Genomic DNA, 1,105,476 nt, shown 5'->3' on the forward strand with positions numbered 1-1,105,476 from the left:
TCTGCACTGTAGTTAAGCTATCAATTTTTGGCACTATAATAACCCTGTTGAGTCAATAGCTACTGTTTGCTCTGACATTATTGACTCAGCAGCAAGTTCATTGTTTTGCTTATTTTTCCAGTACATGCAATTCATACACAGGACCACTTTTAGCTGATAGAGTGTATTAATAAAAAAATATACTTCACTGTAGTAGAGAGCTCAGTGTCTCCACTGAGTGGGCACACTAGGAAAAGCCTTTTATAATACCATAACTGGAGATAGCCTTAAAGCATATCAAGAAATACAGCACTGCTGCCATATCTTTGGCTTAAATACCTATTTAAACTGGGTCAGGTGCTATTTGTCCTGTTTCAAGGAAACTGTCCTTTCAGTTGTTCATTACCCATATGCTCTACACACTAAAGTGATCTAAAACAGTAGAATCACAGGATCATTTGGCTTGGAAAGAACCTTCAAAGTTCATCCAGTTCCAAACCTTCTGCCGTTGGCATGGACACCTTCCACCAGACCAAGTTACTCAAAGGCCCATCCAAACTGTCTTTACACTATCAAGGAATGGGCATCCACAACTTCTCTGGGCATCCTCTTCCATTGTGTCATCACTCTCATTGTAAACAATTTCTTTCCTCTATCAATCTAAATCTATCCTTCTCCAGTATAAAATTATTATTACCATTGTCTTATTCTACAAGTCCTTGTAAAAAGACCCTCCTTATCTTTCCTTTGCCCCCTCCCTTAGGTACTGGAAGGCATCTATAAGGTCTCCCATGAGCCTTCTCTTATTCAAGCGGAACAACTCCAATTCTTTCAGCCTGTTTTCATAAGGGAGGGTTCTATCCCTCTTATCATTGCTGACTTGCTCCAATAGGACCATGTCTTTCTTATCCTGGGGACCCGGGAGCAGAATGCAGTACTCCAGGATGGGTTTCACCATAAAGGAGCAGAGGAGCAAAATTCTCTTCCTCACCAGCTGCTACACTGCTTTTGATGCAGCCCAGGATACATTTGGTTTTCTGGGTTTAAATGCCAATTACCAGTCCACATCCAATTTTTCATTCACCAGCTTCCTGAAATCCTTCTTCTTTTCAGGCCTTCTCTCATTCCCTTTATCCTTCAGCCTCAATTGATAACAGGCATTTTCCTGTCCTGGCTGCTGGACTTTGCTCTAGGACTTGTCAAATTTTATGAGTTTCACATGAGTTCACTCCTCAAGTCTATCAAGATCCCCCTGGATGGCACCTCTTCCTTCAAGCAAATCATATGTGCCACTCGGCTTGGTGTCACCTCCAAACTTTCTGAGGTTGCACTCTATCTCACTGTCTATAACATTAAAAAAGATATTGGTTAGTATTGTACCTAATATGGACCCTGAGGAACACCACTTGTTAATGAGATCCACTGAGCCATTGACTGAAACTCTTTGGATATGGCCATCCAGACAATTCCTTATGCATCTAACAGTCCATCTATCAAACCTATATCTTGCCAATTTACAAGTCTGTTGTTGGAGCCCATGTCAAAGGCCTCATAGAAGTCAACAGGTGACATTCGTTGTTCTTCTCTTAGCCACCAATGCAGAGTCAGCCCACCACTAACATTAGTAAATGCAATGATGTTAGTGAAGCATGATTTGCCCTTGTGAAGCCATGCTGGCTGTCTATAACCACCTCCCTGCAGTCTATGTGCCTTGGCACAGCTTCCAAGAGGATCTTCTCCATTCTCTTATTGAGGCTGACAGGTTTGATTTTCCCAGAATCCTCCTTTCTACCCCTTATCAGAAAACAGAGTGGTATTCTGTAATTGGCTTCAGATTTTTTTTCCTTGAATTGCAGTGATTTCTCATTACTATTGTATCTCACTGAGCAATGTACATAGAGCTAGTAAAAAGTCCACCATACAAAGAAAGGATATTTTCTTGCACAAATGTTCTTAGATATCTAAAGTTTGCCCTCTGCATGTCAAAGCACAATTGTGTCTTTTCTGAATTACAAGAAAATGTGTGCAAATGAGAGGCATCTCTGTGAGGAAGATATGCTGTGTTACTCAAATTATTTGGAGGGAAGAGAAGCTAAACCATATATTTTCTTTCGTTTCTGTTCAGTTGTTTAAAGCAATAAATTGTGTGGTACCTGCAGGTTAAATAAAGTACTATTACCCTCCTCTAGCAGTAAATTAAATTAATAGATCTTACCATTCAAGACTAAATGAAATCACAATCCATATTTTAACAGAAATTCTTTTTACTTCTGAAGAATTACTTAGAGTTACAAAGAGATAGTCATACAGAGAACATGGGAGAAGGAAATGCTGTTACTATGCTAAAATTTATGCATTTTGTATTTGGCAGGACTGTTGAGCAGTTTCTGATCTGTCTTAGGTAGAGAAGGAAAAAGGAAAGAAGAAAGAACAGTCATAGAATATTTGCTCCCCTGCATATCTAGGTCAGGTTCTCGCTGCCTAGGCTCCCAAGTGTTTTGAAAGATGTTATAGCACCATTAATTTCACTAATCACACAAAAGATAAATGGGTCAGATTCAGGTGGCCCAACTGCTCTGGCCAGCTGTCCATGGCTAGTGCTGGGGATAACATGCTTCAGGTCTTGCTCAGTTGATACTTCCACAGCACACAGGGGAAGGCATCCCATTCATCTTCCTTCCTTCCAGACACAGTCCCTCCAGGAGCACCTAACAGGGCTTTGACTCCATCTTTCCTCAGTAGAAAAATTACAGTGTAAGAGTATGGCCAGATGGCTAGAACTGCAAAACAAATTAATGCTGATCAGAGTTACTTTAACACATAAATGACTAGATAATTTTGCATACTGACATCTGAAATCTAGATATGAGAGAAAATAAAAATGCAGTCCACAGTGTTAAAGGACACACTGAATTTCTTACATGAGTAAAGATTTTGGAGTTCAAGTCCTTTTCTTATTCGTAGTTGTATGTGAACAGAAGTGCAGTATTGTGGATATTTTTTATGGAAGTTTCTTCTGCAAATTCTGTAATAAATTAACAAATGATCAGTGTACCCATTACATGTTTGTGTTTTGAATGTTTCATAATTACTTTTTTTTCTGATCAGGGTCTCTAATTCAGACAAGTATATTTTTAATAAGGCAGGTGTAAAAGCTCTTAATATAAAGGAAATTAGAGGCTTTTTTACACCACTAGAAAATAAATCCCCAACCTTCTCTACAGTTAGCAAACGAGTATGGCTACATTATCTCCACTCAGCTTCAATTTTGCATGAAGCTAGTACAAACTTAACTTTTTCAGGCAATCATCTCTATCAAACTTGGGAAAAAATAAGTAAATTATTCTGAAATATTTGGGAATGACAGAAGAGACTGGGTAAGACTAAGTGGCAGACATACTGAGGAAGCCAGTTTAAGAAAAGTTAAATATAATACCAGAAATTGGCAGTAACTGCATTTTATATAAGCAGGTTATTGAATACAAAGCACTTCTCAGGAGGTTTCTTTTAGAAATAAACACTGATGCTGTCTCTAACAAAAAGCTTAAAAGATTAACAAATATATCCAGTTCTGTATTAAGGAGATTGCAATTTAAATTTAATTCTTTGTAGACTTCAGCTTGTTACTATGGAATTAATACAGTTTTGCATTGAATAATCATGCTTTAATGCAAAAAGCAAAAAATGTGTTTCATATTAAATTATATTTAATGACAAGACTATATCCTGTCAAGCCCTGAAACTGGTGGATCACATGGCCAAAAAAAGGCATAATGTGGCAAGGAAAACTTTCCAGTGTGAGGTCAACAATAGTTAGGAGTGCTTTTTGAGGCAAGAACGAAAGATTAACCTAGCATTGGCTGTATCCTTAGCATAGAATTAATCAGATAATCAGAGTAAAGCTGCAGCTTTCTTCTTTGGGTTTGTTAAGAAATGGAAAATTATCATGATTCAAACTTTCAGAGATTTTGAGAGCCAGCTGAAGCATTTCTGTCATGACAAATATTTTCACATTTAGAAAAAAAGAATTGCTTGAACTTGGAATTAAATGAGTGTAAAATACGTTGATCATATATACTTTAAATAATTAAATAAGAAATGGCTTGCTGATTACAGAACTTTAATTTTATTTTAATTGCTATTTTTTAATCCCTACTCTCACATAAACTAATTTCGAATTGGATAATCCATTTATGTGCAAAATACATCTATCAGCCATCTTGTCTATGTGTCTACTTTGAACTTATATACAGGTAAAAAAACATTTTGCAGTCAAGACAACTTTTAATTAGAACATATTTCTTAATGTCATTATATCAGATTTGTTCCACTAAAACACAAAGGGTGATTATTAGCCTACTCTTTGCATAGAGTGTTCTGCTTTAATTTAATGTGATTGCCTTCAAACTTCTCTTTACTAATTTCCTACTTTTTCTTAACAATTCTTGGTTTTTATCTTGGATTTTAAGATGAATATTGCCAGTTTATGTGAAAAGGAAATACTACGTCTTATTCCTTTCAATGAAATCTCAAGAATATAATTCAGGCCTCTGATTCTTCTGCAGTAAAGGTAACACTTTAACCTTCTCTAAAGTAGAATTATGGTGTCACCATTGCTGGCAGAACCACTTGATTGAATATTATAAAAAATAAAATAATAATGCAAAAATTTTCTACTGTAACTTCTAACTTGTCACAAAAGAACCTGCAGAGTTTTTTAAATGATATACAATTGAAATTCATTTCCCTTATTGACAAAGTACATTTCACACAATTGTTTTGTTTTATTTTGCTTTGCATTTTTTTGTATTCTGGAGTGCTAGTCTGTTTTGCCACTAGATTTTAAAACATGGTGCTAAGGGATCCTTTAGAAACTGCATTAAAACCCAACTGAATACTCTGTTTCTTTGGTATGTAAATCAAAGCCTAAATATCTCTGTCTTGCTAGTGATCAAGAGCAATATGCTTATTGCAGATCACATGTGTGCAGCCAGCTTTCCTTTGGGTTTATTGACTTATGCTTTTATTAGTTCATATGGTCAGTACTTATGGCTCCCGGATTTGTCATGATTAGCAAGCAGTACTTTCTGATTTTATTACCATTTATGAATGAATTTGAGCAATTTATTCACCATAAAGTATTCTGTAGAATAAAAACATTTTTACATTTATAATTAAAAAATGTCAATAGTACATGGAAATTCTGCTTCACAAATAGACTATGATGGTTACTATCAATTCTACAGTTGATTATAATATTTATATTGTTTTAATGTCATTTAAATTATTTACTTGTTTACTTTACATCATCCAAATAAATTAGAAAGCATTCCAAATAGACCAATTATGAAGTGATATTTTGTTATAGAAGCAGATTACAAGATTGAATGCAAGTATTTCTTTAGGTCATAAATTTTAAAAGGAAAACACATGTATTTTTTTAAGCGTTAGATATATATCAGCAGAACTTTGCTTTATATATATAAATATATATATACATATATATATCTGCAGTGACTTGAAAATTATCTTTTTTTAAATAAATATTTCATCATTTACAGATTAAGTAGCATATTTAATTCTTTAGAAATAACCAGTATTTTAAATATTTTGCATTTTTTATTCTTCACTTGTTTTCTGAATTTCCATTGGAGGCAGTGGTGTTGTACAATGTTCCCAACAACAAGCAATCCAACACCATCTATCTCATTATTGAGACAACCTCCTTTGCTATCCTGATCTCTCTTGAACTTCTCAAGTACTATATCCAGAGCACAATCTTTGTGCAACCTGCAGCCTTCTATGTCATATAGGCTCCACAGTTTCCATGCTACAGCACCAAGACATAATTCCTGGTGAATGAATAGGGGCATAGAAGGATTATTTAAAAGGTTTAAGACTGTTAAGATTATTTTAAAGGTTTAATATTAAAGACTTAGCATTGCTTTTTTCTACCATCACTATTTGCCCTAAACATCAACTAAAACTTGTGAAGTGAGAGGTTGAGTTAAATTCAAACACTTATGAAACTATAAAATTAAAAAATGTGAAGAAGCCTAAGGGATTAGTATTAGTAGAAAATGCGGGCATATCTTCTCATCAACTGGGACAAGATTCGAAATGTCTAGACTTTACTAAGCTGGAAATTCTGTAAAAGGCCCAAGTCAGGAAGATGGTACCTGACAATGCAGACTAAAATTGCTATGGAATTCTCAGTGCACTCCTAAAATGTGATTTTGCATATTCTGGGAAAGGCAAAACTCAACATCAACTTTTGTTACGGGTTACATCAAAATAGAATTAAAACAATTTTTTTAAAAATCTGGTTTTAAAGTGATCAAATGTCAGTGGACTGGATATGTTCTTTGAAAAGCTATTTGATTTTATGGCTTTTTTTTTTTTTTTTTTTGTTTGTTTGTTTGTTTGAAAAAAATAGTACTAACTTACAGATAAATTATGCCTAATAATTGTAATTGATTGAGTTTTCCCCTTTGATAATGTTTTTTTTTCGGTCATAGAAACTTAAACCAACATACTTTTTTGCCAATGCCTGATAAAAGCACTTACCAGTATTTGCAATAGAATATTCATATTAAAAGAAAAGATTAAAACTGTGGTTTAATTCTCTGACTCAAGTGTCAAATTTGAAGGTATGTTTCAAATATCGTTCAAATAAAACAAATATACACATTTTTTCTTTATTTTAAGCCATCCTAGAAAGAGTTATATAGAAAAATGTGTCCCATCTTTACACTTGGAACTGATACTAGCAAATGAACTTCAGACAACAAAATCTTCTTGTGATAAGTTCCCAGGGTACATTAAATCTACTTCAAATATTCTGAAAATAATAATCTCTTCCTCAGTAAATACAAATCAATCTGTCAAGAACCTAAAGCATAATGTGGTACTGAGAACAAACTTGTTTATGGCTGTTCTATTTCCTTTTCAGCACATGCCATTTGCATTACATCCAGTACCACAGAGATGGCATAATTAACTTTTGCTGACACAGTGGTGTTACCTTTGCTTATCCTCAAAAAGCACTAAAAGTCTAAGCCCCTGCAGAATTTCTCCACCTGCATTGTGAGCTCTAAAACAGGCCTGCTAACAACAGTATTATGGTTTCTGAAAAACTGCAGAGGAAATCAGGAAGGAAATACACAGGGAAGGACATAAAGGGCAATGTGATTTTTAATTTTGTAAGCTGCTTTCTTCCAGTTTTGTGTTAAAATAAGATGCCAGATAAAGTTACTACTAGTAAAAATGACACGAGAAACCCAAATTGAAAAATAATTTAAACCTGAAGTAAATTGTCGCAGTGGAATAAACAGTACTTTTGGTTAGACCACAAAAACCTCTCAGCATCTAAAGGGCATTCTCAAGGTCTTAACAGTAATAAGTGTCTGAGGTCACCTTCATGTTAAGCTTGCTGCAGCTTTCCCTGGCAAAATGTTGGGACATACCTAGAGCATCTAATAGAAGAAATGTCGCAAAATTTACTCTGTTGACATTCTTTATTTCTTTGGGAGAAATGTGTCAAGTGCTATGAACAAAATGACAATATTTAACTTTATTAATAAAGGTACTATCAGTAGTTCTGGAGTTTTGTTTAGGTTTTTTTTATTATTATTCCTTGGCACTTAACCGGGAAATCAGTGGTTATAATTGCCAGCTCTGAAGTTTACCAAGGCTGCTCTTTGCAGTAGCAATTTTGAGATTCATCTGCAGTAAAAGATGTGTGAAGCAGACCCAAGAAAAGTACAAAAATATGGTATCCAAAGAGATTTTTGAAATCAGAGAGATTTATCTGATTTCATTTCTATATTGGTTTAATGTAATCTCCTTTATCAACCTAATTAATCTTCCACTGTTAGTGATAAAAAATATGCCAAGCAAATTAGTTATAAACCACTGTATTAAATATTGAAAAGTAAAATCAGTTGTTTTTCCTAGTTTTGAATAGCCAATGGCAGAGTGTCAAAATATGAAAAAGCTTAGAGAAGCACTATTGTACAATATCAACATTTATTTCTCTCTCATTACTACTCTACCTTTTCTGTACTGTGTCTTTGGAGCACTGTTAGAGTTTTACCTTTTCTACCACTTATCCTGACATAGGAAAGTATTGCATAATACATAAACAATATTTAAATACAATACATATTTCTAAAAATTACAACACAATGCAAACTGAAGTGGAATGATGATGATTCATGTAGAGATGCTAGACTTGAGGGGTTTTTTTTGCAGAATGGGTTTTCTAGTCCCTTTTAAGTTTAAGAAGGTCTCTGAAACTCTATCTCAAAAAAATCTCTCCACAAGCATCAGAGACTATTGGTTTTGTTTAAATTGAGAATGTCTGGATTGGTGAACAAGTCCCTGATAAGGATTTGCCAGGCATTCTGGGCACTTGCCTGAACTTCACTACCAGCATCGATGTGCCCTTTTTGTCTCATCCATGTGCTGATGAGACAAAGGCACATGCTTTTCTCCATCTTGCTGTCACCCTTGACTCTTTTTTCCCTTTTTCCCAGGGAGCAACTGCTCTTACTGTCACTTTACAGGATCATGTTCTACAGACTGTCAATGAGAGGATGTTTGAAACTCCTTACTTACTAGGTTCTTTCAAACAAGACCATGAATTATACGGTGCATCAGATCTCCCAAGTCTTGGTAGGTGATCAGTTCTGGGTGGTAGCAGAAGTTTTCATTGTAAGGAACTTTGCAGTGAGGTCTTTATCTGGATGATGAAAACTTTCCCAAAACTCATCTTTGCTGAATTCTAACATGCAGTTTTGTGTCCCATGGTCCTATGGGAACATATATGTTCAATTGCTATTGATAAACTGTGTTTAAAACACCCCATACCTTAAGTATGTTCAGAAGACCATTTCTACATCCACGGGAATAATTTCTAAAGCTTATTTAGAATTCCTTTATTTAGTTAAACTTAAATCTATTCTGCAATAAGAACTGCCTCAGAGAGTCACTGGAGCAACCAGATTTCTCATCTCAGATGTTAATCAATACATGGAAGCACTTAGATAGTCACTGTAAACTGTCAGACATAATCACCTGGATTCCTTGAATTTTTTACCTCTTGCAGCTATTTCCTAGCTCTTGCAATAATTAGTGAAATGCTCTGTAGTGCAAATTGTCTCAAATTAGTCAATGGGATCATCTCAGCAAAAACTAGCCAGAAGCTTCTTTGATCAGCCAGGGAATTGCTGACTGAGCGGACATAGGCATAGCCATGATATCTACCTATACCAAAATTGCGGGACAAACATGAATTTCATCTTTATACAATATTTCTAACTTAAATCCTTTAGTTCTTGCCACAACCACATGTGAGCTGAGCAGTATTTAAAAACCAAAACCACTAGGTTTGTGTTTGTCAGGAATGTTTCCTCTCTAAAACTAAAAAACTTTCATTCATACAAAATAAAGATGAACTTAATCATTAGGACAAGTTAGAGAGATGGGCAATCACCAATTGTTTTAAATTTAATGAAGACAAATGCTGGATTCTGACCCAGGACAGGGCAACCCTGAGTATTTGGATAGCCTGAGGAATGAAATGCTGGGAAGCAGCACTGCGGAAAGGGACCTAGAGTGGTCCATGGCAAGTTGAACCTGAGCCAGGAGGGCCTGTCCTGGGGGGCATCAGGCACAGCATCACCAGCCAGGCAAGGGAGGGGATTATCCTGCTCTGCTCTGAGCTGGGACAGCCTCACCTCCAGTGCTGGGGGCAGCTTTGGTGCTGCAATGTAAGAAAGGCATTGAGCTTGTAGAGAGTGTCCAAAGGAGGTTACAAAGATGGTGAAGGGTCTGGAGGGGAAGCTGTATGAGGGGTAGCTGAAGTCACTTGGTCTGTTCAGCCTGGAGGAGACTGAGGGGAGAACATCTTGTGTGGTACATCTCAAGCTCTTCCTAGTGGAGGAGGTTTCCTTATTGGAATTTCAACTGTTCTTGCTACTGGTAACTGACTTCATAAGAAAATACCAAAACATGAGGATTCTTTTTGCCCTTTATGTTAGCAATGATTTTTGCTATAATGTCAGAATCCTTGTGAAAATAACTACTTAGGGGAGGAAGAAAAGATGAATCACTGAAAGATTTTACAGACTTCCCCTGAAATTTTCCTTAAAATATTGTCATAGATGTCCATCGCAACTGCACATATGCTAACAAAGTTGTTTTGTTTTTTTCTATTTCTCCAGTGGAAAAAATAAGTAGAAATATAGAGTTCTTCAAACAACTATGTGGCAAAGAGACAACGTTTTCTTTTGCTTACTGTCAAGGAAACTGAACTGAAAAGAAAAATACTTATTTTTTTTAAAGGAAAGAAATGCTGAACTACCTTCAAACAAGGCATCATTTTCACCAAAAAAGAAATAACGTTTGTACCAGTCCCATAGTCCATTCTCTTATTCTGCTCACACAGATGAGTCACATTCTGATTGCATGCTTAAAAATCCTCACTCACACCTCCACAGGTCTCCTAATGGACTCTTCATAAACTTTAAATTGTATAAGGCAATCTAATGTGTCTTTTCAGAAAATAGGAATCCCAACATTTAGAAAATACTCTCATCTAGTCCAGTGGGAAAAGTTTCCATTTCAGAATGGGGTACAGAGTCAAAATTACTCTCCAAATCTAGCCTATAGGGAAATGACAGAATGAGGAGCATATTCGGCCCACTTTTCCACTGTTTCTTTCCTCCACTTCCTCAGTCTCAAATGAGCACCTTTTCATGGCTTTTAGAAGCTATGGAGTATTCCATCACATAGCAGGAAAAGCTACATGAAAGCTGTAGCAGTCAGCTTTTAGTAAGCAGTCTGAAAAGTTTCTGGAGAAATAATTAATGAAGGCAGAAAGAAAGCTAGGGAAGGGAATTCTGAACAACTTGGAGTTAATCTATTACTTGAAAGTGTCAGCAGCAGCAAAAGTGTTATCTACTGCTTGCAGCAGGACTGTAGATATATGTCATGCCTAGATTCTTACTTTACTTACCCTAGGACTCCTTTCAAGGGTTGGGAACCATTTGGTTTTATTACTGTGATTAAACCAATGTGCTTTAAAGGATTTAAATCTTTCATTTCCGGCCACAGTAGTCAGAATTGATCCTATGATCTCAAAAGACTAGACAAAACTGAATTTTGCAATCAGATGAAGAAAGACATACAAAAGAAATATGAATTTTGGGAGCAGAATGACAATTGATAAATCTTTCTCCTTTCTGCTTGCCTAAGGGACAATGCTTTCATTTTCCCTGGAAGAAGTATTCATTAGGGTTATACTGACAATTGTCTGCAGGACTGAGATTCAAAACCCATTGTATTCACACCAATTCCAAGGAGATGTTGCTATGCTCAATGTACTAGTAGCATGTTGCTATTCTGGGGAAATCCAAACTTCTGTCAAAAAACTGGCGCAAGGCTGTTTGCAGTGGCAGGAGGAATGACAGGAGTGTCTGTTAATAAGGGTATTTTCTTACTCTCAGCAGTCTACCTGGGACAAGTATTTGTCTATTGCTATAATGCCAACCTAATTTCAGTCAAAAGGAGCAGGACTTTTCTGCTATTCAAGCAGAAGAGTTTTAACATTTTCTGGAACATAAGGAGTAAATTATTAGGTGAATTTGAGAGCTTAAAAATTATATCTTCCTTTCTTCTTAATTTTTTCATGAGGTAAAATGGTTTCCATTTATGGGTAATCAATTCCTTAACATATTAATTTAATTGCTGTTTCAATGCCATTTTGTTGTTAACTTGTGCAGCCTTATTCAAAGCAGTTGAAAAAAAAGTTTAAAAATCTATAGCTCAATTATAGTTCTAAAAATAATGCTGAAGACCATGTGTCATTCAGTTTGAGGTTAATACAAGTAAATTTAAGTTTTGACAGGTTGGATTGCCCATGTGCACACAAGGTCTCTAAACTCATCTGTTCCTGACATTCCTGGTTTGAATTTGTCTTATTAAATATTACCGTCTGCTGAGATTTCATAGTTTATCTTGGACATCTCCCTCAGGATACATATGATACAGGTACAGACCATAAGGGAGGTTCACATCTCCCTGCAACAGTAGACAGACCCAGACAAGACACATTGGAAGGGCTGAAGTAGCACTTGCTGCCCATGTGAGGAAATGGAGCTGAGCTCCTGATGGCAACTCAGTGCAATGGCAGCCCCTGCAGTGACTGACAACTGTCTTGAGAAAGCTGCATGACAGAAGTGGAGGCATAGTGCCATGGGGGTTGGATCAAAGAAATGGTCACACATTTAAGAGTGCATTTGGGAATGGATTGGGGAAAAAATGCTTGCTGTCTAGGTGGAACGCCCCCTCTACAGGATTGTGGATGATGCCAAATTGGAAAAAGGGGTCTGGAGGGCTGGACTGCTGTGTAAAGGGGTTTAAACAGAAGACATGATACGATAGAAATTTGAAAAAGTGTTAAAATGGTAAACACTGAGTCCTACATCATGACCATAATAACAAAAAAAGCTCAGTACTGGCTGGACATCAAGTGAGCAGAAAGTAGTTTTGTAGAAGAGAGGGGTCCTGGCAGACAGAAAATCAATATGAGCCACCAGTGTGCCCTTGCAGCAAAGAAGGGCAGCAGCACCTTGGGCTGTGCTGGGATGAGTCTTGCCAGCAGGTCCAGAGAAGTGATTGATTGTCTGCCTCCCTTTGACATTTGTGACCCTGTATCTGAGGTGCTGTACCCAGTCTTGGTCTCCTCACCATAAGAAAGACATTGATGTGCTGGAACCAAACCAGCCAAGGTTTACCAGGGAAATTAGAGCACTTGACATTTGACATATGTTGTGTGAGGAGGGGCTAACAGATGAATTTGGTCTTAGCAAGAGAGGCTACGAGGGAGGTCTCATAAATACCTTTAACAAGCTAGTGGAAGCATACAGAGAGCCAGGCTCTCCTACAATTAGACACAGTGGACAAAGTTTACAACATGGGAAAGTCTAAATATATAAAAGGAAATCTATTTTCATTATGAGGGTGGTTAAATTGTCTTCCCAGAGAGCTGGCAGAATATCTGTTTGTGAATATATCCAAAACTTGACAGGAAAAAGCCTTAATTTACATGGTGTAAATTGGCTCATTTTGAGCTAAAGTTTGGACAAGATGACCTCCAGAGGTTTCTTCCAACCTAACAACCTAAGCTATTTTGTAGTTAATGATTCTATGAAAAAAAACCAACAAGAAAGAAAAACCAAAACCCAAAACCAACCAAACAAAAAAACCCAAAAAAACCTCCCAAACAACAACAAAACAAAAAACAACAACAACAACAACAAAAAACAGAAAACCAAAGAAAAACAAAAACAAAAACAAAACAACAACAACAAAAAAACCACAAAAACCCCCAAAAGAAAACAAACAAGAAAAAAACCAAAAAATACCCCCAAAAAATATGAAAGGTGTAGTAACGTCATAAAATCACAACTCTTATGTTAATGTATGTATAAGGATATAATGCAGTATTCAAGCGGTACTGAGAGTTTAACAGCTGAGAATTTTTTCCTAATGCAACTTTATTTCATTTTGATTCTTTAAAAAAACGTAAATGTTCTCAACTGATTATCTTCAGGTATACAAAATATTCCAGACCTTGCAAAAAGAGAGTAGGCAGACTTTTACAGACTGCAAACACAGAGAGACTGCAGTCTCATCAGTTTATTTAGTGGGACTGCTCTGTCATTGCTGTGTTGCATAGGTAAATAACTCTGTATGTGAATATAAGGAATAGAACTTCAGTGTAATTTTGTTCTCCTGTATATGTAGAGAGCAGAGATAACCTGATGAAATACAAATTAAATAAAATAAACTGTTCCCTCTGCATATGCTATTTTTATGCAAAGACCACTATATTCAATGACATGCTTTTTAAAATTAACAAGTATTTCAAAACCAGAAAAAAAAATCCATTTTCCCCATCTGTTGTACCTATTTAAATCTATCAAGTAGATAGATTTGCATTTTGCAAGACAGAAAGAACAGAGAAGCACTCTGTCAAGCACAGTCCATAATATATGGGGATTATACAACTGTTAATCAAGTTGACAAGGATATAATTAGAAATTATTCTGAACTTTTCAAAGGGACACAGCTTCATCTTCACTGTAATGCAACAGGGGAAAAGGGCTTAAGAGAGAAATACAGGAAAAACAGGCTTCAGCTGTGGCTCACCAGGAGCAGAGATCAACATAGCTATGAAAAAATGTACTGAATTGCTGATGAGTGACGTGCTAATAGGTTTCAAGTATCTGGTCTCATCATCACTACTTTCATGCATAACTGGGTTGTTCCTTTGGACCTCTCTCTCTTTTCCAAGTTTAGCTGGCACACAACTATAGTGGTACAAATAAAAATACATTCATATACTACCATAGTTTATCTGCCTAAATAATCCTGGTCTCTATTGCAAATTCACAAAGCCAAATTATTGAAATGCCTATATTGCCTCTATAGAAAAAGAATATATTGTGTGAGTTAAGAGAATTTGGTGTTTCTGCCAGATTTAAAGAACTCTGACTTCTATATAACATTAGTTATGTATATAAAGACAATCATATTTGTCTTAGTTAAGTGACAGTTTTAAAAATACCTCCTTAATATAATTCTTAAAATTCCCAGGATTATTTATTTTTATGTGTATAAAATTCTTTGCATTTTAGGAAGACAAGTGGCAACAAGATTTTTTTATATCTCCCTAAAGAATTTGTTCAGAATTACAAATTGCTTTTAGCCATATAGAAATTTAAAATTGCATGTTCTTTCATACTTTGCAATTTCTCTTTCCATTTATTAAAAATCTCAATGTTTTTACTAAGAAACAGTTTACTAAGAATTTTACTACATCTTGCAAAGACTTTTTCAGCCCTATCTTATGGCACTTTTATCCCTGTTTTAAATAGATTATGTATCTCCTCCCATGGGAATTAAGACATTAAAGTGGCTGAAATTTGCCTTGTATCTTAAGCAAAATGAAGTACATTGTACTACTCCTGCTGAAGTAGGAGACTGTTGCCTGTTAAAGTGCTGTAAAGAGAGAGATGCATACTATTGTCCTCATGGAGAACCAAAACAAAGTCATGAGGGTCTTGAAATAAAATGCAAATACTGAGTAAATGCAGATAAGAGTTTCAGGCAGGCAGTAGATTGCATGCTGTCAGAAGGAATGTGGAAAAGAACTTGCTTCTATACAACTCAAACTGGAACCAAAAGAAGAGTAATTTTCAATGTTACTTAACAAAGGCTATTTTAGGAGATGATAAAGGCAAGGCTTGGAGCCATGCATTATATTTTCACAGCTTTACTCCACTGAATATAAATTGTGTTTAATGGTTTTACTTCACATTTTTTACTTTCACTTAACTTTACTTCAGCTGACTTAGGGGCATGACCTGCAAACCAAATGGCAGTACTGACTTAACAGTCTTGCATTTCATGCTCCTCTTAGCCACTAGGACTCATTTTAATCATCTCACCTCATTGTCCAAGAGAAATATTATCACATACAGAAAAAAAATTGCTGTCTAGGTTGATTGAAGATCAGTATTCATCACACCACGCAGAATGCTAAGACCAGATTCAAGAGAAAACTTCAGCACTCCAAATTAATTTACTATGAGTTTTTAGATACAGAGCAGAGTTACTATTGGCTCTCCTAAGTCAGAGTTTTGAAGAGGAAAGATATATTTGCCAAGGCAGACTTACTGATTGGTAAGCTGAAGTTAGGGAACCCACTGAATATGAAGGGCCAACTATACACAGTATAAAATTACCTAAGCATTGTTTGCAAAAGGAATTTTTTTTTTTTCAAATTCCTGTGGGCAGACAGTTGTGAGACTTAGAGAGGACATGACTTCTGACATGGAACTTATACATAACACCTATGGTATGTTATACATGGTAAAAACAGTAATTATGGAGAAGCAATCAAAAAAGAGAGCAATTAAAATTATTGTCTTGTTTAAAGAAAATTTAAACCCTGCTGCTGAAGGAGATAATATTCCAAAGTTCATTTTAGTGAAATAATTTAATTTCATATGTTGGATATCTTAAATTTAGTAAATAATATGTATGTGGGGGGAAAATTGTAATTTCCCCAAAAATTATACTTTGAAGTTGAAGTGGCAGAAAATTTTATTTATGAAACTATTATGCTGTTTTTGGATTATTACTCAAAAATTAAGTTTCTCTAACAATCTTTCCACACAGCTATAAAGGCCTCTAGAATACACTCACAAATAACGAAAAAAAAATACATTGCATAACCAGCAAAAGAACTGAACTTAATATCAGCAAAAAAACCCCACAATTAATTTTAATTAATTTTTAAATTAAAATTTGTTTACTCAAGCATAAGCAGAAAACTACTGTTTTATGTTCATTTTGTGCTTCCTTCCAACCTGATATTCCAGCCTTGACATCTGCTAGGAAAGTAGCACAAGAGACTCCCGGAATGCATGTGGGATAACTTCCTAAGCCAGGCAATAAATAGACAGACCTACCAGCGAGGAAGCAATACTGGACATCATGGTCACCAACACAAGTGAGCTAACTGGGGACATTAAGACTGGAGTCAGCCTGGGCTGCAGTGTCACGTGCTGGTGGAGTTCACGGTCATGAGGGATATGGGTCAGATGAAGAGTAAAGTCAGGACATTGAGCTATAGAAAAGCAAACTTCCAGCTTTTCAAAGGAAATAGTCAATAGGACACCCTGGGAAGCTGCCATGGGGGCAGAGGAACAGAACAGAGCTGGCAGATTTTTAAGGAAGTTGTCCACAGAGTGCAAGAGCTATGATCCCCAGGCATAAGAAATTAGGCAAGGAAGGCAAGAGACCAGAATGTCTGAGTTAGCACCTGCTGGTCAAACTAAAGGGCAAGAAGCAAATGCACAGGTAGGGTAAGAAGAGACAGGTACATTGGGGAGAGTATAGAGATGCAGTCTAGTTTTGTAGGGATGAGGCGAGGAAGGGAAAAGCAAAGCTTGAGCTGAACCTGGCAAGGGAAAGAATAATTAACGAGGAAAGCTTCTACAGGTATGTCAGGTAGAAAAGGAAGGTCAAAAGTGTACCCCCACAATAAACAAGGCTGCCAAACTGGTAACTACAGAGGAAAAGGCTGAGTTATTCAACATTTTTTTGCTTCAATCTTCAATGGAAATCTCTTTTTCCATACCTCTGTAGTGAGTGGACACACAACAAGGACAAGTGAGCAGAATACTTCCCACTGTAAGTGAATATTAGGTTCATGGCCACTGGAGAATTGTGGGCACACATATTGAGAAAGCAAGAAAATTACAGCCTGAAAAATATTCCAGGCCGGAGCTTCTCAGTTCTGTTCCCAGCCGATAAGCTGATCCAGCTGAAGGCTAGGCAGAATTTCTCCTAGGATGATAACTTGGTCAAAATAGAGAGGAATTTAATAACAAAGATAGAACACCTGTTGTGGTGCATGACCAGGCCCTGGGAATGGGGTGTCTTCTCTCTGAACCAATCATATTTTTTTTACTCTTGGAGTTGCGAGTCATGCTATAAAAACAAGTGTGTTTCTGAATAAACTTGTCTCTTTCTTTCTATCATGAAAGACGACCATGTAGCTGTGCATCTTATTTCTGCCACATCTAAAGGGTTAATATCCCCTTCCACGGCTGCAGAGACTCTGACTGTGCACACCTCCGTGGGACCTAAAGGAGGTGCATCCCAGTGTCCTGAAGGAACTGGCTGATGTACATGTCAAGCCACTGTCAATGGGGCTACTTCATTTTAGCCTTTAAAAAACATAGACATGTAGAACTGGCGAGGTCTGAAACAATATATTGCTTCCATGTGTCTAAAGTTGTACCATCCAAGTCTGTTCTGGTGCCTGTCTCTTCAGTACCAGCTTCCTAATACTTCTGTCTTTCTGCAGATTCCACAACAAATTCTTTTTTAGATTCTTGTGATACGCTGAGGACCAGGCAGAATTATTTCTTTCTAACAGTCAATGAGCACATTTTCTTCACTATTGGCTCCCTATCAGGAAATTGGATTAAGGAAAAAATCTATGCAGCTATACTTCAAAGCTCTAATTGACTCAGAGCAGTTTTGCTACAATCATCCAAGCATTTTAGAAGATATATTAAAGGTACATAATATCTTAAAAGTATGTACCTTAAAGATACCTTAATTCTTCTTTTTTTTTAATTTTCTTTTTTTTTTTAATTTAAGAAAAACAAACAAAACGAGTTACCTTTTGTATCTCACAGCATTTCCTATTTTATTATTCTTGTAAGCTTTTTGTCTCTTCAGCTATTATTTTATGTGTTTTTCATAAAAAGTACTGCTATATACTAAAAAGAATGTGATGTTAGCAAAACTGACAGGAGGAGAATAATTTAATTACTTATAAGGTGAAGTACATCCTGTATCTCAGCTATATATTTGTCTTTTTATTTTTCTTTCCTTTATTATAATATTGTATCATTGATGTGATTTACAGTCCTTTAAATCTATGGACAGATATATTTTTGTGTCTCTCAATCTTAATTTACCTCCTGGTTCATATTATATTGCTCTTCCCTTTTGTTAACTTGATCTCAGTAAATTGGAGTCAGGAGTGATGTTACAAGCTGATTCAGATCTGCCTTTGAAAATGTTTACTCTTCCTGTTTTGGTGATATCTGCAAAATGTCAAAGAGCAGTTCACACTCTGTTGTCTGAATTATTCATGAAAACAGTGATTTGAACTGGGCCCATCTTAAGCCTTTGCAAGGATCTCACATCATATGTTCCACAGCCTGAGTGCATTTTAAATATATGTTAGCTGAATAATACCTGTTGTGTACTCATCGTGATTTTTATCTAAGCTGTTGAACTTATCTTACTGCACTGAAAAATACTGGAGAGCAGCATGATTTTAGAGAACAGATAGATGTTGAGTGGCTGTGCTTTCTTCAAGGGATTTGGCATCCTGAGTGGCTCTATTCTATTTTTTCTTCAGTGCTTGTAAAGGCACAGCCCTTACACTATATCTTTTTTTGTCTTTTACCAGTTTATGGCATGCATATGATTAACTGATACCCTCTGACATTTCCCTTCCTCACCTGCTCCAGTACTTTTCCTTATATCTTGTGAAGTTCTATAAGCTATAGCAACCAGGTGAGTGCATCTTCTAACAAAAGGTTATCTTCAGAATTTTACTTCAAAACTTGCTTATAAAAATAGTGTTTCAACCACAGTAGTGTTACTTTTTCAAGATTTGATTCCAGCGCTGTCCTCTCTTTGGTGACCCAAGTTTCTCCAGTTAGTGTAAAACTTGACTTGTGAGGTCTATACATGTATATTTGTGAAGAAGTTTGTATACATATGCATATATTTATTTAACATTTATATGTACATGTGTTAATGTCCATACACATATAACAGAATCACAACATAACAGAATATTCTGAGTTGGAAGGGAATTACTAGGATTATCAAAGTGCAACTCCTGGCCCTGCACCAGACACACCAAGAATCACACCATGTGCCTGAGATAATTCTTTAAATGCCTGAGTCTTGAAATGTACCAGGCTTAGGGTTGTGACCACTTCCCTGGGGACCCTGTTCCAGTGCCCAACCACCTTCTGGCTGTAGAACTTTTTTTCTAAAATCCAACCTAAACCTCCCCTGACACAGATCCAGGCCATTCCCTCAGGTCCTGTCATTGGCCACCACAAAGAAAAAAGATCAGTGCCTGCCCCTCCTCTTCCCATCAAAAGAAAATTGCAGACTGCAATGAAGTCTCCCCTCAGTCTCCTCACCAAGTGACCTCAGCTGCTCCTCATACAGCTTCCCCTCCAGACCCTTCACCTTCTCTGCTGACCTCCTCTGGACACTCTCTAAGAGCTTAATTAATGTCTTTTTTATATTGCAGCACCAAAGCTGCCCCCAGCACTGGAGGTGAGGCTGCCCCAGCTCAGAGCAGAGCAGGACAATCCCCTCCCTTGCCTGGCTGGTGATGCTGTGCCTGATGCCCCCAGGACAGGGTTGGCTCTCCTGGCTGCCAGGGCACTGCTGGCTCATGGTCAACTTGCCATGGACCAGGACCCCCAGGGCCCTTTCCATGGCACTGCTCTCCAGCCTCTCATTCCCCAGTCTGTCTGTATATCCAGGGGTGTCCCATCCCAGGGGCAGAATCCAGCACTTTCCCTTGCTATATTTCATACATTTGGTGATTGCCTCTCTAATTCATTGAGGTGAATTTCTAGAGCCTTCCTGCCCTGGAATGAGCCAACAACTCCTCCCAATTTTGTATCATTTGCAAACATACTTAGTGTCCTTTCAAGTCCTGCATCCAGGTAGTTTAGGTAGGTTATATGTATATATGTATGCAAATAGGCATACATACTGTTTGTATGGTTAAGGGTTCTCTTTTCCTAATCAAATTTTAATGAAGGTATTTCCCTTTCAAACACTTAGGTTTTGTATTAACAGCACAACTCTATTTCAAAGTAGAAAACCAAAATATAACAAAATATATAATTCCAAATAGTAAAAAAGTGAGAGGGTTGGGCAGAACTGCAATTTTGTTAGATGTCAGGAAAACCAGTGTCTTCCTTTGTGAAGTTTTAGGTTTCAGAATTTCATTGATAAGGATAGAATATCACATTGTACTATGTCTGATATTTGTAAATCTTCACATGTTCTGATTCTATTTCCTTCATCTTTCTCCTGGCTGACTGTCTTCTATTCATGACACTAAACTCTGGTTATTAGCCTGTTCAGGAGAACACCAGTGTCTTTGCTTTCTTCTTGTTAAATTAATGATATTTGATTTAAGTTATTGTAACTATCAACTTATCAGGTTCATTTGTTGGTCTATTTTTTGGAATAGGCTATGGCTGGTTAAGTTCTGCCCCATATTATTGTTAATCAAAATTGTTATCAGCTGCTGTAATAATAATTTACACTATAACCCAGAGGCTTGTTGCAGCATACACTTTAGATCACTACTTATGTGAATCATGTTTCTGCCATAAAATAATTATAAAACCTTTAAAGTCCTATGACATTAAATTGGCCGGTGGGAGGTGGTGTTCTAGAGTTTTTCCATATCCAGCAGGATCTGTGTGTTACATGTGTCAATGGAGGGATCGTCCCTTTTGGGTTATCATTCTCACGTTGATGGTTGACCACTGGGGTGATCACAGTTACCTGTTACCACATCACATTGAGCCCTTCAAATTGTGACTTTTACAATCCCATTAGTGACATGGCAAGTTCAGACTGGATTTTACAGTATTCTGGAGGAAATCTGTTGCTAATCTTGGCTGAGGTTATGAATCAGTCATTTTGCTTAACAATTTATACAAAAAATGTAGGGGTTTTTTTTTTATGATGTATCAAAATATTAATCTCAGCCTCTTTGTAATTACAAGCAAAATGCACTTTCTAATCAAAGATTTAGTTCAGTCTAAGTTCAAAACTTGCAATAAACAAACACTTTCACTGAAATCAGAGAACATAAACAAAAAACGGTTTAGTGGTTGAGCTCAGGAAGTCCAAGGTCTAATTTTTGCTTTTATACTGTGTTGTACAGTAATTTCATCCCTTTTGTTACCAGGTATTACACATCCTCAATATTGTTTAAATCTTTTTCTCAGGCTGGGCCTATAGGGCTGCATTTTTCTGGCTTCCCTATGAGGTCCCATGTGGCACTGTGTAAAAAGCTTTATTAAAGTAAAGAGATCTCATCTTCTACTTCCTTCTTTTCCATTATACTGAAAGTTACTGTGTCAAAGGAGGAAATTAGATAGTTTTGACATGATTTACTCTTGAGAGAGCTGTGTTGGCTGTTTTTCATCACCTTCTGATTTTCCTGTAGAGTGGTTATAAATTGACTGTTTAATAACTTCTCCCAGTATCTTTGCACATACGGAAAGTACTGACTAGTCAGTGGTTCCTCAAGTCTTCCCTTTCCTAGTGGAATGCAATGGCTTGCCCTCTTCAGTCCCCTGAGACTTCTCTCTTCTACAAGATCTCAAAGGTAATGACTGATTCAGATACTACTTTGGTTATTTTATTAAGTGATCAAGGTTTTACTCCTTTCCTTCACTCTAGCCCATCTGAATATATCAAATATATATAAATATCTTTCACCATAATATTTTCTCTATTTCTAGGAATTTTCATTTATTCTCAATAATTATTACGTATTTGGTAGGGAAGTTTTTGATTGTAAATTAAATCATCTTTCATCTCATCCTCAAATGGATGGAAAGTTTTGAAAAAAATAACAAAAAAAAACCCAAAAAACAAACAAAAATCAAACAAAAACCCCTCCAAAAATAACATGTTACTTCAGAGCCTTTCTTCCTTTCTTTTTCTTTATAATTTTGAGCCTAAGCCTCCTGTGACCATCATTAGTAGCTTACACCTTCTAATCCTCAGCCACATCTTGTCAGTTGCAATTGAGGCTGGAGACAGTTGTTTCCCAAACTACCTCCTATTTCACATTCTCCCCATTGTATTCTCTAACTTCTGTAAGACTTTGTGTCTGTGTTACTTTCTAACAGGTATTGGATAATTAATGTTTCCCTTTATCACTGGCTCTCACATTTTCTATTGCCAAAAATATCTAATTTCCTGTGGTATAGTGGTTTAAAAGCCTCTAGTCATTACATGCTTTTGTTCTTTGCTTTTTATATTCATAAAAAAAAAATTAAAAATTAAAAAAAAAATAAAAAAAAAGAAGACAAAAAATACCCCAAAATCCTAACCTAAAACAGTTTACTCTGTTGCTGTGTTTTTAGAACAAATTTATATATGTATGTATATGTGTATGTGTGTGCGTATAAACACATATATTTCTTAATATTTAACATTACATCCATTTTTAGTTCTGTATTTGTAATTTTAAATTCTAATCTGGAATGTATTTTCACAATGCAGGAAAAAAATATTCATACTAATTCCATAGAAAATACTTCATCCTTGTGCAAGTAAATACAAGTTTTCATGTCCTTTCCTCTTGCTGTGATCACAAATGCAAATGAGATTGAGTAAATCTGCTGTATATGGCACCTCTAGTTACTGTAGTTTGTGTATCTAATCCTAAATTTACCTTATGATTTGAGTAAGTTCCAAGATTAAAGTGTTTAAATAGGATAGCTTCTATTAATTACCAAGACCTATTACTGGTGCATTTGTTTCTCCTGCATTGGAAAGTCCTTATAGGACAGAGAGGAGCCCAACATTAGAAAAGAGATAGATGCTAAGAATTTTTTAAAACTTCCTTGTAAGGTTTTTCTGTATTAATTGTGTAAGATTGATTGATAGAATTTTCTTATTTATTACTTTTTTTTTACTTGTTGCAATCCCATGTGTATGGTGTAGATTTTTTCTAATTCATGAAGAAGCAATTGTTTAAACCTGAACAATTCAATTAGGAAATACGTGTCAGATCATGTCTGATGTTCCATCTAAATTCCTTTCCAAGGAATGTACACCTAGGTAAGCTGAAAGTCACATTTCTAAGGGTGAGCTATCCAGACTTGGATGTCACTTTGTAGAAAAAAATTTTAGAGATTAAAACAAAGAGGGAGCTTTCAAAAATATTAGTACAATTTGTCTGATTGCCCTTTTCTTTTCTTTTCTTTTCTTTTCTTTTCTTTTCTTTTCTTTTCTTTTCTTTTCTTTTCTTTTCTTTTCTTTTCTTTTCTTTTCTCTTTTCTTTTCTTTTCTTTTCTTTTCTTTTCTTTTCTTTTCTTTTCTTTTCTTTTCTTTTCTTTTTTCTTTTCTTTTCTTTTCTTTTCTTTTCTTTTCTTTTCTTTTCTTTTCTTTTCTTTTCTTTTCTTTTCTTTTCCGTTTTTTTTTTTTCTTTTTTTTCCCGTTTTTCCCCTTTTTCCTTTGGGATAGCTGTAATTAGGAAGGAAAAAGTTTACCGCATTAAAAATCAAACAAGAAAACATTTTTCTTATGATTAAGAGTATCTGCAGAACAGACTGGCCTCTCAATGCTCTCTCTGTATGAGCAGCATATGTATGCAGTCTTATGAAAAGTATTATAATTAGAGTCTTATATCCATCATTCACTTTAATATAAACAGACAACTGGGGAATATAAAATTAGGGGTAAAATAATGTGCTTTCCTAGGTGTATCAGAACCAAATTGATTACAACATAATTGAATACTACTTAAAATAAAGTTGAATTAACTGGTTACTCTTTCTGGTGATTTATCTTCATTTTTTTTGAAACATAATAGTCATGTCATTTTAAAAAGAACATCTCATGGTTAGCACCAGCATTAACAGCATAGTCACTAGTAAAGCAAAGTATAGAACAAGTCATAACAAGATAAATTACATTTCCTTTAGGGGTTGTAGCAAAAATAAACATATATTTCAGAAAAGTTCTGAAGCCACTTGAAGTTATGAAGACTCCTTATATATTTTAAAAACATGATGATTCTTTACTCCAGGCCCTATTAAAAGTGCATCTTTCATTTGGAAAAACTGCAAAGAATGCATGCTTTCAAAATATGCTGTCAAGGTACAGTTGGCACAAAAAATAAAATATAAGTTAGATGTGGGGAATTGTTTGAATAAAAGGAGTCCACTGTATTTGCATCCTACTCTCTCCTTTAAAGTGAGATGAACTGAACTTATGTTTCTGGTCTATATGTTTACAAGGGCAAAAAAAGGACATAATTTTCTTCCTTGAGATACTATGTTATCTGCAGTCAGTGTTCATGTTCATGTTTTCATCACCATGAATTCACATCATGTGCTCTTCATCTGATTTTCCTTTCAGCAGCAGCTAGGAAGGTGCAGAAAGGCATGTTCAGTTCATATTACCAATGTTTGCCTCCTGAAAGAACTGTTTATTTGCCCTTCCAAACATATTTCTAAGACATCTGATATATGTTCCTCATATCTTACCAAACATATATTTTCACAGTTATTCTATCTCAAAGACCTTCAACTATTCTTCTCTTACGAATAATCAAGTTAATGTCTATGGATCCCTTGAGAAACAGTAAAACTAAGTAACAATACAAGATGAAAGATTCTCAATATCAAAGCATGTTTTGGCAATTTTTACTGATCAAAGATATGTAGGGACAAAGTGGATTGCTTAAGAAACTAAATAAAATTAAATTGTGTGCTTTCTGCACTGGGCAGGAGGCAGTAAGCAAATCCTATATTGTTTGTGTTTTTGATTGAATGTGATAGAAAGAAGCCATCAGCTTAGCCGTCCTGAGAAGATGTTTTTGAAGGCAACCATTTTCTGGTATTTTTCATCTTATGTAGTTCCCCCTCAGTCTAAGATTTTACTAGGGTTACTATCTGTGAATAAAGCTGGCCCATTACTATCCTGAAACAGAATTTAAAAAAAAAAAACTCTGATCTGTTCTAATTTCAGCAAAAGGCATCAGGAAGTAACTGACAGGGAGGAGGCAGATTATCTGCAGCTTCCTGTGCAGAAGGTGCACACGCATATAAAGTCTGTAGTCTTCCTACTTGAACTTCATTGCCTCAGACAAACCTGTACACCTGACTCTTGTCCTACACTCCTGCCAAAAGGAAAAAAAAAAAGGAAAAAAAAAAAAAAAGAAAAAAAAAAGAGTGCATCCTGTGCACCCTGATTGTGCACCAAGTCTGCTGCCTCATTGCATCATTCTGGAACCCATATTTGTGCTGTTGCTTTTTGCCCAGCCTGGAAATGAAACTCAAGACAATATCAGTAAGGAGGCAAAATAAAAGGGGACCTTTATTTGAAGGCCTTCAGGGGCAGTCATGGAAAGATGCCCACAAAAGCCCACCCCCCAGGGTGAGTACATTTTTTTCGGATTTAGGAAATTGGCATAATTAATAAAAGGCACCAGTTAGGAGCACAAGTAGTGATGAAATTCCCCCCCCAGGTCAAGCCCCTCGTGGCACTGGCTGTACTTTGTCCATGAGAATGTGTCCTCAAGATTTGCTCTCCTCCTTGGTTCCCAGGAAGAACCAAGATCGCCCTGGGGCATTGTACCCTCCAGGGCTTGGAGATCTACAATTTGTTTTGTCTTTCTGCCTAGAGAAAGTACTGGGAAAACTAGTCACTAATACAATAGGCTGCAGAGCTACAAATATGTGTGCGAAGAATACAGAGAACATAATAAAAGAAAAAAAGGCAAAACCCAAACAGGCATCAATGCCACAAACTGGAACTCAGCCTACTAGGAAGGACCAAGACAATATTGTTTACTGATGCTGTCTCTTACCCAGTCAGCTCAGACAATCTGCAATAATCTATACAGATCTGTGCAGGTATATCTGTATATTCTTAAGTACAGTAAAACATGTCATTTATTTTTGTTGACACTAAAATAATTCAATGCTTAGTACTGGGAAAACTGAAGTTTGGGTACTAATCCGAGTGTTACTTTCAAATTAGGAAACACTTGATTCTCTTTCTGCTAATTTTCATACTTCTTTTGCATATCTTTCTGCTATCTGTGAAATGATGCCTAAAAATATTCATACATGTACATATATAGATATATGCACTCTTATATACTCTTCTGTGTAATAACACTTTATTTTATTTTAACTTATTTGTTTAAAAAACTTTAATAAACTTTATTTATTTAAAATAAAACACTATGTTCTGTTTTAAATTTCCAGCCTTAGGATGTAACTATTATCTCTTTATGTATTGGCAAAAAAAGCTACATCCCTATAACTACCTCCCCTTTTGTTACACAAGGAAGTGTTAAGAATTTGACCAGTAGGATTCTGTACAATCTGTACTATTCTGTATGGACTTTTAGCTAGAAGATAAAGCTTCTAGAGGTGAAATATTAGTGTTTCAGGAAGACTAATTGACATCTGTGAAAATCCAGCCTCACTGAGTAGTGACAGACTTGAAATTATTAAAAATCCAACAAAGATGAAAACCTGCAGTGAAGTCTTGTCACTCACACTTCACTCTAGAGGGTTAAATGAAAATATTCAGTATTTTAGTGGTGCAGGAGCAGGTAAACCCACACTGTATCTATTAGGGACTGCCAAAGATATGTTAATTGGTGTAATAAGTCTCTGTATACAGCTTTTGAAGTATTGAGAACAAGTAGAATAAATTAAATCACATAGAAACTTACCACTTATTTTATGAAGAATTTGTCATAGAGAGTGATTCAGTGGTGCTCTGTGAAGAAGAAGGTTATTCTAAGATATCTTGAATTAAAAAAAAATATTGGGCTTACACAGAGGATATCTAGGAGACCAGTGTATATAATAGACACTAGAACTTTAGCAGCTATTCTGGACTATAAATATAGAGGTAGATGTATTGCAGAAGAGCAATCAGCCTACAGAAAGGCTGCAGTGATATAAGCTCAGTTTTCAATCTATCTGGCAGCTAGCCTTGAGCTGTGATTAGTTTTAAGATTTCCAGTAAAAGTGGGCAAATTAAGTACAGAAAAATTACTCCAAAAATCAATGAGAAAGTTATCCCAGCCAATGGCATTACCTGCAGATTTTTTTACCACATTCAGTGACTTTTGCACCAATAAGTCCTGCATCAAAAAAGCTTTTCTATGCTGACCTTCATCAGAACATATGTAAGGGCTGTTCTTTCACCAAGAACGTCTACACCTTTTGAAAAATAATTCTGATTATAATTAATGAAGAAATTTAATCTAAAAATGAGCATTAAAGCACAAAATGGTCAAAGCATTTTGGTGTCTCACGCTGACCAGTTTCAAAGCAGTTTAGTACCTACATAGAAGGGTTTGTACAGGTACCTTCTAGCTCAGAGTAAATGGGAAGCATATCACTTAATGAAACTACTTTGAAAAATTGATCCCTAGATTAGTTTAGGTAGCAAAATCTACCTGTAAAATAGACACATGGTGTATTTTTCCCTTAGAAAACCTGGTATCAAAGTTATATGAATAGCATTCTGAAGCAGCTTGAAAGAAAACAAGCATCTTTGCTGCTTGAGAATTATGCTACTGTCAGTACCCGAACCAACTTGTTTAGACAATCATCTTGAAATTTACGTTACAGCCTGTAATATCAAAACCATAGCATATAGATGAGGTCCCAGTCTTACAACACCATGAACTAAATGGTGCATTTTCTAGATCTGCTTTCTCTTATTCTGAGACATTATCTTGGAAATTCTCACCTATGAGCAAATTGACTAATCAATAAACCATCTATCTGAAAACAGAAGCAAAAATAACTCAATTACATAGATTTTACTGATAACTACTTCTCTATTCGTGCATAAAACAGATATTATGCTCTTTAAAATGATGGTAATATGTTCTATATTTGCTTGAAGAACTGATAACATTTTCAGCAAAACATTGATCTTCTGTCATTATATAATGCAAAAATTCACAGTGCCATACCTATGCACATTGAACAGAAAAATTCAAAGGAATAGTGTTTTGTTACCAACCATTGTCTGTCATACAAGTATCACATATTGAAATGCAATCCTCATTACTTCTGTATGAAATCACTGTTCCTAAACAAAGCCATGAGATTTTGTATGTACATCTGCTTTATTCATTCACATAAACACAAACATAAATAGTAATTATTGTATCTGACTTGTGGCTAAAACTAGCAGTGTGACGAGCACTATGACCTCAGGGCTTTAATCATGGATACTTATCTCGTCTCATTAAAAACAGCACAATGTGATGCTATCTTACCACAGCATGGTAGAAAGACCAAGAGCAGCATAAAGATGGAAGAAGGAACTTGATGTTCTTTTATGTTACTGGTATAATAAGCAAGAGCTATTTTGAATCAAAAGTGAATTTAAAAGCCTTTTTTTTTTTTATTTGGCAGGGCATATTGTGCCTTATAACAAATCATATAATCATGTATGATATATATTGAGAGTGGTGGTATAATATTTGCTGACATAAACAAAGTGCACTACTGAATCATCTCTCAGGAGGTATTGCACAGCAGCCTGAACTAATCCCTCAGTTACAGGCTGCCTTCCTTCCTCTGCTCTGAAAATAGTTTACTAAAGCATCTGCCTGATACCACAGTGGAAATGACATTACATATAATTGAACTAAGAGCTTTTGACTGCTTAAGTGGTAAGGATTTTCAGTGTCTACACCATCAGTTGATTGAGCCCTGCAATTACAGCCACTTGAATTGTCATGTTTGATCTCAAAATACATGCCCCATCTTTTAAGTGTTAAGCCAAGGCATCCAGATGTGAGTATTTGCCTTCACACATATGTGAAGTTACCCTTCAGCCATCTCACATTCACATTAATGTGACTGCAAGTAACATGACTCCTCCTTGGATACTCTCACTTTCTCACCAGGCCTAAATATATTTTCTTTCTTACTCTAGGGGCCCCTAAGCAGGAGTTACGTTAAGGCTGCTCCAGATGGAGTAGCCATTGCAGCCTTAAGAACATGGAAAGCCCTGTCTTACCCTCTGTATACCAGAATCATCACTAGACTAGCAGAACAACACCTCCTTCCCATTTTAGATTTTATTGAAAAGTTTTCTATTTTTTATTATTTTTCAATAACACACTGAGATTTTATTGCATGTCCTGCTTGCAATTCATATCTTAATTGGCTTTCAAATTGCCTGTTGTCAGAGGAATCTTCTGCTTTGCCAGAATTGTTGATTTGAGTTCAGTCTAAGCCTTTCTCTGTGCTGTGTTTATGAGATTGTTTTCCAGAACCTATTCCCCCCCAATTTCTTTGCAAAATCCTCAAATTTGCAGATACATTTACTCCTTCAGATATTTTGATAGTTCTAAGTAGTGTATATATTTGACATTATGCAATTGTCTTCAATTATCTGTTTCAGTTTTAAAAGTTTTAAAATTGCCCCTATGAAAGTGCACTGTCAACAGAGACTAGCAATAAAGATAATTCTGAGAATAGCAGACCCCAAAATTATGATGACGAGGTTTGTTAATTACTGAAGTGGAATTAGAGTGTATAATTAAGATTAAATTATCCAGTTCATAGACTGAGAATGTCAGAATATGGCCCTTCGAATACATCACTCATCTATTCTGTAATTCTTTTCCTCTAATTTTATAGCATATTAGTTGTCTCAGTAAATATCACCTGTGAGCTGAAAACTTTTTCACCTGAAGAAATTATTTATAAAAATTAAATTCATTTCTGTTATGATAGTTAAATTCCCTAGAATCATCTGTAAATTGCATGCTAATGCTGAGAGCACTTGAAAGATTTCAGGCTTTCAGAGCCATTAGCAATATTGCCTTATTAGATACCTTGCCTCACACAGGTGTGAATGAACTACGTTATACATCAGCTTTGAATTATTGTACATTTTAAAACTTTGCTCAATATTGGAGAGAAAAAAAAAAAAGGTTTTTCAAATTACGTAGTATTACAACATTTATCTTGCGATTTTTTTCAATAGCCCAGATTATGAGAATGGACCATCATACTTTGTTTAACATGCAAAAATATTGCTGCCCTCTACCACTGGCAGCCGAAGTTGTTAATGTGGTGGGATGACCTCCCCTGCAAGACCCCACTCAGATTCTCTCTCAGTCCCCCTCCTCTAGGGAGGACCAGGGAAATGGAAAAGCTTGTTGGTCGAGATGAGGACAGGGATATCACTGGCCAGTTATTTTGATGGAGCAAAGAAGACTCAACTTAGGGAAAATTAATTAAATATATTGCCCATCAAAATAGAGTTGGATGTTTCACAATAATTTCACAACTATCCTTTGCTGAAAAAGGAGACAGGCTAGGATGTGAAGTATAGAACTATAAGAGTAATTTGATTCATGTGCATGAGGTGTCCTATTTATATTGGATTATTAGTTTGCTCCAAAGCCTTCTCTTTTCCAGGTCAAAAAATTAGAGTTTTCTCAGTCTTTCTTCATAGGACACAAGCTCCATCCATTTAATCACCTTGATGGGCCCTCATCTAGCCTTGCTCCAACAGGTCGATGTTTTTCCTGTGCTGGGGCCCCCAGAGCTGGATGCAGCACTGCAGGTGGGGTCTCACCAGAGCAGAGCAGAGGGGCAGAATCCTCTTCCTCACCCTGCTGCTCACATTGCTCTTGGTGAATTCCAGGACACGTTTGGCTTTGTGGGCTGTGAGTGCACATGGCTGGGACTGGGTCATGTCCAGCTTTTCATCCACCAGCACCCCCGAGACCTCAGCAGGGCTGCTCTCAATCTCTTCATCCCCCATCCTGTGTTGATTCCATCAGAGGATGGGGTACAGTTTGGTCGTCCTTTCTTTTCTGACCCATGAACTTACAGAATCCCTTCTTGTTATTCTTCATATCCATTGCCAAGTTCTATTCCATCTGTGTCTTGGCTTCCGTGATTCCATTCCTACACATCCAAGTTTGTACTTTCCACAGGTAACCTGTCCCTGCTTCCACTGACATATCTTTCTTTCTTCTCAGTTTGAGCAGCAGCCATTGCTCATCCATTTCAGTTTCCTGCCTGCCTTGGTTGATTTCTTACACACGGGGAGGGACAGCTCTTGCACTCTAGGCATCCTTAATTTTAGTTGTGTCTTTATTTGTAATAAAAATTATGCATCTTTAAATATTTTTGTACATTAATAATTTTCCTTTTTGCTGTTTATCTGTACATCCTTTTCCCCTTTGCATATTGGTAGGTAAGACTAAGCTCACCACATGCTACATATGAAGTTCTTCATACGTGTGTGAACAGCCTTACTGATTTCAGTAGAACAGCTTATCTCTGTAAAATGTCCTGTATGTATGAACTTTTAAGCCCAAGTATTTGTATTTGGATTCCACATAGGAAGAAACTAAATCAAAGGAAAATTAATTATTTCTTTAATATTTCCCACAGTTTGAAGGAAACTGGTTTTCTTTGCAATGCATACTCTGAAATCATGACAGTACTTCCTTAGGCATATAAACCCTCATGTCTCCTTCAACTTGCACTCTGTAACTGTGGTTATTTAAAAAAAAACTGGGCAATGATTTCTGTATATAATCAACAAATTGAACCACAATACTACGATTTATCACATGATTGATGCTTTAGGAGAGATGTTTGCAAGTGGAAATATAAACAACACTAGGATACATAAAATTAGTCTTTATGACATAAAATTAGTCTTTATGATCAGTTCTCTCTTTTTTTTGTGTGTCAGATTTTGGTGACAATTGGAGGTACATTCCTTAGAAACATAGTCTGTAACATTTTTGCCTGAAAAATGAAAAATTAAAACTTTAAAGAGGCCTCAACTCTGTTTTAAAAAAGTCTCACTAAGTGGATGGTTATACACTTTGGGATTGTATCTTTCCTGATGGATTGCAAACACAATTAATCGACCTAAGAAATGCTTCAAGTATCTGTAGCAATTTTCATCAGCTGAAGGATTCAGAGGTACTTCATAGATAAACTTGTTTCCCTTCTGTATTTTAATTGTGCACTAATAATGTGTTAGTTTATAATCTAGGGATAATTTCCATAATTGATTTTTTAGAGTTGCAGCCATTCCACATCCAAAAAGTCAGATGCTTTTAGAAAAAAAAAAAAAATCCAATTACAGAAAACATCTTCTGCACCATATTTGATTTTTCTTAAACAATCAAATGATAATCAGATAATGTTTAAGCTTTATTGAGTGATTCACCACCCATCCCCCCCAGTAATCTTTCAGTGCTCATCCACAATAAGTTATGGAGAAAATGCTATTTGGATTGATAGTGGTTTTATTCCTTATTTTGTAAGCCAAATTACTTATTTTACCTTTGTGCACTAAGCAATATACTTGAAAAAACAGAAATATCTATAATTTACTAAGTTAATGGCCTTTTCCACTCCACATGATTTTCTGCAGGAAATAGAAGACTTAAGTATGGCATCTCATGATGCTGGCTTAACTTCCAGATAGCCTGCTTTCAAGCCTGGTTTTTTGAAGATCTATTACATCCTCTTTTTGAATTCATCCTGCACAACATGACTAACCTTATGGAAAACTGTGTAAGGAAAATAAGATCATGTTTAAGTATCTGCCTGTTTTTGACTCAGTAGTCAAAAGCATACAAAGCTATACAAGCATAGCTAAGTTTTGAGGGCTATGACTTGCTGAAAAACTAAAAGGAGCGTATAAATATCAGTTGTGACATTCAGCATTTTTCCACAATCCAATGATCTTCTCCAGTTGTCCTGCTCTCCCACCATGGAATATATGAATTCTGTGACAGTCATAATAAAAGGAAAAGGTGCCCTTTTTTACACTAGCTCTAGGCTTTTTGTTCACAGAAGATGGAACTAGGAAGAGATGACTGGTTGGCCTAAAAGGTAAAGCATTTTCTACAACACTGGATGTTGCAAAAGGCATGGAGCCAAAACATGAGCATTCTGGAAGAAAAGCGTGAGAAGAGATTCTGTGAAGAGAGAGGGAAAACAGATAAACAAAACCATAAAAAAGCCTCACTTTAAATGTAATTTTTAAAATATATCTGCCCAAAGACTAAGAAAATTGAATGGCAATTACTTGTTTCAGTTTGGCTGGAATACACCACTCTTAAAGACTACCTAAACAATTATTTAACTGTAATAGTCAGCCAGATGTAGACATAGAATTCTTTGCAGCAGTATTCCAATACTACTCTAAATAGAAGTTTTGAGAGGGGGTTTATTTTGCCCTGAAATTTATCTCATTGTTAACTATTAGTTTCACGGGAAAGCATTTCCAGAAATAACAGGTTTTAAAAGATGTTAACCTTTATATTTTTAGATATATGACAATACAGAAATGTGACAACTTATGTCTATTTCAATAATATATGAAAGTATAGCAATCTACCCAAATGAATATCTAGCTATTGTGTCTCATGAGAAGAACATTAACCTGTGTCTTACTGGAAGAAAAGTAAATATTGACCCCTTCAGTTAATGCCTGTAAACTAGTAAATGCTCCCTAGAACACTATATCAATGCCACTAGCCAGCTAAACTAGTAGTACAGAATCTTGGACAAACATCTGTATCTCCAATTTCAAACGTCTACTTCATATTGAGTAATGTATTTTTGTGTATATGAAAATCCATAGTCAATATTTCATCTGCCTGTTTGAGAAGTGTATTAGAGTGACAAAATTTCTGAAAATTAGTGTTTTTAAAAAGGCATATGTGCTACAGAATTAAATTTTCCTAACTTCTGAGTTGTTTCCAAATGCAGTTTCAATTAAATTCTCTGGTTTAGGTATATAATACTTTTAAAATCACGGGAGAAATCTGTCATCATAATCTTTGTTTGTAACTGTTGAATATAAACAAGGAAACAAACAAACCAGCCTGAAAATGGTGATCATGACCTGAACTCTAGTGAAGTTAAACAATAACAGGTGTCCTTACATTTGGAAGTAAGTTTGGATTTAGAGTAAATTATCTCAAAGTTTACACCTGCAAAAGAGACCCCAGCCAAAATTCTAACCCATTTTTTGTGAAGCCTAAGTTAGTACATGACTGCATCCTGAAATTCAAGAGACCAGTCACACTTCCAGCTTCACCCGTCTAAAAGGTTTATATACTGAATCCTGGTCTGTGATAGATAGACTTCACTGAAATTCTATAATCTCTAAAAAGTATATTTTTTTGCATACTAACTGTTGTAAAGATTTACTTCTCACAAAGACAGTATGTGCATTTTGAAATATGATTTCTTCAACCAGATTTTTGCTACTGCAAGTTTGATTGAGACACAAGTTTCTTCAAACTCACAGAGTACTAAATAACTGACTTCTGTACAGCAGTGCCTTGGCTGGATTACCTCAATGCGATTCCTGCTTTTCTTTAACATATTTTTATGGTAGTTATTTTTTGGCTAGTAATCAACTTTTAAACTGATTTCCAGAAACAGTGCTCTTTTAATAAAATTCAGTTTTTCAAATCTCTGCAGTGTATGACTTTATTTCCTAAAAAAATTAATCCTAAGGATGTTTTTTTAAGTCTTGACTTCATAATTACTATGAAATTTTTTGTCATTTTGTCGTGTATTTTATAGTGCCCATATTTGACTTCACTATTAAATCAGCCCTACCCTGCTCTTTTCCTGTCATTATTTGAGCCATGAAACTTACTGTTGTTTTCCAGAACCATTTGGCATCTCAGGATAAATGAACAGTTTTGTTGGGGTTTTATAGACTGCACGTGGCTGGGAGCTTATAAATGGAACACCTTGGACTGTGAAGTGTATTCTTTAAGCGTGGCTTCTGAAGGACTACTCAGAGTTTGGTATCATTTCATTATAACTAAATAGAAACCTTTGCCAGCGAGCTGAGTGTTGTAGCCAGCAGGGATATGCATATTATAAATTGCAACTGAAAGCAATTGTTCCTTGCTTTTAAGTGTTGGAAAATGGATATTAGATTTCCTCATGAAAAAGAATAAGAGAATGAAGAAGATGCAATGGTTAAAAGTAACATTCTAAGGATGAAGAGCTCCTTTGAGGACAGTCACTTGTCAAAGAAACAGCAGTAGTGTGGCTATAGCATTATGCAGCTGTAGGGTTTTGGTGGGACAGGGACAGATGGGGACAGGGTAGAGTATTTATTAATGACTTGGGGTTGATTCTGCCTTCAGTGTTGTACCATTGGAAATTTTTTTGGATGGAGCTAATCAACATAAAGATGGGAAAGTAAAATCTATGAGCATTATTTTTCCTTCTTGTTCATCTAGGTCTTTACCAGAAATTAGGCAAATCATATGTTTTCATTCCACATATGTCACTTTGAAGTTACAGTTATTGACTCACTTTAGAGGAAAAGACTGTTCTATATTGAAAACTGCATTCCTTTGGAAAAAAATTGGGGCTTTTTTTGAATATGACAAACAATATAGCTGAAATTTGGCAAGAAAATACGTAAAATAGAAACTTGTCAATGGGTAATATATGTATATATATATATATATTAGAATTAGAAAAGCAAATTTTTTTAAAAACCTTATATTAAATGCAAGAAAAGTCTTAATCATAAAAGAGAGTTCTAATCCAGACTGAGTTTTTTTATATGACACACTGAGGTTCTGAGTAATTTTTAGGCAAGTTAAAGTCCTTTGAAAATATTTTCACAGCTGAAGTGCTGACATAATCTTAAATAGAGCAGTGTGATCATACAATAATAATTTTTTTTTAAAATCAAATTATTGATCTCAACAAAACAGAAATAAGTAAAAATCATTTATCTGTACTTGCATTTCCTAAAGGGATACCTAAATTTTGGCTGCTGCCAAAGTGCACTATTTTCCTTAAGATTTACTCTGCATAAAGGAAGCGGAAGATTTTTTTTTTGTTTTAAGTAATGGTGCTCAGTTTCTACTAAGAGCATTGCATATTAGCCTCTCAAGAAAAAGACATCACCTAGCAGGTCCAGGTATCTTTCTAACTTTCTTTTATGAGTTTCTACCAATGTGCATATGTCATTAAGGCAGACCATTCTGATGTAGTCATGTCGATGTGTCTGCTTGTGCACTGCACAATTATGTTGCTGAGTGCATATCAGACTTCTGATTTCATGAGTAGCACAAAAAATTTACATATAAAGTGGCTTCTTTCCTGCTCACCTTGGTGATAAGTGTTACATTTTTAGCACACAGCAGTTTGTTTAAAATTTGCTTCCAGTTCTCAGGATACATTTTCCTGCAAGGTATCTTATTTCTTCAGATGACGAAGGACAAAACATTATGTGTGCTGAGTATTTTAGAACTACTTTTTCTAAGTCATTGATTTGGTTTACCTTTATACCCTTCTCTATTTCTGTTTGGAGCTGAAAGAATTCTCCCTTATATTCTGACATAAGGATGTATCATTTTGAAGTAGGACAACCAGATCTCAGGCAAGAACCATGCAGTTGCAAACACAGGGGCATCTAACAGCCCAGTGGCTTGAAGCATGCAGAATTATACTTCACTACAGGTAATGACAGAAGAAGGATTAAACTGAAATCTACTGTTTTCTTGGGATGTTTGAGGTGCAATGCATTCTTGTGGTTTAACTGCAGCCAGCAGCCAAGACCCACTCACTCCCCACCAGGACTGAAAAGAGATCAGAAAGGTAAAGCTGCAGAACTCAAGGGTTGAGATAAAGACAGTTTAAGACAGAACAAAAGTCATGCACACAAGCAAAACAAAACCAGGAATTAACTCACGGCTTCCCAAGGGCAGGCAGGTGTTCAGCCATCTCCATGAGAGCAGGGCTCCATCATGTGCAACAGTGACTTGGGGAGACAAACACCATCACTCCAAATGTCCCCCCATTCCTCCTACTCTCCCCCAACTTTATATACTGAGCATGAGTTCATATGGTCTGGAACATCCCTTTGGTCCATTTGGGTTACTTGTTCTGGCTGTGCCTCTCCCCACCTCCTAAGCACCCAAAAATTCCTCATCACTATGGCAGTGTGAAGAGCAGAAAAGGCCTTGACTCTGTGTAAGTCCTGTCCAGCAATAATAAATTCATCTCTGTATTATCAGTTCTGTGTTCAGCATAAAACACAGCCCCATACCAACCATTGTGAAACTAGTTAACTCTACCCCACTCAAAACCAGCACATGAGTGTGTATGCATATGCTACCTCTAATAATCACTGGTTCTCCATCCTCTGCAGATTTTTTTACATTCTGAGGTCTGGCTCCTTGCTCATTTGTTCATACTTGTGGAGAATGTGGCAGAATAGATAGTACTGAATAGTACTGAATATTCCTGTACAATGAGACATGAAAGAATAATAGGAAAAGAAGAAAATAAGGAAATACATGGGAAGAGCAATTAGTCCTAGGGTATTACCTGCTAATTAGAATGAGAAAGAATTACCACTGAAATGGAAATCAACATCATTAAATGTTTGTATTTTAAGCTTTTGAGCCTGCCTTGTATAAATTAGGGTCTGCTGTAATCCTGAAGACTCAGCCTGAGCTAGTGTTCAAGCTGTTAATTAATCATCACGTCTTCTTTCTAATGTCTGGGGTTTGAATCTCTAATAAATAGCAGTAGAAGCAAAACTTCTGTCAAATCAATGATAAAAAATTATTGCCTTAACGAAAAAAAAGTTTTCCAGATTAACAATTTGAAATTGCTGAGAAAAGCTAATAGAATAACTGGGTTCTGTGTGGTGACATTTGTCCACACACTGAGAGTATTACAGGTGTTTAATGCTTTCAGGTGGAAGGAGGAAGGAAAATAAGGGAGCTGGTGTGTTCATTATACTGTGTGCTGAAGCAAACATCAACGATTCATTTATTCATTGTACATGTATGCATGTATAGCTCCTTTTTGTGTAGTCTGCTTGGGGAGTGAGCTCTCCATGTAATGGTTCAAATTTTCACAACTGAAGTGTTATCTCCAAAACTTATATATGAAAAAGGTTTTCTAGGCCAATAACAATTTAAGGTCATTAAGCAGCTTAGGTCTCATATATATAGTTAAGTTATAGTTATATGTTAAGATGAATTCCAGAACAGTTTTCTGGAAAATAGTAGAAACAAAATGCAGAGGCCATGTTTTTGGAGACAATGTCCATCTGCTGATGAAGGTTCTCAGAAAATAATTGTTGAAATAGATATAGAAGTGGTTTGATTTGCTGAAAATAGCATTTTGGTTAGAATATACTGATTTTATTTTGTCCGCATTCCAAATAGTTAAGTTTCTATCTGGAGGTTCCTTTATGCAATAAACTTCTAATAACTTGGGCAAACTTCTGATAACTTTGGAAATCATACAACATGAGAAGCCCTGTTCAGATATATAATTTTGCGAAAATTAAGATTACCATATACTTAGAATAAACCTCTTATAAACTGAAATTCTGAGAAATTATGGTGTGGTCAGTTCAGATCTCAGTGGGAATGATGAAAAACCTGTCTGACATGTAACTAATTCAAGTCTCTGAATAGATGGAGGAAGAAAATAAATCCCTTCCCCTGCTTCTCTGGCTTTTATTTCACCACGAAGCATCACCAAATAGAATCAACACCATTCAATAAGAACAAGCAAATGGCTGGCATGGTAATTAGCCCTGTGTTACTACTGCTGTAAAGTGTCACTCCACATTTAGTACTGATGTGTGTCAGAGCATGGTACCGTGGTCTAGTACCTCCCTCAAAAAATACGTATTCAAAGGAAAAAAAATTGAATATCTGTAACTTCAGTGTTAAAATTTATAATTCTTTTTCTTCTTCAGTGTTTTGATTGACAAAATTCCCATTTTCTGAAATGTTAATTTCACTCTAACTAGACCAGAAATTCAAAACAGAGCATAAATTTTAGAAATATATCATTAGAGCTAAAAAGAGAAACTAATGTTACCTTTTTGTCTCTCTTACACTCACATAACAAGAATTTAATAGATGAACTATATTAGCACTTTCTTGCCCAGTCGTGCCATGTCCTGCATCTTTCCCTATAAGTACTGATAATTCCATCATTTTTACATTTCTTTAAACCAATATTGTCTACTTTACAGGGCAGAAAAGGCCTTTGTTGTTCAAGTGGAAAGTTGATTACGTTGTTCTCTAAATGTTTAAAACAGCTTCTTTTTTATATAACTGTTACTTCTGGTTAAAAGCTCGAATAGAACTCAAAATTAAGTTTATTTCCAAAGAATTTCAGCCAAAGCCTATCTTGAAGCCTCATGTACATAAGGAGCACCAGTAGAGAACTAAGCCACTTTTTCCTGCTATCTGGAAAATGTATTGGAAACATGAAAGAAATGCAAAGAAAATGATACACTCTGATTTGTAGGAGTAACAGCTGATTACTGTCATCCACAAAAATAATCCTAAAGTATTAAGTAAAGGGATCACATTGGGGAAAAAGACATTAATAATAAGGTCTCTACTGCTAGATTTCATGGTTTGGTTTTTCCCGAATATTAGCAGTTTAAAAGGCAACTTGAATTGCCCTTCTTGACATTTAAAACCACAACTTCATCATTAACATTAAACATGTCCTAGGCAGAACCCTTGCCATGTTCAATATAAGAAAATAATCTGGTTTACTCTCTGTTTGACATTTACTTTGTGTGTCACCAAATTTTCAGAAAGAAATGCAACAAAGAAACAAGATCAAGGGACTGAGACGTCTAGACATACATTATATCTCTGACATACTATTCAACAGCAGACTTGCAAAAGGACCATAGTCTGCAATTTTCACACAGAAATACAAAAAAAATTTCACAGTAAGCCATCTTGGTCACAAATTAGTAGTGTATGTTAAAGAGAGCTAGAATCAAATCAAATAAAATAACCATCCTAGCAAGCAATGCAGAATCAGCATGCAGTGAGTCTTCAGTCATTTATCACCATATGCTAAGACACATAAAGAGGCAGAAAGAGAAATTAAAGCATGGTGGGGAGACTCCACTTTCTCCCTTTCCCTCTTCCTCTGCCATGTACATGCGGCAAACATAATGCCAGGGTGTGATAAAGTGGAAAAAGTTTTAAATTTGCTGATTATTTGTTTCATAGAACAGCTGTATAGGGAACCTGCAAGAGGATTTGGTGGTTTGGTGCCAAGCAGTGTGCAGGCTCTGGGTAAATATTTTATTGATGAGGAGTGAACTGTTTATCAATGATTGTCATCATACTGAGCATCTTCACAGGACTTACAAAAGCCAGTAGGTCCATTGAAAAGTAGCCCATGAAAAAATAAAGACACTTTTATGGAAGAAAGTGAAGAGAAAAGCTAAGGGAATTAAATCCTTATAGGTTTTGTGGCCATTATCGAAGGATATCTTCCAAAAAATGCAACACTAATGGATTAAAAAAAAAAGTGTTTTAGCCAAAAGAAAAGAAATATCATTAGACATAAGAAAATGTCTTCTATCTCTAAAAAGCTGAAGAGAGCTTTTTCAGAAAGAAAATAGAAAATATTAAGAACCTTGGCAAAAAAAAAAAAAAATTAAAATGAAATTAATCTAAAACGTTTCGGAAAATAATTGACATGTGAATCAACATAAACAGCAATACCTTTTTTAGACAGAAAAATAATAATAAAAAAAAAACATTTAGCAAGTCTGCTCATTTAGTTGCAGATCAGGTTTTTAAAGAGTGCTTAGAGAAGGCAAAACCTGTACAGAAAAGCTAAAATTGTTCAAGAGGTTGCACTATGAAAGAATGACAGCAATTCACGTGCTAGAACTCATCATAGCAGATAGCTCAGCAGAGGATAAGTCTGAAATTGAGGAGGATATGGAACAAGTTGATAGCATGAACACTCACAAGTCAGCAGGACTGAAATGGTATTTACTTTCTAGCAGAACTTGGGGGTAGAGCAGATAAATTACTAATCGTATTTTTAAGCAGGAGTTTATCAATTTCCTTGCCACCAAGCTAGGGTAGAAAATAGCAGGTACCACTTGCACTATAAAAAAGAGCTCTAGAAAGTCATATAGTAAAGTACAGATCTATTAGCCTGACATCAGTATTAAGCCAGTTAAATTAAAAAAATACAAACTATATTAAGTAGTCAGCATCTGAATCTCTATAGTTTGTTTAAGAATGGATTCTTTTAAGAAGACAGCCCAACCTCCTGCTTTTAAAAGTTTCCTGAAGGAATTAGCCAAAATGAAGATAGGATTGACTTGCATATCTGCCACCTGACTTTTAAAACAGTTATATAAAACATCTCCCATAGCAATTTTAGCCACTTCTGCTTTATAACACCGTTGTTTTTAAAATAAATCCCAAATAGCAACAGCTAAAGTAAGGATACCTTTAAAATGAGCTCAACAAATGTAACAAAGATATTTAAATACAGAGAAAATAAACTAAGAGGAATATTCAGCTCTTTCATCTTTCTATTAAATATTTCAAAGACTTAGGATAATGACCTCCAAATTTTCAGACATGAAGAATGTTAGAACTTAAACGCATTTCTCCTCTGAATTCCATGTTGGGTTTGGTTCTGTTTTTTTTTTCCCTCAATGTAATTTCTGTTTCTACTTATTTCTTAAATGAAAATACCAAGTTCTGTTTGGACCTATTGTTATACAAAAACACTAATATCTGAGAGAAGTCTACTTCCTTCTGACAAGGAAATCCTTCTGAGAAGCAAAACCCCAGTATGGCAACTGTAAATATGCAGACAATTATTGCAGTCTTAATAGGGGACATCATTACGGAATGCATACTTAAAATGAGGAGTTTGAGTATCCTTAAGAAGCCTATTGTTTGTGTTGAAAATGGCTTTTCAGAAGTATATCCTGTCTTTTATGTGTGCAATTGAAATAAGTCAATGGAAAAACACAAATGTTAAACTGTATGCTTGCTATATTGTAGGGGTTTTTTTGTTTAGGTTTTTTTTGTTGTTGTTCACTGGGGGAAGAGCTTTGTTTGTCTGGGTTCTGTTTTATAAAAATCACACATTTTATAATAAAATTTTTAAAATAAATGTGTTTTTGTTTTTTTTTTTTTAGCTTCACTCTAAATTAAATTTGCAGTGCAGGAATATTTAAGTCATCTCAATAGGTGAAGGTAAGCGACTGGAGCCAAGAACAGAATTTAATCAGACTGTACACACTGTTGACAGATTATGTTTAACTGCATTTTTCTGATGAAGAAAAATCTTTGGAAAGATTTTTGAAACATACTTTAGTGAAGACTAAAGTGCCTCATTATATTAAGATAATTAGAGATTCCAGCTGTTAGTAAATCAAGAGTGAATCTCAGCAATTTTCAGTGCAACAGTTGACATTTCCGTTGGCTTTGTTTCCAGTTAAAGAATGTTCTTTATTACATACAGATATTCAGTCTTCATAACTTTCTTTTTTCTGATATAATAAGCTTATTAGTTTATTCCATTTCAGCTTAGAGAATACTATTAGTGGTAGGTTTTGTCAAAATATTCGTCATGGGCATTGTAATATGGAGCCTAGCTGTATTATCTTGTTTTCCTACTGCACGGTGTTGATTACATCAACTCATAACTCCTACAGTCTATCATATTTTATGCTATGAGGATATTAAGAAAACATTTGAATTTGCTCTCCTTCAGCCTACCAATTCTTTTGTTCTGTGTGTTATCAAAGCCCACAGCAGTACTTTAAAGCCATGTCTTCAGAGTCACTGTGTTATGGAAGTTGTAGATATCAGACATTGGCATCAGAGGCATCAGCTACTATAGCGATTTTAACGTACCCTGCTGTTTCTCAGATATCAATTAAGCCTGGCTGGATGAGGATTTGAAGTGACATATACAATATGCTTCTGTTATGAGCTCTGTATTGAGAAAGCATGCTGTAACAGGATGAATCATGTGAGAGTCATCAACTGTCAGTGCTGCTATAATTTTATAAATTTTAAATGTCAGAATTTTATAACGGTCTTCTCCTACTGTTTAAAAATAAGCAAGGATGAATACAGGTGCATTGCTTTTGCCTGGCCTGGTGTTGGTAGTGGTGGAGGGAGCTACAGAGGTGGCTTCTGTGAGAAGTTGCTGGAAGTTTCTTCCATGTCCTGCAGAACCAATCCCTGATGGTTCCAAAGATGAATGTGCACCCGGCTGACGCTGGGCCAATTAGGAATGGTGGCGACATCTCTGTGGTAACATATTTAAGAAGAAATCAAAATAAAAAGTTGTTCTACAGTTTTAATTGTGGCCAGAGAAGAGCTGAGTGAGAACACGTAGGGAGAACAACATGGCAGCATCAAGGTCAATGGAGAAGTAAAGGAGGAGGTGCCTCCGAGCTGGGATTGCCCTGCAGCCCATGGTGCAGCCCATGGTGAAGCAGCTGTGCCCCTGCAGCCCATGGAGAGGCTCCACACCTGAGCAGGTGGATGCCTGAGAGGAGGCTGTGAACCCATGGGAAACCTGTTGCCCTTGGGTTCAGCCTTCTGATTGTTGACAGATTCTTTTTGCAGTTTCTCACACTCTGTTCTTGTAAATAATGAATGTTTTGCATTCCTCGTTGGAGGAAGAGAGAATTGATAGACTGTTGATAGTACCTATGGGGTCAGGAGGTATTATCCTCACTGTCCAATCCATGGTCACTGTTGGAATTCTATAAATAGACATGAAATGTAAATAAAATGGTTCTTTTCCTGTTTGATTCCTCGGAGTCAGTGAATGTGAGTGTCTTTCCTTCTGTGTCATTTCTGTGACAGGAAACCCGTGGAGAGAGGGGGCCCTGGTTCCAGGCTGGAACAGCTTGTCCTTGGAGGACTGCACCCCTGGAAGTGTGACCCACACTACAGCAGTTCTGGGAGGACTGTGTTCCCATGGGAGGGAATCATGTTGTAGCAGTTTGCAGGGAGCTGCTGCTCATGAGATGGAGCCATGGATAAGTTCCCGGAGAGCTGTCTCCTGTGGGAAGGACCCCATGGTCTCACAGGGGAAGGACTCCTCTCCCTGAGCAGTGGAAGAAAACCTGGGGCAATGAACTGATCATAACCCCTATTCCCTGTCTCCTTGTGCTGCTGGGGTATGAGATAGAGCTAGGAAGGAGGGAGGGGTGGGGAGAAGGTGTTGTTGAAGGCTTATTTTACTTCATATTATCCTGCTCTGATTTTGTTAGTGTAATAAATTCAATGCATATCTCTAAGTCGAGCCAGTTTTGCTTGTGATGGTATTTGATGAGCAATTTCTCCTGGTCCTTATCTCAACCCATGAACCCTCCAAAATTTTCTCTCCTATGTCCAGCTGCAAAGGAGGAGTGAGAGGCTTTGGTGGGTGCCTGGTATTGGGCCAGTGTCAACCCACTATAACAGGATGTTCAGAAATTTAACATACTGTGTAATTTGCAGGTGTTGTGAACATGAATACATCCTTCACTGGAGATGGGCCTATAACTCTTCAATATAACTTTGTGAGATGTTTGTACAGATAAGATTGCAATAAAAATAGCATTTATACCTGTCCTGGTTTCAGCTATGCGCACACATGCAGCTTTAACTTGTGAGGTAGTTTTAAGCTGAGAGGTGCACTGGATCAAATGTTCACTTCTGAACTATGCAGCTAAACTTTATAATCTGCAAAAGGAATGAGATGCTCAAAGCGCACGATTGATCTTAAATCTAAAGAAAATGTTTGAAAGAGGTTATAAGATTCATGGCCTAAAATTACGTATTTCATTTCATTGACTGAAAAACTGAAATAGCTCTCTCAGATACAGATTCATACAGAACAGATACTGAAATACTGAGGAGATGAATTCCCAATACCAAACAATCAGTTTTCTTACATTCTGTTTTGAGCACAGTACTTCAACTGCAGATCTTGTGAATGAACTATTTCAAAATGTTGAGCAAGTTACCCTCCAGCTGTTCTGTATTTGGACATTAAATATATTTCTCAGATAGGAGAAAGCAAAGAACTTGCCCCTTGTCGTGTGATAAAATGTTCCTATAGTAAAACTGCCCAGAGTCAATGAGAATTATGTATGCTTAATGAAACATTTAAATATTTATATGGACTCTCTAATTCCATTTTTTAAATGTCTTATGAATACCAGTAACTACTAGGGCTTTTTGAAAATGAGAGCTGTTATATAAACAACAGCTTACACATTGGGATTCTTGCTAACTGTTGCACAATACATTTACAAGGGTATTAATGAAATAGAAAGCAATTAATTAAAAAAACCCCTAAATATTTAATTTTTTTTACACAATGCTAATTATTTTCTGGCAGTCATTGCTACAAGCTATGACTAATGCAATGTCTGTAGCATGAAAGGATTAATTCTTTATATTACTGAGGGTACACCTCAGATAAGATAAATCTCCTCAGGAAGAGGAGATAAGATCTTCGTGTTTCCAAGCATAAGGAAGAGATTTCCTGTGTGGCTGGATCACATTTCCAGGCAGGTTTGCCTGACACTTAGTTAATATGATGATAAAGACTGCTTCCTATCTTTGCTGACACCTAAATTTTGATTGATGTCATATTAGGGAATTTTTACTGCAACTTCAGTCACAACCTAATTTTATCTTCTTGTTTACCAAACACAGGGAAGTTCTTTGTCCTTCTTTGAATCTGTTATGAGCACTTGGTGTAGGACAAAATTTTCAACATATGGGCCATCGGATCTGGCATGGATATTACCAAATTTTCAGCAAACTAACTCAAACCATGCTGAAAACTGTAAAAGGTGCATTCTTTAAAAATAAAACGTGCTTGGGTTCACTTCCGACTGAAGCTACTCTGTGATCTTTATTAAATTAATAAACTTGAATTTAAGGTACTGTACTTTGACCCTTTAAGAAAATCCAAACACTTCTTAGCTTTTTGCAGGCTGGTATCTTATATGTCTCAAAAACAATATTTAAAGGTCAGGGAAGGGTTCTTCTGAAAACTAGGAATTATTGTTTAATTAGAAGTTTTATTAGTATTTTATTAGTATCATGTAATTATTTTTTAAAATTATTAAACAAAAATGAGGGAAGAAATGTCTGTGCTTACCAACATCATCTTCTAACAAGATCAGAATTTATCAGTCAAATACAATACTGAGCTCAGAATGCCCTTGCCAGGCCTTCAGGTTTGGCTGAAAATTCCCCACAGTATTACTTCTTACCTTTTGGCTTTTTATATTCACATGTAGTTGATAGCATTAAGCTTCTCCTCATTCTGTGATCCTTCATGTTCTTTCTTTGGAAACAAACAATACACCTGACAGCAAGCATCACATAGTTGAATGATCAAAGATGACAGTTGTTGATAAGTAAAACCAAGGAGGATTTAAGAAAGACAAAAACATGCTGAAGCGTAATTTTATTTTTAAATTAATACAAATATGTTCAAAGTGAACATTACAATGGCTCTTAAACCTGAAATAACTTGCAAGCTTGACACAGTCTGATCTAAAATTTGTACCCTTAAGTCTAAGATATGTAACAGTTGCTGTCTTCATTCAGAATTAATAGTTTGGGACTTTTTTACTTGTATCTCTTTCTTGGTTCATTTACTTTGCAAAGCATGACATACAGGAATCCTATTACCCCGAATAGATGCATATCTGCATGATCTTTCAATATCATCTTATAGTGAGAGGATGACTGCAACTTTTGTGACAATTACTTCTGGCAATTCCACAGGAATATAGAAACAATTGGGATTATACTCACTGAAGATATGAGCTTCTCTGAAATGAATGTCCTTTCAGTGAATTTGTTGTATTTGTTGTTCCTACAGATAACAAATATAAGATGAAAGGATAGCCAAAAGTCAGAAATGCTGCAAGGCAAAGATTTGTTTTTATTTATTTATGATTATAGACTTTTTTTGAGAATAATATCTACAATCAGTTTTCTTGCTTAGATGTCAACATGAAAGTGAGCATCACTATGTGATATTCAAGTATCTCTCATCCATGAACTTGGAGAATTTTGTTTTGGCTTACTGGAAAAACTCTGAAAGATTCAGCATGTCTTACAGTACATTTATCTAAGTAAGTCTGATTTATCCTGATTTTCGTGGTGATTATTTTGAGTTTGGGTTGGGTTTTTTCCTAAGTTTTCCGTTTGTTTGGGTTTTTTTGTTTGTTTGTTTGTTTTGTTTTTTGTGGTTTTTTTGTTTGTTTGTTTTTTGGTTTTTTGTGGTTTTTGTTTGTTTGTTTGTTTGGTTTTTTGGGCTTTTGTTTTGTTTTTTTGTTTGTTTTTTGTTTGTTTGTTTGTTTGTTTGTTTGGTTTGGTTTTTTTTTGCTTCATAGTATAGTTCTTATTTGCTGACTTGATTTATTAGAGCATGGGAGAGACCTGGATACCCTGACAATGTTTGACGTAATTGCTCAGTGGTTGAGAGATTAGTCAATCTGTTTTAACACAGTAAAACTTCTTTCATTAAACTATTAAAAGACTTTTCACTACTGTTAGATAAATTACTCTAGATTCCTATAGAATTTGCAGAGTCAGGAAGAATGAAGCAATGTTCAATGTTTTGGTTTTTTAAACTGTTGTTTGGTTAAGTCTTACTAAGATGCATTTGACTTGTTAGTACTTATCTATATTTTCACATATCAGGTTTTATAAAGTCAGTTATCTCTTATCTGGTTCCTGTAATATTTGTTGACCTCTTCATATATATTAAATACATTTTTTTTATAATATTAAAGAATTATTATTATATGATTATTTTCCCATGAAGTATTAAAACAATATTCAAAATGCAATATATTTTTGAAAAAGACTGCTAAAATTTGAAATAAAAAACCTGGAGATTAGGAACAAGATGGGATGCATTTCAATTTCTGTCACATGCAAAAGCATCAGACTATGACTTAATAGTAGCTTATACCATGATAGCAGCTTAACAAAGTTTTGATTTCTATTTAGCTCATTAATCAGGGACATGGGATAAACAGAGAGAGATCAAAGTTTGTAGGTGATAGTAAAGACGGTTATTAAGCCAGAAGGAAAATATAAGGAAATTGAGAGAGTAAAAAAAGCCAATGTGTACTATGCTACTGGAAGAAATTAAGTGTTTATGAAGGCAATGCACATGTAGGAGAGGATGACACCCTGTGACTACACAACCGCTACACATTTCAAAATTAAATGCACCCACTCCAGAAAGCGACCTGGTTACTAAAGCGGAAAACTCGCTATAGGTTGATCAATGAGCAATTTCAATTCAAAAGTAAAAACAAAATGCTTAATAAGGATATTAAGTCTGTAACTGTGTTATTTATATGAGAAGCAATATAGGATATCTCATCTCAGCGGGCTCTCCAATTGCACTGAAAGACTCACTATGAATATGATGAGCAGTAGGTGAGGTAGTGTTTATGTTTTTTATTCCAGGGAAGGAGATGTGTAAGAAGCAGCATGATAAGAATGTTAAATCAGAAACAGCTTAGGGAAGTTAAATTGGATGGAGGATAGAAAAGCAATGGGGTGGCAATATACCATTCAGTTTTCAGGCTATTTCCTTCATTTATCTAATATTACATCTTTAAATTCAGGGTGCCTGTGCATTCATAGAGATTTTAAATTTTTGTAGATGTTACAATATAAACTTAATTGATCTGTAAAGGGGCATAGGGACAGAATTTGAGAGAGTTATGGAGGTATTTAAGGTGTGAACTATGTAAGCATGAATTAAAACTCAAACTGCTGGAAGTAAAAGGCACAAGTAGATTTTGGTTAGATCAGGGTGTCAGTGCTTCTATTAGCATACATACGGGTTTGGCCACCAGGGTTCTCAATTTATAGATGTCATGCAGGTCTAAGCTCTTAACCAGGCACCATTTAGACATTTTACTTCATGGTACTCATTTGAGCCGACAATCACATTCCAGACAAGCAGGCTGCGACAGAATTCAGCACAAAAACTGAGCAGACTGACTGAGAGATACATCAAGAGTTCTTTTAAGATATCTGTCCAGTACACAAGGAAACCACTTTAAATCTGGATTAATGGAGTGCTTTGAAACAATCTGATCATTGGCCTGTGTTTTGTGTACCATGTCACTCTATAGATTGGCTGACTGTAAAAAAAAAAAGTCTCTAGAATAAAATTCAACATGCCTTAGAATGACATTTGAGTTTAATGTGAAAATCAGTTGATTAGCAGTCTGGAGAAAACAGTACATTTATGTTCCATTAATTCCACAAGCTCTTCATCGGCATTCCAGAAAAAACTGCTTTTTCATCTCAGAACTAAAATTTTTTGCTGTAAGTAAATAAGAATAATCAAAATCCATGGCTGAATTTAAAAGTTATATTTCCCTTAACCCCTCTCCAGTCATAAACAAATTCAACAGAATACTCTTCCTCCTTTATAAACATGTTTTAAAATTTAATTTATCACAGATCATTGAATCTGTTTGCCAGCCACAAACATTGGGCCATTATTTTCTTCTTGTTATGCACCATTCATTGGTTTATATGCTTTCTAAAATGCAAAGCCAAATTAAGAACTGTTGAAACATAACATGAAAAAGAAAGATTTTATGAATAATGGAATAAAGGAAGTGATCATGCATCCTAGAATTTTATCATTCTAGTCAATTCAAGCAGCGATAAAAAAAATCTTTAATGCCTAGAAACACTTGTAACAGCATCTGTTGTTCACGTATTAGTAACAAAATTAAATTCTGCTTTAGAACATAAGACCTAGGTGTGACTGAAGTGTGAAAAGAAACCAGCCTCAGTTAAAGCAAAGCTGCTCTGCAGGTTGTGTTTACCCCTCACAAAAAAACCAAAAACAAAACAAAACAACAAAATCAAACAAACAAACAAAAAGTAGGAAAAATAAGAAAAATATTTTACTTGATGATAGGATCATCAGTTTGTTTGTTTGTGTTGTTGTAAGATACTTTCAGACAGGCATATGGTTTCACTTTTTAAAACAGTATCTTACTACTTGGTGATACAAGACAGTTGTTAATCTCAGCTGGATTTTCTTTTTTTCAGTTGAATCTTCAGTGTGGCTTTCAAGGAGTAAAGCAAAAAAGATCATATACACCTATCATTTTTCTCTTAGCTTGCTCTCTTTTCACTGGATTTTGACATTTATATGCTTTTTTTATTGTACATAGAAACTTCATTTCTGTTCTCTTTATCACATGAAAGATAACATATGATCTGAGTCAAGTTTTGACATACAATCCATTTTACATCTCATTATAACTTCAAAGTTATAAAAAATCAAAAAAAGCTTCAGATGAATCAAACTTTTGTAGTTAAAAGGTTAAGTATGTTCTTATTTAAAGAGCAAAGTGTGAGTCATCTTACTGGAACTGAGAATTTCATTTTATGGATATTATAAATTAGTACTGTACCAACATCTGTGCCATTGCTTCCTTACTATCATTACTTAATTCCTTCTCTTTTTACATTTAAATTTCAATTACAACACAGAATAGAAATACAGGGACTAGTTAAAAAAGAAATGAAATTGTTATCAGTATTGTCTTTTAAACAGTTGATACGTCAAAGTTTTATGTATCATACATCACTCCACTGAAACTTATTTTCAGTATCTAGAAAAAGCTGCTGAAGATGACCTACTATTGCACAATGAGAAAATTTACTTCAATTATTATTTTTTGCTGAGACTGATATTTTTATGTAATGCACATTCACTAATATCTTCTGAATTTTAACAAAGATTTGATACCTCTATTTTCCTTGATGCAGGGATTATTGTGTCCTAGGGGTATTAACTTATTCATAGACTATTAAGAAGAGACTTCATTTGCTTCATCTGAGTGTCAAAATAAGGTTAAAAGGTATCATTCTACAAGGTGATGCAGAGCATTAACCAGCTTTTCAGAGAAAGCTTTCCTGTGAACAGTCTGGCCAATATCTTTAGGTTATAAGCTAGCCTTGAGTATGAAAGTGCATAAATGCCAGTAAAAAAGCCTTTTATTTCCTTTCAGTGCTACTGAACTAAGACATTTTTTGGATTATTTTTTAATCTTTCAGAGCAACAAGCTTGGTGGAGTATATTTGTCAAATAATTTTGAAATTATTCAAGATATAGTTGAAGAGGTAATAGTATAAAACTTCCCCTAGTCAAAATAGCAGAAAAGAAGTGAGAGGTGAAAAAAACTGTTAACATATTTCTTCAACCCAGATACTAATTTGTACAGTCTTCTGAAAAAAATCTAGTGAAGAGAATTAAATTTTTGTCTCATAATCTGAAATAATTCTGGTCATTTTTTTCAGTTTAGGAAAAAGCAATAAAGAACTAACTACACCATACCAATTTCATACTTCTTCCTTCCATGTGGCATAAAGTCTAACCAAGCATTTTTAGATTGATTTTAAATTATTCCTCCATTTCTATGAACAGTGGGAAAACATCTTTGATATTAAACAATGAACAAGATAGTTGATTTCTGGACTTGGGTTGGCTTTGTTTGTTTTTAATGGGTGTAAGGAGAGACTATATATTTTGTGTACCACTGAACTCCACAACATATTTTCAGGGATTGCAATCTTTTGCAGTTCACTCAGCTTTAAATTTACAGTAAGATGCTTCTGGAATACCGAAGGTTGAAAACTCCATTGCCAGGAAAAAAGTGAGGAAGCTACTTTCAGAAATCATCGATTCCTTAGCTTTCAGCTGCCTTTGGCATTGAGACAAGTTGCATAAACACATGGAAAGAGATTTAAAGTACCGTGAGACTTCTCGTGCTTAAGAAAAATGTCATCATACATGTTGCTTCAGATTATATTATTATTATAAAACGTGCACTTATTTAGCCTGGTAGTTTGAACATGAACTTTGAATTAGTATTCAAATGTGTGATTTGAGATTTATAACTGTGCTGTATCAGGTAAGACATGCATAGAGATCCTTGAGAAATGTCCTAATATTAGTTTTCTTGTTATCTCTCAAAGGTCAGATGTTAATTCTGAGAGAACTACAGGTCAGTTGGTATCATCACTTCACATGGCTGGTGATTGCCCAGCTCTCTAGCTTGTCCATATGTTTCTGCAGGGCCTCCCTGCCCTTGAGGGAGTCAACAACTGTGTCCAAGTAATTTATGAAGATGTTGAAGAGCACAAGGCTGAGAGTGGAGAGCCCTTCAGAACCCCACTAGTGACAGATCTCATGTCACCCCATTCACTCTGTGCCCGACCCATGAACCAGCTGCTCACCCATAGCATGACGAGTTTATCCAGCTATGTGCTGGACATTTGGTCCAGAAGGATACTCAAAAAGAGCATGGAAAGCTTCACTGAAATCCAAAAAAGAATACATCAGCCGAGACTTTCTTGTCTGTAAACAGGAGAGACAAGGATTTGATGGCTGGACCACTCAGTGTATAAGGAATTGGCTGGATGATTATATCTAAAAAGTTGAACTCAGCTGCTCGATGCCCGGGTGGAGACCAGTGACAACTGGTGTTCCCTCAGGGACATGGACAGTGCTATTGAGGAAGAAACTCTTTACCATGAGGGTAGTGAGACAATGCAAGGGATTACCCAGAGAAGTTGTGGATGTCTCATCCCTAGAAGTGCTTGAGGGCAGGTTGAGTGAGGCTTTGAGAAACCTGATCCATTGGACTGTTCTCTGTCTGTGGCAGCAGGGATGGAAGTGGATGATTTGTAAGGTCCCTTCCAAACCCAACCACTTTATAATTCTATGATTCTTGATTCAGTAACATATTATTTGCAGAAACAGGAAGGCTACTGCATAGGAGTCAGACGTAGTATATAATGAGCTTTAGCTGAGAGATTTAGGGGGATGGAGAAGATAGTTGATAATTATGTCACTGTATTCGATTATTATAGTTACCTTCTTTATGTAGCAAGTTACTGCTAGGAAAAAAGCTTTATTCCTAGGAAAAAAAGCTTTTTATTTATGATTTTAGGCTCTTTTGGAGAGTGATCGAATAAGATCACTAAGATCACTAAGTCTTGTGCTTAGATTTCCAACAGATTTGCTGATGAACTTGGATAGTAATACCTTTCAAAAATGGAAGCCAGACAGTTTATCTAGGCTGGATAGCAAGATCACATCTAAATGAAATTGATATGATCCACAGAAAAGTGACAGGAAAATTCAATATATTTAGTTCCAATTATAGGGAAGGACAATTTCATCATCATCTTTATAGCCTATGTAGGCTCTTTTTGCCTTGCACAGTTCAGCATTACTTCACTACACAGATGTTTGTTTTATGCTACAAGTTTTCTGGCAGTCAGTCAGGATTAGCAATAAACAAGATGCACTAGCACAGACAATGTTTTTTCACTGAGAACTCACTTGGAAACATCCAACTACTCCATACCTGAAGGTTTGCAAATAGCATGTTTGTGTGCAGCCAGGGCACACAGGTACAGATTTGCCTATGTAATGATACAGTCTCCATATCCAGTGGTTTTACTGTGCTTAATTTGCAAACACTTTTGATATATATTTGATTATTGTTCCCAGCAGTATTATAAATATAACAAGCAAACTCTCCTGAGTCTTTTTATAAATAAGACAGCTCTTACTTAAAGATCTTTCAAAGAATAAGACTTGTTCTGGGGGCTTCAGTCCGTTGTATAATTCTCAGGACATTCTGCTGAGCATCCACTAACTGGAACTGACTCCTCTTTCCATCTTAGCCTTGGGAAAAATCAGTGTGTGCTCAGGGTTGTAGGTAAGGGTGAGGAGTTGACCTTGGATGCTCATATTCCCACCCAGATCATCTTGCAAGCAAAAGTTTTAATGAAGAATTCATACTAACTGAAGTTCTATAGAATTATGCAGGTTAGGCTGTGGCCAGATGCAAGATCCCCATCCAGCCACTCTCCCACTTTCATTCTTGGGGAGGAATAAGATGGCAATTTGTGGGACAAAGTGAAGAGAACTATCATCATGGACAAATCGGACCCAACTTTGAGAAGATTGATTTAATTTATTTCTAGTTAAAAACAGAGTAAGACAGTGAGAAAAGAGTAAAACATCTTCACCCCCTCTTCTTCCTACGCTCACCTTCACTATTCCACTTCCCACTGCCCGGGTTGTGCAAGGGGATGGGGAATTTGGGGTACTGCCGTCAGCCTACGATTTTTCCTCCTCGCACTTTTCCCTTCTCCATCCCGGCACATTCCCGGTGCCCGCAGGCCCAGCCGTGTCCCGCCGTGTCCCTGTGTGGCCGCAGGGCCATCCCTGCCGGGTCTCTCCCGGCCCGTCCCTGCTCCCGCTGTCCCCTCGGGGCTCGCAGGGCTGTTTCTCGCTCGGTTCCCCTGGCTCAGCCCTGCCTGCCGGGCAGCGTTTTGCCCTCCCTTGCCCAGGCTTTCCCCGGGGCTGAGGGGCTCAGCCGTGCCCTGCGCTGGGGCCGCTGCAGCCGCTGGCACCGCCTGGGGCCGGGCCGGGCAGCGCCGCTACAGCCCCGATACTGACCCGGTACTGACCCGGTACTGACCCGCTACTGACCCGGTACTGACCCGCTACTGACCCGCTACTGACCCGCTACTGACCCGGTACTGATCTGGTACTGCCCCAATACTGCCGCCACCACTGGGACACCTTGGCCCATGAAGTATGTAGCGAATTGCCTTTGTGTGCCTTCTTAAAAATAAATATTAAAAGGTGTATAAATATTTTGCCTCAGTGTGTTGCATATGTGTACGTTTTGCTCTGGAATATTTGTCTAAAAGGAATGAGCCGAGGACCAGCTGAACTTGGTGTCACTGTGCCACCACAAAAGTATTCATACTTGGTGATACAATATAGATGAAACAAATGTTGAAGATTAAAAGCACTGCATCTGACCTCCATCTATGGGAAATTCTCCCTAGAGATCATTCTGTAGGTTCAGTCCATTGGGTTCTGCTGTGGAAACTATCAGAAAATTGCCATGAGATGAGCCATATTTTCTTGATAATACTTATCAGAAAGAATTCAGGTCACGAGCTTTCATTGATTTCTTTCTGTGTACCTTGAAACATATTATGAATTTTGATGTAGTTATTTAGAACCTAGATATAGTTATTAACATACAGGGACAGTAGAATTGGTGGGCTCAATAAAGTATAAATGTTTTCCAGAAGCTGTTTGTAAGCCTTCTCAAACTGTGTTCTTGTCTCAGAGAAACTGAGACAAAACTAAGAATTATTGACAAATTCAATTAAAAAAAAAAAAAAAAAAGGAGGAATTTCCTGTACAGAATACCAAATGTGTACTGGCTGTGTAGAATAAACATTGCTTTCAATAAATGTTTGTTTAAGCAGCATAAAATTTCATGCTTTCATTGCATAAAGCCTATGCTTGGCAAACTTTTGAAAAATATTTTGAACTTTAATAGAAACAAGTGTGCTAGTGAAGTTTTAATAAGCAAAGAGATGTTGGAGGTTAAAATAAAAGGGTAGTCTGTTTTTCGTTATGATTAGTGCCTCATTTTTTTTCAATTAAAACAAACAGCCATAAAATTTTCATGTACTTTATTATTGTATCAGTTTTCTGGTCTTGTCTCATACATTTTAAAAGTCACTGAGACTAATATAAAACCTTGACCTTACATTGTGGTTGAGGTTGAATGCTATGGTTGCATACAGTTAAAAACAATTAGCTTTATAATACACAGGTAGTGAATATTTTTTCTTTAAATTTATTTCTTTCTGAGATTCTCTTATGAATGACTCTATTACAAAAGGCATAGTCTCCAACTTGAGGTCTTTGTGACTGCCACAGTTCTCTGGATTAAAGCTGTGTGGGGCAGTGTATGCCTATATTAACTCTAAAAAAACTGGTGCAGACAGCTGTGTTTATCTGCAGCAGATTTTTGTCCAAAGGAATAATCTCTATGAAAAGCTGTAGTTTATACCATTAATAGTCCATCAAGACCCTTGTCAGTTTTCCATCATAAGGAATATTTAGCTCCTTTATAGTTAAGGACTAATTGGAAGAGTATGTAGCTGGACGAGTTCTCCTGTGATACCAGATGAATCTTTTGTGGATCCATTCCATGTCTTCTGCTGCCTTTGGCTCTGTGTACCTACTGACTGCTTAATGCTTGCTAAATGTCAAATGTAGAAGAGAGTGCCAGGGTCTGCTGGTTATTTCAGAAAATTGCGAGATATGTGTGGGATGGAGGACAAATATTTTATTTGTGTCAGATGGGAAACAGTTCTCAGGGGTCTTTTCCAGATTTTAAAGCAAACATTTTCTTTTATTATGATAAAATGGAAGTTATCTGGCTATTATTTTTTTTCTGCCCTTCAGAATTTTTCTTTGTGTCTCTATCAAGTGCACAATGTATATGGGGTAGGGAGAAAATACTATTTTCACCACTTGGCTGCACAAATACTTGTATTGGCATAAATGAAGAGGCATTGTAAAATGTAGACATAGGGTATTGTACTGGTTTTGGCTGAGATAGAGTTACATTTGTTCATGGTAACTTGTATGGGGCTGTGTCTTGCTGAAAAAGGTGTTGGCAATTCAGTGGTTGATAACTCACAGCTTTTGTTACTGCTGAGCAGAGTTTACACAGCAGCAAGGCCTTTCCTGATCCTCAGACTGCCCTTCCAGCAGGTTGGCTGGGGGTGCAGGGAAGCTGGGATGGGACACATTTGGGACAGCTGACCCCAACTGACCAAAAGGTCATGTTCAGCTTATAAAATCATGGGGAAAGTTGGGGGGAGGGTAGGGCTCAGGAATTAGCTGGGCGCTGGTCAGTTGGTGGTAAGACACTATTTTCATTTCTATCACTTTCTTGGGTTTTATTTTGTTCTTTTTGTTCTTTTTCCTGTTTTCCTTTTTTTTATTATTATTTTTTATTATATTGATTTTCATTATTAAGCTGCTTTTATGTCAACTCAATTTTCTTACTTTCAGCCTTCTAAGTCTCCCCCCCATCCCACTTGGGGGTGTAGAGGACAGTGAGTAAGGGCTTTGTGGTGCTTAGTTCCCATCTCTAGCAAAACCATGACAGGTGATTAAAAAATATATTAAACTTTGGCTTTGTTGTTGCAGATGCATTTTCTGGGATGTTTTAGTCTTCTTGGATTCAGAAGTCTTTTGAGATTAAAATGCAATCTCAAAAATACACTGCAGCCATGATCAGATTCGTTTGGGGTTTTAAGTCAGTACTGCTCATATCAACTCTGTTATGTCAGTTTTTGTTTGCCACAAGAAAAAGCATGATTGAGCACAATATGTACTTTAGTTGTACATATAGTCCCAAACAGGCAAAAGATCTAACCCAAGTGAGGATACTTTTCTCTTTCATATGTGGATATTTACCTTCTGTTAATTCAAGATATTGCTCAGATTTACTGAGCTGCTAGGTTTATTGCCTGGACAGTGTCAGGCATATTCATAATTAAAATGTATACAGTACTGTGCTGTTGAAAGTAGAATATTTTAACATAAGAAATGAAAATTAATAAAGAGTTGGGGGATTTTGCTGGGTTTTTCTTGACACATATGTAAGTGAAGAAAAAAACTATTGCTGTGTCCTGAAAAAAATCCCCCAAACAAACCAACCCCCTGAAAAATCTCATTTGGGGAAATTTTAAATCACTGTAATTTTGGAAAGATTCTTGTCTGCCTCAATGACAAAATAGATTTGACTGTATACAGAAGACCAGATTTTATTAATGGCAGGTATTTGAAACAAAATATGTGGTTACATACATTATATTTAATTATTTGTCTCTCACATCATTAATTTAACAGCTACCTCATTAAAATAATAGCTACCATTCCTTGGTGAGAAGATTATTAGCACAATTTAGAGAGAAGCTGAGCCTGATCATAGTTTTGGAAATTTTAATTTGGAGTGGCTTTGACCATCATTCTGAGTCCTTTGAAACTAGAGAAATTTCAGGTGCTTTCATTTACTGTGTTAGATGTGTAAGTTATCAACATGAATAACAAATATTCCATGGTAATTTAACTAGAGCATGAGATACTTCAGTATAGATGATCTGCTAACTTTTCATTTCCTCCTGCAGCTTGATGAATTCAAAGAGGTTCACTGCTGCCCTCTAAGCCTCACAAAAGCTGGGCCTTTGGTTTCTGCAATGCATTTTTCAGTTACAGATCACCACAAATATCAAGTGTCTTATCAACTCCATGATAATGCAAATAATTGAAAAAGAGAAAGCAGGCAATAATAAAGAAATGTTAAAGGCACAAGTATCCTTCTGTAAATGCTGTCTTTAAATTCTCCAGTTTCATTTTCACTGTAATATCTGTGATCAAATATTTTATTTGATTTAGATTTTTAAAATTCTATGTTGAATGGTAGACATTTAAGTGAACACCTTTATTTTCAATCACCCAAATTGTCTGAAATTTAACGTATTGATACAAATTAGCTGCATGATATTGAAAGTGGATCCACATACACAATATAGAAACTTAATACCTCTGAAAAGAAAACACCTCTTAAGACTACTGACTCAGGCAAAGGTTGGCCTTCATGATACGAGAAACAGAACTGTCTTCACACATTTAAACCATTGCCCACCATATGCCTTATCCATACCTGAAATGGTTGGTAGGACTTCTTCTGCCATGCTGATAACAAAATACCCACTTTGCCCAAGTTAGAAAGTTAAAGGGAGACCACATAAAATACGGTCAGACTTGGGCTGAAGTGGAATTCTGCTACAGAGAGTTGGTAGCACCAGTTACAGCAAATAGATTTCTGCCAATAAAACTCCAACATTAAATGGATTGTGCAAAGCCTGTAAATTGAACTGCTCGAGATTTGCATTGATTTTTCTTCATATATGTAGGCCTGGGAGAAACAGACCTTAACTTATTTATAAATGGACCTGCAGATTTCATAACAAAATTAAGTGTATTTATAGTTGGGTTGCTCCTCTGTCAATTTAAAATATGGGGTATTTCAGTAATTTTGTAAAGAAGTATTAATCAGATGCTACTTAAGTTGATTAAGTGACAGAATTCAGCAATTGCAAAACTTGTAAGACTGCTGCAACACCTTGAAAAAATTCATTTTTATTTTGTGCATTTGTCTTTTGTGTTTGCTTTATATATGAACACCAAGTGTTTTACTTGCATATATGTTCTCAGAAAAAGCATTTTACCCAAATTCTCTGAATGCACCACACATATTGATACAATCTATCAATAAAATTGTGACTAAAATGAAATGTTAGTAAGTAATTGAGTTTGAGTTATCTTCAGTTATTCTGCTATATGTTGTTTCTTGCAGAACATTTAAAGTATTTGGAGTATTTTTCAAAGCATCCTGCTGCTTGAAGAATGACGAGTAATCAAACTTTCTATTGGAATAGGTCGAAGATATTCTGTCATTGTAAGTACATTTTTCACTTTTAAGGCTGAGAATAATAGAATAAAATGCATGTTTGTTAGTTTATCCATAATAAGTTGTGAACATTTCTACAAAATTGTTTTCTGAGAAGGACAGTGTATTCCTAAGCCTGGTCTGGTAAAAGTAATAGCTCTCTAAATAAACTACTGAACTCCTGAAAGAATGCAGAGCAGCAAACCCAAAAATATGGAAGATTTGGATGCTCATACTCAGAAACAGATCAATATTTAATGCAACTTTCAGAACATTCACAGTAGTAGTTGTTAGACACAACGTGTATTATGTTTTACTAGAGAATGTCCTAGACCTGCTACAATTACTGTAAGTTTTAAATCAGATTCTGCCATTGTCCTCTATAATATCTGCTTGAAAAATAGTCCCATTGTCAGCATGGGTGAAATCTTGACTGTCCAATTTAACACATCTCTGTATGAATCTGAATTAGAAGCCTCATTAGAAGGTACTTGTAGCTCAGCCTTGTGCCTTTGTCACACAAACTGTGTGCCTAAAGTTAGGCAGTAATGTGAGTATTTGTAGACTGCAATTGGAAAGTTTACTGAAATACTATTATGGATTCTTATCTGAAAAAAATTGGAAATAAGGATTTTGATAGGTTGAAAAAAATCACTGTCACTAGAAACGGTATTTTTACAGTTGCAATAAGAGTTATGCACATGGAAACTTTTGATGCAACCATGGGTTAGGATATAAAACACCTCTGAAGTCCATTTTTATTTAGATCTAGAAATACTTAACCTGTCTTGCTTTTAAAAGTTTCTCTGTAGATGCTTTACATCTTTAAATCTGATACATACTTTCACTGTCCATTTGCACGATTTTCACTAATAGCTTTTTGTTATTATAGTAAAAATGATTATGTTAAATCTTACATTCTACTCTAAGTAAAACATTTAATATTTTCTCAGAGGGTATCTGATCACCTGTGCTACCTAAAGAATGTCAACGGACAACAAGGAAGGGTAACAGAAGAAGAGTGGAAAGGAACTGATACACAATGTTGAACACAGAGTGTTTTTCTGGTTTGATAGCTGAATTTGAGCTTGTTTTAAAGAATTTGACTGGAGATAGGCCAGCACTGTAAAAAAAAATAAAAGGTAAGATATGAGGAAAATAATTTGGGAGCTGAGAAATCATGCAGTTTATACATTCAAGGAAGCTGTTTCATTTGGGAAGTGAGCTGTTTGCCAAAGAAACAAATACCTAGAAAATAAAAATCTGTCAGAGGCAAATCTCAGCTTTAGGATTTTGAAGTTATTTAGACTCTGAAGAAAAATCATTTGTGGTTGATGTAGGAATAAAAGGGAAAGCAGAAGAGAACTCAGAAATAAAATAGAAGGGAAGATTTCTTTATTAGGGAAACAAATTGTCTGCATACCTGTAATACAATTAGTGTAGCGTTTTGTCATGATGTTGGTACTCTTGGCAAGATTGGTGTTGCGTTTTTGTTGGTTTGTTTTAAGTAAAGGGTTTACTTTAAAAAGGCTCTTCCAGATTGTTTGGGATTGACTTTATTAGGGCACACGTGCCAGCCTCTACACTGTATGATGAAGAATGATAGAATGCTTTCAAGTGGAACTGAGTGTATCAGGCTTTGAGACATAGCTTCTACATAAAAGTGAGTTATTTGATTAGAGAGTCACTAAATCAAACCTGAAACCAGAGTCTATGGAGACATATGTCTTGAACTACCTAGTTTCTATGAAATCAGACACAGACATTTTAAATGCTGTTTCAGTTTAGGAAACAAATCAATTTATGCTAATCATTTCCAGATGACTTACATAGTACTTAATGGTGTATAAATAGCACTGTTGAAGATGCACTTGATTAATGTGAGTAGTTTTTAGATTCCAGAAATTTGTATTTCAGATAATCACAGTTTATAGGGATCCATTCAAAAATTCTGCTCGGGCCAGTTCCACTGACTTTTGGTAAATATTTCACTATTAGAATTGCAAAGCTACTAGTTATTTCTTATTCAAGTAAAGAAAAAAAAAGGCCTCAAATTCAGACTTGAGGCAGACGCATTTTTTTACTTTCAGTCGAATAAGGATGTTACTAGAAGTATTCAGAAAATTTGCCTTTATGTGTAATATTCTTTGGCCTTTCTTCAGTCCCTATTCTATCAGTGACCCAGTTTAGAGAGACTTTTTATCTTTTAACATGAATGTACCTGTGGACGTTTATTGTCTTCCATGACTGAGTATTAATCCTAGCTAATCCACCAAAATGAACACTTAATATTCTCCCTTGAGTTACAGTTTTTTCTAATAATATCAGTAAAGCTTTTATCTTCATACAACTAGATTTTAAAGATAACAGTATAAATGAGAAGATAAATATTTTTGGGGTAGATTCATCATTCCAGGTGATTATCTTAGGCTGTGATGGACGTAAATATATTAATTTTAAAAGAATATATATCTGTAAGAATTAAAAAATTACCCCATGCAGTGACTGGAAAAAAAAAACCCAAGCCTGCTTCATTTATTTTTTTTTCAAATGAATATGTAACTACTCCCATTTACTTTGCAAAAAAGTTGCCCTTGAAACATCTGACTATTTAATTCAATCTTCTGTATTGTTCAGTTTGTTTCAGTCAGACAAATAGTGCATAAAGTCAAGATTTAATTTCTTTATTCACTGAATCTATATGAGTGTAATACTTCTATTGAATACCTGTATAAGGTAATGTGAAGTGAGAGTAAGGTTTTCACTCAGGTGCACATTAGAATGCACAAGAACATCTACAGAATGTGGCACATAGCATTGGTTAAATAAAAAGGTTTGACATATATTACATGATTAGAACATTATTTCGCTGCCAATATATTTAACTTCCTCAAAAGATTCAATCTGACAGACTAGTTTGTCTTGAGACAAAACAGGTACATTTGATTAGAGAAAATATTTTGGTATCTGTCAACTGAGTGACTTTTATTTCTTTCAAATGATACATTAATCTGTCAACTACCTCAAAAGCCCTTAATTATTACTAGTTCTGACTCTTGATTTTGCTTATTTTTTTCTGAATTTTGTTATGTACACCACACTAAAGTGCAGATAGAAGAAATTATGGCCAGATTCTCAGACTTAGCATTTTATCCAAGCTGAGGTTTCATCAGTTTCAATGGAATTACTTATGGAATAAAGCACTGATATAATCTGAGTAAGAATGTGAGCCTCCTGTAATAAATCTGATGGTGATTTGCCAACAGCGATCTGTGTCTTTGTTGTGCCCTACAGAATAACAAAACAGATTACCATCTGTTGCTGAATAAAAGGGGTATATAACATACAAGTCTGCTACTGGAATAGGATATGTCCCTCCTAACCCTGCTTCTTGATATCAGTAAGTAGTAGTGGATGGAGTGTGCAGATCAGATAAAATATCAGGTATTTGATAATTATGATATTAATATATTCAGAAACATGGTAAAATCTGAAAAGCTACCAAATAGAGGCTTATCTTTCTTAATAACATGTCTTGCTCCAAGTGGAATTGCAATATAATTTCCATAATTTCTTAAAGTCTCATCTTTAAAATGTTGAGACCGTCATGAATTAGCAGATGGATGTAATGGGATCTCCTCTGATCAGCCCCAGGTACTCAGTCTGACCAAGCTTTATGAGAGCCTTTGTGGAATCTCATTCCACAGGCATGCCTTTTCTTCTGCTGCTTCTCTAAAGTTTGTCCTTGGCAAACCAGATAGGCTTTAACCCATACGCTTATTATGGCATTCAACATTATGAAAATAATCACTGTAGTATCAATTAATGAAATAAGAAAGAAGCTAGTTCTAATTTAGTCATCTCAGAAAACAAAATATGTTGATTGAACACAATTACTTAAAGGTGCCTCAGACTAGAAAATTGGGTCTGTGCCCTTTTATTTTCATTATGAAATATAAACAAAATCAGAAAATGTTTATTAGTCTTTAAATAAATGTTGCTTACATTCACATTGAGTATTAAAGAAACCAAATTAATCTATTTCTTGGAAAATTTTGAAGGCAATCTAATTAATACCTTTGAGTAGCAGGCAGCGTTTTTTAATGTCAATCATCAGGAAAAGAAGAGTAAAAATGTTCTCATGTCACTGATATGAGTCATACATAGGCATGAATATTGGACAGTTATTACCTGATACTTTTGCAGACAAACTCAACTTATTCCTAACATTGGTTGTGGAATATTTTTAAGCAGAATCTGGCAATCATACTGATCATGGCAACAAGACTGACAAAGAATAGCTTTACAAAAACTACACATAAAAGGTCTGAAGTTCTCAAAAAATTGAAGTCAGACTTCAAACTTCTCACTTGGTCATACTGCTGAAGACATAATTCAGTTAGCAAGGACAAGTTAAAAAACCCAGGGGTATGGGTGAGTTACCTTCTAGTGTTTGCAGCCAGCCTGGAAACTGGTACATAAATGGTCTAATAATTTACATGCTTATTTCTCAGCTAACCTGAAAGCATTTTCAATTGATTTTAGTGTGTTGAAATCTATGTGCTCATTATTCTCTGTGCTATCAACATCTATAGCATTTCAGGACTAGGAGCAATAATGGTACCATTGCCATATTTTATGAGGCAATAATAATGACCCTAGTGAAGTTAAAAGGAAGAAATGTAATAAAAGGAAGGATATATGCCCAGGAGTGTAATCATGACCATTTTTTTCCTTATCCTGACTGAAGGAATATCTTTCTGTGAGCAGACAGATTTAGAAACAGTTCCTATGAAAGAGGAAGGTAAAGAAAAGGGCAGTGTGTGATAACAACTACTCCCTAGCTCTAAAGGGAATATTCTCAGCTGGATGGAAAAGGTGAAGATTACCATGCCATAAATTCTTAAAGACTCTCATTTTCTCCAGTGTTGTCACAAAACTCTCTCTGTTTGTTGAATAAGGAAATTACAACTTTAAGTCGCTGGAAACTGTCACTGCCAGCAAGGATGCCAGTTACATTTTTGGAGCAGTCTCTTACTACACCATCTGGATGCCTTTAGTACAAAGCCCAAACATGAAATCACATGGGACCACATTTGTAACAGACATACTTATTTGAGAATAGGAAACATTTTACAATATTTATGTAGTGAGGTTTTTTTTTTTCCTCCATACAGAAATACTCAACGAAATACTTCATAATATACAAATAAACTGGATTTCTCATTTTTCCTAACTCAGTTCTTCATCTGATCTTTCTTAGAGATTTTTCATAGTACATGGGATATAGATGACAGGATGTCACATCGTAGTTTTAACATTGTGAGGCATGCAGAGAATAACCAGGGATTGCTTCCTTATTTTTTTCCAGTGCAACAGCTGTACTCTCTACACAGCAGTCTTACGGTCATATTTACATAAATGTTAAATATTTTACTGTCTGGTAGTAAATTTTTTGCTAACATTTTCACAATACACCTTTTTCTCCTTCTAGAAGTATACAATGAAAATACATGTTTAAACCAAATATAAATTTAATTTGAAACTTTTTGCTCAAATCTTACCAATTCTTTTCAAAGCGTTGACTATTGCTAATGAAAAGTTGGAATCTGTGGCTTTGAAGTATTGAAGACTTCAGTCTTCAAAGTAGTTGAATACTTGATGACTGAGGCTCATATCAGTTACAATCACATGATACAACAGCAGTTTTTTGCAATAATATATAGTTTATGCAACTTCCATGCTCAGCATCTGTTCTGAGGTTAGTCTAAATAGGTGTGAATATTAATTCACTGTGATGGGCTATTACTGCTGAATTTTCAGTTATGCAAGCAAGATCACAGTTTTTCTTAGTTCTACCTCTTACCTGTAGTCTTTCCATATGCAAAACCAGCAAGAATAAAACATTATAATATTACTGCTAAACACTGTTTATCTTCATTATAGATTCCAAATTGATTCTCACTTAGGTAAATAGTTCTATTATGAAGTCATAATAAAACTTTGAAGAGACTTCTGATATTTCTGGATGTTCCTGTGTCATACAAAATATTTCGTGGTTAATACAAATTGCTACGATTAGACCTTTAAGCAGAATTCACTTCTACCTCCTATATATTTTCATTGCTGTAACTATAATCAAAGTATTGTTTATGTTTGTGTTTTTTTCTTGGGGAAATCTAATCTCAAAAATATATGAGGCTTTTTTGGTGAGATATAGTTCACTAATAAGTCCTGGAAAGAAAATCATATACAGGCTATCTTAAACCAGAAGACATTAAGCTTTCTGGAAGACATATTAGCTCTGGGTGGTTTTCGGATTATTATTATTAGTTTTTCTTGTTTCAAGTAATCGAAAGTTAGTGCACAACATGGTGTGTAGTTTTTTGTACAGACTTAAATGTTACACTCAAACGTGGTCCAAACCTATGTATCGAGGAACATTATGTTCTTTTGTAAGTCCTCAGTTCAAAATATACAAAAAATAATACTTCAATCTGTGTATTACCACAGCTGTAGTTCCTTTGAAATTGATGTACCTGTATCCATGTAGACAATAAGACAAAAGGAGAAATTGCATAGCTGTTTGCAGTGTGACAGGATGCTTTATGAAACAGTAGGATACAGAAATATGTTACTCAAATAAAGCTATTTCTGTGGCTAATTCTGACAAAACCAGAAGAAATGAGATTTGCAGATTTGTGTCTTAACAGCAATGTAATTTTGTTTCAGAATCACAATCTTGAATTGCCAGTGCATCCTACTGTGCCAGTAGAATTTTCAGTTTTACTGAAATTGCACTTTAGGGGAAAAAAAAAAAAAAAGTAGGAACCCAGAAAATTATCTTTGCATGCAGTCAACATTACTTATCTCTGGAAAAAAAAGGATCAGAATATTTTTGATATATTTGTTACATAGGTATTGAACTAAGAACTGAATGTTTTGTGTAAGGAATGGAAAATAAATTCTGGGCTTTCATCTCCTCTAGCTCCTCCCTTTGTTCTTCGTTTGCATTAGATTGAATTAATATTTCAGTTCATGAGAAACAATGGAGAAGTGGATCTCTGCCTCATTTATTAACTTTGTTATGATGACTGAGCACTAATGGAGTATCTGGAATTATCAGTTATATAATAAGAATAAAATTATGTGATAAAGGTATTTAAAAGAAATGCAGAGTATTTGGAGAATAAGGATCATTTCTTCTCTGAGCAGAGAAGAAAATGTGTATTTCCAAATAAGGGGAAAAAAATAAGAAGGAGAAAAGCTTAATTATGCTTTTATGCTTTACTGCCTTTTTCTGACTGTATCAGCAGCTATCAGCTCCAAGCTGGACATCAGCAGATAAGTTCTCTGTTACTTTCAATGCTTTCCAACCTCATATTTTTGGAAAAATAAGGTTTAAAATTGTGTAAAAAAATTATCTCAAGTCAGGAAGTTTCTTCAAAATACCATTTTCAAAGTTACAGGAAAAAAAATAATGACCTGTGGTTTGCAATGTCAAATAAAATGAATGGGTAGGACAAGCAGATGTTAGGCTCATCTGAAAATCATTTTATCAACCTCAGTGTCCATTGTCTTCCAGAAATGTAAAAAAGGAATAACAGAAATGCCCTACAATTTGGTGGATTTATGCATAATTCACTGAAATTTCTAAGATGCTTAGATACTGTGGTGATGAATACTTACAGCTACAATGGTAAATAGTAGAAGTAAGCAGAATTAATTATTAATTTATGTGATGTTATTTATCTTTTCACTTGTATCTGCTGAAAAGGACTAAACATTAGATGGGTTTGAACAGCAAAATAACTAGTATTTTTCTTCTTGAAAAATGAAGTATACAGATTTTAACAGCTGAATCTAAAGTGTTTGTGACTATGTATAAAACAAATTTTGTCTTCTTTAATGTGCAGACAAGTTCAGTTAATAGTACTGATAGCTATGAATTTCAGGTATTAGATATACAATAATAAACGTACATATCATTAATTTTTAATTTTAGTCTCCTACTTTATGTTACATAAGAGGCAGAGGCTGAAGAGATTTACTTCTGCTTTAGTCTCTGCTTAGATGTTATGTGCAGTATCAAATCAAAATCTTCTTGTGTTTTCTCATCTGGGAGATATTCATAATGTTATTTGGAAGACATTCTCTCAGTGGTTTCACTTTTTATGCCACCTTTTCATATTTGCTTCTTCATTGAAAATGGCTTTAGAAGAATTATAGCATGAAAGAGTAGAGTTCTCATCCCCACCAAAAAAAGGCTTTGAAGTCCTATGCCACTACTGAATAGCACCAGGGTGGACTTGGAAATAAGGCATGGCACTTGAATGAGAGATGTGGACCAGATACACAAAGAAAGATTATATCCTTCTTCACCTCTTCCACATCAAATGACACTGTCACATTTTGTACTAGTCACAAAAACAGACTCCTTGCTTCCAGCCCTTCTCTTTCTTCCTGTCTTGTCTGTCATCCTCCCTCTGAAACACTATGTAGACATTCTGTTTCAAAGCCTTGGACAAATTAAGTCATCTTACCTGTAAAAACATAGATAATTTGCAGTAGTTGAAATGGAATTAATCAGATTGCTAGGGTAGTACTTGTTGACTTTCACACCTTTCAGTTTCTTCTTTCCTCTCATGGTATGACTGGCCATTAATCACCTTTCCTCTGAGCTAACTTCATCTTGAATGAAAAGTGCAGAATTCTCTGGCTGAATAGTCTGGCAACAGCTTCAGTGTTCTAGTACAATAGGTCAGATACTCTTGATTTTGGAGTGTGGTGTACTGCTGTTTATCTTTGGCTTCAGCTATAGCTGGCTTCCTTTTTTAATTGTGGCAGATAATATCTAATTTGTAGCACTTTAATTGTCTGTAGCCATATTATCACAATTCATGTAAATTATGTGAAAATATTTTGTCTGTTCACAATCAAAAGATGTCAGCAAATATGCTCTTTAGAATAGCAGCCATTATTCTGTAGTTGTTTGCAAGCCTACAACGTTTTAGAGCAACTATAATAGGTTAAAAGGTACTAGATTTTACTTGTGGGAAAATATGCAAATATCTCTACTCATTCTGAACATCTAGTCTTCAGTTTTGACTGTTTCTATCTGAATCCACTTCCCTTGTGAATCTGCTTCTATCCATCTTTCAGTAACAGCGATGAGCCACTCAGCACTCAGTTTGGTGGGTTGTCCTCATGTAATGGAATTTACTCCTTTCCACTGCATGTCAGAGAGAAAAAAAAGCAAATTATAAGATTCATGGATTGAGAAAAAAAACAGTCTAATAGGGGGACAAAACGTACATGTGAAAGGAGATAAAAAAATTACTTATTTCCTTCTTCCCATGAGCAGACAGAGGTCTAACCACTTCATGGAAAGCAGGATTTCAGACTGCATAACAGTCACTTGGAAAGAAAATGCTTTAACCATCAACATCTCTGCTTTTTATTTTTCTTTCCTTAAACTTTTATTGCTGAACACAAGATCATATGGTACAAAATATTGCTTGATCACTTGTTGCAGTTGTGTCCTCCCAGCCTCTTGCTCACCTCCAGCACACTCACTGGAGGAGCAGAGTGGGGGCAAGACAAAGCCTTGACTCTGCAAGTGCTGTTGAACCATAGACAAAACACTGTTTAATCACAAGTCAAAGCACAGCACAGTACTGGCTGCTGAGAGGTTACTGCCATCCCAGCCAGGTCTGGAATAGGTGGAGACCAACAGAAGACTAGAAGGGTCACTGATTCTTTCTTTTTCCCTTTGACAGTTCTGGGTTCATGCTTGCTGCATGCATTAAAAGGCAGATAGGACATGAATTTTCAGAACCATTTTCTTTTTCAGGCCCTGCTGTTAAAATAATTTTGTTTCACCTTGGACACTGCAGTATTGGGAATGGCAAGGGAGATATTAGAAAGACAGTATCTTCAGTAAGTACTCTGTGCTCTCTGGAATAGTTTTCAAGGACTGTTGCTCTAGCATAGTGCCACAGAATGTAAGCAACTACTATATATGTAGCATTGCATTTGACATTTTCAGTTCTATGTGTATCTTTAAATGTAGGTACAAACTGGTAACATTCATTAAAGAGCAGTGGCACTTCTCCTTCCCAGCACAGAGCCAGGGCTCCATTTCAGAATCATATCAATGGTGGGTGAGGGAGATCACCAGCTGGGCTGGAGACTCTCAAACCACAGAGGAGTTAGATGAGGTATTTTATCAAAACAAGATGTGTTCCACTTGTCCGTTATCTAGACAGTGTGGATTGACTACAGCACGAAGTAAAATATCAGAGATTTTAAATGCACAATGGCTTCTACAAATTTAAATTATGTTAAAAATCAAAAAGTAGAAGACCACATTCCTAGAACTATAATTGTTGTAAGCATTTTGGATGGATCCTCATTGGGTACTGTATCATGTTACTATGGTTGGGTTTTTGTACTGGGGGGGACTACAGGGGTGACATCAGTGAGACAGGGCCAGAAGTTTTTGCCGTGTCTGACAGAACCAATGCCAGATCCAGGACAGACCTGCTTCTGGCCAAGGCCAAGCCAGATGGTGATAGCACCTCTGGAGTCACATATCTAAGAGGTAAAAGAAGAAAAAGTATTGAGCAATTTTAATTGTGGCCAGAGAAGATTGGGGTAAGAACATGTGAGAGGAACAACTCTCCACACACCAAGGTCAGTGCAGAAGGAGGGGCAGGAGGTGCTCCAGGCACTGGAGCTGAGCTTCCCCTGCAGCTGTGGTGCAGCCCATGGTGAAGCAGCTGTGCCCCTGCAGCCCTTGGAAACTCATGAGGGATGCAGAGATCCACCCACAGCCTGTGGAGAAGACCCACACTGGAGCAGATGGATTCCTGAGAGGAAGTTGTGACCCTGTGGGGGACCTGCAGACCCATGGGGAGAGGATCCCATGCTGGATTTGTGATTTTGTGGGGTACCCACACAGGTGCTAGCTGTGCCTGAAGGACTGTATCCTGTGGAAGAATGATCCATGTTGCAGAAGTTTGTGAAGAATTGTTGCCTGTGGGATGGAGTCACATTGGAGAAGTTCATGCAGAACTGTCTCCTGTGTAAGGGACCCCATGCTGAAGCTGGGGAAGACTCCTTTCCCTGAGCAGTGGTAGAAAAAAATGTGTGATAAACTGACCCTAACTCCCATTCCCTGTCTCCCTGCACTACTGATGGGGAGGAGGTAGATCTGGGAAGGAGGGAGGAGTCAGGGGGAAGATTTTTAAGATGTATTTTCTTATCTTTATCCTACTCTGATTTGCTGGTAATAAATTCAGTTAATACCCCTAAGTTCAGCCGGTTCTGTGACTGTAATCAATGAGTGATCTCTCCCTGTCCTTATTTCCACTCATGACCCTTTAACTGTATTTCCTGTCCCCTGTCCAGCTGCAGGAGGTGATTGCATCCTGGCATCCAGCCAGGGTCAACACACCATAGCCTTTTTGGTGTTGAAAACTGGGAATGAAACAGGGGCCATTAGGGACCTTGGAATTTTTAGTTTGTTTAGATATTCTAATAACAAATAAAATATTCATCATTTATATGTTGTGTTAACCACAAGATAAATATCATTGACACCATTTGTAAAGTTTAAAGTTAGATTGGCCTCTAAACATACCATTGTTAAACATTTTCTTTTTGTGCCAGTCTTTCTCTGTTTGTCTGTCTCCCAAATCCATATCTTTTTTTACTTCTTCCAAAAGAATTAACTGCTAACAAAAGCTCTTAGGTTTGTCAGCTAAACTTCACAGACAGTTTAACAAGCTGCTTATTACAAATCTTCTTAGAGAATATCTTGTTTAAAATTACATAGTTTGCATTTGAATTTATTATGCTGAAGCAACGTTAGTTTACAGGTCTACAGGAATAAGAATAATAACAAAAAATAAATGTAAGCTGTGCAATGAACATCACTTTCATGAAGAAAAAGCTAGTTTAAAGATCAATTGTTGACAGAAACATGATTTCTGATCAAACATCTGGAGGAAATCCTGAGTTAAAAGATGTCTTTTGTTAAGGATCTTACAAGAAATAGCCATACACTTGCATAGCTAATCCAAGTTACTGATCTTCAAAAAGACATGACAACATAACATATGGGCTGTAACTTGTTAAAATGCCCATAAATCATTATGACATGAATAATAAACTTAGCTAAATGCATGGTTGTCAGTTCTATAGGATTTAAAAGTGCATTTGAAGGGTTTAATTTAAAGGGTTCATATAAATATCCCTAAGGCCTCACATTAATGCACAAGTTATTTTGCAAATTTGCTTTTTAAATTGCCAGTGACAGCAAAAAGAGAATTTATTTTTTTTCCTTTGGATAAAACCTTTACACAAATGCTGTGAAGCCTTCATGCCATGGTGACTAAGACTAGATCTAATGAAGAAATTAAACACCTAAAACTTAGGTCCTACAATGTTTTAATGGTTAGCCCCTCCTCATTAACAGAAGTCCAGAAATAGGTACTGAGTTTGCTTCAAATAAACAGGGCATTCAGATTCCACAGCATTTGTTTGAAAATCTAGATGTTCATCAGAGAATTTCAGTTGGTTTTGATTCACTCTGAAACCACAGGATGATAGGATGATAGGATGCTAGGAAAATGGTTCAGACAAAGTTGTTCAGGGCTTTATCCTGAAAATTTTGAATCTCGAAAATCTTCAAAAATGGAGACAGCACAGCCTCTCTGGACTGCCTCTTCTGAAAACAGCCAACTGCTTGGCTGTCTTCAGGGTGAAACAGAGTTTCCTTACAAAATACTGTTTTTCTCTGTGCTTGCTGTGTGCATTTCCCCTCTGTGCACCACAGCGAAGGTGACTCCATCTTGTCAATAAACTATACAGAGGTACCAGCAGGCTGCATTTATTTCTACCCAAGGCCATTTCTCCTCCAGGCTGAACAAGCCTGGTCGCTCAGACTCTCCTCAGAGGAAAAGTATCACAGACCTCAGCCAACCTGAGCCCTCCTTCCTGTGCTGGACAGCATCCCATAGCTTGGAGAATACAGATGGGAACTTAGGAGTGCTGAGCACAGGAGGATGGTCCTTCCCCTCTGTCCTGGCTCTATCCCTGTGAATAATTCCCAGGGTGATGCTGGCCATCTCTGCACCTGGGCACACTGCTGGCTCATGCTAAGCTGGTGTTTTCCAAAGCCTACAGGTTCTTTCCATCTGCCTGTGCCCATGCTCCCTTGCCAAGGGAAGCACTGACTTTGTTGTAAAGTTCAGTATTATGAACTCACTGAAATAATACACCAAGTATTACTTTCTGAAAGACTGAGAATGAAAATAAGATCATTAAATTCCCAGATGAAAATGGAATCCATCGCTGATAGATGTTCTAGCTAGCAGAGTATTGAACTGCAATCACATACTTTCTGAATTTTTGGTGTGATGCTTTAATTCTGTCTAAATCCCATTTTAGGTTAATATATCTTTTACTAAAAGATTATTGATAGCTTCCAAACATGTGGTCTCATAGAAAAATATTCTCCAGACTGTGTTATGTTCAAACCTATTCCAGCACGACACTCTTCTTAGTTTAAATCAAGTCTTCAAGGATTTTTCCTTTGTTGTTGCTTTACAGTAGTGCTTGTCAAACAGTGTTGGTTTTCCTCAGACAGTTTCCTGGCAAGGCATATCACTCTGGTCCACCTCAGCTATCAATAAATGAGGATGAAGCACTTCTGCATCCATTCTAAAAGCAAAGTACACTGCTGGGATTTAGCCTTCCACAGGAAATTTATTTCTGGAGTTACCCAGAAATGAACAGATAAATATACTGCCACTGTTCAAAGAAATGAAAAAACCAGAAAATTTATTAATTTTCATAACCAGTTTTAGATATGAGGAACAACATAACCTTTCAAAAGGAATCTAAAATTCTTCTCTGCTTAAATTAAAATCATCTGTCTGTCATTGTGTTCAAATAGTGTAGAATATAAATGAAATTTGAGTAAGTTTGGGGGTTTTTTGTAGGATTTGTTGGTTTGTTTTGTTGTTTTTTTTAAGCTGAAGGTAGTTCTCAGAGAGGACTTTACAAAGAAAGGAAAGATTGAATAGAATGAAATGCTGGGATCAGAAAATGTCATAATGGAGCATTCTTTGTTCATTATTTTTATCAATTTTTTCTTCTCTTCCTGACATCTGCAGAAAAATCCTGGATGTTTTAAGGTATTTGTTGTGTCTTGTATTGAAAATGAAAAATGGTAGACTGGTCCATCAGTTTTCAAGCAAAACAGATATTTCAGTACCTGGGGTTTTTTGTGTCAAATATTATTTTTTTTATTGATGGTATCTGACAATTCCTGAGCCCATGATAATAAATGAAAGCAATTGAAACTTTATCAAAGTCTTTGCAGGATTTCTTGAAATGTTATAAAGCATGGCCAGGTTTTTGTCACTACTCTTTCAATAATGAGATTTTGGTTACAGATGTGGAATACTAAAAATCAATATAATGTGGAATACTCAAACAGTCTAGTGTCAAATGAAGAAAAAATTATGAACACAGAAAATGGAATTTAAATCTTCAAATAAAAAGAACCTAGGAAGTCATCAAGGGAATGGCATATGCAGATTAAAAAGGAGATGAAGGAAATACTTCAAAAAAAAAAAAAAACCTCCAAATTTCAGTGGTCTAAAGGTTTTTTAAGTAGGCCAAGAGAATATTGTTATAGAAGTATTCAATACCATTGTAAAATAATACAAAAACAATGAAAGACTTACTCAGTTTTTGATGCCAAGTCCAACAAGAACACATTATTATTGTACATGATTTTACAAATGTGTTTATTTTACCAGAAATTTCGGTGTCTAAATGTTTTGCATTTTGCAATAGGCTCCTTGGCTGATAAAGCACCACTTCCTGTTCACCTATGCTTTGGATTTGACACAGGCTGTTGATGTGAAACTTGGGGGTTTTTTGTTGATTTTTAGCCAGCGTATATACAGTAAAAAGTACTTACATGTTTTTCTTACAGAAGTTTAAGTTGTTAATTTGTTACTTTTTTATTTGCTTATCTGAGTTCATTTAAGCAAAGCTGACCCATGGGTTTGGAATGTTTTCCCCCCTAGTTCAAGCTCTTGTCAAATTAGAAGTTTGTAATGACACTAAAATATGATAATACGATATTCTTTTCCCTGCTATCCTACTCTCCTAACCAATTTAGTATTCAAATTTTATGCTTAAAAGTAAAACTGGTTGTATTGGTTTTGGTATTTATTTATGGTAGCAAAGGGAGCAAGGAGGTGAGAAGCTGCTGAAGATTCCACCATGTCCAGCAAGCTTGATGGCTCTGAAGATGGACATGCTGCTGGCCAGGGCTGGGCCAATTGGAGACGGTGATAACACCTCTGTGATAACAAATTTAACAAGAAAGTCAAAACAAAGTCACAGGGTTTTTACTCCTAGCAGAGAAGAGGAGGAGGTGAGAACATGTGAGGGAAACAACACGGAGACACCAAGGTCAGTGCAGAAGGAGGGGCAGGAGCTGCTCCAGGCACTGGAGCTGAGATTCCTCTGCAGGATGTGCTGAGACCATGGGGAAGCAGCTGTGCCCTGCAGCCCATGGGGATCCAGAGGGGATGCAGAGATCCACTCACAGCCCATGGGGATCCACGGGGGATGCAGAGATCCATTCACAGCCCGTGGGATCCACGGGGGATGCAGAGATCCACCCACAGCCCGTGGGAGAGGTGCCCATGCTGGAGCAGGTAATGCCTGGAGCAGGCTGTGATCCAGGGGGAGACCCAGTGGAGAGAGAGGGCCCTGCTTCAGTGTTGAATATATGATGGCTGAACAGTCAACAAATTAATGACAGGGCTGTGAGTAGCAAGCGCATGAGAATGTAAGACTGTCTATTCAAATTAAGTGCAATACAAGCTACTCTTTTTCTAGTCACATTGAAGCTGAAAAAATTTATTCTTTTCAGTGACTTCATTGGATTCACATATCACCAGCTGCTACTTTTCATTGACTCAACAATTCTGTAGATAGCTGTTGCTTCTACTTAAGGTCATGAACTTGAAATTTGTTGCTATATCTGAAATGAGTTGTATTTGTTCTTAAATTTTATAATCACCCTTTCTTTATCACAGGAACCTGTCATGACACTTTTAAAAAGCACTTAATTATTTTTTTCATCCAGTAGAGTCTCTGAGATATCTGTTCATCTTCATTGGATTTTAACAAGTATTTAAATTTCGTTTCAGATTAATCTAAAGCCTATATTTTGCATAGATACTGCAAGCCCTTTGAATAATATTTTTCAGTTTAAATGGCTCTTTATGGTATTTTTTAGTACAGAGTGATTATCAAAAACACGACGCCATTTTTTCATGGTATTTTGAGTTATCATGTTCTTACCTTTTCAGCACAATAAGGATGATTTGAGAAGTGATAAATTCTTAATATAGGTAGAGTAATATTCAGATGTCCTTCCATCAAGACAAACTATGCCAACAAAACACGCTGAATGAAAGAATCGATCATTGTTGAAAGTCAACAATGTTTTGTTCTTAGAAAGAGACTATTTTCTTTGAGAAGTGTTCAAAATAGAAAATTTAATTATTTTCATAATTAAAAGGTGTTATAAAAACAAAAACCTCGTGCATACATTCCCACTAAATTAGTTTGCTTTGTGAGGTTTGCAAAATTAGACTTTGGCCTGAACACTTAAATCATGTTCCTGTGGTGTTCATGAGATTTAATGATTTTGCATCTGGTGGTTATTTATTGTTATTGTTTTCTTCTGTTGTCCTTTGCTTGTTAGTAAACTTTTATTTTTTTAACTTAGATGTAGTTGTATACATTCCTTATTGGTGGAAAGGGATTGGTTGACACTAAGGGCAGATAACTCATTTTAGAGTGTCCACCTCCTAAATTGTCTTAAACCAAAATAAGCATATTTATTTGTTCATTATTTCTGCTGAATCTTTGATATTTTTTGTGGGGAAAATGATTGTAAAAATGATGCTTATCTGGTTACAGTGTTTTTAGCTTCACTCTTGTGTTAAGTTCTCTTAAAAAGTCTCACTAAAGTTTTTTTCTACAGTATCAGATACTTTGACAGAACTGCTATAAACTTTTGTCTTCGTTCCCTTTTACACATTATGGGATTTCTAGACAGGTCTCCTTATATGACAAAAAAGGATGTAATTCTCCAGTGAGTTGCACATGAGAGGTCTGACATCCCCTGTGAAGGAATCCATTTTCTAATTCTATTTCCTGCTCTGGGCAGCTAATGAGGGAAGACAAGACCTTATTTTAGATGAAACAGATCATCCAAGTTGACAGTATAATTTACTCTAACAAATAGGTCTTGTCCTGCAACCCACCTCTGAAACACCGGGTTTTTTTTGGTTTTTTTTTTTGGTTTTTTTTTTTGGGGTTTTTTTTTTTTTTTTTTTTTTTTTTTTTTTTTTGTTTTGGTTTTTTTTTTTTTCTGTTTTGGTTTTTTTTTTTTTTTTCCAGTTCACAAAGGAAAAAAAATCCAAACAGGTCACTATTACATGACATTCAGGTAAAATGAGTATAAATATCATCTTAAAGAGTCATATGGACTGACAGCACTAGGATGAGTAGTGATCAGTACCTGTATTTTCTTGCATGGCACACTCATGGTTTCAAGGATTTCTTGTTAGTACAGTTCTTCTGTCATCAATCACCTTTCTTATTGCCATATTCTCTGTCTTCCAAACTATACATGCTGTTCTGGTTGCAGCTGGCCTTTATACTGCCTTCATATAGTGCTTGGTTTTATTTGTCTAATATTAAATTAAGCCTTATGTATCTGTCATGCCCGATCAGCTTCATAATTTCTGAAAAGATTTCTCCATGTGAAAGGCTGCCTGAAGTGAACATGAGAAATGGGTAGAATTTTAGACGATATGTAATGTCTCCCACATTTGAAAAATGTGCTTATTTACTCAGATATTTTATGCCACAGAGAGAAATACTAATTAAATTTTCTTTTCTACATGCTGTGATCTGTGCAGACTATCTATATTCAAAGCACTCATTTTATATGTCTTGTTGTCATTGCTGAGTCTGTAAAATATGAATTTAAGGAGGAAGATGATTTTTTTATATATATAAATTGTTGGAATGCCTATTGTCACTGCTTCCAGGAATGTTTGCAAAATAATCCTAAAAAGAAACAAGCAGAAAAAGAAACCAAAGGAAAAAAAAAACCAAACATAACCAAACAAACAAAGAAAAGCAAACAAACAAAAAAACCCCAGTATTTCTGCCACTCTCCTGCTTTCCCATTCATGGTATGGTGAACAGCTAATTCACAATTCTCTTTGGTAACCTTAAAAGCTGGACTACAAATTAAACCATGTAAGTATTGCAAATACATGCATCTCAAACCCTCTAGAATGCATCACCCAGATACAACTAAGTATCACGTTAAGGAAATATTATGGTAAGGAGAAAGTAATTGTTTGACGACTATCTCTACATCATCCCTGCTTATTATTTTCCAACTAAGTTAAAGTGTAATTTATGAAGGAAACCAAAAGGTTTTTGATACACCGAATAGGTTGCGTAATGCTAATGGTGTCAGAAAACTGCGTATGTCTCTTGTATTTGAAATATCCCGTTTTTTCTGTGCTGATAATGGCTTTCAGCTTACTGTTTTGCCAGTCAGGTTTCTATTCTCCTGTCCCCCAGCACTGTGTCATTAGCAGTAGGATTAGTGCTTGCTACTGTCTTTTAGTCAACTACATCTGCAGAGTGGATTTGCAAATGTCCAACTCACTTTAATTAGCTGTTTAGTTACCTCTTTGGAGTGATATCGAACAGCAGAGAACTGAGAATAGCCAATATTTTGCAGGCACATCTCCATATCCCTCTGGGCTTACCAGGAATGCAATGGTATAAAAAAGATTGTTTTAAAAAGTCTTGCTTAAGAAATTATTTAAAATGCAGCATCCAAGTTCATTCAATTGAATTTCTCTGCTTCACTCTGAGTACAGTGTTTTCAGAAAAAGCTGAGATTTTATAGACACTGTTCTGTCAAATGATGTGCACTGTAGAAGAGGAACAAGAAAGTTATCTGCAGCTGCAGGCTGTCAGACTGCACAGACAGGCCTAGCTATCCTGGCATTTTAGTACAGTGCTGTGTGCTGACATAGTGGAAAAGAGAACAACTGATAAAACTCCCATAATATAAATGTATTTGCTATTTTAAATAGATTAATTTAATTCTATATAATATAAATATATTTGGTATTTTAAATCTAGCAATTTAAATTTGTATACACTTCAGTACACTTGGTTTTATAGGAATTTGCTGTGTGAACATTTATTACATTCTGAGACCCCACAGCAACAAAAGCATTGAAGTAGAACTTTGTATTTTCCTTAAAGTAGGGATATTGAGAGATATCAGAAAGCTTTTCATATTTAATGAGGTTATATTGCTGCAAATTTTATATTGAAATTAATTTTGAGTTTTAGAAAAAGTCAGTTTTGCCAGTAGATACAGGTTCTGAAAGTCACTTCCTCCCTCTGCCTCAGTCTTACACACTGTAATTGGAAAAGTTATCACCTCAAACTTGCTCTCATTTATCAAGTGTCAAGGGCATTTTAGGCTGGTAAAGGCTTCACACAGTCATCACTGACTCTTTAGGAAGGTCTATTTCTTTTTTTTCTTATCACACTAAAGTTTGGCTCACAGCTGCCCTTCTGCCACCTTAGAAAATTCCTGTCTCTCATGGATAATGGTCTCCCTGCCTGTCTGGGGTTTGGTGTGGTCATCTGCTCTCCAAGAAAGATCCAGTCTCATTCCACCTTCTTGTAGTTGTGCCTTACCCAGTGTGAAGCAGCAAGAACATGGTAAAGTCAATCTTTCTACCTGCCTTTAGTCAAATATAGCATGAATTTAACATTAAGTCAAGCACATGATTATCTTGATCATAGGAAGCAAGCCCATTGATCCTCCTAGGTGTACAGAGTTCACCTGCCAGATGGTGGAAGTGAAGCCAGCAAAAAAAAAAAAAAAAAAAGAAAAAGAAAAAGGTAACTGGAAAGTTAATATCACTCTTTGAGCAACATTCATTCCTCAACCATGTCTTAGCCATCTAAAGATTAGGCAATCTTAAGATTACTAGGAAATCTAAAGAATTTCCTTTCAGGAAGCTTCTGAACTTCATTTGGGAATTTGACCTTAATGTTGCAATGAGGTAGCACAAAGAGCAGTGACTCCTAACTGAAGTGCATTCCGAAAAGTTACAATAAATTGAAATTGTTTTAAAGTACATGCAGTCTCATATGTTTGCTTTACATACCTCACAACAAATCAGCCTTTATATAGAAAATACTCAGAATATTAATTTTTGTCTTGGACATCAAGCAATAGCTTCCTTATTAATCTGAATCCATATCAGAGTACATCTTTTGGAAGCTTTGGATTGTCCTCATCAAGAGACAAAGCTCAGATGTTCAATTTCTGCAAAACATATTTTTTTTCTGTTATTGGAGCTCATAATAACAAAATACTTTAAAAATTATTTTGAGTTTTCTGCAATGCCAATTCACTGACAGGCCATGCAATCTGTGTAATAGTCAATAAAGTTATATCCTTGCATACCAAAACTTTCTAACAGTTCGTTCAGCTCCTCTTGGAAAATTAGTTGTGAAATGAGGTGTGGCTTTCACCAGAGAATTCCCAGTGGAAGCAAATACCAAGGGTCTTAGGGAAGTAGTATGTATTAGTAGTGAATTTTTGTAAGAGATACTCAGCTATTCTAAGCTATACTTTAGACTAGAATAAAATAACGGAAGATCTCTTCAGTATTCCTTTTGCCTCCTTTACTTAAGTTATCAAAGATTAAATGCAACACTTTCAAACACAAAATGGGCTCACAGATTGCGGTCATCTCCAACTTTGATTTTTGCCTTCAAAACTTTGTTCTCTTTGCTGGGTCTAGCTGTGTTTCACCACATCCCTTTACTCTGGATGTTTACTTCAGCTCTTTAGCTCCTGCAGATGGTATCAGCCAGGCACAATAATGTTGACATTTACCATTTGCATATGTTGGAAAACGTTGTTTTGTATTCCAGAACTGAAACTATTACTGAGTCCTAAATATCCTGCAAACATTTTGAATATGCACCCACTGTTACCCATTTTCTGTAAAACATTATCCACAAAGGTTCAGAAAGTTTCATTAGGGTTACTATAAAAGTTAGTCTTTTCTTAAGCTGAGGCATCTTGTACCTAACAGAAAGCACTTTGTAGGCCACTTGCTAAGTGTGTGGCAGGCAGTGTAGGTGACGCATTTTTCTATGGAGTGATATATTAGAAGAGTCAGATGTTAATACATATTTAGCTAATGATTTTTCTTTTGTTTTCAGTACGTGAAATAGTAGTTCATACCCATTTTTCTATTTCTATGCCCTAGTTTTGGCTGAGATAATTTTCTTCTTAGTAGCCAGTACAGTTGGACTGTCTGTTGGACTTTATATAACAATAATATTGATAACACACTGGTGCTTTAGTGGTTGTTAAGCAGTGCCTACTCTGAATCACAGGATTTTTAGTTTTCAGATGCTGGGAGGGTGCACAGTTTGGACAGCTGATCCAGACTGGTCAAGGGGTTAATCCATATCACAGAAAGTCATGTCCAGTACCTAACATCACCCGTGAGGGAAAGGTTGCTGTTTAGGGATGGACTGTGAATTGGTCAGTGGGTGGTGAGCAATTATATTGTGCATCATTTGTTTTTCCGGGCTTCTCACTCTTTCTAACCCCTTGCAATGCAATTAAAAGTAGTAGTTGTAGTAGTGGTAGATGCAGTAGTATGTTTTACTTTATTTCAATTATTAAATTACCCTTATCTCAACCCATGAGTTCTACCCTTTCTCTATTCTCCTTCTCATTCCATGGGATCAGGGTGGGGTAGTGAGCAAACATATGTGTGGTACTGGCTGTTTGGGGTTAAACCACAGCCATCTTTCTTGGTGCTTAGTGTGTGGTGATATAGCAACATAAGTTTTTGAGAAAAGGAAGAATAGTCCAAATCTTTCTGAAAGCTGATTTTGCCATAAACCAAAGTAAAGTCAAGGGACCTGCACAGGATATCCAGTTTTTTAGGAATTAACTGGCAAGATGTATGTTGTTCAGATGCCAGTGGATGTGAAGAATAAGATAACAGCAATGTCTCCACCAAGTAATGCAAAAGAAACACAAGCTTTTTTTAGGCATTGTGGGCTTTTGGAGAATGCACATTTCAAGCTGCAGTCTGATGGTAAGCCCTCTCTATCAAATTACCTAGAAGAAAAATCATTGCAAATGGCCCTCTCAGCAATGACAAGCCTTTGAACAAATCAGACATTAATTAGTTCATTCAGTAGCCATCAGGCTAGTCAGGACAGGGCAAGATGCCGAAACTGTTCCCTACACTGCACCTGGAAAGAATGGCCCTATCTGGGACATCTGTCAGAAAACACCAGGGAAGACCTGGGGGGTATCCCTAGGCTTTTGGAGTTAGGAGTACAGAAGATCTGAAGCCACTATATTCCAACTGAGGAGATACAGCTTACAAATGGGTTTGAGCTGCTTCAGAAGTGATTGGTACTGAAGCACAGCTCTTCCTGATACCTCAACTGCCAGTGCTGTGCTGGCTGTTCAAAGGGAGGGCCTCCTGTACAGCTCATGCAACTGATGCTGTGTGAATTGAGTTGCACTGATTAAACAATAAACTCAATTTATAATCCCAGTCATCCAGAAATCCTAGAAGTGATCTGTCTGGCTAGGAGGCACAGACTTGGGAATGCCACCAGAGGATGTGACCTGTGCTGAAGAGGCCCCCACTGTGTAATAAATAACCAGGAAGTGAGAAAACAATGTGCCTTGATGGGTCCTGCTGGAAAGCATTGGAGGTTGAAGGCAGTTGTATGGAGTCCCCCACGACACGTCACAGAGACTGCTGAAGGAAAAAGTGAATCAAGTCAGTTTGCAGAGGTGAAAGCCATCCTTCCAGCTTTAGACATTGCTGACCAAGAAAAATGGCTAGTATTCTATCTTCGTTTTGGCTCAGGGATGTAGGCAAATGCCCTGTGAGAGTGGTTACAGAAGTGGCAGTAGAGCAACCGGCAGCACAGAACTAAATCCCTCTGAGCTGTGGCAAAATATTGCTGCTGAGGTGAAGAACTTGGTTGTGAATGTACATCATGTGGATGCTCATGCACACAAGAGTTGGGTCACTGAAGAACATCAAAACAACCAGAAGGTAGATCAGGTTCTAAGACTTAAGTGTCTTAGCTGATTCTGGATTGGAAACATGAGAGACTTATTACTACCTGAGGGGGCCCTTGACATCCCAGACCATCAAGAAAGATCACGGGCAGGTGATCAAGGGGCAGATTTTCACAGAATCACAGAATATTCTGAGCTGGAAGAGTCCAGCTATTAAGCAAATGGCCCATATAGGGACCAAACCCATGACCTCAGTGTTGTTAGCACGATGCTGTAACCAATTGAGCTAATTAGACTTAACCATGGACTCTATGGTACTGGTTATCCATAAATGTGAAATGCTCTGCTATAAAGCCTCCCTAGTATAAAGGACAATGGCTGAAACATGAATTGTGGGGAGGCCTGGAACATTGACTCTATCACACTCCCCCAAACCTGTGACCTCAAGTGCCATGTGCTTCCAGTGGTGGAAGTAAGTCAGATGGCTGGAAGAATATACTGTGCCACATGCCACTGCCTGGAACCACCCTGGACTTTAAAAAGCAAGCCTTATAGTGACACGTACCGAGAAAGAATTGAGTCCAACACAAGGCTCATTTTTGAAACAATCTCATAAACACTTGAGCCAAAGAGCATGGCATTGAGTGAGTATATCTCATTCCTTATCATGCACCAGCCTGTAAGATTGAACAATACAGTGCACTATTAAAGACTACTCTGAGAATAATGGGGAGTGGAACCTTCAAGCATTGGGATACACTTTTAGTAAAAGCCACAAGGTTAGTCAGCAGTAGAGGATCTAATGGACCCTGCTCAATCAAAATTGGGGATAAAATTTCTGTAGTGCATATCAAAAAAACTCTGAGGAAAACAGCCTGAGTTATTCCTGCCTCAGACAAAGAAAAAACTATGCTTGGGATTTCTCTCACTGAAGGATGTGAGTGCACATAGTGAGCAATGCAGGAGTGCAGGAGGATGGGGAGTTTCAGTGTGTACCTCAAGGGATTTGCTTTTGGGTGAATGATTGCAAATTAATTAAGTTGTACACTGTTACTTACTATATAACACTGGATATCATCAACTCTATGCTAGGCGTGTGACCATCACTGTGTGGGACATCTCACAGTGCCCATCTCTGCCACTCCAGATTTGAGGATCTCAACCTGACTCCCTTTTAATCACCACGTGAATGAAGAATGATTAAATGAGGCAAGTCCAGCAGTGATGGAATCAGAACTGGCATCAGCTTTCAAAAATCTAACACCATTTTTTCCTTTCCTGAAAGACTGTTACACTTGTATCTAATAGAAGACACTTTATATAGACTATTTGGTAAGGAGTGTAACAGAGAAGCAGTATAGGTGAGTCATTTTTATATGAAACGATGAGAAGAATTAGAAGCTAATATATCCTCAGGTAATGACTTTTCTTTTGTTTTCAGCACAGGAAACATTATTTCATGCATATATTTCTGTCTCTGCAAAGCATCTTAATCTGAATTTGGATCGAGCTTATTTTTATAACATAAGTGAAATGTCTTCTTCCATGTACAAGTTTTTGTGAGAAACAGTGGAGGTGGATTGAAAATTAAAAATTCAGATATAAGAAGTATTTAGGTCACTTATTTTTACCCATACATCATGCAAAAAGCCTTACAGGTAGGCTATGGCTTGCAGAGTAAAAAACTAGTACTGGACAATAGAGATTGATCATAAGATGTTCAATTCCATGAGGAATATAGCGACATTTTTTTTCTTTTCTGGGGTAGATACTGTGAGTCAATCAGAAGTAAGAGGAGTCTGGCTCCCTAAATTGCAATACAAATGAAGTGCCCATGAAGATTTTTCATGACAAGAAATGTGATTTTAATCCTGCTATAATTTCTGCTTTTGTGAGTGCTGAAACCACTTAAACTTTCTCATGCCCTGCCCCAAGTGATATTTCAGTATGTTAAATGAAGTACAGCTATTTGGAGGATAAATTATAAAGTCAAAGATTTTTGACTATTTTTTTTTTGTTAAGCATTAATCAAAGATTTCATATGTGACAGGAAGAGGTGGAAAGAAGAGAAAGAGGAAATGGCACACAAGAAAAAGTTGAAAATCTTAGGATTAAAAGTAGAACTAGGCGGCTAACTTGAAGCTACACAAGTTCATACAGGGACATTGACTCCTGTGCAGCACATCTCTCCCTTGGCCACTATCCTTTTCTATTCCTTTGGCTGTTATGGTTTGTGGTTACTGCGCTGCAAAGAGAGAGAAAGGACAGCAACACACACAGACCTCTTTGGGGAGAAAAGGCCAACTTTGTTGTACAGACAGCCCGTATTTAAAGTGTGTTACGTGCAGCTAGGACAGGACAGTAGCTCATTGGACAATTGGGAAAAACATCCTTGGGACAGTACCTCAGGATGTATCCCACGGGAAAGACACCAGGTGTTAATCTTTATTATGAATTCCACTCTGTTTTTCACCATATTACCACCCTGGGAGACTTCCTCCCTAACTGAAGCTGTAGTCAGCTTGTCAGCCTGGGAATGGACCTGAGAGTCAGGAGAAATCCAGGCCTGAAAAGAATTTCCAAACTGTAATTCCCTAGCTCTGTGAATGTGTGTGTCCACAATGGTTTAATCCCAGCCTGCAGCCAAACCCCATGCAGATGCTCACTCACCCGCCCACCAGCAGGATTGGAGAGAGAATAGCATGAGCAAAAGGTAGAAAACTCAAGGGTTGAGATAAAGACAGTTTAAGAAGGAAAGCAAAAGTTGTGCCCATAAGTAAAGTGAAATAAGGAATTATTCTCAGCTTCCCAAGGGCAGGCAGGTGTTCAGCCATCTGCAGGAGGGCAGGGCCCCATCATGTATAACAGTGACTTGGGAAGAGAAACACCATCACTCCAAATGTCCCCCCTTTCCGTCTACTTCCCCCCAGTTACATGCTGAGCATGAGTTCATACAGTCTGGAAGATCCCTTTGGGCAGCTGAGGTCACCTGTCCTGGCTGTGTCTCCTCCCACGCCCTAAGCACCCCCAATTTCCTTGCCAGCATGGCAGTGTGAAAAGCAGAAAAGGCCTTGGCTCTGTGTAAGTCCTGCCCAGCAATAACAAAATCATCTCTGTATTATCAACCCTGTTTTCAGCACAAATCCAAAACACAGCCCCACACCAGCCACTGTGAAGAATATTAACTCTATCCAGGCATAAACCAGCTCATTCTACTTCTTGTGTCCTGTCAGGCTAATCTCAGCCTCCAATACAGGGCATCCCCCTGTCACTACAGGCAATCACTGATCAGTACAGGAATAGTACTGTATTCACTGATAATTGTTGAAAATCCTGTCCTACCTAGTAAAATAATTTTTTATTTCTTGGGAGTCAGGACCAATAGGTAAATAAATACACTTTCTTTTGGTAGGAATATAGTGCGGAAATTTGTGATTCCCATTAAATAATAATTTCCATTTAACTCAGAAATACAACTGTATCTTGGTAGGATGGAGATTTGAAAGTATATGGAAGAGAAGAAATAATGTCCTGAAATAGAACTCTATTCTTTTGGCTCTTGAAGAAAAAGGAAATAATGTTTTAATAATAATCTGCCAGTTTTGGCCCAGATAGAATTTTTTTAAAAGCTTATATCTATTTTCAAATAGATTTCAGAAATTCCAGGATCTTAATTTTTTTTTTTTTTTTTTTTTTTTTTTTTAGCTAAGAAACTACTCAACTCTGATCTTAATGGAAAAGTATTTTGCTAGCACAAAGTTTTCCAGTGGATCAGTTTAATCCTGTAAATCCTCAGTACAGACAGTACAAGTATACAGTGCTGTGTTAGCACTGTTGCGGTGAAGGCTACTTTAGGTAGAGCAAATAACCTCCCTAGAGCAGCAAAGAAAAGCTGAGTTATAAAATAATTTTCCAAATATTCATGAACAGAGTTTTGGGAACCCCTTCAAAGAGCTTTTCATCCCTCACCTGACACTCTGTAAAAAACTTTAATCTTGCTTAGGAGTAATAGGTAATTTGGCACCAAATGACCTTATCAAATTTTATCAAAAGGAAAAGCAATACAACCAGATTCCCTCAAGTGATTTCTTGGAAGCACTTTTAATATAACGTTCAACCAGGGATTTTTTTTTTTATCACTTTCTTGTAACACAACTTTATCTGGGACCATGTTAAACTGATGCTAGAACACTCTCATCTACTATAACTATAACTTAAACATATTATGTTCTATTTTTAAAAAAAAACTTTAGAAATATATATATAACATTTCTGCTCTTTGTACATCTTCTTTGATTTGTATATAGCAGTAGCTGAAAGCTGATGAATACACGAGGGAAATAGTGCTTAACTAACCTGATTGCCTTCTATGATGGGACAATGTCTGGATGGATGAGGGAAGAGCAGGGGATATTGTCTGCCTTGATTTCAGTAAGGCTTTTGGCACTGCCTCTCATGGTATCCTCATGTTGAAGCTCAGAGTGGGCAGTGGAGTGGATTGAGAGCCAGCTGTGTGGCAGGTTGCAGAGGGCTGTGATCAGTGGCACAGAGTCTGGCTGGAGGCCTGTCACTAGTGGTGTCCCCCAATGTTCAGTGATGGGACCAAATATTGTTTAACTTATTCACCTGTGAAGGGAGAGATATCAGAGAGAATATCAAACCTCAAATATTTCAACAACTTTAGAATATTTAGGAAGTTTTCCAGATTAAAAAAAGATTGTAATGGAAGGATGTACCCAATGTGCTTGTGCAAGCTATGTTAGTAGGTTTGTTCATTAAAAATCAGGTTAATTTGTTTGGCTTATTTTTTGTAGTCCTTCGCATGGAGGTCTTGGTGGTGAGACTGTAATGTTAACTTATGCTTGACTTAACCTTTTCATCATTTCAATCAGCTGAACAGCATTCCTGTTGTTTTTATTTGGTTTGTATTTTTTCAGGTAGAGTGAGGATAGGGAAACAGAGTATACTTGAGTAAATTTGAAGTTTTATGGAAAAGAAACTAGATGTGTAACAGTAGGGATCAGAGTATGTGCTTAACTAAATCTTTTAAAGGAATGACCAACAAATTTTTACGACACTATCAATTAGGTAAAGATAGAATTACTAAAAAGAAGTTTGGCTAGCTGTGGACCAAGTTTAGTAACTTCTATTGAATAATCTTTTCTATAATGCTTGTGGTAAGGATAGCTGAGGATCTTTTTTTCTGAATATATATTCATTTTACTTGGTTTTAAATGTTTCGTTCAAAAACGGAATGTTAAACAGAGATATTTTCATAAAACCCTTAAAAAACTAGATACCAGCATGAATTATGCATTATTTAAAGAATGCAACATATCTTTATTATTGTAAATGGAGACTATTACATATTTTTATTCTGCTGTCTTCTGTAAATTGTTTAAACTTCAGGGATGTTTACTGAATCACAAAGCAAAAATTGATTAGGGTTTTGGATCAATAGAGCTAGTTGAAATATTTATTTCTTTAAATAGCTTGCCATATTTTATATGACCAGATATAACATCTCATTCTGTATTGAGATCAGAAGCCAAGTATCAAAAAAAAAAAAGGAAAAGCCATTACTGTATAAATTTTCCCATGTTTAGGTAGCCATACCCCAAGAATGACCCAAGAATGATGCACACTTTACAATCAAGTATCTGGTCAAAATCCTTTTCACTAGATTGCAGAAATGAAACTGAAAAAATTTCTCATGAAGTCTTTGATAATAGGCCCTCTTTCATAAGAGCAATGTACAAGAGAAGACCAACTCAAATGGACAGCTGAGAAGAAATTAAAATGCAAATAAAAATGAGCAGCTGATGAACACAATATTTTTGAGATATTTTGAGGAAAAAAATATATGTAAGTAATATAGGTAAGCTTATAATCAGAGTATTTTGGTCTTGAAATCCTGGAAGTAAAGAAATAAGGAGAGTAGGAGAATTGAACAAACCTGAGTAGATGCTTGCATGATGAATTGTTGTTGACGAGTACAACACTGACTTTAAAAGTCAAGTGTAAAATTTGCACCTATAAATGTAGGAATCTCAAGAAATAGCCGATATCCCACTTTATCAATTGCTGCATACAGAATTTCTGGGATATTTATTTCAAAGATGCTAAAAATCCTGGACTGTTTTCAGAAGCAATCTGTCATAATTATCAGTGTTATAAGAAGGTTTAAGGACTGATTGAAACATATTAAACTAAGTTAAAAGACTTTAGTGATATTTATTTTTATTTTGTACATTTATTCACGTATAAATGGTTGTTAAGTAGATTTATTCATGCTTAAACTGATCATAGATCCATGTTACTCTCTAAAATGCACTGGTAAAAAAAATATTCATACTGTAATTGCAAAGAACACAGAAAAACACAGACTGTGCTCTATTACTCACTAGAGGGTGCTTTCAGGAAAAAACCTGAAAATAATGATTTAATTAAGATTTATAAATCTACTCCATATAGAAACTAAGAATGTATTCAGAATTCAAGTTATGTGTATGTTAACATTTGGAGAAAAGCCCACCACATTCAATATAGAACAAATGAAAAAATCTGACAACAGATGGATGTGTCTTTTGCACACAGTTTATACAAAAATACCTATATATATATATATATATATATATATATATATATACACTTGTATTAACATATGTATATGCATGTATAGATCTGTAAATAGATATAGGTGTATTCATATAAGCCTACATAAGGAGAATTAATAACAGAAATAAAAATAAGTCAGAGAAAGAAGAAAATAAATCTGACATATATTGTCATTTTTATCATTTGATAAGCTTGTGAGATAAAATCCTAACCTGACTAGAATTAAAGCAAAACTTTCTAATTCCATAACAGAATCAAAATTCCACCTCTTATGCTTACATTCAGACCAGTCATTACAAAAATTAATTTTTTATATAATTTACCTGAAGAAAAGGAAATATGTATGGGATGCATTTTCTTCTGATATTTCCTAGTCCCTTAAAGCATGAATATAACTCAAGATTACAAAGGTATCTTAAAATTGATCTCTTATTAATTGGTGGAATAGTTAATGAAAGAAAGCTAAGACTTTTTCACAGATTTTCCTTCCTTGAATGACTAACTTGGTCATATGCCCGACTTATACAAGGAGGAGAATTGAATCAAGAAAACATTAGCATTCATGTATTCTAACTTGCAGTGAAAAATTCCTCACTTAATAATTAATTAGATTGTAAACTGAATACCCTTTGAGATCAATACCCAGATGAAACTGATCATGTTGCTGAAAATAAGGATTGAGAATAAGTGGGAGCAGAAGTGTAACATATAAGAGAAAGGAGTAAAACTGATTTTTAATGAGAGGGAAGTTATCAGCTCATTATAGAAAACGCAGGAGGGACTGGGTTACCATATAACTGTTGTATGAGTCAAATGGGGTGAATAAATTTGAGCTGTCAGTAGGTGACTGTAACAGAACAGCAGATAATATGAAGTAAAATATAGATTTAAATCCATATAGGAATTGTCCATCATAGAAAAACATTATAGAAGGCAGTATCCATACTCTTCAAAAGTACAGCTATTGTGATCAAATAAAAGTTTACATTTTGTCATTTTGAACATCTGGTCATTAGAAGAAGAAATTCCTAAGGAAAAGGATTCCATTTGTTACTGTGCTTCACATACAGTTGTGGAAACTAATTTTCTGAAAATATCACTTTGGTATTCTAATAAGGAGTTTAACCCCATAGCACATTCAAGTTTGAAATTAGAAAACCTGACTGAGGGTTTTAGAATTCTCATTCTTTTTTTTTTTTTTTTTTTTTTTTTTTTTTTTTTTTTTTACTCCTATGACTCCTATTCTTTACTGAGAGAGTGAGAGTGCTGGGGGGACTGGAACAGGTTTCCTAGATATGTGGATGTCCCATCCCTGGAAGCGTTCAAGATCAGGTTGCATTGGACTTTGAGCAACCTAGTCTAATGGAAGGTGTCTAGAAGATCTTTTAAGATCCCTTTCAATGCAAACCACTCTTTGATTCTATGACTTACATGGGTTTGGATATATTACTATGATTTACTTGTCCTCAAATATTTTCCTTCTCCTCAATTGCCAGTTATCCAATGGATCCCTACCTAGTTCTCTTTTTGTACATGTTTTCAATGTGGCAATTAATTCAGTAGTATTAGAATACTTCATGTGGAAAAAGAGTTCTTTGTACTTGAAATTGTATTATTATAATTGACAAGTGTCAGAATCCATCATATCTGTGTCACTTCTTTTTCCAAATGGAATAGATAACACTTTGGAATAACATGCAAAATAACTTGCTTCTAAAAATGCAACAAAAGGATTACCATCATGAGAATTATTAATAAGGTACAAACCTTCATTTCTCTGACAGTAGAGGAGGAAATTTGAAAAATAGATCATTGTGGAATTTTTAATCAAATGTAATGTAGTTACTTGTGCCAGTCAAAATACTTGTATTTTACTAGCAATTTATTCTAAGGAAAATTATTTCGCTCAGCATTTTAATACATAAAAATTCAACATGATATCGGTGAGGTAAGAAGTCTCAGCTGCTGTGGAGCTATTTTATTACATTCCGCATTGTTTTGAGTCCCAGCATATGCTGTCCTCCATAAAAAGAAACTTGCCTATAGACATATAAATTTTCAGAATTTAAAGGAATTTTTTTAGTTTCTTTGTTTTCAAAAAATCAGCAGCTTTTGAACATTTTCAAAATCGCATCCTCTAACTGATGGCCACACAAATGTAAATAGAAAGCAAGGTTAGATGCAGGTTACTAGAATGTATGTGGAACAGAACCCTCTGAATCTTTGAGATGGTTAATGAGAAGAAATGACAGCATAAAAACCCTCTGATTGAAGTAATGCTATTGATATAAAAATTAAAGACCGAGTTTACCATTAGGGTTACTCCAGTTTTTCATTGGCATATCCCAGTGAAGTCAATTGACTAAAGCTGATAAATGCTATCTCCATTAGTTTAGAAACAATTTAAATATTTTTCCCCCCTTTTTTTACAGTGCACAGAAAATTCTGTCACTGCTATTTCTTCTAGTCTTATTAAAGCCCATTAACATTTTTTCCAGTAAGTTAATAGGCTGCAAGCTTTAATCCAGTGTTTAAAATGAATCAGTCTTGAATATTTTCTTACTACAACTTATTTTTACCTGTGCTGGTTTTGGCTGGGGTAGAAGTGATGTTTGTCATAGTAGCTGGCTGGCATGGTGCTATGTTTTGGATTTGTGCTGGAAACATGCTAGTAATAGAGAGATGGTTTTGTCACTGCTGAGCAGTGGTTACACAGAATCAAGACCTTTTCTGCTGGGGTAGAAGTTGTGAGGGAACAGAGTTGGAACAGCTGACCCCAACAACCCAAAGGGCAGAATGTACCATGTTGCATCATGTTTAGGATACAAAACTGGGAGGAGAATAAGGAAGGGGAGAACATGTTTGGAGAGATGGCATTTGTCTTTCCAAGACACTGTTATGTGTGATGGGGTCCTGCTTTCCTGGGATCACTGAGCACATGCCTGCCCATGTAAAGCAATGAATTAATTCCTTGTTGGCTTTGTTTGTGCACGTGGCTTTTGATTTCACTGTTAAGCTGTCTCTATTTCAACCCATGAGTTTCCTAAGTTTTATTCCTCCAATACTCTTCTCCATCCCACTGGGAACAAGTTAATGAGTGGCTGTGGGGCTTAGTTGTCAGATGGGCTAAAACCACAGCATTATTTTGCAACATTGCAATATACCAAGGTTGTACACCTAAACAGATGAGTGCAAGTAGTCCTACTCTTCCTCATATACTGTCAACCAACTATGAACAGCATCAGCTCTTATAATTAAACACCTGGCATATGCACTGAAGAGAGGTGCTTTTGGTCTCAGTTTTGGCACCACAGTAAAGTAGTTTGACATCTACCAGACCCCAGCTGCCTGACAGAAGTACTCTTCCAAATAACATGCCTTTTTTACCACAGACTAATCTTTCACTCTGAAGAGAATAATACCAAGCCTACTCAAAAGATGCAGAATTAGGGCAAATTGTGGGATAAGCTACATGATCATATACTTTTTCTTTTTAAAATTTCATCCAGCTTACTGAATGTACTAGAGGTTAAACAGAAATAATAGGATTTATTACAGACAAAATACAAAATAATGTGTATAGTACTTTTTGCAATAAGAAGAATTAAAGGGGGGTTACATATCATACTTTTACTTTGTCATAAGCACGTAAGACTGATCCTATCAGTTCAGATCAGATGTGCAGAAGCCCTCAATCCTATTTTCAAGATTGAAATAGATACTTAGGAAAGAGCAGTAAGAAAATAAATTATATAATAACACTCTTCTAGACACCAGGGTTTTTTATCCTAGTAACTTCCTCAACCAGAACTGCTATCTGTATGTAAATAGATTTTTTATTTTTACTTTAAGATTTATTATAGGGTTTCATCTAATTGCTTTTGCAGTTTTCAGAGTTCAGAATAACACGTGGTAGGGAGTTTCATGACTTTATTAGATTGTCTGTGAAGAATCATATCTTTCAGTGTGTTTTGCATGTGTGGAATATAAAGTCACCTACAATTCTCACAATTTTCTAGACTGCTGTCTCTTTCTACCTGCGTTATCCTTTGTTTCTCTACGTGGCAGCACTCTAGCCTACCCACTGCACAAACATCAGCTGTTTCATCCCTGTGGCTATCATCATTACTTTCTTTGAGATTGTGCCAGCTTTAGTATATTCTTTCTGAAAGGGAAGCACCAAAACCGCAAGAGCTGTTCAAGATGAAAGGTGATACACAGCTGTGTCCAAGCCCAGGTTGGATGGGGATCTGAGAGCCTGGTCAAGTGAAAGGTGTTCCTGCCTACAGCAATGAGGTTGGAACTAGATGATCTTCAAGGTCCCTTCCAATCAAAACCATTCTATGAGTCTATGAAGGATAGCATTGTTTTCTCTTTTGTCCTCTATTCCTTCCAGGTTGGTTTTTCACATTTGCTCACCTTCTGCCCAAGTTTTCCTTTATGAGTGGTGTTCTCCAGCTCAGAGCCAATCTTCTGTTATGTAAAATTAGAGTTCTCGTTTTGAAGGTATGGCATTTCACATCCATCTATGTTGAAATTATTTGCCATTTTATTACAAAATTTTCCACATTATGAGATCTTTTTGTGAATTGGTCATGTTTGGATAACATCTTTTTTTACCTTGAATTCAGTAGTCAGCAAACATTATAATCTCAGCAATTCTAGTGTTTCCAGACTATTCTTCCTCATGTGCTTAGTACAAACATTTGACTTGATGGCTTGACATCTCATAAAGCAGCCTAGAATCTTTTCTAATAATTGACAACCCATCATCTGTCTTAGGGTAGGACAGCATTTGACAGTTTGGAGAGGAATTTCATATGAAGTCAGTATTTCAGGTGTTTTGTCCTTTAGGAGTTTTTGCCAATCAGATTCTGATCCTCGTGATTTATTACAGCTCTCACTAGCTTTTATTGAGTATCCTTTATCAGCAAGTTTTTAATTCAAGGCAGAATTTCCCAAGGGCCACCCATGTTCTGACATAAGTATTTCCCTTTCTGTTTCTTGTGTAATGTAAAAAAAAATCATATTATTTTTTCAACATTTAGAAGTCTGCCCTTTCTTGTTCATTTCTTCTGTATTCTATATATGAACACAACTTCATCTTCAGACCAAGTGCTTAAAACAAAATAGAAACAAGAATGCAATATTTGTCAAATGTACTTAGCTTATTCCCTGTATTCTCCTCCCAAAATTCTTCTATAGTCAACTGGCTTTCCTTACCCTCACCCTTTCTCACAAGTCTTCTCAGACTCCCAGGCATAACCTGCTTCTAAGCAGCTAGTATTTCTTCAGGAAGGTTCAGACCCTTTATTATAACTTTTGGTGATAGTTTTACCCCACCAAATGTCATTAGAAGATTTATCTGCTGATCTATTATCTAATCATCATCTGTGCATTGAAATATTTCTCTTACACTGATAAAAAAATCATTTAATGGTATATTTGTTGGCCAACAATTTTTAAGGTGAAGGCAAATTGGTTATATAAGATTTATTTTTTGCTTGAGGAGAGGCATAAATAGATTAAATAGTAAAATATCTTATTGATTTATATGAAAAGATATTAAATTATGTAAGCACACCATAAAATGCTTTTTAGTTTTGTTAATTGTGAAATGAAGCTTTAAATGAAAGAGACTGTGTGTCTTCTGACTTAATAGCCATCATGGATGAGATAAGAAAGAAGAGAAGAGAAGAGAAGAGAAGAGAAGAGAAGAGAAGAGAAGAGAAGAGAAGAGAAGAGAAGAGAAGAGAAGAGAAGAGAAGAGAAGAGAAGAGAAGAGAAACACAGAGAAAAGAAAATGCTTATGCTGTTTAAAAACTCCATTACAATTTTCTGGATTGCTTGCAAATTTTGTGTTCAATATCATATTGTGAAGTATGAGTGACTTAGATTACAAATCTGATCATAATAGGCATTTCTTTTATTACTGGCTAAACGTAAATCCAGGGATTGTCTTCCTGGCAGAGATATCTGTTTTGACTTTGAAATATGTCTTACAAAAATATTTCATTATATTCCTGTCAGTAAACTTCCTTCACTAGAATTATTCTAGAAAGTAATCAAAATGGGGGAATCACACAGAGTCAAAATTATTTTTAAGATATCAGTGTTTATCTAGCTACAAGCATCCTCTGTTTGCACTTGTTTCTTCATCCCTTGATCCATACACAGCTACAAATGAATAAACAGGTCCCAGAACCAAAACTTGGGCCCCTCATTATAGTGCTGAACCAGTAGACCTCAACACTAGCAAGACCCACTTCTGAGCAGTAAAATGCACATTAAGAGACGGTTAAGGACAAATTAATATCTAAAATTAATTATAGCTTCTGGATTTAGGAATGCTCAGGAGTTTTGAGTTATACTCTCATGCATACATATTTATGCTATTATTTTTATTTTAATTGCATACACAGGATGTGAGTATATTAATTTATTTCTTATCTTTACCTGTTGATAACATGTTTGTCAAACCTTCATCTTTTGTAGGAAGGGATCACAAATTACAGAAATTATGGAAATCATAGGAACAATAATGTTGGGACTACAGTGGGTCTTCTGGTCCAACCTCTCTACTCAAGGAGGGTCATCGTAGAGCAATATGGCACAGGCTTGTGTCCAAACAATTCTTAAATATCTCCAGCAGTGAAGGAGACGTCATAACTTCACTGGGCAATCTGCTCCAGTTCTCAAGCACCTGCACAGAAAAGAAGTTCTTCCTCATATTCAGGTGGAACATTAGTTCCTGTCCATTGCCTCATGTCCCAGAGGCTGGCATCATCAAGAAGAGCCTGGGTCCATCCTCTTGGTACCCCCAACTTTAGATATTAATACACATTGATAAGGTCCCTTCTTAGTCCACTTCTCAAGGCTGAACAGGTACAAGTCCCTCAGATTTTCCTTTTAAGAGAAACTCTCCAGTCCCCTTTTCATCCTGATTGGACTGGATGATAAGGACCTCCACTGGACCTTCTCCAGGAGCTCCATGTCTTTCTCTTACTGAGGAGCTCAGAACTGGACACAGGACTCCAGATGTGGTCTCACTAAGGCTGAGTAGAGAGGATTTCTTAATATATTGTATCTTGAGGATTTCTTCATTCTTATTTTCTTACTTATTACGGTTTCACATTTGAGTTAATGCTGTATCTGTTCTCAAAACCACAGAATTTATTGATGATCCATAATGACCTCCTAGCAGAGTCCGCCTATGCATCAAAAAGAAGCATTTTCCATTATCGACTACTTTTTATGTACAGAATTTCTTTGTGCATTTGTGCTAGAAATAAAGCTAAAATAAACATGGAGAAACCTTTGGGATATGGCACCTAACATCATTCGTAGGAGAAACAGAAAGGAAGAAAGGACAAAAGTTGTTTAAAGGATAGTGGTAATATTTTTGGTTTTGGTGCATTTCTCTTCATGCATTTGATTTGGTGGAGGAACAGATTGTTTAAACTGTCATTTCAGTACTCAATCTCTGTTCTTTATGAATGACATGAACATTAAGTGAACTTAAGAATTAAGCTGACACAAGGAGTTTTATTCCTGAATTGGGCCAGTGAGTGAGACTTGAGGACAAAGTTGAAAAACTAGAAGAGGCCTCCCAGTGCTCAATCTGCCACCACTGATGGATCATGTTATCTGTTTTGGTAAGAGTACACAGTTATTTTAAAATTGCTTTGTGTATTTTTTCTGTTTTTAATTAAATATGTGCAATAGAAACTGGAAATTAATATAAATCTGTAAAACATATAACTGGGTTTTGAGTGATGATGCAGTCACATAAATCCAGGCTGGTAATGAAAATACAGAAGTACGAATAGATTTTGGTCAACTTTTTATAATGCCATTATTCCTTCTTTCACGTGTATAAACAAATACTGAAAAACAGCCTTTGGTTTTCCTCTGTTCTTGTCAGTATAATTGGGATGAACATCACCCACTCCTTTCTCCCTAAACACAGCAAAAACAATGCTGCTCATTCTGGCTTACATTGTTTTGGTAGCAATCATGACTGATTTGCTTGGGGGAAACTGTCAAGTCTCTGTCTAAATTATTAACAAACATATTTCTGTATTATTTATAAGACATTGAAAATATGGCTTAATGATCATTTAAAATGATGGCTTTAGAAAACAACTGTTTCTTTACAGTTCCTATTGAAACAGTTTTCCATTTAATATAGCAAATATTTCACAGAGTAGCAAAGAAAAGCACAATTTTAATGGAATAGTTTTTGCATTTACATCAGTATTTTCTATCCCTTCATAAAGTAAACTTTTATTGTAACAGACACAAAAGTCTGAGGAGAGAGATTCACTTAGTGTGAAATTAGCTTTACTGTGAATGTAGCTGTAACTTCTTTTTTTTATATTTACAATTTAATCATGTCAGTTGTTCCTTCTTGATGAAAACTATGAAGAAGACACACATATGTGATAACTATTTCTCAAGTTCAAAAAAAGCTCTGGGCAATACTACAGTAATGTTTAGGTGCTGAACAACAGAAGCTCTATAAAACACACTCTGCTCTTCTGCTGGACATCAGAGAGAGGATGGTCTCATAGTCAGGAACAATCTCTTCCACAGATACCTACCCTGAGCTCGGATGAATAAATAACCCTCTGTGTGCCTTTATGTTTCTGGTTTAAATTAATTGCGTGGGTAACTTCTCTGCACATATAAGGGGATATCAGTGTGCATTATTTACACACAATATGTCACTGTGCCTGCATTAATGGGATCACTTATCTCAATATTTTCACTGGAGACAGCCTGACTCTCAACTGAGATTAGGATGTTTGCATGAGCTTTTCTGAGAAAACCTGCTATAAAACTTTGGTAAAGACAATTGAAAATTACATCACTTACCTTAAAAACTTTTTGAATCAATCTTCTTAATTTTACTCTGAATTTGTTCAAAACTTTGATGACTTCTTCTCCCTGTGTGTGTGCCACATGCTTTCATGGATGCTTCCTCAATTTAAGAACTACACTTAAACTTGTAGCTCTGATTCTTGATATTTATAAGGTGAGATGTCTTAATCATAAAGAATGAAAACAAGGCCTGTTGTTTAATGGTTTGTTGGACATTGCCAAGGAGTAATTATTTAAAGAAAATATTTTATGCTAATTATTTCTTTAATTTTTCTTATTAATTATGCAACAATTCAAGAGTATATATAGCCAAAAGCAATATTCAGTGTCATCTATTCTTCAAAGTTTGTCTTCCATTTTTTGCTTCATTAATGCACATTAGAAGATGAAGAGAAAAACTTTCACAAACAATAAAAAAAAGTTCTGTTTTGTTAATCATAAAATTATTTTGGAATATGGGGAAGTTAATTTTTTTTCAAGCAAATTTTGGATTTTGGAAAGGAATCTTTCTGATCACATAGAGAAATATCAGCTCTTTCCTCCAAACTTTTTGGTCTTAGTTAACACGCAGGTAACTGCTGTGAAGCCAACAGAGAAAATTCTTCTTTATTCAATCCAGCTGCATCAAGAAAAAGTGTCCAGACTCTATTACTTTCCTTCTTTTGTTACTATTGCTGCACAATTTCTAATGGGATTGTATCAAATAATGGGCTAGCACAGACTGCATTGACAGTAATATAAGGAGATAACATCCTTTCAACAGATTGCGTCTATTGATGATTTGGGTTGTGTAGACAAAGGGTTTCTAGTACTCTTATTTCTATCCATCTGTACATGTTTTTTCAGGGCTGACTTTGTGCACAAAAGGATATGACCAAGGTCCAGAATTTTGCAGCAAGTTTCTCGCAGGCGATTTTGATTAGCAGAGCATGTTATGATATTCTTTGGGCTGTACATCTTACACTTGGAGCAGAAATATAAAATTACTCTGAATATAAGCAGCAATTTAACAGCATGCTATTTCAGTGCCTTATGTCATACTGCATTCTTCTTTTAAATACAAGGATACAATACATGAAAGCCAGACTGATGGGCAGAACCATTAATCAAATATTTGTAAGCATTTCTGCTGGGTTTCTCTTCCCTCCATTAAAAAAGTTATTCAAAAGAGCGTTTGAGAAGAAAAAGTCAAGTTGTTCACTAAAATAGAATTTCATACATTTTCACCTAGGACTGAAGCTGAAGGTTCACAGGCTACTGAAAAAGATATATACAAATGATGACACTGGCTTTTTTAATACTAATGAGGTGAATGAAGCTATGAGAGAAACTAATAAAAATATTTTTAATCCATTTGCTAGAAAGGCAATAAAAATTCTCGATCCTTGGTGGAACAGAAGTGTAATATGGCTGTTAAAGGAATGCAGGGAGAGGGAGATCTAAATAAAGCTGAGACATCACATTTAGTATAAGTTTTAATGGTATATAAGAGTCTCAAAATGTTATAAGGCTGAGAGAGTATATATTGGCATGAGTTTTATTCAAATGTTAGATGAAAAACAGTGTCATCAAAACTTAGATGAAGTAAAGGTCTACAATGCTAGGATAAGTAGAGGAGATAATTGCATAAAAAATGTATTACTTTGTGAAATTTAAACTTTGATCATATATAATGGATTTGTTGCCATATGTCTGTGGCTCCTTTTAATGCATTAGGACAGGATAAGCATGAGGATGCTTTGAGTGGCCAAAGAAGACACCCTGCTAAGAAGCAGATATATCCCTATGTCAAAAATAGCTGCTATATTTAATTCATTAAAACTCACCACTTTGGAGAGGAGTGGTATATGAAGCATTTCACTTACAGCCATCTTTGATTCTGGCTTTATGACAGTAAGAAGATGAACATAAATGTTTTCCTTTAAAGGTGATCTTTCCAGTAAGTAGAGACACCCCTGAGCAGAAAAATGCTGGAAAACACTCCTACTCACCTTGCTCTTCTCTGAAAGACACATCACTTTTATTCCTTCCACTATGAGTTCATCTGCATTAACGTTCTGGTTTGGATAAGGAGACATCTTTTGTGTGGCTCTCTTGACTCACTCTCATATGATTCTGATTTTAAAATTGAGTGAGCTTGGAATTAAAGAGATGTATTTATCTTGAATGATGCTAAACCACAGATATGCATTGGGTGCACACCTGGCACCCTGCATCCACAAATGAGCATTCAGGCCATGGGGACTCACTAGGGTCAGTTTTACACACCCTCTGCCCTCCATACAGTGTGGATATTGTTCCTCAATGTCAACTATTTTTCTGTATAAATTTGTGCTTATTTGCACATGGTAGTTGCTGAAGTAGATGTAGCCTTGGTGTTGAGTACTCCTCATGATTTGAGGATGTAACAAAAAAGTAAAAGGTTTTAAAACACTGGCCTTTAGTAAGCAATAAGGCATAGCTAACGGAAAGAGCTCTAAAATATTTTTTATTGCTTTATGAAAATAATCTCATTCAGAGTACTTCTTACTTAGAGCCTGTAGGAAGAGGGTTGATGTGGATTATGTCCTTGAAACTTTTGACAAAAGTCTTGTTTCATTAGTAAACCCCACCTTTTTCCTCCTTCTAGTTTTAACAAATGAGCAAGCCTAGCAGAATGAAGGCCAGTGCAATTTTTCATAGGGTTGTAGTAGTGATTTTAATTGCTAAACGTATTCAATCATCTGTTCTAAGTGTATTCAGAACATGCCATATTGAACTAATACTGAATGGATGTCACTTGCATTAGTTTAGCGCATTGAACTAAGCAGGACATGAAGACCCCAGTGAAATCACTTGGTTTATATATCATTAATTAATGAATCTGCAGTAGATGGTAAGAATTTATTTTGGCTCAGGAGACAGTGCCAAAAGACAACTGAAGTTCAAAAGTCGTGTTTGAATGCCTTGTTATTTTGACCTTTATATGTATTTTATCTTATTTGAGGAAAAAAATGAAGAGATGAGCAGAGACCATCTCATAAAACCACAACAAAATTCTTATAATCACTTAATTTACTATTGCCTTCTGAAGTAAATGTTTTCTATTTATCCAGTAGAGGGAAATTAAAGAGCTATGAAATTTCATGATAGGTTAAATCCTATGAGCCATATAGGAAGGAAAAATCTACCTGGTTAAAGAAAAGGAAACAGTCTTAGAAAAAAGTAATCAGACCACAACTAAAGTACTTTGACAAAACACAGATTAGTGAATCCCTCAAAGTAGAAAATATGCACTTTTACAAAACATTATGACTAGGTCTGATGATAAAAATAGACTATAAACTCCTAATACAATCTTATGATTCATTATTAAAAAAAATCCACAAACAGTTTTCAGAAGAGTCTTCAGACTGTCTCAGATTTCTAGATTTTTGGATATTTCTTTAAAATTCTAACTGTGATGCTTAAAAGCAAAAGATAAGCAAATATTTTAAATATTTTTACAAATGCATTTATTTAGTATTCATACCAACTGTGGTGCCTAATTAACATTTTTTTTGTACTGTGTCACCCAGAACTGCCGCCAGCTCTCGAGGTGAGGCTGCCCCAGCTCAGAGCAGAGCAGGACAATCCCCTCCCTTGCCTGGCTGGTGATGCTGTGCCTGATGCCCCCAGGACAGGGTTGGCTCTCCTGGCTGCCAGGGCACTGCTGGCTCATGGTCAACTTGCCATGGACCAGGACCCCCAGGGCCCTTTCTACAGAACTGTTTTCAACATCTATTTTCTCAATCTGTCTATACATCCGGGGTTGTCCCATCTCAGGTGCAGAATCCAGCACTTTCTCCTGTTGAATTTCACATGGCTGGTGATTGCCCAGCACTCTGATTTGTTGAGGTTTCTGCAGGGAGTCCCTGTGTTGGAGGGAGTCAACAGCATCTCCCAGTTTTGCATCATCTGCAACCTTCCTTAGTATCCCTTCCAGACTTGTTTCCAACTCCTTTAAGAGCATGTTGAAGAGCACAGGGCTGAGGTTGAATCCCTGAAGAACATCCCAGTCTGATGTTGCCCCATTCACTATAACCCTTTGCACTAGATACAATCTGAACACACTGTTGGGAAGTCACCAAGCCTATGTGCTGTGCATTGGTATTACATGGCAAAATCCTCCACTTCTTTCCATACTAAATAGTAAAAGTACTTTAAATTCATAGATACTGACCATAGAATATTGGTGTATAAATACTCATGCAGGTGAATGATTGTACATTTGTGGTAATAAGCTGGCATAATATTAACTTTAATAGTAAAGTTCTGTCTTAGAGATGACCCAGTTATTGTATCCATTTCTATTCACATATGCCAACATTATTTTTTTTTTTTCAATGTAAGTGGCATGGCTAGGCATCAAAATATCAGGAGAACAAATCTTGCTGTATTTTTTTTAGTATCAGTTTTTACTGTGTATATAGAGTTCTTGGCTCTTTATGGGTGTGTTGGAAGAAAAGTTTTCTGCCAGTTACCACTAAAGAAGCAATAATTGACCTAAATTTCTGATGAAAACTTTTACAAGATACTGGTGGATCTTATTTGCTCCTAAAGCAGCTATATAAGCATTTTTTTCTAAGAGCTAAATGCACACTGTTCCTGTTTGAAAAGCTCAAACTTTCATTATCTCTGTGCTTTTAGGTTCTCGTTCTCACCATCCCTATTTCATTTTAAGAAATCAGATTTAGTAGGCTATTACCACCCTTAGGTATTGTGTTTTACTTCTTCACTCATTTTGCCTTCTGTATTTCATTATGCACGTATTTCCATTTGCTGCCCTGAAGGATTTCTTTTTCATTATCTTGACCAGAATTTGCTTATGTGTCCTCATTTTGTTTGTATTAAAAATTTATGTAAAAGTATTTGTAAATAAGAACAAACCATATAACTCATATGTGGAAACAGCACAGTGATGCTCTGCACATACACTGAAATATAAGAGACATAAAAGGGAGAATTGAATGTAGTTACTGCTATATAGGAAAGCATCTAATTAATTGGCAGAACATCTGGGAAGTAATTTAATAACGTGATTTTTAATATAGGAAGGAAAAAGCCCTAACATCACAGCTTTTCCCAGACAACCTTCAGGATACAGTAATCTGTCAGAACAGTCATGGAGTATGCTAAATGCCAAGCCAAATGGTCAGCCCATCCCAACCCACACATGACTTTTTAAAATCTTTTAATCCAGGCCCAAAACTACCTTCAGAAGATATCCACATATAAAGTACTTAAAAATATGATGGTTTGACTGATACTCATTCTCTATTTATACATATTAAGTTTATTCAATATTTTACATCTCAGTTAAATTCCCTGTCTGGAGATTAGACAATGAAATATGAAATCATGTTCTTTCTGTTTTATACCCTGCATATTTATCATTCCATCATTTCTTGTCATCCATACTGGCAGTAATTTCTTCTGTTTTTTTCTTGAAAAAACAGTCTTCTTCACAACTGTATATTTTCATAGGTTTCCATATAAATTTCTTCAAATATACAATCCTTAACATTCCATGAGTTTTTGGAAGCTGTGCTGCTCAGGAGCCAGAGGTCAGGCAAAGATGCTCTTCTTTGATCTTTGATTACAAGGCACAGTGCACAGGGTGGCCGCAGGCTGGTGATCCCACAGCTGACAGCTAAATCCTGATTATAAAGCAGCCATTTTGCCTAGAGCTCCAAGATAGTGAATAAGGGTGGCTTCCTTGATTCATTTCAAAGCCTCCTCTGTTGGAGCCTCACTTAACAAGTTTCCCCTGGAAGATAATGAACCAGAACCAGATCCATATTACTGGGTCCTACTTTAAAAGAGCTCCCTACTTCCCAGCAGATGTTATTTCCAGGCAGGTCACTCTGAGTGGCCAAAGGGATGAATGAGACCTTGTGGGCAGAAAGTATACACATGGAGGGGCAAGGGCCAGGCTGCTCACGGGGATTGGACACCAGATTGCCTATGGTGACAGGAGGACAGGCTGCTTTGGAAAAGGAGAGGGCTTGAACAATAGCAAATACTTTTCTGCCACTAAGACTGGGGGGAAAAAAAATATCGGCATCCTTTTTGCTTCTTGTTGCCCTTCTGTGACCTGGATCCTACTCACAATATCTCTGATAATTTATTTACTTTGACTTTGGGTTAAAAGCAAAAAAGAATCACTGCATGGATTTTAGTAAAACTGCTATAATCTCCACCCAAATGTGAACAATGCCAGCAGGTGCCTAAGACTCTTCAGAACTGGCCACTGGAAACTCATTTGTGTCAGCTCAGTGCTGTGCAGGGAAGCAATGGGTTTCCTGATGTGTGGATACTCCTACATAATTTAGACTGTAAAAAAATCCTTTCTCAGTTTATTTACCATTTTAGTTCAAGGTCCAGGGAAACCAGTGTCATGCCACTTACTATGAAGCCTTTTTCAGTGCTGATTTCTCTGAATCTATACTCATTTTGTTACTTTTATCCCATGCTACTTTTCATACTTTCATTTAATATTAGCAATATTTTAGAGGATGGCAACAGGCTCACTGTGATATTGTACCAAAAGTAAAAAAAAAGAAAAAGAAAAAAAACAAAACCTGAAGCTTAGAGAATAAATATTATCTTCCTACTTGATGATTTCTCTTTGTTTATTATGTATTCTAAATTACAGGGAATGGGACTCACAGATAAAAGGAAAAAAAGGTGACAGGGGCGGGGGAAAGTGTACAGATGGCAATTTGAATACTTTTTCTGACAAAGCTATAAGGATACCAGAGATTATTTCCAGACTGTTTATTATATTGGGTCCATCCTACTGTGTGGTAATTATATTACTGAGAGATTGAGACTCTTGTACAATATGGAATCGAATTACAAGCAAGAACCACTGATCTCAAGTCCTGTTCCTTGTCACTGTGAGTTTCCCTTTCTTACCTTGTAGAAAAGACTGAGAACTGAAGACAGGGGAGGCGTTTCAATGGAGCCTTATAGCATATATTGGATAGAGAAACAAAGGTCATGCAGTCTAAATCATCTCTGTGTACACAACTGCCTGACTTGACACAGGATTACTCCTGTTTCCAGTCAGACTCCAAAGTTTGTCATCTGAAAGCAGCCTTTGGACAGCAGCAACTGTGGTTGTGCATCAGAAGGACAGGTAAGAGTGGCATGATCATTACCATAATCCATGGTCATCCAAACCCCATAATAGTGACCTAAGAAGTTGAAGTAGAGAGAGCTAAAGCATGACATATGTGATTATGTAATTGTTAACAGAGGCTTTGTGCTTTTACAGACAATGAGGTTGCCTTGGGAGACCAATGTATCCCCTGGCTGGGGAATATTCCTGAGACTGATAGGCAGCTCTTTCTCCCTCTCTCTGTCTCCCCCTGGACACAAACACTCAGTTATCCAGTTGGTTCTTTACGAGGAATAGCTCGCTTCTCCATTTACTTAGTACCATCATAATGTACTGAGAGAGTTGGCATTTCCTGCAGAGCAGATTGCACATGGCAGCCAGCAACTTGTGAGGAAAGCAGGGCTCCCTCACACAACATGGTGGCTTGGGAAGGCAAACGTCCCAGCTCTAAATGCCCCCTGCTTCCTTCTTCTTCCCCCACCTCATATCCTGAGCATGAATCCACATGGTATAGAAGTTTGGTCAGTTGGGATCAGCTTTCCTGGATGTATCCCCTCCCAGATTCTTGTATACCAGCAGCCTGTTTGCTACTGGGAAAGCATGAAAAGCAGAAAAGGCTTTGATGCTGTGCAAGCACTTCTCAGCAATAACAACATCCCTGTGTTATCAACACCGTTTTCAGCACAAATCTAAAACATACTCCCATGCTGGCTACTATGATGAAAATTAACTATCCCAGCCAGACCAGGTGCGTGAGTGCACATGCAGACAACCCAAATACTAGCAGTCCACACTGATTGCAAAATTTCTGCACAATACCTGGCCTGTGGTACAGATCTACTCTATAATTGCTAGATTTAAAACCACCAAATTTCTGGTATAAATGAAGCAAATTATCAAATCATAGGCCTAAAAAACCCAAAAAAACCCCTCCATCTAAATTAGTTGTGCACTCAAAACTTTATTGTGCAAAATTAGAATGATTTATGAGACATCATCTTTAAAAAGTATGAGCATTTGAACAATATCTGAATTCTGGCAATCTCTATATATTTCAAAAAACGTGATTCTTCTGTTCAGCAACACTTGCATTCTCTTTTCAAACTGTCCTTCATTGCAGTGTTACATGACTCAGAATATGTACAAGATTAAGGCCAACCAGACTATAAAAATCATGCCTCACTCCCAACATGAGCTTCTGAATGGATGTCTTATGGAACAAAAAGCAGTCAGTGAAGAGGAAAGTTAACAGTTAACTGCTGGCTTCAGTAGATTTGAAGTAGCAAAGAAGAGGAATATGTGTATTTCAAGATCATGTAAAATTATATACCTTTAGAAGGCAGGATTAAAAATATATGAAATATGCTATTACACAACAGCTACTTTAACATAATATAAGCAGAAAGCATAATGACTGTCACCCTCTGTTTTTTGCAGTTTTATTGACTTTTTTCATTTGGGCAAAAAGAGAATTTCCTGTGTGGTTTGAGAAGTGAGAGTAGCATGAATGTATATGAATCCAATATAAATAATGTTTGAAATTTTATTGAGTAGAGATCATGAATCTTCACTGTCAAATTTCAAAAATTCCTATTAGAGTACTATAATAGTACTAAAAATTATACACCTTGCAAATGCAAGCTTTTAATGGTGCCTTATTTGTCTTGCAAAGATTGCATTTGACTAAGCCTTAGTGAAACATAAGGAATTGCTAAAGCTCTCATAGCCTCCACACTTGTCAATGCCCTTTCCATCCTGCGTAAGGCCAAAGATGAATGAGCTGTAAGTCACGTAAGTCCACACAGAAGGTAAAATGAAACTACAACTTTGAAAAACTGACCTATAGATAACTTTCCCACTAACTAAATGGCACCACATGGCAATGTCAGATTTTCTGTCTATCAAAATCCAATAACAAACCCCACATAGAAGGTAACCTATATTTTTCGACAACTCACAATGAGTCAATACAACTGTCTTGGATCTTATCTCAAAATCAGTAATTACAAAAAAAGTACTTGGTTTTACAATAGCATCTTAATTTAAGAATCAGCAGAAATTCTCCTTAACTTTCGTGTTACATATGAGCATCTGCAAATCTAACAATGCTTGGTGAGTGGTCACTTAGGCCAGTGCTAGAAAACACCGACACCATCGATGGACTCTTGCAGTGACCGTATGGTGTGAATGTGTCAGCTTGGTGGTGAAAGGTGCCAAGCCTTTAAAGGTGAGGAGTAGGAGGATGCTTTGTTCCCTTATTTCCCATCTGCTTTCTTCAAATATGCAACAGGTGGCTATATTACTTTGGGTGCAAAAAAAACTCTGTGCAGCCTTGAGTGGGTGCCTTTGCAGATAGAAATGTATTGAGATATGCCTTTGAAAATCCAGAGGCTCAAATCTTTAAAGCCCAGCATCAAAGAGGTTGTGAAAAAATGGCAAAGACTAAGTTTCAGAAATTAAACCAAAGACCTATTCCACTCTCTACACACCAAAATATGAATGCTTAACTAGTGAAGAAGGATCTGCAGTCCATTTTCAAGAGACATTTGTTCTAGGAAGGCTGTGAGAAGGCCCAGGCCCTATGCAAGAATGGCTAGGGAGAGCATGGATGAAGTTCTGGAAGAGGAGGCCTCTTCCATGCACAGAGCACCTCTTGAGCAAGGGGGGCAAAAGCATGCCAAGCCCAAAGCACTAAAGGAAAAAATATTGGGAGAATTATCATCATCATCAACATTGCTGCTCCTTTTGCATTCTTCTTTGTGGTAGTTATTTTATCATCTGGCTTGGAAGTGGCCCCAAACTTAGCATGGCAAATCTGTAGTGATCCCTACACTGATCTATGAAACAGTTTATAATTTCTGTCATCTGAATAAATACATTTAACTCTCATTCAGTCTCATGAAAAATATAGGATCAGTTTAAAAAAAAGGAAACAACAACTTAATATCAATAACTCAAAAATGCCCCAGATATGTAAACATTAAAACCAGGTAAGCTTTAAAGGAATTATTCTGAGACAGGCCCATTGAGTCATAAAAATTTTTCTATGTGTGAATTGAAGCCTTCTATTCACTTTCTACACTATAGGCTAGCTCATGAATCCTGTTATGCACAATTGAAACAATTTCCTGTTTTAAAACTGCTAACCTCTTCAATGCAAAAGGCAATTCATTACACAATAAAATAACAATAACATATAAACATAGCTTCACCATAGTACTAATAGTTGTTTGCTGCCTATTCACAACAAATTTTGGTGAGAGTGTAATTTGTACTAAAAGATTACTTCCCCTGACGCTTGCCAACTCTGTTGCACCTGACAGTATTTATCACGTCTTTTGCCTCTATAAGTTTAAAACAGGAACAAAAAAGAACGTGAGGTAAAGAGTGAGTAACCTAATCCTTTTAGGAAAGTTTTGTAATTCTTTGTTCCATAAACTACTGAGAAAAAAGAGTATGCATTCTCAGTGTGCTATTTTATATTACAACTGAATGGACAGCTTACGTCCATCAAAAGCTCTCATCCCCAAATTCTGGATTGCAGATTTTTCTTTCCTAGTCTATATCATAAACCAACTCTGAAGCTTATGTGAACATAAAGTAGTTAATTAAATATTCTAAATAAGCAAATGAACATACTCCTTAAAACAGAAAAGCCCCTTTTCCTGGGTTAGTTTTACTGACTTACTCAGTTAAGCTTCAGGTTAGGATAAAATCAGCAAAAGACGAGTAAGAGAACAGATGACTTCTGTCTTTCAGAAGCAAGCTGCTAATTTGTTTCCACTCATAAGAAGGTCCCTACCTTCCTTCCTTTTCAAAACTTCAGATATCAATATGTGGTCCTGCTAATGATTATGCAGTATATAGTATAGTATATATAATTGCTATTTTCAGTACCAATTTCTTAAATTTTCCTAATATTTTGCTTTTACATTTAATGGAAGATTTATTTCTGAGAGATTTCTTTTTCTTAACAGGAGTTTGAACTCCTCTCAAATTTCAGAAAGATTTCCTTAATAAATTATGTAAAAAAACTGTGGGAATTGATTTTTTATTTTTCCTAACTCGATTTCTAAGAAGCTAAAATGAAAGAAATAAAATGTTTTCTTTTGAAGAACTTTTAAACTTGACTTTTGTTATCTATGAGCTAGTTGTGGGAAGTCATTAAGCATTGATGTTAAATGATTTCTTTAATTAGTAGTGGTAATTTTCCATGGTGAAATGTGTCCTATTACTATTCATCATATTGAAAGTTACTACAACTTATTAAACAACTTATTTAATAGAAACTATTTCATTTTCTATAACCTTATTAACCTAGGAATTACTGTTAGAAATAATAATCACACACTTTAAAAGGCATTTGTCATGTTCTTTGACCAAAAAACTTATATATATTTACACATGTATGTGACAGAGCATGTTCCATAATTTCTCCAATTGCAAAGGTTTTGATAACAATTTGAAAGTATTTTGTAAGTGTTTGCAGAAAAGCAAACAAATGCTTTATATTAGGAAAACCTAATTTTATTTTATTTTTCTGCAAAACACCATGTTTATAAAGGAGGTGCACATCCTTATTGCTACTGTGTTGACGAAATAACTTGTGTCTTTAAAATCTTTCAGGTTTTACATTCATGTAGTAGCTAGGTCATTTAAGAAATTGTTAGATGTTTTCCCCAGGAACAACTGAAAAACATTTTCAAAAATTAAACTATGACAGTAGACATTAAAACTTCACTGTAGAGTGCTTATAACACATTTGCTGTTCTGTTGTTCTTGTTAATATCTGAGACGCCAAATGTTGCAGAAAAGAAAATTCTCACAGAATTCAGAGGAATAACACATATCTCTGATATCACAAATCCTCTGTAACAATATCTTGATCAGATGACCAGTCAAAATGCTAATATATGGTCTTTTTCAAACGTTTTGAGTACAAAGATAATTTTAAGTGTCCCAAAAATTAATGAAAGATGTGTTTACATTTATGTTTAAAATCAGAGTATAACAGCTTTATCCGTTACTCTATCTTCATTAGCAGCAAAGTTTTACCTGGCACCAGGTTCATTTTCAATTTTCTGTCTCTTACCCAAAGTCTAACTTTCAGAGATGATGAGCATGAAAAAACCTTGGTTTTGTAGGACCAGGAATGCCCAACTGTTCCTCTAGCACAGTAATCCAACTAAATTCACCAGTACTGAGACATCCAGAAAAAATGATCCTGTGGAAATGAGGTATTCAATTCCTTTTTGTCCTCTTTTATAATGAGCAGCACAAGTATTTTCTAAGGAATTTACAAGGTGCTAATAATTAATGCATATTAATTTACTTTAAATCCCTTAAGAAAAGATGTTATGTAATTGAAAAGTATTATGATTCCTCATTCAAAGTATGAGCTTTATTCCTCATTTTACAAGTGGAGCATTCTGTCTGCTTTTCTACTGGCTAAGTTCCAAAGTGGGAAGACTTTTAATTACCTGCTAGAGTGACAAGGGCCATTAGGCAGCTTTGGGTGCAGCTTCTCATTGAGAAACCGGTGTTTCCAGCCTACAGAGGATTGTATGTGCCATTTACTGCACAGGAATCAATTAAAAATCTGGAATGTCAACTAAAGAAGACAAGGACGAGCTGTGATGACATTATGCTATTCCAGTAGTTGTGCTGAAGTGAGTCATAGAACAATATCATAGGATTAGTGATTCAGATGGATTGGAATAATGGAATTGTTCAGGTTGGAAAAGATCATTGAGTCCAACTGTTAACCCATACTGCCAAGCCCATCACTAAACCACGTCCCTAAGTGCCACATCTACAAGTCTTTTCATAATATTAGATGTTACCATTTCCTGTAAAGCTCATTTTGTTTATCTAACTTTTGATTAATGTTTTTTGAAGTGCTACCATTTCCTGCCAGGTATTGATTACTTTAATTGAACAGTGCTCTAGTACCTCAGCAAGAGCACAAAAATCAGACATTCATCTGAGCATGTTTCTAGTACAAACAGAAACATTATTCATCATAATACTCACACTGACAATCATTTCTGTTAACATTCCAGAGCATATGCTTTCTATCTTACCATTTCCTTATATACCAAAACGCTCTACATGCATTTGAATTGTTTTTTACTTGGCATTCAGCAATATTCAAGAAAAAACAGAAATATGGGAGAAAACATTTCTTACCTTGATTTTTGGATACCTTCTCTGTATTTTTTTTTCCACAGTGATTCATGTTTAAACATACAGTATTAATAGAAAAAAAAATCTGAAAATTTGATCTTGTAAAGGATGAAGAATATTTATTGATATTGTGATCATGCAGTATTGCATGTTATTGTGTGGTAAGAACTGGGTGTATTACTGTATCTCATAAAATCTTCTTGTACCTATTTTACAGGCTGGAAAGAATTTCTGGTTAAACAGCAACTCCATTGACTCCATGCAATATTCCAGCCAGATGGGAATATTCATTTTGAATTAACTAAAATTGGGCATGTTTAGACAATAATGAGTAATTTAAATCACATTGATTTATATGTATCTTTCCAAATATTACTTACAGCTATGAAGGAGGGTGACTGGGATGCAAATAGAATAATCAGTCTGTTGAATAAACAGTCAAGTATAGAAATGATAGCATTAGACAGAGGCTATCACAACTGTATTTATCAAATGTAGATGCTGATATGGGGTGAAGCTGAGAACTCCACAAACAACAAAGTTAACCTTTCTAAGAAACCTAGCAAACCTTTCAGGTTTATCATAAAATTCAGCACAATCGTGCCAGAAAATATAGATACATCATGGCTATTTACTGGCCAGTTAGAATTTAGAGAATCCTTCTTAAGTGGAATAGTAGGTGAGTTGCATTTTGACAATAGGTGAAGTAGTGGATGTTCTTGAAAAATCTGAGAATGATACTTAACCACAGAACTGCACTGTGCAGAGATAACTTACATGAGATTGTAAACTACAGAAGAGGTTGAGTTCATGACTGCCAGAAACCATTGTTCTTAATTAATAATTCCTATCTATTTTTACTGTGGTACTGTCCTTCTGGAGCCTGCAAAAAAGGCAGGAACTTCCACTACCAGAGACTCTGCAAGGTGAGCATTGCTCCTTTCTCCTTTTTCCCAGTACAGTCCCCTTCATCCACTGGTCCTGCCTCCCATGGCCTCTTTCTGTGTGTGCACTCTTTACCTTTAAACTGATTGTTCATATTCCCACTTTCAACCTTCTCTCTTGGCTAAATCTCCACTAAAAGAGCTTTCTGTTAGGAGAAAGGGGCTTTTCATAGTGATACAAGGCGGAGGCTAGGGAAAAGAAAACTGACCTATTTTCTCTGACCCAGCTATTTAAGAATGAGTTCTGCTGGTCAACACAGCATGATGTTAGTTTTTGATTGGAGCTTGTACCTATTAATAGGACACAAACCAAAATTTGCCACAGCTCAAGGTGTGTGATGCAGTCATTCTCTTATAAGAAGAAGAAATAAAGCAAAAGATGCTTTTCTTTAATTCTTTTTGTTTGGTTGATTTGGTTTGTTGATTTCTTGAGGATATTTTTTCTTAGCTTTGTTACACTGTTCCTTGGACCACTATAAGCTATTCTGATATTTTATTTCTAGTGTAGCTGGAGATGTCTATTTATATTTGAAGGGCAGAACACTGCAACTATAGATTGACATAATACTGACCAGTTGAACATTCATTTCAGCAGGACCTGGTAGGATATTCAGCAGGTATGTCCTTGTGGTTTTTGGAAAATAACCAGTCATCCTGGTTGCACAAAATATCCACACATAAGAATTATTTAAGAGGACTGCACACTGAGTGATTGCTATTTCTTAAAATCTGGGCATAAATTATTATTATTTCTTATTGATAGATTGAAGAACTATTTGAATTTAACATCCCAGATAACACCTGGGAATGCTCATGTCACAGGGCAACTGCTTGGAGTTGAATTATGCTCCATGGCCAGATCACAAGTTGTAGCCATTTTCACCTCAAAAAAATGTGTAAACAGACTCTAAAAACTTTCTACCTAGCAGAGAAAGGGAGCACTCACTGCTAATATAAGGAACCTGACAACCCTTACCTGTGCAGTCTGCATGCCATTAATCCTGCATCCCAAGATTTAAACTGTAAAAGAAATTCAGATTTCATGAAATAACATTTCTCTTTGGTTTAATGTAACAATTCTGATTATTGACTTAGCTGTGGGTTATAAATTATTAAATGGGAACAAGTTTGGTTCAGGTATATTCAGTCTGTCACTAGGGATCTTTCTTTTCTGGACATGCTGTCATCTGTATTTTCTAGATGGAAAGCAGAGTGTTAGCATCCCATTGATTGCTACACATCCAGCCAATAGCAGGTAAAGGACAAAAGCAGGAGAAGTTCCACAGGAAAGCTTTGTCTAATTTGAGTTGGACTCAGTATATGTGTGTGGGGGAAAGCTTCTGTTTGGTTTTGTGCTTGGGAGTTTTTGTTGTGGTTTTCAACCTCGACACCTGTCTGCCTTTGGAAGCACATTTGTAGGTCAATTCTGTCTATCTAGCTTCCCTGTCAGAATCTCCACCATCTGGATCTTGGTATGAGATCAAAATGTTTTATTTAATTTTGTTTTCAATATATATTGTTTTACATTTTTTTTTATTTTCTATTGTTTTCTTGAATCACAAATGGTCTTACTTCTGGGGTCACTCAGCATTTGTATCACTGCCCTTTCCTGCCTCCCATATTCTTCATGAAACGTTTTAAATTCAGCTTTTCCTTTTACTATTATCCCAATTTTGCCGCTCATCTAGAATAGTGAGAAATTCTGCAATAAGTTGGAAAGGATCTCTAAATCAAGGCAAGAATGAGATTTTAGTGTCTAGATAGATTTCTGCATTAGAAAAGAAATAAGAATGAGGGAACTCTTTTTCTTTTTTGTCCATTCCCATCTGTTTTGAAATGAAAGCCATGCAGCCTCTGCAAGTGTACAAGAGAAGTGACTGTAAAGGACACACAGTATTTTAGACCACAAAAAAAAAAAAAAAAAAAAATCAATTTATTTCCCTGCACAAGAGCTGTTAATGGCAATTGTTAGCACCTACATGGAATTCTATTTTTCTTCTTTCCAGGCATACTGAGCCGCATTTCGACAGGAAATAAATAGCTTATTACTTTCTGGGTTAGGAAATAGCTGCTATAGAGATTGTTGACTGGGTAGATGAGACTTCCCTCTATATGAAAAGAAATGATTTGTGTGTCATTATTCATTTCATTCTATCTATATTAAATTATTTTAGATGTGTTTAATTAAGAGAGAGGTTGCTTTTCTACCGTTATTTTTATATGACGAACACCCTTTCTTTAGCAATGGAAATAACTTTGTGGTTTTCTAAAGGAATCTTATTTCTCAAAAGTTAGCTAGTACAAAATCTGCCTCTTTCTCCCAGATTGATTGTACATTAGCTAGGTAGGGAAAGTCGAACACAATCCTTTTTGTAAAAAAAAAAAAAAAAAATAGATGAAGTAAGTGATCCTGCATTGGTATTTTCTAACATTTTTACATACATGTCATACATATCATAGCAAAAGCGGGGAAAAAAGGGGAAAGAAAGAATATTTAAAATATTTTTTTCAGAGTCAATAAATTGCATCATTGTTTGTTTAGCCAGCTATGGAAATGGATTAAACAGTCTGCCCTGAAAAGGAATAATATCTTTGTTACAGACAAAGACTACTCACTGTATTATAAAACATAATGCTTGATAGTTTTCTGCCTGCAATTTGCATGGAATTTATATTCTTTAGGATTCTTTTGATATAAGGCTGTTGTCATGTTTGGGATTGGTGTGACTGGAACATTCAAGATCCCATTTGAAACTGGCATTTTGACACTCCAGCTCATCATGACAGAAAACACTGAAGTGCTCGACATGGACATCATGCAGCAATATTTTTCTGTTTAGAAATACTGTATTTTTTTAGCTCAAGGTCTTTTGCTGCCATTAATATGTTTAAATGTTTTTCTGATCCACCTGGCCCACACTCACTCATGCATGTAAAAGCCATTAAAGATTTTCTTGCCCCATATTGTTTTCTGCCCTTGGCAAACACCTGTTTATCCATATGGCAAAATAGCCCCTATCAGGACTAGTATTTCTTAGCAATCATTATTTGACTCATTTAATGGCCCTCTTCCCAAACAAATAAACAAACAAACAAAAAAGACCAAACAAACAAAAAACAAAGAAAAGACAAAACCAAAACCAAAAGCCACCAAAAACATCTCTACTGACTTAGTTAAATTACTTTATTTGGGGTTAAAATAATTGGAGGCTTTTTTTATCTGATTTTTTTTATTTTTCCTAAGGTCTCTTCTAATATTTTATTTCTTTGCAGCAACTGATAAATCCATTTGTCTTTACAAGAAGGGAGGTTTAAGAACTCTATACTGAAAGACCTGATGTTTTGCAGTTCTCAAGTTTAATGCTTATAATGTTATCTTAGCTACATATATGCCCTGTGAATTTTTAATTTCAACCCAAAGATTATGCTTCTTAATTTTTAGCTTCTTTAATGTTGAAGAGTATTTACATGACAAATAAACATTTAAATAAGGTTGGAAAAGACCTTGCTTTACTGGCACTGATTGTTCTTAGTTTTGCAGATCTTAGCTTATCTATAGCGTGCCACTACTCACACCAAGCTGTAACATGCTGGGACCTACAACTAATCACTTACTGCCACATGTGCAGTGAGCTGGTTGCTGTCTGGCATTTCTGGATTTACACAGCAAGGTCTGTGTGCAGGCTGTGGCACAGCTCAGTCTGTGAAATCCTTGGGAGAGACAGCAGCTTAACAGGAGCTACTGCTCTCTGAGCACTTCAAGCAGTTTGCTGTAGCCAGACTGAAATGAGCAGTTCAGGTAGGTGCTCAGGTCATGGCAGTTTCTCCTTGGGGCTTATAGGAACCTCCCTCTGCATCTAGAAGATGTGTTTGGAGCATCTGGGAAATGGAGGAAAGCTTCAACTAAATGGGTATTTTGTACAAAGATCTTTAGATTAAATTAACTGTCTCTGGTAATGATAAAACTTTAACTGTAGAGGCAATTCCCACCACAGAGTATAAAGAGGGGTTAATAGCTCATGTGCAGATGTAAATAGCACTTGAGAGAGTGATAAAGGTTAGAAGGCAAAGTGATGCCAGCTCTGTGTTTCAACCTAATGCCAATCAGATCCCATGATGTTTTGGTTTTTTTTTTTAAGCAAAAAAGGTCCTTAAGACTACCCTTGCTTGGTATCTAAAGTTTCATTATGCTTAATCTTAATGACAGTCGTCTCCTGCTCCCTCCAGCACAGGAAGTCTACTGGGGTTTAATATGATATAATGCTCAGGGGAAAAGGGGGAAGAAAAGTTGAGAGATCTTCATTAGAGTCCTTTGCCTAGTAAGCCATTCCCAGGAGACCAGGTGAACTGGGACAGGCTCAGGCAATCCTAAGGGTGATACAGAGCAAAAAAGGAGTATGTAAGAGCATCAGACTTAGTTCCATTGTGACTATTACATACTATTATACTGAGAAAGATAGAAAAACAGCTAGCAAGTTATAAATAACTTGTGTGAGACTGGTTTTAGGTGGTACTGTATTGATTGCACAAAAAAGGATTCTAAAGATTCTAAACGGATTCTAGTCTATAAAACAGCAGACTTTATGAAGGTTCTATCTTAACTCACAGTATACTATGAAATAACTTCATATACAATGCTAAGGAACTTTCTATGAGTTGTTCCCAAGTTCATAGCTATGGGATATATCATTTGGTACTATCCATAAGTTATCTAGAGCCCAATGTGTAATGAGGTAATGCTGAAATTATATCATTGAACTACTGCAGGCATTTTTAACAGTAACCAGAGGAATAGGAACACTATCTGTGTCCTCAATTAACAACCTAGGTTAACAGAGTCCCAGGCATTTCTCATTTGTCACGAGTTCAGAATAATAATGGTCCTGTTTCTGTGGATAACTAAAACACCGCCAGTGCACAGAAGTACCCTGACTGTACCATTTATGAGCCTGACAGTGCTTAGACCATTTATTTACCGTTATGATGATGTACCAGGGTCTAGATTGCTGCAATCTTTGGAAGACTGACTACAAGAGCTGTTCAGTGAAGAGGACATGGCATATCTGACACCCAGTTCTGAGAAAGCAGAGGTACAAACAGGAAATTTAAAGAATTAATTATCTTTATCTGTAGATCTGCCATACACTAACGGTCTTCTCTTTATCCTTTCAACCTTGAAGAAGAAATTAAAAGGAAAACGAGACAGTTTTTCACTGATAAATCTCCTGACCACACAGGATCAGAGGCTCTGGTGCCTGAGGGGCCAGCTCGGTCCTGCTGGCACTTGTCACCCTGACTGCTGGGTGTGAGTGGCTCTCAGGTACCTGGGGCTGTGTGATACCATCTGCCCCAAAGGCAGGAGCAGCCAAGGAGTGACAAACACCAGCTGTGGGTGTCCCTAGGGTGGGGATCAGGCAGTCATGCTGGCCACAGTGGCCTGGCTGCCTAGGGAGGGCAGTGGTGTGTACCGAGGCAACATATGAAAAACAAATACGGCACACCCCGGTATTAAAAGGGAAGAAACTTCTACCATGAACACCAGATTCTGCTTGACAAAGACATCAGGATGCTGCCGGTTGTTGCAAAAAGCCAGTGACAATCAGTAAAGGCTCACAACTAAGAAGATGCACAGAAATGCAGATGTAAGAATATGTATATATGAGTGTGAATAGAAATTTCCTCTCTGCAATTAGTTTCCTTAAGTTGATGAAAACTAGGGGTTGTAATTTTAGTGAACTCCATATTTGGTCTCTGCTTATTGGCACGCACCTTACTCATGTTTTTTGTTCAATTGATTAAGTATAACTAGCTCCCATATAAACAGTACTCCTCATCAAAGCACTTTGCAAAAGAGGTCGGTGTCATTAACTGCACTTTGCCATCAGTGAAACTGAAGCATAGAAGCTAATGGCTATGACTCTAGTGTGCTGGGGTCACAATTAATTCATACTGCTTAAGCTTTTGGATACATATTGTGACTGAAATATAAAAAATAATCTTACTGTTAAAATAAAAATAAAGTTTGAGGTTTTTTTAAATCAAAATAATTGTCAAGTTTGTTAAGAATTATGTCAATTTGCTTGCTAAATTGTTAGTAAATCAACTCTGAAACTCGAAAGACATAAAATCCAGAAACAATACATTATAGTGGTGTTCAGCCTTAAAATTTGCATTCGGCAAACAATATATCTTTGTGTTAAAAGTAACAATTTGATAGTTTGCTATCAACCCTCCCATGAGTCAGTGCCATCTAGTTACATAAACTAAAGTATTCAAAGTTGACCCAGTCTACAAAAATAAAATACAAGTAATTTTGAATTAGAATTGCATACACAAGAGCAGCTTTCTTACTAATGTTATAGAATATATAACTGCATAGCTTTGTTTGCTGTTAAAGCTAATCTTGCCTGTCACATTTCATTTAAAGAAAATTTGATTGTAATATTGAAACCTTCATGATTCTAGACTTAACGAGGGATTTATTTTTTTTTCTTATTGCTTATTGCAAACTTATTTAAGTTAGGGGAAAATGGGAGCGAGAGTGACTCTGGCTCTTACTGAAAATCTGTAATCTTCAGATTTTTTTGAGGTAATTCCTTTATATGAAAGAAAAAAATATTTTTCCATCTCCACAGAAGTTTCCCTGAGAAGATTTTTGGATTTTTTTTTTGTTTCATTGCAGTGAAATTGTTGGGTCTTTGTCAGCTGGAGACGTTTTCCTCCATTCCTCAGTGGCAGAGAGCTGATGAACTAAAGTTATCTACACAGAAGAAGGAGGAAACAAAACCATGAAAAAGACTTATTTGTTTAGTTGTATCTGTAAATAAAGAGGAAAGGAGTCCAGTGATTAGGACTTTTGCTTGAGTCTTTGCATTCTCCACTTTTGGAAGACTCAGTGACTCTCCTTGAGCATAGAATTTAATCACTACTCTGTTGGAACCCTGAAGCCTGGGAGTTTTGAACTTTCTGTGCTGTCAGGCCCTGACCCTCAAAGGAACACTGCTTTTAACTCGAGGCCTTGGAGAAGGCTTCCAGATTTCAGTGATGGAGTTGGGATCACTGGTGTGTAGCTTGAATAGAAGTGTGTAATGTCACATGGTGAAGAGTTTGGAATTTGGAGTTTAAAATATAGTAATGGGTATGGGACAGAAGTTTTGGGGCTGAGGTTTTTTCTTCCTTCTTGGTTTTAGGTAGTATTTTTTTGGTTGGCTAGAAAGTGCCACCCTGCGAGTCACGGGTGTTTTGTCATTGGATCAAAAGTAAAAATAATTTAGCTTTTAATTGGACTGTTTGGCTTTAAAAAAACTTGTAGCGAATGAGATACAGCTCCATTTTCTCACTTTCAGCTTGTTAGCTAGAAGTGCTGTAGGACTCACTGTACTATAGATAAGAATTAATAAACAAGTGAGTCCAAACATGAAAATCCATTTCTGGCGCTTTCAATCCCTACTCTGACTGAAGGTAGAGGAAAAAAGAAGATACACACCAATACTTCTCCTTCAGTTTGTTTTTAAAGTAGCGATACTAACATTCATCTACATCAGATACTACTAGAGAAATAAATAACATTTATATACTACTATTTAACCAGGCTTATACCCCTATTTAATTACATCTATATACCATTATTAGGCCTCATAGAAGGATCAAAAGCCATATAGGTATGTAGATACGTGTAGAGAAACACCCCACACTGAGTATCTTCATTCTTGCCACATATAGTGTATATATAGCACAAAGTGTTTGCATATTTATAGAATTGAAGGGAAAAATGTTGATTTAAAAAATTCTGTGCTTTTCATTCCTACATCGGTTTTTTGCTTCCTGTCCTTCCACAGACAAAGCTGATATACAAAAGCAATCATATTAGTGTTTAGAATATAAGCTAAGTGTATGCGGAAAAATTCTTTAAATGGTATTCTGAAGAAAATGTCCAGGCATTATCGCAGAAAAAAAATAAAAGATAATGGTTTATCATAGAATCATGGAAAAAGAGAGTGCTAAGCACTAAAATGGATCTTAAAGATCATCTAGTCACATCCTCCTGCCATGTGCAGGGGCACCTCCCACAAGACCAGGCTGCTTAATGCCTTATCCAACTGGCTTTGAACACTACAAGGTTGGGGCAATGATAAGTATGTATTTTTCCACACATAGTTTAAGATAAGAAAAACAAAATAATTTTGTGTTCAAATGTAGTTTAAATTGTATGCTAAAATTATATAGTTATATCTATTTTTGTCTCTGTCATGTCCCTGCAAATCCATGGGAAGTGTCTTTGAACTCGGTGCAAAACTCTGCATGTGTAGCTAAATACTGGCTACAAAATTGTGTTTCTCTTATTTTCTGTTCTCTTTTCATAACTGTAAGTGTTATTCAGAATGACAGCACTTTTATTTTGCTCTCTTATTTGCTTTCTTTTTATTTTTTTTTTTTTAAAGCTAGTAATGTGTAGGTTATAGGGTTTTTCTTCTTTCAGTCTAGGGTGAGAGAAAAAGGGCAGTGTATAAACTGATATTGATTTTTCACAGCATGACCAATAAGTACTGTGGCAGAGAGTCTTAGAAAGAGGTGTCCTGCACTGAGATGCCTTTCTGAAACATCAAGGTAATCTGTATCTTTTCAGAGTAACCTGCAGGGAGCAACATCATAAACCAGTGAAGTGCATCACATGACAGTTATTTGTGCTGTAGAGCAAGAGATTAATCCCCGATAACAGGCTCTAGATCCATGTCATATTACTAAGCCACCTGTAGGAAACAATCAGACAAGGTCAAAGGGATTTCAACACAGTGGAAATAGTGAAAAAGTTAACAAGAGTAAGATATTAAGTTAATTCCCGGCACCTGTTTGTTCCTTTCTACTACAGCACCATTTCTGTCTCTGTTTATCCAGTGTTGGAAAAAAAAGCTTGAAATACCATCATGTTAATCCTAGCCTAAACTAGAGTCATGCAGACATGGTGTCAAAAGCAAATCAGTTGCATCTTTGCACTTTAGTCGATATATTTTAAAACGTCTATACAACAGAAGGTAAATGGAAACTTTCTTGTCACGTTCTCTTGTGGCCATTTCTTTAATGGCACAGATCCGTGTGGAGAAGTAGTCCACGCCCCAAATGATGTAAACAAAATTTAAACACAAATTAGCTCTCATATTTTAACTTCCAGTCATTAGACTAAAATTTGAACCACACTTATTAGGTTTACCTCTGCGACTAAGATCCCAAACAAATATTTTAGCTTTTGCAGGGTTTAAGCAATAGCACGAGATTGAGTAGAAAAAGGAAGTTGGAAAAGGATTGTAAAAGAAGTTCAAATAGTAAAAGCTGCTTCTGGCAGCAAGCCAAATCTTGGTTAATCAGGACTTTGGCACAGGCAGAGTCAGAAGTGAGCAAGCACATGGCAGGTTTGTTTTGCCTGACAGGAAATCACAGCATGATATACTCAAGTGCTTATTTACCCTAAGGTAAGGGATTGTCTTGTCAAGTCTTGATTCATGCACGGTCTTCATCTGAACCATAATAATATTATGAACATGTATTTTAAAGTTTTGTTATCATTTCAGAATGTATTTGCTGAGCTGATAGAATTTCCTAAGTAAATTTCTCGTGTTTGTTTGGTTTTTGTTGTTTTGTTTTGTTTTGGGTTTTTTTGGGGGGGGTTTGTTTTTTTTTTTTAACTGGAGAACTGGTAAAACTACACCCAAAACATTTATGCATTTCCTGGAATGCATTTTGATTCCTTAAAGATGTGCTTTTACGTGGATATTTTTTTCTCTAAATAGTTTAATTTATTTTCATTGAAGAAATAAATACAAGAAATGTTGAAAAATACCTAAATGCAATTTTCATATCTGAATAGATAAGGAAAAACTGTATAAATACTATTTTAGATCATATCTTTATATTGAAAATCTCTAACAAAAAGTATCAGGGAAAAGCCAATATTGTGGAGGTTTTTCTATTTTTCCTTTTACCTACAATGTTCATCCTTTTTATTTGTGTTTTGCTAACCTAATTTCTTTAAATTACTTTCATCATTCAAGTCCACTCCACCGAACCTCACACTAAAAACGTCAACCCACCTTGAAGGAAGTTGCAATTTCCTACTAGGTAATCTGAACTCAACACTTACTAAAAAAATCCCCCAGAGCTGCTGGACTAATTGTATAAGACTTTATAGAGACAGCCTATGAGAACTTCCCAGAAACACTGTTCTGTGACTTGATTAATTTCCCTCCTGCCTGATGAAGTATTTAAAGATGATCGTAAATTTGAAGAAAGAAAAGAAATATGATTGTGCAAAAATGGCCTGCAGCCATCTGTGATCTCATGACATAAATGAATTTAAGTATAATTGGGAATTCTAAGGAAATCCTCATTCAGTAATCCTTATTCTATACTGGGAAAGTAATCTATTTATCTGCTTCAAATACATGACTTTCAAGAAAGTTTTGACCTAAAAGGGAGTGTGACAGAAGCAGCTAAATGCCTTTCTCCATCCCATTCCCTTTATTAGTTTACATGCTCCAACTGTCATATCTACTACTTAAGAATGGGTTCAAAACTTATTCTGAAAAGAAGAAAAAATGGAAATTGCAAGGTTATTTTTCCTGTACTCAGCTTTTTATGTGCTTGTTCAACTGTCAGTCAGTGTTTCTTCAATCTTATATCATGTTTTAATTCTTCTTGCTACCTCAAAAGTCTTCTAGATAAAATAGGTGGAAAGAGAGTGTTCTAAGCACACCTGATATCATCTGGTCTGGTTTTGCTATCTGCTAGTCTGCTGCTTGATTAGGGACATAATGTTGTAAGATGCTTTTTTTAATGATTATTTTTTTGATAGGAACCAGTCTTTTGCAAAGCGATTATGACCTGCCCCTGAAAGCATGCAAGGCCAGCTTGGGACCCTGGGAACACGGGTCTTGCCCATGGCAGGAGGGTTGGAACTGGATGATCTTTCAGGCCCTTTCCAACCCAAACCATTCTATGATTACCGTGTTGCTATAGTACAAGTTATATGTTTTACAGCTGGGCTGTTTATTGGCTGGGCCAATAAATTAAAAACAAGCATGGAAGGAAGACACAAGAAAGAGTTTTCTCATCAAAAAGCTCGTCATGATTTATTAATTGGCAAAGTCAAAAAGAGGAAACAGTTATCACTTAGAAAGGTCCAAATCAAGGAGTAGGAAACAATGCATTGACAAGCCTGGAATAAGGACTCAAAAGTCATTCATTGGTATTCATTAACATCAGTAAGGTAGTCTAGCCGAAAATTTCATGTGTAGAATTAGCAAATGCAAGATACTATGTTGCATCCATGCATTCCCTTATTTCTTCATAATTTCTTGATAAACAACTACCATTAGTCAGTGTCAAAGCCAGTTTACTCTAGGCTGACTAATTTGTGCATTTGTATATAAATATATATATAGATATATATAAACTGTTAGCTCTATTTTTTTCCTAAAGAAAATTTCTAAATTATTACAACAAATAGACCCAGGTTTGTTGTCTGCATTAGGCGATACTGGGGTCAAGGTTGCTAATGGGACATCACTACATGTACAAAATAATTTGCATGTTGCAAAATATCAGGATTTTGCTATCATTTTTTTTTTAAGCGAACTCTAGGATAAAAGGCAACATGCCATTTAAAATAATGATTATAGACAATTTTATTTTGACTTTCATAGACAGTGCATTTGTCAGACAGTAAAAGGAGAGGCTAAGGCATATAATTAGGCAGGTTAGTGGTGTGGCAGAGAGTCACCCAGCAGAAGCTCTTTCAGGGGGCAGCTGTGCAGTCATTTATAAGAAGATTTCCTATCTGAAGTCAATAGGAGGTCTGCGTCCGTCAGGGATTCAGAACAAGCTCATATAGGAAAGAGAAGAGACAGGAAGTCAAGTGTCTGTTGTTTGCTCACCAAGAAAGACCTAAGGGCAGGGAAGATCAATACAACTGAAGAACTGGAGTTAAGAGGAAGATTTATGAATTATTTCTCAGACTCTTCATCTTTGAAAGAAGAGAGAGAAACAGTGTCCAATTTTCTTGTGTGAAGGTTTGTTTTGTTTTTTTTCTTCTAGCACATTTCAAGCATGTAGGTAGCATTTTATTGATGCTAAAGTTAAGAACTGGAGGAATTTTCAGAAGTATAGTTTTTACTAAGCTCTTTAATCTCTCATCTTTTTATCTCTATTTTTTTTTTACCCCCAAACTAACTCAAGGTCAAAGACTCAATCACATCTTCTTTTACCCAGTCGAACTTAAAACCTAAGGATTCTTCCAAGGATCATTAAACATAAAAATCCCCCCCATCCCCATTTAAAGTATATATACAATTATACAGATTTTTTTTGTATGTTAAAAATAAACCTTGGTGAACTCCTCTAAACACATCTTCAATATGTGAAATTAATGTGCCAGCATCTTGTATGCATACATATATTTATCCATCTTGTGTGTATACACTTGTGTGCATTTAAAGTCATAAACATTTCTGATATCCTTTCATTATTTAAGCTCCCCAAGAGGTATAAGGATTTATAAATTTAGCATATTTTTAAAAATATGTCAAGGACTTTATTAAAAAACAAAAAAAAGTCAGTTTTCAGTGAGTTTTAGAATTTCAAGCTAAAATTATTTTACTCTGCTTTGGCATCTTAGTAATCAGTGCAAATAGGAAGACACATACTCTGTAAATGCTTGGCTTTGTTTATAGGAGGAGCTTAGATGAACAGCCCAGACAAAACATTTAAGTTTTATAGGTGATATTAGCACTTTTGCAATTGCATCCATCTTGAAAATGGAGCTACACATTTTTAAAATATGACATATTTATTTATAACATTAGTAGTGATATAGGCAATAAACCACGCTCTATTATGAGTTACAAAATAATGGGTTTCCTTCATACATTGTTTTTGTTTATGCATTATCTCTACAATTGTAAACTCACATTTTATGTTATGCACCAGTTCTAACTTGAGAACACTTGCCACTTATCGTTTAAGGAAAAAAGAAGAGAATGAAAAAGAAATCTTAGACAAAAGGAAAAATGCCAAGGAAAGGAGTGGTACAAAAGTCCTTTATAAATATCTTCATTGAGTAAATATTGGAGTCTGACAACAAGTTAAAGATAAGATTATGTAACCACAATGATTTTAATACTTCATTAGTGAATGAAAAAAAAAAAATAAATTAACATCAATCATACCTTTGCTAATTTCTAAACATAATTGGTAATGGAGTAAAATAAAATAAAATAAAATAAAGTTTAGTTACTTTGTTAGGAGGAAGTAGCTCCCTCCACCCCATTAATAGAGGGGCTCCTTACAGATATTTCTATGCAGCTCAATGAAACTGCTGTCATTTTAAAGGGCATGAGCTACATTGTTTTTAAGGCAAATAATTAATTGAATTAATTTATTCTTGAATTACACTGGTTTTAAGTAAAACAGTAAATTTCTCACTTGTTTGAATGTGTATCCTATTCTACATTTTTTTTTAAATTCAAATATTATTCTCATACTATTTATGTGTTGTAAATTTACATTCTTAAGCTTGTGCTTTTATTTCCTTTATGAAAGTTCAGAATATTAGAAAATACTCTGATAGCTATATCCAAAACCAAATGTGAATCCAAGGTCTGCTGCCTTTGAAATCCAATTCATCAATTTTCTTTTCATGACTAGATTTACACTTTTGTCCACATTCTAAAGGATTATCTGAAGCAACGTCTCTTGGGAAGCCCCTGTTGAAGCTGGTATGACGACCTGAAGGCACAATTCCTGTCTTTTGAATCTATTTTCTTCAGTTAATGGTGCTGATTTGATGTTACCTTGTAAATGTGTCTTACCCATGCTTGTGAACTTGTTATGCCTCAGCTCACTAACGAGATGCAGCAGGAAGAGTAAGACGACAAAAAAATTCAGTTGATATGGAATATCTTGCAAACAGGATCTAGGATATTTGGAAACTGGTATTTGGTTGTTGCCTCTGTCTGATTTTGTTTATTTGTTTGTTGTTATAGAGTGGGATTACTGCGGGAGTATTGTGAGACCAGCTAGTGAAAGAGAAAAAAATTATGTTTGCAGAAGAGTATTTGAAATGGCAGGAAAGCCAGGTGCATCAGCAATTTTGTCCAGCTGAAGTAGTAGAAGTAGCAGTAGAAGTCCAAAGATGTAGAAATTGAATTGTAGCCTCCTAATCCCCTGTCCTGTTTATGTTAACTTTTTTTATTAAAAGTTGTTTGTGAGTAGGGACAATTAGTTCTATATGTGCACTGAAGTCCAGATTAAGTTCACCATGATGTGGCAGATCTAAACTCTGTTTTATTAGTGACTCCTCTGATTTGACCATGACCTATATTGCTGCAAAACAGCTCTTGCTAGAAGCTTATATATATAAATATATGTAATAGCATAGACTCCATCCAGATTTTATTGCAGAAAAATACGATAAGTGGTCATAAAGTATAAGAAAAGGAAAATAACTTTCCAATTTTGTGTGATATTGAACACAGCAAAGCTATTCTCGCATCTCCAAATTATCTGTTACATTCTGGATGCAAATGCATGCATGTAGCTCTTTTCAATTTCACTAGAGCTTGACTCATTTAAGAAATGAGTATTATCCTGTGTACCAAATTTAGAGGCATTGGTGCAATGAACAGAATACTAAATAAGTATTGAATCCTGGCAATTTCTACATGCAAAGTGCCTGTAAAAATACTTTTCCTATGTCTGAATAACATAGGTAGATTTTTAAAAGAAACTTATCTCCTGTCTAAAAGTCTTATTCTAATGAAGGGATTTGCAGAGTATCTCAAATAATACAGTAGTAAATCAGATATTAATCTTGATATTTATACCCAGAAAACCATTCCTGTGTTATTTAACCTGGATAGTTTGACTGCTTCCATTTCCCTGTTTTCCTGCACTGTCACTAATTCGCTCTCTCAAAATCAAGAGACTTTGACTTCTGGCCCACATCCATTATCCTATTCATATTGCCCTTTATAATGCAATACTGTCAGAGGCATCTCTGTGTGCCAACATTGCTCACATTCAGCCTGAAAAACACTTTGGCTCACCATCAGCTGCAGAACAGATCCTGTGTGGTTGCTCATCATTCTAGCAAAATATAATTGCTTACCATTCAGTTACTGACAGCAAAAGTCTGACTTTACTGAAGATTTGTACATTTCCTGTGTAGCTTTTGTGGGTTTGGTTCATTGTTTTTAGGGGGGGGAAATTTTCCTTAGAGGTTTTGCACAAAGTCTACTGGAGTTTTGGGATATTTTTATGACCTCACAAAACCCCAGTTTTGTTATTCTGAGTTAGCACCTGGATTTTCATAGTTTTCCTCCAACCTGAATTGATGTAGCTCTAAATTATCCATTTTAGGAATTACAGCAGCCTAGTGAGGTGATTGTTCCTAGTAATGCAAATTTTGACTATTTTTTATGTAAAGACAGGAGAAGATAGGTTTATAAATTCAGTGGAATTATTTAACAATCAAATTTTATTAATTAATTAGTCTCTTTTTAAATACTGTTTCATCTATTTCTATGAGCCACCTGTGTGTAAATATCCATACTTACCCATGCCCACATTCACAATTTTTTCTCTCTACTGCATTACATAAATATGCATTCTAATCAATAGCTTTTAATTTGTATTAGGATGATTTTGGTGTTTCTTATTTATGTACTTTGGATGAATTCTTGTTCTGAGAGGCCACATCTGTACTTTTGAATTAATAAATGTGGAAGGATGAAAACACTGGACAATTGAAATTAAAACACACGCATTAAGAGAATGTGGTTTTGTGTGGGATTCTTTGGAAATTAATGTGATTTAAACATGGAGAAAGTTCTGCATTTCTCTCTGTAACTTTGCTACACAGAAAGGTTTCTAGTGATATTTTTGCAGACATAAGAATTATTTCCATCAGCATTTTGGAAAGACATTACCTGATAGATAGTGAAGTGTCTTTGTGAAAAGCAGATCCTATTAATATATTTAGCAATGACTAGTCCCAAAGTATCTCATATCAGAACTGACTGACCAACTCAAAGCAAGGGGAAAACAGAGGATTTGAAAAAAAGGGAAGAAAGTTAATTCTATTAATTGTTCACTTCTAAAAGGCATGAAATGTTACCATAAAAATATAGCCACTGAAGAATCTGAAGAGTCCAGATATAGTCCTGCAAATTTCTCTTCTGATGCAAAATTATAAAAAAGGTTCTAGCACTAAGGCCTGTTCAGCTGTCAGTACCGTATAAATATGGCTCATATTATATAAATAACATGGTTATCAAAATCATTTTGATACTTCTCATCTATTGCAGTGTGAAATATATTAAATAGATGCAACACTGCATTTTTAGTGCCACATATGTCTATATTTATTTATTCAGTTTTTAAACACAGTTGAAGTTTTGATGCTTCTCTTCCACCCAGATTCTATAGAAGGCAGAATAATTATAGACAAGTGCAATCCTCTACATCTATGATACTCAATTAAATATCAAATTGATTGAATAACAGGCCAATTGGTGCACATTTCAAATGCATAGTCTTTTCTGTTCCTAGATTTAGGATTAAGTAGATGACTTATTGCATTCTTTTGGCCAATCCTGTTGTAGAATTACAATGAAATAAATAAGCAGTATTAACAAGAGCTAATCCTACAATTTGAACTCTGCAATATCAAGTTTTTGTCTAGCAGCTTAGTAATCGTACATTTTCCATCCTACTTTATAGCTACAGCAATTGAATCGCAGCTAGAGACAATCAATCCATAGGTTTAGGAAGAAAATCTGTTAGGAAAACAAAACACAGTAGGGAAATGGAAGAGTAGGGTTTGCATAATGAAACAATACAATTTAATAGGTTTTAATCATTATATTGGTTGCGTTCTGCAGTGTAAACAGAAAAGAGAATCTCTATGTGATTGTCCTGAAACACAGTGAAAACTGATTCCTTTAAGTTCAAAGACCGGAATATGAGAGGTCATGGCTTTTTCTGAAATATCTTGACTAGCATGTACTTCAATTTTGGATCCCTCTATGTAAGAACAAGAAGTGTGATCTAATAGTATATAATTTTTTTTTTCTTGGTTGAATTGGACATTGATTATTTATTTCCTTGCTCCTTACATTTCTAAAATAACTACTACAGCACACTTGAAAATCTTCCTGTAGCTTTCTGCCACAGATTGCCAGATTTCAAAATATATGACAATACAATTTCAATACAGAACAATATAGAACCCATTACAAAATAATATGGAGGCCAAGGCTCTTTGTAATTTTCTAGCCCTCTTTCCACAGCCTCAATAAAAAAAGCAGAGGCACTTCAAATCAGGAAAAGTTTTCTAGTTTGATCTATTGTTGTATTTATGAACATGGGAAAATGCATTTCTATCAATGATGCTTGTTTGAAAATCATGAAACATCCCTAAAACAGAACCTTACCTCACATTCTTCTCCAGTTCAAAATACAAAAAACCACCAATCCTCTGCAATAATGAGTGCCCTAAAAGTCACTGAAGTAAACCTGGTGCTACAGCCAGATTCACTAGTTTTGGCAGAAAAGATTTATTTACACCAGTTTAAACTGCAACTGAATCTGACTATGTTCACTGTTCATAAAGCTTTCACTTTTATGAAGATAAAACTATCTTGTGCATAAATATATTAGACAGTACTGAAATGTGTTTTCAAATTTGGCTGAAAATATACATCCATTTTATATCAAGATTTGATTGGTTTAAAATGGTACACAATACTAGGGAATGAAAGAATGGCTTGCTTCATTAAAGAAAAGCTCTTTTGGTAACTGTTGCAGTCTTTCTAGCACTACTTGATAACATTAATATCCCCTAATGAAAATTGATTTTGTTTATGTACAGTCATAATGGATATGGCCACATAATTACTATGTGTTGACTGCTACTTATTAATTAATTATTATATTTTCTTCTATAATTTATTTACCAGGGAAAAAAAAAATCAAGTATGAAGCAGCATCTGTTTTCCAGTGAAGTTCTGCTTTGACTTAATTTCACAGCTGAGCAGGAAGGCGAACAGAGAGCTTGAGTAACTTGCCCAAGGTCACCAAGTCTGCAATCTGCCTTGATTTGAGCCAAGCACAAATTACTTTCCATTGATGTGTTCTAGACACTCAAGCTGATGTGGTTTTAGTTTTCAACAGCTGTTCCTGAAGTTATCAGGAGAGGCCACAATCTTAGATTATTACATCAACCACTTCCTGTGTAAATCAGCCAGGCAGGCAAATTCTTCACCTTAGTGTAAAAGAAGAGCAGTTTGAATGTAAAGATAAAAAGAACACCATATTTTCACTGGTTCCTTTTCCTTTCTTTTCCTTTTTCTTTTCCTTTTTCTTTCCTTTTTTTTTTTCTTTTCCTTTTCCTTTTTCCTTACCCCTTTCCTTTCCTTTCCTTTCCTTTCCTTTCCTTTCCTTTCCTTTCCTTTCCTTTCCTTTCCTTTCCTTTCCTTTCCTTTCCTTTCCTTTCCTTTCCTTTCCTTTCCTTTCCTTTCCTTTCCTTTCCTTTCCTTTCCTTTCCTTTCCTTTCCTTTCCTTTCCTTTCCTTTCCTTTCCTTTCCTTTCCAGATGCTTGGGATAACAGCAACAACCTGTAGCAGTGTTGAAGTAGTAGATTAAAATTCATCAGGTGGCTGCAACCTTACAATTGGAACCATCCATTCTGCTTCTGTGATGCAAGCCCTTGCTATTGATGCAGGCATAGCTCCTACTGCATCAGTTCCTGCAGCAGCACAGTTTTCATCCAGATAAATCAAAAGAAAAATAATTTGTGTTGCCTTGATGTGTCAGGCTGCAGATCATAGGCGTTTAGCAACCTATCTGTGAGACAATCAAATGTCTTAGATATGCACCTTGATCTGGAACACTGTATGGTTTAGATGGATGCCTCACGACTCATCTTTTGATTCAGACGATTTCCAGACTCATACTGGACAAAAAAGCCTCCAAGCGCCACTTGCACTTGCCTATGGAAGCTGGAGTACACAGGTCGTTCTGTTCTTCTACTTTGTATCTGTACAGGAGCAGTTTGCTGGCTGCACTGGCTCCAATGGGACAGGCTGTGTTGACATCCTTAGAGTATATAATTTCAATCCAGCAGTTATGCTTTAAATGAGGATGCTGTTCTACATGACTTCCAGATTCTATTCCAGACTAATTTTTTTGTTTGATCCTCTCATCTCTCTTTCTGAAGACTGCCATAACACAAATAAAAGGATAGAGGATTCTTGGGATCAGAGAATAATCATGAAATAATCTGACTCTCTCCTATGAGACACTAATATCATTACAGAGGGAAGATGCTGGCTTCTTCAAATGCTAAGCAACCTAAAATGTGTGTACAATCCTCAACTAATTTGTGAGACTACAGAGTTGCATGATTGAGTGAGTCTTCTCAGTGACTAAAGTTTTGTATGTCTGCCTAAGCAGGGATTTCTATCGTGGCTTACCTTAAAGGCACAGTATATTTATGTAATAAAGTATACCGTGACATGATATGTGTGTTATCTCTCCCCACTTGTCTGCTGAAAATAAATTTCTAGTTTTCTCTTACTGTTAAAGGAAAACATATTGTAGTACATGTTTTCTTGCTGCACAAAGACGAGTCTGTCTCTCTTTTTCCTTTCTTTGGAGGACTGGAAAGCTATAGCTGATGTTATTTCTGTTGTTTGTTTTTCTAGTCTTTTCATAGCATCAGGCAATCACATACATAAGTATTTGGATTCAGATATGAAGGCTCTTATTTTTAGGGTACTTTATTAATGGCAGCTAAAAAAATTAAAAACGTGGCAAAACAAATGGGTTCTTAACTTCAAGACACTACAGTGACCCACTGAAAAAGTCCTCTATCAAAATTTGAACTTAAAACCATTTAGCATTACAGAAATTTACTAGAGATTTAAGGACAATATGCGTATCTTGAAGAGATAACTGGAAAGATTTTTGTTTCAGAAAACTAAGTTTAATAAAATAGATGTTTAAGCAGTGCCCAGGTAATAGATTTTAGAAGTGTGTTTTAAATGTAGTGAAAGAGACAAATACAATTTGGTAGTAGAGTAAACAGGAATTTTATGTGGATTCATGAAGCTCAAAATTCTCTAGAAACCAACTAGAATAATTTTAAAACCTATTTTCCTCTATAAGAGGAAGATGACCACAAAAGCAGTGTCTACCATGCCAGTGCCTGGGAGTATGACTGCATGAACAAAACAAAACAAAACAAAACAAAACAAAACAAAGCATTCTTCTTTTGGAGATGATGGCTCCAGATTTCAGATAAAGCCGCCACAGGGTAATAACTGAAGTGTTACTTGAAAAATTCAGGTACTGCTGTGCCTAAGACTGATATAATAGGAGGAAAAGTAAAAGATATTCCTAAGCAAGAAAAAGCATCATGCTTTTCACTATCAGGGTTAATTTCAGTTTTACTTAACATAGTTCTTAAGTGTTTTGATGACAAAATATATGGCACAAAAGTAATTTTCATAATACTGCAACAGGAGAGTCTCATAAAATGGCTATGGTGAAAAAATAATACAATGACAGAAAATAAAAATTAGAAATTCATGGTATCACAATGGCTGGAATGACAGGGATTGGAACCACAAGCTGAGGAATAGAAAGATGTTCTTATAAACATCCTGAGATGATATTTGGATGATTATTGTATTACAAATATAATTTGTCTCTCATTTGTCTCTCTTTTTTATTTTCTTTCAAGTACCTCTTCAAAACATCCACACCCTCTTATGCAGGAGGCCTGAAATATATTTAGTAATTTAATAAATAATTTAATATTATTTATTGGAAAATAATAGTCCCAGTAATAGCCTCAAAAGTCCCAGTTGGAGGAGTAGTCTCCAAAGGCATGGATTGTGAATTTCAAATAAAATATCTTGAAAGCACTAAAAAAACCCCATACTTTCAGGAACCATGCCTACTTTTGCAACAATTACTAATCTAAAATATTTTCTAGTTGTAACATATCATACCAGCACATACAGGCATACAGATGCACAGGCAGAAGTCAGGAGCAACAGGAAAGGCTTACTAGTAAATCCTTTCTGACTACTATAATGTCCCATCATGTACATCTGCCACTTAAATAAATTCATGAGGGTCAGACTGTTGTCTCTTTTTGGTGAATGGTGAGGAAAAGATGCTGTGAAAAAGTAAATGGAGCTTTTATAGACAGAGATTTTATATGTCTCCTCTGCAATCTGGTCCTTCAGTTACTGGCTTCCATTTCTAGAGTGTAGGATGATGAATTTAAAGGGCTCACTAAAATAACTAAGTTAACCTCCCAAGTTTAAGGGTAGTTTTGAAGTCCATCCTCTTTATAACTCCATGGAATTTATCCAGATGTTGAATTGTGGATTCCAGGCAACATTTTTTTTTCCAAATTTTGTGTTTATTCTCCTAAATATGTATCCAAAGATCAAGAGTAAGTTGCCCTTTTTTCTCAACAAAACTTAAACCTAAGGAAAAAAAATCGGATGTTTTGATTTAAAGGCAGATGCTGTACTTCTGATACTGTTTACTGTTACTTATTTAGTAGCTTGATGTCAGGAATGTGCAGCCCCAACCACACCTGACACCTGCAGTGCAATGTTGCTGTAGTCACAAGAGCTGAGCCAGTTTATTCCAACTGGGGACTATGTCTCCTACTACTACAATTATTTCTTGGCAATTCTGCATTAGTATAGAACTCGGGAAGTTTTTTTTTTTTGGTTTTTTTTTTTTTTCCCTTCTTTTATTTGGGGGGGAGTAGCAAAATGTCACCGAATGGATGCTGAAGAAAGCAAAACTCAGAGATAAAGCAAATTACTTTTCTTTTGTCTAACCTGTTTGGTTGCAGAGTTCAGTATCTAAGGGTCAGATCAGATGATATAACCTGTTGGGTAGCTTTACATAAGAGACAGTGCAGTCCAGTGTCTGCATTGTTTTTAAGCTGCTGCTGCCAAGCAGATTGCCATTTAAATTCAGGCAGTCAGCTGCTGCTGCTACTGTCATTAATACCATGGCTTTGAGCACTGTTTCACTGTTGCAAATGTTTCTTAAATTATCTTTTCTCCCTTCTGCTGTGTTCCTTTAAAAACAGCACCAGTGGGTCTTATTGGGAGCTTTGAGAGCAACCGGCCTCCACGGAATTTATTAGTGGCAGGAAGCAGCAGAGTTTTGTGGTCTCCGACAGAGAAGTTAAATAGCTTCAAACATTTTCTATCAGCTTAAAGCAGTGTGCTCAATGGTGCAAGCACACACTTTGCTTCTTTTGCCTTAGAATCACCCTGGGACATCCACTCTGAAAGCAGATTTGAATGAGCTTGAAAATTCAAGATAGGCTTCATTGCCAATCTGTCAACAGACCCTAAAAATAATAAAAAAAAATAAAATAAAATAAAGTGACAACTCAGGAAAGGAAACTGCTTGGCAGACTCCATGCCCCACTTTGTCTCTTCTGACTGTCAACTATCAATATTTATATTCAGTGGGGTAAACCTGGCCAAATTAGAGACATAAGAGGGCATCGCTGAAATCAAAATTCTGTCACAACTCACAGTTGGTCTTGACTTTTGTTTCATTAAAAATTTAATTGGAACCAAACTGTGCAGTCACAAAGCTCATCAGTGCTTCCTGTTCACAACACTAAAGAATCAAATGCTCAAACATAGCAAATTAGTGAAGAGCATGTTTACACTCTGCTCCCTTATTACTGAAAATGATTATTTGATAAACAAAGAGGCACAGCCAGGAAGAAGCCAGCATGTGTTGACAGAATTAGCTGGCCTTGGTGACTGCACCTACTACCTCTGTGTGGATCAAGAATGGTACTTCAATGAGTAGTCTTGAAGAACTGATAAATAAAAGAGAGCATCCAGCTGCCTCTGAGCTCCATATTAACCTCGGGGCAGGAATGGTAAGGGGCTCTGACTCCATGCAGTACTGGCAGTGCTGCTCTAAGCCAGCCAGCTTTCTTACAAGCATGAAAAGGAAGCTTGTTTGCAACACACAGAAGGAGCTCAGGGGACAGCACACTATTGCAGGCAGGATCTTTACTGTGTTCACTGTGTGCTTCTCACACTGAGAGAATCACTCACAGGTAGAGCAGATGTTCATGTGTAGGAAGCCACATGATACCACCAAAACCTTCCCATTTTAAAGCTTACCCAATCCAGCCATCCTGGGTGGTTGTCCAGTGAAAATTAAACTGAGAACAATGTTGTTTTGTTTTGTTTTCTTTTCTTTTAATTTCTAAGGTTTTAAAAGATCAGGCCTTCCCTTGGGAAAAGGGAAAGGTATTGCTGAGAATCAAACAAGCCTTTAAATGGTTTAATTTCAAACAGCTTGCAGCTAGAAGACACAGTAATAAAAATCTCTTAGGAAGGTAACAAATACCAAGAATTCAAGAACAACAGAACAAATCTACATTTCTGTAAATGGCTTCTTAGCTGAGATCAGGACCTATATGAGAAATTGTAACTCAGGCAGGCAAAACTTAAACATACATGGCTAAATAAAATAAGGGAAGAATAACAGTAATGTTATAGTGATCTGTGGAATTACTAACAGAGAATTCATTAGATTATGCATTTTTAATAAGAAAATTTTATTTATAGGGATTAAAATTAATTACAACTCTTCTAGTTTTATTGCCAGTGGAATTGCCATTAAATTGTTGTACACTAAAAAATATACTTAAAGTACTTGGAAAGTCTTTTGTATTTGATTGAGAATCCCTTAAATCTGCTTAATTGGGTCTGCTGAATCTCACAGGGAATAGATTTAAAACCCAGAGATAGTGGGAAACAATTGCAATTTATGTGGTTTCTATTTCCTCTTAAATAGGATTCAAATTATTTTAGTAATCCCTGCCTTCAGTATTCACTTTGACTACCCCTGCATCAGAGCACCCACAGACTGCCTGCTGGGAAGCCCAGTGAGAGGCACAAGTGTCTCCTCCTGGCTGTTTGGCAGATCCCTCTATATTGATGTGTTCCCAGCTCCAGCTCTGTCCCTTCGTCTTTATTGCTTGGTCTGAACAGGTGCTATTCTTCCACTCGCCTTTATTAATCTGTAAGTCTTTGGAAAAACCTGTGGTTTTGGGGCTTTTTTAAAATAATTAATTCATATTAATTATATTGAAATGATTTTACAAAGTCACTTCACACCCACCCATCCAGCTTTTAACAATTTTATAGCTTTTCTATTTTTCTGGTTTAAGAATCAGTGGTTTTATTGTCATTTAATTATTGATGACTTCAATAACACCTGCACTGGCAAGAGCGTTCTGTTACTCAATGCACTGGCTACAACACTTACTTTTACATTTCTTTAGAGATTCCAGAACTATTATCAGAGAAGTGCTCTGAGACTGGCCATACAGGACACTTCTCTAATAAAATAAATCAATGAGACTGGAAATGCTTTTATCCTGATGAAAACAAGAGGTAACTATAATGGAGAAGTATCAAGTCTGTTTTCCTGCCATGAAGCAGCTTCGGCTTTACCCTCTTCATGTGTTTCACAGCCCATCACTGGGGTGTGTGTATGTGGGGGTGTGTGTGAAATATATTCTAAAAGACGGTTTAGAAGCATATCTACATTTTATTGCACCCTGAGCAGTAATTTAGATTTAGTCTCTGAATCCGCAAAAGGTTCTTGTACTTGCATAACAAAACCGAAGGTCTGTCTTCCAATTGTACGGTACAACTAAGGCCTTATGCAGCCAGGTTATTTCCCAAAGTGCTAATTACATGTTTCACGCTCAGCTCATCTGTACGTATCTGTGCTGTTATTGCTGCTCGGGGTAAAGAGAACAAAACCAAATTACTGTGTACGTAGTTGAAAAGCAAATATGGTCGTGTAATACCTTTATATTCTCCTACTTCATACATAGATGAAAGTTGTGCACGAAGTGTCCCGGTGGCGGCAGTACCGGATCAGCACCGGGGCAGTACCGGGGCTGTACTGGATCAGTCCCAGGGCTGTACCCGGGCTATACCGGATCAGTACTGGATCAGTACCAGGGCTGTACCGGGTCAGTACCGGGTCAGTAGCGGGGCTGTAGCGGCGCTGCCCGGCCCGGCCCCAGGCGGTGCCAGCGGCTGCAGCGGCCCCAGCGCAGGGCACGGCTGAGCCCCTCAGCCCCGGGGAAAGCCTGGGCAAGGGAGGGCAAAACGCTGCCCGGCAGGCAGGGCTGAGCCAGGGGAACCGAGCGAGAAACAGCCCTGCGAGCCCCGAGGGGACAGCGGGAGCAGGGACGGGCCGGGAGAGACCCGGCAGGGATGGCCCTGCGGCCATACAGGGACACGGCGGGACAGCTTTCGACATCTCTCACAGGATCTTTCTGGACACAATGTCCAGCAAACAGCTGGATAAACACATCATGTGTTGGGTGAGCAACTGACCCAGGCACAAAGGATTGTAAGGAATGGGGTGACATCAGCTAGCTATCTGACAATAATGTCGTTCCATTACAAGGCTTCATCTTTGGCCCTGTGATCTTAAACATATTCCTAAATCATTTGGATGCAGAATTGAAGGGATTCTGAGCAAGTTCGCAGATGATACAAAACTGGGAGGAGCTGCTGACTCCCTCAAGGGCTGTTGAATCCCTGCACAGACGCCTCGACAAATCAGAGTGCTGGGCAATCACCCATAATAATATATATAATAATAATATGAAGTTTAACAAAGACAAGTGTGGATTCTGCACCTGGGATGGGACACCCCTGGATGTTCAGACAGACTGGGGAATGAGAGGCTGGAGAGCAGTGACATGGAAAGGGCCCTGGGGGTCCTGGTCCATGGCAAGTTGACCATGAGCCAGCAGTGCCCTGGCAGCCAGGAGAGCCAACCCTGTCCTGGGGGGCATCAGGCACAGCATCACCAGCCAGGCAAGGGAGGGGATTGTCCTGCTCTGCTCTGAGCTGGGGCAGCCTCACCTCCAGTGCTGGGGGCAGCTGTGGTGCTGCAATGTAAGAAAAACATTTAAGTTCTTAGAGGAGGGCAATGAGGATGGTGAAGGGCCTTGAAGGGAAGCTGTACAAGGAGTGGCTGAGGTGACTTGGTCTGTTCAGCCTGGAGGACTCTGTGACTTCCTTATGTGACAGGAAGAGGAGGGACAGGCATTGATCTCTTCTCTGTGGTGACCAATGACTGGATCCGAGGCAGTGAGCTGAGTTTGTGTCAGGGGAGGTTTAACTCGGCTATTAGAAAAAGCTTCTTCACCCAGAGGGTGTTTGGGCACTGGAACAGGCTCCCCAGGGAAGTGGTCCCAGCACCAACCCTGACAGAGCTCAAGAAGCATTTGGACAATGCTCTCAGGCACATGGTGTGACTCTTGGGGATGGTGCTGTGCAGGGCCATGAGCTGGACTCAATAATCCTTGTGGGTCCCTTCCAACTCATCATATTCCATGATTCTGTGATTTTTAGGTTTTAACCCATGAGTTTATCCATGTTTTTTTCCTCTGTCCTGTTGAGGACAATGAGTAAGAGGAGCTGAATGAGTGTGTGGCAGCCGCTCAAGGTCCACCCATTACTTTAACTTAAAGAAATTAAGTCTAAACATTTATTTTGAATGTTTCACTTTAAAAAAAATAATAAAAAACACAAACAAACAAAACCCAAAACCAAACAAACCAAACAAAATCAAAAACCCCAAACTGTCGAGAGCTATGCAGCATGCCAAATCCTGAGGTGGCATCAGTTAAATTCAGATTTTTTAAAAATGATAAGTTTTTATTTTTTTTCCTGGTAAGTGGCATATTATTTTGTTTGAAATCATTCTTCTTTGAAGAACTGAAACTGATTCCTTCCCTGTCTTTTCAAGTCTCTTTAAAGAGAAGTAGGATGGAGTTAATCTGCCTTACTCCACTGTGGGAATATCCAAGTGTTATAAATGAAGAGATTCCAAAGCTTACCATATCTAGAATTTCGATGCCTTAAAGGACAGCTTAATCACTATTAATATATGAATTGAAAACTCTTAAGTTATCTCCTCACATTTATTCAGTTAGGCGAGCTCTCATCAGATGAGGACAACATTTTTCGAAATACTATGGTGCTAAACTCATAAGTTATAATTTTACAGTTTTTTAAAACTTTCCACACAGAAAACTGCATTAAATCCAAGTTTACAGGGTTCATTTTTTTCCACACAGTTTTGTAATGATCATACTCCTTGAATAACCGATGTTTTATTGCCATTTCAAATGAAAGGGGAATTGTTCCCTGTTTTCATTAATTGCGTTGCTATAGCAGAAACCTGGTTTACTATTCTTTTATGCCCATCAGCTTAATAGAATATTAAATAGTTATTGACTTTGGAAGAGGTGAACCATCATGATTTATTGAGCTGAGAAGTAAATATTCATCAAGCAACTACAATTAAGCTTCTGCTTGTGCTCTTCATTTACAGAAAATGTAGGTGGTAAAAAGAGGCTTGTGAAATGTGAAAATAACTACATCATTAAAGCCCAATTACCAGCTGATCTAAAGAGGGTCTGAAGAACTCTAATTTATAAGTCAACACAACAAAACTGACTTTTAACAAAAATTATAATAAAAAAGCACAAAATATTTTATTCCCATCTTTTCTATCTCTGATCATGTATTTGTAATTTCTGACATGCCTAAGGATTATAAAGAAAATGGTAAAAATCTCTTAAAACAATGAGATACTGTTTAATGTTCTTAAGCTGAAGCAATGAATTATTGCAAAGTTGACATCTTAAGCTTTGCAGGTTTTTTGGGTGGCATTTTTCTATCATCCCTAATTCATTAAATGAGAAACTGCCAGCATTTGTTTCTGCTTTACAACTCCATGAAAGTACAGAAATGATACATCACTCTGTATTTTCCTCCTCTCTATGTATGTGTTCAGAAAGAATAGTGCTGTTGGAGAGTTTGGATGCAAGAGAAATAATTGTCTACTAATTTAGATTTAAACTAAAACTGGAATATTATTGCAACCATCACCATTTCTGATTACAGAGAATGATCTGTCAACACATCTACAGATCTAATGTGAAGTGTGTTTTGAACTGAAAGAGACTGATTCAAGTCTTGCCATAAATCCTTTACATAATTATAAGCCTAATGAAAGGATGAGTGTAAAGGAAACAATATTAGTCATTTACAAGAAATTTGTGACTCATTCTACTGCTTATCATGTTGTTACAGCAATGCAGAAAGTAATTTAACCTATACAAAAGAGAAACCCAAAACAAACAAATAAAAACTAAGAAAGTAAGCTGACAGCAAATTTCCATTGGCTATACCAGAGGTCAGGTATGCCTCAGTCTATGTCCTGATCCTGCAAATATGTAATATGCAATGGACAACTGCCATGCCCCAGTCCCCTTTTACGGGAAGGTCATTTGTTTCACTCTGGGTGATGCATGGGAAAAACAACAAAATTCTCAGAAATTCTCAATAACAAAGATTTACTTTTAAACTTTAGAATATTAAGGTAGAATAAATTACTTGGCAAATTTTAAAACAACATCCAGACAAGGTAAGGGACTTCACAAATTTTAACCAAGCAAGCTTAAACTTAGCCAACTTTAATTTATTCAGACACAACAAAGCGCTTACTAAAGCATTGACTGGAATTATTTAGTCTGGCTTGCAATATACTTTGAGAAGAAGTTAGGGGAAGGAAGGAAGGAAGGAAGGAAGGAAGGAAGGAAGGAAGGAAGGAAGGAAGGAAGGAAGGAAGGAAGGAAGGAAGGAAGGAAGGAAGGAAGAAAGAAAGAAAGAAAGAAAGAAAGAAAGAAAGAAAGAAAGAAAGAAAGAAAGAAAGAAAGAAAGAAAGAAAGAAAGAAAGAAAGAAAGAAAGAAAGAAAGAAAGAAAGAAAGAAAGAAAGAAAGAAAGAAAGAAAGAAAGAAAGAAAAAGAGAAAATAGAAGGACAGCTCCACCCGTGGATCCAAGCACAAGGCTCCATTGCTGAAATTTAGATATTTATATATGGTGGAAGTGATGTTTGCAGTCTTGATGCACTGTGGGTGTGGGAAGCCCACAAAACACAGCTGAGTGTGTTAATGTGCATTTAGATTAACATGGGAACATCCAGGGGATGTAGAAATGCTGTGGATCATGTGCAGTCCTCTGAGGTGGAAAGCCTCAGAAAGGAGTCGTGGGGGTTTATGACCCCTTCTAAAACAAGACACTCTTACATCAGCTCAGTGGAGTTGAGCCAATTATGCCCCATCAGAAGAGATGAACACCTTCAGGCCTGTGTGTGAATGTCCCCAGGGTGGAGGAGTTTTGCAACTAAGGTAGTTGTGTAAGGGAGGACATTGCCATGATGTAAAGTACTATCCCACCTCCACAGTGTCTGCATCATATCCTCCTCCTCTTGTCTGGCTCAAACCCCAGCTTGTTGTTAAACAAAGATTGATTTGTCATGGTTATCCTCTGGTGATCACCCGCTCTGCACCTGGGCTGTTCCCTTGGACACTGTCAGTACAGCACCTGGTGTTTTTGGAAATGGCCAATTCAGTTATTAACCATTAACATCTCAGTCTCACAGCCACACAGTAGATTATTCCCTGCCTGTACACAATTTTTCCTCCAAAAGTTGGGAGCTGCACTTAGCACATTTCCAAAATAAAGTTGAAACCAATTCAGGGGCTCGGAGGTACGCTTGCGTTTTTTTCTGAAGCAGGCTGTGTTTTCTCAGGTCAGAATATTTTTTACCTCATAAAGTGGCAGCTACTCTTTCTTCTATCATGAGAATTATTATGTCCGTGGACACACTTTGCCACTGAGCAATGTCACAGGTTGTGAGCTTCAAAGCAAGTAAATTACCTACTGTTTTTCTTTGCTGCTGAAATTTCATCGAGGCACAACTTTGATTATTTTAAGCAGAAGAAAACACAAGCATGAATTCATTATTATAGTTCCTCTGACACTTCATTTTAATTATCTGATTCTGCATGTTTCATTAAATGTGTAGGAATGTTGTTGATATTCCTGTGATATTATGGAACATTAATGCTAGAGTGTAACGCAATTCCTGGTACAGAAAATGTATACGTCAAGTGCTTACATAATAAAATTGTTTCATTTTTGACATAATAGTCATACATTTTAAATGCACTTAAAATGTACAGATTCATAATATAATAATTTTATAGTGTTTGTGCAAATGCTCTTTACCATTCGTAGAGGTTCATGCATTCTAAGTGAAAAATCTTGCTTTAATGAGAAAGATATTTGTGGAAGATTTTTGAGCTAGATAATTACAGAGGTGTATACTCTGTCCAAAGAACAGGTTGTTTGTTTTCCACCGAAGAGCAAAACAGGAAGGCAGATTTTTTAGAATGTTTTATTTGAAGATGTGACTAACTCTTTCCTAAATACGACCTTTTATACTTCAAGGAATGTTTTCCACTCCTAGTTGCCTACAAGGTTCTAGGCCACTCCATAATTTTTTGTCTTTGACTTAGAGGGGGAAAATAACCTCGCCAAAAAAAACCACCGAAACCTCCCTCAATGGGGAATCCTGATATTTTGTTCTACCCTGGGCACATGAGCCTTCTGTTAGTGCCCATGGGGGTTACCTACACAGAGAATAGAGTAAAAAGCTTTCTGAGAATGACACTGCTCAGACATTATTAACTGCACGTGTTCAAATACTCCACAGGAGTAATTAAACTTTAGTACCAGCCAGTTCTACCTTCCCTGAACCTGCCATTTTCAGCAATTGCAGAAGAATTTAATTTATTTACATAAATAAGGAGATAATGGTTAGCTAAATACAAGAACAAATAACTCCTCTTGTATTCCTTTGCTGCAGTGTTAATACTGCTGCAAAATATTAAGATGAGTTATCTGTCCTCTGGTGACATCCATATTCTCAGGCTTTATTGAAAGAAATCTGTAAATGTGTTATTCTTGTGCTGATCCATTGCTGCAGTTTTATGATGTGACAGACACCTTTCCACTGCTAGACAGTACTATAGGCTGCGAAGGGACATCCAGGCATTTAATGCTTGTGATTTCCACATGATTAAATAAATAGCACCTCTAGGTCAAGTACAAAGCACCATTAAATAGTGGAACTGAGTAGAAGCCTTTCAATGGAATTCTGCTAAATTTAATACAGTGTAAAAGAAATTGTCCTTACTCCCCCTCAAGTCACAGAGAGTAGACAACTTGCATATAAATTTCACTGCTGCAGCTTTTGCATAAAGACAAAAATTCACCTACTCAAGGCTAGTTCAAAATATACAGTGTGGATCCTAAAGAAGCTGGTTTTAGATGTAATGATATTGGATATGGTATTTTATACTAGGTATTATGAAACAGAAAATTGTATATCTCTAAATTTACTATGATTTTTTGTGACCCATAATTCACAGATTTTTGATTCTTTTTTTTCTCAAATTCTCGTTTGTTTTTTTATAATCAAAATAGTGCCAGTTGTAGCACTCTTAGCATGGCAGCCTCTTTTTCATCTCCTCAGTGATAATTGCTCTACTAACCCTCATGCATTTAATGATCAAAGTTCTTTTATGATGTGTCTTAATTTAGCATGATTCAAAATATGATACTAATAAATTATAATATAAAATTTAAAAATACAGAGCAGTGCTAGCTGCTTCAAGAAAGGCATTGTAGACTTTGTGAGAAAGTTGTAAGAATGGAGACTGAACAGGACAAATGTTGGAGATGACACATGAGGAAAAAACTCGTTTTGGACATGACACATAATAAAAAACCCCACCTTTATTTAATCTATTTACCTTGAATCTGATTGTTTTCATTTTTTTTTTCTGAAAATAATTATAAATTTTAAATTCCTGTATTCATATTCTACTAGATATGTTTCCTTTTGTTGTTGTTACAAATAACATATGGAAGACGTACTTGCAGCTGTATATTTTTATCAATATTATGGAGACTAAGACAAAATCAATCTTGATATAATCAAACTTAGTAGACATTAGGATACATAATTATTAAAAAACATAGATCCTAAATAGTAAAAAATATTAGTAAATTTAATTGGATTTGTGATTTCACTTCAAAATTGAGTGGCACATTTTTCTGAAGATATCATCACTGTTCTTTCATAAACAAACTGGATATTGTAAGGACAAGTCCTTAAGAAGTTTACAAGAATTGGTAGGTCTTAAGGTTTCCAGAGAGAGCTATTGAGACTTGTGTTGCTCTTTTCATCATATATATACATGTTCCTTCATACAGAGCAAATACTGCTTTTTTTTGTTTGTTTGTTTTTATTTGCTTATCCTTTTCTCTTGCTGGCTTAAGCTGGGAATGAGTTGGGAAAAAAAAAATAAGTAGTGTTTCTTAAAATTTGTTGTGGTGCTACATGTTCTCCTTAATTAGGCTCTGGCTTGGTTGGCATACTTCTCTGCCTTCTGTCTTGTAGGTCTTGTAGTATCTGAAATTTTTATTACAGCTGCTGTGTCAGGATATGATCTGCTCTGTAAGCATAGGTATAAAAAGTCAGAAATTCAAATCTCATTGTCTTTCACATATTTCATTTGTTAAGATTCTGGGTTAGTACTTTAGTTGGTTGGTTGTTTTTGTTGTTTGTTTTTTGTTTGTTTGTTTTGTTTGTTTGGTTTTGTTTTGTTTTGGTTTGTTTTTTTTCTGGGAGTGGTGGTGGTGGTTGTTGTTGTTATTGCTGAGTAGTGATAGAATCATAGAATGATTTGGAATGGAAGGGACCTTAGAGATCACTCAGTTCCAGCCCTCCTTGGGGGTAATGCCTTCCACTAGTCCAGGTAGTGCAGAGCTCCATCCAACCACGCCTTGAACACCTCCAGGGATGGGCCAAGCACAGCTTCTCTGGAAAACCTGCTCCAGTGCCTCACCACCCTTCGAGCAAATAATTTTTTCCTGATATCTAATCTAAACCTCTCCTCTTTCAAACTCATTCCCTCTTGTCTTGTTAGTATGTGCCGTTAAAAAAAGTCCCTCTCCAGCTGTCCTGTAGGTTCCCTTCAGGTACTGGGAGGCTGATATGAGGTCTCTGCAGAGCCTTTTCTTGTCCAGCCTGTACAACTCCAGCTCTCTTAGCCTGTCTTCACAGGAGAGGTGCTCCAGCCCTCTAATCCTCTTCCTGACTCTCCTTCCTCCTGAATTTCACGTTTTGTATAATCTCAAATACTTGCTCTTATTGCTACCATGCAGTTTCTCAGTTTTGTTTGCTTCCTGAGCCTTAGGGGCTGAAAACTTGTGATAAATTCTGTGATAATTTCTGTTGGAAATTAAGCTATCATCTGAAAGCCTTCCTTTTTGCCCCACTTGCTACTCACAGGTACAGATACACTTATAAGAACCTGAACAATTTTCTTACATATTTTCAAAATACTTCTTCTGCAGTGATGTTTTCAATTGTCCAGTTCTTCTTCTGTATCATTTTTTACTGGTACAACTGTTCCTTCTACCTGAAGCTAAAAATTCTGCTACCAGTCTGTTTTATTTAGTGTTTAAGTTCCCATGGTGTAAGATCAGTCAGTTCCTTTTGCCACTCCTTTCAAACAGATTATGACAAATTCTTTCATGTGTTAGGGAATTGTTGTCATTAATATTCTTTGTAACTTTCATATTTTCTTTGTTTTCATTTAAAAAATCTGAAGAACAATGCTTTATGTGTCCTTACATAGCATAGCTCAACTACTTGCTAGTCCCCTGACTGAAAAGGAAAATTGTTTTCAGTATTCACTTTTTGTCCTTCTTTGCTTTTCTTTTCTTCTTTTTTTCCTTTTTTTTTTTTTTTTCCTCCTTATAATTGCCCAGCCCAGAGAATACTCTGGTTCTAAGAGTCTCACTGCTGCTGTGGAAAGATGAGTATCTGCATCTCCTTCGTGCAGATTTTGCTTCTTATTGCATGTTTTGTAATGAAGAGTTTATTAAGTGAATAGCTCTTAAATACTCAGACAAATCCTGGGGCAGTGTTTGGTGAAAAACCTGCTGCTTTTTAGAAGAGGTTGAAAACCTAAGGGATATAGCAACTCTAATTAAAGCTCAGGAGAATTTTGAAGCCAGGAAGACGCAGAGCAGCAATAAAAAACTACTGAAGTTTGTGGTCATAAAGTCTAACATTAACTATTTCAATCTGAATTGAAGCATAAAATGAGAAATGTCAATGCCTGATTTTAACAATGCCTGATTCTCAGGAGAGAACTGAAACAGAAGACATTGAGACACCTAAGAAATCTCTTTTGTATGGCAGCAACTTCATTTTTTCAGTTCTGCTAATAAATTACAAAGCTCAAGCTTTGTAACTCTTCAGAGAACGTCAGTTTAACTGTTTAAAAGAGATGCTAAATCAATTTGTGAAACAGTTTTTAAAGTAACATAGTGCCAAGAATAAGTGCATAAATCAGTTGTTCAGAAGTCATATTCAGATACCCCAAGGGTCAGGTAAGAGAGCCCAAAATGAGGGATTATTGATGGATCAGATGTGCATAATAGTTTTATTGTACCAGAGCCCAAATTAGAATTTCTGGCACACTACTTTTTACAAATATACCTCCAAGGGAATTTAAGAATGGCTTTCAGGGTGGCATGTGTATAGCAGCTGACAAATACTTTCTCTGCAACAGTATATAATCGGCTAATAAGAGGTAAGAACCATCATATTCATCTCTAAGTAACCTTTAAGAAAAGAGCCCCAAACCAGAATTCTCATTACAGAATGAAGTAGAGATATCTGAAGTAAACTGGCAGGGACTAGATAGTCTCTATTTTTCTGTGATTATTTAGTGAGATAATACTGACTTGTTAGCTGTCCATCAGTGGTAGGTAGACATTAAATTACCTGTGGTTTTTTATATCACTGTACCTATGTAGGTTGTTTTCTTTGTTATTGATATATAAATCATGAGATTTTTTTCATCTGAATGAAAAGAGATGCTAGCCCTCATGCTATTTAATATTTCTTTTATACAATCTTTTGTTAAAATATAAGCATATTTCTCAAAATCACCTCTTTCTTGTTGATTGTAACATGTTAATGAGGCTGCCATTCACTCAAAGTCAGTTTTTTAGATTAAGTAGCAGAAGTCATGCTGAGATGCAAAAATGAATATGTTACAATAATTGAGCTTTCAATTTACTGTGAGCAAACAGCATGAGTGACAGGCAAGAACTAGATCATCAGAAGGTTTATTTTGCTGCTTTATGCATTTGATTAGTTTTTTCACGGCTTTGACACAATTTTCTCCACCTTGAACTGACTGACTTATTGACTTCTGTGATCTCCTTTCTCTATGCTCAGTCTTTTCACTATAGCTTCATGCCTTCATTTTTCATGCTGTATTTTTACTTCTCTTTACCTGCTTCCTGCCATTTAATTGTTTTAGTTCATGACAAGGTTGTGAAAGCAATGCCATGAAGTCACAAGAAAATAGATGCTTAAGTGTACATCCAGTCTGGTGCCATGTCTCTGATAAGCTTTTTCCGAAGGTGTCAAAATATTTTGGAAGCTGAAATTGTGAACTCACTGATAGTTTGGTGTTGTAGACTCATATTTTTGACTATTTTTCCATCTTGTCTTCTTTCTAATCTCCTGCATTGAGATGTGAGGTCATTAAGGGAAAGTACTAATAAAAAAGATAAATTTGACCCTAAAGGTTTTCCAGAATGAAACTTAAAAAAAAAAAAAAAGCAGGCACCTGTGCATGAAAACATTATGTGTAATGATCAACATCTAATTATATTATAATTATGGTTTTCAAACGAATGCAGTAAGTTTTAGGCTAAAATACAATTAGAAAAGTAGATGTGGAGATGTTTTTAACATGTCCCAGTATGGCCATTATTATAGTATTATTTTTTCTGTAAATGGGCCTGCCTTTGTGCCCCATTTACATATGACAGATATATAGTTCTAATATTATAGTATGTTAAAATGTTAAATTGCAACCAGAGATAGTATTTTAATCTATTTGCTTTTGCATTTTCAAACTATTGTCTCTACATCTGTGATCATTACGTGTTTAACCCAATTTGTAGCATTATCTACAATTTGCATCCTATTATTTTAAAAGGACTGAACTCTGGCCCTGGTAACAATGCGAACAATTTGTGTTAAAGAGAGAAATGTACAACATAGGCTGCTTTCTCTATTCTCTTAATTAGACTGGAAGTACTGTGTTATTGATAACCTATGACTCGGGATGCCAGGTGATTTTCTACATTATTTGTGCTTCCTGATCCAGCAGATTAATTACAAGTCCTTAGGGAATTTTCAACACATTTTCCTTCAAGTTTTTATTTCCATCGTCTAGATTTAGTTTTTAGCATGATTACAAGAGAAGTTAGGCACTACAGAAACTGTGTAGGTTGGATAGCAACTAGATGTAGTTTCTCCTCTTTACTGCAATAAAAATACCCAGAAATAAAGGACAAAGTTCACTGAAAAGTAGATCCATAATTACACATGCAAACATGCAAAATGGATTTTTTCTTTACCATATGAATGTTAACATGCTTGCGCATTTAATCTCTTGCAGCTTCTTCCTCCCAAAGTGTTATTTTATTTGCTATTAAGAAGCACAGGAAAAGGTCTCTACATTGTCACCTACTTAAATATATTTTAATAAGCTTACATTTGAGACCAAGGGCTAATTTGAAATTTTCCGATTTCAATACCTTATATCTCTCACCATATAGCTAAGTGAAAACTGGAAGGGTTTTTTTCTGGTTTCTTTTTGGTGAGAGAACTTGTATAACATCATATGAACATGAAGGCAATTATCCTGTAGTTGCATACACACATAGATGTCTGACTTCTGGATTAAGAGCAAAAGGTTGCATACTGCTTTTCAGGAGGAATAGAATTGCATTGATCCAATCACTCAGTCACAGTAGGAAAAGTAACATCACTTATATTAAAACAACATTTGTGTGGAAAGGCACGAGATGCTTCAAGCAGTGGGTTCATTACAGTGTAGTTGACCTTTTTGCCCTGATACAATGGAGCTGTTCAAGCCCAACAGGTACTGTGATCCTTTCAAGTGTTCTTTCTCTGCACTGCCTGATTTACTGCTTGCAGAAGCGAGAAGCCCAAGAGAGAATCCATTTAAAACAGACCACAGAAATAAATTTTAAAAAAATGGAGAAATGAACTCAGGCTTGTTTGTTGCAAAACCCCCTCTGCTGCTCTACATCAATTAGCAGTAGACATGAATAGTAATATTACCACTCTGCTTCCATGAATAAAGGTCCTGTGCTACAGGTAGATGACACTAAAAGCTCCACAGCAGAAAAGGGCTTAAATAAACAAGAAATATTTTTCAAAGCATTGGATAGGTGCACTTGGCTCTATTTTCATAATATTTTTATAAACCTTGCTATTTGGGTCAGCATATTGTTTTCTAAAAGGAAATATTCAGCTTTTCAGAAGTAGCTTCATAAACCAAGAAGAAAAATCACAGCTGGCATGGATGGCTTACTTACATGGATGGCAGAGGGTACGCTACACTGCCAGAGGGAAGAAAGCTTCTCTTCCTCCCTTATTTCAAATATTGCTTCTAAATATAGTTAATAATTCATTTTCTACAATAAAGCTGCTGCATTCAGCAGGATATTTAACTCTTGTCCCTTGGAAAGATTAACTTCTTAGTATTTATTTGGCTATCCTTACAGAAGTTAGATGACCACAGGTTGTTTTTTTTTCTGAATTGCTGCTACTGAGAGGTTTTTTGGGTTTTTTTAATGAGATCTGGCGAACTAGGACTTGTATAAAAGTTTATTTATTCTGACAGAGCTGAAACAGGATCCCAAAATAAATTCTAGCTGTTGCTTGGCAGTATTGTCAAAATAAAGAGAATTTTTCTTAGCAAACACATATTCAGTATTGGAGGTATTTACTGCATGCCTACTTCTATTCCAGGTTTTAAGCAAAAACTGTGGCACTCAAATATGGATTTGTATAACAATCTGGAGATTACTCTCCTCCACCTTACTTAATATATGATTCTCTATTCTTGAGACAGATCCCTGAGCAAAAGCAGACACTCACAAGGAAGAGGGAGCATTGTTCTAGAGACTATTAGAGTTGTGAATATCTATATGGAGAAAGGCAAATTACACTGGGGAGATGATTGCTCCATGCATTCTGCATTCTTGCTCAATGATAAAGCGGCCTGCAAGACTTCTGCTGATTTTTGCTGTTTGATGGAGGTGTTAGAAATAGTTCAGCAGTACTACGTAACAAACTGACATTATTTTTGCTTGTAGGTATTATGTTTATTAACTGGCCTCTTCTGCTGGAGAATATGCTATTTATGAGTTCCAGGAATCTGAAAACGTATAGGATTTATGAGAGTTTGCTGTCAGAGTGTTTGTAGACTCCTAGAGTGTAGGGTATTTGTAAACATAATATGAAAGTTATTTCTAAACTCACAGTACTTTCCTTTATTTTAATAAATTTTGATTTTTATAAAGCACACGAAAGTGACTAAAAATATTCAGGTAAAGTGTTTTTTTTTTCTTTTTTTTCCCCTGTCAAATCTCTTATTCTGCTAAAAGTGTATCAATAACCTAGATTATAAACATAGGCATAAAATGGCTGCAGTACGGCCTCAAAGGTAGTTTGTGTGAGGAGAAAGAACAGTCAAACTCAAGCAGCATTCATTTTAAGCTAAAAAGTTCAGACAAAGACAAGATGATTCCATGAAAAGTTAGTCTGTGAGCCCCTGCACCACCCCACAAAACAGAAAATATGTAGTGGAAGGCAGAGACAATTAAGCTGGTTTTACACAGTGACTTTCTTGCTCCATGGTTTAAGCAGTGCTTGTGATTTAATTCAAAAACTGCCCAAGATAATTTTAATTCGTGCTAACAAAAGCCCTTGAAATTCAGAGTATAGTGTAAATACAGCCAAATTAGGACAAGAAAGGGCAATTAACACTTCACCCAAATTTTTCCATTGTGCATGAAGAAGTCAAATTAGAAAGTTAGGCTGATACCAAACCTATTGGACTAAATGAAAAATGTAGAAGTGATCTATTGCACTTCCATTTCTTTGACAGTGGCTCTGAGACTCAGCACTCTGTTACAGGCTGGTGCCACACTTGGCCTGTAGCATGTAAGAATATAGTCTTGGAGAAGAGGATTAGTCTAAGACTAGTTTGTTAAGGTAGAGAAGAAAAGGAGAAACACCTACTCATATTCTAGTGATGGTTTGCTGGGTCATTTCCTCTCATCAGAAAGTCTTGATTGGAAAATAAGGAAGTTAAAATCTATACCTAAATGTGAAGATTTAGCCATAGATAACTGGTCCAAGATATTTCACAGTGTATAGTTCATCATCAGTATAGATTTATTTTACCCAGGCCTTCAGTTTAACAGTGACATTATTTCTTAACTCTGTATAACTTATTTGGCCAATTAACCATGTTGATTTGGTAAGTTACTGCCTTAATAAAATTGATTAAAAAGGCCTAATGAAATTAACCTGAAAATCTTTAATTTATCTGACAGTACTTATAAGTAATTACGACTAAATCAACAGTTAGCTAAGAAAACCTAGTAATAAAGAGCAAGCACTGGGATTTATCTTCCAGTTTGCAGAGATGAAGCAGGCAAAGTAACCACTAAAATGATGTTGTTGATTTCGTGAAAGCACCAGGAGAGCAGATGATGAAAAATTGCAGGTACATAAAGCTGTTGCTATGGCATTCAATTCTTGCACCACTGTGTCTGGATTTAGTGCCTTAGACTGAAGCCTTAGACTGAATTACAAAATCATATATTCCAAATGCTGCTTATCATTTCAACAGAGCCTAGTAATAAGTGACAGGAAATGCATTACCCATCCAAGATGTGTACTAGTGGATGAGCAAAGATTCAATTCAGTCATTCTAAAATGCTCACCTTTTCTTTTTTTTTTTTAACTGCCGTTTGTCGCTTCTAACATATATTTGTAATTCCAAGGCACAAGGAGGTGTTTGAAGACTAGATTCAGAGGCTGTGAGCAGTTAGGAACAGCGACAGCTTGAGGGAAGGGTATACAATACATCTGTAGATGTAATCAAAATCCATGCTTTACAGCAGAAAGGGAAAGAGAAAACAGTGAGAAAGGTAAATTTTAAGTATCTGTGTGATAGTGCAGGTTTAGTACAGCACAGCCATGTCTGCAAACCACAGAAGACGTTGCTAACAAAAGAAATTGTCAAATGGACTTCTGAAGAGTCATAATAGCAGTCACTCTGAGACAGGCAAATGGGGACAGGCAGTCCTTTCTGAAAGAGAATAAATAATGGCACCAACACCTTTCCTTAACTTTCTTTGACCTTCTCTCCTTCTTTCCAGTTTTATTTCTTAATTTCCTCAGTATTGACATGTTTTGCACTTGTGCTTCCTTACCTTTCCCCTTTCATGGAATCTTACATGTTCTGGTTTCTTGACCTTCCTCATTATTACTTTTATCCCTTCCACTTTTGACTTCAGTTATATCCTTTTCCTGCCCTCTTGTTCTTTTCCCTCAGTCTCCTCTGGCCTTTTTCTCATCATACAGTCTTTTCTCATTTTGAAACAAAGAAAAATCCAGGACAAGTTTCGAAATCTTATATTTTAACAACAATTTCATCCTCCAGAGTGGCCTTCAAAAGCCATTCAAAAGCCATCTTGCCTCATCCAAATAACGTGAGAATACTTTTGCAGTGCTGATGTTTAAATTCTGTCATTTCATTTAGGTCACTTTTTCTCTTGATGTCTTCTCAGGGATTCCCCAGTTTGTTTTTTTTTTCCTCCAGCCTACATGATATCATTTTACACCAGCTGTCCCAGACAGTTTAATTCAAAAGTGACTCCCTGTTCCAAAACTCATAAGGTCACAGGAACTTTCTGTGTGCACATCAAATGTGAAAACTGAGGAGATAATCAGTAAAAGTGTGTGCTTTTTTTTTCTGTCTATTTTTTTTCTGTCTATTTTTTTTTTCTGTACATGTGGTTTTCCCATCAAAACATTTACAAAATATTTGGATCTATGTAAAATGCAGGTTCATGATCCCAATCCAGTTTTGGACTGTGTGAAAATGTTACATTAATCTTTGAGTAAAACAAGAATAAATAAATTTCTTCTGTTATGCACTTTTAATAGGATCACTCTCCCCCTTTCTCTTTTCTGCACAGTAGTCATGACTAAGGCAGAAAACAAAAAAATATTTTCACACTAGAAAGTATAAAGATTTTGCCTAGAGTATTTTGAACAGACAAAATTTTAAAGGCTTATCACAAATAACAAAAATCTCCTGAGATCTGAAAAGATTTAATGTAATTTTAAGATAAACTGATTTAACAGTATATATTGAACATATTTGATTTTATCTGGAAAGTTATGCTCACAGCTAGGGATTTATACAGCAAACTAATCTAATATGATACCATTCTTCAATCAAGTTTAATCCTATGATATTTTGTGAGGTTTTTGTAGAACTATGATTTTTGTGTTTAATTGTGCAAAAAAAAGTGTTAAATTAACTATGTCCTTATTGTCTGTACAGTTCAAAGAAACTCCCTATCCATTCTTCAAAAATCTAAAATCTAAAACTCGAGACATGTATCAGTGTCTTTGCCTCAGTGGTTGAAACTTGTTTCATTGTGTAGTAAGGAATTGTTAGTGTTACAAAGGAACAACAGGGAAATAAAAATAAGGAAATAAAGAGGAAAGATAATAGGAAATGTGGAAAAATGGTGAAATGTTTTCATATATCAGGGCACATCCAACATTTTACTAGGGTAAATTAGAAGGGCCATAGAATTTGATCTAATTTTACACAGAGGTATGGGTTAAATGATAACTCTTGTCAAGGAAATTTTGACAACGTAGTGAAAACATGTAAAGGCACTTGCATTAATCAGAATAGTGACAGGAGACTTTCCGAAATATGTGGAGATTTGTTTAATTTGTAGAGTATATTGAGGTTTTGTTAATTTGGTAATACCAACACTATTGCTTTCCAGTTTTACATTTTACTAGGGATTTTCCACATAGTGCAATAACACATGGTATCTCAGCAAAAGTGAATTAACTTTTGCTACTTATATTTGTAATCTCAGCAGTCTAGAAGTGCTGACAGTGTCTCAGGTTACATGGTGAGAAGGTGGGAGGAATCCCTGGAGAGCAGCTTTTATGCGCAAGACACCGACCTTTTCCACTTTCTTCTGCAGCTTCAGGTTTCATGAGAGGAACATTTAGCACAGGGTTGTTCCATGTGATTGTAGCAATATGAGATGTTCAGCACTGACACTACACTATGGATCTGAGATCTTTACAGTGGCAGACAATGAAGCATCAAAAAGCTCTCATCGGAAAAGAGACTGACAATTCAGAAATCAGTTGCAATTTGGATGCGGGAGGCTTCAGCTTCACAGTCCTCAGACACCTGTCTAAAAAATTAAATATTTGCAATTCAGTGAAAAGAGATTCAGGAATCAGTTCTGAGGCAAGTTTTGTTGCTGTTTATTCAAATTACATACTGCTGTTTTGTATGAAGTCAGAAAATGATTGAAAATGATTCCGTGACTCTATCTATCACTCATGAGCTCATAAGCTTAACCCAAGAAGACAGTCAACTTGCAGTATTTTCTTGATTTTTCTTCAAGGCAGGTGGTGGTGCAACAGCACTGCATCTTTGCCTGAAGAGTGGCACCATGCAACTGAAGTGATCTGAACTTTAACAACAGAATGGAATATATTTATATTCTTTCTGTTATTTGATAATCTACTCTTCAGTGCTCTGACTTATAGAAACAAAATGTGAAATTAAAATGCTTCACAGAACAAAATGTAGCAAGGATTTCGCTGGCAGGGAAATTAAGATCAAAGCTACCTACACAACATCTTAGATGTCATTGAAGACTAATGCCGTTCATATTATCACTGCAGATTTTGCCACAAAATTTCTATAGGTGAGGCTTTTCCTCAATAGAAGCCAAAAAAATTAATCTGCCTTTTGCTTCTCTCAGAATCCCAGGTGGGTTTTCTCCCTCCTATTCCCCTCCTATTGATATTGGGATGCCTGAGTCAGGCCGGATTTCAGTTGTCTGCCCTTGAGACATCCCAGCAGGGACCTCCTCCTGGACTCCGGGAACTTTTCAGAGCCCTGGCCTTGAGCCCTTTCCCTGCCCCAGCCACAGACATCACTGTCTTGTTCCACTGTTCCAAGCACCTGGCCTGCTATGTTAAGGAACTTTGTGGTGGTATGTTAAGAAAATTTAAAGTGTTACAGAACTCAGTGCTGTGCTGAGTTTGTCAACCCCAAAATTACGTGGGAAAAGATTGCTTACTGGAGGCATATTAATCTGTAGCTCAGAAAATTCATTGATTTTTTAAAGTTGGGAGAGTATATTGAGAAGAAAATTTACAGTGTTTGACCCATTTTTATACCTTTCTCTAAATATTCTTTATTTAAACTGTTACATATAGAGTGAGATGGATATTTCTGTTTGACCCAGTATTGGCTTTTCTGTGTACAGCAGTACAGGTGGGAATATCAGCACACTGCTGCTGATCTGTGGAAGTGCATATACTACCAAACAGAATGAAGACGAGTTCCTAAATTCAGGTCTCCAAACATTCCATGCTTCTTTGCCTTACTCTGATGATACTTGAAGTGTGACCATTCCCTGCTTCTCCTTTGGTTATCTAGTATCAGCTCTGAATGACCATGTCTCAGACATTCCTTGTTTTCGTGATGATTTGCCCTAAGAATGTCACTTTTATATGATAAAGTCCTTTTCTCCCTTATGCTTGTCTCATTTCCCAAGTAGCAAAGGTTAGAAAGAAACCTCACAAAAGTAGATTGTGATCTCAGGCTTAGAACTGCACCAATAAATTTGGTGTTTTCAAAAGCAAGAATTTTGTTGACATCAGACATGACTATACTTCTGATGAGATTTTATTCATAAGAATAATTTAGAAGCTTCCACTATGTGGAAGATAGCTGAGAAACAAGTATTCAGAAAAGCTGGATGAAGGAAGAGGATTACCAAAATTGTTGATCTACACCAAGAAGCTTTTAAAATATCCTCACTACAAAGTAATCTGCCTTTAAAGAACAAAAACTATCAAACAAGAATAAAACACCTGAATTCTCTTGCTGTTAACAAGTACATGTTGTTTCAAAGGAAACACGTTGTTTTTCATGCAAATATAAGACTTAAGATTTCTTTTCCAAATAATATATAAAGCTGGGCTAAAAGCCAGGTTAAAACTGAAGGTAAATTTGTAGTAGTGGCATGCTCTAAGTGACACATGGCCCTACATTTATTTTCAGGACCCATTTTAGCATATCCTATCTAATGTCCTTATGTCAAATTACAATGAATGAGATTTAGACTTCTTCCTTATTAAAACTTCTAGAATATTGCCAGAAACTCATTAAACAATCTGCTTGAATCTCCTTGAACAGATAAAGATGATAGGTCAATGTGGCTACTAAACAAAAATAAAAGGCAAAGATCTATGCAAAATATAAAGCATCATCCTTGCAAATGCTGAAAAGAGATCTGCATTCTAGAGATAATTCTAAATGCTTTCCATTCAGTTTGGGAGATGCATCTACCTTCATCAGTGGTCTTGAAGCAAAGCCAAACCATTTATCTTGAGGTGACCTAGGCTCTGACTTTTTCTTCAACGTACAAACATTAATCATACCATTGTTTTTTGCAAACCAAGATTAGAATGCACAAACTTCTGTGGCTAGTTACACTGTTAGCCCTGAAAAGTTCTTCTTAGCAAAATCTCATCTATCTCAATTCATGTTTCAGTGGCAGTACTCTAGAGGAGACATGAGATTGTACTAAGCAAGAGGTTGGACCAGATGGCCTGGAGTGCTTTTTTTCCTAACCTCAACCATGTTTTAATTCTATGAAGTTTTAACAAATGGCTTATGGACTCATATCTGCTTCGGTGTACTAATTGTCATTATAATTAATCCTGGTTGTTCAAAGATTAGATGTTGTTAGTTGTGTGGAATGGAAATCACATTTGTTCTTGTGACTTCGCAGGACAGAACTGAGGCTTCTGCTGAAGTGCATTTACATTTCCTACTTATTTGGGTTTTTTTTCTTACTTGGTCTATAGTCTAAGATAAGAGATTGTGTATGGTCAATCAGCTTTTATTAATATCTGGTAGGTTGTTGTTTTTGAGAGGTGAGTCAGACACTACTTTTTTCCTATGGCTATGATGGGTGGTGATAAAATGCATGTGTTCACTAGGAAACTGGGAGAATCATAAGGAATATGGAATATTCTGCAAATGTGGAAGACATGATATTTTTGGGTCCTTAGTGTCTGTTGGGCAAAATTTACTTTCAATCCATATTTGAACCAGTGGCCATTACTTGAATTTTGTTTTGTAGAGAGCCTTAGCCGTGTCAAAGATCTCAAAATCTGGATTGCAGTTAGCTCACTACTAATTAGATCTTCATAGGTATCTGGAATCTAAACAGTGTGGTATGCAGAGATATCACCAATCATTCAGCAGAAATTGCATTCAGTTCTACTGCTGCAGATATTCATACTCCAGCAGGCTTGCTGTTTATAGATGCCTGTACATGTGAATATCTCAGTAGGAGATTAATAGAATCATAGAATATTCTGAGTTGGAAGGAACACACAAGGATCACTGAGTCCAACTCCTGGCCCTGCACAGAGCAGCCCCAAGACTCACCATGTGCCTGACAGTATTGTCCAAAAGCTTCTTGAGCTCTGTCAGACTGGTGCTGTGACGACTTCCCTGGGCAGCCTGTTCCAGTTCCCAAACACCCTCTGGGTGAAAAATCTTTTCCTAATGTCCAACCTAAAGTTCCCCTGGAACAGCTTCAGGCCATTCCCTCAGGTCCTATCACTGGTAACCAAAGAGAAGAGATCAGTGTCTGCCACTTCTCTTCCACTCATGAGGAAATTGTACACTGCCATGAAGTCTCCCCTCAGTCTCCTCCAGGCTGAACAGACCAAGTGACCTCAGCCACTCCTCATATGGCTTCCCCTCAAGGCCCTTCACCATCTTTGTAACCTACCTTTGGACTATCTCTAATAGCTTTATATCTTTCTTATATTGTGGTGCCCAAAACTGCACACAGGACTTGAGGTGAGGTCACACCAGCACCGCAATGGGGCAGGACAATCACAAGTGAGGGTCTACAAGGTCACCTCTTCAAAGCTATTGTCTGTTCTCTTGCTCAAGTAATGCAAACCTTCTTGTTATGTATTGGTAGCTTATATTCCTATTTATCTATGCTATTGTGCATCTTTTCTACTAATTTCCCCTGCAGGCATCTTCTTTTGCCTCAAGGTGGTCCCTGTATGAAGCCCATTTTACCACACTGGTGGCATATCTGGTCTTTCTCATCCTCAAGCACTTGACATTTGTGTTTGGAAGTGTCAATCATTTTGTACAATTTTATGGTTGTATTCAGCATCTGAGAGTCTGCTTTCCCACTTTTGCCTTCGTACACACGCACACACAAAAGGTGTAGAAATAAGAACCATTTCCACTCATTTGATAGTACACAGAGATCTTCGCATAGAACACACATGACTTTTGCAGAAGTCAGTGTGACTTTTTGGGGCAAGTTTAGGTTAAGAACACACTTTTCTTTCTTCTAAGATCATATAAGAGTCATGTTGAAGTTGGGCACAAGGGAAAGGGCTGCTCACAGACTTTCATTAAAACAAGTGAATGAAAATTTTTTAAGTTTTGCTTTTCTGAGGACACATTTTTCTCATTAAAAGGCCAAAATTATCCTTTCCTTCCAAAACAAATTAAAAACTTTAAAGTAATAAAGTCCCTCTCTCATTCACTTTACTCATGGGAGCCATCCCATAATTCTCAGTTTAGGCTACTACAGTGAGTTGTTTGCACTTAATATAGAGCAGCAATACAGGTAATTTGAAGCAAAATTGTTGAACAAAAATGTTATTGTAAGAAAATATTTGTACTAAAAAGGGTCCCTAGCAAAAATTAAACAGATAATTTTCAGATATAATTTAAGTAATCTTATGCTCATCCACTCTAATAGTGCATCAACATGTTCCTTAACATAAGCACAGTTTTACCTTATGTAAAAGTTACCTAAACTATTAAACTGTTTCAACTGATGTTTATCAGCAGATTATGAAAAGTACATGTGTGGTATTCTGTCCTAGCCTCCAGCAATATGTAACTCAAAGTCAAGTTGAACCAGAGGCAGTATTTGAATTTAACAGTCTTTGTCAGATTATTTCTTTAAGAGCTTTCGCAACCATTCTTATTTTGCAAAATAGTTGCCTGTTCTTGTATCTTTGTATATTCTTTTTCTGTTTAGATATTAAAAATTAATGATTAAAAAAAAGCAACTCCTCTGAGATGTAATTTTAAGAACATATAACTGTAGTGTTAATTTTTTTTAAATACTATATTTGTTTTTTACTTTTTCTCCCTGTTCTTTCCTCAGTAAAATTATAAGTAGCAGAAAGACTGTTATGTTTGCTGAGACCTAGCAACAAATTATTAATGTAGATGAAACTTAACAGGAATCAAACTACATAGTTGCATATTTAATTACATGTGCTCAAATAACATTTGTCCTGAAAACAAAAGTCAAGCCAATCCACTTTAAAATGCAATACATGCACTCATTATGGATTCAGCTAATCCATCATACTGTCTGTTTTTGTCTCTATCTCTCTTTTTTTTTTTTCTTTCCTCTCAAGAAAGTTGCATGCTTAGGTTTGGTTTTATTTTATATTGTAGTTCAGAAGGTCAGCTTTTACCGCAGGTGAAACTGGTTTACTTTTCACCTCGAGATCATCAAACAAAGGTGCCTTTGTGTATTAGGTGCAGGTTACAGAGAGAATGAAAGCATGCAGCAGTCTATGCAGCAGTTCACACAGACAGGTGCACGTTTTTCTGTGTTGAACTAATTGTGTCAAACAGAGAATGGTTTTATGAGGTTAGGTTAAAAGATCACAATGACAACTAACTTCTCCATATCAATCTGAATGTATTTATATGTATATGTATTTTTTTAATATGTCAGACAATTAATTCATACCTCATCTGACAGCACTGCAAGGACAAAGACTTATGTTGTAGGCCTGGCAAAATTCAGTTTTGTCTGTGCTTTTGAAAAGTGCTAAGCCAGCTCTGTACTTTCAGTGATGTTTTAGGACCATTAATTAAATATGACAGATATCTGATTACAGCTTTGTTTCTCTCATGTTGACCTCCAGATAAGTCTATATAACTTAATTTTTTATTCTATATTTTTTTAGATATCTGCAGCATTTTTCTTGATTCTCTCAACTTCCTATCACAACCTACACAGACTGTGATCAGATGTGCTGTTAGCAGAAAATGTGCATGACGTATAGAAATGTCATAGTACAGTGACACTGGGCTCCTAAGACCTTAATTAGCATGTCAGTTCAAAAATTTGAACATTTTGTGAAAAAAAAACCTCTTAATTTTTATGTTAACCTTTAAATGGGCTTCTACTCTATGTTTTAATGACATATGCAGCTGTTTACTTGCATTTTATCCCCAAATAAGTAATCCTTTCCACTGCAGCTCCATTTAGAGTCTTTACTTTTCTGCATTTTAATCACCTTTACTGAGTTTTAGTGGTGACTATGAGGTGAATAATTTATCATACTCTAAACAGAGGCAAAGAAGCAGAGTAAATGATCCTTCACAATTAGATTTAGAAGGTGACTTTAAAATCTTAGGGGATTGCCCAATACATTAAAAGTAGTCAATTTAAAAATTTAATTAGTAAGGTAGAGCCTGGTTTTGTGTGTTATATGTGTACTTTAGGTTCACCCTGAAGAAGATTTCATTAACATTTGTTCATTTTTATGCATTTGTGTTTTGAAGATTCTCTTCTTTATAATGGATCTACTGCTTCCCTTTTTAGATAGACACAAGACTAAATACACTCAGGCAAAACAGATACAAAGCCATTAGTGAAAGGGCACATTTTTGTGCAGTCAATTAACATAGTCTGGTCTATTTAAATTCTACCCAATTTATTTTCCTTACACATTTAATTCATTAGAACAAGTTAGAGAAGTTGAGGACTCTATATAATGATCTTCTGAGTCTTTTTCCTTACAGAGATAATCTTACAGAGATAGCCTTAATTCTTGCACTGTGGTATACAAACATATTTCTATTGTAGTTGAAAGAAAAGACTGTAAGGTTATTCTACTCAGGTCTTGGATGTTTTGTATTGTTTTAAAGGTATCACATCTCTCTTCAATATATATAAAAAAGTCGAATGGCAAGTATTCCCTCTCGGCATTTTTTTCTTAAAGGAGGTTGCATGATAGAGAGCATGATGGTAGTTCTGTGCTGTTTTTTGCTGGCAAATATTAAGTGTTCATAACGAGTAAATAATAAGTTGTTTACATGGCAAATCTGTACTGATGTAGATAGAATAATAGAATCTCAAAACTAAACCCCATCTCCCTCAGCTGCTCCTCATTAGATTTGTGCTGCAAACTCTTCACCAGCTCTGTTGCCTTTCTTTGAACATGTTGTCACACCTCAATCAATGTCCCTCTTGCAGTGATGGCCCCAGAACCAAACACAGGATTTGAGATGTGGCCTTACCAATGCAGAGGGGCAAAAACTGCCCTCGTCCAGCCACCACTCTATTGCTTCTTGACCACCTGGGCATTATGTTTAGCTGGCTGTTGACCAGCACTCACAGGTCTTTTCCTAGCAAGCAGCTTTCCAGTCACTCTTTGCCAGGCCTGTAGCATGGGATGCTTGTGACCCTAGTGCAAAATCTGGCACTTCACCTTATTGAACCTCATACAATTGGCCTTGGTCCATGGATTCAGCCTATCCAGATCCCTCTGCAGAACCTTCTTATCCTCCAAAAGATCGACACTTCCACCGTACATGGTGGTGTCTGCAAACTGACTGAGGCTGTGCTTGATCCCCTGGTCCAGGCCATTGATGAAGATATTAAACAGGGCTGTCCACAATACTGAGCCTTAGGGAACACCAGCAGTAACCAGCTGCCAGCTGGATGCAGCACCATTCAACACTGCTCTTTGGGCTCAGCCATCTGGACCGACAGTGGCCCAGATGGGATCCCATCCATCCAGGCTGTGAGCAGTGTCTCTAGGACAATGCTGTGGGAAATGGTGTCAAATGCTTTATTGCAGTCTAGGTAGATAACATCCACAACCTTTCCCTCATCCACCAAGGATGACACCTTGTCACAGAAGGAGATCTGGTCAGTCAGGCAAGACCTACCTTTCATAAACCCATTCTGGGCATGATCTTGTGTGCTGATTGATGGTGCTCAAGGCAATCTGTTCCGTGACCTTCCCTAGCACTGAGGCCAGACTGACAGGCCTGTTGTCTCCTGGGTCCTTCTGTCCCTTCTTGTAGATGGTGTCACATTTGCTTACCTGCACTCAGCTGCGACCTCCCCTATCAGGATGCTTGATAATTGATGGAAAATGGCTCAGCGAGCTCTTCCACCAGCTACTTCAGTACCCTTGGGTGGATGCTATGTGCCCCTATAGACTTGCAAGTGCCTAAGGTATTGCAGGTTACTGATATTTTTTCCCATGGATTACTAGGGCTTCATTCTCTTTCCCATCCTTCTGGGCTTCCATCTTTCAGCTCAGGGCCCAGGTATCCTGATAACCCTTGATTTTGCTTTTAAAGTCTGAGACAAAGAAGGTATTAGGTACCATAGCCTTTTCCTCATCCTTTGTTATTATGTTTCTGCCTAGATCCACTAAAGGACAGAGATTCTCCTTAGCCCTCCTTGTGTCGCAGATGTGTTTATATAAACCTTTTTTTGTCACCTTCTACAGCAGTAACCATATTAAGTTCCAGCTGAGTTTTGGCTCTTCTAATTTCTTCCCTGCAGAACCCCATGACATCTATGTAGACCTCCAGAGTTCACTACTTCTTCTTCCAGTTTAAGTTTCTGGTGAAATTTCTGTGGAGAAATATTCTATGGCTCACCAGGAAGTTTGTGATTATTCAATCTGTTTTCAAATTGAATTGCAATGCTTTTATTTTGAAAAATACAGAAAGGGTCGGTGGTTTTGGTTTGTTTTTTTTCTTCTGTGGCTGTAAATAATCTTTGAATTTCACCTCTTGAAGATGACATCAGACTTACCAATTTTTTTAACTATCTTTAGAACTATGAGAAGATTGATTCCTTCAGTGTCAGGCATTATACTGAGGCTGACAGTTCTGGAGATCTGCAATGTTAAATAGCATTTCTTTAGCACTATTCTTAGAAACATTATACATACCTTCAAAGTGTTTCTAAAATGATATTGTTGCTAATTTAGACTGCTTAAGTGAGACCACTTAAGCATTCCTCTCGGTATCACTGCCAATAAAGCTGACCTTTGTTTGGGAGAAAACCTTATTTTTAGAAGCTATACTCCATCAAATTTGTTTTATAAGCCATCTTACCCTAGAATTCAATAAAAAATTTTAATAAATAAGAACAATAATAATTGCTTTTACCAGGAAACTTTATGTTTGTATTTCGGGAAGAAGAGCAAAATACCTGTTCTGTGAAAGAAATAAATAGTTGCAGCTCCATATTATTTTCATGCACTTTTAGCTCAAGGCTGAAGGTATCTCTTTGGGCAAGGGTAAGCTTCATTGCCAATTATAAGTCATGTTTAAAACATCTTATTTGAATGAAACATGGAGCACTAAGAGTGAGATATTGGAACCTTTTGAAAATCATATTAAAATATTCTTTGACTTCTGCTACATCTAAAACTTGAGACAAAGTCTAACATAATATTTATCCCCACTTGAATAAATTCTATTGAAACTTGTGACAGAAACTTTTCTACAGGAATCTGTGGGAAGATGTCCACATTTTGTGGGACCCTAATAAAATTATATAAGTGTCCACAGATTCATGTGTTTATATATTTTAACACATTTTTGTGATCCATGAAAATAATATTGATTCCTTTTTTTGCCATTAGATGATTTTGAGGCAAAATCCCCATATGGTACTAAATCACTCTTAAAAAGTCAAAATAGTTTCTCAAAATGCCCTAATATATTTTTTCACATGGAAAAACTAGAGAAAATAAATGGAGTTACATCAGTATTTGTCAAGTGTTTTATATTCTATATTCATGTGACTCTAAGAGTATGAAAGACTACACAAACACAAAATCAATCACAAGCTCTGAGCAACTGAGATAAAAAAGAAATAAATTTTTTAGAAGTTCAGATGATAAAAACAACTCAAGGCATGTTATAGGACCTGAAAAGCATTACCTGCCATGTGAACATCTAATGATTACTTTGTCTCCCAAAACTGCAGCTAAACTAAAATCACTAAGTGTGATAACTGTGTGAGTCAGCTTGTTAAAGCATCCAAGAGCCTTCTCAGAATTTCAGTATTCTCCTTGTGGGAGAATAGTGGACATAGTGCAGTGGTTTCTTTCTCTAACTTGTCTGGTTTGATACTTTTGGGTTTGTGTTTTTGATTTTTCAGTGTGAAGAAACAGGGATGCATGACAGAAAAAATGCAAGCAGAAGAAAAGTATAGTTGCAACAGCTGGAATAAATTATCATCAGTCAAGATGGCTTGGAGAGTGGGGATGTGGGAAGATCTGTTCCAAGCCTGTGAGAGATTTTGAGGACAGAGCAGTTCCAGACTTTCCCATTGTGGAAACCATTTGAACTTTTTAAATTAAATTTTGAACTTTCTCTATTTGGTGGAGTAAAAAAATTAATTAATGTTTCTTATCTGTAAATTTAAAACTTTCACAAACCCGGAAGAAAACAGAGGCAATATCTGCATGTTTCACAGGTCAAACAAGTATTCCTGACTTGCCTAAGACACAGAATTATTGCAGCAGAAGATACTAGTTTTAATAGACCAGCTGTACTGTTCAACTAAAACTAGTGGGAGAACTAGCAGCAACAAGTAACCAATTATATCTCTCTGAGTGCATCAGAGCATACCCAGGTAAAACCATGCCTAATTAAGAGTGAAATTAAGCTTAGTGAAAAGCTGAATTTGTTTCTTTAGTTTGACTTGCTATCTTACTTCAGTTAATCATTGGCTAGCTTTAGTATAGCATGTGCTAAAGCATTAAGTGTACTTATTAACAATATTTAAAAATCTAAATTTTTGTTACTTCAATAAACTGGACTATTTGTGAATCTGTGATTGTGAAAGTTTTTTGTTGACTGCAACTGGGCACATATAGAGAATTGGCTATAATCATAAACTAAGGCCAGCCTCACCCAGCCCTCAGAGGATCAGTTGGAATGCAAAGGAGTTTATTTTCTGCTAAATTATTTTTTTACTCTTAATACAGCAATATTGAGGGAACTGTGTATTTGGAAACCTCTGTAACTCATAAAAACATACTACATTCATACACATGAAAGTATGCTTCAGGAATGGCACTGAAAATTTTAAATTTTAATTTTTGCAAAACAGGGCCACTAAGAAACAGAAGAACTTTCAGAGGCTGAAGTAATATTGGCATTTTTAGTTCAGGTAAATAATATTTTATCAGTTCATGACTACATACTGCATTTTTTAAATCTTTATTTCCCAGTAAAGTAAATACCAAATTTAATATGAAGCTACAGTTGTGGCAAGGTAAAGATGCTTACAGCAAAGTTAGATTGTAACACAGACTGTGATTCAAACCCAGATCTGTGATTACTTTGGTGAAATTCAGTGATGCTAGAAGTTTGTATGGGGTCTAAAGTTGTAAGCCCAGATATTGATATTGGCCTTGAGTATTTTACAATACAAACCATGCCTCTAGCACCATGTAAAAGTGCTAATAACTTCTACAGATATCCTATATTTCTTCATACCTGCTTGCTTAGAATACAATCTTAGAGGACAAGTATTTTATTTATTACTTTGGAGGTTTTTGTTTTTTTTTCTTTTTCTACTCATAAATAAAACATACTTTAAAGCATAGAGGAAATTGAAGTGGCTAAGAAATTACTTCTAATCCTTAACTTCAGTTTTTTCATAATTATATTTTAACTATGACTTAATATACTTTTCCTTGATAATTTTATTTTTAATGCAATAAAGACTTATTTTAGAAATAAAGCTTTGCATTCTGGTTAATAATAGGAAAATATGGCTTTTTCACATAGAAGGAAAGCATGAGTACATTTTATGCTAAACATAGCTAGAACCAGTATAGGAGTTTTAATCTGAGTATGATTCTGTATCTCAGAAGTCTTGAGATTAATTAGGGAAGAGTATACTAATTCTGAGAAATAAATTACATTTTTAGTAAAATAAGTATATAATGAGAACTTTACTTGATTTTTTTGGTCATGTTTTTGCAACTGATGATGTACTCGATGAAATAATGATGACTATAGTAATTTATTTCCGCATATAAATGCCAGAACTTAACAGCATGAATTTTGCTCCTTGGGGCAGTGAAACCCTAATTTCATAACTGGATATGTTACTCAAGGAATTTACCTCAAACCACGCTAAGCAAGGAAAGAGTGCTATTATATATAAATCTAGGTTACTTAATCTGTTCACATATTTTGTAGAAGCCATTGATCTAAATTACTGCAATTATAGTAAGGGCTGCTGTCTCCATTAAGAATGCAGCAGACGCTAAAAGGATCGAGTTGTAATTGATCTCAATGAACCCCCTCAAAAGCACAACTTGCTAAGCCATGGATGATACCCAGCCTTTCTTTTGTGCCTGTACATTTCTCCTGTCTGTGGAAATGGAAGTATATTTTGCTTGAATGGGCTTATATGCAAATGTACACATATACCATAGAGTAAACCTTAGCAAAGAACAAGGTACAAATTAACTTGTTTTGCTTTTTTCACTTGACAGCATCTCATTTATTTATTACCTATTCTTTTGGTCTTTCTCGCTAATTAAAAAAGTGCTTGTAATAGGAACTTGAAATCCTTCATGTTCAGGAAGCAGGCTCTAAACAAAGTCTACTTTTAAAGCAGCAGCATAATTCATCTGCTAAAATGACAGTTGCTTGAAGATGTGAAAACAATTGCAAATTATCTTGAAGGCAAGTGTTTCTCTACTTGATAATCATTTTATGTTCATATTTTAAAGCAAGGCTTTGTTTCACACTGAGATGGCCAACTTCATCATCTCTCCACCCTAATATGCAGCGAGTGAGCAGAGATTTCTTCCAGCTGTCAGATAACAGAAACATTTATTTGTGAGGGTGTTGAACATGGACTTTTGCAGAATATTCAGTATTTCCCTTTTCCTGTCTTAAGACAGTCCCAACTGTATAACACTGGTTAGAACCAAAAACACAAGGGCAGAAAATCTCTAGGCAGATTTTCTTTAGTAACTGGCTCATTCTGGCAAAGCTTTATAGCCATCTAAATTTTAGTCTTCTTTCAGTAGGTGATATTCAGAAACCCTAGGCGTGACAACTTCCCATCTCCACAACTCCACACAAGTATTTGCTTTTATCAGGTTGTTCACTTATTTCCTTACCCAGAGGTACTCAATAAAGGGAGATACAGGAAGTCATGAGGTTCTTTTCCATCTCAGAGACATTAAAGGTGACCCAAACCATGAGAACTATGCCTGCCTCTTCCTCCATTAAGAATTGGAACATTTCAATAGAAATAATGATTTAAAATACAGATACCTTGGATATACTGTTCTTGTGCTAATGGGTATAATGGTCAAAAAAATATTAACAGCATAAATTGGTATACTTAGTTCTTTACAAATATAGAAGTGAAAATTCATTTTCCTAAAAATAAGTCTGTTGTGTGTTCTGTACACAAACTTGGATTAAACAAAACACAGAATATTTCCCCTGCTAAAAAAAAAATAAAAATAAATTAATGAATGTAAAACGACTGATAATGAAGGGGAAGCATACTTTAAATTATGTTACTTCTTCAGTTAAGATATTGTGACTGTATCAAGATTGTATGCAATTTTATCTTCTTTTAGTTTTAAGAAGTCCTCCAGCCCGTATCAAGTGGTAGGAATTAGAAACAAACAACTTGGGGCTTCCTAGGTAAATGGTAGATATGGCTATTCTGGTTTTAATGTTTCAAACTGAATAGGAATATATAATTTTTTACTAAATCTACTGCTGGATGTCACAATCACTGTATAGATATCTATGACACATCATTATAGAGTGTAAAAAGTCAGGCTAAGTTCTGTACATTTTTTGCAAAAAATTTGAGTAACAAAGCAAAGTCCACAGTGAGTCAGGAAGACAAATCTTTAAGTCTTAAGTGACTAAAGATGCATTAGACGTTTGTTTGGTATCTGATTTGTCATTAAAGATCCAGTATTCAGGAAGAGGTCACTGACTTAAAATATTAGCTTATTAAATCTTGTAACAGATGGTTCTTTGTGTTATGTTCACTGTCATGACCTTTCATCTTCCTAAAGGTTTAACTGCTTGCTTTTTCTTTTTCTTTTTCTTTTGTTTTGGTTTTTTTTTTTTTGTGGTACCCTAGTTTTATTACAGTTTCTACTTTGAGCCAGCCAAACTTTCTTTGATTTCTGTTGCATGATTCAGTTACCAATCTAGACTTAAATGAAATTTCGTTATTTATTAAGGTGTGATCTGAAATCTTGAATTTAGAAAAGAGAAGAGTAAAAACATCCTAGAAGTAACACAGTATCTTATCTACTATAACTCATTTTCAGTTGTGGATTTATAGGGCAAGGCATTATGGCAACAGGGTTTTCAGGGTGATGGCAGATTGGGTATAAGAGTCAGACTTGCTTGACTTTGAAATGTGTCAAGTGAGAAATTCTCTATACAACAGTGTAAAATTTAGTTAAGATACTTGTATTGTCCAGGAACTATGAAAAACTTATCAGTCAGGATCCATGTGTTTGATGTAATTTATCATTAAAATTAGCATAAGGCATAGTTTTCTCTAACTTGTACTAAAGTAACACAAAATGATTCTCTATTCTAAGAGAATTTCTACCAGCATGCTTTCTTATGGACTGATTAGATGGAGGCTATTTTACTAAAAAAAGTTTCACATAGAGCTACTGTATTTTTAGATACAAAATTTCATATAATATTACTCTTTAGACTCCCATGGAAAAATGTGTATGTAAATAGAAAACTTGGAAAAAATACTGGTATAGTAATAGTGGATATGAATAAAGAGCAGAAAGAAATTTTTAGAGTATCAGCTCATTTTACTAGAAGAGAAGAAACAAGAAATGGCAAGCCCTCATTTTCAAGCTACTCATTTTTGCAGTATCGTTTCTTCTATTTTTGTCAAGCATGCTTTACAACATTTGGAAAATATGAGAGTTAAAAACAATCAAAATGTTACATTAGTGAATGTATACTATTAACTTTTCCATTTGCTTCCATTAAAATCCTGTGGTAAGTAACAATTACTTCCAGTTTCTCTTCAGTTTTATTTAAAATGTCCAGTGCCTCGTTTCACAATTCTGACAATTCTGAATTAATTTCTAAATATCATGCTGTACAATGATGTGTGCCCTCATTTCAAAGATGGGAGAAAGACTGAGGTTTAGCTTTTGGTCTGAAAGGTCAGCTATTAAGCTACCATACTGTTTCTTGTATTGTAGCCAAATACTTTGTCAGGGAGTACAGAAGACAAGCATGTGGGATCCACACACAATAATCTGTTTATGAAAATTATGTGGGGAACTCTAATTTCTGAAAGCAATAGTAAAAAGAGAGGAATTACTGCAAATGGTTTGTACTTATTTTCTACCATTGTTATTTTAAAAATCTCAGGTTTTGTTTGGAATCCAATCAATATTTGTGTGTTTTTGAGCTACAAGAACAACTGTTCTTTGTTGGGCACATGCCCAGTGTCAGTGTTCACAGCGAAACTTTTGGGATTAATCATAGAGAATTACTCACAGCTAGACTCTAAAAAGACTGAAGTAAGTTCAAACTAAGTGTTTACAGTATGCAATGTAAGCTCCCACAGCACTAAGGTCTAGGAAGATAAACTCAAGCCTTAAAAATAAAGTAGATGTCAAGGATGCCCTAGAGTAGGATCTGTTACAAATATTCATAGTCCACTGCAGCAGACCCCAAATTTTAACTACTAAAGTTAAGCGAAGTATCTTTTTTTTTGTATGCAATAACAAAAGGCCTCCTAAAGGGACCATTTTGACTGTGAACTTTTCTAATTATTCTTTATCAGTGAATTGATCATAATGTAAAAAAATGTAACACATACATGGTATGAAGCTACAAGCAAGAATCTGCTAACCAACATCAGCTTTATTAAAAGAAAAAAAAAAAAAAAAGAGAGAGAAAAAGGAGGAGAGAAAGAGAAATTCTACTGACAGAGTTTGCAATTTCCATGCTAGGAACAGTGTGAAAGAGACATCTAAAGCTCCCTTGGATTGAACGGAACAAATAAATTTTTAAAAACCCAAACAAACAAAAAATACCACCACCACCAACAAAAAGAACTGGAAACACCAATAACAATTGAGAAAAAGCCCAGTAAAGCTACTCTACTCTACATTTATTCAGCCTAAAAGAGGAGACCTGCAAGTGTCATGAAAAGGGTAGTCATTAGGAAAGAAAATAGCAAAAAAGTAGGTAGCAACTTCTTACAAAGATTCTTCTACGATCCTTCATTTATGTGAGCATTATCAATAAATCTAGACATGTAAAATCAGCTTCTCATTCATGAGACAATGGATGGCAAGGGCAATCATATTAGGCTGTGTCTCTATTAAATGTACTGTTCCCTTAACTAAAATAGCACATTCAAGGTGAGAGAACAAAGTCATGTCTATTTTTAATTCTGATCTAAAATATAGTCCATGGTTTAGCAAGCACAGAAATAGGAGGTTATAAGCCAAAACCTTCCTTCTTTGGAGACAAAGAAGTGGCTTCTGTGTATGTGTATATATATATATATATATATATATATATATATATATATATATATATATATATATATATATGTATGTATGTACGTATGTATGTTCAGGGTCCATACATTATTAAAGCAGAAATATGTTTCCATGTGATAAGTAGTAAACATAAGTTAAATATTACTTTTAATTTTCTAAATGAATGAAAATATGTAAATGTAAAGTAACTGAGTGGAGGAGGATAGATTTGTGTTGGTTTTGCTCTGGACTACAATCACAAATAATCAGGTAATTTCTCTGTTAGAGAAAATAGTAGAAGAGTACATTGTTGCAGAGAGTTTCTGAGGTACAGAGAATTTTTTATATTCAGTAGCTATTTCAAAGCTTTTTTCCACATATTTCTATCTCATCTAAATATAGAGCTCTATTCTTGCCTTCTCGTTCTCCCTTTTGTTTAACTTTCCAATATTTATTTTATGGCAATTTTCATCATCCTTTTCTACTGGAATTATAAGTACAATTTTCAAACTCCTAAGTATTTCTATGTAGAAACAGTTCTGCATTATGTCATCATACTGCAGAATGTCATCATAGAAAAGTGCTGGATGTGACTGTATTTGGTGATCAAGTGTCAGGCATATCTAAAGGCATGATGGAGAACTGCAGATTGCATCAGTTATTCTAATGCAGATGGAGACTTCCATGTTTACAGAGCTTTCCACTCAAATGTAATGAGAATTGAGAAGTCTCATAACATGAAGTCTCTTTTAATGGTGGTACACCCACTCTATATGATACCTGATCAACCTACACTGATCTAGTTAATGAGACCTGGAGGTGATAAGCATCCATATGGAGATGGCCATGTGTTTCTGAATGAAGATGCCACCTATTTATGCTGAAATAGTATGAAGTAGTTCTGGGGTAAATTCCATCAGAACATCCAGGAGAGAAAATATTAATCTGAAATTCCAAGGTCACTTGGCTATCGCACAGCAGTCTCAGTCTTCCCTCACAAACTCTTTTTTAGCTCACAAAACACAATGATGAATAGATGTGGTCAGAGGAAAAAATCGTCCAAATGGAATGGGAAGTCACCTCTGACTAGCATTCATTATGACCTGTTTGATACTTAAAATGAATTTATACGAAAGATTGAGAGAGACTTTTCCCATGGGCAGAAAGGACAAGGGGAAAATTTTTAAACTTATAGAGGGGAGATTTAGATTAGATGTTAGTAGGAAAATCTCTGCCTAGAGAGTGTTGTGACACTGAAACAAGTTGCCCAGAAAAGTTATAGATACCCTGTTTATGGAAGTATTCAAGGCTAGATTGGATGATGTCTTGGGAAACCTGACCTAGTGGATGGCATCTCTGCCCATGGTGGCTGGAGAGGGCTTTGAACTAGATGGTCTTTAAGGTCCCTTCCAACTCAAACCGTTTTATGGTTCTGTAATACTGTTCTTGCCAAAACATCTATCACCGTGCCATTGTCTATCACCTAATGGCAACTTGCCAAAAACCTTTTGTGAGCCACTTTGTGTTATGACTCCCTGCATCATTGGTTGAGTTAAAGTAGCTAGATAATCACTTGAAAATGGCACATGTCAGCACCAGAAAACATGGCTGTACAGAAATTAAAGGTATGTCAGGGTCTTGCATTAACCTCAGGTTAATGAACTGCAGTTGTATCAGATCTAGTCTCTGTTGCTAAGGACTTCCATGGTATATATAAAGTAAGCCGTGTCTTTAAAAAATAAGAAGACATTCAGATTAAAACTTTTCCTTGATAAACCTCCTTTTTTGGCACCTGAGCTGTTATTTCACTGTGAAGCTGCTTTACTCAGCTTCTACGAATGAGCTTTTTAAGTTCTTTATATGCTGAAAAAAAATCTCTTAAGGCCTCCATGATGAAAAATACACAGTGCTTTGCTTATTAGAGTATTTTAGTACTGAATGTCTTTGTATCAGTAGCAAGCACATTCAGAGAAGTTTTTACAGCAGGTAATATTCCCTGTATTTATTTCAGGTTGATGCTGGTCTTGATTGTCAGTGGGATTAATGTTATGTCATCAGTTGTTGTAAATTGCAACAACTTGACCTTGCAACCTAACTTGTTCCTAACATTACCTATGAGGCTACTCTAAATTATCTAATAATGCATTTCCTTTTCTGACCATACAGTCAAGATTCCCAAAAGTACACCTTTACAAGCCTTACCACCATGCTTGATGTAAAAGCAGACCAAGAATTTTTGTAAAGAACTTACTCATTCTTCTAAATGAATATACATTCAAATGTATACTTAAAATCTTCAGAAATTAAACTCAGGGTACCGTCCCTCATTGTATGCACTCTAACACATTTATAGTCTAATTACCCTAGTGAAAATCTTAGTTCAAGGTTATGTAAATTATATCTAATCTCCTTAAATGGCATCGGGAAAAAGTTGTAGAAATAAACTTGCTGGTGTAACATTAAGATATAGTACTGCTTACAAGAATATACTAAAATTATTAAATATTAATTAATAAAAAATAATTGACAGGAAAGGAAGCCTCTGTTTCAGATAGGTTAATGTAAAATAGTCCCTAAAACAATATATTTAAATAGTCGTATTTTGAGAAGTAATATTCTATTACTGCTTTTTACACATGAAATCCAGTTAAAAGCAAATAAAAGCTCTTCACCTTATGCATGAAAATAAGATTTTGCAGTTAGACTAATCAAAATGTTACAAAGTTACTACTTGTCCAGTTAACTGATAAAATGTTAATTCGTATTACAGTTAAGATTTATATGCATATACTTCCTTGTATCTATGCCTTTTCTTTAGCACTGTGCTCTGTCTCCCAATATCCTTTTAGTTCCTGAGGTCCAATTTACTAATCTTTCTCAAGCAGAAATGGTAAGAGGTTATGATAAGACACTACCACCACCAGCCTCAAATTCTTCATCATCTAGCATTTAATGTTAGCAAGGGAAGAAGGAGATATGGCTATCTTCCTTGTTCTTCTGAGACAATTAAGATTATTTTTTTTTGTCAGGTTTTGTTATCAGTCTACTTTTTTTACACAGTAGCCTCCTTAAATCCCAAAACATGTAAGGGTTCTGAGTTTCTTATTTTTAATTAATTACCCTGACTAGCCTCATCTGCAACAGATACTCACCATATCCTTTCCCTGTAGTGCCATGACATTTATTTAAGATTAGACTCGAACACTTATCTTTTTCTTAAGGTAAATTAAATGTCATCTGTTTTCAGTACTGCCTTTATTGGATATTCACCAGCTTGGATATTTACCTATGGGAAGAAGTATATAAATTAATAGAACTGAATTATTTAAACACTTCTGTTTTTTCATCCATATGTATCTTCATCAATGTATCTTCAATCAATGATATACAAAATTTGACGGTGTACTTTACCAAAACACTATAAGTAATGATAAGTGAGAGAAAATATATTTAATTGGGGAATGAAGTAAAATAACTGAGCATTGCATTTTTCTAAAATCAGAACTTATGTGAAGTAAAGATGGTGATAACACAATTTTTAAAGCAGAGTATTCACTAGTTTGTGCAAATTGAATTTCAATATAAAACGTTAATTTTCCATCTCAAATTTTCAATTGATCATTGTGCTGGTTTTGTTGGGGGAGAGTTTGCTTTGTTCACATTAGCTAACATGGGGTTGTGTTTTGGATTTCTGCAGAAAACAATCTTGAGATTAGAGATTATTACTGTTGAGCAGTGCTTACATACATCAAGGCCTCTTCTGTTTCTCCTACTACCCTGAGAGGGAGAGGGCTGGGGGTGCATAAGAAGCTGGGAGGGGACACAGTTGGGGCACCTGACCCCAGATGACCAAAGGGATATGCCAAATCACATGGCATCATGCTCAGGATATAAAATGGGGGACAGAACAAGGAAGTGGAAGAACTTTTGAGTGATGGCATTTGCCATTCCAAGTCACTTTTGCATGTGATGGAGCCTTGCTTTCCTGGACATGGTTGATCCTCTGCCTGATGATGGGAAGCAGTAAATTAATTCCTTGTTTTTCTTTGTTCGTATATGAAGCTTTTATTTCACACATTAAACTGCCTTTATCTCAACACATGAGCTTTCTTACTTTTACTTTTCAATTCTCTACCCGATCCCTCTGAGGGGAATGGGCTATGCTGCTTCTTAGCTGCTAGCTGGGGTCAAACCTTTATAAGCATAAAACTGTTTTGTACAGTTGATAGTGAGGTTTAACATTTTGAAATATATTCCATTTGTAAAACTAAAAGAGAAAGTGGCCGGTCTCTCATCATACACTTTCAAATTATTTAGTGATACAGTAACATGGAGATATTAGCTCTGAAGAGAGCTATAAATAATTTGAGCATTTCACTTTGCAGGAGGAACAATTTTACATATTGCTTTTTAAAATTCTGTTTCCTATCATACTTCAGAAGCACAGGTAAAAAAAATAAATCTGAAGTGCGAGCAGACACTATACTCATGTAAAGGATGCTGACTGTCAAGTGTGTAAACCCAAGGGAGCTGTGCTCCTCTGTACTCATGCAGAGTCTTTGATCAACTGCATAACTACTCAGTCTCAAGATTACAATGAGTATCTTGTGTGCATTCATTTTGGAATGCATTTAAAATTATATTTATTGAGGAAGGGCAACTAGACTCTTAATCCACTAGTGTGATGATTATAAATTGGTATTCATACTGATTGAGAATTTGATGGCATTCCAAAGGGACAGTTTAGGTTTTCCTAATATTTTGTTCTTGCCATACTTGTCAGTATGCAAAGTGAAGGTCTTACTTCCCCAACCTGTGCATTACCACGTGAAAATTTCATGCTATGACAGACTCCGATTCTTATAAACCACACTGGTTTCCCCACTCTTTTAGTTTTTCTGGACTTCAAAGTGTTTAGGACCAGTGGTGATTAGGTGCCCAAAGTATAAAAACTAAATGGAATAACAATACATCTTCTTAAAATGACCCTTGGCAACTTGCTTTGCAAGTTACCTAAAAAGTCAGCTTTATGCATCTACATAGCAATACCACACCATGGATGAGGAATGTAAGCAGTTATGAGAGACCTGCTGTGGATAAAAACACCACTCAGCGTAAAAGACTAATACAATTACTTAGAATCATAGAATATCCTGAGCTGGAAGGAAGTCACAAGATCATGGAGAGCCAGCTCCTGGCTCTGCACAGGACAGCTCCAAGAATCACAACACTTCTTGAACTCTCTCAGGCTTGGTGCCATGACCACTTGCCCGGGGGAGGCTGTTCCAGTGTTCAACCACCCTCTGGGCTAACACCCTTTTGCAAATATCCAACCTAAACCTCCCCTGACACAAACTCATGCCATTCCCTCCAGTCCTGTCACTGGACACCACAGAGAAGACATCAGTGTCTGTCCCTCCTCTATGTCTCATGAGGAAGTTGTACTGCCATGAGATCTCCCCTCAGTCTCCTCTTCTCCAGGCTGAACACACCAAGTGACCTCAGCTGCTCCTCATGCAGCTTCCCCACAAAGCTGTTCACCAACTTCGTGGCCCTCTTTGTGACTCTCTAATAGACTAATGCCTTTCTTGTATAGTGGCACCCAAAGCTGCCCCCAGCACTGGAGGTGAGGCTGCCCCAGCTCAGAGCAGAGCAGGACAATCCCCTCCCTTGCCTGGCTGGTGATGCTGTGCCTGATGCCCTCAGGACAGGGTTGGCTCTCCTGGCTGCCAGGGCACTGCTGGTTCATGGTCAACTTGCCATGGACCAGGACCCCCAGGGCCCTTTCTGCAGCACTGATTTCCAGCATCTCATTCTCCAGTCTGTCTGAATATCCAAGGACGTCCCATCCCAGGTGCAGAATCCAGGACTTATGTTTGTTAAAGTCCATATGGTTGGTGATTGCCCAGTCCTTTAGCTTGGCCAGGTCTCTCTGCAAGGCCTCCCTGCCTTGGAGGGCATCAACAGTTCCTCTCAATTTTGTATCTTTTCTGAATCTCCTCAGTATCCCTTCAAGTCCTGCATCCAAATAATTTATGAAGGTGTTAAAGACCACAGGGCCGAGAATGGAGTCCCACTAGTGGAATTCCACCAGTGAAAGGTCACCAGTCTGATGTCACCCCATTCACTATAACCCTTTGTGAGCCAGTTACTCTCCTACCATGATGTGTTTATCCAGCTGTGTGCTGGACATTGTGTCCAGAAGGGTCCTGTGAGAGATGGTATCAAAAGCTTCACTGAAATCCAAAGAGATTAACTCATCTGGCTTGCCTTGCTACTTGCATTACCCTATAACATCCCTTTTGCTATGCAAATCCACAGTTTTCTTTTGCTTAATATCTTGCTTCTCTTGGAGCACACAGATCAAGGGTTGCTATCATGTTCATTATTTGCCCTGCTCTTCCAAGAACACATCCACGTCCCTCAAAAACATCAAGATACAGCACCCCTAAATGGTTGCTGTGAGTTTTGTTTTAACTGCAAGCTCATTGACAAAAGCTAGAGGTGGTCTTGCTCTCTGTCCACTATAGTCTCAACCTTCAGACTCAAATTTTCAAGCTTTCTTTTTTTCTGTTTTTACCTATACTACAACACTCTGTCCAGGCAGGCTTTTTAAAATTAAAATTCCCCCTCAATGTTTTTAAAAGGAGTTAAGGGAGGACTGAAATGCTGATATATTCTAATCTTGTGTATGTCCTGAGAGCCAGAAGTAGTACAAGTGAGATCTAGCAGGAGAATAAAATCGTACTAGATAGCTGACAAATATTACAGACAGAGAATCTACTCTTCACTCAGATAATACAAATATGTCAGTATATGTCAGTAGGAATAGTAAGACAATAAGTAGTGGAAGACTGCCAAAAACTAGAATTTTGAGAGATTGTGGCAGCTTTGCTACAGCTCAAAACAATGCTAAGCAAAATTTGTGTTCAAAGCAGAAAAAACCTAGTTAAATTAATGCCAGAAAACCCTTAAGCCTTATCTCCAGATATTAGGAATGACCAGTCAGTACAATTGCAGGAATCAATCCTGCAATAGGCAGTTATGGAACAACTTTCACTGGAGAGGTTTCTCTTCTGTACACTAATATTTTGTTCACCCACCGTCTTTATATGGTTCTGCATTTTACTATTTTCAGTAGACTTTTTTTTCTTAAATACCACAATGAATCTAAGTCATAGCATAATATGACAGAGGTAGGAGTGAAATATCTACATGTGGAAGAAATTGTCACTATCTCCCGTTTAAAGTATTAAAATTATTAATGAGTTGCTCTTTACAAATAATATTTAGAGATTTAAGAGTTCTGCTCCCCCCAGAATTGTTGAACAAATGAATACTGTTGTAATGATGGGTATAAAACAGCATGCCCTGACTGCCCCTGGAGAGTTGCTACTGTGACTGTGTATTTTACTTGGCTGTGGATGAGGAACAGTGTAGCAAAAAGCATAGAAAGGAAAACATTATTTATAAGAATGTTACAGTGCATGTGACCAGAGATGGTTAGGTGATGGATGAAGTAAGCACTGTGGAAGCATTGAAACGTTTTAATAGCACCCAATTAATATAACTGGCTGTTTGATAACACAAGAAAATAACCAGAAAGGGTAATATCCAAGAATCATTTGAGGTGAAAACTTAAATCCAGACAGACTTGTTAGGCAAGAAAAGACACTATTGAAATAAAAGCATTGATTTCCTTGGTATCTGTTTCTTTCCTACAGGTATTAGAATATAGGTTGCCTGTTTCACTGTGTGTGCTTTGCTGAAGATTTAATGTCAACAAATAGGTGGGATCCCATCTTTTTCAGAAAATTAGTATTGTGGCTTCTTATAACAATATGTTTTTTCATTATAAAGTTATAAATAACTTTCTGCTCCAGTTTACAAGCCAGAGGAACTAGCTCATCTGTTGCACAGAACAACACCATGTTTTGAATTACTTGAGAGTTTATCAGCTTTTCTCTGCCAGAACCTAGGTAGAAGATCCTCTCCGGTTTAGAATCAAATAATAGCCTTGCTATTGTACTTGGCTGGCTAAAGAAAAATGTGCCTTTATAAATGCCTTGGTGAAGACTCAAGGTGTTGATAATTTATCTCAAGAAAACATGAAAATAAGCTTAAGCAATGTTTGTGCATTTCCCTCAAAACTGACTAAGAATTTAATATGTGATCATTAGGATTTTCTTCCCCTAAAGTACTAAAACAGAAAATACTGAAGGCCAATTTAAATGTTAATGTTAACACATACTATGGTGATCAGTGCAGAAGCAGTGTGGGAATATAGATCCTTTTCAGGTGTCAACTAAAAGTACAGTAGAAATGTAGTTTCTTGAATGATAAATAATTCAGATACTAAATATGTGACCATAATATCAGTGTCTGTGAATTTGGGTGTCACAGCTGTGAACTGTTGTTAACTATCTGAAAAAAACTGTCAAAAGCAAAGTTTATTTATTGGCGTAATCTGCTGGAAAATTCTAGTGAGCTCAGATTTTCTCTTACAATTTTATTCCCAGAGTGGTTTTTCAAGTGTGACCTCTTGTAATTGCATATATCTGTAATGATCATTACTGTACATGCACCAATTGAACAATTCTACTCATATTGCTACAAATATTATACAGTACATACTGTTCATTTAAAACCTACTTATCTCCATTGGGTATATACAATTGCATAAGTAATGAATGTAACTTTGAAGACACTTAAATGATGAAGAATTAGCATGACATTTTACCTATTGAACACCAGGGAAGTATAAAATCAAGAAGCTTAACTGTACAGGTTTCTCAAAGAGCATGCTAATGGTGATAAGAGGCAGTCTGAGGTGATAGACTGATTTAAGGGTACGAGCTAATTAGTGAGATACTGGTTAGAACCACAGGGCCTAATGATTTGATAAAGCTGTCTTGCAAAGCATCGATCTCTAACTTTTGCTTTAAACTCTACAAATAGTTCTCATTAAGAGCTAGCAATATGCTTGAAATTAAACATCTGACTCCCTGGACTGTAGTCAGACTACCCACTACAAAACCCCCAAATTTTGCTCATGACTGAAGCTAATGATGAAACAAGGGGGAAGAACAGTGCTTAGTTACACCCCCACCCATCAAAAGTGTACATAGTAAGTTTTGGGAGAACAGAATTGTCTGGAACACTAATTAAATTATAATTATGGATGGTTCACCACTCTTACTCTGCTATTGATTTATCATTGATCCTTTTTTGTGGTTTGAATTGAAGTTCCTATTTTTTGTTTGCTCTTTTTACCTGTTTCTGAGATGAATGTAGGATGTGCAGGTCAGAATTCTCTAGTGCTTTCTAGTGCATTTAGTTTTCTCTAGTTCCAGGAGCAATATAAAATGATAAACATCTTGCCAAAGGTGTAAACTCAGAATTATTTTGGGATGGAGTAAACACTTGTGCACTTATAAAAAAGGAACACAACTTTCTTAAAAGGCTCATTTATTTATTTTTATGGTATGTTTCAGCTTTCTGTCTATATATTTGTAAAAAACAGAATATCAAGAGAAGGAAAGAGCTGCTGTCACTACTTCTCTTCCTACAGTATAGTTAAATGGGTGGAAAAAATAGGAATAGTAGTTCAAAATGCCTTTTATTAATGCCAAAGACATGAAATTGAATTTACTTCTCTCTCCAGGGAAGTTCCCTATCTTTCCTTTGAACCAATGAGACGTCACTGGATTATCTATGGAGAGTGGCCCAACCAATAAGCTGAAAGAATTCTATTGCTGGCTCATAAAAATAATGAAATAAATGTACAAAGCAGGAAAGCCTAAAGTTCCTGCTCTACCATCTCACCAACTACTGAGTGAGCCATAACTGTGGATAAGTGTGCTGGATGATAAGCCCCATGTGAAATACTTGAGGTGAGCAGAAATGAGAATATAACCCTTCCTCTTTCAGAAATGGAGTATTTTTAGAGAATTGCATGTCCAGACATTGATGACTTTATTGTAGATTGTCTCTGACAGTTCAATTATTCTTAAAAAAAAAAAAAAAAAAAAGAAAAAAAAGAAAAAAGCAATTTCCCCTGCTTTTACTATTAAAAAAGTTTATTATGATTCTTTTAGAAGGATTAAAATATTTTGCTCACAATTTTTTAAAACAGGTATAAAACAAACTCAAAATTTTGTGGGGTTTTGGTGGGTTTTTTTCATTGTTGGATTTTTTCCTTTCCAGTCTGTCAACTTAAAAGAAAATAAAAATAATAATTTTTTTAAATATATGTTAGGATAACAACTCTATTTTAACTATCCTCTGACAAAGGCAGATTTGTACCTAAAGACATTTTAGATAAATTTTCAAATGAAAGAGTAAATATGTACTGTGTAACCTCAGGTGTTCTCTGTGTAAAACAAGGTATATAGAGCAGTCCTGAAATAAAATATATATGTTCAGTGTTCTATATCTTGTCCAAATTTCAGCCCTCTCACCAATGCTTGGCTTCCAGGAAGTTCTCTTACTCTAAAGATTCTTCCCTCCTGCTGCAGTTTCTTTGTTTTGCTTCTCTTGGCATGTTGGTGTTTGCCAAACATTAAGGATGGCTAAATTGGGAAGAAGGTAGATAGGAGTTAAGAACCTTCCTGCTGGCATTGCCTGAAGTGCTAAGCAGCTCGTGTGTTGCATGAAGTGCTTCTAAAAATCATCTGCATTTCTCCCTCTTAACCCGCCCAACGCTGACTGTGCAGCTAAACCATAACAGCGCTGGCAAGCACAGCAACTCTCTGAGAGCAGACGTGGCCGACTGACCTGTCAGCTCTTGCCATCACACCTGTGGCAACAGGTATTTTCTGTCCTCAGAACGAGCTGATGGCATTTCCAGGGGGCACCTTAATTTTACACTGGGGCCGTGGTGTGTGAGCATGCAGTTGTTCTGTGGTGCTGTTGTGGCACAGTACAAACCAGGAAGCACTGGCAGCTTGTGCAGGAGTGTCTGTGCTGCCTGTAGAGATATTTCAGGTAGCTGCAAATAAACCAATACATCTCTGTGGCTTTAGGCTGTGTAATGAAGGAAAACTGAGATATGGAAAGGGGTATAAAAACAAAGCATATGAAGGGGTATATAAAAAAACACAAAATTGTTCCATGCCTGGGTTATTTCCATCTGGGATTTAGTCCCATAATAATGTTATATAGATGAAGCTTTATACTAAAATTTGAGCTAATTTGGAAACCCTTTGAAAAAATCTTTATAAACTGCACAGTTCACATCGCTTAGGAAATGTGCATATATCATGAGATTGTTATGAGGCTATGATATCTGGAGTATTTGATCTTTAAGCCAAGAAAAATCCATGAAGAAATCTAAGCAATCTTGTTTAGAATCACAACATCCCACATCAGAGCAATAGTAACTTCTTTGTCTGTTTTGATCACAGTTAATGATCTATTCATTTGTCTTAAGTGTGTTCTTATAACAAAATGTCCACACATTCCCTGAATAAAGGAAAGCAAATATAATTCTAGGCTTTTTGAATGCTTTGGTTTTGTTTTTTCAAGTGAAGTGTAAATGAAGTCTTTGGGAATAGTTTTAAGAAAGTGTCAACCTGCAGTAGGAAATACTAAGGATCTTGAAATACTTGTTTGAAGTGCTAGGTCTGGATGAGTAATTTGTCTTTAAATTTGTGCATGCAAATCAAAGCAAAGAGAAAATAAAAAGGATCAGAAACTCTAGGAAGTTATGGGCAAAATATATATTGAGGCAAATCCCAAATTGTCTAAGGAATAATTTCTTTTAAACATAAAATGCAGTCATAAATCTTTTCCAAAAACCTCCTAATGAAAAGAGTAAGTAAAGAGTGTGTAAAGCTAATTGATGATGAAAGCGTAAAAAGAGGACTTAAAGGTTGAAACCACAGCAGAGAAATTATGTGAGGAGGGTTTCTTGTTAAGTTGGTTTGGCTTTTTGCATTAATGTTCATCACTAAAAAGACTGCATAGAAATCCTGGCTTTAGTTTGTTAGGGAATCTGTTAAAATATTTGGTAGAAAAAGTATAGAACATGAACAAACGAGAAAAATGAACAAATAGCGATTGTGATGATCAGATGATAATCACCACAGAGTTTTAATTTAAGCTGAAACTTCTTAACATAATTAATAGTTCAGCTATCTTCAACATAAAACTGCTGTGCTATTACATGCCTGCAAGTGGCAGAAGTGCCACTGGTGGAGTATTTTTAAGGTTTCAAAGGTGATCTAAGTGGCTACAGACTAGTGATTCTGCTGTCTGTACAGAGCTAGTTGTTGGAAACTCTTCCAAAAGTAAAATTAGTAAACGTAGATTAATAAAATGTCCTAGAGTTAATATGATTTTATAGAGAGAAATTTCCTGCCTCAGGGGCTCAAAAAAATGATAAGGAAAACAAAGAGGTGCTTGTAGATATCCCTTTGTTCCTTCAATCTGAGCCACAAACTACTGCAATCTATACAATGTCCTGGAGATTCATTAAGTGTGTATGTTCTCATTGCTTCCTATTCATTCTGTCCTGGACATGATAGGAAGGTAATTGAACCATAGTCACATTTCACCAGATGTGTTATAATCATGTTCTTCATGGTGAAGTCTGATGGTGGGAAAGGGTGGTGTGTTGAGCTGGACTTTTTAATTTAGTCAGAGCAGATTTCTGCTGCTGGTTAGTATCCTGGCTTCTTGTGTCTGTGCTGCAGCCCATGCAGAAAACAAATATTCTCAAGAAGGACAAGGAAGTTCCAGATGTCCAGATGGTATACACAGCAAATGTATGACATTTTGCCATTACATTAATCTGATTTTAACATCCTAAAGAAGTCTGATTTCTCAGATAGTAGCAAGAATTTGTCACTTCTCTGTGGACCTTAAGGAACCTATTTGTCTGTGATTTAGACTCTGTACTTCAAAGTAAACTGACTGTATATTAATAACAAATAATGACCTGTCATCAATAGAACTGAGGATTTAGACAAATATTGCTCTGGAAATGGATTGCAGAAACCGGCAAATAATTTGATACTGAGTGTTAGAAATAAGCTACTGTGCAAGGTATGCTGTATGGGGAATCTGATCATCAGTGGCAGCTACATAGCTGCTGGGTTTACAGGAATATGTCTGCAAAGATATGTAGAGTATACAGTTAACATTCACCATGACTTGCACGATGCAAATCATAGTTCCTCAAGTGCATTTGAATTAGTGTATTGTGAGTTATTTGGAAAATTTCATTCAATATAGGCACATGCATCTATCTTTCAAATTTTATCTGGTGAATTCTAAGCAGATTTCCCAAAAGATTGCTTGTTTTTCCTGGTCTCAGGGAATTGGAATATTCTGATTACAATGTTTCTATGCATTCCTGTTCCAGCCAGTTGTTTCCTGCTGTCTTTGCACCGTGTGTGTGTGTGTGTGTGTGTGTGTGTGTGTGTGTGTGTGTGAAATCAGCATTTGAGACTGTTGGTATGAGAAATTTCCATAGACAGTTTGGGCTTGTAGAAAAGTGATACAAATATGGAACTCCTGACATGAGTATTGGTAAGATATTTTGGATTTGTATTTTAAGTCCTTTGTATTGCTTGATTTCTTATACTTCATATTTCAAACCGATTAAATTGGTTAAATTATCCAGAGTGACATTGAACAGACACTGTGACTTTTCTTTTTATTCTTGGTATTTGAAAAGACGAGATTTTTATACCAACATACTTTCTTTCATCAAGGCAGAATCCACAATCTTGTAGTTATGGACAGTTTTGAAATTCTATTCAATCCTGCTGAAAAGACACCCTCTGATTATTAATCCTCGCCATGAGAAGCTTAAGGAAGTATTTATCAGCTTTTAAATCTACTTATTTGTAATTTTGCTTTTTCTGTCGCCCACTTTTTTTTTTTCTTTTTCAATTGAAATATTATTCTAGAATGAGTTGGTTAGCAAGGTTTTAAATAAATAAAAGGAACTAGATCCTGTGGAACTTGCCAGGTATATCTTTATCAGAGTTAGTATTGAGAATTTTTCCTCTTATTGATTATGTTTTAATCCTTTAATTCTTTAGTACTTGATTTTTATTTATTTAGTTAGTTAGTTAGTTAGTTAGTTGTTGGTTTTTTTTTTAATAGTCTTGTGTCAGCCATTTAATATTTTACCCAGGATCAATATCAGGCTGACAAGCTGTTACCACACAGATCCCTTCATTTACCTTTAAATACGTATGCAGAACTTTAGCTGTCTTCCACTTGAAACTTGGTTACTGTACCAAGTTCTGTTGAACCTTGGTATTCTCCTCCAGCCTCCCTCTGGAAGCAGGCTGTATGGGAGCAAGAAATCTGGAAGCAATTTCCCAGGCTCTGAGTTGCAGTTGTATATCCGTCATTTGATATAACATCACCTCTCTTTCAAACTAGCAAAAAAAGTCAGCAATAAAAGCCCATATAATAGGAATCTACCATCTGCTTGAAATGCATCTACCACTTCTATCTAGAGAGTTGTTTTAAGTATGTTGATTAATTTTATTTCTGAATCCTTAAATAAACACAAGATTCTATGCCCTCCCATCATACTTATTAGCAATTTATTTCTGTAGTGTCCTTTGCTTCCTTTACTGATTTCAACCCTCCACCACCTGATTTTTAACTTCATTCATATCCACTGCACTCAGCCATTACATATGTGTACTGGATTTTATGAGGTTTTTTTCTCCCCATGAGAAACATACTGATTTTCTCAAGTTCATGAAACTTTATTCAGTCATAGAATTCTGATTTCTAGAGCATTTAGCCAAGTAATGCTAAATAACTTCCAATTATTATTATTTCATTAATATTTTATCAAACTGCTTTTATTAAATAGTTTGAATGTCTTTCAATTTGAAAATAGAGAATGTGACATTTGCAAAATATAGCTTTTGAAAAAATAAAACCTAACTACAAAAATCCTAATTTATTTTTCATTATTTCACCTCCTTAAATAGAAACTATAATGATGGTGGCTACTTCTAACAAATTCTCCACAATTTAGGCCTTCTGAGTTTAAGTTCATGCAAAACCTCCAAACTGTAGATAAAACTGCAGAGTCATTTAGAGAAGAAAATCTTTTAGTTGAAAGACACTCCTATTTGGCTTCTAAATATTTGAGGAAGAATATATATATAAAATTCTGGCTCCCAGTTGTAAATGGTTAAGTGTATAAATTTTCCCAGTAAACAAGACAGACACATGGTCCCCTACTCCTTATTGTGGCTATGGGGAAACAGATCCTTAGAAGCTTTGTGGGGTTGAGTTTGGAACAAAATGGAAGCTGTGTATCTGGTATTTTGTCAGTGTCTGCTTCTCTACTGCACGTATGTGTTGGCTCTCGAGTAAAAGATGTCAGCATGCGGTATGTGGATGTAATCTTGTTCAGAAGTTTCAACAGAATATTCCTGGGAAATAATTGTGTCTCCAGTGTTGTCACTTTAGCAGGCTGAGGAAAAGTAAAAGTTCTCAGGTTCAAGGCAGGACTTGTCTCAGCTGGTATGCACAACAATTGCAGCAGAAAACTGCATGGAACAGCATTTTTTTCAGAATTAAAAATGTGCCTGTATTCCAAAAGAACCTGCAAGGCAATATGTAACAGCATCATACACAATGTAATGAATTAGTCATGTGAAACTATTAATCATACTCCTTTCACCACTTGCTCCTCTATTAATCCATTCCTGTCAGAAATTTAACATTACAAATTCTTCAGATGTCTCATACACCTACCACTGTTTAAATTAATGTTCAGCTTCCTCAAGTCTCATTTCCCTTCAAAATACCTGTTTTTCCCAAGGAATGAGATGGTACAATTCCCATAGGAAGTTAGTTGTTATAAATACTGTGAGAGTCAGTTCTGAAATTAAAAACCTAGAATTATTTCATGCTTAGCAATGCATGACTACAATAGTTAAGTTTTGTAAAATTTTTTGCTAACTGAAAAATAAAAAAAAAGGGAAGAACCCAAAGTTTATTTTCTGGATGAGTGGGTGCAGTAAAAAACTGTGACATCATCAGAACTTTGCAAGAGTCTGAATATGAGTCAGCAGTAGGAAACAGATACCTGTGTAAGAAAAATACCAGGTGATATCTAAAATATTTTGCTGACCTTTGAAGAAATGGAATATAAACCTGGAGAGTGATGTACTCTGTCTGTTTTGAGAATTGATGAGAAGCTATTTTAGGAAAACATTTACATCTCAAGAAGGTGGTATTGAAACAGCAACACAGCAGAAATCATTCTTCAGAGTCTGATTCCTCTGGAAGGTTATTTGAGTTTTAATGGTGTGACTGATGTTTTCGAGGTTATGTTTTTTGGCAGTGCTTTGTATGGGAAAATGGAAGCACTTTTAGAAATTGAATATAGTAATAGAGTGACAAGATCATAGGATAGGGTCATATAAGATCATTCAGGTTGTAAGGGACCTCAGGAGGTCTCTAATACAACCTGCTGCTTAAAGCAGGGTCAGCTTGTAATAGGATGTTTTGCCGTGGAATGTGGTCAAATAACTCACAAAATGCCCTATTTTTCAAGGTATCAGTAGTGGGTCGAGAGGGGGCTCATATGCCACTTTTGGTGTTGAATTATGCTAAGACCAGTCTGGCTTATCAGTCCCAAACTAATATTTTGATAGAGTAAAGATTTGGCAGATGAGCTGCTAAGGTTGTGTGGAGACCTATGACTGGCAGTCAATCCTATAAATGTTCCATCCCATAAGGTAGGCTCCTCTAACATATTCCTTCTTAGAGTGTGTATTGGTGTGGTGAGTTACATTAATCTCTACTTAATAATTAGGGCTTTTTTCTAGATTTAATTTAATAGCTTTGATAGAGAGCATTATACCAGTTAAGATCTTAATTTGTTTCCAAGAATATTGTGAGGGACTACTCATGTGAGAATAGCTCAGTTCATGGTGTTAATAATACCAAGGTTTTGAGTTCAATCCCTGTATGGGCCATTCACTTGAGAGTTGGACTTGCTGATCCTTGTGGGTCTCTTCCAACTCAGAATATTCTGTGATTTCTGTTATCTGTAACTACAGTTCTGCCCCTGTCCACAAATACACTAATTTTATCACTTTTTATATCTAATGAATTACAGGGGCAAAAGTGAAAGCTTAGGCCTTCCGATTTGGGGGCAAAATTCTGGGAACAAACACAAAAATTATCAAAGCAATATTTGCAACTCTCTGCAAATACTGATGAAGAGAGCAAGCAGAACTGATGCATGAAACACAAAGGAGGAATGTATTAAACAGCAAAAAAACCTGAAAAAAAGAAAGCACCATTGGTACAATGCCTCCCTCCTCCTTGGAGAAATAAGAAATGCAAAAAAGGAGCCTATGAATTAGAAAAAGTAGTTTACAGTGGATTTATTACAATAAATGTTTTAAGTGAAGGGATTTGGATCAAATTTGTTGCAAAAACAAGCAGGCAAATGAGTCTGTGTTTCTCAAGATAAGAATTACTGTCGATGTATTTACCTCAACTAGAAGTACCTGTAGCCACTAATTTTTCGGACCTTCCTTTTTAGCTGATAAGCACAAGGCAGCATTAAAAATTCCTGCCCTGCTTTAGGCACCTGATTTATGATGAAATTATGACTCAGATACAATAGACTATATTGATCTCTAATGTCTATTGAAGGAGATTAGCTTTAGAATACTTGTCTACATCTTGGTCAGATGAGGGGATTTTTTTTTGCTTTGAATCATCACTCAGTTCTGCAGCTGATATTAAGAGGAAGATTTAAGTATATGCAACTGCTATAATTTTATCACAGTTGTTCAGATTTTGGGTTGACTCACAATGCAACTTTAAACTTTGATTTTATGCATTCCCTTTTGCCAATCTGACTATACTTTTGAAGCTTTTAGTACCACGTGCTCTGAGGGAAGAGCATGAGAGACAGCCACCACAAACTGACTGAAAACATGACAGCAGTAAAAATAGATGGCCATGCTCAGGCAAACTCAGCAGTGACAAAATACCACTAATATTGGAAAAGATAGGGTTTTAATGTCCCCTCATTAAAGAGTTGTCTGATTCATGCCTTTAAAATATGGCTATTAGGTACAGAAATGTCCCATGATCTGCTTTATACTACTAGAAAAAGTCAACTTCCACAGTCAGTGCTAGAAGCTGTAGTTTTATACAAACATTAATCATCAACAGTGTGACATCATGCTAATGAGACCTAATTGTGACTCCTCCCACCCCTTCCCATCAAAAGTTGATTTCTACATAGAATCATAGTTTGATATAGCATTGTCTTATCCCTTCAATGGGTAAATTCCAATGGTCTGAAAAGGCTCAAACAAATAATGTAGCTGATTACTGTTTGCTTAATTCACTAAGTAAATTAGAAGTTGAATTGAGTTCATGATGCATAGTTGATTTATCTAAATAGCTAACTGAGCACTAGAAGAAGTATGATAAATGGATGGAATGTTCCACAGTAATTTTGGCAGATTCATTCACCTCCAAAATTCTTTCTTCACTTTTACTGCTTATTCCCTAAATTCTTTATTTTTCTCCTAATAAATATCCCTATACTTAAAGCATATATTGCAATTTTCCTTGTCACCACAAAATTATAATCTGTGCAGTGGTTAAACTGAAGGTAGGGAAATACTGTACATATCCATTACCGTGAAAAAATTCATATATGTGTGTAACCCGTTATTTTATTTCAAAATTGTTTTTTCTATGAAAATGTTCAGCGCTAAACAATAAAAAATAACGGGTTTGGCATAATAAGTTGGCAGATGATAGTAAATTCGGAGGAGCTGTTGATGCCTTCCAAGGCAGGGAGGCCTTTCAGAGAGACCTGGCCAAGCTAAAGGACTGGGCAATCACCAACCATATGGACTTTAACAAACATAAGTCCTGGATTCTGCACCTGGGATGAGACAACTCTGGATGTACAGACAGGCTGGGGAATGAGAGGCTAGATGGAAGTGCATGGAAAAGGACCTGGGAGTCCTAGTCCATGGCAAGTTGACTATGAGCCAGCAGTGCCCTGGCAGCCAGGAGAGCCAACCCTGTCCTGGGGGCATCAGGCACAGCATCACCAGCCAGGCAAGGGAGGGGATTGTCCTGCTCTGCTCTGAGCTGGAGCAGCCTCACCTCCAGTGCTGGGGGCAGCTTTGGGTGCTACAATATAAAAAAGACATTAATTAAGCTCTTAGAGAGTGTCCAGAGGAGGTCAGCAGAGAAGGTGAAGGGTCTGGAGGGGAAGCTGTATGAGGAGCAGCTGAGGTCACTTGGTGTGTTCAGCCTGGAGAAGAGGAGACTGAGGGGAGACTTCAGAGCAACCTACAATTCCTCTCAACAGTGAGAAGACGGGGAGTGGCAGACACTGATCTATTCTCTGTGGTGACAGTGAGAGGACCTGAGGGAATGGCCTGAAGCTGTGTCAGGAGAAGTTTAGGTTGATATTACAAAAAGATATTTAATCTAGGGATGGTTGAGCACTGGAACAGAGTCCCCAAGGAAATGGCCACAGCACCAGCTGTCAGGATCCACTATTAATACAGAGAGGGGGTCGTGATGGTTCGTTTGATCTCAGAGGTGCAAACAGGCAAATGGCAGGGGACAAAATCAGTTTATTCAACAACAGCAATGCATTTTTATTAATGCCAACAACTCAGTTGCAATAGAGGGGAGAGATAAAGGAAACAGAGCATAGAAAGAGAGAGATAAACGGGAATGGGGAAATAGCTACCAACAGACAAGACGGATGTCCTCATGGGCCAGCCAATGGATGGATCTTCATCTCAAGGGTCTTCTCCAGAGGGTCACTCTTTTATAGTCCTGTTCCAAAGCAAGTGGCTTCTGGCCAAGAGGTGGGGAGATTTATGGACCATTGTGAGGTGGTCTGGGAGACAGGTGCGTGCATGCAGTACATGCAGGCTTCAGCTGGTACCATGACAGCACAGTCCAGTGAGCACAGCACACCTGCACACAGACACTTGGCAAGCACCCACCTCAACCAGGCCAGAAAACCATTGTCCAGAGTCAGCCCGGGTGGGGATCCTCGGGGTCTTCTCAGGACGGTCGTGAGGCAAAAACAAGGGAAACTTCAGATTGACCCTTACACCAGCCCAACAGAGTTCAAGAAGCATTTGGACAATTCTCTTGGGCCCATGGTATGACTCTTGATGTGTCCTGTGCCAGGCCAGGAGTTGGACTTAGATGATCTTTGTGGGTCTTTTCCATCCCAGAATATTCTGTGATTCTTTGATTCTTTGTGCTTTATGGTTTGTCTTCTTTTTAATTTTTATTCAAATATACAAGTAACTCTACAGCTACTTAATACTAAAAATAGACATTTTACATCTAAGAGCAATTAATTTTAAAGTCACAAGTTTCTGCTTCTGCAGTGAGCTAGTCCCAACAATTAAATTTCCACTATTTACAAGGTTTTTTTCTTGCATATTCACATGCATTTTCACAATGACTAGAATAGCTTGTTATCTTGTAGTCCTTAGACTATACCAGAAAAACATTTTATGAGCAATCCTCAGATATTTAAATCACTCTTCCTTTTAGGTGGCAGGATATTTTATTTGCAAAAGCATCTAGAAATATAGCAAATCCATTCCAGAAGCAACATGAGTTTAAGAACACAGCAGTTTCCTGTTTTGTTTTGAAATTAGATATTTACAGTTAGCAGCATTTCAAGAGCTTTATTGTGAAACTTAAAAGCTGTGACCTGATCTTAAGGTCCCCTGGTTCCTTTACTGAGATGAGCATACACTTATATTGCTCTCCTAACCTTACAGCTAAAGTCTATATCTATAAAATAGAACATTTTAAAAACAATATAATTGGATAATTACACTTTTCTTTTAAAGTTTTCTATACAAAATTTTGTGACCTCACCTCCTATGTAACATTAACCAAATAATTTGAAAAATGTTGAATAGGTTATATTTAGATTTTATCTCAGGTAAATTCAGGTAATTATAGGACATATCCAAGTGGAACATCTTGTTATTAAGCACCATAAATTGTCAACATGTTGACAATTTGAAACAACAGTTGATAGTGTTGCTGTTGTGGGGATTTTTGTTTTCATTAGCCAGTCTGTCTGAAAGATCTCCACTGAAGGAATTTTCACTTTTTTTTTCCTTGAATACCACCTTCTTTTTGATTAAACTTTCAGATGTTTCTTCTTTGTACATGTCTTATACCAGAAAATATAGGGGAGATGCAACTTATGCACCAACTTATTTGGCTTAAAGTTACATATTTTAAAGTTTTTAAAGTTATAAGTTTTTAAAATCTTTATGTTAATTGATTGGGGCTTTTTATATTTTTCTAGGAGTTCCATTCTTTACCAGTTTCTTGATGTAAGATTTTTTTTTCAAAATGTGATATTGTGTTGGAGTTAAAGATTCATTTTCTTCCCCTTTCAGTCTTCAACTACAACTTTGTTGTCTTTTTAATAATCTTTGCAAGGACTACAATGAATACATTAATTTTATGCTAATTTTGCTCAAATATAGTAGAGGTTACATTTTTCTTTGGAAAAAAATGAAATGAAGGGTGAAAAAAAAAAAGTGATAAAAAATGGAGACCTGCATGACTGTGGTGAAAGGGGAAAGGTAGAGCTAACAGAAGATATTGAAAACTAATAATAATGTGCAAAACTTTATAAAGTAAAAACAAGTTATTGGGTTCACAGTTCACTAACAAGAAAAAACCAATCAAGATCATAGCTAAAAATAGTTTATTTTTCCAAAGGAAAAATATTATATTAAAAAAATACTCAAATTAATCTGATGGTTAAGAATCTGTTGATCCAAAACCAAGTACTTTCTACAATATAACAGCTGTTGTTTATATCTAAATTAACTTGTCAAAAGTCTTTTGATCCCAAAAGCCAGATCATGATGCCATTTGGGCTGTCTTAAGTAGCACAATGTGAATTTCTGTCAAAAGGGCTGTGATACATTATGTGATTTTAACCAGTGCCAATATATTGGGATATCAAATGCAATCATGATCTAATGACCTGAAAAATGTCTGAATAATAGACTAAGAATGCATGGTAGCGTTTTACAGCAAAGACTCTCTACAACACACACTTGGCTGACAGACCAAGAGACCAAGTCGTTTCCCATTTGTCCACCATCAGCAGTCAGAAATTTTGTTCTTTCCTGCACATGAGACTTCACTTTATACCTCTAGTTCTAGTGATATGCCTTTTTTTTAATGTATAGTGAGAAGAAGAAAACAGACAAGACCACAACTGAAAAGGAGTAAATCTCTAGTGTTTTAAAATCCAGCTTGGTGCAGAGCTAATAATACCAGTAAACCTTCATTTACATGGAACACAGTTCCACTAACCAGACCTATCACCTTCTGTTTGCTTTACTGTCAAAAACATCCTATGTGCTACCGTGTATGAGAACACTTTTTAATGGGAAAGGATATGCTTTTCAAAATTGTAAATATAGTAACTAACAATGGTAATATAATAATCTTGCTGAAATTGCTTGATTTACTTTTGACATTTGAGTACTAGGACAAGGAAGAAAGGATTGTGTGGGACATTAAATCAACAGTTAAATTCAAGTAATCAAAGGTAAAAACTAATAGTCATGCAAGAAAAAAATATCCAGCAATACTTTGTATTCTAAGCCACTCTTGATATAAGAAGCTTTTTGAATTTTCTTTCTTCCTTTATGAAATTACTTTCTTCAAGCCTGTGTGTCTGAAGAATTATAGCACATTATTTTACATGTAGTCTTAGAGTTGAAGTCTATAGCCTTTGCGCTTTACAAACTATTTTCCTACTGAAAACCTCTTATTTAAGATTTGTTTCATAGGTCCAAGGTTATATATAGGTTACTACAATACAGATGCCTACCAAGGTCTGCAAATTAAAACTCCAAAGCCTATTTTAAAGCTTTTTGATCTTGTTTAATCAGCAGCATAAGAGTACACAATTCCCTTGTGTGCTCCAGTTAACTGAATGTTATTGCTTAGATAAACAGTACACCTATTCTGATTAGGTTCATGTTTATTCATTGAGTCAAAGAAATAAGGGATGAAAATACCTTTGAGGTCATCTTGTCCAATACCTTGTAAATGCCTTGTAGATGTAGGATTGTTCCCAGTGGGAATAGAAGTTTTGTACACTCCAGCTTTAACCAATTCAAATGCTGTAGTTTCTGTGTTTTCCAGTGAGAATTATTAAGCAATTTAACATACTTAACAGACTTAAACACTTTTAACAGTCTTTCAAAAAAATTTGTTAATACTCAGTTTGCATTTGATTTTGAGTTTCTGGCTGTTGCAGAGGATATGGCTCAAGAAAAGATCCATCTTCCATACACTGTGTTTTCAAGTAATGCTAGACCTTTATGAAAGTCTTATTTCTTAGCTGATGAAAAAAGACTTTATAAAACTATCTCCTAGTGGTTTTGATGTGTTTGGTTTTTTGCTTTGCTAAACATTTTTGTAATTTTAAAATTTCTTTTTCAATAAAGTTTCTTCTTCAGCTGTATTCTTGAAAACTTTGTTGGCAGCTTAGGGGATTTTTGGGAGGGGTTGGCCCATTTTAATTTTTTTTTTTCATGGGGGTGGGTAGAGGTGAAGCTGTCTTGTTTACTTTGTGTTTAAAATATTTACATCATTATCCTTTTTGCTTTTAATCAAGCTTGTTATAAGAAACATTTTTGAAACATCTCAAAACTTGTGCCTGGTTGACTCTGCTTTAATTTTGTTGCTACAGAATGTATTTTTAAAAGGTGGGAAAATATTGCACAAATATGGCAAACAAGTTTATGTACATTTGAATAGGTTCCGTTTGAAATCTGTGTTTGCAAACCATAGTCAAAATAACTTTGATTTCATAGCTGAAAGTTTATGTATCAGTATTTATAGATGGCTACTGACTTTGTCAAGGGGAAGGAAGGTCTCTTAGGTAGGGACTGCTTAAAAATCCATTACATCAGCAGTTTTCTGAGGCCTTATTCTATAGCACTCCAGGTGATATTCTTTTCTTAGAAACTGTGTGCCTTCCTCTAGGCACAGAGCTCTTTGCCTTAACAGTCTTCTGCATCAATTATATATCAACTCCTCCATGACCTCTACTTGTGAAGCAATCAGGAATTCTTCAGGAACCTAAAGCCTCACATAAACTCAGAGGAAGGGCAGAAAAGTTAAATCAATGGACAATATGCCATACTTTTCAGGTTGTCCATACTCACAGATCTTAATCCTGGTTGTAAGTCTGGAATTCCCTTCTACTACCTCATGAACCCAAGTCCTCAGCTAGTACTGGGAAGCCATCTTTTACTAAAAGAGACAATAGTTTGGGCTTTTGTCCTGTTAATGGAACTTGACCAGTAGAGAGTGTTTTAATACACACCACCCTTGCTACTGTATTGTAGCTGAATGCACAGTCATGGTAGTATTTGACTGTCTTCTCAGAAATCAACTTGATAAATATCTGTCAAAACATACTCCATCTTTTGTTACTTCTGCATATACTATGAGTTTTTAAAATATCTCTCCTCCGTTCTTACTCACTGGGTGGATCTGTATGTTGAATTTCAGCCTGTTCAAATTCAACAAATACGTTTTGGTATAAAATCTTATGAGCTCCATGTCTTTTACTGAGGTGACTTAGCTTGAATATGTACTTACCACTATAAATAAATTAAGTGCATAGATATAAATGGGGAATGAAAAAGAAAAATCAAACTGTTTGCCCTTAGAAAACAACATAATCTCTTGCTCCTAAAAATCAATTTTTATGGTGTTTTCATTTTGATACAATAAGGCCAGTTAGACATAATAATCTTTAGCTTCCAACTCACTAATATCTGCTGCAGTGAAATAAAACCTGCAAATTCTCATTTTATGCAGAAGGTGAAACTGAATTACCATAAAGGTGCCTCGAGGTCTAAATGCTCTGAACCAAGCACCGAGAATTGCACTGGTGGGTCAATGGACAGGATTTCTTGGGAGTCCCTCTGTTTCACAGTGGCAATTTTTGTATTTTTGGATGGAAGTGCAGGACTGGCTGCTCTATAGGGTGCAGCCACCTTTTCCGCAGAATCCTCAACCACAGCTTTTGCAGCATGAATGCAATTCAAAAATGTTTGCCAGGGCATAGTGGGAATAAAGCTGAGAAGAGGAAGGCCCTGTCTCAACAGTTATCAGTGTTACCACCTGAATATTTGCCTAACCAAGAGGTGGTGGTTACTTAGAAGCCATGAACTGCTCCTAAATAGGTCTCCACAGCCAACTTTCCTATCCCTTACCTCTATCCCCTTGTTTTAACATAATCCAAACGTAGTCCCACATTGTGTATCAAGGACAGACAGGTAAAAAATACACTCATTCCTCCTGACTGTTCAGAGCACCTGTGCTTCCTGGTAGTCAGAGAGACAGAAAGACATCATCACAGAAATTTTTCCATCAAAGCACTGGCCCTGGCTCTTTATTACTGGAACATGCTGACACACAATGGTCCAGAAGCTCTTGACCTTGACTACCAATGCTGAATATCACCTGGACACAAGTCTCAAGCAGTAAAACATGGTTGGATGCTTTTAAAAAGGAACTGCACTTAAGTTTATCATCACCTGTGTTCTAATACAATATAGGAAAGAAAAAAACTGCAGTCCATTATTAATATATAGTTTAAAATAACTTGGGATGAAGAATAAAGGCTGAATCAAGTGCTCTGTAGCTGGGGTTGCATCAGTCTTTTTTAGTTCCTTAGTGGCAGGCATTTTGAAAGAATTTATAAAATAGAATCCATTTGTTTCACTTTTAACATTTATTGCTATTCTTACTTTTCTTATATTGGTTACATCAGTTGTTCTATGTACTATGTACTTCAAAAATATGTGATCAAATGGAATGGGATTGTGTGTATGCATTCATATTGAATTCAGGAGCAAAGAATTTTTGCCTAATGCAGCCTACAAAGAAATGAAGTGGAATAATGCAAAAAAATGTCAGAATACAACAAGTAGGAGAACCAATAGTTACTCTTGCTTAGGCTCTGTAGTTTTTATTCATCTGAGAAAATAGGTCTGTAGGTAATCTAGTATGAGAGATCCTCCAGTATGGCTAAAGCCTGCAAAACTAACATTAACGCAAAGAAAGAAAACTTAATTAGTCAAATAAAATCCAGAGATTTACTTCTAGAAAGAAAAACTTATAATGCAATGCATTAACAAAAGCAAATACAGTTGTGAACAGGAAACAGATTATATACAGTTATAAATAAGCAATGGACAGAGGAAATGGGACGCTCAACAGTATATTTTCCTAGGAGATAAGGCAAATTAAGTTGCAATAAATTCCCCCCAAATGTGCAACTTTGTAAGAGAAAAAAAAAATTTTTTTAATAGATTTGAATGGTATCACATTAGAAAAATAGGAAGGCAACAAATTCATTTGGTCCTATCTGCCATGAGATAATGGATTAAATACAACAGTGTGAATGCAGAAAATAAGGAACCTACCTAACTAGAGTGGAACTTACTGCCTTCAGTTTCCAAGGGAAAAATAAAAGCTTCATGCTGTTTCTGCCAGCATTTAATCATTTGGATACAGTGCAAAAGCACTTCCAGTAACAGTAAATTGGCAATGCAAATAAGAAAAAAAATGAATACGATGCTGCACTATAAAAATTTCCTTTTTATTTTTAAAAATGTGAGGCATCACAAGCTTATGTACATCAGCTCATAATGAAGTGAAAAGTAGTAGATGAGTTACAAGAGGAAAGAAAAAGATCAAAAAGTCTAGCCTTGGGCTAACAGTGAAATAAGTGGTTGTTTTAGGGCAGCTGTATGAGAGGCTATTAACACTTCTCCACTAAGTGTTGCTGTATTTGTATGTAAAATAGAGCATGAACAGCAGACTAACATTATAACAAACTAATCAAATTATTGCTGGTGAAAGCAGATCCTGGCATATTAAGTAATCTCCTTTTTTCTTATGGTACTTGTCACTTCAGGGATTTTCTGATTAGTATAAGGAAACAACTTATAAAATCCATTCCTATTCATGGTACTTCTAGATGTAGTACTTCAAGAATGGGGCAGTAATCTTCTGTAGATTACATTTCTCACTGCAGAAATGAAAAATGCCATTGACATAATGTAAATGACCTTCTTAAGGTTTGTATTGCTGATCCCTTGCAAGGGTCAGCACTAATAGTACAACATCCGTATATTCAATAAAGGAACCTAGAATTTTTCTTCTGCTCATATCATAGTAATCCCTGACACTAAGATCAGAAACCATTGAACTGACTTCCTGGAGCCCCAATCCTCTTAGTAGACAGCAATAATGATCCTGCCTACCAGCAATAATGTTCTAAGATGTTTTGGTATATTAGGAGTGCAATGTTGTTATTGTCAAATTTACTGGTTTGTTAAAACTGGTTTGTAAAATCACTGAAACTCTGGTGGTATCCTGTAGTTTTCCACACCTAAACAGAAGGGGTAATAGTTCCTAAAGCTGAAATCCAGCTGTGCTGCAGTCATCCAAAATTGGTATTTTTGTGATCACCTTTCTAAATTACATTGTTCTCTTGAACTGTGCAGAGACTAACCAGCAAATTTCCCCAGCGATAACAGGGGTCTGACTCATTTTACTGAATTTAAATCCAAATGCTGATCAACTTCTAAATTTGGCCTTTTATACCAATTGCAAGACTAGTATTTTATTTCAGCTACATTAACTTTTAAGTGGTAAAAGACTGAAAATATTAAAGGAACTGCTCTTCCTTTACACCAGTAGGAGGGAAGAGAGCACTACCATCTACTCTTGCTTTTTGGAGTATACCATTCGCTTTTTTAAAACCATGTACTTAGGTTGTATTTCTAACTATAATGTTTTATCTTTTACTAAGCAATTTGAAGTGTTAACATTGAAAATATGATTTAAACATAAAGGTACACTTAACAAAGCTCAGTATGACTTTCCTCTGACATGAAATAAGTTAATTTTTCATGACTTGGGAGTATATCTTCTCGCATAATAAAAGCAGATAATTCATTGATGTTTAAGGGTATTCTTGAAGAGCTAGAACAGAGTATTTTGAATTGGCTTTATTGCACTGAAATGCCTATGGTTTAGATGATTTCCAAGGAATTTCAAAGCAAACAAGTAAGTAATTTCTACTCCTAAATAATTTCATTTTAATCCAAGCTTCTTTGAGAAATGGGCGTGAAGCAATACTAATCTTCTTGGTTTACAGCAGATGACAGAAATGGGCATTATAGAACATAGGAGGTCAAACTTGTGAGGTGGGATGGTGCAAGAGTCCCAGTCTGCATGTGAGGTTTCTCATTTATATCGGCTCTAGGGTGCTCCTACATGGGCCTAGCTTGCTCCCTCCTTGGGTTGCTCCTCCCAGCTATGGATGGAGAAAGAGGTGCAGACCCTATTTAGAGTTATCCTCTCCTACTGGACAGTTCAGAGATGTTCTTACAAACCTAGAGCCACATGGGAGGTGCATCCAGTACCAGCAGTTCCTGCAGCCAGCACCTGCCTAGGGCTGGTGCGCTCTGCTGATCCCAGCTGGGCACCATGGTGGAATCCAGGCTGTGCATGCCAGGGGATTGGTGAGCAGGGGGAGCTGGGAGAGGCGCTGGCAGGAGCTTACCCAATGCTCAGGAGCCACCACAGCATCCGGGACCACCTTGCCTTGATCTCCCAGCCCACCTCAGTACCTATCTCTGGCCCTATCCCCATTTCTTCACCAGGAAGGCAGGAAGGGAGGTCACAACCTCACCAGCCTGCAGGTATCTTCTGGCCCCATCAGGTGTTTTGCAACATGTAGAACTGTCCTACAATAACTTGAAGAGGCACCTTGTATATAAGACTGGTTTACAGAATGTATGGCTTTCTGCTATGAATAAAGTAGAAAATAATCAAATATCTTCAGTGATGGAAAATAATTTTCCTGAAAGTGCTTTGACTAAAGTTGCCACTATTTTCTTTATAGTTTTAATTTGTTTGTTGTTTGATCTGTGGAGCTGATGTTGAATGCCTTTATCATTTAGTCCAAATTTCTTCATCTTAAATCACATGTTATGCATCTCAATATAAGTTGTAATGCAGTCATTCAGTCTGTCTCTTTTCTTAGTTAATTAATCAGCTCAGAGTGACCTTTCAAAGGTATCCTGAAATCTCAAAAAATCCAGCAATTCCCTGAGAGGCAAAAATACCTTCTATGTCCTGATGATATGATCTCCTTATAGCAGTTATACAGGCCACTGGGATTACTCACTTTCTTGTAGTTAAGCTTATGCTTAAATACTTTGCTAGTGCATATGCAGAATCTATCTTTTACATTCTTCTTGCTTTCTTTGCCATAGTAATTATGATTCTTAATTTTACTAATAAACTCTTTCTTTGATAGTTTTTCAGAAAAATAAATATTTTCTGTGGGGAATTCTCACATTTGGACTTGGATCTTTTTAGTGAAGTTAAACAGCTTTTTCTAAGACATTTCTGTCAGGACGTACCATAACTGCTTGTTTAGGAATACTCAAGGATGAGAGATTAAGGAAAAATGTAAGGGGAGCAAACACTGGTTTGTGTTTCAGAATATGGAGTAATCCTACTTTATGAAATAGAAAGAGAATCTGGTAAGAATATGAAATCTTCAGGCATCATTTTATCCCCAGTGCTCTTCAAATAGCAACCAAGGAATAGAAAACTATTGTGCTGTTTCTCAAGATTGTTTTCTGTTTAAATGCACAATAGCTTTCTGAGTAACTCTGTCACTGTCAGAAGATTGCAGATGAATGGAGCTGAGAGAAACAAAACCACTTAACTGATACTCTTTTGAATAAAGATGTATTTAGTATTAGAGATGCACAGGAACCTGACAGGATCCTGCAGCCTGAGCTGGTGAGGCTAACACAAGAGCATTACCAGAGTCCCCATGCCAGATTTAAATGGCTTCTGGGACCACAAGACACACAGAATGCAGCAAAGAGTCCTGGTGAACAACAAGGTGTCCATGAGCCAGCAGTGTGTCCTTGTGGCCAAGGAGGCCAATGGGATCCCTGGGGTGCTTTGAGAAAAGGATTCCCAGCAGGTTGAGGGAGGGTCATCCTGCCCCTCTCCTCAGCCCTGGTGAGGCACATCTGGAGTGCTGTGTCCAGTTCTGGGCTCCTCAGTACAAGAGAGACAGGGAGCTCCTGGAGCAAGTACAGTGGGGAGTGACAAAGATGATTAAGGGACAGGAGCATCTCTCTCACAAGGAAAGGCTAAGGAAATTGAGCTTCTCCAGACTTCAGAATAGGCAACGGAAAGGGGACCTCATCAACGATGGAAGTATCTGAAGGGAGAGTGTCAAGAGGATGGAGCCAGACTCTTCTCATTGGTGCCAAGCCATAGGACAAGAGTCAATGAGCAGAAATTGGTGGACAGGAAGTTCCACCTGAATATGAGGACAAAGTTCTTTACTGTGCGGGTGCCTGTGCACTGGAGCAGATTGCCCAGAGAGGGCATGGAGTGTCCTTCACTGGAGATATTAAGGAACTATCTGGACACAATTCATGTGCTCTAGGATGACCCTGCATGAGTTGGGAGGTTAGACCAGATGTCCACTGTGGTTCCTTCCAACCTGACCCATTCTCTGATTCTGTGTTGCATTTCTGTACTGTTCTCCAAATTCAAACTCAACAGTGCAGCATAACAATTTATCTTACTTTGTCTCTCTCGGTTCCACAATATGTTTGAATTTCCATTAGGCTTTGGCAACCTGTTCTTAAACGTAGCACATACTTTGCTCAGTGATTATGATGATAAATTCTTTGTAGAAGGAATCTGCAGGATGAGACATAGTGTGAGACTGCTTATGAATCTCCTGGCAAATAGACAGGACTCTTCCCTGTTTCTCACAGAGCTGTCAAAGAAACAATTAATGTGTTAGTGTGATCTTACACTGTAAAGCTTCTTATGCTGCTGGCAATAATTATATGCCCCAGCTGAGTAATTTTTTTTTTCTAAAGAGAATGAGATACCAGATAAATTGCAGCCAGTGAAATCAATAACTTTTTATACAAGGTCTGAAAGGCCATTTTCTTATGTTTTCCCTCTTCTGTGGAGAACAGTCATCAGAGTACTGAAATATGTCTGCAATAAATGCACTCATTTCTCTAGTTTTGATATGGGCAACAGTCTTATACTTTGCTAGGGAAACAGCAGGTCTGTTTTTTCTATTCCTGTTTTACCAGATTTCCTTTACCTTGCATTAGGAAGAATAACCTCTAGGAAAAAACAGGGTTGATATACGGAGATGCATGAAACTTGGGACCCATTACAACATATTCAAGGACAGAACAACCATATTGATGCTAACTTTTCATGACACCTTGTGTTCCTGTGTTCTGCATACTAACAAGACAGCACTAGAAAATGTTTGAAGACATCCCACACTATGCTTCATATCTAGATGGAGAAACGAAGCATGATTCTCCTCTGAAATATACTGATCAGATAATGTAATAAGTTTTCATGTGCTATTTAAACTGTGTAAGTAGTTAAGAATATTTCTCAATTTCTGAGTTAAAATTTAAAAAAAATGCATGTGATATGGCATTTGTTGGTAGACTTAACTGTGTAATGAGTAGTTTCAAAGGCATGATGCTTGATGTGAAATTCGGATGAGCAGATCTGCAGCCATTATCTCCAGTGAGCTCTGTCAGATAGCTGAGAAGGTGTTAGAGTAATTTAAGGTATTGTGGTGCTTTTTCTCACAGTAGTTATACAGTCACAAAGCCTGAGAAATCATGATGACTGGAGATAGCTTGGGATTCATCTTGTAGTTACTTAGCATAGTAGGATACTGTAGTTACTAGCTTCTTGCTAGAACTAGAATTTTACTGATGTGTTTGCTAATAACTTTGTTAATAATCTGACTTTTTTATATTACTCTGACGTCAGAATACTGATACAGTTGTAGGAGAAATTGAGTATCTAATAGAGTGATGTTATAAGGCATGACAAGAAAGGCATCAGAGGTCTTTGGGTTAATCCCCCCGTGCTGCAAATTAATCATGGTCTGTGTCTAAATTAATTCTTATATCTATATCCTTCTACTACTGTTCAGAGTTCCTCAGTTTTGAAAGCAAGAGATTACAAATTCCTTCTTCTAAATACAATTCCATTCCCAGATGCCTGTTTTTCAAAGCTAACAACCATGCAGTTCTAGCCCTCTTCTACCTGAGTGGAATAAGACCTATGCAGTTTTACTAACTGCCTCTGTCAGTCATATTTCCCTATAGTAATTTTAGAACACACTGGTTAATTTTGGACATAGTTTAAAAACAGTAAAGTTTTCAAAGTTTGATTTTCAAAGATTCCTACATATTTTCTGAGAATAGCTGAGTCCAGCAGAGATGAAAGCCAGTGACTTCTGCGGAGAGGAAAAACAAACAGAAATTAGTTCCCAATACACCTGGAGAGACTCACCAGTGTGTGTATATATCTTTTGGTCCACTCACAGTGTTCGTCTCTTTTTGCCTGATGTTGTCTTGGAGAATTGACTTGATTCATTTGTGGTATAGAGAGAAGATGTAGTATTGAGCAGGACAGAAATGTTTATGTCTTACTGTTCATAGTACAAAAAATAAAAATAAAAATAAAAATAAAAATAAAAATAAAAATAAAAATAAAAATAAAAATAAAAATAAAAATAAAAATAAAAATAAAAATAAAAATAAAAATAAAAATAAAAATAAAAATAAAAATAAATAGTTTCTATAAAAGTCTTCTTTCAACCATCAGTTTTGCCTTTCCTGTGAAACCTTATCTAAATGGTCAGATAAAAAGATAGTGCATCACTGGCAACATTCAGTTTAGTTGTTTTCATTTTTTTTGTAATAAAGATGAGTTAGAATGAGCAGCCTTCTGCTGTTCCTGAACCAAGCTTAGGGTAATTTGTCTTCTGAGTCTTGTGACTAATGGCTTAAACATGACAATATTCACAAGTGTTTATTTCCATTTTGCAGATTTATAAGGGAACTAAATCTGTTCTATGTAAACAAAGCAAGATGAAATCCATGTTTATGATCTATGTATAAAAAAAGTAAGGAGAAGAAAAAAAGGAAAGAAAGCTAATAAAATTGTCTTAAGGCCATAGCACTTTCACTTTGAAAACAGACATAAAGTCTGGAAGTTAAAAGCTTGCCACAGGCATAGTGCAGAATATCATGAGGCAAATTCAGAAGCTGGAAGCCTCAGTCCTGGATCTTTTTTATATATGGAGTCAGTCTAATATGGCAGCAATGTCCTCTTTCCCAATGAAGTAAATAGTATTGAACACAGATTAACTGAGAATGGTGTCTGTTTTCATGCATCTTGAGATTCCCCAAGATAGTAATGAAAGCCTAAATAAGGAAGTTCAGAGTAATAGCAATACCAGAACAATAGCAGAATAAGACTGAGGAAAACCAGTCACCACTCACCACTGATTCTGCTGCTTTAGTCATTAAGACTAAAGAAACTAATAAATTATACAAAAAAAATATTTTTGGAACACTAACAGGGACACAGTTATTCCCGAATAATTTTGGAATAAGGATGAATGTGTATTTTGTACCATAAGAAAGTCATCCCACCTTTAAAAAATCACAGAAGTAATGATGTTTATGGCTTAGACTTATCTTAATATGAACCAAATGCACAGTATAAAACATATTATATCAACACTTCCTTTTCACTTTTCCACCACTCTTTGAAGATTTTTTTTGTGTCCTTTTCCTAAGCTGTATCACAGATTAATAAAAGTACCTTTTACTTTGAATTTAAATTCATTTTGGTTATTTCTTAATTAAACAAGAGAATAGCAAATATGCCTTATCTCTTCAAAATATAACCCAGTTAGCTCTTTTCTATAGAATAAGTGTCTCCCATTTGCTGCCCTGAATACAAATTTGGGCTGTATTCTATTAATGCATTGACAGTAAAATTAGATATGAATGTGTACTTTGGAAAGTAGGAGAGTTTTTGCTCTGAATGATAGGAGAAAAAAGTGTACTGTCCTTGAAACAGCAAGTGCTAGTCATTGGAGCATGTGACATCCCAGATGGGAATTCTATAGGGTCTGTTTCATTTTGCCTCTGAACAGTCACTTCATTGACATCAAATGCATTAATTGATCATGTCGATTACAAGTAAATATTTGATCAATCTAAACTGACTGATCTGCTGAAGTGTGAAAGTAGTTCAAAGCAGAATGCACCTGAAGTTTCCTTTCACAAAGATAACACACTGAGTAATCATTTCTTAATACATCCTGGGGACTTAACAACATATTTGATCCATTTTCTTTGTATTGCATCACAAACTTCATTCCAACAGTACTTCAGCAGAAAAATAATAGCAGTGATTTAACCTTATGTAAAGTTGTGAAGCTGAATGAGAAGATAATGTGTCTTCTGTTCTCCACGGAGAAAGTTCCTGCTTGTTAAATTTAGTTGTGATTTTTCTCTTTGAGCACAATATAATTAATTTTACAATTGTTTTCTTCATCTGACTAATAACAGTGCAGATAATTGGTATGTTCTTGTTTATAAAGTTAAAAAAAATCATACACTATCCTTATGAGAGAAAGATAGTGTTATATTTATATAGAATATAATATAATATTTATATAGAATATAACGTTATATTTATTTAGAAGGAAAGCTGTAACAGCATCAGAAAATGGTGGATTTTTTGGATTTTTTTTCTTTTAAGGTAGTGGGAGGAAATAATGACTTTTGTTACTGTTCTTGGCTAAAGGCCTGGTGGTTAAAAGCATTTTGTGTTTGTTTGCTATAGAATTAATTATCAGAGCTTTGCAATCTTAAATTAATCTCCATAAACCTGATGATAATTCCTGTGGCAAGTTTGTGGGTGTAGAGAAAGGAGGCAGAGCACTTGATCCAGCTTCTGTGGTTGCTAGGGCAAGAATCTCATTGTCTCTAGAATGTGATTCTGTGAAAGTAAAACCGTACATAATTGCATTTTAATGACCGTGCAAACAAGCAGTTCACCTGAAGGTGCTGGAAGGGTTGTTGCTGTCCATTCTCTGTTTCTCGTCCCCCCAGTGGAGGTCAGCCAGCTCCAGCAATTATTGCTGCACAGCCCCTAGAGCTCTTTCGTGGGTATTCCTACTAATGCTTAAAAAAACCCCTAAGCAAATTAAAAAAAAACCACAAAACCAACCAACCAAAAGGCAGCAAAAAAAAGCCCCTATACCTGTTCCCTGCTGACCACAGCTTGGGGAAAAAGCACCTGTACCTCTTCCCTGATGAAAACTGCTTGTTTGAAAGAAGATTTTGATGAATACACCAGTGTATCACAGCTACTCTCAATGGAAGCAGGAGTAGTTATTTGTAGTTACTGTCTTTGAGTGAATAAATATCAATTTGCATGCCCATTATGAGGTTTTGCAAGCATAATGTGTGCAAAAGTATTTATGTCAGACACAGTGAGGTTGCCTATAAATCTTGAAAGCAAATGTTGAGAACAAAGACATGTTTGAAGTTCTGAGTACATAGGGAAACAGGTTACTTAATGAGAAGCACAGGGCTGGAATGCTTGCAACACTATTTCCTTTAGGTTTTTGTTCTGCTGTTGTCTCAGTGTTTGAACTTGTCAGATGGTATCCTAAGTGAAATAGCTGCCATTTCTAACAAATCTGTTTTCCCTTTCTTTCATCTCCCTCTTGGAAAGAAGAAGGGGGATTAGCTGTGAGTTTTAAATTTTTTTTATCTGTTACTGAACATGAGCAAGCCAGTTCCTCCATGACAGAGTTTGTGGATATTCATTTAATCTTCCTTCTCAGGTGATCATTTCTGTCCCGGTGCTGTGCCCTTCATTCCCAAGGTGGAAGTGTTTGTGGGGCTGTAATATGATCTGAAGGAGAGAACAAGTGTGGGCTAAAAAGGAAAAATACTCTTTAAATGTAGATTCGTTCCCATGTTGCATAATGGCGACTTCTTCTCCTACCATAGGGATGCATGAACATAACTGAAGGACAAGAAATTATGTGACAAAATACATATTTCTGTTTCACTCTTAAATGTTTACTTCATTGTAAAACTGCCATCTTGAAGAAGGAGTCGACAGGGATTTCTGATAGAAAGCATGAATGGAGACAAAAATGATCTCATATTTACCCTAAAGTTTAATAAGGATTTGCAGCTATTGAACCTATATGAAAAAAATCTATGAATGTAACAACGTATAAATACTATACAGACTGTGTTAAAAAAAATAATGCTTCTTGTAGCAGAATTTTCTGGTGCCATTTTTATCAAGCTGAATTTGGCAGCCCATCTGAGAGGAAATTACAGTGAATGGTAAGTTTTATAATAAAAGCATGGGTAAGGATTCTTGTAATATTCTAATTAAAAATGGCATTGTAACATTTCTAGGATAAAAACCTACTGTAAAATGGAATACATGGCAAAATTCTTTGGACTCAACATAGTAGAGCTTTTTTTTTTTCTTCTTCTTTTTCTTTTTTTCCCCCTGGACTTGCCCAGATCATAATAACTGGTTTAAATTATAGGACATATAACCATAATAATTCCAAGCCAAGAAAAAAACCTTAAGTGCCATAAATAATTTAATCAACTAGGTATGTCTAAAATGGGAAACTACAGCATACTGATTAAAAAAAAAAAAAAAAAAACAAAACCAACCAAAATCGCATCATAATAGTTTTAGGTGACTTAATATGCTATTAATTGTTAAGGAGCTCTTGAGACTTAAATCAATTTTTAGTGCTCTGAAAGAAATTAGAGTACTAAGCATGTAGAAAGTCCTAAGCTAAGGTCATGTAAGTGTGCAAGGATCCTAAATGCACTGTGACTTGATGCACAAACAAACAATGGTATTCAGAATTCTGTACATTAAACCTCCCACAAATACATGAATTGATGAAAAAGTAAAATGGTCATAACTAAATTTTCTTACATTGGCTAAGAATTTTCAGGTTAAATCATATCAAGATATGTAATAAGATGCCAGAGCATCGTGGCAGGTCCTGGAACTGTTTCATAGGGCAACAGTGGAAACTTTAGAGAAATCTGGTATAGTCATTGGGCTGTTCTTCTTTGTCTGGCAGGATATAATCAAGAAAACAGATAACTGACATGTTAACTGTTCCAGCTTACATTCTTGCTAGATAACACATTTTGTTGAAGAATTCTCCACTGATTTTCTCTTATTTTTTTTCTATATATTTTCAGTCTTCAAAGAAAATAGCAGACTAAAATCACTAGATTATCTCTCTCTCCCATGTTAAAAAAAGTTAGCATTTCCTATTAAATACCATTGTCTACACGACAAGCATTTAATTTTTGTCAGGCCCTAGATAACCACTTTAAATTGATATTAGGCATTTTAAAGTTTTCACCTTAACATTTCTCATCCCTCAAGATGAGAAGAGCCCCTTTTTTTTTAGCTCTTGTTTTGTATCTGATAAACTGCAAAATACTGCAGAAGGCTACATGAAAGCACAAGTGAGTAGATGACATTTGACCTGAAGTCCTGCGACTATTGTTAAAAAGTCGGTGCTGTGATGTGGCTGCTGTATTGTGTTTTCCACAGTTCATTTGGCCTCATGACATGCTCAAATTGAGCAAACCCTTCCTGAAGTGTCACTCTCACTCTCTTGAAATCTCTGGCAGCAGGGCTCATAGTAGTTAGTATCTCCCTTCACATTTGGGAAATAGATAGCAGGGGATATTTTAAGAGATAAGGAGCTCCTGGAAATAAGTTCCATATCATCCCATCGGGCCTCAGCATCAGGCAACTCAGGGTATGCTATAGAGGGGAGAAGATGTATTTCCTTGATGATGGGAAAGAGAATGAAGGCAGAAGGTTCTCTCCACGTCTTTCAAAACTTTTTAAGGAACTGTAGATGTGACCCAATGCTTACAGTGCCCTCCTGTCTCCCTTGATATGATTAACCCCTTTTCCAAAGCTCTGTGGATCTCGTTAACTCCCTATTTTCAATATCTGAAAGGTGTTTTTTGTTTCCTATTGGAGCTTGTTTTAATACTTTCTAACAAAGCAATGCTTGTACTGTTGGTTTCAATGTTCTATCTACTTCAAGAAAACAATAAATAAGCCAATCTCAAAGGTCTCTGAGATGGAACTGGGGAACGCTGTATCTTTCAGGGAAAATAAAGGAAACTTGGAGATTTGGTGGCAGCAAAAGCATACAGAACTCATCCAACCCCTGTGGAATAAACCACAGAAAACCTGTCCCACAGTGCTGATTTCATTACAGAGCTCTGTAGCTTCTCTCTAGATTCAGTAAATTGCTTGGTATCTGCAAAGACAAAGTGTGAGGCCAGTCCCCACTGCTGAGCTAAGAAAACTATTCAAGCTTCCTTCCGTTCATTTTTTCCTTCTAGATATCTGATCAATGGAAGACGAACTGTGATGTGAGAAAATCCATTTCTAATATCCAGAGCTGCATGTGAGCTATTACTGAATTCCTAATAGCTGTCTGTCACACTGCCCACGCAGTCCCAGTCATTATCAAGTCAACAGTTTTCAAAGCATCCTGTGACTCAAAACACAAACATAGAAATGAAAAAGCAATTTAACAAGATGTCTTAACATAATGTATTAGAAACAAGACACGTGACTTTGGTTAGATTCATAAGTTTAAATGTGTGTAAAATTGTGTTTCATGGGGTTTTTTTGTTTGTTCACAGGAAAAGCAGTATCATCTCATATAAAAGACAGTGTTGTTTTTAAGGAAAGCTGGCAGCCTTAGCACTTGGAATTGCTAAAGATCTCTTGTTAATGCTGGATTAAAAATATGGCTATAGATCTGGAATTTGGATAGATCTTATAGAGACTACTAAAAGTCTGAATTGATCTGTAGCATTGGAGTACCTTGCTAAACACATATTGCATATTCACAAAGATTTTTTCACAAAAAAAGTCACATATGCTTGGGAAACTATCATGTTAAAGGGCCCCAAGGAGTTTCAAGGGATAATATGTGCTTTAAATGTGATCTCAAATATTACAGGTAGTTATTTGACAACTGAAAACAAGCAGAAAGAAGTCTCCAAACACCATTTTGCACATATTTAAGCTTATGAATCTAACTAAAATAATGTTTCTTGTTTCTGATCCATTAACACATTTTGCTAATTGGCTTTTAAAATTTCTATGTATGTTTTCAGCTTGAGTATATATTGCAAAATCACTGTTTCTATCTATTATTTGTAGATTTCCTCTTAATATTTCTCTAATTTTAAATATCAATATTGTATTTCTAAAAGTATACATGGCTATAAAGGAAACTATACTGCTTAAGGTAATGATAGGTTCCTCTTTTCCAAATTGCTTTTCCCATGACAAAACCATTACTGTAGAATTTATATTGCTACTTTCTGTACAGCAACAAATTGTACTTGTGTCAGGAATAGTATAAGTGCTTTTTTTCTCTTTGTATACAAAATGAGTAGGTTTTTTTCATTTTTCTATTTATAATCCCTAAAAACAAAACCACTTTCATGTTAGTGCCTTGATGCAGCAAAATAACCAGTAATGAGCTACACATATTAGGATTTTCCAAGTACCCACCTGACTCAAGGCCTTTAGATATGCAAAACCTTCTCCAAGGAGAGATGAATGTTACCCTGTGGTTTCTACTGGTCTTACTGCTAAAGTTTAATATTTTTGTTCAATCTCTACCCTGCGAAAAGGGAATGAAAATTAAGTATTAATATCATGTTGAAATTCAACAAAAGATCCACATCTGACTTGTATTCATGCCTTTAAAAAATTGCAGCCCAGTATTACAAAGCACAAAGCACCTCTTGAATGAGCCTTACACTCCTGGAATTCCATAGCAACTTAACCTAAACTGTGAATTAATATCATATTTAAGAAATTCTTGTTTCAGTGACTTTGACGTGGAATTAAATGTAACCTCAATACTTGAGAAAGTTAAAATATTTTGAATCATTAAGATCATACCTATATAAGCCCCCTAAAAAATAAAGTAAACACATTTTCTAAGCATAGATCATATGATCTATGATCTAATCCACAGAAATAGCTTAAACCATAGATGGCAGTTCTTGACTGATCTGAATTTTGAGAGGTAACATATCCTGTTTCTTCAAAACTCAGGTTTTTCACAGCTGCTTAGTATCTTCCCCGTGTAATAGTTTGGAAGATCTCAGTGACAATCAATTTGCAAAGATCAGTGATGCTTGGCGTGGCTCTTGGTGGATGTTTAAGGGACTTTCTCCAGTTCCTCACAGACTCCAAGGAAATTAAGCTCGTTGTGTTCTGGAACGTGATCACTTAGTGGTTGGGCATAGGCAAGAGGGGAGAATTCCCTGTTCTCTGCAGGATCTAAAAAGCAATACACATCATGTCAGTATTAGGATGCAGAAATTAGGATTATGGTTGACAACACTCTTGAACCACACCACAAAGATGAACTAGAACGAGAGGATGAGGAGAGTGTTGGGTTAAGGAAGGAGAGGAGAAGAAGCTGAGATATGACATCATAGGAATTGTCTGAATGGTGCAACCAGAGGGCAGTAATCAATGCCTTAATGACCTGATGATCAGTGACAAGAGGTTCTCTGCAGGGCTCCATACTAGGACCAGTACTGATTAATTAATATCAGCATCAGTGGCATAGACAGTGGTTGAGCGCACCCTCAGGAAGTTTTCAGGTGACCTCGAACTGAGTGGTGCAGCTGACACACCTGAATGATGGGATGCCATCCAGAGGGACTTGGAAAAGCTCAAGAAGTGAGCACACATGAACCTCATGAGGTTCAACAAGACCAAGTACAAGGGGCTGCACCTGAGTCAAGGGGACCTCCAATATCAACAGGCTGGGGGATGAAAAGATTGAGAGCAGCCCTGACAAGAAGGACTTGGGGGTGCTGGTGGACCTGATCAGTCAGTGTGCACTTGCAGTCCAGAAATCCAACTGTATCCTGGGCCACATCCAGAACAGCATGGCCAGCAGAGTGAGGGAGAAGATTCGGCTCCGTGGCATCACTCTAGTGAGAGCCCACCTGGAGTGCTGCAACCTGCTTTGAGGTCTCTGTTAGAGAAAGGTCGTAGAACTGTAGTCCAGAGGAAGATGGAACATTTCTTCTGGGAGGACAGGCTGAGAGAGTTGGGATTGTTCAGCCTGGGGAAGGAAAGGCTCCAGGGAGACATTCCAGTATTGAAAAGAGGCATACAAGAAAGATGGGAAGCGACTTTTCAGCAGGGTCTGTTCTTACAACTACCCCTCGTTCTGATAGGGCAAGGGGTAATTGTTTTAACTTAAAAGGGTATTCAATCAGATTACATAGAAGTAAGATATTTTTTACAATAAGGGTGGTGAAATGCTGCCCAGAAAGGTGGTGGATGTCCTTGAAAATATTCAAGGTCAGGTTGGATGGGGATTTAAGTAGCCTAATTTGCTTGAAGATGTGGCTGCTCTTTGCAGGGAGATTGGACTAGATGACCTTTGAGGGTCATTTTCAACACAAACCAAACTATGACTGATCTTTGAGGGCCTATGGGAGGAGGAAATCCACTGAACAGCTCTAGTCTTTGCCTGTGCTGAACACCAGCTCTGATCCTGCCTTTGTAACAAGGTGATATTTTCAGTATAACTGAAATTTACGTCTGAAACCAAAATTAATTTTATGTCTGAAACTCTGCTGTCATCAGACTGAGTGAAAAGTTGCGCCAGTATGTTAACATTTTAAAAAATGAAGGTGAGGGAAATCAGTATATCCAGATAAGTGAAGTATATCTTCAGCCATGCTTTCTACGAAATTTTGCTGTGATTAAAGAAAAATATATTTTCTATCTGCTTTGCATACCCTACACTTTTTTTTTTTTTCCTCTAAGAGAACATGGAATTTACTGCTACTCTGAAAGACTGATTACACAGTTGTGAAGTGTGGTCAGAAAGCTGGGAGGGAAATGTATGACTGTTGAGCTTAATTGGAAGAAATTCCTTTTCTTAAAAAAGAAAACCTACTGTAAATAATAAGCCCTAAAGCAATAATTCTTCTGAAATACTGTGTTTTGTGAATAAAGAGAAAAAGAAAGACTGTTGACAGTGGAATGAAAAAATACAGTAGAATCAGTGTTTTTGTTTTGTTACGATGCAAAGATCTACCTAGATTCATGAAAAAACTGTGATCTAATTGTGACCTCCAGATCAAGTTCAGTAAGGTTTACCTTCCAAGGACTGGCTAAGCAGTCAGTCATCTGGGAATGCTGTACTACAGTGGTCTTTGATCCTCAGATATTTCTGCTGTCTAAAATAATTATGCATTTGGCTTATTTAGTGCTATTATGTATAGGAATTATTTTACATTATATTACGAGAATGTTAAGCTTTATGGGCCTTTCACATGTGATCCCGTCACAATTTAAAAAGAACAGTTTTTGACAGAAAAACATATTTTCCCCAAAGATTATTTGTTCTTTCTGCAAGAAAAGGTTACTTCTGGAAAAAAAATCTAAGCCTGAAAACATATTTTTCTCACTTTCACAAGCACAGATCCATAAACATCTGTCGCAGAAAAACTTTGCAGCTTAGTAATGCCAACATGTGATGCTATTTCATTGCTATTCAATAGGCCAGCTTTCCTAATATCTCTAAAACATACATCTCCCTGGCTTACACCATGAAATAATTGTCAATGCACTGTTGAAATATCTGTCGACATACACATGCATATAAAATCCACAGTCTATTATTATCTTGTAAATGTTACTGAAAAGGAAAAGAGAAAAGCCTGTCCACCAATCCCTATTAAAAAAAAATCGAATGCATTGAAGTTTTAACCTTATCCATGTGGATAATGTGAGTGTAAATGGAAAAAGGAACTTTGTATTTATACAGAACATGCAATGAATGTGAAACCTCTAGAAATTTAAGGAAATGGTTGGGTTTATTTTCCTGGTGAATGATATGTTTTTGCTTCAGGAATTACTCACATCTCGTTGGTAAACCTGGGAGCAGATGAGTTTGACTTAGTCTACTGTCAGTTCAATGACTTTAGTAATACTTTAAAGGCTTTAATGTGACTGCACTGAACTGCACAGACTTTAATAGCAGCTTTCAAAAGCAGTGATGGGTTTGGTCTCAAGCCTGACTTGTCACTTAGGACTGGAGTTCTTGTAAACAAGTTTAGTAGATGTCTGTGCAATCACTTCATTCATATAATTCACTCTGCAGAAGTACTTGTTTCTCCTCAGGAAGGCTGAAAACAGATTATTTATTTCTATGTGGCCATGCAGTCATGTAGCAATTGCCCATGAAAGAGCACTACATTTGATATAGCATTTGAAACACAAATTGTATTATATCAATGACAATACAATTACAGAGAGTTTAAGATATAAATTATGCTAGCAAAATTTATTATACACTTCTTGTCTTCCATGCAGTTCAGTAGAGACCCCTAGCAACTGAGGTGTTAGTACTCATTCAATTATTTCTCAGTTCAGTAGCCATGTCTTAATCAGCAGAGATCAGAGGGCAATTAAAGTATAACAAATATCTTCTGATTAGTTTTTTATTTATAGCAAAAGTACTTTTAAGTGTGGCAAAGTCAGAGATCTGGAAAAAAGAGAAATAAATAAATTAGATAAGAAAAACTCAGTGTTGCAGTGATTTTAACATCTTATTGTGCTAGACATTCATCTTCCTTTGTACTACAGAGCCCTTCCCAAGAAATATTAAAGTAAGGTAGTAAATCAGGACATTGGAGAGCTTAGATCTTCTGCATGGCAGTGATAGACTTTTTAATTTTTTTTTAGCTCCTCTATACTTGCTTTTGAAAAGAATAAAAATAGCTTAGGTCTTTGTAAACTTGGAGTCTTTGTCTTTGCACCACCCTGCAGTGCTGTGAAGGACAGTTTAAAATATTTTCCCTTTCTAAGTGCATTATTTGTCTTCAGCTCCTACATTCACTGGCCTGTTCACCAGCACTTGGGCAGGCAGAAGTTTACACAGCAGGAGACAGTTACTCTAAGGTGCACAGGAGAATGAAAAGAATTGTCCCTAGAGTTGTCTTAATTGTACGGTACTTAGGGAATAATGTGCCCTTGCAAGTAGTAGGCAGCTAACGAAGACCTCAAAAAATGGTGTTTGTGCTTCCTCAACTGGAGGAGGTAGATATTTCACCTTCAGGAGCATCTCCATCTCCCTTGACAGCCCTCATCAACACGATAATGCTACTGCAGCTGGCTTTTAAGGAATCAAATTTTGCCTTTGCTGAAGAGGCAAGAGAAGAGCCAAGAATAGGATCAACATATTGTCTGGGTGACAGCAGCATTCTGTAACCCAGGCAGGTCATCTCCAAATGCAAATCATAATTTAACTTTTTCACTAGAGCAGAAAGAAGATAGCTGGTGAAGGTTTTTAACATGCCTCTAGTCCAGGTTATAAAAGATCTTAGCCACCCAATTATGGCTGTTGTGTTTGGGGCAATAATAGAGTAATTGTCTGGACCTGAGCTGAAAAGGCAGCAACTTAGTATAGTGAAAAGTGAGATGAGATTTCTATTTTGAAAAGATTATTCCATCTGAAAGACTACTTCCAGAAGATCTAGAATAAAACATACTCTGCAAAGAATATGCTGGATGTATAATTGGAAAAGGCTTGTACTATCTCATCCTGAGGGACTGACACTATTTACATCTCCTTTTGAAGCTCTCTTTCAAAAAAAAAAAAAAAAAAGAAAAGAAAGCTTTGCATTTAATCATGGGTAAAGATGAACTCAGCAACAGAAAATGGCTTGGAAATTCTAAGGTTGAGGGTTGGGTTTTTTGAGGGGGGAGTGGGAGGAATTATATGACAACAAAATCTGCTTGAAATGCCTGAAATTTTTGGGAGAGTTCAAAGGCTGTTTTGGCAGCCTGACAGCTGTGTTACACAGATTCTGGGAGGCACTACCAGCACATCTTGGGTGGAAAGGAAAGGTGCAGTGCTGCAAACAGCAGGCCCCTAGCATTGCTAAGGCTGAGGCACCATGGTACCCACCACAGCCATCTCATGTCTCTTCTGGCATAGAGACATTACTGGGTTATAGAACACTTGGGGCAGGACACGGCATGGCCATCGCACTCTGTGACCTCTCCGGCCACATAGTGCCAGCAGCTTTAATCAAATTGAATGTATGTGGAGAGAGTTCAACAGAAGAGCTTTAGCACAGAAGAGGCTTCATTCTATCTGTTTCCTTCAGTATTTTCTGAGAGTCATATCTTATTTGATTCTGAGTTAGCATTGCTGTCTTGCCAAAACCTACTTAAAATAGAAAACTTTTATTTGCGAGAACTTCCTTTAGGAAGAAAAAGGTAATTGGTTGGATAAATCAATCTCCTTCCCTCTTTGCATTTGGATTATATCCTATATCTTCCAAAATTTACAGAACTCAGATGCCTCTGCAATACTTTCTTGTTTATCCTATTCTAATTTGCATAATTTGTACTGCATTTGAATCTGACTAACCTGTGTTCCACATAAGTACTTCATGGCAGTGCTCTGGGAAAGAGGGGCTCCTTTGAAGTATAGAACAAGAAAAATAAACTTATCTTAAAATTTCAGAGATGAGGCTTTGTTATTGCCTCAGCCTCTTCTGGAATGTAGAAAAGTGGATTTTTCTGAGGGTGGCTGTATGGTGCAGGTAGGGTCAGAGTATATATATATAAAATGTGTGTATATATATATGATGCATATAAACCTGTATATATAGATGTATATAATGTATATAAATGCATATATATATAAATGTAGACAACAAATTTCTATCTGTAACATTTGGAATACCCAGCCCTCGGATTTTTCCATGTTTATAGACACATTTTTCACTCTCATACACTCTTGCCAAATATAATGAGAAAAATCATGTTCACACACTAAAATCACACAGAAAGTACTGTTGCTTTTGTAATCGAGGTTGGTTTTGTTTGGTTCTTTTTTTTCTGGAATAGTATGGGGTTTGTTAGTGGTGGTTGTTGGTTTGGGGGTTTTGGCGGGGGAGGGGAGAGATTTTTTGGTCAAGTAATCTCACTCCCAGAATAGCCAGCTAACTAAAAGTGAAAGAAAATCTTCTGCAAGAAAAGTGAGCACTTGAAAATAGGTGGTGCTAGTGATTTTTTTGTGTTGTTGTTCTCAGAATATGATCTCATACCATCATTTTTCTAATCTGCATCCTAATGCATAAAAGAATAAAAAGAAGTTTAACTATGCTCTTTCGGAGTTTAACTTCTCTGTCCTCTCACTTCCTGTCAGCTGTTTTAGTGCTCAAGTTTTGGATCAGTCTTTAAAGCAAGGGAGAAAATCTCATTACAGAAAGTATAAAAGACATGCAGTGATCTGGGTTTGATGGTCTCAACAGTTTGCACTTTTCCTGCTGTGTTTTTATTATTATTTTTAACTCAGTTAAGACTAGTGCCTTGTGCCAAAATTTGCAAGATGGATGGCAAATGATGTGAGGCTGGTGCTGAGGTTTTTTCTCTTAAGAGGGAAAGGATTTTCATTCATTCCCTGTGAAGAGCATAGCCCCTTCAACTCTTGAAAACTCAGTTTTTTCACCACACAAGGACAGCATGACAATGGCAGAGAAGTCACTGTATCCCCGTTTACTCTCTAAGCAGCAGGGCACACTGCAGTGTGCAGAAGCCTGGGCTTGTCCTCATCTCCTCAGTCCTGCTCACTGAAGCAGCCATTTGTCATTGCTCCTGTTACAGCCCTTGGGGCTATACCTTGTAAAGGGCTGAATACTTTTAATTGCCTCTGAATTCACCCAGCAGCTCTTCGGGAGATATCCCTGGCTCGCTATTTCCTTTTCATCATCACTTGCTCTTTTTCCATGAACTGTAAAGACTACATGTGATGCCAGCTTTTACTCATTGAATCCAGTCTCCACATATACAGTCAATATAAAGGTGAAAGCTCTGTTTCCTACAATCGATGGTCTTGAAACTTTGAGTCCCCCGAGTTTCTCTGTGTTTAGATTATTATGGAAAGAATATCATAATTAAAATTGTGTGAATAAGCTATGATGAATAATTTATCAAACAAATTCGTCTATTTTGTCTCTTAGGAATATCTGAAAGTAAATTGATTTCTGTTTGTTTTTTGAGTGGTTCATTGTCCAAGGAAGCATTTCTTTTTCGTGATTAATAGTTAACGCTACCTTTCATCTGGTTCTGACTGTTTCCTAGTCTTGATTGGCCAAACAAGTCACACTGGGATTTACCTTTATTCTAGAATGCAGAAAAAATACTGCCATAAATATTTTACAATGCCATTGCAAAATCTCTGAGTAAAATAATTAATGCTTTTCACTTGTTTTAAGTGAGTGACCGAGGTATCTTTTACCATAAAAGCCTCCTAACTAAGACACTAAAGACACATGTAGCTGATGTCATGGCTGGGTTTACCAGAATACAAGTTGCAGTATATAGACAATTATCTCAGCTATCCAGGTTGTCTAAAATGCATCACACATGCAAGCATGCACCCATACAAGAATGAACATGAAAATTTTTAATTCATCTCTAATGCAAAATAAACTTGTGTAAATATACTGTGACATTAATTGGGAGATTTTTGCTGCAGCTTTAAATAAATTTTCATTTTAGTAAGTAAGTCTGTTCTGCTGCTAGTGATTTTACTCTGCTTCTTACTTTTGAAATCAGACTTTTTGATTATAAAATAAGCATGCAACTATTATGTGCAATGGGAGTGTCTGGTACACTGACAGGGGTTGCCAATTTCTATGTTTAACCTTCATAAATTAGAGATTTAGTATTTTTGAGAGGATGTATCTTGAACAAGTGTAGTTTTATTGGGGGGATTCCCCTTAAAAGATATCACTAAATCAGGTATAAAAATAAATATTATAATGTACCCAGCACTATGACTATTGCACCTGTCTCTTGTCATACCTGGAATAGGGTAGCTGCCTAAAATTCCTGATCTACCCTTGTATATCAGGGTATAATTAGTTGTATAAAGTAGTACAGCTGAGATGAAATCAAAGGATTTTCTTAATTAGCTATTTTGCTTATAGCACTCTTTCTAATTGTAGGGATGTTTTTTTTCTTGTCATATTTTCTGCTTTGGATTATACAATGTTCTTATATAAAGAAGACCCACTATCTTCACAGAATAATCCAATCATTTACCTTACATACAAAAGTATTGCAGGATATCTATTAATTTTCTATAAAGAAATAACCTCAAAATGAGCCCACAAATGTCTTTCAAACACCTTTCAAAAATATCATCTTCCCTCCCTGAATTATGATCAGAGTAGAATATGTTATTATGGAAATTTAATACCTTTTGTCGCAGAAAAGTTCTTTGAAACACAATGGTAACATCTGAAGGTGTGTCTTTTGATTAATTTTTTGTTCCTGTTGTTGTGATTTAAATATAACCTATATGTGAGTTTTCAGCAGGATCATAAGAAATGTTTTTAGATGGAGTGGAAGGACTGAAATGGTTTTGAGTTGATAGCAAGGACAATACAAAAAAATACTGAAGTGATAAACATTGCTGTCTGTAACATGTTTTAATTTCTATGCATGGACATGGAGATATCTGCATGTCTCTTCCTCCTTCCCATTGCCCTGAAAACTCAGACAACTTCTGTTTTTATATTGTTTTGAGTAATATGTGATAAGATAGAAGGAAATTATGAAAACATAGGAGAATTATACATGCAGACTAGAACAGATGTTTCAAACATGGCAAATGTTATTTTAGAATCATTATATCTTCTTTTTGTGTGTTTTGAGATGGTAAGACCTGAAATGTCAAAAATCTGGGGTTTTTTTGAGGACTTTTATTACTACAATTAAGTTGATGGATTTGATACTGTCTTCCTTGTCTCTCTTATATTTGCACATATACAAGATGCTTAAAATCATGCTACAGAAAATATTTTATAGCATGTATTTTTTTAATATTTTTATAAGGCATATTACTTGTGACTATTTGGTATTCCTCATACATTAATTCATTCCCCACATACAAATAATTTAACAAGGTTTTCATGGGAGCCCTGTGCTACTATATGGATCAGTCATTCATTGAAAGCTGATTCTGCTATATCTAAAAGCAATGGTTAAGGATATTTGCTTGGAGTACCTTGAAGCATAAAGGATAAATTTAAGATAGTCTTGGAGGTTGCTCCAAAAGGGCACACTGAGGAATTTCATATGGACAAGTTATGGATAAGTTATGTGGCCTGCCCGTGTGGAGAGGTAATGTAGTTTGGGATTTATAAGGAAGTTCTCAGAAAAGTTTTTGTGTGTTGAAGGGGCCGTACCTTGTATGGGTATAAAACTTTGTAGGCTGTCAGCAGATAGACTTTATAGTGAGTTTATCTTACTATAATGAACAACAGTCTATATGGTCCAGATGGATAACATCAGATTAGTTTATTGCTAGAAAAAGAATATTAGCCACACTAAGAAAACAATGTGTCTAATCTTTCATCACTGGTTTCTCACTAACTACAGATTCAAGGTTCCAGTCAAAATGGGAGAAAACAGGCTGCTTTGGGGCTAGTATGTGTGCCCAGTTGTTGGACATCTAGTCTCCTGTAGGGACTTGAAGCCATTCTAAAGCAGGCAATGGATGCCATAATTGAAGCAATGTTTATCAAATCACTAAATGGGATTCAGCCAAGCATTTTGGCTCCAACCATACTGCAAAGTAGACAAATTCTCCTGTACAGCACCTGTGGCCCAGTCTACTCTCAGCTGTGCTGATGTGTACGAACCAGTTGAAATGTGCTGATGCTTACTAACCAGTTGAAATGAAAATCTGGATAGCCTGGGTTGCTGCTGCAGGCTGCAAACCTGCAGTGACTGAGGTGAAGGGTGTGAGTGGGGCACAGACACAAATACAGCCACCACTGTGGGATGTGACCTATGCTTGCAAGGGGTTCTGCTTGCTTGTATCAGCTAAAATACAGCCTGGTATGTGCACATACAAAACAGCTGAAGAGCTGAAAAACACCTAAGGCCCTGACTCCTGTGTTTTTTAAAGCATGTCCAGCTGGATTTTCCTTGAGTTTGTTGAAGTAAATTAATTGCTGTTCCCTTGCAATTAGGACCATGTAGCAAGGCTGCGTCTGCAGAAGGCAGTGCTGCCATTGCAGAGAAACGAAGTACTACACATTTCAAAATTGCCTCATGTGCCTTCTAATAAGAAAGGGCTTCTGAGCAGTAAAACGATGCCATGATTTCTTCTTTAATACTGAGTCAACTGTCCCTGGAACCTATGATATAAATAAAACCAACTCGTAGTAAAACCTTGTCAGTGTGGGTACCATTCCTTGAAGCCTTAGACCTTCCCATATGCCAGAAGAAAACTCATAATTTAGCTGCAGGATGTTTCAGCTAAGCTGGTTGGTTCTATTGCAGCATTGTGCTGGAATAGCCCTCTTGCTGCTTGTCAGCAGGAAGCAAAAGCAGCACATATTCCCTTCCAAATGGAATTTACTTTTTAAACAAGGGCTATACCAGCATTTCAATTTTTAAGCCAGTGTGGTTTGCATCACCTTAACTAGGCACAGTCTGAACTGCTGATTATATGTACCCATGTTGGATTAGATAATGCTGTATGAGCACTGTTTCGTTGATTTGTTGTATTATTATGCTCTTTATCTGAAGTTCAGTTTTACTAACTGCAGAATTTCATTAGTTTGAAGTAGCCTTAGATTCCCCACCTTTAACAGAACAAGCTGTTTATTATAATTGTTTATTGTCTTTTTTATCGTGGGATTTTTTTTTCCCCCTTAGGTTATTATTGGTAAGGCTGTTGTTTTGATGAAGGAAGGCAGATTTCTCCTTTTACATTTGTAGTATCCAGATGGAGAAAGTGATGGACCCGATTAATTTGCTTCATATTGATGCTTCACCTATTCAGTCATCAATTTATGTGTGTGCCTGTATGATACAGGCTCAGTGTAATGGGGAATTAACAACTCTAGCTATGCTGCACAGCTCTTTCATTCTTGAAAGTACTGTGCTATTTTATCTATGATACCTTCAAATATGAAATAGCATTTATACCCAGGAAGATGAAGGGAGACTGGCAGATTTATTAAGAAATACAGACTCACCCACAAGAATCTAAGAGAGGTCTTGGCAGCATTTACCCTACATCTGCACTGATATACTGAGGGGTCCATCACATTTATTCCTTTAAAACCTTCATTGATATTTTATTATCAGAAATAAACAACTTTCCAGAAGCAGACTGGTAGAAGAGTTGGTAAAACACTCGAGACATGAGAGATGTCTGAATACAGAAAGAAGACAATAAACTTCAGCTTTGCTCTGGTCTATCAGTTATAGAAAAATGTAACTGAATCTTTCCAGCTTTCTGATATTGAAGAACATCAGTAAAGCAAAAATGAATTTTTTACTTTGCTTGACACAGGCCAGCAGCTAGTTTGCTTTCAATATTCTTGAAAGTAACCTGAAGACTTCTAAATTATAGCTGACTTCCTCTTAAAGGCCTAGAGCTAGGGATTTTTGAAGAATTATGGCAGCATAGCTCCTTTCTTTACTCCCAGCTGTCTTTTCTAAAAGGAATACAATACAGACCCAAAGGCTTTATATGTGCTAGTATCCCCTGATGCTGGAGAAATAGCTAGGTACTTTGAAAAAGTTGCTATCTTTTATATTTTTTTCATCACAGGAAAATCTCTGCATTTACTGAAATAGTTTCTGAGATAGATAAATAACAATTGTTAATATGATATACACTCCTACTTTGAAATTGTTCTTACAGTATTCAGCTCTTCAATAGTTTCTTCTGTGCATAGAGTATGTTGATAAAAATAAGAGAGGTAGCTAGAGATTAAAACTTTGCTGATATCAAATTTTTAACCCTCCTCTTTCAGAAAATGTTTTAAATCTTTTGTTGTTGGTTTTGCTCTCTTTTTTCCTTTGACATTATTTTAGAAATTGTGCACACAAATGTTTTCAGAATATATGAGTTTTGTATTGCTCCAGCAATTATGCCATATTGCAGAGTAGTTATGCTAATGGTGTACTACTTTTGCATGCAAATAGTTGAAATGAAAGCACTGAAATGCAGCTGCTTATAACCAGATCTCTGCTACTAGTTTTCCACTACACAATGGGTCTTCAACTTTCTATGTAACAGATTCTGCTTCTTTTCTTTTTGTCTACCTCTGTCTCACTGTGTGCCTGTGATTATGGTATGGAAGCATATATGTCCTCCTGTGGGATTCTGCCTAAGCATGGAGGGGGTGGTATATGTTTGCAAGGACTTACAAAAGTAGAAGCAAGCAATATGTGATATAAATGTAGTTTCTTTACTATTTTTAGGACAAATTCCCTACGTTATCTGAAAAATCCATCATTTATGTACAAACCATAAAGCAAAGAAGATCACTAGATATGTGCTTCATACAGAAAAGTAACCAAATATGCAGTACCTTGAAGAAGTATTAATTTCCTCCAGTGGATAAAAGCTCTTCTTTTATTTATATATAAAGTTTTATTTACAACAGTGCACAAGGTTAAACACAGACTTGAAGATAAAAATAGAACATTAAAAATACAGAACCAACAAATGTCTGGTATCCCTCTCTTTAGTTATCAGTTAGGCTTTATGTAAGGTAGTCTGAGCTGTGGGAGTCAAACAACCACCTTAGCATTATTTTATTCTAATAATTGATTTTCAGATGAGAACCCAATCTGTGGCTGGGTATAAGGATATCTAATTTAGGGAAATATGTTATATTTTGAGTTTGATTAGTTTCAGGCGTCTTTAAGGAAAGGAAATGTATCATCACCTAAGCTTGTCAAAAGCTTCAGGTTTTGATTCTTTGTGGCATGGTTTTGTTTGGTTTTTTTCCCCCCCAGTTCCAGGTGGTGGGCTTGCAAGCTCTTGTAAATAAGAAGGGAAAAAAAAAAAAAAAGAAAAGGGAAGGGAAGGGGCAGGGCATATTAACCTCAAAGACTTGAAAAGTCTTATGTATCCCAATATTGAACACCTAATAATCAACAATCTGTCAATAAGAGGCAAAAAAAACAGGACTACAGGGTTTTTTCCTTGATCAGATTTTTGTTACCCTTTTCATAATCTTCTCTCATTAATCAAACATAACTTTTTATATAGTTAATAATATAATAGGTAACCTAGTAGTTACCTAATAATATAAACAAATATGTACCTGTATTGGAGTAGTCCTTTATTTAAGCCAATTAGACTTGAGAAGAGGCTGTTAGTGTTCCACCACCCCAAGTCTGATTGCAGCATTTAGCCAAATAAACACATCCATTACAGTGATCTATTAATTACATAACCAATACTTTGCAATTTTCTATTAAGAACTTGTAGTATCATCGTCAAAAATGTAGGACTCCCCCTCCCAGGAAAGTGGTCTAGCTACCAAAAGCCACTCTCACTATTCTTCTATTTGTCCTAAATGATACTTAATTATCTTAAAAATGTAAATGAGCAGCAATGAGGTCATAAACTATCTCACATTGGCCAAGATGTTACTGAAGGGCAGGCAAAACTGTTTCAAATATTCTCTGGCAAAGGAAAGAAATTAATTGAATTCAGGGTGACTACTCATGCTCTGTTAGATGAAATTGTGCCAGCATCTGCTCCTCCTCCTTTGGCTGTTCTTTGATAGGAAAGAATAATTCTTTAATGTTTTTTAAAAGGTACTGAGCTCTGGCTGATTTCTCAGAGCTGTGACTCCCAAGTGAAGGGCAACCAGCGTAAAGGATCTAATGTTTCCTAAAAGGCAGAAGGTTTAAAAGCCCTGTCATGGATGTTTTGTTACCTTGGGTAGTTCTCTCTCTTCCCGTCAACTTTCAAAAACTGCATTCCTCCTTCTCTGCATTTTATATAAAGAACTAGGAAAGAAGCTGTTGCTTACATTGTGTCTGAAATCCTATCAATTAGAGGATATAGACTCAGATCACATGTGAAATTAACTTATTCATGTAAATTCTGTGTCTCATAGATGTGGGTAATACCAATAACTTCAGAAGAAGTATATTAAAAGCCAAGGACTGAAATTCTTAATGTATTGAAACCATGGAAATTTTGTAAATTTTACTTTTTCCTCTGCCTTTTATGGTTGTTCTTTCTGTACAGGCAGTGGAACCAAGGATATTTATCCTGTGAGGAATACTGAGACAGTGCCTGAATGGGAATGGGATTAGGAAATCTAAGGCATAGTTGGAGTTGAATTTGGCAAGGGATGTTACGAATAATGAGGTATGCAGTAAAGAAAGACATGGGCCTGTTAGAATAGCTCCAGAGAAGGTCTTTTGATGACAAAAGTCATCAGATGTCTGGAACCCCTCTCCTATGAAGACAGTCAGGGAGAGTTGGGCTTTTGCAGCCTGAAGAAGAGAAGGCTCCATGGAGACCTTTCAATACTTAAAGGGAGTTATAAGAAACACAGACACTCTTTACCAAGACCTTTTCTGTCAGGAGAAGGGCAACAATTTATAACTGAAAAAAAGGTGGATTTAGATTGGAAGTAAGGAAGACATTTTTTTCTGGTGAATATAGTGGCTGAGGGAGTGTCCACAGAAATTGTGGATATCTCATCACTAGAAGCATTCAAAGCCAGGTTGGATGGGGCCTTGAGCAACCTGACCTAGACAATTATGTCCCTACCATGGCAGAGACTTTGCAGAAGCTGATCTTCAAATGTTCCTTCCAACCCAAACCATTCTAAAATTCTATGATTTTTATTGTTGGATCCTAAATCACAATCAACAGAAGTTCAATAATATAATTCCTACAAAAACCTGAAAGATGTCTGTATTGTAATTTACAGTCAAAGTTATTCTCAGCAGCAGCTACTGTTCATGCATTTCCACCGCATTGCTGAAGTTGTATGTAAATTTTTTGATATGTATAGTTATACGGACATCAAAGGGAGGAAAATAATGATGAGAAACTCTGTTCCCACAGAATAGGCGCAATATTAGTCTAATGCTTTCCCAGCTATGGGCCATCTTCAAGATAATTCGATATTTTGATTGTAGGCTCTCATCCTGCAATCTGTCCTGTGCAGATGCAGGTGTGCTCGGTAACGGTGCAGTAACGCCCTCTGAAGAAGGGGAAAATCACAGTTCCTTCCCTGGCCTTGGTCCTGAAATGCAGGGAGGGGAAGAACAAGGGCTGCTGCTGTTTAATACCTAAAATGAGTTCCTGCTGCAGAAGATTCCCAACTGTTTGCCTTCAAGAGTAGCGATTGCAACAGACATGTCACCTCTATGTCACTCAGGGATTAAGTTAATGTGAAAAGGATTTTCAGCTGCCTTCTCTGTGCCTTTTGTGCTGTTGGATTTTGCAAAGATTACTTGTGAAGTCAGGAAACAAAATGTCAGATTTGCACAATAGGGAAATGATAGCAGTGTTTCAAAGAGTAGAAAATCTTGCCCACAAAAGAAATGGAAATTGTAGTAATTTCTGATGCATTGAAATTTGAATAGTTCACAGTGATCTCAGGTCTCTTGGTCTTGTTTGCATTTCTGTGTATGTATCACTAAGTAATGAATTCACATTTCAAAATAAACCCACAGTACTAATGTGAGGGGATTTATCATATTCAGTACGTGAATTTCCATTTGTTTCACCTTTCATGAGTTAACATTAAAATATGTTGTAATGGGGCAACAGTTGCAATAAACATCATTCAAAATGCTGTATAGAGATGTGATCAAAGTACAGAACATGGTACTGGAAACTCCAAACTTTTATTCCTCACCTCTCTTTTTACATAAGAAACTTCTCTGTGTTTCTCCCATGTTACCACCTGGGGAGGATAACTCTTACAAGCCTCACCAGGTTGTTGTCAGCATTAATTATAATGTTTGCAAAGTGCTTTGAAGATAAAAAGTGCTAGGTAAGTGCTAAGTAGTATTTTTATTCTGCTGGAGTCAGAGTAATGTCAAAGAGAATGTCAGCTTCAAAGACTTTGCTGTCAGATCTAGAGTGCTCACAGGATAGATGAAGGTTATTTAATTTTACCTACACATACTGAAATAATAGTGGTCAATGCAGTCCTTTCTTTAATCCAAGCAATACTGAGATGCTTGTATTTTATAAAGCTATTTAATATAATAATAATTTTTTTGTTGCATGGCTATTACAAAATGGGTGGATTTCCAAAATCTGCAAATTAGAGCCAGAATTAAATAATACACAAGACATATGCTGCATAAGTTTTAAGGATATTGTTAAGGAATATTCTCAGTCTGACCATTCACTAGACTCTAGCAGTCAGACTAGACTCCCAAGGCCAGAGATTTCCAGTGCTGGGAGAGAAATCCCTTCATGGGCAGCAGCTCCAGTGGTCCAGCGGTGCCCTGCTTGACTCCCTGCTCACCCCTCTCCCACAAAGTCAGACCAAGTTTCCCATGGCAGAGTCTCAGATGTCTGGCTCCATAAAGCCAGACATAAAGAGGAAAAGCCAAGCCCTTGCCTCTGAGCACACCCAACAAAGGAAGTCCTGGGATTTTATCCTCTCACATGCCCTGTAAGTCTTGACCTTCCTCCAGAGTCTTTGGGTCCTGCCTCCCCTCTCTGTGTCCATCCACATTATTGCTCACAGGTCTTCATCTCCTTTGTTATCCAGAAGATCTGCAATTCCCAGCTCCTGCTATGTCTCAGTGTCCATTCACCTGGCAGATGTCACCCATCTTCATGTCCTTTGTTATCCCAAAAGTTGGAAGTTCACAGCCTCTTGTCTGGAGCTCATACCCAGAGCTCAACCTGTATTTCAATATGCATCTGAATCAGCAGCTTTCAGCCAAGCTACCTGGACCAGATGTATTCCTCTACAAGCTTTCTTTTTTGGGGAGTGGGGGGGACAGAAGAATATCTCAGAGGAGAAGCTGTTCTAATTATGTTTTCAAGAAAAGCTAAGTACAGGTGAAGAAAGAAGTCAAAACCCGCAGAGAAAATTTTAAATTGAATTTATACTTGGTCAAGGACTATGCTTTGTACAACCTCTTAAACAAGAAGTCAGAGACTGTAGTCTCTGTAGTTGCATGATCTAATATGCTCCCCTTACAAATTTTAAAACCATGATTTTCAATTTGACTTGATTCAGTTTGGGTTTCATTTTAGATTAATCAGAGATTTTTTAAAATTGATTTCTTTTTAAAATTGATTTATTTTTTAAAATTCATACAAGTTTGTAAAAAGTAAGACTTCTCTTAGTCACCTTGAAAGTTCGAGCTGAGAAGATGAAGTTGTGGCTGCTGGACTTTATGTTTTGACATTTCTACAAGCTTGAGTTTTCATCTTTTGCTTCATGATCCCTATCAGGTTGAGAAGCATTTCTAAAACCTTAGCCCCCAAAATCATGACCCTTCAGCTTTCAAAATCATCTCAACCTTTAAAGGAACTTGAGTTTGGATTTGAGTCAAGTAATTATGTATTTTAAGAACTGAAAAACACATATTTTAGAAATTAATTATTTCATTTAGAAATACATCCTCACTGCTACTATATAACCCTATTCCTTATATTTTTTTCTTTTTTTCTCTTTTTAATTTTATTTTTAATTTTTTCTTTCTGTTATGACTGTTGTACAGAATTTAAGCAGTAAAACTACTGGATTTAACATTTAAGCCTAAGTGGTACAAGACCCTTGTTTTCTTCATTGACTTGCCCTGGGGCTATGAGGTCTCATTATTTCATGGGATTCAAGAATAAATATATAAGGATGCTATGTAATTATTAGCAGTTGGGACAAGGCTCACCTTGCTTGGAGGTCCAGATGCACAACCAACCTCAGCCTCCAGTGAAGAACTGAGATGTGTTGTTAAAAAGGAGAAAATCCTCAGTTTCAGAGTTCTACCTGTACCTGGGTGTTTAGCGATGTATGGTAGAAAACAAAACAAAACAAAACAAAACAAAACAAAACAAAACAAAAAAAACAACAACAACAAAAAAATAAACAAACCCAAAAAAAACCAAAAACCTGTGTGGGTTGTCCAGTATGAAGATCTTGCTGCATGGCAAGCAGATATATTGCCTGAACAAGTGGTTATCTTTTCTGTACTCTGACTTAAGCACACTGCATTCAGTATAGCCCGCTTTTGATATCTGACCTACATAAAGAACCGATTTATTTACATTTTTCATCCTTATATGTAGTAGAATTTTTATTTTCAAGAAGCTTCTTTTAAAAGTTGTTTTCACCTCCCCCTCTTAATAACTTTATTTTGCATTCAAATGACTACTAAATTGACTGCCGTGAGTTGGATGGGACCTATGATGCTCATTGAGTCCAACTCCTAACTTCACACAGGACAATCTAAAATTTAAACCATGTGTCTAAGAGTGTTGTCCAAATGCTTCTTGAACACTGACAAGCCTTGCACTACCACTGTTTCCATGGGAAGCTTACTTCTGGTTTCCAGACATTCTTTCAGTAAATAACTTTATTCTAACTGGCTCCTAACCTGCTAGAGTAAGAGGAACACAAATCATTTAGCTCATTTCGTTAGAGCATTGTGCTAACAGCACCAAGGTTGTGGGCTGGTCAAAACTGATAATCCTTGTGAGTCCTTTCCATCTCAGAATATTCTGTGATTATCTGTGATTACCTAAATACTGCTTCTAAGTTAACCTCCTTATGTGTGTACTTTTAAGGTTATAAAGTGATTCTGCATTACTTTCTTTCGTTTCTCTCAAATGGACTGCTTAAGTTGGTAGACAGGGTTCATGCACTTCCCTGTTTAAAATTCAAGGCTTCCTGCAGCCCACAGACTATGTTTTGAGATACAATATGAATGTTTTGTGTACTCAGAGTATGATGGTACAAGCAGATTTGAGGATTTTTGCTTATGTCTGAATGTTGTCTCAGAGAGATGTGATCTTTCTGTGCACTGTCTGTGTCAAGCTGAAGAATACTTGTGCTGTTTTCTTCTCTGATCATGGGGCAGCTACATTTGCAGTGTCACAGAGGGCAGCATAATGGATTTAGTCATCGAAGACTGGCAGAAGAAATACATTTTAAAAATGTGTCTTGGATAAAAATCTCTCTTTGCTTTTGCCTTATGAGTCCTTTCATTATCCCTTGGATTTCCAGCTAGCAGAAGTAGAAGGTGCTGCTCCCAGCACAGTTTCTGCTGTGTGAATTGTCTGCAGGCAGCAGCAGTCACTAGTAAATCTTGTCCATGCTCAGAGAAAATGCCAGCTGTCCTTGCCTGCCCCACTCTGAACCAGCTGGATGCAAGCCAGGTCTAAACTGGAAGGCATGTAGCTGTGTTAGCACGGCGCTGAGCCGGAGTGTCACACGAGCCTGAAAGCCCTGTCTCCCAGCAAGGCTTATTAGCTCTAACTCAGTGCCACGTTAATTGTACCTCAGCATCTTCTGGTCTGCTGCTGCCTTACATTCAGCCAGCCTGGAGTGCAGACAAATCCAGTCACGACTGCCTGTAAATGCCAGGTAGTTGCAACCCATGTTTCTTGACGCAGCAGTCAGCCTTATTTTCCCTAAACCCTCTTCAAAATAAGACTGCAAATATGTAGTAGAACCCTTGTGCTTAGAGGCTTATCCCTCTAAGGAAGTGGCTCTTAAAATGTCTGGAGCCGAGTAGGGAGTATGCTTTGATAAATATAATGTTGACAAATAACCCCAGCTCTTTCTTCAAGAACACTTATCTGTCATTGCCTTTTTTGTTCAATGTTGTTACTATTTTTCTCTAGTCATCTGGATTCAGGTGAAAAAACGTACCCTTGGTATATACCACTTGAAAAATTAATATTAAAAGTCAAACAAACTCCAAAATATATTTAAGCTTCTGTGCATTCAAGAGATATAATTAAAACTGTTTAAGTGCTGTGGAACATACTATGTCATACTGCATTTAATGGTATAACATTTCTTAATTAACTTCTGAGTGGCAGAAATCTCACAACAGTAGTTTTCAGGTATTGTGTAGTTTATTGTAGCTATAAAATTTATTATTGGCATATTAAAAGAAGGCAGGAAGCCTAACTAATGGCTGCTTTAAGGGAATCTTTTAGCTATGGTATTACAAAAATTATTGAAGTAAAAAAGTCTGTTCAGAACTTGAACTGTAATTTGCTTTGAAAAGTTTCCTGCATGCTGAGTGAACTCATAATTCTAAATGTTTGTTTCTGCATTTCAAACAGCATAGTTTACTATACTGATGAAGTAGCCACAAGGTAATTTTCACATTTCAGCAATGGAGATCTTATCATAATATCCAAAAGGCACATACTGTGCTGCCATCTGCTTATTTTTTTTTATTAAACTGAATGTGAGATCAAACTTTTAAAAAAATATGTTGTTTAAAATATTTATCATCACCGAACATCTGTGCATGGTAAATATGGATTTATTTTTAGCTTACAAAATTTTTTTTCTCAAAAAAAATTTTTGATAATTATTTTTTATAATCACTTTCTTAATCCTTAAACACAACGTGCTTTGCTCTTTTTTTTTGTTTTACAAAATCTGTTTCTCATTTTAATGTGGTTTATTTGCCAGAAACCAGGACATAGTGTAAAAGTGGGGGAAAGACAGATACACACACATGGACACACACACACGCACACACAGAACCACAAAAATCTATGAAATGTCAAGGAGAGAAAAAATGAAGGTTTATGAAAGAGGGGAGAAAAACTTGTAGAACCTAAGACAGAGTAACACCTTCATTCATCATGGGACTTCTGCTAGCAGAAAAGGAAGGATTGAATAGCTATAAATGTGATGACAGACAGAAAGGCCAAAAAACCTGACTTCTTTCCAATCATGTCTGTGGAACTCAGTCCATCAGAACTTCTCTAGTGAACAGTTTCCAAACCTTCGAGCCACATCTAGGATTTTCTTGAAGACATGTTATTTTTATCTGGTGCTTAATGAATACCTCAAAACCTGTGTTTTCTCCATCACTCTAAAAGGATAGTTTCTACTTCACCTCTTTTTTTCTTAGTACACAAATTTATTTTAAACCTTATGAGAAGACAAACTTATGATATACTGTCTTGTCAACTCCTTGAACAAAAAATAGTTTTCCTTTGTCAGATAGTGACTCAGTGAAAGGTACATAAAAGTACCCATTCCCAAGAGTTGATTTTCTGACTTACTGCTGGAAAATATACTTTGACTTCATTACACAGCTTTGTGGCTTCTTCTGCCTTTTGTATAAAGGTCCCACAATAAAAAGAAAAATAATCCCAACATTGATAAGGTAGGTACCTGTCTGCACTGCAAAGTGAGGCCGGGACTATCAGTTACTAGAAGAGGCTTAGATTTGGTTTTATAAGCATGTGTTTTGGTGAACTTGATCATCTGTAAGGGCACAAGAATCTGGCAACAGCATTAAAAAAAACCAAAAAACCAACACCTCAGAGGTTTAATAACTTCACATGTCATAAATTACACGGATTTTTGAAAGGACAGTTTTTAATTTTGAGGTCTCTGGTAAAACCAGGCATGGAGCACGAGGTGTTGGAATAGACAATCTCTAAAGGTAATTATCACTAAAGCCACCTAGTGATAATTACTGAAAACAGTGGTCATCAAGCAGAAAAGACCACCACAGTGGCATTCCACTTTCCCCACTCTCTCTAATGTCTTGCTCTTATGGCACTATATTCTTCAGTTTTCTTTCCTATTTTGTGCTTTCATAAAGCTTTACATTCTTCTCTAAAGTTCATGAAGCTATATCATACAGCACCATTTAATGTAGCAAGAACCACACAACACAGCAGTCATCCCTTTCAATTCTGTTCTGTCATTAGAAACAAAACCATATTGAAATCTACTCACAATGTTATGCTTTCAATTATTATAAACAAAAAAAATACCTTCATCTTGCATTAAAGCATGGGGAAGTCAGCTTTACTTAGAAACTAATTACACTTTTTAATTATCAGATGCAAAAAAAATACTGAAGATCTTTAGCAGTATTTAAAAATATTTCTCATATGAGATTTTATTTTAACAAAGGCAATAAATCAAAAAATTTAAGTGACGCATTATCATATAGGAACAGATTCCATACAGTAGATCATTCCAAATTATCACAAAGACCTACTCAGTCTTACAGTTTATGTTTTTAAAAGCTTATAAAAATGGGACCTGGAAAAAAGGGTTGAAAAATCATGTTTTCTTTGCATTTAATGTAAAGATAAGCATAAAAATATTTTATAATCTAGAACAGTTTACTCAGATACCTCCTTCCCCAGTGCTGAAATGCTTCCTAAAAAATTGAGACTATTGCTTCTACAGAAACAAAATTATAAACTTAAGAAAAAAGAATGCAAGAAATACTTGCTAAAAGCCACCAAAACCGAGCAAATGAATAAATTAAATATTTTGTGAGCTTCCATTATGAATGCTTCATTACTTACTGCCTGCTTCATTATTGATGTGGATACAGAGCTGTTGAATCAATTTGTGATTTTAGAGGAAGAACTGATTAGAAACAACAAGGATGAAATTATTGTTAATGACAATTAACTGATGAAGAAATTATTAAGGTTGATACACCCAAGGCTATCTAAAGAACAGATTTTCTGCATTTTTAGATAATTCTGAAAGTATTAGGTCCCTAAAGGATTTGACCCTCACTATATAGCCTCTGAATTACAGTATCCAAGGGAATGTAAACCCTCCAGGTTTCTTGACTGAAGAACCTTAGTAATTCTTCCAAGCATCCTCCATAATTGCTCATAACTTAAAATGAACTGATGAAATGAGGAAAGAATGTTAGATTTTTTGAAAGGGAAAGGTCTTAAAACAAGTATCCTGGTTGCTGCTAATTGAAGCTATAATTCTATAGATATAGGATCCATGCACAGGGTTCCAGCTACAATTCAGGAGTTTCCTGAATCAGATTTTTAGAACAGTGGAGGCTATAACTAGAAAGTATTCCTCTTGATTATTTTTTAAATGTATATTTTTTCCTGAATGTTTACTTTTTTCGCTCTTATGGATAGAATGCTGGGCTAAATGGGTCTTTATTCTGATCCAGTGCAACAGATCTTACTAAGCAGGTGGATTTTTAAGAATAAGATCTTCAAACAGCAAGGACTAGGTTTTTAAACCCTAATTTTAACAAAACAGGCATTTTGTCATAGTGTTGTTTGCATTCTGCTGAAATCCACAGGAAAGAAATTGCTTTACTGTTGTCCCCCACTTGGAATGTTAATAAATAAATAATACATTTGGCAGTGAGTTCTCTCTCAATCTCAGTGACTGCTGGTAAAATAAGAGGTGGCCTCCAATCAGGAAGGTATTTTTAGTTAAAGGAACTGAAGCATGAAGTGTGATGTTTTAGCTCTAAAGTGTCAGAAGCAAATCCTAATTAATTCTGACCTCTCTACATTATGCATCTTTCTGATCAACTCTCTGATAGTGCTGCTCTGTCAGACAATGAAGCTTGGGATTCAGAGTAAATAGACCTGCCAGAGGAGGTTTCCACTGTGATTGGATCAGAGCCTGGAAGTCATTCTACAGTTTCTTCACCATAAAATTTTTCTCAGTGTCTCTTCAGACTTGCAAAAGGAAGTTAAACATATCCTGCTATGCGGCAATATTACAGTTTTACTTGTTGCTTAATGTTTTCACTGATGCTTTCTTCATCATCCTCTGGGCACAAACTCTTAAGTATTTTAAACCATCTGTTAAATTAACATACTTTTTAAGAAAAATATGCTTTCATAGCTCCTGTTCAGCTTCTTTTACAAAGTGTGCATTTGCAAGTTGTGTAGTGTCTATGGTGTCTGCTCTGAAAGCCCCATCAATTAAGATTTGTGAATATTGAACAATTTTGTTCTTAAAATTCTGTAGATACGAAATTAAGATTGCATTCTTGAAACAGAAATTATGTCACTTTTTCTTTCAGCTTAAGAGAAATTTAATATTCGGGCTTAAGAACCATTTTGCATTTAAAAGAGATGTATGTGGAGGTTATTCATAATGCCATCCCTCTCAGAAAAAACAGTCTGAATTAATTCATTTGGTCTCCAAGACAACAGCCATGGCTTTCTTATGCCAAACAAAGGTTCTAATTAATGTCATCTAGGTAACTGCAGACATCATTTCTGATCTATGGTCTTTTGTGTCTGATCTATCTGAAAAATGTCTGTGTTCCATGAGCAAAGGGGAGATATGTCCATGGTATGAAAGTAAGTGAACAGATTAAAGTGAAAATTATTAAAAAAAAACATTTTTAAAAAGTCAATAGTGATTTTTTTTTTGTCCTCTTCATACATCTGTTGATATTGTGAAAATGAGTGCTTTACACTCCTGACTGTCAGTTGCTGTTCTTTTGTACGATGCTGAATGACCATTATGTTAGATTATCTATCACTTTTCCTTAGGGTTTTGAGGGCACCTCTGTTCCCTTGCTTAGCTACTTCTGAAGGAGATCCAGTGCCAACATCTGGAGCACATACTCAGAATATTTCCATTGTTTCCTTCCTTGTGTGCAGCAGGAAATTGATATTGTGGGCTTTTTTTAATTTTCATTGCTTTGTGGAACTTTCTAGAGAATGCCTAGAGGGACTGGTGGTGGTTTTTGGTTTTGTGGGTCAAGCATTGGGTTTTTCTGGGGGGAGAGAAAGTGTTTCTTTGGTTGGTTGATTGGTTTGTTTTGTTGGGGGAATCCATTGTTTTGTTTTGTTGGAGTTTTTCCATTGATGTTGCGTTTGGGTTTGGGTTTGGGTTTGGGTTTGGGTTTGGGTTTGGGTTTGGGTTTGGGTTTGGGTTTGGGTTTGGGTTTGGGTTTGGGATTGGGACTGGGATTGGGATTGGGATTGGGTTGGTTTGGTTTCATTTGGCTGGTTTGGTTTGGATTTGGTTTGGTTTGTTTTTTTTGTTTGTTTGTTTGTTTTGTTTTTGTTTGGGTTTTTTGCTTGTTTTTTTAGCATGCTTTGATTGCCTGTCAACATTATTTGAATTTTCTGCTTTTGCTTCTTATACAGAGTGGTAAAGAAGTGTGATGGTTACTTTTACCTGGCTTTTGGGGGTCTTTTTTGCTCTCATTTATCCTGTTATACTATAGTTAAGTTCACTGTAGAGAATGACAGTTTTTTCTGCTGTGACATTTGTTTGGACTGTGTAGTCACTCGAGAAGCTAATTCAGTGGAGTATGCTGGGTTGGCAATGCAGATTGCTGTAGCTGACAATCATAAGTGTTCTCATTCTTGCTCACAGCAGTCCTGAATTGAGAGTATTAGTTTTATTTCCTTCCAGTAATGCTTTCTGTACTGCAACTCTCAGCTTAGACCAGTGTGTTAAGAGTATAGAGCTTTGGGAGAAAATAAACCTTCTTGCTCCAGTGGGACCTAAGGAATTAGAGGGGCTGGGTGTAGCTGGGCTTAATTTCTGATTAGAACCAGTTTGGAAATAAGTCTGGTTGTGTTCAGCAAGACCCCAGATGCATAAAGAGTGTAGGCTACACTCTAAGTCTGGTCTGATTCACAATGAGAGAGTCACAAATAGTTAGTTTTAACCAATTAAACACTAAAGGTCTGGAGGAATTCAAAAAGAACTTTCAGGAACACAGATTCACCAATAGTGCAGCTTATTGGAGCAACAGGTTATATATTCTTTCAGATTGCTGGTGATAAATTTACTGCACATGCAAAATACAAGTGTATAGCATGGTGAACAAGAGTTCCTGAGTATATTCCAGTGCAGTTGGATGTACAAATCTTATCACAGAGGTGTAGTCACTTTGGGGAGGAAAGAGGAGCAAGCCTCGTCCACTTACATGCAAGGTCATCATACGCCCAAATTCTACTGCTGGGGATTTCAAATGACAATTTATACTTTTGGGATAAATGCAGGTGAGAGTGTAGTCAAATATTCTGTTACTGCTATCATAAATGGAGGGGGGAGACAATTTATGTGTAAATGAAGGATATCAAGATTTACAAAGAAAGATTGCAAAAACTGTGGGTCTTGAACAAAGACATAATGGAACTGGGACACATTAGCGTCCCACACTTCCACCTGGCTGATTGCAGAAAAAAGGACTGTCTGGCTTCTGCCTGAAAACCTGTCACCACCTCAGCAGGCTATCTTGTCCACAGAAACCCCATCATTGCATATCTCATGAAAATCCCTTCTCATGACATACGTCATGGCTGTAGGCCTCATTCCCACACAGTGTCATAAAGCACATTTAGAGACTTCTGGAAGATAGATATTTACCGGTCCCAAAATGTACAGCTTATTTAGACAGCTGATCTTTGAAAAGAAAAAAAGAGAGAAAAACTGCATATGGATCCCAGCAACCCAGGTCTGGGTGCAGAGGAAGGAAGATGAGAAAATAATTAAAAAAAAATTATTAGCTCCTATTTTTTCACACAATTAAAACATTTGAAGTCCATTTCAAGGCATAATGATTATCACAATTCTGGATGCCATAAAATCATTTCAGACTGGGGAGACAAAGGTTGCAGCACAGTTCAGGATGTGGTGGAATTTTGGCACAGCTGATAGTTTCCTGGGGAATAGGGAGGGTTGTGAGCTTTCACTTTTATTCACATATCTAGAAGAGTGCAATGAACAGGCAGTTCAAAATAATATCCTGTATAAGCCATACAGAAAAACTCACTGCTTCCTTCTGTGAATGTGTCTAAGCATGAAATTCCATTAAAAATGGACAAGAAAAAACTAGAGTTAATTTCTACTTCTGTAGGGTCCCTTTTCTTTTTGTGCCTGCATACCTGTTTCTTTTTTTGAGGCAAAATAGTGGATTATATCAGTTGATGCTTTTAACTCTTCTCCACTCACCCCCCTCCAGTGGGGCCATGCATTACCATCCAGGAGAGCTTTGCCTCTTTATTACTTGCTCTGATATGAGCAGCAGCCCATGGAAAGGACTACAGTGAACCATATAACATCATTACTATTAATGGGCTCAGAAAGCACAGTCCATGAAAATACACTAGTTCAAGCCTTAAAAAAAAAAAAAGTAGAAAAAGTAGAGATTTTACCTCATCTCATTCAAATGATGAATGGAAATGCTGAACTGTTTCTACAAGACGGATGAACACTCTGAACTGAGGAAGGATGTTCAGGCAGACTGCATGTGTGAAACCTATGGTTATGAAAGATGACTGCAGTATCTTTCTGTATCAGTATTAATGATGCTTATAATGTATTCCTGAATATACACATCTGCTTACAGATATAGATAGATTTGAAGGCATGTCATGCCTTGTGGCTTTTTTCTTTAACTAATAGATTAGTGAAAAAGGCTGTCATAGTTCAGCTGTGTAACTTCACTAATGTAAGTTGAAAAAGTTTGGTTATCATTTGACAAATGTTCCTGTCTACATCAAATCCTCTGAACCATGTAAATTTTTATCTAGAGATGTGCTGAAGTACTTGAGAATAATTTGGGCAGCTGCTGAACTGTTACCCACTAGCTCACAGACAGAACTTTCACCTCTTCCTTTCTTTCCACTTCGGTAAATTTAGTTAGAAAAATGGCATGAACAGTGGAGGAGGCTTGGCTTCACTAAAATATTTTATTTATCTTTTAACATGTTGTTGCACTTTAGTCACAAGTACATTGACATACTTACACGGTATGTCACGGAACTGCTAATAAGATACCACAGGATATTCAGTATTATTTTAGTTGATTGAACTGGTGGTTAACTGATCTATGTGAGCCATGCTTTAGTGTTTTGGTACACCAGTCCAGGGTGACTTTTTGGATTGTAGACTTTCTTGACTGGCAGAAATACTATGAAAAACTGGCAGCTTGGGAAGCAAACACAAGAGATGCAATGAAAAATTTCACATTCTATGTCCTATTGGCAATCCCTGACAATGCTCCAAAAGAAGCACTGCAGTTACCAATGCACAGGAAGCTGAAAGTAAATTCAGGAGTTCCCCACCAGGAAAACAAGGGCTTCAAGCAGTGAAATTTGCAGAGTGAACTTTAAAATTACAATGCTCTCAACTCTGATCCTCAAGCTGTCCTCCTGATAGTGCTGCAACTTCTTATGTAGCAGGTACTGGAGTACCATTTCTTAGGCATATAATTTTATTATACTTACCTTTTAACATACTGTTTTTTCATTGGATACTGTCTGACAAAGATTTTATACATGCAAGTATATTGAATAAACCAATGAAAATTGTCTTTACTCCCATTAGTTCTTATCAGGATAGAATAGTTACATTCTGATTAGGAATTCTAGTTGAGTCACACTATATTTATATTGAGAAAAAAAACAGGAACATATGTTCTAATTGTCAGTGATTTGGCCTTGAAATCATTTGAGATAAATTCTAACAGACATATATTGTGGAAGGAAGTTTTGAACTATTACATCAGCTTAAAACAATTAGCAATAAATGGAAGAATATTTCTTAAATTAAGTTTTTGCTTTCAAAATAACCTATAAATTCAGAAAAGAAGTGCATGAAGAAATATCTAGAGTAAATGATGCTGGTATTATCCACCTCGTCAGCAAAATATGTCAGGCTCAAACAAACAGATAAAATGATCCAGACTTAGAACAGATTGAGAGCAATTCTTCATGGATGGCTAACAGAGGCAGCAGTGATTCTTCCAAGAATAAAATTATATTGTGGCTGCATAGATGGAGCTGCTGCCTGTGATGGGATTCTCTACAAGGGCATTACTTCAAAAATTATATAACACAAAATACCACTTTGGTGAAAAAAATGCTAAGTGTAGGCAATAGTGACTGTCTGTATAACACAAGAAGCTTGAAATATTTTATGATGTCTAGGCATGAATAGTGGAAACAAATGTTAGGTCTCTAAGCAGAATCTGATGTACCAGAAGGTAAAATGTAGACCAAGCAAAGTCCATTAATTTCACCACCAAACTGGAGCCAAATCTCTCACAAAATTAATTCATTTAGCAGAAAACGTTACCCATTGAGACAAAAGAAATAGCTCAAAACTGTAAAAATAAATACGTGAAAATCAATAATCATAATTAAAAAGTTGCAATAAAAAGCATAAAGAAAAAAATTATCATGAAATATCAAGTGAAATACGTAATAGCTAAGAACTCCCTGATTAGAAAGAATTAATTCCGATAAACATCTTAGCTACTTCATTCAAATATTTCCTGTTAACTTCTTACAATATATAGGCAAAAAAATAAGAAAATATTAAATATACATGAAAATAACTTAAAAGTTAGTGAATTAAATGAGAACTTTTATACAACAGAATATTTTAGTCAGCTTTATGAAATTTACCATATTTTATTGCAATCTTGTATGAATGCTAGGGGTATAACAAACTCCCATCTAGTCTAAATTATATAATTATAATAATATAATATATTATATATAATATATATTATATTATATTATATATAATATAATTATATAATAATCTTATCACATTCCATCACTTGTGGTCATGCAAGTTTATAAATTTATCTAGCCTTAACTCAAAAACATAAAGTGATGTCAAAGTCACAATACTCCATTGCAATTTTTTTTCTTTAATTAACTACAAAAATGTATTTATTATTCAATTTTGATATTATATTCTGGCAAAACAGATGGAAAGTCCCTCTAAAATTTTTTGTCTGTTTCTTGTATCAGTGTTTACAGAACTTGATCAGTACTTACAATAACCTTTCATGGATTTGATAAGATAAATAGATTTATCTCCTTGTATCCCCCATTTGTGATGACAATCTTTGAATATAAAATGTAATTGGCAGCTAAAATATTGTTGATTAGAGTCAGCCTCAAGCTGACACTGCTAAGAATGTTACTTCTGTAAGTGAAAAGTTCACAGAGTTCTTGATTCGTTGACTGATAACTTCAAATGTTGTTTTTTCTAAGAGACACATATGCATCCTCATCCGAAAATCTGCAGATGACCTCAAGCTGAGTAGTACAGCTGACACACCTGAAGGATGGGACGCAATCCAGAGGGACCTAAAAAAGGCTCAATACGTGGGCACACTTGGACCTCATGAGGTTCCACAAGGCCAAGTGTCAGGTGCTGCCCCTGGGGCAGGGCAAACCCTGCTGTCAACACAGGCTGGGGGATGAAGAGGTTGAGAGCAGCCCTGCTGGAAGGACTTGGGGGTGCTGGTGGGTGACAGGCTGGACAGGACCCAGCCATGAGCATTCACATCCCACAAACCCAAAACGTGTCCTGGGCTGCATCCAAAGCAGTGTGGGCAGCAGGGTGAGGAAGAGGATTCTGCCCCTCTGCTCTGCTCTAGTGAGACCCCACCTGCAGTGCTGCATCCAGCTCTGGGGTTCCAGCACAGGAAGGACATGGAGCTTTTGGAGAGAGTCCAGAGGAGCCCACCAAGATAAGAACTGTGAAAGAGTAGATTTAGATTCGATATTAGAAAAAAAATTCTAAGGTAGTAGGGCACTGGAACTGTTTGTCCAAAGCAGTCATGGATGCCTCATCCCTGGAAGCGTTCAAGGCCAGGCTGGATAGGGCTCTGAGCAATTTAGTCCAGTGAAAGCTGTCTCTGTCCATGGCAGGGTGATTGGAAATAGATGATCTTTAAAGTCTCTTCGAACCCAAACTATTCTATGATTCTATGATCCTCTGAATATTTTCATCAAAATCCAGATGCCACGTGAAATGAATGTATTCAAACAGTTATTGGGGTTTTTCAGTAAAATACTTATTCTACTTTTGTAATTGTCCAAGAAAAACAGAAGTTACTTAGCCACTTCAGTCTCTTATTTGTGTCTCCATCCACCTGTCCTCATCTCCAGTAAAAGAAAAAAGAAATAGCTAAAAGTTCATATCTATTGTATACAAATCATGTTATCACAGAGATTGTTTCCTGTTTATTCTTCAGTTCTATAAAAAGGTCAAACCATTTTCCTTTAGAGACATTTATTTTTCAGAACAGTGGCTTGCAGCTGTCTAATGGTTAGCATCAATATGAGATCTGTGGGTGGAACAGCTCCAGGTCACAGCCTGAATTTTATCTTAGTTTTTCATCCCAATTCTCCTATGTACAAAATGCACATGTTATTTCTCTGCTTGTCATGTTATGGACCCCTATTACAACTTTGCAGATTTACAAAAGATCAAATCTCTTTTAAGGCTGTCCTCCAAGTTTACTGGACTGCAGAGTATGATGAAATGTTTTTCCTTGAGTAGTATGAGGGTGTAGTGGGTTGACATTGATTGTCTCCTAGACCCCTACCCAGCCATTCTCTCAATTCTTCTTGTCAGCAGGACATATTGGGAAATAAGATGGAAATTCTCAAAGATTGAGATAAGGACATGGAGATGGTTGAGAGTAATTACACTGACAAAATGGACCCAACTTAGGGAAAATTAGTTTCATTTCTTGGCAGTTAAAAAGAGTTGGATGATGAGGGAAAAAAAAAAGAAAAAAAGTAATCCATCTTCCCTCCATTCCCCCTTGTTTCCAGGCTCAGCGTCAGTCCTTCATTTCCAACAATCTCCTCCTTAACTGAGGGGCACACATAAATGAGAATGAGAGTGAAGTCAGCCTGTAGCAGCTCCTCTTTGCAGATCCTTTCTCCACACCTTTCCCTTCTCCATCCCGGCACATTCCCGGTGCCCGCAGGCCCAGCCGTGTCCCGCCGTGTCCCTGTGTGGCCGCAGGGCCATCCCTGCCGGGTCTCTCCCGGCCCGTCCCTGCTCCCGCTGTCCCCTCGGGGCTCGCAGGGCTGTTTCTCGCTCGGTTCCCCTGGCTCAGCCCTGCCTGCCGGGCAGCGTTTTGCCCTCCCTTGCCCAGGCTTTCCCCGGGGCTGAGGGGCTCAGCCGTGCCCTGCGCTGGGGCCGCTGCAGCCGCTGGCACCGCCTGGGGCCGGGCCGGGCAGCGCCGCTACAGCCCCGCTACTGACCCGGTACTGACCCGCTACTGACCCGCTACTGACCCGGTACTGACCCGCTACTGACCCGCTACTGACCCGCTACTGACCCGCTACTGACCCGGTACTGATCCGGTACTGACCCGGTACTGATCCGGTACAGTCCCGGTACTGTCCCGGTACTGACCCGGTACTGACCCGGTACTGACCCGGTACTGACCCGGTACTGATCCGGTACTGATCTGGTACTGACCCGCTACTGACCCACTACTGATCCGGTACTGATCCGGTACTGACCCGGTACTGACTCGGTACTGATCCGGTACTGACCCGGTACTGCCCCAGTACAGTCCCAGTACAGCCCCGGTACTGATCCGGTACTACCCTGGTACAGCCCCAGCGCTGCCGCTAGCGCTGGTCAGGGAAAAAGCAGTTGAGAGGCACGAAATCATGAAGATTCCACCACCAGCCACTGCTTTCTTCCTGAGCTCCGTGCTGTGTTACTTCCTCATTGTATGGCACACAGGCATGGATTGGAAAGCAAAATTAGGTGTATTTTGGAGATTTTTATTTTCGTCAGAAAGCAAGGACTTGTTGATACATTTAACAGTTTGCTCTGGATGAGTCTAATTCAAAGTACAATAAAAATAAACATAATATATAGTGACTTGTGTTGTTAACTGTTAATGTTTATACACTAGTGATAGTTTTTGGTCAAGGCATCTCTCTCTTACCTTGATTGTACACTTTTAATCTCCTGGGTCTCTGTGTTAAGGAGTTGACAACCAAGGATATAGAATCCTACAGCTTGATGTTGTTATTGTTGTTGTTTATACTGATAAAATATTCAAATTGCCTGAAGACAAAATAAAAAAGAAAAAGAACCTGAGGCAGGAAGCAAAGACAGAATATCAGGTCATGGAAGCCTTGAGTCTTAGTTTGCTTCACAGGGACTCAAGGTATTTCTCCCAGAAGGTGTAATCAGACAGCTACCTACTGCCAAGGCTCCTGAAAGTCAGAGAGAATGATGGTAAGTCCAAGGTTAAATTATCCTTGATGCTTTGGCTAATTAATTTTCCAAAGAAAAATTTGTAAAGTAGGAAAATTAAGGGGTGGAAATTCTTCATTGGTAAAAGCACATACTTTGAGGAAGCATTTCTAAGGAGACTGAAGATTGAATGAGGATTAAGGGCATATGATTTTGTGATTAATGTTTTTTGGGTAGATGTATGTAACACTTAAACAAGAATTACCAAACAGAGCTACATGCATATATGTCTGTTTGATAATTCTGCTGTTCTATAAAAAAGAAATCATCCTGGAAGAGAGTTTTGGCATTAACTAAGACTGATCAAGTTAGCTAGATCCACAGTCTTATTTCTACACACCATACTTTTGCAAGTATGTGATGATACTTCCTAAAAAGCTGTTAAAGTGGCTTGTCATTCGTGGCTAAAACGCTATGGCTTGTCCCAGAAATGTCTCAATTTATTTTTAATAAGTACACTTTCTACTTTTTGTAATTCTTGTTATTTTGGAGGTTAGGTAATTTTTAAATTGAGGCAAATCTATGAAGCCACTGGCTTTGTCTACAGAGGACAGGTGTGCTGAATTTTGCAGCACAATATGAACACACAGTACATGATTTAAAAGCTTAAATTTCATAGGTGAATTTTACACTGGGCCATGTCACCTATATAGTAAATCTCTGCAGAAGAATTCTCAGAAAACACTTAGAATATATGGAAAACCATTCTACTTTTAACAAAATCGTATATCATTGTGGATAGTTAACTTAAGAAGACTACTGCACAGAGTGCTTACATTTACAGCATTTAGTATTTCCATACTCTCATTGCCGTTGTTAATGTTGCATTGCATATTGATTGTCATGCATGTACTGTTCTTGGATGATGTGTAGTGAGAAGTGTTCACCAAATTTTGTGAATGAATCCTTAATAGTATAAAAAGTAATCTTAAAACATTAGATTAAAAAGATGGAAGAGTAAAGAGAGAAAAGTTGCATATTCTCAGTAATTTCTTTGAATATAACATTTCCTTAACTCCCATCACTCACTCATCCCTGATTCACTGACATCGCTTGACTCTTTCTAGTAAACCAAAACATTCTAAAGATACTATGTTTCGGTTCAAGACATGATTCTTGCATATTTCTCTTCCACGTGGAAAAATATTAAGCTAACCATACAGACCAGTTTTACAGTGCCAGTCTGTCTGTACCCTGACAAACAGAAAGAGCAAGTAATTGGTCCCTCATTCTAGAGTTGAGTAGTCCAGACTGGATCACATGTGTGGGGCTTGCTGTTCCTAGAACAGACTGGCCATATCCACACTGCATAACACAAGAGGTCAGCAAGTTCTCCTGTGGCCCTAAAACTGGTCTTTCGGTACGTTTATGTCAGTTAATTAATCATGTCTGCATAAATGTGAGTCGTGTTATTGCCCACCACATTGCTCTCTGCAAAGCGCATTGGTGGTGTGCTATAAACTTCAGATGTGGCATGAAGACATATAGAAGGCTTCAAAGGCACAAGCAAGGCAAAGCTGGACGACTGTACGGGTTGAAAAGAGTCAAAACTTATGTAGTCTCGTTAATTCTGCTTATTGAATCATGCCCTGCTACGTGCAATCTCTGTTGGTGAGACTCAGAACAGAGCTAGGGAGCAACCTGTTAATTAAGGAATAGGAGCCCTAATTAAGAAGTCAGGAGCCCTATGCTTGTGTTCATTCTCTGGTGTTCTAGAAGTGTGCATTTATACAGGCAGTCTCTAAACTGGCTTCCTTTACCTTGTGAATCTCTGAAAAAATTTGTGGATTAAGTTTGGAATTGTTTTGCATGTTTTTTTCCATTGAACCACTCAGCCTTTTTGAGTTTCTGGAATTTAAAGTCTGAGACTATTTTTTCTATTTATTTTCCCATTGAAAAAGTGGAAGGTTGAAGTCTTGCTCCTTAATTATCACTTGTAAGATGAACCTTAATAGAAATATCTGTCATGGCTGTCTGTTTCCTGATTGTTTCTGTGGATGCTGTCTTATGGTTGTAAATGCTTTTCATCTTTTGATTGTCATAGGGCTTTTTAGGAGGATTTGTTTGTGTTTGTTTAGGGGGTTGAATCCTTTTTTTTTTTTTTTTTTAATAGGAGGGACTTTAACTAGCCCTTTTTAAAATCCCCTGATTATTTAGTCAAATACGGGATTGACAGGACTGTGTTTAAAATCATAAATTTTGCAAAACGTTTGTATCTTAAAAACTAATTACTAACCATTATCTCTCAGCATTGCAGCTCCTATGCTCCAGCAGTTCTATTTTTTGGACAGTGGCTGTAACTATGAAGAAATAATATTTTCCAGTAACTGTTTGATCCAAGAATCTGCAACTGTGACTACCACTGCAGACTGTTAATATCATCTGATCATCCCTGATCTCTCTTCTATAAACTATCAGTTACAGTGAATAGAATGTAGTTCTTGGTATAATAAGTTCTCTAACGCACCTGCTTCAACAAGCCTTGCTTTAAAGTTTTAGAAAGGGTCAGTGAACCCACCTTGACTAAAGTGGTATGTATGTGAAAGAATTTTCTTCCATAATTTTTAGTGCATCAAGAGTTCTACAAGTAATTCCACTTTTGACATTTAAAAGGATGTTGATCAGTCCCGTGGTTTCTTCCCTTTTTTTTTTAATCCTTTTTAATCAATCAAATTTGTCATTAAAATTTTTATTGCCAGCATTTTTTCGATGCCTCTGTGACAGTACAATTGAATTCTGTCAACTGAATTTTATATTCTGTTGTCAGCTTCCTTGTGCTGGTAAAGATATCCTGGAATCAATCTTTAGCATTTCACTGCCTTTCTATATGAATTGTCCCTGAATTAGATTTAGTATTTGACATGTTTTTGACATACTGTAACCAATCCGTCTCCTGCAAAAGCTACATATGTCAACATTTTAGGTTTTAGCTTCACCTTTGCATGCCTCACATACCCTGCAGTACAAGGGTGCCCATCAGGTGAGCCAAACCTTTCCTGTGTATTTTGGGGAAAATAATACTGTGGGACTTCAGCTATCATATTGACCTGCAATTAATGGTTTGCAATTACCCAGAGTTCAGTTCTGTTTGAATATATTAAGAATGTATCTCTCTCTTGAAGATTTCTCATGAACGTATTTCTGATTGTACACTATGTGGAGTCCGTATGACAAGTTTCATCTTTAAGTCTTTCAGTGCTTTTCCATGTGCTTTCACAAAATTGTTTTAACCTTTGCAAATCATGGCCCTATTTCCATGGCAAAATACTGCTCAAGTCTGTTAAATTCCATATTAGAAATATTTTTGTCTCTGAAAAAATGGTTTATCTGCATTATGAAGACTCTATGGAAATACTAATGAAATTCTTTCACCTCTCTGTATTGCTATGTATCTTGGTTATTTCTCTCCAATTCCAGTTGATTTTTTTTTTGTCTTCTAACCGAATTTATAATACGGCACAGCACTACTCTGCAGCTTGTACAATTTTAATTATTTTGTATAAAATCTTCTGGCAGTTGTTTTCTCAGTCTGATGATCCCAGCTAGGACTTGAATATAAATTAGGATTTCAGAAGCCACCAATATACATCTGTGATTAGTTGATCCAAATGCTGATATAAGTAACTGTGAAGTTTCTCCCCATTTCAAAATTACATGCAAAATAGTATATATCAAGTTCATTTTGTTCTTTACATCTCCATAGGACAGCCCGAAAATTGTGTCAAAATTGTCAACTTGACTTTCACTGCTTTATTCAGGAAAAGGGAGGAGAGAATAAGGTACTGTGTTTCCAAACAAGGCAGACTGACAGAGTTTTCTTAGAAAATCTGGAAAAAAGAAAGTTCAAAAAGTTGAAATTGGGAAAAAAAAAAAAAAACGAAAAAGGAAAGGAAGTGGGCATTGCATGAGACATTTAATTGTAGACTGTTGAATTTATGCTGGAAAACCAACTTTTTCCCTGGTGATGGTTTCTTGCTCTGTTGCTCTTTAGGGGATCTAGATATCTACATGAACAGATTTCATGCTTGTTTAAATAATTTCTTGTTGTTTGTTAGGTTCCTTGAGAGCTCCCGTTGTAACTCAGTGTTCCTCTGATTTTGTTACATATATTTTTAAACTTTTTGGTATTCATGAAGCTCTATTCTTTTCCCAGATGAGCTTCTGGTGTCTTCCAGGTACAAGTGCATTCCTAGATGGTTTTTCATAGGGAGATCATATTTGAGCTCATAAGGATGATAAGCCTGTGTCTCTCAAACCCAGGAAGCTTTAAAGAAACAGAAGAAGCAGAAAAGGAGCAAAGACGATGTATATCTCATAGCTTAATAACAAAATAACCAATTACCAGCTTAATAATCAAAATTACCGTACCAAAAGTTTTCCGTGACTTGCCTTTTACTCTGTTGCATGCAGTATACCTATGACAGCCTTAGCTGGCTCAAAGGAAACTGCTATTATGATTCAGTGTAGGCAAAATGAAGTGTAAGAATATACAATTGCAGCCTTTTGATGTGGGTATTTCAGTGAAAGGTAATATTAAGCTCGTGCTGAGAGCTGACATGGTCCCACCAAAAAACAGTAACTGCAGAAACTGTTCTCATGAATCAGCCATTTTGTTAAAAGAGTGTTTTAGCAGAGTGGTGTTGACAAGATCCATTTCAGCTGAATGAGAATACCAGGCTTGCTTTTACTGATTGATCAATGACCTATCATGATACAATAAATCTGTGAGCAACAGGATGGCAATGACTGACCCTGCAGTATGTATATGAAAATACATAATTTATAGTCTGCGTTATTGGTAGCATATGGCATGACACCAACTGGGTCAGGAATCCTTTCTTAGCCTTTATCTGGAAATATAGCTGGATGGAACATATTGTGATAGGAGAGAACAGGGAAAAATGATGTATGAATTTCACAAACAGGATCATAAGCTGTCAGGCAAAGATAGCAGTGTGCAATATTAATATATGCATCTCGCATGGGGAAGTGATAAATGAGACAGTCCTGTGACAAATTGCATAGGCATGTAATAAATAAGTTTACCACATAACTGTGCAATTTATCAGATGCCTTTTGCCATTACCTGCCCAATAATCCATCTCTCAGGGATTTATTTTCACAATCCAGATTTCCTCAGCAGCTCGAAACACCCTACTTCTTTTAAAGTTCAACCTGTCAGAAAAAACTTTTCCTCTGTTCTCCCTACAATGAGCTAGCCTGGGCTGTTGGACATTAAAAGCTTTGATATACATGACGATATCCTCACGATTCTAACATACATTAATTCTGAAAAATCATAATGTCCTGCACTTTACAGTGGGTCATGTAACTCTTTATTCTGTTAAAATCTGCTGCATATATTCTTTGAAGATATTTTACTTTTCTATGTCTTTTTGCTTCCTATTGCAGTTAGCCATGAACTGCTTCAGCTGTATTTTTGTGGATTTAAAATAAAATGCAATATTCCACTTCTTAAAGACTGTGGCCAACTAGCTTTTCCTGCTAAATTAATCTCCCCGAATTTCTTAACACCCCTTCATATCTCAATTAGTCTGAAACACCAACTGTTTCTAATATTAAATATTCTTCCATCTTTCACCCTTGCTTTCTTTTCACTGAGGAATTGCTTCTAGAAAAGCTCAAAGCCGCAAGCCTGAGTGGATTACTGACTTCAAATTTGTTACCTCATAATTATTACAAGTGAATATCATTTAACAGGTAATGATTTGAACAGGAACAGAATGAACAGGAGATGATTTTAAAATGTGTAGGCAAATTATAATTTTCATTCATTGTGGGCATGGTTTCTTTGTAACAGAAGTGTAGGTCTTTTTCAAGGTGGTGTTTTCGGGGGGGGGTTATATGCATTTATGAAATTTCTCCAAGTATGGTTTGTTTGTTTGTTTTCCATTTTTAATTTCCCCATTTTATTGCCTTCTTTCTTTGAAGATTCCTAGGAAGTCTGTGGTAATGCCCTTACTGAATGTTCAACAGCTCTCTACTGTTTGTTTTTTGGTTGTTTGGGATTTTTCATAAATAGTATTGTGAAAAATGACTTAATTTTAGAAATTTCTAATAAATGTTTCAGTGTCCTATTTTAAGAACTGATAACTCCAATTTATTGTTCGTTCAGCTCCCCTGCCTCAAACAAAATTTATTTTCTTCAGATTTAATGCTGTGAAAATATTTTAAATCTTACATGGTTATCTTAATTTGGGATGAAATGAAACTCTAAAAGCTCAAAGAAGCTCTTGAGTCTATGAAAGAAATAAAAATGAAATTTTCATTATTAACTTCTTTCCCCCAAAATGGTTAAGAAACCCTATGGTACTTCAAGGTTCCTATGATTTTGGACATTATTGTCTTAATTTTGTAAGAGAGATTTACAGATAAATTTATTTGAAGTCACTTGAAAGTGCTTTTTTTCTTCTGTTCTATCCTGTATGTTTGGATTAGTGGAATTCTTCTATTTTGATTTTATGCAAAAAAAATTTTAAAGGAGAAATTAAATAAAAGCAAACAAACAAAAATAAGTTTGGATAAGACTGCCTATATTAGTTTCTCTCACTCTTTTAGACTTTTTAAATCTACCCAAATTCATACTGATTTCCTCTACCTATATATTAAAGAATTAATTTTTAGATTTTGTCACATTTTTCTGTCGGTACCAATGTAATGGTAAGATCTCTTTTAAGGGATCTTGCCATCTCCTGTCAACATGATTAACAAATTATGATAGTTTTTCATTTACTGGGTTTTCTGTCTTAGTAAGCATTTTTACATGACTTTATGGACAGCCATGAGTCATCCTTCAGGATAACCAACAGTAACTACCCAGAAATCGTGTGTGCCTATGTGTTTTATGTTCATAAAGATCAGAAACTGCAATTATGTGCATAAGGTAAATACTTCTAAGTTACTTGTCCTGCAACATTTCACTCAAGCAGTCTTTAAATCTTGAAGCTCAGCATGTGTTTGGTGTTTGTTGTAAGTACTGTGTGTTACTTTTTGATGAAGGATGTGTTGTGTCCAAATGATGGCCCATCACTGCAATATGGAGGTCACTCTCACTGCTCTTTGGTTTGGCAGGGTTTGCAATATATAGGCATTCAGCCAGCACAATGTTAAAAGGTCATAAAATGAGAATTAATTAGGTTTATTCAAGAGTTGGCTATTCCAAAAGTCAAGCTAAACTTGGCAAGATTCTTGACATGCTATATTTCTTGTCTCCCTTTTGGCAAGGCCACCGTACTGTAGGGCATATTTTACTCATAGCAGTACCAAAATACCTCCTTCTGGCCAGATATAAACTAAACAAAACAAGGTGTTTGAACTAACTCATTCAAAGGGATTTTTTTGGTTGCTTATATGGTTTTGGTGCTTTTAATATGCAATGTCTAGGATCAATATTCCAAACACAGCTACCTTCAGTGAGAGATGGGCTCCAACAAGCTTTTAGAATTCTCTTTGTAGGGATTCAAAGTCTGCAGTGTTCATAATTCATAAGATGTAGCTGTTGCAATAATATTCTCTTTTTAAAGGCTATTGAACATTCACAGAGGTGTATGCTGCATATGGTCTGCAGACCTGCCCCCTTTGTGAACTCTGGGACTGCTATCTCCTCTCCTACCTCACACATAGATTTTCTACTTTGAAATCTCAGGAGAGATGGATTTCATTGAAATATACTTCAGAAACCACCTGAGTTCTCTACTCAGAAAGGGAACAGAGCTACACTTCTGTGCCTCTGGTTTAGCTTAGCCAAACACCACGTGAGCTGACTGCCTTTTAGAGAGAGTTTTAAGTGTGGAGAGGGTCAGAAAACCAAACTTAATTCTCTTGTGTCCTAGGCTGTAGTAACTGTTATATCATCCTCATTCTTTGTCTTGTCAGTTGTAGGTAATGAGAGCTTTCCATGTCCCAGAGTACAGCTTGGGTTTCTGTCTGCTTCTTAAGATTTTGGTTTATATGTTGGGGGAGAATTTAAATAATATGAAGCATGATCTTGAAAATAACTTCTTATAGATTTCCGTTAGTGCTACCACTGTGAGGGAGGAAAGTAATGTTTTTTTCTTAGTGTGCCATTTATCAGTGAGCGCAGTGGCTCAAAGCAATTTTGTGCTCTTCTCATGTCCCAGGCGTCCTTATATGGATTTTTGCTTCTGCTAGCAGGATGGAACCCCTAAACACAACCTTGATGCTTTGTCTTTGTGAGCGCTATTTATTGACTGCAGAGGTATTTGTTCTTATGGAACATGGTAAAGACAAAATTATGTCCTACAAAGGAATCCTTACACTTGTTAGTTTCTTTCAATATCCCATGAGCAGAAGTTTAAACTTTTTGATTAAGAACATTTCATTATTGATCAAGAATCTATCTAAACAGGCCGAGCCTTCACCATAGAGTGCTGAGAACTTGTGATTTCTGAGGACACTGAACAGTAGTAAACAGAATTTTCTTACACACCCAGAGATCATTAGCAAAGTTAGAAAGAGAAAGAGCTTCACAGTTAATTTTGTAATGAATATAATAATTTGTGTGGAGAAGAAAACATGAAGGGTATTTTTATTCAGAACAATCAAATTTTAGTATCTGCATCAATCAGTAAAATATTATTTTCAAAATAAAATTTTGAAAGCATTTCAAAATATGTCAGAGGTTGTGTTTATGTCATGAAAGATGGCACCAGGTTGTTCTGGGGTTTTCATAAGATTTCAGAAATAAATATTTTTTTCATGTGCTTTTATTAGTTTTTGTGTTATTTGCAGTTACTGGAAAGGGGACTTTGGTAGTGAAGTATGTTTACATTGTTTAGCTGCTGTAAACATGAAGTACGTTGAGAGAAAAGCAAAGAAATTCCTTCTTGGTTTATACTCTCCTTTTTAAACTACCATTTTTTAAAGTGGCACATGGAGAGAGCCCTTCTTATTTTCCTGTTATTTCTTTGAGTTGGCCAAGTTTCACCAGTTACAGCAGACTACTGATGTGGGGAAAAAAGAAGCAAAATTACTTCAACCAAGATAATTTCCATTTTTATATTTCACAGCCATGAAATCCCAAACGAAAGATCTTTGATCACTTTGATTCAAATTTCGTGTGTCTATGTTTATACCAAATTTTATTCTTACAGTTTCATCTAAAAAAGTAATGCACCTGATTCACTTAATATGTGAACATCTGTAGTCTATAGCTCATTTATTTCTTTCTGATTTGGACTTTGGAGCATTTGCATATACAAATTTACATATCTCATTTATTTCTAAGCTTCTGAACTAATTTATATCCATTGAAGATCTGGATTTCTATGCAGAAATATTTGAATCATATGATTTTTTTCTTTGTTGCCGTCTTTTGCATTATATGTCATATCATATGCCTTTAATTAAAAAGTAATCAATGCCGTTAACTTGAAAGAAAAATAAAATATTCTTGTTCATATAGTGAAATGTGTCAGCATATGAAGGGATATTTTTTTATGTCAATCCATTGAGTATTTAATATCCTCTTGGCTTTATATTTCATTTGGTCTGTATATTTTCAATCAAATAGAAGACGACGTTAATATCATATCTTGTGTTCTTACTTGTTTTGTTAGTAGTACTGTAAGAGATAGGGAATAATTCTGGTACATTCTGAAAGTAACTAAAGGTAATGAGGAGTTCTAGAAAATACAAATCAGTGTCTGAATGCTTACCCTTTTAAATGCTATTTGTATGCAGTAGACTTTGTTAAAATTGTGTTTATAATAACTTAATGAAATCTCATTTTGCTGCCAGGGAGCATGGAATCAGATTTAGCAGCTTTTTAAGCTACACTTCACTTTTATGAGGAGGAAAATAATGCAGATCTACATTAGTACATATGTTTTTTGGGAGCAGGGGAAGCAGAGAGGTAGTTTGTTCAGTACCATTCCAAAGATGAATCATCTGTTTAGCTCTATAAACCAGTAATTTTTCCTATCCAGTCACATGCATAGAAATATCACTTGTAGCAGAAAATGGAAAAAAATGTGATAGCTTGTGAATGAGCATATTGACACCTCCTTCCTTCTGTTAGTAAAGCGACTCTTTGTAGATGAGATTAGTGTGGTATTGAGGGGTATGTTTGGGTGATATAAGGAGATATATCTCCTGTAACACCCTTTTTTATCTACTCCTTGGGTAGAGTAGCAGTGGCTCAGTCACTGTCACTCCAAATAAAACACCAGGAAGAATTATTTTCACAAAAGAAAATATTGGTGACATCATGTGCTGCTGGAAGGTGTGAAGATAACATTCACTAAGATAAAATGATCATGAGACTTTGAAAGTTAAACTGATCTTTGCTGGGTGTTGGCAGATCCTTTTCAATCAGTCAAACAGGAACAAGGAGTAGTCATAAGATTCCCTTTGAAAGAGCTGCTTATTCATCTCATTCTCCCATAACCAGGAAAATAACCAAAAAAGCATTATGGTAGTTCTGTGCAAAGAAATGGCATTAAGAATAGTTTAGATGAGGAGGTAAATGAATTTACGTAGAATATTTGTATTGTGAAAAGATAAGTTAATTGGAAGAAAAGAGTGCAAGTTTTGCTGAAATTTTTCCCTCACTGGCTGGTGATGGAGAAAATGTCTCCTTGAGAGCTGTAGCAATCCTTTCTTTTTTCTAGACAAAAAAATATCATCTCTCTTAAGAGAGAAGTACATTCATTACTTTTGACTGAAAAAGGTAATTCAAAGTTGTAGTTAACTCTTAAGTAGCTGTAAGAGATATACCAGTTCTGTTCTGAACAAAATTAATTTGGAAATGCCCTCTGTGTGTAAGTGGATCAACAGAAGTACAGAATCACTGTTACTTTCAATATCCACCCGAATTCTTTATAGATGATCTGATCTCTCAGGTTCATCTTGTATTAACCTCTGCTCAAAATGAAGTCTTAGTGTGTTGCCATCAAAGTTTAGTGTTTAAGGATGGAGATACCACCACACTGAACAACCTTTCTGAAGACAGTGATAAGATTCTCCCTTATTCTTATCTTGACTGAAGAAAGCCAGCTCTCACCACCTTGCCCAATGTCCTCAAGTGCCCCACAATTTACCACATTCTAGCTCTCTGTTGTAGTCACTCCATTTTTCCAGTATTTTCTTTAGTATCTTGGAGCCCAAAATGCCATAATATTCCAGATGTGGTCCAGTGGTGCCAAAAAAAGGGAAAGTGGTGGCAAAGCTTGTGGTGATAACAGCCCTTTACGCTGCTGTTTCATTGCAAGGTACTATTTGATGTCTGCAAATTTCTAACAGTATAGCTCTCAACTCCAAAGTTCTTAAATCAAGGTGGTACATTGTGCTCGTCTTTCTATAGGGAAATAATCCATACTTAAGGATAGAACAGCTCTTCTTACTTCAATGTTATCTGGCCCATAAAGGTGATGTCTTTTGAGCAATTGCTGTCGAATTGTTGTACCAGATTAAGAAGAATGCTTCCTAATGTGTCTGCAAACAACTGTGTATTTAAAATTGGAAGATTTCACATTTGCATGAAAAGAAACAATGAAATCACACCTGCACTGTCTGAGGATGGCAGGACAAAAAGAAGCAGTGAGTTTTATGTCTGCATGGGCTGGTAGAAGTAGAAAATAACCTTCACTAAGAAATTGCTGAAATGCCTTGCATGAATGTAAGCCTATATATAAAGTAAGACCTACTTATGGACAACTTCTAAAGAAAAGCAAATGCATTTTTTCAGTGAGAATGTTTGGGGATGTTGCTGATAATACCCTTTAGGTACTGATGGGCTCACATATTATATATTTTTTGGCAACTTTTACATAACGCCAAATATTTTTTACAAGTTATATAACACCTTAGATTATAACAGTTAATTTTTGACGTTTTGACAAGCTAAACACATTAGTCCTTGACTGTAGAGGAGATCATAATGTGAAAAAAAAAAAAAAGTGTGATACTTCTAATAGTGGGTGGATTATAGTGTTAATTTTGAGACCAAGTTTTAGTACATGCTATAAGAGAACACCCAAGGATCCTCCTAATTAGTACAGGGAGAGTTTGTTCCAAACCTGTCAGGAAAAGCTGGTGCATAGTCCTTTTGGTTAGTCTGTTTTTTAAGGATATTTTGCTGATGGGGAGGAGGGAGGAGAAAGCATAGAAATAATGTAAAAAATTCCTACACAAGGCATAAATAATACAGAATAGTAATGCATCAGTTTTGATGAAAGATTGCTTCTTTTTTTCCCAAAATCTGCAAAAAGATTAATAGTTTTCTTTCAAGTTTCCAATAATCTTCCACTTGCAAAGAGATACAATTGTATTCTCCCTCAGACCTATTCAGGAAATACACTGATGTCAGACAAGTATTCACTCACGGTTTGCATTATTTATGTAAGACATGCAAATATTTTGCAGTAATATAGCCTCTAGAATTAAGTTTGTTAGTTTTAAATACAACTAGCTCCTTTAAGTAGTATTACAATAGTAACTTTCTGTAGCAAGAGAGATACTGATTAATGTCTTCATCGATCTTTCATAGTGACCCATTGTTCTAGCTACCTTCATAATATGAAATTCATGGTATAATTACTGATTTAGTAAACAATCAGTAAATTTATTTTACAAAATTTAATTTATTAAATAATTAGTGAATTTTAAAAACCTGATAATCTGACGATTAGCAGACACAACAAGCAGCTGAGCTTGTGAAACCTTTCCTTTGTATTTTTATGGCTGTCAGTAAGTAAAAAAAAATAAATGTTGTGTCTGCTCTCTTTTGCAGTTTTGATGGATTTTGTAAACACTATTGGTAGAAACCTATGGGTTTTATGATTACCGAGAAGGAGAGAAAAACACCTATTCCTTGAAATCAAGAAAGGTGAAAAGGTGGCATATAAATTGATTTCTGGGTGTTCTTTGTGTGGGTGGTAATTATTGTGCTGGCTCCTGAAGCAAAAGGCTGTGAAGAAGCAACAGCATGGTATGAAGTCCTGGGTAATTAGTAAGAGGCTGTAATAGTGCAACTTGCTTTGGAAGGAAGGGAGTGTATTTTATTAGGTAATAGCAGAAGATCATTGAATTTTTATGATCAAATTTACACTTGCTTAGATAATGCTTGGTTAAAACAAAGTAATTTGGAATATCTGCTGTTTTGGGGTGTTTCCCCTTCTCTCAGCTATTGTAGATAGATGAGCTTATATTCCCTAACAGTGTTGTGGAATTTTCCCCTGCTTTTTTATTGACATTAATGTTACTTATTTTTCTGTTTGTGTCATTTGCTTAGTAAAATATTGTCATCAAGTTGATTGTTTGGTTTTGTTTTTTTTTGTTTTTTTTTTTTTTATGAAGAAACTTCTTTGTAAAGATGCCAGCAGACAATGGGGTTTTCTGTGATGCCAACAAGCTCTAAAAGATAGGCTGCTTTTAAAAACATAAAACTGAAAATACTTACTTTACTTTGGGTACAGATATTTGGACGATGCTTTGACCTGAGGGCTTTGGATTATTATGAGCAGAAGCTCTAGCCAGTCTTAGGAACAGTGTTTTGAGGACACAGCTTCTTGTATTGGTAATGTGAGTGATGTTTTACTGCAGTACTCTTAGGCAAGTTGTAATAAAGCTGCACACCTAGTAAGGCAAGGAAAGGAAACCTGTAATTTTGTCACATTCTCATCTGTTTTGTGTGGAATGACCCTTTATTTGACTATCATTTTCTGTTGCTTCAGAATAGTGTCTAGTTCCAGACAGAGGCTGGAAGTATAGCACTGAATGACCACAGCTTAGGATGAGACTTTTACCTCCCCACCCTGAAGTCCATGATTGCATCTTTATTGGCTCCTGCCTTGATGAATGAAATTTCTTCCTCCCTAGATTCTATGATATGCAAGTCACAGCCCTCCAGCTTCCCAAACAATTGGGCTATTATGATTTTTCGTTGTACAGGTCATTTTGTCTGATTTCTGTTAGCTTTTTATTGACCCTCCATAGAAAAAAAATCCATGCCTTAGAACTTTGAAACACAGATTCGATTTCTGCTGTAATTCTTAATGCATGTGTTCTTTTAGCATTGAAAACAATCTAACCTAATTATACATGCAAAATCTGTCCCCAAAAGAACCAAATTTTAACTGTTAGATAAGTAATCTAGTACATTTCTCTGCACAAAAATTTGAACATCTGTACATAAACTATTTGACAGGTGCTTGTTTTACCTATTTAAAAAATTCCTTATCATTTATTTACATTATGCGTGGGTCTCTTTGGAATTGTTTGCATTTCTGACAGTACATCTGGAAGGGCTTTCTTCCTTTTTCACTTAGCTGCTTCTTTTTCTATCATTAAGGCAAATTTGAATCTCCTTTAATGAAGAACAGGCTAATGGAGGAAGTGTTTATTGTTTGATTTCCTTAGAAAAGATCCACTGAGAAAAATCAGAGTTAAAATTTTCTGAAGAAGAATAAATGATATATAAATATGAGGAAATCTCTTCACAAAACCAGCAGCTTATTTCAAAACTATTTATACAATTCTTAGCTTTAAACTTGGACCATTCAGTCAACTATACTCTTCTTTCAAAAGTCTTTTCAGACACATTCTACCTCTTTTTTGTGTCTTTAAACCAAAAAAACTCATGCCTTTTATTCTTTTTATGTTTTACCCAATTGGCAAAACCAGTTTTAATCTTTCCTTCATTTAATGCATCCTTCTGCCTTAGTCTTTTTTGTTCCAATGTAGGGAAAAGTGGGAACAGTCTTTTATGCTGTACTGTCTCTCAGCTTTGAAGCACTGCCAAACTTCGACTTCAAAGCTGTTTGAAGGCTTCAGCTTTGTCACAAAACCATCATGTACAAAGCTTTAACCAACCCACACAACAGTTTAGTTTTTAAAGTGTGTCTTTATTACTGAAGAAAGGTTAACTCTGGTGATTCCCTGAATTATCTCTACAAGTATATGGGAAATACCTTTAGACAATACCGTTGAATGGAAAATGATTCATCATTAAATTAAATTGCAAAAAATTGATGATGTTATATCCTGCGAATTCTTTTTATCATCTCATTTTCCATTTGACTAGTATTCAGTTTCTAAATATCTGAAAGTGATTTTGAAGAAAAGTTCTCAATAAATACCCTAAAAGTTTTGTGATCTTGAGCTAAAATACTAAGTAATTTTAGATTTTTAAAGTCATAACAATTCTTTTGTATTTAGATTATTGCATATATATGGAGGTCCCATATATCAGGTTTAAGATACTCAAATTAGGTTTTATAAACATAATTATAATATTAATAAGGTTAATATGAAGGAAAAAGTATATTCTTTCTGGTGCAGGTATACCTAGGTGGATATATGGGCTATAATGAGTTCACCCTTGCTGAAGTAGGAATCCTCCATGAAGGAAACTTTTATGTTCACATAACTAGATTCTACAGAGAGCAATAAAGTGAGCAGAGTCTGACTTAGAGGTCTGAATGCCTTACACTGTATACCCAGATGGCCAAGCCTGTAGCTTGGCTTTGGAAAGTTTTTCCTAATAAAAAAAACCCATCTAGGTTTTGACCACAAACATACCCTCAATACTCAAAAAAACATCTAAATAGGCTAGTTTGCGATCTGACTGAGTCAGAAAAAGAGTTGAAGATTAGGAAAAATTGTGATTTTTGATTGGGAATTTTATGTTTCTTTAGTGGGTTGCTTAGATATCTTTTTGGAAGTTGAATCTGTTTTTAAATTTCTATTATTAAGGTGATTGTCTTGTGTCTTTTTCAGCAATGTAATGAAAAACAGAAAATAACGAAATAGTGAAAACCACATCTTCTAAGATAATATGGTATCAACTGCAAAAGTCTTACCTGTCCTATTTATAGTACTTGAAATAAACCCTATAGGTCAGGTCCATAAAGCTCTTTTTTCTACCACTGAGTTAATGCATTCTAGGTTACTACAGTGGGTCTGCTAACATAAAATGAATGAATGCTACAGAAGATTTGCATGAAGTCTAGTGCTATCTGTCTAATGCTGAATGACCTTCTGTGGCTGATTAACTGGGCATATTATTGGGAAAGTAAATGGATAATTTTCACTTTGCAATTACATTTAAGTGAGTTATGCACAGGTTAAATCACATGTCAAATAGTCGTTGTCCTTACCTGGCATGACCTAGGAAGTGAACCCAAATTTAAGGATCATATCAAGTCTCTCATAAAATGGAAAAAATGTTCAACCCAAGTGCTGTTTATTTGTTTGTTTGTTTGTTTTTTGTTTTTTTGTTTTTTGTTTTTTTTCCCCAAGTGCATTAAGGTATGAAATATTACTGGTTTTATCTTTATGATTTTTTAAGTGCGTTACAAACCTTTTAACTAATTCCTGAATTTTCATTTGTGAACACGTGTGTCAAGGCAAAGAATATAGGAAGCTTTTTTGACCAGATAAGCTTAGTACAACCCTTTCCAAAGTGACATTAAACAGAATTAGAAATTCAGTGAAGCTAAATAACTGTCTAAATTAGGTGGTAAAGAAAATAATGAGGAATGCTTTCAGATCTATTAGCAGCTAATGGAAAAATCAAAAAACAACTCTATGTGCCCAATGTGGCAGGAAGCAGTAAAACATGCTGACTACTGTCTCAGTGCAAAATATAAAAGACTGATTAGTGGAAAGCAGTAAAATCGGAGATTTTAAGTGTTCCAAATAAATCAGTTGCCAACTGTATCCCTGCAACAGGGTTAACTGGACATTCAGGGCAGAGATGAGCTAAGCCATTATCTGGACGAATAGCTGGCCACGGATCAGTCATTACTTCCAAAAGTGAAGACCTTATACTTGATTTAGATTCACAGGAATACTATCTAAATCTAATGTCCATTTATCCAGAGTGTTGTTAAACTAGAAAAACACAAAAATACCACTTTTGAATGAAAGATGATTAGCAATTCTGATCCTTTGAGAGAATGGAAATAATGCTTAATGGTTATAGTAAATCATTAAAAGTAGGTAGCAAATAATTTCTGCCTTTTTAATTTTTATCATTAGTTTTCTGCAATTAAATTTAATAAAATATTTGTATTTAAAATAAAAAGTTGCTTTGAGGAAAAAATCCTCAAAAGTGCCTCAAATTTATTTCTGCATAAATTTATGAAAAATAGGTCTTGTGTATGAAAAAAAATTCACTTTAAATGTGCCATACTTTTTAACTAAAAAGGTCAAAAGCAATTTTCTCCGTTCATAGTGTATCCTTAGGAAACTCTTAATTCAAAGTATAGTTCAGAATGTAAACACAACCATGGACCTGTGAGGATACTTTGACTTTTCACCCTTATTAGAGAACAAGGAATTCTGAAATCAGTAATTTCCTTCAGGATATAAATATTTGTTCTACTGTAATAAAATTCAGAATAGAATATATGTCTCCCTCACTCGTTTGATGAGGAGGCTGTTTGGAAGGGTATTCATAATTCAGCACTGTACTGTTTGCATAATGAGTTGGAAAGGTCTTTGAATAATTGCATTTGGCTAATGAACAAGACATACATCTATTCACCTCAGCTCTGTCGCTTTTGTGGACCCAGATATCTTCCTTTCTCTTCATATTTTTTACTTAATGTGAAACTGTGTGAAGTGTAGCACTTCATACAGGATGCATGACAACTTCAAACTTAATGTTGACAATTTAAGTCCTTGTTGCCCAAGAGCTACTAATTTAATTAGAGACTGCTATGCTGGAATTAACAGGGAAGTAAAATATCCCTTCAGAGAAATTTCATTGAAGGAGATTAAGAGTACAAGTGGAAAAAAGAAAATTACATACACAAGCCTGTTATTTTCCACTGACTACAAAAGGAGTTTAGGATGACTGAGAGAGTTGGACATGCCTACTTGTAGACATGTGATGTTAGCTGAGGTGATCTCCCTTTTGTCATTCAAAGATTAATCATTGGTCTCCTTAGTGGATAGCCATTTATTTTCCATGTAAAGGCTTCCAAATTTTTGTTGAGAAATTTCTTCCTTTTTTTCTTTTTTCTGTTTTGTTTGTTTTGATGTGGGGATTTATTTTTTTTTAATAAAAAAATTCTTTAAATCATTGGGACATCTAATTTATTTTTCCCCCTACTGTTTTCCATCAACAATGAGATCTACCTATGTGATATCTAATTGAAAATAACCCTCAATGTCATATTTGTGGTGGTTAAGAAGTCTGGCTTTTTACTAGCTTGCCAGAAGACTTGCCCAAGAAACTGTTACACACTCATTGAATAACAGAACTAAATAACATATTCTGTAGTTCACTATTATTTTTCCAGTCCTGAACACTCTGTGAAAACAATTTGTATTTAATTTGTTAAAAATAATATTCATGACTAATACTGCTCGATTACTGTTAAGAAGTATAATTACAATATTTCCTAATCAGTAAGAAGATTACTAACTGAAAATAAAGAAAAAATCTCTGGTATATCTGACAACTTGATTTTGCTCTCATGTTTAATTTATTCAAATTACTGTGAATTCCCATAAACCCCACTGAAGTACACTACTAGGGCAGAAGGATGAGACTCTATATCCTGGGTTTCATGCTCCAGGAGAACTGTTTCAAGTGTGGTGGGACTTGGGTTACTTCTTTTGAAAACTATCTGAACTCTGAAATATTTCTGTATTTTCTGTTTACAGAGAAGAAAAGAAACATTATTAATTTGGTAACCATGCTGGTTTAGATTAATTTATTTTTGCATAAAAAGTAAACATCTACAATAACTTTGTCAAAAATACAAGCAAAACCAAATTAAGTAGCTCAAACTACTTGAATTAAGAAGCTGAAGCTTCTTAAATTCTTCCAATGGTCTCACCAGTTCCTTTATAATTGTCTTGATGAAATTAGGTTATCCTAATTAAACCCATTATAAGTATCAAAGAATAATGCTTTTAGTCATGCATATGCAGTAGCTAAGTAAATTGTAATATATTTAACATTTTAATAACTAGCCTTTTATTTCTCTAAAGATGCAAATAAGATAGCTGAACAGTCACAACCTCAATTCTCCAGCTACAGATGGTCTTAGTGTTGTCAGATCAGCAGGCCAGGACCTTCTCCCTCACCCCACCAGTGACCTACAACTGACCTGCAGTAAATTGCTAAATCAATGTGTATTTTATTGCAGGTTCACTGGAGATCCCTATCCTTAGGCAAAACCTTTACACACCATAAATAGATTCCGAGTACCTCTTTCTTCTTGCCTCTGAACCGACTAGAGCTGTAGGAGGTAATGTATAGGCTGAAGAGAATCTGTATTTGAACGCCTCTCCAGCTGCTGAGAGCTTGGGGATGGCAGCACTAAGCTCCTGGTGGTGTTGCTGGTGAATTGTTACAGACTGTGCTGTCGCTGCAGCTGTACTGACAACAGCATCATGCCTGGTTTAGATTTAACTGAGACACACGGACCTGAGGTGCATGCATAACATTAACTGCACTACGTGTGAGTTAAGGCAAAACTGATAAACCAATGGCTGCCCACCCGCAGGATGGTTTTATATATCCTCTGCCAGTGATTTAGAAGAGCTGCTGCTGTCAACTTTGAAGTGATGTTTAACAGTGGAAGGGCGGGCAGAGTCCCACTGTGTCCAGTCAGGGCTCAGTGCCAAAAGGCAAGAGCTAGCCTAGCACAGAGCCTGTGCTATTAGCAGTTATCATGTTGTGTTTACTGGTTTGCAGGATTCTTATGGCAGTGTATCTGAGCTGACAACCCAAGCAAAGGGCAGCTACCTGGCTTCTCCAGGGAAGTTCATTCTCCCTTGGTCAGTCTTGATTGCTAACAGCATGAAAGTCTGGTCATGCATGTATCTGTTTTGCTGTGCTTCACCCTGACTGCAGCACTGACTAATTAGAGTTCATAGAATCATAGAGGAGTCTGGATGGGAAGGCAGCTTGAGGATCACCTATTTCCAACCCCCCTTCCATGAATAGGGATGCCTTCCACTAGACCAAGTTGCTCAGAGCTTCGTGCAACCTAGCCTTGAACATTTCCAGGGATGGATGAGGGGTTCATAACTTCCATGGGCAACCTGTTCCAGTGCCCCACCACCCTCTCAGGAAAAATTTTATCCATCCAATCTAAACCTACTCTATCCATTTGAAGCCATTCCCCCTTGTGCTGTCACTATATGCCCTTGTAAATATGTGTCTCTACATATTGCAGGTTCCCTTCTGGTACTGAAAGGCCAGAAGTAGGTCACCCCTAAGCCTTCTCTTTTTTCTGAACAAACCCAATCTTTTAAGCCTTTCCTTATAGGAGGGATACTTTATCCCTCTAATCAAAAGTTAGCAATATTTTCATCACTGAAAGAACTTGTTTATGATAATGTACCCTGTGTGCATAAAAGTAACAAGATGGCGTACAAAAATGTAATCAGAGATATGCAGAGTGCCTGATTTTCCCAGCTTCCCTAAACTCAAAGGTTCTGTCTTTTTTTGTATAAATCAGGATTCTTCTGCACAGAAGCATTTGCTATACTAGATCTCGCATTTGGATAGCACTTTAAAAATCAATTGTAAAGAATATGTTTTTTCCTTGTCAAGAATTGACAATAGTGTTGTTCTCAGTTGTTTCATAGCACACCTGTCCAGTTATGAGTAGTTATATAGTGCTGGCATGGAGCTATAATAGCAATTTACAGAATTTTTTCAAGAGACATTATATATATATGTCAGACATAGGGAACTTGACACAAAAAGTGATTGTGACTGATAAGTTTACAGGCTCAGTGCAAAGTGCACCTAAGGTACAGGATTAGTGATTTGTATTTTATTTTTGGAGAGTCTGCTTTCCAGAGGATTGAAGAAGGATCAGCCTTGCACTCTTTATAGCTTTTGGATAGATACATAGACTGGGAGAGAGTGTAAGTTGCTTATAACTTCTTATATTGCTGTGCTCCATGTATGGAATAGTTCCAGCAGGAACAAAGCATAAAAATGTCTTTGAGCATTTGGTAATGTTATCTAAATGGGTTGCACAAAGAAACCATGTGCCTTTTCTGAGGAAACTCAGTGTCACTCTGCATAAATAATTGCAGAAGGGAAGCACTTGGCACCAGAAGCTCACAGTTATCTATGCTTTAAGTGCAATTCAAGCATTAGCTATTTATTCATAAGAAATTAACAAATTTGTCCAGTCAGGAAAGAGTCTGAAGGATGTATACAGAGATGAAAACTTTACTGTTGTGTGAAACCGTGCAATATACAGTGACAGTCTGAAAGGGAATAAAGCAGAGCAAGGTACAGTGGAGGAAAGGTTTTATTTCTGCTAAAGATGCAGAGAAATGAAAGGGCAGAGAAAAGCACTTTTCCAAGGGATAAGAAGACCAGAGAATTTTCAATGGTAAAACAGAATTCACAAGGATTTAGGATTGTATTGTTTTTCTTTCACATCCCCATGCTGAATTTTATAATTCTGAGGCTGAATTATCACAAGGAACTTGAATGAAAAACTGGGGTTTTTTTGCTCATGTATTTCTGAGACCAGCTAGGTTCATACTTGACTGTCATACCCTTATCTGTAAATTTGACATGGACTGAGCTGGCAACTATGAAACCTCTAGGGAACATGAACAGAAAATCTCCTTGGAGAACTTCAGTTCAATTTATGCAAAATAGATTGTTTGGCACAGGCTACTGAAAACTGAGTTTAAGCACTTTGTGAGAGACAGATTGTTTTCCAAAATGTTGCCTTTTGAAGTAGGGCCAGCACTTATTATTGGAACTGCTATAATTCATGAGATGATCTGAAGCAGTTTCTTCTATACGGGGGAGATTTCAGAAAGACATCTGAGAATTCATGTTCTCTCCAAATCACTGATGAGAACAACAGGATGTCATCCAAAGACTATTGCTGTCAATGGGACTATATTATCTTCACTGGACACCACAAGGAGCTCTCAGTCTCACATAATCTTTTGCAAATAAATTTAAAATGGCTTGGACAATTAGTAATGCTCTGTAGTCATGGTAGTCTTTTGGGATGTATAAAAATACAGAATTTATATATTCCATAAAATAATTTTCTTTGTTTTGTTTTATGCATGTGAAAACAGATGAACTAAGTCTTGTGTAAACCACTACCAAAACCTGGTGTTAATGCAATTAAAAATGAAAAAAAACCGAACTGCAGGAATGCAATTATATAGAATGTACAAATGTTTTTAAAAGAAATGACGATTCTTCTGTCTTTTAAAAGTAAATTTTTTTAGATTACCAGTTTTCAATATTTTGACTTTTTTTCCAATTGAAGATTAAAACAAAAAAAAATTTAAAAATCACATTTCAAAGGAATATAAGTATTAAAATTATTGTACTTTCCTAGTTCTACTTTTCTTAGGGATTATGAAAGTTATAAGAAAACCAACTTAAATTAAAAAAATTACATACAGGTTAACATGACCCCCCACCTCCCAAATACCTCAGCTTCATTTATAAATCATTACATTGTTGAAAATTAGTACAACCTAAGTACAATAGCAATGACTGACATATTATGTATTTTGCACTCTAATCAACAGTGATTTTTTTTCCATGTATAGAAGAATTTTATAGAATTTATGTAGAGTTTCTTGTAAATCTCCTTTGGATTTTTGTTGGTGGTGTTTTATGGCGTTTCCTTTCTTTCTTTCTTAAAGATCTGGTTCAAGTTCATTGATACAAATTGAAAGTTCCTTTTGTTTTAAAAGGCTATTCGAATGGAGCACTCTCTCCCTTAAATTACTTACTGCATCTAAAATGCATTGTGAAAGGTAGGTAGTAAAGTGTTCCAGATGCAGCACATCCTAAAGTATGTTTCCTACTGAAATCTCTGCTGATAATTCAATGTGATACTCATGCCCTTATGTTCTATCCTGAATCACATAAATGCCTTCAGCTGCCAGACATTTTATCACTGCAAAGTTTAACCGGACTTTTAAATGAGTCCTACTCACTTATGAAAAATCTCATCTAAATGTATTATTGCCTTCATGCTGGCTTATCTTGGACTAAGAGCAAACATATGAGTTCAACTTTTGCTCTTGTCTGATAACACCATGCTTTGCAGGGAAATTGGAGTTTAAACCACTGTGGTGCAGATAACAGTCCTTTAGTACATCCCTGCAAAGATCTTCAAACCTATCCTCCAAAAATCCAATAGAAGGCAATTGAGGAGTAACTCAGCTTTTTACAGCCCAGTTAATCATAGGGTGCTCTCCTGCGAGGCCTGAGAAAAAGCACAAGTGAATGCAGTACAAGAAGAAATGAAGAATGGGAAATGCTCTTTTAGTCATTTCCTTTAGGAATATGTCTTGCTGACATAGATTATAGGATCATTTTATTTATGCGACTCATTGCCATATAGGTAATTGTTCCAAGTGTTATCTGTCAGTCACAGTGTGATCCGTTACCATTTAATCTGCAAATATCTGGAGGGGTACATTACCATGAAAATGGAACGGACATTAAAAGATCATTCAATATGTGATTTCCCCCCACCCCCTTGATATTGTTTACCAATAGTATAAGTACATTGTTGAGCAGATGGTATTCACCTCAGAGAAAGAGGGAAATTTAGTAAGTACTCCTTGCATGCCTAGTGATAAGGAACAGAAAAAGCAGTAACATGACTAGAACCTTTCCTCATACATCCACAGAGTTCGGACTGTGTAATCTATATGTGGGTCCATGGTGAAAAAGTACAAAACAAGATTAGGACTCATTCTTAGTAAAGAATGCAACTTTCTGATCAGATTTGGCTCTGATAAAATGTAGTCCTAGAAGGTACTGGGCTAATGTAAAATTCATAGTTATTCTGTCTGACTTTCCAGTCTGATGGGAAATCTTGTGAAGGATGACGGTGAGGAACTGATGCGGAAATACTCTTCCGTAAAAATGAAAGTCTGTATAGTTGTGCTGAATTTTCTGGGTTTGTTCCTAGGTCAGTTTTGTTTCTATGGGAAAGAAAAAAAAAAAAAAGGGGGGAGGGGGATGAAAAAATCTTATCTATCTGAACCAGATCTTGAATATTGCTTTTTACATTCCTCCTTTCTTCTCAGGACATGTCCCTTATATGCCCTCTGTATAGAACTGAGTAGAGATATTGAAGATGGTTCTTTTGATATTTTTCAAGATGGATACAAAATGCACCATAACAATTAGTTTTCTAAGAAAGGGCATAGTTGTATATCCTTGTCTTAAAGTGCTGTTTGAAGAGTCATGCACTGTGTAAAGTTAACTATTTTAATACAGTCAAAAGCAAGCATGAGTTTAAAAAGTCTAATACCTGATCTGATGGATATGTTGTGCTTACTGATCAACCTAATCCATAATTGGTTTTGGATGTGCATTGACTCAAATGCTGCTAATTTGGGCTATTTTTTTTTTTTTAGAAGGTTTTAGCCTTTGTAGCTAATTATTCAGAAATCTATTGCACATTGTCAGACTGTGAAGGAGCTGCTAGACATGTGCAAACTCTATATTCAAGGAAATGTTTAAAGGGTCATCAAAGCAGAAAACAAACAATATGCTGAATTTCTCAGACAATAAGCACATCAGAAAACATGGGAAGAAAGCTCGTTAAAGTGTTCCCAGGACATGGTGATGATTTCTTGTTTACAAGAATTGCAAAATTAGTATTAGATCAGGGGAGAGGGAGAAGATTTGGAAGGAAGAAACAGGGAGCACACAAAAAGAATCCCGAAGGAAACCCCTAAAAGCAGAGGGTTTTGTTCTAGGCACTTTGGCTGATTCATCTCTGTGCTGTCCTCACAACCAGTACAGGCATCTTTTAAGTATTTATTTCTTGCTTAGTGCATGCAGCATTGCATTGTTAATATCGTGAAACACTGACACTTTTAACTGACAGTTACTTTGAGCTTAGAGATGTCTTTGTCATGTATTGATGGAAGGAAGTATTTTAGAAAAATCTGAGTGAGTTTAGATTTAAGACTTCTTGCATGCAGGGTAGTCAAACAGAAGTATAATATGCAAGGTACTAAGATGGGGAAGATACACTCAAGCCTATCAGACCGTTGCTGCAGCTGCTCTCATTGCTCCAACTAAACAGAAATTGAAGTTGGAATGAGTTGTGGGAAGAAGGGAAAAGCCAAGATATGGTTACAGGTAGGACAGGGAGCTAAGAGGCCAAGGCAGTATTTTTGGTCTGCCTTTTAGTGCCACCTACAAGCTGGCAACGACATCAGTCTTTTCTTCATATGCCTGACTCATCAGAAGTCACTGTGCTCTTTCTCCCTATTTGGGTGTCTTATGTCCCCTACTCTGTCCAATAACTTCATTTTGGCATCCCTTACAGTTCAAACTTTTGTTTAATCTGTGTTGGCTTTTCCTGGTTTTATTTTGTCTTACATTTCCTTGTACACCTTGTTGTCCCAAGGTGTTCTGGGACATTTGTTCATCATTTGTCCATCTACGTACCATCAATACAAGTCATACTTATGGATTGTCCTCTCCAGTTTGTTCTTTCTGTTTTTTTTTTTCCGTGTGTGGACATTCCCATTCATTTTTCATATATACCAATTTTCACATTTCTATTGCACTTCTTTACAATAGCTCTCCAGAAGACTTTCTGTTGTTGGGATATTACACTGCATAGTCAAAAATATAGTATGACCCCCAGGCAGTGGAAGTTAAAATCAAGAGGATCAGCTTTAGAGATTACAGCAGTCCTACAGGTGAATACATCTGCACTTGCACAAACCACTTACTTATGCTGGCAGAAATCTGGAGAGCTAGAAATTTAGAAACTTTGAAGTGTTATATCCTGTTGCATTTTAACACTAGCTGGCAACAAAGTACCACTTATTTTCTACCTTCTATGGTATGGAATATCCCTTTGGACACATCAGATAAGCTGTCCTGGCCATGTCTCCTCCCAGCTTCTTGTGCAGCTCCTCACTGGCAGTACTGAAAAGCTCTTGATTCAGAGTAAGCATTACGTAACAACCAGCAAACATCAGCATTATCAATATTATTCACATACTGAATCTAAAGTAAAGCACTGTACCAGCTACTAAAACAATAATGAATTCTTTCCCATCCAAAACAAGGACATCTGATTACCCTACAGATCTTCTAACTCTCAAAACCATAAACTACCACAAATTCGTTCTCTGTTAGTCTCCCATCTCAAATGAGAGGTAGGATTTGAGGATTGAAGTTTACATTCAGCGTGACTAAAAATATCAGAATCTACACCTCACTGAAAAAGAAAAATTAAAAAGCTGAAGTAATGTCTTTGACTCTAAAATAAAATAAGAGCGTTACCTGAGAACTAAATAAAAAATATAACTTTGGCACTGAAAAAGGCAGCAGTGATCGTGTCAACATTTGAAATACAGTGTGCAGTTCTTAGGAGCTCATTATGATAGTGGTATTAAGGAAATGAGGCAATAAAGAAAAGGGCAGGAAAGAGCATTTAGAATTGAGACTCAAGGATTTCAGTTATTCAGAAAATTAAATAATCAAAGTTCAAATACTAGAAAAAACAGATTAAGCAGATAAGAGACTGCAGAGGACAATTGATAGAAGATAATTCAAGCTGGTGTCAAGTTAAGGAATTACATGGCAAAAGCTCAAGATCACCTCATTTTATTTAGAGTAATTCAAAAATGAAACAGCAATAGAAGCCACTTTTTGTAAAGTAACACAATGTGTGGTGCTTTTGTAGTTAGTCTGCTTAATGGATTGCTAGTACTTTCTTAAAATAAATAAAATACAAATAAACAAAATCTTTTTTGCAGAGAAAGGTTAGTAATTTTTATAAATCAACGAAAGATAGATAATATAAAAAATATTGTTGTTTCATAAGGCTCCACATAGGCTCTACACATAGAAAAAAAGCTTCATTGCTCTCTTTCAGTTCTGACTCTGACCCGTCTCCTGCTCTGATTAACCTGCAACATATAATGGTTATATCTTTCAGTTTTACCATATCTTGTTATGTTTAATTTTTATGCTGTAGAATCTAGTAGTTAATATATTTTAAGAATATAGTAAAACTTCTAAATGATAAAGTCAAAATATGACCTGTGTTACAGGTTTTGGAAACTTTCTTGACTGTTTGGATTTTCTATTTTTTACGTACTATTATGACATTTTGGAGATTTTACTCAGAATTTCTATGCACTGAGGACTTCCAAGAATGCAAAAATTTTGTTAACTTTTGTCACAATCCACCCAGTGGGAAAAAGATAGGCTGCTTTAATTCTTTCTGTGTGGTAACGAGAGACATACTAATGTTTATCAAGTTGTCTTTGCAAATATAACAATATTTATTGGCAACAACTGAACAGATTTGAATTTGAGACTGAGCAAAATTTGCAATCAACAGTATCAAAACAACATACATTTGCTCACACAGAAGGGAAGAAGAAAAGAAAGGAAAGATGGTGATAGGGACACAGAAAAAGAAAGATAACACCAGCTTTGGATCCAGAAATGCTGGATCCATGTCAGTCTATCGTGGTGGTCATCCACTGGTGGGCATTCACTCCTCCTCCTGAGACTCAATCTTTTTGATCTCCAGTTTTTTTGTCCTCAGTTAGAGGTATAGATCTGGCATCAGAAAAGCACCAGCCTGCTTTTGCAAGCTGCTGGGTGTCAGGGCATTAACCTTTCTAACTTTTTCTTCTCTCACAATTTTTGATTAGGAAGTACAACTGAAGTACTTAATTTACAATGATCTGTACATGTGAAACCAGCTGTGATGTTTTAAACACTAGTGAAGTGCATAGTGAAGAACTGTTAGATCCTTACCAGCTCCCCAACTCCCTTTATGTTCAGTGAGGTTTTTAGTTCTTTATTCTTTGACTCAGAAGAGTTTCTGTTATCTCTGTCTCCCTGAGTTTTTCAGAGGTCATTCAGCACCGGAGAATCTGGTGGAAGGTGGCTTCCTTCAGTTCTGTGTTCTTACTGATGCCCTGAGCAAGATAAACCTCTGAACCTGAAGATCTTGCACAGAGCTATCAGTCAAAAGTAGTTATTTCCATGTGCAGTTGTTTCCTTTACCCAGCTCTATTTGGAGATGGTACATTTTCCTTGTCTGTTACCTACATAAACTCTCCTTGTCTAGGGTGTTTGAAAAATCACCCTATGATTTTAGATATGCACATCATATTTTTCCTATATGTTGTTCAATATTTCTGCCAGGAACTTCTTGTGAACTACAAGGGCATTCAGTCTGAGGCATTTGGAATACTTTGGAAGTCTTCATAGATGTACTTCATTTATAATGGATGTGTGTGGGAGTTCCATATGTCCTTCAGCCTAATCACAGAAATAGTTTTCTGCCAAACTTTGTTACCCATGTATTTCAGGAAAACATCTAAAATTCTATTCCTTTTTTTCTTCCTCTCCTCTCAGGAAAGAATTGTAGGACAAAGAAATGTTGTTTGTGAAAACTAGGATATTTTGTAAGCCTGATTATTGTAAAGATTATTGTAAAGTTGGCACTTTTATGCTTCAGACTTAGTAAGATAGATTTATGGCCTAAGTTATTTTTGTATTTAAATACAGAAAGAAATGGCCATGTTTCTTTGATTCATTTGGCCCTAGTAAAATTGTAGTTGTAAAATTATAAATCATATGTGTAAGACGTCATCTATGCTGCTATCTAAGTTATATCTAGATAATATAATATGTAGAATCACTCCTCCAAAATTAAGTAAATGTTTTTATTATTGAAAGGTTTTTTCCTCATGCCATTGCATTGCATGGAAATCTTGTGGAAACTTTGTGTTCTTATCTGGCTTTCCACAATAGATTCTGTGGTGCTTCAGTGCCATAAAGTAAGATGTGGAACTCAAGTTTAACATCTTTAGACTTTGTTCTTCATAAAAAAAAACACAGCCAAGAGAAGCTTTCTCAGTGCTTTAGGGAACTATTCCAACTCATTTGGTTTCTCTAATTGGCATTTCCTATACTCATAGCACTGATGTTCACTGAGAATTATTATTTAATAGGTGGTTAACATAATAAACATTAAACTATCTTTTAAAAAATAGAGAAGTTTAAATTCATTGTCATATTTCACAAAACAGACTATCAAAAATACTTAACAGGAAGATATGCTGAGGGAGTTGAGATTGTTCATACTGGAAAAGACTCCATGGAGATGTTATATCAGCCTTCTAGTACCTTATGGGGGCGTAGAAGCAATCTGAAGTGGGACTTTTTGTAAGAACATCTGGTAGAGAAAATAGGTAAAAACTTTAAACTGAAAAAGAGTAGATTTGGATTAGATATTAAGAAGATATTAGATAGTAGATATTCTTTATTGTGAGGGTGGTGAGACACTGGAAGAGTTTACCCAGAGAAGTTGTGGTTGCCCCATCCCTAGAAATATTCAAGTCCAGGTTGAATGGAGCTCTGAACAACCTGATATAGCAGAAAGTGTCCCTGTCCATGGGAAGGGGGGATGGAACTAGATGACCTTTAAAGTTCCTTTCAACCTAAACCATTCTATAATTCTATGTAATCACCATTAAACCAATAGTTCTTCTATAATTATCTGTAATGGCAATTAATACTGTGAAGTGCAAACCCTCTTGCAAGTGATGTATCTGCAGTAATTAATGTTAAAAAGGTCTCCCCTGCACAGTTCTGACTTCATTCTTCAATTAAGTAATTAATAGGATTTTGGGGAAGGGGAGGTACATCCTGATCTTTTAACTAGATTGTCAAATTGAAATGATCTACCACAGTTTTCTCTCCCTTTTTAAAAATTGTATATGCAAATATTGACTATGATAGTAATTCCTGTGAGCTTACATGGGAAGTCACAGAATGTTCAGATTGCAAAGATCTTCAGGAAATCATTTATTCCCATCTTCTGCCTAGAGGAAAATATCTGATTGGTCAGGGCATTTCTATATGTGTTTTTTTTTCTTTCTATGTGTAAATAAGCTAGTTGCCAAATAATTCAAGCTTATTATGACTCTTGTATTTATTAATTTTGCTGGGTCGGCCCTGGACTTCTTAGTATTCTTGTAGCTGGACAGCTGCTTGTACTTCTTTTAAAGGCCTGATAGTTTTTAAATAGTTACTGAATTATTTATCTGCCATCAGGTGAAGAATAGAATGACTTTGGTAACTACAAATTACCAAATTGCAAATACAAACACTGAGCAGGAAGTAAATCAGAGCGATACATTCAGAGGCTCCATTGATTCAAGGTCTTATAGAGGTTCCAGCAAATTGTTTTGATCTTTTTGGTACCATATTTCTGAATGTTAGTTGCTTGTTAAGATCAGATTTTTTTGCTGATGGTGTTAGAGCATCATGTATGGGGCTTTTTGCATTTGCAGTATTGTTAATGTATTTGAAATACTTAATACTAAAAGTCAATGAAAGGAATCATCCAGATTTAAAAGACAACATGAACTCTGTACAGTGTGCACAAAAGTAGCTATTGTAAGGACTAAAGTATTGTTATTATGAATGTGAACATAAGAGAGAGACTGTCAAATCTGTTTTAGAACAACTCTGGTGCCAATAGGGATCTTTCAAAATATTAGATCATCACTTCTACCAACAATTTTTTTAACCAATTGTTAAAAAGTCAAATTAATCCACTTATGCATATGATTGCCTTTCTAGTGGTATTTTTTTTCTGAATTGTTGGCTATTCCTGACCAAACTCTTCAAAACTCTACACAACAAAATGAAAAAAAAAAAACCTAAATTAACCCCTGTCCCTTCATTATTACTGAAACTACTCCAGCCAGATAGGATAGCTTTATAATCCTTTTTCCCAAGCTGTAGAGTTGCAGGACAAATGTTCTCCTGCTGTTTTTTCTTTTTTTTGTTTTTTTTTTTTATTCTAGGAGACATTAAACAATATATTTGGTTTTCTCTGTGAGATCTCATAGGAAATACAGTAGCTATGCACTCACTACAATTCTTTTCACTTGACTAAGATGCCTGGAGAAAGAACAGCCTGGTAATATCCAGATATGTTTCTAACTTCTTGAAAAGAAAAGAAATTCAGTGACATGGTAGAGGAAATTTGACAGAAATAATGATCAGTGGTTCCTGAGGAAAATTATTTCGCCATTACAAAAATATGACAGGATTAAAATAAAAATAAATAAATATTTTAATTATGTAATAAAATCTGTTGATCAAAACTGTCATAAGTGTTATAGTAGCTGGGACATTGGGGTACTTAGACAAAAACATGTATTCCCAGACTGCAAATCATCTGAAAGAGATAATATTAGAAGGCTGCATTCAGATCAAACACTGCATTACAGTTTTATCTGTCTGATTCAAGAGCTTGCAAAGGCTGACAAAACTCTCACAACAAACTTACAACAAACTTCACATTGAATAGAAGGATATGCATGTTTCTTTGAGTGACATTTCTTTTTTTTTTTTCCTCTCTTGGAAGTGGAATTACAGGTTAACACAAGTGTTGGCTGCAGAACACAAAATACTGCTGAGTTCACAAAGGCATTTGCAATTGCTTTTTGGAAACATAAAGCATTCCTGTAGAAAATGCTGTTTTAATGTAGCATAAAAATACAATTTAATCTCTAAGCAGGTGTGACTGTAAATAGGGAGAAAGTGTAGTTACTGTTCTTTCTTGTCATCAGTTCCTCTAATTATTTTGCCTCATCATAAGAATTATAGTTTTTATAGCATCAGAGCTAATTCATGTCTCTAAAATGGATTATTATATTTATCTTTTTATGCAGAAATAATAGTTACACATTCTACATTAACAAGAAACACTACTGGTTAGAAATTTCATTCCTGAAGTTAAATAGCTAATATGTTAGATGTAGGATAGAACAGATGGTTAAGTGGGTAGAGCATCAAGTTACTGGGCCTTGACTGTGATGCAATGCTTGAACAGGAAATGTTCCTCAATCTGGTCACCTATGAGCATACGTTTTCCTTCTTTTGCCATTTTTTGGGAAAGCAAGCACTAGTATTTGCAATGATATGCTTCTAAACCATTTCATTTTTTTCTTTGCATAGTTTTGCATAGCTTTGCATTTTCTTTCTTCTGAATAGCTTCAAAACTTGGGAAATAAGGGAATTAAAGTGTACTCACTAACTTTTCTTTATCTAGATGTGAATTAATTGCAGCAATGCATGCTGGTTTTATTCTTATAATTTATTAACTCCATTTCCTAAACTTTTTTTTTAAATACATTATATTATTATCATTATCTATAGGCCTAGTTTAGTTGATCTTGTCTGTATCTACAGCAATAGCAAATTTCTTACTGCAGTGAACAAACTACTTGGACTATCAACAGAGATTTCTCTCCTTTGTACCTAATAATTTGTGGATACTTGAAAGATCACCTTTCATGAAAAGATACCTTTCATGGATACCTGAAAGATCAATTGTTACTACTAGTAAACTAGAAAACTCTTGGAGAACCAAGAAACAAATATGATAAAAAATTGTCAGACATACTTCTTGAGATTGTGATAACAATCTCAGTACAATTGGTATCTAGTTTTTCAAAACTGTCTCTATGCTTTTAAAACAATTAGATGTTACATCAGTTTGTGGAGTCTTTATGTAGGCCACAGCTGCCATAAAAAGTACATAGTATTATCTATGACGGGCAAATGATGAGAAACATATAATTACTGACTTCCTGAAAATGTCTGATTTCTGGCTCTTAGCTATTTAGATGTTTAAACCTTAGCAATGTGAAATCAGTGAGAATTAGACTAGAATTCTGGTTTTTAATTTTGAGAATCTAGTATAAATATTAAATATGTATTACTCTGGACCTTGTGATGGGGAGAGAGGGAAAATCTGCTTATTCGTGATCATACTCAACTTCTTGAATGTGCTTTTTTCCTGAAATGTTCTGTCTCATTCATCATAAGCTTTACTCTATTTACAACTCGTGAAGTGCAGATCTGACTGTAAGCAGACACTTTATAAGCTGCCTTTTTTTTTTTTTAATGGAAGTAAGTTTAATGAAGTAGCAGATACCACTAGGAAATAGAATGAAACTTGTAACTATATCATAATATAGGTGATGAAAATAAATTTGTTTTAATTTTGGTGAATGTTACTTCATCCTCTTAATGCTGCTGTAACATCATCATTCAATGTAATGTATGTATTAATGCTCTTTGATTCGAAGACACATTATTTGGGCTACCAGAGTACATTGAAATACAAAGCCTGAGATCTGCAGTGGTTAAGATTTCTGAAGAGATGACTTGGACAAGCCTTAATATAAAAAAAACTAATTTTGACTGTCTGCTCTTTGCAGAGAATTAGTTAAAATTGATTCTTCTGGCCCAGTTGTTAAGGAGTGCCACACACCTTTCCTTGTGCTCAATGTCCACTTACACTGTCATTTCTATGGAGAGATGAAAATTGAAAGAGATAAAATAAGTCAACAAGATGGAAATATTATTCTGGTAGGAAAAAAATTGAATTTGTGACATGAAAAGATAAAGAGACTGGTTTAGGTTTTTAGAAGAAATCTGTTATAAAGCCAGAAGTAGGAAACCAGATTCATTAAGTTCCAAAATGTAAGAATTTATTCTATATAGTACAACTGTCATCATCAAGCTTTCCATTTCATAAATTCTTAATTTTCTACAGAAACAATAGAATCATTTTCTCATTTATGATGTCTTTATTAAAGGAAACCAAGGAGATGTTCTGTAAATGTGAGGCTGTTCATCTTCTTGGTGGCAGGATTAGATGTGGAATCTTTTGATATTGGCTCAAGCCCTATTACAACTCCAGTAAATTCACAGCAACTGTGGTAAAAAAATTATATGGTGAGTCTTATAATCACTACTAGAATTTTTTTTTTTTTTTGCAAAGAATAATTAAAATATAAACAAAACAAGCAAGCAAACACACAAACCAACCCTAAAAATCCACACTCCAAACCCTGAAATCCTGCCTGCATATGTTTCGAGTCTCTGTGCAGATTTGTAACTTAAAGTCTTTGAGCATCATTCTCCAATTGGAGCAAAACTAGTGGCAGCAGCAGCAGATTTTTATTCTCAGAGTGAGAAAAAGGCATGGAGAGAATGTGATGCCCCTCTGAGCAAACAATCTCAGAATCATGAGACAAACAAGATACTCTTGGAAGCATGAATTCGACTTTGTTATTCCCTGTGCTGGAGAGGGCAAAACTGCTTATAGCCAGTACAACAGCTGTTAGTGCAGTCAGCTTTGCTCAATTGTTCGTAAGTAGCACAGAGAAGTGCATCACCTGATGCACTCAGCCTCTAAGTCAGTGGAGATTTCTTCATATCTATGTCATACATTCTAAAAGAGGAAAATATGATATTTGCAGTCTTCCTGGCACAGCTCTCTGAAACTTCGTTGTGTAATACAGACAGTAAAGAGAATGACATTGGAAAGCTTCCTCTGCTTCTCAGCCCTAGGCATTATTATTTCTATCAAACTATTTCTGAGAATAGAAGACTACATTACATGCTGTTTTATGATCAAATTCCCATTTGTATCAGCTGAAACTAGTGATTTTTCCCCAGAGATTTCACAGAAAAATTAGGTCAGAAAACACCCCTGAGATCATAAAATCCAACCTATGACCTAACAGTGCCACGTCAGTAGACCATGGCACTATGTGTTATGGCAAGTCTTTCCTTAAACACTTCCAGGGATGGGGACTCCACCACCACCCCAGAAAGTCCATTCCAAAATCTAGTCACCTTTTCTGTGAAGAATTTCTTCCTAATGTTTCGCCTAATCTTCCCATGGTGCAGCTTAAGACTGTGTCCTCTTGTCCTATCACTGGTTGCCTGGGACAAGAGACTGACCCTCACCTGGCCTCAACCACCAGTCAGGTAGTTTGAGAGAGTGATAAGGTCACCCCTGAGCCTCCTCTTCTCTAAGCTAAACAACCCCAGTTCCCTCAGCTGCTCCTTGAAACATTTGTGCTCTAGACCCTTCACCAGCTCTGTTTACTTTTTCTGCACACTTTCCAGAATTTCAATGTCCTTCCTGAATTGAGGGACCCAGAAATAAATACAGCACTCAATGTGTGGTCTCACCAGAGCCAAGTACAGGGGGACAATCACTGCCCTGGTCCTGCTGGCCACGACATTGCTGATCCAAGCCAGAATGCCACTGGTCTTCTTGGCCACCTGGGCACAGCTGGCTCATGTTTAGCTGCTGTGGACCAGGGATGGTCCTTAGCCACTGGACAGCTTTCCAGCCACTCTGCTCCTAGCCTGTAGCACTGCATGGAGTTCTTGTGGCCATAATGCAGGACCTAGCACTTAGTTTTGTTGAACCTAATGCTGTTGGTCTTGGCTTAGCAATCCAGCCTGGCTGGGTCTTTTTTCCAGGGCCTTTCTACACTCCAGAAGATTGACACTGTGACTCAGCAAATCTGCTAATGCTAGACTCAATCCCTTCATCCAGATAATCAAAAAAGATGCTAAACAGGACTGGGCCCAACACCAATCCCTGGGAGGCACTGGTACTGACTGGTCACCAACTTGATGCAGCATCATTCATCACAATTCTCTGGGCCTGGCTGGCCAGCCAGTTCTTAACCCAGCAGCAGTGCACCTGTCCAAGCCATGGTCTGCCAGCTTTTCCAGGAGAATGCCATGGGAAATGACACATGCCAGTGTTAAGGCTTTGCTTAATCCAGATAGACTACATCAATTTGTACGTAAATGTAATAAGCTTAGATGTGCATTTCTTCTCCTCAAGGAGCTCTGCTGTCTACAGAATTATTACAGCTCTGTTCAACCTATACTTGGAATTTCAATATTCTATATTCTATTTTGTTCAATTTCTAAACAATATTTTTATAGAGAATGGCAGAACACAACAGCCTTATCCACTATATAAGATTTCCAAAATTGTACTGAAAGAGGGATAGGTAGAGAAAATACTTATAGATCATGAAAGGAAAGATAAGAGCATTACTTTTTTAAAACTGATCTTGGCATTGGATGGATTTTCATGTCACTCATTCATGCTGATTAATTCCATGCTAGACAGATGAGAATTGTGACATATATTAAGTTTCACTGAAAATTGATAGTTCCAAATAAAACTGCTTCAGTGCTTAACCTAATTTCTGAGAATGGGAACAAGTATGCAAATTTCTTAAGGACTTTTGAAAGTGCTATACCTTAAGTAGAATTCAATTTATACAAAACCAATCATATTCAAATTTGCAAGGTTACTATCCAGAGCCCAACTAGCATGGTAGAGTATTCACAGAATTTTGTGTTCATCATGGGATGAATCACACAATAGAAGTACGAGCATCTGACTCACTATAGTTATAATTTGGAGTATATTTATGTATTTGTTCACTTGATCATGTGAACAATCTAGTTAATTTTAATTATACTGCTAAATAGGATGTGTGTGTTTAAGTATTTGTATGATTTTGTTCTACAATAAGAGAAAATCTCATATAAAAATATGGAGAATAGTGTTGAAATGGTTGAAGTTATTTATGGATGTTTATGGAAAAATACAACAAATAATGGGATCAGGACAACTTTTTGACATACAGCCCTTTATGTGTAGCCATGGCATAAATCTTTTTTAGCACCTGTGGAGTTGTCTCACCGAAGTGAATGAATTTGTGCTGCTGTGAAATTATTAAAGACATAGAGAGAATAAAGCCCTATTCCTGTTATTGAAATATCTGATAAGTATGCTGTTCAGCATACTCGTTATTTGATTTGCCCAGCCCTAATAACAAGTCCCATCTGTTTTGTGAGGCCTATGAGTCATAGTGCCTCCTGCATAAGTCATCTCTCTGAGTATCTCTCATTTTTATTTTTAACTATAAAAGAAGCCAAAGCAATAAAATGCAATAAATATACTTTGTGTTTCTTGTGTATTAGAATTGCCTGGAAATAATTTTTATATCATAACAATGCAGTAATTTCTCATAACAGTTAATTATATTGAAAGAGTAATCAGATAAAATGCACAAATTGCCATTAGATCTTAAGAGTTCCATGTCACTTTTTTCTCTCTGTAGAGAGATTAATGTCTGCTTACCCTTTTCCATCATTCAGTTGTGAATATAGTTAAGAAAATCTCTGTTGCAGGAATGATGCTTCTCATTTTATTAGTATCCTTGTCTCTAGGCAGGTTGTCATTTTTCAGATGTTTGTCATTCTGTAGTAACAAAACCTGGTGACTCATCCAGCAAAGAAACTTTCCAGTTGATCTCAAACTCTTGCTGAAACTGAAAAGCCAGGAATTTAATGCATTTAAAATTCCAGCAAGGGATCCAGGTACTTCCTTGCATATGCCATTGCCCTTGAAATGATAGCAGCAAGCCTAACTAAAGGCCACCTACATAGCCGTATAACCAGGAGAGGCTGAAGGAGGCAGATTCTGTACATTAAATCCACCTTGAGTAAATACAATTTCCACCATTACAACCATGTTAATGGAGTAGAAAGAGCAAAGATTTTTTTCAGAGACAGCAAAACAAGTTGCCAGAGCCCCAAAGAGGCTGTATAATGGGGGAGGGGAACAAGTGCTGGCAATACACAAGGAGAAAGGGAAAGGCTCCTTCATGTTCTCCTCTTTTTTTCTTCAGGCAAAATATTTTATCATACACCAGTGGCAACAAGAATAGAAAATATACAACTAATATTTTTAGTGTGATAATTTAAAAACTGCAGGAGCATAGTCTTGTGTTTTCAAAGTACTTCTTTTAACTTACTTTTTTCATGTCATGATTTTGGTGGATTTTGGGTTTTTTCTAGAATGCAAGGATTTCTGTAGCTTAGGGCAGATATTATGCGTTTGTAGTGTTAATGTATGCTTGTATATATGTTTCATGTAGGATTCTGTCTTTTCTACCACATACTTCTGTAATATAAAGAATAAATATAGAAACTCTATCCTATTTATCTAATAGGATAACTTCCCATTTGATGCCAAGAATTTCTAATAGCGGCAAAATTTGTTAATATCTTCCATTTTTTTTTTAGGAGAAAACAGATTGTGAAATTCTATGAGTAGGGTTTTCTGAGTGTTTTCTTACAATCTCTAAAGCTTTCATCTCAAGGTAAAGTTCTCAGGTTTGAATTCTGCCAAAATGCAGAGCTTATTTTTGTCTTTTGAAGAAACAATAATCGGTATTTTTGCTATGTTTTGTGAGCTGTGATGGATCCTCAGTGAGCTTACCTTATGTTTGCTCAAAGGCACAGAGAACATCATGATAAACAGCAAATACTCTCCCTGGGAAGAAGCAGACAATGACTGTTGAAGTTGCACCTGCCTTTGCATGCCTGTCAGAGAGCCCAAAGCTGCTGTTTCTGCCAGAGAATTCAAATTCAAGAAAGAAGGGAGGTAAGAAATATACTTCTTGCCTCTGCACAATAATCTGTCATTGGAGTAGCTGATGTTGTAGCTGATGGAGAAGGAAGAGAGGGAACAGTGTTCTGCCTAAAGTATGCTTGCTTCTTATATTCGCATATTTTTGCGCACACACGTGGAGAATTGGCTAATGAGGGAAGGAAAAAGGTTTTTATTCATACATAGTCTGATAGAGCTGAAACAGATGCTGCTGCTGTTGCTGCTGAGATTTACCAGTATAAGATTTCCTATATAAATCTTTAACACCATTTATGGTGTTAAAAGCATGTTGCTATAATATTTTCCTGCGTTGCTGTACAGTTCTAACACTATTTTTTTATAGAATGGTTTGGATTGGTAGGGACCATAAAGATCATCTAGTTCCAACGCCCCTGCAGTGGGCAGACACCTTCCACGAGACCAGGTTGCCCACCCAGCGAGGTCTTGAATACATTAGAGGCTTCAATACAGACAAACCACTGACATAATTTTACTATTTTATTATTTTTCAAAGCCTGTAACCAAATGGCAACAATCTTAAACTGAAAGAGAGTAGATTTAGATTGGACATAAGGACAAAGTTTTTTTTTATGATGGTGATGGTAAGAGACTGGAATAGGTTGTCCAGAGCTGTGGATACCCCATGACTGGAAGTGTTCGAGGTCAGGTTGCTTAGGACTTTGAGTAACCTGATAGGTATTGGTAGATGTCCCTATTCCTGGCAGGCAGGTAGACTACAGGATCTTTAGAAGCCCCTTCCAACCCAAATCATTCAATTATCTAAATTTTCTGGCTTCTCAATTCCAAAGAAAAAAGACATTGTGAAAAGAAGGGAAGAAGTTTTAAAAATTTAAAAAAGGAAGAGAGATTTAAAATTTTGGAAATCAAACTGTTTACAGAGTCCAAAAATACCTAAAGCATGGACCCTATAACTGTCTTGGATAAACCTGCATGCAGTATTTGTGAACTAGAGACAAAACTAAGCATCAATAAGATAACAAATGTGTGTTTCATCAAATAAGCTTCCCAGAGAAAGTGAATTGAATGAAATTACCTGTGGCTTCCTGAAAATGAGTTATATGTATTTGCCTATTTTTTCATCACTCTATAAATATTTTAATTTGAAAAAATCTAAGCCAATTTCAGAGGGCTGACAAACACAAGTCTTTGATTCAGAGCAAAAAGAAAGTTGTTTGCTTCAGCTGAATGTTTAGTAATGCAATGTCTATGGCCAGAAATAAGAAGCAAAATACAAAAGAACTTTTTTGGATGCTTAGTCTCTACATCTACTGTTCTCTAAATGCAGGCTGATAGTGGTCCTATTATATAGGTATTGCAGCTCTTAAGACTTTAAATAATAGGAGGAATAAATTATTCTGATTTAGCACATGCATAGGTTTATTGATGAGTAGTATTTTATTGTCTCTTTAATTTTGAATTTGCTCATGTTTTTTTTGAAGTGGAGAAAATCTAATGAAATTTTTGAGTGAAACGTACAAACCCATTTTTCATTAACTCATGACTTATAATGTTTGCTCAGATTCTTAAAATAATTACTGTAATGAAACTCTTGTAGAGGCAAGTAAAATGCATTGTATCTAATTAAAACCTTATGAAATATATTTGGACACTATATGAAATTGAATACAACAAATAACAAAAAAATCATTAGAGACAAAACGAACATATATTTAAGCTTAATTGCATTTTTGCTCTCATTTGCTAATGCCCTCTCTACTTGAGACTTTTTTTATACTAACATTTCACACATTTTAAGTAAATATAACCTGAGATAGTTTTCATCATTGCCTATAGCAAAACAGAGAAATTATTTAAGCTGAAAGATTTGCATTCTAGATTTGCCTTTCAAACATTCCTATATTCCGAATGCAGTCAAATGTGGAACCATCATTTTGGTTTTATTCCTGCTTACATTCAGTGCCAAAATACAGGCTCTGTGTTCAGTAAAAAGTAAAGAGGTGTATATCCTTGAGGTGTATATTACTCCCACTTTTGCATCTCCCTGCCTGCTCAGTTGACAAATTTTCTGAGAAAATGGACCCTCATCCTCTCCCCACTTTTATCTTCTGCTGTCAGCCTTCAAGGCTGTACCAGAAAGGTTGGTACTTATAGAGTTCTTGACTTTGATGGAAAAGTCAAAGGCATCTTAAGAAGCTCTTGCTCCTCCACTGGCTCTTTGTCTTTGCCACAACAGTTGTGTTACTGTTACTCTGTATAGACTCTGTTACACAGCATACTACTGAAAAAGTCCATCTAAAATAGAACGACAGAGATTTTAATTTCTGAAAGTTCCCCTTCTTTATTTTCATTTTAAATTTTTTTTTAAATTTTTTTTTTATTTTTTTCCCATAGTATTACCTCAATAACAGCTGTACTAGCACGGAGGAGGGTGCAGGAAGGTGCAGAAAAGATGTTACCATAAGTAACAGGATTTTGTGCTTTCTTTATGAATTTTCTTTCTTGATTTTAGTTTTATTTTTCTCCTTTGATTATTTATACAGTTATTGTCTAGAAGTCCCATTTAAGCCTTCAGCTCTAGAAGTCTATAGCAAAGCAAGTCTTTCTGACAGCATGTGTTAGAGCATCATGCTAGATTAGGTTATGTTCACCAGGAAGCATAAAATGTCCAGGTGGTGTTAGATGACTAGAGATAGTAGGGGACTGCCTTTTTCAGCTCTGAGCCACTGATGCAAACCCAAATAAGCTGTCAAATACACTCAATTTTGGCCAGCTATGAACTAAAAAAAAAAAAAAAAGTTGCAAAGGCTTACACTGAAAATTATTTTGAAGCTCATGTACGTGGTAGTTCCAGACCAAAATTAAACTCCAAATAAGCCACCCCCCTTCTCCCCACTCCCTTCAGCAAGCGAGGGACAAAAGCAGAGACTATAGGTTGAGATAACAATTTACTGAAAGCAAAAAGCAGTCGAATAAGAAAAGCACAGTAATAGCAACAATATTAATGAAAAGAGTGCACAGAAAGAGAAGGTTCTTTACACACAAAAAGGTGTTCACCAGTTCAACTTAGTTCCTTGTGGCTGCTGTGACAAAAACAAGGCGGCAGCTGTTCCTGTGAGCCGCACGTTGTCTGCTGTTTCCCAGACAACGATGAGATGGAATGATCCTCGCACCTGGCACTCCCATCCCTGGGCCGGAAACAATGACAAACAATGACGGATAAATCCCCCAAAATCTGGATTGTCTGCACTGTACTGCCCTTTTTTTTTTTTTTTTTTTTTTTTTTTTTTTTTTTTTTCCCCCAGACCTCTGCGCTCTGCTGATTCAAATCCACGTGGCACTGACACTTGGGACTGCTCCACCCTTCTCCACGTGGCTCGACTCAGCTCCTTTGGCTCAGCTCAGCTGGAATTGGGCTCTCCTCTGCTGCTCCATTCCCTAGAGATAATTCCCACGCCGGCGCTGCTTTTCAACACTGCGTGTTGGGGCTGGGTCTCGGTGGAACGGGAAGGAGATGGGGAACTCGAGAGGATGTGGTGAGCAGGGCTGATCCTGGGAATCCCCCCAAATGAAGAGAAGGAGAATGACGCACTTCCAGGGGTATTTTCCTTTTTCTTCCCCCCAAAACCACGCTCCCCCAGTGATGATGTACGTGGTATAGAAAAACAACCTTGCCACACCCGCACTGCTCCTAAGTTTCATCCCCTCTCTGCAACCAGGATGACACAGTTTGCACAGATTATTAATTGACAAGAATGCAATTTAAGCAGTAGTCCTTCAGAGCAGAATGCTGTGAAGCATTTCAGGGCATCTAAGTATTTTCTTAGGAGCTGCCATTTAAAACTATACCGTTTTCCTATGAGGAATTCCCTTTTCGTTGCCAGCGTGTAGCACTTTTGATCTGCCTCTTGGATGACCAGAAGTGTATTACAGCAAGGGTTTTTCAAGATGGTAAAAATCACTAACCACCAAAGTGTAACTGAGAAACTGACTTCTAGGGAAAAGAAAAAGGCAAGCATTAAAACCCATCGCGAATATGGTTCCAGAGATGTTAGAAGTCTAAAGGACAGGAAAATTGCCCATTAAAACCCAGAAAAATGAGCAGTTATTTTTATGGGCAAAAAGAATAATAGTAAGTATAGTAAATATTAATTATTCTTATGAACATATTATAATTCATTTTATAAATTAAGTCCAGCCATCTGTTTTTAGCTTTATCTCTGTAGCTGTAAAAGTACACATTTTGACACTTTTTATATAATAACAGTGCTTCTTAAGTATACATTCAAGCATTATATGACCTTGCATGCTAAAAGGAATACATTTTCAAAGAAACTAAAAAAAAAAAAAAAAAACAAACCATGAAGACAGAAAAAAGCAATTTTGAAGAACCAAAGAATTTTATAAAAATGCCAACAAATATAAACTATACCTGTTGGAAAAAACAAACAACGCTATATCTGGAGGGAAAGAAAAAAAAAAGAAAAAAAAAAGATAAAATTTAAGCAATTAACTAGTATGCAGTTTTAAATCACCTAAACAAAAGTAGTCATCAGTATCCTTTCAATGTACACATGGAAAAATTTGTACCTTGTATAAGCACTTGTATTTTTCCTTTGAAGAATGACATATGAAGTAAGAAGTTTAAACACAGAGAAAGGTCCTCAAGATAATAATTTTATTTCAATGAGAAAATTTATTTGAAATAACAGAAAAAAATTGCAAATTATCCTTATGCCTTTTTAGATGTTGAAAGCTATGATATTATGTCACTCATTCACTATCATTTAAGACAGCTTCTTTAGAATTACCTAGTGCCAGTAAAGGATTAAAATCTCAATCCATTTCCCCAACTTCATGATCCTTTAATATGCAGGTTAGTTTCAGAATAAGGTAGTAAACTCAAACCTATATTGTTTTGATATTGCACACAACAATGTTAGTTTTATTTATTTTTCTTATTTATTTAACTGTGTCTAGTAGACAGCAACAGTGGATCACTGAACTACTTTACTAGGCCACTTTCCCAAACAGTGCAAGTTTGCATTTTCCCTTAGACTGTTGACATATGTTCTGTTTCTATAAAATCTGTGAACATGACAATCTATAACCTGAATACCCTTTTTACAAGTGTAGGGGCTTTTTCCCAGCTGTCTCCACTCATCTCTGAGTCGATCTGTGGGCAGCACTTCTGAACACTTTTTCGTATTCATCATATACAATGTGTTTAGATATTAGAGAGCATGGGATTAAGCCCTTAATGTGCTTTCCATTCCTTTTCTTTCTTTGAAAAACAAACAATAAATCCTGCAATTTGGGTTCAAATCATCCTCAAGTACATAGTCTGGTCTAATAGTGGATGAGTGTAAAAATGTAGCATAGCTAAGTCGTTGATATGTTGAGTGGGGGATTTTGCTTATATTATGTATTTATTCATGTAGAAGAGCTTTTTGAGAAGTGCTGTCTAGTGCTTTGCTGTCAATGTAGGACAGGAGTAACAAGCACTAGGATTTTTGGATTTCAGTACCTCAAAAATCAGCAGAGGAAATATTCCAGTGCCTTTTTTTGATTTTGTCACTCAGAATGAAATCTTTCTCTACTGTTTAGTGTAACTACTGTGACAGAATTGAATCAGTTGATAAGGGCTGTCTCTTTAAGTAGTCAGGCAGGTATTTTTTATTTTTATTCTAAGCCTGGGAAATTGCAGAGCAATAAGTGAAAAAACAGTGGAGCAAAAGGTACCCTGTGGTTACTGCGAATACTGTTATTGTTAAATTCATCTGTTCTAATGCTTGATCTTCATAGCAACAGTTAGAAACAGAGAAGGAGAAGCATTCTTAATCTGAGGTAGTTATTATAACTATGTTTTTTGGAAACAATGTATTGATTAAATAGACACCGTGAATTAAATAACTTTAGTTTTGACTTTTCTTCTTCTTGCTCCCAAAGTATGATGCAATAACATGAACTTTATTACAAACCGCCTCATTCCATGATCCAGTTCAACAACTATTTTACTTATATAGATCATTATTCAGTCTGGGACACATTTCTCATTAGGCGAATGCTATGCACATCTATCATTTTTAGATTCAGGTAAGGTTCTGGACATGTAATTATTAGTTAATAAAGAATCAGTATTTCTGCAATTTTCTGTTTGCTGGGACTTAGCAAATTACCTGCAACTGCAACAGATATCAAGTATGTTTTGTCACTGTAAACCCTGAAGATGTTTTATCTCAATCACAATATTGTGGGAATGGCAAAAATTTTGCTGCTGTTCAGTTCAAAGGTAGAAATGTTATCATAAATGCCTTGGTATTCCCTTCAGTCCATCCCTAGAAATCCTCCCTTGGAAAGTGTATCCATAATATCTCTGCTACAGAGGAGATTTAAAAATATTCTTTATGGAAAAGACTGTGTTAAGATTGAACAAATATGTATTAGAAATATTAGATTGTCTGAAAATTTTGTGGTAGTGACATTGCCTCAGTTATCATTCTATCTATTCAGAGTAAGAGCTGGTGGTTAAAAAGATAACTAGCATCTAAGAAACCCTAATTTATTTCTCTGCTAGTTCATAGATTTTCTGCATGACTAAGAAAGTACTTAAAACAGCCTTGTGAAAATATTCAGGGTGGTTAGATGCGTCACAAATACAAAGTTGACCATATCTTGATAATTTAGAAAGTACACTTTAACTCTCACTGTTTTGTTAGCACACAGTGCCAGTAAAAGTACTTTTTAAACTTTTTTTATTATTTTGTATCATTATTCTTGCACTTTGTTTTTTAGCTATTTGAATGTTTCAAGGGATTCTCCTATATACTCACAAAATCTGGAAAAATAGTTGTCTATTCCCCTCAGTTAATTGACTCTCTTCAAATCTTTTCTCCTCAGCCTTTCTTTAGTGGTTCTCAGTTTCTCTGGCTTTTCTGAATTCAACAGGTGTCCATTTTAGGCTCTTCACATGATGTATATTAAGGCCGAAAATGCCATATTAAATCATGTTAGTCCAAAGGATGATTAAAAATTCCACTGACATCCATTAAAGGCTGTCAGATACCCCCTTTATAGGAATGCCTCTCCTCCCCATAAATTATGGCAGGATAGTAAAAATAATAACTAAGGAATAGCAATTACTAAGCATATATGTATTTCATTATTTGCTTCTCAAGACATCCAGCCTGAATTTTAAGCAGAGCTCCAGCCTATCCAGTTTCAACCAGCTACAAATGCTGAAAGTTCAGGACTGAAACTCCCCCTTTCCCTGGATTGCTGCTTCCTTCTTCAGCATCACACAGCTTTTCCAAACATTATATTTACAGAATTAAACAAGAGGATGGAAAAAGAAAGAAAAAAATCTAGATATCCATTTGGTTTGATTATACTTTCATGTTCTTAAACCATCTTCAGCCTGTCTTCTAGGATGGTATTTAAATCCTGACAGTCACTTAAGAGTGAAGACTAGTTGAGGTGTGGGTATCCTGTGGTTTTCCATAGTCTTGGGTTGCCTTGTCTTTATTTTTCTTTCTGCTATGAGATAAGATAATAATCTGTAATCTTCTTGTGTTTCCTTAGACAAACTTTACAGTGGATTCATGTTCTGTGATACCTACAAAGAAGGCATGTGGAAAACTGACATAGCATGTGGAAAATCCTAGAGCCCATTTAGTGTTGCAAGCAATGTGAATAATGTTGCCATGGATAAATCAGGAAGTATGTCTTAATGTCGATTCTCTGTTTGCTTAAAAGTTGTCTTGCTATTACAAGTTCACTGACAAGTGTTGCATTAGTCTCAAGGGATGAAATGTGTTTCTTCTTCGCTGACTTACTAACTTTTCTTCACTGGTTTATCTGCACACTTTTGTGGATGTACACAATGCAGCTTGCTCTGCCTGTGAATTTACTGAGAGGATATATTCTCCCCACAGTCTATTAGAAAGCTGAACAGAAACTGCAGTGATGTCCTTCTTCTTCCAGCGCCTTGGTGTGCCAGGTGTTATGAACTCAGTGCAACCATTATGAACTCAATGCAGAATGGTGTCTTGTTCTGTGAGGTTTTTACTGACAGCCTGAATGTATCCACCCACCAGAGAAAGGTTTCATTGTATGACTCCTAAGCTTTAGTCACAATCTTCCAGGCTGTTAGAGCTCAATATTATTGGAATCACATTGCTGCTGGCTTTACAATGCAGCTGAAATGGGTCATTGATCCAATAGTGTGATTGTAAATATGGCAGCTGGATGTTTGGCACCTTCTTTATTGCACAGAGTGCATATTAGAGATGTCTGTGTCTGAGTCCCAATGTAGATGCTTTCTTCTGCTGCAGGTATTTATTATACATGTCACTTTTTTTGTCTTTTAATTTGCTGTCCTGTTCAGTTGTTGGACATTCTTCCTTTATGCTTTTATTTCTATGTTCTTGAATGAGACTTCCATTCTGCTTAGTATACTTTATATCAGTAGCTACAAAAACTTACACTTGGGCAGTAGTGCCGTGCAGATATAGGTGAACTATCATTAAACTTGTGACCAATGAAACTGAGTAGGATAGATGTTATACAGGCCTGAGAAGTTACCCAGATTTTCATGGCACTTGTCAATAATGCATCGTGCTTTATATTGCAATGTCTTTACTGATATGTCTCTCAATTAAAAGTAACTTACTGTTTTGGGCTTGTATTTTTTTTTTTTTTTAATAATGATGATTATTCCATTTCCATTGGTTTTTTGGAAGAAGTTTCCTTATTGCTGTTCTGTTTGATTACTTTCTCAGAGATGTTGCTCTTGTTAGAAGATGAGTCTGTCTCTAATTAAGAAAGCTGTATCATTCCAGAATATTTATATGAAGGTCAGCTTTAATCTAGTCTATTTTTGTTTTGGTTCTTGGTTTCAAATGAAAAATTGCATTATCTTGAGAGTTATATTACTCATTATACACCTTTACCAGGTGTAAACATGTTTTCATTTCTAGTTTTCATTTTATGAATTTCTCATTGTTTCTTCAGTGAAATAGAAAAACAAAAATCTACTTATCCTCCATGCAGTCTCATTTTTGGTACCATTTACAGTGTTTTCTTTTCTTCATCTGGAAATCTGGTATACCATCTAGGTTGAGTTTTTCTATTCTCTAGTCTGTTCCTAAATGCTGTGTAGTTTGACTGTTGTTTTTTTCTTTTGCTAGACCACTTTGTTCATGTTTCAATGTTTCATGTTCAATGTTTCACTCATTGTGTGCTGGTTAATAACTACATGAAACTAGAGGTTTTATCTTAATTTCATTTTAGAGCTTTTCTTACCAAAATGTGGCTATTACAAGCAGAACAGTATATTCAATCGGTTTCACTCTGTAGCAACCTCTGCTCTTCCATGCAAGTTCCATGTCATTAGCCAATGTCGATAAGAAAGAGAGAAAATTACTCTCTAGAGTGAGGATCTATGGATTTTTCTTACTATTTTGGACTCCTAAAGCGTCACAGAATGAGAACAAGAATCAGGCTTTGCATTAAGAAGATCAGTGAAGTACATGGCTACATAAAATAGAACTTGATATAACAGCCTAAATCTGGAAAACCCTAAGAATCTATTTCATTATATTGTAAAGTTTGAAGATTAAAGCTTAGGTCAGAGACAAAGCATTTTCTTGATAATTTTGTAGTTCACAATGTCTCAGTTTCATGCTAATAGAAGCAACTACTGTGTATACTTTTTTTCCTAAGATAAAATCAGAAATAGAAATGTTAAGTGGAAAACTTAGGGGTAGAGAATGAGAAACACAATGAAATTAATATCTCACTGCTGTACTTGTTTAGGTCTTAATTCACAGCTGAGTGTCAGCTTTGTTCCATTTTATTCTCTCTTATCTTTCTATTAATAGGGGAATTACTCTATTGCAGAGATAAGGTATATCTAGCACCCCACTTACACTATATTTAATTACAGAGAGAGAGAACAAAAATAATTTAGACTGAAAACACATATTGAAACTGGAACACAGCCAGCATGTCTGGTTCTGCCGTTTCCTGAATGAAAAGTGTTTGAAGTGCATTTGTCTCTCATTCTTTTTATCATTTTTTGGTAATTGCTTTTGATTCTTTCGGGATCAGTGCAGAAATAGAATCTGTAAATCCATCCAAAGACTTGGTTTAAACCAGTGTTAAAAGAAGTAAATAGATAGGTGGAGTTTTTCTCTCTCTTAACAGGAATTCAATGCAATATATCTAACATTCATACTGAGTCTTCTTTGTACTGAATTCTCATCAAATTGAATTTATATAGACCAGATTCTTTTTGGGCTCAAGGGTATCTGCATGGCATTAACTTAGAGAGAAAAGTGTTATCTCCATCTGCAGTGGCCCTGTTGTGCAAAGTATTGAAGTGCATACTTCTTTTCACCAGGTTTTTCTGGTGTCACTTGCAGTATTTAGGACAACAGACAACAAAGGGGGAAAAAGCCAAAATATGCATTTTGATTGTCTTTCCTTTTGTGTTTATAAACAGAGTCTTTAAGCAAAATAAAGGGACTTGCTTTGCTTTAATTTATTAAGATTTTTTTAATCAATCATTTTACAAAGAATGGAAGAACTGACCTTTAAAATTACATTCATGTTTAGAATCCAATTTTATGTTAAGCTCTTTTAAGGCTTTGACAGTATTTATTTCTTCCTGTTTTCCAGCTTGAGTTGGAAATGCTGAAATACCATAAAACAGGCTTGGACAAATTTGATAGATTCATATCCAGACCTAGATTTCCAGTGCACTCTTGACTGTAAACATGCCTCTCACTCTCCCAAATTACTACCCTTCTGTTTATGTACTGAAAGGGAAGAGAATTCCTATTCTATATCTCATCAAAGACTTCATGCTCTGGCTTTCCACTTCCCCCTGTTCCCATTATTCTGCATTTCATATTGTTCAACATCTGTCTTTTGTAACACTCTACTATGCCAGCATTGATTGTTTTTACACCATTTTACTATGTGTCCTGTTTACAAAGGGCTTTTTACACAGAAAGTTCTTGTCATTCTCCCTTATAAGGAAAGCTCCCTCATTATTTACTCTTACATGAAATGGATTGGAGAGTTCTATTTTATATATTGTATACATTACAAACTATTACAATGATGGAATGCTGTTAGGAATATCAGAGATACCAAGATTTTTAATCAAAATAAAGTTGACAGTGTTAAATGTAGAGTAAAAATCTAATGCCAATGCCAATGTATTTGTAATTCATGTTTTACAGCATTCTGTAAGACAGAAAAACAAAATTTTTTCTGTATTCTGAATTCTTTAGAAAATAATTTGTTCAGACATTGTTGGAATTAATGTTTCCATGTGTATTGTGTTTTCGGGACAGTTTTTGGCCAGGGGGGACCTACAGGGTTGGCTTCTATAAGAAGCTTTCTGAGGCTTCCTCCATGCCTGGCAGAGCCAATGCCTGCAGCTCCAAAGACAGATGTGCCACTGGTCAAGGCTGGTCCAAATAGAAATGGTGGTAACACCTCTGTGATAACAGATTTAAGATGAAGAAAAACAAAAGTTATTGGGCAGATGTAACTGTGTCCAAAGAAGAGCAGAGTGAGAACATTTGAGAGGAACAACTTCAGCTCAGGTGGAGGGGCAGGAGGTGCTCCAGGCTCTGGAGCTGAGAGTCGCCTGCAGCCTGTGGTGCAGTCCATGGTGAGGCAGCTGTGCCCCTGCAGCCCTTGGAGAACCTCTGGCATGCAGAGACCCATGCCAGAGAAGGTGGATGCCCAGGAGGAGGCCAAGAACCCATGGGAGGCCTGTGCTGGACCAGGCTCCTGTCAGGGACCTGCAGACCCATGGAGAGAGAGCCCGTGCTGCAGCAGAAGTGCTTAATGAGCAGCTTTCTGTCATTTCCCAGAAGTCCTGGCTAACTGGGGAGGAATCTCCCAATTGCCTGGCAGTTACCAAATGTCACTTCCACCTACAAGAAAGGTCAGAAAGAGGATCCGGGGTGCTACAGGTCTGTCAGTCTAACATCAGTGCCAGGGAAGGTCATGGAGCAGATCATCTTGAGTGCCATCACACGGCATGTGCATGGTACCAGGTCCAGCCAGCATGGGTTTATAAGAGGTGAGTGTTACTTGACTGACCTGATCTCCTCCAATGACAAGATGTCCCAGTAAATGGGTGAGGAAAAGGCTGTGGATGTTTTTACCTCGACTATAGTAAAGCTTTTGACACTATTTCCCTCAAAATTCTCCTGGAAAATGTCTTCTCATGGCTTGGACAGGTCCACTGTCCACCAAGTTTAGTGTGAGTGTTGACCTGCTGGAGGGTAGATGGCTGTGCAGAAGGATCTGGACAGGCTGGACCAATGGGCCAAAGCCAATGATGTGAGATTCAACAAGGCCAAGTGCCAGTTTCTGCACATGGGTAGCAACAACCCTGTGCGAGGCTGCAGGCTCGGAGCAAAGTGCCTAGAAAGCTGTCTGGTGAAAAAGGACTTGGGGGTGCTGGTCAACAGTGGCTGAACATGATCCTGGGCACACCCAGGAGGCCAAGAAGACCAATGGCATCATGGCCTGTATCAGCAATGATGTGGCCAGCAGGACAGGAGAAGTGATTTTCCTCCTGTACTCAGCACTGGCGGGACTGCACCTCAAATCCTGTATCCAATTTCAGTCTCATCACTACAAGAAGGACATTGAGGTGCTGGAGCATGTCCAGGAAAGGGCAACAGAACTAGTGAAGAGTCTGGAGCACAAATCATGCGTGGGGTGTTTCAGGGAACTGGGATTGCTTAGCCTGTAGAAAAGGAGTCTCAGGGGAGACCTTATTGTTCTCTGGAACTACTTGAGAGCAGGTAGCAGCCAGGTGGGTGTTGATCTGTTTTCCCATGTAACAAGTGACAGAATGAGAGGAAATGGTCTCACAATGTGTTGAGGGAGGTTTAGAGAGGATATTAGGAATAATTTCTTCATGGGCAGGATTGTTAAACATTGGAACAGGCCGTCCAGTCACTGTCCCTGGAGGTATTTAAAAGACCCACAGATGTGGTGCTTAGGGCCATGGTGTAGTTGTGGGCTTGGCAGTATTAGGTTCATGGTTAGATTTGATGACCTTAAAGGTCTTTCTCAATGTAAAGGACTCTAGGATTCTATGAAAAGACGTTTTAAAAATAGATAGTGTTCCAGTGTAAACAATTCATTGCAAGCATGCACTGCACCATGTTGCACAACAGGACCTACTTCCCCTTTAGATCCTAAATTGGCAGTTTTGGTCTTTCACTGCACATCAGAATAAGGAAAAACCATTGCTTTGGCAGCACTGTATTTTTCATGACTCCCCTTTATTTTTGCAAAGATATGTTTTCTTGGGGGTTTTCTTCATTGTTTTGTTTTATTGATTTTCATTCAAAATGTTTATTTTGTACATATTTCACAAAAGAATATTTGCAGAAGTACAAACATACCACAGGCTTGGACTAAGTAATATTCCTATTTCCTCAATTATATACCATCCTCGTAACACCTGTTCATGCTGTGAAACAATATTTGACATGTTGATCTTCTTCACTTCCGTCTGGTCCTTCCAATAAAAAGAAAAATAATAGTACAGTAACAAACCAAACCAGCATGTCATCTGCAGTGACAGTCTTGGGTTTTGTTTCTCTTGCTTTGAGTTTCTGAGAATATCAAATGCCCAGGTTTTCAGAGAGTTTTACTCTAAAAACTGCTCAACATCTGGTGTAACATGGGTCAGATAAGGTGCTGGATTAAGAGGAGGTGGAATACCTTTAAGTATAGGGAAAAAGCTCAGACCTTATATTAGAAGAGGAGAAGCAATATGAAAGGATGGGGAGGCCATGACAGTACCACAGAAAAGGAATGAAAAAAAAAAGGGCGTTGTGATGACGGAGCAGAATGCAATTCATGGGTATAAGAACAGGTAGGTTTTATTGTTCAGTCATAGATTTCAAAGCTGACACTACTTTTTACTTCTCAGACATTCTAAAACCCTTCTGCAAATACAGTATCCAAAAGGTTTTGACAACCTCAGCTCTCCAGATATTTAACAAATGCCTTTTTAGGATCAGATATTTATTGTTTGAATGTCTGTTTGAGGCTCAGTATGAATAGGACCTCCTGTGGCAGTACAGCTCTTTTGAACCCAAACATGGGGCTGCTATTACATCCTAAATCATAAAAGAAAAAAATTGTTCAGTGCAGCTCTGATCTGCTCCCTCTAAATTCTAAATCTAAATTGGAATAATACCTCTGAGCTGGTTGAGAAAGTATTTTTCTTTACTGATATATTACGCAAGTTTTTGGTAAATGTAGAAAAACTTTAATTTACCTAGAGCTGAATTTACCAAAGAGCTAAATTAGAAAACCATTAAGTCCATTTAGGGACATCAACAGGAAAAGAATATGCTATTCAAGTTGAATTTCAGACTTGACCTACAAATAGAAAAGTATGAATTAATCTTTATTTCTGATTTTAATTTCTTTTGATTGTTTCTTTTCAGTTGGCTTTGGCTACTGGACTCCAGAGACTTCCAGTGTCCATCATGTCTTTGTGAAAGCAGTTGTACACTCCAAACTAATTACTTCTCAATTTCTATCTATTTTCACTTTGTGATGAGCCACATATACTGAGTTTTCCTACACTACGTTTCCCTTTACAAAATATTTCTTGCCAGGCCCACAAAAGCTTTTAAGCTTTTTGTTTTAAGTTTTAATTTGTTGCCTTCTTAGTTTTCTGACATTTCAGTTGGGAACATAAGCAGTAAAATCAGAGTTAGAATTACCTTTACTGATATCAGACAGACATAAAAATACTTCTTTACTTAATCTTTTTACCGGGACATCAGTATAGTGTTCAGCGCTGTTTTCCATGGCCTCTCCTTAACAAACCGGAAAGATACGGACTGAATGGGTTGTATGTGAGAAGTGTAGGAAATTGGCTAACAGTTCACACTCAGAAGGTGGTCATCAATGGCTTTTGCTCAGGTTGGCAACCTGCCACAAGTGAGGTCCCTGAGGGATTGTTACTGGGCCCCGTTCTGTCCCACATGTTCAAAAATTGCACAGGTGATGGGATTGAAAGCACCCTCGCCAAGATTCCTGATGCTGCAAGTGTGGTGGTGAGGTGAACATGTCAGAAGGGCAAGCCATCCCACAGAGAGACCTGGCAGGATGGAAGGAGAGCCAGAGAGAGCAGTATGGAGTTTATAAGAGACTATGTTAATTCCTGCACCTGGGATGAAATAACCAAAAAGCCCACTACAGGTGAGCATGTGTGTGGCTGCCAAGGAGCCTTGCTGAAAGGGACATGGGGTGCTGGTGGGCAACAAGCTGAACACGAGTCAGCAGCACCAATGGAAGGTCTAATTTCTGGGCTGCACCCTACAAGGAACTACATTCTTTAAAATTAATCCATGTGGTCTATTTTGCTGTGGCTTGATTTGTTGTGTATTTTTTTCCAGCAATTTCCTTGCATATATATATATATATATATATATATATATATATATATATAAAGTATTTTTAGGAAAATCTAAAGTTAATATTCTTCATCTATGCTATAATAATGCTATTTACAGAAGGAACAGAGGGAAAAGAGATTACTATTGTGGTAAATCAAATATAGTTGATCAAAATTTAAGATCAAAATATTAGTTTAAAATAACATATTTGATCTGATATCCTGCTCAGTGCTTATGTGGGTGAGCTAGAGAAAGATCTTTATAGTAATGTGAAATTGCCAAAGCCAAAATGAATCTGAAAAAAATTTCAGCCATATTTATTTATTCTTTAAGTATTATATAACTCCTTAAATTCCTCTCAATAAACATGTGGACAAAAAGGACAGAGAACTTTTTTCAGCTCTTTGTAGCTTAGGCAATCTACCAAATGTTTTTCCAGACACAGAAAAGATAGAGATATACTTGAATACACTTCATGGAAGTGGCCCCCAGAGAGTCCTACTGATGCTACAAAGACATTTACAAGTGCAAGAATCTGTTAGAATTACTTCCAGATCTGGAGTTTAGCTTGCAAGTTTTATGGATAATGACTTGGTAAAATATATCTCAGTTATTTTATCGTGATTTCTTTTAAGCAAATGGTAAAAATGTGAGTTATAAAAAGATGATGAAACATTTTTATCTAAGTTAATGTTGAAGATCACAAGCAGAAAGTGCTTGAAAACCTCATCAGTTATAATTATTCATTACTTTAGTGCCTTAGTGCAGCACAAATATGTATTATGCATACCTGCTGGTCAGAGGGACTTTTTCTTCATATAACATTGGATGTTGAAAACAGTATGAAGTTCAAGCCTTACCAGAGTTTTTCATCAAGCAAGCAAAAAATTGACTTTTTTTTTCTCCCCAAGACTCACAGGCATTTCCAAAGTGGAACATGATTTCAAGGTTAACTGTCATTCCCACCTCCCAGTTCCTTACATGTAAAATCAGCAAGTATAGACTATCCATCGGCATGAGACTGTGTGAGGTAAGGAAATATAATGACAGGATGTAAATTTTTCCGTTGAAAATCTCAGCACAGTGACTCTCATGGATGGAGTTTTTTCATGTTTAATACTATGGCTGTGATGCAGCTGAGGAGCAGCTGCTGTTAGGAATTCTGGGAACTGCAGAGATTTCACAGTGGAATTAAATAAATGCTCTGCCCCACTGTGATTCCAAGGGAACGGTATAAACCTTCCCACAGGGAAGCTGTACTATTTTTGATTAGCACAGCATTCCAAAAACCCCTAAGATGCAATGCATCTCACACCATGTATAAACTGTGAATTGCACCTGAAAATAGTTCTTTTTTTTTGGTGAAATTAGGCATTTTGAACATTATCTTTGTGGCCAGCAGTACATTCTTTCATTAAACTGAGATTTTAGCAGCCTTCCTGTGAATGACCATCTAAACAGTGGCACATGCAGATGAAGACAGGACAGAGGTTGAAATCTACTGCCTGAAAGAGTCTAAGAGACATCTTGTTGTGTATTGTGACCAGCAGTCACACTAGTGAAGGCTTGGACAGCCACCGTTCTCTTACCTTTCTATTAGTTACTCACGTTGTGTTTTTGCAGCTCTCTCCTCCCTGTTGCTGACCAATTCGAGTGGAATACTCTTGATGGTCTTACCTCTCTCTCTTTTCCCCTTATCTTGAGCCCTGTTTGAGGTCTAGGAAGTCTTCCTTCTCCAAACAATGTCTTGTACAGCTAAGGACTGTGGATAAATTGGAAAAAAATTGGACAGAAATAGCGATGGACTGAGAGTTTTGTGGGACCAAGCAGTTTATTTTAGAGATTGCATAATTAGGTCTGAGAAGGGGCAGGAAAGATCTTAGAAGAGAAATAACTTGTGTGATAGGGACAATGTCAAGGACACTCAAGGTAAATATTAAGAGTTGGGAAGGGATCCAAGAATGCCTTGCTCTAAGGAATTTATAGGGAGCAGAGTAGGTTGGTGTTCAAGGGAGGGATGATAATCCAGATCACTGAGCATTAATTTAAACAGAGATTAGATACAGACTTACAATAAGATCTACAATTTGTGCAAAATTTCAGGTAAATATCATTCATCAGTGAAAAATAAAATAGCCAGAAATCAGAAAGGCTGCAATAATGAAAGTCTGGTATGATGAAAATTCCTAAATCCTCTTATCTTGACAATTTTATTTTTCAAATTTAGGATTTACAGTATATTTATTGATAATGCAAAGTAAGGAATAAGACATTTTAAAAAATAGATATATTTATATATATTTGGGAAAAAAAGAGGGAGGGGACCTGAATAAGTAGAAGAAATAACAATGGTCTTGGAATGCATAAGTCCTTAAATGGCACAGAAAAATTGAGCAGGCAGTAGCAACTGACAGTTTGAGATGCTGGTAAGGTGCTCTGCCTTCTGGGACCTCATTTAGCAGCAGCAATCCTCTGTGATGCATCATCTGAATACAGAAACAAATGGCTGGATAGGATATGTGCCAAGCTCCACCGTGAACTTCCTTACAGTCTTTCTATGGGCTTGATGGTGCTCAATAGAATGATAGTCGTAGACAATTCTCTGGGATGAGTTAAGATAATGATACATGAAAGTCTCTCAATGCCTGATTTAATAATTTTTTAGAAACCAAGTTGAAATTGTGGCTAAAGTAGTAGTCTCAGATAGGTACTGACTAAAATTTTGCAGAATTATTGTTGAAAGAATAACGAAGGATCCCATGTTGATGAGACAGCCTCACTTACCCAAACGATGCAGAGAAGGAAGGGTTGTATTCAGAAGCCAACTCCATATTCTTAACACTGTAACTTTAAACCATACAACTTTAATCTTGCTGGAATTCACTCCATATTACATTTCTCATGTGCCATTTTTACTTCTTTTTAAGGCTTGGTTTAAGGTATTTCTACTGAAGTGATTATCTCTTAATTTTATTTTACTCCACCGTTTCCTTTGTATGTTACAGATGTTAGCATCAAGTTGAAGTAATTTCTCTCTCCTTCAAAATACACATCTTTCCCAGCCTTTTGGACTCTCATGCTTTAACGTCTTCTTTTTAGAATTGTTGATTTTTTGCCTACAGCTTTTGTGAGACAGATTACTTCCTAGCACAGAAGGACTCTTAGTTACACCACAGGAAAAAACGTCCAATTTGTAAAATGCCATACATACCAGTGACTTATAGATCTCTAAACCTTACAGCAGAGTTCAGCATGCAAAATGCATTGGTGCTTGTGGAAAGAAAAAAACCCCAAAAAACAGATACTTCACTGTCTTTGAACAACTTTTCTTGTATTATAATTCAAACATTTTCATGTGAGTCTTTCCCCCATAAAAAAAACAAAAACAAAAACAAAAAAACCACAAACAAACAAACAAAAACCAAACCAAACCAAACCAAACAAAACAAGTTCAATAAAGAAAAATAACAGTTAAGGGTCTTGCAGAATAATCTAATACCATCATAGATGCATTTAAGATGCACTTAAATTCCTGCAATTTGGAATAAACCTCTTGATCATTGCTCATAGAGCATTACCCCTTATTCCCTTAACAAGAGACATTTCAAGAAAACATTATTATCTTGGCTTTTCTAAAGCCTTTCATTTTATTTTAAGGGTTAAATAATGGCTAATACTTTACCAGAGGTACATAATTTGTAGTTTCTATAAAGTATATTATAAGCGTGCATACAAGGAGAGGAAAATTCCCTTCCATCTTTACTGTATGTTTTGCCTGCTCACTGCATATTTTGAGTCATTTAACTCTAGATTATTCCACAATAGTCACTGATTTGGATTTTTTTTCACATATTCACAATTTTTTTTTATTCTTATGATTTCCTTTTGTCAAAGATTTCTTAATTTAAATTTTTGTTGATTCTTCTAGCTTAATAAATGGTTCTAAAAGGTTCTAGGCACTGTACAAACACAAGCAACATTTCTGTTGAATTAGTAACTGTCCCTAGAGACTCCTCAAAGAAAACAAATAATGATCTCCAAGTTATATTGTCAATGTCTACAGACCATCTCTGTCTAATGAAAATATTAATTGTTGCAAGTCATAACTCTTTAATAATTAACCCCTAAAATGAACACCTAATAAGACTTTTTTTCAGAGGCATTCATTGCTTCAAATTTTTCATTGCTGTCTGTTGTCTGTAATGTAACTTTTTCTCTTCTGTGATAACACCACAGATTTAAGTATCTATGTTATTGACACTGGTGTAAACATAAGCATAGTCATATCTACTGTGGAATGTAGCTCTTGCCATAAAAAGTGACACTAGTGAGAACAATATTCTGATTTGTCAGGGTAGCTGGTACTTTACATAAGCATAAAATTCTACAAAATACAAAAATAAATTTGTTTTTCTAATTTTTTTCACTAATCATGCAAACAGAATTGAGGAAAGCATGTATTTGTATATCATTAAGACGTGCATTATTAAAAAATATTCTCTTTAATGTGTAAAAATATATATAATCTGGAATTAATTTTATTTAGTCCCCTTACTTGTCATATTACAAAGCTTAGCATGCTGTCACAAATACTTTAAAGATTTGTGTCATCGACTATATCAGAGGTCAGAAGTGATGCACCTATTAATTTTGTCCAAATTTTCCAGTAAGGATTTCCAGGCAGCACCCATATCTCCAAAGATACAGTGTTTTAAATTAAGCTTTAATTGTAAAAGCTTCAGTGTAAGGATTCTCCTAAACTGTTTGGCTTCTGTATGCAACTTCTAAAACATAAAAAATTCTAATCATATTAAGGAATGGAAGGTTCCTGAAGTGTAGTCTGTGCTACTCTTGTCAAATACTTTTATCTGAGATTAACCATGTTAATCATGGTCAAACATGCATATCAAACATGGTTTCTCTCTTGAAAGTTCTTCTTTCACTCTTACTGAAATAACTACAGATAAAAAACCAAAACAAAAAAAACTCAAAAAACAATTGAGTTGTATTTAACTCTAAAGCCAAAATTATTATTTAAAAAAAAATATAATACCAAGTTTAGAAGATATATATTATGGATTATATAATGAAGAAAAAATATTCTAGTAGAAATTCCGTTAATTTTTTGTATACTTTGTAATTCCAGAACATAAGGATCATTATATGAAGAATTAAAAATCTCTAGCTCACATATATGTGCACACACAAAAGGAAAGCTGAAACACCAGACAGGGATAAATTGATTGTTCCTTTGTTAAATTGGAATTATTAGCTCTTTGCAGAGGTAAAAGGCTGATTTGAAGGAGTGAGAAGTCAGCTAATGCAGTTGATTTAGTACTTGCCAGTAAAATTGTTCTTTTGTCAGAACAGTTTTTATTAATTTAATATTTTTCCTATATTAAGATCATTATACCTTACTTGGCTTGCATATGCATAAAAGACTTTTGGAAAGCATAATTCAGTTTTTGTTTCATTTATTTCTCTCGGATATCATGCTTTCAAAGTCTTTCCCCCCTGAGTGTAATTAGCATTATTTTTTTTTTAATTCTCTGATCCCTCTTCTCACTCTGTTTGATACTTTCAAATACTATTATCATTTCAAACCCTGATTTTTTTTCTCCATGTACATAAATACTGGCGAAGTTTTATTTAGTAAAGATATCTATTAGAAATGGTTTTCAAGGACTTACTTCAAGAACAGGTACCAGTCCCTGGAAGATGCAGAAAGATTGCATTGCGAAGTTCTAGTCGAAGTCTGGGATCATGTTTATGTCAAGAGGTCAAAGGAGGTGATTCTCCCCCTCTAATTGGCTCCCATGAGACCCCACCTGGAGTACTGCATCCAGCTTTAGGGTCCTCAGCACAAAAAACACATGGATCATTTAGAGTGAGTCCAGAGGAGGGCCAGGGAGAGGATCAGGGGGAAGATCTGGTCTTCCTACAATATCTACAATAAAATGTTGATACTTTTTTTCTACCTCTTCCTTACTTCTTTCTTACATGCCTCACATTCATCTGGTTATGCTCCTATGTATTTTCTAACACATTTTGTAAACTTTCCTTTTTTAGTTAGTCTGCAGCTCCATGCTACATCTCAATAGACATGTTGCCTTTTGTGGATGTTAGAGGCTGTTGGATATGAATTCCCTTTGCTCCTCCTAAAACCAAGCCAGTTTTGTCTAGCTCCAGCCTGCATGTGTTTAACAGGCATGTGGAAAGTTGCTTATGGTGAAGAAATCTCCTCTCTAGCTTGTGTCCCAGCTTTTCTCATCCCATGTCTGTATTCTCCTGTGCTGCATCCTGGATCTCCTGATATGAGGACACCTCCTGGTACGAGCTCTCACACCAGGCTCATTTTCCTCTATTCTTCAACGCTATATTTGAGTCATGAATATCTCATTGTAGTGTAATTGCCTGCTACTGTCATCTCTAGAACTATGATCACACCATGAAAACATCAACAAAACAAAGTAGCCATGGCTACCCCATGTCAATTAGAAAGAGGATTATTGCACCTAAACCAAACAAAACAAAGGTGCAGGCAGATGAAAATTTCAGACAGAGGTAGCTTGACAAGTTCTGAAACTTCCAAAGTCCGTAAAAACTTTTGACCTGTTAAGATCAATGACAATACTCTGTATTACAGGGCTACAGGTTAACAAAACTCAGGTTGAAGATACCATAAAAAGTCTGTTTTGCTATGTAATTGTAAATATTGTACTGTGTTATCATCTAGTAGAGCAGACTATAAAATATGTTGTCTTTTTTATGTATCGATGTAGTGCTTATATAATTTGGCTTTAAAATATATATATTATATCACTTTGAAGATATTAATGATTTGCTTTTATTTTGAATCTAATTAATTCCATAATCTAATTAATTTTGTACTGAAGCGATAGTTACATCTGTTTTGCTTCTTTCATTTTGTTTGTCAGTAATTGTATTAGTGTGTTTTTCATCACAGTATGTTGCACAGAAATATACTAAAGTAGAATGTTTGTGGAAATGCATGCTACATTTATCTAATGCTTTACCAGATACTAACCATACTAATTTGGAATATTTGTTCTTTGACTGTCTTCTGACAAGAATGAGTGTTTATATAGGTGAATACTGGTGTACTGGAGTCTCAGAGGAATAAGATGGTTATACTTTGCAAGGCTGACAAGAGAGCACGGAGGGCAGTGGCCTTGCTGAGATAGTGCAGTCCCACATAGCAGGTGTCAGACAATGGAAAAATTGATGTTTCGAGACACTCTTGAATGCCCGGGTGTGTGGTAGGGGGTGGGTCTGGCCTTGCTTTTGGTGAGACAGTGCCCCTCATGCCCCCCAGCCTGCAGTGCCTGTCAGCCATGGCACACTGGAGCCAGCCCCTTGATACCTCTTCACTGGTCCTAAAATCATGAGCCAGACACAGTTAGGTGATAACAAGGGTATCCTGACGGTGCACAGCTTGCTGGATGGAAAGCCCCAAAGATGAACACGTAACATAAAATAGATACAAGTTTTATATGTTTAGAAAATTAGCATAACTGACAAGAATCCCCAGCTAGAGACATAAATGATGAGGTAATTAGTTCCTGACCCTACCTTTTTCTGAATTCCCCCTGTGCTTCCTCCTTAGATAAGAACTAAACTTTGTTTATGAAAATATGTCTCAGAGAGCTGGTTTCAACCTTGGCTCCCAGAGAGCCTTACCTTGGACCCCCAGGGTTTGGAACTGCTGGGGAATTTGTCTTTCTGGCTAATAGGGTCTGTAAAATGCTAGCTATGAATACAATAATAGGGTACAGAGCCACAAATATACATGTAAGGAATAGAGAGAATGTATAAAACTGAAAAGGCAAAAATCAATTCAGCATCACCCTCAATGTTTCTAACCCAGCCCCTGAAAGTCTGAGAGACTGGAAGTCCCACCTGGGACTCCCTTCCTGTGTTGAAGGCCCATGAAAGACAAAGGGTTTAAGAAGGCTCACCAGGAGACATGCACATTGTTCTTTAACACTTCATCTTGGAGTTTTCTATCTGTTACATCGCTGGAACCCAGAAGCTGGTGTCTATATGTCTTTCTAAATCTTTCCTGTCTTTTTGTCTTTCTCCCTTTCTTCTTCTTCCTCTAACACTCTTTTCATGGAATGTAACATCAAATGGATGCAAACAAAACTCACTTTGCTAAGTTGAATGGGCTAAGTCAATGCTGTGATAAATGTTTTATGTTGTACTAAGTTTTTTGCTGAAGTCCCTTGACTTTTTGTATTTTGCAGAAAAACTTTTGTTTAATTTTCGCGTCTTGAGAATATCTGGTTGGAATCTCTCTTTGTGCCTACCCAGAGCAGAGGAACCTCAGTTTACCCCGTACATTTAAGTGTCTGGGATGTTACAACACATCTAGTGACAGTAGCCATGGTGGTTTTGTGACCAAGACACTGCTCAGCAGATGCTGGGTGCTGTGGTGGGGAAAATAGTCCCCCGAAAGACCCTGGCCTTTGTCTTCAGGGTCTGAGCACACCTTCCTGCAGCCAGTCAATCCCCAGCCCAGGCTGAGCCTGGAGAGTCCTGTGGTGCCCTTGGGGCTCTGGCTGTTAACTGAGAGAGGAAAAACAATGATCGGTCTAAAGGGGAAGAAATGTATAAAATAAATTCACATGACAAAAATGTTTGTAGAGATCCTGATTTTGATGTAAGATGTTTACCTTGGTGGCAGGCAATTTGGAGCATTAAGCTGTGTAAACTTTTTATCTTCCAGCAATAATTAACTTCAGCTTTTTCATAACATTTAATCATAGGTTCCTCCTTTCTTATGTTCATTTCAAACCTGAAAAATGTGTTTACTTTTGTAACTAGTAAGTTGCATGAATGTTTATAATATATGAATGATACAGCACTGTAGTGCTCCTCCTCTCAGTGTTAAGTCTTATTTTTTCTGGAAAAAAAGAACAGAAGCAACTTTTGCCAATAACCAGAAATTTTTGATTGGTAGGTGGTTAAGGTGATTGCTGTAATTACAAAGGAGTGCAAAAAAGAATGTCATATGTCTTCAATCAAACACTTTCAAATTGTAAGCAAAATGCAACTTCTATTTAGCATTCTTTTTAATGTGAAAGTGATTGTGTTATAATTCTTCTCTTTTTTCTCTTTATTTCCTGATTTTCATATTTTATTTCATATAGAGTGACATCTGAATCCAAGACAACATGCCATGTTAAAAGAGACTCTGATTTGGGAAAATTAGTTCAAGTGATAGGCCAAATTTATTCAAACTCTTCCATTTAATTTTTTGAAATGATTTAGATTAGGTTACTTGCAGTCTTCACTTCTTAAGTCCTTGGTCAAATATTTCAGAATATATGCTTGATATTTAGATCATCTTAAATTTCTTATCTTTTTTTTAAAGTACTTAAGAATAGTAGCTAAGACATGCTGAATGACTACAATGCAATAAAGTGAAAATTAAGATTCTTTTAGGATCTGTTTACACTTGAAAACTAATTCTGTGAAGTCAGTTATTTTTAATCACTTTCTAAAGTTTTCATGAAAAGGATAGAACATTTATTATTTTAATTGTGTATTTAAAAAAAAAAAATTAGTGTGCTGTTAGTAGAAAATGAATTGCACCTAAATATTACTTGATAAAAGGGAGTACTATCTCAGTTTTTGTCTTGCTATCTCAGCTTTTGTCTTGCTTGTTAATATTTCTTTCTCCCTGGGATTCTAATACTGCAAATATCATATATTCTTAATAGGTTCTTAGCTAGTTTGCTGAACATTAAAAATATCCATTTCCAAGTTTCAATGCATTTTTATTTGATTAGAATCAAAGCAGTAGCATACAACAGGATTTGTATCTCATGTGAGACACAACTGCACATCCAGTGTCCTGCTCTGATGAATGGGGTCCTGTGTTATTTAAAAGGAAACATGTGTGTCCTATGAAGTCATACATATCACCTTGCAATCCTACTATTACTGGTATAACTAATTCAGATTACTCAATTATCTCAGTTTGTTCATCAGAAAAATTCCTATGTGTGGTGCTAGCAGAGACCAAATTGTTTAAAGAGTTTTTGGCATTAACTGTGGCCTTAATGGGAAAATGCATTTTATTTCATCATCCCTACTGCATGGAATGCAAGCTAATGTGATAAATTTGCATTAATCTCCTTGACCTTCCCTTGTACGGAAGAAATCAGCAGAAAATATCACCAAATACGATTAGTTTTTACGTGAGTTTTTCTGGCTGTTATTTGGACTCCATAACTGAGGTGGTTTTTTTCCCCTTTTTGCATATTCATTCATGCTCTTGGTGAAATGGCATTGCACTTAATTTACATTGGCTAATCAGAAGATTTTCTCAGTTTTGACTACCGTGCATAATACAACAGGCAAGATACTTACCATATCTCTACTAAAAGCCTGTAGCATGAGTTTAATCATGCTATTTAATTGCTAGGCTTAATTTGAAAATAATTGTTCACAGCAATTAAGTAAATGTCCCAATTTCATTAACAGACTTTCTAATTAGAAAGTACAACATAAAAGTGCTAATGCTGCTTCATTAGGCTTGAATTACTGGTTCTAATACTACTTTTTTTACTGTCTATACAATTTCTCTCTGCAGTAGAATCTCAACCTAATAACTGGTACTAGATTAGTAACAAATTTCCTGTTGTAGCACATTCATGTCCTAGCCAAATGTGCAATGTTTTATTACAAAGGAGACTCAAGTCTATGTTTTAAATTTTAAGTATAGTCTGAAAATTAAATAAGTCTGAGATATAGCAATATCAGATAGAAAGGTGTAGGAGTTGATTGCTTTGAAGAAAAATGCAAGTGGTTTTTTTCAAAATTTAATGTCCCAACACATGCTAGCCACTTGCTATATAAGAAACTATATATGAGAAATAAATGAAAAGTTAAAAGATCGTAAATGTGGCTGCCGGTAGGATATAGTGATGACCGAAATAATTATGGCAGTGTCACAAGATGTCACTCTAGATGCCACATGAGATGTCATTAATGTGTTTAACTGTCAAAGCTATTGTTTCTTTGCAACATTGAGGAATCATTTCAATTTTTTTCTGTATTACTGTAAATTTGTATAAGAATGAAGAAGGATATTTCTATTTCAATCAAGATGATTCCTTTTTTGCATATAAAATATGTCAGTATTCAGTAGCTTTATCATGCCATGGAGTGGAAAAAGGAAAATGTAAAAGAAAAAGGTACACATAAAATCAATAAGAAGAAATTTTAAAGATTATAAAAGTACATAAAGGCACAAAATAGAATAGCCCTCTCTTGTTTCTAAGTTACCTTCAAGCTTTCACTCAATTTCCTCTATTATTTCCCATATTGTCTCTTGCTTAAAATATAAGGATGATTAAAAATAGGTTACTAAGAAAAAAAATATTGATATATTTTCAATGAAATCCTGTGACCTGTCTCAGGTGTTGATCATTAGTAGATGAATGTAGCATTGACAACATTTATGTAATTGTGGATTTTAATATTTGTAAAAATATGCATGTAGTTAGAGTTTGGGATCTTTTTTTGTTTGTTTTGGATTGCCCCCTCTTGTCTCGTTCATGAATGCATATATATGTACAAATTGGAAAGTTCATAAACAGGAATAGAGTAAATGTGATGTACTACTCTCCATCTAAAAATACAATATCCTGATTATATTTATCGAATAGGGCTATGGTGAAAAAGTTATAAATATGTAGAAATATTGCAAATAGACCACAGTGTTCATATCGTGGGCCAAGATATCAAGAGAATTTTCCCTACTGAAAAACAGAATCAAACTCTTCTTGTTACTGAAAGACAATACAGCAAAGAATAAAGGTTTGGTCTGGATTGTCTCCCCACAATATCCAGCCTTTCTGTGTTTTTGCCTAGGACCAGTATAAACTAAAGTTGTGAGAGCAGTGAAGTCTGTATTCACTTTTTTAAAATGCTAACAGAGTTACTTATGTCTGTGTGCACATTTACACGTATACTTGCTGAAATAAGTTCATCCTGGTTCAAAAAACAGCAGCAAAGCATATCTTTATTTCTTTCCTGATTATCAAAACCCAGCGAAGTACTGCAGAACTTAATCTTACATTCTCTGTGTTGGTCCACTTATTGTTTATCTGGTACTATTAGTCTGATTTTTTTTTTTTTTTTAAGAGCATCAAATGTAATGAGGACCTCTTAAAGTAATGTCCTGTCTAGACAGGAACTGACTTTATACAAGGAGTATTTGTAATTGTACTTCAGTCAGACGTGATTCCAGCTTCCAGAAGTGCCAAACCAACTTGGATTTTAATTAATTACTAGAATTATATTCAGCTTATTCTTCTCTCTTCCAAGTTAAACCAAGAAAAAGACCCCCACAATGCATACTAAAACAAGTTGTCAATACTGCAGTCCATCTGTAACATGCAAGAGTGAAAACAGAAAACTGCACCATTTTTTCTTCTTATGTTGTTCAGTTTTAACAGCCTTTGACCTTTCTGGAGGTCTTAGAGTGCTGCAATTTTTTTTTCTCTGTTTGCTGCTACCCATATCATGCAAGGAATTTCTTTTACCAGCCAGAATTTTGTTTTATCCATGCATATAATTTTTTTTTTTAATATCATGACAGAAATGTTTTGATAATTAGCATAGGTGAAATTGTCTGTCTTTCAGCCCCCATGTTTGTGCATTTTCTTTTACTTACTCATTATTTCTTCATTTTAAATCTGTGAGAATATAGGTCTTTCTGTGTCTCTATTTGGTTTGTGATTGCATCTAAGATTCTATATAAACAGACACCTCTACAGTAACCCTTTCAGTGACCCCTACAGAACTAAAATTACAGCTATTATCTTTCTTTTAGACAGTTTGCAAAGTCCTTCTCTCCCTTCTTCTCTTACCCCTGAGCCTGTAGATTCTTTCTGGCATGATTAAAATTAGTTGTATAAGGGGGAAGTTCCAGAATCAGGCCTCGTATCTGTGTACATCCACTCATATGTTAAGCTTAAATTGCTTTTTCTCCATATTTGTTGATTTTTTCTCTATATTTGGTCAAGGTGAGCAACACAAAATAAAGAAAGGGGAATAATAAAGTAAGCCAGATGGTACTTCAATTTCAAATGGGAAATGTAGAGTTTAATGTTTTCCTCTGGTTATGAATAGAAAGGAAAGTCAAGAAAGAACCTTTTCTTTGAAAAAAATGCTAATAGGATATTGCATAATATTTAAACTTATATTCATAGGAAATAGATCAGAATGTAATCAGCTTTTGCTACTTTACTTATTATTAGATTTCAATTCAGATGTCATATATTTTATGATAACCATTTTTTATAGTTTGTGTTATTTGTCATCTATCTTATGTAGAGTTCTTTCTTTTTTTCATCATTTAAATCTGATATTTCTAGATGAGAAATTTTGGAGGGAAGGAAACCATAATCAAGTTTCATGTTGCAAAGTTGATATGTTAAAGGGTCTTTTGAATAGGAATGAAAACTAAATTAAAGCAATATAAGTTCTCCCAGTGAAATCCTATGTGTGTTCTCCCAGTGAAAACCTATTGAATACCAATATGTATAAAGAGGGGACTTTTACCTGTGCCTGTTTGTTAAATTGAAAATCACTCTCTTGGCTCTCACTTCTGTCTCATAATTATATCCTATGAAATTCCTGGACAGTTCAAAGCCAGTTCTCATGAAATCTAAGATTGTGATCCTGGTTTTTGTCCTGCTCCTTTCGTTTGGGATCTTAAACTCCAGCATCTCTCTGCTGTCAAGACTGTCCTTGACCTTCACATGCCCAGCCAGTTCTTTCTTGTTTGTAAGTGGCATATCAACTTCTCAGTCACTTCTGTCAGAATGTTGTCACCAATGTGTGCATCATGTATGGATTGTGCCCTGCTGTGTTGCCCCTTCACCTCATCCTAGAGTGGCAAAGCCGATTTGATTTCAGAATTATATGAGAAGTTTTGGCAATTTGACAAAAATTAAGGTTTTTTTTCATTTTCTTTCTTGTGAGGCACCATGGGAAGCATAATGTGAGCCAGATAGTTATGCGACTTTTCAGTCACATACTTCATCAACAGCTTGGCAGGCAGAAGGTGCTACTTGCAAATTATGACTATCAGACCTAAAGAAAAGATATTCAGTGCCACTAAATGGTCATGATATGAAGCAGCTCATGAGAACACAAACATGATGTCTTTGTTTGTCTTCACACTGGAAATTACCATTGTACTATCAAATATTTTTTTACAGTAGCTTCAGTAGATGTTCTAGTAACTGACCTGGCAATATCAATAGTAGCAGGATGTGAAGGACTTGTTCTTCATGGGTCAAATTCCTTTATATTAAGGGCTACTGGTGTGAGAAAACTGCTGCAGACTTTGGTTATCCAGCAATTGCTGTGGAGCATCACAATGACAAAGAGCTTACTTGAGAATTTATCTCATGCATCAACAGCATACCAGTATTGAAATTTCTATTCCCCTGTTTATTAGCCTGCAGAAACATTACTTGACTCTGCTATACAGATTAATATGCCTGAAATGATGAGAAAATCATTACTTTTAAAAAAATGCTGAGGGACAGATTACATAATTTACCATGCTCGAGTCGTGCAGTACTTTACTCACAGAGGTTTCCCAACTGTACACAAAGTAGGAAACCTGGCTCCTGTTGTTCATCCTCTTCTTTAGCAATGTTTATAAGCACTGTTTTCTCTGATCATGTATATACTGTGGAACTCGCATCTTTACATCTATTTGATTTTTTGTTTAGTCCTGTAAATATTAAGGGTATTGGTACTCTGCAATTTCGGCTGATTAAATCTTACCCTGAGCACTAAGTATTGCTGCCAATAATTGCTTAGTTGTTAAAAAAAAAAAAAAAAAAAAAGTCAAAAGCATGTATTTAGAAGAAGACATGGTGGCATTTCCATGTACCACACCAGAAAGTTCTGTGTAGTCTGCATCCTGAAGTAAATTTAAATATTATGTTTTACTCCTTACCCCCAAGATGGAAGACTTACTGAGAAATCTGAAATGTCTCTGAAGTTTCTCTATGTGCAGAACTTCAGGATAGGTAGCTGGATGACACCCTCAAGATCCCACTTGCTCAATTTATGGGTGCCAATATTCCTACCTTCAAGACAGGGTTCACTGTTGTTATTTCTGTCTTACATATTAATGAACTTTCAAGTCCTGGTATTTCGCATGTATGAGGTTTAACTTTGTACACCTTTAAGCAGAATTTTCTTATCATAATTTTTCTACATTTTAATCAATAAAAGATTAAATGCATCTTACAGAAAAATGTGAATTAAGAGTATATTTTTAAAACAGAAACTGTTGGAAAAAGGATTACAGCATAAACTAAACAAGTCTTGAAACCTATCTTGCCTCTAAAGTTCTGTCCTTTTGATTGATTATACAAATATGTATGTGTGGCTTTCTGCATGATTACTCTTCTAATTAATAGATTGAGGTGCTGGTTTAGAAAGAGCCTAGGAGGTAGATGATGGACTTCTAGAACTCCTTGGTGTTATAGGTCACTGTATTGGCAAATAGGGGACAATAATGGTGTTCATTTAGCACTATCACTTTATGTCACTTTCAGTGTTTGTTTATCCAGTGGTTATTTAAACAAGCTGTTTTCAATTGATTTTTTTTTTTTTTTTTTTTCTCTAAAATCGTTGTTGAGTTGGGTTTTTGAGCGCTTGTTCCCACCAAGTCATATCAGGACTGTTCAGCTGATCATTTAGGTATTCTGCCCTTCTCCTTTTTAGACCAAAGAAACCCCTTCCAGCACTTCTTAGCCTCACTTTAAATACTCCAAATATAACCTCTTTGCCTTCCTTACTTCCTTTCTATATTTGGCAAGTGTTGGAAGTCTACTAATGATTCTGTACTTCATGGTTACCAAGCTAATATGGTGGTCCTGTAAGAAGTACAGAAAAGAACCCAGAAGTTATTGGGGTTTTTCTGTTCAGTTTCCATGGAAACAAATACAAAAATAAATCATCAGTTTTGTGCTTCCTTTCTTCTGACTTCTTCCCACTACCAGGGAAACCATATGAATTTTACCCCTCTTACTTCTGTATTTTGATACCCTACTTCTTTGTCTAATGCCTGAGTTAATTTTGTGGACTTTGCCTGTGAAGCTTAGCTGCAGAGCATCTTTGAATGATACAGAAGTGCACTCACTGCAGGGATCTTGGGTGAGTAAGGACAGGGACTGCAGTTCTGCGGGAGCGTCTTATGTCAGAGGATTTGGAATTGATTTGTGAGGAGAGAAAGTAGAAAATATATCAGAAAAAAGTGAGTATACATTAGCAGGATATACAGAAATGTTATGTTACAAGTACTACTGGACTGGAAATGCACCTGGGAGAGAGCAGCTCTATCATGTAAGAAGCAAAACAGAAAAACTCTGTTTGAATCATTGTACAATACATTGCCTTGTACAAAAAGATATACTGTACAGAAAGTTCAGTTTTGCAATTATTTTTTTTCAGAATAATGAGAGTTAACATTGTTCTTCGAGTCTTCTATCCCTGTTTCTGTGTTTATATGTTTGTCGGCAACTGTATGCCGTGATATATGCCCTAAATGTCAGTAATACAGTTAAAATACTATTTATGCTATCTGATAAAGTGGCTATATAAAATGGTATCAAGTATGTCTTATGAAACACCTCGATAAAAACTGTGGAATATACTTCATACGGGGATGATACAGTGCTATGAAATTTGCCGCATATAGTCCTAGGAAATGTACATCTAGGACACTGACCAAACTGTAAAACAAATTAATTTGAATGGGATCTAGTTTTGCAGTACTCAAATATATTTACTTAGAAACTAGTTTAATTCTGATCTCCCAGTTGGAAGGCAAAGAGGAAGGACATCTCAAAGTCACCATTTTGAGCACATTAAGAAAAGAAAAAGCATGACAGGCTGCTTGTCTAGGAGTGAGGTGGACCAGGAACTATAAATAGATAGGCAAAGTCAGACAACACTATAAAACACATTGTTCTTGTGGCGATATAAATCAGTTCCTCAGATTGACCTAAATGCAGCTTTTCTTCTCCAAGCAGGAGGAGAATAACCTTAAAAATACCTGTGTATATCAGCACATCATGGATGTTTCATTTTGAGAAAAACCACAGGTTAGCCTGTTACACTTCATGATTCATATTACACCCAAACAATAAAAAATAGGATTAACTTAACAGAAAGAATGCTATTTCAGAGAGTGTCTGTATTTTGTAGCTTCCTTAGAGTCTGTTTTCAGAATCTGAAGTCAAGAAAAAAAATAGGACTTTTAAGAGAGATCTCATTGTCAGAATGATAATGGTCTTCTTGTCTGTGGGTTTTGTTATTCTGCTGTGCGCTGCTCACAGTAAAGTACAGCTTGCTGATTGCATTCCCAGTCAAAATTTATCCTTGCTTCTTTTTCTATAGATATAAGCATCTCCATGAGGTTCAAATGTATTGCTGTCTTCCAAGGAATTTTCTCTCTCTTGCTGTTGTTCCAGAACTGCCAGGTATCCTAGGTGTCACTCCTCTATACTCTTCCACTCTAAGTGCCTTCATTATTCCAGCAGTTACTTACAGAGGTTTTCTAAATATTTTTTCTCTCCCTGCAAATAAAGGTGACCCAGCACCTCTGCTGATCTCCAAGGAATTGCATGATGTATGGCCTGAAACTCAACATTATCACTCAGATGGGGAAGAACTTCTCTGTTCACTTGATTTGACCTAAATCAGAATCGAAGCATTTATGAGCAACAAGTAATTAATCAGTAATGAGAGAGCTACACCTTACTACACCTTAAGGATTATTGTCAGCAATAGAAGAGAACAGATAGACCACAGTAATATTGTGATATTGATGAGGTGTTTGTAAACACATCTCAATACCTAATCTCCCCCAAACTGTGACATGCAGAGAGCATTGCAGACATTACCCCTGTGGTGAGTATTAAACATAAACTGGACTTGATGTTAGTTCATGTCATGGGTCTGTGTATGAACACTGGAATACTGAACACCTGTTGAGGCACCACAGGCCTGTAGAGAGAGTTTCCCATGCTAGTGGTTTGTTATATGGTTATTATAATCATACGAGAATATGTAAACTTATATTATTTAAACCTGTTTGTCAAAGTAAGCAAATTTTTTAACTGTCTGCATTAACTCATTAATTAACCTTGAGCCAAAACACCTTTTAGTTTAAAAGCCTAACCAAGTTAGATTCCTCTAGCTTTGAAGATACAGGAGGAGGTATGGCTTTGCAGTATTTAAACCAGAGGCAACAAGATTATAATATGTAGAGAACTGGGAAGCTTAAAGGCAATATCCTGAAATACATCAAGTCAAATACCAAGAATGCATTTACATAATACTTAGATTTAATTTGATGATTGCCTAGGTTATCTTAGAAAGGCTTATACATTTTGTTTTCTGTTCATTGAATTTACTGTTTCAAAAGGAACAGCTTTAGGAAAGCTGGAGAATTAAATCCTTTTATCTGTCCACTGAATTAGTTCAACTGTGGGGACAGTTGTACTTATCTGTTGGACTTTAACCAAGAGCTATTCAACAGAGAAGGTGCTTCTGTCTGCTGAGACCACTGACAAGAATGCCAACAGGGATAAAACTTTCTGAGCCAGTAACTTCAAAGAGAACTGTGCTTTCATTTCAGCACAAGTTAAGGATGTATAGCCAGCAATTTTGCAAAAATCTGTGCCTTGGCATTACTCTAAACTATCTTCTGCCAAGTGTTGTCAACAGCAAAAAGGTTATAATGTGTAAGGGGTTCTTTAAGCAATAAAGAGATGTTTCTGGCACAATTTCCTACCCATAAATCTGAAAAAAACCCGGTTTGTTTCCCATGAGGGTCCTTATAAGGCTAGGCTTCTAAACTCAGAAGTGCTGAATCTATGTACAACACCAAAAATCAACTGTCTGTCAGAAAAAAATACAGAATAGACTTGTCCAAGCTCATAAACTACATCAAACTGTCATCTGAAGATGAGGGAACATATGATAACAAAAAAATGTATGCTGGATTTGTGGCAATATGGCATGGAATTGCAGGCCTGCTAAAAGAATAGATGACAGAGATTTAAAGCTGTCCATTTTGAATGAAAGATCAGATGATACCAGGCAATGAAATACATCTGTGCAGTTAATTTCCTTAGTGGATGAAGTTCTCTAAAATATTACTGCCCCCACATTCTTGTTTCTTATTTGTTGTTTCTCTGAAGATGGACTGCAGAAAGGCTTTTATGCTTGAAATCTTATGCTTTTTTTCTCCCAACTGTATCAATGTGTCTACGTAAAAGTTTCTTGTCTCCCAAACAACCTCGTCCTTTATATCACTATAGTACTTAAATAATCAATCAGCAATCAAGACCCCATTGTGTCAGGCAAAAAGTGGAAGCAAATCTATGCCATGAAGAGAAATTCTCTGCATACAACAGTGATCTTATTCTGTGTGAAGATGTGAAATTCATTTTTTGTTATCGTAAATGTTATCTACAGCAGTCACTGTAAAACCTGCTTTCTCCATGGTCAAATTTTTTACCTTATTGTTTTCTCTCCCCGGATGACATGAAATTTAGATCAGACCATTCATACAGGCTCTATGCCTGCAATCTCAATAGATGATCTATGCATGTGAAAACATCCAAGAGATAAGATGCACAAGCAGGAGAGCAAGTTTTTCTATATGCATAAATGAGATACTTTAAAAGTGCCAAATGAACATATATAAAATATGATAAACTTTTACACATTAAAACATCTTTTAAGCTATGAAACTATGTTCCAAGTGAAAAGTGAATTTCAGAATACTATACCTGAAAAAAATTAATAGAACATTGAGAGAGATGCAGTCATGTTGTTAGTTTTTGTGTTTCTACATGACAAAAAGTCATAAATATTAATGTCTAAAAATATTCTGTTGATAAGTAGCAGAATATGTTTGACACACTGAAAAATGAGAACAAAATGGAAATTGTAACAATTCACATTGCTTAATGTATGACCAATCAGCATTTATCCTTTTCTTTTTAATAACTATGTCTTCACAAATTCTGTATCAAACAACTTTTCACTAATTTAATTAAAAAATTTTTAAAAGACAGATTTTTAGATTAATGTCTCAGTTCTTACAGGAATAAGGAATGGCAAAGTATAATATCTTGGCTTATCTTAAGAAAATACCTGGAGTTTAAATGGCCTTCTCCTGGAGTGTCATGTCAGCAGTACATGTGTGATTCTGGAGCTCTAACACAAATTTGTAAGTGTAATGAAAGAAAATTTAACAGAATATAGCCTAAAAGTCTCTACTCTGGTAGACCAAATGTACAAGCATAAGCACACTGTCAGTGGTTTCTGAAATGGCAGAAGCTGAAATTTAAGTATGTGATTAAAGCCAGTTTGTTGCTGTCAAAAACATCATTCAGGTTTCTGGATATGTTTACTGGATATTACTTAGATAAATTCATTTATATAAAATCTAGTATCAAATTGGATCATAACTTTTCTTATCTGAGAGTGAAGCCTATGTCTGACTAGTGATTTAACTTTATTCCCAAGAAGATTTATTTACAAGTTAAGCTTTACACACTTAACGTTAACTCACATGAATCAAAACTCATTGCAGCACTTCAGTATAACAAGGAAAGTTAATGACTTTTCAAGTTTCTGTATGACTCAGACAGTAGTAAGTAATAAAAAGAATGCACATAAAAATAATTATATTGATTTCGGGCAAAATAAGAAGTGTCATCTATAAAATGTAGATCTTGTCAAAGGAGTTATGCAAATCAGTTTTACTCAAATAGGGTATCAGAATGCAAACAAGAAAACCAAGAAAGCTACCATGAATATTAAACTGTTTAAATAACATGAAAACCATTATGTTTTTTGAGAATAAATTCTGTTTATTTTACTTCTACACCTGTTACAGTAAATAGGATTCCTGTGTTGTTTATACAGGTGTTGGATATGTAGGAGTGCTGATTCCATAAGAACTCTCCTCAATTTGCTCAAGCTGTGCCACCTCACACACACTCACCCAAGTTCAGTGAGAAGTGCCACATGACATTGGGCATTAGGTGTCTGCACAGCTCCTCTGTTATGCATCTCAAGCTTCAGCATCACGGAAGACTCTAATGATTATGTAGCCTTCTGTACTCCTGCTTTCACTCCTGGAGTGAAAGGAAAGGGTGGAATTTGACTCATTATGCAGGGAAAGCTGTTGGATAGACAAAACCAGAACCAAGGCATTAATAAACTCTAGCAGATTATAAATAGTAAAAGCTGAAAAAATTATGAATCGTGGCTGATACTGTGAGAAGCAATTAAGAAAAGCAAAGCTGTCCTTAATCTATTCAATTTAGTCACCCTGATATCAAATATACTACAATAAACATAAAGCAATTGTCTGTACATCCTAGTTTGGAATGGTAGAGGCTAACATAAAATACACAATATTAGATTTGTCCAAGTATTTGTGACCTGATTGATCCCCATGTACCTGAAAGCATTTAATCCTGGTCTGAATGAAAGGTGGATCATGTTACATCACAGCTAGTCTGTGTTGTGAGGGATCCATACTATTTTTCTGCACCCACACCCCAAATATTCTAATCACCCAAAGTTTCATCACTGTTGTTCTTCCTAAAGCCATGACAAGACTACCAAAATCAGAAAGAAATAGCGTATTTCTCCTTCCAGAAGAGAGAGAGAGAGAGAGAGATATTTGGAAAGAAAAAGCACAAGATATTATCGAACAGGAAGATGTAGGTAAATTGCAAAGAAAAGCACTTAAGACAAAAGAAAATCATCTGTCTGACATATATGGGAAGCTGAATGCTTCTGAAGCCAGTAAGTGTTGCTAATATTGAGGGAAACATAGCTTTTATTTTTATTTTAATTTCAAGGAAATGAATCTAATATGTTCATCTAATATTTGAGTGAAGACTCCTGTTCAAAGAATTATGAACTTCCTTAGAAGTCACTATGAATGCAAAATTGAAGATCCGAGTCAAAGAAACAGAGAATATACATATGTGGATACATAACATCTATAATAAAATTAATAATATCTATAAAAATTTTTCATCAAGACAGAACAGACGGCTAGGTCAAAACATGACATTGCCTCTGGGAAAGCAGAACATGTTCAGGGACCTAATAAAAGTGTTAGCAATAGTCTCCAAAGCTGCAAGCAATAGTCCCTTTATAGAGTCATTAATGGTGTTATAATTGCTCTGAACAATTTTTACAATACTCGTGTTCACTCAAATAAATAACAAACTAATGGATGTGGTGCCTAATTTTTTGCAAAGCACTGAGCTGTAACATTAACTTCTAAAATCAAATATTAATCCTGATTTTCATCATGTATCCATTATTAAAACATTAAAGCATTATTAAAATGCATTTTTTCTTTACTTTTTTTCGTGTTTAAATCTGGAACTCTTGCCCTGTTCTTTCCTAGTGAGTTCTGTAAAAGTGGTCTAAGTGCCTTTTGTCTATTTTTCTGTCTTTTCTTCAGAAGTGCCACCTGTGTTCTTTACTCTGTTTCAATCTGCAAGTTTCTCATTTATCACCATTTGTCTCCACCATTTTCTTCTACATTTCTCTGATGCTCTATTAACTTCTTTCAGGGCTAAATCCGAATTATGGAGTGAATCAATGCTTGTATGTGTCAGAAATTGAGGCTGCAGACAGATCCAAGCTTAGGTTTTCATTGCCTACAGTTTTTAAGGTACCCCTGTTTTTGTAGACAGTACAAGTGGGAAGCAGAATACACAGATTTACATCCACTAGCCTTAGGCACTCCAGTCTAATAATGGAATACCCTGCTGCATGAGAACACAGAGAGATAACCTTCAATATATGCTCAGAGGAGAGGCTGGTGAGCTCTCTCAGAGGCTGCTGTGGGAGGTCGCTCTACGGCTGTGACTCTGGTGGTGTACATACTTTATTTTAATAGGAAGAAAAGGTATGTTAGAAGAATGAGGCTTCAGTTGCTGCATCCTCTGTAAAACATTGCAAATCATATACATTTAATTTGGCAGTGAGATGGAAGGTAAGTAAAGAATAGGCCAAAGGAGGGGGCTTGGCTAGTCCAAAAGTGTATTACTGAGAAACAACTAGGTCAACTTCGTTCTGTTGTGTTTATTAGTTAAGCTATCCCTTCACATATCCAAAAGATAAACGTATTTAGGAATAAAGCAACACTTTAAACACTATTAACACTTTAAAGACTATTAACTGCATTTTAGTAGGATGCACAGCTGTGCCTGATCAGATAGGAAATCAGGCCACTCCCTAAGATGCTCTCTCTGGAAAGAAATAAGAGAATGAAATATTGTTTATCGAGTGAAGAGTCTTTCTGCTGGTAATTTTTTTCCTTTTTTTTTTTTTTTTTTTTTTTTTTGTATGTGGTGATATTGTTAGGGTTTCTTGTTTATTTTTTTGATCAGGTGATATTTATTGCCTCTCTCAATAAGGTGAGCTGTATTTCTGTTTTCAGTTTAAAATTTGGTTCGGTTGCAGAAAGCAATGAAGGAAATGCATATTTGTGGTAGTCTGTTTTGCTGTTTTTTTTTCATTGGTCATCAAAGCAGGCTAATCATATTATTTAGCTATAAAGGTCTTAAAATCTGTTTTTAGTCAGGTTGGTTAATAACTGAATGCAATTATGTGGTCCAAACAGTTCTTCTGGTGAGAAAGGATATTTCTTGATTGAAAAAAATTACTTGCTTTAGGGAGATGTGTAAGTTAAGCCATTTGCTTAAAAAAAAAAAAAAAAAAAAAAGGTTAATTTATATCCAAAGGTATCAAAGATCTTAACTATAAAACCTAGGGAGGTAAGGGAGGAAAATAGGCTTTTGTACAAGGTTGAACTTGTATCCTATGTTGGGTGTCCTTGATCTCCTGAAAAACAAGATGATGGATGTCTGAATTTTCTTTTAAGAACTATCAACTTTGACTTGCTGCAAAGCCTAAGCTTTCCAGAAATTATTATGTAAAACAGGATATTCTTTCTAATATGTTTAATTGTCATGTTGAAGAGTTCAAGTCTTTTTGATTGGAATTTATCTGTGTGACAGTTATGAAAACTTGTTTGATGTTGTTTCTGGCACTGTTCAGTCTACTATAAATGATGAGACTGAAGTACTAAATGTGCAAGAAGTGTCTGCTGATCTATACAACCACATTCCTGAACATTTAAAAGAAGAAAAAATAGATAGGAGAAATTATTTTCTTTCACTCTTTCTCTATTCAGTGTTGTTGTTCTCTGTATTAAATTCTATGAAATATGTTATGTGCTAGAATTTCTAAGGGATGGGTTTATAGTCTTATCATATATTTTCGACTGATCTACAGATCTCTGAAAAAATTCAGAGGATTTTTTATCTAAGAAGTAGGAGGTGGGGGTTTTTTGTGGTTTTGTTTTTTTTTTTTTTTTTTTTTTTTTTTGGTTTAGTTTTTTTTTTTTTTTTTCAGTATCTCCCTAGGCCTTGCTTGTATGTATGACTGAAAAAAACCTGTATTTAGTATCCTCTGTGTGCTGAAGAGATTAACCTCCTCGGCAAAAGGAGATAAAGTAGGGGTCTAAGGAGCTGGGGAGGTTGCTTTTATAAAGTTGTAGCCATTTCCTTTAGTAAATGTGTTTGAAGTTACACCTCAGTTACATAGTGTAACATGAGGTGCATCCTTTTCCCCTTTTTTGTTCTACTCAATCTTTTTCTGTAGATGTATGAGACGTGTTGTCTTCCCATGTGGGTGTGGACCCCTTCAACTGTGGAGTATTAACTGCCCTGAATATAGCTTCTCCCTAGAAATCCCATTATAGTCAGGTAACATAGCAGAAAACCTTAATTCCATTTGACATTAGTGCAATCATGTCTGCCCTGTGCATCAACAGGGAAACTGAAAAAGGGTAGTGCTTAAAGTATGCCATGTCAGTTGTATTTGTACTTTCAATGTATTCTTCCTCGCTGTGTAAATTGTAATAACCGTGCACTTAATTTCCATCCACTTTCAATATCCTTGTTGAAACGCCTTATTTCTATCTTTGATTTGTATTGCCTATGATAGTAGTTATTTTCCATTATATATATATTTTTAAGATGTGGTACTGTTGTCTTTCTTCTGACACTCAAGATATTATTCTTTGCACATTTTCACTTCAAGCAGAAAAGGCATGAAGATGTATTTGTAGTTGTTTAGAGGGCAAGGGAGGAAATAATTGAAACAGAGCAAGGATTCTTCCTGCCTCAGCATTTCCCTTATGTGACCTTTAAAAAGGAAGAGTTCTCGTTTGCTACAGAACCATGCCTAGAAACTGCTATAGAATAACAGGACACAATTATTACCTAACACAGTCACACAGTCTGTGACTTAAACATGTAGTCTTTTGTGTGCTCTTTAAATTAACTGCTTAGCATGTTCATTAGAATAAGCTGTCTAAAGTTTTCTTTCTGTTTGTTAATCAGCTTTTGCATATTAATTTAGCACTTACAGACTTACAGGAGCTTAACAAGTCTTGCTTGTCTTATTGTTTTCTGGGGTATGCAAGGAGTCACTTTAATGTCTTGATGTCTTTGGACTAATAAGTGGTCAACATCATCACCAGAGAAGATTTTGCTGGTTGAATTCCTGCTTTATAGATGGAAAAAACAATAAGCGTGGAGGCCAGACACTTAAAAAGTTTGACTAAAAATTTGGTTAAGGGCAAGCATGGATACTCTGTCATGAACATAGCTAGACTGAATTCCTTCCAGAATTTTTTATGTAATGTATTTTTATGGTATTTTTAGCAACTCCAAAATTTTTACTAAGTCTGGAACATGTTCTGGACTATCCAGGTTGCATTCTCTCTTGCTAGGTAGGAATATGGCCTATTTTCTGAAATTGTTAGTGCAACTGCATAATACTTTTTTTATGACATGCGTGGTTTTGTTGTGCTTTAGTCTTTTTTTTTTTCACCTGTGTGTTAGACCTGTACAGAGTACAGGCAACTCTTGAGAAGATTGGTTGATGCAGGAGAGATCTACAAACTAAAGGGAAAACTGGAGGTTAGTTTTGTTAGTTTGCCATTTTTAGGCTACTGAAACTTGAACAACAGTATTAGGATTAACTATCCTATAATTAAATTTGAATTCCTGTCTTAGTCATAACTGCTTGATGAAGATCCTTGGAGATCTTCTAGATTTAGGCCTAACTAATACATTGAAGATGGAATTGAAAGAGCTTAATATTTGAGATTCTTCAGTAGTGTCTTCAATACTTGAGAGTTGAGCTTAAATACAGTATTGTGAATAGCCTCTAGAGCTTTAGCAATAGCTCTAGAAGCCTTTTATTTTTGGTATAATTGCTAGAAATGCAGAGAGCTTATTTTTGCCAAAGATATTTAATCCACCTTTTTTTAAAATATCAATTTCATGTATCGTTGCTCCTTTAAGACTTCAGTTCCTGTTTACTTATTTCAGTAAATACTAGTTTGTGAAAAGTATTATGAAATTACTGGTTATGATACTTTGCAGCCTGCTTAATGAGCTGCAAATTTTAGATTTTTTTTCTGTCTGATGGACTATTCTGAAAACATGTCCTGATATTAATACTGAACCTTTCAGAAAATATGGCTTTAGTAATTTTATCTTCATCACTACTTTAATTTGATTTGGGTCCACGCTTTTTTTTTTCCCCTTTAACATACTGCACTAGGGTTTTTCTTGTTTTTTTTTTTTAATTTTTTTTTTTTTTCTGTTTAATGTGGGTCTTGAAGCAGGGGTGAAAACAATCCCTTTCAAGGCAGTCATATCAATACATCAAAAACCGCAGCAAAGGGAAACAATCTAATGTCTTTTATCTATATAACCCATACGCTGTCAAGAGGCATTAGAAGTATATGTGCTATCTTATGGAAACTCAAATTTTCTCAATTTTGACAGAGCTTTCCAGCTATGATTAATGCAAAAGCCTTACTATTCTTACACAGTTCTAGCTATGATGACACACTGTTTATTTGGGGGAAAATCCCTTCTCATGTAAAAATAAATATGATATCTGGCACAGCAGGTCCCTTGGTATGAGTAAGGTTGCAGCTCTTTACTTTGCAGCTGTTGAGGTAGAATTTTCTCTGTGGCACTGTTTTTCTTTCATTTCTCTCATGCTGTTATTCCCAGACTGCGGGTCCTGTGCTCTGTACTTGCAAACAATGATAGCCTTGTTGTGGCAGGTTCATGAGGCAAGTGACTATCACTGATATGCAATTACATATTTCCCCCTCTAATTTTTTGTTTGTTTGATTGGTTGGTTGGTTGGTTGGTTGATTGGTTGATTGGTTGGTTGGTTTTTTGTTTTGTAGATTTGAGTTTGTACTATTTAGATTTTTACTCCAAACTCTTCTTACTAAATATACACCTGAAAGTATAGAGCAAAAAATTTCTGCTGAAAGGTGAGAGCATACATTAAGCTATTATTATTAGTCAGATTTAGAAGCTGGAGGTAGATGCTTAGGAATATAAAAAAATTAATTCTTGTCATGACTGTTTTGCCATCAAGAAATTTTGTTGGTTTTACTTCTCAGTCCATAGAGAGAAAAGAATGCTACTTTAAAAGACTGCTTTTAGCACTGAGATTAGTAATCTACACTGCTTCAATTGGAAGATGATATATAAAGGTATAAATATTTTTTAAGTGGTGCAATAAAATAAGGAACTGTTTCCTATTTCTGCTTTCAGGTGACTCCCATAAGTGGAGTAATACAGCTTCAAATTAATCCAAAAAGGCAAGACACTGATTAGTATATAACACTATAGATAAATATATAGAGTGGCTGGCATATGTTGTTTAAACACTCTGTTCTTCTGGAAATCTCAGCATTAAGGAAGTAGTCAATATTTGAAGATGCTTTAAGTAGATTTCGCCACTTCTTTAAACAACTCTTTGTGTTACGGTGTCCTTAAGCTGTTAGGTCCCTTTAAAATGTTTTGTTCAGGAAAGTGGATTTCTCTTAGTATACTTCTATCATCTATCCTAAAATGACTGTGCTGTCATTCTTTAGGATTAATCAATAGGTATCCTATAGAGCTGTAAGAGTACCTTTTTGCTAGGTGAAATTTTGCTAGAATGAAATATGACTCTTGCCAGCACTTGTAGGTCAGGGTTTTCTTCCCCTGTGCTGAAGATGAAAAATAAGAATAAATCTAAAATTGAGATTCTGTTCATACAGTACAGCAGGTTTGCGTTTCTGGCCTCTCTCTTTCTTTGTTTAAACTTTTTATGAACATCTTTAGAAAATGTCTGAATCTTAGACTATATGAGGTATTTCATTTAATCATCTAGGGGATACCAAACTTTTGTTGACAACTGAATTTTTTGTGGTATTTGTGCTTTGAGAATTATTGCTTTAGGATTTTATGCTTATGTCAATATTGGTAAATTAAAAAAGTCTGTGGGTATGTCATGAGCACAACTGTACTGTGTCAGCTTGCCTTAATACCAGAACACTAGAGTTCTATTCTTTCAAAATATAATTGCTGTTTCTAAATTGGCATTTGGGAGTAGTTTCTGAACATTGCCAATTCCTGAATTGTGCCCGAGAATAGTTTGGGAGAGCACTGTTTAATCCAGGCCAAAAACCACGCCAGACGGGACTGTTGTGACAATTAAAAGGACAGATAATTGAATTCCAATGCTGTGGAACACTTTTTAGTACTAGTGAAATAGTACATGTCTAGCCAACATAATAAGCTAAAAAGTGTTTTGGTTTTGTACTTTTCAATATGCCAGTTAACTTCAGAACACAAACTGCCTTAATAAGGAAACGTAATGAGTTTAAGCTGTAGACAAAATAATTGACACAGCATCGAACAGTTCAGTTCACTCATGTGGCAAATCAACATTTAATTTTGTAAACTAGCATGTTTTCTTCGTTTTCATTTGTCTTTTATTTGTTTTTGTTAATGTTCTGTTTCATTATGTTAGACTATTTCAAATGTCAGTTGGATAAAAGTACCTTTAGACTGAGGATTAACTAATGGTGAATATATAACACATATAATCTTCCTGCTTATTGGTCTTCTCTCTCTTTTGTTAAGGTTGTAGGTCTTTTGAGCATCTTCCGTGGGAGCAGAAACTGAAATAGAAACTTCTGGCTTTCAGCTACAAACATATGACAGCATATCTTTTCTGTAAAATAGTGATCAAGTTTGTTTCCCCACTGCAGTACAAATTCGAAGTGTTTATATATCATGCATTCATGTTCAGCCCTTAAATGTTCAGCATTTTTTCTTGAGCACCTAATTGGTGCAATTATAGGAAGAAATTTAAAGCAGAGTCAACTGCTATACCTGATACACTGCTATCATATGGAATTTTTTTAAAAATAGAAAATGTTAACCTTGCTGTAGGACTTTGTCTTCACCTGTTTGTGTCACAGAACTTTGTCATCACATATTATACAGACATTCAATTTTCTATTTTTAAGGGGAAAACATGAGATCATTATCTTGAATTTTTCTGAATATTTGATATACCTTAGAGTCACAAAATTTCTGTGAAGAGCTGATAAACAAGAATGGTCTAAACGCAATATGGGCTGACAAATGTATGACTTTCAATTAGCTGTTCAGTGGATCATCAATTATGAAAGATAGAATGTTTTGAGGGAGGGTAAATTATAGAGCAATGAAAACATCAGCCACCAATATAGCTTTCTAAGGATTTCTGAAGTGCGAAAAAAAATCTTTAAGAAAGGCAGGAGAGAAAGAAAAGATTTGGGTATAGTTTTATGAATGATTTAAATATACTGTTATAAGATGCAGTCAATCACATTCCCAGTGTCAGCACCAGCACTTCTTGGTCTGACTGCAAGTCAGCTGTATAAAATAAACAAAACTTGACCTGTTTCTCTTGACTAAAATTAATTGTATAAGAGATAATATTAGGAACCTCCTTTGCACAAGCAAGATCTGAAAAAATTAGACCACCAGTGAGCTTGAGGAGAAAGCTGAGGGCCTCTGTTTACAACAGCAATGCTAATTGGTTTGTGAAACTGCACTTCTTTGGCATTGCTTCGGAAAATGTGGAATCTGCCAGGAACAGGCTGCTGCAGAGCTCTTTATTTTTAAAGAAAGTAAACAAATAAAAACCCTCAGACACTTAGAAAATGTTATTTTGCATGAACAGTTCAATCCATTTTTCTGGAGCAAGATTCTTCTATTATAGGCTTATGTATGCCCATGTCATGCAATAACACTTCCATGGTTGCTGTCAAGATGTTTTTAATCTTAAAACTGGATAGCTTGACCTCAGGATGCTTGTCTTCTGTATTCCAAATGCATCGACATTGCCTAACCACAGCTGACCTTCTCTCCAGAGACTGATGAAAAGCTGAGGGAAGGGAAAACAATCTTAGAAAACAAGCAGATCTGTTTGACACCCAAGATTCACAGCATAATACTACATGAAAGCTACATCAGAGACTACCTGGAAGGAGTATTGAAGAAGATATTCACAGCAAGGGTCTGGAGCAATAACTTCTAACTTATCCCCTTGAAGGGGTTGTTGTGCTGCATCAACATCCTGTGGAGAAGTATAGAAACAGCCCAGAGAAATTGCTTCAGGATTTTTGTATTTAAAATAGCTTACATACAACTACAGGGGATAAATGTCCAGTTATTTTACGGGGGGTGAGTATTATTTAGAAGAATTAGGCTGTCATTAGGATGCTCAAAATTCAACAAGCAGGAAAGAGATGGCAAAGGAAATTGTATCTTTCAGCATTGTTGTTTTGAAACTTTAAAATACATGCAGTATTGAAAAAGTAAGTCGTTGCATACTGGCAAGTAGTACTGCAGTTTATTACTGTATATCCTGTTTAAAACATGTTGGCATTTTCCTAGCTAGACTTTGCAGTAAGATATTCCATACTTCATGTGAAGCCTTCGTTTTATCACAGTAGAACATAACGATTTAAAGAGTTATGACATTCAACATCACTGATTGTGAGATCACTTTAATAATTCTCTTTATGTCATGGTAGGAAATCCGTTAACTTTATTAATATCTTATCTTTCACATTTATCCTCATAAGCTGACATTTTGTGCAAAGTAATTCATTAAAATATCCCATTTTCTTTTTTTTTTTTTTTTTCCCCCTTTCTGGGTGTATTAAGTATAAAGTCTAAAATCATACTTGTAACAGTGGAGGTTGGTTCAATGAGAACTGCCTTCTAGATTCTGTTCATTTGTGACTCAACATCATACTTTTAACTCAGGTTAACTCTTCTTCCAGCAGTCAGTAGATGAGGATAAATAGACTGAAACTCCAACAGAATAAATTATGTTCAAATGAAATAATCATGTGTCAGAAGAATGAAGGCTAATGTCTCGATTTATAATGTGAATTCTTTCTGTTGGAGAGTGTGAGGTAACTGAAATATGTATTTGATAGGCCAAGCTGTCTTTGATTTGTAGCATGTCAAGGCTAACCCCAGCCACCAACCAAGGACCATGCAGGTAGGTCTTCACCCAGTGGGATGGGTGAGAGAATAGGAAGAGCAACTGAAAACTCATGGTTTGAGATAAAGTCAGTTTAATAGGGAAAGCAAAAGCCACATGACCACAAGCAAAGCAAACCAAGGAATTAATTCATCGTTTGCATGGACAAGCAGGTGTCCAGATACCTCTGGGAGAACAAGGCTCCATCACATGTAGCAGTGGTGACTTGTGAAGACAAAGGTCCTCACATCTAACATCCCCCTGCCTATTTCCCTCTTCTCTCCCCAGCTTTATAAACGGAGCATGATGTCCTATCATATGGAATATCCCTTTGGTCAGTTGGTGTCACCTGTCCCGGTTGTGTCCCCTTCCAACTCCTTCTGCATCCCCAGCTCCCTTGCCAGAATGGCAGTGCTAAAGCAGAAAAGGCCTAGACACTGTGTAAGCCCTGCTCAGAAATAACAAAACATCCCTGTCTTATCAACACTGTTTCCAGCACAAACCCAAGACACAACTCTCTGCTAGCTATGGTGAAGACAATTAACTCTGCCCCAGCTAAAACAAGGACAAATTAATAGCTTTAGGTTCACTCAGACTTATTTTCTAGTATGAGAATGTGTGATGGTGTTTTTGCCTAGACATGCATTATCTAATAACCCCGTGTGGAACAGGCCATATAAATTATATTGGCTATTTTATCATCAATTTGAAATAACTGAGAAGACATTCATACTTCATGTTTTTGAGTAATGAAGCATATTTAGGGTATTACTTCAATAAGATAAAACTTAGAAGTGTCCATTTCTTTCATTACAATTTTGGGCTTTGTTAAAGAATAAAAGAGAATGCATATACATCAAAACTATTAAAATGCATTGACTCTCCTTCAGACATTTGTTCTTTGTGGGATGTGGAATATGTGGGGAATAGATGGGAAGTTGGAGACGCTTTCATGTAAGATAATGTTTTTCCGAAGTTTAATGTAATACTTGATCCCAGTTTAAGCCTTCAGATTTATCATGTATTGTGCTTCTACACCTGAAGCAGTTTCTGGTTCCATTGAGAGCACAGATCCTGTGCTGCTTCTCAGGGAGCAGCAGGTAAATGGTGAACATTTATTGCTGGTTACAACCGCTCTTACAAGAGGAAAAATGTATCTCAGCTTTGAAGCTTAGAATAGTAAGATTTTATTTTTTTTTTACATGCCAGGGAATATCTCTTAAGCTGAAACATCTTGGCCTTCCTTCACATACAGTATTGCATTGTAACTGCAAGTGCTACAAGTCATACTGCAAGCATGAGAAGTGATGCCACCCAAAATGTGGCTGTAAAATCTTGCTCTGCAGTTGAAGGAGCTCTAGAGTTGTGTACTCTTAAAGAATGGAAGTTATTCACAGTACATAAAAAAAATCACAAAATTGATTCAGTCATTCTTTCTTTCAGTTTTATTTTTTGAAGATTTATCCCATGATAAATTAATCTAGCTACATTAATTTCTCCTTGCAACAGAGTTGCTGTGTTCTGTGCTTTACCAGTAATATCTTTTTGAAGTATTAGGACCAACTTTGGAAAAAAGCAATTTGCTTTCCTGTATTCTATATAAGCCAGTGGGATTAAAATTCCTACTGGTGTTACTGACTGCTTGTAAGGTAGTAGGCGGAGGGGCAATGTGGAGAAAAAGCAAACTGTCTGCTACCAGAGGCTGGAAGGAATGCAGGACGCCTGCCTTTGAGAAGCCTTTACTAATTCTTATTGCAGTTACCAGCCCATATGCTTAATTGCCAACTCAACAGCAGGAGGAGGGGGGTGCAAAACCAGGAATAGGCTTTGCAAAGAAGCAGACCTTGCTAGAATGGCTGGTTGCTCTCTCCTTAGATGTGGATAAAGTCGATGGTCTGCAGGCTTAGCAGCCTTTCTTTTTTTATTATTATTTTAAAGAAAAAAGGTTTTTCAACCTTCACTAGAATATGTACTACTTCTCTGGCATCCGAGACCTTTATTCACTAAAAGCACTTAAAACATATTCCACTTACTTACTTACTCATTCCATCTACTTATTTACTTGCTTGCTCACTCATACTAAAACCTAAACTTTCACCTCTGCCTTATATGTGAGTGGTTTAACATACTTCAATCCATCCAAAGGCTTTAATTCAATCCCTGTACTCTTATTTCTCTCTGAAGAATTCAGAGAGACTCCAACAATTTGCAGGTTGTGAGATTTGTCACATATGTTAGTCTATTTTCTATTCAGACCATCATTGTGAAACAAAAAACTCCTATGCACAAGTGGTTTTACATATTAATTTTTAAGGCCAGCAGGAACTGAATTCTCAACAGTACTGACATCATTACCTAGCACAGAATTGTCCTTAGCCAGATTAGTCTCTCTTGTAATGTCTACTAGAGAGTTATTTTGTCCCTTAGAGTGGAAATCTTCCTTAAGACAGAATTAAGATTAAGTCTGCACATGCAGGAATATGTTCTGTTGTGTCACAGAATCAATTAGGCTGGAAAAGACCTCGGAGATCAAGTCCAACCTGTGACCAAACACCACCTTGTCAACTGGATCAATGCATTAAGTGCCACATCCAGTCTTTCCTTAAACATCTCCAGGGATGGTGGCTCCACCATCTCCCTGGGCGTCCCATTCCAATGCCCAGTCACCGTTTCTGTGAAGAATTTCTTCCTAATGTCCAACCTGAAGCTTCCCTGATGCAGTTTATGACTGTGTCCTCCGGTCCTGTCACTGGCTACCTGGGAGAATAGACCGACCCCCAGCTGCTGCACCCGCCTTTCAGGCGGGTGTAGAGGGTGATAAAATCTCCCCGAGCCTCTTTTTCTCCAGGCTAAATAAGTCCAACTTCCTCAGCTGCTTCACGCCCTTCACCAGCTTTTCATCCCTTCTCTGGACATGCCCCAGCACATCAATGTTTTTCCAAAATTAAGGGACCCAAAACTGAACACAGAATTCAATATGCAGCCTCACTAGTACAGGGAGATGATCACTGCTTTCATCCTGTTGGCCACACTCTTTCTGATACAGGCCTGGATGCTGTTGGCCTTCTTGGCCACTGCTGGCTCATGAGTCCAGTAAATGTGCAATCTGTTTTCCTGAAATTCTGCAGTTTAAGTAATGACTCAGACCTTTTCTCATTATTTGCACTGAATTATGCTTGGAAGTAAACTAATTTTGTTGGATTAGTTTTGTTTGTCTTTCCCATTCTTATCCACTTAAGTTGATATATGACAAAGAGCAAAATTCAATGACAAATGTTGTGGAATCAATCTGATAAGGTGATGTAATTAGATTTGAACAAATTAATAGGAAAATAACAAATTAAGAGGAAAATAAAATATGCTAGCTGGCACTTGAGACAAGTACTGAAGGCTTTGAGAATCAAAGACAATCATACACTGACTTTTAGATTATCAGCAAAGAGATGCACTTGGCTGTCTCCTGGAATCAAGTTTTAAAAATTCTGAAATGGTTAACTAACTGGAGAAAGGATTATTAGCTGAGTAAAGTTCATATTATATATTTATAGACTTTATAGATATTGAGAAACTGCATTGGTGATTTAATTTGTAGAGTGGGTTTTAGCTCTTTAAGATGTCTGTGAATTTACCACAAAGAAAGGGGAAGAGGCAAAACTGAAAGCAGTAAAATACAAAATTAAAACCTCATTGATGTTTACTTTTCCTGGTATGATATGGCTGTTTTGGACAACCAAGTTGCTTGTCCATTTTCAAATTCCTCCACTACTTCCCATTCACATCATGGCTGAATTTGTATCTAGATTTGATATTTGTGTGTTTCATCTTGTTCAAATGTTACCTTTGAAAGAAGGTACTGTTTTTAACTGAATTTGCCTGATGCTCACTAATCTTCGTTTGTAGCTTTTTGTCTTTATGGTAGCAGGAGCTATGGAGAAGGTGAATATTATTTTGACTTAAACCTAAGAACTGAAGAAAACCCAAAATCTTGAATAAGAAATCTGAAAATCTGGTATAAGAACTATTATTGGCTACTTATGGGGCATCAAACAAAAATCTGAAAATGTTTAATGTAAAAATAAACATTTACAAAGCGGAGTTACAAAGTGGAGAAGAAAGAAAAAAATCAAGAAAAAAGTATTAGAAAAATAAGAACAGGGATACTTATGCTGCTACAGTTAAACTTTGTGTTTCTTAGTGGGTGATCTCTCTGTATTTAGCATATAAAATTTTTGGGTTCCAATTTGGGTCATTATTCTTTATAACAAGAACTTTCTTTAAAAAATAAGTCAGAAATTACAGGGAAGCTGCATTTCTGTCATACTTTTGGTCTTACCGCACATCTGTAAAGAAGCTCTACATACAGGAGGAATAGTTCAATGAACTATTGGCTAAATAATTGAGAATAATCCGGTGAGGATCAGTATGACAGAGGTCAACATTTTCCTAAACTTATTTCCTTGAGTTACTGCTTGTAACTTGTCACTGGGTTCTTTGACTTTATGTAGCCAGTCCAATCTGGAATCTCATTGTACTTTATTGTTGTGGAGATCCATGAGTCTTACAAAAATTCTTAGTTTTTGCAGTCTTGAACTCTAGAAAAATCTTTCCTGGACGTCTTGCAGGGACTGCCTTCTCAAATCCACTTCAGATGCTTCTTTATCAGGTAACTAGACATCTGTTGTGACACAGTGACATAGCCATACCCAGCCATTGTGAACACAAGCAGCACATGAAAAAGTTTTGGAGGATGTTTAGTGCATTTGAAATGTATTTTGAAAATGTTCAGGTATTCTTTTCATAAGATGATGCTTTTTGTGCCTCTTGTTATACCTCTTATTCCCACCACTGAGGAAAGAAACATGCTCCATATAGTGCACTTGCCTTATTTTGATGCTGCAGCTTTAAGATAGTAAAGTTTGACATTTAGTCTCTGAAACTGAATTGTTATTGATATCCAATCATAAGACTTAATATCTGAAATGAATTTTTATTGTTATCCAGTCATAAAACAATACTTGAGCCATTCAATTGAAAACTGACTGTGGAGTGCAGCTTTTTAAATACCTCCTGGTTTTACAGTGAAGTTATAGGTTTATCTATAGGAAGCTTCCGAGGAAATATTTACTACATAATACATTTCTGTACTATTGCAAACACATTAGTACATCAGATTTTTGTCACTTGGTTATCTAATACATGAACAGTGCCCTCATTACCAGCTCAAATGGGGAAATTAAAGTATTTGACAATGGACTGTTCTTTCTAGTACAAGCATGGTGAAATAATAGGAATAATGTGACTTTGGAGTATTTCAATTGCAATAGAAGCTTACAAAAATGAGTTCTAGCCCTTCATTTTCACTAGAGGGTGGCCAAAACTTCCCTTAGTCTGTTCATTTAGATAGCTTTTAGCTTCCTGATTACTCCTGTAAGTTACTACTTACTTAATTATTTATAAAATTTTTTTTTTCTACTTTATTCTCATAGTTCAATAAATCTTCTTTGCCCTGAGATGAAGGTAAATTTATGAAATACTTGGCATTATAGTGAGAAAAGTTACTCTAGTACACAAAACAGAAATGTTTCTCAAGTAGAGAAGAACCAGGTCTTTGCTTTGAATTTTTTAGTCTAAAAAAATCTTGTTATTGTCTCAGAGAGGGAGAAGGAGAAGAGGAAACAATGTTTATTAAATAGTGAAGGAGATATTTCTCTTCTTGCTTGTGGGAGGAAATTCTTGACTTTTGAATTGAGTAATTTACCTTTACAGCTGGTAAGTTGAACTATTTCCAGAGTTGTCATGTTCTATTTAGTACAGAGATAGAAAATGGAATTCTGTTGATCAAATAAGAAAGAAAAAGCATTGTATTATAGAAGAGAAAGATAGAAGAAGAAAGCATTCCTGCACAGTGCTCATCAATTTAATCTGATGCACAATTTCATGTGACTGTTTATTAAATTTGAAGATAGTTTGTTTGAAGTAATTTTAGGCAAAGTGAATTAAATAGTTAAAAGAAGAAAAAACAAAAGCTGTGCTGTAAAGGTTAACATTAAAAAGGGAAAACATTTGAAAGGGAGAAAAGGTAAATGTTATTTCATTAATGGGGAAAAGTGATATGTCGTTATGAAAATAGATTAACAACAGATTGTGGTTTCAAACAAAACCCTCAACTATAAAAAAATAAAAAGCATATCTACAGTCCTTCCAAAAGACAGAGTGTAGTATGCAGAGCAACAAGATTGCAAGGAGGCTGGTCAGCTTTGAGTGCCACCTACTATCTCCTTGGAACATCATTTTAATAACATTGTTTTATTGACTGCAACTCTATCTTCAGACAGCATCTTGAATTTGCAATATGGTCAAAATCTAACACTCACTTTATTCTAGTCTGTGTATTGGCAGTAAACAGCGGAATATCTCTGAGAAGTCATAGGAAAGATTAAAAGAAATGTGGAAATTAATCAGATGAAAGTCCAGTATGGTGACTTACATGGGATGCATGAATGCTGATAGCACAAGTGACATTCACTAGTTTGCTTTACTTGTGGCACTCACTTGATGCTCATTCAACACATGATTAAGCAACATCAAGGTGTTTTCTAGTTCAGGTCTTGACTATAAGGCATGACTTAACAGCATCAAGATCATTATGTTGGCTCTCAGATAAATTACACTTGAAAAATTACTTGTTCCTATAATCTCAATTATTATAGTATTATTAAAATCAATAGGATATATTTGTATTAATAGCATTATTATAAGTAATAGTAATATAATTATTATAATAACACTATTAATATTATTTTCTAAGATAAACGTAGATTATTAATAGATCCAATAATTTTAAGAAAGAAATATTTATTATTATGTTTCACTAATATTATTGCTTGTATGTAACCCTTCAGACAAGCTCAGGCATACAAGGAAACCATTCTGAGGTGACAGCAAGCTCAGTTAAAGCTACCTTTGTTCATGCTATGATAACATACAGGTTGCAAAACTACTCAAGCTAGCTTAGCTTAGGTTCTGAAAAAAACACTATTAATTCTTTCAACTGAAATGCATCTATTTAACATGAGAGAGGTAATTTATTGTATTTGAACTCATATTGCCAAAAAGAGGAAAAAAGACAAATCCTTTCTCAGATGGATACTTATTTATTCAATATGTCAAAATCTCTAAATATTTTAATAATTTCAAGGAGTAAATAATAGTAAATTTTAGAGCTAGATAAACCAACACAGATAAATCTAGAAATCTTACTCATGATTATCAGATTACAGGGAAAAAATATATTTTTTTTCCAAAATTAAAAAGAAGTTTAAGTTTTACTTTAGAATCTATTTTTCTAACAATTTTTCTTTTGATTGGTTCAGCTTATTTGGGGCAATTCTTGGTCCTCCTAAGAGAACACATTACTCAGAAGAAGCATTACTTTGATATAACTATATGTTATGCCCTTATTAAGCACTAAATATGTTTAAGATCAAGAATTTTTGCATGGTTTTGGGTTCAATATCTTTGCCCCTATGGAAAAAGGTGATCTTTAATTATACCACAAATGGATTAACATGCATGTATCCCACCTACCTTAACAAGTCATGGCTCTATAACAATCAAATGAAGTAAGGACAGTGCCTTGAGATTTGAACATGAAGGGAAAGCTCTAATTTTAGTGCTGGTATTCCTCAATTATCGAACTCTTAAGCACTATTATTAAAAAAATCCAAAACCATTCATTGGGAGTTTTTCAATCTCTGAATACCTAATTATTCCCCAAGGATACATGTTTGTTCTTGGACAGGTAGTTCATATAATATTTTTCTTTAGAGACTCATGCTAATTTGCTAAAAGATGAAATGGCAAAATGAAAACTAAATGCTTTCACTGCTGATGAGACTGGAACCACTGAAGAGTAAGCTGTAATAAGATCATGAACACCCTCTCTTAGCAAAAAACCACAAAAAAATTCCTGAACAAACCAACCAAAACTACAACCCCCCCTCCCTCAAAATCCAAATCTCAGATGTTATCAGCTGAAATAACAAATTAATAATGCATAAGGTCTTAATATTATTAAAGGAGGAAAAAAAAAAGATATTTTGATAACTTCTATGTGTCATTGATCCTATCCAGAACAGGTTTTAAACATTAAGGGTTGAGCACTGATGCAAATTACAATTCTCAGAAGCTTTTATTTCATCAGAGGTTTGCTAATGGTCTGAGTGACTGGATGCAGAAAAAAATGTGACGTCATTGAACTGAGAAAGACTTGATAATTAAAAATGTTGAAATTGAAGTTACTGGGGAAAAAAAAAAAGCAAAACTTATGTGGAAATACATAAAGCAGGGATTTTAAAATTGCACAGGTGTAGGAAGTTAAGCATGTTCAGGTGACAGCTATTCTAAAAAGCTCAATAATGGACCTCTAGCTGAGCCATAACCCAGGGATATCCCGCTGTTCTGGGGAAAAAAAAAAAAAAAGTTATATTCTGATAGTGAATCTACATTCTATAAGGCCTTTTGAAGTAATCCTTCTCTACAGAATACTAGGAGGATCTTGGCTTCTGTCCAGTTCTGAGCTTTTCACAGCACAACTGGAGAAAGCTCAGAGAGGATAATAAGGGTAACCATAGGTCATCTAAACATGGTTTACAACAAAAATATGATTCAATTAATGTTATTCTGTTTAAGATGATAGTCTTAAATATGTAAAACACTATTGCAAAGAGAACTGGAATAATTATTTTCCATGTCCATGAGAAGATAAAAGATTGTTAATTCATTAAATGATAAGAAAGATTAAGGTTAGATTTTTTTTTTCCCAAAATGTTTAAGTGGGTAAGCAATGAAATTAATTTCCTGGATGTAGCTTCTAACTGTGGAGGAGAAGTAGATAAGCAGGTCACAGAAATTATGTAGATAAAAAATTAATATAAGGAAGTCGATTAAATTATAATGCAATGTACCTTTAAACTGTAATTTCATGGTAAATGAGGAATAGGTATGTCAGTCCTTTGGCCTTAAATAATAGAAAACTTTCAATTATCTTCCTCTCATATTTGTGTCAAGGGTATAGAATCCTGCACCTTTTTTTCTCTCCCTCTGTATCTGCTTGCAACCTTCTCTGGCTGTTCCTGTACTCTGTATCTCCTATATTCCTTGTCGGTAACAAGGTAGCAACCAGAATACTTCAGTCTGGCTCATGCTTTTCATCTTGGGGTTCAGCCATTAGAAAGGCTATCCCTTGGTATCACAGTAGAGAAATTACCCTTGGATGATACCCACTGAAGAAGGTAAAGTTGTTTTTTGTTAACTTTCTGTTTCCTTTTTCATTTTATTTTCTCTTTGATCGTGAAGTTGGGATGAACATTCATATATGGTAGTCATTCATTTGGTTCACCCAGTTCTTTTGTTCACACACTATTAAATGTTTCTGTGACACGTTTTAAGGATTTTTGTGGTTTTTAACACCAGGCTGACATCTTTCTTATCCTGAAACTGTTCTCTGCCAGTAATGGTGCCCATCTTATTGATTTGAGAAATTCAGCTGGAATGTGCAGAAGGCAAGTGATTTTCTAAAGCAGAGAGCAGTGTTTGTCAAAAGGTATATAGTGTTATCAGTTCAGATGATCTAATTTACCTCCTGCTATTCAATAAATCTGATTGTGTTGACCAGGCTAAGGTTCAGCTACTTTTCAATTGACATAGATATTGCTGTATTTGCTCTTTTAATTCAGTACTGCTTTTGGCTGTACCCTGGAGTTGTGTTCCTGAAACATACAAATCTTCAAAAGATCTGTAGACCTGTAGATCTGTATTAAAGGTTCAATATATTTGCAATAAGAAACAAATGCTACACCTTCTGAGGATCCGATAGCTCACATTTACCAGTTTCACCATCTATTGTCTTTACATAACAAAGACCCCAGTTCTGTCACTGCAAGATACTGAGTCATGTCTTATTGTACAAATATTTCTGCTGACTTTCTCACAATTCCTTTGGTTTGCAAAATTCACAGAAGCTGAGATTCTCTTATGCTCTCTGGTCTTCCCCTACTGTTATGAAACTTGATTTAGTTTGGCCACTTCAACCCATTAACTACTGAATGAATAATGACTGAAATACTATCTTTAATACCTACTTACTGTGAAATGAGGCTCTTAAAAGGATGTTTACTTTCTGATAGACTTGGGGTACTTCACAGTATTTTTAGTCCTAAGATGAAGATAATCATGAGCAATCATCATGATTACTGAGGATCTATGCTCATCTATTAAATTATGTGGATACTAGGGACACTTGATTCCAGACTTTCTCTTGGTTCTCAAAAATATTTTCCCTCTAAATTTAACTTACATGCAGCTAAGTCCAAAAAATGAATTGAAAATTTTAATTTTTATGTTAATGATTTTATCCCAGCAGTTTTATTTTTTTATAAAGAAATTAGTTGGAAAGTGAAATTACTGGGGTTTTGATTAGCTGAGAAGGCATTAGACTTGCATTCCCTGCTTTTTTATTTCATGGAGAATATAATTACCAATTCTTGATTTTATCTTGCCATGTGTACATCCTTATTTGCAACAGTAACATTTATATTCCAGGCAGTGTGTGGGACGTGTCGCTATTTGCAAACCATTCTAATTAACTTATTCTCCAGCTTAAGTATCAAATTAAGTAAACAAAAACTAATTATCATCTTCTTGTAACGGAATTAATCTTACTCCTTTCATTGACTCCTCATCACTCCTTCATTGCTCTGAAGGAAGAGCACTTTTCTTTCAGGTTGCAAAGATATTCCAGTGAAGAATAATAGCCTGAATATTTTTAAAAATAAAATACGATTAAACACTTTGGTAAATACATAATTCTATGAAAAAGACAACCTAAGTGTTTTATTGTTTCTAACTTCAGCTTATTTTCTCCCAATAAATGTGCAACTTCTTTACATTTAAACAAAATGTGTCATAAATATTGAGATATAATCGTGAGTTTTAATAGTTGTCTTATTTGTACTGTGGTTAATAACAGAGATCTGGATCCGCTTTTTAGGCTGCCTTTTAGAGATGCTCTTCTGTATGGAAATTGCAACATGCTTGCACACACCATGCTTCAAAGAAAAGTGTACTGGCTTTGCTTTAGTAACAGTATTTCCTGTCTTTACATAATGACTTTGCAGATGGCCAAAAAGTAAAGTCCATTTCTAATTTTGTACTGTAAGAAATAGTCCTTTCTGGAATGTGAGCACAGGAAGAGTATATGGACTAAAATACAGACTTAATAGTGTTAGTGAAAGGGATCCATATTTTTGCCTAAAACAATTTTTAAAATATTCTTAGGTTTTCCCTTTATTCCTGGTCTGCAAACAGGGAGAATAAGGCAATTAAAAGTGACTTTCCATTTAGGAAGGAGGCATTGGTAAGCTGTTTCCTGAATGGCCTTAGTAGTAACTTGTACTGTAGACAATGAACTCTGACAGGAAAAGTACTTCTGTATCTCATGGTCTTTGTCAGGCCTAACCTCTGCAGCTCTGAAGGATACTCTAAAGAACTAGTGTGGATCTTTCTGTTTCCAGTTTTTCACACTGCTGCAAAGCATTGAGAAATCATAGTTTTCAGAAAGTTATTTTGCTTATGCTTTTTTTTTTTTTTGGCAACATCTTCAAGAGCATCAACTTCAACTGTTAACCCATAACTAATTCCACTATTAGATTATACCCCTAAGTGCCACATTTATGTGTCTTTAAAATACCTCCAGGAATGATGACTCAACCAGTTCTGGGGGTAGCCTGTTCTCATTGTGGTCAACACTTTCTGTGAAGGGATTTTTTTTTTTTTTAATATCTAAACCTGCCCTGGCACAAATTGCGGCTGTTTCCTCTTCTCCTGTTTCTTGCAACTTGGGAGATGAGGCCAAGACCCACCAGGCCACAACCTCCTTTCATGTAGTTGAAGAGAGAGAGAGAATGTTCCCTCTCAAAAACTGTGAAAAGCTTCACTTTATATATGAGATTTGTGAAATGTAATTGTACAGTATTGTAGATCACTTTTTGTTGTTTTCCTGGAAATCCTACTCTTTTGGGACTAATTATCAAAAAAGAGATAATTAATATTACACAATGTATTTACCTGGAACAGCAAAGGAACTAAATAATCTTATTTATATTCCAACTTCTCTGAAAGTGTTTCAGTCTTCCCTCTCCCCCCTGAATCCACTTCTTGAATTATACAAGTGCTTGAATGCAATAGCTTCTGACACTTGGATATTTTATAGAGTAGTGTATGACGCATAATCAGTGATTCACTTCAAACTTCCCAGTTTTTTATTTGCTGTTACTTTTTTCTTATATCCAAGATATGTGTACCTGCCGTCTTGTTCTGTTTATAACACTCAAATTATGTCCCTGCAATCTAATTGACAACTGTTGCATCTCCTTCTCTTGACTGTGGTTCAAGTTATCAGAATAATTTACATATGGGAAAGGTTTCTTTGTTTTGTTTTAGTGAGTTTTATTTTGTGTTTTCTTCCCCTCTGCTCTCTTCCCTTCCCTCCCACCCTCCACTAGGTTTTAAGTTGTACTGTAAATATGCCTGCATGGGTAAAAATCAGTTTCTGAAGCTTCAGAACATGTGGTCAAAATAGTTGCATCGTGAAAAGACTTGTAATTAAGAAGGAAAAGTTTAGGAGGAAAGAAGAATCATGTTCATTGAGAACTGGATGATTGAAACACCAGAGTCAAGTATACATATTCATACATAGCAATCAGTGACCAGCAGGGTAAGCATTTAAGACCTAAAGATCTTCAGAGAATTGGAAGTCTCTTTCCTTTTACTGTTACAAATCATTAAACTGCACACAAAAATCAAATGCAAGTTTTATAATTTTTTTCTAAACTGACAAATACTAAATCCTGATTATTCATGAGTGATTTGATGGATGCTGAAGAGTTTGCCTTTATTGTCTGGATAGCTGGAAAATAATTTTGGAAAAGAAAAACATAATAACAGCACACTTTGTTAAACAGGTGTTTCCTTATAAATGTTAAAAATGCAAAGAAGTAACAATTGCAGGTAAGAAATTATGGCTTGTTAGCACTGCCCTCTGGCTAGGTAGGAAATGCCAAGTATGCCCATGCAGCAACTTGAGCTATGTGTCTGATATCCTTTATTAAGCACCTGATAAGAAGCCCTGATCTCTGCACATAAAACAAGTGGTGACAGTAACCCTTCTTAGACAATGTGCTGCCTTGCTCTATACTTGCAGTTATTTATTGTGTATCTGGCTTGCAACATAGTGTGAAAGTATGTTTGTTTATAGTCTTTTCATTATCTATTAGTGACATATTTGAGATCAAGAGACTTTATCACATCTTTTTTCAACAAATGACTTTCCAACGTTCATTTTGTGATGAAGTACTTGGTACCACAGAATTAGATGTCATGTCGAATATGAAATTTTCATCTCAATGATATGTTTTTCTTAAAACATGAATGAATTCCTTGACTATGCAGTGTCGTAGCTGTATGTTTTGTGCTATCTCATAAAGGTTTTTCTTGTATGATAAAAGGCAGTTAAAATAATTGAGTCTTATGAAATAAAATTCTTCCTATTAAACATTATCAAAGGTAAGATTGCTAATATGAGTTGTCTTTTTACAATACATCCATGAGACCACCTCTTGTTTTGTTGGTTTGAAACAGGAATTAGCACCTACTGTTTACTAGCAATTTCAAAAAAATTTAGGACTAGATAGGGTTTTGCATCAGCAGGTATCATTTTCTGCTAGTAATCCAAGATGTTTTTTGAAAAAGACTGTGAAATGATTTTCAATGCATTTTCAATGCATTATTTTTATTGGCCTTTTGATGGAATTTTGGAACTTAAGAATTTACTTCCAGCAAACAATATTTTCAGATAGGTTTCAAAAACTTGCCCAGGCTGAAAAAGGAATTTTAAGAATGGAAACATCTAAGTGGTAGTAATAAAGCTTTTGATGCATGCCACTGTTATCTTGAAATAAAGCCAATGTATAAACACTATTATACTTAACACTACCGTAACAAATAAATTTACTGGTTTTTAGTTCAACTCTCTACTTGAAATTTACTCCCTGTGGCAAAATTAATGGTCCATGTTGTTTACGAGAATACAATGGTGTACGATATTCTTCATGTAAAACAGAAGCTGAGGATCAGTAATCCCAAATTCAATTGCATGCTGCTCAGTTTTTACTGGTAATGATCTAGTAATAATTTCTTAAGATGCTTGTAGAGTTCTTAATGCTTCAGTTGAAGGAGAGTATACATTCCAGTGCTACATGCATTCTCTCTAAAGCAGTACAAGCAACCATCAAAAGGACCAGGGTTTTATCCTTCTTTAAAGTGAGGATTTGCTGTTTTAATCAAGGAGGTAAATTGTCAATACTAGAAAACCTTTCTTGTAACTAAAGTACTCTCTTGCTTTAATTAAGAGGTGGCCAGACTTCGTTGCAGGAGGAAGGAAAAATTGGTTGAGGGTGAAGGACTTAGGAGCCCTTGGTAGAGGAATTCAAGAGAAAGCTCAGCTCTAGAAATAACACCACTGTTAATGCCACCACCATCCAGGAGATCTGAGAAGGGACCTCCTTTGCAATATCCCTGAAAGAATACCTTGAAGGTGTCTAAAAATGGCTTAATAATTGGTTGGTTGCCTTATACAGTTTCTAAATAAGTATCATAATGTAGCATGATGCAAGTCTAAAGAACACAATCCTAATTATGATCATACAGAGAATATAGAGAAGGTACTGAGGATTTTTATGACATGTTAGTGTGAACATGCTATTCTTAGGCTCTTATTTGTCTTTAATGTTTAAAATTTGGTTTGGTTTCATGTTTAAAAATGTTTTTATTTGCGTTCTTGCTTTAGATTAAGCTGATTTTTTTTTCAAGTTTTTTGAAAAAAAACCACACTGTTAACATAAGGGTATTCTGAATTTATATCTTTAAACACTTTACAAAATATGGTCTGGCTCAAAAGGATTTGAGGGGCAAGCTTAATATTGACTTCTAGTAACACTAAAAGTTTTGTGGCATGCAGTGAAATACTGGGCTATGTACTTGAACCACAGAGTCAAAAGAGGAATATTATGCTCCTATAAGATAATTGATTAATAAAAAAAAAAAAAAAAAAAAAAAGTTAATTTACTAGTTATCCACCTAAATATATTTACTTTTCATGAAGTGTATAAATATAAGATTTGAAGAGTGGGCTATATCTTAAAGTACAATCCTATGTTCTCTTTCTTATTTTCCAAAGTGGACAATATTTCTTTTTCCTGAAAATCATCTTTCTTTTGTCCTAGTGAAGTCTAATATAGTCATATTCAAAATGCATAAAAACAGAAGAACTGCATCTCTGAATTGAACTTGGGGTTCATTTGCTGATTATTGTCTTCAGTAGTGCTCTACTAAGGACAAAAAACTTGTAATTTCAATTAGATAGGACATGGTGACTGAAGCCTGAATCACCAGATATAGCAGCTCTTCTAATCTTCTTTGAATCATTAAGAGCACTTTGTCCTTTTTTAGTATCTACTCACTTTTTTGAACTTCTGTGACAATTACGGCTTTATTCTGCCATCATTTGACAATGTGCAATAAGGTGGTTGTACAAGATGGTCAATTATTCAAAATTTACCAGCCCATACTCTGAGGATACAGTTCTTTATCTACCAGGACTTTTACCATTGCTACACTACTTGTACATCCATTCTATGCATTTGTGGGGTTTAAAACAACAAATATGTTTTGAAAGCCATTATAAGTTACAGCTGGGTTTTCACTCTTCTATTTTTTCCCCTTGCACAACCTCATGACATACTTATACAACCTAGTGGCATCCTTGTAGTCCCTTCCTCTCCCTGAGATGAAGCCAGTATTCAGCCAGAGAAGTGAGGATAGGGAATCCTCCATATCATACATCCTATTCTCCCATGCAACTTTTCCCAGGGAAGGTAGTTTGCAGATCCAGACAGATATAGTGGATCTTTATTGGTCTTCTCTACCTACTCACCAGAGCTCTGTCACTAAGCAGAGAAGATTCTCTACCTGAAAAACTCTTTGTTCTTCCCTCTAGAACTTGATAGAAAGAAGAATGGGAGGGAAAGGTTCTTGTTTTGTCAGTTAAAGCAGTAGGATTCAAAAAATAATAAGTAGTGAAGTGGTAAAAGCAGAGCACTTAACCATTGTAATTTAGGGTAAAATTTAATATACTCTGTTTCCTTTGTTTTCAATTGTCTTCCTCTTTGCATGAGGATAGCATAGGAGAATAGTCAGCAAAATACACTTCTTGTTTGACTGGCTATGCCTTTACTTAAGGGTGGTTTGCATAAATGTCTCCAATGGTTGTAAGTCTTTTAAAGGGAACATGAGAGAGATAACCTATTGTTTGGGAGACCCATGGATGTTCTGCACTTGAGAACTTCTAGTTTTGGCCCAGCTTAAATAATGATTTCATTTCTCACATAGATGTCATGGGGAGGGAACTAGGACACTTAGCATACTGGGAGTTCAGTTTTGAACAGGACTAGCAGGATGTTACAGTACTGTATATAATAAGTTAGTAGTACTTTATCAGTTGAACACTTTTCTTTCCTGGAACTCCCAAAAGTTTTTGTGGATTATTTAATGCAAGCCTTACATTTTTCAGCCATGTAAACTCATATTCCAGCAGTCTCTTGGAGAAGCAGATACCTGTGACACGTTCAGATTTTTTAAATCATATTATTCAGTTATAATTATTTTGGGACAGGCTGAAGGAAGAGATAAAAATGAGTACAATCTCTATCCCATTCTTAAAATTCATGGAAATAGCAAATATGTCCTTATAATATGTCACTTCAATAATTATTGCAGTCCTCAGCATAGTCAGTTGTGGTTGGAAGTTATAATAGGGGCTTCTAAAGAGTTATACACACAGATTTCATTGGTATAGTTTTTGAGTGCTTAGATATTGGAAAAATGTTTATAAATCTGAGATTCAAAGATTTTGACTACACTAGGATTTGGTAGGAGCAGATATTTCTGTCATCAATACTGAGTGACTACCTACATTAGAAATTCCAATTTAAATAATCAAAATCTTAGTTACCTGTAAACATCTAAGTAAGCTATGATGATAGAATATGATTTAATCTAATTTTAAGAAAAAAGTTCCCCAGTGTCAACCTTATCTTTGCTTTTTAACTACTGTAACATTAATAATTTCCATTTTTGAATAATCAAAAATGACTGGGATGAATAAATGAATTTCTTAATTGGCCAATTAAAGTGCTCTGAGTAAACAAAGTCTAAATATTGAAATTTACATCTTTTGCGATAAGAAGCAAATATTTTTATTTTTATTACTATGTTTAGTACTTCATTAAATAGGGTCATTACTTAAGTTTAATTTTTGAGGTAAACAAGAGCTCATCAAGACACAAATGATACGGGAAACCTGGTGCAGTGAAATAAGTTATTCCCTGTCGAATTATAGAGTCAATGAAGTATGAAAATGATGACATTTAATATCTTAAATGAAAGCTGCTTTAGGGAATACTTCAACACTTTAAAGTGGTATCTCATAATTTTGTCTCACCTGGCTAATTCAATATCACAATATAGCTGCCAGCTTTTCAAACTCCAAGTTTCTGGTACTACTATCAGATTCAGAAAGAAAAAAAGATTATATGAAAATATGACCTCGAAGGGGGCAGTATTTCTTTCTATGTAAAGTATTCCAGTACTTGTTTTGAAAAGCAGATTAGTCTTATTCTACCAACCATTAAACCTGACATGGCATCCTACCCTTGGGTCACAACAACCCCAGGCAGCTCCGCAGGCTGTGGACAGAGTGGCTGGAAAGCTGCCCAGTGGAAGAGGACGTGGGGATTCTGAATGTGATTTAGTGGTGAAAATGAAAGTGCTGGCTTGATGGTTGAACTCAAGGATCTTAGAGGCCTTTCCCAACCCTTAGGATTCGTTTATTCTTTATACTTTTTTTGTTTACGGAAAGAGCACATTACTTACTGGGGGAAAAATTCTTTTTAAGTCAGGTTTTTTTCAGTTGGTGTTTATGCACTGAGACAGTGTTATGGATAATTTTTAATAAAGACTAATTGCTTGCAAGCCCCTATACACTAAAAAACAGACAAGGCAAGCATGTATATTATGAGATCATGGAGCCTAGGTAGCTTTGCATTTTTGACTAATGTTCATATGTACTTAGATATTTGAATGGGACAAGCTAAATTTTAGCATCAAATTTACTGTAAGAAAAAAAGTAGCATGATCACTATTTAAAATAAAGGGAAAGTAGTAAATGCATGCATTAGAAATAGCTATCTTTCTCTGTGCTAGAATAAGAAGAAAAGACCTCACACAGGGATGCTTGGAGCTCTAGCATATCTGTATCAGAATGTATCAGAATACATAATGGTAATTGTGTCCCACTCTGCAATTTCATAAATGTACAAATTTTGTTGGAATGCTTCCATGGGTGTATTTGTCCATACCAAACTAATGGAACATGCTTTATCTCAGAGATAAAGAGAAGTATAGGTATGACAGTGGAGCATGAAAGTAACATGCAGTCATGTTTGATTTGTTCATAACAATGATTGTATTCTCGATTTAAATATATCTTGAATTGCTGAGATTTGACTCTTCTTTAGCTTGTTACTTATAAAGGCATAATTCTTCTTTACAATGAAAACAGTAAATATTTAACTACATGAATCAAAGTTTTAGGGAAAAATTACAGAAGCAGCACAGGTTACAAGAGTTGAAATGTCTAAAATACTAGGTATTGTCCTAAAAATCCTCAGGTTTAGTACAAAGAAAGGTAACTCTAAGAGGTAATTCCACAAAGGCACGTTTTTTTCCAAATGAATGCCTTGTTTAAAATTGCAGTCCAATTCAGAACTTCTCACAACTAGCTTTTAAGACTTTTTTAGCAGTATTTCACGGTTCATATTTTCTAATGCAATTAAGCTTAACATGCTTACTCATCTTCCATGTGAAAAACAAAGCCAGGTAGAATTGGGCCAGGTAGAATGTGATGCACATACTCAGATTGACTTTGGTCTGAGGGGAAAGGCACCTTAAAGGTTTTGTTTTCTTGCACAATTACTTCACCCAAAGAAGTTAAGGTTAGATTTAGATGATTCATCCTGTATTCTGAACCTAGCTAAAACCAGTGCAATTTCAGAAGCCTGCTTATATCTAATGCTTATATCTAATTTATATGCAGAAAAAACAGTGTAGTCTGTTAAAAAGAGGGGAATAAGGGTTTGGGGAACACAGTGAGGGGAAGTGTCTTGTATGTCCACCTAAATAACAATTTAAAGCTGAGAGCTTCAATGTGGGAGATCTACCTAGCAAAGAGTCAAGCTGGAGTAAAGAGGGAGAAAGCAGTAGGTCTAGGGGAACACTAGTTGTGCTGCTGTCAATTAGTATGAATATCAATGCAGCAAGTTATGTTTTTGATCACTACAAAGGCATTTTTTTAATGGCCTTTTAACTGTAAATTTTAGTCTAGCAGACCTTTATGATGATCCTCTCATATTAATGAATCACATGTGCTTCTCTCTGAAATTTTTATCCTCTTTCCAACTATTAATATTCATCATGCTGGGGTTTATGGCTGTAGACCACATTGTTATTAATAAAACATTAATTGCAGAGTTGAACAGCAGGCACATTCTGTAGCAGAGCAGTGTCTTGTAGTGGATGGGGGAAGGGAGTGGTCCTGACCTAGAGAAACCCCAGACAGTGCTGAGACCTGCAAGGAAGTGGCAGATCTCATGTGAGTGCCTGGTGAGGTTCGTGTGGGGCCAGGAGGAATGGTGTCACCCCTATGCCCACAAAGAACAGCCCTGGGAGGCACGAGCAAGCAGGAATGGAATGGGCAAATAGGAGCTGGCATGCCAGCCAGAGCATGGTGAGGCAGTGTGCACAGGAGGATGTGCAGGGGGAGGGTGCTTCTTTGAAGGAGAGGCATTCCACTGGCCAAGAGGAGAGACTTGCTCCAGTATCTATTGGAAGTTCCTGGAATGGACCCAGTTCTCACCAAGAGGTGCTGTGAGGAATGTGCATTAGGTTACAACTGCTGTAACCATCCAATTGCACAGCTCAGGACACTGAAGTCTGTGAGGAGGGTGCACACCAAACTCTGTATACCCTGGTCTTTAGACGAGCAAATCTTGGCCTCTCCAGGAGTCTGCTTGGTAAAATAGCATAGAATAAAGGAGGGAGAGAAGCCCAAGCCAACTGGTTGATATTCAAGTATCACCTCCACCAAGTTCAGGAGTTATACATCCCAACAAAGAGGAAGACAGATAAAATGACTGAGAGGTGAATGGAGGGGAAAAAAGATCTCTTGGACAAAGACAAACACAAGGAGCAACTTGGAGAGCATGGAAGCAGGGACAGGTAATCTAGGAGGAATATAAAGAGATTGTCTGTACAGCCAGGGATAGGGTTAGGAAAGCTAATGCCCTGACAAAATTAGACCTGGTCACAGGTGTCAGTGGCAAGAAGTAAAGCTCCTATGGCTTTTGTCTGTGATAAAATGAAGACTAGGGGAACTATGGCCCCACTTCATAAGGAAAAGAGAAACCTGGTTTTCTGGGATTTGGAGAAGGTAGAAGTGCTCAATATCTTTTTTTGTCTCAGTCTTTATTTGCAAGTAGTCCAGTCACACTGCCTGAGCCAAGAACACAGGAGGTAAAGGCAGGGATTGAGAGAATGAAGAACCACCTGCTATAGGAGATCAGGTCTGCAACCATCTAAGAAACAAGATAGTGCACAAACCCATGGAACCTGATAAGAAGAATCTGTGGGTCCCAAGGAAACTGGTGGAGGAAGTAGCTAAGCTGCTATCCATATTTGAGAAGCCATGGCAGTTTGGTGGAGTTCCCAGTGACTGGTAGTTACCCCTTCAAAAATAGGGGTCACCTCTTCAAAAATGAGGGTGGTCAGACACTGGAACCATTTGCCCAAATAAGTAGTGGATGTTGCATCCCTGGAGGTGTTCAAAGCCAAGTTTGATGGGATTTCCACTGGTCTAGTGGACAGTGTCCCTGGCAGAGGGTTATAACTAGGTGATATTTGAGTTCTCTTCAAAATCAAACAATTCTATGCTTCAATGATTAAAAGACTGCTAAGACAAAAATCAGGATTTTTTAATAACTGTGAATTGCTACAAATTAAGGGAAATTGTGGCAAGTAATTTGCTCATGGGTAGTGAAAGAAAGGCTAGAAAACATTCCTTTGCTAGTCAGGCAGGCAGAAACTAAAGATCTTTTAGCTATTCCTTTCCTCAGCTGTTTGTACATTGAAAATTTTGTTTAACAGGTAAAAAGGGGTTTTTGTATGCTGTGACTTTGAACCTCAATAAGCTTATAGAAGGGTTTTTTTGGTGATTTTACTTTCTTGATAGCAAAGATTTTTCAAACATATTTTCAAATATTCATATATATCCATATATTCATGCATAATTTAAGAATTTCAGGCAAACAATTCAGTGTTTCTTTGATAAAAAGTTGCAAAACAAAATAAAGCTAAGTACAAAGGTCTTCTAATGTTGATTTCCAGGATCTCTTAAACACTTACAACTCCATGAAAAATTTTGCAGTTGTCTCTATTTAGTAGTTCCCAGAAATTACATAGGCTAGTATAAGCCTGTTAATGTGGAGCATATGTATGTCTTGGTGCAATTATCTTATTCAAATAGACAATTATAGGAGGGGAAAGGAAAAAAATTTAACCCACACATGGAAAGTATGACCAAGATCTTAGAACAGGATCCAGATATTGACTTGCATATAGTTTTGCTTTGGAGTTTTCCCATTCATTTTATTGTTATGGTGATAGTTATTAAAACAATATATAACTTGGCATTCCATTTGATCAGGGGACTATAATCTGACAGTATTTCATAACACTTTTCTTTACCTTATCAGCCATCTACAGATTTTTAAGAACTTACTGACATAATAAGTATGTTAACAGTTTTTTTTTAATTAACCTCTAATGGCTCACCCATTAGTACATGTAAAGCACAATCACAATTCAAGAGGCGACTGACATCCCACGACAGCACAGCTAATCAATATAAAAGCAGCTGAGACAACACGGCTCTGGCACTGTAATAAACTCCTTTAGGTGTAAAAGTTTCCCACAATCAATTGGATGCCAAATTTTCACTTCTAATTAAAAGTAAACATTGTAACCCAATCATATACATTTTGAATATTGACATTTCTTTCTTTACAAAAATATCTGTTTTGAAATTTTCTTCTGTATGATTCTTCTTGCACAGTTATAAAGATCACAATGGTATTTTTAAAAGCCCCACACAAATAATCCATTCTAGTTTTAGGTCTGCATATGAATATTAATTAAAAATTTGGATTAAACGTTTTTGTTCTGGTAGACATAAACTGGAAAATTCTGAGTTTCTCATCTAATACTAAAATGTGAAAAATAAAACTGATAAAATATAAACCAGAGATTTCTTTTATGAGAAAAACATGACTTGTTTATCTTTCAGTCTGTCATCACCTTGTTACAGCTATTATTCTGTATGCATATCTTTTCTTTCTCTGACTTTGATTTTTGGTTGAAGGGAAGTTTTTGGATATCTTCTGGTTGCCATTACTTTCAATCATAAACACTTCAAGGTGGTTGTAGGGGATCTAACTGAGACTTTGACTATACTTCCTTCTTGCATTGCAACTTTGCTGTGATATATGTTTTCAGGAATGGGATAAAGGCTTGTTAAAAGAAATCTCTGAATGTTTGTAGTTTCTGCTATAAATGACTACTCAAGTCTACATGTGGTGCTATGTCAACAGGACTTAGATGCATGAGAATAAACCTGACTTGTGTGTTTACACAGAACCAGAGGTTGGTCCATCAAGTACCTCAATTTATTTAAATATTGCTTAGTAGAGCAAATTCTTAATCTTAAGGAGCAGCATAAACAAGAGTTGATCTATGTGCTGGAAAACTTGCTAAAGTTTAGACAGAATTATGGAGTATACACCTAGAGTACCATATATTTACCTTGTAAATACTCAGGAATGGAGATTAAAAATAATTTAAACACCTAACTTCTATTTAATTTCAGTAGTGCTTGGACTCCAAAGTGCCGTAATGACTGGAGCTTTGTAAAACCATCTGCATTTAAAAATGGATTATGAAGGTGGCTGGGAATTTCCTCTAATGCACAGAATTTCCTGTTTAGATTAAATTCTGCAGATTACAGGATTGAATAAAAGAATGTCCTCTTTCATAAGAGAAAGATGAAAGAGAGAAGAAGGTAAGCCATGGGAATGTTTTCTTCCACTGGAGTATAGTTAATGAAGGTGAACAAAGTTAATAAAGATTAATATCCTTAAGCCTGAAAAATTGATTCTGATGAGAGAGGCTGGATGTGTTCACTCATCAAAGTTTAGCAATCTAAATTCAGGAACTTAAAGCAAGATACCTATGCCCTTTCTAAAATTAATAGCTATGGAATAGCCTTTGAAATGGTTGAATGATTTGAATAAGAAATCTCACACAGGCAAGACACCTGTGTAACGTTATGAAAGAGCTTACTTTTTTTGCACTCTTATTTCAAGTGGTTAAAGCTGACTGTGTGTGTATCCTTTCTTTCCAATATGTATTGCATTCTGATCTCATATTCTGTATGTTGGTCATATAACTGGAGCTGTGACTGTAATGAAATGATTCCTCCCCTGAGGAAAACACAAGGCCTTCATCTCCTCTATAGACATTAATCTTTGCTGTGTTATGCACGGCCACACTTCTTCAAAGTGCACTTTGTTAGTGCACATCATTCAAAGCACTGCAAGGAATTAAGGGTCCTCTTAAGAAAACCACTTAATTCCTCCACTTACAGCTGGGGTAGTCCAAAACAGCAAATAACATCATCTACCTCCTTAAACTGAGAGTAATAGGTACTTGTTTACTTAGAAGTTACTTTAGAATTTTAAAACTTGTTTATTTCTGTGTTGTTTGATCACTGGAAGATGATTTGATGTAGATTCTAAGACAGCTGAGTATTAAATTTTCTTTAAAGCATGACACTTCAGATATGCTTATGAGAGAATTAAAAGTCCTTAGAAAGCGAATTTTAATTTTTTTTCTTACTATTTATTTTCCAGATCTCCTGTATTGAATGATAATAGTAATACTTAAAGGTTCATATGAAGGTTGCTGTGAATAACTCAGCTCCTCTGGGAAAAGAGTAAGGGAATAAATATTTGGAAAAGTTATATTAACATGTGAACAGGATTTCATATGGAAATGGGTATATTTGGGATTTTCTACATTTGGAAAATTGACTTTGCAAAGCCGAAGTCATTTAGTACCTCATTTTGGACAAAAGATTTCTTCACAATATATAATAAAAAGGTATAACAATATTTAAAGTCCAAAGAAAGACAGTTTCTCTGTAAAACGTGGAAGGAGAAATATTATTCAACTAGGCAGTGTATCTTTGTTCTTTCAAGTAGCTGGTTGAAAAAAATAGGTGTTTTGAAAATATATTTATAATATATTATAAATGTATCTGGAATAAATAACTTGACCTCCAAGTGCTGAATTGAATGTGTTCAGGTAACCTAGAAATATTTCTAAAAATATTTGTCTCCAAACATTTGGAAAAACGTGCATTTGCAAGTAAGCAGCAAATTATATTATATTACATTAAAAATTAATACCTCAAACTCTGCTTTTATACATTACTGTAATATTTTTTCACATGCGAATATAAAACGCTCTTATGAACCCTGTTTGCATTGCAGACTATCTAAGGAAAGATTTTTTTTTTTTCAAATAACACTTTAGAACTTGTGAGAACTGTTCTATGATAGTTTTTGTAGATAAAATCTATGAAATATTCTCCAGTAGATATATAAATAGAATGTGGGGATTTTAGTGTTATGGTTTGGTTTAAATTTGTAGAGGTTTTTTTCTCAGACACAATTGTCTAGCATTAAAAACACTCTGTAATTCATAAAATTATGATTATAAGACTAAAGTTTTTTGGGCTTGTTTTGGTTTTTTTTCTGTTTTTTTTTGTTTGTTTGTTTGTTTGTTTTGTTTGTTTTTTGTTTTTTGTTTTTTGTTTTGATTTGTTTTGGTTTTTTGGTTTGGTTTGGCTTGGTTTGGTTTGTTTTTTTTTTAAGAGGAAGGAGAATAGTAGGGCTATATAAAAATTGGGGCCTAGGGATTAGTTTACCTTTTACTATTTTACCCTACCTGGCATCTGAGCTAAAACAATTATCTCACAGAAAGATAAATAATCTAAGATGATTAATGCGTTTTTGTAAACCTTGGTACCAGCTTTTTGGAACTCTGATCACGAAAATGCAATCTGTGATCTGTATCAACACAGTATTTCCCTTCTCTTAATTCCCAGTTTAGACTTGTCATCTGAATACCAACCATTAAACAATGTACCAGCAGGGGACCATGGGACTGTCAGTCCCCAGGATCAACCTTTGAAATACAATTGCCCAAGGTCTCTCAGTGATGTAACCAGGCACTGTCCTACTTGGAATAACATAGCACAATTTTAGCCCTTAAGGATACTAAAATGGTGAAGCATCCTTAGGAATAGAGAGCCCAGCAAAAGTTGTATGAAGTGGGTTTATTTAGTCCCCTGCAATTTTGACATTTTCTTTGGCAATGGGGGAAAGATCATTCCTAACTATTAAATGCCAGTAAAATTAGCTTATGTTCTGGGCTGTAGATATGCTATGCATCAGCCTGCTAGTTGTTTTTTGTTTGTTTGTTTGGTATGTTTTTTAAGCCAGATAGAATTGGCCTGGTGTTGGCTCAGAGATCAAACAAAAGAGGCATTACTCCCACTTCATGTTCCAAAACCTCACATGTTCAATCAAATTTTCCTTTCAGTTTATAGAAGCTTTTGGAAGAGGGCTCTCTGTGTATTTGTAATGCTGTACACGTTTCCTGTTACCGGGTAGACTAGGCAGAAACTAAGTCATTCGGTTATTACTCAAGGCAATAGAGAAATACAGAACTGCAGAATCAATTAGGCTGAAAAGGACCTCTGAGATCATCAAGTCCAACCTGTGACCAAACAACACCTCGTCCACTGGATCATGGCACTAAATGTCATGTCCAGCCATTCCTTGAACACCTTCAGGGATGGCAAGTTTGCCACCTCCCTGGAAAGATATAATATCTAACCATCCTTTCTGTGAAGAATTCCTTCTTAAAGAAAAGAAAGATCAACTTTGGAATCCATGATCTTTTGGAGTTCAAGGAGATAAGCTTTAGTCTTTGGATTGTTTGGTATACGTGAGCATTGTATCATGGCTTTGCTCTTGTGCTTATAAAAATAAATGAACCCTCAATTTATTTATTTATTTATTTATTTTATGAGAAACTCTGACCTGTTTCATTATGATAATTAATCCTCTGCCATCACATTAATTACTGGAGCCAATGCTGAGGCAAGTAAAACAGTCATCAACAGGAAGTATTCAATTTGCAAACCAGTGTACTGAATAATATACATTTTAAAACACAAAATAAAAGAGAATTATTAATATATAATCAATTAACTTCGTATTAAAAAAATAAACTATCATACAAAGAAAGCATGAAAGGGACTAAACACTGTCTTGATAACATACCATTACATTACTTCCATGACCATTGAACAGCTGCTTCATTTTTTCCTTTTTCTCCAACAATAAACTGAAAATTAAGACTATTTACCTGTATGTTATGTTTTTCTTTCTTTTAGTGGAGTCCCTTTCACTGAAGTAAAGAAAATATTGAACACTGGCTGGTGAGCAACCTGGTATCCATAGGAAAGGGCTAAAGGTATTTTTCAAAAGCTCTCTTAGCTTAAGAGCAAATGGGAATAAAATTGCTGTTTCTATTGAAACATGATCCTGTAAAAATGCTATTAAATCTGTTATATAACTAAACTAAAAAGCAATAATCTGCTAGGATGTTTAATTGTTTTTTGATAATTTATGCCAACGCATATTTTGCAATTATTCATGGAGAGATCTCGTAATGGTATTAAAAAGATGTAAGATAAGTATTATCTATATTTTTCAGGTCAGAATGGAATTTTATTATAAAAATTCCAGTAAACACAAATTATCACTTTCTATTTTTAAAGCAAATTAGAGTTTGGTATATTTAAGAAATGTAGTGCCTTTAAAATGGGAAGGAAGCAGTCTCATTATCATGCTTGTCATGTTATTCTTTTTCATGTTTTGGTAAGTACATTACTGAAAATGCTCAATAAAAAAATGCAAACAAGATGACTAGTACTGCAAGCTGTTATATTTTGCTGTATTGCTATAGAAAGCTGCTGTGCCACTTTAATATGGCTTGGTGGTTGTAAGGTACAGAATGGTTGTTGAAATGGATTGGTCCTTTATATAAATGGTAGTGAAAACCAAATGCCTCTCCTTTACTCAGCTTTAGAACTATCCTACAAAATTGCTTTAAATATTTGGATGGCTTTGTCAACACTTAATGAATTCTGGCCGTCATAAATCTCAGATGCCCTCTCTGAGTAAAACCCAAAATTATCAGAGTTTCATAGCCTAAGCTGCCCTTGCCATATGGCGAGTGCAAATGTTTCTAAAGCAGCAAATGTTCTGTCAAGAGTTCCTAGTGATGTTTTGATTGGATTGCTCTATTATCTGAACAAGTCTGCCAAAAGAAAGCACCTGCACAATGAAAAGTGTGCAGAAGCTGCCAGTCTGTAGCAAGGGAAAGAAAGTGAAGCATGTAGTGACAAGTTACCTGTCATCAGAAGAAATGCTGCATAAGTTATAATAGATTCTATAGCACACCTGATCTCACAAAATCTCTCTTGCAAAAGAAGAAAGGTGGGGAGCATGCATGTGTGAAAAACTAACCTAGCTTCAGTAAACTTCTGCCCCTGAAGGTGCCAAGTCATAGCTTAATGTGCTGTAACAGCTTACAAAACAATGAACTCCTCAGTGGCTTCTTAGCCAGACCTTTCCAGAGAGGTTATCAAACAATAACTCCAGAGAGGGTAGATACGTTCCTTTTCCATATTCAGTTCTAAGATGCCAATGCTGTATGCAGATTTTTATTCTCTTGGACAGTCTGGCCTGCAGTGTATTATTCACTTGTAATAATATTGATAGCTGAATATGCAAATGCATTAAAGAACCGTCAGAAGTAAAATTATTTTTTCTCTTCTGAGGATGAATGCTTAATGCTATCCCTTTACTGTAGTGTACTTTTCTGGACTCTATATGATCTTTAAGTAGATTAAAGTTATATTTTGCACCAAAAAAACGTTTCACATGACCACGTGACAATTATTATCTATTATGTATGTAGGTTTACAGGTCATTACCATTTCTGTCACTGAGAAGAATATGTAGCTATACTGCACCTGTTGTTCTCAAGAAACAATAAAATTCAATCTTACCTAGAAGTGTGTGAAGTGTTACCAGGACATGATCTCTGTCCAAATCCCTTGACTCGGGCTTAGGGCTATAAATTTTGCTGTGTACTCTGTCATGGAACTGAGAGAAAGGAAGTGGTGCAGAGAGGGAACTGTAGATCAGATCAATGGAACAGAAATAGACCCTGTCAGGGAAAAAAAAAAAAAAAAAAAAAAAAAGCAACTGGATGGTGGGGGTTGGGAAATTTTTCTTTTAGTAAGATAGATAAGAGTTGAGTGGGAGTACAGTAAAAATCTGGATGGGGGGGGAATGGGGGAAGATAGATGGTATTAACAGTTTTATGAGGATCTTTTTTTTTTTATCCCCACCATAGAAATAAGTCCATTCATCTGTTAATGGATTTTAAAATTCCAGTTTAAGGTCAATAAAATGTAATTGTCCTTCCAGACATACCTTTGCATATTGTAGTTCTAAATTTTTCACACAGTAAAATTTCATCAGAAATAAAAGGGAGAACTGAAGCATAATAGAAGTGAGTTGCCTCAGTAAAACACTGTCTCGACATACTTGATCTTCTACCTCTCACAGGGTCAATGCAGTTGTTACACAGACACTGCATCAAATGTCAGTCATGTACTGTCCAAACTCTAACTGTGTATGTGTTTTTAAAGACTTTCGTTCTAGACCATTCCGCAACAAACCTTATCAAATGTGGCATCAGTCTTGGGACTTCCAATGTTCTAGTCCTCCATAATGCATTCTTTTAAATAAGCTAGTTGAAAATTCTTGGAGGATGTGTCTTACTTTTTAAAATTCCAACTTGGAAAAAAAACAAATGTGAGAAAAATTTGTTTCCTTTGGAGAGCTGTCTGATAGAGGCAGAATGATGTTTGCTACCAATATTTCCATAATTCCTGGAGTTTTAAAGTGATACTGTCACGTTCCTCTTTCCCAAAGTATACTTTGGGCATTTAAAACCAAATAATTTTGACTTTTATTTCTCCTACTCTGTGCATCCTTTCATAATTCACCTGAATATGAAGTTGACAAACTAGGAGAAAAAGCATAATGCTATTTTGCACAATATTTTTTTACATTCTCTCACCTCACCTCACCATCAATCCACATTTGCCCGATTGTTTTCTTCTTTTCTCTCTTAGTGTACTATTATCCAAACCACACACATCACAATATAATGTGGCCCTAACGCAAAACTATTTATTCTCACATCAGTGATGTATCTTGTACACTATAATTATTTTCTGTAACCTTTTTTGCACCTTTAAAATTGTATTTTTTTTTTCTCCATGGATTCTAAGTATAGTTTGCGGTTTATAGAGTGCTTGAGGCAGTAGAAATGAATATTATTTGGCTCTTAACCCTATTTAATATTGGAATTTGTAACTGTTTTCTTCCTTCTTTTTCGTTATTGCCCTACTTAAAATAAGATGTTTCGTAAAATAAAAAGGCCCAAAAATAGGGGAAAAAGAGCTCTGCGATTACAATGTCTTGAATCCTGCAAACATGCAAGCAGATCTCTGGAGATTATCTCTAAAGACTACACAAAGTAGCTCTTAGTTATCACTGCATAATTCAACAATAATGATATGAATAATATGAATAAAATTGGTAGGAATACTTATCCAAAAAAACCCCAACTAAACTCTACTAAGATTATTCCTTTTTTTGAAAGATCAATTTGAAAAGAAGAAAAGTTAACACTGGTTGAAGTAAATACATTATATTACCTTTTAAAACCTGCTGTCCTTTAAGTTTCAGGCATTTTCTATAAGTTTTCCTTTAGTTGTTTATGTTTGGGGGCAGTGGAGAGAATGTAGGCACCATGATCTGGTAGGTGACATGCATACCTGCATAATAAGAAAGAAAATACCTCTGACAAGGTAAATTAATTACTTTATTTATATGGCAGTCTTGACATTTTCCATGAAGGAGTAGAAGTTAGCCACTGGATTAATACAACTGGGTTTTTTTGTGTTTTGTTTTTTTTTAATATGAGTACTCAGAGATGAAAAATATAGTTTTGTTTATACACAGATATTAATTTTAATGACATGAAATTAATGCTAAAACCAGTCTAGATACAGAGGACTGTAACTCTTATAAGCCACTGTGCTATAGACATTTCTTAATGTATGTTTTGAAGAGGAAAGCGTTTAAAGCAGGTATTTGGTAAATCAAAGAAAACATTTCACTTGCAGCTGTTGCTGGCAGATCCACAAAATCGGTACACCTTGATGACAAACATCGTATCCCAGTGATACCAAAATAAGGAAGAAATCTAGGCACCTGGTGACTGGCCGTTTTTTTGCTAGACTTAGACACGTTCATCAACCAGCAACAAAAAACAAAAACAAACAAAGCAAAACCAAAACAAAACAAAAAGAAACCAAAACAAAAAAAAAAAAAAAAAAAAAAAGGGGGGGGATGTTTTGTCTAAAAATTGCAGGCAACTTGCTATGCTTGTTTTTTGTGAGAACAATATGCAGAACAAGAAAAAGGTTATTTCATTCTCCGACTCTTTAATTCAATTATATCCTAAAACTCATTGTGTGCTTCAAAAATAAATTAACTCGAGATGTTATTCCGCTCTCCATCTGCTGCATTTCTTTAAACGTATTACTTCCACTCCTCGATCAGTTTAAGTGATTTTTTTCCCTTATCAAACCCATAGGCATATTTTCTTTTTTTTTTTTTAATGTTTCTGTTCTAGAAGTTGCCTCATAAACCATGTGACTCTCTAGTTTACTCTTTTTTTTCCTTTGCATGAAAAGCAGCCAGTAAAATGCAGATAATGGCTTTTTTATGTCTAGGCTGCTGTAGACTTTGTAACAGCATGCTTCATGTTTTCCATCTGTGGTCTGCATCTCACTCGCAGAAGAGGGAGTGTGATTTCAGAGCAAATGATCAGAGTACAATTGCATTGTTGCCCCTTGATGCTGAAAGGCAAAAAATGGCAGAAGAGGATACTTGAGATAACCATATCTTGTGTCATAATTCATCGGGTTTCCTCGCTCTTGGATGTTCCCTTCCAAATCATTTCTGCTTTAGTTTGATTGGCTGATACAGCTGCTCAAGATTTCCACAGTCATACTAGCCATGCTAAAAAAAAAGATGGAAAAAGCACGGAATGATTCCTGTCTGCTCTTCATGGTGTAAGTACAGCTTTAAGATCAGTGAAGGAGTAGAATAAACTTGTGCAGATTTCTCCCAAATATTAAATAAATCTTGAATTAGTAGCTAAATATTTATGGTTAACAAATAAATCACAATTATACCTGGCTGATAGGGGCTCAAGGAAAAACATTAGGTTCCACTGATTACCAAATGGGGACTGGTTACCAAATGCAGAAAAACTGCAGCACTTTTCCTAAGCAATTTAAATATAATAGCACTGTCCAACTTTTAAATCTCTACATATATTTATATTCAAATTATCATAATGGAAGTCAACCACGTTTTCATTGGATTAAGGGTAGCCTGGATGAGACTGTCCAGGAGGCCAAAGAAGTTGGTACAGTTTCTTTGAATATATGATTTGAGACTGGGCAAACCACTTATTCTTGTATTTGTTTTTCTCTTTGTGAAATACGTGTAGTACTTGTATGCATTAAAGACTTCTTATTATGTGCAATTTTGCATTTTTAAAATTGTTTGGCATCCTTAAATGAAGATTTATTAAGAAACACAGAAATTAACAAATCTTCAAGATAGATATATGTGCAGTGGAACAGATGTCTGTCTTGATACCTTTATGCTGCTCTAATACTGCCTTTATAGAGACAAAAATTGAACATCTGTTGAGTTTTCACATGAATACAGTGAAATTGAGCATTCATGTCATGCTGATAGCAATCCTAAAAACAAAAAAGACCAGTTTCATGCCACTGCTCCAGTATTTAGTACCATTAGTCTTAAGAAGTCCTATGTGATTGGTTTGCCTAACTGTGTTAGCTGAGGTTTTGAGCTTTGAATAACTGATTCAAGTCTTACCTCCTTCCCAGTAAAACCCATAACTTTTAGAAATCTGTTGCATGTTTTTCACTGCTTGTACATGGGTGTGCTGGTTTTGTCTAGGGTAGAATGCAATTTCTTCACAGTAGCTGCTATGAGGCTATATCTTGGATTTGTATTGAAAACAGGGTTGATGACACAGGGATGCTTCCACTATAGCTGAGCAGGGTTTGCCCAGAGCCAAGAGCTTTTCTGCCTCTCATCCCACCCCCTCCCCACCAGCAAGGAGGCTGGGGGTGCACATGAAGAGGGGACAGGAGAAGCTGGGACAGCTGACCCAACTGAGCAAAGGGATATTCCACACCATATGGTGTCATGCTTAGCATAAGTATCAGGGGCAGAAGGGAGGGGACACATTTAGAGGGATGATGTTTGTCTTCCCAAGTCATCATAGCAAGGGATGGAGCCCTGCTTTCCTGATGATGGCTGAACACCTGCCTGCTGAACAGCAGGGGAAGTGGTGAATGATTTCCTTGTTCTGCTTTGTTTGTGTGTGAAGGTTTTACCTTGCCTATTAAACTGTCTTTACCTCAAACCCACGAGGCTTATCCTATTTCCTCCCCCATTCCACAAAGGAAAAATCAGTGAGAGGCTGTGTGGGGCTTAGCTGCTTGCAGGGGTTAAATTATGACAATAGCTTATGAGATTCAGAGGTTTCTAGATGAGTTACAAAGGAGACTGGGACACAAAGATTCTGTCTGAAATACATACACTATTCAAGTTTTCTTTAGTCTATGTCTGTATTTTCTAAATCAGAGTGAGAACACTCTAACTGTAAAGGGCAGAAATCTAATCTGATTTGAATCATCTCTCTTTCTGCACAGAACTGTATATCCTAAGGGGTGATTCACCTTTTTTTTTTGTATCAACCAGACCAATTTTTTTCCTGAGGAAGGCAGCTGGTATTGTCCTATTCTCTTCTCACTTTGCCTGGGATGTTCTCTATCTCACTGATACTTAATGAATCCCAAAGCATCCTCCCCAAAAGAGAAAATATTGGGAATTTTCAGTCTTCTTTTAAGAAAGATGGTCCCTTGTTCAATCAGCAAGTGAACTTAGAGGCAGCAATTTTTTTTTTTTTAATTTATCCTGACAACACTTACTTTTCTCAAGAGAAATGACTTCCAACCCAGAAGGTGAATACTGTAGGTAAGCAATGGAGGTATTAAAAATTGTTTGTTATCATTTTAGATTCTTATTTCTAAACAGCCACATGTTTAGTTATTAAACCTTTGTAAGCATTGAGCTACTGTGTATGAGGAGGTGGAAAGAAACCAGTAGATGTTAGCTGTCAGTGAGACGTAAGAAAGAATATAGCAACATAGGAAAAAAAGCTTCATCTTTAGTGACCAAATGATTCAGTCCTCTGAAATATTAATCTAAGTGTAACGGTGAACTTTCATCATAGTTTTATTTTATGCTAATCTTTTCTATATATTTTTGAGTTTAGTGATGCATTTGTTGTTTGTAATTTTCATAAAATGTAAAAATGGACACATAAAACACTTCTTGATTTACTACACAAACTCAAATAACCAAGGTAGCTGGGCCAAGGTATTTTTAAAGGCATTTCACTCTGTTTAGACTAACATCTACCTTCTTCTAGGACTCTACTTCAAATAAAGTATATGATTTTTATTTTTTTTGCACATGGTAACCACAAGTATTTTTTCCTCCTTTGATTTTGAGGAATAACTCTTCTCCCACCTATCCCTGCTTAATAACTACTTCCAAACTCTTCTCAAACACAACCTCTGAAAATGAGAATATTTCCTTTCTTAAGCTTCACTGCCAAAGATGTAATAATTCCCAGAATGTATAAGAGTAGATAACTTCTTTCTCAAATTAGATGGATGTGAAATACTGAGTAGTTAAAAATTCTGTAAGTGAATAAGTTATCAATAAATGTTATTAAATTATTACATTTTGCTAGGAAAATATATCAGCATTTCTAGATGTACTTTTGATACTGTGAAAACTAGGAATAGCTAATTGAACACAAATAGAAAATTACTCCAGTCAACTGCTTCATATTCCATTACAACACATGTAAAATAATTGTTTATGTGTTTATGCTAGTTATAGGTTTTCACAAATTGCAACATTCAATGACAGAAATCAATAAATAATGAGAAGCTATAGAAAAATATAAATAGTAAAATATTTTTGCACTGCCAGAAAAAAACGAGGCTGAAATACAGTAAATTCTTATAGCATTATTATTGAGGAAAACATGCAAGTCTGAGGCTGGATCAGCTGATCTGATGACAGCAATGTGGATGAGAATTTTTAAACTGTATGATCTCATATGATTTTTACCCAGTCTTGTTAGTTCTTTCTAGCCAGGAGATCTCAGTGTTATACCAAGAGGTCAGTAGACTTTTTGTTTTGTGTGATGAGAAAAATAAGTTACAAAGCATAATAATTGGATGTTTTGGGTACTCTCCATGCCACAGTGGAGTGTCTATCATAGTAGAGTGGAAATACAACTTGCATTTGTGAGTCCTCTCTCTTGACTGAGTGAAAGGAAATAGTTGCTATGCTACAATTTAAGAACTCAATTCATGCTGTTGAGTAAACTTACTGATTCTACCAAAATTCAAAAATACTTCACATTAGTTGAGACTAGTTTCATGCAGGCAAACTACATGTCAGTAATTATGTGATTTGCATAAACTTATCTCCAATTATCCTTGATATTCATTGATTTATTTATTCACATATAAAAACTATTATGAGAAGTTAGTACTAGGTCATTAAGGCAAAAACTTTCCATCTCCAGCTTGACATTTAAAAGCCAGAGTTAGGAATTTAATGGCTCAGTATGATAGATTTGTATCCCATGAAAAGCTCTGGGGTTGGACCTTATTAGTAATTTTTTTTTTTTATATATTCTCCTGAACCTAAATGTCTTATAATAATTAGGAAGCAGGTAGAAAGCCAATTTTCACTCCATGTGCTTTTGGATCAGGTAGAAAACCAATTAATTTGATTCTAATAGACTATAATGGGGAAAGTAAAATTCTAAGTGGTGGGGCTAATTCAGACTTTCTGCAGAACTCAAGAATCATGAAGAATGCCTTGAAATTTTCCTATGCTTCTGTCTGTAGTTGAACATAACAACAAATTATCTTGAAACAAAGTAAAAATACTGGAGGACTAAGCACCCATCCGATTTCAAGTGTTCAGTCCTAAATTATACCAAGAATCTGTGAAGGAGAATGTAAAACATCCTGTGTCCAAATCATTATCTCCAAGAAGCTATGGATGAAATCCAGATACAGGAAGTGCATAACATCCTGCTGCAGTGAATTGAGAGCCACAGAAAGGAGTTGTACAGGTGAGAAACAAAGGAAAGGGTGAATGACTCCTAATTACTGAGATGTCTTCCAGCTGTCACCTCTCATAGGTTTCCACTGGTGTAGTGGGGGGAGAAATGCAGCAGCTGAGGAACTATGAAACTGATGGGGCAGCCACCATTAGCCATGGCAATTAAAATGTGAAGGAAATGGAATGACATATTCCATCAAAAGTTGTAGGTAGCTGGGATGTTGCATTAGCACAATTAACTTTTACTTTTTCATAAGACAAGATCAAGAATATCTCATACACCATTATCCCTACGTAAGTAAACCAATACAATGCATGCCCTCTATCCCCATCCCCCAGAAATGAATTTGAATCCACACACAATCAGCATGGAAAAATACAAATATCTTATTCTAAACAGGCAAGAAATATGTCATAATCATGCAAAGGAGAATTTTTCATCCAGAGACTGAAATTCTTAGTAGCAGAGGTAATCAGAAAATCCCATGTTTAAGAATTTTTAAGCAGCTGAAACAGATGGGATTAACATAGTGGTTTAATAGATGATGAGAAGAGAGAATACAGGCAAAGAACTTTTCAGATCCTGTCAAGCAGAATAATAGACAGTAATTCATAGGTTGAGGAAATTTTATTATGAAAAAATTGTTTTCAAAGCTATCCAAATGGAAAACTTGTCCAACAAAATATAATTTCTCTACTGCCAGTCTTAAGAGTGCTTAAATTGACTACTTTCCATTAGCAGAGCTTATAGTTATTGCAACAGTAAAATAAACTTTATTTTTTGGCAGACATAGGAATTTTAGAGATCTCTTGTGTAGCCCTGCATTTCCCAATAATGCACTGTTTTTCTTAGAAGTTGTACCACTTTCTGAACTGCAGGAGTTAATAAGTCCCCCTACAGATGTTGATTATTTTTAGCCTGCCTATACATACTTTTGTGACCAATAAAACCCGTAAAAACAGAAGATCTTGTCACAACCAAAGGAAAAGAGTGATTGAAGTCCATTTATCAACAAGCATTTTGAGTTACATCTGTATGTAACACCTCCATTTGAAGTTTTAATCTTCCATTGATTTGTTTTCGTCCATCAGTAAATTAAAATTTTGTTGGTTGTATGTCACTGAGCAGAATTTTAGTTACTTTTCATGTAGTTTTGTGGTTTTTTTGTAGCATTTTAAATTAAATATAAAGGTCACACAGTAATTCTCTAGACAAATCCCATACAAAGCAATCATAAAGACCATTAGAGATGACAGGAATGCCCATCCCACAAAGAAATAAATTCAAGCCTACTGCAATATTAATGTTAAAGCAAAACTCCTTTGCAACGAGAGTTTCCAAAACGTCTGACATGCTCAATGTCAGTATCATCTTTTTGACCTAAATCAAACAACAAAGCATTTAAAACTCCATTTAGAGTCCTCTGTAAAAGTTTTTGACAAATCTACTTCCCAATAAAAGGAAAAGCATGACTGAATTAAGCATATATGCCTCTTAACATATGCAGACACAAATGGGCAGCGTAAGTGGTGTTTGTTTTCTTAAGAAAAAGATAACTGAATATTTATGGGCTGTTGTAGTGAGTATGTGACAAAGCAAACAATCATAGTTACTGAAAGAGGAGTTACTGGAGAAAATCCATCATTGAGCCAAAAAACTAAATTTACATATAAGAAATGTTTTTTTTTTTTCCTAAGGCCTTTTTGTAGAAAAGGATAATCACATATCTATGTGGATATATAGATGGATAAATAGATCTCATTTCTATGACTAGAAGCATGTATGAAAATTGCAGTTTAAATAATTTCATAGTTATTTTTTATGAAAACAGCTGTTCAAAGAGCATCTTCAAATAAACAATTGGTAATATAACAATTGTTTCTAGATGTTTTCTTACAACACTATGCATTCCATATTTACAAGTATCAAAATTAATGAAAGCTGATCATTATGGAAGTAGGCTGTTAAAGGACATACACAATGAAAAAGCATTTAACATTTTAAAAATATTTATTTATTTAATTTACGTATTAAAGATACAGATTTAGGTACTAATGTTTTTAGTTTTAAAGGTGAGCAACCTTTGATTTTGGATAATGATGTACACTGGTAATTAGATTTTGATCTCTGTTGCACGCATTTGTTCCTTAATGCAACAAACGATTGTGTAATCTAAGTAAAATTTGCTTTGAAGAATGAGTTTATCATCTTTCTTCAATTTGTCTTGTTTACTTAAATTAAAAAAATATATATTCTACTGGTTGCCTTTTGTTTTACAGTGGCACAATGTTCACACTAATACTCAAGTCTTGGTGGGGGCTTTTAGATGCTATTGAAATACAGATTCTTTTTTTTTTTCCCTGAAATGTATTCTGCTATCCTTGAGAAAAGTATTTTGAGATAAATGTAGGTCTCTCCTTAGAAAAGTAACTATGGAGGTGCCTGTAAAATGAAAGTGAGTGTATCATGAGCTTCACTTAACTTGCTAATAAAAATAATTGAGTTTAATTGGTGCTTAAGTGTTCATCAGTTCCTGGCATTCTATCCTCAAACCACAAGACTTAGTGGGGCCACATTGCAACTTATTTGACAGAAGCAGAAACCTAATTCACCAAAGCCTAATTCTAAATTATTAACTTTTTTGTGAGCCTTATGGCAGATCTAACATCAACAGTGTTCTCTTTTATAACACTAAGCAGTGCAGGTTGAGTAGATTATAGTCATCAACTAAACTGCATTCACAGCTATTATGTTTTACCAAAATAGCATTAAAGCAGCTGAAGTGCATTCTCAAATATCTCTCTACCTCTTTACTGTCAGTCCCTCGTTTTTCTTCCACTGCCACAATATCTCTCACAAAGACACTGTGTGTTCCTTTTCACGACTGTTAACATATACATTCCTATATCTATCCTTTTCCTCTAGCTCATCTGTTCTTATTTAACACTCTGACAGTAGTCTTGGGAAAGAAAGAAGAAAACACATTTTGAAGTCACCATCCCAAGGACTGGGAAAAGCTAAAGGTCTTTAATGGCTGCAGATATGCTCTGGTGTGCTGGGAGGTGCTCAGTGCTAGCCTGGATATGTGAGGGAGATGAGCAAATGCAGTAATTGTTCTGGAACTTGAAGGTGTTCAAACCATTCCATGAGCAGGTGACAATAGGATATCATATGGGAGTGAAGCAGACAAACCTTATTTCTCTCTATATGTACATTGTCACATGCCCAGGTTACATGTAAGCATACTTGGCAGTGTTTCTAAGTCTTAGAGAACTTGGGAGGAGAAAAACAACTGCTCAGTCGAGTTGAATGCAGTGGAAAATTATTGAAAGTAAGTAGTTTTACTTATACAGCCATATTGGGCTCCTAGATATTTTTAACTTAATTTATCTATCTTTAGTGGAATTACATGAATTTTCTGTTTCAAGAAATGTCCAAGTTTCTTTCTGAAGTAACTGCTGCATCTCATTGCTCTCAATAGCACTGAAACTGTCACCTTCCAAAAAAAAATTCCTGTCTTTTGCTTTTCCCTCAGAGGAAAAAAAGCTAGGAGATATTTGAGCATCTTACACTGCTAGAAGTCACCGTCACATTGATAAGAGTGTTAGGTAGAAGCCATTTTGCAACTGGATAGTCCTTTATGGAGTTTCCCTTTTGGAAAACACCCATGAGTCTCTAATGTTGAACCTTCAAAATGTAAGAGAGAACAAGCTATTAATTTAAAAAATAATTTTAAAAAATTAATTAAAATTTAAAAAATTGTGGAAGTCTTGAAATATTTCAGTGTACAGTTTTAAAGTGTATGCTCTTTGTTCTTTAGAGGGAAGAGTCAAGGGAACTGCACAAAGCACTGCTTTTTCTATAGACTCTGTGTCATATTTGAGTATTTATCTGTAAATGGATATGCTTTTCAGTGAAAAATAGGCGTAAAATGAAATCTCCCCAGACCTCACAAGAGAGACTGAGCCAACAATGCTTTGTTTTATTACCTGAATAGTACATCTACGTATTTATTATATGGGGTGTCTACATATTTACTACATGGGATGTATTCATTGGTGCTCAGTGTAGTGCCACCACTGTTTCTCTTGTGAGTTTGGTTTACCTCAGCACCTACTTTGGCATGAAACTGGATTCTCAGCCATCAGATTTCTACAAGTGCACGTGTGTATGTAGTGGTTGTTCAAGAGAGGCTCTGTGGCCAGGGTGACCATGGCCTGATGGGGTATTATTCTCACATGAATCTTCCCAAGAAGAAATTTATTCTTGGTTTTGTGTTCTTCATGGAAGACTGCTCTTAGAAGTTTTCCTTTTTTCTGTTTGGTACTGAAAATTTATGAAGAATCATTTTTAAGACTAGCCAGGCTTCCATCTCCAGAATGTTTTCAGGTTGTTTTTCTTTTTTTTTCTCCCCAAATTCATTTGAGTATTTTAATTTCATTTTTTTTGCCTCATGCAGTGACAAGTCACTAGTCATAATCAGGAAACTGTAGTGTACTGGCACATGACTGCATGGATAAAAAGGTATATAATATTCTTTTGATAAGAAATATTGAAAGCTCTCATCAAATATATAGTCAGTGATATTTGTTGATACATTAATGATGGCATGTTGGTTTATGTAATTTGGCATTATATAACCTCTTTTGTATAGCTTCCTATTTAGTGATCAGGAAGGGATATTTTGTATATATGCATTCTTTTGTATTGAGGCTGAATACTTCCTGCCATTTTTTTTTCACCTGAAGCTCCTTACATTTCTTGGTTTTAATGAGGAAAAAAAGTCTTCTACATATAAAAGTGAAAAATGTGGTGATCTGTAATGTGTAAGGTTATTGACTTGATGCACACTGTGCCCTTAGTATTCTTGGGAGAGGTATCTTTAACTTGACTATATTCAGGGGATAGAAAACAGAGTTCTTGTGCCAGTAGATCCATGATGATCAGTACTAATGGGCTCTTTGTCAACTTCTGCCCATAGTGAGTGCTATACCAAACAAAAACAGACTTGGAGAGGTAGAGGCCAACTCCCATGGCAGCTCTATCAAAGCTGCTTAAGCACAGTATTTTCATTATTTAACAAAGGGAACGACTCAGTCTTTTGCATCACTGGTAGTAGGGTCCAGCAGGTAAAGCATCCCATGGGTACCCTAAACAGGTAAAAGGAAGTAAAAATGAAAATAGCCTTAAAATGTGAGAAGCTTCTTGAGTAATAAACCTCATTTTGGACATATGACTTAAATTAGTTCTATGCATGAAAGGAAGGTGCTTCTAGTTTGCTAGCTCTAGCACTCTAACCTTCAAATGACATGGTTTCCTTCTCAAAATGCTCTTTGGAAGGCCGTTCTCCTTTTCAAACATTATAAAAGGCAATAAGACTATGCCATTGCTGTGGTGATCCTGTCTAATTAAAGTTTTATGTCTCCCTGCCCAATTGGCCCTGCACAGCTGGCATCAAGAGCCAGCTGTTTCTAAAGCAGGTTGGCTGAATTCATGCTGAATACCACTTGTGGGACAACTGTGAATGACAAATATGTTTCAGACACCTTTGTATGTACTGTCCCATCAATGTTTTTAGCATGTTTTGCATTTCTCTAGTTTGTGCACACATCTTGTATTAAAATGGATCTGAGCCCTGAGAATCACCAGTAATTTGTTACTACTCATGATAATTGTGACAATATAGCACAGTATTCTGTTTCTTCTGCTGAGACCTCTGCCTTTGCTGTGTTCATTAATCATATTCATGATGTGAGAGATATTCCCACTGTTTCAAGCTGAGAAACCTAACTTTTCAGGATGATGGTAGACAAGCTGTTGTAAAGTGGGAAGTAGTACCCCCAGGCCTACCACAGCAGAAGAAAGAAATTATAAATATGTGATGACACATCACTCACTGTATGTTAGTAGTGAAATCATCCGGGTCATCTCCTACAGACATCTTTCTGTTTTTCAGAAGCTGCTGATCAGGGAGACAATACCCACTGGTGGGAAAGGGCAGTTGTCTGCACCTGACATGACAGTAATCATTCAGGAAATATAAAGTACACACATGTGGACTCCCTAAAGGTCCCTTGCTCTTCCTATAGAGCACAAGCTCATTTTCTTAGAGTTAATACATTAATAAAGAGGTTGCCATCAGCAGCCTTTTAATATTTGTGCTCTTTTTAGAATAGCAAAATAGAAAATAGAACTATCTGAATCCCACCTTTCATCTCACATATGGGATCCACTTCCAGCTCCCACACTAGCTGTAGCACAAACTAGGAGACTGACAAAGAAATCCCTGTGCCTGGTGATCTGCCCTGAAATGACAGAATGTATTTTGAAACGTTAATAGAGAAAAAAAAAAAGTGTATTTTTCTCATAAAATTTCTCATAATCTTGTGTATGAATTGATGAGTGTAGTGTTTTGTATTCTTCTAAGGAGATGTGCTGCTGCACCAGGATGAGGATTCATGTACAAGTTGTGGAACACTGGTGTAATTGCTGCACACCAGAGAAGCACATCTTGGTAACCCTCAGCACCTGACAGGTGCATTTTGTTAAGCTCAAAAGCTCATGAAAACTCATTGAGATGTGAGTCAACACATGGGCTGAAGATACATGAAATAAGAACAGTTAAAATAAATAAAAGGAAGTCAGCAAAGATTCACAAGACATAATTATCAGAGGCCATTATCATGAGAGTGCTTAGCCCAACTCCTTAACCCTAGCTTTTTATGTGAATTAGCTAATAAAAGATTGCTTTCCACTACTTATTGTTTACTGTTCCCTGAAAATTTAGGAGTTTCATCTTCCTCAGAAAGAGAAGCTTAGCATTTTCAGAAACAGGTGATCAATGTCAGACATCAAGACAATTATTTTTATAGTCAATAAATTCATCTAAATTATGGGAAAATTATTTTAAATTTAAATAGATTTTTAATGGTAATTGTGATTTTATTTATTGTTTCAGACAAGCACATCCTTTCCTCATCCAGCCACAATTTACTCTATCGCTTGAATTTCAGTTTCAAATCTTCAGTAAACTTTATTGACCTCTTAACCCTCCAATTCACTTTTTATTTTAAATGCCTTTTCTCCCTTCACACTCCTCAAAATCCACATCTTTAGTGTTAAACTTTTAGTTGTAAGCACGTTCACTTGGTTTAAAGATGGAACAAATCATAGTCAGGGAATAAAGTTTTAGATTCATGAAGCTGACTGTCAGCCAGCTGGTCAGTCCTATAACATTCCCTCAAAATCTTCACTCTGTCTTTATTTAAGCTTTGTTTCAATATGTTTTTTGGAGGTGAAAACTTCTTCCACAGAATTATTTTTTTGTTTTCTCGGGGAAGTTTTTGCTTTTCTCCCATTTGTTCCCAAGGGATGCTGAGCAGGCAGGATTGCTGCTGGGCATGCATTCTGCTAGGAGCCCCTCTGTGACAATGGGACAGAGTGTGCCTGTGCTGTGGTGCATGGCCACAGATCCAAGCTGGCCACAAGGAGAGCTCCTTGGGAAAACTCTCATCCAGGCTTTTGCAGGGCAATAGAAGATAGGCAACAGCTGGAAATAACTCATGGAAATTAATTATTTCCTAATTATCCTCTGTCTTAGAACAGACTTGCTGTCTTCTGTTCTGAGCTGTTATTTACGCTTGAACTAGTCTTATGTGTCACTGCTCTGATACTGTGAGCATTTTAAGATTTTCAGGACAAACACATGATTCCACAAAGAAAAGGGTAAATCAAGCCCTAATTCTACACACTCAGTTCTTTCAGTCTGAATTTCTTCTAATCCAGTTAGAGTGAGAGAAAAAATTAGACTATGTTATATTTTGCCTTCAGAGGTTCCCTCATTTTCATGGGATTAGCAGGTCAGTCCCTGTTTGTGGCTTGCTTTTTCTGACACTTTGTTAGACAACTCAATGCTGCAATATTATAGCAGGAGCAATTTGCAAATTACATTTGAATTTTAAAATAATAGTTTTTGAATATTATCAGTGTTCCAGGAAGGAGGATGTTTAGAACTGTTTCATAGATAAGGGAAATGGATGACCTTATTAAAGTATTTGGCTCTAAACTTTAAAATGTTGTTTCAGAAATGACCTATACTCTTTTTTAATGCAAAAGTGAATATTTGGGGAAAATAAAGCAGATCAAAAGAAGGAACTTAAAAATGTAACTCTTTTGAAGGTCTGCTGGATTTGCTGGTAGCATGAACCGTTTTCCTTACACATGCATATTTATCGTTTTCTTCTCCCGAAGCCCAACACAAAGCAGAAAATTTCTTTTTATCTGATATCAGTGAAAGCGATAACCCTTACTAATATCACTCTGCTTTCTAAATGCAGTGTTTCTTCCCTGTCCTTGTCTGAGAGAACTACGTATAACCGATATATGAATACAGAGTAATATTGATGTTTTTTTTCTTTATAAGCATGCTTCTGTATATATATAAACACAGACCCACTAGAAATATATATAGTCTATACAAATGCAGAAAATGCAAGGTAAGATCCATTTCTAAGGGGTTTTTTTGACATTTGCAAATCCTATAACTATATAGCATAGCCTAACATTCTCAGCAAATTCCATGAAGAGATTCGCACATTTTATGTAGTGTTTTGCATGCAGGAACTCTATAAAATTATGTAGGCATCTGTTCCTGCAGATGCTTCTGGAGACATGTTGAGCTCTCAGATTCAATGCAGTTACAGTATGCACATTCTAAAAATTATGAATGTGTTAAATCTTCTCCCGATAAGAGCTAAAAATTGAGATTTCATTTGTTTTTTAAGACCCATATGTATGTGTGTGTGTGTGTGTCTGTGTCTATAGACTCATAGAACATAGAATTAGTGATTGTTCAGTGACTGCTGGTTTTGAGACAATAAGCTAACATCCTTTTCATTGCTCTGTTACTGAATACCAGGCTGCTGACTTTTCCTTCTTGCATGAATAAAAAATAGAACATAAAAAGAATGAAAATATCTGCCCCTTTTTCTAGATCCAGGTCGATAAGAACCTATCAAATACCAGGCATTTTTGAAGCAGCCAAAATTCTGAATTTCTGCTGCTTTTTCAGTTCTCACAAGAAGATTTGTTTTCAGGCAGATGGGACAGACACTCATTTTTTTTCAAACGCATTAATTCTGTTGAAAATACAATCAGAATTTTAAACTACTGATTAGCTACTGTGGTTTTGGAACATTATAGAATGCATAGTGGATAATATATCTCACTTGTAAAATCACAAGCCAGTTGTATTTCAGATTACAAACATAGAAATAAAGTTAGGAGTTACAAGTATAGGCATTGATTTGATGTGTGGAAATGTTGTGCAGCTTCTAAAAAAATAATAAATCCAAAAAATGGGAAAAAATACAGAAAGAAATGATATTGAAAGGCATGAAGTTGAAATTATATAATGTGCTGACAGGGGATTTTAATATCACCTATATCAGAAAAAGGCAACTGTGATTTTTAGCTGAATTGGAGGAGCAATGAATTTTTTTTGAGCCTCAAAACTTGTTGCAAGTGTTCTGTTGCTATAATTTTTTTAAGTATCTCACCAGAATGCTCTTCATAAGATTCAGATTCAGAAAAGAGCAATGAAAGTTATTGGGAAGAAGAAAGAAAAATATCTGGAAGGAGAAAAACAAGAAACATGCAATATGGAGAAATGTTTGACTTAATTTTAACAAGCTCATACATATATTAATTACCTGATTAATGATATAACAATATAATTAGCATGTGCAATTTAAATATTCAGATGTTTTAGCAGAAGAGAAATTGTTTCATGCAATCTATCTTTAACATAAGAGTATGTGTGCAGGGAATTTATTCAATTTTTTTCTACAGGAATTGTGACTCCATGGAAAGAATAATATTCTAAGAGTTAGTTGAAGCTGAATTTAATTTTATGCTATCATTCATTTTCTATTGCCATGTCATATTTGACTTCATATCATCTCTGTACTGAAATACCTATGAAATAACAGGTGGACTTTTCTTTGCAAGCCTTTATCCATCTTAAAAATTTCTTTCTAGGAGAAAAAAAAATCTCCATTTGACAGGTGGAGAAATGGCACAAGACAAGGTAAAAATTGTTCAAAGCATCCACTGATTTTGAATCTTAATCTAAACTGACAAAAGCTTACTTTTCTTTTTCCAAGTAATTTACCATTTGAATAATATTTAGTAATTTTGAGTTACTTTTGTGATATTCATGGGTACTCACTAAGCTCTGTCAATAAATTCTGTATTTTGGTCATTTAATGAAATGCAAAATCAAAATTATGGTCATTTATGAGAGGCAGTACTGGGAGAAAAGGTTGTTAAACATTGCACAGTAATTTTGAAAGAGAAGACAGCACCTACTTCCATGGGGAGAAGTGCAGCTGCTCATGGCTGTAATGCATTTTCTCTGTTTTGTAAGAGGCTTTTTTTCTGCTTCTTCCCCACTATAAATAAATACTTCAGTGTAAAGTCGTTGATTTCTTCCTTGAAGGTGCCCGGTCCTATGTACAGAACGAGAAAAATCTGCAGAGAATTAACTATTGAATCCTAAGAAAAATGCCCATTAGAATTGGACAGGCAATTTTAATTCAAGTCTTCTAAAATTTTGTGATCCTTGGTTTTGTGACCTTTTTCATATATCTTCTAAAAATAGTAAGGAAAATTGTGCATTTCAAAACTTAGACCACTATAAAAACTGTGAAATATTTGTGAGATTGACAGCTAACTGACCTGACTGCTGGGCAATACTGATGCTCACAGACTGCAATTTTTAGTTTGGAGTCAGATCTTTTTGTGTTTAAGAGAAATATTAACTCGAGTCTATTTCCACCACCTCTTACATTCATTTTTGCAAGGAGGCAGGAGTGTACAGAGAGCCTGGGGGGCAGGACTACGTGCTCCTCTGTTAACCTCAGCTGCAGCAGCAAGCAGGCAGGTACTACTCTCCAGAGGAATGAGAAAGGGTATGTCCCTGACAGACTGACAACTGTGTGTTAAAATTCAAACTAGTACAGCACCAGAGAAGCAGCTGTGAACAAGCAAAACAACAATAAAAACCATAAATAGCATTTTTTCAAATTGTAATTATGACAACAGTTTATTTTTGTTACTACTTTAAAAATTAATAGCAAAGCATCATATGATGAGGCAAATAGTTACCATGGAAAATTTCAGCTTTCATGTATGAATTTTAACAAAATCATGAGTCTGAAAATGGATCCAAGTATTGGAGAATGATGTGCAGGATTAAGTATAAGCAAGCTAATAATTATAAGTTGAGCAATGATCCAGAGATAGATAGATTCTGCAAATGAAGTCAAACTTTAAAAATTAGAGAGGATGATATATCTATTCCTTTCCAAGAAAAGGAAGAATAATCATAAAATTATTTGGGTTGGAAATGACCTTAAAAATCATGTTTCAACCCCTGCTACCATGAGCAGTCACCTTCAAGTAGACCAGGTTGTTCAAATCCCCACTGAACACTTTCAGGGATGGAGTATCTGGATCTTCTTTGGGCAACCTGCCTCAGTGCCTCATCACCCTCACAGCAAAGAGTTTCTTCCTAATATTTAGTTTAAAACTTCTCTTTCAGTTTGCTCCCTGTGCTACCACTACATGCACTTATATACTTTGCAGGAAGATTTATTTTATATCAAGGCATATGTTAAGATTCAGTTACTGAGACATGCATGCCTCTGTCCAAATTAAGGTGCAAACACAACCATATGCCAAAGTCAGTAACACAGATTTTTTTTAAACAATTAATGTGAGGTAGAGCGATAGAATAAAAAAGAGAGAAGAGAAGATCAATTAGAAGACAGTCAACACCTGTGGATCCAGTAGTGTCTTGATAGTCTCTCTTCACCTCAGGCTTCTCAGTGGTGGGGATCCTGAGGTTGTTCGAAACTTTTCACCATTTATAAATTTTAGCAAACAAAGAAATTAATGCTTATTGGCTACACAGAACACAAGAGAATTCTATTGGTTAAATTATCTCCTTGCTTCAAGTGTTAATTAGTCCATATTCTCAGTCTTTCTCTTCACAGTTGGTTGTTTGTTTTGAGTTGGTAGGCTGTGATCTTCACCTGCCAGCATTACCTTTTACTCAATCAGAGCTGATTCAGCATAGTTGCTAAGCTGGCTTTCCTTGTGGTCCATAAATTCTGTATTATTTGTGTCCAATATCAGTGATATATTCTTCTTCCTCAGTTTTGCTAACCTCCCCCTAGGTCTGAGATAACACATGGACAATAGTACCACCTTTATCTTATCCTATGTTCTCTCTGTGATGGCTTAACTTATATTTGAATTTCTGAGTATCCATGAAGGCATATTTGAGGGTGTTTTCATGTTCATTGGTCACAAATGCCACCTGTCTCTTAACTTGGAGTGATCTTTGCTTGACCAGTGATATGTGTATGAGCAGTTGCTTTACGTGGTTTAACAGAGTGGGAATTTCTGCCCAGATATGTTAATCAGGATGAGCTAACTAGACCTCACCTCTGGCAGGCCTGGAGTTCACGCCATCCTGTTGCTCCATTCTGTTCTTATCTCATGGCAAAGTCCTTCTGTGGCCTGAACAGTGTTTGAGACAGGCACCTGTGTTCTTTAACTCCTTACAGTATGTTACACTCTTCTGACCTTAGGAGTGAGTCTGTCACACAATTCCTATGATTCTTTTGTAATGAACCAGTAACACATAATTCCTTACAAAGAGCACACAGAGAAATTCAGCACTGTCCATTTTTACCTTTCATAGATTTCTAACACTCCCAGATGTAATATTATTCTAAGTGACATTGGGAGTCTATTGCTGTTTCTGGGGCATGGCATATAGACTGGTTCTGTATGCACCTTGAACTGCTTTGGGAGTGGTTGCTGTACTCATATTCATGAAACATCAGAAAAAAGTATTCTAAAGACTAATCTTGATATTTGTCCAAATTTCATCTTGGGACACCTTGAATTACTATCTTAGTACTAATCAGAAACATTCAAACTCTCTTGACTTCTGTTTTCTACTGCAAAACTTGTTATGGACAAAAGGCTTTATTGTTACCTATTTTTAATGGAAGTCTAGAGGAACTTGAAGGCATTAAGGAAATAACAGGCAGAATTCTCTTCTGAATTATATTAATATAAACATGTTTCAGAAGTCCTATGATAGTTTAAGCGTTGCAAATTTTTTTTAACAATGTCACAGCGTGTCACTGAAACCTTTAATTGTGTATACTGTATTCCCACATCTGCAATTATCTCATTTCACTAGCATGACACTTCATTAATATAGAGTATCTCATGCTGTTGTCTTCTGAACAGCGAGCAGTGAGGGAGAGATTGCAGGCAAGACCCTGAAGCCTTGAAGTTTGGTTCATTCATGGCAGTTTGTCAATTTCTCACCTAAAGGTTCTGTTCTGTTCATAGTGTGAGGTTATGACTGTCAAGAGAATTTCTATAAAATGAAATTTTACTTTCTTCTAGGTGTCTCTTGAGCTGAAGAAAGATCAAGCATGGCATATTTATAGCTCTACATAAGAACATCTTTGACCATCACTGTCAACATATGTAAAACTTGTATGGTACAGCACGAAAAGACTGTTAAAAAAATAAAGAAGTAGATCTACTGTAGACAGAGCAACCAGTAAAACCCTTTAGTACACAGAACTACTCAGTGGTTTTCATTATCCTTCTAAGTTTGCATGGCAAGTTGGATTTTCTTAATATTTTGGCAATCAACACAAGTCTTGAATTTCTGTGCCCATCAATGCTCAAAGATAATTATCATTTCACAAGGCTTACTCGTTGAATAGGTAAGAATTTTTGTGAATTGATAAAAGTACATGATCTTTGCCCCACAGACCACATATTGCTTGCACAAACTAATACTGCTTATCCATATGTATCAGAAATAATCTCATAAATTTTGCATGAAATGGTCAGTGATCACAAATCCAAAAACATTTTTCTCCAGCACTGCAGCCTCACATGCAAGTATTTGTGCAATAGAACAGTATTCACTGACTTCCAGTTTCTCCTACACGGAGTAATGTCAATCGCCCTTAAATAGAGTTGTCTTAATTCATCTGTTAATCATTGCATTTGTCTTCTGAATTTTAGTATAATTTAATGAAATTGAAATCCCCATGTTACATTTTTCTTCCCCAAATTAGACTGACATGCTAGGTAGAACGATTGCAATGAATTTTCTCTTAAAATTTATCAAGAAGGGATGGGTAACATAATGCTTGACTATGTGTCTGCAAGAGATTTCCTTGTTTTTTAGCTGTCAATTTTCCATGAAATTGAATTAAGATATTTCTTACAACTAGCAAAATTGCAATGACATTACATTGACTTTTATTACCTAGAAGCAATGCATTAGATATTTATCTGATTAGAGTAATGGCTACTTTATTGATCACATCAGTATTATCCTTCTGTGAGAACTGTGTAAAAATCACCATCTTACAGAAATAACCTGTTAGGTATGGAAATTATTAGTATGCTGACCACTGGCTGGCAGAGTCAGACTATGCCCAAGTTAGTAAGGCATTATTTTATTCAGGCTTGTTCTCCTTTGTACTGTCAGAAAGTTCAAATAAGATACTTTTCACCAGATTCTTCAGAAATTGTCTTCTGTAAATTTGAATTGCCCTCTTGATCGCATATAAGAGTATCTGACAGGCATAATAGAGATGCAACTCACAGTGTCATTTTTGATTATTCAAAATTTAAATTGACTTATTCAAATATACTGCAAATAGTTGTGGATACCATTAGAAATTTCTCTTGTAATTTTAGAAGTTTCAATGTAGTCTATTCCTTTATTATACCTTTTTCAATTTAAGCTCCATAGTTTTATTTTTAAATAGCTCTTTCTATAAATAGAATTTCTAAATAATCATTCAGGTGCACATAGAAAAACATTCCTAACTACTGCTATTCTCAGAATCTTGACTTTCAGGAATCTTACATGACAAGTGAGCAGTGCAAAAATCCTAGAAAATTATTTTGACAGGAATCAAAGGAGAATACTTAAATAGATGTTCTGTAATCCTCACAGATAGTGAACTTGCCGGCTCGGACTAGAAACCATATTTCAGAGCAAGGGAGCACAGGTCAGAGGATATTGAGCTGTCACTTATGGGCATAAATATTCACAAAAATAATGTTTTATTTTTAAACTTAGAAACATAACAACAGGTTTGTCCTTAATACTTTTTTAGAAATGCATGCTTCAGAACTTAGAGAATTACTAAGATGAAAACTGCTGATGAAACAAAAGGATTGATGTTTTGTGCTTGAAGTAAAAACAACATAAACTATAGCAATTAATCAATTTCATTCCACAGACCATGTATCACATAGCCCAAGTATTATATTGCAAACATGACACTTCCAGCTAGCGCCTTAAAAAAATTGATAATATTTGTATAAGCTTGATCTCTTTCCAAAGTCAACTAAACTAGAAATTTTAAAAGTATATAGTGGATGGTAATTACTTTTTTGCTAGATTAAGGTTACTTAAAAAAACAAACAAGCAAATAAACAAAACGCATTACAGTTTAAGTAGGTAGGTCAGATGAAAAGTGAGATAACAGTGTCACAGCAGATACTGCAATTATTCTATCACCATGGTTTTTATTTACTTTTATTTGAAGATGAAGATGTTAAGGTAGGGAACACAACACAAGAGTAGGACAGTAAAGCAGTATCAGGAAAAATGTGAAGGAAGAGAGTCTGTAAACAGCGACAGAATTGTGGCATTTTAGGTCCACTTATAAGTTCTTCCTAGATTTTGTAAAACATGTTTCCTGCTTCAGCAGAACTTTTATAATATGCACCTGGAGGTCTTATGGTTTCCCTCAATGACCTTTGGATATTCAAACAGGGATATTCAACAGTTTGGTGCTTCCCTCAGCAACTCTCAGTAAATTTAAGAATTTGCTGTTTTTTTTTCAATGCAATAAGTTTTCTTTATATATCTTTGTCTGTAGACTGTTTTGTGATACCCTGAGAGAAGCTCATAGGTCATACTTTCTCATTCCTCTTTTTGTCAATATTCATCATTGTGCAATCAATAATTTATCAGCTGCTTTCCTACAGCAACACATAGAAGTGACACAAAACCAGCTCGAGAACATCTGTGTTATTCATGGCTCCCTTAGTCACTCACTGTTATTGTGACATCTCAGCAGTGTCTTTATTTATGCAGTTATCATGCTGCTACCATGGACCTTTGGCCCAAGGCTATAATAAGTCACTGGTGCCCATTTTGCACAATCCATTTTACTAAGTGGATACACTATGTCCTGGGAGAAGTGCATTTCAGCGATGAGTAACAAGGCAGAATCTTAAAGGAAACAAAATCTTTTTGCAGTTTTGTTGTAAACATTGGTTGTCAGATTTGTGCGTCAATTATTGTTCATCTCATTCTGGTGCTTTTGTAGCAGGTATTACCTTGCTGCATGAATGGTCTGAAATGAGATCAAATAAGAGTATTACTGACATAGAAGAGCCATAGCAACACTCCTTTTAGTAGGACGACACGTTGCTCTGGGAGAGGAATATACTCCCACAGTGATTAAAGACTGTTCTAAGCATTATTTCTTTCTCCTAAACAGATAACATGAATTAGAAATTAGGGCACCTCTCTGGCTGTGCTTTCTCTTGGGCTGTATTAGCAAATATTCAGAGAGCCAAGAGAAGTAATTCTTCTCACCTGGCATTTATGAGACTGTGTCTGGGGTACCACACCAACTTTTGAGCTCCATAGTACAGGATGGTCTGTGGCATAGTCATGAAAGGCAGACGGGAGAGCTAATTTCTGTATAGAGGTGGGAGATTACAGAGTAAACAGAATCAGCCTCCTCTAGCAGGTGCACAGTAGTAGGGCATGGGATAACAAGACCAATTTGGAGTTAGGAAGGGTTGGTTAGATATTAAGGAAATAGGAATTGACCCCGACTGTGGTCCAACACTGACATGGGTTGCCCATACACTGTTAAATCTTTGTCATGGACATATTAAAAAAAACCCCAACAATATTAGGCCCTAAGCTACCTGATCTAAACCAAGCTGTTTAGAGCAGAAGGCTGGTCTGGATGACCTTCTCAAGTACTTTTCAACATGTAAGACTTAGATATCAATGATTCCATAAAAAACTACAAAACCACAGCCTAAAGAAATGCTTTACGATATGAAAGGAAAGTGATAAACAGAACACTACAGGATTTTATATCCAAATTGTCTAATCGGTGTAACAGATGCCAATATTTGGATCACAAGGGGAAATATAAAACCATTAAAATATATAAAAGTATAATACCATAAATGTTTACCAAAATCCTTGATTATTATCAAAGTAGTTAAGGAAATATGATCACATATTTATGCACTTTAAATGTTTTTATTGTAATTGTGCTTGTCATTGCAGTACATTTACATTGTAATTGATACTCTTGGCTTAAGGTGCTCTGTGGCTGCTCTGCTGACATCGTATTTTATCTTATTTGTCAGCCACAGCTTGTGATATGTTATGATATGACACAAAGCTGTGCAGCATAAAAAAGGGGAGGAAAAAGGCAAGTAATCCACTCTGACATAATTTCTGTAGTGCAAAACAATTTTTTAATTCTAATTCAAGCTTCAGAAAAAAATGCAACTTATCTGTTGTCAATCGTGACTTATGTTAATGCAAATATATCACCACCTAAAGGAAAAATAAGGCTTCAGAGATACTATTTTTATTTTGTTATAAGCAGTTATTTCTTTGTGTTTTATTATATAAGGAGCTTAGATGTCCTACATAAAACATATTAAAAGTGCACTTCCAAAACTGTCTTTGTTTTAACAGCATACTTTTAATTACTGTGCAAGTTTCTTTTCCATCACAGTGGCTACTATGATAGTAGAAGATAAAAGTGTATGTTAAGTCCTAAAACTAGCAGATCAAGTCACACTAATTTGAATGAAAATAAAGCCTGAAAAAATAATGGATTTGGATGCAGTTTTGCTGAAAACAACAACAACAAATCCTTTGAAGAAATCATATCAGTATTTTTCCTCTTATAATGTCCATGATTATATCATCTCCCATATGTCGATAAATTTATCATCACATGCACATTTTCAAATAGAATTGCAATGAATGTTGTTTTTTTTCTTACTTCTTGATAAACTATACTCAATCCACTGCAGTTTTAAAGTTCATAGTTACAGTAGATACATAATTTTATTTTTTTCTGGAAAGATTGCATATTTGTATCTCCACACATAGATTATATACTGCTTCTAATAATTTCATGAATACACAGTATTTTAAGAACTATTGACAACAACTTTAATGGCTTTTTAAGTTTTATGCTGATAAATTTATAGTGTTTCATAGAAACCAGCTCTTATGTTTAAAAGAGAATACTGCTGGTAATATAAGAATTACTGTCCCTGTAATACACATAATGTGTAATTGGGTGTAGCCCCAGCCCTGGCCAAGCTCTTACACTGCCCAAGGTGTATCCTTACCATAAGGATACATTTTATTCCTTTTGCTCTGTCTAGTCTCTGGTCCAGGTCTGCCATTCCAGGCATCACAATCAATTGGTGGCTTACCTACCCAGTTCCATATACTTAAGTTTCTGTCTTTAAATATAATTGCAGCAGTAGGTCAAAAGAGACCTAAATACTTGGATTAACACAGACAATCTCAAACCACAATGACAAAAAATATCAGAGAGGAAAAAAAATTGTCAACTATCTTCTCTGGATGACTTCACAATGAATGCAATGTAAGGTTACATGTATGAATGTTTAAATTGCTCTTCTATTCACAAATCAACTATGAGCATAATAAAAGTTTGGTATCATTCTATATAGGATTTTAAATTCAAATATTTTTTTCTTAAATTAAGACTCAAACTAATTCAATCAAATAACCCAGGTGATTGGCTAAGTAGAGAAGGTCTGTTAGAAGATCTAAGATTTGTCTTGGATGGGTTTAAAGAATGATAATTTATGTTATAAATTCTTGTAAGCTCGCAGTTCTTACTCTCTGTTAAATTTGCATGTATATCTTTATAACAAATAGACAAGACATTGAATCCTTTTATGGTGATCCAATCTTTACCAGTTGTATTTTCCATCATGAAATTATGTACTTTGATTTAAGTGTACTTCAATGAGATTATTTGGAGCATTAAAACACAAGTCATTAACTTGCCCTGATATATTTGTAGTGTCTACTGTATTCTTAATGAGACATCATAGGTTCTAAGAAGCCTGGCATAACAAGTTTTTATTTATTGTATTTTTGATATTAATTATTCTTCATATGAAACAGGCTGGAAAACTGACCCGATTTTTTTTCTACATTACTCTATTTTTCTGTAAGAAAAATGTTTGACTACCTTTCTATAGCAAAAATGCACCTTAAAGGCAGGTAACCTTTCCTCTCATTTTTCATTTAACATTCTCTTTGTTATCTTGGAAGCTTCTGTGAAATTAGCAGTTTCTCTGTCATTTTTTCCTTCAATTTTTGAATGATTCATTATAATAAAGATTAAAATAGAATGAAGGACAAAATTATGTCTACTTTTTCATTTATTGAAGGCTTTATCTACTAATTTATGGCCTGAGTTTTCCAGCTGGAATTTCAGCATATAGACTTGAATTTAGTAAACTCCGTTTCCTAGTCTTGTGTCCCCTTACCTGGAAGAGCTTGAGAGGCCTGGCTCGTTCCTGGTCAATTTTGGGTAAAGTCTGGGGCCCATTGACTCATCAGATATTCCTGTCTCTAATTTAAGAATGCCCATCCAGGCAGACCAAAAAATTCCTTGGATAGCTTTTGGGGCAAGACATCTATGTTGTTCTGCTCTTCCACTACAGGACTCTCTAATCATTTGCAGTGGCACAGCTACAGTACAATGCCTCTTCTTTTATGATTTAACCTCCAATGAGTCATCATTCTGGAGTGATTCCATTAAGTAATTTAAAAAGGAAAATAATGTTGCTTGCAAAAATACTAGTGGGGAAAATTGAGAGATCTCTAAAAATAGTGTCAGGGATGAGAGGAATTTAAAAGACTGATTCTAAAAGTTATGATTATTAAGGTAAGATGTATTTTTCTACAGAAATAATAATTAAGCAAAAAGGGAGCAATGAAAATAAGGCAGATTCATCTCAGCTGGCTGCCATGTGCCCACTCAGCTGCTATCTCACTCCCCCTCCTCAATAGGATGGGAACAAAAAAGATTTACAAAACCTCATGGATCAGTTAAAAAGGCAGTATAATGAATAAAAGTAAGGCAAGCAAGAAATAAAGCAGAGTAAAATTATTTATTCTCTTATTTCCCACCAGCAGGCAAAGTCCAGCCACTTCCTAACGACTGAGGATTGAGTATGCATTACAGTTACTTTAATATAACAAATGCTCCCTCCAGGCCTTCCTCTTTTCTCTCAGCTTCTATTGATGAACATTAAATTATATGGTATGGAATATCCCAGGAAAAGCACTGCTGTATTGTCAACCCCTTTCTACCTACCAATGCAGACAGCTCTATGAAGGCTGCTGTGGTGAACATTAACTCCATTCCAGATGTGCTCAATAGAGAAAGTTTGGATATTTGGTGGTTATTCACTGTTTATAGAGAAAATGAGAGTGAGTCTAATACACCAGGATGTCAGTTTATGTATCAATCACTTTTACAAGTTCATCTCTCATGTAGGCAAATACAATCCTGCTTCATGTCTATCCACTGAGAGCTGATGCCATATAATTTTATAACCAGTTGTATTTCATCATATTCTTCTTTTCTGACCATCCATTTTCTGTTTCCCTTTCTTAATACTGTGAAACAGTACAAGCTTATCACTGTTATTCTGAGGTCAATTAGTCCATCTTGCACCATTCCTGTCATCTCTAATTCATTATCACAAATATTTGTGCAGACCACCAGTCTGTGCTGGCAGCTTCATCATGCTCCTAATTTAAGCACAACCAGTTTTTTTCTACTGCTTTTCATCATTCTGCCTACAAATACAAGAGCAATTTTAAATCTTTTTCACTTCAAAAGTCTCAAGTTTTTCTTGTCTTGTGTTGCATATATGAAGTTGCTAATAGCCTAAATATTCTGTGCTCTTCTCTACTATAATTCTTCCTGTAGTTTCACTGCTTAAACTTCTTTTAAGACAATTTTCAATGTTTGTGCAGCAAGAAGCTCAATGGAGTGAGGGTCTCTGAACAGGACCATATGTTACCCTGATAGTGAACTGATAAACAAAAACCCACATGATTCACAGCCAAAGCGTGGTGATGAGTTAGGTATTTTCCCTGTTTAACTAGCTGTGACTAATTATTAGGAGCTTTAGACAGTTTTGAAATTAATGTATTTATAAATGGAAGGAAAGGAAGCTTCTGCTATAATGATGAATGTTTACAGATTTGCACTAGAAATTAATAAAAATGATGACAGTTATAAGTACGACTTACTGGTTTTGTATTCAACTGTAATCAGAGGTAAGGAAAACTTTTTAAATAACAAATCATTCAGTGTGCAATTTGTTCCTGCTTGTTTTGGTAGAGCTTGGTTCTACTGCCATAATGGGCTGCTTATAGACAATATATTATTTCACATTGTGGTGTATGAGCAAGTAAGGAAGAGAAGTTTGAAGAGATGGTTATTTGGAATGTGTATTTTTGTTAGTCAACTCCTGTAAATTGGCTTTTCTGTCAAGATTTAAAACCTGCTATTAATAACCGTATTCTTTCCACTGCTCATATATTTACGGAATTTAGTCAGTTTGCATATTTTATAAGCTGAAGGAAAAATAAATAAGAGAAAAAAGAAAATAAAATCATGAAACAGTCCATATTTCTAAAGGCATTGCCAAAGGGTTTCCAGCCTGAAGAGAGTTAAAAAAAAAACAAACTAACAAGCCAAAACAACTTTGGAGACACTTTAATCTCAGTATAACATGGCGATCATCAGCCTGAGGAATGCTGAGTGAGAGATTAAGTATGTTTACTAACTTGAGATCTAATTAAAAAGCTGTGTGATGAAAGAAATTAAGGAAAACATTTCTTATTAAAAAAATATCAAAATTAAATTCTAGCTGCTGACAGAACTTGGACTAAGAATAAAGCTGAGGAGCTGTATTTTATTCAATGTTAAAGACAGGCACATAGCAGTGTTCCAGTCTGTGGCAGATGCATAAAATCTATTAATTTAAATGAAAATTCATATATAAATTTTCTCTTACGCCCTACTCACCTCCAGCAGAGTAGACAGGTATTTGTTTTTTTTTTGAAAACAAGTAATTTTTAGAGAAATACCTTTATATGCAGTAACTGTCATGCTTGTTGTTGAAGTAATTGAAAAAACAATTGAGGGCTTTCAGGTGATTATCAACATTTTAATGAGTTGAAAACTTGTCTTTCACTAATACATTAAAATAATGAGCCTGATTTCTTAAAATGTGCCAACTTAAAAACATGCCAGTGAAATATTCAGAAGTGAGTTGAGAGGAAGATAAAGGATCTAAGTTCTTAGAGCAAGAATGATAACTTTGGGGTCACAGACACAAGCTTTCCCTGTGTTTATTTCCCCCTGAAAGTGTACCATTAGGTTATGTCTGCCACGATTTTAATTTGACATTTGCAAGAGTCATTCTAGCCCATTGCAAAAATTGTTACAAAGACAACGTCATGGTATCATATGCTGTGTCATATGTAAGGATGGTGAATTCTAATGGGAAAGTTGCCTGAAGTATTTGCAACAATTTTTTACAATCTCATTTGAATGAGCATTTTAACTTTTTCCCCTCAAATTCTACCTATTTATTTATTTTTCAGACTGACGGTTTATAAGCATAAAACATCCTCTAATCTATTTCATGAATGTTCCAGTATTTTTGAGTCTTTATTTCCTTCAATAGCTTTTTGTTACTTTTTAAGAGTTTTTCTCTTTCACCATATCATTGGTCTTTCCTAGTTTCAAGTAAGTCACTGGTGGTGGTTTACTTTTTCCTTAAAGTGCATTAGTTTCTGTTTTTCCTCAAATTCCATTATTGCAGTCCTCCTAATAGAGACAAGCTTAACAGGTAAGTTCTATAGTTTTTATACGAAAGGACTTAATTTTCTATTAGTTCAAAAGAAATGAATTTAAAATGTTTCTTTGTCTCTTGATGTCCATATGTTAATATTAATAAAGATGTTGTAAATTACTTGCATAAAATCATAGAATCACAAAAAACCCTTGTTTTGAAGGGTTGAACAATTTTGAAAATTGTTGAATCCAAATGTTAACCCAGCACTGCTGTGTTCACCACTAAACCATGCTCCCAAATTCCACAACCACACCTCTTTTGAACACTTCCAGGGATGATGACTCAATCACCTCTCTGGGCAGCCTGTTCCAATGACTGAAAGCCCTTTTCATGAAGAATTTTTTTTCCTAATATTCACTATAAGCCTCTCTTGAGTAACCCTAAGGCCGTTTCCTTTTGTTCTATCACTTGTTACTTGTGAGAAAAGATCGACTTCTTCCTTTGCTACAGCCTCCTTTCAGATAGTTGGTCTCTCATGAGCTTTATTTTTCTCCAGACTGAAAAACTCCAGTTCCCTCAGCTGTTCCTCCTAAGACCTGTACTCTAGACACCTTTCTGTGTTGTTGAAAACACAGTATGATGATTGAAAAACTTATTGATATTGGTGTTGTTCGACGATGCTCAAATTAGAATGGTAATTTTAGCTAAAATGGATTGAAAAAAAGCCTATATTTAAGTTTATTTTAGAGAAGAGTTACTTAACAAGTATTTTTGTTGCTCTTAGATATGTTTTAGAAAGACAATATTTAATATTTCGTACTTCACCTAAAGAGATTACTCAAAGAGTGAGTAAAAGTACTATCTTTAACAAACAAGAATGTCAACTGTTATATATTGATTTTAATGTGACATTTTAAATGTCATAATATTATTAAATTTTAAGCAAAGATGTACAGAGAAACCTATGTACCTTAGGTTTAAATGGCACCACAATTTTAGATTAAGTACATAAATTATTATATTTTTTATTTATTCAGTTATTTTAAGAACACCTATTGTTTTTGGAAAATTTAATAGTGAAAAATAAAAGGTTGGAGTATATGACTCCAGTGATTCCATATTCTGGAAAGAAATAAAAACATGATCACAAGAAGAATGCAGCATGTACCTGCAACATTTTTCAGAATTTCAGCTTGTCTTGAAAGAGACAGGAATAAAATTATTAACAAAACAACTAGTCAAAAAATATTCATTATTTTGGAGACTGGGAAGACCAGGATTGGATATATTTTCTTTGTATTCTTTCGTGTCTTCTGAGTCTTTGTGTTGGTTTTGCACAGCCTGATTTTTGGCAGTGGTGGGGGCTCACAGAGGTGGCTCCAGTGAGAAGCTGCTGAAGCTTCCACTGTGTCCAGCAGAGTCAATCCCTGATGGCTCTGAAGATGGACATGCTGCTGGCCAGGGCTGGCCCAATTGGAGATGGTGATAACACCTCTGTGATGACAAATTTAACAAGAAAGCAAAAACAAAGTGCACACAGTTTTAATTCCAGACAGAGAAGAGGAGGAGGTGAGAACATGTGAGGGAAACAACACGGAGACACCAAGGTCAGTGCAGAAGGAGGGGCAGGAGCTGCTCCAGGTGCCAGAGCTGGGATTCCTCTGTGGGCAGTGGTGAGACCATGGGGAAGGAGCTGTGTCCCTGCAGCCATGGGGATCCACGGGGGATGCAGAGATCCACCCACAGCCCGTGGGGGAGGTGCTCATGCTGGAGCAGGTGGATGCCTGGAGCAGGCTGTGATCCAGGGGGAGACCCAGTGGAGAGAGGGGTGCTGCTTCCAGGCTGGAGCAGCCTGTCCTTGGGGGCTGCACCCCATGGAAGAGTGACCCACACCACAGCAGTTTTGGGAGGACTGCATGCCCCTGGGAGGAACTTATGCAATGAAAATTCCCAGAGAACTGTCTCCTTTGGGAGGAACCCCACGGTCTCACAGGGGAAGGACTTCTCTCCCTGGGCAGTGGAGGAAAACCTCGGGAGGTTCCCCATGCCCTGTATCCCTGAGCTGTCAGGGGGAAGGAGGGAGAGGCTGGAGGAAGAAAAGGTGTTTTAAGAGCTTATTTTACTTCTCATTAGCCTTCTCTGATTTTGTTAGTAATAAATTCACATTGTACCTTAGTGGAGACTGTTTTGCCTTGGAGTGTTTTCTCCTGGTCCTTATCTCAACTCGTGAACCCTTTTGTTAAATTTTTCTCCCCTCTGCCCAGCTGTGGCAGGGGAGGGTGAGTGAGTGACTTTCGTGGGTGCCTGGTGTTTGGCCAGTGTCAAACCACAACAGTTTTACTTGGAGATATGCTGACATTCAGGCTGTATACACAAGTTCCTTTTTAACAATGTGGTGGAAAGCTGGTTTGTTTTACATCATCCCAAATGTTTTGTAGCTTGTGGAGGATATTTAATGGTTGTCTGGAGTGCCAAACATAGTTTTAAATCCTAATTTCTTTGTTTGAAAAGTATATTCAATGAAACAGTTTCCTTAAAGTCCATACTTTATCAGCCAGTACATACTTTCGAAAACATCCCATCTCTGAAATGAACTTAAAGACCGTTCATTTGAAAGATTGGGTTATTTCACACACAGAAAACTGCTGGTGACTTCATAATTTTGCCGACTGACATCTAATCCATATTACTGTTATTTTCTTTATAAGGGGTTGACAGCTGATACTGAGGCTGAACTGATAAGGAGTAATTGATATTTAATGCATTTGAGAATTTAGAGATATTCAAACTGAATCAATGTCACTGTGCTTCTTAATTTTCTACTGCTATGACATTCAAGTTTTGAAGAGCCAGTGTAGCTTGGATACATGAACAAATGTAAAAAATAAATGTTAATATTCCATGGTAGAAATAATTTTTTTTACCCCCGGTTAAATATTGCCACCTAACATTTTATGAAACATAACCTATGGTACCCAGGTGGCTTTCTCCCCTGGTATCTTGATTAAATATTTATTTTGTTTAAGAGTCAACATAGGACAGAAAAAGCTCAGAAAATACATTTTTAAACATCCTCTAAAGGTTCATATTAAAAGGGAATTTTAAACAGAACTCTGTAAAATGTATTTTATTTGCCTTAAAAAAAAATATTTCACGTCATGTTTCTTGAAAATTTAGACAGTTGCACAAGCTTATGTTTTGAATTATTCATTTACAGATATTTGTTATGTAAAGACATAAAGGGGAAAAAAACACCAAAAAACCCAAAAAAACAAAAAAACCCCCCACAAAAAAAACAACAACCAAACAAAAAAAAACCCCAACCAGATCTCGTTTCAGATATTTTAAATGCCAATTAGCAGCTACAAATAAATTATATCAAGCATGGCTGCATGAGTTCATTATAATCTCATGAGAGAAAATAATTCTATTCACTTTGGACAGGGGCTCCGAGCAATCTGATGTAGTTGAAAATGTCCCTACTCATTGCATGAACATAGGACTACATGACCTTTAAAAGTCCCTTCCAACCCAAAATATTTTATAATTTTATGAACTGCAATTTATTATTTTAAAAAAATGACATGCATGTTTTGGGGAAGGAATTTGTGTGAAGAAAGTCTAAAAAAATTGAATATTATTGCAAAATTGGAGTAGTATCTGGATTAATCTACAGTAGTTTATGTTCTTTTTGCTGAATTATTCCCAAAATGAGATGGTGTTTAAAAATTCTAAAGAATTTCAAATAATGTGAAAAATTAAATATCCACTTTTATTTAAATGGGAAATACAGGCAGAAGGTAGACAAGTTGTCTGTGGCTATGCCATAAGAGAAAACCTGTTCCTTCTCTGGAGGATTTGCTCAATAACTACTATCAAAACACAGTCTTTCTTACTACTGTGGCAAGATAGAACACCAGCTGTAATCTGAAAACATCATTTATTAGAGGTTTTCATGTGACTTAATCTCTTTTCTGGAATGACCAGACGGCAAGATTTCCTTTTGCATCAATTTTGTTTGTTCTGCTGTGATAAATAAAGAAACGTGGTAGGAATCACACTGCAATAACCAGATTTTTTTTCCCACAAGCCTTAGAAGGATGGTTTGATAGTAAGATATATTTCCAACATTGCACCACTGTCAGTCCTATGCAAAGATTGTTAATTTCCAAAGAATGTATGAACGTACCTAAACCTCTTGAGATTAGACATATAAAACAATCTTGTTAGCCTTAATATTTTATGTTTCTAGCATAAATGTCAGTTCCATTTTAAGATTATAAAAATTGGTAAAATACTGTTTGAACTACATCTTTAAAAATCAGATTCATTATACATAGTAAAAAAAATCCCAACATGATTTAAAACAGAACAGGAAATTAAAATGTCCATCATGAACTCATGACGGAAGCCATTTCATGTGAAAGAGGCAGAAGATAAAGCTTGAGAATATGCCTGAAACAATGCAACAAAACCCCCCAAACAAACAAACAAATGACCAAATAAGCAAAAGCAAAAACAGTCAAAGTTGACTCTCAAAAAAATGTTCCTATTCAATCCTGGCTCAGAAGTTAAGGTGGATCAAACCTTTAGGCAACTTTCAAAAATGATAGTGCTTAGGAGTTTGCTTAACCAGCAAAAAAATGTGATTAATAAAATGGAGTTGCTCTGTGAGCAGTTTTAATGTCTGAAGACTGGTAAAATTGCTGAGTTTAAGGAAGTAAAAAAATAATTTATTTTTGACAAGTTAACATGAGCTCTTACAATCCAGTGCTATACTTTGAAATATATTTGCCAACAAGTCACTGTCCCTTATTTCTCTTGCTCTTTTGAAGGTTATTTTAAAGTGTTATTCCTAGTGCAATTCATATTTGTTCTGGTCTGGTGTATATATGTACAAAGTGCTGAGGGAAAAATGTGGTTTTTGAAAAACATCCAGAATAACACTTTCCAGAACAACAACAAAGACTTGCTTAGAGATAACAAAGCTACCGAGAAAAAGATGCAAGAATTTTAACTATACACCTGACATAATCTGTTTTTTGCTTATTTCTTCCTTTACAGTAATTTCTTCTATGTTCTTATTCATAGCTGATGCAAGAATACTTTTAAAATTTATTACAAAGAAAGCCCTGGCTCTTTTAAATTGAATGCTTATTATGTATTAAAATGCACAAATAGATTTCATAGATCTGGATGTTTCTATTTTAATATTCTTGCACCTTTTTTTTTTTATGGACTTTCAAAACCACTGCTGTAGAAAATTTAATTGAAGAGTTTCCTTAGTTGTAAAGAAGTTGATACATCAGAGTCATAGTTGCCTTTCTATAAATGCAAATTTCAAATAGAATCTAAAAAGAACACAAAAGAACACCAGAAAAAAAAATCAGGATGATTTTATAATCCGATAGAATTACTGTTGCCATAGTACACAAACTTTTTTATGCTTGCAGTTTTTTTTTGGTTTGGTCTGGTAGGGACTTCTTTTGGGTTGTTGTGGTTTTTTTGGTGGATTTTTGTTTGTTTGTTTTTATTTTTTTGTAAAGATGCAAACACTGAAATTGTGATTAACATGAAGATGCTTATGGAATTAATCTTGTGTGACAAAAGCAAGAGTGGCCATAAAAAAGACTGTATTTTGATTCAAAAAATAAATACTTCCAGAATCATTATGTAGTACAAAGGATAGAATATCTAAATGTTTTTTCCTCTTCTCTCAGACAGTAAAAGAAAAAAGAGTACAAGATCAAAACAGCGAGACCTTCAGCATTGCAATAGGCAAACAAGCAGAAAGAGAATTTGGTAAATGAAACCATCTTTACTAAAAATCTGTGCTGAGGTGTTGGTTACTACTGAGATTTAATTAACAACTCAGTACTTGGGGAAGAACCAATTATACAAGCACAGAGATTTAACTAGGGAGGCTGAATCCTCAACTACCTCAACCTTTTAAAAAGGTTCTTGTTTAGAGACAGAAAGAGATTTCTACTTTTCTTGTTTGTTTTCAAAAAGTACTCACACTCAGAAAATAATTCCCAGAAAGATTGGAAATTAATAGTATTTTGGATTGCCATCCAAATTTTAGGAGAGTTTCCAAATGTATTTTAAAATTTTAAAATGTTAAAGTTAAAATCCTTAATAAATGTTATACTCCCTCACCTTTTCTGTGCATGTTATGGCTGTTTCATATTTGTGATATAGTAGTGAGCTGATCTTTAGGTATAGACCCTGGAAAACCAGAAAACATGGAAAGTCATCCAGTGTAAAATCTTCAAATTTTCCACAAATATATTTATTTTCCTATTAGATGATGCTTATTCTTTGAACGTTTCCTCTTTATTGGACTACAGTATACTACTTGATCTATTAAAATAAGAGTATTAGTTGCTTTGTATTTATTATTTTGATCAGTAATGCATATTAAAATTCTTAATTTACAGGCTTTCACTTTACTCTGAAATGCACATGATTTTAAACACATAAAAAACTAATTTGTAGCCCAAATACCTGCTTAAGTTTCTACATTAATTTCATCCTCAAATCTCTGCATTGATTGTCTACAGATACGACATTAAATTAAATATTATTCAATAGTCATCAAATTCTTTAGTCATAAAGATCAAGTTTGTCTCTTAGACTTAACTGCTTCCATACACTAGAATTCTCTCAGTTATTCCCAACGACAAGAAAGTGTTGAGTATATGACACTTCTAGGACAAGAACTAGAAGTTCTTGAGAATCTGAGATTTCTTCAGTTTTCCATCTGTGAAGTCAATGCTCTGCAGGCTTGTTTTTAAATCCAAGTAGTATGGGGTTTGATTTCTTTGTTATCAGCTACTGTCCTTACATTGCTATAACATGGTACACAGAAAAAAGAAGTGGGATTAAAACACAGCCACACAAAACTAGCAAAAGGAAAAGGTTCAGAACTCTTCATACCCAATAAATAGTGCTCACACACACCTTTTGAATGTGTCAATTTTGTATGTGGTTTATGATCACAGTTGTAGTTTGATGGTGCTTCTGTTTAGATGGATAAGAGTCTGGAGGTGGGAAAGGTGAAGACTCGTATTTTTTCCTCAACACATACTCCTGAAAAAAAGAATTGTATTTGCTCATAGCATGATGACTCCAGCCCTATGAGTGTTCTTATCTCCTCAGAAAATTGTTACTGTCTGCAATTAATAGTTTAAACCAGATTAACCAACAGCATGTCTGTTTAAATCTAACTTGTTGACCAGAAGCAAAGCATTGGTTTTCAATGTGAATCCCCAATATCTTAGATTTTATAGTGTCTCATTGAAGACACATTTTTTTTCTTGTCCATATTCCCACACAGTCTAATTTCTTAGCCAGTCTGTATCTTTCAGAAAGATCATTCATCCATTAATGTGTAATCATTGAGTTAATGATACTTAGTATCATGATCATAGAAGCCTGTGAGACTAGAGGACAAGACATTTTGTATATCTGTATCCACAGAATTCTGATTGTGACGAAATCTATATCAATAATGTAATTTGATTTGGTATTTGGTATAACTATAGAAATCCAGAGTTATTTGGGACATCTGGATGCTTAGCACAACAGGCAATAAAATTAGCAGTTTCCTAACAAGCAGATTTTTAAATACTCATAGTAATAAGTATAATTCCACAGGATATACATTAACAAAGCACAACTTTGAGATTTATGTGCTTTTTTCCCTGAAAACTACTGTCTGTCTGTCTGTTTGTATTTAGAGCTAAAAATGTTTGTTCTCCTCATAAGGTGTCATAAAAGTCCTTATTGCTTTGCTAAGTAAATTATTTTTCTGTAGCCTGAAGCTGCTGAGAGTACCTGAAGGATTAATATTGGCTTTGGCACAGGTCAGCATGTATCCTGCCAGCTCTCTCCCACTGAGCACATGCATTAATGCAGGACTCGTGACTTCAGTGGGGTTTATTGCATTTGCTTATGGTGAAGATGGTGGAAATCTTAAGTGCTTAGAGAAACAGCAGGGCACTAAAGAAGATGTCACTGAAATAGAACAACACAAGAAATGGAAATTTTCTGGACTCCATCAAAAAGCCTTTCAAAGAGTTGGAGTTATCACATACACCTTCAGTGCTCTACTGACGAATTTTCACTTCTTCCTGTGAGATTCTGGCAAAATTAACTGCTTTTACCTACCTGAAATTTTAGACAGGAGTTTGAAAAATCAAAATAACAAAATCTGATGTTAATTCATAGATGTTGTTTGGTTAGCTGCTGGTTTATTAATGTATTGAATAGTCATCTTTCTGGTAGGTTTGAAAAGTCAAGTGATGTTCCAATTCACTTACTGGGACCAAAAATGTGCGTTTTCTTCAGTTCTTCCTTGGAAGTATCCATGAAGCTGCACTGGAGACCGAATTTAGAAGTTTTAGGAAAATTTGATTCATAGGGCTGAGTACTTTCTGATTATGATTGGTTTTACTTTTATTTCCAGCTATGAAAATGAGGCCAGAGCAGGGGTACATTATAGAAGTAACTAAGCAAACATATAATAAAATGCTAATCCCTGTCATAGAGACTTCACAACCTAAATAATAGCCTGACATTTCACAAATGCTAATATAAGGTAAATAAGTGAAATTTTATTCTCATTACAAAAGAGATATTTAAGCCTTAAGAAATGTATATGAATATGAAAACAACTTGCCTTAGAAATTAATATCTTTTAAATTACAATTTTAATAAAGTGGTATAATTTTGAAGTGATGGATATTATGTTATAACCAGATGTCACATTTTTTAATTTAAGAGGTAAATTTTTATAAATAATATTTTTTAGAGAACATAAGAGAAACTTTTATAGAAGCAACTAGATATTTTCCATGCAAAAACATGTTAAAATTATCCTTTTGGGGAGCTCTTTCCTAAGCTTAGCACTATACTTTCAATCATGAGTTAAATTACAGTATTTCTACTTATAAAGATCAAATTAAATCTCATAGACATACCATGAAGAGTTGGTTTGATGGCCACCTTCATTTCTGTCCTATCCAAATTGAAATAATGAATTTTAAAATTTTAAATTTTAAATAAAAAAATGTTAATTTAAAGAGACAGAACTTTTTTGGAAAAAAATTTTAAAATTTAAATTAGTCTGACTCGGTTTAGACATGTCACCCTAACTTTAGTAATAGTACCAGAATACCTGTAGACTGTCCAAGATGCCAAGAACAGTCGAGTGAAAGGACATGCAATAATGCATGAAAGCGGTGCTCACGCACCGTGGTGTGTGCTGGCAGCAGGTGGTGCTGCACCTTTAAATTGAGGAGAACGGCAGCTCCTCCATCACATCTGCATGCACAGAAAAGTATGGGGCAAGCTTCATCTGTCTTCCTTGCTAGGAGGGCACATGAAACCTGAAGGGTTTAATAGCTATGGATTCACATAAATATGTGTTTATATATATGGTACATGCTATTTATGTTTGTGTGTTTTGTTTTTTTTTTTTTTTTTTAGTTTAGAAGTTCTTGTGGGAGCTGTCCTCCTTGTAAGGCTTTGCAGAGCTAGCAGTCAGGTGGTTAATGTTCCGGTTAGAATTAATCTCCTCAGATATGACACTCTTCCTATAGAGGAGAAACCTCCTGGTTATTTATGTAATGCTTTAAAGCCTGAGGTGGAAAAGGCGTATGGAGCTGCCTACAGTGGAACAGCTCACATCTGTGACAGGTTTTTCTTTGGTCTTTGGTCATCATTGCTGTTTTTAAGTGCCTTGAATGCTTTTTTTTTTTTTTTTTTTTTTTTTTTTTTTTTTTTTTTCCTCAGATATCCCTAAGAGACAGCAAAGCACAGCCATATTGTTTAATTTTCCTTGGGAAATTTTGGGCTTCCCTCTGCAAAAAAGTTGAACTCCTGCTTCAGTGCTCCAGATGTATGGTTTAATTAAGTGATGGATCTGTAGATGGTAGTGAGATGTTTCAGTTCTCTATGTAGAACTGAAGCTGAATTTAAATGTTCCTGACAGAAATAGTCTAAGTAAGTAACAAATTACAACAAATTACCACATTCCTAAAGGATCTTGTGAAGGTATCCCAGTGAATAATTTGTTATATGAAATATAAACCAATTCATTTAACCTGTCTCAAGGAAGGGCTAACAGTCAGGCTAATCAAATGCACAGAATGTTATAAATCTCTGGAGATTTCTTGCTCCGTAATACTTTTAAATGCAAAATTTCCTTTCTGGACTCATATAACTCCACTGGAGAACAAGAGGGTCAAATACAGTGTATGAAAAAGTTCACAGCTCTTTATGGGATCTAATATGCAAATTTGGTATCTGCTGGTTAAAATAAAGTAACTAAATCTATTAATTTCCAGGTTATGGAGTATTATGAATGGTGAGTCACAAAATGGACTTGCTAATTAAAATCCACCTGAGCATTATGAAAGTATCACTACCACTGCATTGACTACATCTACAGAGGCTCCTTTTCTATTTGAGACCAAAAAAAAAAAAAAAAAAAAAATAAAAACTGATTAGTATTAGATCCTGATGGTACCTAAAACAATTACCAAAGTAACCTACTGAATACCTACATAAATACTTGCCTGCTAAAGCTAAATGAAAACCATAGTATTTATTGTATTCAATTTACAATCAAATGGATGTAATTAAAAACATTACTGGCAACCTAATTATCACTTGGAGCTGAATGTGTGATACGCTTATTCTTGAAACTGAGAGAGCTTTCAGTTCTATTGATAGAGAGGCAAAGAATGATGAATTCTTTCAATAAAAGTGGTTAATATTAGGGTTAAACTGCATACTGTACTATTATTGTTCTGCATTTCAAACAAAATAAATACTCATTAATAAGAGATTGATCTAATTACTTTTTAACAAAAATGAAGAAAATAAAAGAGATTTCTTAGCATTTCTTTAGCTTTCTTATACATGCTAATTATAGACTGTGTTTTGATTATATAACTCTTTTCAGGACTGCTGCTCATATTGAGGGATTTTTTCTTAGGTAGCATTAAAAATTAGGAGAAACCAAAATAAATACAACTTTTTCTTTTTTCTTGCTCCATATAACAGACTTAATTTGACATTTTTATGTGAGTCAATTAAGACCCTAGTGTTTCTCATCCTGTGAGATATGGTAGGTACTAAGCAAAGAGCATGAGTTAGAATCTCATAAGGATTTAATTGCTTTTAAAAGTTTTTCTTAAGCATATATTATTTACATATGTTTAAATTGTTATTTAATTTTTGGATAAAATATATTTTCCTTTTTTTAAAATTACATCTGAATATGCATCATATTTGTTCAAAATGAGTATTACTACAGAAATAAGCATTCTAGAAGAAAACATCCTGGGTTTGCTTGTGCTAAATTCATAAATTAAAAAAAAAAAACAAAACAAAACAACAAACAAATCTGCAATATGCAAGCTTCATTTTGCCTCCTTTTCATCATATACTGGATCTTATTTAAAGTTAAACATTTATCTAACTCCTTCTTCAGGGCTGATGTTTTATTAATCATCTTACAGATGATCAATAAAGTATTATTCTATTAAAATTTCGGAAAATATTTGGAAAAATGGCATGCTTGCCGTAAATGTCCCTGAAGTTCACTGCAGTTCTTTTGGAACAAAGTTGATACAGTCATTAGCAGGGAAACCCTGAAACAGCTTGTACAGCTTTAAAAGTATGCCTGTCTAGACAGCAGATGAATGGAGAAGAAATTCTTCCTGCATTGGCCTTGAGCAAACTACACAAAATCACAAGTACTTATATAAGCCAAGACTGCAGTGACCAGACAGAACTTAAAATCCTCACTCTAGATTATATTTTATGTAATCATGACTTGTTTACATGTTATAAATGACCATTCATCTTGTGTGTAACGTACTCTGCAATAGTATAATGCATGGCTCATGGAAGCCAAATGTTAAAACTTTATACACAAAAAGAAATAAGTCTACAGAAGGAGTAATGGTAGTATTCTTTTATGTCTCATTGTGTACCATTCTTGGCAGAAAAAAATAAGCTGCAGGACAGAGCCATCAGTCCAATCTTTGGTACACTCAGCAACATTTGCAGTGGTCCTGCAGGCTGATAAGAACTGTCACCCTTCCCCAAAGAAATCCTTGTACTTGCTTCCCCAGTGTAGACCAGAAGGGTCAGTTCTTTTACAGGGAAGCTACCCTCTTCCTCCAGGGAATTTCTGACATCCTAAACAGACTATGAAACATGGTGAGCAAAGAGACACGGAAACTCCCAACACTTGGTTCTGTCCTGCAGCCACTGAGAAACACAACAAAGTTGACTGATGGCCTTCGCTCCCTAAGGACATAGGAGCTCTTGCTCAAATATTCCCTCCCTTCCTCCTTCACTAGTGTGGAAGCAAATATTTACTCTGGTAGATGTTTGCACTTGCACTCAAAATATGTCATGAACAGAACTAAGGGAATAAATTTGTGCACTTAATTATCATATATAGTATCGCTTAACCCATAGTGAAAGAGTTCAGATAAATCATGTTACTTCACAATTGTTGCAAGCTAAGAACATACAGTGTATGTGAAAGGTAGCTTAGCAGATGCTTGGTAAGCCACAGTAACTTGGTTCATTATCAATTCCCCGGGAAACGAGGCCACAAATTGTATAAAGTTGCATAGGTTAAACTCTCAAGAGGTTTTCACAGATTCCTGGCATAATGTACTTAATATATGACTGTCAACATATTGACGTTTGTGTGTTTTAGCTGAACTCTCTTTAAAACAGCTTCAAAAGAGAAATTCTGCTCAAGATTTATTATTATAAATGATAAAGAGGGTACAGCAAATATTAGATGCATCAGAGTACGGGGTCAAACCTCAGGAATCAGGCAGGGAAGATGTAATCAACACCATCTCTAAGTGTTGGCATGGACTTGATAAAAACCTCAGGGGAAAGGAAAGAAAGATAGCAGCTTGAGCAGCTGTTTTCAGAGTGTGCCAACATAACCTCAATGGGAAGTAAAAACTGGACAGAGAGGATGGATCTCGTGCCGCTAGTGCAGAATCTGGAAAGGTTCCCCTAAGTCAGCACACACAGCGAACCTGGTGCCATTCCAAAAAGTACTGCATATGAGCTGTGAGGATAAGCATTTAAGAATGATGGTAAGGAGCTCAGAGCAGCAGTGATCTCACTGAGCCATCTCTGCCACTCAGCTCTGACTCGGGAGGATCAAAGACTGAATAGTGACATGCTTTAACTGGAGGAAGCTTAATACGAGGCACACATATATTCAGCCCTGCTAAGTCAGCCTCTCAATCAAAAGAAAATGGCAAAAATAGAGATATTTTCAAGCACAGTATACTTATGTTTTACTGATGCCTGAGCTTGCATCATTTTCCATTTGCATAGTTAATACAGAGGTAAAATGTGTGGAATCTGCTTGTCACATGACAAATTTAAAAGGAGGCAACACACTGGGATGAGCTTGGTGGAGTTGATATTTTCCAGATTGTATCAGAGGGCTAAATGATTTGTTTCTTCAACCATCGCAGCAGTGACTTAAGCCACTGACTGTAAAAATTTTCTTTGATCAATTCTTAACTGAAAAAAATACTTTTTTACACTCAATCTGCTCTGTTTTGAGGAATTTTTCCACATCTTACTGATTGAAAATCAAGAGTAAGCACAGCTTGGTCAGCAAGCAACAATTTCCTGAGGTTTTTGGACATTTCTTAAATTCATTAAGTCATTCAGAGCAGTCACCCAAAAGTCACTATAGGGAATCATACAGGCAAAAGCGAAAATAAAGTTGATTATTGTCTTTATTAATAAAATAAATAAAATCTCAGAAAAATTAATAGGTGCAGCCCTGACAGGATAGGCACAAAATGAGGAAGCATTTATATAAAATTTTAAGTAACAGTTGAAGAAAAATCATTAGTTTTGTTTCCTTTCCAAATCAGAAAATATTCATGGTTATTACTTCTCTGTATATAATCTATGGAACCTGGCAGTAAATTCACGGTAGTACACTTGGTTAATTTGTCATGCTAATTTGAATCTATACAGAAAAAAAATATTGCATGTCTTTTTATCTACCTTAACAAATAAGATTTCCTTTTTCAAAGGAAGTAAATCTACATACCATTTTACTCTGAAGTCTTTAATGAGCCTCAGATCTTAAAACTAATTGTATTTTCTTCTACCAGACACCTTGCTTCTCTTGTTAATGTTAATAAAGCTCTTAATTCTATTTTATTTTTCCATTGGCAGGAAAAAGGTGAATAGGCGTTCTCAGCCACAACCTTGTCCCCAAGATTTCTGTATTCTCAACTTTCCCAGAACAGAGACAAGTTGGCAGTCAGCCTGGAGGAGGAGGAGGGGTTGACAGGGCACTCAGGCTCCGACAACTTGCCAGAGAAGTGCATGCCAATTTTACTTTCCCCCTGCAGTGAGAAAATTAGTTGGATAAAAGCCTTTCAGACAGGCAACAGGCAAACTACTTTTTTTTTCCATTTGTAGACCCAGTATGGGATTTTTCTAGAAATCATTCTCTCTCTTCTCATCTCACTAATTTTAAAAACATTATCTCTATCCCAATTTGCACCATCAAAAATACCTACAAAAAGCATGGAAGGAGTAACAGATGGAGGCAGATAGTGTTGGAGAGAAGACTGAAGGCTGAGTAGCTTTGTATGGTTAATTGGCTGGTTAATAGCTCATATCACTTTACAGTATTACAAAGTAACTGGAATATTCCTGTCGAGGTGCAGTTAGTCAAAGGAAGTGCAGCACAGGATTTCAGAGGTCTAGTGGACTTACAATAAAAAAGGTGCTGAGTAGTAAAAATAAAGAACGCTTAGAAGAGCAGCCACACTGTGTGGCTGTTGGAATCCCAATCTATCTTGATTATTTGCTAAAGCACATCAATTAATGGATCCAGTTAAACGTCTATATGTAGTGCATAAGGGTAGTGAATGCAAAGAGCATCTTTGAAGACCAACAAATAGGCTGTAGGAAGGAAAAAGACATTCAGCAACTGTGTGCCTAAATAGTATGGAGGAAGACACTGCATTCTATCTTCTGTAATTGCTAGTTACAGAGCTTCTGGAATTTATAGACCACAATGTGCTACTGTGGTTTCTTCCAAAGCAAGACCCTGAAGAGGTTTTAAATAAATGTTTACAGTTCATCATAAGCTTGGAACATGTAGTGTAGTTGCATACACTTAGTTTGTCGCAGTGAGACATTTTATGTTCATATTCCTTGAAGAGCAGAGGAAGGACTCCGAGCTACTTCAGCAGAAGTATGCAAAAATTTTGTGTCCTCCATGCTTCTTCATATCAGTGATGATCAGGATATTTCTGTAACTTCCATTATTTACTTTAAAGTATGATTCTAGATAAAGATTACAAAAATTTGAAAATAAGTGGCCTCGATTTACTTCCAGGATATTACTGTTACTTGTGTATTTTGTTTAAACCACACTCCCTCCTCTTGGAATAGCTTTTCTGGGATTTTTTGGGGTTCTTACATATGTTATTTTCTTGGAAAGCGTGTTGCTGGTTTTTAATTTACTTTTAGGCCCTGAAGTGTCCTACAATCAATTGAAAATATGACTAAAATATGTCCTGGGCTTTTTTGTTGTTGTTGTTGGGGTTTTTTTGGTTTGTTTGTTTGTTTGTTTTTGTTTGTTTGTTTGTTTTTCTTATTCATCACTTTTAAAGCAGTCTTAAGATTTTGGAAGGAAAGCTGGTACTGAATTCTTGTGGCTGCTAGTGCTGTGATAGCAAATATATGACTACATTAAGAAAGAAAAAAATCAAGCAGCATGTCGCATTATTTCAACTGATTGTGGATAAGGGAATTTAAAATTTAATTATGGACCTTTTTCACAGGAGTATGTTGGATTTCATGCTAGTCATAGACAGGAGGCTCAGATGACAGAGAGGAGAGTACCTTTATTTGTCCCTACAAAATTATGAGGTGACACAAGCCTGGTTAAACATTTAGCCTTGCTGAGGACTGGTCTGCTTGGGTGCGAGACAGTAAATTGCAGAGGTACCAGCACCACAACAGGCTCACAGAAGATTCAGTGCTTACTGTTTCTTTGCTGTGAAAAATGTGATGGTTATGACCTGGGCTAAGGAGAAGATGAGATACAACTTGTGGTTTTGGTATTAGATCACTGAAATAGCTAGTTTCTCCAGAACACCTTACAGAAAACAATACACTGGACAGACTTTTTGCAAGTGCAGTTATTCAATTACCACTAAGCTTTAAGAGCTGTGCCAATGTGCATCAATGATCTCCTAGACTAGGAAAGATGGAAATACAATAAATCAAAATTCAGCCCAAAGCCACATCATGATATCTTTCTGGGTATTACTTTCTGTTTTCTCCTCAGGTCTGTGGTTAATCACTTTTAATGGTATTTCTTAACTGGACATGCAAACTGTTAAAGAGGGAGAAAAAAGAATAACAGAGTGTTGATTTATGGGACATAATGTTAAACTTTCACCAAATTTAATTAGATATTAATATTTTTAATTCTCAGAATAAACAACTCCATCAAATTGTCTATTCTCAACCAAGAGGTCAGCTGGGCACAATTGTATGGAGGTGTTTCAGGAACTACCCCTGATGGGTGGATGGTGCTCAGGAAAAAGAGGGGCTGAAAAGTGTTGTTGAGGAAAGAGTAGTATCTGTGAACATAATTTCTGCCATCTGAAACAAAAAGCCTGTTGCCCATATGTAGGCACACATATTGAGAAAGCAAGAAAATTACAGCCTGAAAAATATTCCAGGCCAGAGCTTCTGAGCTCTGTTCCCAGCCGATAAGCTGGCCCAGCTGTAGGCTAGGGAGAATTTCTCCCAGGGTGATAACTTGGTCAAAACAGAGAGGCATTTAAAAACAAAGATAGAACACCTGTTGTGGTGCATGACCAGGCCCTGGGAAAGGGGTGTCCTCTCTCTGAACCAATCACCTTTTCTCTACTCTTGGAGTTGCGAGTCATGCTATAAAAAAGTTTCTGAATAAACTTCTTTCTTTCTTTCTTTCCTATCATGAAAGACGACCGTGTGGCTGTGTGCTTTATTTCCGCGGCACCTAAGGGGTTAAAACCCCTTTCCACGGCTACACCCATATTAAAAGGTGAACTTTTTTCAAACTTGTGATTTCTGAAAGGAGCAAAGCCCCTCCTAAGGGTGTGACCTGAGTTAAATGAAAATGAACTTCAGAAGAGGAATTTTTTGTCGCCATGCCTTTATGTGCCCTAGGACATGAGAAACCAGACCAGGATTGTTGCAGCAGGTAAAGGATGTCCTCTTGCACTGTCAGCAGTCTGGCCAGGTTCCCAATGGCCAGGGGCTACCGTAGGGATCACTTTGCAGCTCCTGGGTCCTGATTGCAGTACTTTTGATGAAAGAACATTAATCCATGACTTGCTACATGTGCACACATGTATGATGTGTACACATGGCTTAGTGGTAAACTTGGTAGTACTGGGCTAATAGTTGAACTCAATGATCCCAAAGGTTTTTTTAGACCAAAATAATTCTGTGATTCTATGCAATTTGTGTACAGTTGTTTGGCAGAAAAGATCTAAATGTATCTTTCTTCCCTATCTGAAATTATTCCTCTTCTGTTTGACTGAGAAATTCACCTGATTTGGAAGCTGTAGCTATAAATCTATAATATTGGCAGAAGCTTATTCATAAAATGTGGGGATTTCACTGTAAGTTCTGGAGGAAAGTCAATGTTGCAAAGTGAAGTGTAAAATTATTCCTGTCTCAGTGTTATTTTTGAGTCATATATCTCTGCCTTTTATGAACAGCAGGCATATTTGGAAGAATTATGTCTGAGTCATAAATCCCTATTTGCCTGGGACATGACTAATAGGTGTCTTTAACACAGTAAGATGATATTACTGTCTTAGCTTGCAATTTTTTTTAACCTCTGAAGAACCTACCACAGATGAAGTTTAAACAGTACAATGACATTTATCTATGGTCTGTCAGTATGTTGTTACCACCCTCCTCTTCTGGTCCATTGATTCCAGCCAGCAGATGCTGTAATTTATATGAGTCCCAGAATTTATTATTTCAATATTTAGCAAGCACAATCAGCATGGTTGCTTTCAGAGCCTGCTGAGTGTGGTGGTCTGTGGGAGAAAAGGAGTGAGCAAGTCGAGGCAGGGAAGGAGGGAGGAGATCATTGTTGGTGCACTCCCTCATGCTGCGTCGGCTGAACTGTGACCAGGGAAAACAAAAGTCTGTGTAAATGAATAATGCTGCAGATCTTCCTGCTGTAGCTACCAGTGGGGGCCAGTCTGTTTGTAGGCAATCACCAACCCCTTGTGTTTTGAATAGCTACGCTTCTTGAGTGAAAAAAAAGTGATCTCCGTGAGCTGGTTTCTGTCATCCTCACTGTCTTGTAGAAAAGACAGAGAACAACTCTAACAACAGATCTTAATATTAATATTTAATATTTGTGAATATCTCTGCTAGTCTAAAGGCTGCCAAGAATTGCTTATTTTACAGAAAAGCATATTATTACAATGCCTCATTGCCATTATCACTATTATTAGTTACTTATTTATCTATTGTAGGTCAGACTGCACAGCATTATGTGTGGTTACACTAGCTGCCCCAAAATTATTCCCCTAAAAAGCCAGACTCTTCATAACTGTGTATATATGCACAATGCGTTACATGACACAGTAATAAATATTTTATCACATAACAGGAATGAACAATACTTGATGTTTCCTGAACATCCTCAATTGTTCCTGAAAGCGTGTTACCTGCAATATTAATTTATCTTGACTGTGCAATGTGAAAATACCATCGAGAAGTTTTTATGGGAATTTCTGATTTTTTTTTTTGAATACTGAAGTTTCCTTCAGTATGTGATATTCCTGGTATGTGATTTGTCCCTTAAATCACAATGCATTATATTTGCTCAGTCAGTTAGATGGCCTAAACTCCTAGAAGAAAATAACTGTTGAAGAATAATGAATGAGGAATAATATATAATACATCATTAATATGGAAATTAATCAAAATTTATGCAGAAACTCACAAGCCCTTCAGCAATTATCAGCATTTTTTATAAATAAAATGGTAGCTGTCCCAGTATTTACAAACAAATAACGTCCTCTACCACTATTATGGGCCTAACTGATTAGATATATGTGCTAAAACATCAACAAATTATGGTTTATGCTGTTCGATCAGTTCTAATTAATTCTAGATGTTCCTCAAGGGAGATTCTGTTCAAATGAACTGATTATTAGCAGTGATGAGAGCTGCATGGTGACAAATGTATCTTTTTCTACGGTCTCCAGGAATAGGATAGCATTTAGTTGGACATGAAATAAGGTAGTGTTCTGTGTATTTAAATGTGAGACATAAAAGAGATTTTCCTCTTCTGGTAGAAAGGACCATCAGAGGCTTTGTGTGTTTATTTCTTCCCACACCCTTTTAGCTAGAAACAGATAGTGCAAGATAATGCTGCAACACCCTAAACCAGAAAGTGACTGACTCTGGTTAGGATTCAGCTCACCAGCACCTACCTCCAGATAAAGAATAGTGGTGGTTATTTATTTTAGTACCGGGTAGGAATTTATATTCTTTACACTGGAGGATGACTTTGTGAGCTCTGGGCTCTGCTTGAAGAAGAAATGCCATCTTGAGGTACCAAAAAGTACACATTTAAAACAAACAGCTGAAATGACAGCAGCTGTTGCCCCCAGGCTGATCAAGCTGAGCACTGAGAAGGATGATTTTATCCCTGTGCTGTGGAGACTGTCACTTTCTGATGCAAACAACGAACATGCAGCATTTCTTCTTATAATTGGAGGCAACATGCCACAAATGAAAGAGAAACTGTGCTACTGCATCTGCCAGCCCTTGAAGACTACAAGTAGTGACACTGGCTCCAAAATTTAGACAATTACTTGAATTCCTTTTCATTTTATTTTGCTAAACTGTTTAAGTGGAAGAATCAAAAAAGAGAAGCTGTGAGAAAACAGAAAGGAAAAAGTTGATAATTTTTGCTTTGTCTCCAAAGTAAAAACTTCTATGTCATTGTATTTAATTTCAAATACACATTTAGACATGTTTGGAGTGTGGATTTCTAGCTTCAAAGACCTAGCTTCCTCAGACACCATTGCTTAATGAGTGCAATTATCAAATATTCATCCAATTTCTTTGTGATTAACTTTTCTTCATTACTAAAATATCATACTGCTTTTCTACATCCATAATGTCCTTTGTAAATATTCCATGTTTTTAGTGTACTTTCTCACAGAATCCCACAGTTTGCATATTTTTCAGGTTTTTACAGAGCTTAAAATTGTTTTATTTCTCGTGTAGTCCGGAAAGTGTTTTGGCTAAAGCAAGGAGATAGAATTAATCAGTGCTTGAAATATACCTTCAACAGAAAGCTCGTTTCCTGTGTTAAAAGAAATTAAACTCTTGGAGTGACTGCAGATATTCCTTCATGTTGCTTTTAATCAAAGATATTTGTTTAACACTAAAAATACCTTCTGAATAGACATTGCTTATCAAATACTCTAATTTTTTTATTAGAGAGGTTAATTTTGTTTCAGAAAGTTATAATTTCTGATCCCATTTCTGAAAATATTTTGCACTCCATTTACCAAAGAATTCTCAGACTCTCAGCAAAACTGAGTTACAAGCAAACTATCACTTCACAACCAGGCTCCCAGACTCCTTCAGGAAGCTTACTATTTTAATTGCATGTGTAATCACAAAGAAAAACAACAAACAAGCTTGTGGAAAATTTGGCTTAATCTTGATAGAAATGTTCTTCAAGAGCAGTCAAAAGCAATATATTGTGAAAGGTTTCTGAAGGACCACTGAAATACTCAAAATTCTTTTTACAAGTTTAAGATACAATCTCATTACCATACTACTGAGGTAACAAGAAAAAAGTATATAAATTCAAATGTTCCAGTTCAAGTGGAGAGAGAGCAAATAATTTTGCAGAGATTTTGAAAAAAGCTGTCTTTTAATTTTGGCATTACTGTTGGCTCAGTAATCTGCAAGGGAGAGAAAAAGGAGAAAAAATATACACCTTATTTGAAGTGTGATTGTATATATACTACTGAATAGGTGACATTTCATAATCTTGCCAACAGTAGCTATCTGTTGACAATATATGGGACCAATGCTCTAAAGAAACTACAAAGCTTTGTGCCTTACACATCATTTAAGATCTTTTTAAGATTGTACGGTAGTAATGTAGGAATTACAAGAGAAATGTAACTTTGATATCAGATTTTGATTTTGGCTGGCATATAAAATTATCATTTTGGGATCCATAAATATCATAACATATCACTAAAGAAGAAAAGGTCTGAATCCCCATAGAATTTTGTTATAGCATTTGTACCAATTCAAGTTGATCAGCTGAAATTAACTCTGGAGAGACTTGATACCAGAAAATACCATCACTACTTATTTTTACAATGGAAGAAATCAAATGCATTGTTTTAGTGAGGATTCCACTCTGAAACAAATTCCTTTGGAGGTTAACAGTCCCATGTAAGAGTACTCCTCTTCTGCAGCAATTTCAGTGTAATACCTGCAGACATACACTCTATTAAGTTACTAATGTTTTATTTATTGATGATCAGGTCTGCTAAATCTGCCATTGCTTTCTCTCCATAGGTTTTCTTTATATTCAGTCAAATTTTATCAGAATGCATCTGCCTCACATCTCTAGCCAGCATGGAGCATGATATTTCTAAAGTATTTCTGTCATTTCTAGGATAGAAAAGTCCAGTCCCAGAATACTCCCTTTTACTTTTTCTTTCTGAGAAACTGATATCTTTTCACCTCCCTAAGAAAGAGGCAGTGAATACAGGGGAAGAGATTTAGAAGCCAAGTTAGAAGCTGAGTATTTTTCTGACAATAGGTAATTTTGATAGTTTGAAAAAGCACTGATGCTTACCCAAATAAAAAGTTTCTGAAATTCTCCCTTGTTATATTTATGTTTAAATCTTCTCTTTTATATCCATTTATACTGGCTTACTACACATTGCAGTGGTGTGGGTGGCTTAGTTGTATCCACGATAGCTTCTTTATACTTCGGCTTTCAAAAGTTAATGACATATTTCTATTGAGAGTAATAAAACAAAATCAAAATCTGCTCAAGAGCTACTGCATTTCCTCTGTCTTAGAAATATAGGATAGCTGATGGATATATAGTCCCTAGTGAGTTTTTACATGCATCTTGGACTAGAATTTTAGCAGAATATAACCTCCTTCTGCAGAGAGACATAAGTCTTGCTTCTTTAGCTGCTGCTAACAAGAAGGACATCCATTATCGTCAATGTATTTCTAGATACAAATTTATTTGCCTGTATAGAGATGGTGTTAGTCATACAAATCTTAGTAGACTTTTGTACTTTACTGTATTCTTTTCTCAGTTCAGCAAAATGCATTGTGATTTCCCCAAATCAGTATGATTTTCACTGATTAAACATATATTTTACTAGAAGGATGTAGCTAAGAATTACTGGGAACTATTTTTTCAAGATTTATCTCAGCTTCAAGCTTCATTAAAACACTAAGAATATAATGACATTAGAATTTTGTCTCAGACATTTAATTTAATCAGAATTATTTCTTGCTCTATTTTTTCAGCTCAATAAACTTGAGTTATGCAAGTTATTCTTAATGCTTTTCAGTTGCGGTGAAATCAAAATCAAAGCTTTCTAAATGAAACAAAACTGATGGAAATTCCTGTATTTCAAATTATATTGCTTTAATTTAATTTAATTTAATTTTATTTTATTTTCTGTAGTGTTTTTCTTTTATTGTTGCTTGGTTGGTTTATTTTTGTTTTTTGGTTTGTTTGGCTTTTTTTTTCTTGAAAAGAGTCTCCCTGGTATGTATTTGAATAGGTAAAGTGTTAAAACATATGAGAAATTGCAAATAAAATTATTGCCTTTTCAACCCAAGCAAATTTTCACAGTCTATACACAGCTTCTTACTTACTACTTTCAGTTTTTCAGGTATTAGGTATGCAGTATTATCATTACCTGGCACTAGCAAATTAATACTTTACGATAGTGTCTGCCTCTATCATCTGCTCACTCGTTCTCATTGCTTGAAGGTTATGTTTTGAAGAAAATTAGAATAAACCAAAAACGAGTAGAGGGAACAGATGATGCTGAGACAGTCTACCTGTTCATTTGGGGAAAGAAGGAAAACCAAATTTTCACATGTTCAAAAATCAGATATTCTGTGATTTTCTCGGTAAGGTAACAACCTTCCCAGAAATAAACACATAAAGTATCAGATCCTTTCAAAAATCGATTGACACCCACCAAGATACCATTCAGCCAAATCTAAGAGTATCAAGTTTTATCTTGCTATCAAGTATGGAACAATGTCCATATGTAAAGGGGATTACAAAATGAGCTACACATAGCATTTCCTTCATCTTTATAACATCCCTTCTTACCCATTTCTGGGAGCAGGTACCAGACTTTAGGCAGTGTATTTTAATTACTTCAGGTGTCATAGGATTATAAAATAATATCTTTGCACCCTTAACTACCTGGTCTGTAAGTTCTTTTGATTTCCATCATGATAAAAGAAGTCTGCAATATTTTATTATATATGTCCAATGTTTTGAAGCAGAACAATAAGCTTGCATTTCTTAATAAATTAAAATTCTCTTTAATGTTTTTACATTACGCAACAATTTCACCTCTCCTTGGAAGTGTGTCTATACATAGCATTAGACCTCAGGGAAAAAAATCTAACAAACTAGTGTGGGGGAGGGGGGTGGTGTGAATAAAAAAAAAAAAAAAAACAACAACAACAAAAACCTCCCTTCTTCACACCTCTGTTTTGATTTTCCTGACTCATCTACTTAAAATCCACATAAGGATGCTTCCATTGGTCCTCATTGTTGTTACATAAAAGGAAGAAGTGGTTAGGACACACTCTGTCCCAGGCAGAGACAACTTTTTTGGTAACAGTGGTACTATGTGTTGCCTGCTCAAAGTTCTTTTGAAACTGCAGTGTTGGAAAAAATGGCAAATATTTCAAGATTTTTAAAACTAAATCTTAGACCACTATTTCAGTATCCTCTTGGAAAAGCAAATTGTTCAAGAATACTTTTAATTGAAGAATGAAATGAGGAAATTAACCATTTTCTAGTGTTTGAGACAGATATCAATCAGCTTCCTTCTTTTGTTTCTATAGTGTGCGTGAAAAAAAGAGACGGAGAGGACAGTATGCAGCATTTCAACAACAAAAAAAAATCTCAGGTGCTCCTTTGATTTCTAAGTTATATATAAAATTAAGAGAATATGCACTAGTTTCCTTTCTGTAGCTATAAATAGAACTTGCAGTAATCTTGTGTAGATATCTGTATTTTTTATGCTGCAACATGCACTTAGACCACGTCTGTATAAACCACTGGCTGAATTTTTGTTCCATCTTATTTTTAAGTCCCCTTTCTGCTAAGCTAGAGCAAACAGTCCATGTGAATATACAAAATTTGTGTGAACAGTACTGAAAGTTTGTTGAAATAAATTCTGTAAAGCATTGAAATGTAAATATATAAGTTTAGAGATAGCAATTTCCACTTGCTATGATGTTATAAGATACAATTAAAGTTGAAAAAAAGGACAATTGTTTCAATTCATATTTTCAGTAATATGAATTTGGTTGTTTTCAAAGCCTGATAAATGCTAATTATTTATTTTTGGCAGGGACTGTCAAGGATCATTTGTGCTTTTATTTCCAACCTACTATTTTTTTTTTTCATCTAGTAGTAGTGGCTTGTTTCAAGCAAGATGGATGGATGCACTGGCCTATGTACATCAACAGTAACCAAGGTACAGGATCAAAGAAATAACTCCCAACTAATAGATGTTTTGTGGACTGCAAACATATGTTCTGTGAACACAGGGGTTTTAAGGTCCCTTGATGCTTCTCAGGCATCTTTGTGGAGAACACTGAATGAAATACTACTGTGCTATGTACTATATTCACTTATCCAGTGGCTGATAAATCTTGCCACCTCCAAAAGCCTGAGGAGAAGAGGGTAGTGAATTTCAAGGTGATGTAGAGGTACAGAGTAGAGACAAAAGGAAGGGCACTCTCTGATTCAGACTGACTGATGTTAGAGCACAAGCTGGATGTGAATAGACTAGAGGGAGCAGGAACTTGTTGAATTGCTGCCCCTCAAGGAGAAAGCCAAAATACCCTCTAAGTATTTCTACTCTCTGCAAGCTCTAAGGCAACAGGCTCAATGGGTTTTTCCTAACCTGAATTCCGGGAAAAAAATCTTCCACTGTTTGGTAATTATGTGGCACTTTTCAGTGCCTCAGTACCTAGTGCTTCACTATGAAAAATATCCAATCTTCTCTCAGACAGTTTCTATCTTAATGAAAGTGTCTGTATTCACATTTCACACATTAGTGTAGCAAAAAACATAAATGAGAGAACTTGTTAAAAGTTGCAGGAAACTTGTAAAAACAGTGTGTTGATTTTTGAGGTCAGAATAATAATTGCATCCAGTTTCATCAGTAGATATTAAAACACTTTAGGTAGGTACATGTAAAATTCATGCTGCTCTTTTTTGGAAGTCTTGCAAACAAGTACGTGATATGACTTTTTTAAGGTCTGCCATACTGTTCCAGTTCAGTGATTTAACAGTCATGTAGCCTTTGTTTATAGAAAGTATTCCCTAAATTAATTTTTTCTTCATTATTTTCTTGTGAAAATAGTGCTGCTATTGCTAAGAAAACTAATTTTAGATCTACATGTATAAAATTGTTATTCAAGTGTAACATACATGATGTAAACACTTGATGGAGATGAGTACATAGTGTATAGAACACAGCTGCAATCTTAACAAGGCAGAAATGTAATTTTAAGAAGTATAAATAATGGTTACTTATATGGAAAGTTATGTAAGTTTATTGTGTTTCTTGAGAGAATCTTTGCCTGGATGTATCATCTTGATAAGTATATAAAATGAGAACAGAATTTTAATAGTTGTCTTAGAAATTGAAATAATAGCAACAAAATGTAACACTGTTTTAAAGATAATGTCTATTGCTTAGAGAAGGTACTGTATTGGGATTTAAGAATTTCTGATTTGCAGGAATAAATTTATGTCTCAGTGAAATAAACTCACTGTCTTGTTAGAGATACAGTAAAATAAGAAATGACTAAAAATGGATTATATTAATATGTATGTATTTATAATTGTACTCCTGTGAAAAAGCTTGCAAGAATCTAAGGTTAGTGATAACAATTTATGGAGATGTACATATCCCCAGAAGAAAACTATGATAACTTGTTAGAACACAACAGTTTCAACAGTACTATCAAAATATATAATTTAGAAAACATACCATTTAGGAAATGTGGGTCAATACAATACATTATTTAAAAGCAAAGTTTTTACTGAAATAATAATAGAAAAAATTAACTGTTTTATTCACCACTGTGTGTGTACCTTAGGGCTGATTTCCATTCTGTGATAACCACATATAGTTCTCATCTGTGCTGCTAACGTCACTTTGTATTTCTTAATAACTGCTATAGCCTTTGCTGCCCCTCTCATGTTGATAGCCCAATTGGTGCTTGTGATGCTAATTCAGTTCACACACAGCCAGGTTTAGTTTGTAACAATTTGACATATATCATGCCTGTATGACCCAGCCATATGATTCTATTTGACTTACTGTTTTTGTGAATGCATCAAAACATGATTGTTTTACTGGAAAGTGAGATGAGTAATCATTTGCATGTGTTGACAATGGTGGTGGAGAGTAAAGCTAACGGAATTAGTAGGCAAGCCTCAAATGGGGATAAGTCAAAAAAGGATGCAGGATGATTGTCCTGATGCTTTGTTTCGTGTTTTCAACAGTAGGCCAGGCAAAGTGTGACTCATTGCTGGAATCACCAGCAAGGAAAACTATTCAGCTGGTGAAATCTGCTCTCCCTTTTTTAGCAGTCATTATGTCTAAAGTACAAGAGTAAAAAAATATCAATAAATCACAGAACACATTCTAAGAAGTCACATCAATTGTAAAGTTGAAAAAAATCCATGTGAATAAATATCTTAAAATATTTCAAATTAAATGTGATACAGGTTATGTTTTGTTTCTAAAGGTACATCTTCCAATGGGTGATGGATAAAAAGCACTACAATTTTCAGACATATAGAGATTGTGGAAAGTAAGCAGTTGGATGAGACCAAGATAGTGGCATAGACATTGACAAACTGAGAGCTTTGTGGAAGGATGCAATAAGAAATACAAGAAGTTCAAAATGCCTCATGCAAACACTATTGCATCCTGTTTTGTGTCTAATTTCCTGTGTTGACAATGACAATTAAACAGGCAGTCATGCCTGCACTGTTCAGTTCATAGTGTGCTGCTGCACTGATTGCATCTGAGAGTTCTCTCTCATATTTTGTTTAAAGTGCAAGGTCTTTAGAGAAGGACTGATTATTAGGATAACAGCATGGCAAAGAGAAGAATGGCATTGACACTGCATAAAGACAGTGCTCAAATTTGAAGGTATTACCTTTCTAATAATCCTCAGGATGTGCTTTACCAGCACAGAGCACAGCAGCCCTATTGTATCCAGTATCAGACATTTAATTTTAGGAAAGAGGAAAGAGTTGAATAGAGAAGAGAGCAGAGTAAAAAGAATGCTCAGAATCTAGGAAGCAAAAAGTCCTGTGAAGAGAGATGGAAGGAACGGGGATTGTTAGAGATGATATATCTGCATTTCATATCTGCATGATATGAAATATCATAGCAAAAAGGAAGAGAATAATACACATTATGCTAAAACAGAGTATATGTAGAGCAAAGCCCAAAGGACATAAATTTCAACCAGGCAGTTTCATGTTAAGCACCTGGAAAATCTTTCACTTATAAATGTAGCTAAAATGTGGAAGAGGCTAATTGAGAGTCTGTGAATTCTCTGTCCTCAGAGATTTCTAGGACAGATTAGATATCATGTGGAAATGACACCTGTCGTTTCTGACTCTGCTTATGACCTTAGGGAGGGATTTCAAATACTATCCAGCTCTACTTAGAATAATGCTGGATCTCTGGTTGGTTTCTCTAGGTGTCACTATAACAATCTGTATTTATAACTACAGTAAAAACAGATGTCTGATGGCTACATGTATAACAAGGTGGAAAATAAGAGGAAGCTTACCACTTTATTAATGTAATATACTGCTCTAAGTTCAGGGAGGTCTAACTGTGGAAATTCAGAAATTATAGAGGATCCCATAGATTCCTAATAAGTATTCCTATAAAATTAAGCTTTCTTTTTGAATCTTGTCTAGAATAAGGTTGCACAACAAAAATTCTCAGGCAAAGACTTCTTGCTTAATCTTACATATACATGTAAATATTTATCAATTTTAAAAGTTCACAAGTGAAATCTCAGATCCCTTTTACCTATGGTGTGCAGCATGTGGGCTTTTAATCCTAGTTTTACATGTGTAGATGAATGAATTCTCCACAGAAACGGATAAACCTCGAATTGTACCATGCATAAGTCAAGTGAATAAGTAGCTGTAAAGATAAATTCAGTTATCCTTATAAATGTGTTTCCATGATGCTGAAAGGCTAAAAATCTCAGACTTTGTCTTGGCTAGCATGGGAAATCTTTTAGACTCTGTTAAGGGTATTTGTCCAACCTGCATTTTCTTGACAGAAATCTTTGAAAAATCCTAAGAGTAGCAAGAGAAATAAGAAACTTGAGTTATCTGAACCAATATTAAAAGAATTTGTAGGGATACAGGGGAAAATTTTAAACATATTTACTTCTGCTGGCATGCAAGGACTTTTTCAAAAAAGGAGGAATTCCAGTTCCTCTGGGTGCATTTTCTTCCATGCTACATACATTTTCAACTTTAATGAGTATTCTCTCATAAATAAGTAGCCCTATCTCCCCTTTAGAGTGACACTAAGAAATGAGCTATTCATGCTTCAGTGTTTTCTAAAAAAAAATTTAAAAAACAAATGGAATTTTAAAACACACACATACTTCTTTATGACAGATAGAAAAATTGGAGGCTAAAATTAGCAATTCAGCTTTGTGGCTTTACAAGGACTTGTATACTCCTATGTAAATGGTATTAGTCTGGTTTTTTTAGGGTTTGTTTTGAACTTTCAATTGTCAAACTTTAAATCAAACTATAAAGCTGAAATAAAGATAATTTAAAGTAGCCTTTTAAGTGTTGCTGTAGTTTTGCAGCTGGTATGAGCTTTGTTATTGGTATACTCCATTATAAAGAAATAACTAGATTGAATGAACTTTTTACAGCCAGCTCTGTTATCACTTAAGGAAGTGCAATAACATTTTCCTTGTCATCAGTTAATAAGATTGACAAAGATGAAAATTATACTCGCCGATGATCTCCTAGATTTAAAATATGGAACATCTCCAACTCTTTTCCAGTCAGTATACATCTAAACTGCTATGCTTGGAGGACGCTTTCATGGCTTGTTCATATGATGGACAAGAAAGAAATTATGTCATTATTTTGAGTCCCATGGAATTATTTCAATGTCATGACACCCATAGCTTTTCACACAACAAAGATAGGGCTCCATGTAAGAGGAGAATCTAGTGGCTTTGATAATTTATACAAACAGCTCTTAGTGCATGAGTTTTTTTTCTGGTTACCTACCAGCATTTTCACATTCAACACAGTAACTGACTGTTTTGAGGAAGCTGGAATTTGAGGAATAGCTCACATATTATTTCTGAGCACACATCATACCTCTAAGGGATGAAAGAGAGCTACAGGACAGGACTGGAAGGGCTGACCAGCTGTGGAGACAATTTCCCTACTATCAATATTAGAATATTTCATCTTGGGCTTGGTGCTCACTGGGAGGAGAAGGTTTTATGCTCCTTTTTCTACATGATAGCCCCAATGTAATAACTCTGGGAAGAGAAATACCTTTTTTTTTTTTTTTTTTTCTTCCATGTTATCTAGTGTACAGAAAACCGCACAATGTAAAATGGAAATGGAAATGGAAAATCAGTCCAGGAAGGAGACAGAGGAGTCCTGCAACTCTATTAGAATAAAGGAGGAGAGTCTACAGGGGCACACGCCCGCGGGGTTTTCTCTCCCGAGGTGTCGGAGGGCACAGCCTCCGTTTATCCTAAACTCCCTGCTGCATGATGCCCTGCTCCTTTCCCCATCAGCCGGGGTACCAGCAATGCACAGCCTTTCCGAACTGCCTGCAACATACCCCTCCTTGAATCTACTATTCTACCCCAAAGTTCAGAAGTCCAGGCTTGTGCACACCCACTTGTCTGTTTTAGAAACCAAGCTGTCTGGGCTCTGTAGCAAACTTGCTGCTTAACACCTATCCCTTCACCCATAGAATTGTTTGTAAAGATATTAGCACATATCTTCCCTATCACTAGGTATTTGGTTTTAGCAAGTATCACAGCTACATGCAGTTTGATTTCAATTTTAAAATAGTGTATGGCATAAACAAAGATAAAGAATCTTAATTTGTCATAGCTTAGCCTAACATCTGTGGTTTTATGGCTTACTGTCTTGCTGGAAAGCTCACCAATCTCCTACAACTGGACAGTGGTATGAGGTCTTTTCCACAATACAGCCAGTTGTGCACTAATGTGTGTACATAGAGAGATGTACAATATGATCAATTTGGCAATGTCTCTTGTGCTTCTGAACTTTAATGGTTGTTGGTTGCCTCAGATATACTGGATACTTTTTGTTTTTTCAGCCTATATTCTGCCTACCTTCTCCTCTGTGCAGAATGTTCTCTGTCGTGATCTGAGAAGCACACATGAGCAGACTGATAAAGACTTTTTAAGGCTTCTCCAACGATAAACTATGGATCGGGTGTATTTTTCTTTTGCAGGTACCATGCTCAGAACTGGCATTCCATTGGGGAAGCAGTTCTCTGAAAGTCAGGGAGGTTAGAGCAGCCACTACCAGAACAGCTCAGTACACTCTACTCTCTTCCACAGGTTACTCTTGGAGAAAGGGGCTGCTGAAACCGAGCTAGAGATCGTACAACTTATCCTCATAGGCTGCAGGTGGCCCATGAGCCAGAAGCCAAACCGTCCTGAACTATGTAATGCAGAAAATGTTCCTTATTTTGACTGAGGAAGGCCTTACCTCATAGGTGATAGCTTCTTTGTGTTTTCCCAGTAGTTAGGCCTCTTTCCCTATTTGACTAAAATTAATGAAGTTGCTGCCTGCCACATTATAATCCATGCATGTATCTGTAATTTGTTTGCCTGTCTCTGTCAAATGAATATTATGTTATATATAGCACTGCACTTTTTTCAACTAAATTGAAGGAAGCTCAGGTGTGTTTTTACTTGACAGGCTATCTTGTTTGCAAGTACAAACTTCAGAATATTGAAATGCTATGAAGATTGTACTATCCACAGGGAAGGGGAAGTGTCAATCTTACATGGCTCACTTATCTCTGCATAATTTAGCCAGGTTTGTTTTGTTGAAAATTTAAGTCCCTTTAAAATAGTAGTAAGCAATTAATGTAGCATACCTTTTCCTTTAAGTCAGAACTGCAGGCTCTCAGGCTTAATCTATTTTAAAACAGTTCCTGCCTTTACACAAACACCAAGAAATAAACAAGAAGGTGGTGTATTTACTATGAGGGTCTAGAAATAAAGTTGTAAGGCTCTACAAATAAAGTTATTTCTTTAAATGTAAAGCATTCAATGTCCTTGGTGAAATGGTGAAGTCATATGCACTAAAGAAAATTCAGGACTGGCCAAAATAAAAATCTCTTTTCTCTAGGTATGATACTATGCTCACATATGCCACTATTAAAATTCTATTTTCTTGTTTGATTGAAGTGCAGGCATATTCTTCATCAGAAATATGGGAAGTTTGTGGGGGGAAAAAATTATGATGATATCTGGATGGTAGATTGGAGGGCAGGGTTTCGGGTGCTTTGGGAGAGAGGCAGCTTTTTGTGGTTTTGTTTGTTTTGGGTTTGTGTGTGTTTGGTTTTTTATATGTCTGAGGGTTTTTTTCCTTTTTTCCTTTTTTTTTTTTTTTTTTTTTTTTTGGTGGGGGGAGGGGGCTTTTATTGGTCATGAGCTATATCTATTACATTGTAAAAACATCATCCTCCGAGTCAGTCAGTCAGTTGATTGCCAGATCAGGTGTTTCAGTGTTCTCACTGAATTTTACGCACTTAAAAGCATCCAGGTGGGAATAGTTTGGACGGTCAGGGCTTTTATTTTTAATGCAAAAATAAAAATGAGGTTATCTGGAGCTCCAAAAGCACAGGGTGGTTCTCAAGCAAGGGGTTAAAACTACTTTTCACAACTCACAAAATTTCAGATGCAGACGGTGTATTTTTGTGGGAGGGGGTTAGGGAAAGGGAATCCTCAATACCAATTGGCTGCTCTCTATCAGCTGCAGCTGAGCTCAGGCTGCTGCTCAAGTGCAGTATTGATCTGAAGGGTAAATGTGTAGAGAGCCTCAGAGAGCGATTCAGTCGTATTCTGAGAAGGGAACCAGCCTCTTCCAGTAAGAAAGTGGTTTCTACCTGCCTGTGCTGCCGCGACATCCTCTGTGAATGAAGGGGAGCCCGAGAAAGGGCAGCTCGCTGCTACAGCACTGAGCGAGCGAGGCGCTGCCGCTGTGGTCGCTGCTGCTGCTGCTGCTGGTCTGCCTGTGCTGCCGCAGCTCCATGTAGCAGGTAAGGCGGCTTTTCCTGGGAACGGGGAGGCGGAGAGGCCGGGATGGCTCCGCGGTGACCGGGGCTGCGGTGTGGGAGCCCCTGGAACAGGGCACAAGGCACGCTGCCTGCGCCCAAGAGCGGCGGGGACACGGACGGGAATCCCGACCGGGCGGCTCCAGCAGCCTCTGCTCCCTGCTCATCCCGCTCTGGAATCGCAAAACTTCCATAAGTTCCGAACAAAGTGTGCGAGTCCGCAGTGCCTAAAGGGAGAGGGAGCAGCGGAGGGGGAGGAAGGAGCTGCAGGTTCCCCATCCCTCTCTGCAGGCGTGCATCCCTCCCGAGGGTCGGGCAGCGGCTCCGGGAGACACAGGTGCCCGGGTGGCACAAAGGTGTGGGTGCAGCCACCTCTGCTGTGCTGGCTGGCTGCTGAGACCAGGGCTGAGGAAAGGGAAAATACAGCCTGCCAAACTGGGCACTCAGTTAAGACGGAAAATAGCGAAGAGATGCTGTGAAACTCGTGGGACTGGAAATGTATTTGCCATTTTTTTATGTCCCTTTTTTAATTTTTTTTTTTTTTTTTTTTTTTTTTTAAAACCACTCAGTACTCTGTGTGTGTATGAATACGGGGGAGGGGGTGGATTTCTGCAGCATTGACGTTTAAAGTAATAAGGTTTAATTAAAGGAAAGACGGTAAGGAATGTGAATTCGACTTGAAGCAACTTTGAAAACACCTGAGCAGCCTCCTCCCTTAAAAGAAACAAACAAAAAAAGGCACTGCAGAAAAAAAATTTAATGGTGAGAAATAAAATTTAACCCTGACACAAGATTTTCAAATGTGAGCCATGATTTATCATGATAATGTTTCAAACTGATCTTCTACTAATTAGCCATGTGATGAACAGTATGACATGCATAATCTTTATATAAACGTTTTAATAGTGGGTTTTGCTCTGAATTACAAATCATGTTGCAAGTGTGCCTACGGCAGCGATGTGTGAAGGTACTTACTTACCTCGAGTGTTTCACATAATTTTTGATGTGAATGGCTATGTGGCTTTGGTATTTCGATTCTTAATATTTAGTCTAGAGTAAGGAGGATACATGTTTCTTGCCTTCTAAATACCCATTTCAAAGCATGCTAAGGTGTGGTGGTGGTGATGGACTTTGTAAATTTCTGTATTATTGAGTCATGGTTTTAACTGTTTTTTTGGTTGTTGTTTTTTTTTTTTTTTTTTTTTTTTTTTTCTCTAACTGCCAATATCTGTATAGAGCTAAAATAGGATGCTGGATAGCATCAATGAATGGTTGAGGTTACTGGTATTTCTTTCTCTATTTTCAAATTCAAATATATATAGCAAAACACTAACAAGTCAAGAATACTAAGTAGGTCTTATTATAATGCACCTTTTTCTGTGTCTGTGATTGCATTTCAGATTCAAAGTAAAGCAGTATAATATATTTACATGAAACTGTGCTTTTATGAAATTAACAAATTTGTCAAGATGTCTTTATTTCAGTTTCCTGAACATGTTAAGCCTTTCATTGATCACAGTGTGTTTTCAAGAGATTTCAAGGTTTTTTACAAAATATATTCCCAGATCTGAAAGCTGATGGTTACATTGCAGAAATCATAAGCAGTTAACTGCTAAACTGATTCGGGTGCTCCAGAACATATCAGCATGCAGACCAAAGTCTTCCAAAACACCTGATCAAACTAGTTACTTGATGTTGCTCTTCTTAGAGATTGAGGCCCCTGTGGAAGATGGTAGGGGGAGCAAATTCTCCTTTGGGGAAGCAATGAACAAAATACTTTGTTTTGAAAAGATTGGTTTATAAGCAAATTTATTTTGTCTTTCTTGCATCTATCCCACAGATGACATTCATCCTCAAGTTTGCTTTATTTCGTTTAATTTGTGCCTGTCCTTCCCCCTTCCCTCCCAACTGTTCTGAATATCAAGTCTATGGTATTTGTTTATCCACTGTGCTGGAGGGATCTCCGACAATTTACATTCATAATATGTAGACAGAAGTCCCTCAAAGTGTTTGGCACTTCGTAATTTTTTTCTTCCAAATATTTAAGAAGAAATAATGTTTCAGTCGCAATGGCATGCAGTAGAGAATAGATAACAGAATAACAAATATAAATGCTACAGTTGTCTTGCTATATACACTTTCTCATTTTGTACCCATCAGTTGGAGTTTTGTTTTTCTGAAGAAAAACGTGACTCATAATCAGTATTCAGAAGGAAAACAAATGCTTATTTTGTTTCTTTCAACCTTAAATAATCCATTCGTTCAATAGTAGTGTTTGAGATGATTACAAAATTTTATAGGTTAGCAAATTCCTAAATTATTTTCCTTGAGTTTTAGACTGACAACTTTTTCAGTATTAAAATCATTTTAAATACTTTTGCATAAAAAATATTTTAGAAATCATTGATACCTGTGTAATAGGAAAATGTCATGAAGTTTTTGTCTTTATCTGGTTGCTACTACCACAGTATCTTAACGGTTTGGGTATAAACCTTTCATAAATGGTTGCAAAGTTGTGGTTAAGTATTTAAACAGTTATAGCAGAATTAGAGAAGGGAGTAATTTACATGTAACTGTGCAAAGCATCATTATCAGATTTTTCAAATATTCTTATAATCATCCACAGCTCAGGTAAATTGCCTTCAATATGTTCAGAGTATCTGCTAGTCCCATATTCACTTTCCTAAACTATTCTGACGTGGACATGCAGTGTGAAGCCTTACAGTAAAACCGAGCAGATAAAGCCAGGGTGGCACAGAGGCTTGGGAGTGGGCACAGAGCCTGGTGCTGGCAGTACAAGGCATCCACTGAAGCACATGAGAGCACCTTCTCATTGGTGGTGAGCAGGGCTCTCCTTACCATGTGCCCTGCTGTGACACTGGTAAAACACTCCTCATTTCTTGTGCGATGACTGACTCTTAAATTATAACAACAAAGATTATTTGGAGCATGGTTTTCTTGTTAGGCATAGCATCATAACTACCAAGTTTCTTGAGAAAGCCATCTAAAGGGAATTTCTGCACATACATTTCTTCACAACAGTGTCTGCCCAGAGGGCTCTCATATCTTTTGCTCTGGAATGTATTGCTTTTACTTATCCTTATGCTTTTAAAGATTATGAGAGAGTGCATGTGCTCATTACACATTATTTTCTAGCTATAATAAAATTTTGAGACAACAAAGAAAAATAATATATTTCAAGTTTGGGTACATTTATTTTAAAAGCTTTAATTTTGTCCTATATTCTACTTCTGATTCCAACAACATATACTGACTTTCATATAAAAAATATTCAAAGTTTACTAAAACCTTTGCCTCTATTGCTTATACTTCACTACCAGACATCATTTATTATTATTAATACTTAGGTTATTATTTAATAGTGTAAGTATTATACTGAGTACTGTGTGAAATAATTTTGTGATGACAGCTGGCATTTTGATTAAGTTCCAGTAGATGTCTCATTCACAGTCATAAGGCTTTGAGAAATGATTGCATATATGTATTTCTATTGAACAACTCTCCTTCTTTTAAAAATACCAAACTCTTTTCAGAATATTTTTCTTAATATTGACAGACAGTGATATATGTGTGTATGTGTGTGAGCATGTCCTGACCTATGTGCGTGTCCAGAAAAGGGCAATGAAGCTGCTGAAGGGTTGGCAGCACAAGTTTTATGAGGAACAGCTGAGGGAGCAGAGGTTGCTTAAACTGAAAAGAAGGCTCAGGGGAGAATACTCTCTACAGCTGCCTGAAAAGAGGCAGCGGCCAGGTGGGGTTGGTCTCTTCTCCCATTCAGCAAGTGACAGGGGAGAGGAAACAGCCTCTAGCTCCACCAGGGGAGATTTGGATTAGATATTAGGGAAAGGTTCTTCACTGTAAGCATGGTCAGACATGGAGATAGGCTGCCTAAGGAAGTGGTGGAGTGGTCTTTCCTGGATGAATTCAAAAGGCATGTGGATGTGTCACATTCCAACACGGTTTGGTAGTGAGCATAGCAGAACTGTTAGTGGTTGGACTCAATGATTTTAGACCTCTCTTTGAAAATTAACAATTCCATGATAAACTATAAATACTAACTCAAATACAAGCAAATTGATGACAGTTCTGCTGGAGTTATTCAACATTTTTTGACAGGCTGAAAAGAAACACAGTTCAATTTTAGTGTGAATTGTTTTAAACAATAAAATATACTGTGTTTTGTTTTTTTTTTTCCAGTGTGTTGCTGAGTGGAACAACCATATTTTAATCTTATTTCCACATTGTCATTCATTTCTGACAGCTCATGTATTTGAAACTGTGTATTAAAGACTCCTAATAAAAAAAAACACAGGAGAGAAACACAGAACAAAAAAGAATTAAAGCTGATGCCATATTGTCTTTGATTTTTCTTAATTTAACCATGGCTTTCTTTTCATCTGTTAAGAGAAGAAACTCTAATACCTCTGCATTTCTCTGTTCACCTTCAAATCATTACCTGCAGCATCAGTATCTTTGTTGGTTTCCAGGCTATTCATTTGCAAAGCACTTAGAGGTATCTTGAATGTGAAAATTATTATGAAGCCAAGAACTGTTCTGCTTTTAAGTGACTCATAAAAATGCCTCCACTTAAAGCATTTTTATGTATACATCAGCTTGGGTGTGTTTATACGTACCCTTTAATAAAGTAATTTTTATAAGACATTTTAAAATGTGAACATGATTTGAGTTTGTATAGCACATTGCATTGAAGGTATCACAAGGAATGAATTATGGTTCTGGCTGGCAACAAATAGACATGCTACTAAGAAGTTATGTTATCTGAAGTGTTATGTTTTGTAACTGCATTGTGAAAAAATATCGTGTGATCTTTGCTTTTTCTTAGGTAATTGACTATTTACTCAAGGAACTGGAATATAATGTCCATTATAAGAGATGAAATCTAGAGCTGAAAAGAGGTGTCACTTTTAGAAAAGTCTTTGATGTGGAGGGAAGTCTATGGTCTGCTGTGGTACGTTGGTTTCTCTCAGTGTTCACTCCTGCATTTCCTTCACTGGCCTGCCTTTAGGAGCTGTGTGATACTTAAAAGTGGTTATGTCATAGTGTTGGAAATAAATTTGGAGTATGTTTCCACATATGTGTTATTTTGTATTGTGACACTATCAAATTTCACGGAGTAAACAAGACAGTGTGCTTAACTTCTTAAAGGAAAAATTAGGGTAAAAGGGTACAGATTCTGTCATCCCTTATTAATGCAATTTGCTGCTCAGAGACCTAAATTTCAGAAAGATGGTTAAGTCTATCTTTTTAGGATGCCACTTAAGAGTCTGCTTAATATTAAGAGATAATTCCTTTGTATGTCAGTATGGTTCTAAGAAGCTGTCTGGTAAAGAAAATGCTCTTTTTCCCTGAGACATAGTACAAGATATTAATCACCTCTCATCATTGAAAAACTTACATTGCTATTGAATAAAGCGGGGCTAAGACATACTATTTTGATCACATTATTTTAAAAGATCTTCTTTCTTAATTTCATTTTTCTTTATTGGTTTATCTTGGCTGTTTTGTTTTCTTCTGTTCAGTGAAACTAATTGTGAGATACTCTGAAATTGCTACTTTGCTAAACTCCAGAAGGGGATTGCATTTCCCTGCCAGATCAAGTGAACTTGTCAAACATAGCTTGTTATAACTACCTCCTTTTTGAAATCTTTAACAAACATTTTGCTTCTTTTTTTAGCAGTGTGTTTATTCTCTACTTTGTCTCAGTGCATACATTCTTAATATCTACTATAAAGTTTAGATATAAACTGAATTTTGAGGTGTCCTGATCACTACTTCAATGTAGACACTCCTGTTGCACTTGCAGTCTTTTAATTCCCACTGTCAGTTACCAAATGACAGCTTTTTTTATTTTTTTCCCCCAAACATCTGTCCTCTAGTAGCAGAGTCAGAGGTGGTAGACTGTGCAATGCCTTCACTCACAGAAGCAGTCTCTTTTTTCAGTTCTGTTCTGTACATTATGTCTTTCTTATAAACCACTGAAAACTTTGACAACAGCATGAAAAACAACATGACTTTTGAGGAATTAGAGATGAACCTTGAAAATTAGTACAGCCACAGGAAAAGACTTCAAAATAACAAAATGGGTCTCATGGATAATGTGTTAATGATCAACTTTCCTGTCATTAATGGAAATAGCCCAAATTCTGGTCTTTGTCAGAGAAGTAATGCTGCATGATTCACTGAAGAGATAGCCCAATGAACAAGAATGACAGTCTTGATTCATCGAAATCTTTCATGTCGTATTCCAATAGCAATTATTTATTCCTGTAGGAATTTGCTTTGAAGATAGCTTTTTGTCTAGGTTGATTCTCTAGCTTGTTTAGGAGTACAGGGCAGGAATTAATCTGACTTAACCTTGGCTGGAGACTCCCTCAGTCACAAAGCTTGTCTGTTCTGTGACTGGCAAACAGCAGATCTTTGGCCAGGCAGAGATTATGGCCTCCATGTTGCTCCCCTGCTTATTACATACCTGCTGCTAGGGCAGGTATGAAACCATCCCTGAAAATGAAACCAGTGCTCTTTAATATCTTTATCAATGATATAAACAGTGGAATCAAGTGTGCCATCAGCAAGCTGGCAGGTGGCCCCAAGCTGAGTGACCCTGGCTGCCATCCAGGCAAGCTCAAGAAGTGGGTCCATGAAAGCCTCCTGTGGTTCAACAAGTCGAAGTTCAAGGTGCTGCTCCAGGGTCGAGGCATTCCCAAACATGAGTACAGACTGGGAGCTGAATTCATTGAAAGTCCTGTGAGAAGGACTTGGACTATTGGTAAGTTAAAAGCTTGACAGATGTGTACTTGCAGGCCAGAAAGCCAAATGCTTCGTGGACAGGATCAAAAAGAAGGGAGGTGATTGTCCCTTTCTACTCTGCTCTTGTGAGACCCCATTTCGTGTGCAGCTCTGGAGTCCTCAGTGCAGAAAACATGTAGACCTGTTGGACTGGGCCCAGAGGAGGGCCACCAAGATGATCAGAAGGCTGGAGCACTTCTCCTATGCAGACAGGCTGAGAGTTGGGGTTGCTCAGCCTGGAGAAGGCTCCATGTAGACCTTTAGTGGTTTTTCCGTACTTAAAAGGGGCTTATAAAAAAGGGGACAGTGACTGTTTTTATGGGCAGATACTGATAGGGAAAGGGAGAATGTTTTTAAACTAAAAGAAGAGATATTTCAATTATATGTTAGGAAGAAATTCTTTATCGATGAGAATAGTGAGACTAGCACAGGTTGTCCAGAGAGGCTGTAGGTATCCCATTCTTAAAGGTGCTCGAGGCCGGGTTGGATGGGACGTTGAGCAGTCTGACCTAGTGGGTGACATCCTTACCCATTGCAGGGGTTTTGGAACTAGATAATCTTTAAGATCCCTTCCAATTTTAACCACTCTACATTTCTATAAAATACTGATATTCATTCTCTCTTTCTTCTGATAGCATAGTGTCTTGGTGATAGGCGCAAAGACTAATTCTATTTATCAACAAATATCAGTATAAAATAAAGAAAAAAAAAACAAAATTTGATTAATGTTAAATTCCAAGAGCTCATCCATATAAGTCTGGAGACAAGAATGAACTTCTCAGGACAATGCAAATATTACTTCTACAATGTGCAACTCAAAAGAAAATGAATTCGGTGTCAGTATCATTTGTTTGGCTATGACAGAGAGAGAGATGATCAAAGAATGGGTTGCAGCTTTTTTTTGTCCTGTATTCATACTGCATGTCATAAGCAGTTGTGTTGATTTCTATACATTCTTCCCTAATTTATTAGTTGCCCTTTTACACTGAGAGAATACATTTTTATTCAATTACTAGATCAAATAGAAATCAAGAACTCCTCATGAGTGGCCTGCATACAATCCTAACAGTTTAAGGGTAAAAATCTTCTACCTATAAAACTGAAATGTTATTTATGTTTTAGAGACGATCATAGGTATCATCAGGGAGATTCCAGAAATACAAGTGTAAGTCAGCCTTCAAAGTTAGACGGTCTGATACAGCAGCTTAATCAAGCATCTAATATTCTGCAAAGGCTGTGTCTGGCTCATGGGGACTTTGTTATTAAGCACAGGAAAGGTGTTTCACTGGAAGTTTTCCCCACAGCTGTAGTGTGAACTGAATTGTTTAAACATGAATATGACTGTCCTACTTGAAGCTGCAAGCGGAGAAAAAAATTGCTTACCTTATACTTGGCTCTTGTCAGTAAAAGCAGCGTGCCCCAGTGAATTTCAGTCCATCAGGGGAAAGTGTCAGAGGGTCTTGAGGAAGTATGCAGGTAATGAGTATATAATTTGAGACTATTAAAAGGAAAGTATGTTCCAACAGAGAATTTAGCAAAATGACAGTAAACAACAGTGTACAGTAATATGTAGTAATTTATTCTGGTAATTTAGAAATGTTACCAAAATTATTCTATGTGGATTCCCTAGAATTCACAAAAAGTGCTACAATACACAGTCCCTTAAAACACCTTACATATTTTCAGAACAGCTGTTTAACAGTCATAGAGTAAATGGTCACAAATAATTTTGAATTTTTCAGGATAAAAGTGAAGAAAACGGTAGCTAATCATAGAAATAGAAGTGTTTTCAAGGGATCACCAATTTCTCACTATCAAGTTCTTTGGCATATGCTTCTCCCAAGTTATCCATGCAGTTATTGGTTATATATTTTTTTTTTTGGTAAAGAGATATAATTTAAAATTGACTTCAGGAGTATTTAGGGGGAAAATAATTTCATCTTCATTTATGGTTCAGCAGTCGCAGAGGATGTCCATATTTCCGTGTTGCATCTGTAACTGAATAAAGCTTTCAGTACGCTATAAGAAAAGGAGGGTTGTGGGCGTCCTTGAAAAGTTTGTGCTGACTGGGTTTGAAGATCAGTCCTGTTATCAAAACTGAACAGTGAAGAACTGGTATTAACACTTGGACTTAGGTCTCTGCAAAATCCAGAGTTCCTAAAGTAGCAATTAATTGGCTTAATTCTGAATTCTGAAGCTCTTTCCTGAAGGACAATGTTAATTTGTCATGTAGCGCTTATTCGGAGCAAGTGGAAGTGCGTTAATTTTCTACAGTCCCAAAGTCTTTACTCCTTGTGCTATCAAAGTTTGTGAGGAAAAAAAAAAAAAAAAAAAAAAAAGAATTAGTGATTCCTATTTAAGACAAAACTAAAACTGTAAAACTGAGACACATATGAATAATTTTCTATATATGTGCAAAGAAGTGCTTTAATGGAGTACTTTAAAATTATTCCAGTCTAATACTTAGGTTTTCCCTTCGTTGCTACCTATCCTTTGAAAATACACTTAGAATCTTGGTTGTACTTGGGCTGTATGCTCTAACAGAATATAAGACCTTGGAGCATTAACAAATCTCTCAGCTTTTAAATAGACTGTGACCTATTCATTTACAGGGCTACTTCAATAAAGCAATAGCTCTCTTAGGTTAATGATGGATCATGGTGTGATTCGATTTGCAGAGTGCAGACTTGCCCATTATCCCCTAATGTTTGTATGGGTCATGTTATCACATCCAAATAATGATTCATGCCACCCTTTGTTCCTGAAGATATCACAGTGATTACAGGAAAGCTCAGCGTGCTAGTACACAAAGCCTTTAGGGTTCTGTTGGATGCTGTTGAATTATTATTTTTGGCTAGAGCATGATAAAGCAGGGAAGTCTCAGGCTTCTCGGTGACATCTTCCTCTTGTGATTCAATTGGCCATCTGGCTGAGCAGACGGGCTGGACATTTGCAGAAATCAGATCTGTCTCTCCCTGTCTTTTGCTTCTTTCTTTTCCCTTTATTTTGGTGAGGAAAGTTAGCTGGCCCAGCCCTGCTGTGACAGATTATTTACAAGTCAAGTGCCTTATGACTTTCCTCCCTCTACCCTCTCACAGCTTGACTTTCTAACATGAAGATGGAGCAATTTCCAACAGGAAGAAAGCATCAATACTATATCCTCCTGTAGATGCCCACAGGAGAGACTCAGGCTGGTAGCCACACTGAGAAGGGAAAAAAAAGGATGTGTTTTCTAGTTGTGAATACATTGTGAGTACCAACAAAATTTTTTCTCCCAGTGTTGCCACATTGTCATTTACACTGAAGAATTGTTGTCACTTAGGCATAGCAACTCAAAACAGTCTGATAAGATGAGAAGACATTTTAGCTGTAAATGTTTGTACAATGCTCTTAAGGTTTATTTTTACTTCTCATTTTTGGAGACGATCTGGGTTTTCTCACCCTACCACTGTGTTTATGCTGAATGACCATCAGGCTTCTCACTGGTTCAGCTGCTGACAAACGCTAAATCTTGATAAATGCATGCAATAAAATTTTCATAAACCTCACTAGCTCTAAATTCTCCTAGACATAAGCCACTTCTAGTTAATATATAGTACAGCTTAAACATGAATAGGTAGAGGAATAGTTTCCTTATATTTTTTTTATACAAAGACCTATGGAAATTAAAAATATGAATTTTTTGTTTTCTACCAACTGCACATGCAACCTAGATGCAAAAGAACTTGCCATAAGAAATAATGCTGTTCTTCAAATTAATTTTCTTTTAGCTGAATTTAAAGATTCTCCAACAGCTTCTGTCACTAAGGAGATAGATTTTTTTTTCACTGTCAGTGGCTTTCCTTAGAAAAATGTTCTTTAACTGAGTGAAACTATTCTAACTTGAAATTACCTGTTAACATTGTTTCTTCTCCTTTCTCTGCTTCTGCACTTTGGCAAACAGCCACATTTAACAGCATCAAGTAGTGATGAAATGTTTAAAAATATGCACTTTTTTGACCCATTCGACTTTTTCTCATCCACCCATAGAAACATTTCCTAAAGAGTTTGGATATTATAGAGGGAGTTTGTTGTTCAAATCAAGCATTATGAATAGAATTTGATTCAAATGATGTTGTCGTGCTGACCTGTTTGGCATGGAATATGGTAAAAGGATGGGCACTTAAAATATTTTATATATTTGGCTATCATTATATAACATTTTTATTTTGCTTTAGAAGTATTATACAAGGACCTCCCCAGAAATAGTGCCAAGGATCTCAAAACTGTAAGCAGATTTCAAACCTAAATTAGGTTTCCCAGCTGCTTAGTGGTATATACTTACATTCAAATAGTGGAAAATGGCTTTTGAAATGTGTACTACATTGGAACTCTGAAAAGTTTTATGTATTTTAATTTGCTGAGTGTTGCAGCAAATTTAGGACTTGAAAGTCTCTTGTGATAGCTGCCTGAAGCATTTGTAGAGAGAGATTTTCTTCCTTTTCCCTCCCCTTGCATCGAGAGTATAATGATTTTTGAGGATCAATATTGTATTTCTGCGTTTGGAAGCTTAAACTCATGCAATTTTATTTCGGTCTAAAGTTTTCCTACTTAAGCATGTGGGGCTTATTGAAATTTGAAAGGTTATTCAAAAATATCATTGTTTCCAAAGACCAAAATCCGAGGTCATTCTCTCTCCTTCAGCGATCCCATTAAGAGTGATAAATTTATCAAAAAAATCCTGGTATTTTAATCGTATCTAAGAAACATATAAACTTAGTTTATAATCTGAATAAAATGACCCATCTTTCAAGCTCAATGGATTAAAAACAAGAACATGTGTGCTTTTTGCAAACAAAGCAGAGATTTTCATTTAAATCATAACCATACTTATAACTATTATCTACTAATTTTACAGCAGAGAGATTTTTTGCAAGGAAACAGAAAGGCACTTCAAGATTTCAAAGTTTATATTAATGATGATAATTGTACATTAAGCTGGCTGCCAGGTATAATGCAAAAGCATAGCCTTTTTCCATTTTGTTTTTATTTTTATCTTTCTCTTCAATGTATAAATATAATGTGACTTATTCGTATCACAGTATCCTTATTTTCTTTATATAGAAAACAGTACAATGCAAACATGTCGTGAAACTAACTCCAGGTTCTATTGTTGTGTTTCATATAGAGCAGTGGAATCCACTCCTGGAAAGAAGGAATTGTAAATGTCACCTATATGTAAATGTCAACTATAAAATATCTATATGGGAATTTGTGAACTTGTGTTCTTTCTGTGTGAAAATATGCACATACTTAAACCATTATTCTTTTTATTGTCTTTGAGATGATAGAATTAGGGTTCTTGTTTTCATGTCTTGATATTTTTAAATGGGAATCAAAGATGCTTAGAGAATTTAGGGCCATAATATCCTTCTGTTCCAGTCTAGCTCTCAAGTAAGAGCTAAGGGCTCAGATTTTTTTGAGCGTTTAAGTTAAAACATTTTATAGAGATCGAACACCAATAAGAAGCAACACAAAGCAAGAAATGCTGCATTTTGTGTCAAGTGCAAATTGGAAAGCTTTGCTTTTGTATCTGTCAAATACCTCTTGCCTGTGTCTTACCTAAATACCCCCAGACGTGTAGACTTACCCCTGTCATGGGAAGCTCATTAAATCCTGTTCTGAGACAGAACACCTGACAGGAAAAGAGTCTTCTTCTCACAGCTTCTCCTGGAATTTTCTTTGTCATGAGCTTTTTCCTCTATGAAGAATAGACTTTTAAAACTTTTATGGACTTAATTTAGAATTATAACATTAGGCTTTCTTGTCCAAGTAATTTAAAATTACATGGGAAATGTTCTTTCTGTCTCAGATATAATTTAACAGTTCCAAGAAAAACTTGTTGTCATGGTATATTGGTAAAAAGAATGAAGAAGAGACAAAGAAATGAGCTTACTTTGGTAATAATAGTGCTTTTCTGATGACCGGTATTGTTGTATCATTTCAACTCAATTTTCTCATTTATTTATGTAACGTGGGGCTAGTCAGCCTCACATTACCTCATTGCATTACCTACCTGCTGTATGTAATGTAAATTAATTTTTGTCGTTCAGTTTATGTTTGATGCTAGGCATCTAGTCCTGGTGCCTAGTGCTTCCATACTCTGTGTGACAATTTCTTATTTTGAAACTTTTCTTCCCCTGTTAAAGTCACACAGTTGCATCAATAGATGTTGGCTTAATGAGATTCTTATTTAAAAAAAAAAAAAAAAAAGGGAAATTAAGCAAGTGTAATCATAAAATCACGGTGGTTTGAATGTTATCTAATACTAAGTAAATGTACGTGGTGGTTCAGCTTTCATATGCGGGAAAATGAAAAGAGAACTAATTTGTGAATTCCCAAGAATGAGCCAGTTTTTTCAGCCTTGAGACGAGCTGTAGAAGCCCTGGTCAAAACCTTCCAGAGGGAAATATTTTTCTATTGAGAATTTTATTTGTAGCTGAAAAAATCATTTTGCAAACAGAATTTGCACTCCCGGAGAAAAAATTAAAGGAAATAAATAATAAAATAGTTGAAACAAAATATTCTGCGGACAAACACATAAAAACTGAAAGCATTTAATTCAGAAACATTGAATGGCATTGTAGTTGTTGCCTCATGCTCCTTACTGAAAAGCAGAAACGCTATTTCTATGCCCCTCCATGTAATGTGTCACGGCCTTGTCAGTCTTATTCACTAAGGAGAGTGTTGATTGTGGAACAGCATGGAGAATACAGGGAGTAGGAGCAGTCCCACTAAAAAGAAGATCAAGGCTAAATCTGAACTATCTCTGTCATATAAGGTCAACAAAATATTCCAACTAGGCAATTTTTGCTAAAATTATATTTTGTATTTTGGCCCCTCTTTTCTCTAAAAAGCAAATCCCATATTTTGAACATTCCTTAACTGTCTTATTTAATGCTATCTTAAAGTTAAGCCCCCAAAGTATATTTTATCTATTGCTTGTGAACTTCATGATGTGGAAAGTTGTGTTTATCCATCTTCTTTATAGAGGTTTTCACCTCTAGTTTATTCAGCACTCAGTTTATTCTATTGCTTCTTCACTGCAGATCAAGCCTTGGAGGAGTACAAGAGATACCACAGACTAAATTGTAGAAATTTAAGAGCTTGGAAGAATTATTAGGCTCTAGCTGTTGTCTGACAACCTAAATAATTATTTTAGCATCAAGGCTTGACCCTCTTCTACACTTAGTGAAAAGGCTGCATGCCGTTTCGTCATTCTTGTATCAGCTACGGCAGATTAATTTTCATCTTTCCTTGAGGATATTTATCAGATAGATAGTTTAATGTTGGAACCTTATGATTTCTTGACAGCTGGCCATAAAACCTGATAAATGCTCCTGCCAACAAAACAACACGTGGGTTCCAAAAAAAGTTTGTGATTTTTAATAAGGTAGATTATTTGATTGATGTGCAGTATGCATTCTAATTACAAAAAAAATAGGGAAGAGGAAATTTGTCACTTCCCCATTCATTATTCCTTAATTAGACTACAACTAATCAGGATTTATGATTGGCTAAAATAACCCCAGATTTAATTTACTGCACTGCCATTACAGACAGATAAAAAGAAATAATGAATTACATCTCGCTGCCAAGACAGCACAAAAGAACAAGGAAATAGGATGAACCTTGAAATATTGTAAACATGACTCTGTCTGCAATCTCTCAGATTAGTAATTTATTACAGCAAATGAAATGTTTCTCTTGTGAAATGACAGAATACATTTTTTTCAATATGTAATATTTATATATTTATAAAATATATGTTCTGAGTCCCAGAGTAGATCAGTACTGCACATGAGACCAAAGCATTTAGTTTGGTTTTGGCTTGTGTAAAAGCATTTTGCACACTTAACATCAAAATATGTCAGAAGTGCCAAATGAGTGGTGATAATAACACAGCTCTGACATTGTTACAGCTTCGTTGTGGAGCTGAAATGTAGAATGCAAATTTTCATTTAGATGTGTTTGTTTTCCCTAAGTCAGCTTTATTCTACCAGTCTGGATTTGCTGTGGTATCGGTTATGTGCTTCCACTACCTGCTTTGTGGTCTCAGTTTTAAGGTGTGTATATTAGGGGAAGAAGATAGGACAAAAAGCAACAGTAAATTTTCCTTATTACATTCTCATTCTTGCTCATTTTCTTGCATGGTGACATCAAAGTTACTTGTACCTCCGTGATACACTCCTGTGCCTATGAAAACAACAGATTTGTTTTCATATGGGAATCTGCTGACTATGCAGGCAAACACACCAGGTGCCTATGGTACAAGGTGTGGAAAATTCTGATTAGTCAAAGTTAATTTTTCGAAGTACTATCATTGTTTTGTATGGTTAGTAGAGGAAAAGAGAGATAGGAAGAAAGATGACAGAAGAGAAGTTAGCACAGTGGTTAGAAGTTGAGGAATAGTTTTGGGATGTAAGAAATTTTAAATTCCTGTTTGCCTTGGCCTTAACTCAGGTCTCATTTTAAATAACTTCGTCACCATATTTTACAGCCTCTTCAGGAAGTTTTTTACAGTCTCTCCAAGGAAGTTATTTAAATTTTTATAAAAATTAAAAGATCATTGGTAGGGACAGGAATTGTAAATTACTCAGTAGCACAGTGGGTAGAATATTCACCCACTCTTTCAGAGGCAGATTGGGTTTCTGTTCTGAACTGATCCAAGCAGAAGCTTCAAACCTTAGTCTCCCTAACTCTCAGACGAATTGCCTTCTGCAATATTAGTTGGTCTAAAATTTAGCTTTAGACTTTTTAGAAATTATTCCATATTGCCTGTGAGGAGTGTCCCCACTTGAAATCTGAAAAAGTATATAAGTACAAAAGACACATTTTAACTACATTTTTAACTTTTTCATTCAATTTTTAAATTTTCTTTGAGTTCTACGCTAGGGGATGTGTTTTGGCCGCATTTATTTTCTCTTCTATCAGTGTAGATCCAAAATGTTTCAAAAATAAAGGCAGATAGTGAGAAACTGTAATCTGAAGATCTGTAATCCTGAATTTCACAGTGCAAAAACTCTGAAGGTTCTGGCTACAACAAAACCAAGTCATTGAAAGTGCTGATCTCCTTGTACTACAGCTGCACACAAAAACAGCTGTTGTGACTCACTGTGGGCTCAGCAACAAACCACAGGGTCATTTTTATTTCCTTTGATTCTATGTCTTGTAATTAAGTAGGTGCAGTGCGTAAGATTGAGTCATGCATGGTCAGCCATTGGTTTTTACTTTAAATAGCATACAAAAATGATCAGTTCACTAGGCTGTCATAGACAAGGAATCACTGAAAGTTGCAGAAAACTGTGTACTTGTCTCTGTGTCTTCAGCGAGATTCTTTCTTGCCTGCTTTTCCAGGCAAAGCTTGTCCATGATGTGCAAGATATCTTTTCTGTGTATATATACACAAGTGAGATCTCAGCATCCTGCTAGTCCTCCTGCTGATGTTCTTATTATCCCTTTGTCTTCTTTTTTTTTTTTTCTAAATTTTTGATTACTTTTTTATTTTGCTTTTTTCTTTCTTTTGTGTATTTCTTTTCTCCCATTAATTTCTGCCTCTCTGGTCTTGCTGTATTTTCCTTTTTCCCATTGAAAAGATGTAATGTAGTTCAGTAATGCTACTGTATTAGATTTAAGCAACCTTCTGCTTCATGACAAGAAAGCTGGGTCACATCTGCAGCAAACAATAGTTCTCAAATGCATCAAACACAGGGAAAGAAGCCTGAGGCTTCATGTAGAACAAAAAGAGCTGGAATATGTTTGTAGTGAACTTCATTTGCATCATGCTTATACCTTAGTAAGCATCTCCTATTTTATTGCATACCTATTTTGACTTCTGTACTTTGTAGCTATACACAATTACACCGAGGAATTGAGGATGTGAAGACACATCTAATCTCTCTAAATTTTTGTCTATAAAAACAAGAACATACATATATATTTAATGGTCTTTATGATGGATATATATATTATGGACTGATCTATGAGAAAATTATTTCAAGGAGCAAGCTGAAAGCTCCTAGATATAGGTAATCAATACAACGGGATTTTTGCAAAAGTTCTGATATAATTTTATTGTGCAAAGCTGAATCTTAATTCTGATGAGTATTAAAGCATTATGTGTTAGAATGTCTTCTTCACTACACAAGAAATACTTTCCTAATGAATTTTTTCATTATTGAAGCACTTTAATAATTAGGCAACCAGCAAAGAAGAAATGGGACAGCTTATTTAGGCTAAGCCTAGACTCATATGCTTTTTGAAAGGGGCAGGATTACTTTTATTATGTCCGTTTACTTCAGACACCTCCTCTTTGACCTTGGCAAGACTTGCAATGAGGACTTTTACAATATGATTTCAAGGAAAATGTATACATTTTACATTTCCACATGGATTCATGTATCTCGGCAATCTTTAGAAGTGCCCATTGTTTTATTTTTTTAAGAATTTAACTTATTTCTGTCAAATATACAAGCTCTGGTTTTATCCTGCTTGTTGGGAACTTTTGAATGCCTTCCAGGTGCTGCTGTATCTCTTGAAAAACTAAAACAATAGCTTTGCAAGTGATGCCATCTGCCTGCATCCTTTGAAATATGTTAACTGAAAACAAGTAGCCTTGGAAAAAAAAAAAATTGACTGTTTCAGTGCCGACCATAGAAGCTGCAGCTGAATCCTTAATGCTGTAAAAATCCTTAATGCTGTAACTGGGGCTGCACAGCCACACAGGAGCTTCTCTGTGGTGTCACTGGGACCCAGACTGGCACAGCAGGCGGACTCCAAGGAGGTCTGTGGCCTTCTCAGACAAGAAAATCTGCACCACATAGTGCACAGCTAAGGAATGGTTTCAGTAGGTTAAATGTTTCATAGTTTCTTAGTTCAGTAAGGATTTGAACAGGTGAACAAATGAATGCTGCTTCCCGTATTGCAGAACAGGATGGGACAAGAAAGTGCTAAACAGGGAAGATAGAGAAGGAGAATCTAGTTTTGAACACTTGGCTGTGTGAATGGAGACTGCACAGAAGTTAGTTGATGAGTTTAAAATTGCTAATTGAGTGTTCCAGCAGATACTTCAATTATTTTTTTTTCCCCAAGGAAAACTATCCCTACTTTATTTTTCCAGAAATCCTTTTTCTGAATGTCTTGTTCATCATACGGAATTCATTAATATTTTGACCTGTACAATATTTTGTTTGCTTATATGACTGACATCCATGGGCAGTAGCTTCAAATGTAAGGTTTAGTGAGACAAAGTAGCATAATTTTACTGTTGATATCTTTAAAAACGCTGGAAGGTATTTTTCAAAAGATATTTGACTCTATATTATATATAAAATGTGTAAAACTTCATCTAATAGTTCCACCTGGCATATCTACTTTTGGCATAATTAATTTTACTGTTTATCCAGATGATGAAAATCAGATTTTCTCCACTTTCAGTTTAATCAAAAAGCTGCAGCTGATTAACTTTCTTCTGTCTGAGTTCTTCCATAATGGAGTTCCCATGACACCAAACAGAAAATAACTAATTGATCAGCTGCCACTTACTATTTCTTCCTTTACTCTGTCTTTTTCTGAAAATGCTTCTCCTTAGCCTGAGGCATAATCCTGAGACACACACACAGGGATGATAAAGCAGCAGGATAGGGTAATCAAGCCATATAGATGTAGTGACAAAGAAAATAGGTCCCCTGTGTTCTTTATGTGGTTTGATTTTGTTAAAAATATTTACACACTGCAGGGGGTAAGTAATGCAGATATGGCGTCATGAGCATGGATGGATACAGAAACTACATACACGGTATATATATTAGAAAGCTAAAAGCATAGAAAAACACAACATTGATAAAATTATCAAATGGTTTGCATACTAGGGATGACACATGATATCATATATCTGTATTTTGTAGTTCTTACTCTTCCCGGAAAGTGGCATAGCTGGCAGCATCCTAAATCAGGATTTGTGACAGTGTGCAAGTGAGAATCTATGTGGAACGTCAGAGTTCTGAGAAGGAGAGGTATCTTGAAGGACTTTGTCATTATACTCATTGATAGAGAAATACACTGCCCTAAATAGAGCAGATATGTATATTTTTTTCAAACAGATGTGCCTATTTTATAATTTATTTTTACATAATCTGTGCTTCTGAAAATAAGGCAGACTTATTGTTTCAAGATGTCTTGTTTCTCACATTTTCCCTGGCTTTTTCTTCTCTCAATGAATTGAAAGAGTATTATTTTATCCTCTGACAGCTGAACAGTATGTTGTTCCAAGTATTCTTTCAGAAGTGAATGTCTTCCACCAGCTTTAATGAGATCTGACTTAGTAACTTCTTCCAAGTTTTGTGAATGCATTTTTTTATACCTTTTTTTACATATAAGTACATTATTTATTTCCACCTTTCCTTGCTTACTCATGCACTTAATTCTCCCTAAATGCACTTTTCCCATGCTGACAGGTTTCTGTTTCTATTTTCCATTCAGTTCATTCATTACGTGTTGGATTGAATCAAATCATCTTAGCTCCTAAAGAAGCATTATCCCTCACTTCTGTAAGGAATGCATTTAAGATGACCTTCCTTACTCCCTCCTATTTGACTTGCTCATGTTGTAAGTTGTAGAGTTATCCTCTTTGGAACAGAGTAAGGTTTTCATAGGTCATTAAATCCGTGTTGCCATGAAAATAACTTTCTCTAGGAGTTTTATTTTTTATTTTATTTTTTTTTTATTAGCAGTAGGCAAACTGAAATTCTATCTTTGATACCTGGTGAAATATTTGGTATAATATTCTTCTGTCTATAGGGGGCTAAGTGCTGTGGAAAAGAGAGGTAGCAATGGAACAGAGCTGATGGTGTGGCATCTGGAGAGCAACCAGGAGGGTGCTTCTGCAATCATAATATTTCAGTTAGCAGATGCTGTACCACAGCTATCCTCAAAACAGTGTTTGCCTCTGTGTCCCTTGGAGCTCTACACCTAAAAGGGCAGCAGCAAAATAAAGACAGGCAGAAATGAACCAACAGTGAAATGCCACTTCTACAAAAGTTCCTGTTCCCTCAGCTCACATGGGTGTGCAAGCCTCACTGTGCTGAAATGATAGAAAGAAGAGAAAATTGTAATTATTTTACTGTCTTTTGCAATCTTTAATTTGCATTCAAGCTGTCCTAATGGTTAAATTGCCTTGCTGGGGTTTTTATAGCTGCAATGTTGACTATTTGGATTTTAATTCTCAGGTATTAGGGAGCTTGATATAGGGAGGACTTGAGATGCATTTTACTCCTGTGAACATAACCTCTGCAAAGAGGAACTTCCACATTCATTCAGTGCATTTTTTCAATATTTTTTCTCATAAAAAGACCAGTTTTATCAAGAAAAAACAGTAAACCAATTAAAAACATTTTAAGGCAATTTATCACAAAACTATTAAGAATTCCTCCCATTTCTGGAGCAATGCTTTCTAAAAATTATCAGGTCAGAAAGCAAAGATGCATAAAAGAAAGTGGTAGTTGCTGTTAACCTACAGGCTATCAATTTATTAGATAAGATAATTTTCTTACAGTGTAACTAGCTACTACACATCTCTACAAGCAGATGAAATTTTTGCATGGATTTACATGTCCAAGACTGTCTTTCTCATGCATTTCAGAGTGTTTAAAATCCAGTTAATTTGCAGCTCAAATATTCAGTTGTTTTTCAGTCTCTTTGTTTGTTGATATGGGCTTAGTCTGTTATTAAGCATTTTAAAATTTAGGATTTGCGGATTGCCAAATTGAAGTAATAGAACTGGTATTCAATTTGCCATAGAATTGTGATGGACTTTATACTATTACTTGGTAAGAGGAGAAGTTAAATATATCTGTCACTGCACTGGGCAGATAAATGTAACCCCTGCTGTGTGGTATTATAGAATCAGAAAAAAAAAAAAAAAATCTCTAAAAGTCTTTTCTAGCATTACATGATATTCCTAACTTCATTACATCACTTTCCCAAAATTTCAGTTACCTTGAAATTATTGCTGGTAAATGACCACTGAAGATTAGCTTTATTAGAGGTCATGGTTTTGAAGGTTTTTCGATGGCTGAAAATGCAGCTTTTGATTCTGTTCTTGTTTCCATCAGTTTTTCAGAAGTGTCACCTGATGATTTTAAGTAAGTAAATTTTTGTGTTTTGGCAGAGCAAATGACAGTAACAGCAGTTTGAGGTCATTCTTACTTTGCATATAACTGGTTAAAAATGAAAAGTAAAAATCTTCATCAGGCAAGAAGGGTTGTGTTTTACTGTGCTGGCAATTCCCAGCATAAGACGTTATCTCTCATGATATGTCATCCACTTGCACTACAGTAAAGCCCATAATCCACAAAGCAGAGAAAGAGGACATATAAAGAGTTTTTTTTTAGCTCAGTTTAAACCTGTCTTCTCTACAGAGATAACAAAGGTAAAATACAATGTCTATGTACACTTTCATTAAGATCTTAAAATACCTGGATGCCCATGTCTCAGTTATACCTCTTGCTTCTCTTGGCTCTCCTTAGGAAGTGCTCAAGAAGGGGAATAATAACCCTACAAAACCATCTAAAATGGCTGGCATACAATTTTTCATACAGGAACATGTCTCTAGACACTGATACCCATTGCTAAGGTGAAAAGGAATTTCAAATGGCAGCTAGTATGTGTTATGTACATTTATCAATCCTAGTCTGCTGGGCTTTGGCTTATTAAATGTATAACTTTGAATCAGCTGCTACTGAAACTGCTGCTGGTTTTACAAAAACATCTCTGAATCATGCTTTTCTTTTTCTCTGTACACATTTAATGTGCAAACTCTGAAAACTCAATATAAATGCTCATTATTCAGTAGTATTTTCAGTTTCTTGTATTTCCCATTGGCCTATTCTGTAGAAATTTCCCTCAGCTTTTTTTTCTTCGAATTAAGAATCTTTTTCCTGCTTTCCCAAAGATCTCTATCAGTTTCTGAGCTACATATAGCTACACTTCCTAATTTTTGATATGATATATATTATTCAAGATGTACTCGTATATATTTGTGCATGTATAGGCCAGGAACTAAGTGACCTGGGAGACTTCAGAGAAAGAGAAACTAAGAAGAGTTTATCCAGTAATGAGTAAGAAAATGAGCAAGGAAAGCAGAACAAATTGTTTCTTCGACTGAAGAAATTATTAGAGACGGTTTGGGGGCAACTACACTAAGTTTTCAGTGTCACAGATTCTTGGCAGTAGCTGTCCTAGTTTCAGGCAGCACCAAGTGTCTGAATTTATAGCTGGTGTGAAATTACGCTCTGGTATCAGCAAACAGAAATACTAACTTCAGATCATTCCTAGGCACTTCAAAATCTAGAGCTTTGAAATAGATGTTTAGGTATCTAATTTTAGGCAGTCTGATTTGAAAACGGACATATTATTTGTATATGTTTTGAAGACCAACTGACAGTTTATCTCACCACTTTAAATCTCCAACATTTCAGACAGTTTCATATTGCTAGAAGGTATAATGTTTGAAAGGCACTTTACTGTGTAGAAAATCATTCATTCTTACTTCAATGAAAGCTTCAATAAATTTGATGGAAGTAAACAGATTTGAAATGTAATAGACTGACATTTCACTAGTTATATCTGAAATATCTGACCATGAGCAGTCTAAATTTCAAACCAGTTTTTCAGCATCAGAGAATGCATTTGTGTTTTAGCTGAAGGGCAACTAAATGGTTCCATTTCCTGCTCAGATCAACCTCTGTTATTTCCTGGCACGATAAGGACCAGTTTAAAATTCAGTACTAAATTAATTTTCAAATAAACAACAACACTAGTGATTGTTATTGACTTATATTGAAAATTGATAATTATTTTCTCTTCAACTACAACATTCAAGACTAGAAACCATCAAAATGGGTATTTTCAGTTTTAATAAATATACCAACTTTGAGGTCACAAAAGCATGAATAAACTTGGAGCATTTAGGGAAACAGAGCAAAAAATGCAGTCACAAAGGTCAGTCATATTGCAAAGGTTTGAAGAATTCATGTTAGATACTAGAATTTCAATCAAATATTTTTATAGTAAAGATAAATTCAGCTGTAAATTTTAAAACTATAATAAATTATACATAATTTTGTCAAAATCACAACTTTCCAAAAACATGCATATTTTGAAATTATTTCAAGAAATGGGTCAAGTTGACAGGTGTTTTTATACTTTTTTTTTAAATTCAACCTTTTGCACAACTCTAAGTAAACGATTTGCTGATTTGGCTTAGCAAAAACCTTTTTAGCTGTCCTAAGTTCTTGCACTTAGACTGCTTTATAATGAAATTATTGAAGAGAGGTGTGCACACCTCAACAGTGAACTGAACCAAAGATTTTTTTATGCAACTGTACAACAAATTGCAGTTGAGGTTGATGTAATACTGTAAACAAAGCTCTTTGGCAGAGATGTATGTATTAACTCTCTAATTGCATATATAAATATTGGTTTAAAAAGAGTCATCTTATTAAGAAAAACCAATGACATTTAAGAAGAATCCCATAAATATCAAGGCAAAGGCAGTCTTGAAACATTAATGTCCTCGTAATTGTTGCAGTCACAAATGAAATTATCAGAATAGAAAATAATTAAAATGAGCTGATTGCTTTCATGGATGTTTGAAGTGTGAATAGTATCACCCCTTTGGGCAGAGTGGCAGAACTGAGATCTTTTCATTAGAAAAAACATAATGGCATGTCCAAAATCTTTTCCTTCTGTACTTAGAACATTCTTTCTTTCTTTCTTATGTGCATAACAAAATCTTTCTTTCGGCATAAAATGCTTGCAATAAGACTATGTAGTTGGTCAGAGAATACTGGTATGGTCTGGGTATTTAATTTCCCCTCCCAAAACCAGGATCTATTTCAACAGGGATTTTCTCAGGAACCATTGTCAGCTGTAGCATAGCCTACAAGTGTTATAGTACAGGCTGTGTGTGGATGTCTGTGAGAATAGAGTCATATGTAGGAACCAAAATGTTCACCTCTGATACACAAATCGCAGGTTGAAGTTTCGGTTCCAGTTGGCAGAACAAGGATTTCGATTTGCATTAAAGTCTTGAAATAGAAGACTTGTGAGGGAGCAATGGAAACGTCACAGACACAGAGAGCATTTCTTTACAAGAGGTAGTATTTAATTTTTGGTATTTTTAAAATGTGGAAGAGCATAAAATATTAAACAAGGCATTTACTTGTGAGCTTTGTGGTCACAGACTGTACAGTGTATAAAATAAACAAATTAAATCCTCCAGATAAACAAAGCAGATATTCACCTGTGTCTTCTGTGGCCCAGGTGACTGGTCTAACCATTGTGCCCTTAGCTGTACAAGCACAAGGCAACACCTTTGCCAACTGGAAACAATGAATTTATTTTTGGGAGAAAGCAGCGTGACTGTAGAACATCCTGCCTCTTGCTAGTGTTGAGCAACGGGAGGAAACAAATGGCAGTTTTATAAGCTTCGCTATAGCTGTAGGTCTTTTGTGGTTCTGAAGTAAAATACTTTCAATAAAAGTTCCTTGCACCTGATCAATTTTTTTTTATCCTTCTTCCCTAGTGTTATCAAAATCATTTTCTATTTAATTCCAAAATTATTCTAAAATCTTACAATTCCTCTGAAACATCCTGCATTTTGGTCAGTTATAATCAATAGTTTCTGTTTATCTCCTCCAAATATTGATGTGAAGCAGTTGTTCCATGTTCAAATTGTTTTCCTGTCTTAAAAAAAAAAAATAATAAAAAAGGAAAAAAAAAACCAGTTAAAATTGTCTTTTGTCTGATCTTAGTCATCAATGGGTTGCAGATCTGTGCCAAATCCCATTGAATTTGATGATGTGACCTGCTTAAAAATGCCATTATGGCATATTTGGACATATATTTTTAAAAGAGAAGAAAACTTACACAGATATTTAAGTAAGTATATTAACACAGATGAAATATCCAAATTTTAAAAAACCAACCAAACAAACAAATAACAAACATTTATAATTGGTAAGAAACATAACCCAAAAATAAATTTCCAATAATTACTCTATGTACAATCATACTCGTCCAATGGATCTTGTTTAATTACTGCATTAATTATAAAGCTACACTTGGCTTTAATTTTTTACTCCTGCATATTTTGGGGCAGTCAATAATTCTACATCTGTATTAGCTTCCTAACGTACTTGTGAGAATAAAATAACCTGTTAAGTACTTGGACAAAAAACAATGTTCGCCATTTGGTCGATCTGTTTGAATCTGGAAGATTGAGGCAGTTTTCTCACTTTTGCTATTTATTGCTAGTAGTCTTTGATGGGTACATAAATCAGGTAACACTATTTCAACTTCCTAATTAGGGCAGTGATGTTATTTAGGGGGAAAAGTTAGTAAAAAAAAAATAAATCAGTAAATTCTTTATTTTGCATGTGCATGCACTCTTTATTCATGTTTCTTTGATGGGAACTATTGTCACTGCTTGTGTATTTCATGTAGAATTATTGTAAATAAGCTTCCAGAGAAAGGAAGACAAATCATGTCCTGTTGTGTATGGCACATTTTCTAAGCAGGAATTTTCCATCTGATTTTTTTTAATGGAGGAAAAAAATCTCAGAATTTACTACTAAGAATACCTTACATCTGTTTCAGGGAATGCCTGGTGCACAAAATGTTAAAGGGTGGGATGATATTATTGGGAAAAAACAGTAGATGTCTGCCATGTTCTTACACTCTTCCCCCAGGCACATTTTGTTGATTGCTGGAAGAGACAAACTCTGATATAGATGGATATTTTATTTTTGACCCAACTATGTTATTCAAAGCAATGGTTTCTACCATTTCCCAGTCCTCCTATAAGGAAACTGCTGACCTATATTATTCCAACAACCCATCCTCTGTACACACCTCAGCATATCAATGGCCTTCTCCAAAACTTCTCATGCTTGGATATTTTCATGAGATTGATTTAGAAATTTCTTATGAATGAGATATAAGATCACAAGAATCTGGAAATTAGACAAATCTTTTGGAATAAATTACGAACAAAGTTAAAACTGATCTAATAAGTAAAACTCGCCTTCAGACAAAATCAAATTAAAACAAAACCCCAAAATATTTAACAGAAAAATTTATAAATAAAACTCCTTTTTTCTGGGTGCAGTAAAAATTTTGAGTTGGTATTAGTTTTCCCTTATGGGAAAACAGTTTGTATCACTGTCACTGGCAGCATTTTGACTTGAACGAAGATGTAAAAGCGCAAACTTCTTAGCAGCTTGCTCCTCAAGCTTTCTGAAAGTAATTTCTGCTCCAAAAAATATTGTGACAAAGGTAGTACTTTGGCACCTTCTGCTCAACCAGTCCAAATCAGCATGTCAATCCTATGGGATGTCTGAATTTCACAAAGATTATCCTAAGAAAGCAAACTGCTGGATGTTTATTGTGACTTCAACAAGAAGCATTTGGAAGTATTTTAACTTGTTAGGTTGTCTGTTTGTCTGTCTTTGTATTTATGTGGACTATTTCTCCTCTGTGCACCATCATAAATCATATGTTCAAAGTAGGTTTAAGTCCTCATGAGTTTTTTTTATTTTGAAATAATACATAATGCATAAAAAATGTTGCTGCCACTGATGACCTCCTTGTTAACCAGAACTGGAGATGGAATGCACCAAAATGTTTCAGTGCTAATGATGTACAGAGTGTGTTTTTTGTAATAAGAGATTAATTATCAGTTTTTGTCCAACTTCTCAAGATACATGCCACTGATAACGCCCATGGATTAAGTTGGCAGCATTCTGAATTCATCCTTAGATATGTGCTGTGCAGCATAATTTACATATTTTCAAATGCTGCAAATCTGCCTTTTTGAAATAAAATAAATTTTAGTGTCTATTAAAAAAAGACACTAAAGGTCATAAAAATGTAGAAGAACTGGAAATAAATACTACAAAAATCCCTTTTTAGAATAAGAGCATTTTTACTTTTAAAACCCAAGAAAGGCAGTTTTAAAGTTAATCCTAACTTATGTATGGTTGTCTCAATACATTTCATTGACAATACAATAAAAAATAAGTTAAACTTTCAAATATTTATTACTTTAATTTTGTTTGTTTCCTTACTTACAAAAGTATGTGCCTTTCCTCTCTTCCTTTTTTCTAATGACATATGGATCATGGGTATTCCACAGATCATGGTTGAGGTACAGTGATCTGTAATAGGATATTAGACTATTTTGAGCTAAGAAAAAAGCAGTAAGACACATATACATTCGCAGTCCTAGCCATGCATGAAGTGTATATGTCCTGCTGTGGGAAGACATGAATGTTGTATTAAAGAAACATTTCTTCTCTGGTCTTAATATTTTCTTAATCTAGTAGTATTTGTTTGGACTTTGACATTCACTTAAGGGACTTTACCTTATGAAACAACTATATCTTATGTTCAAGACTGGATTAAACCTGTTCTAGTGGGAGATGTCAACTATTTGATCTTTAAGATCTCTTCCAACTGCTTAACATTCTATTGTTTTATACTTCTGTGAAATTACACTTCAGTTAGTATGGACTTCACGTGAAGTGCAACAAATGCAGATTGTATTGGAAATGTACATCGCAGTTCACCAAAGAAGTTTTTCTGCACCTATTTTCAATGTAAGATTGACAAAGATATTTGTTGACATCTAGACAGGAAAAAACTGTAAGGAACAGTAATTATTTTCTTTTTTTTTTTTTTTACACTAAAATGAAAACTAAATCTAATCACATCCCCTTAATACTTCATTACACACTGAGCATTTATAATACCTTCTAAAGAAATTATACATAATATGAAGTCAGATTAAAGGACCAAAAAATGAAGTATATACTAAATTCATCACTTAAAACTGTATCATGGAAGTGCTTCTAGACAGCAACTATATAGGTCTGCTGATAAAAAGCAAATGCAACTGATTCCAGTTGTCTATATGAAGTATCAAGGTGTCTGATTTAATAAAATATTATCCCTTAAAGAAGGATTGTAGATTTGCTCCCGATTAACAGGAGGCAATAAAATCCACTTTAGCCTTGTTTTCAAAGGTAATAAATTCCATGACACCCTCCCAGGCAAAGTTTTGCTAGAATCATACTCTGTCGAGTTATACAACATGTCACTGTGATATCTGGGTTTTTTGTTGTTGTTGTTGTTGGTTTGTTTTGTTTTGTTTTGTTTTTGTTTTGTTTTGTTTTTTTGTTTTTTTTGTCTTTTCTGGATCACTTACATTTACTGTACACGATATTAGTTATTTTTCTCTTTTGTAATCTAAACTCTAACTCTTGTGTTGTATTTTCTTTCTTAAAAGATCAAGCTTAACAGTGGAAACTATGGATAATGTGGATAATTGTGCTTGTTCTCGTATTATTTCTGGTTGAACTAGGGCATATGACACGAAAGGTCAATGATGCCTAACTGAAACATTGATTAAAGTGCTGTAAATCATTTCTGGACAGAGATGTTCCCTCTGAAAAATCAAGCGAACAGGCTGTCGTTAAGCTGTCATGTTCTGTTCTTGTATCTGAACAATTTATTATCCCCCTAGCTCTTTAAAATAAGTTATATAACATTGAAATTTAGATTTAAGTGAACAAATACAGAGAGTTAGTTCTCTGAAACTGTGTCTGGTCCACAATCCATTTCATGTACTGCAGTCAGACAGAATTGTATCGTCTCTTCAGCAAACAGAACTATCTGGACTAATGTTGTTGTACTCATATTGCAGTTTAGCACATTTTCAAACTAAAGAAATAGAATTTGTGTTCTTTCTAATAATCATAAATGTGATCACTTTTTTCCCACCTAAGAATTCTGGGAAAATCATCATAAGATCCTTGAGAGTAGTATTTGTTTAGTGTTTTTGGAAGGCAACTTATTAGTTTCAATTAAAGATAAGGTATGGCCAAAAAATTAGGGCTATGTAAGTCTCAGGAGAATCAAAGTAGTATGTTTTTGGTTTTGCTTTGGGATTAAATTTATGTGGAAGGATTATTTTACCTTCTTCCTAATTCTTTCCCAGCTAACTGTGGTAAACTGATATGCGGACATCAATTTTCTGACTTAGATCTGCATTTTCCAGTTTGATTTCTGATATAGAACTTTTTTTAACAAAATCTCCTGAGAAACAGTATAGACATAGAGATAATTTTAGAATTTCTTTTCAGAAGTTCACTGACTTGTTTTAAATTCTTCTGGTTTCTAAAAGCTGCTCAGTTATAATTCTGTATTTTCAATGATTTCCTCTCCCCCACACCCCCACCCATTAACATTTACTGATTTTATATGTTCTTGGCTATTTTTCTGCCTAGAATATATTCCATAAATGACAAAGTTGGAAGGACACAAAAATATTCTTTTATCATTTAATACTCTTCCTGGTTACTTTATCATCCTTTATTTTACTATTTTAATAATTGTCTTCTCCAGTGACAATCTCCATTTTAATGTACAGTTTGTGCTTGTCTTCACATGTAGAGTATGCTGAGTTCTTTGATAGGAGTACTAAAATACAGGTATAACAAATAGAATAATTTATGCTAGCTCTTTGAAACAAGGTTTTTTGTGGGTGGTGGGCAAATGTATGAACCATTTCTGCTACAAAAACTTCCTGAATCCATCATAAATCTGTGAGCAAGGTGTGTTCTCATCCATGTTAAATAACCAAAACCTATAGAATCTGATTCTCTCCTATGATAAAAAGCTGTAGAGTCCATCTCATTCTCTGCCCTACCTTGCAAAAACTAGACGGAGGGAGAGGTGTTTTTTGAACAACTTGCACCGTACTCATTGCCATAGAAACATGGAGTGTACGGTACTGGTAGAATATCTGGCAGATTTTAGAAATCCTTACCACTCCCCTGGTTGTGTTAATCAGCAAAATATCTGCCTTTTAGTGATTATAAAAATCTCAAGTATTTTTTCCAGGAATGGGGTGACTATTATTTGTATTTTTTAGTCATTTTTTTCCCAGCTATTTTAATGTTTGAAAAAAAAACTCCATGCTCTTGGAAATGGCACCACAGTGTTTTCTCTTTTCAGTAATTATTCTGAGGTATTTACACCAAATATACTAAGTTCATTTTCTTCTCATCACTTCCTTACTTTTTTCAAAACTAGTCATGTGTAGTAAAGCTGGTTTCACTAGTCTCTTTCAATATTCATGAAACTAACATTGATGTATTTTCATTGCTTATGCTCACCTGTGTTTCTTCCAGGAAGTACATTCATACTATCTACACAAGAGCTTTGGAGTAAAATTAACTCCATATGTAACTGGGTCTTCCATTAGGAAGGAGCGTTCCACAGGCAATGGAACATGACATTTAGGATAGGAAAGAAGAGTTTCTGCCTCAGCTGAGATTTTCAGAGAGCTTTCAGTAGAAAGCCTAGTGAGGAAGTACGAAATGAGAGAAAACTTCCATCACAAATAAAAATCAGCCTCAGGCTGGGCAAAACCTTGAGACAGTGTGCTGATAAATACTATTTCTTCTTTCCTGGTACTTGCTAATACATCAGGAATTCTCAAAAAGTGGCATGTGGAAACCTGATCTCCAGTGCTGCAACAGACCCTTTAAAAGTTGGCCTCAAAAATAAGAGGGTGTTTCCCAATTGCTATTGATGCCAGCATACCACAGCACACCATATTGATACTAGAGCATGGCAGTGGCACAACCTCAGGGGCAGTGGAAGGTAGTTAAGAAACCTTTTATGATTACAGAGAACAGATTTTTTTTAGACATGAAGGACAGAAGGAGTTATTTAATTGGCTGGTCTGATCCGAGTTCATAGGCAGACTAAAATTAAGGACTTCTTCAGATTAATTTTTATTTCTAGTCAGGCATCATTCTTGATGTACAAATTCCTGGTTTGGATTGTTCTTGGAAGTACTTGGCCAGTGGATCCAATGACTAATTACTGCTATTATGGAAACCAAGATGTGCTTTATTTGCAGGATACGTTGAGCTAACATTAACTTACAACAACTTGGTTGGTTTTTTGTTGTTGGTTTTCATCTTTTGATAATTTTACTTGATAGAATGCAATACAATATTCTTTCATTGTTTAAATGAGGGAACAAAAAGTTGCAAGGGTATCAGAGACCCAAGTCAGTAGTAAAATAAAGCAGTAAGATCAGAAAATCTGGTTTGGTAGAATATCAAATACTATGTGTGGTAACATTTGCTTGAGATTATTTCCTCTGAATCTCCTTAATTTTATGCACATTTTAACACTGTAGCTATAAATATGGCAGTATTAACTAAATTTATTGGATATTTTAATGAAAAGGGTAAGGGAGAGTTAAATGACTGTCTAAAATATCTGAAAATTAAAATTAAATTGGAAAACCAATATAGATTACCAGATTTTGCTTTGGATAATATAATTTTAGTTGCATCTTGTCCTTGACTGCCATAGACTAGAACAGTCAAAATAGAACATGTAAAAATGACATTTTTAAAGAAGCTAAACCACGGGAGACTTTGAACTTGAAGCATTGCTTCCTCTTCCCTCTTTCCAGAAACATAAGACAGAGTGTCTTAATATTGGCTGGTACTTAAGAATATGAACAATATATATATTAGAAACCATCACTCTGTGAAGGTACATCTCACATGAAAATCATCTTAGAGATTGTAAAATACTAGCAATATTTTGTTTTCTTATCAGATGTGACTTACAGTCTTACATAGATCGGGGACATTATAAAATCAAACCCATGAAATGCTGTGTAAAGCATAAAGTTAAATTATTTGAACAATTTTAATTTAAAAAAAATCATTATTTTTTATTTTACCAAATAGAGAATCCATCCTTTTTTCTGAAGTTGAACTTCAATGGGAATAGTCATTTCTCATATAGATCATCAGTACTTTGTGCTGCTATATTATTCCCTTAGTCTTCCTTTCTTAGTCTCCCCAGTTAGTTAAGGAATTATTTTTCTGCATATGAAGTCACATATAAACTCTCTCTGGTGTTGTTCCCTGTCTAAGCTTTCTCTAACCTTAATTCATAAAATCTTCGGTGACAGTACTTTGCTTTGCTTCACTTCACTTTGCTTTGCAGCTAGAGCACCTGGCATATCAAAGTGGACTCATGAATAAGCCAGGGACAGAGGATAATCACTCTGGTCTCTCTCTCTTAGGCTTTGGTATTCATATAGCCCTGGTTATGATAGTTCAATCTGTTTGCACTCTCTAATGAATTCATACAAAATTCCTTTGAGATACAGAGGATGTATTGCTGTTCCCTTTTTATAGGTGGGTGTTGAAGCACCACAAAAAACCCTGCAATATCTTTTGAAAAAGAGTGAATCTTTTTTCTTTTGCTTTATGTGACATTCAACACAGATCTCTGAAGTCAAGATTCAAATGAAACCCTGCTAATTCCAACTGATCCTTAATGACTGGCTGGGAAGTTGTGTGACAGAGACATTGATGTGGCTGATGGGCCCATCTGGTTTGGTAAATGCTTGTAGCCTGAATTACATCAGCTCTGTCCTCATTAGTCTGCCTCACTCTCTGGCTGGGACAAAATGTGAGTCATCACTAGGCAGAACTTCCTGTTTGGCAAGAGCTGCCCTGACTTTAAATAATAGCTTTCCAGGCTGTGTATTTCCTTATGGATACCTCTCTTGTATTTCGACCTTCATCTTCTTGATGGACTGAGATCTGGCTCTTTAATGGTGCACTGACCATAGCCGTATTTTCTTTTCCCAATTTCCTCTCTTTTTTGTTGTTGTTCTTGCTGTTGTTGTTGTTATTGTTGTTTATTTTTTTTCTGGCTAATAAAACAATTAGAATCTGAGTGAAATTCTGCTCTTTTGTGCACAGGTGACTTAAGGAGATGTTTCACACTGTTCAAGAGATATTTTACTAAATTTCCTAAATTTTGCAAAGTTGAACATTGATATGCTTAAAACAATCTGGGAGTGTGTATCTTTCTCAAGATCAAATAGGAGCGTTCTGTCATATTTCACATTTTCCACCAAGATTTTGTCTTTTCCCCATTTGATAGATCCATGCCTGAAATGTTGTATATGGAATAAAAACTACCAGTATATTCATTTGTTTTTCATTGCAAGAAAAGGATTCTTACAAGATGAGATACTGAAAATAAATTACCTCTTTGGCCAAACGCAAATGTTTTGAGTCCCTGATGAGGTTCTGAAATGTTAGTCTATATTTTCTCCTCAATTTCACACTCCAGTTTCCAACACTACCTATTAAGAGTGAATTAAGGTGAATTGTGAAGAATTTAATAAAAAATAGTGTGGAAATGTAAAAGTATATACAGGTTTTGTAAAAATACTTCTGCTGTGAGAATTTGATTCTTTAGCACACTTTATATATCATCTTTGATGTAAAAAAAAATAAAAAAAATTAAAGTTGTTTCAGAATGAATGGCAAATCTTAGGTTTTTGATGCTTCTTGTTTTGAAGAAAACAAAGCAAAATGTATAAGCAGAATTTGTATTAATTACTTAATTTGGTTGAATTATAACAGATTAGTTTTTAATTTATATTAATTCATTTATTAATCCTAACACTGAAGAACTTTCATGGGGGAAAATTTTTCAAAAAGAGATTTGCATTATGTATATCCTTTTATATGCTCAGTTTATCCTTATGCAGCACAAAGTATTCACTTTTATTTTGATAATCTGACTTTCATTCTGACTATAATTAATTAATTTATAGCAAGAATAAGAGAAGGTAAAGAAATATTTATCTAAGTCCCTGAAGGAAACCTGAATATCTGTTTGCAGTAGGCAGAGTCCAGAGTGAAATGACTGCTAGAGTTGCATGGATAAATGGGGAGATGTAGGAAAAGCATGAAAGTTGCCATGGCTGGTTTAAGACTTACAGCCCACTTCCCTCTAAGCCTGAGGGTCACGTTCTTATTTTCAGTAAAAACAAGTTAAAATGTATTCAGTTTCTTTTCATTACTTTTACTGTACTTGTGAGAGAGCTCTCAAAATTGGATTTTGAATGTTCTATCCTAATCTTTGCAATTTAGCCAACAAGTCTTCTTAAATTATCAAATAATACAAAAATTATCAGATTCATACAGAATTTGTAGAATATATCATTAGTTTAGCCAGAGATATCTGCTTTCCTGTAGAGGTTAATCTATCCTTTATATGAATTAAATTTTATTTCATATGAATAATGTTTTTTGTTGCTACATAGTGGCCAATTTATTCAATATAAAGGCAATTATTTGAGTGTTGAAATAAATATTAAAGGCCTATTTGGTATGTTTAGGAAAAAAAGAAAAAATCAGACTGTTTTGGGTTTTAATCAGTTTCAATACCTTGCATTGTTAGAGTTAATACAAATAAAACCTTTTAATGTTAAGTTTCATTCTCAAGTAATATCTCTCTTGATTTTTCAATGGTTTGCCCTTTTTCAAGCTCCTGAATGGGAGCCTAAACTCTGCTAGAGGTCAGCCTGGTGCAGGAGATACCAGTAGATAAAGCAGATGGATTTATCTTACCTGGGATGAGGCATTATCTTTCCTGTTCCTGTGTGTATTTATCTCTGCAGTGATTATAGCTACTGGTAATAGCAATGAATCTTTTCAGAGAAATCGCCTAGCTGAGAAAAAAAGAGAGAGAAGTGAGAAAAAACAGTGCCCCTACACCTAGAAATTTACATATATAGTCCATGTCAGCAAAACAGTTTGGCAGTTTAAGTATCTACTGCTTGTTTAAAACAATCACTTAAGAGTTTTGCTGAATTTAGACTTCAGAAAGGGTGAGGAAGGAATCAGGAAAAGGAAATGCTTTAGGAAGCATTTCTGTGGAGGGTAATAATGCCAATAAGATGCTATTATCTGTAGGACCATCACTGTCTTTGTAGAATTGGTAGAATGGTGAGTTTCTGAATGGGGGGAAAAAAAGTATCACTTATATGTATGCAAGAGCACAGAAGAGAGAACAATACCAGATGCAGTTTTGAGAAATGAGATTTGCATTTGCATAAGGTCTTGGTTCACAATGTTTGCAGATGTTATGGCAAAGGCAAAATAAATTATTTAGACATGTCAAGGTGAGGAGAGGACCCACATTTATATCAGAATACTTGTCATAGTGGACAGAACACCCAACAAGGAAAAAGAAGGTGACTTTTCAATGCAAGAGACTCTAAGTATGAAAAAGAAGTATAATAATGACTAAGGAAGGAAAAGGCACTGAAAAGAAGAAAATACTTTTGACTGAGTGGGAAACAGCTGTAAAAATACAGACTATAAAAAGTATACAGGTTTTCTAAATGTATGATAAAAAATTGAAATTCTAAAATGTGATACTATGAAGAGGAAACAGGAATCTCATATGATGTTGAATTCAGTAGCAGAGTTAAAATACCAAGAAAAAAAAAAGAAAATTCTGAAAGTTATTACCCTTGAATCAATACTATTAGTTCTACTACTGCTACTAAAGGTAAATTAATTTTAAAATTTCCTCCAAATCATAGATGTCCCTAACTAATTTTGAAAACAAGGTACCTGAAACCAGCAGACTGTACATAGAATAGCTTTTAAAATGGGAACTGGTCAGAAAATGACAAAACCAATTCAGAATTGTAACATTGTTCTGTTAGACTGTAGTGATTAAGAGAGTGCTATTTCACCCACTTAATATTTTGTCCTTTCTTGAGGACACAATAGTATAATGTCATGATCTCAGAGTGCTGATGACTGGACTGATTAAAATTAGCCAGGATAGTCACAACTGAGACTTGTACTTGTTTAGCCTTGTATTGAGAACCTGTAAGGGTTCTCCAGGAGCATCTTAAACTCAGTCTCTGTGTGGTGCAGGATTGTGAAAGCATTCGTGATGAGCTCAGGCTGCAGCTGGTAGCTTGATGTTGACTTTCAGTTTCCAGTCTTGGGTTATAGGTTTTATACGCCTCCACCTTAACTAAGTATAACTGGCAGACTCATAGAACATGCTGAGTTGGAAGGGACCCACAAGGGTCATCAAAGTCCAACTCCTGACCCTGCACAGGACCATCCCCAAGAGTTACACCGTGTGTCTGAAAATGCTGCTCAAAAACGCTTCTTGAGCTCTGTAATGCTTTGTACTGTGACCACTTCCCTGGGGAGCCAGTTCCAGTGTTCAAACACTCTCGGAGTGGATAAAACTTTTCCTGATACTCAACCTAAACCTCCTCTGACTCAGCCTCATGCCATTTCCTTGAGTCCTGTCATGAGTGAAGAGATCAGTGTCTGCCCCTTCTTTTTGCCTCACAAGGAAGTTATAGGCTGCAATAAGGTGTCCTCTCAGTCTCCTCTTCTCCAGGTGGAACAGACCAAGTGCCCTCAGCCACTCTTCATATGGCTTCCCTTCCAACCTTTCACCTTTTCATGGCTCTCCTTTGGATGCTCTCTGATAGTTTATGCCTTTCTTACATTGCAGCACCAAAGCTGCCCCCAGCACTGGAGGTGAGGCTGCCCCAGCTCAGAGCAGAGCAGGACAATCCCCTCCCTTGCCTGGCTGGTGATGCTGTGCCTGATGCCCCCAGGACAGGGTTGGCTCTCCTGGCTGCCAGGGCACTGCTGGCTCATGGTCACCTTGCCATGGACCAGGACCCCAGGGCCCTTTCAGCCGTGTTACTTTCCAGTCTCTCATTCCCCAGTCCATACACACAGCTGAGTGCAGAATATGGAACTTGCTCTGGTTAAACTTCCTACAGCTGGTGATTGCCCATTTCTAATTTGTCGAGGTCTCTCTGCAGGGCCTCTGATCCAGGGAGGCTGTGTGTTTCATCACATCAACAATTGCAGAAATACAGTAAATATTTGAATGAGTATATAATGTGAGTAATTTAAAATGGTGTTTTATAAGCATGGCGTGATTTTCAATTGAGATGAGATTAATCATTTTAGAGATGAAATACATTCGATTGAAAGAAATGGACAGAATGAAGGACAATAAATTTTAACGAAAGAGTGGGAAGCAAAATATTGAAGTACTAAAATTTTCTAGCCAAGATCTGCATAATATTTCAGATTCATCTCAGTCTCCTACCCCTTTTAACTAAGAAGAAATGCATATTGATAGGAAAAAAAGATTCATAGGTTAGCCTGGAGCTAAATGTTCTTATTTTTCTGAATCTTCCACTGCATTTAAGAAGATGGCCAGTAGTATGGTTTATATTTTTCTGACATCTCCTCTTTTCTCTTTTGCCTGAAGCAGAATGAAAGTGTGGGCAAGAAGGAACTGTAGAATCATCCTTTCAAAAAATGCTGAAGGCCTGCTGCTCCTCAAAGTGGAATTTTTCAAAGGACAATTAAGATTTTCTGACTCCCAACTAAAATGTTATTTAAATCTGAATCAAGATTTAACCTAGAAGTTTTGACTCCTCTTTTAAGGGTGAGAGAGTTCTACTTAGTGGAGCAAAACTGACTTCTACTTTCTAAAATAATTAAAGTTTCATATCAATAAAAAGAGCTGCCTTAAACAAGACAGTTATACAACATTATTGACACATAGGAGAACTCATAAATGTGCTGATAATCCCTACGAGATGATTCACAGAAATTCACATTTTTTCTGGACAGAATAGCTGTTTTCTTTCTTTAAAAAGATGTCAACTATTTCACATGAGCTATGTGAATGAATCAGATGTACTGAGAGGATACAGAAGAGTAGTATAAATAAATAATAAAAAATTAAATTACGTCTAGATAATTTCTAAATTATTGCGGTTAGGAGTTGTACACATTTGACATTTCAGACTTGTGTCAAAATGTATTCAAAGGTTTGCAAGGATAGGTGTGGGGAAAATACTTCACATCTTGTTTCTAAAGGAGATTAAAATCTCTGTGCATATAAAAAACACAGCCCAAAAACTTGTTTAGCAAAACTAAAACCAGTGTAATCTTATGTTCAGTTTTCTTCTTCCCACTCAAAGAACCTCACAAATTTAAGTGTGAGTGCATTCAATCAATTAACATGAACTCTATGTGGAAATTATTTGATTTTTCAGCATTTAAGATAGTCTGTCAAAGGGGATTTGAGGTTTAAATGAAGAGATGCAATATTTATTATAAGTGGAATTTTGTCTGAGGTATTCTAGTTTATTAACCAGAAAAACTACCCTGCAAGCTTTTCTGGATAGAATTGATATAAGTTTTTTTGAAGGATGTTATTTGCTTTTGGATGGTGCTTCCCCCACACTCAGCTGTGGAAATGCAGTACAGTTTACAAGATGTTCTTTCAGCTGAATTACCAGTACAATTTGCTGGATGTTCCAGGGATTCTTCCCTCATTCAAGCATTTCCCTCATTCAAGAAAGATAAGTTCCTCATCTTTCAACTAGGATAAAAGCCTATGACTGCAAACCAAGACAAAAGAAACATACAGATCCAGGAAGCACTGGATTTAGGCTCAGTACTTTAGGTATACATGTTCAGTGAAATTGCAAGCACCTGAGATACAGATGTAATTTCAGTATATACTTTATTAGGACATTAAGAGGCAATACTCAGTATATTCAGCTTCTGTGAATAGCAGTTATAAAAATTTTGCCAAAGTTCGGATAGATTGAATATACAAATGGTTTTGCTTTAGTACTGATGCTTATCATTTGTTTATTATATTCTATTCCAGGAACTGGATGTAGTTCATTTATTCTATTTGTTTCCAAAATGAAGAAATTTCACAAGACTATTATCCGACTGCATGAAGGAAATTGAAAATCTTGATAGCATTAATATTAATCAGGCTGCATCCTACCTAAGCATGTGTACATATACATATAGGCATAATTGACATATTTATATAATATGCATATTTGTGTGTACTATGTAAATTTGGTTATAGATACATACATATATATATAAAACATATATATATTACATATATGTATCTTCAAATGTAATAACTGTAGATGAGTGAACTGTGCAATAAAAGCTATTTCCCTACAAAGTATAGATTTGTAGACATTGAAGAACTTAGTACTAAATTATTCTAATATTCCTTGCTTTGAAAAAGACTTGTTCTTTTGTCCTCAGTGATGTATCAGTTTCTTGCCTTTGGTAAGATTTATAGCCAACAGTTGTAACTTTTCATTTTATAAATTTACTTGACCTAAGCTTGAGTGTCAAATTTGCCAGTTAACTTTTTACTTCTCTAGCAACAAGTCCTTCCATCTTCGTGATCTTCTATTATCTGCTGGGAGATAAGAGGGAAGACTTTGGGAGTTTGGGTTGCTTCAACTTTGTCAGTCCCTAATTAGCTATTTCTCATCACCCTGTGAGCAGCATATCAAAGTTTTTGTAATGCCAAGAGCCACAAGACACAGTTTATACCGTGTAGATAGCCAGAAGACAAATATGTGGGTACTCCTAAGAAAAGAGGTACCTATGATTTCCCAGGGCTTGCTCTACTCTGTGAAGGCATGAGATGTGATTGGATTGTTCTAGACACTAAGTGCAGCTATTTAGCCTACAGCCAGGGCAAGAAGCAGTTTGGATATCAGCAGTCGTTTCTAGCTTATTTCCCTCACAGATGTATGTCTCAGTTTCCTTTTACCTGTACTCTACCTTCCTTGACTGGTGATGTTGTCTTGGACATAACTGGGCTGCTTGAGCTGCAGCCAATAGCCACTGGATATTCACATCTGACCTACTGTTACATAGATTAAAGGGAAAAAAATATCTGTAGACCCAGCTGCTTTTTCAGAACCGATGTATCCGTGAAGATTAAACTTTCCTCCAACATGATGTGTCGTCTCTAACAATGGCCAAAATCTGTAGCCTAAAAGAGTGTCAAATGAAGCCCACACATAGAATCAAACAGGATGATTGAGGTTGAAAGACATTTCTGGAGAAAACCCAGGACCAACCTCTCATCTCAGAGCAGGGTCTCAGTTAAAGCAAATTGCTCAGGATTGTGTCTCACTGAGTTTTGAATATTTCCAGGAATGGAAACTTCAAAACATCTCTGTGTCATCTGTCTCAGTGTTTGATCATCCTCATAGAACAGAAGAACATAAACCCCATGCTTCTGTTTTGTGAGGTGGGTTGGTTTTTTTGTCGTTGTTGTTTCTTTTTAAGGTTTGAGTGGGGGATTTTTCACATCATTTTATGACCCATTGTCACTTTCCTTGTCACTGGATATTACTGAGAAGAACCTAGCTCTTTATTCTTAACATTTCCCATCAGGTACAGACATTGATAAGATCCTCTTGAGCCTTCTCTTCTCTGGGCTGAAAAATTGTAACTCTCGGCTTATCCTTCTATGTCAGATGCCCCAGTTCCCTGATCATTTTCATGATCTTTGCTGGACTTGCCCCAGAAAATCCATATCTGTCTTGTACTGGGAAAGCCAAAACTGGACACAATATTCTAGATATCTCTCATCAGGGCTGGGCAGAGGGAAAGGATCACCTCCCTTGAGTTGCAATCAAAGGTCTTCTGTATACTGTCCAGATGCTTTTCATCTTCTTTACTTCAAGCACATAGTTGCTAGTTCATGGCCAACTTGTCCACCAGAGCCCCCAGGCCTGCTAAAAACCACTGCTTTCCAGAAAGTTGTCCTCCAGTGTATACTGATGTAGGGTATTATTTCCCCTACATGCAATTTCCATTGCTGAACTTCGTGAGCTTCTTATCAGCCCATGGCTTCAGCCTGCTGATGCCCCTCTGAATGGCAGCATGATGCTCTGGGTATCAAACATTCCTCCCAGTTTTGTATCTTCTCCAAACTTGTATCCATTGCCCAGGTCACTGATGAAGAGTTCATTGACAATTGTTTTTTTGTGGTATCAGCCCCTGGGGCACACATGGCTCCATCCTCAAGGTTCAGCTCAATGACTTCCTGAGCTAAAACGTCCTTTCTATAAATTTAATACTTCTGTATATATGAATTTGTCTGTCATGAACTTTTCCTCACCTCATTTCAGCGAGGCACTTGCTAGCAGAGGTAAGTTGCCCGGATGTCAGTGATGCTCAGGATTTCAGACCTGTCAACAGAAAACCACAGGAGGGTCAGTAGGGTGCTTTCAATTCCCGACGGTTACATTATTTTTGTCTAAGAGACACTTGGTTATTGAACTTTTAAAATCTATTTAGTGGCAGACCTCAAGTAGTCACAGTTGGTAAATTTATTCTAGTTTCTGCTTATAAAGTGAATATCTGCTTATATATTGTGAGATATCTTTTGAACAAATACTGTCACAAATAGCAACTATGGTATTAGTTTATGAGTCCTGTTTAATTATAACTTTCAAAAATTATTGCACCAAAGTTATATAAAATTTGCATTTTAAATGTATCAGTTATGAAGAAAATTGCCTCTGAAAATCAGAAAAAAATTATAATCATTCACTCATTATAAAATAACTCAGTTTGTGCTTAGATGATGCTTTTTCCAAGAGACTGACACATCAATAGAAATTGAAATCAGCTTGTTGGCTGAATAATTTTGAAGCTCAAATTTCAGCTAAATGGTCTACGTGGAATTAAGCTTATCGGATTTTTAAAAATTGATTGACGTATGAGGGAAAAATCCATGACAGTAATATAGTACATGAACACTTTGAAATGTGTAAGAAGCACACAATTATCTATGATAAATATTGATGACTGTAATGGCTTGTGGAAGTTCTTTTTAAAATTTTGCTAAGGACATCAAAACCAGAGTGATGATAAGAAATTATGACTCTAAACATGATTATAGAATGGTCAACATGTTTCTATAAATTAAAAAAAAATATTTAAAAAAAAGCGCTTTTTGCACCATTATTTTTCTACATTTTAATCTGTTTTTTGTTTAATCAGTGAACATTTTTCAGAAACACAGTAATACTATACTTTTTTATACAAGTCTGGCTCCTTTGTTTATTCTGTTTAAAGAAAAAATATAGACTTGTCAATCTGTGAAAATCATGCTATGTTGCTGAAGTTTGCATTATTACTGAAATACTTTGAATTTGACTTCAAGGGTTTGAAATTATACCCTATGAGAGAACATTCTCCTATTGGGACTTTCTATAGAGGCAGAGGAAAGTGACAGGGACAGTCTAACCTGAAAGTCTTTTTAAAATATATTGGCAGAAAACTACTAATTTCACACACTTGTTCTCAATATGATATGACAGTAGTGGTTTGCAATGCCTTTCCCATGGCAGTGATACACTGTATGCAACAATAACACAAATCACAGTTTGTTCACAGTATCTCAGCCTTCACATTTTTTTCAAACGATGGTAAATCAGATGGTTAGATCATAATGTTCTGTGACCTAGAATGTGAGTCTGATCTGAGTTCAGCATTGAAAAGCTAGATTTGCCCATGCCTTTGAGACCAAATAAGGTGTGCAGTGATTTTATCATCTATTATGACCTGAGTCCTGAAAAGCTGAGACCGATTAAAAAAATCTAAATATCCTTATTTCTAGAAGAGGAAACAAAGTTTTTCAGCTAATAATCTTCCTGTTGTTAAATATTTTTGCTGTAGTGTTTAGAGGTGTTTTGTAAACAAAATTGTGCTTGTACATTTAGGTACATGTATTGCAACAATAGTGAATGCTGATATTCAACAAGCGTGTTTTATTTATCAGTTAAGGTACAATTCAGGTATGTTGTATGGCTGAAAGCTTTAACCACCTGAAGTTTGCATTAATAGGCTAATAAAAAATGGAGTATTTTAATACTATTACTATATGTCTCTCTTAGCAACAATTAATTTATTTAAACTATATTTTAAAAACATTTTTTCTCTTAAGATTACTTCTTTCTCCTTAAAATTAAAATCCTTCTAGCAGTAAAAGAATATAAAAGGAAACCTACTATTTTATTGTCAATAGTATTTTTTCATTCACTACATATTATTTTATAAAATATTTTCATTTGTATTCTCTTTCCTCTATTACATTTGAATCTTACTTTTTCCTTTCCTTCAAGCTTAGCTCTGCTTTCTCCTTTCATTGCTTTTCCAATTCTCAGTATATGTTTTTTCTTTCACATTACAACAGATGTTCTCTGATGCACAATTTTTATTTTTTTTTCCAGCTACTGCAATTTTACTTATATTTTTAAGCTACTGAATTGCTTAAGAGCTATCCTAAACTTTTCAGAACCTCTAGGGTTTGTTTGAGATGATTTGTCAAAATGTCCGAAATAAAAATGGTAGTTATAGAAAGATGGAAACTTGTGCTGAATCTTATATAGACAACTGTTCTACTTGTGATTTGTCAGGTCCCTCATGGGATGAAGAGATGTGTTGGCTATTCTAAGCCCTCGCACACCATATGAGTTGTGCCCTTTAAATTCAGTGAAAGTCAATTGTAAAAATGTATAATGCATCCAGGAAAAATATTCCACTTAGGAAATTGTTATGCAGCAGAATTCTAGTATGTCTGACCTTTTCCTCAGTTGTGTAGATGTCACCGTACAATATAATGAAGTGCAAGCTGCCAGCTACTTTAAACAAAGTAGTTATCTGGGGAAAATTTTAATCATAGCATATTTCAAAGAAACACTGGATTTTTAAAAGTCATTTCTATAGAACCATTGTCAATTAAAATAAGACCATCCACTTTTTACAAATAGCTTCTGTAGACTTCTGTTAGATAGATGCTGTGCTAGCCCTTGTAGATAGCCATCGAGGTGTAAGAATGGAAAAACTGGGTGTCTCTACCATGTATGACAGAAAACTTCACAATTGCTGTTTAAGAATAGTAAACCCTTTTAAAGTCCAGCTACAATTTTAAGAGCTAGGTTGGGAGCTTCCATTTATCTTTCTACATTAAATCAAATGGAAAGTAAATAATTTTGACATGTCTGAAATGCTAATGACATGAGCAGCCAAGCTTCAAAGGAAATTGTCATCTAATTCTGGAGTCCACCAGTTATATCTTCTCTCAGGCAGCTCGACTGCTGAAGGGCCTGCCTTTCACCACAAAGGTAAATTAGCTCTCTCTGAAGTGCTACAGCCAGGTAGGAAGGGCAGTTTCTCTTTGAAGTTTGACCACTAGTGCTTCTTTCTCAAGGAACTGAGCTTCAAAGGGAAATATTGTTTCTCTTCTTTTTCAGATGTTGTATTCTGTAGTGTATGAGACACCGCTGCTCTATGTGTATGGGGAGAAAAACTTTTTTTTAAACAATATATCTGCAAACAAATTGAGGTTTCAGATTAGTTTCTCTGTCATAGGATAAGCTGAATAGTGGTTAGGAAGAGCTACTAGAGACTTATAAGTCTCTAATTTACAGAGTTTTTTTTTTTTAAAGTACAAAGAATAGGTAAGAAAGAGAGGAAAATACCAAAATAGTGATTTTTCTTACTAGCATTCAATTTTATTTGCAGGAGGGACCAGCCCTTTGCCAAAGAAACTTCCAAATCCATTAACTGGTCATCTGGTTTAACTTTTGTGTTTTACTGGATAACATTCAGGAGTTTGTTATAGAAATGGTAGCTAGAAGCACCTATGGAAGCCATCCAAACTCCTGCTCTCAGCAAGACCCCCAGATCATATCACCTGTGGTTTGGTCTAATGAAGTCTTAGAAGTTGCCAATGATGGAGGCTATGCTGCCTGCCTAGGTGACCTGTCCTACAGCTGCAATAGCCTCCAAATATCTAATTTGAACCTCTCAGGCAGGTAATTTTAACCATTTCCCCTTTGACTTTGTCTCTGCTACCTCCAGAAAGAGTCTCAGTTGTCTTTGTAACTTTCCCTCAAGTGTTCTAGTTTTCTCTTAAACTGCCCTTTGACCTTGGCTTCTCCAGATGAAATAAGCACATCTCCCTCAACCTGTCTTGAAAGTATTGACCTTTTTCAACTGTGGGGCCCAAAACTGGTCACAGTAATCCATGCTTGGGTCCATTGTCACTGAGTAGAGTAGAATAAATGGTCTGATGGTCACGGTCTTCATAAGGTAATTAAACATGTTGGTTGCTTTATTTGTGATCAGAGAACACTGCTGGATTTTATTCAGTTTTATGTCAACTGTAATAGCCACTTTCTTTTCAGCTGGTTTCCATGGTGCAGTAAAACTATCATAAATGCAGCTGGTCTGATTCATACCAAGCAGCCCCAATAATATGCCACGGCAGTCAGAGGAAGAGGAGTTTGTCATCAATACAGCTATCTGGAACATTTCCGTTTAGACAAAACTTAAGTAATGCTTCTCATATGCTCCACTCTTTTCTTTTGCATGGGAGTGTTTCTTGCACATTAATAATATCCTGAAATTCGGAAGAGTGAACACCAGCTGTAATGATAGAGAGAGCATTAGTGTCTTCAAGACCTCATGAATTATCTTTAGAACTTTTTTCTCTCATGATTAAGCACTTCTAATCTACACTTACAAGAAACAGACTTACATTCTTGAAATATTTAATAGTTTTGTATAGAGTAGATGAGCTGTAAAATTACATAAAGTCATTCACAATTGACCATTTTCAATTAACTTCAAGGAGGAATGTTAGGAGTAACTAAAATTTCAGTACATCTGTAGCAGTTAGGAACATCAATAGGAAATTCATTGACTTCAGTGGGTCTAGGGAGAAAGGTAAAATACTGATCATACAGTTTCAAATGAAGAGGTAGAATGGTACAGCTCCAAGTCTCAAGATTTCAAGATTAATGTGATACAAAGCCAACATAATAGCAGAAGATTTCAAATATTGAAATAGAATATTACTAAATTGTATTCTATAGTGACAAGGAGAGACTAATGACTGTGCTAAATTTTTGCAGTTTCCAACATCAGTTTACAGTCTCATTAATCTCTGTTATTCTTGATCACATTTTCTTACCTGTGTGTTTCAGGTTTTGTTTGGTTTTACTTAATTGTAATTAATTGATCCTAATTTACACAAACATTTTTATCATATCCTACACTGTTTTCAATTTTATTGTTATGTATAGGAGAGACAGAAGTTGAATTGTTTGGCCTCAGAATTATGCTGAAGTCTTTCATAACAAAAGAGGCCAGTTAAATTTTATGATTTTTTTTAAATTGTATTTTATAATCTTTGTGTGCAAGTTTTTGGGTTTGTTTTATTAATTCTGAATATGCCAGTGTTATAGAAAAAGGAACCTAGACTAAAGAAGAATCAAAATGTGCTGTAAGCCTGATTATTTTGTTATAGCATGAGTCAAATATTGTACTTCGTTTTCTTTCAGTGTTAGGTTTTGTATACATTATATCCTGACAGAGAGCTGTGGCTGACTACTTCTCTTAAGGAGATATACATGGTTCACTGAGGTGATTGCTGAGACAGGAATAGTTTCTTGTGGCAGTCTTCAGGTTTTCTTGTACATCATCCCTGTAAACAGAACTGTAGAATTTCTCAGTGAATTGAAAAGATTCTGAATTCACACTTTCAACTACTGGAGTGAATAATTTAAATGAAAGAGCTGATTGATCTAGCAACACAGTAGTTTGTTAAAAAAAAACCAAACTGCAATTCATCAAATTAAAATGTTATTGTCCCACCAGTATACAAGAAAAAGAAAACAGTGGAGATTGCTTTTCTGTTAGACAAGCTGCAAAGATAAATGTAGGGAGATATATATGAGATTTATCCAAGTTCTTGTAAGATTGTTGTGGGTAAGTCTTGGCTAACAGTCAAATCCACACACAGCTGCTTTCTCACTCTGCTTCTGAGGGGAAAGAATAAAATAAGAAATCTTATGGGTTGAGGCAAAGGTAAGGAGATTGCCTACAGTTACTGTATTACAGGCAAAAAAAGCTCTATATGGGGGAAATTAAATTTTTGTAAATTTAAATAGATTTAAGTGATGAACAAGAAAAGACAAAAATAAAGCAACACCTTTCCCCACCTAGTTAGTCATGCCTAACTTCACCTCTCCAGTCCCAAGCCCTCCCCAAGCAACAGTGGAAGGTATGGGTGATGAAGGAGTGTTGCCTTCAATTTTTATTTGTTTTTACCTTTAATGTTAGCTGTAGAAAACAGATGATACCTGATTTGAGAATATGTTTGGTTTTTTTTCAAAATTATTTAAATAGCAGATTGAACTTCTACCAAATAAATACTTTGCATGATATAATCCACATTTTTTATTTTAACCTAAAGCTAAATCATACTGAACTACTACCCTGATTCTTCTGGAAGCTATATACCAACTTACTCCTCAATTATCATGGAATGTTACTAAATATAAACTTTATATATATACACACACACACAGACTGGTAATCTGATTTATAATTACACATTTAAACAATAGTTGAAGCTCTTGTTCATGACATTACATTTGATTGCTTCACTGTTTCTGAAAGAAGGACATTGTTTTGAGATGTTTGCGCTAAAAAATACTCAAAGGTAGATGAGTTTGCTCTTAGTAATGTCAACTGACATTTTATTACCAGTGTAGTATATTTTGCCACTCTGTCAAGTGCTTTAGGAAATAAAGCAATGTAATGCAACAGAGATATTGCTTCAGAAAAGTCAGTCCTCTATAGTAGGTGGCTTGAAATATGTGTGCCAAATACCATGGAAAAACAAATCAGAACAAAGCAACTCTTCACAAGCCTGTGATTCCCAGTATGAATTTTATAGCTCTGACACTCTGGGTTTTCATTGTCAGTAATCTTACATTGAAATTGTCTTGTAACCCTGAAATTGTTTTTCAGAACTTTTCTCTCATTAATTCTTGCTTAAAGCCATATAATTAAAACCTCACAAGGTGTTTCTTAGTAAAAGATGAGTACCTTTTACATGAAGACAGAACACAAATCCCACCCTTAATACAATGGACCTTCTAACCTGGCGCTCTCATAAAACCAAGACGTTGCCAAGTAAATTGGCTGCAAGTGCTATCAGTGCCCTCCAGTGCTTTTGTTAATTATATTGCCATAGAGCCTGACACAGATAACAATCTTTCCAAAAGAGCAGGCAGATTTAAAGAGGCAGAATTAATTAAAATTGATTTTTGCAGTCTGTCACGTTGAGCACTGCTGGGAGAGTTTTCTTTCCCCTTCTCTCTCCAATTCCTACTGTAGTAGTACACGTAACAGGTAGTTGCCTCACCTTGGAGTACTAATTATGGTGAATGAATGGATTTGTCTGCTGTGATAGGTATACAGGACAGGATTAGAAGACATCAAACTTTACTTCTCTTGGTACCACCTAGAGAAAATACCATTTTTATTCCAACTTTCTGGGTTCACTAACAAAGGAGACTAAAAAATAAGAATTCCAAGGTCACAATTTTTTCAGTTGAGGTTGTAGTTTGCTTTAGTACCTCCAAAGATACAGGGCTGCAAACATTTGTTGCAGATATGATAGAAAATGGCAGTAGAAGATGTGCAAGAATGAAAATACTCCAAAATTATAGAGAGAAATCCCAATGTGAACAGTGAATTTATTTCCTGTGTATGAGGCTCATTATCAAGGAATACTGCTCAAGAATTCCTGAGCTTCATTATCCAGTTCAAATTTTATATTGAATTCTTCTCTTATTTAAAAGCTCAAAAATCTGAGTTTTTAGAAGTAACCTTGAAGAAAATGACAGCTGTTTCTTTTATAGAAATTCGCCTGTCCTACTGGTAAATAATGGGTATATGTGGGAAGAATTAATGTACTTTAAGTATTTACATCAAGTCATTCAGATGGATTTTCAAGAACTTGCTTCTCTGAAAAATCCTTTAAGTATTTTAGATTTAGTTTATGGTTTTCAGTCAGTTTTTTGCAACCATGGTTTATGTGTATAAAAGTAACTTTTATTTTGGACAAGGTGAGATAGGGATATGATGAAGACATAGACTATAAAACCAAGCTTCTACTTATACTAAACACTTTTTTTTCCAATGTAAGGAAAAAAGTGTATTTAAAATAAGTATTAAAATTTATTTATGAATGAATGCTTATCAAGCAAGACTTGATAAGTTCAGTAGTTTTTTTAAAAATCCTTTCCTGGACTTTTTTAACTGCAAAATTTCTGCCTGGGTTTCTGGTGTTGATACTGCAATTTGAAAATAATATCTTGATCTAACTTTGAAGAAGGATTATAATTTGTATTTACTATGTGAATTTGGATAAGTGTTTTATGCAAAAAATTGCTTTCATGCAGCTCTTTATTGAATCAGGGTTTGAAAAATATATTTAAGGTGCCCACAACTGTTGATAACTTGCACAGTAACTGCTTGTTTTATATTTTCTTAAATTCTTATAGTCCACTGACTGGATAAAAAACAGGGAAAAATGATGCACAATATGCTTCAATTATAATTTCCATAACTAAGTCTAACAAGCATGCTCTTTCGATTGAAACTTTCTATTTATGAGCAGAATTTGCTTTATGTTGCATCACATTTACAGAAATTCTGCTGAGAAAAAGGGCAGAAGAATCTGTTATAAGAATAAGAGGCAGACATAGTAACAAATAAAGTGGAAAGAAGCCAGATAGCAAGCTAAATATGCAAATATAGCCAGTACAGGCCGAGGTGAGTATTTTCCCTGATGCATTTCTTTCATGACCATCTTTTGAGCCCGGAAGTTCAGCCAACTTTTAGTCCATTTCACTCTCTGTTTATCTTGTCTGTACTTCATCCAAGTAAGTCCAAGAAATCAGTTTGTTTATATGGACAGGAAGATACTGGAGAAATTGTTGAAAGCTTTACTAATGTGCAGATAAACCACTCCTCCTGCATTAGTATCTTGACATAGTAGTTTTCTATTACACCTTTTAAGAAAATGGTGCTATGTAAAATGTATCATGAGTGCTTAAGATAACTTTTAACCCAAAAAACAAGTGAAATTTATGGGTCAGCAAATAAAATATTATTGATAACAATAATATTAATAATTGGGGTACTTAGGATTTATCTTGTTTTGCAGTGCAACTTTTTAACTGACCTCAGCCAATCTCTGATGATTTTAAATATATTCACTATCTCCTCAGGGCTGATAAACTTTATTGAAAAATTAGATTTTAGAAGTCTTCCTTGAGACTAAAAAAATCTGATTTTTAAGTCTTTCAGTCGTGTAGATAAGTATGTGAAGTTGTCTGAAACAAAAATTCAATTCCTGCTGTAGCCTGATGAAACCAATGAGAAATCTTGAACAGTAAACCGAATGGAATAATGAATTAAACTTCATAAGAAGATAAAAATACTTCTTACTGTATAAAAAAGTGGAAAAGAAGTCACAGGACCACTACATTTTTAGTAGATTGGTTGTACAGAATATCCAGTTACTAAAAACTTAAACAATGAAAGTATTGAGATATGCAAATCCAAGCTTCTCGTTTTATTTGGATTCAACTCCCTTCTTTAAGAAGAAGGAATTTTTATTTTCATCAACCATATTTCAGTGGCAGATGGAATTATAACAAACTTTCTACCTGAACAACTAAATTGATATGCAGCTAGAACTCAACAGAGGTAAATACTTTGATGGCAAAAAACTTTAAACCACAGAGCTATGAAAATTGATTGTCTTGAACTTCTTTATTTGCTTAAATTATTTTCATCTTGACGATTTAAAGTAATTTTTTTTTTTAAGCAGGGCCAATCTGATTGTTTAAATAGGGATGAGGAACAGAGGTTTCACAGAAAGTCTGCAAATGAGTAAGTGTTACTATGTGTTATTTTTATCTAAAATACAGTGCTTTCAGGTGAAGATAATTTCCAGTCTTCTGAGGCATCCTTTAATTATTTCTCTTTTGAGTTACAGCAAGCAGATGTGAGGGCAAAATAGTGGGACAAAAAAAAAGAAAAAAAGTATTTTAAATTATCATAAGAAGCGGCGAGCTATTCAAATAGAAGGGATTAAATCAGAAAATGAAAGCTGTAGTATCTACCCAGTAATAGAGTACTACAAAAAATCAATCAAATTTTTAGATTATATGAACCAATATTTGCTATATAAAATCAGTAAAGTTACACTGATCTACATCATCTGAGAACTAGGATTTCTTTATTTTTAAGAAAATACCACTGAGATGGCCTTATGAAATATATGATATTTATATAAATCCCAAGTCAGCAGCAGTTTTTCAACAAATCTTGATAAGATTATTTTTGAGAAACTTGTACTGTATATCTTTGCTAACAGTTAGGAAAAAGCTAGGAATCAAACAGGAAAGGAGTGATATCCTGAGAGGTTCAGGTATGAGAAACTATACTGGAGTTTTCTGATTTCCTAGCAGACCTAGAAGCTGAATGTAAACCTAGTGAGTTACTTCGGAGAAATAAATTCTGCCATCTATGCTTCGGTTTTCCTTTCTGCCCTTGCTTCTCTTATTCATTCATATTAATCTTTTTTGAACCTGCCTTATTTCTGGCAGGGAATTTTCAGTTGCTGCAGTATGCAATAATTGCTGGGAAACAATGATCTCTAATTGTTCAAAGAGATCCTCAGATGAGCATGTATAATGATCATGACAGCCCCTTTTGTAGGAATGGGGTATCTAAGATGAGGAAAGCAGCTGTAAAGCTGTAGTTTTGACTAAATTGACTCATCTGTGTTTTTAAACAAATCACACGTTTTTCTCTCTCTCTTTATTTATATATATATATATATATATATATATATATATATGTATATGTGTATATATATATATATGTATATATATATATATATATATATATATATACACATACATGTATTAGAGACAAACAAGAAAAGAAAATAATGGTTCTAATTTCCAATGACATTCCAGACATATTACTCCCTCCAGATTTAACAGATTTTCTTGCTCTGGGCTAATGGTATCAAAATGGAAAACAAGTAAGAAACATTTATTTAAATAATAATTTTTTTCTTAATAAGAGAGGAAATAAAAAACAAAGCACAAAGATGCAGTGAACAATTGTTCCATATTGACATCTCTTAATCACAGTTTCATATGAATATCTTTTGATTTGGGTTGGAATTACATCTAGGACATATCGCATATATCATCAATTATATTAAGCTGCTATACCTGTATTTATAAATCCTCTTCTGGATAAGATGACTTCCAGAGGTCCTTCCAAGCTACACCATTCTGTGGTTGCATGATTCTTTGAAATATCCAATAAAATTTAAAAATAACCAGGAGAGTTCCATTTAAGTATTAAAGGGAATAATGAATCCTATTTAGTCCTATATGGAACTTTACAATGCAATTAATTTACTTTAACTCCATTCTGTAAAGACTAGTTAAAAAAATCCATGTTTTCACTTTAAAGTGCTATCTTTAACAACAACAACAAAAGAAAAATTGAAAAATTTCTTTGTTCCAGAAAGAAACTTATTATTAATTTTAGCTAAGAAAGTTTGAGTTTTTAAACACCTCTTAATGAATACACAGTCATAGCAACCTGACACTTTAACAGAAGTTGTTAAATGGCAAATACAATGACTTTGAGATTTGTTACAGGAAAAATCCAAGCTTAGTCTTCCGCAATGCTTTTATTTACATCCTCTCCCAAGTCATGGCAGTTTGTGCTCTGCTCTCTCACACATAAAACATGCCACAGTAGAAAGTTAAAGATTTGTGAGTTATCAGTAACTGCATAACTTTAAACTATCACTTAATAATATTGATGTTGGTATGTTAACAAATCTTTCAAGCAGTGCAAGTATTGAGAGAACCATTAAGGACAAAAGGATCCTTAATAGTAACCAATTTGGGTTACTTGGAATAAGACCTGCAAGAAATATGAAAAACAATTTTTTTTTTTTTTGAGATTTGAAAACAGAATAATTTTCTTCTCCTGTCTTGATCTTTGTGGTCTCTGAGAATTTACTCCTATGGCTTTTTTTCTTTAAGGCAGACAGTACCCAGAATTGTAAAGGACAATGGTCTGAAAGTGCAGTTTACCATTACTGTTCTCAAAACCATTACAGTTTCTCAAAAAGAGAAAAAGAAAACCCACAAAAGCTATCTTAACTTTTAGATATATTTTTATAACACCAAATAAAAATATATGAAGCATTAAAGAATTTTTAAAGCTGGACTTCCAAGCTTATGGGATGGACCTCACTGTGATATCAGCAAGGGGTATTTACCTGGAAGCTTTTCATGCCTGTATTCATTGAAGGAGAACTGAGATTTACCTTAAAGCAGTCTTATTTAATTAGCCTGAATTCTTTATTTAATGTTATGAGCAATCAAAGACATGAGCATGTGAATTAGATTCTTCCAGAATTATGTCTGAGAGAAGTGTCTCCTACAAATGAGTAAAAGCAAAGATGATTTTATAATATGTAATATCTTTCCCCTCCTCCCACTTTATTAAGGGTTTACTCTTGGTTTGCTGCACCAAGTTACACTAAATTGCCCTGCTGCAGACTTTGACACCAGACCACTGCTTATAAAGCCTGTTTTTCAGATTTCGTGTGATTTAATAATATTTAGAAGAAGGGTAGATACTTGTACTTTGGATTCAGGCAGTTTCAATTAATTCCTGCAATTCTAAAAGTATAATAACATAAATAGTAATCTGGTGAAAACTCAGGACCACTTTTTACAAGCTCTTGTCTGAGCTACATGACCAGGTCTATTAGTTCACACCCCGAAGCAGATTCAAAGTCTCACAATCTAATTTTCCTTCAGGAAACAAGGTCCACAGAAATAAAAGTGTGTATATTTTAGTCCTTGTTAATCATTATTCAAGGTGATTTGCCACGAGCTTCTGAGAGGCTTCTGCTTAAAGGCCATCTAAAATACTTAATTAGACCATTGGTCATTCACACTAAAGTTTAAACATGGAAGTATTCAAATCTTTGTGTAGCTGATGAGTGCAGTGCTTTTCAAAGGCATCACATGAAATCCCAAAAGTGCCACCACAGCACTGGTGTGGAGTTGCCCAATACATATTGGCTACAACTCTCACAGTAGTCAACATGGTTATTTTGTTTATAGCTCTGTGTATAACCCTTCAGATTTTCTGCACATTGTTTAGCATATACAAACATTATGCTGTGTAATTATTTGAAAGGGAAATAAAACTACCCCGAGCAGCACTATTTGCATTGGTAGTGTGTCTTTTGGTCGTCCTCATCCATTTCATTAAACACATAAAGTTATTTCCCTGACCAGCTGAATGTGAGGTGTCCTTGCTACCTCTAACAGCACTCTGCAGTGTTTAAAAGCTTAATATTTTCTAGGATGGAATTCTTACTATTCACCAGAGTCTTGCTTCAATGAATAAAGAGAAGGTTGGTTAGAAGAGAAAATTTCCTGAATATTCTTCCTAGCAAAAACGATTATTCTTTTTCCAATAGTAGCATGGAAAATTTCTAAAACTAGCTTGAATTTTAAGGCAACGACAATTGTTGTCTTAAATTTCAAGATATGAGTATTAAGTATTCTGATTGTAAATACAAGCGGATCCATGTATGAAACAATATTCTCAATGTTAGCTTTGTTCTTGAGAGATAGAAAACAGCCTTGTTTATGATCATATTTAATTTTGTAAGAATTCCTATTGATGATATATATGGAATTTTTTACTATCTGCTCCTTGACTATTTTCTTCAAATAAGTGTTTATACTACTATGATTTATACTATTATATAAATGTTGTCCTATATAGAGGACAATTTTTGCTACTTTTTAGAAATCTAAAATCATGTCAGAAGACTGTGTTTTTTAAGGTTTTGTTCCGTGTTTTAAGGAAAGATTTAGTGCTTAATGAAGAGTTGTTTTTAGTTTGTAAGTGATGTTTTAAAAGGTAAATTAATGCATATCACAGTTTTTCTATTGTTTTGTCTTGTGTTTTGGAGCGAATGCTGAACATTTTCATTTTCCCTTTCCAAGTTTAAATAATTTGTGGCAGAAAATACAGCTGGCTGCTTGTACTGAAAAATTTTTCTAATTAGCTCTTAAAGTCCTCTTCTCTGAAGGGTGTTAGGACTCTCTCACACATCACTTGTTGCTTTATTTCTCCCATCCATCTTCTTCAGGCATCTTGACATTTTATAGTGCATTATTTTTTACACACCTTGAATTGAAGTGCTTAACCTGATCCTGGAAAGACTATTTTTCTCTGAAGAGGGGGGAAAAAAAAGACTTTTAGTTTTGATCAGGCAATCTTTGTGCCACCTGCCTTAGTGGTACCTGATCAACTGCTGTGCCATACTTCTATTCAAGTCTACGTCTAAAGAAAATGCCACATAGGCTTACATTTAGTTAAAGAACTGACAAATTTTTTATTGGTGCTTGTTAATGAAAAGACAAGGTGACCTCATTATTTTCTTCTTTTAAAAATTTTTTTTGTTGTTTTGGGATTGGGGCTAGAGATAATTGCCATACTTCTTAACAGTCTCTAAAGACCAATTAACAACAGGGAGCCATGTACTCTGCCAGTCTGAGTTTCAATTAAATGTCTGCTCCACGAGGAGCTAAACTAACACACAGCTATTGAACAGCAGTTACACTATTGATATAGCTGAGTCCACCACAGAGGACAAAGACTCTTGCTTCACGACAGATGGCCTAATGCTCTGGCAATTAATACATTTTTATGGCTTTTAAATCTTTCTGACCTTTTACTGTTCTGTCTGAATTAGTAGGGCACAGTTTTATTAGTGGAATGGAAGGTTGAGAACATGTTTATGTGACATCTTCTGAGGAACTCCCTTTTTAAAAAAATGTAAAATATATTCTCTTGGCAAGACTTAGCAGTCTGATTTTTAATCAGTCAGGACTGCAGTGTACTTGTTTGGACTGTAGGGAAGGTGGCAATTTCTAGTGAGATCCTGATGTTTTATTTTAGCCGAGCTGCTAAGGTAGCTAGAGATTAGAGAATAGTAATAATTAATACATGTTATTAAGAACTCCGTGATGAACACACATGCAATGGAATTTGATTCTTTTATGGTAGCACATACTGAGAGTGTTTTTAAGCATTACCTAATTACTACTCTAATGTTTATTTTTTTTTTAAGGATTGGACTATTTGTGTATGCACAAAATGCAATATTTAAATGTGTCTTTATATTACATTTCTTCACTATTTCTGTCAAATATACATTATTCAAACAATGAAATAACTTGAAAGAAAACAAAGAACACTCACAGTTATGCATTGACTTTACTTATAAGCTACAGAAATATTGCTAGTTTATTTAAACTTATATTAAATCCATTTATTTGTTTGGGGTTTTCTCTAATACTGAAGTATTAAGAATATCTATAATGAATTTCCAGTATTAATACATAAAAAGTTTTTGGTATTATTTTGACTACGGATAACTTACACAATGCACTTGTGCTAGTGATAACAAGAAGTAACACTCAGAAAAAAAAAAAAAAAAACCAAAACTTTTTGTTCTATAAAATCTTAATTAGTATCTAAAAATTCACGTATTATTTCCCTCCTGCTCTCCAACACACACATATTTTTAGAAATTAAGATTTTATTTCTCCACAGATTTGTTGAAAATCTTAAAACTCTGAAGTGTTGAACTTCTGTTATCCAAATCAACCTCTTGGGGATGTCATATATACTTACTTCTGACATCAGCAGAAGATTAGACAACTTAGTCAAGCTCCTAGTTAAAGCAGTTGTAAACTTGGGTCTTTGACTTTTGGTCAGCTGACCAAACTCACATGTGCTCTGTGAAATTCACTAATTTTCATTCAATTTATATTTTGTTAGCTAATTAAAGTTTCCATGCCTAAACTGCATGCAAAGTTTTTAATGCCTAAATTTTTCTGTCCAAAAGTGTATCTGTTTTCCATCTGTAATGGTATCTAGAAGTATGATTCATTTTGATACTTCCTGGGTATATGCTTCTCTTCCAATGCTTTTACTGTGTGCACACAAATTTTCATTGTGCAGACAAGAGTTTAGTATGATTTTGTCTGAGAAAACTAAAACTTAAAAGAACAGGGCTGAAAATTTTATTTTTCATCTTTCTAAGATGGACAAGGTGAACTCAGAATCCAGATTTTTTTTTTTAAGTGTATCAAGACTTTTCAATGTCAAGGAGTTGATACTTCCCCATTGTCTGTGCATGGACACTGGTTATTACTTGTAGGTGATCTAAATATATACATAAATAAAGCTATTACCAAACCTCTAAAAGATTGACTAAAGAAACTCTGTTATTTTATTTGTATTTTGTTGGGTGTATATATAAGGCTCCTCAGTTCCCAAGCAGGCCTTTTCTAAACTAATTTACTATGCACATGGAAAAGAGGAGCACCAGATGAAAGATATCAGGACCCTTTTTTGATATAAGAGCAGACAAACTGTGCATGAATAGTTGGCTATCTAGAGATAAATGGAAGGTTTATCAAGAAACAGAACCTTAGAATTAATCCTATAGTTACAAAAATGAGATTTACTTGGAAGTGAAAGAGGTTGGTTCATTGTCTTCAGAAACTTCAGGTACACTGTATAACCCTTAATTATTCCTGCCTTATAAAAAGTGTTTTTATTTTCAGTACACACCTTTACAACTTAACCTAATGTTTTTAATATCTCTTCCAATGTGAACAAACTTTTATCTTATTTGGAAAAGTTTACTTTGCTCTTATGACTGTGAAAATGCATTGTAGTTGAATTTCCTTTCTTTTTTTTCTCTTCAGTACCCTAAGATAAGGAACCTGTAAACGGGTAGGACCTTTAAAAATTTGTCTTTGAAATGGTGTTTTTCTATAGTTTCCATTAGTCTGTAGTGATAACTTTGTTCACATATAAGTCTGTTATCTCCTTTTTACAAAGTAACTACTAGCCTTGGCTTTTATCTTTCATAGACTTTTGGTTTGGGAGATTTATGGGCGTGTGAGAAACCATGTGAGAAATTTGCATTTTACTTTCCATCTAGGCATTTGCTATTCATTGCAAGGGATTATTGAATGGAAGAAATGAAAATCAGTTTTTATTAATAGCTTGGTTATAATTTTATTGCTCACAGAGCACTCCAAGCTGGCAGCACTCTAGAATGCTATCAGTTGCTTAGCTGGGTGTAAGTACAGGATCATTAAACCTATACTTTTGATAGTCCTATTTAGTGAAACTCCAGCTCCACTTAGGTGTATGATACCTTTGGGACCAAGAGTTTATAACTATTCTTAAAGCCAGTTCAAGGTGTGTGAATATCTACTTCTATAGTGCATAGTTAGTATGATTTGATAGTATTTTATCTTCTTTATGCCTTCCTGTTTCAGTCTTCCTTTCTCATTTCTTGCAGCCTTCTTTGGAACATCCCCTTTTCCTCTCCCTTCTCTTCAACCCCTAAAACAAGCCACATCCCACATTGGACTTCTCACCATTTCCTGCTATCTGAATGAAATAAAATTAATCTGCTAATCAATGTTATTCCAATCTACAAAAATCATGTGAGGGGAGTCCCAAGGAACTGTAGATCTGTGAGTCTAACTGAAGCTCCTTGAAAAATTATGGAGAAGATCATCCTGGATACTAGTGGAAGTTATTTAAAGTATAGTGCAGTCATCAGGCACAGTCAACATGGGTTCACAGAGGGAAAGTCCTGTTTCACTAGTTTGATATCCTTCTAGGATAAGGTCACTCCCCTAGTGGATTAATGGAAAGTGGTGGATGTAGTTATCCTGGATTTTAGTAAAGCTTTTGATACTGACTCTCACAGCATCCTTCTGAACAAACTGTCCAGCTGTGGGATGTGTGGGTTCACAGTGCTCTGGGTGAAGAACTGGCTGAAGGGCAGAGCTCAGAGGGCTATGGTGAATGAAGGTGCAGCTGTCTGGTGACCAGTCACCAGCGATGTTTCTCAGGATGCAGTTCCAGGGAGAATCCTATTCAATCTGTTTATCAATGATCTGGATGCAGGAGGTGAACCTATGATGAGCTTGCTGATGATCTCAAACTGGGAGACGGGGAGGTGGTGTTGACTCTCTTGAAGGACAGGTAAGGCCTTGCAGAGGTATCTAGATAGATTAGTGCTTTAGGCTATGATTATTGGGATGAAATTTCAAAAGTTCAAATACTATTGTCTCCGTTTTGGGACAAATTTAAGAGAATATACTCTGCAATGAGTAGTCTCCTCTAGAGGTTTCAGGAACCCCTGATCCCCCTCCATCAACAGAAAATGAATGCTAAGGAAAATGAAAAAAACAAACAAACAAAAACCCTCAATGGTTTATTAGCAACAGAATGCTCACAGAATTCACCCCCTGCCCTACACAGTCACAGTAACAAAGCCCCAAATACCCAAGAATGGGGCAAAAGTTAAAGAAATACCCCTGACATATGGTGTGACATGCAGAGGGAAGATGCATCTGTGCTCTGTGAGATGCAGCTCCATTTTATGCAGAGGGATGTGAAGCTTCCACGGAAGAGTTCCAGCATTAGGCAAAAACGTGGTGGCTCTCTGATGTTGACCTCACCACAGCACTCATGGTAGATGAAAAAGAAGGGCTGGAGCCTTTTGGTGTGCTTTCTCCCTGGCTTGGCTCCTGAAGGCTTAGGGCTGGAATGGGGCAGCTCCGCTCCCGCTTCTCTGGTCTCAGACTAGTAGCTATTCCATTCACCTCGAGACAGCTGAAAGATTGCTGCTGCAGCTTCTCCCAGCCAGGGAGGGAAAAGCTTTTTGCCTGGGTCAAGAAAACCAAGCAAAACTGAACCACTCAGTACCATAGAATGCCTGGGCTGTGGGGCTCTGAAAAATGCCCACCAAAGAACCTCGAGCTCCTCTGGCCCCACGCACACCTGGTCCTGGGCCTTAAAGGTAATGCTGCCATTTTTTGGGCATGAAGCAGAGGATCATGGAAAAGACTAGCATTATAAATCACTGCAAGTATTCTGCACCTGGAATGGAGTTATGATGGGGAAGACTATAAATGAGGAGAGGCTGGAGAGCAGTAAGGGATCTGTGACTGCTGGTCAGCAGCAGCTCAGTGTGAGTCAGCAGTGCCCTGGCAGTCCAGAGGGCAAATCACATCTTGGGAGGCATCAAACACAGCATCACCAGTCAAAGGAGGTAATTATCCCATTCTATTCAGCGTTGGTGTGGCCCTACCTGAAATATTGTGTGCAGTTCTGGGCCTCACCATTAAATAAGAATGTGAAGGTCCTTCAGTGTGTCCAGAGGAGGACAACAAAGTTGGTGAAAGAGTTGGAAGGAATGCCCTGTGAGAAGCAGCTGAGGACTTTATGCTTGTCTAGTTTGGAGAGAAGAAGACTGAGGGGAGGCTTCTTGCTCTCTACATCTCCTGAGGAGTGGAAATGGAAAGGAAGGTCGTGATCTCTTCTCCCTGCTGTCCAATGATAGGATGAAATGGGAATCCTTCATAAATGCACAAGAAGAGGTTTAGAGTAGATGTCAGAAAGCATTCCTTTACCAAGAGGGTAGTTAAACACTGGAACAGGCCTCCTTGGAGAGGTGGCTGATACTTCATGACTGCCAGTATTTAAGAAGTACTTGGACTTGACAACTTGATCAGCACTGACATGGTCAGGCAGTTGGACTAGATGATTGCTCTAGGTTTATTCCAACTGAAATAGTCTATTCTAGTCTGTTCTATTCTTAGTCGGTGTGTTTGTAGGGAGATTAATCTGAAAAATAAAATTGGCAGGTATTGAATTATGTACACACAACCTTTTCCCCTTAAAACACAAGATATGGAACAGATACATGTTTTGAAATAACAGTGAACAAAATATCAACTTCACAGGAATTTGAATATACCAAATTTGAATTTGTTCCTATTCCAGTATTGTTTTTGAAGCTGCACTTGTTTTGAGGTTTGAAAATGTTAAGACCATGATAAGCTTAAGTGTTCAAAGGCTACATCTGTTCAAAGCTTACAGATGGTCTTTTGTGTTATCTCCGGGCACTGTATAATTATATGTGACACTGTGCTTCTCAGGGAGGTGTTGCAATGTACAGATATATTACAATTGAAATCTTCCAAAGGGCTTTCCTTAATACTTATTATTATCTATTCCTCAGTGTATCTACCATGACCTCAAGACCAAAGATTAAGTTTTTGTGTATTGATTTGTTCTTGTTACAGAATCTCTGCAGTTGAAAATAACTGTCTTCTTAGGTTAAAAAAACCAAAAAGCTTTCCTTCTCTTTCTGCATAATTTAATAAAGAAAAAAACAACATGTTTTTGTTTTTCAAACCATACTACAGAAAATTATGCTTTTGATAGTTGCCTAAAATTCATAAAATAAATATTAAAAATTACTTTCTAGTAACATCAGCACAAACCTTTTGGTTCGTGTTTGCTTCTTTATTATTCTTAGACTTTCAAGTTTCTCTCCTCAGTGAGAATACCTCCTTTCTTCTTTCTCAAGTAGGTTAACAGTCTTAGATGTGTTTCTTTTGTTTGGTTCCCAGAATCTCTCTGGTTTACCTCACAGAATAAAAATGAAAGGGTTAAATATACCAATGTGAATCTGAAGTTGATTGAAGAACCATGTGGAATTTCTTATGGATGAGACTTGTACACCTGAGTATTGAAACAAAGAGAACTATCTTGAGCTATTTATTCTCCTAGATTCTAACAACTCTTAAAAAAAAAAAAAAGAAGCTGTTTTCTTTTGAATAAATAACCAGTTCTCGAAGGTATATCTATTGCAGTTGAATCTTATTAATCCTAATAGGGAGGACAGGAAGACATTTAAGCATCCAAAACACCATGCAATGTGTGTGGGAGAAGTGGCAATATTGTGGACAATTTTTGTAGGAAAAAAAGAATAATAAAGCTGTAATATATTGCTAGAAATGTATTATATATTTTATACTTTCAAATCTCTATGCATAATTTGAATATTGTTAGGTTTTTTATTTCTTAATAGATCTTTTTACTGCAAAGAACATGGAAGCACCATTGCATCAATTCAATTCCACAGTAATTAGGAAGTGTTTTGTTTGTTTGTTTGTTTGTATTGTTAATTAGAAGATCAGATAATGACAGGATAATTAGATAACCTGCTTCTGCTTTCTACAACAGGGCCTTCCAAACAAGTGTATAATCTGCTGATGGTCTGCTCTTTTCATTCTCAGTATCTCTTGACACTTTAATAAGAGTTTTCTGCATCAGGATGAGAACTGAGTAGATTTTACGTTCATTATTTATAAAACTTGCTGCAACTTCATCTGTACAGAATTTTGCCCACTTGAAAGTACAGGACAAGCAAATATTGGCCAAATTATGATGTTCTCACTGTTTTCTGCTAGTCCTTACTAATCAGAAAGTCCTTTTACATTTAGTCCTTACTAAGCACTCCATGTGTGAATTGTGAGTTTCTAGGTATATTTTAGAGCAGTTCAGCTCCATTGGAGCTATGCATAGTATTCATTGAAGTAGAACTGGAATCATGAACGCACTAATTAAAACTGTTGTTTTCCGAAAAAAAAGTATTTTCATTATATTTTAAGTGTAAAGATTTTTTCAGCAGTCTGTATTGAGCAAAATTTTTACCACAGCTTTTTTTAATTCTAGTGACTTTGGTGATACTCTAGATGCTTAAAACCAAAATAACAATTGAGCTTTCCAGTTCATTCTAAGGAAATATTTTTCCTTATTAAATGATTTTTTTTTGTTTTCTCATTGGAACCACTACAATTAAATTAAAAAAAAAAAAAAAAAAAAAAAAAAAAAAAAAAAAAAAAAAGAAAAAAGGAAAAAAAGAAGTATTTTCTGAGGTTTTTAATTTGGTATTTTACTTCATTAACCTTTCAGAATATGAATCACCATAAATGAGTCTTTATGTCAAGAAACTGATGTTATTAAAAGAAACCCCTCCATGCAAACCTATTAAGTGTTTCTTTGTTGCTGTGGTTTTGTTTAATATAGCCATTAAATATGCAGGTAAGGGAGGCAATGCACAGTGAGGTAAAAATTACTTGTACAGGATTGCCTTCATTCTGGTAAAGAGCCCCAGCATTTTGAGCTAGAGCACAATGCTTTGAGGCATAATACTTTTTCTTATTAATTTCTGCTGTGTTTCTTTAGAGTTGCATAAAGTTTTGCAGGACTTAAAAGTAGTATTGACTTTTGGAATTGAGCTGTGTGAATGTTGCTCCTGTTTTTCTTTACTTAAAATAAAAAAACTTCCATGACAAGAAGCAATGTTAATAACCGATTAGTTGCTTATAATTACAGAGAGAAAATATACTAATTTAAAATGTTGATCAGGCTATTGTAAAATATGTTCCAAGAAAATAAACCAAAAAAACAAGAAAGTAAAACAAACAAATAGAGCGTTGATTTTTGAAAACTATTTCTGACATATATTGACTATGGAAACTCAATTATCAGTAGAAGTCAAAACAGCAAGTAATTGCCTTTAAATTTTATCCCGCTTCCCTAGACAAGACAGTATTTTCAAAGGAAAATTTTACCATGAAATCAGATCTTTAGCAGAACTGTTGGCACGTGTACGTAATTTTTTTCTCTGGCATGCATTTCTATAAATTGAACTAGAAATTTAAACTCTTTTTTTTGGAGGCAGATTTCATGACCATAATTTATTCAATTGTCGTCTTTTAACCAACTCCTTGTAAATGGTAATAAGCTAAAATATAAAGTCTTAATAAACCCAAATGCTGTTGCCTGGTTCTATATAAATATATTGCATCAATTATTTAAGAACACAGTTTGTTTTTAAAATCCAAATTTCCAGATAAATGTCCACAATTGTGCTGAGTTTCCACTCTAAGAAACATTTGTCTTCTCACGAACTAGCTGAGATCAGCCAGAGAAAGTTATTTCCAGATGATCTTCAAGTTATGTGGGGTAACCTTGTTTTCTCTTCAGTAGTCCTGTAAGTAAACAGAAAGACAGGGTATATAGTCTTATAATATTAAAGTATAAAGTCTTAAAAGTGACTAACTGACAACCAGTTAAGGTTGAACCTTTTAAGCAGTTTGATGATTTAGGCAAATATCCAATTCTCATATCACAAACAAAATCAGACTACTTTATATCTTACCTAAAAAAGAAAAAATAAAAAAAAAAAATTCTCAGTTCATGATCATGTGGAAATAGGCCACTTTCTGCAGAAATACCTAAACAAGAGAAGATACACAAGAAACACAGTAACACAATGAACATAAAAATACCAGCAATACATTGCAGAAATACCTTTCCAGAAATACCTTGTGCCTTTAGAGATCATCTGGAAGGGAGAATAAACTGTTTATCAATGCAATTGCATATCACACTAAGGTGGAATTGTTGGCATTAGTCAAAAAAGAGGAACAGGAAACTAAAGGGTATTCAAACATGAACAAAAACAAGATGAAAGCCGTCCTGGGGAGGAAAACAGCCAGTGTAACCAAGGAAAACAAACAGCATGCTCACTGTCAGCTGGAAGGCAGTAACACCTGAAAGAACAAGGCTTCCTGTCATCACAGGGGACAGCTACATTTCCATGAGCACATCAGGAAAAAGCAAAGGGAAGACTAATGCAATATTAGGCTTTTTGCATAACAGAACATTAGTAATGAAAGTAACAGACCCTTATTAATGTGATCCAAGTGTGACCATATCCTGCTACATTGCTTGGATTGATTAATGTTATTCATGAAGTTATTATAACATAGTTCAATGAAATAATAGGGAAAGAAACAAATAAAATATAGGCTTTTCATTGTACATAATTTTTCTGCATAAATGGGAATATTTTCTTTTTCTCCTATAAGTAGTAAAATATACATCCCTTTAAACATTAAAACCCTTAAAATATCTGGGCAAATCAGTCATTCTTATCCTGAGAAGAGAGATTAATTGGTGGATGCTTTCCATTTCACATTTGGACATTTCTAGAAAGAGGACATAATTACTTTTTCATATATATTTGAAGTATGTCTTCATTCTGTATGTCCGTGTCTATGGAAGAGCTAGGTTTCCAGCATCCTAAAGAAGTAATTTTCCTGTATTACTATGCCACCACATCTACTATAGGAATCACCTGGCTGGCCAAGCAGTATGTGACATATTGTCACATATTACTGTGCAAGTCATATGCAAGTAGAAATTATCTGGTTATTCTGTGACTGATGTTTCCCACTAAAAAGAATTCATAAAACCTGAAATGCTAAAAAACTTTTCCATTTCTGGCAGCATTTGTTCTTGGCTTGGTATCAACATTTTTGTAAAAGCATTTGTGTAAACTGTACCAGTATGATGTCTTTTCAAGGATGAATATTGAATCTGTAGTATTGCTACTTTGCTTCGAGCAATTTTTATATGCCTCCTCTAACTCATATTCAGACCAAAGATCTGTGTCATGAAAGCTGAGTTTTAAATCACCTCTCCATTACTTGTCGTGTCCCACAGGAAGCTCTGGACTTCAATCTCTGTTCCTAACCAGTTTAAACAAAAGAAAAATATTGCCACTGCTGTATATGTGTGTGACTACACTTGGGCATGGCATTGTTCGAAGAATAAAATCCAGAGAGGAAAATATTCAGTCACAGTAAGAATGAAAATATAGTCTTAGAATAGCAAAATGTAGGCAAGTTTAAATATCATTGCTACCAGTGGTCCTGCTGTAATACTGTTTTTTTTGGTTAACTTTTAAACTTTTCCACCAAAAAAAGAGCCTTCTACCTGTAACAAAGGCATAATACAGTTACTTGTAACTACTGTTCACACTTTAAGACTTGTTACACACTTTAAGACTTGATTACTTCTAGCAGTAGATATTGAATGTAGAAGGTGGTTGTTCTTATTTGGATACTTTCAGAGTGCTTTTCTGCTTTTGAGATAATTTGAAATATTTTTTATCATTTTCTTTTAATTGGGAGTGATCAATCATTAATAAATGTTTCTTAGAAAGAATAATTCATCAGAACTATAAAAAAAAAATTACATTTAGCCATAGTATATGGCATGGGGACTACTATTTATGATCCTGAATTAGCCACCATGAATTTGGGAAAGATAATGCCAGAGGCATTTTTAGTAGATTAGAGAAAGACTATGTCTTATTTTGGTATGTTAGGGATATCTACTTCCACAGACTTGTTTAATGAATTGATACAGATTTTCAGCAGTGAATTCTTTGATCTGATCCCATGCAAAATGTCATCACTGCCACCATTTAAATTATATAATGGATTTATGTAAAAATATTTAAAAATTTAAGGTGCAATTTAGATGCGCAGAATTATAATTTTAAATAAAAGAAAATGGAAGGACTTTTTCCCAGGATGAATTGTAATGATCAACAGTACTACACATAGTCAAAGCAGGAGAGAGAAACATATGATCTTCCAGCTGTGGCAATACAGGTTGTTAAAGTCAGGAATAACTTAATAAGAATTTTAAAATCTCCTTACTGTCTTGTATAACCATTCATCATGCATGCAGATATTTAGGGGCAGAATAACGCATAGTTATCTGTTTAAACTGTAGGACACAGAATCCTCAAGTTTAAATAAAAGAATATATCTTTGTCATGTGTATATCGTACTGCCTCCTTTTTAGACCTGAAATTTTCTGAATCAGAAAGATAAGATGTTGCATTATTACCCACTGATCATCACAGTGTACTGATAATTATCCTACTCCAAATCACACAGTTCCTGAAGCACTGATAATCCTTTTAACTCAAGATGGCACTACTGAAAAAATAAATAAAAAGGAAGCCTCTTTGAGCCTTCAACTTCATTAGGTCTTTGTGTTCTTTACATTTCAGTTTGTATTTCTCTTTAGACATTTGCGGTATCAAGAAGCTCTCAAACCAGAGGATATTTCATTATAAAGAAATGGTAAGGGCTTCTGAGGAAAGGACAGATGGTCATCTGTGAAAAGAGATATCTCATTATCTATCTAGTGAAATACATCTTTGTTAGCCTCCTCCTCTGCCCGAGCTTCCTTGCACTAGAATTCAGTTGATTTATCAGCTGAAGTCAGACTGGAGCCAGGGTCCAGGGCAACCTGCAGCACTGCAATGGTTGCAGTAGATGAGGACAAATTCAAGACCTAAGTTAACATAGATAGCAAACATAGCTGGGGACCTCCATCTCTCCAGACTTTGAATGAAAGCCAAATTCCAGACTATTTGATAGTGCTTAAAAGAAATGGTAGCATTTTTTTAACAGTATTGGCTTATATAATATGTTGAAAATGACAACAACAGAAAATATGCCGAATATCTGACATTAATCAATATCTAAGTCAAAATTAGCTCTCCAGCCTCAGAGTTCTCTAGCCTCAGGAAGAGGGGGAAAAAAGTCAGTCTAAATTGTCATTTGTCATATGTTTGCATTTTATAGTAGGATGTGGTCTTGATCTTCAGGTTCTATAATAACAAAAGGTATAAGTGGTCAAGTATAGTAAGTCAAGTACAACAACTGAACAGAAAAATTCTTAACAGAAAGATCTTATGCACAGTGCAGGTGCCTGTGTGCTTTCTGCCAAACAGAGTTTTAAAAAACAGCAGGGATTTTCTAAAGAAAAAATGTCAATTATTTACAAAATTAATTCCAAATTATAAAATTACTTTAAAACTACCACGTGGAAACCTTCAACATTCATTCTAATGGGAAAAGAGTACATCCTTGTGCTTTTTGTTGTTGTTGTTTTTGTTGTTTGTTTGTGGGAGAGGGTTTCTTGGGTGTTTCGGTGGTTAGTTGGTTGGTTGGTTGGTTGGTTGGTTGGTTGGTTGGTTGGTTGGTTGATTGGTTGGTTGGTTGGTTGGTTGGTTGGCTTTATAGAACTTAAAAGTTTAGATATTTAGAAGGGCAAAGAGGTAATTTTTCCAGCAAACTCAATTAGTATATATCTGAAATAATTTTCTGCAGCTGAGAATCTCCAATCTTAATTTGTGGTGCTATCTCTAGAGAAACAAGCTGTTATTTCTTCTTTATCTAATTAGAAATAAAAATATATATATATATTTTCCTGGATTTCTATTAATTTGTTGCTTAACTTTCATTTTCTTATCATACCAAAATGAGGTAGAGATTAAGGCAGTTCTTAGACTACGTAAAAGAAAATCCAGCTTGCTGAAGTTAATGTTGTCTTTTCAATTTATGTCAGACTGATTCTGTTTATCTCATGTGAGTTCATTTATAAATATACTTTAGCTTGACCATTTATCTTGATTGTAACTGAGAAAGCTAAAAAACTTATTTTGTTTTTCAGAATGCTTAGTTACCTAGAATGATTGCATCATTATCCGTTCATTACTCAGTTTGGGTAAAATAAATATGTAGAACTGGGTAAAACATTTTGTTTATTGATATATGTGGCATTAAACAAATGGAATTATTTAATCAGTGCCAGAAGCAGAAGCGTGGGTTTATGGAGCCCCGCAGCAGTGATTGCACATGGAATTGCATCCACATACATCCAGCAACATCCAATCCTTGTTCTTTGGACAGCTAAATTAGAAGCAGTTATTATAATGGCTCCCATTAACATAAGTGATACCATCCACATGGATGTATCATAAGCAGTTCCTGGTTTGCATGGCTGTCACATTTCTGCTCTTCAAACAAACTTCAGTTCTGAACAACTCCTTTTATTGTACAAAGAGATTAACTGAGATGTTTTTCTGCATAATTTTATGACTTAGTTTCTTGATGATTTTTTGTTTGCTTGTTTGGTTTGGTTTCTTTTGTTTTACTTTGTTTTTCCTGTATTATAGCAAAACATTTTATAATCTAAAATTTAATATATGATTATATATTTCCTTCTATAGGGTTTTAAATAAGTTTCATGGATTAATTTAAACTAGGATAGGATGAATCTAATTTAAATTTCCTCTTGGGAGGATTAGTTTTGAATAGAGTTCATACATTTTAAATTCTAAATTTTATTTTAAAAATCAGATAATTAATTTTAGTCTAAGGAATTATGTAAAATAAAAGCTGGATTTCTTAAACTTATTATCAAACTAAATACTAAGACCTGTATACTTTTGTGCTCAGAGTAGATAAAAAGTATGTCTACTTCCAGTTAGTAAGTTCTTGTGAATATTTGTTCTTAATTCATTTATTTGTATTCTTGATGTTGACTCTTTAAATATACATGGCATATTTTTTCAGCCCATAGAGTCAATCACAAAATTCCTCGTCAGCTATCACTCAGGAAAAAAAAAAAAAAAAAGGCTAATGAGTGTCTAGGAATTCTGATCTTAAGATTGAATAAAAACATTTGATTTAGTTCTACAGAAAGCAGAATTACCTGCACAAATAAACATATATTTGTGTTCAAGTTTTGTGGATGTCATGGAAAGTAGAAATTCTGTGGTGGATGTAATCCAGGAAACACAGCAGATTCCCAAACTAACAGTGCTTTGCATTATTCCTAGCAAGAAATAATTCAGAGTTTTCTCTAAGATACTAGAGGCGCTTTAATCTTCAGTCTGATTTCCAGAATATGTTTTATGAGCAAGCGCTTTTATTTGGCAACAGGAATTACATCTCTCCCCCATGCTATTTTTTATATGTCATTATTTATCTCTCTAGCTTCTAAAGAAAGATTGGCCCAAAGATATGATAAAAACAGGTATGAAGGAATTTGTTGACATTTAAATACTTTGCATACTTACCACAACCTCAGCCGTTACAATTTCCTCAAAGAGAAAATTTGATAGAGAAACATTGTGTCACATGGTTATATAGTTTCAGCTACAGCTTTTACAATGAGATAATAAAATTTAAACAAAAAAGCTGAAAATCAGAAATACTTTTCATTTTTCTTATCTCCTTATAAGACCCAGTTGTTGAAATGCATTTTATGCATTTCAGGATTGAACATTTTAGTTAGATTGGAACTCCAAACATCCAAACTCTCCCTTTTACATTTCTTCTATAGGAGAATATTTCTAGCTTTCAATATTTCTTAGAAAGCCTAAGCAAAAACTTAAAGATAACTGATGAAAACTATCCATTTTGGCCATATATTCTGAAACAATTCGGAAGTTCTTCTAAAATTAACTTTCTCTAGGAAGTTACAATTAAAAGTATTTATTTTATTTCCAGCATTACATCTCAATCATTTTAGCTGGTGGAAGGAGCAATGAGGTATGCATGGCAGGTAAGTATGGAAAACTGACTGAACTGTTTCTGAAAAGGCAACATATTTACCTGCTGAAAGACAAAAAAAAAATTACAAGAAGACAATGCACAAATGAGTGATTATAACAATAATATCATCGCTAATCTTTGTGTAAGCCCAGTAACAAATTAACAGTGAATGACAGAGTGAAATGAGTCCAAATTAAATACCCTACATCCATCCTTTAGAAAAAACCCTAGTTCTTATATGCTAAAATATCTTTTTTAGTTATTAAGCTTGGCAAAACATCCTTTTGAAAGACCTAGATTTTTTCCTTTATTTACAATGTCTTTCCTATAATAATACTAATACTAAAAAGTGGAGGAGGAAACGTCCTTCCAATATTTACCACAATGCAACAATAAGGGAAAATGCAATGACAGTTTTAGAGAGGCTTAAAGCAAATAAACTAGGTTGCATTTTCAAAAGTGCAAGATTAAAAGTAGCTCTGACTGCCCTGGAATGTTGTCAAGGCTAAAAGTATGTTTAGAATAGCCATATAGCAGTGACCAACAACAAATGTCACCCAGGAACAATCTCATTTTCTGTTATGTAGTTAAATATTTAATGATGTCTCTCAAGGAATTAGCATTTTCTGTGCTTTTTCTTCTGCTCCTTCCTGCAATGCCTGCTGTTCATCCTTCTCAGGATTTCAGGCTACACAGACCTTTCATATGGGCAATTACAGACATTTTAATGTTCACATTATTCTAGTTTGCTTTCTGCTTGGTTTCATTTAGCTCTTTTCCACCACTTATGAACTCCATTGGAGCCTGAACATCTGTAACTTCCTTTCCTGTGGTTAGATTCAGCATCTTCCTTCTCAATGAATCCCATTTCTTTCTTTCTTTCCTCTTAGCCTTTTCTCCTAGCATGTGGAGAGGACATTTGCATTCTTGCCTCTTTTCAGCTTTTCAGCGTGGTATTAGATGCCCTGAAAATGCTTTTGGTTGAGCTTTTTCTCATCTCCTTCATTTTTGGGGTTGAGCTGTGAAAAGTCTGCATAGCTGTGTGGCATGTGGGAATTATAACAAGGGTATCCAAGGATGTCAGCTTAGCAGAACTGAATATGAGGAGCTGCTAAAACATTGCAGTATTTTCAGGCCCAGCAGTCCTTTGGTGTCACAGGCACTGCCTTGGGACAGCACAGGCAAAGTCATTTCGGGTTGTTTGCTGATCAGCAGCTGTGCAGTGGGACAGGGGCAGGGACAAGGGACAGCCACTGGCAGAATAGCAACCCCGTCAGAGAGGTGAGGCTGGCAGAAGCTGCAAGTGCAACTCTCAGACAACACAAAATATAAGAAAAAAGCTCCGAGGCTTTGTATGATTAGCAAAACCCGAGACAAAATACCAAACAAATTTTGTGTGAAGTAGAAGATTATTTTTTTCTGATTTAACAGTTTGTTCTTGTCCTCTAAGTTACCCTCTAAATTATCTTAGCTCTCATATAATAGGAAATATGTATGTGTGGAGAAATAAATCTGCAGCTTTTTCACAGAAAAAAAAAATTGTTTTCTGTGTTTCTATTTATGAACCTCGAAAAAGTTTTGGAGGCCAGGAAGTGCCATGTTTTGCTTTCTTAACAAGCAGTAATTAAAACAGTAGAACAAAAGGGTTTTTTTGTTTCTGTGGTTTTTTTGTTTTTTTGGTTTTTTTTTGTTTCTTTTTGGGTGATTTCTGACGGGATTAATAAACATTTGAATGCCTAGGAGATAGGAATCTTTGTTTCCTACAAAATTTCAGGCTTTCTCTTTTTTACTTCCTAAACCTAACATTCCTTTCACTATTTTAAGTTGTCGATTTTTCTAATTTTTCAAAGTGTCGTCAAACAATAAATCTCCTACTGATGGAATTTTAGGAAATGTCTCCGGGCTTCAGAAACTCCAAATGCAACTCAGATGATTTTTAGCTGGATGTGGAGATACAAGAAAGAGTTAAGGCAGGAGATAAAATGAAGAGCTATAGAGTGAGGGGGAGAGAAAATGACAGTCTGCAGTGGGAAGAGATGCAAAACTTTTATAATTGTCAGAGACTTCTGGGAAAAGTTTTCACTATTGGTATCTCATGAGAAAGGGTCATGGACAGTATTCCTTTCTTTCTGGAAATCAAGATTCTTGCTAAAATGTGTGAGGGAAGTGAGCATAATGCACAGGACAGCTGTTCCATGTACTCTCTCCCACTGCATTCCTTTTGCAAAATATCTTAGTACCCTTTATGTTTTGATTATTATGATTTATTTTCTGTTCCTTGTTTCCCATTATGTTTTCCTCATTTGATTTACTTCTAGTAACTCTGGAGCCTTTTATCTTTTCTGCTAGCATTCTCCTGAATAGCCTTTTTTAATACATTTTATATAAAAAAAAATTTTCTTCTGGAAGGTCTTCCTTTCCTTTCCCAGAAGTTGAGATTGAATATGATTATGATGCAGGTCTTCTAAACAACCAAATTTGTTCTGAGCCAAATAAAGTACTTTCCAAAATCAGCCAGCAGATCATTTCTCAGCCTGTCATTACTTTCACATCTGCTGCTGCTGATAGAATCTTCTGCATTGAAAATGCATGCTTGAAATGAGCGCTGCGCACAAATGGCAGGACATAAAGAAATATAATGAATGTAAACGAACAATAAAACCCACTTTCAAATGCCATTTATGGCCTCTATCTTGCAAGCTGCTTGAAGGTTTCAGAGAATATAAAGGGCACTCTGTACCTCTGAGGGAGTAGTCAGGACCTTACCAGACCAAGATCTGTAAAATTGTGACCTTCCCTTCAAAAGTTCCTGTAAGAAAAAATCTTCCTATTGCCAAGATAGAGGGCTGACAGAAGACAGGTAAAGCATGCAGGCTTATTGTGATTTGAAAATACAACTCTATCCTACTAAAATTCAGTAATTCATTGGAAAGGTCAGCCACCTACTGTTGACATTTCAAATGTCATTTTTAATTTCTAAAATAGTAAAAAGCAGATTTTTGGCTCTCAAACTGAGAGTCAAATTTTTGAACAAAATATAAATCAGTGTACAAAAGTGTTACTAAACCCAAAACTCTGTAACAAATTTGTATTCCATCACAAGTCTAAATTGTATTTAATAACGTGTGGGCATTTCTTGTCGCAAAAGTAGAGTGGTACCATCATTGTACCATTGCCTGCTGGAAGGAGAGTGAGTCACTATTCTGGATTATTTGTTTTTCTCCTACAAGGCTAACATATCTCTGCTCATCTGCTTCCCATGCTGTATTTTTTTAATCGATTATATTCTTTACTGTGATGTCAAACCATGAATACAGCTTGTTTGTATATTTTCTGTCTCAGCACTAGTTGGTTCATAAATCATTGTAATAACAGGTGTATCAATATTTAATTCTGCATTAGTATTTCTGTCATAAGTCTTTGCTTCTGTCTGTTTAGTATTGCCAAAATTTAACTCTGAGGATAATACAGTATATGTTTACTGTCTGCTTCAGTCTTAATTTTTGTGGAACAAGTTTTACGACAGAAGTTTAGTGTTATTTACCCAACAAATTCCATTGCTTCTTGGTGTTGACAAATGATTTTTGAATGAGGCCAAATTGCAATGTTTTCCAATATAAAGGTCTATCAAGACCACCATCTTTTTGTCCTGTCTATTTCTGAAAAATAAGACTGTTAATATCCTTATTTTATCAATTCCATTATAATAAAATATTTTTTCTAAAATAATTTGCTAAATGTATTGCAGGTGCCAGTTGTGTCCCCTATACAGTTGCTCTGTTATTATTTAAATTTATTATCATCTCAATTTTCCAGATGTCAGAGTTCTAGAAATAATTTCTCTAAGAGATCCCTAATGCACATCTCCTCAGTCCCTCCTTCTTCCCTCTCCCTTCCCCTTCCCCCTTCTCTAATTAGTCTGACTGAAGTTTAATTAATTCAGCATCAATGTTTGGGCCCTTTTTAAATAAGACTATGAATGTGTCTGCTCAATAACTCTGTGATGCTTTTAACGGAAGTTCTCAGGATCAGAAGTTCTCTGCCTGTATTGTAAGAAATTATTTATATGAGAGGAAAAAGGCTGTCAGGTTTAATTTATTGTCTGGCTGACAAAACTTCCCAGGCTACCTAAAAAGTCTGTCAGGTGGAAGAAGGAGAGTGACAGGAGAACAATATGTTGAACCATGGAAGTTTGCGAAGGAGTGATACTGGACAAAAAAGTTGTTCTGTTTGCCTTGTGCAAACTCCATTGGGCAAAGCTCCATTCTTGGTTCTCTTCCTGAGCTACCGGGTGACACCAGACAAGAAGGAATAATCCATACACAAAGAGAGAAGGCTACAGAAGCAATCTTCAGACTTGTATTTTCATATTTCTGTGCTTGTGTTGTACAGTTTTCATTCCTTCAATACATCATAAAGCCTATTTGGATGACTTGAAAGACTAGTTTTCCATTTTTATTAATAACAGAAGGACTCATTTAAGAGTGGTGATACTTTATCAAATTGTAAGCAAAACAATGTGTGGTCTAGATCCTCTACCCTGCCCTTCTTTGTTACTGAAAATGTAGAGATTCATTTAAAAGAAAAGTCAGCTGGCATCAGACTGAGTTTGTGGGCTTTAAATTACAGTGAGCAAACGTAACAAGAAGAAAACAGAAATGAACTTTGGAAAATAAAGTCACTTTAGAGGCAGTGATGGTAACTCTAATTAGTAATACTGTCGATGGCATTTATTTTTAGGACAGGGCACATGCTGCCTTTATCCCTACTCAGCATAATAAAAGAGAAGGAACCTCGGATTTTATTAGTCACTTATTGTAGCTCAAAATTATTTATGAAGACTAGCCATTTGATGATTGGTGGAATATCAATAGGAGACAAAGATATCAGCATGTAGCTGCTAGGGAATATCCTTCTCCTAGATCCCTTTATAAAGAAATGTGCAGGAAAAATGTGTGCAAGCAACTGAAGAATGCACTCAGGAGATCCCAACAGTAAAAAGTTAGGCTACTATTTTGAATGACTACTCTGTACTTTCTCCTTCATGCCTAAGAATTGCTGGAGATTTCCAATGTAAGCTTGGCTTTCCTTTAAAGACAGTTTTACTGTGCTTGTGCATAAGATGGTTGAACTAAGGCTGCAGAGAACATCTGAATTCTTGCATTCCCTGTCTTATCTATACCAAATTTAAAAACATTTGGTGCCTCAATATGTTATTATACATTAGTTCATACACAGAAAAAAAAAAAAGAAAGAAAGAAAGCTTCTTTCCTGCATTATTTAGTCTAGGCTGTTATGTAAACTGACCTCTGAATAGGTTACCTCTCAGTTAGCCAAGAGGGAATTTAGCTAACAGTTTTTGAAGTTCAAGGTAACAGACACACAGACTTTATGGATTTCTGAAAGAACATATGTATTGTTAATTACAGATGCTGTTTCTTGCCCTTTTGCCTGACTCTTACATAATCTTTTCTACCCTAACCTCTAAGACCTGTTTCTTCACCTTTTCTGTACTGTTGCATTTTTGTTTCTTACTGGGGTATTTTATCCACATTTGGCCTCCTAGTGCCTGCATGACATCATGGACAGTTCTGAGGAAAAACACAGAATGTAACAGGCTAGCATCGGGTTATTATCCATACTTATTTATCAGATGGACTTAAATCTAAACAGTACCTGGAAAGTTTTTCTTTTTAGTTTCATAGGCAGGCAGGAAGCACTACTGCTGAAATACCATAAGGTAGTCTTTTAGTATTTGTTGTTTTGGTATTCACACTTATGAACTCTGTATTGTTAAACATTGCCCTGTTGTATAATGAAACAGATTTGCCCCAGAAAGTTTACTGTATATAATGTGACTTACTCAGATTTTCAGACCTTAGATCTTTCAAGGTAATGAAAGACAACATTCCAAATCTAGGCTATCTAAATAAGGTTCTCAATGCTTTGGCTTTGAACCTCACAATTTTGCAATCTTCCCATTCTGAGATATGAATTTTATTCATCTTTTTAAATATCTTGTTTCCTGCTAAAGCCATACTCCTGTCTGGCTCATTACCAGTAGACATAGCCTTTAATTTCTAAAACAAAAAATCAGAAGTGATTCTGATCCTATACAAGGAATGACAAAAGGGAATAAACCATCATACAATATAGGCTTGAAACTGCTTACCTCTAGTCTCTATGTGTTTACTGCTTTTCTGGTCACATATTTTTTAATAAAACTACCTTTCTTCATGCTTGTATTTATAACTTCAATTCACACTTAAAGTGTGTTCCTGTGTTTGTGTTCCTGCTGACATCTACTGCAACAAAAACTATTGAAAATTATATTTTCATATAATTCCAAAGGTAAAAATGTGGTACTAATCATTTTGAGGAAAGGAAATGCTTTACAGGCTGAAGTGGGATGCACATCAATCTGTGCATCCCGTTTCAGTCTGTAAAGCATTTCCTTTTCTGAAAACACGACTGATTCAAAATAGATTCCAGTATCCAGAAGATTTACACCAACTAAAATTCTTTGTTCTTCCCCAGCTAATGCTGTCTTTTAAACTTCTAGAAATCTTTTAATAAGAAACAATCAAGGCAAATTATAATATTTTTAAGAAGTGTAAAAATACCTGGAGAGCTACAGGATGGTCAGTCTCACGTCTGTGCCTGGTGAGATCATGGATCAGATGCTCCTGGAAACTGTACTAAAGCACGCGAAAAACAGTGCAGTGATTGCTGACAGCCAGAATGACTTCACTAAGGGCAAACCATGCCTGAAAATGTGGTGGCCTTCTATACCATGTTTAGGCTATTGGTGTATTAGGGAAGAGCAACTGACAAAATCTACCTGGACTCGTGCAAAGCATTTGATACGATCCCACACAAAACCCTTTTCTCTAAAATGGAGAGACATAGAGTTGATGGGCAGGCCAGGTAACGGGTAAGGAATTGGCTGGATGGTCTCACACTCAAAATGTTGTGTTCAATGGCTCAATGTCCAAGGGGAGAGCAGTGACAAGCAGCACCCTCAGGATTACATCTTGGGCCGAGTATTATTTAATATCTTTTGTGGGGACATGGACAGCAGGATTGAGTGCATTCTTAGTGTATTTTTGGATGATATCAAACTGTGTGGTGTGGTTGATATGCTGGAGGGAAGAGATGCTTGACAGGCAGAGGGATCTTGAAAGGCTTGAGAGGTGGGCCTGAGAAGTTCCACAAGGCCAAAAGCAAGGTCCTGTAGTTGGATCAGGGAAATCCCAAGTATGGATACAGGCTGGGCAGCAAGTGGATTGAGAGCAGCACCATAGAGGGGATGTAGAGTTTGTTGGTAGATGAAAAGCTCAACATGAGCCTCAATGTGTGCTTGAATCCCAGAGAGCCAACTGCATTCTGGGCTGCATCAAAATCAATGTGACCAACAGGGCGAGGGAGGAGATTCTCCCCCTCCACTACTGATTCTGCCCTCAATAGACTCCATCTGGAGTGCTGCATCCAGCTCTGGGGTCCCCAACATAAAATGGTCCTGTTGGAGAGAGTCCAGGGGAAGGCCAAGAAGATGATCATATAGATGGAGTACTACTCCTGTGAAGACAGGCTGAGAGATGAGAGAACTGGGGCTGGATATCATGGAGAAGGCAAGGCTTCAGGAAGAACTTCTAGCATCCTTCTGGTACCTAAATGGGCTTACAAGAAATCTTGAGAAGGGTTTTTGATAAGGGGACGGAGTGATAGGGCAAAGGGTGATGACTTTAAACTGAAAGACAGTCAGCTTGGATTAGATGTTATGAGGGTGGTGAGGCACTGACAGAGATTTCCTAGGGAAGTTATGGATGTTCCATCCCTGCGAGTGTTCAAGGCCAGGTTAGATGGGGCTTTGAGCAGCCTGGCCCAGTGGAAAGGCACCTACCCACAGCAGGGAGGCTGGAACAAATGATCTTTAAGGTTCCTTCCAACCCAAACCTCATTGGGTTGTTCACTGGATTCATTGTTTGGCTAATTTGTTAACAAATGGATGCCTCCTACAAATTTGAAATTCAATTTGGAAGAACAGTCATGTGTATTACACTTCCTAGTAATTGATAGTCTGTTTGAACTATTGAATAATAAGTAACAAAGTCCTTTAAAAACATACACATTGAAAGATAAATGAGTCATCTTTGTGTTTTGCTTGATTGTTCTTTCCTACTCCTGTTTACAAGCAGATGGTTATTATGACAGTATAGCAGCAGGTTCTGTGGAGCTTTTCCAGCTGGAGGTACACCTGTGTATTTCACCTAGGGTTGAATATTGAATATGTATTTCACCATATTGAATGTATGCACATCTTATGTTAGCTTAATTTGGCCTAATTTATTTCAATGTTCACAGAATCACAGAATCATTTAGGTTGGAAAAGACCTCTAAGATCATTGAAACTAACCTTTGACCAAGCACATCAGCTACACCACACCACTAAGTGCCACATTCAGTAATTTCTTGAACTCTTACAGGGTTGGTGTCTCCATCACCTGTCAGGGCAGCTTGTTCCAATGCTGGACAACTGTTTCCATGAAGAAAATCTTCCTGAGGCCCCTGGCACAGCTTGAAGTTATGTCCTCTCATTCTATCACTAGTAGCCTGGGAGAAGAGACTGACTCCCACCTTGTTACAATCTCCTGTCAGGTACCTGTAGGGAAGGATAAAGTCACCCCTGAGCCTCCTCTTCTCCAGGTTAAACTACTCAAGCTCCCTCACCTGTTCCTCACAAGAGTTAATCTCTAGTCTCTTCACTAGCTCCATTGCCCTTTTCTGGACACAGTCCAGCACCTCAAAGTCTGTGAGGGGCCCAGAGCTGGACACAGCTCAGTGTGAACAGTGAGGTGTGGCTTCAGCAGTGCTGAGGGCAGGGGGACAATCAATGCTGGCCAAATTATTGATGATACAGAACAGGATGCCATTGGCCTTCTTGGCCACCTTGGGCACAGCTGGATCATGTCCAGCTGGCTGTCGACCAGCACCATCAGGTCCTTTTCCACTGGACAGATTTCCAGTCACTCTTCCCACAGCCTGTAGCATTGCCTGGGGCTGTTGTGACCCAAGTAAAGGACCTTCCACTTCACCCTATTGAACCTCATCCCTTTGGTCTCATCCAACCAATTCAGACTGTGCAGATCTGTTTGCAGGGCCTTCCTACCCTCCAGCAAATCAGCCCTCCCATCTAACTTAGTCTTGTCGGCAAACTTGGTGAGGGTGCACTCAATCCCCTCCTCCAGATGATCAGTAAAGATATTAAACAGGACTGAGCCCAACACTGAGCCCTGTGGAACCCCAGTAGTAACTGGACTCCAAGTGGATGCAGTACCATTCACCATCACTCTCTGGGCCCAGCCATAGATCTGTCTTTTAACACACTGAGGAGAGAACTTATCCAAGCCATGGGCAGCCAGCTTTTCCAAGACAATGTTGTGGAAGACACTATCCAAGGCTTTGCTGAAGTCCAGGTATTGTTGATATATTTACTTGAATTTCATTTTGGTTTGATATGGTTTGGTTTGCTTTGACCAGGGACTAGATTTCATTAAAAGAGAGGAGGAAGCATAAAGGCAATATCAGATTAATAACTGACTTGAAAGATACTAAGATTAACCAGACAATGGAAAGAGGGACTGATTAGAAAGGGAAAAAGGAAATTAAGTCTGTATTTTAGAGCTCAGTAATGAATAAAGTAAGAAGTGCCAAAAGTCAGGTTTGTAGAGGAATTAAAATGGAAAGCACTATTTCTCCAAATGTATGTATAAAATAAGATAAAAAAAGGAAAGTGGGTTAGGCAGAAATTAAAGAAAATATTTATTCGTCTTGATTTTCAGTAAAGATAATAATGGAGAGCATGGAACCAAACTAAAATGGCCCATAAGGCAGAGAAAACAAAGGCAAAATTAAGACATAAGACAAAACCAAAAATAGACAAATAATTTCAAGGCAGAGATCATAAAAAAATTAACTCTGTGAAAGGTTTTTCCTGCCTGGAGAATAAAGGGCTTCAGGAGAACCTAAAAGCAGTCTCCTCGTACTTGTGCGGATTTACTGAGAAGACAGAGATGGGCTTTTTATGGAATTACACAGCCAGAGGAGAAGATCAACCTAGTCTGACTTCAGAGCTGACTCTGCTCTGAGCAGAGGGTGGGGCTAGGGACCTCCTGAATGAATCAATGTGAAAACACTGCCCCAAAATAAAATGAGGCCTGGGAGAACACAATCACTGTCTCAGCTTATGTATGAGATGAGACTGAAAAGAAGGAGAAAATGTAAAGAGAATTACCGGCCCAAGAGCAAATAAATATGCATATATTGACCTTGAGTAAATTTCATCTGAAATGAAAAGATTTCTACTTGTTAGGGTCATGAAGATTTTGGAAGCACCTTCCAAATGGCAGTAGTGAGGCCCAAGACTAAACTTGTTTTGTCTTGGAACTTGATTCCTATATGGAAAGAAGTATAGTATGTGTCTTCCTGCTATAACATCTAATTCCAGGTCTGTGACTAGGCTGAACTTCACAAGACACATCTTTTTCCTAAGAAAATTCTTTTGTTGCCTACTCTTTAATACCCAGAGGTCTCTAAAGTGTGTTTTAAAAACTTGACACAACAGACTTGTAACATCTTCCCTCTGTAGGCAATCAATTGTAGATGTTTTTAGGAGGTAAGCATAGAAACCCATGCATTCACCAAATAGAAGAAATCTTGTTTCTACCAGTCATCTTCTGTTCACACTCATTATGCTCAGTTGAGTAGTTCTTTGAGATCCACATGCAAGGGCCATTGCTCCATTGTAGTTAGTGTTCAATGATTCATTCCTATTTGGTTGTTATTAAACAAGTTTGTATTAATGTCCTTCCTTTATAATTGAAATTGAGTACAATAATTTTGAGAGTTCTTTAATGAAATACTGCCGTGTTTTCTTCCTACTGATAAGAATGCTTTCTAGGCTCTTAAATTCAGTTCTGTAAAAAAAAAAAAAAAAAGTTGTATGTAAACACTTCTAGAGTTCTAGATCATTTAAAGCAAGAGTTTCAAAACTTGAGATAAATGACATCAAAAGATAAGGAGGGAAAGAGATTGAGAGCAAATTTGAGTTTTTCTATAGAATTTTTTTTTGTATTTCTGTGGTGTACTTACATTTGAGCAATTTTTTAAAGAACGAACCTAAACCATCTGGTTGCATAATACTTGGTTAGTGCTTCATATCTATGTACTGGGTGCACAGAAAAGCTTTGATTTACACAATGTCTTTCTGAGGCAAATGAGATACACAATGCATAATTCATGGCTGTACATATTGGCATTGTATGACAGTCTTGATTCTGATGTTAGAACCATTTTCTTTTCAGAAGATTGTGACTCTTTAGGAGTGTGATTACAGTTAAGTGCACTGATGAGTGTCAGATATGAGAGGTTGTATCCCTGTCTTAAAGCTCTGTTCTGAGCATGTTGTTTTAGAGCAGCCACAAGCTGTAGGCCCTCATGCCAGTAATGAAGCATGCATGAGTGACATTACCAGTATGCCTAGAGAAAAACAATGAAATTTGTAAGGAGTTTGTTCCAATCCTTTGGATAATTCTTTACCAGAAGGGAGGAAAAAAAAGAAAAAAGTTTAACTAGGGTAAAAGAATCATAACTGTAAAGATTTTAGAAAACCATGGCAAGTGTCAGCCATATTGCATTATAGATGGGTTATGCACCTGCTTCGTACCACTCACTCATCCTTACATTTGCTTTAGCCTGAAAACAGATATGGGACTTGGAATGGTTGCAGAGATGCATTTAAGGGCCACTGTTTTTCCGTGTGAAGTACCTCTTGGCTGGCAGAGCAGTGGAGGGAATGATTACTGTCAGGGTGCTTTCAGCTTGATCCTAAGACTAATTTCAGTGACTGTTGACATAATACTGAAGTGGTTGTCCCATCTGTTCAAAAAGTGTGATGCCCTTCACTGCGTAGAGACGGGAATGCTTTCCTCACTCACATATTTCTAGGACTATATATTTTCACAAGGAATATCATTGTAGTTCTTGTCTTGATTTCTCTCTTCTCTAGATTCTTTTTGATAATGTCTGTTCAACCCAGTCGTAGAAACATCTTCTGGAACAAATGTTGTGTTTATTCATTCTCTCGGATTATTAGTGGAGTTGTTTCATAAAATAAATCCAACCTCTGAAAAATGCAGTAGTGTAGCAGATTAATACCCAGACTCAATGTGTAGCAGTGTCCTTCAATATCTTTTGTCATCAGCTGCAATTACATGGCTTTCATTACTCCCTAATTGTCCATAACATTTCCTTGTATTTTTCTCATTAAAGTTAGCTTTAAAAAGCAGCCCAGTGACTGAGATGGTCTAGAATCATCAGTAATGTAACCTTCTTCTGGAAAGGTTGCACAATGACAACCCTGTAAATCCTTTATTTAAAATAAGGAAAATATGATACAAGCAGCAGTAAAGATATTTTTGTCCCAGAGCTATTCTCACCTCCCAGATATGAACATCCTTGAGGGGCAATTCCCCAAGCCTATTTAGTATTTGGCTTCTCTTATGAAATTACTTACAAGACTGCAAATTAGCTTGCTAATAATAGTGAGACAGCTTGTACATGAATTCATAAATACCTTTCTCACTTATTAATAAAAACTTTTGAAGCCATCAAAGTTAGATAAGACATAACCTTGTGCTTTTAGCACGAATATTTTTCGTATTTGCTTTCTCCCTTTTAATGCTGTACTCAAACTCTATTACGTATCCTTCTTATTTTCCTTTTTTATTTGTGGCAATCTTTGGGACATATTTTTTTCCTATTTCTACAGCATTTAGAAAAATGAGTCTCAGGACATTGGCTGCGATTTCTCTTCTAGTAGAAGAGATTTCACAGCATGCAATATGTAATTACTTTTCTAAGATGCATCAAAGAAGAAACAGTCTTATATTATGTGGCAAATATGAAAGAATATTCCCAAAAGGGACCATCTTTTTCATCCTTTTGGCTCAACTGTTCTTGATAGTTATTTCAAATCCTGGTAAATACCTCCAATTATGGGAATCTCACAGCTTCAATTTAATTTAGTGCTTAACTGCCTTTACAGTTAAAAGTTTTACTAATGTATAATCAAACTTAAGGCTTCAATTTAAGCTTCTTACTCCATGTTCTATCCCCAGCGGACATTAACAACAAGTTATTCATTCCTTATGTGCAACATCCATGTAAATGTACAAGGCTGTGAATGCTGCTCTTGCTGTAAACCATCCAAAGTGCCCTTTCTCTTCATATTCTTCTTTGTCTGTAATTGGTCTACTTCTCATCTAATGTTTATACATTTTGGGCAATGAAGAAATGGACTCCTGGATTCCCTATGTATGGCATTTCTACATTTGACAACTTAATTAGCACCCTAATTCTAAACTTATAATTTTTCTTATGAATATCTAAATCCTGAATTTGTAAATAATTTTTAGTAAAGCTTGAATGTCTTTGTTTTTTTTCACATTTCACATTATGATTACTCTTCATGAGATGAAGTTGTCTTGAGAGGAAATTCTAGTTGTGCAATTCTGGAAGTCAAGCACCCTTAAATTACTTGGATTAGCAAATGGATCTATTAGCTATATTTGTGTACATCCCATCTCATTAGTAAATTTGTTTAATGAGATTAGAATCTTGAATAGAGTTTTAAAAAAACCCTTTTATTTAAACTTCAATTAACAACTTTATTACTTCGATTAATGTTAAGTCAGCCACTATAATGAGAAGGGGATATTTGTCAATAAATCTAAATTCGGTGCAGTGAACTATTAAATATTAATCTCTGTAAAACAGCTGCCTAATGTTGGTAGATATCCATGCCACTTACATTGTCCTTGTCCCTTGTCTAGGGCAACACCAACTGTGTACTACATTCACTTAAAAATGTATACTTCTTTAATGAAGCATTAATAAATCTGCTTACAAGCTACAAAATTTATAAATTTGAAATGCTTTTTCTTACTTGAGACATTAATGAGATGCATGGAATTCAGCAGATCAATCTGACTCTTTAGGTGTACAAAAAAGCAGGCACAGTTATTTAACCCACTCGAAGTTTAGAAAATCTATATTAAGCCAGACTTTACCAAGTTTAATGCCTCACAGGTTTGTGGATGTTATTTGGTGCTCATGAAAGCACGAGTGGATACTGAGTCCACTTTTAGGATCCCAACACTAAAAGCAGTGATAGACTTGACTTGAGTGGATTCAGCTGTCTGTGATTTGGAGCAGTTGTCCCATGAGGAGGTACTGAGGGACCAGGGCTTGTTCAGCCTGGAGGGATGGCTCCAGGGTGCCCTAGAGCAGTACCCACCACCTGCCCCAATATCTGTGAGAAGATGGATCTGGGCTCTTCACAGTACATAAGGTGAAATAAGAGAGGATCAGGCTTTAAGAGGGGTGGAAATCACCCTGAGGACAGTCCAGAAATGGAGCACCTTTCTCAGAAATTCAGTGTCCATCCTTGGAGTTTTTCAAGACAAAACCAGATATATACCTGAGCAGCCTGATCTGACCCCATGTCTGACCCTGCTCTGACATCCTTTTCATCCTGAATCATTCTGTGAATATAAACTATAGACAATTTAGTCGCTATATTTTTAACTGATTTGAAAATATTATGGAAATGCAGTTGCTCAGTGTCAACTGTGCTTGTTTTCTGCATTTCCTTGTGGTTAACTTCAAATATTCCTTATTACTGGTTTTTGGGGCTTTTTTATGATTATGCAAATACATTTAGAATCTTGTTTAAAGATTAGTCAGATTGTTGGACCTGTCAAGGAGTTCATTGCAGCATTTCAGCACATTTCCTTAAATGGTGAAAGATAAATTGTTAAAGTCATCATAAACAATGTATGTATTTTCTCTCCATCTCAGGAACTGATTCTTTGTATGTTTCTGAAAAACTCAGTTGAATGGGTCTTTTAACAACTGAGTATCATTCATTTCTCAGTACTTAAATTGACTGATTTGCAGAAGCCCTGACACATAAAACCTCAAGTTAACCAGAGCTGTTTTAAACCTTTGACTTTATTATGAGAAGTGTTCTGTAAAAGCACACATTTGATTATACTTACCAGATACTTCTGACAGTCTTGTCTTAATTTTAACAGTTGTAAAACGAAAACCTAAATGCAGATGACATTAGAGAAAGGTTGATATCAGTGTTTCACTTTCCCATGAAACTTTGGAGAAATAAAAAGACATATATGGAACAAGTCTTCATTGGATTCATTGAATGAGACAGAGGTTTTGTGGAAAATAAATTTATATCACAATGTCATAGTGTGTACAAAGTGGAATACAGTGAATCAACCTGTTCTGGTATTATTATTTGTTTTTGCAGTCTTAATATTTTTGAAGTAATTTAGGATTATTTGTTATGGCTACAAAAAAAATTATTTGAGGCTTTACAAAGTTACACGGTTGGATTAGAAATCCATTATATGATACAAATATGGGAAAATCTAACAAATTTAGGAAACTGGTATTTGGATTGGACAGGGAAGACTTGCTCCATTGTCACAGCATTGAAAGAAAGCTTCATAATAACCACATTCAAAACTTCTTTTTCCTTTGTTCTCTATTTTAGCTTCTTTCACACAACTGGAGATTGAGGGGCTCACACCTCATTGATATCCACATCACTGTTTTGCAACTGAATTCATTGTATTGTCTTTCACTTCAATGCACATCTCATATATTTCTCCGGCAGAATACACAACTCTCTCTTAAGGAGAACAGCATAACAAACTAAAAAAAAACCACAAACAACAGAAGCCATCACTAGCCACACACCACAGGTCATTATTACTGTTGCTATGCTATCATCTTGATTTTCTCTCTCTTGTCTCTCCTCCTGAGTGGGAAGAGCACATCTGTCTATTAAACCAGAGGTTTTTCTTTACTGAGGAAAACATTTCTATATTAGACATTCTTGTGATGTTTTTTCCCCTTGGTTATGAACCAACAACCATCTGTCCAACAGTGGTGAAAGGCATGATTGAAACAGCATCCTTGAGGGTACATAATTTGCAGAAAGTTTTCTCTAGAAAAGGAAATTTACAGAAGGGATACCTATAATCTGAATATGTATAATCTGCTATCCCTCCATTCTCTTGTATCTAACACAAAACTTTTAAAATGATTGGGATAATTGAGCTGTTCTCTGTTGCTTTGTACTTTTGGTCAACTTGGTTTCATTATTAGAAATGAAGGCTTTTCTGCAGCAAAATAATCGGACATTTTTGTATGTTGTTTATATAAGCAAGCAGCAGTCAAACCCAGCGTCTCTTGGCCTAGATATTCGTCTTAGTAAATACATACTGATACTGTGCTACTGCATAAGCACAGTCATACTTAAATTTTTTAAAGGTGTGTTGCCACCTAATGTAACAGTCAAAACTTATTTTCTATTAGAAACTTGCTTTCTCTACATTTACAAAATCTGTGTCTAGCTTTAAACCAACCAGTAAGAGTATGCACTTAGTCTATTTACACTATGTCACCTTGAATCTTTTCTCCCTGACAATTTAATGCAATCTGCTTTTCAGTTTCTTGTGGAAAGGAGTGCTGTATAAATACATTTCACTCAGTGATGGGTTTCTCTATAATGTTTACCCAGTAGTAATATTCCCTCCAAAGTGCAACGCTAGTTTAACCTCTTTCCATCACTGAATTCACCAATTACCTAGGAAGCAATTCAGGGCTAACATAAGGTATTAGGACTAATCTTGTTAATTTGAGTTAATGAAGATATAAGTCAGGATCCTGACCCTACACCAATATTGAGTCATAGAAGTGAGACAGTTTACAAGTGATTAGTGTGCCTTGGCTGTGAAATGATTCCTTCTCAGTATTTTTTTTTTAAACAACCACTCCCAAGGAGGATGAATAGCAGTGGAATTCCTAGCCTTGTTCCTTGCTTTGCTGAAGTAAGGGCTTATGCATGATGTATAAACATTCATGTGGAAACACTACGAAAGATAGAAAACCCATATCATGATATGTCAGTCCCTGAGGACGGCACAGTCTTTAAGGCACATGTTCCTCTGAGGTTTTTCAGATGAGTTGAGAGATGATGTCAGTTGATAAAGTGACATTCTTCAGTTTTCATAACACCTTTCCCGTCCTATGCCAATGAAAGCTATTCAATAGTTGGCAGCATGAAGCTGAAAGTAATTTCTTCCAAAGATAGTGGAAGAGAAGGAAGTAAACCAAATTAAAATATGTTCGGTAATTGGTTTTGTAAGAGATTGCTTTTAATAAGTAAATTAAAAAAATATATATTTTGACATGTTTAACACTGTAGGAAAGTGTACGGTAAAAAGAAAAAAGAATGTCAGGGATTTTGGGATACATTTATTTGTCCTTCAGGACTTCTCGTTAGTTGTCTGAAATAACATCACTGAGATAATTCTAATGCTTTCCCATACAATCAAGATCCAGTTACTGAGATGACTTTTTTGTTTCTGAAAAGTGTTACAAACAGAAAAAAAATTTCTTCTGCAGATACCTTCCTATCTTTATTCTTCATGATCTCACTCACATTAATTAAAACTCTTTTATAAGGAAATATTATTTCATAAGAATGGGTTATTCCATATTATCAGAAAAATATTTTTATTGTATCTTTTCATAGGGTTTCTATTTTTCTTTGAAATGTTGCTTGAAATTATACTAACCCTTTTTATTATGCCAATAACGCCTATATTTTCTCATCCTTGTTTAAGCTCATTTCTACTTAGTAATTATTGTTAAAAAAAATGAAATTTTACGTGAGTACTATAATGTATATTGAACCTTTTTAATTACACTGAAGACAAACCACTATTATGATTAGTAAGGTTAGCATAGAAGGTTCCATTTGTTCTTAGAGGAAAAACCATTAATTTTATTTCCTCATGTTATACATGAATATATTTTTATATTTATCAAGAAGAAAATCAGAGATTGCTGTAATAGGACTATCTAGAAGACTGATTCCACGACTCCTGCAGCAGTCATCTCGTCCAACTGCATGACCACTTCACCAAAAGTGTTGTTAATGGCATTGTCCAAATATTTCATAATCACTGACAGTCATGGGGCATCCACCACCTCTCCAGGAAGCTGGCTCCAATGTTGGACCACCATCTTGGTAAAGAAGTATTTCATAATGTCCTTCTCCCCCAGTGCAGCTTTCCACACATCCTCTTACTGGATAGAAGAGCTCAGCATCTACGTCTTCCCCCTTCCTTTTTCAGGAAGATGTAAAGAGCAACGAGGTCATTCTTTAACCTTCTTCTCTCCAAATTAGATGACCACAAAGTCCTCAGCAGTTCCTCATAGGACATTCCTTGCAGCCCTTTCACCAGCTTTGTTAGCCTTTTGGAAGTACTTTCAGAGTTTTCACACCTTTTGTAGACTGGGGAGCCCAGAACTGCACACAATACTTCAGGAGGGGCCACACCAATGCTGAATACAGTGGGGTAATCACCTCGTTTGACTGGCTGGTGAAGCTGTGTTTGATGCCCCCAAGATGTGGCTTGCCCTCTGGACTGCCAGGGCACTGCTGACTCACACTGAGCTGCTGCTGACCAGCAGTCCTAGATCCCTTACTGAAGGACTGCTCTCTAGCCACTGTTCTTCTCCTAGGTTGAGTCCAGCATTTGAACATGTCAAATTTCATCCCATTAATCACAGTCCAATGCACCAATCTATCTAGATCCCTCTGCAAGGTCTCCTGTTCTTCAAGGGAGTCTACAGCACTTCCCAATTTGGGATCATCAGCACACTTGTTAATGTTACATGCATATCACTGATAAACAGATTGAACAGGACTGGCCCTTGAACAGCACCTAATGAACACCATCTGTCACCACTATTCAGTCAGTTCTTCTACCAACACACTGTGAATCCACACATCCCACAGCTGGAAAACTTGTTCAGAAAGATGCTGTGAGGGTCAGTATCAAAAGCCTTATTAAAATCTGGGAAAACTACTACTTTCCCTTTATCCACTAGGGGCATGACCTTATCCTAGAAAGATATCAAATTATTTAAGCAGGACTTTGCATCTGTGAACCCATGTTGACTGTACCTGGTGACTACATTGTTCTTTAAATAATTTCCATTAGTACTCAGTATGATCTCTGCAATTTTTTCCAGGTGTTGAGGTTAGACTTAACAGGCTGGTAGTTCCTTGGATCTTTTATCATGCTCTTCTTGTAAATTGGAATAGCATTGGCCAGCTTCCAGTCAGTAGGGACCTCTCCAGACTCCCAAAATCTTCTGTAGAGGATCAAGAGTGGTCCTGCCCTTACATTCTTCAATAAACTGGGACGAAACTCCATGAACTTACAAAAATTCAGAAGATACAGATGGTCCTTTATAATTTCAATATCCACAATTATGTCCAGTGATAAATGGTGATCCTCAGAGGTTAGTATTGGGATAGGCACTGGTTAATATTTTTATTAGGGACACGGACATTGGGGATTGCATGTAATCTAAACTGAATGGTGTGTTTCATTCCCTAGAGGGAAGGGATGCTGTTCATAGGAGCTTTAGGGATCCAGAGGGCTTTGGAGGTGGCCTGTGTATGCAGGGAGATGATGTGCCTATTTGTAATCACTTCTGTTTATCCCGCCTTCTTTTGGGCAGGGCTAAATTTGTGTTACTTGGATGCCTCCTTTGGGCAGCTAGAGCCATCTTTGCCCCTTTTGGTGGTCAATTGGCATATGAAATTATTTTCTGCATTTGTTGGATGTTTCTTCTTTGTTTTATTGCCCCTAGAGAAGACTTTGCTATCTCCCAGGGTTTCATCCTGATAATGGCATGTAATGTTTATTGTTGAATCATTCATAACTCTTCATTTTATCCTGTCCTGGTTCTCACAAGGCTTATGCTGTCATCCTATGCCTTCTACTCAAATCACATGGCTACGCTAGTGTGCCTCTTCATTCTATACAGAGTAATTGCACACTATCATTGCTTACTGCTTTCTGAAAAGTTATTACAACAGGAATAACATGCAGTTTTTCAAAGCTAAGCAAAACTGAAGTAAATTAGGCAATAATAACCTGATTGCTAATAGAGTAAAACAAGATGAAAGAAAGAACTTGAGAAACGTAAGGAAGCCCAGACAAACCAAGACAAACAGGTTCTGGTTCTGAGCTCTTGCAGAGCATTAATACAGTATTAATACATTCTTATTAGTAATGGGAATGTTTTCTTACTGAGGTAAGGACAATGTGTTTCTTAGAAGATGGATTTAATTTCATGCTTGTAGCAGATGAACCATATAATCAATAGGGAAAATAATCTGAACAATATATTTAATGTTTACTATTTGTATATAACAACTGACATATTAATGAAAACAGTACACAATTTAGAAGGAAGAAAGAAGTATTGGATATTGAAAACATTAACTTTTTTCTATTTTTATCCAACTATAAAATATAAAAACTGAAACACGTTTTTACTGGCGAACAGAGATGAGTTACACGTCTGGGTTCAGCTCTATGTGCAAATAGAATGCTGAGAAAGGAATTTGTTTCTATTGTGGGATCCCAGAATTACAAAGGAACCCTACAGATAGGAATGCAAGAAAAAAAGTTACCACAGAAGGCAATTGAGAAGTGATAACAATAAAACTGGAAATGGTGCTAACTGAGTTTATACATAGAGATATACACTTACACATGTATATGTATATACACACATATATCTCAATATACAGAGCAGAAAATCATGTATTATCATTCTGAGAGAATTCTTAAATCTTCCAGCCATTTTCCTCCATAGCATTCTGTTTCTCAGGTAATTGTGTTTATGTTTTCTTTTTTTGTCTTAGCTCCTCTTTTGGTTAAAAACCACCAAATTTATATATATTCGCATATATTCATATATTCACACAATAATAGCTAAAAATTCACCGATTGAGACATATGTCTGGCAAATATCTGTATATGGAAGGATAAGACACTTCCATATACAGAAAGTGTAATTTTGACTAGCAAAGATGATTTCTTATGATAAGGACTAGAAAATTTATGTGTTGCCATAGCAGTGTTTTGTTGTCTCACAAGCTGAATGATTTGGTACAGTATGTTTAAATTTCAAAAGTCCAATTATTTAGGTTTCTAAGAAATGTGATAGCATAAAACAAAACAAAACAATAGCAAAAAAATCCCCCCCCCAAAAAACAATAAAAACCAAACAAACAAAACAAAACAAAACAACAACAAAAAAACCCCAAAACACAAAAACAAAAAAACAAACAAACAAAAAAAAACAAAACAAAAAAAAAAAAAACCCAAAAAAACAAAAACAAAAAAAACCCCTTACAAAATATCTTAAAAATAAATCCAGAATTTGAGCCAACAACTGAATCAGTCTTTAGAGAACCAAGGACTCTACCTATCTTTAGGTCTTTAAGAATAAAACTGTAGCTTACAATGAATCTAAAGTACAAAACCCACACTTTAAGGTAAGGCAGGCAGTCTTAACAAAGAAGATACAGCTGTTTGCTTGGGGAGATAGTGTCTACTCTTAAGATCCTATAAACCGCTCTTCCCAACAAAGTATTTATATATAAAAATTTACTGACTGCATGATAATCAGCGACCCTCAAATGCTGCAGGGTCCAAGGCTGATCATTTTACGGGTGAATTGTTCAACAAATGAGACTTCCCACAAAGCGTTACTATTGCAGCAGTATCTCTGTTCTTTGGTACAGCAAACTAATTGAAGATTTTAATTTATAACAATACTTGGCCTTAACACAGCCTGGAGTTTTCTGCAATTTCTCGGGTATCGAAATGATCTAAATTAATTTCTCATATTGATGAACTGCACAGTTGCCCCCAAGAGCTGCTGCTGTTGTTTGAGAGGACAATTTAGGACAGTAGAAAAGGCAATTTGATATAATATTTTAAAATACGCTCACTTGGTAAAGTTGAGAAATATTCAGAAACACTGTATAGTTTCTGTAGGCCAGACTGGAAACTGAGATGCTGGATTGGGTGTGAAGGGAGAAGGAGTCAAAACGGGGAACTGGACAGAGGGACAGGTGGCTTCTTGGCTCAGCAGGTGTGGGCTCCCCACTGCCCTGGGATTTGGCAAGGGCTCTCTGGCACCTAAGCATGAACAAAAAAATAAAAAAAAAGGGAAAATGCAGGTAACTTTCCTTAGAGACGTCAGCTGGAGTTTTCATCAAATTTAGATTGAGATTTTATCTGCTGCTGTGCTGTCTGCCCTGATGGACTCAGATCTTATCTCCTGTTACCCATCTTGTTATGGTAATACCAGTCTATAAGGAAACACCCTTAAATGATGTTCAGAAAAAATTTCCTGCAGAATAAAAGGTAGGAATGGGAAAAAATATATAAAAATATACTTTAAAAATAATGTGAGAACATTTCTGTTCAGAATGTTTTCAGTTTTCTTTAGCATTGTGTGAAATTAGTATTTTCTATATACTTTTATTGCCTTCAAACACAGGGAAGCTAGGAAACTGTGGGAGTCCCACTTCACCTTTCTTTCTCATTCTTCTTTGTCTGCTTTCTCAAGAAAAAAAATTGGCTGAAAATGAATAAACCTGTGAAACAAACTAATAATCCAAAATCATGACCTGAAATATTTGTGTTTCCCAAGAAAATAATATTAGTTCAAGTAAAATGCAACTTTTCATTTTAATTCAGACCACAAAATATTAACTCTAAAGTTATTACAGGCACTACTTAAACCAATATTATCAACATATTTCAAGCTTTGAAATTATTGTTATATTTATTTTTTTCTCAAAAAAATTGTCAAGATGCTTTATTCCAGTCAGACATATAGAACTATAAATGGAAACAATCTCTTCAAAAACTTGTAGTGGAAGGTGATGACAATTTTTTTCTTATATATATTTATAATATTTATATTTAGATTTATATTTAGATTTATATTTAGATTTAGATTTAGATTTAGATTATTTATATTTATTTATATTAATGAGATCTACCGGTAGATAATTAAAGTATAATAGCACAGTATTATCAATATTCATATTCTGAAACATGGAGAATTTACAAGGAATAGGAGAGGCTATTTTAATTCCTAAATCTTCATCTTCATCCTGATAAAGGAAGCAATATTAGTTTTTATAATCTGTATTGCTCAATTTCCTTTTTACGTTGTTCAGGAAATGACAATTCAAAACCACAGGTTTTGATTTTTTTGTGCAGTTACCATTGGGATGTGGAGGGGTTGTTATTAGTTTTTGTGATTTTTTTCCATGTTCACATGAAACGCATGAACGGTAGAAGTTCCCTTGTTTATTTCAGTTTATTGCCTCTCTCTCACCTTACTAGGTTACGTTTGGGCTAACCGAAGTCATTGTTTACACTTATTTAACAGTATTGACTGAAATACTGAATCTCTTTCAGTGAGGGCTGATTTAGCTACAAATCTCTGTTCCAGCACCAAGATCATTAATCAGCCTCAGGCTAGATCCATTACATGGATATTCAGTATAGAGAAAATATTAACAGCTCCACAGAAGAAATGTTACCATCAGATTAGCTCTGACTTCCTGCTGGAGCAGCAAATTACTCTGAAGTAATAATTATAATACATTAGTAGAGGTTTAATTTCCAATAAGTGCTGTCTATTTAAGGGATGCAATCTCACCATACTTCAGAGAACAATAGATCATGTTATCAGCAAGACAAATCTACATGGAATAAAAAAAAAAAAAAAGACAATAAAAAATTCATTACAGTCTCCAAATTGAAACTAAAAGTCCACAGAACTTTCCTAGCTAGAGCTCTGTGGAAAAAAAATCTATTACTCTATTTGCTAAAACTTTCCTGCAGTGAATAAGCAAGGAAACACTTTTTACCTGTAAATAAGGCCTGATTGTCCAAACTCCAGCCTTCTTTTCAATAGTCATTTCTGGAACATGCTGACATCTGGTTTAGGGTATATACAAAGCAAGAAGAAAGAAAGGTGTGTTGTGCCTGAACTATTTACCTTGATGGAGCATAGCATTAATTTTGATGGAATTTACCATAGATCAGGGTCTGGACTTCTGTGTATATACTTAAACCTGGGTATGAAAGGATTTGATTAATTTGCACAGAGCCACTGCACACCACACCATGGAGTTTTTCTTGAGAATCAGTAACAGAAATATATATGTTTTTATAATTTCTTGTACCTCTCTGCAGATATTCAACACTTTAAAACTTTTCAAGTCACAAAGTCTGCACTTAAAGATCTTTTAAGTCCACATGTTGGCATTCTAAGGAAATAAAATTAACTATTTTCTCCACATGGTGGCTTTGAAATATTCAATGCAGCTCTGATCAATGCTATAATCTAAAATTAGTTACTAGAAATTTACAAACCCCTCAATATCTGATAACTACAAAAGTGTTCCAGGAATGCCCTATTGCAATGTATTAATTATCTGTACTCTATGCTTGTTTGATTGTGAAGTTTAAGGGAGAAAGGAGAAATGGGAAAAGCAGATGCTGGATTGCAATTAAAGAGGGGCAACATGACTTTTATAATGTGAGAATTAATATATTTAACTATGAGATATGTACTACTGTACCTTTAGTTGCAATGTTGTATCCTGTCTTGCCATTTTAACCATACATTCAGTTCCTTTGCACAATCAGGAAAAAAAATTAAAAAAATTTCTAGGTCCTGGGGTGGAGTAAAGCTGATACAAGTAAATATTACAGAATCCAGATAAATAACTTCAACTAGTTGTTCCATGACTGCCACCCTTGCCTCAGACAGGACCAGAAATGGCAATAGAGACAGTCTTTAGTGATGTGAGTCAGATTTGCTGTCTCGGCAGAGGAATACATCTGCTTCCCTGAATAGGAGCAGACTGGCAAAAATTGTGGCCCAAAATATGTTTCTAGGCAGGGAGTCAAGGTAGAACAGCACAGCAAAAGCCACGGCAGATGTGTTCCCCTACTCTCATTCTACAACAAAAACGATCATTCTGGCTTATGTCACTCTATTTTGTAATGAGAAATTAAAATTTAAAAAACAAACCACAATTCCAGGTTGTTATGTAGCAAGAATATCTGTAAGGATACTTGGTCAAAACCTATTTAACTCAGGCTTAAATTTTCCTGTAGAAAAGCTGATTTTGAAGGTAAATCTGATGCTTTCAGGGTTACTGAGTCCAGGAGCTTCTTGTTCTATTTTGTCTATTGTATCGACATTTAATTTTTTTTAATATTACCTAAATCTGATCACATATTCTGAGAATTGTTCTCCATTTTCACTTCAACCTTGATTTATGGGATTCTTTGTGACTCCATTATAACAGTAAAGAGATTAATATCTTTTAATTCTGTAGATTTCTGATTTGATTTATATCTCTCAAGAATGTATACACTTGAAGGTTTTTCGTGTTTTTTGTTTGTTTGTTTGTTGGTTGGTTTTTTGTTTTGTTTTGTTTGGTTGGTTTGGTTTGGTTTTTTTGTTTGTTTGTTTTTGTTGTTGTTGGTTTTGTTGGGGTTTTTTTCGTTTTTTGTTTTTTTTTTTTTTTTTTCACTTTGAAAACATTTAAAGCCATGTTGGCAAATACAGGATAAATACAAGCTGTGGTGTCTTGATTTAAGCTTTTATAGCAGAATTAAAAATGTAATATTGAGAAGATTTTGGGTCCAGATCATTTAAGTTCTGTAGAGTTTGCATTTCAGAACTGAATTAATTTCATTCAGAAAACAAATAAGCTTCTCAGTTCCACTGAAACAGATTTCTGAGATTTAAAAAGAGTTGAACATTCTAATTTCCTTTGTGTACTCACACTTTCAAACTACACAATTACCTGGAAGAGACTATCACAATGTTTCAAGACATTTTCTTTGTCTATCCACGTCTGTTTTCTTTGTATACGTGATTACATCAGAATTATTCTTTGAACAGTTTATGCTCAAATTAATTCTTATATAGCTTAATAGCCCTGTTACATTAGGAGGAATCCTTCAGCTTTAAAATATTTATGTGAGACTCCAATATTGAGACTTAGTCTTAAATCACCAAAACTGCGTTCATATTTATCATACTGTCCCACATAGGAACAAGGATAATTGCATATTAATAGAGCTTCTCTGAATAGCTGAAATAGTAGAATAAGCAGATCATTCTATGAACTCAAAATAGAGATGGACAACCCTAGAAAATATTTCATAAAATCTAGTCCCAATGTCGCACTTTGATATATTTCTGCACCTGTGTCATCCAGAATGAATCCATCACTGCTGATTTCCTATGTAGCTATGAGTTTGATTCATTAGATAAAAATATAGATTTGTAGCTTATTCATTTGATTACAAAGAGAGAGCACAAAATTGTGATAAGGTTTACTTCCTCTCTTGCAATAGCGGAGAGCAACCAAATTCTGAATAATATATTATGCACTTCAAATATTTGTACAGAGAATTCTATTTAAATCCTTTTAAGTTTCACTATATTTCAATGCAAAACGATAAACGTGTGCAATCACAAACATGCATATTATTATAAATGTGAGTGCAGCACAGAAATGCAGTGTACTCAGAAATGCATAATATATAGTACATATAGATTTTTTAGCAAAATCATCATTACTGCAGAGTGGGAAACTTGGAACTCATATAAGCTACTAGATTGCAAGTAACTACAACTTCAGGAAAAATATATTTTATTTATAATATTAGTAGGTCTGTTTCTACCTGAGTTTTGTTCACTGAACTTAAGTACTGTTCACATGAACAAACAGTAGTACTTTTCATGGAAACAAGCCATAATTACTCGAGTGCAGATGGGTCATGGTAACTTCTTTAATGAGTCCCTTGCAGCTAGGACAGGATGATAGACCACAGTCCAAGGAGAATTTAATGTGAAAGAAAGTATTGGAAGCAATTGGCAAGATATGTTCTTATAATATTCTGAGTATTATTTTGAAAAATGTCTCTTTTTATGGCCTTCCTATTTTCTCCTACGCATAACTTAATTGAGAAATGAAGAAAAAATAGAAAGGAAAAGAGAGAGAAAAGAAAACCTCTCTCTCCCACTACACTCCTCACCTTCAAAGATTAGAGAGAAAAACACTTTTTGATATCAAAGAATTGTCTTGTAGGCTTCCATTTCATTTTACAAAAAGTCTGTATGAGAAGAGGTGATTTTTGCTTTCCCTGAAATTTAATATATCTTAACATTGAATCTCAAATCCCCATCACAAATAGAATTTGTTTTCAAGAAACTATACATTTCTGTTCAGGGGAGTGGTAAAAAGTTTAGAAAATCAATTACAGCTCCTAGGACTCTGAGTCTTGATTCAAAAGTTATTGATCTTATCTCGCTGTGCACTCATCAGACTTATTACCTCAGCCAACTATTTTGGAGACTACAAGTTGAGTTTTACAGCTTATTGCACACTTGCCCCGATTTAGGACAAAGGGGCAAAACTCAGCATGAAAACTCGTGTGCTCATTTTCTATTCTGTCCTCAAAGTAAAGACAGAGGATTCTGGTCTCCTCAGTTTAATAGCATAACCTTAAAGATAGTTCCAGCTGTATTGAACAACAAAGCACTCTTTCCTTCAAACATCCTCCATCCTTTACTCTGTCTCCTACAGAAGATACTAATTAGCTTCCAGTCTGAACAATATGCCACCACGTGTTTCAGCATTCCATCTGCAGGCCCATAAAAATTTGTTTCTGTAGATTTCTGAAGTAGTTCTTTGTAGAAATCCAATTCCGTTTTCTTTTTACTAGAGAATACATTCCGTAAATTGCAGGTGAAACTGCAAAAATAACTCCAATATTTTTACATTCTCATCGGTATTTATTCCAGATTAAAGATTGCTGGTAAAACTATGACATAAGGTAAAGCTTACAAAACTTATTAAAAAAAGTAAATAAAGAACATATTTTGAAACCCACTTTTCAGGTACTGAAAACAACAACAAAAAATTACTTATTTTTTTAAGTACTTATTTTTTAAACTTAAAAATAAGATGATTTTCAAATTTGCAGGTTGAGGTTTCTTTTTCATTTTCGCCCTATAAAAACCTTAAGACAATCAGGAAAGTTAATCCACAAACACCAGAGGTTTATGTCCTAAAAGGAGACAGCAGAGTCCTTCTACTTTATTTGAATAAAGGGAGAGGCTATGGGGCATTCCCCTGGGATCTCTCAAATTTTTGGAGGACACAGCCTCCTTTTTATCCCATTTTCCCAGTCGCATTTCCCTCTCTTTTTCCTCATTGTCTGAGGTACTTGAGAGGTACAGACTTCCCAGAATGCCTGATACCTAAGATTCTCCTCTAATGTATAACCCTCCTTTTTAATTTTTAATTCTTATAGAATTCATGTTTTTTCCCCATTGAATCTTTCGTCTTTCAATATACAATTTCATTTATTAGCAAACCTACAATTTGTTTGTAAAGATAAATATATTTTTCCATTCATCAATCAGTGGAATCCTTCCTTTGCTTCTTTTATCTCTCAGTGCTAGTCTTATCTACCAGCAGACCCACAGCTTGTTTGTAAAGACAAATCCATCATTCCTCTCAAGACCATTGGATGATTCTAATGAATTCTGCTTTATGAAACAGTATAAGCATGATAAGAGGTCATAAAATATTTATCTACTTTCAACTACTCCAAGTTCCAGGAGCTGTCTACTTTACCACACAATATTTCAAAAAACTTTGAGAAAACACTTACAAAGAATCAAAATAATTAGAAATCAAAATTAATATTATAAATTTCAAACCTAAAAATGTTTCAATGGGTTTGCTGTTATTAAAATAACTGGGTTCACACAGGCATTGGTTTATTTCACTTTTAGACACAAGTTTTTTAAACTTCTCATGTTTACTAGAGCTTTGGTTTGAATTCATTTCTGTCCTCAGGTGAAAACCATCTTCTGAAACCTTCCAGTATTTTTTATCCTTTCAAACTTTAGAAGTATACCAGAGACACTGATTTCTCTTCAAGGTGTTGATATGACAATAGACTTGCTGCCTGAACTGTTATAGACATTGGGAATTGTCGTTCATTTCATCATTTTCTCCACTGAAAAGGGAAAACAGCAATTTATGGGCCCCAAGAGAGACACAAGCATGTGAAGCAGAGAGATCTTTTAAAATTTTAATTAGTACTAAGCATCCTAATAAGAGGTTCAACCACCACACCAGGTAAACAATTAATCAATGTCAACAGCAAGAAAAATATGACTAGGCTTTGAGCTATTCATTTTTTGTCTCACTGACTTTGGCATGGTCATCTATTTGCAAATTATAACACTTTATCAAAATTCCTTTGTTGCATTTTCTCACTATATTCGTTGTGACATTCTTTCATTTATATTGCAAACTAGAGAAGACAGTGAGACCATTTTAAAGGTACAATAAGTCTAAATTTAATATCCTTTTTTTTCTTTTTTGTTTTGTTTTGTTTTCAAGTAGAACAAAACATTTTCCTTGGTAAATTACTGGTGAGCCCGTTAGCCCTAAAGAAGTCAGATAAAACCCCTTGTCATGTTTGCTGGAACTTACCACTCATAAACTGTACAAGTGCTCAGGGCTTTAATGATGACTTCAGAACCTAATGTGCATGAAGTGGACAAGTGCCCCAAATAGCCTTTCTACTCATTTCTGATTATCAGAGTAAAATGCTGTTTTACCTCCTTTTGAGGGAGAATTACCTGTGGACTGTAAATTTTGAGATCCCAGGGCAAGGTGCTCAAGAGACTTTCAATTACCTAATCAATCTATTTGATCAAGTTTATTTCTTGGGAGCCAAAATTATTTGGTGTTCCTTTGCATCAGAGCAGAGAAGAGAGATGATAATCAGAAGTGAATATTTACGTGAGCATAAGATGTGAAACTCACACTCACACTGTTAATGCTCTAGTGAAGATGGAGTATAGACAGAGTGTATTTTCAGCTATTTGAAGAACAGCTGATGTATTTTCTTAAGTATCTGGAAAGTTATCACCTTGAGAGAATTATCATGAGTTGGAACACCAACATTGGGCTGCTTATGGTGCCAATTTACTTAAGATCAGATGACCTACAACATGGGACTACCTAATACTCTTTCAAGGAGGTATAAGAAACACTTAATCATCAAGAACTGTGAGCCTCCTGGGTTTGCAGGGCCATAAAATGTGCATGGACTAAATAGACAGATGCAAAAAATATCTTAATTGGCATTGATTAGGATTATACCTAGTAAGTATATTGTTCTTTAGAAAATATATTTTTTTGTTTTTATGAGGATGGAAACCCAAACTGTCAAGAACTCTGCCATAAATTCCAAATTGCCAGCTGTCAACTAAGTCATACACAGCCGTTTGCTCGCTCCTCTCAGTGGGATGAGAGAGAGAATCAGAGGAGTAAAAGTGGAAGAAATCCTGGGTTGACCTAAACACAGTTCAAAACAAAAAGAAAAAGCTGCACACACAAGCAAAGCAGAACCAGAAATTAACTCACTGCTTCCCATGGTCAGGCAGATGTTCAGCCCTTGTCAGGGGAGCACAGCCCATCGTGTGTAACAGTGACTTGGAAAGACAAACACCATCACTCCAAATGTCCCCCCTTTTCTTCCTTCCCCCTCCCCACTATATATACTGCACATGACATAAGGTATGGAATATCCTTTCGGTCAGTTGGGATCATCTGTCCCAGCTGTGTCCCCTCAGAACTTTCCATGTACCCCTGGTCTTCTTTCAGGTGGGGTGTTGTGAAGAGTAGAAAAGGGGTTGACTCTGTGAATGCTCTGCCCGGCAATGACAAAATCATCCCTGTCTTGTCAACACTGTTACATAGCCCTGCTCTAGGTACTGAGAAGAAAATTAGCTCTATCCCAGAAGAAAACAAAACAAAACAAACCACCAAAAAACAAAACCAAAAAAACCAAAACAAAACCCCAAAAAACCACAAAAACCAGCACACAAACTCTGTGTTTATTGATTTATGTTCTTGGTTCATCCCCTTTAATAACCACAAATAAAGTTAGAGATATTATAGTGGAGTCTTCACTGTAATATATGACTGTGTTTAAAATAAACATCTTTCTACATGCACACAAAAACACATATACATATGTATACTAAGGTTTTAATAAGGTAACTGGCCTTGTTAGAAAAATTAGAGAATCAAAGTCTATTTTAACAGTGGAAGGTATTATATCCTTAAATAAGACACAATACCTGTGGCAAGATACAGAGTGATCTTTAATGAAAGACTGTATTTCATACTTCTGTTATCCCATTTTACTCAATGTATTCATTATACATGCAGTATAGCTATAACATATAGTAAGCATGGAATATTGTATTTTGTGGTGTACTATAAATACATTCATACACACAACAAAGTGACATTCCATAATGCTTATTTAAGCTAAATCGATTTTCTTTTTCCTTTCAGTGATTGAAAATATACTATTTTTAACACACATTGACATATCTACTTTATATTTTCACACTCTCTTATCTAAATTTTCCTATCTATATTTTCACACCCTCTGTATTTGAATTCCATCTTACTGCAAAAACAACTTTTCTTTTTGCAGCCAAAATAAATTCTGATTTGGAGTCCATCAAAAGTCAGTTTTCCTTAGTATGGTCTCCAGTCTAGTCAAGGCAATTGAGCTTTTCCTTTTAAACAATTTTTTGTTCTTAGTGTTGCTTCATCTCCTCCCTCCAAAAAAGCTTATTTTTACTTTCCCAAAACTTTGTCACTGGCTTTTTAAATCTTAACCAGCATTCTTTTATTTCGACAACATCACAGAGAATCAGGGAATACTGTTATTCTCTCAGGGACAATTTGAAGTGAAACTCTTTCTTGAATACTTTCTTTTTACTGAAAACTAGGTGGACAAAACATAGCTGAAAATTTCACTACTGAGTCTAGTGAATTAAAGCAGGACACCTTATGTGATAGATAAGAAGCTCTTGTCTTTCAATTAGCTCTTGTCTCTTCATTAACCTGCATGGGGGAAGCACCTGGGAGCAATGTGAGAGGTACTAAAATATGAGGAAGTGGCATGCAGGTGGTTTGAGTGAATTTAAATGTGATGGGGGTATTTATGGGTGTTTCTGGGATAGTCTGTGTGTTGCTGAACAGTGTTATGGTAAGTTGTGGTTGAAACAAGTTCTATTTAACTGTTTCTAAAATCTTGTGTTGAGGCGTACTAGGGCTGGTAGGGGAATTTGGGATCACCTGGTTTCTGTGCAACTGAGGTTTTGTTGAAGAGTTTCTTACTGGAGCACTAACTTGGAACAACCAGAATGGTATTACTGAGCAGCATAATTTGAGTTGGTTTTGTTTGGTATGCTTGTGGGGAGCATAAAAAAGACTTCTTTGAGAATTTGGTTCTTCAAGGTTTTGGTTGAAGCTCAAGAGCAAAGAATATTTACAAAGTCCTGTGGTTAGTTCATAGGAGCTGGTTGCTGTGTTTGTGGCATGAATTCTATTTAAATATTTTCTTACTACCCACAAGTTCTCTTGTCTGCTTTTATGTAATTCTTCCAGATTTACAAATGGAGAGAAGATTATAGGTGTAGGCCATGGATGATGACTTTGATTTTCATGGATGTGATATTTCAAAGGCTTATGTTTCTTGCTTTTAGTATTAGCACTATTGAATGTAGCAGTATGGACTTTAGATCTATTCAGCCTTATTTTGTTTTTTCAGATAGACTGAACACCACACAGATCATCAGTCCTAAAGGATGTTACTGTTATGTGCATTAGTTGTTTGATGCTTTAGGAAACACTGTGTTAAAAGACAACAGCAACAAAACAAACCCAGAAACAAAAAGCAAACAACCTCCAAACTTATATTTCTATTGATAAATCATCAAATAATTGAGATAATCATCAAAACTCTAAGATGTAGGTCTCAGATATCTGTACTTCTAAAGATTCTGTATGAATTTCCTGTCATGAATTAAACCAAATATTTTAAGTGTTTGATTCAATTACATTGATCTCAAAAATGAGCATATGCTGAAATAGTTTGACTAAAACGCTATCTTAAAAAGAGAAAAATAACTGTGTAGCATTAGTAGTTTTGCAGTATTAATAGGATGATATTTTGAAAAGCAAGCATGTATGTATGTACCTATAAATATATCTGTGAATAGCTTCTTGCATTCCTGAAATGTTCACTTAATTTCTTGTTTTTTGTTTTGTTTTTTTTTTTTTGTTTTGTTTTGTTTAGTTCTGGGAAATGTTTTTATGTTAGCCTAGTGGATACTCCAGAAAAAAAACGTAGTCCCTTCTTAGGCCTCTGTTATATGCCTGGTTTTGGACTTCACTGTGGCTCCCAAAGAGAAACTGGTGTTCTAAAACTTAGGCATGCTGAGCGAGAAATACATTAGGGGTTCTTTTAAGTTATTTCATGCTTGTTTTTACTCATGTGTCTTTGCGCCTTTCAGTACCTGCAACAATGTATCAAACCCAATAATATTTTTTAGTTTTTATTTTTGCTCTTCTTTGTTAAATAACATTCAAAATTGTAATATAAATAGAATATAGGTGTGCTGTATTCTAAAGCTTTGTATTTAATTTCAACTGTTGAGCAAAACCACAACCATGTTACTATTTTCTCCTTTTTTATTACTTCTCCTGTAGCTCAAATTGCCTAGTTCATAAATACACATATGTGCAACTCTTGTTAATTTGTTACTTTAATCATTAATTCATTATGTACAGTTATGGATGGAATACAGTCCAGCTTCTGTTCCTAGTAATTTTACCAAATGATATCAATCTGGAATGTTACTAAAAGAGAACAAGCCCTCTCATAAATGTGCTAAATACAATTAATTAATGATAGCCTAGTCCTGAAGTGCAAGAAGCTCTTGCTACAAGAGGAAGAAGGGTAGTTGTAACAGCAAGCTCTCTTCTAAGGGGAATGCAGGGCCCAATGTGCAGACTGGACCCAACTCACAGGGAAGTCTGCTGTCTTCCAGGGGCTTGGATAAGGGACATCACTGGAAAACTCTCCAGCTTCTAGTAAGGCTTTCTGATTACTAGCTGTTGTTGGCTGTTCAAACTGGCAGCATTGAAATTACCAAGTCCAAGGGCAGTTGAAAGAGACTTCAGAGCCCTGGGAAAATTGATAGAGGTATCAGGAACACGGGTTGTGATTTCAGTAACAACAAATAATAGGAATATAGGCAGGTCCACTGGCTTGATGTGTGGCTACAAGGTTGGTGTCAGCAAAAAAGTTTTGTTTCCTGACCACAGGATTTTCTATTCAATGCCTGGTCTACTGACCCCTGACCATATATGCCTTTCTCATAATGTAAATGGAGTTCTAGCACAGGAGTATCAGAGCTCATTGTTAGAGCTTTAAACTAGCTTGGAATGGGGGAAAGGGACAAGCCGGTATTGCCAGTGATGAGCAATGGGATGGTGTGCCAAAACTTAAGGGAATGAGTACTACTAAGATCCTTCAATGTATTTCAGGAGTTGTTGGCTACAAACTAGGTACTAGACCTGAACTGCTTGTATACTAATGCACACAGCAAGAGGAAGCTTGAGGCTTTGGCCAGTCTAAGACTTAACATTACTGGTCTAAATGAAACCTGAGGGGATGAACCCCCTGATTGTGGTGCCCTGTTGGATGGTTACAGACTCTTTAGGAGGGAGAGACAGGGCAGAATAGGTGGAGGGGTGGCATTGCATGTAATAGAAGGGTTAGAGTACAGGGAGCTCACTGTTGGCACTGGCACAGTTGAGAGCCTCTAGGCAGGAATCAAGGGACAAACAAGTAGTGTGGATTTCTTTGTGGGAGTTGGCTATAGAATTCCTAGCCAGAACAATGACACTGATGGATTATCCTATGAGGAACTAAGGGATGCTTCCAAGGTGATTGCCTTTGCCTTTATGGGGGACTTCAACTTTCCAGAAACCAACTGGGAGTATCACAGAGCTGGTCCAGCCTGGGTCTGAAGGTTCTTAGAAGACCTGGATGACAACTTTATCAAAGAGGACCTATGGGAGCTGACTCAGAAAAATGCCCTCGTTGGTCTGCTGCTTGTCAACAGAGAAGCTGCTGAGAGCGAAGTGGTGCTTTAACTACTGAAAAAGACCCAAAATGATTGCTTTCTTTGCTTCCAAAGAATTGTTTGGAGAGATATTATCAAATGTGACCAAGTTGTTCCCATTGTTGTGGGTTTTTTTCTTCATCCTATGCCCCCTCTGCCTTTTTTTCTTTGTCTTTTAGAAGCAACATTTCCTGGGTAATGATGGATAATTAGTAGCAAAGCAATATAATAATTTCTTTGCTTGTGCCAAATAATTTTTTAAGCTCTTATGCTACATCTTAGGTTTGTTACTGAATTTGTTATCCTTGGAGTGTCTGATCCAATTATACAGTCAGCTGAGCTTTGATACAGACAGCTAAATTAGCATGTGATAAGAACCATGCTTTAGAATTGTTCATAAACAGACGAGTGTTTTGTTAAAGCTTTGCTGGATGTCATCCCTGTTGATTAATACCTGTAAAAGAATAATCATAAAGGAGTAATTAGGAAGGATAAGAGACATAATTTCATTAGATATCCTAAATTTTCATCTTATTAACAACCACCCCCACTATTTCTATGTAAAAGAGAAAAGTCCAGGGTATAAGTACAGGTTTTATTGTGTTTTGTTGAACCTATAAATATTGCTTTCAGCAGGAGCAAGTCATACTTCCAAATATTTTTTGAATGCAGAGGGAAGTAGACACATGTAGAGAGACATTAATTATTATTTAATCTGGTTACCTACATTTTAGACAACATGTATCCATCTTCATTTTCCATGGCCTTTGTGGCATTTCCTGCTGATTGACTTTTATGTTCAAGACCTCACTCTTTCAGAGGGAGAGCCATTAAGAGCTTCTCCTGAGCATCTTGTAATGCAATTCCAATACATGCTCCAACATTAATCGGCTGCACTTACAGCTTCCTGTAGTGTTAGTTTAAACAATACATAATTTCTTGTCAGAGCTAAAGTACACAATGCTTACCTTATATTTCTAAAGAATTCAGAAGTTTAAAGTTTTTGTTCTCCATCTCAGCTTTTCTATCACACCATAGCCTTAGAAGGTAGTTGTTATAGCTGTGCTTATGGCTTTCAAATGACTTGATTTCTTTTTTTAGTTAATATATTCTAGAGAAATTCAAGAGGTGGGGGAGCAATTAATTTTTCCATATTTCACCTGTAATCAAATTCTTTGGGAGGTTTTGATGCATAGCATGCTGTGATAGATTTGTAACACTTCCAAATTAAGAGATTTTTAGATCATGCTGATGCTTATACATTTTCACTGTCCTAGCATCTAGTTAGATCAGCTGCATCCTTAATTACTGTTGTGCTGTGTGATGTTGCATAATCAGAATATGATGCTGTTATAGCTACAGGCCTTTCATTATTGTTGCTGCTGAATGACTACATTCAGTCTTCTGTATCCCACTCCAGGGAGCACAGCAGACATCCTTTCTACAGATTCTGAAGCCCTGTTAAAAACACTTGAATTTTGCTTCCATTCAATGTGGACTTTAATTGGTTGCATATATAAGTGATAAGCACTGCATCAAACAAATTTTATTGAGCTGCTGGTCCATTAACATGAATATAAACAGTTTAGAAGAGTGTTTAGAATGCATTGAAAGTGACAAAGTAGTACTGATTTTTTTTTTTTTTTTTTTAATATGCTTATTTACCCTACTCAGGATGAGAGGAGGCTGAGTACAGGAATGTGAGATATAAGAAAGCAGTTTTCTCTGGTTCTGTTTAATCAGCAGTTTGGGTTAAGCTGCCAACCTTGTAGAAACATTTGAGGCTAATGACTATGAGCAATGACAATGTCATGTTAGCAACAGGTATTCTCCACTCTTCTATCAAACTGGGATGTGCTCTGAGAAGAAAAACTGAGAAGGCTCTGACCTGTCCATCTTGCTTCTGTCCTATTAGTGGTGTGATATTATGTATTTGCTTTGGGACTGAGGATTAGACTTCACTCTTATGAAGACTAACTTCCCAAGCCCCCCAAATTATTAAAATTTTAAATTTAAAAAGCGAAACAATTTCATATTTTAAAAGTAGACAGGAAAGAGTTGAATACCACTCTTCAGCATGTGGGGGAACTTAAAACATTGTTCTTGGGTGCCTTCAGGAAATACTGGAGGCTTCCAGGCCTATTTTTTTTTTTAGTTCCTCTGTCTAGTTACCTCATGAAGAGTTTTGTAAACTTCTGACATGTGCTTCTCTCTGTATTCCTCTTCCCAGTTTATCTTCTGGAGTAAATGTTTTTTGGGTTTTTATACTCTCAGAGGACATGCAGGCACCTAACCCCAGTCATTTAGTGTTGTATAGAAACAGAGTAGAGTAACAGGCCTTTGGAAATGCAGGATTAACTACATTAACTCAAATTTCAATATTAAGAAAACAATATAGTATGCTGATGGTTAGGAGTGTATTGTGGTCTGATAATTTAGAAGATTTGAATCATTAAAGTGAAATTGGTTCACTGGTTTATAAAAAAAATATACAAATGCTACTAAGTTATGTAAAATATTTCTCAGACAAATCAGTGTGGTTGTTAAGAAAAAGAAAAACTTAGTTGCATACATAGAAGTAAACTATTTCCTTTTTTTTTACATGAAATTAAGGAAAGAATGGGAAATATGAGAGCTGATTAATCTTGTAGTAGATGGTTTCAGCTCAGTTGAGGTGTCTTGTGGTATATGTCAATGCCATCTTTCCTAGTCTTTTCATACATCTTGTTTATATTTGGAGCTTCCATTTGGAAGTTACTTGGTAAGCTGTAGATTGTTAGAAGTTGTGCTGTTTATGTATGAAGCATAATTGGTATAGTTCAAGTGGGTTTACACAGTGTTGTGTTCAAAAATTAGGTTTCGGGATATACAATAGTCTCATGTTTAAAAAAGAAAATATTACTGTGACCCTTTAAAGGGATCTCTCATTCAAGGGTTTTTGAAGCAACAGAATATTTTGTTTTCAGGGAAATATCTGTATGGCAAAATAATTTGCTATGAACCCATTTTAGCTAATTGGAGCTAAGTGTTTAGTTGAGAATGCCAGATTTTGTCTAACTGGAGTTTAAATATACTCTTCTCCCTCCAGTGAACAAAAGAGATAAGAAGCTGATGTTTGCCATTAAAGCTCATCATTTGATCTCCTAGCTATTGATAGAAACAGCCAGGATAATCAGATTTTTTTTTAAATTACTTCAATATAAGGAAAGATGAAGTAACTAAACCTTTAACTTGAGGAAGAAACAAATTGGCTAATGGGTTATGAAATTATGAATGACCATGAATTAATCACTTTATACTCATTTTTCATGTCTCATGAAGAAAGAATGAATGACATAAAAATAATAATAAAACAGGAGGTATAGAACAAACAAATATGTAGTTATCATGCAAAATGCAATTATCAGTGGGGATCTTTTTGCCAGCAGTCGGCATGGTAAAGCAAAGTGCAACTGCCTAGAAGGATTAGACAAACTAATATGTTCTTCAAGATGTGTGAAACACCAAGATGAAGACACTAACTCTAAAGAGTCCAGAGAATGTAGATTAACCTATCTCAGAACAGTGTGTTCCCCAATGTGTCTTTTTGAGCATGCAGTATTCTTTGGTAAAGCTGCTGGGTTCCTTATTGGACACACCCTCCTTAGTTGAGAAAATGAAAATTCCCTCTGAGACTACAAAAAATGAAGAAAGTTTTATTGCAGAAAATAAACTATGGGGGGAAATGGGGATAAGAGGAGAGCAAGAATATGTCCAAAAAACAAAACATAAAACTACCACATTTATGATGGATGATGCAAGCAGGTAGGGCAACTGAAAAACCAAAGAAACAAAACAAACCACACCTAAAACCCTCCAGTACTTACTGAAGGCATCCTAGAAGGCAATATGCTTTTTCTAGAGGCAGAAATACATGGGGAAAAGTAGAGATGAATATTTGGGAGCTCCCTGACAAGCTTCAAGCAATTTCTAATGAAGCGTCAGCTCTGTAATTATTCTATTTTGGTATTGATTTTTTGTGTATTGCTGGTGCTAATTGTTGGCATGGATAAGCTTGTTTAATCTTAATTCAATTCTAAGTATGTTTGAACACAGTATTGCTTCATTTCCAGCATAGGCTAGTTTAGCTTTCCTGGCAAATTGGATTTCCTGGATATTTTTGTCTTCGTTTCATCATGATTCTGATGTGCCTTGTATATCAAGTCTTCCTTTGGATCTAGATATGCCAGCTCCTTTCTCTTAGGTTTTCTTACTTGCTCATCCCTGTGTGTCTGTTTGGGCCTAGTGCTCTCCTGACTTTCCAGGTTGCTTGAGCATTTATCCCCCTCAGAGACCTTTAAGTTAAATAAATTTAAAATAAAAAATAACAAAAGTCAAGGAGAAATAGGATAGCTGTGAGTCTTGTAATAGTAGAAACTTAAAGTAACTGAAAGAGGAGTAAGCAAACTATCCCTAACAATACCAAAGGGATCCAGACAGATGAAGCCTCGGGGACCTAAGAACAGGAATATATTACACCTTGCCTTCTTCTTACTTAAGATCCTTTTGACTCGGCCAGAGCAGGGAAGAGGTTTGAGGAAGAGCTCCTGTAACTTGCTGAGGTCTATGTGAGTGACAATTTATGAATTGTGAAAGCAGATCCTGCTGAGCTTTGAAAGGAGAGCAACATCCCAGTGAGTGCTATGCGAAATGTGCCTGTCCAGGAGCCCTGCAAAGGTGCCTGCACACAGTTCTTGAGAAGCAGCAGGTACCAGAGCCAAGCCTGACCCTCAGGGCTGCTCTGTGCTGCCAGACTGTTTGCAAGGTGTTTGGCAGGAGACACAGGGAGTTATTACTTGTTGAATGTGTCTGTGGCTCCTCTGATCCTCTGTCTGCAAGATATGCTGCCCAACCTTACCTGAACTTTCTACTTGTTGGCTTGTGATTTCTCCAAATTTGATTAGTCTTGTGATTCGATGCTTTGAAGTGTTACCCTTCCTGCTTCCTCACTAACCCAGAAACTAATTACTCTGCTGCTCTTCTGCTTTCCTTGGTGGATGTAGAGGGGAGAAATTACTCAGATACCCAATCTGTTTGGTTGACAGTAACAACATCTCCAGTTTGAGCTTTTTATCTCCTTTGTTTTCTCTCGCCAATCTCTCTAAGTTTTGGAAAAATACTTTTGTTCCTGATTCATCTGTGAACAGAAGAAATATCAATATGGAACCTGCTAAACTTTAATTTCTCTGAATGCCTTGTTTCTATGTGCTCAATAAGAGTGACCATCTTAAATTTCATTTGATTTTTGAAGGTATGAGATCATTTTTTTGACATTTTTGTTTATAATTGCCTGTATCCAATGTTATCAAGCATTCCATTCCTAATGTCTGACAACCAAACTCATCAACTTGTCTCTGGTGAAGTCCAAGATTCATGTTAACAGGAAAAAACAAAACATTGCAAAATTCAAGAATGATTCTGGAGGTTTCTTATCCTCTGTTCACTGGGAACAACTTCACAAATTGTAATGCTCAAGTTACATTTCATATGCTATCATCTTGCTTGTTTTATAACAGAAGCAGTGTGGTGTCACTGGGGAAATGTCATCCATTTGCTAGCTATTTCTGTTTTCAAATCATTGACTGCATAGACCCATGAGATTTTTCTATTTAAAAATAGCTATGGTTGTTTTGAGGAATAACTTTTAAACTTTATTTCCGATTACTTAATTAGTTTCTAAATCAAGATATTGCCCGTCAGAAAACTACCTAATACACAGCTGGTGTCATAAAGCTAAATAATTAATATCCTTATATGTAATTACAAAGAAATTAATATTCCTTTAGGAAAGATCTAATTATATTATTTTTTAAAATTGAAGTTAATTAAGCCCATCTTCATCTATTCTCTTTCCTTTTCCCTGCCCCCCCCATTTTGTGTGTGCTTGCAAAAATACCTCTACTTGGTTGAAGGAGTGAGATTTGTCTCTCTTCTACCCTTTTTCCCCTTACTGGAGCCATGCTGGCTTGAGTCTATCAAGTTATATTTATCCAACTGTTCTGCCATCCTATCTTTAATTAGATTCTCTATCAGTTTACTCAGTAATGGGACAAATCTCACCAGGCTGTAGATTTTAGATTCTTTTTTAGCAGCATTATTTAAAAATAGGTACTGCATTATTATTTTCTTCACTATTCATCAGCAATTTAAATGTTTCAGTAAGGATGTTCTGCAGATTTCTGTTTCAGCACTTTTAAAAATATTCTTTTGTTTGATGCTGCAATTTGTTCTCAACCTTTTCTCAGGTATCACCCACTCTTTAACCCACTTCTTCTGTAGAAGAAACTTGTTTGTCTGATGTCAAGTCATGGGTTTTAAATTAGTGATTTGAAGACAAATATGTGCATCCGTAAGGGATACTTCAGAAAAGGAGCCTTTATTGACCAGCAGCTACTTTTCCAGTAGAAGGCTTAGCATTTTATCGTAGAAACATGGTGAACCCACTCTCCAATAAAGCCCTTGACAATAACTGGCTTAAGCAATTTCTCTCTTTTTCTGGTCTTTGCACTTTATAGCTAATTGTGCATTTAAGAATTTCCATTTCCATTTGAAAAACTAAATGCAATGTGAGTACAGTCAAATAAAGATGAAATAGAAGGTAATTAACTGCAAGGCCAAAATTTTCACACTTGTACCCACACAGAGCAATGCAGATGATCAGATTTACTTAACTTTAGTCATATATAGCCTCATTCATGTGTATAGTAGAAAAAGTATTTTAATTTGACTTGCAAGCACTTTCACACTAGCTCCTTATTAAAATTTTATTTGAAAATAATTTTTACAAATTAATCTTGAAGCAATATTTTTATTAAAAGAAAAAAGGGGAATGCGTTCTGATAGTATTTCAGTTTGACTTCAATTGAAGTTGTTCACATTGCTATAGCACAAGTATGTTTTCGTTGCTGCTTATGTTAAAGTTAACACACCTATATCATGCATGGTCTTTTGTCTTTTAATGGGTTTGCTTATGATACTTGATTTTGTATCAATCATATTTAGTCTAATTTGCATATATAGAGCTAAGCATATTTACAGTATGTTAATATGCAGTATCTGGATACTTGTGAGAAAGGAGATTAGCTGCCAAGTAAAAAGAAATAGGAGGGGGATTACTTGTTTTTTCACCTGTATGTGGACCAGAAGCCTTGAATTTTAAGATTCTTAGCTGCTTCCAAGACATGGTGATAAATCAGAATATCTTTTTTCTGTCCTCTTCTTCTGGAGGAAAGAAAATAAATATTTTGGACTGTCATGAAGACCTGAATCTGAATATTCTGCTGTGGTAGGTAGATAACTGGCTGGCCACCAGATCTCCACCCAGCTTCTCTCTCACTCTCCAGAGAGACCATGCCATGGAAGACTGTGGGTTTAAATAGAGGGAGGATTTCCATATGAGCTCTTATCAGGTGAGAGAGATTTGACAGTGAGAGAAGTTGTATTGGCATTTTAAATAGATCTTAGTTGTAAGAAATAAAGATAGAGTTTAGGACAACCCATTTCTTTTCCTGGGCTGAGCTTCAATCCAAGCTCTGATGCATCCTCAGGTGGCCCTGGTGCAGAGTGTGGGGGATTGTGGTCAGTCCAAAACTGTTCCTCTGCCTCTTCTTTCTCCTCACACTTCTCCCTGCTCCACCTGGGTACCTTCCAGAGACAATGGGGGGGGCCTTCACTCCAGTGCCTGGAGCTCCTTCTCCCCTCAGGGTTTGGAAGTACAATTCCCAGTCGCATTTGTTTTGGGTAAACTGAGTCATGTGTCTTAATGTGTTTTTTTGGTAGGGAAGATAACATTTCCTCCTTTCAGACATTGGGTTATACGATTTTGGGGCACTTTTACTGTAGTGAAGGAGGAAGCAGCTGAACTCTTTACTTGCTTTCTGATACTACCTGTGTTGAGGACTGTATGCAAATAAAGAGGACTTGGGTTTCTGAACCTCACTTCTGCCCCTTGAGAGTTTCTTTTAATCTTTGTTTTGGTCAGGTTGTTTTGGTTTTTTTATGAACTGTTGGTCTGTTTTACAAACAACTCACATTGCAATTATGTAGCTTTAAATTCAAGGTCTCTTCGATGAAAATAGTGTTTTTGCTCTCTAGGTGATACAACCTCTTTTCTTTCTTAAAAAAAAAAAAAAAACACAAAACACTTTAGGGCTAAAGATCTTGTATCAAATTGCAATTAGAGAAGTAAAAATCTAGATGTAGCTTAATGAGTAAATGAAGAGTTGGATAATGGTCGTCCTTTATAAGGGGTTTTAATGTGGAAAATGCTCTTTAATCATCTGATGATTATAGAAGAAGATTTGTAATCTGTGCTACTTTGATGCCCTGGAAAGGTAATTTACTGTATTTTACTTTCTTGCTGTGAAACTGAATAGCCTCATTCTGTGCCTGCACAGCAATCTGAAACATCTGGAGTCTGCTGTATTCAGAAGTATATTTTTTTTTAAGTGTTCATCCCAAATTGAGTGAATGGAGAGTGGGTGCTTTCTGCTGCTGATGCACAGAATCATATAGGGCCTGCGCATGTGGTTAGGTATAGGATTATTGCAAGGTACATTTTGTAAGCACTTTGCTTTTTAGAGAATCTTTATACTTATTTCTGAAAGCTTTTTTTTTTTTTTTCTGGGGAGCAATCCAAAGGCTTCGACTGGCTGTCTCAAAATGAAAAGCAGCACCCCCCACCAAACACTTATCTGCTGCCGCAGTGGATGAACATGCCTTTAAAACTAAAGGCTCTGAAGTGTTGTGGCACTTTCTTCACACAGTGAAATACATAAGGCATAGACTCTCTCTTCTCTTTCTAAGTAATAAATTTAAGATAGGTAAAGCACCAATCTGTGTGCGATCAGCCCCTTGTTTGTTTTAGAGGGAAAGGAAAAGAAAAGATGTTTCTCACCTTTGCTCCATCAGTAGACAATATCTTCTTAATATCTAGTATAAACCTACTCTCAGTTTAAAAATATTATCCCTTTTTCTATGCCATTGCAAAAAGGCCATTTTTATGCCATTATCCCTCTCCAGCATTTTTGTAGGCCCTTTGAGATACTGAAAAGCCACAGTTAGGTCACCCTAAACTTCCTCTTCTCCAGGCTGAACAACCTCACCTTTCTCAGCCTTTCTTCATAGGAGAGGTCCAACAGTTGTCTTGACAGCCCTCCTCTGGACTCACTCCAACAGTCCCACATCCATCCTGTGTTAAGGACCCCAGAGCTGGATGCAGGGTTCCAGGTGGGGTCTCAGCAGAGCAGAGGGGCAGAATCCCCTCCCTCACCTTGCTGGCCGTGCTGCTCTGGATGCAGCCCAGGGCACAATTGGCTTTCAGTGCTGGGAGTTCACATTGCCAGGTCATGTCCAGCCAATCATTCACTAGCTCCCCAAGGCCTTCTCATCGAGGCTGCTCTGGACCTGTTCATCCTCCTGTGTTGATACTGTGGATTGCCTTAACCCAAGTGCAGCACCTTGTACTTAGTTGTGTTAAATTTCATGATGTTCCCATGGGCCCCATTCTCAAGTTTGTCCAAGTCCCTCTGGATGACACCCCGTACTTCAGGCGTGTCAACTGCACCACTCAGCTTGGTCTTATGTGCAAAACAGATGAGGATGCAGTCCATCTTGGTTATGATGCCAATAAGTTAAATATAAATATATGTATATATTTCTTACATTATTTTCTAAATATTTTCCAGCTGCTTTGTTACTTTTAAGCTTTTTTTTTTTTTTAGCATCAAGTCCTATGTTACAATGTTATGACTCTTTTACTGCTATGTAAATTGTTGCTTTGTGTGTATAATACTATAGTCTTACAGCTGCTATTTGTTATTGTAGATTTCTTCTGGTAGAGACTATTAAAAAAAAAAAACACACTCAAAACAAACCAACAACCAAAAAACACCCCTGAACCCCTAAACCATCTCTTTGTGTAAGAATATCTGTTACCAGGCTATCTGGAAAACTGTGAATAGTTAACTTTATCTTGTCATTGTAATATAAAAGCGTCCTTCAAAGACTGGTCATGATTTTCATTAATGAAAGCCTGATTAGATGGTTATCATGTATGTCTAGTCAAAAGAAGTGATCTAATGCACTGACTGTGGTTTTATTATTATGACTGCGTCTAGAATAGTATGTAGACAGTGAATTTGCTAAAACACTCCTTTTTTAAAAAATAGGAAAGGAAGATAAGTCAAAGCAGTGATTTCACAAAGCTATGGTTCAAACACCTTGAGTTTTATTGTAGGGCTTTTATTTTTTCTTTCCCCCCACCCTCCCTCTCCTTTTGCCCTGTGTGCTTTAAAGAAAACAATGGCTATGCAGTTTTGGTTGAAAAAGCAAAAGCTGTATAATGAGATTACTACAGCTATCAGACTGCAATTCCATTGTACTGCTGTGTCTATGTCCCACTTTTCCAATAAATCATAATAACCAGCTGACAATGCAAATATCGCAGCATGTTGTCTGAGAATTATTCTGATTAGTTTGTAACTTGCAAAGGCTCCTCTCACTCTTGAGCAATGAGTTCTCACACAGTTGCTGTTTTTCCCAAAAACTTTGTGTCATAAGAGATACTGAGATTGCAGAGGCCATAATTCTGGTTCAAAGGTGGTTGCAATAGAATCAAGTTTGTTACGTTCCAGGGCTTTGGGCAGTATGCTGTTAATACAGAAGTTTGTTTTTGTTTTTTTTACCATCTTTTATTGTAGACTATCTATAACTAGGTTTTTGAATCCATGTGTAGCGTTTTAAATCATGTACAAAGATATAAATTTATATTAAACTACTGTAGGAACATATAGTCTGTATATGTTTGTAACGTGTCTGGAATTTTATAATTTCTGTACAGGCAAAAATGTTGTTGAATTTTAATCTTTATAAAAATATGGTTTATATAAGTGTCTTTTTATTCTTTTTTTATTTTTCCTCACAGAAATAGGAAAGTTCTTACTCTAGAAAGCATAGGTTTATTTTTTTAATCTGTAATATATTTTTGTCACTTACTGCAATAATGATTTCTGGGTAATAAATCATGGTGATGTTTTCTGGGAATTTATTCTACTTTGTGTTGAAAATATGAGACTTTGACTCCAGCGTAAGGCTTGGAAATATGTGCCAGAGTTGTGGAAAAAATTGATTTAAGTATGCAAATATTTACATAGGATTCTTTTTTTAAGGTCTACATTATATTTTAACAAGAATTACAATGTTTGAAGTCATCACAGCGTCTTGTAGGGTGACCACAGTGAAAGACCTACAAATGCTTCTAGAACTGTTGTCCATTGTGGAAAACCTTAGACAAGACAAAGTAACCAGCTCTTGTTTGTCATGTGGTCATGTTAACTCTCTGACCTCCTTGAGATGTGCAGTCTCATTACTGAAAACACACAAACATCAATTTTTTCAAAGTGGTTTGTCCAGATAAACTTGTACATCTGTAGTCTTGCAAATATCATTAGTATTTATTGCATATGTTTTAGCTAGTAACCCAGTTTAAGCATCTAGACTCAATTTCTCAGTCTGCCACAAATTTCTTAAGCAGTCCCAAGTAATCTAGTTTTCCTGTAGCTCAATTTTCAGTTTATGTAATGCATTATTACTTAATCTATATTCTTCCCATTGTGAGAGAATACACACTACAACTGTGGAAATAAACTTATGATGAATCCTAAAATGTTTAGAAAGTGTGGGACGGATCCACATGCCAGAGGTGGATGTGAAAAGAAGCAATTGAGTCCCAGCATGGAAAATTAGCTCAACTAAACAGCCTTGTCCCAGAGAATATTTGAATTGTTTGGAGAGTAATACTAGCTTCATATTAATTGCAGGATCCTTGCAGTATTAATAGAGTAGGCTTTGGTTTCAGGGGAAAAATGTAAAGTCTACTTTTTTCAGAGGATTATAGTATCACCTTCTGCTCATTGTGAATGACATTTTAGTTTATAAGTATGTACTTTGTAAGGGAAGAACAAACAAATTCCATAAAGCTATGCAAGTGAAATATGGAGAAACTGTTCAAATTCACTGTAGAATTTGCAAGCCATAGAATCACAGAATAGTTTGGATTGGAAGGGACCTTTAAAGAATATCTAGTGTAACATCCTTGACGTGAGCAGAGTCATCTTCAACTAGATGATGTTTCTCAGAGCCCTGTTCAGTCTGACCATGAATGTTTCCATCAGCGGGGCACCTACCACTTTTGTGGACAGCCTGTTTCATTGTTTCACCAGCTTAATTATAAAAATTTTTCTTCCTAACACTTACTGTGAATTTGCCCTCTCGAAGACCTTTACCCCATGTCTTCCCAGAGCAGGACCTGCTAAAAAGTCTGACCATAGTGTTATTTTCTGATGGAAATGTACTTGGCTTTTAACTTAAAGAAATAATGATTATTGCTTCATTTATTACAGCATAAATAAAAATCCCATTCCTGGGTAAATACTTTTCTCCTGCTTTTCTCAAGATGCATTCCTGGCAACAAAGAGATAAAATTATTAGAAAAATCTACAAAGAGCAACTGCTACACTACCAAAATAGAAATTCAGCAGAAAAAGCAATTTGATTGAGAGAGAACTAGTGGGAAAAGAACTGGAAAGAAGCCCCCATGCTTCAAGATTTCTCTGAAGGACTGAAAATAAAAAAGCCTGTTTTTTTTAAAACGTGTCATGGGCACATCTGAACATTTTAGATAAATATTTTATTGGATGAATCCCATTCTAGTGGCATATGCTGGCAGCAGGGGTTATGACTGACCTACAGCAAATGCCAAGATTCAGTTAAATGTTTCAGAATGGCTGGGCTGGACTCTAATTACCTACTATAAAAATAAGAAATTGTCATGCCTGATGCTGTGGTTTAAACCCAGACAGCAGCTGAACACCACTCACTCACCCCCCACCCTGGTGTGTGATGGGAGAGAGAGTTGCAAGGGTCAAACTGAGAGCTCATGAAGTGAGACAAAGTTTAATTTGGACAGAAAAAGCCATGCTGTCCTGGCTCTGGCCAGGCTAGGGTTAACTTGTGCCATAATGAGGAAGGGGCACGGCTAGGACATGGTAGTAATTCTACACCACTTCACATCATTTTCTGGGCATGGGAGAAGGGGCTTCCTTCTGGGTTGGGGTAGCATGGTGGCAATTACATTGGGCTCCATAGTGAGAATTTTCATGTGGATTTCTTGCACACTTTTTAAACAATATTGTTGCTGTTAGTGTTCATTTTCTCATCTAGTTGCTGTTTCCAGTAAATTATACATTTCTCAACCCTTGAGCTGTACCTTCTGTGCCTCCAGTTCTCATCTCCAGCCCATTGTAGAGTGAGGGGAGGGGGAGTGAGTGAGCGGTGAATGGTTTCAGTGGTAACACTAAACTGGAGAACACTGTTCCTAAACCATAAGACACACGTGAGCAAAACAAGGAATTAATTCCTGTTTTCCCGTGGGCAAGCAGCTATTCAGCCATGATGCATGGAGCAGGGCCTCGTCATATGCAGCAGTTACTTGGGAAGACAAATACCATCACTCTTCCCTCTTCTCCCCAGTTTTATATATTAACCATGAAATAGCTCTATGATCAGTTGGCATCAGCTCTCCTGCCTGTGTGCCCTCCTAACCTCTTATGCACACCCAGCATCCTTGCTGCTGGTGTGAGAATCAGAAAAGGCCTTGATGCTGTGTAAGCTCTGCTCAGGAGCAATGAAAACTTCTGTTATCAATGCTTTCCACCACAAAAACATAGCTCCATACCAGCTACTGTGGAGAAAATTTTACTCTATCCTAGCCTAAACCAGAATACCTGCTGATACTGGAAGCAGCAGCAGCAGGAATTTGTACCTTGAACACAGCAGAGTATCCAAGAGGCTCATGTAGAAGCAGCCTCACCTGCAGCTCACTGTGATATCTTATGCTACTTATTTGAAGGACAATGGTCAATGTTTCATTCCAAACTAAGTCAATAAGTCAAGGAAACATAGTGCTGTTTAATATATAGATACTTGTATTAGAAAACCTTTCATGTGTACAAGCATTATCTTTTGCATCCATAAATGTTAATTTAAAAAAAAAAATCTCTTTTTTCTGGTTTATTGCTGGACTTATTGAGAATAATGTTCTAGTCAGTGTTGGTATAGTATTCCATCTCTGGTTAGAGAGTCCCAGACATGATCAATGGTCTGTATCTCAAGAATTATACAGGTTTAATTCAGCCTTTATATAACTTTGACCCACAGGATTAAGGGTGGAAGAACAAAGATATTTGTATTAATAAAATAAATTATTCAGTTACATTTATAATGATAATAATTATATTAAAATACTTTAATCTGAATTATTTGGTACTGTGTGGTTATGACTGCTAGTATAGTACACTTATCTTTGAAGCAATGGTGTTAAAGCTAGCAAAATAATTATAGGTTGGGGATTTATGTTACTCAGCCATATCAAGAACTGTGAGTAAATCTTTCACTCAGCCTCCAGGAGTAAGCTTGAGAGGCATCTCCTCTTCAGAGTGGAGAAGGCATGTGTTAGACACCCTGGCTGTTCAAAGATGGGGCTAGGCTTATACTGTATAAAGTGTTTGACTGTCAGTCATGGTTTCTAGGTTGCTGTGTAAACTCAGCAGCTTTAGATAACTTATCAGTACTATCACTTGTTGGTTCCTTTATCAGAGACTTTGCCAGCCACATCCTTACTGGTGCCAGATTCTGTCAGGAAATGTTATTTTTCACATCTTCAAAATGTTTAGCTTTAGGATCAATGAGTCAGGCTGATCTCAGCGTTTTTCAAAAACAGTGTGACCCCCATCTCCATCTGTCAATGATAACTTCTGAAAACAAGGTAAAGTTTGAGCTGTTTTATCCCCAGTTAAGCAGAGCATACTTCTACATGTGAACAACTATCAATAAGCACAAAAATTCTTAGACCTATAGTATATTGTTCAATAGCTAATATAAGAGCTGTTCATAATTGTTTTGAATGGCAAAGAGCTTTATGCTTTCAGGGTAGCTTATTCCTTGATTCAGAGGTAGAAAAATTTATACTTTATTTACTAAATAAACATTTGACAATCCTTATACTTTAATACCATCGTACATTGTATTTGAGGATAGCACTTGTATCATCAAAATATTTTCCTTCTGATTTCTAGATTTGATGGACTTTGGCAAAGCTCCCCAATTTCTATCATTAGATTAATCTGTGTTATAATCCTGGAGAGAGCAACTGAGAACAGAGCAAAATATTTCACGCAGGATGCATGAGCCTGAGGTGAGCTGCAGCTCCATGCCCCCAGGCTCAGCAGGGAGCAAGGCTGAAGATGTGTTCCAACAGGTACACGTGCTCTCACAGTGCTCACTTTACATATCCACAGCCAGTCACACGTGTGTGAGTGCCACAGAGCCTCCTCACTCACAAAAGAGGTAAAAAGTAGTTTAATAAGTAGATAGGACAGGACAGGCTGTGCTGGTCAGGTACAGGGCATGGGCAGAAGAGTGTACCAGACACTTATTTATGTGTGACCCTGCCTTTACTCCTCCTTATTCTTCTATTTTCCTACTCTTCTTGCTTCCCAAATCAGCTGAACTTCTGGCTTTTTCCATCTTTGGTTCCTCCTCTAAATGTCCTATAATGAGTCCTGTGACCTATTCCTTTGAGTCCTATAGTGTGTCTCCTGGAAAGAAATCCTATTAATCTGAAAAGGGATTTCCAGATTACTCCTGATTGACCCTTTGTGATGGGTTTCACACCTGGACAATGAGGCTGAGGCTGTTCTGACAATACTGAGAGGGGTCGGGATAGGATATTTGTGCTTGGTAGTCCTTGGGTTGGGTTTCCACTTGCATTTGTGCATCCCTGTGCTCCTCTGAGTTTGTGGAGATGGGCCTGTGCTGGGAAGATGCCTCCTGAGATGGGTCTGAGTGCAGCTGAGTGCTCCCATTGCTGCCATTGTGTCTCTGAGCTCCTTTGTGGTTCTGGGGATTAGCTTTATCACACAACCTAGCAGTAATGAATACAGTATAATGCCTTATGAATAACAGGCTGTGTTTGTTAGTTAGTTATAATGGAGAATTACTGTTGTACAAGTTGTAATGTATGCAAGTCTCCAGAGAGGAAGATGTCCCTAATTGAAATAATTGTAAGTTAGATTGTTTTGCTGAGAATATTATGTTGTTTGCCTTTGCCTTGTCCTTAAAATACTCTTTGTAACTGATCCTTTTAACTTGTTTTTAATGATTTTTCTTCAGAATACTCAAACTGTAGATTGTCTTTCACAAATGAGTTTGTAAAAGGGGAATTAAATTTACTTTGATCTCTTTACTCTTCCTTAGCTATCTGTCATGTTGGTTATTTACAAGGTCATGCTGTGTTCTACTAATTGTTGAGTTATTCTGGCATGACAGTATTGTTTCATGTAAAAATTTTGCCTGGGATAAAGTCAGCAGGAAAACAAGTTTAGACAGTCCTGTGATTCAGAGCTTACAAAGGATCAGTCTCCAGTGCACAAAACTGCCTGTCACTGTTAGAGCAAGATGAAGCTGAATGGGCCATGAGAGACAGATAAGTGCTCCTTATTAGGGAATTGAGACCTTTCTGAAAGATGTCAACCAACTGGGGACAAACAGCGTGAGGATGTATGCCCTGCAGATGGAACATTTCTTTCTGTGTTTTCTTTGATTCCTAATAATCAGTGACAGGGTGATAGTTGATAGAAAAGATCATAATTTGTTAAATGCCCTTTTGACTAATGTAATATTATTAAGAAAAAAAAAAAGCTCCCAGACTCAGAGAAACTAAAACAGTCAACTGGTGTGCTATCATAGGATTTTAACAGTAGTCACTGAACTGAGTTCTCCTTTTGTCTTGTCTGAGACGGGCATAAGGATTGATCTCCCAGTTGGGGAGTGTTTGGTTCCCTATTAGTTACCTCCGAGGAAGCACATAATTTTATAAGCAGGTACTTTAAGACAAAGGAAATATTCAAAAATGCTTACGGGAAGGCTTTTATGAGTTGAGCTTGACTAATAATACTTAGCTGGTTTTGGGGATGTAGAGATGTGAAGATTTCACTAGTGGACGCCAGTCTCTGGAATAGGTGTTCAAGTAGGTTTGAGAAAGCTTGAGAGAAGACAGTTCCACACAATCTGTTTTATCATTGCTGTGAGAAACCATGCTGAAAATCTTGATGAAAACCAGCCTGTAACTGAAGTAAATCCCTTCAATAATTGTATTTCCCAGATCTCCTCTTCTATGAGGTATTCTGGAGTTTTTAGAGGGAGGCAGAAGGGTTGTTAAAGTAACTCATCCTATTTAAATCTGCACAGATGATAAAAAAGTAATACTTTTCAATGTTTTTTTTTTTAATAGTCCCATGTCAACAAAAAGTTGGAGTTGGTGTAATTTTATCATTCTGGTAGCTCCTTATTAATGGGTATCTTTCTAACTATCTTACAACCATCCATCAACAAACAGAGATGAGAGATAGTGATGGGTATTGCAGAATGAGAATATGAACAAAGAGCTCAATGTTCAGATCAAATGATTTTTATGTAAATGTATCTCATTCAGACTTAACTGACTGAAAATTAGCCATTATTCCAGCATCTTTATAGGTTGAGTTTTTAGCATTTTATCTTATAAATGAGCATTCTATGACTACCCATACTGTATACAGACAGTTATTTTTCTTCAGCTTGATGGTTATGTGGCAGCTATCTTCCTTCAAAAAGTTGTCAGATTGTCTTTTTAAGTTTTGTTTAATTATCCGAGTTTAGCTTCACTGAAGTGTATTTCAGTGTTGGGTTAAAGTGCTAATTCTGTGACTACAGAACCTGTCCACCCAATAGGAAACATTTCTATATTCGAGTTACTGATCTAAAAAGAAGTCTGACAGTTTTACTGTATATTTGATGTAATAGATGTATCAATGGCTGCAGAGGCAACTGCTATTAGCAGTTTTATGTGCAGATCCAGTGTTTTCAGAATCTCTGCTTATAAGATGCAATGCTGCCATCTTACAAATATTAAAGAAGCAAGAAAAAATTCAGTCTTTGAAAACATCAGTTAGAAGAGCTGGACTGGTGCCTTCTGAACATATTCCAGCCACTAGTGCTTTTAGAAAAACTGGAAGTTGCAAAATTTTTCTAGCATTTAATTTTACAGAGAACGTTATAATAATATTTATGTGGTTTGTTAGAATTTTCTGAAAATTGTTTAAATCAAAACAGACTTTCCACAACTTAGTATCATAGCTCTTCAAAACACCTTTTTTTTTCTTCTCATATCTCATTAAATACTTGAAAAAGTTTTCAGAGATTCACTTGATGATATCCCACCTAAAATGAAAAAAAGTGCACTGTAGTTGGAGATGTCTTGAAGAGATCTCAAAAGGTCATATTCTCATTATCCCTGCTCAATTAAATCAGAAGATGAGTTGTGCTTGGATATTCAAAGAGCTACTTGCAGCATACATAAGTTTTTTTCTGTAGAAATCTTGGATTAACTATGCACTGCAAGATGCAAAGTCCAATAATTAGTGTTAATAAACTTCAAAGACAGCAGCATGGGAAAGCGTGTAGTACAAATGTAATTACAAGCTGTTATGATAGTTTACAAAAATATGTATGTGCTTTATGTTGCTTTCTGCTTTGATTTTGTAGGGAGGTTATAACAAACAAAACGGCCTCCAGAGATTATTTCTCTTGCTGCTGAGAAAGCATATCTCATACTTAGTATGCAGCTTTCTAATTCTCCACTGTTTCCCTTCCCTTGGGTATGAGGTTTTATCCTGTAAAAATGGGGGTTTAACATTCTGAGTCTTAAATGTTGAAACAGCCTGTTACCTATTTTCCCCACTGTATTTTATGCACTAAGTGGCTTTAACTCAGCAGGCTTGTTTCCAGCACTAGCTGGATTCTAGCACTTTCAGAAATAAGCTATGCTCTGACTGAGGGACAGCTGCAGTTGTGCCACTGTTTGCTACTTACAATGAATGCAGGGAAAACAGAAATATTCTTGCCTTCCCTGAGGTAAGCAAAATGACTGGCAAAATAATGTTGTGTTTGAATATGAAGCAGTCAAGGCAGACCTCCCCATTTAATAAGATTCACATTATCATTATATATCCATGGAAATAACTCTTGAATTAACGTTAGAAAATTGAAGTATGCAAAATACACAAATCTTCAGTGTTAAAGAATGTACAGGATTGGATAGGGTCATCTATTACAATTTCTAAGCATGTAAACAAAAATTAATAAAATAACCCAAAATTCCCAACAAACAAAATATGTTTCTACCTTATGTCCATGCTAAATCCATCTAAATTTAAATCCATCTAGATCTACCCAAAATCTACCATCCTTCCGTTTAAAACACTTGCCCCATGTCCTATTTCTACAGGCCTTGGTAATGACTCTCTTCCAGTCTGCCATATGAACCTTCATGCATTGAAAGGCCACAACGAGGTCTCCCTGGAACCTTCTCCAGGCTGAGCAGCCCCAACTCTCTCAGCCTGTTGTCAGCCAGAGGTGTTCCATCTCTCCAACCATTAATAGATTTACAGATACACTGTGTATGAAGAAATAGTTTTTGAAGACTTTTCAAATTACTTTACTGAATGTACAGCAAAGACTATAACTATGCTTCATGTAAGTTATCAGAAAATTAAATTAGTGGATTACAAAAAGTATCTTTATTATTTGGGCATGCATATGTTTTGAAAACAAGGATATTTTTGCCTGTTTCTTTTGATGACTTTCTCAGCAGTATAAAATCTTTCTGAATTAAATTATTTCGATGATAATTTTATTTTTTTAATTATTATTTGGAAAAATAGATAACCTAATCAGGTTACAAGATCAACTGGCAAGCAATAGAAACTTATCCGCTGTGAAGTTTGGTGTTAAAGTGGCACAAAGTACATATAAGCAAGTTATTACAGCCTTGATTTGGATTTAGAAACCAGGTAAGCATATTAGAGCAACACAAAAGTTGTTCAAATGAGGATTTCTTAGATATACCATTCTGAAACATTATGCCATTTTGAGGTTGTGGATGATACCAGCTAGAGAAATGTAATTTTTGTTAAGATACTGGGCTAAAATTGATAAATGTTTCTACTGCTGTTCAGGATGCGAGGGTTTTCGTAAGAACTCGTCAACAAAATCACAGTCATTTTAATTTTAGTGGTCTAAGCCTAACTAGATACAGCAACTACCTTTTTCTTATGTAGTTTTTCCTTAACACTTTGTAAAATTCTCAGTAAAACCTAAATTTTAGGAAGTGCATTGATAGTGTTGAGCGTACAGTTCCTAAGATACTATTTGTCCAACAGAATCCAGGAGGTACCATGAAGAGTCAATAATTCTAATACTGGACAGCTAGAACTTTTTTCAAATGAAGTCCTAGCATAAATTAATGTTCACATTCATTTAATGAATCTGTTCATAACGGTGGGTTTCAAATTGCATCATTAATGTGTTAGCACATCGTAAGGTCTGCTCTCTCTCTCTCTCTCTGTGTGTTTCAGTACTTTTTAAAAAAAAAAAAAAAGATTGTTCCAGAAAATTGATACCAAACTCCTGGGAACTATTACTGAGTCAATGAATTATTCCAAGAAACCATTGATATGGCATGCCTCAACAAACTGTGATTTTTTAAGTGATGCGTTCATAAGATGGCTTATAATGCATGCATTCTTATAATACTTTTACTAGAAAAAGATAATGTAAAAATCATTTTCTGTTTTGCTGGTGATAGATCTGCTTTCTTAAAGCTGTATACCAAACCTGAAAGGAAAAGTTTTCTTGGAAAAAAGTGATTTTTTTTTTTTCCCCTCTCTTGATTTTTTTGTTTCCATTCAACAGTCTGTGATCTGTAAACATAATGAAAGGCAAACAAATGAAACCGGTGCATGGCAGGAACTGAAACAGCCCTACCTGAAAAAGAAAAATTCATAAACTCTTTTGAGTCATTTTTTATGGACAACAACAAAAAGCTTTTTTTTCCTGTTTTCCATAAACATACTATATGTAACAGTGCATTAAGAAAATAACCATGAGTTGCCAAGATGAAGAGATGCCCAGAATAATAATTATTATTACTTAAGCAAAAGCCCCTGCTAGTCAAAGGGAAAGAAGTAGATGTGTTATAATGAAGAACCTGTTCCAAGCATATATGATCAACTATGAGAGGTGAGAAGAGTGTGTTTCATGGAAGTTTGTGAGAATTATGAGCACAAAAAATTGTGGATGCATACACAGAAGAAATATAAAACTAAAGATAGCACAAAGCAGAGCCTTAGCCTAATAAAGAGAATATATCCTTTTAAAGAAAGTAGAAATTCCCTTGCACTTTCTTACTGCCTGATGTACCTAAGAGTTTTTTTTTTGTTTGTTTTTTTTTTTTTTTTTTTTTTTGTTGTTTTTTTTTTGTTGTTGTTGTTGTTGTTTTGGTTTTTGGGTTTTTTTTCTTTGGTTGGTTTTGGGGTTTTTTTTTACAGTTTTTCATTTGAAAATTATTTTTTTTCCTTTGGTGTGTGTTCTATAGTCATTACTGAGACTGGATAGATGAGTTTGATTTTATGACATCTCTCTCTGCTTAGTATCAGGATGTATTGATAGCTATAGTTTTAAGGAGATGCACTGTCAGCTGCCTTCTTGACATATGACTTTTTTTTTTTTTTTTTTTTTTTTTTGCTATAAATGAGAATAAGATAATCTTTTTTCTCAATTTCAGCCCTGTAATAGAACATGGAAGAAATCAAATTTGGTGTTTCTTATATTGGTAGACTTAGATAAGTCTGGCATTGATCCCTTGTACTGCAGAAAAATCTTGTGCTGTGAAATGAAACAGTATGATGCTGATGTCTTTTGTCCAATGGTAATGATCTCTCTTATCAGTGAAGCACGCATGGGTAGACAATTTTGCTTACTCTGTGTCCTTCTTAGTAGAGCTTCCCAGTCATAATGACATTTTCCCCCAGTTACTTTCTAGGATTGGTTTATTTTGTCTGAGAGCTCTTGTAGCACATAGCTTTTTGCATCAGGAGTTCCAAACCTTCTTTCCCTGCTGAGAAAGTCCCTTCCTTGTTATTTATAAGAATGCCTGTTTGAAATTATAACTCAGCATAATAGATTCCATTCTTATATCTGCTCATGGGCTAATTCCATGCAAAATTAAGTATTTTTATTTTATTTTATTTTACTTTTTTTTTTTTTTTTTTAATTTCTTTTTCCAGGAGGAAAGAGGGAGTTGGGAAAGTTAACCTGGTATTGTGGTTGTACTAATATCTGTTCTGTTGAACACCAGGCTAAATGAACTTTTGTCTAACAGTGAAATTGCCTGTAACTTCTCATGACTCCAGAGCTGAAAATGAACACCAAATTAGTATTGATGCTTTATTAGAATGTTCAAATTAGGTTTAATTTGAAGTGTATGTGTATATGTCTTAGCATCACAGCATACTCTGAGATTTGAAAATGGGATAGACATCAAAAATAAAGATTGAATTGTTAGTGAAAATTGAACTTGTTTAATTTTTAAAATTAATTGACTTGGTATCCTGATTATAACTAATTGACTTGGAATTCTAGGCCTGAACTTCACGCCTGAGTATCACCCCTCTTCATATAACCTTAATTAACCAACTTGCTTTAATGACAGCGCTGTAAACAGCCTGATAAAGTGACTGGTGGTTCAACAAATTAATCCTCTTCAATAATGGAGAAACAGTGTGTGTATACTGTTGTTATTTTATCCTCTTCTTGGTGGGAATAGACTTGAATACATGCAACTCAGAAAAACCACGAAAGAGAATTAAGCCCATAGTAAAAACATAGTATGTATGTAGTGGTGTGTGTGGATCTTTTGCAAAATGGGTCCTGGCTAGTTATGCATGTGTATACAGTGTTCATGTGGATGCATTTCAAACACTAGTAGATATGTGCCTGCATGCATGTAGGTTTAAAGGAAAAGGTTAAGCTAAAAGAACAATCAACAAAATCCCTTTGTGTTTTAGCAGCACTGCACTGGGAATCAGTTGAGATTCCGGTCACAAGTTCTGTTTTTCCTGAAGTTTTTTTTTTTTATTTTCTGCAGCTCTTGAACAGAAGCTGTTTGTAACAGGAGACTGTTGCCTGCTACAAGTCTTCAGATTAATTGAGATAACCCCCAAAATCAAAGGCTCTATTTCTGCCAAAAATCTGTGTGTGTAATTCTGCATTAGAATTACAGAGTAATTGGGTTCAAAGGGGCCTTGGGAGGTCCCCCTAGCCTGACTTCTTGCTCAAAGCAGGATCGACACAGAGTCAAGACCAGGTCTTAAAAATCTACAATGATGGAAACTGCACAATCTCTTAGGAGAACTTTTTCCACTGCCTAATTATCCCCGCAGTGATTTCTCTGCTCCCCTCCACGAGTCCTTTCCCCCTTATATCAAATTGCAATCTGTGTTTCTTAGTTGTTGTTCATTGTGTCTCATTTTCCAGCTCAGTGCAAAGATCTCCTTCCCAAAGTCAGGACCTTGGCTTAGCCCTCCCTCACTGAACTTGACTCAGTCGTTCAACACCTGCTTTGTACTGGACACAATATTCTAAATATTGTCTCACTGCCACTGAGTAGGAGAGACTAATCCTCACTTCAGCCTCCTGTTAGCACTGACCAGGATGCTGCTGGCATTCCTTGCAGCCAGGACGTGCTGCTAATTCAGGCTGAAATATAAACATATTTTGCTGTCTGTCTCTTGGGAATGTAAAGTTTGACATGCAAGGTTGAAATTGTTTCTTTGGAATTCACCTGCATGCAATATTTCAGATGAAAGTGGAAGAGTCATGAAGTTCTAAATTGGAACACAGTATATTCTCTGATCAATTTGCTGCCTGATGCATGGGTGTTCTGACTAATCTGTACATTGTTCTAAAAATAAAAAAGCTCTTTTTGGCTATGTGAGTGTTAGTATTGACTTTCATAGCTCCTTTACCAAGGACAAAATGATACTGGTTTGCATAAACTGAATCTTTAACTTTTTTTCATCACTACCAAAAAATACACTTCATACTTCTTTCTTCCACAGGTATGAAATACAAAATATATCCTGAGGTGTTTTCTTTGTCGTTTGTTTGTTTTTGTTTCTTTGTTGTCTTTTTTTTATTTTTTGTTTGTTTGGTTTTGTTTTGTTTTCTTTAAAGGAAAAAAACTTCACTCAGAGAAGTATCTATTTGTGTTGAATTATCTTTAAGGTATATGATGCATCTGCTTTTGAAGTTATATTCATATTTAGAAATAGTTATTTGTTTCAAATTGCTTCAAGCTGGTGGAAAAGTCTTCTAAGATTTAATCAAATTCAAGTTCTTTGCTCTAGGAATATGACAGAAAAGTAGTTTATTCCTGACAATTTTTTAAATTGCTCTGCTATAGAGTATAAAACAATCCTCTTCGGTAACTTTCTGTAGAATACGCTAAAAACAACATTCTATTTAAAGACCTGTTTCACAATAGATAAAATCGACAGTAAAGCTCTTTATGCTACTTTTCAGGCTGCTTGTCCCCTTTCAGGTTACTATTAGTAATACATTTCATCTGCTATCATAAAAGAAACTCAGCCATAGGCAGAAATAACTGGAAAAATTTTATATATTGTTTTGTTGCTTTTGTCTTATCAGGTCAGCCAACATATATATCATGTCAATTGAATTTATCTCTGAAATGTCTTGAGCTGCAAACAAAAAGTGCAGTTATTATGAGGAATTTATAAGAGGTTATCTTTGAAATTAAAAGGATGATTTATTACTCTAACAATTAGCTAAAGAATGTTTCATGCACATCAATAGTTTAATCTGAATTGCAGTTTGCTAGTAGATGTTAAGCCAAATATTCTGTTTATGAATTTCAGTAATAGCTGAAAGAAAAGGCACTAAATCTACTTGTGAAACTTTTTAATTTTGCATTTAATGTCTCTTCATAAATCCCTACGTTGATGTTGACCTCTTTTGACAGTTGCACTTATGTTACCATATCTCATTCTTAATAATTATATTTCATTTAGACCTTCTTATGGTTCTTCTCTTTTCCCCACCAGTAATTATAAATAATTAAGTGGTGGAAAAATTACTTGCAGAATTGTTATCTTTTACCAGGAAGCTAACTGGTTTGTACATAACTGTGCTTAAGGGATAAAGTTTGTCTACCTTGGACTTCTGAAGGAGCCAAAATTCATTCACAACAGATGTTGGTAATTTACCCTGCATCTTTAACTTCTACTACTTTGGTTTTTTTCCATTTTATCTAAATGAGATGATTGTGTTAGAATTGCGGAGAGAAGTAAATGAGATACTTAACCCTACATTACCTATTCTAATACTTTGTCTTTCATAGAGGCTTAACTTTGAAATCCTCTCTAGTTTTACTCTAGTTTGTCTGAAACTTTCAGTGTAGATGACCTGAAACTTGCTTTCAAGGGAAAGAAAGAAAGAAAGAAAGAAAGAAAGAAAGAAAGAAAGAAAGAAAGAAAGAAAGAAAGAAAGAAAGAAAGAAAGAAAGAAAGAAAGAAAGAAAGAAAGAAAGAAAGAAAGAAAGAAAGAAAGAAAGAAAGAAAGAAAGAAAGAAAGAAAGAAAGAAAGAAAGAATTATTTTTTTATTTGCATTTTATTCTCCATGTACAACCTTTTATTTTGCCTAATTTTAGCCCTGTGATCTTGCATTTTTCTCACTCACTCTGTCAAGGCTTTTACACTTCAGAGTTGGTTTCCTCCAGCATCTCTCTCTACCTTCATCTGTTGTAAAGAAGCAAATATAAGAGAAACTACAAGAGGAACTTGTGATAAAAAAAATGGTCAAATTTCTCTTGTAGTCATGGTGTTATATAAAGGAACTGTTCATTGTATAGGATTCTCTTCCCTGAACCTTTGGTTGCTGCTCACATAAAACAATCCTGAAGTATTCTGCGACTTCTGTCAGGATGCACCTAGTAATTAGCAACTGATCTGTAATGCAAGAAAACACCTAAGTCCATAGATCATAGTGGTAATCTTCAAGTGGATGGAAGTGGGAAACTAAAGTCAAAATTATGGTTTAGGAATATTATTTTTGGAACTAAGTTCAATGACTACTGGCTTTAAGGCTTTAGAAACTCTTCTAGGGTTTACATTTTAAGAGGTTTTTTTAGTGTTGAGTGTTGGTTGGCTTTTTTTTGTTTTTTGTGTTTGTTTTCTTCCAACAAGAGTTGGAATTGTTTTTTGTTGGTGAGCTTACATTTTTGTTTATGAGAGATTCTTCCTACTGATAGTTATGCTGGATCACATTTCCTTGCAACTCAATGTGAGTTTTTAACCTAACCAGTTGGATGCCATTCATAGTCCTTATGGTCTCTAATTCAATTAAACGGAAAAAAAAATAAACACCTGATGACTGCTTCAGGAGTGTATTTGTCAAGCACATAAGGTGGTTTTATGTGACTCTAAAGCATTGCTCACAGTAGTTCCAATACAGCCAAACTCTAATTTGGAAAATTTCCCAAGGCCAGGAATGATGTCTAATGATGGCATTGCAATTAGAAAAAAACACATCACTGTTATACCAGTTGCTCAAACTCATGTTATTTCTATCACTTGACTAATTTAATTTTTGTTTAACTACCCTCCTCCTTTGTCTGCAGCTATATATGTTTTCTATTGATAATCTTATGCTGCATATGTTTTTCTGACATGTTCCCTTGTCAAAGTCTGTTTTCTATTCAGCCTAGTGCTGGTTGCTATTGCTAGGGCCCAATGCTGCCCCGCTGTCCCTGCCTGACAGCTGACACAGATGATGGAGAAGTCGACATGCAGTGTTGATGCCTGTCCCCATGGGAGTCTGTGACCGTGCCACAACACTGACCAGCACTACCCCTGCCTTTGCTGGAGTGCTGCTTACTTACAGGTGTGATAATAGTGAGTTGGCAAGATATTTTCTTTTTCTAGTATTAAACTACCAAAATAGCCCATTGCTATGAATACATGGCAGAATTTTAAAGTTTCATGAGCACAAACTGAAATCCAAAAATATCTGAATCAAGAAACTGTTTGTATTAGATTATTTCATGTGTTTTGGACTTCAGGACACTACAATATTTTCACTTGCTTTAGCTTTTGAGGTAAGGAAAATTTTTGAAAATCATGTGAATTAAACCAAAAATTATTTGGCAAAAGATACAAGCATGCTTTTAGCTTTGTAAGTCAGTTGCTCTCTTAATTAATACAGTTGAAGGCTGATGTGGGAATCTTTATATGAGAGATAAAATTAAAGCGGAGTTCTTCAGCATATTTACTTGCTTATGTAGGCAATATTTCATACTGAACTATGAAGGTCGTAGATCAAGATATGGAATTCTATCATCTGTAAAAAAGTCATGGGAAATAGAGGAGTTCAGTGAACAAGGAAGAAGTCAGTTTAAGTAATGTAATTATTCTCAAACTGCTAGTAATTATCCAGAGCCAAAAACATTGCTTCATGAAGAGCAACAGTGAGAATAAGTAATATTTAATCATCACAATATTAATAGATAAGAATGTACTGAATTTCCTGTTGAAGAAGTAATTGAGTAGCAGTAAACATGGGGCAAACTGATAATTGCTGGAATGAACACAAAGAAATAGAAAATAATTATGCCTTCTGTAGATAGAATTAAAACATTCCTGTTCCTGCATAATAATAGGAATTAAGATTAATCCATATGTAGAAAAGAAATTCTGCTAATTTGCATGATCATCACCTGGTAGCTGGTTTATCCAGCTACAAGTGCTGATAATATGCACAAGAATCTTACTAAAAATAATGTCTTTATACCTTTATTGTAATGTGCACACATACCAAAGAATTTATATGTTTATTTCAAGACATGCACTAGGTAAAATAAAATGCCATATTTTTCATTTTGAAAGGAAAAATCACATTCTGTGACATTTCCAGTGTGTGCCTACATGCTTCATGACAACCTTGCATAATTGTTGTGAAATGTACAGCTCAAGACCAAAATTTTATTGCATGGTTATAAATATGAAGAAAACAAATTCTACTGTGTCTTATCATTTGAAAAGATTGCTTTAGAGTGAGAGGAATTTTTCAGAAGTCTTAGTGAGGAAAATGCTGCCGAGTAAGTTGTATAAATGTTTTTGCAGGCTTGACAACAATCAGGGAAGAAATAAAAGCCAGTTTTCCAAATCTTGGGACCAGTGTTCATCCAGTACTTTTTTTTTTTTTTTCTTTTTTTTTTCATGGTATGCAGAACAGATTGTTGTTTTTGTTTTGTTTTACTGAATATACCAGCCTTTTCTTATGGATGGCTTCCAAGGACTATAGGACTATAGGTGAATTTTTATTCAAAACAGCCAGTGAACATAAATTTAAAAGCATTACCTTAGTTTCCCTTAAATCCTTATCATAGGAAGTAGCTTTAGTAAGCAATTTTCTGCTGTATGGAAACCAGAAAGTAAGCTGCTTGGTTTCGGTTTTTTGGGGGATTTTTTTTTTTTTCCTTGTTTTTTGTTGTTTTTTAATTTTTTTTTAATAGTTCTCAAGAAGAAGCTAACAGGTGATTACATAATGTTGGAAGATATTGTGGTAGAGTAACTACATGCATATCCTAAGTGGGCAAAAAAGAAAAAAGAAAAAAAAAGCTCCTTGATGCTGATATTTGTACCCTGAACCTGGTCTATTATTCACAGTCAGACTTAAAATGCAAAAAGAACTCTAAATTACATCACTTCTGCTCAGAGATCCAATATTTTAAAGCCAAAACCTGTATTAGTATATATTAGGCAAGGTGCCTAATATATCTATGGTGTGTTAATATAGCTAGAATACATTAAAGTCAATGTCTGTCACATCTGTGAGCATTTTACTATGGAAGAAAATTTTCAATATTCATTTATTATACCTTTTTATTTCCTAATAAGTACTTTTCCATATTTTCCATGCTGGCTTCAATGGAAATTATCCAAAAGATAACCTTTCATCAAAAATTTCTGAGCTGCTTATAGAACCTAGCCAATCAGTCCTTTGAATAATGAAAAAAAAAAATTCTGGTCTTCATCTAGATATATTTAGCATATAAATGCTTAAGTATGTGCATAATGTATATGCAGAAGTTCAGAGTATTTTGTTATCTTGTGGCTGTGCTACAGAGCTGTACCATTTGAGCAGGGTGTCACACAGCTTGGTTGACTGTAACCAACTCTGCTGTTCTTGCTGTACTCGGTGGTAAAAGGACATGAAGGATGTGTTTGCACTGACAGCAAGACAGAACTCTGGTTGTCACAATACTCGAGCCCCTTTGTTGGTTGCTGTAGTAGTATTGGCATTTTTATATTTTTGGAATATTACTGAATAATTGGAGCCTGAGTAACTGATGAAAAAAGGATTTGTTGCACATCTGCTTTTCTAACGGGGTTCTTAAGTGTGCACACACTTTTATTGATATCTATATTTTTAAATGTGAAAATATATATGTATTATGTATATATGAAATCCACTCTTCATTTCTTGAATTTAAAATACTAGATGTGCATCATTGTGCTAGCTGGCATCTCAGACACCTGGCTTTTACAAGATAGCTACTTTTTTTCCTGAATTTACGAGCCAAGTAACAGGCAATTTCATAACTATAGATAGTACATCTGTGCTGGTACACATAGGATTAAATATTTTGCCAGTTGTGATAGATGATTTGTTTAAGCCTAAGGAAGTTCAGAGCAAAAGGGAAAATATTCTCAGCAGGAAAATATATAGAGAAGTTAAGGGATTGAGTACCTAATAAAGGATTGCTTATATGTACCTTTGCTTATAAGCACTCTAATCTTTTTCTCAAGTACTTTAGTATGACTGGATTCCCTTTGACAGAGTGTACAATGTATACAGGTTGTATATTTACATTGTTTCAGCAGGCTCTGTCATTTTTTTTGGTGTCAGATAAATCGATTTTTTCTGAGGATGGGCCCATATGGCTGAGCAGTATAGTAATGCTGAACTCTGCATGTAACTACACAATGCAATGGCTGCCTGTTGTATGCCTCCACACAAATGCCCAGCAAAAAAACTGAAACTGTCACTTGGCTATGCCAGATCATGGTCTTGTCATGATAAAGTCATAAGGTAAGTGACCAATGATTCTTTCAAACAAGGTGCTGCCCATACTCATACATATGTGCATCTGTCATTATCTATCTATCTATCTATCTATCTATCTATCTATCTATCTATCTATCTATACATATGTGTATGTCAACTTTTCAACTTTTCCTCTGTCTGTCTCTCTCATACCATGAGGACCAGTCCTGTGTCCTTTTCGCTTGGGTACAAAAAAAAAAAGGGATTTTTATGGGCAATGTTTCAAACTTTCTTATGGGCAATGGTTCAAATAAGGGAACTGAGTTCTCTATGTATTTCTTGGTCATTACTTGATACTAGTCATTATTAAAAATACAAGACTATTCAAATCTGTGTTATGTAGTTTGGAATATGATCTGTACGTAGTTTGGAATATGATCTGTATTTACAGTTAAAAAACCACAATTTGGGCAGTCTCTGGCATGAAATCTAAATAGAGGGTGGCATTGGCTTTCTGAAGTTTAGGAAACTGTACTGATTTCTGCAGCTGAGTTACCAGGCTGTGCTGAAGTTCTTGGATATAACTGTGAGAACCTATGTATGTAAAAATTATCATGGTTTGAACTGGGCTTTTTTCTTCTCATCCTCCTCCTTTTTTAACCAATATGGCTGCTTGTGTGCTGATCTGGGGAAGATAATCTATTATCTGTGGATAATAAAGCACTAGGCTTCCTATGGGAAAATGTCTTGCATTTGCCATTTATGTGAGATTCCCTTCTCACCTAATGTTGGTAGCCTAAATGTTCATGTCTAATATAAATTCTGAATCTGAGCCCCCTCTTAAGACCACGTGTGTTGCAGTAAGGACTATCCCACCAGCCTTTCAGTAGGAAGACTGGTCCTTTTGGCTATGCTACTCTTTCTTCAGAAGAAAGACCTCTGGGGTAAGCTAAGATGGAAAGCTGAACTGTTAGAAGCCAGCTCAAGTCAGCCTTACTGACCTTAACTTGTCCTGCAGGCGAGGCCCAGATGCAGCTATGTCAGCTGGCTGATTTCTTGCCTCAGATGCAAACAGAGTGAACCCCTGATCGTGAAATAAGCCATTATGATACTCTTGCTAAACCAGAGGGAGCAATCAGCTGATTTCTTACTGTCTTTCCTTCTAGTACCTTATGCCAATATATCAGGAGAAATTTCTGCTACCAGGCACTACAAGGACATAGAAGTGTCAGTAATTCTTTCAAAGTTGTAGTTTCTTAACTTTTTACTGTTTCTTTTGAAATTGTATTTACACAATTTTGCCAGCTTTACCAGCTTCTATCAGACCTAAACCTAGAAGCTTCTGCTTTGGTATATTGTGAGGTTTCTGGGGACCTCCGGGTGCTTCCTGTGCACCCACACTGTCGGGCCTATTCTTCTTCTCTGTGTAAAATGCAAAGCTGCTAATAGTTGCTGTAAAGTTATTTATTGCAGAAGCACATCAGTCTCAAAAGCAAATACAAAGCAATGGCTAAAAGCAATGGCAAAGCTGCAGTGGCAAAATGCACATGGCATAAAGCCATGGCATAGAGCCCCCACTCTCCCTGATACCTGTTCTTTTATAGAAACTTTTCAATCAGCTAAGACACAAACTCGGACCACTATTCCTTAACCTATTAGAATTCTGGTTTCTTAGCACGCCAGGCTACGTATAGACTACGTTCATGGCCCATCTTGTTCTAATTGAAAAATGTAAGCAATATTCTTAACTCTAACTCTATTATGTCTGAAGCTAGGTTCTTGGAGCCTCTAAGGAAACACTAGCATGTTTTTCAACCTTCACTAGAACATGTACTACTTCTCAGGCATCTAAGACCTCTTACTCACTAAAAGCACTTAAAACTTATTCCATTTAGTTACTTATTTTCTTTCTCTTATGTTACAACCTAAATCTTCACCTCTGCCTTATAAGTGATAGGCTTAATATACTTCAATCTATCTAAAGGTTTCAACTCAATCCCTGCATTCTGATTTCTCTCTGAAGGATTCAGAGAAACTCCTGACTTACTGACTCCAACAGTATATTTGGGTTTTTGCACATTTCATCAGTTCCCCTTAGGTGCTTTGATCTGTTGTTTTGAGCAGATAGCAAGACCAGGGTCTAAGGGGAGAAGGCTGAAAAGGAAAAATGTTCTCAAGTGATGCTGCTTCTCATGTAGTACGTGAACAGCTTTTGTCAGTACCAGACATTTCTTCAGAGGATATTATTTGTCTCTGTCTCGTGGTGCTAGACAAAAAACTAGCAAAGAATTAATGATTAGGTGTCATGATATTTCCTGACTTCTGTGCTTCTTTTAGCTTGTGCTGTCTATCTCAGCCGAAGCCAAAGTGGTGACTATCGATTACTTTAAATTTTCTACCTCCTCCTGCAATTAATTATTGACTCTATTTCACTATAAGCCACTTCATAATGAGTGGTAAGATTTTTATGAAATTAATTTAGGCTCTGAAAAAAGAAATAGCTAATTAAAAATTATGAAATGACATTAAATTTCTGAATGTATTATGTACTTGTACTGAAATTTACAAATGCAACTTTTCTGTCTAAGAAATCAATAGTAGTCCAAGTGATCACAAATTGACTGTACAATACTAACTAAAAAAAGCCGAATTTACATATAGAGATCCCACTCATGAAAACCCCACCCCCAAAATGAAAATGTTGTATGTTGTTTATTCCCATTCAATACATATGACTTCTTTGAGGCAAGAAATGTTAGGTGATATCCTTTTGAAAACTTTCAGTAGTATGTGGTTTAGTGATTACAAGATTAAAAAAAAAAAAAAAATTAGGAAGAAATTATTTATTATTAGATGATTAATTGGCTTTAAAGGCAGACTAAACACTGTGTACAAAAAATGTTGGTGTTTGAAGAAGAGGCTTAAATTTGTGTATTAGAAGATGCAGTTTGGAAATGTTTTTCTGATTGAGTGGTAAGCAACTCTTACAATATAGTAATTTATCCTTATAAATAAAACAGATGCAAGCTGGGGAGATCAGTGTTAAAATTTAAGTTGTCTTAATGTGATTGAGTCATCCTTATGTCAATAATAGTAAAAGTCACTCTGAAAAGAAGTTAGAGAACTACTTGTCAGACTTATAAGCAGGAAAAGCAAATGTTAGCATAGTTTATCATAAAGTGCATATTCCATGTGTAATTTATTCTATTGTTTCAAAGGTTTATATTTCTTTCTCCTTGTCTGAAATTCAATATTGCCTTAAATTATTTTTTCAAACTAAAAATTATGCAAACTAGATTTATTTTTGAATGGTTTGTGTGCTGCTTTTGGTGACTGCATCTTGGAGTCATTTTCTACTAGTAAATCTGTTCACTCTGTAAGAAGCTACAGTTTGAAAAGGAGAATGGGGAATTTCAAAACAAACTTTGTGTAATGAACCAGTGCTTCTATATTTTTGGTACACATTTAAATATGCTGATGTAGCTATTCTGAAGAGGCATTGTCAGCCAAGGAAATAACCTATAATTCTATTGTATCGGAACAAAAGAAAACAACAGCTGCAATGCAGTACATGGACTAAAGCAGTACAAAAACAATTAATATCATTTTTGTAGTTGCTTGGCCAAACACTGAGGCCAGAGTAGGACCATTATTTCTGACAACACTAAATTTGCTAAACTAGTTTTAAGAAAATTCAGGAGGCACTTCTGCTGTTGGGAGAAAAACATTCAAAGCAGTTTTTTTCTGAAGCATTTCTACCTGATACCTGCTAGTTCCCTGAATCATTCTCTGACTTTAATGATAGCTTTATAACCCTGGAATTAATTTTGTAATTGATTCAGATAACCTTAATTACAGTGTGAAGTAATGGAACTCTGATTGTACATGAGCCAGACTATAATCAGTGATGCATGCACTCTGGAAGAAAAATCCTGTCAGAAGTGAATGATCTTTATGGGCTGTGACTATTTAAAAGTACAAGATGACAAAAAAAAATCCAAATAAATAATCAATCTCTTAATTTCTTTAGTTAATGGAAATCCGGTTTAAGAGAATTCTGTTGTGTGCGTACATATCCGAAAACTCAGCATAATTTTAATGATTTGCTGGCTTTCTAATAGAGTCACAGAGTCCGTGTCTGTCAGTTATCTGTGATAGCTTTGTAATCTATTGGCCAGTTCATCTTAAATTTTTCAGGCAGTAGAAGCCTGCAGGCAGTGAAGGAGTCTGGTAAGTCCTGTGAAGTTGTGTGGTAGGAGAGGAAGGATTCTGTGCCGTTGCCCATGCTGAGGGCAGGCTGGCAGAGTGCAGCACGGGAGGAAGGGCAGCCAGGTGCCCTGGCCCCTGGAGGTGTGCCAAGGCAGACACATGCTACCTGCTGGGGCTTTGACATGGATATGACTGCTATTTCAGCTGTCTAGCCAGAAGTGGAAACAAGGAGTGGGAGGAAGGAAAATAAAAGCTTTTAGACGGCACAGAGGAAAAGGAGGAAAATAAGAACACTGTGGGAAAGAGGATGAGGGGAAGTGAGGCACATGGTTATAGTAAAAGAAGCTATAGCTACGTGGACAGAGGACCCTGCTTACTGAAATGTCCCCAGTTTTTTAAAAAAGAGTTAAAGACATATTTATTTTTTATCTGTTGCTCCATATAGAGAGATCAGGAAGCACTATCGTTGTGTACAGCGATTGTATGTCAAATCTTGACCTGCATACATCAGGTATCTGCCTTATCTAATGCAAACTAAGACCAAGAAAAAAAAGCTTTTCTGCGAATACATGTGTAAAAATTGGTTGTTTATGAGAAAGAAATTTGTAGAAGATGGGTAACTGCTGACAGTATTGCACACACAAGTGCTGTGTTACCTGTTGTAGCTCTGGGAGATAAATAGGGAAGGAATTTATATCCACCCTGCTTCTGACATTTTCAGCTATTCATTTGAATATCCTACAGAGTAAAAAAAGTATCTGTCTCTGTCTGTCCTTTCAACAGACATAGGAAATATTTGTGAAATGTGAACAGGTACTGGAGGCAGTCTGAAAAAATGTCCATATATATATATCTTAAAGCACTTGGACTGCTTGGGAGAATGAAAAGCAGTATAACAACATATTAATCTGAATCTCACTAAAAATCTGTATCATTAAATGATTCTTTATACAACTCCTTAGAATTTTTTGAACCTGTTTGCACCCATTAAAATTAATGGCCAGAGAAAAAGAAGTACAAAGAAAATAAATCTGTTTACAGAAAAGTTGCTTTCTGCTGTCTGATTGCATACATACAAAATCTGAATATTATTTATATATTCAATTACTTATACATTAGATACTATATTTTGAAAGACTGGCAGCAGTCACCTTGACAGAAGAGGTTACAGTGACAGTGCTACTTTGTTGCCAGTAGTAGCATCTGTGTTAGATGTGCTTTAATTAAGTTTGAGTTTTGAAGTTTGTTGCTGTCAAAGTACTTGGTGACATTTTGTGAAAACGAGGTGTGGAGATTAATACAGCTCATCAGTCAGGTATTCTCTGCCTGTTGCTCTCTTTGCCAACTTGACACTTCACATCTACCGTCCTCAGGAGAAAGGTGACATCCTGCTGGAAGACATCCAGTGGGGAGAAGTAGAAAATTCTGGGGTCAGTTAATGCTGTATTCAGACACATAAGTCAGGTTTACTTAAATACCTTCATGAATTTACTCCAGTGTAAAATTCAATAACTTCCTTGAAGAGAGAATCCAGTGAATTCATATGGCTTCATCTTTTCCTACTACATTGACAAAGTTATACATGGCTTAAATTGTCCTCTTACTACAGTTTAGCCTGTCTCACTGTTTGATGCATTCCTAATTACTAGAAGCTCAAGTGGAAAAAATAACAAGGGTTCACAAAACCCATCAGGCAGATGTTCCATTTTACCTGAAGTCTGCATTACTAATGACTTCTGAAAGACAGACAAAATATTTCATTACTACTAAACTTAAGACTTTTACAGTTTGGTATATAGGGTTTGTGTGGCCAGGTTTTGGTAGCTGGGACAAAGGGAGAGAGGCACACAGATAGCTTCTGTGAGAAGCTTCTAGAAGCTTCCCCCGTGCTCCAGTATGAATGGGCCACTGGCCAAGGCTGGGCCAGTCAGAGCAGGTAGTAGTTCCTCTGTGACAAGATATTTAAGAAGCAAAAAAAAAAGTTATAGCACAGGTGTAATTGTGCTAAGAGAGGAGTGAGTGAGAATATGTGAAAAGGACAAGTCTGCAGACAAAGGAGGGGCAGGAGGTGTTCCAGGTGCCAGAGCTGATTCCCCTGCAGCCCGTGATGCAGTCCATGGTGAGGCAACTGTGCCCTGCAGCCATGGAGGTCTATGGGGATGCAGAGATCACCTGCAGCCGCACTGGAGTAGGTGAATACTGCGAACCTGTGGGAGAAATGTGCTGGAACAGGGTCCTGGCAGGACCTGCAGACCTGTAGAGAGAGGAGCCCACTCTGGAACAGTATTCCTGGTAGGGCTTAAGACCCTTTGTGAGGGCCCACACTGGATCAGGGTGTCAAGCTGAAGGAGTTCATGTAGGAATGTCTCCCATGGGAGGCAACCAAAGTTGAAGCAGGGGATAGACTCCTTTTCCTGAGCAGTGGCTGAAAAACCTTGGATGAGCTGAGTATATCTCCCATTTTCTTTCTCCTTCCACCACTGGGGCAAGAAGGTAGAGGTCTTGAAAGAAGGAGGAGTGGGATGAAGGTGGTTTGAAGATTCATTTTAATTCTCATTATCCTGCTCTGATTTTGATTTGTTTTAAATTCAATTAATATTCTCAAGTCAAGTCTACTTTGCTTGCGACAGTAATTGATGAGTGATCTCTCCCTGTCCTCATTCATCTTTCATTATAATTGTTTTCCTCTATACATTTACAGAATTGAGTGATAGAGCACCTTTGATGGTGGCTGAGCATCCAGGCAGGATCAAACGAGCACACCTAGGCTGTTTTATGATGTCCTGTTTCTAGGAAAAAGAAGCATGTTGGTAAACTAAAGCTGCAGTGCTCTGTGGTTTTTTTGGTGGTGCTGGGTTCTTTTTGTTGCTGTTGTGTTCGGATTTTGTGTTTTGTTTTGAGATTTTAGTGGGAGGTTTGTGAGAGTTAATTTTTCTGCTTTCATCAGTTTAGTATCCTAGTGTCAGAAGTGCTGAATGAATGCATGTACTTTAATGAAATACAAGATTGAAGCATTGAACTCTTCCAGTTCCATTATTTGGACTTGATGTATATGTAAAAGATGCAATACCTGTGCATTTTATTTTTGATATATTGGCTTATTTGGGGTTTTAGGTGCATAAGATGAGTAAGATTAATAGGGTTTCTTCATGCAAAACTGCAAAAATGATAGTAAAAAAATCAGTGAAAATTCTAATTAGAAATTGGAGAAATAATCTTAATTATACTGTGTCAACACCTTTCAATTTGCTAGTTAATCTGTGTAATAGAGTAACCTGTCACTTTTTTTCTCTATGTAATATAGTGCCCTTTGCTAAAGAGGAAGGGGAAGTTTGAGGTCACAGATTACTCTAATTGTTATTATTCATGTGGTTGTTGGCAGTGAGACTTGTAGTATAAAGATGAGGTTGATTCAAACATTCACATATTTGTCTGTGGTTTTGTTTGTTCTTTTCTGATGCAAGTTGGATGAATATGGATATGTGAGATGAAGCATGTTGATGAATAGTGCTGCAAGCTTATATGCTTTGCAAATATTGAAAAATATTGGATATCTCCTTGCTAATTCTTCTTTTACCACGGATCTTTTCATTTACAACTTGTGTTCAGTGAGGCAGATTTAAATCTGATTTTTGTTTACTCAATATATAACCAGTGAATTTCTTATGTCAACATTGCAAAACCATATGTATGCACAGACAGAAATAGTTAATGTATCAATATTGTTCAGTAATGCAATTCTTTATTGCCTATTGCCATTATTGTCTAATAAATTAATTTTCTGCGCTTGAAATACATTACCAGTTCTTTAGTTGTTGTTATTGATTCAGTGTAAAAATAGCAGTTGGTAAAAAGCAGTCCAAATTTTAAATTAAAAGTTGCATTTTGCATCTTTGTCTGTTCTCGGTGGAGGAGGAAGAACTTAATTTCCCTATTGATGTTTTTGATGCCATATTACTTAAGAAAATAAGCAGAAATATAAAAGCCTGTGTATAGATTTTGAAGGCATAATTGCGATGATCAAAAACCTTATGGGGAAGCACTTCTAAATGAACTTGAAATTCAATTTCCCAGAAAACAAAAGAGCTCTGAAAGCTCAGTGTCACACTGAACAAAGCAATTCATTATCAGACTTTTGAAACATCAGCTTTATTCTATTAGAAATCATGGACATAACCCACAATCAGGAAGTTTATTTTAAATAAATAGATACTTTTTGTTTTAAAGATGCCAAAAATTAGAGTAGATTCCAGTGTGAGTCATTAGTTTAATGGCTGAAACGCTTGCATCAAGCCCTTCAAAGGTAATGTGAGTTCCCTTTGCCAAGTGAATCACCAATCTGAGCTGTGGCAGGATAAAACTCATTTCTTTCAGGTACCAAGCTGGAGACCTTGCAATGGTGTTCCCAGGAGTGTTGGTGTTCAGTAACTTGGGTCTTTCAATTTACCCCACTTCTGAGCAGCTGTTACTTACAGGTGAAAAGCATTCACAAGGCTCCCTGCATCCATTTCTTCAGCTGCAGGCCACAAGTGGCAGGCTTCTGCTTGAAGTGTGCCTTATCAGCAGTTGTGTTACTGTGATATATGATAATGAGTTACCAATGAAATGGAAGTAAACCAAGTCAATAATCTATAAAAGGCAAAGTTATTGCAATCACTGCAAGAACTGCCTAATCAGTTGAAAGAAAAATTCAAGTACCTGCTTTGTGAAGAGCCTCAATAATTGCTCTCTGTAGAATTTTTATTGTCTGCTTCACAAATAATAAATATTGAACAGAACAGGTTATGAAACACCTACATGCAAAAAGTATTTAAGTGAAGCTAAACAGTGTAGATTGAAACAGGAATATAAAGTGGCAAGAAAGGATAAGTACCACATACCCCTCAGAATTGTGTTTCCCTCTTTATGGTGTTAAGAGAAGAGCAGTGGACTTGGGAATTGAGGGCAGCTCTCAAAAACAGAGAGGAGGGCTGGCTATCCCTTCTAAATGTTGGGCAGACACTTTTTCTCTTCCTGTTATCCCTAATATACCAGTGTACATTCCCTCACACACACACTGTGAACATGGCTGGCCATAAGGACATCAGCTCAAGCTGTTCAGGTGTCCCAGACCCACAAACAGTCCTCACATAAGCCAGAACTGTACATACATCAATCTTGTTCTTACCCACTGGCTAAACATGTTCAAATTTGCACATAAAATTCCCTCTGGTAGCTCGGCTTTGACCTACATTCACACTCATATCCAGTTTCCTGGCTGCCTAGTTAGGCTTGAAATTTGCAAACATCTTGCTTGCTCAAACACACAGCAAACAGAGCATGCTCCTGAAGGAAGTGAGTCTGGAGTAGAGTTTAAAAAGAATATAGGAGGGACTGCCATGTTCAGGCACCAGACTTTCTCCCCCTGCATTCAACCAGCTGCTTTCATTCCTGCTTCTGTCCTCCTTGCTGTGCATGTTACTTCTGAGTCACCTTAAACCTTTGGTTTTTCATCTTAATTTGCTTTTAACCTTTAGAGCCACTGTTACTACAGACATTCTCCATTTTGGAACTTCTGGTGTTACCAAAGGTAATCTCAGACTCGGTGTAGCCTTAAAATGTTTGCCAAAGTTCTGTTGGGTTTACAAGACTCCCAAAAATGTTGAAGTGCTCCCCAATCAGTTTGTCATGTAATGTATCTGTTTCTCCCACACCCACTCCCTAGAACCATTCAGTGAAACCTGGCCCTTCCTCATAGCACCAGATGTAATTCTTATTAATTTCTTGCCAAGGCCTGTGTTGTGTCCAGCAGATTCTCACCCAGTCTTCAGGAGTTTCTCTCACCCTCCTCAGTAAGATTAACCTTACTTCAAGGCCCAGTTACCTGCAGGCATGCCTTAATATTATATTTGTTCTCTTTTGCTACTGATCCTGAATTTAACCTATTTTTCAGTCTAGCTTGCTGGGGTAGCTTGTGTTCAGACTCAGAGAAAGTCAGTCTAACATTGAATGAAGCAATTTTAATTTGTTTTTCATACTGAGTGATTGTAATATTAAGTATCTTTGTATAAAACCAGTATCTCACCCTTCTGCATATGAATACATGTGAGCAGGAACTCTGATTTACTGCAAGATGGGGTAGGAGATCTACTTTTTAGAAACAAGGAATCAGGAAAATATCTGATTGACCTGGCAGTTTTTCAGAATGTGTAAGAGGCTGAACCTTTCTCTTGTTTGCAAGCAAGTACGAATAAAATTCCTCTGCAGGTCATCATCCTTTTTGTCAACACTCATAAATTTCTCAGAAATAACTGTAAATTGATCAATGTTAGAGATGACCAGAAATGCTGATAAAATACTCCAGGTGTTTCTGTAATTTTAGCTTTGTGTGGGGAAAAAGGAAAAAAAACCAAAACAACTCTGACTTTGCTTGCTACTTGATTTTGATAAATTCAAATGAAGTTGTTATGAAATAGGTTAGGCCTTCAAGAAGCCTATAGTACACTTTCAGTAAACAGAGGAAAAGTCATTCCTACTGTTTCTTTATTCAATATCAGATGGAATTGAGAATTTCTGAAGAAATACTTGAGAGTGGCCTCTTCAGATTTCACATCTGTCAGTCACTGGCAGACAATGTGACACTGTTAAGAAAGACTCAAGCTCCTTAACTTTGTCACACAATAAGGACAACAATGTAATCCAAATATAATGGCTCTTTATATGCCATAACCTAGGCCATTCTTCACAAGTACCTTGCCTTTCTGGAATATGATTATTGGCACTGTCATACAGGTAGAAAACCTTGAAAAATTAAATAACAGTATCTCGTTTTTTCACATAACATACAGCTAATCCTTTCAAGTAATGATTGTTCCCTGCCACTTTTGTAGGCTATATTTGAGTTGATGTTTTTAAGTCAATATAATCTTTCTGCAATGTTCCTGGTACTGTTTTATGTTTTACTATTTTTTTTTTTAATATTTTAATCAATCTGTGATGTAATTTACCACTAAATGAAAAGGAATTATGTTGTAGTTGAAGAATAATAAAGCAGAACCATATACTACTAATTTAGTACCATGTTTACCACATTGTAACTGGTAGAAAATCAATAAGTTACTTAATTCACAAGGCAACCAGTAAACCATGATGTGTGACTCCTTGCATGGTGTGAGGTTGTTCAGGCAGCAGCTTCTCCTTTAAGAACGAAAATCTTATTATAAAGTTAAATATTGGAGCTATGAAGTCAGAAACAGTAATGCAGCTTTTGGCAGTGCTGCATTATCTCATTAGACCTGAATAATTTCTCTAGCTCAATATTAGCTGTCCTCAGCAATGATAGACTACCCAGGATCCTATCTAAGAGGAAAGACTATTTCAGTCTTCCCAGTCTTCCACATTCATGGTGTTTATCACTTAAAAAAAGGGGGAGGGGAAAAAAAAAAAAGAAAAAAACCCAAACTGAACATTTTAGTTATACTGATAATTCACAATAGTGGAAAGGAAAATGAAATAGTAAATTCTGCCAATGTGAAGACTATTCTTATTTATTAAATTTCATTGCCTGATTTTAAGAGCTATGGATTTTATTAACAAAACTTGAAGAAAGCTGGTTATTAAGGACCTGAGCAGGTACAAGTGTAAAAAGAGTAAACATCAAGAGCTGAAAGATCCTTTCATAATTCTTCTATTTTGATCCTGGAAAGTATAATAGTAGAATTGATGTTTAAGTGCTCACAGCTCTTTCTCTTTTGTGCAGAACAGTGAAAGTGTTGTGGGGATGCCTCAACCTTGCATGCAAAAAACTATGTGCAAAAGAGAATGCACCACAGATCTGTAATGGCTTAATTGCAGTTGAAATAAAATCTACATGTGAAACCCAGTTATTATTAGTCTAATTGCAATAATAATAATAATTGTAGTCCAAAATAATGCAGGACAGCCTTATCAATACAGTCTTATGAAATTATTACACAGGACCTTGCTAGTACCTACTTCTCTTTGTCAGTGTCCAATATTCCCATATCTCTTCGGGCTCTCTGTAGCAGAATGGTGCTGAGGTGCTGCAGGACATTGTCAGCAACTGGGAAATATTTGATGCTGGTGGTGACAGCCGTGTCTTCCTTAGTTTGAGAGTCTGCAGAGTTATTTTGTAAGGGAGGGATCATATTTGAATCTCCTGAAAGGTTTCTGAATAATCCTTTTCAAAAACTTCTGCGTCTCAGCATCCATTAGAAAGGAGAATTGAAAGAAGTTTGGAGATACTGTGAAATGATAATGATAAGTTGTATTGCTATTCCTCAGTCTTAAAAGCTCATGCTTCTTTTGCTTGTTTTGTTCCTACTTGCTGACAGAGAGTATGTTTTTTGAAGCTAATTATTTGGAGTTGGCCTTACAAAACCAAGCTTTCTTATTTAGAGTAAAGGTAATCTCTTATTTACGACTTACTTCATCTATTTTATTAGAAGAGTGAAAAAAATTTAAATCATTGTATAGCATCTTAATTAGGAGTTTGAAGAGAGCTTTCATAATTATGGAATTTCTATTACAGACTTCCTTTGAACCACTTCTTTCTGAGTCTTTTATGAAGTTTTGGTGAGACTACACACTGGAGTTATAAAAAATTTGAAAAGGAGATTCAGAGAAAGATAGTTTTCTCTGCATCCCCCTCCCACAGCCACACCCCCTGCCCATGTTTATTGTTCAGAGTAAAATTCTTCTCTTTAGACCTATGGGTGATAGTCTTCTGAAAATTGGAAAGTAGGACATGAAGAGCTCTCTTACACCTTTGTTCTTAAAAGAAGCTTCTTTGGGTTGTGGGTAGTGCAAAGGTCATCACACCTGATGATTTTAATTGTAAGGTTTTCTGTAGTTGTAGCTATTTTTCTAAAACCCAGGCTTCTGATATAAAGGAACAAATGAATCTTGGGTTTTCTTTAAAAATAGCATTCTTCTAATGTCTGTAGTTGAGGAGAAAAGTTTAAAAATATGTTCTGTGTTACAGCATTATAAAGACAATCTGAGAAGAAAATCTTTACTCTTCCCCTTTCTTAAAAACATGGTCTCTTAACAATCAGGCTGTATTGCATTCCTAGTTTGGAATTTCTTTATTTTGGTATCTCTGGAAATTTAAACTACTGCTGTCTTTTTTATAGAATTAGTGGGTGAAACAGCTTCATACTTGGAAATTATTAACTTTCTACATTATATATTGAATTGGGGTTTTTTTTGTTTGTTTGGTTTTTTGTTTGGTTTTTTTTTTGGTTTGTTGTTCTTTTTTGGTTTTGTTTTTTATTTTAGGACTGCAAACAACAAACATACCTTTTAAAATATCCCTAAGTATTTTATTTTTTATCATTGACTTCTACTGTTATATATGTTTATTTTTATAAGTAATTCTATGTCAACTTCAAATGTCTGTTTTCATACTGAGGAAGATCAGGTGAATTTTCCTTGCAATTCCTGCATCGATACTATTATCCATGGAGTTGAATTGGGCCATGGTGTTGTAGGGTCTAATTCAAAGTTCACATTTCTGTGGGCATGACTTTATGAAATGTTAATTGCTGCTTTACATAGTCTTGACAAGGTCTGAATCTGAGAGAACCTTGAAGTACATCTGCTGGCAACTTTTCTTTAAAATAAATCTACTGAAAACCAGCTGAGGTTTCATGAAGCATCAACCAGAACAAGGTGGTTTTTTTTGGAAAGAGATTAAAATTCAGCTTTTAACATCTGGAAATGATAGGAATTGGAATCAGTGTCTCCCTGCTTATTCTGCTCTTCTAGAGCAGGTTTGTTTTTTTTTTTCCATGGCCTTGCTCTCCAAGTGATTTCTAGTTCTTCACACATACACCTCTAGATCCAAAGTTATTCTAACTTTGTCTGCCTCCTCTGAAAACTTGGCAGTACATATGCTCCCTATATCTTCTCAGGAGTTTCTCAGCATGCACCCTGTCTGCAAGTTCCTTCTGTGCTCTCTTGCTGTTTCTGCCCATCATGTCCTACACTCCAGGAAGCTTTTTCAAATTGAGGATCCTCATTTGCTCTCAAGGCTGTCTCCAATCATCTAGCATGTTCTCTTAACACAACATACAAGCACAACAATTCTTGTGCTCATGAATCTTTCAAAAAAATGGAGTTTGCATTCGAAAATGAACAAGCCAAAAAAACCCCAAAAACAAACAAAAAAACCCAACAATAAAAAACCCCAAAAACAAACAAACAAAAACCCCCATCATTCAGAACATGTAAAATGGACAAATGGACAATCAAGCCCAAAGGCTTGTTCATCATGACTCCCAGAAATTAAAGGTAATATTGTTAAACTGTAATGTGATTTGGCATGGCTTTCTCTCTAGATAATCTGTGTAGGAAGCATGGAGTTACATGACATGCTAATATCCTTTCGGATGAGATTAAAAAAATCAGACAAAACTTTTACAGGAAAAATGTTCAGGTTAATATTTTTACAAATGTTTTTAAGACATATCACCTTTGATTTTAGTTTTTTCTTCTGAAAAGAAGAAGCTTTGGCTTCATAGAACACTGTACGTACCTTGTTCAGCAAAACTAGTTTTACCAACGTAAGTACATCCTCCATTTATACATAAGTATGTTAAGAGAACTTGGAAACAGGTTATGCCTGCTGGCAGGCATTGGCAAGTGTCTGACAGTTGTCTGAAAATACATGTACAAACTTGTGATGTTTTATTGCCTGTCGTTATGTTCTCACTGCAGAGTATCTATGTCATAACTTCCTGAAACCATGCTACATAGAATACAAATACTCAAGGAAGAGCCATAGAATTTTTAACACTATTTTCATTTTAAAAGCTGGTATGTCTTATAAAAATAACTTTACAATTTGATGATGATGAGAGTTCCATCATGGCCATGATGAGAGTTCAGTCCATTCCTTCAGAAGAGAATATGGTAACTGGAAAGATTTTTTAGTCCTTTGCATTGAAGCTTCTTATTTGTCTCTGATTTTCCATATATTCCACCTGCCTGTTGGAAAGGGGAATGGATATTTGCCAGTTGCTACGATTTCAATTTGAGATGCATGCAGATAATGTATATATATCTGACAACAAACACGTGGCCCACAAGACAACTCCTGCTGTTCCATTTACTAATTAGCTCGGGTGGGAGGCAGTGTTGGAAAGGCAGTGAGCATAGAGCTGTGTAGGGCATCTCCAGCTACCCTGGTGCTTTCTTTGCCAGTTGCAACACTGCTATTGAGCATCAGTACAGTTGGGCCATATGGGAGCCACCCCCTTCTTGTCTAGGGGCACTGCTCCAAGCAAAGCTTGTTAGTGTGGTGGTTGAAGAGATGCAGATTGAACTCTGGGTGTGAGCCTGAGACAAGATTCTGTGAGGTGACAATCCTATGGTTAACACAAGGCATGTAGATCGGTCCCACCAGCCAGGAGAGCAGGAACTCAGAGATGCAAGAGAAGCCAATGACACATTTGGAAGACCCCAGACTATGATACACTTAGACTGTGAGGGTATAAAAGCCCAGGGATTCCTTTGTCATGAGTCCCTCCTCAGAGGCACCAGCTCGGGCTGTTTCTGTGTTACTGCACCATAAATAAGTGGCTTTATGGAAAGAGCTCAGATTCTGGTAAGGGAAACCTAAGGTCAAATCAGTCAGGAAGCCTGGTCTGCCTGTGTGAGAGCAGCGTGTGTAGGGAGTCAAATGGGCACCCGTTGCTCACTGGACCCACCAGCTGTGAAGTGCAATGTGAGTGCCAGAGTGCCTTCTGAATGGTCACAGGAGAAGCTTCCTTACCAGTGTACCATGCACCATAAGTGCTACTATCCACGTGGGCACTCTGATTTTTCTTCTGCTTTTGCAGTACAAACAAAGCAAAAATGAGATGTCAAAATAGACTGACCCAGCATCTTTGACAAAGACACAGGACACCACACTTAAACTGGTGACTGGTGATCAGCACTGAAGATGAGTTTTCTTGCTAAGAAGTATCCTATCCCCGTGCTCATCCTAAGCACTTCTTAAAATTAACATGTCTTGTAAGGTCAGACATCCAAGACAGGAATAGATATACCTTGCTTTTAGATGTTAATATAAGTCGCCACAAGCAAGGAAAGTGCCCGAACTGAGATGCAATTAGTTTTCACTGGTATAGATTTGTTTTTGTTTGTTTTATGTTGAGAGCTTAAATACAGAAACCTTCAGATGCAGTTTCTTAATGTTTAGCTCAGCTGCAAATCCTGAAGACTCACAAAAACTCTTGTGAAATATGATTGTATTAAATAAGCTTTAAACTTCTACTGCTGCATATCGTTTGTAAGGTTTAGAGATACTTGCAAAAATGCATGCAGAGAAGATAACTTGGAAATCCATTCATAAATGTGATTGCATGAGAAAAATTAGTGTCTGATTGAAGATTTCATTTGCGCCAAATTTTATTAAGCATTATATTTTTGTGTTTCTGCTTTCTGGATGGCTAGCTGACTGTAATAAGTTGAGTACATAGGTGCACACATAAGTGAGGGCCTGAACATTATGGTATATAGAGCTGATTAAGACCTTACATCGTTGCAGATTGTGGATTTTCCTGTTTCAAAGACTGGTATAGAGGGAAACTACATTCCCTCCCTAGGTAAAGTACTTATCTTGTAGGTAATTATTTTTTATCCATGCATGTACGAACAGTAACTGGAAAATCGACGGTGTCTTACTACCCTGGAAATTCCACCCTACAGGATGATTCTGATCAAGTTACATAAAGAATTGTTCATAAATATTATCAGGAGGGGAGCTGAACCAGCACAGTAATGTGGCTCCTTTAGAGTTTCAGCAGTTGGATTTATGTCAACTTTGCTACATTGTGAACAGCAAGATGTTGCAGAACAGAAAATTAAAACCTTTGTGTTTCTAAATTGTGAGATGAGTTAATGTCTTCTACTCTGTCCAATATTTCAATCCCTGTTTACACTGTAAAATCTACTTCAGGAAAGTAAATATATTCCAAGACTTCTAAACCCTTCTAAAATTTTACACTTCTCTAACAGGAAAGTGTACAGAAGCATGAAATAATACAAGCCATACTCTATGATCCTCTGACTGTTGACATGTGCTATACATATATTACAGCTGTCCATGCTCAGAGAATTCCAGCCAGGATTCACTGATAGAAAGTTAGGAATTCTTAAATTTTAAACAATTCATTCTTTATCATCACAGCTTTTAATTTATTCCATATTAATAATGTCATACTTAGTTTAGATGAATGCTAAAATGTGGTAGGATTATGGCTCTACCAAGCACTAGTGGTACAGCTAATATATAACCCCATATTTTGGCAACAGACAAGTTTGCAATGTGCTTTTATTTTTAACAAGGAGTTAATCTTATAAAAATGTTGCTTAAATGTATAAAAAGACTGTAATAAACATTTCCTTTGTTTTCTGAAAGCTGTACAGTACCTTGCTGTTTTCAAGCTTTAAAAAAAGTCTGAGGGTTTGGTTGTTTTATAGTGGGTTTTTTGTTTAGTTTATTTAGGTTTCTTTGTTTGGTTAGTTTTTTGTAGGTTTTTGGTTTTTAAATTAGAGAGAGGAGTATGGATTCAGTCTTATGGAGACAGCCTACTTTTGGTCAAGATATGGACAAAAGTTCTCAGAATGGTAGTATAAATTTATATTGATGTACTTAATTATAAAAATCTTCCAGATAGTTCTATTTCTGTGACGTTAGGAGAGAGCCTTAAGATTGGACTATGGAAGGAGAACATAAAGTTCTACATGTAGTGCAGTGTGACATTTCTGCCAATTGGTTTGACATGAAAGAGATTGGAATTATTTTGGAATAATGAGCTATGTTATTGCTAGACACAATATAATTATAGAATGCTCAGCATTCTTTTGTGGATTTTCTTTTTTTTAACTTCCATGTTTTTCTGTAGATAAATTTCACCCTCTCTGTTTCCAGTCTTGCTTGACTGTGGTGTTCAAGACAGGAGAAGGCAGATGTTGAGTTGTTGGATACCAAAGATGATTCAGGCTGGATCATAGCTGCAGATGCCCAGACTTTCCTATGAGGCTCATCCTCCATTGGCCCAGGTCATTCCTGCTGTAGTAGTTCCTCTAACATATAATTCAAATCAAGGGTTATTTTTCCCTAAAATTAAATCTCTTTGAGATGAACACTTGATTTCCTCACCAAATGCACCAAGGTCCTCTGCATTCTAGTGCTAACAAGGTGCCTTCTGCTAAACTTGCTGAAGATACAGTTAATTCAGGATTTCCAGAAAGGGATAAAACTGTTAGCTTGGACATGATTTTGCTACACTCCTTTGAATGTGCAGGCAGATCAAATTTGCAGTACTTTTCTCTGTTCAGAGTATTCCTTGTGACCTCTTGCCAATTGTTGCCATAATCATGCAGAAAAACAATTTTATGAAGAAAGAGGGCTTTTTTTTTTTTTCTATGTAAGCAGTTAAAAGTTCTTTAGTAGAAGTCTTTTTCAAGGCTGAATAAAGTCAATGCAAACATACAGAGTCATGTGACCCAGAGCATGTATGTTTTACTCTTTGATTACAGTCTTCTAAATTCCTCTGATAGGCTTCAGCTTTGATTTACCATCTGTAAAATATATAGGGTTTGTTTTCAAATAAAAGTGTTTGGCTCCTATCTTTTGAGTATGTTTAATATTTTATAGTACTTCTGAGGAAACATGCAAGGACGCCTTTAACTAGAGGTCATTTTTCCAGAGAGGAAACTGAAAAATACTCATTCATATATTTTGTTCAGAAAAAAGAGACATTCAGCATCTTAAATTTTAGTATGTGTTCTGAAGATATGGAGGATTCTTTGCATACACCAAATAAAAATTAGATTCTCCAGTTTACTAATTTCAGCAAAAATCTTTGGAAAAATATGACCCAGGTGGAATGGAGAAGTGGTTTAAGGGAGCTTGATGTATTTTCTTTATTTTCTTTGAAGTTTTGAAGCAGAAGAGAAGCAACACCTGTGAATGTAGCAATTTATGAGAACCAAGTGTTTAATTAGGTATCAGTTTAATTTATGATGGAATATGTAGAGACAGAATTCTGCCAACAAACTTAAAGTGCTATTGCCTAATTCTAGTCGTCATTCAACAATACCCAGCAGGTGGCACAAGTACGCAAGGAATTTGTAGAATTCTTTTCTTATCGGAGTTCTTTTATGTTTGATTTATTGATTTTGAGGATTCTAATTAAAATGTAATTATTTAGCTTTTTGCTTTCTTTACAATGCTAGACAACTTGGTACTGCAATTTTCAGGTAACAGTTTGTATTTTATACAATTGCAAGAAGTTATTCTTTTGGAACACATAACGAACTGATGTCCTTATTTATAGCAAAAGGTCTAAAAGCTTCATCCATGAGTAAGTCACACGAGGTTGATTTGGGACTTGAGGAATGATGAGGAGGTTTTAACTTCCACTTTTACTGTCATTTCATCTTTTTGTGGCAAAATGTCTACATATTTTTTCTCATTGTCTTCCTTACCAGTTTCCCTGACATAACTTAAGTAGTTAGTTTTCTATCAAAGCATACAAACATAGGAAGGAATTTGGGTTATAATTTTATTTTCCGAACAACTGATCACAGATAGAACACATTAATTATGAGGAACAGAGAAAAACTGTAGTGCTTTATTGAAAAAATACAGTCAAAGCATGTTGTCTATATACTGAATTAATATTTATCAGTTAGTTGAGTAGCTATGTGCTTGTTCTCAGATTACCAAAATAAGAAAAAAACCAATTATTCTTTTACCGTTATGCTGTTTATAAAGTGCTGTGAAGAACAATGCACTTTTAAACCAGCACATCTCTACAATGTAAATGCACCATATTTATACTGCATTACCTCTGTCCAGGTCTACTTACTTCAGAAGCTTCTTTGTCTCGGAATATATCATTAGATTCCGTTCTTCATGCACAGAGACATTTAGATATGGTAGCTGTATTTCATCACTTTACATGAGGAAAGAGAGCCAATCTAGTTCTAAGGAACCCCAGACATGATGAGAGAAAATAGATCTCAGAAGATCATTGAAGAGTCCATGGACTCCTGTTGCAATTGGAAAACTTCAGAAATGAGGCTGTACACGGAGCTTGTGCTGGCCCCCTGAGCAGCAAAGGCACAAGGACTACTCAGTTTACTCACAGCAGCAGGCTTGTAAAAATGTGTTGCTAAGACAGAACCCAATCTCAAGTATCATGTTTCTTGGCTTGTAAAAATGTGAAGACAGCTATCATACTGTTTTTAATTTACTTCCTTGGCTTGTAATTTTGATAGTTTGTGTAATGCTGTGTCAGTAGTGTTTCCTTTCAGAATACCAATTCAAGATACCACTATGGTGACAGTGGCTGAGGCTGCTGCATTTTTCCTTTCTTTTCTTTACTGGCATCTGAATATCAAATGATGGGCTCCTTGGAGAGCCTACCTGAAACTGTATCTGTATTTTAACTTACATTACTAGATGAGAGCTCCTCCTTTAATAATTAGTATCTAAATATGATAAGTTTTATAAATTATTACAATGGTGTATTTTGGGGGCTTTGTTGTTTGGTTCTTCTTTTGTAGAGGAGAAGATTTGTTTGTTTTTGTAAGCAGTATAGCTCTTGTAGTAAGAAGGAACTACCTCCAGGTGATCTAAGAATCACGTTAAGAGATTCTAAACTTCAGCTATCATTTCTTGTTAATTTTGCTGTTAAATAAGAAAAGAGTGACACAGTTGACTACGCAGGTTTTCTACATAATCTGCATTTGCCTTAAACTCCTAAAAAAATCTTCATTAAAATAAGAAAATACAGTCAGGTGATCCTTGCTTTAGCAGTTATTAACCTCAGGTTTACAAAAGGGAAAATATATGATAGCATCTAATAATTTTAATTTCTTCTATGATGCCTGCTAAAATGATGTGATTAGTTCATAATTTGTCTACCCAAATAATGCCAAAAATAAAGTACCTGGGATTTGTTTTTGTTTGGAGTTTGTTGTATTATTGGCTTGAAATACTGCATATTTGAAGTAGAAATAAAATTAGAATCTGAGAAGTAAAGTAAGATGCTAATTGAGTTATTTAATATATCTTGTGTATGGAAAAACTTGTGAATATGGAAAGAGTTCTTACTGTTATGAAGTATAATTAAAAAGTATCTTTAAATGATGAATTTTTACTTGAGATGTTTTCTACACTCAAAGATTAAAACCCCAACTAGCAAAAGCTTCAGTAAACTAACCTTATTAAACTGATAGTTTTGTAAAAAAAGTGTGCAAAATTGCTGTTATCATTTAAATATATTTCAAAGTATTTTTTCATGCACATCTTGCAATGACTCCCAAAATTGCTTGGTGTTTGCCAAGAGAATGTGAAGGAAAAACGTGATGTGAATTATTATCCATCCTTCAGGTAAAAGGTAGTTGCTTGGGTTTTTTACGGGCTCCAAGAAAGTACTTTCACCAGTTGCTAACAAATGTTTCAGATAAATCTTTTCCTGACGTGAGGATTAACTACCACTAAATTACATCTTATGAAAACAATAGTATCCAGCATTAAATAGACTATTTTGTCATCATACAACATCATGTCCTGCCTGGCACTGCAACTGCACAAAGTTTTGGCAGTTTTCTAAACAAACTTATTTGCAGCCCCCAACTATTATTGTTTGGGGGTCTTGTGGTTTTTTTTTGCTTTTTATTTTTTGTTTGTTTGTTTTGTTTTTTTTGTTGTTGTTTTGGGTTTTTTGTTGTTGTTGGTTTTTTGTTTGTTTGTTTTTTTAATACTAGGATTAGAAACATTTCAGATCTTCATTTTCAGCCCTTCTGTTTGTATGTGTTTCTAGAACTCATTGCTTTCTTGGATAGTCAATGTCAAATGAGTCAAGGTAGTCCTAGGAAACTGGGGAGTTTTAGTGAGTCTTTTCCATGTCATCTTACAGATAGGGGTCAAATACCATTTGAAGAGTAAAATGTTAATATTAAGAAATGACAACCAAGTTTTACATATAGTATCATTTGACCTTAATCTAGTGTGTACCTTAACTGTATGTTGTATGTAAACAGATGTTTTTGAAGTTGAAATATTTAGTAGTGCATAGGACAATCTGATTTACAAGCTCCATATGTATCTGAGGAAATGACTTTCAAATCGAATATATTTTTAATAAGTGGTTTTGGTCTTAACTTAATTTTCTCAACTAGCTTTTCAAAGATATAATGAATAAAATGAGTGGGTTCTGCCAATAATTGTCATGTCAGTATGTCACCCTGAATACTGTCTTTGTCACTTTACAGACAAACCAACTGAGGTCAATATTACTCCGGAATTGTTGAGTGCAGATCTTTGCCCTTTTCCTTTTCTGGTGACCAACATTAGGTATTGCCCCAGGAACTGTCTAATCACTGAGAACCCTCCTGTGGTGCCTGAATGCTGTTGAGAGGAATATGATGGAAGCACCATCCTCTTCCACCAGTCATGACTCTCTCTGGCCACTCTGTTACATCAATTTCATTCAACACTGTGGCAAAAGCTTCAACCAGTGTCAGGTTTTTCCTAATGTCCTCATTGGGAACTAAAAATAGGAGAAGAGATTGATTAAAATGAACAGAGTTAGATAGAATAGATTTATTGTAGCCAAATAAAACCTTTGCTAATGTGAAATTGATTTCACAGATGAAGCACTGGCTATCATTATCTTATTGAATGTGATTTTAGTAAATATGCCAAGAAAAAAACTCACTGCATAGTCTGTCAATGCCACTTCTAAAAATTCTTTCAATAAAAAAGATTGAAAGGATTAAAAGAAAAAAAAATATATAAAATATTCCAGGAAGTTTCTAGAGGTTTTGTGGGTTTTAGAGGAGGTTTTTGTTCCATCAAGTGATGACAAAGTAATGATAGGCTTGTTTGATCAAACCTAATTTCATATGGCATGTATCATATTGATACAGTGACTTTCCATCTCTTCCTATGGCTCATAACAGAAAATTAAGATATACTAATAATACACTGAGACAAAATGACCATGGTTAGGTTGAAATCCAGCCCACTAATTTTGATCTTTCTGACTGTGAAGTGGATGATGTATTGTAAGTTTAGCTAAGTCTGAACAAATCCTGATGCTCCTGGCAGATTAATAGACAAGATAGACCCTGAATCCTGAGTAGCTTTAGAGTGAAGTGCCCACAAATGAAATGAGAAAGTGTTGCTTTTGCTATTAACAAGTGAAGGAGAAGAGGATGTGTGTATTTGTTCTGTAGGTAGATTACTACAAAGATTACATAATTATACACTAAAACAAGATTAAAAGACTGGTAGCTTAACTAAAGAAAACAGAACTTGTGTTTGCCCTGCAATAAAAGTTACTAGTGAAGAAATCCAAGCGAACAGCTTTGAAATAACCTGAATGCATGAAGAAGCATCTGGCAGGGTTCTCAGTCAACAAGTATGGATCCCTATAGGTCATGTATTTTGTAGTGTAAGTGGTGTAGGGTTCACACATATTCAATTACACATCCCCTTGATGTGAAAGTTAGAGTTACACCTAGCTCCTAACTGGAAGTAAGAGTCAGAAATTTAAATGGGGTTCCCAGATAATCAGTAATGGTTTACTCTCTGTTGGCCAAAATGCATGCATTCCAGGTTCATGTGTTCTCCATCATTAATGAATTATGGAGCTGCCAGTCTCGGTGCCAAAGGTGCATTGCTTTTGCTTCCAATCAGTCTGAGAGGTTGGATTTGACAGAGCAGAGTATATCATGGCACAAAGAAGAGAAAAGAATAAAAACCAGGATTATTCTCCAGTTTTTTGTCTTGTCACAGATCCATACTCTTGAAGATAAAAGCATTAGAGGACTGTCACATCCCCCCATTATGAATGCTGTAAGCATTGGTAATGGGTGCATCACTCAGAGCTGTGAAGAGACTTGGGTCAGTAGCTGTATTTTAATAAAACTGCAGACATGCCTAGTGTTTCATTAAGCACTTCAGTTTGACTTCCTAGCCTCAGACAATGCTATTACTGGCACTGATGCTTGCTCCAGTGAACTAAGGAAACAGAGAAGAGCACAGTTTGCGTTGTTTGTTTGTTCTACTGTTCCAGCTGGATTAAGCTAAATTATTCTCATCTCAGTAACTTGCTACACACATAAAGGGTTGTGGTTCTTACTCTGTTGCAAAACGAGAACATTGCCACTGCTCCAAAATCTTGTTTTTTCTTTTTTCTTCTTTATTTTTTTCCTTATGCATAATGTGTTCCTCCAATGTTTGGTAGTTAAGTGAATCATAAACTTTTCATGCTCTGCAGTGGGTATATTCATATGAAAAATTACTACTATTCTTGTCATGAAATTGTAATGGGGCATAGCACTTATCACAGCTGTGGACTTTTTCCCAATCATCTGAATCTCCAGGTGTGCCCTTGAATTGACAATAACAAGGTGATATGCTACTGCTATAACTTTACTGTATTTTATACTGTCCCTGTCTGGGAAAATAATTTAATAAGAAAGAGTTAATATAGGTTCCTGTTTCTAACTTCTTTGCAAGAGTCACACTTTTTACATGTTAGGAATTTAATGTGAAAACATATAAAGCATAGGTGCAAAAATATATATATAAAGCTACATTAACTTAATTGAAATTTAATATTTTAATCCATAAAGTAATAAGATCTTAGATAATTCAGATAAATAAAAATATTTTATAAAATTAAAGCAAAGATTTAATATTTTTGAGTATAGTTTCTGGCTGCTTGATCATTTGTGTCAGTGTATATCATAATAACCCATACTTAGAACACTTGAATTCCACTCTGCTTGCAAGAAAGGAATGAATGGCAAATATAACTTTTCTGCTGTATGGAAAATTCATATACATCTGGGGGCTTCTTAATTTCACACCCTGACTGCCCCCTCCTCCTGGTCCCCCAACTTGGAGGTCCATTATCTTTGTTTAATATTTCTCAAAATAGTCAATAAAGGTAAAATTTTTCTTACACAGATCATCAGCAGAAAGCCCTTTATTGCTACTGCATTTTTCATGTAGTTGGAGAAGGAACATAGACAAAAGGAGTCTCAGGTTATATTAGGACTACCTGTTTTCTCTGCTACATCTGTGTAGTTGTAGCTGTTGGCATCACAGTTAAATGGATTTCTGTTGCTACTTTTTCACATCCTCCAGAGGACATTTGGGCTACTCAATGACTTCCAAGTGCCGTTATCTTGCTGGAATAATTTCACAGGACTTTATCTTCACAGGTGTTTTTTCAGCAACATTATGTTTTATAAATTCCAGAACAGAAGAAAGTAATTTGAAAGAACTAAGTGGATTTTGAAGTGTTCTTTGTTATTTGATTTCTATTAGTCTGCTTAGGCATTAGATGTTTTTGGAGGGATTGTTAGGGTTTTTCTTTATATTGAAAACTAATACTTCAGGTGATGCAGTGAATCTGATTTTAAATTATTCAAATTATAAGTTTATTGTCATAATTTCAAAATTGTGCAATTTCAATAATTAAAAAAAATCTTAAGGAAATAAATAAGTAAAGATTGTTAGTATAGACTTCTTGGTGATTTACACACACACTTTCTAGTGATATACTGTTTATTGGATGGCGGAAGGGAAGAATCTGTTTTCTCTGATTTTTTTTTTTACTTAAAAGTGGACATATTCATCTGTAATCTGCCGAGAATTAAGTATAGTAACATTGTTTGTTAGTGAACTATTGTCCTGCCTGTAGTTGCTATTCCTGCCCTTGAGTTTAAGAGAGTTTACATTTTTGAGACCAGATTTAGGTGTTGAGTCTGTAGAATTTTGGTCCCTATATTACAGCCACCAGCTTTTGGATGAATCTAGGCTTATCCACAGAATTTTGTTCCATAACCTCTTCAATACAAGATCTTGTCATACCTGCATATGGTATTGTATGTAAAAAATGTGTCTTGCATAGGTATCTTGGGCTTAGCATTTATCTGTAGACCACAGCATTTTTTGTTTTGCCTTTCTACAATACTTACCTGTAAAGAAGCTAATGCATAAATCATATAAAAGCTGAATCTCATGGAATGCATTGTGAATCACTGATATTCAATGAAGTGGATTTTGCTTGGGAATGTGGGATTTTAAGTTATGATAGATAGTGATGCCTTTTTTTCTTTTAAACAATGAAATTTCAAGACAATAAAGGAGCCGATTTAGTTGTCAAAATGTAAAATCTTTTGAGATTTTACCCTTTCTTATATTTATAGTTTCCTATTTTTAGCAGAATATTTTGTCTTTAAAACTGGGAAATTACAGTTGTAATAGATTTAGGTCTGCAACTGTTTGGCCTTTTCTCTAGAAATAATTTCAGAAATAAATTTACGAAAATATTTTACTCTGTTTGAAATTTAATTTGCCAAAAGCAACCACATAAAATTTTCAGCTGGAATGTCTATTGTGGAAAGCCTTATAAAAAAGAAATGAAGCCTAGAACCCCCAGGAGCAGTCATGACCAGTGAAACTGTGCATGTAATGGGGGGAATAAAACACTATTAACACTGTCATTATGTTTAATAGAAATGCTTAGATCAGTTCTTACCAAAGAGATAAAAGAAAAAGAAACAGCCTAGTTATAAAACATAACTGATAACCAAATACTTTGAACAGTGATTTCATTATATTTTTTTCAGTTTTAAAATTGAAAAGCATAATTGAAAAGTATAATTGAAAGCTGGTGTGCAGATAACTTAATTTTCAGCACTGGAGTCTAACCCAAGACCTGTAAATTTCCCCAGACAGACAACATACATTTTTGAACATTTAGGAAGGTTCAAGTGCACTGATGGTGAAAACCCCACCTTCTGATGATATCAAAGAAAGTCAGCAGCTTCCGAGAAATAGCTGCAAAAAGCTACTATGTTTGGCAGTGTTTTTTAGAAGAAAGCAAGCAATTTTGGTTTCCTCAGGCTATAAAGTGATAGTAAAAATTATCTCAAATCCTGAGAAGTTTGCAAAACACAAGATGAAGTTGCCCTTGTACAGTTGGGCTTAACTTCTCTTCAGAAAGCTTCTTTCTGTCCATGAGTAGACATTGTATGAAGGTTCCAGATGCCTTGCTGAAGCTGAGGCAGACTGTTTACTTGTTCATTCAAACTTCTGCAGAATAGATCTGAGAAGGGTACAAAATTGCATTGTCACTCCATTTTCAAAATGGTATTTGCTACTGTTAATTTAAAAATACATTTTGGGGTGGATAGTATTTAAATGTGCTAGATAATAACCACCTTATGAATTCAGCTTGGATCTGTTGTGTTAGACAATTAAGACTATAAAAAACATGGTAATGTCCTATATCAAATAAGAACATATGGCTTCAATACATTACATTTCTTTTAATGTTATTCCATTTTTACTTTGCCCGTGTGCTTAATGGAAATCCTGTTAGGTTGATAGTAGAGGCAATGTTTCTTTTTTCCTTTAGTTTAGACTTTTAATATTTTTATCAAATAAATCAATTAGATTTACTGGGGAAAACAAAGAAAATATGACAATGAAATACATGCTAAATGTAAAAGAAAAAAATGCAATAAAAATTTGTTATGTAGTAGAAAGAAATTGTATTTGTTCATTTATGAGCCTATGTAAGTAGGTTTTTACAGTGGGAATAGAGAGAAACTAAGGGAATACCCATTTGATTTTCCACTTAGACAAATTATCTTTCTACAGCTATTAACCAAGTAGACATATGGTATGATTTCACAGAAGAATTTATGTATAGCAAATTATTCATCAATTCCCTGTTGTTCCTGAAACATGCATGAAGCACAAGTGTTGTGTGATCTATTCCAAAAGAAAAACATGTAAAAATATTTTGAGAGTCCATGATAATTTATTCTAAGAAGTAAACCATATATATTTAGAAATAATCTTAATTTTTTTTTTAGTAGAACTTTAAAAAGAATGTCTCATTTCTCATGAGGCATATGTATGATATAAAAGGGCACAAGAAAACCAAAAACTAACTAGAAAATCACTATGCTTTTGATCTGGAGATAGCAATAAACTGGCTAATATCACAAATAGTCTGGCATGATCTTAGATAATCTTGTCATGCTTATCCTTCTACTAAATTGTATATTTATGAAGGAAGGAGATTAAGTCAGACCAGAGTCCAGAAGGTGGTTTTCAGAGGGCCAGGTATGGATTCTATCTATTTATTTTAAGAATTCTGTGAAGATTTTGACTGTCCAACGAAATAAGACCAAATATTGTGCCCTTGGTATTTGAAACCACATGAATTCCCATTTAAAAATTCAGACAAAATGCAGATGTTTAAGAGACCATGAAATAAATTTAGTGTAGTGAAAGAGTTCTTTGTCTTAATTCCTAGATAAATCTTGAACAGTCAATATTTAATTCTTAGTAATATTTATAGTAGCAATTTTATTATGGTTTTCTTGACTCATTTCTGTGAAGAAGGAGCTGTAGGATGGAAGTAAATGTCAGAGCCAAAGGCTTATTTGATTAAACTATGGCAACAGCATTAATCTTCAAAAGGAAATCAAGATAATAGAGGGGTCTGGATAGACCAGGAGATTGATAATTGGTTATAAAGCTTTTGACCTTTGAGCCAGTTGTTCAGATTCAAGCTAAGCCAGTAATGACTGAAAATCATTACTCTCTGATAGCAGCACTATTGCTGTGTGAAATGGGTGATTGGTTTCATTCCAGTTTCTAGAGAACTGGTATTCACATTGCAAAAATAGCTACTCCGATTGTCAGGGGCTTAAGGAGGAAAAGGATGAGAAAATTCTTTGCATGCTTACTTTAGGAGGTATTTTGGGCAGTGAGGGGTAGAAGGAGCTGAAGTCCATTGGAACATTGATAGCATCAACACCTGCCCTCAGGCTCCTGTTAACGAATTAAAGCCACCTTTTTTGTCTGCATGACATTTCTCATTGACCTGAATAAAAGAAGAAACTTTGTATGCAATACATTTCTGTACAACTTTATAAATATGTTTCTCATTCTCATGCTTGTTTTTCACCATTTTTAATAGAAAAGAATGTGTGTTTTGTTGGGTTTTTTTCTCTCTCAATTCACAGAAAAAACTGTCATTCAAGTAGTTTATGTGAATCTGTTTGACCTTGGAGTTGTGCTTGACCTGTTTTGAGTCAATGGATGACTCATACCTGAATTGAGTTGCTAAAGATTTGTAACTTCTTGTCTGTGTTAGACTGTGTTCTTCCTCCTTAATTGGATGACTTGATGTTAATAATTAATGTCACCCGAAACCAGCATAATTTAATTCTGTAAGAAATCATTTGGGCTTCTGGCAATCTCAAAAACCACAGAGTCATATTAAAATATTGGAACATTACAAACTTGGTAGTACTGAGTTAATGACTGGACTTGATGATCTTAAAGGTCTTTTCTAACCTAAACAATTGCATGATTTGTCCTGCTCCTACTCTTCTGTGTAAAAGTTATATTTATCATCTCTTTCACTATCCATTATTTTGCATTCTTTTTAACTGTGGAGAATGTAGCTATGTTGCTCTCTCTGGCACACTTCTAACTTGTTTTTGGTTTGCCAGCTTCTTCAGTCTGTTTTCTGAATCCTCAGCAAACCAGGAGGAGTTTTATTGCTTCAGCATGCTTGTATTTGCATGTCTTTTATAAGATTTATGCTTAATTTAATTTGGTGTCTATTCTTGCCTATTTCTATATTGCATTGTCTTTTAAATACCTTTAAATTTATAGTTTGGCTGTCTAATATGTATTGTCATTATAAGGTATTAGGTTCCTTTTCTTTCAAATATGGCCACCCTGCCTCACCTGGAACTCCTCTCAAGGCCCCAGGATTCAAACTGTAATTAATCCCTGCCTCATTTTACTGTAGCTAGTCTAACTAGTAGACTTGACTAGCAGAGATTGTAGCCTTTAGTTCCACAGTAAAAACAACAACAACAAAAAAAAAAAATACAGGAGGGAATAAAAATAACATTGGACCATTTAAAACTCAATTAGCACTCATGTTGTTGTTATAAAAGTTACATTGAAAGACGCTGATTCAGAGGTTGCTGCATTCTTCTTTCCTTGGAGAGAAAGCTGGTTTAGAAACCCACTAGATTTGTATAGGGTCTTTTGGAATCCTTTCAGATATGTCTTTATAAAATACAAAATTCTAAAAGGGTGAAGAAAAATGATAATTTTATAGCAAATGCTGTTGGTTGTTTTAGTGTAATGAATGGGTCTCAGTTAGGTTGCCAGCAATGTCAGGAAACAACCTCCATCTACTGCAGGCAGAAGAAACAGGGAAAACACAGGAGTGGATGAAAATACTTACCCTGAAGTGCTGCAATTCATGAAAGCTTTATTACTGAATTCTGTCACAGGAATCGCAGAATTCAGCAAAAGAGTTAATGCTGCTTGTTTTAATATTGACTTGTCAATATGTAAACATGAAAGCATTATTAGCAGTGCATTGTTGCATAATTGTGTTGGAAGAGTATTTATTAAATAAGCCCAGAAGGAAATGTTGTTCTTTACAAAATTTACTATAATGGTTTTGAAGGGTATGTTTGACTGCCAAATTTTTGTAAACACACTAGTGCAGTAAAATGAAAAACTAAGAATATTAAAAAGTACAGGAAGAAGTGAGGCCTTTCAATCTATGATCAAATTCTTTCTGAATGACCTTGTGTGTGGGGAGTTTCTTGCCCAAAGACATTTGTTTCTGGAGAATAAATGTTGATATAAAGGAAATGTGGAAAAACCCCTAAAACATAGGCCCAGATGCCAGCTTCAGAAAGAATGAATCATCACTTTCGTTAGTAGTTGTGACCCGTCTCTCTTGTGGTGGCAAAGGAGCATAGACAGAAAAAAACCGTGAAATTCAGTCCACATTCAAAACCAAAAGAAAGCACGGAACCATAATTTCATGCAGCACAATTTAGGCTTCTTCCAATTAAATGTTATACTGTGAAAAATATCTGTAAATGAAAGTGAATGACATTTCACTAAATATGCACATTCTTTTTCATTTGATATTTTCTGCAGTTTCACAGATGATAAGAATCCTGACAGCTTTAAATTTGTTTTCTAACTGTGTTCAAAATGTTCTCTGAATGTGGATATATTCCAAGGTACTCAATGCCACCATAGTTCCCAGTCAATCTCCTCAGGTTAGATGATTGATGCAAACTGTATATTATAGTTTTCATGCTGTACTTTTCCTTCAACTAAGTAAACTGGATTATCTGTAGAAAAGATTTTTCAAATTTAATCAATACAACTGAGAAAAAAAATCAATAAGGTTTACAGAACTACTCCAGTCTTTATTTGCAGTAAGAGTCATTGGGATCTCATTTTCATTGCCACTGTTTTTGGTTAGAGGTGCCAAGCAATAAGCAACTAGGGCTGTATGCTGAATTTTAACATTATGTTTAAGGAAACAGGAACTTGCAGTGCTAACACCAAAAAGCTGGATTCTTTTTATTTTTTTTTCTTTCTTTGGCTTTTATGTGGTTCTTTATTTCTACATCAGCAGATTCTAGAGCCCTGCAATGTGTGTAGTTCTGCATGCATGTTTCAGCTGCTCTTTTGAACTGATATCAAGTGTTATTGATCCATTAAGTTAATATTGGTGCTATCAAATCCAATAACTTGAAGAATTAATACTGAGAAAGAGCAAGTTGTTTTGTTTATGACTTCTGTGTTCTGTTAGGGGTTTCTGTAACAAAAGGATCTTGTACAATGTTGGGATTCTTCTCTTTTTTGGACTCCTTCTTTTTATTTTTAAGTTTGGTTTTTGACAAGTACATTAAATTTGTAGCATAAGGACCACAAGTAAATTAGTAAATTCTTAAGAAATAAAGGAATGCGGTTGGTTTGGTAAACTCGAAATAAATCATGAGATTCAAATCCTTCTTGCCTTAGCAAAACTCGAAAAGAATTCTCCAATTAAGTGGGTAAGTTGCTTCTGGTGCTGCCTTCCTCACAAATATGGTAAATTTAAAGGGTGAAATACATCACCACATCCATGTGGATTGAGTATTTGAATAGTACCATCTATTGCATTGGAATCAATCACTCCTACAGTGAATTCATTGTCAGTGAATAGAATGTCTTGGATATAAACAACTGTGGTTGAACGATACTAATAAATTCAAAATTTGATTCGACTATTGAATCATTGAATAAATACTCCTTCCACTGAACTTTAAGAAAATTTTATTATTCTCTCCCCTTCCCCCACAACCCCAAGAGATATTAAAAGTTCTGAATGTACCAAAATTATGAAGGCACCAAAAGCGGTTCTATATTAGTTCAGTGGAGGGGAGCTGAAGTACTGTAAACAAGTTATGCATTTATAAATATGCAGTTTTTGCTGTAGTGTACTATTAGATTTCCTTTTAATGTTTTCTTGAAGTATGGAGACTTGGGTTGTTAATATCTTATGAATGGCTTATTCTCCTCTGCAGGGATAATTCACCTGCAACTCCCAAGTTTGTGCATTTTTAAAAGGATAATTTAATATAATCTAATGGTTTGGCTCCGAGTGGGTGTTATGCCTCTTTTCTTGGATAAGGATGCTTCTGAGGTATGAAAGAAGACAGAGTCACCAGCTGAGCTGTTTGTTTTCCCTTGAGTTTGCTCTTGTTTTATAGTTTTGTACCTGGATGCCATCTCTCTCTTAATATCCCTTCAGTCTTATGTTTGGAATCCCATATATTTTAATTTCTTTTTTTCTCTTCCCCCCTATTAATTTATCTTTCTGTCCATCTGCATCAAAAATTCCCTTATGTGAACAACTAGACAATAAAAGCAGCAAAGGACCCTCCAAGTTTCCATCTATTGAAGTAATAAAAAATATTTTCCAGTATTTTTTGTTTGCTTGCCTCCACCCCCATCATCTAAACATTGGATTGAAGTTCAAATAACAATGTGTCTCAGAGCTGCAATAGGAACTAGATCAAGATGGGCTACTTACAGAAGTTGCTTCTGTGAGTTACAGAATTGCATTTAAGAGAAAAATTACAACCCTGCCATATATGATACTGATTTATACCATTATAGTAGTGACAAAATTGGCTGTAAAACCATTGAGAAAAGAACAAATCATTATATGAGATGTCCCTAGCTCCTATTATTGCTACTCCATCCTTTTAAAAAACTTCTTTGTATGTTTATTTTCATGCTGTGATGAATGATAGATGACACAAAGGAAACCCAACCAAGGCAATGCATACAAATCAGAGCTGTAATATCATATTCTGCGGTAATGCCTACTGGCAGTAAAATCCTCCAAGTTTTAGACAACTATAAAGAATGTGAGCAGTTTCCTTCTGAGTGTTTGCTCAGTGGGAGCTACCATCTTCAAGGGATGTCTGTGTCCGGCTCCTCACCTTGCCATATTCAATCAAGAGGCACAGAAATAGTGTTGTGTGGTGATCAGTTAATATTTCTTTTATGCTACATTGATTTTCTAATAACACATAATTGTACTTTGGTTGTTATTTTTCCCATTTTAGTGAGAAACAATTGTTGACAATGGTAATTTAACTTTTGTATATTTGTTACAGGCTATAGTGACCCAATCAGCTGAGGATTGTGGTGAATAAGGCCAGCTAAGGGCTGAACTTCATTTGTGTAAAGTCTTGGAAGATATGACATCGTATTCACAGGTAGACTTTTAAAAAGATGTCCCTCTAATCTCAAAGAAATCTGTGATAATTATGATGAACTTACTGTGTTAAACCAGGTGGATTCAGTTCTCACTTTTTAGGGGTTTTGTCTTGTTTTTTTGTTTGTTTGTTTGTTTGTTTGTTTGTTTGGTTGGTTGGTTGGTTGGTTGGTTGGTTGGTTGGTTGGTTGGTTGGGTTGTTTTGTTTTGTTTCATTTTGTTTCTTTTCTTATTTGTTTGTTTGCTGTTATTCATATATTAAACAGAATTTAGTTTTAGGGCCACTTAACTGAGCTCAAGAAATTGAGGAATCTAATTATCCTTCCTGCATATCTCAACAAAAAATACTTGATGCAATCTAGAGATATTCCACTGCTACAGACCAATGCACGATTCACAGAGAGCTATACTGTATGTTATATTCTTCAGACTATTTCAATTTAGATGTAGATTTGAGAAAATAAAAATACCTTTACAGTCTATTCTGTACTTCTTAAAGTACAGAAACTAATTTTCTCTTTGAGCTTTATTTTTATGGTGCTTTTTTTCTTGTGTTTGCATGATATTATTTTTGTCAAATGGTATTTGTCTGCTTTCAAAGGCATACCTTGATAGAACACCTTTCACACAGGTAAAATCCAATGTCTTAGGCTTCCTCATGTTTATTAATACATTGTTGTTTGCTTCAGTGGTTTCATATGGAGTGTACTGTAAACTGGTTTTACTACAGTCTGAACAACAATTTAATGCTGGGGATGACAAAAAAAAAAATCAATTAGATATGAAGGTATGAATTTTATAAATTTAGTTATGTATTTTGAGGTAAAAGCCTAAACGAGTTTAAAGCAGAGTCTCCAAAAGATGGCAAAGGTTGGTGATTTTTTTGGCTTATATTTTATTTCAGTAATTTGGTGCATGAAGCGTGGTTAAAAGTGTCTAGATCCTATTTTTTTTGCTCAAGTCTGTCTTTGCTGTCTTTGGAACAAAGAGCAAAAGGCAATTTTCAGTTATACATCTTCTCTTACAAAACTGGGCTTCTGACTGGTCAAAAGAAATTAGGAAATTGAGATTATATCTCAGTGACTCTGACAAATAAATGAAAATAACTTCTCTGATGTCAATGCAATCAGCACTTGCTATCTTGACTAGGCTTGTTGGCATTGTGCCAGAAGATTTTGGGATGCAACTATCATTTCTGCTCTAGTAAAATGGTTTGGATGATATATTTCCATGCATTTTGCCTTTAAAACATTATTTTTATGACACCTGGATTGTAATTTAAATTGCATTTTGTTTCAGGATAACCAGGTAGACAGTATGGGAATGTAATGAGATGCATAATAGCGAGCAAGTAATGTGGAATTATTATATTAAATTTTGTTTTAAATTTAATGACATCAGCACTGGGTAGACTGTCTTCCAAGAATGCCTGTGTGTGGACAAAAATGAACCTTGGTGGTGTATGATTTGTTGTTCATAATGAGTTTATATTCTCACTGCATTTATTACGCAATAAAATTTTAAACTGCTTTATTATAAAATTAGGCACATAATTAAAAATATGGTTCACCTTTTCATATGAATTAGATAACCTTCTAAATGTTTGATATGTTTATATTGACATGGGCATATAAGTAGAGATGTGGAGATCTGCATATTAAAAAATATGTAATAGAAAGGTATACAAAAAAGTATGTATTCACCTCATTTCAGAAAAATTCTAAGTGTCCAGAGGTTAGGTTTAGCTACGTATATTTCTGGAGGAGGAAAATAATTTCTAGATTTGTGAATTGTGGACTTTGAAGAGCTTAATGGATAAAATAAACATTATGTAGCTATCTCCTCTGTCCCTCACAGCTCATTCCCTCCCCTTCTTTTTACTGTGGTTTTTTACAGTGGGACATGTTGATTGAAAGTGAGCAGAGCAGGCAGTAATCAAGGTCATCATAGTATCACCCAGTTTGGAAAAACAAGAGTGATAAACAAGGGGAAAGAAAGCCTTCTGCTGTTATCAAAGAAATACTACAGGAGAGATCAGGAGGCAGCTTGGTTGTGGGACAACAATCCATAATTTACTTTGCAGATGTCTCTGTAATTTAAGCAGCAGGCAGAACAACCACACAGTTGTAGATGCTCTGGGGAAAGGATACCCAGAGTCTCATAAATCATGGTGAGGATTAAAAGTAATGAGCATTCATCTTCTTAACCTCATAAAGTGGTATTACAAAACCAAGGATTATAATTTACAGTGCATGTAATCTTTGTTTGGGGATAGAGGGCGTCAAATTTTTAAAATGCTTCTCTCAATTAATAGTAACACCTACTTTTTGAAAGGGAAAAAAAAATGTTGTAAACCAAATCTTTAAAGAATATCGGTATTAAAGGAATAATTAACATTTCCCACCAAAAAAAAAGAAAAAGGTTTTTGCTGAGCCCATTTTTTCTAAGCTCTGATCTATTTTTAAAAGTTAAAATTTATAAATATGTTTGAAAACCTTGCTCAATAAACACTAGACAAAAATAATACTTACCTTTCCCATTTTAAATTGGTGGACTCCTGAACAACCCTTTGCCTTTGAATTGAATTGCCTTTTGCCTTTACTTGAATGAAGCTATTTTTTCAAGTATAAATATTCAACTCAAATACTCATGGTGATTGAAGAACAACCTCACAATGAAAATACATAACATGTGTTCAGTCTGTTAAATAAGCACCGTAAAGCCTGAATTTATCTGCTCAGTTTGTAAATGTTGCCAGTATACCTGGAAATAAATTTTATCCACCAATGTATTGAAAATATTTTATTTCCGTACTCAGAATGCCAGTGTTGAGGGACTGAAAACATTTGCAAGAGCAATGATTGTATGTGATGTCATAAGGAGCCTTAGAGCCCTGCATACAAGCTTTTCATGCCCTGCAAACCAAGAAAATCAAGGAACCAAGACCTTTTGGGTCTTTTGTTTGTTTTGTTTGTTTCATTTTGTTTTTGTTTTTTTTTTAATTCTGATATGTGACTCAAAGTTCTATGTATTTCTGTCAGGGAAAGAAATACAAGAATATAATGTTTAGTAGAGTCTTGTACTGCATGAGTGACAATGGTAGTGATCAGCTTTCAGCATGTATTATGAAGAAAATAAAAGTTTAAAAAAGCTCTAATCCATTGCATAATTAGCACAATAAATGAAAAAAACAAGAAAGATGGACATGTACTGACAGGACAAGGGAGAATGGCATCAAACAGAAAGATATTTTTATTGGATATTAAGAAAAAATATCTTTACTGTAAATGTGATGAGGCATTGAAACAAGTTGCTGAGAGATGCTGTGGATGCCTTAACCCTAGAAGTTGTTGAAAGCAAGGTTGGATAAGGCCATGATCAGCCTGGTCTGGTGAAAGGTGTTCATACTCATGGCAGGGGTATTGGAAAGAGATGGTCCCTTCCAACCCAGGCCATTCTATGATTCTGTAATCTAAAGGTGAAAGATAGAGTCGGACCACAATGTTATGTCTTGAAAATGTAGAAAAAAACCAACCAAAAAGCAAAACAAAACAAACAAACAAAAAACCAACAAAAAAAACAAACACAAAAAAAAAGAGCAAAAACAAAAGAACAAAAACAAAACAAAAAAAAGATATGTTTGTGTAGTTTGAGTCTTCTTGATAATTCAAACTTTGGATTGTCAACAGACAGGCAAGCATGGCATTAGGATGTTTATATTCAGTCATTAGGTACAGACTGTTTTCTAGAGAGCTCTTCCTGAGTACTGTCAGAAGATCACAATCAGGAGAATATTGGTTTGTCAACTGCTTTAGGCCAGACCATTTGATAGCTGCTTAAACAGCCCTGTAAAGTTTTAAAGGCCCCCAGCAAGACTTTTTTCATCTCTTCAGGATAGCTATTTCCTCTGATTAGCTCATAAAGATTCCGCTGGAAATGTCTTCCTGGGCAGATTTTCTGTGGTGATTCTTCTTCTAATTCTACAATATTACTTTCTTTGCTTTTTTCCTAAGCTGATGATGTGAAAGTTCATTTAGTTTCTAGTATTCCATTTAGATGTTTGATTACTCTAGAATCCAGCCAATAAAACAGATGATGCAGGAAGAAGTTTGCTTATACATCTACCATACTAGTCAGGAATAATGCTGTTGCTATGAAACTAAACACTGGCCTTGAATACTGTTTGTAGATGGACTATTTTCTTTCTCTGATTTCATGTAAACTTGAAAATGAGTTCGTTATGATCAAAATTCCTTTTCATTCTATAAATATGTGCTACATGCACAGTTTCTTATCCTCATAAAACACATCTGCATTCATGAATCCTGGAATGGATCACAGATTAAGAGTCCATGATTCATGAGAACCACTAAAGTAAAACCATGAAGGAAACAGCTGCTATTTAGTGAACTGTCAGGAACTGTTCTTTGTTTAGGAAGTTTAATTTGGCCTAATGTAAATATCTCCATATTCTTTTTAATAAAACCTTCTATTATTTGTGCTACGCATGACAGACATAGAACATGCTGTTTTGAGAAAGCAGGGTGATTAGGTTACAAATGCATAGCTGAAACACGTTTTTATAATCTCATGTTCAAACACATGCATCTTTCAATACCAGTTATTAATTTGGAATTCTTTAGATTTTAGTGCCAACTTGAGATAATTTAAAAAAACAGTTAATTTTCTGAGCAGAGTCAGAAACAAGTTGATCAAAAAGAGGTTTCAAAGAATATACTTAATGACATTGTGGATTCAAAAAATGAAGTCTTAATCTAATTCAAGGTAATCAAGTTCTTTAGAAAATTATGAATTTGTTTCTCAAGCTTGAAATGAAAGAGCTAAATTAAACTGGAAATCTGCAATATTCTTATTCACCTGAAACAAATAATTAAAAATGGCATGTTGTTGTTGGAATGCCATGGAAATAACTGCTAAAGAAACTGTAAAGAAAATTTTACAAGGAAAATTGAATGTTTTAGGGATGATAAGTTTCTTTAGATATTAAAAAAATTTGCATAATTGAAGTGCCATCGACAAATTCTTGTAAGTAATTATTGTTTCTCTATTTTCACCTATTCATCTTGTGACATCATACTCCCACCTATATCTCAAAAAGATTATTTGGTTAGCTGGTATTGCAACATAAGCCTGTTGAATTTCTTTGACAGTGACCAGGTCAAAACATAGGAAACTATATTCCTTAGTGATGGAAAACAAAACAAACAAACAAACAAAAAAATCCTTAGTTCCTTTCTTAGATTGACCATTCATCTGACCAAGCCAAAAATCTTTATTTGTTAAGACCTCTGCTGTAAAAGTTATAGATGGAATCAATTCTTATGTCATAATGTTTCTAGTTTGCTGGTAAGTGACCTCATTTATAACATTTTGACTTCAGAAATGAGAGCTAAAAAATAAATTGAATGGTAGAATTCACATATTTTGAATAAATTATGTCAAAGCTCTCTATTCTTGTAGCCTTATGGAGAGAGGAGAAAAGAGGTGCGTTAAATCCTAAAAATTTTGGTACTGTTTCACTTAGTGTTTCAATTTCTGTTTGATCTAGATGTATCAACAAAGGGAAAACACAAAGTTGGTTGCAGAACTTTCTTTATAATGAAAGTATATCTTATGTTTGGAGTGAAACTGTGGGGTCACAAGAATTTTGTTATGGTCTTAGACCTGGCTTTATTCAATATTATTAACCCGATGGGTGATGAAATAGAAACCTGTATTTCTTATCAATTTTGTAGATAAATTTGCCATCTGCAAAGCTTATGAGAATTAATAGAATTAATAGTGTGTAGAGGTTAGACTCTTAATTCAAAATAACCCTGAGAAGTGGAGAAGTAACCACTAAAAGGTGTGGCAAAACTTAGACAAATAGAATATGTTTGCACAAAAATCACCAGAGACAAAATACAGATTGAGGAACCATTGATTAGGTGACTACTCAAGGGAAGGAAAGAAGGAAGGGAGGGAGGAGGGATTTCAAACTGAAGATGATGCTGTAAAATTATTTCAGAATGAAGCATGAAAAGATTTGGGACATGATCTAGTTACTGGAGAAAAGCAAATTTTGCACACGTTTTCCAAACAAGGCCCAAAAGACTGTACAAGAAACTACTGTACAGACATCTCATGTTACTTTCTGAGGGAATCATGGAGTTCCTCTAAAGCTCTCATCTGGGTCCCTGAAGGAGAAGATAGGGATTGAGAACAGTCAAGCTTCCATTCATGCCTGGCCAACCTGATTGCTTTCTGCTTTGTGAGCTTGGAGAAAGGAATGGGTAATATTTGCCTTGACATTAATAAGTCTTACATTGCTAGTGTTGAACATTGCACTCTGGATGGTAGAAAACTAGATGGCTACAAAGCTGGTTGGATGGCATCCAGGCTGTATTCATAAGGAAACAGAAAGGAGATTGAGGGACAAGGATTATCTCTCTGCTGTTCAGAGCTTGTGAGACCTCATCTAGCTACTGCTTACAGTTTTGGGCTTCTCAATACAAGAAAGACATCAGATAGTTGAATTGGGATTAGCAGATGATCCTCAAGGCAGTCAGCAGCTGGAGCATTTTTTCCTTGAGGAGAGAATGGGTTTGTTGAGCCTGAAGAAAGAGACTGCTTTGGGAGAATGTGTCAGCATCTTGCCTATGCCACCAAGGGGGTTAGCAAAAAGATGGAGCTGGGCTCTCTCTTCATGGCCATGCATCAAAGACAATGAAAGGCTACAGGTATAAACTGAAACAGGTGGGGTTCAGACTGGATATATGGAAAGACCTTGTAAGTCTTAGGACAGTCAAAGTGTAGAACATGCTTTTCATAGAGACTATTTAGTCTCTCTGTTCTTGGACCTATTCAAGACCAGACTGAATAAAACCCCGAGCAGAGTGGTTTGACCTCACAGCTTACTCCTGCTCTGAATTGAAAATTGGACAAAAGATGTCCTGATGGCTCTTCAACCTGAATAATTCTGTGATTCTATATATAGTTTAGGAGACAATTTTTCATCTCTATTCAGCTCCAGTAATGCTTTTGTAGTGTTTTTGGTATTATACTTCAAGATATCTGATTGGTTTTAAAAAAAGCCCTGTCACTGCATGAGACAACCTTTGAACAAGTATATCTTCAAATAAAGAGAAGATGGGAAAAATTAGTTATCTTAATCTGCAGTGGTAAGTTCCTGAAAGAGGGGGAAATGACTTGGTTTTTTTTCCCCCAGGACAAATAGAGCAAGAATTAAGTGCTTTTTAACTTCATAGCAAGAGAAACTTGGATTACACTGAATTTAAAATCTTATTATGGAAAATATCATTGAAATAGACTGTGTAGGAGAATCATGAATTCTTCATTATTAGAGATATTTAGGAACATAAGCATCTGTGTCAGAAAAGCAGTGATTTCTGAGAGTAGAAAATGGAATATTTGAATATCTTTTGTATTGTGCATTGAAAGGCTATGCTAAAATGACTTTAAGCTTTCCTGACCTCAAGCCTCTATTGTTTGCAGTATAACTGGGATGTAACTTTCTAAAAACCCTTCAGACACTGAGTGTGTCGGGATTTCTTCAAAGACTGACTTAGCTGTCAGTTTCACTACTTTTCTCTGTAAGATTTATGTCAAATCATGTTAAAATATAACAGCAAGTTTTTACGCACATCTACGTAAAAAACATGCATTCTTAGAGAAGATTCTTCTTTGGACTGCTGTAATTCAAGCATTCACAGCATGTATCCTTAAATACTTCTAATAAAATACTTATATGATGCCTTTACATTTTTTTTTTCTGCAACTCATTAAAAGAATGAAAAGCAAGCCATTAAGTCATTATCACCTTATAAAGTTTAGTTATCTGAAATAGAAATTACAGCTGACCTAGGAATAAGTGATCCTTTTTATTTCAGATGTTTTGGAATCTCAACTGTTCATTTTTCACCTCACAGGCAGGGTAGGATAGCACTGTCTGATGTATGGGTTTCCGATGCTTCTTTTTCAGGTCCCTTTAAGTCTGTTTTTTGCTAAGATGCAGTCAAGCTAGAGATGAGAATTAGAGTAGACTGCTAGTCTGCCTATATGGAGATGAGGTTGAAAACTCTAATTCTTGGAAGATTAAAGGCTTTAAGTGAAATGAATTGTGAGGGGAATAATCTCTTTCCTATATTGTCAAGGTTGATAACTGCTCTAAAGGTCGAACCTCAGTTTTAGTCTGAGTCTCTGAAGCAGACATATCATCATATGCAAGGACTGACTCATGGACCAGGTATTTTTAGAGCTGGATAAACGAAAAAAGAAATGAAATTTTATTACAATATGCCCTTTGCACTATGTTTTTTAAAGTGCTATTTTGCACCACAGTCCTGTTGCATTGTTTTGCTTCCAGTCATACCTCACAGATCCCATTAGGAACTAATTAGAAGCAAAAAAACCCCCTTTCTTTAGTTGTAGACTATGTGAGTTACAGTAGTAACATTTCTTACCTTCATAAATTGTGATACCGGCTGTGGGGTGACTCCATGCACTTAATGTCTGATGACACTAGAAACATGTTCTGATTGATTTGCTTATTCTTCAGTGTCAATAGTTGTGTCTAAAGTGGTGATTCTCATGAAATCTCATGAGCCTGAGGTTTTGCTCTCATCATTGGCAGTATTACGTGAATATAATCAGTAGGGAGAGCTCCATTTTCTATTCCAATTGCCTGGTCTAATTGCCGTGAAGGATGTCCTTATTAGACCAAACTAAAGATTTTCCATTTTTTTACTGAAGTCATGGTATTCTCATCTGATATGTTGGATGTTGAATTTATGCTACAAATCACAGTTTGTATGTTTTTATTGCTCACTTGATTTAAGTTGCATTATATATTGATTAATTTATATTGATAAAGATAGTAGTGGCTCCTGCAATTGTACTGCATTATATATTATTATATTAAATACTATAATAGTATAGTATACATTTTATGAACTTTACAACTAAGGCTGGTGTAGTAGCAAGTATGTTACAGAAAAGTGAAAAGATTTACAAGGCACTAAGAATGTTAGTTTGAATTGATTCTAGTTTTATCTCACCTACCAAGACCTTTGACATCTGCAGTTCGTTTTGTGTCCCATAACATATGGTATCACGATCAGATGGGCGTGTTTACTTTATGAGCTAGATAAGTGGAGAACAATGAAATAGAAGCTCTCTTAGCATCACCTGACATATAGTGACTTCTATAAGGTCTTGTGTGCTGAACCTATAGGCATTTAATTTTGTAATAAAGGTTTCTTCATATTGTTTACATTTTTTCCAGTAGTGTGAATATATGGTTTCTTTCTGAAAGTTGGCATATATGTCACATGCTGAGCAAAGTGTGTCCTCTCCATTGGTACAGATATTTGAGAGAAGTGGGGAATAATCTCTAACTGTGGTTTGGAGGTGTTGCTAATGAGAACTATTCTGAGATATTTCTCAAATTGAAGGCTCAAAAACTTGCATAGAAAAGTGGTCTTTTGGTTATTTCATAAAATTAAAAGAAAGAAGAGGAATAGTGGAACTATGTAATACCTTAGGTAGAAACACCTTGTACAAAATGTCAAGTTAGAGTTCATGTCTTGAATTTTGGAAAAGGGTGAAATGTTAAAATTCAGAAGTTATATAAAATTTCAGAATAACAGATCAGACTTGGAAATGTTGAGGGAATAAAAATTGTCACAGTAGAAAATTCATCTTTCTGGAGCCAGGGGCACTCACCAAATAATGTAATGACTGATTATGAAATAAAGGAAAGATGATGAAATCAAAAAGTAGAATATAGAATAGCCTCTATTGATGTTCAATTATCCGAACACTTCCTTTCCTGGGAACAAGAAATGGGTTAGGGAGGCACACAAGATATAAAGTACTTTTTTGTCTCAGTCATTTTCTATTAGGAACAAAAGATTTATTCTATGACTAACGAAAAAATTGGGCTAAAAAAGGTAAATATTTAACTATCTGAAAGTGCTAATACTCTGAGGCAATTCTATGCAAAATACTAAATAAGTAATAGAGTAAATGGTAAATGGCAGCTTTGTCTCCTAGATCCCACCAGCTGGATTGGTAATAACATTAATTGTATTTTTTTTTTTTTTTTTTTTTTTGTGAATAAACGTGGAAGCTTGAGAAAAAGTTATGCTTACTTACATGATCAACTGTTGGTATGAATAAATGTAGCAGTCTTCTGTGGATGAAAAAGGAATATTACAGACATGAAAGTGAGGCAAGTGAGGTAGCCTGCAAAAGGAATGCTTTATTGTAAACTTTAGCAAGGGATTTTTTTATCCTTTTACAATATTATGTGTTTTTTTCTCTCTAATGTGTATTTCTCACTAACGTGTATTTTCAGCTGAAAAAAAATTACTTTTTTTGACATGGTAAAACTGACTTTTATTCTGTCAGTGATTAGTAGATTTAGGTTTTATTTTTCCTCTTCTGACCGCATTTTTTTTTAGATTACAAGTACTATTTACTGTTTTATTCAAATGAGGTGTCCTTTTAATTTTTTTCTCTAGAAACCTCATCCTATAATGGGTTTAAAGGGAAAATTTTCCTCTTATTTCTCTTCCATGGCATGATTCTGAAAATAACTACTACAGTTCCCTCAGCTGAAAAACACCCAACAGCACAGAACAGAAAAAACAAGAGGTAAAATCCTGCTTTACCTAGTGCTCATGGAGCTTGAATGAAAATTTCAAGAATGGTTTGGTAATGCTTCCGTGCATGAAATTCTAGACTCTACCAAAAGAAATTGAGTTGATGCATGTTTCAAAGCCATGAATAAAAAAAGCATGCAATATTCACAGAGCCTTTCACTAAAATATACTCTTGCCTTTGTATAAGCAGCCTTTTCTGTCAGTGTAATAATGACACTCAGTTTTCTAATCACACTGTGCATGTATGGAGTACACTTATAAAACAGACATCCAGGGTATACAGGAAGGATAACATTTTAAATATAATCTCCTATTTAGTGTTTATTATAATAGAGGCTTGGATTAATCTGTTTGCCAGTGTTGTTTTGTGTGTGTTTTTTTAATAGCTACATTTGTTCAGATATTCCATGTCAAATAAAAGTTTAAATAGCAATTATACATATTGTTGAATAGTAATTTACTTTTTCTGTATTTATGTGACTAAATAAATATGAGACTTTCTTAAAGAGTTTTGGGATTCTCCCCACAGCAGTGTGTGGAGGTGTATTGCATAAATGGAAAAGGGAAATAAATGTTAAAACTGTAATTTTCAAGCCATTATTTGACAACCAGTTCATTCAGAACTCAATGCAGCGAAAGCCTTTTAGGGCCAAGAGAATTAATTTTAATTTGGTCATAAAGTGGGGGAGAGCAGAGAGAGGTTTTGGGGAGGGAAAGAGATTATGTAAGCCTCATCTTCTATGTTGAAACTGGAAGAAATGTTTTTCATTATAACAATTTTATTCTGAAGTTCAGTGTGGATCACAACCTGGCTATGTGCTCTGGATTGAGATGAAAGGAGTCCCACTTAAATGATTAAATGTTAAATGGTTAAAGACATATATCAAATTATAAGTGAACATATGCTGGAGAGAAGAAATGCTAGGGCAATAAAAAGGGAAATATAAAAGTTTGTCTCTTCTTCTGAAATCTATATGTTGTATTGTAGTATAAAAATTATAAATTGACCAAATCTTAGTGATATTTAGCAAAATGTGGAATATTTGGAGTGGCTGTTAAAACTGGGAAGACTGCTGTCAGTTTATTGATACCTTTTAGGATAATAGATCTTTGGTGGTCAAAATCAGATTTGAAATAATATTCTTCTGCATCTCACTGATCCAGCCTAGGCATAAAGAGACATCACAGAGTTGTGAAATTCTAGAAGTAAAATTATATGCAAATAATTGATAATGATAATAACAGAATGGCAATTGAATTCTTATTTCATTCAGTTTTTGTGTATCAGTATTTTCAGGAAAGGTATTTTAAAAGTAGGCAACAAGAACTACTTGGTATCTACAATTGCACTGATAAACTGAAGGGTTTTTTTTTAACTTTCTGAGATTTTTTTATACTTCTTGTGATATCTTAGATGAATACTGGGTTGGTGTAAATTCCACTCCATGCTCAAGTTCAGTTATTTTACCAAACATTTTATATTTCTTACTACACAACGCTTAGACTAGAGTTTAGAAGACAGATTTCCATTGCTGTAAGGGCTTTGCAGGGTATTTCTACATTGCTCGGTTAATGGCTTTTCCTGGTTCCAGCTCAGATCAGCAGAGGGCAGGGCCAAGACATTGTGTTATTCTATACCACATTACATCATTGCCAGGGGCTGGGAACAGCTTCTAGGAAAGAGGGTCAAGCTTTTCCGGTGGAACAAGTGTGACTGCGGCAGCTGTGGGGCAATGCTGGTCCTGACTGGAGACTGTGGCTTGAGTGGAATGTCTGTGGCCAGATCGGGCTTCTGCACTCTTCTTTTTGTATGATTTTGTTGTTAATGTTGATGCTGTTACTGTTTATTTTCTTATCTCATTGCTGTTTCCAGTGAATTACTCTTATCTCAACCCATGATCTTTGCCTATTTTGCCTTCAACTCTCCCCTCTTCCACCTGTGGAGAAAAAGGGCAGGAGAAGGGTAGAGTATGAGCAGCATGTGGTTTTGAAGTCTCAGAAGAGAGTGCATTAAATTGAGAATTACCATTCCTAAACCTGTTTAGGTTTAAAGACATGTTTAGAGGAAAATATTTTATTTTGTAGACTATAAAATTCAACAACTCTTGGAAGACACTCATAGTATATTCCACAGCCTGAGTATTAGGCATGAAAATGGCCAACTTTCTGCTGGGCTGAAACTGCCCAGACAAAAATAAAAAGTTAAATCCATCTTTCACATGTTTATTTATTTATTTATTTATTTATTTGCAAACTCTTTATCATTAACATTATATGGGAACAGCATTATTGTTCTTTTTTGTGAGTCCAAATGAAAGATGATATCATTGCTATACTTGCGTGGAATTCATTCTCTAAATGTGATTAGAATTCATCATCTTAAGGAGTCTTCAGGTGAAGATAGACACTAAATCATCCCGAGAATTTGAGACTTTTCCATATGAGCACAGAGGCACTCAGGAAACATGCTTTCTGATTGGGGTTATTTATGAGCTTATGCTTGAGAGTTCTTTCCAAATGCTGCTTTAGTTTCTTAATTTTTTTTTTTTAATTTGTGCTAGTTCTGTGTTTCCAAATGGATAGTAGCATTATTCACATTGATGCAATGTGTCTATGCATTGTACTGATGTTTTTAAAGGGAAATCAAAACTTTCATATGCGGCTGTCAGAAACACCATTATTTACTTCGGCAGTCACTTCACATAGGCTTTAGTTTAACATCTGCCACTGACAATTCCTGTCTTTTTTTTCCTATTCAATTCCAAGATCATTTGGCTTACTGCAATGATTCTCAGTTGCTTATTTGTTGGCTAGTACACTATATTCAGTCAAACATAATTTTAGGCTGCTCTTGGAGCCCACTTTCTATGTTGCTACAGGGACATGTATATTTGCATGACACCTTTTTGATTTGTCTGTTGTAGCTGTTTTTTATTATTGCCTCAAAGGAAGAAGTACACATAAGGTGCATTAAATCAAGAAGGAAAGAAAGCAAAGGAGGAGAGAAGAAAGGGAGCTTCAGGAGCGAAAGGGAAAGTGAAGAAAAAGATGGAGTAAGCAGTGAAAGTATTAGATTTATTTGGGACACACATGCACACAAGAAGAGTTCAGAGAAAAGAAGGTATGCTTAACACTTGCCAAAGCATTTTAACTTTTACGTTTGGAAACATTCTACTCAAATAACCCCCAGAATGAAATCACACCTTAATAAATGTTGTAAATGGGTGTAATAAACATCTTGTTGCAATATGTGGCTCAAAGAAGGATTCTTAATTATTAGCTAAGAATTTTTTTTCCTGTGAATTGATATCATGAAGTTGTTAACCAAGGTAGAAGCCTCAAACTAGTACAGATGAAGTAGAAATATATTTTCCATCTCTCTTTTATTCATAGGTGCTTGAATAACATAGGCTTGATTCTGTTGGTGGGAACAGGGATAGGGTGTTTGTTGTTTGACTTCAGTAGCCAGGAGGTTTCTTTAAGTTGGCTACATTAGAGCTCTCTTTTGGTGTAGCAAATATGTGAGGTTTTGTGAGGTTATTGTTGATTTGTTTTTGTGGGGTGTTTTTTTTGTTTGCTTGTTTGGATTTTGCCAAAAAGACCAGAGAGTGAGAGTTATAATGGTAGGTTAACTAGTCCTTACATTATAATGTTGAAATTTTCATTTTTTAATTGTAATATTAGAGAAAACACACTGAAAAGCAGATAATTTAAATGCATGTGTTTAGATATTTTTCTACCTCTTTTGAAGTTGTTTTCCTTCCAAACCACTGCCTTCCTTTAGAAAATATAAACCAAATAGTATTATTATGGTTTTCTGCAAAACCTGTTGTGAAAATACAGGACTTTTTGAGATATCAGATCAGGAAATAATGAATTAAAATAAAATTCATGAACATGTAGAATGGATTTACAGAACAGACTATGAATTGGACCTGATTCCACTTTTTTCTGGTTCTTAAATGAGCATTAAAGAAACAATTTTTTACTAATATTTCTAACAATATCATCATGTGGAAACACACAGTCATACTGTATTTCTTGTATATATTAGAGTTTCCTTATCTCCGTCATGTTAAGTAATCTCTAGGTTCTTTTTGTTAGAAACCTTTGCTGCTCATTTTATTTTACTATCTCTGGTTTACATCTATCACCAAATAATTATTTTAAAAAGAAGAGAATTTTTTTTATGTTTTTGAAAGGATGAATTTTAGCATGAATAAGTATATGCTTTTGTTCTTCTCTATTTCTAGAATTTCATAGAAATCGTGTTTTCCACTTTGTCATTGAATATTCTTATTGACGGGGAACGGAATTAGGCACAGTTTCATAAAGAATCTTCTTGGGTAGCACTAGAAACCAAACACCTAAACCAAAAACTCCCAAACAAAAAATATCAATCAAAAAAACCCTGACCTTGGTGCAAAAGCATAATTTCCATTCCTCAGACATTGTGCAAGTATAAGAACAGATACTAAACATGAGTGCAGAATTTCAAAGCTATTGTAATAGCAGGAAAAATCCATTTGCTGTCTTTATCAAAGAAATTATTATTGGGATGCCTGTAATCAAATATTTTTCATATTCAAAATAATCTATTCGGACCTGCATTCTTCTTTCTTGCGACTTTTCACATATTTACTTTATTCGAATTTCCACAGTACCCTACAGAACATATTTAGTGTTGAGTTCTTTCATCTTTGTTCAAGAGAGCAATGTACTAGTGCAGAGAGTTTTAAACCTATAATGTCCTGAAAAGCCAGGGGGAATGGGCAAAAACCACTCAAAATCACATTCTCTTCTAAAAAAAACCCTAAAATAAAATGTTATGCACAAAGTTTGATAGTGATCAAACATGGAATATAAAAGGATGGAAGTTTTGTAACTTGGGCCATAACCCAACAGTGCCATAAAACAGAGTTGGATTAATAGAGTTCAGAGTTAGAACACACAGTTGAAAATCCTTTCTAGAGACTGGCAGCTCCTGAGTCTGAAGTAATTTGGACTGTGGAAGTTAGCTTCCATTCCCTGCTGCAGAATTCTGACACATCCAGAGAAGGTCTTTCAAACTGTGTTGATCTCTTGAGAAAACATTTTGGAGGAAAATATCACCCACACCTCCTCTGGAAACCAACACAAATGTGCATCCATACTATGCACTTCTTGTTACAGGCCTGTAATGGAAAATCAGGATTTTCTCCCCTAGGGCATTTTTATTTTCTCTGTAGATCCAAGAAATACTAAGCATAAAGTGAGCACTGATTGCAACCTCTTGATAAACAGCAACAAGGGACCAAAATTAATTCATATTGGATTTCATAGCAGTGTGTATACTAGAGGCCATATGTAGCTAATAATATGGGAAAGCTAAAGCCCAACTGGAGTTCAGTTTTTCAGGGAATGCAGGACGAAATAGCCAATTTTACAAGTACATAAACTGCAAAAGGAACAGTAAGGAAAAGGTATTTGTCCACCTTATCATTGAATATTTATATTGACAAGAAACAGAATTAGGTGCAGCTCCATAAAACATTTTTTTGGGTAGTACTACAAACCAAAAACCTAAACCTAAAAAATCTCCCCAACTAAGAACATCAAAAATGGGCCTGCTGCTGAATGCATCTGAAAAATGCTGACAAATAATATGTTAAAGGCAAATATGCTTAATGCCTTTTCCTGCTCATTCTTTACTGGTAAATCAGCCTTCAGGAACTATAAGAAACTAGGCATATATAAGTCCATGGAGCATGATAGGTGGCACTCACTAGTGCTGAGGGAGCTGGTTGATGTCACTGTGGGGCCACTTGGTTATCTTTGAGAGGTCATGGCATTCAAGAGAGATTCCTGAACATTATAAGAGGGCAAACATCACTCATATTCAAGAAAGCAAAGAGTAAAGGTCTGAGAACTACTACTGGTTAATCTCACCTTAGTGCCTGGGAGGGCAGTGAAGCAACTAATCCTGGAAGCAATTTCTAAATGTGAATGAGAAGTAGGTGCTCAGGAGTAGTCAGTGTTGACTTAAGAATGAGAAACCATGCTTAACCACCTTGATAGTCTTCTTCAATGAGGCAACTGACTAGTAAACAAAGAGAGAGAAGAAGTTTTTTGCCTTTACTTTAGTAAATTCTTTGACACAGTTTCCCATAACATCCTTAGAATAAAACTAAACAGGTATGGATGAGATAAATAGGCAGTGAGCTGGATTGAAAATGGACTGAATGTCTGGTCCTAGAGGACAATGATCAGTGATACAAAGTCTAGTTAGAGGCAAGTCACTAGTGGAGTAACACAGGGGTCAAGGGTGCAGCCAATACTGTTTAACATTTTCATTAATGAGATAGATGATTAGGCAAAATGTGTGCTCAGATAGTTTCCAGACAATTTAAAAACTGTGAGAAGTGGTTGATATATCAGTTGGGTGTGATTCACCAAGTTCAACCCAAGTTCAGTGATGAGCAGAGAAGAATCTCATGAAATTCAACAGCGGAAAATTCCAAGTATTGCATTTGGGGAGGAGTAATCCCAAACACTGGTACTGACTAGAGTTGTCCAGCTTTAAAGCAGCTTTGCAGAAAAGAGCCTTGGGATCCTGAGGGCCACCGAGCTGACCATGAGCCAGCCAGCATGCCCGTATGGCAAAGGTCACCAACAGGTTCTCAGGCTGCATATAGAAAAATGTTGCCAGTAGGTAAAGGAAGGTGGTCTTTTCTTCTGCTTGGCCCTGATCAGACCAACTCTGGGAGTGCTGGGTTCAGCTCTGGTTCCTGCAGTCCAAGAAATGTATGGACTTTAGTAGAATAAATCTGTTGAAGGGCCACAAATATGTAAAAGCAGCTAGAACATCTGTAATACAAGGAGAGGCTGAGAGAGCTGGGAATGTTCAGCATGAAGCAAAGAAATTTCAAGGATATTATCAATTTGGAAAAGTACCTGATAGAAAGTGAAAGTGAACTTGTGTCAGTGGTACACATTGACAGGACAAGAAGCAATGGATGTAAATTAAAAATTATGAAAACACATCTGAACATGAATTCCATGATTCTGTAAAAACAGCCCTACAGACCAAGATGAGGAAAAGAAAATCCTTCCTATGTAGGTGCTTCGTCTTACCATTATTACTTTAATTTAATCTAAAACAGCAGTCTTTTATTCACAGTGATTAAGGCTCTGATACAGTATAAGACTAAAAGTCATTGACATGAAGAAGAACCATAATCTAGGTTTCATCATTCGTTACTGTAATAAATGGATGGTTTATGACAACAATAAAAGATGGAGCCATTGCTCCATCTACACATAGACAAAAGAGGGAAAGCTGAAATATGAATAACCCTATTTATGCTTCATAGTTTTCTTGCCACAGAAACCTGCTTCAGTCAGTCCTGTTCACAGCAAATCAACCAAAGGTTTATCACTCTCTAGTCTTGTTAGGGTACAGACCTTGTTGTCAGGAGCAGTCTAAATTGACGGATAGCAAGGGCAGTTTGTGTGCCTCAAGCTGAATGATAAGTAGCATGTTGGATATCATTAAATCAGTTGTAAATCTGTTCTGCTTTGTTCATCTTTATTGCATACAAATCTAAAAACCACAGTAGTGGTTACATAATGTGGGATATATATTTTTTTCCTTGACGTTTCTCATAGAGTGTACATACAGGCCCTAGTCATGAACGAGATTAGGCTCTTTTTTTTTAATAGCAGATAACAATCCAGAATTCCTTGACAACTTTGCTCTTGCCACAGCCTTCAATGACAATTTTAACTTGAAGCTTTATTGAAGCAAAAATAAGGCCAAAAAATATTTTCAATTCTAATATGCAGTGGATAGGATTTAGAAGACTTCCAAAGGATCTGAGAATCTAATGTAATCTTCAGCAAATTATAAGCAAAGAATGAAAAAAAATGAAAGAATTGCAATTCTGAGAATAAATCAGAATTAATTACATGAACAACTGAATGAATTGACTAAATTTAAAGACACAATTATATGGCAAATTATGCTGAAAATTAAATTGCTCACTGAAATAGAAGCAGCTCCCTGGAGGCTGCATATGTTATGCAATAGTATCTTGAAAAGCACCAACGTAAAATGGCTTTGTCTTATTCAATAGATTTATGTAAATGGAGAACCAGTTTGATTATTCTGCTGAATGAATGTCCAGTAATTTTATGGCTTGTTACTGAAGTGCACTAAGTTACCAAAGTGTCAACACACAACTTCAGGAAAGTAAGATGGATCATTAGCAGGATTCTTGAGTAAATTCATGTTAATTTGGTAAAACTCACTGTTAAAGTCATCAGCATAAATGCCCAGGATACCTTAATTTCTACTTTTCATGGCTCTGCTAAGCATGCACATTTCATATTACATAGTGCTTTTATAAAACAAAAAAATGCCAATGAAGCTGGTAAATATTCTGAAATAAAAAATATTATTTTTCTACTCTGTTAGATTTATTTTTAAACATTTTAAACATGTTTTAAAACATGTTTGTAGCTGAATTGAAAAAATAGTTAAAGAACAAATGCATCATAAGTTGTGTTACTAGGTTGCCTGTCTCTTTCTTCCTATGGCTACTTTTTTTCTTCTTTAATATATCTTTATGTGCATAAATGTTTAGGATTTATTTATACATGTATCTGCATCTATGTATCTTCATTGTATAAAAATATAGAAGGCAGTATTTAAAGATCATGAGATAATTGAGATATGAGATACATGAGTACTTGATCTGTTAGTATAATAAATAAATTGAAAACAAAACAAAGTAAAAGGGAAGCCTAATGATTTTGAAGTTATTAGATTCTTAGATAAGATTAGATTCTTAGATAAGAATCTAAGTGAAATGAAGTCTTGTTGATTGTCATTATAAGAAAAAGGAGAAGAAAAATCAATAATAGAGAATAATGTGTAGATAAAGCCTCTTGGAGAAAAAATGTGGTTTTGCGCTTCTAAGGAATATACTGTAAACAGCTATGAACAACAAATTTTGAAGTTGTTAAGCAGAGTTGTTTAGCTGAGTTTTCCACTAGTAGTTAGTTCCCTGGTTATTTTTAGGTGTATTATATCTTATGAAGACTGTGTCACAGAGGCTAGGGAACAGCAGATTCAACAGAGGAGGATTCATGTTCAAAAAGACAAAGTTCAGGTTTTTACAGAATAGGAGGCATTCCTTCAGTATACTCTGAATTGTTTTCCTCTTCCAACATAACATTTCTTTTGCTCTGGATATCAGATTCTAGCTGTTCTTTTAGATAACAGGAAAGAAAGAAATAAAGCATGAGAGGGGCAGGCAGGGGGAAGACCTGCAGGAGGAAGGTCTGCTGTTGCTATAAGGACTGTCTGATGCCATTATGAAGCATCCAAGGAGAGGGTGCCGAACTGCCTTTCCGTGCTTTCAGGAGATGAAGTTTGGCAGAGCAGACAAGATGATGAAACTCTTCCATCCCTATACAAAACTTCTCTTTTTCTCATGTCAAGGCCCTAGAGGAAAGAAATCCATGAGAGATTAAATTGAAGGGATTAAAAGATAAAGTAATTCAGAAATTTTAATATTGCAGTAAGTGATGATTGTAGTGATTTGGGAATCATAGTTTGGATTTTAAGTAATAATTAATGTGGGCACAGATCAGATGTAGCTGTATTACTAGTCTTGTGTTTGAAGACTAATAGAATTACAGTTGTAAAAGCTAAAAGTTTCCAAGTCCAAGTCTTCAGTGACTGGCAAACAGAAGCTGCTGAGATCTGTAATGTCCTTGAAAAAGTCCTGCTACCAAGCAACCTTTACTAGAGGCACTAAGATAGGCATTATTAGTAAAAGTAGTGTGTGATTCTAGTGATTGAAGCATGATCCTTGACAGCTTTTCTGCTCTGGCCTCTGTTTCTTCTTATCTGACATGAGCAAGCTGAGCTAGGCTATGAGTCACTTCTGACGAATGATTCAGAATTCAGATTTAAAATACATGGGCTCTGTTGAAGGGGTGAGTGAGAAATATATATCTGAAAATTCACAGTGAGGACTTTATGACACCTAGGTAAGACAGAAGTTGAAGTTTGGATGCATCTGATTATACCAAAGGAGGAATAAATTGACATAAGAATGGTGAGGAAGAAAAGCACTGAATCCAAATTAAAATAGTTCATTCTTTTGTAACTTAATAGCTTGAAATAGCCAAAATTTGCAGGTTTCATTTCACTGACATTTGTTATTATTGGCTAATAAGATCTCATAGCTCTTTAATCTTGCTAACTGTTCCTGTATCTTTCAAATGAAATCAACACAGATTTGTGGTTGAGCCAGAAGAAACCTAATTAAATTCTATGAACAAACTTTTTCTAACTTTGTTGTTTGAAGAGTTCCAGATGACACTGGAAATGAGGTTTTTTTATTTTGTTATAGGAAGTAGTTTGGTCTTTACAACCATTAGTATGACCTATATGAAAAAAAAATGCTATGTAATAATAAAACTGTATGTAGTGACAGCAGCCATGGGTTTGCAATGAGTCAGCCATTTTATAATGGTACTTCTCTGTAGATTAAGTGCTTTGCAATTCTAAAACATTTATGCTAATGCAAGCGAACACATCAGTTTCTTTCCTGGGTCATAATCAAAGGGATCATAAATAAGAGAAATGCATAATGCAACTTAGAGCTGAGCAAGGAGTTGCTCTCTGAGTTCCTTCTTATTTATATGCAACCTGCATAAAGGGAGCTATAGCAAAGATATTGGTCTTGCTCAGTTTTCTTTTTGATCAACATATAGCTGGTGAGTTATAGTTCTGAAAGCAATCTATGCCACTTAAAATTATATCGTAGATGTTGCCTTCACATGAAGTACCTACCGCATGTGAAAAAAGATTCTGTTGCTTGCCACTTGATTGTGTTTCAGACTTCTCCCTAGAATGTTGTAGAATATTTTAATGTCACAGTTTGGCCTTGAATTCAAAATACTTACCTTTAAGTTTGTGTTGTAGTTGTTTCAATAGGCTCATCTTTCCCTGAATATGTAGCTGGATACTTTGAATGCTAGAGAGAAGGCTAAGTGGTATTGTATATCAAAAATTGTTCTGAAACTGAGAATGAAGCCATGTTATTACAATGACCTTACACACATGTAAGGTTGCTGGTTTTTTTTTTGGTTTTTTTTTTTTTTTTTTTGTGTGTGTGTGTTTTAGTGTTTTTCTTTGTGTTTGGTTCTTTAGGGTTTTTTCTGGGAGGGAGGTTGGGGGTTGGAACTGAATGAATACAATTGGGCACAACTTTTCTGATGCAGAGTTGTACTGATCTCCTGCAGGTCATGTACCAAAAACCTCATTAAATTATTCTTGTCTTCCTGAAGCAGATTGATTTGAGGTCACAGGAAGAGAAAGAAGCATGGATTTCTGGTTTTAATTATGGGTAATTTAACCCATCTAAATATGTATGAGGAAGAATAATGTCCAGAATTCCCATGTCATGTTTGTCTCAGAAGTAGTCTAAAAAAGCCTCTCCTATGCAATTAACTTAGTATGTCTGCAAACAAGTCATCAAAAAAGTAAAAAGTTTTTTAGGAAACATAAAGAAATTTTGTAATATTTTGACAGCGCATCAAAAGACACAAGTTAGGTGTCTTAATAAACAATGATACAAATTATTTTGGGAAAGAAAATACCTATGTCTTTGAAGCATCCTGTTAGAGTACAGTCAGACTGAAACACTCTGGAATCTTCCATACTTTGTATGAATATTATATAAAACCACTGATTACAGGAGTTTTTTATTCCATACTGGATAACTTCAGAAATTGTAATAACTTGTTTGTTTGGGGGAACTATTGGATTGTACTTTTTAGTTAATGGATGTGACAGTACAAATGAATCTATCATCTTACCACTGAAAAAGATCAAATCAGGTAATGAAGAATGAGTTTCCCTATGAACCATCTTGGAACTACAATGCACCTTCTTGTGCCAGTCAAAGCAATGCATGCATACCTGATGGTCCAAAAATTACAAATAATCATGACTATTATACTTTGTAATTTTCCCTGTGCTTAGTAAGCAAAAAATAAAGGAACAAAAATAAAATTCTGTGGTGTACATTTATTTCTGGGGCAGAGTGTAATTTTCCCACAGTGATCTACAGTATGTCCTACATATCTATATCATCTCTATCTCTATATCTCCACCCTTGCTAACTATTTTACTGAGTTGTCTACAAAATTTCTGCACCTCGTTGTTGTTTATATAGGTTCACCTATTCGAGCACATATATAATCATTATCTTCATGCCTTCTGAAAACTGGAAATAGCAAGAGGAGATTTTTTTGGAACAGTGGTTCATTACCCATTGTTAATTAGGATAACTTTACAGATTTCACTCTATGTCCACATAGTATTTCTTCAAGAAAATGAAGTGGTGCAGATTATGCTGAAGTTATTGAGAATGACAGATGTGGGCAGTATATCTCTGAGCAGAGGCTTGGCTTTATTTTTCTATTAAAAAAGTCAAAAACCAACCAAACAAAAAAACCAACCAAAAGACAAACAAACAGACCAAAAAAAAAAAAAACCAACCAAAAACAAAACAAACAAACAAACAAACAAAAAACCCCCCAAAACAAATAATTATATGAAAATAATTAGAAAATGTAAAGATAAAAAAAAGTCTGTTTTGTTTGGATAATTATATAGACCACAAATAATGAACAACCCAAATGTAAAGCAAATCCTGAAGTAAATCTCAATACAATCTCAATACAGCAAAGACATATACACCAAAGGAACTGTGGTGTTTATTGTTTCAGGCTCTCATATCAAATTTTACTAAATCACTTCTGCTCTTTGACTGGCATTCTCCTGGAGTTGCCTGGTAAAAGCCTACCTGGTATAGACTGGAAAAGATAACCTGTATGGATTTTCTCAGTGCCTTTTCTAAGTGGTATAGTCTCCTTGCTAAAAGTGATTTTACACTACTGAGAAAAGTCAGCAAAAGGAACTAGATTTCAGGGAACATTTCAGCCTTTAGTGACAGAACTATTTTCCATTGGGGACCTTCCATTTTCTCAGAGATAGTAGCTAGAACAGATAAGTATTTAATTGTACTGCTAAGGTTGCAGTTAATAATACAGGTAATAATTACAGCAGTGAAGTTAATGATCTCATTTTGTGCAGACCTAGATACTGTAAAATGCTTCTATAACCTGAATACATCAGATACTTGGTAATAGAATTTCCTTAAGCTTGTCTCAGGTAGACAGAAAGAAGAAACACTGAATATAAGCTTAGAGTTTTAGTACAAAAATTGAATTAGAATTGTAAAAGTGAAATCTCATGGACAATAATTATTTTCCATTTATTCCTGTAATTTCAGGCTAAGTGTCTTCACAAATACCTATCTCAGTCCTATTTTAGGGAAAAAAAATAGAATTGAGATAAGTTATGCCAGTTTTCAAAAATGGTGTCTTGATTTGTTTTTTTTTAAAGCATGCCATCTCTTAAAAAAAAATGTGTGTTGTCCAGGAGAGTAATAGTGCCAAAATTATCTCTCTTTTTGGTTTTGTTGTTTGCTTGTTTGGTTTTGTTAGTTTTGATTGTTTTATCTGATTCTTATCAGGAACTCCCAGAGGTTCCCAAACAATGTTCAAAGATCAATGCTGATATAGATGTGTATGTATTACTACATTATTTAGTTGTCTTTAATATTAAAAAAGAGATGTTGAAATAATGAGAAATGTCTGTCCTGATGTGCACCAAAACTTCTGGATATGATTCTCTGAGGGGAAAAAAAGATAATTTTGAAAAATGTAACTTCCATATGCATAAGCAACCCCAGATTCCTACCTTTCTCAGTATGCTACTGCCAAAATCAAGCTTTCAGAACAATGAGTCTGGTTTAAAAAAGTACGAGATAAAATTAAAAACCAGAAGACAGACTAAATAGACATTGTACATGTGTATATATATATATATATGTATGTGTATGATATACATTATATATTATATGTAATTATGTACATATACATACTTTATATGATACATATGTTGTATATATTTTATATGCATAGGTATATATTATAAAATATTGGATACTCTCTAAAATAAATTTTAGAGTTTGCTACAATTTTGGGAAAGAAACTTAAACTTCTAAAAAAACCTTTTTCTCAACTGATTTTTCAGAAACTCTTAAAAACAAAACAACAAAATTTTGTTGATAAAGTTAATCAGATGCCTTAATAAGCTTTCTCAATATTATCCTTATGCATTGTAGTACGTAGGAAAATGCATTCAGCATTTTATGAGACAGAAAATAAAAATAAAAATTGTCATTTTTATCATCACACATTTATCTTATGTACGATGAAAAAAATCTGTCTAAATGAGTATATGCTAGTATCCTATCAGCTTTCAGTTCAGTAAAGCAACTTCTTACAGTTTAAATCCTACTAAAATAAATATGCATTCTGTCTGTTAAACTGCTCCTTCTGATGCCTGAAAAGAGGCACTAGGCATGAGGAGAATAAGCAGAAAGTTGAAGTGAACTGGTCAAGGGTAAACAGGTAGGGAGAAGTGGAACAAAATCCCCTATAATCTTAAAATTTTATTCTGTACAGTTGTTTGAACCGTGTACCTATTCCCTCTAAAGTGAGAGGTCAAGGAGAGAATCAGTGCCTTCACCTGAAAATAACTGAATTAAAAAAAAAAAAAAAAAAAGTAGTTCAGTTTTAAGAATAGAAGGAAAAAATATTTTTAGCAGAGCTAAGCCTAGATTTCTATTAAAAGATTATACTTTCTTTTTTCTTTAAGACTTTTTAAATTACATTCTCCATTGCAATAAGACAAGAATTTAGATAATAACCAGAAATGCCAGATACATAACTAACATTCTATGTGGTCTCAGCCTATACATTAATTAGTTTTTGTTTTAATGATGATTGTCTGAAACAACAGAGGCAACATGTGTTGACTTGAGTTGCTGTTGGGTGTGTGGAGTTCTAGGGAATTTATTGCTTTTTATAAAAAATCCTGAATATGAGATTTTTTGGAGTTAGATTTTTTTTTTGTTTTAATTTTCTGAAGGATTATTATGGTATAGGTATATTAATTTCAGGAGAAGTGTTTATTGGAAATGTCCTTCTAAGATAGGTGAGAAAGCATTCAACATGCTTTTTGACAAAGATTTATTAAACCATGTTATTTAGTTTTACATATTTTTGTGTGCATGTACATATAATAGTGCATATAGGATAGATACAGGTTATATATTTTTATATAGGATACAATATTCCTGTTGAGCCAGGTGCAGGTCCCCGGTGCTGGCAGGAGCAGTGAGGGTCTGTGGGTCTGGGAGGAGAAGCTGTTGCTGCTCCTTTCTGTACACAGCCAGCTCCAAGACAAGGCCCAGGTTAAAGCAGAGAAGAGCATGAGAAAGAGGGAACAACAGAGAAAAGATCTTAAGACTAACTATAGCCCTTAATTCCCCATCCCTCTAAGCTACTCAGAGAGGAGGAGAAGATAGAGGAGTTGGAAATGAAGGGGTGAAGGTCAGTCTGAGGAGAAGTTGGAGGAGAGGAAGATATATTCGATTTTGCCTTTGTTCCTCACCATCAAATTGTGTAATATGGACAATACATTAATTATTTTTTTACCCAAATCAAGATGGTTTTGCATATGATGGTAATTGACCAGCAATCTCCCTGCCTTTATCTCAGTCTATGAGTTCTCTCTCTTTCTCCACTGCCCTGTTGAAGGGAGTGAGAGATTGGCTGGATGGCTCTCTGGTGGCTTGGCAAAGTCAACCCATCCCATTTTTGTAATGAAAACTAGAAATGGGAGTAGAATATTAACCTGACAAATGTTTTAAAGGCTTGTTTTAAAAGGTTAATTTCAATAGCACGTTGGAGATGCCTGTTTTAAGTGAAGATCCTAGGTAATCTCGTTGCTGGCAAGTATGTTCCAGTCTTTTGGTTGTCTCTGTGTGCAAGGAGCTACAACAGAACGTGTCATTGTGTAGAAAACTAGAGGTGTCACAACCCAATGAGGACCCACTTGGAATGATTGTGTCATAATGACTAATGTCTTTGGATAGTGCTTTCCCAGTGATACTGGAGTTATTTGACAGTTGAAGGCAGTCTTATCCAGAAAAGCTGTGTTGTTGTTATTTTAGTTAAGGCACCCTCAAATTAAATACTCGTATTGTCTTCCATCAGCTGTTCCTGAATACAATAAGGAATAAGCAGCAAGTTGTACTTACAGTCCCAACAAGGCTGTAGGTGGGGGAATAGAAACCACAAAATGATAGAAGGAACAAGGAAACGATAAAAGGACTTGTTCATACAGGGTAATTTCTATATTTTTTCTTTTCTTATAGTATAAAACTAAAACCTCTACAAACAATCTTCCAAGTTGCTACTGGTGTACTCTTAAATATTTAAATATTCAGTCTGTAACTATTTGGGAAGAAATAAACCTTCCCAAATACTTGAAGGATAACCAGTTAAGTTATTCAATAAAATATTCTGTGGTTTTTATAGTTATTAAGAACATAATGCTTTCATTAATTATATGACATTTTAATCAAAAGTAGAGCTATATAGTGTGACAGCTAAGTGCACATACATTTTAACAAAAAAAGTCCCTGGCAGTAAAATCAGAGCTATGCTAAGAAATTGCTTTCCTTTGAACAATTCAAGAGACTAATCTATAAACCTGCGCATTACAAATAAGACAAATGTTTCCGTTTTTTCTTTTTAATTCATGAGTAGACTTGGCAGTAGATATCCAAGGCCCACTCCTGTCCACTCTTGTTATTGGATAAAATCTTATAGCTAGAAATAGAACAGAAAAAGGGAAACATCATTCCCATTTTTAAAAAAGGGAGAAAGGAAGATCCAAGGAACTGTAGATTGGTGAGCCTCACCTCTCTGTCTGGGAAGATCATGGGGCAAATCTACCTAGAAGATGTAGGAGGATGCAAAGGCAAGGAGTTTATTTGAGACAGCCAGTTCTTGGAGTGGCAGAAATGTTGGACAAGGGAAGATTGTCCAAAGTCATCTGTTTAGACTTCTATAGGACCTTTGATATGGTCCCACATTACATCATTATCTCTAAATGGGAGAGACGTGGATTTGAGCAGCGGACTATTTGGTGCATAAGGATTTGGCTGGATGGATGCAGCCAGAGAGTTATGGTCAATGGCTCTGTGTCCTGGTGGAAGCCACTGACAAGTGTGTCCTTCAGAGCACCTGCTTTGGGTCCAGCTCTCTGTCATATTTTTATCAATTATAGAGATGGTGAGATCAAGTGCACCATCAGCACGTTTGTAGATGGCACCAAACTGAGTGATGCAGTTGACACTCTTGACAGATGGGATGCCATCCAGAGGGACCTGGACTTCCCATTTGGGAAGTGGGCCCATGAGAATTTCATGAGGTTCAACAAGGCCAAGTGCCAGGTGCTGCACTTGATTTGGGGCAATCCCAGACATTGGATTGGGAGTGGAAGACCTTGAGAGCAGCCTTGTGGACAAGGACTTAAGGCTGCTGCTGGATGAGAAGCTGGACACAACCCAGCAATGTGCACTCACAGCCCAGAAAGCTGAACACGTCCTGTTCATCGGTTGCATCCGAAGCAGCACAGTCAGAAGGTGAAGGGAGATGATTCTGCCCCTCTGCTCTGCTCTGGTGAGAGCCCACCTGCAGCGCTGTATCCAGCTCTGGGAGAGCCAACATAGGAAGTACATGGACCACCTAGAGCAAGTCCAGAGGAGGGCTACGAAGATGAAGAGTAGGAGCACCTCTCCTATGAGGACAGGCTGAGGCAGTTGAGGTTGTTCAGCACACGGAAGAGATGGCTTTTTGGAAGAGCTTATAGCAACTTTTCAGTACCTTAAGGGGGCTTATAAAAAGGATGGAGAAGGACTTTTCATATGGGCAGATAGTGACAGAACAAAGGACAGTGGCTTTAAACTGAGAGGAGGCATATTTAGATTAGAAATTAGGAAGAATTTCTTCACTCTCCTTTAGGAAAAAGTTCTTTTTAGAGTGGTGAAGCACTGGAACAGGTTCCAGAGGGTAATGGCTGACCCACCCATGGAAATGTTCAAGGTCGGGTTGGATGGGGCCTTGGGCAGCCTGAATGTAGCAAATAGCATCTCTAGCCATGTCAAGGTGTGGATTTGGACGACCTTTAAAGTCTCTTTCAACCCAAACTAGTCTATGGTTCTATAAGTAACACCTTGGTGCTGATCCTAGCCTGTAGGATACTTAAGAAGTACAGTAATAGTGATGATAACGACCAGTACAGAAAATGCAGGAACCTCAGAAACAATAATTAAATGAGTGCAAAACTCATGGGAAAATTTGCCTGCAGGGAGAATAAATTTGATATTTTCATTTAAAAAAACATGAATCTTTGTAGACACCACACATTTTTCACTTGCAGACTCTAGCACAGTATGTATACTTATATATATTTATATAAATATATAAAGAATTCAGTCCAATGAGCCTATAAGTTCATCTGTTTGAATAATTTTCGTTTTAGCTCACAAAGCATAGTTTAATTAGCCTGTTGAATCCCTGAAAACTATTGGTGCTTGTAGAAGTATATCAGAGAATGTTTTTTTCACAGAAAAAAAAATGATAGCATATATTATTTTAGCAGAAATCAATACTCCAGAAATGCTAATATTCAAAGATTTTTTTGGGAAAAAAAAATCTGACATTCATTTAACAGAAACTTCATCACATTTTCAGATGTAAGCTAGATGGTTATTTTGCAGGGCCCCTAAATCAAATTCTTCAAAGAAATTTAACAGCTTATTAATGTGTGGTTAAGTTTGACGTTCATGATTAAACAATATTTTAAGGTAAAATATTGTTGTTCTTTTATCATAGAATTGTATAGCAGGTGATACTGTTACAGGATTTGTAATACAGTGATGCAAAGATATTCATGCTTTGAAATATATTTTGAAGCCAAAGTTGAAAGTATAATCAATAAAAAACAGGAAGAAAAGGGGATTATTATTTTTTTTAATCATATTAATACTACAAGTATGCTAAGTGTTGGGTGGGGTTTTTTTCCTTCCCATTACTAAAAATGCCTAGAACTAATTAATCCTGTTTCAATTAATGTCAAATGTATACTTTCTTTTGTTTGAGGAGCCCTGACATTACAATAAAGGCCCCAGACAGGAGAAATTATTGTCTGTGCATGATGCTAAAGCTTATGCACCACCTGGTGGTTTTGAGAGGTGGTTCTGTGCCACACGAGTTACATCTGAACAGCTGGTTCCCCAGGTCAGAGACAGTCGAGATCTAAACAGACACAATAGCAGTGTAGAATGTGTCTGTGTGTCTGGCTTTGCTTGATAGAGAGGAAAGATAAGATGAGCTTTGAATTTACTCAGGGGTCTTAAGCCCAGTGCTTTTGCAAATATTTTCTCTTTTCTGGTGATCCTGTTATTTACAGGTGACATAATCATTCATTGACCTTTCCTTTTCGTCCTCAATCTCCTTTCCACAATTGCACATGTCCAAGATTGATTACGCTAATAGTCTCAACCAGACTTATTCCATGAGTTTCTTATCTGTGAACCATTGTGTGGAATTTTGTTTTTTCACCCAAAGGCTATTATTCTCACTGACTATTCTCTCTGCTTTTCGATTCAGTATCTGGTTACATATATTTCTAAGATATGCCCTTTCTAATTATCTGGTAAGCAAGTAAGAGGACATGGATAACAGTCCTACCATGCAACAAGATCACCTAAAGCTGTCACCTTACTTTTACATATGCAAAATAATCAGCAAAAGGCAATGTACAGTACTATCCTCAGTCCAATAGATACACAGTTAGAGGACTGTTGCTTTCCCTCTCTAAGACTATATAGGAAATGCCTTTCTGTGCTGGCAACAACTTGCTGTCTATTCCTCACAGTAAAATTCATTTTTCTCCCTCTTCTTATCCTCCAGCCCCGTATTCAGTATTCCACCTTAGAGTCTTTTTACCCAGTTTTCCTTCCACAACTCATGACTAAGAGTGGTTTGTTTCGGTTTTTATTGTGGTTTGGTTGTTGGAACTGAAACAAAATACTTTTTAAAATAATTTCACCAAAAAAAATATTTCTTCTTCCCTAAGCACATAAAAATTCTAAATTAAAATTGGAAAAGCAATAGGATGAAATCTTTAAAATTATTTCTCCAGCTTAGTCTGCATGAAGATGCCGAAATAGTAGGACAAAGGTAAAGAGAGATAGAATATGCTTGAAATATATCTGTATATAAATCAGAAGTTACCAGAAAATATTTGCAGGCCAGCTATGTGGCAGATGCTAAAGCAAGAAAGAAACTCAAATTATCCAGCACAAACTCTTCAGGGAAATCCATTGAAAATTAATTCAGAGAAGTGCAGAACCCAATCAGTAATGACTCAGTAATTTCAAAGCCTTGATTTCTTTTATTCTCTCATTCTAGATTCTAATGTTTGTTGAGTGTTCTTCACCCAGAGACTTGTATTTCAGCTTACTTGTGCTTCGCATTCAGAATCTAAACAATATTTCTTTGACTTTTAGGCACATTTTTTGTGTGGAATGGAAAAAGTGAACTCAGAACTAGTTTCATTGTAAAGCATTCATAGTTATTGCCTTCATATGTTTTATGCAGAGTTTGCTGACTGTTAAAATCTCAGGAAATATAGAAATGTATGAAAGATACTCTTCTAAGACAAATCATAAGGCCATATATTATTCTATCAGTTTATTTTTGGAGCCACAAACCATTTCAAAATAAGGCTGTTAAATTGTTTTATAACTTCCTTGCAATTTATTTCAAGACTGAAAGAAGATAAATGATAAATTATATGACATGCTGATTTTCTATACAGCATACTTTAGTTGAATAGATAAATAAATAAATAAACAAACTGGGCTGGTATAGAACAAATTTTTTGTGCTACAGGATTTTTTGTTTGTTGGTTTGTATTTTTTTTTAATTAAAAATCGAATCTATCCTAATAGCAAACAAGTTCCTCTGAACATTTGCAAGATTAATGTGACTTTTACTCTCCTGTATGGTGTCCCAGATGCCACAAGTCCCAACACGTGGGAAAAAGGCAGAGGGGTAAATATAGAAGCAGTGCTCAGATGATGCCATTTACATGAGCTGTAGTGCCTCAGTTAAAGATCTAACAATAAATAGTATGACTTTCAGATAAAAAGGTATCAGGAAGAAGAAGAAAAGTGGGTACTTTTCCATTCTCTAAATTTTTTGAATACCAGGAGACATTGTTGAGTAATTTGCCTGCCTATTAACCTTTGAATGTATATAAAATGTATTTTCTATTCACAGTTGCCTTTAGCAATGAGTGCTATTGAACAATGGCTGCTACTACCTTTACTGGAGGTAAACAGTAGTCTTCATTTTTTATTTATTCATTTTTTTCCTTCATAGAATATGAGCGACAATAGATTTATACCATGGCAGGATAATTTGGGTTTTTCCTCTGCTCTTTTGCTCCCCAGTCCTATCAGCAATTTTCCTTTTTTGTACATCTTCTGATAAAACTCTCCACACACCAACCTGATCTTCCTCATGTTGAACTAGAGTTAATTGTTTTATTTGTGGAAGTAGATTGATTTTTTGTCATGTGCACCTTTATTAACCTATAACATTTTTCATTTTGCCATTCTGTTGTTTGGGCCCCTAAGAGCCTCCAACAATTCTTTGCAATTTTCCTAGTTCTCTTAAATATCTTCATCAGCAAACCAGCTCACCTTGCTGCTTGCCTCCTACCCAGGCTATTGATGAGGATATCAGACAGCACAGGGGCCAGAACTGGTTCAAGCAGAGGCTCTGGAGGGATTCCATTGATGAGAACACCTACCACCACCCCTCCATTGTGCAATATGTCTGAATTCATATCTTTAAATGAAGTGGCTGCTTTTTTTTTTCTTAAAAGCCTGAGGTAAGGAAATTTATCTTAATGTTTTTTGGAAATCTAAGGAAGGCACAGTAACTTGGGCACTCATCCAAATGTGCTGAAAAGTCAGGTGACTCTACAAAATTTGCAACATCAGCTTCTGTTGAAGAATGGACTGCTGTCCCTTCCCTAATCACCCAGATGTACACAGTATTCACCCAGATGTTCACAATTTCTTTTCTTATTTTTTTCTTTATCTGAGTATGTATTAATATGTCTGAAGTTCCTTAAATCCTCTGAAACCTTTTGTAAAAATTAGCATTCGCATTTGCCTCCCTTCAGTCCAGAGCTATCAATTAATTTTCAATGAGAGGTTATACATCATCATTAGCAACCTTTTTTTTTTGTGTGTGTTCTTAAGTTCTTGTTAAGCTCTTGAGTGTCATCTGATTCCAACTGTGGTTGTTTTGTGACTAGAATGTGTTATAAAATGTTAGTATTGCATTCTCTCGAAAGGCTAGCATGTATACTTTGCATCCATTTACCTACAAGCGAAGGACAGAAATCCTTTCTAGCTTATACTGCCTTTTACAGGACTTGGAGGCTTAGTTATTTCCAGTCAGGGAAGCAGAGAATGATGTTGGGATAAAGTAGCCTCTCCCCATACACAGACAGACAAACCTTGAGAGGGAAAAAAAAAGTAACGTTCTGCTCACTCATGTTATTATTGTAGCTCTCGAATATATGTACTAGATACTGAAAGTTATTTTTAATTACATAAAATTGACATAATAGAGAACCAGTTTCAGAGCCTAGCTATAGCTAAGAGAGCACATGTCAATGTGTGGGATAAGTTCACTTGCTATGCACTGTACCTTTGTTTGATTGAATCATTTATTGTATTCTGGTGTAATTTTCTGCCTTCAGATGTAATTTAAGCAGCGAACATGTTTCTAGATACACACACCTACACTATATAGATTTTTTTTGTAGTTAAAGAGATGAGAAGCAGAAAATTAAGTGAAATGGTAGTATTGGATCCAACCCATTCTGCATTTAAATGTAAAAGAGAAATGAAATTGCTCTATGTATTTTAAGTGGATTGTCTTCAGAGTCTCATAAAGATGAATTCACTATTTTATTTGTACTCTGTGCAAAAAAGCATGAAAAATCACTTCAAATGATTTCTGAGTCACAATAACAAAAAAGAAAAGGAGAAAAAAAATCTAGTTTATTTAATATTTTACTAAAACCTTAATTTCCAAAATACAAGAATACAAAATCTATTAGTTTTATTAATTGAAATCATTGTGGAGATGGGGAGGAAAAATAAAGTTTACAACAGTGACTAGCCAAAAATAAAATTCTGACTTTGTGTCAATAATGAGTTTTCTCACATGAGAAAAACTCATGTTTTTCTGAAGATTCCTTGTGTAAAAATAACAACATTTAATAGGGTGCTGGATAATTTATAATCACATATAGTTGTTCTGAATTACATTTTCAAATTTCATTTATTCCATGACTTCGGGAATCAGTATCTTCTCAGAGATAGATTTTCACTCATTAAGCACAGAATGCTTAAACCTGGTAGCTCATTTCAAGTTCAAAGTACTCCATTTTGCAAAGCAAGTAGAGAGCGAGTAGGTAAATCTCTCAGTAATCCTGAAGGCCAAGTTTGACACATTAATTATATAACAATTGATATAAAACTGCTGCAAGTGGCAGCTCTGAAAGGAACAGCACAATAGGTGTAACTAATATAAAGTAAAAATTAGAGCTGTAAAACCGTTGAAGGAATGTGAAATCTTTTTTCAACTTGAAACATTATGACTTTTACCCATATATCCATATACATATACGTACATGCATATATATATAGAATCAAACACTTGTAGTAATCCCAAAGTGAAGAAAAAAGGTTGGAAGGTGCAAAAAATATTTTGATGGTGCGTAGTTGCTTTCAATACTATATTAACCACATATATGTTTCGGGAGTTATATCAATTGAGTATCACACCCAAAGAAGGAAGCTGCAGAGTGAGTTTACCAACCTTTATTGCACGAACATAGGATTGCTTACAGGACTGATTAATGTTTTTAGTAAGAAAATAAGAAAAGTTAAAAATTAATTTCCATGGCAATCTGAAGTTTGATAACATCCTTTAAAAGACAGGAATTATATTTTATAACTTATAAACCTCAAACTATAATACTGAATTTTTAACTATTAAAGTTTTGTTTTGGGAGTTGTCCTTTTTTTCCAGATTTTTACAGTGCCAAGCAAAATTAAATTTGACTAGATTATCATTATCAAGAAATAGATAGTGCCATAGATATCCTCCTTGGTCATCTGAGAGACATATGAATGTGCTTCTTGTGTGCATGTAATTGTTTGTAAACTATACTTAAAATATACTTGTTCATCCTGTTGGAAAGAGTTATGCAATTTAATTATTGCATAATTAATTAATTATTTCTATCTCAATCTATTTGTTAGCTTTAAAAGGAGAAGATTTCTACCATAATAGTTTATCCTTTTCTGTTTGTTCATGTTCAGTAACAGAAAAAAACCTAATTTTGCTTACAATTTTCTCAAGTAGAATTCTTAAATATGCATAAGTATTTTTTAAAGAAATTGAATAAATAATCAAGACTCAGTATAGTGCTTTAAACTTGCCAAAATCCTATAGAAAATTAAGTTTTTAACAACAGTTCATGGGCAGGACTGACACATAAAATACTGGTTCTGATTCAGAAACGTTGTGCTCTAAATCGAAATTTAGCGCATTTGTGCTTATCTATATCTAGTAAAAATATAGCCTAGAGTTTTATACATAGAGAAAAGCTGAGGGAGGAAAATGATCTTGCACTTTGCAGCTTCTAAAAAGAGACAGAAATTGTTGACCACTCATACTTTGATCTGAAACATCTTCTCATGTAGAAATAAGACAAATATCAGCACAAAGTATGTTAAATAGCTGATTAACTCTCTCTCTTTGTTATGTCTCTTTTCTAAAACAACTTTTATATCCCTAAATACTAGACTGCCTTTAAAGCTATGGGTTTTTTACACATATAAGAGGACAGAAAATAAAATGTCTTTTCAAATTGTCCAGGTACCTCATTTTCCTTTTGAAATGTTTTCTTTTCTCCTCCACTGTCTACCAGGACACTCAGAAGACAAATTGGATTTTAGGATTAAAGCAAAATGAAGGGTCAGAAATAATGTTGTGTGCATAATCTGACTACTTATGTAGCCCAAGCTGTGTAAACAAATCAGCAAATTTGAAGTCTTTGAAGAAAAGAACACAACAAACACTGCCTGAGTATATAGTGTATCTAGTTGGCCAGCTCAGTTATAAAGAACTATTGTATGCCCAGCAAACACATGGGAACAAGAAGGAAAATGGAATTCAGTGCTTTCTGGGTAGGTTATTTTTTTTTTACCACAGGACAGGCTGCTCACGGTGAGATTGTTGGGTAAGACAGACCACAGGCTGGGGGTCCTGCCAGGTAATTCTTTCCAGCAAGACACACCAATGCCGATGATATATCACATATAAAACTGTGAATTGACAGCAAGCACCATTCCCAAACCACCAGGAAAAGGCAGCTTCACTCCTCAAACCCAGGGGGCAAGAGAGGAGAGACATCATGAGGGAGAAAACCTGGCGGGGGTGCGGGGAAGAGGCGTGGATGGCAACAGTGACTTAAATAAAAGACAACCTCGAGGAAGCTGTGATCAAAGCAACACTTTGTCTCACATCAAGAAATTTAGCTTGGAAAGAGTAGCATAACACAGAAATTAAACCCTTTGAGTGCAGAGTTATTTGGGAATGCTGTTTATTAGCTACTGTTTAGATTTAGTGCCTTCACAATGCAATTACTGATAAACTAGAGTCTCTGCCAAATCAGTGTGCAACAAATATGTCATTAGAAGTTTCAAGCAACCCAATCACTTTGCTCCTCGAAAAAGATGATTCATCTTCAAACGGTTGACAATCTTGTTTAGCTGTTTTAAGAGTGGCAAAAACTGACACGCTATAGCCATTTAAATGCGGAAGACAAAATAATGCCTGTTTCTTTATAAAAATATAAATGTGATTGAACTTTTTGTTGTTCTCACCAATCTATCATACTTCTTTCCTCTATCTATTTTATTAATTCCTGCTATCAATATTTTTTCTTTTGTTTTCACAAAATATAGCAAGTGGTTATTTTTCAGGATCTTTGATATCAGCCCATAATTCATTTCTAGCTGTGTTCTCAGTTAGTGAGTTGTTGGTTTATTTTCTGTTTAAAATTCAGAGAAGACTGAGGCATAACGAAAATTTTGGTACTTAATCACAGGTTTATGTATTCAGGCTGTCTTTTTTTTTTAAAGATAAATTCTTCAGGCACCATATTCTGTATAACTCATCCACCAGATTTTCAGCTATTTTGCATGCTGTATAACTGAGATTTTTTCCATAAGACAAACCTGTTTTTCCCTTAGCAGTTCCATAGTGGTTCTGTGGCAGCTTCTACAGTCTTTGTCATGGGAAAAGAATATGTACTTACACAGGTGTAGCAGATTGATTTGCAGTTTGCGTTTTATTTTTATTGTGGGGAGTTTTTTGTTGTTCTTTGTTTTGTTTTTGGTTTTTTTTGTGATTTTTTGGTGAGGTATGGCTGAAATTAGGAAATTCTTAATCCTTTTCATCATGTGCCACAGCACATCACAGTCTGAGACTTGTCTAATTCGTCCCTTTAAAGGCACTCACCCTCACCCGAATGTCAGAGTTTGCACTGATCTTTATTGTACCGTATCTATTTTATTTCCAATTTATTTAAAGGTAAACTTGTCTCATTTCAAACTATACCTCAAACTGTACTGGTTTTTCACACATCTCTTCCTGTCTTCATGTCTCCCCAGAAATCTGCAAAATAGACACTTAATTCTCTCACATGTAATGAAAGAAGAAAAAATAAAATTGTGTTTCATAGCATTTAAATTTTTGTTTTTTTCAGTAATCTTTATTTCATAGATGTTACCAGTTACTAACTAAAACTAAAACCAAAATCAACAAACCTAAAGTTCCAGTATATCATCAATTGCAAGCAAGTGTTTAAATAACTCTTAAAAAACCCCCTGTACTAGTAAACGAACAACAAAGTTGTCTTATAGGTAGGATCTAAGTGTTACTATGTTATAAATTAGGCCTGTTCACCATGAGAAAAAAGGCTTTCAGAATTCGACTTGATCAAGAAAGCAGTTGTGAGCTATGCAGTGGCATCATGCACTGTAAAATGGGAAGAAGTTACAGCAACAGAAAAAGAAATAATACTACTCAAAACAGATAATTAATGTGTAACATCTAGTTAGAATAAACTTGTGCACAATTTTTAAGCTTTAAAATGTTCTGCATCAAGAAAACTGATACAGTTTGTTACAAAGGACTTACCTAATTTTTTTTCGTCTAGGACAAAAGATGGAGATTTCAAGTAAAGTTTAAATCACAAATAAAAATAACAAAAAATTATTTAGAGGAACCATTTTTGTTGTTTTTTTTGACACAAATGAACAAAAGAATAGGAAAAAACCCTCACAAATGCATAATTTCTTAGCTGAATTAGGAAATAGCAATGATTCAGTCACAGCTGTTATTCTTTAGCCTTATATACAGTGGGGGGAAAAGAAAAGAAAAAAGAAAAAAAAAAGAATTTGCCATCATGATTTCAGGGTACAGCTTATCATCTGCAAAATTTTTATTCCCGAGTTCTAGACGTGTGCAGGTGACAGTACTTATATTAGAAATAGCCTGAGAAATAGATCTGAGCTACGTCATAAGGCAAACCAAAAGGGGTATTTTGCTTTTCCTAGAGGCAACAGCAAGACGAGTGTTAAGATAAGTAAACCCAAAACTGTTCTCCCATTTTTCTTTGCCTGCTAGCACTATACCCGTTTCTGTAATTTACTGTCAGTTCTAAAGACAGATAATGATGAAGTAGCATAGTGATACAGGTGGAGATAGGTCAAAGATTTTTTGCTCAAAGTTTGTTCCATTATTTTTACATACAAATCTTTGAAATAGTTATATTAAGTAGAGAGTTAATCTTATTTGAAGATAAATTGAAAGAAAATTACTGTTTATGTATCTGAGCTACAATACAGCACTGCATTTTCTATGTCCTGTACACAACTGTTCTCCCTTTAAAATGAAGGACTCATTTACTTTTTCCATTTCCCCAGCAAGTTGTGGGAGTTTTTGTCTTTTGTTGTTGTTTTCTTTTTCTTTTTTTTTTTTTTTTTTTTTTTTTTTTTTTTTTAATAAATTTGTATAAGGTGAGGTTTTTTAATATCTCAAGGGAAATTACTTAGGGGAGCATAGCAATATGGAGCATTCATTCCTAATTTAACATATTCTTTCTTCATGGTTTATATTAGACAAAAGATTCATTTCAGGCCTTTACAAATCTTTCTAGGAAAATGAGTGATCTTTCAAAATTTACTGTTGAGCTACTAACAGCAAACTGGTGTTCATATTAATGTTGATCACACTGTGAACCGAATGGTAAAGCCCATTACACTGTGTAGTAAGATATCAGCTCATTCAAGACTGCATCAGAAGCCAATCCTGATCATGAGAGAAGAAAGTCAAACATGTCCATGATTTTTTTGAACAAACAGTAGTTACATTTAAAAACGCTGTATCATGTTCTCTACAGTTGTATGTTTCAATGGGATCAACTCTATACCTGTGATTTTTTGTGAACAGGAGGAATGTCATAAAATGATAAGACATTTAAATTAATTAAAGATTAATTAATTAAATTAATCTCCTGATTAGAAATCAGTGTTTGGTTTAGGCATACGTTATGCATTTAACATATGTGTCTCTCACTGGAGAGTATTTAATATCAACCATTTCATAATGGTCAGACTTCAAGATGACTCCTGGGAGAAGTACGTGTTTATATCTTTGCCATTTACTCAGTGAGCTTTCTATGCTGTTGGGAATTAAGAGCTGTAAATTCTCCAGATAGCTGTTGGTAGTCCACGAGGACCTGAGATGACTGTAATAGGATGTTGGTTGCTGCAATTTCCAACCTGTCCCCTGCAGGAGGACCCCATTGTCGCTTTCAGAATTTCTCATCTTTGTTTGTGAGCTGACTGCTTTTGGGGAGAAAAAGGGAAATGGTACTAAACCATGTTTATCATTGCTTTGACATCAGACCCTTTCTAAAATTTGTATTTTTGTATGTTAATAGCATTTTGCTTCTTCCAGACTACCTTATGTCCCATACCAGAGCCATCTTCTGTCATTTTTTTTGATAATTTGCTAGCTTCAGAGTGATATTTTTGCTAATGATGAATTAAACCACATAATCTTCCAAACAATTCTGAGCTGTAGGAAAGTTCATACTGAAAGCCAAATTTGAAGTGTGACATTTGTGGCTATTTCTTGAAGGGCCTGGCATTTCCTGTAGGACAAGCTGCTCTTTAAAGCCTATTTGATAAATGTAACATCAATCAATTAAAGAAAAAATAACAGAGATATATAATTACAGAAAATTACAATGTAATCATGCAACCCAAAGTATTCTCGATGAGAAAAATATTAACTAATAAAATGAAAATTACATTCTGTGACAGAAACAATTTAGTATAGTATTGGATGTGTAACTGTGTAAGTAAATATAATTTTTGCAACTAACTAACATATATTTAAAAGGAAAGAAACAAGGATAAACCTGTTAACACTTTTCAAAAGTTTTGGCAGAAATAATTTAAACAGAGATCAAAGTCCACTGATGCTGATGCCAAAACAGGATGAAATTGTCCATGTCAAAATAAGGATGACACCATTTCTAGTTCTAGTTTTCCCATTTTAAGCTTGTACTTACGATTGTTCTCATGATTGTATTACCTTGTTCAAAGGATTTTTTTTTCTTAGCAATATTTATACCAAACTATGTACATGTACATCAAAATCTCTCTGATTTTCTCATTAGAAGAAATAAGATTTTTCTTCGTATTTCACTATGTAACAAGTTTCCTGTCCTTGAATCTTCTGCATGGACAAGTGCAGCTGCAGAACTTACCCAACTGTTGTATAAATTATAAAGCAAATAGCTTTATACAGGTTATATTTCCTTTGGAATTTAAGCAGGTCTTCCCTCTATTCAGGAACAACTGAGACAAGCTGGTATTTAGTTCATTATACAATATGCTGGAATCATCTGATTATCCACTCTTAAATTCTTCCCATTCAGTTTATGAGCCCTCACTTTTTTTCTTCACTAGTTTTGCATGTGTTCCGGATTTATACATATAGGATATAGCAAATGATATAAACATATACATAGCTCAAGTGCACCTAGTTTAAGTTAGGAGTCTTAATTTCTTTGTAAAATGGCCTCTACTTAGAATTAATATCTCAATGACTTTGTGTCATCTGAAGTTATAAAAAAATATTTTTTTCTAGATAGCTCACATATATATGCATAAATATGTGCAGAATATTGATTTTCATTTCCCCTGAAGGACCATATTGAAATATTTCAAGTGAATTATTCTTCCTTTGCAAATACATTTTGAGGTCTATCAATGAGAACATATCAGTCTTGTCATAGGCTGAAACAGAGACAGTAAGCACTGCCAGTGATATTATTTTTATTTTGGTATTTAACCCAAATGGCTCTAGATACTTCGGGGAAGCTAAAAGGAGGAAAAATCGGTTTACATTTTCCTGTCCATTAAAGAATGAAAACATCAGCAATTTACATATCCTGCAAGCAGGAAATCTAAGAGACTAAGATGTCATATACAGGGTGCTGTTAGTTTTATCAGAATTGCATTGTTCTTGATATGAATTATTCCTGGATAATTAAAACAAGTCAAGTACTGCTGCCTCTTTCCATAGGGAATTGAGAAGAGCCATCAGGTGTCTTTATTTTTAAGATTAAATAATTGTTGATGCAGATCAGCACAGATAATTGGATAGATTATTATTGATCCAGATCTATAGGTCAGCTGATGTGGATGTTATTTTCAGACTAGAGTTATGACAATGTCTCTGGTTTAAAGATCTTATAGAATGCATTAGAATGCAGGCTTCTATCCTGGCATGGACTCAGCCTCAGCAAATTCATTGATTCCTCATTGTCATTTAAAGTGCAGTTCTAAGATAAAAAAGTAATGATTTCTCTTGTCCTTACAAAGACTTATAAAGCCAGAAAACAAAACAAAACAAAAAATCTTCTAATCAGGTTATGCCATTTTTAGATGCATGCATTTTTGCTGCTTCCCCTCCAGAACCAGAACTATGAGACTGCTTTGCTTTGCTATACCTTTATCAATTGGTAAGCGCGGGTCAAACGTAAACATGTTAATTATTGATCTCCATGACAACATTCCATTACCTATCTAAGCCTAAAATAGATTATCAAATTGAGTAATCTCAGTAGGGTTTTTTGACTACATGATCCAATAACTGTGCCACATACTGAGAAACAATATAGCAATTCTATTATTAACTTACATAGAGGCAAACACGTGTGAAACTGAATGCATTTACAGCAGATCAGAATGCTGGATTATTTACCAGTGTGTCTAATCAACTATGGTTGATAACATAAAGCAAGAATTCCCAACTCATTTAAAGAAAGATAAAGGAGAAATTAAGTACAAAGTCTTTATGTAGAACTCTTTCTATAACGTCAGGTAGTTTTAGTCAGCTGTGTAGATGGTAAAATGGAAATGCTTGTCAAGTGCATCTCACTCTCAACAAGAAGTTCTTTCAATGGACATAGAGGAAGATTTCCCTAATTAAGGCAATATTCCTTTTAAATGTATTTTTTTCTATATTTCATTGAACACAAAATGTAAAATTACATTTTGCTTTATAGTAAACAGTTGATTTCATAGAAAAATAGGATGTGTCCCCCTAAATTTACCAGAATAAGGTTGTTTTCCTGAATTGTTTTGACTTTACTAAAACTACTGATGTACCCAAAATATAATAAGCTGACATTTGATAAAAAAAGGAGCTATGCTAAAAGAGTGACGTTGAAAAGATGTATTTTGTAGGGATGGTAGCCAAATAGGTTACAGTTTGCATTTTGCAATGTGACATTGCATGACAGTTTTTGTTACTTTGTTAGATGCTGATATAATTCCTTCAGTTTTCAAAGCTACAGTTTGATCCAGTGACTTTACTTAGTTTGAGACCGCTACATAAAATTTATTTTTTTTAATAAGTACTTCTACTCTCCCTGAAGCATGCAGAAAATTCCATTATCTTTTTCACTTTGCTAATAGCCTTTAGTGAACTGGATTAGCCAATATTTGTTGCAAATGAGAACACCTTAAATGTCTTGCTTTACCATTAAACTTTACAGAGCATGAACAAAACCTGCACCAGGGTGGCAGTGACAGTTCCAAAAAATGAATGTAGTAGAAATTGTTCTCTGTCACTAGTCTGAAACATTTTTAATTGCAAAAAATAGTTAAAAGGAAGAAGAAAAAAAAAAAGGTAGAGCCACACAGACTTGTACATAATGGAATGAGCAAGCCTAGGAGGTATTATTGATCACAATATTGCTTGCATCAAATTGTTTTGGCTCAGCCTGCCTCAAAAAGCAGTTGTCACATTGAGTTCTCATCTGTCTCTGTCACTTTTCTTCATTTCGTTAAGGTACTGCCTGCAAGTTAAGGACAGGGTAAGATCACTGCACTGCAGTTTGAGTCCTTAATTCCTTTAAAACCAGCATCACTAGCTCTTTGGTGGTGGGCTCCCACTGGACTGTCATGCCCTGATGTTAGCAGTGAACCTTCCATCTTTTGATCACAGAAAGGATCAAAATGCACTGTGAGTATTACAAGTTCCAGTGATAAATGCAAGTGAAGGAAGAAATTGCAATTTGCCATCTTCTATTTGCAACAGCTATTGCTTGAAAATATGTGTAAAATCAGGGGTCTTATGTACTTGGAATAGACAGGTATTTAGAAATAGATGGTTGTCTATAAGTTAGATATTTCTTCACAAATTATAACACCTGGGAAATTTTCAATTAATGCTCAGTTGTCAGACATAGACAAATTTTGGCCTTTTGCCACATACCTATTAATAAATGTTTTTTATTCCTATATAAGCCTTGTGAGGAACACAGCTGTACCATTAAGGCAAAAGGTTGAATGGAAAAAATAAAAGTTGCTTCCTACAAAAGATCTTCAATGTATAGTTTAGCAAATTAAAGACTGTGGATCCTTTTATATTACTGTTCATCAAATACTTTCAGACTGCAGGTTTCTTATTCAGACTAGTCTAGACATTTTGCTCTGCTTCTTTACTTAAAGGATTTGCTCTGTAATTATGCAAATAGACCTTTATTTCATTAGAGGTTAGGCATACATAAAGAACTTCTAGTAAGTATGTTGCATGTCAATAAATATGTTGAAACATTTCATCTTCAAAGAATGGAAGGATTTTCAATGCAAATGTAAAGAGGCAGAAATATACATAGGGTTTTTTTTTTCTTCTATTCCTGAATTGTATAACGCTGTAAAGCCCAATCTTCGTATGTCCTCATTCATTACAATTAAATACATAGCTGGTTTGCTACCAATGTGCCCATTTTTCCCTTCTCCTTGTATTTCCCATATGAACTGTTGCTTACCTTTGATGCTGCTCTAGTTCACTTGTCCCCTTTAACTCTCCTTCACTTAACATAGTGCATGACAAAGATAATAAGGAATAAAACTATAAAAATGGTCCCACAGACTTATACTAGTGCTTGTTGAGGCTGTCCTGTCTGTGATATTGAAAGATGAAAAAATTGACCCTGGTTATTTATTATCTGACAAATATTAACAAAATATAATCACTTTATTACCTTTCTATGAAATTTCAGTTGAAGCAAACAGCAGAGCTCTTTCTGAGTCAACTAACATGAAAGAGTGCAAATTTAAATCAAGTTTGGAGTTAATAATGACCATGAATATAAATAATATTCTTAATTAATATTCTGGGTTTTGCTGTAACCACTCAATTATTTCAAAGTCATAAGTGAATATTACCTCCAGCACTGAAACACTGTGTGATACTTAACTGTTACAATAAGCACAGTAGCAATGACACGTGAATCCATTATCACATGTGGGTCAAAGAGAAGGAATAAATAAGAAGGTTTGGTAAGGAATACTTTGGGTGAGAAAGTATAATATTTTCTCATTAAACTTGAGCCAGATCAGTTATTATTCAGTAATGTTCATATCTTCTTTCATGTGAGAGTAACAACATTTTGATTTCTTTTCTTTGTGTGACATCCCATTAAAAATTAGAGACAAGAATAAAGACCATTTTCTTTGTCAAAATAAGCTAATTTTAAAAGCCATGCATAAATGCTGTTTTCTGATCCTAAGTAAGCCACAATGAGAAAGTAGACCCTTATTCCTTGAACTTCTAAGAATGATCTTGTAATTGTCAGCAGTTTTCTGCCCACATCAGCTTATTTCCTGAGTTTCCTGACAAAACAACCATGGTTTTCTGTAGTTGTCCAACAGTGTTTGAAAATATAGAGAAGAGATAATTTTTTTATTTTCTCCACCTCCATGTTCCCCTTGAATTTTTTATTTTTTTTTTAATACAAATCCCATATGGAAAAGGTTCATAATAAGAAAATTAATCCAAGATCCTAATTTGGTGGTATGTATTTGATGTCCAGCTAGTGGAAAAGGAAAGTTAGTTTTAATTTTAGTTGGTATTTCTATTTTAGACTAGAAGGCAGAAACAATTTTTTTTACAGAGGACTTCAAAAGGCTGTGCAATATGAAAATTGTTCAGGGCTAAATCTTGGACCAAAGGTGTCAAGAGCCAATTAGTCTTAAGTTCTGCAATGATGAACAGCTTTTAAAGTACAATAAACAGTAATATTTATGGCATGCTATGTAAAACTTTGCAGGAGCTGAGTATGTGAGTCCTTTGGGAGTTGCTGTCAATATTGTCCATCTCCTGGAATCTTTGTATCATGACTGAAATTCCTAGTGGCTCAGAAAAGCACTGACATAAACACCGTGTGTCAACATCACACCTGATTTCAGGCTAAAGTCTTAGTGTAGGTCTGTCAGAATGGACATTAAAGAGTTTTAATGATTTGTGCCACAGTTGCGTTCATCCTCTCTCATTAGAAAAAGAGATTATTGCCTGCTTGTATCAGAGTCCTGTCCCTGGAATGGTCGTGACTATGTCACATATGTCTTAAAGATGCCCTGTCTGAGTGAGCTTAAGCACTGAGCAGCAATCATGTGTATATGGCTGCATTTGCAGGCCTCTCCATTCTGTCTCGAGGAGTGGAGAACCTGGATCAAGATGCTCTCACACGAGTTGTAAACTCTGGTTTTAGTGAGGGAGGAACACAGGACTCTGAAGGGGATGATTCTTGGCTGTGGAACTTATTTCTTTTTACTTTTTTCTTCAGCTCAAAGTCATGCCAGTGTGTTGTTTTACAAAACCAAACCATTTCTTTTCATCTGTGAGACAAGGCTGTGCTAAAAGGAGTAAGGTCACTCATGCAAGGACTCAGCGTCCCATTGGTTCAATTTGGCAGTTAAAAATACAGCCATTGATGCCTTAGCCAGATAATTAGTACAAGAGCCTAAAAAATATTTAAGATATATGTTTTAGGATGTTCTTTAAAAGAAAAAAAAGAAAGGGAGTGATTTTCAAATTAGTTTAGAATATTTTTTTCATATGTTGACCTATCAAAAGTGCTTTTCCAATTTATACATAGATGAAAAAATGTTATGGTCTTCTATCTTAGAAATATTTTAGTTAAACATAGAATCTGTTTCTAACACTAGTATGGTTTTGTTCTTTTTTTTTCCCTAACGATTTGAGTGAATTAAGTTTTAGAGAGAATGTCAAGGAGATCATAACCTTAAAAGTCTTAGTGGGAAGGAGTTCCACTTGTCTTGGTGAAATCTTAAATTTGGTAACATAGCCTAATCATACATCATTTATGTTATAACGCCTTTCAAATGTGTGTGTCTCTTTCTGATTTTTTTCCTATCCAGTGTATTTCTGGTATATTTCTAAGAACTGGACATCTATTTACTACCTGTGTGTGTCCACTGTATTTCAACAAAGATGACTTAAGAAGAAAGTTATTTTTCTACCCAAACTTAGCCTTTTATAAATTGCCTTCTTAATCTTGCTTCATTAGAAGCAGAAGAAAACAAATATGGGGGAAAAGGCTTAACATCTGCATTTCTTTTACCCATGTGCTCAGCTCCTAAAGCTGTTCCTGTGAACTCAGAAAATAAGTAGGTTCCTGCAAATTACAGCATTATAAACATTATCTGCCTTACTGATTGCCACAAGTAAAAAATCCCTGTTTATCATGAAGACTATTCTGAAAGCAATCAAGACCCTGTCATTGTCAAGGTCCATGACTAGAGGACAGAGACTGCAGTATGGAAATATGTAATGCTGCATCTTCCAGTGTAAACAGGAATTAATCTCTGATGTATTGAGCATATTAATCATTATCCAAATAGCAATTCCACAGTAATGCAACTGGAAGAGGCCTGAAGAAAGGAGTCCATCTACCATTAAAGTGGTTATTGATTGAAGGTTAATGTTGTGTGTCTGGGAGATCACTCTGCATCCTTCTTTTAATCAAATAAGTGCAGAACTGAATGACTGACTGAACTGCTTGGCTAGCTGTTCACCTTATTCAATATGGGATATCAACATTGATTGTTTAAAGTAATCTAGTGACTAAAAATCTACAGCTCTATGTCAGCTGGAAATAGTCATGTATTCATGCATTCCTACCCAAGAAAGCTTGATACTATTTTTTTTTTTTCCATTCAAGCTGTGAACATCTATTGCTTATTCCACTCTAAAAAAGGTTTCACCTTTTTTTTCCCCAGTGAACTGAATAATTTATATTCTCCCATGTGGAACTGTGCATTTCTGTATGGTATTCATATGAAAGAGAATGACAAGGTTGGATAAATGCTCCTGAGGGATGGAGAGGTGGAGGCAGACTAGGGAGCATGCTCAGAGATAGGAAGGTTCAAATGATGTTGGGCTGTGGGCAGCAGCTATGCAGAGCCTTTGGGTGAATGCCAAGCCAAGCAGTGAGCACACAACACAGGAGGGATGGAAAGGCTGCTAAAAACAGGCAGTGGAAATAGAGCTAGGTTCCCAGAGTGACAAAATCAAGACATTTTCCTAAGAACACAGATTGTGCACAGATAGCTGCCCCAGTCAGGATAATGATTGAGTTGCTGAAATTATGGTGGGGGTGAGGCTGAGGCAGAACTTCCACTCCTATGGCAGAGTGGGAAGGTTTCCCTTTTATGTCTCTTCTGTCTTACTAGTCAGTCTGAGTTTTCTATCTTTCAAAGTAGAAAGGGATGATGAAGAGCTAAAATCTAAGCACATAAATTAAATGGTTTAGTCCCTAAATGCTGAAGGATTACACAGGAGTTAACACGGCATTTCAGAGCACATAAATGAAAAGCCCAATTAAAGTCTGCATAAAGTAGGTTGTGTAAATATCATACCAGTCTAGGACTTGACAGTGTCAACTTGTCAGCTGATATTTCCTCTGCTCTGGTACATTCTCAGTGGATTGAAGATTCATTTCTCTGTTTTTCTAGCTTAGGCCTGACCTTTATTCTTCAAGGGCCAAAAAGAATTGTGGTGCAACCTTCTAGAAACATCAGTAGTGAATATCTTGTATGCTACTGTTAACACATAAAGAAACTCATGCAAAGAAATTATTCTAAGTGAGTATTTTGTTATCATCATAATTTTGTTTTGTTGTCTGCATTTGAGCTTTTAAGCTATATTATACTAAAGTCAGTGACAGTTAAAAATTGCAATAAAAATTTTATCCTCTTATCCTATGTGGCAATAATAACTGGGCTGTATAATATGAATGTCATATGCTGTGTATCTTTTGAGAGGTTTAATTGTTGCATGACATAATTCACAGAACACTAAACATTAGTCTGTCTGAGTATAGAACCTATTTCTATTTACATGGTAATGAAACCTTCTCTCAAATAATCAACAAGCTAATGAGACTTTCTAAATGACCCTCGACTATACGTTGGTTATTTTTGTAATTTAGATCAAACACTGCTGATAAATAAAGCAGAAAAATCCTTAATTGAATGTAAACAGTCAGACAAGAAAAGAGAGAAGAAATTAGTTGAAGCCAGAAATGAAAGGAAAAGGACAAAAGAGTTCTGAATGGAAGTTACTCCAGCCAAGTATTGTGTAGGAGGCAGAAATGCACTGCATTAATGTCTATTGATTCAAGCACAATAAAGTCTCTCCAGGCACAATAAAGTTCCTCCCTGATTGCTTACTGAGCTATATAAAGGCTTTCCAATGGACAAAGTAGCAAGATTTTTCCCTAAAAGTGTCTGCATTCAACATCATCTCTCCTTTTCTGTACTTGTTTGCTCAAATATCTGGTGTCAGATATGAATTTATACAAACAGCCCCAGAGGTTCCTTTGCTTTCACATCTCCTGCAAGCTTTTCAGTGTTCTTCATGAGGGAGCAGCATTGTAGAGACTCCAAGGCTTGTGTATGATATCTGAGTACGTTTTCTAAGACAGATGTAAAGTTATATGCTTATAGAATGCTTCTTTTTCATTTGTATATATTTGTAATGTACCATGAGTACAGTTTCTGAAGGAAAAAAAAAGAAAGAAAATTGCATTTGAAAACACTAAACTGAAGCCCTGAACTGGGCCAGTCCCTTCTTCTTGAAACCTTTAGTGACTGGCTTCCAGGGCTTCTTACTTTCCTACATATTTTCACACGCTTTTTTCGTCATTGCCAGTTATCCCCTGTTGTCCCTCATATTCAGGGCAATTATGGGTCATGCTGCCTGTCCTGCTTTTATGTGAGCGCACTCAAAATATGGAAGATAGTTATCCCAGCAAATGGCTGGGTTGTTTCTGTAGCTAAATGTATGGGAGAACAGAGAGCAGCAAAATGGAAGAGAAAGTGTTTATGATGATACCTAGAAACTTCAGACAAAGAACATTCTTACACAGATAGTATTAGCATCACATCCTTACAGAAATTATTAACTTCTTTACCAGTATGATGACTTTGGGACAGTAAGGCTTCATTAACAAATCTCATCAAATTGGAATTTAAATTCATAGAAGAAATACAAGAAAAGTCTATTGTTTGTTTTTTTATATTTTTAAATTGCAAAGAAAGTGGTAACTGGTTATTAACATACATTTGTTAGTGTATTAACCTACACTTGTCAGTGTTTTCTGGAGAAAATTTCCCTCATACACAACTTTAGAACTAAGTTTCTTGTATTTTATGCATGCAAGCTTCTGCCTGCTACATGTATATATTTTGTACAATGATGTGCTACTCACTTCTCAAGACACTGGAGGGTATTATATATCAACCTAAGGGTTTGGTCATAACCTTGATACATGAGATTCATTTTTCCTGTTGTGAATGTTACAGTTGCTACAGCTGCGTGAATCACAAGCATATTTTAAACAAGAACATAAAGAGGTTTTTGTTTATTTATTTTTATTTTTTTTAATACAGTAGTGTTATCCTGTGGCCATTTTTCTGTGTACTTGAGCAGTCTCTTTAAACATATGGTGCATGATAGTCGGTTGAGCAGAAATGAGATTAGTTTTCCTCATCAAGGGTAGAAGTATCTGTTAAGGCACACCCAGCACAGGAAGGACACGAACCTGTTGGAGTGGGTTCAGAGGAGGACCATGAAAATGATCCTCCTTTGAGTAAAGGCTGGAAGAAATGGAGCTGTTTAGCTTGGAGAAGAGAAAGCTCCACTGAGGCCTTATAGAAGCCTTTCAGTATTTGAAGGGAGCTTGTAAAAAAGATGGGAGCAAATTTTTTAGCAGAGGCTATTATGACAGGACAAGGGGTGATGGTTTTACCTGAAGGAGGGCTAGACTAGATAAAAGGAAGAATATTTTTACAATGAAGGTGGTGACACAGTAGAACAAGTTGACTGGAGAAACTGGGTGGATGCCCAATCTTTGGAGGTGTTCAAGACCTGTTTGGAGGCTGCTCTAAGCAATGTGATCCAATTGAAAATGTTTCTGTACATTGCAGGGAAAATTGGACTAGATGACCTTCAAAAGTCCCTTCCAACCCAAAATATTTTATGATTCTATGATATAAGAACATTTTTTCAGCAGATAATGAATAGCACTTTTCCTGCACATGCCTTGCTCATGAACAGAGCTCTGGGCTGAAGGAAGTGCAATTTCCAGATGAAGGACGCAGAACACCATGAGACCCTGAGTCTCTGGCATATAAACTCTATTGCCAAATTTGAAATGAAGAAATTTTAACCTCTCTTACTATGAAAATAAACTCATCCTGCTTCAAAGACAGTTTTGAAAATGATTCAATTTGTGGAAAGAGATTTCTGATCTGTGGCACCCGTTCTGAATCCTCTGTATGATACAGAGGCATTGGTCGCAATCTCAGTAGCTGAGTTGTTGCCAAAGGGAAAACTATGAGTCAATGATGACTCAGTACATCCACAGCTCACATACTGCCTGTGCTGTCTTAGGAAAAAGGGGTTGTGAGAAGACAAAACAAGAAATGAAACCAAACATTTAATTAATATTATTTCTGTTCTGTCTTTTCTTAGACAGGGGAAGATGCCTTGTTAGTAAGATCAAAAGCATTACAGAAATAGCCACATTTGTATGTTTATTTATTTATTTATTTATTGCAAAAAAGTCATTAGACTGGAAAGAAGAAGGGGTTTTTTGGGGGGGCATGGGTTTTTTTTGTTTGTTTGTTTTGGTTTGGGGGAGGGTTTGGGGTTTTTTTTTTGTTTTTTTTTTGGTTTGGTTTGGTTTGGTTTTTTTGTTTTTTGTTTGTTTGTTTGTTTTTTGGTTTTTGTTTTGGTTTTTTTTTTGTTTTTTTTTTTGTTTGGTTTGGTTTTGTTTGTTTGTTGCTTTTTTATTTTATTTTGCATCGTTAGAGGATTTTGTTTTTTTTATTTGGTTATGTTTCATTTGGTTTTGGGGATTTTTTTGGAGTTTTTTTGTTTTCTCCTTTTTAAATTTTCGTAGTTAAAATGTCATTTCCTTTCATTTGTGACTCTCTCTCACCTACATCATCATTAAATTTATTGTTGCTGTGGTCTTCAGACTTGTTTTTACAAAAAAGCTTTTGGTAGCTCACACAAAGAAAGTACCAAAACCATGTACTGCATTATTAAAGAATTTTGTCTGAGAGGAAAAGGACATATTAAAATGTATGTTGTTGTACAGGGCTGTTTATCAAGAAAATTGGTAGAACATACAAGAGCCTGTACAATTTTATTTCTCTTTGAAATAAGCTGTATCTTAGGAGGAGTTTGTGCAGACGATTTTTTCGCCCAACCTATATTTTTCTGTGGAAAAGACTTGATATGTATGGAGATCATATTTATATATTTGTGGTGGTTTATTCCAAGAAGTAAAAGCTTCCTTTTGCTAGATCTGCCTTTGAATTTCTTTTTTTTTTCGACACATATGTTCTAGTGAGGTCACACCTTGAGTGCTGTGTCCAGTTCTGTCCCCTCAGCTTAGGAAGGACATTGAGACGCTTGAGCGCATCCAGAGGAGGCAACGAGGCTGGAGAGGGGCTTGGAACACAAACCCTGTGAGGAATGGCTGAGGGAGCTGGGGTTGTTTATCCTGAGAAAAAGAGACTCAGAGGCGACCTTATCACTCTCTATAACTTAAGGACCTTGTCACTCTCTATAACTTCCTGAAAGGTGCCTGTAGTCAGGTGGGGTTGGTCTCTTTCTGCAGGCAGCAACTGGCAGAACGAGAGGACACAGTCTTAAGCTGTGCCAAGGGAAATATAGGCTGGATATTACGAAAAAGTTTTTTACAGAAAGGGTGATAAAGTACTGGAATTGTCTGCCTGGGGAGGTGGTGGAGTCACTATCCCTGGATATGTTGGAAAAAAAACCTGGATATGGCACTCAGTGCCACTGTTCAGTTGAGGTGTTAGGGCATGGGTTGGACTTGATGATCTTGAAGGTCTCTTCCAACCTAGTCATTCAGGGTATTCTGTGAATTCTCTCCTTCAGCAGCAATAATAATCTTCCTACTGCAAATTCCCTAATGGTTAGAATGGTATTTAGCTCTCTTCTAAGATCCTCAAGTGAATATTCTCTACCAAAACCAAAATCTATAAGACTTCTGAAGGCACACGTTGAGTAAATATGTAAAGTCTTGATAAGATTCTTGATTTTACATAAAGTAAGGGTATATTTAAGAGCAACATTTGAAATCCTTTGGAGCTGATAGATCATTCAGCTAATTTGGACTCTGAACTCAGTAAATATTTTGCTGGAATTTTAATATCTTGTCTATTTTTTAATGAATTCTTTACTGTTACAGTTCCTGCTGCTTTTGTTCCCCTGAAGAGGTTAGACAGGAAAATAAAACCTGGAATCCTGCAGAAGGTGTTCAGTTTCTTGCAACAGTAACTGTGCAGTTGACTCATTGTCTCTCTATCACAAACAAATCCTGTTCTCTCTAGATGATTTTATGGCAGTGAGACACTTCATGGAAAAGAGTAAGAAATGTGCTGACAAAGGTTTGGAGAAGGAAAAGAATATGAACCATATTTTGTTTTGAAAATAAAGAAGCATTTGAAGTCTATCAGTAGGAACAGGAAAGAGAGAAGAATAGTACTGGATGAAATACTTGTAAGTGTTAACACCACATTTGTTCTTGCCTTGGTTGGATTCTTATTATTTTTTACTGCTGTGCTTGAAATTGCTTTTACTGCTTGACATGAATTTGTCTCTAGTATATTTTTGTTATATATTATGTATTTCTATTAAGAGTACTGCAGAATTAATGGTACAGAGAACCTTAGTGAAACTACCTGTTAGAGTCCTAAAATGAGTGTAACATCTCACAGCCCATCATTTAAAATTCCTGTCTTGCCATATTAATGAGTCTCAGACAGCCTTAATGCACCTGGAGGACATGGGTCTCAAAAGCCCAAGTGCAGCATAAAGGAAATGGACATTCATTTAAGTCTTAGAGCCCCATGGGACCTTACAGGTATAAACTTGGCTATAAATTGACAAGCAACCTTGCTTGTCCTCAGGCTGTCTGAAATCTATGAGAAAAGTTTGTCGTATTTTGAGGGGAAAAAAAAGCTCAAATGGATTGCCATTTGTTTAAAATCAAGCTGTGGGACTGTGTTCTGTGGGATGTAAGGTGAATTTAAGCCTACTGGCTATAGATTTTCATAGCAAATCAACCATGCTTCTGCATTGGTCAACACTGACCAACACATATTAAACAGTTACCAGTATGGGTCATTTAGAGGAAGATTAATAGATCACTATGCAAAACCTTTGCCTGAATATTAGTGAATTAAGATCTTCTAATGGTTTTGTTTTCCTACAGAATACAAGGAGTCTCACAGTCTATCACTGTCTCTTTTGGAAAACAGGGGAAAAAACACTTAGAAATCAGACTGAGGGATTTGTCTTGAGTGTTCAGATAAGTACTCTGGTATAACCCTCAAGTACACTGCAAATGTTGATAAGCTTTTTCCTAATGGTTAAACCATTGTTTAGTAGTCACATAGTACTGAATTAACAAGGACCACCCAGAACGAAAAACCTTTTCAAAGCTGACTCTGTAAGATCAAAATGTATTAGCTTCCTGTTTGGTTTTTTTGTATTCCTCTGATGACTTTCTGTGCTTTTGTCCTCTGCCAGAAGCAAATCAGAAGCGATTCCAATTGACAATAAGTCTAATGGCATACCAATAAACAACAAAAGCACAAGAGATTTCAGGTAAAATTAGATTGTTCCCATCCGGATAATTATCACTTGTCCATCAGAACAAAACTTGCCCTACTTTTATGTTTCTGGAGTGGGGCATTCAGGTGGGATACTGTTCTAATGAATTTTTCCTGAGTTTTGGGCAAGTCATTTCCTTATAATAATGAATTATAAATATTTTTTCACTAAACTTCATTTTTAGACGTTGATAGAGAGGAAGTACTATGTAGTTGTTTTATTTTTAGATTGTAACCCTAAACCTTCTTTAAAATAGTGTCATTTTGTATGTAGCTTATTACAAATCATGGGGAGTTTTACGGAAACTTTCACAGAATTTTACCTATAATTTAATACAGTTGGTATATGTGATTCCAGAAATAAGTAGATGATTGATTTGATTTTTCTATCTTTCTTTTCCCTTGAAAGATCAGTTGAATTGGTAAACCAAATAAGAAGGAAACCCGGACATCAGTAAAGATCCTATACATTACAGTTGTATCTCTAACAGTGGGACTTATCTTTCATATTCTATTTAAGGCATTGATTTGTAACTTGATTGTCTTAGGTTTGGGTCTGCTACACACGTCTTGTATGACTTTTGACAAGCTGTTTGGTTAGACTTTGCATGTGTTACATGGTTTACATTTATAAAATTGTGATAAAGATGATTATTTTTCTGTTGGATGTACAACCCTTGTACTGTAACAGAAAATGCTTATAAATATGTGTGCTTGTGAAGGACACTCTTCTGAATTGAAATAGTGCAAGTGAATATAATAATGAGATTTCAGGAACTTAGTTTCTACCAGATCATCAGGAAGGAGTGATTATAATGTACTTCTCCCTGAAAAAAAAATATTTATATCAGAAATAAACTACAAAATCTATTTTCCAGGGTTCAAAATGCTTTTCCTTTTTATAAAGATTTTTGTAGAAAGTTTAACATATTGCATTTTTTCTTTATACAGCTTACCTGTCAGTAATTGAGATACAGAAATGTAAAATTCCATTCAAGTTATTCTGTAACTGGTTCTAGGTTTCTCTGCATTTTGCTCGAGGAAAATTTCTCTATAACCATGAATTGTTGAAAGATTGACATAGAAAACGAAGAATAGTTTCTAGATCAAACATTAATAAATTTTTGTTGTGAATGTCCCCTAATCTCTACTAAAGAAGTTAAAAAGCAGTTGTTCTGCAGTGTCTAGGACTGTTGGTCCTAATGTAGTCACAGGAGATCAGCATGACTGAGCACTATGAATATTGTCTAGGCCAGGATGAAGAAAATCATTACAAAATGAACCTAAACTGCCGTCCTTTCCCTCAGAATGCTCCAAAGGCTAGAAAAAAATCCAGAACTCTGATAGTCTGGATTCCTGGGAAAGACATATTGAAAGCTAACAATAAAGAAAAAATATAGATGCATGATAATCTCTGTGTTTCCACATTATTCCAATCAGTAATATGGTGACTAAGTAGGGTTTCACTCGCAATACCTAATACAGTTTTTATTCAAAAGAACGTGTTCATAATGTGGAGTGTACCTCATAATATAAAATATAGAAGAGATTTTAATATTATTCCTTTTGTATCCATCACCTTCATAGTTTCTTTGGCCTTGGTACACAAATTCTCTTTTAAATGGCTGTCATTTACCTTCTAATATACACAAATGCTTTGACATCCTATTGCGCTGGACAATTTTAAGTTGGTGTAACACTGGTGAAAGTAATGGTGATGTTGCCTGTGAGAAAATAGAAAAGCTCATAGTAACTCATACACCAAGTCTTACCTTTTTTCTATGAAATTTTGTCCTGCTTGAACTGTGCATGGTAAAATTTGACCATCAAAATGAAACACAGATGGGGTAGAAGCCACCTCTAACATTATACATTCTAATAGTGAGATTTTGGGTTTTTTTCCAATTCAAATGAGCACAGTTACAATTAGTCTTTAGTATCCAGAGAAAAAACAAATGGTGAATCATAGTTTCATATCCTAGAATGTTTGTTATATAATACATATTGAATTTAATTCATATGCTGCATGCATATGTTTATTATGCTGAAAGCTGATTACCCAATTTCTTCTAAAATCTTTGAAGGCACTGTGCCAGCCCTTCCTAAAGTTTGCAAGCATATTGTTTTTGACAGTCAGGAGAGTTTGAGATTTCTGTATTAATTACTCTGTTTATATAAAAATGAGGTATATATCATTTGTGCATATTATACTTATTTTAAAAATTACAGAGTAATTACAGAAATTGCTTAAACTGCATGTGGTGTCTAATTTAATTTAATAAGATGCAGCTACATCATTTTTCACATCTCATAAAGCTAAATATGTGAGACAGTGAAGTCATAATGAAGTGTTGTAATGGTATATAACACATAGGGTTATAAAAACATTATTCATTTACTTAATCGTAATTATTCATATAGTTAAGAAATATTGCTGCATTTGTCTCCATATGTAATGTGTTAAGTATATGAATGATTATTATTTCTCACTTTGTTACTTTATACAAAGAAATGCGTGTTACTTTTTTTCTCCCACGTAGGGCATAGCCTTTACTAGTTTCAGTCCGGTAATATTAGCTCTCTCCTGTGGTAATGCATTTTAGTAAGCCAAAAGGGATGGCCATTTATCAGACTTGACAAGCGGTGGCTGAATAATAACTTTCCTGTAATGCAGACACTTTCCTGAATGTTTAAGTGCTGATGGTTTGAACATTACAGCTCACCAAATTTTAATTGATTTGAGGTTCACTGATTCACCAACCTCTAAGTAAGTGCCAGAACATACTTGGGTTTAATTTTCTTTTAGTTGTCTATCTAGATGAATTTACAGTCAAGTATCTGATCCTCTAAAGTCCTATAGGTACCCCAGAAATGTGCAACCTGCTCAGATATGTAAAGTCTTCTCTGCACAAGAGGCACACAATCCGTACATCCAAAATGCTGGTTTTAGCTGTGTGTGAAGTACAGGAAACCTAAACATTGCGTAGGGAGGGAAGTACTTGAACAATTAGACATAATATTTCTCAAGACTTGTTTGCATGGCCTAGAAGTGTAGGTTCTACACTAGCTAGACGGTTTCAGAATAAGGATGAGATTATAGAATCTGTTACGTGTTTGAGCTAATTCTGCATAATTATTGCCAAAGGTTGATTGGCAGCCTGATCAATGTTTTCGTTTTCCTCTCATGTTTCATAGCCATAATTCAAGAGTTTGTGAAAGGGTCATGGAAACTTCTAGATATGTTCTTTAGTTCCTGAACCAAGAAGTTTCGTTTGCAGTTCCTTTTTTTAAAAAGGCTTTCTGCTTTATATGCACACAAATTCCCCAAATATTCTGGGGTTTTTCAGCTTCTTGGGTTTTTTTCTCATTTTGACTTCAAGACATGTAGACGGTCCTCTTCTTAACTTCAAGGAGAAATGAGAATAAAAGCTCTTTTGTGCTCTGTGACCAAATAGGAAGCATTGTAGTGATGAATACTTTCTATTGATCAAAAATATGAGAAAAAAAAGACATTTTGTTTTCTGTTTCAGAGCAATCATTCAAAAATTATGTGCTTTCTTCAAAGACATCAGTGAAGGATTAAAAAAAAAAGTAAAAATAAATTAATAAATGTGTTTATATTTTCATGTTGTAAATTATTTCCTTGTCTGCCATCGTTTGTGTTTGGAAATGGCAATTTATGTAACATTCTCTGTTTAAAGTGCAGTGATCTATAAGACTTTTTCTGGAGGGTTCTAGACCATGTTCCCCATATGACTTCAAAGTCAATAATAGGCTTTCGAGCCATAAATGAGAGGCCTAGATATATCATTTCATTCATTCAGGACCCAGGTGAAGAAAATATGATGAAATAACATCAATTTTGCTTTGTATCCTTATCGAAGATATGACATAATAGTTTTAGAAATTGTTAGATGAACTAGATTCAAACAGGAATAGATAAGAAGTACTTGTTATATTATAGCTTTTCATAGCTATTTTCTGGAGAACAGTTCAGTCTTGTCTTCCTCTCCAGGCCTTTAAAGGATGACATATTCAAAGGATGACAATATTCATAAAGAAGAGCCATTTACACAAAAAATTCTTACACTGATAAGTAAGAAATGGTTACAATAGTGAGTACTTAAAATAAAACTGTAATTTAGACATTTAATTATTTCTGCAGTGTATGAAACTTTTCCTATCTGCATAAAAATTTTGCTTTACTCAACAAAACTGATTTAGTTATTTGTCTGCTTTGACAGATACTCATGCTGCTTAGTGAGCTAATGTGTACACTCATGACATTTAACATTAAGGAAGCCAATCACTACAGAATATAAATATACATACATATAATGGAATGGTAAGCTGTAATAAGTTTGCTACTTCTTTGCAAGTTATATGCATTTCAGATATGAGAAAAGGACTTTCATATTCTTCTTGTTCTGTGTATTAATATACTTTGGCTTGAATTTTAGTGGATATTGGTTTTTCTTCTCTTGACAGCAACTGTGTGTGGTGACTTAAACATTGTGTACTAAAATTCACACAGGACTGGCGCAGTTAAATAGTGAACTTCATGATACAATAAGTCATAATTAAAGTCTATTTGATATTTACCTACCACTGGAGAAGGCTCCAAGGCAGGCAGTTTCAGCATTTGTTGTCATTCAGCAAGGGGTTCAGGAATGAATTGAATCTCTGTAATGTGGAGCTGGCTCACAATTGGAAAGTAAATAGTAGAATTATTAATATGGTGTTCATTCTTATTAAAGTACTGTACACTGTGGTTTTCACATTTTTATACACAAAATATACCAAAGAGAAGAAGAAATAGGTGATAGAAAAAACGGATATTTTATTATCGCTAACGGATTTGGCTGATTTTCCAAACTGTTAGTACACTGGATAAGTAAAATGAAAAATTCGGACTAGATAACTAAATATATATTTAATGATCTGTTTCCAATTCTGTCTTTTAAAACTATCTGATCTGGCCCAATCCTAAAGACCATCCATTTTATCTAGGTAAATAAAATATATTAAAAGGGATGTAAACAGGAATATTTTATTTTTTTTTTCTCTTACCCCATAGTATACTATATGGAATCTAAGCTTCAATTGGGAAAAGTTTCTGATACATTCTTCTTTACCTTTATACTCACTTCTTGTTCCAGACTAAAAAATGGCATCCAGGCTAGCTATGCTACAAAATAATTTTACATCCATGGTTTGTGTTTTTGCATATTGTGTTTTAAGCTTTTCTGAGACAATTGCCAAAATAATGCCAGTCTGTGTTGGTAATGGCTTGAGCATGTGTTTTTATAACTTAGCTGTGATTTTATATTGCATATTTTGGAAATATCTTAACTTGTAGGTATTCTATTATGCTTTAAACTTGCATATATATGTATGTATATATGTACTATATATGTGTATATGTGCTTGTAATATACTGATAGTACTGCTTATAATTTTCACATATACACCTTTATACTCTTATGGATATAAAAAGAGTTTCCATTATTAGCAGGAAGATGTACCGGGACAGCTCATCAGTTCCTTAATCAGGAAAATTTCGACAATGAAGTCTGACTTACTGAGACTTTATTCTGAAGATTTCCCTATGTTTTTAGACAAATATTACTGTATTTTTTAAAGACTCTTGAAAAGGTGTAAAAGTCACTGACCAAATGACAGAATAAGAAAATTGTTAATGTCTTAGTCTTAGTTTTATTCTTTTTAATATATATAAAATAATTTTCTTCTCTTCTTGAGAAAACAGATTGTCTAAGTTTGTTTCATATGCTAGAAGTTCATAGGAGGAATCATTAACACTTTATTTTGAGAAAGGTGATAACCAAATTCAACTTTTCCAACAGGGATGTCATCTTGCAATATTTTTTGAACTGATTTAATGAGCTTCAGCACTATTTTTCATGCCGAGTTCAAATTCTGTTTCATCTGTGAAAGCTGGTAATGTGTGGTAATGTAACAAATAAAGTTGTAAATAAGTTTATTACCCCAGCTTTTCTTTTTGGTCATAACAATATCAAATACTTCACTAACAGGAATGTCCAGTCAAATCATAGCAGCCTGGATGGAACCTTCCCAACAAGTTCCTTTTTTGTCTGACCTTTCAGAAGCTGGTATTTATTTATATACCCATATTCTATAAGTCACACTCTTAATAAGTATAAGAAAAAAAAACAAGAAAAACAAGGGAGAGTTTAGTATGCTCTCTGAAAATGAGGTTGGAAGGCTATTATTTCTTTATTTTTTTCCAAACTACAACTAGTCTAAAAACATTTTTTCCCTTACTCTTAAGGAATAAAGGAAAGAAAATATCACTAAAATTGAAAGTAAGTACAGTCTCATGCAAATGCCATTTTCTGAAGTTCTGTGTGATAACTCTTCCTCCATAACTAAATCTCATTCCCTTGGTGAATCCTGACTCATACAGGATAGGAAAAAGAAGAGCAACAAGGTCTCTCCTCTCATAGGACAGTGCCTCAGGAATTGATGCACATTCTGATATGCACTCTTGCTCTTCCCCTGAAGTGCCTTCACACCAGAATGGGGGGACTTACTGCACAGGGTTTTGATTAACTGCTTAATTCCGAACCCTTTTGAGGATGTCTTTATTCATTTGCAATCTGGTATGCCAGCCTGAGCCCTTCTTCTGTTCTATTCCTATCTCAGAGTATCTTCTAGGGGTCAGGCTGTTCCTTTCCATGACACTGCTTGATTTTCACAGAAAAACTGGCTGTGTTAGCTCTGCAGTGTTGTCAAAGATTAGGACATTGTGAAAAAAAGGGTGTGATCTCACTGAATTGTTTAGATGCTATTCAGCTTGCTGGGATACTCTTTTATATCTCCTGTTTTGTGATTAGATAATTCTACAGACCCATGCACGATCTGGTAACAGTTATGCTGTTTGTAAAGTCAAGCTGTTTGATAATACAGGAACAAAACTCTCTGTTAAGAAAATAACATATTAGTTAGCTAACTCCACTCAATTAGGCTTCTTTGTCCTTCTCTATTTTTAAGTGGAATGACCAGGTAATCGAAACCTCAAACAGACCCCTTCTTAGTCCCCAATTTTATAAATAATACTCACAGTGTTTAAATTTAACATCCTACATGGAGTACAAGAGATTTGTTTAGGCAATAGTCTGGAAAGCGTCAAAATTTCATCTTAGCATAAGAATAGAACTAGTCCCCAGGTTTGGGCTGAAACAGTTCCACTGATGGTAGTCTTATTAGGCAGCAGTCTCACTCATTCTGTCTTCATCTGAATGCAACACTGAATGCCAACATCCTCAGCTGAGATGACAGCTTGACTTTGGGTGGGTAGACAATGTATTTTTCTACCAGAATTTTTTTCTCAATGTTCAACTACACCCCCAGAGAGAAATTATTGAAAAGCAAAGAATAAAACATAAGGATTCTTGACTGTAGAGGTTAGGTTTGTTTTTTATACTGTCAAGACGTTAGGAAGATGCATATGCTTTTAAAAATCATTACCGATCAGGAGAAAAAATGCTCTTTTCATCTCTTTATGTAAACTACCGTTTTTGTTTTGAGGTGTAGAATTATGAGACTAATGGAGAGCAGGGCAAGGTCTGGCACGGGTATTAAAGGTCATTATTGTCACAGGTTAGCAGATAATAAGAGCTGGAATTATGACTACACAGGAATAATTGTAAAAATTTTGTTGCCTTCTTTTCTCTTTTCCCTAACTAATCTCAGAATCTGTCTTCCTTATTGTAATCTGTTTATAAGAAACAGTGCAAAAGCTGAAGCCAGTAAAACAGGAAGCTTTAGCTTATCAATATGGCAATTTTCAGCTGTAGACGTACATGAAAAATTGAACTACCATGAAATATCTGTAATAATTGACAGTAGTTTCAAGAGACTATATACAAGGTTGGTTCTCTGGTGAGTACCAGGTATGTAAATTGATTAATTGTGTGTGTTTGTTGGCCTGCTTTTTTTACTTAATGTATTTACATTATTATTTCTATTTATATAACTTTTGTTTTTACTATTTTCTTTTTCATATGCTCTTTATTTCCATAGGACAAGAGCTGATAGCATTTTAAAATTGTGCCAAAGGACGCAATAAGAAGAAAAGTAATTTCTTGTAGATAATATATTTTTTGTTGTTTTGTCATTGTTTATCTAACGATAGTAGAAGAAACAAAATTATTCTGCCTAAATATAATGGAGCTGATAAGTGTATAGCATTTAACACAGCAGTTGGGGGTTCAGGACAAGGTGTTAGAAAGGAGGCTTGTCTAATGCAGCATCATTTCAGAATTAGATCGGGAAATCGGGGGTTAGAGTTTCTACACTTTTGTTTCTCAGAGATAGTGGATAAACCACTTAAACTTGCCTAATTCTCTAAGTTAACAAACTGTGTGTATCAAAATGATATTTTGCTTCTTTGCTGACTGTTGAGAGAGGTATGTAATCATTTGAGATCTTAAGATGTAAATCTTCCTTCCTCCCTCTACCCTTGCCTTCCCATAAGTTTAGGAAGAGAATCATTCTCTCTCTCGAAAAATGTCAGTGATTATTCTTGGGTTTTTTGACATGCCTTAAAGAAGTCTGATTTTCAAGAAAACTTGCTCATTTTCTTAATCTTAATTTTTATAAATTTAGCCCCTCTTTCAACAGAAGTGACTTGTCTATAAAGACTGATTATTGGAAATAATGTTATTCATCCCATACATTTCTGCCTTTCACACACTGCATAACAAAGGTTGTGCTGGCTACGCTTTCACATGCTGATGGATGGCTGAATTGACTGGGTGTGGATTAGACATAATTTTGGAAGCTCAACAAGTTAACAGCTTCCAGTTAACAAATAAGCTATTAAAAATGTGATACCTGGCCTGAAAGCAGATGTTGCTATTGGAAGAGAGAGGGGAAAACACAAGTGTGTTTCAGTGTGGTTCTTCTGCCTAAATTAAAGTGCTTGATGTGCTCTTTGATCTCTTCTGTTAGTTCACTTGAGTATAATGACCTTCTCTTTATTACATTCAACAACGTGGTAATCTACTAAAAGCAGCAAGATGAATGCTAAATATTCCATTCTTAGCACTGGACTCAGATGAATGAAGATGGATACAGACTTTACAGCTTCTGAGAAAGAAATCAATATTGCCTTTTCCAGAATCTAGACAGAAGGCTAGTCTTACTTCGACTGCCTTTTTTTGCTTAGTTATAATTGGTTAAAAAGAATGAAAATATTTTGTAGCTTACATTCTTGCCTTTTTTTTTTTTTTCCCCCACAACTGGGAATTGTGAAAAGTTGCAGCTCTTGTAGGAATAAGTGTAACTTGAGAAATGAGAGCAGCTCTGAAAAAGTCTATCTGCAAGATCTAGTTGCATCACAAAAATCATGTTCTTGATGGATGTATTCAAAACAGTGAAAGAAACTTCTACTGTATCCGGGACATTGGAGAGGGAATAAGTTCTAAACATTTTAAAATGTGATATTTGATGATTGATAAAATCTTGCATTTTTTATTTAGAGGTTTGGAATTGACTTGAAATTTACTTGGAAGTTTTCACAAATGAAAACAAGAAGAAACAATCTCACCTGATATAAACTGGCATGGCTCCACCGAAGCCACACACAGTGTTTGAAGCAGCTGAGGAACTGGCTGCTGCTTTCAGAACGGAGGATGGTCTTTATTCTTCCACTTTGTTTATTTGTTTGTTTATTTATTTATTTATGTCTATGCAGATCTATTACACTGTTTATGGGAACTAGAATGCCTAACTCATTTGTTATCTAAAGTATTTTTTGGTCAAAGGTGGGAGAAGGCTGCAGTTTTCTGTGCAGATCCTGGAAATATTATACACAGGAGTGGAGTGCAGTGTATCTATTAATCTCGTCTAAAGAAGCAGACAGTGAAGAGGTTCAGTTCTGTGGCAGCCTAACCATTAACAGTATCCCAAACTTGATTTTGTTTCTTTACTTTTTTGGACTGAAAACACTGGGGCTGAGATTTATTATGTCATTGTCGCCTCTGCCTTTCCTCTGTCTCATCTGTATTCTTTACAGAGTCTATAAACATGGGCTGTCAGCAAGCTAAACCTGTCAGATTTCCACTTCCCCCCTCCTCCGTCTGCTACTATGCTGCCCGAGAAACAGCCCCGCACACTGCACCCTCACTGTGATTCTCATGATCACATCTCATTCATCACCGTGACTCCAAACTCAGCTCAACACATTAGAAAAAAAGGTCAGGGATATGAAAGGAAAAGAGAAATAAACAACCACCCAGCGGAAGCGGTTGAGCTACAGGAGACGTGGGAGGTAAGATCGGAGCCAATTTCTCTGCCAGCAGCTGTACTGGGCATAAAGTACTTGCTATACAAGTTCTAAGTGTTTTAAACTGGAGGGTTGTGTAGGGGTTTTCTGCAGCTCCTGGTTTAATTTCCCAGTACAGAAGCATAGTGAAAGGATAGAAAACCTTAGTTAAAGGTGGGAAGGTGATAAAACTTTTTATAACTGGAGTAAAGACGACAGATTGGTTGCTGAGTGACTTGAAATCTGATAGCATGCAAGATTTGGGCTCGAGAGTTCAATAAACAGTGATGAAAGGACAACTTTTATGTTGACTTTCTGAGCCAAACTTTAAGATGTTTTTGTTTTGGGTTTATGTGAATTTTGTATGGATGAAAGAGAAATTATTTTGTAGGAAGCAGTAAAATTCCTTTAAATGTGGTCTGTTTCCTCCTCTGTGCTATGCTGTCAATCTAGTTAGGTAGAATTTTTTAAAAATTATTCTGGCTTAGTGATATCCTTTCTCCATTCTCGTCAGTACTGCTTTGGTCATTTATACTGAGCAGGTTTGTTTTCTTGATCAAGATTTTTTTCTTTTTTGCCTTTAGGCAATTAACTTTTTTCCAATTTCTTGATACTTCCCATCATAAACAGAAATAGCTGTTAACTCTTTTCTTATTTGTATTTTGCAAATTTTTATTTAAAATATTGATGTGATATCATGCCAGTAATTTCTTTTTCTCAAGAAAATAAAGAAGTGGGTGGAAGAGGAACTGCAGAGCTTAACATAAATAACCTGTAAAACTCTGTTTGGAAGAATTTTTTCCCACAAATAGTAGTATACTATATTTATCAGGATTTTATTTTAATTTTTTATTTATGTATGCAATAATTGGTAATGAATGTTATATAACCCCGATGATAACATATTGCACAGCAAGTATGATGACGTTGGTCAAGTAGTCAAGAATATAAATATCTATATTGAGTAATAAAATGTGCCTGTGCTTTACGTGAGTACAGATTGTCTGTTTCCTAACCTTTTCTGACGTGTTTCTTTCTGGCTCAAGTTACAAGTTTGCTTTTATGTTTTATGTGTTATTTAAGCTAAAACAAAAGAAAACATAAATAAATTATTTGATAATTCTCTTTGAAGAAAGAAAAAGAAAAAAGACAGTAGGATCCTAGTGAAATTATCAGGCAAATGACAAAACCAAAGGTATCCAATGGTTAAGCAGGGAAAAGGATATTTTATTGAAAATGGTTTCCATTATGTCCATTAAATGCAATGCTTTGGATGCAGCCTTCAAATCTGTTATCTTTGTGCCTCTGGCTTTTGTAAGGTGAGAAGGAATACTATCCAGTACATCTGTTCCATTTTTCATTCTCTTTGAAGCATTTGCTATGCCAAAGATGAAGAGAAAATGCTGGAATTTGTGGCTCAGAACACAATAGCGCAACATACAGAGTCACTCATGGAGAGAATCTAGCAGCATTTGGGAGAAACTTCTTATAATTTAGAAAAAAAGAACTTTTGCATTAAAAATAGAATAGAGGACTGCAATATCCCTTACTTCTGTCAAAAATTCTGCCACAGTTTTTGTTTTCTTTAGTGAGTACAATTGCTCTCGATGTCCATTAGGAGGCTCTTTCCTCTATGTTCATCATTCTCCATTGAATGATTGTATGAAAATTGATCAGTTTTAAACATATTGAAGATTGCAGCTTTAAGGGGTAGGGGAAGTTAAGATCCCCAAATCAGGTAACTGCATTATTGCATGCACAATAACGTAGCAACTGAAAAAGACAAAAAGCTGAACACATGGAGTTTGAATATTCAGGATAAAGTTAAAAGTTGAGCTGAGAATCGATAAATTCTAGATAAGTGTGAACTGCGAGGAGTCAAATATATTGTGGAGGATAAGAACCAGGGGTGAAAACATATTAGAAAAGAGAAGCACTTTTGAATTCCTACAATTTACTGAATATAAATGCAGCCTTTTGATACAGCAGAGCTCTGTACTGACATGATTCATACTCCAAAATAAAGAAAAAAAAAAACTGCTAGAAATTTCAGACTTGTGAAAAAAGAGGTGTGAAAAACACCTAGCAGTACACCTATATAAGAGGCTATAACTGCAGAACAATTAAGAAATAAATGTCACTGGCTCTTTGTGAACTACATTGAACTGCAATAATAACAGTGCTGGCAGGATGAAAGTGATGATCCTACTAAAGGAAAACAAAATAGAAGATAAGATCAGAATAATACATTGCAGCAAGAAAATTACTTTAAAATTACTTTAGAAAATAAGGGTATGAGAAATAGAAATATTTTCTTAGAGTGTAACTTGTGAAAAAATTATAGAGAATCTTCTTGTCTACCACATCACTGCAAATAAAATATAGATTGAGTGAAAGATGAAAGGAGGAAGAAGAAAAGTCCAGAATCCAGTACTCTCCTCTTTACTGTTATACTAGGAAGAAGCCAACTCCTAGCCAGTTTATCATCTGGCATTAAATGAGATTGCTTCTGTTATCTTGGTCAATACCAGATGAAAATGTGGTGTAAACCAAAGATTTCTTTGCACTGGGATATCAAATATTCTCTTATGTTTATCTTCTAAACTAAACTGGTAAATATTGAACTTGGCAGAATGAATTTGACAAGTATTTAAAGTTTAAAGTAATGTCTTAGAAAAATAAATGGGTATCTCCCTTTCCTTCTTGAATATATAGTAAAGTTTGCATTATGTAAGACACTGTTGTCCAGATCGATGCTGAAGGGCAACATTAAGCTATGAAAAAAATGTCTTTAACTAGTATATGAAAGACAGCCATTTTAAAATAATAAGATTGAGGACAGAAAGGCAATTTAGAAAGTGAGTACTTTTAAGTGACTACTTCATCTCACCAAACAAAAATTTGTGTTAGCATTCACCATCTAGTAAGTATCATGAATGTTATATGACAGAACTTGCCTACAGTTGCTTGCAGTCACCAAAATTAGACTGGGTTTGCCAGACTGTAAATCAGATTCTTGTAATGCAGATATGTAGAGGTTGGATTTTCTACTCCTACATTTCTTAAGGAGGATTGGTTTAGGTGCACAGACTTCATTATCCAAGCTTTGCAGCTCGGCTGGCTGCAATCAATAATGTGACGTCCAAGATGGATTTGCAAAATAAACAAAATTATACCTTCATTAAAGACTTCATTGTGACTGATAGAGTTCAGGTTGTATATTGAGTATGACAGCTATAATGCTTTCAGTGCACTCAAGCCAATGTTTGCAACATAAAAGGATGCACCACTCTAAGGATTGATGTGACCATTGACCCCTTTTGAATTTTCTGCAATGTTTACTTGACAAGGTCTTAAAAACACTACTTACTATATGGAATTATGAAAACATTGAAATACATTCAGATTTCTCTTCAGAAAGCATCAAATACTTTTATTTCTCAGATAGGAGCCTCTTTCTGGCTAATCTAACTACTCTGTTCTTCAGTTCAGAACCTGTGAGTTTTATTAAGACTTCGTGAAAATGTGAAGAGAAGAGGGCATATTTGCATGCCTAAGGAGTACTTAGTTTTGATTAATGGTGCATAGGAAATCAAGTAGGGTCTTTTTTTACCACAATGTATTCATTTGATGCTATCTATAATGCTATTTATTTAATAGGAATAGTCAAACCACTGAGTATATTTGAACATTGAATTTTATTTTTGCTTCCATTTCTCCCTACAAAATTTCCATGATTCAAAAAGACTTCTCAGTTCTCTTGCATGTCTCTGTAATGAACATCACTGTCTAATATCATCAGGGAATGCATCCTCTGATTGTGTTGCTTCCATTCTTTTCCTTTCCCCTCCAGTGAAGAAAAACGTTTAAACATGATTAACCCGTTTCAAACTTCTTTCATGAATATGAACCAAGTTATAGTTTAAGAAAGAATGTATTCTTTTTTATAGTTATATTACTTTTTTTTTTAATGTCAATGTTTGAAATGGCTTAAAATTATTCAAGGGTGACCAGGATACAGTATTGAATGTAGTTTCTTTCCACTTTCTTTCATATGAGGATGTATAACAGTTTTATTTTCTTCAGGATGTAGCCTTTAATATTTTTTTCTCAAATACTTACAAAAAAAAAGGGTGGGGGAAATAATTTTTTAAATATCTCAAGAAATAATTAGAATTGAAACAGAAGAGAGAATAAGTAAAGCAACTTTTAAAAGATAGATAATTTTATGGTTAGTCTTACAAGAATCATGCGAAACAGTTGGAATTCCAACTACTCTCTATATTGTGTTATATTTATCATTAGTACTGTATTTAATATCTTCTTGGCATTCTGTTGCCCATTACAATAATGGGATATAATGAGATCTCTTTTTTAGTGCCCCATGTGTAAAAAGTGTATTATTCAGGGCTTCTCAGGCAACCACTGGAATCTAGTCAGCACTGAGATGCTTGCTAGTAACCAGGGGTAATCTCTTGTGTAAGGGTTGTGGTTTTAGCCCAGCCAGCAGCCAAGCCCCACACAGCTGCACCCTCACTCTCCCCAGTCCGGCTGGGGAGGAGAATGGGAAGGGTAGAAGTGTGAAACCTCTTGGATTAGGGTAAAGACAGTTTAATAGGGAAAGCAAAATTTGTGCACACAAGCATGTTAAAACAAGGAGCTCATTTATCGCTTCCCAATTCATTCACTACTTCTCATGTGTCATGGCAGTTCATCCATCTCCAGGAGAGCAGGGTTCTGTCACATATTACAGAGACTTGGAAATAAAAATGCTATCCCTCTGAAAATCCTCTGCTTTCTCCTTCTTCCCTGAGCATGAAATCCTGAGCCTGATGCCATGCAGTGTGGAATGTCCCTTTGGTCGGATGGGGTCAGCTGTCCTGACTCTGTCCCCTGCCAGTTTCTTGTTCACCTCCAGTCTCTTCGCTGTTGGGGCAGAGTCTGAAGCAGAAAAGACCTTGATGCTGTGCAAGCACAGCTCAGCAGGAAATAAATATCCCCATGTTATTAGTGCTGCTTTCAGCACAAATCCGAGACGTAATCCCATATTAGCTACTATGAAGAAAATTAACTACCCCAGCTGAAACCTCCAAAGTAGTTTACCTTCTTTCAAGATCCATATTACTTACAGCAGTCCAACCATGGCACACCTTGTATCATGTACCATGGAGAAAACATACAATTAAGATAAATTTATTAGCCACTAGAAGGGAACATCCCACTTATTTTATGTCTTCGCTTGGAGTTTTTAGCAGAAAATATCCTGAGAAGCAGCATGGGCACAACTTTTGGAGGCAATTAGTATCCTTCCCTTTCCCTTCATAAGGACTTTGAATTTTACATGATGACAGTTGTATGCCCAGGAAAGGAAGATATATTCTCGTTAACTCTCTCTGCTCAAATATAGCTGAATGTGAATATTAACTCTCCATCTTCTGTATTTCATAGGCAAGATGAGGAAAATTGATCTGATTCAATAAGGTGGTATACTGCTAGGTGTGATTTGGACAGGAAAGACTGTCTTTTAATTAAAAAAAATCACAAAAAAATCCTCTGTTGGATCCAAATTAATACAGATTTTGTTTTAATTGTGCAGAACAAGAATCTGTTCCTGATATATCATGTTGACATGGAAGCAACCTTACCACTATCATTTCTAGTACATGTCTAGTGACAAAACAACTTGAATTTATAAAACATAAGGTCCATTTACAAATCATTTTTGTACTCAATAAATTCTTTGTCAAGCAACTTCTTTTTCTAAGATACCCTTATTCCTTCAAAATTAATTCATTATTTTTTATAATATAAGGGCTGTAAAATGCAACAATTTTGATATATCAACTTATTTAAAATGCTTTTTTTCAATCTTTTGGTTTAAGAACCATCCATAAGCATTTCAAAGCATTATTTTCGTTTTACTGAACAATGTATTTTTACTTTTTCTTGCTGCAACCGTAGATTAGTATGTAAAAAAACATGTAATAGTGGTAAAACCAGTACAGACCCCCTAGTAGTGTTTTGGAGTATTGTTTCTCCAGAGACCTTCTGAAAGAAGAGATTAAAAAAAAATCCACCATTATCCAAAGGTCTGTTTCTTTGTATCTGTACAAAGGGTTTTACTGGTGATAATTTCTTTCTGAAATTCCTTTTTACTATGGGTTTTTTTGTTGTTGTTCTCGTTGTATGTTGGGTTTTTTTGTTTTTTTTTGTTTGGGGTTTTTTGTTTGTTTGTTTTGTTTGTTTTTTGTTTTTTGTTTTTTTATCTATATATCCAGGTAAATGTAGCAAAAATTAATTGTACTGAAATATTGCAATATCAGTAGAAGTATTTTCTGATTTAATTTTAATTTTATTTCTACTTAGAGGAGTTTGGGAATTAGCAGGGAAAATTCCCTTCCAAGAAATTTCTCCAATTTTGCCTTTTTAATTGTCAGTTGTTAATAAAAGTAAATATAAAACAAGATACATTAAAGTTAAATCTTCAAGATTCTGTAACATATTATAACTACCTGGAACATAGTGCTAAGAGAAGCTGAAAAAAAGTAATGCATTTTCCAAACTGGTAGTTTTTAGAATGTTTTGAAGAAGTTCAAGACAGGAGATATAATTCAATGCATTCCTTTGAAATATTTAGATAATATTAATCAATTGCATTTTTGGTAAGAAAAAGAAATGACACTACTGTTTTATTTTAAACCATTTCTCTAGATGGAATAGCTGTTAACAGTGCTTTAGACTTGAGGGACTGATGTGACTTTTGGAATCTTATACCAATGAATACATGGATGGAAGAAATTAATCTGGATTTTGGAGTTTAGATTAAGCTTCCATATTTTAAATAATCACTATTTTGTAATTAAAAAAAAAAAAAAGTTTGAAATATAAAGACAATATCAGGACCAAGTTTTTATCATTTCATTGGAATAAAAAGTCTAGAAAAAATATTTTATCAAAATCCTTTAAAAAAAGAGAAAATTGAATAAAATTGCCGCCTATTTACGTTTTTTAACATATTTGCATGCATTTGGACTTTAGAAATGTGTGTTTCTATTCTCTAAATTGACTTTCATTTTGATTGTCCTACAGAATAGTATTATTTTAAATACCCACTTTTTTTCCCCTGTGTGTTTTTCCAAATATTTTCCAAATGTTTTTCTTCCTATAAAACCATACTAATGAATGTTTCTTCACTGAATAGTATAATCTTATTTAAGGATTTCCTTAATTTGTTTTTTCTTCTGGTTAAAGTCGTTTAACAGTCCTTACATTTAAGAATTTTCCTATCATTAGACCAAGACAAATAGAAATGAAAGCATTAGACATAGCTGTTTTTTCTATCAATTAAAATTATTTGAGGCTCAACCATTCTCATTTCTTACTCCTGCTTCCAAACAGATGAATTTTGGGTTTCTCTTCATTTATTTATTTTAATTTGTTCCATTTTCCTCTGTCATCCTATAACAATCTTATATCAAATAACCCCAGCACTAAACCCAGGGTACACCAGTTTTGTTTTTATTGATGTTACAATCAGAAGCCTATTTTTTATTTTAGAATCTTTGCAAGAAAGTGCCCCACATTGGATGTGTTCATTAAATATTACTGGGTTTCTCTGTTTAGTTCAGATGAAAACACTTTTATATTTCCCAGTTGTTTTAATAATTGTTTAACCAGAGACAAGAGTTAGTCTGGGATTAAAAGTATATGAGTTCAAATTTCCAAATCATGAGAAAAATGAAGTTACTCTATATCCAATGTGGGAAAGGGGAATTTTATTTCTTGCTTCATAAGGATACTGAGGCATTAATTCCCTCCAGATTTCAGGGCATATAAATGCTATCAGAAAATGAGAAGGGCAGATAAATATCTATAGATAGACCTAGATAATGTACCTGCCATTCTCAAAAGCTCTTAGGTAGTGAAATGCTCACTGGAAGTCAAATAAAAACTTGCATTTTTTTATCCAAGAAGGGCATCTTGAACTTTGGTCTCACGCTTTATTGTAATATAATGGAGAAATAGTATTATTGTCCTGGTGTATTGTGGAAGGAAGCAGACAGATCTACCAGACAGTGCTCTCATGTTTCTAGTGTCCTACTGCACTTAAACCCCACGGATAGCAACTCGAGCTGATTGTTTTATTTCCTCCCCTAGCTGAAATATCAGAACATTCTCTTCTTCAGCAGAGTTCAGAGCCTTTATATATTTGAGCAGATGAGACTTGTGCCTTTATGTCATACACTGGAAGGCTTGGGGTCCTCTGCTGCTGCCCCACCCCACAGCTCCAATTATGTCACAAAGAACACGAAACTATTATATGTGAGCAACAGAGCAGTGCTCCGAGTAGTGCTTAGAGCAGTGCTGAGACATCCTCTGCATGGAGCTAGATAGGAACTCCTGAGTGAAACTGTTCAAAAGGCACTTCTCAAATTTTCACAAGACTAATAAGCAGAATTCTGGGTTAAGGGATTGCTGATGTAAATCTTTTCAATAGAGAATACATTTGATTTCTTTCAATGGGCTTGAAACAATAAACAGGAAAAAACTAGGATTTTGGTCATAGTATTTTTAGTCTATAACCAGTTTGTTATTTTTTGTAAGTGTATGAACATATTTTGAAGAATATCTGAGTTTGTTAAATAGAAATCAATGTTCTTCAAGTTTTACATCATGAAAATGGGAGTTTTAATTAAGATAGTTGCTAATATTTAATATCACTGGTCCTTCCATGAGAAGCTGAGTGTAACAAACTTCATCTTACAGAAATGTTTTTTTTTAGAAGTCTTGTGGTAAAGAAGTACTTGAGCACAGTCTAATTCTAATAGTTCTTGATAAAGTTGAATATATTTATTTGTATGAAATTATGTGGACAAGGTGTTGTGAACCCTGGCTTTGATCCAATAAGTCACTGGTTTGATAAGTGGGCAACTTTTCAGCCAAATTTACTAAAAAGTTTTTCTTAATCACACATACCATGTTCTGCCTAAAAATTACTAAATTAGAATTGACTTTGAAAGAAATCAATTCTTTGTAGCACAGATAATCTGTTTATAAACTCCACATTATTATCTGACCTTTACCAGCATAACCATACCAAATGAGCATTTATAAATACATCGACCTATTGTATCAGCGTTTTCAAATTAATAATTTTAAGAAAAAAATATTCCTATTTCAAAATCACAACACTTTTTAGCTCTGTGGAAAGTACAAGTAGCCCCATTCTGACCTAGAGGATAAGTAATCATACACATGCTATTATAAAATGCTTCTGGTCTTTTCCTCATGATGTCTTTGTTTTTCTTCCTATTTTTCCCTGTATCTCTCCTTGATGATCATGCACAGCTTACAAGAATGGAGACTTATCAGAAACTTGACATCTCTGTAATTTTAAAATTTAATACTTCTCCATATATTTACAATTTTGTACATATATATGTAGTGTAGTACTCATATCATTAATGCAATATTTCATTATGCCATGGCTGTTCCATTCTAAATGCTTTCTGCATTGCCACAAACATTGCCTACTGCACAGAATTGATGACTAACACTGTCTGACAACTTGCACTACAGATTCCAGAGATACTAGAGTAGCAAAGATGTAATGTGGGTAGTGTTAATGTTCTTGAAATGATTGATTAGTTTTTAATTATAAATCAAAATTTAATTTAGTTACTCTGTTCAGCCAAGTAAATCTTATGAAATTTAATGTATGTACAGGATGTAATAGTTTCCAGTGCTAGTAGATTTGTTTTTTGAGAATGCAGAGTAGATATTTTCATAATGACTAGTTTTATGATTGGGAATTTAGTCCTATAAAAAGGAATGCAGGAAACTACCCTTTTTTATGGTATTTCTTGTAGTGGAATGATGACATGGGAAAAGTTACGGTTTGAGGCCTTGACAGACAGTTTTTTTCATCTGTACCCTATCCTTGATAGTACTGAAATATACATTTTTCTATAAGTATTGTGATTCTGTCTCTTCTCTTAGGCACTGTGACTCATACATAACCATACATATGGAAGGGTATGAGCAAAAGCAGTTAATAGCAGCCAAACAAGGACACCTCCGTGTTATTTTAATTTCCCTACTAAATATAGATAATAGATCATGCTTTCTCTCATACACTTTTCATGTTCAAAACACTTTGCATGCATTCAGTTTGATTTCTGCAGTCAGTCCTCCCTGGGTTTAACAACATACCTGTGTTTTAACGGTTGGTTGATGGTATTTATTCCTGACTTTCTCTAGAAGAACAGAAATTATCAAGACTCTGCCATATATTGCGTTTATATTAAACTTGCTCTTTTTTTTTTTTGTAAATTTCAAAAATCCCAGAAGCTCATGACTCTGCTAGACTTCATGTCTTCAGTAGTTTAGCCTGTGGTATATTTACATTTTTAATGACATTTGTACTCTTTTGGTCAAAGTAGCTGTAGGCAAGCCATTTCAATAAATACAATGTGTTGAATAGTATATGATAAATGAAAAATGAAGTTCTCTTGGAACAACTCCTATGTGTTACAAAATATTGCAAATTACATATGATTTTCATGAGTTGAATATGCTGTCTGGAGGTTTCAATGCTTAATTAGAAATTATGATTAAAGGAAACTGAGTAGACAAATAGCACCATGACTTTCCTTTGTGTTTATTCTTTTGAAGTTAATTAAGGATCTCATTTTTTAAAAAGACTTTACACTGTAAAAATGCAGGGCAAAACTTTGTTAACCATAAATTAACATTTGGTATTCTATATTTTACTACAAGGGATAAATTCAGAGTTCAAGATAAAATAATAGTTTATCACCTTGGTAGTTAAATGGTGCTACCTCAGTAGTAAGACAGGCAGCAGAAAGAAAATGATATTTCTTCAGTTTTGAACAGTAAGGGAACTCTGCAGAATCAGATAGGTCTAGTTTGACTAAAATTTTACTTCTGATCTTTTATCTACTAGGCATAGGTAACTTTTTTGCAGGTTTCTCTTATTGCAGCCTAACAATATAGGGATGTCAATGGAGATTTGTTATTTGGATTTTTAAAGAGATTATTTCGATGTGTGTTTCTTCTCATTGTATTAAGTAATTTTGAGAATAATTACTTTGGTTTTATATAGCTGTGACTTTAAAAAAATAATATATGCATTTTAGGTGAATATTAATGAATATATCTTAGTTTCATTGATGAACTTCTAGTTATTTGTTGTTTGACTACTAAAGATATAACAACTCTACTTTTGTTTTCTTCTTCCATTTGTTTGCAATCATTCAAGGTAATGATTACAAGCTCAGACTTTCAGTCACCACTTCTAGTAATACTAGAAATATTTCCACATACAAATTATTCATAGGAAGCTGTATAGTCAGATAAAATATATACATGCATTTGGGATGGAGGAAAATTATGGTTCTTAATGTTGTTAATAGGGATGCTAGTTCTTCAAGAACGGGAGAGTAATAGTGTGTCTTGCAACAGTGAAAATAAAATGAATTTTATATCAAATTAAATTATCACTATAGAATCCTAATAATCCTAAATACTCCCTTGGACACTATTAACGGACAAAATGTACAATCCATAACAGTTAACGTGCCAGTGATGATAAAGATGTAGCAAAAACTGTAATTGGAAAAATTTTTCTGCTTTCCTTTTTAATACTCTCATCTTGTAGGCTTTTATTCCCTAATGTTTATATTGGTATCTGTAAAAAGAACTGTTATCACCATGACCCTGTAAGGTTCATAAAAATCCTGTTGGAGTAAATGTTCAGAGAATCATGTCTCAAATTTCTAACATGTTAGCTACTTTTAGTATTTTTATTTTGAGACTCCTAGTCGATGTAAATTTTTAGGGAAAATTTTAGAAAATTAAAATTCATATCCTAATAATTGTCAAATAGAACTTTAAGGAGAAAATATACAGCTCTGTTTTTTTCAAAGTGAACAAACATACAAGACCATTTCTAGTTCTTAACTGTTCCTACCTCTAATTTCTTTTTAGGTCTTTTTAGGTTTTTCTGATGTTTCTTTACTTTCTTAGTCATGCTCAATGCTGAACTCTTACAGGTGTTCTGGGAAAGTGTGCAATAGAAAACGTGTAGCATGAAATGTTATAGCAAAGTAATTTTTTTAAAGCTGCTTCCAGATAGGCATAAATCTTTTACTTTGCAGAAGATTCCTTCTAGTGTATATTTTCAATATTGTTTGGGTCTTTTTTTATTTTACGGTAAAATAGAGAAAGCAAGAGAGAGAGAATGCTTTCTAACAGCTAGGAAAATTCCACCTGGTATGAGGCTTGTGTGTGCATGCATTTCTGTTTGGGGGGCTGAATAACAAATTGTTCCTTCTTAATAACATAACCATCTGTTTTTATTTTTTTTCCATTAGAGATTTCCTATAGATTAAAAAAATAAAACAAAACAAAACAAAACAAAAAAGCAACAACAAAAAAATAAACCAAAAAAAAAAAACAAACAAAAAAAAAAACCCCAAAAAACAAAACCAAAACGAAATAAGAAAAACCCAGAATAAAACAAAAACCAAAACAAACAAAAAACAAAACAAAACAAAAAAAGGCAAAAAGAAAGAGGAAACAAACAGGTAGTACTCTTTCTTTCAACAAAACAACTCCCACTGTGTCTCAGACATATATTTTGAAAAATCCTTCTCTTTATGAGGTTCTCATTGCAGTGCCTATCTCAGCCCTAACTGAGTCTCAAGGGGGACAGGGCTGTGCACAGGATTTCCAGAGTGCCATTTTTAGTGTCAGTTTGAAAGCAAGAGACTCTGGGCCATAGTTTGAAATATCATTCAGTGACTGTTTGATGGGACTGGAGTAATTACTGAATTTATCATTCCCTAAACACTGAATACATTTGGAATCCCTAATGCTGGTTTTATTAGAATAGAGACTAGAAGTATGAACTTTTTAAAGTACAGAGCTCAGATAATGACATAAAGCTAAGAGAGAATGTGAAATTTCTCCTCTTTTTTTTTGTCTTTTCAGAGTTCTCTTGCTATTAGTCCAGTTTCTGAGACTGGATTAGTACAAATGAATATTTTGATCTTTTGAAAGTCACTAGCTCTCATTTTGGAGGTGTGTATGTTTGAAAATACCCTTTTCTTCCTCACTGCATGCTCTCTCAAGGCAGCATTTTTACTGTCTCATGAGCCCCTTGCTTGCCTGCACACCAGATAACATCTCTGGCGCCTAGGCACTCTTCCTGCTTATGTGAAGGAATAGTCTCCATCCAAAGGTTCTTTCTGATCCAAGACAAAAAACAACATCCATCTGCCTCCTGCCTGGATCTGGGCTTTTGAAGAAAGGGGACATGGTGTTTCACAGTGACTATGTTAAGCAGATTCCACTCTTGGCATTTTTTGAAATCAAAGGTCAGAGGTGCTCAGACACAGGTTTGCAAGAATCATGTTTGCTCAGTAGGTTTGTATTATAACATGAATGGATAAGAAGGAAAGCTGTTATTATAATTTGGTCGTTTAGTGAAGTGGCATAGTTTATGTTGCTACCTCTGTCTTTCCAAAAGGAAAAGCTGTCTGCCTTTGTGCTTTCCAAGTGGCATTTCAGGATGCTAGGCCAGTAAATTACATTAGGTTGGTGCTTTCCATGCTGCATATGTATGCAGTGCCTACACAAGTGAATTAAGTAGAGAGCAGTACCACCAAGAAGAAGGCTTGTAGCTGTTAGGTAATGTTTGTCTTGCCATTTAAGTTTTCACTGGTCTCTGGGAAACAAATCTGACCAAACTTTTCCAGGGAATACTTTCTAGAGTCTAACTGATTGCATGGATAAAGAGCAGCGTTCACATAGCCTATGCTTTTCCATCCTTCAGACTCCTCGTTTTGACCTTCTGGACCCCTGTCATGATGCAGCCCTGAGCATTAATTCCAAATGCAAAGCGCTTGGTTTGACTTTCCTAACATGTTCCAGAATGACTGCTAATTATATTGGATGTGGGCTGCCACTGCTGTGCTGTTACTGTGTTCCAGTTTCTGTCTCTCCTGCTCTTATTTGCTCCCTGTCTTCTTTGCCTGCAATGAAAGGACTCATTTAGTTGAATGTATTTACCTGAAGAGTTATGGTTTGGTCCATTGGCTGTAAGGCTGGTTGGAGGCATTTGGCACGGAATCCGTTTCAGTGGATTGTGGCTGCCTGTTCTTATTGTATGAGGTTGCCAGTTGTAGTTTATAGTCTGTGTGGAGCAGCTAATCTCTCTCTGGAGTAAAGGACAGAGCTGGATTGCTGTATACTATACATTACAACTTCTGCCAGCTGGAAATATTGCTAGGCACTCTGGAAGTTTTGGGTTTTTTTTTTTTCCTAAAGTCAGGACTTGTGGTCCTTTTTATTTAGTTTCTATATGTAGCTTTTTCTTCTCTTGATTATCTCTTAGCAACAGGCTTGAAGAGTGTTAAGAAGATTAAATGAATAAATGAAAAAGGAGACTGGTGGGAATTCTTTTTAACTCACTCCGGAATAGGACAGAACAAATGGAAACAGATGTAACATTGATCTACATCTGACCATCATTGCATCCCACAACCAACCAATAAAGGATGAAACAGTTGCAGTTGCATTCTATTGACATTTATCACAATTGTGTGGGTGTAGAATTGTTTAGAAACACACGGCAGGGGGTGAGGGGGAAGGAAGAAGAGCCCCTATGAGTTTTTTCCTTAGCTGAATATATATGAATTCAAAATGAAAATCAGAGCTGTGCTAAGTAAAACTTGCAAGAGGAAGAGGCACACTATAGATTTATAAAATACATTTTTATTTGAAGTTGAAAATGAGGCAAGCTAATGCTTTCTGCATAGGTTGAAATTAATCCATAATGTAAAAAATAAGAAGAGTTAATGATAGAATGAAAGTTAGCCCTTTTGCATGTTTCATTTTCCCATGCAATGTTTGAAATAGATGAAAAGTAGTGAATTGCTAGTTTAGGTTCATGTACACTTGCAATAAAGTATAAGAATGGCTATACTGAGACACATATCCACATTATATAATATTCTCTCTCAGATAGTAATGAAATGTGAAAAGAGTAGAGAATGTGATTGTGTCCCTCTACTTTTGGCACAACTCAAATCCTGTGTCCATTTCTGGCCCCCTCACTACAAGAAGGGCGTTGAGGACCTGGATCATGTCCAGAGAAAGGTAACAGAGCTGGTGAAGGGTTTGGAGCACAAGATTTATGACAAGCAGCTGAGGGAGCTGGGAGTATTTAACCTGGAGCAAAGGAGGCTCAGGGGGGACCGTATCACTACAACTGCCTGAAAGGAGAATGTAGCCAGGTGAGGATCAGTCTCTTCTGCTCAGTCACAAGCAACAGGAGAAGATGAAAAGGCCTTAAATTGCCAGGGAGGTTCAGATTGGCTATTAGGGAAAATATCCTCACCAAAAGGCCTCTAAAGCTCTGGAGCACATTGGCCAGGGAAATACTTGAGTCACCTGGAGGTGCTCAAAAGGCATGTAGATGTGACACTGAGAGACATAGTTTAGTGGTGGACTTGGCATTTTTAGCTTTACAGTTAGGCTTCATGTTCTCAAAGATCTTGTTTTAACCTCGATGTGATTCTATGATTCTATTATATTCTTACATTTTGTCTTTCCAGCCTTCCTCTATTTTCAGGTAATGGACTCTTGATATGAATGAACATCTTATCTGGGTATTTAGTAACCTGCTGTGGATCAGTCTTCCATGACCTTTTCAAGTTTCCCCTGAGCCTCTTTTGAAACAAGCAATCAAATATGGTTTGGCAAGAAGTTCCACAATTCAGCCATCTGTTTTGAGCCTTACTCCTCCTGGCTTATTTTACTATCCCCTGTCTTGTTTGGAAATACAGTGTTTAACCCCTTCCACCTCTTTTTACTTGTTGCTTAATTTTATAAAATTTTATTACGTCTCCCAGCCTTTTTCCCCCAGGACTAAAGAAGCAGATTTACCGTGGATTTATACATTGGCATCATTATATCAAAGCCAGGACTATATTTTCAGGACTACCTATATATTTCAGAGATCTCACTGTAGGTTTGTGAGCTGATGCAGGCACAATTTCTCCACTAGAGACAGATTCAGAGCAGGATCCTGCTTCATTCATGTGAATTGAAAACTAGGTTATGCTGAATGTCCTGTTTTGTGGGGAGGTCCAAAGAAGCTAGCCTTGGATCCCAAAGGATAAGCCCAAAAGCAAACAAGTGATTTTGCATGTGTATGTCTTTATGTCTTCTTTAGACCAAAATCAGGTCTACATATAAATGAAATAATATAAAATCAGTTATGTGTAAACCATCTGTGAGTCTCTCATTTTGAAGATTTCATTTTCAGAAAAGAAAAATAAGGTAATCTGGACCATGATAGAGAAATTATTTGATAGCAAAAATATTACAGGTAAAACAAAACAAGCTGTTAATTTTGTTTAGCTATTGCTATAACTTGAATAATTTTACTGGAACCCACCGTCTTTTGCATTACTTGAAGATGTGAGTCAATAAAGACAAGCTAAGTTTAATTTGTAGGAGTAAAATTATCATTAAAATAGTATTTAATAATGGTTCTGCAATTACGTTTTCTGACTGGCAAAGAACAGGAAGAGTTTGAGCCTACAGTGTATTTATTAGCTGCATGTGTAATTACAACCAAAAGTAGAGCAATCTAAATTTGTTGGAACAAATTCAATTAACTAGGAATTGCTTTGTCCAAAAGTGAGCTATTTGAACAGTTGACAGTGCTATGGCTAAAGAAGAGAACAATAAATTGTTTTTTTTAAAGGAAACCTTTCTGATGCAGCGAGTAAAGGGCTCAGTGTTCTTAACACTAGAAGAAAATAATGCTCCTAAGATGACAGGTAGGTAAAACCAAAGCTGAATAAAGTTCTCTGGTTTCAGAACAAGATTGAGAAAGGGTCAGTTAGACTGGAAAGCACTGTTCAAGCTTTTGAACAGACTTTTTCCATTCCACTCTTGTATGTACAGTGCTATATACTTTTCTTTACTTTTTTATTTCACCTCCAGAACAAAATACTTCTTTAAAGCATGTGGCAGCAACTACTTAGTATGTTTAAGGGCCATTCTTTATTTCTATTTATTACCTTTGATGTTAACTGACAAACATGTGCATGAACATGTTCACAAATCCAGTGTAGCATTGGTCATGTTTCTGTTCTTTCTGATGTCATATCTTGCTTTAGTTTTCAAATTATAACATACTTTGGATGAATATTGTTCAGAGAATATTTTATGCACAAAAACCAACTCAGGTTAACAACTTACCTTTCAAATGAGTAAAAGTATCTAGATGAGGAGCAGTAAAAAGAACAGTTGATCAGAAGAAACCAAAGGGATTTCCATGTCATTTTTAACTTGACTTTCATGACTGCCTTTTTTCTAAAACCAAAGTCCATAACTGAGAAGTAACATGAAGTTCATGGAAATGTTCTGTTTACTTATTAACAATGAAAAAATTGCTTGATTTTAAGTTTGGATACAAGAGGATTCTAAACTCAGTAGTATACTTCAGCTGATCTCAAGGACTCAGCACAGGCTTAAAGGTTTTTCTTAGTTGCTTGCATTAAAAAATAAAATAAAAAAGTATAGAGCAAGAATTTTTATAATAGTAATTAAAGAGTCTGTCTTCACAAGTTAAATGTTATGCTACTAATTTATGAACTCTGCTAAGTTAGCAGCAGTGATTACAAAAACAGTACATTCAACATATAAATATGCTTCAGTCAAATACATTTTTAAAAATATAGTCTGTCTAAATCCCTAAAATCCTTAAAAGCAATTCACTTCCTAGCCAGAGATTAATAACACCATAATGTTATTTGTATTGTTACACTTCTTAATTAAGCAGCACACAATGCGTTTACACAGGCATTAAAAAATCCCTTCTTAAAAAGGTTTTATGAAATAATTTGTAAACATCCACAGCAAAGTAAAGTTCAGTGGATCTATCAGCACAATATTAGCTCTATTTTTATGTCATAAAAATACAGGTACTCATTTAGTGGCACCTGATAACTTTCATAAAAGAACAGAGGCAATATAATTAGGAAAGAAAGGACAACCAGACTGTTGAGGATTTGTCAGCACTGCAAAGTTACTGTGACTCTTTGCTATGAGGAGCTTTAATTAACCATCAATCACACTGAACATTTAAATGATCACGTACGTATTGTGATGTATAACATGCAGAACTGCTTGAGGCATCACAAAAAAACCTGTATAGAAACCAGTGTCAAATGTCCCATTTGTTATAATAACTGCTCTTTGACTACATTTATTATTTAAGGTAGGGATATGGAATTTATGAAGCCAACTGAGATTAAAATGAGAAGTACTTTGCAGGTTATGGCAATGCTGGAATGACTTTAAACCTTCAGTCTAAAATGATAAGTTTCATACTGGAAAACAAATTAGAAAACCAATGAGAAATAAACTACCGATGACTTTTTATTATTAGTATTCATATTATAACTCAAAATAATTCTACCATTATTTCTTCTCATTTCCTAAGAGAAGGTGGAATGTTGGCAAAAGAGCCTAGCCAGGAAGGTAGTAATCTGAAAGAAGGGATTGATTTATTAACCCTTAATATAAGGGTTAGCTCACTGGCTTGGAGTGTCTTGAAATAAAGATGATTATGTTGCTTTATTAGCTTAACATTCCAGATGATCTATTATTATCATTAATCTCTACCACTACTTCAGTATTTTAGCTGTTGAGATTCTAACACAGATCAAAGGTTTAATAAGTATATAGTGTCTAACTTTAAACATGCGGGTAAGAATTCAGTTGGGTCTAGTTTCGTAGATTCCTGGAATAGATGGCTTAAGAAAGGGAAGTACTCTGAATTAATCTCTCCAATAAATACTGAAGGTTTTACACCTCTCTAACTTCATTGGGAGATTAGCCTGGTAAATTAGCCAGCTAATTCAGGTGTTTGAAATACAGTTAAATTAATAGTCTCTTAGCCTCCTATTTAGGTTGCTATGGTCCAAAGCCTGGCTGTGACAAAATTGGTTTCCCACACTTTCAGGTTTCTTGGAATTTTTCAAGGCTCTACCTAAGATATAACAATTGCACAAGAATAATGCACTCCTCATCCACAAGGAAGCAAACGTGCCAAGTTCTTAATTGCTGTTATGTGAAAAAACCCATAAAGTGTCTTAAATGCTTATAACACATCAGATGTCTTACCAGTCATTCTCGATGTTTCCATAGTAATTTTAGTAAGCTATTTTATTATTCTGTATCCTTCATTCTTAATGTTACACAAATGTATTCTGCGACAGTAGAAGCCTACATGTTTCAGTCATCTTCTGCATTCAGTTTTGAAAACAGAAGATTAGGTTTCTATTCATCTACTATCAAACATATTTTAAGATAATGTTATCTCTATTGTGAGATGGCAATATCAGATAAAATACTACTGCTAACTGACCTGTCTATAAATTAAAATAAAATAATGGAAATATGACACTTTGACACACTGTTTTTGTTATTATTATTACATGTAAAATAAACCTATATTTAGGCCTTCTAAATTCCTATGTCTATCATCTGTTAAAATGTAACAATGCACAAGAAAACTGAATTTTTCTTGCCATCCAGAATAAAGTATCTCACAGAGAGAAACTTACTCTTGAGTGATGTACAGTGTTTACCCTGTCTGTAACTTAATGCTATTTTCCAGACTTGCATATCTTGCCTTAATTCAGAGAAACTGTTGACAGTGTTAAAAGCAGCATTGATTTCTGGTGTTGCTGAAGGTGAAGAAGGATGACAAAGTACATCTTTCAGCTTTATGCTCCAAAGGACTTGGTATGGCCATCTTTATATTGTAACTTTGGAACTTATTAATTCCCTCAGCAACCACATTGAATATAATAGAATTTAAGTTGAAATCTACAGGATTTTGCTGACTATATAAATGACCCTTGTTTATTCTGACATTTACCCATCATCTTTTTTATTTTTGTGGGATTTCACTGTTTACTTTTTTCCTCTTTTATTGTCTTTAAATATATTTTATCTAGGAAAAATATGTTTACTTCTGATTCATTGAACAACTGATTTGTTTGACGCAGGAAAAGTTTAAAAATAGCGTTTTTGTTGAGTATAGCTTGCATGCAAGTACACTGTGAATTTGATATTCAGTAGCAAAAGATTATGATATTTACAGATAGCATATATTTTCTAAATTTGATAAGATTGGAACACTGATATTTTGGAAGGTGGTGAAGGTGTACAGGGAAAATGGAGAATGATTTCCAAGGATGAAAAGGAAAAAGGGTCAGTACTTAGTATGGACAGTGAGGCTGATGGACTGGTGAACTGTTTAAAAACTGCGTGGCCAGTCAGGATAAAATAGTGTTTTTTCTGCCTAGCAGAAAGCAAAGAAATCCTAATTTGGGCTTTTTTTTTCATCTACTGAATTGATTTGATTCAGAAGCCAAATGGTAATTGACTGAATTTACTATTATCCAAGATGACAATAGCCACTCATTTTTGCTATTCTGCCAAGTGCTCTTGGCTGGAGGTACGGAAGGGGTCAGAGGAAATAGACATGATTGCTCTATGCTAAGGTTACTTTCCTTCAGGAAATTCTCAGTAGGTATCTTAAGTCATCCATAAATTTCTTACATATTTCATACATATTCTTACATTTCTTACATATTTCTGAACTTTTTCAGATGGTTGAGATTGGTAGAGTCCCATATGAAACAGACTGCAGTGGACATGACATTCAGACTATATACCATGATATGCCTATTTTGGCTATGGAGTTAATTTTCTGGTGAAGGTTTGTATTTTGGATTTGTGCTGAAAGCAAGATTGATAGTACAGAAATATTTTTTAATTGCTGAGTAGTCCTTATGTACAGTCAAGGCCTTTTCTACCTTTCTTACTGCACTGCCATTGAGTAGGAATTTTTGAAGGGGATACAGCCAGGGCAGCTGATCCCAACTGACTAAGGGGAGATTCTAGACCTTATGGCATCATTCTCTCTACGTAAAGCTAGGGGAAGAAGGGGGAAAGTGGGCAATGGCATATGTCTCACAAGTAACTGCTATATATCAGGGAGCCTTATTTTCCTAGAAATGGCCTGGCCATGGAAGGTGATGAATTAATTCCTTCTTTGGCTTTGCTTGTGGGTGTGGCTCTTTCTTTTCCTACAAAAGTGTCTTTATCTCAACCAATGAGTTCTCTGACTTTAACCTTTCTGATTCTCTTACACATCTCACCAGAGAGAGGTGATCACTGAGCTATATGGTACTTCCTTGCCAAATGGAGTTAAACCACAGCACATTAAGAACCAGTTTAATGCATTAAAAAAAAAATTAACTCACAAACTATCTGCAAAGCTGGCTTTTATTCATTAGGATTTTAACTAGTTTAGTTGCAAAAGAAGAAACTCATCTTTTCTCCTCACAGGGAAGACAAGGCTACTAAGAATGAATGTTTCATATCTTTCCTCCTCTATGCTGGCTCCTTGTGGTAATTTCAGAACGACCTTGCCTGTCCCACAGAGCACAGAGGTGTTACATGTCATACTCTGACTATAATTCTCTTTCTCTATGGATAATAAGTGTGAGTCTTCATGGCACTTGTCTTCTCAGTGTCTGGTAATTTTTAGAGTTGAGGATCTTTTAAATTCCTTAAAGAAGTAGTGGATTTCTTGTAACTCTTCAATCCATATGGTAAAATAAATTATACCTGGTTGTCAGGGTTTTTTTTTTTGTTTTTTTTTTTTTCTTACACAATTTTCCATGTTGAGTGGACTGGGGAAATAGAACTGCCCTAGAAGAGGTGGCCATATTACTGACCCTGGCCATCTAAAGGTCCCCTAAAGAAACATGCTTTTCAACTGAAGTGTGCAGTTTGGACTGTCACTCCTTCTGGAGGACGGGTTTGGAATAGAAAGGATGGAGGACAGTTATTGCTTAGAAAAAGAGGAGTGAGGATTTTGAATATTACTAATAACCTGTAATGAGAGTTACTTCTCTCATCATCTAGAAGCAGAACACTGCCTTCTGTCCAAATTATCCATCACAAACGTGTGTTTCTCTCCTTCTGAGATGAGTGGTTTCAGACCTCCCTTGCCTGTGTGCAATTGTAGACTTGCACAGGAGATTCTGTGGGGGATGGGATTGCTATCTTCAGAACACATCCAGTATCCCACATGACAGCAAACAGCTGGAGAGGAAGGAGATTTGTACCTTCATTTTGGTCTCCAGAAAACATTACTGGAACATTTTCATGGACAAACTGTATTTTCTTATTCTTGCTAATTAAAGTCTACGGTTGAGCAATCAAGCTTTCTGTGCCTGGGGTGATGAATCTTCAGGACCACTAGAATGACACTTAAACCAGATCACAACACATCTATATCACCACTGTCTCTCTAATTCTTGTCCAAGTGTCATTTAACTATCAGAGTCAAACCTTGTGATAGTTTTGAATGGGAGTAGGCCAGGGGACACAAGCTATGAACATATTTGTATTTTTCAAAGGATAACTTCACAACTAATGCATCTTGAAATGAAAATTCTCAGTTGAAAGTCTCGTTAAGTAGTTGTATGTAATTTGCAACTGTCTTTTATAAGACAAACATTTGTAGGACAAAGAATTACTTACATAGTATTTGCTGATTAAATATTCCTATAAATCACAACAAGAAAATTTCTACGGTACAGTAAGGACAGGATAAATTGAAACTTGCAATGTAACATTGATCTATACCCAAATGAAAATCTTTTAAATGTAAAGCCTTCATTTAATTTAGGCAAAATCAAAAATAACATAAATGGACCCGCTACAATTCTCCCAAGACCTTGTCCGGAAACATAATACAATTTTCATGCTGTCCAGTGATGGATCCAGTTAATGGAATAACCTTATAAACTTTAGTGTTCTTATTCATATTCAAGGGTTATATAAATATCATCTGTCCTTCCCCTGGGCTGTAGAACATTAGGCTAACCTATTTCTTCAAGGCTCAATGTGCTGTGGTTGCTCTATCTGTCTGATGTATTGATTATTTTATAATAAATGGTGTTATTTTAGGCATAGAAGATTTCTTTAGTAGATGTGTAATGTGTTAGAGACTAAAAACTGCTCTGAAACTAAAAAACTGAGTCTGTTCCAGAGATGTACCAGACCCAAAAAAAAAAATATATATATATATATTTATCCAAGGAATTCTCATAAGTAGATTTGTCGCCTTCAGTGTTTCTTCATGTGGGTATGTCTGAATTAGAGTTCATTAATTTTATTTAATGAGAGCTCTCACTTTTCCATGAAGCTTCCTTGTACTATAATCCTCTACAAGTCTAATTTCTAAAACCTATGAAGAGTGAGTATAAAATATGAGTCTGAACAACTTTTGATTTACTGTTTTCAGCTTTCACATGATTCAGATTTTACACATTTATTAACATGGTAAATAATAAGTTAGATTATCCTCTGGGTGGAAGCCTGAGGTATACTTGGCTTCATGGGATGCCTGAAGGGCTCAGCACTTGTGTCTTATAACTCTTAGCTCCAATCTGTGGGCAGAAGGGCTGCTGAAGACCTGCAGCCTATCAAGGAAGAGGGGTTCAGCTGGGGGTTCTCACTAAAGGCTATAGTAAACTTGTGGGGAAATGGACCCCAGAGACATATTTTTTTTAAATAGTCCTCCATCACTACACTGTCCTCCCAGAAATGCCAAGGCAAGTACACCAGCTCAGGTTTAATAGAGGTAAGCAGATGTGTCATTCCTTACACAGAGATGTCAGTCTGGCTTATGTGTATTCCTACAGCTATGAAGAAGCAGGAAGAGACAGGCATGGGAATTGAGCAAAATGACGAACTTGAGTCAAGCCAAGGGAAAACTCTTAGCTATCATACCTGATTTTGGAAGAAAAGCCATTATTTTTAAGTCAGAAAAGACATTAATTTCAAGGAAGAATTTTGAAATAAGAGGGCTGAACTCAAGGAAAAAAATCAAGGAGCAATGAAATGCGGGATATAGGGAATGGAAAGCTGCAAAGGAGACAAGATACATAGTGCACTTATATGGCAGTTAGGATAAAGCAAGTTTCAGTCTTTATGGTGAGGGTAAGGCCTCCATGGTATGTTGTATTTTATAGATGAATAAAGGGAAGTGTTGATGGCAGTAAAAAAGTTCTCTTTTTTTCTTCAACCAACCTTCTCATACCACCTGGTGCGTAGCTCAAACCAGAGGATTCTAAAGATCCGAAGGATACTGTTGCTATTGCAAGGAGAGAAATGAGAGAAAAGAAATGCAAGAGGAAAAGGATGGTATGATGCTTGTAAATGAAGGGAGGGTGTTTTGCATACAGGGATTTATACACAGTCACTTCTTTTCCTAAGATCTGTGAAATTTATGGGGAACGTCCAGCTACTTGCAGATAAAATGTTTACTCATGTGTAAGGAAATTTATCCATGTCTTAATGTCAATATAAACTAATTTAGAAAATTTTCCTGTCTTTTTCGAAGAAGCTTTCTAAGAAACATTCTAAGAAAAGATTCACTTGTGTATTGATTCATGGGAATGATGCTTTGTTTCAGTTCATGCATAAACCCAGCAGATTTGAAGCAGGACTCCTCTATGTTTCTTCTTGAACCAGTGAGTTTATAGCAGCCAAACAGACAGCACTGCAGTAATGAGTGCATTACTAGATATGTAATGTTCACAGCCTTTCAGGGCCATCAGGTTTTAATAGTTGCTGGTGCGTGTAGTGTATAAGATAAAGTATATGGTTATGGTTCTGTGCACGTCTCAAATATATGCCTGCTACCTTCATGCACAGTAAAATAGAGAGGAGAAAGGGAAGGTAATGACCTGGCAAGCTTTCTTTTGGGTGGCTAACAGAGAGGGCACTATCTAAAATCACAGGTTTAGAATTAGGTGCCAGAACAATTTGTGCCTCCATCTTCAGCTGACAGTCATCCTCACCCTGAAAGTACTTGTTTTTACATTCCTGTAAAATATCTGTAGTTGTGCTTAAGCTTTTAAACTGAAGTCAGTAGGATCACTCACAGGCTTGAAAGGTTAGACAGCTTATGAGATTCACTGGCTTCAAAAACCAGGGTTCATTGCTATGCAATGGAATAGCCTTATAAATAAACCTTATAATGCAAGGACTTAATTATTCCTTCTTTTTCAGACGTGCCATATAAAATCGTCTTGCTGTTGACATCAGCAAAAATAATCTTTCTGGCACTAGCCACTAATGTGTTAACTAGCCTGCTGTAGCTCAAATGGTAAAGCTGAGATAGTTGGGCTTATTTACAGTCAGGATTGAATTCATCTCTCCATAACCCTCTAAAGAGAATTAGAGGGCTATGAGAAATAATTAGCTGATCCCTGTCATATTCTTTGAAGACGAAAAATACTAAGTACTACTGTGGTTACTGCAACAGTCCTTTGCTTTGAAAATGAGTGCATGTAATCAAAATGTTAGTACCACAAAAAGCACCATGGTAACTGAATTGTATTGGCAGAGAGAATACAAGTTTGTATGATGATAGAGGTTGCTGACATGGTCTTTGCCATCTCTTCTCAATTCCGTATCAGCAGCAAAGTGTACAAAGCACAGGAGTAGTTATCTTTCCCTCTGCATTCCTAATAAAAATATCAGGTGACTGAGATGGAAAGAGAAGGCTAGTACTCAGTATGCTCTGAAATTTTCTAATATGGACTACTTTGGGAGTAAGTTTTGGGGCCCTGAAAAAAGACAGTCTAGAAGGTTAATTATTCTGTTGCCAATTATCCTTCTTATTTTAAATTTTCCAGAGACTAATTGCATTAACTATGACATATCAACAGAGCATCTCAGGGACTGTAGTTTGATTTATCAGGTTTTGGTCTGATATCCCGACTCTGTTAGTTCTCTCTTTGTGCACCTTCAGCTGTTGCTGAACCCCAAACACTGCAGAGAAATATTTATAGAAAACAAACTGAGGAAAAATGTGAGAGATCTTTACAACATCAAGATAGCGGAGAATTGACCTTCACACCTGTTCTGGATTGATCCCAGCCAGCAAAAAAGCCCCATGTAGTCTCTTACCCTCTCCTCCATCAGTGAGATTGGAGAAAGAATTGGAAGAGTAAGAGATGGAAAAATTGTGACATAAAGACAGTTTAATAGGGAAAGCAAAAGCTGTGCATGCAAACAAAGCCAAACAAGGATTTAATTCAGTGCCTCCCAAGGGCAGGGAGGTGTTCAGCCATCTCCAGGAAAGCAGGAGCCCGTGGCATGTAATGGTGACTTGGGCTGAGAAACATCATCACTTAAATATGAGATTTTTTAAATTTTCCTCTTTATTCTATAAAGAAGTTAATCATCTTGGTAGGATGGGAGAAATATTTGTTGTTTTGTTTGGGTTTTAAATTAATATTTACATTATTATAGGTTATCCCCAACCTAGCAAGCAAGACGACCCTACAAGTCTTTATACATTTTGCAATTCTTAAAAGTAATGAGAGCTGAAAGCGCTACATATTAACTTAAAAATCATTAATCATAAGCAATAGCTATGCTGTGTGTTGTCTAATACGCAAGTAAATCTATTTCTAAGCATGAGTGAACCTTGCATCCAGAATCCAAATTTGTGGTCAAATTTCACCTTTGCATATCTCAAGTTAAAGCTATGTAGGTGAGACAATAGAGATCCAATATTATTAGGTGCTCACTGAATTGTGATTTATTTTGGTTGTTCATTTTTTCTTATTTTATCTTTTGAACAGATAAGCAAATTAAAGATATAAAATCTAGCAAAGGTTGGTATTTTGGTTGAATGGAGTTGGTATGTCATAGGGACACATTGATAAAGGACATGAGCCAAAGATACTATCTCTGGGAAACTTATTTAAATATGACCAGTGAAAGCTTTGATTCCTATGGTTTTCTCAACACTTTAAGATATGATGAAATCTAAGTAGTATGAAAAAATCAAAATTTTTCAATAACTGGAATGTTAAACACTTATATATGAAACAAAATATGTTTGTGTGTTTTATTTTCTGGTTTGTTTTCTTTTGTTGTCAGAACTAGATATTTTATAGATTTCATCTGTTATTTTTTAAAACAGATTTTTAATTTTTTTTTTTTTTTTTTTTTTTTTTTTTAATTAGAAAACCCAATCTATTTGTAGTGCAGATCTGTGTCATGTCTTGGAAATACTGCAGTGCTACTCTTAACTTTGAACTGATCAAGTTAGCTGGCAAGCTATCTCCAATTTAATTTCCTTTCCCTGTTTTATGATGTCCAGATGGTAACAGAACATGTCCTGAATACTGTCAGTATTTGGACTTGTCAAGGAGCTGCATGGAGATCAGTGGCTGCTTCACTGTACATGTTTGAGGCTTTGCAGTTTAGGGGGATTATATAGGAGAATGCACTAAACATGCTATTTAAATGCAATCTTTTCCCAAGAGCTCAACAAAATGCTTCTATATCAGTATACTCTACTATCACTCCTGAAATAGGTTTTGACAATCCTGAGCAAATTTCTGAGTTGTTGTGTCACAGGTAAGAATTGGTCTGGAAATAGTAATTCCTATTAGGTCATGGAATATTGTATTAGTGCAGGATGTATAAATCCAGAACTTGTTATTTCCTAGCAAATGCTTCAGGCATGAAGGAGGGAACCTGTGTATGCTTTGTGTAGGCATAGTCTATGTCACTTCACTATCTTTTTCAGGTGATTAGTGTGCTATTATTTCAACTAGGTTTTATTAAATCTTATTGCAACCAAAATAAGTTTAGAGAGGAAATATTTTGTGTTTCTCCTTCTGGGTAGTGTTAGATCTGCTTTTTAGATTTGTGTCCTCTGTGCTCATTACCACAAAGCTGTCTAAAAACTATAATAGTATTTTTTCCTTGCAAATTATTAGTCCCTTGCAGTTCTGCCTCAAGAAGTATTTCTGGTCGCATTACTGTATGAGCATACAATTTTCTTGCATTAAAAATTTTATGAAAAGTGTTTACTTAGGCAGGTACCACAGCTGAGGAGAGTCTTCACTCTCAGGATTTGAGAACAAAGAAATTTAAATGCTTCCATTTCCCCAAACTGCTAACTTAATTTTGCTGGAATTTGATTGAGGGTTTATGAACCATTCTACTACACCAGATTTTCTCTAGGTCTTCACTGATTTAACTAAAGCCTACAGACTGCCCACCCTGAAACATATGACAAGAATGGGGATCAAAACTGTAATTTTCAGTTTCATTTGAGTTTTTTATTTGTTTGATTTTTTGTTGGTTTGGGTTTTTTTGTTTTTTTTTTTTTTTTTTTTTTTTTTTTAGTACAGAAACAGTTGCTTGCCAGTGGTAGAGAGATTTTTTCAAAAACTGTATTATTTTACAGCTCTTCAAAGGAAAATGATTCTTATTTTCAAAGACTTCAAATATAATTTATTTCCAGGAAGTTCCAGTGTTTCAGAGTGCTTCTAAGTGTAGCATGACTAAACCTGGACATGAAGCAATGATAAGTTTCACTGCAATAGTTCATATCAGCAGTTTAAAACCTTGGGTATTCACACAAGTAAACTGGGAATGGAATCTGTTAAGAGTCTTGTCAACATTTTTTTTATCTCAAACTTCTTGTATAACTCCACAGGTAATCATTTCTGCTTGTCTAATCAAATAAAACTTCCCACGTTATAATCTCATTAGTGCATCACTTTTTATTTTCAAGAACCACTTCTGTTACTTCATGATGTCAGTCCTTATTCTAGATAAAAAATGATGAGAGATTTTTATCTTTACAATTTCTTTTAATTGCACACTTCTCTAGACAGTCTGTCCCAATGCCTGACCACCCTTTTGATTAAGAAATTTTTTCTAATATCCAGTCTAGACCTCCTCTGGTGCAACTTGAAGCCATTTCCTCTGGTCTTCTCACTCATTACCAGGAAGAAGGGGCTAATCCCTACCTTGCTACAATCTCTTTCAGGCTGTTGTAGAAAGTGATAAGGTCTCCCCTGAACTTCCTCTTTTCCAGGCTAAACAACCCCATCTCCCTCAGCCGCTCCTCCTAAGATTTCTCAGACTCTTCAGAAGATCTGTTATCCTTCTCTGGATGTTCCAGTTCTTCCATGTCTTTTAGTGAGGGGATGAGAATTGAACACAGGACTTGAGACATGCCCTCATGAGTGCTGAGTACAGAGGGACAATCACTGCCCTGGTCCTGCTGGCCACACTATTGGTGATACAGACCAGTATGCCACCGACTTTCTTGGCCACCTGGGCACACAGCTCAGATTCACTGGGTATTGATCAGCACCCCCAGGTTCATTTCTGTGGGCTGCTTTCCAGTCACTCTGTCCCCAGCCTGTAGCACTGCAGGGAGTTGCCGTGATCCAAGTACAAGACCCAGCACTTGGCCTTGTTGAACCCCCTACAGCTGGCTTGGGTCTTTGATCCAGCCTGTCCAGATCCCTCTGCAGAACCTTCCAGCAGATCAACACTGCTGCCCAACTTGATGTCATCTGTGAATGACTGAAGGTGCACTTGTTACCCTCATCTAAGTCATCAATGTTTATTTAACAGGACTGAGCCCTAAGGAAGACCACTTGTGAATGGCCACCAGCTGGATGTAACACCATTCACCAGCACTTTTCAGGCTCAGCCAATCAAGCCAATATTCTACCCAGCAAACTGTGGACTTGTCCTGAGCAGCCAGTTTCTCCAGGAGAATGTTATAGGAGACAGCATCAAAAGATTTACTAAACTCCAGGCAGAAAACATCCAGAGCCTTTTTCTATGCACTAAGGGTGTCATCTTTTCACGGAAATAAATCAGGTTGGTCAAGCAGGACCTGCCTTTTCTAAACCCATGCTGACTGGGCTGAACATCTGGTTGTCCTGCACATTCTGTGTCTTGTAGATGAGTGTCACATAGAGTCACCTCAAGTCAACTGGGATCTCCCCAGTTAGCCAGGACTGCTGGTAAATGACAGAAAGTGGTTTGGCAAGCTCTTCTGCCAACTCCATCAGGACTCTGAATGGATCCCATCTGTCCCCACAGAATTGTGCATGTCTAAGCAGGTTGTTGACCATTGCCCCTTAGATTATGGGGATTTCCTTTTCCTTTGTATCTCTGTCTTCCAGCTCAGGTGGCTGAGTACAACTGTTCTTGTTATTAAAGACCGAGGCAAAGCAGGCATTAATACCCCAGCCTTTTCCATAATCTCTGTTACTGTTTGCCACTGTATTCAGTAAATTATGGAAATTCTCCTTAACCCTCCTTTTGTTGCTAATATATTTATAAAAACATTTTTTATTATCCTTTATAGCAGTAGTCAGATTAAGTTCTAGTTGCGCTTTGGCCCTTCTGATTTTCTCCCTGCACAACCGCATGACATTCTTGCAGTCCTCCCAACTAGAAAAAAAAAGCTTTAATAATGAATGCATTTGCATAATGCTGTGGGATATGTATTGACCTCTGTTGGTTGCTGACATACATTTGAACATGGGAGGATTAATAATACAACTCCCTCTGCTCCACTGACATGTCTATTCTGAACCTCAGAGGAGTCTGCTTTTTCTATAATAAGGATTATTCATAACCCAGTTATATTGAACAGCCATATATTCTTAACCTGAAGTACAGCTTATTAATCAACCATACAGTCCAGGAATTTCAACTAAAATGTTAATATAGTATGCTATTCACTCTGTACCATTCATGTCACCACAACTGAATAGGTTCAATTGCTGCATCATAAATTCTGATTTTTAATAAAGTTGAACACCACATCAAGCTCCTTGTTGTCATGCAGGATGTTGTCACCTTGTCAATTATTTTTCCTTTGATTAATAAGCTCCAAGTTTCAAAGCATATTTTAGATTGCCTTTCTTTTACACCTTTATATCCTGTAGTGTGAAATCTGACATTTCAAAAGGACTTGAGTCTCCTGAAGTCATTACCACCTATTCCTGACTGAAAACATTCTAAGACTGAACAGAATATATGTAGTTTTTATGTAGTATATACAATACAAAGTGGAATGTAGTATTTTTATTTAATCATACATATATTCAAATAATACTAATTTAATGGGTAGTGCTACTGAGCACTAATCTATGGAGTGTGAAAAAAACAAGTTTCTTTAGTGAACTCTTGTCATATTGCTGGTGTTGCAGGAATCTAGAGCAGAATTACAGAACATAAAGAAAGACTCAAGATGTCAGAGATCAAGTAAACAGATTGCTCCTGTGAGTCTATGCCAAATTTCTCCTACAGAAAAACCCAAGAAATATATTGAAATAATTTTATCTCTTGGGCTCTAAACTTATTTTATTGATGTTTCCCCACTCACAAACAAAGCAACTACATTGCGTGACCCAGGTTATTCTTACTTATGTGATATTATAAATATGGATAAATCTTTCTTTGGCTTTGAAACTTAAAGGTGAACTATTAAAGAAGGGAAAGCATCAGTATAGATATCCCACTACATCAGATGATTTTATTTTGACACACTGCTTGTTCAGCAGAATGATTATCTTGTATTCTCCAGAGCTGATTTGTCCTTAGTTATTAGACTGTCTGTGATCTGCATAGCAATATCCCACAGCCTTACTGAGATTTTTTCATCTAATCTAAAATGCAAAATTAGGCTTTGCACACTTGTAGTCATTAAAGACTTTTTTGGAACTGAAAGAAAGGAAAGGCATCACCAGCTGAAAATTGCCTTGCTCTCTTAGCCACAGACTAGTCCAGGTATTTCACAGCATTGTGCTTTAAAAGAAAACAGAATGACCAGACTATCTGTCCTGTTAATGCCATAATATCCGTAGTCAACAGTAACAAACACCGTGTTTTCCTCAAATATAACTAATCATCAGTTCGGCCAGGCAGGCTATCTGTCCCTGTACAATATTAATAAAGATCTCTTATGCTGTAGCAACAGTGCAACTTAAGTGATAAAATAAGATCTTTATGTTGACTGATAGAAACAGAGTAAGGGGAACTGCTTTGGAATATCTTATAACTCTAACTCTTGTAATACTCTTGTAACTCTTAGGAATCTAGAATAAAAATTGTTATATTATTTGGAAGATACTGTTAAGTGTTGCTGTAGGATTTTATATAATGGGGAGGTGGTAGAGAGGAGGGTTGATATTCAATTAGTTTCATTAAAACATGCTGAAAGTAATTCTGAGTTTAAATTTCTTTTTTTCAAAGATTAATGATAAATGGCAAAAATAACTGCTTTGGGGCTTTTTTGTTAAAACATTTATTTATGAGCGTAGTGCAAAGAGTACTTCAGCCTCCACCTTACTCACATAAGAGGTAACTGTGTGGAAATATGGATTACTTCAGCATATTTTAGCTTTAATAGGTCGAAAGGTTATTAATTATGTGATGGGAACAGAAGTGTCTTCATCATATCAGCCTGCTGACTTTTACAAGTATTTTGTTTTTCATGGTACACAAAGTTGGCTTCAAGATCAAGAGCAAGTCAGCAAGGGCATTAGTGTGATTTGGACTGTGTTAAAACAATCAAGACATTTCTTCCCAAAAAGGAATTGTGCTATGAACTCCTGCACTTATGACTGCTTTTATAGGATTGATTGGTTTCTTTGTATATCCCTTGGGTTCTGCCAGTTCATGGGAAGAACAAGTTCCTCCCTAGAAACCTTGTCTCTGATGCTCTTTTCTGTTATTTGTGTGCTTTGGAATATTTTTATTGGGTCAGGATCTCTAAATCTAGAAACTTGCCTTGAATTGCCTTTAGGTAGATGTTTTTTCCTATTTTCCTTGCTAAGAGACTGAGAGGCCTCAGAAGAGAGAAGAAGCTAGGAAATGGTGTAGGTAGATCATCAATTTACCTTTTTTTTTTGTATCAATTTGCTTTCTGTAATTCCAGAGTGATATGATGAAACATCAGTTACTATCCTGGAAGCTGCAAAATCTTTAGTTTGGAGGCACATCCTACTTTTTATGTTTGCATAAAAGGTAGTAATTTAAAAAGTGGTACCCTCTTCATGTCATTAATCCTAGCCTGTGCAGACTGACTAGTCCTGGGGAATATACTGCCAGTAGACAAGTCTACTGCTTAGGCATAATTCCCAGCAGTAAAGCTGGCATTTGGCCTGCAGGAGTAGATTACTATGGATTGTTTCTATGAATTACATCCTTTGGCATCTGAACCATATCTCTGGGAATACCCTCTTCATGACTTTTAAAATTCAGTCTGTATCTTCACTGTGGACTTGACTTTCAGCAGAGTGCTTGTAATTCACCCCAAATCATTCTATGTCAGACCCACTTGCTGTAGTTGCAAACTTATGCAAAACTGTCAGTCCATGAAGGAGCAGTTGGGACCTGGTGATTGAATGTTTTGGCCTTGGAGTGGAGGAAGCAAGCGTGGTATTTAACACTTTAAGAGTTCTTACTTACTGTCCCCATCATTCATCTGAAATGAGTCTCTGCCTGCACTGTATTATAATACCAATTACATATCTATGTCTGGCATTTGTGATTTAAGTTGGGTTTTTTTTGTTTTGTTTTGGTTTTTTTTTTTTTTGGGGGGGGGGGTCTTGTTTGTTTGTTTGTTTGTTTTTGGTTTTGTTGAAGTTTTTTGGTTTTGTTTTTGTTGGGGTTTTTTGGTTGTTTGTTTGTTGTGGGGGTTTTTGTTTGTTTGTTTTGTGTGTGTGTGTGTGTGTTTGGTTTTTTTTTTAATTTTTTTATTTTAATTTTTTTTTCTCTATTTTAAGACCTGTATTACGAGTTTGTTAAATGTTTGTAGGGAAATGTGCCATTATGTTTGCAGTGTTTGAGCACTGTCAGATTTTTTGCTGCAATTTGGAGAAGCAGTTGACCTGTCCCATCATTCAGCCAAACCTTTAAGCACATGCTTGAATTTTATTCATTTATGATTGCATTAAGGTTAAGGATTTTTTCTGAGTGTTTTAGTGAATTAATATTTTAATTTTTAAAATACAGGCTTGGCTTCTGGTAGGGATCTTTAGTTATTTATAATGATAATAATAATGGTATAATACTTTGAGAAACTGAATCAATCATGGTTTGATTGGGCTAATTGCTTCTAGACAAAAGAAAAGTTTCTGCCCCACTCTGACATCTCTAATAGGTAGAAAAAATAAAAAACAAAGGGGAAAAATAGTATAATCTCGTCTATATTTTTTCGTGAAACTGCCATTCAAAGAATTTTAGCAATCTGTACCAATAACCAAGGAGGCATATAGAGCAATAGAAACGATGCCTTACCTTCATAATCTTCAGCCCTGAACTATCTGTTCTTTTTCCCTCACTGCTATCACATTACTAAAAACAGTATGTTCCTTTTTTCTTAATTAATTGACAGCTGAAAGACACAAGTCCCTTTTACAAATAATAGAATTTGTCTTTGACTAACTTTGTCAGATTTCCTGCAACTGTAAAATCTGGAATGACTGTTTATGGGTGCTAAATGTTAAAATCTAAACTCAATTTTTAGCCTAATAAAAACCATCTCATCTTCAACAATCTTAAATAACATTGTTAAAATTCTCTCCCCAGGTGTCTGGATAGATGGAAGTTACAGCTGGTGTCCGTCCTGCTCTTTACATTGATGTTTGTACTTGTCCATCTAATCGAATGCCACCTGCTACAAGGGCAGGAGGGTGGGATCACCCATTTCTGAACAATGTCTCTCTGCCAAAGGAAGGTTATTCAATTAGGCAATCACTTCTGCTTAATGCTAGGTGGGATGATGTCAGCCATCTGCACTCTCCCTCCCTCACTTCCCATTTCCTGGGGACAACCATCTTTTCTGTCCCTGGGGAAGGGGGAAAGGTTTCCAATCTGTTCCCTTTTTGCATTATCTCTTAACTGCAATTATTAGAATCTGGCATTTGTTTTGCTTCCTCAGTATATTCAGTGCAGACAATCTGTAGACATATGAATAAGCATTTAATACTATGTTTATATTTTAACACTCCTCGCTGCTTTAAGGTGATGAATTTTTCTCTAGCTTGTCTTGACCCGGTGCTAACAATTTTTTTGCTTAAAGGCATTACAGTAGGATCACTAAGGAAAGAGTCAAAATTCTAAAGTGTAATGGTGCTACAAGACTTTTGTTTGTGTTTCTGTCTTTTTTGGTTTTCCCTAAAGTCTGTTTGTATTGTTGATTTTACTATGATTACTCAAGTTCGTGGAAATAGAACCAGTGTTTATTGCTGAGATTACTCTTGCTGCACAGGCAGATAATTTTGTGCTCTCCTTGTTTATTAATTAAATTGATGTGTGGCTTTGTGACTTTTCTTGGTATTCCCTGCTCTTTACATAACTAATCTCATTTTGTGGGGGGGAAAAAATGCATATGAAAGGAATAAAAACCAGAGGGATGCAGAATATCATCTGTGTCTTAGAAACAAACAGACATGTTCCTTTATACCCATTCTAAAAACTTTGCAAATTCATCAATAGTATGCCAAACAACCATTTACTCAGAAGTTTGTTTTAATAAATGGCAACTCTTATATCCATATCAGATCACATAATAATTTCCTGAGAGATATAATATTTATGGCACCCTGAAACATTTGCATGAATCTGGAAAATTGTCCTTTAAGCGTAGTTATTAGAACGAAATTGAGTTTTATTCAACCCTCATATGTCTGAGACCCTATTGAAACCAAGTGGCATACTGCTGAATTTGAAGTTATTCCAGTTTGTTTTAAGTGCATTGAAGAAAATATTGAGTCTGTCAGATCTTATTTTAGGTGAAGAGCATAACTCAAATTATTTTTCTGCTCTGGTAGTTCTTAACTTTTTATTTTATTTTTTTTCTATTGATGTACTCTTCTATTCTCTCAAATATTTTATTTATGTAAACCTTGTGTATCATTCTGTTAAGTAAACTTTATTAATTTTTTTCTAGTTTTAAAACCTATTTTTTCAGTGGAAATTATTTTACCGTATAATGATTGTTTAAACAGTTTTGATAACAATATACAATTCAATTTTTCCCTCCACTTTCAATGGAAGGACATGTTTCAAGATTTCAGTTTCCTAGTTATCTTTAATATTTATAATAATTATGCCCTTCTATATTTAATTAACTATTAATTGTAAAATTCATTAATTTCTCAGGACTCTCAATAGCCAGTAAATGTTCTATATGCAGTCTGCACCTTCCACCTAGAATGCAATAGAAACAGAGATCATAATGGGGTTGTTATTTATGAATACACAATAACAATCTCCCAGGTGTTAACAATCTCCCAGGTGTATATCCCCATTAGTGGAGATTTTTTCCCTTTGACTGAGAACCATATTATAGCTTAGTATTTTGGGATAAAACAGCCTGTTGGAAAATCCCTGCAGCATTTGGGATTCTTATATTTCAAAGGATGTACCACCTTAGAAGGCTGGAAAAGCTGAATTCCTGTTGACTTACCAGTTTTGATGCTCAGGAAAAAGGTCTCTAAACTGTAGTTTCACAGTGGTAATTAGATACATATTGTTCTTCTACTTCTTTACCAATGCTGCTTACAACATTATTACATCCAGTGTACTTAATTAACATGGTCAACACATTTTTCATGTAAATAAATTGAGGTAGAAAAGGAGACAGGTAATTTAATTAGCCAGTTACAAACAGTAGGAATAAAATTAATACCTCTACACTGGAGAAGAAGGACCAGTACATTAGAAAGTGTTCTCAACTTTATTTAAATCTCTCTTCTATCTGAGCAATATCTAAGTTGAATACTTTTATCATTATTAGATACAATCTTAATAATAGCATTGCCAAGTGAAAATACACAGAAAGTGAAGCAAAACCATTTCTTCAAGTGAAGAATGGTGATCTAGACACTCTTGGACAAATGTAAAGAGAGAAGGTGAGTAGATGACTGAGATTAATATAAAGACTCAAAAGCTGAAAATCAGTGAATACCATGAGTACAAATAAATTCACACATCTCATCATTCAAGGCCATCATAAACATAACTTTCCAAATTGACAGAGGCCAAGATAGATGATGATTCAGCCACCTAATCAGCCAATATCTTTTAGCTTTTTGAGTTGCAATGAGGTAAAATGCGTTATTTCTACTAGATTGGGTCCACTGATCTTTCTTTAACCCAGTGAGATTAGTTTTCAAGCGAGTTTTAAAAGAAGAAATGAAATAAAGATTTTAAAATACAGCAAAAGTGAAGATGAAGGATAAAAAAATTTGCATGGATAAACTGAAGGTAGCTTGGAAATGAGAAGAACTGTATGCAACTATCAAATTGAAACAGGTCTGGGAGAAATTCTAGAGTAAAACAGAGCAGTTCAGTCACTGCAGAAATAGCCAATATAACACTCAGTTTGATTTCAAGACACGACTTGAAAAATACGTTTCTGCACCACACTACTTTGTACATGTTACATTTTTATCTAGTCTGGTGCATTTTATTTCTGATGACTTTATATCATATTTACATCTGTGAGTTAACACAGACGTGATTTTTACTTCTTAAATGGTATTGTACAAGAAGGTTTCACTGTTTTAAAGGGCTTAAGACACCATTTAATTCTCAGTATGATGCACAAAATTTGTCCAAAGTCATGCAGTTACAGGCAAACCATCCTATGCAAATTTTTCCTAGAAGGAAAGTTGAGCATTTGAAGGACTCTTCACAAATTTTCTGTCAATACTAGAAATTGTGGGCCAACTCTGTTTTCAAAAGAAGTATTTTCTCAATTGAAATAAAGATAAAAGGACTTGCTGTCTGTCAGTGACAATTGCTAAATTAGGTCAAGGATATTATTAAACCCATTGCAGTATTACAAGGGCTCATCTTCCCAGCATTTCTAGAATATTGGTATGCATCAGTTTAGAAAATGAGAAAATTGCATTTGGAACAAGCATTTATTTGACATTTACATTAGTACAACAGTGCTGTGTGCTAAAAAGACTGATTAAAAATATCTGCTTATAGTTTTCTAAAGGTGTTCAAGGTAAACAGGATTAGGATCAAGATTAGGATCTCATGGAGATCTTACTGGGCCTATTGTCCACACAGTCTACAAGTAAAACCTGAAGGATGAACCTGTTTATACTTTTCTGAGTGTAGAAAACCCAGCAAGCCCGGAGATTTTCAGCCAGGTAGGATGCTGACAGTCAAGGGCAGAATGGCCACAGCTGTGTGATTGGAGCAAAAGCATTGGAGCATTTTGTGCTAAAGCTTCCTTAGGAAAATTGCACCTTCACAGCAGGACAGACATAAAATATGGGTCAGGTCTTTAATTCATACAAGCCAGTGTTCTATAATGGAATTAGCCTTTGAATGGAGATGTCACTCTAGGGATCACAAGGTCCTCTATTGTGCATGTAAATAGATGTACCTATGTATATGCATATATAGATAGATATTGCATGTATATATGTATATATTTATATGTAAAGTTGGTGATTTGCAATTTAGATTGAATGTTAAGTTTGTTCCAAATGAAAAGCCATAAAAATTCTGTTGCTGGCACGGATGAGTACATGGCAAACAGAGTTTAGCTTTAAACAGGTAAATCTCTGTTTTGATTTATACTTGCAGCATTCAAAATGGCAGAATCAATTTGCCTGAGAATTGGTAAAACAAATTTGTTGTGGGCTATGACCTTGTACGCTGAACATCATCCCAGCACGATTTTTTTCTTTATGTTTGAATTATAAATCTTGGAAATGCAGAGGTTTTTATTGCAGAAATATTGACAAAGCTTTAACTATAATGGTATGGCTATATTTCCTTAAAGAGTAGGTATGTGTTTTGCCAGTAGTTAACTAATATTTTTCAAATAGTAGTAGATGTTGAACAGAGAAGCCAAATTAAAAATGCAGGGTCAAAAACCAATAAGTCGTTGATGTGAAGAATTAAAAAAAGAGGAAAAAACTACTATAGGAATGACCAAGGATGAAAACTGACAGCTGAAAATGCTGAGGATATGTGGAGATAATCAGACATGGACCCTCATGGGGTTGTATTTACTGTGCATTTCAAGACTAAGTTTTGTTAAGAGAATACAAGCACAAGATACATAAAATTATCAAAGGCAATAAAAGCAATTATTGTGACTAGCTGCCACGTGACTTAAAATAATATCTGAGTGTACTTTTATTTCGTACTACATTGTATTTGTGCTTGAAAAAAAGCCTGTTGAAGATTATGAAGAATAAGGAACAGATGTGACCGTGGTGACAGCTTTCTGTGTTAGCCACACCCTTAGTTAATGTGCAATCACGCCTTGTCGTGAGTATATGTTCCATATATTTTCAAGAAATAGAGTAATTAAGATGAAAATTTTATAAGACTGGTTTGTGTTTCAAGCTGAGTCCACTTTTGTTTTCTTTTGATTTTTCTAAACTATCTTTATCCAAAGTGGGTTAATTTTCAAATCTAAATTTAAAATCTCTGTTAATTTGAAGTATATGGAATTGTGATCAAGAAGTAATCAAGAAGCATACTGGATTAACTGTTCTGTGAATAGCCACAACTAGCTAACATTTGGAAAACACTCTCTCAATTGCTGTTTTTTCTGCTCTTTCCCCAGATCTTCACTTTCTTGATTCCAGTCAGGAGTGACTGAATGGTCTGCTATAGTGGGAATCTATCTCTCTGTATTTATATTTCTATACATGTTTCAGCAAATTCTGATTTGTTTAGTCTTTGGACCCTATCAAATTCCACGCTAACATATTACACTTCTTTTTGTGGTGTATCCTAGTGTCTCAGCAAAACTGATTTTTCAGTCTTCCTGACACCTTCTCATCCCCATGACCTCTCTCTTGAATAATTTCCTTTATTTTTTGTTTCCATGGTCTTCTGGCCTTGCTATTGACCTTGTACAGCAGAACACAAAGAGAATTCTTGAGCTTTTCCTGTCCTTAGTGACTACTAAATGTTGAAATGAGAACTCTTACATCCTGTGTTGATAACATAGAAAGCTAACAAATCTTTTAAATCACAGCACTAAGGTTCCAGTGGTCTGGGAAGTGAGCATCCTACAACATTTAAGTACAATCTTTCAGCATCATCAGTTCCACTGAATTCTCTCCTTGAGGCTGTTTGAGGTGTTCTGTCAGCTCAGCAGCACATTGCTTGACTTGTTCTTTGGTGCAATTCAAATAGGGATTAATGGCATTAAACTTGAAAGTACTCAGGGCCTTGTTCACCCTGCTTTGACACCAAGCAGCTCCCTGGAACACTGATGAAAGTGCTCCAGCTTAGGTTTGTCACAATGTCTTAGTTGATTCAATAATAAATGCTTGTTTTAAGGAACCAATATTGCAGGACTAAGAAAAGCCTTGCTAAGTGGGAAGGCACTTCGTGTTTCTTTCTAATGCCTAGTGAAATTCTTTCAAAATTTTGACCCTGTGATCCAAAAGTGTAATGATTTACTCTCTTTAGGAGACTGTCCATCTTCTCTGTAGGTCCATAACTTCCATGTGGATAATCAGTTAGAAATCTTGAGCATTTGATTTCTTAGCATTTTCGCAGAAGTATAATGTCAAGAAACAGATCTTAATGAAAATTGGTTTGAGGGAATGTTTAACTGTGAAAACATTATTTTTTTTTTCCTTCCATTTTAGCAAAATGAAAAGCTTATTCTTCCAATCCAGAATGCACAAGATGTTTTCTTTAACTTCAATACTACTCTTACTAGGAATGTAATTCCAGATTATATTTTATTTATTTTTAGGTCAATATCCAAAGTGGACAGCAAGCACTGCATCACAAAACACAGCATTCTTTTCCTCCTTCCTCCTCTTCCAGTGTAGATTATACAACTTTAATTTACAAAGCTGGAATTCAGTTTAACTCCCAAGTTCAGCTGTCTGTGCTTTTGTAGGTTCTCTACACGAATTGTGTTAGCGCAGAAGAATATTCCCAGTAATTCAAATCACACATGACAGAGAAACACCCCCTTGTGCATCCAAGTCTTATACCTGAATGCAGGAAGGTTCAAATCCTTAGGTGAAACAGAATCAACTTTCTCTGAAAGTCAATTCTTATCTCCTACAAACTGTCCACTGGTAAAGTGAAATTGATTGCAATCAGTTCTTTCATTGCAAAACTATATTCCTAATTATAAACATGGCACTACTTCTCAGAATATTTTAGTTAGTCCATGTTCTTTACCACTCTGATGTTTCAGAAATCATCCCAAAAGGATCACCACATATTATGATATGTTAAATTACATCACCAGCCTGTAGAAAGGGGAATTTTTTCTCTGTAGATGGCAAGTCTGTGCTTTTTATCTACTTTAATGCTTGCTCAAGTGGACTTTATTTTATGATGGCATTTGTAGTATTTATTTTTCTTTTATCTGTGGTAAATTAATTTAAGAGTGTCTAGTCTGGAAATCATGAGATGGATAGACACACATTAGTTCAGAGTGAATGTTTTTTAAGCATGTTACACTAAAATACTACCCCTATGTTTATACATCACATTCAATTGTGTAATCTTGATGTATTGCCAATATTTAAAAGAGTACCAAACAGTGTAACTCTGTTTCTGAAGCTTAAGTTCCTACTTTTTCTGTTCTAAAACATCTTACATAAATGAGTTATTGGATCAGTTAAACAGCTGGTCTCTCCTTCTCTTTCAACTTTTTTTTGTTTGTTTGTTTCGTTTTGTGCTGTTTTGTTAATAAATACACATTCGAGATTTTTGTATGTTTTTTCTTCTTGGAAAACATGTTTTTCATCAAACCAAATTCTTTTCATTTCAGCCTATTCTGAGATTTTTTCTGAAATCCAGGTAGTAGTGTTTCGATCAAAAAGAGAAAAGCTTCACTCCCTTACTCTGTGGGAGATGTTAAATCAGGTTCTCTTTTCAATTGTTATTAGCCGTAATGATTCATTGTCAAGTTCTCTTATCAATTGTTATTAAATATAATGATATGCTTTTAAAAAGAGACATTTTTATAATGATTCATCAAATTTTAAGTGACTCAAAAATGGTTTACTATATGAATAGAATCTAAACAGTGTCAGTGGGGGAAGCTGGGAGATTCTGACACCAAAATATTCTGAAGCAGCTGTAAGGGAGCTCTCATTTAGCATGTGAAAAGACCAACGTTTTGAGGGATCTGAAGCTGATATTTGCCACATACAAGGTGAGTATCCTCATCTTGCCTGTAATGAAAACTCCCTCTGACTCGCTGCTTCATTCTTTTATATCTCTCTTTCTTTTTTCAAAGAGTCATATAAAAGGTTTTTTTTTAATTCCATTTCAACAAATATTTCATATTCTTGGTACTTCAGGAAGAGTTGTGTTATGAAGAAAGATTTCAGGCACTTTAAAATGAAATACCTTCTTTAAATGTAATTTAAAACATTAATGTTAGCAAATATTACATACATTTTAGAGAATCTCGTTGGAAATTAGATACATCTTTCATTTCTCATCTGTTCAGTCTCCAAAGTTATATGTAAATACACTAACTGAATACTGGTAAAACTTCATCTAGCAAGAGAAGCTGCCTCTAAGTCAAATAAAGAATAAGATTAAAATTTATTTTGTCATGAGAAAGGAAATTGAACAATTGCCCAATCTAGGTTTTAGTGCTTCAGCCAATGGGTGGCAATGCATGGCAATCCAGGTCATACTTATATAAGAGACCAGAATCATCTCCATTTTGTTTATATGCTGTATGACACAGTTTGACTGGGTCATCATCTAATGATCAACTAATCACTAGCTTGGTTATTCACAGATAAATTACGTTCAAAGATATGTTGGATAAAACTTAAAGCATGTGAAGGGTATGAAACTACTTTCTAAACTCAGCTTATGTGGTCTTAAAGAAGACTGGTGAGAATTGTTCTGAGTGCTTTCAAATCTCGCTGTTGATGCTTTTCCTTGCCAAGTTCCATTTTACTGAAGTGCATGCCATGATTTAATGATTTTATGTTAGCTTAAGAAAACAAGGAGATGGGTCTGCATACAAGCAATGAAAAGAAGACATAAAAATTATGTTTTCTATAGCATCTGCTTAGACTATCTAATCAGATTTCCTAGTTTGATGGAGCTACTCAGTTGTCAAGAGGTTGAGATTTGAAGGACTTTTAATAGTAAAGTTTTATGATGGTGGGTTGATCAGTAGAAAAAGATAGGAAGCAGTTCAGCCTTTTTGTTTTGATTCTTGAAAATTTTAGGAGCGGCAGAAAGACTCTGAGAGTTTGATGATATGTGCATGTGGACCTGTTAACTATCAAATTGGTAAATGGAATTTTCTTGAATTGCTGTGATGTGGATGCCTGTGTTAAATATCTTGGCAATAATCACCAGTGAAAATCATGTGAAAGAGACAGCAGGCTTCTGTGGAAACCAGGAGGATTTGAGGTTCTGATAACAACATATTTGTGTGTGTGAATGCATGGATTATTCCCTACTGTTTGCCTCTGCTGCTCAGAAATACAGAGTTTACTAAGATACAATTCTCAGGTAGTGGAGAAAGCAAAAGTCACACCTACATGCAGGAAGTATGAAATTAGCATTGATAGAGATTTTCAGTTGTTAATGTAATAGAAAATATTAAAATTCCATCTGTTGGAAACAAAACTGTGAATCAAATATGATATTGCATTTTGAAAAAATATAAAAATATAAAAAAATAAAATTAAGCTGATTTATGAACATCACACAAAGCCTATTTTGACCAGATTTCTAAGAAAGCCCATTTCATAATGCTTTTTATTCTTCAATTTAAGTGAAGCATTTTCTTTCAGTTGCCAGAGTAGATGATAGGATGTTTGCATATTATTACAAAAAAATTCTTGGTTCATAAGTACTTCAAATTTTATATTTCTAGTTGAAGAAGCATGACTGACTATTGAATGAGTTACATTTTATATTCATCTGGTTGGTGTATGGAGATGGAATGAAACATAAAGAATTAAAATGTGAACAATTAAACCAGGCTTTTTAAATGTAGCAGTAAAGAGATAAATCTTGTTTGAAGTGTACAAATAATGTAATTTATCTTGCAGGCCTGACATGTGAATAATTGCAGCTGCCCATTTCCCTGGTGAAATAAATTCCACATACATATCACGCTGTTGTGCTCTGCAACTCAGCTCTTTTCCATGCTTTCACCATCTAACACTAACCAGCACACATCAATGTTCAGAAAAAAAATTTCCCTTCAAAGCCATCCACACAAATGGCCTTATTTGAAAGACGTAGAGGACAATTAGTTCCTTAGGCTATATTCCTATTAAAAAAGGTACAGAGAAGAATATATGATAGTTAGCAGCATGCATGAAAATGAAAAGTAGTGAATTTGATTTATCTCAACAGATTAAGCACTCTGTAAAAGGTGTATTAAGTATATAAATTTGTAAACATAATTTTCATTTTGAATTTATATAGTTAAAATAGTATTTTTCCATTAAAGCCAGAAGCTATGTGCAAACCTCCCAAAGATGCATTTTCTTCTTAGTATTATACCTTTATTGATTAACCAAAAGCAAAAAAGGAAAAGAAAAAACCCTTAAAACTCTCTATGAACCCTAAGGAGCAGTTATGGTCAGAAAATTGATTGACTGTAAAAGAGCTGTTTTTATGATAGCTTTGAATAGAGTCTAATTACCCTGTTAGCTGAAACAGACTCGTATTGTTTGCACATATTCATATGGTACTCAGCACAAAGGATGTTTTGCATCTTGCTTTTCTTTTTCTTGTTATCTTAGATCATTTAATAAAGATGGAGAGAATACTGAAATAGTAGTACCAGGCTGTGGGATAGCAACCTTTTACCCAGGATCAGCAGTGTCTGAGGTAGCCAACCCAGTCAAGTGATGTTCCAATGACTCAGGTCACATAAAGTACTACAGCAGAGTCCAGTAACCAATGGCTTTTTATTTCATTTAACTTTTGAACTTATTTTTTCGGGATTATTTCCTTATATGGTTTGTTTGTGGTCACACTATGCTTTATTCAACCTGCAGTGCTTTGATGCCTTGGGTTTTAGCTTTTATATTTTTCAGAATATATGTTACTTAGTGCTTAACTCTGAAACTTTATATTAGATGTTAGTAAGTTCTCTTCACAGGGCAATTAGACAAAACAATCCCTTCCCAGCTGGAGAATCAAAGACATCTGTTACCCAAAAAGCATAAAGAACAGCGAGGGAAAGGGGGCAACCCAGGGGGCTGAGACTTCATAGCCTGGGGCTGTGGTTGGAAAATTGACCCCAATATGTAGATGAAACAAAAATTACAAAAGTGTAAAATCTCATGACTGGGATCCATCTTGGATGATTTGAGTGTAGCCCTTCTCTTTGGGCTTTTGCACTGCCCAAAGTGTATCCCTTCAATAAATACAGATTTCATTCCTTTTGCTCTGTCTAGTCTCTATTCCAGGTCAGACTTTCCAGGCATCAATTTCACAGTAATATTTCCTATATAAAATAAACTGAAGTAATGGCACTGCATGTCCTAATGTTCATTGACTCGTATAGCAGAGTATTTGTATTTCTAATTTCAAATGAGATACTTATTTTTTTAAGAAGTCTGTATGCTTACTTGCAGTATTTAAAATGCTCTCTTGCATTTCATGTCTGCAAACAAAAAAGCTAACTCAGTTAAAAAATTATTTTGAAATAAAAAGCATTCAATACCACAAAATCATTTGCTATACGAATTACAGCCTTTGTCATTTAAACTGGCTTATTTGTTCAAAAAAGTGAGTACTTCTTCAAAGTGCTTTGATGAGCATGAAGTTCCTTCTGAAAAACAAGGTTTCCAGTCAAAGGTAGTTTTTCAGCTCAGTTTCTTCCATTAATCTCTAAAAGGGGCTTTGTGTGAAATGATAGTTCTATGATACGTCTGAAGTAGTTCTTATTGCATTAACTGAGAGAATTTAGACTGTTCTTACATATTAAAATATTCATAGTTCATTAATCAAACTTGAATTATCTAAGAGCAACAAATTTTCAGAGTGCAAATGCATGTAGGCTGGCCTTTTGTTGAACTAAAACTGAATTCTGATGTCCATGTTCCACTTCTGTAATAGCTTATTTCTTGATCTTTTTGATAGATAACATTCCTTGAAGTGACCAAAAGAGTTAGAAATTCGGGAAAAAAAGAAACATTAATAATTTGAATATTTCATTCACAATTTAATTCACAAGGTTTCTCTTCAGATGATTATTGTTTTATACTTTTTCATATGGAAAAAGAACAGAATTATTTATTGTTGTTTGCATATTATCAAAAGAAATTGAAATATATTCTTGAAATTTCATATGTGTTATTATTTCTCAGAATGACAACTTCTATAAGAGTTGGTTTTTTTTAAAAAAGAGTGAGCTTTTTAAAAGTTCGTTAACAGAAATTAACATGGACCAGAAGAAGCAACTTATTAAAAACTGATCAAGAGATTAATTTAGTCAACAGCCTACGAGTTTTCTAAGAGTCAGAGGAAAATTCTTTAACTTCAAAAAAGCAAATTACTGGGTCCAGAGCAATATTCCACGTCATGGACAGGGATCTATTTATTAAGTTATCCTAGGCTTTTTATGTAGAACCCCGTTCTTATTTCAGTTCCTTTGTCCTCCTCCTTGAAATGCATCAAAAAAATAAAATACACATGAATGGTAGAACCTTAAGATTCATCTTTCTCTGTGTTGACCTGGTAGTTAATCAGTCTCTGTAAGTCTTTACTGTCAATGTACACTGATGATCAGGCAGAATTTATGAGAAAGCTTCCCCTTACTTTCTGCAGTGATAAGTTTCTAGACATGATATACTGTGTTTCCACAGTGCTGAGAAGAGAATGAAGGCTTTAGACTTCTGTTGGCACAGGAAAAAAAAAAAAATCCATCTCTCCTCATCTTCCCTGAAATGAAAATTAAGGAAAATAAGATCTGTAGAACATGGGCCACCTTTGACATGAGGGGACTATGTCTCTACAGGATTTCAATACGCAAAATGCTGCAATGGTTTGTTTTCATTAAAGAAATTAAGAATTCGGGAACTCAACACAGTATAACAATTGTCAATTCAAGTGCAATTCATGACCCATTACCAAATTTTCTGTGTCTTAAAACCCTTCATGAAGAACAATGATGTTACAATAAGAAAAATGTGCTTGCTGGCATTTAGGAGAGATGTTTATTTATTTATTTATTCTATTGTACACTAAGGCTACAACTACTATCATTGTTCTCTCTTATTCCCCTCTCTGCACCTCACTGCTAGCTCATGAAGACAGTGGGATCTTGACTCCAAATAAATGAGATTTAGCAGTCGGCAGCAGAAGCCTCGTGGATTCTGGTGCTGGCATGAGCAGCGCTGGCTGACCTGCTGTGTGCGGCTGAGCCACTCTCACTCCTTGGGCAGAGCCTGTGCTGTGCCGTCAGTGGTGTGAGACTTGCCTGGGGAATGTATGGGAATCATCTGAAGTAGATTGAAGTCTGGGGAGAGAGGAACCCCTTTCACAAACATGGCAACCACCATAAGGCCCCTGCAGCCCACCCTCCCTTCTGTGTGTGCACATGCCAAGAGTCTGGGGTGCTGTTTTGTTTTGAAAAGACAGATGTCTGCTAAGAAGGGCAAGAGCCTTTCTCGAAATGGGAAATGTAAACTCCATTTTGGATTGCAACCTAAGACAGGTGTCCAGGAGCCATGGATAAACAGAGAATAGGAGGGGGAGGAAGGGTGTGAGTTTTACTGCAATTTTTACTGGATCATTATTCAGGGGGTTTTGCATTTGAGACTGCGGACTCTAAAAACCATAAGCACATCATCTGCCTGAGCAGCACTGTGTTAGTAGTGCAGGCACAATGTCCCTCCTGCCCATGACAGGCTTTTGAGAGTAAACAATGATGAAAAAGTGGGCAAACCCCTCAGTGATCCCAGGCCCAGTGACCTGCCTTCTGCAAATGTGTCTCTGCAAGTGACCAGACTGATAGGAGACTAGAAAGCCAGAACTTGTGTTAAGAGTGTTAGCTCTTGTGAAATTCTACTTTATTTTTTTGTATTTATTTTAATTTAATTTCATTTCTTTTCATAAATGGTTCAGGAGGTGAAGGCTGCCCAAAAACACAAGGAAAAGGGAAGACAAAATTTTTTGCCTTTGTTTTGTTGTCAGACTATAAACTTCAGCTGGAAAATCTTTGGTTTGGAGAAGAGGTAGCAGAGGAACTGGTGCCTCATGTTGTTAGCCCAAAACCTGAGAAGGAGAAAAAAAAAAAAGGCAGCCCATGAAGAAGTCTGAGAAGGTGTGGGATCCAGGTCAAAATCTCAGGATTGCTGCAATGTGGAATCAGTCTCTGGTCAGAGTCTGAGGAGATCAGAGGTCTCTATTTTCTGTAATCTTTTGTGAACTGGTTGAATCCAGGTGTTTGGTCTCGGCAGTTTTTTTCTGTGAACTGATGGAAAAGGCAGAAGGCCAGATACACCTATAGGGAAGACAAGGAAGAGGAAAGGAACCAATTCCCCCACTCTCTTGATCCCACACTAGATGCCTGCTCTGCTATTACATGAGTTGTCAAGGCTGAGCTCAGCTGAGTAAAGGGGTACCAAAGCCCTGGGGCTGGGCTTCCAGCATAGGATCCTTGCAGAGAAACCCTCCAGAGCTTTCTCTGGAAAAACTGGCAACCAAAGAGGAGAGAGAAGTAAAAAGACCACCGTTTAAAGAAACCAAAACCAAAATAACAACAACAAAAGCATAGTAAAAAGGAGAGGGGAAAAATGTACTTTAAAACATGGAATCATTGTCTAAGTGCTTTCTGTATTTAAGTAGGTGTCAGTGAAGTGAGGCAGAGCTAACTGCATAAGCCAGAATATAAACTTGTAAGGGATGATTGCAATTGATGCATTCAAAAAGACATTTATTTTGAAAGGAAAGAAGCAAAGGAGAGCAGTAAAAGTTTAAGTAAAAGTGCTTGAATTTTTTTTTAAAGTTAAAATATCTGTTTTTATGTGTTTATTCTAAAAAAAGATGAAACCCAGGGGTAAGAAGTAAGGCTGTTTGATCACTGAACAGTTCCTTAAGCACACAAAGTAAAATGTTCTTACCTGGTAGTAAAATAATTCATAAAAAATACTGCAAAATGTATTGTTAAAGCAACAATGGTGCTAATTAGCTGAAATATCAACACAAAGCCTTCTGGAAGGAGATATTTTGGTTGAGACTGATAAAGATAGCTATTTGTAGCAGTCTTGGTTGTAAGATTTTTGTGGGTATTATTTGTTTGTTTATATGGTTTCTTATCCCTGAAGGTAGAAAAGAAAGATGAATAACCAATGTTACTCCTATGGGTATTGTTAGCTGTGTCATGCACAGCTTTTATCTGTGCAGATTTTGGTTTGATTTGAGTTTTTATTACCATATCTCAATATGGGAAAAACAAAAGTTAGGATAGTTGGTTCTTGAAGTCAGTTGCCATGACTGAAGTTAAAAACATTAAAAAATAGGTATATTTATATATATATATATTTATACCTATATATATAAAAAAAATAGAGAATACAGATACAGTTTAAAGTTTTTTTTTTTTTGTTTTGGGTTTTTTGTTTGTTTTGTTTTGTTTTTTGTTTGGGTTTTTTTCTGTATTAATTGAAATTACAACTGTTAATGTAATCAGATAAATACATGTTTGTTAGGATCCCTATCCATAGGAAGTTATTTTTCCAATACCACACATTTGAATGTATCAACCCAGAGATAAGTGTGTGGAGTTCTATCTACTCTGCCTGTGAGACAATTTAATCTAGATTATAATAAATCTGCTGGTGCTGGACATCCCAAATCAGTCTGAAAGCAAAGCTTTGCCTGAATTCAGCTGAAAATCAGATACATGTCTAAGTTACTTATATGCAGAAACATGGTGGGCCACTTTGTGAGCTACCTAGTTGTCATGAATGGATTTGCTAGAGAGCTAAAGTATCTTTACATGGACTATTTTTACTGCCAGGGTTTGCATATATCTTGTATTGTATGATCAGCATGAGCTTTGGCTTCAGAGTCTTCTCTTAGCTGAGGCTCAATAAAATGTTATTCTAATACATTCCACAAGTTGGGGAAAAGCAAACAGTGCAAATTATGTGAAATTTAAATCTATTTGAATTTCTACAAATCTCTGAACTTTTTATGTTTTTATGGATGGATCCATCTCTTTTGAGACTCTCCTGAATTGAATGAAGTTGTAGTCTCCTGTACAGATACACAATATAACATATTGTATTCCATAAACTTCATGTACACTTCTGGAAATTTTGTTCACTTTCTTTTTTTTTTTTTTTTTTTTTTTTTTACTACACTTCATATTCTTTATCTATGGTTTTGATCCTCTTCCTTGAGTAAGCTCTCACATGGGCAGGTGGAAGGTTCTTGTAAAAGATAAAAAGAGGTAATTATGTATGTGACCATGTTAAAAGACCAGGGAGGGAAACAGATACTTGCAGGGGTTATATAGATTAATTTCTTCTGTTATCAGAGGTGAATCTCAAAAAAATCATTACATTACACTATTTGCATGTCGTGATTTGTCCTTCTCCCACTTTCTTATTCAAACTTGGACTGTTTGTAAATATACCATTATTTTATTTTGGGGGGGGGTTGAAGTAGTCTTCATTTGATTTTGTTCACAGCAAATATCCAGGGCTGCATACCTCATTTAGTATTTAAAGCTGAGATTACTCAAGAGCTGGTTGAGTAATCCTTACTGCTTACTCTTCAGACTTGCACATTTTTTTCAAACTCTCATCGTTGCTTGAATAGACTGACCTTGTACTTCATCCTCTAGACTTTGCAAATGCTTTTACAATAAAAGCCTATAAGAGCAAAAGGAACTACTGTATTTATTTAGGGGTTTGCTTTTATCCTTTTCTTTTCCATAGCTCTGTTAGCCTAATATGCCTTCTTATTGAATCCTTTTAAGAAGTTCTGAAATATCAAAGGTAATCCTACATCTTGTATTTTGTCAAATCCAATTGATCACAGTGCTAATACTTTCATCTCTCTGCATGAACATCCTTGTAATGCTTTCCTTATACTCTTGGAGGTTTGTTTCAGAGACATTATGGGTAACATTTTAAATGGTTACTTTGAAACTTTTAGCAATTTGCAATCGGAGTAGAAATAAGACTGTACTTCATTGAGGGGGTTAACATGATCCCATAATTTTCATAATATGAATAGTAAGGCTGATTGGCATCGCAGGTAAAATTAAACAATGCACTTCTTTTTATTGCATAAGTTTTGTTTGCAGTGTGACAGTCAGACTTTTAGTGGATCCCAAAGGGAAAGTTTTATATGCATGAAAAATTGTAAGGCTTCACTGTTTATGGTTTAGGAGTTTGTTTTACATTTTCTCATTCTGGACGATTTTAGGAGCACTAAATTCCAGAATACAATTCTGCCCTTCGAGGGAAATTTTGATCACCATAAGCACTCTGGTTAGTGGCCTAAAAATCATTACTTACTACTGTTTTATGATGCTTTTAGGTCTACTTTTATTTGAGAGATTATTTTCAAGCTATTAAAATACCTGGAGATTTATTGAGATTTTTGAAGACAAATATTTCATTTTGATTGAAAAATATATCATTCACAAATGCTTTTGGCTCGTTGCATCCAGGGCAAAAAACGATCTAAGCATGTAATTCAACCATTTTTTGAATCATAGGTCTGGTAAGTCTCTGAGATAGAATAGAAATATCTTCTATCTATAGTACTGCATATGCAAATTATGAGTAAAAATCAGTCTTCACATTTATTTCAATAGAGAGTTTTGCCAAGAGCAGAAGGATAAGCTATATTCATGACAAGAAATCTACACTGTATGTTCTTGCTTAGTTTCTAAATTTGATTTTTACCTTTCCTTTCAGAGCAGAAAGGCTTGGTCTGAGCAGGTTCCTGTAGCAGGAAGCATCAGCATTACCAGACTTTACCTCAGCTCTAGACTCTCCATGTCTGGGTTTTAGGTAGGCACAGTAGAAATTCATTTTAAATGCTTCAGGGACAGACTTTGGTTAGTAATCTTTCTTTGAATAGGGTATGTATCTGTGTAGATTGGAAAAATTAATCTTTCATTCAACCTTTTTCCATATCTGCTCTATTTAAGATTTTGTATTTCAAGGAAAAAAAAATATATATATATACATATATTGTAGTTATATTATTTTGTGTTGTGCATAACACAGTTGATTCTGTGGAGCTATGCAGCTAAAAATGGTGTTTCAGGGAAATTTGGGACACTGACCATTGAGATTTAGATAAGATCAATTATCAAGCTATAATTATGCAATGGAGGGCAGCATATTCTTAAAATTCTCATTATGTATAATATTTCTATTATTTCTTATGCATTAAAAATGTTTCTGTTTGGTTGGGGTTTTCTGTTTTTTTTTTTTTTTTTTTTTTTTTTTTTACTCTCTGTCTTGATAAATATTTTAAACTAAGTTATCAGTAGAGAGGGGAATATCATGAAAGAAAAAGATCTCAGAAAACTTAGTGAACTAATTTGCCTGACATTATTTGGATGTTGTGGTTTAGAAATACAGCTGTTGCTGTGAAATTACTACTCTATACATATGTCCCTAGGGCCATACAAAAGGGAGGGTTTTTTCTATAAACTCTTAGAGTGATGCTCTCACGAATTTCCTGAAAATAATCAACAGGCTGTTGATGGTGTTTCCCAGAGAAGATTGGCTATTTTGGTAGTCAGTGAACCTGAACAGGGTGTCAGCTGTTCAAAGTACAGTCTGAATCCAAAGCAGCAGTTAGAGATGTTACTTTTAGACCAGCAGGCAGGAAAATGCTTTGAGTATGGAATCCAAAGGATGATAGCAGTCACTCCTACTAGTATATCTTTTTTTTTTTTTTCAGGAATCTTTTATGTTAGTAGGAAGATTCTTGCCAAGAGTTAAATAAAGCTTCTTGAAATAACTAGGTTTTTTTAAAATATTCTCATGAAAAGCAGTTTACTATTAATAAAATACCAAAATCAATGAAGACCATAATACAAAACTATTTCTATATATCACATAGACTCAACCACATAAAAATTTTAATTTTATTTTACTTTAAAAAAAATATTTAATTCTTTTGTGAAATATTCATTAAGGTAAAAAACATGAGCCAGATACAGAAATAAAGCTCACTCAAGTTATCAAGGAAACCAATAGAGGTCCAGGAATAGGATTGGATTTTTTAGCATCTCAGTCTAGAAGTCTAGTTCTAAAAAGTAAATAATGCAATGTCTCTGTGAGGATTTTTTTTTTATTTTTTAATCACTTTTTTCAGGAAAAAAAAATCTACTGGAATGAATTTATCATTGAAGACTTTGAACATGCATACTACTTTTCATTTAGAAAAATCTAAATTAAATATTGATTTATGAGCAGTTAATTTAAATGAGCTTATTTAATTCTGTTCTCACTCTTTATGTGACATATATGTATGTATGTATGTATGTATGTATGTTCCTGATTCCTTGATCTTGGTTACATTTAAAAAAGGAAGGACATTAAAAGTTTTGTTAAATTTAAGGTGAAAAAAAAAAAAATCAAGGTACACTTAAATCAGAGTGAAGTTTTTTTCATATTAAGAAACTTCAGAAAACTGTAGTTTGTTACATACTGAAATACTGTTTCATGTTCCAGAATATGGAACTTTCTTTCTCTGTCTTGATAGAAAAGACAATGTTGAAAGATTATGTTTCCTCTGCCACAGAAATTATGAGGTTTGCATAATTCTAATTCTGGTATGTCTGCTACTTTAGATGGTGAAAAGGCTTTTGTGAAATGAATCAACATTTACACCCCCAGAAAGTCCCAAGCAATTTCTAGAGTGAGGTGAAAGTGAGGTACTAAAAATGTGTTCTTCATGAAATACGAGTCCCTTGAATCGTTTTGCATGGAAAGGTTTTTCAACATAGATTATACAAAATATTATTTTTACCAGCAATTTTCCAGCTTTAATGTAATACTTAGTTAAGCACTTACTGATGAGAAGGACAGGCCTACAATCAACAAACTCAAAGCAATGCTCTTTTGCAGGAAGTGATGATCCCAAATGACTAAGACGAGCAGATAGCATTGGAACATTTGTTGGTGCAAACCCAGAAGTTAATCAAAAGTTCTGTGACAGCTACTACTTCAATGATGCATCTGTCTTGGAGCAGCTAGTAAATAGTGAATACATCTTGGCTGCTGACACTTCATTGTATTCTTAACTTGCTTTGGATCACATCCAGAATCAATTGCTATCAATGGGAGTTTTCTGACTTATGTTAAGGAGAGTTTGATCTGGCTCTTAATGATCTAAAAAAGTTTTGTCATTTTCCATAACAGTGTCTACCACACTGAAACACTTAACACTTTCAGGGTTTTCTGCTTTTCTTTGTTTCATTGTGAGATCTGTGGCATCTCTATTGACTAATGGGATGAAAATCACTAATAATAGTGGTATATAAGTAAATAACATTCTTTGAAGATGTCAAAACAAGCAACAACAAAAAACACAGAGGAAATCGATCTTTTTAATAATTTCCCCCTAAATTACTGACAGACACATGACTTGCCGACTATAAAATAGATTTTTGGTGAATGAGGAAGGAAAAAAATAAAACCAACCAAAAAAAAACCAATCTCATTCCACCATGGAAATTAATTATTCTGGGAATTGAAGTCTCAATGGTATCTCTACACTTGTCTATGTGGAAGACAAATGCAGGACTTGGCAACAGACCTGAGCCACTTCATTTGAGGATGTCTACTTCCAGAAAGACCTATCAAAAGTGGAGATCATTAATGTAAAAAGTACCTGAAAAGTGTAAAGAGCTCTTCAGCAGCTCAAGAATGTATGCATGACACATGATATTAATGATACAAACCACTTGTTTTTCCTTTGTAATTTGAATGTCAGTGTTCTATTGTCTGGGAGATTTCTTATATTAAACACTCTGCAAATTGCTACTTACTACAAGGATTAGATTTTCAATCACGAGGGCTTGCATCTTTGCATAGTGGTAGTGTCTTAAATATTCAGCATTACTAAAAATTAAAATCTTTTGAATTTTTTTTTCTATCTTCATGAGTAACACTAAGGCTTTAGATACGTGCCTGGCTGATAGCCCTGAAAGGCAGAGGATTTTTTACATTTTTTTTAAGTTTATGTAACACGGATGATGCATTCTCTATGACAGCTTCCTTTTTCCTAACTTGAAATCTTAATAAGACATCAATAGGACAAGTCTTCCTTCCAGATCTTGGTCACTTTGGCTGTGACTGTATGAAGAAGCGAAACACACCAGGGTCATTATCATGTTGGTGGTGAAACACAGGCACAGGTTTTTCCAGGGAGGTGGTGGGTGCTCCATGCCTGAAAACACTCAAGGTCAATAGCACAGAGCTGTGAATAACCTGATCTAGTTGAAGATTTCCCTGCCCTTTACAAGGAAGTTGGGCTAGATGACCTTTAAAGGTTCCTTCCAACTGAAACCATTCCATAATTCTATGATTCTCTGGCACTGAGGCCAAAAAGCACAGAAGAACAATGTAAGTAAACTCTCTTAAACTTCCAAAATAAGATGGTTTTTTATAAACTCCCTGCTGTTCTTTTCTACTTCCTAGCACATTCTCACAGGAATAACTTGCAAGAAAACACTGAGGTTGCAAGTGCTCTGGACACTGTTCTAATTTGCAGTATGAGTGAATGAGCCCAGTGCCTAGGAACAGCCACAGACAATGGGTTTTTCAATAGCATAGGCATATCTTTTGCGGTGGTGGAAATGTTAATTTCAAGTGCTTATTATATTTTTTAAATTATAGGATTCCATTTAACATACAGGTTGGAAAACAATGTCAGGACACTGCCCTGTCTGCGTCATCAGTGGACTCCAGCTACAGGTCTAACATGACAGAGTGCTCCTCTGTCTCCTCATCTAGAAGTAAAGATGCCAGATTGAAACTGAGATCAATACTAGGAGTAACATCAAGGCAGTTGATTCTGCCAAAGATGTAGCCTAACACAATAAAAGCTATGCCTAATAAAGTAAAGTTAATTCTTGCTCCTGAGGCCACTTAGGTAGGATATAGAAAATTATGCATGCCTTCCATTGGAAAGCTGAGCCATTGTACCTTTCCAGCTCAGAGATGCAAACACATCTCTTGACAAATAAACAAAAGCTATCCCTGAACTCATTGTGTGAGATGCTGTAAGTGATGTTACTGCAGAGCTATAAAGCTCAGTTTAGCCAGCTCCCCTCTTTGGCTGTGCTGTGAATTTCTCTTAAGAGAGTTAAAAAAGCAAAATAAGGCCTTGATGCTATATGATAGACTATTGAGTGTTGTAGCAAATATAGACTATATAGAATCAAAGATTTTTGTATTATATATGGAGTTTGTAGGATACACACATTTCTGCACATTTTTCTGGGGTTTTGATTTCTGCACAATTTTTTGAAAGACAAAAAACCAGCACAGTAAAATTGCAATAGACTTGGCAGAGACATTCTATTTGCTGTAAGAAATAATGCTTTTGGAGTACACTGAATATGTGTTCAAGCACCTTGTCCTTGTTTTTAGTTATGCTACCGCCTCAAGACCTAAACCAGTCCTATGTTTGAATGCTTTATGCTTGCCACTTTCACAATGCTATTAAAAAATGTCATGTTGTCATCTCTTGCTGCTGCAGAAAGTCACAAATTTGAATGATGTAATTCAGGTATTGTTCCTTAGCTGCAATTGGGAGAATTTTCGTATTTATTCTTCTTCATCTAGCTCCTTGTGTTCTAACCCTGCTGTATTTTAGCCCTGCAAGAAATTCCTGCTTTAAGATATATCTGCTCTATGGATATATGAGCAACAAACTCTTTGCTTATATGGTATTAAAGATAGCCATATTTTTAAATGCATATTTTCTGTATGCCTTTTTGCAATCGACCTTGCAGTAATATTTTGAGTAATTGCTGTTTCCCATTGCTTGAACTCACCGTATTGGTATAAAATGCTCTTGTCAAATCTTTATAGTCTTTAAAGTCTTTATAGAACCAAAACCTGAGATCCTTCATTCTGTCAAAATCAACAATAAATATAGTCTTACCAGTGCTGAGTAAGGGGGAGGGATCAAGTTGTTCTACCTGCTAGTCATATGTACAGTAAAACATACCAGGATCCTATTATTCATCCTGGCTTCAAAAAGCATATTGCTAGTTCATGTTTCCTTTGATGTCCACCAGAATCCCTGGGTTCTTTTAGGCAAAGCTGGTGGCTACAAGCATACCTGGGGTTGTTCCTTCCCACGCACAGAGCTTGCACTTCCCTCAACTGAACTTTGCAGCATTCCTGCCTGCCCATTTCTCCAGCTGGCCCAGGTCCCTCTGGATGGCAGCACAACCCTCTGGTGTACCAACCACTCCTTCCAATTTTGTGTCATCTGCAAATTTGCTGACAGTAACAGTTCAGTACAGAACATGAATGATGGCATTGATCAGGATTGGAGCCCAAACTTATCCCTGGGTACACCACTAGTTATTGGCCTCCAACTAAGCTTTGTGCCACTGCTTACCACCCTCTGGGTTGGCTATTCATCAAGTTTCTCATCCTCCTCACCATCTGCTCATCCAGCCCTCAGTTCAACAACTTCTCTATTATGACCTTGTGGTATCTTCACTGAAGTCAAGGTAGACAATATCCACTGTTCTCCCCCTATCTGTCAGTCCAATGCTTTCACCACAGATGTCTATCAAGCATGACTTCTCCTTTTAAATCTCTGATGGCTGTACCTGATGGCCTGCTTGTCCTTCATGTGCCTGGAAATGGAACACTGGGAATTGGAAAACAAGTTATCCGTATTAAAGGGTTTAAATACAGAGGCGATATTACATATTTGTTGTTTCACACATTGCACAGTGACAGATGGGGAGATTAGAGGTAGTTTTTAGCGGGACGTGTTTTCTCTATTTTTAATTTACATATAGTATGTGAATTAATTTATTTATTACAGTAAGAAGAAAAGTAAATTGCAACTGGAAATGCACATATGATTGAATTCCTTATATTGAATTGGGGTGGGTTGTGTAAGCACAATGTGCCATTAACATTACAATCACTGTTGTGAGAATGAATTCATGTTGTTCCATACTCTGCTCTCATTATAACCTTTTTATTTCCATATAGCCATACTGAATTGTTGGGGTGGGCAATAACAAACCATGTTAGTGCCAATTCCATCTCTCTTTAATGCCACTGACTTCATTTGTCCAGCGCCTCATGCTTACAGTGAAGGGCATAGAAGGATAAAATAGCATAGGTACGAGGTAAAAATCTGACCTTATTTAAGTGAAAGGGAATTTAGTCATGGCTGTCTTTGTAGTTGAAATTGTTTCTGTTATTTCAGGACAGTGCTGATATGAAGGGGAAAAGCCTAAATTGAAAACCAATTGACCTAAATTGAAAAGAATGTTGAAAATAATTTTGATTTCACATTATCTGTACTTAGGAATTAGTAAATCAGACAAACTTTGCAATTATTTTTCAAATGAACTCTAGAAGAACTCCAAACCCCAAACTTAGTTCATTTTGATTTCAATTTCTTAAATTGTTTATCATTGGAATTAAAATACAGTAAGGAGCAAAGAATCAAGTATATATATAAATAATGAATAATATTAATATGGCACTATTTAAGATTCAGGTACACTTTTAATTTGTAAACTAAAGTCTCTAGGATGACAATATTTACTTTATAAAACAACATAAAAATAATATTATGTTGGTTTTAGAAAAGGTAACAGCTGACATAATGACAAACCAGGCATTTATTTTCTGAGGCTGCTTTTTCACATAACTGGCATGGGTAATTTGCTCAGAAAATAAGATATTGACAAGATACTTTTAAAACAGCTCTTCTCCTGTCTTTGCTAGCTGGCCTTGTCCATCTTTCTCCACTCTTGAGTAATGAAGAAATATGCCATGTTCCTCATATTTTCCATACAAAGGGTCTGCATTATTTCTTTTCTGAGTGTTTCTTTAAATATTCGGGAGGAATTACTTGTCTTTAAATAAAAAACAAAAATACATATCAAAATTGTTATTCATTTCCCCATTTATATATTGTCTATTGGAGACAGTAAATAATGATGTTATGGACCAGATTTCTCTCTTATAACTGTATGAAATTAAGGTCCGTAGTCTATACCTGAAAGAGTCAGCAGTTCAAATTACCATTCTATGTTTTAAATCAATTTGTAGACGCTCATAAACTCTGTGTAACAAATCATTTTCATTTAGGTAGATATTCAATAGTTATCTGACAGCCTAAAAGTGAAATGTATTAAATGATAATTTATAGAAGTTGCACTGTATAGTGAGTTGAAGAAAAGGTGCTTACAGTATGATTTAAAAAATGAACATGGAATGCCTATATTGTTTAGAGGACCAGCTATCATACATCTACATCTGATTGATGTGAACTTTTACCTGTGAAATTGTGATAGCTGTATTTCCAGCTCTTCTCTCATTTATGAAATGAACATATTTATCCTATGATGGTATTGCAGGATAAGCCTCTTTTTGCTAAGTAATACATCAACTCACTCATGCTTGTGTTTGTTCTCTTCTCACTGATGAATCCCACCTTTTAGTTAACCTCACCCAGAGCAGGGCTTCATGGCTGTTTAGAGGCAGAAATAGTAAGGACTGAATGGCCAATTTCTTAACATTGAAAATATACCCTGTGAGTATATGAAATAAAAACATTTTATTGATGAGTAAGTGGCCTGCCTTTCACCCAGATCAGTGAGAGGGGTTGTGGCCAATGCATTATGTCATTCAATACCACCTCGTGTCATTGTATGGGGTGGGGTCAAAAGGACTCTCTCTTCCCAGAAGAAGGTTGTGCTTTTCCAATGGAACCACTGTGTCAGAGAGAGCGGCACTGTAATGTTGGTCCCTACTGGAGGGAGACGTTTGGATGACATGGCAGCAGTCATATTGAGCTCTGCATTTTCTCTTTTGTACACTTCTGTTATTAGTGTTGTTGCTATTACTGGTTTTTTCTTAACTCATTGCTTTTTCCAGCAACTTGTTCTTACCTCAGACTGTGATATTTCCCTTTTGTCTGCAGTCCCCTTGTGCAGCCACTCAGGGCTAGAAGAGTGGAGGAGGGGAAGCAAGTAAGCAGCATGTGGAGGGAAGCACTAAACAGAGAGTACTATTCTTAGACCACAGCAGTTAAGGTAACACATCTCAATGAGAGGAAATTTATGCAGTTTTATCCCTCATCTTCTACTCTTCTTCCCACAGATGAAAAACGTTTACATAATCTTTACAAACTATAAGCTCTTTACAAACTATAAGCATCTGGTTTAGACTGCTTTGATAAAAACAAAGACAAGTTGTAAAAGCTTGATAGAGAAAGACAAAGCACTTACCAAAATATGTCTTTTCAAAAAAATAGGTTTTTTTTTTTTCTCTGTCTATGTCTACTAAAGTAAGCTTGTGGCAAGAAATGGTGGGATTCTAGTCAGCTGATATTAATTGGTTAAAGTTTTGCCATCTGATCTTAGCAAGCTGCCTATGATGCTTTCATCATTGAAGAGGGAAGACTTAGGTGCCAAAGAAGATGCTAAATTTCATTTTGAAAAAGATGCCTGTGTTCGGATGGAAATAAACTTACTGACATTCTATTCTGGTAATGGGCTATCAAGTATCTAAGTTAGAGTGCAAACTCCATTAAAAAGACCACTCTTGAGAGCCTTGAGTTGCAATGATATTGCAAGGCATAGGGGTATGTTGCAGAATGTTGCACATTCTTTAAAATGTGACTTTTAGTTGTGAAAATGTTGAAATTCAGAGAACTTTAGTTTTAGTTAAGATGTTATATACCACCCATTCTTCTTAAGAATAATTCCATCAAGATGTAAATGTGTGTCACGGTTTAACCCCAGCCAGCTCACTTCCCTACCACACAGATTGCAGAGGAAATTGGATGGGTAAACAGTAAAGAACTCATGGGTTGAGATAAAGACAGTTTAACAGGGGAAGCAAAAGCTGTGCTCAGAAGCAAAGCAAAACATGGAATTAACTCACTGCTTCCCAAGGGCAGGCAGGTGTTCAGCCATCTCCAGGAGAGCAGGGCCCCATCAAGCAGAACAGTAACTTGGGAGGACAAGCACCATCACTCCAAATTCCCATCCCTTCCTTCTTCCCCTCACTTTACACACTGAGATGAGTTAATACAGTCTGGAACAGCTCTTCAGCCAGTTTGGGTCACCAGTTCCAGCTGTGTCTCCTAACAGCCTCCTGTGCACCCCCAACTTCCTCACCACCATGACAGTACAGAAAGCAGAAAATCCCTTGGCTCTGTGTAAGCCCTGCCCAGCAACAACAAAAACATTTCTGTGTTATCAACCCTATGTTCAGCACAAATCCAAAATACAGCCCCACACTAGGCACCCTGAAGAAAATGAATTCCAGTCCAGCTGAAACCAGAACAATGTGTATAACATATATTTTACCAATGCATTATTAATATGTTTCTCAAGTAAATTATATGTGTGTGTGAGTATATATTAGCAATGCCTTTTTTACTTATCTCTTACTTGCATAGGTAAGGACAGTGTCTTGCAGAAAAGTCTGGCCCACAATCTGTTGGGTTGCAAATTTCATGTGAATAATCTCACTTGGTTCACTGGAACCATTTTCTGTGAGAATGCAACGAAAATGTGGAAGCATGGGGTGAATTTTTTAATGAAATGTGAGGGATACATCCTGTGTTGTTCCTTTGGTCTCAAACTTACTGTTTGCTGGGCAGGATGTTGTAAAGAACATATCTGGGCAGCTTGCCTGCAGTTATTCGCTGCACCCTGCTATGCTGCTACTGGTATTTGAGCTAATTAGGACTAACTCAGATATGTCCATGTGAGTTTCAACCATTCCCAGTCTGCTTGCTGTTGAGGATAAAATCACTTATAAGTTCTGGAACATGAATATTTGTGTCTGATGTTTTACAAAATGTGATACTCCTGAGCTTTGTGCTTTGGGACCTGCATGAAAAGATTGTTAATGTATATAATACCAAGTGGAAGTGAAATGACTGGAAATATGCCTATTAGTATTGAGAATGAGGCGTAGAAAGAGACAGCATTGTGCTACAAATTGAAGGGTGCAGACATCATCACCGTTGCCATAGCTTTCCTGTGTGCTTCAAAAACCAGTTTGGAAAAAAGATGCATGCAAAAAGGAAGATGATTTTTTATGTGAGCAAGTGTAAAGGACGAAAAATTGAGGTGAAGGTAGACATAAATAATGGGAAAGCCCTAATCACTTGAAAAGCAGGCAGCTACTTAGGCCAATTCCAGAAGTATTTTAACTATTGTGAGAGTGATCAAAATATTGGGAAAAAATGTTGGAATAACAATGTAAACTCACTTTTAGAAATTCTCAGTTGCAGTCAACATTGCCTATGAATTTCTGTTCTGGTAAATCTATAGTAATGCATGGACTTTTTCCTGGCCCACTTTATGCATGATTTCATTATTCTTTTGTTCCATGCTTTGGAGAAATGATTCAGGTGTTTAGACAAGTGTTATGAGTGGATTTATCATTAATCTCACATGTATATTTTCCTGAATTATAAAATAAATGCTCCAAAGTACAGACACTTTCTTTTATTTTATTTTCAGGTGTTGGTTGTGAATTCTAGACTTTTCATGTCTTTTATTTATGCAGAACTTTCTTTTTGAAAAAGTAGCATTTTCAGAATTAATGGTTAATGATACAGTACAGTAAATTGCTCTGTCATTGCAACACACTTCTTGTGCAAGTTCTTACTTTGGGGTTGTTCCAAGACATGTATTTTACCATTGTTTACAAGACAGTAGAGTTGTTTTCTATGAGTGCATGCCTGTATTTAATTATTTTCTAAACCAAATTAAAGCATTTTCATCTTGGTATCATGCTCATGGAGATCAGATTATTTATTATTAATACAGTGTTTTCTTCAACAAATTAATTTTTTATTCATAATATCATCGTAAATAAATAATTTGTGCCTTTTTATCATTAATGACATGGGACAAATATGCTTTTGGTTGATTGCAAATGTGCTGCTGTGCAAATGTCAGTGAGATAGAGTTAATTTTATGCCATTTTCTATAGTTTTAATTAAGCAATAAAAGAAGACATCCAAAATAATTACATACAATTTCCTGCTTGAAGAATATAAAACTATAGCCTGTGCAAACAAAAAGAGTGCTAGACAAAGAAAACAGACACTTTCCTGCTTAGCCTAGATAACCTTAGGTACTTTAAATTATTAGAATCAGCAACATTCAGAATGTATTAACAAATTTTAATTAAAGATGAGCTGATATGTAAAGCTAGTCCACTTGTAGTTCCCAACATCTAAGAACCAGTATTTGCTTTACTTTGATAATCACTCACTTAACTAACAACATTGAACTGCACAGCACTGCTTAATTTTGGACACAGTTTTAGGTAAAATAAATAATTAAGAAATAAAATTGTTTAAAAGAATTTGATTCCTAAAGCAGTAATTAGGTTTCTATCAACAGCACTTTTGAGCTCCATCCTTGCTCAATAGCATCCAAATATAATTATGGAGACCTGTAAATAAAATCCACCTCTTTCTTTTAGAGCTGAAATATGCTGAAGAAAGGGAACAAAAAATGAAGCTGCAATAGCCTCTGTGTAACACAGAAGTACCTGGGAAGAAACTCAGGACTTCTGGTCTGAATCCCTGACATTTCTATGTCCATTGCATAAACTAAACTTATCTTCTCCATGTTGGGTAACATCATAGCTGGGCCAGGTACTTTGTTTTCTTTGCCACTTTTCCTATCTGCTAGGAGTCCTTTCTGCATAACGCTCTGAATTTTGGTGAGGGTGATCTATGACCTTACTCCAACAGGCTCACCTAAGCAAAACAAACCTGACTAAACCTCTCAGTCAAAATGCAGCATTTGTTTGTGTTGTGATATGCTCATGTCATCACCAAGCATCCTTCTCAAGAGTCCTGTACATACATAGATATGTGGTCTGTTATGAAAGTCTTGTGATTGTTACTTTCTTGTAATAACATAAACCCCATTCTATCATAGGAGCTAACCAAAAATGTAATCACTGGATGAAATCATAAATTTAATAGTTTCATCCTGGTTACAATGTACTGTAGGAACTTATCCCAGTCAATTTGTTTCCTACTGCTATAGAATTTTGAGGTCACAAGTGGTAAGTTGCTTGCAGTTGTCAGTGATTGGATTGGTAACCATGTGTATTGTCTGCAAAGCTTGCAAATGATGAAACCATAAAATTGTGTTATTAATATCAAAATAATGCCAATGAAGACTTTTTTCCGCCTTGTCATTTCCAGGAAATATTTTCCTGAATATGTATCTTAAATAAAGTTTAAAAGGAGAATTAATTTTAAGAGAATGTAGAACTCAGAGAGAGAGAAAGCTTTTAACTTTGCTTTCAAATTCTTGCAGAAGCAAAATATATTTTTTATTATTCTTTTTTGAAACAACAGTTTTGGCTCAAGTACTTAGAGCTTGGGAAACAGACAATTTTCCAAGACACAGAATAGGTGTATCAGTTCTGTATCTTGGAAAGTTATCTGCTTCCCAAGCTCTAAGAACCTGAAAAGGTGTAACTATTCTATAGGTTATTAAATTTTATTTTAGGGGCATCTCCAGACAAAGGGATAGCTAGAGAGAGAAATGCACAGGTTATAGGAGTGAGAGCTCCCCTTAGTGCTGAATATTACAGCACATATGCAGTGTTTGAAATTGTCAGGGGCCTTTTTACATCCCCCCTCACTCCCCTCATTCTCACTGGGGCTTTCTGTACTCTTGGATTGTTTATCCACTATTCACTGAGCTACACTATTATACAAAATGTCAATATCAACATAAAGTGCAACTGAAACAAGCATTTAACATATCAATGGAGCAGAAAGCAAAAGTTCTCAGAGATGGGCAAAAATGATCTCAATTTGACCTGATTGTATATCTTCTAGATTTTGTACAGCTTTCAGAGGCTTTGTATAGCCTTTTTTTTTTTTTTTTTTTTTTTTTTTTTTTTTTTTTTTTTTTTTTTTTTTTTTTTTTTTACTTTGGAGCTTTTGATTTGGATAGGTATGTGTACTGTACTTGCTAGATTGTAGCACCATTCAAAACTACTCCCCAGGTTTGTATCAGTTGTGACACAGAGAATAATTTTTGCTCTTAGATGATTCACTTCCTGGATTTAGCTTGGATACCTCACATCTGCAGTTGCTGTCCTAAATTCCAGACTATGATGTATCTCTTACAGACCTAAGGAAAAATCTCCCTGACAGCAGTATCATACAATAGTATTATCCTATGTTCTCCTGTAGTCCTAATGTAGAAATGTCTGTGTCCCTGAAATCATTTGGGATTGCAAACAAAGCAAAACCAAACTAAAATAAAGTGGGAAAAAAAAGTCATTGAACAGAAGTTATTTGGATAATAGAAAGCCAAGGTTCAAAAGGGGAGTTTAATTGTCTAATTTTTTTACTTACTGTTGGAACTGAATATGTGAGCTACATGTAGTCTTGTAGAGAGCATGTTTTCTATTAGACTCCCTAGATGCAAAATTAATCAGGCATAGAATTCCTAAAATCACTAGAATTGGGCAGGTTTTGCATTTAGTTGATCCAATTTTGAGTACAGATAGGCCCACATCAAATGAGATACCAAGTAAATTAGAACTTTCTGGTTTCTTGACCCTAGTTTTTTGTTCATGATTAATTTTAAGACTTATGCCAGTGTCTAAGAACAGACCATTCTCTTTTCTAAAAAGTGATGAAAGTGCAATAAGTTTTATTTTCAGTTCTTCTTTTTATTTTTTTTTTTTCATTTGTGGATCCTTTGTCAAACTCAATGACTGTATAATATACAGTAGGACTAGCACTGCCTTCCCTCTGGTGGTATGTTAAATTCTTCACTAGAATCTCATTATTAGTTGCTGAGCAATCGCCATAATTGTCCCATCTGCCTCTATTTCATTCTAGTTATAAGCATCTTTTCCCTTAGTCCTCTCCTCTTTTTTTACTCTCCATGGCCTCAGGCAGGTCACTCACCCTCTCTACTAATGCTTCTCCATCTGTAAAATGGGAGTAATGTGCGTTGTTGGAAAGATTAATTAATGAATTAATATTTGTAAAGCACTTGAACGATGAGAAGCACTAGATAAAGGCTAAGTAGTGTAATTATTATTCTCAGAAGTGCCTTCATGAATAGGGGAAAAAAAGACACAGGGTTTTGGCAAACCGATTAATATCAGTATAGGTGGTTCTGGAGATAGATGAACACAGGCTAGTTGGCTCTGCTAGCAGAGAGACAAATTGACATGAGCCAATATGTAGTGTTTGTGGGTTTTACACATTGTTTTTAACAGAAAGTATTAATATTATACATTTTCACATCAATCACAAATTATAGCTTGAAAACATGAGGGAAAATGTGACTGTGTATTTAGGAAGAGAGGCCCTGCATCTTCCAGCTTCCACATTATTCTACTCTAATTCCATATATGTGAGTGTCTTTTAAACATGCTACTTATTACAGATGCAAATGGAACTGAGAGAGTAAGAATACATATTTTAAGGTAATATTGAACAGTCTCAACTTTGTATTGTGATCATGAGACCATCTTCTCTACCCCCCACCAAAAGGCAAGTAATTTCCTAGTGCTATAATTAAGCTATCTTTCATTCCTCCATCTTCATAAAAAGGGAATAGGGAGTCTAATGCCTCAAAATGAGTATGATCACATAATGATACTTCCTGTCCAGAAAAGATATAATTATTAACTTGAACATTTTTTTTTCAAATGTGTCATATGATTAATCTGGCATATGTGGCTAGAGAATTCTATTCTGTTTAATCAGTGGAGGCTCAATTTTATTATTTAGCCACTTTCTCAAACCGTGCCATCTTCAAAAGAGGTAACAGGTGTCTGTGTTTTGTGGAGGCATGCTCTCTTCCAACATGCTTCCAGAGCAAGACTGTGTCAAAGAAACTGTTCCAGCATGCTCTGTACTGGTTTTTGGCTGCAAACTGCAGTGATGTAGACTTTGAGATGCCACTGCTGAATTCCCTCCACAGGGTACAATGCCCAAGTTTATGACAGACCGTGGCCTCTGCTTCCCTGAGTGAAGACACAGCAGCTGTGACATGGTTTTTGCTTGGGCTACCTGACCTAAGGAGTCTGGGTTTTTGCTCTGATCTCCTCCTGCCACCTTCAGTTTCCTGCTGGCTAGAACTGAGTGTCACATTTCATATTGCGATCTGATTCTCTGTGTTCTGCGCTTTTAAAATGAAGGCATTAATAGATCCAACTGGAAACTATGACTTCTGGATGGAAAAATTAAGAAGACATCTTTGTATATTATTGCCTTTTCATTCAGCTCATCGCTTAAGGTAAAATTTAGGAAACCTGAGAAGCACAAAGGCTTATGAGACTTTTGAAGTGCAGGATATAGTCAAAAACAGGCAAACGAGAAATAACATGCAGGTCTGCAAAAGAAAGCAATATTTTTTTCTGAATTTTTACTCTAGGTAAGCATACTCATGGGGGAGTAATATGTCGTGTGTAATATGTGTCATATGCCTGTAATAGGAGGGTGTTAGAGAGGGAAACGATGTGAGTGGTAAAAACACGAAAGAAGCTCAACAGGGTTAGATTCTGCTAATCAGTGTCTGTGTCTTTGTACTAGATTGACATTTTCATGTTCCTTGGTTCCTAAAAATGAGATTTATATACAGTATATGCTTTAGTTTATTTATGTCATGGAAGCCACTCAGTTTATTGCATAATTGGATGCAATGCAATGCTTCTGGGAGTAATAATCTTGCCATTTGGCACATGGAAGGCACTAAATAACTTCTGTTCCTGATAACCTCTGAAGAATCTGGGATGAGGGACTGCCTTACCCTCCTATTCACTGTCACCTTGGTGTGGTGTAGCATGAGTATTCCCACAGCAAATCTAACCAAGTGCTAACCAGCATGATCCCACGTGCTCGCCCCTTATAAATAAGGGCTTGTCCTGCTGGCTGCTATTCCCATCAGCCTACTCTTTCAGGGCTTGGCACCATAATGCTGCAGGTACTCTTTATTTTATAGTCTAGCCTTCTTCCCTGTTAAAAAGAAGTTGTCCTTCACAGTCAATGGGCTGGTGTCTGTTATCTGAGGGAAAACTTGTTTCAGACTATGAAGAATGCTATTGTATGAGGATTTAAAATGTTTCCAGCCATGATCTTTATGCTCCTTTACAGCATTTCCAGATCCTCCTGAACAGTAGTTGAGGGAATGAGGAATAAAAGCAATTTTGTTAGCATTTGATTCCTACATAAGGTTTTTTGTTTTTAATGTATATATGGAAATATGCAGCAATTATTCTCCCTGTTTTTCCCTCTATACCTATCTATTCTAACACTGCCAAGAAAATACAGTATACTTCTCCTTTATAAGACTAGCAAAATAGAGAGCAAGAAGACAAGGAGAGAGGAATATTAAAAGAGATTGGAAATTTAGAAAAACAGATTAAAGATGACTCTGGAATGGAAAAACTGAAAAAGAGCAGAGTAATATCATATAAGAAAACAGTCAAGGGTGAAATGAAAATAAAAACAAACCAAAACAATCAAAAAAAGAAATAAATACAAGTTCCCCATAGTTAGAAGACTAAAATCTAGTCAGATAGATGCAAGTTAGGATTTCTGGAAAGTTAATTTTAATTAGTTACTATATTACTATATATTACTATGTTTTCCTGAGCTTTTCCAGAAAGCAATAGCATCTGAAAAATCTCAGGCAGAGATGTTGTCACATCCTAAGATCTGATTTTCTCTATTATTATGAAAGCCCTGTGGTTACCCTGGAAAATGGACAGATATGATGCTTTATGACACTGAAAATGTGGCCCTTAAAGTATGCTAGATTTATAGTATTAGTGTGAGTAAGTAGCAGACAGGCTTCAGCGATAAAAATGCCAGGGAGAATCCCAAGACTAAATTGCAGTTCAGTTTTGTCCCCTTCAAGGGGACAAGCAACCCCTCCTTATTCAGAGAGACAGGAACAGGGAGGCTAATGGATGAGTGTAAGATATTTATGTGGTTACAAGCAGTACATTGCATCCCTGCACATGACTTTCTGCACTATCCTCTCCCCTCTGTCCCTGCAAGTTGATGGCAGAAGGGAGTGAGCAGAGAGATTTTACTGAGAAGTTGTAAATTGCTGCTGAGACAGATCATACCACAAATCACACTGTTCCCTTCACCTGAACAAGAAGGATGTGAGGGAGGAATTGCACTTTAGAAAGGATGTCCCTGAGTCATTCTGTTTCTCACACTGCTCCTCTGGTGCAAATTGCAGGGTGCTCCTATTTTTGCTGTTATGTCTAAAGGAGGTTTATACCCTCCAGCAAAAAGAAGACCCAGGACCAGAAACTGCAAACTTTGCTACAAAACCATGCTCTTGGTTGCAACTGTTTAATTTCTTTTCCAGCTGAGCTGTATAGGTGCATTGCTGACAGAAATTTTCAGCAGAGGTTAACTAACTTCAAAAATAAAGTTTCCTTGGTCCCGTAGAGTAGATTCTAGTAATCCCAAGGTTCTCAATTCCTACAAAAAGACACACTAAACAGACTGAACAGAATTTTGATTCCATTATTTAACAAAAGCACCATTATAGTATGCATCTGTAAATAAAATAGTATTGTAAGCACATATCACATTTGAATAATGGTTCATTCTATTTCCTTCTTTATAATTTTGGACAACAATAATTTACTTAGTGCTTGAACATTAATGGTGTTCCTCTGTGATATAAAGTTTATTTCTCTCAGATGGTAGTTAAACCCCAAAAGTTTCCATTTTACATCTTCTTTCTACCTTCATTTTCATTTTCTCTTTACTAGATCTGAATTTATCCTTAAAATATTATCCCTCAACGTTTCCTTTCACTCACAGGCCTATGTACCCTCTCTGCCCTAAGTTGCCTACTCTTACAAAGCATAATGTTCATAAATTCTTCCCAGAACTGAACTGTAGAGTATTTAATCACCACCTGCTTTTCCCCTGTCATTATGATTTTGGGGCCATTCCACTGTGTTACTTTCCTTATATATGGGAAGTCTGGCTTAAGTAAAAAGAGTAGTACTGACTATTATTGCTAAACTGGGAGTGAGAATACTGATCAGATGACATAAAGCAGTTTGGATTTGTCTGAGCCTCTTGAGGTACCACAAGGGGAAGCCTGATGAAGTCAGCAGTTTTCCACTGAGTATGACAAGAATTCATCTGTCTCCTTCCATCCAGATTACATCTTTACCTTAACATCTAGAACCTGTTGAATAAGATGTTGAATTAAAGCACTGATTGCTCAAGATTAAACTCTTTGTTACAAGGAAATTTCCTGTGCTGTCTGTACTCACTATGGCTAAAAATTTGGAAAGTAATGATCCCTATTAAAAATAAAATATTCGATGATGCTGCAGGAAGGTTGATCTTTGAAACCTACTGTAGTATTAATTGATGACCAATTGTATTGCTTTTACATGAGATCTCACTAATCTATAAATTTGCTGTACAATTCCACTTAAATCAATGCAGCTATGCTGATATAGGCCAGATGAGAGTTCAGAGTTGCCTTTGCTCAGCTGGTACTTTTGAAATTAATGAGGATGAGAGTAAAATTTCAGAGCTACCATGCATGGCAGTTAAGTATTACTAAGAGTTAATTAGTCTCATTGTCTATGGAGGCCATGAGGAAAAACTGGTTGCCAAAATATGGAAAACATAATGGTTGTGAAAGATTGAATGGCTCAAATGCTTTTCTGCAGAGCATTTTTAATGTCTTAAAGTGGTTTATTATTTATGTTTTTCTCTGAAGAGAGGAAGGTTAAATATAGTTTTACTTCATCTTTTCTATGTATTCTGCTGGGTTTACTGCTATCCTGGAGTACTTGCACACCTGATTTCTTGTTTCTGTGTTTCCAGCCAAAATGAAGCAGATAATCTCTCTTTTGTTATTTACTTATTAGAAAGGAAGAAATTACCCAGAAAATTGGCACTCCTAGTACCTCCTGTATAACATTTTTCTTTTGTTTATACCAAAGGATCTTTTTAAGTGTAGGTGAAGAATAATTCTGTGTGTTGAAGCTATGGACATAGACACACTTTGCTTCTAGTTCTTTCTGTTCCTGAGAATCAACAGAGCTGACACAGCTGACTCCATGTGTGATTTGGGCCAGCAGGAAAGTTGTGACTGCATTAGCATTTTTCTTACTGTTCCTCTATGGCCTTTTATTCTGCACTGAATTTACATTGATGCATGAATAAGGTATTGAGGGTAGTTTGTGTCTGTGAACCAAAGGGCTTTACGAGAATATTAAGAAACTTATACTAGTACAGATTTCTGTATTTATTTTGGCATTCAGTCTATTCAAATGAATTCCAAGTTTGGAAATAAAGCTTTTCAAAATATGCTATTCATTCTTTTTTAAAAAAATATTTTGGTGAAGCACAAATATCGGATGGCCTTTGACAGTAAAAATACCATGGATTATTCAATGATACTGTCAAGGTCTTCTAAATTTTGCTGCTAAATCAGTTGCTCAGGAATTTTTTTCCTCATGATTAGTATCCCGTCTTTCCCATGAGAAAATGATTTTGCTTCACACTGAGGTACAATACTGAACAAAGAAATTTTTATTGTGTAACCATTTTAGATTCTGTTATGATTTCAAATACTCTCACGTGCACATATTAATTCTTTCCTATAATCGTGACTTTGGGCAGTGAATTCAAAAGGTTATTAGAGATTGCATAGAATTTTATTTTATTTTTTTACTGCTTTAATATACTGCCCCCTTTGTGTAAGAATGATGTGCTGAGAAGTGTACTTAATTTCTTTATTTATATAAGTAACTATTTAATTTCCTATTGAAAACATTACTTTTCTGATCTCCTTGTTCAGAAAAACCTCTGTCCCTTTATTGAGATGACTCATAGGAACTGAATTCAAAATTTCAAGTTATATTTAGGATTGGGAATAGGACTCAAGGCGCCAGACTTTGCTTCTGTTATTTAGACTGTAGCAAGACTCATGAGTGAGTCAAATTATTGTTTTCTTTTGTTAACACTGAATTTAAAATGCTAGTGTCTTACCTAATAGTCCAAGACTACAGTAAGTCCCAGTTGTTTCTGCACAAACTGAAATCATGTTGTCACTTCAGGTTTTTTTCCTTCATGCTTCAGTCCCTTTTCTGGATCTGCTGTTTTTTGTTGGTTTTGTTTTTTTTTTCCCCCCAGACCTTTACTTGTGGTGAGAAACAATTAAAATAATTCAGTTTTGTACAATGAACTTCTGATGAATGTTGACCTTTAAACCTTTAAAAACAATCAGAACACTGAGTGTGAAAGATTACCATTTAAATTATTAGACCATAATTTTCTTGTATAAAACTACTGAAAGATATTTGAAAAGGGGGTAATGAATGGAAAATAATTCCTGTTATGGAGATTTCATAGGTTGGAACAGCAGTTTAAGGGAAGTGCTGAAATTTCTAGGGCTGGTGAGAGCTAAGATTCAACTAAACAAAGCAGCATGAAACCTGGAATTGGAAGCTTACTGGAGTGATAAATAAACTGTCTTAATAAGGTCTTCTTCTTATTTAATTTCTTTAATTGCATTTGAAATAATAAATAATATAAAGTGTGTCTGTGGATTACATATTTCGTGAGGGATGCCATGTCAGAACAGATAAGATTGTAAGCATTGAGATGACTTTGACCCTTTCATTGGTACAAATATATAGGTAAGGAGAACAGCTTCTTTTTCAGTGGGGGTTGTAACAGGAAATCACCTTAGTCTTGACACATAAAATTCTTTACTCAAGAGTGTGTTTATGTTTCATATTAATGTGTGTAAAAGCCTTCTTATTTGATTAATTAGGAGATTAATTATTACTTTGTTACCATTAGTCCCAGGGCAAGCATGAATCCCTGGGTGATAGGCATTCAATAACTTGCAAAAGAAAAAAAAAACAAAAAACCGTAACCTACATTCTAAAAACTTTACTGTCTGAATAAAAAATATTGCCAATCTTATTATCCATATTTTGCACATTGAGACACTCTTCACTGGAAAGCAACTGGCACTTTCAGAGGAGGAGCCTGAAAATTATATGGCTAACACTGCTAGAGTAGAAATGTTGATGTCTTCCTACTGATTGTCTAGTGGAAATATGGGGCACTTACATTTATTTCCTGTTTCTCAGGCATTAAAGCCAGGGTGAAAAATCATTGTTTTCTGTCTTGTTAAATAAATTTGACATTCAAACTTCCATGGTTACTTCTGAGTGATCTAAATCACACTATACTCTTTTCTCTGTAAAACTGAGCTTTCTGATGTGAAAGTCGTCATAAAGTAAACATATCTATTTTCTCTGCCATTCAGCAACTTAAAAATGTATTTCTTTACTACTTTTTCTACTAAAACACAATTACATTAATTTAGCTGAAAAAGGTATGAGTAGACTCAAAGTAAATAAATTTCATTAAGAATTTCAGTATATGTTTATGATTAACTTTGTTTCAGAGTTCATAGAGCAGCTTAGGATAACTACGTATGAACTAGCTTTGCTAGTATAGGTTCCAAATCTTCTTCATTAGTTGCTATCAAAACATCCATTTTCCATTCTCCATTGGTGCTTCAGATAACCAATACTAGATATATAATTCTGTGAACAAAATGATTCTAAGTCACGAGCCGCTATTTTCATAGATAAATCTGAATGGAAAATGGAGTCAACTGCCTAGTGCCATAATTATTGTCCAAGAACAAGAAAATAGAAGATGAGAACAGTCATAAAAGTTGACACACTTTGGCTTGACTCATTTGACCATGCAAGCCTGAATACTTGGTACACTGAAGTCTAGTTTCCATAATACCCTTGAACCAAAAACAAGTAAAAAATACACCTCATTTTTCCTTCACACTGATTTTTCTTTTTTTTTTTTATCCTGATCTAAAATTAAACAGCCTTCTTTAATAGATTTATTTGTGTCAATGCAAGTGAAAGGCAAATTAGATCCTTTAAATGCATTCCTTGAACGGTTTTTCCCCTTTGCTGTAAGAGAGGGAAGAACTTGCATTGTTGTATTGTTGTACTTTTCTACTGATTTATCTCCATGTTGAAAAGTGTTTTCTGTACTAATTTGAAATTCTTTCTCCACATTTTATTTAAATTGCCAGATACACTTGTTAAATAATTCCAGTCTGTTTGGGTTTTGTTGTTCTTTTCTTTTTCCTTCCATGGTGACTGATTGCCATGTGGGGGCAAACATGAGCCCACCATACTAATTTCACTTATTCTACCCATTAACTGCTATCGTCTCCAGGGTCAGAGACAAATGTATGGATCCACTTTATCTCTCAGCTTACAGAACATCTCATACAGCGAGCCTTGTATTACGAAATGGCTACAGAATCAGCCTCCAATTACTCAGCTCTACCCTGCGTTGAATGCTGGTGTACCTTGAGAAACAGCACGCAGAAGCACATTTGTTTAAGTCCTCAGATGGTTAACACTGTGCATAACCTCCTCACAAATTACAGCCTCAGCTGCAGCACATCCATTAGTCTGGAAGAATGAAGATTCCCAAGCGGCCCTGGTGCCTTTCCCAATTCCCTGGCGACCCACCAATCCTCCGAGCGCTTTCTCTGCATGTAGGGAGTGTTCGGAGCTAATCAGGTCAATGATCATCTCACGGCTCAGGGGACATGACAGGAGCCTATCACAGCACTTACAGGATCTTCCAGACCTGAGCACGCTTGCTGAGAATCTCCTGTTAAGGAACATTGCTTTGGTGCCTCTTCTCTCACTCCCTACGAGCCTCTGAGGATTTCAGCCTGATCTCTCTCTCTCTCTCTCTCTCTCTCTCCTCTAGACAGTGAGGAGTTCACTGACAAAAAGGCAGAGCAGCATGCGGCTACCCGGAGGGTGTTGATTGAAACTTAGATTCTCCCCGATCGCTGTTGATTGGACTGATGCTCCAGCATTACCAGGGAAAAGATTTCAATTAAGGTAAGTGCTGCTTTATTTGGCTGCCTGCATCGTGCCGAATTTCTGCATGGAAAGTTGGGACGGAGTGAAGTGCCAGCCTGCACTGCAGCAAGGCAGCCCGCGCAGCGCGGCGGCAGCGGGCTGGGGGCCGGACCCAGTGTCCCAGCCCCGAACACCTCCCGGCAGGGATTCCAGGGTTAAGCAGCATCTTATGAATGAATGGCTGCAGTTTTCGCCGATCCTGTGATTCTCTAAACCTTGGGGAAAAAAAACCAACTGAAAAAAAAAAAAAAAAAAAAAAAAAAAAAAAAAAAAAAGAAAAAAAAGAACAACCCCCGAAAAAACCCAACAAAAAAAGCCCCCAGACCAACAAAGAAAGAAGAAGGAAAAAAGAAATATTAGAAGATGCAGGAGTGTGAGAGGGGAGGAGGAGGAAAGGCAAGTGCACTTTTCCCCCTGGTGTATGTATTTGAGGAAGCACAGCAGCTGGAAGGCAGAAGTACATTATGGTAAAACATAATCCTGAATAAGGAGCATCATTCCTTCACCAGCAGGAACTCGTAGATGCAGGGCTTCAAAGTCCCATGGCATTTAAATGAGACAGTAAGGGATTCTCGAAATGTGAGTCAAGAATATGCGTGCAGCTTTCCAGGCTACCGTCAGACTGAAGACTGTGACTGACATGTGGAAGGAATGTTATGCTCCGAGGCTGGTAGGATTTGGATAGTTGCTTTCGTAGGATTAGCATTTCTCTTGTGTATGTGGTGGGGGGGAAGGGTGAGTAGGGGTGGTGTTTCAATACAAGAGGAGCCAGAAAATTAAATTGGTTTCTATGAGGTGAAAGTAGTGTTTGACTGAAGAGAGAGAGAATGCGCTTTTTCATGGGCTGATAGAAAGTGAGACATATCACAAGAAATAGACTGAAGATCTTTATCTGTAAGGAAAATAGACAGTAGATGAGGGAGGCTGTCTTGGAAAATTAAATGACTAACAGGAAAATGTCAACGATTTTTACACAACCTGGAGTTAGCTAGCCTTGTACCTATGGTCTGTCCACCCTGAAATGTCTGAAGTGAACTGACTTGGATAGTCTCAGTCATGTCCACGCTTGATAGCTATGCTATCAGGGGATGTAATTAAGGAGCTTGTAAAGAGGCCAAACTTTTTTATGCTGTAAGGGATGAAATTAAGGTCTGTTGTATTGAAAATGTCAGTTCTCTCTGTTGCCCTTAAAAGTTAATACATTTTTTTTTTTTAAACTCCATCATAGTAGAAAGAAAACATTTCAAATCTTCATAGCTTTGACAGATATATAACTTCTAGTCAGTTTACAAAAGTGTGAATTAATTACACTGCCTGTTTTCAAGCAATACTCTTTTATTGTCGCTAAATATCTCTATTGTTGATTATCATTTCTTGTTGGAAATACAGTTCATAGCACCATATCCTGCTTTAAAAACTCAACTAATCAATATGGACATATACCTCTCAAACCTCTGCCCTGCTCCATTCCTCCTCTCCACTTCACCACCTCACCATCTGCCCCCCTTGCTCCCAGAAGAAAAGAAAAAGAAAAAAGAAAAATAACTATTCAGGCAAATGTTGGTTACCTGCTGGTTACTTACTCCATTAGTCTTTTCAGTGAAAAATGCCAAGTTGTCTTTCTTGCAAAAACATTAACATAGAGGGAAATGACCTGAGTTTTTGTGGGGATTTTGGGGGTGTGTTTGAAGAATGCTGACAATCTCTATATTTTCCGTCTTGAAAATTATGTTGGAAAATAGTATTTTTATAATGATGTCTCAATATGTCCACTGTTTCTAGGAAAGGAAGCTGGTTTTGGAAGTAGTTACATTCACTCATTTTGGTGTAGTATATGGCTGACTTCATTTTTCATGTTATATTTATATGACATTTACTAAATGCTTGGATGCTTCTTCCACCCAGAGATGCAGGTCTTCTTGACCAGGATAGAAGTATTTCAATGTACATATAAGAATGCTTTGGATAAGTCTTCACTTTTTTCTTTTGCAACTAATCAATGTTTTTTCAGTATAGTTTTCATTCATATAGATCAGAGTATTAATTATTTAAAAAAATCAAAATAAAATAACTTAATGCGTGGCAAAGAAAAAAAATCAAGCATAAAGTAGTTGCAGTTGGAGACATCCAGGTTACATACAAATAGCAGGAAGTTCTGTTCCAGTCTTTCACAAGGTCTGGCTACAAACATTGTTTGACATGATGGCTTTGTTCTCCTTTTGTTTCACAAAACAGTTGCTGTAAGTAAAAAATAAATAAATCACACTTTCACGGCAATGTGTCTGTGTGCTTTTAAACAAGTCTTACAAATACATCTCTATTATTATTTTACAAGATCACATGTTCTATCTGCTTGTAAGTGAAGAGCGCTTACTTTCCAGTGTGCCAGCCTCAGAGGTTTTATGACATGACAGCCTACCTAATGCAGGGAAATGTTTGCTTTTTTCAGGTTTTTGATAAAAACAGACAATAATTTTATAATTATTCCCTGATCTTTTCCACTGGTGGATTGTGAGCCTCTTCATGCATAGTTATGATCCTAAAAGTGACCTCAGCAATATGGGAAATAACATTCCTCTAATTAAAAAAATAAATTGAGGTGTCTGACTTACTGAAGCTTTTCAGACTTGTTAAACACAGGCAAGCAGATTACACAGTAAGGCAGTATAGCCTAGTACCCTCTCTTGAAGTTGTTTCTTTTACTCTAAGGCTGTATCAAATACTATTAAATATTTAGCAATATACAGAGTTCAACTTTATTTCAGATATTTCAAGTTCTTTGAATGAGGTTGGTGTTAATTTTTTTTGCCTCAAACTACATTTCCTTATTACTGACAGCAGAGTACAATTACTATCTGGCCCAACTCCATTGAAAATTAGTGTTTGATACTAATGCACTAATGTTTTACGAGTTTTTTGGGAGATTCATTAAAGTGAGGTTTAGAAATGGGTAAAGGAAAGAGAGCTCTGTGAAAACTGACATGAAACCAACCATAGACCAGTGAGGAACAGTACTACTAAAACAGGGATAGTGACATGTGATAGAGGAAACAACTGTTAATGACTATAGTTCATAATCCAGATAATGTAAAAGAAAGAGATATCCTAAATTATATATAATTTCAAGACGATGGGGTGACAGTGAGATGGAACAAGCTTCAGGGGTTAATGAGTTTCCACAGTTTCCTTTATTGAAGATTTATAGGGAAATTACCTGAAGACTTTTTAACCCTGTGTTATTAACATGGGTTGAGGAACTAGCATCAGCTTTCCTAGGAAGACTATTGTGCCCCACCAGACTCTTGTTATCTCTCTTTCGTTTGTTGTTTTCATAATCTATTTCCTGGACACATATTCTTGCACCTCAGTTTAGTGCCTCCTCTTTGTACAGTATCATTTTCTTCCTAATGATAAGAGTTTATCTTCATTATCTTCATTATCTTCATTATCTTCCTCTTAGCATTCCCCTGTTCTTTCCTTTTCTTCACCTGCTATGATTTTGTTCCTTCCTTTGGTGCTGCAAGGACATAACTTTTCACACTTGGCCCATCTATGCAAATTTTTCATTTTTAATTGAAACAAAAACCCCACTGAAGACAGTCCAGTGCTCACAAGAATAAGAAGTATATGCTCCAACAACTCTGTCATCTCTTGATACTCTTTATCTCTAGTTTTTAATTGTTTTTGATTGTACAATCTTTGTGTCAGAGGCTGCATCTCACTGTACAGTAAGCAGCTAGCACAGTAAGACATGGTTCTGCTTCCAGCTTTGGTGTCTATGTGTGTGTCTAGACTGCAGAAATTGCCTGCTTTTCACTGGTTCATGGAAACAGACTGCAAGGTTTAAGTCATCTGCCTCGGGATGACATTGTTTTTGCAAAAGCATACATTACAGTTAAAAAGAAGCAGAGATTGCAATGTATATATTATGTTTTTAAATGAGTAAGCTTTGAGCATATTTTCAGAGGTTGCTATTTACAAGCCACTGTGAAAGCTGTTGCCTCCTGAATGACTTCGCAGACTCTAATAAGTTGATATAGAGGCTAATCTAGTCTTTGCTACTAAATTTTTCCTGGCTTCTCTTTTTATTGTGTCTTGTCATAGATAAACATAGCAAGCTAAAGAATGATTTTCAAACACTATCTTCTTTTGTATTAACAGAATCTTTCACAAAGGCACAGTTGTTTTGTAGAGGTGTAACTCATTGAAGACACTAGATTTGGCATGTGTCACTGAATATTTGTTTAGGTAATAATTTGATAGCAAAGCTTTGAGGATGCAATGCTCTTTTGGGAGGGACAAAGCTTCAATCTGTTGATTCCTATTGAACCTTCAAGTCTGGGGGTTTGAGTGGGGGAAAAAAATTCCAGGTAGAAAAATTCTACATAAAAATGAAATACAAACTTACCTTGCCATATTGATTACTGGAATTTGCATTTAGCAGAGGTCAAAAATCACAGTTTTTAGAATGCTAATACTGCAATGGATTGTTTAAAGATCCTTTTCTCACCACCAGATGAGAACTAAGAGAGTTCACATCATGAGACTTGGTTAGATTACTTTAGGAGCAGCTGTGTGATTCAGTTTCTGTTAACTGTGTCACTTCAGGTTTGAGGGCAGAGCATCTTCTTGTAAAGATCAGACTAGCTGAGAGTTCTGGACTGGAAGACTGTCTTGCTGCTGCAGATGTCTCAGCTGTCAATATTTTTTAAAGGCAATGACTGCTCTGGTTGGGATATGTACAATGTAAGCTTTGTTCACTGTCCTGTGTTGCAGCAGAGTGGGGTTTGGGTGCTGGAGAGTGGGATCTGTAGGTGCTGAAGTCCATCTCTGTACTGTTGTACTGAATGGCCCAGACCTGGAACCACAGCTCAGATGCAAACATTTATGGAGATATTCATAAGAAAAGTAGAGGTCTGAGATTAAAAATAAAAAAGTGTCTAAGCACCTAACTCACGGTAAAATTTGGCCTACTACATTAGTTTAAAAATTGTATATTTAAGTACCAGAATTACGTGGTCTGTCAACTTTCAGAGTACAATATATTTGGAATAGTCACCAAAAGTGATGATAAATACTCAGTTAAATGACTTGGATGAATAGGTTTTGTTTCCACATTTAGGCCAGATTTATTATTCTTTTCATGCATGCATTTACTCACTGACCACATTAATACGTTTTCCAGCACACCAAATACACTTACAAAATACCATAATGACTGACTTGGTTAGTAAAATGCTTGAAACAATTTTTTTTCCACTAGAGGAAAATAGGTCTGTAAACCCATTCCTTTTTCAAAACACAGACAAGACTTTTGACCTTTCTTGATCAACGATGTACTTTTGCACTGATCCCATAATCCAGCTTTTTGAACTGGGTCATTTGACCTAGAGTCTATAAGCATTAGGTAAGTTCCTGGCTGCTGTTATCTGAAGGCTGCCAGCAGGTGTTAAATGTAATTGTAAATGCAGACACACATTTGCTAACCATTTGTCTTTATTAATTTCACAAAAATTTTGGTTTGTTTATGCAGTTCAAGCACTATCCACAAGACTTAGTTTGAACTGGAGACCTAGATTCTGACTTCCTTTCCCTTTTCCTTATGTTTGTTCTGCAGTCCCCGTGGGCCACTTTTATAGTTAGTTGGTTATGCTGTAGTGTTTCTGTATACGGAGTTGAGGTGATAGTTTAAACTGCTCTCTTAAAACCCAGTATGAAAGTCACAAATAAATACATTTATTAAGAACCTCCTTGTCATCCTACCCTCAGGCATATTGGCTGCCTGTGTGTGTGTTGCACACTTTCATATATCTGTTTTATGCTAAGCTTAATGCATAATCTAAATGGGGAAAAAAAAGAAAAGGACTCTATTCCATGGTTCATTTTTCTTATTTAAGAAAATGTTGCAAATAAAAACAATATTGTTAAACGGAAAATTTAATTACAGATTTCTAAGAATACTTGTAGCATGACAAAAAGCTAAAAACTGGTATTTCCTCACTAGATTTTCATTGTCTTGAGCACACTGAACAGAATTTTACTCAGTACTTCTGGTAGGAATTTGATGACGAAGCCATTCTACCAAATCTGATTTCATTCAAATTTATTGCAACAAACTTTCTATAAAAACTCCTCTAGTTCAGGTAATATTTCATTCATTTAATTAGAGTAATAATTATATAACAAAATGAAAAGCCACTGCCTTTCCATTTAGGAGACTTGTATCTTTGCTTGTTATTTCAATTCTCTCTAAAATATTAATAGTAGTCATGGTATTTGGTTGCCACAATTTTAAATATATAACTATATCTCTTAAAAAGGGTTTTATTTACTGTCGCAAGGAGCACTTTTTATTCCTTTACTACATAAATAGTAATAATTTTGGACGTAAGTTAACATACCCAGTGTAGATCTATCTCACTGTAACTCCAAACAGATGTTGCAGAAGTCCAGAATTATAGGAAAAGAAGGAAAAAAGAAGCCCTATGCTTTCAATAAAGGTCCTGACTGATGAGCAGTCCTCTCATTAGAGCTGTGTTTCATATTTTCATGACGAAAAAGTTTACTGCTTTTTAGTTTGTTTGTTTTTTTTTTTTTCTTTTTAAAATCTGACTTCCTATATAGTGAGGTTTTCTATAAACCAGAGCTTTTTGTAATTCATCCCTTCCTCCTCTGAACTGCTACTGGAAGGAGAACATGTCAAAAAATAAAGCGAGAAAATGTGATATACCTGGCTTCTACTTGAATGAGTGCATTTGTCAGAATAAATACAGAACGTGAGAGGTGTTGAAAAGGTAAGTGCTGATAAGGAAAACGCTCAAAATAATTTGCTAATTAAAATGCATTTTAAAGAGCTCCACTTGCCTCTGATGTTTTTGTGAGCATAAAAATTGTTATCCCATTTGTTGATCCTCATTGCACATAAATCTAAGAAAATTTTCAGACACCATCACTTTCTTTTGCATTTGTCCTCATGTCTCCTCATCTCATTCCTATCCTCCTCTTTTTATTACTATTTGTGAACGTCCTTTGTTAATGCACAGAATGCGTAAGCAACTATTTCAGGTGCATCAATGGGCTTCAATCCGACTCTGCATTACCCATCAGATGCAGCACATAGCAATTACCTGTCAGTCCTTTTCACCCTGAGAGCCAAAATTTATCTGTCAAGGACGTATTTGAGTTCCAGCAGCCAAGAATGTGAGTAATCCTAGGCTAGGAGATACTGTGTATGGCAGGATGGAACAGAGTCATCAGGGCAAGCAAATGGATGATTTTAGTAGTTAAGGAGAAAACAAAACAAAACAAACAAAAAACCTAACCCAAAACACCACAAAAAAAAACACCCTAAAAAATGCTTACAGGAAATATTAAAAAGTAGCCAAATTTTTTTGTTTGTTTGTGTTGATTTGGGGTCTGGTAGAAGTATTTTTCTCCAAGCCTGTAATTTAAACTGGTTTGTTTGTTTATTTGGTTTGACTTTTTTTTTAATTTGATTTTTTTTTTTTTTTTTTTTTTTTTTTTGCCTGGAACTGCCTGGAGAATTATCTTCCAACAAACAATGGTCTTTTTTTTGCAAATGTTTTCTAAAGGTCACTCTTTTTTAATCAACTCACTTTTTCTGCAATAATTATATGACATTTTTTTGCCCTATTTGTGACCAAAGAGCATGAATACTCTAAATAGAAAACTCACACACTTAACTGTCTTTCTAAATGTTGCTGTTACAGTTCTGTGCAGGCCTGGAAGGCGACTGCTGAACTTCTCATTACCTAGTGGCTATACAGTCCTTTTCATGGTACATGCCTCGGGATGCTAATTCAGGTAAAAATAGCAAGGTGCTATGTTTAAATTTGCTCTTGACTGAAAGGTCTCACAACTGTTTCTAAATATGTCTACTGTCCAGTCAAGGCATGAACACAGTTCATGTTCACATACCTAGTGAGAGAGGATGATTTTAACTAATAGCCGAGATGTAATAAATCTAAATTTGTATAATCTCACTTATTTGATAAAGAGCAGGTGGAGTTGGTTACCATTTACCCTCCCTCAGTTGTTTCCAGTAGTGCAGGTTCTACCAGCCAAAACACAAGTGGATCTACCTAAAATGTTTTGAATTCAATGTTTAGGGGCATCAGATATTTATTTTTCTACCAGCTGTTCTTTAGGTTCTCTTTGGACAAATACCATGGTAGAGACATAGATTATCATCATTTCAAAGCATACTTTGGGATGTTTGGGATCATTCTTTGACTCTCTGCTTCTTTGTGCCAGTTTGTCTTGTGCAAAAATGATTAAGGAAATAGCGGTCTTGTGCCATCTAGAATTTTAAAATATACAAGTTCTGGAAGTTATATCTATGTGTGTTATGTGGCTTACTTGTTCATCTTGTTTTCAGATTTTAATTTTGAAGAAACATGGTCTGATATTATTGATTTCCATAGTTAAACTAGCCATTTTGGGAGTCATTCTGCCAGAGTTTCTGATATCTCCCCCTCCCCAGTAAAAGTAAACAACAGTATTTGTTTTGTAAAATGTCTCCTTCATACCTCCTTAATGCTAATCTCCTCAGATAGAACTTGTCTGTCTTGCAAAGAAGCAAAACTTGGGTCAAATGGGTTTAGTTTTAGCGGGATATGTAGATTTTTTTTTTAAGTGCACTTCATAAGGCATAAATGTGATGTTTTAAATAGCTTGTCAGGAAAAAGAAGTTATTTTTAATGCAGATCTATGAAATAGATGCTCTTTAGCAGCATCAATACCCCTGAAGGCAAACATTTGAAAAGGCAGAGAGCACCATAACATCAAGATAAATGTTGTGAGTAGGATAGAAGGCAAAATGCAATACAAATAAATAGAGAAACATTTCCTGTCAAAAAAGTAAAGCATTAGTAATCAAAATTATTGTTCTATTTTTTAGTTTATTTGCAAATCTCTAATAAGGTTATTTTAATATTAAGGATTTTTTTTCTTTAATTACTTTCAAAACGTTTATAAATCTTTATTTTTTATTCTGAAAATAATAAGAAATTGCTCTGTTACTGAATCTAAACGCAGCCACAGAAATGAAAAATAATTCAAAGTAATTATTTGAAGTACTACTTTATAATTCTTTAGGAGAGTATAAGCCCATGTATGTTGGAATTTGGTATTCAAAAATTGCAAAAATTCTCAAGCTCTCTGTGAAACCAACTGTTATTTGATAATCATTTGCAAGAGTTTTGTAATTGGATAATCTTCTTCATCCCTCTTTGAGGCATTAAACTATATTTTGTGGACAGTATCGTGAAAGGACCACTGCTCTGGTACTATGACCTAGCTTTAATTTCATTAAGAAGGTAATTGTGTTTACCAACCTCACAATTGAAAGAAGTTTTAGAGTCTGCTCAGAACATTTCCTCGTAGTTAAAAACCTACAGTTAACAACCTACAGAAGTATCTGGCAAACTCTGGTTTACATAGCAGGAAAAAAGTTGTTGGGAAGAGTCAACCTGGATGGAAAATTAATTTAACCTTCTATTATTTCATCAGGAGCTGTATCGGGCTGTGGTTGTGAAGTACACTGGATATGATTGATAGAATTAGAAAATCTAACTTAATGGTAGGTTTGATAAGCACTCATGAGAGCTTTGAAGTTTCATGGAATGTCTAGAGTCTTAGAACTGTTAATGTACCCTTATGTCTGGGGTTGAAGTTTCATTCAGTGGCTAAGATGTTGAGCAATAGACAAGCTCCTGCTTCAGTCATTTAACAAAAGAAATGCCAAGTGTTGGACAGTGCAGCACCTCTGACTGAGACTAGGTGAGAATGTGGTTACTTATGTAATGCCATCAAGAATTGCTGAGCTTTTTGTCTCGAACAAAGTGAAGTTTATAAGTACTTGAGGTGGGTTGAACTTGGCTGGATGCCAAGTGCCCACCAAATCACACTGTCACTCCCCAGCTGGACAGTGAAGAGAAAATAAGATAAAAAACAACTCATGGGTTGAGATAAAACAAAATGAAAGTTTGCATGAGCACAACCAAAGAAAAAGAAAATGCTTATGCTCTACTTCCCGTCAGCTAGTGATGTTCAGGACGCTTTCAATATAGCAGTTGCTCTGGAAAGCAAATATTGTAAATAACAAATGTCTCCCCTTCCTCCTCCTTTCCTTAGCTTTTATATCTGAGCAGATATCATATGGCATGGAATATCCCTTTGGTTATTTTGGGTCATCTGGCCTGGTCCCAGGATCTTGTCCATCCCCAGACCCTTGATGTGGGGAATGCTGAGAGTCAGTGCTGATGCTGTGCCAGTGCTGCTCAGCAGTGCCCAAAACTCTGGTGTGTTAGCAACACCTTTCCAGACACCAGTGCAGAGCACAGCACTGTGAGGGCTGCTGTGGGAAAATGAGCTCTGGCTCAGCTAGACTCAATACAGTACTGGAATTATTGTTGTTCTCTGCTAAAATTCTTTCGCCTTTAAAAAAAAAAAAAAAAAAAAAAAGGCAAACTTGGTTTGTCTCATTTTCCCACACATGTTGTCCACAAAGAGGTTTCTGTTCCCAGTTTTTGGAAAGTTCTCCATCTGCCCAACATAAAAGTCAAGGGACTGTTCCTTCTTTCATTTATCCCAACCCAGCAAACCAAGGGTAGTGGGTTAATATATTAACCACTGCTTCCCAGGAGTTGTGTTTCTGTCCACAGGTCCTTAGCATCATTTTCCCTTTCCTGTTCCGAAGGAAGTAATGAGTCACTGTCTCAAGACCTAACTCAGATTTTAACAAGAGATTGATTTGGGATTACAAATTGACATAATGTAAAATACTAATCCCAGGGATTATCATAAGCATAAATAGAAGCATTCTTAGTTTGGATTAAGGAATTGGTGCAGGAAGAGGGATTGAGGCTATATATCTTCTTGAATATGGAAGCAGTATATTTATTTTCAATAACAGGAGTAGACAGTAATTACAGCCTTTGCTCACTCTCCTGTCTCAGAGGAACTGAACTGCTGCTGGCTTAGGGGAGGCTGAGCTGCTACTTGCTGATGCCATTTAACACTTAGGGCCCTTTGAAACGGTTTGTGAACTACTTCTCCTTTCTTTTTCTTGTTTCTTTGATTTTCTTGATGAATATGTTCCTGAAATGCCCCTTAAAGTGAGTTCAGATATCTATGCAAATAATATCTTTTAAAATTTGGAGGAGACCAGAAAACATAAATCTTTAGTTCAAGAGAACCTGTCATCAACAAATGTCCCTCTTCCTCATAACTGAATGCACTTGATTAGACAGCAGTTCTTGCGTACTTATAAGTTATGATTCTTATTAATATTCCTGTGCAGCTATATGATGTTTCTTCTCTATTGTTCTCAGTCTTCCTAATACCAGAGAATGAAAATTTAACTAATGTTGATTTTTACTACAAAGAACAAGACAGTTCCTTTTGTGCATATGCCAGTAAATGTGAACGAGAGCAGGAAGTGGCATTTCTGAGAGCATGCACATACGTGAACATCTTGGTTTTGTACATTACTGTCAGAGCATTGTTTAAAGTTAGTGTAATACCCTCAGCATGAGATGTTAGCATATTCATCCAGTCTTTAACACTTTGTATGTCACTTAAGCTCTGATTAGACATTATGTAATGATTTTCAAATTTTAATTGTTTGTTTTCTGTTATTTCTTTTCTCTAAAATCAGATGATCTGCTATTCTTTCGAAGTACTACTGTTGTCATTTTCCCAGGACTAGCAGGCTTCCTACTTAAAAGACTCTTCCTTTCCCCTTGGCTATATTCCTTTGCTTAACTGTTATCCCCTTCACATCCACTTTAGAACAGACACCAAGTCAAAGGAATAAAAGAGGATATATCAGATCAGCTCATCCTAAAGGTCTTCTATATTGCACTCTATCCAAGTATGTTCACTTACTGTTGTTAAAAATCTTTGTTTATTCTTGTATATGGTTTTTCTTCCTGTGTGGCTGTAAATAAAGGGATGCATAAAATGTCTAAATAGAATGAAAGAAAAAAACCCCAACAAACTAAACCAGATAATTGCACACTATAAGTCTTTTAAATCAGGATGAAATCAACCCTTTAAAATGTCATTAATATTATTGGCAAAATACCTTTTTATTCCACTGTTTAGAGGGCTGATGGATTTGCAGGACCCAAAGAAATAAAACCTTTGCAGAATAGTCCAAAAGAGAATGTGATGGTACAATAGAAGGATTAATTGTGAAAGTAATCATGTTAGTTTTGTAATTATTCAAATCTTAATTACAACTGTGTTGGCCCAATTAGTTCAAAACACAAGGCTAATGTTAGGGTTGGGTGGATACTCAGCATCTGTGCATAAGTAAGAGGCATCTGTTGCCAAGTGGTGGAGCGATAGAAAGCATCAACTCACCAGCTGTGAAGTCAACAAAGCTCTTAAAAACTAAATTTGAGCCAACACAATGATTTAGCACCCTTGGGAGTGTGTAAAGCTTATCACACATGTATACTTTAGCTAGTTGTCATCTAGTGGGACTGAAATCTAGAGCAACTATGCGTATTTAAGTCTTTGCCTGCTTTTTAAACAATGCCTTGCCTGACAGGGATCTGAAATGGGGAATCTGATAGTGACATTTCTGCCCATCAGTGCTGCAGAGATGTTTTTTGTTTGTTTATTTGTTTGTTTGTTTGTTTTGTTTCGTTTTGTTTTGTTTGTTTTTTCTTGAACAATCTAGAGAATAAAATATAGCTAAGCTGTTCAGAATATGCAATGCCTTAAGATTTTACAGCATTTTAAAAATATTATATACAGGTGAAAGGATAGAAAATAGTGAAATATTAAGAGGAATGTCTTGTTTAGAAAGTGTTGCCTTTTCTTTCCTGCCACCAGTTTTGTAGGAAGATGTGGCCATATTAAATATCCTTTATACCTTTTACTTTGTTTATTGCTATCAATTCCAGAAAGACAGGATTTTTATGATTCTGACTATTGATACTGATCTTAGTAAATTCTAGTATTGCCTACAGAGACTGAGGATATTAATAGTGTTGCTAACTTTACAATGGTATGTTTAATATTTATTCATTATTAACATTTAATGGTAACGTGTAAAATTTACTGAAAGATAATCAATTGCCAGCAAGAGAAGGGAAGAATATGAACATTAAAACCTAAGATGGAATTATATTGAACACTAATGCATTCATTTATGACCTAGTTCTGAATGTTAGGGATCCTTTGTCAGAGATTTCATTTGCATTACTTTCAAGTTTTTATTTATTCACATATCACAAAGTACAGATGGAGGAGTGTCTAGATTCACTGTAGTCTGATAATGTTGTTAATTTACATGAAATGCATAGAGTTTGGTATTCTACTGCAGTACAATAGAAAATGAGCTCAACTTTCAAAATTGCCTTCACAAGAATTTTCAATTACATTAAAATAAAATTAAACCGAGTTATAGGGCATTTCAAGCATTCTGAGTCCAGATTTCTTTATTTGCACATTACCAGCTGAGAAAGGTTTTTATTTCCTTCCTGTTTGAGCAATATCCCTTTTAAGGTATGGTTTGCACTTTAATACAGAGACTTTTGCTTAAAAAAAAAAAGTCTATGCCCGTATGGCAATACTTGATCTACTGTATTAAAGCAGCAATCTGGCTAGACCACAAAAGCCAAGCAACTCAACCTACTCATATAAAAATACCTATAAATAAACACAACTATTTCTGAAGAGATGTAATGGAGTGTAAACTTTACTCGTAAACTGAACACTTTGGTGACTTGTTAATCTTTTTTTTTAACTCACAATTAACTAAGATGTTTCAATATCTACATAGTCACAAAACTAATTCAGAAGTTCTTCACATTATACTGAAATTTGTGCATAATTGCATGGGTAGTGATGTAATGAAACAGAAAGTAGTACTACATTACATTTCGCTCAGATTAGCTGACTAATTTTGCTTATGATTGTAAGACTTCATCAGAAACTCCTGGAAGATATAATGCTGCCACCTCCACCAGTGAGTCACCAGTGCCATGTGTCTGACTATAGTACTGCTGTAAATTGGAAGGAGAAGAAACATAGTGAGACTCACAACAATTAATTGCATGTGCTCTAGCACTTTGGATTTCAGCTTCCTGTTGCATTTGTGGCTGTATTTCACCTGCAAAATGTTCTTTCCTTTTAAATCATATTGACAATGTGAATAGCATGTGTATACTTTAACTAAACAACTTACCAATTCAAGTGGGCTGCCTCAGCTGTAAGGCATGAACTCAGAAGTGATAAAGCATAGCACTGCTTCAGTAAAATGGAATAAGAAATCATTTTGACAGAGCTTAGATCTTGGTCTGGGTTGTTGAATGGGTTTGGTTGTGGGATTTATTATTTCCCTCCCTGTCTGCCCCTTTCCTTTCAAGGTCAATGTTCCTTATTTTTTGTAGAGCACATCTTACATGACAGTAGAGAAAGAAATGCAACCAGGCTGGGTTAATGCTTTTGGGGTCAAAGTGGACTCCTGAATGCAAGGAAACAGCACCTGAGAAATAATGTTCACAGTCACTCCATGAAGACAAACAGTGACTGAACATCAGATGATTAGACTGCATATTTTTTTACTAGGGGCATGTAATGGAGGATTTTGAAATCAAATATTTTAGTCTATAAATAAAGGAAATATCTCTCTCCTGTTTAAATCAGCTGCATGGAATTAAAAGAGAGTGGAAGTGCTGTGATAGTCTGTTTTGTCTGAAAACAAATTCTTTTTTGTTGGGTCTGTAGATATCCTTAAAATAGCAAATTTAGGCAATAAAAGTTAGAATTAATACTTTTTTCTTTTTGTTCATTTCCTATCCTATCATTTCCTAATGCAGAAAACATTGCAAAAATGAGCAGCAATGATTCTTTTAAAAATGACTTGACATTTGTCCATGATAAGAATGGAATTTTAAAATGTCTAATCTATAATATTGCAGATAGACTGCAGAGTGTCTGTAAGACTAGTTCATCTGTTTTCAATTTCTCTCAGGTCCTGAAAGAAGCAAACCTATGCTCCTTAAATCACAGAGGGAAATAATACTTCCTTTGCTGCTCTTCCATCCTACATGTTAAAACAATGGTAAAGCATCAGTATCATGTAAACTAGACTAGAATAACTTTATCTAACCCTCTACCCAGTACAGCTTATTGTGAAGTATACATTTACATAAATACCACACTTGTGGGTAAAAATTATGACAAGTTAGAGCTTGTATCAAAATCAAGCTCCTATATTCAATGGATATCAACTCTTAATTTTTTCTTTATGATAAAGTACTGAATTTTATGTAAAACTAATGAGGTACAATAGAGTAGACAGAGCATTTACTCTGACAGAATCATTTCAATAAGATGGTATTTGAATAATTTCTGCCAAAGACAAAGGATTTCTCTCTCATCATTTTATTCTATTATATTAAAATTGTCATTTTTTGGTAGGACTTTCTTTATGAACACCATTTGGGTTACATTAGCAGTTGCGGTTTGAAAATGCACCTTGAAACTTCATGCAGCAAACAAACTCTTATCAATATATCATGTCTCAAACACACCAACTAAATCAAGTGATTTCAGTGAGATTATTCCATAATGTTATAAGTTTCCATAAGAAAGGCTAATGTCAATATCTGTCTGGTAGAATCACATCCTCATTTTCTGCTACTTCAAATTGAATTGTTATGGTGAGGTAAGTGAAAGAAATTATAAAATGTCTAGACATGCTGCTTATATCTCATCACTAAAAGCTGTTCATGCTGAGGTCAATGATACGTGTGCTGGGACAATTCCTTAAATAAGTTTTATCAAATGTACTAACTTTGTAGTAGCTATTTAATTTTAAATTATACCATCAAAAATATTATCAGATTTTGATTCAGTGAAACATTTGTATTATTGATTTCAGTGATACTGTATCAAGATCTGATACTATCCCTTTCAATAGAGGAAGTAAATCTGCGGAGAAGCTGTCTTTGTAGTATATCTTGACATCTCACTCCTTACTATGTTGAGCAGTGTCAAAATCACTTCTGTGAAGCAAAAAGTCATTAAAAAAACAGCTATGAATTCTTGAAAATTTAAAGGCATTAGGCAATTGTATTGTTTTGCGGCTGAGTTTTTCCACTGAAAACCTTGAGATATGAGCATACTAATACAGGAAGCATACAGTGATAACGACAGTGTGAAGTTTTTAGTGTAAAAGATCATTTTCCTGGGGAAAAAAAAGAGTACACTAACCATGGCAGAGACATATGCTCTATTTTAATTGGTGTAGGCTATTTTATATCAATTAACTTCTACAATATGTGATCACTAAGAAGAAATTGGTTTTATAGTGTCCTGCACAAAAGCTCAGTAGCTGTTTAATCCTCATATAATCTGTATTAAAATAGAAAAAGTGGTCAGAAAACAGAGTAGAATTGAGGTGATGATTTACCCATTAGGCAAGGATGAAGACAATGCATGCCACCCTGTATGCCATGCCCCAGGAAAGATTCTCTTTATACTATTGCTTTACTGAGCTGAGGTTTTTAGTTCAGACTCCTTCAGGACATCAATAAATCAGACATGAGATAACATTAATCCAGTTTTACAGAGAAAGAAAATTACAATGCTTATTCTCTCCGAGACTCATTATATTCCAGAAGAAATGTGGAAGCAGGCGTTATTCTTTCCTATACAAAAATCAAGATCTGAATATGGTATGAGGGACACTGATCATTTTTTTATACTCCTATAACTTTTAATACATTAAGTCAAGACTCTCCATCCTCTCTGGACAGCTATAACTGCACTAAGTTTAATAACTTGATTTGAATTAATTATATGTGAAGCTATTACTGCAAGAGACCTTTCTTAACCTTTTAAGGACTTGTGTAAAAATAACATACTGGACATCAATCTGTTTATTCCACAGTTCCTATAAACATTATTTTTTGCAATTTAATGTGAATAAATAATTCATTGATACTGCAAATCAAATGGTTTATATAATGCTTGTGGTAATCATTGGCCATAACTTTCTTTTTGTTTTTATTAATACAAATCTTCACCATTTATAATATCCCTTCAATTTCTAGCTTCTCCACCTACTTGCTTAGAGTAACTTCAAAATAAATTCCAGAGAATTCCTACTGCTAGTTCTAACTTCCCCATGCTCATACGGATTCTGTTTGAATTGTAAATTAAACATAAGAACTGTACCATCAGCTGGATTTTTTTTCCTATGTATTTAGGACTAATTCAAGTCCCAATGATATGAACCTGAGTTTTCTTATTGACTTCTCAGTGAGATGGATTAAGCCCTTAGGCAGTGCTTCTAACTCTGGTTCTCTAATGCCTAGTGCAGTAACTAGGAAGAACTAAAGCATATCTCAATTATTAACCATACTCAACCAACTCAATGAGTATTAACTATATTCAACCCCAGAGCTAGAGTAACTACAAATGTATCACTCAAGAGGGAAGAGATAATAATTGCAGCTCATAGTATCTCCTTTTGTAATGAAAAATAAATTCTTAAATTATTAAAATTAGCAAGTTAGGTAGCATTATTCATCCCTTATTTTTATATGAAATTCTAGAAAGAAAATTGGTGGTCACCATAAGGGAGACACTGAAGTAATCAAAACACAAAACCGTACTCCTTTATACTATTTCAAGTCCTTAATTTTAGACCCTGGAAACTTGAAATCTCATAACAGTCTCTTATTTGGATGTGACAGCAACTTGCTGATAATTCCTGTCAGTAATGATGTTCTTTCTCCTTGATGAGAATGAGAAGAAAATAGATGAGTAAGGTTTTTCATGAAATTACTCTTCATGTCCCTTCCATGCTCACAACTTAAATTTTGTCTTGCACGTAGCTAGGAAATGATTTTCACTTAACCACAAGAGCAGAGTTGAAAAGAAAAAAAAAAAAAAAAAAACGAAATGGGAAGAGTGTGGTAACATGTTAATTGCCAGTTTTAACAGTAAGCAAATATGACTTTCCTTAGTGCATTTAATTTTAAAAATTCAAAACTAAAAGTTGACACCGTGGTTCCCCATTCCTTAAAGAACATAAAATAAAGGAGTCTATGAAGTGTCAGGCACTAGCTACCTCTGTCAGACAATAGTAATGAAGTTTCAGTGATCTTTGTGTACTTTAAAGAGGTATATTTGAAGTGCAGTCTGATAACAGAATTCACTCCTTATGTCACACTTAAATTTGCAAGACCATTGCCAAAAGTGAGAACACAGAAATCTGAAGCCTATCCTATGAAAGGAGTGATGATCCAATTCAGATATAGAAAGGCAAACAAAGCAGTTATATAAGCTGGCCTCCTAATACCTCTGTTACTTTACTCAAAGTATCTTCTGTAGTCTTCTTCAAGAAGCATACAAAGGAAATTTAAAAAATCATTATTTTTCTTTTATTTACCAGTTAAGTGTTATGCTAAGGCGAATGTATTATTTGGTTTCTTACATAATCTCAAGGGAACAGACAGCAGATCAGATCTACATCCCAAACTTTGATTGGAGAATTCTAGGTTCTCATAGGCAAAACATTAAGAGACATAATTAGGTCTCACTCTTTCTGAAACATGTAGTACCAATTGCCTGTAAAGTTTTGGAACACTTCATCTGGAAGAGACTAGAAAGAAAAGGTTTTTTCCTGTGTGAAAAATGCCATATGATTTCTTCCAACTGCCTTTTGGAATTGAAAATTCATCAACTTGAAGCTTTCCAGAGCTTAATGGGGAGTTTGTGTCAAAGGTTTCTCAAAATGGGAGAGGCAGGACAACAGAGATTTCCAGAGATGATATGCTGCTATGAAAAGTAAGGACTACACTGCTGATCCTGCCTGAAAATAGTTTTGAGCATTTAGAGTCTATGAATGGTCTCTGAGACAAACTTCAAATAAAATCCAAATTTTTAGGCTGGCCGAGTATTCCACAATCTTTTTTGACTTTTCCAATTCTTGAATTTGGAAGATTTTTTTTGGGAATAGAAGTGTAACAGCATAGAAAGCTAGCCAAGAACACATCCATGCCTTTCCAAAGCAAGACAAAATACATGAGCTTGTAAGAACAGGAACATTTGCATATGTACCTTAAATGAGAGCTCATTTTTTTTAATTTGATATGTGTAATTAAATTCACAAAATACAGGGCTTTTAACCAACAAAAAGATTCCTGCTATTACATTTGGTTTCATGAACATTTTGAATATCTATGGGTTGCTGGTAATTCATAAACTCTGTAACACAATTTTAAAATTATGATTGTCAAAGGTATTATGTCCAAATACAGGCATAGGTCAAGGGACAAAACATATTCAAGTAGACAAAATATTAAGTGAAAATGTTCTTTAAAAAGATTAACAATTACTTAATTTCAATTTGTCTGAAACATAATGTCTGAATTTCTTTTTGTAGTTAATTTGCATTTTGAGCTTGAAAAAAACATAAAACTGCCCTGGTGAAAGCTGTAGTTTTGAGACTACTGAAGAGATTTTTTTCCAAAACTATGAAAATATGTAGCATGATATCCATCATCTGGTAGGCATCAAGAAATTATGAAAGGAGAAATGATAGCATCAGAATAATTTAGGTTGGAAAATACCATTAAGATCATCAAGTCCAACCACAAACCTTACACTGCCACTAAACCATGGCCCAAAATGCTACATCTACATGTCTTTTAAACACTACCAGTGATGGTGGCTCCATCACTTCCCTGGGTAGCCTCTTCCACTGCTTAACAGCACTGTCCATAAAGATTTTTTTTCCTAATATCCAAGCAAACCCTCTTCTGATGCAACTTGAAGCCATTTCCTCTTCCCCTACCACTTGTTACTTGGAAGAAGAGACCAATCCTCATCCCACAACAACCCCCTTCAGGTGTTTCTAAGGAGTGGTAAGTTCTCCGAGCCTTTTCCCCAGGGTAAATAACCCCAGCTCCCTCAGCCACCCTTCACAAGGTTTGTGTTCCAAACCCTTCTCCATTTCCATTGACCTTCTCTGGACATACTTCATCACCTCAATATCCTCCTTGCTGTGAGGGGCTCAGAACTGAACACAGGATTTTAGGTGTGGCCTCACCAGTGCCCAGTACAGGGGGACAATCACTGCCCTGGTCCTGCTGGCCACACCATTGCTGATACAGCCCAGGTGCCATTGGCCTTCTTGGCCACCTGGGCACACCTGGCTCATGTTTACCTGGTGGTCAACAAGCACTCCCAGGTGCTTTCCTGCTGGGCAGCTTTCCAGCCACTCTGTCCCAGCCTGAAGTGCTGCAGGAAGTTATTGTGACCCAAGTGCAGATCCAGCACTTGGCCTTGTTGAACTTCTTACAAGTGGCCTTGTCCCATTGATCCAGCCTGTCCAGATCCCTCTGCAGAGCCTTCCAGCAAATCAACACTGCTGCCCAAATTGGTGTCACCTGCAAATGACTGAAGCTACACTCAATCTGCTTGTCCATATTCTAGATGAAGATATTAAGCATGACGAACCCCAAAACTGAGCCCTAAGGAGCCCCACTTGTGATCTGACCACTAATTGGATGTAAACCCATTCACCAGCACTTTTCAGGTTCAGCCATCCAGCCAAATTTCTACCCAGCAAACTGTGGATCTGTCCAAGTCCTGAGTAGCCAACTTTTCCAAGAGAATGCTGTTGGAGACAGTGGCAAAGGATTTACTAAAGTGCCGGTATAAAACATCCAGAGTCTTTCACTCATCCACTAAAGGTGTTAAATTGCCATGGAAAGGAGATCTGTTTAGGTAAGCAGGACTTGCCTTTTCAAAAGCCCTGCTGACTCGGCCTGATCATCTGGTTGTTCTGTACATGTTATGTGATAACATTCAAGATGATCTGCTCCTTTTAGTGACGCTGAAGTCATACTATGTCTGTAATTCCCCATTCTCCTTCCAACCCTATTCATAGATGGGCATCCACTGGGACCTCCTCAGTTAACCAAAAAGATGTACCCTTGGGTGGATTCCACCCAGTCCCTTAGACTTGTGTGTGACTAAGTGATATAGCAGGTCGCTGGCCATGTCCCCATGTATTATGGGGGTTTCATTTTACTCCTCATGCCTGTTTTCCAGCTCAGGGGACTTGGCATCCAGAGAACAACAGGTCTTACCATAAAAGCTGAGGCAGAGAAGTACCATTAAGTATCTCAGACATTTACTCATCTGTTGTCATTATATTTCCTCTTCCATCCAATAAACAAGGGAGATTCTCCTTAGCCCTCCTTTTGTTGCTGATGTATTTATAGAAACATTTTTAACTATCTTTTTTAGCAGTAGCCAGATTTAAGTTCTAGGTGGGTTTTGAGTCTTCTTATTTTCTCCCTGAACAACCTCACAATATCCTTTTAGTTCTCCAGAATTGCTTGCCCCTTTGTCCCAAGGTCATAAACCGAGAATTTTGAACATTTACATACAGTTAATCAAGAACCGCAGTAAGCAGTCACCTGGATCAGCAGTTTCTCTCAGAGGTATGATAGGTGTTGGTTGCAATTAAGCTACAGTTCACTGTCAAGCTTTATTATGTTGTGATGGAAGATTCTGATTTTTTTCATTTAGTCATTTGTTGATTTCATCAACAAATCTTTGTGTTGGTATGACTGTGTGTGTGCAACTGCTTGAATAGCAAATACAATTAAGAACATCTACTAGTGTACAGATGGGAAGGTATTAATGCATTGGAATTGAGAGATCCTAGATCACTAAGACTTGAAACTGCTCTATTGTAAATTTTGATTTTTCTTTTTATTAGAAGTTATTATTTCTTTATTTCATCCATATTACCTTTAAATGAAATGGTGCCGGTTTTTTCACATCTGAAATTCCTGGGGTTATTTTAATAATTTTTCATAAACTACTACTTCTGCTTGTTGCTGTAAGGTATTAAGGTTCTTTAACCAAAAAGACTTCCAAGCCTATTTAAGCGTGTGACTAGTACTAATGAGTACAGTAAGTCTACTGACATGCTCAATTTAAAGCCACACATAAGTGATTTGCTAATAAAAAGTATGTGAGCATATGGAGCTGTATAGTTTTCCAGTCCACTATTTTAATACGAAACAGCTCTGAAAAAAGTGTGTTTTCTGTTAACAGAGAAAGAAAAGGTATAAAAATATTTCCTTTTCTGCCCTGTGCCATCACTCCAATAGGTGGTGAGTAGCTCACCTTCCTCTGAAGTCTGTTTCGTAAATCTAAGCATTACATAGCTCTGTATCAATGCTTTTCATTTACTGGTTTTGTCTTTTTCATCTCAAAAGTTATTGTAAAGTTAGCCTGTGAAAAATAGGTCCAAATTCATGAAAAAATTGGCTAAAGTTGCAAATGAAAGATTGCTCCGATTTCTGATATTTTGTTTTCTATAGAAAGGAGTAGTTGGAAAATGGACAACGAATATGCAGAATTTAGTGCAAAATTTTGACTAAGAATTCAGATAGTTATTTTTTACCAGTCTGACTGAATTTAAACTAATTTACTCAAGACCGTGTTAAATCTCTGTACCCAAATGCATTGCTAGGCTGAGTGAGAAGCTGTGATCTTTCTGTACACTGGAGACAAACTCCTGTGTCTGTAATTTTTGAGGGACATATTAGTTACTCAGTAATAAGTTTCTGGAAATCGTTGTAAAGGATCCAAGACACAGAAGGGTTTAACCTCTTTTTTCCCATTAGCATTAGGAAGTGTTCTTTTGGCTCTGTGCCCTGTGAAAGCATATGTGTGACCCTCAAGTCTTTCCCAGGCCTTCATACCCTACTTTTAATTTCAGTGGACATTGATTTTTGCAGAGGTGCTTCCAGCTACCTAAAGCCAAAGTCCTACATTTCAACTTAGTTTACAAGCATGTATAAAGAGGAGTGGAAGGAAAGGGAAAGGGAAAGGGAAAGGGAAAGGGAAAGGGAAAGGGAAAGGGAAAGGGAAAGGGAAAGGGAAAGGGAAAGGGAAAGGGAGGGTCTTTTGCATCAGGTATGAGAACTTCTCAGTCAATTCTTTCATGTTTATCTGATCGATCTACCTCAACTATGGTGATTAAGGAATCTATATAAATTGATGGAAAAGAAAAATGAGTCTTCACAGAATTTATGAAAATATAATCATTAGTTTTTCCCTAGTGTGAATTGTCTTTGCAGAGACTAAAAATGTTTGTGAACTCTTTATGGTGCCATGTTTTACACTCAGTATTTTTTTCTCGTTAAGTTTTTGCCATTGAGCTCCTTGTTAATTTTAAGATATACAGTTGAATTTTGACTAAAAAAATACTTTTTGCCTTCTTAACTTTTTAAAATAATTTTTGTTTTCATCAAGCAACTGCACTACTTTTACTGTCTAATTATTTTGGTGCAATTATGGCCTACTTAATTATAGAGGGATGGTCACAACTCTAAGTTATTTAGAGAGTGGTGTAAAAAAAACAGATGAAGAGGAAAGTACAGGTAAAATTTCATGGATTGTTACCCATGTGTACTTTGTAAAAAGTAAGTCTTTTTAACAATAGGAATTTAAGAAGAAATGAATTAACCCTTAAAAACTTCATAAAGATTTAGAATAAATAATTTGCTGACCAAATTAAGACCTTCTTGACAAGAGCTTTCAAAAGGCATAAAAAAAAGGTACATTTGAAATTTTCATATGAAGTGAGAGACGATAATCCAAATCAAGTTCTTTAGAAAGGGGCATTTTTTTTCAGCAGTAACTATTGGATTTCAATACTCTAGAGTACTCTAGAGTAGAGTACCATCTTTTAGATTTATTCTGTAGCAAATATACAATACTGAGGGATGGATTTTTACTGATATCTTTATCTCTTAACAGTTCCACATAATACAGGAGCACACTAGAAAGAAATACTCAGTTCTGTGTGTAGAATTTTCTGCTTAATAGGTCCATGATTACACACCTGATCAGCAAACATTGAAAGTTCCCTTGGATGTTTTGGTCTACCTTATGCTGAACAGAATAGGAACTTAGTTTTTACCTTTCAGAAGTGCTAAATCCTCCAATAACTCAACTAAAAGGTGAGATGCTGAGGTAATTCACTCTGTGAATTACTGAAGTACTAGAGAGATTAGGTTATTTAATCTAGGAGCTGCTGCTGGCAGTGAAGTTTTCGCTCTAATGAAGTTTCATTTTAGTGTGTTTTATTGGAGGTCGGTTTTAACTGTCCAGAGAACTAAACATGATGAGATTCCTTTCACTGACTATGAGGTACCATGTAAATAAATAAAATCTGAAGATTCAGCTCAAATACCATAGTATATATCTTGGATATTACACATCTAAATTGGGAAAGTTGCTGGAATACTGTGCAAATGTGCTGAATTTGATGTGGAACACAGATTGGCCCAGAGAAGAGAACAAAATAATATTAAAAATTACTTTGAGACCATGAGGTTAATTTATTTGTGCAACTATTTTATTTGGGGATTATCAAAGATATTTTATATAACTTTCCAAATATGTAACATGATGTGCAGCAGGGATCAGTTTAAGATTTGACAGTTTGAGTTTATTCCCAGTTAAGATAAACTATGGAGTCGTTTTTGTAACTACACACTGCAGCTTGCTTTCCCTCAGATGCTAAGACTTGTGGAAATAAGTCCTTATCTTATAAATATTACATTAATTTAGGTAGCAGCAAAATATGATTCACTTAGAAAATGCCTATAACAATCTTTTACTTTCATACTTTTGTATATCTGTAATAAAAATAATGTGGTAATAATTTACCAAGCATCATCTCTGATAAAAATGCTTAACTCTACTCTGTAGTTTTCTCTTCTCTATCCATACCCTGCAATACGTTTTGAAATTTGTTAATCCAGATATCTCAGAGGCATTTCTCTTAATACTTGTATTTAAATTTTAATGTCAGTATCAGTATTGACTTCGAAAACCTGTTTTCACTTGAAGAAATTAGTGGTCCAACGTTGTTGCCTCCCTTAAAAACATTCACTCTTTACCAAGATGAAAAAGGTACCCCAGTAGTTTATTTCTCTTTCTCATCCACTTATTATGGTGGAATGTATATTTGGAATAAATAAATAAATAATTAAATAATGTTGTTTATATATAAGAGGAAAATGCACTATATTTTGAAACCTATGTGTTAATTGCCTTTATAAAATGTTTTTTGTCACATGCTCATGATTCCTTTAATAAATTCTCCTAAGACCACAATTTAATCTTAAATCATAGATCTCCAAATGTTTGGCAATTTATATGTATGCAGCATTGAGTGAATGTCTACATGTGCATTTACACTATTTCTCTCTCTCCTCTTCCCCACTGACATACTGAGAGTGATACAACATATTAGAATGAAATAATCCAGTTTTCTGGGTGGTCACCTTACTTTTCCATCAGCTGTACTAAAAATATCATCTCTTGAAACAGAAGCATTGTGTATCTGTGTCACTTACTGGTTATATTCTTCTGGTTTTATGCTGAATTTAATATGAAAAGTTCTGTGTTCTTTGTGGAAATAAGGCAGGAAAAATAGAACATGAGGATAGTTTTAGAGCTTTTTATATATTTTTGGTTGGTTCTCTATGTTTCAGAGTGGCTACTTATGGGATGTAGTACAAGGTTACATTAGACCTTTATTTAGTATGATCTTTACAATTTACTCAAGGCTTCACACAGAACCTCATAGATGAAACCTCTGAGAAACTAAGTTACATTTCTCAAATAGATGGTTTGAGCACTGATAACATAAAACCTTGAAGGAAAGATTAACAGAATGACCTAATGACAACTATGGATCATCATCTTCCAAATGGATCTGCATTAGTGGTCTTTTTTATAAGTACATTTATACAGGTGCAGTTACTTGCCCTTTACCCACATGTATATGTCTTCAATTTGGGGACATACCTTGTATTTTGGGAGGGAAAAAAAAAAAAAATACTATCTTTTACTATATTCATCTGCCTGTGCATTTTTTCATTACACAGACAATGCCTTCATAGTTCTGTCTCCAAAGACAATCTGAGCTCCACAAAGTGGGATTTATGAGAGTTAGGAAAACGATTACCAGTAAAAGATGAAGCAGTAGAAAGATACTGTATTTAAAATAAAAGTTGGTTTTTTATTTTGAAACTGAAAGTAATTTTCAAAGGAGGGACAGAGTATCATAAGTTTTTCTCTGAGCAGATCTTCAGTCTTATCTCGGATTTTGTGTTTTATGATTTTTTTGTGTAATGTGTTTTAATAATTTTTCTTGATGCTTGTTTTGTTTGAATAAACATGTTTACTGAGCTTATTATGAGGCTGCTGTGAGGTTAGGAGGTAATACAGATTTTGAAGATTCACTAGGACCATAAGTTTACTGAGCTGTGTTTAATGATCAAGAGCAATGATTTATTGTAGCAGACCTCAACGATGGCTGTTAAGGGTTTTTTAATGGTAGGGATTCAATGCAAAATCATGCTTCTGGCATTCAACAGTCACTCTCTGTCCTGGTTTGCTTTTGCAAGGTCACTCAATGTTGCTCTGGCTCCTCTTCTCACTGGGACAAAGTACTCTGAGAATAATATTCCTGGCTAATCTTCTCACATTCTTTCTTATGCCTCGAATATTCTCAGCATACACAGGTACTCCTGGAATATGAAGTGAAACCCTCAAAACATGTTGATTCACCAACCACACAGGCATGCTGCAAAATTATGCATTAGCTTACACTGATTAAAATTGGTCTCATCTAAACAAATTAAGGGGTCTGATCTCTCATCCATATGCATGGCTAGTTCTCATTAATGCTAATAGAGGCTATGTGCATACATGGATGAGAGATCACACCTCTGAGGCTAACTGTACAGTTTCAGTTTGGTTTATTTCAGCAATAGCCATGAAACGTTCAGTGTTAAGTATTTCAATAATTTAGAGAAAGACCAAAGGGGAGAAAGATCAATACTGTACCTTTTCTTGCACCTTACTATGGTAAATAAATAAAACAACACACCTTATCTCTGTAAGATGGGGGGCAAGTAGTTCTTTTTGCCTGCTACTGGATTTTTATAGTGCCTGCTAACAAATTCAGATTTACATGCTTATGTTTTCAGGCAGAAATAAGGAAAAAAAAATAATACTAAAAAAATTCATTCTCCCCAAACACTGAAACACTGATCTATATTTGTTACAACGGGGTTGTTAAACTTTTTTATGATGAGAGATGTCTCTCTCAGAGAGATGCCTCTGCCCGAATTAAGGTGAAAACAAGACCATATGCTGAAGTCAAAAGTAAGGACGTTATTTAACAGTAAATATGAGGAGGAGAGAGAGAGATAAAGAAATAGGAAAAAAAGGTGCGGGGGAGTGAGAAGGAGAGTGACAGAGACAGGTTAAGTAGAAAATATCACCACTCCCATTGGTCCTCTTCTCCCAGTCTTCTGGGTGGTGAGGGTCCTGCAAAACAGAGTTCAGTGGATTAATATAGGTTCAGGCCAGGTGGGAATGTCCAGATACCTTCCTTGGCAAGGGGGTGGGAGCAAGTTTGATATTTTCTCTTTTAACAGACTGTGGATCTGCAGCATCACTTTGCATCACGTGCATTGCTCTGGTTCAAGGCCTCAGCAATGAGTCTGGGGAGAAGTTTAGGGGGTCTTTGATGGACTATGACACCTCCTCAGCTGCCTCTCATGTGAATGTCCCACGGATGTGGCCTTCTCGGGGTGGGGGGGTTACAACTGAGACAATTTGCATAAGGGAATGTGGGCGTTCACTGTCTCACCAGAGGTTATGTCACATATCCAAAAACTCCCTCCCCATACTCCCTGCTCCTGAAGCCAGCCAGAGCTGATTTTCAGGACAGTGCTGTTTGGCTCTCTTTCTTGATACATTCTTCTCCCTCAGCCTAATTTACTTCTCCCTAAATCTGAGATAAATGTACAATAGTGTTACCTTTATCTTATCTCAGTTCCCTTAGGCTGTTTAACTCACAGTCTAAAGTTCCAGGCCAGAGGCATATTCAAGGAAGGGTGGGATTTGGTGGTCACACCTTCTTTACACAGTTTTACCATAATGGGCAAAAGATCCTTCATAACAATGTTCAAGCCATTAGCAGTAATTAAAGTCTCTCACAGTACTAAATCTCTTAATGGCATCTTCATAATTTTACAAACTGCAAATACCATTGACTGTATTTGAGCATGGTATTGTGCTACATACAGCATATCAGCTGTAATGTCATCTAAAGAATTCCCATGATTTAGTGTTTTCATATTCAGTTAAGTGTTCTCAGAATATATTCTGTCAAAACATTTTAAATATTTGTCTAATACCATAAAAATATTGTTGTGCATATGTTATCAGACAGTAGGAGATTAATTAGTATTCTTTACGGTCTGAGCTACACTGGGATAGGAGAGGTGCACATTACAAGGTCTGGTGCTCCAAGGAAGTTTGTCCTCTGTGTACAAGGGCTTTAAAACAAGCCCCACTGCGAGAGGTTGGTTTGGATTTTTTAATTGTAAAAATTGCCAAGTAAAAATTAATTGATTCATGATTACTAAAACACACCAATCACAGAATTTTGGCAATGCTTATACCTTTAGCTGCTTTCATAAATCTCAGGATCTATTCTGAGCTGTAAATTCCTCGATGCAAGACTGCAAAAACTGGCCACATACATCTATTTTCTTCACAACTTGAAGGGTCTTTGTGTGTGCTACTGATTGGCTAAGCCTAGGATTCTAGTGGAAAAATAAGTCACTGGATATGATAGAGGATTGCAAAATGGAATATTTTAGATAATTGTCATGGGTGAGGTAGACACAGGAATAGAATCACACTGCTTAGTGACATATAATGTAAAACATCTTTGTAAGTAGAATGGGACCACTGTGCAAGGATATCCTCCATGAAGAGCTGCTGTTATCGCTGCTTATTGCTTTCTAACGCAGCTGACTGATATAAATAACCAATGTTACCTACAATGTTTTTCATTGGTGACATCACCTTTTCCTTTTATTTTCTCCATAGCTGTAGTCATCTGGACACTGATATCTAGGTTACTATCACCTCCTGGCTTCCTGCTCCAAAATGTCTTACTTGGCAGAAATTTGTTATGAGTCCATCTTCTTTGTTTCTTTTCCGAGGGTATCTAATCATCAGAGCAGGTCAGTAGGCAAATTCAGTCAAGGTCTCAGTCATCTCAGTGCTGTTGTTTAACACCAGGTAGAAATTATTTTACGAATAAGCCACTTGCCTTCCCCTCGCCCTTCCAGTACGAGAGGGACAAAGGCAAAGACTATGGATTGAGATAACAATTTAGTGAAAACAAAAAGCAATGAAATAAGAAATGCAAAGTAACAGCAGCAATAGCATTATGAAAAGTATACAAAAAGAGAAAGTGTTTTTCTTTCAAAAAACCACATAAACTTAGTTCTGTAGGCCACTGGGACAAAGACAAGATGGTGTCTGTTCCCGTGCTGCCGAGCCCAAGACAATGGAAAACCAAGGTGGCCAAACCCTGCAAGCTGTGCCGTGTGTGCCATGCCTGGCCTCTGCTCGGCTTCTCTGGGGCTCAGCTCCCCTGGGCTGTGCCTCCGCAGCGCGCTGGCTCTACCGGCACAGCCGCGCCGGGCGCTTCCAACACCTCATCCCAGAGCTGTGTCTTGGAGGAACCGGGGGCATGGATGCTGGCAGCAGAGGACAGGGTCTGCAGGGCTGATGCTGACAACATTCCCACTGGAGAGAGAATTTCCAGGGTGTGCTCACATTTTCTTCCCCCCACTCTTCAACCACGGCAGGTGCTTTCAGATAGGTTTTACCTTTTAGCAAGAGGTTTTACCCTTTGAAAATTACCATACTTTGTGAACTTGGCCTGAACTTGCTGATGAGGGAGGGAGGCTTTTCGTGTGTTTCTGATCAGAAAGATGCACAATGAAGAGATATTTCTTCACTTGCCTGCTTCTTTTAACTTAGCCCAGCTTGTAACTTGAAACAATATCATTTGTTACATACCAGTCTTAAAGACAATTTTGAAAGGTTTGGGATTTTGAGCTGTTAATTAATGTGAAGAACAGAGTTTAGGGGTTTTTGTCTTACATTATTCTACAAAGGCATCAACTCTCATGAATTAACAGAAGTTATATTGTGTTTGAGTAGAAGTAGAGGCTTTGAAGCAGAGTTCTGTCTGTAGAGTGCTTCATGGTCACTGGAGGAGGTCACTGTTGATCTTAATAATTTTCAAAACTGAAATTAAAACCTTTGTGCAGTAAGAGGCAAATAATACAGATTTGAAACATAGTAAATAATTACTTCCATAGTACATGATCCAAAATTAAAGCAGTTACTTTTCTGTAGAAGTTTAGAATGTGTTCTGCCAGAGGAAAGACAAAGAAAATCCATTACTTTGATGGAATGTGAATACTATGTTGGAAAACATTTTAATTAGGAAAAAAAATTAGTAAAATTTCAGGTCTAGTAATGTACGTTTCCTGCAAATGTGTCAGACCTAGTTGTAGCTAAGACCAGAGATCCTTGAAACAATTCAGGTTACCAAGAACTAGAATGACACAGAGAATATAAAGCGACCGTTTGTTTTATAAGGTCAGCCAGTCCCTGACTTTTGCGGTAGAGGAAGGAGGTTACCAAAGTAATTAAGGTATAAAAATTAAAACCAAGATTAATTACTTAAGATGAAGAAGAGACATTAAGTACTTCCATTTGCTTTGTGAAGGTGTCCTGTGGTGCTGAACTCCCACATGTGGGACAAGCCATCTTCTCTCTCAGGTCCAGCTCAGGAGCCTTCCTCTGATTTAACATGCCTGATGGGCTGTCAACATATTCCCTCACTTCCTACATCTGGGATGGTTTTAGGTATATCCATCTCTTTGTATCACATTCCTGAAGGCTGCTTCCAGCCACTCTCTTCAGATTTCCACTTACAATTACAGAAAGAGTATGGTAGAGCTGGTTTTGTTTGGGAATTATAGGGCAGAAGAGAATGAAAGCTGTGTTAGGCTGTAAATACACATATAAGTCCTTTTCTGATGCTGAAAAAAAAATCAAACCAAGGAAAAATACCAAACAAAACACAACAAAACAATCATAATGTTTTACTTTTGTTTTTCATTATACAGTCTTTCTCTCATATTTTAATTCTCTTCTCAAACATTAGTCTGTGTACTGTGGAAACCTGTCTTCCAGGAATTTATGTCAGGCAAAACTGTGAACATGATGTAGATTCTAGAGAAATTAATTCCTATCCAACTATTTATCCAATTTTGTAAAACTACTTCACTTTATCTTATCTCTACAACAAATATGCATGCTTCATTAATTGACCAAAATAAACTAGTGGCAGAAATGTAGCTTTTGCAATTTTCCTTTAATGAGGAGAAAACAAGGACAAACAAAAACAGAATGAGAGAAGCTCGTGTGGGAGATTGTAAATTGATTTTCTTTTGAGATAGAACATAAGGGTTCTATTTCTGTTCAGTGTTGGCTTATTTGAGTATTTGTGCTGGTTCAAGAACCTGCTGCTAACAAGATGAGTTACAGAATGTTTTGTAGTCATTCTTGTGCATCCATAGTAATGTGAGATATCATTGAAGAATATGAAAAATTCAAGAATACAACATTTACGGTTAGTTTTGTTAAAATGAAGATGGATATATAGATCAATATGAAGACTTGTGACAGACTTAATAATTTGCTCATAGTTTTAAATGAGAAAGACCTTAGAAAGTCAGGAGACAGGGTTTTCAATTTTTTTTTTTTAAACTATTTTTTCCTCTGGATTATATTGTATGTAATGGTTTAAATTAAATGGAAATTTTATTCCATTTATTGTTTTGTTTTATTTTATTTTCCTAATCTTATACTAATGTTATGATTGCCATTTTGTAATCCAATCCATAAATTCCTTCTGGTCACATAGAAGAAAACAAGCTTCAGTCTTCTTACAGGTTGTACAAAAAAATACGTTCATACAGACTTCTTTTGTGGACTTAGATATTATTTTTATAATACTTCTGAAGCTGTAATTTTTCATATACTGTAAGCCAGCTTTTTCCTCTCAGTTATGCTTAGGCAAAGTAAGTTTTTTCATAGATGTGGTTAAGGTTAGAGGTATTCATTAGCAGCTGAATTTCCTGCTGCTTCACCAGTGATAATAGGATGAGTTTTTTAAATGGTAAGGTTTTTTTTTTTTTCATTCAGCATTATTCCTTTAGTTCCTTATATTAAAAAAAAAAATCCCACAAAAATACTACTGAACAGAGTAATTCAGCTTGTGATTGGCACACAGTCTAGAAGCCAATATATCTTTCTTCCCTTTAGTCTAAAAGATCCTTTATTGTGAGAATGTCATTTGTCATACTCAGTTCTTTTTAAGTAATGCAATTTGGACTGCCTACATTTTGGTACTTAAATATTTATAAATGAGGTAGTCAATAATTTTGTTTTTTAATGTGTTATTTTAAAAAGGTGGACAAGACAACTTTCAGGTAATGGAATATTTTTTATGAAGTTTAAAGCTGTATTAGGTTATAATGACCATGAATTTTTGGAAGAGATTTTAGAGAATCTTCACAATAACACTATGGGTGATTTCATAGGTTCATAATTGACTCTTTGGTTCAAATAGCTAAATTCTAGCTTTAACTTACGTTGATGGATGACCAGAAAAATGAAGCAACCAGTGACTGAAAATTTCTACTTACATGGGAATTTTCTTTTCCCTGGTTCCAGAAAGAGAGAAAAAAAGATAAATGTTTTCGGTTTCCATCGGCTATTGTCTTGGATTGTTTTGATTTCTTAGAAAATGACAAAAGCTTGAAATTTATTTCTTAAAATTTATTGTTATTGTTTGATTTTATAGATTTAATTCCTTATTTTAAGTTATGTGTCACTCAAGGATAGTGGAAAAAGCAGGTTTAGTGCTAAAGGGAAAGAATGACAGTTTGTTGGCAAAGTTCACTCTACTACTTCCTAGATTGCTTTAACAATCACACAAAAAATCTGAGTAAAATCTAAAATCAACAAAAGGTAATCTGTGTGGTGGCTTGGGATGGAAAAAGAGTAAGAATAGGAAATTATAAGGATGAAAAAGAATAAGCAAAACTCTCCTGTTGAGTCACTATTTTGGGAGTGGATCCCCTTGCCAAATTTAGCCCCAGACTTGACAAATGGTTCAGGCCTGGAGGTTTTAAGAACATGTAAAATTTAAAGCACTTATTTGATACCTTAATTTAAACAATTTAACCAAAGATTCTGTCATATTTGCTATAGCATAATAATAACTCACTTCTAGGCCTTACTTACATATGAATCTACATATCTAAGAATCTAAGAGCAACATTCACAGTACATTTGCTATGTCATATTCACATTCATACACACACAGAACTAAAGGAGTATGTCCAAGGCATATACCTGTGAAAAATTCCCATTGAATTCAGTGAAGTACTTGTGTTGGATGCCTTTGCATATTCCCAGTGGTCAATTGATTGAGTCTTGAGGAGTGGGGGGTATCAGCCCAGGCTCCAACATCATTGTTGAGTGATCCTGCAGGTACAGCACACCTGGGACCGTGTTGGTGCTGAGAGGCATCCCGCTCAGAGGGAGGTTGCTGGTCACAGCCTGCTGTGGACCAGGAGAGCTCAAAGGGTCTCAGGACTGCTGTTTATAGGGCCACAAGCAACAACAGCAACAATACCTATCAAACCAATAAACAAAACCCAGAGGGATTTGAGTAGGAAGGTGGCTGCACAGCTACACAGGGTGTTTCTCTGTTGGTTTGGAAGTGTCTGAAAGCCCCCACTCTCCAGGCTGCTGTGCCTTTGTCATCAGCTGCTGCTCCTGACATCACACGAGTCTGACTTGCTCCTGATGGGAGGAGAGCTGTGGCAGGTTTGTGCTTTTGGAATAACATCCTGCTCCTCGAGTGCACCCCTCTGCACTAGGTCTGGGGCAGGCTCAGGTCAGTGGGACTGCTCCCTGTGCTTGAAGTAGGGGCTGACACAGAATTACATTGCTGAATCAGAGCCTTAGCACACTGACTGATGTCTGTTCATCATACCTACATTCTACAAAGCTTTCTCTGTCACATTCAGTTTGTTAATTCATTACTGTAGTCCTCCACCAGTGTTCCAAATATCTGTTGTACTGTATATTTCAGTGATGGAAGTATGTGTCTGAAGTGGGATAGCATTAAGAATGGCCAGTTTCTGGGGACAGAGATGCCATAGATCAAAGCTGAACTTTCACTGTAACTCTAAGGGAAATTAAATTTTTAATGACTTATTGCTCCCTTTTCAACTCCAAATACTCAAGCAGGATTTCAAATTAATCTGTTCCAGCATTCATCCAGTCAAATGATGTCAAAATACAAGAGCACAAATTTAATCCTTAAAAAAGATTTTTGTTGTTATATGGTTTTATTTTTTAATTCATTTAGATGTCAAAAGTTTAAGACAGAAGGCTTTTATAATTTTGTTTTGTAATGATGCAACAGAAACAGAAACACAATCTTTTTGTTGAAGGCAAAGTCTATTTCACCAACAAAGCTTAGTAACAAGGGAAGTTAAGGATTTTGTATGGTACATTATCTAACAGAAAAAAAATATTCCCAGTCTCCTGAGCCTTGGTAACTAACGAGCCTTAGATAATGGTGTTGGACTACTTCAATATACACAATGAAATTGAACTTAAAAGTTAAAATATAATGAAAATATAAAGTTAGCAATAGTTATGAAACATAATTACAGAAGAGACTGAGATTTATTTGATACAAAAATACACCAAAAAATCAACTATAAAAAATCAATACCAGAGGGTAGAAAAAACCCAAGAAATTATTAAAATGCTTTTGTGCTTCACTTTTTCAGGAAGACTGTCGTAATATGTATTATTTGAAAGGGAATAGGCAGTCTGATGAGTTTAAATAATTTTTATTGATGCTAAGAGGATTAATTTGAATTCTTAATACTAATTTCCATTTTGCTCCATTGGTTAGTGCTGCATGAACTATTCTGTGTGTTTTCTGTCTCTGATAAAGGTTTTTTGCTCTTTCACAGAAGTTTCATTTATATGTTGAAGAGTGGGTGTTTCACCAGAGCAGCATTTTCGTATGAAAGAAAAAGTTATCAGCACTATTCATATCAATAATGACAACCTTAATGCAGGAATATGTGTCAGATGCAACCCAGAGATCCATGGCTCTGGGAAGAATGAATGACAGTTGACTTTCAGTTTTAAGACTTGCTAGACAGTTCTCTACAGTTCTTCTGAGAGAGCTGTGTACACCCAGAAAGAGCACTAGTGATGACAAAGTGAAGCCTAATTAAAGCCAGTGCTGTCAACAATTCAACTCTACCAGGACATTCTCTTTTTCTTTTGAAGTTAGAGGTCTCACCTGAGTGAAGCAAAACATTAGACTATATATGTTAGGTGAATATGATTCTCATTACTCTCAAACTATTTCTATAATATAAACATACATGTGTCATATATGTATACAACACTAAATATATGCACAGTCCACAAAAATGATGTTTGATTGTGGTTTTCTAACAACTAGAAAGTGATACAAAATAAGGCTTCCCACATATCTGAAGCAGAACAGTTAGAGTACAGGAGAACCAGGATTTTTAAGTCCTCTGAATGTGTCGCCTAACTTCTGTCCCTCCAAAATGCAGTGAGGTTGATGGAAACATACTGTATTTCAAGGGCTGAAAGTAAATTTTTGAAGCTTCTTGTCGAAGAGGTGAAACAAATTGTGTATAAATTGTGAGTCCTTTCTAATCACTAAAATACTCAGTCTCATAATTTGGTTCTTTCTTGTGGTCTATTTAATTTATCAGCCAAGAGTGTGAAAGAACATCAGAAGCCACTGGTATTGCTTTCTGAGAATAATGAAATAAGACATGATTCTGGCAATTACAGCTGAGTAAGCAAAACATTCTGGAAGGTGATTATTTTCATTTTGTTGCTGGTTTTATTTATTTATTTATTTATTTATTTATTTATTTATTAAAATCTGAGCTCAGTTTCCATCACACAGACAGGGTCCAAAGTGTAGAAATCTGGAGATGTACCGTGAAGGCTGATTAAGAGCATGGAAATGCAATGGGGACTAAATGAAGTGCTACTCATTTTTAGATTAAATTTAATAAGCTCTGCTTCTGTCCTTCTCATCCTTTTTCAATGTCTCTTTTTTGTTGCATTCACTTTGGAAGAAAACTTGGGTCTTAAGCAGGTGTGCAGTTCAAAAAGGGTAAGAGTTTTTCACACTGTATTAGTTAGTTGCTGCATATCTAATTAACTAGAAATTATCTACCTACTGAGCTGATATCAGCTAGAGCTTTATCTTTGACATCTTGACAGGACAACCATGCTGCACATGCATAGATGATTTGTTTAACATTGCTTCAAAAGAGATTATCTGTTAGAACAGAAATTATATTCTTTTTTGAGTATGAGAGGTAATAGTGAAAACTGACCTGATGTTGTAACCTGTTTTTTTGCAGTTGTCTCTGTGTATGGGTACAACTTCGAATTTTTATAGCCCCAATTGTTTTGCTTAAAAATTATTTGAGCTTCAAAACGTAATTAAATATCTCCAAAAAAAGTATAGTCAACTTCTTAACAACTTCTGACATTAGCACTCACATCCACGTGTATATTTTAATGTACTTATCATTAACAGGCTCCACAAAATATGTCATAACATAACATTAATTTTTTTCAACCAATGGATTCTGAGGTGTTAGTGCTTTATGCTCACCTGATCTCCTCAATAGTGTTTCTCTACATTATTGTATATAATGGGAAGTCAAATATATTTATCAGGCCTATAAAGCAAAGCAATCATACCCCCTGTATGGAGAGACATGTCCAAAAGGTGTTGAATGTGGCCCTCTTTACTCAGGGCCCCCTTAGAGCAGTGTTGGCTTTCTTTGCCATAGTGTTCTGTTCCTTATGGTCTTTTCTTCCATATCTTCATCTCTTGCCTCTCCTATGGCAGCCTCGCATCTGTCGTGTGGCAGGTTCAGATTTGGTTGCTAAGATTTAATTACACTGTGCCATTTTGTCCAATTTTTGAGCACCCAGTCATGTAAGCAGATGCATCATCTGCATATTCATCCTGTGAAGGACATATCAACCTGATTTTTTGTCTTATGAAGTTGGTTTATTCATCAAGGAAAAGATCTGGAATTATTTCTGTGAATATTAGGATAAGAGGCTATGTGGCTTCCAAAACCTTATAAAGGTTTGTATATGAGAAACTTTGCAGCTGAATATAACATGGATGAAGAAAACATTAGAAAACTTAAAAAAAAAAGCTGAAAGAATAATTCAACTCATGACTGTATAATTCAATAGTGTATATGAAAGAAATAACATACCTCAAAATGCAATTTGAAACTTCTTATTAAATTTATGTGTAATAAAATCCAGAGTTATAGCTTTTTGTTAAAAAAAAAAAAAAAAAAGAAAAAAAATAAAGACAAAAAACCACATTCCTATCAACGTGTACTCACAAACATTTTCAGTCATAGTCTAGCTAGTCATAAATCATAGAATTTATGATCTGTAACTATGGACTGATAAAAAACTAGGTCGCTTCTCAATATGTATGATATTGTGAAAGAATAATGTTTGAGAGAGATGCCATGTTTTGATACTGACTTCTTAAAACCCACAGATTCCTACCACAGAGAAATTAGATAAAGCATGAACATGTGGAAATCTGTGTTCTGCTCCTTTTGTATCTGACTTTGGGCTGGTAACTTTAACTAGAAATTTGAAATAGAATGAAAAGTACAAACTACTTATGATAAATTCTTTAAATGTGTGTTACTGTTGCATCTCAATACACTAAAGGTAGCTAAAAATATTAATAGCCTGACCTTTTCTGAGGTAGAAAACGACTCTTATATGAAGTTGCTTTTGAGTGTCCTTGAGTCAGTCTGATGTGACCAGACCCTACTGCAGAACTTAAAAAATTATGTATTTGGTTCTGTTCTTAAATATATGACTTCAAGGCCCAAGGGGATGGGATGAATTAATGATAATTTAAATGAATCCTTAACTATATGGAAAATATACAAAAAAAATAAGACAGGGTCTTTGAGATGCTATCTAAACAAATACATGTGCCAGAATGGTCTGCTTGGGTTTGAAAATATTCCTATCACTTATTCCTTGATCGTTCCTACAGCTGTTTTGCATAGAGCTTATCTATAAGCTCCTGGCCCTAAGGTTAGTTATATTTTTTTTAAAAGGTGAAAATTCTGGGATGGAAACCAGCAAACAGAATTCAGGACACTACCAACAAGCCAAGACAAGATACATGAAGCATAAGTATGAACAAAGTTCAGAACTGAAAATAAATCTCTAGCATTTAGTCTACAGATATGAGTCAATGCAAGCCTGTTTGGAAAACAAAGTAAGCACTGTAATAGCTTCTTGCTTTGCAAAGGTTAATGGTGTTTAGGGTCTGGAAAAAGAGTAATACTTTGACAAGATACAAGTTGTGTTGAGCTGCAGCTCATGATGAATATTACAGCTCAAAAGGAATAGATTATCTACAGAGGGAAAGCACTTATTAATTTCAGACTGGGCACTTCTACATCAGAAACAATGAAATAGCTACTAAGCAGGTGACAAGGGAGCAATAAGGTAAAATTAATCATATGTAGTGGCAATTTTATCCATGTTATTTAAGTATTTGAACTACATGTGTAGGTTAATAAAGTGGAGAAAGAGTGACAACTTGTAATATTGTCTTGGTAAAAGACAAGGCTTGTCAAGAGAAATCCCTCCCCTCCTTTTTTTTTTTTTTTTTTTTTTTTTTTTTTTTTTTTTTTTTTACTCTGGAAGATACATAAAATGTAACTTTCAGTATTTTGAGAAAATGAAGGAGTTTGTAGTAGAGTGGTGAAGCCCTAAAAAAAATAGGAAGCAAATTCCTAGATTTGTGTACTGAATCTTCCAATTACGATTTTGGTACACATATTTTGCCCGGTATTTTGCAGTAACAGCATTGAAGAAAACATCTGCTTTGGAAATTAAAATGTGAGCAAAAGCTAAAAAGAAATTTTCAAAATAAGAAAGGTGTTTCAGCAATGATCATGAGAATATATAGAAATATAATTTTATAAAAGACTCTTAAGGATTGCTGAAATTGACTGATATTGATCTTTCCACTAGTAGTTTGGTGAAAAGATCTTTCAGAGTGTGAGATTTTGCACAAGTCATAGAGACCACTCTTTTCAACACTTTAGATGCTCATGAAGGAAAAACAGGAGATTGATTACAGACTTGTCATTCAGTACAGTGTAGTCCAGCAGCAAGTGGGCATGAGACACTGCAGGTTGTAGTTAAGTCATTAGAGCCTTATATTCCCTAAAGTGAATTTATATACATTCCCTTTCAAGTTACCCTATATGTCACTGTTACTACAAACTAAGATTTTAAACAAAGACGGCAGACTTGTGACTCTGTGTCACTGCAGAAGACTATATTTTCTAACAGTGCATGAAGGTTACTTGACTTTGGGAGAAAAGTTTGACCTATTTATACAAGCCTCAGATGCACAAGGAAATAGAACAAGCTGTGAAAGCACACTGCATAGGCCAACAGTGCAAGCTATCGATTACAGAGCCTAAAGTGGTGGTTAGTAAATCAAATAATGCCTCTCACTCAGCAATCGTAACACTCCTTCCTTCCAAAGGAACAGTGACTGTCTTAAATTTGTAGAAAATATTCCTTGCCAACTTGTTGGAAACCTTTCACTTCCATTCATGATACAGAAGGATCACTCTGTAATGAGATCTCATAAAAGACAAGGCACAGGCTTTTCTTTATCTTACTCACAAGCAGAGAATCAAAGAAGTGTAAAAAGAAATCTGGCAACCTGCAAGGAAAGAGAGCCTTGCAGAGTTTTCATCTGCTGTCCTGAACTGTCATACACTGACTTAGCAAAATAACAGATTGCCAATAAAACAGAAATAATCACATTCTAGGACAGAATGAGCATTATGAGGAAAGATATACTGCATTTGTTAGGCTCTGTCTTCTGCTGGTAATGGAAAGTCTGTTGCTAGCTGACTCCTAATTTAAAAAAGAAAAAAAAAATACTGACTGGTTATATTTTATTATAATATTTAATATAATATGACCTTAATTTAACATCTGCTCTGGGCATGCCCAGTTAGATAACAATACGTTATAAAAATTTGAGTGCTTTGAAAGGCTGATGCAAAGAAGACAGGAAATTAATGCTCAAAATTAATCACCACCTTCTTAATCTGAAAAAATTACTCACTCTCTGTGTTGGTTGAACTCCAGAGAGCAACAAAACACCACACAGCTGCTTGCTTGCACTCCCCCCAGCCAGAGGTGGGGAAGAGAACTGGAAAGGTAAATGCAAGAAACTCGTGGGTTTAGATTAGAACAACTTAATAATAGAACCAGTAATAATAACAACAACAACAACTTTAATTTCAAGGAAAAAATAACAATGACAAGAGGCAAATAAACCCCAAGAAAGACAATTAATGAAAAGGAAGACAGCTGCTCATCACCAACTGACCAATGCTAGCCCAGTCCCTGAGCAGCAGCCCTATGGCTGTCTTTCCCCTTAATTTATCTCTGATCATGATGCCATATGGTCTGGAACATCCTTTTGGTCAGTTAGAATCAGCTGTCTTGGCTGTTTCCACTCTCAAATTGTTGTGCACCCCCACCTGTTTGCTGTTGGGGTGGTGTAAGAAGCAGAAGAGGCCTTGACTCTGAGCACTGGTCAGCAGCTATCAAGACATCTCTGAGTTACCAACACTGTTTCCAACACAAATCCAAGCCATAGTCCCATACTAGCTACTATGGAGAAAAATTACTTCAGCCCAGCCAAAACCAGCACGTGCTCCACTGGTACTGTGACATTTTCCTTTGAGTGTCTTTCTTTTCCTAAGGATGAAAATACTATTTTGACACTTCAGTTTAAGATTTGATGCAGTGAAGTATTAAAGGTCTTTTATAAAAAAATAAAAATTGTTTGTAGGCTTCTGTAGGAGTCAGTAGTCAACATAATTCACACAAAAAATAAAGTAAGAGTGATCTGCAACATGCAAAAATAGAGGCAAAATATCCTGGTCTGCTTATCATTGTACAGATTTTTTAAAGTTTTAGTAATGAGAAGATGTTGACAATGGCTTAGAAAAGACACTGAAGATCAGTCACCAGAGAATTACTATTTCCCACCATGTTTTATCTTAATAATAGTAATGAGCTACATATCTGTACAATATTGAAATGATTGTCAGTTATGTTTTTTTAATATAGAGGAAAAATACAAAATTAGAAGTGTTTATTGATTGTGTACCATAATAAAATATATCAGTGGTTCACCAAGGGAAGAGAGGAGATGGCTGTTCTCTCTGACTGAGTAAAATAATGTTTATTGGTCAGTCAAGGACAGGATATAACAAACAAGCATATCTAAGAAAGCAAAAAAGTATTTATTTTACACAAAAAGCAGAGTCAGCTGATTTTCTCTGTATGTATTTGATATAGTAATTTTCCAAGAGAAATGCTGATGCTGCCTGGGTGCATTGGGAGATTTGATGGGACAACACGGCTACAGGAATGTAACATTTTACCAAAATGTCATGATTTTTGGTGGAGGCAGTAAAGCAGAGGTTCTCTCTGACAGAGCTGTCTGGGATACAAACTAAGGAAAAGATTGTAGATGCTTTTACCATCTTGCCTGCAAGAGCATACCAGCTATAATCTGATTTCCAAAGGAGAAAGGACATTCTTTTTTAATCTTAGCTAAATAGACCAAGTTTCCCTTGTGAGTACATTAAAAGTATTAGAGTCAAAGAGAGGAAAAAACCACAACTGATAGAAAGGAAAATATGCATTTTAGTTTAACTTGGATTCAGTTAAGGTGATTTTTAAATGTGCTGATAACTGATTACCATTTAGATATAATGAATATAAGAATAGGAGGAATTTAAACATTATATCTCCAGCAGGGTTCAGATCATTCAAAAATGTGAGTCTTCATTTCATCTCCATAGATTAGGCACTATAAAGAGCAGAAAAACAGATGTAAAAATCAAGAAACCTAATTTGGTGCCTATAAATAATTGTTTTTTCTTTCAGCTGTATATACATCCTAGTGATTTTCATGTTATTGGTAATTAGAATAAGCAGATTATAAGGTCAGCTTAAGTGTAGATAGTTTGGGAATTGAATAAGAAAACCAAATTTTGATCAATGTGTAGAAGCCAAATTCAAATTGATGCTTACTATTATGGATAAGTAACACTAAAAATATGATCAATTCATCTTGAAAATAATTGTACATTTCAGCAAGGTGCTGTAGAGCAAAAAAGCAGCATATATTAAGCAAAAGCAGAAAATTCCATGCAGTGCTATTAAGATGTAATTGCTATAAGCAAAGGTTTTACAGACAATATTCACCACTCTCTGTAGGAGGGAGATCAATAGTATTCATGAGACAGTGCACTTGAGTAATCAAGTTTCTTATTCTTTTTTACACAGAATAACTTCCCTTTGAGCACTACACAATTTGGATCAGCCAGAAATTATAACTCAACAAATAAATTGGTGTATGTTTTCCAAAGATTGAAATCAACCTGAAAAATTGCAATGGAGTAGAGTCTTTATTTCTTTATTCCTTTTAATAATATTTTTTTTTTTCCCCGGATGGCTTTTCTTCATCAAAAACTCATTGGTTTGTGTTCTCATGAAACTGATTGCGTTTTAGACACTCTCTTTTTGAGTAACTGAGCATTTCAAGCTTACATGTGTGATAGACCATAAAACCAAATGCATGTTGCATGCTCTGTGTGACTTGCTGTAACATGAAGGCGCCAATAAGTCACCTGAAAGAGGAATCTTGGAAGCCGAGGGAAACACTTGCTCTGCCAGGTCATGTAGCTTTTAAGTAGCACAGAAATCTATTCAATGAATTTTGCGTTCTCAGAATGCAATTTTTAAAAATGACATAACCTTTTAGACAAGAACCACTTGGCATTTCAATCTTTCACTTATAGCCAAGAAGGACCAAGGCAATGTTGAAGACACATGGTTGGATTTAGTGCAAATCTAACTCTGCTTTCTGCAGTGGGTTGTTTCAGATCCTTTTTCTCTATATTCAATTCTCTCTTTGTGAAATGCAGTTGCTGATATTCATATTCTGTGAGGATCTATCAAGATGTTTTATCCATAGGTGCATAGAAAGTCATGTGCTACACTCTGAAGCATTTATTTATATGTTATATATATGGATGTATAAATGAAGAGTCCTATTATATAAAGCGTTTACTCATTATTACTTGTATCACTATTTAGTTTTTTAGGTCTTTAGAAGATTATGAAAGCAATGTTTTATTCAGTAAATGCACTTTTTCTTTAATGTTTAAAAGGTTTTATGTGCTTTTTGCTCACCACCATCAAATTGTGCTATAAATATCCAAACTGCTACATTATAAACTTTTTATTATTTCTAAGTTCCACAAAAGTAGGGGGTTTTTTTGTGAGATATTTTTTTCTTGCCAAACAGGATGGAAAAAAAAATTGAAAACCAATTTTTGTTGCATTGTAATGTATATTTTTCTTGGTTTTCTTGCAATATGGTTGGAAGAACTGTGTCAGTTTTTTTCGTTTTGTGTTTTGTTGGTGGTTTTTTTTTGTTGTTTGTTTGTTTTTGGTTTTGCTTTTTTTTTTTTTTTTTTTTTATATTCAGGATTCAAGTTAAGGAAAATGGCAGGAAGATACATATTAACATTGTAGCTCTAAATCTTAAAGTACAATTTCATCTGTGCCAGTATTTTCTGACCGTGTATGCTAAGTATGTTAGATGGAAGAGATACAGTGTTTCCTTTATAATGGAAGCTCTGCCCAAAAAAAAAAAAAAAAAAAAAGGAAAAAAAAAAAAAAAAAAAGAAATTATATGACAAATGTTGTTGACCTGTTTTTAAAGAACAGCATTTTGAGGAGATGCATGGAAGGACATTATACCACACAGAAAAGAAAAGTTAGCAAACTCAACATGTGAAATATTTAAAATTGTTACATACATCTCCTTCCAATGCAAAACTGAATAGTGTTATCAAGTTTTGTTTCCTCAACAGTAAACACAGCAGAAAAATTCTCCTTTATTATACTTGTAGTGGATGCAGAAGGCCATAGTGTGAAGGTAAAGAATTATGGTTTTGATACTTTGTTATTAGCAAGGGTTTTTAACAGAAGAACAATTTTACCTTTTCTCTCTTCCTTCTTCCTTTCTATCTTTTTTCCTTGTCTTTTTTCCCTGGTTGATTCTAAAGCTCAGAAAAGATGGTTTCCAGTGTTTCAGCTTCTTCTTTTTTCAGAACTGAAAAATAATTTTGTGGAGTGAGTGAACACATGCTTTTGAACAGACAAACGAGCAGAACCAAAAGCACCACCAGGAGAAAAGGTCCATAATGACCGAAGGAATGTCACGCTGTTTACCCAGGGCAATGTGTGCTCACATCCCACTGTGCTTTGCAGCTGTTCTGAATAGAAGAAACACTGACTGTCCTAAAATATGTTATCTACAGTGACCATATGCAGAAAAAGGAGTCACAGGAAATTTAGGCTTTGTAAGAAACACTTCCAGAATTGCAACTGAAATATATCTTAGAAGTAAATTTTCCTCAAATTCTTGATAAAATTACCAAAATTTACACCACTGATTGTATATAGTGTATTTTTCAATCTTTGTAGTGTAAGAATGAGGAAAATCAAGTATCAGTTTTTCAGAACATTAGGGAGTTGAGTTCATTTCAGGTGGAACTGATGTACACTGGTTCTTACTTTTTTTTTTTTTATCTTCCCTGCAAGCCACATTTTCTTCCTCTGAAATACCATTCAAAAATGCCTACAGGTTCTGTGAGCACAAAGGTTTGTTTTGCCATCCATATCATTGCTCTAAAATGCATTCCACAAAAGTGGAAAGAAAAGTGGGAAATTATTTGTTGAACTTTTTCAAGCACCATTTTCACAAAATTTTTGCCTCTCTAATTTTTATTTTTTTCCTGATCAGCTTTATAAAAATAAAAGGGAGCCAGAAGACTCAGAGAAATTGATTATAAACTGACATGTTGTTGATTTCATGCCTTATGTGGATGCAAAAAAATTTAGATTTTTCACTAGCACCTAGTCCTCTCTGTTCTTTTTCATGATGTTTTCCTTTCCTTTTTCTTTTTTTTTCTCTTGTTTAGGTTTGGTTGGGTTTTTTGTTTTTTTGGGGGTTTTTTGGGGGTTTTTTGGTGTTTTTGATGGGAGGGGGATGTTCTTGTAGGATGTGTGAATGCTACACTTTTCAGCTGTGCATTTCTAGCATCTTTAATAAACCTAAACAGATTTTTATGTCAGTTGCATTGAAAAAAATCTACAACAATGCTTTGCTTGTCTTTGGTGCTCGTCTAGGTGTCTACCTGTGTATTCGAAATGCAGAATCTTTTATCCTTTTTTATTTTTAATGTCTGATCATTGATTAGGAGAAAATGGCTTATCGACTCCTTCAGGAAAGTTTGCTGCATCCCAAATTCATTTTGCTTTGTGCTTGCTTAACAATGAAGTGTCAAGTCTGTGGCTGTTTATAAAGTTAAATGGTGTTATTAAAAAAAAAAAAAAAAAAAAAAAAAAAAAAAAAAAAAAAAAAAAAAAAAGCAACTATACATCAGAAAAGAACAGCAAAATAAACATTTTCTATCTGCTTGTCTCATTCCCCATATTAACTTTATTTTCTTCCAAGCTCAAAATTGTCTGTGTAAAGGCAAAAAACACATCTGTCTCCTTGAAAGGATTCTGTTTCAAGCAATGTCATAACCCGCCCAGGCTGTTAAAGTGACGCACAGACTTTCCTTACCCTTTTTCTTCCTCTATGAAATATTTTAGGGTGGAAGAGAAAGTGTTTAGATCCTCCGGGTGATTTCTGCCCAGCCAAGCTAATTCCATTATCCGTTAGTCATGTTTACATCAGGCTAACAGCTAATAACTCATGTGGAACTCTGTAGCCATCTTTAATCTTGTTCTTCATCCAGGAGCCTGGCTTTCTCAGATTATTAATGGTGATGGGTAAGTGTCCTGTCAGGCTTCTGCTCATGGAATTGCAAAGTGACACAAGGTTCAGACCAGCTCTCTGGGGTGACATACGGTAATCATATGTACCCCTCCTCCTAAGGAAAAGAGCTGACTATCTCACACAGGGTCTCAGAAAAGTAATTGTTCTCATGCAACCCCTTAAAGAGTTGAATTTTCCCTTCTAAAAAAGTTGGAAACAGATGTAGAGAGAATTGTGACGAAAAGTCTGCTGTCAGCTCCATGGCAAGCTGTTTGTATCCAAGTGAGTAATTTTTGTAGCAAAATGATCTTACAGAAAATTTCAGAGTCTCAGTAGGCATACAGATGTCAAAGGACGCCCTCAAAATTAAATAAACCACAGATGACATACTGTGAAGAAATTACTTTTAAATTCTTTTCTGACTGACTTAAACAATTCAGAGTACCAACAGTATTATAGAGCAATAGTAATTTTGTATTAATTTGTCAAAATGTTTGGGTATGAGTACTTGAAGGTGTGAATAGTTACTACAATTTTCATGTATGTTTTTGTAGACAGCAAAGACCCCTTAGTGTCAATATAGTAATGTCAAATCACACCTTTAACCTTAGACTCTATAAGATAAATGAAACTGAAATAGGGTGAAGAACTTGTTTAAGCTGTTTCTATTTGAGAGGGCAAATCTGCTCTATTGTTGCAATCAGAATGAGCAAGTGTAAGCAGTGTCAGGCTAAGCGATCATGCTTTTCATCCTAGACCATGTCCAAGAAGCCTGTCTTTGTCTATTGAATAAAGATGATGTGCAAGTATCCTGCCAAGCTTCAGTTTGTGAAAACTAAATGAGGCCAAGAGCAGACTTTGCTAAGGATCCTGTAATTTATGCAGCCCTGAAATGTTAAACATTTTTACAGGGGGGTTACTACTTTTGTGATTTAAAAACAAAACAAAACAAAACAAAAAAAAACAATAAAACCAAAAAAATAAACCCAAACGAAAACAAGCAAACAAACACCCCAAACCTCCACCAAAATTATTTGGTCATGTAAGTCTGTCAGGAATGAAAAATAGCTTAGGATCTACTCTGCTCTGCAACAGTCTCATTTATTCATCCCAATGTAAAATCTTTTATCTTGAAATAGGCAACCAAATCCTTATATTAACAGATATCATATCTGCAAGCAGATAATGTTTAATTGAATGAAACAGAAAATATAGAGATGTCATGTGATCTGTGAAATTGTGGATTGACTCTTGATGGAAATGGAAAATAACCTGCTAACTCGGTTTGAATTTTACTGCATCACCTTATTCTAAAGAATAATTAAAATTTATATATGAATAGGTATAATGGACTTTAAAATGTTTTTATACATTTGATTTGATCATTTAAAAATAAAATCTCTTTCTTCATCTTTTTCATTCAAAACTATTTATAGACTCATAGCATCATGGAGTCACAGAATGTTTTGGGTTGGAAGGAAGACTAAAAATCATGTAATTCACACCCCTTGCCATGTGCCACTAGACACACTAGACACTAGGCCTTGAACAATTCCAGGAATGGGGCATGCAAAACTTCTCTGGGCAACTACTACTACAGAAAATCCATTTTCCACTTGCTTAGTCAGTGTACCTGTGGAGACTTGGCCTCTACCAGGAAAAATGTACAGGGTTTGTGAGGCACCTTTGCTGGACCAAATGAGTGGAATTTTTGGACTCCAATTAATACATGGGAACGGTGAACTCCTCATCTTCCTAAAGCACCTGCTGAACTTCAGGAATTAAAGCTCCTTGGTTCTGTAAAAGAAAAGTTTTGTGTCAAGCTCTATTACTCAGGGAAAAAAACAAATCAGTAGTGAGAGGTGTTTCTTTACATCATCCTGTGTATAAGAACCAAACCTTTTTGTGTAACAACACTTCTGTAGTTCTATCTACACTGCTCTATTCGTCTTCAGTTATCACAAGGGATATTTTGTTTATTGAGACAGAGCATGGCCTGCTATTCCATCAAACATTAAAGGTGGTCCACACAGTTTAGGAAAGCTTACATTGTTAACTCCTAGTATGGAAATAATTGCCAGTATGAAACATAGAGGAAAAAGGTCATTTATCCATCAATATGAACCAGAATGTAAAGATGATTTTGAACCTTGGGGCTTTGGAAAAAGGTTTGCAGCATCACTTTTTATGCCGTCTGTTGCCTCAGCTGTAGCATTAAAGCAGTTAGATCGGTTGGGATTTTGGCTGAATAAACAATCTAATGCTAGGTCGCTTGCATTAAGTGGCTTTTTTAGCAGATGTCAGAAGTGTTAGGCATGCAACCTTACAAAACAGGGCAGCAATAGATTTTCTTTTGTTAGCACATGGACATGGATGTGAGGATTTTGAAGGGATGTGTTATATGAATCGATCTGATCACTCAGAGTCTACTCATAAAGGCATACAACAACTCAAAGAAGGTGTATCAAAAATAAGAGTAGATGATGGAACTTAGCTGGATGACTTTTAGTGGATGGGATTTGATACCATGGTAAAAAAGTGTCTTATGACGAGTTTATACATTTTAGTCATTATAGTAGTAGTGTTAATAATGGTGCCTTGTTTGCTTTAGTGTATGCAGCAGATGATTGACAAACATTTGTCAATCCAAAATCTATTAATGGAATTATTTTGGTGCAGAGAGAGAGGGGATATGTAGGAAATGGAAAGACAGAAACTTCTACAGATACTGAAGGGTTTGATTTGCAGCCTTGGAAGAAGACTGGATTGATGCAAAAATAAAAGTACACAGATAATAAGCAGAAAAAAGAAAAACTTATGTTTCTATAGTTATAAGTAAGAACATTCCTTAAGTAAGTAAGAAACCGTATTGGATAAGATGGTGAAGGGTTTTGTAATGTAGTAGTGTAATTGTATAAATTGAATGTTATAATAAATTAAATGTTCTAATAGAAGTATATGTGTGTACATATATACAATAATAACTCATTGGTTAAAAATTTACACAGTGCAGCAGAATTAAGTAAAGGTGATAGGTTAGAAAAACATAATAAATTCTGTAGCAACCTCCCATTGGATTAGAACGTTATATATTGTTTTGTAACGAAGAAACTTTTGACTACTTTGAAGTATGGTCAACTTCTTGCTCCTCTGATATCTCATGGCCTTTGAGGCTGATGTATATCTGAGTAATAAATTGTTTTTAGCACAACAGTAGTCCCAACCCCTCATTAAAGCAACAATAATATTTCTCGACATCACAGTTCTCAAGTTTGGTCAGTTTCCTCTGGTGGCATCCCATCCTTCAGGTGTGTCAACTGCATCACTCAGCTTGATTTCATCTGCAAGCTTGCTGAGAGTGCATTTGATCTCACTGTCTGTGTCATTGATAAAGATATTAAAAAATATTGGTCTTAAGAGAGAGCCCTGTGGGACAAAATAGTATTAAGTATTTATTTAAAAAAAGCAAACCCCAAACCCCACGGCTAAATGCAATAAAGACTAAAATTTGTTAAGTGTTTTTCAGGGTTTTTTGTTTGTTTTTGTAATTTTGTTTGTTTGTTTGTTTGTTTTTGTTTTTTGTTGTTGTTGTTTTGTTTACAGAATGAAATATAATTGGTTTAACCTTATTATCTTTACTATTTCCCTTTCCTAAATCAGCATCAGGGAGAAGTGGTTTGGTAAGAGAAAAATCTTATTTGATTTTGTAGCCTATGACACAAAGCAAGGACTTTCTGTTCTTTATGTGATGGGGAAAAGTGGGAGGAGAACACAAGTGACAAAAGTGGCTGAAAAAAGGGAAGCCAAGCTTACAGACCCCGTGGAAGTTGCAAGCCTTGAGAGCTTGAGCAGGTGCAAGAGCACAGGGCTGCCAGGAAATTTTGTGTTGACAGAAGGATGGAAATTCATGCAAATCAGTCTTTCTTGTCATAACTTAGCATCTGATAGATGAAAATTATGCTGATTCTATAGAAATGAACTGTCATTTCATGGGGAGAATTATTTAGAACTGCTGGGTTATAATATTCAATCATATGAACATAAGTAAAGGCTGACTTCAAAATCTTTACCTGCTTGCTCTTCCTGCTGACTTCCAGGAATGCTGTGGACTCCTTGGCATAGCTCTTTCTGTGACTGAATTTCCTGTGCTTGTTACTGCTGGATTTCTGTAGTCTCTAACTCATAAGGTCATTGCCCATCATGGGGACGAAGATTTTACCTCTCTGCTAATATGAAATGTTAAACTATCTGGGCAGACTCCTGGCTTGTGTTTTATGTTGAAAATCACTTTCATAGTTTTCTGCATCTGCTTTATAGGATGGAACCTTGTAATCTTCTCTTTTTCTCTTCTGCTTGTACCTCCAAGAACTGATATCCCAGTTGGAATGTACTCCATTTAATTTATGACAGCAGTGGTTTCAGGATGCAGGGCTACTCCTGTATTTGGGTTTATTTCATAAATAAATGTGGTTTTGTTCATAAAGATTTGCAGAGTTTCTGTTATTAAAAGGCAATGGAAAACAATTGCTATGCAACACTACAGCATACCGTTTTTATGGGAGGCCTTACCTTAGAATGCTCCATTGTATGAAAAACAGGTGTGGTTTGGTTGTTTCCTTTTCTGTTTAGGAAATAATTTTTAAACAAAATCTGTTTTACAGTTCTTGATTTTAGATTAGGAGCGACCTAAAAAGCTGATAATTCCCAAATGGAAGGAAGCTGTGTTTCAGTTTGTTTGTTTCCTTAATTATGAATAAAGTGCAATTTACATAGAGATGGCATTTCAGAATATTATATGAAATGAAATTGAGTTTTTTAATTTTTGTTTTTTAATTTTGAGGTCAACAGACTTTGTTAATTATTAACTATTTTAATTTCAACATTTTTTTATTCTAAGTGGTATTTTATGTCTGAAAATACTTTTTAAAAGCCTGAAATGCAAAAAAAGTTTTCAAAAATATTTCTTTATTTCTAAAATAATTTTTCTTTCGTTTCACATTATTTAAGTTAGTTTAGCCAACTGTACCATTTCTGATAGAAGTTTTTCACATAAGTTATCAGTGATATCTAGCTTTCATTAAACAATGGAAAGATAATTCAAATCTAAAAGTTTTAAAAAAATTCTCATTTTACAAAGTTTTCTACTTAATATAATCTTAATCTAAATCTAATTCCATTATTTTTTGAGTCTGTGCGTGCCTCTTATTTTGCCTCTCCTTCCTATAATCTAAAAAGGAAAATTAAAGCAGTATGAGAAGAAAAAATCACACAGGAGGGTGTGTGAAAACATTAAGCATTTAAAATAGTTACTTGTCTTTGCAGTTTCTGCCACGTTTTCTTTTACAATTTCTCATCTTAAAATCTCAGTAAGTGTCCAATTCTATTTTCACTGTTTCAAAGTTTCCTGGCATTAAAAACTTCTAAAAAATGTTTTCTGGCCTTCTACAGTTGTGCTGTACTTTTTGAGTGGTGTAGTAAGAATCTGGTAAACAAGGACTATTTCTCTTATTAATCCCTTACTTTGAAAGAAAGTAAAATGCATTCTAGCATCTATTGTGTTTGTAGTTTATCCATTTAGTCTTAAATTTTCATCACATTATTTCTCCCGCACCACTCTCTGTGCCCTCAAGAAGATTTTGGGACACAAATAGGAGTAATTTTAATTGTTTTTTCAAAGTTAAATCTACAGGTCCAGTTTTGACAAGAGATAAATTAAAAATACAGTATGGAATGTAAAAGTGCCGTAGTAAGTGTTTTCAGATTGAAAAATAAATATTACTGGTACACAGTCAAAACAATAGAAAATGCATCTGAATTTTGTGCAGGGAGATTATACTCTTTGGGATAAAGCATTATATTTGGGTTTTGTTTCGTTTTGTTTTGGTTTGGTTTGGTTTGGTTTTGGTTTTTTGGTTTTTTTTTTCAGCAGAAAATTATATTTAATTTACTTATTTTCACTTCTAACCACTGAACCACTACCCTTTGTAGAAAGTGGAAGATAAACCAAGTATCTACTTTGTTTCTTTTTTTACTGGAAAACAACAACTTTCTTGGAGTCCATACGGTATGGGAAGGGAAACTGCACGTTAAAAACTCTAAGAAAGTAATAATATTGGCAGTGTCCTTCAGGAAATATTTTTTCTTTAGGTAAATTAGGTGTGGAAAGGATTTTTACACCGTATTGGGAAGATTAATTTATGTTATTCAGCAGCTAATATATTTGGTGTTTTTCTGAGAATTTACAACTCTTAGGCATGCTTGTAAGGAATACACTTTCATTTTTCTTAAGCGTATATAAACATGTCTCTGTGTTTCTTACTATTTATGCATACATATGCACATAGAATACAAAATCAAGGAATATTTGCTGTCCTGAATGTTTTTTCCTGACGACCAAAGCAAATATAATTGTCATGAAAGCTTTGTTTTGGTATCATAAGAATGACTAAATAATTATATTATTTTTGAAATAAGTTGAAGAAATTTAGAGACCTGAGAGTATTACTGCAATTTCCTAGGGTTAGAGGAAAAAAAAAAAAAAAAAAAAAAAAAAAAAAAGCTTCCTAGGAGAAATTGTAATACTTGGCTTGGGCTTTGCTCTGAGAGAAACTTACTAGTTTTATTTTCCTTTTTTCTTTTTTCTTTTTCTTTAAGTGATTAAATGCTTAATCTTTACAGAGCAAAATGGATTTATGGGAGATGAAACTTATTTACCTCCCATAGGCTAAAAGGCGCATCAACTCTGAAAGACAGTTTTAAAAAGTCTTAGATTTTCTGCAGATTCTTGAAAAAACTAGTTCTCTTCAAAATCAAATTGGTCACAATTTTGCCTCTCTGTTTCAGAGATCCCATCAAGCAAGAAATACATGAAATAAATTATCAAGGATGCTGTAATTTTTTCCATTATTCACACAAGGAAACAAATTCTGAGTTTTAACATGGCATATAGTCCTATACAAACTGATCATGAAAAAATATATTGCACCCTATGCTAATATGCATCTAAAAGCTTGCCCAATTTTCCAAGTACTTGGCACACATGACTCCTGAGGCAGTCCTCTTTAATTCATGTGTTTAACTAGAAACTTAATGTCTTGTTTTAAAATCCTTTTGCATTTTAATGACAAAGACACTCTCATCTCCTCTCTCTTCCCTTCGCCCTCTTCTAAATAATGTTTCTAAAATTCGCAAAGAGAAAAAACAGCAACGAAGAAAGTGAGGTAGGGAAGGTGATTAATTAGCGAGCAATAAAGGGGTGACTTGATTGATGTGTTGACATGCTGGAGTGCTGGTGCAGTATTTTGCTCTTAATTTTTATAACTGGAGCCAGTATGACAACTGGGATGTTGCACAATTGCTGACACTCATCTGTGGATTTATGGGGCAATTACCAATTCCATGCACCTCATCTGCAGGTTTTCTTACATAACTGTAGTGTGATTACTTCTCAGTAATAGTAAAATATTAAAGTCTCTGTAACCTGTCTGAAAACTCTCATTTACATAACTATTATTCAGCCTGTTTCTGAACAAGGGCTAAGTCAATCTTTTTCATTGATTAACTGAGAGCCATTTTAGCTACCTTATTAAGAAGTAATCACAGCCATTTTTTCTGCTCTGATTATGTGCTGCTGCCCAGCCAGGCTGCCAACTATTGCTGCAGATGCTAACTAGTTAAATATTTAATTATAATTAGTGATGCTTGAATACCATAATGATGGCTAACACAGGTAACAGAGAACTACAGCCTTTTTTACTGAGCTAGGAAGAGCCTTCAGAAGCCATAGTACTTTATGGTTTTGGGGGTTATGTATCCTAAAGAATTAGTAGCTCATTCTGTGCTAATGACAAACCTGAGTCTTGGAACCTTGTTTTTCCTTTTAGTTTCCTGTGGGACAGTAGATTTGTTTCTGCACTTTCTATTATTACAAAAAAAAAAAAAAAAAAAAAAAAAAAAAAAAAAAAAAAAAAAAAATCTGTAGAAACCCCATGATATTCACTCAAACAAAAGTAGAAGGACAGCCCTCTTCTTCAGCATTATCAAAATATAGTTAAGGGTCTCAAGTGTGTGACCTTAGTGCTAGTCCAGGTTTTGAACTTCTCAACAGAGATTCTATTTCACACACATCAGGTGAGAGGTGTGTCTGATGGGCTCCTGTCTGGTCTGTCTCTTCCTTTGGTCCTCACATGAAATTCTGTCTTTGGGTTGGAACGAAGCTGGCAGGTAAATAGATGGAAATACATCCAGTGGTTTAGCAGATGCTGAGAAACAGAAGAGTTGTAAGTGGTGAATCAATGGAAAATTCTCAGTCATCAGATTTTGCTGCATCATGCTTTATCTGAAAAAACAAAGGAGTAGTAAAGCCAATAGTGGTTGATATAATCAAAAAAGTGCAGCTTTGTTCCATTTCTAAGTTGCAGGGTTTGAGTTTAACTGTTCTTTAATGCCAAAAACTATATAAAAATGTGCTTATGTACCAAAAGGGGTGAAACCAAAGAATTGTTTTTGTTCTTTTTGAAATGGAAAATAAGACTCTTCTTGGGGATAAACCCCCCCAGGAATTTCAAAAGCTCTAACATCAGAGAAAGTTTTAGCTAAAGTGAGGTAAAGTCATAAAAGCATTTCAGTTGGAATTTTCACAAACAATAAGATTTTACTGTCTTTTATATCATCAATTGCTTTTAATATATAACACTCAGTAAAGCAAATATTTGATTTTATGATGAATTAATTGTTCTCTTTATATAACTGAATGATCTGTCATAAAATTATGAGAAATAATTTTAAAATTTCTGTTAGAGAAATATAGAAAGCTGAGTAAATTTATAAAGAGTATTAGAGATATAAGGAAATTAATTTACAGATATTATTTTTAAAGCTCACTGTATGAACAGAACTCTCTTTACTTACATATGAAAATTTTCCAGGTAACAGTTCTGTAACTGAACAAGATTTGTTTATTAATAAACCAAAAAGTTTTTTCATTATGTTTATGATAAAGTGTGACCCCAACCATTAAAATTTAGATATTTATGCAAAAAAACCCCGCTATAAATATTTTAGATGTCATAGGTGAGTGCTTTTATTTGTTCATTACTTTAAAATGTTGTCTTTCAAATAGTTTTTATTTAGTGTATTTAATATGTGTTGAGTATCTGCATGTGTATTTCTATTTGCTTGAAATTCTTTAGAATAGATTATAACTTGTTTCTTGAAAGCATTCTAGGGGTTTAATCAGGCATTTGAAGTCTATAGTGTTTCTGAAAAATCAAAATAGGATTTAGGAATTTAGGAACACAGAATATAGACCTATATTTTGGGCTTCCATGTTAACAAATGTAGTAACTAATAATAATAATTAGAGACCCATTTATTTATAAGGAAACAACTGGAAATGTAATTGAAAAATGAACAATAATCTTCTCTAAAAATCCTTGTGAGTTTCGAAGACTCCTCCTTTCCTAGAGGGAAGAGAAGAGGGTTTGAAAAATAAGAGGGCTTATTTTGGCTCACATTACTGTCTTAGTGCAAACAACAAAAGCTATCTTCATGAAGAGACCTGGTCATAGTCCTTGTGGGTGAGGCTTTGAAATTCCAAGAAAGCAGGAGGTACCTGCTGCTAATGTATAGATCAAAAAATATTTGCTCTCAGTGAATGGAGGACCAGGTTGGGAGCACTTCAGCAATCAGTGCATACACAAATCCATGGGGCCTGAGGCATCTCAGCCTCACTTAAGTCCTCAGGAAAATAATAAAGCCCTGGAAACCATTTTCAAATACATGAAGGGCAAGAAAGTGGCTGAGAGAAGTCAGTATGGATTTACAAAGGAGAAATCATGCTTAACCAACCTGGTAGCTCTCCATAATGGAGCAAGTGGCTTGGTGGATGAGGGGACTGTAGAGAAGGTAGTTTACCTTGACTTTAAAACAGCTTTTCACATCGATTGCAAAAGAATGTCATAGAGAAATTGGTGAAGTTAAGTGGATAGTGAGGTGGATCAAAAACTTGCAGTAATGCCAGGCTATGGAAACAGGTCACTCAGAGGGGTTGTGTAGTCTCCATCAGCAGAAAAAAGCTTGCTTTGCCTATGTAGCTACAGCTGCTTCTTGTAGTTGACCCTGACTGAGCTGGGGATTTGGACCACAGATGAACTCCAGAAGTCCCATCCAACCTCAACCATTCTGTATTTCTGTGATTCTGCTATTAGCAAAACCACACAGTGGGTCACACTTGACCACAGATCAGAGGTATCATGGAGAGAAACACCTGTTTATTTTCACCAAATAATTAGCCTTCCCTCCAGCTTAGTCTTTGGCCCACTACCCCATTTATACCAGGGCAAAATGTGTGTCTCAAGGCTGTGTCCTCTAGTAAGGTTAATTCACTGATCTTAGGGAAATATTTCATTTAGGTTACTCCAGACTAAATGTGTCGATCTTTCTACCTTGAGACCTGAAGTTATTTTTTTAGTACAACAGGACAGTGCCCTTAGCGATTACAATATGTCTGATTGATTGGCTGCAATCTATAATACTGCAGGTATGACATTATCCTCTCGCCATAATGCTGTTCTTTCTGAGTTCAGCTGAGGTGCAATTTCATCAGGACTATTTCAGCACTTCATTTCACTGAGCTTAACCTTAAAAAGACATTATTGATTTCCTATCTAAACCGCAGTTTTGCAGACTGAAATAACTAGACAAATTTATGTGTATTATCAAAAAATAAAATATGCAATATATGCAATAAACAAGCTGCTCATTACATGTCTTGAGGTAAGTTACATAAATCATAAACCACCTAGCCACTATACAGTTGCATTTTTACTGTAGCATGGAAGGAGCTCAGACAAAAACAAAGGAAAAACCTTGCTTAAATTGCTAACAAAAAAGAAAAAGTAACTACTGCCTTTTCTAAAGAATTAAGATGATGATTGTAATAGTTTATGAAAATATGTGCTCTCTTTTAATTAATACTCATTTAATTATTAAAGGAATTCAAAGCAGGGTGTTAAGGGTGAAACATAGTCCAATTAAATGGTTTCTATTCTAAGTTAAATCCGTGCTAACTGAAAATGGCTTATGACCCTTTATGGACAATTTTATTAAAAAAAAAAAAAAAAGTAGTTTTGAAATTGCAAGCTTACAAGGATTGACCAGATTTTTCATTTCATATTTAAATTCATCTATTTCCTGTATCTTCTGTGAATCTGTGAGATTGGGCATATATGTATGTATGTATGAACAACAAAACAGACACAAAATAATATTTGCTTTTAGTTTATTAAATTATAGCAGATACTTTTGTGAATGACATTATGAAAATATATTCAGTTAATAAAGATCCACATATGTACCAAATGGGAAAAAAAGAGGATCAGTGAGAAGAAGCCTCTAATAATTTATGTTGCTGAGTGTGAGTGTTGCACAGATGACAAGACCCATTTTCTAATACATTGTTTTCTTGTCCTTTTAATTTGAAATGTAAAAAGGTAGGAAAGAATTTAAAAGGAAAATTATTTTCACCAATAACATTTGCATTTATTTTTCTAGGCAAGACAGATAGAGCTGCAGTAGTGAGTGTCATTGAAATGAGCCTTTTACTTCCTCCTGCACCACCTCATTTATTGTCTGTGCTTGGCCATAATTGCTAAAATTCACAGCAGGCATCTGTTATAAAATTACTCAATTCATTACTCTTGAATTTGGAAAATGAACAATTGTACACAAGAGACAAGAGGATTTATAAAGATGAAAGTGAGGCACAAATATTATTTAATCTTTTTTTAAGAAACTGTAGACAAAATGTCTCCTAGCTGTTTTTAACATCTCTGAGTTTACTCACTGACTTAGTTTGGGAGCACTTCAACATTGACTGGGCAGTAGAGAGTTTACTTGAGTGAAAGGTTTCTTGACTAGAGACATGCAGCTATTCACACACAGCTTTGATATTTGGTGAGTCTTCATGAAACACATCCAGTTCTGAAAAACAAAATACAAATGAGCATCACTTTGGCTGAAGTTATTTGTAGATGGTTTTACTGTCTAGTTAGAACAGCAGCTGCCAGTCTAACTAGAGCCTGCCTCAGTTGCTCTAATGCAGGTAGGATGAAAACAAGTCAAAATGAGTTGTGCAAACAGATAAATTACCAAGCATAGGAGTTATTTTTTTATTGAGCACCAGATAAAGCCCAGGATAAAGTAGGTGACTGCAGAATACTGAGAGGTCTGAGTTGATACTCTCACAGTTCAGAAAATTGATAGATTATCTCTCACTCTTTTTGTCTCTGGGACTACTTGTTAAAATTCACAAGATTAATGGCTAGAAACCTGCTGGGCAGAGCTGCTGTCTGTCATGGTTTCCCGAGAATGGGATCATCCTCTGAAATTGCATAACTGAGTGCTGTTAGAACAAATCTTTTAACCTTTCAGAATACTGAAAGTCTAAAAGTTGGACTATGGATTTCCATAATCTACTACAGAAAGAAATATTGGGGACTAAACACCTTTTAATACTATGTTGATGGAGACAGGGACATTTAAATCTACTTTATAGCAGTTGCAATAACTGGCAAGAGAAGACCCATATTTTCAATTTTAAATGTCTAAGGTTATACACCAAGTTGATATTAAGCAATAATTGCATCATTATATACACAATACACAAACAAATGCTTGCAAGAACCCACTTCAAAATTTCTATCTTTGAGTTAATTTTGTAATTTGTTATATTTTTGAGTCCTTCTAACGCCAAAAACTATAATAAATTGTTTCCAATTTCTTATAATAAGGTTCTGACCAATAGCAGAAAAAATTTTAATAATGAGGTCTTAACTAAAGTACATTTACAATCTGATAGAACTCGACAGGTTCAGAAAAACAGAAATATCCAAAAGATAAAGAAAATAATGTTACAGAGCACATTAAAATATGCTCATGTGCACTTCAATATTTCGTATTACATATAAAATTATAAATTTTAGGATACAAAATGCATTTAGTATAAATACAAAGTATTTGAGCTGCAGCTTCACATTTGTCAATTCTTGTTTTGCATGTATTGCTAATGTGTTGAAATATTTTGATTTATCTGCCTTTCCCTCCTTTCCCCATCTCATATATTTATTCAAAAAGTGTAGAATGACAGTAGAATGAAGGATTGTTTCCTGATTGTCCATGCTTTAGCATTGTCATTGACAGATTCCTAGAACAAATGAAAATGTCTGTAATTCATCAAAAATAAAGATTCTAGATCATTGACAAAGTAGGTATAGATTCACCATAGAACTTTTCTGAGTCAAACATGAGACAAGACAGAATAAAAATTAAATTGAAGAATTGAAGAATTAAGGGAAATTTTGTTTTATTCGGAAACAGTTTGTTTCTTTCTTTTAACTGATGATTAAACTGTAGAGCTGCACTATGTATTTACAGAATAGTACTGGCTTGGATTTGAATCTCAGGAAAATAAATATTAATTATTAACCTGGAGTGAAATTTCATTTTACCTGAGTTAACTTTCAAGAGTTCAATGAACCACGGAGACTTGTGCATTTGCTGATGTATTTACATTTCATAATGAAAGTTCTAGTCCTTTTTTTTTTTTTTTTAAACAGTTATTTTCCTCATATTCTTATGCATGTTTTTGAATTAGAAGTGATAATTTCCCAGGTAAGGGATGATGGCTCAGTCATAAATGATCTCCTGTAAGTATTCCTAATGATGAAAAAGCTGACACAATATGTATAAATAGTTGCATACCAAACCAGTTAATTATTTTACACTCAGAATGTTTTTACATTGCTCTTCTTCATTAGTTTTTGTATAGGCCTCAGCATTGTAGGGCTACACTGTTTTAGAAAGCATGTAGCATTTGATTTTGTTATATTACCAAACTCCCTAAAGTCATCACTTTTTTATATGCTAGAAAGCTGATTATTAAAGCATATCTGTGAAGCTATAATAATTTTATTATTATAAGGTTTAGAAATACCAAACATAATTAGATTCCTCTCCAATGTTAGGCATTTCATAAGTATGTTTGCATCACACATTTTTTGTGCTGTGATATCTTTGTGGCAACCTTCCTACGAATGTGCTTACAAGGACAATCACACTCAAAGATGGGGGACATCATTCTCATCTCACTTTGGTTTTATGCCAGCTAAAACTCAACAGAGTAGTCCAGATTCATAGATAGTATCACTCTGTAGGCATAACTAGCATCAGTATTGATTTCTTAACTAGTATACCAAATACATCTCTACAGAGAACAATTGAATAGGGAGAGGAAGTGGATTTGGCAGTGAAATCCAAAAATCACAAAAATCAATAATATCATACTGATATTATTCTTGCCAAGTCGAATTATTAGTAACTTATATCAAGCAAAATATTTGACATGAAATAGTAGGATTTGGGGACTTTTGTAATAGAATTAACAAAAGTGAGCTAAAGCCACTTTATTGCAGGGGAAATGCTTCCAATCTGTTTGTTGTTTAGTAGTCTACAGAGTACTGTTCTTGTCTGTATGATGACATATATTTTCCAGAAATACCAAGATTCAGCTTTCTTTTGTGTATTTTCTACATATATGTCTTGCATTCAATCAGAATATTCTCATCACTAATCCACCGATTATTTGGGTTTAGCTTAGGTGATTTGGTTTCTGTTTCCCCTCTTAATCAGCAACTTCATATAAAAAACCTCTGAAGTAATGGAATTGAGATTCAGATTTTCAACTTTGTGAGGATCCAATCTAAGCAGCCAGAGAGCCAGCCTTGGCTTCTGTACTAGTTTTGGCTGGGACAGAGTTAATTCTCTTCACAGTTGCTGGTATGGGGCACTGTTTTTGGATTTGTTCTGGAAACAGCATTGATAACACAGGGATATTTTACTGATCGCTGATCCTGCTTACACAGAGCCAAAGCCTTTTCTGCTTCTCACACCAATCCATCAGCACACATGTGGGGATGCACAGGAATCTGGGAAGGGACGCAGACAGGACAGCTGATCCCAAAGGACCAAAGAAATGTTCTATAACATATGGAGTCATGCATTTTCATTTGTATTTTTTGGGGTTTATTTCTCTCACTCAGTTATTTTACTTTTCACAGCAATATTATTATTAATAATATTATTAATATTTTAATTATATTTCAGTTATTAAACTGTTATCTGAACCCACATGTTTTTCTTATTTTTATTCTTCCAATTCTCTTGCCTCCATCCTCCTGACTGAGGGAGGGAGTGAGTGAGCAGCTGTGTGGTGCTTGTTTGCTGACAGATGTTAAACGAGGACAGTTTATACAGCTTATTGAATCTCACACAAAGGGAGATAAAGGAATAACTGTTTTGGATCATGATAAGACTCCAGCAGGTAGAAACACTGATATTATTTTTTTTTCTCCATGACAGTTATCTGGCATGGATTCTAGATGTTTTTCTTGCGGTGGTTGTAGTAGCTGCAGAGATGGGATCTGCTTATCTTTTGAAAGTCTTGTGACTTGTAGGATGGACAGATTGAGAATTAAACTCTTTGCTAATTTGAGGATTTGAGGGTAATCTGTTTACTTGTAATCTCTCTCCTAACCCCTCTTTTGATATTACCAAGTAGTTCCCAACCTAACAAAAAATGACCAGGCAGGAAAAAGGAAGAATTACTTTTATTTGCAGTGTCTAGATAGGTTGTGACGCTCAAGAAGGTCAAACTCACAAAGAAATATGGTCATTTAGAGTCTAATCCAATAGTACTTGTTTAATTAAATAACTTTGAGGATATCCACCTGATTTGTCTAAACTCAGCGAAGGATTTACCATATCCTTTTACCTATTCTTTAATCAGAAAATATATAATCTCAAATACTTTAGCAGTTAATTTTAATAGATATCCAAAACATGGTCTTGTTTATCCTGTTGTTTTATTTTCTTATTCCAAGACATTGCAGATAAACAGGACTACATGGTCAGCTCCTACAGCATATCCATAGTTATAGATGTTATCTGGCTTTCCTGCTGGCACGATCAACCATCTCACAGTACCGCCAGGCTTTTTCAAACCTCTTTATCAGTAGGGAGATGGTTGCTCTGCATTAGCACTTATTTCACATGAGCTAAAGCATTCCCTATGCTAATAAATTTATGGTTAAGGTGGCTGTAGAAATATTCCCAGCATCAGTGCATAATGGACACTTTGTCAGTAAGCAATTTCCCTCCTTTCATGGAGGTTCAATTACCAGCCTTGCTGGACTGATGACAGTTTTGAGTCCATCATGGAGCTTTAGTGTTTCCTTCTTGACTCCATGTGACAGTAGTGCATCTGTGGTCTGATCCAAGTAGATACATCATACAAGTCTGCACTGAGTTTGGCTGGGATAGAATTAATTTTGTGCATATTAGCCAGTATGGGGCTGTGCTCTGAATTTTCCAGAAAACAGTCTAGACAACATGGAGATGTTTTAACTATTACTAAAATACTGCTAATGTAGTCAAGGCCTTTTCTCATCCCACCTCACCAGTGAGGAGGCTGAGGGTGCGCAAGAAGCTGGGAGGGCAGACAGCCAGGACAGCTGATCCAATCTAACTGAAGGAATATTCCAGAAAATATGGCATCACGGTCAGCATATAGAGCTGGGGAACATGGGAGAAGAAGAAGAAGAAAAGTTGGAAAGTTTGGAGTGATGTCATTTGTCTTCCCAAGTCATCACAATGTATTGTGGAGCTCTGCTTTCCTGAGGATGACTGAAAATCTGCCTGCCCATGGGAAAAGAGTAAATGAAATTCATGTTCTCCTTTCCTTGCATTTGCAGCTTTTGTTTTACCTATTAAACTGTCTTTAGTTCAAGCCATGAGTTTCCTCACTTTTACATTTTTTATTCTCTCCCTCATCCCACTGGGCATGAGCGAGTGAGCAGCTGGGGCTGAGCTGTTGACTGGGATTAGACCATGACAAGATCAAAGATCATTTAGAGTTTCTTTTCAAATACTTCTCTACATGAGGCCTTATGTGCATACTAGTGATTGCAGAGGGCCTATGGCTGTTGTCTCTACAAGGGATAACCTTTGCCAGGCTTGGTGAGGTGATTTGTGTGTGCACTACCATAACTCCCATTGATTAAGGCTTGTGGCAGCAGCAATGGCATGCATCAGTTTTGTATGCCAAAGCATTTCTTTGCTCAGGCTCTTTAGACTAATGGCAGTATAGCCCAGGTCAGAATCAAAATTTTCGCAGGAGCACAATTTCTACTGTATCTTTTTATTCCTAATAAATAATAGTAGTAGTGATATTTTATTCACCATTTGAATTTCATGAGTTTCTAAGCCTGCAGTTTTGATCAAGTTTTTTTAATAATAGTGTACTAATAGACTGTCCATAATTGCTGCTAGGTCATTTATCTCCCTTTATCAAACTGAGGAAATGAATAAATGTAATCTCAGGTTATAAAAGCATGTGTGGGGCTAAATTCATACAGGATATCCATTTGTAACTCCCTGTATGAGTTAATTAGATCATGCATAATGGTACTTAAATCCATACAAGATAGTTTGAAGAAATGAGTAGCATCAGCTAACACTGAAAAAACCTCAAGATCTAAGAAAAATCTGACCATCTGTACTTTTGCAATATATAGGAAAGAGATGCAATGAGGGTGCATGTCTGTTCACAGCTATCTCACTGGATAAGTATTTCTTTATGAGCATCACTGGAAACCCTAAACATTTAGGAAACATAGTACCTTCCTTATGGTTAATTGTTCTGATTAGATTTCTAAATCCTTGTCTCCTAGTTGTCTTAGTAGTTTTCTGATAAGAGGTACATATATTTGACAATATAAAAACACTAAGACAGGTTTTGACATCCATAGCTTAAAAAAGAAAATGCAAACCAATTGGCACAGACCAAAAGAAATATATTAGCCTTTGAATTCTTGTACTAGTTCCAATGGTGCTATAAAATATGTTCTATCAGACCAAGCCTCCTCCAAAGCCAGCAATGAAATTATGGGGAAGAAGAAGCTTCTGGGGAAGAATCTTCTACCTCAGTTAAAAAAAAAAGAGAGAAAAAAAAAATAAAAAGGAAGAAATTCTTCATGTTGAAATCTTTTGCAGCTGATGAGGGCATCTGTGCTACAGTCCTGTACTGCAACATCCATTAGCCTCCCATTCTTCTCTGACCCTCCCATTCATCATCTTTTTGAAGCTATAGGAAATGAAGCAAGCACTGGCATTGCTCTTTCCTGACTCTGCAGTAGGCATTCTGAGAGGCTCTCTGGGAGACCAATGGAGAAGGGTTAAAGTGCTCTGTGTCTTGCACTTGGTTACTAACCTTCCAGCCGAGGGGGAATTGCTCTACTTTCATTGAAGTCTTTCAATCTCTTTGCATTACTTTTGGTACTGTATAACATTTTAAAAGCTCCCTGACTGACAGACATGGCCGGAGGCAGAGCTCTGCTGGGAGAACTGCAATGTACAGAGACTTCTCAGCAAAGAGAAGTGGTATGGCAATTAAATTGGCTACAACATGATTTTGGCATTTCTGAAGCAGCTCAGATTATCCCACCCCTTCTTTTAATATTTGTTTCCACCTCCCACTTATGTCTGGGGAATTCAAAAGGATATGTTGAGTTGATGGTTTGTTTTTGTTCTTTTTTTTTTTTTTGCTATGCTTCATGATTGCTATGATTTTGCCACGAAAAGGAGGCATGCACTCCGCAGCCATGGATCAGGAGAGGCCAAAAGGTTTTGAAATCTTGGAACTGAAATATGGATAAACACAGTCTAAATGTGATATATATCATTGAATGCATTAAAAAGAGAAGCAGAAAACCACATGAGCTACTCATTAAAAAATAAATTCATGCCCTATATATTAAATGAAGATCTCTATTGTGGTTGGGTTGTGCCTTAAAGTTTCTTTGATGGAATAAAATCCACAGACTGCAAATGATTGTGCAAATAAGAAGTTTTTACCCATTACACAAAAGAATATTTTGCTGTAGATGAAAAAAATTGAAATGTTTTGAACATAGAAAAACTTTTATTTAAAGGATTCTGAGCAGATGGGAGTGCTTTCCTCATCTATTTTCCTTTCTGAATGTAGAATTAAAACACTGAGTAGATACCTTTCACCATGTATTTTATTTTATTTTTTACTTAATTTTTTATTAAGACCTTTATTTCTTATTAAGACCCTTTCAAATTAGAACAGAAAATCTGACCCTAAATTTAGCATAGGAAGTACAGTTATACTTCTTGGGTGGTTTTTTTTCCTTTTTAAAGACTAAAGTTTTCCAGGTTCCTGATTATAAATCCTTTCTATTTAAATACTTCAGCATGTACATAAGAAATAAGAATTTCTATTGTTGTGGATAGCAATAATATTATTCACAAGGAAAATACAACCTTTGGCAGTATTTGAAAATGAAAAATATATATGGTTAAGTGCTTTATTATTCTTCTTTTTTGAGGTCCATATCATGTCATTGATTTTTAAGCAGAACTCTATTGATTTCCTAGAAACCTATGCTTAAAAATCAATGGCACAATATAACCCTAACAAAGTGGTGAATTCCATAATGCTGTAAATTGTATTTTTGTTTTTAAAATGTAAAATGCATCTATCTTAAATTCTACAGGCAGTCATTTTTTATATGCTGTCAACCAGCACACTGTAGAGAAGATCTCAATAGGCTTTTCTAGCAGAGAAAGTGAGCAAAGGGTTCCTGCTCTGAACAGTAGTGTGAAAGAGTGGACCCCCTATTCTCCAGTATTTTGTTTGTAAATGTGGACTAAACATTTTTGATATCACTAGTGAGAAACAGTTTTGTTTGATAACTGATCCTAAAGCAAAGGCTACAGCCCTGTCTCAGACAGACACAAAGGTAATGCTAAGCAGAGCAAGAATTAGATATTCCTGTAATAACTGTACAATGTTCTAGAGCAGCTCAGTGCTACAATGAAAATAACAATCTCTTTTAAACTGCGATTCTTAATCTTTTTCTCTGTCTCTAGAAACTAACTAGGTGTGAGAATTTTGATGAATGCTTCAGTGTAATCCTATGTAATTTGATGTTGCATGTAAATCTCTTTTATAGGTCCCTATAGATGGAATTTATTGCGGCAAATACCTTGTCATCAGAAGGATTAATGCCTGCATTAGCATTTCTGCAATAAAATCAGAAGCTAAGTGGTGAAGGCCACAGACACCTCAAACCTGGATTCCTCTGCTCTGCATTAAGTGCTGGAGTTTTTATTACTTGCGGTAGGGAAGCCATTGCCAATGCTCACAAGGAACTGCTTATCCCTGCTTCTCTGGGTCCTGTTTGATGGAGGTCTCCTAACACCACTGCATACACAACCACAAGAGATTTTAGAAGCACAGCCAAGAGAAAATGTCCCAGTGCCAGAGAGGAGATCATCTGTCCAGCGAGTCAAGCGAGGCTGGGTGTGGAATCAATTTTTTGTGCTGGAGGAGTACATGGGCTCTGAACCTCAGTATGTGGGAAAGGTAATTGTTTACTATTTCTTTGAAAGTTCAAATGAGATAGACAAGTAGTATAACATACTATAAATATAATACCTGTATCTGGTGGGACAAATCTTCAACTGGCAGTAGTTGCCTCTGCTCATTGCTTTTACCATCCAGCCTTTCGTGTGGTCACTATATCCTTTCAGTCTTTGTATGTTTGTCTTATTTCCACCTTCTTGCTTTTGGAATTAAACAAAAACAACAGCAACAACAGCAATTAAAAAAAAAACCAAAACACAAAAACAGAAGCAAAAGAGTTCTGATATGTCTGTGTTTCATTTTAATTAAGACTACTGTAATAGTATATTTGATTTTTAGCAATAAATATTGTTCTGATATTAAGAGATAAGATATAAACCTTAAATCTCAAGCCCAGAATGCACAGTAATTACTGTGATTGATATGGTTATTCCAAGTCAGTCTTCAGCTAATGAAGACACATTTTTTGGTCTCTTGTCTTATGTCTCAGAACCATTTAGTTTTATTTCAGATTGTTCAGATTGTTTTCAAGTATCTCCAATATGTTTTATTGCTTCATAATTCAAAGTTCTTTTATACTGTGTGTAGACATTCACAATCATACCTACAGAGAGTTTTTGCAATTACCTCTCTCATTATATATCCACTGTTTCTGTAAGAGGGCGTAAGTAATTGACAGAAAACTGTTTGAGGGGTGTGGGGGTGTTGAATTTAAATAGAGCTTTCAGATAAGAAAGCTGAAAAGGACACCTGAAGAAAATCTTAGCAGAGTATATAATTGGATGCTGTGTATAATTTTCAGTTTAAGTAAAAGACCTTACTCAGTGAAAATAACAAGTCAAGAATTTGTTTCCTGGGTCCTCAAATGCCACTTCCCTAGACAGCAAGGTTTCAAATTCACCTACTCTAAAAATGAGCCATCATGCTTCAGTTTTTAGTTTAATACTATGGGGAACCTTTTTTCTTTTTTTTCTTAGTGTACAAGCAGAAAATATATTTTTCTTTTTTCTTAAATATAAATAAATCAACAGAAAAATAATTTTTCCTCCCACCTTCCCAGAAAACTATTCTGAAGATGCATAAATAAAACACTAGATTATTTAGCATTATTTAGCAAACCAGGCAAAAATGTACTTGGATATTGCATGTGAAGAGATTTATGTTAGAGCCCTAAATTATATTAGTCAAAGCAATTTGCTAAGCAGTGTGTTTGTATCACAAAGTTAATACAATGAGCTTTTTGCAAGTCTGAAGAAAGGAGGACCACACAATGAAAAAAGTCATATTTGCGATATCCACTTGGTACAAGTTACACTTTCTCTAACACAATACCTTTGTTCTGGCACCTCGCTGAAGATGCCAACAAGGGCTCTCATCACATTTAGTGCTGTAGCACAGGCAATGTGATTGTTGTGCCTTTAATGTCAAAAGACAAAGATGTAATTGCTGCATCACTATATTTTCATTAGTCTTTATTCCTATTAGTAAGCTTTTCTTGGGTCTTCATTTAGGGTCAGTTCTAAACTGCCAAAATAATGTTAATGTTGCACAAAATGGAATATTGTCAAAGTACTGATGAATCAGCTTCTTCTTTTGTCCTGTTTTTGCTCCACTGACATTAAGTTTATAAGCAAGTTTGGAACTAACGGCATATTTTCATTATGAGTAACACTTATCACAGATTTACCTGGAATGTTTTTACCTCTTATGACTTTTTTGAACTGCTACAAATTGTGGGACACTTTTCAAGTTTGATGAAAGTCAAAAAGTCAAACCCCTTTTTTATGTCAAAACACAGGCTCCTACAATGGAGCAATTAATTCTAGGTAATAACTTTGTTCGATAATGTTTATTTTCATGTTTTTCACAACTTGTTTTATGTATATCAAATATTTGTTTTAATATATCTGAAAAACCCAACAAACCCTGCCAGTTTGTATGTCATGTTTGTTGAATCTCTTGCAAAACCAGAACACAAACAAATACACAAAACCAAGATGAAGATGTTTGTGTTCTCCCCTTATTTTCCACAAAGCACTCAATGAAGGTAGAAGTTCCTTAGAGAAATAATGCTTTTAAATCCAGATAGCAAAAGCCAAGCTTCATAGAAATTCAAACCATTGCCAACATACTAAAATATACCCACCAGTCCCTAATCAAGATCTTTAGATTGCATGCAATTTTTTAAAATCACATAAAATTTTTAAGTCGTTATATGCAGTTGAGGTCTGGATTGATGGCACAACTAAATATGCAGAAATAAATGATTAGCCAAAATTAAGCATTTATTCCGAAAGCATATATTTTCAATTTAATTTTTTTATAATGCTACTGTTCTATATTTTAAAGTGGTAATAACTATATTATAAAGCCTAGGATATTTCATGAAATCACAAGGGTTTTTTCTAGCCATGATATCAGGACATCTGTGCATGGATATTTATATTACTTATTACAGAAATACTGAACTAATAGTGTCACTAATTTATAAATAGAAGTTTAATGTATCTATTAAATCAGCTGACAGTTTCACTAAAGAGTTGGAGGTGACTAGCTAATATTGCAAACGCTCTGTAAGAGAATATAGATTTACAACAATAAAGTCTTCTGTTATTGGCCAGTGCACCTAATTCCTTTCACGTCTGTTTTTAGACAAATGTCTCAAGAAATGTCAGGTTGCAAATCAAAATATAGTTTACAAACTGATGGGGATTAGTCTATCTTACAGGCAGTGATTCTGAAATAGCACTTGAAGCTTACACATTAAAAGCATTTAACCTGATCATTAAAGTTTGAGGATCTGCTTGTGTAATCTGGAAGAGGAATAAAAATCTATCAGATTGATAAACAGAAGAAAACCCTCTTTGCTCAACATTAATTAAGCAGATCTAGTCTAAAAAATAAAATTAAAGTATTACCATGTGACCCATGAAAATGAATAGGGTGCTGGGAGTAAAATAAGGCTTGCTCATTTACTTCACAGTGCTTTGATTGTTTTCCTGGTACTGTGTAGCTCCAGAAGGCCAGGCAAAAACAGAACCGGTGTGGATGAAGACAAAAAAGTTCATGTTTTTTTTTTTTATGCAAAAGCTCAGGTCTCAGTGAATGGCGACAAAAATCATCAGAGGATCAGGTCCTCAAGCATGAACAAGTCCCAGCACAGTTTATACCCACAAACAAGGTAACAGTTTCAATTGCCCTTATGCAAAGATAGCTGAAAGGGATGCAGCCCCACCAGAACACTACAGATATATCTGCAGCCTTTATTGCTGTTTTTCAACAGGGACATGCAGAGGCAGCAAAATAAACTGAAAGTTCAAGAGAGCAAAAAGGTGAAGATAATACTAACAAAGATTTTAGTAGTGCTGCATGTGGCATCTTCCCTTTATATATGTATTTGTATTCCTAGTGTGTAAAAGCATCACATCTTTCTTATGTTGTACACCTTCACAATTGCTTCCAGTGAGAATGTTTTTGCTGTCTGTACTCAAGTTTGCAGACAGGCATATGGTAGCTTGTACTGAAGGCAGACTGGGTGCATAGGAAAAGATTGAAAAGTCCTCTTCAATGTAGTGGCCATTTGTCTTCTATTTTCCAGTGTAGAAAAAACAACGATAACATCAACAACAAATGTAAAAACAACAACAACAAAATAAACAAACAAACAAAAAAATTCCCAGAACCTCACCCTATCAGATATTTTTTTGCCAATGAAAAGCCTATGTTTTACAACAGTTTATTCTTTAAACCTCTGTCATATTAAAGCATATTCACATACAAACTACTACAGATACTTAGGAAAAGTATGCTGAAAAATGTAATACTCATGACTGCACTATGGCAGTACACAGTAATGTAACAATATTTTTCAATTTTCAAAATTTTTCATCTGACTCAGTCCTGAGAAAGCCTCATCTTTAAAGGTTTCAAACCAGAAAGAATGCTGATTTGGAGGAAGCAGAGCTCTATATCAGTGACCAGAACAGCGTGTTTTTTTTGAAACCTTGTAATTTATCCTCTGCATCTGAAATATGAACATAGAATTCATTTATGCATTTTATCATGGATAATTTTAATATAATGGAATTAATGTTGACTATCTTCAATCAGACTTAAATCAACTTGTACTCTGAATACACACTCTTTATAGTTATTTTCCCTCTTGGTGAATGTCTGGATGATATGGCAGTATGTAAAGGAAATTTTACGCTGCTTACTTTGAATCTGTTCAGACAAACAATTTTACAGAGCAGTTGCTATCATTTTGGCATTATTCATAAGCTCTGAGTTAACTTGAAAGAAAAAATAAAATTTAAGGAAAAGAAATAAGTGCAGTGAATTCAAAAGTTACCACCCTTTGAAGGAAAAAAAAGCACTTAAATCTATTCATAAATGTATCCTGATTAAACTTAGTTTTTTAAATTGTATTTTTACTAGATTTCTAATAATTTGATCACAATTATATTCATTTAAAGTTGTCAAAATGATTTTTTGTAATTTATCAGATTCCATTCCCACAACTGAAATAACAATGTTGGAGATAGCCGTGTACTATTTCCATTAGACATTTGCACAGTACTGTCATCAAGAAGATGAAAATTTTTTCAGGGACTGCTGCTAGTAAAGTATTAATTGACTCCCATGATGCAGGACATCACAGTACTCATTTCTGGATGATTATAACATGAAAGATATGCTCGGTATAAGAATAGCTTGTTCAATACACTTCTGTCTGCTTACATCAAAATGAAATCTTGTTGGGCCTTAGTGGTCTTTAGATGGTAATTTAAAGAGCAATCAGGCATGATCACGTTAACCTGGCTTACTAAATTGGCTTACAGAATTTATGCTATGCACATATTCAAGCAAAAGCACTGTCACAATTTATTATAGACAAGGAAATTGATTAGGAGAAACAAAATGGTAAAAATGGTGTAAGAGGAATCAGAACTGGTATCAGAATTCTGTATTTATTTTTCTTGCTCTGTTGAGCTGATACCTTTGTCTCTCCCATTTATGTCTGTCTAGTGAAAAAAGTGATGACTTTAAAAGCTTTGCATCCTGTATGTTGCATAGAGTATGTGAGATGTAAAGTAATTTTGACAGTTGCATGTGAAAGTGTGAGAAGGAAATGGAACCGTGGAAACACAAAACCCCCATGAGCAAGTCAGACTTGCACTCAATGTTTACTCCTGAAAGCTTACCTTTTTACAAGGTGTACAAAGACATGCAGCAGAGATGATCAACTTTCAACAGAATGTTTATTATTGATCTAGTGGCTTCACTTTGTTTATTGATTTTCTTAGGTAGCTGAGAGTAGGAAAATTAGGAGCATAGTAGTAGTAAGACCTCTTGCCTATGGTCCTTACATTGATGAAAATTACATAAGGTATTTGGAGCTGAAAATAAAGGAGGACAATGTTTTCACTGATTGTGTGAAAGAAAAGAGTGAACTCAGGACAAGGAGAGCTTTTTATTTTTATCAAAATAAAAAGAAAAGATCGATTTCTTGAGCTGTCACCCACATTTTAGAGGATGTAGAAGGTTGAGGTTATTGTTTTGAACAGCTAAGGAGGTCATGGACTGGAATATTTCAAACTCTAAAATTTAGCAGGCTGTATTATGCAAGAATTCAGTGATCACTGTAGACGATCACTGTGGAAGATCACTGTGGAAGCCTGTGGAAATGACCCTATTAGAATGAATGACTGGGTCTCACAAGACCTCTGAACACAGATGACTACGTTGCTAATGGAGAATAATTTCCAACTGTCTGTCCAACATTGACATATAGGAGAGGCTAACAAGTTAAAAGGTTATCACATCTTCAGTCACTGCACTTAATAACCCTGTATGCAAGTCATAAACAGAAATGTTTGGGATTGGCAGTCTTGTCAAGTGCTGTCATTACATAATGTGGTTTGTGATTTAGGGCCCTGAAAGTGTTTTAATAGCAAATGTCCTAAAGTGCAAAACCCCCTGTTGTTCAGAAAGTGATATATCATACCACAAATTTCTGTTATATAGCATAGAAAGTAATGGACTTGGAGCAAGTATTGGTTTCATGACAATGGCCATTTCCCTCCCTGTCAGCAATGCTTCATGTCCCACAGGCTCTACATGACCTCTGCCCCCTCTGTATCTCTGCCCCCTCTAGAGCCAACCATTCCCTAATCATTCTTTCTGTCTCCCTGTATCAGATATCCATGATGCAACAGTTACAGTCACATTACTTCTTGCATAGGATCTGTTATGTTTCCTATTCAATTCTGAGGAATTAACCCAGTTAACAGCAGCTTTGAACTGCATAGCTTCTTTTCCAGTTTCAAATAGACCTTGTGTACCCAACAACTTGCTTATATTTTCTACGTGTTTGTGAAATGAATTGTCTTTCATAAATGAACCTTGTCTTTATTACATAATAATTATATCATAAAACAGAGTAGATTACATATTTTTCTACCCAAGAAAAAAATTGTAAAAAACTCAACATGAAAAGTCAAAACGGGTCTTAACAAAGAAAAGTGGAAAGGGATAAGATTAAAACGGAGGACATAATAACAATACATAAAAATAACCAAATATTGTTTAGATGCCCCAGTAGTGGAAAATAATTTTGTAACAGGAACACTATAGCAAGGTTTTCTCTCTGTTGTCATTTGCTTATTATTTAGTCAATCTAAATAGAGATTATAAAATCCCAAATAATCCAATAACCTTGTAGAGACATTTTCAGACTCTTAGAAACAGATGGTGCTCTTTCTAAGGGTGGAAGACGGTCTAAAGCATAAAAACAATCTGGTGTTAAATTGGCCTTTTCCTTCCGGTATTTTTTAAAACTCTGATAAGTTCCTTGGTGTAGTTCACTGTGCAGCAGCAGGTGCATGTGTTCTATGACTGCTGCATGGCACGATACCTGTGCTCTACAGGCAGGAGAGGGTGACTAAGGAGAAAGGTGATTATATCCTCACTGCTGGGTGACATGTCCCACCCCCACCCAGCCCAGGGGCTGATCACATAAAAGGTGGAAAAGGGAGGAGAAAAGCTGAAAGACATGCTAATAAGAGAACACAAAGTCCAGTAGAATTGACGCATACTAAAACTAATGTAGTTTTAATTTTTAGTAGCTAGGTTAAATTTAATTTTCCTCTGGAGAAGGTTTTGTTTCATAAATACACAAATACAATGGGTTTCATCTAAATAGATGTGTGCAGTACTTATTCTTGTATTCACAACAAGAGAAAAACTGTGTGTAAAGAACAAAGCAAACTTGGAAAAAATTCCTGTCTTCTAATGTCAGCTGTAATGATAAAAATAATACCTTGCATGCACTGTATTTATTTTAGCTGTCAGTCCCTGAACATGTAAGTTAGAGTTCTTATTGATTCTGTTATCAATGATTGATACTGTAAGGCCATTAAAACCTTGCTACTGCTTGCTAAATGAAATAGATTTTTAGTAACAGAAGGATTATTCACTCCTATTGTTGCGAAAATGCTTAATTTGAACACTGAAAAAACATTACTATGTTTCATCTTGGACCCTATGATGCTATATTCAGTATCAGCAAGGATTTAGGCTGGGACATATGTTGTTTAATGTCATCATAAATTATCTTGGAAAGTGTGAGAGTATCCAGGGAAGTGTTTGCTCTTCAAATTAAGCTACAAGAGTTACTAAAGACAAAGGCTAAATGGAAAAAAATGGGAAAAACATTATGAAACAGGACTAAAATAAGACATGAAACCTGAGGTAAAGCAGTACATACTGTGGGAGGAGTGGAATAATTCCAATTTCATTAATAAATTGTTGTGCTCTGTGGAAATGATAATCTCTCTCAAATGAGATCTTGTTTCATAATAGCTGTATGCACATTTGCTTAGTGTGCAGTGAGTGCCAAATAAAGCAAATGGGATGTTGGAAATTCTTAGCAGCAGCTGAAGGAAATAGCTGTCATTAATACAGCTTTGTATCTAAATTTCTGGTGAGCCTGTGTCTTCCACACTGGGAATTATTTCTCTCTAGTCTCAGAGAACATGTGTCTCAAAGAACTGTGAAAAGTACAAACAAGGGCAAAAGGTTAATCAGGACCTTTGGACTGACTTGTCAGTGAGGAATAACTGAGTAAGATACGTTTCCTTAGCCTGGAAAAGAAACGAATAGGAGGAGATATGATAGGTCTCAAATATATCTGGAACACTGGGGTGAGACTAAAGGGGGAAGATTCCTTCCTTCACCAATGCAAAATGCGTGGGATACAAAGCCAACAGGTCATACAAAGCCATTCAGAGCAAATAAAAGGAAGTGATTCTTCACAAAATGAATCAATCAAAAATAGGTAGCTCTGTGCCACGGGTTGCTGAGGAGATAACAGAATTTTTCATGTTAATGATTAAGAGTATGTAGAAATTAATAAAAAATCAATTTGCCAAAGGCCAATAACTATAGTCACCACCAATATCTGCATGAACTACTGGGCACTTGGAAATTATGTGGTGAACTGTGCTTTCTCTGACCTTCACCTTTGCCATAGACAGAGCTCTGGGTTGAAGGCCACGTGTACCCAGTGCAGCACACCATGCTTTGGGGACCAAAGATAGTAACAGATATGTTCCTCCACCTAGAATAAATGAATGATAAGTGTTTATATATATACGTTAGTCATGTTCCCAAAAGTGACTCATTAAAATCTGTTGAAACTGGGCAGTTTAATGGGCAAGGAGTTTTTATCAAGCAAGATATCAGTTCTAAAAAGAAAAAATACATTTTATTAAATAGCATTTCTCCTAGTGAAAAACATGAGCATTTGTCTTTATATGTAAAATGCAAACATCTGCATTATTTCATATAACAATTTACTAATCTTTTTTTGTTGATTAGGCTATATTAGTAATAATATTAGATTCAAAAAACATAAGACAGTTATGTTATCTAGTGCAGGTCACTATACAAATGTAATGCCAAAAAATATGTTGAGTTAGCAAGAGGCTTGGGATGTTGTTGCAAATCTTCATGCCTTTCAATATCTCATACTGCCAGTCATTTCACACTAACTGCTTCTTTAGTTTTCTAGTCCATGTCACTGACAAAGGATCATTCTTAAAACACCCTTAAAAAGAACTGAGCCTCTTCAGGCCTCTTACAAGTCCCCCAGAGGATCCCTTCTATCTGACCTAAGCACAACAACGTGTGCTATGCTGAGGATGCAGCCTACACACCCAATTTTTGATTTGGTTTCTTCTCTGACTCTAAGCGAGAGGGAACTAGCTCAGCCTATGCTCAGGCCAACTTGGGAATGTGAGGGGACTTGATTAGGTGCAGTGAAACCCCCCAGGCAAGCTCATCATCCACATGCAGCATGATTGTGACAGCCCTTGAAACACAGTGGTACCTACATTCAAACTCAAATAGCTTGCAAAAGACAGGTTACAATGCACAAATATTCCTGTATGTCTTCTTCCTGGGATATTTTTACCCTCTTCTGCAAATCTTATGGCATTCTTATAAAATGCAGTAGGTGGTTTAAATTATACTTCACAATCTGCTTCACAAAATAAAGTGACCTCTTAAAAGGGATAAGAGTTGTGATCATGTCTTGTTACTCTGACTGTCTGATAAGCTGAAAATCAAGAAGTAAACAAAAGGATTTTTAAATTTCACCTTCTGCTTTACTTCTGTGGAAGAATTCCTTGTTTGTCTTGCAAGCTTAGAAACCTGCAGTGTCTGCATATATTTCCATACAGTCTTTATATATAAAATCCCACATAAATTGAAAGAGAGTAGGTGTTCTATGTGCTGGTTGAATAAGAATTTAGTCCTGTCAGGAATGTCCACACCACATTGTTTTTTATTTAATTTTTGGGTCTTCAAAAACTCTTTTCTCGTGTTCAGTTCAAGATGAACTTTAAAGAATCTTAAGGTGAGACAAGATGAGAGAATTTTCTGTTCCAATATCCTAGAGGCTAATGTCAGTAAATGAGTTTTAATTAGTAAACCCTTTTCTATGTCACTGTGGCAGTAGATAAACCATATTCCCTGATGATGATTCTATGCCATTCAGCAGAAGTTGTTCTATTCAAGTTTTTCTCATAACGCTGGTTTTCATGAGTGACGCCTGAGTAAGATGTTGAGCATAGCTGATTCTGAATCTTTTATGTTTTCTTGTACCTTGGTGTCAGTGTAAAATTACTATGTTGAAGACAGTACAGTTTTTTAGTGTTTCATCATGCAGGATCCAAAGATACTTTTTTTGGTGTGTCATGTTTCAGATTTGGATAGTCAACAACAGTTATTGTGTCAAAAACCATCAGGCTATAAATATGTGTGTATTATTGCTGATGTGAATTAAGGATTATAATAAAAGAGTGAGATAGGGCAGTCTAACTTCTGTAACAATGTTTTTTTTTTTTTTTTTTTTTCCTTACTGTGAGAATTGAAGCATAAACTATGGAGGAGAAAGCTAAGGAAAAAAGTCTCATTGATGTTATTAGTGCATATATATTTTTCTAGAAACCAAGAGTACTTTTCAGCACTGTCATATAAGCCAATTAATAGCTCCTGCTTGTCATATCCATCTGTATCATCCCAACTGCATGGAACTGCTTCTAGTTTAATTGATGCTCATATTGGAGTCCAAGAAAATAATCAATGAGTGTTTGCAGAATCAGAAGATTCCTGTGCAAGCCCAATGAATTTTGGGAGACAGCATTTGTGCAGATTAAGAACCATTATATCGACACTGAAAACTTTAAAAACTGACCAGTACAACTGAAAATTTTTAAAAAGTGAAACATTTACTGATTTTGAGTAATTTATATTCTAATATAAATTATGTTGTTAATATACTAATTATTAGTATGTTATACTAATAATTATTATACTAATATATTATATTAATTTGATATTTTCAGGTAGTTAAAAGGCAGTGACAAGTTTATGATTTATATTAGAAATAATAACTTGCACTGCTTTTTTTTTAATAGCAAAATACAGAACCAAAAATAAGTTATTCTTTCACTTGGATGCAAACAAGATTGGGTTTGGTACTTTTTAATGTACTATTTTATTTACTCTATTCACCATTTTGACATATTTATTACACTATCATATCTGAAAGCTATTGTAAGGCCTGGTGCTGAAGTGCACTTGACCTTTCCTTCTCCAGCAAGCTGAGTCTTCTGCTATGTGAGTCTGGTAGCAAATATACCATAATTTTCTTACTCCGAGCAGTAAAATTAGATATATTAACAATTAAAAATAAATGAATGTCTAAACTGTTATTTTGTTTTGGAACAATACTTTTAAAAATAAATTGTAATTTATCCTATAAAAAAATTAATTATTCTGTCCTCTTTGCTTATTAACCGGCCTATAAAGTAGAGTGATTCAAAGAGGCTTTCCCATATGGACCTCCTCACTGAGGCCCATGATAATGGGATAATTTCAATGATAATCCTTGCAGTATCTCTGTGAGTCAAGAAAATATCAGCTCTCTTCCCTAAGTAGGGAGTTGAAGCACAGGAAGACTGAATTATTTGCCTGAATAATGTACAAATTAAATTGAAACCTTAAAAACCAGAAAGTCCATCCTTCTGATTTTTCTAATTCATGTTAAATGTGGGATTTTTTAATATAAATAATGGTTTACAGTTTGATATTGTCTGAATTGATAAGTAAGGAGTTGTGCTTCTGTTGAAGGACACAGTAACTGTTCTGGAAGCTGGGCAGACCTGCCTATCTGGAAATTAAATAAAGTCTTACTGATTAAATTTTCCTACGTCCAGCACTGCAGTGTTCTTTAGATTAAATAGTTAGCTTCCAAGTCCATTCCTAGTCTTGACATTAATAATGTCAAATTTGTAACTGCAAGGTAAAAAGTAAGGTAAAGTAAGCTCAAGGGGAAGAGGGAAGGGGATTAAAGGCCAGCACTGCCAAGTCCTCACGAGCCTACTGTATTAATGGATCACCAAAATAGATGACAAAATTATTAAAGTAACTGGCAAAACAGGCAACTGAGAGTCTTGTGTTCTTAACAGTCTGCCTTGTGCTTTATGGGTATTCACTTGTGTTCCCTGTAATAGATTGTTAACATGTTTCTTTGGGGAGCTCAGCCCCAGAGACTGATTTGGAAGTAATGGCTTCCTCGGTGTATTAAATAATTCTGACAGGCTGCTCATTTTTTTTAATTATCTGCAAGTATTAGTGGTTAAAACCTAGTAAAAAGTAATGGTATAAGTAATTAGCCTATTGGCATTACTGTTCCTATAGGTTTTACAAGATAATAAGTAATATGTCCTGAATTTAATCACATTTTATGCATTATACAGATAATTTTGTATTATTGGGGAAAATATAAAAAGGTATTTTGAGGGAGAAAAAAGGCATGTGAAATCCCTCTTCCCAATATCTAGGACAAGAAAAGATTCTTTTATTCTGTGTATTTGTGGGGTTTCTGCTGTCATGTTTGTTAGTGTTGGACAGTCCATATGCTGAGTTAAATAAGTAGGTAGAAATTATTCGCTCCAGTATTTTATCTTCAGTGTTACTTTTCATTAATGTAACTCAAACTGTAGGAAAAAAACTAAATTACAAAGATAAATATGGGTAAATTTATTCAAGGACTTTTCAAAGCCATTCATATCCTTTAATGTAAATGTCTTAAAAAACCCTGAAAGTCATTCATAGTCATAATGTTCATTAATGTTATGCACTAAAGGAAAAGATGAGCTAAAAACAATGCCTATAAAGTAAATAAATGTTAATTTATTTTTCTAAATTATGTCAAAACATCTTGACAGAATTTCTTAAGAAAAAAAGAAAATTCAGAAATTGTTTTTCAGATTCAGAGATTTTAAAGTAAATTTTCATTTTATCCTGTTAAATTCCATACTTTATGCCACCACAAATTTTATAAACAGTTAATAAGAGCTTAATATCTTTATTAAAAGATACAATGCAGACGTAAACTAAAGTTCACTTCCATTTGGGCCTTGTCCAAAAAACTAAATGGGACCTTTCTTAATTTTCTTTTTTATTCTTTCAAAATTAAGAAGTGATATTATTCTTCTGAAATTCTGAAGTCATGCTCGTGCTTCAGAATTGCTACCAGATAGCAGCAGATAGATCTTCATGAGTGTTTTCTTTCTGAATTAAAGGGCACTTTTGAGGCAAATCTCTTGATCATTCAGACTTACTGTAGTTTTGTTCACATCACGAGAGGTCTTAGAGAGTACAAACTAGATCACTCCTTGATAAAAAAAGCTGAGAGGATGCACTACATGAATTGGCACTTAGTCCACTGAACCAGATGAGATTTTGTTCTCAGCAGAAAACCCTGAGGTGCGTTTATTGCCTGCATCATTCCTCTCCATCAGCTGCTTCATTCTACAGAACACTCTCACTGGTTCACATTACCTGCTAACATAGGTACAGCTTGTGTCTAATAAAAAATAGATAGAGACACTACCCGAGGCTAGGTGAGTCCTGCCATATTTAGTCAGCCATCTTTCCCTAAATTTTCATTCAATTTTCCAGTATTTTTAAGATGACCTACTGAGCAGAAAAGATTTATACTTTACAGTGTACTAAGGTGGGGAAGAAATTATGCAAAATAGTAGTATAAATCATGAGGGTATAATCTTAGTTTTGGAGTAACTCTTACTGATATTTGGTACTTACATGCCTGAGTATGTAAAAATTTCCAGTTTGTACTCTTTATCTTTCATGACTTACAGTCCTTGAATAATCTAGGTACTAAAAATAAGTCTTTACATTGTTTGTGTAAAATTATATTGATTTAGAAGAATTTAAGTTCCAAGTTTGATGCTACATATCTGTGTGTCTATGTGTCTGTATGTGATCTGCAAGTAAAGTTACATTTGTCCAAGTCTTCTTTTTATGATTAGTTCTGAGCTGGGTTAGAACATATCCACCCATTACTTTTCACATTGTGAAAAAACATATCAAGAACAATAAAAATTATGAGACAGATCAAATTTATGTTGAAGTCACCAAGACATTTCAATTTGAATAAATTTTGACTTGATCTTAAATTATTGTTAAGACAAAAGCACGAAACAGACAATGCAAAGTTATAAGAATCATGCCAGAGAAATGAAAAATTATTTTATTTGTTATACTTAGTTTATAATAAATGGTCTATTTAAATAGATTTTTTCACTGCAATAATGGAAGATAAAATGAAGCGTAGTTAAATTATGTTTATTAAATGGAAAGAGAAGTAGGATAGTCTAACTGAAAACTGAATTTCAAGATAAAAGTTTTGGTGTAAAAATGACACAAGGTGTCATTTCTAAATACTTGTTTATGCCGTTTTCATTATTTTTATTTCTCTGAAGGATGATGCTTCTGAATATGTGATCCTGAAAATATTCATAGTAATATTTTCTAAACTACAAAAATTAATATTTCAAAACATTTTTTACACATAAAAGATATGAGAAGGATATATACATAATTCACAGTCTTTGATAGAGAAATCTTGTATGTAGAACGCAGTCTAAAATGCCATCTGTTTTTTCCTGTAAGGTTCTCATAAAATGTGTATTTTTAAAATACTTGGCTATGTAAAATTCATTTGCCCTTTCTTTTGGAAATATTTGTTAACTGTTTTGCAACATGCATTAGTAATGCCTATGATTTGCATATTTGATCAAAGCCTTTTTTTCCTTCTTTTTTTTTTTTTTTTTTTTTTTTTTTTTTTTTTTTTTTTTTTCATTTTTCTCTTCCATGTTAAGCAGGAAAAGAACTAGTCCTAAACAAGCATGTGGACAATTTGTGAGTGTCTGTTTGTGTGTATAAAACCTGCACTTGGGAAACTTTATTTAATTATTTACTTTTGAGCTGGTAAACGATCTAGAGTGTCTTCTCACATGTCCTCTGGTTTCACAATCTTGACCTTAAGTGGTTTTGACCTTAAACCTTCATCAAACTCACCCAGTTTCATATGGAAGGAGAAAAAGTTGCTTTGGTTGGTGTTCTCTTTAGAGCTGATGTCCGTCTATTCTCTCTCTTGCTCTCTCTTGCTAACTCAGCTGGAGTTACTAAGATCAATAATTTCTTAGGTGTTTCTAACTGAAGTTCTATAAAATTAGACTATTCTTCATTTCTCTCACCTTTGAGGTTCTATGGCTTGAATGAAAAACAAACTTCACACTCATCTACAACTATTACGCTGGAAGGCAGCTGAACAATTGAGTACTGCCATTAAAGTCAGTACACTTTCACTGAATTCTGTCTACAAATTGTACCATTGGGCTTCTTTGTACCATTTTATTTCTTTGTCTGTTTCCCTTCCTGTAAGTAGGGTTGATTATTCTCTCAGAAAATTGATGTAAAGTTATCATCTGTAGCTCTTACATGAACATGGCTTTGTAGAACCTGAACATCATTAGCTTTTCCTTTGTCAAAGTCCTTAATACCTCTGGGACTCAGCGTGGTGCTACACAAATCCTATATACAGCCTGCAGTGCTGATATGTGTGGCTAATTTGCTGCTGCCATGACTAGTTTATTATTTCACCTGTCCACGGGGAAAAGTGCTTTTCCATTCTTTTCACAGCTGGCAGTACCGCTCAGCTAGGAAATGTAAGAGTTTTTGTGAGCTAAGTAAAGAAAGAGCTGGTATCTGCTGCCCTGGCATGGCACTGGCACACATACCTCCCCTGTGGGACAGAAGTGGGTGTAACAGCAGGATCAGCCTGCAAAATGTAGTCAGTAATGCTGCGAAAACAGTGGTTTACTTGCCCTTTTGGGAAGTCATCTGGAAGCACCTTACAACCTCCCTTAATGATTCTGGTATGTTTTTGTTGCTGTGCTGAGGAGGGATGTATGTTAGAAAGTTGTACTGCACTCACAGGGAGAAACATCCTCCAGCTGAGATCTGTAACCTCTCCTTTATAACCTCTTTATATACAAGTGTGTATCTGTTCTTAGCACAGGCTTTGTACAGCCCAGCCTGGCTGAAGCAGCTATTCATCTGCCTATCAAAGTCATGACATTCACAGATCACAGGCAAATTGGAGAACTACTCTGTATATATATATATATGGTTTGGTTTTTTTCTGTCTTCCAAATATTTCTTGTTGCTCCTTCTAAAAAGTGAAAACAGCTCCTGTTGAGGGCAAACTTGCTTAAGTAAGAAGAATTTTTTGAGACCAAATTAATCAGCATCAAATCAATGTTTAATTTATGTACGGAAGAGACATATTCAGATCGCACCATTCTTTTTTTCTTCTAAAATACAGTTTCCATTTCACATTCACCTCACACTTAAGAATGAATTTGTATATGTTTATCTTAAAGGGAAAAAGATTTGAGTTCTTACAGGAAAAAAAAAATATCTGTGGAATCTCGTATTCCACAGTCAGTCGTATGGTGCTGATAGCAAAGGAGTCATTCAAGCCCCAAAACTGTTGCTAAGGGTCCACAGCACTAACCCAGTTCACAAAATAGATGCTTCAGGAAGATAGAAATGCTACACTGCTACTAGTGGTATTGTGCAGCTGGTATATCAAAATATGAAGAAAGTATTTATTGTTCCAGGTACCTGTTGTTCCATTATGGAAACATCACTACTTAGTAGGATTATTTAAATCAAATTAATTTTAAGATTATTTTAATTTTATGTGAGATTGGTATTATAATGGCTCGTTAATCACATGAAGCCCAGCCTAACTAGGTTATTAAGCTAATAAACAAGTTAGCAAAGAAATCTTAATGTATTTATGAATTTCAAAATATTTATTGGTGTTTCTTTCTGAGTTTATGAACTTTAAAGAATATTTGTAGAAAATTTTGTATTCAGTTGAATTCTTACAGAAGAACATTATCCTGATATGGCTGTAAGTTGTGCTGGGACATAGTTTATTCATGATTTTATGGCATGAAATTTCTTTGCGACAGGTGTTTGGCATCCCACAATACCAATTCATGTTTCTGGTAAATGTATCATTAAGATGAAAAATATGTACATTTAAGGCACACATATAGTAAATCAAAAGCTTGGGCTTGCTTAATCTTTTTCCCTGTCTGTGCTATATCGTTTTTTCAAAGAAAATTTAGCAGCACTCAAAACAAGGCCAGCTGGATGCCAATGAGAGATGAATCTATTCTGAAAGCTTAAAAAGGCTCACTACAAGTGAATGCCTTATTCTTCTCATTCTGTCAAGCCAGCATCTCAAAAAACTTAGTTTTAGAGCGAAGGATGTGGCTCTAAATTGGATCTCATAGCAGCTCAAGAAGGATGGCTATTTCCCTGTGCAGGTGAGGAAGGTCAGGGTAGGAAGGTGGGAAGCTCTGTGCATAAAGCTTTTTTCTCTTCTTTTTGAGTCAAATAAGACTCAATTACTTAAAGACCTTATTCCTTTGGTAGAATCAGCTCTATGGGACATGTGGCTCTTATAAATAGACCCGTGCCCTGCTGAGGATATGGTCTTTGGCAGTTACATGTTATTCTTACTAGATAAATAAAGTGCAGTTCTACATAGTACATCCTTGAATGACTTTCCATGGATGGCTTGCAGGCTCTCTTCTAAGAGGCTGTACCTGATACGTTCCTATGGTCAGTCACACACTATGATCATAGTTTGGTAGTTAGAGCTCGCCCCTGAAAGAGATAGGGAAATACAACTTGCCTCAATACTAGAGTGCATTACTCTTCAATTACTGTAAGCACTGCTTACAAGACAATATGCTCATAAGGCAGTTTTCACATGAATCTATTCTGATACATTAAATCAATACTGCAGAAGACCAATCATCATCAGATAGCCTCGAAAGCAATGAGATTTTCTGGTAAACAACTTCACACTGAAAATAAATGCTTCTTAATAGAATTAATTATTTCAACGAATTTGGCAATTTTTATATCTAGACTATTTTCCCCTAAAAAAGTGTGAGCAACAGAAATAACTACTGTTTCATGGTTTACTCATTTTTGGTAAATTTGTTAGTAAATAATTGCAATTACCTGTTCATTCTTTGATTTGGTTTAAGCAAACCCTCTATTTTTTACCTCTCTAGATGAATTGGATACAGTAATGGATTTCTCTTCCTATGTAAATTAGGCTGCATTCTCCCTTATTGCTGAATCTAGTTCAATCTATGGTGAAAATATGGCTGGAGTGAAAGTTTTGTTACAAACAAATGCTGTTTCATTTGATCTGATCTAATTCTAAATAGGTGCCATTCTTCTGCATTCTCATTAACAAGTATGAAGTTTCTATACATACATCTTTCAGGCATAATCGAAATTAACCTCACTAGGCTGTGCATTTTCTTAAAGTGCCTTATTCAATACAGAGATTTTCTATCATTCAGTGAGTAAAATATTTACACAGTCTTTTTGAAGAGGCACAAACACTTTACACAGTCCTTGTATCTACATTTGGGATAAATGTCATATGATGATGAATCTGTAAAAATTTAAAGGCAAACAGCAAAGGAAAGATGATGTTTGATGTTTAGAAGGTCTACAGCCAGTGAATATATTATTATTTAATAGATAAGTCTGTTCTTATGTTCAAAAAGGGTGTGTGTCGTTTATCACACCAAAGGAATATGTTTAGGAAAATTGCTAAAATGTGAATTTCACTTCCTTGATCATAATTAACAGCTGCTGCAAATTCAGGTGAATTTAGCTACCAATAGCTGCAACAATTGCCGGTGAAAGAAATCTGACTTCTGGAAACTTTTATGAATGGATAAAAGCTCTGTCACATCACGAGTAACTCCCGCACTACTGAAAGGATTTCACAGTAATTTCTGTCTAACAAAGTTTAGGGTTAAATTGAAAAAGCATTTTTTTAGTAAAGTTTATCCTACCCCTGAATCTTGAAATAATCAAATATTATTATTTGAAGTATTTGGGGTTATGGAGAATGAAAAAAGAGGGGGTGGGAGGGATTGGGGAGAGAGATTGTGAGTGGTTTCCACACAAGAAAATATTTTTATTGTTTCTACTTTGAGATCTTTAGTATGGTAAAACTTAAAGGTGAAAAGAAAATTTCCATAGTGTGTGAACATAAACAAAAGGAAATGTTTACTCTCAGTGTTCAGGAGAGAATCCTGACAATACTCTGTAGGAGACTATTCTGATAGTGCTTGCAAGGCCCTCATTATTATTGAATAAAATTGGAGACAACGGGAGTTTTGCCATTGGCTTTCCCAAGTCCAAGATTTAGGCTTTATGGATACAGTTACACTTCCCTGGACCCTGGAGAGATTTTATCCTTGTAAACTGATTTCCCCAGGACTTCTAGAAGAATAATATGCAAGATAAGAACAAATTGATATCACTGTTGTTTCTGTCAGAAGAATGCAATATAAACTCATCCAGACATGGATGGTTTTTCTACCTTATTTCCAGCTTCTTCCAAGCTCTCTGTAAGAATAGCCTTCCCACCCTCTTGTCTCTGGGCTAAAATGACTATGCTCTTCTCTTCCTTTCCTCTCCCAATAGCAGCAGCAGAGGTATCTGCTCTTCCATCTCATCAATATAAAACATAATACAGCCACAGCTATAGAAAACAGAGATCTTACAGAGCCATATAATATTTCCTGTTCCAAATCATAAATATTTTTAATTTTTTTTGGTCTATGGTGTTGTACTCTCCACAGATTCTTAGGAACATTTGTCTTTATTAAAAGCATGAGTAAATCTTGAAAGTGAATACTATAGCTAACGTATAAATGCATGTAAACTCAACATAATTTTCTTAAAACTGAATTGGGAATATCCAGCAGAGACAATCATATTCAGCTTTATAATTAAACTGCTCCATTTGTGCAGAAATGATGTAACCTTGAGTTGTAGAAGATATTTTTCTTTTGCTTTTTAATACAGAGATGTGACTTTTTTTATTAAAAAGAAGACATACCAATATTCTTACACAATGTAGCTTAACGATATGTGAAATATCGATGGGTCCATAATAGAATCCATTAGAATATATATAGGATTTCTGGGATTTGATTCAGTTCTGTATAGTACCACATAAATACTGCTTGTTTTAAGTAATCCTAGCCAGAAGAACAAACTCTATCTGATAGTTTACCTGTGTCTTAAGAACCTACTTTTCTTCCATACAAATGTTGATCAGTTAAAAGATCCCAATGAAATAGAATGTTTTCCTATTTTTGCAATACCTCAAACCTCAAACTTCAAAAAAACCCAAAAAATTCCTTGTGTCACACGCTAGCAAAAAATGCAAACTATGCAGCATGTCACTTATCTGTACTGCTTCAGCAAAATGAAAGAAATACATATTACACAACCCTTTCCTATGCTGCTTCTGGAACCTTAGGAATATCAAAACTGCTATGTGATAATACAGCCTTTAGAAATATTGTTCTGAGGAAATCTTGCAGCCAGAACATTATTCATGGGGTTGTGCTTTCTTGAAATTGATGCATAGGGCACAGAAGAGCTCTCAGTTTCTTTGCTGTTCTTTCTATTCCTTACATATTAAGTGTTATTTGTTCATGCTTGCTGGATTATTTTGCAATTTTGTGTGTGTGTCTTGTAGTGTAAATGTTTGCCTGAGGTTTTTTTGGCTCAATTTAAGACAAAGAGATTAAAAATTCAGAAGATAGTATATTTCACTCACAAAATTCTGTGCCTGTAAATGCCTTAAAATTATCCCTCTAATATATGGGTTAAAATTCATATTTTTCACTTCTGTGATGGAACTAAGATTGTTTTTTTCCTGTTTAGATTCAAGAACTGGTCAAACAGTTTATGATAGTATGTCTTGTCACAGTGATAGACAGGCTGAGGTAAAATCTTTTTACTCTGTCATTCCCTATCTGTTCTAGTATATCATTGTTGAACAAAAAGAGACACCTTAACTGACAGAGCTTCACAGTAAGTGTGATTTACGGAACAAGTTTTTTGTATTTAACTTAACATTAGATTTAAATACATGAGGAAGGGAGTGTTTAACATTCATTTTCCAGGCAGTTAATAAAGAAAAAATACTTGGAAAAAAACAACAAAAAAATTAATTAGAAGGATAAAAATGAAGAAAGCTTCATCAGTGCCAGCAGAATTTAATAGGCCTTTACTACAAACCCTTCCGAGTTCAAGCTGGAGTGGAGGAGCACACAGATACAAGTCAGAAAATAGCAGGTGTATTTGCTAAATAAGGTTCCAAACAGTATAAAAGTAAGCATAAGTTTTTATAATCAGTTTATAATCTTTTAGCTTTCCAAATTCAATGGATTTAAACTAATACTCATTCAACACACATTTCTAGGGGTGCATTGGCTACAATTTTAGTCTTTCCTTTTACCTTCCAACTACAAGAACTTGTCACTTTTTGCTTATGACAGAGTGTCTTTTTGAAGTACTTAAAAGTTGAGTATTTATCAATATTGATGATATTATTATTTCTATTATTGTCTTTGACACAGAAAAGAATCTGCTTATTTAGAGTAATGGGTAAAGCAATGGGAGTCTGTATAATAATGTGTCTTTTCATGGCTCTGTGTATCATAAAATTGTGACTTCCTGAAGTAGAGTAAATCTAGTTTAGGGAACCTAATTAGGGTACACTTCTAGGAATGATATTGAGCCCTTGGCTTTACAGAGAAGCTACCTCTGGATATTTCGCACAGCTGATTCAGGAAGCCAGTCAGGCTTGGGATTCACTTTGTGTGTGGTCACATGCACCATTTTTATGTCTGTGGAGGTCTGCTAATTCTTAAGTAAGGTTTTCTGTACTAGGGATTGATGAACAGTAGTAGATTACTTCAGTACTTTGCCTTTAGATATTTATGACTGCATAGCTGGAGATGTATTCTTTTCTGAATTGCAGCTGTAGTGTGGAAATGTATTCTGCCTTACAGCTACTGTCCCTCATACAGGTTCCTCCCTCCTCAGAAGAGCAACTCCAGCAAGAAATTTGAGTTTTCCTTAATTAATTTGAAAAGAGCCAGGCTTACAAAAGCCAGCTATTCCATTCCTCTAATTAGATGGGACAGTCTGATACAAAGAATTTCAGGGCAATTTCATTAGCTCCAGAGGTTTATGATGGAGAAGTGAATACCACCAAGAAAAGGAGTGGAAGCTGCTCAGAGTCAAGATCTCTTCCAGCAGCATGGCAATTGTCAACGGGCAGCTGTCCTTTTGTCTGTCACTTCAGAAACTTAATGGAATATCCCACACTTTCTTCCCTATCACACAAGGTATTCCTACTAGCATTGTAGTGCAACTCCTGTGAGAGAAAAAATGTCATGCAACTGACTAGCTGTAGCTATAATTTCCATTATAAATTATATCTCAAGTTAAAAACAAGTCCATAATGTCATAATTGTTAGGTGAGATGAGGAATCAAACGTGTCCTTTGATGAGAATGGTATTTTCTGTGTAGAAAAGTCAAGTAACTAACTAGGATTTTACACCATGTAGCTTCAGAGCTCTATAGCCTATAATTCTGCAGAAAATGGATCACATCCACACACCCTAGAAAGAAAAGAAATTTTGTCATTTCATGAGCATAAACACCTTGTTCTAGACTGAAAATTTCTAACCTTACCAACAGCTTCATTTCAGCTTCATTTATACTTTGCAGTATAAAGTTCCTGCTTGTTCTCAACTTTCTGAAAAGTGGTTATCTGATGATCTTCAGAGAGGCTATCTTCATAAATATAAGTACATAGTCATTAAAAATTATGAACTCTCCTTTAACAGGTGTCTTAGAAATGTTGGTTTAGATGCAAAAAAAATCACATAAAGACTTCCTAAGTCTCAAGTGTCTATTTTCATTATATTTATTCATACAGCATAATTCATATTTTCATGCACTGATCCTTTATATATGTTCTAGAAGAGATACAGCAGGGAACACAGTGCAAAATAATGTATTGCTGTCAGTATGTATTATCTAGAGTGGTGCAACTCTGTTTGATATTCTTATAGTGATTCCTCTTTCAAAAGGGAAATACTACAACCATATATTCTACTTCAAAAGATCACACCCCTTCATACTTACCATTTTAACTGATTACAGCAATGTCATTGAAAATTTGCTGATCTTGCACAATTAAATAGAAAAAGTTAGAATTTGATTGCAATGCTGTCTTTTCTTCATTTAGTTTCTGGAATCAGTGAATAAGTGTTGTCTTGAAGAGGAATACAAATATCTCCTGCCTAAAGATGGGATGATTTTTTTCCCCAGAGCTCTGTTTGTGGCAATTTCACTTTCCTTATTTCTGAGTTTTGGGCATCAGCATAATCCTCTGACTTAACCACAAAGACTCCAGCCAGGCATGGGTACAGAGGGGGTACCAGTGCTTTCACAGGTGTAGTTCAAACCAGGCCTACTGGTGCCAACTCAAATGCATTCACTAGTAACAGGTGATGTCTTCTACAGGCTCCTTCAACCCAGATGATTGTTTACCACGGATTTTGGGTGCACAGCAGTGAAAAGATCTCATTCATGTATGAGGATACATGGCACAGCCTCACTTTTCCCATCTGATGCATTAAGGGTTTTGAATTGTGAGGATTTCACATTCAATCCCCTGCTCAGTTCCTGTCAAATATGTTGAAAAACTCTAAAGTTATAAAAATTTAATAATATGGTAGAATATTTTTCCACTGAGCTGTCATCAGCAGCTGCACATTCCATTGTAGCTCATAATCCTTCAGAAGGATATAAAAAATTGCACTTGATAAAGAAGAAATTGGAAGTTGATAAATTTCCTCAAATTTTGTCTCTTATTCTAGCCAATACTGGAATTTGTTGTTGGAACCTGTAGTTATGTTGTTCCTTGACAATGGTTATACCCAGCGACCTCAACAGATTGAAGTTCGCATCAGCTGTCACCGTTCTGCAGAACATTTCTCTCAAATGACATTCAACATAACTGTGAACTGAAACCTATCAACATATGTGCACAGAGCACATTGTAATATGAAGTTATATGAGATCAGTAAGAATAATTTAATTTTTAAAATTACTTCTAATGTTGATTCCTGCTTCAAAGTTGAAGAGGGCGGACCAGAACACAGCATTTTTATATGTATCAGCTCCAGTTGAAATGGTGATGTAGAAAAAATAATCAGATATCTATGCAACTTGTAACTCATGTGTATAATTACTTGTATAATTAAATTATATTAATACATTATTGAGAAATTTCAATTCTTTCAATGCTTTACTAAGTGCATAACGTTTTACATTGGCCAATATTTTTTCATATATGGCAATCTATAAAAGGAATGTTGGGATTTTTTTCAATGTGGTTTTAGATGTACTGCTATTAAATGCCACATAATGCAACAAAATATATTCATCTAGAGAAGAATTAGAAAAATAACAATCCCTAACCCCTCAAGTGCATTATGTTGGTAGACATGAAGATTCATCTAAACTGACGAGGTCAGGTACTGTTCTTATTTGTCTCTAACGACTCATTTGCCATCATCTTACTACTTGACAACCACACTCATTATTGGAAAAGTCTGTTCTGACTTAATGTGCTTAGACTAAATCCCCATGACAGAAAGAGATAATGTTTTATTTAATTGGATAGTAAGTGTTTTAATTTAAATAAAGTTCAGCTTTATTTGTGAAACAAGAATCACTAAAGAAAAAGTATAAATTCTTTTTTACTTAATTACTTTTGAATAAGATTATATTCTAATCTTATTTGTACAGAAAGATACTTCAAAATGCAGAACTACATTGTCTATTACTATTTTTACGAAAAGTAGTCAGAAGAATGTCAATTCTTGAAAGAAGATATTTTACTAATCATAAAAAGAGAAGACATGGAAATACAACACAGAAAATTAATCATGAGGATAAGATACATCTTACTTATTCAAATAGTATTTTAAAATTTTTTGGATATATATATACATACACACATATGCATCCTTTAATTGACATTTTTATGTCAATTCTCATACTACTAAGAAAGCCTGCTCACAGAAGGGAATCTCTTATAAAAGCTCTGCAAAAAGCTAGCAAAAATACAACTCTTCCGATTGCAAATAATTTTCAGCTTTGAAAATTCTTCTTTTCCAAGTGACCTTTAAAAAAATCACTCTTGTCCTTTTGTTCACCTTTCTTTTACCTCATGATTTTGCAGTTGGACTGAGCTATCTTAAAGGTCTTTTTTAACCTAAAGGATTCTCTGATTCTTTTATTTTAGTTGCTCCTTGTTTCCATATACCTATTGTCATTCATATGATCCATTTGCTGGACTGTTTTAACTCCTCTCAATACAAGCTTTACTCTGCAGTCTTGCCTGACTAATACATGTTAACTTATTATTTAGAAGATGCCCTAGGTAATCCAAACTTTTAGGATAAGGAAACATTTATACTGACTGTGTTGTGAGCAGATTTTACCTCGTCCCTAAATGTCCTCTGCAGTGATGTGTGTGTGATGGAGAGGGAAAGAAAGAAAAAACTATTTTATTTGATTTGATTAGCAACAATTACTTTTTTAATTTTTTTTTTATTTTTTTTTAATTTCTCCATGTCCTGAATTAAAGTCTCTGGCACCCTCACACCCCTTTGAATCTTAAGAAAATTTTCAAGGTTTATGTATTTTTAGAGGGAAAGAATAAATGCATTTGTGGGAAAGCAGTACATTAGATTCCAATTATCAGGTTTTAAAAGAAACTATGCAATCTGTGTAGACCATAGAGTTCTTGCCAAGAGAAATATATGTAGAATATATGTATTTTAAAAGGGCACCCTTCCAAATAGAAATTCTTCAGTCTCATTTACACTCTTCTCTCTTGTAGTAGGTATCCTTGTTTTAACACACACACTTTTGCAGTAAAGATCTGCCAAAATACGTCTGATTTGGTCTATGTTAACTATGTACAAAAATGGCCTTTTTTGCTTTCCGCAATTCAAGATATCATTCTGTATTTTTAGTCTTAGGTAATATTGGAGTTGAATGGATGTTCTGGTTTCTCAAATAGTTTTCATTGCACATCTTATGAGAAAGTACAGGGGCTGGTGGCTATAAAATAAATAGTGAGACTTGGGGGCAGATGCAGAAAGAGAAAATAATGGAGTAAAGTCCTAAAATATAATGCATAAAGAAAAATGATATAAAGATACAGATGTGGGATGTGTAACTAATACTGTTGTGCAGGCAAGGAATGGTTAATGGCCTGGAACCTTTACTATTTTTTTCAGTCTAGATATGCACTGCTATATTTGAATATAGCATTTAAATTGATTTACTAGTGACAAATAAATTGTACAGTGATTTTTTTTTCAGCCTGTGAAATTTGCAATGTAATAAGGCCTAGAATCTCAGAGTGTATCATAGACTGAATATATAAATTTAAGGATTTTAAGCATTCCTTTTTTTTTTTTTTATGAAGATGAGAAATGCGGAAAGGGAAGTTGTTAATTCATACAACAACTTTTCATTGTCTGTAATCCTGTGAAATTAAGATCACAGCAATCTTGGCCGATGTCATAGCCCTTGTTCTTGCATGATTTGTGGGGTTATAGTGATTACTTCATTTTAAAGTTGACTATATTGCAATTTTTTTAAGCTTTTGTTTCCATTTTTTTTTTTTTTACCTATGTGTGTGAATTTACATATTTGACTTTCAAAATGATTGTTTTAATGGAAGGTATTGAAGTATTTAAGGAAGAGAAGATGGACAGTTGAGGATCAGATGAATAGGATACAGAAGAGAAAATCAGCACCATAGGACACTGAGGAACAAATACATCTGATCCATACTCCTGCTATGCTCAATTTCCCTAGGAGTATAGACTCGTTCTTGAAGTGCATTGCCTAATGCATTTCCTGGTCTTTCATGTGGTTTGAAATTATTTGTGCAGGTGTATGAATTCTTGAAGTGACACAGAGCTGATAACACTGAGTTATTGAAGCAGTAGTATCTTTATTTATTACTAAAATACAAATAATCATACTTTTTGTTAGAAACTGTCAGAAGAACTGAATAAATAATTTGTCCCAGATGTGCTACTAGTGAGTTGTTACCAACTTTTCATCCTTTCTGAAGCAAACTAGCATTCAGCTTATTACAGGCTGAAGCAGATTGCTAGATCACATGGACTTGTAGACTGCCTCAGTCTGGCATCTGGTACTGGATATGATTCAAAAACACTGTCACAATTTCTGCATAGATTTATGCAATGTATCTCACAATAGTCTCCATCTTATTATTCACTTTTTTTTTTTAACCAGCCATTTCCTTTGCCATATGTGTTATTGTTTGTACACATTAGCAAGAATTATGGAATTATACGTCTTTTTCTGCCATTATGGAAAAAAATATTCTTTATTTTCTCTACTAACAGACTTTTGCTGCAAGAAATTATTAGTTTTACAATTGGGAAAGATTTGTCCAAAGATCTGACACTAAACTGTGTTACTTACATAGCGAGAATAAAAGTGGAGATTTCAGCAAAGGTAGAAATGAATCCGTAACACTTCCAAGCCTCTTCTGCACTTTTAATATTCAGGATTTATAGAGAAGACATAAAATTAAGATAACCTGTGCAAATAAAATCATTTGTACAACCTTGTTGCAGTAAATTCAGGTGCTTCTGAAATGTAAACATTGTGGGGAGGGAAGTAGATAGTATCTGAGCTTTTCTCTTTTTCTCTTGCCCTTTAATTTTGCTGAAATAGTGGAAGACCAAGAATTAGAAAACAAGTGCGAGCAAGAAGGAGAAATGGGATGCAAATCCAAAGTTACTGTGTCAGAAAACCTAGTCTTTCACAAATCTTCTGTATGTTTTTCAGCACAAAAAATTAAATGTCTTTTCTTCCAGTGCAATACAGCGTGTAGCACATAAATCAAGACACAGTACCAAGCACTTATTCTTTAGCCTAAACTGCTTTCTGGAAAATTTCAGGCATTGAAAGTCAAGATTATTTCCTAGTGTTCTAAGTACACTAATGCTAGCTTCTTTATCTTCATCCTTGCATCTGAATCAAAGTTTTGTATTCCTTTTATTGTTGGAGAATTTAGTTAATTTTAAATTAATCAATCAGCCATTCCCCTGCAGTAATTTGACACTGTGTAATGTTGAATTGCCCCACAAATTGCCTAGCTCAGTGTGGGTTACAAATAAGCATGCATTTGCACGTTGTCCAGCAACGTCATGTAGGAAGCATATGTCAAAATCAGCAGGTTTGGTGAATAAATACAATGTGACACATCCCAGCCAATGCAGAGCATAGCAGCTCTGCTTAAATAGAATGGTGGAATGGTTCCCAGGTTGTATTAACTGAGTGATACTTGTGAAGAGGTCATGGTGAATACAGTGAATACATCTGTAACTGTAGAATTGCTAATCCTGCCAGTTGTAAACTGTTTTTTTTCTCCAATACATTTGGGAACAAAAACGATGTTTAATCTAGTCCTTGTACTTCAGTCTTGCTTTGTCTTGGGAGCCCTTGATTTTCCTGTTTTTTTTTTTCCAGCTGGGAAAGAAACTGTAATTGATTCTCTCTAGTATAATCCAAGGGCTCAGATAAGACATGCAACGCAGCCTGATTTGTTACTAGTTGAACGCAAAACCTACAGCTGGCAATCAGAAACACACTCAACCATCTCAGCTTTAGTGCCAAATCCAATGACAGGAGATGGGAGTAATCTTGTCACGCTTCTCTGTTTACAAATTCCTGCCTCATAACTGCATTATTTTGCTCTGTGATATTCTTACTTCCAGGTGTATGCATCAAGGTAGTCTTCACAATGAAGCCCAAGCAAATTTATTTAATATAAGGACACTACTAAAACAATTGTCTGGTCCCCTCTAAAAAGTTCTAACATTTTTTTTCTTCAAGCTCTCTCATCAAGCTTTCTCATCGTCATTTTGATTCTTTTTTTCTCTTGATGTGTGTCTGTAAGACTCTAAATGATAATGGAAGGAAAATACCAAGTTTTTACTGAGCAGAATATAATGAAACAGCAGGAAGTTTTGAGCTACTTAAATTAAAATGTTGAGGAAGAAATAGATATTAATTATCTTAGACTATATTATTTTTCATTTTGTAAGCAAGGAAATATTTAACACCTTGGAAGCAAAATGCTTTCGTTTCAACTGGAGAGATAATTTAAAATAGCATGTGGGGGGCAGCTAGATGAAAGACCAGAATTTAGTATATTCACTGAGCAAGAATGATGAGATGAAAAAGTAGACAAAGAAGGGACTATGTGTTCGCTCTGTGCCACAAACCATGACCTCTTCCACAGTCACAAGGACCTATTTTCAATTTCAAGTCAATAGCTATAAATGCTAGTAATTGCCTTTAACTCCTTTTCTGTAGCTTAGCTTCTTGCCCCATTACTGAAACCATTTAGTTTCTCAGTAATTCATTTTATACATAATCTCCTTTCATGTCCCATGTTTCCTCTGTTGTGTTTCACCTTGGGCAGTACATCATGTAAATAAAGTCAATCCATAATCGCTTTGCAATTCAGCTTAAGGGAATTCACTCTTGAAAACTTCATTCTGACCAGTGTCCATTATAGATCTTTTTAGTCCTCATTAGAGGGAAAAAGTGGATGAACATTTAAAAAACTATTTCAGCATCAGTGATGTAACCTTGTGTATCTTTTTAAGACTTTTAGATGTATTTAAAGGGTGAGTACGGAGAAGGCTGGTAGAGGCATCTGAGAAAGAAGTTCATCATTCTGTATTTGGATTTTCTTTAAATCATACATTTATAATAATGGTTAAGGACACTTCTTTTTTGTAGGATAGACACTGATTAAAAGGACAAAAACATACAAGAAGTTGAATTCAACGGGTTTTTTTTTGTTTGTTTTTTTTTAATTTTAAGTTCTAACTAGAGATTCATCAGAGTAATAGCCTGAAAAATGTGTATCTTGGTATTTAAGGCAGAAAATACTGAGTTCTGTACTGTTTCAAAATGAGCAAGAAACTCCTAGATTCACAGTCTGCAATGTGATTATCTCAGAAAAGACAAAAGCAGTGATCAAATATTTGTGTAAAAGGCAGTATTTTTTAGTTCTGTTCAGCATTTACTGTAATCATGAGGTGTATCTTTTTTTAAAATTAAGTTCGAGTTTCAGATGCCATCAAGCTTTTGAAATAATTAGATATTTCCCTTTTTCTTCTCTGAAAGCTAAATGCCTGTGAAAGGTTTTAACACTCTCTATGTCATTTCACATTTGTTTGATGTGGCTATGAGTCATTTTATGTCCTTGGTCTTAAATTTCAGTTTATAACAAATGTGAAGCCCTGCTTCATTGCAGTTTTAGTTACTGAACTGCAGCAAGTCTGTGCTGTACTAAGTAGGGGTAAAAGTCTTACATAACATACTACCCACATTTTTTCCATGCACTTAGAGGCAGTTAAGGACTAAAGAAATTGATTCCTTCAAAGTCCTTTTTACATAAAAAAAAATAGTTGTCATCTAGCCTAAGAAAAGCCATTAATATTTTTGTCCTCCCTTTGTTTCTTTTTTTTCTTCTCAAGCTTCATTCTGACTTGGACAAGGGAGTTGGCACTGTTAAATATACCCTTTCGGGAGATGGTGCTGGCACGGTTTTTACCATCGATGAGACCACGGGAGATATTCATGCCATAAGGAGCCTAGATCGAGAAGAAAAACCTTTCTACACACTCCGGGCTCAGGCTGTGGATGTTGACACCAAGAAACCACTAGAGCCTGAATCAGAGTTCATCATCAAAGTGCAGGACATTAATGATAATGAGCCGAAGTTTCTGGATGGGCCTTATGTTGCCAGTGTCCCTGAAATGTCTCCAGTGGGTGAGTAAGAAGTTGTAAATGCTTGATAACTAATTGTATGTTACTTAATTGTATCAATGTACTTTTCTTGCTGAGGAAAAAAAAGAGAAGGAAGAAATGAAAAAAAAAAAAAGACCCTCTAGACCTTATTATTCGAAATGTTTCTAATATTCAGTGCCTAAATATACACAAATGACAGTTTTGTTTTAGCTTTTTTTGCTTATTTAGAAACTTATCCTCCTGCAGTATGAGTGCCTGTGATGTTAAATTTCTGAGGGTAGGATGAGTTTAAAAAGAAAGATATTCAAGGAAGTTATGCTAAAGTCCAGGTATGCCAATCCCAAACCTGTCATGTCACATGATGTTGTGCATTCCCCTCTCTGCCTAATTTACATTTGCTGTTTGCTGTACAAAATTAGATTGCCTGTTTTCTGTAAAGCTTCTTGCCTTTTAACTGTTTTTGTCTTTGTGGCTTTTAAATTCCTACAGCATTTGCATGATCTCCTAACTATGCATTAAGGAGTAAGTCTTTATTCAAGACCTGTTACACTGTGCATGCTCAAAGCAACTATTGTCCTTGCCTTTTCACACTGCAAGAATGACAGTCTGCAAGAGTGGCTCAATTTGTCAAAAACCCAATTTCCAAGAAAATCTTTAGTGCATCAGACTCTTAAGTTAAAACAAAACAAAACAAAACAAACAAAAAAGAACAAAAAAAAAAAAAACAAAAAAAAAAAAAACCAAAAAAAAAAAATAAAACAAAACCAAAACCAACCAAACAAAAAACCCCAGAAACAACAACAACAAAAAAACCCAAACAAACCAAAACAAACAAAAAATAAAGAACGTGGTAAGTTTTCAAAAACCTAGCATACAAAGGACAGTGTATTTTTCTTTTCAGAGAAAAGTAACGATACTGAAGTACTGGAATAGATTTTTGCTTGAAGAATTTTCACAACACGATGGATATTTGCTAGAAATTACATTTAGAACATTGATCCTGCTCTGGAGAAGGAGTCTAAATGGGCCCTTTTGGTCTCTTCCTGATGGCTGACTCTGAAGTGGTCCTGAGCAGTGTGTTTGCAACATAAGCACACTGCTTGTGTCCTGCTGCCAGATGGCATTTTGGGTTTCCCTGCAGGCACCAGAAATTAATTTGTTCTGGGCTGGGAGTCCTTTAACTTCCCAGTGCAAGTTCCAGCTGATTGCCCTTCTCTCTCCTAAACTGTCTTTCCTCAGTACTTCACAAGCCAGTACCAGCCTTTTAATACTCCTGGTAGTTGTTAACAGTTTTGGAAGTTTTCTGAGTTTGAAGTTGTGGAGGGGTACTGTTCCCCTGCAGCTATGCACGTAAGATGTTGATATTTTCAAAGTCAATTTTTAGAACTAGTAGGTGACTAGCTGTCTACACAAGTTGCTACATAGAATTAATAAGGTAATATTTTAAATTTTGTGATAAGGAGTAGTAGAATGTGATAGAATGTGATAAAATGTGATGTGAATTGACATGTAGAGATGATCACGTTAATCTTATAGAAATGTAGAGAAGCATTCACTACAGTCGGTCACAGGAGTTTGTCTGCAGATTCACAATATAGGTGCACTCTTGTTTCCCTTAATGAGATAAATAATAATATTATTTATGGTGGTTCTACGTATAGATGAAAACCATTTGTTACATTTTGACACCTGTGTCTGTGGCAAATTCAGAATAACATTTCTCACCAGTGAACGTATGATTGGTTATGAAATTGTTTTTAAAACCTGATCAGAAAGAAAAAATGAAAATCAGGGGTGGTGTTTGTACAGAAAACAGTGTCTGCATTCAGTTTCCCGCAACAATTCCCTTACTCTGTTCTCCTTTATCTTTCTTTGTTATTTTCTTAAATATGTGTGTGCAGCAGAAGATTAAATGCTAACAGAGCTTTTACTTCATATGAAATCCTCTTCAATGTGTGCCATAGATTGTGGCTTTTACATGGATGAGGAGTTGCATGACTAAATGAGATACAACTAAGCATGGTGTGTCATGCATATAGAATTTTAAAAGAAATGCTTTTCAATTTATTCTCCTTTAGAAAAACAAAAGTAGATGCCGTGGCAAAATGGATCTTCTTGGTCTTCTCTTTATTCAGTCACATTCACTTATCTAGAAGATTTATTTGTAACAGTTGTTTTTTTCCTCTATGAAAAAATTAAAGATGGATTAAAATTAATCAGAAAAGGCAAGACAAGGAAAGAGTTCCCTAAATGGAAGCCTAAACTTCAATTAGTGGCTACTAAAGCAGATAAGAATTTTTGCTGTTAGGTTGTCTTGCAGCAAAATTATCCAGAAATGCCTTGTCCTCTCTGTTTGCCAGGAGAATGTGCCTTCTCTGATGTAGATCTTGCTATTCTCTTGTTCTCTCTCAACTGTTTTTCCTTCCTTATGTAAGCTTAATTTTTCCAGAGAATCTAAAACTACTCCTTTCTATCATCAGTACCGTTTAGTTGCACCTATAGAGATGCTTAGACCTACGAGTGCCTGAGGCTGACATTGAAAATCACTTTGATTTTTCAGCTGGTGCAGCATATGGTTGTCTTGGCTTAGGAAAAAACCCAGATAAACTCTTCCTCTCATCTATTTTTTTAACATTTTCATTTTCTAGTTGCCACTTTTTAATTACCAAATGTTCCAAATTTCACTTACTATAGTTTTACAACAGTATTGATGATAAACTACACTCATGCACATATTTCTTGGGAAATTGTGGGAAATTCACTGAAATACTAATTTTTTCACCCTTACTAGTCTCTTGTGTGAACCTGACAAGCTTTTGTGTCTAGTATCTTGCAGTCTTTTATTGTTTCATAACATTTGCATGCAAAGGTTTATCCAGTTTGGTACTTTATCCCAAGGTTATTTGCAATTTTATTAGTAATGGTACTTTTTAGAAATTGTCATGGCTACATGGTTCTCAATTTTATAATGTCTCTGGACTTCCTAATAATAGCTATTGCTGAATTTGGGATGACTGAAATAATGCCATGAATTATCTCTGGAATCAGGGTTGCAGTTAAAGTTTTGCAATAAATTCATATATCAACTGGACCTTGGCAATTTTTTACTGGAAAAAGTGCAAAAAATTGAAAATTCATGGCATTCTCAAGATCTGGTTTTCTGCACAGAGGTATTACTTACATATACCTGTCATAGCCATGTTTATCACAGTAGATTTTCTTAGAACTTGTGTTACTCTCCATGCATAAGTTGGAAGGTGGAAGTTTACTTTTTCCCTTCAAATTTACATTGAAGGCAGATTGAATTTTCTTCTACAGTTTACTTTCTAAAGGTTTGGTTTTCCTTTTAATCAATACCACCCAGTAATAAAGATTATGATACTGAATATATTTTTTTTTTCTGAAGAGATAGTGTCAGCACTGCTATTTTAAGGTGCCTTACTTACCAGAAGCCAAATTTCTTCATATGCTCTTAAGAAAAAATGTTAGAAGGACGTTTACCAACTAAAAGCTAGGATGCAAACCTATTTTATGCCAAAGTTTGAATGGACAGCCGGCCTTGCTCTTTCCATGCTTGCACTGTAATCTGTTCTTGTATGATGCAAAGTCAATCACATCCATAAATAAGAAAGATCTTCTTTTGAAAAGCCCCTTGGGTTACCAAATGTTGTAACATGCAGGCTGCTGTACCCATCTGTGATTTCCAGTGTTTCTGATAGTTTCGAAGTGGGCACAGCTTTTGTGCTGTAGTGGAAGGATATCAGTGTTTCCAAAGTTGACACTGTATTGCTCACATGATAAATGGGGTGCAGAATATTTTATAGTGAAGATTTTATATTTTAAAGGACAATAATTTGAAATTCCCTGCAGAAAAACTCAGCAGATGGAGTCAGATCACAATGCTGAACTAATATTTTAAGAACAGAGATTGCTATGCTGTTATCTTATGCCTAGTAAGAGACTTATAAAAGCTTAAGAGCTGGACTCCTAATGTTGGTGGCTTTTTGTGGTTTGTTTTGCTGTTATTGTTTTTATTTGGTTGGTTGGTTGTTTTTTCCTGATATTGAATTTGTTTTATCAATACCTTTATTTTAAAATATTTTCTTGATTTAATATAAATCCCAAAATGTAGAATGAACCAGAAATGGGGATTTATCTATGAGAACTGAAAAAGATGCCCTAATATCCCCATATTTAAGTTTGTATTAGCAAAATATGTTCTCCTTAAGTATAGTTTAATCAACTGTGTTGTTCCTTCTGGCAGCTGTGCCAGCTTCTGTTGCAATATAGTTGACGTAAGTATGCAAATATAGCTGAGTTTAAACCAAGGTTATCCCCTTATTAAAGCTATCAGTCCAGATGACTGAGAATGGGGGCACAGAAGCATTTACACACATTCAAGGAAAGATATCATTATATATTTTTATATATTTAGACATAAAAATGTGCACAGGAATGCATTCGCTTCCGTATGCATTTCTTTCACTGAATATGCTGATTTTAAGAGCAATTTTATAATTTCCATTGTCACAGTCTCCTGATCGTTTTCTAAGGTCTTTGCATTATTCTTCTATGCTCCTGCATAGACCAGGTAGGGCTGTACTAAACCCATCAATTCCATAATCTATAGATGCCGTATGTTTTTCCTACACAATTTCATTTCATACTTTTCCACTACATTACCTCTTTATTGATTAGAGGGATTCTAAAAACTCCAGACCACCGTGGCAGACTAAAATGGTCAATGATAATAGAAAGTGGTTATCAGGTAATTTTTACTGTGTTCCTCAGTTGTGCAAAGCAGCTACCTGAAGAGTGTTATGGATTTACTTCCCATGGTACTGTCAGTGTGAAAATAGTCTCTATAAATTTTCTGGCAGTTTTCCTTCTGGAGTGAATACTTAATTGACTTTTATTTAATTATTGGCTTATATTTGAACACTGACAATGGTGCATATATATACATCCACAAATGGAACGTAGTTTTAGTATATCCATTTATGTAGTTTCATTTGCAAGAATTACAGCATGTAGAAGACTAACTTGGTGAAGTGGTAGGTAATAACCTGAACTCTGATTTGGCTCAGTTTAGCATTGTGTGCCTGAGTTTATCCTGAAGCTTACAGTGAGAAGAGGCTAGGGAAGGAAGGATTATAAGGCATTGGAGCAAATGCTGGATGAGCCTGCCTTTGATATAGATTCCTAGCTGTTGGTGATATATTTTTAAGGGCTTCCAAAAGCTTACCTAGGCTGTTGGAGAAGGTATTACTTTGGGAACCTATTGAGACCTTTTTTGAATGGCATTATGCATGCTCATGGACAGATAACTGACAGCATAATTTGTTTGCAGCCACTGTTGGTAGCCTGATCTCCATGTTTTTTTCTGGTGTTATCAAGTCCTTAGAGAAAATGATGGGAGTTGCATGTGATATTCAAGGTACAAACATTTTGAATATGTTTTATTTTTATCAAATTTTCCTTGTTTAATTATTCCGATCGGTAATTTTCCCCTTTTGTCTGCTATTGATCATTGAGATGAAAACTTTGGAGGATTTTCCGCAGTGATCCCAAGATCAAGAACTAATAGGTAATGGAGTTACAACCCACCTCTGCAGAAGTACTGATAAGTTATTTTTTCTGATGCCTCTTTGTGTTTCTCCATGTGAAGTTCCGTATTCTCAGTTTCATGCTATGTTAAGATTCCCCTGTAGCACTTTCCAGCAAAGCTTTCATTTTGTCAAGCTGTCACCTGTTCATATATTCTCTTTTACTGGCAACCTATGAGTTCAGATGCAAGACACATGCCAGTGGCAGCCCCTCTCTCATATAGAAAGACTGGCAATTGATTCCTACTGTTTTAGATCTCTTTTTATTTGGATTATTTTAGGAAAAGCTGCTGTGTCTTAAACTTCTTTTTTTTTCTTTTTCTCTTCTTTTAAGAGTCTTTGCTTAGGAACCTTGCTGAAAGCTTTTTTGAAATTTAGATACTCTTAATTTATGCCAGTAATCTTGAACTATATACTCACTGATGCACCCAATAGTTTTAATGGGCATTCAACCTTACAGGATTGTATCCACTTGCCCTTTAATTTGGTGCTTTATTGCACTGTTCAAATTTCATCCATCACATGGGGCAGACCTGGTGCCCTGGGTCATTCGGACCACGTTTCAGAAAAAATTCCTGTTCCATCATTGTTTTCCCATACTCTTTCCTGGGGCTATGTCAGGTGGCAGTTAACTCATCACAATTGATGGTTCAGTGGTTTCCCACTAAGAACAACATTTTTTTTGCTACAGCTCTTGTCTTTCTGATCCTCTTTTTGTTTTAATTTTGAAAAGATACATTTACTGCACTGATCATCAGAATAACTTTTATTGCCACTGTGTAGGAAAGTGAGTTTTAAGGAAGGAGCAGAGGGGAAGGCAGGTTAGGGCTGCTTAGCCTTTTCTTGAAGACTGTTTTTCCCTTTATACAGGACATTGCACAAAACATAAAATAAAATAAAAATAATATGAAAAAAAACCCCAATACTGAGATACTGAGAGAATATTACAAGTAGGCAGTTAAATCTTTTGAAACAAAAGTGTTTCTTTATGCTAGATCACCAGGTAATCTAGGCAGCTCCAATTATGGGGCAAGCAGGAGCCAAAAAAAAATAGATCAAAAGGGAGGGAGAAAATAGTGTAGAAAATCAAGACTTGATTAATTAAAAGATAATGGTTGTTGCCATACTGTGAGTTTCCTTTCATACAGCCTGGCTGTTGGATATTTTCAGTTAAACTAAGACATCTGGCAAATGCTGTCAGGTGGGAGAATCTGTGTAAAATGAAAGCTGTGACAGACAGGACTATACAAACATGTGGAAAGCAAAGCTGAGAAGCTTTGACTGTTAAAAGAGACTCTGGATAGTTTAAAAGAGACGCCGGGTAGCTGTTTTCTGCTAGCTGTTCTTAAAGTCCCAAAGTGTCAGTATATGTGCTAAAACCATTTAAAAGCATTTGATTCTTACTTCTCATATATATCTAAGCCTACACTGGATATTTTTACCATGACTTCAGCAAGGCTTTCAACACTGTCTCTCATTTTATCCTCAGAGGCAAACTCAGGAGATGGGAATTAGATAAGTGGACAGTGAAGTGCATTGAGAAGTGGACGAATGGCAGATCCGAGAGGATCATAACCAGTGATCATAGTGATCACTAGGATCATAATCCTGTGATCCTAGTACAGGTCCTAGTTGGAGACCTGTCACTAGAGGTGTCCACCAAGGTTCAATATTGGGCCCAGTATTGTTTAACTTCTTCACCAATGACTTGGATGAAGGGACAGAGGCCTCCTCAACAAGTTCCCTGATGGCACAAAGCTGTGAGGAGTGCCTGATACCCTAGAGAGCTGTGCAGCCCTTCAGAGGGACCCCAGCAGGGTGGAGAGATGGGCAGAGAACTACCTGAAATTCAACAAAGGCAAACCCAGGGTCCCACAGCTGGGGAAGAATAACCCCATGGACTAACACAGGCTGGAGGATGAAATTATGGTAAGCAGCTCTGAAGAGAAGGACCTAGGCATCCTGGGGGACAATAAGCACTCCATGAGCAAGTAGTGTGTCCTTTTGGCCAAGAAGGCCAAAGATATCCTGGGGTTCATTAGGAACAGCATTGCCTGCAGATTGAGGGAAGTGTTTCTGTTCCTGGGGAGGCACAGGCAGAGTGCTGTCTCCAGTTCTGGGCTCCTCAGTTCCACAGAGACATGAAGCAGGTCCAGTGGAGGGTAACATAGAGGATTATGGGACTGGAGTATCTCTCTTATGAGGGAGCTCTGGGAGAGCTCGGGCTGTTTAGCCTTCAGAAGAGACGGCAGAGAAGGGACCTGATCGATGTTGGTACGCAGTGTGTCAGGAGGATGGAGCCAGCCTCTTCTTGTTGGGGCCAGGTAGTTGGGCAAGAGGCAACAGGCAGAAATGGATGCACAGAAACTTCCACCTGAACATGAGGTGACTGAGCACTGCAAAAGATTGCCCAGAGAGGTTGTCTTCCTCGTTCAAGAGCCATCTGGACACAACCCTATGGCACGTGCTCTGGGATGACTCTGCTTGAGCAGGGAGGTCGGACCAAATGGCCCACTGTGGTCCCTTCCAGCCTGATCCATCCTGCAATTCTCTGTGTGATTGTGTTTGACTGTATATGGGCAAAGCTAAGAACCCACGTCACAGAGGTTAAAACCATTATGTTTCTATCCACACACTGACTTTACTGCAGCTCAGTAGCATATAAATCAAATAATATATTTTATCACATGCATTTTTTGATACAACCTAGCCTCTTTTATGTTGCCACACAATGCCTCCATTAATAAAATTAGGCTATTGGATTTTTTCTAAATGTACATTCTAAATATTTTTGGGAATTTCAGTGGTATTGACTATTAGTTCTTTTTACATACAAGGAGAAGCTTTATAATTATTGGTTCAGTCTTGCTATTTTCATAAACACCTTTAGGTTCAAGATATATTTCATTAGATTTGTTGGGAGTATGTGATTATGTGCCTTTTTTTTTTTTTTTTGTTAATTTTACAGTTGATGAGGGAAAGAAATTGACATATTTAATTGTAGTATTGAAAAATGTTGGAATTGTTTTTATATGGGCATGTAATATCTGTAAACATAAAACATGCTGCATTGATACTTGTTTTAGTAGCCACAGATCAGCTGTAAATGATAAAAATTAAAAAGAAGATGTTTTTTCTTACCACAAAATTACTCTGAACATTAAATATCTTTTCAGTAAGAGCTGTCCTTTGGGCCACTAAATGATTTAAAACATTAAACATATTTTAAAAGTATTACTGTTCTCAGCCACTGAACGACTGTAAACATTAAATATGTTTTATAAAAGCTTCTTTTCAAGCTACTGCCTGCATGGCTATGAATATAATTTTTGTTTAAAGTTTCTTTTCAGCCACTGAAGGTTTTCTTGGGTTTTTTTTTGTTTTTTTATATGCTTAGTTCTATTTATAATTTTTCAGAGAAGAAACAAGTTCAAGGTTTCACTGGCACAAGGCAGCTCTTCATTTATGACAAGTAATCATGTTCTACCCATCTTCTCATAAAAACACCACAGGTAATAATAACAAGCCAAATTTTAAAAGGATTTTAATGGATATTTTGCATGGAAAGTGAGTGCATATTTAGTGTTCTAGTCACCCATTTTTTGTGTTTTACTCTGCCATAAACCAAAACAATAAAAACAGACATGACTGATATTCTCTACTAAAAAAACTAAGAAGTCTAAGAAATCAGTCACTGATGGATTGTGTGAATCAATCAAGTCATCATCAGCCCTAGAGGAGGGCAAAAAATAATGCAAAATATTCTCAAGATTACTAAGCAAATGGGAGTCACTAAACCAAATATGATTAAAGGCTTTAATTCTGTGTGCAGAAATAACTCTGTGTGGGAAATTAGATGTAATCCTAGGAAGGCCTGGAGTGATAAGAAAAGTGTTCATGAGAATCTGGCTTAACAAGAACTAAGAGAAGGATCACTGATCACATACTGTTAAGGACAAATTATTCTCTGCTTAGAGAATCCCATAAGGCTTAAAGTCTACAGCAAGGACACTGCAGATAAAAATAATACCTTAAGAAAAAAAGTCTGCATAAACTAGAGGTTTAAAAATATCTGCAGTCTCAGGAACAGCATATACAAGAGTATCTTTAAATGGAATGTCAGCCAATTAGTAGGTGTATCTGTCTGCCAACCTTGGATTTAATGAGTCCTAGGTACTTAACAGTTCTCCTTGTTTGTAGTAAGGAACAGCATAGATAGGCAATTCAGTCCAATATCTGTCCTGTTCACTGTAGGTTTTTCCTAACTAAGGAACCTTTACAGACCTTGTGGGAACAGGAATCTGGCATCCCTCCAACCTTTTCTCAACAAGGATCTTGATAGAGCTGATCAAAACCTTTCCACAACAGATATTTCACTAAGTTTCTGTACAACAGAAAGGTGCAAACATGTAATTCTCTTAAAACTTTTTATGAAAAAAACAGATGGCTGCCTAGTGAGTCATCCCACAGGTTAGTTGGTGACTGGAAAATTAAACAGGTGGTTCCTGTATTAGTAAAGGAGCATTCTTTATACCACCCTGACAAGCCAAGCACTGGCTGGCTTGGAATCCATAGTCAATGCAGTATTCTCTGAAGATGGTGCATGGAACATGGTGCATTTGTCTGCTCCTTGATTTCTCTTCCATATAGGTGATGACAAGACAGGTTGTCATGCTTTCCAGACAAGCTAGTCAGCCTGCAAGTTAAACAGGTCCAGAAGACCAATGGAAATGAAAGAAATTGTACTCTCTGCTAAAAACTCAGCAGTGTCAGTATTGTTTTCTGGACTACTTTTTTTTTTTTTTTTTTTTTTTTTCCCGGAATGAAGCTGGATGAAGTGAAAATCCAAAAACTATATGAAATATCACAGTAAAATTTCACTGTCTAGACATCCTTACTTGCCAGTTATGTCTGAGCACCTTTTGTGCAGAAGCCAGCAGTAAATGTGAGATCACTGAGGATTAGAGAGAGAGGCAAAGACTAGAAATAGAAGGGGAGTTGACTTCAAGCAGGTGTGAAAGTAAAGAATGACAGCAGAGGAAGAGGAAAATCTTGATAGACAGTTCCGCTTTCACTTCAAGAGCTGCTGGAGAGAAATCGACACCTTTAATACTGCCTTGGACTTGATTTAGGTTGACACTGCTAAAGAGACAGCTATTATTTCTATTAACATAAACTTCAGGGCTGTACTTTTATTTTCATAAAAAGTTTAAAGGGTGTTAATGCATAAGCAGTCAAGGTATCAGTATTCCTATGGAGCAGTCTTGAGGGAACAAGGAAACAGCAAGGAGTAGGCAAGAGGACATCTAACCAAAGGATTACCTGACATACCATTCTGCTCTAGAATTGATGGAGAATGTTGCTGCTGGTACTCTCAGAGGTGTAATTTCAGCTAACTTCTTGCCTTGGGAAAAGATATTTTAAATGGTAAAGGATAATATGAATCCTAAAAGACAATCCAATAAAAATCTGGTCAAGAAGCCTATAGCTGGAGATTATCTCCTCAAAAATATTTTTCATCTTCCATCTATGTTTATTGTTGTTAGTATAGCAAGCATCAGTTTTATCATTTGTTCTGATCTAAAGGAGTATCACAACTTATCTGAAGCATAAGATAATTGTGTAGCTAAGATTCTCATTTTGTAGTAACATCACCTTAGAAACTCATCTATCGTCTCGTCTCTGTAATTTTCCAGAACTAGAGCCTGGGAGAAGGTTAAACACACATTTAGGCAGATAATAATGTCACAGCCTATTTGGGACTAAGTCTTATCCAAGCACAATTTAGTGCTTCTCTGTCTCTTAAAAGGATTGTTGTTTGGGTTCACATACCTGTCAAATATTTTTCTAATCCCCATTTTGTTAGGTGTAGTGGCTGTACATTCCCTAAATTGCTCATGCCATTCTACAAAACACTTTTTTTTCTTTTTTTTTTTTTTCCAATTTTTAACATTTTTACCTTTTAGTCTTGAAGATAAAAAGTGTATAGGAACAGATGATTTAGCTTTGGTCCCTACTGGACACATCTCTATTATGACATCTTTTTGTCTTCTTTCTAAATTAAACAGATTAAATCTTTAAAGTTCTATGTGGAAAACTTTTCATGTCTCAATCACTTTTACTGCTTGCCTCTGAGCCTCTGTTACTTTTGCCGTCCTTTTAGTGATAAGGCAGCAGTAATCAATATTTTCAACAGCCTTGAGAGAATTCAGATGAGAAAGATGCCTGAAGGGCAGGTTCAAGTGCTCAAGCCTGCAATTTATGGTTTTGCAAGAGGTGATACAGACACAGATGCTCAAATTATCAGCCCTACTTGTTACTTCTCTGGTTCAGTAGCTCCAAATTCACTTCTTCTTGCTGCTTTCATTCCATATCACCTTATGCCTGAACACAAAACAAACCCTTTCCAACAGTTTTCAACGGATTCTTGATAGTCCTGGGATGCTTTCATGATTCTTCCATGTGACTCTCAATGAATCCTTTGTTCACAAGTTTTAAGTCTTAAATCAATATTAATCACTGAGCATAATTCAGTGAGGTATAGCACCTTGTTGTTTGAGCAGTGAATGATCCTGTGTGTCTTCCAAAGATCATCCAGCTAATATAGCAGAAGGGGGCAAAGTCTTGCCCTGGTTGAACAGTAAAAATAGATTTACTATGATGTATTAAAGCACTGTTTTTTATAGTTTTGTTTGCAATATTGGAGAGGGAATAAGCAGAGGATTCTTAGCATTTGTGGAGGGATGGGCAGTGAGTGAACAAATGTAAAGAGCTGGTTTTATTTCACGCAACCCAGATTCAGACACTGCTGTACTAGGAATTGCTGCAACATAAAATGTTGGCTAATCAACTCCTACATCAGCTTTCCTTTGTAAGAAATAAGCAAAAGCAAATTCTAGCTTTTCCTTCTGAAGAAAATCTTACATAAATGACTGAGAGGTCACACTGTCTGCCTGAATCAAAAGATCGTAGCAAGGCATCAGCTCCTTAAATTCCAAAATCCATATAAAGCTAGTAATTGAACTGGCAAGCTGTGAAGAAGGAATCCTCTCTTTGGGCCACTGCACAGCAATAAGAGATCTTTGAACGACTGATTTAAAGGAAAGATAAGGGATAAGAACTACACCAGCACATCCTACTGATTTACTGTAGAGATGATGTTGTGGCAGGTCAGTAATACCTACACTGCAATCTGGATGCTTTATATTGTAGCCACCTTGATCGATTTACTTTGGTTAGCACAAGGGGACAGTAACAGTGATGATGGAACAACTTTTATGGCAGCATAGTACAAGAGACTTTGGGACACTAACTCACCAGCTACCTTGCAGGAATGTCCTGATTGTTCATTTCCAGTGCTGCTCTTGCCCAGACTGCCTATATTTAAGACTACATGAGGGTGCACCTCTCACATTGTAAATGAGTTGTGTGATTTGAGTGTTGACTCACTTGTGGACACAGTGTGCATCATGTCGGTACTGCTCTTATCAACAGCAGAGGTTTTAGACTCTTTAGTAGAGGCTTGTTTCATCAGCACATTCTCAGGACAGATTTTTAAAGGTAACTTAGCACTGAGGTTTTACAAGCATCTTGTGGGTATTTTTTTCTTTTCTTTTTTTTTTTTTTCATTTATATGACTAAGTCTAGGGCATATAAATGGTTTGAAAACTCTAGTCAGTCTTTAGACTCCCAAATATCTTTTAATAGCTTAAGCTGAATCACTAAGTTCCTCAAGCTATACTGAGAATCCCTTATCTATAGATACCTAACTTTTGCTGACCTACATTACAAATATGAGTCAATGTGTCCTCGAAATTTGGGCAGGTCCTTGAAGTGATATCCCTGGAGCCCAATCAGATCAGATGCAAATCAAATTCAGCACTAATACTACGTAAGTGTGGGCATGCCATGGAGGGTTAGACACCCACATGCATTTATTTGTCTGATTCCACATGAAATATTTTAGTACCTCCCTGAAACTGTAAAAAGAGTAAGATTCCATGATTTTTTTTTTTTTTCTGTAGGTACCTAATGTCATCTAAGTCTGTCCCCAATCTGCTTGCTCATAGAAGCATCTGAACTTTACACTGCTGAGCAGCTAGGAGCCAATTAATGCCTAAGCGCTGTCAGAAATCATAAAGTAGATATACCTAATTCTCTTTCAGAAGCCAGTCAGTGACATTTTCAGAGTTCAGAGTTACATCCCATGCAAAATGTGACTGGAGGAGAGGTTACATATTTTTCATTTTACAGTGAGGTAGGTGGAAAACTCGCACAAGATGCTGCAGATGCAGCTTTAATGCTTTCCTTTTTTTGAATACCCCCTCCTTATGTTTTAACCACCACAGCCTTTGTAGTTTTTCTTCCTTCTCCCTTTTTTTTGCCTTATGAATATTTAATGATCCTACATAAAACAGATCAGATTCCTCCTTTTTTTTCAAGAGAGTGATGCTCTTGAGAGAGCATTCACTTAGGAGGTAGGAAATGAGCATTCAACCAACATACAACAGGAGAGTGACTTAAAATAATCTGTAGCTCATGTATCCACTGAGTAGTCAGGGAGGTAAGATCATCTGTTTCTTCATCTTGTCACAATAAGGCTGCTTTAAACTGTTAACACAGAAATGAGTTCAAAATTGTTATCCCCAGTAAATAATTTCTGAGAAAGAAGATATCTAGGATACAGCTTTTTTCATTGGTATTTCCTACAGCACCTTTTCACTAATAAGCTCGCTTGTATGGATCTCTTAGGCATCTGAATAACACCAAAGAGAAAAAAAAATCTGCATCTGGGCTTATTGCATTTCGCAGTGGCTCTTTTTTATGATTCATGCCCTCAGTATTGTTGTGCATAAAAGCACTGTGTAATGTCTCTTCTCTGTTTTATAGATGTGGTCTTGAAGTTGGTGAAAACTGAGAAGAAATATTCATTGCAGAGCTTGACTCATAATGCTTATTTGATACCAGAACTGACAAACACAGATAAGATGTGTGTGTAAGGGAACTGAGGGAAATTACCTTAAAAAACAGTATGTCTTTAAAAATATGTTTGTGATGGTGTCAGGGGAAAAAAAATGTTTATGAATATTTAAAAAAACAAAGCAGTAAAAAGTAGTAAAGCAGGTGACTAATAGGACAATATATTAATGCTCATTTTAAAAATATGAGCAGGACTAGTTTAGTGAGTGAATAACCATGATGTCTGGGGTGATAACCATTTATGTATGGGGGAAGGACTGTGCATGGACTATTTTAATTTAGGATCTGGGGATTTTTTGGCTTTGTATTAATTTTTTGTTTGGTTGGTTGGTTTTGTTTTTTGTCTTTGTTGGTTGTGGTGCTTGGGGTTTTTTGTGCTTTTCTTATAATTTATTTTTTTTTGTTTGGGATTAAGACAGAATGTTTTTTTTTATTTTTCTCAACTCTTACTACTCTTCTCTTTGGAAAAATCAATAATTTGGATTGTGTTTTATTTGGAAAGTATAAGGAGAAGACAAGACTCCTTGAATATTGAATACAATCAAATTTTAGATAGTCGATCTATAGGTCTGGATTTGATTTTTGACAGGTAGTGATTAATCTCTAAAATGATAACACACTAAAGGTTAAGCAAATATTTTCCCCTGAAATGTAGAACTCTGTTTTTTTCAGTTAAACAGGATATCTAGGCCATACTTAGGTGCATTTAATTTTAGCTCTGGTATTTCACAAATTCAGAGTTTTATGAATATCAAGGCTTGCTTACCTCATAGGTTTTAGAATTTATGAATAAACATAAAAATGTTGGGGAGTGGAATAGAAAGGCACATTTTTAGAATAGAATCCTTACCTAAGAAGGGTCAGACTACTCTTCAGCCTGGACAACATTCAGATATGCTCTGCCTTTACCATTTTAACTGTCTTTTAATTGTTCTGGTATTTCTTTTTTTTTTTTTTTTTTTTTTTTTTTACCACTGGTGCCAACTTAAGCATTGCTTTTTATCTATCTCCAGAGACAAGTGATTTTGATCTTCAAAATAGATAGAGAAATGCAAATCAGAGGAAAAAAAATCCCAGAGTAGGTTCAGAATAACTCTAATGAGTAAATGATTTCAACTTCTATCTGGTAAAAATTGCAGAGTTTCTACCTTAATAATTTTAACAGTGTGGAATACAGTGGTAGGCCTTTTTGTGTCACCCTTAACTAGAATTTTCTATATCCTAGCTGTGCTGTACAAATATTGAAATACTTGCATTTATGCATTTACTTATGGTCACAATTTATTTGCCTATTTTTCTGATCTTATTTTGTCTTGTGTCTTGTTTAAAGAGTATAATGCATTGCTATAAAAACGAGGCATTAAAGAAGCCCTCGAATAAGATACAAGGGCTTAAAATTAGAATTATAGAAGAATACTGCACCCTTCCTACAGAGACAGTTAAGCATTGTTGTCTGATTTTACTCATTTTTTTTCAAAGTTCGGGTATTTTAATTAAGGAATCATCCTTTTCCAACACATTTCTTTATAAAACTAGCAGATTGCAAGTGAAATATTTGCAAAGTATGTATATAGCTATAGCTATGTACACCTTGAATCACATCAAGAGAAGGTTTTGTTGTGGAGGTGATGTCTTAGAACTCCCAAATAAGAGAAAGTCTTCTCAAAGAAGAATTGTTGTAAGTCTTGTAACAAAGATTTTTCAGTCCATAGTGCAGTGACAGCAGAGGAAAGCAAACAAATGTTTTCTTCTGTTTTCTGCTTACATTTTACAGCTGAGAAATCATGCAGATAAAGAAAGTTTGGACTTAGATTTTTTTTTTTCCCAGAGCTATCTGATTACCAGTTATGCCCCTGAATTTTTGGTTATTGATAAGGAACAGAAGAACATGAAGGAATGACTATGGAGAAAGAAAATGAAACTGTGAATTGTATAATATATATCTTTCAATTATTTCAATTGAAATAAATCCCAATTACTTACCTTAAATATAATTATTTGATTTCACTGGCTTCAGTATCTTTTAAAGTTTTCTTTAAATGAAACATATACCAAGTGATATGCTGAGTAGTCAAGTTTTTAAAGCTTGCAGTCAGGCTTTCATTCACATTTTAGATGAATCCAAGGCTGTGCTTACCCAAGATATTTGGGCCCTGGAGTGATGTAATAGGATTCATGACTAGAAGTCCTGACCTGGTATTTATAATTTTATCCAGGGATAACCCTCCATGAAGAGAGAATGTCTTCTACTGTTACTGTTTGATAGGTGAAAGCTTTTGACAATACTCAAATGACAGGGAAGGGAGAAGCATAAGCCACTCGGTGGCAGGGGAACTCAGGACAGTGAGGGTGAAGCTGAGGGAAGTCCCAGAAAAAGACACCTTGAAGCCTTCCTGCAGGTGAGTTTCAAACATCTGGGAAAGTGAGATGTTTTGAGCATACAGCATTTCTGTACTAGGATGGGGATACAGCCTTGGTGAGGACTGTGTAGATGTGGAGTGAGAGTAGCTTGTAGGCTTTCTGAGTAATGATTTTCAACACTACCTTTTAAATACTCAAATAATGAGGCAGAACTTCACAATTTGGGGTGTTTTCTTTGACATAGCCTAGAGTTAATGAGCCCCTATATTTCTGATATTGTGCACACATCTGTCTTCAGCACATTTGTGCTCCCTCAGGTGGTAACAGGCAGATGTAGGTACAGGACCATGGCAGCCATGCTTGGTAACTGGGCTAAGCTTCATAGGTCATGCACACTTATTTTTCTCTTCACATATTGTGCTAAAAAATACTTAATCTCAGTCATAAAGTTTGTCTGATAAAAAATAAAAAATACACTTTTGCTGTTAGAAGTACCTTCGTTTTTATCATCAGGAAGATAAACACGTTTAAAATCTGATCTGTACTGTCTGCTCATCCATACTGTACTGTCTCATCCAAACTAGACAAATAAAGTGGCATATTGAATTATTTCTCTAATGAGGAGGAATAAATGGGATGCCTGGTGATTTGGTTTTGATTTATTTTTTTCCCCCGTAGATGCCGGAATTACACACAGTTAACATTTTATTCCTATTTGCAGAACACCATGTATTGTGCACTAAAAGTGTAATGGGATTAGTTTATATTTTCCATGAAAATTTTCGGGTATTTTCATTCAAATGAAATTGAATGAAATGGAATTTCAGTTTTAAGGTAAAACAATCTCAGTTTAAGAGCTGCAACTTCCTTCCCACATGCAAAAATAGATAACTCAAGTTCTTAGATAGATTTATGTATCTGAGCAACTCAGAACCTCATTCTTCTCCTCAGTGTTTTTTTCCCTAATCTCCCATCTCCATTTAGGGACTCCCATCTGACAATGAAGTAGTACTGCAATATGAGAAATGGAGCCTAGCCAGAACTCCCAGGCCCATATTAATTCTGTTTATTTATTTTGTTTGCTATTTCATGTTTTGTTTTTCCAGTTCCACATGAGACATATTAGCAAATTCACTCTATTTGTTACTTACCTATGGGTGAAAAAATTTCTCCTTTTCTGAAAATTCTCACCTTGTGTTTAGAAAAAATAGGAATCTTCCAATAGAGAAAATTTTGTGAGACTAGGTCTTTTAAAATCAAGAGGAGTACTCCATATAGTGGTATATTCTGAAAATACAATTGAAAAAAAATATGAAAATCATATCTTTCACTAGGTTGATGAATTCCCATGATGTTTTATTTTTATAGATGTTCACATCAGTTCTGAATGTTTTTCCACTGTATTTGTAAATTCTACTTTTCAGTAAATTCCCAAGTATTCCTACAGATCTTATGCCCCAAATCTGCAAAACAGTGTATCATTTAATCTTAAACCTAATTTCAAGCATATTGAAATGCTTCTTTAAAATAGATTTAAAGCATGCAGTTTTTAATTTTAAACTACTTTTGTGTAATGTATCCATTCTGTATGCAGACTAGCAGATGATCCACACTGATTACATGCTCACTAAATGAAGAATACTGAGGAAAATTCTGTGAGAATAATTTAAGATAACAGGACAACAATATAAGAATATCAGGCATTTGCTGAGAATTATATCTTAAGGCATATATTCTCACCTGTAGTTTGTACAATGGTGACATACAACATTCAGTACTGTACCTTTCTTTTTTTGGCCAGAGGCCATAGGAAAGATCGATGACCTTTAAAGATACTTTTTTCTCAACACTTGTTGGGTTCTTTTTTTAAGAAGATGTTCATTGTGCCTTTCTTTTACATTTCTACAATAGGAAATATCATTACACACCTTGTTAATGTACAATATATTTACTTTTGCCACTGGTCTCTTCCATTAAGCAGATCTTTAACTTGTGAGCAGAAATTTAATTTTCCTTTCTTGTCCATTTTTCATCTGGGGAACCACACTGACATGGAATTTTCTTGTTTCACAAATCTATGCTGATGTTTCAAAGTACATATGCTGTTGCCCTGGAGAATCATCAGGACCTAATCTTATTGGGGAGTCAGAGATGTATGGAAAAGCTATTTACCATTCTTTTACTATTTATTTTAATATTTCTTTTTTGTGACATGCAAATAAAGAGCTTTGACATGCAAGTAGTCTGTACAGGTAACCGTTTTTTCTTAGTTCACTGACCTGAAAAATTAGGACTACCGAAAAAAATCACTTGTTTGGTAATCAAGGATTGAAATTTTGAAACCCAAATAATTTGACCTTTCTTACTATTATGTCAGAGATAATAGTGATAAAAGTTTTCAGCACAAATATAGACATCTTTGATTAAGATGAACCACAGTTATTCAGGTATTTTTCTACACCCAAAATTAAAACAATGTTTGGGATTATGTTCCCAAAGGGGGGAAAAATTTGAAAAGCTTTGAAAAGATTTCTTAACATATGAAATGTTTATAACTAAAGTTTTCACTGAAGATCAATTATCTTTTCAACTCGGCTGTTGTAAACTTCTGTGTGGATTCAGCTGGGCACTAACAAATAGATCCAAGATCAGCTTGGGGACTTCATGATGCTCTTGTGCATATCAAGATGATTTTAACAGTAGAGTTCCCACCAGGTTAGTATGCAAGAGGAATGCAATTACAGATCTTTCAACATAGCTAAAATTTTCATAAATACTAAATATTTCCAGATTTTTGAGGTTTTGCATAGACATCTCCCAGTATTTTTATCTCTCTCATGAGACAAGTTTCTTTTCTTCTAGAAAAAGAAAGCTTTTTTTTCTTCTAGAAGAGGTTTAACACTACATCCTTTATTCCACACACCTTGAGTATTTCAAAAGAATAAGCAGAACTAGGTCATGTTCAGGTCACTTACTATTTCATCTCTCCACCTCCAATCCCAGCTGGCTTAATCTATTCTTGTGCTTGTCATTAGACTGTTGTGCTCTGATCACCCTGATGACATTGCACAGTCAAAGATAGGGCTACTGATCTCTAATTGTCCTCAAATTTACTACAGTGGCTTTCACTAATGCAAAATTTTATTAAGCTACCAGGAAGAACATGAAAAATCATCTTTCTATGCTTGAAAACCCCACAGAACCTTTAAAAGCTGGGTGATAACAGTGAGAAGCTGCATTAAATTCTAATAGGAATTATAATAGAAGGATGAATATATATTTTTGTGCCTAAGAATATAATTTATATTACCTTTGTTGTACGTAAAATGAAAGCATCATTAATGTTTGCAGTCCCATATGGATTTTTTTATACTATTCAGATCACCTCTGGGAAAATTATAATCATAGAATGCAAAAGATTTAAGTGAGATCAAGTGAGTGATTGTCTGGCCAAGGAAATGGGAACTGCCTATTTAGAGATTACCTCATTCATCTGTCCACATGTGGTGTCAGCCCCAAAGAAGAGTATCTAGAGGTGTCTATTCACACCTGGCTCCAGGCACAAGACAAGTGGAGGCCAAAGATCAGGAGTGTTTGAGAGCCAGGCTGAGAAGAGTCTCACAGCCATGTAGCTCCTGAAGCTGTTGTTCCTGCTGCTGCACAAAGTAGAGGTGATCTGGAGTGAGGACTGAGACACACAGGTTAGTCTGAAAGACCCATGAAAGGACAAGTATTTTGTAAGAAACATAACTGAAATGGCTCATGGAGAATGTTTAGCCTTTATGGTATATTATACCTGTTATAGTTTGTGGATCTTTCTTCCCAGTTGCAAGCACTACATGGTGAAGCATTAGGATCAGTATCAATATCCAAAGGTTAAAAAAAAGAATTGAGCTCTCTGACAAACAGCAGCTTTACATAAATGCATTCCTGGTACAAGGGAAGTTGCTTCAGTTCTCTAGAGTTATCTTGATGTATCTCAGGATTCTGAGTTTTTGTTTCAGTCGGCAGAAAGTGCTAAGTACTATGCTAGGTAATTGCAATACTTTTGCAGAGAAAAAAATGCTAGAAAAAGGGGAAAATAACTTTGTTTCTCCTGGTACTATACTGCAATTTGTTTAACTCCTGAAAGTTATCTTTAAGGAGATTTTTTTTCCTAGAGTGTAGGAAACAAAACAGAGGAGATCTATGTTAAATTACAGCTGAATATGATGTGTAATTGAGGTGATATTAAAACCTGAAAAGAATAGTTTGAAAAACCTGAAAAATAAAATAAAATAAAATAATAAAATAAAATAAAATAAAAGCTGTCTCAAGGAACAGAAGAAAAAAAAAAAGAAAAAGCAAAAAAGAGAATAAAACAATTCATATCACATCAGTCTAAACTGTAGTGCATCAGAAGTATCAGTATGGGATGGCATGTATTTACTACATCTCAGTGTGCTATTCCAATGTCTTTGTACTTACTGCTCTGTGTAATCATCACTCCCTGTTGGATTCCATGTAAATTCCAAGTGCAAGCAATACTTATTTCTTCTGGAAGCACTTCACTCTACAAAACTACTGCACAAGGTGAGACAATATTCCCATTGCTCAGTGGTCCCCTTTTCCTTGCAGCCTTATCTTTCAGCCCTTAGGGACTGAAGCTGCATCTGCTGTGGAGCTGTTTCTGTAATAGCTCTCTGAGAGCCTATTCCAGGTAGTCTCTAATTAGACACACCCAGATGGTGGGCACAGAGCAGATGTCCTGTCAGCTTGGGGTGGATATAGAAGAAAGTTTTTTCTTGGCTCCCTGTAGTTTGTCTTTCTAATGTTTTTTTCCCTCCATTTTTCTTCACAGTGAGCTTTTGAAATGTATACTCACCATTTCTAACATATGAAGCAACGTAGGCACTGTAATTTAAGGTACTAAACATTCACAGTGTTTGGTGCAGTCTGAAGCCTAGACATATTGAACCCATGTTACCCAAATGCTGTCACAAACAAAACTGCTCACTTGTGCTTTGATACACAATCTTTATCAGCAATTAAGATTTTATTCTTGGAAACTAATTAACAATTGTGTTCATACTGCCAGAGACATAAGTAAGCACGCTCAAGCATGTTGTGCAGCCAGCCTTGCAGATGAAATGAATGCAGCTAGCTGGAAAAGAATCTGATATTTTCAGTCACATGATAAACACAAGAAGCAGATCTCCAAAGTACAAAACAGTTATTTTCTGACAGCTTCTTTTCACAGTAGAACCATACTTTAAATGTTTAGCCACATCTGACATTGAAAGGATTTTGAAGCAGAATATTTACTTACCCAGCAATTTGACCATCATGTTCACAATGCTGTGTTTCATGCTCCATTTGCCATAGATGGTGACATGTTTTTCACAGCATTTGGGACAATGACAATTTTAATTAAAAAGTTCTTATGTTATTCCCCCACCTTTCTAAATGTGATCACTTGCAGAACAACTGAAAAAAAAAAAGAATAAAAGCTTAAGTGGATTTTCAATAAAGTGTCCTGTAATCACTTATGATTCAAGAGATTTAACAAAGTCAATCCTTAAATATCATCTTTCTATTATATTGTCTTTTTTTAACAATATAATGATTTAATTTATTAAAGAGCAATTATTACAAAATGGCTGTGTACCTGACAATACTTTATGATGTAAAGATTTGTAAAATATGTAGCTTAGGAACTTGTACTGGTTTTGGCTGGAGTAGAATTAATTTTATTCACAGAGGCTGGTATGGGGTTGTGTTTTGGATTTGTGCTGAACATAGGGTTGATAATACTTTTGGAGTATTTTTGGTTGTGTTATTACTGAGCAATAGCGAAATATGATTTTGTTATTGCTAAGCAGGGCTTACACAGAGCCAAGTCTTTTTCTCCTTTTCACACTGCCACACTGGTGAGGGAGTTGGGGGTGCTTGGGAGCTTGGGAGGAGGAACAGCCAGGACAGGTGACCCAAACTGACCAAAGGGATGTTCAAACCATATGAAATCATGCTTAGTATATAAATTGCAAGGAAGAAGGAGGAACTGGGTGGACATTTGCAGTGATGGTGTTTGTCTTCCAAAGCCACCATTCTGTGTCATGGGGTCATCTGTGTCATCTCCCTGCTCTCCTGGAGATGGCTGAACACCTGCCTCTGTTGGGAAGAAGTGAATTAATTCCTTGCTTCTCTTTGCTTGTGTGCACGGCTTTTGCTTTCCCTATTAAACTGTCTTTATCTCAACCCCTGCCCTTCTGACTCTCCCACCAGTTCTACTTGGGGGAAATGAGCAAGTGGCTGTGAGGATTTGGTGGCTGGCTGGGGTTAAACCACTGTCCCTTTTGGACAGTTAAAAAAAAAAATCTCCTCTCTATTATCAACCCTGTGTTTAGCACAAATCCAAAACATAGCCTCATACAAGCCACTGTGAAGAAAATTAAGTCTACCCCAGCCATAACCAGCACAGAACTGAAGATAAATTTGAAGCATGGAAGACTGCCTTCGTGAATCAGAATGCTTTTCTTGAGGACCTTTACAAACCTCCTTGTCAAGAAGCAAAACTAAAATATGTTTACATCATTATTTTGGGGATATTTACATAATATTAGATTTTCACAGTCCATGTTCTTGCACACTACCTTCTGACTTGGCATTTCTTGAAAGGAAGTATTTCAGACTTTAATCTTGAAATACCTTGTTATCTTTGAATGTCTTATATGAGCAAGAATTACACTGATTTTTAATTAATGAATATGTAGGTTCTGCACTAACAACTTCTTAGTCATGCTACAGTGAGCCAAAAGGCAAGAAGAGAAGACAGGTCTATGGAAGGGAAATACTATTTACAGCTTATCCTTTAAAGAAAAGAGAAAGAGAGATAAAGAGGGAGGGAGTGAGGGAGGGAGGGAGGGAGGGAGGGAGGGAGGGAGGAAGGAAGGAAGGAAGGAAGGAAGGAAGGAAGGAAGGAAGGAAGGAAGGAAGGAAGGAAGGAAGGAAGGAAGGAAGGAAGGAAGGAAGGAAGGAAGGAAGGAAGGAAGGAAGGAAGGAAGGAAGGAAGGAAGGAAGGAAGGAAGGAAGGAAGGAAGGAAGGAAGGAAGGAAGGAAGGAAGGAAGGAAGGAAGGAAGGAAGGAAGGAAGGAAGGAAGGAAGGAAGGAAGGAAGGAAGGAAGGAAGGAAGGAAGGAAGGAAAAGTGTCTCCATTTATTCTTCTGATGATTATGGAATTGTTGAGACCATCAGAAAATATACATACAGCCATTTTAATAGCAATATTATCACTAACTTTGTTGCATTTAGTTATACTTCAAATTTATATAAAGACAAACCAATGCAATGAAAATTAAAAATTCTTCTAAAACATTTCTAGAAGCAATCTAGTTTTGACATGTCAAAGATGTTCTCCAATAAATCTTTATTTTCCACTATATAATAATTTTTTAATATATCTTTAACTCATTTTCTAACTGAAAGGGCTGCCAAAATTTCTGAGAAATCATAACAAGAAGTATTTTGCAGGTTGTCTTGGCCAAATGCAGACTCCTAGAATCCTACTTGTAAGAGTCTTCCCTAACAGGCTTTCAAATTCAATTTTGCAGACTCAACACATCTAGAAAAAATTATAGGAACAACTTTCAGACTCCCAAACCATTACCCAACTGAAATTAGAACTCTGAAATTCTTGAAATGCACCCATGACTAGTGAAAATGTATTATTATGTGCAGTTACAATACAGACAGAAAAAGCTTTTGATCTTGATATCCACTGAGGCCCGATCAGTGATGCTACCCACTGAAAATAGTTTAGTGGAATTAATAAACGTAGATACGTAGCAGTGGTTCAATATATTCTGGACTGTCAATGCAATTTTGCTTCTGATAGCATTTTTTAAAATTTTTGTTAAAAGCCATAATCAGGCAATTGCTGCAAAAAATAACTATATTCATTGAAAATGTTGCTGTGTCTCAAAACTACAGTCCCTACATTTGAGTAAGCAGAAATAAGTCCTTATCTGTTTAAGGGGCAAAACATCTGTCTCAGTTTGAGCATTTACTGCAGGCTTCTCAAGCCAAGCTGGAGATCATTGCACTGGATTCAGGTGCAGCAAGCTCACAGCCAATGTTCTGGCAACTTGGCTGCACAAAATCCGACTGAGAGAAGATGACAAATGCAGGTATGGCAGTACATGTCAGTGAGCACCTAAGGATGTTACATCTCCTGATTACAGGGCACAAGAGCAGACACAGAGCTCTGCAACCCCTACCATTTATGTTGTACCTGCTGTTAACATTGCCAGCAAGTGGCAGCAGCATGGTTCAGTGGTGGCTTGGCTGTGGTATAAAAAAATCTTGGGAAACTAGTATGGGCATTAAAAGTAATTGAACCAAAACAATTGAACCAACACAACAAGTGTTGTCTTCCTGGGATAGTTTATGATGGCATTTTAACTTTTTATCTTTTTCAACCAAACCAAGCTCTTGTCCATCTCAATGCAGCAAGACATTAAATAAGACCTAACTGGGTAATTTCAGATAGCTTAATTCAGGGGTAAAGGAGGTTATGGTTCAATGCATATAATCTCTTTGCATCACTGCTTCTACTGATATTTCAACTGTTGGTGTGATTATACTCCTTTTTGTGTTTTATCCGACCTTCTGTCTCTCTGCTCTGTGAGTATTTAGTGCCTTCCAAAAATAGAAATAGTGAAAACTTAAAAGCCAGCATGGTCCTTATAAATGTAATTATAACTGAACATAATTTTCCTTTTGTCTTTTAAATTAAACTGATGAAACGTACATAGTCATTGGTCTCAAATCACTGTTAACTCACAAAATCAGAAGAAAAAGAGAATATTCACAATGAGCCTTAGTTATGTCTATGTTATTAAATTATCTTTGCTAGTCAGCCTATTATTTTGTGCTCTGAGTCCTTTCTCTTCCTGCCTTTCCTTTCATTCTTATCTGCTTTCCCTGAGAGTAAGTTATATATCTGATTAAACGGTAATTAATGACTACAGTGGGGCTGCATGTGTGTAACTGAGAATAGAATTTTGCCTAAAGAATTTTTAAAATCAAATATGTAATAATTAAAGGAAGCTGAGTGGTGTATGGTTTTTAATATGGTGACCTAAAAATCCAAGTAACTGACAAGAAGCTTTCTGAAGGGAAAAAAACCAAACTTTTCTAAGCATATGAAGTAAGGGGAGGAAAGGGCACAGCACACATCATGTTTGGAGGTTGTCTTTTCATATTTAATTTTAATTTGATAACAATCAGCTATGCTCATATTAAAGAGAAAGTAAAAATAAAGTCAAGTGCATGAGTACATCTTTAATAAAAAATTAAACTCAGAGTCCTCTAATTGCTTTTCTCTTTTTCAATTAAACCTTACAGCATATTCATCATATAATTATTTTTACTGCAATATTTAAGTAGCATAATTCTTATCATTTTAAGTGACTGTAGAGGGCTGGGAAAAGATACACGACCTGCCTGGTTTCTGAAAAGGCATCTGAAAAGACATCTTTATTTAGTTAGCTGTTTGACGGGTAGCCAGATGCCTTCAAGTTGAATTCCTGCATTGCTTGAGAGGCCAGTGCAGGCGTCCCCTGATAAAGTTCCCAGAGAAAGAGCAGAGGACAGAAACTGGAGTGGTCAGGGGGTGCACCAGGTTTCAATGGCTGTAGCACTCCTCATGCTGTGTGGCCCTGACCACCTGCTTGTGTTCTGTCCCAGAGTGGCTCTGCAATAAGGTGCTGATAACCACCTGCCAGAAGTCTCAGAGCTTTATTCCTGGTAAGTGAATAGGGAATTGCATCTAGGTAGATACATACTGAAAAGGAGGAATAAAGGTCTTCCCACCCTTTCTGTGGTCTTGATATGTCTTATAGAGCCTTTTCTATTTTTTGGGGGGTGAAAATGGATGGAAGTTTGTCATTAAATATTCTTACATGAAGCTGTGATTTGGTTAAGTCTTTTTGTATGCCATATGGTGACATACCAGTGACTTGCAAAAGCTAAATCACTAGCTTTCTCTGCTTTTCACCAAGAAAAATACAGCAAACATGCCAGCAGCCAGGTGCAGAGATAACTGCATGAGCTTTGGCTTTACCAAACCATGAGTCCAGAGAAATAACAATAAATTATGCAGAGCAGAACTCCTGACTTTATGTTTGGAGAAGAGGTCTTGCTTCTGTAGAAAAACCCAACATTTTGTGAAATAGGAAAAAAAAGTCTTTAATTTGCTTATAAATGTATTATTATTCAATTAAATTAGCTTTGTGCAAATATGGACAAAGTGTACTGCATTCACAAAGGTGGGAGTATACTTTACAAAAATTTGTTCAAGCAAGAGCTGATCTCTTTAGAGCTGCTGCCTCTAAGCAACAGTATTTGTAATTTTTTTCTTGTGAAAAACTCATGGTTAAAGGCCCTATGTGGTTTAATAAAATATGTTCAATTCCTATGTTTCATATGTAAGGGACAAAAGATTTGAAAGTTCATCATTTTCATACTTCTGTTTTCTAGCTAAGGTTCAGTTCTGATCAGAAGTCTTTTTCCATATAATGTATGAGTTACATATTAATTATGATAACACACCTGCCATTTCCAGTTCTTTCCTTTTATGAGCTTGCACATAGCCCAGAAATGTACACTTCCAGCCCAGAAGGCCAAACGTGTCCTGGGCTGCAGCCAGAGCAGTGTGGGCAGCAGGGTGAGGGAGGGGATTCTGCCCCTCTGCTCTGCTCTGGTGAGACCCCACCTGCAGTGCTGCATCAGCTCTGGGGTCCAGCACAGGGAGGACATGAGTTGGAGTCAGTCCAGAGGAGGCACACCAAGATAATCAGAGGACTGGAACACCTCTTCTATAAAGAGAGTCTGAGAGAAGAGAAAGCTCTGGGAAGACCAAAGAGCACCTTCCTGTACCTAAAAGGAGCCTGCAAAAAAGCTAGAGAGGGACTTTCCACAAGGGCATGAAGTCAAAAGACAAGGGGTAATGGCTTCAGACTGAAAGAGGGTAGATTTAGACTGGATAATAAGAAATTCAGAAGAAATTCTTTATTGTGAAGGTGGTGAGGAACTGAAACAGGCTGCCCAGAGTAGTTGTGGATGCCCCATCCCTGGAAGTTTCAGGGTTTGATGGGACTTTGAGCAACCTGGTCTACTGAAAGGTCCCTGCCCCCAACAGGGGTATTGGAACTAGATGATCTTTAAGGTCTCTTTCAACTCAAACTATTTTATCATTCTATAAAGAAATCTGTAACAAAGCTTAAAGAAAAAGGGTGATATTACCTATTACATAGTTTCTTATATAGAAGTGCACAAATTTCTTATTACCAGGGGATAAAGGAAGAAAAAAGGATAAATTATTATGCTTGATTTAGTATTTCCTTAAATTATAGGAATACAAATGCATCTTTTAGTGCATTATAATCAGGAAATGAAAGGGATGAAAAATGAAATACCATTAGGGTAGTGTCTTTCTAATGATCACATATTGTTAAATCCAGTTAAGAACATAAAGTATACAAATGCTGGAGAAAAAAGAGTTTAAATGAACATATAATTTCAGATACTTACTTGCAATGATATTGAAAGATTTATCTGTTAAAGTGAGTCCTGGCCCACATCATCAGTAAAGGGTGTATGGAGTCCTTTGTGTGCTTTGCTGTTAGAAAAATTCCTTGGTGATTTGTGCAACAGTCTCTATAAACATCATTCATTAGTCATAACCAATAACAGTCATTAAGTCTAAAAAGGGCAGAAATAGTTAACTTTAATTGCTTTATTTTTTCTTAAACCACTGAAAATTTGTGTATTTAAGGAACTCTTGATGAAGACCCACTTATCTTGACACAGAGGGACCAGTGTACCTGAAACAAAGTATGTCCAAAAGTTACAGAGTCTGACTCAGAATATCACACTGAAGTTAATGTTTTGAGTCAAGCTATCTGACATCTTTCATGTCTTTTTTGTTGCCAAAGGACTAACTGCAAGGGTGCTTCTGCTTAACCTTTCTTGCACTGCCACTGTTCTTTAGTCAGATGCATCCCCCAGTGGAAAAAAAAAAAGGAATAATGAAAGCATAAGTCAGCCTTTGCAACATGGTCTAGGGGCAGAAACTAATGAAGGCAAATAAAAATAAAATTTTTAAAAATTCATTTGAATGCATTCTTGCACTCTGAGATATGGAAAAGAACCAGAGTCAATAAGAACAAGCATGCTGGAGATAAAAGTCAGATTCTGTCAAATTTTGGATTAGTGTCATATCACCTGTATCAATTTTTTAAAACCATTGTGGCTCCTGTCATTTTAGCTCGATTTTAGGATATGAGTTTTTCTGGAAGTGTGCTAATGCAATCCATTGTAGAAACCAGCACTGGGCTTAAAAAAATTAATCAGGTTCAGCAGATTTGACTGGATCCCCAGATACCTAGAAACTAGCATGACATACCTTTCTCATTAAATATATTTTTTTAGAAATAAAATTTGAAGTGTTTATCAATCTTCCTTTTTCTGACTAGGGAATTATTACCCTAAAAAAGCTAAGAAACTGTTGCAGAATGCTTTTCTAACAATTCTGTGATTCACCATTAACAGTCTTGACACTGTGTAGTTTTTATATGCAAGCCTGTTATTACCACCATCAGTTTAAGAAAACCAAGCAAACTCAAACCCCTAGAAGGAGGGGTTTGGTAGAGTATGGAATCCTGCTAATTATAAATGCGAAAAGTTTTAACTGTCTCAGGTCAGTAACAAATACATATATCTAGAACACACACGGACAAGCAAAAATATATATGTTGTATTCAGGCCACAGATCCATTTTGTAAGCATTTATATATGCAAAATTAAGATGTCAAAGTCTGGATACAACTTTAACTACATTTTGTTTAAGGAAAAATACATAGAAAAATAAATAAATGGAGAGCCAGTCAAAAGAAAATAAAAGCTAAAATGTTCTATAAATAAAACAGGCAGAGAGCATGCTTATAAAGGTAAGAGTTCTGCCAAAATCCATTAACATTGAGTAAAGTTTGAGAGACTTCAAGTTTAAATGTCCAAGTAATTTTGAGCAAGGAGGCACTTTGATTCCTCAGAGGAGTGAGTCTGCTTTCAGAGTTTTCCAGAGTTGTGATGAAAATGAAACCGGACATTATAACATTATAGATACTCTTTTTTTTTTTTTTTTTTTTTTTTTTCCTCAATGTATGAATTTATTGCATTAAATAGAGAAACATTTGTGAAAGTTCTTTGTTTCTCAAGCACCTCAGACTTTCTTGCTGATTGCTTTGGATAAGTTTGATCTACTGTTATTTCGGTGCTGGGAATAGTAATGACAGGCAGCCTGAAATGGGTTGTGGGAGTCACTTCTGGGGAACAGAGACAGACGAAGACTTCCTCTCTGAAAAATGCTACATTAAGCCTGATGAAAAAAAATAATATATTTTCATTAAAACTAGACCAGGTAAGGATTTAGGTAAGTTTAGAACCCTGTGCAATGGTCTTCTGTTGTATTCAAATGAGGGATCAGGCAAAACGGAATACTATGAGATATGGTATGAAGATAGAAAGAGGATAGATAGAAATAGTATGAAGATAGAAAGAGGATAAGATTCTTGCAAAAATAAGAATTTGGACTTGTATTTGCTATTTAAGGCCTAGGATTGATAAAAGAACAATTTCTTCTCTGAGAAGAAATATTAATACTTTGAAAAGGCTATTTAAAGTAAATCAGAAAAATTTGTTCATTTATTTAATGGATAGACTCAGCTCCAGCTTGTTTCAAATCTAGAGATAAAAATTTTAAAAAGATAAATATATTAGGCAATGGTAAAACATACTGGGCAGTTTTGGAAGACAGACATGGATTGCTCCCTACTGAGGGGAAAGGTAGAGGACTGAGATGGAAGGTTTTGCTTTTCTTTTTACCTTTTTTTTTTTTTTTTTTTTTTCTTTGATCACAAGCAAGTTTTAAATCACATGCAAGATCACAAGAGTGGGTAAGGTTGGAAAAGACCACAGTGGGTTACCTGGTCCAACCTCCCTGCTCAAGCAGGACCATCCTAGAGCACATTGCAGAGGATTGCATTCAGACAGTTCTGGAATATTTCCAGTGAGGGAGACTCTACAACCCCTCTGGGCAATCTGCTCCAGTGCTTGGTCACCTCATGGTCGGGTGGAACTTTCAGTGCATCTATTTCTTCCTGTTGCCTCTTCTCCTATGGAGCCTGGCTCCCTCCTGTAGACACCCTTCTTCCAGATACTTATACACATTAATTAGGTCCCCTCTCAGTCATCTTTCTCCAGACTAAACAGATTCAGGTCTCTCAGCCCTTCCTGAGGTGCCCCAGTCCCTGAATAATTTTTATTACCCCGTGCTGTACTGGCTCTAGAAGCTCCATGTCTCAGTTGTACTGAGGAGCCCAGAACTGCACACAGTAATCCAGATGTGCCTCACCAGGGCTGGGAAGAGGGGCACGATCATTTCCCTTGACCTGCTGGCAATGCTCTTCCCAGTGTACACCTGGATACCATTGGCCTTCTTGGCCTTAGGACACACTGCTGGGTCATGAACAGTTTGTTGTTCACCAGGACCCCTTGATCCTTCTCCACAGAGCTGCTGTCCAGCCCTCAGTCTGTCCTGTCCTTAATCCTTGCCTTTCTTCAATTTCAGAACGTTCTTATCTGCCTATCTCTCCAGCCTATCAAGGTCCTTCTGAAGGGCTGCACAACCCTCTGGGTTATTGGCCACTCCTCCCAGTTTTGTGTTTTATTCTTCTTAGTTAAAAAACAAACAAACAAACAAAAAAAGCCAAACTAAAACCCAATACCAAAAATGAACACTGCTACTGAATAGCATGTTGGATCATCTCTGCCCACTTACCCTTCCTTGAGAAACAGAGGCTATGACAAGTTTAGGTCTTTAAATAAAAATGATCATAACATCATAACATTCATAAATGCATAGGACATCCATAAAATGGTGAACAAGGATATATTGATTATTAAATATTATCTATGAATAAGAAATTGAAAGCTTTAATGGACCAAATTCCTCATCTGGCTAGCTGAATGGCACCATCTGGTGGATCTGTCCTTTGGAAAATTTTTCTTGGAAATTGAAGTCATAACTTAGAGTCTGTTCTTCTACCATAAAACTGAATATTTTGCAAGAAATCTTAAAAGTTAAATAAGACATGAAGAAATGTAACAGTTATTAACAACATAATTTTCACCATTGTTCATTTTGGAAAATTACCATTATTTTTTGCACAATACATGCTATGTGAATAATAAAGACAACAAAGAAAATTAGTCAGAAACAATTTATTAAATGTTTATTTGAATTTTCTGTTCATAGCTATGAGCATCTATTAAAGAACCTATTCTATAATTCTGTGAAATAGTTTTCTGAACATGCTAATGGAGTACAGGAAATTCAAATAATATATAGATTTGGGGAGTTTTTGGGGGGATACAAATGCCCTCATTTACTCTTTCATTGCATTGCAATTCAATTGATTTGAGGAGACTTCAGTAGTAGTAGTTCTTGCTTTTCAAACATAATGACAGTCATTGGTAAATGCATTCTGTTGGTTACCAGCAGCATTGGAAATCTCAGTTATCCAGTCAGTTATTCCCATGCAGGTAACACAGGTGACCTTTATCCATAGGAATCTTTAACAGCATGTGCTGGCACCTTCTGCCCATCGTATTTGCCTGCTACATTGCACTACTTGTAACTTATCAGGTAACTGGATGAACCGGATACACTCGCAGATCTCATTCCTGCCAAACAGCATGCAGTCTATAGAATTCCTTGATCTTGCATGGTGGTCCATGAGAAGAATATTTCTGAAACACATAATCTTCATTTATAGTGAAGAGGAAAATATTGCAGGTGACTTAAAAAAAAAAAAAAAAAAAAAAAAAAAAAAAAAGCTGAGTATTCTAAATAAACAAACAATATTCAAGGCAATGTAAAATAAAAAAGTATAACCAAGTAGAGTCTCTCTTTGTGTGGCCACAACCAGCATCTGATGTGTGCTTAAGAGTTTTCAGTGAGAAATTCTTAGAATTACTTATGGACAGTAATTTTCAGCTGCAAAATTCAGTTACCATTGGAAACCCCAGTAGTCCTAAGCATGCAATAGAAACATATTGAAAGTGACAAAGGAAAATTAATTAGACATTTTTACAAAATGGTCAAAGAGCACACTTCTTCATTCAGTGTGGCCTTCACATGCCTACTGAATTTTAAGAAAATCAGACTGTATTCTGCATTATATTTAGCTGCAATAACAACGAAATGAACAAGTCTGTTTTCTCCACTGTGTTCCTTTACATTTCCCCTCAACTAGTCCCCATTAACACGAATTACTATTAATTTTCTTTTTTTTTTTTTAACTTTTGATGATTAAAAAGAAAAATCATAGAGGCCGTCAGAGTAAGCCTGTAAGCCTAACATGAAGCCTGTTGTTGGCACTAGGTGCAATGGGGCCAGGAAAAACCTTGTTGTGATGCAGTGTGAAATATTTCACTGACAACACATTTCCAGAACATACAATCTCACATGCATTCCTCCCATAATTGATTAAAAAGATTGAAACGTGTCAAAAATAGCTATTTTGAATATAATTCTATTTTATAAAATAAAATGGAAAATAATATGAAAACAAGAGAAGTAGGCTGGTGTTGAAGTTAGTGTTGAAAAATGAAAAATTACTGAATGTGCTGCATCTAGAAGCATTGTTTTGTGGGAAGGAGGCAGTATAAAACGGCTTTCTTTCTTTCTTTCTTTCTTTCTTTCTTTCTTTCTTTCTTTCTTTCCTTTTCTTTTCTTTTCTTTAGAGATTAATCTAGGGAAAACAGGAGCTGTCTCAGGAACATTTTATCACACTAGACTTGAGCAAGGTTCAAGAGTAGAAGACCCAGAGGAGAAAGAAACAGGGGCACAAGGGAGAGGATTGCATAACAGGCATAGTAGGGTACGTGTCAGGAGAAACTGGGAGAGTGAGCAAATGTAGTAACTATGGGAAACTGCAGTTTAGACTGGATGAATTTCCTCTGTGTGGCTCACTAGGTGGAGGCTATGGGAATGGGAATGAGGATATGGCTGGAAATTGCAAAAGGTGTGAGTCTTCTCAGCAGCCAAGGAGCAGAGATGCAGTGAGTCTAGGTAAAGTATCACCGTTCTCTAAAGAAAGATTACTTCTAGCAGCTCAGTGGATAATTTGGAATTTTTATTATTTTCGATTGATTTTGCTTCTAGATGGTAACTTATCCTATGCCTAGAAGCCTTAGTAAATTTGAGAAGAAATTTGAGAATTTACTGTTTTCAGATGCTGGAAGTTTGAGCACCTCAATGTGCCTTTGCAGATACATGCATTCCACTTCATCTAAAGGGTTCCAGAGTTGTAGAAAAATTAAAGAACAAAACTGACCTGCCGACCAAACTAAAAAAAAAAAAAAAAAATAAAAAAAAAATAAAAAAAAAAAATAAAAAGCCCAACAAAATCAAACTAAACCAACTAATTAAACAGAAAAAGAAAAACAAACAAAAAACCAAAACCACAAACAAAAAAACAAGAAAACCACCTGTTGGGGGTTGAATGCTTCGCTTTTCTTTCTGTGGAATTTCTCCCATTGTTATGCTAATTAATTGTGGCTACACCTTAAAACGACAGATAATGTTCTCTCGTAGGGGGGTGGCTGGAGGGGGAGGGGGGGGGGAACCGGAAAAGGAAAGGTGGGATAGGGGGGTCTGGAGCGGGGGACGATCTCTCGCTTGGCTCGTGGAGTGGGAAGACAACCTGGGCTCTGCTCTGGCATCTCCCCCTGTCATCCCAGCGCTGAGATCCACGCTCCCTGCTTTTGGACATCGCTCCGCGGCTCTCCCAGCTCACCCTACTACCTCCGGACACTCTGCTGAGCACCACGACCGACACCGTGAGGGGGGAGTCACTTTCCCCATCCTCTCTCTCCCCTGGGCCGCGGCCGCCATCACCCAGCCCTCTTCAACTGCGCGGGACCTGCCCTGCCCCCACAGCACCGGTAACAGCACAGGGAGACGGCCTGCGGCCAGAAGGGACTGGAGCGGAGCTAGACTGTTTCTGTTGCCAATTTTTATAGCTGTTGTTGTTTTTTCTGCTTTGTTAAATACCAGTAAAGAACTGTTATTCTCATCCCCATATCTCCTGCCTGAAGGTGTCTGAATTGGACCTAAAATAATTAAAAGGGAGGGGGATTGCACTCTGCATCGCAGAAAAAGGGGCTCCTGCCTTTCCTTAGACCATACCTGTCTTTCAAACCGAGACAGATTTTGGCGCCCGGAACGTGGGGCATTGCCTGAGGGCATTGAGAGAGGGGTAGAAAAGGGGATAACAGTTCTTAAATTACCCAAGCTTGTGGTAGGTTTCACCATGCTGTCCAGCTTACCCTGGATTGGCCTCCATGTGGTCACTGCTATATCTCTCCCATTTGCAAGCCCTTTTTTAAACATGAGTTTCATAACCAAAGTTACTGTGGCTATTATCCAGTTTATTATGTGGGTTGATCAGTTGAGAAATTCATGGATTTTTAATTTTCTCTGGAAGATGGCCACATGGATTCAGAGCTATCACACTCTAAGTGTGTGTTTCTGGGGCTACTTCAATAATGGTACTTACTGTGAGGAAGTGGCAGCAGGTGAAATTTTTTCTCAACCCATCACAGGGTTTTTGAAGTTCACCCCACCAGTCTTCAAGGGGTTCCAATCCACTTTAAATGCTAATGACATTATATTGTGGCTAGTGTTGCTTATATCCCTGTTAAACCTGTTCTATCTAACATTCAGAGATAAGGGGAGATTGACTTGGATAACAACCCTGATACCTACCCGAGGAAATAGTGATGTTACCCCAGAGCCTGATCCTGTCCCAGAGACTAGGGAGGTTACCCCAGAGCCTGATCTTGTCCCAGAGACTAGGGAGGTTACCCCAGAGCCTGATCCTATCCCAGAGACTAGGGATATTACCCCAGAGTTTGACCCTGCTCCACAGCCCACCTCGGAAAGGAACCACCCAGAATGGGTGGGGGTGCTAGCAAAGGAGATACGTGAGATGGGCCAGATGCTGAAGGAGTACCTCTCCCCAGCTGGTGAGAAACCCTCCCCCTGCCTTAAAGAGGGAGACTCTGGTGGTGCAGCAGTGGGACCCACAGATGTTACATCTGTCCAGGTTCCAGCTGAACTGCAAGGGCACTCACAGCCAGCAGCAGTTGCCCCTGTGGAAACTAGGAAGTCTAAGATGAAAACAAGGCACCTAGATAATAAGGGTCAGGAAGGGGGCCCCTCACAACCAGCAGGGGAGCCAGAAGTTGAGATCATCACCGAGTCCCTGTCATACGAGAGTCTCCGTAACCTGCGAAAAGACATTGTACGACGGGGCCGTGAGGCTTTTACAACCTGGTTACTGCGGGTCTGGGACCTTATGGGTACAGGTGTGCAACTGGATGGTACTGAGGCAAGGAATTTGGGAGCCTTGACCCAGGACTCAGGTGTGGACCAGGTATTTGTAAGGGAGACAGGTCTCCTTTCCCTCTGGGAGCGACTTTTAATGAGTGTGAGAGAGAGATTTGTCCACAGGGAAAGAATGCAGGAGTACCACCAGAGAACACGTTGGAATACCCTTGAGGAAGGGATCCAAAAGCTGAGAGAAGTGGCAGTACTGGAGGTGCTCTTTGGGAGGGATGGACAGCATGACAATGACCCTGACAAGGTCAGGTGCACAGGGCAGATGTTGTGGAATCTGGCAAACCTGGGCCCATCTCAATATACCCCCTTTATTGCAATGATTGATGCTGATACCAACCAAGTGACAGTGGGTTCTGTTGCCAACAGGCTCAGGAATTATCAGAGTATGATGGCTGGCCCAGTGCAGGCTCATGTCTCTGCTGTGGCTAAGGACCTCAGAGAGGAGTTTAAGGAGGAGATGAAGGAGATAAGGGAAGAGGTGAGGAAGATCAGTGCAGCACCAGTGAGAGTCATGGACCCCAAAAGTAGAGCCCAACACCCCCCAGCTAGGGAGAGAGGGTACACCCCACGTGCTGACCTGTGGTTTTTTCTACGTGACCACGGGGAAGACATGAGAAGGTGGGATGGGAAACCCACTTCTGTCCTGGCAGCACGGGTGCGCCAACTCAGGGAGGGGAACACCAACAGAGGGAACTCCACTAAAGTGAGGGTAGCCTCAGCCTCCCATGGAGGTGCAGGGTATTACAGAAGGGAGGATGATCTGTCAGATCCCCTTGAAGGAACCTCCAGTATGTATGCCCAGGAGAGAAATAATAACCAGGGCTAGAGGGGCCCTGCCTCTAGCCAGGGAGAGGCACGGGAAAACCGGATCTTTTGGACGGTGTGGATCCGATGGCCTGGCACATCAGAGCCACAGGAACACAGAGCTTTGGTTGACACTGGTTCACAATGTACATTAATACCATCAGGACATGTCGGAAAGGAACCTGTTTCAATTGCTGGGGTTACAGGGGGATCTCAGGAATTGACTCTGCTGGAGGCTGAGGTGAGCCTGACTGGGAAAGAGTGGCAGAAACATCCAATTGTGACTGGCCCAGAGGCACCATGTATCCTAGGCATAGACTTCCTCAGGAATGGCTATTACAAAGACCCAAAGGGACTCAGGTGGGCTTTTGGAATAGCTGCTGTGGCAGCAGAGGGCATTAAGCAGTTGAACACCCTGCCTGGGCTATCAGAAAACCCATCTGCAGTGGGACTCCTCAGGGTGAAAGAGCAACAGGTGCCAATTGCTACCTCAACAGTGCACCGCCGGCAGTACCGGACGAATCGAGATGCCGTGATCCCCATACACAAGATGATCCGTGAGCTGGAGAGCCAAGGGGTGGTCAGCAAAACCCACTCACCCTTCAACAGCCCCATCTGGCCTGTGCGTAAATCGGAAGGAGAATGGAGATTGACAGTGGACTATCGTGCACTGAATGAGGTGACTCCACCGCTGAGCGCTGCCGTGCCAGACATGCTGGAACTGCAGTACGAGCTGGAGTCCAAGGCAGCAAAGTGGTACGCCACCATTGACATCGCCAATGCATTCTTCTCCATTCCTCTGGCAGCAGAGTGCAGGCCTCAGTTCGCTTTCACCTGGAGGGGTGTGCAATACATGTGGAACCGACTGCCCCAGGGGTGGAAACACAGCCCCACCATCTGTCATGGGCTGATCCAGGCTACACTGGAGAGGGGTGGAGCTCCAGAACATCTGCAGTACATTGATGACATCATTGTGTGGGGGGATACGGCAATGGAAGTATTTCAGAAAGGAGAAAAGATCATTGAGATTCTGCTGGGAGCCGGCTTCGCCATTAAAAAGAGCAAAGTCAAAGGGCCTGCCCAAGAGATCCAGTTCCTGGGAGTAAAGTGGCAAGATGGACGGCGCCAGATCCCCAGTGAGGTCATCAATAAGATCACTGCAATGTCTCCACCAACCAGCAAGAAGGAAACACAAGCCTTCCTAGGTGCCATAGGCTTTTGGAGAATGCACATTCCTGAGTACAGCCAGATTGTGAGCCCTCTTTACCTGGTCACCCGCAAGAAGAACGATTTCCACTGGGGCCCTGAGCAGCAGCAAGCCTTTGCCCAGATCAAGCAGGAGATTGCTCATGCAGTAGCCCTTGGCCCAGTCAGGACGGGACCAGATGTGAAGAACGTGCTCTACTCTGCAGCCGGGAACCATGGTCTGTCCTGGAGCCTTTGGCAGAAGGTGCCTGGTGAGACGCGAGGCCGACCACTGGGGTTCTGGAGCCGAAGCTACAGAGGGTCCGAGGCCAACTACACTCCGACAGAGAGGGAGATCTTGGCCGCCTATGAAGGGGTCCAAGCAGCCTCAGAGGTGGTTGGCACAGAAACACAACTCCTCCTGGCACCCCGACTGCCAGTGCTGAGCTGGATGTTTAAAGGAAAGGTTCCCTCAACCCACCATGCCACTGACGCCACATGGAGTAAATGGATTGCCCTCATCACACAACGTGCCCGTATTGGAAACCCGAATCGCCCTGGGATTTTGGAGATTATTACCAACTGGCCAGAAGGGGAAGACTTTGGCCTTGCCGACGAAGAGGAACAGGAACAGGTGACCCGGGCCGAAGAAGCCCCACCGTATAACCAACTGCCAGCAGATGAAACATGCTATGCTCTTTTCACTGATGGTTCCTGCCGCATCGTGGGGATGAACCGGAAGTGGAAAGCAGCCGTATGGAGCCCCACACGACAGGTTGCACAAGCTACCGAAGGAGAAGGTGGATCGAGTCAACTTGCTGAACTCAAAGCTGTTCAGCTGGCCCTGGACATTGCTGAAAGAGAGAAGTGGCCAAAACTCTACCTTTACACTGATTCATGGATGGTAGCCAATGCTCTGTGGGGATGGCTGGAAAGGTGGAAAAAGGCTAACTGGCAACGTAGGGGAAAACCAATCTGGGCTGCCAATGAATGGAAAGACATTGCCACCCGGGTAGAGAAGTTGCCTGTGAAAGTCCGTCACGTAGATGCCCATGTCCCCAAGAGTCGGGCTAATGAGGAACACCGACACAATGAGCAGGTAGATCAGGCGGCACAGATAGAGGTGTCGCAGATAGATTTAGACTGGCAGCACAAGGGAGAGTTGTTCCTGGCTCAATGGGCCCATGATGCCTCAGGTCATCAGGGCAGAGATGCCACATATAAGTGGGCACAAGACCGAGGGGTGGATCTAACCATGGACAGTATTTCTCAAGTTATCCATGACTGTGAGACATGCGCTGCCATCAAGCAAGCCAAGCGGGTGAAGCCCCTCTGGTATGGGGGGCGATGGTCCAAATATAAGTATGGAGAGGCCTGGCAGATTGACTACATCACACTGCCTCAAACCCGCCAGGGCAAGCGCTATGTACTGACCATGGTGGAAGCCACCACTGGATGGTTGGAGACCTACCCTGTGCCTCATGCCACTGCTCGGAACACCATCCTGGGCCTGGAAAAACAAGTTCTTTGGAGGCATGGTACCCCTGAGAGAATTGAGTCAGACAATGGGACTCATTTCAAGAACAGCCTTATAAACACCTGGGCTAGAGAACACGGCATTGAGTGGGTGTACCATATCCCCTACCATGCACCAGCTGCAGGGAAAGTTGAACGGTGCAATGGCCTGCTTAAAACCACCTTGAAGGCACTGGGTGGGGGAACTTTCAAGAACTGGGAGATTAATCTACCAAAGGCCACCTGGTTAGTGAACACCCGAGGTTCCACTAACCGAGCAGGCCCTGCCCAATCTGAGCCCTTGGGAATATCGAATGGAGATAAGGTTCCAGTGGTACACATGAGAGGTATGCTAGGAAAAACTGTTTGGGTGAATCCTGCCTCCAGCAAAGACAATCCCATCCATGGAGTTGTATTCGCTCAAGGACCAGGTTGCACCTGGTGGGTGATGCAAAAGAATGGAGAGACCAGATGCATACCCCAAGGAGACCTTGTTTTAGGGTGAAATACCTATAGTACTGTGCCTATGTCTCTAACTGCATGTATGTATATATAATGTAACAGTTTAATTTGATATAGCATATTAGTATGGGAGAAATTCAGGGGTGGATAATGTTGGGGGTTGAATGCTTCGCTTTTCTTTCTGTGGAATTTCTCCCATTGTTATGCTAATTAATTGTGGCTACACCTTAAAACGACAGATAATGTTCTCTCGTAGGGGGGTGGCTGGAGGGGGAGGGGGGGGGGAACCGGAAAAGGAAAGGTGGGATAGGGGGGTCTGGAGCGGGGGACGATCTCTCGCTTGGCTCGTGGAGTGGGAAGACAACCTGGGCTCTGCTCTGGCATCTTCCCCTGTCATCCCAGCGCTGAGATCCACGCTCCCTGCTTTTGGACATCGCTCCGCGGCTCTCCCAGCTCACCCTACTACCTCCGGACACTCTGCTGAGCACCACGACCGACACCGTGAGGGGGGAGTCACTTTCCCCATCCTCTCTCTCCCCTGGGCCGCGGCCGCCATCACCCAGCCCTCTTCAACTGCGCGGGACCTGCCCTGCCCCCACAGCACCGGTAACAGCACAGGGAGACGGCCTGCGGCCAGAAGGGACTGGAGCGGAGCTAGACTGTTTCTGTTGCCAATTTTTATAGCTGTTGTTGTTTTTTCTGCTTTGTTAAATACCAGTAAAGAACTGTTATTCTCATCCCCATATCTCCTGCCTGAAGGTGTCTGAATTGGACCTAAAATAATTAAAAGGGAGGGGGATTGCACTCTGCATCGCAGAAAAAGGGGCTCCTGCCTTTCCTTAGACCATACCTGTCTTTCAAACCGAGACACCACCAAAAACACAAACAGACAAACAAAGACAAACAAACAAAAAAGTTATTCTGCTGAATAACAGACTATTCAACTGGACTGCAGTATCATTGTATGATTTCATTTGCTGTAGATCTTTAGTAGTTAATAAACCAAAAATGAATGCTAAAGACAACTGCTGTCTTATGCCGCAGGCTTGGTACTAATTTTATCCCTGTTGAATAATTTGATCTCATTTCAGGGATCAGTTAAGTTGACAAATGTGATTGTGGCTCTTGGGGAAGAAAATTATGTCAAAAATGTTTAGATTTGGTAAATAAATGATAATTTATTAAAGGTTGGGTTTTTTTGTCTCCTCTAGCATCTGTGACACATAAGTTGAAGTATGTTTCTAAAAACTTTTGAAAATTTTCTGAGCCAGTTATAAGTGAATTACGTAAAAGAACCTTGGCTACCATATTTTTGTAAGTGCTAAAATCTTCAAAGTGATCTAGTAAGAGAAATTTAATAAGAAACATAGGATCTTAAATTATTTGGAATCTAAGCACCCCTTTTGAAGGTGTTAAATGTCCTTTGCAAGAGGGAGCAAATTATTTTGGATTTCTTGTATTTATATGAGGTAGCTGACACGAGGTTTTGTATTTTAAAAATTCCAACAGAGTTCAATCACATATTGTGGATTCAGAATGCATTGTCAGTGATTTTTAAGAAAGGAATGCTTGAAAAATCATTCAGGCAATGCTTCGAGTCAATAATTCCAACAGAAAGGCAGCTCAAAACCAATTGATTGCTCACAAATTTACATATGAAAATTTAATTTCTATTCATTTTCTCTGGATAATTATCAACCTGATGGGAAACATCTGCTTTTATCTAGAATGATAGAGCTAGATAGATTTCGAATTTCAAAACAACAGGAGTCTCTAAATATATGGCCTTTTGCTATCCAAGGTAATTATAAGTTTACTGTTAATTTTAGGATGAACAATAACTCAGCCTTCCCAAACAGGACTTTAAAATGGGAAGGGCAGCATAAAATGAGCTGAAATAATCTTAACTGGTTAAAAGATAAGGATAATAATTAAGCTTTGTCAGAAGATACACTTTTTGACAAGCTGTGAGAACAGTTTCTTTTGTCAGCCATGGCTAAACAAGAACTGTTGGGGCTGGAGGTCTGAATTTACCTCTGGCACACATGGAAGAATGGCACATACATGAATACAGCCTTTAATATCACCTGGGATTATGCCAGGACCACTGGCTGGCTCTTCATCTGATCTGGCATCATTCCAGTTAGAAGCTTTGCAGTCACAACAGTCACTATAACACAGACTATCGCATGAGGGTTCAGGCTTATTTTTAGATAATATATGAATGAAAATTTAATTGGTAAATGAACACTGCCTGTATTTTGGGATGGGCAGGTACATTAATTTTTAGAGAGTTGAGATTGAAATCTCAAATTCCTGAAGTTAAACAGTAAGACTTCAGTACCCACAATTAAGACACACTGATTAAAACAATATTAATTTTAAAATAGAATAATCTTAGAGTTTTGTCTCCAAGAGGAGACAAAAGGAGACAAAAGAGAGAAGGTTTTGTCCCATACTTCAAACCTTCTTCTTCTCCATGTTCTCCATCATATTTCTTGCTGCAATGCTGCCTTGAATCTCTCATAAGAGGTTAAAACTGAGTCACAAAAGGCAAGCATGCTACTGAAGTCAATTCTGTGTCAGTGAAGAGTTCACTCTCTTAAAAGCTCAATTCAAAATGTCTTGAATCTCTTTGCCATTTAGCCGATTATGTATACATAAAAATGTGTCAGTGAAAAAAATTTAATGCAATAGTCCAATTTATGTAGGAGACTCAATTTATTTTTTTTCTCTACATGTATGTCTTTCAGACTCACTTGATAATATTGTTTCATGTTTCTGAAAACACAGATTTCCATTGATGAGGAGTGCTCATAGAGAAGAAACTGAGATGGAACAAAATGAAAGAAAGAGTAACATTGCATGACTCAAGAAGCTGTTTTAGAAAACAAGCGAATACCCCATGAATGTTTAAATGAAATATAAAAGTATATAAGCAGTGGCATGTACAAAATTTTCCAGAAAGATGGGCAGTACAAATTTGAACTTCCTCAGACAAAAAAAAAATCACCTGAACTGAGAACTCCCACAGCATACCTGAGTGTCTTCCACTCCTAATGCAACCCTGGAAACAAAAACTTTCTTGCTCTTGCCTGTTTAAAGTGCTCAAAACTAAAATGCTTTTCAGTTAAGCATTATTTTAACTTAAAAATCACATTTTTGCTTCAGGCTTTTTGTTTGTTCTAAAAGCCACACTGTCTTTCAGTTTTTAACAAATGAACCAGAAAAGAATATTGGCTATTTGCACAGCCACAGGTTGCAAGATGTTTCCTTCTATCATAAAATATCTTCTCTAATAAAATATTGTTCAAAATAAGCAATTTTGTAATTCTGTCAGCACTTAAGATTGTTATTTGACTGCTTCTTGGCTGCAGTTCATAAGTCTTTCAAAGATATGAATGTGAAGAATTTGAAAAGTAAGATGTGCTACTTTATGTCTTACTTTGGGATGGTGTGGTATTCTGCCTAATGCTACATTTCCAAATTATGTATATTATAATGTCACGATCAATGATGTAACAGACAATATCTCCATTACCATCACATTACAGAGCACCAAAAGTCACCATACATTAAACTGCCTTAGAACAGTATCTACCACTGAGGGTGTCAAGGTTCCTGTTTTCATTTTATCATGGAGAACCTGAGAAATAGTAAACTATTTTGTCGAGCAACAGTCTGGTATTAGATTAAGAGCAGGACCAGATCTCTCTGTTGCCATCTTCTGCTTAAGTCTTTCCTCATGCTGAGAACAACTCTGCACACAGTATCTTGAAATTGAGTTGTGCTTAGTAAGGCAGAAAGAAATGAAAAACATGTTTCTGTGACCTTTTGGCAAAGAACATCCTCCCAGTTATGCCTGGGAAGTGCATTCCTCCAGTGAAACACTGACATTTCCTTTGACTCACTTGACTTTTCCTAACAAAACTGAATGTAAGCCCCTACTCTGGCAGAACACAGTCCAGAAATTTGCCTGCTGAGAAGGATGCTTGATTTTTTGTTTACCAAGACTATATTGTCAAAGTATTTTATTGATCCAAATTATGAAGTAAATAAAATTGGATTTACCGTTCAGATCAACAAAAAAATCAGACTGGTACACTAGAAGGTTTTTATATGGTTTTATGAAAAAAACATCAAAAACTAATGCAAGCACATGAAAAGGCAGGAGTTGTCACATTAACAGAAGATATTTGAGACAGGAGAGTCTTGATCAGTTTTAAGTGTGTATATTTAAAACTTCCATATGTGTCATACGACCTCATGGTTTGAATTTCTTCTCTCTCCTAATCACTAAAATGTTCTCTTTTCAGTGCCATGAAACTGGCCATATATGTGTAGCTGTACTACGATAGCATTTTCCATCTTCAGTTAAAACTTTATAGATTTTTGCTAATTAAGTTGCAATTATTCCTGATGTGAAATAATAATGATACTTATGTAATGCTATAGTATCTAAAGACTCTGAAAATAATGTGATGTCATAATAGGCATAAACATGATGAAATAGAAACAGAGCAGTGTGATATAACAGTGTGTGATGAGAACTTGGTATTCAGAGTGTTTGAAACCCTCATGGTTTCAAATAATCTCTTATCAAATACCTATTAACAGCAGTCCTGCATCAAGTGCACAACTACCTTAGAGCTTAGGTTTAACCCAAAATAATGCAGTTCACATGTTGAAAGAGCAAACTGAGGGCAAGGGAAAGATCTGCTTCCATACTGCACTCCTGAACCAAATTAAATCACTTCTCTCATAGCCATAAGAAGAAGGATACAATAGTTCTCTGAAGGAAGTCTGTTTATGCAGTACATGTCATAACAAAGCTGGGGCAGAAGGAATCTCAGATTCACTTAATGCATTTCCATGAGGATCACCACATATATGTTGTTCCTTATGGATATATAATCTGTTCCTCAAAATTTCCAAAGATAGTGATGCTGCAAACCCTCTAGTAAAAGAACAAAGTGGAATTAATTATGTGCTTACCATTAACATGAGGGCTCTATTTAAAGTCTGTCCACTCGTAACCTTCATGCCTGCATGGATTTCTGCTGCTAGTTGTTTGTTCCCATTCTTTCTCAAGAGTCTCTACTGCAAGGATGATTCAGCTGCATGTTTAAAGTCCATCAACTGCTGTGAATTACTAAGGAAATCTGAAGTTGACTTCAGTTTGTACCTTTATAAGTCACTGGGTCAACAGGGATGGGATTTCTGAGAGGGAACACAAAGCTCAGATGAGAAGAGTCACCACAGTCAGCTCTGTTCAGGCTGTCTCTGTTCATCCATCACAAACTTCTGACTCCCTTCAGTTCCTCGTACTGCTCTTGTAGAAAGGGAAATTAGTCCATTAGCTTTGTTTTAGGAATAATTTGTCTAGTTATTGTGGTGAAAGGTATGAGGTATTTGGAAGTGGTATGTTTGTATGGTGTAAATCAGTCATGGGTAGGAAACAGATCAGGACTTACACAGGGACTTGTTATCCTGAATGTTTCCAGATGCTGGATTTCTTCTCTCTCTTTTTTCTGAAATACAATTTTTGATGGAGGATGTGCCTGATGTCATCTAAAGAATCCCTCTTTTGCCATTTCTCTTGTTCTTGCAAATGAGTTTGCATGAGGGGAACTTCTTGTCAAGCCTGATGATATCTATGTTGTTCCATGTTTTGATGCCCCTACAGTCATACCCCTCTGGTGGGTATGTGGGGTTACTGTCTCCTCTCACCACAGAAGGTTGGTGTAGTTGGAGATTGATATAGAGAGCTGTGTAGAATAGTATTGACATTATGAATTAAGTCACTGAATGGCTCAGATTACATTTTAAATTTTAATGTAAATGAATAGAGTAAAATTCTATGGATTCTTCAGTACTTTGATTATCAAGTAGCAGGAAAATCTTCAAAACAATATTCTGATTAAATAATTAAAGTCCGCAACTTTCACAGAGATTCTCATTGCATACTTGGTTGTGTAGAAGTCACTGATACATTTTTAAGTTTAATTTGCATGTTTTCATGACTCCTAATCCAAGATTGCCCAAGGGATATGTGTAGATTTTGAGTAGGAAAAGAGTGGTAAATACACCAAAATAAGTTAATGAAGATTGTTCTGCATCCTTCTTGAGAGATATAACTACAACATTTTAAGTAGGTAGGAAGAACTGTGATACAGGCAATATAAACTTTAGAGGTGCTCTATCATCAACAAGTCTAAATGTCTTTTGCTTGAAATGTTACCACATAACTATGTAATTCAGTTACCAATTCTTAAGCCTAATTACATGACTCTAAATATAACTGGGGAAAAGGCCTTGATAAACATCTTAATTCATTCAAAATTTAAAATATTTTTTTCACCAAAGACTGGTATAGAAACTAACTTTGCTTAGCTAAAGATACCTGGGTGAACATAGAATTAAATAATTTTTAGACAGGCCCAATATCTGGTAAAAAACAGTGAAACAACCCAGCCTGCATATAGCATTAGAACATCTACTGAGATTCAAAACCAGGTCTGTTTAGCTGATATTCACTATGAATGACATTTATTTCAGAGTAATGTTTTTCTCCTATCCTCTGTAAAGCTCACGTTTTCATATTACAACATTTTGAATAAATCATCTGACATTTGAAGAATTGATGTGTGAAACTCCAGCTCATGAAAAATTCAAACCATAAAATAGTGGAAGTAACACTGTGACTTGCTTTCTCCTGAGTTCTTCATGTGATGGCCACCATTTTTGGCATACTTTATTTTGGGGTGAAGAGGGCTTGGCGACTGTCAGTAGTCACAATTTCAAGATCTTTGCCACAATTAAGACTATCCAGGAGTTCTTCCATGAGAGAAGTGACTGCTTAAAAATTCTTTATCTAGTGCTCTTTTGTCTAGGATGAGAAGAATCTATGTTGTTGAACATTTGAGTCTGAAAAAGTATTTTGATCACACTGAAACTTTACAGATTAATAAATGAATAGTAACTCTTTGTGCTGTTATTCTGGGGTTGACTCATTTTTCCTCAAGCCTTAAAGATTTCAGTGCATTGAGTAGGGCTAAAATTTATTGTTTTATAACTCCATTGCAGAAGGTATTTCTCAGGGCACATCTGATTTCCAAAGGTGTTCGGGAAAAGTTGTCTGGTTGAGACATAGCATTTGATATCATAAAGGTTCTCCTAATACAACTTAAACCACCTCCCTGTAAAACATAAACTAAGACAGCAAAAGCATGTTTTTATCAGCACAGAAACATCTACAGTGGGAGATTTGCCAACACAGCTATCATGATTAGAGAGTATACTGGTTATTTTTATCTCACCTATCCTAGCCATAAAGGTATACCGGCAGACTTAAGTCCCGATTGAGTCATAGCCTGAAAACTAATCGACTCGTCAAGATGATAAAAGGAGAAGTCAAAGCTAAATTTTTCTATTTGCTAAATTCCCTATATATAAGAAGATCTACTGTCATATTGGTAAGAGGAAAGCAATCTTGAAAACAGAAAGGAAAAAAATCACTCTCCAGAGGTGTATTTTTCAAACAGATAGATATTAAGCTTAGTATTTGCTAATTGGTTCTTCTGCCATTCTCCTTATGCATAATTTCCAGCAGTTATTTTGCCAGGCCACTCCTTTATGTGCACATTGGGTATAGATTATTAGCTGCTATTTCAAGCTCCTAATTTTCTTCACAAGTGTAACCTATGTAAACATTATCACAGCCTTGAGACTGTGTAAGCAGCTGAATGTCTTTATAATAAAATGAATAGCCTAAATTAATAAAAATAAATTAAATAAATATTCAGTGAATAACAGGCATTATTAGCTTAGCCAGATTGAGTTGCTTAACTCTGGCTGACCTCAACAGATGATGGTACCAAAAAAAAAAAGGGGGGGGGGAAAGAAAATATTTGCTTCACTGATTTCTAAGCTAAATAATCAGCTAAAACCCCCCAAAAACCCCCCACAGCAGGTTTCCTGTGTTTACCCTCATCGTCCATAAGGGAGACAGGGATGACCAGCAGGAAAAAAAAGCCAGCTTCCATACTCCCTGGATTGTTGCCAATATAAGTTAAATATTATTCTAGACATACTAGAAATATGCTTAATTATGCTCTAAATGCTGAGATTTGCAACAGCTGCTTTTAGCTACCAGCACAGCAAAACTATTATCAAAAGACTGCTGTTCTTCATCAATTACAAAAGGGAATGGCTGTATTGCTTTTGTAGCCATGGCTGTTTCTGACAGCTGAGAGAAATATATATGTTCAGGGTGATGTCTGGAATGCAAAACAGAAATAAAGTGTGCTTCCCTGATTGTGTCTAGTGTTCAAGATATTGATGGAGCCAGCAAGCTTGTATTATTATCAGGGCTGCACAGCCATGAATGCATAAACTGGAAACTGACTTTTCCAAGTAAAATATGTCTTTCTCACATTACTTTTGTGGGAGTCAGCTTCCAGAATAGATATTCAAAACTTATTATTGGTAATTTTTCTATAAAAGATAAGCCCCAAAAGGACAATGTCAGCATCTCTCTTTACAAATGCACATGTCTTTCGAGCACTGGAGTTTTGCTGAAACTACTAGTGGCAGGTCAAGGGAATATTTATTGAGGCACGGAATCGCCTGATCTGAATTGCAATGTAGTGCTGCAGTGAGCCATAAATTCACTTCTTTTTTCCTTAATCTTTAAAAAAAACCCAAAAAAACCAAAAAAAAACAAAACAAAAAAACCCCAACCAAACAGACAAACAAACAAACAAAACAACAACAACAAAAAAAACAAAACCAAAACAAAACAAAAAAAAAAACAACAAAACAAAACAAAAAACAAAAAAAAAAAAAAAAAAAAAAAACACAAAAAAAAAAAAAAAAAACAAACACACCACAACTATGAAATGCGTTGATTAGATTTTTACTTGAATTCTGATAAGAAGATGGATGCTGTTTGGGTTGCCATGGTGCTATTTTTGGAATTGCTTAGAAAGAATATTGCACAAAGTAGTTTCTATGCCAGCAGCTGTGCTCTTCCTTCCCCCTGCCCATAAAAAAAAAAAAAAATTCATAATCATCTAATTTCTTTCAAAAGTACTAAATCATGCATGTGGAAGAGGAGAGGTTGTGCAGCAAGATGATGACAGTTCTTCTGATTCTACAAAGAAATCATGTCTTTACTCACCATGAAGTAGATGAAACTACCTTCTGTAGTCCATTACAAAATGTAATTCCATGAAAATTCACATACTATGTCAAATACTCACTTCCTGCTAATGCAAGACAAAAAAATGGTGAACAAGAAAAATGGTAAAATCAGAGCCCTGAATTTCAAAGGAGAAGAGTTGAAGTAGTAATCCACTTCACAGGATCACCAAAGAAGTGATATCTTTGTTATTGTCAAAATTCAAAATGTGGCAGGATGAGGGTCTGAGTCTGACTGAATCTCTGATCTCTGTGGAGTGGAGAGATGCTCCAGCCAGAGCCTGTGGAACACCTGAAGTCCTGCTATCATTTCACTATCCCTTCCTTTCTTAATTAACCTTTAAAACTTAACTGCTCCCATCCAGGCTTCTCTTACCTCTTCAAAGCCTCAAAGCAGACCATCCTCTCATTTCGTGTGTAAAGCAATGCACTGCTACCACTCAACTGAATTTTGGCCTTTCTAACCAAACTTCATGGGATTTGCAGGCATAGTGTAAGCTGTTCTTAACAAAAAAGACATAACTTATCACTATCTCCTTTCTAGTTTATCTTTGCAATTCTATTGACTGCACTTTTTTTTTTTTTTGAGGAATCATGTCTAAATAAGTCTGCTTTATTATTCTCATAGCATTGAATCATCTCATTTTCCTTTACAATGAAATAACCGTTTTATCTAGATCCAGTTAGGTTTTTTGTATTCTTTGTCATGCTCTTCAGGTCAAGAAACTAAATATAAAAAAACTAATATTTCATGCTTTGTTACTTTGAAAGACAGCAGTATCTTCACAGAGAACAAGATATCCCACTCTATCTATATTTCGGTGAAGTTAAAATTTGTTTCCAGGTTGAAATAGAACAAAGGCTCAGTATTTTAGTCTTTTACAAGAAAAACCCCAACAAAACAGCAAAGATAATAAAGTAACTAAATATTCTGTTTCAGAGCTTGGGAGGGTCTAAATTTTAAAGTACTTTTTTAAACAAATTTTGACATTCATAAGCAATTAGAAAATCTCAAACTGGCTACTAGAATATTTTGAAATTTCTTTTTAGTACTCCTTGGATGGGAAGAGAATTCATCAATATTTCTCTTCTTTCAAAGATTCTTTTTATTTTTGGAAAATAGTATTTTTATCAATGAGAGGCTCTCAGAAAAAAATGGTAATTGTTCTGGAAGTCAAATCAATAGTTCATAAACATTTCTGTTATGATATAAACTGAGACATCCTACAGTTCCTTCCAGTTATTCTTATATAAACAACAAGATTTTCGTTAGTTCCCTTTCTGTCAGTTTTGCCAGCAAGTTATAGATCTTAGGCTCAATCCTGTTTGCACTTATTGATTAATCCCTTTTAGTTTTAGCTAGAGTAAAATTCAGGTGAGTGTGCTTGCTGTAATTTACAGTATGTTAGTCCTCAATACCACTTTTATTTTTTGAAAGAAAACATAATCTTTAAAATTCCACACCATTTCTTGAGCTGTGTGAATGTTTCAACATTATTTTTTTCTCTTTCTAAGACATAAATATCTAAAGCACATGATTCATTTTTTTTCTGCCTTTTATAATGCCTTACATCAAATGTGTGTTGCCTGCGCATAAAAAATTAAAATATATTTAGATGTTGACTATCATATAAAGTATTTCCAAAAAAAAAGGTATCTTTTTTTGTTCATTACTCCACGTAGTAATATAAGTATATATTTTAATTAAAATGTCATGAGCTATAATTAATGTCATCCTTCCTCACTACCTATGTGTATTAAAGATTTACAACTGTAGTGACCTGCATTATTGCCTGAAAAAATATAATTTGATGTTATAGTCTACTTTTAAAATACATTAATTTCATGTTTTGCGATAAAACAGAAGGCTTGTTAGATACAAAGAGCAATGCGTGATAATACTGAAAGGATGAAAAGCCAATTTCAGAAAACCCATTTAAGACATTAAGTATGCATTTAAATAAGTAAATGACTGGAAGCATATTAAAAAATACAAACCAACATGCCAGATCTCTCATAGCAATATAAGCTTTACATATTATCTGTTAGTTGAAAAAGATCTGACAAATGAGTTAATATAGTTGAAAGTGTTGTCAATGTGAAGTGGATTATTTTTCATATTCAATGCCAACTATTTATTAGACTTTGTATGTCTCCCTTAATAAAACTTAGTTTGTGAATCAACATTTCTTCCTCCTTTTGTGTAATAAACATGGACTACCTGGAGCATGTACTTAGGAATATTTACACTAATAATCAGTATGTGCTGGGATTATCAAGCACCTTGGTCAGTCACAGAATTTTCAGGCAGTTTCATGGCCAATGTCTGCTTCCTTCATGCTGCATATCACATTTTTGAGTGAGGAGTTATAGATATGGATTCAGCTGTGGTGTTTATTTTCATTCATTTTCATTTATTTTCTTTTATTATTTGCTAATATTTTCTTTCTTTTAGAAGTTGATTTTAATGGAACTTGCTGTTAGCTTAAGACCATGATGTACCCATTAACTGTAAAAAGTGATTTCTAACCAAATAACAGCTACATTTTTGTGTTTTCCTCAGGAGATAGAATATCTCTTGGAATAGCTTTTCATTCTCTATTGCTCAATATACTGTAACAGGAGAAGACTGATGCTGCCATCACTCTGCAAGTGTTTTTACAATGCTAGTACCAAACCTTTCAGCACCACTGTCAGTCCTCATATGACGAGATTACCTGGACCAGGCACTGAAAAAATTATCCTTCAAACAATTAACCTTTGCTGTTACCTTCCTGCCTAAGTCATAGGACCTTTCACATGGAACATCTCTCAGTGAAGTACTCCCAGAGCTAAACTTTGACAAGTCCATTAAGGTTCTTTTCCAATTCTTAATATTCTTTTAAACTTGTTGATTTTCATTGCAGAAAAATTGTCTTAAAGCTCTTGCATTATTCCATAGATATTCTTTCAAAAATGCCAAATGACTTCCAAATACACAATGCTGCTTAAAACAGGAATGGTGGAGATAACACACATCACTGTTATGTTTCTTGTGTAGGCAACCTTCACTCCAAATCAGCATTGCAAATTCCAACATTGAATTGCACAGAAGATCATAGGAAACAATTCTTCAAAGCTGATTGGAAAGCCTAACAATGTGGCAGTTTGTTTTGCTTATAGTTTGAAAACTATTTTAATTATGGGGCAGTGTAAAGTAAATAGATTAGCAACCAGCAAGAAGAATAAGACTTTAATGCAGACTGTTGCCATTTACAATGAGTTTTCTGCTTTCATGTGCATTTCTTTTGTTCCATTGGTCTGTTTTAAGTTGTAATGTAAAGAAAACTGCACAACGTCTGGTCTATAGCAATGGCTGAAAACAAAGTGACCAGGACTACTTCCTCTATAGTACTTCTATTTCTTACTGAGCTGTATTGGAAGGGCTAGGGTACTCAAGTCTGGATTTTGAAGACAATTACCTGAACTAAACACCTAATTTCATTCTACAGTAGGAATATGAAGTCCAACTTTAGGGGACTGCAGTGCAGTTCTTTAATGTACTTAGAGCTTGGTTCACTTCATTGTACTGAAGATTCAGGAACTGATTGACCAAACACTTGTTTTAAAGGCAACTCCCTATTTTACTTTCATAGTTATCTACTTTTTCACAAAGTTGTGGGGTATAAGCTTTTTTCAAAATTTAGTATTGAGTTTTCCCAAGCCTCCATCCTATATGTGCCATACAAAAAGTTTTTGCAAATAATGCATGCATCATACACTATTTGTAAGTATCTTCTGACAGTAGATACCTTTCCCTTTCTTCTCCTTTATGCCTCAGCTATTATCTAGGTGGTTGCTAGCATGGAGCTGAAGAATTAACAGTTTTGTTCTCACCTTTTTTCCAGTGGAACAAGAATTGCAAAAGAATCCACTAGCAACTGGACTAGTGTTTCTGAAATATCCCTGATCACTTCTCTTTGACAAAAATGTGATTACTTGTGTTTCTTTGCAGGAGCATACGTGCTTCAAGTAAAGGCGACAGATGCTGATGATCCCACTTATGGAAACAGTGCTAGAGTGGTTTACAGCATTCTTCAGGGGCAACCATATTTCTCCATTGATCCCAAGACAGGTAAATAGTTTACTAGCAACAGTGGAAGATTTACGCTTTGGTTTTTAGATTCATATAGTCAGTATCAATGAATAAATATGGACCTCGTTGATACGGCCAAAATCCAGGAGAGCAATTCTCTGCATGATTCAGTTTTGAGTATTGACTAGCTTTTTAAGAATTACAGTGTTTTGTAGAAACAAAAGAAACATGTTCCTCCAATCAGTCCTGGAATATTTAAAATATGTCTATATGGAATGATTATTTTCTCAATGTTTTACTATTTCCCTATAGATAAAACTTTATTCTGCATGTATCCTTTTTTTTTTTTCCCCTGATGATTGAGTTTTTTAACTTGGGTCTTCTCAGCATTTTTGCTTGCTGAACATACAGTCAGAAATTCTCCAGCAATTATTGCTTTGTTATATTGAACTAATTTGAGACTGTGGAACAGCTAATCATCTCCTTCCCTCCTCTTTTCCTGGGGCATATTATTTTTGTCTAGGGTTACTGGATTGTGTGAGTAGAAAAAGATATTATGTTTAAAGAGAGTGAAGTATTTGGGAGGTTGGTAGACATGTTAATTGGGTATCTTGTCCTATATTTCTAAATGTCATTCTTGATTCTATATTTAGCAATTTAGTTGAGGAAGTGATAACATACATGGTGAATTGACACACATTGTGGCATCCTGAGTGTGCTACAGGAAAGCTATCCATATGCTCCCTTCAGCAAATAGTTTCACATTCCAATGTAGCTGTACTTGAATGTCAGATTCAGGGCTTTAGCCCTGAATGTGGAGCATTGTAAGGCTGTGAACACACCATTTCCAATGTACACATTTCTTAGTGCCATGCTCCATTTAGCAGGAGATCTTACTGTAATTTGCAGTGAGCAATTCTACTTTTCAAACTGAAATAGAACTTCTTCAGGTGTCTGGGGAAAAATTATTTGCCTTTAATCTAATTTTTCATTTCAGTTTTGTGAAGAATGGGTATAAATTCAGTGGCAAGAAAATCTTTACTGGAGCCAAAACTGGAGTTTTAGTACAAGTTTTACAAGAAAAAGAGTAGTTAGTGGTACCTGGAAGAACTATTTTTCCCACGGCACTTTGAATGGCTGTGTCATATGTTCTCATCTGTTACTCATTAGTGAGTCAACCATAGGTGATAGCCTGCACCCTACTAGTCCTGGAACATCATATAAACCTGGCTATTACCTTAAATGAGTTATTCATGTGCTAAAAGAACAGACACAGCTGTAGAGGAAGATTGGTGAAACAGTAGGCCAGCATAGTTTAAAATCCTATACCAGAATAAAAAAAAAAATATATATATATTCATGCTTCTACAAGCATCAATAATATGTTGCAATGTATCTTACATTAGAAAGTTTACATTATGAAAATTACTCATGAGTCTAACACTGACTCTAGAAGTATGTGAATAACTCTGCACAGGATGGTGATCAATGATTTGTTCTAAAATACAGAAGTCTGGGGCAGTACTAAAGATCTGGTCCTTCTAATTCTTTATTTTATAACTGAGGAGTTTATACAGTAGTTTTTCACTGCAGAGTTTTGCTGCCAGAAATCTGTCCTGACTGCTTTTGACAGGAAAGGGGAAGAAAGCCATTTCAGTGCAATGACAAACTAGAACTGTCAGCAGATGAATAAGCATTTTTTGTGTTGTTGCTGTTGGCTTTTTTGACCATCTCTTGCATTCCAGAAACAATTTTGAGACATAATCTTGTAGTCATTTTAAGAACCCAAGAACATCTGTACTAAGTTTCTGCCCTGTATCGTCTTTCCAAAAGTGATGGCCTGCTTAGCTCTAGTGAGGGATGAAGAGTGTTTAGTGATGCACCTGGAATACTCTTTTTGTTTCCAAAGAACGTGTCTTTACAAAGTTCCTGGGTGGCTAGCAGGGTCAAGTAACTAAAATTCTAAAAGTATTTCTCCTCCACAACATTTCCACTTCCCAGTAGATTTGACTTGTCTGGAAGTACAGTTTCTGCATACTGACTAACTAGAAATTACAGAGAAAAAGTTTATTTGGGTAAGAACCAGCTCCTCATACGCTTTTTGGGTTTTTTTTGGTTTCTTTTTTTTTTTGAAAGAGGGGCATCTCTTAACTTGTTTCATACCTCACACATTGCATAAGAGCATAAGACAGTGAACAGTTAATTTCTATTTATGTTCTCTCTGGATCCACTCTTTTCTAGATTGAAGACTTCTTTAAACAGAAGCCATCCCATAACAATAACCATTCTTCTCCTCCTCAGGGTGAGAAATTGCACACAGTATTCAGGAAGACACCTGATATGGATGTATACAGCTGTTTAAAAGCACTTCTGTTCTCTATTCCTTCCCAAACAGTTCCAAATATTGTTTGTTTCTTTAGCTTCTACCGCACAGATGTTGATATGTTTGTGGAAATTTCTGTTACTAGTTCAAGATCCCATTGCAAAGTTGTAACTGTGAAACCACTGACTAAAACTTTGTGTGTGGAATAAGGATTGTGTTTGTCAAGCACACGACTTTATACATAGGCCTTCCTCAAATCACTCCTTATAAGTGTTACACATTTCCTCTGATATGAAACTCGTACACTTAATAGTTTTTATCCTCAATGGGTCTGAATGTCATAGCTGTCCCTTTTACTCCTTGTTTTTACAGACCTCCTAATCTTTTTCCATTTTTTTGTTGGATATAAGCAAGTGGAAGTGGGAGAGTTAGCTTTTATTGTTATTTCAGGGCAGTTAAATGCAATACAGTACCTTCTGGGGAGCAACTGTTTGAATGGCACATTCTAAGGCCTCAAATATTATATGTGGGGGCTATTTTTAAATGCTATAAGATTGCTCTTCTGATTTTAATGTGTGAGGATTTTTTAACATGAGAACTTCTCTTAAACCAGATAACCTCTCTTTTTTTTTGTTCTGTATTTTATCTTTTTAATGAAAATGTCCATTCCACCATTAAAATGTCCTTTCCACCCAATTTTCTGATATATTTATGAGGTCAATATTCTTATTTATGGCTAGACGTCACCAGGTTTTGTTAGACTTGGTATTCTAGTCCATCTTCTGACTTCAGTTTTATTATTGAAATCCAAATTGGTATCAGCAGGAGTATTGATGTTAATATATATGCAGGAGGTTTTTCTTGGAACCTGGGTTTTCTCTTCCACAAAAGTGAGTGATCTCCTGCTGAATTACGGGTCAATAACTTTGGAGAGCAAATCTTCTGGCCCAAGTCCCATACATACTATTTTCAGTTTTCAATGATCTCATGGAGACCATATTTTTCTACACATTTGATATTGATGACATCTGAAAAGACAGAAAAGAAACTCAAAGTTATTAGGTTCTGCAGTTGAACAATATGGTAAAATCTTAAGGTAAAAGGATTTACAAAAACTCAGAATACCATTACATGCACATAAGGCCTCTATATTTTAATTACCCTTTGATTTAAATCTAGATATTCTTTGTGATGCTGAAGTTAAAATACCAACATTTGGAGCCCTTTCCTTCCCATGGATTTTTACCTCTATGTTATTCTTCTATTTTGTTGTAAAATAACTCTAATTCACATTTTTCCTATCCATAGTAACTGATTTTGGAAGAAATAATATTTCTCAGTATTTTGTCTAAGCCTTTGAAACAGATTAGGCAGAAAAAAGAAAATCGCCCATGAATTCCTAGACTTTTTTTTTTTTTTCTTCTGAAGAGAAAGGGTTTTTTTCCAGAAAAATATATAGAATGACCTTACACTTCCAGACAGGAATAAACAATGGGTGATTTGGAACCTTACTACTGGAGTGATAGCCCATTCTTCATTTTCTGAAAAACCTCCTGGAACATTTCTGAGAAAGCCACTTAGTTGTACCCAGAACACCTATATCAACCAGATAAACTGCATTTTCTCTTCACAGCCCACTGTGTGCCCATGCTCTGTTGTTTTTTGGGGTTTTTTGTTTGTTTGTTTTTTTCTTTCTGTCATCTTTTTCTGTAATCTTTTTGAACTTCAGCAAAAGTTTTGATACCTTCTCTCACATAATCCTTCTGGACAAAACGTCCAGCACACAGCTGGACATCACATGATGAATGAGCAGTTGGCTCACGGTTTGGCACAGAGGGTTGTATGAAAGGGGTGACATCAGACTGGTCACTTGTCACTAGTGGGGTTCTGCAGGGATCCATCCTCAACACAGTGTTCTTCAACATCTTCATAAGTCCCTTGGACACAGGAACTGCAAGGATATGTAAGTTTGCTGATGACACTAAATTGGGAGGAGCTGTTGACTCCCGTGGGGGCAGGGAGGTCCTACAGATTTTTGACAAAATAGAGAGCTGGGCAATCAAAGAATATATGAAACTTAACAAAAGCAAGTACCAGATTCTGCAGTTGGAATGGGGCTACCCTGGTTGTACAGACAGACTGGGGAATAAGGGCTGGAAAGCAGCACTGTGGAAAGGAACCTGGACATCCTGGTCCATGGCAAGTTGACCATGAGCCAGCAGTGCCCTGGCAGCCAGGAGAGCCAACCCTGTCCTGGGGGCATCAGGCACAGCATCACCAGCCAGGCAAGGGAGGGGATTGTCCTGCTCTGCTCTGAGCTGGGGCAGCCTCACCTCCAGTGCTGGGGGCAGCTTTGGGTGCCACTATGTTAAAAAGAAATTGAGCTGTTAGAGAGCATCCAAAGGAAGGCCATGAGGATGGTGCAGGGCCTTGAGGAGCAGCTGAGGTTGCTTGATCTGTTCATCCTGGACAAGAGGAGACTGATGTGAAATCTCACATTGGTCTTCAATATCCTCATGAGGGGAAGAGGTGGGGCAGGTACTGATCTTTTCTCTCTTATGACCAGCGACAGGACTCGAGGAAATGTCATTAAGCTGAGTCAAGGGAGGTTTACGTTTGATATCAGAGAAAGGTTTTTCACCCAGAGGGGGTGTTGGGCACTGGAATAGGCTCCCAGGGCAGTGGTCACAAATCCAGCCTGACAGAGTTCAAGAAGCATTTGGACAAACACTCTCAGGCACATGGTGTGACTCTTGGTGTGTTCTGTGCAAAGACAGGAGTTACACTCAATGATCCTCATGGGTGGCTTCCAACTTAGCACATTCTGAACCTATAATTCTGTTATTTCATTTTGCTGGTATAACACAGGAGGTCTTTCCTTCCTACACGTCTTTTCTCCTTGGAATGAACATACCAAGGATATTGTAATATACCTATATATATAGTCTCCACAATGCCAAATTAAACATTAATTAAGATTAAGAGATTGAAGGGGAAACCTAGTAAAGTTCATCCTATTCTCAAAAATATTCTTTTTTCTAAATCTCATGAATAGGAACAAATTTTTTGCAGTTTTATAATTCAAGATTTCTGTTTGGAGCAAACTGCATGCAGTACATGCCATCCTGAGGCAGGAAAATAGTGATTCCTAATAAAGTTGTCATTATTACCATATTATATGTGGCAAGAAATTGTTATAGAGTTCAATTCAATGGGAATTTTTAATAGGTTCCAGAAATAGCAGATTTAGGTCAAAGTTATCTCTAGACTCTGGAAAATATTATAAGTTCCTATTGTAGCTTGTTAGGACAGCAGTGGCTAGTTGCTATAAAGATGAGTGGTCTTTAAAGTGTGCTTCTTGCTATTCCAGGCCATTTAAACACCATGTAAAAAACCTGCTTTTAACATAAACTGTTTAATACTAGAAATAAACCAACAATAACTAGGGAAATCATACTTCCAGTTGGTTTATTGTTCAGTTTTGCATGTTATCTGCACCAGTGTGCCCCTGGACATTTTCTGATAACTGATGTTGAATAAATCACATTTTGCAATGCTATTGACATTTGTAAAATTTTGACAAAGACATGTATTTTCTCCTACATATTTGATTTCAAGAAAAGCCTTTAGTACCCCCAATCTTTTAGCTTTATACAACTTCATCAGCTAATTTGTGTGTTCATTAGTACCTCTCCCTTTCTTTCCCCCTCTTTCTCTCTCCAAGTCTTCCTTTTCTTCTATATGTTCTTAGCATATCAGAAGGGAAATCATGGCATGTCAGCTTAGATAGCAGCTCTCCAAAATCACTAAAGACTAAAAGCCATGTCTTACTGTGATATTTAAATTACGTCTTTTAAAGGAAGTTGCTGAAATTTTCACTGCATGTTTGTGCTATATCAAGAAAAAACTTCTCTAGGAAAGGAAGAGTCTTCAAATAAAGACCTCCTTTTGTACATAGGAACATTGTCTTAGCCTACAGTAATGAATTCATTGTCAAGTGAATGGTTAGAAACAACTGAAGTTGCAGGCTGTGCAATGCAATGCCACCTCTATCTACATTGCCTTACTCTGTACAAGGCAGTATTCCTCACCACTGATGTGGCAAACCTATGATCACAGCATTCACATCCCTAGTGAAAAGCCATCATTCTCTTTCATCCATTCATGTCCTGATTGAAAAGACAAAACAGTCTTTTTGAGTGGTTGAAAAGTTGACAAATACACATTTGAAAAGCCTGAGTGATTTGCATGTTTTTGTGTGACCTCCTCTCATCAACCCATTCAGAAGGATTCTATTCCTGGTTCAAGAGATCCAGTATTGATTTTTAAGAGTAGACAATCACAGACCTTTGTTTATTTGCTCCTTTTCTTTCCTGTTTGTTCTCATAGGTGTAATAAGAACAGCTTTGCCAAATATGGACAGAGAAGTGAAAGAACAATATCAAGTTCTAATCCAAGCCAAGGACATGGGAGGACAGCTGGGAGGACTAGCTGGTACCACCACTGTGAACATTACTCTCACGGATGTCAACGACAACCCACCCAGGTTTCCTAAGAGTATGTAGTATTCCAAAGCACTGATTTTCAAATAAGCATGACTAAAAGTATTAATGTGGAAAAGTCCTGTAGATAAGAAACTGAAATCCTGGAAAAATAACATTTTATGATGAAAAAAATGAGGTGTCTTGGTTTTTTTTGGTTTTTTTTTTTTGTTTGTTTGTTTGGTTTTTTTTTTGTTTTTGTTTTGTTTTGTTTTTGTTTTTTGGGTTTTTTTGTTTGTTTGGTTTGGTTTGGTTTGGTTTTTTTTAATAATATAGAGCTCAATTTGAAAGTATGAATGAACCTCTTCAAATTTCAAAAAGTTATAACCTCAGACTTCCAGATACCAAAGGCAGAGCTAGCTCATGTTAAAAGTTACTGTTATGATATTCAGGAACAGATTTTTATATGTCTTGGCCCAGAAGATTATAGCTGTCCCTTAAAACACTTACAGCCTCAAAACAGTGATCATTCACTGATAATTTATTATGTTTCACATCAGTTAGTTTAAATTAAGCTTTTCAGAAGTATGCTAATTTAAAGAGTTTCATAGTCTGTATGTGATTAAGAGGATTGTCACTTACTTGTCTCCATAAATTCACTGAAATTTTCTATATTCTGTACCTTCAAAATGCAGAAACTAATCAAGCATAAATCTTGATAACTATGCAAAAATAATTAGCTGCTAAAAATCTTTAGTAGAGCAAATTTGTATTAGAATATATTGCATAAATCTGCAGTAAGATCACAGCAGCTTTTTACTTTCTATCTCTTCCTTGCCCATGAATTGAAATCCCACTACATGTATTATGAATACTCTGTAGGTACAAAACCACATCTGTGACTGTGAAGTTTTCTCTCATATAAAAATTCTTCTTTTACTCAATCTGAAAAGGGCTTGTGCTTTTGCAGGCATGTAAGAAAGATCATGTTATGAGAAGGATCCATTTGGTCCTTCCATTTCTTACCCTCATGTCTAGATGTTATCCATAAAACAGACCAAGCAATACTTCATAAAACTTCCTTACTTTCTAATTATATTTAGTTCTAAAGGTGTCTTTGTATTTAACAACTCTCAATGTATTTTTCTTGCTGCAAATTGTCCCATTGCTCTGAAACTTACACTAAATTTCAGAGTCTACATCCTCTGTCAGAGGTACACAGACTAATCATATATCCTACAACAAACAGCTTCCCCTCACTTGTTTTGAGTTCATCTTTACATATCTGCCTGCATGTTAGTCTCTTCAAAGAATTCAGAAAGCACTGCAAAATATCAGCTTTATTTAGAGAAGCTGTGTTGATTTCTCTTTTTTCAGTATGGGAAATTCTCTCTGAGTTGAGCAAATCTGCTCCTACTGTTTTGCCTGTACATGTCAGTCATATCCATCCTTAGCTCCCCTGGACTCCCTGGAGAACTTTTGGGGGAAAAAACATCAGTGTTATATTATACCTCCAAGCCTTCTTGTGCCACAGTGGTTTGAAGCAAAATATTGCACATCATAATAGTTCCCTTATTTCATTCTTCAGGCTCTTGGGCATGTAACAGCTAATCCAAATGATTTGTTACTGTTGTGTCTGTTTGTTCCACAACTGCTTCTATAGCTAATTTAACCTTCTCCTGAGTCCCCTATAAAGTTCTAGCATAGAAAAAAATCTCCAATGTTTCTGTACTAAAAATAAAGAAAAAAAAAGAAAAAAAGGAATAAGTTTTACATTTGTGATCTTATCTTCTCTGAGCACTTCTGTATCTCAGTTTTGGGCTGGCTTTACACAGTTCCTCTCAGGCTTTGGCCTCCAGATGTCTTAAAAGACAATTATTATTAGCTTGTTTGGAGAGATTTATTCAAACTCATTTCTTGTCTCCTTTACTATGGTTTTATAGATAAAGCAGGTTTTATGGTTCTTTCTATTGTCCTCTCTGAGACACAACTTCATTTTTTTGAAATATGTGCTCTTGCTTTTATTAGCTATGTTGTTTGCCCTTACAGATTTGCCTTTTAATGGATAGGTGCATTTGCTGTGGGTCTTCTAAATGATATCCCTAGATAGTATCCACACCACCCATAGTGATTTAACAGTCTCAGCTATCTCATTCAGAATTTCTATAGTAATATGCCTCAGTTTTATTTGTTTCCACCTTCTTCTCATTTTTCATTTAACTGAATGCAACCATCTTGTAATTCTGGTTTTTATGGCTCCTGCACAAATGTTACATTTAAACTAATTATAGTTGTTTCAAAATTTAAATTAACTAGGAAACTTTTCCAGAATAGCTGTTAATACTGTCCTCTTTTTAAAGTCTTAGTTGACAAAGATGCCTTTCACAACCATCATTATTCTTCCACTGCTAAAGTCTTCTGTGACTATCCTGCATGTTTTGCTCCTTGATATCATGCTGCCTGACTGATTTTCTTCTTTCCCACAGATATTGAACATGGGTATAATGCTGATATTCTTTTTTAACATTAGTCATTAAAGTTACCTATACTAGTTCCCATTTTAACCCTTGGCTTTATATTATGGCTTTCTTTCTTCTCTTTACTGGTCCCTAGTTTGATCCCGCATGAGCTACCACTTCTGCATTTCCTACTGGGCTATCATCTTTTGTAGCATTCTCCATTTAAGAATGCAGAATTCTCATCACTGCACCCTTTGTCTGAACTGCAAACCTTTGCAATTTTTTTCTAATTTTGTGCTTTCCAACACCTGAAAATTCTCCTGAACTTTTCACTAGGTATCACAATAGTCAGAGAAAAGTTTTTAAACCTATTTTTCTCATGGCCAAAATGAATTTTGCAATTTTTCTTATTCTTTAAAAAGTGCTCCAACATTCCAATAATGTGAGTCACTTCTCCTCACCGCTTTTTCTCAGCCAGGCATTTAAAGCATTGCCTTTCAATCTTTTTCTCCTGACTGTACATGGTGAGAATAGTTCAAACTATGCTACTACGAATGTCCTTATCTTCAGGTTTAATTTGCTAGCCTAAATTTCAATCCTAAGACTTCTTTATTTTGTCAGACCTTACATGGTATCCCCTTTAGTTTCATGACATGCTGTCAAAGCACTTGTGGGATCATCCAAACCTGATCAATGAGAAAATTATCCCAGAGAGCCTCTTTGTACCATCATTCCTACTGTCTTCATCCTCAGTGCTTGTTAAACTGCCCACAATTGCAGTCTTCTCCTTCCTTTCAGCTGGAACATTTGCTGTTGAAAGGGTACCATGGGTGCAACAGGAAATAATGTAACTGCCTAGAGACTGAAAACTCAGTACATTGGCAAGCTTCATGTGCCCAGTGCTCACTCCCATTCTGGTTTTCAACTGTATATTTTACTTCCTTTTTTAGGGGTCTTAGTATTTTATATCTTATTACATGCTTTCATCTACTCTGGTGGTGCAAAAAATGCACAAGTTTTACATAATGTCAGATGGTTTTCATGACACAGAGAAAAAATAGAATATATCCTCTTTGAAGAACATAGCCTCCAGGTCTCATTTAATGCACGAATTGCAGTTAAGACATCTTTGCCCAATTGTTGCTATGAAGAAGAAAAAAAATCACACACAAGAGACCAAGCTTGTCCTGTACTTTGCATGTTAGTGAGGTTGAAAACCTTTTCTTTCTATTATATCAAATGTCACAAAGGACAAATTACAGCAGCGACTCTCAACAAAACAGAAGAGAATAAGATTGGAGATTTGTGTTGATATTGAAAATAACAAACACTTAACATGGCTTACAAGCGAAAATGTCAGTGTGGGGACTCCAGTGTATTGGTATAGCTTTTTTTTTTTTTGCGTATGTTACAGGAGACAGTCTCAATCAATGGGGATTTACTTAGCCAGCCCTGTTTGGTTAAGCAGTATATGAGATGATGTGCAGTGTGCCTGAAATTCACAGACACACAAGGCTAATTGCATCTAAACAAAATAACTATGTGAGAAAAAATTGAGTATGAATTATATTTTGAACACAGCAACTGTATTTTCCTTTTTTTTCTCTTGAAAGCATTGAAATTATTCAGAGTAATTAACTGTCTGGAAATGGAGTTTGCCATTTGCTTGACTACCATAACTAAAAGGATACTTGTGCAGAATTTTAGTTTACGTGAAAAAATAAGTCTTTAAAATCCAATCTGTGTGGGTGCCAAATTCAGGCCTGGCAAGAGGTCAGGACCCCGAGGTGCTGCTGGGATTGAGATCTCCAGTATCCCATTGCTCCTCATTGGTCAACAAATCCAGGAAGTGTAGACTGAAAAAAAGGACTAAAGGTTCTTTAACACAAACTGCTGCAGGGTTAAGATTTTTATGTCACATAATCAGGACCATAGTTTTGCAATGGACTTATGCCAAAGAACTTATGCTATAGATCACCTAATCAAATAAGGCAATATTAAATTTCACAAGATAAAGTTTAAATTTATTTTCTGAACTTAGTAAAGCTGGAGAAAAAAAGGGTTTTCAAAGCAGAAGTAGGAGGATATATATTATTAATATTTGGAAGGACCTACATTGATAAATAATACATTACAAGCTTGCAAAAAAAAGGTATCACGAAACACCTTCATCTCATTGAGGGTCCTTTAAGGAGACAGGCAGGTTTGGATGGGTTATCAGCATTCAGTGATGAAAAACCACTGACTATCCTGCTGAACATGGAATTTTTTATTTAGAAACTGTGCTTTTGAACGTATTCAGTGGGGAACTCCCACCTTGCATGTCTCCTAGTAATGAGCAGTGTAACAGAGAGGAAACCTCTAAACACATATTTCTGTCAGAGTTGTTTGACCTGCAGGTATCTATTGGCCCACATTTCAGAAAACTGACACTTCAGTAAACGGATATTTTCTTTAAAAGTTGTAGGAAAAAATTAACCTGAATAATTTTATAATAACAATTTATTTCCAGAAGTGTTTTCTGTCTTCCCTGGCTCTTCTTTAGTACAGCAGATTTCTGCATTGTTGTGCATGTTTCATTGTTAAAGATAGAATTTTTTTGTAAATATTAAAAAAAATATTTCATACCAAAATTTGATTTTTACCAAACCAAGAGGAAAAAAAAAATAAAAAAAGTAAAACAAAGACTGAAAAAGTAACTTTTCCTATCATAACAGCAATGTTCAAGCAATTGAATAAAAATTTGGTATAACACAACAGTGCCTTTGAGTAGAGAAGAGTGGTCAAAAGCTGTGCACATGTATGTATGAATCCTGGTCCAGAAGGGGACTGATGGCCTTTCTCTCTCAGCTACTTTTATGCATGACAGCTGGCTAAGTAAAAAGATATTTCAGCACATCATTCCTGAAAGCTAATGGGCTAACCCATAACTCATCAAGCAGTGGACCAGTCTGAGCAAGCTGCCAGGACTGCAATGGCTTGTGTCCAATTCTTAAAATATGCTTCAAGAAGGAATGGATGGGTTATATTTACTTCAACATTTAAATGACAAAAACTGTATAATTAGTTGGTATAAATTATGCTTTATGGAATCAAACCAATTAAGTGAAGTGGTGGATTCATATTTTGTAAGTTTATTATGCTTCAGTTTCCCAGTCTCTTTCTTTTGTTCACTGCTGACAGAGTGAGTGTGAAAGCAATTTAGAGAAATAAACTCTTATATGTTGAGCAATAAAAGCACATGTGAATCATTTTAGTCAAAGGGATAGTATGTCATTTTATTTTAATATGACATAGATATGCTTTTAGAGAATATGGCCCTGACATAGAAGAAATCCAATTGAATTTTCAAATTTATACTGTTGTTATTTTGATATCAGCAAATAAAAGACCATTTCAAGTGTCTTATGAAGTCAGCAATAACTTTGGTTTCTTTTTAAGGTGTGTATTTTTTTCGGTGACACCTCCTGAATTTGCTTTTTTGAACTCAAAATAACTATTCGGATAAAGCTATATTTTATCACATCACTTCCAGCTAACAGAAGTAAATTTTGTGAGAACATGATTAAAAGATTTTTTTAATAACAGAGATTTTAATTAAGGTTTGAACTCAGTACTTGAATTTTGTCTAGCTTTAAAAATGTCTTAGCTTTAAAAAAAAAATACATCTCTGATGGCCAGAAACCATTATCACAGGGCTGCTTTGCAACCACATTTAAAATATTCAGACAGCTGTAGAGCAAGGCCTAGATATCACAAGGGCCAATTTTTTTTTGCTGTCATTGGTCTTTCCAAAAGTATCTCAGTGAAATCTATCAAGATAGTTTGCATAAAAGAGCATGGCAAATTTCCAGAAATGCTAACATGTTTGGAAACAGACACTCAACTATTCATCTTTTTGGTAGTGACACCTTAAATAAAACAAGGTTGAAGGATCATTCTTATGACCTTGCACATCAGTCCATACTGTAGGAGTTTGCAGGTAATTGGATTTGGATTTCACCAGTGGCCAGTACAGTGCATTCCACAGAATGTATTAAATCCTCTACTGGGAACATTAGAGGAAACAGTAATCTTAGAGAGAAAAGTTCATAAAATAGACAATTCAGAAACAAACAGGAAAACATCTTTCATTTATGCAATTTCAGGAATTTCAGTGTAAGTGAAAAATACTTATGAAAACACAAACTAGCCCTTTATTCACTTAGTTATATAACCTTGGCATGGCACTTGAATGATCTACTTACTGGATGATCTATTATATAGACATATTATGTATTATATATTAGGAATAGGCTTTGCATATTATTATGTTTTAGATTGCATTTATTTTCTGTGATTATTTATTGTTTTGCAGCTTATTTTAATATGTGTACTGTCAAGTATGACAGTCTGTAGAAGTATTCAAAAAGAAAGAACAACTAAGTGCTGAACCAGGAATAGCCTGCCTATATATATTTATGCATACACACTTTGTACATTGAAAATTCTTATCATCGTTACTTATTTATATATTATTGGAAGCTTGGTACATCACAGAAACTGCACATGCATTAATTATCCTAAGTTTTACTACATTAAAGCTGGTCAGTTTTTAACTCAGTAAATTAAATGTGGTTGATTCTATTCAAGTGGCTTTGAACAAGTCTAGCTCAGATTATATTGAAAAATTGGTTCAGAAGCAGAATGCAAACAAGAGGTTTTCTGGTCCACAAGAGATAGAAAGGAAAATATTTTAATCCATTGCTTTGGATAAGTGGGTTATGAGAGACAATAGTATCTACTTTTAAAGATTTCAAAAGAATGCAACACAGATCCCATCCAGTAGTGCACTAGAAATCTACAAAAAAAGATCGTATGAATAATAAATTATTCTGTTCACTAATCTAAAAAATTTAAATCATGAAGGCAGAGATTTGATTTAAAAATAAGTGAGGAAGATTTATTCCCTCCTTATTTGGACAATTTAGAATCAGAAAGCTTACTTGCTTTTCTTTAGTTAGAGAACTAACTCAGGATTAAGGTTCAGATCTGCCTAATTAAGCATTTTAACAAGTCTGAACGAATTTCTGGGAAGTTGTTCTACTCCTTGTAATTTAGATATGGAAGTACAACTTCCCTCGGTACTTCTGTTAAAAGTTGTGCTTTATATACAGCACTTGCATCTTTGTTGGCCCTCAGAATGAAAATTAGTTCATCTTTCATTGATTAAAGAATTTGCCTGGCAGACAAGATGCCCTAATTCAGTTCCAGCGACTAATTACTTATGTTATACCAATTGGGAGATACCTGCACAGGACAGGTGGACAGATTCATTTCAGAGTAGCCTGCAGGCAGAGATTAGTTGTGAGACTGAGCCAGAACTTGCTTTGAATCAGAAAAGGAGGGAAGGTAAAATCCTGATTTTCTCCATCTTTAGTTTTCTAATATCTATGCCATAAGACATACAAGGAAAAAAGCACCAGCTTGGTCTTGCTAACCGATCTTATATTGTTTAATGTCAGAAAATCTTATGCGAGTCTGATTTTAATTTACCTGTGAGTTTTGAGTAAATTAAAACTTCATTTTTGAGTTAAGCATATACTTTAACCAACCATTTCAAACAGTGATGGAAGATAGGAGTGCAAAGGTCCCAGAAATGGGCTCATACAGTTGCAAGCCAATCACAAAAACAACACCTATTTTGGATTGCAATGCCTTTGACTCACTACTGCTTTAGCATCAGTAAAACTACAGTCAAATCAGTACAATAATAAATACCAGCTGACCAGTATTTGCACAAGGCTTTTACAGGAATTAGAGGAGAACCAAGGGCAGCTCCCCTTTACTCCGGGTTCTTTCCAAGTCTCACACCTCTGTACTATTTGCATTTCTTTCTCACCTGTCTCATCCTCCTTTAGCCTCTCTTTCTTCCTCATCCTGTATATCCTTATTTTCAACAAGTACTCTTGTTTCCACTCTCCTGTGAGAGACACATATTTATCCTTGATCACATTTACATTGTGTAACTAGATTGTGGCCATATCCTCCTTCAACTCCACAAGTAATTTTCTTTCTTTCCCAGTAGCACTGCAAAAAGAATTTATCCTTTGGTGAATCACTTCCAGCTCTCAGTTTCTCCATATTTTGCTATACTGAAATCATGAGTCCTCACCATCCCAGATAAACTCTCTACCTCTTCATCTTACTTGTTTAGGCCACTACCCTGTCACACAGCTCAGTGACTCTTGCCTGCTGTTTCTATTTCACTCACTTGTGTTACACATTTGAAGGTAGTCATAAAAAAGGCTCTGTATTTTTATTTTCCCTGCACCACCATTTAATCAGTGAAATAATGGTGTATTTACATAGATCAAAAGATATACAACGGCTCATTACATTTTGCTTTTCAAAGCAAAAAAAAGGACACGAGAATATCTGAAGATTTACGTTGTCTGTACTGTTAGTCTTAGAACAGTCCAGACCACAGTTTTGACCACCAAGTAAAGCTTCCTCTGAAAAATTCAGGTCATTTGGAGAAATTAATATAGATCAGGAACTATTTTCTGCAGTCACTTTCCATGAAATTGACCTATTTTGGTGTGGGTAAAAGAATTTAATAACATGGAATTAGGCCATTTATATTGGCTGGCTTCTGGGCCACAGAGTACGGCTGGTATATGAAATTTCTTTGTACTTTTGTAGCTTGTTTGAGCCTATGCTTTACAATCCAGGCCATGCAGCCCTCTTTGGGTCACAGTACACCACAGTTAGGTAGCCTTCTATCATTATTTGTGTGTATCCAACATAAAGGAGTTAAATTTTAACTTCTGTAAAAATTTCTATTTATGCTTATGCCAACTTTCTCTTAAACTTTTTTCTTATTCTTTTCCATATCAGAATTCTTCACGCACTTTTCATGACAACTGATTTTCCCCCCAAGGTGCGTGTAACCTTAGTAAAAACTCTATGGAAACATCTCTTTTTTGTGGCTGTCACTGTTGCATGTTCTTAATCATAAAGCATCTTGAAGGGTGAATCATTTTATTCAGACTGAATAACTAAATTCCCAACCAAAGCATACTAATTGGAAGAAAACTGAGAAATAAACTGGAGGGGGAGATATTCTGCAGACTAAACGTTTAGCAAATTCTTTGTCTGCTGCGCTTACACTGTTTTTTATCTCTCTCGCATAAGTAGTAAAGTAGTAAAGGTTATCTGAGGAGTGTTTGAAGTATATATTGAATGAAACAAAAAACCGGTTTAAAGGTCTAAACTGAGAGACTGAATTCTTAGCTGCAAACCAGAGCATAAGCCCAAGTATAGCTATTTCTTTATATTACTACACAGCCGATGAAAAATATAGGTAATTTCTCACTGGCTAAATGCAATGCTCTGATTGCGCTGTAAACAATAGTTCAAGAAACACAAATGAGCACAATAGTGGTTAGAAGTAAACTATTATCTATTTGTCATAACATTCTGTTGTTAATTCATTTCCCTCCTATCATCTCTAAGTGGTAATTGATCATTAATGGAAAGATTAGGTAAATTGTTTTTAAACACTATAATTATCATCATAGTAGATTATTATCATTAATAATGGTATTTTACATCTGCTACTTTATGTAGAGAAGGTGCAAATAAATACAGTTCATAGAAATTCAACAACCTTTGGCAGGAATCATGTCATTTATTACACTACAATGGGTTTTCTGTGGGGAGTGATGAAGAAATTATTCATTCAATACACAGAGAGTATTTAGATTGGATGCATGAAATTACACTCAGTAACCTTGGTATGTCTTGAAAGCCCCATGCATCTCCGCCTACTCTGATACTGAAAAGTAGCTAAGGCTACAGATTTAACAGCATGGGGTTGTCTTGCAATGCTTTGAGAATTGGTTCCAAAGTGACTCACTGACAACAGTGTCACTTGCTGTGTCACTATCCGCTCTGGCAGCATCTGCCTTTTTCCCTGAGGTCTTCCATCCAAGTAAGAAATCAACATATCCTTTCTGCTTCTAACCATAATGAGCTTACTTTCTGAAAATTTGGAAACTACAAGGTAACCTAAAGTGAAACAGATCATATTTAATTATCTAATTATAATCGCAATTATGATTTTCAAAAATATCTAAGAACCACAGTTGTATTCAGACTTTCAGCAATGCTCCACTCCTTGTAAAAGCATTACATGGGATGCCCAAGTGCTTGCACCAATCCACATGTTCCTAGTGACAGCAGTAGGAGCTGAGTTGAAGATACCAAGCAGTTTGTAACTGTTTTCTGTGAGTCCAAAATACTTCTTTAGTATATTTGCACAGAGAAAGCTCTAAAAATAAAAAGAAAATAACAGGAATATTCTAGAGTATATATTTTTAAGTTTTTTTCTTGAATTCATGAAAGTTATTTCTTTCTCGGTGGCTTCTATGGAAAATTTGTTGAATTTGTAAGTGTGATAGCCTAGTGCTCACAAGAGAAGGACCTGTAATTTAGCACTCACTACTTTTGCATTTCATTGCAAAATGAGAAGTATTTATAGAGAGAGCTTACTTTAAACACTTTAATTGTAAAACATAAATATCACTTGTGATAAGTTGAGCATACTTTCTATAAAGTATAAAAGAATACAAATGCAAAATATGCAATTGCTATCCTATTGTATCACTATTTTCATATCTATATCATGCACTAAATCACAAGCATTTAAGAAAACTTCATAGAGCAAACCAAAACTTAAAACAAACTGTAATAAACTATTATGAACTTGTACTTGATGATTTCACAATTTCATCTTTAAAAGTAATAATGTTTGGCCTCAGCCTGTGCCTGCATGGGGAAGAAAAGTAATATCGAGTTTAGGGGGAAAAAGTACATTAAATGTACCCAAAGAGTATGTAAAAATAAAGTCTTCACAAGGAGCTTTTTGAGTAATACAGATGTTAAGCATGCTTTGTTTAGGTGATTTTAGGGATATAACTGAGCTGTGACATGGAACACTTAAGATAGGAACTTAATTTCCTTAGTTGATGGAGAGAAAAATTATTCTTCCAATACAAATGATTTAGAGCACCTGGCTTAGATCCTAAAGTAAATGGTTTGACCATATTCTTAAGAGAGAATGAATTGTAGTCAATGTTGTGTTGTTATATCTTGTGCCAGAGTGATAAAGAAAATATGAAAAGGCTCCAGCAAGATATTAAAGAAGCAGGGATGTTAAGCAGAGCATTACAAACTCTATGTCCCATCCTTAAAAATGTACTCTTTATCATGTTAATGTTTTGGATGTACCTTTCAATTTAAATTTTATAGCGGGAATACGTGTATTGATTTACTTCATGGTGATGGTGTGATCACCGGAATATTAGCAACCGACCTACCTGATAAATGCCAATTACATGCTGCTTGAGATTCTGAAAAAGGAAAGACATCTTCTCCTGAAAACTTTTTTCCATCTATAAGTCATGTTACAAATTGATAATTCCTTATAACCACTATGTAATTTACATACTAAACAATTGATTCAAGCTTTTGGATTATACTCCCCCAAAAATATTTCTATCATTGGATTATTTTTTTGGCAATAATTTCAAATTAGTAGACTGAATATTAGTATAACAATTCTTCATTAGTTATGATACATAATCATTGGTTATGATACATGAAACTGATCATGTGGAACTGGTTTTTCACATAAACTCTCAGAGTTACAGAAAGCTACACTGTCTAATATGTGAATGCATTGGCAAAGTCAGATTTTTCACAAAAAGAGGACGTGATAAACGTGGGATCTTTCATACACAACAATAACATTAGGATTAAAGCAGTTACTCGGGAATTTAATTAGTTCTCCTCAGCCAGTTGGAATATGGGAACTCCATATTGTATGGAAGAAACTCTTCTTTCTAAACTGAAGGAATTTCTAGAACTGAGCATTTTCTTCCCCTCTTAGTAAAACTATGCTACCATACAAAGATGATTTAAGATCCTCAAAGAAGATTAAGTATTATTCTTGCGTCAGTATTAGGACACACATCTGAGTGTGTGTGGCTCCAAACAACTGCTTCTATAATTATTTCTACATTATGTTGTTAAACAGAGTATACTTTCTCTTGCAACAAGTATTCTCTCTGCAACAACAGAACACTTTGAAGGCAAAAGCTGTGGGCTTGACCATCTTTAGATAATAAAAGTAAACTGGCATTTCCCATTTCCTGAACCCTTGCTCCAATAAGAGGGATATTAACGTCTTTGGAATTATTCTCTGACATGCAATGGGGAGGTTTATTTTTAGAGAGCTATATGACAACAATACCTTATCAGTAGGAAAAAAAAAAAAAAAAAAAACAACAAAACAGCAAATTATGATACTGAATATTTTAGTATACAAAAATTATACCAATATAATAAACATCATTTTCCCTTTAGGGAGGTGGAAGGAGAATGGCTTCAAAAACACAGTCTGCTAGCTCACCTCAGGGGGTGATAGAGTTCTGGCTCAGGAACTGCCAGCTCTGGGGAAGCTACATCATGTGGATTATCCTTAACTAGGGTAGGATCAAACTCAAAATGGTTTTTGTTTCTGCTCGTTTTCCGTTAAAGTACTAGTGACCCTTGGACATCCACAATCTCTACAGCACTGGGAAATACATTTTTCTAGGTGTGGATTTTGGAATCCACAGAAGAGAACCAGACATTTTTAAGCATGGTTGTGTTATATCTAATGAGGCCGTAAGCCCTCACTCAGAGCAGTGGGTTAAAGACTGGAAGGAGCCTTTCCACAGCTTTACAAGCACATCCCAGATCATGCTTGACCTGCATCACGCACATGGTGACAAAGCCTAGCTTTTTTTTCCCCACACAATGTCCCAGCCCTTCTGCAGGGCACAGAGCCACATCCAGGAAAGGCACGAATACATCTCACTGCTGTAATAAATCACACCTCCCTAGTTTTAGGAGCATATGCATCAGATGCTGCTATTTATTAGGCTGATTATCTGTAGCTGTTGTAGGTTTAATATATTGAGTATACGCTTATATATTTACATTATACTTTCTTTTGGCTATTACACTGCAGTCAAAACACCAGTGAGAAAATATGAACTGTTGTCTTATGATTCTTCCTAAACAGACGTAAATCAGTGTCTTTACAACCCGGGCCAGGATAAAAATTTAAATACCTTGGTAATTAAATTTTACAAGAATGTTACAATACACTGTCTCTTGTGTTTGGGTTTTGTTGTTTGGGGTTTTTTGTTTTGTTTGTTTGTTTGTTTGGTGTTTTGTTTGTTTTGTTTTGCTTTTTTTTCCTGAGAAAACATTAAATACTAAGAGGAAAGAGAGATAAATTCTTCTATTTAAGTGTTTTTGCCTTTAAGAATCATGCTATTATGATCCACTGGAATGCAATACATTGACAACTGCCAGAAAGCTGAAAAAACTACAAAGAAAATTCAGGGGAGAAGATTCTTGCACAGTAGAAGTATGGTGACAGATTAGGAAAAAATGATCAAATAACATTTGCAGCTGTTTGACTGAAGGCCATTATGCATTTAGCTCAAGTCCTTTGATGTTAACCTGGGTTATTTCTTAATGGTTGTTTTGCTGATGAGAAGCAATGATGGTGCTATTCCTATCAGACCTGAAAAGCTTTCAGTAAATGATGGTGTAATCTTCAAGTATGGAGAAACAACAAAAAAACCCACCTTATTTGTAAGTAGAAAACAAACAGAAAAGCACCTAACATCTTTATAAGTAAAAATCAAACCACTTTTGAGCCTTAAAAACTAAAACTAATCTAATCACGTCAGAGGAACTGTAAATGTGTGCTGTATTTCAGTCAATATGACTGATTACCTGTCACTTAGCTCTGATTTCTTCCTGCTGTGCACTTTGGAACCATCTTTGTTTTAGAAACTAAGAGGCAGCGTGTATGAATTGTTAGCTCACCTCTAACATTTTCCTGAATGATTTTGGGGCCAAGTAATTAGCCCTGTCAGTTATTTCAGCTTAAAAGCTTTCAACAGCATCATCACTCATTTATTTTTATCATCCTCACTGATGCCGCTCAACATGAAACAGAAAGACCTGCCTAAGAAATATTTATTACTACCAGCTTTCCTATACATGAAAATATCCCAACTTGCATGCAATATATGTGACTAAAATCAGCAAAGGAGGGAGCTAGTTGCAGAGTCCAGTTTTGTACTGCAGTTTGAGGAAAGTGAGGGCTTTCTCCTTTGGTACATACTGAAAGACAGGAACAAACTTAGAAAACAGATTTAAAATAGATTTATGTAAGTAGAAGAAAGATTTTTGTTGGCAGAGAAGTCACATCAACAATATTTGACAGAACTATTTGCACAGCGTAACCAGCTGCTGCAAAAGTTTGTCTGAGGTGCTTGTTCCATCATTCCTGGAAGCTGAAGAGAACAAGGTTTTCAGGACCTTTGGGAGTAAAAGGCTATTACTCAGACCTGTTTCAATATACCTCTAGAGCAAATGGAGGTAGTAATGTATACAGGCAAACTGGACAATAAAAAATGAATAATGCTAAACTGTCATAGCAAGTCCACAGCAAGAAGGAATATCTGCTGGAAACAGAAAAATAAAATCTACAAAACTGTCTTTCTATCCCATCTGATGTATAGTTCATATTGATCATTTCAAATGTCCTCCCTACAGAGACTGAGCCTGTCTGAATTCAAGAAGTGTTTGGACAACACTTTCAGGCACATGGTGTGGTTTTCAGGGTGTCTTGTGCAGGGTCAGGAGTTGTAGTCAGTGCTCCTGATGGGTCCCTTCCAGCTCAACATATTCTATGATTCTAGGATTCTATTATTTGAGGGAGGGGAAGAAAGGAATGAGGGTGGTTTCATGCTATATACTATATTCTCTTGACGTTTTTCTGCAAGCTAGCAGCAATATACATTATTCGTTTTCATTTATTTTATTCTGAAAGCAAGTTGTCACAGTAGAACAGCTTCCATGTGCTGTGAAGATAATATTACAGGAGGACAATGGCACTGTAATTACATACTACATCTTCAGAAATCCGACTCTTGCAGGGTTGAAGACTGCTTCAGAGTTCAAATTAGTCTGAATGACCCCATCTTTATTGCTGTTGAATTTCTGGAAATGATTAAATTCCAGGTCACTGAAAATAACTGATAAAAGCCTAAAGATGAGAAATTAGTAATTTAGTCTTTCTTTGACTTTATTTAAGTTCTATATGCTTTTCAGCCAGGTACAATATTTTATAGGGAAATTTTTGTTTTAATGAATCTGAGTGATCTTCAGATCAGTAAAAATAGATCAATTTGTCAAAGATGTAAAAATCTATGACCATAGGTTCTTACATTTCATTTTCACTAAATTTGTGAATGTAAACAGCAATTGCTTCAGCAATGGCTTCCGTTTTCCGATATAAATGCCTGTAAAAGATCCTGACATCAGGGCTGGGACTATGTTATGGAAGCTTAATACAAGATTCAAATGTAGGTAAAGGTCTTTCTGGTCTCTTTTTTGCATAACTTGCATAACAGAGACCCAGTAATACACGTGTTTGTAAATGACATTACATAATAGGATGATTTGTGATTGTATCATGAATACCATGTTGAAATTTTATTCTATACTCAGAATCACTGAAGTACAGCTAAGAAATAGCTGAGACTATCTTGTCATGACACCATTTTGTGTCATAATAATCCTTTCCTGCTGTTTGAAGAACACTAAGAAGTACAGCTTCTTTTAGTGTGTTCTCTTGGAAAGAAAAGTAGCAAAATGATAATTGCTCAATGTTTAGTAGCTCAGTCAAAGGGTAATAGAAACCTGCACACTGTGATGTCCAGAAGTTAATACAGGCACAAGATTACTTTACTTATGGGGATTTTCTCTAAAAAAAAAAGGCAAATTTTGCTTTCTGGTATACTTTGCATACTGACGGGCAGAGGGGGAAAGCAAACAAAGGACATTTTTTCAGCGACAATCGAGCAGACAATTTTATAGGTATCATAGCCTGCATGACTAGCTCACGAAACACTGAGCTTTTTCCTAATCCAGCAGTGCTAATGTAATTTCTTCGTCACCTGAAAAGACTGTAAAGCTGAAAAAGCTGACGCAGCATGCGTTGTAAGGAGATAAAGACAGGGAGCAGCATCTGCTGTTTAATTCAGCAGCTGAATGCAAAAGTCATTTATCCTGCTGTTACACAATATACAGCTTCTCAGAGCCTCATTTTGTGATGTGCGGCTGAACCACTGCCGGGTGGAAATCTCTGAGACATCCCCCTGTGCCTCCCAGTGGTCACAGTTTCCTGTCCTGCAATTCTGCTGAAAAAGAGGTGCAAATTTCCTCCCACGTGTTACATGCAGCAGAACCGAGCAGGCCACTGCGGATGCTTTCTGCAGGGGCTGCTCTGCGAGAGCTGTGGAGCACTGACCCAGGGAAACAAAATGGACCAAGGGAAATAAAATGATGGGGCTAGCTTTGTTGAGGGACAGGATGAAGTGAATCAAATGTCCTGGGCTCAAAACCAGCTCCAAAAGTAGCTGGCAGTTTTGGCAGCAGAGACTGCTACCTGAAGAAAGGTGAGCTCTGCCTGCCCACTGTAAATACTGGCTCTGGGCTATGGAGGTGTTCACTGGCAGCTGGGCCAAGTAACAGCTCCAGAGAGAGGTGCAGCTAAACGAGGAATAAATATGGGCACTTCAGGAGCAGTGAAATAAATCAGGGCACCATGTTACAAGCCCAGACCTGCTGCTACTGCTGTTGCTGTAACCAAGGTTGCCTCAAAGTACTTTGAACTTTTTCATTTAGCTCTATTAACTGTTATGTCTAGCATTTTCCAACAGAGCTGTTCCCCTGAATGAAACTATTTTCTCCTCGCATGTCAGTAGCAATACTTATTTTAAAATTGTTCAACTTTTTTTTTCTTTTTCTTTTTTTAATCATAACTTTTAGTAAATAATCTGTAAGTAAAGGTGTTCTAAGCTAAAAATTGTTTAGCTCTGAAATTTTAATAAGAGCACCCTCTGGTGGCTCATGTATGAACTACATCTCTTCCAAAAGAAGTTGTACATTCATTTATAATGCTGAATTTTAAAGAAATGGGTGGAAACTTTTTTCCACTGAATTCTTCCTTCCAGTCAATGTGAAAGTTATAAATATATTTGCTACAAAACCAAACTAAAACAAAACAAAAACAAAGGAACAAAATACACCAAACCAAAAACAAACAAAACCAAACAAAAAACCCCTCCAAAAAAAGAGGAGGAAAGTGCTTGCAAACACGTACTATCTGTAAGTACAATTTAATTCAAAAGAGAGTCAATCACTTGTGAAAAATTAAAGATAGAAATACAGATAAGAGATATTGATGCCAAGGCCTTTACAGTTACAATGGACAAAATCTAGATTCTAGAGGAAGTCAATCGATAAAATTGGAATATCTTTTTCACAACTTTTGTTATTTTAATCTCCTAATTTTAATTATATTATTTAAGTCTTTTTATTTTGCACAGGCTTCATTATTTTAATCAGAAATACCTGTGTAAATTACCAAGAAATCACAAGAATGACTGTCTACCACTTTGTCACAGGTATCTTCCATTTAAAAGTACCTGAGACCTCTCATGTTGGTTCTGCTATTGGACGGATCAGAGCTGTGGACCCTGATTCTGGGAAAAATGCAGAAATTGAGTACAACATAGTTCCAGGAGATGGAGGAAACTTGTTTGACATCACGACAGATGAGTACACCCAGGAAGGAGTCATTAAACTGAAAAAGGTATGTGGCACCAATGGGTGGATGTGCCTATGACTCAGGTGGTAAACTAGGCAAGGGAATGAAATGTTTTGCAATTTTATGTCATAAGTAGCTCACAGTAGTAGTGCTACATATGTAGTTTATATCTCTATTTTAATCCACAGTTGTGATCTTCATTTTAAATGGCATTGAAGTTTAGTCTTTCATTTCACATACAATCTGGTATGATGTTTCATAAATAATGTCATGGTGAAGAAGTAATCTTAATCTCTATCTAGAAAGTACAATTTCTCTTTTATGGGAAGTTTTCTACCTGAAATCATACAAAACAAACAAACAAACAAAAACAAACAAAAACAAACAAAAACAAACAAAACCAAACAAACAAAAAAACAAAACAAAAAAAAAAACAACCAACACAAAACATTTTAGTTCAGAGCACGGAATGAAAGAGTTATATTTTATGTTAGATAAAATGTAATAAATTTTTACTTATAATCATTTTATTTTGAAATTTTTGACTTTGTGTTTGCTATTTTAATAATGAATATTGTAAAGTACTATGGTGGACAGTTTTTATTCAGGGTAGAAGAGTCACAAATGGTTGCAAATAACCATGTCCTGCTTCCAGTCTCGTAATAGGGTACCAAGTTATTAGATACTAATGCAGGGAAACACTACATCTCAGTCATTGATGTTGATTTAGTGCAATAGAATAAGCTCAAGATTCCTGAATTTATGAATTTCAAAAATGGAAAGGGTGCATGTATTTAGAATTTAGTGATTAAAGCACTCAGTAGGAAAAATCCAAAACAGGGATTTTGGACACATTATAACCAGTTATTATTTTCTGAGCCCAGACATTTATATATACACCAACGATCAACTTGTTCAGCAGAAAGAAATCCGAACTACAGGTCATTTTGGAAGGCATAGTTATGTTTTATAGACAGCTCAGGCTAGTAGGTGCAAATTTTGTAAAAATCCAAACTATTAGCTGAACACTTCACAAGGGTCTGGGAAAGAAAATGTTCTGAACATGTATATCAAGATAAGCTTTAGGAAAAGTGAAACTTTAATACTAAGAAAATTTAGAATGTATATGCTTAAATTCCCTCGGCTCTGACCATAGATCTATACTTGTATTATATTCATTCTAATAATGGAAGTGCTGGCTTCAATTTCCTGACCTGGGAAAGAGTAAATTATCCATGGGTACATTAAAGGACAAGATGATGTCAAGTCACTGACTCTTTTGTTAGTTTTAATGACATAAAATGGAAGCCACCATACTCACAGGAAGTAATTTGTCAATGAAACAGAAACTCTTTGACCTCTGCACCCCCCCCTTCTTTTCTGACTAAAGGCTTGAGTGTTCTCTTTCCTCTTAATGGGAATTTGTAGACTTTGTTTCATTTTTAAAACCCTTCTGGTCACCTTTTTCCCTCCATGCAGATGACTCAAAAATGGGTCCATCTGGAGCTGTCAGACAGAGCAGCTGCATGCCCCTCCATATGCACTGCAAGTAAGAAATTGCAGTAAGTAGAAACCATTAAAAAATTAATATTTGATAATCAAGAGCAGGTTTTTGTTAGAATCCAGTTCTCATTGCATTAGTCCTAAGCTTCCTCTGTGCTTCTTGTTTTAAGACACACAGAAATAGAATTTTCCACACTTGTGGTTAAGTGTATGTATTACCCAATGCTGGTTGTCCAAGTTGGCAATGATGATGTTGATAAGAAGGGTGCCAGGGTAATTAAAAAGGACTTCAAAGCTCTGGGTCTATTGGTTGATGGGACAGGAGTGCAGGCAGTGCTCTTCTCAGTTCCTTCTGTAGCAGAGATGAATGATGAAAGGAACAGGAAAACCCATGTTATCAATAAGTGGTTTGAGGGCTGGTGTTATGAGCACAATTTTGAGTTTTTTGATCATAAGACAATTTTTACAGCACCGGGCCTGCTAGAGTCAGACGGGCTCCATCTAAAAAGGGCAAAAGGATTCTAGCCCATGAATTGTCAGGGCTGACTGGGAGGCCTTTAAACTAGATTTGAAGGGGCAAGAGGATGAAATCAGGCTCTTCAGAGATGAGCCTAAGGGTGGTAAGCCAGAGTCTGGGGTGAAATCAGCCCAGCTGAAGTGCATGTACACTAGTGTACCCAGCATGGGCAACAAACAAGAGGAGCTGGAAGCCCTGGTACAGAAGGAAAGCTATGACACAGCAGCCACCACAGAAACATGGTGGGATGCCTCCCATGACTGGAGTGCTTCAATGGATGGTCACAGGCTTTTTAAAGGGATGGGTGAGGAAGGAGAGGTGGTGGGGTGGCTCTGTACATTGGGGAGTCTCTTGACATGACAGAAGTTGAGGTCGATGGTGATGAGGTTGGGTGCCTACAGGTAAGGATCAGGGGGAAAGCCAACAAGGCAGACATCCTAGTGGGAGTCTGTTATAGACCACCCAACCAGGATGAAGAGGTGGATATATTATTCCATAAGCAGCTGGAGGACGTTTCAAGATCACTAGCCAGAGGTGAGGCTCCATTAGCCCTTCTGTTTACAGACAGGAAAGGATTGGTGGGAGATGTGGTGGTCAGAGGCTGTCTGGGATACAGTGATCATAAAATATTGCTTTTCAATGGTGAAACAAAGACAGGCATCAACAAAACTTCTACACTGGACTTCTGGAAAGCAAACTTCAGCTTATTTAGGATGGTGATCAGAGAGTACCTTAGGAAGCAGCCCTTAAAAAAAAAAAAAATTAGGTCCAGGAAGAATAGACCTCAAGAATGAAATCATACTTCAAGAAAGAAATCTTGAAGATGCAGGAGCAGGCTATCCTTTTGTGTCAAAAGATGAGTCAGTATAAAAAGACAATTGACCTGTCTGGGCAGAGAGCTTTTGAAGAAACTAAGGAGAAAAAAAGAGGATATATCATCTGGGAAAGGGGGCAAGCAACTCAGAAAATGTTTAGGGATGTCATTAGGGGATGCAGAAAGAAAATTAGAGTGGTGAAAGAAAAAATAAAATTGACACAATCACTTCTATATCCAGATACTTTAGAATTGGCCATTGCATTTAGTCTTTCCAGCAACAAGATAGGGCATAAACTGAACTAGGGAGCTTTCACAACAGCAGAACTTTGACCAATGTTGCCTAATGAAAATGATAGATCTCCGTCACTGAATATGGGGTCACTAATCCCTTCCTAAACTTCATCACAGTGAGAGGGCACAGTTAGAGAATGTGAAGATCAAGAAATACCAGTTCTTTTCTATGTAGGAATGTGGAAAGAAGATAAACCACACACATAGGGGCTTCAGCAAAGTATTCCTTTATACTGACCCTACACTTTGTTTTTCACAAAACTTTTCTTAGGGAAAAGATCCCTTTCACAAAACTTTAAATCATCCAGGTATTTTAAGACATTTTGGAATCATCCAAAATCCATCCACTTAGGTTCTTTGCTAGATCCCAGGTTAAGAAAGAGCGAGATGGATTTTTAAAGATATTGTTCACTCAGCTGTCTTTTTATATCTTTACACTTATAGTAATATAAATGTGTTTTCATGGGTTACAGTCTTCATATTACAGAAGTGCTGGACACTCACAATTCTATAGACATCTATCAAAATGCATACTACTTGTACAGTACAAGCCTACAACAACATTATTCATTTGCCTTCAGAGAAGGAATTTTACATTGAAAGATGTTCAAAATACTGATTTGACCTTGTGGGATTATGCAAAATTTAGTATATATTGAAGTCTTTTTTAAAATGAAAATGAGTGAATGAATAAGACTGACACATTAATTAAGAATTATAAATAATAAACAATGAAAGCCACTAATGAAAAGTGGTATATGCTTTAAAAACAGGTTTCTTTCTTCTCTATTATAGCATATTCTGGTGCTGTAAGTGCTACAGTAATTCAGTGCTGAGCCACTTCAAAACCATTTATAAAATTTGCTTTAATTTTTCCTGGAAAATTTCTTGCAGCCAGAAACTGTCCATCACTGCATAGATGTTTTTTGTCTGTTATTATGCAGAAAAAACATTGAGAGATTTCTATACCAAAATTGATAAAAAATGAAGCCTTCCTGGACTACCTTTATTTTGGTGGAAAATGCATTTGATGAGAAAAAAAATGCACAGGCTAAACTGTTCCTTTTAGCACACTCAGTGTGTTGATGGATGCAGAAGGCCATTCTCTGCTTCGGGGATGCTAAATGGGTAAGAACAGCTACAGCTGGACAAGTTGCAGATCTTAAATCATCTGTTTTGGTTACTCATTTATTTTTGTGCTAAGATCCTATATAAGTCTGATTACTACTACTTTTGTGCTAATTACATATATTAAAAATTAAACAGCTTTTCTTATATTCTGCTAGATAAATCATCCAAATGCCATCTTTCACCACTGTGTGGTTAGTACTTTAATATTATTTTTTCTCTCTAAATAAAAGATAAAGGAAAATAGTATCCCTCAAAAAAGGGGGAAAACTTGTCTTCAGGGTAGTGCTGTATACAGTTATCTGTAGGAGTCAGAAATATTATTATAGAATAGAATATAGTTAGGTATAGAATTATAATTTCCTCCATTTTCTAGTGTTGTTTAACACAGTGTTTATTGCATTTGGTATTTAGATAGCATCTTCTATTGTACCTGAATCTTCAGCAATCTAGAGTGGGTGTAAGGTATAAGACAAATGGTAACAGAAGGGGCCAACTCCTTCATGCCAGAGCATAGTGGCCTCAGATGTGTCAGGAAAGGGACTGGTTTCAAAATCTTGAATAACCAGGTATAACAGTAATGAAAAATAGAAAAAAAATTTTCTATTAAACCAAGGATGGGTTTATATGTTAAGTCCATTTTGTGCAGAAGCCTTTTAATTGGCTCAGCATGTGCTCATCCAGAAACTGAGTAGGGTTCAGGCACTGAACTTGTTCTGCTTGAAGACATCACTTTACTAATTTGTGCAGTGTTTCATTAAAACCTTGGAACAAAAATGTTTCTAGGCTTCACCTGTTGTGTTCCTACCCTGCTCCACTGTACTGGGTGAACTTCTCCACAAGGTTCAATGGAAGCTCAGGGGACAGCCACATCTTGTTTTTTGTAAGTTGTGCACCACTACTAAAAATAACTGATGAGATGACGAAGCTGTGGTATGAAATCCCAGCATGTCACAACATTGCACAATGAGAAACACCAACTTTAGTGATGATAAAATAGAAGAAATTGAAGGACAATGAACAGAACCAGAAACTGCAAGAAAGTATTAGGTGTGTGTGCTTCCTTTTAACCTGAGGAGCCACTTTTTAGAAGCCTTTAAGTGCAGTCAGCAAGCAGTGCTTTGGCTGCTGACTAAGCTCAGTTGTGCTGCCTGTGGGACAGCCCATGTACGTAGCTAGCTCTGGGATGTTGCTGTAATGTAAGAGCAGTCTTAGATCACCTGTACCACACAAGAGTGAGTATAAGGCAGACTCCTGATGTCCTTCAGTGAGATCTGTGTTAAAACTACTCCTTGCTTTACTACCAAAACTGTCACAGACTGCTCACCACATCACATCCCACCCATTGTTTCTCCAAAGGCATGGAATTTCCTCTGGAAGTGTGAGCACAGGCACTGTCTGCCTGTAATCAGAACTCATGATCTTGTTGGAGGGAGACTAGTGGGTGTGCATTTTGAGGATGAAGAGCAGGTGATATTAAGTCCTTCAGTAGAGGCAGAAAGTGGTGAGCTCTGTGTGGATACAATCACAAAGAACAACAGGAAAAGCAAGGAAGAGAATAAGTTCAGTCTTTGTGGATAGATCTGTTTGGTCTGGGTTTCCCTGGAACAGGGAAAGACACCTTCAGAAATGTGTGAGATGCTTGAGAGCAGCAAACAACGGAACCCCTGACACTGGTCAGCTTCTCCCCTTCTCCAGATAGAGAACAGACATATATTTTTCCCACTTCTCATCAAATCTTGAAATACTCACTACAGATCTGATTTTTTACTGTGCTTTCTCTACTCTAATGAATGCTATTGGTTGATCTAGAGCTTACTTTACTAAACCTGCTCTGTAATACCAGTCATTTCCTTATGCTATTTAGAATCCAGTGCAGAAGTCCAGTTACTGAAGCTTAACTACTCATACAGAAACTGTGTCAATGCACAGCAAATTATCCTGTGCCAATATTTCACAAAATGCATAGATGCTCAACTCATTTGAAGGGGAAAGTGTTTCTGGCTTTTGAGACCAGCACATATACCCAAAACTAACCTGCAATTGTATAATGCTAGTATGAAGTCAAGCCAAAGTTATTATGCGCTTCCTGTCAACCCAGTTCTACTATTCATAACTATCCATATGTCCTGGGACTTAAAATCACATCCCAAAACATAGCTTTTCCGTCATTGTAGGTGAAAGCCTCTATCAGAAACAATACCCTTTTATTTCTTATGTGTAGATAAAAACCTGACATTTCTGGAGTTTCCAGTTCTACCTCTTTGTGAAGCAGAACAAAGTGGCAGGATAATTCTTTTCCCACCCTTGTTGTGCCTACCATTAGAATTTATTATATCTTTCAGACCATTTTTTTTCTTTCAGTTCTTTAATTCTCTTTCTGACTTTCACACTATCTAATATAAAATTTTAGATATAGATGCATCTATATAGCAGCATTTCTTAACTTCTACCTTGAATCTGGAAAACAGTAATATTTCAAAATAGGTTTATTTCTAATACAGAGCTGGTTTTGTGCTGTCCTAGTCATACTAAATAAGTCCATTCATGGTACTTAGAGAGTTGCAAGGTAAAGTGATTTGTCAGTATGTATTTGATTTGGGGATTTGTAGAATGGCCTTGCTGTGCACAGGTGTGTATATGCTGATAGCACTTTACTAGGCAACTATATAGAGCAGCTTGTAACCTCAACATAGGAAAAAGCAGATGAGGACAAGTTGAGGGGCACAAATACATCTGTCCTGTCACTGGTACTTAGGATATCTATCAGAAATACTCAGTTATTGAATAGTTCACAGTCAATAAGGCATCACTTTAACATTAGCAAAAATGCTGTTTACTGCACAAAAACCCCAAAATTTCTGCAAAATACAAGCCTTATTCAAACTTACATTCTGCATACAATTAATTTTATAGAAGGAATAAATATTTCTCTTAATTAAAAAAAATCTATGAAGTAATTTCATTAAAATATTTTTAATTGAAAGATATTTCAAAAACCTTTCAAGGCTGGTTTGGGTTTTTTTTGTACGATTCAAACATTCTACTGTTTGTATCCTTAGCAGCATTCCGGATTCAAAATGAAGATTGGACTGAGCACCCTCAGACAGTTATTATATAACAGCAAAACACAGTAATGTTTTTGTTTTGGTTTGGTTTGTTGAAGGGTTTTTGTTTGTTTGTTGGGTTTGATTTGATTTTTTTGTTGTTGTTGTTTTATTTTGTTTTTGTTTTTTGTTTTAATACAAGTAAAATATTGTGTGGACCACTTTTTCCTTGACAGATTTTAGCGATATGTACTAAAAATTAAAAATATAATAAAATCTTTAAAACCAAAAATCAAAAAATCCAAAAGATTTTGCCTGGGACTTATGCAGACATTCAACGCTACTGTTTTTAGGCAGACTCTGGATAATTCAGACAAATGCCTAAATCTTAAACTGTCAATACTATCTATATGACTCAATTGTTCAAACATGGGAAAAACAGAACTGATCAGGAGATGGTAGCATGCAATCCCCATACACAAAAGACAAAAAAGCCATACTCTTGTTACATGATGTATGCTGTACAAAATCTTTTTCTATTTGAAATTAAGTCCTAGGTTTACCACTTGCAACATTCCCCGACTTTCCATACATTTCAGTTGCAGTTTAGCCTCACTTTGGTGAAAGGCTAATTTCTGCTATTTTGTGGAGTCTGTCAATGATTTCTTTCTCTCATGATGGCTCATCATTTTCTGCCTGTCTCTTCTTATTTTGACTACCTTCTGTGTTTTCCACTGGCCGCATAACCTCTAACTATATTTATCATCAAACCCATAGAAGGACAGAAAGACAGGAGGAGTTGATCTGAGGTTACAGTGGAAAAACCTTATCCCTTCTTGGGATCACACTGTCTTCTTAAAAATATACTTTATATTTCTCCATAATGCTGGAGGGTAGAGAAGGAATACAACCACTGCTTCCTGGGTACTTGTGCGGTGAAATATACCAGTGTGAACATACCAATAGACAGAACTGCTTGAAATCTTACTGCTTTCTCTTCCCCTTGCATCCTGAAATGTGACTGGGCACTGGCCATGCACCATGATCTAGTATAAGTACCTTGAAGGGTAATTTGGTTAAAGACAGCCTGCAAAGACTGGATGAATTATGGCTTTTTCCATTAATACATCTCTTCGTAAATATACTGATGTATTACAGGAGCCAATCAGAAAAGTTTTAATGCAATTTTGGTGGTATGAAAGATATGTACAAGGTATTACTCAGAATTACTACCGATGTGGAGCTTAGATTTCTTGCTTTCTCTGTCTTAATCGTTTATCTTTAGCTTAACTCCTGACTTTTTCTTCACCAGACTAAATCCTTAAACTTCAGATTTCTCCTTTTCTTATATTTTTTGAAAGTGTGTTATCAATTTATATAAATGTCTGGAAAAGAGTTGGTTATATTTTTTTTTTCTTTTGGGTACAATTGTTTTGGCAATGCATAGCAAGTATGCACAAGTAGCATAGAAAATGAAACCACAGTGTGGCAGCAATTTGAATAACAGACTAATGTGTCTGTTTTTAGCGAAGGCAACATCTTTGGATTTCACCACCGAGGCATGAGATCCACAAGACTTAATTTTGTCCGTTTCTTCTCAGGCTTAGTTTCTTCTTCTTTCTGTCAGTTCAGACACAAAGGTGCAGCACATACTGGATTTTCTGGTAATTTTATTTGTAGGACGGTTGTGTTTGGTAATGGATTACTTTCAAGTCTGATTATTTCTATGGCATTGAGATTTATATGGCTAATTTTAGGTCCCCAGTTAAACAAAAACAAAACAAAACAAAACAAAAACAAAAACAAAAACAAAAACAAAAACAAAACAAAACAAAACAAAACAAACAAACAAAAAACAAAAACAAAAACAAAACAAAAAAAAAAAAAAAAAAAAACAAAAAAAACCAAAACCAAAACAAAACAAAAAAAACCTACAAAAACAAAACCTGAGCATCTAGTCTACTAAAATTATGATGTCTTTCATAAGCATTTATAATCATTATGGTAGCTGTTCAGCTAATGCAAGTCAAGGTAACTCGATTTTAATGGAGCTATTTCAATTTACACCTGTTTACACCTATTTCAATTTACATCTGGCCAGTTACGTCCTGTTGTGATAAGGACTGAAAACTGAACAATTTAAATCTGTCCGGTTGTGACAACTGACTGAAAACATTGGGGAAAATAAACAAAACAACAACATAAAATCAGACGTTGAAATATTCTTGTTCATATACATGTAAACCTCTTCTTTTTTTCCAGGCAGCATATTCTTTCCTGTAAGCAAATTACCACCTTAACAATTATAGGCAGAAACCACTAGGTGCCAGTGTTACCCAGACAACAGGAAAAGGCTTTGTTAGAAACCTTAAAAACAACATGAAAGCCAATGCAGATAAATCCTTTAAATGAAAATAAAGCTTCTGCATCTTTTCAGCTAAATAAGACTGCATTAAGGGTTTTGAGATGATTGCTTTTCTAGAAGTAAAGGCACTAAATTGAAATGCGTTGACAGAAACTCACATCAAAACAACCTGATTGCAGGATACATTCCATCAGAACCTCACATAAGTACACAAAAGCTGCTGTGTCATCTTCAAGACCTTTTGAACTACACCTAGGATCATAAGGCAGAGCCAAAGTCGGCATTTCACAAAGTAAATGCAGCTCAAACATATGGCATGGTTAGCAGTTCACTGCTAAGATTGACATTTTACAGGAAAAGCTTGTTTCAGATCAAGTTAGAATTCACATTCCAAGTCATACCTGAAGTTTGGTTTGACTCATTGGTACATATCAGAGTTTTCATTTGGACTCGTCTTCATCACTGTCATGGTCTTCTGAAAGCTTTTCCTGCTAAAAAAAAAAAAAAGGGAAATCTTCTATTTAAGGAGCTGGATCAGCCAAAGACAGCTGATTGCCAGTGCATGGGAGTTGCAAATGCAAATCTCTGACTAACCTGCACTCAGCTCATTTGCAAGAGATGAATCGCACTCATTTAACTTCAGACATCTACAGTGTAACTGTTTACATTCATGCCAGTCATCCTGATCTTTTTGATGTAGAGAAGCAGTAATTTCCTGACTATGATTCATCTGGCCTATTTCAAAAACCACCTTAGCATAAGATGAACTGCAAAACAAACCTAAATGATTGATTAGCTCAGGAGATGAGTTTTACACTTAAGGCGTATTAAGTTTTGTCAGATTGATCCAAGCAAAGTTATTTAGCAATGCCTAATTTTTAGACAAATCTAATATTTTGCTTTTGCTTTTTCCACAGCCATTAGACTTTGAAACGAAGAAGGCATACACCTTTAAGGTGGAGGCCTCTAATCTCCATCTTGACCATCGATTTCACTCAGTGGGTCCATTCAAAGATACTGCCACTGTGAAGATAAATGTGTTGGACATGGATGAACCTCCAGTGTTCAGCAAGCCCATGTACACGATGGAAGTCTATGAGGATACACCCGTGGGGACCATTATAGGGGCAGTAACAGCACAAGACCTTGATGCTGGCAGCAGCTCAGTTAGGTAAGAGAGCTTTTAGTCCTTCAATAACTCTGTGACAACTCCAAGTGCTTCTGGCAGCTGGATGCACTGGCAAAGAACTTAGTATGAAGATATAAAGTATACCAAGTCTGTCACTGTAATAGATAACTGATGGCCTGAAAAAATATTGGGAGGAGATGCTAGTTTGTGTGAATTATCTGGAAAAGTACATTGAGTGCTCACAGCTTCTTATCATGCTGGTCATGTAAGTTACTACACACTGCCATGACTTCAGAGATGATGTGTTAAGACTAAGGAACTCCATGGTGTCTGGATGTCACAACCCACTAGTAAAGGACATGATATTTGCTATAAATTCTCCTCCAGGCTGAACAAAGACACATGCCAGGGAACTCTCAGGCTTTTATTGTACAATCACCATAGCTCTGACTCATAAGCCCTTAAATTCTTACAATATACTGCCACAAGAGTGATAACCCTTAATTTTGTAAGCTACACTTCAATAAGTTCTCAACTTCTACAACAAACCCCTCAAAACATGCTGGCTCACAAACCACACCACACCTCCAGAGAGAGTGAGAGGGGCCAATCTGTGACTTTTATAGTTAACCTGGTGCACACCTCTTACATAAAGTAGATTTTTCACACAGTTTTGTTAGCACATACACAGCCAGCACTTCTCCAGGGAATAAGTTGGCAGGTGGAAGCTGAAAATTAGTCTCAAGGTGGAGCAGGAAGTTGGCTGAGAACAGCCCAGCCCCACCTCTGCAGGATCCTTTCCTTTGATCACACCTTTCCTGTAGCAATGCTCAGAAAGTTTGAGACAACGTGCTTTGTCTGGTCCTCTAGACTGGGTCTTCCACAAAAAATATCTCCAAAAGTGAGAAAGAAGGTTTTACATGCTGCGTCTGTTTGAGCTAGACCTCAGTGTGTGACACAACTGCTCCTTTCACAAGAACCACTTACTCCCTACATCTGGCAAAGAACAAATGATCTGATAAATAATTAGCACATGTGTCTTGGCTGAGGCTGTGGGGACAAGATTGCTGACCAATATGGTTGTGCTCAGCACAAGGAAACCCCTGCCAGGCAAGCCTCTCATTTATTGCTATACCTTATTTTCAAGAGATAAAAAGGAGCAGGCATCTGGTGTACAAATGTAATACATTGATTTTGACAACCTATTTACAGCCACATTAGAAAGATTAAAGTGAACCAGAGTCATGTACTGAGAAGGGAGCTCCTTAAAGCTTAGACATGGTCTAAGACATAGGAAGCTGTTAACACATAATTCCAGTACCAATTTGTGCTGGGCCTGACTTCAGAAAACATTTTTATCTCCAGATTTTCATAAGAAATATTGAAGACATAATGCATGTCATCAATCTTTAAATATTAATGCTTATCAAATAGGACTATGACACAACAGGAAAATGACATTAATGTCTACCAAGTGCATACAAATTCATTCATATTTAATTACAAATTCAATTTGGACTTTTTTAATCCATGTTTATTAATTATGTGTATTTTGGCTCAATACTTATATTCTCAAAATATACAGTAAACATGCTAGTTGTAATCATATGCAAAAATTTAACATACAACAGTGACTGTTTATCTCTTGTCAAATCACTGTTATTTTTTGCTTAAAACTATTACTACTGTTGTTTGTTTCACTTTTTCTAATAGAATCTTCATTTTTTAAAAAATATAGATATTTATTTATTCATGAGTCTGATACATTCCTTCTCTAACAAAGGATCAAAACCATTACTAACAAAGACTGAAGTCGGAATCCTTTTCCCTGGTGCTAGCCTATGAAAATAATCCCAGTGAAGTCAATATTCTGTTGAAAAACATACAAACCATACTCTATTGCAACCACACAGAAAGCCTTTAATCACATTGCTGAGCAGTTTTTTATATGATTGTGGAATCATTTGGATATATTAACAGTCTTCAGTGAGAGGTTTTGTTTTTTTTTTTTTATTTCAAAAACACTCCTAGGAGACTCAAGTGCTTTTTACTGATTATGTATTTGCAACTACACGAGAAAAATAATTGTCTCTCGATGGTTTATCCACATAATGTGTTCACTGGAATATTGAATCCTAAGCCATTTTATAATGTCCATGTTTACGTTTTTTAACCCTGAAATCACTACTTGAAAGTCCAAATGCCCATCTACAGCTAATGCCCCTACATTTTAGTCTCTCTGCTATTCTTGCTGACGCCTTGCCCCAACAAACTGCCTAAGTCCTCCCAGGGTCACATTTATGAGTTGATTCAGCTGGTTCATGCCCACAGAAAAGCATGAGCTATGTCCCAGAATGTTCTGGTGTTCTTCAGTGGCATGACTTTTGGGCATGTGTGCATCTACATGACTTATGTTCACAGTCCTATTTTCCACCTGTGCAGCGATGTCCTGCCCCAGTACCGCAGCCCAGATAGGTTTGCCCCTGTGTTGCCAGTTAGTCTTCTTCCATTGCTGCAGCCACCACCGTAGGACATTAGCCACCATCCAAGAGTCCGTGCAGAGATAGAATACAGCAATATCTAGGGTTAGTTGTATGGCTTTCACTTCTGAAAATAGGCTTGACTCTTCTTTTTCTTCAGCAGTGGTTGTGTAGGACTCCACACAGCAGCTTTCCACCTCCAATGGTTTCCTACCATGGAGAAAGATCCATCAGAAAATAGGGCATGGCCTCTTTTGCTTTGGGATAACTTGTTATATGATGGGACTTCTTGGGCAATTTGAGCCACCTTCCTCCATATGACTATTGTACAAGGAGTATCCTCTGGATCTTTAGGAACTATCTTGGGGTGATTTTATGGTGATTCTTTATCTTGTAATTGTCTGCTTATGCCCAGAAACAGCTGCTTTCTTTTTTGGTTTGTTTTGGGTTTTTTTTCCCCTTGCTTCCCTGGCTTTTTTCTCTTTTTTTCTTTTGACACCTTTTGTTTTTTCCAGCCCATTTGGGGAGCTGGTGAGAAGAGGCCACCCCAAACTCACGACCTCAAAGAAACTGAATTAGCATGAGCAAGGACACTAAAACCTACCAGCTTCTCCTACTCTAAGGAAGAGTCTAACATTAGAAAGATTCCCATCTATTCTGCCTGAGCAGCTACACTAACTCCTGTTCCTTCCCTTCCCTGAGACAAAGAAGGGCAGCCTCCATCTTTGCTTCACACCTATGCTGTCTGGTAGGAGGTCAGGGTTAAGTTTTTGAAATTTCAATATCTAGCATTTATCCAATCTTTTTCTGGCCTTGTGGGCACCCTTTTGGGCTTTTTAAATTTGTTAATAAACAGTTGGGATTTTTTTTCACTTTCATCCACTAGGATTCATTTTTCTCATTGGCAAACAGGGTTATCAAAACCGTTCTCTTTAGAGGAAATGTTCATTCCAGGACATTTTCTCCTGAAATTTGTCCCTAAACCTAGACAAGGACATTATCACTTTTTACTTTACTATAGACCATTTCCAGGACTTCTTATTCTCTCATTACTGGATACCTTTGTCTGCTGTGATCCATTTTCCTGGGAAATTCACAAGATCTTCCTTAAATAGATATCGTGCCCTCATACTTCAGAGAAGACATCTCCAGAGACTGCAAATTGCTCCTTCTTTTCCAATTCTTCCTTCAATTTCCCCATCTCTAGCAAGGGATGTTAGCGGTTGTGGCTTCATGACCTTCCAATTGTTAACTGTCAGCCCTGTTATCCCAGCATCACCTGGCTGGCACCTGTAGTCTTTCCACATGTCTCAAAGTTCTGATGAGGTCAAGGAATGTGTTAACTTCAGGTTCCTGTTTGATTTGTCCCACTCGTTCAAATTTCTTTGTTGAAGGACCAGCTTTTTCATCTGACCTCTCCTCTCCTGATTGTTCTCCTTCTCCTCCTCCTTCTTCCTCTTTCTCCATTTCTTATCAATAATATGGATCTGTAGCTTGCTTTATCCATTATGTTGTTTCCACTACCGGTACAAGTACTGTACTTGCAGTGGTTTGAGTCCCTGTCTCAGCCCTAGTGTTCTCAAATGCAGTTTGGGTTCCTACCTCAATTACCGTCCTCTGCAAGGACTGAACAGTGGCTTGGCAGGCACAGGTCAGGCCCCAGCACAGGGCAAGAAGCTGCTGGCTTTCTCTGGGGTGGGCAAGGCACCCTTCCATCATTGATGGGTCAGTTTGCCAGTGTTGGTCACATGTTCAGGTGTAAAGTCGCAGGTAACTGGAGGTCATAACCATCCTAGGAACCTGCCCAAATCCTACCACACACCCTGCCAGCCAGGAAATGGATGCCTCAGGGCAGATTTCAATAGTTCCATACTTGAAGTTTGTTTTCTCTTACACAGGAAGACATCAGATCCCACAAATCCCATAGTGCGCCAACAGTGTTCATTAATACTATTAACAGTATTAAGCAGCTTAAATAAGGATCAGCAACGACCATGGGAGCCTGCATTATAAACCCATTCACATCAATCTTGGGTAGGGAGAGTGAAATGCATTTCCTCATCATCCACAGAAGATAGCTCCCCCCGCATAACAAGGCTGCAGTGTCAGGGCAAAGCACAGAGCTGTTGTTCGTGCTAACATGCTCCCTGCAAACTCAGCAAAACAAAGAGATAAGGAGTGCAGCTGACAAACCTCATGTCCCACAAAGGAGCTTGCTACTCGATAACTGCTATTACTATAGCATGCAAGATAGACAGACAGATAGATAGGTAGATAGATAGAAAGAAAGAAAGATAGATAGATAGATAGATAGATAGATAGATAGATAGATAGATAGATAGATAGATAGAACTGCCTTTGTTTCACTCCCTGGGTACTAAAAAGGACTGTGGTGGGTTGACCTTGGAGACATGCCACATGCCCACCAAGCCACTCTATCACTCCCCAGCTGGATGGGGGAGAGAAAATATGGCAGAAAATGCTTGATAAGGCAGTTTACTAAAGGAAAAAATGAAACTTTGTACATGCATAAGAAAAGAGAAAACAAACAAAAAAAAGTTTATTCTCTACTTCCCATCAGCAAGGGATGTTCAGCCACTTCCCAGGAAGCAGGGCTTCAACACACATAGTGGTTTTTCTGGAAGACAAACCCTGTCAATGGCAAATGCCACCCCCCCTTCCTCCTCCTTTCCTTAGCTTTTCTGTCTGGGTTGATATATGGCATGATTTATCCTTTCTGTTAATTTAATTGGAATAGTTGTGTTCCCCCTCAGGATCTTGGGAAATGTTGGAGACACGGAGTTGATGCTGTACCAGAGCTGTTCAACAGTAGCCAAAACGCTGATGTGTTATCAACATCTTTCTATTTACCAATGCACAGCACTGCACTGTGAAGCTTGTTATTGGAAAATGAATTCCATCTCAGCCAGACCCAATACACCAATGTATAAGTATTCAATATTCCATAAGTTTTATATCCTCTAAAACAAACAAACAAACAAACAAACAAAGCAAGACCATAAGTTAGAAAAGTGTAAATTAGTTTGAAAGCATTAAATGTGTTTACAAATTCTTATTGTATCTTAACCAATCATGCCCTGTTAGCTGTTTAAAATCTAGATTATCTCATAGAGCTAAAGAATGACTTCATCAATTTCATCATATTGCAAAGGAGTCCAAGCAACTTCTGAGTAAATATGCCCCCAAAACAAATGGGGAAAAGCAAGTCATACTCTTTGAAGACACAGCCTATACAAATACAATAAAAACTGGGATAAAATCTGCACTGTATGCAACAGAAGTCAAAACTCCAGAGAGCAAGGCAAGACAAGCTAGAACAGCTCACATGAAAAGAAACAGTATTTCTTCCAGCAATTAAATTAATGTTATCAGACAAAAATTTTACGTCTGGTATGTTAGGTACATCAGGAAGGGGAAGATAATGACTAAGGATGAAAACCGGATTCAGCTGTTAAAGAAAAATATTTTGCTGGAGGACATTGAAAATGGCTAGAGTTATATTATTTTTCTCTTTTCTTCTGTTACTGGTATCAAATTTTTAGACAAGTCAGAAGCCTAAAAAAGTTTGTTTTGTAGGAGGGTATTTGCTAGAGATTCTGGAGTGAAAGGGCACAGAGCATACATTCAGTATTGAACAGGAAATTAAGCACAAGGAGAAAAAGAGCCGTAGGTATTCAACACCTGCAAGGGTGACTGGCTTTGCAGCTGTTTTGGAACATTACCCCAGTGCACCTAATTATCAAACTGTGTTAAATCTTGAGTTTATGTGTCTCAGGTGATCAATTTTGTCTATTCCCATTTTATTCATAGTGCTTCAAGAAATGCTCAGCATACACGTTAAGGTGAAGTCCTATGTACTTTTTGGCCATTAAAAATCCCAAAGCACTTGCAAAAACAGTTCTAATCTCATTTTCTTATCAGACTCCTCTAGTTTATTACAGTTTGAAGATGACTGGGAGGGAAAAAAAAAAAAGCTGTTGCGCTGTAATGTGTTATAATGTCTGTAATTTGTAACTATGCAAGTTTTTGGTAAAGATCCTTGTACTTCTGGAACAAGGGGTTTTAGGACTTCCTAAAAATCACTGTTTTATGTGTCCATACAGCATGAATGTCATAGACAAAGCTGTTTAAAAAAAAAGGAAGCAGAAATGGAGGGCAAGACAGTTATCGGCAGTACCTCCTAGTGAGCTCTGTCTAACAGTGTGTGAGAAGTTCAACAACTTTGCACTGACATGTCTGAAGTTGTCAGATTTCTATGGAGATGATCTTCTGGCATAAAGTATAAAAGGATTATTGTCCCTGATGTGAATCTCAGATGACTTTAATTAAAAATTAGTTTCTTATTCTGTGCCAAAATACTGTCTTTCAAGTCTTTGCTTGACTCAGGAGTTTTGCCTTATGAACCAAAGGAGCCACTCAAAAGCAGGAAAGCTTATTTTACACTTGCATTTTCTTGACCAAGTTCAGAGTCATGAAACTGATTTTAAAATAAAACGCCATGTGTACTATCCATAGGTCAGTCCTGTTCTCAGTATCTTGGGGATAAGACTGTATTCCCTGCATATGGTTCCAAAGGAAAAGCCTTATTTTTCTTTCTGAACTACTTTACAGTGATCCATACACTTTTAAGAATAGGTTCTGTTTTCCCAGAAAAATACTTTGTCATGTTAAGATTAAGAAAATAAAAATTTCTTCCTAAATCATAGAACACCATATCTTAATGTACAAGCAGCAACAAGATAAAGTATGTAAGAGTTTGACTTTTCAGTCCCATAATTCTTCCAACTTTTTGTGTCTATATTTTTTGAATTTAGTTATTCTTCAAAAAGAAAAGTCCCATCCTATGACACTAAAATGTATATTAGAGTTGCATACATATATAGAAAATCTGGGTCATCTTGTTCTAGCAACTCAAGCATCTTCATTTAATAACAGATTAGGTGACAGCTATTTTTCTCTGTATGGTATGCTGAAGAGACACAAGTCAGTTTTGTACAAATAAGAGATGTTGAGACTTATTAATTTTGGTTCCTTTTCAGCTGCTCCGGTGGTTTTGCACACTTCTAACCCTGTTGCTTCCCGTTGATTTCTGTTGCAATTTTACCTATACTCCATCCTTTGCATTTTATGAAATATCTATCATTTTTAAAACCTCTATTCCATAAGAGGATTCTATTCTATAAGTTCTAATTTATTCAAATCATCTAATTCAAATTCTTACAGAACTACTTCTCAGTTTCTACTGCAGATGCCTTGGCATCATTTTCTGCCCTCCTACCAGGCCACTGTTTTCTTATATCTCTTATGTTCTGTCTAATGGTAGTCTCCTATTCCACAGTCTTTCTTTCTCCCATAGCTGGTTTCTGTATTTTTCTGCTGAACCATCTCCCATTAGCTTCATCGGTCTCCTGCTCTACCCTCTTGTTTTCTTCTGCCGAGGACAGACACTTTTTTTTATCTCAGTGTCTTGATGTTTTTGTTTCACTTTGTTCTAGCTACTTTCTCTTCTTTTGAAAACTATGGAAACTGGGCTTCCCTCCAACATTTTCTCTGAATCCCAGGGTGCATATTTGGCAGACACATCTGCTCTTTCCTCACCATCCTCTCCTTTCCATTCTCATTTGGCTCAGTGAGCACCAAGCTACCATATACTCAAGAAGATCCCCATCTACATACCTTTCAGCAATGCTGGACATGATACAGGGCAATGGACTCTTGCTTCCATCTCCCACTTCTCCCCACTTTCTGACTCTTCCTCTGTTCTCTGTTTTCTAGTTCCTAAACTTCATCTTCATGACCACAAGCAATCACATCCTCTACTCCACCACCCTTTTCCTGTAAGTTTTTCCCCTATGGTCCCATATACTGCTCCCTCGTTCTCTAGGTTTGACTGACCTGTCTTCCTCCTCAGCAACTGGGTGGTTTTAAGAAACTGAACAGAAAAGTGACTTCCCTTCAAACAGAAGGCAGAAAAATCTTTCTCTTCTGTGTATAAATTGTCCATCAAAAGGAGTTTTTTTTCTAGCAGCAGTTTCTACATTGCTTTTTCCATAAAACAAGGTGTGAATAATAAATTGTTGTGGCAATCCCCTTCATGGTAGTTTAAATTACTACATTTTATTTTACACTTGCAATGGATTAGATGCATGCAGACAGTTATCACAGCTCAGCTGGTAAGTGGCTCAGTTGTATCAGTTCAGGGTCTGTGGTACCTTGATTTGGTGATCAGCTTGGAGCTACTACAAGAAGAAACTACAAAAAAGGTGTGAATTTGACTTGACCTTAATCGTAAATCTATATACTTAAGGCTGAAGAAATCACACATGATCAGTGGGGAAGGTAAATGTAGTCACTCATTAGCCCTCTGTGATGCTGCAGCAGGGTCACTGGAAGCAGATGGAGTCGTGCGTTAAAAGTCCTTCCTTGCAATTTTGGGACACATGCAGACTGACATTTTGATCTGTGTGGGTTTTCTCGAGGCTGGCAGGAACATGGAGCAAAGGTAAGTACTTTCTGGCACAAGTCAGAAAGACTGTGCAAGTGAAAAATCAGGCCTTCCCAAATAAAAGACTGGTGAGATTAATTTGACACATATGAATTTTCCTAGATCAACTCCTGGATGCACTTGAAGTGTAAAATATTATTTCCTAAGTCCAGCAAGTTAAAAGCAACTGAAAACAAAGTCTAAAACTGAGAGAGGCGAGTAACCTTTATTTACAGTCAGTAATTCATCAACTTACTGAAGCTTGTGAAAAACAGCAAGTGATCTTCCATTGGCATATGCAGTCATATTATGCTATAAAATGTCAGTCAAGAGATTGAACTGAAATAGATGTGTAGTCCCAAGAAGTTTATGGACTACAGCTCTCAGTGAATGGCCTGTTTGTGAAGGAAATGGATGCTGAAAATCAAGAAGTATGCATTCAGGCAAAGAACAACCTGGCAAGGAAAGCTTTTAAATTAATTGAGAACAGCAAAGTAGCCAAAGTGAGGGGAAAGGAACAATGTGATCATAATAGTTCATAATAGTTTCTGGTTTATTTCACTGCACATGTACCACCTGGTGATGTGATTTTTACAAAGCCAGCTCTCATCCCTGAGGCACAAACTGTAATTCTACCTCAAATAATAGTCTTCCTGATTTTACATCAAGAACTGTTATTCCAAATTTCTTCAGGAATGGTTTTCTCAAGGATTCTAGAAAGAAATTGTGAGATTAAAACAGAGCTTTAATGGCTACAGCTGTTATCACATCACCTCAATTGGTGAACCTCTCAGGGCTTGACAGAGAATTAAGAGGGCTCAGGACTTAAAACTATGTCTAAGAAAAACCTATGTGCTGCAGGGAAGTGTGTTAGTTGGTAATCTGCACTTTGGTACACCAAGTCGACCCTGAAGCTATCTCACTAGTATAGAATAATAAATAAGCTTCCCAATATTTTTCAATTAAGGGCTTTCATTCCTTTCCACAAAGATAACTACCATTGCAACCTAGTCAGATTCCAAGTCCTTTCCTTCTGAATTTGTCCTTTAGGTCTGATTGCAACCATTCTTTTCTGTGCTAAAATACTCAAGTTTATTATCATGATTAAATAGTTATTGCATACAAAGTTTCTTATGTATTCTACACTTTGTTCGTTTTTTGTTTTCAGGCTTTTAAATAAAGTTTAAACAACTGGGTTTTTGAGAGTTTTACACTTTTTGAGATATCTGTGTTTGGAAGTTTCAGTCATATTCTGATTCCAGATGCCAACAGATCTCAGATATTTCTACTGTTACTGTGTCCTAATTCTGGGCTTCTCAGTACAGGAAAGACATGAACATTCCTGAGGTAGTCCAGCAAAGGGCCTTGGAGATGATTAAGGAACTGGAGTATTCTTTCTATGAGGAAAGCCTGAGAGAGTTGGGAATGCTCAGTCCAGGGAAGAGAAGCCTCAACAGGGTCTTAAGAGTTATAAATACACTCAGTGCACATAGGAGCACCTGAAGGGAGGGTGAAAAGAGGATGGAGACAGCTTCCTCTCAGTCTTGTCCAGGGGCAGGACAAGAGGCAGTGGGCACAAACTGAAACACAGGTTTCCTCTGAATATCAGGAGCAGGAAACACTTCTTGCTGTGAGGTTGACCAAGCACTGGCACAGATTGCCCAGTGAGGTGGGGGACTATATCTCTGTGGAGATATTAAAAAAAAACATTTGAAGTTGGTCCTGGATGAGTGGCTCTAGGTGTCCCTGCTTAAACAGAGGATTTGAACCAGATGACGTCTAGAGGTCTCTGCCAATCTCCACCCTTTTCTAATTCTGTGGCATCTGTCTTTAATAAGCTGGAACAGAATCTGTGGAAAATAAAGGCAGGGAATCATCTATGATAGCTAAAAAGACTGCTGTCAACATTCATTGAAATCGTAAATATACAGACCTATAACAACAGATTACTTTAGAAAATAAATCTGAAAATAGTGTAAAGGAAACACAACACAGAAATTCAGCTCAGATAGGAGGAGAGAGGAACCAATTTTAGAAATTAGTGATGGGACCTGAGGTTGCTTAGGCCAGACCATTAGCATGTAAATGGGAGCAAGAAGATGCTTATCTAGCAACTTTTGCCTGGTGCCCTCATGAAATTCATAAAACCTTTGAAAAGGTGACTTCATACTTATACTGACCTCTGCAGATTCTGCATTCCTTGATACATCATAGGCTTGGGGAGGAGAAATGAAAGAGGAAAATGCAGCAGCTCTGCAGCATCGGAGCTGTTCTGCATAATCTCTTATTTTATAAGCACTTCACCAAACCAGCTTCAAAGCAGCACAAAGAAGCCTCCAATTCTTGAATTCACTGTTTCCCCTTGTAAATCCAGCTGACAATCCAAGTGAGTCCCAAATGATGATCTAAGCAAGCAATAAATCTTTTAATGTGTGCTGCAGTTTTCTCTAGAGTCAGCATAGTTATTTTATTTGCTTTTCCTTTGATTGTCTCAGCATCAGCATTTTGCTTCAGCTTTTTAAATGGATAAAATATATATTTGTTCAGATTTTTGTTCTAAAAGATATAGAACAGACCTAATATTTACATATTTACATGATGCAAAAGAAAACAATCAAAGATTATTTCTATTGGATATATGCCAGTAAGCTAGCTCTCATTTATAGTATTTATGATATTTAAAGCCTTAGAACTTTATCAGGAGACAAAGCATTCCAGGCCAGGCATGGGAACAGCGGCCTAGGAAGCACCTTTGTCTTATCTTTTGGGGTTTATGTCAGATGCACCCAACTGCAAAATAAATTTTAAACTTCTTCTGAGGCTGACTATATGAAGAAGTCGTATCATTTGCTTTCCCCATCCCAGCTTTCTTTAGAGTTGAGGCATCCATTCAGGTTTACTTGCTCCATCTTTCTGTACTCACTCTTCCCATTAGTAGAGACACTCATACACTCCAGGCACTGCTCCCAGCATGCTCTTTCCCCACCTAAAACCATCAAAACAAGATCCTTTCTCTTCTTCACCAAGCGTGAGATGTGCCCTCTAGTGCCTGGATGCCTTGGAGAATGCAGGTGGTGGTTTCTCCCTACTATGGGCTGGATGAAAGGGGAAATAACAGACCATGGGCAGCAGGGCAAAGGGTAAATGTACACCTTTCAAAATCAGAGTGAAATGGTGTTCATAGCCTATAATGTATGGTGCTGGTGTAGAAAGTGCTCTACTGTGCTTTCCCACCATGGCAGGATTGACTGCTAAGCTGGGAGTGAGGGTGTTAAATCCAACATGCCTTCTACTGCTACTCACAGTCCAAAACCTGAGACTTAATTAAACTGCAGCACAAAGTTTCCCACTGCCTGGCTGTCTTGCAGTTCTGCCTGCTCAATGAAGCAGGAAAAATGATGTTGAGACTGAATAAAAACAATGCATTTTCCAAATGACAACAGCCTTTGATAAGATAGTCAGCTAGTAATGAGAAATATAGAGCAGACAGTGGAGCTGACTGGACGGTCAGATAAGCAAATTAACAAAACCTTTAAAGGCAGAGGGAAGAAAAATCACAGGAACTTGTAGACAGGCAGAATTGGCAATTTGGAAGGGCTGATAGCTGAGCTGCAGCACATTTTAATTCCTATATTATCTAGCATGTTTTACTAAAATTCCTATGTAAGATTTATAAGGCTTATGAAAAGTTTAACAGCTTCCCTCGCTTGACTCTGACCCATCATTAGTTTGGCTGTCTGCAGCCACTGCTGTCCTGTCAATTAATTTGGCATAATGGTTGATCTTCTCCAGGAAGCAAAGTATAATTTATTTGCACTGATACACTACTCATTCCAGACCAAATAAGTACTGACTGCTAATATCACTAAACCTTCAACCTCCTGATTAAAATCGCTAAAGTAGGGAGCCACATATGAAGGACTGTGAACCCCTCAAGTAGTATGCCAAAGACTCAAACTATTTTTTTTCTTGTGTTACATGAAAGACATTAAAATGATAGGCATGGAACAATGACAAGGAGCATTCATACTTTCTCCCAAAGTGTAGCAATCCCTTTGTCCTTGTCTTAAGCATCACCACTGATGGGCAGTATAGACCACACTCATTGTGGGAAGGCTGAAGTACAGCCCACAGGATAACAGGCCGAGAAATTACAATGCTGAACTCCTTTGGAAGAGAGGGTACAGAGACAGTAACTTTTTTGGGCTTCTGCCAAAATAATCCCAGAATTCTCTGCTTTTTAAGCCAAAATATTTTAACCAATGTAAAACTATCCTTCCTAAAAGACTAAATACATTACCTCATCAGGATCTTCAAAAGCATTCAGCCTGGACTATCACAAAAACTTTACCTCAGTGTTTTGTGTGTTTGAAAATCTCTGCAAAATAATGTAGGAATATGGCTTTTTGTGTGAAATGCTGAAACAAAAATCATAGTTAAACTGTCAGAAATATCTTAGTATGTCGGTAAACTTGGGAGAGTATTTTTTTAGGTGTATCAAGTGTGGTGCAGTATAAAGATAATTCTACCACTTCTATGACATCTCTAATTTTTGATACCTTAGAACAAAGCAATGTCTCTAAAAACTTTCAACGTATGATCCCCTCGTTGGTTGTGTGTTATGATATGACAGTAAAGGCACTTAGAGGAAGTTAGACCAACTACATTGGCTGTTCATTTTTGGTTGCATTTTATTATGCCAACTTAGCATCACACTTGAGGTGGTTTTTGAGATCAGTTCTGCAAGTACAACTGAGCAATGACCCATTGGTGATGCTGGTTAGGTCACAAAGCAGCTGAAACCAAACATTTTTACAAACTCTCCTTTTTCATTTGAAAAGGAAATTACATTTGAGAGAGCTACAGGATAATGCTGATTCAAAGCAGGAGGAGAGGTCAGGATAGGAGATTATGCTGCTGAAACAGAAGCAGAAGCCCTTTAGTGACTGTGTCTGCCTGGGCACTTTAGAGAGATGTCACGTTAAGATTTTATGGCAATAGTTAGTAGTGAATGGCAGTGCTGACTCCTTTTCACACTTCAGATAGAACAGGATTTTCTCCATTGAGGGTTTTTTGTTTGTTTGTTTGTTATTGTTTATCCTCCATTTCTAGTATTCCCCGAAAAAAAAAAAACAAAAACAAAAAAACAAAAACAATGTTCTTGAGACAATTATGTATTGCTATGGGTAGGGTTCTTCTGGGATCTACTTGGTATCCATGAGATTACTGAAGGGATATGACCTGACAGCAGAGCAGTCCAAGTTTCCTTTCCTTTGCTTTGACCTCTAACACCTCAGCAGCGTTCTGAAGATATTCAGCAAAGGTACAGAAAATTTCTGCTGCCATTAAGGGAGATGTCTTAATAAATTATTTAAAACATATAAACAAAAAAAATGCCCCACAACCTTGTGGATCTAGCATCTGCTATGTAAAAACATCCTTTTTTTGGTTAACGACAGGCAAATTTTACAACAAAACTTCAAATGTTATTTTGCTGTTATTAGTGTTAGATTTTTCTAATAGCTCTTGGTATGAATATATCAGATGGTGGGTTTATGTGAAAATAGGTAAGGTTGATTGCTTTTACTTCCTTCAAGAAGAATATCACACTATTAAACCCAGGGTATTAAAACTGGGAGTTCTGCACAGGAGAAGGTACTTTTATTTTTTAAAATATCTAATATTTCACATATATAATAATGTGTATGGACCTCACAATAGCTGCTGGGTTATATGGCATAAAGGACATTTAAAAATTATTGCAATTGCATTAGCACAAGACAACACGAATTATATGCAAAACCTGCCTGCTATTGTTGAGCAAGTAGTACATGACGCTTTATTTCATATTACCATGCTGAACAGAGGAGAAAAATATTCTTTAGCATTTCTGCTCCTATAATACTGTGTGAAACAGCATTTTCAAGTTAATAGAAAACCACAAGAAACAGAGTCAAGGGTAATCTTTAAGTTAGAAGGAGTATATAATAATATATTAATATATTAATATGTTAATATATTAATATATTAATAATATTATTAATAATATATTATTACTATATTAATATATTATTAATATAATACTGCTTCAAGTGCTGTACCCTGAGAAAGACTGAAAATTTAAGTCTTATTCAGTTGTAAATACTCAGATGACTGTGTTATTTATATGATTTTTGTTAAACTTATTTATATCTGTTTGAACTCAATGACTTCTTTAGGCATGCATGGGCTACAGAGACAAGCAGAAATCTGTCCTTGTTGAGAAATATTTGAGCAACTTGCCAAAGCAGACAAATGCCTGGCAGACTGTGCTGACGAATTCTTGCAGCTGATGAGTCCTGTGCCCTTGTGGTGCAGCAGCTCACACAGAACATCTGACTCCTCCTTTGTTCCATAGGTGGCTGAGACTCTGAGAGTAGATACCCAGGTATTTTGTACCTTTTTTTTTTGGCCATATAAAGATCTGCTAAGCAACTGGAAAAGCTTATGCTGGATTATTTGATTCAATATTTTTACACTGGGGACTCATTTCAAAAATTCTTGACTTTAGCAAAATCGTGGAAATCACTCCTCTGTGTTAACTGGAATGGAAGATACTCCCAGTTATCAGCAGAAGAGTTTAGCACTTACCTTTGAGAAGTGCAATAAGGTTCTGACTAAGAGTTTCTCATATGTAAATAGGGTGATAAGGTTTGTTTGAGTATTACACAACAATAACTCAGTGAATGGATTTAGAGTTGCAGGAAGGAACTTTTAGTGGCAGGATGAGATTTTGGAAGACACGTAGCTTGTATGCTTCAACACATTTCAGCCTCTAACTTTTTAATTTCTTTCAGGCTTGACTTGAAGTCTGAATTTCTTGTTTCTCATTGGAGAAGTGATTTTTCTGTTTTCCTGTGTTTTAATAACGGCAATCTTAAAAAGACCCGAAAACCATTGTTATGTTTTAAAATATTTGTAACTGCACTTTATGATGGATATGATTGGTATGGCTATACTGTTTTCTATTTATCAGAGCTTATGATTACAGAGACTATAAGGATTATCATTCCACCTTTCTAGAAATTTCTGTTGCTGTTCAGTCTCTGTTACATTACCTAGCTTTCTTTTTTTCAGTACCAAGTGACAGCACTTCTGTCATTCCTCTGTGTGCAGCATAATGTACATCACTGACAGAAAGATTTTGCTACAGCACATAAATTTTCCCTTCTGAGTTTTATCCCTTCACTTCTCTGTGTTGAAAAAATTCTACACTCCCCGTTTTGCTATTGAAGCTCTTCAGTTATCTGTAGGCTGTTATCCTGTCTCTCTTTTTTCATCTCTTATCCAAGCAAAGCATATGTTAGTTTTTTTTAATCTTTACTTATAACTTGGAAATTCCTAGACCCAAGACAGTTTTTCTTGCTTTTCTGTAAGCTTCCTCTATTATTTTTATCTTTATCTATTGACATAATGCCCAGGACAAAATTGTGTTGTAGAAGTGTCATATTTTCAACATCCAGTTATATGCAGAGGTCTAACAATTTTAACCCACAGCACATGATTATTCTACTAATGAAAATTTCTTTGGGCTTTCAGATAGTCTCATCACACCTAGAATCTCATTCGTATTCTGCCAGTCCCTTACCCCTTTTTCCATTCCTGCTTTAATGCTTCTTTCATCTATTTAATTATATATGTATTGAAATTACAAAAAAATCCTAACTGATCACAATACCCAACTGAATTCTCTTAGCTGTCATTTATATACCCAATGTTTTTTGGGCTACTGCTTATTATTTCTGATATGATGGGTGGTATTTATATATCCCAAGTTGTCATGGACCCTGAATTTCATTTAGTTGCAGTTTAATATTTAAATAAAACTTAAAGTGAATGCAGATTAAACAATTTAAGGTAATATACTCAAATAGTGATCTATCACATTACAGATAATTGTTATTTCATTATTTATTTTTCTTTGCAATATTTCTCTTTAAAAAATTGCACTGTTCTAAGTCACTAGGTACTAGAGTAAGCGATATGCTTTACATCAGCAAAATGTGAGTTGAAACAAATGAAAGTATTTTTATAAAGCTCCTCTATCACCTGGTTATTTTTCCCTCTCAACCAAAATAAAAAAAATCAATAGGATTTTTTGAGGAAATGTCTCTTGTGCACAAAGGCTCAATGATCAGAACCCATTAAACCTCAAATGCCTAATTTTGGTTGTGCTGATCTTATATTGCCATTACCTTTTTTGTCTTGCACCTTATCAATTGTCTGTGTTTTAGCATTCGTTAAAGTCAATCCTTGAGTTTTATCTCTTTAGTATTTAGCCTTAATTCTCCTATGTAGTTTTAAAGCAGTTTTCCTCTATAACATACACACTTTTAAGTGTCTTACCTTGCTCATTTCCTGGCTTAAATTACATGATCATAACATCAAGAACAAGCATTTCCCATGATAGGCAGGAGAAATATTCCCCTCCCTGTAATTTTTAAGGCCAAAAATTACATCCCAAGTCCTAAGCTTCACAGCCTCCTTAGCACCCTGCCACCTCCCGTCCCTTCCGAGCGCGCTGTCACACGGGTTTCTCCAGCAGCACAGGACAGCTGTCCAACTCTTTTATTCATGGCACAACAGTCTGAAGCCACTGCAGTTGTCTGCTCCATGGCTCAGCTCCTGTTACTCTGACAAGGACGACCTGCTGTCGCTCACGTGTGCAATAGCACTCCATCAAGCACTGCCACCTCCTGTGCTGCAGCAGGAGCCAGCTCAGCCTCTGCTGCTGTCCTGCTCTCTTTGCATGGAGATGAGCTCTCTTCCATGGCACTGCTCTGGGAGAGCTCCTGCGGGACACACAGCCTTGCTGTCCAGCCAGAGTGAGTGTCCATAGTTCTTTGAGCTCCTAAGAAGTCAGTGTGGATTATGGATGAGTCTTACAAGCTTGAATCTTATAATTTTACAAACTGAATATTTCCATTCAGTTTCTTCTATCCTACATTATATCCAAATGAAGCTATTCTTGAGAAAACCCAGACAGTGTTAGCAAAGATATATCCTTTCACACATTTCCTGCCTTCAAAAATATAACCTGGAATACACTTCTCTGCTGGAAAGAATATTCAGGGAGACATATAAGTCAAAATGTATTCCCTGACAGTGAATATGGACAATATCAATGTCTAGTACTGAGCTGCCAGGCAGGCCTGTTCAGGAGCTTCTGAAAAATAATCCTGCTTTGTCCTATCTCAACAAGTAAGTTCTCCCTAACTTTTCAAGGAAGGAAATGCCTCCTAGGATTAGTGCACTTATCCATGGTCTGTCTTGCAGGCACTCTGAGCAGTCAAATAAACCACCCTCAGTTGCTTCAAACTGCTAGACCATGACTGGAAGATCTAGACAGCTGTCCTAATACCAGTATTTCAAGAGTGCTCCTCTGTGTATCCCAATCTCACAAGAAATGTCAGGCTTTATGTCCCAGATATTTGGGTTTGTCTTGGGAAATTTACTGATTTTTTCTGGTTGGAGACATTTTTCCCATTTCTTCTCTTCTTCAAATAATTTCTTCCATGTTAAGGACAGAGCTCAGACTATGCAGGTGGCCTTAGAAAAAGATTAGCTGTTGGTCTCCTATTTATAAAAAAATTGCACACTGAGCATTGGTGTGTGAAAGAGTGATGTCTGCCTATAAAAGGAAACAATATTTTCTTAGGGCTTTTGCCAAAAGTGACCTCCCCTTGGGGAGTACCAAAAAAATTTCATTTCAAGACAGATAGATGGGGTCTCATTCACTATTTTCTTAAGCTTTATAGACTTACAGATGTACCTGGGAGCAGTTCTGTGTCCAGAAGTTCTGTCTGTAAGAGGATTTTCTGCTAGGTATGTTTTCTTGGGTACTATACATGGAGAGCCAATGAAAGGAGGAAGAATGGATGTTTGTTTGCAGCTTTTCCTATAAATTGATCTGGTTTAGACAATACATCTCAAATAATTCTGCCTATACCTCTCCCTTCTATACTCTAATTGAATATGTAGATTCTTAAAATGAGAGGAGCTGAAACAACATGCCTAATTTAAGATTATGTGCAGCACATGGATAGAGAAGGAAGGGATATCTCTAAAGATTAGGTAAAATTAAAATAAATTAAGAAAAGTACTAACAGTGCTAATGGTGATGACATAATAGTTTTCACACTGTTAACACAATGAAGGTGAACACAATGAAATTGGAAGAACTGCTACAGTTCTGCTTTTGTCAATTTATTCAATTCCCATTTTCATGGAAGCCACAAGGAATTCTGCCATTAGTACCAGCAAGAGTAGTGCTGGTCTTGCAGTGTTTACTGTGGACTTTAATCCTGTTGATGCTTATGTTTCAGAATAGGCATACTGAGCCTGTGCATGAAGCTAATCACCTGTGTGAAGGCTTCCAGACAGACTATCAGATTCTGGTCCTACAAATATTCGTGTTTGAACTTCAAACACAACAGTGTTCATATTTAATATGTTTTCTGTACTTTCAAAGCCTCCTGGTGAAGGAGGCCATCCTCTACACAGTGCTTTGAATTAAGGCCTGTACTTTTTCCCTGGCTCATACTGAGATGTGCAGGGTACTCAGGCAAAGTTAATCTTCCTAAGGGGAAATAAAAGCCAAGTTACTTTCTCATGCTTTGAACTCATTTATTTGTGTGTTGCTGTGTATTTAATTTTGGAAGAAATTATAATTAATTAAACATGCAAAGCCTAACAGAGTAATTTTGCTGCTCCTGAGAGAGTATCTTAGGGGAATGATATTTCTAATAAATGGTTTATATATTTTTCATAATTTTAAAGTCAAGCAAATTTGGAACAAAGAGATTGAAATTACAAATATGGCTAGATAATAATATTGTATTCAAGAAAATGTGCCTGTTCAACTATGTAAAAGGATACATGTGCCTTTAGCAAATAATTTCTGAGACTTCAATTAAAGCTGTAAACTGGTAATGATGCCTGTCAATTGATGAAATAACTTTTTCATCTACAGATAGGATTTTTTTGTGATTTTGATTGAACAAAATGTCCCCAAACGAGCACATCATCTTATTTGTTCCTTTTCTTTACTCTTCAGGTCTTCCAGAGCTATTGGCATTCTTAGTACCAAGTAGAAATATTTTATTTGTGAATATGACATATACTCCTTTCTACCATTGCTTCCTCCTACAGAAGTAAACAAAGACAGTGCTTATCATTCCATTCCCTCTAAATTAAATACATAAATAACTCTAATTAGAGATTGAAAAAGCAATCTTTATTCTTATTCTCATTGGTTTGAATAAAATGAGGTGTCATAGGAGTGGCTCTCTAGGCTTTATAATCTCCTGAATATACTTGTTGTTGAATGGTATTTTGTTCTTATTGCCTACTGCTCACAAATGGCTTTCTCAATTTCATCCCACCTAGTTTTTGAGAAACACTATCAAGGTATGAAGAGACTAACAATGAAAAGGAAATTAGTAGCTGGCGGCAATTGAATCAGAAAAAATATTAATCTGTTATGACTACAAATAGTAGCATCAAACGTGAAAATAGACTTTCAAATTAATTAGCATTTAAGGGAAATGGGTTTGGATAGTTATCACATTGCTTTTAAGCAGCTATATTTACAGGTACATCTGTGCTTTCTATTCCTCGCTAGAGAAAAAAAAAGAAACAAATAGACATTTCTAGTTTTCAAATTGTTCTATGTTCCTACTTCTTGACAACTAAAGGTTCAGGAAATCAAAACAAAACAAAACAAAACAACATAAAACAATGGTATTTTACTGTTCCTCACAGGTCCAGCGAAAGGTACATATTCTTCACAAAGGCAAAGTTCTGTTTATTGATCCTATATATGTGTGGCAATAAGCATACTCTTCTCCATCTCCCTTGTTGTTATCTTGCCAAAATCCTTTCGGACACCTCTTTGTGAGGTGCAACCCACTGCAGCTACAAATGGATGTAAAGAGACCAGATCTGGCACACTCCTCATCACCATCCATACCTCAAGCCTTATTTCACATACCTTTTCTCTTTTTTCCCTCTAAGCCTGTATAGTGCTTCCAAAGTGGCTGGTATAAGTCATCAGGGTCACAGAACATGTACATCAACTTCTTGAGACTTCAAGGTTTTCAAATAATCTGAACACCAGGAGGACTAAACCTTTTATTATATCTCATTTCCCCTTGAGCATTCCAACTTGGCAAAAAAAGAAATAAACAAATCATTCTTTATTGTCTTCTTCCTGCAAGGATGGTAATAACTGCAAAGAGAAAAATATAACTTCAGGCAGCTACACTGCTGCTATGATAAATGAGTAATCTTTGCACATTTGCATCTACTTTCTTTAATATTTTTCACATACAGATACTTCATGGATTGGAAGAATGATGTGGACAGCTACTTTACAATAGACGCTACTGAAGGAACCATTGCTACTAATGAATTACTGGACAGAGAAAGCACAGCACAATACAATTTCTCTATAATTGCAAGTAAAGTTAGTAAGTATGACACAAACTAAATTAATATGCTAATATGGTGTTTTTCTCAGAATGTAATGCTCAGGTATAAATATAATGTGAAGAGTGCTTGAATTGCCAAGAGTTTATTTAAGAAGGTTCAATGAATATCATTTCCCCAGACTCGTGAGGACAATTATGATGTTCAAACAGCCTTGTTTAGTAAGTTTTTGCTGGCAGACCTGATGTAACCACAATTCCCTTAGAAGCTAAAAAAAAGTTTTGTCAGCATGTTGAGCATGAGGATCTGTATGAGTGATTTCCAGTTCTGATTTCTGATTTTGTAAGTCACTTCATATGAAATTAAATTAGTCAAATAACAGATCTGTCAATGTGCTGTTTGAAGGCAGAAAAAATGTAAAGGGTCATTTGATACTTAGATAAAAAGTACACTAAATTTAAGTCAAGATCTAATGCCTTAAAAGAACTAATCTGTGTACTGCATCACTCCTCTTGTCTCTTCTCGCTGCCCAAAATTTTGTGCCTAACCCCTCCTGTGTGATTTGTGGTGGGATAATTTCATTTCTTGTCTTTGAGTTTTCTGCATAACCTTTTTTCATTAGAAATCCCTTCCTCATATATCATATACCTGCAACATTTTTCATTGCCATCCATGTGTGTGGCATTTTTCGTTCATGGTCTTGTCAAACTGTAACTTTCATAGGTGTATCTCACATTTTGAATACAAGTTTTCTGGTCACTTAGCAGTTGTGCAAAGGCCACAGAATTCTTTTTGTTGACATCAACAGGCTATAGAAGAAGGTCTTGCTGTATTTCTTATTCATTCTATGTTGTTTATGTGTCATAAAAGGCAAGTTTCTGTAGTAAAGAACATGTTTCCCTCAATGTATTTCTTGGCTGAGTCTTTGAAAGTTAATACATCCTAACAGGAACAGGGAGATTTGGGAAGCAGAGATGATATATATTATTTCAGATTAAAAAATCAAATTCTCAGTTGTAGTTATCTCAAAAAGAACCATGGGGTCACTCCTGGGAACCTGAAAATATAAAAAGAACACCAGTCAAATGAATACTTGAATTTTATCCATAGATTGAAAAAGACATGCAATAACAGAGAAGCCTAAACTGTCAGAAGTGGTTGAGTCTATGGAGATACAAGTGCAGTATATATTCACATAAAATCCAGCAGAACTGTAATTTGTTTCCAGAGAAACTGAAAGGCAGGCAGATGCAGAAAGAAGGCCTCATCATGGTCTATATTTCAGTAAAGCTTAACTATTTAGACTTAGTAGTGGGCAAAGGACATTTGAGATTTGTAATTTTCTTTTCCTTCAGTAAGGAAACAGTTTTAGTAAAATTGATTTAAATATTTTTATTATTCCCAAGAGTAATTAAAGATGTATAAAACCCGGAAATTTATTTGTCCATGGGCAGATATATATATAACAGTATGATATTTAGGCAGAGCTGTAGCAAATAATATATCTTTTGAAATCCCCATTTTTTTCAATTGCTATGTTAAGAATCTGCACCTAAAGCATATCTGTGCTTCATTTCAGCATATCCCAAAATATTTATACATTGACCATTATCTATAAAGGTAATAACAATTGCTATATCTCTACTATGCTAGTAACTGGCAAAATTTGGGAGGATTTGAGGTATAGTAACTGTCAAAACATTATGTGCAAGTGTCTGACTAAAAGTGTAGAAATAAAGGAGGAGGATTGAGAGATGACACACTGCACAAAAGGAAAAAAATAATGGTTAGAGAGAAAAACAAAATTGAAAAGGATTGAGGGGAAATTGCTATATTTGAAGAACTATTGATAGGAAAAATTGCTGTCCAGTGCTGACATAGAAACTGAAACTGTCAGCCTTTATCACAGACAAAACAGAGAAGTGCCTTGATATGTGCATGACTATGTAAAAAAGTGGCCCAGTATTGAAATTAGCTGCATAAACCATCTTCAGAAAGGAACAGGCAGTATTGTTATCGAAGTATTTTCATTTCCGCATGACCTTATCGCTCTAGAAGGACATACATATATATATTATCTCCTTATGAAATAAGAATAAATAAGTAGACTTATAACTAGCAGCAATCAGATTATGTTATTAAAAAACTTTATTGCTAATTTTTTTTTTTCTTATTGTGAGAGAATAGCAACAACACCTCCCACACTTTTTAGGTACATCCTAATGATCACTCTGTAAATGACCTTTTCTTGAATTGTCCCTGAATGGAGATGTTTTTAAGCAGGAGGTGGATGATTGTTCTGCAGACATGCTGATGATGAGACAGATATGAAGGCAGCTGAATGCAGAACACGCCTAAACCATTCATAGAAATAAAGTCCAGTTTTTATATAAAACAAAGTGCATGACCAGGTGGGGGATATTTCAGATTCACATTGTTTTTCCCCATTTCAGTTTTCAATTCCTCTGTAATTCTTTTCATTACCTGACTACATTTCATTGTAGCTTGTTGTTTTATTTTTTAATTCTTAGGATAAATCAACACTCTAGTAGCCTGAATGGTTGCTGTTTCTGAACATTTTTGGTGCCACAGAGCCTATCCAAACTAATAAATTAAACATGGCTCTCATTCATTTCAAGCACAAAGGCCATCTGACATGAAGTAGCTTATTTCTTTGCCTTCTTATCTTCCAGAGTCACCACATGTGAATCAATCCTTTAAGAGTAGTCCCTGCCCTTACTAATTCCCAGCACATGCACGTGAATTATCCACAAGACCACTGGTTGCTCCAGGTCAAAACTGTACCAAGAGTGCCATAAGAGCATAGTGGCATAAAAGAATCACGGCTGAGTGTTCAAAATTCCTATATATGCTGCCTAATTACCTAGCGTGGAAGTGGTTTTCTCCACTTTACAAAGGAGAAGATAGATAAAATGCATAAGAGCTTACTTCTGCTTTCCTGTCCTGAAGGCATAATTTAACAGTAAAAATAAAGTAATAAATCCTTCCTGTCCAAACCATCTTTCCAACTCACCTATGCCTAGGCCAGAATTTTGAGAATATTAAAGAAACCTCACCTTAAATCTCAAGATGGAGTTGATCTTCTCCTGCATACCATAACTGAAACTGAGCAATCAGCAGTTCTTCTCAATAGCCATTATCTATTTTCTCAGATACCTTGGATTTTCACAAGTCCATTATTCAAAGAATGTTGCATGTTTTCTATTGCTGTAATAGCTTTGAACCCTTAAGATGTTGACAAATTATGGTAATCAAGAAAAATAAGGAATTTTCACTGTCTTACAGACAGGAAAAAACAAGGGAAGATGAAGTCAACTATTTAATTAAGTTGATAAAATAAATTAATAAAGCTAATTAACTTTCCTATGTTTTCCAGGCAGAATTGAAAAATGAAATCAGTTCCTTAATTTCTAGGCTCATGATTTAACCATTTTGTCTTCTCATCTGTGTAATCTGGGTTTAAAAGGCATAAGCAGAAGCTTTTAGTGACTCACTCGCTAATACCAGCATGTACATCACTAATGTGTTCACAGGGTTCATAAAGACTTGATTTTGAGAGAAACAACAACCAAAAACTAGACAAAATTGAGGTCAAATCTGTAAACTAGTATTTTAAATGCAATTCTTTATGCTGGTTCACATCAAGTATTACAGGTCTTTGGTATTATATATAAATTCAAAGCTGTACACAATCTTCTTGCAGTCATCATTTATATAGACAAGTAGCTAAAGTGATGTCAGTGCGAACCAGAAAGAAAATCATATAAACAAAATAAAAAACTGAAATAAGTTCATCTTAGGCTCTGGTAATTCTGTTTACTTTCATATCTGACTTTTCCAGACCATTTATGCAAGGCAAAATTCTAGTTTGCGGAACAAAAGATTTTTGGCCTCTAATATATCTTTCAAAGAACACAGAGAATAAATCAGATACATCAGTGAGAAATAAATGCGAGAAGTATACTCCTTTTCATGTATCTTTCCAGAGCATGCTCTTCTATTGTGATTTAGAGGGAGAAAAAATGTCAAATCCTTTAGGTAATTTTAAAAATATAGGTCACATACAACCTGAACAGTTGGAAAAAAATCAGAAAAAAGTCATTTAGACAAGCAACTTCACAAAAATATGACCTAAAAGACTTTTTAAAGAAACTGACATGTCTAACACAAATTATCAAAATCATCTGATAGTTCCATGCATACATTTTGAATACATTCACTGTTTTATTGGAAAGGCATTGTGAACATATTCCTAAAAGGAAATTAAATTCTATGCCTGTATATTGGTGGTGATTCATTAATCTCTAATCTATTTGAGAAAGGTCTCCTGAACCCCTGTTTCTCAGTGTTGTACCTTAAAATGAAGGTACACACACAAATACATCTAAAGCAAAACCTGAGTTACTCCATGTGAGTTGATGTGTCCTTTTCAGTGAGTACTGCTAGGAGGGGAGTTTTAGGTCAGATTGTTTCTCCCAGTCGCTGTGTGAATTTGACCTGCTCAGGGATTTTCTGATCTCTTTATAGAGGTCTCGCCCTCTACTGAATAAAAGAACTTCTTAGTATTTCTTTTTTTATTTCCTATTATACAAAGGAACTTATTCAATTGTGATCTAGATTTCTTCCAGCTCTTCAGGCACCTAAAGAATGAGTATCTAATTCCTAGCTACTAGACCAACCTGTATCTTCTGTACTTCACAATGCCTTTCTCCACAGAGACGTTCTGCAGGTAGGGGTGATGCTGAATTGGAAATTCATGAAAATTCAAATAGATGTCGTCATATATTTTCTCTATTAAATATTAAGTATTTCTCTATTAAATTCATAGGTAGGGACTACAAATGTGTGATCAGGGTAGTGCATTTTTGTTGTCTTCTTAATTCCAAACTGTGTTTATAGCTTGCCCAGTTTATATACTACTTGTAAATAGGTAAAACAAAGTTCATCTTGCAGCTACTCCTATGTAACTAGGAAATCATTGGGGGAATATCTTTGGTTTTGACAGAGGTCTCCTGAAACTACTACTGCATTTAATAGTTCCTAAGAATAAAGAAGAAATCATGCAAATTTTTTACACTGACAATATGAAAAGACTTCACTCCTTGCTGTGTTGGTTATAAACAAAAGAAATGCCAAGGATTATACAAACTGCAAAGCAAGTGCCCAATGCAAATAATTTGAAGGGTCCATTGAGGGCTGTGAAGATGATCAGAAGGCTGGAGCATGTCTCGTATGAAGACAGGCTGAGACAATTGAGCTTTTACAACCTGGAGAAAAGAATGCTCTGGAATGACCTAATTGTGGCCTTCCAGTACTTGAAGGGAGCTTACAAGAAAACTGGACTTTTGAAAGCAGCATGTAGTGACAGGACAAGGGGGAATGGATTCAAACTGAAAGAGAGTAGATTTGGATTGGAAATGAGGCAGAAATTCTTTACAGTGAGGGTGCTGAGGCACTGGCACAGGTTGCCCAGAGCAGTTGTGGGTGCCTCATCCCTGGAAGTGTTCAAGACAAAGCTGGAAGAGACTTTGAGCAATCTGGTCTAGTGGAAGGTGTCTCTGCATCTGTCAGGGAGCTTGGAACTAGATGATCTTTAAAGTTCCTTCCCACCCAAGTCATTCTGTGATTCTATGATTCTATGATTTATTCCTGAAGATTCAAGACAACTCGTCTTGTTCTTAAACATGGTCCTATGTTGTCATTCTCCACCACCCTGATTTGTAACATAGATTTTTTTCAGTAGTTAACTGTTTCTGCCACTCATCTTAAGTGAAAAAGGATAAAATAATTATGCTTTTGACTCACCAGCTATGCTACTTTTCACATATTTGCTATTTTGCAGGAGGTTTCAGCAAAAAGTAAAAGAGAACATTATCTGCTTTGTATTAACTAGTGTCTCTGCTTTGTCAGTCATTGAATTTGCAAGTAAATTTGTTTATAAAATGCATCTAGTGACTGATGAAGATTATCTATAAAGAAAAGACAGTAGCAGAAAACATGGTGTATACTGTTGTTTAACATTTCTTTTGCACAAAAGTATTTGCTGCCTGCAGACCCTTTTGTAGTTAAAGAAATGCTTTTCACAGCATAGCCAAATAGTTGAATGCCAGCTGTGCATGTTTCACGGCTATACTTAACAGTGACTTTGTATGGCTTTCAGCACAATTTTGTTTTTTTTTATATCTTGCTCAGTTTCTCCGTCCTCTAAATTGGTATGCTATGCTTGCCTCCTTAATATTTTGAAATTCAAACAATGGCTAGGCAATAAATATCGATTTTCTGCATTTAGTTGTGGAAAACAGAATTCAATTTTAATCATTGGAAGTGTTTTCCACAGGCTTTATGAAAAGTGATCTCAGAAAACTTTTCATCCTTAATAACAGGTACAACTTCACTTTTTTTTTTCCATCTATGCTCTGATAAACATAATCAAGCTTTTTGATTCCATAACCCATGAAAAGTAATGGATCAAAGTCTGATATAAATTGATAAGCTGGTTATGTTTGTTTCTTAGTTCAAGTCAGAAATAAATGGAAGTCAAGGGCTTTTCCGAGTCACAGTATTGAGATCACAGGTTTATGATAGCTTACGAGACTGGTGATGACAACAAACATAACGCTTTTCTTCTAAAATTATTTGTAGGTAACCCACTATTAACCAGCAAAGTCAATGTTATAATAAATGTTTTGGATGTCAACGAGTTTCCTCCTGAAATTTCAGTTCCATATGAGACGTCTGTATGTGAAAATGCCAAGCCAGGACAGGTATTTCGAATTTGTAATACTTGATCTTTTGCTTTTTCTTTCCTTGTTTTTTATAGCAGTAGAAATTTCTGGGTTTAAAAATTACATCATGGTCAGAATTCTTCTGTAAACAAAATGTCTGTGTTGGAAATACATATTGAAATTCTGTTTGTTGACTTTTATGGTCTATTTAGAGCCTATTTTTTTTTTATTTTCTCCAATTATATGGACCTGAGCCACCCTTTACTGTGCATTTTATAGCTATGAGAGGAGAAAGAATCCCTTTCTTAAAGGCTTGTAACTGTTACAGAAGTAGCAGCAGATAAAGTGAAGCATAACCATGCAACTGAAAGCCATCGCTAGAATTTTAATATAAACAATAGATATTAAATGCGATAAATCTTTCTGATTTTCATCAGATATGTCAAATCAAGACCTCTGAGTTCTCTGGTGGTTATAGAATTCAGAGTTGCCTCCAATGTCCAGTGTATTGAGGGAATGAAAGTAATCCAGCAAAATTTCACTTTCAACAGTTTTATTTGATGTTCACTTTGCACTTCTACAAACCTGCTTCTTTTAGAAGAGTGAACTTACTTCAGAATTAATCTGGTTTCAGGTTATACAGACCATCACTGCAGCAGATAAAGATTTGTCACCAGCTGGGCAAAGGTTTTCCTTCAAACTGTCATCTGAGGCTTCCAACAAACCAAACTTCACAGTCCATGACTACAGAAGTAAGTTGGTTACCCACATCTCTCTTTCAGAGCAGCAGACTGTAGTTACAATGACAAAAATATTTACTTTCAATTACAGTTGTGTCTACAGAGCTAACATTTTTCTTTGACATTTCTAATTGCTAAACTCTCTAGGATTTATATTAATATAAATTCAGGTCTTGCACCTTTTCTTATTTTTAGGGGCAGGAATTGTCAGAACACCAAAGGCTGAGATTTCCCTACAGGCCTTCAAAAACACTGCTACCTGTTTTATTTTCTTCCTTTTATCATTCAGTATCTCAGGAAGAATCCATATGCCAATGCAGGTATACCTTTAAACAAGGCACTATTGCTGTCTTGTTTAAATACTATGACTTTGCTAACCATTTCAAAGTACCCAGATATTGTGATTTCTTGAGAATACATAGTCCTGCAGAAGAGTGAGTTCTAAATATGGACAGTGCTGCTGAAGTACAACACCCTTAATAACTTGGGGATTTATATAACTGACATCCCTGATTTTTCTTCGAATTTTTGTCATAACTGAAAATCTTTTTGTTTTCCTTATTAACTTTAACTCTTTTGTTAGATGGCAAAGAAAAAAACAAGACAAAAAAATTGGTAAGCATCTTCAAGGATGTAGTCTTATGAACAGACACAGCTAAACCAAAATAAACTGCAGTAAATTTTCACCACTAACTACTTTAATCAAATAAGAAAGAAAGAAATATTTGAACTATTAGATGACCTTTAAATTACTGTGATAAGCTTTTAATATAAAAGGACTTATATTTCAAAGAAAGAATACCTAAAGCCATCTAACAAAGATCAAAAACATTAATCTGTGCAGGTCATAAGTATGACTATCTAAAGAAGTATATAATTCTTAATTTTTAAAATTGCTGTTTTCAATTTAAATCTGAGTTACATCTGTTATAAGGTAAAGGTTTCTTTCTTGTAAATTAAGTGACCCAAGCCCTTAAAAGAACTAGAAATTAATAATACACCAGATGAAATAAAATTGTGAAAGCTTTTTTTTAAAATATATTTAAATTATGTATATGACCCAGATAATTTTTGAAGCCATGTACTATTGATATTGTTATGTAACAGAAAACTAAAGCCAACAACATAAGCTAACAACTATTAATCCTGGAGAAACTTCAGGAAGAAATAAATCAGGAAAAAAACCCACAAAAACTGTGCTTCTTTTCTCTTTATGTATAGCTCTCCTGTGAAGCTGATACAATGAAAATGGTTTATTCCCAAACTTAATAGATACTTTTATCTTTGTGTGTCATAGATAGATGATGAGATTGAACAGATGAGCAAGAAACTTCACTTAAGGATTTGTAAATAGAGAATATAGTGAGACTATTCATAATATTGTAGACATGAATTATAGTATCTCATAAAACCAAAACTATGTAGATACAAAGCATTTTATCAAAGGGCATTCAAACAGTTTTCTTGAGACAGACAGCTCAATGAATATGAAGGATGACTTTACAACAGATCTAAGTTCCTTTACTTCTGTTTTTGAAGATTAGGGCATTACTCTGCTCTGGAACATATTTCAAAGCCCATATAAGTAGAATCTTCACAATTATATAGTCTTAGAACGTAAATATTATGTATTTCTAAATACCTTTAATTTTTTTTTTAACATTTCTTTAAAATAAGAAGTTCAAAATTTTTTTTCCTTGTGTGTTTCCTAAAAGATCCTTTAATTTCACTGAGGTTGGGGGTTTTTTTGGTGGTTTTTTTTTGCCTTTTTTTTTTTTTTGTTTTGTTTTTGGTTTTGTTTTTGGTTTTGTTTTTGGTTTTGTTTCTTTTTTTTTGTTTTTGTTTTTGTTTGTTTGTTTTTAGTTTGTTTTTGTTGTTGTTTGTTTGTTTGTTTTTCTTTTTATGTTGTTGTGGTTGGTTGGTTGTTGTTTTGTTTTGGGTTTTTTTGTTTTTTTTTTTCATAATTACAGACTTCTGCTTTAAATAGAAGTTCTTCTCAGGTAATTTTAATAGATTTAATTAATCAAAAAATCTTTAAACTTATTAAGTCTATACAGTAATTACAGCTTTAGTAAAGTGTGCTTCACATATGAGTTTGGTGAGGAAATTGTTCAAATATTAGTAGACAATTAAATTTCCCTATTTAAACCAGTAATATTGACACTGAGATGACTTTGGATCTGTGATCTGTTAATGAAGCTTCACTACTGTATATAAACACGTGCAATATTCCAATAAAAAGTGGAAACCTCCAATATATAAACTTTTAAAAGTATTTATAAAGAATTTGAAAAAAAAGAAAGAAAAAATAAAAAAAAAAGAAGTATACTATTTGTTACAATATAAGGAACAAAAAAAAAACATAAAGACCTTTTTCATTATCAACAATTTGCAGAGATATTAGAAAATCTATTCAAACAAAAATACTGTCTTGCAATATCTTCTGCCTTTTCTTTGCCAAAAAAGTGAAGGAAAGTCTATTCTGTGCACAATTTAGAGGTGTAATAACACAACCTTATTTTCACTACAGAAACCTTTTAAAAACAAGTACCATTTTCTTTTAGGTTAGAAATTGTGTTGGTAACAAGCAGGTACTTTCCGAAAGGATTTTTGTTTCCCATTTTTTGGAGACACAGTGTTCACTGTGGTACAATTAATGCTTTTACAAGTAAAGGTGGCGCTTAAAAATATTAAATAAATCAGGAAGCCCTAATCCCTGTGCTATTCTATATAACTGAAAATCATGGGTGGTCTGATACTTCAGCAGGTGTAACATTCTTGTGCTGCACCCAAGAGAAGCCAGGCCCCATACTTCAGAATATAACTTAACGAGGACTGGAGAGAGACAGAAGCTCAGGGTTGCCTTTCAGCAGAACTGAGATCAATCCACCATGTTAATAGAAGTGATACCCTGGCAGAGCTGTCCTGCTTCCAAAGGGACTGCAGATCTCCCTCCTCCTGCTTTGCTAGCTTCACTCTGCTCTCTAGAGGGCAACTTCCATGTGGAGCACACTCCACTGATCATGTAAGATTTCATTTTCTCACACATATCCTATAAATTAATTTATTGCCAAGAGACTGAAGAACCAGAAAATATCTCAGCTTCTCTAGGGTCTTCTGTGTAGAGTTCAAACACCTGCCTGTGTTTGTATTATCAAAAGAACTTTTAACAATTGAAAGCGGTCATAAAAGAGCAAGAAAAAGTGTTCAAAATCAAAGAGGTTGATCTGATTGATTCTCCTCAAAGGAGGATGAAAAGTCATTTAGTTGCATTGTAAGCTATTAAAGTCATCTTCAGTGTTTCAATTAGAAGAAAAAAATAAAAGCATATAAATAATTCTAGTAATAAAAATTTGGAAAAATAATAGAAATAAGATTAAATGTAATGTCTTCAAATTAGTTCTTAAACTTTTTATACAGTGCAGGTGATTAATCATACAGAGAAAGAAAAAACTGAAGATGGAAAGTGGTTTGATTCAAACTATTCTAAAACATTTTTCCTTTTCAAAACTAAGTGTAACTGGACTTGACCTGTCCATAATTGAGTTCGATAAAAAGGAGGTGTCTGAAGCATTTGTTTTTAGCTATGCGCCTTCTCAATAGTGTCTAATCATAACATATTTAATTTTGGATATTTAGGGTTCCTTCTGATTGTCCTTAATCAGAACTCCATACCAGTATTTGAGTGTGAAATTCCTTCTACCTCATAACAAACTTCCAAGGCATGAAAACTATCATGGGACATCTCATAAAAAATATAATAAGGAATATGGGTGAGATGGAAAATGATAATTGCAGCAGGTTACTTTCATTTAATTCTATCATCTCATTAATTCCCTGCCAAATTAATTTTGGTTCTGCTTTTAATGTAATTCTTTTAATCTTTCTGTCATTTCCTTGCTACTTTGTTTGATTCAGGAAAATCAGCAGTAACTAACTGGGAAGAAATTACAAAGTCTAGAAGTGGACTAATCAGTCTTGACTAGTACTAATTTTCAAGTATTCAGTTAATTTCTCTAGCTATTTTTAATGGGGCAGGAAAGCTAAAATGACTGCATATTGTCCAGGTATATTACTTTGTATTTTAAAGGAAATTAATTTATTGAAAGAGACGTGATTCTAAATTCATATGCAATCAAAATCATTTGGACCACAGGCTTGGGATGTAAGGAGATAAGGAGAAAAAAAACTGAAAAGTTTTCAGAATCATACTTGTAATGTTTTGATTGGGGCTTTTTTAGTTATTTTTATCTTCTTTGAAATTTCAGCTGTTAAAAGGTTTACAAGTAAAGGAATATTGTTTAAGGCTCTGCTAAAGAAAATGTATCAGTAAGAATTCAATACCTTCTGTAATGGCAAAGCAAGGCAATTACATAGTGCATGTCATTCACCGAGTTTCAAATATGAAATACTAGTCTAATACTGAAGGTGGTACAAGCTACAGTATGCAATGAAGTACACATTAAAAATCTGCTAATGACTGTCATGTTTTACAGACAACACAGCTGGGATTGAAACCAGGAGAAATGGCTACAGCAGAAGGCAGCAAGAGTTGTACTTTCTTCCAGTAGTAATAGAAGACAGCAGTTACCCTGTCCAGAGCAGCACAAACACTTTGACTATCCGTGTTTGCAGATGTGATTCTGATGGCACCATCCAGTCCTGCAACGTGGAAGCAATCTTCTTACCAGTTGGCCTCAGCACAGGAGCTCTGATTGCAATCTTGTTGTGTATTGTTATACTTCTAGGTTAGTTCTGATGAAACCCTGCAAAATGATTTACTGTGATTACTCACTAACTTCACCTACTTTTTAACAAAAGCCATGGAAAATGTGTGGCAGTTTATTTCTAGAATATCCCAAAGCACTGATCATGAATCTGCTAATCCATGCAATACCTCTTACTGCATTAAGAGAAGCAGTTTGCAGTGGAACCCAAATCATAATTTTGTCTCAGAAATTATTTTAAATATCTTTCTTGAATGATTAAATTTTAGATTATTACTAAGGTAGACAAGTCCTACTGACAGTAACAGCAGTAAGGACAGTAAGAGCCTTTATTTAATTCTTCATGCCTACTTAAACAAAAGGATACTGAAGAAATGGAAGAGGAGAAAATAACAGTAACATAGACTGTTACTGGCCACATCCATATAAAGCTTCACAGGAAGATTATTATTTTTTTTTTTTTCAGGCAGGCATGGATTTCATAAAGTGTCATTGCTATTTGTTCTACCTTATATTTATATATTGTGTTATATACAGCATATCCAAAGTGTATCTTACCTGTAATATAGCCTTAAGTAATATAAACCAAATTTTACAGCATATACAGGCACAATGTGGGCTTCAGAAATCAGACTGAGTCTTAAAGATGCTGGCGTATGCCTCATTTTGATACTAGTGGCTTCCAAGGTCCCATGGTAGTCTAATGCATACTCAAAAATAGCTCCTGACACAGAATACATGTAGATACCTCATTGCATTTGGTTGATGCAGGTGCCACTTAAATGAGTTACTAAAGGCTCAGAATTATATAAATAGCTTCTGAGTAAGAGTGGGTAAAAGTCAGAATTTCTGCTGTGAGTCAAAAAATTATGTTGTGAGAAAAAATTATTTTTCAAATCAGAAGAATGGAAAATGGTCACACTTCCAGTGGAGTAGCAGTTAAATTCATAAATACACTCATTCTGAAAAATTTAAAACAAAACTAAAAAAAAATCAACTAAACAAAATAACTTACTTCATTTTTTTTTTTTTTTAATCAAGAAGAATGCTCTCTCCTTTGCCACAATTCCAGTTAGAGCAAGATGGATACCCCACAACTCTGTGCAACATATTCTACTGCTTGACATCCTGGTGATATAGAAGCCTTTTTTTCTTACATTTTAATAGAATTTTCTGCATTTCAGTTTGTGCCCATTGTCTCTTGTCCTGTGACAGGTCACACCTCAGAAAAGCCTGGCTCTATCTTTACGTCCATCCCTCAGGTACTTATTCATGTTGATAAGGTCTGCCTGCGCCTTCTCCAGAATGAACAGACCTGGCTCTCTCAGCCTCTTCTTGTATAGCAGATGTTCCCATCCCCTAACAATCTTTGTGGTTGCACACTGCAGCCACTTCATATCTGTCTTGTAATGAGGAGCCCAGAACTGGGCCCAGAACTCCAAGTGTGCATAAGCAGAGCTGAGCAGAGCTGAGCAGAGCTGAGCAATGACTATCTCACTAGACCTGCTAGCAACGTTTCTCCTAATGCAGTCCCAAATGCTGTTGATCTTCTTTGACACAAGGGCACATTGGTGACTCATGGTGAACTTCTTGTCCACCAGAATCACAAGTCTCATTTATCAAGCTGCTTTCTGGTCAGCTGGCCAACAGCATCTACAGTATGCAGTTACTTCTCTCTGTGTGTGGGACTTAGAATTTCTGTTTGTTGAACATCCTGGAGTTCCTTTTGGCCCACTCCCTCAGCCTGATGAGATCCCTTTGAACAATGGCACAATCACTCTTTTTTATTGCCTGAAAACTTGCTGAGGATGCACTCTATCCCACCATTCAGGCTATTTACAAAAATATTAAACAAAAGCAATCCCAGTACCAAATCCTGTGGTACTTTATTAGTGACTGGCCTCCATCTGGCCTTTGAAATGTTGCTCACAACCTTTATGGTATGGCAGTTTGGCAGCTTTGCAATCCACCTCACCATCTGCTTGTATAGTTCACTCTTTCTCAGGTTTTCTGAGAAGATTCTTATGAAAGATAATATTAAAAGCTTTGCTAAAGTTAGGTTAAAATTATTGCACTTTTCTCCATCAGCCAGTCACCTTATTGTAGAAGGCTATCAAGTGAGTTAAATGCAATTTCACCTTCATAAATGTGTAGCAGTATTTGTCTAGCAGTAGCATACCTGCTACTCTTATGTCCCTTCTTAGTCTCCAGAATTATTTTCTCCATCACTTTCCTAAAAATCAAGGTGAGACTGACTGGCTGCTAGCTCCCTAGCTCATTCTTCTTGCTCTACTTGAAGATAGGTGCGACACTTGCTCCAGTTTTCAGAAACCTCTCCCAGTCATCATGACCTTTCAAAAATTATCACAAATAGCCTCACCTCACCTCATAGCAGCCACCTTCCTCATCATTCATGTATGTATCTCACTCTATCCCATGTAATTCTGTGTCCAGTTTGTTCAAGTATTCCCTATCCTAATCCTCTTCCACCATGGATAAGTCTTTCTTATTCCAGACTTTCCCTCTGGTCTCAGAGACATGGAATTACTGAAGGACAACTTTACAAAAAAATGCAGAGTCAAAGAAGCTGCTGACTTAGGCTGGCCTTTTCCATGTCATTTGGCAACAGCTCTCCTGCCCCATTCAGCAGTGGGACCACCTTTACTCCACTTTTTCTACCTTTTTTTTCTGTCTCACTTGTACAAGCTCTTCTTGCTGCCCTTTGTGTCCCTCCTGAGACAGCACCACGCTGGCTTTGTCTTTCCTAACTGCATTCCTGCATGTTCAGACTGTCACTGTATATTTCTCCTGGCTCACCTGTCGCTGTTTACAACTCTTAGATGCCTCTTTTTCTGTCACTGAGTTTAGTCAAGAGCTTCTTATTAATCAATTCATGCCTCCTGCTGCCTTTTCTTGATTTCCTGCTCCTTCAGGTTGGACCACTGTTGAGTTTGGAGGACATGATACTTGAAAATCAACCAGCTCTCATGGACTCCCCTCCAGAACCTTGTAACACGTAATTTTTTGAATCAGATCCCTGGAGAAGTCAAAGTGCACTGTATAAAAAGCTAGAGTAGGATTTTTTTTTCTGCATTTCAAAAATTCCAAGTTTGAAAATATTTACTATTCAAGATTCCAATTTTTTTTTCTGTAACACTCTGTGGGTTGGGTTTTTGGTTTAGTGCTTTTATTCTTGTCCTCAAAGTGTAAATTTAGGCTTCTTTTCTCTATTTCTCAATGGAAAATATTTTTTTAAAAATCAAATCTCTGTCTCTCTGAACTAAAAACCTGAAGTCCTTATCAATTCTATTTGTTTTCAAAGCAGGCCAGCAGAAAAATTATTTGATACTTTCTCCAGTTTTACTTAGGAAAGTTAGACTCATATGTCAAAGAGCAGATAATTTTTCATTGGTTAGAGCACTGCTAAGCACTGCTCTTTTCTGAGCACAAAAGTCCCTTTGATTGCTTGTGGCTTTCAAAGAAAGATATAATGATGTGTCATAAGAGTACTAAATTATTTCTGTGCATGTCTTAACTTCAGTTGTCTCTCGTTACAGTCATTGTGGTACTGTATGTGGCACTACGGAGGCAGAAGAAAAAGGACACCCTGATGACCTCTAAAGAAGACATCAGAGATAATGTTATCCATTATGACGATGAAGGAGGTGGAGAAGAGGACACCCAGGCTTTTGACATAGGAGCCCTGAGGAATCCCAAAGTGATTGAAGATAACAAAATACGCAGGGACATAAAACCAGACACCTTGCGTTTTACGCGCCACAGACCACCAGCAGAAGATAACACAGACATAAGAGATTTCATTAATCAAAGGCTGAAGGAAAATGATGTAGATCCATCTGCACCCCCTTATGACTCCTTGGCAACCTATGCTTATGAGGGAAACGGATCTGTTGCAGAGTCTCTCAGCTCTATAGACTCCCTCACTACAGAGGCAGATCAGGATTATGACTATCTGAGTGACTGGGGACCTCGCTTTAAGATCTTGGCAGACATGTTTGGAGAAGAAAGTTATAACCCTGACAAAGTCACTTAAGTACAACTATAACAGTGAAACAAAAAGAAAAGCAAACCGACAACAAATTTAAAAGATAAACCTAAGCTTTATATAAGACACAATTACTTTGATTATAAAAGACAGCAATTGTTTCCAGCAAGTTACTACATTTATCATACCGTCAGTTTTGGTTTGGTTTGTGAAAGAATGATAAATCCTGTAACATACACAGGTTTTTGTTGTTGTTATTTTGTTACTCTGGAATTACACTGAGACAAGCTCAGGCCTACAAGGTGCAGTTTACTGACCTGATTTAGAAAGAAGGTAGCTTTCTGGCATCATGGTGGAAGAGTGGTAGCTTTTTCGTAATTCCACTAAAGTGCCTATTGAAACTTTTATCATTTAAGTGGTAAACTGTCTGCTGTGATGGTGTTACAAAACTGAATGGTAAATCAAATACGAACTTTAAGACAAGAAGCAATAGCAACATGCTGACTTCTCTTAGAAAAAAAATGAGATCACTTCCTGGAGTATCTAATGATTAGAACTGTGGGGGAGGAGGGGGGTGTGTACATTGTGTTTGGGGGTTATGTTTGTTGTCCTTTTTTAAAGAAAACAGTATGTTGAGACATCATATTTCCTCTTTCAAAGTTTCACTGAAAATTTAAATTTAAACTGCTATTGCTCACTCTGAAGATGTAAAGCCCAAATTAAAAAGGAAAAGATCTTAGCATACACCAATGAATATTTTCAATGTTCATACAAATACTACATTTTTCCAAAATAATAAAAATATGAAAGCAGCTATTTCTTGATGTGAAGGAAATTTCCCTTGTCTCTCCCTCTTCTTTTGAAATGAGACTATTATTAGAATGTAATAATGGAGAGGGTTTTCAACTTTTCCATTGTAGATATCACTAAAGAAGTGCATGTAAAGAACTCCACACCACTTTTCTTTGCAGTTAAATTACTACTCTGTAGGCACCATAAGCAAATATATTATAAATATAGTTATTTTTCCATTGATCATCTGCTGCAGTTCAGAATTTCACTACCACACCCACAGGAAATATTTTAGAAAACCTTATGAGGTTAGACACTTTCCTAATTTTGTTCTTGACAAAATTTAAACAGAAGCGGAATAAATATATAAACCAGCACTTTTTTCCACTCACTATGTACCTACTCATGCCTAAATGTAGCTGTGCAGATGACAGAAGTTCAGATATGCACAAGGCATTATGTCTTGGAAGATGTCTTGCAAAACTATTTTATATGACTTTTTTCTGATGATCTAAGGCATAGACATTTTGTAAGACAATGGTTTATGGCCCCCAAAGTGCATATATCCTTATCCTTATCCTTCCAAAGTCTCTGCAGTGCTATATAATCTGTTTGAGCTCTACTCATGATTAATGGCACTGCCAAGGTCAGCCTGAGTCCTTCTCGAACCAGAAGTCTTTTATTCACCTCAGGTCTATAGCTTACCTCTTGTATAGTTAAAGAATTAATAACTATCAGATATACTTAGCTCACAAGTCTGATATTAATGTGCACAAGTTTCCCTTTAACCTCTGGGGGAAATGTAAAGATTTATCAGCGTTACATAAATTAATCTCTCAATGAGACTTTGAAGGTTCATATTGTAAATGAGTTTGGGATCATTCAGTACAATTGGACAGGGCTGCATCAAAAGCTCAATTGGTGTAGCTTCTACCAGCAGCATGCTGAGAAAGAGACACAGCATATGGGAACATGGAAATTTTGTGGTTTTTATTGTTTTCAGGAAAGGTATTCTACATTCCCTAAAGACAGACTAAACCAATAAAAGCTCTCTCCTCACAGGACAGGGAAGTACATGAAGTGATGGAATACATTTGACAGCATAGAAATTTTTGTGTAGAAGATTATGTTTTAAATTTGCACACATCTAGACAGTATATCAAAAGCAACTTGATACTGCACAGTGGGCCTAAAACAGAGCACTGGAAAAAAAAAATCATATTATCTACTAGTCACAACTGAGACTTGATTCACACAAGAGTAAGTAACACCTTACTTAGCAAAGCTTCCTCATGTAGCATGTTCATGGTAATGCTTCCTACCCTGTTGCTACAACTAAAACAAGCATCTGAGTCTAGTCACTCTCAGATGTGCAGTCCTGTAGCCAAACTCTGTCCTTAGCAACTGTGTTAGTCCTTTATATGCCTTTCACTAGTAAAATCAACATAAGTGAGGGCAGTATTTGACTTTTTGATACCGTGGAAAACATGGCAGTGTTTGACTTTTCTCCCCAGGAAATTCTCTGTATTTGTAGCACATACTGGCTGAACATTAGTTGTCTTGAATACATAGGCATTTGTTCTAAGCTGGACAGTCTGTATGTGAGCCTGACTTCCAAAATGGGTAGACAGAAAATGTGAACTTTAACATGCTGCTACACACAATATGTATGTGACATTGTATGTATGGCTGTATGTTAAATTAATACCAAATTGAATATCAAGTGTATATTTTTTACATTTAAAATATTTGTAGCTGAGATGTTGCTATCACATAATTAATACTCATCCAGGAAAATTTTAGAAAAAAACGATAATAATATGTAATTACTAACAAAATTGTCCTAAAAATATATAATTAAAATATTTTAAGACCATTTTTGAAGAGTGGTCAAACAATTTTAACATAATTGAGGTATTTTTTTTGTAAACAGTTCTGTAGAACTAAGGAAAGGAATTGCTTTTCATTTATTCACAACCTGGGATTCAGGAAATTTATGCTTAATTTCATATTCTTTCAATCCCTTTCTAGAAGATGCTTGTCAGGTTTTTAATATCTTATTTTTTAAAAGATAATTAGAGAAATATGAAATTTACAAGAATTAAAATGTCAAGGAATCTGAGATGACATGAAATCAGTTAGGATTAGGGAGCCCCAGTGCACATGTAAAATGTATCAGTTAATTACTTCTGGTTTTACACACTATATCTTAAAAAAAACCCCAAAACTCTACAAACCCTTGCACAGTGAAGATGTTAAAGTGGATGTTTCTCTTTCCGCAAAAACTTCAAATGCTATCAGAGTGCCAAGAAGCTGAGAAAATGTATAAAAGGCACAGAATTGAGAATGTTCTAATTTTAGTTTCCAAAAATAGGGTACTAGTGCATACACATTTAACATCATCTCAAATGTCCCAACAGTGCACTCCCTGCAAATCATATAATTCTGTAAAACACTTTCTGCATATGAACTAACTGAAATACTTCACTGGCACAAACAGTTCCATTTTTTAAATTAAATATTTATGACATACACTGTTGGTGCTGGAATAAAGAGATAAGTGTAATGCACTCAGCTACGAGTGGAAGTACCTAAGGAAAGTCAACTATTAACCTTAGGTCATAGAGATACAGAATTGAAGGCAAATGTATAACAGAACACCAGAAAGGAATTTTAGGGGAGAAGGAAGAAATCTTACCCTCCGTTTCAAGAAAACTGAAAATGTCAATACTTAGGGAAGTTCATACAATTTCTCTGTGGAGTCCTAATATAAAAGTTTGTTGACATTTGGATTTAAGACCTCTAGAACAAAAATCTGAAATTACTGCTATTCTCATAACACAGATCTGCAAAAATGACAGTGAGTCAAAGAGCCAGGATTTGGAAAGCAATGGCAGTAGATTATGTCTCCTGCACAAAGATATAGTTGAATATTTTATACTTTCATGATATTTACTTATTTTATATATTGGCCAAATTTCACTGTTCAAAATACAATCACAGATACTGAGAATTTACTCTAGGTTTTGGAAGCAGAATTCATTATGAAGCAAAGACCAATAAATGACTCTAATAATATTGTTCTAGACATTACCTTCAAAATATTTTTGCCTTAACAGTAAGATTTCTATATCCACATAAACACAGCTTATCCTTTGCACAGCTAAAAATTTGGTTTTGCAGATGCTATATTTTTACTAGGCTTACCTCCATTATTGATATGAGTTATTAAGACTGTGTAATAAGTCACTGGGTTAAAGGCACTTAATATTACATTAATGATTGCATTTTACTTGTTGAGGTTTGAGGTTGTACTGTTTTTGCACTTATATTATTACTTTTATTATTATGATTGTTATTAGCATAGACATTCAAATTCTGTGTGTATAAAAACATATGTGAGCTTTGAAAAACTTCATGAAAGCAAATAATGAAATGACTCTCAATAATAACTCTACTGAAATGACATTTAAGTGTGAATGAAAATCAAATTTTATATTATACTCATTCACAACCTTTTTGTAATGGAAAATCTATAATAACCTGAATCTTTTTCTGTTCTTATTTAAATCAAGAATCAGATAAGTTGTCAGAATGCCAGCAACCATTGCTATTTTGAGCAAAAGTAAGATAAGTTCCTGGAGTTTTTTGGTGGGTCTTTGGAGTTTTTTTAACCTATTTATTTAAGTCCTTGCCTTCTTTTATACAACATAATTTTCAACTAAAATCCCCATGATTTTTCTTTTTTAATCTTATTTTCAAGCCTGTTTTTCCAATCAAATTGCTTCCCAGGACTCAGGGAAATCTTATCAATGTGTATAAATACCTGGTGGATGGAAGTAAACAGGGTGGGGCAAAGTGTTTCTCAGTGGTGCCCAGTGACAGAACAAGAGTTAATGGACCAATGGACTTAAATTGAAATGCATAAAATTCCATGAAATGCAAGAAAAAAGGTCCTTTACTGTCAGGCTGTTGAACAGCTGATCATGTTACCCAGAGAAGTTGTCATGTATCCAGCCTTGGAGATCTTCAAAACCCAACTGGATCCTTTCCTGAGAAACCTGCTGTAATTCACCCTGCTGTAAGCAGAGAGGCTGCATTAGATAATCTCCAGAGGTATCTTCCAGCCTCATCCATTCTGTGACTTGTGATAAAATCATACTCAGACTCCTTAGCTCTGGTAAGCTCAATAGCACTAGGGACCTAACTTCATAAGCAGAGTAGAATCATAGAATCACACAATGGTTTGTGTTGGAAAGGGACCTTAAAGACCAGTTAGTTCCAATCATCCTGACATGGTCTTCCAATAAATCAGATTTCTCAAATTTCCATCCATAGCAACTAAGACTTTTTCCAGTGAGACAGCTGAGGCAGGAGTGAAGGAATAGGGTAGCATCTATACAGTTACTAGCAATGAGGATAGGATAGAGAGGGATAAATTATTTATTGTGATTTCCAGTACAAGAAGTAAGGGACATCACATGATGTAAGGGTGAAATTAAAAAAGACTCCGATGTGGTTCTTCATGTAATGACTACCTGAGAGAGTCATGGAGGCTCAAAGTTTACACAGGTTGAAAAAGAGGCTGGATAAAGTCCTGACAAACTGCTAGCTTGTGGGTTGCTTAATACATAGGAATTAAGTCTATCTGAATGTGATTGAATAGAGCTTGATTAGCATATGAAAGTCACATAAACTTCTTGGTGTTTTGCTGAGATCTCAGCTTCTGCCAGTGCTGAGTAAAAGTTCACTTCTCAAGTTTGACTAAATTTCCTTGATCTTCCTGTCAACATTCCCTCAGTTCTAATTTTCCAGATTTCACAGATAAAACCAGTTTTTCTTTTATTACATATCACATGCTTCTATGCAGGCATATTTTATAATTTCCTTCAGATTTTAACTGTTGTAATTGCTGTATTTCCTTCAATTCTGCACGCCTTTTATAGACCTTACACTCTTATGTCTTTAACAGGAATACCAGATTGCTGTTAGGGCTGATCACACATATTGGCTTAGTGCATATTAAAAAAACCTCATTACTGCATAAAGAAGATAACCTCCACAACACATGTCCTCCTTTGCATGTGTTTCACTTTGTTAGCTGTCTTGGTTACTTCCCTGTGTTCCAAGAACACCTGAAAAACAGAGGGGAGGATGAAGAGACTGACTAGAAAAGGGGCCAATATTAGTCCCCTATTCTGGAATGCAGGCTACTGCTTTCCTGCTATGTGTTGTAATGTTACAGGTGATTTATTGTTTTCAAATGTTGAACATTCTGCGTTTATACTCAAATGCATGTTTTTCTACTGTATGCCTCTGTCAAAAAGGACAATTCAAGGAGCATACACAAAAAGGTGCATGGTGAGGAAATGAAATCATATTAAGAGGGATCACAAATAAATATGCCTTAAAAGCTTGTCTTATATTATTTGGTCACACAACTGCAGTAAATAGTTATATTTTTAATTTTATATTTTTAATTTTGTCCTCGGAGTAAATTTTCTTAGAGCAGTAAGTGAAGTCAGACGATACATTTAATATTATTCAAATGCTCCCCTTGCCTTCAGCCCCTGCTGCTTTAGGTTGTTTGCATTACTTAGAAGTTGGATCTTTATTCCCCTGTGTCTTCATTATTCCCAGTTATGGGTCTTGCTGCGTAAATGACTGCAGCTGAAGTTTCACACTAGAAACATCTGACCAAAAAGTACAGGACAAGGAGGACAGGTGCAGAACTGGAATTTGGGTTTGAATAAGATGTTTCAGAATGAAAAAACATCAACTTAATGTTCTGCCAACTTACGTAGGCAAAAATCAGACAATGAATGCAAAAAAAGAAAAAACTAACTGCAGTATCAAAACCTGCAGTGTATTTTCTCCTGTTCTACTACAGTATATAAAATACCTCCTCTCTGTGAAGGGAAGGAGATACAAATAGTAGGAGATGAAGAACTCTGTAGTTGTTATGATCTCTTTTTTTTAATGGCTATTTGTATTTAGCATCCTTTTTATATATAAATAGCAAGCTAACATTTCTTGGCTCAATTTTGTTTCTTAGTCTTAAATTAAGAAAAATATATTCTATGAAATGAAGGAGGGATTTGTCAGTGACAAATTAAATGCAAATGTTTCAAATGTAGTAAAGCAAGATATTAATCTTCATATCATAAAAGGAGAAATTTGAGAACGGAAATTCAGTTTATCTTTTTTCAGGTTTGATGAATTTAACTCACCAATGAATGATTATTGCTTCTAGTGATGCTGTCCCACAATTGGTAAGTGCTGCACTTTTCTTTCTAGGACTAATTTTTATAATTGCAATTCTGTTTATTTAAATTAAAGTTTTATATCACACATTAGTTTTTGTCCTTGATCCAAATGATATGATTGAAAATTCTTAATATCATATGTAATCAAGAGAGCATGGTAAGTAACTTCAGAAAAATTATTTAATGAAGCAATTTTCTGACCAGAGATGTTCAAAGACAGATACTGATCTGTCTGAATTACTGCCTATCTGGAAGAAAGTGCTTTTTTACCCAAGCTGACAGCAGTGCTTGAGTTCTCTCTTGATGGTTATGGAGAGGAGAACACTCTCTCAGGGCTCAGATTTAGTGAAACAGTGTCTTGACTTGACAACTGTTCTGGGTAATTGCTCTAGAATACCGTTGTCATGAGCAGAGTGAGATGTCCATTTCATACTCAGCAGCAGAGGAAACTTCAGTATGTGGGAAAATCTAAGCAGTACCATTATTCCCATTGAAATGATCTTCAAAGGACTGTAGGACAAAACATTTTTCTTATAAATGGCCTCCAATGTTGTTCTGGAATTCAGAGACTATGTATGCATTTGCACTAAAGTATTGAAGGATTAAATAAAACAGTGTAACATGGATCAGAAAAATTATTGTGAACCAAAATTGCTCTCTCCCTTTTGTTTGCAGTCTCTGAGCTGGCCAGGCTCCATCATGCATCTTATTTTCTCTGTATACAGAAATCTGTCCTTTATTCTGCGTGTGGCAGAGCCCCTGAAAAGGATTAGCCCCACCCAGTAGCTAATTAGCACCATATAATCACTCACTCACTCCCCACCCCGATGGGAGGACAGAATAGGCAGAGGAAAGTCAGATAACGAAACAAGTTAAAGACAGTTTAAAAAGTGGAGGAAAGAGAATAGCTGTGAAAAAAACATATCAAAGCCAAGCGATGAAATCAGCTCCTCCTCCTACATCGAGACCAATGCTCAGCCAGTCTAAAAACAAAGACTGCCTCCAAGGAAAGCCTTCCCCTCCAGCTTTATTGCTGACCATGACACCATATGGTAATATCCCTTTGGCCAGCTGGGGTAATCTGATCTATAGGTGTCTCCTCCCAGAGCCTTGTGCATCCCCAGCCTCCCCACTGCAGTGGCAGAGTGGGTCAAGTAAAACCTTGGCTGCTCAACAATAGACAGAAGATTTGTGTTTATCGGGTCTGCTTTGCTCACAGGTGAAAAGGGTTGCTATGAGGAAAGCTAACTCTATCCCAGCTAGACTCAGCACAGCCTCCAAAGGGGTAGTGAAGATCAACTGATCTGAAACTTCTCCTAGACACCTACATACCATACCTGGCTTCACTTACACACAATTGAAAACATTCTCTGGAGAGTATTTTTCCTCTCAAGATTGTTCCAGGTTCTCAGAGGAGAAGTTGTCCATAGGCTTTCTTTACTAACCAGGGTAACTTTTCTATGGAGAATTTTCAGGTAAGGTAGAAACCCACTGACAGTGCTAACATATCTATATTCTGCTGAAATGCATGAGGAAATCCTCCCTTCTCTAAACTGTCAGTTGAAATCCTATTTACCACAGCCTTAGTTTATCACACAGGCTGCCCTCACACTATCTGCTGAAACTATATAAAAATTATGTGCAAAGGAATAGATAATTTAGCAGGCCAAACCCATAAAACATAACCCACATGTTCCATAGGAAAGGTTAGGCTCACAAGCAAAGCACTCTGCCCTCTGGATTATTCTCCCACAGCTAATATTTTCCTTTTACAGGCTCAAAATATCCTTTTCAAACTCTTCTTCCCCTTGAGGAGAAATAATGAAATTTCATTCATTGTATTTCTTCCAGGAATTTTTCTTCCTCCATCATGTTTATTTTATAAGAAGATTGGGCTTGATTAAACAAGAATAACTACAGGCTGGTTTTTGGACGTTTCTTAGGACTGGGACTGAAAATACTCCAGTTGATAAGTACAGTTAAACAGAACAACACAGGCTTGGAAAAATACATAAAGGATGTAACTTAAGGAAACAGGATGCCAACTCAGCTCTTCAAGGCTGACAAAGCAGGAATCATACAGAACAACAGTATTGATCTTACTCAAGAGCTGGGGTCAAAGAATGGCCACCTCAAATATTAGGATACTGGGTACTGAAGATCACCAAAGAAGATCCCAAAAGACCACACAAGGACTTCTGACAAGGAGTGAGACTATGTAAAATAAATTAATACATATGCATCAAGTAAGACAGGATGACTAAATGAATCCTGGGGTACTCAATTCTGGGGCACTCAATTAGAGGAAGAATCCCTAGAGTGAAAAATGTACTGCAATAAAGAATGCTCAATTTCTAATATGCAAAACTGTGTTAGAAAATGGCTATCTGGATGATTTTGTATTACAGATAGATTTAGTCAGGTATAATCTGATTCCCCCTCAGTGTTTGTCTCATGCATTAGCTGCTCTGACTCACCTAGATACAAGTAATGTTGAAGTATCAAGTTGAATTTTCACTGGCCTAGAGTTGCTTTCTGGAACCATCCATTAAAGAAAGTAAAAAGGTTTTTCTAAGTGTGCAAAGCTCTTCTTTTTGTCTGTGCTGCGCTTGTTGAATCTGCAATATTTAACATAACTGAAGAATTTTGTTCTATTTGTGAAAAGATAAAAAACTGAAAGAGACTTCTGCACATAATTATTAAAAATATGCAGAGGAAACTTTCTGGCCTTTCTCCTGCAATGCTCAGATATCAAGAGCTTGAGAAGTAAAATTTAGAACAAAAGGTATATCCATGAAAAATCCATGAAAACAAAGTAAACAATTTTTAATGAGATATCAGAACACTATTTTCACTGTATGTGATGGGACATATGGATATTCTGAATAACTACTTAAAGGTTCAAACATTTTTAAACACTAAAACTTATTTTTTTAGATATATATTTTTGCCATATGATGTGTTTTGAATTGAATGCTTGACTTTGGATGTCTTGCATTTTTTACGGTAATGTAACACCTTGAACTCTCCTGGAAATACTCCTGAATTGCAGTGACACAAGACTTGTAAATTAAAATAATGACTATTAGGAGTTGAAAAGTGTGTTCTGGTGTATGAGACAAGTTTTCACTGAAAACATGTATATTTTTATTAGGCAAGTTATTATTATTTATTCATTAAATTTCATTTAATTTTTTTATAGAAGTGTAGTAGATTAGTTTGGCAACTCTAGACACTAGAACAGGAAATATACTTTCAACAGGAAATGCGTTTAAAACTAATGCATGAAGCTTCCTCAACCATAGCTTTAAAGCATTTCAGAAAATTTTAGTATGATTCACAGAAGAGACGGAAGAGAAGCCACTGAAATAAAAGAGGTACAGCATAATAGAAAAAAAATTACAATAATATTTTTTTACCAGTCAACATCTTTCAAAATAAATCCCATTAAAAAGAGAAAAATATGATGAAAATTTTAAAGAATATTGTGTTTCTAGACTATACCACTGATTTTTCTAACCCTAGATTTCTCACATTATTTTTTTTCACTTTACAATTCAGTAGGCTGATACATATCCTACAAAAATAATTTTATATATCTGGATGTGGCTATACTATACTATTTATTAAATAACATTTAAACAGCTTGTTGATTTTTTTACTTCCACCCAGTCACCAATAAGCTATTTCAAAAAATTATTTTATCAAATTATTTCTAAAGTACTTATTTAAAATCAAATGTTCACCATTTTCAAGAAGTATTGAATATGAATGAAGCAATTTTTTAAAAGGATTAGTACATTTCAATACACTAACTTCTAAGAATATGAAGGAAATTAAGAAAATGAGTTCATCGTCAATCTGGCCATTCTAATAGGATTCATCATTCCAATATAGAGACACAGACTGAGGTTACTTGGTTTGCTGCAAAATCAACAGTTCTGTGTTGGAAGCAACCTCTAAAAATGAGGTTAAAAAGAATGAGAAGGAATTTGCAAGACTTCAAAACCTTTGTTGGTTTAAAGCCTCTCTTAGCACCACAGAGGAATCTATCACTGAATATTTTTACAGGAGTCAGGCACAACATTTTCCAGCCTTCAATGCCTGACTGTCTGAGTCAGCATGACCAACTAAAAAATGTTATACTGCTAAGAAATTATGGTAGTGGCATGCAAACAGGTTGGAAAATAAAGACAGGTGCAGCATTAATGTATAGCTGGAGTTAGTCTCATGTTCCAGACTTCAGGTTCAGTTTATTTCACTAACTTATTTAAAGTCTCCTCTCCAGAAATATTCCCACTTTTACAGTAAATTGGGCAATGGATCATTTGGATACCAAAGTTCTTGTGATCTATGGGCAGTGATATGTCATCATTTCTGTAGGAGGTGGCCACTTCTGTCCTGAATTACTATTATATTGTTCTGAAGTGTAAGGAGGATTACTTCTCTGCTGGTGCTCTTGATCACTTAGAGGGGATCACATTCTCTCTCAAATATACCTTCCACACTCCAAAACATATTATTTATAACTTGCCAGTCCACTAACACATTTTTGGCAACAATTTGCTGAAGCACTCGCAATAGTCCTGCAACCCTTACAAATCTTGATGTACAATCAATATTCTCCTTACCATCATTTTGTGGTGTACTTTACCCCTGCTACAGCTACTCATAATTCCCTACCGGCATCAAGATTCCCTTCTGCTCTAATTGTACCAGCTATGCTCTAGCCTTTGCCTCCCTCCTGTAACTTGATATGCTCTATATCGGAGGAAGAATGTTTACAGGTGTTTAATTGGTACTGAGAAACTGCTGAAGAGGATGTCCCTAGAGCAGAACACAAATGCTTATCTGAAAAACACTAGCTGCTGATTAGCAAACAGCCTTTCTTCTTTGGGACAGGTCATATATACGCCTATGCCTGAAATGCAGTGTGAGATATGCAGTCCATTCCCCAGAAAAATGGTGGGATGCAGTTAGAGATGTTTTATGACACATAGCAAGCACAAAAGGAGTACTTTGCTGCAAGGACTTGATAGTTTCACTCAACAGAACATCTGAGGAGAACTCCCAAAAGTACCCCAGAATGTGCAAGGCAACAGTAGTGTAAGCAAAAGTACAAACTGCCATCTGTCTAAGAGACTGCCTTCTGGTTCTGATCAGTGGGAGCTGGGACTAAATGGGTAGAGGAAGGGTAATGCAGAAGAGATGTCTGCCATTCGGCTCTACTTGCACTCTTTGAACATCAGTGTCACAGTCATTTGGTGAAAAAATTTACATTAACATTTAGAAAAATAAAAAATTATTGTTGTTCAACTTCTCTATCAGGTTAACAATGGAATACTGAGAAGGTAACCACCTGATCTGTTTCTTTGCCTATGTGAAATAGGATCAGCACTAAGATTTCAGAAAATGGAACTATCCTGGTTGACAACTGATGAGTGCCATATCAAACAATAGAGTTGGTAGGTTTTACTGTCTTAATTTGCAACAAATGCTTTACATTTCAGAGAAATATGTCTCAGTTTTGACAGAAAGTTTGACTAATTTCAGTGTGTAGTTATGAAATATTGTTTAGTACAAACTAAGAGAACTGCAGGTCATTCATGCTTATTAATCTGAATTTTATTAATTTCTCTTTCTTTTTAAGCTCATTCTTTGTTAAGTAGAACAATAGAAAATAAAAATACAAAAAAATATGAAATGTATATTCCTGCTGTTTAAGCTAAGATTGTACTGACATTGTACTAATGAAAGACGTTGAAACCTTCCTCATGGCAAGAGAGTGCCATCAACTCTGTCAAGCAATTTCTAAGATTGAAATGATGGACTTTCTCTACCATCACTGTTATGATCTTCTTAAAATTCATCTGGGAAACGCAAAAGGGAAGTAGGAGAATCAAGAAGCCACTCTGGCATTTTCACTTCTGTCGATGGCTCACGCAACCTTCCCCTAGAGTCTGAGTATTTGCTGCCCTCATGTGGCTCCGAGGTTTGGGAGTCCTCCCAAGGAAGGAAAGGGGGCTCACTGTGTTCACACTGGACAAGTGTACCTTTGTTACAGAACATCCAGACGAGATATGATGGGATGGGGCGGCACTTAGTACGTGTGCATAAAGAAACAAAGTATACAAAGTCCTACTGAATATTCCTATTTTGCTTCTTATTTGTATTTGTTAAAATCTATTTCCTCATGTATACATGTACAGCATGTATGCATGTTTATTTCTTTTTGTGCGTTTTCATCATAAAAATAATATTGGGTGCTGTCAATTAATTCTGAAGTAATAAAGCTGATTGCTACTACCAGTAACAAAAACTTCTTATGTGCATTAAAAAATGAGATATAAAAGTGGCAGTCTCTGCAGATATATATAGATATATATATATATATATATATACACACGTATATATACATTTTAATACACTAACATCAGAGATAATAGTTCCTTCTCTAATAAAGTCATTTCGGCCTGTCCAAAACTTCACAGAAACAAGAATTTGACAATCAAATACTAGCTAATCGAAACCAACAGGCTCAGATCTCTTTTCAGGAGTACCACTAACTGAGGGGAAGAGCTTGAACCCTACCAAAACAACACAATCTGATGCATAGTGACACTGTAGAGGGCTTTCTGCACTTCAAAAGCATAAATTAGTAGCAAGTACCCGACAATGGCTCTCAACAGTTCCTGTATTTAGTGTAATGCTTCTCCTGCTAAGTGCTCGCACCTTTATTAAGAGCAACGAGCTGGATTCAGCCAAGAAAAAAGTGTTGAGCATTCCAAGTCAGCAAGAGTTGTGACAGCTTACTTATGAGCCAGATTGAACTGTACACTGGCTGGCTTTGCAGGTTTTGGTAGCGAAGGGAGGCTGGCTGTAGTTTCTGTGCACAGCTGCTGGAAACTTCCCCATAGCTGGCACAGCCAATGCCCACGGCTGGCCAAGGCCGAGCCCATCAGCAGTGGGGACAGCACCTCTGGGAATGGGTATTCAAGGAGGGAACATGTTATTGCACAGCAGCAGCTGCAGCCAGGGAGGAGTGAGGATATCCGTGAGGAGCAGCCCGGCAGACACCAAGGTCAGCGAGGAGGAGGAGCTCCAGGCCCTGGAGCAGAGATTCCTCTGCAGCCCACGGAGGTCCATGGGGAACAGAAATCCACCTGCAGCCCATGGAGGGCCCCATGCCAGAGCAGATGGGTGTCCGAGGGAGGCTGTGATGCTGTGGGAAGCCTGTGCTGGAGCAGGCTCCTGGCAGGACCTGCGATCCAGGGGAGAGGAGAGCCGGCGGTGGAGCAGGTTTGCTGACGGGAGTTGTGACCCTGTGGAGGGAGGACCCGCACTGAAGGGAGCTGTTCATGAGGAATAACACTCCATGGAAAGGGATCCATGCTAGGGCAGTTTAGGAAGATCCAAAACCCTTGGGAGGGACCCCAGGCTGGAGCAGGTGAAGAGTGAGGAATCCTCCCCCTGATAAAGGAGCTGCAGAGAGAACATGTGATGAACTGACCGCAGTCCTCATTCCCTGTCCCCCTGCCCTTCTGTGGGAGACAAGGTACAGAATTCAGGAATAAAGTTAACCCTGGGAAGAAGGGAGGGGGAATGACTTTTTTTTTCCCCAAATCAAGTCTCTTTTGGTCCATACTGAAATTGATGAGTAATCTCTCCTAATCATTCTCTCCCCTTTCCAGCTGGGAAGGGGAGTGATAGAATGGCTTTGATGGATGCTCGGTGTCACAACTACTTAAGGTACACAATTCAGTTTAGAGTTGCAAACACCCCAGTTCTTTGAGTTAGAACTTGTTTCCTATTCAGACATAGACAACAGAGTTTTATTTATTTTATTTTATTTTATTTTATTTATAAACTACAATGCAGTTGATGGGCAGCTTCCTTTATACTTTGTTCTGACTAGAAGGGACTTTCCAATATTATGTTTTCTTAAATCCTAAAGGAAACTTTTAATTTGTAAAAGGGCAAAATGCTTGTTTTTATAAGAAGAGAAAACAAAAAACATAAGGAGAAATTATTTTACACAGATACCCTCTATACAGCAATTTCATACAGTCTGTCTCTCTCAGCCAGTCCCCTCTTTCACTTTTGTGCTATTTAAATAGATATTCTTTGGTGTCATTTTCCTCAAAAATATTGCATAAACTTAATGAATCTATATGTGAAGATATTTAAAATGTCCTTAAATTATTAATATGCTGTGATGAAATAATAGCATTCTTGAGTTCTCTGAAATGGACATAGGAATAGTTAAAATTCTGTATATTCTGTAGTGTGTTATCACAGGAAAATTGAATTCCATCAAAACTCCTACTAAAGAAATATGAATATGAAGAAATTCCAAGAAAAATAATTCAAATAGTTACATTAGTATTATTGCCAGTATATGATGGTAATTTTTAATGAGCAACCCTATTTATTTACTTTGCACCCTAAAGCTTTGTATATATAAAATAACCTAAACCAGAGTCACTGCAGAATATTTTTTCACTGGTTCTTGAAAAGCAGCAAGGAAAAGCCATCCAATGTTACTTGCTCTATAATTTTTCCTTCTGTGAACAAACAAAGCATCCAGTCTAAAATGTTTTGAAGTATTTTTAAACTGTCTAAAAAAAAATCTGTAAAATCATTATTAAACAATTTTTGCAAATGTAAAAAGTTGAAGCAACAGGGCATACACTGTTCATATGGGATTTTGTAGATGTTCATGACCTTGGTTTTAGTGCTCTGCTGTGGCCAAAATCCCTGATAATGGTATTTATTTTGGCTCCTTATGAATCTGAGCTTAAGAACACCATGTAACTGGGAACCAATGAAGGGTCAATGCAGGTATCACAGTGCACAGGTTTTTTGTGCATTCTAACAGGAACTCAAGTTACTGGGCAGGTATAATCTTCACCTCTGACTTCCAACTGGGTCGTTTTATGTAGCTGCTAATAATATCTATCAATAGTTGGCAATGAGAAAGATAGAGATGGCTGCTCTTGGTCCCTGCTACTGAAATAATAATGATTTGTAAGAGCAAAGAGCTTTTGTAAACTTTCATTTTGCTTGATTTTGTGAAGTGCTTTCAAATAATCTTTTTAGGCACATCAGTAATCTCTTCAATTCTCCAAGATAATATCCTGTTGTTAAAGGTAGGAATTTGTCCATACTGGACTGAGGCCATGAATGGATGGCAGACACAGATCACAATGACCTTTATCAACTCTCAGAAATGGTAACTCTTTTCCATTTACCTGACTGATAAGTTGGGCTCCATTTTAGAAGTCCCACTGACTACTGTGAGACTATGCACAATAGACCAGCAATCAGTGGCTCCATGTGGGAAGACAAGCTTTGGATAGATTTTACTATGTTAGAAAATCTCTCCTGCTGCCTGTTATAACATGAAGGACAGGGAACTATAAAGATTACCAGGCTGAATTGTAGCACAGAGATTTTTTTGAACACTGTGGGCAGAAAGAATCCAGTTGTATAAATCAGCTGGAACTTTTAACATTCTGCAAGCAATTATCAATGAGTCTATGTCTTTTGCATCAGAAATAACTCTGTGTCAAAAAAACAAGTATATTCTATTTGCTGCACCATAGTAAGTACTTAAAAATTGTATAAAAACTGTTATGAATATGTTATAAAACTGTACTCATATAAGTATTTCTATCTTTTTCTCCTTCTTGTTAAAGAACAGTTTCAGTCCCCACCTCAAAAATTAGTGAATCCATGCTAAAAGTGTTTGTCAGTGAAAAACAAGATCATCAATATTCCAAAACGATGAATAAAGGATAATGACCTGCAGACTTTAACAGCATAGAAAGGAAATGGATGGGGGGGGGGGAGGGAAAAGGGAGATTTATACATAATGCCTTCCTCTATATTCTGGTTTCTCAGGTTGATTTAGTCCCCTTCCCTACTCTGAAGTATCAGGATCCTCCAGTGACTAATGCAGCCTCATTTTAGTCCAGCTGTTTTCATCGATTATGGAGGGAATATGAAGTGAATAGGTGGGTATCTTAGGTGTCACAGTTCAGTGTTTGAAACTAAGTAGAATAATTCTAAATTTCTGGGAATATTTTCAAAGGTTCATTAGTAACTAAATAGCAACAGCCAAAAGAAATGTCAATTCCCTTAATCCCTCTTAAATTTCTCTATCTGTTGCAATTTCCTCATCAGTATGACAGAAATAATTCCACTAGTGCTCAGAAGGCTTTTAATTTACTAGCATGAGTATGCATAACACCACCATAAGCACACATCAGACAGCCCGAGTTCCACAGCAGTAACTATGAAATTCAGGCAATCTATTCTATAATAAAAAATCTCTCAGAGACTTTTTCTCCTTTCAAACTGAGAAAAATAACGCCATCCTACTTTAGAGGAAGAAGGAAAAAAATCTATTAATTTTTAGGAAAAGCTTACCTTTTGAAATGAGTGAAAAAACCAGAAACTGCTACCCATCAGTGGAAGTATACTTTTCAAATCTATTTCTCTTTAGCTTTGCCTGATCATCAATCCCTGTTTTTTAATAAATTATTAAATCAATTCTTTAAAAGAAGAAAAGAATATGAACTGGAAAAAAGTATTGTCTAATTTAAGAAAAATACCATGGTTATTCAAATTATTTGTTTGGAATGGCTTAATTACAAATTAATTACTCTTTGCCCTCCCTGCAGACTCACAAGATTCATATAAACAGCCTTTTTTTTTTTTTTCCCCAAAAAATTTTTCAGATAAACCTTGTAGGCAAGAAAGCACAAAGTTACATTTTAAAGCAACTTGTATTTTTAAAATCAGAGTTCCTAAAATATACACATGCTATTTGGCTCTGTCTGAAAGTAAAAACTAGATGTGTATTTACCCATGCAAAACCCATAAAATATTTGCTTTGATGAATCCAAGAAAGAATATCACATATTCTGATAGCCTTAATCTAGGCTGGCATAATTTACTGCATAGTTATAACAAAATATATCAGTCTAGAAAAGCTTTCATGATCTCAGATTTCTACCTACTGCCAAAAAAACCTAAATATTTTTAAAAGCAGATTACAAAGCTGCTGATTTTAAACATTCTTCTGAAGAAAGACACAAGGCTACAATTATAAAATGTTCTAGTTACACTGCATTTTCTCTAAGAAAGAGACCTTCAGCTTTCAATATTTCTACAAGAATGAGAAAGAGGTATGCTTTGCTTGTAGTTTGTGTTTTGTTAATTAAAGAAACCTTTTTTCTCTTTATTAAGTGTTAATTCAATCCCGTGTCTATACGACTCACTTCAATATGTACATCTTCACAAGAAAAATGTTAACAGTGAGAAATAGATAATAAAATCTTTTGTCTGCATTATTACCAATTCCTTTAACATGTTTTTTATTAGTTTGAGAGTTTAAAGTGTGAAGGTCAGTAGTGGAAAAGGTGAAAATGTTTCAACTTTCAGAAACTAATCAACAGTAGGTCATCACAGTCACAATATAATGGAGAAGAAATGTTTAAGATATGTGTGGAAGGTAAACAGTTCCTTTAAGTGAATTTAAGGCTCATTTGGTGGATTAATCTACATATGGAAATTCCCTGTATATTTTAGATATAAAAATGTTTCTTGGTTTATAGTGAAGTGATGAAGACTGGGCTATATACAGTCTGTAGTACAGTTTCATTTAGGTTCTTTATTTCTGCACAGCAAATACGGATGAGCCTGCCTTAAGAGGCATGAAGGTAGTACTAGCAATATTAACTCTTTGATGATGTCATGAAATAACCATAATAAATAAAAATTATAATAATAATAATAATAATAATGAATCAGTAATTCTGGAATCTTTGATTTAAGGAGAATCTTCCATTTGCTCACTGTCCCACAGAAGCGTGGAAAAGTTCTTAAAGCAACTCTATTGATTTTTTTTGGTTTGTGGGTTTTTTGGTGTTTTTTGTTTGTTTTTTGTTTTTTTTTTTCAATTGAAGAATGCAATATGGATTTGGAGTTTTCTTACCATTGCTAAAATATGCCTTATCATTTGTTTATCTGAGAATTACAGGCAAAAAATTAAACCAAAGTATTTTTAGCTGTGTTACTTTCTACTCTTCATGCCAACTTTCCTCATGAGTCAACTCCAAGCCTATATTCAGGACAATCTTTTCAAGACCTCCCATTCTTAATTACATTTTTTGGAGAGTTTTACAAAGCAATATCCTATCTTTCCCCAGGGTAAGTTTTTGGGGACTATAAGTAAAGTGTATGTAAGTAAGCCTTTCCCACATTTTTGCAATCTGTTTGAAGAGCCTATGGAGATACCTGGCAGCTGATAAAGCCAGCTTTTGGGAATATTCTACATTATGACAGGGGCTGTGCCACTTGATGGCAAGCCTGAAGAATGACAGGTACTTTTTTCTCCCTTGTCCCCAGATTCTTATTAGCATTTTTCAATCATATCACTGAGGGCATTATACAAGGATGTAAAGCCCTTAGTGAATATGTTATACTTCTTATAATAAAGCACTGTGAAAGGTGGTAGTCCCAAGTAAACTATCCCATTACTTCAGAGAACTGACCTTTTAGCAAGTCCCAAGTAAACTATTCCATTACTTCAGAGAACTGACCTTTCAGCAAGAAATGCAGTTATCTGAGAAAACAAAAATGCTGGTATTTGTCTTGTGTAGATGTAGAGTTCTATCCAAAAATAAAGTTTTCATTTGGTTCTAGTCAATTATTTAAACCAATTATTATTAATTTTATTATTAACACTTTAGAGAAATGTCATTGGATGTTTGCTCAACTAATAACCCGACGCAATGTACTTAAGCTGAAGAATGCAACACTCAATTATTCTCAATTATTGTTGATAGAAGAAGCTGAAGTAATTCACCTCTGCCAGAATGACTAGACTTTCTGAGGGAAAGATGCTGAGAAAAGTAACATTCTAGAGGTGTGTAGATATGCAGCCCCATAGCCTTCAGTCTACAGTTATTGATTTGACAGGTGGGAAGCACTGTGTTATTCCTTTAGGGATTTATCAGTCTTGTCCCAGCAATAATATGGTCAACTTCATTTGAAAAGGTACTGAATAATGAAGAACATCACAGCAAGTCATTCAGCAAACCTGAAGGGAGAAAAATGTAGACTCAACACGACTTTCACATTTACAGGATGTTAATCTAAACAAACAATTAATTGAAAAAGGTAATAATTCTGCTCAAACATAGTTATCTTGGCATTTAGTGTCTGCTTTAGTTTTCCTCATTCTTAAGATAGAACTTGGCACAGATTTTTAACTGAGTGTAAAAAAAAAAGAAAGAAGATTTCCCTGTTCTCTCACAGCTCTGAAAATTATTCTCATCTTAAATTGGTGGGAGTAGTTTAAGATTTTAAAAGGGTTGCTTGACATCAATATTAATTCAGGAAAGAAACCTGACAACTTTTCTATACTTTATTTAGATTACTGAAATTTCAACAATATATTACAGGTAAATTATATTTCCTAAACAAAAATTCTTATTTAAGGAAAAAGTCAAAAGTAAAATTAATGACAAAGTCAACTTTTGCAACTATTTGAAAACAATGATTTCTGTCTGAAAACTGAATTGAGAATTGTCAAAAATTTGATTTCAGCATATATATTCTAGGAAAACCAAAACAAGAACAAGAATCTGGCAGTGGAGGGCAAAGAGACATTCCTCACAATATCTCAGAACCAACTAGGACTTAGTAAACAATACATGTGCTGAAGTTATGTAAAACATTGTGGAATACAAACTTAGCTGAGTAGTAAATCAATTCTACAAGACACTGTGGGAATTGTGGAGAAGAGCAAGTGTCCCACCAGAAGTCCCATGGTGAGCAGTGGGGTTTGCACCAGCTACAGTGGGAAATGAAACCCTGCATGCATTTCCTTTCACAAACCAGGGAAATGAAAGAAAAATGTATGATTAATGCATGGAAAAGGTCATTCTATTTTCGACCCTCCTTGTGCAGTCCCAGCTGGAAACTAATCCCCACACTGCTGTTTGCTCACTCTGCCCTGGTGGGATGGGAGACAGAATTGAAAAGGTAAAAGAGAGAAAACTCCTGGGTTGAGATAAAGGCCGTTAATAGGGAAAGCAAAAGCTGCACGCACAAACAAAGCAAACCAAGGAATTAATCCACTGCTTCCCATGGGCAGGCAGCTGTTCAGTCATCCTCAGGAGGGCAGGGCCCCATCATGTGTAACAGTGACTTGGGAAGGCAAACCCCATCACTTCAAACGCCTCCCTTTCCTTCTTCGTTCCCTTAAGTTTATATGCTGAGAAGGACTTCATATGACCTAAAATATCCTTTTTTCAGATGAGATCAGCTGTGTCCCATCTCAGCTTCTTGTGCATCCCCAGCCTCCCTGCTGGTGGCGTGGTGTGATGGGCAGAAAATGTCTCGGTGCTGTGTAATTTTTGCTCAGCAACAACAAAAACATATCTGTGCCATCTACACTGTTTCCAGCACAAATTGGAAATATAACCCCATACAAGATACTATGAAGAAAATAAACTCTATCCTGCATATATATTTAAGGAAATATTCTCCTTAAATACAACAATCTTGAATCGCCTCGTCACAATCATAGTCTCTGTTTTATTGCCATTAAAAACCACCAAACAAAACTTCCATTTTGATGATATGTCAGTGAGATATCTGTTAACTTAAGGCTTCTGTCATTATTTTGTTGTGAAGACACATGATGTCTGGAAAGGTGAATTTAAAACTAGAAAAGTACAAGAAAGAGACATGTTTTTTCCTATTCTCCTGGGACACAACAGCAAGTATAGGAGAAAGGGAAAGATCACTGTCTCAGTTACTTTGGAGCATTATTCTAATTGTTTGAGAGATCATGTATGGAGACGAGACAGTGGGTAGGCCACCTCTGGATACCTGAGCACATCTGGAGACGAATTGGGGAAAACCGAGCCACTTACTCCTTACTACTGCTAATTCACCACCAGGTTGGACTCCAAGCAATGATGCAACAAGTAGACAGTGCAGACACATTGACTCTCTCTAAGCTGCTTTCTAGTTTGCTTCTGTGAAAAATGATTATATTTTTATCCCCATCCTAAAATATTAAAGCAGTGAGAGTTAGCGTGATGAGATGACTCTATGCAGAAATTGTCTTAAGGCAACAATTTTCAATACCATGTCTCAGGTGGATAAAACTGCCATCTGAAATTCCAACATTTTGTGTCCATATAAATTTATGTAGTTTCATAGCAATTTATCCTTTCAACAATTACAGCAATGACAGCCTGAAGCCAAGCAAGGCTTTCCCTCGTGCCTCAGACCTCAGGCTGAGTATTTCATTTATGTGACACAACTTGCTATGAAAACTACTGTTCTGGCATTACAAACAAAATCACCTTTAATATTGTTTTGTAGATTATTTAGGAGAGTTTATGGCACACTCTCATTCTGAATTATCACTTTGTTGCCAGAACAGTGATACATATAACTATCTGGCTAGCTTTGTGCAGCGCTTCATAACCAAGTCAGTCTGTGTCTTTGATTATATAAAGAATTTGATCAAGTTAAATTCTAGATGCCACCTTTTAATTTTATCATTGCTACCCAAACCAATTTTTTGTTCTACGGTCTTATTAAGGATAATGTAAGAAAATTCTGCTGGTGATCAAAACCCAGGACCTTTTACCCTCACATGCTTTCCATCTCATCTAAAGGCCACAGTACAGCTTCATGAGATTATACCTTTAATTCTTTCAAAACTAAGCAATGTAGCTACATTAATTTATACTTACAGTAAATGATACAATCTACTTAGCTATACTGCTATTTAGGAAGAAAGAGCTTCTAATGTTAAGATTACAAAATTATTTTTGCAGTCAAAGCTGTGCTGATAACTGATTGTGCTGATATGTCTGCTGCACAAAAAACAATGAAAAAGCATTAATGTTTAAGGCAGATAAAAAACCAAAGAATTTCTTACTTTCATTCACCCTATCCCCTCATAACAAAATTTTCAGTCAAAATAAACACTGTCTATTGGAGCTAAAAGTATAAAGTTTTGTTTTGCTTTCTTCTTTTTGACCCTTTTGTAGGGGTTGTTTATTTTGGCTGTTGTGTTTTGTTTGTTTGTGTTTAATGTAACCAGACTTGGGAGTGAGACTTCATTTTGAAACAGGAAGCTGAAACGTCAAATTGAAGCATTTTGGGGTTTCACACACATACAGATACACACCCTGATCTCTTAATTCTTCCCATCATTCTTTTCCCTGTCCTCATCACAGATTTCTCAGTGAGCCTGGCCGTAATTCAAGAAGTGAGCTTTGTCCCAGACCCAAATCTCTGGCTGTAAAGGCAAGTAAAACAAATCAGTTCCATAATATTCAATTGTTTGTTTGTTTGTTTGTTTATTTGTTTTAGGCTGAGTACTGGTATGTTACCCATAATCATTCCCATTTAAATTGCCACAAATACATGACTGCCTGCGCAGGTATGCAGTCAGAGCATGTCACTCTTCCTCCACTATCCTGTTAAAGTGAGTTTTCTGAACAGCTGTGGCATCAGTGCATCAAATCTGCAGCCAGAAATAGAATGAAGAAGGTCTGTATACAGTATGTGTATAAGAATGAAAAGTCCAAAAGACAAAGGATCATTGAAGAAAAAGAAGGTGCATAGAAAAGGGATAACTAACCCATAAAATAGTTGAGAAACAAAATTCTAAATGAACATTGATTTGTGAAATTATACCGTATATATATATATATATATATATATATATATATATATATATATCTATCTTCTGTCTCAAATTCAGCCAGTTTATGACTTTCTGTTTTTTCCCATCAGCTTTCAAGCCTTCTTTTTCCCCCAGCCACATTTGAGTGTGTAACATTTTAAGTGTTCTAAAGTACAAGAATTTAGTGTATCTATTAATATTTGTTGCACACTAGGTGTGCAACATTAGCAAATGTTGCACCATTAAAACTTTCTTATAAAGTGTATTAATTAAAAGCAAAAATTGGCTTAGAAATATTTAAACTCATAACTGAACTAAACTGATTTCTGAGAACTGAATGACTGTTAATCATTATATAGTATTTTTTCTATTAAGTAATCAAAACTTGTAATTTATTAAGTCACTAAAGAATTTGTACTCTAGTTACACATTTGTACTCTGGCCTATGGTGAATCCAGAGCCCTGTTGACATAATTGGCTGTAAGGGCAAAGCCATTTTGTAGTGTTTGTGTTTGAAGCATAGGATAAAAGGTAATGTAGAAATCACTTCCCAGCAAGAAATGTTCTAGCATTTTGTCATGTAAAACTGTCATGAGTATGTGAAGGGGTTCCATTTGCAGATTGTCTTCTGAAGTGTTACAAAAGACTTATCCAGCAAGTTAGAAAGAGTAGATCCTCTTCTTATGATTTGCACTTCCCATCCACTTGGCCCTTCCAGGAAGCAAGGAAAAGGAAGGAAAAGCAGCACCAGTGGTTCCCCACAAACCAGTGGTCCTTTCAAACTGAAAGCAGAAAAATGTGGGTGTAACTGCCACATCTTCCTGCACAATAAGCAATAAAGAACATAATAAGCAGGTCTAGGTCATGCCAAACAATAGAGAGAACAGGATATAAGAGCCTTTTTTTCCACAAGATGTCCATTTGGTTTTACACTGTTGCATTCAGTTGTGCCATTAATTAAAACCAATGCTGCTTTGAATAATTATAAATTGTGGTGGGTTTTTTTTTCTCTAAGTGCTCTCCACCTCAAGCCTTCTGTGCACACAACAACTTGTCTATTGTTTGTCTATTGAGCTTAACCAAATATATCTTCAGCTACCTTTCCTCATCCTCATTACTACATATTGCAGTGGGAGCTTATCACCTGATGAGTATTTTCTATAAATATTTTTTAGCTAAGAAAAGAGTTTCCTGTCAGAACGTTTTTAAGTTCCTTGCAAATTTCATTTCTAAATGAAAGAAGGAACAAAAGGGCTTGTTTTGCTTTGCTATGAGTTTTTTTAATTCCATTGATTTTATGAGAAGCACAGCTGGTAAGGACTAGCCTACTTCAGGAGGCAAAAGATGAAAATCAATCTACTTATTAAATCATTAGAAACTCATCCAGAGAGTAGTGAAGGAAAAAAAGAAGAAAGTCCATCTGAGTGGACTTCCATAATTCACTACTTCTTCTATGTTTAAAATTGTCACCAAATTATCCAATACTGCACACTATCATCTCATGTTATTTATATTTCCATTCCTGAGTAAAGGGTTTTTAGCATTGTCCCGTAACACAGTGCATGGGTTGCTACATCTGCTGAAAACAGAGGACAACAATTTTTTCAGAAGAGCTAGGGGATTTACACATTTATTTTAATTCTTCTGCAGTATGAAAGGAATCCCAGTAGACCCCCAGGCATTAAACCTGTCCACGCATTTCAAGACACTGTTTTAAAAAAAAATGATACAATCTCATCTTGATAATGGTTACAATGAGTTTCTTTAGATGAATGATTTTATTAGCATAATGCATCTTTGAAAACAAACAACAGAGATGCACCAAAAAGGCACTTCTCTACCTTTCAGCTAAGGATTTACTAATTCCCTATGAAAAAGTTTAAAATATATCTGTATTTTTCTCTTCAGTTTATTTCTCAATTTTATATCTATTAGTTGAGAAATCTAGTTTCTGCCTCTCACATTGTGTGAGGATTTGAACCTCTGATTTAAATGGATAGTCATCATTATCTTAGCCCTTCCAAGTGTGATGTGGGTGAAATGTGTGGATATTTAGAATCTTAGAACATACTTAAATATTGACCTCATCACGTGAACAAATTCTCTTTTCAGAATCATTGTTTCTTTCTTCAGGGGATCAAAGGATCAAAACCCCCTTCTTTAGGCCAAATTGTGCTTACCCACACAAAAGTTGACCTGAAAAATTGTCTTCCAGCCTTAGTTTCAATAAATGACACTATTGCACAAATACTTGTTTCTCAATTTGCCCAGTAATTCCAAAATTATGTACCAGCAGGATACTGGGCCCAGACTCTTACTCTTTTCTGTGAATTGACTAATGATTCTGGTGAGACACTAAACAAATCCCTATAGTGTATTAGATGCTTGCAGCCATAAAGCCTTTTCTGCTCCATAAAGGATGATGTGATTCCACACAACCCACAGCTGTCCTGAAGTGACACTGCAGAGTCATTTGTGCACAGCAAGAAGTATGAATCTGTCTAAATGACTGTTATTAAAAGTAGAATGTTGTTTCATGAAAACAGTAGTTTCACTCCACATGAAAACAGCTCTTAAGAACAGAAAGAAAAATAAAAGTAATGGGGACTATAAATGAGGTGAAAAATACTCAGATCCTTTCTCTCATAACTGTGTAAAGCCAAATTATCCTATCACATTAAAAACATGATGCTATTTGCAGTAAGTATGCAACTTCAAAATTACCTTACACCTGTAGACTAGTCTAACATCATAATTAAGACTACACAGTTTCTTCCTTCTTTTCTCATGTAATGTCAGTTTGTATTGAAAAAGTAACAAAACAAAAAGCCCTTGAGTATTTAAAATCACAACTATGAGTCTTTAGCTTTGTTTTCTCACACAAAATGAAAGTTTTGATCATACTATCCCAAATAATAAATGCTTTAGTTTAGTTCTGCCAACATGACAATTTTGTAGGGCACCATACAATTACTTAGGCAGGAATTAACTTCTAAGCATCCTACTCACTCTAATAATTAAAAAATGCTCTATTAAATGTTTGCAACCTGCATTTTCTTCGTAAACATAAACTGGTCATTCACCAGACATACAAAATTTGTTCTCAAATGAATTTTCCCCAAATTAACTTTATAGAACTGTACCTGGAATTCACTTTTTTTACAAACACTGTTTATATTTTCTCAGAAGCAAATGAAAACTGCATAGAGGAGGATTCTCTTAGGAATATTCAGCTTGTGCAACTAGAGACCAGTTCTGTGTGATTTATGTTAATAAAAATGTATTTATAATATGAATAAGCCCTTACCATATTTAAAGTACAGTACAAATACCCAAAAGAGTAATCTCATTGTACAAATACTCAAAAGTGTAATCTCGTTCTGCAGTGCACATTGTATTTGTGATTTAGCATGTTTTCTGTGGTAAGACTCTGCAGGAAAAATATATAATCAGAAATGATAATTGGAAACATCAGTCTGATCAATCATGTGCAGTTGTGGACACAGATTGCTTGTTAACACCATGCAAAAGATCTTGGTCCACGGAACAGACTAAAGTAGACTATGCAAATTATAATGAAAGTCTGCAAATGTTGTAATGAAACAAAATGAATAGCTACAAATTCCTAATTTAAAAAATCTAATAGCACACTATTAGAAAGGGAAAAATATTTTTAGAATGTTTTTGCAGCACATACCTGTGTCATATGATTTAACAACTTTGTCTCAATTATTCCAGGCAGGGATTTTTTTTTTCTCTCTTTACTTTTTTTTGAGAATTGCTTATAGTTCTGACAGTATAAATCAATTCTATACTTAATATAACAAGTTTATAAAAATAATTAATATATGTTGGTATTTACATAAAATTGCAGAGCCATTTAGGATGAAAGGGACTTCTTGAGGTAACCTAGTCAAATCCTGCTGCTCAAGCAGGGTCAGCTACAATGGATTTTCCAGGCTTTTGTCCAAGCAGAATTTCTGTATCTCCACAGAGATGCCATAAAAATTCTGGGAAACATGATCTAGTGTTACCTGAGACTTTGACCTATCTCTGATTCCCATCTATCACTGAATCAGAATGACAGAATGGGCTAGTTTGGAAGGGACCACAGCAGGTCATCTGGTCCAATCTCCCTGCTCCACCAGAGTCATCCTAGACAGTTGGCACAGGATGACATCCAGATGGTTCTTAAATAACTCCAGTGAAGGAGGCTCCACAACCTCTCTGGGCATCCTGCTCCAGTGCTTGTTCACACACAAAGCTCTTCCTCATAACCAGGTGGAAATTCCTGTGCATCAGTTTCTGCCCATTGCCTTGTGACCTATTACTTGGCACCACCAAGAAAAGCCTGACTCCATTCTCTTGACAGCTTGACAGCTTTGTGCATCTTGTTTTCTTGCTGCCTTCCCAGATCAAATATAACTAGCAAACTGCATGGAACTTTACTCCACTCTCAATATAATGTTTATATCATCAATGAGTATCACTAACAAGGTTGTAGTCTGCATTGTTTTATATGTATGCTGAAAAAAAAATCTTAATTTGAAAGAATTTAGCTCCACTATGAGGAAATTGTGACTGAACTGTATGAAGATATTTTACAGTATTTCCTTGCACTATAATTAAAAATGCACAGAAAATTGGGAGAGACAGAGTGGAAAACTTTGCAACTCTAATTTTACTCATAAAAATATTGTATTTTCCTCTATGTCAGAACAAGATCTATTCATCACTGAAATTCTTTACATCCAAAATCCATCTTGGGAAACTTAAAAGTAAATTTATCTCCTCCTTTATCTAAGGCTCTACAAAAATATAGGTTTTTAAAAAATTTTCTCTTCCAACCCTTTTGTTCTCCATTAAACAGAACTCTATTTTATTGTGCTATCGTTTATCATTGGTAGAGATTATATGAAAGAATAGAACAATAAAATCAGAAGAGGCTGATACACAAGTTATATTCTGTAAATAGCTATATAATTGTTATCTTTAAATAAGTGTGACAACTTTAGGTGTTTAAGCTAGTCTTTCTGAACACTACAGCTGATGTTCTCTCAAGTAATTGTTGTGGCATGGTATGAAGGCACTCATGTTTTCTCATCCAGGTATTAGATACGATTTTTCACTTACTCTATGCTTTCTTTTCTTTAAATTTGAATTCTTACCTGATGAAAACATGAGAATAAGTGGAAACAATGCTGCACATCTTGGGAAAACTTCCATAAGTAAGAAATGAAAAAGAAAAGAGGCAGGGAGAGGATAATATGCTGACAGGCAACCTAAGTCTCATGAGTCTCTTCTGCCCTCTGATAAACACAAAAAACAAGATCAAGGGGCAACTCTTCTGCCATTAAGAAAAGCCATTACAAACTCAGCCATTTTTTGTAAGGCACAGAAGGAGGAAATGATGCAAGAAAATTTTTCAATCGCTTATTATAAAGGGTAAGTACTTCAATGCAATTAAGTAGTCTTTTCAAGGCAAGAGAATGGGCTTATTTCGTGCAGTGAACGGGTACCAAGGCTTAAATTGATGTAAAGGCTACAGGTTTTGATATTTTGAAAGAAAGTGCTGACATTGCAGACCCTTACATTAAGAACTGAGCTCTCCAGGTGTTCCATCAAGCCACTTTTCACACTGTTTTCTCATGGCTATTGCAGCAAGAATCTTTGAATGCTTTGAATTACAGCACTAAACTCACACTTCTTCTCTCATCCATACACCATCCATCTCTCACCCCTCCTTTGGTCTACGTAAACAACTGGTAAGAATTATATCTTAATACTTTCTGATTATTCTGTTCTGAGACCTCTGATTCTAGCTGGAATGTTTGTATAAATATGGTTCTGAAATTTAAAGTGTGAAAGAAAGACAAGTGCTATAAATTTTACAGTTTTAACACTGATAATTTAATAAAATAAGTATTTTAACAAAGAGCAGCATTTTTGAAATTATGATGGATGAACTTTGGATCACAAGCAAGACTTGTAACCCTCTAATGGTATTCTAGGACATGTCAGGAGACACGAGTGGGAAAGATTTGAAGTAGTTAATGCTCATTCCACTATTTAAGCAGAAGGATTAAAAATGTTTATGATTCAAAAAATAACCTACATTTAAGAATATTATAAATGTTGTTTCAATACAGAATCCAGTTATTTTCAGATATACAACTGTGATTTCTTATTTTCATTTTTTCCACAAAACTGCCGAGTGAGATTCACCAAAGATACAAATACCATAGACATTAAAAGTGGAGATGCTAGATTTTGCAATGTAATTATAGGTTTCCCAAGCATGCAAGATACATGTTGGGCCAAAAATCCCTTATCAGAGTACTTTAAAAGGTCTCATTGCCAAGGACTCATATTAATGAAGGAACCCAGAGTCAAATCTAGCTGACAGTACTGCCAGTAAATCTGGAATTTATCTATTTAAATAGCTGAAGTATCTTTGCTTTTATACCTTCTCATTTCACAGCAGCATCTGCCACTGTAATATGCCATAAGTCTGGGTTCTGTTTGCTTTAAACATCATGGTATTTTTCCACCTATAAAGAGCTACTTCATATTATTCATCCTGCATTTAAACTAGAACTACTCTTGAGTTATCAAACTTAAACAGAATATTTCCCTGACTTCAAAGAAGCCACCACTTGCTCACTCTGTGAAATTACTGAGTAGAAATTGGTTTTGGTTTTGATTTCCTAGGCAAGGAATGAATCGGGATAGAAAATACCATTTAGAAAAATCTTTAAAGGAATTAATCTTTCATGCTCAATAACATGAAATAAAGTGTAAACACCTGCAACAGAGGAGAAATAGAAAATACAGATACTGTTTAGTGGATGAGACATTTGTTTTTCTCAGTCATTGCACATGGAAGCATGCTATGCACTGCTAATTAGGAACCTGAGATTTCAAAAGCAAGTGAGAACAAGCTGGTTATCAAACCAAACTTGTTTCCACCCTTTAACTGAGGAAATAAGTCCAGTGTTTTTGATATAGCAGGAGGTGTTTTTTATATTATTGAGAGGATTATTTCCAAATTCAAAATTTAATTGATACTCTTTTGGGAATCAAAGCAGTAGTGCCATACAATTTTTAGTTTTGTGAAGGTTGTTGATCCTGGCTGATGCCAGACGTCTACCAAAACAGTTTTATCACTTTCCTTATCAGCTAGACAGGGGAGAAAAGGTATAACTAAAGACCTATGGGTGGAGATAAGGACAGGGAAATGCAAAATAAAATCAAAATTTTAAAACACCCTTCCCCCATGCTTCCTTTCTTCCCATACTTAATTATATTCCCAGGTCCTCTACCTTCTCTCCCACAGAGGCATAGCAGGTTATAGGAATGGGTTTTGGTCAGGTCATCAAACATTGTCTCTGCCACTGTTTCCTGCTCAGGGGGAGAGACTCTCTTCCCCTGTTTCAGCTTGGGGTACTTCCCATGGGAGTGTTCCATGAGCTTCTCCTATGTAAGTCCTTCCCGTGGGCTACAGCAGTGTTGGTCCCTTCCAAGGCTGCAGTCTTTCAGGCACAGCCTGCTCTTGTGTGAGCCCCCCACGGGGTCACAGGTCCTGCTAGAAAACCTGCTTCAGCATGGGCTCCTCTCTCCATGAGTCCACAAATCCTGCCAGGAGCACCACTTATCCATCCTCTTCCACTGCCCATGATGTCTGCAGAGTTGTTTCTCCCACGTATTTTTACTCCTCTGGCTTGAGTTGCACAGTTTTTGCCCTATTCTAAAATATGCCTAGGCCAGCATTACCGCCTTTATTGCTAATGGGTTTGGTCTTGGCCAGCCGTGGGTCCATCCTGGAGCAGGCTGGCATTGGCCCTGGCAGGCAAGGGGAAGCTCCCAGAACTTTCTCACACCCCTGTAGCCCCTCTGCTACTCAAACCTGACCACACAAACCCAGTGCCTAGGTCCATTGAAATAAGGGGCAATACCAAGCCTTGGCTCTGGATCCCAAAATAGTAGATCTGTGCAGAACTGCAATACTCTGGTTTGTGCAGATGTAACAGCTTGTCTGAAGACAATTTAGTATCAGTGTACCAGGCAAGTATGTCCTAAGTCTCTGTTTATCAGTTTATCAGTTCTGCAACATATACTTACCAAAATATTAAAAGTATATTCTTCTGAGTATAAACTGAATAGTTTCCCCACAACAGTGTACATTTTAGCATCATTTAGTTAATATTAATTTTTTAATTTTCATAACTTATACAAAATAATGTAAAAAACAATGAAAACCAATAGAATAAATTTAGACACATGCATTTTCTGAGCATTTCTAGCTTTGCAATAAAGATACTAATTTGTTGGTCTCCTAATTTATCTGGCAATGTATCAGTTTCCAAATAGTAGTAAATTCGAGGCTGCAATTGACTTTTCTCTGCCACACAAATTTGTAAAATTACTTCAAAGTGCTTCAGCTGGATGATAAAGCTCAAAAATGAGAAAGCTGTGCCCATCTAATAAGTTCTCAAAGGCTCATAAGGTTTATCTACAGACACCTAGAAAATAAATGTTCAATTTCTGTGGAAATGAATTTTCACTTGCAGTCCCCAAGGTCAGTAAAACTCTTAGAATGCAATAGCAGAGTATAAATGCAATACTTTAAGCAACTTTCCATTACGCTGATTCACATTTCAAAATTTACATTCCACCTTCCCAGTAAAAGAAGTGACAGGATATACCAGAGGTTAAGCATGAAGTTAACTACAAAATGACAATTATGGCTATAAAAAGGAAGGCATGCATCTGATTTGTAGAGGTCAAGTCATGATTTATGTGGGCATCTCAAGTGGCAGCTGAGGCTCTACATTACTCCCATAGGAGCACACCTTTCTACCTGATTTTTAGAGCTTCTGATAAGTCTGCAACTAACGTGGATATCTTTTATACAGTTAAAATTTCTTCCTCCAATTTAATTTAAAAGAATATTAATATTTACAAACTGATTTTAAGAATCTTGACAGGAAATGTCAGCATTAACGAACGTTCTCCAAATACTGAGTGTAGCATTCCCTCCGAAATGTAAAGATCAAAAGTTTTATGAGAAAGTACTTTAATTTTACAAGTTAGTTCCTTACTAATATAATTTTTCATTATACAAATTTGGTTTTCATTCTTCAATTCATATAAATAACAATTGAGCTGATGCAAGGTGCTAATACCAAAATGTGTTAAACCCCAAACTAGCCTCATCAAATACCTCACATTCAGAGCAAGAAAATTCCTCAGTTTCCAAGAGAACCTGCTTGTGAATATCAGCTAGTCAAGCTAGTTGCCAATTCCTTGATATAATATGAATAGCTCAGTATTTTGGTAGAGGTTTGTCTCAACAACCAATGGATATTCACCAAGGATATTAGGTAGCATTTAAATTCAATTCTCCTGACTATGATATTCTATCAGACACTTCTGCTACTGTTTTTTGCAGGCAACTGTTGCTCTGTAGGCAGCAATATTGAAAAAAATGATGTAATTTATATTAAAAAAAAAATCTGTAAGTCATGGAAGATACCACTGTTAATGCTAATCTATAACCTCCAATTAAAGATGTACATGACAAAATGCAAAACAAAACCTACTAGCTAATAAAGTCGTTCAGACAATGAACGTGTCTTAGTCCTTTCAGTTATTCTCTCCACTGCTCCACAAAGTTTTTCTAATAATGTCAGGATGGATTTAAGCTTTATTTTCCCTGTTGTCTATAGTTTTTCTCTTCCTGCATTACTGGAGTGTTAACAATAATATAAGTATAATACTAGAGCAATCACAAGCTGTCTTTGCAAGTGAAATCAGGAGTAAAATATACTTGCAGAAAAACTGCAGTACATCTCAGGACTACACCAATTATACCTTTGAAAACTCCTGTCGTTTGAGCAAGGTTAATCTAAATTTTAATATCATAAACTCCAAATCTTGAGAAATTCAATGACTAAAACCTGCCACTCTAGTGTCACCTCTAAAGAGCCACTAAGGGGAGACAATGAATTGCTAGTTACTTTCTAGCCTGAGAATCATAGAAAGCTTAACACTAAAGCAAGTTACAAAGCTTTTCCCACTGAACAGAAAGTAAAGAGACTCTGCATGTTTAATTGTTGTAAATCAAATTAAAGAATTAAAGATGTTAGAGGAACTTCAACATCTTTATTTTTGTGTCAAAAATTATCTCTCAGAGGATCTCCATAAGAACTTTAGCATAAATACTATGTTTTAGTGATAGTACTAAAATATGACCTTTTAAAACCACTGAAATTACTTCTTATGTTAACTACTCATATCAAAAAGGGCATTAGACCTTTCCCACTTTTTTATTTCTCTTCTAAGTTTTACAAAGAGCAAAATATAATGGAGTTTTAACAGGATATTAGACTCAATGCTTCTTTTTAAGGGAAATATAATTTTCCATCTATCCTTATCTTTTGGTTTCCTTTCATCAACAGAAAAAATATTTAAATTTATATTTAAAAAAATCTCGTTAAACTTTTTTTTTTTTTTTAATTGGTTTACGTGAGAAATTGTTGCATTAAGATTCGAGAAATTTGGCAGAAACTAAACTCCCTTGCATTCCATCTGATCCTCGGGGATTTGAGGTGCTGAGTGTGGCTGGGGTTAATTTCCAAATAGAACCAATTCAGAATTCTAAGTTTGGTTGCCTTCAATAGGACCCCAGGTGCATGTAGTGGGTTACACTACAAGTCTGGTCTCATTGATGATTGCAAATTCACAAATAGTGCAATTTACTGGAGAAAAAAATTATAAATTCTTTAGCTTGGCAACCATAAATTCAGTCACAAAGTAAAGGTATGACACTATGTACAAGTGTTCCTGGGTATAATCTGATACAATTAAAGACACAAATCTTATAAAAGAAGCACCACTGCTTTGGGAAGGAAAGAGTTATTTTCCAGCAGCAAATAACTAATGTTTAGAATATAATTATGCCCATTCCAATCCTATGCAGTATACCAGAACTCTTAAAAGAAATTTCTGACACAACTACATAATCTTAATTTAAAATTAAAACTTTAGGAAAATGTAGTGATAATGGAAGGAAGAACAAGGGATAAATGCTCACTGCTGCTTTGCAAAGCAAAAGAGGATTGGACAGCTTGAGCAGATAGAAAAGTGAAAGAAGGAAAAGAGCAAAAAAAAGAAAAACGTTTTTCTTGCATCTGTTGGATGGGGACAGATCACGGCTGTGTGCCTGGTACTGGAAAAAAAAAAAATCCCTGCATGACCTGAAACCCATTGTCGGATTGATCATGAGGTCATCTGACTTCTATAGTGGATGAGTTATGCTCAGTTTTTAGACCAAGATCTCAGTTTCTGAGATGTCACTTTCCTACTTTTCAGTTCTCTGGGATTTCATTTTTCCTTGTGTTTCCTTGAATCTTACCCCTTTACACTACATCTCAGGTAGTAATTGCTTCTTACTGTGAAGCAGGAAGTGCTACAAAAGCTGAGCAATAATCATTCAAACTCTATGCCATAATAGACATAAGAAAAGATGCTACATTCTAATATTTCTGTTCCTAATTTCTTGCTAAAAATCTGGAAAGGTTTTAATCATATAATTTCTGCTCATAGCAAAAGAGGGTTACATAACAGACATAAAAAGCCCAAGCCAGGTAAGGCTTTGCTAGATTTTCCCTCAGATTTTTTTTCTGCTATACTTACAACTTTGAAACATAAATAGTGTTTATGATGAGAAACTGGTTAGACCCAAATCTGGTGGAAAATTAAAAGAAAGAAACTTCTTATGGAATTCAGTGTGTCATCTTTTTTCCTCTCATTTCTGAATGCCTGAAAAATCAACCCTTGGTATTGTTGTTTGGTTTTGCTTCTTTTTTTTTAATTATATTTTTTTTCCTGTTTTTTTCATTTTGCTGTTCTTTTCATGTTAACCTCCTTATGTTTTCCAGAAAGAGTAAAAAAATCTTTTATTTTTCTGGGCATATTTTTCTTTCTACTCAGTTTCCAACCTTCTCTAACGCTAAAAGGAAGAAAAGATGGAAGACTAATCCTGATAAAAGGTACAACAGTACCCCCCTCTTTCATAAAAAGTAAAAAGTCTAAATTTTAAGGCTCTCATTTCTTCTCTGCTTAGGGGAAAATATAAGAAGTGTTTCCAATGTTTTTTTAATAATTAGATTTTATAAAATAATTGAAAGACAATATATAATTTAGTAATTATTCAAGTCAGAGAGATATGCAGGGTTTTTAGAACAGTGTATTAAAGTGAATAAAAGGCACTTTTTAATGAACATTGACTATATTTATCTAATATTAAATAGATCAATATTCCATTTAATTTCTAAGTTTCAATTTGAGTTAAATTTTATTGTCTGGGATTTCAAAGTAAATCCAAGATAGTTTTTCTGTGCAGTATATTAAGTTTAGGTATATTATAATATTCACCATATTATTCTGAATGACAAAGAGGGCCTAATTTTCTACTGGGGAAGAACACAGGCTTGCATAACCAGGTGAATATGGTCAGAAACATGTTACTTTAATTTCAGGAAAAAATAAACCCCAAACAAACCAAAAATCTCTGACAGCCAGTATCCTACTGACATCTATGTAGTTCTTTTTAAACAAACATGAACAACTTGGTATCAGTGAAATGAAACTCATGCTGCAAAATGTTAGCACCTTCTGGCATAAACTGATACAGACTTCATACTCTTACAGAGGAAAATAACCTGACAGCCTGTCAAAAGTGTTGCTTTTACCACACTGCTGCCTTTGTCCCTCTTGAGTTTAATCTCAGGCTGTTTGCAGATGTACTGATTCTAGAAATGCAAACAATGCTTGTGCCAGGAAGTGGCTTCATATATCTTATGATACAGAAAATATTATACATGTTTTAGGACTACTCAATAGCTAGAATAATTTCTGTATTTATCTCCAAACCAGGTCTCCTGGAGATTGACTGTGGACCCATGTTTATATGGACGACTGAAGAATATCACAGATATTGAGTTACATCTTAGGGATGAACACAAAGTTCACTCCTTTGAACCCAGAACACAGAGCATTTACAATAGCCTGGCTCAGGGACAATTAGTAAATTTCCCTCAAGATAAATTGTTCAGGCTCAGCACCATGTAATCACAGCTTCTTTGTAATGCTGTGTGAACAATGGATTTTCTCTTTTAATCACAAGAGAAAGTAACTGTGAAACACGAAAGATCATAGAGAGCCAACTGTTCTTACACCAGCACCTGTATGACCTGCTAATCACAGGTCACATATGAGTTGACATGACAGAATGACTTAATAAAACAAAGCCCCAAATATCCTGACACTTGAATAAGACTCCAAAAAGTTGTGAAGCATCAATAATGCAAAAAAGTACTGCAACACTGAAAAAACACTGGCAGACTGGTATGTCTCAGAGATGAGATGCTTAGGAGGAGAAAAAAAAAATTCCAGAAGAATGGCACAACATATTTCAGATACATATGCATATGGTTGACTAAAAGTACAGAATTTACAGGTACCAGTTTACAGAGTAAATATAACCCTCTGAAAATCTGAAGAATGAATGCATGCACAGAATTTTCCTAATTTTTATTCCAACATCTCATTTAGTGACCTCTAGTAAAAGCCATTCCTTCTCTCTGGAAGCTTTGTCCATCTTTTATGAGTACCTAAATGACAGGACCAAGCAAACTCGCAGTGGCATAGGCACGAAGCAATCTCAATATGGACACGTAGCTCAACAACCCAAAGTGAGAGATTCCAAAAGATTCTCCTCAGAGAACTGTAGGATGAGGACTAGGAGTGAATTTGTAAAAGGCAGACTGATGAATTTGTGAATAGGTATATAACTTCTTTCTGCAAAAGCAGCAGACTGAATTTTATAGCACAAAGATGGAAAGACTCTGCTATACAATACACTGCCAAAACATCTTTTCCAGGATCAAATACATGGATACACTTGTATACCTTGAACAGATCACTCAAATCACGTGTTTTTGTTTTCAGGAAAAGGTATCACATTTAAATTTCCATGGAAGTCTTCCAGTATAGAAGAAGGCAAAACCCCAATCTATCTCCATTTTTCATAGGTAACAACTGGCATCCAGATAAAAATCTCTGTAAAGCAATTAAAACAAATTGTAGACAAAATAGTTTTATTTCTTCCCGAAACAGAAATAGAATTTTACATTGTAATCACTATCAGTAGTTGATCTCCTTTCATGAATTCACAGTATTGTCTTTCTCCTCAAAGCCTCACACGTCAGTCATATTTGCTTCAAAATGGAGAAGACATAGGTATTTTATTCTAATTTATTGCCTTAAGTGAGCCACATATTACTCTCCAGAAGACTCTAGACCTGTCTGCCTCAGTTTATTCTCCTCCTAGTAACCTAGAAGCAATAGGATGAACCCAGAGAGACTTCTTCCCTTCCAAATATAGCATAAATTGTAGTGATGTCTTTGCAATATAGTACAGCACTGTCAACTGTTTTTAGTCTCAAATACTACTAAAGTAGATGTAGCAATCTTGCTTGTTTAGATAAAAAATATATATAAAATTCCAGGAGTGATAAAGTAGTCACTAGGACAAAACTTTGTTACACCAGCACTTTGGATATACTTTGTCTAAGGATTGATTGTTCTTGTGTTACACAGCATCCGATTAGCTTGGGAGTTAGTTTTGTATTTACACGACTGCAATTGCACAGTAAATCTACTGTCCAGATTGCACTAAGTTACTAATGCATTTCAGTAAATTGTTAATACTGTAATACTGATCTGTAAGAGTCTGTAGTTCTGTGATAAAAGCACTAGCAACAGTGTATTTTATCATAGCAGATAATCCACACAGACTTAGTTGTACTGCATAACAAAAGAGGGCCAAAGGCTAAGATTTATATGCTGGAGAAATAAAGGAATTTGTGCAAAAATATATATTTTTTTTTTACTGCTTTGAGAAATGTCTAATTGCTTTAGATGTTTTCTGTTACTCATGAAAGACTGAATCAGTCAGATTCTACCTTTTATTGAGAATAACTGTGGTTATTGGAAGGCTGTTTTACGTGAACAAAGTACTAAACTAGCATCCTTTTCATCTAAGGTATAAAGCCAGATTCAATCCTCTGGTAGTGTTACTACAATATAAGAATTGTAGGAAAACCCTGGAGCATGCTTTCAGCTGACACGGAAGAACATAAGCTAGGAAAAAATATTGAAAATATATTAGTGAAAGACAACATGATACAGCCATGCATCTCTACACTGATGCCACCTTCATATCTCGTTGAGAATCAATATTCTGCTCTAGGTCTGTGTATAAAAATTCCTGCATACTGCTTACTTCACAATTCTTAAAGAAATTTCTCATATAAATAAAGTAGGTTTGCACCACATGAAAAAAGTACTGACTATAGAACAGGATCTTCACCATACATTACTGCAGGAAAGAATAAAATGTTTTAACACTTGCCTAGGATTTTAGGGATGATGTTCCTGACTGAGGAGTTATACAAATGAACAGAAAATCCTCCACACATTTGTAGCATTACTTATGAAGAGCCCGCAGAGATGTAAGCTACGTTTCCAGCTCTGCTGTGGGTTTGTTCATACTATTCTTGGTAATTTATGTGACTTCGCTGCCTCCCTGTTAAGGTGCATTATATGGAAGATCATGTGCTGCTGTTCATGTACCTCTCTTACTACTTCATGAAAAGGATAGAATGTTACTGATGTTAAATAATGTATGGACTTCAAGAATTTTGAAGCAGATAATAGGTTTAAGCATGTTCATTCAACGCATATATCCATTAGAAAATATTTTTAATGGCAGCTTTGGAAAGATCAAAAGGAAAATATTTTATCTTTTTCCTATGAATCTGCAGTTTTGTCTGTGAAAAAGAGAAATATTAAAATCCTGAAGTATCTAAATTTATGGTTATTGTACTTTTCCACAAAAAGGGTTATTAGTAAATGACAATATGATTTACAATATCTCGCACTTGAATATTCCTCTATGTGTCTGCTATTTCCTTTCATCTGCTGAAGAATGGGTATAAATATAATATGTAATTAATTTTTCTCTGATCAGAAGTGGTGAAGCAGATTATTGGAATTTTTTCCGCCATCCTTCAGATTATATGACGATTCATCAATCCTTATACTACCCTTGTACAGTGGCTGTAATTATGAATGTGAATGTGATACAAAGATTGAGTGGAAGAACAGGAAGTAGAGACCTCTATTTAGGTAGTACTATGAGTAAGTTAAAATTATTATGACCCTGAAAAATACTAGGAATATTTTGACTCATATATGCCATCCAAAGTCATTCAGTACTTTATATAAGTCATATAGAAATTATTATTTCACAGATTTATCATACAATTTATGTAATCTTTTCATAAAAGAATAAGCTATATTTATTTTTTTTTCCAAACTACAATGGCAGCAATCTGAAACAGACCTCCTAACCTCTAAGAGGCTCTTTAGCATAAAGCAATAAGAAGGTATAACCCAGCAACTTGTTGCACTGCAGGTGCAAATGGAATAACTTGGAGTCAACTCAAGTATGTTTAATTAAGAATTGGTATGGCTAGGAGCTAAATTTCAAAAATACCAAAGGAGAAAATTCCCAGCTATGGCTACATCTCACTTTTAATATGCTAAGCAACACTCAATAAATTATCATTTCAGGGAAAAAAATTATCAAATTTAGTGGCTAAAAAACCACGCAGGTATTCATGCATCAAACACTCATATTCATTAATAAGTACATGCCCATATATAAACAGAAAGTTTATTTTTTTCCTACTTATATGTGTGATTTAAGAAGTTATTTAATTTGCTCATGCTTACTCATCACTCAAAGTAGAAAGCAGTAGAATGCACCCAAACAGATATCTATATCTATCTATCTATCTATCTATCTAGATAGATAGATAGATAGATATGTGAAAAATAATTAACCTGAAATTAAATCCTTTGTATGAGCACAGGAAGTAATATCACAGAATTACTGGATATTCTGAGTTGGAAGGAAATCTTTAAATTAGCTTATTTAAAATTTGCTACTTAGCCAGACTTGAAGCGAGGGCAAAACCTCTCATTGAAGCATTTTGGTAGTGTATGCATCACTTTAAATTAGTAACAAACTGAAATGATGCTTTTTCGATCGGATGCAATGCAAAATTGGTTTTGTTTTTGTATTTTTTTTTGTTTGTTTTTTTCTTTGTTTTTTTTTTATTTGGGACCATTTGCTATGGGTTATTAAAATGGACATAAGTATAACTTCCTCTGATCTTGAAGGTTATACAACAGAATGCCATAGTAAACTCCACCCAAACAATTAAAATTCTGACATAAACCAAAGAAAAGAATATTTTTCTTTGTCATTCGATCCACAAGTATCTTCAAAAAAACATTGCAGGAGGAAACCTACACTGAGAATAGTACAGGTCAATCAGACTTAGAATAGCTAAAGTAGGAAATAATTACTATTTACCTTTTATAATGTTCATCGTTTAAACTAACCCATCTGACAATTACAGTCAGTTAATATTATTTCAGCTGAAATCTTGCTGGTCTTGCTAAGATTTTAGAATGATTCATAATAAACTGACTTGAATGAATAATTAAACAGCTATCGTTATTTCCTTTATGCAGGATATTAATTGTGGTCAAAGGTCACATAGAGCACAGCTACTAGACTATGTATGTATTAAACAGAAAGAATAGAAAAATATGTTTTGATAGCCTAATAGATATGTAATACCTGGAAAGAGATAATTGTGGAAAACCTTAAATTATTCCTATGAAAGTTTTTTGAAACAGATCATATTATTAATGAGTCACAAAGAGCCCAGATGTTCAACCAGGAATTCCATCATCCTAATATTTGCTGGAAGCATATTATATCCAGGAGATATAAGAGTGTCCTGACAATATGTCCTGAACATATGTCTTGACATATGTGACCTGTAAACCAAAATCAGGAGATAAACTTCTGAACTGGAATCCCAAATCCCTAAAGAAGAATTGATCAAGTTGTGAAAGCAAGAAGAAAATATCAACAGCAGTGATGAAGGACTTCAAGCCCTGAAAGAAGGTAGGAGCACAAATAGTGGAGTGGCATCCATCAGAATGATCCAACTGGAGAACTGAAGCTTTCCAGAAAACTACGCTTTCAACAGTGTTTTAAGCCTTTTGCTATTTCAGTGTTTTACTTCCACTCCCCAGTACTTTCTTAATTATATTTTAAGGATAGATAAGAAAAAGCTTAACCCTCCTATAACTAACTGAGATGTCAACATATACTTGGACAAAAGTCTGTCAACTTTGTGGAGAAAAAAAATATTTCTTTTACTCCAAAACCTGTAAGTCCTGTTAGAATGCTCACCTAAGTTATAAAAGGCTCATCAGTGTACAGAAATATTCTGTCACACAGGAAGCCAGGCTTTGAAAGGCAAGTTCTCCTGCTACTCTCGTGACCCACTGGGATTTCTAGATTACTGCCTTAGTCTCTCCCTCGTATGCTTCTACTTTGTACTAAATTTACTGAATTCAGCAGAGATGACAGGGACGGCTCAAGGGCCTGATAACGATATGATATCAGAGCAAGGACTTAAATACTCTGTACCTGAAGTATAGACTTCAGTACTTAACTATCGCTTGACTGTTCTGCAACAGGTTTTTAGTTATCTGTGATTTGGATTACATATTCTCCACTGAATCCCAGGAATCTCTCTCAGGTAAAATTCTGTTCAAAGCAGTTTAACCCTCTGAAAAAGCCTTTCTGAGCCGAAATAGCTGAGACTGGTATCTATCTTTACTTGAGAATGGAGTTCACAGAAATATTAAAAAGAAGATTCCAGGGCTGGAAATGTTTGGGGGGCAAGTGTGTGTGGGGGATGTTGGGGATGTTTTGTCTGTTTTTAAATTTTTTTTTAAGACAGCATCCGCAAGGTGATCTCTCTAATCTCAACCCAAAAATAAAATTTAGAATATTGGCCTTGCTTCAGATCTAAGGATGTCTCAGAATAGTATTTACATATTTAAAGTTAAGAAGATGCCTTTTTTGGCTGATCAAACTCAAAGCAGATAAATTTCACACTTTCAGAAGTGTGTAGAATATCCTCTATAGGTACTAGTTGCCATGCTGGAAATGTAACATAGGATTTCTTGGCAAAATTATGTTGTCTTAGAGAAAAAAATGACCTAAGGTGCTAAATGACACAGGGAAGACAAAATATTAAGTAAAGATTACTGCAACAAAAAAAAAAAAGTGGATTTTCACTGAAATGCTAGTAAAAGTATATATAACCTATTTACATCTTCATTATAATAGGCAACAGTTTTCAGAATTTTTTTAATATTAGAGCAATTTTCAGCTCACTATTTCTATTTACTACTCAGTTAAACATGTACTTAGTTTTGGAAACAGATATCAAGAGGAAAAATATCATCAAAATAACATATCATTCCCATGCATAAAACATAATGCATATACAGCAGCTTACTTAGCCATTAAAAAAAATAAGGAGTTTACAACACAAAAAATTTCACATTTAAGGCATCTTGCATTTAACATATTATTGAGTGCAGCTGAAAACTGTTTAAAGGTGGCCCAATATAAAATAATTCTAAAGAAAGATTTTATTTGTAAAGATTTATTAGCCTGTAAGATTTCCCTTGAGAAATGATCTATAGTAAATTTAAAAAATTGTATATATTTAAGTCCCAACAGTGTTTTGGCAAGAGTCTTCTAGTTCAATGCTTTGAATTTAAATTTTTCTGAATAATAATTAAAAATTTTAAAAAACCCAAAAAATCAAAACCCCACATCCTCTGAAACAAGTACTCCAGTTAGTTTTGAAAACCATTCCTCCCCCTTTTTAGAAGTCCGCCTCCACAATCATGCTGTTTAAAAGCATCTGACTTCTCAGGAAAATTCATAGGTTCCTCATTATAAATACAACAAGATAATATGTTTTAGCTTCTGTTATATAAAGGGAATGGTGTACACAATGAGAAATTAATATATTGCTTCATGCTTTCATATAGAAAATCATTCACATTATTTCCAAAAATGTCAGTTTTATAGGCCTTAATGTATAACTGCCTACATTTTTAAAAACTAAATGTTAATCATTTGCCTACAGATTTCATTTTCTTTTCAGTATAAATTAGGGCAGCCTTCAAGTTTTTGTTACTTATGTAAAATGACTGTGGTTCAAATGATGTATAATATCTTCTTTTTCTAGAACACAAGATTATTGAGGTTAAGAACAGTCTTTCACAGGGTTTGCTTTATAGAATATTTGGAAATCACACAGGGCCATAAGGATGCCTGCAGAAGAAGGCTGAAGAGAAGTATCATTCTAGAAAATATAAAGAAAAAAATAATGTTTACATAAATACTATGTTAAGTAAATTCTCTTCATAGCTAGAGAAATTATGAAAGAATGTTTAGGTTTTTTTGAGGAAAATGCCTCAAAAAAGGTAGACTACTACTAGTGTAAACTGAATTCTTGTGGGCTTATAATTTCTTTTAAGATAATACAATATGAGTGGAAATTAATAAAGGTGCTATTTTAATAATTAGCTACTTTTAAATAGAGATAACAATGAAACAAATATTAACCTGCTATTAAAAATAGCCCAGACCTTATGTTAATTCATGCTTGATATATTGTTTATTATTAAATTCATTCTGCTACTAGAAAATACATGGGGTTTCTGTATTCCAAAGGAAATAAATCTGTTCAACAATAAAGTCTAATAGGATAATTCAAATAGGATGAATAACCAATGTTTAAATATACAAAATTACTCAGACTGTGCATCCTAATAATATAACTAAGCACATATTGTACTTGTTTTCAGAATCCACCAACAGTTCATCAAGATGAAGATATTATTTTCCGTGTAGACTTGCCTTGATTCATCTATGTGGTCCTTGAACCTTAATCTTAAATGTTAACAAGATTTTGTCTTCCACAGCACTTATTTATGCACAATGCAGAATCAGCTAACTAATAAAAAAATAATGCTACAAGCTCACAGTATAGCTATAAATATTCCTTTTTGATTCTCCAGAAGACTGCATCCTAGAAGACAAAACAGGATAGTGTTATTCAGTGAAAACCAGAAAAATTAAGCCTTTTTGTTGGTCTGCAAAAACAAAAATCTCATTTTGCAAATGTTAAAAGACATTTCATATGAGCTTTAACTGGAGAGATGAACACCAAAGTCGTGCTATTTCCTTTTGAATTTATGATCTATTTGAAAAGAATTCATGCAAAGTCATTAAAATACTAATAATGACAAAATATTTAAAATAATCTTATTAATATGCAGTCGCTGAGAGAAACTGTTATTTACCTGCATTACATAGAGTGATTTAGGTTGTATATAATTAAATGTACAATTTTTGCACCTTTTCATCAATTCTGCATTCCTTGTATGTCTTCCTTAAATAATGTTATGTTGACCAAGACAGTAAATGCAGGAATGTGACTTCAGGCATAGTGATAAACGTGTCTCACTGGCACTTTTCTTCTCCATTCTGATTTTAATATTTTAAATGCTGTGCCAAAGTCCATTACCTCCACTTCTTTGAGTGATGATTCTCAGCCCTCAGAAGTCATTTAAAGAAAAAAGAAAAAAAAAAGGCTTTCTCCTCTAGTTTCTCCACACCTCACTTATAGGAAATAAAACCAAGTGATTTTTTTTTTTTTCTTTCAAGTCCTAAGTGAAGCAAGGAGGTAGTTGCTGGTATCACTGAATTTTACAGTACAGATACAGCTGCTGAGTGTAAGTAAGATCATGTGTTGGTTTCAGCCAGGGTAGAGTTAATTTTCTTCACAGTGGCTGGTGTGGAGCTGTGTTTTGTACTTGTGCTGAACACAGGGTTGATAATACAGAGATGTTTGTTTTATTGCTGAGCAGGGCTCACACAGAGCCAAGGGATTTTCTGCTCTTGGTACTGCTACACTGGTGAGGAAGCTGGGGGTGCTTGGGAGGCTGGGAGGAGACACAGCCAGGACAGGTGACCCACACTGACCAAAGGGATGTTCAGACCGTGTAAAGTGGTGGGAAGAGAGAGAAAGAGTGGGGCAGTGGGCACCTTTGGAGTGATGGCTTCTATTTACCCAAGTCACCATTATATACGGAATACATCCTGGAGATGTCTGAACCCCTGCCTTCCCATGGGAAGTGGTGAATGAATTTCCTGTCTTTCCTTGCTTGTGTGCACAGCATTTGCTTTCCCTACTACACTCTCTTTACCTCAACCTACAAGTTTTCTCCCTTTTGCTCTTCTGATTTTCTTCCCAGTCTCACCGGTGGGAAGTGAGTGAGCCACTACTGGCTGGGGCTAAACCATGACAGATCATAAATTGGATGCCTAAACAGGCAGATATTGCCAAAGCTAAAAAAAACATTCATCATCTCCAAATTCAAAAAGAAGATTTTATTTCCATTGTCTTGTCCCTCAAATGTCAATCTGGATGACTGCAACACCTGGACTTTAAGATGAACTACGTAACACAAGTGTCAGTCTAACAGAGATGAGATGCAAACACAAAACATGAGCTTGGCATGAGATCCTCTGGAAAATCAGACAACAAACAAAAGATAAAATGGTGACCAGGGGATGCAAACTAAAACTTACAGAATACAAAACAAGCCAAAAAGATAAAAAATAAATTTAAATAAAATATACTATAGGAAATTACAAATTGATGCTAAATTTATTTTTATTACACAAATTTTAGTTTCTTTTCTTTTTTGGGGGTGAGGGACTTTGCTGTAAATGTTTTTGTTGGGTTTTTTGCTCTTGGCATCTAGCAATTAGCAATTTTCAATTAGCAACTGCTGTATAACTCATTTGCAATTATTAAAATCTGTTCACAAGCAACAATTTCAATGCCACTGCGTGTATATTCACTCTGTGGCACAAATCCAAGTTAACTGTTTCCCCTATACCTACAGAACATTGATATCTCTCTGTTGAACAATTTCCGAATTATGATAATGTTATCAACATCAAATTATTTCCATTTACCACTGAATCTTCAGGGTTTTATAACACTGTGCACTAGGATATGAGCAAAAATCAGTACACTAGAAATTATATCAGATGTAAATATGCAACCTACAATCAAAAGGATAGATTTTAAGAAACTATGACAATGATTAAAGCTGTACATATTCTAATTTTTTGTATGCTTATTCAAATCCAGTATTTTGGAACTGTGAAGATTTTTCATTACTGTGCCATAGTTTACAGAATTTTTAGTTACACATTTCTCTCTAATAGACTCTTGCAGAAATAAGCTTGTTTATATCATGCAGAATCATATTCCAGTCATGCAAGCAACAGTTCTTGCCTTTATGAAGGTTGCTTAATTCATTTATACCTAGAAGAAATAAACAAATTCAAAATTTAGACTGATAAACAGCTCTCCTTTGCATTTTAAAACCACAAAGCTTAATACTAAAATTTTGTAAATGAGGTGTTTTTTGTTGCACTACACAGTGTGATGTCCCTGCTAGAACACAAGAAATGAGAACATGTTATTGGGGACAGCAATTCAGCATAATAGAAATGTTGCACCAGAGTGATGCCTTAAGTTGTAGCTTTCATATTTTCCAGCTTCTTTACTGCATTAGTATATATATATATATATATATATATATATATATATATATATATATATATATATATATATATATATATAGTCCATCTTGGGTGGAGCCAAGACCCAAGGTGTATCCTCTGAAGGTATTTTAATAAATACCTGCTTTATGCCTTTAACACTGTCTAGTCTCTGTTTTAGATAGGGTCTCAAGGCATCAAGAGGCGCTATGTGATCATTGAAAGAGCAAAGCCATGCCACTTTTTTGCTTGTCTTGTGAAGCCAGAAGGAAGGTAAGAACAAGAAATCAATGACATTTTCTTTAAATATAAAAGAAGGTACATATTCCAGCTTTGCATCTACAGTGAGTGGTGCAAGAATAGAACATTTAGAAGATAAGCCACCAGCATAGTATTTGTCTTTAGAACACGAAGAGTTGATGAAGTTTCAGGTGACTAATTCAAGGACTTATAAATGCTATCCTGAAAGCTCTATGTATAAAACAGATTAAGTACTATATTATGGAAGTGCATTATCGGATTCATAGCTACAGTTTCAATGAGGGATTTCTTTTTCACAGCTACCACAGATATTTTACATATCTCCTCACAAGTGCTTGCTAAGAGCTAAGAATGCTTTTGGTTGACATTAAAAGAGCTTAACTGTTAGGATAGCGTGAAGATCAAGAACAATTATCACTTGCTAGGAAGGTGAATGAAAGCTGGAATAAGATGTTTCATGTTCTAAATATTTTTGGTCATTAACATAGCTATCTTTGACCCCTGCTAAAACATAACATTGTGTATTTAATTCTAGGGCCTCAATAACCCTTTATTTTTCTTTTTTCTAATCATTTCCTACCAAACTATCAAAATTTATTGAATCCATTTGAGAACGGTCAAGTCCTCCAATGCATGTGCATATGTTTCAAATAATTTTCCATCTTCACACAAATATCTAGAAACTATGTGGAGTTTTGAATGACTGAATTACTTCACTGCTTGTTTGAAAAAGCAGCAAGTCAATAGTGAGACGTTGATAAGCTATAAGTGAAGTAGTTTTTGGTACTCTCATCTCTGGAATCTAACTCTCAGCTCTCCAAGTGATTTTTTATAAATGTCCAAAAGCAATTGCTCTCCTCGGTTAGAAGACTGTTATTCATTACCTCTCCCTAAAAGAAAACCATGAAAAATCATCAGAGCTATTCAGGTTAGCAGTACCATTCATCCCTATCAAAATATACAGTTAACTGAACACACCATGTTACATCTGGAGAGGCTGTCAGATCTAATGAAAACATTCAGCTAAATAACTATAACAGTCTACTGCCATTCCTAGGATGGCATAGACTCAAACTTGCATGGAAAAGCCCCAAGTTCCACACCTTACATTTAAAACTCTAGAGCTGCCCAGTTATGCATTTTTCCACTGAGTTTTAACAGATGGGAATCTCATTTGAAAATGCTTCAGCATTAAGAGAGTTTCCCAAATGCTCACTATGCAAACAGCAATTTGATCTCTGTCAGAATTTTGCACTGAAATAAAAAAGTTTGAAGTTCTGAAAAATAGAAGTAGAAGGGAAAATCGTGTTTTCAAAATGGATTAAAACTTCTAGAAAACTTAATTTTACTCAAAATAATATTTTGGTTTAAACCTTAGCAAGAAAAATTGACTAACTCTAATCTCCCAAAAAACTCTGTTTTGCATGGATTTTTCACATAATCAGAGACGTTTCCCAGCAAAGCACTGTTTTTAGTATTTTTCTTTGCCTCCCAGTGGAGGAGGAGAAGTAATAGAATAGCTTGGTTAACACCACTTGTCCAGCAAAGGTCGACATCTAAATAGTGGACATTGAAAAGCTTCAAGAAGTACAGATATTCCTCATCACACTATTTCAACATATCTAAAGGGCGATTAATAAGCTAGATGATATAGGCCTTAGATGATAAATGTGAGATAAATTAAGAGTTGATATCACAGGCATCAGAAGAGGAGAAAGATATCTTTCAACTGGCACTGTAAAAAAACATTTTTACATGCACTGAGTTTGTGGGGACCTCACTTAAGACCTTGGAAAATATCTGTTTCATATCACTAGATGACAGCAACAATTCCTCTAGAAGTATCAAATCAATAATCCTAATTTAGTGATAAGAATTTTGAAAATTCAGTCACTAAGTGTACTCTTCCACTGAGAAAATATTGTTTTTATGAGCAAAAGCATTTTCTTAATAATCACTCTATCATAGCCACAACTCATCTCTCCATATATAAAAACTGAAAATAAATCTGCTTGATAGGGGTGCTCATCTTGTTTTTCTCCATCCTCTAGTATACACAAATAAGGCTGGTGAAAACATGCTGGAATATGAGATTCACTGAAACCATTGAAAAGTTTGCTACTGCTGGGAGTTCAGGAGCCCTAAAAAAATTACCTTTTTTTTTTATTTCCAGGGACATACTACAGTATGGGGAATTTTTAGGATCATTATACTTTTAAGAATTAGTATAAAGATTTGTGCAGGTACATTTTAAGCATGAATAAATGGAATAAGAAAAGCAATGACTTAGTAAAAAATTTAGTTTTAAGCCATGGAAATAGAATTATAGAAATATTTCATTATTTATAAAGTTTACTAGCACCTCAGAAAACAACAAAAAATTGAATTAAATCTTATAAAAGCACCATCAGTCAGCAATAAGACCTATGCCTCCCGAATTCCAACATAATGCACTATCAATAGGAATATACTGATTCTCATTATGTGTTGAAATGGTGCATAGCAGTTTAATATTCTGAAAAAGAAAGGAAACAAGTATTTTTCTAATGTAATATCAATTATGACAATGGCACAGAGACATTGTCCACACTCATAGCAAAAAAAAATCATTCAAAGAAGTTCAGTGGCAGATTCTCACATAATGTGCTATTTTAACACCCTTCAGACCAAGCTGCATGTCTAACAATGTAGTTGCACATTTTTATTCACAACTAGAAAAAGAGCCATGTCTTCCTCCAAAACTTAATGCTTTAATGCATAAATTAAAATAAACAATACAAATCCTGAAAAAATATATTTTGGGAAAAAGATAAAAGAAAACTATTTGATTTATTGTGTCTGAAATTACAATTGGTAATCTTTAGTAAACGAAGAATATCTTCTCATATTTATAGGTAATCATCCAAAAACATTGAAACTTAAAATATTTTCATACAGTCCATTAGGCCTAATGCTGGTCTTCATCTGCTGAAAACTTAGATCTTTGTATCATTTTCTTGTCATTCCAACACGGATTTTGGGAGCTTCAAGGTTATTAAATTGTTTTTATTAGCATCCCATCAGGCAGTATTTGTTGCATTTATCTTGCACTGATTATTTCTGAAAAAGAACTTATGATTATATGATTGATCAGTTTTTCTCTCTCACCCTTTTGATCAACATGCCAAAGGCAGGAGCTTTAACTTGTATATTTTAATAATTTTTATATAAGTATTTGTCATGTCACTATGTTTCTGGATCTTTATTTTTCTATGATAAAAGGTAAAGTGTTTCATTCTTCTTCCCTTGCATATCCATTAAAATATTAACTCTAATTTGCCCTCAATTCATATACAAATGCATATATAAATATGAATAAATATATATATTCATATATAAATGCAAAACTTGCAAGAATAAAAGAGTTAACCAGTGGCAGAAAAAAACCATAAAGAGTAAATGGTAGAGATATGTCAAGGTGAATTTAAGCTAAACATTTGTGAAAAATAAATAAGATCCAGGAATAATTTCTACTTCTCATCCATTTTCTAGTCTATACAGAAAAGAATTACATGTTCTGCTAAGGTATTGCAGGAATCCTTCTACTGGAAATAAAATGTTATCATTTTTTATGAGAATTTACAGAATTTATGACAGCAATTATTTAAGGCAAAAAATACTAACAATCTGATAACTGCATAATTTGATTTTTAGCTTTACTAACATGGTCTTATTTTTCCTTATCCTGAGCTGGCAGATAAATCTTAACCTTGGCTCAGTCAGTTTTTCTGTTAAATCACTTGAGCCACAGGTTGAAGGCTCTCTCTTAACCAGCTAGCACCCTAGTGTCAGCTTTTAAGAACACTTCCTAACTATCTACAGGTAAAATCTTGAGTTTTAGCTTAGTTTTCTTTTTTTAAGCATTTTCAGATGATTTTTCATTGAAGAAAATAGAAGGTGCTCTTAAGCAGAAGGGATCAAGGACAGCCTACGTGTCAGTCTTCATATGGAAACAGCCAAATCCAACCCTGACCTGTTGAAACAATAATGAGCTCCTAGGGATATTCAGTCTACATCTGACTATATTTCAATTGTTCCCTTGAAACTTCTCCCTGATACCTGACTTCATTCCTCTCTATAATAGTTTCACCCCTTCAATGAAAGTGTTGTCAAGGGAAGTGTTTGAGTCACCATTCCTGGAGATATTTAAAAGACATGTAGATGTGGTACTTAATATCGTGGCTCAGTTTTGGACTGACATTGCTGACTTAATGATTGGACTTAAGGGTGATCTTAAAGATATTTTCCAACCTAAAGAATCCTGTGATTCTAATCTTAATAGCTTCCCTCTTTATACCTTTTGTTAAATAAAATAATGTAATAAATATGAAGTAGTCAGATGCAGGATAATGTTAATACATAAATAAAGGGGATAGATGGTACAGCCTCTATTTGGGATAATGAATACTTCCCAACATAAGCCATTCATATTTTTATAAATTCTTATGTAAAACAAACTTTTCACCCACTACTCTTATACATAACAGCAGGAATAAAAACCCTCATTATAGACCTGATGTACTAAAAAACTTGCAGACTGCAGTTGAAGAACTCAAATATAAATCTTAAACAGCAGAGGAAAAGCAGTAATTTGGAATTCTGTATCAGTTTACACTTTAACTGATGTCCTTAGATGAGAGAAACACTAGCAAAACACAGTACCAAAATATTCTCAAGAAAGAACTATGCCTCAGAGGGAGTTGGGCTACATTATTCATCAGTGAATCCTGTGCTGAATATTAGACAAGCTTAAATATGAAACAGTTTTATTAGTTGAGTCAATTAAGCCAAATTAAATTTTCTTGTTTGCAAGATTCTGAAGAGATTAGAGATTCCGTCTTAAAACAACAGAGAATATTTTGAGTACAAGCAGTAACATTTTTTAAGAAATTATATTTTTATTTAATAACACGGTGTATTAATGTGACAGTTGTGACCAAATAAAACATATTAATCAAAGGCAATGTGCCAAATGGGTACTCATAAGTAGTTTTTTTGCATTAGCAAAGTATTAGCAATTTATTCAATGTTATGAAAGATATTGTGCAGTACCTCTGACAAGGTGAACTCTCAGAATTCAAATGAGGAGGGGTAAGAACTTCACAACCCCTTAACCTTGTAAGAGGAGAAAGTTAAAAAGAGGGAACTGAAAATCAAAAAGCTATTAAAAATAATACTGAGAGAATTAAACTAGATTTCTGTTGTGATGTAAATAGAATCTGGGAATGGAACATCAGATCAGGAGTATTTAAAAAAGCCCCAAAACCAACCAAAAATTTCTAAAACAGGAAATACATGTAACCGGAGACTGATATTAGAAGCTGTAAATTTTTCCCACTTACCTTGAGAAACCTGGTAGTGTCACAATAGGTATGATTTCATAATCCAAAATCAAGAGGGAAATATAAGCAACTGAATACTTGGAACTTAATAGGTTTCACCATGAAAAAAATAGGGACTGGATGAGAAGGGCTTGGTGGAAGAAAGGCTGGACATGAGCCAGAGGTGTGCTTGCTGCCCAGGAAGCCAACCATGCACATCCTGGCCCATCTCAGAAGCGAGACCAGAAGGTGCAAGGAGTGATCATCCCCCTGTGCTCCACTCTGGTGAAATGCCACCCAGAGCAGTGTGTCCAGTCATCAGATCCTCAGCACAGGGAAGACATGGACCTGTTGGGGGGATTCAGATGAGAACCACAAAAATTATTAGAGGGCTGAAGCACCTCTTCTATGAGGGCAGGTTGAGAGAAAGATGGGATGGTTCAGCCTGGAGAAAGAGAAGGCTCCAGGGAGACCTCATTGTGGCCTTTCAGTTCTTGAAGGGTCCCTACAAGACAAATGGGAACAAACTTGTTTGTTTCAATAGGACAGAAGGTAACGGCTTGAAACTGAGGGAAGATAGATATAGATTAGGTATAAGAATGAAAGGGTTTTTTATGATGAGGATGTTGAAACACTGGAACAGATTTTCCAGTGGCCGATGGCCCGTTCCTGGAAATGTACAAGGTAGGGTTGGACGGAGCTCTGATCTAGTTGAAGATGTTCCTGCTGGTTGCAGGAAGGTGTGGAACTGGCTGATCCTTAAGGTGCCTTGCAACACAAATCATTCTATGGTTCTATAACTGGGCTGAAGGGATGGATTTCTGGAGTTCATTTTTTTTTTAAGGAATCCCTCCACTCTGCATTTGTGGCCAATAGGGTGCTGGTAATGTACCAGTGCTCCAGCTATTGCTGAGCTGTGCATGCTCTTCCTCAACTGCTCGAAGTGAGTAGTCTGGGGATATACAGGAGGTCGGAAGGGGGCATCACCGGGGTGTCTGAGTGCAGCTGACCAGAGGGATGCTGTGCGCCCTGCAACTCATCTTCTGCAGCCGCCCCAGCGCAGGGCACGGCTGAGCCCCTCAGCCCCGGGGAAAGCCTGGGCAAGGGAGGGCAAAACGCTGCCCGGCAGGCAGGGCTGAGCCAGGGGAACCGAGCGAGAAACAGCCCTGCGAGCCCCGAGGGGACAGCGGGAGCAGGGACGGGCCGGGAGAGACCCGGCAGGGATGGCCCTGCGGCCACACAGGGACACGGCGGGACACGGCTGGGCCTGCGGGCACTGGAAGGACTCCGGCTGGAGGAGGGGAATATTTCCTAAAAGAGCTGACCACGGGCACCCATTCCCAGGAACGCCTTGGAGGAAAAGAGGTTGAGGAATCGGGAGTGAAGATTCAAGGGGAAGGTGATCCTCGGAAGTAGAGTTCACAGATAAAGGGAAAGTATTTATGTGGTTTTTTTTTTTTGTTGTTGTTGTTGTTGTTGTTTTGTTTTGTTTAGTTTGTTTTGTTTGTTTGTTTGTTTGTTTGGTTTTGTCTTTTTTTTTTTTTTTTTTTTTTTTGGTCTCTTTCTCACCATCCTATTCCTACTTTCAATGGACAATAAATTAAATTGATCTTGCACAAGTGGAGTCTGTTTTGCTGTCACTATTTGTGACAGTAATGCATCTGCCCGTCTTTGTCTTCTGCCAGAAGCTTTTCCATCCAATTGACTCCCCCTGTCCTGGTGAGAATGGGGAATGAGAGCGTCGCTGTGGCTGTGCGGGTGTCTGGCAACCAGGGATGGTCAACCAGAAAGACAAGCACAGGTAACTGTAGGTGATGCTATTTGAGAACAAAATAGACCTGAATATTCTGTTACATGTTTGGCTGACATGTATCAAGATGGTGATGTGTGATCAGCATTTCAAGGAGAATAAAAAACAGGAAAAGGGAGAATTGTGATGCTATTCTCCCTGTGAAAGACATCAGAAGCACAATACAAGAATTAGAAAAAGAATTAAAGATCCAGACTGTTTCTTCTGTCTGCATACAATTCAGATGGTTTCCTCTCATTCTCATCAATGAAATTTCTCTGGTTCTTGTATTGCACAGGTGTAATTTCTAACCTTGTCGAAACACAGCATGCTTTTTACATAATACATTACAAAATATTTTTTATATTCTCCTTAAATCTAAATATGCTCCAAAATTTACCTTTCAGTTGTACCTATCCTTCCACCAACGGATTTTGGATTTTACGGATAATAGGAGCACATTGCTCATATGCAGAATGAAAGGCATCTATCCCACATATGTATATGCTTTTCTTCACCAGAGTAGCAAGACAGGAGGGCAGATTTAACTCAGATTATGTCCAAGCACCTTTTATAGAATACAGTATTGCTCCAATAAATTACTCAATATTCTCAAAAGTGTAATCTTCAAAGATTGCTAATTGACATTAACCAGAATATATGTATAACTTTAACAATAAATGACTCAAATACCTTGAATATTCCTTCTTATGTTAAGAAGTGGTGAAATTTGAAAAAAGAATTTTATAGTTAACATTTTTCCTCATTTAGTTTAACAGAAATAACTTCTTTCTTTCTGTCATGATTCTTACAGTAATTTAATACTAATGCATACATATTATCTGCTGCCTTTTAACAGCCCAAAATGTCATCATTGAAATAAACATTTTTTGACCACAGCTCGTTTAAAGCATTTGATCTTTTCTTTTAAATAAAACAGTCCAAAGAGATGACTCATCTCCTCATGCTTTGAAACAGCAGGGGGAGCTTTCAGCTTATTTAGAACTCCACAGTGTTTTTAATTTATCATTCAGGAAAGTGTAACTGAGCTGAAATACATTGTAGAATAGATTTTTAGAAAGATTAAACGATTTTTGGTTGTATTCCCAGGGCAAACACCCTACCCAATCGATAAATAAACAAGAAAAAGAAAAAAAACAGATCCATACACCACCACACACCACACACACAAAGACAACCCTACTTACTTTTTCGCTGTCAGTTTGGTCTTCTGGGAAAGAGGCAAGAGTTCAAGTCCCTTGACTGGCACCTTTTTATGACACTTATCTCACAGGTGGATGCATTCTGCACATCACAGAGGTGTTTCATTGGTCATAAGACATTTAGCAACAGACTGAAACATGTAAAACTGGTCATACTTGGGTGTGTATCAGCTGATATACAAAGGGACATGACCACATGAGTTTGAAAGACTGTAACAGATTTCTTGCTTCTAAAAAAACTGTTTCTGGTTCTCAGTATAGTAACTGCTTTTCCAGGTAGTTTCTATGGGAATCCACTAAGCATACATTTGTGTTCTTTGTAAATAAGGTATTTATGTATTTATTATTTTCAATTGACTTCTTCTGGCATTGGTGCATAAAAATATACTTTCTAGTACCATGCATTTTTTCCTTATATAATTAGTATTAGACTATGACATTGAAACACAAAAGTATAGGGACAAAAAATCTGAAAGCACGATATTCATTGATAATTTGTAATTTCCACTTACAGTTGCAGTACACCATCCCATAAGTTAGTCAAACCCACAGAAGTTGAACTTCACTATGTTAATTTACTTGCATCTTGACTTGCAAGTAAAACTGGACACGTGCAGCCACAGTACTAGTTCCTGACCTTAGAAACTTTTGGCAAGCTAGCCTTTTATTTCCTCTTGTATTCAATTGAGTGTTTTAATTATTTCTTCCAGGTAATTTCCACTTATTTCAGGAAAACATCTAGAAAAAAACTCCTATCTTTACCCTATCCCAGATTGTATTGTAATAAACTTGTATTTATTTTGGTCTTTGAACAGTAATATATTCATCCTTCTGTAGTCAGCATTTCTGCAGCATCCTTTAATTTTAGATTTCTAATTTTATTACTTTTTAAAAATTTGAGCAATGAAATCTGATTTCATTTTCAAGAGTTTCAAGAATGATACTTAAAATTAGCCAATTCAGGATGTCCAATATGCTTTTTTTACATCCTTTTTTTGCAACTGCTCATAACTTCATGCCTATAAAACAACTAAATCAGATCTCAGAGGAGTGAAAATCAAAGGACTTTCCCTTCAATCAAGAGAGCAAAGACAGACTCCATGTTTCTAAATGTCTCAATTTTTACTTCCTTTTTCATACCTCTTACCTGTTAGAGCCATTTTCTTCCAGATACATGTGTCAGGTATGCTAAATCATTAGAGGGTATCACCTCAATCTTTATGCTGTGTACTTCATAATATCTATTTAAATATTCCTGCCGCATGTGCTCTTCATTTTATTTATCACCAAATTCCACTTCTCCTTTCTGGCTTTCAGCTTCAATGTGTTATCTCTTCATCCAGCCTTCCTTTCACCTTAATTAAAATTTACAGTTAGAAACAAAACGTATATCTGTATTACCTAAGGAAGAGAAACTGATTTTCACAGTACATACATTTATCTTTGTTATTATTATTATACTGGAATATATTAATGTTTATTAATAGATCATATATTACTACAAAGATGGCCAAAGTAATTCTGAAAAATAACTGTGATTTAACTATTAACATCTTGATATTAACTTCCATGGTCACTAACAAATGAATAATTTTAGACTCCCAGATGGCAACTACAGCTGAGCTTCTGTTAAAATAGCTGCCATAGGGTGAACAGGCAGCTTGAAATGAACAGTTAGGAATAACTTTGTTAACACTGTTGACAGAATGGAAAGCTGGTTTGCTCTGACATCCTTCTAAGTCATGTCAGGACTTTGTACATCCCAAAATCCCTTGTCTTGTTTATTTTTTACATAATCTGTTCTGTCTTTAACATTTAGGCATATGATTAATACTAGTGTTAAAACTCCATGTTCTCATGTGCTATGGAATCCAATCCCTTTGATTTCTGCTGGAAGTATGCACTGTAATTAGAAAATGACAGTCAAAGACGTACTCAAATCTTTGTTACACTTTGTAACTATGAGCAAATTATTTAAATTCTTTGGTCTCCCAGTGACTCAGTGACTCATCTCCAATAAATAAAATTTTTTCTCTTAAAGATTTGCAGTTGTTGAAATGATAAAAATCTGTAGGAGAAGGAAAATATGCAGAGGAATATTATTAAACATAATGTGGGGCAAAGATCTGCAGTACAGGCAAATCTGTGATTACCCTGAATAAAATTTAATGATTTATAAAGTTATAATGATTGATGTCTTGGGCTTCCTGACTTTTGCAAGAACTTTTGAAGTGACTCATTGAAATTAAGATTTTCATTAAACTATAATCATAAATCAGTTTGTTAACATACTGTTCCAAGAAGAGAGAAAGCACAGTGAGTCATTTGGAAAAAAAATGTAATGATGCTTCACTTTTTTCTTTTTTCCAAATGTTCTCCGTGATGTCTAGCACATTCAAATATCCAGACAAAAAAAAAAATACACACTAGACGAGAACATGTGGGGCTGAAGATCTAACAGTTTATATCATACATCATGGGAGTTTTTCACTGTGCTGTGAAAGGAATGGACAATTTTCTCCAAGGACAACGGAAAAATATATAAAAACTCATTCACTCTTTGGTAAGTGTAACAACCATAAACAGGGAGGAGGGATTATGATGCAACCAGACACCTAAAAAATGCACTAGTATAAGCTTCAAAAAGTACCTTTCAAGGGCTCCAAGGGCAATATAGTATAGAAGAACCAACACACAGAAGGCTTGCCTAACCACCAGACATGCAAAAAGATTAAGCTAAATTTGAAGCAGCTCAAGCAAACCAAGGGCATGATGTTGGGCTTTCATGCCTTATGCAAATGTTCCAGAGGGGAAGCTGTTACTGTACCTCTGAAGAACTTCACAATGAAGATTAGGAATGTTCTTTGTATTTCATCTAGGATTTATAAAATTAATTTAGGAGCTGCAGGGGGAAACAAAAAAATTTCTTCCCTACTTTGGTAATAGTTTAATGAAACCACTGTTCTGAAAAAACTATTCATAAAGCTGACAGTCAGTGCTCTATGGGTCTCCTTTCATGCCTATGAAATGTATATTCTGAAGAGAATTCCATTTGCAAAAAGAAAGAAAAAGCTTCTGAACTTACAGAAAAGGGCTTGCTCTAGGACTTGTAATAGAATTTAAGCAGAACACATTACTGCCTTTGCCGAGAAGTCATGTACTTAACGACAGCAACAAAAGAATGTGAACAGTGTGTGGTTGAACTTAAGCTTCCCGAATTAATTAATCTCCCATCCTTTAAAGGGATAAATAGAAAACGCAGAGTGTGACAATGCTATACTCAATATGACAATACCAAGAGAATAGATGTGCATTAAAATTGCACTTTGGTTCACCTTTCCTTATTACATAGGCAAGGTGTTATGCATATAAGCTAAGTTTCCCTTTCTACTCACAGGAAGAAAAAAAATACATAACCACTGTGAGGTTTTTGGGTTGCTTTTTTTGTTTGTTTGTTAGGGTTTCTTTTGTTTGGTTGTTTTTTTGGTTTTTTTTTTGTTTTATTTTGTTTTGGTTTTGGTTTTGGTTTGTTTTTTGGTTGGTTGGATTCAAAATTAAGATTTATCACTTAGAATTGTTAGAGTTGTTGAAGAAATTGCAATACAAAAACAGCTAATGCAGAAGTAAAAGCAGGCAAATGGCTGTTTACATAAAAAAATAAATATATATACATACATACATATATATATATATATATATATATATATATATATATATATATATACTAATTATTTCTGTACAGTCTTGCATACCTTATGCACTTCCACCAGCCCAGAACTATTAGTACAAACTCAGGCAACCCAACAGAAAAAGGCACCTCTCCTAGTTTCTAGTGACTTTCCAAATACCCTCAGTGTGGAGGTACTCCATGTTTTGGAAGCAGTTTGGCTTAGCATTAGCATTAGAACAAAAAGAAAATCTCAGGCAAGCGCATAATCCATTTGATCCCTCAGGTTGCTCTCAATATACCATGCAGTTTAGTGAATGGTGAATGAATTACATAGCCCCATGGAAGTTTATACCTTGATGAAAAAACAGAGGTTATCTTTATTGAAGTGATTGCCATGATATTACTCAAGGGCATATATAATTTGACTAAATCTTTCTTCAGAGGACCAGGTACTTCCTCAATATGAATGACATTATTTATTGTATTCAGAGATTAAAACAAGGCACAATACTTTGTAGTTTCAGACTTATTTGGAAGAGCAATGTAGGGAGCAATAGATTTTCTTTACAACAAAATTCTAGAGAAAAAGGTATTTGCTTAACTTAATATCTAGTACCTTTTCATTTGCATAATTGGTAACCCAAACTGGATAAACTTACTCCCAGTTTCTGAAAAAAAGTCAGATTTTTTTTTTCACTTGAAAGTCTTGCAGCAGCATTTTTCAGCACATTTCAAGGGACATGGAATTAAAAGGAAGGAAATGTTACATTTCACACAACCTCAAATTATTTTCTCTATTTCTTTAATATTTCCATATACTAGGCAACATCACACACACACACACACACACACATATGCACATAAGAAATTTGAAAGCAGAAAGCATTTGATTACAGCTGCTGGACCTAGTACTCATTCTTTTTTTCCTAAGGCAATAAACCTAATCATAAGACATGTTTGCATGCATATAGAGTTCCAAGAGTATTAAAAAAAAAAATCGTTTAGTAGTGATAGATAAGAACAAAGTCTAACAGTTTAAGAATGTCTATGGGCTCATCCCTACCTTAACATATAGTTTAAAAATATGATTTCTCATTTTTTGAACATTCACTATAATTAAATAAATTAATTCTCAACTTTTGAATGTTATTTTCATATCAAAATTCAAATAAACATTCCATTTTCAATTTATATTTTAGATTTTAAGTATATGGGTTGATAACCATGTATAATCAAATCTGACATGTTTTCAAATTGTATTCATTTCAGTAGAAACATGACTTTTTGTCAGAATACCTCTCTGACAGTAGTTTTTCACCAAATTTGTAAGGTATGCAAAGCAACTCAGTGGTAACATATCAAAGAAAGTCTGCTAAATCATATTATTTTTTTCTCTAGTTACAGATGAAGTATACATATTCTACCTACACATTGGAAAAGTTTTACATTTTATTATATTTCATCATTCACAGAAATAGACATCCCTACACCAATTTTGAATATTAAAGAACTGGATTCCAGATGGAGTATCCTAAATGCAGGCAATTGTCTTCTCTGATAATTTCTCTATAAGGGCTGCCAAAAATCAACTGAAAAACATGCATAATGATGTACTGTTAGTAGTAACTGCTATCAAATTAATCTTAAATCCCACCCTTTTGTTATGTGCCACATTTTTCCAAAAATTTCAGAGACCAGCAAAGGAAAACCTATTTCATACTAAGCAACTTGCTCCTACAGACAGAAAACCAATCTACTTCAGTAAATTGGTAAAAATGGCTCTTTAGTACTTTAAAGACTTATGACTGAAAAAGGGTAAAACCCTGCAACAACAATGCTGTCATACAACAGACAGTTAGAACCACAGTTGTATAAATCATGAGAAACTAGAGATGCAGCCCAGAGTTCTGGGTCCAATTCTGTTCAACACCTTCATTCGTGATCTTGATGGGACAGAGCAAACACTCTGCAAGTTTTCAGATGTCTGGGATGAGTGGCTGACACGCCAGAGTTTTGTGCTGCAATCCAGGGAATATCCTGAACCTGGAGAAAATTACAGACAGGAGCCTCATGAAGTTCAGCTAGGGAAAGAGCTGAGACCTGTACCTGGTAAAGAGTAACCCCTTGTACCAGAATAAGCTGCAGGCTGACTGTCTGCAAAGCTGAAGCACAGAATAGGACTTGGGGGTCCTGGCGGACACTAAGTTGAACATGAGTCAGCAGTGATCTGTCAAAGAAAAAGTATCCAACCATATCCCTTGCAGCAGTAGGAAAAGTATTGACCAACAGGGTGAGGGTCAATCTTGTCTCCTAGGTGAAAAGTGATAGGACAAGAGGAAAAAGCCCCCAATTTTACCAGGGGAGGTTTAGACTGGATATTGGGGAAAACTGCATTACCGGAACGGTTGCCAAACATTGGAATGGGTTGCCCAGAGAACTGGAGGAGTCACTATCTCTGAAGATATTTAAGAGATGAGTAAATGTAGAATTCAGGGAGGACACAGTTTAGTGGTGAATTTGGCAGTGTTGGACCTGACAATCTTTAGATTCTTTTCCAATCTCGTGGTTCTGTGTTTCTATCTAGACTAAAGTTCCATTGGCAGCACAGAACACAACATCAGTTTGCATGAAACTTTGCTCCAGTTTAAGAGCACACAGATAGTGACACACATATGTTTGGCAAGGATTAGATCTTAAAAGGTATATTGCAGGAAAAAGTTATATATGGATATCAATAAAGGAATGCAATAAAAATCCTAAAACACAAATCCCTACAATTTTATGTAGGAACTCTGTGGCATAATGGGACATAATCAAAACAAATGAAAATTTCCTTCATTTGCCAGAAACCAGAGGTTGCAATAGTTCAGTAAACCTTAATATTTGAGAGAAAATTGGCCTAATATATTCATTTATTAGTAAGCATAAAAAATTATAATTATGCGCCACTTACTAAACTGAAGTCCCTTTAGTATTCTGATTTTATTGAAATTAATCTTACAGACTGAACACTAGCAGAACTTGTTCAAAAAAATCCTAACAAGGCCAGCTTAGCTGAGAACACCAGCATATTGTTCCTCTTCACACTGTAGCATATTTCACAGTGAAGTAATAAATGCTTTCTCTCAAGAATATGAGCTATTAAAGGAAACTCTATCCTCTTTATTTTCAGATCTGGATCCTCTTTCAGCACTCTACTCACTATGCTTGTGGAGGAAACCTTGATCAGCAAGACTATAAAAGTGAAATTGTCTCCAAATTTTCCTTAAACCAGGCAAACCAGGATGACTTACAGATACTAAAGCAGCACAAGATTAACCTGCTGAAGCATCAAAACACTTGTATAATTCTGTATGTTTTTGTAAGTGGATATCTTGTAGAGATTATGACAATTTTGTTATGAACTCTTCCTCGCCAAACTTGCTTTTGTTTTCTCCTCACTAACAAATCTTATAATTCATAGAAAATAGAAGTAATAAGAGGCAAAGAAAGATATAGATCATTTATATTCATGCTAAGACATGTTTCTCTTATAACAAAAGCACTTCAAAAAATATTCACTGGTGCCATACAACCTGTGGTGCTTTGCTCTCCACATGCCATGATCTCAACCTGAACTTTATTTCCCATAAGTCTACTTAAGTGCTTACCACCAGTGCCAGTGGCTATCATGGATGTGTCTGGTCCTTTTGGCTGTAGCTGACTCATTGTGAACTTGGAGGAGACAGATAACAACCCAAAAGCCAAGAGCTAGTGTCAGCAACACATTTGCCTAACCATAGTGCTGGTCAGTGGTTTGACTCAAGCCAAGTTTGGAAGAAATGAACATTTATAGTCTGTATGCAAATATGACTTTAAGTCAATTATTTTACCCTATAAATACTGGACAGCCCAGGGCCCGCTGAGCTCTCTTGCATGGCAGTGGGCTACGTGCCAGGATCTTCCCTTGAGTAGAGATGCTTCACAAGGTTGCTTCTTTAGACTGAAAGGTTCCTTAACACAGCAGAGCTTTGGTGTGATTTTCATACTGCAATCTTTGCTGATATAAAGGATTGATTGTGCATATATAATACTTTACACATAAAACACTGACCAAGTTTGAGACTAAATGTGGATCCAGCTGCACTTAAGCTCCCCTCTTAGGAGGAGTTTAGAACATAAGGATGTCCTTTCTGAAACTCAGAACTCTGTGGGAGGGTTTCCCTGACAGTTTTGTCTGACCTGGTCCTTTATGCAGTAGATAGTCAAGTGTACCTTGTTATCAAATCTTGTTCAACCACTGTAGCATTTACTATCAAAATCTGTTAAATTGCTGGTTTATATCAATGAACATATTGCTACTTGTCTCTAAAGAGTGAAGTGTGTCACTCCATCCTCCATGCATCTCCAGAGGCCCATTTAATGATTCATAAGAGGTATATTACCCATTTTGATTTTCTTCAGTTGGAGAAAATGAACTCACTTCCAGTTAATGACTGCTGGCACTTCTATGCCTTGTAATCCCTGGCTTCAAGAAGCCTTCTCATTATCTGTTATGGAACACAAATGCTTGAAAAACAGCATCTTTTATTCTTGCAGTTCATGTACAGAATAATTCAAATAGATTCTTTAGCCACTCCAGCATTACTTTAAGGAAGAGCTATTATTAGTCATCCCAGGCAAGAGATGCAGAGTTTATCCCATAATTAAGTCAGATTTATTGGACAGAGGGTAAGTGACATTATAGTTTAAGAGATGAATTTTAAGTAATGTCTTTATTGAAAAATCCTGAATGTAAAATAACTCCAAGGGCATAACATTAGGGGAATAATAAAAGCATATATTCACAGCAACATATATAAGCTTATTTTCTGTTGTATTGAATTATTGGTTTATTGTAGCTGAAACACTGAAAGAAATTTATTTAAGAGGAGTGTTCATAAAATATTCTATTTGCCTTCTGTGTGATACAAAAATGTCACCATTACCTTCTAACTCCTTTTGTGTAATCGAAATTTTCTGCTGATCTGAAATGTTTCTGAAGTGAAAAAAAATTTGCTGCTTCCAGTTGTTACAGAGCATGTGATTCCGTGATGATGGGAATTTCACAGATATCACAGTAGTCATAGGAAGCATTAGAATATTTTCTTCAGCACAAAATTATTTCTTCACAAAGATCTAACAAACACTTTAAAGGCTCAAGAAAGTAACTCCTAGGCCAGCTTAGCATACCTGTGTGGGTAAGGGAACATCTCAGTAGTCTCAGGGAATGAGGTTCATGGTAAGTCTGACATGCATCTTTCAGAGAACTACCAACACTGTTCAACATAAAATTTAGAGGATAAAGGAGAAGAGTCTTTTAAGGTGCTTTATGCTGTAAGGTTGAATGGGACACCAGCACCTCAGGCTGTGAAGTGGACACCAGATTCTCTGATAATAAGAAATGCTTTTAAAATCTACAGCAATAGTCATGATAGTTTGGTTTTTTCAGTGGTTTTTTTTTTTTACAAAATCAAATCTTTTATATGCTGAGGCTTCATAAGACTACATGATTTTTTTCCTGATGATCCAATTCAGGATTATCAGATTCAGGGTTTCAGTAGAAAATGGAGAGTGTCAAAACTAGAATGTTTTCTGTAGCAATAGTAACTGTGTTAACATTTACTGGAAGCCTACCTTCTTGATTTTCCTTTTAAATGCCACACACTAGCAAAGCATTCAGCCTACAGTCAATGACATATCTGAGTGTCAGTATTTGCCTCTAGGTAAGAGCCTCCACAGGCTGACAGATCAAAACTGCTCTAAGAATAGTTTCCACTGGAGACTAAGCTGCATCAATTAGTTCTATAACTTAATAGGTAATACCTGGTAAGACTTGGCCTTGAGATGCTTGAATCTCTAGTTCCCAAGAGTTCCAAATTAGGGACAGTTAAAAAGTCACCCAAAATTTTGAGAGATTGCTAGGCCACCAATTTCATTATTGTCTGAACTAAAAATATTTATTTGAGAAAAAGTGATAATTGTTTATCAGATACTACAGACTGAAGAAAGAAATACAGGATAGGCATCCAAGAGTAAGTTTATAAAGCAAGTTGGTGCTTGTCATATCCTTGACTACCAGAGGTAGAACTTGTAAATTGAAGCTGAGACAGATGCTTTTGAAATGTTATGTAGAGAATCTTAACATTCTTTCAGTAATGCAAAGTAATTTTTCCCTCACTGATCATTTTCACATATGGGAATTTATCCTTGCCACAACTACAAAGCTTTTAGTACTTCATGGATAAGCACACAGCACTACTGCCACAGTTCTTGCAATGAATTATCCAAAAGAAGTCATCACAAGGTGCTCTTGGATAACTATTAATATTGCATATCCTTCTTTGCCCATTTTCTCCAGGCAATTCTATGTGATTCTCCCAAATAGTTCACATTTATACTCATACAAAAAGCCTCTCAAAAACTTTTCTCAGTCCTTTAAAAGAAGTTACATTTTATCCTTTCCTGCTAAAGCTTTAAATCTTCTTAGTTTTGTCTCTTGTAGGTGTCACTTGTGTTAATTTTTTACCTTTTCAAGGTAATTTACTGGATAAACTTTACAATAACTTTCCATTTAAATAGCTTTGCAGTCTGTGGGACTGTACACTGTGCTGGAACACAGGAAAGACAGAGAAATTTCCTACTCTACCAGGAATAAAAAGCCAAGAAATCCAACTCTATTTAATGTGGCCCTGCATACTATAACATTAGTACTCCCTTTTTCCTTTAAAAAAGGTTATTGAGTTTTCCATGCACAGATTCAACAGATATCAGCTTCTTATTCTGCTAAACACATATGAACCCTGCAACAAACATTTCTGTTTAGAGACTAGCAGTATAATGACCAAAAATCTGTGTGAATCACAGGAATGGACTGAAATCAGCCTCATTTCAGGTACTCATTTCTAATAGTGGTAGACAGTGGCTGCTGAGCCCCAGGCAGAGCAACCTCTTACTCCACTTTTGTTGAGAAGGGCTCTAAGAGGTAACGAATTCAGTGTAATGACACAGTTCTGCTGAAGTCAACTGCAACTGGACAATCAGTTGTCACAGAAAATTGAGATAAAAAACAAAGTCACAAGCACATAAATACTCTATTAACCATATAATCTAGATGCAGATCTATGTAAAGTGTTTCTCTTTGAATTTTTCACTCATCTTCAGGCTCCTTGGAATTCTCCTAAATTGCAATTAAAGCACTTACTCAGACCCCATCCAGTACCTGAGAAATCTTCCCAAGACACTGAGGCCAGTGAATATTTAATTTTAAAAGCATTTTTATTCCTAGGAGGTTACATCCAGATCCATCTAAGAGTACCATTGTACTGAAGCCTTTTAAAATCAGAGTATAAACATACACTACTCTAGTTAATAAAAATTTCAAGGGATATATGAAAAATGAAATAGAAATTCTTTGAATATATTACCAATAATTATCATAGGAATACATTTGAGTATGTAGGTCACCATTTTGAAATGCCATGAAAATGTTACAGGAACAAATAGCTCTGAATAAATGTAAGATAATTATACAGTTAATACTTACAAATGCTATCACAGAACTTCAAAACACATAAATATACTAAAAATAAATCACAAGAAACACTCTGGTCCCAACCACTCCAATCCCCCAAAATCTACATGGACAAAAAATTAGTGTGAAGAGTTACGCATAAAATTGGTCTAGACTTCACTCCATTATATGAAAAGTTGTGATTTTCTCCTTGGAAAATGCTGAGTTCTAGGTCTCCATACAAATATTTAATCTTAAAATTATTTGTTCTTTAAGATAAAATCATATATTTACAATGTACCATAGGATTGTGCAAAATATATTAGGAGTATTTCAGCTTAAAAGACTACAATTTATTCATGAATATACCTGCTGAAAAACATAGAATTTGGTTTGAATTTTTAAACATAGTTCATAGTGTGACCCTGAGATTAGCTCAGCTGGCCAGAGCATGATGCTAATAATGCCAAGGACATGGCTTTGATTCCCATAAGGGCCATTCACTTCTTTTTAATAGAAGAAAGTCATAAAAAAAAGACCACAGCATGTAAAAAGAGGAAACATGTTAAAAAATATATTAAAAAAAATTATTTGCTTGCAACAATTTAGGAGCTTCAGCAAAAGGAAAAAAAAATGGAAAAAGTCACCCTCTGGTGTGCAGCACCAGGGCTAGTGGCTGCCAATGTCACCTGCATACAACTACAGCAAACAGGATGCAGTTGGCTATTTCTATAGTCCCCTGACCATCTTCCATATCTGGTTTTGCAGAAACACAATAAGCATATATGTCTATTAGGACATGACAGTGTACATTTAGGATTTCGTCTGCTGACCTGAATCATTAATTGTATCAATGACTTTTTAATTTTATCCTTCTTCTTATTAAACTCTAGCTCCATTTAGGTGCAGAGGAGTGTCAAGTGCACTGTGGTAAGAGTCTGTATCTCAAAAAACGTTGAGCAAACAGTTATGAAATCATTCCAATTTTAGCTGTCTAAATACATAATTTAACATTAAATGTCTTCATTCCAAATTCCCAATTAAGAGTGGTGTGTCTAAAAGCTGTACCCTTTAGAATATAAGTACAATTTAGTGAAGGCTGAGCATTCAAACTGGAGCTATGTAAGGACAGAGCACTAGTTCGGCTGCTTACTAAAGAACAAACTGCAACTTCGAAAAACAAAACTAAAGAAAACAATTTTCTGGCATAGACAAGCAATTCTCCAAGCTTACACTAAAATCTTACGAACACTTTGAGCAGATAATGGTAAAGACTTTGTGATAGTAAACAATCTTGCTCATCTCAATACATTAATTCAAACACCTTATCCCATAAGCACCAGCCTATGAGGTCATCTTAACTCTAGCAGAAGCTTTGGACCTGCAAAATATCTCTGTTTCTCATACAGATTCCCACAGAAACCTTTTGTGCCACGGACTCTGCCCTAAGGAATGGCATTCTCTGCTTGCAGAAAATAGAAATTAGAACACATTCCTGTAAAACTAATTTTTTCTGATATACCTGTAAGCCCTGTGTAATTACATATATATGGTGTTCATACCACATGGAGGAGTAAGTGCATACAGCCTTAAGGAAGGAAGTTAGAAAGTAATTTGAATCATCTGGGGAATTTGAAATAATTGCCTTCATGAATTTTGTAAAGTTCAGGGTAAATTCTGTGAAAGCAACAAAATCTGCACAGGAAATTTTCCTGAAATAAGTACTTTAGTCTCTAAACACTATAAATCCAAATATTTATATATGTAAAAATGAAGTGTTCTTTTGTTATTTAAGCCAATTTTATTTTATTGATCCACTTTTTGTGTTACCGGTGGATGAAATGTCTGGATTTTTTCCTTTTAACCATGGAACATGATGTAAATCAGAACAACATTGTGAAAATCATCATAGTTGACTTCAACTGGTATTTAATCCTAGTGTTTCAAGGAGGCGAAATTTAGGATAGACACAAAACTTGAAAAAACAACATTATTTTTTCCATCCCTCATGTGATTTTTACTATCTAGTCTCCTTTAAATCCAGTACCAACTTTCCATAGAATACTTTGTGCTGCCATAAACTATTAAAAAACAAACAAACAAAAAAGACCACTAATGCTGTAGCATAAAACTGAGGCTTTGTAACTTAGTGTCCGGAGTACAAAACATCCTACTTTATGTGCAAAGTTCAAATACTGTTTACTAATTTGTTGCATCTGAATTACTTTCTGATTTGCTTGAGTTCACATCAGTTTGTTACACTCAAAGCATTTTCAAAAGCAAGTCCTTCTGCAGCACAAATACAATGCTGAGGGTTTCTTCTTTGTCGCTACAAATGTTTTCTATCACTTTAAATACGTTTGCTAATGTGATCCACCTTGCTGTTTTTCCTCCCACTGGTTTTCCAACTCCCTGTTGCACTCAGATTTATTAAGGTCTGTGTTGCTTAGATTGGGTACTTGCCATTTCCTCACTTCTTTATCCCTAAAACTGGTTTTGCCTATCTTCCAAGGCAACATTTTGATGCTGAACAACTGCTGGGCATTTACCAGTTGTTTGTAGCCCTGTGGCTATTACTTTCACGTTGTAGGCTTCTGCTGTCATCCCATAACTGTATCCCTATTCTCTGCAATTTGTTCTAAGGCTATATATTTTTCATTATTTTATGCAGAAATATGACTTGTTGGTGTGGCCTCATAGTTACAAACATATAGTAGGAATTACTGTTATTCCACACAGCAGTGCAAGGCTAAACAAAAGATTAAACCAAGAGAGATAATAGTTACCTGGTCATTGCACAGCTGGCCTTGCAGCTAAACAAGCTGAAAAAAAGGTCCATGAACAGGCCAATCCCAGACAAAGCCTGCCAGGTCCGAAGGCTCACGAGATCAGAGTAACTGGCACCAAGCCTCTTACCAGCAATGGCAACTACATAATTCCTAAGATGGACAGGGCTGCACTGCAAATAAACAAAACCTTCTGGGAGCAAGGAAAATCCAAGCCTACGGAGCTCATTCTTCTGCTAACAAAGAACTACACAGGTCTTGTTGCAAATGGAAGGGATTTGTCTTTGAGTCATTGTGTCTACTAGAAAAGGGGTACTGTACCAATAAATAGATGTAAATATGCCAATGCAGCAACTCCCAGAGAAGGGCAGAGGAGATAAATGTCAAGCATGAGAGATGTTGTGTGCCTGCAACTTCTTTGTATAATAGGTTTGGATAAGGCTTGGGCTTCTTTATGACAGCCTGAAATCTCTCGAAGTCCCCATCTGTTGTCTGTGGAGAAAAAGCAGAAATCAATTAAAAACAGCCAAATAGTGATTAGAGAGCCCAAATAAAATGATTATTAGGATGTTTTTCTTTTATCCTCTGAATAACTTCAATTTGGTCCTCTGCACTGATAATGGATTTAGGGTTAAGAAATATGCGTAGACTAGAGCTAAGTTGCTAAAGCACACACTCAAAACTTACTGGTTTTAAGATTTGAGTTAGATATGATTGTCAGTAATGTATTTTAGCCATTTTTAGCCACAGTATGGGATGAAATAACTAGTGATTTCTTCTCCCCCTTAAACATGCACTCATCAGAGAATAGCACTTAAGAGGTTAACATGTAATTGCATTGAGAAACAAATAAACAAAGTATGAAAAACAAAAATTCCAATCCATTATTTACATAACCAGACTGTTGTCAAATCAACATTTTTAGTGAAATAACACATCATCACCCAAAACTCACAGATGGCCTGTGTCTGCCTAATATCTTTGAGTTTATTATGGCACTGTTGCCAATGTAAGGACTCTAAACGTGGGCAGGGGTCCTAATTTAGATAGACTACCTTGTTGATTCTGAACAGGGTACAAGGTGGAAGTTTTTCCAGAAATCAAGCACACAGATTCTCAAAAGTTTACACTATTGATACATTTTAGAATACACAAACACACACAAAAAAGAACAGTTTGCTGATTACAAGCTATTTATCTTAAAATTAATATGTTTCCTTTTATTTGTTAAATAATTCTGTTGCTTCTCATACTAATTAGGCTATGTGGTCAATCTTTCTCTCCTTCTTGAGTTGGTGGGCTTCTTGAGTCAGAGGCCCATGAGTCAGTGGTCACAATCTCTCACTCTCAGACTCCAGAGACCAGGACATGGCACCTATCGCTTGCATTAGATAGGCACGACTCTGTTTCACAACCACTTTCTCATTCTCTTTAAGTTCCTGGGCAAATGGTTAACTGTTTCACATGTCTCTCAAGATGTCAGCATAAATGCCTTTTTCAATTAATTTCCTCAATGCTTTCATCTTCATGACTCATCACCCCTGAAATCCTCTGTGAAAATCACCATTATTTTTTCCATTGTTTAGTCTTCTGGAAGCAAATTAGTTTCAAGGGAGATGTTATGCATGTCATAGGCAGCAGCTCAAGCATTTTGTTTCTAATTTTTAAATTTTTTAAGTTTTTTTAAATTTTTTTTGTGGTGCGTATTTTTTTTGTAAATAAATTGGTCAATGTGCTTTAAAGAACATTTGGCCTTATGGTTCATCCAAATTCAATCAACAAGTGTAAGTACTGTATCAGACCCTCTGTGCAATCTATGTGGGATAAATAAGCAGATCTTACATGTAAAGATATTGATACTCTAATTAAAATATTAAACTAATAAATGATCAACAATATGTTCAAAGAGTTGCTTGTTAACTTTGCAAGAAATTCTTCAGGTTTTCAAACTATTTTTCTCAACAATAAGACTAGAAATCTCCTATATACAGGTTTCACTGTGTCCACTCTTTCCTGTTGTCATGACCTCCAACCTTAGGCTCCTCAAGAGCAGGTGTGGGTATTACTGCAGGGAGTTCCCGAATCCTTCACTTGTGTGGGCATGCTCTCACAGCCCACTGTTGGCAAATAGACTGAATAACAACATGGGTAGGATTAGAGCAAGTGTACACAGTATGTGCATACAGATCAACTGCGCAAAGCTCAGGAGTGTGCTTGCTCAAAACTGATTGCATTAAATATCATGGCTGGGAAACAATTGCCTCTGGGGATGTTAAAGGGCAAGAAAAACATCAGCCAGAGTAAATGGTAAATAGGAAAATTCTATTATATTTTGGAAATAAATGAAAAGTTCACCTGAGAAATACAGAAGAAATACAGAAAATTTTGTAACAAAGGTAAGGAGGAGTAGGAACAGCATCAGTCATCCCTGATGACACTATAACCTCTGCCCATGCTAAAGAGGATGACCCCCCCATGGGAAGCCATGAGTAGCTAATAGCCAGACTGTGCCCCAGCATGATTAGAATTTTGGACGTTCAGTTGCAGAAAAATATTTATTAACTATTTAAAAAGGTTTAGGAATCTGCCTTGTCTGTTCTACATCATATGTTAATCCCAAATGCATAAATCAAGGATAGATGGTTAACACAAGTCCATAATAAATTTATTAATAGCTTTGCTTACAGTTTAAGATTAAGCTAGGTGAACTGAGCCATTTCCCCCTTGTAATAGTTGGCATATTTGTTATATTGACAGTGAATACTACTCCTTCCTCACCTTATGGACTAATTTCACATACTCTAGAATATGCACTATACCTAGATTTTGTTTTACTGGTCTGCAATTCAGTGTTATATCTGGACTTAATGTATATGACATGTTTTACATATGCTAAATACCTGTTCTGTGTTTCCTTTGTTATTTCTGAAACTAGTTTTCCCAATTCAGCACTGCATGTGTTTAGAGACCAGTAATTTGTTACTGATCATTTGCTCACAGCTCTTGACCTGTGGTTTCACCATGTGCCCACACGTTCTTTCTATCAGCCCACACCCATATCCCTCTAGGCTGCATTTTTATTCTATCATCATCTATAACCTATTCCATACATAAGAACTACTTACCATAACTAGATATTACAGCCTCCTGGTGCAGTCGCAGCCCTAACACCAGCTATTTAGCAATGCCAAGTGTCTGCTTTATATTTTTGTCTTTCTCTACTGCATATAGTATCCCAGACTCCAACCCAATTGCAAAGATTCAACTCTTTTACTAGCCTTATTTATTTATTTTTATTTTTAAATTTCCCCTCTTCAAAACTGTGTTGTGTCTTTTGGACTTTTTACTTTTCAAAAATGTTTAATTTTAAACTGCTCTTACAACATGACCCTCATAAGAAGAAAACTCCATGAAAGGCTGTTTCTCCTACTGCTACTTCTCCATGAAAAAGCCACTGTTCATGCCTGAACAGATGGATCCAGAATCATGGCATGAACTAATCTAGGTAGCAATGGATCTTTCTTAAAGGTTGATGAACACACTGATTTTGGTGTGTTTTGCCTACTATGCTATAATCACTCCCCATAACACCTTCCCCAGGAGATGCCACAAATCTGGAGAGTTTTGCTGCTCTGCTACCATGTATTTAAAGAGAGAGAAATATGCATAAATCATGCAAACATGAATACTCAAATTACTAATGTTTTCCTACATTATTATTTTCCAGAATTTTCTCTCAATTGAAATATTTTATCTCCTGTCTTTTCAAATTATTTTTTAAAAATTTCTACTCATGTTTTTATTATGATTTTGAGTCCAGTGATATTATGCCCTTAAGCTGAGTTTGCTTTAGTTTCTCCTGGTATTGAAACATATCAAGATTTCATTACCATTTTTTCTTCTGATTTTCATGCTATTTGAAGCATTAATAATTTAGCTTTTTCAAAATATGACCTATTTTCCTAATGTAGACAAGCCTATAACATTAGCTATCTATGAAGAAAAATAAATGGATTCATTTATGCAAATAGTTAGCAAATGAAAAAGAGGATTGAGTTTCTCTGCAATATGACTTTCGTTTCTAAGAAGCTGTAAAAGATAAAGTATAATGGAAATATGAGGGAGAATAATGAGAAGAGCCTTTATAAAGGGAAAGGCTGTCTGAGCTATCTACCAATATTCTTTGGAGAAGTCAGCACACACAGAGATAAGCAACACAGCAATCCATCCAAAGGGCATCTCTTTTTACAAAATCTCTGCAGCTGATGTTTGAAGTCTAGCACCACCATGGCATTTTAAACAAACTATAGAAGTAATGCTCCATCTACAGATTGTTATGCAGCTTGTAACAAAAGTGAAGCTTATCTTAGTTTGCCTCCCTTCTTTCATTTCGTCCTCCTTTTCCACAAGTACATAGAATGGCACTCTTTATTTTGGTCATTCCTACCAAGAGAAAAGGCTATCTGTATTTTAAGTTTTGTTAATTGTCATTGTTAAAGACATAGAGATGGAAATCAGTGCAAATAACTTCAAAAGATTATCATATTGCTAGGCATCAGCACTCAAGAGGATGATAGAAAAAGCTGAGGAGAATGGGAGGGAGACTGAATAGTCTCACCTGCCTTACTCTCTCCCACACCCAAGGAAGGAAACTGCTGATTCAAGAAACATCATTTCAATATTACTATGTATTAGAAATTAAGATTACCAAATTAAATTCAGCTGCAGTCAAAAAAGGTAACTAGAGTTATACAAATTACTAGAAAAAGTATAAATTTAAAGTTGTAATGTGCATAAATTCATATCTGGGATGTCCCATGTTTGGAATATTGCAGTTATGACCCACAGACTCAAAAAAATATAAGAAAAAAGATTTGTTTCAGTTATAGAGTACTTGTGAATAAGGAAAAGACTTGACTAAAGGGGTATCTGGCCACCTACCCAAAAATCCATAGCTTGGTCATACATACTTTGTGTTGGTAAGTTTCTGGTTGTGTGTTTCACAGCCTACTCTAAGGTCAAGAAAAACACCACACTCACTGAAGTAACTAGCTCAAAATTCTATCTTGATGCAGCCAAATGCCAGATGATTTTAGAAAAAAAATTTACATCTCTGGCAATAAATATAGTGATACAAATTCTGCCACTGACTGGGAAGTTGCAAAAAAAAATCAATGGAGCATTAAACTCTTGCAGTTGCTAACTCTCCGCTATGAGTCCCTTATGTGACAATGTTAAAAATCAGATTTGATTAACCCAGTACAATGTTTCTTACATCAGCATAATTTTATGGAATGACTAAACCCAGAAGTTTAACTAGGGTTCATATAAGAATCACAAGTCTTAACTAAGCACTATCTTATTCTGTTTTGTAAATCATGTTATAGTTTGTTGGATAAATACAAAGAGCCACATTAACACAAGCTTTTTTCTAAAGATCAAAAACTGGTGACAAAATATTTGTTTTGCACACTGCTATGTGATGTTCGTGTTCTGAGTAGAGCTTACTAATATCAGGTGGCCACAAATTAACTTGAAAATTGGAACTGGTGGAGGGAGAAAACCAACAGCAGATCAACAGCAGAAATTGCAGGACTTAGATGGGTATACACAGTTTTAACCTGGAGTATAATTGTTTTATTGTGTGGCTGCCAGTCCCTTATCTTTGAAGCTAAAAATTAAAAAACTGCTATAAAATAATAAAAAATATCCAGAGGGTATGCAAAAAGGATGGAAATTTCCTCTGTAAGGAAATCAGGGAAAATATATATCCTTGTCTGGAAGTATTACAAGTCCTGGATGATTGTGTTACTAGAATGTCCCACATGAGGGTGGAAGGATCATGCTGACAGTAAAGAATGAGGACAAGCAAATGGAAGTTATCTTCGAATTTGTATCCTTAGGATGTAGATGGCTACAATTACATGAAAGATTTCAAAGCTGTCTATACTAAATTGATTCTGGTAGGTTGACATTTGTTCAATGATTAGCCTTAGGTTCTCTACACTGAATTATAGCCACAGAAAGAAGTATAGAATGAGTACAACAGTTGTGCCAGAGGCATCCCCTGATCTTTCTCAGTGCTTCCTGTCTCTTCAAAATGGGCTGATTAAAAAATCAAAGGATAAGGATACACTGCTCCTCCTTACTTTCTTACTACACCTCAAAGACAGCACAACTATGTTATCCAACATAGGTAGGGACCTATAGCAGTTCCTTTTGGAGGAATGTACATGTTACCTTTGCTGTACCGAAATCACAATCCCAGAATGCTTAGTCATCCATGTATGACTCAAAAATGGTGCAAAATATCTGTCCCTTCACCCAATCCCCCAGTCCCCGTCTCTCCCACCCCTTGTGCTTAGCTAGCTTCCTCTCTGACTGCCAGTAACTCTCTCAGAGGAAGAGGTGTGGCAGAAGTACCACACTCTTTGCCAAGGGCCTTGCTGAACCTAACTCCCTTCCTTTTGAAAGCAAATCGGCAGAAACAAAAGAACTGAGACCTCTACAGTGATACAAGGCTATCATTTTTATTAAATTCTTGTAACACAAGCAGTCTTCTCTCTTCCAACACTTAATAGTCTTATATGTTAGATTGTCCCCTTTTTGTTGGAAATATGCAATAAAAAGTGACCAGAAACAATATTTTAGATAATTAAACCTCTTGACTTAGTTTATATAAAAAGTGAGATTTTTAAAAGACTTGGATACTTACAGTGGCTTTGTGGTTTTGTTAGTTTGTTCGTTTTAGTAACACATGGAAAGTGACAAATGAAAAAGTATTGTAAACATATAAGACATAATAATCCAAAAGATTTTTCTACAGTTTTTATTTGAGATAATCTTAGAAGAAAATTCTTTAGAAGTTTACCTAGAAAAAATACACCACAACATTCACTTCCATTTAGGCTTTTTGTTAATAACAATACTCATGTTTCTTTTTCAGCTCTTTCCAGATGTTTCTGCATATCAAAAGTAACTGTGAATCCATCATCTTAATGAGAGGAGGGGACACAAGACTCAGATCTTTGAAAAGGGACATGAGAACTACACTCAGTGGCATCCAGACCTCTGGTTTCCTATATTCATATATAAAGTAAAGTAAACAATAAGTTACTATTAATTTACTAACAAACAAGAAATGCACATTACTGTAATACCTCAAGATCTTGGCAATAAACCCCACATTTCTTTAGTATTTTCTTTTTCCTGCTCACTGCCTGGAGAGATAACAAAATGAATCTAAATTTTGCCTAGTCATCACTTTTCCTACCCCATCTCAAACTCCTGCTTCTGCTGTTGCCTTAAATTCCTCTGGGAACAAAAGAGAAAATCTCTAGAAACCAATTTATTAATTAATGTCTGGTGAAATGCCAGCTTTGAACTTTTTACCTTGCCTGTCTTATATCTTATATTGTTTAACCATTCAATTTCCTAACAGCACCTAAAATCACCCTGACACTTATATTTGTATAAAAATGTCTTAAGCTGGCAGGGCTGGTTTAAAGAGCCACCTACTACAGCGGGATCTGCCACAGATCTGTAATTTGGGAGGCAGAGAGAGATGGAAAGTGGCCAAGAATGGATCTACTTCTCATCACAGGTAGGTTACTTTGTTTCCTATTTTTTACACAAATGCCAATTCCCCCAAATGAGTACACTTCTACATTTTTAACTGGATTGAATATTTAAAAGTTTAGTTTATACAGTACAGAACTGCAGCTTTTCTTCATTCCAGGTATTTTTCAGCCAAAAACAAACAAACAAAAAAAATACAGATTGTAAAAAATCCTTGAAGGAATCATATCTAATATAGTAAAAGATCAAAAGAGGAAAATAACAGTGACATACATACATTAAATCCATTCCTATTCAATATATTTCTTAAATCCATTTCTAAATTGGGTATTATAGCTAAATAGCAGTGTATCATGACTATCCTGTTGTACCCTGTAAGAGAAAATATTTTCAATTTTTGTCTGTTTTTAATTTAATTTAATTTTATATTTTGAGAGGATTAAGAAAGAGAAATTTCAAATCAAAGTTTCAGAAAAACAGTAAAGGTAGTGATAATAATATGATTAGGAATATAAAATGCAGTTTAAGAGCTCTGCAATTTTTATCACCTTTACTTTCACACTTTTGTTTCATTTATATTCCAAGACCTAGACACAGAACTGACACTGCTTCGCCCTGTTATCAAAGAAAAGCTATATTCCATTAAGAAAGTGTTCAACATTTTATGGAATTAAGCTCTGTATTTATAACAAATGTCCTCAGCTATATACTGCTAATATAACCGTACTCCAAAACTCTCTCGAAGCATGATACCAGTAATGCATTTTCCCCTGGAAAAACTGATGAATTAAATGTGAGGCTGTAAACAGAAATTACATTAATCCATCTTGTAGCTCACAGTAATGTAAATTTCCTAACCTTCTTGTTCATATTGCTACAAACATGTCATTAATCTGTTACGCCCTGAACTTCTGTTCTTTATACTGCATAAGAGCAGCGGAGTAGATAAACTATGGGCAGTGTATCAAGAGGAAGGAGCAAATTATAGTTTTGACACTTACTAAGTGATTTTGCCATTTTTTTCTATGTATTTCTTCTGCAAGTTATCGCTTAGGTACTAACCCTTCCATTAAACTTTCAAATAGGCTTTCTCTCTGTATAGAACTGGTGGAAATGAAATAAATTATCTGTTTCTTTGTTCAGAGTGGCTGCATTAAAGTGCTGTCCCCTGTTTTATGCTGGTGTTTTAAATTCTGGAAGAGAAACTTCTTTAACATACTTCTCCCTAACACTGTGATCATGAGATTGCTAAAAAGAATAAAACTAATATGTACTTGTGAAGATTTATCTGAATAATAACAAAACTTATAAGAAAGCTTGGTGATAAAACCACTCAAAAGGTTATTAGACTTTGGACTGCATGTTTTTATCATTTAATCTCTGATGAGTAAATGTGAAAATAACATATAATGTCACTGTCTATAAGGTTTGCATATAAGGCAAGCTTTGGAAGTGGAGGGGGGACTACAGGGGTGGCTTGTGAGAAGCTGTTGGAAGCTTCCTCCATGTATGGCAAAGCCAAACCCTGGCAGCTCCAAAGACGGACATGCCATTGGCCAAGGCTGGGCTAGTTAGAAAAGTTGGTCACAACTCTGTGATTACATATTTAAGGAAAAAAAAAAAAAAAAAGAGTTATTGCACAGTTCAATAGCGGTATGAGGATGTGAGAAGGACAACTCTGCAGACACCAAGGTCGATGAAAAAGGAGGGGCAGGAGGTGCTCCAGGTGTCAGACCTTGGATTCCCCTGCAGCCCACGGTGCAGACCATGGTGAAGCAGCTGAGCCCCTGAAGCGCACTGAGGCTCATGAGGGATGCAAATATTCCCCTGCAGCCCTTGGAGGAGACCCATACCAGAGCAGATGGATACCTGAGAGGAGGCTGTGACCCCGTGGGAGGCCCATGGAGAGAGGATCCTGCACCACACTGCCTGTACCTGAAGGACTGTACCCCGTGGAAGAATGACTCACTCTTTCTAATAAAGTGTAAGATTTTCAACAGCTTTCTGGTCACCAATATAGCTACAAAATCATTGTAAAATAGTAATGTGATGCAGCTGTAATAGTTTGAATATCAATGTATTTCCTCGGCAATATAAAATACTCTATCATTCCTATGTTTTAGACTCGCCAAAGAGAGAAACACTCACAATCATGTGCTATTGCCTCTGCTAGTGCTACACTCTGCTTTCCTAAAAGACATTTATGTTTACCTGACTTACTACAGATTAAAGTCTTCCTATAGCTCTAGTTTAATTACTTTTTTCCTAGAAATATTTGACAGTCACATATTTTTATTGGCAAATTAACTATCATTTTTTCTCATAAACTCAATTATTTTAAAATTCCATCTCTTTAATTTATTTCCTGGTATACTTACTTGAATTTCTTATCTACCTCATAGTACCACAGCTGTTATCCTTCCAATCTTTTTTCTCTGAACTTTTTGAATAACATAAAACTCTAATCTTAGCAAATTTCACCTTCACTCTTGAAATTTCATTTAAATTCTTTCCTAACAAACCCTTTTCCATCTTTCTAATTTTTCCTGGTCTTTTCTGAGATTTCTTTGGCAGTTCTCATCAGAAAATTCCAGATGTTCTATCACAGAAAAGGTTGCTAATCTGAAATTCTTTCACTTAACATGATCTGGCAACCACAGGGAAATATTTTTAAAATTTTCATTTTACAGGCTAGTACAGATTTTGTCAGAAAAAGCATACTAGTTTTTATCCATATTGCTGTCATTCAATCTAGAACAGGAAATAAAAGTTACATTTAAATTCTTGATTAATATTTCAAATGTCCTTTCATTCTAAATATAAAATCCAGTCCAGGTTTCATGCTCTGCATAATCTAATGTCAGATGCAAAAGACACTGAGAGACATTTGAAAAAAATATCTGAGAGATAAATACATATATTCTACAATTTTTTAAGCATTTCTGTCTTTGAGTCTCTCATGAAGCTAATTTAAGCTGACAAATTCATTAAAAAACATGTTCATTGGGGGTAGGCGGAGTATTTGGGTTTTTTTCTTAACTGTTTGCAACTACATGAGGTATTTAATTAACAGTATTCTCTATAGTGTAAGGCCTGATTTAGAAACAATTATGCAAGGTGATATATCCATTCTTGTCAATAGCTGGATTAATGAGAAATCTCTGAAATAATAGAATTTGGATTTCTTCTGAAAGAGCTTGCCTGATATTTAACGATCCAATGACTTAAAAAAATAGATAAAAGAGAAATGAAAAACCTTACTTGGGTTTTAGAAATGTGTTCATTTCATACAAATTCGTTTTCTGTAAGACACTGCCAAGCTAACACATACAAGGCTTATGTAATATCAATCTGCATCAGTCTGAAGATCTGGACATTCTCATCTCCTCGTTGGGGTCCTCACTCTACTCACTTTTGCAGAGTCTCTCATGTAAAAACATATTCACTGACTAATTTCTCTACCTCAAATCAACATCAGTCTTGAAAATCACTTGGAAGTTTTGTTCTGTTTTGTCTACAATGAATTCCTGTTGAATACATTCTTATTTGTCAAGTATGCTTTGGAATTTGAAATACGGCTCAGATATTCTATTTTTTCCCTAAAATTTCACCCACTGAAAGTAAAATAAAATAATGGGAAATTATTAAGACAGAGCTGGTTATTGTTAAGAATCTAATAGAGTCAATAAATAGTTTCCTATTGTAAAATCTGGTCAATCAACTTTTATCTTAAAAGCATGTCTTCAAAATTTTAATTGAACTTCCTCATAGCAGTAGCCTTGAGCTTTAAGATAATTTTTCAGGATCTGATTCTGTCTGCTCTGCAAAAAATTTCTCTGTCCAATATAACTGTTCAGAGATCCAAAGTTAAGTTCCATTTTATTTTCAGTTACTCTGAATATCAGAATGGATAATTGGCACCCTTATGAAAAGTGGCAGCCCTTCCACGTTTACAATTTTGAGGTAAAATGAAATCAGTAAAAAATTCTGTCCTTAAGTTAATCAGTGCTTATAGGAGCGGATTTTGTAGCTTTCTTCCCAGTATGAAATCTGTACCAAAAAAATGCTTATTACTTACTCTCAGAACACTGGCTCTTCCGCTAAAGCAGTAGGACCTCGCACATGCCAATGCTCCCAGCCAAATTGTTAATGTACTGACCAATCTGGCAGCTGTCACACAGATCTGAATCAAATGAAAACATGCATCACGAGGTGAATCCCAAAGTAGACCTTGAATATTTCTAGCATGACTGATTAGGACGGCCTGACAGGGGTGTTAATTACACACTGGGTTGCTAGAATTTAACATTTAATAGTCTACATCAAATTTCTTGCCATATGCTGAATGTTAGAGACAGGCAACCATTTCATCTTAGCCAGTTTTTGAGAAAAGAACAAAAAATATATATTACTGCACATGCTATTTTATTGTTTTTTTTCCTCCCTGAATCTCTATCCATTAGCTCAGCAGTACAGCTATTTGCAATCCAATGCTTACATTTGATGTAGCAAGCTGCATGACCTTGGGTCAGGTTTACCACTAAAACTCTTAGGCTTTGAAAAAGAGCACTTAAGAAACTGCATAACCTAGAGTCATGCCAGATAAGAAAAGCAAAACAGAGATGAGCAACAGCTTAGGGATTCAGGAGGAAAACTACAGGTATGAAAGAGCATACAATGGTAAATAAAACAAACAAAAAGAAACTGAAACAGTGAAACTACAATGATGAGCATTGATTGGCATTGAACACTGGTCCATTCCAGGGAGCAACACAAGCCACATTCTCCTAATCTAGGACTGACTGGCCAGCAAAGGCTCATCATGAACATATTAATGGCACATTAAACCAGGCAAAGCTGTAGGAATTCATTAGTTCTGAATACCTACTCTATGAGTAGCCAATATGTAATTGCTTGTTCTTTTCAGCTGTATGTATCTTCTTTACAGAATTTCCGTCACAAATTAAAAGTTACCAAAAGCAAAAAAATCAAAAGACAGAAGGTTGCCCTGCAGCAGACTCATGCTTTGGAACAAGACCACTAAATCAGAAAACATGACATTTTTCTGGTTTCCCCACTTCTAATAAAAAGTCACAGGACATACTTTGAAGGCATTTTTGACAATACTGACTATACAAAATAACAGAAACTTTGATAGCACTGGCTAAAGACCCACAGATATCATAAAAATCATCATAGAGTCCTAATGCTAATTGTAGTGCATTTGTGCCATTCTCACATTCTAAAAACCTCACACTTTTTTCTGACATTTGGGAAGCTGTGTATGGCCAGACTAAGATCTCAGCAGAATGTCTGAATATGTTGTCTGCATCCTCTGGCTATTGGGTGCAAAATGAGACTTTGATCATGTATTTGAAGATTGTATGTACTTAATGTACTTAAATAAAAATTTGAGTAGAATGTGACAGCTCCTAACTTGAAAGTTTTGTTCTCTGATGTTTACACTATTGTTAACACTATATTTTCTTTACCAAAACAACCCAAAGCAAAAACAAAAACAAACAAACAAAAAAACCCCAACAATGTTTATGTTTCTCTTTTTGAATGTTGTAATTTGTTCTTTTTATATTTAAGGTTTGGGAAGGTTTTGATCATGCAAGAAAAAGTGGAAAAATCTTTTTTGTTCTAGAAGTTCTGTGCTACTCTGAATCATCAAAGAGTGCATTTTAATGTTAACAATTTTAAAAGGAGCTCGATAATCTTGAGCATTTCCCTGCTATATTATTACAATCTGAACTCTGTTTAAAGTTTAATTTTAAAAATAATTGCCCCATATTAAAATCTCCCACATTACATTACTGCTGGTCATGCAGAAAATTACTTTGCTTCAGGAGACAAAACCATCCAATAAAATAATTTTTGTCCTATAGATGAAAGAAAATTTGTATAATCACAGTGCAAAATCTTGACAGTGCTTTGTTTACTAAACTGAGCTGCAAGCATCAAGAAGACTTACTGCTTGTGACTCTCATGCATTTTCACTGCTTTCTTCATACTAAGAAGTGATCTCCAGGTCCTGCTGGCATTGTTTGTATAGCATGGTCTATATGAAATGGAAAATAAACATTTATAAGTGACAGAACTATCAAAACTCTTGGGAAAAGTGAATGCAATGATCCCATTTACAAGAAGAATCTTCTATACTTCCATTTATGCATTTTTTTTCGGAACATAGTGAGCTGACAGTACAGAAAAAGTTGGACAAAATTAGGTTTGGTTTTTCTTACTCCTTTCTTCCTACAGGTTTGATCAAAAGAAGAAAGAGTATGAAATGTACCTCAAGGCAGAAAATGAAACTTATAAATTTAAACTTCTGTTTTTAATAATCTATCAGTCTGAGAATTTTTTTTGGTAGTGCTAACAATAGATGCAGCAGTATAAACACTAATATTACTTAAATAAACTAAAAATTATAATACCATTATGTAAGAGACTTGTTTATTTTATCTAAGCAATTTTTATGATGGCAAGTCTGAAGTTTTCTTTTTATTCCTCTTTATTCTAATCCTATTCTACAATATAAAGGCTAGAATTCTCCATGTACCTATCCCTCCTCTAGAGGCTGGAGGAGAAATTGATTGGAACTGTGGAAGCCTTAGTGAGCAAAGATCCTGTGTATTCTATAACAGATGCCTGATTCGGACATGAATGTTTGTGCTGTGAAATGATTAAACAAACCACACAGCAAACAGCAGCAGTGAGGCTGCTCCACAAGGGCTGCTGCATCAGGAACAGCAGATGCTGACAGCACAAGCCATGCTCTCCCTATCCCAATATCACAGGGCCGCACCATTTAACATTTTTGTCAGTCCCTTGGAAAAAGTGTCAGAGCTCCCTCCCTACAGATGACACCAAATGTAGGGAAGCTGGTCAGTAACTCTAGAATGAAGAGGTACTGTTCATACACAACTAATCAATTTGGAGGAACAGATCAACAGGAAATGTAAGAAATTTGGCAAGGCACATGAAGCACTTTTGCAAGGATATGGGCAGGTGCCACTGGTAGGGAGCCACTTGCAAAATATCTGCCAAGTCTCTTGTGGGTTTGATTTGTTTTGCAATCCCCATAGCTTCATCTAACATAACTCAATTATAAATCAGAAGTACATCAGCTGCCTGATGATTGATTAAAAAATCTAATATATATTATGTGGATTGATGAACAGATAGCACAAGTCCATTGACTTACATGAAAATTCAACACAAGGTCTTCTTAGCCACTGACAACATAGTGTATTTCTCAAACCTTGGAATAAACTTCACTGCAGGAAAGCACAAATACTCCTTCAGGAAGGATTTGGAAAGAATTTCAGATTTTATGGTTTGTATAACTCTAAGTTTTTCTTTATCTCAGCACTTTTAGCCTTTTTGTTTCTGTTGCTGCTAACTAAGGGAAAACCACTGGTTAATTATGGTTGACTGCACAGAGGTGATATGAAAGCAAGCAAAGTACCTACCTACTTTGATCCACTGGCAAAGTTAATTTGTATTACACTGCCTTTTAGATATATTACTGCTTCCAAATATGCATACTGAAAGAGTGAGACCATTAAATAAATTATTACACAAAGGTAAGTTGTAGTAACCCCTCTAAAACATTTAAGTGTAGAATTGGCAATAAAATGTAGTGATAAATTATAGTTTTAATAGATCTTGAAGAATATGTTCCAGTACAATTTTAGGGGTTCCATAAAATGTGATACCTAACCCTCAGTAAAATGCAAAGACTTTCTGTATTAGTGCATAATGATAGAATGTTTTAGTAATTTCAAGGGAAAGTTAATATTTTATATGAATATTTAAATTCTTGATACATTATGAGATCTCATATTACTAAGTGACTATTTAGTTGATTCTATTAGAATTTTACTAATTTATATTTATTCTAAAAGTCACTCCTAATTTAGCTCGTGCTAGAGGACTAAACCAATCTTTAAAATAAAATATGTCACCACTTCATCTATGTGTTTTTCATCACTCATTTCACACTTATATTTGCTACTTAGTGAGAATGATTACTTATTAAGATCTCAGCTCATCTCTCCTGGACATTAAACATTTGTCCTTCTTACAACAATCAGCAAGTGATAATTTATCTTCAAACAATAGACAGGGCATTGCTATACTGGATAATAAGGTACATGTTTATTCTTGCTAAAAGTTTTGTTCAAGACTGCACAAATTAGTAAAAAATATTCTAAAAGAAAATAATATTTCTCGCAAATAAGACTCATAAACAGCAGACTTTTTTTAAATTCACAAAGCGCCCCCCCCAGTAGTTTTTAAATATATTGAGGATTTTCTAATTAAAAAGCATAAATTAGAATAATAATGCCTTAGTAGGTAACTACTTCTTACTGACTAACTCTGGTTGCCAAAGTTGCAATTCACGTTTTTATTCTATGAAGGAAGTTATAAATCCACATTATTTCCAATGGAATTAATATTGATTGTACTTGGCCATATTAGTGCATTCCTGTAATTGCAGTCACCACTCATACAGTATAAGTAATTGGTCTAGCAAGGCTTCCAAAATACATCCTAGAAAGATAATAGAATTAGATTTTGTGAAACATTGTCAAGATCCTAATGCACTAATTTGAAACAAGAACTAGCTCTTATCACAGTGGAATGACTTGCATTTTCAGATAGGTGAAAATTTTAAAAGCACTCCATGCCTATGAGGCCAAAGACAAAAACTTTAATGTTTTCTGTGAATCAAAATCCCTACAGAAGCAGAAACATATGCTCCTTGTAAGATCAGACGGATGCTGCTCAAAACTGACCTTAGTTTTGTCAGTTTGCTACTGGTCAGCACTAAGCAGCAGTAAAGAACCTAGTAAAATTTATGCTATTTTTAGTCTGAGAAGGTCACAGCTCAAATCTGTCACTGGTGGTCACAAAAAACGCTGAGTAACAAGGTATTTCCTGAGTAGTCCTGAATGGAAGCTTTACTTAAAATAAAGGAGTGGTGATAGCATGACTTCAAAAACCTTATATAAGATTTTCAGAATTTACCTGACAAACTCCGTAGTAGATAATTCTATCAAATTTTTCATCAAAAATATAATTCTATAATGATATGTTCCATAATTGAAAAGCTGTTGTCTAAGCAGGGTACAGGAATTTCCATTCTCTCCACAGAATTGGAGAATTGTCTACACTTCTACACTTAAAAAAGAATATATATAAAAGGATATTAAGTACTGACTTTTTACTAATGTAATCTGAGCTATGTAGAACCCCAAGACATCTTTATAAGATTTCTTATGTCAAAAAGAAAAAAGAGGGGAGAATTAGGAAAAGGAATTCTGTCAATTACTGATTGACATATGACTGAGCAAATCTGCTTATGATTTTCCTGAGTCATTGCCTCAGAGAAACCTAGGAACAAGGCCATGGAAAGCAGCTAGTCCATTACTATTTTAACACTTTTCCTCTAACCATTTATTTTTGAGATTTTCAAAATATATAAACAATCAGTCTCTGAGTCTTCTTAATTATTCTGAGTGATCGATATATTTCCTCCATTTTTCATATAGAACAGAAAGGGTCGCATAGCAGAGCCTGTGTTGAAGAACTAAAAAAACAATTAAAAAAAAAAATCCAAATCGTTTAAAAGTCATGCTGAAAGAGTAAAACTATTTAACACTGGAGAAGTTAACTTTGCACTTTAGTGTACTCAGAAAATTGATACAGTATATGGTGCTAGCTGTTTTTCCATTTAAAATTAAGAGCCTCAAGCTGTAAATCATCAAAATTAATTTTCCAGAAAACCGACAAAATGCAGTTCGACCGATTGGTTCTTGTTAATAGTGAAAAGGTGGACACACTGACCTGAATTCATTTAAGGGTTTTTTTTTTCCTTTTTCTTATAATAAGAACTAGATCATCACTTTTTATCTCCTGACATACGGATAACAGAAGATTTATGCAACTTGAAAATTTCAAAGAATTTAACCAGAAAATACACAATTTCTGTCTCATTGTGATTTTTTAAATGAATATGTAAATAACAATAAGAAACAAAAGAAATTAGCAGGAAATGAAAACTACTTCTGGAGGAATAAAAAATAGCACATGGATATGATCGCTGTTGTACACAAAAATTCTTCCCTGTATAGCTCTGATCACCTACACATCACCCCTCCCAGGGTGGAATCATGGGGTTATACAGTGGTTTAAAACAAAGGGACCATTTTTAGGGTATGGTGACATTTTTCAAAAATGTCTTTTTACTAAATATTTATATATTTTTCATAGGTTCAAATCAGAACTTTTTCTTATTTAAGAATAAGGATCATTAAGAGAACTACCAAGAATTCCACCACTGTCAAGCGTATGTTTGAAATCAATTTTTTTCAGGAAGATCAGGTCCTGAGCCACAATGTTTCTCAGTGTGACAGACAATGGTGATACTGATTGGGTTTTTGTAAGTCATACAGTATATAGAACAAAAATATACAAATCTTGAAAGTCTCTAGTTTATGAAAAAATATAGATAATAAAAAAATTCCTGATCACTGTCTCTTCCTGAGGACAAATACTGTCACGATTCAAATTTATCTTTAATCACTAAGCTAGTTGACAAAAGTCATTACATAACTTAAAACATCTTTGATTATCTATGAAACCATAGAGTAATTTGGACCAGAAAAAACCTCCAAGGTCTTTCAGTCCAGCCATCAGCCTAATACTACGAAATCCCCCACTAAAGCCTGTTCCAACCTTTATATATCACTATGGATGGTGGCTCAAGCACTTCCCTGGGCAGCCTGTTCCAAAGCTTGATAACCCTGCCAGTGAAGACAGGCACCTTTCCAAACACTCTGTCCCCAGCCTGTAGTGCTACGTGGGATTGCTGCGACCCAGGTGCTGGACCCAGCACGTGGCCTTGTTGAACCTCACACTATTGGCCTTGGTCCATTTATCCAGCCTGTCCAGATCCCTCTGATGAGGCTTCCTGCCCTCTGCCCCAGGTTACACCAAGTATCACTATAACCTTTTCTGTGCTCTGCCTTAGCTGGCTAGTCTTCAGGTTTTTTTCTCATCTCTGCTAGTCACTAGAAGAACAAACTAAAATATCATATTTACCAGTAGGTCAATGAAAATCATCAGTATTGTCAGTGTTACTGCAGTTCAAAACATCATGTCCCTCAATAAATCCTATAATGCAGGGACTGAAAGGATTGTGATGTTGCCTTCGAAAGGGTACAGTGGGGGTGATTCATGGGGTTTGAATACATCTCCCATTATACCTTCTCCAGAGGCAAACCATTGTACAAGTCAATCTTCATTCTTTAAAATGTCACCAGAAAATATTAGATGCTTTTATTATATTAGTTCATCTATCAGGCTGCTAACATGCATGTTGAAGTCTGCATAGTGTGCATGAATAGTGTTAAGTTCAAACTGATTCTAGTTAGTGAAACATAACAATTGATGGAAGCAACTAAAGAAAAAAACATTTTATTATTGTTACCACTGTGAAAACATTTCCTGCAGAAAATTGTTATAAAAGAGCTAAGTATAGAATGGTGATTTCTTAAAAAGGAGTCATTAGCTGATCATCTGCACTTGATTGCAATCTCAATTGTACCTTATGGACATAGAGACACTATGCACTTCTTGCAAAATTTTAAATCCAAATAGTTAAATTAAGGTAAATACTTGTGTAGGAGTTCAAGTATAGAAATAACTCATCTAGATTTATGTTTCTGTCTGAAGTGAATTTGGTATATTTTGAATAGAAATTACAGCTTATAGGTTTAATGCAGTTTAAGTAATTTGTTCTAATTAAATTCACATTGATTTTATTTTCCCAAATGTTCTAATTTGTAAAATTATTGAAGGAAGGACTGGCAATCTTAATGATAAGAAAGTTGTTGTTCAAGGTTCTAACACAGGGTAAACACCATGCAGAAGGAAGTACTACTTCTAGAAGCTATCATTATAATTTTAAATTATCTTCTCTGATCTGTAAGAGTCTGCTTCAAAAATAGAACCACATTAAAGTAAATAACATTTCCCAACATTTAAGTGAGATTAATTCAGTTAAAGAAAATGTGTATCCTTACCTGGCAACTTCCAATATTGCTCACATAAAAACTCTTATATATTTATTTATGCAAAATAACATGTACACAGCAATCACTCCCTTAAAGTCATTAGCCTCCCACTGACTTTCTATGCAGCAATATAATCAAAGCTTAAGGGAAAGCTAATTCACTGCAGCTACTTTGTGCAAAACCAGAATGATCTCAAGCTACAGCAATAAAAAAAAAAATCTGCTCTGTAGAAGGATAGGTATGAGAAAATAGATGAAGGAATTCAAAGTAATTAGTCTAGGTAAAGGTTAGGAACACTGCTTAGAGCAATGATAAAATTATGGCTCTTAGGTAAGCAAACAGGGTTGTCATAGCTGTTTAATACTTGTTGTCTTTCTTGCTATGAAAAATGGGAACAATAAATACTGAACTGCCATATTGGCAGAGATAAGACAATAAATGTCTCTCAGCAATATCCACCTATTATTATGAAAAGAGAAAGAGAACAAAGGTTGTTCTAACATTATAAAATGTTGCAATGCAACTACAGACAGTACAGTTCTCAGTGTACTACGCATTCAGATTCCCAAAGGGGAAATATTTTGCAAAAGGAGCTCACTGCCCTCCACTGAGACAGCAAAGAACTTCTATTGTGGAGATACCACTGACACAGATTTAGGCTAGGGACATGTTGCACACCTTGATTACAACTGTACTTCATTAATTCCACCAGCTCCTTGTGGACACAATAGTAGGAGAGTTTCTTACACTTCCTCCTCTCAGATGATTTCGATGTTTTGAATGTGATTATGTCAGGGAGAATTCATCAGCTGTTTAGGAATACAGGAGTAAAAACTGACAAACAAAAATGTGACAGAGTCTAAGATATCTGTTAAATAGAGATTTAGTTCTGAAAAGCCAGTGAAATACCTTTTTTAAACCTCCAAATACATGCCTACTGAACATATGAGAATATCCTCCCACTGAATGAAGTCAGAAATTACAACTATAATTTGACTAAAGAGAGCAGGAAAGCCTGAGTATATTGTCAACATCCAAAGAAACTTAAATCAGTAAGAAGTGTGTTAAATAAATATCTATACTTATACACAAATTTAAAGGGATAAATAAAGCAATAACATTATATGGTATTTAAGCTGATATTTAAGTTGATGCTGCTGCATATCTTTAAACACTGGAGAAGAGTAAAATTAAAAGTCTAAATCCTTATAACAGAAGTGTTTTCAGCTTGCTGCACCAGACAGGAAACTTCGCCCTTACCACTTGAAGGGTTATAACCACAACTTTTTACCTTTGCGTTCCTGTGACGTTTCTATTACAGTTCTTAGAGAGACTTAAAAGTTGAGAAGTTTAGTCGTTAACACCTTTCCAGAAACACTCTAGATACACTCTATTTCTGGGAAGACTAAACATTTTTCCATTCTATATGATAAAAGAAACAATAAATGACACAGATTTTAGTAAAGCATTCAATATTATTAAAAAGACATTTCTTTGCAAATGTAGAGTCTTGTAAAAGTAAAAATTACACTCCAGCATTGGAAGGTACTAAATAAAACCTTCTCCCTTCCCCTATCAGCAATTCTCTTCCCCTACTGGTCTACTCCTTTCTAAATCAGTGAAGATTTTAACTGGGTTTTCTGGACAGTCCCATTAGAATACGATACTTAGTAGGAACAAACATCACTTTTTCCAAGTGAGAGAAAGAGTATTCACTCCCAGAACTTAAGAACTGTACTAGAAACTGCCACCAAAAACAAATCACTTGAATAATGGACCTATTAACAGCTCTTTCTCTCCCTTCCTGCATATAAAACTTTCCTGATTTTAGAACATTTCAACATTTAAAGTCAGGGTGTTTCTGCTCCTACTGAACTGATTAATGTCACTATTTTATTATCTGGACTAATCCTTTCCCAATGTCTCTACTTTTTAACATCACTACTTGCAAATTTAGAGGTAACAAACAAACTCATCGAGGACTTCTACAAAGAAGCTTTTCAACTATTTTCCAAAGACTAAAAATCTAAGCAAAATAATTAATTTCTTAGCAAAATTTTCATATGATTTCTGTATGTCTGTATAAACTTAATTTTTCTGATAATTTAGAATTTGTGTCCCTTTCAGATCACTTTTGTCATTGTGTAGATAGTGCTAACTTTAATATTGAATAAATCTCAGCTGTTTTTGCTGATGATTAACTGAAATCAGGAAGCCTGTGATTGTCACATAAAATAAAAAAACTACTTACACAGAATTTGGAGATTAACGTCCATGAAATTCAGCAGGCTCTTTTCAATTTGAAAAGAAAACCCAAACAGAAACCAAACAAACAACAAATAAAAACAAAACCACAGCAATAACACAAGAAAAAAACCAAACAAACAACCCCCCCCCCAAAAAACCCCAACAAACCAATAACAACAAACCCCCAAACCAAACCAGAAAACTATGGAAGAAGTCTGGGAACCTTATATGCAATTTTAAGCTTCACATTTGCCATTGGCTGTGCCAAGGCTATGTTCTGCTCAGTACAAGGACTATTTCATATTCCTAATGGGGAAATTGTGCCTTCTGCTGTAAAAGGATCAAAGCAGGGCCACTAACTTAAACTTCTCTTGTAGGAATATATACTGCAGCTCCTCATTTGCAGTTGTCAATGACCTTAAGCATACTCAGGTCTTATTACTTTTATTCTGGAAAGCCTTAGAAGCAAATTCCTGCAGAAAAAAAACAGCCACTAAGTTGGGGTATCTCTCATCCTTCTCTAAAATATTGACGGGGTTTTTTTTATGATGAGAATAAATCATCCAGCTGTCTGTTTTGCATGTGCCCAGGAAGAAAGTGTCCCATTCACCTTCTTGATGTATTGCCATTCACCTGTACAACACTCAGAACTAAGCTGAACAGAATTCTTAAGAAAACATAGACTATTAAACAGCAAAAGCAGAGATGAGATCAGAGAATAATGCATTGAAAAAAAATGGAAAAAAAAATCACTCCAAAACAAAACTGTTACATAGGTTTAATAAAGTTATCCACAAAGCAATTTTGACTCTATATATTCCTCAAGTAATATACACTTCCCAAAGTGTTGAGGAAATAAGTGCTTATTAATTGATGACTTAATCACATATGTTCATAACATTACAACTCTTGAGTAGTGAAATTTGTTTTCATTAGGATGAAAACCTCAATGCAAAAAGGAATAGAAATGACCCTATATTTTCTTGTCATACTGAAAAAGAAAAAGTACCTTTTATATTTCAAAACCAGTAAAACAGAAAAGTAATTCCTAATGCACAGAAAGGAGCACTGGGATTACACTGCATTGCATTTCTATCATATAATTAAATGCCTTAGAACAAAGTTTTTCAAGAGCAATATACACTTAAAAATTAAATTTTTATTAGGATACCTTTATACCAAAGGCTTCTAAAAACCAGAAAAATTTAAGAAGCAGTATTTTCTTGTTAATTATAAATGTAAGTGGGAAAGTCTTCATGTCATCTGTGTTCCAACAAGACCCGTATTTCAGTGAGGGAAAAAATAGAAAGGAAAAACCATGTTTAAGAAGTGGGGTTTTTTGACTCTGTTCAGATTTCATTGTAAAATTCACCAAGAATCTTCGATAGTCTGCGAGTAGCAGTGTTCCCTGGCAGCCAGGAGAGCCAACCCTGTCCTGGGGGGCATCAGGCACAGCATCACCAGCCAGGCAAGGGAGGGGATTGTCCTGCTCTGCTCTGAGCTGGGGCAGCCTCACCTCCTATGTCTGCATGAACTTTTGGGTGCCACAACAGAGAAAATATATTCAGCTGTTGCAGAGCATTCAAAGGAGGGCTATGAGGATGCTGAAGGGCCTTGAAGGGAAGATGTATGACAAGCAGCTGAGGTCACTTGGTCTGTTCAGCCTGGAGAAGAGGAGACTGAGGGAAGACCTCACTGGAGTCTACAACTTCCTCTTGAGGGGAAGAGGATGGGCAGGCACTGATCTCTGTGGTGACCAGTGACAGGACCTGAGGGAATGGCCTAAGTCACAGGAGGTTTATGTTGGATATTAGAAAAAGGTTTGGCATCCAGAGGTGTCTGGTTACTAGAACAAGCTCCCCAGGGAAGTGGTCACAGCCCCAACCCTGACAGTTCAAAAAGGGTTTGGACGATGCTTTCATGCTCATAGTCTGATTCTCAGGGATGGTCCCGGTTCAGGTTATTCACTGAAAATAATGGCGTGGATTGTCTCTGGGTTGAGATTGTCAGCAAGGCATCTATGTATACTAAGAAGGACCCTTTCCTTCTGGGAGAAACTTTTTTTGCTGCCAAAACAGAACTGAGGGGAAACCTCAGAACAGCTCACACACAACTCATCTTTTTTTAATCTATCAAGTTCCTGCTGCAAGGTACTCTAAGCCAACAAATTGTTTCACTCAGTGTATAGCAATGTCTTTGCACCTAATATATTAGGGAACTATTATTGATGAGATTATTATGCTTAGCAGTTCTCACACAACATGCTGATCATTTAATTTACTCTGAAAAGAGAAAGAGTAAGCTATAGAGCTGTCAAAATATGTGCCATGCCTGCTGAATTGATGAAGTACTGAATAAAGAAGGAACCTGCCTCTGAATCTTTATCAGGTTGTATTTTCTAATAAACTGTGACATGGGATATAAGACCCTTGTCTATGCTGTTTCTCTGATTCAGTTACAGCACTACAAAATGGCTCAAACATAGTGAACACTGTTCATGACTAGTAATGGACTAGACCCAGAGCATAGAATAGAGAGTAATGCCGAGGTATGTCATCATTTTATGTTTGCATCTCAGATCCACAGTAAGAGAGCAAAAGAGAGAAATTAGGGATTTTGTAATCCTGATTCACGTGGCTTTCACATTTCCTTCTCTCCCTAGGCAAGAAACGATCAAAGAAGCACACTAAAGGGAATATGTCACAGGCAAGTCTACCTTGGTTTAAAGGTGAGAGTAGCTACTTGACTATAGGTTGGGAAGTCATACTGCATGACAACAATGCAACAAAGTTAAACTATTTCCACGAGTCAGAAGACAAAAATAGTTTAAGGAAGTGCACCAGAGAAAGGATAGCCAGAGGGATTCAGGTAGTCATGACAGGTGATTCAGGCTGCCTCCAAAGACAGTAGGTGCTAAGGCAGCTACTTCAGACTGCCTAGCCTCTGACATTCAGCTGGAAATCACAGTAAATTTAATCCTAGTGTCTAGTTTCATTTTTGAGTGACATAAAAAATTGTAGATATAATGTGGCTGTGGAAAATATGATACTTAAATATCTTGAGTATCTCAGAAAATGGCAGACTAGATTAGTGTGACTAATTAAAGGGAAAACGTTGAAGAGCATCATCAGAAATATGAACAGCAACAAACGTACCAACTGCAACTCAATTTGATTTCTAAACCACACTTTCGTATTATTTGCATAAACCTTAATTGATTTTTTAGAAAAAAAAAGTATGAAAGCAAAAAGAAATGCCCAATCTCATAAACTCTGACACTGGTGAGATCTACTGTGGACTAGTGACTGATCTTCAGACTACTTCATTTTCCATATGGTTGCCTACATAGTAGATACAGAGTACTCCATTTAACTTTTGTAATATATAAACTCTGAGGAGGAAAACTAAAGATGGTAATGTGATATATTCTCATTTTTTCATGTCAAATTGTTCTGTGTAGTTTAGACAACAGATTATTTATAAAGTGTGTAAAACAAAGTTTTGAGATACACATATATATGTACATATACAAAAGGTCAATTTAGATTTACTGCAGTTTTAACGACTCCCCAACAGCAATCTGTATGAGTATCTAATATTATGCTCTCTCTTCTCTTTTAGGCAATTATTCTTCCTTAAAGTACCTACAGTGTGCGTTTTTAAATGGTATATTTAGCCATAAAATTTGCTGAATTTAGTACATTATACTCTTACACACTTCAGTAGCTTTAATGTATCCCAGATTTACAGAGCTGTGTTCCTTTTTAAATGTATTTTTTTTTCTTTTTGCAAAACTATAAAATCTTTTAATAAGTCTTAGAGTATTGTATGCATCAACAGCTACATTTTAAAATATTTTTCTAAGCATTCTATTTCAGTGAGACCTTCAAAATCAGTCAATTTTTTTTCCCAGATAGATCTCTTAAAAAACTATTTTATTTATACATTATTTTATATCTCATTCAGCCAAGTTCAAGCTGGAATAGTGCTTTGTTTCACATTGAACCATATGTTTGTTTATTATGACCTTATATTTTGTTAACAATTCACTTATCACCAATATCTTTAAATACTGTATTCTGTGTGTGCCTTTTGCTGGCCTTTGTAGTTTTACTACAAATGCTCAGTTTATCTGTGCTTAATCCTAATATACTTATTTAATCTTTTTACTTGAAAATGGGTACTAAAATTATGTTTAATATTTTCTTGCATGCTTGCCAGTTTGCTAAAGCTACATATAACCCAATGTTAAAAAGTTCTTTAAATCCATAAAGCAGAAGACTGTGTCTGAAATTCTTTGTGTAGATTCTTTATCTCTAAGGAAATCTACACAAAAGTGCAATTTAAAGTAGAAGCTCCAGTCAGCAGACTTTAATCACCTACCACGTACACCAATACTCCTAGCTGACCCATATGCCTCCTTACAGATACAAACACCTCAAGAGATTAGAGCAGGTAAAGACTATTTGTAATTTCAGGATAAATATTTTGAATTTCAGGATTGTTTCTTGGTACTTCTAAACTATAACTAGTGTGTAAAGTTGTCCCCGATGTCAGGAACCGATGGAAGATTAAGATTGGCCTCAGGAGCTGTCAACTCACTGCAGTCTCCTGGAAACTGCTTATAAGAGGTTACATAAGCATCAGTGCACTGATGACATCGGGGCTACCTCCTATGCAACCTTCTGACAGGTAAAGCAGTGTATCTGGCCATTTCAAAATATGCATTTCAAAATATGTTTTTCAACTTGATGGCTCCTTGTACCAAGAGAATGGTGAAAAAGTGACATTTTAAATCTACAAAAATCTACCTTATGTTCTCATGTAAATGTAGCTGAACAAACCATATTATTACTGCCGTTTTAATGCAGATTTATATCTCAGAGATTTTCTCTGGACGTTAGCTTGACAGGACCAATTTATTACTGACCTGATCTAAAAAATTGTAAGTAATTAAAGGAGCAATCGTGAATCAGTCTACTATGTCAGTATTCCCAACTTACATTTAAAGAGTTCATATGCCAAAATTGTACCCTAAGAAACAGTTACATTGACAGAATCATAACACATGAATACAGTGCCATAATCTGAGTAACTCTTGCACAACAGAATTCCTCTGGTTGTGAGAAGAAACAAGCCATATACTTGCATACTCATATTGTGTACACAGAGAGGATTCAGGGCCATGTGTACTCACTGTAGCCAACCGGCTCCCCAGAATAATTCAGGAATCACACTTCAACAAAGAAAGTTGGAAACCACTCTTCCAATAACATCCAGATATCAGAAAATCCTGTAAGACACAGAAAATTATTGCAATTTGACATAACTATAAAGAACCTACATTATACATGGTAAATTTGTTGCTCAGCTAAAAGGACATTTCTTTATTTCTGCCAGCTTGATTTAGAATAAATAGAATTATTTTTATTATTTAACCACTACTCAATGTATAAGAAATTGAGAGAGGCAGAAGGAAGGAGAGGATTTTATGATCCTTAATATCTTTCCTTAGGGATCTTTATTTCCTAAACTTAAATAAAAACATATTTTACAAGCATGAAAAGATCCTTATTGAGCTAAATTTATGCAGCAAAAGAAAAGCAGTAGGTTACTGTTGTTAAGTGTGGCAATCTAATAAAAAGATTTTTTTTAATAGAATACAATTTTAGAAAAAAAATAAAATATGCTTATAAGCCTTTTCAAGGTTTTGAAAGCATTGCTGAAGCATGGCAAATTAAAGGTATGAGGTATGCTTTGTGAGTACCAACAACCTATGCTTAGAGATGGTATTTAAATATTATTCCTCAAGCAAACTCTTTCAGCTACAGCATCTGAAGTACTTCTTGAAGTAATATCTTTAGTGTCTGGTGACATAAATAGATGGTAGTTGCATGTGTTACATTTACACATAATTTCTGGGAAAAAAGTTATAAAAAGGGAATTTAAGTTCACACCAGATTAACTTCTGTGGATATTAAAAAAAAAAAAAAAATTGAAAAAAAAAGTATTTTGACTACATATTTTAAGAATTCTTGGGAAATTTTATTTTATGACATTGAAGGACCTATGTACTATCTGAGCGTATAAATAATTTTTATTGAAATTTCTATCTACAAGTATTGATGTCTTAAGTTTTAACTTTCATATTTTCAGATCCTGCATTATAACTCTGAATTTCATATAGAATGTTAATAAACTCTTCACAATTTGGACAGACAAAACAATCCCTTGGGAACAAAACCATCCCTAGTGGGGACCAAGGTCACCATCACAGCCTCAGGCCTGAAAAACACAAACAAAAGTGAATTTGGGGCAAACTGGGGGAATGTGACTTCATTACCTGAAGGTGTAAATGGACAATTAACCCCTGATATGCAAAGAGACCAAACTCATCTGTCCAAAATACTCACGACTCTCGTCCATCTTGGTGCAGCCTCTGTGAGGCTCCTGCACTGCCCAAGGTGTATCTGTTAGAGGCCTTTAATAAATACCCACTTTATTCTCTTAATTCTGTCTAACCACTGTTCTAGACAGACTCTCCAAGTCATCAGTATAAACGAAGAATTACAATTCCCAAAGCCAGAAGCATGTGGAATTAATTTTTATTTTCTGGTTTTGTATTCTGAAAATAATATTCACAGTGTATGGCAGGCCATTAACTACTTTGTCACAGCTCTGGTTGCATTTTTTTGTTCTCATCAATTTCATGAAAATATTGTTTCTCATACTACTTTTTGTCTGACTTAAAGGTTTCTTTTAAATTAGTTTTGCTATACATGATGAAATTGAATTTAAAAGCACGAAGCATCTAGGTGAAACTATGGAAAATAAGTAAACTAGGTGGAATTTTATTTCAATGGATTTTCTGCTAGATAACCATGAAAACAAAAGTTTTCAAGGCCAGAGAGAAAGTTGAAGTTTATCTTTTTTTTTTTCCACAAGACAAAATGATTTGATATGTTAGTTCTATCAACTGCTTTTTCATCTATTCATTGTTTCATCTACTCACATTTATTAATAAATGTGTTTGGATTGCTTCAATTCCATGAATGAACCATTTGAACCATTAATGAATTTATTGCTATTTTTATTATGAATCCTATGCCTAAATTCCTATTTCTTTCTGTAATGATCATTACTGCTGAGCTTGTATTGCTGATTTTTCGTCATCAGAAGTTCAGTGTATCTTCATGCTTCTTTTTATGCTACATACTTTATTCCAATGTTCATAACCCTCTTAGCTTGCTAAGATACAAACTTTATCTTCCAATATTTAAATTACATCTAGTTCATTGTATCATCAAACAGAAAGATTTGAACTTTAAATGATGTGACTGAACAGGGAAAAGAAAAGACTGTTATGATTGTCAAAGAATTTTGGAAAGTTGCTTTATATACAGGAATATGATTAAGAGTAATAGAGAGAGTAACAATATAAATAAATATACACATTCATAGATATAGATAGATATAGATATAGATGATATAGATATAGATATAGATAGAAAGATATGGATACAGATATATATGTGTAACATACATAGATGAGCCATTGCAGATATAGATAAATAAAGGAGAAGAGACATATTCATCAGGTGATTAAAATTGCACCTTTATCCTCAAGATAAAAATATCCTTGAGCAGCTTCACCCGGTAACAATAGCTTCATAATCCCTTGCAAAGAGTGACCATTATGAGATGGTCACTCTGTACAGAGATTAAGAGCTCTAAGTTCTTACAACAAAGAGTAAAAATGTCATTTCCTTGTGACAAATACTAGTTTTGAGCAGCCCTTTTGGTGCTCAGGATACCCGTTCACTTTGAGGTGAGAAGAGCTGTGGGAGTGGTGTCACTGCAGTGATAGTGATCCCTCTGCAGCATATCGCTGCTGGTTCTTCCAGTCAAGGGGAGGTGCTGGGCCAGGTGTGGTCAGACCATATGTCCCCATATGTTTAAAACTAATTTCAAATATTATCTTAAAAAACACACTGAACTTCATCTTTGCCAAATCACATGAAGGGATAAAAAATTCCTCTTTCATATTTCTCAGCAAAAAGGAAAGAATTGTTGCTGCTTCAAGGTTTTACGATTTCAGAATTTCATTTTTGTTATAAAAATAACACAGCTATTACTTTATGCTGAAGTGAAGTCATGGAAATATTGTTACAATATTTACACAGGTCTTTACTATACAGAACAGTTCCATTTTGTGATTTCTTTTCCTTTTGAACTTTTCACCAACACAATTTTACTTGCAAAAAGAATCATACTAAGTGACATTGAAGTTCGTACAACTTTTACAAGACATCCATGGCATGACAACAAAGCTGCAGAAAAGCAGTAGCAACAACTTAAAGCTTATTTTACATTCAGCTGGCTTTTGTGAAAGGAGGTATTTCAAAATAATGCATGCTTTAGTTTTTAATATTCATACAAACTATCCACTTTTAGGAAGAGATGTAATCATAAGATTCTTTTAAGATTTTTTTTTTAATGTTTTGCAAGTATTAAGACTTTCTTTGCTATACTGTAAGTGTGATACCCAACCCAAAAGACTACCTTGTCACTTCATCACTGAGGGCACAGTGGTGCCTTGAGCACTTACAGTCTCTGACCTGTACGTTGTTACTGATGCTGTCTGGGAGCTGCTCCTTGGACACTCCCTGCTTTCTCTTTCTCACAGTCCTGCTTTTCTCCCTCTCAAGAGCATGGACTCCTCCCCAGCAGAGCCTCCTCAAATACTGAATATTGCAAAGACGTCTGAGCTCAATGGCTCTGGGCTCCCTGAGCCTCCTTTGGTGTCACAGCCTGGCCAGACCTGTTACAGCAGCGAAGGGAAAAATACAGATTCCCCTAAGACAAGAATTAAATGGGTGCTGTCTGCCACAGGACCAAAACTGCAGGGCTGTCTGTAGTACCTGAGGGATGAGAGCTGGGAATAGGATCAGATAGCGTTTGCTTAATCTGCTCATCTCTCTGCATTAATGCTGCTGTGCCACTAGTGTGATTTATAAGTAATAGTTGCTGTCAAAAAGAAATTGCTGTTGTTTCTGGCCATGCATAACTTGTCAAAATTAAATACACACTTTGCAGTAGGGATGCTGTCACCTCTGCTGCACCTCATTAGGCAAATTGAATTCATAAAATGTTAAATACTGTTGGGCCTGAGCTTCCCTCAACCACAAAATTCAAGTCGCCAAATTACTCTAATTATCTCTTGCAGTTGGGATTTTTGGTTTGTTTTTATTTTTTCTGGGAGCTTGTTTCAGAACTGGTCCAGTGTCACTGCAAGGTGTTTACTCAGGACTGCCTTGCCGTGGAGGTGTGGAGCACAGTGCTGCCTTTGCTCTCACCCCATGAGAGCTGCAAGCTTGGCCTGGCTTTGAACATGGCAAAGAGCTGCACATGTGCAGCTTTGCCCCTGGATGTGAGGTTTTTTGGAACTTAAGCCAGAGATGCAAAAAAAGTCAAGGTGCCAAATCAGCTATATGCACTGGTCTGGTGGACTGAGGGCAACAGTGGTGCTCATGGAGAATTCTCCATGCTTAAGGAAAAAATTGTTTATGTGCAATATATTCAGATATAGATAAAAATGATATAGACAGACATAGGATAGATAGATGATTAGATATAGATAGATATAGATAAGGACATAGGTATATTCAGATAAGTATCCTTAGTCTATCTTAAAAAATATAATTTCAATTTACAAATCTTATTTATAAAAAAAGGCAGTCTTCCATATGTGTTGACATTCCAACATGAAACTGCCAGGACAAACACCACTACACCAGTACAGTTAGAAAATCAGGGTAATTTAGAATGCGGAAAAAAAAAAAAAGACATGGAAGCATGCATGCATATAAAATCAGCTAGTGGGAATTTTCATATTAAATAAGTTAAAAATATAGCTTATGATGCTGGTTTGTGTAGACATGAAACAAAGTGTTTATCATAGTCAACTTTTTCTTTCATAAAGTGGTTGCAGTAGAAAATAAAGGTAAGGAAAATTAACTCTACTCAAACTGAAACCAGCACAAATGGCCACAAAGAGAAATATAGGAAATTTCATTTAAAAAAAAAACAAAAAAACCAACTTTTTTTCCACTGTGAGAGTGGTTAAATACTGGAACAGGTTGCTCAGCTAGGTTGTGCAGTTCTCACTCCTGGAAATATTCAACACTTAGCTAAATATTGTCTGGGACAAACTGTTCTAGTCTGTGCTGCATGAGGAGGGTGGCTGGACAGGACCAATAATGACTAATTGGGAGGACAAACATGAAGCTTTCACGAGGCCCAAAATGAGCTCCCAAGATACTATGATTTAGGCTTTTATTTTTATAAAAATTGTGCTGTTTCACTTAAGTTTTATCTTATTTCCCTCTATTCTCATATTCTTTCTCAACTAGAAACTGAAAGGTCTACTTCTAGAAATTTGTTTTAAGAAAAAAGATTCCTAAGGTACAAGTGTATCAGTACACAGTCTGAACAATGTTCTCCCTCACTCCCGAACAATAAAATCCTCTGTAAGAACTAGGTCAAATCACATCAATATTTGTTGTATTAAGACCATTAGATTTGACTTCCTAAATACGATGTTGAAGGCACTGAGTAGTAGAGTAAATTTATAGACTTGCCTTTTAGAAAGTTTAATAAGTAGAAATATTATTAATTACCAGTAGTAGTCAGCCAGGTCACCTTAACACATTTCCCATGGTCATTTCCACAGTCAGCATTTGATTAACGCGAATTCATTGACCCTAAGATAATTACCCAGTCATTATCAGACAACAAAATTAACTTCAATAATAACTAACAATCAATACAATCACTTATGCAGTATGGCTCACATTAATGATCCAACATTCAGACTTGAGTTTGCTTAATATCCAGGTTCAATAATGCTTGTCTGTGTGCTTCAGAATACCATACTCATAAAGGGATGCTTAGATTAAACATCTGTTCCTACAAATGCAGTCCTTTGTACATGACATATTAGATTTTCCCACTTTGCATTTGCATCTCAAAATGTGCATTGGTAAGTGTCCAACAAGAGAAATTAAGAGAGCACTAGCAAGCAGGTTTAATACATTCACACTTACTCTCAAGTTCCCTTCTGAAGTCATTCTCTGGCTAGAGAGTATAATTAATGATCTTTCAGACTTTATCAAATCAATAGAACTACTGACTTATGCATAAAGACAGCTAACCATTTCATACAAGACTTCTTGAACACCCTGATTTTGCAAGTTGCAAAAAACTTTCTCATGCAGAATATTTGCTGGCTTATCACTAGGATGTGCTTCATATAACTTGACATTCTTGAATGAAGCAGAGCTTTCCTCTCCAATGAAACTTCTTCAAACTGAGATACAGTTAGCACCATGCTTCTTCTACCTGATTGGTCCAAGAGCTGCAAAGATATCCCCTCTTGGCTCAAGAAAATGTTAAGCTATTTTAGATACATAGACGTTATGTGATTTTATATTTATATGGACAAAATACTCTGACTATCTAATGGAATTTTACTCAGTAAATCTGAGGGTAATTGTCAATAAAATTTAAAAACATTTTTATCTAAAATATTTCTGATGTCCTTTAAATTATGTTAAAGATACATACCACACTTTGTATACATGTAGTTTATATAATGAAATTATTGATTATGAAAAGTTATTTACTTCTGCATACATTTTATATTTAATGTTCTTTATATTCAGTACCTTCTAGTTTAATTTTTTTTAAGTAGCTTTATATAAGGAATTATAATATTGGTTATATTATTTCTTGTCTTATAACAATGTTCATACTGACTGACAAAAACCTGAAGATTTTCCTTGGCTTCTTGTTTTTATCTGTTTTTAACATTTTTCAATATCTTAATTATTTTTGACTGATATTTAATGGGGTCATTACGAATACAAGATACTTATAAAACATGTAAAGTAATGAGCCATCACTTTAATCAAAAAATTTATTTTTTTTTACATTTTAATTTTATTCTAAATCATTACTCTTAACATAAATATATCTGAAAATACTACTAAAGGAACTCTCCGTTTATGCTTAAGAAACCTGTGTTCCTTAAATTTATTTAATTAAGGTTTGGATTTTAATGCTATATTTAATAACGTCAATAATATTTATCTATTTCTCGTAAACGTATGGCCTTAATATTACTATTCTATTATGTTAAAAAGTTTCAGATAACCATGATCACATAGATGCATTCAGAATGAGGGATTTATTTTGAATGGAAAATCTTTGATGTAAAACGTGTGAATTTAAAAAACTTGAAAAATAGGAAATATTTTGATTATGCTTGCCAGAAAACACACATGAAAAATTCATTTGTTTCATTTAGCCAGTCATAGAGTGCAAACACTAAGAAAATTAGAAGCCTTTAATAAAAAAAACAAACAATAGAACACTTAGTTTAAAAAAATATTTTAAGGAGAAAGATACAAGTTTTTAAATTTTTTGGAAAGCTCTATCAGATTATTTCTATTTGAATTAACAGTGTTAATTAAAATGATAAGTTAACTTTTTTCTCTGTTTCAAAATATTCTCTTAAGTTGCATTCTGAATCACAGTTCAATTAGCCTTAGAAAATATATTTCAATATAAGTTATTATAACAACACCTTTATGGTAATTTATGTATCCCTGTAATAACTTTTCAATCCTCATTTATGCTATTTATTTATTACATTTTATCTTTCAGGTCTACCTGAAGTGATAATTGCCTTCCAAATATATGAAAACAGCCATTTGAGGAAAATTATTCCTTTTATTTTCTAGACAGAGGTCTCTCTGCTAGTGAAAATTCACAACCAATCAGATGCTGAACAGAAATGAAGACTCTGTTATCCAATTGCATTGTCCCGAAGATCAATTGCTATTCCAGGACCCTGTGTTCCTTTGCCAGGTATCTGTGGGGCTGGAAGCCAGCATGCCAAGGACAGGGTAAGCGACATCAGGGTCACAGGTGCCACAGGAGACACCTGGCAGGGCAGCAGCACACAGCAGCAGCACCACCGCAGGATTCCTGCTGGGACCTGGGGGATGTCTGGGGAGGCTCCTTCATGCAGGGACCACACTGTGCTTCCCTCAAACCCAAAAACTCATGGATTCCCCGGAGGCGGCTCCTGCTGAGCCTCAGCAGCTGAGGAAGAGCTCACTGCCCCGAGAAGGTGGAGCTGCAGCTGCTGCATCACCACTGCCAGCTCACTGGTCACTGCTCGGACACTGACCAGGGATGGGTTAGGAAACCACCTCTCTTCTCAACAGGAAGCATGAGTTAGCTATTCCCAAATTCCTAGAGAGGTGGAATTTTAGTAATCAGCAAGGGCGGTGAGAAAGTGGTTCAGAAATAGCTTGCAGCCAGAGGAGCTACAGGCGTGGGGTACACAATGCTTGGATGAGCTCCCATGGGCATTCTGAAGGACATGCTTTGGCACCCAGGATTGTCAGAATAAAATGGGAATACGACTGACATTAGAAACATCAAAGATTTTCAGTTAAGATGTTATGATTTCAAGAAAGACTCATTATTTTTGAATTTTCAAAGTGCTTTAGTAGAGCTTAATAACTAAGATGTTTTATTGGTTTGATAAAATATGAAATATGAAATATATCTCCTCTAACAAAAATATTTCCTCAGTACTGATATTTTTTCTTCATTTGTAATCAGTACCTTTCCAGACACAAAATAGTGAAAAGTCTCTTGTTTCAGTAATCACCTGTGAAATGGAAAGAAGTATTATTTTTAATTGTGAAGGATATTACAGGATTTCCACTATTTTTAAATACAGCTGGTTTTAATCCTTTTTACTTAGAAAAAAAAAAAAAGTTATACTACAGAGATCTACTAACCACTGTTAAAGACAAGGTGAAAGCCTCTTACAAGAATGTGCAATATAAACATTTTGAGAGTGATTTTAACACTGAAACAGAAGCTGTACTCATAATTTCCGATATATTTCTAATTGTATCTCTTATACAATAAGCCTCACTCTGAACAGCAACGTGTTATGTTGTCTCCATTATCCCCAAAATGAATCAGTTGCAAACTGCAACAAAGATAAAATAGGAGCAGGACAGCTGGTGGTAATATTAAAAAGTGCTCTTTTGTTTTTTGTTGGGTTTTTTTTGTTTGTTTGTTTGTTTGTTTGTTTTGTTTTTTTTTTTTTTGTTTTTTTTTTTTGTTTTTTTTTTGTTTTTTTTTTTTTTTTAAAGATGTGTTGTCCAGGTGGGGTCTTCACATTGCAAGAATAAGTGACATGATAATTCTGGAAGCAGAAATTAACTTCTCCCAGTGAAGCACCTGGTTAACTTGCACTGAGCCACTAACTTCTGCCACCAATAACATGAGGTATATTTAATATGTCTCATCCTGGTTATGCTCAGTAGGAGTAACATTGTTTCTTTCTCAGCACAGAAGATTTTTTTTTTTTTTTAATTAACCTCCCACCTTTCATTTTCAAGTTTCAAAATCCTCCAAAACACCCCCCAAACCCCCACAGTTTTATTTAGCAAACTGCAACATGGTTAAATGGCATCATTAAGATACTTTGTACACCCAGATCAACCTCAGACACAATTTAACATGAATTTTCTCCCTATTCGCTAGCACGTCAGACAATTCGTTAAAAAGATGATCTTCTTATTGCTCCTTAGTTCTTCTGTTGTACCTCAACAGGCTTAAAAGAGCCTATATGCATTACTTGAGATCTATTTCATCTGATTAGTACAATCACTTGCCCTCAGTCAGAAACAGCAAATAAACTGACTCTGGTACAAATGCTGAAGGACAGTACAGACAAAAAGGAAAATAGACCTGTCTGGTGGAATCTGTAATCCTGCCATCAATATGCAAGCCAGGATGCATGTACAGAGGCCAAGATTTTCCTATCCAAACAGCCATAAATAAATTAATTTAAGGTCGTGGTATTGGATTCATGAAAAGAAGGCAGTAATCCATGTCCTGAGGCTGCAACAAGCTCCCTGTGAGACTGTGATAAAGCCATTTATTTCATAGATTTGGGAATGTATTCCCAGACTTAGCCCGAAATTTTTCTTAACAATAACACATACAATGAAGCAAATTGCTTAAAGATAGGCCTAAAGTACAAAAATACTTTACTGAATCAAGATTTTTAACTTGCAGTTTCCCAAATGAAGCAGCACTACTCTTTTTATCCCTCTACCAGGTCTCAACAGACTTGTTATCTATATGCCCAATTTTACTTCTGTGAAAAATCTCCATTAGTACAGATAAATCATTTAGCACAATTAATCCTGAGATTATTTGGGTTGTACTTGTCCTTCAGAACAAAAAGTAATGGTATAACTTTTCCATTATTTATAGAATGTGTGAACTCTATTGAATAGAGTGAACTTGATCTCATAAAAAATGGCAGATTTACCGTTAATTTTTTTTAGGAGACTCTCTCCCAAAGTCTTATGTAGCCTATGAGATAGGAAGGAACCAGTGAGGAGTAGGTTAGAGGATAAAGAAATAATAATATCATTGTCCCTGACAGAGAAGGGTCTGAATTCAATGCAGGAACAGACACAAGCAAAAATCTATTTTATAGCATCCCTTGAAGTAATAAAAATTGTTTGAGGCCACCTTCTGAGATATTGCTAAAATAATTTCCTGTGATCTTTGAAGGTTGTTTCTGTATATATATATATATATATATATACACCCACACACACATACAAAACGGTCTGGTATTGGAGGACAAAGCAATAAAAGAACAACAAAAAAAACCCACTTTGAAGTTTAAATCCTATATCTAGGATATTCACTTTTCCAGCAAAGAATTGTCCTAATAAAAAACCCCAATCACGCCAGACACCCATCTTTTTTCAGGAATATAAAAGGAATAATGAATTGAACATATATTTTATACTCAATGAGTAGTTCAGACAAATAAGAAATTACATAAACCTTAAAAATAGTTTGATTAAGCCATTAAGATGGAAATCATCACACTCAAATATCTCACCCATGAAACTGAGCATAAAAATTATTATGAAATTATTCTAGGAAGAAATTTTTTTTTTCCAGAGCCTTGGGGTTAAATTACCTCAGGTTTGGTTTTGGCACTTAAGTTGGCATGGTGGCAAAACTGTAAAAGAAATGCAAGGAGTTTTTTGTGTTTGTAAATTATATTAAAATAGTCAAACGTATTTATTTCCTAGGAATGTCAGAAAGAACAGTCTGAGTCTGCCCACAACAGCAATTTTTCTTTCTGATCTGCCAGCAGTCTCCAATCCTGCCAGACCATCCCATGTGTAGGGGAGATTTCAATACCTTTGCTGTTGTTTTGCCAGGTAAATCTGGGCAGGCTGCCTGCAAGGTAGGTAATGCAGATGGTTGGTAGTCAGACACAAAGTGCTGGGTGCCAACATTCATGGCTACTCCAAATACAGTTTAGAAAGTAGAAGCAGCAAAAATACAGAAAAATCACAAAACACCGATATAGGTGCTCTAGTGAAATGACTGATGTCAGAAACGGTAAGAAATAGACTCCACACTGCATAATTACTGCTGTTGTGAGCCCTGTGGAAACACAGATCCCCAGGAGAGTCTGGGAGAATTAAGAGTATGCCAAGTGTGATCTCTAAACAGTGCCTTCCTGTGGGAAATACTATTTGTTATCTCCTTGAAGGGGAATGTTTCCCAGCACACAGAGCAGAACTGCCACCACATGGGTGGGTCTGAGCACTCAGCACTCCATTCCTCAGCCTGATAAGGCTTTTCACCTACTTCTTCCAGCCCTTCGAGGTGCACACAACATGCCTCAGTCACTCCTGACAAAAACACAGTAGCTGTGTCCCCATTTCCTACAGTTTCCAGAAAGCAGAAAGAGTTGGACTGACCCAGATGGAGGAGGAGCCAGGAAATAAAGGTGACCAGACAAAGGCATCATCCCTCACCAGTGTGTGATGTCCCTCATCATGTAAGGCACTCAGGTGCAAGTACTGGAGGGCATCAAGAGCACAGCAAGCAACAAACCAGGGCTGGGGTCGATCTGGGGTGGCCAGTCTGGAGCAAGACAAGATGGGGCCAAGAGGCAGGACTGGAGTTACAGGTCTGAGAGATCCAACCAGAAAACAGAGCTGGAGTCAGGCTGCTAACAGTACAGATCCAAGGCCATGCCAGAAGGAGAGCCATAGACTGGACTGGGAGCAGGCACACTGCAGCTCAGCCCAGGGAGCAGCTGGAGGCACAGGGCTGCTCTGAAGGCTCCTGGGCTCACTGGTACAGGGTGTGGGTGCTGGTCCCAAGTGAGGCTGGGTTATTATGACCTGTTAGGGTCCTCAGGGCACTGACAACACCAAAGTGGCTAGGAAAATCATCCAAGGAGAGGAAAGACTTCTCAATAACTGGAGTACTACATTAAACATTTTTACATATTTCTTCAGAGTGGTAGATCAGCTTGAGTTTTGTTGTTCTTGTTTAAATCTGTGATCTCTACAAAAATAGAAAGCACTCCCCAGTAATAAATATATTTGCTAGGGCTGAAGGGAGATTAGTTCTTTCCAAATCCAGTCACAGTTTAAATCAATTAACATAAAACCTCAGGTGTTTCAGTCTGAACCAAGATATGGCTTAGACTTCACCTGGGCTGAAAAGAATCCATTCGGTCAACCTTGCCCACTCTGAATTCACACTGCAGACAAGGACATTTTGTGCCATATGACGCTTCCACCCACAAAAGTTCACATGGAGCTGTGTGAACTCTTTAGTCCACATTGACCAAGTTTCAGAGCTGAATTACTCCCACAGTCCACTCCTAATTTTGGGACCAGTGGCCTGGATTGGAGGCTATGTGTAACAATCTATAGGGTGCAACTCAGGAGTCTGTCTCACTCCACTGTATAATTTAGATGTAGAGAGAGGGATAAAGAAGGGAATGTCCTTCATACTGTGGTTTGTCCACTGTGAGTATCCAGTATTTTCTAAAACTAAGGAAAATTTATTGAAGGAAATTTAATAAAATCTGGCATTCTATAACATGCTTTATAAATCTCTAAAAGATTTATTTAATGACCACAAATTTTAATAAATTTGCATTAATATCTTATTAAGTGGTATTAATTTCAATTTTCTTGATGTTTTCTATACATCTCAGTGTGTTACAAAATCATATAGAAACAGTTAATCTGCCCACCTTACTACCTTTAAGCTACAATTTTTTGCATTTGGACAGCAGGCTGTGGTAAATTTGTCTGCATTCAGTAACATGACAGTATCTACAGTGTGAGTTAGTACTCTGGCTTTATGATCTCAATTGCATAAGCAGTAGTCAATTTTTTATAGTTTTCTTGATTGCATCTTTCCATTTCACACTTAATATACCATTGCTATAAAGGGTCACATTACACCTTCCAGAGCAATTTTTTTCAAACTATTTGCAGAATAGAGTCCTGCATCTGTTGCTATGCAGTTGGCATTTGGATGTTCTGGCAATAGAAGAGTGTTTCTCTTGCTGTTTGCATCTGTATTGCTTAAGAGGAAAAAGCCTACTAATGCAGGTGAAGCCTCTAGGCATGTAGGTATCCAAATGAAACAAATATCAATATTTTTAATTTAAATAAAGACTAGATTCTGGCAAAAAGATAATCATGCAAACAGCAGGTTCCCATGACAAAACTGGAACCATAAAATATATCAAACCCTAATGTCACATAGCATTTCAGTAAACACTAAAAAAAAACCAAAAACAAAACCACTAGATTTTGCCTCTGAAATTCAAACTTCTTTGTGTGTAATATGTACAGAATTAAAATTTGATTGCAATTTCAGCTGTAAGTCTGTTTTGGCTGAAGAGTCCTGTATTATTGATTACCCAGACCATCAAAAGTAACTTCTACACCTTGACTGGATGACTCAATCTTTTGAAGCAGGACAGTAATGCAACTTTTGAATACCAATAAAAGCATTTACCAAGTAAGTGTTCAGATGAATAATTATTTTTTACAGTATCCAGGCAAATTGTGAGACTTGGATGCATTTTGGCAGTAAACATGAAGTACATGCACCATGTGCCATAGCCCAGCAGCTGCCTGCAGGCCAGCCAGGTCCATGACTTTCAGCTGCCCTCAGAGAGTTTTTTTTGCAGCTTCTGAACTACTATCACTCATCTAAGATATATCTTGTCTCTTTTTTCAGGTACCTGGTACTTTTTAGTTTCTGTCCTCAAGGTTTTGTGGTTCCTGGTGTTTCTAGAATGTGTTCTTCTTTGTATTTATAAAAAAGAGGAAGCTTATATCTCACCAGTTTGTCCAACCATTCCCAGTATCCACCAGAGCAGACAGTGCTACTGTTCAGCATGCATTGCTCTCACAGCTCACATTTTGAAGGAGTACACCCTCCTTTTGTGTAAGGATGGTCTCAAATTAGAAATTCAGAAACATATATCTAAAAAGATCTTCAGATTGCTTACTGTCCTCACCCTTTCATATGTTTTTGTGTGAATGGGAAATATAAGAAGACAATCAACAAAATTTACACTGATGTATTTTTAGGTCTTACTGGGAATAGTTTTGTATGAAGCTGATATGAAGCTTTGAAGCCTTATGGAGCAAGTCAAGTCTGCACACCAAATAAAAAACATTTTCTTTGGTCACTTCAGTCCCTTCCATATCATGTTGTGGTGAGCATAAGCTTTCAAATTTGGCATCTGTTATGTTCTTTAATGACTTCAGCAAAAGACAAATTCTTCACTACAATTTCCATAAGCACAAGTGGAGAAAATTTATAAAAGACAAATCATTTTGTTTTTCAAATATAATAGAAGGTAATTTCTTATAGTGGACACATGGAAAATTTCAGATAAATTATGAAGTTATGCTGCATTACAATGGTGCACAGCAACAGCAAAATAGGAATAAAAATTTAAAAAGCCTAGGAACTTTTAAAAATGGATGTATAAAGAAAGAAAAATATAGATCTACCACGGGTTATAAATAAGTTTTTTCCTAAACTTTGGGCTTAGATTTAAACACATTTCTTGCCATTAGATTTTATGTAAGTTGAATAAGTAACCTCATTTCTCAAAACCACCAGCTGTCTTTTAGATATTTACATCCTTTTTCTAGATTTTGCAGTTTTCAGCTCCTACTGAGGCCAGTAAAAAATAGAAGAACTGTGATGCTTTTTAACTGTTTTAGAGCCTATATCCATGAAAGTGACACATAGTGACAGACTGTGAGGGCTTAAACTACCTCTCAGAAATGTGTCCAGTGGGTGTCATTGCACTGCATTCACCAGAATTGGTGGGTATACAGTCAGTGTGAGGTGGCAATCAGCTCCTTAAAAATGTGACTCAGACTTTGTTCCAAGTGCTCAGATTTGTGCATGCTTTTCTAAGGTCAGATCTGAGTAAAGCCTGAAGACAAAACTGAGGCAAAATTTTCCTCTTAGTACAAATCTGTTTCATGTACTAAACACATTTCATGCTTGACATTTCCTCTGACATAGATAAGAGATTTGCACACAGTGCAAGTATAGAATTAGCAACATGGATCCCTGCTGATGAAAGAAGAGATGAATAACAACAGCCAAAACCAAAGCTTCTGTAGCAGATGTGAAGAGTAAGATTCTAAGTCTGCCAGGAACTTTTGATCTTTCCGCAAAACTTAAATTTCACTGAATTTTCTCTAAACTGTGCAGACATGCTGTTTGTTCATCTTGTATCTCTTTTAATACTCTTTTTATTTTCTGCATGGTTTTAACTCTTATATGTAATCTCGCTGTAGTTTACCCTGTTTTTCCTCATTTAGTTGTTTACCTACCAATTAAAGTTGTAATGAGACTATCTCAACCCATTTTCTGCTACTAGATTAATAATTCTGTGTCTTCACATTTGGATTAAAAGCCCATTGATGAACAGAGTACCATCTTTTAAGTTTAAACAGTGCCTATTATTATTCTAGTCCTGATCCCTTAGCTCTTCATGTTAATGTGTCATTTGATATAATAACAATAGATTTAATTTTAGCTTAAATCAAATATTATTCCATTTTTCCTGATTGAAAATTCAAGATTTCTAGCAACTTTTGAGTTTATTCTTCTGAAATAATATACACACAAAGTATGTGAATAAGCACACATACCTTATACGTTTCAAATTTGTACCTTATATGTACAAATGTCAGTACAAAAGTTTCTTATTTGGCTAAAGTAAGGATGGAACATAGCTAGAGGAAAAAGAATGTACACAACTCTTCTTCTTTTCTGAGAAAGCTAATTTTAAAGTACAATATAAATACATTTATATGGTAAGCATGTTTGTTCAGTAAATCATAAACATTCACAATCTATTAAATAAGAAAAACCACCGAAATCTGTGCTTTCAATCCATTTTACACGATTTTTTCAGACTTTCCTTTGTTTCTGAACCATAAATCTCTTCACGCAATTAAAAGCATATTAAAACCATAATCAAATAAATGGCATGAATGTGTTTACAAGTGACTCAGAATAAGACTGGCAAAAAGACATGCTGTAATGCAATTCCTCTAGCATAATACCTGTTTACAGTTCAAATCAATGTCTTCCACTGGCCAATCGATACCACAACACTCTGTTTATCACTCTTGCAAGCCTTTTCAATAATTCTAATTTTAAAGAGTCATTGCTGAAATTGTATAGCCATTGATTGTTTAAAGGTTGCAGATAGCATGAACAAATTGAATTTTGGATTCAATTAAACCTGTTGAAAAATTGCAAATCACCTTTTCTTAAGAAAGTTTTGTATCAGTCTTTCAGATGAAATAAACTCACATAGATCCACTATAACCACAGTGTGTCTGTTATTATAGATCAGTGGTGGATCAGTGTAGGGCAAGCTGCAAGCTACAAGAGAGAGTTGTACCCTAACCCAGGGTTGAAACAGTTTTCTCTTCTTATTTTCTCTTGATCTGAGCAGGGGCTGTAATAGACAAACCTGGATACCATTATATATTCTCTGTTTCTCATATCAAGTATCTGGTAGAACCACACACATTCTGAACGCTCTCCAGTCTGATCAGATACAAGACAGCTTGCATCTGTAAGCTCCAGAGCCATAGTAAAAGAATCCTAGGTGAATTTAGTAAGTCTAGTTATTTCAAGAGAATGGCTCAGTGCCAGGTGTGGTCATGCTGTAGCCTCTTGGTAAAATGCTCATGGTGAGATATTTTTCAGAGACAACTGGCCACTTATGTCGGTTTCTCAGAAACAGAGACCTTCTAAAGTGTTGGGCTTTTTACTGAAAATCTGGCCAGTACATTGGCTTACTAGGTAGCACAGTTCAGGTTCACAATGTCACAGCAAAAAAGAATTAGATGAGAAATTTTCACTGTGTCTTCTCTAAGGCCATCTATAAGTAATGTGTCACTGTCTTTTTTTCCGGACCAGAAAGACGAACTTCATATGTATTGCAAAGAAAATGAAATGTTTAAATGGCAGCTGTTCACTATCTAAGCAATTACTATAATTCATTCTATAATAACTTCAGTTCTGTGAGTGCATTTGTTTCTAGGACTTTGATTCAGACGTTTTTTTCTGGCCAAATTTTAGAAATAGTGATAAAATTCACATAGTTTGCTTTTTGTATTTCATAAGATAATTAATCATACTGATTTCAAACATCTTTTTCTCCTTTGTTCACTTCTCCTTTGGGAACGATAGATATCTCTTTTTTGTTGATTTGTATTTATTCTTATTCAGCCTTCTGCATTGCAGATAAATTTAAGTGGAAGTGTCACTTGTTTTGCTCACCGGTCCCACATGCAGATAAAGATAGAAGGTAATCAATAAAAAACCTTTGTTGGCTCTCCCAAATTGAAGTAAACAGCTCAGTTTTTGGGTACATGCTCATAAGTAAATTTCTGGTTAATCTGTCCACTTGAGTTTTGTTTATTTTAGATATTTTTGCAAGTCAGTAACATTTTAAACAAGGTTTTCTTAACTTATAAGCAAAAGTCCTGTTTGGCAACTTGAACGAGCAAAATGCAGACTCTTAAACCTTGTGAGTTTTATTGATAAGCACTTTGTCTGTTTGCAATTAAAATTCGCAAAAATGCAATGACAGTGAATATCTATATGTGCGACAGCTTTTGATCAGTACTATCAAGTGTTTTCCTAACAGTAAAATTAGAAATGGGCCAGTCTTATGTGCAAGTGAAAGACGTGTTCTGTTGCAATTTTTTCCGACAACCTAGCTTACGCTAACTGTCAATTAGTTTTTTAATGCCTTGAATGATTCTAAGGGCAGTGATGGAGTTAGGAAAACCCAGCCAACTGTTCTCTGTATTCCCTTCATGGCAAACGCTTCTGCTGAGAAAAAACAAAGAAAAGCACAAGCCACATCTGAGATTCCTTTAACGGCTGAAACACAGAGACAAGAATGACTCTACAATTTCACTAGATTCTGTTAAAGCAGCTAAATAGCTCTTACTACAACCATTCTGTTTGTAAAAATTGTATTGGAGGAACTGAGTAAGCTCTGCTCTATCAACAGGTTAACTTGGACACAGTTATTCTGCATCTTTTCACCTTAGAGGATCATTATTCCACCTATGAAAATAGCCTCTCATACAGGCAAGGATTAAAGCAGATATACAGATGATGTATTTACAAAGACATTAGAAGGCTTGCATTTTGGAGAAGAATTTGTTAGAACTGAAATATGAAAATATTGATACCTCCTTCCTTGGAGAGTATCTCACTATTGAAAGATGTAAAGCATTATAGGAGGCCTTTAATAACAAGAACAAAGCACTTTAATAATCACAACACTGGTAGAAATGGTAATAGTAAGCCACATGCCCTGAGCATCTCCAAATTTGTGCTTTACAGCATCTGAATTTTCTACGTGGACCTCCTGTGCAAAATGTACCAGATATATATTCAATGAACCAGAGAAATATTTCAAACTACTGAAAAGCTACAGGGTCTGAAATTTAAATAAAACTAAGATAATATGCCGTCCATATAACACATAGCCTATGCAAATCTTAATGTTTAGCACAGTATATTCATCAACCTTTGATGAATTTCTGAAAAGTGTCATTTATGGGAGCTCACAGTGAACCTAGATGTAGTAGGAACAGCAGCTTTAGTGAGGAAAAACATTAAAATTTAAAGCACTCAGATGGCTTTAAATGACCATGTATCAATTTCATTTAAGTTTAATTAAAAATATGTATTTTTTCCTGTTGAGAGTAAAAGTCTTCAAGTTCATAACATTTCCTAGAACAAATACAACTGCCACATTTCATTATATTCTGCAAGTCTGAAATGTATTTTAGCCCTGTTCCTTGGCAATACTTTCCAGTATGTTAACTCAACAAACCTTATTTAAGCTGAGTAATACTTGGTTTCATGCCATTCTCTGTCCACTCTAAGGCTTCTATGTAAGCATGTCTCTATCTGCTTGAAGTGGTAGAACGGGGTCTCACAACTTTATAGGCGTATTTAGTCACTGAAAAAAAAAAAAGGAAAAAAAGGAAAGAGAGAAGGGAACATTAATTTTGAAACTCTTGGAAAATTAGTTCAGACCTCTGAATACTTCTTTCCTAACTATTGATGTCAATCAATATTGATGGTAATTGATGTGTTTATCTGTATTTGTGAAGGAGCATCTCTTTTTCTACATATTCTACATGACATTTTTCACAGAGACCAGAATCTCACTAGCTTAAAACTTTACTCAACTTTTATACATACATTTGGATATTTTATTATATTCTTCTAACATAACAAAATAATTTGTTTGCTAAATAAAACCTTATTTCAGTCTGTAACCTTGCTATAAAAGAAATGTCTAAGTTCATTCAACTCTGCTTGTCAGACATATTGACAAGTATCATCTGCTCCTCAGTATTTTCAAACAAAATGTATCTTTGTATACAAAGCTTAGGACCTTATTTTGTTTAAAATTTAAGATAAATATGAATGGAAATTACTTATCACCCAGGAGCTCTAGATCAATGAGTAGAATTTAAGGTTATAAGCTCTGCTGTCAAGTTCCACAGTGCAAATTTAGAGAAGTGTTTATGCAAATACCCATTTCATAAAGTAAAATGTCTCAAATTGAATTTGAAGAAAGGGAGATATTTACTCTCTTCCCTTTTGTGTGTAGAAGAGAAAATGCAATGGAAGGAGTTAGAATGATTTACAAAGCAATGTTTTGCACAAGGGGCTGAGATTTCCCATTAATTGCAAGCAAGGCACACAAAAATGCTTAGATTCAGCATAACTAAATTTCTTCTTATCTTTTTTTTTGGTTTTTTTGCTTTGAATTAATCCAGTCAATACACCATTGGCCAGGGAAGGGAAGACAATTTAACTCATAATCAAAGAAAAATAAGACAACAGATACAAAATTTGTTATTATTAATGATTTTTTTTTTTTCCCCAAAAGAAGCTGTTTATTTCCAAAATATGCAAGTCCGGGTAAATGAAGTATTTGAACGAATTTTCATTAAAACCACGCCGAACAGAAAAAAAAATTACATAAATCATAGTTTTATTAGGATAATGCCTTTGCAAATACCAACTGAAATGGAGTTGAATATTTTCTGGAGTTGTTGGCTGCCGTTTGCAGCTACTTGTCCACTAGGAGACACCATTGCTCCATAGAGCTGAACGATGAGGTGGTGGCAGTAAATTATCGGAGGTAATACATGTTAACAGTCTCTCTTATCTTCCAGGTCTTTCTCCACTGTTCATAAAATTTATATTGACCCAGATGAAGTTTGCTTTTCTTTTCCAGGCATGCAGAAAATGCATGAGCTAGCACTTTTCACATTCCAAACGTGGGGGGGGGGGGGGGGGGGGGGGGGAAAGTGAGGAAAAAAAATACTTGAAGAAAGAGTAAAAATTGTTTTGTAATATTTATTAAGAAACAATCAACATTTTAGAAGAAATAATTGAAATTTAAAATACATTAACATTTTCATGTCTTATCGAATTTCAAGGCGCAACCTCCAGGGTGAAACTGAAGATAAGACTACGACTTGAAGATGATGAGAATTTTCTCCTTTGTGCAATAATCTTCTCATTCAAGAATTAACCCCACATCAAGGAGTTGAGTTCAACATTTTCTCTTCCATTAGAAAGATTATGCATACACGTACATGTACATAAAATATATGTAGGTATAATACATGTACATATTCATACCCTATATAAAACACTAAAATATTTGTTAAGAGTTTATTTGCACTAAGAAAAGGCTTTAGAAGGACATAAAAAAGGGAAGGATCTTCTCATGCCATTAGCTAACCAAAGACAAGAACTGGTTCTTTGTAATTTTGGAACAGAGCTGTATTTTGTAATTCAAAATTTCATAATAATATGTGTACAAGTACACAACTTTAATTTTTTTAAAATAAATGCTACATACAAGTTTTCTCCTGATTTATTAAGATTTTTCAAGCTTACTTTTGGTTATATTTTATTTGTTGTGTTCTTAAGATGGATTCTACAGCTGTATTACCAAACCTTATGCATTACATTACCTGTGATCTAAATAGTGATTTTAATCTCAAAACTGCAAATAGCAAAAGTAATTATCATTTTTGAGATAGATTAAACAAATAGGCTCTTCTTTCAAACTAAAATTCATTTTAAGTGTTAAGAAATCTGCTCTTTATTAAATGCATGAAAATCCAATGACTGTGAAAAAATGAGCTTGAATATATCTACTTTGTCACTGAGATCAAAAACGTCATATCTTAGCTGGTGTAAATCAGTGCAGTTTGACAGAATTTCATAGAGTTAGGCTTCTTTGTAGTAGATAAATAGCTATATCTTTTGATGTTGCTAAGTAGACCCTGTTTATTAAAAAATTATTGTCTTTGATACTGCTTAAGGCAGTTCTGAAATAAAGAAACTCTTAGTGGAATTTTCAGCTTAAAAAGGAAAGTATAAGATTCTCCTTGAAACTGGCCTACTGGATTAAATGGTCACAACAGTCTTAGGTTTCAGAATTCTGTGGAAAAAATAGAATTAACACAAGGATAGAACAAAAAAGAGACAAAAAGCTTTATGATTTATCAACTTTTTGTTGATTTACCATGCACTTGAAATTATTGTGTCAAGAATGGAACCATTTCCAAACAATCACAATTGCCATTTATAATTATTTTTCACCTAAGTCATGCAGTGAAAAAAGCCAAATTCTTTGTAATTCAGTTCACCTAACCTTTTTTAGAAGTGTGTTTTCTGAGAAAAGGCCATTCTGAAGTTATAGTGTCTCATTCAGTCTTGGTCTTAAATAAAATTGATCAGATAATAAATAAGATAAATAGTGGTAATAAAAGTGCATGACTTTAAGGTTTGGAAGGTGAAAGTCTGATCCCTATTTATCTTTGCTAGTGACTGCAGACTATTCTTTTAGGTACCTTGTGATAGGCAAATTAAGCAATTTTAGAGGACAGAATAACCTTCTTCAGCCTTTGGCTAGGACACAGATATTGAACAAACAATTACCATTAGGGCTAGAACACATCCTTCAAATATTGTACCCAGTTTCATGGTACCTGAATATGGTCTTTGTTGTGCAGCAATAAAAGTTCTAAAGACAAGAAAGTAAGTTAGATGCTATTGTAATTTCTCAGAATGCTGCTAAAACAATTAAAGACTATCCATTTTCTGCTTTGCCCTCTTGTTTTTCTGGCAGCTGCCTCGACTGTGCTTGGATATGCAGGATGACTTGTACGACTCCTCCATTTGTAAATGTTTGGATACAAAAGATCTGAGCTCCTGAATGACTGAAGTGAGTCTCTGCAGTTTCTCACATTTGACCCAGCTGTTTTCAAGCTTATCTTCTATGTTCCTTAATTCCCACAACTAGATGATCAAAACACTATAATGTCATCACCTGTCTTGCCTTTTGACAAAATAAATGACTGCAAGTACATTAATTTGCTTTATGTGATACTGATATCTCTCAATCAAAAGCACAATTTGTCTTTCATTCCTCATCCACATGAATGTAAGAAAGGTTGTCCCTTCCATTTTGTCTGTTTGTACTCTCTTTTTACTTTTCTATATATTGATATATATATAATAAAATTATTTTGCTGAAGGGAGAATTTTTATAAAAGCAAATTGCATTTTTTTCCTAAATGAACCTGCATAACTCTATCACTTCTCAAAGGGAAATTACATGCCATGGAGGAAGTGAAATAATAGGACACATTAGCAATACAATGAGCCATGTGAAATCACAGAGATCAGAGAATGCCTTACCCAAAGACAGTTAAAGGTCTGAGGTGGGACATGTTACAAAACTTAAGAGAGGCTGTTAAGCAAAACAGTCTAGAGGAACTAGACTGGGAATATCTCTTAACTAACATATTAACTCTTGAGTAATTTATTTACTAAGTTGACTATAAAACTTGACAAGACTTCTAATATAATCTGATATTAATAAAGTCCTCAAGAATATTCGATGTCCAAAAAATTCTAAGAGCTGGATTCTTTGTTCTTAGAATAAAATTAAGCTCCATATATTTGAGAATAGATTAAGAAGTATATGGAAACAGAGTTATTCTTTTCAGTCTTATTACATTTCCTTTTATCTCAATTGTTTGGCAGTGAAGCATGATAGATTTTATCATCTATCAATACGTATTAGACATAGTTTTAGAAAGTTGTCATTTTGTGAAAAATTATTCATCATTCCTCAAAACTCGAATTATTCCCACTGCAAATACAGTTAAAATCCAAGAGATTTATCCACCCCTACCTCCCTTTCACAGTTGCCTACAGGACAGTATGCCTCACACACAAAAGTGATCCCAAACCATCTTAGTTATTTAACAAATCTAATACCACATCTATATCTTTGTGTGCAACCCGTTTGCTATAAGGACAAGACCTTCAGTATTCACAGAATAGATACATTTTTTAAAAAAATTAAATAGGTGATGGCAGAAACACTGGATTATGTTCTTCTGAACAGAGTATATCTACAAACTTCTGTGTATTAATTCCCTCTTTGCCTTTGTTTGGGTTTCTCAATAATGTTGAAAGCCATTGTCAGAGAGTGTGTGGACTTTTCCCTGCTTCCCTAATATCTGCAGCAAAAGCACATCACAATGCTTGGTTAAATTTGCCATCTGTAATTCCAGAACCTCAGGTATATCTGAGCCAGCTAACTGCAATTCACAATAATGATTTAATATGTCATAATTTTCGGGACTCAAGCATTCGTTTTCACTTGGAAATGCAGAGGGTGAGATTCATAATGGCACTGAAATTTCCTGCTAAATTTTCCATCTGGCGACCCTCTCTCACTACCACTACAAAATTTCGTATTTCCATCCATTTGCAGCTGTGGTTCCCTCCCCCGTGGGATCAAAGTTGCACCTGGCTAAGCAGCCTTTTAGAAAATGCTACAAATAGTGCAATATGTCATTTTAAATAGCGACGACTCCTTTTGGATTTGGAGTTAACAGCAGGCAGCCGATAACTTGCTGGCACACCCTACACAAGACACCAAATCAGACTATTTCCATTCAATTTAAGTAGATTTATTGATTTACTAAAAGCCAAAGAACAGATCCATTTTGAAGCGGAGAAATCATCTTTAGTGGCACCCATAGGCCAATAATGCAACTTAAAGCAGCTGTTCTTAAGCTGTATTAAAGCCAGGACAAGCCCCTCTAATTAGGCAGCTCCTTCTCTGCCTAATGCCTGTGCAGTGCAGATATGCACTTCAGGAATGGAGAGCTGCTGCTCTTCATGCTTCATGTTTTGAGGGATGTCTGAATCAACAGCTCCACAATTGCTGGAAGCATTTGAATACATCTTCCTTCTTGATTTATGATGGAGGCATTTTTGTGACTGCTTTTTCTGACTGTTGCTTATAAAAATCAGTGGTGGAGGCTGCTGGACAGAGCCCCAGGAGACCAAGATTCTACTTCTTATCCTTGCCAGCGGCTTGCTGGGAAGCCCTGGAGAAGTCATTCACCGCCCCTAGAAGAATTCTTCCTTCTCAACAGCTTAGTTCTTCTAAAAATACACCATTAAAAATCTTTCCTTCATTCAGCCCACGTTTTATCTAAATCCATTAGCCTCAGAATCCCAACACTGAAAAGTGCTGAAAATGACAAAACAGAATTAAATCACAGCTGAAGATAAAACTGAAAAAAGGAAGCTGTAACTCTCTTTACTGTTACTGAGGGTTGTTGCATATCACCTTGGGACTATTTCCACTATTTGTGCCAGACAGAGAGATATTTATTTTGTTGTGAATGTTTGGTTTAACATTTTATGTCTTAAGTCTCAGAAGAAGAAATTGCTGGAGACAATTTCATCTCCGGAAAAGGCTCACGAGGACTCTTTAGCTGCCTCCAGGCAATATGCTTGGCAATTAATTACTGCATGCAATACCTCTAGATTTCCCAGGTCACAGTTACAGGTAAAAGCTATTGAAACCTGCTGCCATACTGCAACATGCAATGGTTAAACCAGGAAGAGAATGGGACTGCTAAAGAGTCCCTACTACTTCAAGTGGTAGTACTTGAATGTAACTTAGATGATAATGGGTCTTATTTGGGACATTTTCTGCAGTTTTAGTTCTCTTATCACCTTTTCTTTCCCCTTGAAGACTGCTACAAGTGATAAAATCTGTCATGCTGTTTAATTTTCATCTTCCCTGAAAATGTTTTAGTGCTTCCCCAAAGTAAAACAGATCCAACACATGAGACTATCTCCTTACAAAACATGGAAGATGTATTAAATTTGGTTTAGTTTGATCTACACTGAAATTATCACATTTATTAAGATCATTAATTTGCTTAGCTTTACAAGGACTTCCAGGCCTTCACCTATAGTGTTTATACATAAAAATGCATGGGAGTGGTCACATTTCATATACACGCATTCAGGATCTGTTTAAACCCCATTGCAGACTCTGAAAGCAAATGGATTATCAACTCTGGCCTTTAACTAAACCAATTCTATCAAAAGAAAAAGGGATCTCATCTGTCAGGGTCCCAGCACCCCTCACTGCCTGGGGCTCTGAGCCATGATTCCCCTGGCACAGCCCAGCCAGGCCAGGCTCTGTGGTGGGACCCAGGCTGCATCTGTCAGGCAGGAGCACACCCACAGCACTTCCCATCACCCTATGGCCGATGCCTTTCTTACAGTGAAGGCAAAACAAATCACCCCAGGCTAAAATCTAGTTTAGGGGCCAGGACATATGGGGTGTGTGCATTTCCTGTGCCTGCTGGCTTGCCCTGTACAGGATCCTTGAGTAAGATGCCTTAGGATCTCCACATATCTTTGGCTCTGACCAGGCAGAAAATATGCCTTGTGTGCCTGAGGTAACAAAGAAAGCAAGAGGATTACTAAATTGCTGTGACAATTTTGAGTTTATGTTAAGAGAAATATTTACTAAATGTATCTATACCAAAGACAAGGGGAAAAAACAGATTCCTTTTGAGTTCAAAACATCTATTGGAAAAAACTGCACAAAACAAGAGCTGCTTATAAATTTCTATTATATATAAAATGAAGAACAGATAATGTGTTACCATGTGTTTTATGGCCAGATCAGAATTACTTAAGCAGTTACAGAATACACAGAAGATCTGTAAGACTCAAAAAAACCCACTCAAGAAGACTTAAAAGTTGGTCATATACTTTGAGTTAGACACACAGGAGAAACCCTGACAAGATATTCTCAAGAGATCAAAACAACACAAAGAACTTTATCGGCTACTTTAAAAAAACCAAAGAACCTTGGCAAAAGGTATTAAGTAACATTCAGTCAATATGAAACACTTCCCAAAACTTTAACTTGGCCCATTCAACTTCACAAAATCTAAGCCAGTCCGATTTCAATTTGCACAAAAATGTCATGAAGAGGGAATTAGAAGAGAGACATATAGAAAAGAGCAAGTATAGCTACCACTCCTGCTGTGGAAGTGTTCAGGCTGATGGAAATTCCAAGAGCAGGTAGGATCAGGACATGTGTGCACTGCATGTTTGGCTTTAAATACCCTTGGCCTTCCTGGGTACTCCCCAGGTGGGAATTCCAGTTATTTAGCTACTCAGGATCTGGGTTAGGGTCTCCAGAGGCAGGTGTAGAGCATTGTCTCTGATGTGGAAGGGACTGGCAGCCACTGCATGGTTGTGATACAGGCTTCAGTGGTGGGAGGTGGGCAGCAGGGCTCTGCATCACCAGGGCAAGGCCTCCCCTTCCCTTCCCTTCCCTTCCCTTCCCTTCCCTTCCCTTCCCTTCCCTTCCCTTCCCTTCCCTTCCCTTCCCTTCCCTTCCCTTCCCTTCCCTTCCCTTCCCTTCCCTTCCCTTCCCTTCCCTTCCCTTCCCTTCCCTTCCCTTCCCTTCCCTTCCCTCAAACTCTCACCCAAAAATGTCTCCAGACAGTCTTCCCAGTCTCTCACGCAGCCACAGCCCGAATTTTTCCACAGCTTACACATGGCATTTAGATTAATTATTTATGTTTCAGATGTATTTATTTATTTTTGTAATAATAGATTTGCATTCCTGAGATCCAAAGTTGCATGATAAAGATTCAAATCCTCTAAAACTGGGGGATGTATCTAAGAAATCTGAGCTAACCCACAGACAACTGTAATTTCAGAGGGCTAGAGATCTCTGGTTTTTGAAAACAGATTTTACCACAGCATGTGAAGTCATGATCAGTGTTAACTTGTGAACAACAGTGTTTAATGAAACTAATTTATGTGGTAAGAATATACACATGCATTGAGTCAGTATAACATATGCTTGTCCTTTCCTTACTCTTTCTTGGATGTTCATGTAAACCCATTGATGGGGAAAATTTCTAGGCTAGGCTGAGCCTTTGGCAGAACAGGTAGGACTAGTTGTGATTTATTATAATTTTAACACACAGAGGCTTTATTATGGTATTTAATGAAGTCTTTGTAGCACTTTTTTAGAAGAGTTGGTTCATTGTCAGAAACATTTGAACAGCTGAAAAAAAAGAATGTACAAGAAATAGACAAAGGTTACATATTTTTTCATATCAGTTTATAATCACTCAAGAACTAAACATTTAATTTCATGTATGAATATTTTTCACAGTTTTTAAACAAATTTCTAATAGTATGAATTGCCCAGAAACCTCTTAACATATTTTCTTTTTTCTTGTCCACCCTGAGGGCAAGGAAAAAAAACCCACTTTTTTTCAGTCAGACTACTTGGAAAGACTGTGAGAGACTTGTTAGCACATGCTGGGATTTGTTCACTTAAGCTCTGAAAGGAGAGAAAAATCAATTAGCAGAAGAATTTGTAACTTTTTTGTGACTTTCACATATAAAAGGTTAAAAATAATATAACCTCTGACACTGAAATACACTGCGAAGGCCAATCTTGTGGATTCTGTAAGATATGGCTGGAAGGACAGAGAGCTCTGCTGAATGATTTACTGGCTGTCTGCCATACTCTGAATTGCTGCCTGTCAATGCCACATGTGGCACCTTTCAGATTGCATATTCTTTCAAGTCTATAAAGGTGGCGGATATCAAGAGTGTAAAATCGTGCTTTTGTTCATGCTCAAGAGTATTTACATTGACAGCTAGAAAAAGAGAATACTGTCAGTCATTGCTTTTGTAGGTAGCAACACAAAATAATCACATTCACTTCATTCACTCATAACCAGCTGTGATTTGTATTTTCAATCTAGGAAATCCATGTATTTATGTCCCTCAGTGTTTGAAATCATTTTAGTTTCCTACCATGCAAACTGAATTATGGAGTTGCAAGAGTCTCTTCTCATGAAAGAGGTTTTAATTCTAATTCTTGATTTCTATCTGTGTTAAAGGTTGTGTTTTCAATCCTTTTCACCGCAGACCTACAAGTTATAAAATTAATTTGTGGTCTTGGAAGGAAGGGAAACAGCAGTAGTTCAAAAGAATTAGATGCTGCCTGAAACACAATAATGTGCCTACCACTTCTCTCTCCATGCATTCGCGACTCAGGGATCATCACCATTACATTATTTTTAAATAACATTTTATGAAACACATGGTCATCCTAAAAGATGAATTAAAATTTAAATGTTCTCCTCATTCTAAAGAGAAATGTCTTTTTACTAGACATAATAGAAGCCTGTATCTCCATTACAGGCCCTTTGCATTACCAAGTTTTAAATGAGAAACTTGACTTACACAAGAAAAATCATTGTACTGTAGGCCAGCATTGTATTTTACTATATCCATCATCTAAGATAATAGTTGAAATTTATACATATTTATGTAAACTGGGAGGTGAGGGGGAAAGCAAAAGCAAGGATTTGGAAAAAAGAAGAAAAGTTGGTAAATTAAAAACACTTATAGAAGTAAAGCGAGAGTCGCTACTAAATAAAAATTAAAAAGAGTAAGACAAAATTCTCTTCTTAAAGTTTTAAATTAACCTGAAACCAGTAATGTACACATTATTTAGCCAGTCAGTATAACTACCCAGGGTTACCATGCTTCAGTCATCCTTTCCTGTCTTTTCCCTATTCACAGCAATGCTGTGCATCAGTCCTTCACCCAGGCATCTGCAGAGGCTCTGCAAGAGTGAGAGGTTAGATTCCTGAATCTTCCAGGGCTGAAACTCTCCTGTGCATGGGTAACCCAGCTCACTTCTAACTGAGGCCACTGGATCCACCATCACACGTGATTCTAGCTCAATGCTTAGTGCACCAAAGATAATGAGAGTCCACACTGTTGTTCAAGTGCAGACATAACCTTTTTTCAGTTGTTTGTTAAAGCAGCTAGTAGTTATATATGCAATGTGGCAATAATTTCTGAATTGTTTTCTCTGAGCAGGAATACCAGAAATGTATGTATTTGCAAAATAAGTTCAGACTGCTTTCCTTTTCTTCTGTTGCTGATGGAGTAGCTTGCATTTTCTTTTGGTTGTTCAATATTTAAACAATATTTTTTATTTCTTATTTCTTTTCATTATACTAACACATCTGTAACTCCCCAGGAACCAAGAGGATTGGGTAAAAAAGGTTGGCTGCCTGTAGGCTTGTTGGTTATTTTGTTGGAGAGTACAGTATCATCTTCTTGGCAGCATGAGTTCCATTCATTTATTTCCACTATCAGTGCTTGAACTTTGTCTGAAGGATAAGTGATATAAGTGAAAACAATCACTAATATTGTAAAATAAAAATAATAATAAGATGCTGATGGATTAAGAAGGACAAAAATCAGTTCCTCACAGCACAGAAATATATGTTAATTTAGGCCACCACTGGAATTCACTTGTGCGGCCATCCATAGCTGATGTAGTGTAAAAGAATAAATAAATAATATGTCAGTGTCTGCAAAGAGAGAACGAGGACGTAAGCTTAGACTCTCTAATTTTCTGTGCAGTCCCAGACTAGCCCATACACTTATTCCACTGTCATTCATCTAGGGACAAGTTAAAGAGTATCATAAAGGTGAATTTCAGTCCTGAGAAAATATATACACTGTGCTGGGACAAGAACATGTGACATTGATTCAGGAACTTCCTGTGGAAGTCACTGGCCACCAGCACAACTACTTAGATTTCTTTAGTGGCACAAGTCGAGCTCTTTGATTCTTCCCTTAAGACGATTTTGTCTTAGCTACAAAATCATGTTTTCATCTGTTCTTTAGAAATTTACATTACAGCTAAAGGTCGATGGTATTTTGGCTACACAGTTTGTCATAAAGGTGTTTTGATATCAAGCCATTAGAAGACAGTCCTGGGAATTGCAGAGATGGGAACAGTAAAAATGTAATTGGTACATATGGAATGCGTGTAACAGTCTGCACGTATTAAAGCTAACAAAGTTATTTGCTTTGCTTCAATATTAGATTTGTGTGTATTTCCTTAGCTCTTGAGATGGACAAAATGGAACAGGTAATATCATTTAATAACAAATTGTTATTGCTACTCATATAAAAAATCTGGTTCATAAACCCCTGAGGCAATGATTTTTATTCTGTTCTTGGTAAAAGTCAAATATATGGATATATATGGGATTTTGTTAAAATAAAAATGAAATTAATAATGACCTGGGAAATTAGTGAAGGTCATTGACTATATGAAATATATTACTGAAAAAATCAGATTATTACAGTTGTTGTTTATCTATACAGTAAGTTTAATTAATTAATTGAAAATATTTTTCTGTATTAATGTTATTATTGGGAGCATAATCAGGAAGAGCTTTATTTAACCATATTCTCTTTGAATAGCTTGCTAATTTACTACTGGCATAAATTGTATCCTTTGGTAGAGACGCCACATTGTCTATTGAGAGGGAGACCATGCTCCTACTCTGTCCAGTTTTCAGATTCTGACTGTATATAAATACGAGCTGTTTCTGAGCCTTTCTGTAATAACAGTCCAATATCTTCCCTGAATATTTTTTTCCTGGGTTTTTTACACACTGTACAGAAAATCTATGCAAGAAAGAAAAAAATACTGTCAAAGGAGCATTATGTATACAGTTTTTGTAAATAGATTGGGAAAGTAAGTTTAGTATCAGCTTTTTAAAAAAACAAACAAAAAACCAAAAAACCTTTAGAAGTAGCAAGCAAACAAATGCAATAATGAAAATGAAAAAAAAAAAAGCAATAACCATAATCCCATTTCTTCTTTTTATTTATTTAAGATATTTTGTTGCACTCAAAATTTGAAATGTCTGGCTGTATTTATAATGGGTTCTATTATGCTCTGAAGTTCTTCCAAATACCAGTTAACTTCATGTTTTTTATACATTGCCAAAAAGAGAAACTGTATTTGGCTCTTAATATAATTTTTTCTTGGGAAGTACTGTGTCTTGAGTGTTCCTCATTTAAGAAGTTGTCCATGTAACTCACAGCTGTGGTTTCACAGATTAGATTCAGTGATTTCTCTTTAAAAAGCAGTCTTATCTTATTAAGCTGTCCTAAAGTCAGCTACAACAGCGTATTTCAATGCATTAAAAAACCTAACAAGGTTTACAGAACTGCTGCATACTTGTATCTTTCATTTATTTCTAAAGAGGCTGCAGGTGCCCTGAATTGAAAGTAATCATACATATGGTTAAATATGATTAGAAATAGAAATAGAAAAATAAAAAAAAAGTCTGAAAACTATTTGTAGTGGATTTATCCTGGATGAGTTTCAGCTGCCCAAAAAACTGCTCTATCACTTCTCCTCAACTGGCCAGGGGAGGGAAAATATAGTCAAAGGATCATGGGTCAAGATAAGAACAGGAAGAGATCATTCAGAAAATATTGTCATGGTCGAAAAAGATTTGATTTAGGAAAATTATATGAATTTATTGCCACTTAGAGATATTTCATCTCTGAAATGGTTATATCAATAATTCTCAATGATAATGAGAAATAAAAGAAATCTTAAAACTGTCCCCATCCTTCCTTTCTTCCTGGGCTCAATTTCACCCCCAAAGTTTCTACCTCCTCTCTCTGACTGCACCAGGGCACAGGGAATGGGAGCTGCACACGTTGTGCCTCTTGGGGCTGGGAGCTGCACTCCATGAACCTTGTGGGTCCCTTCCAAGCCAGCATATTCTGTGACTCACACATTGACTGCTGCTCCTCCCTCCTCACACCCTTCCTGCTCCAGCTCATGGGGACCCATCCATACGAGGCAATCCTCTGCATGGGTCCTTCCCACAGGTTACATTTCTTCACAAAATTTTCCAGAGTAGGACCCTTCCACAAGGTGCAGCCCTTCTGGAGCAGGGGGCGCCGGTGTGAGTCCCCTCCCAGGGAAGCTGCTCCAGCGTGAGCTCCTCTCTCCACAGGGCCACAGCCTCCCCAAGACACAGATGACACTTTTGTCTGCCAAGACATACTGTAGACTCATATTTAACTTGCCTCTAGAATAACAACTTAGAAAAATATATAAAATTTATACATGGAATTTTAAAAATGTAGAGAGAATTGTGCTGAAGAACTGTAAAGCTGAAACGAATTTAGGTTTATGCTGCAGAAGTCTTTAATCTTTGCTTTACTGTTTGAGAATTTATCAACTCCTTCTATGCAGAAATATTGTATTATACAATCGTGATTTTAAATTACTACCTTACTTTGCAATTTGAAGCAGTTATTTTCAAGAACAAACCAATTTCATTGTCATACAATCTGCAGAATATATCAGAAAAAAATTATATTACTTTAGATTTAGCAAAGTATTGTATTTTAAAGTAAACATTACAAAACTGGAGCTGTCAGCTAAAATAAGGTAATACATACAAACACTTATACAGATATATTAAGTAGATAACAAAATACTGACTAAACTTTTTAAGTGGTTTTCCCAAAGGGAAATGGAACAAATTTAAAACTCACTTTTTAAAAATTTATTTTTATTGCTTTCTTGGGTTATTTCTTGGTTTTTTTTTTTTTTTTTTTTTTTTTTTTTCCACTGAGATTTCTAGTTTTTTCCCCAGTTATTAATTAATTCAGGCTTTAAGTTACAAGTTTCTCTTAGATCTTAAGAGAGGACCTGGAAATAAAATACAACTCTATTTCAAAGCTGCCATTTAAAAGAAAATCCAATAGAAAATTGATGCAGTGATATAGCACAAATGTAACTAAACTGATTTAAAACTCTTAATTTTCCGTTGGGCTAGACTCTTGAAATTTATTTTGCTATCTTTTTTTTTTTTTTTTTTTTTTTTTTTTTTTTTTTGCTGTGTTGGTATATAAAGGATAGATGAAAATTTGTATTGCTTATATAGCAAAGATTAATATGCAACAAAATATCATTAACAGTTCCTGCAGTATGACAAGAGCATCTCAAACAAATTCACATCCAACATGGGCAATTCAGTGGGATTTATTCTGTCAGCATGTGTATTTTAAGGGCACTGACACTCTGAAAATGGATAGAAGCAGAAGATGATTATTCATTTCCACAAGTTCTTACTATATGCCTCAAAAAAATCCTGTAGTGAGATCTAATAAAATGAATGGGTGAGAAAAAGAAAATTTTTTGCTTATGAGTTGGGAAAAGTTGTTATATTTCCAATGTAACAATTTATGTAAAGTAAAATTTCTGTCTGATGTCCCTACCTTTGATAATTATTACATAGAATTATAATTAAAAATAAACTTACAAGAAGTTCTACTCTGTTAGATACCAGCTGAGCAAAGAACCTGGACTTACTCCATAAACTGTGTGAGTGTCTACACTGACACTCAGTTCATGTCTTTGTCTTGAGACACTTCAGATCTTACGTTAGCATAAAATTTCCACTCATTTCAGTTAAGTCAACTGTTTACTTCAGTGCTTTGAGGAATCAAAAGCTCATAAGAAGTTCTCTTTTTCTTTAGTATGATTTTTTAATGAATAGCTTCAGTAATTTTATGTCTATAAACGTGGAGTTGTGCAAAAACAGTGATTTTTAAAATGCTTTTTTAAAATATTCTGAAGTACCATTATAATAGGAATTTAATGTAAGAAGAAGTTAATGTAAATGCTTTAAACTCTTAGTGCAATGTTCATTATATAGAAGTTTTAGCTGCTTATCTAGTGTATGATGTAATTCCCCATGCGAAATTTTGCTTCTTGATCTCCACAACTTAAGCTCATTGATTTGTTTCAAATATTGAGATCCTAAGAATTACAGCTGTCTGAAAAATTATTATCAAATCCCTTATTTATAAATGCTGGAAGGGCAGCATGATGATTTTATAACACTTCAAGGCAAATGGTTTTTATCTTTACCAGAGTGAATAAAATAAGTAACAAATGGCCACAGTCCCACATTCATAGAAACAGTGAATGACCATTGTGGGGTGACCATCAAATAAACTCTCAACTGTAACTAGAAAAATCAGAGAAAGTGCAGGTGCATACAACCACAGTAATACAACCGAGTAACACACAACTACCAACAAACATACTCTTAAAGCTGAACAGGAATTTGTTGGGCCCCTGATGCACTTTTATCTGAATTGCTCTGAGCAGCTCAGTAAAAAGCCTGATAAGAATAGGCTGTAAAAAGTGGAGGTCAGTGTATCTGTGCACGATGGAGCTTTGTTTTTTTCATTTTTTAAATGATAGGGAACTTAAACAAGGTTTCAGTGATATTAGAAAACATGTATCAGAATAACTTGTGAGGTTTGTATAGTGTTCTTTTAAATTCAGATATTTCACCAATCATGCAAGAGGATAATTCGTGGTGGTGCCTGATCTAAAGGACCCATGTAGTTGTGAGTGTGGGAACAAGCAGAATCAGTGTTAGCTACACAAATCTACTCACTTAAAAAAAAACAAACAAAAACCCAAATGTGTAGTGATGCTCTAAAAAATGTCAAAGGCAGCTGAGCTCCCTATTTACATATTCATTAGTATGTGAAACAGGGAGCACACTTCATTATCCACCTCATAGATATCCATTGCTTTGAAATATACAATGTAGAGCATTATTGTGCTTTTTTTCTATGGAGGCAATAAACATCAAATACTCCGCTTTTAAATTACCTCTTAAAGACACAATATCTCAAAATTTTATCTGAATGTCTGACAAATGTTTCTTCAGCAATATGATGCACACTTTTCCATAAACATACAAAGAAATTCCCATACTATGAGAATGTGAATTATTCAAAAACATTCTTATTCCATTTGATAACAAAAAGTAACATCTTGAAAACATCTAAAATTAAGAAGCTTATTTAAACAGGAATAGGAACTGACAATTTTGTAATATTGTCTAGAAAACAATAGGAAGTGTGTTTTTTTGGTTTGTTTTGGTTTTTTTAACAAAACTATAGCCAGAAAATTCCAGGTCAGCTTTCTACACCCTCAGGAATAAACAGAATAAAACCAGATAGTTCTACTTTAAGTAAAATCAGCTGAATTATCTCATTAAAATTAATTAATTATTGAGTGTACATTCTTCTAAGTAAGCTCTTTAGTGCTTAGACAAATAAGTCACTACCTTCTGCTTATATTATCAGCTCTAGGTAAGTTCCAAGTCAGAATGCATCTTACAGGCATTTATTAATTACACAGAAGCAAAACAGCATATACCTCATTTTATATAGCAGATTTGTGTTATTTTTTTTTCCCTTGGCAAAACAGCTCACATGTGTTTACAGTGAAGAGAAATTTTAAAGTTACAGTTTAACACACGTTTTTATGTCAAGAAAGCTGGTATTTCCATAAAAAGAAGTAATCCATGTCTTCACGTAGCCCTTTTTCTGAAGTCTTTAACTATACTTCTTTTGTATTTATGCTGATGCTATTTTTGGATCTAAATCCAAAAATATTTATGTATAATCCTTCTCTGTGTGTATAGTTTTATAAATGTATATGTATTTAAAAGTAGATTTTAGAACTAATTATCCCACAGCTTTGTTTATTGCCCAGGCAGCACAAAGTCCTATATAGTGCTGAAGCAGACATGAGTATTAAGAACCTCAGAGGAGGGCAATGAAAGTGTTGACTTAAATCATTTTAGTTTGCAGATCAAACTATGGGAAACATAGACTATTCAAAATTTATGAGATGGCAATTTCTACTCTAACTGGTGACATTAACATACACAAATGAAAAACAATTATCTCAAGTGTTCTAAATAAATAATAAACTTACATTTATCATAAAATATTTTGAATTTAATTCAAACCAATATTAAGCAAAGTAGTCCTTTTAGTGAGTGGATTAAATTGATTGCTCCTAGATAGAAGTATCTATAAGGTCTTCCGACTGGTAAATTTTACTTCAGTAATATATTTCTCATGGAAGCAAAAAAAGAAAGGTTTTCCTATTTTTTTCAGCTGTGAATGACTTGACAATTTATTTTAATTAATTGATAAACTGAAATCAGGAAAATACTTTCTTCATGTACAGCAGAGGCTACAGTTTTCCAACATTACTGTAACACAATGAATGTGCTTAGGTAGTGACATTCACAAAGGGGTTTTCCTTCAAAATTTCAGAAGTATATACTGGAAAATAAAAGACTTGATTTTTCATTGGATATACGCTTTGTTAATAACTTTTTTCTAGGCTCTTACATTATCATTATTCACAGCAACATGAGCAAAAATGCATTTGTTTTGTGTGTGCATCAAGTCAAACCAATGTGGTTGTTTGCACACCTTCTAAACAGTTAAAAATAATCTGGTTTGCATTTTATGCAATTTTAGACTCCACATGTCATTTTTAGTTCTGTTTAAGTCAGATTTTTTCCTGATAAATGTATTAATTACTCTGTTTGCTTTCATCAGTTTTGCTTCAGTCCACTGTGTCTAGACTTTATTTCAGAATATAAGAATTAATATATGCTTAAGTGTTAAAGACAGACAAACCTAGAGTTTTGTAAAGGTGGATGGAAATACTCTTCTCAAAATTAGGACAAAAAATAAAAACACCAGGAGAACCATTTCCAATAGTTTGAATTCTGACTTCTGCAGGGCTGAAGTTCCTGCGGATTTTGGGGAATTTTGAAGGTTTGAGGTCCCTGCGAGCAGGGGCCTTTGCATGTTACAAAGTGTACTGATACCCCTGTTTTGTAACATTGCAATAGGAATGAAAAAACAAGGTGACAAGGGGACAATGTTTGAGAGAGACAATTACTGTGTAATTCAAGTGGGGTTTTTTTCATTATGTTTACTCATTTGATAATCTTGTTTGTCCTTGATATGTTTGAAAAAACTAATGATAATGTCAACTTTTCCCTGTGCTGCACCATTAGTGAACACTTCCAAGGAAGAAACTCCAGGGATGTGACAGCTTTGCCTGATGTGTTTTTCTGCACGTCCATGGAGAGAGCTGGCTTTGGAAACCATTTCAGAGATGATTAAAAGCCATTTTGACTCTCTCCAGGAAGTAAATGAATAAAAGTGTGTGACTCCTGGGAAGAAAGCTTGAAGTACTAAGGGGAATGTCTTGGTAACGAAGGTCAGTCCTGACAGGCAAAACATATTAATTATCACACATTTTCAAAGATAAGTTAAAAAAAATTCCAAGTGAATCAATGAGGCAAAATACCTGTATTTCATTTGTATCATCAGTCAGCTTCATAGCTGGAGACTCACATGGTGTTCCAGTGAAGCAGCTGTGAAAAGTAGTGGGTGTAAAAAATTAACACTGAACACTCAACAGCAAGACCTGATACTGTGCAGAACTTGTAGGAAACAAAAACATACAGATGCCATTCACAAAGCAGAGTGTTGTACCATATGTTTTGTCATTTATTCACACTCTGAAACAGGGCAAAAGATTTCAACCCACTTCCCATCACCTTCTGGGACCCTGAGTTTACTTCATAAAGCATTTACTCTCATTAAGGTGGTTGGACTGGGAGGACCTGGAAGGACTTTGCCAGTGCTGGAATCAGAGGCCATGCTGAAGGACTCTAGGCCTTTTTTCCAGATACAGGTGCCCTGGTGCTGGTGGCAGCAACAGCAGCAACAGCACAGAGGGTCCTGCCAGGGTGGACCATGTGTGGATGAGCTGGAGCTGTCCTTCACCCGACACAGACAGCTCCAGTGGCTCCAGGTGGCTCCCCCTGGGGACACCTGAGAGAGTAGAAACCCCCTTTGCACAGGATCCAGGGTTAGCACAGCAAACAGAAGTAAAGAGAAAACCTTTCATACTGAAACAAATGGTTTTGAACCTCAGGGAAAGTTCACACTGAACTGGAAAAACGATTTTTTTAACAGGAACAACACTTCTGAACTGGATTTTAGAGTGTTTCTTGACTTTCTCTTATGTTGAAATAAAGGGTCATATTTTAACAAGAGAATATGATATGAGCAAAGAGAAACTGAATGCCCTGATTCAAACAACTGTGCAATGCAGTCCTCGCATGGTGCAGGCTGATGCACCTGTGGTACCCACGAGGCTCTGACCTCTGAGCAGCCCTGCAATGCTGAGGGCTGGGAAGACACCAGCCTTACTTTCAGCTGTGCAACCTTTGAATGATTCAGACAAAAGAAAGGGAATAAATGCTTAAATATTAGCATTAATTCTTTCAAAGGTTTTCAAAAAGTGAAAAGAGCAACTTTTCAAATTTTACAGATTGTCCTTCCTTTGGTTTTCAAAAACTTTGACTTCAGAATATAATATAAATGAGAGATTGTAAAATAAATATGTTTTATTGCAATTGTTTTTTTCCCCTCTAGAAATTATATGCACTAGTCCAGAAAACTAGGTCTATACTCAATTATTTAAAATTAGAATTTAATTTTTATCGATAAAAAGGAAACCTTATTGTACAAAATCAGGAAAACACTGAAGAGAATAAGTCACCTGTTATCTTAAAAATAACAGAAAAATAAAAAGTAGGAACAGTTTAATCTTAATCAGAGAACAGAAAAAGAAATATTAAAATAAATTAGAAATTGGAACACATTTAGAATACAGCCAATTCTTAAGAAATATAAAAAATTAATAATTTTCTTATTTTTATAAGAAAAATAAACAAAATAATCATCTAGTTAATCATTAATGTATCTTTATAATGCATAACTGGTTTCTATTGGAGAATACTGATACTTATTTATTGTAGTAATCTTATTTAAAATAGCCACTAAACGGAGATTTCAAAAAAAATATTTGAACATGTTTTGTACCATTACTCAGGCTCAGTGATATAGTTCTGCAGATTCATACAGTATTCCATTTCTATTCATCACAGAAATAAGGACATCACAGTCTAGCACTATATCAAGAAAATCAACTTTACCATGCACAGCTTGATGGTATGTGGCAACTTCTGTAAGCTAATCCAGAAGCCATTTTCCTTCTGGAGCACATGGGTTTGTTTTGGAGGGTTTTTTTTTGTTCATTTTGTTGTTTGATCGGATTTGTATTTATTATTATTATTCTTTTAAATATGTAAATACATATCTCTCGCTCTTCTTTAGTACTGACAGATAATTACCTTAGGCCTGACCCTGAATATATGCAATGCAGCACTTGCAAGGCTTCAGTCTTTTAATTTTCATTATATCCTAGGATCCTATTTCTGTCTAATATGCAATTTTGATAGCTACACTTGTTATTCTCCAGGAAGCTTGCTATATTTTTAAACTGCAAATATTTTTAAATGTGGTTACAATTGCTAGTTTCCTAGTTCTTTACCCTGAAATACTGAGATTTCTGTACCTTAACACTTTCTTAAGAACCTAGTCTTGGTGGTACATTCCCCCTTTTGTGTTGGAGGAGGCTGATGGAAAGGAGAGGCAAAGCAAGCATCACTCATGTCTCAAATTACTCCTATTTCCTCTGCCTCTTGCGTTTCTTTATTAATGAGAAGCTTCATGAAATGAATTCTGAAAATATTATTTTTAAAGGTGCTCTGATCATTTACACTCACCAAACTGTAGTCAAACCATTAGTTCATGGATTAGAATACTTTTACTCCTGTGCAATGCCACATTAATTTTGCAAATGCTACAGGCTCTTGGAGGACAAAGCTCCAATTTTTGACTTTTACTATTTATTGTGTCTTGCTTTTTGTTTAACATTTATCCAACTATATGCCTTACTCTTCCTTACTATCAGGAATATTGGATACAGGTGATAACAAAGCAGCAAAAATATTTTACATGAAAAAGTTAATATCTACAGCCTATTATTGAGAAGAAATTATTTAAATAGAATATACATTTACATTGAAATGGAAAAATTGACAAGAAACACACTGGAAAAAAACTGTAAAAAATGCATTTTCACTTTCAAGCTGTTGCTTTTTAACTCTGTTCTATGGAAGGGCATGAAGATAACACCAGGGCTGAGAACAGAAGGCAGTTTGAATAGAACTGAAGGGATGTAAGAGATGACTCACAATTCAGATATCTTGACCTGTATATTAAAAATATGCCATTATTTTAAAACTTTTCATCTCCACCAGTGTTCACAACAACAATTAGGTCATGCTGCTACATGGACAGTAAATGATGGGTGAGCATCACAACTGGGCAGATTTGTGTTCTGTGGTCAAAACTATTTAGGTTTCTGGCCTCCACACAAAGGATGGACACAACGAGTAGGGATCAAACCAGCTGCCACCAGCAGTGGTGCTGTGTGATAAAACACACCAGGCTGACATGTCCCCAGGTGTGGTGGCACAGCCCCCTGCACTGCCTTAGTCCCCAAGGCTGCTGCACCACCTCAGTAACTCTAATGGGCCCTGACGTTCCTGTGAGGGGCTGGCAGGTGAGTGGCCCTTGGCTGTACCAGGAACTCTTGCATGGCTGAGGTGGGAGTGCACTGACCACACACCAGAGATCTCTGTTCCCATATCAAAAGGTGAAAAATAATCACCTGACAGCCTTGGAACATTTCTCACCTGAATTGCGACCCAGATGGGATGGTACCATTGATACTGTTCTTTTGAATGATTTCCATAACTAACTCAGATTACAGCCACCATGGAGTTTCAAAAGCAAGAGGATGCTTGTGTGTTACTCGGAATCTTGTGAGTCAAAGTGATAGTTTCTTTTACTCTTTGTACCCTAATTACAAAGACAGTGGGACCTTCATTTTAAAGGCTTGCAATATGAGTTACTGTTGTTCTACTAAAGCAACATGGACAATTTGACTGGCAAATAATAACTGGAAAAATCCCAAACTGAGGTTAAGTATCCAATAGTTTAGTATCCAATAGTTTCAACTCATTTGTATTTCCCTCATATCAAGCTGGAAAAAATCTTGTTGTATTGTTTAGTTCTAGTTTCTTGATGCTTTGCTTTTTTGATTTGAATTGCTATTCTTGATTTTATGCTCTGATCATTTCTGGTTCAGCTCCTAACTCAGATGGCTGTCATGAGAGCATAAAATGCATGAACTTCCTGTGAAATGAAGGATAGTTGCCACCAATGTAGTGTTTTGTGATTGTTTCTGTTCAGACATTTTATTGTTTTCAGCCTCACTGAATGCTTGCCCTTTGCACATTAAGGAGTGGCACTAGTATGGCACCATTCTGTGTAAGTAGAATCTCCTGTTTAAGACACAGGACCTCACTTTCTTCAGAGCAATAAGCAGAAATAGCACAACTGCTTTGCCAACAGTTTAAAGAAAAAAGACCACAATATTTTCAAATATATTCTTTATCAGAGAATTCTTGAAGCGTATCAAGTAACGGAATTATGAAATCTATTTCCCTACTATTCTGAATGTACTTAATTTAAAAAACCCAAAAAACTTCATATCTTAACTTGGTGCTTGAAGATTGGATTTGGAATTTGTTGTTCGAGTTTATAAGCCTGTCTGTCCTCTGAGATGAAGCTTATGGACTGAAGGACATTCATTCTTTATCACAGAAGTAAAGATGAAATTAATTTGAGGGACCAAAAGTCACAAAATATTACTGAGTGTCAGTTAGGGTCTGGAGGTTATTAGTAGAAGGTTTTTGAAGCTGCCACCAGTATCTACCTCAGCCTGCAAAGGGACTTTGAAGGACAATGCATCTTTTCCCTCTAGTCTGTCTTGTATTAACAAGCACTGAAGAAAGATCTGAGCAGCACTGTATTGAATTTTAAGCTAATTATGAGAAGTTGTCAAGTAGTTTACTTTTCCTAACACTGTGATCTGATAGACAAAACCGAGATCAGTAAATAAGAAAAGCAGCAAGGAAAAAAAGATTCTCAGTCTTAAAATTTTTAGAGATAGGGTAACTGGAGCACAACTAACTTTCCAGTCAAACAAGCATAATCTTTTCCTCTTCACATGGTATTTTATAGGCTATATTGCTATTAAAACTTGTTGCACTGAAGATAAGGTATTTCATGGCTTGTTAGTCTGAGGCTTCTAAAAATATTATTGAAATCAAAGGAATTTGGGGATTTTTAATCTAAACACTTAACAAATATAGATATCTTGAAAATTTTTGGTTATTTTCATCTCTCTTTGTCCAGTATGCACAGGCTTTATTTTTATTAGTTCTTTTTTATTTTAATCAGCTGTGATATGTACATAGCTTGTCACACAAGTGGGGGGAGCTTTGGCCACATGGCAGAGGCAATGTTGTAGTCAACCCTAATGTAGGAAAATATAACTCCTTGCTAGATTTCTCTGAGCATGCAGCCCAGGATACAGACCTTCCTGCTGCTCTGTGAGCCCACCAATGTAGCAGGTCACACAATCATAGAATCATTAAGTTTGGACAAGACCTCCAAGACCTTGGAGTCCAACCATGCTGGAGACCCAGTACCAGCATGTCATTTAGACCATAACAATGATTGCCACATACAATCATTTATTGAAACCTAAAGGGATGTTGCTGCCACCACTTTCCTGGGCAGCATGTTCCAATGCCTGACCACCCTTTCAATGAAGAAATTCTTCCTAGTGTCCAGTCTCAACCTCTTCTGGTGCACCTTGAGGCCATTTTCTCTTGTCCTGTCAGTAGTTGCCTGGGAGAAGAGGCTGATCCCCCCCTGATTGCAACCTCCTTTCAGGTATTTGTAGAGACCAATAAGGCCAACATCTGAGCCTCCTCTTCTCCACATGAAACAACTCCAGTTCCCTCATTTACCCCTCATAGGACTTACACACTTTCACCACCTTCATTGTCCTTCTCTGGACACACTCCAGCACCTCAATTCCAGCATTCCTTGTGTCCAGAACTGAACACAGGACTTGAGGTGTAGCCTCACCAGCGCCAAGTACAAGGGAGACAATCCCTGCCCTGGTCCTACTGGCCACACTGTTGCTGATACAGAACAGGATGCCATTGGCCTTCTTGGCCACCTGGGCACAGCCAGATCACGTTCAGCTGCTGCCAACCAACATCCCCTTGCCCTTTTCCTCTGGGCAGATTTCCGGTCATTCTTTCCCCAGCCTGGAGATGTTAGTAAAGACTTTACTGAAGCCCAGGTAGACAATACCTACAGTCTTTCCCTCACCCATTAAGAAGGCCACCTGGTCATAAAAAGAGATCAGGTTGTTTAAACAGATCTCCCTTTGCTAAACCTATGATGGCTGAGCCTGATGCCCTCATTGTCCTGTATATGACATGTGATCACATTTAAGGTAATCTATTCCACAAGCAGTTCGGCAGGACACACTATTCAACTCTCTTTGTGATAACAGCTACCATAGTTCATAATCCTCCTTTTCTTGTGGTTTAAGAAGGAAAATCCCAAGCTCAGCATGAAGGAGTGTCCTGGTGAGAGTCCTTCTGGCTCTGCCAATTTTGTGTATCTCACCAAGAAAAGTCACTGTTGTGTGTAACTCTGGCTTTGTAAAACGAGAATGAGAGCAGCTTTCTCTGGACTCTGCCTTAACATGTGTGAATAAAAGCTTAAATCAGCACTATTGGTTCATAAGTAACTAAAACTGTGATTCGCATGAATGTATTTTTCAAGAGAGTAGTTTTCTTGCCTTAACTGCAAATGGATGATATCCATGAATTTCCAAGCCCATGAAGGGGACTACCAACGTGCAGAATACACCTTACTTGCCTGTTTTGAGGTAGAATCTTCCTGAGTAGGTGCAGTTCCAGGATGTGAGGTTCACACCAGTTCACATGACCAAAACAATCTGGGTGGCTGCTGGGAAATGTGACATCCAAAATTCATCATCCTCCTTTCATTCCATCAAAAAATCATTATTGCAAAGCCCATGATACAGGCCCAAATCCTTCACACTTAATTTTAAGAATTTGAGATGCTTAAAATGCTGTCTTTGAGTCAGAAGGGAGAGGCAGGAACCTTCAAAATCGATTTCAGTTTGCTTAAGATACATATAAATAGGCTTACCCTCCTCCTCTTCGTCAGCTAAGTAAGGCACAAAGCCTGAACATGTTCTGGATGCCTTTTATGAATATATAATGCAGAAAAACATATATTTGTCTATAGACACAACAACTGTATTAGATGGCTACAGGAAGCATTTACTAATACACTGATAATATGATTCTAAACTGCTCTAACACTATAATATTTTCATTTACATGCAAGCATTTTTTTCTAATTTATGAGCATGAATCATACAGGAAGATATGCAAAATAGAATAAATTATGCAAATAATATTCTTTGAAGTTTTGAAGTAAGTGCTATGCTCTGGAGTACACAGCATACACACTGAATGCTTGATGGCAGGAAAATACCTTATGTTTAGATTATATTCCAACAATGTCAGTTTGTGTTGATCCTTTCTGACCATCAGAAAATCGCTTGCTGATCTTCAGTACCTCATTACCTCTGTTCTGTTTTGAAAATCCAGTCACATGGGATCAACCAAAAAAATCTCATAATTAGCACTTGCCATTAGTTTGCCAGCTGGAGCACATCATGTGAGCATAGCCACGTTGCTCTGACATTCAGAAATATAAAAACTCAAAACCAATAGAGAAACCACAGCAAAGAAACTTCACTGCCCCAAACTGCACATATTAGACAACTTTGAAGATCCCAGCATAAACTGATTGGTAATTTCTCCTTGTCTGTGAAGAAGAAGTTGTACTGTCAGGCCTTTTGGTAAAAAGGTCGATGTTTCAAATAAGATCCCTGAATTATTCCAAGTTTACCTCCTTCATCGGATGGTAATTATCACTCAAACTAAAGTCAAAATTAATATGCACAATCTCCTGTTGTAAAAAAAAAAAAAAAAAAAAAAAGAAAAAGTAAAAAAGGAGGGGAAGCAATACTTCATTACTTTACTCTCGTATATTGGTAAAATCATATTATTTGAATATACATAGTAGAGCAACAAATTACTTTATTTATTCCTTGAGGCTAAAAATACTCAAACAAATGCCCTTCCAAAAAATTAAACCAGAATTTTTAATCTTTAGGCTGATTTTACATTACTATGCATTGCTTGTTAAGAGGAACCTTTATTCACCTTTATTCAAAATTAAGAATTTCTGGTTTTATTTCATAGAGAAGCCAACATCAGTCAGCATATGCTAGTGCTGAAAGGTGCAGAAAGCTTACAACGAGTAGGGTAATGCTTACTCCACAGTGCCAAAATTCTTGGTATTGAAGATCCCTCACTATGTAAAAGAAACACAGGAGGTTATGTTTCTTTCAGAATTACAGGGTTATTACTCTGATAAGAATTTATTTAATGGATCATGCATTATCTGATCAGATGTGACATGTCATCTGTAAAAGACTTATCTACTCTTTTAGATTCCAGAAGAAAAGTATATTTCACATGCTGTCTGAAAGGAATATTTTTAAAATCCCTCCTAGTGTCAAATGCTTGCAAGCAGTCACAGGATGCTATGTCAAGGTCTGGGCTTTCAATCTCCTCAGGTCTTTAAGAGACTGCTGTGTCAGCAAAAATTTAAATGGGAGTAAAGTGCTCATCAGGCAGATGGGCAGTGCCTTTCACCAAGCCAGATGCTAAATGGCTGCTTTAACATAGACAACTTTCTTCTCTTACTGAGAAAAAGGTAGAGAAGGATTTCTTCAGTGACATAAAGAAATGACCTGGACATTAAGGAGTAAGAGGTCACTGCAGAGAAAAAGAAAAATGGGAGTAAAAACCCACTGAAAACACTGTGCTTTCTACCATCTCCATCCCCACCATCTGCTCCCCCACCATCCTGTATTGTGTCCTCCCTTCTCCCTCCCACCCCTGAAAGGTTTTTCTTGAAGAACCTGAGATCTAATATTTCCACTCTGCAGTTGTTTATTTTAGAGAACTAAATATACTAAAGTAAATATACTTAAAGTCAGAATCACCAGCAGACCTCAAGCATATCATTACCTCGGCATGATTTACCTTTTTCTTGTGCTCTTAATCAAAACATAGGTAAAATGTTGCACTCATGAGTCAATTTTTTTACATGTTTTGTAATGAGTGGCTGTGATATTATACCCTCCTGTACATAAATATGAATGAACAGAGAGTTTTCCTGAAATGCAAGCTAAACATTTCCAAATGGAAAGAGAGATGGAGGGAAAGGAAAATTATTTGGAGTCTGAAAAACTGTCCTTATTCCTTTCCAATCATTGTCTCAATCTGAAGATTACAGAGTATAATGCAAAATGAGCTCCCCTCCAAGCCTCAACTCAGTTGTGTGAAGAAAATCTGGTGGCTAATGGCTGTAAAAGAACCAGTCTTACAAAGACTGTGAAGCATCTATTACATTTCAATTCAATCCTTATATGCCAAAATAAATTTTTAAATCTAACTGAACAAAATTAATGTATTTTTAGTTCTTGTATTTCATGTCCTTAATTAACCTGTGTAGAGGTTTCTCTCCATACAAAAGCATGTTGGGTATTTTGAATTTGGTGAGCTGTTACAGTTTTTGGAATGAAAGAGGGAATATGGAAACTCCAAAAAATCTATTCTGAGACCCTCTAGAAGTGTCCAGTTCCTAATAGCATTGTTCCAGTATGAAGAAGAGTCTTCTGGTAAGCAGTAATTACTAGGAAAGCATTTTTCACAAGGAAAGCACAATATAGCAAAGAGAATACTTTCATGTTGGTGCTGCACCAGAAGCTCAGAAGGGTCTGATAATTATCTGTCTGCAATTGCATCACAGCTCTATTGTAAGCCTGCTTTCAGGGACAGTTACAGTTCATGCCACTCATCACTCTCACAGACTTCCCCAAGCACTTTTAAAAATTTACTATTCTAGACAAAAGCTATGCTCCCTGAAGCAGCCTGTGGTTACAGATTAGTTTTATCCATTTATGAAATGTAAAGTCAGAAGTCGTAATTACCCTGTATTTGCATGTGTTCACATTTTGGGTATGCATTCACTGCATGAGAAATGCAGAGAAATGTTAGAATCAACTTCCAGACAGTGAGAACAGCACAAGGTGGAAGCACTCTGCATCTCTAAAAGCTGAATTTGTGGAATTTAGGCAGGGTCCAAACCAAGGAGGTTACAACACGGCTGCTAAGGTCTCACCAGTTGGGGACTCCATACATAGCTTCTTTTCTGAGCTCTTACCATCTGTGTTTACTCCATCAGTCTTTTCCTATTGCTATAGGCGAGGCAATGAGGGAAAGAACATTCATTTTCTCAATACAGTAAGAATGGCAGGCGTGACAGAAATAACTAGAAACAGCTCATTTGTCTGCTTTCTCAGTGGATGCCATAGTTACTCTTCATGTCACATTGTACCCACCAAAAACTCACAAGCTTCCACTGTTAAAGTCCAAAGGGATGTCTCACACTGGGGTAAATCAGAGGAAATGAAATATTGGTGCTGCCATGTGTAGAAGGTCATGCTAATCTGGTCTCTATATGCCCATAAATGCACTATCTGGCTCAGCATCCAAATAGCATTCAGCATTTTCAACTTGCTAAAGCAAGAAAATGGATACCTGACAAACATGTTTTATTCAGAGTACTTGGTATTATTTAAAGAAGTTCATCTTTCTCAAAAAAAAAAAAAAAAATAATTCTCCTGTCACACGTGAACACACTTTCTACAGACACGGCTTCTTGCTCTGCACAATTGGTCCCCCAGAGCAGATAGTTAATAGTGCACGCTATATGGAGACTTATTCTGAGCTGATCCCTGTGTGTAGCAGCTGCTATTTCCTCTACTTTGTATTTTCCTGTTGGATATATATATATCGGTATTTCTTTTTCAAGACCAGACATCTTAATATTACTGCTTTAATTTTCAAGTAGGCATTGAAATATTTAAAGGAAGCTTTTACTGTAGAGCAGAGGAAATTTTCACACTTGATTCTGGTCAGTATTGCAATGGCACAAAATGCCAGCAAGTCGGCTTAAGGACAGCCAAGATACTTACTTTATCTTATATTGGTCTTTATATTAGCTCAGCAGAGAGCTAGGAAAATCATCTTAATCTATGTAAGTCTGCTTAATATTTGCCATTTCATAAATTTCTGCAAAAAATTCAGAATAAAGTTGAAATATTTCCTGGGCTCTGTGGCTTTATGACCAATTAATAGAAAGGCTATAGGAATCTCGATTAAAAGGCTGACAGGTTTGTTTTTTTGGGTTTTTTTGGGTTTTTTTGTAAAGGCATTGGTTTATCTCCACAGCATTTAACCAAGGCAGAAAAAAAAACTGATAAAAAAAACAGTTATGTTTTGGAAAATTTGATCTTTGTAAAACTATAACTTATTCTAAAATCTTGAGCACAACCTATCTGTAAACGTGATTCTTTCCACTACAGTGTTTTCAGCTACGGCCACAAAAGTAAATGAATTTAATTATTATGGGAGTCAGCCCAACTGGTACTCCAGGTCAGGCAACCATCAATGAAAAAGGATTGTATCCCAACCCTAGACCATGAGAAGCATTTGTTTAAGTTGTGGTGACCCCAGAGAAAAGTTCCAAATTGTTATGGGATTGCCCATGTTAATACCTCATTTACTAGTCAATTATCACCACTCCCAAATCCAGAATGTTTTCTCTTCCTTGTATCCCCATTGACCCTCAGTTGGTGCAATGTTCCACCCCACCTACCCCATTGCACCCTGCTTTGCCTTGTCCCACCTCTACACCACTTTCCCTTAGATCCACTGGACCCTACCTCAACTCCACCTTCTCTCCTACCCCATATTTACACCCTGGACCTCCCTTGTTCCTTGTCTTCAACCAGCTGCTCCTAAAGAGACCTTATCCCCTCGGTTATTGTACTCGGATTTTTGGGCCTTGTCCCACATTTACTTTCATTATTATTATCGTGTTTTGTGTTGCTAAGCCGTGGTCGTTGCATGGCTCTTCTTTTATTTTGCCACTTATACCCTGAATATCTGAGAACCCTAAAAAGGATTGTCAGGGACTACCCTCTACCCCGATAAAGTATCATTGAAACACTATGGGTATAAAACATTGCGCTCTTGAAGGAGAAAATGTGACAGAGCAACAGAAAAGGTATCATGAACTTGCCTTGAAAACTGCTGGAAAGTACAACAGTTGGTCTGCTATGAATATGTCATATGATTTGAAAGGCAGAAGCTGACCCCCAAAATAAGACAAGGAGAATACATAATAATAAGAATAATAAAGACCACTGAAAGGATGTCTGACCAAAATATTTAAGAGCTACCAGGTTGACTACAATAGAGCTGCCACCAAAATGAACATGCACCTGTAACTACGTAGAGCTTTTTTTCTCCACAGAACTGGGAATGGGAGAAGATCAGAGAACCTGAAAAATTTTGAGGCAGTTGAGGGAACACTACTTTTTGCCAAAATGTGCAAAGGAAATGGTCTACAGCAGTGATAACTAATGTCTTCAAAGATGAATGGATTCTCTTTTTCATCATAAACTATCCAGATATAAATTTAGAGGTTTATATTTTCTCACAGGTTCTGGCATGTGTAGCTTTGTTGATTTATAACATTGTCACTCTTGGTGTCTGCCCTTCCTCTACATCAGAAATTTATCACAGCAGTGTTGGTGGACTCAAACTGTGTTGGCTTTCTAGCTGCTGCAATTTGCAGTAAATACATTCACCTGAGCCATGCTTTTTGTCAGTTTTAGCTAGTGCTGTGCACAGTGAACTGTAGCAGAAGTAAATGTGTTGCCTTAAAACTCACTCCTCAGCATTTTCTGCAGTTTCACTGTTGCATGAGCTAAGAATTAGCACATTTGATTTTCCTGCTACAACTAAAGGGCACAGTGGCGGGTCATGGCAACATCAAAAAATCTGTAACACTGCACAGCCCCTTAGTAAAATTCTTCTTGTGAGATGCAGCCAGAGGTCGATATATCTTAAGACAAGCTCTGTGTGTTCACACCTGTATTTCAAACTGTCCTTCATTTATAAATCCCTTGTTTTCTTCCACCACTTTTTGGCACTTCATATCTAACTATGAGAAATTGTTTGTGATCTCATGTTTTTTGGCTAAGGGAAAATACTTTATTATTTCTACCTATTTCTCTTGTTAAAATCTATTAATTTATTCATGTTTATTTCTGCTGCAGCAGTTGACCACTACAAAGATTTTAGAATCTTTTATTGATTCTTGCTGATAAATAAGCAAAAACTGAATTCACCATGATCTGCTGATATTTGTGTTCACTCAAAAATATTTACAGCTTTAAAATATTTTTATGTGAATTGAATCAATTAGTATAAAATCATCATATATAACCTCACGTAGAATGTCTTAAAAGGGAAAAATATTCCCTTTTCTAGGAACAATGTAGCTGCATTTTAACAGTCTAATCTGTAACTGTTCCAGGTGCTGTATTTACTATAAGCATGTATTTTTTCAGCTTTTCAAAATTCTTCTTTTTTAGTTCTAAAACTCAAAATTTTTGATAACATATCCCTCATTATATTTGATTATATTTTCTGTTAATTATTTTTTTCTTTTACTGTATATATAAAAAATGGTGTTAACTGTTTCAATTTATTTTCTGAATTCAGATAATGAAATCTTTCATAGCCTGAAGTTGATGCCTAGAGGAGCTGGAACAGAGGCTAGACAGAGTTAAGAAGAATAAAATGTATATTTATTGAGGGGCTTTCAAAGGCCATGCCCTGGCAGTACCAGTCGTGGCCCCTGCCTGGATGGCTCCAATATGGAAACAGAAGAGACCTTGGTCCCGAGATCTCACATCTTTATAGGTTTTAGTCCATTTGCATGCAAGAGTCAGCTGTCCAATGAATAGCCTCAAATCATGAAATTTCATCCTCCTCGCTCGCTTGCTTGCCCACCCTCCTCTTTTTATGTTGTTTATGCTCAGGGCCTGAAGTTTGAAGATACTGTCCTTGAGGGTCCAGCTGGATTAAGACTGTTTAGTCTTCACCACGACAGAAAAGCACACCCAAGCAGAACACAAAAACTTAAAACTTAAAGCATCAAAGTGTCTTCTTCTTTCTGCTTTCTTTTCTTTCCCATTGTATATGGAAAATCTTTTCCTGTTCCCCCCAGTCCTATCACTTAGTGTATAATTGTAGTGGTGATATTATTCTCTTTCTATTCCTCTGAGTATCAAGTTTTCTGTATTTTCTGGCTTGGCTGGTTTTGCCCTCTACAAAATTTGTAGCAAAATAATTAAAATTGTTAATATAGTTCTCTTTTTTTCCCTGTGTTTACATATACTCTAAGAATTGCACACTTTTGAAACCTTCTCAAGGTACAGATCTTGCCTTGTCAGGGGAAAAGCTGGCATATTTATGAATTAAAAAGATATGAAACCCATTTCTGTTGCATTTAAGTATTGTGAATTACTGCATTAGAATCCTAGAAATATCTGAGGTAATTTTTTCTCAACGCTACCAAGTCGTCCTTTAGAATATGGAAGGGGGTGAAAGGTAAGGAGTAGGAGTATATGGCATTCCTAGTTAGAGATTATTTTTCTAATTTGCTGATATTTGATCCACTTTTTGAAACAAAAGGCAGATCTGCAATTACATTTCTTATTCTTGCTTTGATGAGCAAGAAATTTTGGCCTACTGTCAGAATAAAATAACAAAGCACACTGCTGGATGAATAGTCCAACCATAAGAGAAAATTGAAAATTAGATCTGACAACAATACATTAAACAATGAAACTACAGGTGACTGATCACACATAAAAGCCAATTAATTAAAAACAAATTGCATATAACATTTAAGTCTTGTTATACATTTTCAATATGGTTCAATGGCTTTCTTAGATCAAGCATTAAGTAGTTTTTATTATCTTGAATTTCTCTTCCAGGGAAAGCGAGAAGACTTACAACATTTTAGCATGTTAGGAATTTATATGGGTAATTTATAAGAATGGTTTCATTTCATATTATTTGCTCCAATAATCTAAATAGCAGCAGACCACAATGACTTCTTCCTCGTAACAGTACTGCACATTGCAAGGTAAGACAAAAGGCAAGATAAATTAAGTAGCTGAATCTCATAATGAAGAAAATCAATTTCTACTGCTTGATAAATCAAAGCAAATTCAAAGTCAATAGAATAATCCAAAATTTATGCCAGAAAAAAGCAGAACCTTGTTTTCTTCTTTTTCTCAAATACCAGCTGAAGCATAGGGCATTTCAAGGAGTTTAAAGACTAACTGGATTTAATGGCACTTGACTGCAGTTCATACCTTCAGCTTCTCTCACTAGTTATCAATCCCCAGGAAATTATCTGTGCTTCAGTCATGACTGTTTGTGCAATGAATTTTAAACAGTTTGAGCAGATTTTAAACACAAGAGATGATGTCTTAATGAAAAGTATTTGAGTCTATAAATTTTTTTTTATTCCCTTGGTATATTAGGTTTCCATGGCCAGGTTCCAATAGCAGGGATCTACAGAAGTAGTTTCTGTGAGAAGCTGCTGAAAGCCAATCCCAGGTGGCTCTAAGATAGATGTGCCACTGCCCAAGGCTGGGCCAATCAGAAAGGATGATAAATCCTCCCTTATAACATATTTAAGAAGAAGGGGGAAAAAAAGTTGTTGCACAGATTTAATTGTGGCAATTAAAGAGAAGAGTGGAGTGAGAATATGTGAGAGGAACAATGCTGTAGACACCAAGGCCAGTGAAGAAAGAGGGGGGAGGAGGTTCTCTGGGAGTCAGAGCTGAGATTCCCCTGCAGCCATGGTGATGCCCATGGTGAATCCCATGGAAGATCACAGGGATGCAGAGAGCCCTATGCCAGAGCAGGTGGATGCATGAGAGGAGGTTTTAAATATGTTTTGTGCTGGAGCATGTTTCCTGGTAGGAATTGTGACCCCATGGGGGGCCCGTGCCAGAGCAACCTGTCCTTGAAAGGCTGCACTCTC

The 1,105,476-nt window shown here is 35.8% G+C and overlaps 1 protein-coding gene and 1 pseudogene across 8 annotated transcripts; one reads left to right on the forward strand and one right to left on the reverse strand.

Moving 5' to 3' along the window:
• Positions 1–421,219: 421,219 nt before the first annotated feature.
• Positions 421,220–955,705, forward strand: CDH12 (cadherin 12). 8 transcript variants are annotated; one of them, XM_088170601.1, is made up of 15 exons: positions 421,220–421,526; positions 590,327–590,428; positions 730,191–730,327; positions 738,079–738,172; positions 796,544–796,956; positions 827,443–827,737; positions 881,331–881,450; positions 888,124–888,291; positions 906,259–906,446; positions 916,987–917,240; positions 938,556–938,692; positions 945,315–945,436; positions 946,032–946,149; positions 950,634–950,885; positions 954,422–955,705. In XM_088170601.1, the coding sequence occupies exons 5-15, from the start codon at positions 796,729–796,731 to the stop codon at positions 954,916–954,918; spliced, it is 2,379 nt and encodes a 792-aa protein (XP_088026727.1). In that variant the 5' UTR covers positions 421,220–421,526; positions 590,327–590,428; positions 730,191–730,327; positions 738,079–738,172; positions 796,544–796,728; the 3' UTR covers positions 954,919–955,705. The 8 variants fall into 8 exon arrangements, with proteins under 8 accessions (XP_088026727.1, XP_088026723.1, XP_088026743.1 ...); XM_088170597.1 differs by lacking the exon at positions 738,079–738,172; XM_088170607.1 differs by lacking the exon at positions 738,079–738,172 and having other exon boundaries at positions 421,237–421,526; positions 730,195–730,327.
• Positions 920,663–921,740, reverse strand: LOC148225323 (uncharacterized; annotated as a pseudogene).
• Positions 955,706–1,105,476: the final 149,771 nt, after the last annotated feature.

This window comes from Sturnus vulgaris, chromosome 1 (genome assembly GCF_052056855.1).
Source record: "Sturnus vulgaris isolate bStuVul1 chromosome 1, bStuVul1.hap1, whole genome shotgun sequence".
Lineage (NCBI taxonomy): Eukaryota > Metazoa > Chordata > Aves > Passeriformes > Sturnidae > Sturnus > Sturnus vulgaris.

What these genes read in the sequence shown, in the direction of transcription:
- CDH12 (XM_088170601.1), top strand. Translation starts at nt 796,729, where the DNA reads ATGCTCACAAGGAACTGCTTATCCCTGCTTCTCTGGGTCCTGTTTGAT. An exon ending in AACCTCAGTATGTGGGAAAG is followed by an intron (nt 796,957 to 827,442) that starts GTAATTGTTTAC and finishes TTTCTTCTCAAG; the next exon opens with CTTCATTCTGACTTGGACAA. An exon ending in CTCCATTGATCCCAAGACAG is followed by an intron (nt 881,451 to 888,123) that starts GTAAATAGTTTA and finishes TTGTTCTCATAG; the next exon opens with GTGTAATAAGAACAGCTTTG.